The sequence below is a fragment of the Scyliorhinus torazame genome, chromosome 4 (assembly GCF_047496885.1).
Source record: "Scyliorhinus torazame isolate Kashiwa2021f chromosome 4, sScyTor2.1, whole genome shotgun sequence".
In the NCBI taxonomy this organism is placed as follows: domain Eukaryota; kingdom Metazoa; phylum Chordata; class Chondrichthyes; order Carcharhiniformes; family Scyliorhinidae; genus Scyliorhinus; species Scyliorhinus torazame.
Window position 1 is genome coordinate 106,152,307 of NC_092710.1, and position 1,153,433 is coordinate 107,305,739.

At 48.2% G+C, this 1,153,433-nt stretch overlaps 3 protein-coding genes, 2 long non-coding RNA genes and 1 other non-coding gene across 29 annotated transcripts; 3 read left to right on the forward strand and 3 right to left on the reverse strand.

The window, feature by feature from the left end:
* Window positions 1-68,232: 68,232 nt before the first annotated feature.
* Window positions 68,233-847,524, forward strand: dst (dystonin). Of its 20 annotated transcripts, XM_072498412.1 has the most exons (105): window positions 68,233-68,831; window positions 70,344-70,375; window positions 95,904-96,092; window positions 101,008-101,215; window positions 233,494-233,555; window positions 309,066-309,155; window positions 317,162-317,239; window positions 319,148-319,240; window positions 397,048-397,214; window positions 416,431-416,543; window positions 416,759-416,865; window positions 417,010-417,129; window positions 417,308-417,403; window positions 425,123-425,250; window positions 434,393-434,486; window positions 434,598-434,752; window positions 436,953-437,412; window positions 438,371-438,499; window positions 447,718-447,795; window positions 447,918-448,079; window positions 449,759-449,863; window positions 450,021-450,116; window positions 450,212-450,337; window positions 452,173-452,325; window positions 455,055-455,209; window positions 460,002-460,128; window positions 461,522-461,705; window positions 462,921-463,078; window positions 463,627-463,802; window positions 465,911-466,049; window positions 467,211-467,404; window positions 468,377-468,533; window positions 469,665-469,748; window positions 471,577-471,684; window positions 473,869-473,967; window positions 476,986-479,709; window positions 481,203-483,518; window positions 514,906-515,055; window positions 520,798-520,886; window positions 522,728-522,863; window positions 523,743-531,404; window positions 533,284-533,433; window positions 538,983-539,189; window positions 540,668-540,817; window positions 544,135-544,368; window positions 547,404-547,559; window positions 554,226-554,459; window positions 557,204-557,452; window positions 558,502-559,047; window positions 580,270-580,446; window positions 580,547-580,670; window positions 582,453-582,661; window positions 584,338-584,655; window positions 596,078-596,244; window positions 601,096-601,252; window positions 604,045-604,171; window positions 607,273-607,326; window positions 615,621-615,856; window positions 623,320-623,449; window positions 632,967-633,166; window positions 641,258-641,753; window positions 643,620-645,091; window positions 710,889-711,050; window positions 711,388-711,558; window positions 713,973-714,139; window positions 719,205-719,364; window positions 719,561-719,887; window positions 720,066-720,150; window positions 724,737-724,978; window positions 727,920-728,126; window positions 744,381-744,500; window positions 747,425-747,532; window positions 748,709-748,927; window positions 761,497-761,700; window positions 766,196-766,427; window positions 767,394-767,620; window positions 768,659-768,781; window positions 771,164-771,265; window positions 775,952-776,053; window positions 776,217-776,390; window positions 778,435-778,590; window positions 779,974-780,171; window positions 781,263-781,391; window positions 783,883-784,044; window positions 786,574-786,729; window positions 786,841-787,047; window positions 789,359-789,478; window positions 790,421-790,590; window positions 797,588-797,747; window positions 800,350-800,544; window positions 801,403-801,531; window positions 806,206-806,349; window positions 814,458-814,646; window positions 816,457-816,583; window positions 825,335-825,495; window positions 826,692-826,854; window positions 828,071-828,225; window positions 828,469-828,543; window positions 832,028-832,045; window positions 832,428-832,545; window positions 833,617-833,685; window positions 834,437-834,630; window positions 835,129-835,239; window positions 845,370-845,490; window positions 846,247-847,524. In XM_072498412.1, the coding sequence occupies exons 1-105, from the start codon at window positions 68,651-68,653 to the stop codon at window positions 846,519-846,521; spliced, it is 30,507 nt and encodes a 10,168-aa protein (XP_072354513.1). In that variant the 5' UTR covers window positions 68,233-68,650; the 3' UTR covers window positions 846,522-847,524. The 20 variants fall into 20 exon arrangements, with proteins under 20 accessions (XP_072354513.1, XP_072354528.1, XP_072354529.1 ...); XM_072498419.1 differs by lacking the exons at window positions 68,233-68,831; window positions 70,344-70,375; window positions 95,904-96,092 and adding an exon at window positions 100,196-100,684; XM_072498421.1 differs by lacking the exons at window positions 68,233-68,831; window positions 70,344-70,375; window positions 95,904-96,092; window positions 101,008-101,215 and adding an exon at window positions 203,654-203,781.
* On the forward strand, window positions 499,961-509,816 carry LOC140410376 (desmoplakin-like). Its single transcript, XM_072498432.1, has one exon. The coding sequence runs from the start codon at window positions 500,601-500,603 to the stop codon at window positions 502,680-502,682; it is 2,082 nt and encodes a 693-aa protein (XP_072354533.1). The 5' UTR covers window positions 499,961-500,600; the 3' UTR covers window positions 502,683-509,816.
* On the reverse strand, window positions 558,475-573,760 carry LOC140410378 (uncharacterized). The gene is made up of 2 exons (XR_011940636.1): window positions 573,327-573,760; window positions 558,475-561,153 (listed from the first exon to the last, which is right to left on the reverse strand). It is a non-coding gene; the product is annotated as an uncharacterized lncRNA (long non-coding RNA).
* On the reverse strand, window positions 639,960-683,824 carry LOC140410377 (uncharacterized). 2 transcript variants are annotated; one of them, XR_011940634.1, is made up of 4 exons: window positions 683,728-683,824; window positions 675,659-675,793; window positions 656,598-656,743; window positions 639,960-641,737 (listed from the first exon to the last, which is right to left on the reverse strand). It is a non-coding gene; the product is annotated as an uncharacterized lncRNA (long non-coding RNA). The 2 variants fall into 2 exon arrangements; XR_011940635.1 differs by lacking the exon at window positions 683,728-683,824 and adding an exon at window positions 679,742-679,831.
* Window positions 703,714-703,912, reverse strand: LOC140415707 (U2 spliceosomal RNA). Its single transcript, XR_011944626.1, has one exon. It is a non-coding gene; the product is annotated as a U2 spliceosomal RNA (small nuclear RNA).
* Window positions 847,525-921,697: 74,173 nt separating the features above from the next.
* On the forward strand, window positions 921,698-1,137,651 carry LOC140410379 (uncharacterized). 4 transcript variants are annotated; one of them, XM_072498434.1, is made up of 29 exons: window positions 921,698-921,847; window positions 929,846-929,914; window positions 934,893-935,004; window positions 962,747-963,742; window positions 975,148-975,271; window positions 983,140-983,533; window positions 999,582-999,659; window positions 1,003,644-1,003,739; window positions 1,007,472-1,007,525; window positions 1,010,550-1,010,594; window positions 1,010,684-1,010,737; window positions 1,010,845-1,010,898; window positions 1,010,992-1,011,045; window positions 1,018,856-1,018,909; window positions 1,042,518-1,042,571; window positions 1,042,657-1,042,710; window positions 1,043,415-1,043,459; window positions 1,043,563-1,043,616; window positions 1,044,063-1,044,116; window positions 1,044,211-1,044,264; window positions 1,058,970-1,059,041; window positions 1,059,151-1,059,186; window positions 1,073,319-1,073,363; window positions 1,073,454-1,073,486; window positions 1,097,223-1,097,369; window positions 1,098,657-1,098,833; window positions 1,112,487-1,112,577; window positions 1,136,861-1,136,938; window positions 1,137,021-1,137,651. In XM_072498434.1, exons 2-29 carry the CDS (start codon window positions 929,897-929,899, stop codon window positions 1,137,266-1,137,268), a joined length of 3,375 nt encoding a protein of 1,124 aa, XP_072354535.1. In that variant the 5' UTR covers window positions 921,698-921,847; window positions 929,846-929,896; the 3' UTR covers window positions 1,137,269-1,137,651. The 4 variants fall into 4 exon arrangements, with proteins under 4 accessions (XP_072354535.1, XP_072354538.1, XP_072354537.1 ...); XM_072498437.1 differs by having other exon boundaries at window positions 963,200-963,742; XM_072498436.1 differs by lacking the exon at window positions 1,098,657-1,098,833.
* Window positions 1,137,652-1,153,433: the final 15,782 nt, after the last annotated feature.

Consider the following 1,153,433-nt stretch of genomic DNA (forward strand, 5'->3'; position numbering starts at 1 on the left):
GATTGGCTGCGGTGTTATGTATGCTGGTTGGTCCTACTGCTTATCCATCAGTGTGTGTATGTGATTACACCATAATGTACTGATGTATATTATGACACCCTGGACTCCCGGATCTTCCAACACTCCGAAAATCACCACTTCTAGACTCAGGAGAACCTTCACCTTCTGCACCTCAGACATTACGTCAGCAAAAACATGTGGACATGGTTCGGTGGCCTCCCCGAGCACCACCCACACCTATCCTCCATCCCCTCAAAGAACCTGCTCATACTGGCCACCATCATATGCACCCTATGAACTACTTTGAATTGAATAAGGCTAAGCCTAGCACACAAAGTGGATGCATTCACTCTCATCACATCCTCCTCCAAAACCCGGCCTCCACCTCCCTCCCCAGCTCTTCCTCCATTAAACTACTATCCGGGCTCCCTCCCAATCCATTAATACCTTATAAATCTCTGATATCTTACCCTCGCCAACCGCTGATTTCATCACAACCTTCAGCAGCCCTGGGGACGGAAGATCGGGAAAGGATGGCACCTGCTTCCTGACATAGTCCCGTATCTGTAAGTACTGGAACTATTCCCACTGGGCACTTCATACTCCTCTTCCAATTCCTCGAAGCTCAAAAAGCTACTCCCCACAAATAGCTCCCCACACTGTTCAATACTTTTGTGAGGGCCACGAAGAATCCAGCACGAGTTTTAAGGATACAAAGTAATAACATTTATTTACAATAACATATATATATATATGTTATTGTAAATAAATGTTATACAGCAGCAGCAACTTCCCTTGCTGCACACTCCTTCCTGCTGGTTCCTGAACTGGCCAGCTTTATTTATACTAGGAGTTTACTAATGGTTTCTCCGCCCCCCTCATTGGGGAAGCTCATACTCCCACAGGATTGTGGGATTATCATTAGTCCCCAGCCAATGGTAAGTAGGCAGGTTATAACAAATACCCACCCGCTGCCACCCCCGGAACCCCATATCCAACACTGCCATGCTGCCGTCACTGTCCCCACACCCTCAGGGCCGCTATCATCACCGGGTTCGTGGAGTACCTGGCTGGCGAGAATGACGACGGCATCATCAACAGTGCCCTTAAACTAGTGTCCTTAAAAGAGACTGCCTCCATCTGCTCCTGCACCGAACCCTCCCCCACCACCCACTTCCTAAACATGGCTGTATTAGCTGCCCAGTAATAGTTCATTAAATTTGGCAAGGTTAGCCTGCCTCTCCCATGTCCCCGTTCCAGCAACACTTGCTTTACCCGTGGGAATTTCCCCGCCCACACAAACCCCAAAATCGAAGTATTAATTTTCCTAAAAAGGCCTTTGGGATAAAGATCGGAAGGTTCTGAAAAACAAATAAAAACCTCGGAAGCATTGTCATTTTCACATTCTGCACCCGCCTCGCCAGCGACAGCGGGAGCACGCCCCATCTCTTAAAATCCCCACGTCATCTGCTCTACCAGCCACACCAGATTCAATTTGTGTAATTGTGCCCATCCCTGTGCCACCTGGTTGCCCAGGTACCTAAAGCTCGTCCCCACCACTTTAAACACCAGCTCGGCCAGCCTCCGCTCCTGGCCCCTTGCCTGGATCGGGAAGACCTCACTCTTCCCCATGTTTAACTTACACCCGGAAAACCCGCCTAATTACTTAAAGATGCTCATGATCCCCCCGATACCTCAAATGCTGTCTGAATAGAGTAAAACCCTATGTTCCACCCCGCCCCACTGCACTATCCCTCTTCAACTACGCGATGCTTCAGGTGCCATTGCCAATGGCTCTAACACCAAAGCAAAAAGCAACGGGGTGAGTGGGCATCCCTGCCTTGTCCCACAGTGCAATTCAAAATATCCCAAACTCTCCCGATGCATCCTTACACTCGCTACCGGGCCCTATAGAACAACCAAACTCAATCCACAAACCCCTGCCCGAACCCAAACCATCCCAGTACTTCACACAGATATACCCATTCGACCCAATCAAAGGCCTTCTCCGCATCCATAGAAACTGCCACCTCCTGACCCTCCTTATCACATTCTTATTGAATCTGTCGGCACTTAACGTTCATCAACAGATGCCTCCCCTTTACAAACCATGTCTGGTCTTCCCTTATCACCCCCAGCATCTTAGACATTTTAGTTGCTGTGATATGAAGAGTCTAAAGTTCTGTTCCTTTTTCACAAACACCCATTTATTTAATTCCAACAGCCTTTGCACAAAAACTCTCACTATACATCACCCGACAGAGACCACCTGAATGAATGGAATGAAAATGAAAATCGCTTATTGTCACAAGTAGGCTTCAAATGAAGTTACTGTGAAAAGCACCTAGTCGCCACATTCCGGTGCCTGTTCGGGGAGGCTGGTACAGGAATTGAACCGTGCTGCTGGCTTGCCTTGGTCTGCTTTCAAAGCCAGCTCTTTAGCCCTGTGCTAAACAGCCCCTTTACATATCAGTGTCAATTAATGGATACTTAACATAAATGAGACAACTAATTGCAATGTCTCTTAACCCATTACTTAACAGTCTCCCCTTCCTTGGAGAAAAAAAATAAGGCGAAAACAAAACTTCAAGAAACTCAAAAACACACACATAATTTGGACGAGAAAGAAAAAAAAAACAGTCACAGAAAAAGCGCCCTTCATTAACAATATCCAAAAGTTTCTGTGAACTCGCCCCTCTTTTAGCAAAACAGTCTGACAGTTGATACCTCCTGTCGACCCATTTAATTTTTGTTATTTCCCCTCTGTCCAACATCTGCTTCAAACTTGCGATGTCTATCCGTAACCTCTTTTCATTTACACTTTTTGTAGAGTGCACATTTTCCCACAGGGATTTATTGTCAATGTGACAGTCAATATGTATATTACCCAAATCCCGTAATCCCAAAATTTCTGTCAATATCATACTTATATAAAAGGCCATATCCACCGCCTCTACAAGGCTTAATGTCTCAGCAGCCAAAGTGCTTTTTACCACTCTCCTTATTTTCTTTGTTTCTCACACAAGCGAGCAACATTTACCATTGTTCCCCAAAAGGAAAATTATAAAACATGCGCTTGAAACCCCATCACATAAATTTGCGTAGGACGCATCACTATAAACTATGAGTTTTAGGGCCGTATTTTCTATGTTCTATGTTCTATGTTCAAGTGCCTAAGGTCACCTAAAACCGGGAACTTCAAAACACACTCCTGCATTTTTAGTTTGGCCAATGCTTTATTTGCTCTCATTATGTCTTCCACTTTGGGATCATTCATTTTTGTACTCAACTCTAAGACATCAAAACTAACGTCCGGTCTAGTCTGTCTACCTAGCCAGTTCAGTTGCCCAATTAAGCTTCGCAGATGCTCTTTTTCTATCTTTAAAACCATTGTGTCTTTTTGTGAAACTCGGCCACGACTAATTGCTATTGGGCTGATGCTTTCCAAATAAGATTGCTAACGTAAAGTTGCCCCTAACTTAGTCTGTCCAATTTCCAGTCCAATATATTTAAATGCACCGGAAGCCTGACTTCCAACCCTGAATTCTTTCCTCAAACCAGAGATTACAATAGCTTCAAAATCACTAGTCCCACCCCACAAAAAATCATCGACATGCATCATAAAAATGCCAGAAAGGTTTCCTTTATAGTGCCAGTAAAACATTGCAGGATCTGCTTTCAACTGGCAACAGCCTAACTTTAACAAAACTGACCTTACTGAAAAATACCAGACTCTAGATGCATCATTTAATCCATATATACATTTGTTCAACTTCCAGAGTACCCCTTCTGCGTTAGCTGCTTCTTTAGGAGGACGGAGAAAAATGTCAATCTGGAGCTGATGCCCCTGCAAAAAGGCAGCTTTTATATCTATAGATTTGCATTCCCATGCCTTTGTGGCTAATAGAGCCAAGAAGATCTTTAAAATAATGTTTCCTGCTATAGGTGAATCTACCCTTAAATCCTGATCTTCTAAGTTTTCTTCAAATCCCCTTGCCACAAGCCTGGCCTTGGCCTTATAAGTTCCATCCGGAAGAACCTTTTCCGTGCAAATCCATCTGTGGGATAGAGCTGTTTGTCCCCTATCCGGTACTTCCGTGTATACCCCAAATTCACTCCAACTATGCAATTCTTGCTGTTTAGCTTCTTTGATAACTTTTTCATCTAATTTATTTGAAGCCACCAAAATCTCACGTGCATGTGGGCTTCTACTCCTATTAGTATTCGTAGTCTTACTCATGTTCCGAAATTTTAATAAACTACGTCCCCTCTCCCGCCTGGTATCTTATTCTGTACTGCTACTGCTTGATCTTTCCCTTCTGCTGTGGGATGTCCTTTCAGTAGTTCTCGACCTTTTCCTGCGGACCTGTTCACTATCTGATGTACTATCTGAACTGGCACTGCGTTTCTGTGCCCTCCATTTTTGAACTTCGTTTTCTCAATCCATTGTCTTGACTCCTTCCCCTGAATGCTGTACATTCAACCAATGTTTATACTTTCCAGTGGCCTTCCCTGCTCTACTAATAACAGTTACATCCTTCCATTGACTCGACCCTTCAGGCAAGTATGTCACTTTTGTACCAACTTTTGGCAGTTGCCCTTTCGGAAAAATGGCCTATTGTAATTCATCAGAAGTGTTGTGTTCTTCCACAGAAACCCTGTCTATATCAGTTAATTGGTCCTCATAGTTCTGTAACACATGCGTACCAGATGACTCTGGTTCCTCGTCATGTCTGTCTGCTCTGTCTAAATTTGAAAATTTGTAATCTGTACCCATTATCCTTGATGAATGTACCCTAACAGTTTGATTACCATGTTGCAAAATAATTGTTTTGCCATCTATGTCTAGGATCTTCCCTGGGCCTTCCCATTCATTAGAATTGTCTCTCTTATAGTATACCATGCCTCCTTGCTGAAAAACGGAATCTGATGGCCGTACGTTATGTCTTAAAGCTCTGCGAATTCTTTCAGAGACTTCTGCTTCCAAAAATCTTTTCTACTGCTATGTAATGCATTTAAATGTTCAGCAAAACCAGAGCTAATTGTAGTCCCCTCCCAAGCTGGAGTCTGCTCATCCAAAATGGACAGAATTTTAGGATTTCTACCAAACACTTACCCCTGCATCCTTTAATAAATTTTTCAGCCTCCGAGGAGACGGATGTGCAAATTGCCTATGCAGTTTTAATACCACAAGCTTTTTATCAGCTAAAGTCCCATTTTAAACCGCCATTAACACATCCTTAACCACTCTACTTGAAATATTATTTGTCAGTAATGGAATACAATAGTGTCCCAACTGTGTAAATTGTAAGTCTGCCGTCTTTCCAAAAACTGTTGCCTTATCCTGTTCCATATCCAGTTTCATGTGTGCTTTCTTCATCGACGGTCTGCTCAGAAGCAAAGGTATCTCACTTGATACAACATCCGTGCTAATGAAATGATTCACTCCGGCAATATTGCAAGGAATCACCACTCTTTTCAGCGACTTCAGAGTATTATCATCCCCAAACCTGAAACTTGTGGAACTTTCAAATTCCTTAACCTTGTTATGAATTTCAGCATTCAGAGTCCAGGTAATATTTTAACCAGTCAATTCCACACACAGTAGGTGTGCAGCCACTGTCCAATACAGCGCAGTTGAAGGATTCTGCAACCAACACCTTCATTACTGGCGTAAAACTGCTTGTCAATAGGACAATGCCTTCTTTCTGGTCACTATCTTTTTCCTCTTCTGACTTTTCCGTATCATGTGTCGCTTCAAACACTCCATCATAACGAGTTGGACAGTTGAAAGCATAATGGTATTGAGAGTCACATCGAAAACATCGATTTATCATGCCTCGTGCATTTCTGGGGTTCATCTTGTAGCCATGTAAAATGGCTACGTTCCGTTTAATCTGGCCAAAACCACGTTTAAAATGGCTAACCCGAAAGACTGCTGGGAAAAGCAGCCAAGAAGACACAAGCAGGCAGCTGCAGACAGGTTTGCATATTTCAGCTCTGGGAACGTAGCCCAGATCGATACTCAGGACTGTTTACACCTAATCAACTCAGACATCCACAGCTAAATCGGCTATCCCCGGGAACAATTGCAACATATTAGCAATTGAATACCGGGCCAGACCTGTCGGCGCCTGCAGTGGCCGAAACAAAGACAGGTGAGCGACCACCCCCCCGATCAAGGAATCGCCTCACCATTGGACACATCGACCCCAGAGACTGGGGACAGAATCTAACCACTTGGGACTCAGTGTCAAGGGCCGCCCCGGGAGGCGGGAAGCCCCTGGGCCCTATAAAAGTAAAGGTCCAAGTTCAGATCTCTCTCTCTCTCATCTTCACCTGCTCGAGACCTTCGGAAGACCAGCCACCGGTAGCAGTAAGTTTGAATCCAACGATCGCTATCCGGTAGAGGCACCTAGCCACCGACCTGTAGCAGTCTTTTGAATCCCGCGGGCCAGATTTGATTGGACAAACTATTTGTTTCCCTGACCTGGTGGGCTCTTCCTAAGTTAAGTATTGGCCAGTAGTGATAGGTTTATTATATAGAAAGTAGTATTAGCGTATTAATATTGCTTGTTGTATATAATAAATGACCGTTGTTTTAATCCTTACTAAGCGGTGTGCTGTGTTATTAATCATAACCTAAACTTGAACCACGTGGCGGTATCATAAAGATACCTGGCGACTCATGAGCAAAAGTGACCGACACAGAGCAAATAGAATAAAGCTAGAAAGAGCAACATAATTGGCGACATCCTGACGGGACCCGACTTAGAAGTGGAAAACCACTCCGGGAGAACCCCAACATTTTGAATTAGAATCCAATCGGAAACAAAAAAAAAATCCACAAGTGTTCAAGCGGTTCTGGTTAATAATTCACAATTCGGAAGTGTGTATATGCATGTGTAACTAACAGGGTTATAAGGCAAAACTGATAGACTTTTTGTTGCGTCAAAACTATCGGCAGTTGGTATTTCGGAAATTAGCGCAAGCCGTACCCGTATCTACCACACCACCTTAGCCCCCTGTTCCAAATTCGAACGTAACGAGCAGATAAGAGAGAGCCATGCAGGCAATGCAAGCGATGCAGCGCCTCATGAACCCCGAAGATTTTGCTGTCGCACCAGTCAGCAGCGTAGGAGCGGGACAGTGTCCTGTTTGGGAGGTGGAAATCCGCAAATCTCTGCAGGGCAAAGGATGGCCCGTGTGGAAGGATTTCTGCAGTAACGACGACTCAGGTCCTGGAAGTATAGGGCATACTTGGTGGGAGAACCTGAGTGAGATTCACAGAAAGAGTTTAGTAAAAGCGCGCAAGCCGATGGCAATTGTGTCCTGTCTGGCACAATTGCGAGGCACAGAGGAGGTCGTCAGGACGCTCTGCAAGGAAATAGAAGACATACATCGGATAAGGAAAACCGATATATGTGAGATTGAGAAAGAGAACCAGGAATTGAAGGGGAAATTAGCAGCAAAGGACCAAGAGGTGGCTGACGCCAAACGGGGTCACCAATCTTGTCTGGCGCACTTGAGTAGTTTCCAGTCGCAATATGAGAAGGCTTATCAGGACCTGCAGCGTGCAGTCCTGGTTAAGAAAGAAACCGAAACCCAGTTAGAGAAGCTGCAGAAACAGTGCAGTGATCTCAAGGCAGCCTTGAGAGCGCTCCACGCCACAACCACGGAACAAAGGCAGAGTACTTTGGACCATGCCAAGCGCCGAAAGCAGATTGCAGACTTGAAAGCACTGCTTTCTGTCCATAAAGGATTTCAAGAAACCTTTGGGGAAAGTTTAGAACAGGAAGACGGCCCTGATTGGGAAGAATTAGAAGAGACAGCGCAGCGATATGTTCAGGGAGCATGTGCGCAGGAAAAACCCCAAAGGAGGAAAGCACCCCCACCACCCCCCACAACAGATAATACAGGCTCCCATGAACCCTGTAACAACCCACCGCACCGCCACAGCAGACGCGGCGGACGTTTTATATTCCGCCCCCCTCACAGTGACCCAGTTGCGGGACGCGTGTGCCAAAATCACACCGTTCCTCCCCGCTTCAGACCCACACCATTTCTTCGCCACCGCCAAACACCAGGCGACCATGTACGGCCTGGATGAGAAAGAGCAGGTAAAGCTCACGGTCCTCAGCTTAGACCCATCGGTCGCAGCAGCCCTTCCTGACCCACAGAATGTAGGAGGAGGCACCCTTGCAGAAATGCATACCGCGATCCTGGATGCGATCGGGTACAACCGGGGCGACCCCGTAGACGGTCTGAATAAATGCAGACAGAAAAAGTCTGAACACCCCACAGCGTTTGCAGGACGCTTGTGGACTCATTTTGAAGCCGTTTTCGGCAACGTAGATCGCGCCCATTTGTCCGCAAACAATATGGCCAAGTGGACCTGCACCCTTATCTCCCATGCCACGGAAGCAGGACAGAATGCCTGTAACAATTATGACCCCTCGGAGGAGGCTCATAATGAGAAGTGGGTGGTCAAGAGATTGTCCCGCATTTGGGAACAAGCGGCTCATGGTAAATCAGCCACTAGAACACCCGAGGAAAACCAAGCTGCCGCAGATGTGCAGGCAGTAAGATCCACTCTTCACAACCCCGCCTGGGTAAACGAGGGAAAGAACAGCCCCCCAGCCAAACCGCAAGAGTGCTACAATTGCGGCCATTTGGGACATGTTGCTAGGGAATGCAAAGACCCTAAGAAACCACAGAGAGCCCATCAGACCGGCACTCTCGATAAGAGAAAGGCAGAGCCCGTAGCGGCCGAGAACTGAGGTGTCCACATGATGATTTAAAGGAGACACTTGGTGAAAAGCGTTGTCCTTTCTGATGGAACCTGCAGAATGGGCGCCCCACACCCATTCACCTGAACTTTTTAACTTTTCCCGCTGACACCCACCACCGCCACACGCCCATTCGGCCGATACCTCTGAGGACTTGCCTCAGAGGCCCACCAGACCAGACGCCCGATCGTAGCTACTCTTCTGATTGGATGGTATAATCAGAACAGTAACCCCACCATGATGACTACATTCGTGTCCGTTCTTTGGTCGCTCAGGCAGTAGAGAAACGGCGTGAGACCCGCCCTGCCTGGGGACCCCCCCCGGTTGGTCAAAAACGCTCGGGTAGGGAAGATACGATATTGGTAGCCGTCCTACCCGGGGACTCCACCCAAATCGTACCCGTCGCGGACCACACGCACCTCATTTGAACTTTACTTTCAAACACCGTTTTATTTCATTTAGGCAACCTTTGGGTTGCTGCCACATGCTATTTACATCCTAGAGCATTTGGATGGTAAAGTTAGCACGGGTCCACCATTGGGAAGTGTGCCGTGTCCAAACATTTGTTTTGAAAAAAAAATGGGGGGAGAGTCACATACTGTGACCAATTATAAGGGTTTAATTGGCCCCCAATAAGGACAGACACACTAACACACCAGATATTAAACCAAAGTATTTACACACACTATGCTTGTCTTACAGAACTCCAGAAGCTGCAAGCCCGGAGAAAACCAGCAAACAGGAAAAGGAAAAGAAAGAAGACAGCCATGAGGACTCCTTTCTTCGTGATCAACATATTTTACTTGTGGTTGCGCGGGAACGCGGACCCCATTACTCCAAACCCCCCTGCCATTAACGCTTCACTGCCCCGTAGTACCGAGGGCCCAATCACCAACCACGCTGCATTATCGTGGTGTGCCAAGTTCATAACTTGGTACTCTCTATCGTACATCATTGAGGCACTGTTGGCATTGGCTATACTCAGTTGTGCAGTGCAGCCCATGCGCCTCCGCAAGTGGAAAAGGAGAGCGTACCGCGCTCGAACCCCGGTATATCGGATCCGATCCCCGATATTCGGCTATGACCAGACCCCAGACCCCCGCGACCTATAAAGAATAAAGAGTATTCGCGTGCATTATTCCTGTAAATAAAGAAATATACGGAACGTTTCATTTAAAAAAAATGTATGATCCTGAGCTTGACTGCCAAGCCAGGAAAGAGTATATTAAATATTGTGATTGTTGTTGTATGTTTTAGGAAGATAGGATAATGCAATGTTTAGGAGGAATGTAGGAGTGATTAGGTAAAATTAGAGGTTCCCAGTTTATTTTTTATAGACACATGCCCCTGCCTGACATAGCGCCCTCAAGAATTGTTTAGGTAAATTTTTGTGCATAGCTAGGGTCAGAGTAGTGGCCATGTGGGAGGTACCCCCCCAGTCGGGAAACGAAGAGGACAAAATTTATGTGATCCTTCACGCTTCGCGTTAGGATCACAAGGCGGGAATGTAGCCATGTAAAATGGCTGTGTTCCGTTTAATCTGGCCAAAACCCCGTTTAAAATGGCTAACCCGAAAGACTGCTGGGAAAAGCAGCCAAGAAGACACAAGCAGGCAGCTGCAGACAGGTTTGCATATTTCAGCTCTGGGAACGTAGCCCAGATCGATACTCAGGACTGTTTACACCTAATCAACTCAGACATCCACAGCTAAATCGGCTATCCCCGGGAACAATTGCAACATATTAGCAATTGAATACCGGGCCAGACATGTCGGCGCCTGCAGTGGCCGAAACAAATACAGGTGAGCGACCACCCCCCGATCAAGGAATCGCCTCACCATTGGACACATCGACCCCAGAGACTGGGGACAGAATCCAATCACTTGGGACTCAGGGTCAAGGGCCGCCCCAGGAGGCGGGAAGCCCCTGGGCCCTATGAAAGTGAAGGTCCAAGTTCAGATCTCTCTCTCTCTCATCTTCGCCTGCTCGAGACCTTCGCAAGACCAGCCACCGTGTATAGTAAGTTTGAATCCAACGATCGCTATCCGGTAGAGACACCTAGCCACCGACCTGTAGCAGCCTTTTGAATCCCGCGGGCCAGATTTGATTGGACAAGCCATTCGTTTCCCTGACCTGGTGGGCTCTTCCTAAGTTAAGTATTGGCCAGTAGTGATAGGTTTATTATATAGAAAGTAGTATTAGGGTATTAATATTGCTTGTTGTATATATTAAATGACCGTTGTTTTAATCCTTACTAAGCGGTGTGCTGTGTTATTAATCATAACCTAAACTTGAACCACGTGGCGGTATCATAAAGATACCTGGCGACTCATGAGCAAAGGTGACCGAAACAGAGCAAATAGAATAAAGCTAGAAAGAGCAACAATCTTCCTATTGTAGGTTCTAACTGGGTTTCTGTCTTCATAAATTCCTTGTCTCGGTCTCCTTCTATAGTCTTGAGCCCTGTTCGTAGCCATACGATTTCACCATCCTGTTAGTAGTGTATCTTCCATATTCTGCCTTATTGCAGGCTGACCTATTTGGGTCATCAGAGCCATCGGAATCGAATGTTTCCCCAGAAACCTTTGTAAAGCTTTTGTCATCTATTCGAATAAGGTATCCTTATCAGTGAACTGAACTCCTGTCAAAACCAGGAGCCTATCCATGTTGCTCACTCTATCACAGTCAAGTAATTTAAAGGCCAACACAGACTGTGGAAATTCCAGGTTGTGTTTCTGTAGCCTTTTATATAGTCTGCCAAATTCCATTATATAGTCTTCCATGGAGATATCCTCCGTTTACCGGAACTTATCAAAATCCGACCATGCTTCATACGCACTTAACAAGTCATCTTGCTTATAAATCTTATCCATATAATGTAATAAAGTCTCCAGACCTTCTGAGTCTAACTCTTCCAATTCCAGCTCAGAAAGCACTTTGTTTCGGATTTTACTGTCATATGGTAGAGAAAGAGCCAATGCCATACCTTGTTTTCTCTTTCCCAAAGCAGTTACCTTAGTCCACATAACTACTGCACTTCTCCATTGGTCGTACGATTCCCTTTCAGAAAATAAGGGAGGATAGTCATATCCAGCCATCTTTATCCTCGGTTCAGCAATATATTCCTTTTTTTTTTCTTCTTTTCTCACTCACTCCTTGGTTTGATCTGGAAAAGTTGTATCTTTCAACCCTTCACATTTACACAGCAACCATCCTCTGCTACCAATTGTTAGACGTTTTAGTTGCTGTGATATGAAGAGTCTAAAGTTCTGTTCCTTTTTCACAAACACACATTTATTTCATTCCAACAGCCTTTGCACAAAAACTCTCAACTATACATCACAAGTTCTTCATCCAGATGCACGGAACAGCCATGGGGACCAAATTCGCACCCCAATACGCCAACATCTTCATGCACAAGTTTGAACAGGACCTACTCACCGCACAGGGTCTTCAACCGATGTTATACACCAGATACATCGATGACATTTTTTTCCTTTGGACCCACGGCGAAGAATCACTGAAACGACTACACGATGACATTAATAAGTTCCATCCAACCATCAGACTCACCATGGACTACTCTCCAAAATCAGTTGCATTCTTGGACACACTCGTTTCCATCAAGGACGGTCACCTCAGCACTTCGCTTTACCGCAAACCCACGGATAACCTCATGATGCTCCACTTCTCCAGCTTCCACCCTAAACACATTAAAGAAGCCATCCCCTATGGACAAGCGCTCCGTATACACAGGATCTGCTCAGACGAGGAGGAGCGTAACAGACATCTACAGACGTTGAAAGATGCCCTCGTACGAACGGGATATGGCACTCGACTCATCGATCGACAGTTCCAACACGCCACAGCGAAAAACCGGACCGACCTCCTCAGAAGACAAACATGGGACACAACCGACAGAATACCCTTCGTCGTCCAGTACTTCCCCGGAGCGGAGAAACTACGTCATCTTCTTCACAGCCTTCAACACGTCATTGATGACGATGAACATCTTGCCAAGGTCATCCCCACACCCCCACTACTTGCCTTCAAACAACCGCGCAACCTCAAATGAACCATTGTGTGCAGTTCCAGTCGGGGAACACTTCAGCAGTCAAGGGCATTCAGCCTCTGATCTCCGGGTAAGCGTTCTCCAAGGCGGCCTTCAGGACCTACGACAACGCAGAATCGCCGAGCAGAAACTTATAGCCAAGTTCCGCACACATGAGTGCGGCCTCAACCGGGACCTGGGATTCATGTCACATTACATTCATCCCCCACCATCTGGCCTGCGAAATCTTACCAACTGTCCTGGCTTGAGACAATTCACACCTCTTTAACCTGGGGTTACCCCATCTCTGGATCTGTAAAGATTTAATCACCTGCTAATGCTCGCATTCCTAGCATTGTTTGGCATCTTTGAATTTGTCTATATATGTGTTTCTGGAACAGACCTCTTCATTCACCTGAGGAAGGAGCAGCGCTCCGAAAGCTAGTGACATCGAAACAAACCTGTTGGACTTTAACCTGGTGTTGTAAGACTTCGTACTGTGCTCACCCCAGTCCAACGCCGGCATCGCCACATCATATACATCACCTGACAGAGGCCACCTGAAGCCCCTTTACATATCAGTGTCAATTAATGGATACTTAACATAAATGAGACAACTATTTGCAATGTCTCTTAACCCATTACTTAACACAGCATACAGTCCTCAATCTGTGAGGTCAAGATCTTAGCCAACAGCTTGGCATCCACATTTAGCAGCGATATTGGGTGGTAGGACCAGCACTGCTCCGGGTCCTTATCCTTCTTCAAAATTAAGGACATCGAAGCCTGCGATAGATAACATAGGGGGAAATTCCACCTTCTCCCTCCCTCATTGTATGCCCTTAACAGCAGGTGCCCCAGATCCCTCGAGAACTTTTTATAAAATTCTACTGGGAACCCATCCGGGCCCAGGGCCTACCCTGCCTGCATTGCCCCGTACCCTCCATCATCTCCGCCAGTCCAATGGGTGTCCCCAGATCCTCCTCCACTTTGGGGAACTCCAACCCGTCGAGAAATCGGCGCTCTGATTCATATAACTTTTAATAAGTTTCCTCAAACGCCCCATTCACCCCCACCAGGTCCAAGACCGCCCTTCCTCTCCCATCCTTCACCTTTCCGATCTCCCTCACCGCCTCCTGCTTCCGAAGTTGGTGGGACAGCATCCTGCTCGCCTTCTCCGTATATTCATACGCTACGTACCCTGGCCCTCCGTAACTGCCCCACTGCCTTCCCCGTAGACATCAACCCGAACATCATCTGGGGCTTCTGACTGTCCTTTAACAACCCTGCCTCCCAGGCCTCCGTGTACCTCCCATCTACCCGCAGGATCTCCTCCACCAGCCTAGTCATCTCAGCCCCATCTGTCTTATCCCTATGCTCCCAGATCGATATAAACTCCCCCCTGACCACTACCTCAAGCGCCTCCCATAGCGCTGCGGCCGAAACCTCACCCATGCCATTCAGCTCCACATACCCTTGAATAGTGACCCGCACCCGCTCACACATCTCCTCATCTGCTAGCAACCCCATGTCTAATCTCCAATGCGGGCATTGCCCCCCCCTGTCCACTTGCAAGTCCACCCAGTGTGGTGCATGGTCTGATACCACAATCGCCGAATAGCCAGAGTCGACGACCTACACCAGCAAAGTCTTATCCACCACGAAGAATTTGATCCATGAGTACACCCTGTGCACATTGGAGAAGTAAGAAAATTCCTTTGCCCTCAGTCTCCAAAACCTCCACGGGTCCACACCCCCCATGCGCTCCATGAACCCCTTTAGCTCCTTCACCACCGCCAATGCCCTCCACGACCGCAGACTCGTCCAGTCCAATCTCGGCTCGACAACCGTATTAACGCCCCACCCCCCCATAATCAACCAATGCAAATCCAGGTCCAGGATCTTCCCCAACTCCCGCCTCATGAATTTGACGTTTTCCCAATTTGGGGCATAAACATTCACTTTAAAAAAAAATATGTTTATTCAAATTTTCCAACAACATTTTGAACAAACTCCCCCCGGTAACAAAAAGAAAGAAACACAAACACAACAGTCAAAAATTATACAAAACTTATACATTGGGTTTCCCCATATACAGTAACCCACCATATGACATTCAAAGGTACCCATAGGGAAACGCCTCCGCGAGATAGTCTAGAAACGGTTGCCACCGCCTGAAGAACCCCTGCACAGACCCTCGTAAGGCAAACTTTATCCTCTCCAGCTTAATGAACCCTGCCACGTCATTTATCCAGGCTTCCACACTGGGGGGGCTTCCCGTCCTTCCATAATAGCAAGATCCTCCGCCGGGCTACCAGGGACGCAAAGGCCAGGATACCGGCCTCTTTCACCTCCTGCACTCCCGGCTCATCCATTACCCCAAATAGTGCCAACCCCCAACTCGGCTTGACCTGAACTTTCACCACCTTGGACATAGTCCTCGCGAAACCCCTCCAAATCCCATCCAGTGCCGGGCACGACCAGATGATGTGGACATGATTCGCCGGGCTTCCCGAGCACCTCCCACATCTGTCCTCCACCCCAAAGAACCTACTCAACCTCACCCCTGGCATATGCGCTCTGTGAATAACCTTGAATTGTATTAGGCTGAGCCTGGCGCAAGAAGAGGAAGAATTAACCCTACTCAGGGCATCAGCCCACAGACCCTCATCTATCTCCTCCCCAAGCTCCTCCTCCCACTTGCCCTTTAACTCCTCGACCGAGGCCTCCTCCTCTTCTTTCAGCTCCTGATAGATCGCCAAAACCCTGTCTTCTCCAACCCATACACCCGGGAGCAGCGGGAATTCCCTCACCTGTCGCCTCACTTGCATATACCTGAGAGCATTTCCCGGGGTAACCCAAACTTCTCCTCCAGCGCGCCTAGGCTCGCAAACGTCCCATCTATAAACAGGTCCCCCATTCTTCTAATCCCTGCCCGATGCCAGCTCCGAGACCCCCCATCCATCCTTCCTGGGACGAACCGATGATTCTCCCGAATCGGGGACCAAACCGAGGCTCCCACCTGGCCCCTGTGTCGTCTCCACTGCTCCCAGATCTTCTTTTTTTTTTTTTTTATAAATGTTTTATTGAAATTTTTTTCCCAAACAACAATTTTTCCCCTCTTACAAAGCAAACGCAACAATAACAATACAGAAATTTTAAACAATACACAAGTAACAAAACCCCTTTATCTTTGACCTAAACTAAACCCCCCCTCCCCCCCCCCTCCCCCTGGGTTGCTGCTGCTGGTCATCTGTCTTCCCTCTGACGTTCCCCTAGGTAGTCGAGAAATGGCTGCCACCGCCTGGTGAACCCTTGAGCCGATCCTCTCAGGGCAAACTTTATCTGCTCCAGTTTAATGAACCCCGCCATATCATTTACCCAGGCCTCCAGTCCGGGGGGTTTCGCCTCCTTCCACATGAGTAGGATCCTGCGCCGGGCTACTAGGGACGCAAAGGCCACAACGTCGGCCTCTTTCGCCTCCTGCACTCCCGGCTCTTCCGCAACTCCAAATAGAGCTAACCCCCAGCCTGGTTTGACCCGGGCCTTCACCACCCGCGAAATCACTCCCGTCACTCCCTTCCAATACCCTTCCAGTGCCGGGCATGCCCAAAACATATGTGCGTGGTTTGCCGGGCTCCCGCCACACCTCCCACATTTGTCCTCCACTCCAAAGAACCTGCTCAATCTTGCTCCCGTTATGTGTGCTCTATGTAGCACCTTAAATTGAATCAGGCTAAGCCTGGCGCATGAGGAAGAGGAATTTACCCTGCTTAGGGCATCAGCCCACATACCCTCCTCTATCTCCTCCCCTAGTTCTTCTTCCCACTTTCCTTTTAGTTCGCCCACCGACTCCTCCCCCTCTTCCCTCATCTCTCGGTAAATCTCTGACACCTTGCCCTCTCCGACCCACACCCCTGAAAGCACCCTGTCCTGTATCCCCTGTGTCGGGAGCAATGGAAATTCCCTCACCTGTTGTCTAGTAAATGCCCTCACCTGCATATATCTCAAGAAATTTCCCCGGGGCAACTTATACTTTTCCTCCAATGCTCCCAAGCTCGCAAAAGTCCCATCTATAAATAAATCTCCCACCCTCCTAATTCCCAACTGGAACCAGCTCTGAAATCCTCCATCCATTCTTCCTGGGGCGAACCTATGGTTGTTCCTGATTGGGGACCCCACCAGGGCTCCCCGCACCCCTCTCTGTCGCCTCCACTGTCCCCAGATATTTAATGTTGCCGCCACCACCGGGTTCGTGGTAAACTTTTTAGGTGAGATCGGTAGCGGCGCCGTCACCAGCGCCTCTAAACTCGTCCCTTTACAGGACTTTCTCTCCAGTCTTTCCCACGCCGCTCCCTCACCCTCCATCATCCATTTACGTATCATTGCCACATTGGCGGCCCAATAGTAATCGCCCAAGTTCGGTAGTGCCAATCCTCCTCTGTCCCTACTACGCTGAAGGAACCCCCTCCTTACTCTCGGAACTTTCCCTGCCCACACGAAGCTCGTGATGCTCCTGTCTATTTTATTAAAAAAGGTCTTAGTGATTAGGATAGGGAGACATTGAAATACAAATAAGAACCTCGGGAGGACCATCATCTTAATTGCTTGCACCCTGCCCGCCAGCGATAGAGGCTGCATGTCCCACCTCTTGAAGTCCTCCTCCATTTGTTCTACCAACCGTGTCAGATTAAGTCTGTGCAAGGTTCCCCAGCTCCTAGCGATCTGAATCCCCAGGTATCGGAAGTTTCTTTCCACTTTCCTTAGAGGCAAGCCTTCTATCTCTCTACTCTGGTCCCCTGGATGTATCACAAATAATTCACTCTTCCCCATGTTTAGCCTATACCCCGAGAAATCCCCGAACCCCCTCAAAATTCGCATAACCTCTATCATTCCCCCCGCTGGGTCCGACACGTATAACAATAGGTCATCCGCATATAACGAGACTCGGTGTTCTTCTCCCCCTCTAATCACCCCTCTCCATTTCCTGGAGTCTCTCAACGCCATGGCCAGAGGTTCAATTGCCAACGCGAACAACAATGGAGACAGCGGGCATCCCTGTCTTGTTCCCCTATATAGTCGGAAATACTCCGATCTATGTCGACCTGTAACTACGCTTGCCGTTGGAGCCCCATAAAGAAGTCTAACCCAGCTAATAAACCCGTTCCCAAACCCAAACCTCCTTAACACTTCCCATAAATACTCCCACTCCACCCTATCAAATGCCTTCTCTGCGTCCATTGCCGCCACTATCTCTGCCTCCCCCTCCACTGGGGGCATCATTATCACCCCTAATAGTCGTCGCACGTTAACATTCAGTTGTCTCCCTTTTACGAACCCTGTCTGGTCTTCGTGCACCACCCCCGGGACACAGTCCTCTATCCTCGATGCCAGTACCTTTGCCAACAATTTGGCGTCCACGTTCAACAATGAAATGGGTCTATAGGACCCGCACTGCAACGGATCTTTATCCCTCTTCAAAATTAACGATATCGTCGCCTCCGACATCGTCGGGGGTAGAGTCCCCCCTTTCCTGGCCTCATTGAACGTCCTCACCATCAACGGGGCCAACAACTCCACATATTTTCTGTAATACTCCACCGGGAACCCGTCTGGTCCTGGGGCCTTCCCTGCTTGCATGCTTCCCAGTCCCTTAATAACCTCGTCCACCCCAATCGGTGCCCCCAGGCCTACCACCCCCCGCTCCTCCACTTTCGGGAACCTCAATTGGTCCAGGAACTGCCGCATCCCCTCCTCTCCCTCTGGGGGTTGAGACCTATACAGTTCCTCATAGAAGGTCTTGAACACCTCATTTATCTTTCCTGCCCTTCGCACCGTGTCTCCCCTTTCGTCTCTAATTCCTCCTATTTCCCTCGCTGCTGCCCTCTTTCGCAATTGATGAGCCAACAGGCGACTCGCCTTTTCCCCATATTCATACCTCCTCCCCTGTGCCTTCCTCCACAGTACCTCCGCCTTTCTGGTGGTCAGAAGGTCAAATTCCGTCTGGAGTCGTCTCCTCTCCCTGTACAATTCCTCCTCCGGGGTCTCTGCAAATTCCCTATCCACCCTTAAAATCTCCCCCAGTAATCTTTCCCTTTCCTTGGCCTCTGTTTTCCTTTTGTGGGCCCCAATGGAGATCAGCTCTCCTCTGACCACCGCTTTTAGTGCTTCCCATACCACTCCCACCGGGACCACGCCGTCGTCATTGACCTCCAGGTATCTCTCAATACACCCCCGCACTCTTGCACACACTCCCTCATCCGCCATCAGTCCCACATCTAATCGCCAGAGTGTTCTCTGCTCCCTTTCCTCTCCTAATTCCAGGTCCACCCAATGTGGGGCATGATCCGAAACCGCTATGGCTGAGTACTCAGCTTCTTCCACCCTAGAGATCAACGACCTTCCCAAAACAAAAAAATCTATCCGGGAGTACACTTTATGGACATGGGAGAAGAAGGAATACTCCCTAGCCCTAGGTCTAAGAAATCGCCATGGATCCACTCCCCCCATTTGGTCCATAAACCCCTTAAGTACCTTGGCCGCTGCCGGCCTTCTTCCGGTCCTTGAGCTGGATCTATCTAGCCCCGGGTCCAGCACCGTATTAAAGTCCCCTCCTAAAATCAAGTTTCCTACCTCCAGGTCCGGTATACGCCCCAGCATCCGTCTCATAAATCCCGCATCGTCCCAGTTTGGGGCATACACGTTAACCAACACGACCTCCATTCCCTCCAGCCTGCCACTCACCATTACATATCTACCTCCGCTATCTGCTACGATGTTCTTTGCTTCAAATGCGACCTGTTTCCCCACCAAAATGGCCACCCCTCTATTCTTTGCGTCCAGTCCTGAGTGGAACACCTGTCCCACCCATCCTTTCCTTAGCCTAACTTGGTCCGCCACCTTTAGGTGCGTCTCTTGGAGCATAACCACGTCTGCCCTTAGTCCTTTCAAATGCGCGAGCACTCGGGCCCTTTTTATCGGTCCGTTCAGGCCTCTCACGTTCCACGTGATCAGCCTCACTAGGGGGCTACCTGCCCCCCTCCCGTGTCGACTAGCCATTACCTTCTCTAGGCCAGTCCCATATCCCGCCTCCGCGCTCCCGCTCGCTCCCCCAGCGTCGCACACCATCCCCGCCCACCCACTCTTTAGCCATTTCCTTTTGGATTTCCGCAGCAGCAACCCAGTTGTCCCCCCCCCCCCTTCTCCCTCCCTCCTCCCCTCCCCGCTAGATCTCTTTCTAGCTTGATTGCTCCCCCCATATTACTTCCGTAAGTCAGCTAACTTCAACTGACCCCGGCTACTCCTGCTCACTCCTCGACCCCCCCCCATGTGGGGAACTCCCATCCGCCTTGCGCCTGTCTTCCCGCCTTATTCTTTCTGGTGCGGGAACATCCCTTTACCTGACCCGCCTCTTATGGCGCAGCTCCCTTTCCCCTCCCCCTCCCCTTCCCCATTCTCCAACTATGTCCCGTCTTTCCCCCCTCACCGGCGCCCACATTTCCCCAATGTCTCCCCCCTTCCCTGTTTACTTCTCAATTAACTTCCACCGTAACATTAACAATAACATTTCCTGCAGCATCAGTCCCTCAGTTCCGATCCAATTTCTCTTCTTTGATGAAGGTCCATGCTTCCTCCGCCGTCTCGAAATAATGGTGTCTCTCCTGATACGTGACCCATAGTCTTGCCGGCTGCAGCATCCCGAACTTCACCTTCCTTTTATGCAACACCTCTTTGGCTCGGTTGAAGCTCGCCCTCCTTCTCGCCACCTCCGCACTCCAATCCTGGTATACCCGTACCACTGCATTCTCCCATCTGCTACTCCGCACCTTTTTAGCCCATCTCAGGACCTCTTCTCTATCCTTAAGGCGGTAAAATCGCACGATTATCGCCCTGGGTGGTTCCCCCGCTTTTGGTCTTCTTGCCGGAATCCGATTTGCCCACTCCACCTCCAAGGGGCCCGTAGGGGCCTCAGCACCCATCAGTGAGCTCAGCATCGTACTTGCGTACGCTCCACAGTCCACTCCTTCCACACCCTCAGGGAGACCCAGTATCCGAAGGTTCTTCCTTCGCGCTCCATTTTCTAGGGCTTCGATCCTTTCAGTACACTTTTTATGAAGTGCCTCGTGCGTCTGTGTCTTAACCGCCAGGCCCAGGATCTCGTCCTCAATATCTGTCACCTTCTGCTCCACCACACGGAGCTCTGTCTCCTGGGTCTTTAATGTCTCCTTGAGCCCCTCAATTGCCTGTAGCAACGGGGTCAGCACCTCCCTCTTCAGCAGCTCCACGCACCGTCTCACAATTTCATGCTCAGGCCCCCATGTCGCCTGCGCTTTCTCCGCCGCCATCTTGTACTTCTCTCTTTCTGACCCTTTGGTCGACGATTCCTCGCGCTGCAGCCGCCGCCGCCGGTTTTTTCCTCCTTCGTTTGGGGGGGACTCCCTTCTCACACGCCCCACACCGGGTTGCGTCGTCGAAAAATTCCCCGTTGGGGCTCTTAAAAGAGCCCGAAGGTCCGTCGGAGCTGGAGCCGCCGAAGCGTGCGGCTAGCTAGGCATCACCGCAACCGGAAGTCCCTTCAGTGGCCTTGATGAGGTCTTTTCACAGTTGTTCCCTCTGCTGCTAGAATTCACCTTTGATACAGGCCCTCAGGTCAGCTTGCAGCTTTAAGCTTGCCCTTCCCCCGCCTGCATGCTGGAAGAGGCCCTGTTTATCCTGTAGTTGCAGCCAAATCTTTCACTGTTTCTGCGTGTGTCTGGCAACCAAGAGACATACCCTTCCTGGGGGACACTGTCGGGGGAATATTGCCGCCTTCTTCCCACACCGGGAAATGTCAAACAAATGCCGTGGGGGCCCTGTAAAAGAGCCCAAAAGTCCGTTCCAAGCAGGAGCTGCCGAATGTGCGACCTAGCTCTGCATAGCCGCACCCGGAAGTCCCTGCTCCCAGATCTTCAACGTCGCCGCCACCACAGGGCTCATGGTGTACCTTGTCGGCGAGAGCGGCAGCGGTGCCATCACCTGCGCCCTCAGGCTCGTGCCCACACAGGACGCCATCTCCAACCTCTTCCACGCCGCCCCCTCTCCCTCCATTACCCACTTACGGATCATTGCCACATTGGCAGCCCAATAATAGTCACACAAATTCGGCAGAGCCAGCCCTCCCTGTCCCTACTACGCTCCAGAAACACCCTCTTTAACCTCAGGGTCTTATTTGCCCACACGAAACCCATGATGCTCCTACCTACCCGTTTGAAAAAGGCCTTGGGAATCAAAATGGGAAGGCACTGGAACACAAAGAGAAACCTCGGGAGGACCATCATTTTAACCGACTGCACCCTGCTCGCTAGCGAGAGTGGCAGCACAACCCATCTTTTGAAATCCTCCTCAATCTGCTCCACCAACCGCGTCAAATTGAGTTTGTGCAGGGCCCCCAGCCACGTGGATCCCTAAGTACCGAAAGCTCCTTTCCGCCCTCTTCAACGGTAGCTCGTCTATCCCCTTTGCCTGGTCCCCTGGATGCACCACAAAGAGCTCACTTTTCCCGACATTGAGCATATACCCCGAGAAGTCCCCAAACTCCCTTAGGATCCGCATGACCTCCGCCATCCCCTCCACTGGATCTGCCACATACAGCAACAGGTCGTCCGCATACAGCGACACCCGATGTTCCTCTCCCCCTCGGACCAGTCCCCTCCATTTCCTGGACTCCCTTAGTGCCATGGCCAGAGGCTCAATTGCCAATGCAAACAACAAGGGGGACAGGGGGCACCCCTGCCTCATCCCTCGGTACAGCCGAAAGTACTCCGACCTCCGCCGATTCATAGCCAGACTCGCCACCGGGGCTCTATATAGCAACCTGACCCAGCTGATGAACCCCTCCCCGAACCCAAACCTCCGCAACACTTCCCAAAGATACTCCCACTCCACCCAGTCGAAGGCCTTTTCTGCGTCCATAGCTGCCACTACCTCCCCTTCTCCCTCCACCGAGGGCATCATAATCACATTGAGGAGCCTCCGCACATTAGTATTTAGCTGCCTGCATTTTACAAATCCCGTCTGGTCCTCATGAATCATCCCCAGGACACAGTCCTCAATTCTCGTAGCCAGCACTTTTGCCAGCAACTTCGCATCCACATTGAGGAGCGAGATCGGTCTATACGACCCACATTGCAGTGGGTCCTTGTCTCGCTTCAGGATCAGAGAGATCAGCGCCCCGGACATTGTCGAAGGCAAGGACCCCCCCTCCCTTGCCTTATTAAAAGTCCTCACTAGCAACGGGCCTAGCAGGTCCACGTATTTCCTGTAAAACTCGACCGGAAACCCATCTGGTCCCGGGGCCTTCCCCACCTGCATGCTCCCCAATCCTTTAACCAGCTCCTCAAGCCCAATTGGCGCCCCTAAACCAGCCACCTCCTCCTCCTCCACCCTCGAGAACCTCAGCTGATCCAAAAATCGTCGCATCCCCTCTTCCCCCGCTGGGGGCTCAGATCTGTACAGATCCCCATAGAAGTCCCTAAATACCTTGTTTATTCTCACCGCACTCCGCACCGTATTCTCTCCGCTATCCTTAACTCCACCAATCTCCCTCGCTGCCTCCCTCTTACGATGCTGGTGTGCCAGCATCCGACTCGCCTTCTCCCCATACTCATACGTCACCCCCTGCAATTTCCTCCACTGTGCCTCTGCTTTCCCTGTGGTCAACAGGTCGAACTCCGTCTGGAGGTTCTGCCGCTCCCTGCGTAGTCCCTCCTCGGGGGCCTCTGCATATTTCCTGTCCAGCCTTAAGATCTCCCCCACCAACCTCTCCCTCTCCCTGCCCTCTCTCTTCTCCCTGTGGGCCCTGATGGAGATTAACTCTCCCCTGACCACCGCCTTCAACGCCTCCCAGACTACCCCCACCCGCACCTCCCCGTTGTCATTGGCCTCCAAATATCTTTCAATGCACCCCCGCACCCGCCCGCACACCTCCTCATCCGGCAATAATCCCACATCAAGACGCCACAGCGGGCGCTGGTCCCTCTCCTCTCCTAACTCCAGCTCCACCCAGTGTGGGACGTTGTCTGAGATGGCTATGGCCGAATACTCCGTTCCCTCCACTTTCGGGATTAGCGCCCTACTCAAAATAAAAAAATCTATCTGGGAGTAGGCTCTATGGACGTGGGAAAAGAATGAAAATTCCTTGGCCAGGGGCCTGGCAAACCTCCATGGATCCACTCCCCCCATCTGGTCCATAAACCCCCTCGGCATAAACATTCACAAGGACCACTGGCAACCCCTCCAGTTTCCCGCTCACCATCACTAACCGTCCCTCCGAATCTGCCACTATATCCCCCACTTTAAATGCTACCCGCTTATTTATGAGCACCGCCACAACCCACATATTCATGTCCAATCCTGAGTGTAAAACCTGCCCTACGCACCCCTTTTTTAGCTCAGTCTGGTCCCCGATCTCCAAATGCAATTCCTGTAAAAATGCCACATCCGCCTTCAAGCTCCTCGTGTCACATGTCTAGCCCATTCAGCCCTCTCACGTTCCAAATGACCAGCCTGGTCAGGGGGCACCCCGTCTCCCTCCCCAGCCAATCAACAATACCCCTTCTTGGGACAGACACCAATTGCCTTCCAAGACCCACCAGTCCTGCCCTCGGATGTCCACTATCACCAACTCTCTTCTTATTGCACATCAACAGCCCCACCCCCGTCAGCAATCACCCGCCCTCCCCTAAACAAAGCAATAATTCCATCCCCCTCTAACACTCTAACCACCTGCTCACCCCCTACTGTGCTCCCATGAATTAACTTGCCCAGCTAGCCTGGCAACCCCCGCCCATGGCGCCAAGCATACTACTCCCTCGCTGATTCCCCCCCCCCCCCCCACTTGCACACTTCCATAGTGCAAACAACAATAACAATGAAAAGAAGAAATAAGGTGCACTCCCCCTCCACCGTCCTCCGGTCCTTCCAAAGAACTTCATAGATAACTAAATTGCCCTGAAAGAAGAAAGGTTCTCCCCTGACCATCTGCCCAAAAAAGGAGCACAAATCAATACAACAAAAAGAGGGGCAGGGAGATCCAACACCACCTCAAACTTCCTCCGAAGTTCAATATCCTCCCTCTCCTGCCTGTTCACTGTCTCTCAAAAACTCCGTTGCCATCTCCGATGTTCCAAAATAATACTCGCGGCCGTTCTGGGTCACCCAAAGGCAGGCTGGGTACAGCATCGCGAACTTCACCCACTTCTTAAAGAGGGCAGCCTTGACCTGGTTGAATCCAGCTCTCCTCTTTACCAGTTCCACACCCAGGTACTGGTATACCCGGAGCTCGTACATCTCATCTGCCTGGCCCACCGCCAGGTGTAGCCTCACCACTATCGCCCTCGGCGGCTCATTCGCCTGCGGCTTTCTCATCAGCGCCCTATGCGCCCGGTCGACCTTTCGGTGCCGGTCGAAAGTCTCCTCCACCATTAGCTGCTACAACACTTTGGCCATATAAGAGCCAGCATCCGCTCCCTCGATGCCCTCCGACATCCCCACTATTCTCAGATTCTGCCTGCGGAAGCGGTTCTCCAGATCCTCCACTTTCTCCTTGAACCGCAACTTCCCAATTTCGACTGCCAACGAGGTAAGCTGCTCCCCCACCGCCTCCTCCACTTTCTCGATTGCCTGGCTCTGTGTCTCCAGCCTCAGCTCCACACGGTCGAACCCCGCTTTCAGTGGGTCCACCACCTTCGCCAAGTCCTCCTGAGCCTCCCTCCTCTGTTGGCTGGACTTTTTGTTCAGATAGTCCACCAACTGCTCCGTCGACCATTGGGCTGGTAGGGCCGATCCCTTACTCTCCGCCATCTTTCCCTGAGTCACACAAAGAGTTTCTGGCTCTTGCAGATCCTTCCTTCCAGACCCACTTCTGGTCCATGGATCCACCCACCAATCCCACCAGTGGAGTATGACTTTCCTTCACCACCTCTGTACCTTTTTCCTCCAAAACATCCACCAGGCAACTGGGGAAAAGGACTGAAAAAAAATGCCTCAAGCGAGAGCTACCAAATGTGCGATCAGTCACTCAATGGCCGCCACCGGAAGTCCCTTGAGTGATGTTAATTGAGGGATTAATATTGTCTGGGACATAAAAACTGAAAATTCTGAGCAGTTTGTAGTGATAAAAATATCATGATTGTGTTGTAATTCACCGACTGACCACTAGGAGTCTCACTAGTATATAGGTGAATGTTAGAGTCAGATGACCTTAGAGTGGCTGGAGGGAGCTGGAGTGAGAGGTTGCTTGTGCATGTTTATACCGCTATTCATCTGTTGTTTTGTTTATAGTTTACCCACAGTAAATGTTACTTTGTTCAAAAGCCCAATAAAAAACATTTATAAAAAATAAAAAATAAAAATAAAATAAAAATAAATTAAAAATTTATAGCTTTAGCTACAAGTGTTCTTTCATCTAATATAAATCAGGTCATCCGACAAGAACATTACATAGTACCAGGGTTGGATGGTATTAAACACTGAGAAAGCCTGGCACGAGGTCCATAGAGATTTGAAGATTTTACAGACTGCAGGAATTAACAACATGGAGTCGTTGATGCCACCAATCAGTTTCGGATTTCATGGTAATGTGGACAGCAACAGGTGTGTGTTTAAACAACAATTTAATCTTTTTATTAATGCAGTAAATTTAGGAGATCAATCAGATTTGCGTAAGGTAGCGATGCTCCTAACAGTGGCAGGGCCCAAACCAATTGCTGTGTTTAAAACGTTTAAATTTGAAAACGATGAAAATAGTAAAAGTTTTAATGAAGTAATTTGTTGATTTGAAATGAAAATGAAAAATGAAAATCGCTTATTGTCATAAGTAGGCTTCAATTACGTTACTGTGAAAAGCACCCAGTCGCCACATTCCGGCGCCTGTTCTGGGAGGGCAGTACGGGAATTGAACCCTGCTGCTGGCCTGCCTTGGTCTGCTTTAAAAGCCAGCTATTTAGCCCAGTGTGCTAAACCAGCCCCTGATGCACTTGATGCATTTGATGCACATTGCACCCCGAGAAAGACTGAAATTTATGAAGGCGATGTATTCAGATCACCTTTACAGAAGGCAGGAGAGTCCATAGACCATTTCATCACTGATTTAAAATTAAAAGCTAAAACCTGGAATTTTACTGCAGTGGAATCTTCCATGAGTCAGGTCCAGATTGTGTTTGGGGTGAATGAAAATAAGCTGAGGGAATGGTTTCTGAGGGAATCGGAGCTATCTTGGGATCAATCAAACAGTTAAAATTTGTCAGGCTCACGAGCTAGCAGCACAGCATTCTAAAATGTTTCTCAGTAATGGCGACATCTTCTTGGAGGAAAACACTCCGATTGCCACCTTTGATGTGTTGGGTGCTGTGGATCCGTGGAACACATACAGGCCACCAACACTTAAAATAATGCAACACTATTTTATTAAGCTAGAAACTGTTGAACATACTTTCACTGTGGGTTAACACGATGTTAGATTAAACTAAAGACCTATGCCTATCCTAACCAGTCTATGCACTCAGCACATGGTGAAGATCTGTGCTGTAAGCTGTAAGCTCTGTCCTTCTGAGAGGCTGCATCCCGAATGAGCAGGAAAACTGATGCCCTCTGTCTTTATAGTGAGTGTGCTCTAACTGGTGATTGGCTGTGGTGTTGTGTGTGTTGATTGGTCTTGCTGTGTGTCCATCAGTATGTGTGTCTGCACCATGATATACTGGTGTATATTATGACAACCCCCCTTTTATTAAAAAATGTATGTGTGTGGCAAGAAATAATGTGTGGTGATAATGTTCCGAACTATGTGTGGGGTGCGAAGACATATTTACAGGACTATGTACATGAGAACTAAGCTATTTACATGGGAAGGTACCTGGTGCAGAGAAGCAGTAAAGCAACAAGAGTAAAGAGATCAACACTATATACAAACCAGGGAAACGTTCAAACAAAGCAGCGAAACATTTCAGAGAGTGCATAAATTCGAAAAGTTCATAAATTTAGTCTCTGCGGGGGGCGACGAATTCTGGTTGACCACCTCAAGGGTGGGTCGAGAGCCGCCGGTTCAGGAGCGGGCTGGACTGCGTCAAAGTCAGGGGTCGGCAGAGTGACAGGGGGCTCTGCATAGTCCGTGGCAGGGTCAGCAGGAGGGCGAGGCGACACTGGAGGATCACGTGACGAGTGTGGCGCGGAATAGAGCCATCCGGTAGACGAACCAGGAAAGAGCGGGGGGCCACCTGCCGAAGGACAACAGCGGTTGCAGACCAGCCACCATCCGGAAGATGGACGCAGACGTTGTCATCTGGAGCCAGAACAGGGAGATCAGCTGCACAGGAGTCATGAGCCACTTTGTGCTGTGCACGAGACAGCTGCATCCGGCGAAGGACCGGAATGTGGTCGAGGTCTGGGACATGGATGGCCGGCACCGTCATCCTCAGGGTGCGACTCATGAGTAATTGGGCTGGCGACAGGCCAGTGGACAGTGGGGCGGAGCGATAGGCTAGCAAGGCAAGGTAGAAATCAGACCCAGCATCGGCAGCCTTGCATAGGAGCCATTTGACGATATGTACTCCCTTCTCCGCTTTGCCGTTGGATTGGGGGTACAGGGGACTGGACGTCACATGGGCAAAATTGTATCGCCTGGCAAAGTTGGACCATTCTTGGCTGGCGAAGCAGGGGCCATTGTCTGACATAACCGTGAGCGGGATGCCCTGTCGAGCAAAGGTTTCTTTACATGCACGAATGATTGCCGACGATGTGAGGTCGTGCAACCGTATCACCTCCGGGTCCACGATCAGGACATAGTCTCTACCCAGCGTGTGGAACAGGTCGATGCCCACCTTGGTCCATGGTGACATGACCAATTCATGGGGCTGCAGGGTCTCACGTGGTTGGGCCGCCTGGAAGCGCTGACAAGTGAGGCAGTTGAGCACTGTGTTGGCTATGTTCTCATTAATGCCAGGCCAGTACACTGCCTCTCGGGCCCGTCGGCGGCACTTTTCCACGCCAAGGTGGCCCTCGTGTAGTTGTTCCAGGACAAGCTGGCGCATGCTATGCGGGATGACAATGCGGTCCAGTTTTAGAAGAACCCCGTCTACTACCGCCAGATCATCTCTGACATTATAGATTTGAGGGCATTGGCCCTTGAGCCACCCGTCCATTATGTGGCGCATGACACGCTGTAGCAAGGGGTCAGCCACCGTCTCGCGGCGAATTTGGACGAGGCATTCATCCGAGGCAGGTAGATTGTAGGCCGCGAATGCCACATGGCAGACAAATCCCGCTGGGTCACATGGAGTGTTGACTGCCCTGGAGAGAGCGTCAGCAATGATGAGGTCCTTGCCTGGGGTGTATACCAGCCTGGAAGTCGTATCGCCAGAGCTTGAGAAGAATACGCTGGAGGCGAGGCGTCATGTCGTTCAAGTCTTTCTGTATTATATTGACCAGCGGGTGATGGTTGGTCTCGACGGTGAATTGAGGAAATCCGTAGACGTAATCGTGAAATTTAACACCGGTCAGAAGGCCCAGGCACTCCTTTTCTATCTGCGCGTAGCGCTGCTCCGTGAGGGGTCATCGCACGTGACGCATATACAACGGGGGCCCATGATGAGGCCCAATGCCGGATTGATTGGCATCGGTCGAAATTTTGGTCTCCTTTGCTGGATCAAAGAAGGCTAAGTCCGGGGCCGTGGTCAGTTTTGCCTTGAGTTCCCTCCATTCACGCTCATGGGCAGGGAGCCATTGGACGTCTGTCGTCTTCCTGACCAGGTTCCTGAGAGCCGTGGTCTGAGAGGCGAGGTTAGGGATGAATTTCCCTAAAAGATTGACCATGCCCAGAAATCGGAGGGCCGCCTTCTTGTCCTCTGGTGTTTTCATAGCTGTGATGGCAGCTACCTTGTCCGCATCCGGCTGCACACCCAACTGGGAGATGTGGTCCCCGAGGAACCTATGTTCTGTCTGACCAAAAGAGCATTTGGCCCTGTTGAGGCGGAGGCCATGCTCATGTATACGTCTGAATAGGCCCTGGAGGCAACCACCATGCTCCTGCGGGGTGGTGGACCAAATGATTATGTCATCTGATGCGTTGAGTGTTCTGGACACGCGAACACCTTCAATACCTTCCATCATTTGTTCCATAATCCTATGGAGCACTTCTGATGCAGAGATGATCCCAAACGGAATCCTGTTGTAACAATAAGCGCGTGAAATGGCCGCCCTCGTCCAGGCTGAGGCCCTGGAGTTGCTCGATTGCTTGGACCCGTTCTGCCTCGTGGGGCCTTGCCGCGCCTTTTCAGCCGTTTGGATGTGGGAATACCGACTAGTGGCGTGTTCATGTAGCACGCAGGTCTCGATGGCAATCGCTAGGGTGAGCTGCTTTACCTTGAGGAGCTGCTGGCATAGTTCTGACCGGGGGTCCGACTGAACACCGAAAACGATCTGGTCGCGTATCATGGAGTTGGAGCTGGACCCGTAATTACAGGACTGCGCAAGGATGCAGAGGTGGGTGAGAAAGGACTGGAAAGATTCATCCTTACCCTGTAAATGCTGTTGGAATACATAGCGCTCGAAACTTTAATTCACCTCGATATCGCAGTGACTGTCAAACTTAAGGAGGACCGTCTTGCATTTTGATTTATCTTCACCATCAGCAAAGGTGAGAGAATTGAAAATGTGGATGACATGGTCCCCGGCCGTGGATAGGAAGAGAGCGATCTTCCTGGTGTCTGAGGCAGCTTCCCGGTCTGTGGCTTGAAATGAAATGAAATGAAAATCACTTATTGTCACAAGTAGGCTTCAAATGAAGTTACTGTGAAAAGCCTCTAGTCGCCACATTCCGGCGCCTGTTCGGGGAGGCTGTTACAGGAATCAAACCGTGCTGCTGGCCTGCCTTGGTCTGCTTTCAAAGCCAGCTATTTAGCCCTGTGCTAAACAGCCCCTGGCTTCAAGATAGAGCTGGAAGCGTTGTTTGAATATCTTCCAGTTGGCCCTAGGTTACCGGTGATGCGGAGCGGCGGTGGCGGGCGGACGCTGTCCATTTTGCAGGATGGCTGTATGCTGGTGGAAGGCAGATCACTTGCAGGTAGGTCTAAGAAGTTCTAACATCCCTCAACTACTGGTACCATGATGTGTTGGGTGCTTTGGATCCGTGGAACACATACAGGCCACCAACACTTAAAATAGAACAACACTATTTTATTAAGCTAGAAACTGTTGAACATACTTTCACTGTGGGTTAACACGATGTTAGATTAAACTAAAGACCTATGCCTATCCTAACCAGTCTATGCACTCAGCACATGGTGAAGATCTGTGCTGTAAGCTGTAAGCTCTGAGAGGCTGCATCCCGAATGAGCGGGAAAACTGATGCCCTCTGTCTTTATAGTGAGTGTGCTCTAACTGGTGATTGGCTGCGGTGTTGTGTGTGTTGATTGGTCTTACTGTGTGTCCATCAGTGTGTGTGTATGCACCATGATATATTAGTGTATATTATGACAGCCCTTTTTCCAAAAAGGCGGGAAACTTCCAAAAAAGGCGGGAAAGTTCCTGCAGCTCCTCGCACACCAACAACACAGGTTAAAGATCAGGACAAGTATTTTTGTGTAAAAGATGTGGACTAAGGCACAAATTAAGGCAGTGTCCAACGTTTGGCAAGTTTTGTTCCAGATACAAAGGAAAAAATCACTTTGCACAGAATTGTTACTCCAAGCTCACCCCCAGATCAGTCAGCACAGTGGAAGCCACAGTCTCCAATGATGAAATATCATTGTTTGTTGGAGTAATAACAGAGAAGAATAATTTTTGGCGACATCAAAAAATTCTCCAGCACTTAAAAAATACAAACTGATACTACATTTAAAATAAATGCAGTTGATGAGGACAAATGGCTGCCACCACTTGAAGTGAACGGTACAGTGGTCCAATTGAAGTTAGACACTGGTGCCAAAGCCAATTTAATCAGCATGACTGATTTTAAAAATCTAAAAATTCAGCTGATCAGAAGAAATCACAAAATATCTTTGAGAGATTATAATGGTTCAAGCAATAAATGTTATAGTGCTTGTGACCTGAGTGTGGTGGTGAAGAACACAGTTTGTTCTGTCCCACTCTGTATTGTATCGAGGGCTTGGATTCATTATTCGGTGGTTAGTCCTGTGAAGAATTAGTCTAGTGCAGTTGGTATATAGCATCCACAAAGGATTGGATCAACACTCCAACAATTCTGAAACATTATCAGCAAATTCAGCGATGTGTTCACTGATTGTAATGCATTACCATTCGCCAACAAGATACAATTTGAAGAAGATGCATTATCTAAAGCACCGATACAAACTATTAGTAGTGAAATTGCTGAAGATGTACATCTGCATGTCAATCTCATTTCTTCCCTACCACCTGTATCAGATGTGAAACACAAGTTATCAAGAAGATAGAAGAATCTACCAATGGAATAAATTCCATGGGATGTTTGAAACAAAAAAATGGTGATGCTCGTATAGGCATGGATCCCAAAGTTCTTAACAAAAAAAGTGTACGTATTGTAAAACAATCATTACAGAAAGCAATGGACAGCCAATCTCGTCAATATCTCGCGAAATCACATTACAAAGCGTTACCATTGTCACATGGTAGATCGCCAGCAGAGTTACTCATGGATAGAAGGTTGTGGACCACGCTTCCATACTCGGAAAAGAAGGAGGAGAATGCAGTGGTACTGCAGAAAATGCAAAACATTAAAGCAAAACAAAAGCAGTTCTATGATAGAGTATCCAGAACCTTACCACATCTGAGTAGTGATGACATTGTGAGAATAGAAGACTCAGGCAAATGGTGGAGAAAAGCCATTGTACTTGAAGAAGTAGCACCTCGTTCCTATAATGTATGGACAGAGGATGAGTTGGTTTTAAGAAGAAATCGTCGCATGCTCTAGAAAACCAGAGAAGACTTTCAGAACAACGTAATTGATGACAAATCTATGTCAGAATCAATGTCAGCTGCAGTGTCAGATAGTTCAGCAGTTCCTGAACATGAGAATGTCATGGAGAACATTGAATCTACAAGTTCTGAGCAGCAAGGTCAAACTTTGGGAAGATCAACCAGAGTCAGAAGAAATCCTGATTGACTCAATTTGTAGATTTGGACTATTTGTATATACTACGCTTGCTGTTCTTGATATATATATATATATTTGCTGAACCAGTTTAAATTTAAAAAAAAAATAATACTGTTAGACTCACAGGCTCATGATATCGCATGTAAATACACTGATCATAATGTATTAATTTATTCCTTCAAAGGAAAGGGGATGTAGGGACATCATGGGTGTGTTGTAATTCACCGACTGACCACTAGGAGTCTCACTTGTATATAAGTGAATGTTAGAGTCAGCTGACCTCAGACTGGCTGGAGAGAGCTGGAGAAAGATGTTGTTTGTGCATGATCATCTGTTGTTTTGTATATAGTTTACCCACAGTTAATGTTAATAAATTGTTCATAGCTTTAGCTACAAGTGTTCTTCTAATATAAATCAGGCCATCCAACAAGAACATTACACAGGTCTGGTAGCATCTGTGAGTAGAATGAGATAGGACACTGGGGCAGCTCCCTTGTACTTCATTGAAATAGTGCTATGGGATTTTTTTATGTCTTCCTGAGAAGACAGACAGCACCTCCGACTGCACCACATACTCCTGGTGTGAAATTAGCTGCTTTATTACCTTGTCACTTTATTACATCAGTGACAATATTTTAAATGGTCTTAATAAGCTGTAATGCACTTTGGCAAGGCCCAATAAAAGGCAAGTCCTTTTGTTTACAAACCAGGGAATGTGGGTAAAGCTCGAAAGTGTAAACATTGGCAAAGGCTTTGTGCATTTCAGACATGATTCATTTACCCAGACAGAGACACACACCTGTCACGTTGTAATTCACTTCATCATGGGCATTCCAAGTATTGGTGAAATGGTGACCTGGATGCTTTATTTGAAGATAAGACTATACAGATAGAGTTAACTGGGAGATGATGAGATGCACATCTCAGCCCTGGTCTTCCTGCTCGTTGCACGCTGCTTATGAGCCAGGGGACTAACACATTAAACGTCAACATGCTGTGGAGTCATATGTAGGCCAGACTTCCTTCCCTAAAGGGAACTTTAGTAAACCAGGTGGGTTTTTAACATATGAGCAATGGCTTTGTGGTTACCTTTAGACTTCTAATTCTAGATTTTTATTGAATTCAAATTTCACTATCTGCCATGGCAGGATTTGAACCCGGGTCCCCAAAGCATTACCATAGGTCTCTGGATTACTAGTCCAGCGATAATACCACCACGCCACTGTCTCTCCTTGTATCTGGTGTAGCTTCAGAAAAACATATCTGTTGTTTGCAGTTTTAATGGGTTTCATTGTCAGGAGCTGGAATGGTTTGTTTCGATTGCTGAAGTCATTATGAATGCTCAGCTGAGTTTCAAAACCTCCAAAACCATTTTGTCAGGCTCTGAAGACAGTTTTCAGAGGTTATTAAAAGAATATCTGTCTCTGACCTGATTAGTTTTTACAAGAATTTGACCACGTGAGGTCTGAATGAGATTTCTTTTCAGTGTTTTAAAAAAAAATTTAAAATATGTTTTTATTAAGAATTTTTCAATAACAATATTTTCTACCTTACAAACAAACCCCCCCCCTAACAAAAAAAAGAAAAAAGAACTTGCGTGACAAGACATGAACATGGCATGTCAATAAGATACAAAACTTTGTACAGTGGATTCTTCCCGTACATGTCAGTTTCCGGATCCTACCATGTGTTTTCTTGTTCAAATGCCCCCCAGAAACCCCCCCTACTCGACCTCGCCCCCGTCATATGCGCTCTATGAACCACCTTAAATTGAATCAGGCTAAGCCTGGCACACGAGGAAGAGGAATTAACCCTACTTAGGGCATCAGCCCCTAGCCCATCCTCAATCTCCTCCCCCAACTCCTCCTCCCATTTACCCTTCAGCTCCTCTACCAAAGCCTCCCCCTCTTCTTTCATCTCCTGGTATATCGCCGACACCTTGCCCTCCCCGACCCATACGCCCGAAATCACCCTATCTTGAATCCCCTGTGCCGGGAGTAGCGGAAATTCCCTCACCTGCCGCCTCACAAATGCCCTCACTTGCATGTACCTGAAGGCGTTTCCCAGGGGTAGCCCAAACTTCTCCTCCAGCGCCCCTAAGCTCGCAAACGTCCCGTCAATGAACAGGTCCCCCATTCGTCTAATCCCTACCCGATGCCAGCTCTGAAATCCCCCGTCCATCCTTCCTGGGACAAACCGATAGTTGTCTCTAATCGGGGACCACACAAAGGCTCCCGTCGCACCCCTATGCCGTCTCCACTGCCCCCAGATCCTTAGCGTTGCCGCCACCACCGGGCTAGTGGTATACCTTGTCGGCGAGAGCGGCAGCGGTGCCGTCACCAGCACCCCCAGGCTTGTTCCTTTGCAGGACGCCATCTCTAACCTCTTCCCCCTCTCCCTCCATCACCCACTTACGGATCATTGCCACGTTGGCTGCCCAATAGTAACCCTCCAAATTCGGCTACGCTCCAAGAACCCCCTCCTTACCCTCGGGGTCTTGCTTGCCCACACAAATCCCGTAATGCTCCTGCTTACCCTCTTAAAAAAGGCCTTAGTGATCACAATTGGGAGGCATTGGAATACAAAAAGAAATCTCGGGAGGACCACCATTTTAACCGACTGTACCCTACCCGCCAGCGAGAGTGGCAACATGTCCCACCTTTTAAAATCTGTTCCACCAACCGCGACAAATTAAGTTTGTGCAGTGCCCCCCAGCTCCTAGCTACCTGAATCCCCAAGTATCGAAAGCTAATTTCCACCCTCCTCAACAGTAGGTCGTCTATCCCTCTTCCCTGGTCCCCCGGATGGATCACAAAGAGCTCACTCTTTCCCACATTGAGCTTATAGCCCGAAAAGTCTCCAAACGTCCGTAGGATCTGCATAACCTCAACCATCCCCTCCACTGGATCCGTCACATATAGCAACAGGTCATCTGCGTACAGCGACACTTGATGTTCCTCTCCCCCTCGAACCACCCCCTTCCGTTTCCCCGACTCCCTTAACGCCATGGCCAAAGGTTCAATTGCTAATGCGAACAGCAGAGGGGACAGGGGGCACCCCTGCCTCGTCCCTCAATACAGCCGGAAGTACTCCAACCTCCGCCGGTTCGTGACCACACTCGCCACCGGGGCTTTATACAGGAGCTTAACCCAACTGATAAACCCCTCCCCGAACCCAAACCTCCTCAACACTTCCCAGAGATACTCCCACTCTACCCGATCGAAGGCCTTCTCCGCGTCCATGGCTGTCACTATCTCTGCTTCTCCCTCCACCGAGGGCGTCATTATCACATTTAGGAGCCTTCGCACATTCGTATTTAACTGCCTACCCTTTACGAATCCCGTCTGGTCCTCATGAATCACCCCCAGGACACAGTCCTCAATCCTCATGGCCAACATTTTTGCCAGCAACTTAGCGTCTACATTAAGGAGCGAGATCGGTCTATACGACCCACATTGCAGTGGGTCCTTATCCCGCTTCAAGATCAAAGAGATCGTCGCCTCCGACATTGTCGGGGCAGGGTCCCCCCCTCCCTTGATTCATTGAAGGTCCTTACCAGCAACAGGGCTAACAGGTCTACATATTTCCTGTAGAACTCCACCGGGAACCCATCCGGCCCCGGGGCCTTCCCTGCCTGCATGCTCCCCAGTCCTTTAACCAGCTCCTCCACCCCAATTGGTGCCCCCAGACCAGCCACCTCCTGTACCTCCACCCTTGGGAACCTCAATTGATCCAAGAATCGCCGCATCCCCTCTTTTCCCCCTGGGGGCTGGGACCTATACAGTTCCTCGTAAAAGGCCTCCACACCATAGTTCCCCTGCCATCTTGGACTCCACCTATTTCCCTCACTGCCATCCTCTTACGGAGCTGGTGTGCCAGCATCCGGCTCGCCTTCTCCCCATATTCGTATATCGCCCCTTGTGCCTTCCTCCACTGTGCCTCTGCCTTCCCTGTAGTCAACAGGTCGAACTCCGCCTGGAGACTTTGTCTCTCCCTGAGCAGTCCCTCATCCGGAGCCTCTGCATAATCTCCCCCACTAACCTCTCCCTTTCCCTGCCCTCTCTCTTCACCCTGTGAGCCCTGATGGAGATAAACTCTCCCCTGACCACCGCCTTCAGCGCCTCCCATACTACTCCCGCCTGCACCTCCCCGTTGTCATTAGCCTCCAGATACCTTTCAATACACCCCGCACCCTCCCGCACACTTCCTCGTCTGCCTGCAGTCCCACATCCAACCTCCACAACGGGCGTTGGTCCCTCTCCTCCCCCAACTCCAGCTCCACCCAGTGCGGGGCATGGTCTGAAATGGCTATGGCCGAATACTCTGTTCCCTCCACTTTCGGGATTAATGCCCTGCCCAGAACAAAAAAATCTATCCGGGAGTAGGCCTTATGAACGTGGGAGAAAAAAGAAAATTCTCTGGCCAAAGGCCTGGCAAATCTCCACGGATCTACTCCCCCCATCTGATCCATAAACCCCCCGAAGCACCTTGGCCGCAGCCGGCCTCTTCCCCGTCCTAGATCTGGAACGATCTAATGCTGGGTCCAGCACCGTGTTAAAATCCCCACCCATTATCAAACTCCCTACCTCCAGGTCCGGAATGCACCCCAACATCCGTTTCATGAATCCAGCATCGTCCCAGTTTGGGGCATATACATTCACCAGTACCACCTCCGTCCGCTGCAACCTATCACTCACCATCATGTATCGACTTCCCTTGTCCGCTACTATGTTCTTGGCCACAAAGGACACCCCCTTTCCCACCAGTATTGCCACCCCTCTATTCTTCGCATCCAGCCCCGAATGGAACACCTGTCCCACCCATCCCTTCCTTAACCTGACCTGATCTGCCACCTTCAGATGTGTCTCCTGAAGCATGACCACGTCTGCCTTCAGTACCTTTAGGTGCGCGAACACTCGGGCCCTCTTAACCGGCCCATTTAGGCCTCTCACATTCCACGTGATCAGCCGGATTGGGGGGGGTACCCCCCCCCCCCCCCCCCCGACCGACTAGCCATCTCCTATCTTAGGCCAGTCCCGTGCTCGCGCCTCCCGCACCCTCCAGTCCCCCAGGCGGGGGACCCCCGCCCCGACCACCTCTTCCATTTTCAGTTCCCCCTCGGACAGTGCAGCAGCAACCCTAAACTTCCCCCCCCACCCCCCCCCCCCCCCGCTAGATCGACATCCAGCTCTTTTGCTCCCCCCATATTACTTCCGTGAGTCAGCTGACTTCTGCTGACCCCGGCTTCCCCCGCCTTCCCGTCGATCTGCCCCGTGTGGGAGTCTCTCCTCCTCCTTACCTTCCTCCATCCCCCCCCCACTTTTTGGCGCTGGAAAAAGCCCGCGCTTTCCTGAGCCAGCTCAGTCCCCTATGGCGCAGCTCCTATTGCGGCCATTATCCCAGTTCCCTCATCCCCGAGTCTCTCCTCCCTCCAGCACCGACGCCCACATTCCCCATCATCATCACCTTGTCTGCAGAAAAGAAAAAAGGAAATTTTAGGAATTTTAACCAGGACTCTACCCACATCCCCATCCATCATCCCACCCATGCAATCTTCTTTTCCCATATTTACAACCCCCTGTACAACCACATCTCCTCAGTTCGAGTCCAGTTTTTCCATCTGAATAAAGGTCCAAGCCTCTTCTGGCGTTTCAAAATAATGGTGTCGGTCCTGATAAGTAACCCACAGTCGCGCAGGCTGCAGCATGCCGAACCTGACTCTTTTTTTATGCAGCACCGCCTTGGCCCGGTTGAAGCCACCTCTCCACTTTGCCACCTCCGCGCTCCAATCCTGGGATACTCGGATCACCGTGTTCTCCCATCTACTGCTCCACACCTTCTTGGCCCATCTCAGCACACTTTCTTTGTCCGCGAAGCGGTGGAACCTTGCCACTATCGCCCTTGGCAGCTCATCTGCCTTGGGTCTCCTCGCCAGGACCTGATGAGCTCCTTCCAGCTCCAGGGGGGTCGGAGAGGCCTCCGCACCCATCAGCGAATGGAGCATCGTACTCACATACGCCCCGGCATCAGCTCCCTCCACTCCTTTGGGAAGACCCAGAATCCGGAGGTTGTTCCTTCTCGACCTGTTCTCCAGGACCTCAATTCTCTCGGCCCCTCTCCTGTGCACGCCTCGTGCGCCTCCATTTTTACCGCCAGGCCCAGGATCTCGTCCTCGTTGGTATTCACTTTCTCATTCACCACATGAAGCTCCACCGCCTGGGTCTTCTGGGTCTCCTTCAGCCCCTCGATTGCCAACAGCATCGGCACCAGCACCTCCTTTTTCAGCTCCTCCACACATCGCTTGAGGAACTCCTGCTGGTCTGGCCCCCATGCTGCTCGCTCTCTGCCATCCGCCATCTTGTTTTTTTCCCCTCGTTTTGGTCTCTGCTCCAGGGCCTCTTTCCTTGTCGCTCCACTGCTGATCTCTGCCATATATTGTGAGGGGGGACCTCACTGCACCTTCCCACACGGGATTAAATCAAAACAGCTCCGTTGGGGCTCCTCTAGAGAGCCCGAAAGTCCATAGTCGCGGGAGCTGCCGAAACGCTCCGCATCGCCGCAACTGGAAGTCCTTCTTTTCAGTGTTAAGTGTGTCTGATTGATAGGTCGATTAGATTGTTAAGTTCAATTGTTTTTCATGTCCATTTCAAAGACATGCCCGCTGAGGTCTGCCACAGTGGATACAGGGTGAGTGAACATACAAACAAGGAGCACGAGCAGACCATTCAGCCCCTTGAGCCTTCTCTGCCATTTAATAAGTTCATGGCTGATCTGATCATAACTTCAGATCTGCATCCCGCCTTACCCCGATAACCGATCATCCCCTTGCTTATCAAGAATCTATCCACCTCTACCTTTAAAATATTCAAAAACTTTGCTTCCACAACCTTTTCAGGAAGTAAATTCCAAAGACTCACGATCCTCTGAGAGAAAAAAAACTTTGCCTCACCTCTTTTTTAAATGGGTGAGCCCATATTTTTAAACAATGACGCCTAATTCTAGATTTTTTCTTGAGGAAATATCCTCTTCACACCCACCCTGTCAATAACCCTCAGGATGTTATGTATGTTTCAATCAGGTTGTCCCTTACTCCTCTAAATTCCAGTGGATACAGGCCTAATTTGACCAACGTTTCCTCATAAGACAACTCACTCATTCATAGAATCATAAAATCCCTAGAATGCAGAAGAAGGCCATTCAATCCATTGTGTCTGCACCGACCCTTGGAAAGAGCACCCTAGTTAGGCCCACCCCCTGGCCTATCCCCGTAGCCCAGTAACCCCTCCTAATTCTTTGTACACTAAGGGGCAATTTAGCCCCTTCCAGGTGTCATGTGAGGGTACCTTTAAGACATGGATGTCTAAGCATTGTACCTTTAAGAAAACAGTGATGTCAGAGAGTGGGTGGGGCTGAGGTCAGTTCAGCCATTTTGCAGTTTGGTTTTGCAGGTTTTTAGTTTCAGTTTAAAAGCAGTGGGTGTGTGTCTGTGTGTTTCCAGAGAGCTGCAAGAAGAAAGCAAGGTGCTGGAGCTGAAATCAACCAGCTAATATATCTCTGCCATTCTACAGAAAAAATATATATACTTTAACCTGATGTGATACTGTTTAAAGGTGTTAAGTCTCGTGGAAGTTTGAAGGAACATTTTAAGGAGTTATTTACTGTTGCAATATTTTCTGAGTTATCTTTGAAGTAAGGGGTGTTAAGAGATCCAATGTTTATTTAAGATGTTCAGTTGAGTTCATGGAATAAACAGTGTTTCGTGTTTAAAAACCCACGTGTCCATAATTGTAATATCACATGTTGGAAAAGCCGCGTGCTTGGAAAAGCAACAAATCCATTAAAGGGAGAGGTTGGTTGAACTCCATGATACATTTTGGGGTTCTGAAAATGCCTCGCCCATAACAATTGGGGGCTCGAGGGGGATAAAAGTCTATCTATTGGATTGGCTTTTGTGAACTTAAAGACAGTGAAGGATTGTTGCTTTTCCGGTGTGGTATTTTAGTTTAAGTGGGGAGAGTGTTGTGAACAATGGCTCTTTCAGAGGCTGAGAAGTTTTTGGGGGTGGAGAATGTCACACATAGTGCTTTACGGACAGAAACGAAAAGCAGACTGTTAGATTTGGCAAGAACATTGCAGTTAACATTACGTGACAAAATGTGAAAAGATGAGGTAATTATGGCGGTGGTTAAGCATTTAAAGTTGCCTGAGATAGAGTTTGACTCATTGGAATGGCAAAAATTCAGTTGCAAATTAAACAAATGGAACATGAGAAAGAATTAAAGCGACTGGCATATGAGAGTGAGAGGTAATTAAGAAGGCAAATGGAATTTTGTCCTTCATTGCTAGAGGGATGGAGTTTAAGACTAGGGAGGTTCTGCTGCAATTGTATAAGGTGTTAGTGAGGCCACACCTGGAGTATTGTGATCAGTTTTGGTCTCCTTACTTGAGAAAGGACGCACTGGCATTGGAGGGTGTGCAGAGGAGATTCACTAGGTTAATCCCAGAGCTGAAGGGGTTGGATTACGAGGAGAGGTTGAGTAGACTGGGACTGTACTCGTTGGAATTTAGAAGGATGAGGGGGGATCTTATAGAAACATATAAGATTATGAAGGGAATCGATAGGATAGATGCGGGCAGGTTGTTTCCACTGGCGGGTGAAAGCAGAACTAGGGGGCATAGCCTCAAAATAAGGGGAAGTAGATTTAGGACTGAGCTTAGGAGGAACATCTTCACCCAAAGGGTTGTGAATCTATGGAATTCCTTGCCCAGTGAAGCAGTAGAGGCTCCTTCATTAAATGTTTTTAAGATAAAGATAGATCGTTTTTTCAAAAATAAAGGGATTAAGGGTTATGGTGTTCAGGCCAGAAAGTGGAGCTGAGTCCACAAAAGATCAGCCATGATCTCATTGAATGGTGGAGCAGGCTCGAGGGGCCAGATGGCCTACTCCTGCTCCTAGTTCTTATGTTCTTATGTTTGCATCACTACCGGAGGAAGTATCTGGAATGTATGAGGAGGTGAAGAAATCCATCTTAAGTGCATATGAGCTAGTGCCTGAAGCTTACAGACAAAGGTTTAGAAATTTAAGGAAAGAATTTGGTCAAACATACATGGAGTTTGAAAGGCTCAAACAGAGTAATTTTGATAGGTGGATAAGGGCTTTGAAAATAGACCAAACCTATGAAGCTTTCAGAGAAATTATACTTTTGGAGGAGTTTAAAAATTCAATTCCTGATGAAGTGAGAACACATGTGGAAGAACAGAGGGTTAAAACTGCGAGATTAGCAGCGGAAATGGCAGATGATTAAGAATTAGTTCATAAATCAAAGATTGGTTTCCGACATCAGTTTCAGCCAGTGAGGGATAGAAACTGGGGACATGAGAAATACTCAAGTGGCAAAGGTAAAAGTGATCTGATGGGAGACAATAAAGACAGTGTACCTCAGATTAAAAAAGAAATCCAGGAGGGTGGAAAAGAAATGAAAAGTTTCAAATACTTTCACTGTAATAAACTAGGTCATGTAAAGTCACAGTGTTGGTGGTTGAAGAAAAGCACTGGGAAGGCTGATGTGGTAAAGCAGGATAAGACAGTGGGGTTTGTTAGAGTGGTAAAGGAAAGCCCAAGGGAAGCAAAGGAGGTGCAAACGATTGTACAGCCTGTTCAAGAAGTAATTGTTAAGAAGGTGCCAGATGTCGTTAAAGAATTTACTTGTGTGGGTAAAGTTTACTCATGTGTATCAGGAGGAGTAGGTAAAGAAGTCCCAGTTTTAAGAGATACAGGGGCTCGTCAATCTTTAATGGTAAGAGATGAGGAATTATGTAGTTTGGGAAGAATGTTGCCAGAAAAGATGATGATATGTGGAATTCAGGGTGAGAGGAGTAGCGTTCCATTATATACGGTAAGGTTGGAAAGTCCAGTGAAGAATGGTGAAGTGGTAGTAGGAGTAATAGATAAACTATCTTGTCCAGGAATACAGTTTATCTTGGGTAATGATATAGCTGGATTGCAAGTGGGAGTGATGCCTACTGTGGTTGATAAGCCATTGGAAAATCAGTCAACTAAAATGTTGAAGGACGAATATCCTGGGATTTTTCCAGATTGTGTAGTAACAAGGTTGCAGAGTCACAGGTTAAGACAAGAGGAGAAATCAAAGAGTGAAGATGAAGTTGAAGTGCAATTATCAGAAACGATTTTTGATCAGATGGTTGAAAAAGAACAAGAACAGGTGGAGGATGAGGCGGATATTTTTAGTTCAGGAAAATTGGCGGAGTTACAACAGAAAGATGGAGAAATAAAACGGATATATCAGAAAGCATATACGGAAGTGGAATCTGAGAGTATACCAGAGTGTTATTACCATAAAAATTATGTCTTGATGAGAAAATGGAGACCTGTACATATGCAGGCGGATGAAAAGTGGGCAGAAGTCCATCAAGTAGTATTGCCGGTAGGGTATAGAAAGGAGGTGTTGCGAGTTACACATGAGGTACCAGTGGGAGGTCATTTGGGAATAAGGAAAACGCAAGCTAAAATCCAGAAACATTTTTATTGGCCTGGACTATATAAAGATGTAGTTAAATTTTGTCAATCATGTCACACATGTCAAGTGATAGGGAAACCTCAAGCAGTGATAAAACCAGCGCCCTTAATACCCATTTCAGCATTTGAGGAACCTTTTACAAGGGTCCTAATCAATTGTGTAGGACCGCTTCCTAAAACAAAAAGTGGAAATCAATATCTTTTGACTGTAATGGATGTGTCTACTAGGTTTCCAGAGGCCATTCCAGTACGTAATATTACAGCTAAAAGGATTGTGGAGGAGTTACTTAAATTCTTTACTAGATATGAACTACCCACAGAAATTCAGTTGGTTCAAGGAACAAATTTTACTTCAAAGTTATTCAAAGAGGTTATGGATAGCATAGGAATAAAACAATTTAAATCAACTGTGTACCATCCAGAATCGCAGGGAGCGTTAGAAAGGTGGCATCAGAGATTAAAGACAATGTTGAGGGCGTATTGTCAAGATTATCCATAGGATTGGGATAAAGGAATCCTAGTCGTATTGTTTGCAATTAGGGTTGCACCTAATGAGTCTACCAAATTTAGTCCTTTTGAACTAATTTTTGGTCATGAGGTAAGAGGACCACTTAAATTGATTAAGGAAAAATTGGTGGGTGAGAAATCGGAAATTACACTATTGGATTACATGTCAAATTTTAGGGAATGATTAAATAGAGCAGGTGAATTGGCTAGACAGCATTTGAAAGTTGCACAAAATGTGATGAAACGTAGCGGCCCAAGAAATCCAAATCGTAGTTTTGCCAGTGGAGATAAAGTTTTAGTGTTGTTACCAGTGATAGGGGAGCCTTTAAAAGCAAGGTTTTGTGAACCGTATCAGATTGAAAGGAAATTAAGTGAGGTGAATTATGTGGTAAAAACACCAGATTGAAGGAAGGTTCACCGAGTGTGTCATGTGAATATGCTTAAAAGGTACTTTGAAAGGGAAAGAGAGAAAAAGGAGGTTTTAATGATTCTAACTCAAAGTGACGAACCAAATCCAGATGACTGTGAATTTGACATACCTCAAATTAAATTGGAAAATGAGGATGTTCTTAAAAATTGGGATGAATTGTTAAGTTACCTTCCAGAGGAAAAACGAACTGACCTGAAAGAGTTATTGATATCACATGGGCAAGTTTGTAGAGATAAATTGGGAAGTACTAAAATGGTTATACATGATGTAGATGTGGGAAATGCTGTTCCTATCAAACAACATCCATATAAACTTAATCCTTTAAAATTGGCACAGGTTAACAGAGAGATTGAGAGTATGCTGAAGAATGGCATAATTGAAGTGGGTTGCAGCCAATGGAGCTCACCCATAGTGATGGTACCTAAACCAGATGGTACCCAACGGTTGTATGTGGATTATCGAAAGGTGAATGCAGTTCCAAGAACGGACCTTTATCCTATCCCACCATTGAAGGATTGCATGGAGAAAGTGGGACAATCTGCTTTTATTTTCAACTTCCAGGCATGGAAAGAACATTTAAAACATCGTATGGAGTTCTTCGATCGACTTCAGGCGGCGGGTTTGGTGATGAACTTCGCCAAAAGTGAATTTTGAGAAGCCCAAATCACTTTCCTTGCGGAGTTTCCGATACCCTCAAGACGAAGGGAAATAATGCGATTTCTTAGCATGAGTGGATTTGATCGAACAGCTGTGCAAAAGTTTTGTGGCGTGATTACTCCACTGATGGACTTGCTAAAGAAACCTAAAAAATGTCAATGGACAGCGGACTTTCAACAGGCATTTGACTGCCTGAAAGCTGTGATCACCAATGCTCCTGTATTGGAGAATTGCAAGGGACTCTGTGGTCAGATTGAACTAAAGTATCTGATTCTAAAGAGAAATGCCGAGGAGTAGAGGAATGGATGGATCGTGCAGAGACTTTGTTCAAAGAGACTGTCAACCGAGAAGGGTTTCGGTTGGAGGAAGAAGAACAAAGAAAAATGGACTATATTATTGTACCTGTTTGCATGTGTTGTTTTTTTTAAAAACGAAAAGGTATATTTACTGTGTACATTTCTTAGTGGATGGTGCAAAAGTGAAAAATGAAACCATCTTGAAGTTGATGGGGTTTTTTTCTTGGGGGGAGGTGTCATGTGAGGGTACATTTAAGACATGGATGTTTAAGCAATGTACCTTTAAGAAAACAGTGATGTCAGAGAGTGGGTGGGGCTGAGGTCAGTTCAGCCATTTTGCAGTTTGGTTTTGCAGGTTTTTAGTTTCAGTTTAAAAGCAGTGGGTGTGTGTCTGTGTGTTTCCAGAGTGCTGCAAGAAGAAAGCAAGGTGCTGGAGCTGAAATCAACCAAGCTAATATTTATCTGCCATTCTACAGAAAATATATATATACTTTAACCTGATGTGTTACTGTTTAAAGGTGTTAAGTCTCTTGGAAGTTTGAAGGAACATTTTAAGGAGTTATTTACTGTTGCAATATTTTCTGAGTTATCTTTGGAGTAAGGGGTGTTAAGAGATCTAATGTTTATTTAAGATGTTAAGTTGAGTTCATGGAATATACAGTGTTTTGTGTTTAAAAGCCCACGTGTCCATAATTGTAATATCACACCTAGGAAAAGCTGCGTGCTCGGAAAAGCAACACATCCATTAAAGGGAGAGGTTGGTTGAACTCCATGATACATTTTGGGGTTCTGAAAACGCCTCACCCATAACACAGGTAATAGCCTAGTGCAAACCTTCTCTCAACTACTTTTAACATATTTAGTTTTTTCCTATGGCTATGTAGAATAATTGGGGAGCATTGAGGGGTATGGGAAGGCATGCAGGGTTGTATCAGGAGCAATGGGAGGCATATATAGCAGGTGAGGCTTTAACATTCATCATTAGAACAGGGCTGATGACCCAGTAAAGGACATTCAGCCTGCCAACTTCACCATCTTCCTGCATTCAGACCACCTCATGTCTGCTTCTAGAGTGGCAGGCTCAGCTCCATTCCACCCCTACCTCCCCAGCATTAAAATATGGTGGACAGAGGTCATTATAAAAGAGATGGGTCTGTCATGTCTGCAAGTTCCCTGACTTAACCTACCCACTTCTCCATGAAAATCTGGTCCAGTCAATTGTCAGTTCAGTTCTCCACCTTTCTGTCCTTGGCCTGCTACAATGTCCCAAAGAAGCTCAAAGCAAACATGAGCAACAGCATCTTAACTTTGGACTTGGCATGCTCCAGCCTCTGAACTCAACATTGAGTTCAACAATTTTAGATAGTAGCACATTCCTCCATTTTTTTTTGTTAAGGTTAGTTCAGTTTTTACTCATTTCTTTTTTTTGTTCCTTTACACTTGATTAGCTGTTATGAAGGCATTGACACCTCATCTGGATTTGTCTTTCATTCCTTTCCTTCATCCCTCACCACTTCCTTGTGCTTTTGTACCACAAAGCCATTTAGAACATAGAACAGTACAGGCCCTTTGGCCCACGATGTTGTGCCGACCACTAGCCTAATCTAAGATCAACCTAACCTACTTCAATTTAATGCTGTCCATATGCCTGTCCAAGAGTCGCTTAAATGTCCCTAATTTGTTATTTAATCTCTTCTGCCCCTACCCCACCCTAATACATACCCTCCCTTGTATTCTTCCTCCCTTTCACTTGCTCAGAACTGTCTCATTTCCATCTTTCCTCTGTATTGATGATGGATAACCAACCTAAAATGCCAACTCTGTTTTTCTCCACAGATGCTTCCTAACCTGCTGAGTATTCCCAGCATTTTCTGTGTTTATTATGAGAGTAGTTCCTGAGATGAGGGACTTGAGTTGTATGTTGAAGCTTTATTACTATAATTAAAACTCTTCATAATTTTGAACATTTCTATGAAACATCCCCTGAATGTACTTAGCTCTCATTGGAGGGTTCTCTCTCCCACCGCCCCCCCCGATTCCTATTCACGTCAACTTTTCTTGGGCTCTTTGATGTCACACTCGATCAAATGCTTTCCCTCTGCACCAATGTCTACGTCATGAATATCTGTCAGGCAAAGTGAGGGTCCGAACACTTATCCCTGGGTGACTCCACTTACAGATCCTCCTCCAGCCCAAAAAGCATTCTTCAGCCACTACTCTCTGTTCCCTGTCGCTTAGCCAATTTTGTATCTGTCCTAATGTCTAATGTCCTTTTTATTCCATCAGCTCTAGATTTAGTTAAAAGTCTGAGAACATTTTGTTCCCTGTCGTGTTGGGTGTTCTGATGCACAAATGATCCAACACGGCTGTAGATGGTACAACTCTGTTTTATTATCTAATCAACGGTAACAACTAACTACTGGCTTGGGTACGTGCTTCACCAGCTAACCTGTGGACCCAGCCCTATCACTATCTTAGTGAGGCACTCAGCACATGGTCTATGTCTGAGTGGCGCGCTGTGAGCTCTGTGCTCTGAGCTATCTCCTGGTAGAATGAGCAGGAACTGTGGTGTTCCCTGTTTTATAGTGTGTGTGCTCTCACTGGTGATTCGCTGCGATGTTATGTGTGTGCTGGTTGGTCCAACTGCCTATCCATCAGTGTGTGTGTGATTGCACCATGATATGCTGATCTGGATATCATGACATTCCCCTCTTCATCTTTGATCTCTGTGCAGTTTATTGAATTAAGAAGCTGCCTGTAGTTGTGTTTGAACTTTCCAAAGATATTCCCATCGTGAGCTGAACCAGATGTAGGTTCAGCACCTCAGAGTGAGAGAAAACTGGAGGGAAAAATCATTCAGGAAGCTGTGATACAATTCCCATCAGCTTTACTCATAGAATTTCATAGAATTTACAGTGCAGAAGGAGGCCATTCGGCCCATTGAGTCTGCACCGGCTCTTGGAAAGAGCACCCTACCCAAGCCCACACCTCCACCCTATATACATAACCCAGTAACTCCACCCAACACTAAGGGCAATTTTGGACACTAAGGGCAATTTAGCATGACCAATCCACCTAACCTTTGGACTGTGGGAGGAAACCGGAGCACCCAGACGAAACCCATGCACACACGGGGAGAACGTGCAGACTCTGCACAGACAGGTCCTGCTCCTGTGCCCACATGTCTGTCCTTGGCCTGCTGCAATGTTCCAGTGAAACTCAACGCAAACTGGATGAACAACATCTCATCTTCCGATTAGGCACGCTACAGCCTACCGGTCTCAACATTGAATTCAACAACTTCAGATGATTAGCTCTACCCCACCTTGACACATTTGTTTTCATCCCATTTCATTTTAACTGTCTTTTACCATTTCTTTCTTAATATATGTTAACCACCCCCCCCCCCCACATCTTATCCACCTTTCCTTACCCTTTCTCCTCTTTGCTTCCTCCTCCCCTTCCCCCACATCTACAGTTCACCCTCTGATGTTAGTTTCTCTGCTGTTTGGCCTTTCACATCTTTTGTTCTCTCTGGGGACTGCCATTAGCACTCTTTTCCCTTGGTTTCTGTGGCCATTAGCACCCGGTTTCCCTGGGTTTCTGTGGTTATGACTCATCTTTCATTCTCACTCCACAGTATAAATATTTCCCACTTTCTCCGTCTGTTAGCTTTGACAAAGAGTCATCTGGACTCGAAACTTAGCTCTTTTCTCTCCCTCCAGATGCTGCCAGACCTGCTGAGATTTTCCAGCATTTACTCTTTCGGGTGACTGGGTCCTCTGGATGTTGGACGAGGCCCAGTACATGGGCCGCAGCCTTGAGCCTCTGTCGATGCTGCAGCTGCTGCCATCTCTGGCACCTGGCTTGCCAGCAACACCACTAGGCAAGTTCCGCGGGTCCAAAATATCGTTCCTGCCATTCAATATCTGTAAGGAATTGAGAGAAGGTGTAACACACAAACAGCAATGTTTTCCACCCTGGGACCCTCCATTCCCCCATTGATTCCTCCCACACCCGGAAAGCCCTGCCAACACACACGGCCAGAGCGGAGCCCCCACTTACTGGACCCCAGACCCTGTACCCCTGACACCCGCAAATAAAGTTACCTGGACCAAGCGCTGGTTCCCCCCCCCCCCCTGTTGCACCCACCCACCCTCCAGCCACGGACATGTCCCCAGGGCTGGGGCCCAGCTCCTGGGTTTTCGGATGTTGGCTGTTGCATCTGTGGTGTTCCCTCCCGCAGTGTTCAGGCATAGTGTCCATGCATCACAGTCTGATTGGGATGCTAGGCAAGGCAATAACTCCCACATGCTAAATGGCACATACACCCATGGAAATCCACTTGGAATATGTGAAGTGCTCACTTAACTATGACTGTCAATTCCCTATTAACAATAGCCTTCAGCCGCATGGCTTGAGGCCTCCGCGGTCAGTGGGGATTATGAGTACACAGTGGGGCAGATAGATAGGGACCAGGATTGTCCCCGGAACAGGTACACATGATCCAGGGGTTGGCATGGCGGAGCCACACGCGATTCCCCCTCAGCAGAGTAACCTCCCCCCCCTCCCAGCTCCGATTCCACCCCCCCCACCATGACAGACCATCCCAGCTGAGAATGGACCCTTCAACCCCCTTCTGACCACAGGGCAGCAAGCCCAGTGCACCTGTGCTCATTGCCTGTGAGCAAAGATGGCTGCTCACCTCCTCGGCTCCCCACAGAAGCCTTTCTGCCAGGTTCATGTTTTTACAAAAGAGTACTAATTGGCGCCAGCGTGACACTTGCTGGGGACATTGCTGGATCACAGGACGCCGTTGGATATGGGGTGGCTCCCGTTAATTGTATGGAAATAGTGCTGATTATTGGTTTCTCATCACGCTCCGTCAGATCCTGATTTTGCCTACTAGAGTGGGCCTGTTGCATCGCAAACAGTTTGGCGCCCAGCGTGGTTCGCGTTATTTGGCCTCTTCCGTTATTCACCGGGCTCATTGCACTCTTGCTCGAGCGCAACAAGACCATGAATCGTGGGCATTATAATATAAAGGATATAGTTGGCAGGTTTTTGATGCTGTTGATGTGGAGTGCCCTCATGTGAAGACAGGGCAACTGGGGCTTGTAGATGTCCGGAGGCACTCACCAATGGAGCTTTGGCATAGAGGAGAACATAGAGCTGGATCAATTCTTCTCATCTCAGCTTTGCAGGTTTCCAAATGCAGACAGGTTATACTCAGATGAGGATTCTCTGTCTGCAGGTTCATAACCACACACGGAATTTCAGACAAGGCAGAGAGAGAAGGACCTTCCTTCCTTCTCAGCTTAATCCCCATAACGCATTGATTTTGAAAACAACAGGACCAAATCTTAGAGCTTGTCTCTGTCATGTGATTTCCAGAAAACCACTAGCTTTGCCAGCTTTCCCCCCATTAATTAAAGTGATTGTAATTCAAAACAGACAATCAGCTCTTTCCTCTCAAGTAGCATGCTGGTCAGGTGATTTCTTAGAAAAGATATTCTTGTTGACAGTCCAAGGTGAATTAAGTGTCCAAATAAGTGTCCTTTCATATTTTCAAAGAAAAATATAGTTTAGAAAGTGTAAGAGTCCTTCCTGTTTATTTCCTTTGTTCCCATTTTCTTTTCTTTTCTTTTATTATTTTTGGTCCGTCCACAAATAATTCAGAATGTGCCTTTAAGCAGAGGACTCAAGCTGAAGCAGCTGCTTGTCAAAATATTACATTCTATTATAGAGGTTTTGTGAGGGCCACGAAGAATCCAGCACAAGTTTCAAGGATACAAAGAAATAACATTTATTTACAATAACATATATATACAGCAGCAACTTCGCTTGCTGCTTACTCCTTCCTGCTGGTTCCAAACTGGCCAGCTTTATTTATACTGGGAGTCTGCTAATGATTTCTCCGCTCCCCCTCATTGGGAAGCTCATACTCCCACAGGATTGTGCGATTGTCATTAGTCCCCAGCCAATGGTAAGCAGGCAGGTTATAACATCCCTCCCCCCCAAAGTCCAAGGAATCCACCGAAGACCCTGGCGAAGGAGGGCGTCGGACTCTTTTTGCCGCAGGCCGGACACCATTTGCATGAAGCGCTGGATCGGGCGGCGTGTAACGAGACGGAGACCGGCGCTTCCGCGATGAACGGCGTAACGGTTGTACATCCACGGTCCACGGCCCATGGGCCCGAGGATTCCCCCTCTGATGCGTCCTGTGTCTCCATCTCGGAGTCAGAGTCTGCTGCCTCTGTCATCTCGGCGTCTCTATCTCCACGGGGTTCTGTAACGACCTGCGCAGGCTTTGAGTGAGGCACCAGAGGAAGATTGTGAGGACTACTTTCCATTGTCTCTGTGGCTGTAGAAATGAACTCCGGGGGCGGGGTATCTTTGGAAGGGATAGTCTTCTGGACCGAACGTGGTCTACATGTTTGCGCTGGAGAAGACCCTGGGCTTGCACCTGGTAAGATATAGGGCACGTTTGGCGAAAGATTACGCCAGGGACCAACTGGGCACCACCAGCAAAATTGCAAACGAACACTGGGTCACTGGGCCCAAACTGCCGAATTGGCCGATGCCGAGAAAAACCCTGTCCCTGCCATTCTTGTGTGCGGCGTACTTTTGCGCTAATATCCGGGAAAACCATACTAAGGCGGGTGCGAAGTCTCCGGCCCATTAGGAGTTCTGCGGGAGCTACCCCAGTCACCGCATGGGGGGTGGTCCTATACGAAAACAAAAAGCGAGCAAGTCTCGTGTCCATTGACCTGGAAGACTGCTTCTTTAGGCCTTGTTTGAATGTCTGCACTTCGCGCTCCGCCAACCCATTTGAAGCCGGGTGGTAAGGGGCAGTGTGGATATGGCGTATGCCGTTCATCTTCATGAACCTCGCAAACTCCTCACTGGTGAATGGAGTGCCGTTATCCGTGACCAGCACCTCGGGGAGGCCATGCGTACTAAAAGACAAACGCATCTTCTCAATTGTTGTGCAGGATGTTGTGCCTAGCATCATATGCACCTCTAGCCATTGAGACTGGGCATCGATGACTTCCGGGTGCAGCTATGCAGAGCTAGGTCGCATATTCGGTAGCTCCCGCTTGGAACGGACTTTTGGGCTCTTTTACAGGGCCCCCACAGCATTTGTTTGACATTTCCCGGTGTGGGAAGAAGACTGCAGCATTCTTCTGATGGTGTCCCCCAGGAATGTTGTGTCTTTTGGCTGCCAGACCCGGCAGAAACAGTAAAGGATTTGGCTTTGGCTGCAGGTTTAGACAAGGGCCTCTTCCAGCATGCAGGTGGGGGAAGGGCAAGCTTAAAGCTGCAATCTGACTTGACTCTATCAAAGGTGAATTCTAGCAGCAGAGGGAACAACTGTGAAAGGATCTACCAGGGCCATTGAAGAAGCAGGGACGAGGCTTCCGGTGGCGGCCATGGAGGAGTAGGTCGCTCATTCGGCAGCTCCCGTCTGGAACTGACTCTCAGACCTTTTTCAGGATTTTCCATAGACTTTTTAAATGGACCAGAAGTGTAACGGCCAAAGGAGCGGCACTGGAGCAACGGGAGAAGCGAGGGAAAGAAAACAAAATGGCGGCGGCCAGGGACAAAGGGGAGCTGCAGGAGTTCATCAAGCGCTGCTTCATAGGAGCAGCGTGAGGAGATGCGCAAGGAGATGTTGGAGCCTATGCTTTCGGCAATTGAAGGACTCAGGATCACCCAGAAGGTCCACGAAGCTAAGATCCAGGAGGTACAGAAAAGAGTCAGTCAAAACGAGGACGAGCTCGTGGGCCAGGCGGTGAGAGTGGAGCAGAACTAGGCGCTACACAAGAGGTGGGCGGGAAGACTCGAAGACCTGGAGAACAGGTCGAGGAGAAAGAATCTGCGGATCCTGGGTCTCCCTGAGGGAGTGGAGGGGGCTGATGCCAGGGCATACGCGAGCACGATGCTCGAGGCGATGATGGGCACGAAGGCCCCTTCGAGGCCGTTGGAGTTGGACGGGGCACATCGGGTGCTGGCGAAGAAGCCCCAGGCAAGTGAGCCGCCAAGGGCGATGGTGGTGAGGTTCCACCGGTTCACGGACAGAGAGTGGGTCCTGAGATGGGCCAAGAAGTTGCGGAGCAGTAAGTGGGACAATGCAGAGATCCGAATATACCCGGACTGGAGCACGGAGGTTGCAAAACGGAGAGCGGGTTTCAACCGGGCCAAAGCGGCGTTGTACCGGAAAGAAGTAAAATTCGGAATGCTGCAGCCAGCGCGACTGTGGGTCACATACAAGGGCCAACACTATTACTTCGAAACGCCTGAAGAGGCGTGGACCTTCGTACAAGCCAAAAAGTTGGACTCTAACTGAGGGTTTGTGAGGGTAGGGGGGATGTATGAGGTTTGATGTGTGATGGTTGTTGTACATAGAGGGTCAATCACGCGCAGGAAATGTTACATGGGCTGGGGGAGAGAGACAAGGCCGCGATAGGAGCTGCGCCAGAGGGGGCGGAGCGGGCTTTGGAAAGCGCGGGGTGTTTTCCCGCACGCGGGAAGAAAGGCGGGAAGGGGAACAAAGGAATGCATATGGATTGGGAGACTCCCACGTGGGAAGGTCAATGGGACAGCGGGGGAAGCCGGGGTCAGCAGGCGTCAGCTGACTTACGGGAGTGACATGGGGGGAGCAAAAAAGCTAGACAGGGGTCTAGTAGGGGGAGGGGAGGGGGGGAAGGGGGGGGGAAGGGTTGCTGCTGCACTGGCCGAAAGGGAATGGGACACAGAAGAGGTGGTCGGGACGGGGATCCCCCCTCTGGGGAACTGGAGGGTGAGGGAGGCGTGGACACGGGACTGGCCCAGAAAAGGAGATGGCTAGTCGGCGGGGCGTGGGGGGGGCTGAGAGCCCCTCCAATCCGGCTGATAACGTGGAATGTGAGGGGCCTGAATGGGCTGGTGAAGAGGGCTCGAGTGTTCGCGCACTTAAAGGGACTGAAGGCGGTTGGCTATATTTGGGGTTGCAGAAGAGCCGGGAGTGCAGGAGGCGAGAGAGGCTGATGTTTTGGCCTTTGCGTCCCTAGTAGCCCGGCGCAGGATATTGTTAATGTGGAAGGAAGCCAAACCCCCAGGTGTGGAGACCTGGATAAACGACATGGCAGGGTTTAGAAAGTTAGAACGGATTAAGTTCGTACTAAGGGGTTCGGCTCAAGGGTTCACCAGGCGGTGGCAACCGTTCGTCGACTACCTCACAGAAAGATAGAGGGAATGGAAAAGAAGAAGACAACAGCAGCAACCCGGGGGGGGGGGGGGGGGGGATCGGACGGACTCTCAGGGATGTTATTGTATATGCATAGGCACTTGTTTTAGGCAATGTATATTGGACTGTTGGATTGTATCTTTGGAGAGTATTTATTTTTGACCAGGCAGTTGCCATTTAGTTTGGTTTTTGTTTCTGTTCATATATTATTTATTTATTTGTTTAAAACTGGCCACTGTTATTTATATTGCTTTATTGTTGTTTAAAAGAAACACTACGTACTGTTATGTTTGGCCAAAAAATCTTGAATAAAATATTTTTTTTTTAAAAAAGGGACTGAAGGTAGACGTGGCTATGCTCCAAGAGACACACCTGAAGGTGGCGGACCAGGTCAGGATAAGAAGGGGATGGGTAGGAGAGGTATTCCACTCGGGACTGGACGCGAAGAATAGAGGGGTGGAAATATTGGTGGGAAAGCGGGTGTCATTTGAGGCCAAGACTATTGTAGCGGACAATGGAGGGCGATATGTAATGGTGAGCAGTAGGCTGCAAGGGATGTGGGTGGTGTTGGTAAACGTATACGCCCCGAACTGGGATGATGCAGGATTCACGAAGCGCATGTTGGGGCGCATTCCGGACCTGGAGATAGGAGGCCTGATAATGGGAGGGGACTTCAATACAGTGTAGGATCCAGCACTAGACCGCTCCAAATCAAGGACTGGAAAGAGGCCGGCGGCGGCCAAGGTACTTAGGGGGTTTATGGATCAGATGGGGGGAGTGGACCCATGGCAGTTTGCAAGGCCGCAGGCCAGGGAATTTTCTTTCTTCTCCCATGTACACAAAGCCTACTCCCGGATAGATTTCTTTGTTCTGGGTAGCGCGCTCATCCCGAGGGTGGAGGGGACGGAGTATTCGGCTATAGCCGTTTCGGACCATGCCCCACACTGGGTGGAACTGGAGCTGGGAGAGGAGAGGGACCAACGCCCGTTGTGGTGGCTGGATGTGGGACTGCTGGCAGACGAGGTGGTGTGTGGGAAGGTGAGGGGGTGTATCGAAAGGTACTTGGAGGCCAACGACAATGGGGAGGTGCGGGTGGGGGTGGTATGGGAGGCGTTGAAGGCGGTGATCAGGGGAGAGCTAATTTCCATTAGGGCTCATAGGGAGAAGACAGAGGGTATGGAAAGAGAGAGGTTAGTGGGGGAGATTTTGAGAGCGGACAGGAGATACGCAGAGGCCCCGGAGGAACGATTACTTGGGGAAAGACGACAGCTCCAGACGGAGTTTGACCTGTTGACCACAGGGAAGGCGGAGGCACAGTGGAGGAAAGCGCAGGGGGCGACCTACGAGTATGGGGAAAAGGCTAGTCGGATGCTGGCACACCAGCTCCGTAAGAGGAGTCAAAGATGGAAGGGGAGCCACGGTTCGGAGTGCGACGAAAATAAACAAGGTATTCAAGGCCTTTTATGAAGAGCTGTACAGATCCCAGCCCCCAGTGGGGGAAGAGGGGATGAGACGATTCCTAGATCAGCTGAGATTCCCGAGGGTGGAGGAGCAAGAGGTGGCTGGTTTGGGGGCACCAATTGGGTTGGAGGAGCTGAGCAAGGGTTTGGGGAGCATGCAGGCGGGGAAGGCCCCGGGACCGGACGGATTCCCGGTGGAGTTCTACAGGAAGTACGCAGACCTGTTGGCCCCGTTACTGGTGAGGACCTTTAATGAGGCAAGAGAAGAGGGGACCCTGCCCCCGACAATGTCGGAAGCGACAATTTCTTTGATCCTAAAGCGGAACAAGGACCCACTGCAATGTGGATCGTACAGGCCGATCTCGCTCCTCAATGTGGATGCAAAGTTGCTGACAAAAGTGCTGGCCACGAGGATCGAGGACTGTGTCCCGGAGGTAATCCACGAGGACCAGACGGGATTTGTAAAGGGCAGGCAACTAAACACCAATGTGCGGTGGCTCTTAAACCTGATAATGATGCCATCGGAGGAGGGAGAGGTGGAGATAATGGCAGCTATGGACGCGGAGAAGGCCTTTGACCGAGTAGAGTGGGAGTATCTCTGGGAAGTGTTGCGGAGGTTTGGGTTCGGGGCAGGGTTTATCAATTGGGTTAAGCTCCTTTACAGAGCCTCGATGGCAAGTGTAGTGACGAACCAGCGGAGGTCGGAGTACTTTCGACTGTACCGAGGGACGAGGCAGGGGTGCCCCCTGTCCCCCCTGTTGTTCGCATTGGCGTTCGAACCATTGGCCATGTCATTGAGGGAGTCTAATAAATGGAAGGGGGTGGTCCGAGGGGGAGAAGAGCATCGTGTGTCGCTATATGCGGATGACCTGTTGCTGTACGTGGCGGATCCAATGGAGGGGATGGTGGAGGTCATGCAGACTCTAAGGGAGTTTTCGGGCTATAAGCTCAATGTAGGGAAGAGTGAGCTCTTTGTATTACAGGCGAGGGACCAAGAAAGAGGGATAGGGGACCTACCGCTGAGGAGGGCGGAGGGGAGCTTTTGGTATCTGGGGATGCAGATAGCCAGGAGTTGGGGGACCCTACATAAACTGAATCTGACGAGGTTGGTGGAGCAAATGGAGGAGGATTTCAAAAGATGGGACATGTTACCGCTCTCGCTGGCGGGTAGAGTGCAGCCGGTCAAAATGGTGGTCCTTCCGAGGTTTCTGTTTGTGTTTCAGTGCCTTCCCATCGTGATCACCAAGGCCTTTTTTCAGAGAGTAGAGTATTATGGGGTTTGTGTGGGCGAATAAGACCCCGAGAGTAAGGAGAGAGTTCCTGGAACGCAGTAGGGACCGCGGAGGGTTGGCGCTGCCAAACCTGGGGAGCTACTACTGGGCAGCAAATGTGGCGATGATCCGCAAGTGGGTTATGGAGGGAGAGGGGGGCGGCAAGGAAGAGGATGGAGATGGCGTCCTGTAAAGGAACGAGCCTGGGGGTGTTGGTGACGGCACCGCTGCCGCTCTCGCCGACAAAGTATACCACGAGCCCGGTGGTGGCCGCAATGATAAGGATCTGGGGCCAGTGGAGACGACACCGGGGTGCAATGGGAGCATCGGTGTGGTCCCGGATCAGGGGTAACCACCGGTTTGTCCCGGGGAAGATGGACGGGGGGTTCCAGAGCTGGCATCGGGCGGGGATTGGAAGAATGGGGGACCTGTTCATCGACGGGACGTTTGCGAGCCTAGGGTCACTGGAGGAGAAGTTCGAGTTACCCCCAGGAAATGCCTTTAGATATATGCAGGTGAGGGCTTTTGTGAGGCGACAGATGAGGGAATTCCCATTGCTCCCGGCACAAGAAGTTCAAGATAGGGTGATCTCGGGTGTATGGGTCGGGGAGGGCAAGGTGTCGGAAATACACCAGGAGTTGAAAGAAGAGGGGGAAGCGCTGGTAGAAGAGTTGAAGGGTAAATGGGAGGAGGAGCTGGGGGAGGGGATCGATGAAGGTCTGTGGGCTGATGCCCTAGGTAGGGTTAATTCCTCCTCCTCGTGTGCCAGGCTCAACCTGATACAATTTAAGGTGGTCCACAGAGCGCTCTTGACGGGGGCGAGGTTGAGTAGGTTCTTTGGGGTAGAGGACAGATGTGGAAGGTGCTCAGGGAGCCCGGCGAACCATGTCCATATGTTTTGGTCATGCCCGGCACTGGAGGGGTTCTGGAGAAGAGTGGCGGGAGCAATATCTCAGGTGGTGAAAGTCCGGGTCAAGCCAAGCTGGGGGCTAGCAATATTTGGAGTAGTGGACGAACCGGGAGTGCAGGAGGCGAAAGAGGCCGGCATTCTGGCCTTTGCGTCCCTAGTAGCCCGGCGAAGGATCTTGCTAATGTGGAAGGAGGCGAAGCCCCCCAGCCTGGAGGCCTGGATAAATGATATGGCTGGGTTCATAAAGTTGGAGAGGATTCAGCTCGCCTTGAGAGGGTCTGCGCAGGGGTTTTACAGGCGGTGGCAACCGTTCCTAGACTATCTCGTGGAGCGTTAGAGGAAGGTCGGTCAGCAGCAGCAGCAACCGGGGGGGGGGGGGGGGGGGGGGGGGGGGGGATGGGGGGGGGGTCGGTAATGGGGGATTGCCTGGGAGGGTGGATGAGCAAGAGATAACATGAAGGGTTGGGGAAACTGGCACGTACGGGTGAGGGCCAGTGTACAAAGCTGTGTAAATAGATCATTTTGCCATGTATACATGTATATATCTTGCTCTGCGCGATTTCTTGTTTTTTTTTGTTACGGGGGGGGGGGGGGGGGGGGGGGGGGTAGTTATTGTTTGTAAGGGAGAAAAATTGTGTTAAAAAACTTTAATAAATATATTTTTTTTAAAAAAGAGACTTTAATAAAAGGAACATGGATCCTTGAAAAGGGCCGGCAAAATCTGCATGCAAGCGCGCCCAAGGCCGCCCTGGCCATTCCCAGTGATGTAGGAGCGCGGCTAGTCCCAGCAGAGGCTTATGATCAGTGATGATAGTGAAGTGGCGGCCATACACATACTGGTGGAAACGTTTCACCGCAAAGACCACCGCCAGGCCCTCCTTCTCGATCTGCGCGTACTTTTTTTCCGCTGCAGTCAATGTGCGGGAGGCGAAAGCTATCGGTCGCTCGGCCCCGTTCTCCATCTTGTGGGACAGAACGGCCCCAATACCATACGGGGATGCATCACATGTGACGAGCAAAGGTTTTCCAGGATCCTCGTGGGTTAGTAACCCAGACAACGACAATTGTTGTTTTACCCGGCGGAACGTGGTTTCTTGCGGCTGACCCCAAACCCAGGTGTGATTTTTCTTTTGCAGAAGGTGCAACGGGGCCAGCGTAGTTGTCAGATTGGGGAGCAACTTCCCGTAATAGTTTACGAGGCCGAGAAAAGAACGAAGATGCGAAGTGTCAGTCGGGGCGGGTGCCTGTTGAATCACGCGCACTTTCTCTGCGACGGGGTGCAAACCTTCGCGGTCCACCCGATAACCCAGGTAGACTACTTCCTTCGCCTGAAAGACGCACTTTGTGTGGAGTAAACGGACTCCAGCCTCTGAAAAGCGTCTAAGGACAGCCTCCAGATTTTCCAAATGTTCCTGCTCCGACATCCCTGTGATCAAAACGTCATCTAAGTAGACAGCGACACGCGGTAAACCTCTCAAAATGCCTTCCATAATGCGTTGAAAAATAGCGCAGGCAGAGGATACTCCAAAGGGCAAACGTGTATATTCATACAGGCACCAGTGTGTATTAATCGTTACATATGGTCGGGAGGCAGGGTCCAGCTCCAACTGTAGGTAGGAGTGACTCATATCTAATTTTGTGAACGAGAGTCCGCCTGCAAGCTTCGCGTAGAGATCCTCTATGTGAGGCATTGGATATCGGTCGAGTCGGGAAGCCGTATTCACTGTAAGTTTATAGTCGCCGCACAAGCGAACTGTGGCATCTGGCTTCATTACAGGTACAATTGGTGCTGCCCAGTCAGCGAAACGGACGGGCCTGATAATACCCAAAGTCTCCAAACGAGTGAACTCCCCTTCTACCTTCTCGAGCAAGGTGTAAGGCACCGGGCGCGTCCGGAAATAGCGCGGCGTGGCTCCTTGTTCGACTTGGATATGGGCTACGGCCCATTTTATTTTCCCCAAACCGGGCTGGAATACATCTGGGTATCGTCCTAGCACCTCAGTCAACCCTTCAGAAACTGTTTGGAGGATGTGCTGCCACTGCAGCCGCAAATGGCGCAACCAGTCCCGGCCCAACAGGCTGGGCCCATGGCCGCGCACCACGATAAGTGGGAAACGCTCCTCCTGGCGTCTATAAACAACAGGGGTCATCGTCGTTTCTGCAATGTCCAATGGTTCCCCCGTGTAGGTGGCCAACCTGGCCTGTGTGTCAGTTAATGTAAGGGTCTGTATACCCTGCTTGATGCGGTTGAATGTCCTCTGGGCGATCACGGAGACCGCTGCGCCAGTGTCCAACTCCATCTCGAGCGGTTGACCATTGACCCGTACTGTCACCTTAATGGGGGCCACACGGGGAGCTGCCACACAATGCAGCTGCAGGCAGTCGTCCTCCGTCTCCACGTCCTCAGGAGTAGTCGCCGCAGGTTCATCCACATGGACGGTATGGCCCCTGGGCTGGTCCCAGTTTCTGTCGGAATGACGGTGCCTCTGGCGCCCCCAGGACCGGCGTCCGCGATGGGGTCGGCGCCTACAAGTCTGACACGGACATGGCTCCTCATCCATTGGTTCTGAAGAAGGCTCCCTTCGGGGAGGAATGTCCGACAGCCACTGGCGTCGATCCGGACATCGCCTTGCCCAAGGTACCGCAGGAGTGCGGGGGGACGTTTTTGGACGGAAGGGGTTGCGCCCCAAGGCATGCACTTCCATTCCCTGTAGCTCCTGCACTCCTCGTTCTGCGCTCTCTCGGGACAATCCTATTTGAATGGCCTGTTGAAAAGTCAATGTTGGCTCAGCGAACAACTTTCTCTTGATGGCCGCATTGTTAATATCGCAAACCAAACGGTCGCATAACATTTCTGACAAGGTCTCACCATAGTCACAGTACTCCGCAATCCTGCGTAGCCTGGATAGAAAGTCGGTAAGGGATTCTCCTGGGGTCCTCTCATCGGTATTAAACCGGTAACGTTGGACTATCGTGGACGGGGTTGGGTTAAAATGTTGCCTCACTAAATTCACAAGTTCATCAAACGTTTTGGTGTCCGGCGCAGCTGGGTACGTAAGGCTCCTAATCACCCCATACATATGCGGGCCGCAGGCGGTGAGCAATATGAACATCTGGCACTCATTTTCGGTGACATTGTTTGCCCGAAAATAGTAACGCATCCGTTGTGCGTACTGGTTCCAGTTTTCCAGCGCAGCATCAAAAACATCCAAACGTCCATACAGAGGCATGGTGTAATAGAAAACAACTTCCAATCTGTATCCAACAAAAATCCAGGGAGGTGGCTTCAGCAGTGTAGACAGCTATTCCCTTTAACCCTCGTCGCCAGTTTTGTGAGGACCACGAAGAATCCAGCATGAGTTTCAAGGATACAAAGAAATAACATTTATTTACAATAACATATATACACAACAGCAACTTCGCTTGCTGCTTACTCCTTCCTGCTGGTTCCAAACTGGCCAGCTTTATTTTTACAGGGAGTCTGCTAATGATTTCTCCGCCCCCCTCATTGGGGAAGCTCATACTCCCACAGGATTGTGGGATTGTCATTAGTCCCCAGCCAATGGTAAGCAGGCAGGTTATAACAAGAGGATAAACAGACTTGCTGGCGATGAGTGAAACTTTGTAACCAGCTTTGGAGGAAGTTGGTTTGATTGGTTGGCTGGCAACCGGGTTGGCCAGGGACAGTGTTCTGCCTGGCAACAGTCAGTGGTTGGTTCCTGCGTGATGCTTTCTGAGAGAGCTTGGCAGAAATGATTAGACCTTGGAAGTGAAAGGGACACTCTGGGCCGATTCTCCCAAAAGGGAACAAGGTCCCCTAACGAGCACGTTTAGCCATGTTTCCCAACAGTCGCAGTGCTGAGAAACATGTGGCTATTGTTGAATAAGGGGCCTGAATGGTGAACACGCCATAGCCCCGTTTTTTACAGTAGGGAGCTCCACTCACCGGAACTCCCCATTGTGTCGAGAGATTGGGGTGCCATTTTAAAATGGCATCCTGGTCTCTTAGGCCCCCGACAGATTCCCCGACCTCCCCCCCACGCAATGTGCCCCCCGCACCCTCCCAACACCTACGCAAGGCAACCCCGGCCCGATCGCACGCACGCAGAAATGACAGCTTGGCAGTGCCAAACTGCAGTGCCCATGTCAGCTGACAGTGCCAACTGGACACCTTGGCAGTTCCAGGCTGGCACCCAGGTGGCACTGCCAGGGTACCCAGGTGGTACCAGCAGTCCCAGAGTGTGCACAGGGGGCCCTTAGGGACCCCCACGAATGACGTTCCGTTTGTGGGGACCAGTATCAAACAGCGCTCAACCATGTTCTCTGAGGCAAAGGGGTTGAATCTCAGGTATCTGCAGGTTAGAGTGAGACTAACTGTCTCGCTCTATTATGCAGATTTGCCAAAAGGTGATCCTGCCCATTGTCGGCGGGATTCACATCGCAACCTTTCGCAAGTTTACGTTGAATCTCGTGAAGTGTTGCGAGCCAGGTAGATCCCAGGAGGGGGTATCCCGGCTTTCAGCGGCCACGCTGTGGCGAGCTGCTTTTCCGGTGTAGCATGGCCATAGAAACGTGTCCTCTCTTTCTCTCTCACTGTAGAAGTAAAGAACTGCTTTATTGTTCTAAAACCAGTGAACGCCTGCCACATCTTTGTTGTGAACTTGAAGTAATCTTGAATCTACAAAGAAAGTAGACAGCCTTTTCAGAGAAAAAACATCTCAAGTCTAGAAGAAAGAAGTACCGAAACGAAAGCTTGAACTCCAGAAAGACATTAACTGGAAGCTGCCTTCATGCATCAAAGATCCTTTATCGAGGACCCGGGTTCGATCCCGGCTCTGGGTCACTGTCCATGTGGAGTTTGCACATTCTCCCCGTGTCTGAGTGGGTTTCACCCCCACAACCCAAAGATGTGCAGGTTAGGTGGATTGGTCACTCTAAATTGCCCTTAATTGGAAACATTTGTTAAATTTTGTTAAAAATCAAAGATTCTTTTTCATTTTATTTTTATGAAGATTTTCTTTACCTCTCAATCACTCTTTCCCCTCTGTATTATTTGTCTGCATGTGTGTGCAGAGGGATTAGTTTAGAACAGGGGGAGGGGGGGGGCGAGGAGGGTTGTTGGAAGGGGTATTAGGCAGCAAGTTACATTTTTCTGTCAGTTTAATTATAATTCTGTAGAAATGTTAAAGTTACAAACCTGGTGACTGCAGTTTATTCGGCTCAGCCAAGGACCTCAGGTATTTTAATACAAAATCTATTTTTGCTTATGTTCTGAGTTCAGGTCAAGTGGTGCTGGAAGTGACCATGCACTCGCCCAGGGGGTCGTGACAAAAGATATGATTCTAACAATTTTGAGAATATATTATCTGAGATTGCACAATATGCCAACGAGGTTGCTACACATTAGGAATATAGAGACAGGAGTTAGATATTCATCCCCTCGAGTCTCTTCTGCTGTTTGATTTGACCGTGACTGATCCATCTTGATTTTGTAACCTTCAGTACCCTTGCCTCAGAAAAATCTGTCAATCTGTACTTTGTAATTTTCAATTGACTCCCCTGCCTCCACGAGTTTGGGTAGGGGAGGGAGTTCCATCTTTCCACCATCCCTTTGTCTGAACAAGTGCTTCCTGGCATAATAATAATCTTTATTAGTGTCACAAGTAGGCTTACATTAACTCTGCAATGAAGTTACTGTGAAAATCCCCTGGTTGCCACACTACGGCGCCTGTTCGGGTACACTGAGGGAGAATTCAGGATGTCCAATTCACCTAACAAGCACGTCTTTTGGGACTTGTGGGAGGAAACTGGAGGAAGCCCACGCCGACACGGAGAGAACGTTCAGACTCTGCACAGACAGTGACCAAAGCCGGGAATCGAACCTCGGACCCTGGCGCTGTGAAGCCACGGTGCTAAATACTGTGCTACCGTGCCACCTAAGGACACCCTAAGATCACCCCTAAGAACAGCTTATCTCTAATTTTAAGGTTATTCCCCATGGTTTGGACTCCACCCCCCCCCCCCCCCCCCCCCATCATCAGAGGAAATAATTTCTATCTACTCTTCGAAGTGGAGTTCTTGTGGTGCAGTGGGTAGTGTGCCCTCTTGTGAGCCAGAAGCTCTGAGTTCAAGTCTCACCCCAGGACTTGGTGGTCAAGGAAGGGGTGTTCATAATGTGGTCATACAGGTTGAGTGTGTCAACCTGTAAATCCAATGGTTGGGGGTAAGAGTGGGAGAGGCTCCTGGTCATCCATGCTTGTTGTGCAGTGGTGCCCCTCAAGCTGTGAGCCCCTGGCGACAGTCTAGCCACCATTCCAGGAATTACTAGCTACGGTCTGTCTTACTGCACCACTAGGTACGGAAAGAGAATTGGACCATATCAAGTTCTTTAAAAAAATTAAAAACTGTTTTAAAGAAACCTCCCGAAAATGTTTTTCATTTGTCATTTTTTTCCTCAACAACTAAAATGTCCATGTCTAAATTAAGGATATGAGTAAACATGGAAAATTACTTATTTCCCATTAAATTAATCCTCTTTTAATGTCTTTTTGTGTTTTCATTCAGGTTTTTACTTGGAGGCCTCATCCTCTCCCAAAGCCTGGGCTTGGATTTGATCATTTTGCCCAGTGAATGCATTTTCATTAAGCATTCCAATCATGTCCAATGACCCAATATCCCACGGCGAATCAATACCTTTCAGTCCACCGAACTGATGGAATATTCTTCTTCTTGCTTTTGATCAGTATGTTCCTCAAATAATTTTGTAATTATCCAAGAAGAAGCTTTGCGGAGGTGAAATTTATATTGAATCTTTCCCAAAGAATGTGATTTTTGATCGAGTAACAGCTGCCATACAATAACAGAATATTTTTACATTCAGAGGGAGGAACATGAATGGCCATTTTCAACAAATATTGTGGTAAAATTTATTTTTTTATGGCTTGATAATCAGCAGGGGTTTTGGGTGCTTTTCAGGGGCTTTTCAGATCTTCAAAGTACAGCATTTTATGCGGGTGATGCAATTATCAGTTGACCTGTGGAGTCCAGCCTGTTAGGCCTGGAGTTCAAGAGATTTATACTTTGATTTGTCTCATGATAAATCTTTCATGTTGTAGACATAAGCTCTCACAGCTTTTAAAGTGGAATGACCTTTTTTGGTATTAACATCTTGCTGCAAGAGACTGTTTTTGACATCCTGCGGTCACTGCCAACGAACCAGGCGATTCACAATCTTGCCATCCTATCTGATCTTGAGATGAATCTCCGATCCATATCTTCTCCATCACCAAGGCCACTTACTTAAACTTCACTAACATTCCCCCATCTCCATCCACCTTAATCCATCTGCTACTAAAATGCTCATGCGTGCCTTTGTAACTTCTTGACTCTACTATTCCAATGCCCTCAACTAGGTCCTTCCCTCCATCCTCCACAACCATGAGCTCATCCAAATCTCCTCTGTGCCTATCCTAGTTTGCACCAAGTTCTATTCACCCGTTACCTCTGTACTCGCTCATCTACATTGGTTCCAGGTTTGGCAATGCCCCAAATTTATTTTATCCATTCATAGCATGTGGGCATCCGTGGCAAGGACAGCAATTACTGCACGTCCCAAATTGCTCTTGCTAAAGTGGTCGTGAAATTTTACATGTCTCATTCTTGTGCTCAAATGTCCTCCTTATCTTTGAAACTTTCTACTGTCCTATAACCCTCTGGGATCTCTGCAATCCTCCAATTCTGGTCCCTTGCACATTTCCAATTTTCAAAAGACCCCACTGTCACTGCTATCAAAACTAAAGCCTGTTTTCTCTCTGGCCCTTAGCTTCATATCTTACTTTCCTTCAATGTTTATCCATATTTCCCATTAAATATGCCATGATCTCTGCTCCCAATACGACTTGAGCAAGGAATTCAAATCTCCAACAGTTCTGCATATAAAGACATTTCTTCTCACCTCTTTTGCCTCTTGGAGTGACAATACAATTTTAAGACAGGTCGCACCAAGTTCTATTCACCCATTACCTCTGCACTCGCCCAACTACATTGGTTCCAGGTTTGGCAATGCCCCAAATTTATTTTATTCATTAATAGCGTGTGGGAATCCGTGGCAAGGACAGCATTTACTGCATGTCCCAAATTGCTCTTGCTAAAGTGGTCGTGAAATTTTACATGTCTCATTCTCGTGTTCAACAGTCTTCGTCACATAACATTCAAACAGAGAAAATAGGCTTTCAGTCTTCACTCTATTTAAACCCTTCATAACTTTATTTCAGTAAACCTCCATTAAGTTTCTGGCTGCTTGCTATGTCTTTGACATGGTGATTAAACCCATTGGGCTGGATTCTCCATCAGTGGGATCCTCCGCTTCGCCAGCAGCGCACTCATGCCTGCGGATTTCCCAACGCATGGGGGTGCCCACAATGGGAAACCCCATTGGCCGGCTACCAGGAGGGAGGATCCCCAAAAATTGGTGCAGCGGGACAGATAATCCTGCCCGTTGTGTCTTTCTAAATCAGAGCTGGGAGTGCTCCCAACTGGGCCAACAATGGCAACTCGACCTGAACACATTGATGAGTTCTGCAGAACATCGTTGTCTCACATTTCAAGAACTCCCTTCCTGCAGCGGTTCAAGAATGCGGCTCACCACCACCTTCTCAAGGGCATTTCGGGATGAGCAATAAATGCTGGCCTAACCAGCAACCACCACACCCTTAGAAAGATTTTTTAAAAATAGGATTGGATCCTTTCATGGCGAAGGGTTTCACACATTACTGCCCTGGTGTCTTGGTAGTGGAAATCAGGAACGCTCTACCCATCCCCCACCCCCTCAAAAAAAGTTGTTGAGGCCAGGGGTCAATTGACATTTCAAAACTTGGATTGATAAAGATTTTTGTTGGGTGATGGTGTTAAGGAATATTGAATCAAGATAGTTAAGATGCACATCCGCGGTGATCTCATTGAATAACTGGACAGGCTCAAGAGGTTGAATGGCCTTCTCGGCCAATGTTCCTCTGCCCTGGGCCTTCAGCTGTAGCCACACTCTCTGACACAGGTTGCTTTCGCTTCCGGTGGGATAGACAGAGGCTGATTCCGCTTATTCGTAATACAAGACTAATTAATACAAGACCAAAGTTTCCTGTTCTTGAAATGAAGTTAACCAGATAACGTCTGTGGATAAGTCGATGTGGGAGAAAGGAACAGGAGGATCTGCTGATAGGATGAGATGCGGTAGAGTGGGAGGAGGCTTCGGGCGGAGCACAAACCCCGGCATGGAGACTTTGGAGAGAATTGGCAACTCTGTTCTGTCATTCCGGTGTTAATCCCATGTCTGCATAAATGATCAAGCGAGTATTTATTTGGGATGTAATTAAGTGGGTGTAACCAGATATTCGGCAACTATAAACCAGGCCTTTCGGGTTTCTGTTCTTGCGCTGCAGCGAAACGCAACTTAAACAAGTCCAAGTTTTGTACCAAATGTAAGTCAACCCCAGAGAAGCTGGTCCCACTAATTTGATCCCAACGTCCCCTTCAGCAAAGCGGTGTTCAAAGGCAAGTTGTGGGTGTTGCAAGGGTAAATAAGACCCTGATTTTAAAAGGGCATGTTTCGACTTGTATGTTTAGGAAAAAAAAGCATTTACTGCGGCCTGGCTGGTGCTTCGCACTGCTGCGGAAATTAAACGGACTACATGCAATGCGCCTAGTTTAAATGCAGCAGCTTCGCGTGGAGTGCTGGTGGTGATGTGAGAATGCTGTGTCGGATAACGGGGAGGGAGGGGGCGAAAACCCGAGACGGAATTCTTCAGGAGTTGGTGCTGGGTGGTGCCAGACTGTGAAGAAAATCTGCCTCGTCCCCTCAAACCCTGCTGCTGTTGCTTTTATTTTTATTACTGCTGTTCTGATTGATCGTGGTCCGAACACTCTGGCATCCTGAATCCGGGACTGTTATTAAATTGGGTCGTGTCGATGGCAACGCGCTCTCTCAATTCTGCCTGCCCTGAGGTGGATGTTGTGAATGGCACGTTTTAGATTATGCCCCGGGCGCTTTTTTTTTTTAATTCACGGGGACTGCGGATGCAAGTAAGTGTAGGATGGTGAGTCTGCTGCTTTGCATCATGCTGACTCATGGACTGGTGCCCTCCACTTCCACATCCAATCAATAATTCCCTCCCTCCACGTCCCAGGATGGCTGTCTGCAGGGGAAGCAGGGCTTCCAAAATATCAGGAGACCTTCCCCTGAGTTCCTGCGAGAGACAGACTTACATGTCTGTGTTTAATTAAAAGTGCGTGATGTGGTTTGGACACCGGGATATAAATGCCTTGAATCTTCACATCCAGGTAATGTTGTAGCAGAGAAGAGGCATTTTTTGTTGTTGCACGCAGCCACCTACAATGATAGCAGCGGCATTTTTGGTCCTGCTCAAGCCCTACAGCGTCCAATGCATTTTGCTGCTGCTGCTGCTATTGCTGGGCACCATCGCTACCATCTTGTTCTTTTGCTGCTGGCACCGTAAACTCCGCAAGGCTCGGCACCCCATCAAGTCGGTCGGCTCGGGCCGTTCCAGGAGTCGAGGTAAGCAGCGTTCCCCTCTCCGTTTCTCCAGCGCCCCACGCGGATACCCCCCCCCCCCCCCCCCCCCAATCTCCATCTCCGCCTCCTCCAGCATCGCCCTTCACCCCAATGCCATTCTCTCCTCTTCCATCCCGCAATATCATCTCCGCTTCCATCTCATCCCGTCACCCCTCCCCACCCCTCAAACTCTCCTCCCACACATATACCCCCGACCCCTCTCCACCCCTTCCCCTTCCATTCATTCATCCACACCCCCAATCATCCCGTACCCTCACTCAATCTGCCTCCTTCACCACTCCTCCCCTTTCCCCTTGTCCCCTCCCTTTTCCCCACCCTCTCCTCAGCCCACCCACTTCCTCCCTTGAACCCTCTCTCGAGCCCTCCCTTGAACCTACCTCCACCCCCTCCCCACCATCATCACCTCCTACCTCCACGACACATCTCCTTTCCCTCTCATCCACTTCTTACTTGCTCTGCTCCCCACGCTAACCCCCAGCCCAGCACCTTCCTTACCCCAAACTGTCTCCCGCATGCACCCTTGCTCCCTCCCCACTTGTCGCATCACTCCAACCCCTTGTCCCCTCCCTTCGCTATGCCACCTCCTACCTAATCCTCCCCTCTCTTCCTTTCCTACCCCACCATCTCCCTAACCCAACTTCTTGCCTCCCCCTCTATCCACCTCCTCCCTACACCACCCTCATTCCTTTTGCTTCCTCCTTCGCACCCTGAGCCCCTCTTTCTCTACCCCTTCCCCACATTTGCCTCATCCCACTCCTTAATAAATCCCTCATCCCTACCCTCACCCCATCACTACACCTCACCCTTTCTCTACCACACCCCACTTCCCTATCACATTCCTCCCTACCTCAGCTCCTAACCTCACCCTTGACCCACCCTCTCCCTACCAACCCTTTCCTCCTTCCTAACCCCCACTTGCCATCTCCCTTAATCCCCCCCCCCCCAACACCTTCTTGGCACCCTACCCCATCCACATCCCGGTCCACTGACAACCCCCGTTCCCACCAGTGCCCCCCATACCAACTTGGCCTCCTTGCCAGCCCCCAACCCCCCAATCAGAGCTCCCTACCCCCTCTTGGCCCTCTAACCCTGTTCCCTCCCTACACCCGATCCCCTACCAACCCCCCCCCACAAAGTGCCCTCTCCCTTTACACCCTCCCCCCCCCCCCCCCCCCATCCCTTCCTCCCCTCCCATCCCTTCCCTAGATCATTATCCCCTCCTACTCGATATGCTGACCAAAGGCTCAAAGGAACTGGGTTAAATTAACATTTTAGAAGATAATGTATCAAGATAGCCATCAGCAGCTTATATTCAGATAGATATTTGGATGAGGTGACTTGGAAATTCAAGTGCAGTGTTGTCATTAAATTATTGCTGTATATTCTCACTCTAATCTAAACTACATCAAATGTAACATTATCATTATTATGTAACTTGTGCTATGATTTGCTTTTGTGCAGTAAATCTTTTTGTTTCCCCTGATTTTCTCCCAGATGCAGGGATGAGATCGCACTTCCGTTCTGAGGTACAGCATTCTGTTGTCGCTTTTTGAACTCAAGGTTATGCAAAGTTACTTCTAAAGCCTTCCACCAGTGATCAACTCCGCCTTTGGGTAGTATTGAAATGTTAACTCTCCAAGAAAAAACGGTAGCTGGGGTTGGGGAAACAGATAGGTTTGCATATTTTGGGGGGGGGGGTGGTGGTGGTGAGTGGCGGCAAAGGGGGGGGGGGAATTGTATAAAGTAAGGTCATCCTATGGAAAATGGGGCTAGTACAAGTACTCCATTTTTGTTAAGAATATGTTTAGATTAAAATCAATATATTCAAAGTCGGTGTCATGTGAGTGGGGCCGTGACTTTGAGGTTGCTGGCGTAAGCAGGATTCCTCTGGCAGAACGATAGAAATGCAGCCATCAGCATTGTCATCGAAAATCGGCAGACACTCAGGATCAATTCACCCAAACCCTCCTCGGAAACCTGTGTCACTGCTTCCAGGGACTTGTTCTACAACACCCAATTCCACCAGATCCCTCAATAGGGAAGAAAATAAATATGTTTGTGATTGTTGACTTAAATATAAACCTCTTAGAGCTTTGCATGCAAAGATTAGGGGAGACAGTCATGAATGTATTGCCCCTGTCTGGTAGAAAATGAGGCAATTGAAGTTCAACGAAGAGTCTACGAGGGCATGACAGGAGCAACGCCAGGCATATCAAAAAATTAGATGTCAACCTGGTGAAGCTACAGCACAGGACTATTTGTGTGCCAAACAACATAAGCAGCAAGCGATAGGCAGAGCTAAGCGATCCCACAACCAACAGATCACATCTGAGCTCTGCGGTCCTGCCACATCCAATCTTGACTGGTGGTGGACAATTAAACAACTGACTGGAGGAGGAGGCTGCACAAATGAAACATTCACAATGAGAGAAGAGCCCAGCAGATCAGTGCAAAAGATAAGGCTGAAGCATTTGCAGCAATCATCAGCCAGAAGTGCCGAGTGGATGATCCATCCCGGTGTCTTCCAGAGGTCCCCAGTATCACAGATGTCAGTCTTCAGCCAATACGATTCACTCACGTGATATCAGGAAACGGCTGAAGGCACTGTGTACTGTGAAGGCTATGGGCCCTGACTATATTCCGGCAATAGTACTGAAGACTTGTGACTGCTCCAGAACTTGCTGCTCCCCTACCCAAGCCTTTCCAGTACAGCCACAACTCTGGCATCTACCTGGAAATGTGGAAAATTGCCCAGGTATGTCCTGTACACAAAAAGCAGGTCAAATCCAACCCAGCCAATTACTGCCCTATCAGTCTACTCTCAATCATCAGCAGTAAAGTGATGGAAGGGGTCATAAATAGTGATATCAAGCGGCACTTACTTAACAACACCTTGCTTACTGACGCTCAATTTGGTTTACACCAGGGTCACTCAGCTCCTGACATCATTACAGCTTTGGTTTAAACATGGACAAAACAGCAGAATTCCAGAGGTGAGGTGAGAGTGACTGCCCTTGACATCAAGGCAACATTTGACCGAGTGTGGCATCAAGGAGCCCTAGCAAAATATGAGTCAAAGGGAATCCGGGGAGGGGGGAGGGGGGGTACTCTCCACCGGTTGCAGTCATGTCTAGTACAAAGGAAAATGGTTCTGGTGGTTGGAGGTCAGTCATCTCAGTCCTGGGACATCACTGCAGGAGTTCCTCAAGGTAGTGTCTTTGACCCAACCATTTTCAGCTGGATGATTTATCACCTTCTTTCCATCATAATGTCAGATGTGGGGATGTTCTCTGATTTTTTGAAATAAAATGTATTTGATTCCAAACTTATATAAAAGGTTACAAAACATAAACAATTCAGGGAGCAAACTCCCCAACACACAACTATACAATTTGTACATTTTGTTCGCCCCACTCCCGTCAAGGGCTTCTCAAACACAGCCACGAACATCCCCCACCTTGCCTCAAAGCCCTCCACTGAACCCCTTAATTCGTACTTGACCTTTCTCAGCCAAAGAAAGTCAAATAGCACAGCGAGGCCGCTACCCTCGGTGGCATTGCTGATTGCCACACCAAGAGAATTTTTCACCAGGCAATCAGAGAGGAAGGCCACAACATCGGCCCTCCTCCCCTCCATCAGCTCCGTCTTCTTCGATATCCTGAATATCTCCACCAAAGGGTCCGGCTCAACATCCTCCCCCACAATCCTTATAAACGCCGTGAATACTCACGCCCAGTCACTCACCACCCTGACTTGGAAATATATCACTGTTCCTTCTCTATCGCTGGGTCAAAATCCTGGAACTCCCTCCCCAACAGCATTGTTGATGTCCCCACACCACAGGAACTGCAGTTTTCATGACAATGCAGCAAGACTTGGACAATATCCAGGTTTGGGCTGACAAGTGGCAACTAATATTGGCGCCACACAAGTGCCAGACAACAATCAAATCATCTCCAGCAAGAGAGACTCTAACAGCAGTTCAAGAAGGCAGCTCACCACCACATTTCCAAGTGCAATTCGGGTTGGGCATCAAATGCTGGTCTAGCCAGCGAAGCACACATGCCGCAAAAAGTATTTAAAAAATAATGTTTTGAATCCTCCATGGCCTGATCCTGCCCTATTTCTGTAACCTCCGCCAGCTCTAAAACCTTTTGAGATATCTGCGCTCTTCCAGTTCTAGCCTCTTGTTTCTAGCCTCTTGTACATTGCTGAATCTCCTTTGCCCCACCATTGGCTGCTAGGCCCTAAGCTCTGGAAATTCCTTCCTCAACCTCTATGTCCCTGTCCTCCTTTTAAAAAATCCTGAAAAACTACTTCAAGATCAAGCTTCTGGTCACCTGTCTCACTGTCAGCCTCTGTTTGATAATGCTACTGCGAAGTATCTTATGACGTTTTACTATGTTGAAAGGTGCTATCTGAGAGCAAGTAGTTGTTTGGAGCAGAAGGAATAAATCCCCCCCCCCTTTTATTCATTCATTCAAGGTATGTGGGCGAGTGGTATTTGCCGATCCCTAACTTCCCTTGAGAAGGTGGTGATGAGCAGCCCTCTTGAACCGCTGCAGTGCTGTAGATACACCCACAGTGCTGTTCGGGAGGGAGCTCCAGGATTTTGACCCTGTGACATTAAAGGATCGGTGATGTATTTCCAAGGATGATGAGTGGCTTGGAGGGGAACTACCCTTGTCCTTCTAGGGTGGTGGTGGTTGTGAGTTGGAAGGTCATGTCTATGGAGCTTTGGTGAGTTCCTGCAGTGCATCCTCTAGTAGGAACACTGCTGCTACTGTGCATCAATGGTGGAGAGAATGAATGTTTGTGGGTGGGATGTCAGTCAATTGGGCTGCTCTGTTCTGGATAGGATTAAGGTACTTGAGTGTTGTTGGAGCCACACTCGATGAACAGTATTGCATCATAGTCCTTGTTTTTAAAGAAAAATCATTCAGAGGATGTAGGCATCACTGGCTGGGCCAGGATTTATTGTCCATCACTAATTACTCTTGAACTGAGTGGCTTGCTGTGCCATTTCAGAGTCAACTACACTGCTGTGGGTCTGGAGTCACATGTAGCCCAGACCAGGTAAGGATGGCAGATTTCCTTCCCTAAAGGGCACTGGTGAACCAAATGGGAGGTTTTTAAATTCCAGAGTATTTCTTGGTGAAGTCATATTTCACATCTGCCATGGTGAGGTTTCACTCCAGATCCCCAGAGCATTACTGCAGGAGCATTCCCATTATGCCACTGCCTACCCTAGATTGTAGGTGGTGAACAGTCTTTGGGGAGTCAGGTGGTGAGGTACTTGCTGCAGGATTCCCAGCCTCTGCCCTGCTTTTGTAGCCACAGTATTTAAATGGCGAGCCCAGTTCAGTTTCTGGTTAAAGGTAACCGCCAAGATGTTGATAGTGGGGGAATTCCGTGATGGTAATGCCATGGGAAATGGCTAGCTTTTTTGTTGGAGAAAGTGTTTGCCTGGCACTTGTTGTGTGGCATGGATGTTACTTGCCACTTGTCAGCCTAAGCCCAGGCATTCCTGCATTTAGACGTGGACTGCTTCAGTATCTGAGGAGTTGCAAATATTGCTGAACATTTGTGCAAACATCAGCCGATATCCTCACTTCTGACCTCTTGATGGATGATGGCCAATGCTGAAGCAGCTGAAGATGGTTGGGCCGAGGTCACTACCCTGAAGAACTCCTACAGTGATGGAACTGAGATGCCGACCTTCCAATAACCACAACCATCTTCCTTTGTGCTGGGTATGACTCCAACCAGCACAAGGTTTTGCCCCTGGTTCCCACTGACTCCAGTTTTTCTAGGACTCCTTGTGCCACACTAGGTCAAATGCTTCCAGGGAAGTCACTCTCACCTCTGGAGTCGAGATTTAGATTTCTCCATCTAACATTGGGCTCATTCTCAGTCTGTGAATCCGCTGACGTGACAGCAACAAAAATTCTGCACTTGAGCACTAATGACTGATGCACGATCAATCACTACTGAAGCGAGATTGTAGTCCAATTGAAGGCTTTAATGAACAAGTAGTTACCCCAGCAGCTCCGGTACAGAATGACTGCTGTGGGTGAAACACAGACTCTTATGCTCCGCCTGCTGGGCGGAACCAGCAGGCAGGTTCTACCACTCATACTACAGTATAAGGTACATCCCACCTAAGTACCGCGATTGTAGGTGGTGAACAGTCTTTGGGGAGTCAGGTGGTGAGGTACTTGCTGCAGGATTCCCAGCCTCTGCCCTGCTTTTGTAGCCACAGTATTTAAATGGCGAGCCCAGTTCAGTTTCTGGTTAAAGGTAACCGCCAAGATGTTGATAGTGGGGGAATTCCGTGATGGTAATGCCATGGCAAATGGCTAGCTTTTTTGTTGGAGAAAGTGTTTGCCTGGCACTTGTTGTGTGGCTGAACAAGTAGGCTATATGTAGGATCCCTACATATAGCCTACCACAATGACAATGTCAGGGGCTTACGTCAACTTTCCAACATTCCGAGAACCCTGTTTTGTTTGACTGTCAATTTCATGCTGAACTGGCAGAGGCTCTTAGCAATCTGCCATCAGTGTTTGGAGCAACCCGTAAGGGATTATTGCTAATACAACTTAAATTGATTTCCCCCTGACTGAGAGAATATGAGATGGAATGTGAAATCTCCTCCCAGTGATGTGTTACATGTAGATATATTTTTTTAAATATATTTTTTCTTCTCCTTTTTCACATTTTCTCCCAAATTTACACTCAACAATAAACAATCAGTAACAAATGTAATGTCAATCCCCATATGAATAACAACAATCCCATCCTCCCACCAAACCCCAGACATTAGCCCGCATGTTAACATAAACAAATGACAATCAGGAATCACCCATAGTCACCATGAACGCACAGTCCCTCTCCCCCCAACCCTCCCCAATGTTCGATGTGATCCAATTCTCGAAAGTGCATAATGAATAACGCCCATGAATTGTAGAACCCCTCCATCCTTCCCCTCAGTTCAAATTTGACCTTTTCAAGTGTCAAGAATTCCAGCAGGTCCATATTGAAATTTACCTGAGAGAGCAAACCCGGCCTTGGTTTAACATCTCATCTGAAACGTGGCACCTCCGATAGTGCAGCACTCTCTCAATTGGTTGAGGGATAAGTGTTGATTTGAAAACCAGTGAGAACTCCTCTACTTGAAGTAGTGCTACGGGTTCTCTTAAGATCACCCGAGAGGGCAGAGAAGCCTTGGTTTAATATCCTACCTAAAAGGCAGCACTTACCTCAGTACTGTACTGCATTGGAAGCATCAACCTAGACGAAAAAACACAAACTAGAGGTTCACTGAAGAAGCAATAAGGGAAGAGTTCACACATGTGTGGGTATACATTTGAGATTCAGATCAATTTTTTAGTAGAAGCAAGCAGAAGAAAGTTAATTATGTGCCATGAATTCTGAGCTACCCAGCGTCAGATTGTTTTTGGGGGGGGAGACATGCCAAAGACATACCAGGGAACCCTTCTTGGAACTTTACAGGTAAGAGTTTGCATGGCAATTGCCCTGAAGGGCCAATTACTCCTTGACAAGTGTCCTGTGCTGGAAACCATCTGAAAATGCAATTTATATCGCAAACTTTGGTTGGTTCCGGCTGTGTTACACAACTAAATGTCCAGAAAAAGTAAGAAGAACTTCTGGGTAACGATTGTAAAGACCGGCACCACTATGGGACTCCTCCCACACCCCCAATTCTACCTCCCCACGGGATTCCCCTGACTGCCAACCGTGCAATCCTGTCCTGATCCACTCCACCCACATCCCCCTCCTTTCTCCCTTGCAGGGCTGACCACCCCCCACCCCAATCCGACTGGACCTGCATGCTGTCCTCCGACCCAATATCCGACCTCCGACCCCAGCCCAGAAGTCTTGACACCACCCGCCCCATGTTCAGTACCCCCACCCGATGTCCATACCCTCACCCAACCTCTGATCTCCCCCACCTCTCGAATCCTGCCCACTCACTTTGGACATTTACCATCTCCCTGGCCTGTAAATTTCACTGGACCTTTAAACCTACCTGGTTTACAGCAGCAAGTCCCATAAAAAGGGGTGGGGGGGCACTCTCTGCACTTCGACACTGGTTTCGGAGACAGCTGTGCTGCCTGGATGTTGCCCGGCCTCAGTCGGAAGGTCGGGCGAGACAGGCACAGAAGACATTTTTGCGTAAGTAATTGGGCATGGAGTGACAATCCAACACTGATTGCCCCTCTGAGGAAGTTACGGCTATATGTCTCTGGCCTCTGTTAAATTCAAATAGGGCGAGGCTGAATATTGATTCTGTTCAATTCACAGCACTGCCATTTCTCACTGCAATGAACTTGCACGGAGATTATTCGTCCTATTGATGTTTTGTGCAATTTATTTCCAACTTTTCAGATTTATTTTCTAAATCTCTGCTGAAAAGTTTTTTTTTTTTTTAATTTAGTGTACCCAATTCATTTTTTCCAATTAAGGGGCAATTTAGCGTGGTCAATCCACCTAGCCTGCACATCTTTGGGTTGTGGGGGCGAAACCCACGCAAACACGGGGAGAATATGCAAACTCCACACGGACAGTGACCCAGAGCCGCGATCGATCCTGGAACCTTGGCGCCGTGAGGCTGCAGGGCTAACCCACTGCGCCACCGTGCTGCCCCATCTCTGCTGAAAAGTAATAATAGGTTAGGATTATCAGAGTGCAAATGTCAAAAGTAAAATAAAAAGCAGCTTTTCTACTCTCAAAAGGTCTCTTTAAACAATGTTTTATTTTAAATAGAGAAACTCCAAGTTTACCCGTCTGTCATTTTAAAAGTATTTGCTGTTTAATAAAAAATAATGAATATATATTTTTTATTGCCCAGTAATCCGTAAGTACCATGTCTGGATAAAGAAAATGAGACCAGTGTCTACAGTTGCTGGCAGCTTTGCTATTGGCCACTGCTTTCACAGATAAAGGCTACAAAGTACCATTGACTGCTTTCCTGTTTTGTGACAAATCGGACTCTGACCCAGTTACCCAAAGATAAGGTGGCAAAGGGGCAGCACTGTGGCCTCACGGTGCCGAGGTCCCAGGTCAGATCCCGGCTCTGGGTCACAGTCGGTGTGGAGTTTGCACATTCTCCCTGTGTTTGCGTGGGTTTCGCCCCCCACAAACCAAAGATATTCAAGCTAGGTGGATTGGCCACGCTAAATTGCCCCTTAATTGGAAAAAAAATGAATTGGGTACTCCAAATTTAAAAAAAAAGAAATAAGGTGGCTAAGAAGCATGAGAGAATGGTCATAAATATATCCTTGTAATTGCGTGTCATTCACAGAAGCCCCAATCTCATCAAACCTATCCCCTGCAAGGGATTTGTGAGGATTGTGAGCCCAGCAAATCCTGTTCTCCCAGCTTTATCTTAGAAAAAAAACCAACGACCCACATAGAAAGTGATTGCTGTCAGTTATCCAAATCACATGGCCAGTATTAATTCACTGAACTGGGCAAAGGTTTCTTCAGCAGTGTGTTCCATTAGCACAGACCGTCCCCAAGATATATGATGACTAACTGTTCAATCAGACGTGCTTTCAAAAAACGTTGGATGACTAAAGGGGTCATGCTGTGAGAAAGCATATCTGTGAAAATACTTTAATACTGTCCTAATAGAAATGTGTAATATACTAATGACCGGGATTCCTTACATTAACTATTTCCCTGATCAAGTTGACAAATACAATCACAGAAATGAGCATATGAATTATTTCCTTTTTAAAAAAATAATTTTTATTGAAGTTTTCACAAAATATCAACAACAAAATGAAAAAGGAACCCAACAGAATTAAATACAAAACCACCCCCGTGCCCCCCTCCCCGCATACATACATAATAAATTAACACCCCGAGTTAACACATGGCAAACATAGCAAATGTATACACCCCCTCAGATCCACCAGTGTAGACAAACAAAAATAAAATAGAACCCGTCCCCCGGGTTGCTGCTGCTGACCATTGTCTACCGTTCTGCCAGGAAGTCCAAGAATGGTTGCCACCGCCTGAAAAACCCTTGCACCAATCCCCTTAAGGCAAATTTCACCCTCTCCAATTTAATAAACCCCGCCATATCGTTGATCCAGGATTGCACGCCTGGGGGCCTCGCATCCTTCCACTGAAGAAGAATCCTTCGCCGGGCTACCAGGGACGCAAAGGCCAGAATACCGGCCTCTTTCGCCTCCTGCACTCCCGGCTCCCATGCAACCCCAAATATTGCGAGCCCCCAGCCCGGCTTGACCCTGGATCCTACCACCCTCGATACCGTCCTTGCTACGCCCTTCCAAAACTCCCCAAGCACTGTGCATGCCCAGAACATATGGGTGTGGTTTGCCGGGCTCCCTGAGCACCTAACACACCTGTCCCCACCCCCAAAGAACCGGCTCATCCTTGTCCCGGTCATGTGTGCCCTCTGCAGCACCTTAAACTGTATGAGGCTGAGCCTCGCGCACGAAGAGGAAGAGTTCACCCTCCCAAGGGCATCTGCCCACGTCCCCTCCTCGATCTCCTCCCCCAACTCCTCCTCCCACTTACCTTTCAACTCCACCACCGAGGCCTCCTCCTCCTGCATCACCTGGTAAATTGCCGAGATCTTCCCCATGTTGAGCTTGTACCCTGAGAAATTCCCGAACTCCCTGAGGATCCTCATTACCTCCGGCATTCCTCCCACCAGGTCCACCACATATAGCAGCAAGTCGTCCGCATAGAGCGACACCCTATGCTTCTCCCCACCCCGCACCAACCCCCTCCAGTTCCTCGACTCCCTCAGTGCCATAGCCAGGGGTTTAATCGCCAGTGCAAAGAGCAGGGGGGCAGGGGACACCCCTGCCTCGTCCCTCGATGCAACCAAAAGTACTCAGACCTCCTTTTGTTCATGGCCACTCTCGCCATCGGGACCTCATACAACAGCCTAACCCACCTGACGAACCCCTCCCCAAACCCAAACCTCTTCAGCACCTCCCCTCCCACAAGTACCCCCACTCTACCCTATCGAAGGCCTTCTCAGCGTCCATCGCCACCACTATCTCCGCCTCCCCCTCCCTCGCCGGCATCATAATAACGTTCAGGAGCCTCCGCACATTCGCGTTCAACTGCCTCCCCTTCACGAACCCCGTCTGGTCTTCGTGGATGACCTGCGGCACACAATCCTCAATTCTTGTGGCTAAGACCTTCGCCAGCACCTTGGCACCTACGTTTAACAACGAAATTGGCGTGTAAAACCCACACTGCAGGGGATCTTTGTTCCGCTTCAGGATCAAGGAGATCAGTGCCCGGGACATCGTCGGGGGCAAAGCCCCCCCCTCCCTTGCCTCATTGAAGGTCCTAACCAGCAACGGGCCCAACAGGTCCACATATATTTTGTAGAATTCGACCGGAAAACCGTCCGGCCCCAGTGCCTTCCCCGCCTGCATGCTCCCTATCCCTTTGGCCAGCTCCTCCAGCCCACTCGGGGCCCCCAATCCTGCCACCAGTCCCTCCTCCACCTTCGGGAACCTCAATTGGTCCAGAAAGCGGCCCATCCCTCCCTCCTCCAGTGGGGGCTCGGACCGATACAATTCCTCATAAAAGTCCCTGAAGACCCCATTGATGCCAACCCCACTCCGCACCACACTCCCTTCCCTGTCCTTAACTTCCCCGATCTCCCTAGCTGCGTCCTGCTTCCGAAGCTGATGCACCAGCATCCAACTTGCCTTTTCCCCATATTCATAAATCGCCCCCTGGGCCTTCCTCCACTGCGCCTCCGCCTTCCTGGTGGTCAACAGGTCAAATTCGGCCTGGAGGCTACGCCTCTCCCTCAACAGTCCCTCCTCAGGCACCTCCGCATACCTCCTGTCTACCCTCACCATCTCCTCCACCAGCCTCTCCCTCTCCCTCTGCTCTCTCTCCTTGTGGGCCCTAATGTAGATCAGCTCTCCCCTCACCACCGCCTTCAGTGCCTCCCAGACCATCCCCACTCGGACCTCCCCGTTATCATTGGCCTCCAGGTATCTCTCTATGCTTCCTCGGACCCGCTCACTCACCTCCTCATCCACCAACAGCCCCACCTCCAAGCGCCACAACGGGCGCTGGTCCCTCTCCTCCCCAGCTCTAGGTCTACCCAATGATCTGAAATGGCTATCGCCGAGTTCTCGGTATTCTCTACTCTCGCTATCAGCGCCCTGCTCATAATAAAAAGTCGATCCGGGAATAAGCCTTATGAACATGCGAGAAGAATGAAAATTCCCTCGCCTTACAAATCTCCAAGAGTCCACCCCTCCCATCTGGTCCATAAACCCCCTCAACGCTTTAGCCGCCGCCGGCTTCCTACCCGTCCAAGACCTGGAGCGGTCTAGTGCAGGATCTAACACCGTGTTAAAGTCCCCCCCCCATTATCAGGCCCCCCACTTCCAAGTCCGGGATCCGACCCAACATGCGCCGCATAAAACCCGCATCGTCCCAGTTCGGGGCGTACACGTTGACCAGCACCACCCTCTCCCCTTGCAGCTTACCACTTACCATTACGTACCTGCCGCCATTGTCTGTCACAATGCTCGACGCCTCGAACGACACCCTCTTTCCCACCAAGATCGCCACCCCCTGATTTTTGGCATCCAGTCCCGAATGAAACACCTGACCTACCAACCCCTTCCTCAATCTTACCTGGTCTTCAGGTGTGTCTCCTGGAGCATGACCACATCTGCCTTCAGCCCCTTCAGGTGCGTGAACACCCGGGCCCGCTTGACCGCCCGTTCAGGCCCCTTACATTCCAGGTTATCAGCCGGATCAGGGGTCTACCCGCCCCCCTCCCCCGCCAACTAGCCATAACTCCTCGGCCAGCCACGCGCCCGCACCCCACACCCGGCCCCTTCCCCACGGCGGCAGACCCGGTCCCAACCCCCCTCTACTCGCTCCACCTCCCCCTTGACCATACCAGCAGCAACCCCCCGCCCCCCCAGCTAGGACCCCTCCTAGCTGCCTTGCTCCCCCCATTGCACTCCCGCAAGTCAGCTGACTCCGGCCACTGCCGTCTCTCCTTCGACTCCTCCCATTGTGGGGCATCCCCTCCTCCTCCATTACCCATCAGCAGGCTCTCCGCCTCCCCCTTCCATCCCAAGCGCGGGAAACAACCCTCGCTTCCCCGCCCCCTCCAGCCTTCAGTGCAGGAAAAAGCCCGTGCTTTCCACCTGCCCGACCCCAGCCCCGCCACCTCAGACGCAGCTCCTTTTACAGGCCCAGACCCCTCACCCCGACTCGGGCCTCATCCTCCCCCGTGGTGCCCCATCCCCCCTACCAGCCATCCACCCCTACTCCATTTACTTGCCCCCCTCCAAGAGCCCACCCGACAGACCCAACCGAAACAGTGCCCAACCCACCCTAACCACCCACACCGAATCAAAAAGAAACGAGCAAAAAAAAACCCCTCAAAATGTAACACACCAACAGCAATCCCCGACCACCCATCCCGACCCTCAGTTTGTGTCCAGCGTCTCGGCGTGAGCAAAGGCCCACGCCTCCTCCGGGGACTCAAAATAATGGTGCCGGTCCTTGTAGGTAACCCACAGTTGCGCCGGCTGCAGCATGCCAAACTTCACCCCCTTCCTGTGCAGCACCGCCTTCGCCCGATTGTACCCGGCCCTCATCTTTGCCACCTTCGAGCTCCAGTCCTGATGTATTCGAACCTCTGCGTTCTCCCACCTGCTGCTCCTCTATTTCTTGGCCCATCTGAGCACAGACTCCCGTTCAGCGAACCGATGAAACTGCACCAGCACCGCTCACGGCGGCTCGTTAGCCTTGGACCTCCTCGCCAGCACTCTATGGACCCCTTCCAGCACCAGGGGCCCCTGGAAGGACCCCGCTCCCATCAGCGAGTTTAACATGTTGACCACATAGGCCCCCGCGTCCGACCCCTCCAGCCCCTCCGGGAGGCCCAGGATCCGCAGATTCCTCCGCCTCGACCGATTCTCCATCTCCTTGAACTGTTCCTGCCATTTCTTGTGGAGCGCCTCGTGCGCCTCCACCTTTACCGCTAGGCCCAAGATCTCGTCCTCGTTATCGGAGATCTTTTGTCGGACCTCGCGGATCGCCACCTCCTGGGCCGTCTGGGTCTCCAGCAGCTTATCGATAGAAGCCTTCATCGGCTCCATCAGGTCCGCTTTGAGCTCCCTGAAGCTGCGCTGGATAACCTCCTGCTGCTCCTGCGCCCACTGCATCCATGCTGTCTGGCCCCCACCTGCCGCCATCTTGCTCTTCTTCCCTCGCACTTTCTTTGGGTTCACCACCACTTATTTAGTCGCCCCGCTCCTGGTCCAAGCCATACACTGTCTGGGGAATGTTACAGTCTACTTCCCACACTGGGAAATGTCGAGAAAATACCGTTGGGGGTCCTGAAAAGAGCCCAAAAGTCTGTTCCAAGCGGGAGCTGTCGACCGTGCGACTTAGATCTGCATAGCTGCAACCGGAAGTCGTATGAATTATTTCCTTAGGAACATATACGATGTACTATTTACAAGTAAAGTACAGAAAGGTGCAAACATTGGATGGCAGTTTCCTACAGTGACTGCAATTCAAAAGTACTTAATTGGTTGTTAAGCCATTGGGACATTCTGAGAACAGAATTTTCCACTTAACCTGTAGATAGGCAGGGTCATTGGAAAAAGGCATGATGGTATTCGCCAGCTGCAATTTGATGGGTGTGGAAAGTATATATTTTCCAATGTTTTTCTTGTTTGTTCCATAAGGGTGACTCCGGATTGCCCAGTGACATAGAATCATAGAATGATCCTGCTCCATTATCCCTGAGTCAGTTATTATCGGGGATAAAATATGCGCAAGTTCTCTTGTGAGCAGACACCACTAATGGAATAATTTAAACAGATAAGCTAATTTGAACAAAGCCAAAGTAAACTTCTCATCTAAATTGCGATCTTGGTATCTGTGTCTGTCAGTCAACCCACACCCTGTGGTGTCCTCTGGATGGTCTTGAGCATATCTATGGACAGGACATGCTCCCTCTGCAGGACCAACCTGGATACAGGTAAAGCCGTGGAAACGAGGTTGGAAACACGAGTGACCATAGGTGTCATCAGTGCTGGATGTGTGAATCTTTGCTCGGTGCAAGAGCAGACCCATGTGAAGGTCGTCTGACGTGCCCCCCCCCCCACCCCCCAACACTGTAACCCAGGTGACTGAAGGCCAGGAGTGTAGTGCAACCCTGAATTCAGGAGCAGCCTCCTCAAATAATATATTATGGGTTGCAACACTCCACAAAAAGATTAAAGACTTTCATTTATATGATACCTTTCATGACCTCGGTGACCCAGAGCTCTTCACGCCAATCGAATACTTTTGAAACATGGGCTGGGATTTGCTGGCCACTCTGCAGTGGGACCTTCCGCTGGGAGAAAGGTTGGCCAGGCAAAAGCCCCTTGACCTCCGATGGGACCAGACAATTCCCGTGGTGGGCGAGGCTGGAAAATCCTGCCCATAGTCATTGTGGAAATGTAGGAAACACAGCAGCCAACATGATCATGACCAGATGATTTGTGTTTAGTGATGTTGACTTCAACTTAGTAGCTCCCACGTCAGGAGGTGCACGAGGCAGACAAAGCTCTCTATTCTCTCCTGTCCAAAACCAGTGTTCTTGCATCGCTTCGACATCTGTTGACTTGTTGGAGATCTCTACAGACAGTCTGGCACCAGCTCATCTTGAGTCACCCTGTCCCTCGGAGCCCACTGCATGATTTGATGGGCTAGTCACAGTGAAGGAGGTCAGGTGGCATGGTCAAGCCAGCTAGAACAATAGACTTCCTACAGTGCAGAAGGAGACCATTCAGCCCATTGAGTCTACAGCGACCCTTTGAAAGAACACCCTACCTACGCCCTCCCCCACCCTATTTCCGTAACCTTACCTAACCTTTGGACACTAAGGGGCAATTTACCATGGCCAATCCACCTAACCTGCACATCTTTGGACTCTTTTGGAGATGATGAAACTGGAGACTGTTCTGAGTGTTTTCTTCATTAGTGAGTAGACAGGGTATTGGTTTGATGTCTCATCTGACAGATAGCACCTTCGATAGTGCAGAATTCCTTTGGACTGGAATGCACCCAATTTGATGTGTTCAAGTCTCTGAAGTGGGGCTTGAACCAAAAAGCTTCTGACTCAGAGGGAAGAGTTCAACTGGAGAGCCAAGAGAAACACTGTCGGATTCACCCAGGTCACAGAAGTTACTAAGGGCTTGGGTATCCCAGAAGTGGTTCAAAAGTTTATTGCTTCATGCTATTTAGAGATACTAGAGCAGGTCAACAAAAGCTTGGTCAAAAAGTCACATGTTAAGAAACGACTTGAGTTGTGTGTGAAAAAGAGGCGGAAAGGTTTGGGAAGGGAAGGCAAGGGAATTTTGTTTTCATTCGGTCATAGGATGTGAACATCACTGGCTGGGTCAGCATTCATTGTCCATCACTAATTGCCCTTGAGATGGTGGTGGTCAGCTGCCTGCCTGAAACTCTGCAGTCCATGTGTTGTAGGAACACCCACAGTCAGTGCAGGGATTTTGACCCAGTGACAGTGAAGAATTCCAGAGCTTAGGACCTTGGCAGCTGGAGGCGTGATTGCCGATGGCGGATTGGTAAATATTGTGGAAGTGCAAGAGGCTAGAACTTGAGGAGTGCAGAGATCACTGAGGGCGGAGGACTGGAGGAGGTTATGGAGATTGGGAATGAGGCCATGGAAGAATAAAGATTTTAAGGCTTGAGGTGTGGGCAGTTCAGAACCAGTATAGACTAAAGCACCAAAGCCCTGGGTGAACAGGACTTGATGTGTTATCAGAGTTTATCATACAACCAGGCAACATACATTTCAAATAGATGGTAAGTGCAAATCCTATCTCATTATTTGAGGGAGAAAACATATTCAAAAGTCAATATTGACCTGTAGCATAATCATAACCAATTTTATATGAAAAATGTATTAAAACATATGAAGCTGAGCCCATGTTGATATTCTAAAATGGTTCACAGCCACATACATTTATTTGTATGTGCTCACGAATTGCAAGGATCAGTTTGGCTCTGCCTTTGCACTCTAACTGTCGGGACACAAGTTTAGGTCCCAAAACCAGGATTTCAGCCAGGAGAAGAGTGCCGCGTTGTAAAGGTATGTTTCTTCAGACTCCCGGCTTGAAACCCTTCCCCACTTGCAAGGAGCCAGTTTGAAATGAGTTTGACCAATCTCAAGGTTTAAAAACCCCCCAGAGACTTCTGGCAATAGGCTACAGGTCAGGCAGTATCTGCGGCGAGAGAAACAGAGTTAACATTTCAGGTCAGTGATCTATCATCTGGACTGGGAAAAGTTAGGAATGTTAGAGGTTTTAAGCAAGTGAAAGAGGAAAGGATTATCATAGATTATCATTGAATTTACAGTGCAGAAGGAGGCCATTCGGCCCATCGGGTCTGCACCGGCTCTTGGAAAGAGCACCCCACCCAAGGTCAACACCTCCACCCTATCCCCATAATCCAGTAACCCCACCCAACACTAAGGGCAATTTTGGACACTAAGGGCAATTTATCATGGCCAATCCATTTTACAACGGCTAAAAGGTGGGACTCATCCAACAGGGCGATGTGAACAATCCCTCAGGAACGTGTTATTCCAGGAAAAGGAATATAGGGAATGTCCAGCTGGGACGAGCTCTGGGGAGGGAAGGTCAAAGGATGGAGGATCGACAGGGTCAGCCTGCTCAGCAAAGTGAGGAGGGGACAAGGACAGCAATGAGGACCCCTTCCCACACTCATCCCAAAATACTCAAATGTTTCCTGGATGTTTGATTGATGCGGGAGGGAGGGGAAAATAGGGACCAGTCCAATTGGAGACGTCAATCTGGCTAATCCTTCTCAAACTGGTCGAAGCATGTTTCTTCCCAACGAGCGTTAGTGATATTCCAGAGTCACTGACTGGATGCCGGACCGATATCACAAATGTCCTGACTGTGCGGCAAATCAAGGTGGGAGTGGGTAGGGGAGATGGAGGGGTGCGGGTGGGAGAAACCATCCTCACAAGAGGACGCAGGGCTTTCGGATTTTCACTTGAGTTGGGTTAATCACAGCTCTCACAGCCTCAGCAAACACCTCTTTAATTCCTTCCTGGTTGAGTGCTGAGCACTCCATGTACTTCACGGCCTGGATCTGCTTGGCCAGCCCGTTGCCCTGGTGCTGCGTGATCGGTGCCAGGCTCTGCTCCTTCAGCTTGTTGACGGTTTCCGGGTCGTTCCGCAGGTCCTTCTTGGTGCCCACCAAGAGCATGGGCACATCTGGGCAGTGGTGGGTCACCTCGGGATGCCACTTGTGGCGGACATTCTCATACGATGGGGGACTAGCTATGGAGAAGCAGGATGGCCTGTGACAGGGTGGAAGGCAGGAGGGATTAAATGACAAGTGGTTTTATGGTGCAGGGCAAAGAGGAATGGTGAGACAAGTGAAGAAACAAAAGGTAGATCTGGAGGAGGTGCGAATGGCAGAATGTGGAACAGCTACCATCCATAACCCAAAAAGGAAATGTGAGGAAAATGAGAATGAAAACCAAAACCAACAAAGAAAATGGGAGCAGGGGCTACAATCTAAACTTGTTGAACTCTGTGTTGAGTTTGGAAGGTGGCAAAGTGTCCAGTTGAAAGATGACATGCTTTTACTTGAGCTTATGAGCTTCATTGGACCAGTGCAGGAGGTTAAGTGTAACCCCCATGGAGGTCATGGGATAAGGACCATCTGGTTTCCCGTGACCTCCACAGAATACAAACTTCCCTGGCAATGGGGTGGGATTTCCCTTAACAAGGAGAGCCCTCACGTATAAAAACCCCGTCCTGAGTGTAGGTCGTGGAAGGAGTGGAGACATGTTGTATTGCTAATAAACTGTTAACCAGTATTTTCTACCTCCCTCTTGTGCGTGCTACTTTCTGCGTATTCAATATTAAGGGTAGGTCAGAATTGGAGCAAGGTGCAGAATTAAAATGACAGGCGACTGGAGGGTGAGGGTCTGTTTGGTTTCCTCGATGGGGAGGAGACCTTCTGCACTGTAAATTCTATGAGACATGTCATGAGCAGCAAATACACTATGCTACGTTTGACTATAAGTAAATCACTGTTTCATCTGGATGGAATGTTGAAGTCCTGGATGGCGTGCAGAGGAGGTGAATGGGCAGGTGTGTGCTTTGTATGGGAAAGAGAGTGGGGAGGGGGCACTAATTGCTTGTCATTTTAATTCTCCATCATACTTCACTCTGACTTTTCTTCCTTTGCTTCCTAAAACGTTACTGCAGGGAATGTGGAGCACGTAGTGATTGGGGCGCATAGTCAGTGCTTTGTGAACAAGAGTGCTGAAGTCATGAATTCAATGAAGAGGGGAAAGGAGACACACCCTTTTATTATTCTTGTTTCATCTCCTGCAGCTGGATTGACGCTAAGCTGAGAAACTGCTATGTTCTGTTACTTTACGAAATGAAGCATCTGTGGAGAGAGACGGGTGCTCATGTTGGGAGTCTGCATGACTTTTTGTCAGCTTTGACAGAGTCATCCAGACTCAGTGTTAGCTCCCTTCCCCCTCCACAAATGCTGTCAGACATGCTGAGATTATCCAGTATTATCTGCTTTTGTTTCAGATTCCAGCATCCACAGAAATTTGCTATTAGCAATATGTGAGAGTTTGTAGAGAGCATTCCAAACCTGGACAACCATATTTGCGTTCAGTGTCAGCAGCTCAAAACAATTTTGGCTCAGAGTTGTTGAGCTGGAGTCAGAGCTGCAGACATCATGTGAGGCAGACAGTTATCTGGACCCTTTGTTCACTCTCTTGGGTTAGGTTGAACCTCAAAATTGGTCAGTGGTCAGGGCAGGAGAGTGCGACTGTGAGTTTGTTTTTTATGGGGAACCAGCATGTAATGATGGAGAAGCCCTTGATTTAGACCAGTATGTGCGAGGTACATGCTACGGGTGCAGATGAGAACAAGGATAGATGGGCAAGCGGACAATGGTGCAGGAATCCATTTACAATGGAGGGGGGAGCAAAAAGGGATATGATAGTGATAGGAGACAATATAGTCAGGGGATAGATACTGTTTTCTGCAACCAGGACCAAGAGTTCTGAAGATTGCATTGTCTGCCCCGTGCCAAGGCTAAAGACATCTGCTTGTGGCTGGAAAGAGGGCAAACTTTCAGTGTCAAGGTGCACAAAGGAACCAATGACATTCATAGAATGAGGAATGATGTTCTGCTGAGAACCTCAATCTTTGGATTGTTACCTCAGCGCATGGGCATGGGCATAGGCTCAAACAGACTAGAGGATTAAATACATGGCTCAAAGAGTGGTGTAGGGAGAAACAGTTTTGATTTATGGATCTCTGGCAGCAATTCTGGAAAGATGGAGCTGTTCCGATGGGATGAGTTCCACTTAAACCAGGCTGGGCTCAGCATCCTGATGAATGATGTAACGTGAGCTGTCTTTAGGCATCTTCCACTAGAAGAGGTGGGAGACGTCAGATGAAGGGAGATTTAGAATTCTGAAGAGAAAAGTCAAAGCAATGTAATGATGTAGGTTAAGACCAGCTGAGTGGGGCAGGAAGAGTTTAATACTAATGGTGCACAAGGTCCGTGAAAAGAATAGTGGTGAAAAAAAATTTGAATCAAAGGCTCTTTATCTGAATGCACAAAGCACTCATAAAAATATAGATGAACTCGAGGCACAAATAGAGAGAAATGAGCTTGATAAAATCGCAATGACAGAGAGATAGTTGCTAGGTGATCATGGTTGGAGAAATAGATATTTCAGGTACAGGACATTTCAAGAAGACAAACAGAATGGAAAAGAAGGGACGAGCTGTGATAATAAAGGATAATGTAAGGACAGTTGTAAGCAGGATCTTGGTTCAGAAGATCAGGAAGTAAGATCTGTATGGGTGGAGTTTAGGAATAACAAAGGTCAGAACACTATCCCCACCACCCACCACCAGTGGAGGCTGTCATACAGTTGGACAAACAATTAAGCAAAGTTAATCTTGGAGAACTTTAGTCTTTGTAGAGAATGGGCAAATCATATTGGCAAAGGTAGTCCAGAAGTTGGATTTAATGCTTCCTTGACCGCTCCCTGGGAGATTACTTTGTGGAAGCAACCAGTGGCAAAGCTATTTTTGATTTGGTATATTGTAATGAGACCGGATTGATTAGTAATATTACAGTAAAAGATTCCCCGGGAAGAATAATAAATAACAGTTCCATCTGAGATTTGAGAGAGACATAATTGAGCCTAAGCCTAAAACAAGGATCTTAAACTTCTACAAAACCAAGTAGGTAGGTATGAGAGGAGAGCTACCTGAAGCAGATTGGGCAAATGTACTGAAAGACATGGCAGTAACTAACCAATGGGAAATATTTTTTTTATTTTTAAAATGTTTTTTAATTCTCCTCCATTTTCACATTTTCTCCCACATTTACATCCATCAACAATAAACAATAATCAGCAAGATATGTCAGTCCCCATAATAACAACAATCCCATCTACCCACCAACCCCCAAACCTCAACCCGCATGTTTACATCAGGGATTACCCGTAGTCACCCTTAATCTTACACAGCTCCCCCGCCCCCCCCCCCCCCCCCCCCCCCCAGGTCTCCAGCTCCTCCCGTCCACTGCCTCTTGTAAAACTCCTCCCCCCACCCTTGGTTCCTTCCCCCCCAACTTTCCACCCCGGCTAGACCACTCGGACCCTGTTCTGCCAGGCTCCGATGGCCGCAGCCCCTCCCCCCACCTCACTCCCGTTCACTGGCCGGCACAAACTGGCCAGCGTGGAGGCCCCCGCCCGGGTCCCTTTCCCACTTGCCCGGCCCCAGGAAAAGCCCAAAGATCCCCTTTTAGCACACAAACCCCGCCTATCCACCTACACCCCAAAGAACTCTCATTTCGAGTGAAAGTCCCATCCCTGCCCTTGTCCAAATATATACCACCTTGGCTCCTTTAATCTCTACACCCGCACGCAGTGATACAAAAAGGAAGATAATACAGTCATGAGGTTACATCGGCACTTGGCCATTCCTCAATTTGTCAGTTCTGCCACAGTCCTTCTGCTTTCGCAAACACCTCCGCTGCTTCCGCCGTTCCAAAATAAAAGTCCCTGAGCTTGTCAGTCACCCTCAGCTTCGCTGGATATACAATGCCGCACTGCACCTTGCTAATGTACAATGCCCTCTTCACCCGGTTGAAGGCAGCCCGCCTCCTTGCCAGCTCCACCGTAAAGTCCTGGTATACATGTTTACCAGCTTCAGCCCACTGCACCACCCGCTTCTGCTTGGCCCAGCTCAGGACCTTCTCCTTCACCCTGTACCTACGGAAGCACAGAGTCACTGCCCTTGGTGGCTCACTCGCCTTTGATACAGGCCTCCACGACCAATGAGCCCGATCCAGTTCATATCGGGAGGGGTCCTCCCCCTCCCCCAATAGTTTTACCAGCATCGCGGCAAAATACTCAGTCGGCTTCGGTCCTTCAACTCCTTCGGGCAGCCCCACAATCCTCAAGTTCTGTTGCCTGGATCTATTTTCCAGGTCTTCCATTTTTCCTCGCAGATCCTTGTTAGTATCCATCACCTTCCGCATCTCTTTCCCCATCGAGGCAAGTTGATCACCGTGCTGCAACAACGTCTCCTTCACTTCCTTCAGCGCCTCCCCTTGCTCTCGCACCTCCGCCACTGCGCTCGCCACCTCCGTCCTCACCGGGGGAACCGCCTCCTCCACCAGCACACTCAAAACCTCCCTCATCTCCTTCCTCACCGTCTCCATGCATTTCGCAATCTGCGCCAACTGCTTTTCAAATTCCGCAGCCATCACCTTGGTTATTTCTTCAGCCGTAAGCAGTGCGGCCTTCCCTGGTGCTCCAGCCTCCATTTTTCCTGGTGACCCCGCGGTGACCTTTCCACTCCCCGACGGACCTCCAGCTGGTTTTTTTTCGGCCGTTTTTTTGCTCACCCTCGACATTTTTCTTTGGGTTTTTTTCCCTCCTGTGTCTTCACAGTGCCTCCTCCGTGCCTTCTCCCTGCTTCTGCCGCCTCCGTGGACCCTGGGACCGGGCTTAAAGCTCCGAAAATGCCGTTCCCGAGCGGGAGCTCTCCATTGTGCGGCCGCCTCCCGCCCGCCGTCACCGGAAGTCTCCAATGGGAAATATTTTAAAGAAGTGTTTCAAAATGTCAACAAAGGTACATTCCATTAAATAACAAAAACTCAGTAAGATCTATCTATAGCTTACTAGGGACGTTAAAGATAGTGTTCGGTTCAAAAAAGAGGTTTATAATGTTGTGAAAAAATAATAGTAATTTAGAGAATTTAGAGAATCTCTACAGTGCAGAAGGAGGCCATTTGGTCCATCGAGTCTGCAACGAGCTTCTGAAAGAGCACCCTATCTAGGCCCACTCCCCCGTCCTATTATGGTCAATCCAACTAATCTGCACGTCTTTGGACACGTAGACGCCATTTAGCATGGCCAATCTATCTAACCTACTCATCTTTGGATTGTGGGAGGAAACTGGAGCACCCGGAGAAAACCCATGTGCAGACTTCACAGTCACCCAAGGCTGGAATCGAACCCGGGTCCATGGCACTGTGAGGCAGCAGTGCTAACCATTGTGCCACTATGTTGCCCGAGTAAGCTTAAGCAAGTGTTTTAGAAGTCAGCAAAGGGCAACCAACAAGTTAATAAGGGAAAAATTAGATTGAGACCAAATAAACCAGGAATATAAAAGTGAGTAAGGTTTTGCAAAATGGAGGACAGCTGACAAAGTAAATGTTGGTCCTTTAGAGGCACAGACAGGAGAAACTATAATGGGGATTGAGGAAATAGCTGAAATATCTTGTGTCTACCTTTGCAGTAGAACACACAAGTTATATTCCAGAAATTGAGGGCAACATAAGGGACTAATAAAAGTGAGAAAATTAAGGTAATTAACATCACCAGAATGAATGAGCAACAAGGTGGCAGATGGAGTATAATCTAGTGTGTTATTCATTTTGGTAATAAGAACAGAAAAACAGAATATTTATTAAAAGGCACGAACTTGTAAATGTTGATGTTCAGAGAAAGTTGGGTATGCTTGTACAAGGAACAAAGAGTTGGAATGCAGGTACAGCAAGAAATTCAGAAAGCAAATGGCGCAGTAGCCCTCATTGCAAGGAGGTTGGAGGACAAAGTTAAGGAAGTCTAGTAATAATGATTTTGGAAGTTGCTCGGACCTGGAACACTGCACAGTTTTCATCTCCATAATCTAAGGAAGAATATACTTGCCTTGGAGTTAATATAACAAACATTCACCAGATTGGTTCCTGGCATAAGTTGATTGTCCTTTCTTGAGAGGTTGTACAAATTGGTCCTAATGGGAGATGATCTCAGTGAAATATATAAGACTGAAGGGTTATGACTGCTGTTGTTTCCAGTGCATGGGGCCAATCATTTAGAAAGGACATCAGCAGAAATGTCTTCACTCAGAGTTGTGAGTCTTTGGAATTCTCCATCCCAGAGGATGGTGAATGTTTCATCATTGAGTGTATTAAAGGCAGGGATAGATTTTTAATCTCTCAGGAATCAAGTGATGTGGGAAGCAGGCAGGCAAGTCTAGTTAAGACAGAAAATAAACCATGATTCTATTGAATGCGGGAGCAGGCTTAAGGGGCTGTACCATCTATTCCTGTCCCTGTTTCTTCTGTTCTTATGAAGCTGCAGGAATAGCAGTTTGCCTTTCTACTGCACACTTTACAGCTTCCATTCCCAATACTAAGGTCCAAGATTTTTGATTATAATCTCGGCCCTCATTCTGTTTCCTTTATCTTTCCTGGTTTCGGCTTTCTTCTCTTGTTTCTCTTTTTGTTTTGCTTTTGGCTAGTAGCTGTTCACCATTCTGCCATTTTTATCTTTACTTCTTTACTTGCCCCGTTATCACTCCCTTTTATATTGCACCATGAACCGTTTTGTCACTTATCCGTGATCTTCCCTTCTTCTGTCCGCCTTCCATTTTGCTTTTTGCGTTTCTAATTTTATCCTGTTTATTCAGTTCTGGTGAAAGGTCATTGACATGAAATATTAACTCTATTTTTCTCTCCACAGATGCTGCCTGACCTACTGAGTATTTCCAGCTTTATTTTTCTTTTGCTTTCCAATTTCCAGCATCTGCAGTATTTTGTGTTTGGAATATTTGGGCGACATGGGAGCACAGTGGTTAGCACTGTTGCTTCACAGCGCCAGGGTTCCAGGTTTGATTCCCGCTTGGGTCACTGACTGTACTGAGTCTGCATGTTCTCCCTGTGTCCACGTGGGTTTCCTCTGGGTGCTCCGATTTCCTCCCACAAGTCCTGAAAGACATGCCGTTAGGTGAATTGGACATTCTGAATGTTCCCTCTGTGTACCCGAAACAGGCGCTGGAGTGTTGTGACTCTGGAATTTTCAGTGTTATGGGCAAGGGTTTAGAAAACTCCAAAGTATATCATGGAGTTCACTTGACCTACAACTGTTTATAGATTTTAGTTATGAGGAGCACAAGGGCCTACTCTTCAGGTGTTATTCAACAGAGGTCTTAAGCACTTTTAATCAAAAACAAAGTTTATTCTACAAATTCAGTTAACATTTTTATGAACGCACACAGTAAGCATTTTTATCAACTACAAACATAAATACCCCACACAGCTACAGTACTATTTAAAACCCTTAATGAATTCCCTTTACTGTTTCAATCAAGTAACAACATCCATAAACCAAAAAACCCTTTTACCAAAACAGTAGGTTTGAATTCCTTCCACAAAACAGTTATTACTTTGAGGTTATCAGATAATCTGGAGACACCTTTTAACATACAGAGAGAGATACAAGACAGACTTCTCTGATTCCAGCTTCCAAAAGTAAAACTCAGAGCCACAGCCCAGCTCCACCCACACAATATCATCACTGAAGCCATTCGATAATACAAAACCGTTCTTAAAGGGACACCCCCATGACAACAGTAACTTCATTGCAGTGTTAATGTAAGCCTACTTACATGACGATAATAAAGATTGTTATTATAATATCTGAATCTTGTTCCCAGTAAACACAGACTAGCCACATAAGAAGATCAGGCGATGGCTCTTTCAGGGTTGGTGCAATGGTGGGGTGCTTTTGTGAGGATGGCTCTGGTAAGTGTAGAAAGTATAAAGGGAGCTCGACTGGGCAGCCGGCTGTACCATACCTGACCTATGGATGGTCAATGAGTGCTTGAAATGTCAGCAGTGAGCCTCACCTTAGAGATCTAGGAACATTGGACAATTATGGAGGGAGATTATGTCCTCATAATTTAACCCTTTTAGCTCTACTGTAATTCTGGTGAATCTGAGAGCTGCACTCTCTCTCGAGGGTCTATATGCTTCCTGAACTGTACATGGTGCTTTCGATGGTGTCTAACCAGAGCTTTATATTGCTCGAGCACTCTGTCTATCAGCCCCTGAGATGAAAAGACCAACATTCCATTGATTTTGACCCAGCTCAATAATATTTAGTGATTTCTGTAGATGGACTTCGAATCCTCTCCTCGCTCCTCCAGGAGCTCCTGGTCATTTGGAAAGTACTCTGATCTACCTTTATTTTGGGTCCAAAGCAGATGAGGTCACATTTCTCCACCTTGAAGGCCATTTACCAGTTCGCCCACTCACTTAATCCATCAATGTCCCTTTGCAACTTTCTGCTCAATGAATATTGAGAAAACTATCGTTAAATTGGAGACACCATTGGGGGAGGAGGAGGAATGTATAGGATGCCCCAGCATCCTTATTGTCGTCCCACGGTTTATTCTGAGCTGTGTAATTAATATCCTATAAAGATGTTGCTTAGGAACAGTGCTGAACTCCGATCCCGCCCTTCTGCACTTGGGGAGTTGTCACCGCAGTGACGCCAGGCGGAGCTGCAGACGGGGCGGAGAGCACATCTTTGAGTTTGAAAGCTTTCCATTCAAAAAAGACTCACCCGTCTTGCTCTTTTGGCAGGGGTTTCGGCACAGCCCGCGGCATGGCAGGAGGAGCAGCAGGTTGCGAGTTTCGGACGAGTCCAAGCCTCTGGTGGAGATACCCGAGAGCGACCAGGAGCATCTGGTGAGGAGGAGGAAAATCAAGCGGAGCAGCCGGGTGCAGCCGGAGTTTTATCACTCGGTGCAGGGAACCCCAACACGCAGAGCGGTGAGTGTGATCACACACCACGGGGGAGAGGGGGTATCTCGGGGCAGGGTGGAAGAGTGGGACTGTTGTTGTTACATCAAATAAATTGGCGATTGGCAAATAAACTTGTGACCTTTCCCTGGGATCCGGGTGGAGGGTTGTGTTTAATGCATTTATTGATCTTGCAGGGCACAATCTTCATACCTGTGGGCGATGGTGTTGGGTCAGCTCCTGGCATTTTGTGCATTTGTTTTCTGGTTCTCAACAGCACAGTTAACGTCCTTATGGGTGCTCAGCTGTACTTTCAGCTAACCTGGAATCCCCAGCAATCACAATGGGGAGAGGGGGTGGAGGGTGTTTGGAGGTATTTCTTGTTTGGCAATTGAAGTTTCAAATATTAATAATATGATACCACACCCAATCAACATTGTAATTGTTGTATGTTTACTTATGTGTTAAAGGACATTGCCTGAACATGCGATGAAAGTCGATTCAGTAATAACTTGCTGAAGGGAATTAATTGAATTGGAAACGAGTGGGATGGGGGGATATACAAACTCTGGGGAGAGAACAGGAACTAATTGGATAGCTCTCTCAAAGAACTGGCACAGAAAGGATGGGCTGAATGGCTTCCTTCAGTGGTAGTAGATGAGGGTACCTGGCAATATACATTCTGTGGAATTGTCCTGAATTGGACAGCGGAACATGTTCAGATTTTTAAAACTGATTATTTTAGACCTTTTGGGTAACGGTGGATATCAAATGATTTTGATTTTTACATTTACAAATGCGTTGAATCACAGAACGGTCTGTGTTCATAAAAACTGTAACCAGCTTGAGTGATTGGTTGCTGAATGGCAAAAAATCCCAGCAGTACTATTATTTTTTCTCAAACAATATTTCCATCTGTAAATTTGACATGTTGCAGTTTCCTGCACAGGTTTGAATGGTGGAATTTCATTGTATTCCTCTTGCAGCATTTTATGGTTAAAGGACGTAAACACATGGTGTAGAAAGGAATGGAACATTACGCTGGCCGGATTTTTAAACAATCATTCATGGGATGTGAGCGCCGCTTTCTAAGCCAGCTTTTATTGCCCATCCCTAATTGCCCTTGAGAAATTGGTAGTGAGCTGCCTTCTTGAACTGCTGCAATCCATGTGGTGTAGCTACACCCACTGTGCTGTTGGGGAGGGAGTTCCAGGATTTTGACCCAGCGACAGTGAAGGAACGGCAATATATTTTCAAGTCAGGATGGTGAGCGATTTGGAGGGGAACATCCAGGTGATGGTGTTACCGGTATCTGCTGCCCTTATTCTTCTGGATGGAAGTGGTTGTGGTTTTGGAAGGTGCTGTCTAAGGAACCTTGGTGAGTTCCTGCAGTGTATCTTGTAGATGGTACACATGGCTGCCACTGTGCATTGGTGGTGAATGGCATGAATGTTTCTGGATGGGATGCCAATCAAGTGAGCTGTTTTGTGTTAGAGGTCTACAGCACAGAATAGGCCCTTCGGCCCATCGCATATGGGCCAGTCATAAACAATCACCCAACTATCCCAGTCCCATTTTCATCATTTGATTCATATACCTTGGCATTGCAAGTTCACATCTAAATACTTCTTAAATGTTATTAGAATCTCTGCCCCCAACACCGTTTCAGACAGTGAGTTCCAGATCAACACCACCCTCTGGGTGAAAAATATTTTACTTGCATGCCCTCAAAACCTTTTTCCCCTTGCCTTAAATCTATGCCCCCATGTCATTGATCCCTCCACAAAGAAGACATGTTTCTTCCTCTCTATCTATGCCCATCATAATTTGATACATCTCAATCATGACATCCTCAGTCTTCCCTGCTCCAAGGAAAACAACAGCAGTCTATCCAATCGCTCTTCATATATAAACTCTCCATCCCAGGCAACATCCTAGTAAATCACCTTTGCAGCCTTTCCAGGGCCATCATATCCCTCCTATAATGTGGATTCCAGAAATGCACACACTATTCTATCTGTGGCTTAACCAATGTTTTATACAGTTCCAGCATAACCTCCCTGTTCTTAAACTCTATGCCTCGGCTAATAAAAGCAAGTTTATCATATGCCTCCTTACCCATTTTATCCACCTGCCCTGCTACCTTAAGGGACCGGTGTATATGCACACCAAAGTTTCTGATCATCGGTGTTTCCAGGGTCCTGCCGTTTATCATGTATTCCCTTGCCTTGCTTGTCCTGCCCAAGTGCATCACCTCACACACATGTCCAGACTGAATTCCATTTGTCACTGATCAGCTCATCTATCTCCTCCTGTAATCAAAAGCTATCCTGCTCACGCTTTACCACACCCACCAATTTTCGCATCGTCCATGAACTGATCAACCCTCTTATATTGATGTCTAAATCATTTATATAAACCACAAACAGAAAGGGCCCCTACAACAATCCCTGCGGGGTCCTACTGGACACTGGTTTCCTGTCAGAACAACACACCTTGACCATCACCTTCTCCATCCTACCACTTGGCCAGTTCTAGATTCAATTTCCTTGGATCCCATGGGCTCTTATTTCAATATCAGTCTCTCATGTGGCACCTTATCAAAAACCTTGCTGAAGTCCAAGTAGACTACATCAAATGCAATTCCCTCATCTACACAACTGGTCACCTCTTCGGAAAATTCAATCAAGTTGCTCAGACATGATCTCCTACCCTTAGCAAAACCATGCTGACTGTTCTTGATTAATCCCTGCCTCTCCAAATGCAGATTTATTCTGTTACTCAGAATTGCTTCCAGTAGTTTCCCCACCACTGAGGTTAGACTGACTGACCTGTACTTTCCTGGTTTAACCCACCCTTTGTCTAGGAACATGTTGGCCCTGTGCCCTCCCTATTTGCTGATTAAATGCGTCCCACTGTTCTGTCACAGATTTACCTAAAAGTGTCCGTTCCCAGTCCATTCTGGCCACTCCAGAATGGTGATAAGAACATACATATGAATTAGGAGTAAGAGCAGGCGATTTGTGCCCTTGAGCCTGCTCTGCTGTTCAATTAGATCATGGTTCTCAACTGCAATTTTCTGTCCTCAAGACCCTTCAATTCCCTTGTTATCTGACTCAGTCTTAAAAACATAGCAAAAGTCAGGAGGAGGCCAGGTGTCCCCTCAAGCCCATTCTCCATCAATGACTGATTTTGCACCACATACACGTCATAGAATGCCTCCAGTGCAGAAGGATGCCTTTCGAACGGGCACTCTACTCATGTTCACCACGCCCTATCCCCGTAGCCCCATCACCTAGCCTGCACATCCCTGGACACTAACGGGCAATTTAACATGGCCAATCCCACCTAACCTGCACACCTTTGGGAGAAAACCAGAGCACCCGGAGGAACCCCATGCAGACTCGGGGAGAATGTGCAGACTCCACACAGACAGTGACCCAAGTTGAAATTGAAGCCGGGTCCCACAGTGCTAATCACTGTGCCACCCCACTGCCTCAACTCCACTTTTTTGCCCACCTCCATCAGATGGAGGGGTCGGAAGAGGTTTGTGTGAAACAGAAGCAGGACTGCAGGCCAGCCGATGCGAATTTCCTCTTGCTGCTACATTGATAGCTGTTAATAGATGTTTGAACCAGTGGGACTTTCACTCTGGCATATTCTGTCAATGGGTCAGTGGGGGATGGAACCGATTAATTCTAAAATGATACAACACAGAAAGGAGGTCGTTCAGCCCATCATAATACCTCCTTCTTTTAAAAAAAAAGAGCTGCCCAATTAGTCCTATTGCCCCTGTGGCAACAAAAGAAAAATAAATTCCTTCCACGTACAGGAGCGACCTGGGGAGGAGTGGCAACAATAGTTTTGGTTCATTTCCGGGTATTTACAGCCTCTCTTTATTCGTTGATGGTGTTTGTGATGTAGGGATATATCTGGGATGGGACCAGTGACTGTGACAGTGTACCAAACCACAGCCTCCCTCCATGGAGATTGACAGCCAGGATCAGGCAATCGCTGCTACCTGGGACCCATTGGGCTCTCGCTGACTGGCTGGCTGGCTGGGGAGGGGGCTGTCCTATCGGAAAAGCACGAGTTGGTTGATTCGTGAACTGTGTGACGAGGAAAGGGGATTTTTGCAATGTACCAGGAGACCAGTGCATCCCTCGTACATAATAACGATGCTGTGTGTCTCGACGTCGGGGTAAACAAAAGGCATTAGTGTGCGGCTGAGAGAGAGGGAAGAAAGAAGTTGAAAGCAGAGTGGTGATGAGTCACTTGAATGATGCACTGAACCTAAAGTCCCCCCTTATAGCCGGAACTGCGGTTTGCTAAAGCAGCGGCTGGCTTCATTTGGCCAGTGCGGGAGCTTCGTGTGAATGATCCCATGGATGGACTTTTTTAATGCACTCACTTCGGCAGCCTGCATCATACCCTAGGGAGGGTTTGCAAGCAGCACCTGGGGCTCAGTAAGGCGTCGGGAAGAGAGAGGGAAGCAGAGTGCCTCCACTGAATCCTCCTCCTGTGAGTGCAATGGGAATAATCTAACTATTTAAACTAAAGAAATCAGAAATCTGCATCAACAAAAGAAATACTGGTGAAGGATTCGCTTCCTGTGAGCCATGGTAAGTCTGTGCTAGCCCTGGTGGGGGAGACAAATACAATATGTTGTCAGCAGAAATACCCACCACCCTCTCATGTTCAAGGCTTTTTGTGTGTGTCAGTCGGCAGTAAGAAATCAGTCATGTCTTTTGGAAACACATTCTTTATAAAAATGAAAGCCTATTAATTAAAGGGGGGGGGGGGGGGGTAAAGATTATACGTGAGTGGTTGACGGCAGGTTTTGAAGAAGAAATGTTGGTTGAAATCATTTGTCCTGCTCATCACTTGCGCACCAATAGATGTCTGTGTTTTATTTGATCTTTTGTCTGTCCCTCTCTGTCTGCAGAGTATCGGCAGCAGCTCTCGCCCTTGCTCCATGTCTTCCGCCGATTATTCAGACGAAGAGGATGACTCTGGTCAGAGATCAGGGGCTGTCTCGCCAGCTCCCGGGGACACGCTGCCCTGGAACCTGCCCAAACACGAGAGGTCCAAGAGGAAGATTCACGGAGGTTCGGTGCTGGACCCGGCAGAGAGAGCCGTCCTCAGGATAGCCGGTGAGATCCCATTGCTTCATCATGTTCACATTGCTCAAAATCTGGACCCCCTCCCCCTATGTACATTGAGGACTCTTTATTGTGCATTAGAGCCGCAGGATTCTCCAGGTCTTCTAACTCTTATCTCCCTTGTAGGCTGAAAGCTTTCATTTTTGTTTCTAGTGATTTGGAGCTACGGTTGGGTGGTGTGTGAAGCTGACCAGCATCGCCCTACGCGTTTACATTCATTGTAATCCCATTTTGCAATCACACTCTGATCTATAAAGGTGATGTGGGATTTGGCCAAACCGATGCACCTTCTTGCCTTTTCTCTTGACATTGACACCCTATCTACTACCGATGTTATATTATAATGTGCCCCGAACAGGCAAGGGGGTGTACTGTAATATAACATTGGGATAGAAATGAAGAGCAGCTTGGGTTGAATGCAATGTAAAGAATTCCCTCCCACAGACTGTGCCTCGGGGGCGAATTGTTCCTCTTACCTTTCCTTCCCGGAATAACCCAGGCAGCGATGAACCGAGTACTCTGTGCACCCAGACATGCTCGGCTGCAAGCTATAACGTTGGATTTCAATTATAAATAGGAACGTTTTGCAGACTGAGTTTAAAAATATATATATATATTTTTGCTCTGTTCAGGATGTACATTTTTTTAAAAAAAGGAGACCATTTGATGTAAAGATGCATGGGTCAAGACTTTTATTATGATGGGATTATTCCATTGCTCTCCCTGCATCCCCAGACAATACTAAACGCTGCCGTTTCCACACACACACGGAGAGATCCCACGCCATCTTCTGCGGCCTGTTGAACAATAGCATGAAAAGCGATGTACTTCAAATATATGTGGTCGGTGATGGAGCCCCCCCCCCCCCCCTGTCTTGTAGGGGTGTGTGTGTGTGGGGCGGGGAGGGGGTCTGGATCAGGGTTCAGGTTGGGGAAGATGGGAGGGGGTTTTTGGAGAGGGAGAGGTGAGGCTGGAGGTTGTGTGAATGGGAAAGGGAGGAGAGGGAAGCAGTGACTAGAACGCCGGCGTCCATGGCTTCCCTCGCTCTCCTCCCTCTCTCGCCTGTTGGGATTGGTGCGAGAGGATGAGGGCAGGGCTAACTGCAGCAATTGGTGCTGCCGATTCCAGGGCGGTCCTTCGCACAGCTCGCCCCTGGAGCCTGGCTCTGCCAAGTTCCCAGCCCTCGGTGGGTGTGTGTGTGTGTGTCAGACCTTCTCTCCAAGTTAAAGGAGAACTGGAAAGACGGTGTCCAGCCCTCCCTCCAGCACCCATGGCCGGTTTCACCCCCGCTGCTTATTATTTCGCCGATGAACTGGAGTATCTGCAGGCTTACGAAGACGTGCTGGAACGGTATAAAGGTAAATCCGCTTTGCCTGGGCTTTAAGCTAACGGTTTCGCCTCTGTCTGCCTCTCTCAATCTCTTCTCTCTTCCCCCTTTTATTTTGGCCCGTGTATTGTCCCGAATGATTGGACCGTAATAACGGCTAAATGAAGTGTTTTGTCAGCACTGCAGTCGATTTATTTTTCCATGGTTGATCCAGACACTGATACAAATATTTTCTGTGTGTGTATGCTGCTGTGTGTGAACTGAAATATAAACGCAGAGTCTGAGATTTATTTTCACAGTCCTCCTTGCCTAATGATGCCCATCTGGATTTTGACTTTTTAAAAATCGAACTTTCTATAAATAATAACAAACATCATGTATTTGACTAGAACTTATCACCCCCCACCCCCACCCTTCCATCTTTCAAATCAGATTAGTTTGAGAGATCTGCCCATTACTTGACGTGTGATGTGTAACACTTGAGCCTCTTACTGATAGCAGTCTGGCCTTAGCAGCTCCTGTCCAACGTGACACACATGCTGTCACAAAGAATTGTACCCCAGGAGGGTACAAATGCTGCATTTTGTGACACTGCTCACCTTCCAAAGAGAGACTGGGATCGTTCTGTCAGGTGATGATTCTGCTTAGTCATTGGATCAATTCCGAAGACAACTGGGAACGAAATGACTCGACTTTCTCTCCTCCCCCCCCACCCCCCCCTCAACTGGGACTGAAGTCTGCCAGGCAGTTACGAAGAATGAGGACACCTTTGTCCCTTAGTGCAGTGGAGTGCTACCCTGTGCAGAGCAGGGAACAATTGAAGCAGTATTGTAACTGCGTTGGCAGATTGATGGCAGCGCGATGCAAGCTCTTTGGTTCAACATGCTCTTTGACAGAATTATCCAATTCATCGCACTCCCACATCCTTTCCCCAGAATCCAACAGCCTTCTCCCCTTCGGGTTCTCTTCTGTTTGAAAGCTGCCATTGAATCTGTTTCCACAGCTCTTTCACGCAGTACATTATTGATCAGAACAATTGCCGCATTTATTTCACAATCTCACGTTGCCTTTGGTTCTTGATGAATTTTTTTTTTGGAGGTAAACAAGTATCCGGTTTATGCGCTGCGTGTTTATATATTTCTGGATGAGGTATAAGAATGGATGCAGCATCTACAAAAGCAATAGATTCTCTGTCGATAAGTAACATTTGAATTGTTGGCTTTAACAGACACAGGAGTATTGTTTTACACTGGGAGGAGCCTGATGATTTTTTTTTGTAGTCTCCATTGAGTGTTGTGGAACACTGGGCGATTTCTTCTTTGTTTTCCTTCCTTCCCTCTCCCTATCACACCCTCTTTCTCTCTCTTCCCCCCCCCCCCAGCCTGAGTTTCTCTCAGTCCACAGAAAGTGCTCACTAGCGAGGGGCCAATCCTACCTCAACTGACAGACCTTTGGTACCTTGACCAAATGCTCATTCCCTATAGCATAGCCTTGACTGTGGGCTGCCCCCATCCTGCACTGTTGTGTGCGCACAGAACAGTGTAACTGTCTGGTGATCAGGGATTAGAACTCAAGTTGACTCCCACTTCCTTTCCAAAGCGAGGTTCATTTGTCCCACCCTAGTTGAGATGTATTTCCTTGGCACTGTTGTACAAGTATTTGCTATCTTTACTCATTGAGCTTTCTAAGTAAAATGCCCATGGAGGAAACTGGTGAAGGGTTCAGTTTTTTTTTGTTAAAAGTTGACATATTCTGTTTAATAAATGAAGTTGATGTCATGGCGCAGTGATGTATTTGGGATGTACTGTGGATATGCCTTTCACTCTTTGACCAAGCTTCAGGTCACCTGCCCTCATACTTCCTTATGTTGGTCGGTGCCAATTTCTGTCCGATAACACTCTTGTGAAGCCTTGGGATGCCGTACCATGTTAAAGGTGCCATAAAAATGGAAGTTGTTGTGGATTGTCAGAATCTGGCAGTGTTGCACAGTGTATTGCCATTGTCTGTGATGGGCGTGTTCACTATTTTAATCCATTAAACAGGATTAAACTGTAAATGAATAAAATTAGATCTCATCTCAGCTGTTGCATAATGTAACTAGGGGAGAGTCAGCTGTGAAAATAGCAGTTGCTGCACTCTCCAAGGGACAGACTCGTATGATGCATCAGCAGTGGAATCTTGGCTCTTTGTTCTGATGCATTCATATCACAAGTCTGTTCCTAAAGTGCCTCTTCCTCCAGAGGTCCAAGATTTATCCTCCCTCTTCACACTTCATATGAATTTGATGCTGTTTTTAAACTTGAAATTTCTGAAATGTTCAGATGTCCTGGTGCCACACAATTGGGCTTGAACAACCAATACTGCGAGCCTGCAGGTTTCCCGTAGTTCATTTATGTCCCACATTAGGTGAATTAGTCTGCAACTGTTTAGATTATCTTGGACAAAGCATAACAAGCTTTCTGTGTCTTTTTCTTTCTGCATAATGCTTCTCCCTCGTGATGGATTACCACTGGTCACAAACATATTGATACTTTAATGCCTATAATTGGTTGCACAACCTTATTTTAAAATATCAGTATCTGCTGTTAACTGTTTTGATAGCTTTCGAGGTTTAATAGACCATTGAGTATCCCGTCAGTCCCAGGTAGCATTTTTAACTGCTAAAGCTGTGCAGCGAGTGGTGGAACCACCTGCAACTCACTGCCCTCAAGGGGGTGGTGGATGTGGAAGCAATTGATTATTTTAAAAGGAGATTGGATGGACACTTACAGGAAATAAACCTTCAGGGGATGAAGTGGGGAGTGGGACTGACTGGATTTCTGTGGGTTGAATGGCCACAATGGGTTGAATAGCCTCTTGTGCTGTTCATGACTCTGACTCTGATTCCTCATAAAACTGACTATCTTCAATTTAGTGCACCAGAGCTATCCTTGTTTCTGAAATACTTTTATATGGAATTAACATGTCTTAACATACATTTATTTATGAGATGAGGTTTCCGCCGGTGGGATTCTCTGATCCTCCAGCAGCGCAACCCCGCCCGTGTGTGTCTTGGCGGCATGGGGTGACCACAATGGGAAATCCCAATGGGCGGGAACGGAGAATCCCACTACTGGCAATGGTGTGCTGTCAAGGAACATGCGGTTTGGTGGTGGGGTGGGGGAGAATTCACCCCTATCTGGATTTAACAATGTGTTCTGAAAAATGTTAATGCAGATTCTGTAAGGAGCCTCTGTTAAGAGTTTGCGAGATGAAGAATTCACTTTGAATTTTAGTGTGCGGTACAAGGCTAGCCCTGTAAGTCTTAAACATTTTTGTAGACCTTTTTATGCTTCCAAAAGCAGTCTCCATTTTGGGTCTTACACTTGCATTAAGTCACAGTTAATTGTATTTATTTTAATTTTTAAAAATAAATTTAGAGAACCCAATTCATTTTTATTTTCCCCAATTAAGGGAAAATTTTGCTTGGCCACTCCACCTACCCTGCACATCTCTTGGGTTGTGGGGGTGAGACCCATGCAGACACGGGGAGAATGTGCAAACTCCACACGGACAGTGACCTGGGGCTAGGATCTTAACCCGGATCCTTGGCGCTGTGAGGCAGCAGTCAACTAATTTTATGCAAAACGTTACACCGTTCAATTAACCGCTATTTCATTTTGGTCATCCAAAATACAATCTGCATTAGTAATAAAATGTGACTAGTATGAATGATGGTGTGATTTCAATAAGAGACAATATCTATCTTCTGGGATGCACCATTTCCAAATTACATGATAAGCTTTGAGGAATTGATTCTTTGTTAAAATTATTCTTGACTTGGAATGTTCGTTCGTGCCAGTTCTACTGCTAAAATTGGTTTCTGCACTAGGGCAACCCTTCCCAAACTTCTCCTCCTTACAACCCTTAATATACAGTAATATAGAGTGCTCGTTGGCAGTTGGTTTCATGTGTTTTTTTAAATATTTCCAATTGAGGATCAATTTAGCCTGGCCAATCCACCTGATCACATCTTTTAGGCTGTGGGGGTGAGACCCACGCAGATCCGGGGAGAGTGTGCAAACATCACACGGACTGGGAACGAACCCGGGTCCTTGGCGCTGTGAGGCAGCAGTGCTAACCACTGCATCACCTTGCCATCCCTGGTTTCATGAGTTGACTGCACATTTTCTCCCCACCATCATGAATACTTTTAGGTTTTGTTTTTTCTACCCATCCCCTGCAATAACTAGGTAAGCGGGAGAACTCAGAGTGCACCCCTATTGCGGTCTCCGACCCGACCCCAACAGTGGCTAGGATACTGGACAGAATCACACTATTTTATTTTAATTTTGTAAGACTGTGAGGAAAGGATCCCTTGCTCCAGGAGCGATTCCACGGATAAATAGGGATATGGTAGTTTGAAACAAAACTTTATTGCTGGCACAGTACTAAAATATACTACGTGAGGAAATAGCTTGCAATGAGCCCTTAACAATGCTACTCAATACAATGAATATACTACCCTTAACTGCTATTTTTATTCCCACTCAAACAACAAGAAAAAACATCTTGGCACCTAATCCCCTATTGGCATACCTGCTGTAAGGAGATGTTATTTGAGAAAGAAAGATCTTGTGCTACTGCTTTAAAGAAAAGACCTGAACCCTATCAGATCCATGCAGAAACTCTGGCTGTATGTCTTCAGAAGCTGCTTCTCATCTTGTTTCAGCTCCCCCTTGTTCTCGGACAAATCTACACTGCTTGGAAAAACTGTTAATCTCTTTCAACTGAACTGCAGTGAGAGCAAAGCTGTGAGAGCAAAGCTGCTTGACTTCTGGTCACAGCTACATCTCGAACTTCACTGACCTGCTTTCTGCAAAATGCCTGATAACTTAACTCCACCCAGCAATGGCATCATCTTACAAGCTGAAATCTAATTCACTCCACGGGAATCCCCTTAATCCAACCAAAACTGCATTAGCCAAAGCTTTGCACCCCTGGCTCCCAAAACCTCTGTCTTTCAAACTAGGATTTCTTTTAAAACTTGACTGTGGCAGACATACACACACACACCCAGGCTTGTAACCCTTAACTGCACCAAATACCTACAATACAATACATCTGAAATCCTACATTCATCACATCGCTCTATAGCCAGGCTCTGAGAGGTAGTTGTGAAGTATCAGGAATAGTGGCTTGTTCCACAGGACTGTTTTAAACCACACAAAGACCATAGGAGATTGCTGATTGATCTCCCCGTGGGCTTTGTAGAATATGAGTTTCCATGTTGAGCGGGTGGAGGCCCACCCTATAGGGGCTCACCAGCGGGGCCTTAAATATCAACCCCTCACCCTGGACGGGGCTGGGGCATTTGTTTTGTAGGTCGTGGCTACAACTATGTTTGTGTGGAAGAATAAACCTGCTTTGCCTTTTTAGACTGCACCTCTTGGAATTATTACAAGACCATGATTGTATGTCGTAGTGGTGTTGGAGCAGTGGTGTAATATCGCTGGACTGCAGCCCACACCATTTCCATTCAGGACTACATTTCAATTTATGCTGGCCGCAAGTTAAAGCTTTAAAAATACTGTGGAATTCTCTGGCGGGACCCTCCGCTTCGCCGGTAGCCCGCGGATTTCCCGACGGTATGGGGGTGGCCATAATGGGAAACCCCATTGGCCGGCTGCAGGAACGAAGAATCCCACTGCTGGTGGGGGCACGCCGCGTCGGAAAGCGGGGCTGGTGGACTGGAGAATCCCGCCCACTAGGCTTTAACACCTGGTACACCCCTGCCTCAGTTCATTTGCTGCTGAATCCCATATCTGTACCTCGCAGGCTCGATTATACCACTGCCTTCCTGAGCAGCCTTCCACATTACCATCCTTTCAGCTGGAGCTCAAGAAGAACTCTGTTACCTAGAATCACAGAATCTATACCGTGCAGGAGGAGACTATTCGGCCCATCGCGTCTGCACTGATCCTTGGACAGAGCACCCTACCTCGGCCCATGCCCGTCCCTACCCCTGTAACCCAGTAACCCCACCTGGCCTTTTGGACACTAAGGGGCAATTTAGCATGGTTAATCCAATTAACCGACCCATCTTTGGACTGTGGAAAGAAACAGGAGCACCTGGAGGAAACCCATGCAGACTCTCAAAGGTGCAACCTCCACACAGACAGTTACCCGAGGTGGGAATTGAACTTGGGTCCCTGGTGCGGTGAGGCAGCAGTGCTAACCACTGTGTTGCCCCTGTGTTTAACTTGTGTTCTCCCATCATTCCTGTCCTCAATGACCTACAGTGACTTCTGCTTTATTTTTTAAAATATAAACTTAGAGTATCAAATTATTTTTTTCCAAATAAGGGGCAATTTAGCGTGACCAATCTACCTAGCCTGCACATCTTTGGGTTGTGGGGGTGAAACCCATGCAAACACGGGAGAATGTGCAAACTCCACACGGACAGTGACCCAGAGCCGGGATCGAACCTGGGACCTTGGTGCCGTGAGACAGCAGAGCTAACCACTGCGCCACCGTGCTGCCCTAGACTTCCGCTTTATCAACGTGAAATTTTAATATTCCGTGTGTTCAAATCCTTCCAGGACCTCACCCCTCCCTCTTCCTGCAACCCTTGTTCCTCCAGTTTTGGCCTTTTGCACATTCCCGATTTTCATCACTCCCAACATCGAAGATCGTGCCTCCTGCTGCTTCGGCCTTGAGCTCTGATTTCCCTCTCTCAACCTCTTATAACCCTCTTTCGTTTCACGTTTCCTCTTTGAAAGCTACCTCTTTGACCGAGCTTCTGGTCTCCTGTGTGACTCACTGTCAGTTTTGTCCGATAACACTCCTTGGGATGATTTCCTGTGTTGAAGATGAAGAATTACAAGGCATTTGAAGTTAGTTCAGATCATCAATGTGAGATTAACTGCTTGCATCCAATTCTACGCAGTCACTAAAGTCCAGAGTCTTGTGATTCTCTTTGAGTGGAGCTGACTTTAAAGTAATTTGTGGGTTTAAAAAGAATTCCCATGGAATAAGCATACGTTTCTCATTGATCATCTGCACACTTTAAAACAATTTAAGGAGATTGAATGTCTGGGATACATTGAATCGCTTCCTCTTTGTTTGTGGTCAGGTCACTTTTCTTACTTTTGAGGGGGGTGGGGGTGGGGGGCAAAGGTTATGCATTTTCTAAGTTAATGCCACTGAATAAATTCTGTCATGAGGCTGAAGCAGCTAAAATTCCTCAAAAGCCTTTTAAATGTCACATATGAATCCGCCTCCTTTTGTGGCAGGATGATTGGAATTTTTAAATTAGACTGGCTATATAATGAACTCTATTTAAAGGCACCTTCCTACATACTCCCGCCTCCAATGCAGGCTTGCAGTGGAAGCTGTCCCAGTAAAATGAAATGTATGACTTTGCTGCATGTGAACTTGCTGCAAAGCAAGGGTCAAACAGGAGAACACTGAACTTATTTATTGGAGGATGTTCCATGATGTTCTGAATTGTTCGTACTTTTCCTGTCTCCCTTTTAAAAAAAATATTTTTATTCTTCTCCTTTTTCACATTTTCTCCCAATTTTACACCCACCAACAATAAACAAGAATCAGGAACAAATATGTCAATCCCCATATCAATAACGATCCCATCTTCCCACCAAACCCCAAACATTAACCCGCATGTTCACACAAACAAATGAAAAAAAGGAATTAGGGATCACTCATAGTCACCATTAACACATACAACCCTCCCATCCACACGCCCCAACTAATGTCCGATGTTATCCAGTTCTTGAAAGTGCACAATGAATAATGCCCATGAATTGTAGAACCCCACCATCCTTCCCCTCAGTTCAAACTTAACCTTCTCAAGAGTCAAGAATTCCAACAGGTCCACCCTGCCACGCCAGGGCACAGGGTGGAGAGGTTGTTCTTCAACCTATCAGGATCCGCCTTCGGGCGATCAACGAGGCGACGGCTACAACATCTGCCTCCACACCCATTTCCAACCCCGGCTGGTCCGACACCCCGAATATGGCATCCCGGGGGCCCGGGTCCAGTTTCATGTGCACCACTTTAGAAATTACCCTAAAAACCTCCTTCCAGTAATCCTCTAGCTTTGGACAGGACCAAAACATATGAACATGATTAGCGGGGCCCGTTCTGCAACGTTTACACACATCTTCTACTCCTTCAAAGAATTGGCTCATCCTCGCCGTCGTGACGTGTGCTCTGTATACCACCTTCAGCTGTTTCGCGCGTGAGGTGGAGGCATTGACACTCCGGAGCACCTCACACCAGAACCCCTCCTCCATATCCTCTCCCAACTCTTCCTCCCACTTTGCTTTGATCCCTTCCAGTGGTGCCTTCTCCTCTTCCAAAATAGCTCCGTAAACCGCTGACACTACCCTCTTCTCCAGCCCCCCTGTTGTCAGCACCTCCTCCAGCAATGTGGAGGCCGGCTCCACCGGAAAGCTTTGTATCTCCTTTCTGGCAAAATCGCGAACCTGCATGTATCTAAACATTTCTCCCTGCTCCAGCCCATACTTTGCTTCCAGCTCCTTCAATCCTGCAAACCGACCCCTAAGAAACAAATCTTTTAGCGTCTTAATCCCCTTCTCCTCTCATTTCCGAAAATTTCCATCCCACCTCACTGGCTCAGATCTGTGGTTCCCCCGAATCGGCATTTCCCTTGACCCTGCCCCCAACCCAAAGTGTTGGTGAAACTGCCTCCAAATTCTCAATGAAGCTATTATTACCGGACTCCCTGAGTATTTCCCCGGGGCTATCGGGAGCGGTGCTGTTGCTAGTGCTTTCAATCCCTACCCCTTGCACAAACTCTTCTCCATTTCTGACCCACTGAGAATCAACCCCTCTGACCCCGCTCCGCACCTTCTCCACATTCGCCACCCAGTAGTGATACATCAGGTTCGGAAGACCCAAACCCCTTGCCTGCCTTCCCCTCTGTCACAGCACCTGTCTAACTCTGGTCACCTTCCCTCCCCATATGAACAAAGTAATCCTTCCCTCAATCTCTCTGAAAAAAGCCTTTGGCAGGAAAATCAGCAGGCATTGGAAAATAAACCGAAATCGCGGCAACACGTACATTTTAACCGCCTGTACCCGACCCGCCAGTGACAGAGGGATACCATCCCACCTTGCCAGATCAGCTTTCACGAGTGAGTCCTTGCCCTACAGAATGGCAGCCCCCCCCCCCCCCCACCCCCGGCCGAGACACCACAAAATACTCACTCTTGTCTAGATTTAGTTTGTACCCCGAGAAAGACCCAAACACTCAAAGCAGCTCCAATATTCCCCCTATCGACACACTCTGTTCCGACACGTATAACAGCAAGTCATCGGCATATAAGGACACCCTATGCTCTATCCCCCCCCCCACACATTCTTCCTGTCTTCCTTTAATTTCCCTGTGGTAGCAGCTGTGGCTCAGTGGGTAGCACACCCAAATCCGTGGCTTCCTGCCCCACTCCACTGCAATCCTGCGGCAGATCCGCACTGTCGGATGTCTCTTCCTTGTTAAATGAAGTATGTTAGGGGCAGCACGTTGACGCAGTGGTTAGCAATGCTGCCTCACGGCACCGAGGTCCCGGGTTTGATCCCGGCTCTGGGTCACTGTCCGTGTGGAGTTTGCACATTCTCCCCGTGTTTGCGTGGGTTTCACTCCCACAACCCAAAGATGTGCAGGCTTTGTGGATTGGTCACGCTAAATTGCCCCTTAATTGGAAAAAAATATGAAGTATGTTAATTGAAGGTCCAATCAGACCTCAGATCCTTCGGCATTATTCTAAGAACAGGGGAGTTCTCTGGAATATGCTGGATGATGTTTATTCCTTCACCAATGTTACGAAAAATAAACATATGATTTGGTCACTGCTGTTGGGGTCTTGCTGTGCACAAGATGGTGCCCTGTTTCCTGCATTACATCAATGACTCCAGTTCAAAAGTCCTTCAGTGGCTGTAAAGTGTCCCGGGACATCCCAAAGTTGTGGAAGGCATGGTATAAATCCAGGCCCTTTCTCTCTCCAAGCTTTTTACATCTTCCAGCAACAGCACAATATAACTTATTATCTCAGAGCATAATTAATTATAGGGTCACATTTAGACAGCAGAAAGTAAATGACCCTACCATTGGGAGCAATTGACAGAAGAATTTTGAAGTGTAATTTTGGGCGCGATTGGTGAGGTGCTTCTCGACGGCCAGATTGGCGAGATTGTGTCCTGTATTTAACAACTCTTAATGCCAGAACTGAGCCTCAACGAGATTCTTCACATTGCTGGTTGTCTGATTCGCCAGACTCGCGCCTCAGTGTCTAGTCTGCATTTAAATACTTTCAGCACTCTCTCCCAGTCAATACATAACCATGGCAAGGCGCAGACCTGCTCCTCACTTCGGGGATGCCAACCTGGCCAGGCTTCCCGAAGCATTGTTGCGAGATGGGACATTCTGGTCCCTCGAGGGAATCGGATGACTAGCAGCAGGGTCATCAGTACCGCCTGGGAGGGAGTTCAGGCAGCAAGACGAGGACCACTGCACAAAGTCGGAAGAAGACCAATGACCTCCACCGAGCTGCAAAGATAAGTTACCACCTCTCTCTGGGCATCAGTTTCACTGACCACCCCTCAAATTCCCAAACCCTCGGGGCTGACAACTTTACCCCCCCCACATCCGATCTTTGTGCTTGCTCCTCAGAACACATTGGCACCCACCAGTACAAAGCCTTCATGTCCATGTGCAGTGCCCATGCATGCCATTTGTTACAGACCTTCCCTAACTCATCAAGCGTGGGGCTCACAATGCCCTCTCTTTGTCCCCGCAGGAGAAATAGCTCATAATACGCGAGAAAGAGTCAAGTTAGGGTGCGGAGTACAAGAAATTTGAGTCCTCAAACCAATGAGGAATGGGCCCTGAAAATGGTAGGGTTGTCCGAGGAGAGAGCAGTCACTGGCAGCAAGGTTGGTGAGGATCCACTGTCCCTTTACCCAGATGGCCCATCTCAAGTGAGTTGTTCATGTCAGTCAAATGATCCTTCCCTCTCACTGACCACATGTCCATTGGCTTACGAATCCTCCATCTGATGCGACTGGGCCGGAGAGCTCCGAGGAGACCACCATAGAGGCGTCACAGCCTCCACACTGGCACCATCCGCCAGGACCTCTCCTCCAAGAGACAACTTGTCATCCTGGGGTGGTCTTCGAAAATGCTGGGGATCTCTGCATGAGCCGGGATATAGTTGTTATGCATGCTCCCTGGGAAGTGTCTCTTTGTTGAGACGGTGTATCCTGCGGCACATGCTGTCTGCCATCTCCTTGAAATACCAACCAGAAAGTGGGTAATTATAGGCCAGTGAGCTTTACTTCAGTGGTAGGGAAGATGCTGGAATCTATCATCAAGGAAGAAATAGCGAGGCATCTGAATGGAAATTGTCCCATTGGGCAGACGCAGCATGGGTTCATAAAGGGCAGGTCGTGCCTCACTAATTTAGTGGAATTATTTGAGGACTTTACCAGTGCGGTAGATAACGGGGAGCCAATGGATGTTGTATATCTGGATTTCCAGAAAGCCTTTGACAAGGTGCCACACAAAAGGTTGCTGCATAAGATAAAGATGCATGGCATTAAGGGGAAAGTAGTAGCATGGATAGAGGATTGGTTAATTAATAGAAAGCAAAGAGTGGGGATTAATGGGTGTTTCTCTGGTTGGCAATCAGTAGCTAGTGGTGTCCCTCAGGGATCAGTGTTGGGCCCACAACTGTTCACAATTTACATAGATGATTTGGAGTTGGGGACCAAGGGCAATGTCCAAGTTTGCAGACGACATTAAGATGAGTGGTAAAGCAAAAAGTGCAGAGGATACTGGAAGTCTGCAGAGGGATTTGGATAGGCTAAGTGAATGGGCTAGTGTCTGCAGATGGAATACAATGTTGACAAATGTGAGGTTATCCATTTTGGTAGGAATAACAGCAAAAGGGATTATTATTTAAATGATAAAGTATTAAAACATGCTGCTGTGCAGAGCGACCTGGGTGTGCTAGTGCATGAGTCGCAAAAAGTTGGTTTACAGGTGCAACAGGTGATTACGAAGGTGAATGGAATTTTGTCCTTCATTGCTAGAGGGATGGAGTTTAAGACTAGGGAGGTTATGCTGCAATTGTATAAGGTGTTAGTGAGGCCACACCTGGAGTATTGTGTTCAGTTTTGGTCTCCTTACTTGAGAAAGGACGTACTGGCACTGGAGGGTGTGCAGAGGAGATTCACTAGGTTAATCCCAGAGCTGAAGGGGTTGGATTATGAGGAGAGGTTGAGTAGACTGGGACTGTACTCGTTGGAATTTAAAAGGATGGGGGGGGGGGTTCTTATCGAAACATATAAAATTATGAAGGGAATAGATAGGATAGATGTGGGCAGGTTGTTTCCACTGGCGGGTGAAAGCAGAACTAGGGGGCATAGCCTCAAAATAAGGGGAAGTAGATTTAGGACTGAGTTTAGGAGGAACTTCTTCACCCAAAGGGTTGTGAATCTATGGAATTCCTTGCCCAGTGAAGCAGTTGAGGCTCCTTCATTAAAAGTTTTGAAGATAAAGATAGATAGTTTTTTGAAGAATAAAGGGATTAAGGGTTATGGTGTTCAGGCCGGAAAGTGGAGCTGAATCCACAAAAGATCAGCCATGATCTCATTGAATGGCGGAGCAGGCCTGAGGGGCCAGATGGCCTACTCCTGCTCCTAGTGCTTATGTTCTTATGATGCCTGTCCATCTTGGGCTGTCACTGGCATCCCCCTCTGGGTTCACCCTAGGGCTTGAGCGGCAGGTCTTCAGGGTGAGCGGCGGCCCCCTACACATGGGCTGCTGCCTCCAGCCTGTGTCGACACTGCTACCTTCTGGTGTCTGGCCACCTGGGCTGCCACCATCACTGCGAGGGCTGCCTCTGCAGAAATGACATAACCAGCCATATTGTTATATCTGCAAGGAGAAGGGGGGATGCTGACCAGCAGTTATGGCTTCCATCCGGGGACCCTCAAATCTTCCAATCCTCCCCCACCCTCATGTGTCCCACCTTCTCTGAGTGCCATCCAGCGAGCAAGTTGTGCTGGAAAATCTCACTCTGCACACTCAACCCCGGCCACAGCAGGAGCACCTAAACCCCAAACACCTGCCGGAACAGAGACCGTGCTCAGGTGCCCTTCCCTGATCCATACACTAGTTGTGAGAATATCCCCAGTGCTGAAGCCCAGCACTTGAGTGCTTGATTGTTGGCTGCTGACTCTTTGACGCTGACGCAAACTGTTCAGGCTTCAAAATTGATTGAAATGCGATGCAATAATCATCATCTGAGATGTGGCACCTGTACCCACGAGAAGCCACTTGAGAATATTTTATTGGGAAAACCGGTCAAAGAACAACATTCAAAATGCAACTATGTATCATATCACACTAACCCATTAATGAACAGGGAAACATCACTGTTCCATATTGGGACCAACACAAAACTATTTCACAAAACAAATAAACACGTGGTATCACCCCTCGCAGATTCCTCAACAGAAACGGAGGTTAAGCCCGAGAGTTCGTTTTTTACGGAGAGGGGTGATGAATGGTGGTTTTGGAAAAGAGGGAGGCAGTAATGGAGGAGAAGGAATATTTACAATTCATCCCTATTGGGGGCCATGAAGGGAAGTTAGGTGATCAGCAATATAGTAGGAATGGGTTTGAAGAAGGAGGAGGTGGACTTCATGAAGATATTGAGGTGGGAGAGGGTGTGGATGGAGCTGGACAATCATTGGAAAGAGGTTCAGAGCTATGGTAGAAGCCAGCAATTGGGAAAGTGTTGCACCAGAGGCAATTGAATCGATGATCTCAACCTTTATGACAGAAAAGGTCTATAGTTGCTGGTGAAGCTGGAGTGGGCAAGTGAGAAGGATTGAAGAAAATGGCGGGGTAGCTTGTCGATTCTTGCAGATGTTTTTCCAAGTCACCGTTTTCCAATGTTCTAGAAAGTTGTTCAACCCCAAGTCGAGTGTGACTTGCATACTCTAGTCTTCTGACGTCAGAAGCCCAGACAACAGATGACCAATTGTGCTTCTATTTTGAGCTGTTTGTTCAGTTTGATTTATTTTTTTGTTTGACTCTGGAGGGATTTGTAAGAGGCCTTATTTATAAGCACTATTGCCTCACATTTTGATAAATTGCATCTGAATATTAAGATCCCTTCACTTTTTTTGTTAAAGATCTCTTCATACTGAGATTATGTGCAAGCAGTTTGTAAGTTTGATTTTGCGAGTACTCTGGAGTCTTTCCATGCAATCTGATCAAAGAGGACAAGAGTTTTGGAAATTCTCCTTTCAAGCAAGTTCAATTCAAGATGTCACAATATTTCACTTTATATATCCCATTAGCCTGAGTTGTTTAAAATTCCTTGTCAGTAAAGGGTGTCAATTTATTCTTTAAAATGTTCTGGAGGCACAAGTGCATGCACCTATGATTACCAATGTGCAGAATTTTATTGTGTATGGATACTTTGTGCACACTCACCATTGTTGTGTGTTCTGAAATCCAATGTATTGCGTTGGGGTAGGGGGCAGCTGTTATTGCTCTGCTTCCTCTGCATGTGATAAATCCTGCAGAGTATTGTGATTATTTTTCCACTTCCTACAGATGTCTCACCAGAGAAGGCCAACTGCTTTGTAATGGTTCACAGAAAGTGCTCCCAACATACTGCCCAAACTTATGAAGATTGTGTTTGTACTGCAGAACTTGTGTTTCTATGTAGGACTTCTGATATTGTTTCTTGTCTTTTTTCATTTTCTTTTGCCTTGCTGTCTTTGTTTTCTGTTTTTTTTTGCCCCCTCACATTTCTCTCCCTTTTTCCTTTCTTGCCTGCTGACTCAATCACCCTCATTCATTCTTTTTCTCGCTCATGTTTTTCTTTTTTTCCCGTTCGCTTTTCCTGCTCCTTGCCTTGATCTTCTGTTTATCAGTGCTAGAATTATGGTCATTATTTCTACTGTGTCGTTGCGTTAAAATTATTTCTACTGTGTCGTTGCTTTAAAAAACTGTGTGGTGGTATGTATTAGGGGTAATACGGTACACCACATGTCGACAGGCGATTGGTGGAGGGATGCCAGGTCCTGATAGGATCTGCCACCTACTGGACTCCCCCCAGAAATGCCGGTATAAGAACCCAGTTTTTCCCTCCATTTCCCTCAGCAGCTGCATTCTGTAACCACGCTGCTGGGGATAAAGTTCTGCTTAATAAAGCCTTCAATTGACATTACCTCAACCTGCCTCACGTCATATTGACGGTGCTACAAACTGTAACAAACATTCAAAATGTTTTGAATGCAAAGGAAACATTCAAGCAAAATCCCCTCGGCTGCAAATTGAACCAGTGCAAAAAAAAAAAACAGCAGGGCATATTCCCCAGTGTCCCGGCCAATATTAATTTGCAAGAAAGATGGTGGGGCAACGTTGACACAGATATCATCACCAGAAACTCAAAAGATTGGGGAATGTTCAATACAAATGGGGTACGCCTAAAGATCTGTGTGTACTTAGTTTTCCACACATTTTCTGCAGGGGTAGGTTTAGATTTCAATATTTAGGTTCAAGGTTTGCATTGTGTGAGTGCACCGAAAGTGGAAACTCTAGCCCTACTACTTTGTGCATCTTTGTGTAGAAGCAAAGAATTGTAGCACAGCTTCCTAATCTAACTTGTTCTTTGCCAGGACCCCTCGGCAGTGCCAATTTCTGCCTCCTTCAGCCACTCTTTGCTTTAACAATCTATAAAACCCAAGATTTTTTCACCGGCTCCTTTCCATTCATTCCCCACCCTTTTCAACTTTTTACCTATGGTTGTATCCTGCACAGTGGAGTTTGTAACCAAACCCATTTAATTATTGACAAATCAATCACTACCAGCGTTGATGTAACATAAATCAATTTAATGCCATTTACGGAGTGCTGCACAAAATAAGGTTGTTTATAGATGTGTGGGATTTCATTGTTCCTGAATGCTATGTATACTCATTGCACCCAAGTGGACTTGGTTACATCCACACAATGTGACTCACTCATCTACTTCACATTTAAAAATAACCCCCTCTTTTCTGTTTAACACTTCTATTACTTAGGAGTGATTGGTTTTACTTGCATTTCATTTTAATCATTATGATTTCCACCCTGTCTCCCATCATCGGGTCTTTTTAGTGTTTCAAAGACTGTACATTTTAACAACACCTTGTGCAACCTCAAGGCACCCCAGAGCACTTCACAGTCAATGAAGTACTTTTGAAGTGTATTAATTAATTAATTAAAAAAAAAAGAAAAAGTTTGCAATTTAGAGTGACCAATCCACCTATCCTGCACACCTTTGGGTTGTGGGGGTGAGACCCATGCAGACACAGTGAGAATGTGCAAATTCCACACGGACAGTGAGCCGGGATCGAACCCTCGGCGCCGTGAGGCAAGAATGCTAACCACTGTCACCGTGCTGTCCCGCAAGTGTATTTATTAAAGCAGAAGAAACAACAGTCAATTGTGCACACAGCAACAAATGTAATAATGTTTAGATTGTGTTTTTTTGTTTTTGTTTTGGTGATGTTGGCTAAGCGATTAATATTGGCCGGGACACTGGGGAATATGCCCTGCTGTTTTCTTTTGCACTGGTTCAATTTGCAGCCGAGGGGACCTTGCTTGAATGTTTCAGCTGAAACTATCACACTCATTTATCCCCATGTCTGCATGGGTTTCACCCCCACAACTCAAAAGATGTGTAGGTTAGGTGGATTGGCCACGCTGCATTGCCCCTTAATTGGAAATAAATAATTGGGTACTCTAAATTTATTTATTTTTAAAATGAAGTATCGCACTGGTGTGTCTACATTTTGTGCTCCGGTCGCTGGACTGGGCCTCAAACTCTCAACCTGCTGGCTCTTGAGGTCTGAGTGCTACCCACTGACTCATGGCTGATACCTATTCATTTTGTTTGGATGAGGCAGCAAGTCACGTCAACTTTTTCCAGTAATGCTGGTGGCACATACCCTCAAATAACCATTCCTCGTACGTGCACTTCAGTGGCGACAGTCACCAGGACCTTTAGCTGTGGAGGCCGTCATGGCCTTTCTGATGTGCCTGCATTTTCCAGCAGGATAGTGATCTGGAGTGGAAGCTGTAGCTAAAATTTCTTACTCCTGGTATGGGGGTGTTGAGGCGTATTTTAACAACATGACCTCGATCACTGAGTTCAACTACCAATAAAAAATCTCACAGATCAAACCTTGTTTCTGGGAGGGTGTATTGAGTAGATTTTTTAAATGGATCTCAATCTGTGAGATTTGACAGGAAAATTGCTAATTTTTCGTTTCATTCCTTGCTAAGAGGATAAAGGTATTTTCCTCCATTTCATCATCTCTCCGGTATAAACTTCCAGCCATCTGGAGGTTGTGTGTTGATTTTTAAAATATTTGATGGGAAGCATAAGGGTTTTACTAATTCAAATTGTCACTCAATTAATATCTAATTTTTGAAGATTCTTTCCAACAGCATTTATCACTTCAGAACTCATCTCACTTCATCTAACCCTATCAACATATCTTTTTATTCCTTTTCAACTCCTGTACCTATCAAACTTTCCCTGAAATGCATCAGTAATATTCACCTCAAATACTTATGGCAGTGAGTTTGTCTTCCTCACCACGCCGTATAAGAATAATAACATGAGAATGGCGATGTTTGGGTCAGAAGTTTCAACTGGCAGGGCCAGAAATCTGAGCAGTAATTTGAGATCATGTCACATTAGCTGAAGCTCCTCTACAGGCTGGTTAACCTGTCTTTTTTTTAAATTGCCGTGTTTGGGATACAGTTACCTCGAGAGACCTCCTGAGGCTTTCAATCATTATTCATCTCATCCACAATACCTCTTTATTAAATACAAACCACCTCAGATACATCTGTTCTGAAGGTTTGCTGTTTTTGTGACTGAAACCATGGCCCAAACCAAGGCTATTGGCCAATTTAGCAAGGGCTGAATATCGATCCTTGGTTAACACCCCTTGGGGGCAATATTGATCAACATCAGCATGCATGGGCTTGGAAAAATCTGCAGCTGATTATATTTTTAATTCTGTTCTATTTTCTTACCTTATGCTCCACCTTTCTTCTGACGATCACAGAATGATGGTTCAAATTCTTTTTGGTGCTTTGTTTCCCAGTCTTGCAATCTCCTCCTTTTTATACTTGGATTGAAAATAAAATATTGGCAGTGTTTTCTCAGTCGGTGGAAAATAAAAATTGGTGCGGCTACAGAAGCATTTCTAGACGCTTTCTCCTTCTTTACCCCTTTTCTCTTGGTTCTTTTTCCCCCCCCCCCCTTCTCTCGCTCCTTTTTCTCTCCTCCCATCCTCCCCATCAAGTACCCTTGTAATATCCTGGGAGAGGAAAAACACAAGGTCAATAAAGGAAAAAAAATAACTCTGAAATTATCCTTTGACCCCCTTCAGATGCTGGAAAACCAGTCCAATGTCCCTGGACCAAGTCATTTTTAAAAGATCGACAAGTCATCGTTGCTGTGATCACAATGTTGATATTTGCATGACTTGTACCTGAGTAACTGATACCCTTTTAGGTGCAAAGTAGAATGTGAAAGTTTTTGATGGTTGAGTGCTTTATTTCCTTGATAACTGATCGTAGCTATTAAATTTGCACGTGTGGAGTACAGTTGCCTCTATTGTGTGAGGGCAGTATGCGAAAATGGGTGTTGTCAAAATTAGGGAAGGAATTGCCCAATATATTTGGGATGCTTGTGGATCATTCCTCTGTTGGCTTGAGCTGTACATGAATATCTCCTTCCGTTCTTTTAACGGGACAAATGGTTTGTGAAGAAATTCCCTCCATTTCAATAATTGAATGAAGGACGTTGAATGCTTTATGCTAGTTGATATGGTGTTCTCGACAGTAAGGTGTAGTTATGAATATCACTGGTTGCCTTGGCTTGCTGGATGTTTTTCCCAGGTTTTTAAGACATGATCTAGTTTCATATATAGATTGAGAAATAATGCACTGTCACTTTTCCTTCCTGCTTTGATTCTGATTTTTGACTTTCACATTAGACAATATGTATCAAATTACCTCCTCCACTGAGTGTTCTCTTATACACAGGCTGGTATAAACCTTAAGCAGGCTCAATCAATTTAGTACTGTTCTGTGAATGTGCTTGGAAAACTAAGTGTGTGTCTGGCTCCCTACAGAGTCTGGCACAAGACAATAATCAATTGTTATAGCCCTTGGATGGGTCGATGAGGATCTATTCCACCCAAACATTCTGCGTTTCAGTCTTGGAAATTTCAGGTGTGTATATAAGTGGCGATTTTTCATTGGGGAGTCTTCTCCCTCGATACTTCCTACAATTTGGGCTATTTTAGACTCAACAATATTAATCCCCAGCCTGTATCACAGACTGGTGTATAATCAGTATTTATGCGCCGTGGGTCTTCCCCCATCCATCTTCATCTCACTTCCTCTCTATAATCTTCTATTTCTTTCATGCTTATCTTGCTTCCCCTTAAATGCAACAATTAAATTTGCCTCAGCTACTCCTTGCGATAGCATGGACAGTAACTTCATTGCAGTGTTAATGGAAGCCGACTTGTGACAATAATAAATAAAAGATTAGATTATTATGTTCCAAATTCGCAACACTCTGTGGGTAGAGGAGTATCTTCTGAATTCCCAGTTGCGTTTATTGGTGAGGATCTTCTATTGATGGCCCTTGTATTGGATTTTGTTTGTGTGGTTGCAAATAGCATTTCTTGAACTGCCAGAAGTGCCTTTAGGAGCTCCAGATCAGCAAAAGATAATTAGCTGCAACAACCACTTCCAGATGGTAACATGTTCTGGAAGAGTTTCAGGAGCTGGTTCAGTGTGTGAAGTTCTTGTCTCTGGTGTTCTGTGCAGAGTATTTGGAACACAATGTGTTATTGTGTCTTGTTGCCTCCTGGTGGCCTTTTTAATTTGTTCCTTCAACAGCACCTTCCAAACCCATGACTGTTTTCATCTAGGAGGACACAGACAACAGACACATGGGAACACCACCACCTGGGAGTCCCCTCCAAGCCACGCACCATCCTCACTTGGAATATCGCTGTTCCTTCACTGTTGCTGGGTCAAAATCCTGGAACTCCCTCCCTAGTAGCACTGTGGGTGTTCCTACACCGCATGGACAGCAGCGGTTCCAGAAGGCATCTCACCATCACCTTCTCGAGGGCAATTAGAGATGGGCAATAGCTGGCTTAACCAACAATGTCCAATTCCGTGAATGTATTTTTAAAAAATTAAAAGAATGAGTTCTCTCAATGATTTTCACATCCTCTGGCCCCACCAAAGCACTTCACTGCTAATTAACTATTTTTAAAAGTGTAACTACTGTTGTGATGTAGGAAACGCAGCAACCAAATTGTGCACACCACAAACAGCAGTGTGATAATGACCAGATCATCTACTTGTAATGTTGGTGGAGGGAGAATATTTAAAATAGGGTTTATGCCCATCTTAAGGGGGCAGAAGGGACCTCTGTTTAACTGCGTTCGAGGCGACACTGTCGATCGTAGAGTACTCTCTCTTTGAATGGAAGCAACAACGTGGGTTCTTGTGCTCAACTGTCTGGAGTGGGGCTTGAAATCACAATCTTCTGACTGCATGATGCGAGTGCTGCTCGCTGAGCAATGGTTGACACCACAAGCGAGTAAAACGAGCTGATGTTTTTGTCGTGAGCTTGGAAAATGCTGGCACCTGACCAGGTGTCTATTGTCATATAACGCAGAGTCTCACAGGGGGTAGGCCATGCTTGGTGTTGACTGAAGTGCAGATCTACAGACTGCATAGAGTCCAAGAGCACAAGGTTGAGATTGCCCTCTGCACCCACATGCAGCTGCAGCTATGATGATCCCCACGGTAATCAACAAGCTAAAAGCATTTACCATGGGTGGCACGTTGGCGCAGTGGTTAGCACTGCTGCCTCACGACGCCGAGGACCCGGGTTCAACCCCGGCCCTGGGTCACTGTCTGTGTGGAGTTTGCACATCCTCCCCGTGTCTGCGTGAGCTTCACCCTTCAACCCAAAGATATGCAGTGTAGGTGGATTGGTGGATTGGCCACTCTAAATTGCCCCCTAATTGGATACAAATAAATTGGGTACTTTAAATTTATATTAAAACAGCATTTACCGAGTGACCCCCCCCCCCCCCCCCCCCCCCCCCCCGTCCCCAAACAAACAAAATGGGCAAAATTTCACTTCCTTTAACTTTAACAATCAAACAAAAATCAATCCATTCACAAACAAACCAACAAACAAATTGTGATCAATATAAACTGTAAATGGCACATTAAATAGATACAGCAAAAGATCTTGTGGAGTAACTGGGCAGTTCATTTAGCATCAGGCAAAGCATGACTGCGCAGTACGGCCGGACGGTAAGCCTTCTGTGCACCGTAAGGGCAGATCACAGCAAAAGGAGCGGGTGACAGTTGGCTGCTAACCAGTAGGTGAACCTGTTAGGAGCGGCTGCAAACCAGGGACCTGTCATGCCATATTCTGCCACTGCGCTATTGTTGGCTCTATGGAAGAGAGAAGTTGATGAGGATGGTTACTTGAGTTGAGACCTCTGGAGAATTCGCACTTGTTTATCAAGTTGTTACTACTTGCTGCAGATCAGATGTTGCCACTAAGCTAACGAGCTGAATATGGATTTATAGAACATAGAACACCGAACATTACAGCGCAGTACAGGCCCTTCGGCCCTCGATGTTGCACCGACCTGTGAAACCACTCTAAAGCCCATCTACACTATTCCCTTATCGTCCATATGTCTATCCAATGACCATTTGAATGCCTTAGCGTTGGCGAGTCCACTACTGTTGCAGGCAGGGCATTCCACGCCCTTACTACTCTCTGAGTAAAGAACCTACCTCTGACATCTGTCCTATATCTATCTCCCCTCAATTTAAAGCTATGTCCCCTCGTGCTAGACATCACCATCCGAGGAAAAAGGCTCTCACTGTCCACCCTATCCAATCCTCTGATCAACTTGTATGCCTCAATTAAGTCACCTCTTAACCTTCTCTATAACAAAAACAGCCTCAAGTCCCTCAGCCTTTCCTCATAAGATCTTCCCTCCATACCAGGCAACATTCTGGTAAATCTCCTCTGCACACTTTCCAATGCTTCCACATCCTTCCTATAATGCGGCGACCAGAATTGCACACAATACTCCAAATGCGGCCGCACCAGAGTTTTGTACAGCTGCAACATGACCTCATGGCTCCGAAATTCAATCCCTCTACCAATAAAAGCTAACACACCGTACGCCTTCTTAACAACCCTCTCAACCTGGGTGGCAACTTTCAGGGATCTATGTACATGGACACCGAGATCTCTCTGCTCATCCACACTGCCAAGAATCTTACCATTAGCCCAGTACTATGTCTTCCTGTTATTCCTTCCAAAATGAATCACCTCACACTTTTCTGCTATAGTTACCGGGGTTGTCTCTACTCCCCTTCTTGAACAAGGGAGCAACATTTGCTGTCCTCCAGTCTTCTGGCACTATTCCTGTAGACAAAGATGACTTAAAGATCAAAGCCAAAGGCTCAGCAATCTCCTCCCTAGCTTCCCAGAGAATCCTAGGATAAATCCCATCCGGCCCAGGGGACGTATCTATTTTCACACTTTCCAAAATTGCTAACACCTCCTCCTTATGAACCTCAAGCCCTTCTAGTCTAGTAGCCTGAATCTCAGTATTCTCCTCGACAACATTGTCTTTTTCCTGTGTGAATACTGACAAAAAATATTCATTTAGCACCTCTCGTATCTCATCGGACTCCAAGCACAACTTCCCACTACTGTCCTTGACTGGCCCTACTCTTACCCTAGTCATTCGTTTATTCCTGACATATCTATAGAAAGCTTTAGGGTTATCCTTGATCCTACCTGCCATGTCCCCTCCTGGCTCTTCTTAGCTCTCTCTTTAGGTCCTTCCTAGCTAACTTGTAACTCTCGAGCGCTCAAACTGAACCTTCATGTCTCATCTTTACATAAGCCTCCTTCGTCCTCTTGACAAGTGTTTTGACTGCTTTAGTAAACCACGGTTCCCTTGCTCGACCACTTCCTCCCTGCCTGACAGGTACATACTTAACAAGGACACGCAGTAGCTGTTCCTTGAACAAGCTCCACATTTCCATTGTGCCCATCCCCTGCAGTTTTCCTCTCCATCCGATGCATCCTAAGTCTTGCCTCATCGCATCATAATTGCCTTTCCCCCAGATATAACACTTGCCCTGCAGTATATACCTATCCCTTTCCATCACTAAAGTAAACTTAATCGAATTGTGGTCACTATCACCAAAGTGCTCACCTACTTCCAAATCTAACACCTGTCCTGGTTCATTACCCAGTACCAAATCCAATATGGCCTCGCCTCTCATTGGCCTATCTACATACTAGGTCAGGAAACCCTCCTGCACACATTGGACAAAAACAGACCCATCTAAAGTACTCGAACTATAGCGTTTCCAGTCAATATTTGGAAAGTTAAAGTCCCCCATAACAACTACCCTGTTGCTTTCGCTCCTATCCAGAATCATCTTTGCAATCCTTTCCTTTACATCTCTGGAACTTTTCGGAGGCCTATAGAAAACCCCTAACAGGGTGACCTCTCCTTTCCTGTTTCTAACCTCAGCCCATACTACCTCAGTAGACGAGTCCTCATCAAACGTCCTTTCTGCCACCGTAATACTGCCCTTGACTAACAATGCCACCCCTCCCCCTCTTTTACCACCTTCCCTGAGCTTACTGACATATTTAAACCCCGGCACCTGCAACAACTATTCCTGTCCCTGCTCGATCCATGTCTCCGAAATGGCCACAACATTGAAGTCCCAGGTACCAACCCATGCCGCAAGTTCACCCACCTTATTCCGGATGCTCTTGGCATTGAAGAAGACACACTTTAAACCACTTTCCTGCCTGCCTGTACACTCCTGCAACTTTGAAACCTTACTCATGACCTCACTACTCTCAACCTCCTGTATATTGGAGCTACAATTCAGGTTCCCAAGCCCCTGCTTAGGACAGCCCCTAAATAAAGAACTGTCTCCAAACTCTTACAGTGCAATGTTGCACTGAATAATAGTCAGACTCTGACTAAATTATTGATTTGGTGCTTTCTTAGCATGGAAAGAATTTTCTCACTGTTGAGGTGATTTTGTGTGGCTTAGTCAGAAGGTTGTGGGGTTAAGTCCTACTGCATAGACATGAGTCTGAAATTTGGGTAAGAGTCCAATGCAGTTCTGAGGGAGTGCCAGTTTTCTGATGGGACTGTAAACTGAGGTCCTGTCTGTTCTGTCAGGTAGGCGTGAATGAGCTGTGGTACTATTTTGAAGAGCTGGTGAGTTCTTCCAGGTACCCTGGGTTGATATTTATCCCTTAACCAACATAACTAAAACAGGTTATCTGGCGATTGTGCACAGCAAGGTCCCACCATATTTCCTGTATGTGGACAATGCTGGCAAATCAGCGTTTACTTAATCCCCATTCCTGACCACCCTTGAGATAGTGGTGGTAAACTGCAAACTCAAACCATTGCAGTCCTTGCGGTGCAAATCCATCCATACTGCTATTAGGGAGAGACTTCCAGGATTGACTCCGTGAAGGAGAAGGAACTGTGATAGATTTCCAAGTTGGGGTGGTGTATGAGTTCCAGAGGAGCTTGCTGCCGCTGGTGGTGCATCCGCTGTTTATCCATCTCAATGGTAGATGCTGTGGAAGAAGCTCAAACATTAATTGTCCATAAAGCTCAGGATGTCCTAAATGTCTTAAAAACGATGCTATGTTTAAAATGCTTTTTCCCACTAGAATTATATTTGTTTTTGTTTATAAATTTCGAGGACCAATAATTTCTTTTTCAATTAAGGGGCAATTTAGTGTGGCCAATTCAACTATCCTGCACATCTTGGATTGTGGGGGTGAGACCCACGCAGACACAGGGAGAATGTGCAAACTCCGCTCGGACAGTGACCCCTGGCCACGATCGAACCCAGTTCCTCGGCGCTGTGAGGCAGCAGTGCTAACCATTGTGCACCGTGCCACCCAGAATTATATTTTGTTTCATTGGGCAGCATACATGATGGGTGTGATTGTACGGCCTTGTCGTGTATCCAACTCGGTGACGCGACGAGGCCTTAAATCTCGTGTGACGCCTCTCGAGAGAGTTGTGGTGCTCTGTGTGCCTCGTGAGATGTCGCGATCTGGATCATGTCCTTACTGGGCAGGATCCAGATTTGCATGTTTAAGTGAGCAGTTAGTCTCACTTAAATATGTCTGTGCTTGATTCTCCCAAGACCGAGATCGAACGCCTGTGCCTGGGAGACCCCGCGTGGTTGGGTCAAGGGCAGGGTGGTACCCTGACACTGCCACATGGGCAGCCTGGCAGTGCCACCTGGGCATCCTGCTAGTGCCAGCCTGGCACTGCTTGGGTGTCAGGCCAGCAGTGCCATGGTGCCCAAGTGGCAGGTTGCCCATGCCGGGGATCAGGCCGGGGGTACCCTGCCCTTATGAGTTGAGGTAAGGGGGATCAATGATCCCCTAACAAAAAGTTGGGGGGGTGGGGGGTGTCCTGAGGCTGCCTTGGGGGGGTTGGAGATTGGGGTGGCAGTTAGAATTGGCGCCCCGATCTCTTCCTGTACCAGTGAGCTGGAAATTAAGTTAAGTGCGGCCTCGGCAGTGCGGTTCCTCGGTGAGGCCAGAAAAAAAAAAGAGTCCAGTTCAAAGAGCCCAAAACTGGGCTTTCTTCAGTTTAAATCATGTCCTATATTACAGTTTGCACTGCTTGAGCTTTTCTTGAGCATTTTCAAAATTGGGAAGGTCCTGATAAGCCCCAGCTTTCCATCCTACTGAGAGCTGCAATTACGCCAAGACCAAGGCAGGCTGAGGTACCAGTCATGTAAATGTGAGCTCTCACTCTGAGGAAGATTCCAGAATTACAGCCACCAGTGAAATAATTCAGTGGATCATCTTCTGATGCTCAGATTTGTGTGCAGTTAGACAAGTGCTCTTTCCAAAAATGCACCGTGCAGTCATAGTTAAGGTGCCATTGGCTGCCCTCTGCACTGCTTCAACAACACTTGTAGGTGGCAGTGCGACAAAACGATAGGCTGAAAACCAATGAGGCTGAGGCCAACCCTGGCTAGCGTGCTCCCCCAGGTTTTACTAGGACATTCCTTGCCATCGGCCGCATCCCAGTAACCCATCGCTCTCAGTAGAATAATCCAATTGAAGACATTTGAAATTTATATTGGCCCAGATTTTGCTGTGAACAAGGGTGCTTGGCACTGACCTCTTGAGAAAGCCTCATTGAGAGATTGAGCAATCTCTACTAGAACATTACAATCAATTGCACAGGAAGAGAATTTGTGATCTTGAATGGGGATTCACAGCATCGCGTTGCAGTGATGTTATCAAAGCTGTTTAAGTAGTCAATCAAAATAAAGAATTGTCACTAACATCCAACCAGGAAATGAAAAGCAGTGATTTCAGTTACTTTTGAGATATTTGCATAGAGGAAAATATGAATTGGGGCTTGGATGAGCTCCAATATGAAGAACAAACTTTGAAACAAAATCAATTCTTTAAAAGATCTAGGGCGCGATTCTCCGGGATCCTCCGCTTCGCCGGCAGTGGCCACAATGAGAAACCCCTTTGGCTGGCTGCCAAGGACGGAGGATCCCGCTGCCGGCGGAGGTGCGCCTCACCAGAAAACGGGTCGGGTGGGACGGAGAGTCCTGCCCCTGTTCTTTTTTTTTAGTTACTACTATGCTGCTTTTAAAAACCTAACTACATCTCATTGAACAAGGCTTAACTTTACATTGGGTTTCAGACAGTGAAAAGTGGCTGATTTTGTTGCTGGCAGAGGAGCATGGCGGGCCACGGGGCTGTGAATGGAAGTCTGCAACTTTACGATTTCTCTGTTAACCTGCGTTAGTGTGAAATCCGCAAATTGCGGCCGGTTTCAGCAGGTCAATGATGGCGAAAGCTAACAGCTCGCCATCAAAATCCCCGCACATTCTGCGCCATTAAAGATCCAGCAGTTCACTCACTTCCTCAGAGCTATGTGGATTTGAATCTGTATTTTTGTGTTCTGGTTCATTTAATGGTTCATTTAATGGTTCATTTAGGGGCTGGTTTAGCACTGAGCTAAACAGCTGGCTTGTAATGCAGAGCAATGCCAGCAGCACGGGTTCAATTCCCGTACCGGCCTCCCCAAACAGGCGCCGGAATGTGGTGACTAGGGGCTTTTCACAGTAACTTCGTTGAAGCCTACTTGTGACAATAAGCAATTATTATTATTATTATTATTATTTATTATGCTGCTGTACCACAGTGAATGTTGTGACTTGTTCCATGTGCAGGAGGATCTCATTGTAATTCCTTTGTCTTTCTGCAGTGTTTAGAATTCCATATAGCGAGGAGGTATCAGTGTGAAAGGCTGCTCAATAAATAGACCATCAAATGTGCCATTTGTTCAATAAAAACGAATATTGAATTGGATATACCGCCAGATCAGTTTAAGTCATAGAAAACCCTTACAGTGAAATCATCGACCTCGGTTCTCTCTCACTATCACTCAGAAACACTGACTCATTCTCAGACAAATTGTCCCCCAACCCCCTCCAAATAATAAACAAAACATTGTCTTCTGACCTGAATATGTTGGAAAGCGTGAAGGGTTCAGATAGTTTATCTGTACTGCATTTGTGTGGGCTTGATTTAGGCAAGACGGGGATTCTCTCAGCCCTACTGGTCTTGCTCCTCACCGCGACTTGAGTAAAAGCAGATCATAAACGGCATAAGTCTAGCCCCTGCGAAATGCTTTTGGCTTTATGGGACTTCCTCAAATTATTGCTGTGTGCTTTCCATCTCTAATATTCAAATTGACTGACTGAAATTATACATCTACTTTTGCTTCCACTTGTGACCTGTTCATGTCAACTCTCGAATGAATTGGGGGCAGACTCTTAATAAGAACAGCATTTTGCAACATCTAATAGTAGGAAAACATCACAAGGCAGCATTATCATACTAGGTTTGAGTGAGCCACACAAGGCGATACTGTAATAGGACTTATTGTCGAAAGTTTGTTCATGAAAGTGGGCTTTAGAAGCTGCCTTAAGGGAGGAGAGAGGTTTAGGGGAGGAATTCGGAGCATTGGCCTTCGGCAGCCTAAGGCATGGCCAACCATGACGGAGCAATTAAAAATTGGCAGTATGCAAGAGGCCAGGATCTGAGGCTTGTCGGCTTGCAAGAGGTGACAGCGAAATGCAGGGGCAAGGCCATGAAAGGATTTGAAAACCAGGATGAGCACTTCAAAATTGAAGCAATGCCAGGCTGGAACTCTACATAGGGCAGCGGGCACAGGTAATGGGTGAATTGGGTGGAAGAGGCTGTTGCCGGTACTGTTTCTGGGACCATGGCCGTTGCTTTCACCAATACCTCCTTTTTTGCAATGGTGTCTGCTTTAGCAGTTTCGTCTTCTTGTTGGGACTGAATTTTTTTTTACCATGAAGTGTTGAACCCAACCATTTACCTACAGATTTGCGTATCCTTTGAAGTTGAGATTTGACTCTGATGAATGTTGGATAAAAAATTGCATAGAATAGACAACACAGAAACAGGCCATTCGGCCCAACCAGTCTGTATGCTGGTGTTTATACTCCACACTAGTCTCCTCCCATTTCATCTCCCTCATCTTACCCACTTTCAGCATTTCTTTCTATTCCCTTTTCTCTCAGGTACTCATCTGCGTTTCCTTTTGATAACATTTAGCCATTTGCCTCAATAGTTTCCTGTGCTAGAGGAAGCGATGTAGCCGTGCTCCGACAGTTATTTGCCTGTCCTGATTTAATCTCCCTTTAATGAGGCGCACCGTGTGAATGATGTTGTGCTGCTCTGGTGGTGTTCAAACCAAGACTGTTGACATTGTTGGAATAGCAACTGCTGAAATGTATTTTTAGATTTTCATGAGCTGGCTAATCCAGTAATGGAAATTAAAATGCCCGTGACCTGTGGCGAAGTGTTGCCTTCCTCACAGTAAAGAGCTTTATGCTTTTAGTGATGAAATATCTGTGTGTGACCCAATCATTTCCCAACTGAAGTCATAGACACCTTGCTGGAATTTCACAATCACAACTGTTGTTTGTATGTAGAAGTCCTTATTTCATCTGCTTGTTTGATGGTGCTAGTTCTGTAATGTGCTGAAGAATTTGTTGGGTGGGCTATGAAGGGATCTCAAAGCAAAAACTTTATTCCTTTATTTTCCCTCACGCATGACCCACTCTCCAGCATCCATGACACTACATTTAAGTGATTCTGAACCTTACTGGTCAAATTACTGTCCTTTTAAAAAGATTATTAGGAAGCCCAAGCTTTATTGATCTTTTTCCTGCAGCCACCCTTTTCCCCATCCTTCCACCTCCCATAGACCAGTAACTGTTATTGGTGTACAATTCCAAGTCAGCTGTTCAATAGTACTTAATGGAGGTGCTGCAGCTCAGTGGATCATATTATCTCTTCATTCATATGATTGTGGGTTCAAGTCCCACACCATAGTATAGATTTCATGCCCAAGTCGAACACTTTAGTGCACTATGGATAGCAGAGTCATTTGAGACCTCTGGGTGATCGTCTCCGCCCTTTGGCAGGCTGCCTCAGGTAAGGGTCCCATACTCAGGATATTGAGTCACGGCCAGTGGCGGAACCAGTTTTCTGCAGTGATGGCGGAAGAACTAGTACCTCGAGAGCCAATGGCTTCTTACAGGTGGAGGAGGATCCTTCGGGTCGAGGACTTAGCTTTCCTTTCAGCTCATGTGAGGAAGACAACAGGAAACAACCGCACGTATTCTTTTCCTAATCATATTGCTGTTTGAAACTGAAAATGAGAGGCTCTTAAGAGCAACCGGAGAGGAGAAGTACAAGACCGTTGGGTGTGGAGAAATGAACAGAGGATTTGCCTTTAGGCAAATCACTGCTATAAACTCCGTGCGGTACAAAAGGAGTTCTTCCCTGTCAGTGGCATGAAAAGTCCAGCTGGCCTCTATAATAGATGTAAACGATTGCTGGCATTATGTGAAAGAAAAGCAGGGGAGTTTTGTACAATATTTGCCCCTCAACAACACCGCTGAAGTTGATTATGCTGTTAATTCATTGTGGTTTGTCGATCTTGCTGTCCCCGTTCTTATGTTGAACCAGTGACTACACTTCATAAATAACTTTTGCTATAAAGCACTTTAGGATACAAAATTGAAAAGGTAATTGAGGAATATGTAGGTTTCAACTGTACGGGTGAGGTGTCAAAGGCAGTTGTCTGGGAGGCTCTAAAGGCGATGGTGAGGGGTAAGGTGATTTTGTTTAAGGCCAGGGTGGAAAAAGAGGAGAGGTTAGAGTGGCAGAGGGTAATAGATGAGATGGTGGAGGTAGATGGGAGTTATGTAGAAGATGGGGACCCAGCGAAGCTGGAAAAGAGGAAGGAACTACAGGCGAGCTTTGACCGACTATCTACCAGGAAGGCGGTGCGCCAACCGAGACGAGCAAGGGGTGCAGTTTACGAACATGGAAATAAGACAAGTATGTTAGCAGGTCAGCTCCGGAGGGAGGCAGTGGTAAGGGAAATTGTTCAGGTGAGGGATAGGGCAGGGAAGTTGGTGGTGGTTCCGGATCTGATTAATAAGGTTTTTGAGGCATTTTATGAGAGGTTGTACAGGTCAGAACCACCTGGGGGAGACCGTGAGATGCAGGAATTTCTAGATGGGTTGGAGTACCCGAGGCTAGGGGAGGGGGACAGGGCTACATTAGAAGGAGCAATAGTGGAGCAGGAGATAAAGGATGCGATTGGGAGGATGCAGTCGGGGAAGGTGGCAGGGCCGGATGGGTTTCCAGTGGAATATAATAAAAATTCAAGGATAAGCTGGCACCCCTGATGGTGGGGATGTTTGAAGAGGCGATAGGGAAGGGGGTGTTGACACAAACTTTGGGGCAGGCATCGATTTTCCTGTTGCTAAAAATAGATAAGGATCCGACAGAGTCTGGGTCATATAGGCCCATATCACGTCTGAATGTGGCCGCAAAATTATTGGCGAAGGTACTGGCGGGTAGGCTGGAGGAGTGCCTTCCGAAGGTGACAGGTGAAGATCAGACGGGGTTCATGAGAGGGAGGCAGCTCTTTTCAAACATTAGAAGGGTCGTTATGGCACCAGCAGAGGGGAAGGAAACCGAGGTGGTTGTGGCATTGGACGCTGAGGAGGCGTTTGACCGGGTTGAATGGGGGTACTTGATGGCAGTTCTGGAGCGGTTTGGGATTGGACCAAGATTCGTGAACTGGGTAAAGCTACTATATAAGGAGCCGAGGGCGAGTGTCCGCACAAACAACATCAGCTCCAGATACTTTTCTCTCCACCGTGGGACTAGGCAGGGATGTCCTATGTCCCCCCTGCTGTTTGCACTCACGATTGAGCCGTTGGCCAGCGCATTAAGAAGTCCGGGGGTATGGAAAGGAATAGTGTGGGGTGGATAGAGCATAGGGTGTCCTTATATGCCGATGACTTGCTGTTATACGTGTCGGAACAGAGTGTGTCGATAGGGGGAATATTGGAGCTGCTTCGAGCGTTTGGGTCTTCCTCTGGGTACAAACTAAATCCAGACAAGAGTGAGTATTTTGTGGTGTCTTGACTGGGGGCAGGGGTGGGGGGGGCTGCCATTCCGTAGGGAAGGGACTCACTTGAGATACCTGGGGGTGCAGGTTGCCCGGGAATGGAAGGGGGGGGGGGGCGCTCTGCAGGTACAACATTTCTAGTTTGGTGGTGAGAGTGAAAGCTGATCTGGCAAGGTGGGATGGTCTCCCTCTGTCACTGACGGGTCGGGTTCAGGCGGTTAAAATGAATGTATTGCCGTGATTTCTGTTTATTTTTCAATGCCAGCCGATTTTCCTGCCAAAGGCTTTTTTTCAGAGAGATTGAGGGAAGGATTACTTTGTTCATATGGGGAGGGAAGGTGGCCAGAGTTATAAAGGTGCTGCTGCAGAGGGGAAGGCAGGCAGGGGGTTTGGGTCTCCCGAACCTGTTGTATTACTACTGGGCGGCGAATGTGGAGAAGGTGCGGAGCTGGGTCAGAGGGGTTGATTCCCAGTGGGTCAGAATGGAGAAGCGTTTGTGCAGAGGGTCGGGACTGAAAGCACTAGCAACAGCGCCGCTCCCGATAGCCCCGGGGAAATACTCAGGGAGTCCGGTAATAATAGCTTCATTGAGAATTTGGAGGCAGTTTCACCAACACTTTGGGTTGGGGGCAGGGTCAAGGGAAATGCCGATTTGGGGGAACCACAGATTTGAGCCAGGGAAGTGGGATGGAAATTTTTGGAAATAGAACAAAGAACAAAGAAATGTACAGCACAGGAACAGGCCCTTCGGCCCTCCAAGCCCGTGCCGACCATGCTGCCCGACTAAACTACAATCTTCTACACTTCTTGGGTCCATATCCTTCTATTCCCATCCTATTCATGTATTTGTCAAGATGCCCCTTAAATGTCCCTATCGTCCCTGCTTCCACCACCTCCTCCGGTAGCGAGTTCCAGGCACCCACTACCCTCTGCGTAAAAAAACTTGCCTCGTACATCTACTCTAAACCTTGCCCCTCTCACCTTAAACCTATGCCCCCTAGTAATTGACCCCTCTACCCTGGGGAAAAGCCTCTGACTATCCACTCTGTCTATGCCCCTCATAATTTTGTATACCTCTATCAGGTCTCCCCTCAACCTCCTTCGTTCCAGTGAGAACAAACCGAGTTTAGTCAACCGCTCCTCATAGCTAATGCCCTCCATACCAGGCAACATTCTGGTAAATCTCTTCTGCACCCTCTCTAAAGCCTCCACATCCTTCTGGTAGTGTGGCGACCAGAATTGAACACTATACTCCAAGTGTGGCCTAACTAAGGTTCTATACAGCTGCAACATGACTTGCCAATTCTTATACTCAATGCCCCGGCCAATGAAGGCAAGCATGCCGTAAGCCTTCTTGACTACCTTCTCCACCTGTGTTGCCCCTTTCAATGACCTGTGGACCTGTACTCCTAGATCTCTTTGACTTTCAATACTCTTGAGGGTTCTACCATTCACTGTATATTCCCTACCTGCAATAGACCTTCCAAAATGCATTACCTCACATTTGTCCGGATTAAACTCCATCTGCCATCTCTCCGCCCAAGTCTCCAGACAATCTAAATCCTGCTGTATCCTCCGACAGTCCTCATCGCTATCCGCAATTCCACCAACCTTTGTGTCGTCTGCAAACTTACTAATCAGACCAGTTACATTTTCCTCCAAATCATTTATATATACTACAAAGAGCAAAGGTCCCAGCACTGATCCCTGTGGAACACCACTGGTCACAGCCCTCCAATGAGAAAAGCATCCCTCCATTGCTACTCTCTGCCTTCTATGGCCTAGCCAGTTCTGTATCCACCTTGCCAGTTCACCCCTGATCCCGTGTGACTTCACCTTTTGTACTAGTCTACCATGAGGGACCTTGTCAAAGGCCTTACTGAAGTCCATATAGACAACATCCACTGCCCTACCTGCATCAATCATCTTAGTGACCGCCTCGCAAAAACTCTATCAAGTTAGTGAGACATGACCTCCCCTTCACAAAACCGTGCTGCCTCTCACTAATACGTCCATTTGCTTCCAAATGGGAGTAGATCCTGTCTCGAAGAATTCTCTCCAGTAATTTCCCTACCACTGAAGTAAGGCTCACCGGCCTGTAGTTCCCGGGATTATCCTTGCTACCCTTCTTAAACAGAGAAACAACATTGGCTATTCTCCAGTCCTCCGGGACATCCCCTGAAGACAGCGAGGATCCAAAGATTTCTGTCAAGGCCTCAGCAATTTCCTCTCCAGCCTCCTTCAGTATTCTGGGGTAGATCCCATCAGGCCCTGGGGACTTATCTACCTTAATATTTTTTAAGACACCCAACACCTCGTCTTTTTGGATCACAATGTGACCCAGGCTATCTACACCCCCTTCTCCAGACTCAACATCTACCAATTCCTTCTCTTTGGTGAATACTGATGCAAAGTATTCATTTAGTACCTCGCCCATTTCCTCTGGCTCCACACATAAATTCCGTTGCCTATCCTTCAGTGGGCCAACCCTTTCCCTGGCTACCCTCTTGCTTTTTATGTACGTGTAAAAAGCCTTGGGATTTTCCTTAACCCTATTTGCCAAAGACTTTTTGTGACCCCTTCTAGCCCTCCTGACTCCTTGCTTAAGTTCCTTACTACTTTCCTTATATTCCACGCAGGCTTCGTCTGTTCCCAGCCTTTTAGCCCTGACAAATGCCTCCTTTTTCTTTTTGACGAGGCCTACAATATCACTCGTCATCCAAGGTTCCCGAAAATTGCCGTATTTATTCCTTCTTCCTCACAGGAACATGCCGGTCCTGTATTCCTTTCAACTGCCACTTGAAAGCCTCCCACATGTCAGATGTTGATTTGCCCTCAAACATCCGCCCCCAATCTATGTTCTTCAGTTCCCGCCTAATATTGTTATAATTAGCCTTCCCCCAATTTAGCACATTCATCCTCGGACCACTCTTATCCTTGTCCACCATGGGAGGAGAAGGGGATTAAGACACTAAAAGATTTGTTTCTTCGGGGTTAGTTTGCAGGATTGAAGGAGCTGGAAGCGAAGTATGGGCTGGAGCAGGGGGAAATGTTTAGATACGTGCAGGTTCGAGATTTTGCCAGAAAGGAGATACAGAGCTTCCCGGTGGAGCCGGCCTCCACATTGCTGGAGGAGGCGCTGACGACAGGGGGACTGGAGAAGGGGGTAGTGTCGGCGGTTTACGGAGCTATTTTGGAAGAGGAGAAGGCACCACTGGAAGGGATCAAAGCAAAGTGGGAGGAAGAGTTGGGAGAGGGTGTGGAGGAGGGGTTCTGGTGTGAGGTGCTCCGGAGAGTGAACGCCTCCACCTCGTGCGCGAGGTTGGGGCTGATACAGCTCAAGGTGGTATACAGAGCGCACCTCACGAGGGCGAGGATGAGCCGATTATTTGAAGGATGAGAAGATGTGTGTGAACGTTGCGGCGGGGGGGGGGCTCCCGCTTTTTAAAAAAAAAAAGCACTTTAGGATGCCCTGAGGTTGTGAATGGTGTTTTAGAAATGCAATTTTAATTTTTCTCTCTCTCTTTTCACTTGTCCTTCACCCTGGTTTACTGAGGCCAATCCTGTTTTTAATCATCATCCCAGCTATTGCCAAGCAAGTTGGAGTAGAGGGTGGAGGATCGGAACTGCCACTTTTTGTCGTGTTATTGCCCAGCTAACAACCAGCTAGCCTCGCGGGAATGAAACCACAAACAAGTAACCTTTGTCATTTAAAACTGGCTTATCAGAGTTCTGCAAGAAGCATCGATTTGAGTCAAAATCGTCTGCCATTGGTTTCAGTCAGTGTGGTGTTTTAATAATCTGGCAGGTTGTTGAGTAATTTTGACTATACATCTGCAAAGGTAGTTTAATCATTTAAGTTAAGAGAACATGCACTCGAATGTTTCCACGAGTGTCTTGTTCGCCACCTTGTGCTATGTGGATAATATTTGTTTCAAATTAATTGACTAAAATATAAAGAGTTAACAGATGGAATATGCTAATATAGGATGTAGATGATGTACTACTGACACAGTCAATCATGTATTTTTTAATAATTAATTTCCGGGATTTGGGTGTCGCTAGTTAGGCCAGTATTTATTGCTAATCCCTAGTTGCCCTGGAAAAGGTGGTGGTGAGCTGCCTTCGGGAGGGAAAGCTCCAGGTGGTGGGGTTCCCAGGTATTTGCTGCTCTTGTCCTTTGAATTTACAGTACCCAATTCATTTTTTCCAATTAACGGGCAATTTAGTGTGGCCAATCCACCTAACCTGCACATCTTTGGGTTGTGGGGGTGAAACCCACACAAACACTGGGAGAATGTGCAAACTCCAAACAGACAGTGACCCAGGGCTGGGATCGAACCTGGGACCTCAGCGCCGTGAGGCAGCAATGCTAGCCACTGCACCACCGTGCTGCACTCTGCTCTTGTCCTTCTCATCTTGGGGAAAAAAAAGCATGTGTTGCTTCTGGGTGGCGACTCGGCATATTTGGTGCCTAAATAGAGGTTGGATTAATTTACTTAATTTATTCTTCTTTGACTTTTCAGTAGTGGCTTGCTAGACCATATCAGTGGACAGTTAGAAGTCAACCAACATAAAGGAGGGTGAAAATGTAGAAGTAATAGGTCCTCAACACAACTATCAAAATTGTCTGTCTGATTGTAAGGCAACATGGCTTTTGCTTAAATAGAAAATACTTCCGTGATTACCTCAAAAAGAATTGTAAAACTAGGTAGATAGCCTAGAGAAATGGAGGTTGTTTTCCTTAGAGCAGAGGTTAAGTATGGACCTAATTGAGGTGTTGAAAATCATATGATTCTTGACAGAGGCATGTAGTACCAAATGGTCTCCTTTGGGCTCTATGATCCTATCAACTACCAGCTGCACAATGGCTACAGGGAGTGACTAACTAAACCAAACTGCTGCTATTAAACACACACCTTGCACAGCTATAACTTGGCTTAAACCCAACATGATTTAGTGAGAGAGAGAGAGCGAGAGAAAATTTTCAAAGCCGCAATTGGAGGGTTCAGAAATCCAAATGCCCAAGCCCCAGCCCCTCAGGATTAAGCCCCAGCCCCTCAGGATATGCTGAAATACATCCCAAACGAGCACTTTCAGAACGTTGTATAATGTAAATTGAAAGTGTATTTATAGAAGAACCCAGCGCAGAAATGCCACAGTCAGCACAAGCCATGAAGGAGGCAATTGGCTGGGCAGCCGCCAAGACTGGTGACACTGACACCAAATTAAGAGCATCATAATATCAATGCAGAATTCAAGAGATACAAAGGGTGGGATTTTCTGGTCCCCCAGCCATGTGATTCTTGGCTGCGTGTCGTTTGCTGGCGGTGGAATTCTATCTCCTGCCGCTTGTTAATGGAATTTCCCATTGAAATCACCCCACACCATCACGAAACCCGTGGGAAAAGTGAATCCCGATGACCGGAGAATTCCTGCCAAAAGGCAGCAACTCCTTTATAAAAGGAAGAAAAGGCAAAGAAACAAGGAAACAATAAGGCTTGCATTTCTACATCACTGTACAACTAATAATATACTTTTGAAGTGTAGTCATTTAAGTAGGAATTGTGGCAGCCAATGTATGCATAGCAGGCTCCCACAAAAAGTAGTGCAATAGTGACCAGGTAATCTGCTTGTAATATTGGTGAAGGGATTAATGTTGGCCAGGACGTGAAAGTGAGCGCCCCTGCTCTTGAAATTAATGCCATGTGATCTCTCCCACCATCTGTGGGGGCAGACAGGGCCTCCGTTTAATGCCTGATCCAAACGACGACACCACCGACATTGCACCCATTACTGCAGTGGAGTGTCAAACAGGGTTTTGTGCTCATGTCTCCAGAGTGGGACTTGAACCCACAACTTCTGATGTGGAAGTCAGAGGGCTACCAAACTCTGCAACAGCTGACACTTCCATGAAGTAATGCTGCTGTGATGTTAAATGACGAACAATTGTTGGCCTTGGTACCAGTAGGAACTCCTCTGTCCTCTTCAAATAGCAGCACACAAAATCAAGTTACTTATCAGGGTGTGGGGATCCATTGCTCATGTGATATGTAAACTTACTGTATCTAAATGAATTTGGTTACTGTCATGCCCAGTAGAGGCATGTCTTTTCCTTGGCTTTTATAACATGAAGTGCAATCAGTTTGGAATCTTCTAGAAGTAACTTTTCTTTTAAAAACAAAATTGACAATAAAAGGCTGCAAAAGATGGCCGTCGAGAATCACTCAATCTGGTTCGTGGATTTCAACTGCCACGCTGTCGTGAAAGGACAACCTTCTAGCCTGAGAAGTGTCAATACTCATCTCTGCAAAGCACCCGGAAAGGAACTTCCTGACTTGAATGGATCTTTTCAAGAACAAAATATGGTAACTATATCGGACTCCGGCCAGGGTGAATATCTGCACACGATGACCAGGTGGTAGCTAATTAACTTAAGCCTAATACCACATTTTAATGGGAGCTGTGATGGACCATGTGGTAAGGCAGCCTGGTTGGTCACCCTTTTTTTAAAAAGCCTCAAGGCTGTCTGCAGAATACAGAACAAAACTGCAGAGTCAGGAGCTCCAGAAAGGGCAACAACATCTGCACCTTTAAAAACTGGAGACCGCAACACCTTAAGGTCTCTTAGAAAACTGACCTTCCGGTGATGACACTACAGGTAACTAACTTTTGTGACCAGCCGAAAATCCATTCATTTGAGGGAATCCTGCAACAATTCTGATACTTGACTCGGGCTATTGAATCCACTGAGACTACTCTTCAGAATTGAAAACTAGGCTGTGGGACAACTCTCCCAATTATGGCACAAGTCATAACTCCCAGATTCATACCTGACCGGTAATGTCCCAGGCATCATCATCCCACCAGAGATGGCAGCACAGTGCTATCATGTTCAGAGGCAGTGGCCCTGGGAGTCGTCAATATTGTTTCCAGATCCCATGAAGTCTCATGGCATCAGGTCAAACATAGACAAGGAAATGCCCTGGTGATTGCCACCTAATGTCCGCCCTCAGCTGATGAATCCGTACGCCTCCATGCTAAATATGACTTGGAAGAAGCACTGAGGATGGCAAGGGGCAGAGTGTTCTCAGGATGAGGGGCTTCGATGTCCACCACCAAGAGTGACTAGGTCACTGCAGCACTCACTAAGCTGGAAAAGTCCTGAAGGATGTAACTGCCAAAATGGGCTTGCAGCATGTGGTAAGAAAACCAACATGGGAGAGAATCCCACTTGTCCTTGTTCTCATCAACCTGCTTGTTGCAGATGCAACTGTGCATGACAGTTTGGTAAGAGTGATCACCATACAGTCCTTGTGGAGATGGTTCTGTCTTTACACTGAAGACCTCTGTTATGTTGTGTGGTTCAACCAGTGTGCTGAACTGACAGCTGCATAGATTTGTTCTGCAACTCAAAACTGGATATCCATGAGGCACTGCTTATCCCCCACTCGATCACCAGGGGATCAATCCTGGTTTAATGAGGAATGCCGGAGAGTATATCAGGAGCAGCACCAGGCATACATAACAGTGAAGCGGACAGAGTCTGGGATTTCTGTACTGCAGTAACTAGCCAAGACAGGAAGTGGTACCGCCCAGTCCTGTGACCTCCACCACCGCGAAGGACAAAGGCAGCAATGCGTGTGAACTCCACCACCAGCAAGTTCTCCTCTAAACCACACACCATCTTGACTTGACAATATAATCACAGTTCCATGGTAGTTGCTGGGTCAAAGCCCAACCTATGGGGTACCTATATCACCCCGACTGCAGTGGTTGAAGAAGGAGGCTCACCACCATCCGATGCCACTCCACCTCTGTAACATGCAGTCCAAAAATCCTCCATGATTTCTGATCTCATGTACTCTCTTAATTTTCACTGCCCAGCATCGCTAGCCGATGCTTTCACTGCTGAGGTCGACACCTCGGGACACGTCTCCCTCAGTAATGCTCTCTCACTCTTTACTGTCTCGTGTTCTCACTCTCACGCTTTGCTGTCCTTTTTTTTCCTCACACGGGTGCTCCTTAGCTTTTCTTTTTCGCATTCTCTTGTGTTGTTGCTCTGTCTCCTTTCTTTCTGTTATTTTGCTTGCTCTCTCCTTTCTCGCTCTTCCCAAGTGGTTCGGTGTCAAATTGCTGTGAAGGGTTTTACAGTGTTTTCCTGTGTTTAAAGTGGCATATAAATGCAAGTTGCTTTTGAAAATGAAGGATGGCCTTGGCTCACAATGCCTATTTCCCAAGAATGAATAAATAATAGGGAATATTGGGCGTGTGCACGGTCTATGCTATCATGACTGAGGAGGATACAGTGGCTTACTTTTTATTGTCTCCGTGTGTGCAGAGAGTTCATTAAAAATTCAGATCTTGATGCAATAAAATTTCTATTATCCCTTCCACAGTACACCAAATGCAGCCTTGCTGCATCTCAGTGTTGAGTCTGTGCTTTTTCCCCCCTGTTAGTTCACATGCAACATGATCTCCCGTGTCAGATGTAAAATAAACCAATGCTTGTTCCACAGATGAGAAAAACACTTGTGACCTCCGGTAATACAGATTAGCCCAGGGGCTGACCTTTTACATCTCCCTTTTATTAAGTCACAAGTTTTGCGAGCCGAATTACCACCATTTCCATGACTTCAAGATTTATTGATTTTTCTTCTTTAAACTCAATCTAGCTGATTGTATTAATGTTTATGGAAATGTTCGCTCGTTCGAGTTCACTCAGCCTTCATTGCTTAAAAATAGTATCAACCAGTTTAGACTGCCTGCATCCGAATTGGATCCAACTTGATCTCCAGTGCAACTGATTTGCACTCAGAAAAACTAAGTCTGTGCAGCAGAAATTCATGTTGTTCACCATTCTCCTGTATTAAAAGACTGCTCTGGGCAAACTTTGTTCATGTTTTCAGGTCTAAAAGTCAAAATAGTTATAAATAAGTTTACTTAATAAGAATAATCGTTTATTGTCACAAGTAGGCTTCAATGAAGTTACTGTGAAAAGCCCCTAGTCGCCACATTCCGGTACATGTTCGGGGAGGCCGGTACTGGAATTGAACCCGTGCTGCTGCCTTGTTCTGCATTACAAGCCAGCTGTTTAGCCCATTGTGCTAAAGCAGCCCCTAACTTAATAGGAAAGGTGCTTATAGCACCTATCTGTCCTTGGCGTTGCACATAGGAACTGTTCATAGAATCCTACAGTGCAGAAGCTGGCCATGCAGACCATTTGAGTCTGCACCGACCCTCCAAAAGAGCACCCTACCTAGACCCAATTGCCTGCCCTATCCCTGTAATGCCATAACCCCACCTAACATTTGGATACTTAGGGGCAATTTTAGCATGGCCAATCCACCTAACCTGCACGTCTTTCGACTGGGGGTGAAACCGGAGCTCCAGGAAGAAACCAACATAGATACGGGGAGAACATCTCTACTCCATGGAGACAGTCACCCGAGGTTGGAATGCGAACCACTGTGCTGCCATCCCACCCTGAAGTCTAAAGTCTCCATAGTCCCAGATGACCATAGACTGCTATCCCCTTTGAGGGAAAGAGCTGATTGGTGATGATTTAATCTGAGGATCACCACATCTCCAGTGCGGGGCAAGGTTGAGAAGACGGGGCCTTCATGAGTAACTTCAGCCGGTCCGGAGATCGAACCCACACCGTTGGCCCCTCTCTGCATCACAAACCAGCTGTCTAGCCCCCTGAGCTAAACCAGCCCACCCAGAATTGTATCCACACTGCTCTGACTTTGGAAAGGTACATTAATTTCAGATTCACATCCCTCTAAATGCGATACGCACCCTCCAACCCAATTGCCGAAAGATTAAGAAACAATGGAAATGAAAAAAGAAGAACCCACCAAAAACTGACTGCTGGCTCTCACAGCAGCAGTTTTATCAACTTGACAACACTCTCTACTCTTTTATTTTTTTTCTGTTGTTGGTATGGGTGTGTATTGGGATTATTGGTTTGGTCGTGAAATCTAATTTTTGGTGTTTTGGGAGCATGTGGAATTGCTGGATGAAAATCGACCGGTTCCATCTGGTTGCACTTCTACTACCCTGGTTGTCACACAATATAACCAGTTATTCACTACCGCAATCGATCTCTTTCAATTATCAACATTTTGATCAGAGTAAATAAAGAGAAACTGTTTCCAATGGCAGAAGGGTTGGTAACCAGAGGACGCAGATTTAATACAATAGACAAAGAAAGAGAAGTAACTTGAAAAATAGGCAGCAAGCTGTAATGATCATTAGCCAGAAAGGAGTCTGGAAGTAGGATTCAATTATAACTTTCAAAAGAAAATTGGATAAATATTTGAAGGGGAAAACACAAAGATCTGCATGGAAGATGGTAGAAATGAACGAACGAGGTTTCTTACAATACAATTCCAATACTCCTCCACTTTCCTTAGGGTCTCCTCCTCCGACATCACCCAGGCCGGGTTTTATACATCTGGGGGCTCTCCTTGTTGAGGGGAAATTCATATTCTGGGGAGGTCATGGAAAACCGTAGAGTCCTGATCCCGGGACCTCCCATTGGGGTTGTAACAATAACGATGTGAAAGAGTAGGGGAGTGTAACTAATGAGGTAACTCTTCAAAAAGCCAGCGCAGGCATGAAGGGCCAACTGGCCTTTTGTGCTGCATTGTTCTCAGGTTTTAACAGAGCTAGACACGAGGCAAGGAGATCCCAGTGATGAAGAACTTTGGAAACCGCGAATCCAAGTCACATGATACACTCAATCACGCTTAACCAATGTGTCCTGTCTCAAATCGCACTATGATATCCACAAATGTATTTTTCTGAAAGAAATCCCTTTTCTCCATAACTTGCATCTGACTAATTCAATGATAACTGCTTCCACCAACTCTATGAGTCTATTCCACAGACCGCATTTTCGACAGAAGCTGTGTTTCTGTTTGTATCCATTTGACTGGCTATGGTTTCTTGCGGTGCCACCAGTTAAATTTTAGTGAAGCAGTGCTGATTTCTGAGCGGTGCCCATTTGAACTGTGCAAGACGTTCAGGGCAATTTAAGACGGTCCTTTTTCAAGCATGGATGGGATGAAGATTTTTGAGCTACACAAAACCTAGGGTGCAGTCCTCATGGTTCCAGTCTGCCACTGGTGAAGAGGACAAATGTGGGGTGATCAATTTAAAGGTTTATCAGACAGCAGCAAAAGCTTTTCACTGAATGTTTATTGACAGCTCGGATGACCTGTATGAAAAATGCACACGTTCTGCTCCAATCGTGAATTTATACCTGAATTTTCTGAAGACCTGATCAAAATAAGCCATGTCAAGTCATAAAGTGTGGTCATCGTCAGACACACATTGCGGCTGGACTCCAGTCATTTCAGAACTGAGGAAAAGCCAGAGGTGAGCAGCCAAGTTTCCCCACTTGTGCGTGTTAAAAATATTTATTATTAACGCAGGTGATGGCATAAATAAGAGTTCGAGTATTCCTTTGCATTCATTGTCTTTTAGTATCTAATTCTCATTGGTTTATAATCGGGACAGTACAAATGGACAGAGGCTATTATGTTAAATCCAGACCCACTCATTGTTGTTGCTAATCCCAGTATTGGACTCATTTAATTGCTGCCTCAACAGTTATTGAACTCCACTGCTGCCCCATTATCAGAATCCATTCTGTGGAAGTCCAATTCACAAACTGCAGTTATGAAGGAGTTTTTTTTTAAACATAGTAATAATGGGCAGTGTCATGTCTGCGTGGGTTTCGCCCCCACAACCCAAAGATGTGCAGGCTAGGTAGATTGGCCACGCTAAATTGCCCCTTAATTGGAGAAAATAAATTGAGCACTTTAGATTTATTAAAAAAACGTAGTAACAACATTCCAAGGCCTTTCATAGAAGTACTTTCCGAAAAAAGTTAACACCAAGCAACAGTAGGAGCTAAATGGACAGGTGACCGAAAGTTTAGCTAAAGGTTTTAAAGAAGAGCAAGTGAACTCCACCCTGCATTCAACACTGGAATCACTACACCGTGGAAGGAGGCTATTTGGCCCATTGAGTCGGCATCGATTCTCCGAAAGAACACTCTCCAGCCCACCCTTCCTATAGCTGTAACCTAACCTGCACATCCCTGGACACAAAGGGGCAATTTTGCATGGCCAATCCACCTAACTTGCACATCTTTGGACTGCGGGAGGAAACTCACGCAGACATGATGCGAATATGCAAACTCCACACAGACTGTCACCCAAGGCCAAAATTGAACCTGGCTCCCTGGTGCTGTGAGGCAATAGTGCTAACCACTGTGCCGCACAGAAGAGAAATATAGAGTGTTCAAGGGTAAAATGATCAAGGGAATTAGGAAAGCAAAGAGAAGACGTGAAACATTGTTGCGAGTAAAACTCAAATAAATCATCAAGAGCAAGAGAATAACTGAGGGAAGATGAGGACTCATTATGGACCAAAAAAGGAACTTGTGTGTGGAGCGAGGTGGAAGCAATGTGTATGGTGCTTCTTGTGGACTTTGTTCCTATAATTACAAACAAAGGGATTGTTACAGATATTGCAGTTAGTTAAGGAATGTAAAATAGTGGATAGAATAAGGATAGTGAATGGAAATTGTAAGCAGTGTAACACCTTTTGAAAGTCAATAAATTGCCAATTGAGAAATTGTTCACCGAGGTGATGGTGGGATTTGGAACTTGCTGCCTGAAAGGATGGCAGAGGCAGAAATTGCTTAAAAAAATTATTTGGATATACATTTAAATTACCATAACCTGCAGGATCATAGACCAAGAGCTGGAAAATGGTATTGGGCTGGATTACTCTTTCCCAGCTAGCACTTGTATGATGGGCCAAATGGCCTCAAAATACATGACTTGTATTCGTGGTACCATTAATCTAATAAAAAGTCTGAAGGCACTTGATGAAGGTGCTATGAAACAAAAGATGACATCAAGCCAAAGAAGGAGTCATTAGGACAGATGAGCAAAGGCTTGGTTAGTCTTAAAGGAGGAACATGGGGATGTAAGGTCGAGGTGGGCCCAGGTACCTGCAGACACGGCTTCCGATGGTGAAGTGTCAAGGACGTTAAGGTGACCAGAATTAGTGGGCTGCAGATCTCTCAGGGTATGGAGCTGGAATGCATCGCAGGGAGAGGGAAGGATTTGAAACCAGGATAAGAATTAGAAAATTCAGGTGGTACTTTACTAGGAGACAGGTCAGTTTGGTGAATGGGACTTGGTGCGAGTTATGGAAAGGGCAATAGAGTTTTCGATGACCTCCTGTTTCTATTATTGGAACCCTTCCATCTACAAAAGGTGATGGAAATGCAGCCAACAAATCCATTTCAGATGTGGTGTCTTATGGTTCATCTTTGGCTAAAGAGTCAGGTTCGTCCTCAAATGCTACACATGAAGCTATTAAGTGTTGGTGTGGGTTGTTTACAGTGCTGGCATTTACTGTCAAGCTGTGTAGGCACTGGTTATTATGGGTGGCTCATGCCAGCCCAGGGGGTGTTACCATTTTCCTCTGTCATTAGCTAGTTACTCCTGGCTGTAATGATCAATGTCTAGGGCCTACATCCTTGCAAAAACCTAAAAGCGGAACTTTGGGCGTCCTACAGGTTATCTGGCTCCGGCGACCTCACCATACAGAAAATCCTTGGGTATGCTGCACGGTGGCACAGTGGGTAGCACTGTTGCCTCACAGCGTCAGGAACCCCGGTTCAATTCTGGCTTTGGGCAACTGTCTGTGTGGAGTTTGCATGTTGTCCCAATATCTGTGTGATTTCCTGCAGGTGCTCTGGTTCCCCCCCCATAGTCCAAAGATGTGCAGGTTAGGTGGGTTGGCCATGCTCAATGTGCGTGGTTAAGGAGATAGGGCAGGGGGAGTGGGCATAGGTAGAGTGCTCTTTTGGTTGATTGGTGCAGAGTCGATGGGGCAAATGGCCTCCTCCTGCAGTTTAGCGATTCTGTGGGTTCTACAGACTTCCATCATGCACACCTGTCCTAGCCAACGAAGCCTCCTCTGTTTGATGTGAGCTCTGCCTTTGAGAGGACTGCTGCATTCAGGGTTTTTCCCAGATGGGATACACCCATAATGCAACACATTGTAGCATGGTCAGAGAATCTCTCGATGCTGGTTATCTGTGCTGGTCACCCACACAGAAACTCAGCTGTGCATGGAATAAGATCAAGTCGAGCCTTGGGACCAAGATGCTGGTCCAAAGATGTGCAGGGTCGGTACATTGGCCATGCTAAATTTCCCCGTTAGTGTACAAAGATGTGCAGTGTAGATGGGAGTTGTGGGGTTACAGGCATGGGACAAGGAAAGAGTAGGATGCTCTTTCAGAGTGTCGGTGCAGACTCGATGGGCCGAATGGCCTCCTGCACTGTTGGAGTTTTATGGTCTATGAAGCAGTGCTCTCAGAACCTTGGGTGGCTGTAAAACATGGATGACTTATCAAGAAGTCCAACAATTTCCATGTTTGCTGTCTGCAGCACATTTGGGTATTTCCTGGTAGGACGTTGTGTGCATTTTGATCATCAAGTTTGGAGGTGGCAAAATCACGAATGAGGGTTTCAGCAGTAGAAGAGCTGTGCAGGGCTGCATCGGGTGATGTTACAGACATGGAAAGAGATGATCTAGTGATGAGGAAATATGTAGTTGAACGCTCATCTTGGGACTCTAAATTGCAAACCGTCTGGTTCACCCTCACTATTGAAATGAAAAATGAAATGAAAATCGCTTATTGTCACAAGTAGGCTTCAAATTAAGTACTGTGAAAAGCCCCTAGTCACCACATTCCGGCGCCTGTTCGGGGAGGCTGGTACGGGAATTGAACCCGCGTTGCTTGGCCTGCTTTAAAAGCCAGCTATTTAGCCCTGTGCTAAACCAGCCCCAAGTGGAGGGATGGCAGAGGGTGGCTCGGGATCGTTTTGTGGAGGGATTCAACAACGATGGCTTCCCATTTCCCAATATTCAGTGGGAAGAGGGCAGCATGGTGGCACAGTGGTTAGCACTGCCGCTTTATGTTGCCGAGGACCCGGATTCAATCCTGGCCCTGGGTAACTGACCATGTGGAGTTTGTACATTCTCCCCGTGTCTGCATGGGTCCCAAAAATGTGCAGGGGAGGTAGATTGGCCACGCTAAGTTGCCTCTTAGATGATTAAAAAGGAAAGAAAAATTTAGTGGGAGAGAATATCTGCTTGGAGGGACTAGGGGGTGGTTGTTGTGAACAAGTTAAGCTCAGAGAGGGTATGAGGGGAGATGGGAGAGAAATTGGAGAAGGAAGCAGGTTTGGGTCCAGACGGATCTACCGGCAAAGGCTGAACCAGTTATCCATCATAGCCATTCATGTCTATGTCCCTTGGGTTTGAGATCAGGAATGAGAACTGTACTGATCAAATGGTCACATCAGCATATCATGGTGCAATCACACACACACTGATGGACAGGTAGTTGGACCAACCAGCACACACATAACATCGCAGCCAATCACCAGTGAGAGCACACGCACTATAAAACAGGGAACACCACAGTTCCCGCTCATTCTACCAGGAGATAGCTCAGAGCACAGAGCTCACAGCGTGCCACTCAGACATAGACCATGTGCTGAGTGCCTCACTAAGATAGTGATAGGGCTGGGTCCACAGGTTAGCTGGTGAAGCACGAACCTAAGCCAGCAGTTAGTAGTTGTCGCAGTTTAAGACAATAAAACAGAGTTGTACCATCTACAGCCGTGTTGGATCATTTGTGCATCGGAACACCCAACACGACAGGTAATACTTTTAATGGGACTCTTGTGATGATGAGGTTGAGCAGACCAGTAGGGGCAAAAATGCTGTGGTTAGTGGAGAGCCAAAAGGAAGAAGGTTGGAAATTTGAGAATGCAATTGGATGTGAATTGTGGAAATGTTTTCCCTGGGCAGATGCAGAAGGAAGTAGAGTTAGAGCATGGAAGGGGGGATGTGGGTGGTGAGTGATTCAAGGAAGTGATCCACAATGGTCGCACCTGTGATAATACGATGGAACAAACAAGACTGCATGTGATGGCAAGGTAAAGTTGGGAACCGTGAGTGTAAGTTGGGGAGTTTACATTGAGGGAGAGATTAAGGGAGGATTGGAGGGCACAGAACTCGGGAGAAAAAATATGATGAATTGTGACGGAGGTTAAAAATCACCTAGGCTGTGAAATAGCTCACTGCAGAGGTTAAAGGCAGAAAGCAGTAAAGAAAACTTGTTGCAAAACTTGGCCCGGAGCCAAGTAGACACAGGAGGTGATTAACATTGCCACTGTCCTTTATTGCTGTCTCAGTCAAACTAATGAGAAAACATGGGGCAGGATTCTGTGATCCTGAGGCTAAGTGTCAGAAACGGCGTCGCGCTTCTCGACGGCGTCAACACGGCCTCAGAATGAGCAATTCTGGCCCCTACAGGTGGCCAGCACGGCACTGGAGCGATCCACGCCCCGGACTGTAAGCCCATCGCCACGAGGAGCAGACAGTACAGTGCACAGGACAGGACCTTTATCAAGTCGCAAGTCCAACGGCTTCTGCGGGAGGGGGTCATTGAGGCCAGTAACAGCCCCTGGAGAGCTCAAGTGGTGGTAGTTAAGACTGGGAGAAACACCGGATGGTCATCGACTACAGTCAGACCATCAACCGGTACACGCAGCTCGACGCGTATCCCCTCCCACGCATATCTGACATGGTCAATCAGATTGCGCAGTATCGAGTCTTCTCCATAGTTGACTTGAAGTCTGCAAACTACCAGCTCCCCATCCGCCCGGAGGACCGCCAATACTCTGCATTCGAAGCAGATGGCCGCCTCTACCATTTCCTAGGGTCCCCTTCGGCGTCACCAATGGGGTCTCAGACTTCCAGCGAGAGATGGACCGAATGGTTGACCAGTACGGATTGCGGGCCACGTTCCCGTATCTGGATAACGTCACCATCTGCGGCCACAACCAGCAGGACCACGACCCGAACCTCCAGAAATTCCTCCACACCACTGAACTCCTTAACCTTACCTATAATAAGGAGAGATGCGTTTTCCGCACTAGCTGCTTTGCCATTCTTGGCTATGTTGTTGAAAATGGAGTCCTAGGGCCCTACCCCGACCGCATGCGCCCCCTCCTGGAACTCCCTCTCCCCCACTGCCCCAAGGCCCTGAAACGATGCCTGGGGTTTTCTCGTATTACGCCCAGTGGGTCCCTAATTATGCAGACAAGGCCCGTCCACTCATCAAGTCCACCGTTTTCCCCCTGATGGCTGAGGCCTGCCGGGCCAGCAACCACATCAAGGCGGACATCGCCTAAGCCACGATGCACGCGGTCGATGAGTCCCTCCCCTTTCCGGTAGAGAGCGACGCATCGGATGTGGCTCTGGCCGTCATCCTCAACCAGGCGGCAGACACGTGGCTTTCTTCTCCCGCACCCTCCATGCCTCCGAAATTCGGCACTCCTCTGTCGAAAAGGAGGCCCAAGCCATTGTGGAAGCTGTGCGACATTGGCGGCATTACCTGGCTGGCAGGAGATTCACTCACCTCACTGACCAACGGTCGGTTGCCTTCATGTTTAGTAATGCACAACGGGGCAAGATTAAGAATGACAAGATCTTGAGGTGGAAGATCGAACTCTCTACCTATAACTACGAGATCTTGTATAGCCCGGGGAAGCTCAATGAGCTCCCAGATGCCCTATCCCGCGGTACATGTGCCAGCGCACAAGTGGACCGACATCAGGCTCTCCACAATGACCTCTGTCACCCGGGCGTCACCCGGTTCTTCCACTTTATCAAGGCCCGCAACCTGCCCTACTCCATTGAGGAGGTCAGGACTGTGACCAGGGACTGACAAATCTGTGCGGAGTGCAAACCGGCCGGACAGGGCGCATCTGGTGAAGGCCTCCTGGCCCTTTGAGCGCCTCAACATCGACTTCAAAGGGCCCCCCTTCCACTGACCGCAACGTGTACTTTCTCAATATCATTGATGAGTACCCCGGTTTCCCTTTCGCCATCCCATGCCCTGACATGACTTCTGCCACGGTCATTAAGGCCCTACACAGTATCTTCACCTTGTTTGGTTTCCCCACCTACATCCATGGCATTCAGGAATCCTCCTTCATGAGTGATGAGCTGCGTCAGTTCCTGCTCAGCAAAGGCATCGCCTCGAGCAGGACGACCAGCTACAACCCCCGGGGAAATGGACAGGTGGAGAGATGAGAACGCGGCGGTCTGGAAGGCCATCCTGCTGGCCCTTCAGTCTAGGAGTCTCCTGGTCTCCCGCTGGCAGGAGGTCCTCCCCGATGCGTTCCACTCCACCCGGTCGCTCCTGTGCACTGCCACCAATGAGACCCCTCACGAACGTGTGTTTGCCTTCCCCAGGAAGTCCACCTCAGGGGTCTCGCTCCCACCTGGCTGACAGTTCATGGGCCCGTCCTCCTCCGGAAGCATGCGAGGAGCCACAAATCAGATCCCCTCGTTGAAAAAGTCCTCCTCCATGAAAATCCACAGTACGCCTACGTGACACACCATGATGGGCGACAGGATACAGAATCCCTCTGGGACCTGGCACCCGTTGGTTCCCCAACCACAATCACCACCACCCACGACCTGGTACTGACTCCTCCCCCTCCGGTTGTTACCCCCGTCCCTGCGCCGTTCATCCCCCCACCAACGACTATCACCGCAACCCCCACCCCAGCAGCATCCGTCCCCTCACCGGATCCACTACTGGATGAAGAAGGAGAGGACAACACGCTCCCGGAGTCGCAGGTACCCACATCAGCGCCCACACCACAACTGGGACTGAGGCGATCGCGGCGGAGGGTCAAAGCCCCATACAGACTCGACCTGTAACGTTGCTTCACCCCCGCTGAACTCTTTTTTTAAACAGGGGGTGAATGTGGTAAACATCACTGGTCATACAATACGTGTATTACGGTACTGTCACTGTACTACAGTCACTACAGTAAATCCCGGTCTGCTGGCTCCACCCAGCAGGCTCTGTATAAAAGTGTGCTCTCTCCTGCACTGCCTCCATTCTGGTTCCAGCTGCAGAAGGCTTAACATCTAGCACAATAAAGCCTCAATGGTTCGCTATTTCGTCTCGTGGTCATTGATGGTACATCGCCTTCCAAGCCAAATATTTTCTATGCTTCTCTAAACTCTGAGCTGGAGGCATTATTGCCATTGGTGGAGAGATGAAAACCCGGAATGGCGAAAGGGGGCCCTGTAGGGCTGCAAAGGAAATAGGTGGAAATAGGCTGTTGAGTGAGAAGTAAACCAAGATGAGGATTTAGAATTGAGTAATTACTGGGCTGGGAGACAATATAGATCGGTGAGCATGGGCTGATGGTGAGTGGTGTGAGTGCCAATGGAAGATACCCAAATGAACTTCGGACTATAATTGGGTGATGGTGTTGGGCCTTGATTACCAAATTATTGGATTATGCTTTCGGCGCATCATTGCCGTGGTACAAACTTTCAGAGAATTACTCTGTTGGGCTGACACAGCTCTGATGCTTTCGATTGAGACAAAAATTACTTTTGCATTTTAGTTTTGGAATGTTCCCATTTGCCTTTCTAAAACAAAGAGCAAAACAGATGCTAGTTGCTATGGTTTCGTAACCCTTTTCACTTTTACACTGTTACCTCACACTCCCGAGTGCATCGTCTGGGAGTTTAATTTCCTGCAGATGCTTTAGGTTTTCCCATTTCTGGTGATTTAGTACAGTGGTATTTAAGTGATTCCATCCAGTACTCTCACTTGATATGACTCTCCAGGCTCCTAAATCTTTATAACCCCTGTTGTGAGTTTGTCTTATTTTATGTTCAAATATCGCAGCAGCGCTCTAACCCAAGCCATTGAACTACACAGCAATGAATTGAACAGATGACATGGAAGACGAGTGATTAGGCTCGGAAATCACTGGAAATTTGTTGTGAAAACAACTTCCATTTATCTGGTGCCTAATACCTCCCACAATCCAAATACTTCATGGTTACCTTATCGGACAATGTTTCAAACTGTCCAAAAGCTTTTTCAAAGCCTTTGTTTTAAGCGGTGTCCTGAAGGAGAAAAGAGAAGTGAAGAGACGGAGGAGTTTTGAGAGAGAATTCCAGAATTTCGAGCTAGCCAGATGAAGGCACAGCTCCAACAGGTGGGATAAAGGATGGGCGAGATGCACAAGTGTTCTGGATTGGAGGAATACAGAAACCTTGGAGGGTTCTCGAGCTGGAGGAAATTAAAGACATGGGAAGAGGCAAGGCCATGGAGGAAATTGAACACCAGGATTAAAATATTGACGTTGAGGTGTTGGTGACCTGGGAGTCAGTGTAGGTCAGCGAGCTCCAGAGTGATGGATGGAGATGACCACATGAGTTAGGATGCAAGCAGAGATTTTTCGGTGAATTTGAGCTTGTAGAGTGTGGAAGATGGGAGGTAGTTTCAAGTGTAAACTTGTTTTAGTCGCTTTGCCCCTCTTTATAGCTTTGGTCAGCATTAACTTGTGTTATGGGCCAGGGTTTAGAGAACCCCAAAGTGTATCATGGAATTCACCTGACCCACAACTTTTAATAGATTGTGGTTATGGGGAGCACACGGGCCTACTTTACAGGTGTGGTACAACAGAGCGTTAAAGTACTTTTAAATTAAAACCATGTTTATTTATGAAACCAGTTAACAATTTATAAACCCACAGTAAACATCTTAACGATCAACACCAATCATCCCCATAGATACAATATTCTATAAGTAACCCTTAATCTTTCCTTGCTACATCCATAAGAAAAAAGAACCTTTTTTAACACCGAGATCAGGTTTAAATTCTCTACTGGGAGCAGTTATCACTTTGAAATCATCCAAATGATCTGGAGACGGTCTTTAGATTACAGAGAGATCCTTGTACAGCTGCTTGCTTTTCCTGCAGCTATCCAGCCCTCAAAACGAAACTAAAAACTCCCAGACACACACCAACTTTTGTTCAAAGTGAAAGACAGCCAGCCCAGCTCCACACACTCTCTGACATCACTACAGCTATTTGATAAATACCCATTTCTTAAAGGTACATCCACTACAGCTATTTAATGAATACCCTATTCTTAAAGGTACTCTCACATGACACTTGTCCGCAGGTAACATGCTGAATTATCTTAATGCAGGCTGGCACAGTGGTTAGCACAGCATTAGGGACCTGAGTTTAAGTCTGGCCTTGGGTGACTGTGTGGAGTTTGCACATTCTCCCCGTGTCTGCATGGGTTTCCTCCCACAATCCAAAGATATGCAGGTTAGGTGGATTGGCCATGCTAAATAGTTGCACTGTTGGGGGTGGGGAGGGACATTCTAGGTGTTTTTGGATCTGGATTTCTTGTTTCTTTCGCATCCCTCAGGAGAAAAATGGCTGATGGGGAGGTGAAAGTGTTCATTCCTAATCCGCTGGCCATCATGAGGGTAGGACGTGTTTGAAGGGCATGCCAGCCGATTATGCAGAAGAACTGTCCTGAATCCTTTTCAAGTGCAGCAGGTGAAAACGGAATCTTCGATAGATGGCCTGTGTAATACCTGATCGCCACACCGATTGCAGAACATGTGCCCTGTACCTTGAAAACCCCAGGTGGCTCCAATGGAATTTATGGAGGATCTCTTTGTGCAGTGACTAAACAATGACCAAACAGTCGTTGAAGACCAGAAGATTATTCACTACCATTAGATGCCTGCATTGTTCATGTAAAATGGTGGAGGAGCTGGTCAACAGCACTGTATTTGGACCAACCTTTTTGGCAAAGTTCTCAGACTCGGGCACACACCACACCCTCTTCCTGTGCTCTTCGGACACCTGTCAGCTTTCTGGCAGAGACTGGCAAGGAATTCATTACGGTTGATGAGAATGCTTTCCACCTTGGAAACGAGTAGTAAGAAGTCCTGGATAAACATTTGGTCCACCGTAACTCTGGATAGGGTATCAGATGTGGTCTGCGTGTTTCCTGGCACGCATGCATCTGTCGACTGGTAACACATTGACCAAAGTCTGAATTTGTGAGTGGTAATTAATGGTTTATGGTCAATGTGGACAGGTAGACCCATCAGGTAGTTGGAGAATCTCTACTGCCCATGTCACTGGCAATGCTTCTTTCTCTGTAGTCGAATAGCATTGCTCCATTTCTGTCAATGCTCTGGAGAACAATCATACAAGATTTCTGTCGTCATTCTCCTTGACTTGATTGAGTACTGCTCCGAGGCCTGTTGAGGGTGCATCAGCAGCAGCCACTATGGGCAATGTTGGATCGTAAATTACCAGCGCACCTGAAGAGATCAGCCTTTCCTTTGATCCATGGAAATGTTTTGGTTTGTTCAAGGCCCCAGAACCACTGTTTACCATTTTGTGGAAGATCACTTCAAGATTCAGTAATGGGGCAAGATTTGAAACAATTTTGCCAACTTGAGCGACCATTCCAAGGAGCCTGTGGACATCCGTAACAGATTTTGGTTTTGGAAAGCTTCTGATGGCTTTCGTTCTTTTGATGGTCTACCATGAACTCCTGGTCTTTGGATGACGTGTCCCAGAAATTTGATTGTGGTTTTGGTGAAATCATGTTTTAATTTAAGATGAGGCCGTCTCTTGTCGGGCTTTTGAGAACTTCTCGAACCCTGTGGTGATGCTCCTGTCTTGTGGCCCCGTGGACAAGGACACCATGATCCATGTGACAAATGACTCCTTGTTTACTTTCCCGAATACTCGACATGGTGCGTTGTCCACTGATGATTGAGGATGGATTTCCCTCTGGACTGCTTTGTTCAACAGTGTTGTCTATGCAAAGATTGAACTGATCATTCAGTTTGGGGACTGTTTATGACCCCGAGCAGAATCACAAAATTGTGACGGAGCAGAAGGTGGCCATTTGGCCTATCATGTCTGCACCACCTCTCCAAACGAGCATCATGGCTCAGTGCCGTCGCCCTGCCTTTTCCCCCTACACGTGATTTTATTCAAGTAATCAGCTAATGCCCTCTTTTTTTTCTTCTTTTTTTTTAATTTAGAGTACCCAATTAAATTTTTTCCAATTAAGGGGCATTTACTGTGGCCAATCCACCTAGCCTGCACATCTTTGGATTGTAGGGGTGAGACTCACGCAGACACGGGGAGAATGTACAAACTCCACATGGACAGTGACCCGGGGCCGGGATAGAACCCGGGTCCTCAGCGGCGTGAGGCAGCAGTGCTAACCACTGCACCGCCGTGCTGCCCTATAGAAGGACAAAGAAGTATTCAATGAATGGCATGACACTGGGAAGTTCCGAGTAACAAAGGGACCATGGCGTGTTTGTCCATAGATCTCTGAAGGTGGGAGGATAGGTTAATAGGGTGATGAATAAGGCATATGGGACACTTTATCAATTGAAGTATAAATTACAAAAGCAGGGAGGTCATGTTTGAGCTGTATAGAGCTTTGGTGAGGCCAAAGCTGGAGCACTGTGTGCATCTCTGGTCACCATATTATAGGAAGGATGTGATTGCACTGGAGCGGGTGCAGCGGGGTTTCACCAAGTTGTTGCCTGGGGTAGAACATTTTAGGTATGAAGAAGTGTTGTATAGGTTTGGGTTATTTTTGCTGGAGCAGAGAAGACTGAGGGGTGACCTGATCGAGTTGTACAAGAATATGAGGTGTATGGACAGAGTGGATAGGGAACAGTTGTTCCCCTTAGTTGAAGGGTCAGTTAGGAGGAGACATGGGTTCAGGGTGAGGGGCTGGAGGTTTTGGGGGGATTTGAGGAAAAACATTTTTACCCAGAGGATGGTGACGATCTGGAATGCACTGCCTGGGAGGATGGTGTAGTGCTATGTATATGTGCTGGTATATAAAGAGTTAACAACCACATCATAGTGTGAGACAACAACCACTAGATGGCAGCACTAGATCCATGTATAAATATGTGAGCTCAGAAGACCTTGCTCTCTTCGAAGCAGGAGTGACTAGACAGCATGAGAGAGAGATATAACTTAGTTAATACTTATAGTTAAATACAGTTAATACTTATTCTGATTTACTTTATCACCAGTGATAGTTCTGTAAGAGTGAACAAACTCATTAATATTTAATTTGTTATTCATTAAACCTATTTTGCTTTGAAGATTGATAGTTTCTGTGAAATCTAACCATCAGACCATTCTGGAAGTAATGGAAAGAGTAACGACATATTACAAACAAGTAATATAACGGGTGGTGGAGGTGGGTTGCTTCACATCCTTTAAAAAGAACATGGATGAGCACTTGGTACGTCATAACATTCAAGGTTATGGACCAAGTACTGGCAAATGGGATTAGGTAAGTAGGTCAGGTGTTTTTCACGCGGGGTGCAGACTCGATGGGCTGAAGGGTGTCTTCTGCACTGTATTTCTCCATGATTAGTCTTCTCTTCAAGGAGAACCGTCCCAACCTCTCCAATCTATCCTCATAATTGAAGGTCCTCATCCAACACCACTGGGTTGCTGTCAGGTAATGCGGCTCCTGTGCAACTCTCAGTCGAGTGCATTTGGCAGCAGTGGATGTGGTACCCTCTTGAGGGGTAAATAGTCTTATATAGAATCTTATATCTTATAGAATTTACAGTGTAGAAGGAGGCCATTCAGCCCATTGAGTCTGCACCGACTCTTTGAAAGAGCATCTTGCCCACACCTCCACCCTATCCCTGGAACCCCACCCAACCTAAGGGCAATTTAGCATGGCCAATCCACATAACCCTGCACATCTTTGGACTGTGGGAGGAAACCGGAGCACCCGGAGGAAACCCACGTACTCCTACTGGCGTAGCAGCTGGAAGCAGTGTAATGTGGTATTCATGTTTGAGCTTACCGAGCCCGTCCAAGACCTGTGAAATTCTTGGCAGAATTTAGCCCTATTGCCTGGCTGTAGGACTTGCCCACGTTTTATAGAATGCCCAGTTGTATGTGTGCACTTCTAATGAGTAAAGAGATGCTTTGATTGTGCAAAATATGCACCTGTTGCCCTCTCTGGTGAAAAGTGGCAGTGAGCTGACATTTCACCTGCAAATTCATTCCACCTGGACCTTGATGACAGCTGGACAGGACTTGTTTTGATTGCAAAAGGATCAGCCAGTATTGAAACACCAGCTCTGGTATCAAGCTTAAAGTTGGTTTTGAAGCTTTTAACTTCCTAAGTGACAGACCAGAAGCCTTGTTCATGGTCCTTTACTTCCCCCAGGAAATCTGTGATAGTGTTTGTTTGTTTATGATTAATTTATGGAGACATCTGTGTGCCGCGTTCGTTTTGCTGCGTTCTTCCCTTGGAGGCTTTTAATTTACAGAGCCGCTTGAAGTGTTCTGTGTGGGCCCCCCCAGCCATTGGTGCTGATTTGGCTGTTATCATCATAGAATTTACAGTGCAGAAGGAGGCCATTCGGCCCATCGAGTCTGCACCGGCTCTTAGAAAGAGCACCCGACCGAACCCCACCCAACACTAAGGGCAATTATGGACACTAAGGGCAATTTAGCATGGCCAATCCACCTAATGTGCACATCTTTGGACTGTGGGAGGAAACCGGAGCACCCGGAGGAAACCCACGCAGACACGGGGAGAACATGCAGACTCCGCACAGACAGTGACCCAAGCCGGGAATCGAACCTGGGACCCTGGAGCTGTGAAGCAATTGTGCTAACCACTATGCTACCGTGCTGCCCACTAATAGGATCTATATAGGTTATAGGATCTCCTGCCATTTTGAATGAGTCGGGTTAACATTTTTGGCCCTAAACAATTAACAGACATCTCGGCATCGGTATGTTGGTGGAAGAGAGGCTGATTTCAGTTCCTTAGTTGGGCCTGGCTAATGTATTGAAGAATTCAATCAAGTGTGAGGTCGTCTTCAAATGTCCTATGCTCGCTACAACAAGCTAACGTCTACAGGTCAGTAAGGAACGATTCAATGATTTCCCCATGTCTTTTAAATCTCCAAATTGTACTCGCTTGGCAGCGAGGTTCCTTTTCGGAGTAAAATAGGACAGATTTGAAGTCTGTGGAGGCCTCTACCCCCTGTCTCAAGAGGGCCTCAGTGGCGATGGGCACTACAGCTTGAATTAGCCTTGTCTTCTGCTTTTTATCAAGAAGATCGAGGGTGCTCGATACCTCAAAGTTGTTTTCAAAAATATTTTTATTCTCCTTTTTCACATTTTCTCCCAAATTTACACCCATCAATAATAAGCAGTAATGAATATAATGTCAATCCCCATATCGACAACAACAATCCCATCCTCCCACCAACCCCCAAACAACTGCCGCATGTTCACATAAACAAATCACAAAAAGGAATCAAGAATCACCCACAGTCGCCATTAACATATACAGTCCCCCTCTCCCCAACCCTCCCAACTGCCCCCCCCACTAATGTTCGATGTTATCCAATTCTTGAAAGTGCATAATGAATAACACCCATGAATTGTAGAACCCCTCCATCCTTTCCCTCAGTTCAAACCTAACCTTCTCAAGAGTCAAGAATTCCAACAGGTCCCCCCGCCACGCCAGGGCACAGGGTGGAGAGGTTGCTCTCCATCCCAACAGGATCAATGAGGCGAAGGCTACAACATCTGCCTCCGCAACTGTTAGCAACCTCGGCTGGTCCGTCACCCCAAATATGGACTCCCGAGGGCCCAGGTCCAGTTTCACATGCACCACTTTAGAGATGCCCCAGAAACCTCCTTCCAGTAATCCTCCAGCTTTGCCAAGAACCAAAACATATGAACGTGGTTTGCCTTCCCCCACAACATTCACACACATCTTCTATCCCCTCATCCCCAGCCGAGACACCACAAAATAATCTGGTCTAGATTTAATTTGTACCCCGATAAAGACCCAAACACCCGAAGCAGCTCCAATACTCCCCCTATCGAAACATTTGGTTCTGACACATAAAACAACAAGTCATCCACATATAAGGACACCCTATGCTCTATTCCACCTCCTCCTCTCTCCCCCCCCCCCCCCCCAGCACTATCCCTTTCCATACACCCAAACTTCTTAATGCGATGGCCTTCTCTCCATGCTCGTAAAGTCACCTCAGGAAGTTATCTCGCTATAACTTCCAATGTTAACCTCTGTGCAGGCTCTCATGACTTTAGAGCGGGTGGGGTAGGGGCAGTGATTGCTTAACCTGGTGCTACCATCACTACCACTTTCCTGTTTGCCCCTGCCTTGGGTACTTTTGCAGTTTGTCATTTGATCAGGTTTTGTTGTAGTTTCACACTATGCGTTTCATCATTAGCACCAACGCTTCATTAAATTGGTGTCACCACCGCTGCTACCATGTTTCCTATACTGGTTGTGTGGCCTATTTTAGTTGGAGCAAATGTAGTCTGACTTCAGTCATGACTTCAAACTGGTTTGTTTGCACTCTGCACACTAAAAAAATAATGAACTACCAAGTAGGTACATCTCTCCGGAATGCTGACTATTCGATCTGTTGTATAGAGTCTTGAGCATATGACTGATGTCACTGGCACATGAGGGTCTACGTCTGTCATTACCATAATTATTCTATTAACCAATTATACTGCACTCAAGTGGGCATGCAAAGTCTCCGGACACTATTTTGATGAAGTGCAGGGTGTTCCTCACAGACTGCTAGCCAGTATTTATACGTTAATATCATGTAATGGATTATCTGGTCGTTGGTTAGAGTCTTGATGACATCCAGGCTGTAGTAGGAAATAATTGTGCTGCAGAATGAGCTGTTTCCCTGAGCCAAGCTGTAGGTGCAGCTGCAACACTGGCATCCAGTCCACAATGTGAAAATCGCCCAGTTATCATCTCGCCACAAAAAGCAGGGTAAATCCTGTCAGCTACCGTCCCATCAATCGATTCTCGATCATGAGCAAAAAATGTCATCTGCTGTGCTGTGCTCACTGATGCTCCTTTTGAGCTCCGCCAGGGCAACTCATTACAACTAGTACCTAGTTATCTATAAAAATGCATTGGAACATCTTGAAGTCATCAAAGGGACTATATAAATGTTCATTTCTCCTTTCTTTGTTCTTGATGTAAGTAATTCTGTTTTTTTTTAATTTAGAGTAGCCAATTCATTTTTTCCAATTAAGGGGCAATTTAGCGTGGCCAATCCACCTAACTTGCACATCTTTGGGTTGTGGGGGCGAAACCCGCGCAAACACTGGGAGAATGTGTAAACTCCACACGGACAGTGACCCAGAGCCGGGATCGAACCTGGGACCTCGGTGCCGTGAGGCAGCAGGGCTAACCCACTGCACCACCGTGCTGCCCTGTTCTTTTTTAAACTTACGAGATGGCACACTTTTCTCCTGCAGTCTAAATTGTTGTGTTAGTTCGAAGTTTGAAATTTGGTGTTGTGTTTGTCCTGGTGAGTGCAAAATGTAAAGCTTCAGCAAAATATCTCTTTTTCATCGATAATCAACTTCTGTACTAACCAGCAACTCCTTACGGTGCTGGAGTTCAGTAACTTAAAGCATAGTCACACCCTCACCCCTTTGGCGCAGCCCGACCCTTGCCAGCCTTTCATCGAAGCAGAAATCCAAGGTTCTTGTTGAATGAAAATATGTTTGCAAGCTTTGAGTAATTAGTCATTTTGTGCCCTCCCGCTTTACTGTAAAATGTAGCTTCCGGTCATGCTGTCTCGCATTGCGTTGGCTGCACGGTGGCGCAGTGGTTAGCACTGCTGCCTCACAGACCTAAGGACCCGGTTCCGATCCCGGCACCGGGTCACTGTGCATGTGGTGTTTGCACATTCTCCCTGTGTTTGCATGGGTGTCACCCCCCACAACCCAATAGATGTGCAGGGTAGGTGGATTGGCCATGCTAAATTGCCCCTTAATTGGGAAAAAAAATTGGGTACTCTAAATCTATTTTAAAATGTATTTAGATTGCGTTTCATGGATTTGTCTGGTGGGATAATCTTGTCACAGCATTTCAGTGCTCAGTTTTTGAGATCATTAAGGTTCAGAGAGATTTGTGTTGTAATATGGTCCCTCCACCTGAAGCATTATGCTTGTTATATCACACCTGCTAATTTAAATTTATTTTCAGCACAGCATCATCTTCTGGCTGGTCATTAGATTTATTTAAATCAGGAGTGTACTATCCATCCAGAAACATTAAAATCTGAGCAAGCTTTAGGTTGCTGCCTCATTAAATTTTAATGGTCCTATAATGACCTCGGCAGACAGCAAATGACATGAAATAATAAACAGGCTGAGATCAAATTGAATTGAAGTGTCCATTAGTAAATCGAACCTTGATCACGAAGTCACATGATCGACTAAATAGATCATAATGATTGAGGAATGCTGACTTCAAACCCATCGACAATCTGATGTATCAAACTATGCTATCAGTTATTTTGGAGCTATCAATTGGATAAATCCATTCTTTCAATTTTTAACTATTATTTTTGAATATGTTGCAGTTGGTACAATTTAATGACCGACTCTAATACAAACTACATGGTGGGGCTGAGAGCGGACTGATCAGGTATCTCTGCTTAGCTCTCGGTAACTAAAGTAGGTGATGGAAGCAAGTACTCTCAGCCAGATAGACCAGGCTCACATTGTGGTGTCCTTTGCTAACTTCGAACAGCCCAAGCACACCACTGTTCCTTCAATTTAATTGGTGTCCTGCAGTTGTCTGTCACCAAAATGTGCTTTCATTGTGAAACGAGCCACCATTTGCAGTATTCTTTGCCCAATGTGCATTTGGCTGGCACACAATGGGAAATATTTATTGTATTGGACCATGGGTTCCATTAGTGAGTGAAGTGGGTGGTTTTGCGGGAGGAGGTTTCTCAGCTTCCAGGGATCAGTTGCCCAGCCCTTGCTATGTTCTTTATGTTCCCTGAAAGATTTTTCTCTTGACATCAATTAATCCTGCTGCCAGAACTGTGCAGATGGTTTCCCATCAAAGCAACCATATTTGCCCCAGCCCATTTATGACACTTGGTTTGAGTTGATTGGCTTGTTTGGCGTAATGCTGTTGCTCCATAATTAGGCTCTCTGTATCTTTAAACTCTGTTTTTCAGCAAATCAAGGTTCTGTTAATGATGCGTGTTATCTGCAGAATGCGTCAAAGCTGCTTCCATGTGATTAAATGGACCTCTGACATTGATTTTATTCTGGCACATTAATAATGGGACCTTGTGCTGAGTATGAAATATGACTGTTCACTGCACTGTCTTCCAATATTTGCATTAGTCAGAGGCAGGTTTTCAGCTCTGTAAGAGCAATTGCAAATGATCAGATTGTCTCAACGTACCCCCATCACCATATCTTCAAATAGGTTGCCAGGTTGCTTGTATGTAATGAAGGTGTTTCATGTGATGAAGTGCCTTCTAATGCTTTCACCTGGTAATAACAATCTTTATTAATGATAATGTTTATTTGTGGGCATCACGCTAGCGCAGTGGTTAGCACAGTTGCTTCATGGCTCCAGGGTCCCAGGTTCGATTCCCTGCTTGGGTCACTGTCTGTGCGGAGTCTGCATGTTCTCCCGCTGTCTGTGTGGGTTTCCTCTGGGTGCTCCGGTTTGCTTCCACAGTCCAAAGATGTGCAGGTTAGGTGGATCTCTTGCGTGCTCACCTGGCGGAGTGCTCTCTTGCGTGCTCACGTGGCGGAGTAGTCTCTTGCCCCTGGCGAAGTGCTCTCTCGCACGCTCACCTGGCGGGGTGCTTGCTTGCGTGCTCACCTGGCAGAGTGCTCTCTCGCGTGCTCACCTGACGCCACGCTCTCTCGTGTGTTCACCTGGCCTTCATTTCCATTCCATTCCTTTGTGGTTTCTCTTTCCTCTTTGCAACCTATCTGTAATGTTCTCATCGGATGGCCTGATTTTTGTTACAAGAACACTATAGCTAATCAATTTATTAACATTAACAGTGGGTCAAATGTACACAAAACAACAGATGAATAACAGTATGAACATGCACAAACCACGATCTGTCTCTCAGCTCCCTGGTCAGTCTGAGGTTGCCTGACTCTAACATTCACTTATAAACTAATGAGACTCCTAGTGGTCAGTCGGTGAATTACAACACAACTATGATATCGCTACATTATCCATCCCAACAGTCTCCTGAAAAAGTATTCAATAGCTTGTAGCTATATAGCACCTTGATTGATTGCGCAGTGATTAGGGACTGTTGCTTTGGTCCTTTTCTGTCAGCATGCTGCTGTTAGCTAACCTGCCATAGAACAGGGATCGAACCTGTCATCTTCCCGACCTGAAAGTCTCAGTAACCTCATCAGCTCTCTCACATTTGTCATTAGGGTCCTTAGAAAAGTTCCATTGATTGATATCTGACTTTAAAACAACCAGAAAATTCATCCTAGTTTTGGATTTCTTCAAGTGCAACTAACCAAAAATCAACAATTTTTGGGTTCCCATTTTATGTGGTCAAGACTGAAGTATTTTGTGACAGAAATAGCAACTGTTACTCAATTAAATCAGAGAATAAAATTGTTTTTCACAAAAGAGATATTGGCCTCGGCATTACTGCAATCTGGAACAGCAATTGGAAAGTGTAACTTTTTTCATTTTGATCGACCATTCAACTGCCAGCTTCCAATTCTCATTCCAGCAAGAACCTTTGCAAAGCAAGAAGCCAAGTTGACTATTTATTTGGAATACTTTCCTCCTTGTCTGTCATTTGAATCTGAAAGCAAACCAAAATTATAGGCCAACTTTTGAAAAGACCGGTTAAATGATAAATTAACGTTTACAATTGTGATCTACAAACCGATAGTTCAATATTTTAATATTCAACTACTGTCAAAAATGAGATATTGAGACCATTATAGGCAGCGCATTACAAGTGCCATTTTATTCCTGTTCGACACTCACTGCTCCGTTACAGGTTTGTACTATCCGTGGCTTTAACATGGTTAACCTATTTGCACGCGCTGGTTAATTTAGCAGCTCCAAAGGTGCACAGTTCTTAAGGGAGTGCAGGAGCTGGGTATATATTTGCATTAGTCATTGAAGGTAGCAGGACAGATGGAGAGCAGTTTTTAAAAAAATATATTTTATTGAAAATGTTTTCCCTTGAACAACATTTTTCCCACTTACAAAACAAACGAAATGATAACAATAACAAAACAGAAATTTTTAACTTTTTAACAATAATAATAATAATACACAAGTAACAAAACCTCATTCTCAATTGACCTATATTCAACTAAATCTCCTCCCCCCCCCTCCCCCTGGGTTGCTACTGCTGCTCATCTGTCTTCCCTCTAACGTTCCCCTAGGTAGTCGAGAAATGGCTGCCACCGCCTGGTGAACCCTTGAGCCGATCCTCTCAGGGCAAACTTTATCCGCTCCAGTTTAATAAACCCCGCCATATCGTTTACCCAGGCCTCCAGGCCGGGGGGTTTCGCCTCCTTCCACATGAGTAGGATCCTGTGCTGGGCTACGAGGGACGCAAAGGCCACGACATCGGTCTCTTTCGCCTCCTGCACTCCCGGCTCTTCCGCAACTCCAAATATAGCTAACCACCAGCTAGGTTTGACCCGGGCATTCACCACCTGCGAGATCACTCCCGTCACTCCCTTCCAATATCCTTCCAGTGCCGGGCACGCCCAAAACATATGTGCGTGGTTTGCCGGGCTCCCGCCACACCTCCCACATCTGTTCTCCACTCCAAAGAACCTGCTCAATCTTGCCCCCGTTATGTGTGCTCTATGTAGCACCTTAAATTGAATCAGGCTAAGCATGGCGCATGAGGAAGAGGAATTTACCCTGCTTAGGGCATCAGCCCACATACCCTCCCCTATCTCCTCCCCTAATTCTTCTTCCCACTTTCCTTTTAGTTCGCCCACCGACTCCTCCCCCTCTTCCCTCATCTCTCTGTAAATCTCTGACACCTTGCCCTCTCCGACCCACACCCCTGAAAGCACCCTGTCCTGTATCCCCTGTGTCGGGAGCCGCGGAAATTCCCTCACCTGTTGTCTAGTAAACGCCCTCACCTGCATATATCTCAAGAAATTTCCCCGGGGTAACTTATACTTTTCCTCCAATGCTCCCAAACTCGCAAAAGTCCCATCTATGAATAAATCTCCCACCTTCCTAATTCCCAACTGGTACCAACTCTGAAATCCTCCATCCATTCTTCCTGGGGCGAACCTATGGTTGTTCCTGATAGGGGATCCCACCAGGGCTCCCCGCACCCCTCTCTGTCGCCTCCACTGTCCCCATATGTTCAGTGTTGCCGCCACCACCGGGTTCATGGTGTACTTTTTAGGTGAGAGCGGTAGCGGTGCCGTCACCAGCGCCTCTAGACTCGTCCCTTTACAGGACCTTCTCTCCAGCCTTTTCCACGCCGCTCCCTCACCCTCCAGCATCCATCTACGTATCATTGCCACATTGGCGGCCCAATAATAATCTCCCAAGTTCGGTAGTGCCAGTCCTCCTGTGTCCCTACTGCGCTGAAGGAACCCTCTCCTTACTCTCGGAACTTTCCCTGCCCACACAAAGCTCGTAATGCTCCTGTCTATTTTATTTAAAAAGGTCCTGGTGATTAAAATAGGGAGACATTGGAATACAAATAAGAACCTCGGGAGGACCATCATCTTAATTGCTTGCACCCTGCCCGCCAGCGATAAAGGCTGCATTCCCACCTCTTAAAGTCCTCCTCCATTTGTTCTACCAGCCGTGTCAGATTAAGTCTGTGCAACGTTCCCCAGCTCCTAGCGATCTGAATCCCCAGGTATCGGAAGTTTCTTTCCACTTTCCTCAGCGGTAAGCCTTCTATCTCTCTACTCTGGTCCCCTGGATGTATCACAAATAATTCATTCTTCCCCATGTTTAACCTATACCCCGAAAATACCCTGAACCTCCTCAGAATTCGCATAACCTCTATCATCCCCCCCGCTGGGTCCGACACGTATAACAATAGGTCATCCGCGTATAACGAGACTCTGTGTTCTTCTCCCCCTCTAGTCACCCCTCTCCATTTCCTGGAGTCTCTCAACGCCATGGCCAGAGGTTCGATTGCCAATGCAAACAACAATGGAGACAGCGGGCATCCCTGTCTTGTTCCCCTATTTAATCGGAAATACTCCGATCTATGTCGACCTGTAACTACGCTTGCCGTTGGAGCCCCATAAAGAAGTCTAACCCAGCTAATAAACCCGTTCCCAAACCCAAACCTCCTTAACACTTCCCATAAATACTCCCACTCCACCCTATCAAATGCCTTCTCTGCGTCCATTGCCGCCACTATCTCTGCCTCCCCCTCCACTGAGGGCATCATTATCACCCCTAATAGTCGTCGCACGTTAACATTCAGTTGTCTCCCTTTTACGAACCCAGTCTGGTCTTCGTGCACCACCCCCGGGACACAGTCCTCTATCCTCGATGCCAGCACCTTTGCCAGCAATTTGGCGTCCACGTTCAATAGTGAAATAGGTCTATAGGACCCGCACTGCAACGGATCTTTGTCCCTCTTCAAAATTAGCGATATCGTCGCCTCCGACATCGTCGGGGGTAGAGTCCCCCCTTCCCTGGCCTCATTGAACGTCCTCGCCAACAACGGGGCCAACAAGTCCACATATTTTCTGTAGTATTCCACCGGGAACCCGTCCGGCCCCGGGGCCTTCCCTGCTTGCATGCTTCCCAGTCCCTTAATAACCTCATCCACCTCAATCGGTGCCCCCAGGCCTTCCACCTCCTGCTCCTCCACTTTCGGGAATCTCAATTGGTCCAGGAACTGCCGCATCCCCTCCTTTCCCTCTGGGGGCTGAGACCTATACAGTTCCTCATAAAAGGTCTTAAACACCTCGTTTATCTTTCCTGCCCTTCGCTCAGTGTCTCCCCTTTCATCCCTAATTCCTCCTATCTCCCTCGCTGCTGCCCTCTTTCGCAGTTGGTGGGCCAACAAGCGACTAGCCTTTTCCCCATATTCATACCTCCTCCCCTGTGCCTTCCTCCACAGTACCTCCGCCTTTCTGGTGGTCAGAAGGTCAAACTCAGTCTGGAGTCGTCTCCTCTCCCTGTACAGCTCCTCCTCCGGGGTCTCTGCAAATTCCCTGTCCACCCTTAAAATCTCCCCCAGTAGTCTATCCCTTTCCTTGGCCTCTGTTTTCCTTTTGTAGGCCCCAATAGAAATCAGCTCTCCTCTGACCACCGCTTTTAGTGCTTCCCAGACCACTCCCACAGGGACCTCGCCGTCGTCATTGACCTCCAGGTATCTCTCAATACACCCCCTCACTCTTGCACACACTCCCTCATCCGCCATCAGTCCCACATCTAATCGCCAGAGTGTTCTCTGCTCCCTGTCCTCTCCTACTTCCAGGTCCACCCAATGTGGGGCATGGTCCGAAACCGCTATGGCTGAGTATTCAGCTTCTTCCACCCTAGAGATCAACGACCTTCCTAAAACAAAAAAATCTATCCGGGAGTACACTTTATGGACATGGGAGAAGAAGGAATACTCCCTAGCCCTGGGTCTAAGAAATCGCCATGGATCCACTCCCCCCATTTGGTCCATAAATCCCTTAAGTACCTTGGCCGCTGCCGGCCTTCTTCCGGTCCTTGAGCTGGATCGATCTAGCCCCGGGTCCAGCACCGTATTGAAGTCCGCTCCTAAAATCAAATTTCCTGCCTCCAGGTCCGGAATACGCCCCAGCATCCGTCTCATGAACCCCGCATCGTCCCAATTTGGGGCATACACATTAACCAACACGACCTCCATTCCCTCCAGCCTACCACTCACCATTACATATCTACCTCCACTGTCTGCTACGATGTTCTTTGCTTCAAATGCTACCCGTTTCCCCACCAAAATGGCCACCCCTCTGTTCTTTGCGTCCAGTCCTGAGTGGAACACCTGTCCCACCCATCCTTTCCTTAGCCTAACTTGGTCCGCCACCTTTAGGTGCGTCTCTTGGAGCATAGCCACGTCTGCCCTTAGTCCTTTCAAATGCGCGAGTGCTCGGGCCCTTTTTATCGGTCCATTCAGGCCTCTCACGTTCCACGTGATCAGCCTCACTGGGGGGCTACCTGCCCCCCTCCCGTGTCGACTAGCCATTACCTTCTCTAGGCCAGTCCCATATCCCGCCTCCGCGCTCCCGCTCGCTCCCCCAGCGTCGCACTCCGCCCCCGACCACCCACTCTTTAGCCATTTCCTTTTGGATTTCCGCAGCAGCAACCCAGTTGTCCCCCCCCCCCCCCCGCTAGATCCCTATCTAGCTTGATTGCTCCCCCCATATCACTTCCGTAAGTCAGCTGACTTCAACTGACCCCGGCTACTCCTGCTCACTCCTCGGCCCCTCTGGTGTGAGGGAACTCCCATCCGCCTTGCGCCTGTTTTCCCGCCTTATTCTTTCTGGCGCGGGAACATCCCTTTACCTAACCCGCCTCTTATGGCGCAGCTCCCTTTCCCCTCCCCCCCTCCTTCCCCATTCTTCGACTATGTCCCGCCTTTCCCCCCTCACCGGCGCCCACATTTCCCCAGTGTCCCCCCCCCCCTTTCCCTGTTTACTTCTCGATTCACTTTCACCATAACATTAACAAAAACAATAACAATAACAATTCCCTGCAGCGTCAGTCCCTCAGTTCCGGTCCAGTTTCTCTTCATTGATGAAGGACCATACTTCCTCCGCCGTCTCAAAATAATAGTGTCTCTCCTGATACGTGACCCATAGTCTTGCCGGCTGTAGCATCCCAAACTTCACCTTCCTTTTGTGCAAAACCTCTTTAGCTCGGTTAAAGCTCGCCCTCCTTCTCGCCACCTCCGCACTCCAGTCCTGGTATATCCTTACCACAGCATTCTCCCATCTGCTACTCCGCACCTTTTTAGCCCATCTCAGGACCTCTTCTCTGTCCTTAAGGCGGTAGAATCGCACGATTATCGCCCTCGGTGGTTCTCCCGCTTTTGGTCTTCTCGCCGGGATCCGATTTGCCCATTCCACCTCCATGGGGCCCGTAGCGGCCTCAGCAGCCATCAGTGAGCTCAGCATCTTACTTGCGTACGCTCCACAGTCCACTCCTTCCACGCCCTCAGGGAGACCTAGTATCCTAAGGTTCTTCCTTCGCGCTCCATTTTCAAGGGCCTCAATCCTGTCAGCACACTGTGGTAGTATGTATTGGGGGTCATGTGGGACTGGAAGCCCTAATGTCATTGGCTGACAGATCCCGGGTCCTGGTTGGCCGTTGACCTCTAGCTCCGCCCTGAAGGCGGAGTATAAGAAGCAGGAGTCTTCCCCTGCAGGCCAGTTTACTATCGAGCTGCGGGGGAACAGACACGCTTAATAAAGCCCCATCGACTTCACTCTATTCGTCTCAGGGAGTCTTTGTGCGCTACAATTTATTAAGCGTGCCTAAAAAGGACTATGGAGCTCAGGATCATTCCAGAATGCCTGAGGATCAGCCCCCACGCAGTGAACGCGGCAGCAGCCTTCAAACACTGGCAGACTTGCTTCGAGGCCTACCTCAGAACGACCACCGGCCGAGTCTCAGACGAACAAAAACTGCAGGTCCTGCACTCGAGGGTGAGCACGGAGATTTTCACCCTCATTGAAGACACCGACGATTTCCAGACGGCGTTCGCAGCACTGAAAAGTCTCTATGTCCGCCCAGTTAACCAAATCTACGCTCGCTACCAGCTCGCGACGAGACGGCAAGCTCCCGGAGAATCGATGGACGAGTTCTACGCCGCGCTGCTGATTTTGGGACGAGCCTGCAGCTGCCCGTCGGTGAACGCAAACGAACACACGGACATGTTAATGTGCGATGCTTTTGTGGCAGGTATGCAATCCTCCCAAATCCGCCAAAGACTTCTAGAAAAAGAGTCGCTAGGACTCTCAGAGGCACGGGCCCTAGCAGCCTCCCTAGACGTGGCCGCGCGTAATACCCGCGCCTACGGCCCCGACCGCGCGGCAAGCCATTGGGCGCCGTACGTACCCGTCGCGCCAAACCCCCTACCCCCCCCCCCCGGACACCCCACAGGCTTGCGCGGTCCAAACGCCGAGTCACACCGGGGGCGCCCGCTGTTATTTCTGCGGCCAGGCGAAACACCCCCGACAGCGCTGTCCGGCCCGCGCAGCCATCTGCAAAAGCTGCGGGAAAAAGGGCCATTATGCGGTTGTGTGCCGGTCCCGCGAGGTCGCCGCCGTCCCGGGAGCACAGGGAGCCCTGCAAGCAGTCTATGCGCCCCAACCCCCCCAGCACGCCATGTACGACCCGCAGGCGCAGCCGCTCTGGGTCCCGACCACCGCGGTCCCGGGAGAACTGGGAGCCCTGCACGCCGCCTAGGCTCCCCAACCCCCCTCCCCGCAGCCCATGTATGACCCGCCGCCGGCGCTACCGCTTTGGGTCCCGGCCAACACTCTCCACGGAGAGGAGGGAGTTTTTCGCGTCCCTAACGCCACCCTAAACCCCGTCCCGCGCCCCACGCCTGACCCGCCGGCGCCACCTACTTGGACCCCGACCACCGCTGTCCCCGGTGAGGGAGCTCCGCGCGGTCCTTGCGCTCGCGGCCCCACGCCTGACCCGCCGGCGCCGCCGACTTGGGCCCCGACCACCGCTGTCCCCGGTGAGGGAGCTTCGCGCGGTCCTAGCGCTCGCGGTGAGGGAACTCCGCGCGGTCCTAGCGCTCGCGGTCCTAGCGCTCCCCAGCCCCCCCAGCACACCATGTGCGACCCACAGACGCCGCCATTTTGAGTCCCGACCACCACGAGGGGAGGAGGGGCGCCGATGTGCGACCCGCAGAGCCGCCATTTTGGGTCCCGACCACCACGAGGGGAGGAGGGGCGCCGCCATCTTTGACCGCCGCAGACCTGTACGACGCATGGGGGCGGCCATTTTGTCCACCCCCGCCGCCATCTTGTGACCCCCCAGCCACGTGCGATGTATGGGGGCGGCCATTTTGTTCATCCCCGCCGCCATCTTGGACGGCAACAACGGACCCCACTCCACTACTACAACCACGGCTCGCTTCGATTACGCTCGATCAGGCTCGGCCCCGGACACTCCAGACGACGACGACAACGGTCCTAATAAACGGCCACGAGACGCCATGCCTAGTCGACTCCGGGAGCACGGAAAGCTTTATACACCCCGACACGGTAAGACACTGTTCCTTGACCACCTATCCCAGCGCACAAAAGATTTGCCTAGCTGCAGGATCCCACTCCGTACAGATCCAGGGATTCTGCATAGTTACCCTTACGGTGCAGGGGAGGGAGTTCAAAAACTACAAACTTAACGTCCTTCCCCAACTCTGTGCCCCCACCTTGCTGGGATTAGATTTCCAATGTAATCTACAGAGCCTTACGTTCAAATTCGGCGGCCCCATACCCCTACTCACTATCTGCGGCCTCGCAACCCTCAAAGTGCAACCCCCGTCCTTGTTTGCGAACCTCACCCCGGATTGCAAACCCGTCGCCACTAGGAGCAGACGGTACAGCGCCCAGGACCGGACCTTCATTCGGTCCGAAGTCCAGCGGCTACTAAAGGAGGGCATAATCCAGGCCAGCAATAGTCCCTGGAGAGCGCAGGTGGTAGTAGTGAAGACAGGGGAGAAACAAAGGATGGTCATTGACTATAGCCAGACCATCAACAGGTACACACAACTAGACGCGTACCCTCTCCCCCGCATATCCCACATGGTCAATCGGATTGCCCAATATAAAGTCTTCTCCACCGTGGACCTCAAGTCCGCCTACCATCAGCTCCCCATCCGCCCAAGTGACCGCAAATACACAGCCTTCGAGGCAGACGGGCGATTATACCATTTCCTACGGGTCCCTTTTGGCGTCACAAACGGGGTCTCGGTCTTCCAACGGGAGATGGACCGAATGGTTGATCAACATGGGTTGCGGGCCACGTTCCCGTATCTCGACAATGTAACCATCTGCGGCCACGATCAGCAGGACCACGACGCCAACCTCCAGAAATTCCTCCAGACCGCCAAAGCCTTGAACCTCACGTACAACGAGGACAAGTGCGTTTTTAGCACCGACCGGCTCGCCATTCTGGGCTACTTAGTACGCAATGGGATAATAGGCCCCGACCCCGAACGTATGCGCGCACTCATGGAATTTCCCCTCCCGCACTGCCCAAAAGCCCTGAAACGCTGCTTGGGGTTCTTTTCGTACTACGCCCAGTGGGTCCCCCAGTACGCAGACAAGGCCCTAATACAGACCACGACCTTCCCTCTGTCGACAGAGGCTTGCCAGGCCTTCAGCCGCATCAAAGCGGATATCGCAAAGGCCACGATGCGCGCCATCGACGAGTCCTTCCCCTTCCAGGTCGAGAGCGACGCCTCCGACGTAGCTCTAGCGGCCACCCTTAACCAAGCGGACAGACCCGTGGCCTTTTTCTCCCGGACCCTCCACGCCTCAGAAATCCGCCACTCTTCAGTAGAAAAGGAAGCCCAAGCCATAGTGGAAGCTGTGCGACATTAGAGGCATTACCTGGCCGGCAGGAGATTCACTCTCCTCACCGACCAACGGTCGGTAGCTTTCATGTTCGATAATGCACTGCGGGGCAAAATCAAAAATGACAAGATCTTAAGGTGGAGGATCGAGCTCTCCACCTTCAACTACGAGATCTTGTATCGTCCCGGAAAGCTGAACGAGCCGTCCGATGCCCTATCCCGCGGCACATGTGCCAACGCACAAATTAACCGCCTCCAAACCCTCCACGAGGACCTCTGCCACCCGGGGGTCACTCGGTTTTACCACTTCATCAAGTCCCGCAATCTCCCATACTCCTTAGAGGAGGTCCGTACAGTCACAAGGGACTGCCACATCTGCGCGGAATGCAAGCCGCATTTTTTCAGGCCAGATGGAGCGCACCTGATTAAGGCTTCCCGCCTCTTCGAGCGCCTCAGTCTCGATTTCAAAGGGCCCCTCCCCTCCACCGACCGCAACGCATATTTTCTTAACGTAGTGGACGAATACTCCCGCTTCCCTTTTGCCATCCCCTGTTCTGACATGACTGCGGCCACAATCATTAAAGCCCTGAACAGCATCTTCACACTGTTCGGTTACCCCGCATACGTCCACAGCGACAGGGGGTCCTCTTTCATGAGTGACGAGCTGCGCCAGTTCCTGCTCAGCAAGGGCATAGCCTCAAGCAGGACGACCAGCTACAACCCCCGGGGGAACGGGCAAGTAGAAAGGGAGAACGGCACGGTCTGGAAGGCCGTCCTACTGGCCCTACGGTCCAGGGATCTCCCAGTTTCACGGTGGCAGGAGGTCCTCCCGGACGCTCTCCATTCCATCCGGTCGTTATTATGTACGAGCACTAATCAAACGCCTCATGAGCGTCTCCTTGTCTTCCCTAGGAGGTCCTCCTCTGGAACGTCGCTGCCGACCTGGCTGGCGGCCCCAGGACCCATCCTGCTCCGAAAGCATGTGCGGGCACATAAGGCGGACCCGTTGGTCGAAAGGGTTCACCTCCTCCACGCAAACCCCCAGTATGCCTACGTGGAGTACCCCGACGGCCGACAGGACACGGTCTCCCTGCGGGATCTGGCGCCCGCCGGCAACACGCACACCCCCCCGACACCATCAACCCAACCCCCCCCCCCCCCTTCCTGCCACCGCCGCACCCCGCGACCGCCCCCTTCGCAGGAGGATCGGTCCCCCTCCCCTTTGCACCGACAGCTGAAACCGTCCGGCTCCTGGAGGCGACAACACTGGTACAAGCACCACCACCACCGCCGGGGCCGAGGCGATCGACACGGACGACCAGACCACCCGACCGACTCGTGGCGTCGATGTAAAACAAATATGGACTGTTCACAAGAACATTTTGCTTTTCTTCCTATACCCTCTGTAAATAGTTGCAACAGGACGAAATTGTCCAATACTGTATTGCCATGTGAATGTTTTATCCTCCCAGGACCAGCCCTGTAAACCCTTACCACCATACGAAGCATCACCCCGCCGGGTTCATTTTTGACAAGGGGTGAATGTGGTAGTATGTATTGGGGGTCATGTGGGACTGGAAGCCCTAATGTCATTGGCTGACAGATCCCGGGTCCTGGTTGGCCGTTGACCTCTAGCTCCGCCCTGAAGGCGGAGTATAAGAAGCCGGAGTCTTCTCCCGCAGGCCAGTTTACTATCGAGCTGCGGGGGAACAGTCACGCTTAATAAAGCCTCATCGACTTCACTCTATTTGTCTCAGGGAGTCTTTGTGCGCTACACACACTTTTTATGAAGTGCCTCGTGCGTCTGAGTCTTAACCGCCAGGCCCAGGACCTCGTCCTCAATACCTGATACCTTCTGCTCCATCACACGAAGCTCAGTCTCCTGGGTCTTTAAAGTCTCTTTGAGCCCCTCAATTGCCTGTAACATCGGGGTCATTACCTCCTTCTTCAGCAGGTCCAAGCACCGTCTCACGACCTCGTCCTGCTCAGGCCCCCATGTCACCTGCGATCCCTTCGCCGCCATTTTGTTCCACTCCCTCTGACCTTCTGGTTGCAGATTCTTCGGGCTGCAGCCGCCGCCGCCGGTTTTTCCTCCGTCGTTCGGGGGGGGACTCCCTTCCCACGCACCTCCCACCGGGTTTTTCGGCCGGCAAAGTCCCCGTTGGGGCTCTTAAAAGAGCCCGAAGGTCCGTCGGAGCTGGAGCCGCCGAAACGTGCGGCTAGCTCATCCTTGCCGCAACCGGAAGTCCAGATGGAGAGCAGTTAATAAAATATACCATATCCTGGGTTTTATTAATAGAGGCATATAATACAAGAGCAAGGAGGTTCTGCTGAACTTATACAAGACAATAGTCGGACTTCAGCAGGAATATTGTGTACAGCTCTGGTCGTCACACTGTAGGAAGGATGTGAACGCATTGGAGAGAGTACAGGGAAGGTATGCTAGAGAGGGGGGGGGGAGTGGTTTGTCATGTGAGCATGGGAGCGGTTGTGATTTTGCGAGCTCCAGTTCTGCTCATCTTTTAATCCATCTTTTCACCCTTGTGCATATTTCTTTTTTGTCTTTTCTTGGTTTACATAGTATAGGCCCTGAGACTTGTTGGTTGGTGTTTCTGCATGATGGAGCTGAGTAAGAATGTTTGAATCCTTGCTTGTTCGTGGCGGCTGGCGGAAGTTGTGGTACACCTCTGCCTTTTGGTGGCACTGGTTTGTTTTTTTGCGGGCTCCCGCCCTGATGGTGCAATGTACATCCACGGATAACGGCAGCCAACGAAGATGCTGTTCTGGCTGAAAATCTCGGCTGAGGTACAGATTATTAGGGCCCAATTCCAAGAGTTGTGGGATATTTATGGAGGTGCACGAGAAGGTTCTTGCAATAGAGAGAGCACTGTCCTTGGTAGGAGTCTGGCTCCATAAAGTCGGGTTCCTGCTGCATGGCCTGTCATCCTTCCTGATGGAGCCTGGAGAGAGAAATGGGGAACAGGAGAGGACTGCTGCTGATCCAGGTCCCCAAAGTGAGGTGGTGGAGAATTCCCAGTTGAGTTCAAGAATCGGGTGCCATGTTTTGGCAATCTCGATCTGGAAGCCGGGCAAATTAAGTTTGATGGAGCACATCTAATCCTGTCGTCGAAGCCTGGGTTGGTGTGGCCTTCCGACCACTAATCCTGTGTTGTCTTGTTCTGGATGTCGGTCATGAAGGGTAGAGAGTGCCTGACTTGGTCGAGTCATTCTGGTCTTTGCTCCCTGTTGATCATGTTGTTGTCTGCTTGATGTTGTCAATTGTTTCAGTTTATAGGAATGTTTCAGTTTACAGGGAAGTGAATAATGTGGTTTGTGATGGCCTGTACCTTTGATTATCCTGATTTAACAAGTTCACATCGTGGTAAATCGAATGTTGGAAAGTGTATTTGGGACTTGTATTGTCTGACAGTCCTTGTGGTGGAGGAAGGGGGTGCTTTTTGTTGTCTCCCCCCAACCCCCAGTCTTGCTCAGAAGGAAGATGAATGGAACAGCGTGGTGGTTGGGGGACCCTTGGAGTCGGTGGGGGAGGCGGGGACAAAGGACCGGCATTGAGCCATGAATGAATCTTTTTTTAATGTAAAAGAACAAATCTTGCAGTTTCTGCTTCATTAAACAGCTACTATTGGCCTAAACTGATGCAAAGGGTCAACTGTCTAGTTGTTTGAGGGTGATATTAATAACCTTATTGCAGCCTAAATTCGCAACTAGAATTTCAGTTTGTAACTGAATTACATTTCAGAGGGGCAATTGAGTAAAATGATTGGCTGTGCTATTTGTGGTAGCATTGAACTTGATAGTCACTCTGGTGTCGAGTTGGTCCTATTACATAACTTCTGACTTGTAATTCAGCCCTGGTCATTTGCATTAGTTTGTGACACCTTTATTTTGTGTGTGGCCTGGTGATGGTTTATTGCAGAAAGTTGAGTTTGGCAGGTGGGGTTGCTGTTGGTAATCTACCAAGTAATAAATCTAAGCAGCGAAACACTCAGCATCTGCGTAGAGAGAATGAGTTGACGTTTCAAGTCGGTAACCTTTTTGTGAGAACTGAAACAAGTTGGGGAAGTTCCAGGTTTTAAGCCAGTACAGAGGCAGGGAAAGGGGAGACAGGGTCGTGATCCTCTGGCTACGCTGCGCTGGAAAAGTATCTCGCCGTGGCGCAGCGTGGCCAGTGAAAGCCGGGAGATCCCGCTCCTGGGACCTTCCCGGCTTGCAACACCTCGCGAGATTCAACACGATCTCACGAGGTGTCGCAAGGCCCACAATGTGCGGGATCACTTTTTAACAAATCTGCGAGGCAGTAAGCCTTACTCTAATGTGCAGATTCCCGAGGCTTTGGGATTCATTCCCTTTGTCTCGGGGACCTCGGGTGACTGCTGTTTGGAACTGGTCCCCACAAACGGGGGCCTGACAGAACGGCACATGTGGGGGCCTCCAAGGAGATCGGAGGCCCCCAGCCGAATGCCTTTTGGGCAGTGTGGTGCCCTGGCGCTGCTGGTCCCACCTGGGTCCTGGGTACACTGGTAATGGGACAAAAAACAAAACAAAAGATGGGCTTCTAAGAGGTGCAAATCAGAATAACAGAATGAATCTGCTGAAGGACAGAATTGGGTGAAAGGTGATCAACCTAAAACGTTGCCTTTCTCGCCACAGATGCTACCAGACTAGTGAGTGTTCCTAGCGTTTTATCTTTTTACCTCTAGTGTCCACAGTACGATGACCTTTTGTGTACATGTAGTACAAGTCGATTATTAATCACAACATTTAAATTAAGTGACTGGGAATGATGGTGGCCCTTTTTATTGTGAGCAATTACAATGCAAGTGTTTCAGCTGCCAGTTTCAAATGTTTTATGATCTACTTTCAAGGAAGTGTATTCTATTTGCTTGCTGTCCAAAATGTTAACTACAAGCACATTCAGCTAATTGGGAATCCAATGTGGCGAACTGTACTGATGATAAATTTAAAATTGGAGTGATGGGCACCTCTTTGGGCATATATATGATTTGCCCAATCATTCTGTATGCTAGGTAAACGCAAGGATGAAGTGTACTTGGGTTCCTTGGTTACTGAAAAGTGATGGTGAGGGTGGGAGTTGGCTAGTTAGTTGTAAATGGTATCACCATCATAGTCCCCAAACCTGTATTGGACAACACTGTCCAATGTACAATGTGTTACGTATCAGGCTCTGCATTTACAATGGAAAGAACTAAAGTCCATCCAACTTTATCGTTTATGGCAGAGTTTTTCAAACTTTTTGGCCCAGGACCCATTTTTTACCAACCGGCCATCCTTCGCGACCCACTCCGGCCGACCTTCGCGACCCACTCCAGCCGACCTTCGCGACCCACGCTGGTGACATTCGCGACTCACCATTTTCTCTTACTTTTAATGCGAGAGGTGAGCCTGGGCTTATATTCTATAGTCTAGAATAGCGAAGAACGAGAACTGACCTTATTGAAACAGGCACTATTCTCTCAGGACTCTCCAGAGCAGAATGTAAGTTTTCCTCAGATGGGTGGTTTACAGTCTGGGGATATAGTCTGCAAATTACAATGTGACGATTTTAGACATAGATGAGGAGGAATTACTTAGCTCACAGTATTGTGAATCTTTTTAATCTCTAAAATTCACAATCGGAGAGAATTCTGCAGGCTCAGCCATTGAGCATATTCACAATCGGAGAGAATTCTGCAGGCTCGGCCATTGAGCATGTTCACAATCGGAGAGAATTCTGCAGGCTCGGCCATTGAGCATATTCACAATCGGAGAGAATTCTGCAGGCTCGGCCATTGAGCATATTCACAATCGGAGAGAATTCTGCAGGCTCGGCCATTGAGCATATTCACAATCGGAGAGAATTCTGCAGGCTCGGCCATTGAGCATATTCACAATCGGAGAGAATTCTGCAGGCTCGGCCATTGAGCATATTCACAATCGGAGAGAATTCTGCAGGCTCAGCCATTGAGCATATTCAAGTCAGATGCAGGAAGACTGAATTGAATTTAAAATACAATCATCTCCTGGGTCAGCGCGCCGACGTTAGGAGGAGGCGATGTTCCTCTCTCACTGATGAGCGGGCACGCATGTGCAGCATGCCCGCATTTTTAAAGCAGGTTGCTGCCGTCATATTTAAAGTAGCTCGCAGACGACAATTTTGAAAGCCGGCTGCTGCGGCCGTTGTGCCTGAATTCCCACGATCGGAAACACCTCGAAGGATGGCTCCGAGACCCTCCTGACACCCGCCCGCCACCCACCCACGGGTCGCGACCCACCCGCTGGTCGCGACCCCCACTTTGAAAATGCCTGGTTTATGGACCTCTTCCTTGGGAGAATATAATCGCTTTTCCTCGGAATTTCAGGGCTTTCATACACAGTCGGTTATATTGAAGACATGTCAGCTCATGTCCTGGTTGATGCCTCAACAAAACTGCATTTGTGCTTGGCTAGTTTACGATTATATTTGTGCACAAGCAGTGGTTTTAGTGTTTAATAACATTTTTTAAAACTTGCTCTCATGACCACAGGATGTCTTCAAGCACTTTAAAGCCTGTAAAGTACTTCTGCAATGTTGTCACTGTGTAATGTAATGAATGCAAATAGAAATTACTTAGGAGTTTTTATATTGTCAAACACTTGAGTCCAGTGTGGTGTCTGATACTGGACTCTGCCTGTTGTTTGGACCTTGTATCTAATGGCACCTTGTGTTGAGTTGATCCCTATGTGTAACAGCATTCCAGGTTTCTGTCTTGTTGGGATCCGGTGGTTGTCTATGGAACTGTCCATACTAATCATGCAACACTCCTGACAGGACAGCTGTCAAACTTTCCTTGATAATATTGTGGTTAATGTTTCTCTACCTTGTTTAGTGCTGCACTTGGCAGGTCCAATTTTAGTGGTGGAGAATATAACCTCTGTACCTCAGATATTATTATTATTTTCATTTCTTATTGACCCAGAGGATGTGGCCTGAGTAAATTGACTGCTCTTTCAGTCAATATGGCAGATATTTGCTCATGGAATATTGAATAAGTTAACTTCTCATCAAGCTGGGCTGTTGAGGTAATTGGTCATAAATCAATAGTTGATACAGCTGTCGATTGAATGAGGCCCTCATAGCTTAAATACTGGGGGTAGCATCAATAACATAGATCAGAAGTGGTAATCATTGGGTGTGTTGCCTTTCAGTACAATTGCTTTCCAATTTAATTTTGAGGTGAATGTTTTTCCATGAATTGTTTAATCTATTAGTGGTTTAATCACTGAGCACACAGTTTCACAACACAAATTTATTTCTTACCCTACCTGACTATGCAAAAGCTTTACTGTGGGACATTCTTTGACCTGTTGAGACGTGACCTGCATTGGCTATAATTGGATAATTCCTAATCAGGATAGAAAGAGTTGTATTTCCTGGACTTCACAAGGGTGAAGGAAAAATTTGATCGAAGTTTTGACATGAAATTTGCTGGCGCTGCCTAGGGTAACAGTAAATAAATAATTTAATAGTCAGCATACACTGTGGCGGTTTTATATTTCTTGCGTCAACAGTATGTTGCATCAAATGGTTAGTCATGGTGTGTGTTGGGCTCTATATCGGGCTCTTCGAGAAAATTGGATTTATATAGCGATTTTCGCAAACTCTTAACATCCCAAAGTGCTCTGCAGTCGATGAAGTACTTCTGAAATGTCTGCATTGAAATGTAGAAACCTTCTGAATCAGGAGGTTATGGGTTCAAGTCCCCCTCTGGGGGCGCCTCTTGAGTTTGGAGTGCCGCATTGTTGGAAGAGTGCTGTCTTGGCTTCATGTGGCCAGGAACTGCTTCATTATCTGGCGAGTTGTGAATGAAACTGAACTCTGCGCACAGTCATCAGCAAACGTCCCCACTTCTGATCCTACGATGATGGAGGGAAGGCCATTGATGAATCGGCTGAAGCTGGTTGGATGCATCCATCAGGACCCTAACCCTATTCCAAAAAGAACACCGTTCTGCTGCTGGCTTGGCAAAAAAATCCTCCCATATTTATTACCACTCACAAAAGATTAGCCATTTGTTTATCTTTGGCTTGCTGTTTATGGGGTGTTACTGTGCGCAGCCTACACTTGAGTAATTTGCTGTGAAGTGCTTCGCAGGCATCTGTGCACACGAGAAAAGCACAATGTAAATGCAAGTTTGTTGCATCGTATCCTGAGAGTCTGTACGTTGTTACATGATCTGGTGGCCTTGTTATATTTACAGAACTGAATACGGATGTGGCAGATATAAATTTGAACTAAACGTAGGAAATGCTGGAAACAATGGGTCAGACAGCAATAGAAAAATAGATTGTAAATGACTTGGTGATTTTCCTCCAGGAATGGAGCTATAATTAGAACTGCAATTAATTTAATTAAAAAAGACATTTGCCTCACCCATAATTAAAGCTACAATTACCCACCTCTTTGTGAGGCTGTTGTGAAAACTTCTGAATCCAAGCTTCTCTTGTTTCCTTTTAAATAGGAATCGAGTGGAAATGGATGGGGAAAAGCTTCAACACTAATAATCAAATTTAATCGAAACCGTTTTCTGCACTCAATCAGTATTTTTTTTAACCCTTGTCAGCTTGCTGCCTTATTCTCCTCTCATCCTCTATTGGGTTTGGGAATGAATTATTTTGCCCACCAAGTTGAGGATCATCGACCTGTCCTCCCAACCACTGCCTCCCCCACCCTTTCCCCTTCAACCGAGAGCCCCGGGAAATGAGATGGAAGACACTGTGATGTCACCCTGCCTCATCCATGCGTGTGCTTCGATGTCTAAAAGAGTTATACAGGATCCTGGATTTTATAAATAGGGACATCGACTACAAAAGCAGGGAGGTTACGTCAAATGTTTTGTAAATCGTTGGTGAGGAGACTCCAGTTGGAGCATTGTGTCCAATTCAGGGCACCGCACTTCAGGAAGGAAGTTGACGCCTTGCAGTGGTTACAGGAGAGATTTACAACGATACCAGGATGAAAGATTTCTGTTACACCGAGAAACCTGTGTTGTTCTCCTTATGGTAGAGAAAGTCGAGGGGAAATTTGTTTGAGATGTTCAAAATTATGATCAGAGAGTAAGTAAGGCAAATCCATTTTCACTGGCAGGATGTTTAGTGCCCACCGGTATGATGGGCGCAATTTAATTTTTTTTAAAAAGCCAGTCTGTACTGGGCGGGATTAGCAGGGAAAAGCGGTGGACATGACCCTGCCTTCTAACAGCACTTTGTTCCTATTTCGGTCCCCAGCGGGAAATGCCCCTCCGAGGCCGCACTTAGTGTCATTTCCTGCACTGAGGTGTTCCGACAGGCGGATACCGGTAGATACCGACTGGGTGGTCGTTCGATCCGGCATAAACATAGTTAAGTGGGCTTTTAAGCTCGCGTAACTATGCAAGTCTGGGTCATCGCCCACTGTGGGCAGGATCCTGATCGTGACATCTTGCCAGATCTAACCAGAGGCGTAACGACTGTCGGGAATCCCAGGAGAGGCCTCAGGCGAGACATAGCCGATAAATTTCACCCAATATCTCTTCAGATGCCATGGCCTGAAAGGGCATTGGCAACCATGAACCTTTAGTTGATGTGCTTGGCAAGGTACTACAATAGTTGGCCATTGCTTTCTGTAGATGGCTGACCAGAATCTCTCCTGCTGTTACCACCTGCCATAGGCATATCGGAAGGGTTTACAGGTTGATATTCAACCTTATTTTCCTTGGCCACCAGGTCCTGGGAAGCGATGTGTACCTGCAACTTTTGGCTCACAGGAATAGATGCGACTAAAACCTCCATATTTAATATTTGTTTTTTAAAAAAGAACAGAAGGGAGATGAGAATCTTTATTTTATGCAGTGTGTTCTGATCCGAAATGCACTATCTAAAGAAGTGGAGGAAGCAGGTTCAGAAGAAGTTTGGAAGTGGAAAAATATGTGGAAAGGAGAAAGGTGCTGAGCTAGGGGGATAAAAGAGCTGGGAAGTAGAAGTAATTGGATAGCTTGCCCAGGAGGATTGGCCATGCTAAATTGCCCCTTCGTGACCAAACGGTTAGGTGGGTTACAGGAATGGGGAGGGACCGTGAGATTGGGTAATGTGCTCTTTCAGAGGGTCAGTGCAGACTTGATGGGCTGAATGACTTCCTGCCGCACTGTAGGGATTCTAGGAAGGTTTCATAGAACATACAGTGCAGAAGGAGGCCATTCGGTCCATCGAGTCTGCACCGACCCATTTAAGCCCTCATTTCCACCCTATCTCCGTTACCTAATAACCCCACCCAACCTTTTATGGTCACTAAGGGCAATTTATCATGGCCAATCCACCTAACCTGCACGTCTTTGGAAGGAAACCGGAGTACCAGGATGAAACCCACGTAGACACGGGGAGAACGTGCAGACTCCGCACAGACAGTGACCCAGCGGAGAATTGAACCTGGGACCCTGGCGCTGTGAAGCCACAGTGCTATCCACTTGTGCTACCATGCTGCCCACAAATTTCCTTCAATGCTGTGTGATTCTATAAACATCATAGGTATTTTATGTAAAAAATGGGTGTGGGAGATGAATCCTAATCAGTGAATTGGTTTTGAATTGGAAATCTAGGTGTAGCAGAATGCCATTCAGGTGAAAGAGTAAATCAAACAATGTATTAACCTGGGATTTCAAACGTATATATTGTCAGAAAAATGGAAAACTAAAAGAGATGGTGTAGTGAAGAGCGAGAAAGAGAGGATGCGCAAAATATTTGTACAAAGGTGTAGATCAATGATATATGATGTGCATGACATTTGACATTTTGTTATAACATTTGAAACGTGTGCATCACTAGTGAGGCTGACATTTATTGCACATCTCTGAGCCCTTCCGAAGATGTTCCTGAGCCCCCCCCCCCCCCCCCCCATGAACAGCGGCAATTTGCGTGTTGAAGGTGTATCCACGGTGGCATGGTAGCACAGTGGTTAGAACTGTTGCTTCACAGCGCCAAGGACCCCGGTTCGATTCCCGGCTTGGGTCACTGGCTGTGCGGAGTCTGCACGTTCTCCCTGTGTCTGCGTGGGTTTCCTCCGGGTGCTCCGGTTTCCTCCCACAAGTCCCAAAAGACTTGGGTGAATTGGACATTATGAATTCTCCCTCCGTTTACCCGAACAGGCGCCGGAGTGTGGCGACTAGGGTATTTTCACAGTAACTTATTGCAGTGTTAATGTAAGCCTACTTGTGACAATAAAGATTGTTATTATTATATTAGATGGATTGTTGGTTCGTGTAGCGATCTCGGTAGAGACAAGTAACTTCTATCGACCTAACATCTATATATCTAACTCAGCCTTGAATATATTCAGTGACCCTCCTCCACTGCTCTCTGGGGAAGAGAATGCCATCGGCTCATGAAATTCCTCCTAATCTCAGTCTTAAATAGGGACCTCTAATTTTTAAATGGTCTCCTCATTCCCCACAAGGGTAAATATCCTCTTAACATCCAGCCTGTCAAGCCCTTTAGGATTTTGACTGTTCAATATGATCCCCTTTCAATCTTCTAACCGATAGCTTCTACCATCAACAAGGTCATGGGCAGCAGATCCATGGGAACACCACCTGGAACTTCTCCTCCAAACCACCCACCATCCTGACTCTGACATATATCGCTAATCTTTCACTGTCACTGGGTCAAAGTCCTGGAACTCCCTCCTTAACAGCAGTGTGGATGTACCTACATCACATGGACTGCAGCGGTTCAAGAAGGCGGCTCATCACAATCTTCTCCAGGGCAATTAGGGATGGGCGATAAATGTTTGCCGTGCCAATAGTGCCCACATCCTATGACTGAACGGAAAAAATAGCAATATATGAGAACAATACTAGTAAATGTACCTAGTGTTTGCTGAACAAATAACTATCACTATTCAGTAACCAAGAATGTGACTCCCACACTCTGATTTCCATCTTATCATTTTAACAACAAGTGCTTTAGCGCAGCGTGCAAATACAAATCCAGATCATTGAATTAGCTGCAGTGACCAGTGGCTCACGTACTTGGCAACACTGCTCAACATTGTCCTCTCCAATGGTTAACACTGGCAGATAAGTGTTCCGTGGATATTGAAGTTGCTGCAGCTGTTATTCCTGCCAGCTCCTGTTGAATGCTCATGCTAGTGAGGGAAATGAAATGTCTGATGAATTCCAGGTTTATTTGCCAAGGTTTTATAGCCAGGATGGTAGGCTACAAGACTAGACAAGCTCGGCTGAGACCTTGAACACACCTGGTCAGCCTCCACAATGCATCCTGTCGCTGCACCAAGACTATGACCAGAATTTTCCAGCTCGCCGACAGCGCACCCCTCTGCTGTGTGTTTCCCAGCAGCGGAGGGGCACGTTCACTGGGAAGCTCCGTTGACAATGGCGGGACCCAACGATCCCGACACCATCCAATGGTGAGCTGCTTCCACCGCTGCAGAACACAGGGTGTGGGGTGTGCAGAAAATCCCTACGAAAATGCTTGCATCAGGACATGGAATAGAGCAGTACGAGTACAGTAGTGCGACTAGATTTCAAACACTAAGTGGATCAGGAATGACAGGAAAAACCTGGAGCGTCACACTTTGGCTGGGATTGGATCTTTGGAATGTAAAATATTATTGCTTCTAATTCTGCCAAGAAAGCAGCCAAATTCAACGCAAGCAATTTTGGAAAATACTGCCCACGTTGGAAACCTAAAATGAAAACTCGGCAGGCTTGGGAGGCAGAAATAGCATTGGTGTTTCAGGTCAATGGCTTTTCATTTGAACCGGAAGAAGTTAGAGGTGGTGAATAAAGGCCCTACAAACACATGTTCAGGAACCAATGGGAGAAGATAGGCATAGAGGTGATTGCCAGAAGTCAAAACTCCAAGGACTTTGCACTACAGCCTCATATTTAATGACCTCACATGGTATTCTTCTGGCTGAATCAAATCCTCTTCGGCGATCACTCGCTAACAAGTGTGATTGTCTCATCTAAGGAACTCCATGCTACTGGTCATGGGGTCTGTGGGTCCTTGCATAGCTGAAGAGCCCAAACCGAGAGCCGCATCTCTGACTGCACACTTGGCAGGTGATTCCGGGAGGTGGGATTGGTCCTTGGGCGCTAAGTCACGGGTATTCCTTTCTCGGGCTCCTTTTCTGGGCCTCCTCTTGCCATCAGGTGTCCTTGAAGAATCGTACCCCTTCAATCAGGAGGTTCCTCAAAGTAGGTCTCTTCTGAGCATGGATTTCCCTGGCATTGAAGTCTGTGTTGATGAAATGAAAATGAATGAAAATCGCTTATTGTCACAAGTAGGCTTCAATGAAGTTACTGTGAAAAGCCCCCAGTCGCCACATGCCGGCGCCTGTTCGGGGAGGCTGGTACGGGAATTGAACCCACGCTGCTGGCCTTGTTCTGCATTACAAGCCAGCTGTTTAGCCCACTGTGCTAAACCAGCCATGAATCAAATAGTGCACTAGAAGAAAGATGTTTGAGTTAAAGGGCTCGGATAGCAGAGACCTAGATGTTTCCACAAGTTCAAAGTCCAAAATTATTTCTCTAGGTTCAGATGAACAACAAAATGTTGACAGTTAATTTTTGAACAAGACTTTATTGGTTTGGATGTTTGCGGTGTATGTTTATTCCTATACCTGCGCCTCCCCCTGTCTGTCTCTCTGCCTGCGCCTCTCCTGTCTGTCTGTCTGTGCCTCCCCCTATCAGTATGTCTCTGTGTCTGCGCCCCCCCTGTCTGTTTGTCTGCCTGCCCCCCCTCCGCTGCCTCCCCCCATCTGTCTCTCTGCCTGAGGCTTCCTCCTTTCTGTGCCTGCATTTCCCCCTTTCTGTCTGTCTGTCCATGCCTCCCCCTGTCTGCCTGTCTCTCTGCCTGTGCCCCTCTCTTTCTGTCTGTTTGTCTGCCTGTGTGACCCCCTTTCTGTCTGTCTGTCTGTCCGCCTGCGCCTCGTCTCCCCATCTGTCTGCCTCGCCTCACCTCCTCGTCTGTCTGTCTGCCTGCACCTCCCTCCCTCCCTCCCTGTCTGCCTGCCCTCCCTGTCTGTCTGTCCGCCTGCGACTCGTCTCCCCGTCTGTCTGCCTCGCCTCACCACCTCGTCTGTCTTGTCTGCCTGCGCCTCCCTCCCTCCCTGTCTGTCTGCCTATGCCTCTCTCTGTCTGTCTGCCTGCACCTCCCCATCTGTTGATTTGTTTGTTTGCCTGCGCGTGTCTGTCTGCCTGTGCACCCCCCTGTCTCTGTCTGCTCTTAATCCCTCCTGCCTGAGCCTTGCCCGTGTTTCTGCCCCTCTGTCTGTCCGTTTGTTTGCTTGCGCCACCCCACCTCCGCGATCATGGAGAGTGGGTGTATGCCAACCCTGTTGCTGCATTTCTATAATTGGAACAGTCTTCAACTACCTTTCACGGCTTAAAGATCAGGGGATGTTTTCAGAAACATTTTCTGACCTTTAAAAATGTTTTCGGACCCCATTTCCCAAATACTTCTGAGTAATCTAAATGTGAAATAATTGGGGAAAAGCAGCAAGAAAAAGTATTGTCGAAGGTCAAATGGTGTTTCATCAAAAGGAATTGGACACCGAACTGTATCTAACATGGCAACCCTTTGCTGCCAGGATTGGATTTTATTTTGAAACCTGAAAGCTGCATCCAAGTATTCGGCCTTTAGTGGTCTCGTCCCCTTCCTGCCAGTACCAAAGGGCAGCTGCTCCTGATTGGCTGACAATGCTGTGATCAATGTGTCTGCTCCTCATGACTGGAGGACTACATTTCTTTCAAGAGCCAAGCAAAGATGACAAAATAAATAATTTGCCTTTTATTCACCCTCTTTCAGCATCCCAGAGTGCTCCAAAGTGCGTTACAGTGAATGAAATACTTTTGAAGTGTAGTTATCATTGTAATCTAGCAAATGAGGCGACCAATTTGTGCACAGTAAGCTCATATAGAATCATAGAATTTAAAATGCTGAAGGAGGCCATTCGGCCCATCGAGTCTGCACCGTCCCTTGGAAAGAGAACCCTACGGCTCCACCCTATCCCCGTAACCCAGTAACGCCACTTAACCTTTTTGTACACGAAGGGCAATTTACCATGGCCAATCCACCTAACCCCCACATCTTTGGACTGTGGGAGGAAACCCATGTAGACACGGAGAATGTGCAGACTCTGCACAGACAGTGACCCAAGCCAGGAATCAAACCTGTTCATCCAATGAACAAAAATGTGGTAGTGACCAGATTATGTGTGTTTTTTTTTAAGGTGCTTTTGTTGAGGAATAAATAAAAGCTCAGACAGAGGAAGCGCTCCCATTACCCTTTTCAGAATAGGGCCAATGGATCTTTACCATCCACCTGAGCTGCCAGGTCGGGCCTTGGGCTAATGGCAACTCTGAACTCCAGCACCCTGATGGTGCATACGCCCTCAGTACTATTCCTGTCTGGTTTTCTTCATTTATGGATAGCTCTAAAAGAAGGTTAGCACCGGAAATCCGATCTAAATTTAATCAGTCGTGCTTTTTCTGTGCTGAGACCAGTATAAGAAATCAGTCATAGAGCAGTCGTACACTTGGTTGCATCTGAGAGCTTTACTTAACTACGAGACTGAATATTGCACTGACGACACCTCTTCTCTCTCTCTCTCTCTCCTCCCCCTTCACCTAAGTTCCACTTGGGGTATCAGGAATGTAGGTCAGAAGTGCCAATACCTGACAACAATTTATAATGTATTGCAATTATATGGCACCTTTAATCAAGTAAGGCATCACTAGGTGTTCACAGAAACATCATTAAAGTTGTATAAGGTCAAGGTGACCCAACTCTTGGTCAAAGAGGTAGATCCTAAAGTGTGACTTAAAGGAGGAAAGGTGTTCTGGAGGGCCTACTGAAGGAACAGCTGTCCATGGTGGAATAAAGGAAATTCTGACTGGGTCAGAATTGGAGCAGTGCAGGGATCTTGGCAGGGTTCGGAAATGTAAAGCAACAGCAACGTTTATATAGCACTTGTAACAAAACGCTTCATATGAGAGTTACCGAACAAAACTTGAAGCCTTGAAACGTGAGGAAATATTGGGACAAATGGACAAAATTTGGAGAAAGAGAGCGCTCATTATTTATTTGTTCATGGGATGTGGGTGTCACTGGCTAGACCTGCATTTACTAATTTCCCTTGAAAAGGTGGTGGTCAACAATGCCTTGTCGAAAGGGGTCCTGCCACCCATCCTGGCACAGGCCTTGATCTCACTGATCCCTAAAAAAAGGACAGACACGATGGACTGCGGTGTCATACAGACCCACCTCACTCCTGAACACTGACGCTAAAGTTCTGGCGAAAGCTCTGGCGAGGTGACTGGAGAACGGTTTGCCAGAAGTGATAGTGAAAGGTCAGACCGCGTTTGTCAAAGGCAGACAGTTAACGGCAAACATCTGCTGAACGTGATTATGACCCCACCTGGGGAGGGGGCATCAGACATGATTGATTCCCTGGGCGCTGAGAAAGCCTTTGATCGAGTATAATGGAGGTCTCTCGTGAAGGTGCTCAAATGGTTTGGATTTGGGCCAGTGTAAACCTCGTGGGTGAAACTTCTGTAAAGTGTTCTCATGTTGAGTGTACGGCTGAACATCACCAGCTCTGCATCTTTCCGGCTACACACAGGCCTGAGACAGGGGTGTCCGTTATCCCAACTGCTGTTCACATTGGCAATTGAGCTGCTGGCCATCGCTCTTAGATCAGCGAAGGACTGGACTGGCATTCAGAGAGGAGGCAGGGAGCACAGAGTTTCCCGCCATGTGGGTGACCTACTGCTCTATGTCTCAAACCCTGGCCAGCATGGGCAAGATAACGGAATTCCTGAGGGAGTTCGGAGCTTTCTCCGGTTACAAACTCAACCTGAACAAGAGCAAAATCTTCCTAGTAAACCGCCGAATGAAAGGAACCGAGCTGGAGGTGCTATCATTCAAACTGGCCAAAACCAAAATCAAGTTCCTGGGCCTACAGATAGCTCACACCTGGGCGTGACTCCATAAGTAGAACCTGTCCAGCCTGGTGCAGGAGGTGAAGAGAGGCCTACAGAGATGGGATGCACTCCCACTATCTCTGGCGGGCAGAGTTCAGACAATAAAAATGAACGTGCTGCCAAGGTTCCTCTTCATATTCAAATCACCCCCGATCTTCAGCCTCAAATCCTTCTTCACCAGGGTTGATAAACTGATCATGGCATTTGTCTGGGCGGGAAATAATCCTAGGATACGGAAAACTGTCCTGCGAAGAGGGCGGTGCTTGGGAGACCTGGCTCTGCTGAACCTCCTATTCTCCCACTGGCAACAAACAGAGTGTGGGGTGGTTGGGATAGCTGGAGGCAGAATGGGTCCAGATGGAGGAAGCCTCCTGTATGGGGATGTCCTTCCGCGTGCTGGCCACCGGATCACTCCCAGCCCCTCCGACCAAATACTTGTGTCCAGTGATAGTAGCCACATTCAGGACCTGGAAGCAGCACAGGCGCCACTTCAAACTCAGTGGCATGCCTGTCGCGGCCCCCATCTGCAGGAACCATAAATTTATACCGGCAAAAATAGACGCCACTTTCAAAACGTGGAGAGAGGACGAAGGGGTACTGACGGTGAGAGACATGTCCGTGGACTGTAGAGTAGGGACCTTGGGGGAGCTAACAGAAAAGCTCCAGCTCCCGAAAGGGAACAAGCTTTGCAGTTGCGAGACTTCCTCCGCAGGGAGACCTCGATGTCATCCCAGATACCCAGACACGCCCTACTGGACAGACATTTTGCGCCAGACTTGTTAGAAGGAGCTAAATGTGGCGACAGACACAGATGACTGTTAGAAGAGTTAAGGGCCCCACTGGACGAGATGCAACAACAGTGGGAGGCGGAGTTGCACATGGAGATAGGGGGAGGATTGTAAATTTTATGATTCTATGACCCTGGATCGAAACTCTGCACAGGATCAAGTCCACCTCATGAGCAGAGCTGAGCCTATCTCAGCTAAAAGTGGTGCACAGTGCGCACCTAACCAGGACATGCATGAGCGGGTTCTTCCCGGAGGTGGAGGATTAGTGCAAGCAGTGTCGGAGGGACCTGCTTAACCACACCCACATGTTCTGGTCCTGCCCCAGGCACAATGGGTTCTGGAATGCCTTCTTCGAGGCAATGTCCAGAGTGCTTGGGAGAAAGGTGGAGCCATCCCGCTGATGGGTCGGCTGGGACCATGGGGCACATAGAAGGGTAGCCTGGGGAGGGGGGGGGAGAAACATCCATATGACCCGTGGCCCTAAGTCCACAGTCGGCAGGCCGCAGCAATGGTGTTCCGTGCCCGTCCACCCAGGCACACAGCCCACCTCCTGTACACCCGCCGCTACTCGCCCTGGCAGAAGCCCCTCCCCACCGGCCAACGGCACAACTGTCAGCAAACTATGGCGATGTTGGACACTTTCCGTACCCCCCCTCTCTCCCTCACCAGCCATGGTGGCTGTTTCGCGATTTTTAAAAGCACAATTGAATCTCATCGCTGGGAATTCCCCCAGTGGAGGCGGAGAATCGTGGAGGCCCCGGAGAATACCGGGTCAGGCTGGCTAATGATTTGTAAATGGCGTTTAGAACAAAGAAAAGTACAATACAGGAACAGGCCCTTCGGCCATCCAAGCCTGTGCCGACCATGTTGCCCATCTAAACTAAAATCTTCTACACTTCCGGGGTCCGTTTACGCGTGGAGAGGAACGCATTTACCAAAGAATTAGGATTTGGAGTGAAACCGGCGCCCGCCACGATTTCGGCATCAAAACCGATTCTCCACCCAATCGTGTTTCCCGATTCCGCCGTCAGCCGATGGAAAATCCCACCCACCATGTTTCAACCCAGGAGCGGCACAAATTGGCACCGCCTCCACCACCGACACACAGTGGGAGCACTGAGTATCATCAACAAGATGCCCCATCACAGGAACTCGCCAAGGCTCTTTAGGCAGCACTTCCAAACCCATAGCTACTGCCATCTGGAAGGACGAGAGGAACAGGTACCGGGAACACCAGCCCCGAGCAGTTCCTTTCTAAGTCACTCACCATCCTGACTTAAGAATATATCATTGCTCCCTCACTGCCGCTGGGTCTAAACCCTGGAACTCTCTCCCCAACAGTACTGTGGGCCTACCAACACCACAGCGGTTCAAGAAGGCAGCTCATCACCATCTCCTGAGGGGAAATTAGGGACAGGTAATAAAAGCTGGCCTAGCCAGTGATGTTCATGCTCCATATAAAAATATCAATTTTAAAAACATGTTATCGACCTGTTGCTATTGCCTAGCTGGAGAATTGTGGCCTTTGTTCCCCGGATTGACCATGGATACTCCTCAGACCTATTCCACATGTAGCCAGCAGAGCAACCTAGATGCTACCATTGATATGCTATTCTTGGTGTTTGCTCACATCCATTTGAAGACATCTCTACCTGATGACTTTCCCTACCATTGGAGGGAGCTATGGTCCACCATGAAAGTTGTGCTGAGTACATACAATAAACTCCACAGCAGCTGCTTCTGAGTCATTCACATTCTTTTGATATTTCTGTGTAGATTTTCAGAGTTGCATCAGTGATTTAAAATTTAATTTCTAATTTGTCATCGTGGATATCCTTGTGAAGGACAAAAACAGCATTTTTTTATGCACAAAATGAACTTCACCTTGCAGTCAGTTTATTACCTTTTCAATGTTCTGACTTAAAACAATCCATCCTTCTCTTCCAGTGACCTCTTGCGTTTCCAGCATTTCGTGCATTTTTTTTTCATTCAGCTTTCCAACATTGAGGTTTTTTTTGTTCCATTGTGACTATTTCCACGCGGGGAATTCAAAGGCAGCGATTGAGTGCACCCTCAGTGTATAATGTCTCATCTCAGCCTCTGTTAGGCGCTTGGTACGTGACTCGCGATGCATGGCTCGTTGTGGTTGGCCGCTCTTGTCACTATTTCTGCGCCGAGGGAGTTGATAGAGGAGTGAGTTTTGTCCGAGGGGAAGCCAGGCCTCGGCCGGCTGATTGGGTTAGGGTTTTTGCTGGAGGTTGGCAGTCAGTCTCCACCAGTGTCCAGTTCTTGTACGGGTGTAGATATTTGCTGACTCCACAATGGAACAACACTCCAGGCAGCCAACAGACTTTTGGAACAAGTGTTTTGCTGATTTGGGTTTCTAATTCCTAATGCAATTGACACCTGTATTTAAAATCTGTAACCTTTGGGTTAATGCGCAGCAATGATGAAACTGTTCCTATTGCAGATCCAGATTAAACTAGCGAGAAAGAAAGTATCATAAGTATCAAAAGAAAAGAGGCTTGCATTTATATAGTGCCATTCACAACCTGAGGGTTGCTTTGCAGCTAATGAGGTATGTTCAAATTGTAGTAGCTGTGGTAATGTAGGAAAATGCGGCATCCAATTTGCCACACTATAACATCTCACAAATATTGGCATCGGATTTGCTTCAGGTTCCACTCGACAGACTTTAGCTCATGATCTAAGTTGGCACATGTGGTAGTCTGTGTAGAGGTATTACGGTACCTAGTAATGCTGGAACACCATTGGTAGATAATGTATGTTTTCCATTGGTCAAGCTGTATGGTAGCTCCACCCTGCAAGGTGGGGTATAAGAGCCCGTGCCACCCCAGCAGCTTTCTTTCTGTACCTGAGCTGCTGGGGGAAACATCCAGCTTATTAAAGCCTTCAGTTGGACTACAACCTCGCTTTAGTAGTCATTGATCTTGCATCAGCACTCCATTGCAACGCTGAGGGAGCACTGCATCCTCCGAGGTGCTGTTTATCAGATGAGACTTTAAACCAAGGCCCTATCTGCCGCCACAACACCATTTTGATGAAAAGTAGATGAGCTCTCGCTGGTGTCCTGGCCAATATTTATCTCCACAATGAAATCTGTGCAGAGTAAAGTTCACAGTGGCTGCTTTTGTGTAACTCATATTCATTTGAGATTTGTGTATATTTTCACAGTTGTATCAGTGATTTACATTCTTAATTTGTTACCAGGCATATCCTTGTAGCTAGTGAAGAACAATAATAATATATTTTTTTGTTCAAAAATAAATTGCACATTACAGTCAGTTTATTACATTATTTGACCATTGTTTGACAAAGGGCCCCTCTTAAAACAATCTTATCTTTCTCTTGCAGTGACCTGTATATTTCTAGCATGTTGAGCATTTTTTACCATGCCGAAGACAGATGATCTAGTCATCATGATATTGTTTTTAGGAGTGCGCAAATTGACGTCTGTAGTTCCCAAATGTTGTTCATGGGTGTTTCAGCAATGGTAAATCCATTGAATGTGATTATGAAATCTGTTGGGGTCAGAATTTTATGTTGCTTGGGCGGGCCTGACCCAGACGTGCGTGAAATTGCACGTGAAGACATCAGGCAAGAGCCTTGATGTGATTGTGCACCCGAGCAATGTTGTGGTCGGCGGGCACGCGAGAGTTGGAAGCGCGCCCACAGATAATCGAGCTGGCAATTTCCATGAAATTGCTACAGTGCAGAAGAAGACCATTCGGCCCATTGAGTCTGCAACAATCCTGCTTTAAGAGGCCAATTGGATGCAATTTTCCGTGGCCCATTTACTTTGATGGTTAGTGGGCAAGCCGATTCACTAGGCAGCCTTTACGGTTTAGCTGTAACCTTGACCCGATGGGGATGAAATGTCGAGGCTGAAAGAATTTAAAAAAAAATGGTATCTGGAGACAGGTTTGTGTTTGAATGTGGTGTCTGGATACTCTTTGCGTAGTTTTCCCAATGCAATTTATTTTTACAGGTCGGCAGCTCCCTGAGATGGCGCCACCTAGGCAGTCCCCCAAAGGGAGCCCATTTAAAGCGCCAATCCACGCTCTCCCTTTTCTCTGCTCCCTCTCCGGTAGTGCTGAGTCTTTCCCACCATGTATTTCTCACTGGCCGCCCGTAAATGTTTTAAAAATAAAATTTACAAATTTAGAGTACCCAATTCTTTTTTTCCCTCCCAATTAAGGTGCAATTTAGCGTGGCCAATCCACCTACCCTGCACATCATTTGGGTTGTGGGGGTGAGACCCACGCAAACAGAGGAAGAATGTGCCAACTGCACACAGACAGTGACCCGGGGCTGGACAAACATGCAGCAAACACTGGCATGGGGGTGGGGACATGCTGCAGGGTTTGATCAGAAAGTTTGGGAGAAGGCATGTGTGGGGTACAAACACCAGCCTGGAAAAGGGCCATTGACCCAACTTGTGAATCCTATGTAATTATCTTCACGAGGAGGTGTGATGAATGTATCAACAAAATATTTCTCCTTTGTGTGAGTGCCTGTGTTAAACATTGTTAACAAAAGATCTACAATCAAAATAGTTAATTTTCAAAGCACAACCTGTCATGTGCTGGAGTTAGGGTTTGAACAAACACGTTTTCATGCCTTTTTAAAAATATAATCCTTGTCTCCCTCACTTTCAGAAAAATGCTCTCACTTTCTGTCCAGACCTTCCTGCCACAAATGGCTGGCACTGAGAGCTCAACCAGGCTACACCCTTGATTAACCTGTGTATCATCATCTTACCCCTCTGTTGCTGAGTATAATATTTGCTGCCCAACCTCCAGGGCATGAAGTGCAAATGTTAAAATAAATGGTTTATTTTAGCGTTTGGTTTCTGATCACTTGGCCCAGTTGAATGAGATGTGCAAAGTCGTTCTTTTATCACCCATTCAAGGTGTGATTTATCTGATCCTTTCTAATAAAATTAAGGCAAACTATTTGACCTATAGTTAATTGGATCATTGTTCTGTTTTCTTCCTGTTTAAAAAATGTGGACTATGTCCCATGCTTCTGTGGTTTTCAAACAATTTTATCATAGATTATCATAGAATTTACAGTGCCGAAGGGGGCCATTCGGCCCGTCGAGTCTGCACCGGCATTTGGAAAGAGCACCCTACCCAAGGTCCACACCTCCATCCTATCCCCATAACCCAGTAACCCCACCCAACACTAAGGGCAATTTTGGACACTAAGGGCAATTTATCATTGGCCAATCCACCTAACCTGCACATCTTTGGACTGTGGGAGGAAACCGGAGCACCCGGAGGAAACCCACGCACACACTGGGAGGACGTGTAGACTCCGCACAGACAGTGACCCAAGCCGGAATCGAACCTGGGACCCTGGAGCTGTGAAGCAATTGTGCTATCCACAATGCTACCGTGCTGCCCTAAACAATGTGTTTTGACTCATTCCCAACTGCACCTTCCCCACATTCTCAACAGAACCAGTAATGTCTTCTTATCATTTTCTCTCTCAATTTAGTCCCTCATATCTCCCCTGTCCCTCTTCCTTTTTCATTCTCTTCCAGGATTCTACGAGGAGCTTGGTGCTCAGTAACATAGTGGTTATGTTATGAAATGAAATGAAAATCGCTTATTGTCACGAGTAGGCTTCAATGAAGTTACTGTGAAAAGCCCCTAGTCGCCACATTCCGGCGCCTGTTCGGGGAGGCTGGTACGCGAATCGAACCGTGCTGCTGGCCTGCCTTGGTCTGCTTTAAAAGCCAGCGATTTAGCCCAGTGTGCTAAACCAGCCCCATAAACCATTGAACTTGTAACCCACAGGTCTGGACTAATAATCCGCAAACATGTGTTCAGATCTCACCATGGCAAATGGGGAATGGAAAGTAAATGAGTTAAATAATATCTGGAATACAAAGCTGGACAGGATTTCCCGCTCCTCCCACGGTGTGCATCGCGGTAGCCTGACATTGGTTGGCGGCAGGATCTTCTGGTAGAGCCGTTTTCAAAGGGGTTTCCCGTTGTATGCATCCCTTGCTGCCAGAAGATGCAGCCGACGGGGGTTTGCAGTCCGCAGGACTGGAAGATCCTGCCAGCAAATACGACAGAAGCATTTCGGCCCTTGTCTCTGAGGTGAAGAAGGTCTGCTGTTTTTTACCCAGTCGGGCTATGATGGGACTCCAGACCCACAGGAATGTAGTTAGCTCTTGACTGCCTTCTCAGTTATAAGCCACTCAGTTATATTCAAGGAGGTGGCCCACCGCTATCTTCTCAAAGGCAATTAGGACAACGAGTACTAATTTTGCCAGCGACACCCATATCCCCAGAAGGAAGACATAGTGGAAATTATCATCCATTCGCCTGGTGGGAATCGATCAAGGCTGGAGCAAGAATTTAGTGGGCCTCCAGGATGTATGGAATGGATTCTAGGAAGAGGTTGACTTCATTGGATAACAGGGAAGAATTGCAGTTAATCACCTTTCACAATGTTTTGACGTCCCAAATTCCAATGGAAGTACTTTTGAAGTGTGTGTGTGTGTGTGTGTTTGTGTGTCAGCTAACACTGTAAATGATCATTGGTCATGTCTATTCATGTTGTAGCTATACTTCTTAACTTTTGCCTCTATTTCTTAGTCCATTTCAGGATGTTTGTCACTGCTTAGGAATTGGGTGGGACTGGGCGATGCAACTTTTAGTGGATTTATGAAAAGCAGCTCCATATGAACGTTCCACTTGAGTGTCTGGGACGATAGCGTGCCAACATTTTGTGTGTGCTCATTTTTCTCAAAGACTTTTGAATCTTTTCAAAATTTAGGCAATATAGATACATAATTTATTTACAAAAAAGCCCCATAAACTCTCATGGTCAGATTTTTATGATTTTAATATTCTGACAGACAAAACGTGTCCAGTGGAGAATGTGCTGTTGTGACGAACTTTGCCAAAATTGTGAAATTAATCTTAATTTCTCTTTAACAACCTACAAAATGTTCATGCTCTGTTAATGAACGTGGCACTGCCAAGCTGGCATTTCTTGTGCGTGGCGAACAGGCCAGGGATGCTCTGCCCTGGCATTTGTGGGTAGGGGTATCATGGGTCTCTTCAGGGGCTCCAGCTATCAGGATCCCATTTAAAAGTGGCACCCCAATCTCTCATTACACTGAGGAGTTCTGGCGAGTGGAGCTCCTCAGTACACAAAATGGGGCTATGTGCGGCCTTGGCTGCGGGTTCCCGCTGAGACACTGTATCAAATCTGGATGGCGTTTTAAAGCGCTGTGTTACTTGTTACTTGGAACTGCGAGCACCGGGAAACATGCGGATAAACATGTGGCTATGAGATTTTATTCCTATTTAGTTATAGGGCGGGGCACAGTAGTTAGCACTTCTGCCTCACAGCTCCAGGGACCCGGGTTCAATTCTGGCCTTGGGTGATTTCTGTGCGGAGTTTGCACTTTCTCCCAGTGTTTGCGTGGGTTCCTCCGAGTGCTCTGGTTTCCTCCCACAGTCCACAGATGTACAGGTTAGGTGGATTGGCCATGCTAAATTACCCCTTAGTGGCCAAAAGGTTAGGTCATGTTACGGGTTTATATAGATATGGTGGAGGCGTGGGCTTAAATTGGATGCTCTTTCCAAGGGCCGGTGCAGACCCAATGGGCCAAATGGCCTCCTGCACTGTAAATTCTATGATTTTATGATCTCACCCATGGAGCCTGGAGCCTTTCCAGACAACCACTGAAATACCTTTAGAATTATAGGGCGTGATCTAACAGAAAAGTTTTGAAGTGTCATTTGTGACTGATTTTGCTGGATGAAATTAAATGAAAAATGAAATGAAAATCGCTTATTGTCGCAAGTAGGCTTCAAATGAAGTTACTGTGAAAAGCCCCTAGTCGCCACATTCCTGCGCCTGTTTGGGGAGGCTGGTACGGGAATTGAACCGTGCTGCTGGCCTACCTTGGTTTGCTTTAAAAGCCAGCGATTTAGCCCAGTGTGCTAAACCAGCCCCCTCCAGCTCTGTTGGCAAGTTCCCCACTGCTACCTAACCACACGTAATCACTTTTTTGGGCCCATTGGAGTTTCTCCCCGGTCAAGCCCAAACCAAACTTAGAATTATTTTAATCACTGGGGAGCTGAGCTCACTAGCAAGGCCAGCTCCTCGGAGATTGGCCACCTTTTGAAAGGGTCTCCTACAGCCCCCAGCCTCCCACACATGGGCATTACCCCCCCCCCCCCCCCCAAAAATGATGACACCCTGCTATGGGGTCACTGAGGGGCCCCTCATTTCAGGTTTTTTTACACACCCTTTTGGGCTCCCCCTTCCAGGACCCCCTCCTTCACTCCCATCCTTCATACCCCCCTCCAACCTCCTTTTGTGTACATGGCTCCCCCAGGCCCTGACTCTTGGCAGTGCCAAACTGACAGTGCTCCTACTGGCTTTGCAGTGCCACCGGGCACCTTGGCAGTGTCAGGGTGGCAGTGTCAAGGTGGCAGCCTGGCAGTGGCAAGGTGCCCATGTTCCAGGGGAGAGAGCCAGTGGGCCACTCTGCCCTGACCCTGTCCATCCAGTGATCTCCGATGGCCTGGGAACCCCATCCCTGCTGGGGACTCCCTGGAGAGGCCATTAGATGCCAGGAGCCCGGTAGATCCCAGGTGAATTTGCTTAAATGGGTTTAAAACCGACTTGCGCGCATGAGGCTTGGTCGCACCCATTGTGGGCGGGATCCTGATCGCGATGCTTCACGAGGTCTGGATAGATCTCACCAGGTGTACTGGCTGCCGGGAAGGCCGCAGGAGCCTTTCCTGATGCCCAACGTCACTGTTCAATTGACGAAAGCTCTCTCACAAACACTTCCCCCATGGCCAGAGAAATGTTGGAAGGTGTGACCTTGGTAACTAATGTTGCTCACTGAGATTCAGGATCATCAGTTTAATTCACTATTTGCAGTGCACCCAATGAACCCCATTGTTCCTAATCCATTAACTGGTTAAGTTACGAGGACGGATTGCATTGCCTATTTTGTATTCCCTTGAATTTAGAGTTGACCTAATCCAGGATGTTTAAAGTGTTGGAATGCTTTGACAGGATCAGCAAGCTGTTTCCTCTGCTGGTGGGAGTGGAGATACAAAGCAATTGTCCCAATGGGGTCGAGAACCAGAGGACACCGTATTTGAGCAAATTGCTGCGGATGCCGGAATCTGAATCTGTGGAGAGAGAAGCTTTGACAAAGAGTCATCCAGACTCGCAACGTTCGCTCCCTTCTGTCTCCACAGCTGCTGTCTGACCTGCTGGGATTATCCAGTATTTTCTGTTTTTGACACAGATTTGAAGTGATTTGCAAAGAACCAAAGGAGGAAAAACCTTTCCCTGCAGCGAATAGTTAAGACCCGGGATGAACGGTCTGGGAGTGCGATGGTGGTAGATACAATTGTGTCTTTCAAAAGGGCAATTGGATAAGCACCCCAAGCGAGCGCAAATTTGCAGGGTTAGAGGGGAAACAGGGGCATGGGGCTACCTAAATCGATTTTTCAGAGAGCTGGCAAGGATATGATGGCCTGAATGGTCTCTTATTGTGCAGTAATCATTCAATTATTCTTCCATAAAGCGTCATAACCTTAAATTTAGAGCTAAGCCATAGGAATGAAATCGGGAATCATTTTTTCACATAAAGAACTAGTAGAAATCTGGAATTCTTTCTTAATTCCAACCCCCCTCCCTCCCCCCAAAAGCTGTTGATGCTGAGGATTAAGTTGAGCCATCAAGACGAAGATTGATAGATGTTTGTTGGGAACGGTGTCCAGGGATTTTGGGTTAAGGTGGGTCATTGAAGCTGAGGTCGCCAATCAGCCATGTTCCAAATGATGGAACAGGCTCGACGGGTTGAATTACCCTCTCCTGTTCCCATGCTCCCAAACGTTAGACTTGGCCCAGGTGGACATCACTATTTGCCTTGGTTATCTGTGCTCCGTTCAGTGGTCTGTGCTGTAATTGCTACTGTTTTTGAAGTGATAAAGTGGTGGTAAGGGTCGCAGTCTCAATTCTTCTGGTTTTGAGGGAGGCAAATCAAGTGTCAGGCCTCTTCCAAGTTGATGCTGGCAAAATCAACACACACACGCACACAATCCACCACAAGACGGGCCGTTCACTGATGATACAAATATTGTCTTTCATCCAGCAGTCCAACACACACCACTCGTAGACGAGCATTCTGTTCGGTGCTTGACATTTTTGCCTTGGTACCATCCTATAGGGTTGCAGCATAGATGTGGAGGACTCTTCATGTCACGCTCAAACTTGGAAGAGTTATCGAGTTTTCTCTTTAAATCATTAAGGACTTAAAGGTTAGGGCAATGTATCTCCCACTCCCGGCTGGAAAGAAAGGGTTAATATTTACCATTCACACCTTTCGTTTCGATGATGGGACTTGTGAAGCTTGAATTTAGAGGTTGATGCTTCGACATGCCAAACTATTAAGAATGCAATTTGGATAATGAATGCAAAAAGTCGTGCACACAATCTTGAATAAACTTCACTTAATCTCTGAGTGAATGCAAAAGATCGTCATGAAAAGCAACATGTGCTATTCGGGAGACACCCCTGTAGGTGCAGCTCTGTACCTGTGCCTTGCTTTTGTCTTAACAGGGAGAGAGAGAGAAAAAGAAAGTGGTGTGTGTATGTATACAACATCATGACTCCTGTTCACGATTTCTCCACCCCACCCCCCCGCCCCTCCACTCAGCAAGTGTCTTTCATTTTTACAGTGAACCATTTAATAAGCAAAATCTGAACATAGGGCCACACCAAAATAATTTTGGAAAGTCTGAGTCACTCTACTTACACCACTCTCAATTCTGCCTTTACATTTTTGTTCCATGGTGATTTGGACAACTTCATTAACTGCCTGGTGGCTCTTGTTGTCTTGGAGTGCGTCAAGAAATATGTGGGTGTGCGAAGATTCGAACATTCTCTTCAACCATACACATTTTATTCTGATAACTATTGGGAAGAAATGTTTTGTTTTTGTCAAAAGGTGTGTTGGCTTTTGCTTTCCCTCCTGTCCTATGGGAATAGGTGGGGGGAGTGGCTTTCCTTGAGATGAAGTGGGAGGAGTTCTTGAGAGAATACGCCTCCCAGGCTCTTGCATGTCTCAGCACTGAAAATGGAAATGTCAGAACCTTGCATTGAGCAGCCTGGACGCGAGATGGGCCTTTTCTCCAGCGAAAGAGAGCTGAATGCCAAGCTGGTGCACCAGATGTGTTGTATGGGTCAGTACCTCGTATATTCCACTTGTATCCTTGGCACAGCAGCAGCAATATGATTCAAGTCCGTGCTGTAAGCCAGGCACTGCTTCAGCTAAATGCTGTTCCATTAATAAGCTGTAACTTGAAATGCTTGTGCCTCTTTACTCCTTTAATGGTTTGCTGCTTTATTCAGTTCATATTTTAAGCCATCGCACTCTTGAATCCAAAGTAATTGGCGAAAGAACTACCAGCACTGCCTGAAAAGGTGCTGGGAGCAAAATCAAAAGCACCTCTCAAAGGGAATTGGAAAAGGAATTTTAAAAAAATTGTATGGTGCTGCGAATAGAGCATGGGTAGTGAAACTAAGCGGATTACTCTTTCAAAGGGCTGGCATGGACACGGTGGGCCAAATGGCTGCCTTCTGTGTAAAAGAGTGTGTGTGTCTGTTGTTATTACTGATTCCTTAAAAACTGCTTCTGTGACCAGACTTTTGGCCACCTCTCCCAACATCTCCTTTGTTGACTCGGTGCCAAATTCTGCACAGTGCCTTGGGATGTTAAATGTGCTGTATAAATGTGAGTTTCTTCGTTGACAAGTTGTTATAAGTTTTTTTTAATTTTTTTAAATGTATTAAAGTTTTTCATAATAAATAGTAATAATCCTAACACAGCAAAATAGAGTGAACATTAACATAGTGCAAAAAGAGAATATACAATAGCAATTGACTAGACGTGACCCCACGCGCCTCAGTCTTCCCACACCCTCCCAACGGAGCACTCACCCCCACTCCCCTACGGGTCGCTGCTGCTGCTGACGTTTTAATTTTCCCTGAGAAGCCATCGGACGGTATTATGCCCCCGCTCAACAGCAGCAGCTCTGTACACTTGGCAAAATTATTTACACACATAAGTAGGCATCTGTTCGTGGTGTTGTCGTCCCTTGCTTCTCCCAGACGGAGCTCGCTGCCGTTGTCGTCTCGTTCCGCTTCTGCGCACTTCCGCTTCATCGGCCCTCCCGTCTTCCCCGTTTTCTCTGTTCCTGTGGACGTTAAGTTTGTTAACGTTTCCCTGCCTCCCCCCTCCCCCTCCCTGGCTCTCCTCTATTGTTCCGTCTCTTCCCTCAATCCCCCCTCCCCCTGCTCCTGCCCCCCCCCCCCCCCCCGCCCCGTGGCTCACCTTTCCTTCCTCTTAGATTTAGCTGTCCCCCCCCCCGGGTCTATCTCTCCCTCTCATGCTTTGGCTGCTCTCCCCTGTTCCTGGCTATTCTTCTGCTTGCTTGTTGGCCACAAACAAGTCCCGGAACAATCGGGTGAATGGCTCCCACGTTCTGTGGAAGCCGTCGTCTGACCCTCGGGTGACGAATTTGATTTTCTCCATTTGGAGAGATTCCGAGAGGTCGGACAGCCAGTCTGCAGCTTTGGGTGGTGCTGCTGACCGCCAGCCGAACAGGATTCTACGGCGGGCGATCAGGGAGGCAAAGGCAAGGGCGTCTGCCCTCCTCCCCAGGAATAGATCTGGCTGGTCTGGTACCCTGAAGACCGCCACTTTCGGGCATGGCTCCACCCTCACCCCCACCACTTTGGACATTGCCTCGAAGAAGGCTGTCCAGTACCCCGCAAGTCTGGGGCAGGCCCAGAGCATGTGGGCGTGGTTGGCTGGGCCTCCTTGGCACCGCTAACATCTGTCCTCCACCTCCGGGAAGAACCTACTCATCCGGGTTCTTGTTAAGTGGGCTCTATGTACCACTTTTAGTTGCGTCAGGCTGAGCCTTTCGCACGTGGAGGTGGAGTTGACCCTATGCAGTGCTTCGCTCCAGAGTCCCCACCCTATTTCGATCCCCAGGTCCTCCTCCCACTTCATTCTTGTTGCGTCCAGTACGGTGTCGGCCCCTTCTACCAGTCGGTCATACATGTCGCTACAGTTTCCTTTCTCTCGTATGCTTGCGTCCAGTAACTCTTCCAGTGGTGTCTGTCGTGATGGTTGTGGGTATGTCCCTGTCTCCTTTCGCAGGAAGTTTTTTAGTTGCAGGTATCTTAGCTCGTTCCCCCTGGCTAGCTGGAATTTCTCTGTCAGTTCGCCCAGTGTTGCGATCCTGACGTCCGTGTATAGGTCCCTGACTGTCGGTGTCCTTCTGTCCTGTCCCCACCTTTTGAAGGTGGTGTCAGTCAGTGCTGGTGTGAAACTATGGTTGTTACAGATGGGAGCTTTACCCGACATTCTGGTCAGGCCAAATTGCTGCCGTAGTTGGTTCCAGGACTGGAGGGTGGCTATTACCATCGGGCTGCTGGAGTGTTTTTTGGGTGGGGATGGGGATGGGAGCGCCACCGTGGCGAGTGCCCGGAGGGAGGGCCCCATGCAGGAGGCCTCTTCCACGCGCACCCACTCGGCTTCTGGCTCCTTGATCCATCCCCTTATTCGCTCGGCCGTCACTGCCCAGTGGTTAGTTTATCTAGTGCTTTGAAAAAGGCCTTGGGGATATAGATCGGGATGGATCTGAATAGGAAGAGGTACCTGGGCAGCACGTTCATTTTGATCGTCTGGACTCTCCCCGCGAGGCAGAGTGGGAGTGTGTTCCATCTTTGCAGGTCCTTTTTTACTTCCTCCGTCAGACTGGTGAGGTTCCATTTGTGGATCCCTTTCCAGTCATGGGCTATTCGGATCCCCAGGTGGCAGAATTTGTGTCGGGCTTGTTACTGCCCCACCCACTTGTGGGTGTAACCGGGAAGATCTCGCTTTTGCTCATGTTGAGTTTGTAGCCCGAGAAAGCGCCAAACTCTTTCAGGAGCGCGATGATTCCGTCCATGCTGCTCTGTGGATCCGAGATGTAGAGGAGCAGGTCATCTGCATAGAGTGAGACTCTGTGCTCTCTGCCTCCCCTTCGGATCCCCCTCCAGCTTTTTGCTGCTCTGAGAGCAATTGCTAATGGTTCGATCGCTAGAGCGAACAGTAGCGGGGACAGTGGGCATCCTTGTCTGGTGCCCCTGTGCAGCTGGAAGTATCGGGAGTTGGTATTGTTGGTCCGTACGCTCGCCATGGGAGCGTTGTATAGGAGCTTTACCCAGGAGGTGAACCCTGTTCCAAGCCCAAACTGCTCCAGTAACTCTGAGGTATTTCCATTCGACTCTGTCGAAGGCCTTTTCTGCATCTAGGGAGACGATCGCCTCCGGTGTTCTCTCCCCGGAGGGGGTCATTATCACGTTCAGCAGGCGCCTGATGTTCGTGGTAAGCTGTCTACCTTTGACAAAGCCCGTCTGGTCCTCTGCGACCACCTCAGGTACACAGTCTTCTAGCCTTTTGGCTAGGATTTTGGCCAGTATTTTGGCATCTGCATTCAGCAGTGAGATGGGTCTGTATGACCCACATTCCGTTGGGTCTTTGTCTTTCTTAGGTATCAGCGAGATTGAGGCCTGTGCTAGCGTGGCGGCAGTGTGCCCCTTGCTAGTGAGTCTGTGTTTTTTGCCTCCCCCACGACTGCAATGTCCAGTCCATCAAGGAACCGTTTCATCCCAGACTCCCCCATTGGGGGCTCTGAGGTGTACAGCCCTTGGTAGAAGGCCTTGAAGGTTTTGTTGATCTTTTCTGGTTCTGTTTCTAGCGTGCCTCTGGTATCCCTGATTTGTGCAATTTCTCTGCTGGCTTCCTGCTTTCTCAGCTGGTGTGCCAACAGGCGGCTGGCTTTGTCACCGTGTTCGTATAGGGTCCCACGTGCCTGACTGAGTTGGTGCACTGCTTTCCTGGTGGAGAGCAGGTCAAAGTTCCTTTGTAGCTCTTTCCTCTCTGCCAGGAGCTCTACGGTCGGGGCCTCGGAGTATTTACGGTCTACCTCCAGTATGGAGTCGACCAGCTGCTGCCTCGCCACCCTTTCCTCCCTATCTCTTCGCGCTTTGAAAGCGATGATTTCCCCTCTTAGTGCCTTTAGTGCTTCCCAGAACGTGGAGGGTGAGACCTTCCCGTTCTGGTTGTTCTCTGTGTACTCTGCAATGGCCCGTGATAACCTTTCGTTGAAGGTCTTATCAGCTAGTAGGGCGACGTCCAATCTCCATGTGGGACGTTGAGTCCTGCCCGTCTCCAGCCTCACGTCCATGTAGTGTGGAGCGTGGTCTGATATCACAATTGCGGAGTATTCCACCTTGTCTATCCCCGGAAGCACTGTTTTCCCTACCACAAAGAAGTCAATTCTGGTGTATACCCCCCCATGATTAGTCGATGCGTCGCTATGTCAGGGATTTCTGCCATGGTCTTCTTGATGAAGCTCGTGTCGTCCCAGTTGGGTGCGTACACGTTAACTAGTACTACCGGTGCCCCATCCAGGGCCCCGCAGACCATGATATGCCTTCCCCCAGGGTCCGTAACCTTCTTTGTCGCCCTAAATATCGTCCTCTTGCCGATCAATATCGCCACCCCCCCTGGCCCTTGTTCCATAGCAGGAATGGTAGGTTTGTCCCACCCAGCCCTTTCTTACTCGCAGTCGGTCCTGCTCTCTCAGGTGTGTCTCTTGGAGGAAGACTATGTCGGCTGTCATATTTCTTAGGTGGGTGAGGACTCTGGATCTCTTCACTGGGCCATTGAGTCCCCTTACGTTCCAGGTGACTATCCTGGTGGGGGGCTTCTGCCCCCTCGCTCCTGTGGGGTTAACCATACTTACCTGGTGGACGTGCCCCTGCCCTCCGGGGTTTCCCTTTGTTAGGGGGCCGTCCAGGGTGGCCGCTGTCACTGCTCTCGCCATGCGGTCGGGTCCCTGCGCTCCGGGGTTTCCCTTTGTCCCGGGGGCACCCGACATGGCCGCCCACTGTGCATCCGCCATGCGGGTAGTCCCTGAACTCTGGGGTCTCCCTTCACCCAGAGACCGTACTGGGTGGGTGCTTGCAGTGATTCCTTGTTTCGAGCCCTTGGTTGTGGCACTTTGTAGCCCAATTTCTTTTCTAGCCCTGTTTGTCCCTCCTTCCCTGTGTCCCCCCCTCCCCGGTCTCTCCTTCCCCGTCCCCCCCCAACCCGGTCTTTCCCCTTGCCCCTCTCTCCCTTGTACCCCTCCTTTGTCCCTCTTTCCCCTGTTCCTGTCCCAGTTTGCTCTCCCGTCTCTGTTGAGTGGTCCCCCCCCCCCCCCCCTCCCACCTCCAGCCTGGCGCCTTCCGCCCTGTTGGGCGCTGCGGCCCTGCTTTGTTGCATGCCCCCGGCGCTTGCTTTCCCGCTAGTACAGTGGCCCCCCTCTCGGGAGTTACTGTCTCGCTTCTCCCCTGCCCGGGCTCTATAGTTTTCTGCCCGCTCTTCCCCTATCCTACCTTGCTCTCCCTTCTCCGCTACTCTCGTTCCCTCGTGCTGGGGCCTGGTCTCCCACCTGAAGCGGTTCCTCGGGCAGTGGTCTGTTCTTAGTTCAGTGTGCGCTCGCCGTGGCGGGGGCGGGGGGGGGGGGGGGGGGGCCAGGCGTTAGCTCCCCCCCCCCCCCCCCCATCGGCGTGTTGTTGCCCCCTGCCAGGGGCCCCTCATTTCTACCTTCGCTGGTGGTTTTCCAGCCCGTGTTCCTTGACAAACTTATTTACTTCGGCAGGGGCTGTAAAGAAGTATTCTCTTTCTTGGTAAGTGACCCAGAGTTTTGCTGGGTACAGCATACCAAAACGCACATTGCTCGTGAAGAGCTGCTTTCGCTCTATTAAACTCGGCCCGTCTCCTGGCTAGGTCTGCCCCAATGTCCTCGTAATTTCTAATGGCATGTCCTTCTCATTTGCAGGTTCTGTTTTTCCTGGCCCAGCGCAGGATTGTTTCCCTATCTTGGTACTGGTGCAGTTTAGCTATAACTGCTCTCGGGTGTTCCCCTGCTTGAGGCTTCGGGCGCAGCGACCGGTGTGCTCTGTCCATTTCTAGCGGGCTGGGAAAGGTTTTCTTCCCCACTAAGTTGCCCAGCATCTCGGCCACGTATGCCGTGGGGTTTCTACCCTCGATCCCCTCTGGTAAGCCCACTATCCTGACATTCTGCCTCCTCGAGCGGTTTTCCTGGTCGTCCACTTTGCCCTTCAGGCTCCCCTGTGTTGTGCCCAGTCTCGCCACCTCTGTCTCCAGGACCGTGATCCGGTCGCTCACGTCAGTCGCTGCTTTCTCCAGCTCCTTGATGGTCGCCTCTTGGGCTTCCAGTTTCTTCCCTTGGGCGTCCAATTTCTCGTCTGCCCAGGGCCTGCTGTACTTCCGCCAGGGCCTTGGCCATTGCTGCCTGCACTGCGGCCTCTATGTCTGCCCTAGCCTCTGCCTTGTTTACCTGCTGATGTTCCCTCAGCGCATCGGCAAAGGCTGCCTTCCAGTTCCAGCTCCCCCCTGGCCCCGGGGGAGACTGCACCTGTCTGCCCAGCTCTTTTTGATGCAGCGATACTTCCGTTCTGCTGCTTTGCTCGCTGATTGGCTCGTCTGAACTGGCTCGCCCATTGCCCCGTCTGCCTTTGTTGCCCCTTCTCCCTCTGCTTCTCCCTTCTGGTATTTCCCCCCCCCCCCCCTCTCTTATTTATTTATTTATTTTCTCTTCCCCCCCCCCTCCCCCCATCCCTTTTTCTTCTCCCCTCCCTTCTCTCCTTTACCACTTTATTTTTCCCTCTTTTATAAAATTCTTCTCAAGTGAACTTGTTTTGTGTGAGAACAAGAAAAGTGCAAAAATATATTTTTTTAAATGTTTTAAAAGTTTAAAAGTTTTCTTTTTAGAGTTTTGTTTTTGCAAAAGTTCTTTTTCCTTCCTTTTCCCTCACTCACCCAGGTCGCGAGAGAGAGAGAGAGTGGCTTCTGGTCGGGAGTCCCTCTTTGTTCCTGCCTTGTGGTGGTCACGGGCGGGGGGGGGGGGGGGGGGGGGGGGGCGGTCGGTCGGACGGTCCCCGCTTCGTTCCCCGCTGCTCAGTCCGGGCAGCCGCTCGTCGCTCCCTGCGCTCTCCTGCTGGGGTGCGTGTCGGTCGCTCCTCCGTTTCTTCCTCCCTGCAGGTTCGGCCCCCGCTTCGGTCCTGACCACCGCTTCGGTCCTGGCCGCCGCTTCACACCTGGCCAACGCTTGTCTAGTTGTTATAAGTTGCCTGATCACCAAGGCCCAAGTGAGTTCTAATGAACTCATTGTTGCTGCTCATTAGTATGGTGGTCAGTAGCCCCGCTTTTCACATCGGAGACCGAGGTTCAATTTCCCAATGGGGAGCTCTGAAGTTGTCCAGAAACTCCACTGGTCGGTTTTTTGGGGCGGCATGGTGGCACAGTGGTTAGCACTGCTGCCTCACAGCACCAGGGATCCGGGTTCGATTCCAGCCTTGGGAAACTGTGTGTGTGGAATTTGCACATTCTCCCTGTGTCTGGGTGGCTTTCCGCCGGTTGCTCTGCTTTTCTCCCACAGTCCAAAGGTGTGCAGGTTAGGTGGATTGGCCATGCTAAATTGCCCCTTAAGACAGGTTGCAGGAATAGGGCGGGGGATTGTGCCTAGATAGTGTGGTCATTCAAAGGGTCGGTGCAGACTCGGTGGACCAAATGGCCTTCTCCTACTGTAGGGATTCTATGATCCTATAAACAGGCATTTTTTTGTCTAGGACTTGCACAAAACTGCAAACCTCCACAATAGACGTATGGGAAGTCAGTGTTCTGAGCGTGATTCAACTCGTACCTGATATCTGTCCTTCCCATTGTGCTGGTGTATTGATTTTCTGTTCAAGGTGATCAGTGGTCAGTGATAATGTACACTGACACTCATTGTTCTGTTTCATTAAAGTTTTTAGCTTCCTGATTGGGGAGCATGCTGCTATTTACTTTGTAGACGTCTCTCTCTGTTACATAATAGCTGACTGGGTCAAACCAATACACGAGTGATTGAGGTGTTTCATATATGATGCTGGCTCCTGTGAATCTCATCGAGACTCACCCTTTTAATCACCTGGTGGGTTTCTGTTATTTTATAAGGATGTGTGAGGAGGACAGTATTTGGATCAGTTTTGATCCTTCATTCCCCCTCTTCCTCCTGCTGACACTTGCCACTGAGGCTTCAATGTTAATAATGATTTTGTGAGATATTGGAAAATGCCAATGTCCCTTAGAACTGTACCTCAGCACAAAGCCAAGGCTCAGTGGGTAGTATTCTTGCCTTTGAGCCAAAAGGTTGCTTTATAGAGGCTTTTTTTTAAACAAACAATTATATTGAGGTATTTTAGGCATATAGAAAAAGTGAAATTGTACAGTACAAAAAAATAAGTCAAGACACAAATTAAACATAGTGCAAACCACGGCCCTGTTCACGCACGGATCTGCCTCAATATCCCCCTACTCTACTCTACACTACCCTAGCCCCCCCGCTGACGCTTACTCCTCTGCAAAGAAGTCAATAAATGGCTGCCACCTTCGGACGAAGCCTAGTAGCGAACCTCTCAAGGCGAACTTGACTTTCTCTAGGCCAAGAAAGCTCGCCATGTCCGATAGCCATACCTCAGCCCTCGGGGGCTGAGTCCCTCCATGCTAACAGTATTCGTCGCCGGGCTACCAGGGAAGCAAAGGCCAGAACGTCGACCTCCCTCTCTTCCTGGACTCCCGGGTCCTCCGAAACCTCAAATATTGCAACCTCCGGCTCATTACCACCCCAGTTTTCAACACCCGGGACATGACATCTGCGAATCCCTGCCAATACCCCCTGAGTTTAGGGCACGATCAGAACATGTGTACATGGTTAGCCGGCCCTCCGGCGCATCTAGCACACGTGTCCTCCAGCCTGAAGAATCTGCTCATCCAGGCCACCGTCATGTGGGCCCGGTGCACGACCTTAAACTGGATCAGGCATGTTGCGGTCGTGTTTACTCTGCTCAGGGCTTCCGCCCAGATACCGCCCTCCATCCCCCCCCCCCCCCCCCCCCCGCGGCCCCCCTCCTCCTTCGGCGGGAGACGTGGGAAGGACGGCATCAATCTGCGTACAAAACCCATACCTGTAAGTATCTAAAGTCGTTCCCTCTCGCCAGCCCAAACTTCTCCTCCAGCACCCTCATGCTCGGAAAGCTCCCTTCCAGGAACAGATTCCCCCAATCTCCGCCCTCCTCCACAGTCGATACCCTCGTCCATGCTCCCCGGGGCAAATCGGTGGTTGCCACAGATTGGGGTCCACACCGATGCTCTTACCTCCCCTAGATGCCTCCTCCACTGGCCCCAGATCTGAAGAGCGGCCCCACTATCGGGCTGGTGGAGTACCGTGCCGGCGGCAGAGGCACCATGACCAGGGCTGCTAAGCTAGTGCCCCAACACGAAGCAGCCTCCATCCGCTCCCAAACCGACCCCGCACCCACCATCCATTTCCTTTTCATCGCTATGTTGGCCGCCCAGTAATAGTTGCTGAAGTTCGGCAACGCCAGCCCCCCTTCTCCTCTGTTCCTTTCAAGCATCACCCTCTTCACACGCGGGGACTTCCCAGCCCATACAAATCCCAGAATAATTTTATTCAGCCTCTTAAAGAAGTACCGCGGGATAAAGATGGGGAGATACTGAAAAACAAACGAGAACTGCGGGAGAATCGTCATCTTAACAGTCTGCACCCTCCCCACCAATGACAGCGGGAGCGCATCCCAACTCCGGACCTCCTCCCTCACTCGTTCCACCAGTCAGGACAGGTTGAGCTTATGCAACCTGCCCCAGTCCCATGCCACCTGAATCCTCAAATATCTGAAACTCTCCCCCACTAGCCTGAACGGCAACCCCTACAGCCCCCTCGCCTGCCCCCTCGCCTGAATTACAAACAACTCGCTCTTAGCCATGTTCAGTTTGTATCCGGAGAACCAGCCAAATTCCCTCAGGGTTGCCATAATACCGTCCACCCCACCATTGGGTCCGATACATATAACAGCAGATTATCTGCGTATAACGAGACTCTTATGTTCTACTCCCCCCAGGACCAGCCCTTTCCAGCCCCTAGAAGCTCTCAGTGCAATTGCCAGCGGCTCTATGGCCAGCGCAAACAGCAGTGGGGAGAGAGGGCAGCCCTGTCTTGTCCCACGGTGCAGTATAAAGTAGTCCGATGTCGTCCTGTTCGACCTTACACTCTCCCCCGGGGCCTGATACAACAGCCTAACCCAGTCGATGAACCCCGCCCCGAACCGTCCTAGTTCCTCCCACAGATAATCCCACTCGACCCGGTCAAAAGTTTTTTCAGCATCCATGGCGACCACTATCTCTACCTCCCTACTCTCTGGGGGCATCATAATCACGTTGAGCAGCCTTCTTAGGTAGGCCACCAGCTGCCTCCCCTTTACAAACCCGGTTTGGTCCTCCAGGATTACATCCGCTACACAGTTCTCAATTCTGGTCGCCAAGATCTTGGCCAGTAACTTGGCGTCTACGTTGATCAAAGAGATCGGCCTGTATGACCCACAAGCCTCCGGGTCCTTATCCCGTTTCAGAATGAGTGAGATGGTGGTCTGCAACATCGTCGGGTGTAAACTCCCTCTGTCTCTTGCCTCGTTCCCACTATCCTGGCCCCACTATCCCGGCAAATGTTTTGTAAAACTCCACCGGATACTCGTCCGGCCCCGGTGCTTTACCCGACTGCATGACCTTCAGGCCCCCCAATACCTCTTCTATCCTGGCCAGGGCCCACAGTCCATCCACCAACCCCCTCCCCACTCTTGGGAAGGGCAGTCCGTCCAGGAATCGCCTCATCCCCCCGGTCCCCCGGGTGGTTCCGAAGTGTACAGCTTCCTATAAAAGTCCCTAAAGACCTTGTTCAGCCCTGCTGGATCACCCACTAGATTACCCTCCCCATCCACTACCCTCCCTATTTCCCTAGCCGCTTCCCTCTTCCTCAGTTGCTGCGCAAGCATTCCACTGGCCTCCCCATGCTCATAAATGGCGCCTTTTACCTTTCTAAGCTGCTCCACAGCCTTGCCTGTAGTCAGCACCCCAAATTCGTCCTGCAGCCTCTGTCGTTCCCTGAGTAACTCTGGCCTTGGGGATTCCGTGTAACACCTGTCCATCCGTAGGATTTCCTTTTTTTAAAAAAATATGTTTTATTGAAATTTTTTTCCCAAACAACAATTTTTCCCCTCTTACAAAGCAAACGCAACAATAACAGTACAGAATTTTTTAACAATACACAAGTAACAAAACCCCTTTATCTTTGACCTAAACTAAACTAACCCCCCCCCCCCTCCCCCCCTCCCCCCCCTCCCCCTGGGTTGCTGCTGCTGGTCATCTGTCTTCCCTCTAACGTTCCCCTAGGTAGTCGAGAAATGGCTGCCACTGCCTGGTGAACCCTTGAACCGATCCTCTCAGGGCAAACTTTATCTGCTCCAGTTTAATGAACCCCGCCATATCATTTACCCAGGCCTCCAGTCCGGGGGGTTTCGCCTCCTTCCACATGAGTAGGATCCTGCGCCGGGCTACTAGGGACGCAAAGGCCACAACGTCGGCCTCTTTCGCCTCCTGCGCTCCCGGCTCTTCCGCAACTCCAAATAGAGCTAACCCCCAGCCTGGTTTGACCCGGGCCTTCACCACCCGCGAAATCACTCCCGTCACTCCCTTCCAATACCCTTCCAGTGCTGGGCACGCCCAAAACATGTGTGCGTGGTTTGCCGGGCTCCCGCCACACCTCCCACATTTGTCCTCCACTCCAAAGAACCTGCTCAATCTTGCTCCCGTTATGTGTGCTCTATGTAGCACCTTAAATTGAATCAGGCTAAGCCTGGCGCATGAGGAAGAGGAATTTACCCTGCTTAGGGCATCAGCCCACATACCCTCCTCTATCTCCTCCCCTAGTTCTTCTTCCCACTTTCCTTTTAGTTCGCCCACCGACTCCTCCCCCTCTTCCCTCATCTCTCGGTAAATCTCTGACACCTTGCCCTCTCCGACCCACACCCCTGAAAGCACCCTGTCCTGTATCCCCAGTGTCGGGAGCAACGGAAATTCCCTCACCTGTTGTCTAGTAAACGCCCTCACCAGCATATATCTCAAGAAATTTCCCCGGGGCAACTTATACTTTTCCTCCAATGCTCCCAAGCTCGCAAAAGTCCCATCTCTAAATAAATCTCCCACCCTCCTAATTCCCAACTGGTACCAGCTCTGAAATCCTCCATCCATTCTTCCTGGGGCGAACCTATGGTTGTTCCTGATTGGGGACCCCACCAAGGCTCCCCGCACCCCTCTCTGTCGCCTCCACTGTCCCCAGATATTCAATGTTGCCGCCACCACCGGGTTCGTGGTAAACGTTTTAGGTGAGATCGGTAGCGGCGCCGTCACCAGCGCCTCTAAACTCCCTTTACAGGACTTTCTCTCCAGTCTTTCCCACGCCGCTCCCTCACCCTCCATCATCCATTTACGTATCATTGCCACATTGGCGGCCCAATAGTAATCGCCCAAGTTCGGTAGTGCCAATCCTCCTCTGTCCCTACTACGCTGAAGGAACCCCCTCCTTACGCTCGGAACCCTCCCTGCCCACACGAAGCTCGCGATGCTCCTGTCTATTTTATTAAAAAAGGTCTTGGTGATTAGTATAGGGAGACATTGAAATACAAATAAGAACCTCGGGAGGACCATCATCTTAATTGCTTGCACCCTGCCCGCCAGCGATAGAGGCTGCATGTCCCACCTCTTGAAGTCCTCCTCCATTTGTTCTACCAACCGTGTCAGATTAAGTCTGTGCAAGGTTCCACAGCTCCTAACGATCTGAATCCCCAGGTATCGGAAGTTTCTTTCCACTTTCCTTAGAGGCAAGCCTTCTATCTCTCTACTCTGGTCCCCTGGATGTATCACAAATAATTAACTCTTCCCCATGTTTAGCCTATACCCCGAGAAATCCCCGAACCCCCTCAAAATGCGCATAACCTCTATCATCCCCTCCTGCTGGGTCTGACACGTATAACAATAGGTCATCCGCGTATAACGAGACTCGGTGTTCTTCTCCCCCTCTAATCACCCCTCTCCATTTCCTGGAGTCTCTCAACGCCATGGCCAGAGGTTCAATTGCCAACGCGAACAACAATGGAGACAGCGGGCATCCCTGTCTTGTTCCCCTATATAGTCGGAAATACCCCGATCTATGTCAACCTGTAACTACGCTTGCCGTTGGAGCCCCATAAAGAAGTCTAACCCAGCTAATAAACCCGTTCCCAAACCCAAACCTCCTTAACACTTCCCATAAATACTCCCACTCCACCCTATCAAATGCCTTCTCTGCGTCCATTGCCGCCACTATCTCTGCCTCCCCCTTCACTGGGGGCATCATTATCACCCCTAATAGTCGTCTCACGTTAACATTCAGTTGTCTCCCTTTTACGAACCCTGTCTGGTCTTCGTGCACCACCCCCGGGACACAGTCCTCTATCCTCGATGCCAGTACCTTTGCCAACAATTTGGCGTCCACGTTCAATAATGAAATGGGTCTAGAGGACCCGCACTGCAACGGATCTTTATCCCTCTTCAAAATTAACGATATCGTCGCCTCCGACATCGTCGGGGGTAGAGTCCCCCCTTTCCTGGCCTCATTGAACGTCCTCACCATCAACGGGGCCAACAAGTCCACATATTTTCTGTAATACTCCACCGGGAACCCGTCTGGTCCTGGGGCCTTCCCTGCTTGCATGCTTCCCAGTCCCTTAATAACCTCGTCCACCCCAATCGGTGCCCCGAGGCCTACCACCCCCCGCTCCTCCACTTTCGGGAACCTCAATTGGTCCAGGAACTGCCGCATCCCCTCCTCTCCCTCTGTGGGTTGAGACCTATACAGTTCCTCATAGAAGGTCTTGAACACCTCATTTATCTTTCCTGCCCTTCGCACCGTGTCTCCCCTTTCGTCTCTAATTCCTCCTATCTCCCTCGCTGCTGCCCTCTTTCGCAATTGATGAGCCAACAGGCGACTAACCTTTTCCCCATATTCATACCTCCTCCCCTGTGCCTTCCTCCACAGTACCTCCGCCTTTCTGGTGGTCAGAAGGTCAAACTCGGTCTGGAGTCGTCTCCTCTCCCTGTACAATTCCTCCTCCGGGGTCTCTGCAAATTCCCTATCCACCCTTAAAATCTCCCCCAGTAATCTTTCCCTTTCCTTGGCCTCTGTTTTCCTTTTGTGGGCCCCAATGGAGATCAGCTCTCCTCTGACCACCGCTTTTAGTGCTTCCCAAACCACTCCCACAGGGACCTCGCCGTCGTCATTGACCTCCAGGTATCTCTCAATACACCCCCGCACTCTTGCACACACTCCCTCATCCGCCATCAGTCCCACATCTAATCGCCAGAGTGTTCTCTGCTCCCTTTCCTCTCCTAATTCCAGGTCCACCCAATGTGGAGCATGGTCCGAAACCGCTATGGCTGAGTACTCAGCTTCTTCCACCCTAGAGATCAACGACCTTCCCAAAACAAAAAAATCTATCCGGGAGTACACTTTATGGACATGGGAGAAGAAGGAAAACTCCCTAGCCCTAGGTGTAAGAAATCGCCATGGATCCACTCCCCCCATTTGGTCCATAAACCCCTTAAGTACCTTGGCCGCTGCCGGCCTTCTTCCCAGCTAGAGCTGGATCTATCTAGCCCCGGGTCCAGCACCGTATTAAAGTCCCCTCCTAAAATCAAGTTTCCTACCTCCAGGTCCGGTATACGCCCCAGCATCCGTCTCATAAATCCCGCATCGTCCCAGTTTGGGGCATACACATTAACCAACACGACCTCCATTCCCTCCAGCCTGCCACTCACCATTACATATCTACCTCCACTGTCTGCTACGATGTTCTTTGCTTCAAATGCTACCCGTTTCCCCACCAAAATGGCCACCCCTCTATTCTTTGCGTCCAGTCCTGAGTGGAACACCTGTCCCACCCATCCTTTCCTTAGCCTAACTTGGTCCGCCACCTTTAGGTGCGTCTCTTGGAGCATAACCACGTCTGCCCTTAGTCCTTTCAAATGCGCGAGCACTCGGGCCCTTTTTATCGGTCCGTTCAGGCCTCTCACGTTCCACGTGATCAGCCTCACTAGGGGGCTACCTGCCCCCCTCCCGTGTCGACGAGCCATTACCTTCTCTAGGCCAGTCCCATATCCCGCCTCCGCGCTCCCGCTCGCTCCCCCAGCGTCGCACACCATCCCCGCCCACCCACTCTTTAGCCATTTCCTTTTGGATTTCCGCAGCAGCAACCCAGTTGTCCCCCCCCCCCTCCCTCCCCCCCCCCCCCCCCCCCCTCCCCGCTAGATCTCTTTCTAGCATGATTGCTCCCCCCATATTACTTCCGTAAGTCAGCTGACTTCAACTGACCCCGGCTACTCCTGCTCACTCCTCGACCCCCCCGTGTGGGGAACTCCCATCCGCCTTGCTCCTGTCTTCCCGCCTTATTCTTTCTGGCGCGGGAACATCCCTTTACCTGACCCGCCGCTTATGGCGCAGCTCCCTTTCCCCTCCCCCTCCCCTTCCCCATTCTCCAACTATGTCCCGTCTTTCCCCCCTCACCGGCGCCCACATTTCCCCAATGTCTCCCCCTTCCCAATTTACTTCTCAATTAACTTCAACCATAACATTAACAATAACATTTCCTGCAGCATCAGTCCCTCAGTTCCGATCCAATTTCTCTTCTTTGATGAAGGTCCATGCTTCCTCCGCCGTCTCGAAATAATGGTGTCTCTCCTGATACGTGACCCATAGTCTTGCCGGCTGCAGCATCCCGAACTTCACCTTCCTTTTATGCAACACCTATTTGGCTCGGTTGAAGCTCGCCCTCCTTCTCGCCACCTCCGCACTCCAATCCTGGTATACCCGTACCACTGCATTCTCCCATCTGCTACTCTGCACCTTTTTAGCCCATCTCAGGACCTCTTCTCTATCCTTAAGGCGGTAAAATCGCACGATTATCGCCCTGGGTGGTTCTCCCGCTTTTGGTCTTCTCGCCGGAATCCGATTTGCCCATTCCACCTCCATGGGGCCCGTAGGGGCCTCAGCACCCATCAGTGAGCTCAGCATCGTACTTGCGTACGCTCCACAGTCCACTCCTTCCACACCCTCAGGGAGACCCAGTATCCGAAGGTTCTTCCTTCGCGCTCCATTTTCTAGGGCTTCGATCCTTTCAGTACATTTTTTATGAAGTGCCTCGTGCGTCTGTGTCTTAACCGCCAGGCCCAGGATCTCGTCCTCAATATCTGTCACCTTCTGCTCCACCACGCGGAGCTCTGTCTCCCGGGTCTTTAATGTCTCCTTTAGCCCCTCAATTGCCTGTAGCAACGGGGTCAGCACCTCCCTCTTCAGCAGCTCCACGCACCGTCTCACAATTTCATCCTGCTCAGGCCCCCATGTCGCCTGCGCTTTCTCCGCCGCCATCTTGTACTTCTCTCTTTCTGACCCTTTGGTCGACGATTCCTCGCACTGCAGCCGCCGCCGCCGGTTTTTTCCTCCTTCGTTTGGGGGGGGACTCCCTTCTCACACACCCCACACCGGGTTGCGTCGTCGAAAAATTCCCCGTTGGGGCTCTTAAAAGAGCCCGAAGGTCTGTCGGAGCTGGAGCCGCCGAAGCGTGCGGCTAGCTAGGCATCACCGCAACCGGAAGTCCCTTCAGTGGCCTTGTTGAGGTCTTTTCACAGTTGTTCCCTCTGCTACTAGAATTCACCTTTGATACAGGCCCTCAGGTCAGCTTGCAGCTTTAAGCTTGCCCTTCCCCCGCCTGCATGCTGGAAGAGGCCCTGTTTATCCTGCAGTTGCAGCCAAATCTTTTACTGTTTCTGTCGTGTCTGGCAACCCAGAGACATACCCTTCCTGGGGGACACTGTCGGGGGAATATCGCAGCCTTCTTCCCACACCGGGAAATGTCAAACAAATGCCGTGGGGACCCTGTAAAAGAGCCCAAAAGTCCGTTCCAAGCAGGAGCTGCCGAATATGCAACCTAGCTCTGCATAGCCGCACCCGGAAGTCCATCCGTAGGATTTCGTTAATCAGTCGGTCCGTCTCTGCCCTATCTGTCCTGTCCCTGTACGCCCGGATTGAAATCAGCTCCCCTCTCACCACTGCCTTCAGTGCCTACCAGAGCACAGCTGCCGAGACTTCTCCAGTATCGTTCACCTGCAGGTAATTCTGCATGCATTTCCTCAGCCTCTCACACACCGCCTCGTCCGCGAGTAGTCCAACTTCCAGCCTCCATGGTGGGCGCTGAAAGCTGTCCTCACAAAACTGTAGGTCTACCCAGTGCGGAGCATGGTCCGATATGGCAATTGCCGAATATTCTGCCCCCATTATTCCGGCCAACAGGTCCCTACTCACAACAAAGTAGTCAATTCGGGAATACACCTTGTGGACATGGGAGTAGTACGAGAACTCCCTCGCCGTCGGCCGGCTAAATCTCCACGGATCTGCACCCCCATTTACTCCATGAACCCTCTCAGTTCCTTTGCCATCGCTGGCAACCTGCCCGTTCTTGAGCATGGCCGGTCCAGGCTCGGGTCCAGGACTGGATTAAAGTCCCCGCCCATGATCAACTTAACAAGTCCAGGTCGGGGATCCTCCCTAGCATTCTCCTAATAAAATCCACATCGTCCCAATTAGGGGCAGACACACTGACCAGGACTACTCTCACCCCTTCGAGCTTACCCCTCACCATAACGAACCTACTACTCCCATCCACGACTGTGCCCTCTGCCTCAAATTGTACCCTTTTATTGATCAGGATCGCAACCCCCCTCATCTTAGAATCAAGCCCCAAATGGAAGACCTGACTGACCCAGCCCTTCCTTAACCTAACCTGGTCTGCCACTTTCAGGTGCGTCTTCTGCAACAAGACTATGTCCGCCTTCAGAACCCGCAGATGCGCAAACACACGTGTCCTCTTCACTGGCCTGTTTAACATTCCAGGTAATCAGCCTGGTTGGGGGGCACTTCGACCCCCCCCCCCCTTTGCCGATCAGCCATCCCCTTTCCTTGGACAGCCCCCCAGCCACGTGTCGCGCTTCATCTGGCCCGCTTCCTGACCGGCTCCACCCATGACCTCCTCACTGTTACCATGCTCAGTTTCCATCCCCGTCAGCAGAACATCCCCCCACCCCGCCCCCAGCAACACCACCCTATCACCTAATCCCTGCTCTAATCTAACTATATGGAAACCCCCCATCTCGGCTCCCGTTGACTAGCTGCACTCAGCTAGCCTGGGGCTCCCAGACTCGGCACCATCACGTCTCCCACCCATTGTTCCCAGTCACCCCTCCCCCGACCCCTCCACACCACTTCCCCAGATCTGCCCTACCTAAGCAAACACTCTATACAAGTCATAAACAACCCCATCATTCAAGCATCATTCAAGCTAAACAAGAAAAAAAGAGATAAGAAATAACAGGCCCTCTTCAGTCCTTCCCATACAGACACAGAAAAAAATTGCACAAAGTTCCCCTGAAGCATCCATTTTAACCCAACCCTTTTAACTGTTTTCTTTATTAATTCTCCCCCAGCCAAACTCCAACTAAACAAAGAGCCCAAACAGGAAACATTCAGGTAAACCTCGCAAAAAAAAAAGAAGATACATCCCTCCCACCCTCCAAGCCCCCAACAAGGTCGAAAAAGGAAACAACAAAAACTGACCCAAACATGCAGGCACTTTTCAAAACGGGAGCGACACCACATATACTTAAAAGCTCTAACATGAGTCCAAACGTCCTCAGCTCAGGGCCAGCCCTACTTCTTAACGAAGTCCATCGGCTCTTCGGGTTCCTCAAAATAGTGGTTTTGACCCTTATACGTGACCCACAGTCACGCCGGAAAAAACAGCCCGAATTTCACCTTGTTTTTATACAGTATCTCCTTCACCTGCCTGTAGTCTTCCCTCCTCCTGGCCACCTCAGCGCTCAAATCCTGGTACACACGGAGGGTGGTATTGTCCCAAATACAGCTTTGTGTGCTCTTTGCCCATTGCAGCACCCGTTCCTTGTCCAGGTACCTGTGAAAGCGTACCACCATCGCTCGTGGGGGAGCCCCTTGTTGCGGCTGCCTCACCTACAAGCTGTGTGCCTTGTCCATCACCGGCGGGCGCGGGAACACCTCGTTCCCCAGCAACTTCTGGAACAAACCCTCCACGTATGCGGCAGCGTCTAGCCCCACTGTCCCCCTCCGGGAGGCCCACATTCCTCATGACTAAGCTGAAGTGTAACTAACGCTGGACCTGTCTAAACAGTTCAGCCAGTTTCCAAAGTCAGCACTGTGGTGTCAGAGAGTCTTTAGAAGTTCTTTTGTAAGAAAATGCACAGCTCGGTGAAGATGAGGGCGATCTCTTTGGCTGGAATTAACCCCACTGAAAAAATGCTAATTCTGAAGGTGGAAGACTTGAGATTGCTATCTGAAGCCATTGTATTTTATCTTTGTATCTAATTTAGACTTGTGCACCCCCCCCCCCCCCCAACCCCCCATTCTGTCTGCTGTTTAACACATGGGGGAGCCAGCCCCCCAAAATGCTTCAAACTTTTGTGTATAAGTGAACTATCAATTTCAAAGACAATGTTCTGCCCCCCCCCTCCTTTTTTTAAATAAATATGGCAGGGCTCAACCCTCTGGCTTTCCAATTAAGACAGTGGATTTTTGCAAAGGTTCGGATGGATAAATGTGGAGAGGAGCTTTAGTGTGAATCAAAAGGCCGTTTTGAGGCAGTTTTACCAGAAAAAAAAGTTAACACTTGAGCAATACAAGGAAATATTCGGTCATTTATTTTATTTTTACATGAGATGCCAAAGCCAATATTTGTTGTTCATCCCTAATTGCCCTTGAACTGAGTGCCCTGCTGAGGCGATTACAGAGGGGCAGTTAAGAGTCACCACATTGCTATGGATTTGGGGGAAAGGACATGTAGGTAAGGACAGCAGATTTCCTTCCCTAAAGATACAATGGTGAACCAGATGGATTTTTACGACAAGCAATGACGATTAATATGGTCACCAGCACTGAGACTCGCTTTCGATTCCATATTTGTTACCTACCGACTATTTAAATTCCACCGATTGCCGTGGTGGGATTTGAACCCATGTCCCCAAACATTAGCCTGGGCCTGTGGATTAGTAGTCCAGTGACATCCCAGTCATGCCAACAGTTAACGCCACGAATTGAACGAAAGCTCGGTCATAGCTGGGGTGACCAACTGTTCAGAGAAAAACAATAGGGGATGCTTGAGCCATGCATGAGAGTTGGGAGCTGTGGTGGTTTGGGGGGAGGGTGGACGGGAAATGCTGATGGGCCGTGGGGGTAGGGGGTGTTGCGGTACTGCAAGGATGACTAGAGCCGGACCATGGTGTTGGGGGCTAGGCCATGGCAGTATTGGTGTAGATGAGTTGCTCAAGTGTCTGGACTGGGACTGGAACTGGAAGCTTCTTTTTTTAAAAAAAAGAAATTTTTATTAAAGGTTTTCATAAAATATCAATAACAAAATGAGAAAGAAAAAAGAACCCAACAGGGTTAAGTACAAAACACAATCTAAAAAAGCAACCCCCCAAACCCCGCCCCCCCCCCCCCCCCCCCCCGTACCTAAATAATAAATTAACATTAACACCCCGACTTAAGACAACAGGTGTATACACCCCCTCAGACCCTTCAGTGTAAATAACATAAAACAAAAATAAAGTAAACCCCCCACCCCCACCCCCACCCGAGCTGCTGCTGCCATTGACCAATGTCTATCGTTCTGCCAGAAAGTCCAAGAACGGTTGCCACCGCCTAAAGAACCCTTGTACCGACCCTCTCAAGGCGAATTTCACCCTCTCCAATTTAATGAACCCTGCCATATCGCTGATCCAGGATTCCACGCTTGGGGGCCTCGTATCTTTCCACTGAAGGAGAATCCTTCGCCGGGCTACCAGGGACGCAAAGGCCAGAATTCCGGCCTCTTTCGCCTCCTGCACTCCCGGCTCCTCTGCCACCCCAAATATTGCGAGCCCCCAGCCCGGTTTGACCCTGGATCCTACCACCCTCGACACCGTCTTCGCTACGCCCTTCCAAAATTCCTCCAGCGCTGGGCATGCCCAGAACATATGGGTGTGATTTGCTGGGCTCCCTGAGCACCTAACACACCTGTCCTCACCCCCATAGAACCTGCTCATCCTTGTCCCGGTCATGTGTGCCCTGTGCAGCACCTTAAACTGTATGAGGCTGAGCCTTGCGCATGAAGAGGAAGAGTTCACCCTCCCTAGGGCATCTGCCCACGTCCCCTCTTCGATCTCCTCTCCCAACTCCTCCTCCCACTTACCTTTCAACTCCACCACCGAGGCCTCCTCCTCCTCCTGCATCACCTGGTAAGTTTCCGAGATCTTCCCCACTCCCACCCACCCCCCCGAGAGCATCCTGTCCTGTACTGTGTGTGGCAGTAGCCGTGGGAATTCCACCACCTGCCGTCTGGCAAACGCCCTTACCTGTAAGTACCTGAAGGTGTTCCCCGGGGGAGCCCGTACTTCTCCTCCAGCTCACCCAAGCTCGCGAACTTCCCGTCCACAAACAGGTCCCCCAACTTTCGTATGCCTGCCCTGTGCCCAAAAACCCCCCACCTGTTCTTCCTGGGGTGAACCGGTGTTTCCCCCGTAATGGGGTCCACGCCGAGGCCCTAACTTCCCCCCTATGCCGCCTCCACTGCTCCCACATTTTGAGGGCCGCCACCACCACCGGGCTCGTGGTATACCTCCTTGGAGGGAGCGGCAGCGGCGCCATTGCCAGCGCCCCCAGACTCATACCCACACAGGACGCCGTCTTCAGCCTCTTCCATGCAGCCCCCTCCCCCTCCATCACCCACTTGCACACCATTGTCGCATTGGCGGCCCAGTAGTACCCACAGAGGTTGGGCAGCGCCAGCCCCCCCCTATCTCTACTCCGCTCCAGGAACACCCTTCTCACCCTCGGAGTCCCTCGCGCCCACAAACCCCATTATACTCATGTTAACGGAACTGGAAACTTCTAATAGCTTACTGTAGTGCAACTTTAAGTATGGATCACTAATGTGGGTTAATTTTTCCACCCCCTTCCCCAACAATTGCCATCTCCTCTTGGCATTTGTGTGGGAATGATTAATGCTACCCTGACATATTTTACTGACGTGACACAAATGAAAACCGACGGTAGTGATGAAGAGGTGGAGGCAGCATTCATTTAATGAGCTGTATGCTATAGTTGTGGTCACGTTCCAAATCTACCAAACAAAACTTTCAGCAGCAGAGTTCCAATAGCAGCTTGTCTAAATCCTGAAGTTCAGTCCATTAAACATTAATTCTTTTGAAAGAATGCAAAGTGTCATAGAATTTTATTTTCCTCGGGGACAATATAAATTCAATCCCTTCTCCAAAACAAATTTATTCTCATGAACCAGTTCGAGAAATGGCTGTGCTTTAGAAAAAGAACCTTCTTGTAATCTTGATTTCCATTGACTGAGCATGTCAGGAAGACTGCACCCTGTGCCTGCAGGGTAGGTTAGATCAGAAAAATTATGGCCGGGATTCTCCGAAATCCCGCCCAAGTGTTGTCGCCGCTGTCAATGGGCCTCCAGGCCTAGGCATTCACCCCTTCCTCGGGGGCTAGAACGGTGGCGGAGTGCTGTGCGCTGCTCTGGCCCGCCACTGCCGTCTCCGCGCCGGCCACCAGGCAATATGGTGCGGAGGAACATAGGCCCCCTCCCCGGAATGAACTCGCCTGCCGATCGGTTCCCCCAGATAGTGGGCCTGGCCACCATGGAGGCCCCGCCCCCCGGAGTCGACTCCCACCCCTCCCCACCAGGACGGCCCCCGCAGCCAGAATGCTGAGGTCCCACCGGGTAGGGCCATATGCAAATGATGCTGGCGGGACTCAGTGGAACTCGGCAGGCCCTCGGCCCGTCGAGCGTGGAGAATCGCCAGGGGGGGCGCTTTCAATGCAGCGACCGCGCCGGTGCGATTGGCGGCGATTCTCCGGTTGCCAGAGAATCGGCGGCCTGGCGTCGGAGTGGCGTGGCAGGATTCGCGCCCCCCCCCGGCGATTCTCCGACCCGGTGCGGAATCGGAGAATCCCAGCCTATGTTTCTGATATTAATTCCAAAAATGTTTAGCAATCTTTTTTTTTCTCATTAGTCATAGAATCTCTACAGTGCAGAAGGAGACCATTCGGCCCATTGAGTCTTCACAGACCCTCTGAAACAGCACCTCATCTCGGCCCACTCCCCTGCCCTATCCCTCTAACCCCATCAATCTTTCGCCATTAAGGGGCAATTTGGCATGGTCAATCCACCTAACCTGGATGGCCTGTGGGAGGAAACCCATGGGGAGAACATGCAGACTCTGCACAGACAGTGACACGAGGCCAGAATTGAAGCCGTCCCTGGTGCTGTGGGATAGCAGTGCTAACCACTGTGCCACCATGCCACCAACGTATGTAGTGTTTTCTTTCTCTTCCTTCTGCCCCCCTCCCCTTGTCTTTCCCTGTGCCCCCACCCCCCTCCATTTTGGATTTTCTGAGTTAAGTATCTTCTCAGGCCAAGAATGTAACCGGCGTACACACCCTATTTGATGCCAGAAGCTTCTGAGGTGTGCAGGAATATCCTGAAGGCCTGGCCCTTTCTGCTCACGATTTTTCCATAACTTCTGATGGTCATGGGTTCATCCTGCCCTCCTGAAGCACACAATCCTGGCTGATATTTCAGTGCACTGCTGTGGGAGAGGCTCGAGAGGCTAAAGTGCCTACCCTTGCTACTAGCTCTTATGTTCTTTTGTTCTATTGCTCGAAGAAAAATGTCCTTGGCAGGCATGGATTAGAGGTTGGCGAAGAGATAGGAATCCGAGATTAGGTATAGATGGGCATTTCTCAGACTGGAGACGAGATTAAAGTGGTGTTCCCCAGGGCTCCGTGTTGGGACACTTGCTTTTTCTGATTTATAGAAATCATTTAGAAGTGCGCGTTGAAGGCAAAATCTCTAAATTTGCTGATGATAATAAGCTAGGGAAAATAGTGAATTGTGAAGATGACACTTTGCGACTTCAGTGGGACATTGACAAGTTGGCCAAATGTGCAGACACCTGGCAGATGAACTTCAATGAGGCGAAATGTGAGGTAATGCATTTTGGGAGAAGAAACATGGGGAGACAATACAGACGCAATTGTATAACTTTGAGGGGAGTACAGGAGCAGAGGGACATCAGGGTTCGAGTGCATAATTCTCTGAAGGTGGACAGGCAAGTTGAAACAGTTGTTAACAAGGCTTATACCCCTTGGGTTTATAAATAATAATAATCTTTAGTGTCACAAGTAGGCTTACATTAACACTGCAATTAAGTTACTGTAAAGAGGTTTATAAATAGAGGCATAGAGTGTAAATGCAAGGACGTGTTTCTCCATCTCTACAAATCATTGGTCAGAGCACATTTGGAGTATTGTGTTCAGTTCTGTGCACTTTATTTAAGGAAGGATGTCAAAGCCCGGGAGAGAGTGCAGAGGTGATTTACTAAAACGATACCAGGAATGAGGAATTTTAGATACAATGAAAGATTGGAGAAATTAGGCTTGTTCTGATTGGAACAGAGAAGATTAAGAGGCGACCTTATTGAGGTGTTCAAAATTATGAACAATTTTGACAGGGTAAAGGAGGATATTCCACGTTGGTATGTCAGTGACAAGGGGTTACAATTTCAAGATGGTCAGCAAGAGAGCTAGGAGTGAGATGAGGCAAAACTACTGTATCCAGAGAGTTGTTGGAAGTTTGCAATGCGCTGTCTGGGAGAGTGGTGGAGGTAGATTTCATAGGAGGTTTGAAAAGAGAGCTGGATATATATTTGAAAGTGATGAATTTAGAGGACTACAGAGATAACATAATAATCTTTATAAGTGTCACAAGTAGGCTTGCATTAACACTGCAATGAAGTTACTGTGAAAATCCCCTCGAAAGGGCTGGGGAATGAGACTGGCTAGGTTGCTCTTGTGGGAGCCGATGCAGGCACGATGGGCCGAATAGCCACCTGTGCTGTAAATAACAAAATAACAAACTAATATTTATCTGTCTAATTCCACCTTTTAGCTCTTGGTCTGTAGTCCTGTAGGGAACAGCACCTCAAGCACAAACCTGGTGTTCTTGATCAATAAGGGGATTTCTTTTTTTCTTTTTCTTTATAAATTTAGAGTAGCCAATTAATTTTTCCAATTAAGGGGCAATTTAGCGTGGCCAATCCATCTACTCTGCCCATCTTTGGGTTGTGGGGGCGAAATCCATGTAAACACAGGGAGAATGTGCAAACTCCACAGGGACAGTGACCCAGAGCCGGAATCGAACCTGGGACCTTGGCGCCATGATGCAGCAGGGCTAACCCACTGCGCCACCGTGATGCCCAATCAGGGGATTTTTTGATTAACGGGATCGGAGAGAAGGCAGGAAAATGGGGATGAGGAACATATCAGCCATGATCGAATGGCGAAGCATACTCGATGGGCTGAATGGCCCACTTCTTATGGTCTTCTGGGCGTACTGCACGGTCAGAGAGGCCCTGTTTTTTGAATTAGCTACTAAGCCCAGCCCCTGACGAGCTGGTCCACAGATGTCCCTGATTGGCTTAGGTTAATTGATTTGAGGTTGGCTGTTTCCTGGAAAACACTTATTTCCCAGTTAGCACCGCCAGAACTGATTAACTGGTCATTTATTAACAGAAACATATAGCCTGTTGTTTGTTATCTTCAACACTTCTTAATAATCGCTAAAACCTTTTGTAAGTGCATTATAACACTACACACCCAGCTCTAATTTTAGTGTGCTTATATTTAAACACTTTTAATATCTGATTTACCCACTCCTTACTCTCTCGTTCCAAATCTCTCAAGGGAGAAACCCCTGGGATTGGATTTCTTCCCTGTTTCCCTTCAATGAAGAATTTCTAAATTGGACATTTGGAAATTAGTAGTTTAATAATGATAATAGATTTACTGGCACAAGTAGGCTTACATTAACACTGCAATAAAGTTACAGTGAAAATCCCTAGTCACCACATTCCGCCACCTGTTCGGGTATCCTGAGGGAGAATTCAGAATGTCCAAATTACCTAACAGCACATCTTTTGGGATTTGTGGGAGGAAACCGGAGCACCCGGAGGAAACCCACGCAGATACGGGGAGAACATGCAGACTCCGCACAGACAGTGACTCAATCCAGGAACCGAACTTGGGACCCTGGAGCTGTGAAGCTACAGTGGTAACCACTGTGCTACCGTGCCATGAGGTTGATGGTTGCCATGGCAACACTGTTCAAAATATAAACCAGACATAGCCTTCTTCATAGTTGACTTGCTGCTAAAAGTGTTAATTGCATCCAGAGAGATTTTGGAATAACGGAAGGCAGCTTGTAAAAGGTGCTGTTGTGTTGACCTATGCAAAGTCCTTTTGGAGTGATTATCTCACTTCTAGTTAAAACAGAAAATGCTGGAAATGCTTGGCAGGTCCGAGGTAAAAGATAACAGCAAATCCCGCGGACGCTGGAGATCTGAAGTATAAATGGAAAGTGTTGGAAAAACTCAGCGGGTCTGGCAGCATCTATGGAGACATTAACGTTTCGAGTCCAATATGACACTTCTTCAGAAACGTTAACTCTGTTTCTCTCTTCACAGACGCTGCCAGAGTTAAAAGATATCTCATTTTAGACATTCTGGCAAGGCCATTACTGTCTTAGTATTGAGAAAATACAATGACACTTTCCACCCTACCAAAGAACAGACTATCATGTTAACCTGAAACCCATATTGCTGGTAGAATTGGTGACTGCTTCTCCTCTTCTCCATTGCTCAAGACCAACCTGACCCAAAATGCAGCCTCTCGTCATCTATCGCAAGACCATTAGCTCGCATAATTAGTTATGTTGATTCTGCACCACCCCCACTCTAATCCCCTTCTCCAAACATGTGACGTGTGTCCCACTGACTATTTTTAAGAATGCATTGTGGTTTTGTCTTGTTTGGCGAGTTGTGCATGTCTGAGTTGATGTTCTGTGTCAGGCTGTGGTAAATTTGCGTGTGTCTATTTTAAAGGAAGATCAAAGAATAACCAGAGAGAGAGAGAAATATCAAACAGTTGGTTTCTGGCAGAGGTGTCACCCGTTTATGTGCTGCCATTGTTGAACAAATTGGCACTGGTATTCTACAAGGAAAATGAACCATGACGCACTAAAACCTCAAGATGTCGTGAGTTATGGTCCTGTTCCAAAGACAAACAAATTACCCAGGCTGGCACTCATTGCGATACAGGAACGCTGCACTACTGGAATCAGACAGTACACCGAGGCCCATTCCTCTCCCCCAGGTGGATGTAAGGGATGAGTGGGGGAAGTTCTCCTCTGTGAGCTGCACATTTTTCCCTCAAACACGATTGGAAAGCACACGTTCCAATAATTTATCTCATTACTGTTTGTCTCAATGTGGTCTGTGCAAATTGGCTGCTGTTTTTCCAACATTGCAAAGTGACTAATGCCCTTTTAGAAGCACTTCATTGGTTATATTGCACTTTTGGGCCTACAGGGGTTGTGAAGAATGCTATACACGTGGAAGTTTGCTGTTTGTTGTAATACTCTGAATAGTATTGACCACACTTGTGAAGGTTGGTGCACGGTAACCAGGTTTAACCCTGCCCACTGCCCTCACCCCACGTACCCACTTCCACGTTGAGAAAATTCCCTCAGATGGAAAGTTCAGGAGATCTCACAGATCAAGTGTTAGCAATCTGCCCCACTCAATAAACTGTCCAGTTCCCTCTTAAAGGTTACCAGTGAATCAGCTGCCAGTGTATTTGCAGAGGCAATGCAACTCTGATTACGACACAATAACTTGCATTTTGGCACCATCCGTAATGTTGTAATATGTCCCAAATATCTCACCACATTTTGAGCAGCAACCAAGTGCTGGATCAATGCGAGAGGTTTTAAGGACAGACTGAAAGGAGGAGAATGAGGTGAAGAATCAGCGACGTTTGTGAAGAGGATTCCAGGGGCGGGATTCTCTGACCCGCTGCCGGGTCGGAGAATCGCTGGGGGAGGCGTGAATCCCGCCCCCGCCGGCCGCCGAATTCTCCGGCACCGGAGATTTGGTGGGGGTGTGAATCGCGCCGGTCGGCGGCCCCCCCCCCCGGCGATTCTCCGGCCAGCGATGGGCCGAAGTCCTGCTGCTGTAAGGTCGGTCCCGCCGGTGTGAATTAAACCACCTCCCTTACCGGCGGGACCAGGCGGCGCGAGCGGGCTGCGAGGTCCTTGGGGGGGTGGGGGGGGGGGGAAACGGGGCGATCTGGCCCCGGGGGGGTGCCCCCACGGTGGCCTGGCCCGCGATCGGGGCCCATTGATCCGCGGGCGGGCCTGTGCCGTGGGGGCACTCTTTCCCCTCTGCGTCGGCCATAGCCTCCGCGATGGCCGACGCGGAGGTGAACCCCCCCCCCTGCGCATGCGCGGGGATGACATCAGCAGCCGCTGACGCTCCCGCACATGCGCGGACTTCCGCCGGCCGACGGAGTCCCTTCGACCCCGGCTGGCGTGGTGCCAAAGGCCTTCCACACCAGCCGGCGGGACGGCAACCACTCCGGCGCGGGCCTAGCCCTTAAAGGAGAGGGCTTTCCCCCTAAAGGTGCGGTTCTCCGCACCTTTGGGGCGGCCCGACGCCTGAGTGGTTCACACCACTCCATCCCGCCGGGACCCCCCTGCCCCCGCGGTTAGGGGAGAATCCCGCCCCAGAAGTTGGGGCCTAAGCAGTTAAAGGGACGAATGTCCAGGGTGGACTGATGGGATTAAGGATGCCCCAGAGACTGGAATTCGAGGAGGGCAGCAATCTCAGAGAGCGTGGTTGAGCTGGAGGAGGTTAAAGCGATAGGGGTGGACGAGGCCATGTAAGGATTTGAAAACAAGAATGCAAATTCTAAAATTGAGGTTGCTGGACCAGGAGCCAACGTAGAACAATAAGTTCATGGTTGATTTATGAGTGGGACTCGGTGTAAATTAGGACAGAATTGAACTATTCTTCTGGGTGTTTCTCGATGTTGAATTCATTAATGACATCGAGATTTATTGTCTCCATCAATAGAGTTCACTGAAATCCTTGCTGCCAAGTTTCGCTACCTGATAATAATGTACTTGGGGATGCAGGGGTAACATCGTGGAATGGGACCAGGCATGAGGGTTATGAGACCACAGTTATGTGGTCAGATGAGAGAAAACATGAATTGTTCCTGTGAGTCTAAAATGTTCAGGGGAGATTTAATAGAGTCGTTCGGAATTACGAAGGGGCTTTGATAGAGTAACTAAGGAAAAGTTTAAGATACTTGGCAATAGAACCAGGTTTTCTTTATGTACAAAATTGGTTTAATCTCGAATGCGCTGCCTTGAAACAGGATGGATGCAGAGTCACCCATAACTTACAAAAGAAATTTGGATTTGCTCTGAGAAAGAAAAATTGTGCAGGGCTACAGGGCTGTGAGTAAGTGAGACTAATTAGATACACTTTCAGAGGGCCTGTGCAAGATGTGATGGAGTGAATGGCCTACTTATATGCTATTTAATTCTGTACTAAAGGGAATGAATGATCCGACCTCTACTTACCCACCTCCTTCAGCTTTCAAATGCAGGCTGCAGACCGAAAAATGTGTCTGGTCAACGTGCGATATACTTAAAAAAGAAACACTGAGAGAAGGGTGTCTGTAGAAAAGTTTGATTTTTTAAAACTGATAGGTGTTCTGTTTACAACAGTAGCTGAGAGAACTCTTATTCGCCAGGTATCAGAGGCTGAATATTTCCTTCATCCAGACTCCATTGCAGTACCTTGGAACAAAGTAAATTGTGAGCTTCGCCTGTCAACTTATTCCCCTTTCTTTTTTCAGATGAACGGGACAAAGTTCAGAAGAAGACCTTCACAAAATGGATCAATAAGCATCTCATTAAGGTCGGTGGGATTTCTACAGGCGTTTTCTATAACCAACAGTTTATTTTTTTAAAAATGTTATCTGATTATCCGCTGGATTTTTTAAACACAAGATACTCTGACATTTAATGTATTTCATCTCCTTTCCTGACCAAACTTACTATTTTGATCTCTGTTGCACCCTCCTTCACTCTCATGGATTATTTTAAAGTAAATTTTTCCAATCATAATTTCCCATCGGCGTTTACATTTCGTAAATGTCTTGGGAGGGTTGGAAAGAGGGTGCAGGGGGGTACACCTTTCATTGATGGTGACCACTGAAAGCTGAAATGTTTGCAGCCAACAGGCTTTCTGGAATGAAAGCAGATAGAGGATAGACAACCGTATATTTTCTAACTGCTCTCTCGCTTGTTCACGGAACAATCTTCTGTCAGGCTTGCATTGCAATAAATATTCTCTGGTGTTCATTGTTATCCTGTAAGTGAACTTTTAGCTATATAAATGCAAGTCTCTTTTTTCAGGTTTATATTGGGCAACATTGTCAATCTGAATTCTTAGTGTGGAAGAAATTAATTTGAAGGAACTATGCGTTGTGTAATGTATAATGATATTTGCTAAGCTCTGTTTGGAATACAAAATCAGTTTGATTTATCGGAACTGTTCACATTTCACGCAGTGAGTTTGTGGCCAGTTAAGTTGGTTGTGAGGAAGCCACTCCCTTACGTTGCAAGTAGGTGAAAATCAACTGCACTTCACTGGGAGACTTGGGCAGCTGGCCCCATAATAATTGAAGTGCTCAGTGAACCAAACATTTAAAAGAGATGATGGTTGAAATGATGGGCAATTTGTTTGTGCAACTTGGCAGGCAGCTGGACTAACTGCTCTGTAAGGTGTCGAGAAGAAGGAACAGAGAATAAGCCTGCATTTACATAGCACCTTATGAGATTGCAAGACATCCTTTAAAACCAATGAAGAATGTCTGTAACGTAGTCACAGTTGTAATGTGGATAAACCATCTCTGGATGGCTGAACAGCATGGTGGCACGGTGGTTAGCACTGCTGCCTCACAGCACCAGGGACCCAGGTTCAATTCCGGCCTTGGGTGATTGTCTGTGTGGAGTTTGTACGTTTTCCCCGTGCCTGCTTGAGTTTCCTCCAGGTTCTCTGGTTTCCTCCCACAGTCCAAAGATGTGTAGCTTGGGTGGGGTTACAGCGAAAGAGCTAGGGAGTGGGCCTGTGTGGGGTGCTCGTTCAGAGGGTCAGTGCAGACTTGATGGCCCGAATGTCCTTGTTCTGCGCTGTAGGAAGTTATCTGATTCAATGATAACAGTAGAGGATAGACTCAAAGTTCAAGTAAAAATGGCCCTGATGTAGTAAAAGTTCAGGTTATTAGGCAACTGGGAGTGATATTCTTGTGGTAAGCAAGGAGTGGGTGTTTTGATAGTATTTAAGTATTGGATGTTTTGAGGTGGTAATTGAATTGAAGTTGTGTGGATACAAATACTGGAGCGACAGCGATACAGCAGAGAGTCAACCAACGTTGGCCCTTGATGGAATTAAAATATAAACTTGATTGTCTGGCAGTCCCTTGATTTGTATGCTGCTACAGTAATGACGGATCTATGGCTGGTGGACTGGTCTCCTGCTCAATTGTATGTTATCGAAGAAAAGGAGCAGGAAGAGTTCACCTGGCCCCTACAGTCCTCCCTCTCCCAGTAACCTCCTCCAGCCCCTACAGTCCTCCCTCTCTCTCTCACCTCCTCCAGCCCTCCCTCTCTCTGTAACCTCCTCCAGCCCCTACAGTCCTCCCTCTCCCAGTAACCTCCTCCAGCCCCTACAGCCCTCCCTCTCCCAGTAACCTCCTCCAGCCCCTACAGTCCTCCCTCTCCCAGTAACCTCCTCCAGCCCCTATAGCCCTCCCTCTCCCAGTAACCTCCTCCAGCCCCTACAGCCCTCCCTCTCCCAGTAACCTCCTCCAGCCCCTACAGCCCTCCCTCTCCCAGTAACCTCCTCCAGCCCCTACAGCCCTCCCTCTCCCAGTAACCTCCTCCAGCCCCTACAGCCCTCCCTCTCTCTGTAACCTCATCCAACCCCTACAGCCCTCCCTCTCTCTGTAACCTCCTCCAGCCCCTACAGTCCTCCCTCTCCCAGTAACCTCCTCCAGCCCCTACAGTCCTCCCTCTCCCAGTAACCTCATCCAGCCACTGCAGCCCTCCCTCTCTCTGTAACCTCATCCAGCCCCTACAGCCCTCCCTCTCTCTGTAACCTCCTCCAGCCCCTACAGTCCTCCCTCTCCCAGTAACCTCATCCAGCCCCTACAGCCCTCCCTCTCCCTGTAACCTCATCCAGCCCCTACAGCCCTCCCTCTCTCTGTAACCTCATCCAGCCCCTACAGCCCTCCCTCTCTCTGTAACCTCATCCAGCCCCTACAGTCCTCCCTCTCCCAGTAGCCTCATCCAGCCCCTACAGCCCTCCCTCTCCCTGTAACCTCCTTCAGCCCCTACAGTCCTCCCTCTCCCAATAACCTCCTCCAGCCCCTACAGTCCTCCCTCTCCCAGTAACCTCCTCCAGCCCCCCCTCTCCCTGTAACCTTCTCCAGAACCTACTGCCCTCCCTCTCTCTGAAACCTCCTCCAGACCCTACAGCCCTCCCTCTGTCTGTAACCTCCTACAACCCTTCCTCCTCCTTCTCTCTGTAACCTCCTCCATCCCCTACAGCCCTCTCTCTCTCTGTAACCTCCTACAGCCCTCCCTCCCTCTCTCTCTAACCTCCTCCAGCCCCTACAGCACTGCCTCCCTCCCTCTGTGACCTCCTCCAGCCCTCCCTCTCTCTGTAACCTCCTCCAGCCCCAACAACCCTCCCTCCCTCTCTCTGTAACCTCCTCCAACCTCTACAACCCTCCCTCTCTCTGCAACCTCCTCCAGCCTCTACAACCCTTCTCTCTCTTTAACCTCCTCCAGTCCCAACAACCCTCCCTCTCTCTGTAAACTCCTCCTGCCCTCCCTCCCTCCCTCTGTAACCCCCTCCAGCTCTCCCTCTCTCTGTAACCTCCTCCAGCCCCTACAGCCTCCCTCCCTCTCTCTGTAACCTCCTTCAGCCCCTACTGCCCTCCCTCTCTCTGTAACCTCCTTCAGCCCCTACTGCCCTCCCTCCCTCTGTAAGCCCCTTCAGCCCTCCCTCCCCTCTCTGTAACCTCCTTCAGCCCTCCCTCTCTCTGTAATCTCCTCCAGCCCCTACAGCCCTCCCTCTCTCTGTAACCTCCTACAGCCCTCCCTCTCTCTGTATCCTCCTCCAGCCCCAACAACCCTCCCTCCCTCTCTCCGTAACCTCTCCCAGCCCCTCCAGCCCTCTCTTTCTCTTTCTCTGTAACCTCCTCTAGCCCCAACTCTCTCCCCCCTCCCTCTCTCCCCCCTCCCTCTCTCCCCCCCCTCTCTCCCCCCCCTCTCTCCCCCCCTCTCTCCCCCTCCCTCTCGCCCCCCTCCCCTCCTCTCCCCCCCTCCCCCCCCTCTCCCCCCCTCCCCCCCCTCTCCCCCCCTCTCCCCCCCCTCTCCCCCCCTCTCCCCCCCCCCTCTCCCCCCTCTTCCCCCTCTCCCCCCTCTCCCCCTCTCCCCCTCCCTCTCTCTCCCCCCTCTCTCCCCCCTCCCTCTCTCCCCCTCCCTCTCTCCCCCTCCCTCTCTCCCCCTCCCTCTCTCCCCCCTCCCTCTCTCCCCCCTCCCTCTCTCCCCCTCCCTCTCTCCCCCCTCCCTCTCTCCCCCCTCCCTCTCTCCCCCCTCCCTCTCTCCCCCCCTCCCTCTCTCCCCCCCTCCCTCTCTCCCCCCCTCCCTCTCTTCCCCCCTCCCTCTCTCCCCCCCTCCCTCTCTCCCCCCTCCCTCTCTCCCCCTCCCTCTCTCCCCCCTCCCTCTCTCCCCTCCCTCTCTCTGTACCTCCTCCAGCCTCTACAACCCTTATCTCTCTGTGACCTGCTCCAGCTCAACAACCCCCCCCCCTCTCTGTTCCTCCTCCAGCCCCTACAACCCTCCCTCCCTCTCTCTCTCTCTCTGTTCCTCCTCCAGCCCCTACTGTCATGATATTCAAACACACACATCATGATAGACAGACCAACAGACAAATCAGCACACACAACACGACAGCCAATCACAGACAAGGACAGAGACAGTATAAGAGAAGAAACACGACACCTGGTGGCCAGTCTATCTAGAGACCAGGACAAGGACAGGACCTGATTAACAACACACTCAGGGTGTCACCACGTGCAGAGTATGAAGACAGAACTGTAAATAGCATGTTAGAATAAAACAGCGTTGTACCAAATACAACCGTGTTGGTTCATCTGTACATCAGAGCACCCAACACCATATGGTACCTAGTGAGTGGATCGATACCTGCCGGCAAAGTTGCCATCCTGAGCCATGGACATCACCAACAAACCGCAGCCGTTGCAAGTCGCTGGGAACCTGGGCACCAATTGGAAACTCTTCAAGCAGCGATTTGAACTGTACATCCGAGCCAACGAAAAACAGAGTGCCTCGGACGAGACAAAGATTGCGATGCTCCTCACTACCGCAGGTCAGCACGCCATCGATGTATTCAACTCACTGGTGTTCGCGGAAGGCGAGAACCAATCCAAGTATGACACGGTCCTCCTCAAGCTCGACCAGCACTTCAACGTTGAGGTAAATGAAAGCTTTGAAAGGTATATCTTTCAGCAACGCCTGCAAGGTAAGGATGAGCTCTTTCAACCCTTTCTGACGCACCTCCGCATCCTCGCGCAGTCCTGCGGTTACGGCACCACTTCAGAGTCCATGATCCGGGACCAGATTGTTTTTGGCGTTGCCTCCAGTGGCCTACGCCAGCAGCTTCTTAAAATTAAAGGCCTGACCTTAGCATCTGCAGTGGAAGCCTGTGTCCTCCATGAAAATGCGACCAGCCGCTTTGCCCAATTTCAGGCGACCGAATCGGCACGGAGGGGGTCCCTAGCGATCGAATCGGCAAGCCAGGCCGCCCACGAGGACTAACGCATCCAGGCAATCGAGTATCTCCCGGCCCGGACGAGGGCGGCCGTTTCGCGTGCTTTTCGAGGTCTCCCGCGCTTGTGCGCGCCAAAACCAACGGCAACATCGAGGGACGCACTGCGCAGGCGCGCCCGATGCAAGACCGAACTGCGCATGCGCAGCGGCGTAACGAACGCCGTGACGTCATGACGTGCGGCAACTGTGGCGCTGCACATTTAAAAGGGCAATGTCCTGCAAAAAACCGACAATGCCTACGCTGTAGCAAGATGGGCCACTACGCTGCCTACTGTCGAGCGGTTCAACTGATGGATCTTCCACATCTCCAACAACCTCGCAGACACTTGCGGACCGTCCAGCCCACACAACAGGACATCCAGCCCGATGACACAGATGACCAAGATGCCTTCCGGGTTGCGGTCATTGATGTGAACAGGGTCAACACCATCAATCCGGCCGATGAATGGAGTGCCACCCTGACGGTCAACCGATCGCAGATCACTTTCCGCCTGGACACTGGCGCATCCGCCAACCTCTTGGCGTATTCAGCATTCCATGCCATGAAGGTCAAACCACCTATCCAGCCATCCAGGTGCAAGATGGTCGACTACAACGGGAACGTTATCCCGGCCATGGGATCTTGTCAGCTCCAGGTGACACACACAACGCACACGGCCACACTCTCGTTTGAAATTGTTGGCTCATCGAAGGATTCCTTGCTGGGCGCACAGGCATGTAAGGCTCTCCACCTTGTACAGCGAATTCTGTCTCTCTCTCCAGACGATACATCTGACTTCCCGGATGCGGAGTTCAACGCAAATCTCCAATCGCTCCTCGCTCACAACCAGGAGGTATTTGACGGCATGGGGACACTGCCATACACATACAAAATTCGCCTCAAACCGGACGCCATCCCGGTCGTTCACGCACCTCGCAGGGTTCCTGCGCCACTTAAAGACCGCCTCAAGTTGCAGCTGCAGGATCTCCAGGATCAAGGGGTCCTATCCAGAGTCACGGAGCCCATGCCATGGGTCAGCTCCATGGTGTGTGTCAAGAAGCCCTCTGGCGAGCTCCGCATCTGTATAGACCCTAAAGACCTAAATAATAACATTATGCGGGAACATTATCCCATAACTAAACAGGAGGAAATCACCAGTGAAATGGCCCAAGCCAAAATATTCACCAAACTGGATGCTTCCAAAGGATTTTGGCAGATCCAACTGGACCCGTCCAGCCGAAAGCTATGCACCTTTAACACCCCTTTCGGCAGATTCTGCTACAACCGGATGCCATTTGGCATCATCTCAGCATCCGAGGTCTTCCACAGAATCATGGAGCAGATGATGGAAGGCATCGAAGGGGTGCGCGTATATGTGGACGATGTCATCATCTGGTCCACCACACCGCAGGAGCACATACATCGTCTCCAACGCGTTTTTGCCCGCATACGGGAAAATGGCCTGCGCCTCAACCGAGCCAAGTGTGCCTTTGGCCAGACCGAATTGAAGTTCCTGGGGGACCACATCTCCCGATCAGGGGTCTGTCCCGATGCAGACAAGGTGAGCGCCATCACAGCCATGTCGCGGCCGGCCAACAAGAAGGCTGTACTACGATTCCTGGGCATGGTCAACTTCCTCGGGAAATTCATTCCCAACCTTGCTTCCCACACAACGGCTCTGCGCCATCTCGTAAAAAAGTCTACAGAATTCCAGTGGCAACACACACACCAGCTGGAATGGGAGAAGCTCAAACACAAACTCACCACGGCACCAGTGTTGGCGTTCTTCGACACGTCTCGTCCCACCAAAATCTCAACTGATGCCAGCCAATCCGGTATTGGAGCAGTGCTCCTACAGAGAGATGACACGTCATCATGGGCCCCGGTTGCCTATGCATCACGGGCCATGACCCCCACAGAACAGCGCTATGCGCAAATTGAAAAAGAATGCCTGGGCTTGCTAACTGGTTTGGACAGGTTCCATGATTATGTATATGGTCTTCCACGATTCACGGTCGAAACTGACCACCGCCCCCTGGTCAACATAATAAACAAGGACCTGAACGACATGACCCCTCGCCTCCAGCGCATCCTACTTAAACTCAGGAGGTATGATTTCCAACTGATCTACACTCCAGGGAAGGACCTCATCGTGGCGGATAACCTATCCCGAGCAGTGAGTACACCACCAGATGCGGAGGGGTTCGTATGTCAAGTTGAGGCACAAGTGGCCTTGACAGCGGCAAATCTGCCGGCTAACGACCCCAGTCTGGCCCGCATACGCAGAGAGACAGCGGCCGACCCCCTTTTACAGCGAGTGATGCGCCACATGACAGAAGGTTGGCTCAAAGGGCAGTGCCCGCAGTTCTATAATGTACGAGACGACCTAGCCATCATTGATGGGATCCTTCTGAAGCTAGACAGGATCGTCATTCCGCACAGTATGCGCCAGATGGTTCTCAATCAAATACACGAAGGCCACTTGGGGGTCGAGAAGTGCAGACGGAGGGCCCGGGAGGCGGTATATTGGCCGGGCATCAGTGACGATATTGCCAACATGGTGCTCAACTACACAACATGCCAGAGGTTTCAGCCGGCGCAACCTCCTGAGACGCTTCTGCCCCATGAGCTGGTGACGTCCCCCTGGGCGAAGGTGGGTGTCGACCTATTTCACGCGCTTGGCATGGACTATGTCATCATCATAGACTACTTCTCCAATTACCCAGAAGTCATACGCCTACACGATCTGACGTCGTCTGCGGTCATCAGGGCCTGCAAGGACACCTTTGCTCGCCACGGCATTCCGATGACTGACATGTCGGACAATGGGCCCTGTTTTGCCAGCCATGAATGGTCGTCCTTTGCCGCCTCATATGGCTTCACACACGTGACGTCCAGCCCTCTGCATTCCCAGTCCAATGGAAAGGCGGAGAAGGGCGTTCACATTGCCAAGCGGCTCCTCTGCAAGGCTGCTGATGCCGGATCGGACTTTCACCTCGCCCTGCTGGCCTATCGATCGGCCCCGCTAGCCACGGGTCTCTCGCCAGCACAGCTGCTGATGGGTCGCACCCTCAGAACCACTGTGCCTTCCATCCTGGCACCAACAACGGACCATGCTACGGTGCTGCACAAGATGCAACTGCAGCGTGATCGCCAGAAGAGATCGTACGATACAAGGGCGACTGATCTTCCCGCCCTGGCCTCTGGGGATAAAGTCCGCATTCATCTACCAAATAGTGGCTGGTCAGCACCTGCCGAAGTTCTCCGACGCGTAGCTCCCCGCTCGTTCCTAGTACACATGCCGGATGGATCCGTGCGTAGGCGCAATCGGCGAGCACTTCGCCGCCTTCCACGCTCACAACGGAACCATACACACACGCCGGGTCCTCCACTGGTTCCTGAGAGTGACTTCGTGGAGCTGCCACAGACCATGTCCCTTCCATCGCCACCCGTGGCCAGGCTCGCACCTCAGCCGGTGGCTCTCGACCCACCCTTGAGGCGGTCAACCCGAATTTGTCGCACACCTACTAGATTGGACTTATGAGACTGTTCACACGTTAAAGTTTAGAAACTATTGTATTGTAACATGTTACTGTTTTATCATTCCAGATCTCGTTTGACCGGACCACACTTCAAAGTTTTTTCTTCTTGTTTTGTTACGGTACAACCTCGTTAGCATGACACACCCGACATCGCCCCATGTATATAGTTACGCCACATGTACATGCTGTAAATATCACGCACACACACTTTTAGCTGCACTCCGGACACATTCATATTTATAACCACGTAGGCAAATAATCTTGTAAAAAAAGGGGGGGGGATGTCATGATATTCAAACACACACATCATGATAGACAGACCAACAGACAAATCAGCACACACAACATGACAGCCAATCACAGACAAGGACAGAGACAGTATAAGAGAGGAAACACGACACCTGGTGGCCCATCCATCTAGAGACAGAGACAAGGTCTCGCGCTCGCACTCTCGCGTTCGCGCTCTCGCTCTCCCCGAAGTGGTCACCTATGCCTCTGATATCTCTGTGAAGATGCAGCATCGATGCCGGACTGATCCAAGAACTCGGCACAACACCTCCAAAAACACACCTCAGTATTTTTGCATACTTTCCAATAACAGAGATTTGTTTGAAATATCTTAACTGCAAGTTGGGGCGGCCTTTCATAACGCTATTGGGCATTTCCTCTTGTAGCTGAACGCATCTTCTTTGGTGGATGACAAGCAAATGCACCTACATGATCTAAGTTTAGGATTCATGTGTCAATTAAATTGCAACAGCTGTTCAAAGCCGTGACTGGCCAATGGGGGGAAATTCCATGGCCTGCCTAAAGAAACACTCTTCCCAACACCGGGAACCCTGTGAGCCCTGTCAGAAATGCTGCATGTCCCACTGGGAGAGCCAGCAGCTTTGATGGCGGTGACTTGTAGAGCCAACACTTTTCAGTCATCTTTCTTTTACACTTGTTTTTAATTGTGATAAGGATTGAATGAAGACCTTTGTCAACTTGGTATATTTAATTGTTGTGGATGTGTTTTCTTCTCGAGCAAAAAGAGGAGAAAATTTCTTTGAAACAAAAGATGCGAGAAATAGAGCAGAAAGTTTGGCGTTGGAGTGAAACAGAGGTGGACAGAAGAGTGTATGTTGCGTGCAAATGCCTTCTTGGATCAAACTTTGGACACTAGTGCTGTTGCTGTCATGATTTGAAGTGTGCTTACTGTATCTCGGATCATGGACTTGTTTATTCAAGTTTTCTGCATGCTATAAATTGACCTGGACTGAGTTGTGTGGAGTCGCATCCATTTGCGCTAATGCCTGCGGTTGAATCAGCAACTGGACAATCGGAGTAAAGTTCCATCAGCTGAAAGCTTTGAGTGGAGGATCTTGAACTTCATTGAAAGTTTCTGAGCCAATATTTTAGTTGGTACTTGCTTGGGGTTCGTTTCAGAAACTCTGGCACTGTAGCTAGTAGCCTCCTCACCGCCCAGAGAAGGGAGCTAACGTTTTGATACATTAGGCGGAGATACCTGCTGGCCATGAAAATCTCTGGTTCACCTAGTAGATCCCCTTCTGAGATCACATTTAAAATTTCCCTACTTGAATCAAGGTGCACAAGTGGAGAGCATTTTCTTTCCGTGCTTGTATCTCTGGCCATTTTGGAAAATGGCGGTATGTGCTTTGGATATGAAAAACATAACTCGTATTTATACAATTCATGAACACAGAAAAGTTGCTTCACAGGAGCGTTATCAAACAAAATGTGACACTGAGCCACATCAGGAGACAGGAGGATAGGTGACCAGAAACCTGGTCTAGGAGCATCTCACAGAAGGAGAGAAAGGTGGAGTGAGTTGCAAAGCTTAGCCCCCAGGCAGCTGAAGGCACAGCCACCTGTTGTAGGGTGTTCAAACTCGAGGATATGCAAGAGGCCAGAACCATTGGCGGTATTGTAGATTTTATTTTTTAAACTGCAAAATGCTTTTTTTTTTTCTTTGTCGGCCCAATGATGCAAGGGACCTGAGAGGCGACTTGACGTGTTTTTTTTAGTAAGTGGCCCCTCGACCTGTGAAGCATGTTAAGCATGGAGAACAAGAGAAACACGGACTAATCCAACTCTTGTCCTGTGAAGTGAGGAGTGGCGGAGGTATTGCTATTCTATGTGTGATGTGTGCTGAATAGTCTGCAATCTGGAGTAGTCATTTTGGATGTTGATTTAAGGTAATCTTTTTACTTCAGGTTCCAGTGGGAATGATTCATGTATTGTTCCCCCACCCCCGATAATCTCTTTCTGAAGTGTTTTTATACCATATCTGTCAGGAGTCAATAAGGACTATGTAGGTTCCTGATACAACAGTGACAGATTAAGCAGCTTGTGTTTTATTTGGCGCAGTTTTGAAAGTTGCAGGTTGACATAAAAATTCAGAATGAGGGGCGAAATTCTCCGGAAACGGCGCGATGTCCGCCGACTGGCGCCCAAAACGGCGCAAATCAGACGGGCATCGCGCCGTCCCAAAGGTGCGGAATGCTCCACATCTTTGGGGGCCGAGCCCCAACCTTAAGGGGCTAGGTCGGCGCCGGACGAATTTCCGCCCCACCAGCTGGCGGAAAAGGACTTTGGTGCCCCGCCAGCTGGCGCGGAAATGACATCTCCGGGCGGCGCATGCGCGAGAGCGTCAGCGGCCGCTGACAGCTTCCCACGCATGTGCAGTGGAGGGAGTCTCTTCCGCCTCCGCCATGGTGGAGACCGTGGCGGAGGCGGAAGGGAAAGAGTGCCCCCACGGCACAGGCCCGCCCGCGGATCGGTGGGCCCCGATCGTGGGCCAGGGCACCCCCAGGGGCCAGATCGCCCCGTGCCCCCCCCCCCAGGACCCCGGAGCCCGCCCGCGCCGCCTTGTCCCGCCGGTAAGATAGGTGGTTTAATTTACGCCGGCGGGACAGGCATTTTAGCGGCGGGACTTCGGCCCATCCGGGCCAGAGAATCGCGCGGGGGGGCCCGCCAACCGTGATTCCTGCCCCCGCCGAATCTCCGGTGCCGGAGACTTCGGCAACCGGCGGGGGCGGGATTCACGTCAGCCCCCGGCGATTCTCCGACCTGGCGGGGGGGGTCGGAGAATCTCGCCCCCAGATTAGTTGTCAACAAGTCCATGGCTTGGCGATGTTCAGATACAGTCTAAAATGAAAGCAAATAACTGCAGATGCTGGAATCTGAAACAAAAACTGAAAATGCTGGACAATCTCAGCAGGTCTGACAGAATCTGTGGAGAGAGAAGGGAGCTAACGTTTTGAGTCTGGATGACTCTTTGTCAAAGCTAGAGAGAGCATTGCTGCTCTCACAGCTCCATGGTCCCAGGTTCAATTCCGGCTTCAGGTGACTGTCTCTGCGGAGTTTGCACTTTCTCCCCGTGTCTGGGGGTTTTCCTCCAGGTGCTCCAACGTTTCCTCCCACAGTCCAAAGATGTGCAGGTTAGGTGGATTGGCCATGCTAAATTGCCCCTTAGTTTCCAAAAGGATAGGTGGGGTTACTGCGTTACGGGGATAGGGTGGAGGCGTAGGGTGCTCTTTCCAAGGGCCGGTGAAGACCCGATGTGCCGAATGGCCTCCTTCTGCACTGTAAATTGTATGGTTCTATAATAATCTTTATTGTCACAAGTAGTCTTACATTAACACTGCAATGAAGTTACCATGTAAAGCCCCTAGTCACCACATTCTGGCGCCTGTTTGGGTATACTGAGGGAGAATTCAGATTGTCCAAATTACCTAACAGCACGTCTTTTGGGATTTGTGGGAGGAAACCGGAGTACTCGGAGGAAACCCATGCAGACACGGGGAGAGCTTGCAGACTCCACACAGACAGTGACCCAAGCGGGAATCGAACCTGGGACCCTGGCGCTATGAAGCTAACCACTGTTACAGTGCCGCCCATTATGATGACTGGAAATGGGAACAGATTTATACTGTTGTCGGGGAAGGGGTGTGGAACAGTGGGGCTGGATCGAGGGCCTGCGATAGGTGGAGGTTGACACACATGCCATGGACAAAATGACAAAAGGAAAGTAAATGGTGGTGATAATGACCAAGAAGGTTGCTGATGGTGGCATATTAAGAGATCAGTATGTGTAAATGGCAGAACAGAGGTAAGCAGTGTGTCAAAGGACAACTTGGAAGAGGGAACAGGTGACCCGGGTGGGGTGGGGTGGGGTGGGGGCATGGGAAACTATGGTAGTTGGGGGGGGGGGGGGGGACAGATCGATGGAAGAAATGAAAATAAATTGATGGAAATTGGGGTAAAAGGTGGAGAAGAGAGTCCACAGTCTGACGTTGTTGAGCTAAATGTTAAATCCAAAGGCTGTAATGTGCCTTGCTGAAAGAAGAGGTGCTGTTTCTCCAATTTGTGCTGGGCTTCACTGGAACATTGCAGTTCAAGGACAGACATGTGGACATGAGAGTAGGGCGGTGAGTTGAAATGGCAAGCCACAGGAAGATCTGGGTCCTGATTGTGGACGGACCAAAAATGTTCTGCAAAGCAGTCACCTGGTCAGCATTTAGTCTCTCCAATGCAGAACAGACCACATTGGGAGCAGAGAATGCAATTGACCAGATAGAATGCGGTGCACCTGAAGTGCTGCCTCACCTGAAAAGAGAGTTTAGGCCCTTGGATGGATGCTGAGTAGGGAGGAGGTAAAGGGGCTGTATTATGTTCCCAGACCAGACCCCAACAATTTCTACGATACCAGACAGAAACTCCAATATTTTATTTAATTTATAAAACTATGAGGGAAAACAACTTCACTCCAGGAGTGATTCCACACACAAATAGGTATATGGTATATTAAAACAAACTTTATTACTAACACTATTACTAGCTTTATCACAAAGAAAATAGCTTAAAAACACCAGGTAAACAATGTTTAAAAATAAAATGAAACACAAATTTCTAACTGCTATCTTTTATCTCCACTCAAGCAAAATCTATCTCTGGTCAAAATCCCTTTTAAATACAGTTAGCAGACCCAGGCATTCTGTCTTAATAGAGCTGTATTGGATACTCCACTTCGCGATATCCTTCAGGACTCAGCTTGCAGATTCTTGTCTGTCTTAAACTATTGTTAAACTGCCAGCCTTGAGATTTTGCCAGAAAGGAGATACAGAGATTCCCGGTGGAGCCGGCCTCCACATTGCTGGAGGAGGTGCTGATGACAGGGGGACTGTAGAAGGGGGTAGTGTCAGCGGTTTACGGAGCTATTTTGGAAGAGGAGAAGGCACCACTGGAAGGGATCAAAGCAAAGTGGGAGGAAGAGTTGGGAGAGGATATGGAGGAGGGGTTCTGGTGTGAGGTGCACCGGAGAGTGAATGCCTCCACCTCGTGTGCGAGGTTGGGGCTGATCCAGCTGAAGTTGGTATACAGAGCACACCTCACGAGGGCGAGGATGAGCCGATTCTTTGAAGGAGTAGAAGATGTGTGTGAAAGTTGCGGGGACGGACCCCACTAATCGCGTTCATATGTTTTGGTCCTGTCCAAAGCTAGAGGATTACTGAAAGAAGGTTTAGGGTAATTTCGAAAGTGATGCACGTGAAACTGGACCCGGGCCCCCGGGAGGCCATATACGGGGTGTCGGATCAGCCAGGGTTGGGGACGGGTGCGGAGGCAGATGTTGTAGCCTTCGCCTCGTTGATCGCCCAAAGGCGGATCCTGATAGGTTGGAGAGCAACCTCTCCACCATGTGCCCTGGCGTGGCGGGGGGACCTGTTGGAATTCTTGACTCTTGAGAAGGTTAAGTTTGAACTGAGGGGAAGGATGGAGGGGTCCTACAATTCATGGGCATTATTCATTGTGCACTTTCAAGAACTGGATAACAATGAACATTAGTTGGGGCGTCTGGGTGGGAGGGGGCGATGTGTGTTAATGGCGACTATGGGTGATCCCGAATTCCTTTTTGTCATTTGTTTATGTGAACATCGGGGCTAATGTTTGGGGTTTGGTGGGAGGATGGGATCGTTGTTATAGATATGGGGATTGACATATTTGTCACTGATCATTGTTTATTGTTGGTGGGTGTAAATTTGGGAGAAAATGTGAAAAAGGAGGAGAATTAAAAAAATATTTTTTTAAATGCCAGCCTGAGAAATTGCTCCTGTCCTGTTCCCTGTCAAATCTCGAACTGGGCTGAAATTCCAAAACCCAACACCTGGCTGCTTCAACCCCTGGCTCTTCCCATTAACTGCATCATCACACTAAGCTGAACACTGTCTCTAATTATCTATTCGCCAAGGAACCCTCTTAATATAAACAAAAGTCCATTAGCCCAACTTCATACAATATCCATGGCTGGAATGAATTATGACCTTCCTTAACGATGCTTTAATTGCAACTCTGTCTCCAAAAAGCATCTCTTGCCTTTCAAACTGGGGAGAGGTCCTCTTGTCCGACAGCTGCGTTTTCCGGCGCTCCCCCTGCCGGCAACGGGATTCTCCGTTGCCACAGCCGGCCAATGGGGTTTCCCATTGTGGCCACCCCACGCCGTCAGGAGACCCACGGGTGTGGGTGCGCTGCCAGCGGACCGGAGGATCGCGCCAAGGGAGAATTCCACAGCAGGATGTTTAAAAACATTACCTCTGCAGTCACATACAAACCCAGGATTTTAACCCTTACTGCATCAAATATATATAATGCAATATATCAGAAATCTCTGTATTCATCACAGCAGGTGTTGAACCTTCTGCGATTGCATGGGAAGCTGCTGTGGGAAGAGGGTGAGGTGTTGGGGGTGATGGAGGAGTGGAAGGGTATCCCGGAGGGAATGATCCCTGCAGAATGCTGCCAGGGGAGTGAGGGGAAGATGTGTTTGGTGGTGGCATCATGCTGGAGATGGCGGAATTGACGGAAAGGATGATCTTTTTAATGCAGAGGCTGGTGGGATGAAAATTGAGGACATGGGGGACCCTATCCTGGTTCTGGGAGGAAGGGTAAGGGGTGAGAGCAGACATGCGGGAAATGGGTCAGACACGGTTGAGAGCCTTGTTAGCCACGATTAAGGAAGAAGGAAGACATGTCAGCAATACCTTGACTACAACTCTTCACATCGCACATCCTGTACGGATTCCATCCCATTCTCCCAGTTCTTTCGCCTCCATTTCATTGTGTGACATTGTCATAGTTTCACTGAACCCTGAATAAAATATTCAACTTTGTTTCACGACGAGATGAATAACAATTTATAAATTGGACGGAACACACAAAAAAATGGAACATAAGGATAAATAAATTGTTCAATTGAAAATGATTTGATGTTTGAACAATGTTGACTAAGTAAATAATACTGAGTCAACAAAAACGCTATTGATGTAAGTAACCTCTAACTAATGTTTTTGTATAATGTCTTTGACTTTTTTACAAAGCAAATTATAATGATAATAAATAAAAGCAGATATAATACAGGATTCCCATGCCCGAGCTGTGTTGTCCAGTTTGAGGGAGGTGAGGACCAGTCTTCAGGGAACATCAAAGCTTCATGACTCCCAGGACAAAACTCATTAAACTTAGCCAGCGTGAACTCTCTCTCCATCAGTTTTTGTGTGTGTTTCTTTCTTTCTCTCCGTCGCCTAGTTTGTGTCTCTCTTTCCTCCTCCACCTCCCCATCCCCCAGTTTGTGTTGTCTTCTCGTTCTCTCCTCGCCTGCCACCCTTAGCTTGCACTTTAACAGATTGTTTTCCCAATTGTCAGCAGCGACAGTACTAACCAATTGCCCGTTGCGGAGTGCAAGAAGGTTGGGAACACTAGCTTGGGATGTCTGTCAGTGTAAAGCAAGATAGGAGGGGGGAAAAACGAGTGAAACTGCATGTGAAGGTGAAGAGAAATCTGAGGCTAACGTCCTTGAAAAAGAGCTTTTAATAATCTTTATTAGTGTCACAAGCAAGCTTACATTAACATGCAATGTAGTTACTGTGAAAATCCCCTGGTCGCCACATTCCGGCACCTATTTGGGTACACAGAGGGAGAATGCCGAATGTCTAATTCACCTAACCGCATGTCTTTCGGGACTTGCAAGAAGAAACCGGAGCACCCGGAGGAAACCCACACAGGCACGGGAAAATATGCAGACTCCACACAGACAGTGACCGGTCTGTGCAGAACCTGGGACCCTGGCGCTGTGAAGCAAGAGTGCTAACCACTGTGTTACCATGCCACCCACGGTAACATAGGGCAGTGGATCAACCTTACCCCATGTTGGTCAAGATGTGAGCCCACCTGGTTCCTCATGGATATTGGAATGTTGAGAAGGTTGTTTGGAAATTGCATGAACAGAAAAGCTACTAATTTGTCTTCGACTAAGGCTTTATGATCGGGTGCTCCTGAAAAAAAAGAACTCCAGCCTCTGCACCTTGTTTAAATGAATAGACCGCACCTTGTTTAAATGAATAGACCATCACATGGAGAATATGACCAACTATATGGCTGCCAAATCTTGGAATGTGAACGTTTAAGATTGCCAGATTCTTTTAAATTGAAGTATTTTGTGTTGCTTTACCGTAGTTTGGTACAGCCTAGAAGAATTGTTCAAGAAACTAAGGACACAAGCCCAGGAATGGAGCTCCACTTGTTTGAGTAGTTTCTATTGGGAGGAGGTCATAAATCATTTCCTTGTCTTAATAATCACGCTATCACAGAATCTATATTTTGTACGTAGTATTTTTGTTTTTGTGTGTTTCTATCATTTATTTTTGCAAATTACCTATTGTTAATGTGGCGACGTGCAGCTTTAGACAAAATGTGTTGTGGTAAATTGACCTTGTGTATTAGACTACTTCAGCTAACTGGTTTTGCTTCTGTGCCAATTTACCAATTCAAGATAAATATAATTTCATGCCCTGGGTTGGGAGGGGCTTGGCTCCAAGTCTGAAGGGTGGGGCCATGGGTGAGGGGAGGAGCAGAACAACAGCTTAGTGAGTTAAGAGTCCATGGTGTCAAGGGTAAGATCATGGTATGGATAGAGGATTGGCTGACTGGCAGAAGGCAGAGAGTGGGGATAATGGGGTCTTTTTCAGGATGGCAGCCGGTGACTAATGGTGTGTCTCAGGGGTCGGTGCTGGGACCACAACTTTTCACAATATACATTAATGATTTGGAAGAAGGAACTGAAGGCGTTGCTATGTTTGCAAATGATACCAAGATATGTAGAGGGACAGGTAGTACTGAGGAAGCAGGGAGCTGCAGAAGGACTTGGACAAGCTGGGAGAGTGGGCAAAGAAGTGGCAGATGGAATACAATGTGGAAAAGTGTGAGGTTATGCCCTTTGGAAGGAGGAATGGAGGCATAGGCTATTTTCTAAATGGGGAAATGCTGAGGAAATCAGAAGCATTTGGACTTGGGAGTCCTTGTTCACGATTCTCTTAAGGTTAACGTGCAGGATCAGTCGGCAGTTACGAAGGCAAATGCAATGTTAGCATTCATGTCGAGAGGGCTAGAGTTTCACCAAGACTAGGGATGTACTTCAGATGGCTATACAAGGCTCTGGTCAGACCCCATTTGGAATATTGTGAGCAGTTTTGGACCCTGTATCTAAGAAAGGATGTGCTTGGAAAGGGCCCAGAAGAGGTTCAAAAATGCCCCCCCCTCCCAGGTCCGAGAAATTCCTGCCAGCTGGCATTACTTGGAGCTTCTTCCTGCTCCTCCTGTCCGGGTCTGTCACCCGTGTTGTCCGCCGGGTCGTTCTCCGATGTGGGTGAGGTATACCTTATAGGTGCCTGTCTTTTCCTTGACGAACTCCTTGGAAGTTGTACTTCCTCCTCCTCGGGGAGAGGTGTCGCGGCGGCCTCGTCGAACGTGTCCATCTCTGACTCTGACGACTGGATGACGGGGTCTGGAGAAATTGCTCGGGGCTGGGGTGTGGGTATCTTTCCCGTCTGAGCTATCACAGCTTGAGGCGGTCCTGCTTCGACTGCCTCCAGGTGTGGTTCCGCTGCCCTTATTTGGTCTAGGTGTTTCTTCAGCACCTTACCTCCTATTGAAACTTCATAGGATATGGGCCCTGTTTGGGACTCTAGCGTGCCTTTGACCCACATTGGTCCATTCCCATAATTCTTGACCCAAACCGGTGCCCCCACCTGGAAATGTCTCTGCTGCCGACTATTATCATGCCCCCTGCGTTGGACCTCCTGTTGTTTCTCCACTTTCCCCGTTAAATTTGGGAAAAGGAGACTCGGCCTCGTTCGCAGCCACCTTCCCATTAAGAGTTCAGCTGGCGGTATGCCCGTTGTGGAATGCGGTATGGTCCTGTAATCAAACAGCCAGCGGGAGAGCTGTGTGTCCATTGTTGCTGCCGGCTGCTTCTTGAGTCCCGCTTTTAGTGTCTGGACCGCTCTCTCTGCCAGGCCGTTGGATGCTGGATGGCAAGGGGCCGTTTTGATGTGGCAGACTCCGTTTCCCTTTAGGAATTTTCCAAATTCCCCACTTGTGAATGCCGTTCCGTTGTCCGACACCAATACCTCCGGAAGTCCATGTGTTGCAAACGAGGCCCTGAGCTTTTCAATTGTCGATGCTGTGCTTGCCGCGTTTACCCAGTGGACGTCCAACCATTTGGAGTGGGCGTCCACTATCACCAAAAACATTGAGCCCATGAAAGGGCCGGCATGGTCAATATGCAGGTGGGTCCATGGTCTGCCTGCCCATTCCCACGGGTGCAATGGCGCAGTTGGTGGCACTCTTTGCCCCTGTTGGCACTCCTGGCACCGACGTACCAAGGCTGCTATGTCTGTGTCCAATCCTGGCCACCAAATGTAGCTTCGAGCTAGCATCTTCATTTTAGACACCCCTGGGTGTCCATGATGTAACTCGGTTAAGATTGCTCGACGGCCCTGAGCTGGGACTATTACCCGGGCTCCCCATAATAGGATACCATCTTCTACGGTTATTTGGTCCCTTCTGCTCCAGTATGGATGCATCTGGGGCTCCACTGGTCTCTCCAGTTCCCCTGTTAGCAGTAAATGCTTCATCTTGGCTAAAACTGGGTCTTTTTGCATCCACAACCGAATATGTTGTGCGTCCACTGGTAGGGTGTCCAAAAGATTTAGAGTCATTACTGTCTCCTCTACTTTCGGTATTAGCGGCGGGGTGTCTTGGAGGGGAAGTCTGCTCAAAGCATCTGCATTTGCTACTCGCGTTCCCGGTCTGTGCTCCAGAACGTATCGAGACACCGCCAGTAGCAACGCCCAGCGTTGGATTCTAGCTGATGCAATCAGGGGTATTGACTTGTCTTCTTTTAATAACCCTAATAATGGCTTATGGTCCGTCACTATGGTGAATTTCCACCCGTACAGATACTGGTGAAATTTTTTTACTGCAAATATCACCGCCAGTCCTTCCTTCTCGATTTGGGCGTACTTTCTCTCAGCCATCGCCAAGGTCCTCGAAGCACAGGCTCTTGGCCGTTCTTCCCCATTCCTTCCTCTATGGGCTAAGACGGCTCCTACCCCGTAAGGTGATGCGTCACACGTGACCACCAACTCCTTCCTTGGGTCATAATGCTCTCGGACATTTTCAGATGACAGCTGTTCCTTAATGTCCCTAAATGCTTGGTTTTGGCGGGCGGACCATTTCCATTCTTGTCCCTTTTTTAGTAGCTGGTGGAGGGGTTCTAGGATGGACGCCCTATTTTCAATAAATTTGCCATAATATGTTACCAATCTTAGAAATGATCGTAGCTCCTGGACCGTGGTGGGAGCTGGGGCTTCTTTTATTGCCCTTACTCGGTCTTCCAAAGGGTGTAAGCCCGACTCGTCTACTTTGTATCCCAGGTACGTCACTTGTGGGGCCAGAAAAACACATTTTTCTCTTTTCAGCCGTACGCCTGCCTTTGCGAAACGCCTGCGCACTTCCTCCAGGTTCCTCAAGGGTTCCCTGTTTGTCCTACCCGTGATTAAGACATCGTCCAAATAAATCGCCACCTGTGGTACTCCCTGCAGAATATTTTCCATCGTACGCTGGAATATAACGCAGGCTGATGACACTCCGAAAGGTAGCCTAGTATAACGAAAAAGTCCCTTCAGGGTGTTGATCATAGTGAACTTCTGGGAGTCCTTGTCCAGTTTTAACTGCAGGTAGGCGTGGCTCATGTCCAGTTTTGTGAACAAAGGCCCACCTGCCAATTTGGCATATAGGTCGTCTATTTTCAGGATCAGGTATTTGTCCAGCAGTGTGTATTAGTTTACCGTCTGTTTGAAATCTCCACAGAGATGTATTGAGCCATCTGGCTTCAAAATTGGTACCACCGGCGCTGCCCATTCCGAGAACTGTACTGGTCTGATAATGCCGTCGCGCCGTAACCTTTCTATTTCGACTTCTACTTTCTTCCTTAATGCAATAGGTACCGGTCTGGCCTTACAAAATTTCAGAAGGGCTTCTGGGTGCACGTGCTAAGTTGCTTTGGCACCTATAATTTCCCCCAAACCTTCTTGGAGGACCTCCGGGTATTTTTGGACTACTCCACTCAACTGCCCGCTTCCACTCTGGAAAATTTTCATCCAATCTAAGTTTAGGTCTTTCAGCCAGTTCCGTCCTATTAAGTTCGGTCCGGAGCCCTCTACTATCGTCAATGGTAATCTGAGCAATTGTTTGTCATATTCCACGGGTACACGAGTCGTGCCTAGAACTTCCAGGGGTTCCCCGTGTAGGTTTTAAGTTTCGTCAATGTTTTTGTTAGGGTTAGTGGCTGGAGAGGGTTAGTGGCTGGAGTCCATCTTTTATTTTTTTAGAATGCTGCCGCTCCCATTACTGATACGGCCGCACCCATGTCTATTTCCATTATTGTCAGCCGACCGTTCACCCGTGGGGTAATCTTAATAGGTTCTGCTTTCTTCGTCGCAATATTATATAACTGCTCCCCTTCGGAGAAGGATGGGGCGTCCAGGTTGTGTACTTCCCTGCATCCCCACTTGCTATTCTTCTTTTGCCACCTCCTTCTAGGGTTTCTGTCGCTGTTACCCCACTCTGTCTGGTGCCAGAAACGGTCCTTCTCTGTTGGGGGAGCCTCAGCCAGTAGTTCCCTCTGTCTCCAGTTAGTCCTAGCAGACTTGGGGCAGTTCTGGGGTTTTCCTTTGGCCCTCTGTTCCTCAGGCCTTTCCTGAGGGCGGCTATCTGGTAGCTGGATCCATTGTGGTAGTCCTTCTCCCAGGTATCTACCTCCATTGGCGTGCCCTGTAGTTCCTGCGCCCCACTTGCTGCCTTTTCTAGGGACAGTGCGAGCTGTAACGCCCGCCTGCAGTCTAGCTGCGTTTCCGCCAACAGGCGCTTCTGTATTTGGAGGTCATTTATGCCACACACTAACCGGTCCCGAAGCATTTCATTTAGCGCCGGGCCGAACTCACATTTTTCCGCCAGCCTTCTCAGGCGGGTCAAGAAATTCGTGACTGACTCTGTCTTCCCGCTTCGTTGTGTAGAGAATCTGTACCTACGCAAAATGAGGGGTGGTTTTGGGTCATAGTGCTCTTCCACCAATTGCGTTAATTCTTGGAAAGGTATCGTGTCCGGCGTATCGGGATAAGTTAGACTACGTATAATTGCGAAGGCTGAGGGTCCGCACACCGACAGCAGTATAACCCGTTTCCGTCCGTCCTCCGTTATCTCATTGGCCTGGAAAAAGTAACACATTGTCTCCACATACTGGGACCAGTCCTCAATAGTCGGGTCGAATGCATCCATCTTCCCAAAAAGAGGCATTTTTGAAAGAGCAAGGCTTACCCTCCGAGTGCGGTAGCTGGTCTCCGCAAGGTTCTTTGTTTACCTCGTCACCACTGTAATAATCCACAGGAGGCAGGGGTTCCATCACCACACTAGTATTTATTGGCAATAACTTATATACAAGTGCAGCTCCAAACAGTGCTGCTAGCATTCCAGTCAACTTAAGACTGCCTCACAAAGCCTCCACAGGTGCTTATATGGGCCCCCTCAATGAGCTATCATTGAGGGAGCTCATACTCCAATTGGCCAACCAATAATGCCAATTGGAGGACATTACAGGTCTGCTGTAATTATGATGTCCTGTTGTGCTGCAGTAATTCCAGCAATTTAACTTTCCTGATGTTACAATGATCAGGCTGCCAATTTGGTCCCCACAGTATGTTTTACAATGCAGTTTGTAATCCTTAATGAGTGTGCAGTGTCAGGTACTTACATGCTTCATAAAGCGAGAGATGGGTCCATTAATGCAAGAGAGAGGCAAGAATTAAAATGTCGGCAAAATGAACTGGCTGTAAATCCCGGGAGCGGGGTGTCCCGGCTTTCATCGGCCATGCTGCGCAGCGTGCCCATTGGATCTCACCCTCAGTTACAAAGTGATCAATATTAGGAAATACATATTCCAGGGTACACCATATTTCAGAAAGAGAGGCAATAGCAAAGGAGGTGGGGTAGCCCTGAAAGTAAAGGATGACATAAGGACATGAGTGAGAAAGGATCTGGCCTCTAAATATCATGAAGTAGAATCAGTATGTGGGACAGCAAGAGTCAGAAAATGCTGGTGGGAGTAGTTTATAGGCCAACTAACATTAGTTATACGGTTGAATAGAGAATTAAACAAAAAGATATTGGAGCCTGTAACAAAGGCAATGGGCTGGATTCTCCCAAAATGGGACTATGTCCCCACAGCAGCGTAAAAACCCTGGAGTTCTACTCTGGAGATTCCTGCAAAAAAGATCAGCTAGTGCAGCACGGTGGCACAGTGGTTCGTGCTGCTGCCTCACGGCGCCGAGGTCCCAGGTTCGATCCCGGCCCCGGGTCACTGTCCATGTGGAGTTTGCACATTTTCCCCGTGTTTGCGTGGGTTTCGCCCCCACAACCCAAAGATGTGCAGGCTAGGTGAATTGGCCACGCTAAATTGCCCCTTAATTGGAAAAAATGAATTGGCTACTCTAAATTTATTTTTAAAAAGATCAGCTAATTCAATGCCCTCGGGGGCTAGCAGGGACCCAGCGGCCGGGCCGAGAGCCCATGGCGGACTCAGACCGCGGAGGCAGATTGAAAATGTAGACTCCCCTGATCAGCCGCTCGCCCGAGGACCTGACCGCGCGGATATTAACCCCGGCCGCCTATAAGGCCCCCCCCCCCCCACCCGGTGTCCGATCCCCCCCGTCCCCCACAAGGGCGGCCACGGACTGAGTCCGCAGCTGCCACGTGAGAATCCCGACCGGATATAGCAGGCTTGTTCCACGGCGTCGGGAACTCGGCTGGTCAGGAGCAGAGGATCGCTGGGCTGGCCTCTGTCAATGGGCCCTCAGACGTGCCGAGTACTCTGCGATCACGCTGAGTCTCGGGTCCCAGAGAATCGCGATTTTGGCGCGGGGCTGTGGAAACTCCAGCCCAATATAATAATAGCGGGACATTATATTTCTTCATATAGACTAGGAAATCAAATTGGTAGGAATTATCTCGAAGATGAGTTTGCAGAATGTTTTTGTGACTGCTTTAGGGAGCAATACAAACTATCTTAGATCTGGTATTGGTTAATTAGTAACATCAGAGTAAAAGATCCACTGGGAAATAGTGACCATAATACCATTCAATTCCACGAAAGTGACATATTCCAATCTGAAACAAAAGTAAAAGTTAAACAAAGCCAATTACACAGGTATGAGAGATTTATTAGATAAATAGACTAGAAAGTATTGAGGTAAATAACCAGTGGGGGAATATTTAAAGCAACTATTCAAAATGTTCAACTAAAATGCATTCCGTCAAATAACAAAAACTGAGCAAGAAGGGCCCATCCGTGGCTCACTCAGGAAGCTAAGGTAGTATAAAGACTAAAAGAAGAGGCTGACAACATTGCAAAAACAGTAGATTGGGTGTGTTTTAGAAACCAGAAAAGGGCCACCAAAAAATTGATAAGGAAGAAAATAGAATGAGAGTAAATTGACAAGAAATATGAAAAAACAATGCAAGGTCTTTTGTAAGTATATCGAAATAAAGAGAGCAGCTAAAGTAAATTGTGGGCGGGATTCCCCTTGCAACGTCTCACAAGATTGCATTGAATCTCGCGAGGTGTTGCGAGCCGGATAGAGGTCTCCCAGCTTTCACCGGACGCTGTGTTGCGGCGAGCTGCTTTTCCGACGCAGCGTGGCCGGGCGATCGCGCCCGTTGTTTCCTCTGGTTGGGGCGCACCGTCTCAGGATAAGGAGCGGCTGATCATTTAGGACAGAGATGAGGAGAAATTACTTCACTCAAAGGGTTGTGAATCTTTGGAATTCCCGACCCCAGAGGGTTGTGGATGCTCTATCGTTGAATATATTTTCGACTGAGATGGACAGATTTGTGGTGTCTCAGGGAACTAAGGGATCTGGGGAGCGGGTGGGAAAATGGAGTTGAAGCCCAAGATCAGCCATGATCGTACGGACTGGTAGCTCAGGCTTGATGAGCTGAGTGGTCCAGTCCTGCTCCTATTGCTTATGCTCTTAAGGCCTCCTCCTGTTACGGTCAGGAGTTCACCAGCCACCTGGGTGAAACTGGAAGGCGAAGCTGTAGCTTCAGTTATTTGCCAAGGGTTCAAACATCCCAGCAATGATTGCGAGGGCAGTGCAGTGTCAGCAACTTGTTGTACCAGCTATTTTTAAACACGTTTATGCTAAGTAAGTGTGACTGACTGCAGAAGCGGTTCATGGGCGTAAACATTTTTTGAATTTAAATGTCCGGCTAGCTTGCTCAGGAAAAGACAGCTATTAATCTGTTGGTTGGAAGATTATTTGGAGAGTAGTTGACATGCTTATTTAAACGGCCTTTGCTCCATGTCCATTGCAACAAGTTCAAACACTCAAAAGAGCCAATATCTGCACAGGGCAAGCTATTCTGGGAGTTGCAGCTGTGTGATGTTTGCGGCAGTGTGCCAGGGGGTAGTTTTGTCATTGGATGCCAATGACTGGGTTCTCGAGTGACATTCGTGGATGTGTCTGTGTGGCAGCATGAAGTCAATGCAACAAAGCAATTTGGGACATAGCTAAGCATCACTGCCCGTAATCCCCACTGAGATGTAAATGCAGGCTTGCACCTTTGTTGTTCGTGTGTTCCTCATTGTCTTTCTTGTTGCTCTTTTTAGCCTTAGTTTTATTACCTCTGATTATGTCACCTTTGCTCACGAGTCGCCAGGTATCTTTCTGACACCGCCACATGGTTCAAGCTCGGGTTTATGATTAATAAGTCAGCACACCGCTTAGTAAGATTGAAATCAACGGTCATTTATTATATACAACAATTAATGCTTACACAATAATCCTACTATCTATATAGAAACCTACCACTACTGGCCAAGGAAGGTCAGGGAAACAAATGGCTTATCGAATCGGATCTGGCCCGCGGGATTCAAAAAGGCTAATACGGGTCGATGGCTAGGAGTCTTTATCGGGCAGCGATCGCTGGAGTCAAACTTACAGTTTCTGGTCGATGTTCTTGCGAAGATCTCGAGCAGGAGAAGAAGGGAGAGAGAGAGAGATCTGAACTTGGCCCCTCACTTTATAGGGCCCAGGGGCTTCCCGCTTCTCGGGGCGGCCCTTGACCCTGAGTCGCAAATGATTGGACTTGTTCCCAATCACTGGGTTCGATATGTCCAATAATGGGGCGATTCCTCGATCGGGGGGTGGTCGTTCACCTGTCTTTGTTTCGGCCACTGCAGGTGCCGACAGGTCTGGCCCGGCATTCAATTGCTAATATGTTGCAATTGTTCCCGGGGATAGCCGATTAAACTGCAGATGTCTGGGTTGATGTGCTGCTAATAGTCTTGAGTATCGATCTGGGCCAACTCCCCCAGAGCCGAATATGCTATTCTGTCTGCAGCTGTCCGTTTGTGTCCTGTTGGCTGCTTTTCCCATCAGCCTTTTCGGTTAGCCATTTTAAATCGGGTTTTGGCCAAATTAATAGGGAATCAGCCATTTTAGATGGCTACAGTCTCTTTTATTTTTTAAGAGGGGGGGGGGGCATTGGTGGTGGGTAGGGAAGCACGTTTCCCAACTTTTTAGGATTGTTCGGGAGTCTGCATAAAAGTAACCATGAAACTGTCAAGTCTGTCATTAAAAACCCAACTGGTTATTAATATCCTAAATGGGCAAGAATGGAAAGCTCAGTAGTGAGGATTGTATCCCTGACCCGTTCTGTTTTCCTCCCATTTGTTTCAATGAAGCCAATGTCAGGCAGGTTATGTGAGGGGTACGCAATTCCCCCAGCCAGATTTTTCTCTTTGCCCTCTGCTCTCTTGTAATGCTTAATGCCCAAGTGGGCAGGGTGACCAAATCGGGGATTAACGACATTGTGAGCAACCCAGGAGAAAGTTTACAAAAAAATAAAAATTTAGAGAATCCAATAATTTATTTTCCAATTAAGGGACAATTTAGCGTGGCTAATTCACCTACCCTGCACATCTTTTGGGGTTGTGGGGGTGAGATCCACGCAGACACCGGGAGAATGTGCAAACTCCACACGGACAGTTACCTGGAACCGGGATCGAACCCGGGTCCTCGGCGCCATGAGGCAGCAGTGCTAACTGCTGTGCCACCGTGCTGTCCTGACCTAGGAGAAAGTTAAGACGAGCATTTTTTTTCTAAATAAAAGCTTTTTTGTAATCTTTTATCAGTTATTGCAAAAACATTGGAATTGGGAATATTCACCACTTGATTGCCAAGAATCATTTCATTGAATAACAGAATCTGTCGAATTTACTGTTGATGTTGGAAGACGTGCTGCAAGGGTGGACAAGTTGGATGACCAATGATGGGAGTGATGTGGTTGGAGGCAAGAGATCATGTGATGAAACCTCCAATAATTGCATCCAGTCAGTTAGCAACACTGGACAGGTCAGACTCCGATTGTTTGAAGATACAAAGGTGTTTTGAGTATTCCAACTAGGAGTCTTTCTTGCATCTCTACATTTCCAGAACTACGTCGGAGCTAACCAGGTGCCTCACCAACCTGTTGCCTTTTTTTGATGCAAGCTCGCCACTTGAATTCTCTTGGCTTTCACTTCGGCCATGCTCCCAAGAAAGGAGCAATTGAGCAGTGGCCCGATTTGAGGAGCTCCGAACAAGAAAGTAGATGATCCTTATGAATAAAGGATAGCAAAAACCCCATGGTATGTCCAGCATTTCCAATCCTGACCGAGTGTGTCCTGCAATGTCCTCGACAGCTCTATTTACCGATGGTATACACTGTAGCTACAGTGGGCCGGTGATGGAGGAGTGGATGTTTAAACTAATGGATGGGGTGCGAATGGAGCAGACTACTTTGTCCCACTTGTCTCTTGTATGTCGTTCCCCTACCCCCGACGTGTCCCTTGTCAATAGTGGACTGGCTTTGTGAGTTCCCCCACCACATAATAGCAAAACTCAGAGCCACTCTTGTAGCTACGGTGTTTACATTGTGTGGCTGGCCCAGTTAAGCTTCTGGTCTATGGTGACCCCCAGGATTTCAGTGGTGGAGGTTTTGACAATGTTAAGTCCATTGAATGTCAAGTGGAGGTGATTAGTTTGTCTCTGGTTGTTGCATAGCACAAATACTTTTTCCATCCATCAGACCATGTCTCGGTCTTGCTCTGTGCACACATTAACTGCTTCATTATCATCTGATCAAGTGTGTATGGAGCATAAAACTCTAAATTCCAGTGAGTAACATTACTTCAGACGTCATTTTCTTTTTGTCTGTGTTATAACCTGCCTACTTACGATTGGCTGGGGACTAATGACTATCCCACAATCCTATGGGAGTATGAACTTCCCCAATGAGGGGGGCGGAGAAACTCCTAGTATAAATAAGCTGGCCAGTTCAGGAACCAGCAGGAAGGAGAAGGTAGCAAGGGAAGTTACTGCTACTGTTATGTATATATTGTTATAGTAAATAAACGTTATTACTTTGTATCCTTAAAACTCGTGCTGGATTCTTCGAAGCCCTTACAAAACTGGCGACGAAGGTAAAAGTGAATAGCTGTCTACACTGCTGAATACCTGTTGGATACAGGTTGGAAGTTGTTTTCTATTATACCATGCCTCTGTACGGACGTTTGGATGTTTTTGATGCTGCGCTGGAAAGCTGGAACCAGTACACACAACGGATGCGTTACGATTTCCGGGCAAACAATATCACCGAAAACGAGCGCCAGGTGGTCATATAGCTCACCGCCTGCGGCCCGCATACGTTTGGGGTGATTAGGAGCCTTACGTACCCAGCTGCGCCGGACACCAAAACGTTTGACGAACTTGTGAATATAGTGGGGCAACACTTTAACCCAACCCCGTCCACGATAGTCCAGCGTTACCGGTTTAATACCGCTGAGAGGACCCCTGGAGAATCCCTTGCCGATTTTTTTATCCAGGCTACGCGGGATTGCGGAATACTGTGACTATGGTGAAACCTTGTCAGAAATGTTACGCGACCATTTGGTTTGCGGTATTAACAATGCAGCAACCCAGAGAAAGTTGTTAGCAGAGCCAACATTGACTTTTCAACAGGCAATACAAATAGTCTTGTCCCGAGAGAGCGCTGAGCGAGGAGTACAGGAGCTACAGGGAATGGAAGTGCATGCCTTGGGGCGCAACCCTTTCCGCCCAAAACCGACCCCCCGCACTCCTGCGGTACCTTGGGCGAGGCAACGACCGGACCGACGCCAGTGGCCATCGGACATTCCTCCCCGAAGGGAGCCTTCTCCAGAGCCAATGGATGAGGAGCCATGTCCGTGTCAGACTTTTAGGCGCCGACCCCGTCGCGGACGGCGGTCCTGGGGACGCCAGAGGCGCCGTCGCTCCGACCGAAACTGGGACCAGCCCAGGGGCCGTAACTGGGACCAGCCCAGAGGCCGTACCTTCCATGTGGATGAACCTGCGGCGACCACTCCTGAGGACGTGGAGACGGAGGACGACTGCCTGCAGCTGCATTGTGTGGCAGCTCCCCGTGTGGCCCCATTAAGGTGACAGTACGGGTCAATGGCCACCCGCTGGAGATGGAGTTGGATACTGGCGCAGCGGTCTCCGTGATCGCCCAGAGGACATTCGACCGCATCAAGCAGGGTATACAGATCCTTACATTAACCGACTCACAGGCCAGGTTGGCCACCTACACGGGGGAACCACTGGACATTGCAGGAACGACAATGACCCCTGTTGTCTATGGACTCCAGGAGGGGCGTTTCCCACTTATCGTAGTGCGTGGCCATGGGCCCAGCCTGTTGGGTCGGGACTGGTTGCGCCATTTGCGGTTGCAATGGCAGCACATCCTCCAAACAGTTTCTGGAGGGTTGACTGAGGTGCTAGGACGATACCCAGAGGTATTCCAGCCTGGTTTGGGGAAAATAAAAGGGGCCGTAGCCCGTATCCAAGTTGAACCAGGAGCCACGCCGCGCTATTTCCGGGCGCGCCCAGTGCCTTACGCTTTGCTCGAGAAGGTAGAAGGGGAGCTCACTCGTTTGGAGAGTTTGGGTATTTTCAGGCCCGTCTGTTTTGCTGACTGGGCAGCACCAATTGTACCAGTAATGAAGCCAGAAGCCACAGTTCGCTTGTGTGGCGACTATAAACTTACAGTGAATACAGTTTCCCGACTCGACCGATACCCAATGCCTCGCATAGAGGATCTCTACGCGAAACTTGCAGGTGGACTCTCATTCACAAAATTAGATATGAGTCACGCCTACCTGCAGTTGGAGCTGGACCCTGCCTCCCGACCATACGTAACAATTAACACACACCGCGGCCTGTATGAATATACACGGTTGCCCTTTGGAGTATCCTCTGCCTGCGCAATTTTTCAACGTGTTATGGAGGGCATTTTGAGAGGTTTACCACGTGTGGCTGTCTACCTAGATGACGTGTTGATTACAGGGACGTCGGAGCAAGAGCATTTGGAAAATCTGGAGGCTGTCCTTAGACGCCTTTCGGAGGCTGGAGTCCGTTTACGTCACACAAAGTGCGTATTTCAGGCAAAAGAAGTAGTCTACCTAGGTTATCGGGTGGACCGCGAGGGTCTGCACCCCGTCGCAGAGAAGGTGCGTGCAATTCAACATGCCCCCACCCCGACTGACACTTCGCATCTTCGTTCTTTTCTCGGTCTCGTAAACTATTACAGGAAGTTCCTCCCCAATCTGGCAACTACGCTGGCCCCCTTGCACCTGCTGCTAAAGAAAAATCACACCTGGGTTTGGGGTCAGCCGCAAGAAACCGGCGGGTAAAGCAACAATTCTTCGTGGCCCTTACAGAAGTCTGATTATGCTCCCCTGAAACAGTCGGGCGCTTTTCTACTTTCTGGATGCTGTATCAATGTGAATTGTTACTGTTGAGCACCACCGTTATTTTTAACTTTCTTTTTCTTTTCTTTTCGATCCACCTAAAGAATTGCCTCCTTTTTCTATGGACTATTGAATCGGAAATATTGGGCAAGATTCTCTACCCTGGCACTCCCCAGGAACTGCCTCATGGCATGACACCACCGTGCCCCCGCCTCCCCCTCCGAGGCTACACTCGCCAGGTGCGCGCTGTGGGGGACCTATCGTGATCCCCTCTGGTGTTCCCTCACGCTAACGTGAATTAACAATTTAAAGTGAGGGAACTGTCAGGCGATGATTGTACAGAAATGTATGCAAATTGGGACCCTGACTTTTAAAGTCGGGATTCCTGTTACATCATTGGTGGGCGGCAGGAGCGATTGAATAAAATGAGGGAGCATGTATGGTTACCTCATCGGCAGAAAATAGGGAAGCAGGTTATTTTTTAAATGGTAAGAGATGGGGAAATGTTACCCAAATGATAGAAAATTCACATGCAGGTGCAGCCAACAATTGGAAAAGCAAATGGCATTTCAACTTTTGTTACTATAATAGCCCTTGGGCTGGATTCTCCGCCCCGCTGCGCCATATTTCTGTTTCACCCCGCTGGCGGGATGCACCGTTACACCGGCTGGTTAATGGGGTTTCCTATTGTGTGGCAGCCCCACGCCGTCGGGAAACCCCCGGGCTTCTGGCAAAACAGAACATCCTGCCGGCGGAGAATCCAGCCCCTTATGAGGTCCACGGGGATACAGTGGTCGATCTCCTAATGGGACTCGTAGAATACAAGCTTCCCTGCTTGTTGGCTCGTTACCTTGTTCTTTAAAAGACGGCCTGAACTGGGATCGGCACTTCCGTTAGGTCCGACCGGGACATATTGTGTTGTACAACTTTACCAAGATGGCGCCGGAGCGAGGCGACTCTCTGAGGGCTCTCCCAAACATATCCACTTTTTACTTAACCTATACTCGTTCTAATCTTTTAAAAATTAACTCTATGTTGTGTTGCCCTATTATGTATTTTCTTTTATTCCCTTTTCTTCTCATGTACTTAATGATCTGTTGAGCTGCTCGCAGAAAAATTCTTTTCACTGTACCTCAGTACACGTGACAATAAACAAATCCAATCCAATCCGTATGCCGCTGTAGCCATCGTTTCCTGAAACTTTAATAATCTCCAATTAACTAGAGGGCATAGGTTTAAGGTGAGAGGGGAGAGATTCAGAAGGGCCCAGAGGGGCAATTTCTTCACTCAGAGGATGTGTGAGTGTCTGGAATGTGCTGCCGGAGGTAGTAGTAGAGGTGGGTACAATTGTGTCTTTTAAAAAGCATTTAGATAGTTACATGGGTAAGATGGGTATAGAGGGTTATGGGCCAAGTGCGGGCAACTGGGACTAGCTTAATGGTAAAAACTGGGCGGCATGGATTGGTTGGGCTGAAGGGCCTGTTTCCATGCTGTAAACTTCTATGATTCTAACTCCCCTTCTCGGGCCTCCTGGATCTTTATAGTTGCAGAAGGGTTGGTGTACAAGAGTGTAAAAGCCTTACTACAATTACACAGGCCAATATTGAGGCCACACCTGCAGAATTGTGTGCAGACCTGCCACAGAGAGAGTGCAAGAGAGAGGTTCTCTAGACGGTTTTTATGGGATGGGACAATTTATCTTCAGGAGAAATTGAGTTGACTGGGCCTATATTTTGTAGAGTTTAGAAGAATGAGAGGGAACCTCATTGAAAAATACATTGTGTTTGGCAGGGTACATGTTGGTAGCATGTTTCCCCCTGGTTGGGGAATTGAGAATAGCCATCACAGTCTGTGTATAAGTGGCCGTTTTGGCTGAGACGAAGTAAATCTTCTTGACTCAAAAGGTTGTGAATTTTTGAAACTTTCTACCCCATAGTATTATGGATGCTCAGTCATGGAGAACCTTTTATTTATGGCTCATAGTTTTGGATTAATTGAAGGTCCTTACCAGCAACGGGGCTAACAGGTCTACATACTTCCTGTAGCACTCTACCGGGAACACATCCGGCCCCGGGGCCTTCCTGCCTGCATGCTCCCCAGTCCTTTAACCAGCTCCTCCACCCCAATTGGCGCCCCCTAACCAGCCACCTCCTGCACCTCCACCCTTGGGAACCTCAACTGATCCAAGAATCGCCTCATCCCCTCTTTTCCCCCTAGGGGCTGGGACCTATACAGTTCCTCGTAAAAGGCCTTCAAAGCCTCATTCACTTTCCCAGCACTCCACACCGTAGTTCCCCTGCCATCTTTGACTCCACCTATTTCCCTCGCTGCCATCCTCTTACGGAGCTGGTGTGCCAGCGTCCGACTCGCCTTCTCCCCATATTCATATATCGCCCCCTGTGCCTTCCTCCACTATGCCTCTGCCTTCCCTGTGGTCAACAGGTCGAACTCCGTCTGGAGACTTTGTCTCTCCCTGAGTAGTCCCTCATCCGGAGCCTCTGCATAGCTCCTGTCCACCCTTAAAATCTCCCCCACTAACCTCTCCCTTTCCCTGCCCTCGCTCTTCACCCTGTGAGCCCTGATGGAGATTAACTCTCCCCTGACCACTGCCTTCAGCGCCTCCCATACTACTCCCACCTGCACCTCCCCGTTGTCGTTAGCCTCCAGATATCTTTCAATGCACCCTCCCGCACACTTTCTCATCTGCCAGCAGTCCCACATCCAACCTCCACAACGGGCGTTGGTCCCTGTCCTCCCCCAGCTCCAGCTCCACCCAGTGCGGGGCATGGTCTGAAATGGCTATGGCCGAATACTCCACTTTCGGGATCAGTGCCCTGCCCAAAACAAAAAAAATCTATCCGGGAGTAGGCCTTATGTACGTGGGAGAAAAAAAGAAAATTCTCTGGCCAAAGGTCTGGCAAATCTCCGCGGATCCATCTGATCCATAAACCCCCGAAGCACCTTGGCCGCAGCTGGCCTCCTCCCCGTCCTAGTTCTGGAACGATCTAATGCTGGGTCCAGCACCGTGTTAAAATCCCCACCCATTATCAAACTCCATACCTCCAGGTCCGGAATACGCCCCAACATCCGTTTCATGAATTCAGCATTGTCCCAGTTTGGGGCATATACATTCACCAGTACCACCTCCGTCCCCTGCAACCTACCACTCACCATCACGTATTCGGCCTCCCTTTTCCACTACTATGTTCTTGGGCTCAAATGACACCCGCTTTCCCACCAGTATTGCCACCCCTCTATTCTTCGCATCCAGCCCTGAATGGAACACCTGTCTCACCCATCCCTTCCTTAACCTGCCACCTTCAGATGTGTCTCCTGAAGCATGGCCACGTCTGCCTTCAGTCCCTTTCGGTGCGCGAACACTCGGGCCCTCTTAACCGGCCCATTTAGGCCTCTCACATTCCATGTGATCAGCCGGATTGGGGGGTTACACCCCCCCCGCCGACTAGCTATCTTAGGCCAGTCCCGTGCTCGCTCCTCCCACTCCCTCCAGTCCCCCAGGTGGGGAACCCCCGCCCCAACCACCTCTTCCATTTTCAGTTCCCCCTCGGACAGTGCAGCAGCAACCCTAGAATCCCCCCCCCCCCCCCCAGATCCACATCTAGCACTTTTGCTCCCCCCATATTACTTCCGTGAGTCAGCTGACCTCTGCTGACCCCGGCTTCCCCGTTGATCTCCCCCATGTGGGAGTCTCTCCTCCTCCTTACCTTCCTCCACCCCCCCCCTTTTGGCGCAGGAAAAAAACCTGCGCTTTCCTGAACCAGCCTTGCCCCCTGTGGCGCAGCTCCTGATGCGGCCATCATCCCAGTTCCCTCATCCCCGAGTCTCACCTCCCTCCAGGACCGACGCCCACATTCCCCATCATCATCATTTTGTCTACAGAAAGGAAAAAAAGGAAATTTTAACCAGAACTCTACCCACATCCCCATCCATCATCCCACCCACAAAATATTCTTTACCCATATTTACAACCCCATATACAACCACATCCCCTCAGTTCGAGTCCAGCTTTTCCGTCTGTATAAAGGTCCAAGCCTCTTCTGGCGTTTCAAAATAATGGTGTCTGTCCTGATAAGTGACCCACAGTCGCGCAGGCTGCAGCATTCCGAACCTGACTCTTTTTCTATGCAGCACCGCCTTGGCCCGGTAGAAGCCAGCTCTCCTCTTTGCCACCTCCGCGCTCCAATCCTGGTATACTCGGATCACCGCATTCTCCCATCTGCTGCTCCGCACCTTCTTGGCCCATCTCAGCACACTTTCTTTATCCACGAAGCGATGGAACCTTGCCACTATCGCCCTTGGCGGCTTATCTGCCTTGGGTCTCCTCGCCAGGACCCGGTGAGCCCCTTCCAGCTCCAGGGGGGTCGGAGAGGCCTCCGTACCCATCAGCGAATGGAGCATCGTGCTCACGTACGCCCCAGCATCAGCTGCCTCCACTCCTTCGGGAATACCCAGGATCCGGAGGTTCTTCCTCCTCGACCTCTTCTCCAGGACCTCAATTCTCTCGGCCCACCTCCTGTGCACCGCCTCGTGCGCCTCCATTTTTACCGCCAGGCCCTGGATATCGTCCTCGTTGGTGTTCACCTCACGAAGCTCCACCGCCTGGGTCGTCTGGGTCTCCTTCAGCCCCTCGATCGCCAACAGCATCGGCGCCAGCACCTCCTTTTTCAGCACCTCCACACATCTCGTGAAGAACTCCTGCTGGTCTGGCCCCCACTCTGCCCGATCTCCGCCCTCCGCCACCTTGCCTTCTTCCCCTTGTTTTGTTCTCTGCTCCATGGACTCTTTCCTCGTTGCTCCACCGCTGCTCCCTGCCAAATATTGTGGGGGGGACCTGACTGCTCCTTCCCACACGGGATCAATCAAAAAAAAGCTCCGTTGGGGCTCCTCTGGAGAGCCCGAAAGACCGTTTTCGCGGGAGCTGCCGAAACGCGCAGCTTAGCTCCGCATCTCCGCAACCGGACCATAGTTTTACATTCACCTGCAAGTGAGAACATTTTCTCTATATCAGCTACAGCTTAATCATTACAAACATCTATTGGGCCACCATCAGCCTTCTCTTTTTCTGGAAGAGCCTCATTCTCTTCAGCCTTTCCTAATGGGTATTTGACCCTGGAAAGAGAAACAAAAGGAAGACTTGTTTTTATCATGGGCCTTTCATAAGTACTGGCTGCCCCATAGCACTTCACAACCAATGACATCCCTCTTGAAATGTGGTCATTGTTGTGATGTAGAAAATGCAGCAGCCAAGTTGCGCACAGCAAACTCCCACAGACAGCAGTGTGATCATGATCAGGCAATCTGTTTTTAATCACATCGACTGGAAGACAATAAAAATTTTTTAAAAATATATATATATTAAAGTTTTTTAACAACACAATTTTTTCCCCTTACAAACAATACCCCCCCCGTAACAAAATAACACAAAATCACACTGAGCAAGATATATACATGGCAAAATGATATATTTACACAGCTTTATACACTGGCTCTCTCCCGCACGTGCCAGTTTCCCCCACCCTTGATGTTATCTCTTGCTCATCCATCCCCCCAAGCAATCCCCCATCCCCCCCCCATCCCCCCCCCCATCCCCCCCCCACCCCCCCCATCCCCCCCCCATCCCCCCCCCCCATCCCCCCCCCCATCCCCCCCCCCCCATCCCCCCCCATCCCCCCCCCATCCCCCCCCATCCCCATCCCCCCCCCATCCCCCCCCCAATACCCCCCCCATCCCCCCCCCCAATCCCCCCCCCCAATCCGCCCCCCATCCCCCCCCCAATCCCCCCCCCAATCCCCCCCCCCAATCCCCCCCCCCCATCCCCCCCCCCCATCCCCCCCCCCAATCCCCCCCCCCCATCCCCCCCCCCATCCCCCCCCCCCCATCCCCCCCCCATCCCCCCCCCCCCAATCCCCCCCCCCCAATCCCCCCCCCCCAAGGGTTGCTGCTGCTGACCGAACCTCCTCTAACGCTCCGCGAGATAGCCTAGGAACGGTTGCCACCGCCTGTAGAACCCCTGCGCAGACCCTCTCAAGGCAAACTTAATCCTCTCCAACTTTATGAACCCAGCCATGTCGTTTATCCAGGCCTCCACGCTAGGGGGCTTCGCCTCCTTCCACATTAGCAAGATCCTTCGCCGTGCTACTAGGGACGCAAAGGCCAGAATGCCGGCCTCTTTTGCCTCCTGCACTCCCGGCTCGTCCACTACTCCGAATATTGCTAGCCCCCAGCTTGGCTTGGCCCGGACTTTCACCACCTGAGATATTGCTCCCGCCACTCCTCTCCAGAACCCCTCCAGTGCCGGGCATGACCAAAACATGTGGACATGGTTCGCCGGGCTCCCTGAGCACCTTCCACATCTGTCCTCTACCCCAAAGAACCTACTCAACCTCGCCCCCGTCAAGTGCGCTCTGTGAACCACCTTAAATTGTATCAGGCTGAGCCTAGCACACGAGGAGGAGGAATTAACCCTACCCAGGGCATCAGCCCATAGCCCCTCCTCAATCTCCTCCCCCAGCTCCTCCTCCCATTTACCCTTCAACTCTTCTACTAGCGCTTCCCCCTCTTCTTTCATCTCTTGGTGTATTGCCGAAACCTTGCCCTCCCCGACCCATACACCAGAGATCACCCTGTCTTGAATTTCTTGTGCCGGGAGCAACGGGAATTCCCTGACCTGTCGCCTCACAAAAGCCCTCACCTGCATACCTCTAAAAGCATTTCACGGGGGTAACTCAAACTTCTCCTCCAGTGCCCCTAGGCTCGCAAATGTCCCGTTGATGAACAGGTCCCCCATTCTTCTAATCCCCGCCCGATGTCAGCCCTGGAACCCCCCCGTCCATCTTCCCCGGGACAAACCGGTGGTTACCCCTGATCGGGGACCACACCGAGGCTCCCACTGCACCCCTATGCCGTCTCCACTGGCCCCAGATCCTTAACGTTGCCGCCACCACCGGGCTCGTGGTATACTTTGACGGCGAGAACGGCAGCGGCGCCGTCACCAGCGCCCCCAAGCTCGTTCCTTTGCAGGACGCCATCTCCATCCTCTTCCATGCCGCCCCCTCTCCCTCCATAACCCACTTGCGGATCATCGCCACATTTGCTGCCCAGTAGTAGCTCCCTAGGTTTGGCAGCGCCAACCCTCCTCGGTCCCTACTGCGTTCCAGGAACCCTCTCCTTACCCTCAGGGTCTTATTCGCCCACGCAAACCCCATAATACTCTACTCTCTTGAAAAAGGCCTTGGTGATCACAATGGGAAGGCACTGAAACACAAACGGAAACCTCGGAAGGACCACCATTTTGACCGACTGCACTCTACCTGCCAGCGAGAGCGGTAACATGTCCCATCTTTTGAAGTCCTCCTCCATTTGGTCCACCAACCTCGTCAGATTCAGTTTATGTAGGGCCCCCCAACTCCTGGCTATCTGGATCCCCAGATACCAAAAACTCCCCGCCGCCCTCCTCAGCGGTAGGTCCCCTATCCCTCTTTCTTGGTCCCCTGCCTGTAATACAAAGAGCTCACTCATCCCTACATTGAGCTTATAGCCCGAAAACTCCCCAAACTCCCTTAGAGTCTGCATGACCTCCACCATCCCCTCCCTTGGGTCTGCCACGTACAGCAACAGGTCATCCACGTATAGCGACACCCGATGCTCTTCTCCCCCTCGGACCACCCCCCTCCATTTATTAGACTCCCTCAGTGACATGGTCAAGGGTTTGATCGCCAATGCAAACAACAGGGGGGACAGGGGGCACCCCTGCCTCGTTCCTCGGTACAGCCGAAAGTACTCCGACCTCCGCTGGTTCGTCACTACACTCGCCACCGGGGCTCTGTAAAGGAGTTTAATCCAGCTGATAAACCCTCCCCCGAACCTAAACCTACGCAGCACCTCCCAGAGGTACTCCCACTCTACTCGGTCAAAGGCCTTTTCCACGTCCATAGCTGCCACTATCTCCGCCTCTCCCTCCTCCGATGGCATCATTATCACATTTAAGAGCCGCCGCACATTAGTGTTTAATTGACTGCTCTTTACGAATCCCGTCTGGTCCTCATGGATCACCCCCGGGACACAGTCCTCAATCTTCGTGGCCAGCACTTTAGCCAATAACTTAGTGTCCACATTGAGGAGCGAAATCGGCCTGTACGATCCACATTGCAGTGGGTCCTTGTCCCGCTTTAGAATCAAGGAAATTGTTGCTTCTGACATTGTCGGGGGCAGGGACCCTCCTCTCTTGCCTCGTTAAAGGTGCTCACTAGTAGCGGGGCCAACAGGTCTGCGTACTTTCTGGAGTATTCCACCGGGAACCCGTCCGTCCCCGGGGCCTTCCCCGCCTGCATACTCCTCAAACCCTTGCTCAGCTCCTCCAACCCGATTGGTGCCCCCAAACCAGCGACCTCTTGCTCCTCCACCCTCGGGAACCTCAGTTGGTCTAGGAATCGTCTCAACCCCTCTTCCCCCACTGGGGGCTGGGATCTGTACAGCTCTTCATAGAAAGCCTTGAATACCTTGTTTATTTTCGTTGCACTCCGAACCGTGGCTCCCCTTCCATGTTTGATTTCCCCCTATTTCCCTGCTGCCATCCTCTTACGGAGCTGGTGTGCCAGCATCCGACTAGCCTTTTCCCCATACTCGTAGGTCGCCCCTGCACCTTCATCCACTGTGCCTCCGCCTTCCCCGTGGTCAACAGGTCAAACTCCGTCTGGAGCCGTCATCTTTCCCCAAGTAATCTTTCCTCCGGGGCCTCTGCGTATCTCCTGTCCACTCTCAAAATCTCCCCCACTAACCTCTCCCTTTCCATGCCCTCTGTCTTCTCCCTATGAGCCCTGATGGAGATTAGCTCTCCCCTGATCACTGCCTTCAACGCCTCCCATACCACCCCCACTCGCACCTCCCCATTGTCGTTGGCCTCCAAGTACCTTTCGATACACCCCCTCACCTTCCCACACACCAGCTCATCTGCCAGCAGTCCCACATCCAGCCGCCACAGCGGGCGTTGGACCCTCTCCTCTCCCAGCCCCATTTCCACCCAGTGCGAGGAGTGGTCCGAAACGGCTATGGCCGAATACTCCCTCCCCTCCACCTTCGGGATGAGCACCCTGCCCAGAACAAAAAAATCTATCCGGGAGTAGGCTTTATGCACGTGAGAGAAGAAATAAAATTCCCTGGCATGCGGTCTTGCAAACCTCCATGGGTCCACTCCCCCCCCATCTGATCCATAAACCCCCTAAGCACCTTGGCCGCCGCCGGCCTCTTTCCTATCCTTGATCTGGAGCAGTCCAGTGCTGGGTCCAGCACTGTATTGAAGTCCCCTCCCATTATCAGGCCTCCTACCTCCAGGTCCGGAATGCACCCCAACATGCGCTTCATGAATCCAGCATCATCCCAGTTCGGGGCGTATACACTTACCAACACCACCCACGTCCCTTGCAACCTACTACTCACCATCACATATCTCCCTCCATTATCCACTACGATAGTCTTGGCCTCAAATGGCACATGCTTTCCCACCAAAATTGCCACCCCTCTATTCTTCGCGTCCAGTCCTGAGTGAAATACCTGTCCTACCCATCCCCTTCTTAACCTGACCGGGTCCGCCACCTTCAGGTGTATCTCTTGGAGCATGACCACGTCTGCCTTCAGTCCCTTCAAGTGCGCGAACACTCGAGCCCGCTTCACCGGCCCATTCAGGCCCCTCACGTTCCACGTTATCAGCCGGATTGGAGGGGCTCTCACCCCCCGCCAACTAACCATCTCCTTTTCTGGGCCAGTCCCGTGTCCGCGTCTCCCTCACCCTCCAGTCCCCCAGCCGGGGGACCTCCGTCCCGACCACCTCTTCTGTGTACCATTCCCTTTCGGCCAGTGCAGAAGCAACCCTTTTTTCCCCCCCCCCTCCCCTCTCCCCCCACTAGACCCCTGTCTAGCTTTTTTGCTCCCCCATATCACTCCCGTAAGTCAGCTGACACCTGCTGACCCCGGCTTCCCACGCCGTCCCTTTGACCCCCCGTGTGGGAGTCTCCCAATCAATAAACGTTCCTTTGTTCCCCTTCCCGCCTTTCTTCCCGCGCGCGGGAAAAAACCCCGCGCTTTCCAAAGCTGCCCCACCCCCTCTGGCGCAGCTCCTGTCGCATATAACATTTCCTGCGTGTGGTTGACCCCCTGTATACAACAACCATCACACATCAACCCTCAAACACCCCCCACCCACACAAACCCTCAGTTAGAGTCCAACTTTTCAGTTTGTATGAAGGTCCACGCCTCTTCAGGCATTTCTAAGTAGTAGTGTTGGTCCTTGTATGTGACCCACAGTCGCGCTGGCTGCAGCATTCCAAATTTCACTCCTTTCCGATGCAGCACCGCTTGGGCCCGGTTGAAACCCGCTCTCCGCTTAGCGACCTACGTGCTCCAGTCCGGGTATATTCGGATCTCAGCATTGTCCCACTTACTGCTCCGCTCCTTCTTGGCCCATTTCAGGACCCTCTGTCCGTGAACTGGTGAAATCTCACCACCATCGCCCTTGGCGGCTCACTTGCCTTGGGCTTCCTCGCCAGCACTCGGTGCGCCCCGTCCAGCTCCAGCGACCTCGAAGGGGCCTCCGCGCCCATCATCGCCCCGATCATCGTGCCCGCGTATACCGCGGCATCGGCCCCCTCCACTCCTTCTGGGAGACCCAGGATCCGCAGATTATTTCTCCTCGACCTGTTCTCCAGGTCTTCGAGTCTTCCCGCCCACTTCTTGTGTAGCGCCTCGTGCTGCTCCACTCTCACCGCCAGGCCCAAGAGCTCGTCCTCATTCTCACTCACTCTTTTCTGTACCTCCTGGATCTTCACCTCGTGGGCCTTCTGGGTTATCCCTAGTCCTTCACTTGCCGACAGCATAGGCGCCAGCATCTCCTTACGCAGCTCCTCGAAGCAGCGCTTGATGAATTCCTGCAGCTCCGGCCCGCACTCCGCTTTGTCCCTTTTGTAAGGGCCACGAAGAATCCAGCATGAGTTTTAAGGATACAAAGTAATAACATTTATTTACAATAACATGTATATATAACAGCAGCAGTAGCAACTTCCCTTGCTGCACACTCCTTCCTGCTGCTTCCAAACTGGCCAGCTTTATTTATACATGGAGTTTACTAATGGTTTCTCCGCCCCCCTCATTGGGGAAGCTCATACTCACACAGGATTGTGGGATTGTCATTAGTCCCCAGCCAATGGTAAGCAGGCAAGTTATAACAGTCCCCGGCTGCCGCCATTTTGATTTTTTTCCCTCGCTTCTCCCGCTGCTCCAATGCCGCTTTTTTGGCCGTTGCACTTCTGGTCTGGTCCATAAAAGTTGGAGGGGGACCTCTCTCTTCACTTCCCCACGGGTTGTCGTCAAAAAAATTCAATTGGGGCTCCTCCAATGAGCCCGAAAGTCCGTAGTAGCGGGAGCTGCCGAATCGTGCGGCTTAGCTCCGCATAGCCGCAACCGGAAGTCCTCTGGAAGACAAATATTAGCCAGGACTCCCGGGAGAACGCTCCTGCTCTTCTAAAATAGTGGCGTGACATCTTCTGCATCTAGTTGAGAGGGCGAATGGTGCCTCGGAGAGCACCTCATCCCAAAGACGGCACCATTGACAGTATTGCACTCTCTCGGTTCCCCCTCAGAGTGTCAGCTTAAGTTTTTGTGCTCCGTTCCTGGAGTGGGGCTTGAACCTGCAACATTCTGACTTGGAAATAAGGCTGCTCTCCGCCAAACTACAGCTGGCAAATAGAAAGCTAATTGTCTGTTGTGCCCTCCCACCGCCCGCCTGTCTTCATTCTCTCACTTCCTTCCAGTTGATACTGCCGCCCTGGTTCTATCGTCCTCTGTCTACAACCCTTTGCTGCTTCTTAGAAAGCTGTTCCTCATGAAAAACCATGGAAGAAAAGTGCTTTATAGCAACGAGACAAAAGTTAAGTGGTGCTGTTTGATATCTAGCTTCTGTGTTTATCCCCTGACGCACAACAAAACACAGCACCATCTGCTACATTAGAAAGTGAGGATGTTTACTGTTCGGGTTTATCATGTTTGTGGATAATCTTCATGGGATTCCCTCAACAATCCTCTCTACCTCTCTCTCCTCCTTCATGGTCCTGCTTGAAACATAACCTCTTCGACCAAAAGTTTGCTCACCTGTCCTAAATCTTCTCCCTCGGCATGCTGCCAATTAATTTAGTCGGAGCTATGTTAAAGCTGCTTGTAGGCATAGAAGTTGTTGTTGTGACTGTCAGCTGTAGCTCAGTCAGCAGCATCCTTGCCTCCTGAGTCAGAGGGCTGTCAGATCAAATTCCATTCCAGAGACTGGATCACAAAAGTCTAGACTGTCTCTCTTGTGCAAAACTTTGAGGGACTGCTGCCCTTTCAGAGCTGCCAACTTTCAAATGAGGTGAAGTTAATCTGAGACCCTGTCGGCCGTCTGCCGCCTCACATGGATGTGGAAACAGTTAGTGGATGATCAGTATTGGGAAACGAACAGGGGTGTTCTCTCTCGTGTCCTGACCAATATTTACCCCTCAACCAATGTCACAACAATAGAGAGATTATCTGATCATTCTCACATTTGAGAGTTTGTTGTGTGCAAATTGGCTGACGTTTCCTCCATTGCATCAGTGACAAGTCTTCAGAAAGTTATTTGGTGATTTTTTTTTTTACGATAAGTGTGTTTATAACAGCAAGGGGCGGTGTCTTTTTTTTAATTTGACCATGAAGCTTTTGGTTTCTCACTTAAAAACTCAACTGGTTCCCTTTCTGGGAAGTGAAGCTGCCGTCCATACTCGGTCAGGCCTATATGGGATTCCTGTCCCACACCAACCTTGCTGACTCGTGACGCTGAGGCGGCTATGCATCAGCGTTTCAAGAAAAGACCTATCACACTCATCTCAGTCAATAAATGGCAGCGATGTCCACATTCCCAAAGAATGAATGAAACATCTGAGTTCAGCGCAGAGATGTTGGAAGGTTAGCAAGAATTTCTTTTTGGGGGGGAAGGGTTTCATGGTTGCAGTATTTGTGAAGTGAGATTAAAAACCAGGGATCCTTGAGGAGCAGGCACACACAGATGGGATAAAATTTGAGACAATGAGCCTAAACATTATTGTGCAAGACCCCCACCAGTAACACCTGGGTTTTGAACCTTGGGCTTATCCGTACTGATACCCAAATGATTTATTGAGCATGGAGGCACTCATATAATGTAACAACACTTCTGTTTTGTGTAACTGGTATTGATTTTTATTGCCTGTTGCTTATCCATGACTCTTGGATACATCAGTCTGCACCTTATTTGGTTCTTCAATCTATGGTGAGATTGTGAGAATGAATGGTTGTTTTGTTCCTCTGTTGGTAAAAGGAGTGGAAAGGCAGTAATTTCTATTTGATATTTGTATATTTAGAGCTTTCTTTTCGTGCTGGGTGTAAAACGTGTATTGCTTGCCCTTTGAGTTCTCTTCAGAGCTTGTGACATTGAAAATGGTGCCTCAGTTGGAAATGTTTACTCCTAAAAAGAAAGAACTTCCATTAAAGCAGCGCCTTTCACAACCTTAGGATGTCCTGAGATACATTCAAAGTGTGGTCACCTTCATAAAGTAAAAAACATGACTGCCAATTTGTCCACTGCAAGATCCCACAAGCAACCAGAGAATGGAGGACTTGCTGGCTCCTGTTCAACATAGTACCATGGGATCTTGTTGGCCAGACTGAGGGGGCAGGCAAAGTTTTGGTTTAATGTCTCACATGTAATCCTCGCTGAATACTGCACTGCACTGAGTGTCCGCCTTGAATTTGTGCTCCAGTGTCTGGAGTGGGACTTGGACCTATGATCGTCTGACCCGGGTATGAGCTACCAACTGAGGCACGGCCGACAATGTACATACCTTACACGTTCTTCATTTTGTGCAGGAGCGATTCAAGCATGTCCAGAATACTGCAGTGGACTACCATCTGGAGTTTTCATGGGGTGGCCAGTTCAAGTTCCAGAATGAAAATGTTGAAAATTCCCCAGAAGATTGATTTTCATATCTGGAAAGGAAAGAAGGGATAAAGAATTGGTGTGTTTCCAAATGATAAAGGGCTTCCCTCCCTCTCAACCACTTTCTCATTCAGACCCTATTCCTGCAAGTTTGATTTAAGGAGTTCATATGATTTTCCTCTCAATACTGTACTCCGGGTGCTCCGGTTTCCTACCACAAGCCCCAAAAGACGTGCTGTTAGGTAGGCGGACATTAACACTTCAATGAAGTTACTGTGAAAAGCCCTCAGTCGCCACATTCCGGCGCCTGTTTGGGAAAATTCAGAATGTCCAATTCATCTAATAAGCACGTCTTTTGGGACTTGTGGCAGGAAACCGGAGCACCCGGAGGAAACCCACGCAGACACGGGAGAGCGTGCAGACTCCGCACAGACAAGGACCCAAGCTGGAATCGAACCCAGGTCCCTGGTGCTGTGAAGCAACAGTGCTAACCACTGTTCACCTGTACCTCCCACGGGTGCAAACATTTATTTATTTGCTGATGATTGGAATCTCAATTAAATGTAAAGTTCTCTTGTACCTTTGCGGAGTGACATGTTTGTGGCCTTTAAAGCATCGTACTCAATTGAAAAGGACAAACCTGGAAAGAAACCAGACATGGTTTTATTTGGGGGTCACGTTGTTACATTGCCACACACTCGGCGGTTGTATGAGACAGTCTGGATGGATGAGACAGTCTTTTCCTGTCTGTTGTTGGTCATTTGTTTGTATGTATATAGCAAGAATCCTAAAATGTCTCACTTGATGTATCTACCCTATGATTTGTAGATACACAGCCATTACTGGGGCTTCATCTTGAAAAGAATAACGGAGATTCCACATTGAGCAGATAACATTCAACGGAAACAGGATTCTTAGATTTCTGAAGAGGAATCTTTGGTGTCATTAAACACTGTTTGTTCAATCTTGGAGTTTGCATGTTGTGTGTGGGATCCTTGATCCTTATTTGGTGAGAGATATAAATAAGACTGAAGTGATCCAAAGGCTTTCATAGAAAATAGAAGCAGGAGGAGGCCTTTCAGCCCTTCGAGCCTGATCCGCCATTCATTATGATCATTGCTGATTATCAAAAACAATGTAATTCCTTCTTGAAATCGCACAACACTTTGGCCTCAGCTACTTGCTGTGGCAGTAAATTCTACAGATTCACCACCCTCTGGGTGAAGAAATTTCTCCTCCCCTCAGTCCTAAAAGTTTTGCACCTTATCCTCAAACTATTCGCTTGTGGGGCCCCGCAAGGCTGTGTACTTAGCCCCCTATTATACTCCATATACACACACGACTGTGGGGCAAAATTTGACTCCAACTCTATCTACAAGTTTGCTGATGATACGATCGTAGTGGGTCGGAACTCAAACAATGATCCGTCAGAGTACAGGAGGGAGATAGAGAACATAGTGGCACGGTGTAACAACAACAATCTCTCCCTCAATGTCAACAAAACTGAAGAGCTGGTCATTGACTTCAGGAAGCAAAGTATCGTCCACACCCCTGTCTGCATCAACGGGGCCGAGGTGGAGATGGTTGACAGCTTCAAATTATTAGGTGTACATATCACCAACTATCTGTCCTGGTCCACCCACGTCGACGCTATGGCCAAGAAGGCATAATAGCATCTATACTTACTCAGGAAACTAAGGAAATTTGGCATGTCCACATTGACTCTTAGCAATTTTTACACATGCACCATAGAAAGCATAATCTGGCTGCATCACAGTCTGGTATGGCAACTGCTCGGCCCAAGACTGTAAGAAACTACAGAGAGTCATGAATAGCCCAGCCCATCACGCGAACCCGCCTCCCATCCATTGACTCTGACTACTCCTTCCGCTGCCTTGGTAAAGCGGGCAGCATAATTAAATACCTTCCCACCCGGGTTATTCTTTTTTCCAACTTCTTCCATCGGACGGGAGATGCAAAAGTCTGAGAACACGCACAAACAGATTCAAAAACAGCCTCTTCCCCGCTGCTACCAGACTCCTGAATGACCCTCTTATGGACTGAACTAATCTCACCACACAACTTCTCTACTGTGTAGCACTACACTCTGTACAGGAGTATTTACATTGCGTATTTATCATATATCCTATGTTTTTCATTTATGGAACGATCTGTCGACTGTACGCAGAACAATACTTTCAATGTACCTTGATACACGTGACAAATCTAAATCAAATCAAAAGACCCCTAGTTCTGGACACCCCCACCATCGAGAACATTTTTTCTAAATCTATCCTGTCTAATCCTATTAAAAGTTTATAAGTTTCTATGAGATCACCTCTCACTCTTCTAAATGCTAATGAATATAACTCTAATTGATTTAGTCTCCTCATGTGACATGCCATCTCAGGAATCAGCCTGCTAAACCTTCGCTACATTCCCTCCATAGGAAGAGCATCCGTCCTCAGATAAGGAGACCAAAACTGCACACAATACTCCAGGTGTGGCCTCACCAATGCCCTATACAATTCCAGTAAACCATCTCTATTCCTATACTCAAATTCTCTCGCTATGAAGGCCAACATAGCATTTGCCTTCTTTACTACCTGCTGTACCTGCACGCTTACTTTCAGCGACAGATGTACGAAGACACCAAGGTCTCTCTGAGTATCCACCTCTCTTAATTTGCACCATTCAAATAATAGTATGCCTTACAACTTTTGTTACCGAAGTGGATAACCTCCCTGCATCTGCCACGCATGTTCCCACTCACTCAACCTGTCAAAATCCTGCTGAAGCATCTCTGCATCCTCCTTCCAGCCCATGTTCCCACCCAATGTGTGTCTTCAATAATATATTTAAAATCCATTGTTCAAGTAATTAATATGTAACGTGAACAGTTGGGATCCAAGCACAGATCCTTGCGGTACCCCACTGCCTGGCAATTGGAAAAAGATCCATTTCTTCAAACTCGCCAGCTAGTTCTCTCGGACTTCTGCATCAGTGTTTAAGAGAGAGATGCATCTGTATGATCCACACTCTGGGTCTTTGTCCTTTATGGGGGATAAATGAGATCGAGGCCTGGGCCAGCGTGGGGGGCAGGGCCTCCTATGACAGCAAGTTGTTGAACATCTCCCAAAAGTGCGGGGCCAGCGCTGCTGCAAATTTTTGTAAAAGTCTACTGGGAAGCCATCCATTTCCGCCGCTTTCCCTGACTGCGTGGAATTAATGCATCCCACAATTTGCCCAGCTGTAGCGGTGCTTCCAGCCCTTGTTTCCTGTCCTCACCCACCACTGGTATGTCCAGTCTGTCGAGGAACTGATCCATCACCAAGTTCGGAGGTGATAGCCCTCGGTAAAAGTTTGCAAAGACCTTTTTACCTCATTTGGATCTGCTACTATCCTACTATTTCTGTCCCTAACTTGCGCTATCTCTTTTGCGGCTGCTTGTTTTCTTAACTGGTGTGGCAGCATGTGGCTGACCTTGTCTCCATGTTTACTAGAAAGCCCCCCTGTGCCTGGCTGAGCTGGTGGACTGCCTTCCTGGAGAGCAGATCAAATTCCATCTGCAGATTTTTCCTCTCCGCCAGCTGTTCCACAGTTGAGGCCGTGAAGTACCACCAATCCACCTCCAGTATGGAGTCAACCAGCCATTGCTTGGCTGCCCTTAAGGGGCCTATAAGCTATTATTTTGCCCCTGATCACCACCTTCTGTGTCTCCCAGAATGCGGACGGTATGGGCCTGGCCCCGTTCGTCTGGACTTGCCCTCGCTCACCGGCCATTCAAGGTGGCCGTGACTACTCCCTCATTTTCACCATCTTCATGTGTTGGCTGCTGCAACCAGCACTCCACCCTGTCCCTATCATTGTGCTCCCCACATCCTCGTTCCTACCATCCCTTGGCTTTACCCCCTTCTCTATCTCCCCCGACACCTTTTTTTGCCCTTTGTTTCCTCTGAAGTTCTGAATTTCCATTCCCCTCTGGCAGGCACTCCCTCCCTCCTGGGAGGCACGCTGTTTCCTCCCCTTTTACCATACTCGCTAGTGTAGCGGTTCTCCTAACAGTCAAATTCCCCTATTTAGCTCACGTCAAGCTCCCCTGTGTTCGCCCCCGCCCCTTTCAAATTCTTCAAGCCGCGTTCTGGCCGTTGCCCTCTATCGTTAGTTGCCCAGCCCATTTTTCTGGACAAACTTGTTGGCCTCCTCCAGGGGTGTCAATGTAGTGTTCCTTATTCTGGTATGTGACCCATTGCTAGGCAGGTTAGAGCATGCCAAACCGCACCCCACTTTTGGCTAGCGTGGATTTGGCACCATTGAATTCTGCCCGATGCTTGGCCTGGTACCTGTGCAGCCTCACTATTATCGCCCGTGGTGGTTCCCCAGCCCTGGGCCACATTCAAAGCGACCTGCAGGCGGGGTCTAACTCCAGGGGCTGAGCGAAGCCCTCCTCACCGACCAGTTTCCCGAGCATTGCTGCTACGTATTCTGTGCGGTTTCTCCCCTTCGTTCCCTATGGCAGTCCACGATTCTCAGGTTTTGCTGACAGGATCAGTTTTCAGGGTCGTCAACTTTATCCTTCAATCCCTTCTGGGTCTTGACCAGGCTCACTACCTCGGCCTCGAGTGCCAAGATCCAGTCCCCTTGGTTTGTGGCGGCTTTTTTGAGGTCTCGTGTTGTTGTTACCTGGGCCTCTAGCCTACGGTCCATATTGTCCATTGCCTCCCTCATGGGGGGCCTTTGTGGCCTCCACTGTCGTCTTGATGGCTGCCAGGGGGTCTTTTATTCATCTCCTCCCTATTTCTCTGCTATGAAATCCTTGATAATGGACTCTAGCAACTATCCTACTATCCACATTAGCCTGACTAGTCTATAGTTGTCTGTTTTCTCTCTACCTCCCTTTTTGAATAGCGGGGTTACATTAGCTACCCTCCAATTTGTAGTCCAAAGAATTTTTGGAAAACGGGTCTACTATTTCTAGGGCCATTTCCTTAAGTACACGAGGATGAAATTATCAGGCCCTGGAGGTTTATCCGCCTTCAACCCCATTAATTTCCCCAAAACGATTTCTCTAATAATACTAAGTTTCTCAGCTCCTCACTGAAACTTATGTTTCTCAGAACTTCTGGTACATTATTCATGTCTTCCTTTGTGAAGACAGAGCAAAGTATGAATTTAGTTCCTCTGCAATTTCTTTGATCCATGTTATGATTTCTCCCATTTCTGACTGTAAGTGGCCTACATTCGGCTTTTGTCAATCTTTTTCTCTTGATATTCCTTTAGAAACGTCAGTTTTATGTTCCCTGCTAGCTTACATTCATGTGTATTTTCCCCTTCTTAGTCAATCCCTTGGTCTGCCTTTGCTGAATTTTAAACTGTTCCCAATCCTCAGGTCTATTGCTTTTTCTTGCTAATTTGTATGCTTCTTCTTTGAATCCATTACTACAATAATTTCCCTTGAAAGCCATGGTTTGGTCACAGTTCCTTTTCTACTCTTGTGCCATAATAGGAATAATCAACTTTTGGAATTCACCTGTTCGTTCCTTGAATGCCTGCCATTGCCTGCCCACTGTCCTTCCTTTCAGTATTGCCTCATATCATCATAGTTACCTTTATTGAGCCTGGTCTCAAAATCAACTACCTCACTATCCACCTTGATAAAGAATTCTATCATATTATGGTCACTCATCCCCAAGGGTTAAGAACTAGATTGCCAATTAATCTTTCTCGATGCACAATACACAGTCCACGATGGCCTGTTCCCTTCTTGGTTCCACAGCATATTGGTCCAGAAAATCATCCCTTATACACTCCAGAAATTCCTCCTCTATTCATAGAATCATAAAATCCCTACACTGCAGAAGGAGACCATTTGGCCCATCAAGTCTGCACCGATCCTCTGAAAGAACACCCTACCTATGCCCACTGCCCTGCCCTATCCCTGTAACCCCATAACCCACTCAGGGCACTTTGGCATGGCCAGACCATCTGGCCAGCTTACCGTTTTCCTGTGATGTCACCATTGAATTTTTCAAACTCAGCATGGTGTCTAAACAGTGGCCGCAGGTCCAGTGTTCTCTGCAGCCTGAAGGTGAGTGAGGGCCCGAACCTCACGCTCTTTTTATCCTCCTGAAGGTGAGTGAGGACCCCTGCCTCACGCTCCCTTTATCCTCCGCTTCCAGAAGAGTGTCCCTCGCACGTCCGGTGCTCTCCGCTGCTGAAGGTGAGTGAGGACCCCGAGCTTCACCCTCTCTTTATACTCGGTAAGGTTTAACCAAATCGCAAACCTGCGGTTTGTAGGAAAATAGAATTCATGGGGCAGCAGTGCAGTCTCACGGCGCCGAGGTCCCAGGTTCGATCCTGGTTCTGGGTCACTGTCCATGTGGAGTTTGCACATTCTTCCATGTTTGCGTGGGTTTCGCCCCCACAACCCAAAGATATGCAAGGTAGGCGGATTGACCAAGCTAAATTGCCCCTTAATTGGAAAAAAATGAATTGGGTACTCTAAATTTATTTTTAAAAAAGAAAATAGATTTCATGTTTGTTCCTGGATCTTATTTACTCATTTCTGCAGTGCTCCTTTGCTTGAGTTTTGTGTGGAGCTCATTGTAATCTCTCTGCTGCCACCTACTGAGCTGTGTCAACTGTGTGTGTGTATATTGTGGGTTGAAGCCTGAGAGCTCCTGTTTTTATATAATTGTTTATATGGTATTCCTGCACCTGAGAATCTGGGGAGCTTTGTTTTTTGGGTTTGAACTTGTGTTCATGAATGATGAAATTTGAAGTGTAACATTAACAAATGGTGAGCACTGCTGCTTCACAGCGCCAGGGACCTGGGCTCGATTCCAACCTCTGGTGACTGTGTGGCGTTTTTACTTTCTTCCCGGGTCTGCATGGGTTTCCTCTGGATGTTCCGATTTCCTCCCACAGTCCAAAGATCTGCAGGCTAACTAAAATACCACTAAAAAGGGCAGGGGAGGGGGCCTAGGTAGGATGCTATTTCAGAGGGTCGGTGAGGACTCAATGGGCCGAATGGCCTCCTTCTGAACTGCAGGAATTCTAGGATGAGATGAGAATTTTGTTTTACCCAGCGAGTTGGGTAAAACTTATTGGTAGAGGGATTGAGTTTCAGAGCCATGAGGTCATGTTGCAGCTGTACAAAACTCTGGTGCGGCCGCATTTGGAGTATTGCGTACAATTCTGGTCGCCGCATTATAGGAGGGATGTGAAAGCATTGGAAAGGGTGCAGAGGTGATTTACCAGAATGTTGCCTGGTATGGAGGGAAGATCTTATGAGGAAAGGCTGAGGAACTTGAGGCTGTTTTCTTTAGAGAGAAGAAGGTTAAGAAGTGACTTAATTGAGGCATACAAGATGATCAGAGGATTGGATAGGGTGGACAGTGAGAGCCTTTTTCCTCGGATGATGATGTCTAGCACGAGGGGACATAGCTTTAAATTGGGGGGAGATAGATATAGGACAGATGTCAGAGGTAGGTTCTTTACTCAGAGAGTAGTAAGGGCGTGGAATGCCCTGCCTGCAACAGTAGTGGACTCGCCAACACTAAGGGTATTCAAATGGTCATTGGATAGACGTATGGACGATAAGGGAATAGTGTAGATGGGCTTTAGAGTGGTTTCACAGATCGGCTAATCACCAAGTTCAATACCCTGATCCCGCCTTTCCCCCCCCATATCCATTGATCCCTTTAGCTCCAGGAACTGAATAAGCCTCTAAAGGAGAAACGGAAAGGTTGTGGGGAAAATGCAGGATAATTTGACTATTTGAATAGGTCCTTCAAAGAGCCCAGCACAGGCACAATGGGCCAATTGGCCTCCTTCTGCAGAGCATGATTCCATGATTTCAATATGGTAGATTGCAAGGAACTATTAATCTTGTGCTCCCAATGATTGCCTTAAGGACTTTGTTAAATAAATATGTAAACTTGGCAGAGCATTCGGCAATATTTCACAGTTAATGGGAATGCATCATAGCCCTTATTGTGCTGTGAAATGTCCCATTGCAGGACCAAAAAGGCTGGCTAAAAATTGATAGTTTGATGCTTTTGCTTCAAAAGTCCTTCTGGCCCCAAGCAAGAACATGAGGGTCCCCTCCAGGTGACCTCATTTCCATTAGCGCTGATTCCATTATTCCTGCTGCCCTGTAAGGCCAAGCTATGCCAGTGAGACACAAAATGCTTAAGGCAGCATGAAATCCTCAGACATTTGTTCAGGACACAGTGGGAACATCCAAGCAGTGGGTGAGCAATAACGTTTTACTGATGCACGTCATCTTTCTGCTGCTGGTCAGTTTTCCACGTAATTTGCCTTCCTCCGTAGTGCCATGAGGGGAGGTATTGATTTTGCATTCTTGCCTATTGTACACCAGCTTTCATTTTTTTTAGTGACTTGCAGTACAGTAATTGATTTTAAAGGTGGGCGGCGGCTTCGGATACATGTTGAAAGATTTGGAAACTTGCTTTACGGAGAAGTGTTTTTTCTTTGGAGCAATGTTTTCTGTCTCCCCTGTGTAAATCACTGACACCGATGACCGTCTCTGGTGCCTTATCAGGTAGCCACTCTTCTTGTGTGCACGGATAGTCATCAAGTCATAAGATTTTACAGCACAGAATGAGGTCTTTCGGCCTACTGTGTCTGCGCCGGCCATCAAGCGCCTATCTGATCTAATCCCATTTTTCAGCACTTGGCCTGTCGCCTTTTATGCTATGGCCAGTTTTGCTGGGCTGGGCAACAAGAGTGGCACTGGAAGTTACACTACACTGCACTCTGAACTTGGGCACTTGAGCACAATAACCCAGGCTGTCCCTTCAGTACAATTCTGAGTGAGTGTTATACTGTCTGACAGGGTCAGTCTTTCAGATGAGACGTTTTTCACAGTAACTTCATTGCAGTGTTAATGTAAGCCTACTTGTGACAATAATAAAAATTATTATTATTATAAACTGAGGTCCTGTTTGCCTTGTTGGGTGGATGTAAAAGACCCCATGGGCACATTGAAAAGCAGAGGAGATTTTCTCTGGTGTCCTGGTCAATATTTATCCCATAACCAACATCACATTGGCCATTTATTTAACAGCTGTTTGTAGGACCTCCCTGTGGAGGAGGCAGCCATGTTTTCTACATTAAACAATGACTACACTTCAAAGGAAAAAGTGCTTTGTTGCCTTTGGGATGTCCTGAGGATATGAAAGGCTCTGTACAAATGCAAAAGTATTTGCTTGATATATTTACCGCAGAACAATACAGTGCAGAAGGAGACCATTTCGCCCATCAAATCTGTGCCAGCTCTTTTGAAGAGTTTTCAGTTGGTCCCACTGCCCTACACGGTTCTCGGTCCATACCCCATATCCAATTCCCCTTTTCAGATTATCATTACCTATGTTGGGGGGGGGCGGGGGGAGACGGTGGCGCCGTGGTTAGCACTGCTGCCTCATGGCGCTGAGGACCCGGGTGAGATTGGCCCCGGGTCATTGTCTGTGTGGAGTTTGCACATTCTCCCTTGGGTCTGCTTGGGTCTAACCCCCACAAACCGAAGATGCGCAGGCTCTGTGGATTGGCCATTTAAATTGCCCCTTAATTGGAAAAAAAATAATAATTAGGTACTCTTTTTTAAAATAAAAAAAATCATTGCATCTGTGTGCACCACCTAAACAATCTGTTGTGTGAAAAATGGTTTTCCTCTGCTTCTTCTGCTGCTCACCTTAGACCTGAGTCTTCTGGTTCTCAAATCTTTAGCCATTGGAACCAGCTTCTTTTCTCTTTATCAAAACCCTTCATGATTTTAAGACCACTTTCAAATCTTCTCTTTGCTTTCTCTGCTCTGAGAAAAAGAAAGCTGTTTTTTTTCAGTTTATCCACATAACTAATTCCTTATCACTGTAACAATTGTAAGAAAACGTTTCTTTACCCTCTTGAAAGGCTTCACGTCCTTGCAAGACAGGTTTGATTTCCGGCTTGGGTGACTGTCTGTGTGGAGTCTGCACGTTCTCCCCATGTCTGTATGGGTTTCCTCCGGGTGCTCCGGTTTCCTCCCACAGTCCAAAGATATGCAGGTTAGGTGGATTGGCCATGCTAAATTGCCCTTAGTGTCCAAAAAAGGTTAGGTGGGGTTACGGGGATAGGGTGAAGTTGTGGGGATAGGGTGGATGTGTGGACTTAGGTAGGGTGCTCTTTCCAAGGGCCGGTGCAGGCTCGATGGCCTCCTGCACTGAAAATTCGATGAATCTATGAATCTGGTCCCCAGAATTGAACATTGCACTGCAGTTTGGGCTGAACTGGAGTTGTATATATGTGTTTTTTTCATAGCTTTCTTGCTTTTGTGTTCTATGTCTGTATGCCCCTTGAGGGAGGCAGTGGCGTCTTGAGGGAGGCAGTGGTGTAGAGATATTGTCACTGGACTAGTAATCAGAGACCCAGAGTCATACTCTGGAGATCCGAGTTTGAATCCTGCCATGGCAGATGGTGAAATTTGAATTTAATAAAAATCTGGAATTAAAATTGTCGATTGTTGTAAAACCCATCTGGTTCCTTAATGTCCATTAGGGAAGGAAATCTGTTGTCCTTACCTTTGGCCTACATGTGACTCCAGATCCACAGCAATGTGGTTGACTCTTAAATGCCCTTTGGGATGGACAATAAATGCTGGCCCAGCCAGCGATGCCCACATCCCATGAACGAATAAAATACACACTGTCATGTGCATTATTCTTTGCTAACCTTCTGCCACTTTCAAAGATATGTTTACAAACATCTCCAGGTCTATCTCTTTTCTTGTGCCGCCGTTAAAATTACATTGTTTGGGGCAGCACACTAGTGGCGCAGTGGGTTAGCACTGCTGCTTCACGGCGCCGAGGTCCCAGGTTCGATTCCAGCTCTGGGTCACTGTCCGTGTGGAGTCTCCCCGTGTTTGGGTGGGTTTCACCCCCACAACCCAAAAGATGTGCAGGCTAGGTGGATTGGCCACGCTAAATTGCCCCTTAATTGGATAAAATGAATTGGATGCTCCAAATTTATATTAAAGCTTTTTTTTAAAATTACATTGTTAAGTTTCTGCTATCTTTCCTTATTCCAATCCCCATCGGATTTTTTAATGACCATCTTCTTTATATTAATACCCCTTAGTTTTGGATTCACCCACAAGTGAAACATTTCTACGTCAACCCGACCAAGCCGTTTCGTAATCTTAAGAACCTCCATGAGGTCACTTTTCTTTTCTCTTTTCTCTGTCCATTTTCTTTCCAATGACAGATATAGGATGGGATTCTCCAATGGCCGATGCTGAAATCGCGTTTGGCGATTGGCCGGAGAATTTGTTTTTACGCAAAATGGCGGGATGCGACATTTTACGGATGTTCTGCCCCCTCAAAAACGGTGTAATCGCTGAGTACGCTACACACTGTCGGGACGGCCTCAGGATGTCACCTGAGTCCCTCCCCCGATGGGCCTACTTCCCGACATCGTCAGTCGCGTGTGCTCTACGTTTTTGGGGACCTCGCGTGGCGGCTGCGGATTGTGTCCAGTGCCGCCACAATGGGAGGGTGTGCCGTTCCGCTGCAGGGGTGGCTTCGGCTGGGGCATGGGGGGGACTGTAGGGGTGTGGTCTGCAGGTGGCGAGGGGTGTTACAGAGGGGCGCTATCTGGCAGGCCGAGTCCGCGCGTGGCTGCCGTCATGTTGTACGGCGCGGTAGCCACAGGCTTCTGGCGTGTGCATGCGCGGCCATGGACCCGGCCATTCTTCATCCTTGTCTGCAGGTAAAGCTTTACGTGGCGTGGCTGCTAGCCCCCACCAGGTGGAGCATCGGTGCGGGGGAGCCGTCGACCTTTTGGTCGTAAGAGCAGACACTTCCTCCGGACGTAGCTGCAAAATCGGAGAATCCAGCCCACAGTCTCTTTGTTCAGGCATCAGCTTTGTAAATTTTCTTTGCATCGTGTCCAGTGCCGATATGATGTGGAGACCAGGGACGGAATTCTCCAAAATCGGCACGATGTCCGCCGACCGGCGCCAAAAACGGCGCGAATCAGTCCGGCATCGCGCCGCCCCAAATGTGCGGAATTCTCCGCATCTTGAGGGGCCGAGTCCTCACCTTGAGGGGCTAGGCCCGCGCCGGACTGATTTCCGTCCCGCCAGCTGGCGGGAAAGGCCTTTGGTGCCGCGCCAGCTGGCGCGGAAATTACTTTGCCGTGCGGCGCATGCACGGGAGCGTCAGCGGCCGCTCACGACATGCCCGCGCATGCGCAGTGGAGGGGGTCTCTTCCGCCTCCGCCATGGTGGAGACCATGGCGAAGGTGGACGGAAAAGAGTGCCCCCACGGCACAGGCCTGCCCGCGGATCGGTGGGCCCCGATCACGGGCCAGGCCACCATGGGCCCGCCCGCGCCGCCGTGTCCCGCCGGTAAGAGAGATGGTTTGATTCTCGCCGGCGGGACAGGCATTCCAGCAGCGGGACTTCGGCCCATCGCGGGCCGGAGAATCGCGGGGGGGGGGGGGCTGCCAACCGGTGCGGCGCGATTCCCACCCCCGCCGAATATCCGGTGCCGGAGAATTCGGCAACCGGCGGGGGCGGGATTCACACCAGCCCCGGCGATTCTCCGACCCGCCGGGGGGGGGGGGGGGGGGGGGTCGGAGAATCCCGCCCCAGAACTGCGCGCGGTATGGTAAGCACTGTCAACTCGGAGACGTGGTACAAGACCAAGGTAAACAGGGGCTAGCAATTCCAGGTGAATTGACAAGCCTTTCAGTAAACCCAAGATTGTTTCACACAGAGGAGGGCCTACAAATGTAGCCGGAGATGAGAAACAGGAAAAGCGAGCAGGCCCAGCCGTGGCCAGAGTGTCCAACCCTTTTGTAAAATGGGTCCAAGAATAGCAACAGGGAGAATGGTGTTGCGTCAGAGATTGGGATATAGCAGGAGACGGTCATCAGTCCCTGTGTTGTTTATAGTTTCATTTGTGCACAGCCTCCAATATGCTGCTTACATACAAGACAATTTTATCTATAAAACATTAAATCTTAACTCTGAACTTTTCATCTGGTCACAGGGATTTTATACAAAACAAAATTTTAAAAAGGCTATCTGCTAAGTAAAGGTTTTGTTTAATACCTTGTGATCCTGCACGCTAATATGATTTGATTTCTTCAATTCTAGCTGTCATATTAAAATCACAGGAACTGATGGCCGTCCCTACTACTTCCACGATTCTTCCTGTTGTGATTTCTGGATCCATTTTGATCCGAGCCTCTGACTCTCTTGTACTGGGCCAGCTCCAACTCCAGTTTCCTGTCTTTCATCAATTACCACATTGAGCTTGGAGGTCACCTACGTTTATAACAAAAACAATGTCCTCAATTTACTGGTAGACATGCAAATTAATCTGAAGCTACTAACTCCAGTTCCCCTTGATCTTCTTGCACATCGCCAAGTTGATGCTGCTGACCTACGATGCACAGTCCTGATCTCCATACCTTGTAGGAACAGGAGAAGGTACAAATAAAACTTACAGGGTAATGCCAAACCTGAGAGACTGAGATAACAGAGGGGTGACTCGATAGAGGTCCTTACGGTTACGAAGAAGAGTGATACTGGACTCGACATGTTTTTAAAAACATTTAGAGTATCCAATTATTTTTTTCCAATTAACGGGCAATTTAGTGTGGCCAATCCACCTACCCTGCATATCTTTGGGTTCTGGGGATGAAACCCACGCAGACACGGGGAGAATGTGCAAACTCGACCGGGACAGTAACCCAAGGCCGGGATTTGAACCCGGGCCCTCAGTGCCTTAGGAAGCAGTGCTAACCACTGTGCCACCGTGCCGCCCCTGGACTCGACATGTTAACTGTCTCTCTCTTCACAGATGCTGTTGAGTTTTTCCATCATTTTTTGCTCCGATTTCCAGCAGTATTTTGCTTCTATTTTATACAGAGATGTTTCCATTTTTAGCATGGTCCAAAACTACGGCACATAAATCTAAGATACCCATTAATTAATCCAATGGGGAATTTGAGATACATTTCATAGATCATAGAATTTACAGTGCAGAAGGAGGCCATTCAGCCCATCGAGTCTGCACAGGCCCATGGAAAGATCACTCTACCTAAGCCAACACCATCCCCGTATTCCCGTAACCCAGTATCCCCTTTGACTTTTTTGGACATGAAGGGCAATTTAGCATGGCCAATCCACCTAACCTGCACATCTTTGGACTGTGGGAGGAAAACGGAGCACCCGGAGGAAACCCACGCAGACATGGGGAGAACGTGCAGACTCCACACAGACAGCGACCCAAGCCGGGAATCAAACCTGGGACCCTGGAGCTGTGAAGCAACTATGCTAACCACTGTGCTACTGTGTCACCCTATTTGTCCAGATCGTGGTGAAAATGTGCAACCTGCAACCACAAGAAGTAATTGAGGGGAAGTATTATATGTACTAAAGGGGACAATATCCTGGGGCCTACCATTGACTAGAAACTGAACGGGATCAGCTATATAAATACTGTAACTACTATAGCAAGTCAGAGGCTTGGAATCCTGCAGTGAATGGATTTGGGCAGCACGGTAGCACAGTGGTTAGCACAATTACTTCACAGCTCCAGGGTCCCAGATTTGTTTCCTTCTTGGGTCATTGACTGTGCGGAGTCTGCACATCCTCCCCGTGTGTGCGTGGGTTTCATCCGGGTGCTCTGGTTTCCTCCCACAGTCCAAAGATGTGCAGGTTAGGTGGATTGGCCATGATAAATTGCCCTCAGTGTCCAAAATTGCCCTTAGTGTTGGGTGGGGTTACTGGGTTATGGGGATAGGGTGGAGATGTTGACCTTGGGTAGGGTGCTCTTTCCAAGAGCCGGTGCAGACTCGATGGGCCGAATGGCCTCCTTCTGCACTGTAAATTCTATGATAATCTATAACTCACACCATCGGACTCCCCTAAGCCTGTCTAACATCTGCAGGGCACAAGTCAGGAGTGCAATGGAATACTCTTCACTTGGATGAATGCAGCTCCATCAACACGCAAGAAGCTCACCATTATCCAAGACAAAGCATGCCTGCCACCACACCCACAAACATTCACTCCCTCCACCGATGTACAGTGATAACAGTGTGTACCATCTACAAGATGAACTCACCAAGCTCCTTAGGGCACACCTTCCAAACCTACAACTGCTACCACCTAGAAGGTCAAGAGGAGCAGATATCTGGGAACACCACCACCTGAAAGTTCCCCATTAAGTCACTCACCATTCTGACTTGGAAATATATTGTCGTTCCTTCACTGTTGCTGGGTCCAAATCCTGGAACTCCCTCACTAACAGCACTATAGTGTAGGTGTACCTACACCTCTGGGCCTGCAAAGGTTCAAGCAGACAGTTCACCACCTCCTTCTTGAGGGTAATTAGTGATGGGTAATAAATGCTGGCCTAACCAGCGACGCTCACATCCCATGAATTATTTTTTTAAAAAGCAGGACAAGAGAGGAATGCAGAATATGTTGATAGGTTGGGAGGAGTCCCATTTAGAGCAGTCATTTTCAACCTCCGCGTCGTGGGTCGGGAGGGTCGCCGGGGATCGGTCACGGTGTTCCCGATTGCAGGAAGAAGTGCCCAACTGCTGTGACCAGCTTTTAAAAAAGCCCCCCATGGCTCCTCCTGACTTCAGCGTGCTGTCCTAGGACCAGATGCGGTCGGGCGGCGTGGGCCGTGAAGATCGGCATGACTCTCGAAGGTCAACACTGATGTAGAGCAGGGGCAGCACGGTGGCGCAGTTGTTAGCATTGCTGCCTCACGGCACCGAGGTCCCAGGTTCGATCCCGGCTCTGGGTCACTGTCCGTGTGGAGTTTGCACATTCTCCCCGTGTCTGCGTGGGTATCACCCCCACAATACAAAAGATGTGCAGGGTGGATTGGCCACGCTAAAATGCCCCTTAATTGGAAAAAATGAATTGGGTACACTAAAAAAAAAAAATTTTTTTTTAACTGATGTAGAGCATAAGCATTGCCATGGACCAGCCTGGCCTGTTTCTGTGTTGAATATCCAATGTAACATTTACTTCAACCCCCGTCCGATCAGTATGAATTGAGACTGAATACATCACTAATGCCAAAGCGGCAGTGCTTCTGTCTTTTAAATGCATCCTCAGGATGTTGATGTCACTGACAAAGTTGTTATTTATGGCCTATCCACAGTCGCCTTGACTGGGTGACTTGCTTTGTCAGACACCACTATTCCCTGTGGGAATGGCAGTCTCGCCTGGAGACTGCACTGCTGTTAGTGACCGGGATTGATTTTATCCACATAATTTGTATCATGTAGATATCTTTTGCTTCATTTTTCTGGAAAGGTTTCCCTGTTTTTCTTTGAGACATTGCTGTAGTTTTGCTCACGAGTTCTGCTTACTGCAGTTTGCAGCCACGTTTTTAAAAATAGATTCTGTAGACTGTCTGCTGTAGCACACTGATTGGTGACTGAATAGACTTTGTTTAGACTTTGAAAGTAAACTTTTTGTTATGAGTTCTGCTGTAATTCCCTCTTACCTCCAATCACGTTGACCGATGGTGCCAATTGATCTGCTGCTTCAAGAGTCAAGTAATGGCATTTCAACACTTCTTTGTTGTGCGATTTTGGAATGTTGCCAGTTGCCCATACTTTGACACCTATTGATTTCTACCAGGAGTTACTTCCCACTTTGCGTTGGCATTTGCCTTGTTTTTGTGATTTCAGAGGCAATTGGGGGAAAGGGTCTGCACAGACATAGTGAAACCGAGACTTGGCTCCTGTTCTTTACCTTGCCGTTGGCGTGCAGCATGGGTGACTAATCATCATGAACTGCAGAAGCGGTAGAGCAGGACACAGACTTGCATTTTCTTTCTCAGTTGTATTTGCATTTTGAAAGCTTCAAAGGTGGACTTTATTGAACGCAGTTTTGTGAGGGCCTGTCTTTGTGCTTCTTTATGCCAATCATGAACACGATGCTAGTTGTAATATTGCACTTGCATGGAGGGTGATGTGTTCTGTGATTTTGTCTTGCAATGATTTGCTGGTGACTTTGCCAGACTAAAATTTATTAATGTACATACATGGAAAGGTAACAATCATATCCAGACCACGTTATTACAGAGTTACTTTAGACTCTCCTGGAACTACCCTTATGTGCAACTGTCCTCGTGTATGCAGTACAACCTTCTGCCGCTCACCTGACTAATATCTGACGCCACCTGCTGATGGGAAGTCACATTGCTGAATACATTTGAATATATGTAACATTATCTACAGACATATCACCATTGTGTTGCAGATTAAAGTATTGCCCATCATAACCACTGCTCCCATTTGTTCAGACGATAATTTTGGTGATGATTCTGTTGCTATTCACTCGAACCATCTTTGTGGTTAATCATCTTACTCCATTACTAAACCCTATTTGCCTTGCACCAGTCGTCCCATTTGACATTCAATGGGCGAAATTCTCCGTTATCGGCGCGATGTCCGCCGACCGACACCAAAAACAACGCAAATCAGTCGGGCATCGCGCCGCCCCAAAGTTGTGGAATCCTCCGCATCTTGGGGGGCCCAGCCCTAACCTTGAGGGGCTAGGCCCGCGCCGGACTGATTTCCGCCCCGCCAGCTGGCGGAAGTGCCCCGCCAGCTGGCACGGAAATGACATTGCCGGGCGGCGCATGCGCGGGAGCGTTAGCGTGCGCTCACGGCATCCCCGCGCATGCGCAGTGGAGGGAGTCTCTTCCGCCTCCGCCATGGTGGAGACCGTGGTGAAGGCGGAAGGAAAAGAGTGTCCCCACAGCACAAGCCCGCCCGTGGATCGGTGGGCCCCGATCGCGGGACAGGCCACCGTGGGGGCACCCCCCGGGGCCAGATCGCCCCGCGGCCCAGGAGCCCGGAGTCCGCCAGCACCGCCTTGTCCCACCGGTGAGAGAGGTGGTTTAAACCACGCCGGCGGGACAGGCATTCTAGCAGCGGGACTTCGGTCCATCCGGGCCGGAGAATTGCAGGGGGGGGGGGTGGGCGCCAACCGGCGCGGCGCAATTCCCGCCCCCGTCGAATCTCCGGTGCCGGAGAATTCGGCAACTGGCGGGGGCGGGATTCACGCCAGCCCCCGGCGATTCTCCGACCTGGCGGGGGGGTCGGAGAATCTCGCTCAGTGTCTCTGGTCTTCCACCTTGTTTATTAACCTCCTCGATTACTTGTCCCGCACCACTCCACCCCACCTCTCCTCGCTACTTGCTTAAAAACTGTTGGAGCTCCAGTTCCGATGTAAGGTGGAACAGTTTCTCTTTCTGTAGGTGCTGCCTGACCTCTTGAGAACTTCCACCATTTTCTGTTTTTGCTTCAGATTGACAGAATCTCAGCAGTCTGTGTTTGGGATTAGATTATTTGAATCATGTTGTGGGGGTGGTGATTACATTTTTGTCCGGGCATGTGTGGTTTTTTTTTTGTGTGTATATGTGTTTTTTGTGTATGTGTGTGTTTTTTGTTTGTGTGTGTTGTGTTTATGTGTTATGTTGTATGTGTTGTGTTGTATGTGTGTGTTTTGTGTGTATCACTGCCCGGAAAGGGTGTTTCTTGTACATTGACCGAGAATGAACTATTCCATCATCTGCTCAGTGACTGGGGAAAGGATCTTTAGCAGCAGACGTGGCATTGCAGTCCTTTACTCTTCAATTATGTATCCCTCATTAATCCCAGAGAATCTTAGAACACAGAAGGAGGCCATTCAGACAATCATGCCTGTCCTGGCTCTTTGAGAGTCGTCTGTTTAAGAAACAGAAGAATGGGTGAACTTGCATTTCACAACCTCTGGAAATCCCCACAGTATTTCACAAAATTCTTTCATGGGATGTGGGCATCCTGGTTAGGACAGCAATTTTATTGCCATCCCTAATTGACCTTGAGACAGTGGTGGTGAGCTGCCAATGAAGTGTTTCACAGCTAATGAAGTAATTTTGAAGTGATACCCGCTGTTGTAATATTGAAACCGTGACAGCCAATTCACACAATCTTCCACGAACAGCCGTGTGAGAAAAAAAACAGATAATTTAACTGATGTTGGCTGAGGGATAACATTGGAAATATTTATTGGGAAAGCTCTTCAAGCAGTGCGGTGGGGGTCTATGTCAACTACCCGAGAGACAGAAGGGGCCTGGGTTGAACGTCTCAACCAAAAGAGGGCAGCCTCAAGTACCCCGCCTAGCCTGTCAACCCCAATAAGCACCACTCCCACTACTAGGGGTGGCACGGTAGCACAGTGGTTAGCACTGTTGCTTCACAGCACCAGGATCCCAGGTTCGATTCCCGGCTTGGGTCACTGTCCGTGCGGAGTCTGCACGTTCTCCCCGTGTCTGCGGGGGTTTCCTCCGGTTGCTCCGATTTCCTCCCACAAAGTCCCGAAAGACGTGCTGTTCGGTAATTTGGACATTCTGAATTCTCCCTCTGTGTACCCGAACAGGCGCCGGAATGCGGCGACCAGGGGCTTTTCACAGTAACTTCATTGCAGTGTTAATGTAAGCCTGCTTGTGACAATAAAGATTATTATTATTATTATTTCCTTATTACCCTGCAAATCGATCCCTTTTCAGTAGATATCCAATATCATAGAATCATAGAATTTACAGTGCAGAAGGAGGCCATTCGGCCCATCGAGTCTGCACCGGCTCTTGGAAAGAGCACCCTACCGAGGCCCACACCACCCTATCCCCATAACCCAGTAACCCCACTCAACCAACCCTAAGGCCAATTTTGGACACTAAGGGCAATTTAGCATGGCCAGTCCACCTAACCTGCACGTCTTTGGACTGTGGGAGGAAACCGGAGCACCCGGAGGAAACCCACGCACACACGGGGAGAACGTGCAGACTCCGCACAGACAGTGACCCAAGCCGGGAATCGAACCTGGGACCCTGGAGCTGTGAAGCAATTATGCTAACCACTATGCTACCGTGCTGCCCACAAATATGTTTGTTTTGCACTCGTCACACTGTGTATTCAGAATTGTACATTTTCCCCCGTAGATATACAGTTTCCCATTATCTTTTGCTTGTTTCCTTTTCAGCAAACCAGACTGGTGGTCAAGCAATCTGTGTCTCATGAGAGATGATGGAGTTAGCGAGGGGGGAGAATCGGGGAATGTGGGGGGGGGGGGGGGGGGGGAGTGTGAGCAGAACGCGAGCTCGTGAGGGCGAGAGGATTTGGCGGACAGAAAGGGTCCCTCTCCCGTTAGAAGAAAACAAGCTGGGCAATGATTCCCAGCAGGAAATGAGCTACCCAGACATGCTTTGATTTATAAATTGCTGTCATTCAGCTCAGTCAAAGCGTTGTATCCCATAATACAAAGGCCAAAATATTCAGCCTGCAGTGACACTGAGGCACTCAGTAAACTCTTTGGCGAACAGTGGCTGTCTGTCATCTGAATGACCCTCCGTGACTATGTGCGAGCAGAGTTGGCAACCCGATTCATCCTTTGTCGAAATGAGGCCACTTGTGTTGTGACCGGGACAGTGCCGATTCCTAGGATATGTAGAGGGGGCTGATTGTTTTCTCTCTGCTGGCTGTAATCATGGTGGAATTGGAGCAATCCGTATCTGTGCGACCCCCCCCCCCCCCCCCCCCAAACTAGGTCCAATTCTCTGAGTCAGGAAACAATCTCGGGTGAAGTGGTGGCCGTTTACAGAGATGCTGAGGCACCTACCTTGGGAAGGAGCAGACCTGAGGGGTCAAGTGGCCTCTGCTCCTAATTCGTATGACAGTAATTGAGTGCCTTGCTGGAGCCAAGGTTGCCTTCTGTATATTTCCCCTCCCCCCACTCTTAATTTTTAACTCTTGACCCTGTCTTGTTGCAACACTGGACACCAGTGTCCCTGCTGTCGCGTATTGCTCAGGAATAGAAAGGTATTATATAACATCATCCCATTGTGCATCTTGTTCTGACGTGGCTGCCCATATTGGCCGGACCGTAAGCTCAATGTCACTTCCAACTGGAGCATCCTCGAAATATCACTCCGTCGGCTGAAACCAGTGACGCAGCTTTCGCCAATAACCCAGAAACCCGAGCATCTGGATTTTAAATTGCAGGTCACTGTGCAGCAGCTGGCACTTTAGACTTTAAAGTGGCAATGGAACAGCTGACTTGCCAGTGTCAATGTCCCTCAAGTGGTGATCCGAGTAATTACAGTGTAGGTGTCCTGAGAAGAACTTGGCTTTCAGTCATGAAAGCTAATATAAAAATGGGAGTGTTCGCATCCAGCTCATTATTTATTTTTATGTAGACTCTTTTTTTGGAAACGTGAAACTTATATATGAGGTGTCAGCTGTGGCTGAGTTGGCAGCTCTATTGCTTCTGAGTCAAAGGGTTTGAGTTCAAGTCCTATTCCAGAGATTTGAGGCCCAAATCCAGGCTGGGATGCTCCCAGTTTACTATTGCATTGTTGGGAATTCCATGGAGCTATACAAATGAGATTGGGAGTTCTACAAGTATTTATTTTTGTTCTTCTTAAAACATACTTTAAGCAGAAACACAAGGAAAATACTGAAGTAAAAAGGTAAAGTGCTCGTCAGGTCGGTGTTTGGTTGAAGGATGAATTTTGGTTAGCATCAGGGAGAACTCTGCTGTTCAAAATGGTGCTTTTTCAGGTTTCTTTTATTTGCGCCTGAAAGGGCGGACAGGTTTAGTCATTTATTCAAAAGACTGCACCTCAGGGAGTGCAGCACTCCCTTGAACCCACAACCTCTGACTCACTGGTGGAAGAGCAAGCCACTGAACCATGGCTGGTCCCTTTCAGAGATGGGTCAGCGACCTTTGTACATTTCTTTTTATGTCCTGATCCATCAAATGATAACTCTCATACCCTGCCTTCTCTTTTTCTGAAAGCATATTTCCAATGTGTTCTGCGGACATTTCTTCTGGATTACTTTGCCACTGGAGGTGACTCTGGCACTGAAGTGATTAAAGTGCTGGTAAGGGTAAATAGCTATAGTGGCGGGCTATTCAGTGTTTAAAGCCTCTTAGAGGGTGTGACTACTGCATTGAAAAGAAGACCTCGAATAAATTTGAATCCCATAATTTATACAGATAATAAGTGGTTTCATTTTTTTTTAATGGATTGCCTTGTTAAAGAATTGAACAGATTGGTTTTGGAGCTACGCTAATCCAGTCCAATTTTTTTTTGTTGCAAAACAATCCTTGTTTCATGCGATTGCTGTCTTCAGAAATTTTGATTACCCTTGAATGGAACCTTGAAGCTCCAACACTGTAGTTGGTTGACAGGCCAACTAGCCAATGCTGTAGTTGGTTGACAGGCTAATGAGCCAATGCTGTAGTTCATTGACAGGCTAACTAGCCAACGTTGTAGTTGGTTGACAGGTTAACTATTCAACATTGTAGTTTGTTGACAGGCTAACTAGCCAATGTTGTAGTTAGTTGACAGGCCAGCTAGCCAACACTGTAGCTGGTTGACAGGCCATCTAGCCACCACTGTAGTTGGTCACAGGCCAATTAGCCAACACTGTAGTTGGTTGACAGGCCAATTAGTCAACACTGTAGTTGGTTGACAGGCCAACTAGCCACCACCGTAGTTGGTTGACAGGCTAACTAGCCAATGCTGTAGTTGGTTGACAGGCCAACTAGCTAATGTGTTAGCAGCAAATGTAATCCCAGGCAGTAGAAGTGGGCTTCCCATAATGTCAGCAGTTTGGTGCTGAACTTGAACGAAATCTGGATGTTACACTTCTGGGGTGAAATTCTCCGTAATCGGCGCGATGTCCGCCGACCGGCGCCAAAAACGGTGCAAATCAGTCCAGCATCGCGCCGCCCCAAAGGTGCTGAATCCTCCGCATCTTGAGGGGCCGAGCCCTAACCTTGAGGGGCTAGGCCCGCGCCGGACTGATTTCCGCCCTGCCTGCTGGCGGAAAAGGCCTTTGGTGCCCCGCCAGCTGGCGTGGAAATGACATTGCCGGGCGGCGCATGCGCGGGAGGGTCAGCGGCCGCTCACGGCATCCCCGCGCATGCGCAGTGGAGACGGTCTCTTCCGCCTCCGCCATGGTGGAGACCGTGGCGAAGGCGGAAGGAAAAGAGTGCCCCCATGGCACAGGCCCGCCCGCGGATCGGTGGGCCCCGATCGCGGGCCAGGCCACCGTGGGGGCACCCCCCGGGGCCAGATCGCCCCGCGCCCCCCCCAGGACCCCGGAGCCCGCCCGCGCCGCCTTGTCCCGCCGGTAAGAGAGGTGGTTTAATCCAAGCCGGCGGGACAGGCATTCTAGCTGCGGAACTTCGGCCCATCCGGGCCGGAGAACCACGGGGCGGGGCGGGGGGGCGTCAACCGGCGCGGCGCGATCCCCGCCCCCGCCGAATCTCCGGTGCCAGAGAATTCGGCAACCGGCAGAGGCGGGATTCACGCCAGCCCCGGCGATTCTCCGACCCAGCGGGGGTCGGAGAATCTCACCCCTGATTTATGGGCGGCACGGTAGCACGGTGGTTAGCACCATCGCTTCACAGCGCCAGGGTCCCAGGTTTGAGTCCTGGCTTGGGGCACTGTCTGTGCGGAGTCTGCATGTTCTCCCCGTGTCTGCGTATGTTTCCTCCGCGTGCTCCGGTTTCCTCCCACAAGTCCTGAAAGACATGCCGTTCGACAATTTGGACATTCTGAATTCTCCCTCTGTGTACCCGAACAGGCATCGGAATGTGGCGACTAGGGGCTTTTCACAGTAACTTCATTGCAGTGTTAAAGTAAGCCTACTTTTGACAATAATAAAGCTGACTATTATTTATAATTTGTGCCAAAAATGTACTGAGTATCAAACGTAAATCTGTGCAGAATTACATAATACATTTGGTGCAGTGATTGCAAGTTTCATACGTATGAGGCCGAGTGATAAAATGTGTTTTTTTACCATTGACCATACTGTGCTTCACAATCTTTTCTGCTTCTTCACATCATCCATGAGAGATTTATGTTTCTTTGAGACAGATGTTTAATTTGGGGTTGCTATTAAATGCACTACAGTCCGACACATATTTCTGGTGATGGAAGTTTTGATGTGCCGTCAATACCCTCCACCCGCCCCCAACTGGTCTTGCAGACCATTTTGAGCAGAACCTCCAATGAATAGACTGAAAGCTTCCATTGTAGCACTGGGAGAGAAGACAGGTCGGTGCAGCGGGAGAGAGACAATAAAATTCTGTATCTCTTCATCCACTTTTAGTTAACAGGGGCTCTCGCCAATGGTACATTTGGCATTGGGAGACCGGTGAAGGCTGTGTCTTCAGAAACTAAATAGATTGTTGCAATGTTTCAGGATAGAAACCTGTGAGGAATATTTTATTTTTCTGTGGGGAATATTTTGTGGGACCTTGTGGGGTTAAAGTTTTGCATTCACACTTTGCCTAACGACATTTGTTGTGCTTCAACAAATAGTGAAGAATTTCCCTGGTTGAGTGAGACCATCTGCTTCACCAGCCATTTGTTACTGAGATGTGTAGGAATAACGGAATTGTGTTTAGATTTACTTATTTTCTTTTAAAGATTATTATTGTGCAGTGCTTAATGTTGACCCTTTCTTGAGACTTCCTACATTAACCAAAATAAGCTCTGTTACAAGAGAGCAGTTAATCCTTGTTCAAAGATGTTGAGGACTGAACAAGGGGCAGTTGTGTGTACGTGGGAATTATTAGACAAAGAAAGACAAAGCTCCATCTATATTGCCTTCTACCATTCTTGGTAGTTGTGTTGTTCAATAATGGAATTGTTGACTAATCATAGCAACCTATCCTGCCAATGAGTCTGCAACAGACCTAAAGCCAATGCTCAAACTAGGTCTAGAGTCACTTGCGACTTCCAAATCTGCTGCACTTACAACATGTTTTGGCTCCAAATACTGAAAGAAACATAGAAAATAAGAGCAGGAATAGGCTATTCAGCCTCTCGTCCCTGCCCTGCCATTCAATATGATCATGGCTGATACTCTTTCTCAATATCATACTCCAACCCTCTCCCCATGCCCATTGAAGCCTGTAGTGCCTAGTGTATTGTCACTGGACGAGTAATCTAGAGACCCAGGATAAAGCTCTGAGGACCTGGGTTCAAATCCCACCATGGCAGATGGTGAACTTTCAATTCAATGAAAATCTGCAATTAGAAGTCTAATTATGAGCATGAAACCATTGTCGATTGTTGTTAACGACCTATTGGGTCTGGTTGACTAATGGCCTTTGGGGGGGAAAAAAATCTGGCATCCTCACCTGGTCTGCCTACATGTGACTCCAGATCTTCAGCAATGTGGTTGACCTTAGCTGGCTCTGCCAGCATTGCCCACACTCCAATTTTAAAAAATCTATCTCATTTCCCTCTTAAATATAATCAGCGACTTTAGCCTTCTGTGGTAGAAGATTCCACAGGTTCACCAGCCTCTGAGCGAAGAAGTTTCTCGGCATCTCAATTCTAAATGGCCCACCTTGTATCCTGAGACAATCACCCTTGTTCTAAACACCCAACCCCCCAATCTAGAGGAAACAACATCGCTGCATTCAGTCCATCCAGTCATGTCAGAATTGTAAACATTTCAATGCGATTCCCTCTCATTCTTCTAAATTCCAATGAATACCAATCTCTCCGGGGTGATTTCCGTTTTAAGGGGGATAGCAGGGCCATGGCATGCGCCGCGCAGCTCCTGCTGCCAATATGGGGCCCTGCTCTTCCAGCTGCGGGTCCGCGCATGCGCACCACGGCGCCAGCCCCGCGCGACATGGCGGACCCACACAGTGGGCTGGTGTGGAAGATGGTAGGCCCCCCCCCCCGATCGCGGGCCTGGCCATTGTGGAGGGCCCCCTCCCCAGCCCCACTAGGATGTCCACCGCAGCCGCGATGCCAAGCTCCCGCTGGGTGGAACCATATGAGAACCATGCCGGTGGGAACTCGGCCGGTCGACCGTGGAGAATCGGCGCGTGGGCCTCTTTCAACGGCCCCCGACTGGCGCCGCGTCGACCGACTGCACGGCTGGCGGCGATTCTCCGGTCCATCGCGGGTCCGACGCCCCGTTCTCCTTCCCCGCACCAGGCACGATTGCGGTGCGGGAGCTTGGAGAATCCTGGCCTCTGGAGGGTTCCAAAGCTGGCATAGGGCAGGCATTAAAAGGATGGGGGACCTGTTCGTGGACGGGACCTTTTCCAGCCTGAAAGCGCTTGAGGAGAAATTCAGTTTGCCCCCTGGAAACGCTTTCAGATACCTTCAGGTACGCGCCTTCCTCAAAAAACAGGTGGTGACATTTCCGTTGCTACCTCCACGCAGGATACAGGATAGGGTGGCCTCCGGCTCCTGGGTAGGGGAGGGGAAGGTATCGGATATCTACCGGGAACTTCAGGAGGCGCAGGAAGCCCCAATGGAGGAGCTTAAGGGCAAATGGGAGGAGGAGCTAGGTGGGGAGCTGGATGCGGGCCTGTGGGCGGACGCCCTAAACAGGGTCAATTCCTCCTCGTATGCCAGGGTTAGCTTAATCCAGTTTAAGGTGGTCCACCGGGCACACATGGTGCAACCAGGATGAGCAAGCTCTTTGGGGTTGAGGATAAATGTGCGAGGGAAGCCCTGCAGATCATGTCCATATGTTCTGGGCATGTCCGGCTCTTAAGGGATTCTGACAGGGATTTGCTAAGGCAATGTCCAAGATCTTAGGCACGCGGGTGGTGCCGAGTCCAGAGATAGCGATCTTTGGTGTGTCAGACGATCCGGGAGTTCAGGAAGCGAAAGAGGCCGACGTATTGGCCTTTGCCTCCCTGGTAGCCCAGAGACGGATCCTTTTAATGTGGAGGGACTCGAAGCGCCCGAGTGCAGAGACCTGGGTTAGTGACATGGCTGGGTTTCTCAGTCTCGAGAAAATAAAGTTTGCCTTGAGAGAGTCCATGATGGGGTTCTCTCGGAGGTGGCAGCTGTTCCTCGACTTACTAGGAGAGCAGTAAAGGTCAGCCGCAGCAGCAACCCGGGGAGGGGGGGGAATTGTTACATAGTATTGTTCTTTTTTCTGTATATATGGTTAAGATTTATTTTGTTATGTTAAATGTTGTTAACAGTTATGCAAAAAATTATGTTTTGATAAAAATTTGAATAAAAGTAATTAAAAAAAAACAAAAAACTCCCGGCTTCTGTTTCCTGTCTGCTAACCAATTCTCAGCCCATGCCAATATATTACCCCCAATCTCCTGTGCTTTAACTAGAATACTAACCTCTTGTGTAGGACTTTATCAAAAGCTTTCTGAAAATCCAAATTTCCTCATCTATTGATTCATCCGTCTCTATTCTAATAGCTACCTCTTCAAAAAAAAAACCCAGTACAATTGTCAAAGATGATTTCCATAGCCCTGTTGATATTTTCCAAGTCTCCTGCTATTGCATCCTTTATAATAGATTCTAATATTTTCCATGCTTCTGATGTTCGGCTAACTAGTCTGTAATTCCCTGTTTTTTTCCCCTTAATTTTTTAACAGCGTGGGTTACATTTGCCACCCTCCAATCTGGCAGGACAGTTCCAGAATCTACAGAATTTCGCAAGATGACAACCAAGACATCTGCTGGGTGGGATTTACCGGCTGTTCACGCCAGTGGGAATTTCCGGTCCCACGCTGGCGCAAGGGTTTCCCAGCGATGAGGGGTGCAATCAGTGGGAAATCCCGTTAACAATGGCGGGATCGGTAGACCCCACAGGCGGGTAGCCTCCGCTGCCGATAAACTTGCGGCGGGGTGGTCGATAAATCCCACCCACTGTTTCCACGGCCACCTCCTTTAGTATCGTGGGATGTAGGTTACCACACCCTGGGGAGTTGTCACATTCCTGTCCCATCAATTGCTCCAGCATTTGTTTATTATTACTAATACTGATTTCCTTCAATTCCTCCTTCTCACTAGACGCTTGATTCACACTTTGTAGTTTTCTTTGTTTAGACTTGGGAGCCTAATTTTGGATTTGATGACTTCACTTTCCATCCTATAAGAATTGTATCATAATATGATCACATACACTGAATCCCACAACATTCTGTGGCATCGATCTATCTAACTTGCATTTGAGTGTACATCGATGTACAACTAATAATTTATGATACTCCAACGTAGTGAAGCATCATGTAAAAGATGTAATAATCACAAAATCAGGCAACAATTGGTAATGGAAGGACAACAGGTCACCTGAGTTCATTTCAAATGGCACAATTCAACTAATAATTCCAGTATCACTCTTATAGCTAGCTTTAAGTGAACGTGGCATATTCAGCTTTGGGAAATGTAGTCACTGCTCGCAAAAGTTATCTATTTTTAGTTTATATAGAGAAGGAACCGGCAACATTGATGCTATTTCCTGTTTCCAGCTTATAAACTTGACTGCATTATTCAGAGATACAGGACAATGACTTCAACGATCCTGAACACCCCCTGCTGTGTGTGTATGAATGAAAGCACTGAGTAAAGATTGAGTTTGATCACAATTGGCCCAAATCTCTGACCCAAGCTGCTGTCCATTAGGGCTCTGTGCTGGGGATGCAGAATCAGTCCAGACGAAACAGATTTAAGGTCATTGACAAACAAACAAACAGGAAATTTTCTTTAAAGTGAATGTGTTGTTACAATCTGGAATGGATTGCCGTAAGGAAGCAGATTCAGAGATAACTTTCAAAAGGGAATTGAATAAATATTTGAAGAAGATTCCTCAGGGCCATGGGCAAAGTATAAGGGGAGTGGATGTAATTGGATAGCGCTTTCAAAGAGCCTGCACAGGCATGATGGGTCAAATAGCCTCCTGTATGATTCTATAAAGTCAATTGCTGCATCTTGCAATGTCTTGGGCACTGGTTCTGAATTACAGGAGGGCATTCAGCTCCTCTTGCCTGTTCTGTTATTTGACTACATCATGGCTGCTCTTTTTATTCACCTTTATTCCATAAACCTTATTACCCTTGCCTCGGGAATTCATTTTCACCATTCTCGCAACTGGTGTTATTTTTCTTTCGCCTTTAATTTCAGCAAACACCTTTTATTTCCTCCAATTTTGTAACTCATTAATTGGAGGGCATTTTGAGAAGCCCTGAGGTTCCATATTAATGCAACTCTTGGGTATGTTTTTTCTCTCCTGACCAACTGGGCTTGAATGCAGTCAAGAACTTGTGCCTACTGATGACTTTCTCCTTTACACTCCTCACTGCTACACTCAACTTGTGAAACCAAACTACAAAATGTAGGATAGTAACTATATCCCCTTTTAGAACCTTGTCAAGGCTAAAATGTGGGCAACACTAACATTATCACAAAAACCGATGCTCTTGTTGTTGAGTCAGGAGGTTGGGCGTCCAAAACACTACTGGGACTGAGCAAACAATCCACTGCAGTAACTAAGGGATTTGAGAGGCCATGGGCGAGGCTCTCCAGTCTGCCGGCCGCATCCCTGGGTGGCACGCCCTCGTTGGCAGCGAGATTCACTGATCCTGCCATCTGCTAATGGGATTTCCCATTGTGGCCACCCCACACCACCGGGTGCGCTGCCGGCGGAATGGAGAATCCCGCCCCATGTTTCTAATGAGGTGTTAAATCAAGGCTACATCTGCCTGTGATCTTCTGATGCTATTTCAAAGAGCAAAGGAGTTGTTTCATTGTCTTGTCATCAATACGTAACTAAGGCTGAAATGTGGACCATCAGAATCTGTAGCAGTTAGTGAAGGCCTGAGAAATCTGGGGCGAGATTCTCCATCCCGCCAGCCCCATTTTCCAGCGTGGCACTCTCCCGCTGGGAGTCTCCGTTCCTGCAGCTGGCCAATGGGGTTTCCCATTGTGGGCCACCCCACACCGTCGGGAAACCGGCGGTCATGGGTGCGCTGCCGGTGGGGCGGAGAATCCCGCTGTTGTTACTTTTAGCATTCCTCCGGATTACCCCTCGCCTGTGACTACGCTTTTTAAGTTGCCATGGATCTATTTGGTTAGGGACAGCAGGTTTTGCAAAGAACCATGTTGAATAACAATTCTTCGAGTGATTATGTTTTTACTGGGGCCTGTGAATTAAAGCATGATTAGAATAACAAATGTGTCTGTATTAGTGCTGTTCTTGTTCAGGAGCCTGTATGCTATATATACATTTTGCAAAGGGTATATCAAATCTTGTGAGTTTGCAATTGTGGTTACTTTGACAAGGAATGGTCCCCTTATAATACTCATTGTTACATTGTTGATTTCAACAATTGAGTTTATCAAACACAGACATGTATTTCAGAATTCCGCTTTTGGTTCTGACTTGGTATTCTGCATCCCAATAGATTTGATGCCTGTGACTGATTGGATCGTGCTAGACGCTGTTTTAATATTGACAAAAACTGTAAAGTGCCATGTTCCTGAGCTGGGTTAAAATTCAGACCGTATGTCGCTTTCCTTGGGTCAGATTAGAGCTGCCATCGGCGAGGCCTGGGAAACTATCATTAAAGAAATCTTTTAATTTAAAATTTAAAAAAATCCTCATATGAGTATTGCTGGCGAGGTCAGCATTTATTACCCATCCCTAATTACATTGAGATGGTGGTGGGGAGCTGCCTTCTTGAACCGCTGCAGTCCATGAGGGGGAGGTGCTCCCACAGTGTATTGGGTAAGGTGAAAAGAGAGGTGAACTCTGTTGTCCGGATGGTGTGTCTCCTCTTGATGATTGCTGAATCTACTAGATCATCCTTTTGTAAGAGTTTGAAGCGACCTGGTTGACCACTGTTTGTTGTAATTCACTGATGTGCTCCTTCTCTGCAGGTACGGAAACACGTGAATGACCTGTATGAAGATTTGCGAGATGGACACAACTTGATTTCTCTGCTGGAAGCTCTTTCTGGGGACACTCTGGTGAGTCCAGTTGTACATCGACTTGAAACAGTTTAACCCTTAGTGGTGCAGCAGGAACTTCTCTCTAAATGTGTTTCACACTTTCCTGTGTTTAATTTTCTTTCATACTAAAGATGCTGAATAGTTAGTTGTTACAAGTTTTGGATTTATTTGTATTCTTAATTCTGTAAAAACAGCCCCATTCTTTTTCAAATTGTGCTCTTCGGGGAACGTATACGGCTTCTGTTGCATATTGTCACTGGGCATTTGGAAATTAGACCTTTTTAGACTTATTTTGGAAAGGGAATGTCTAAACCAGATGGATGTAGGTGGAAGTATTTTGCACAATTGATTGAGTCTTAGAAAGAGGGTCTTGGACGTGATGTTTTATATTTGGGATGTGAGTATTGCTGGCAAGGCCAGCATTCATTGCCCATCCTAATTGCCCTTATAGTGGCGATGAGCAGCCTGCCGCCCTGGACTGGTGCAGTCCATGTGGTTAAAGTGCTCCTAACAGTGCTGCTGGATATGGGGGTCCCAGGATTTTGACCCACTGGCGATTGTGGGAATGGGTGATTTATATTTCAAAGTCGGTATGGTGTGTGACTTGGCGGGAAATTGGGAGTTGAAGGTGTCACCATGCACCTACTGCCCACGTCCTCCGTTGAAGTGTAAGAATGCCGAGGTCTCTTCTGGATGTGCCTTACTTCCTTTTTTCTTTTGTTTGCTTTTCTCTGTTTTATGTTTCCTTGTTTTCATTTCATACAACTTTTTTCTTCACATCTCGTCTGTGCTGTGCCTATTGTCCTTCTTTTCCTGTACCTCCTGTATGGTTCGATAGCCAAGGGAGCGAGATATACTGAAGACGTTACGGTTGGTGAGTGCAGCAGAAGCATGCGCGTGTGACCAGCATGAGGATGGTGATGGTGATAAGGGGGTAGGTTGCTCGACTAGCCCCCAGTAACTGTACTAATGTTTCTTGTACTGGTTGGTGAAGAGATTGTGTAACAGAAACAGAACTGAAAAGTATTCTGATAACATACACTAATTTCTGGCAGAGACAATGCAGTGTGGGGCCCCCTGTTAGCACAGGTGTCAAGATGAGTGTGCCATCCAACTTGATACATCATGGGAACAGTGGTATTTTTAACTGGGAGCACCGTACAAAATGTACTTCACATTTGACCACAGTTAGCTGGCAATAGGTGGCGCATTGCACTTATCAGCTATTTCATAGCCCACTGGGCTGCAGTGATCAAAGGTTATCCTTGATCCTAAGGAACTGCCCAGGAAGGAAGCTTTCTTTTCCCCCTCAAAAATAGGGAAAAATAATGGGTGGGATTCTCCGTCCCGCCACACCTGTTTTCTGGTTTGGCGTGCCCCCACCGGCAGCGGGATGCTCCATCCCAGCAACCAGTCAATGGGATTTGCCATTGTGGGTACCCCCACGCCGTCAGGAAATCCGCGGGCGTGAGTGCGCTGCCTGTGAAGCGGAGGATCCCGCCAACGGAGAATCCAGCTGAATAAATTCTTGGAGGCAGGGAAGGGGGGGAATTATATTCCTGCCTATTAGTTAACTTGTACATGTTTCCAAGGAACTGTCTTTGAAGAAAGGATACTGGGCAGAGTTTATAGAACACCCACATCAATTTCAAATTAGGTTGCCCAAAGTGAAGTTAGAATTTTTTGGGGTGTGGGGGGAAATCACTGGGAATTTGTAATGGATTGTAAGCATTTGTTATTGAGGCAACTAAATCTGTCAAAATATTATTGGTGGACCTCGATCAGAATTGGTACCGTTTGCTGAAGTAATGAATCCAGGGATTGAATTTCCCGTGGGAGTTCAGAACCTCTGCTGTAAATATTGGCAGGAGATGAGTTGCAATCCTGGAAAATTAGCAGGAGGATCTCTCGTGATAAAGTGTCTCCATCAATCTGAAAGGAAGGGGGGGGGGGGGGAGAGAGAGTGTCTCCACGATTGGTCTCCAGTGTTAGGAGAAGGCTCAATTACCTCATTGTTTAAACTCGCGTGTCAGTTGAGTTGACTCCCACAGGCACCTTTTGTAACAGATGTTCCTAGCTGTTGGTGTAGAGTTTAGTTTCATTTTCTTTCCATAATAGTGAAACTGCGATTCCTCACAATCCAGCTTTGTTAATACATATCAGCAGGGGGGTTTGCCAACACTCCAGGCATGCCCAGTCTCCAGGATACTGTCATGAGAAACCCGGAAATAAAATCATTGGGATATTCAAAGCAAATTGTTAATTGAAAATTAAATTAAATGAAAATCGCTTATTGTCACAAGTAGGCTTCAAATGAAGTTACTGTGAAAAGCCCCTAGTCGCCACATTCCGGTGCCTGTTCGGGAAGGCTGGTACGGGAATTGAACCATGCTGCTGGCCTGCCTTGGTCCGCTTTAAAAGCCAGCTCTTTAGCCCCTGCTAAACCAGCCCCTAATTTTCTTTGTTTCTGACTAACAAGCAAAATGTTCATTGTAAATATGCAAAGAAGGTTGTTCACTTGGATGGGGTGGTTTGGAAGTGCAAGGTCATGTGATGAAAACACTATATATGTGTCCTATCTGAGTCTCTAGTTGGCATGCTTGTAACCTGGCACGCCAACTGCTGGCAAAGGAATGAGTGGAGATATGATTCAGTGGGGCGTCTTTCTGATGTGAAATCCAGCATCCCATCTCTGCAGTGCAAGTGGTAGTGAGACAGAGAGCAGGATTTTCCAGCTCTTCCTGCAGCAGGTTCTCCAACAGCGGCACGGGCAAGCCACGGAAAACGCTGTAGACCCTGGCGGCACCAGAAGATGCCAGAAGCCACCTCCGCCACTAGAAAACCTGCCGGGGGGGAATCCCGCTCTGACGATCTTAATGTTTCATTCAAGTGTTCTAGTGGCCTCGGTGAATTTTCCATCCCTGCCTCTTTTTATTCTGACCCCATCCCATCTTTTGCTGCCTATCCAACCAGGGAAGCCCATTGCTTTGTGGTTTCCTTCCTAACCTTCCAATTCCAATCTCAAAGCACATTGCATTTACTGCGAGCAATTCAAATGAATCCCATCTGAATTCCGAGATGTTTCTCTATGTTTATTTGTTCTGTGACACTCATAGAGCATACAGTGCAGAAAGAGGCCATTCGGCCCATCGAGTCTGCACCGACCCACTTAAGCCCTCACTTCCACCCTATCGCCGTAACCCAATAACCCCTCTAAACCTTTTTTGGTCACACCATCCCCGTATTCCCGTAACCCAGTATCCCCTTTGACCTTTTTGGACATGAAGGGCAATTTAGCATGGCCAATCCACCTAACCTGCATGTCTTTGGACTGTGGGAGGAAACCGGAGCTTTCAGTTCCTGTGTCAAAATCAAGGTAATTTCCCAGGAATTGGGCAAAGGTTTCAGCAGCCACAATGTGGGCTGAGTGTGCATCCATTCAGCAGCAGGAATTAGCCTTTTCAGAGACAGTGTCACACAGTAGAATGCACATTGTGTTAGTGTTGGAACAGGTACAACAACTTGTATTTAAATTGCCCCTTTAGTGCAGTTATTAGCAGTGCTGCCTCACGGCGCTGAGGACCCGGGTTCGATCCAGGCCCCGGGTCACTGTCCGTGTGGAGTTTGCACATTCTCCCCATGTCTGCGTGGGTCTCACCCCCACAATCCAAAGAGATAGGGGCTGTTTAGCGCAGGGCTAAAGAGCTGGCTTTGAAAGCAGACCAAGGCACGGTGCAATTCCCATACCAGCCTCCCCGAACAGGCGCCGGAATGTGGCGACTAGGGGCTTTTCACAGTAACTTCATTTGAAGCCTACTTGTGACAATAAGCGATTTTCATTTCAGATGTGCAGGGTAGGTGGATTTCATAGAATCATAGAATTTGCAGTGCAGAAGGAGGCCATTCGGCCCATCGAATCTGCACCGGCACTTGGAAAGAGCACCCTACCCAAGCCCTTCTGCACTGTAGGGTTTCTATGATTCATACGATTCCACTCCTTGTGGTCCAAATGTAGAAAGAGAATCTTCTAAAATGGCTTCTCTTCTTGTTGCTGCACTGTTCCCTCTGAACACCCCAAAAGATCTAACCTTGGGATATCCTCTCCTCCTCTTTCTTATCTACGCACGCATCACCACTTCCCTTGACCCCTCCATCAAATCTCTTGCCCATCGTCCCGTCCTGGATCAGCCAGAAAGAATTTTCTCCAACTCAATATTGAGAAGGCCAAAACCATTTTCTTCAAGCCCCTGCTCCAAGTTAAGCTCCTAGCCACTGACTCCATTCATCTCCGAAGTCATTGTTTGAATCTGAACCAGATATTTTGCAAGCTCACCATCCTATTTGACCGAGCTGAGATTCTGATTCCATTTCGCCACTCACTTCCAATGACCACCTGCTTCGACCTCCACCTTGTCTCAGCCTCATCTGTTGTTGAAATTCTCCATCCATGGGATGGTTACTTCCAGACTCTCCAATTCCAGTACTGCCCCAGTAGACCTGACTCCATACACTTATCCCAACTCTGCCTGCGTTCTAACTTTTGCCAAGATCGATTCACCCATGACCCCTGTGCTCATTGATCCACACTGGTTCCTGATTTGCAACAGTATGATTTTCACAGCTCTTATCTTTGTGTCAAACCCTTCCTCCACTCTCTCCATGCCACCTCTAAGCTTTCCCAGCTCTGCTACCTTCAAGAACTCTGGGCTCTTGGCCACACTACCAGTTGCTTGGCCCTAACGTTGAAGGCTGTACCTTCAAATGCCTGAGCCCTAAGCTCTGGATTTCTTCTATTAACCACCTCTAACCCTTAAAATCACTTTTCTTTTAAGACACTACCTATCTCTTTAGGGCGGCATGGTGGCTCAGTGGTTAGCACTGCTGTCCACGGTGCTGAGCAGCTGGGTTCAATCCCGGCCCCGGGTCACTGTCCGTGTGGAGTTTGCACATTCTCCCTATGTCTGTGTGGGTCTCACCCCCACAACCCAAAGATGTACAGGTTAGGTGGATTGACCACGCTAAATTGCCACTTAATTGGAAAAAAATAATTGGGTACTCTAAATTTACTTTATTAAAAGCTATCTCTTTCAGCAAGTATTTGACCCCCATCCAAGCCTCCTGTTCTGTGGCGCAGTGTTGTAGTTTGATTAGGCTCCTGTGACTGTTAAGATGTTTTCACTGTCGGTGGTGCTATATAAATACAAGTTGTTATCGAGCATTGCATTCCAATTTTTAAAAGATTGCATGTTTCCTCTTTGAAAACTTGCATAAAGACATCATCTTAGGCTTTTAGACACACTGGTAAGAATTCCCTGAAAAGTTGAACCATAGGGCACAATTTAACGAAATGGGAACAAAGTCCCATAGCGAGCGTGTTAGCCGTGTGTTTCCCGGTGTTCGCAGTGCTGCAAAACACAATGCTATCAAATGTCACTCGGATTAGATAGGGGGCCTCAGTGAGGAATGCCGTGGCCAAAACAGCGCACAGCCCCGTTTTCTGCACTGAGGAACTCTGCCATTTATAAATGGCATCACGATCTCTCAGTCCCCAACACCCGGGTAGGGAACCCTGACCCAATCACCACCACGCAAAACATGCCAGCCTGGTATCTTGGCAGTGCCAGCCAGGGTGCCAAGCTGGCTGTGCCACGTTTTCCAGGTGGCACCAGCAGTGCCAGGGTACCACCCTGCCCAAAGGGCATGAATCTGGGGCCACTGATTCCCACGGAGAACCCAACGAGTGGAGGCCAGTACTGAACAGCGCTTGGCCAAGATCTCCCGAGGCGAAGGGGATGAATCTCAAAGCCTCGGGTGCCTAGGGAAACTGCATATTACAGTGAGACTAGCTGTCCTGCTCTAATATGATTTGACAAAAGTGATCCCGCCCACAATAGATCCTGGAACGCGGTCTCCCGTATTCTATCGGCCACATGGCCATTCGATCGTGCCCGTTATATTTTCTGTTTCTCTCTTGCTGTACCAATCAAGTCAATATGGAAAACTTTCACTCTTTAAGCTTGTAATGTAACAAGAATACTCACATAGAATCATAGAATTTACAGTCCAGAAGGAGGCCATTCGGTCCATCGAGTCTGCACCGGCCCTTGGAAAGAGCACCCTACTTAAGCCCACGCTTCCACCCTATCCCGACCTAACCTTTTGGACACTAAGAGGCAATTTAGCCTGGCCAATCCACCTAATCCACCTAACCTGTAAATCTTTGGACTGTGGGAGGAAACCGTAGCAACCGGAGGAAACCCACACAGACATGGGAAGAATGTGTAAACTCCACACTGACAGTGACCCAAGGCTGGAATTGAACCTGGGTCCCTGGTGCTGTGAGGCAGCAGCGCTAACCACTGTGCCGCCCAATGTGAAAACGCTGGCGACTGACCAGTGTGCCTGTGTGTTTGCTGCTGATTGCTTTTTGAAATCCTTTTGAATAATAGATATCAAAAAAACTATTGTATTCCGACGCACTATTCTCAGATCAAGCTAATAACAAACTTGAGGCAGAGTTGGCTAAGTGTATGTAAACCCAGAGGTCCACTTCATATATATCACTACAGAATGTAAGTTGCTGAACAACAGTTGTTGAATTATGGTCAAATTTCTCTAACTAAACTGTGAAGGAAAAGTTTGCGGCTTCACCTAGTGTTTCCATTGTTCCTAGCATGACTGGAGATGATAGGGTAACCCTCCTGTCAGTCACACTGGAGACTGCGCTGCTGTCAGTGACTAGGATTGATTTTATTTGTATGTTTTGTATTATACAGCTATCTTCCACTCGCTGCATTTTACTAGAGAATAACATCATCCTGCTTTTGATAAAGAGGCTTTACGTTAAGTTTTATTAACGATTCGGTTTGCTGTAGTTCCGAAAGACACTGCTTTAAATAGACTCTGTAGACTTGTTGCTGTACTGTGTTATTTGTATAGATTCTGCTGAATAATTAGATTCAGATTATTATAGACTCAACGGTTTTCTGTGAGTCCTACTGTAAATCCTGCTCATTCTCCAAATCAATGGCTGAGACGGGCATTAATAGACACTTTGATTCCAAAAGGCAGTTAAGAGTCAGCCACTGACACTTTGATACTGCTTTTCTTACCGTATACTGTTAATGATTGTTTTCGTAATCAGATCATAGAAACTGTGTATGGGTAAAAACAAACTATTAACATGGTCCTTTTAAAGATAAAAAAAGGCCTTTGGTCAATTGAAAGTCATGCTTTCCTTTTCACACCCTGGACAATTCCTTGACAGCATTTTCTGCTACTGAGAGAGGTGACAAATCTCTTATTGAAACAATCAGTCTATGCCTCATTCTTTGGCCACCAAACAGGCGATGTGCATTAAGGGAAGACATTTTATTGGTATAGAAAAATACATTTCTTGCTCTTTGCCCTTCCCACTCAAACAGATTTCCTACTTACCTTTGGCACTAATACGTTAGATTATGGTGGTGGTTTACACATGTATCCTCCTACTCTTTGGGGATCTGCCTTAATTCTGTGATGTTCAGAAACACTATGGCGCTTCCAAAGTGCTCTCGCCTTCATTTAAAAAATAATTTAGTTTACACAAAATAGCTTCAAATGTCAATATGATGATGTACCAAAACATTTGCTCTACTTATCATTTTATCCACATTCCGCTCCCAATCTGAGAAGATGCCTCCGAAATTGGGCTGGGATAGTCTGAGTGTTCTCCTTGTTATTCAGGGTCTTTAACAGAGCGGGGAGGAGGCTTGACGTAACATTTTACAATGAGAAATTTAATCTGACCAGGATCTATTCTCGAGATTGTTGTTGAATGCATCAACCTACCACGCTTTCCCCAATCACGTTTTTCCAGCAGTATGCGCATGTTGTGCAGTCGCAACAGTGCATGCAAAGTCTCACAGAACACCCGTTAACTCTTTCAAATGCAGACTTATGATTTGATTGGTGAATGTTCTACTGCCTCTTTTGAGGACAATTGTTAACAAAGTGTCCTTATTTTGTTTCTTCCCTAAACGCAGCCCCGTGAAAAAGGGCGTATGCGCTTTCACAGATTACAGAATGTACAGATTGCATTGGACTACCTAAAACGGCGGCAGGTAAGCTGTGTGTTTATTTGTCTGAAGAATTATTGAATGGACTGTGGCTATTTTCTCAAAACAAGAGAAGTGTGCAACAGAGGTTTTGAAAAAATTATGAAAGAGTTTGAAAATGTGGAAGTTGAGAAAATATTTCTGGTTGTTGGCGAGTCCAAAACTAGGGATTATAAGTACAAGATGGTCCCGAATAAAGCTAAGGGGGAATTCAAGTGAAGCTGCTTTACCCAGAAAGTGGTTAGAATGTGGGATTGGCTACCAGAAATAATAGTTGTGGCAAATGGCTTAGACACATTTAAGATGAAGCTAGACAAACACATGAGGGAAAAAGGTTTAGAAAATTATGCTGAGATAAGGTTGGACGAAGAGGGTGGGGAGAAATGGAGCATTGATATCAGCAGGGACCTTCAGGGTCAAATGACCGGTTTCTGAGCTCTACCATCTAAGACTGACTCTTAAATACAAACCACGTAGAATTATTCGCATGTTATTCTGAAGATGTTCAGCCTGTCATATTAAATTGCTCTGATTTCCCAAATCTTTGAAGATGGCACAACAAGTTGACAAGGCTGCTCAAAGCATATAGAATCCTTGACTTGATGAGTAAAAGTACAGAAGTGAGGAAATTATGCTAATCGTCATAAATCATTGGTTAGGTCTCCACTGGAATATTGTATCGATTCTGGACACAAAGGAAGGAAGGCTGTGTCAAAGCCTAGGAAGGAATTATAGAGGGGATTTACTCAGATTTACTCAATGCTATGTGAGACCAGTTTCGTGGACAGACTGAAGAAGCTGGAATTCTCCTGGGAGCAGAGGAGTAGAGGGAGATTCAAACGTGCGTCAAAAGGGCTTTATTTGAGTCATTAGGGAGGAACTGTTTCCAGTGGCAGGTAGATCGGTAAGCAGCGGACACAGATTGCAGATAAATGACTGAAGAATGAGGGAAAGGTGAGAATTTCTTCTAATGGGGAGGCTATGCTCTGGAACGCACAGCCTGAAAGAATATTGGAAGTTGATTCAGTAATACCTTTCAAAAGGGAACTGGATAAATACATGAAATAGAAAACACTGCAGAGCTATAAGTGAGTGGGACTAATTGGAAAGCTGTTTCCTGGGGCCTGTGCTGGCATGTTGGGCTGAATGGCCTTCTGCCGTGCCATCTCATTCTATGACTTCAGGAAGTGTGTCCCTAGCTCTGGATGAGAAAGGTATCTGCCACTTCTAATTGACACTCAGCAACCTCTGGTCCAAGTGCATGTATTTGGGCATCTGTTGAGAACCGGCTGTGAATTGCAATTCCTGGTATCAGCACTTCCTCCCGCTCAGCATGGGTCAGACAACCTGTGGCACTGTCCAGGCTGGTGCGGGTGAAATGGTCACTTGTTTCAGAACATTTGCCAACTTGACCCCGGCTAAAAAATGTTATTTTGGGGGGAGGGGCTGAGAGAATTGCAGGAGCAGAGGCGTTTAGTGACATGAAACTTGCAAAACTTTCTTTGGAATTTGCTGCTTCTGTGTGTCTCTCAGTTTGCAATTAACACTGCCATTTCTTTTCTCAATATGCAAGTTATAATATCACTCTGACCTGGCTCGGTACAGACACGATTGGTCAAAGGGATGCCTCCTGCACCGTAACAATTCTGCCCTTCTCTGCCTCCCAATCACAGTCAAGTGCACGGGTTTGAAATTCCCTCCGTTCGGCTGTTCGTCCACTGGGTTGGGTCTATACATGGGACAGTTAACCTCCCGCCCTCTGTAAAACCACAACCCCCAACGCATCCTTTGGACTTGGTGAACTTACTTTTAGAACTCTGTGAGAATAAAGATACTCTTCCTACTCATTTTTAATGCTACATTTTGACGAGCTGTTGAATTAATCTTCTTCACCTTGTTCTTCTGGGCTAACAGGTCAAACTGGTGAATATAAGAAATGATGACATAACCGATGGGAATCCTAAGCTAACTTTGGGGTTGATCTGGACCATTATTTTGCACTTTCAGGTACGCTTCCTATTTTTCTCTTCAGTATCTTTGTGCTGGCTCAATTTGGGCTTCCAGTATTGACAGTTCTGATTTGATCAGTCCAGTCCAGTGTCTGTCTTATGGAACTGTTGATGAAAAGCCAATGCAGTTTTTAGTTATCGTTTTGTGCGTGTTGTGTTGGGTTTCCTAGTCGAGGTTTATGAACAGTATCAGCATGGTGATCGAGTTGCATGTTCATGATTCATATTTGCCGGATGTTGATTTTATTAAATGGACGTGACCCAGATTTGGACTGGAACAAGATAGAGACAAAACATACGGAGCGAGAGGGTAGTATCGACACACCTCGAGCAACATGAGACAAAAAGGATTTCAGTTGGTGTGTCATAAACATCAGGTTCAAAACAAGGATTAATGCAGTGATGAAAATGTTGATTGTTTTTTGTATGAATATGCACGGTACTGTGCAGTTGCTGGGCTATTGATATGTTCTGGTAAAGAAGGTTGACCATTGAGGATGAATAGTGAAAGTTTGTGAGATGTCTTGGGAATTGAGAAATGGTCTGACAGGAGATGATTGGGTAGCAAAGCCCATGGATTGGATTGGATTTGTTTGTTGTCACGTGTACCGAGGTACAGTGAAAAGTATTTTTCTGCGAGCGGCTCAACAGATCATTAAGTACATGGGAAGGAAAGGGAATAAAAGAAAATACATAATAGGGCAACACAAGGTATACAATGTAACTACATAAACATTGGCATTGGGTGAAGCATACAGGGTGTCGTGTTAATGAGGTCAGTCCATAAGAGGGTCATTTAGGAGTCTGGTGACAGTGGGGAAGAAGCTGTTTTTGAGTCTGTTCGTGCGTGTTCTCAGATTTCTGTATCTCCTGCCTGATGGAAGAAGTTGGAAGAGTGAGGGGGAAACTTAACTGTAGTGATTTAATCTGAGGATCATCAAACGTCAGGCGAGGGGCAAGGTTGAGAAGGCAGGTCTTAATGAATAAATAGAGGGACCCCCACAGAGACTCCCTAAATAGAGGAATCGCCCCACAGGGGCCCCTAAAGAGAGGGACCCCTCCACAGACCCCAGGAAAAAGTCCCCTGTCTGGAAGCTCGGGTGCAGTCCAGACATAGGCAGTGAAAAACATGACATTTGTAACATGCTTGAGTGATTGGAATGCCCTTGCCTCTCTTTGATGTGGTTGCTGTTTGTAAATATTGAGGTTTCCGCACTTTAGAGGCATTCACCCATAAAGGGATATGAATGAATCAAGGCTGCAACTGTTTTGTGGAAGTTGTCAATCACAGCCCACTACTAGAAATGAATGAATGGGGCAGCACGGTGGAGCAGTGGTTAGCTCTGCTGCCTCACAGCGCCGAGGTCACAGGTTCGATCCCAGCTCTGGGTCACAGTCCGTGTGGAGTTGGCACATTCTCCCCGTGTTTGCGTGGGTTTCGCCCCCACAACCCAAAGCTGTGCAGGGCAGGTGGATTGGCCATGCTAAATTGCCCCTTAATTGGAAATAATTAATTGGGTACTCTAAATTTATTTCAAAAAAGAAACAAATGAATGGTTGCAGCTACAGAATTTGAGGGATTTAAACACAGGTCACAGCTGTTCTCCTTCCAGGAATGGACACATGGGACGGGATTCGGTCTGAGAATCCCCGGGGGGGGGGGGGCATGAATCCTGCCCAGACACCGGCCGCCGTATTCTCCGGCGCCGGTTTTCAGGTGGGGGCGGGGTCCACGCCATGCCGGTCGGGGGCCGTTGCCAGCGGCCCCCACGGCAATTCTCCGGGCCCCGATGGGCCGAGCGGAGGATGGTTTCTGGCCAGTCCCACCGGCGTGAAATGGACATGGTCCCACACGGCGGGACCTGGCTGGTAGGCCAGCTGGTGCGGTCCTCGGGTGGGGGGGGATCCGGCCCCAGGGGGGGCCCCCCACGGTGGCCTAGCCCGCGATCGGGGTCCACCGATCTGCAGGCGTGCCTGTGCCGAGGGGGCACTCCTTCCTTCTGCGCTGGCCTCTGTAGGCTTTCGCCATGGCCGTCGCGGAGAGGACACTCCCCTGCGCATGCGCAAGAATGCAACAGCGGTTCTGCGTAAGCGCGGAACCACTCCGGTGGTTCTGTGAATGCGCTAACTCGCGCCAGCCTGTTGGCACGGCGCCAACCCCTCCAGCGCCGGCCTAGCCCCAGAAGTGCGGAGAATTCCGCAACTTCCGGTTGGCCCGACGCAGGAGTGGTTCGTGACATTTTTTTACGCCGGCGTCGGGCCAACGGGGGATTCGGGAGAATCCCGCCCGTGGTTCTTCCAGGTAAGTGATCCAACTGTAATTGTTTTCACTGCCCTTGACTGGACTGCTTGCTAGCTTCCAGACAGGGGTTTTATTTCTGGGGATACCCAAATAATCCGGGGTTGAGAGGCTGCTTTGCGATGGGGTGGGGGGAAGCTAAAAATGGCGGCCCCATAGGGGGACCTAATCCTCACCATGCATAAATTTGCATGTAGAAGAGTAGTGAATTGAGTTCCCAATGTAAATCTGGAGCAATTCTCCTCCGGCTGGAGAAAATTAGACTCCCGAATGGAGAAACCCACCCATTGCCTTTGGTTAGGCCTTACTTCAGAGAGAGAGAGCAAAGACAACAGGTGCGGTAATTAAAATGACGCAGTAAAATTGTTTTGAGACTGCTGATCTGAATTAACCCTGCGTGCTGTTCTCTCACTGGGCAAAGCAGATCACTGTGCATGTGCGCTCACATACAATGTGCAGTCCAATGTCAGCTTGTGGGACATCAAGCTATTTTTAGAAATATCATCTTTGAACTATTTAATCATGGCCAAGTTCCTGTACACTGCCAGTTTCCCCCACCCTCCATGTTATCTCCCGCTCATCCATCCCCTCAAACAATCTCTCGTCTCCTCCTATGAAAACATATGGACATGGTTCGCCGGTCTCCCTGAACACCTTCCACATCTGTCCTCTACCCCAAAGAACCTACTCAACCTCGCACCCGTCAAGTGCGCCCTGTGAACCACCTTAAATTGTATCAGGCTGAGCCTGGCACACGAGGAGGAGGAATTAACCCTACCCAGGGCATCAGCCCACAAACCTTCCTCGATCTCCTCCCCCAGCTCCTCCTCCCATTTACCTTCAACTCTTCTGCTAGGGCTTCCCCCTCTTTCATCTCTTGGTGTATTGCTGAAACCTTGCCCTCCCCGACCCATACACCCGAGATCACCCTGTCTTGAATTTCTTGTGCCGGGAGCAACAGGCACAATTCCCTCACCTGTCGCCTCACAAAAGCCCTCACCTGCATATATCTAAATGCATTTCCCGGGGGTAACTCAAACCTCTCCTCCAGTGCCCCTAGGCTCGCAAATGTCCCGTCAATGAACAGGTCCCCCATTCTTCTAATCCCCGCCCGATGCCAGCCCTGGAACCCCCTCGTCCATCTTCCCCGGGACAAACCGGTGGTTACCCCTGATCGGGGACCACACCGAGGCTCCCACTGCACCCCTGTGCCGTCTCCACTGGCCCCAGATCCTAACGTTGCCGCCACCACCGGGCTCGTGGTATACTTTGATGGCGAGAACGGCAGCGGTGCCGTCACCAACGCCCCCAAGCTTGTTCCTTTACAGGACGCCATCCCCATCCTCTTCCATGCCGCCCCCTCTCCCTCCATAACCCACTTGCGGATCATCGCCACATTTGCTGCCCAGTAGTAGCTCCCTAGGTTTGGCAGCGCCAACCCTCCTCGGTCCCTACTGCATTCCAGGAACCCTCTCCTTACCCTTGGGGTCTTATTCGCCCACACAAACCCCATAATACTCCTACTTACTCTCTTAAAAAAAGCCCTTGGTGATCACGATGGGAAGGCACTGAAACACAAACAAAAACCTCGGAAGGACCACCATTTTGACCGACTGCACTCTACCCGCCAACGAAAGCGGCAACATGTCCCATCTTTTGAAGTCCACCTCCATTTGGTCCACCAACCTCGTCAGATTCAATTTGTATAGGGCCCCCAACTCCTAGCTATCTGTATCCCCAGATACTAAAAACTCCCCGTCGCCCTCCTCAGCGGAAGGTCCCCTATCCCTCTTTCTTGGTCCCCTGCCTGTAATACAAAAAGCTCACTCTTCCCTACATTGAGCTTATAGCCCGAGAACTCCCCAAACTCCCTCAGAGTCTGCATGACCTCCACCATCCCCTCCATTGGGTCCCCCACGTACAGCAGCAGATCATCCGCGTATAGCGACACCCGATGCTCTTCTCCCCCGTGGACCACCCCGCTCCATTTATTAGACTCCCTCAGTGCTATGGCCAAGGGTTCGATCGCCAATGCAAAAAACAGGGGGGACAGGGGGTACCCCTGCCTCGTTCCTCGGTACAGCCGAAAGTACTCCGACCTCCGCCGGTTCGTCACCACACTCGCCACCGGGGCACTGTAAAGGAGCTTAACCCAGCTAATAAACCCTCCCCCGAACCCAAACCTACGCAACACCTCCCAGAGGTACTCCCACTCTACTCGGTCAAAAGCCTTTTCCGCGTCCATAGCTGCCACTATCTCCGCCTCTCCCTCCTCCGATGGCATCATTATCACGTTTAAGAGCCGCCGCACATTAGTATTCAATTGCCTGCCCTTTATGAATCCCGTCTGGTCCTCGTGTATCACCCCCGGTACACAGTCCTCAATCCTCGTGGCCAGCACTTTTGCCAATAACTTAGCGTCCAGATTGAGGAGCGAAATCGGCCTGTACGATCCACATTGCAGTGGGTCCTTGTCTCGCTTCAGAATCAAGGAAATTGTCGCCTCTGACATTGTCGGGGGCAGGGTCCCCTCCTCTCTTGCCTCGTTAAAGGTCCTCACTAGTAGCGGGGCCAATAGGTTCACATACTTTCTATAGAACTCCACCAGGAACCCGTCCGGCCCTGGGGCCTTCCCCGCCTGCATACTCCCCAGACCCTTACTCAGCTCCTCCAACCCGATTGGTGCCCCCAAACCAGCCGCCTCTTGCTCCTCCACCCTCGGGAACCGCAGTTGGCCTAGGAATCGTCTCATCCCCTCTTCCCCCCCTGGGGGCTGGGATCTGTACAGCTCTTCATAGAAGGCCTTGAATACCTTGTTTATTTTCGTTGCACTCCGAACCGTGGCTCCCCCTCCATCTTTGATGCCCCCTATTTCCCTGCTGCCATCCTCTTACGGAGCTGGTTTGCCAGCATCCGACTGGCCTTTTCCCCGTACTCGTAGGTCGCCCCCTGCGCCTTCCTCCACTGTGCCTCCCCCTTCCCCGTGGTCAACAGGTCAAACCCCCGCCGGCTAGCCATCTCCTTTTCTGGGCCAGTCCCGTGTCCGCGTCTCCCTCACCCTCCAGTCCCCCAGCCGGGGGACCTCCGTCCCGACCACCTCTTCTGTGTCCCATTCCCTTTCGACCAGTGCAGCAGCAACCCTTTTTCCCGCCCCTTCCCCCCACCTCCCCCCGCCCCCCCCCCCCCCCTCCCCGCTAGACCGCTGTCTAGCTTTTTTGCTCCCCCCATATCACTCCCGTAAGTCAGCTGACACCTGCTGACCCCGGCTTCCCTCGCCATCCCTTTGACCCACCCGTTTGGGAGTCTCCCCATCCATATACGTTCCTTCGTTCCCCTTCACGCCTTTCTTCCCGCGCGCGGGAAAAGAACCCCGCACTTTCCAAAGCCTGCTCCGTCTGGAGCCGTCGCCTTTCCCCAAGTAATCTCTCCTCCGGGGCCTCTGCGTATCTCCTGTCCACTCGCAAAATCTCCCCTACTAACCTCTCCCTTTCCATGCCCTCTGACTTCTCCCTATGAGCCCTGATGGAGATTAGCTCTCCCCTGATCACCGCCTTCAACGCCTCCCATCCCACCCCCACTCGCACCTCCCCGTTGTCGTTGGCCTCCAAGTACCTTTCGATACACCCCCTCACCTTCCCACACACCACCTCATCTGCCAGCAGTCCCACGTCCAGCCGCCACAGTGGGCGTTGGTCCCTCTCCTCTCCCAGCCCCATTTCCACCCAATGCGGGGCATGGTCTGAAACGGCTATGGCCGAATACTCCGTCCCCTCCACCCTCGGGATGAGCGCCCTGCCCAGAACAAAGAAATCTATCCGGGAGTAGACCTTGTGCACGTGGGAAAAGAAAGAAAATTCCCTGGCCTGCGGTCTTACAAACCTCCATGGGTCCACTCCCCCCATCTGATCCATAAACCCCCTGAGCACCTTGGCCGCCGCCGGCCTCTTTCCCGTCCTTGATCTGGAGCGGTCCAGTGCTGGATCCAACACTCTATTGAAGTCCCCTCCCATTATCAGTCCTCCTACCTCCAGGTTCGGAATGCGCCCCAACATGCGCTTCATGAATCCAGCATCATCCCAGTTCAGGGCGTATACATTTACCAACACCACCCACGTCCCTTGCAACCTACTACTCACCATCACATATCTCCCTCCATTATCCACTACGATAGTCTTGGCCTCAAATGACACATGCTTTCCCACCAGAATTGCCACCCCTCTATTTTTCGCGTCCAGTCCCGAGTTAAATACCTGTCCTACCCATCCCCTTCTTAACCTAACCTGGTCCACCACCTTCCGGTGTGTCTCTTGGAGCATGGCCACGTCCGCCTTCAGTCCCTTCAAGTGCGCGAACACTCAAGCCCTCTTCACCGGCCCATTCAGGCCCCTCACATTCCACATTATCAGCCGGATTGGAGGGGCTCTCACCCCCCGCCAACTAGCCATCTCCTTTTCTGGGCCAGTCCCATGTCCGCGTCTCCCTCACCCTCCAGTCCCCCAGCCGGGGGACCTCCGTCCCGACCACCTCTTCTGTGTCCCATTCCCTTTCGACCAGTGCAGCAGCAACCCTTTTTCCCGCCCCTCCCCCCCCCCCACCCCCTCCCCGCTAGACCCCTGTCTAGCTTTTTTGCTCCCCCCATATCACTCCCGTAAGTCAGCTGACACCTGCTGACCCCGGCTTCCCCCGTCATCCCTTTGACCCCCCCGTGTGGGAGTCTCCCCATCAATATACGTTTCTTCGTTCCCCTTCCCACCTTTCTTCCCGTGCGCGGGAAAAGAACCCCGCACTTTCCAAAGCCTGCCCCGTCCCCTCTGGAGCAGCTCCTGTCGCGGCCTTGTCTCTCTCCCCCAGCCCATGTAACATTCCCTGCGCGTGATTGACCCCCTGTATACAACAACCATCGTACTTTAACCCTCAAACACCCCCCACCCTCACAAACCCTGAATTAGAGTCCAACTTTTCAGTTAGTATAAAGGTCCACGCCTCTTTGGGCGTTTCGAAGTAGTGGTGTTGGCCATTATGTGTAACCCACAGTTGCGCTGGCTGCAACATTCCAAATTTCACTCCTTTCCGATGCAGCACCGCTTTGGCCTGGTTGAAACCCGCTCTCCGCTTAGCGACCACCGTGCTCCAGTCCGGGTATATTCAGATCTCTGCATTGTCCCACTTGTTGCTCCGATCCTTCTTTGCCCATTTCAGGACCCTCTCTCTGTCCGTAAACCGGTGAAATCTCACCACCATCGCCCTTGGCGGCTCATTTGCCTTGGGCTTCCTCACCAGCACTCGGTGCGCCCCTTCCAGCATCAGCAATCTCGGGGGGGGGGGGGGGGGGGGGGCTCCGCACCCATCAGCGCCCCGATCATTGTGCCCGCATATGCCGCGGCGTCAGCCCCCTCCACTCCTTCTGGGAGACCCAGGATCCTCAGATTATTCCTCCTCGACCTGTTCTCCAGGTCTTCTAGTCTTCCCGCCCACGTCTTGTGTAGCGCCTCGTGCTGCTCCACTCTCATCGCCAGGCCCAAGAGCTCGTCCTCATTCTCACTCACTTTGTCCTGGATCTCCTGGATCTTCACCTCGTGGGCTTTCTGGGTTGCCCCCAGTCCTTCAATTATTTCCAACATAGGCGCCACCATCTCCTTGCGCAGCTCCTCGAAGCAGCGCTTGATGAATTCCTGCATCTCCTCTTTGTCCCCGGCGCCACCATTTTGCTTGTTTTCCCTCTCTTCTCCCGCTGCTCCAATGCCACTTTTTTGGCCGTTTCGCTGCGGGTCCGGTCCATACAGGTTAGTGGGGGACCTCTCTCCTCTCTTCCCCACGGGTTGGCTGTGAAAAAAGTTCCGTTGGGGCTCTTCTATCGAGCCCGAAAGTCCGTGTTCACGGGAGCTGCCGAATCGTGCGGCTTAGCTCCGCATAGCCGCAACCGGAAGTCCATGTGAGCACGAGTTGAGTCGTCTAACTGGCCTAAGTGGGAATGAGAAGTCTGGGGTTCTAATGATTCCGAGAGTGTCGGCTTTTGCTTGTTTCCATGTGCAGAAACGTAGAAACTGCTGGAAGCCATTTAGCCCCTTCTGTCTGTTCTGCCAGTCAATGAGACGATGACTGATGTGCACAAACATACTTGCTCTGTATCCCTTGACAACAAAAATCAATAGATCTCAGTTCTAAAATTGACCATCACCAGCAATTGCCATTTCTCCTGACTGACGTCAGGCTTACTAGTTTGTAAGAAATCGCTTCCTTACTTTACTACAAAAAGATCGGCCCCTAATTTTTTTGTTATGTCACACGAGAATGTCACACGAGAATGACACACGAGAAGCTCAACACCATCCAGGAAAAAGCAGTCTGCATCATTGGCACCCTACACACCACAGTAAACATTGATTCTCTCCACCACTTTTGCACAGTGGTCGCAGTCTGTAACATCTATAAGGTGCGCTGTAGCAACTCATCACACCTTCTTCGACAACACCTTCAAATCCACGACCTGCACCACCGAGGAGGGGAAAGGCAGCAAATGCGTGGCAACACCCACCACCTGCAGGTTCAGCTCCAAGCCACTCACCATCCTGACTTGGAAATGTATCGTCTTTCCTTCAGCAGCGTTTCGGTTAAAGTCCTGGAGCTCCCTCCCTAACAGTGCAGTGGGTGTACCTACACTACATGAACTGCAGTGGCTCAAGAAGGCGACTCACCACCACCTTCTCGAGCACAGTTAGGGATGGGCAACAAATGCTGCCCTAACCAGCAACGCGCCATATATCCTGAATTATTACAATTCTTTTTAAAATCAGATCGCACTCTGTTGGCAATACCTCTGTGGCAGATGGTCATGGGTTCAACACCTGTTCCAGGGAGTTGAGTGCACAGTAGAGGGGCAGCAACTCCAACTGCGGGACTGAAGAAATGCTGCATTGTCAGAGGTGCCACCTGACCTCTCGGAGCCCACACCACTGTAGAAAATGGAGAAGCTGTACCGAGATCATACTTATTTTAAACCCTCAGTATCACTAAAATAGCTTATTCAATCTTTTATCACATTCCAGTGTTTGGCATCTTACTGGGTTCAAGTTGGCTGCCACACAAAGTACTGCAAAGTGATCTCCCGAGGTTAAGAAACTTGCTATATAAAAGCGTGTCTTTCTGAGGTTCAGGATCAGTCCAGGTGACCGTGTTTTTGACATTGTTGCCCAGGGCAGTAATTATGGTGGGCAGTTCGACATTAAGGACCATCACAATCGAGCATGATTTGGTCATTGGAGTATTCACACACACAGGATTGAAACATAGAAGTAGAAGTGAGTCATATAGAAAAGAACCTGGAGAAAATAGGAGTGGGAGGAGGACATTCGGCCCTTCAAGCCCACTCCGCCATTCATTATGATCATAGCTGATCATCCAACTCTATAGCCTAATCCCACTTTCCCCCATATCCTTTGACCCCCTTCGCCCTGAGTGTTATATCTAACTGCTTCTTGAAACTATACAATGTTTTGGACTCCACTACGTCCTGTGGTAACAAATTCCACAGGCCTACCACTCTCTGGGTTAAGAAATTTCTCCTCATCTCTGTCCTAAATGGTCTACCCCGTATTCTCAGGTTGTGACCCCCTGGTTCTAGACACACCCACCATTGGGAGCATCCTTCCTGCATCTACCCTGTCCAGTCCGGTTAGAGTTTTCTAGGTTTCTATGAGATTCCCCCCTCATTCTTCTGAACTCCAGCGAATACAAACCTAACCTAGTCAATCGCTCCGCGTACATCAGTCCTACCATCCCAGGAATCTGTCCAGTAAACTTTTGCTGCACTCCCTCTGTAGATAGTACATCCTCAGATAAGGAGACCAAAATTGCACACATTATAGGTGTGGTCTCACCAAGGCTCTGTATAATTGCAGCAAGACATCCCTCCTCCTGTACTCAAATCCTCTCGCTATGAAGGCCAGCATACCATTTGCCCTCTTTACTGCCTGCTGCACCTACATGCTCACCTTCAGCGACTGGTGTACGAGGACACTCCAGTCTCGTGGCACGTTCCCCTCTCCTAATTTATGGCCACTCAGATAATAGCCTGCCCTCTTGTTTTTACTACCAAACTGGATAACCTTGCCTTTATCCAAATTATACTGCCATCTGCCATTCTTTTGCCCACTCATTCAACTTGTCCAAATCACACTGAAGGATCTCTGCATCCTCCTCACAGCTCATCCTCCCACCCAACTTGGTGTCATCTGAAAATTTGGTGATATGACATTTTGTTCCCTCATCTAAATCATTAATATATATTGTGAATCGCTGGGGTCCCAGCACTGATCCCTGCGGTATCCCACTACCCACTGCCTGCCAATTTGAAAAAGAACCGTTAATTCCTACTCTTTGTTTCCTGTCAGCCAACCAGCTTTCTATCCACCTCAATACACTACTCCTAATCCTATGTACTTTAATTTTACACGCTAAAAAAAAATGAAAAAAATAAAAATAAAAATTAAAATTCTATGATAATCTTTTGTGCGGGAGTTTGTCAAAAGCCTTCTGAAAGTTCAAATACACCACATCCACTGGCTCCCCTTCATAGATTCTCTAGTTACATCCTTGAAGAATTCTAGTAGATTTGTCAAGCATGATTTCCCCTTCATAAATCCATGCTGACTCTGTCCGATCCTGTCACTGTTTTCTAAGCGCTCTGCTATAAAATCTTTGCCAGTGGATTCTAGAATATTCTCCACTACTGACGTCAGGCTTACTGGTCTATAATTCCCTGATTTCTCTCTACCTCCCTTTTTAAAGAGTGGTGTTACATTAGTCACCCTGCAATCTGCAGGAACTGTTTCAGAGTCTATAGAATCCTGGAAGGTGACCCACTATTTCTAGGGCCACTTCCTTAAGAACAAACAAAGACAAACAAACAAACAAAGAAATGTACAGCACAAGAACAGGCCCTTCGGCCCTCCAAGCCCGTGCCGACCATGCTGCCCGACTAAACTACAATCTTCTACACTTCCTGGGTCCGTATCCTTCTATTCCCATCCTATTCATGTATTTGTCAAGATGCCCCTTAAATGTCACTATCGTCCCTGCTTCCACCACCTCCTCCGGTAGCGAGTTCCAGGCACCCACTACCCTCTGCGTAAAAAACCTGCCTCGTACATCTACTCTAAACCTTGCCCCTCTCACCTTAAACCTATGCCCCCTAGTAATTGACCCCTCTACCCTGGGGAAAAGCCTCTGACTATCCACTCTGTCTATGCCCCTCATAATTTTGTATACCTCTATCAGGTCTCCCCTCAACCTCCTTCGTTCCAGTGAGAACAAACCAAGTTTATTCAATCGCTCCTCATAGCTAATGCCCTCCATACCAGGCAACATTCTGGTAAATCTCTTCTGCACCCTCTCTAAAGCCTCCACATCCTTCTGGTAGTGTGGCGACCAGAATTGAACACTATACTCCAAGTGTGGCCTAACTAAGGTTCTATACAGCTGCAACATGACTTGCCAATTCTTATACTCAATGCCCCGGCCAATGAAGGCAAGCATGCCGTATGCCTTCTTGACTACCTTCTCCACCTGTGTTGCCCCTTTCAATGACCTGTGGACCTGTACTCCTAGATCTCTTTGACTTTCAATACTCTCGAGGGTTCTACCATTCACTGTATATTCCCTACCTGCATTAGACCTTCCAAAATGCATTACCTCACATTTGTCCGGATTAAACTCCATCTGCCATCTCTCCGCCCAAGTCTCCAAACAATCTAAATCCTGCTGTATCCTCCGACAGTCCTCATCGCTATCCGCAATTCCACCAACCTTTGTGTCGTCTGCAAACTTACTAATCAGACCAGTTACATTTTCCTCCAAATCATTTATATATACTACAAAGAGCAAAGGTCCCAGCACTGATCCCTGTGGAACACCACTGGTCACAGCCCTCCAATGAGAAAAGCATCCTTCCATTGCTACTCTCTGCCTTCTATGGCCTAGCCAGTTCTGTATCCACCTTGCCAGCTCATCCCTGATCCCGTGTGACTTCACCTTTTGTACTAGTCTACCATGAGGGACCTTGTCAAAGGCCTTACTGAAGTCCATATAGACAACATCCACTGCCCTACCTGCATCAATCATCTTAATGACCTCTTCGAAAAACTCTATCAAGTTAGTGAGACACGACCTCCCCTTCACAAAACCGTGCTGCCTCTCACTAATACGTCCATTTGCTTCCAAATGGGAGTAGATCCTGATCGAAGAATTCTCTCCAGTAATTTCCCTACCACTGAAGTAAGGCTCACCAGCCTGTAGTTCCCGGGATTATCCTTGCCATCCTTCTTAAACAGAGGAACAACATTGGCTATTCTCCAGTCCTCCGGGACATCCCCTGAAGACAGCGAGGATCCAAAGATTTCTGTCAAGGCCTCAGCAATTTCCTCTCCAGCCTCCTTCAGTATTCTGGGGTAGATCCCATCAGGCCCTGGGGACTTATCTACCTTAATATTTTTTAAGACACCCAACACCTCGTCTTTTTGGATCACAATGTGACCCAGGCTATCTACACCCCCTTCTCCAGACTCAACATCTACCAATTCCTTCTCTTTGGTGAATACTGATGCAAAGTATTCATTTAGTACCTCGCCCATTTCCTCTGGCTCCACACATAGATTCCCTTGCCTATCCTTCAGTGGGCCAACCCTTTCCCTGGCTACCCTCTTGCTTTTTATGTATGTGTAAAAAGCCTTGGGATTTTCCTTAACCCTATTTGCCAATGACTTTTCGTGACCCCTTCTAGCCCTCCTGACTCCTTGTTTAAGTTCCTTCCTACTTTCCTTATATTCCACGCAGGCTTCGTCTGTTCCCAGCCTTTTAGCCCTGACAAATGCCTCCTTTTTCTTTTTGACGAGGCCTACAATATCACTCGTCATCCAAGGTTCCCGAAAATTGCCGTATTTATCCTTCTTCCTCACAGGAACATGCCGGTCCTGTATTCCTTTCAACTGCCACTTGAAAGCCTCCCACATGTCAGATGTTGATTTGCCCTCAAACATCCGCCCCCAATCTATGTTCTTCAGTTCCCGCCTAATATTTTTATAATTAGCCTTCCCCCAATTTAGCACCTTCATCCTAGGACCACTCTTATCCTTGTCCACCAGTACTTTAAAACTTACTGAATTGTGGTCACTGTTACCGAAATGCTCCCCTACTGAAACATCTACCACCTGGCCGGGCTCATTCCCAATACCAGGTCCAGTACCGCCCCTTCCCTAGTTGGACTGTCTACATATTGTTTTAAGAAGCCCTCCTGGATGCTCCTTACAAACTCCGCCCCGTCTAAGCCCCTGGCACTAAGTGAGTCCCAGTCAATATTGGGGAAGTTGAGTTCTCTCATCACCACAACCCTGTTGTTTTTACTCTTTTCCAAAATCTGTCTACCTATCTGCTCCTCTATCTCCCGCTGGCTGTTGGGAGGCCTGTAGTATACCCCCAACATTGTGACTGCACCCTTCTTATTCCTGATCTCTACCCATATAGCCTCACTGCCCTCTGAGGTGTCCTCTCGCAGTACAGCTGTGATATTCTCCAGAACCAGTAGCGCAACTCCGCCTCCCCTTTTACATCCCCCTCTATCCCGCCTGAAACATCTAAATCCTGGAACGTTTAGCTGCCAATCCTGCCCTTCCCTCAACCAGGTCTCTGTAATGGCAACAACATCATAGTTCCAAGTACTAATCCAAGCTCTAAGTTCATCTGCCTTACCCGTAATACTTCTTGCATTAAAACATATGCACTTCAGGCCACCAGACCCGCTGTGTTCAGCAACTTCTCCCTGTCTGCTCTGCCTCAGAGCCACACTGTCCCTATTCCCTAGTTCTCCCTCAATGCTCTCACCTTCTGACCTATTGCTCCCGTGCCCACCCCCCTGCCATACTAGTTTAAACCCTCCCGTGTGACACTAGCAAACCTCGCGGCCAGGATATTTATGCCTCTCCGGTTTAGATGCAACCCGTCCTTCTTATACAGGTCACACCTGCCCCGGAAGAGCTCCCAGTGGTCCAGATAATGGAAACCCTCCCTCCTACACCAGCTGTTTAGCCACGTGTTTAGCTGCTCTATCTTTCTATTTCTAGCCTCACTGGCACGTGGCACAGGGAGTAATCCCGAGATTACAACCCTCGAGGTCCTGTCTTTTAACTTTCTGCCTAGCTCCCTGAACTCCTGCTGCAGGACCTCATGCCCCTTCCTGCCTATGTCGTTAGTACCAATATGTACAACGACCTCTGCCTGTTTGCCCTCCCCCTTCAGGATGCCCTCTACCCGTTCGGAGACATCCTGGACCCTGGCACCAGGGAGGCAACATACCATCCTGGAGTCTCTTTCACGTCCACAGAAGCGCCTATCTGTGCCCCTGACTATAGAGTCCCCTATTACTATTACTCTTCTGCGCTTTGACCCTCTCTTCTGAACATCAGAGCCAGCCGTGGTGCCACTGCTCTGGCTGCTGCTGTTTTCCCCTGATAGGCTATCCCCCCCGACAGTATCCAAAGGGGTATATCTGTTCGAGAGGGGGACAACCACAGGGGATTCCTGCACTGACTGCCTGCCCTTTCTGGTGGTCACCCATTTCTCTGCCTGCACCTTGGGTGTGACCACATTTACATAACTGCGATCTATGACGCTTTCCGCCACCTGCATGCTCCTAAGTGCATCCAATTGCTGCTCCAACCGAACCATGCGGTCTGTGAGGAGCTCCAGTTGGGTGCACTTTCTGCAGATGAAGCCATCCGGGACGCTGGAAGCCTCCCGGACCTGCCACATCTCACAGTCGGAGCACAGCACCCCTCTAACTGACATTGCGTCAATTAATTAAAATTAAACATTTTTTTTTTTTGAATATTTTTTTTTAAATTTCAAAGTTACTGTTAACTATTTGTTTCCTAGCACTAGATTTCTAATAGAAATGCGAAAGCTAAATATAGTACTCTCCGATCTCTGGCTTAGATATCCCTCTAAATTATAATTAAGTAATTATGTTTAATTAGTTACCAATGCTCAATTTATTTAATTTAGTGTAGAATCCCAACCAGCCACTCAGGCCACAGCTTTTCTGTGATGTCACTTCAGTTTCCCCCCCGACACACACAATTTGAAAAAGGTATAAAAGTAAAAATGAGTAAAAATCACTTACTTACCTTCTTAGTGTTAATAATAAAATATGGTACTTACCTCACACCAATGGGTTTTATTATTAGGTTAGAGGAGGAGGGCGGGTGGGAGACACTACACGTGTAGTGTCTCGGGTTTCCTCTCCACCAGAATTTATTGGTTGGGGGGGGGGGGGGGGGGGGGGCCTTCCCAGAAGTCCGTGGGTCGAACTTCCGGTTCCCGCCTTATATAAAAAAAAAATAAAACAGAAAAGAAGAACAGACACGGGACCAGGTAAGGGTTTTTAAAGTCACTACTCACCTCCCAGAAGGCCCCTGTGCACCGCTCCCGCTGAAATTCAAAGACGCTGGGACGTAGATTCACAGGCCCTGGGATTTATCGGCTTTCAATCCCATCAATTTCCCCAACACCATTTCTCTACTGATATTGATCACCTTCAGTTCCTCCCTCTCACTAAACCCTTTCTGGTATCTTATTTGTGTCCTGATTTGTGAAGACAGAACCAAAGTACGTATTTAGTTGAACACCTTTGTTTCGATGTCACTAGCTTTCGGAGCGCTGCGCCTTCCTCGGGTGAATGAAGAGGTATGTTCCAGAAACATATATATAGACTAATTCAAAGATGCCAGACAATGCTTGGAATGCGAGCATTAGCAGGTGATTAAATCTTTACAGATCCAGAGATGGGGTAACCCCAGGTTAAAGAGGTGTAAATTGTGTCAAGCCAGGACAGTTGGTAGGATTTCGCAGGCCAGATGGTGGGGGATGAATGTAATGCGACATGAATCCCAGATCCCAGTTGAGGCCGCACTCATGTGTGCGGAACTTGGCTATAAGCTCCTGCTCGGCGATTCTGCGTTGTCGCGCGTCCTGAAGGCCACCTTGGAGAACGCTTACCAAGAGATCAGAGGCTGAATGCCCTTGACTGCTGAAATGTTCCCCGACTGGAAGGGAACATTCCTGCCTGGTGATTGTCGCACAATGTCCATTCATTCGTTGTCGCAGCGTCTGCATGGTCTCGCCAATGTACCACGCTTCGGGACATCCTTTCCTGTAAAGATTTGTAAAGATCTGTAAAGACACGGGGAGAACGTGTAGACTCCACACAGACAGTGACCCAGCAGGGACTCGAACCTGGGACCCTGGCGCTGTGAAGCCACAGTGCTACCGTGCTGTCCTACTATGCTACCGTGCTGCCCTTTTTGCAGGGGAATGGCCACAAGCGATTCCTGCACTGCCTACCTAGCTCTCATGTTTTGCCTGGTGGTCACCCATTCCTTTCTTGCCTGCGATGTGACCGCCTCTCTCTGCGTGCTATCCATGACACTCTCTGCCTTGCGGATTCTCCACAGAGTCCCCAGCCGCCGCTCCAGCTCCGAAACCCGGGAGCTGCAGCTGGAAACACTTCCTGCAAACTTGCTGGTCCCGGTCACTGGAAATGTTCCCGGCCTCCCACATGGAGCAAGAGGTGCACACCAAGACTTTGGGATCTCCTGCCATGACATAATCCTTAAATTAAGCCTTTAGAAGATGCGTAATATCAGATTATATCCCATTCTCTAGGGCCCTTTTTTCCTTGTGCTCGTAATTACCAATTATAACCCTTACAGAGTATGGTTCTTTGAGACTGTTTTGTCAATTAATAAGATATTACCAATCCTCAAGTTCAACTGTATTTTCTTGCCTGATCCTGATATCTCTTAGGAGGCCAAAAACCTTTTGATCTTAGCCTCGTGTGTACGCTATGGAGAAAACAGACCTGTGCATCTTACACCCTCTGAACCCAAGGCAGCATCTCTGCAGAAAACGTGGCAGAGACGGGCATGCCAGAGTGGGCCTCCTGAGACACACCGGCTGAAAGTCAACTCAAGAGTTGCCCACCAGAAGGCTGCCACTGATCGTTTGCAAGGATGATGAGGTCAAGGAGGTTTTTTTGACAAAATGCATCTAAAGAGAGAAAGCCAACATCTGAAGAGGGAGAATAGTTAACAATATCAACTAACGGGAGGCAGGAGGGGGCAGCAGCCTAGTGGCTCGAGGGTGCAGGAGGCCAGTCTTAATGGGAAAAATGAGCTTGGAGGGGGCTTGAGGGGTGATAAGAGAGTAACTGCAGAAAGATGTGAGTTCAAGGTTCAGCTGCGAAAGAAATTTGGCCGGGCGAGTGAGGGAAAGGCTGATTTTAGTGACCAGGTCCATGAGCTTCTTGTATTTATTGGTGGTGAGGATGGGAGAGACAGGCAAAGAGAGATTTAAGAAGAAGTACTCAAAGACTTGGAGGGGGATTCTCCACTCCCGCGCTGAAGTGGCCGCGCCGTCGTGAACGCCGTTGAGGTTCACAATGGCACGAAACGGCCCCGATCCCGACCGATTCAGGCCCTGACAATGGGCTAGGATCGGGTCCGCGTCATCTACATGCGCCAGGCCTTGTCGCCCGCGTAAAGGCGGCGCCGCATAGATGACGCGGCTGGTGCCGCATAACTGCTGTCATCCGTGCATGCGCGGGTTGGCCGGCGCCAACCCGCGCATGCGTGGTTGCCGTCCACTCTAAGTCCGCCCCGCAAGAAGATGGCGGACGGTTCTTGCCGGGCCGTGGAAGGAAGGAGGTCCTCCTTCAGAGAGGCCGGCCCGACGATCGGTGGGCACCGATCGCGGGCCATGCCACATTTAAGGAACCCCCCGGTGCAGGATCTCTTCCCCCCCCCCCCCCCACCCACCCCGCAGGCCCCCCCCCCCCCCAGTGTTCACGCACCGTTCACGACAGCAGCGACCAGGTGTGGACGGTGCCGGGGGAAACCCGCCGTTTTGGCCTGGCCGCTCGGCCCATCTGGGCCTGAGAATAGCGGGGGTGCCGGAGAATCGCCATTTTGGGTGTCTCCAGCGATTCTCCGGCCTGCGGCCCGTGGAACTCGACGGGGCCATTCCCGCCGCTTGGGAGAATCGCGGGAGGGCGTCGGACCGGCGTCCCGGGAAATTTTGGCACCCCAGGCGATTCTCCCAACCGGCGCGGGAGTGGAGAATCTCGCCTTGGTGTCCAAAAACCTCAAAGTTTAAGTAACAGCCTGTCAACCTGAAAATGATGAGTTTATTTTTTGAAATTTCTTTTTATAAATTTAAGTACCCAATTCTTTTTTTTTTTCCTGTTGCTAACCTTTGGTTGGTTTAATTCGTTCTGTTTTATAACCTTTGCTCTAGAGTCGCCGGGTATCTTTATGATACCGCCACGAGGTTCAAGTTCAAGTAATGACCAATAACTCAACACGCCAATTAGTAAGATTCAAATCAAAACACATTTATTATACACAGTAAATCACTACTCATGCATAAACTCTACTTTCTAGGCTATTCCTATCACTAAAACGCCTATACTTAGCTTCGGACTGACCCACCAGATCAGGGGAACAAATGGCCTTTCGTTCAGGTCCTGAGTCTGCAGGATTCAAAAGCTGGTATGGACTGGTAGCTAGGAGCGCCTATCTTGTAGCGAGCGTTGACTTGAGACTTACTTGGTTGGCGGCAGTGAGGCAGGTCACTGTCAAGGGTTGGTTCAAGTTGCTGAGTGACCCTGCCAAAGAAGGACGATTTGAACTTGGGGGGCTTTACTTTATAGTCTCCAGGGGCTTCCCGCCCTTCGAGACGGACCCCGTACCTGGTTCCAAGTGATTGGACTACTTTCCGATCGATTTCTCCAGTGCTGGAGCTGTTCCCTGATCGCTGGGCAGTCCCTAAGTGTCCGTTGGCCTTCCTTTGTCTTGGCTCCTGCTGGCGCCGAGGAGTCTGGCTTGGCTTTATTCACCTCAACTGTTGCCATTGTGCCCTGGAATCGCTCATTACTATGCAGACGGCTGCTACATTACTATGCAGATGGCTGCTGCATTACTATGCAGATGGTTGCTGCATTACTATGCAAATGGCTGCTGCATTACTATGCAGATGGCTGCTGGTTTTAGTGTTGTCTGGCTTCTTACAAGTTCCAATACACATGATTTCTGTATTTGCTAGTCTTTGCCTGTGTTGGCTGAATTTCCCTTCAGCCTTTGCGGTTCTCCATTTTAAGTCGGGAAGTGGCCAACTCAGGTGGCTACATTCCAATTAATGGGGCAATTTAGCGTGGCCAATCCACCTACCCTGAACATCTTTTTGGGTTGTGGGGGTGAGACCCACGCAGACACGAGGAGAATGTGCAAACTCCACATGGACAGTGACTCAGGGCCAGGATTCGAACCTGGATCCTCGTAGCCGTGAGGCAGCAGTGCTAACTATTGCGCCATCGTGCCCAGAAAAGATCAGTTTATTCTTACTGCCTGTTTCTTGCTATGCCCTGCAGTTAGACACTCCCTGCAAGAATCACTGAATAAAGACTGGGAGAAGGAGACTTGTTTTTATTTCTACCTCGAGGATCGATTGCTCATTTAACTTATACTCATCCTCTTCCAGCCTGTAATTGACTTTGAACTTTGATGCCAAGTGGTGCAATAACAAAGAACAAACAAAGAACAAAGAAAAGTACAGCACAGGAACAGGCCCTTCGGCCCTCCAAGCCCGTGCCGACCATGCTGCCCGTCTAAACTAAAATCTTCTACACTTCCGGGGTCCGTATCCCTCTATTTCCATCCCATTCATGTATTTGTCAAGATGCCCCTTAAGTGTCACTATCGTCCCTGCTTCCACCACCTCCTCCGGTAGCGAGTTCCAGGCACCCACTACCCTCTGTGTAAAAAAACTTACCTCGTACATCTCCTCTAAACCTTGCCCCTCGCACCTTAAACCTATGCCCCCCAGTAATTGACCCCTCTACCCTGGGAAAAAGTCTCTGACTATCCACTCTGTCTATGCCCCTCATAATTTTGTAGACCTCTATGAGGTCGCCCCTCAACCTCCTTCGTTCCAGTGAGAACAAACCAAGTTTATTCAACCTCTCCTCCTAGCTAATGCCCTCCATACTGTGGTGTTGGGTGTTCTAACACACAGAAGAGCCAACACAGTTGCATATGGTACAACGCTTGTTTATTTAAACTCACTATTTACAACTTGGTCTTTGCACTCTGCACGTGGGGGGCTCCCTGCTTGTGGTGTTTCAACAGCTCTTTCATGCTTCCTTCTCCCCAGACCTACTGACCTCCAGGTGTCGTGCTCGTGCTTTTTATGTGGTTGGTGTTCTTGTCTGTGATTGGTTGTGGTGTTGTGTACTCTGATTTGCCTGTTAGTGTGTCCATCATGATGTGTGTGTTTGAATATCATGACATCCCCCCTTTTTACAAAGATATGTGCCTACGTGGTAATAAATATGATCGTGACGTGAGTGCATCTAAGAGTGTGTGTGTGTCGTGTGCAGCATGTGTCTATGACGGAACTATGTACATGGGGCGATGTCGAGTGCGTCACATGAATCCAGTTGTACCATAACATAACAGAAATGCGAACGAGAGAAGAAGAAAAAAAATTTTGAACAGTTGTCCAGTCAGACGACATCTGGAACGATAAACAACAACAGGTTATCATGTAAAATTGTCCAACTTATTAAACATATGAACTGTATTATAAGTCCATTCTAATGGGTTTGCGACGAATTCGGGTTGACCGCCTTAAGGGTGGATCAAGAACCACCGGCTGCTGTGCAGGCATGGCCATGGGTGGCGATGGAAAGGGCGTGATGTGCGGCAGCTCCACAAAGTCATCCTCGGAAGCCTGTTGAGGATCTGGCGTGTTGTGTGGCTGTGAACGTGGAAGTCGGCGAAGGGCGCGCCGATTGCGGCGACGCACGGAACCATCCGGCATGCGAACCAGGAACGAGCGGGGAGCCACTTGTCGGAGGACTTCGGCCGGTGCTGACCAGCCACCATACGGTTGATGGACGCGTACTTTGTCTCCGGAGGACAGGGGGGGCAGGTCCGTCGCTCGTGTGTCGTACCGACCTTTCTGGCGATCACGCTGCAGTTGCATGTCCCGAAGAACCGCCTCATGGTCTGTTGTCGGTGCCAGGACGGAAGGTACCGTCGTCCTGAGGGAGCGACCCATTAGTAGCTGCGCTGGCGAGAGGCCCGTGGATAACGGGGCCGATCGATAGGCCAGCAAGGCAAGGTTAAAGTCCGATCCGGCATCAGCCGCCTTGCACAGGAGCCGCTTTGCGATGTGGACACCCTTTTCAGCCTTCCCGTTCGATTGTGGATGCAGAGGGCTGGATGTCACATGAGTGAAACCATATGCTGCGGCAAAGGACGACCATTCACGGCTGGCAAAACAAGGTCCATTGTCTGACATGACAGTCCTTGGAATGCCATGGCGAGCAAACGTTTCCTTGCAGGCCCCAATGACTGCGGACGACGTCAGATCATGGAGAGGCATGACTTCCGGGTAGTTTGAGAAGTAGTCTATAATAACAATGTAATCTCTGCCGAGCGCGTGAAATAGGTCAACACCCACCTTCGCCCAGGGGGACGTCACCATCTCGTGTGGTAGAAGTGTTTCCGGAGGTTGCGCCGGCTGAAACCTCTGACAGGTTGTGCAGTTGAGCACCATGTTGGCTATGTCTTCATTAATACCCGGCCAATATACCGCCGCCCGGGCCCTTCGTCTGCATTTTTCGACACCCAAGTGGCCTTCGTGTAGTTGACGAAGAATCATCTGGCGCACACTGTGTGGAATGACGATCCTATGCGATTTCATAAGGACCCCGTCTATATTGGTGAGATCATCTCGCACATTATAAAACTGGGGGCACTGCCCTTTTAGCCACCCTTCCGTCATGTGGCGCATCACTCGCTGCAGCAGAGGGTCAGTCGCCGTCTCTGCGCGTATGTGGGCCAGACAAGGATCATCAGCTGGCATATTTGCTGCTGTCAGAGTCACGTGTGCCTCAATTTGACGCACGAACCCCTCCGCATCTGGTGGTGTGCTCACTGCTCGGGAAAGAGTGTCCGCCACTATGAGTTCCTTCCCCGGAGTGTAGATCAGTTCAAAATCGTACCTCCTGAGTTTGAGTAAGATGCGCTGGAGGCGAGGAGTCATGTCGTTCAGGTCTTTGTTAATGATGTTGACCAGGGGGCGGTGGTCAGTTTCGACCGTGAATCGTGGCAGGCCATACACATAGTCGTGGAACTTGTCCAGTCCAGTTAACAAGCCCAGGCATTCTTTTTCGATTTGCGCGTAGCGCTGTTCGGTAGGGGTCATGGCTCGTGAGGCATACGCAACCGGGGCCCATGATGACGTGCTGTCTTTTTGCAGGAGTACCGCTCCAATACCAGATTGGCTGGCGTCTGTTGAGATCTTTGTAGGGCGAGTCGCGTCAAAGAAGGCCAGCACTGGTGCCGTGACCAGTTTGTGCTTGAGCTCCTCCCATTCCTGCTGATGCGACTGGTGCCAGTTGAATTCCGTCGATTTTTTTACGAGATGGCGCATGTTTGTTGTATGAGAAGCCAGGTTGGGAATGAACTTCCCAAGGAAGTTGACCATGCCCAGGAATCTTAAGACAGCCTTCTTGTCAGCCGGTCGTGGCATGGCTGTGATGGCGCTAACCTTGTCTGCATCGGGACGGACCCCGGACCTTGAGATGTGGTCCCCGAGGAATTTCAGCTCCGTCTGGCCGAAAGCACACTTCGCACGGTTGAGACGCAGGCCATTTTGCCGTATGCGGGTGAAGACACGTCGAAGACGATGCATGTGTTCCTGCGGAGTGGTGGACCAAATGATGATATCGTCCACATATACACGTACCCCTTCGATGCCTTCCATCATCTGCTCCATAATGCGGTGGAATACTTCAGATGCCGAAATGATGCCGAATGGCATCCGGTTGTAGCAGAATCTGCCAAAAGGGGTGTTGAATGTGCATAGTCTTCGGCTGGCCGGGTCCAGTTGGATCTGCCAGAATCCTTTGGACGCATCCAATTTAGTGAATATGTTGGCTCGCGCCATCTCGCTGGTGAGGTCTTCTCGTTTCGGGATGGGATAGTGTTCCCGCATGATGTTGTTGTTCAGATCTTTTGGATCTATACATATACGGAGCTCGCCAGAGGGCTTCTTTACACAGACCATGGAGCTGACCCATGGCGTGGGCTCCGTGACCTTGGATAGGACCCCTTGGTCCTGAAGAATCTGCAGTTGTGCCTTGAGGCGGTCTTTGAGAGGCGCAGGAACCCTGCGAGGTGCGTGAACGACAGGGATGGCGTCCGGTCTGAGTCGAATCTTGTACGTGTGTGGCAATGTCCCCATGCCTTCAAAAACCTCCTGGTTGTGAGCGAGGAGGGAATGGAGATTCGCGTGGAACTCAGCATCCGGGAAGTCGGATATCTCATCTGGAGAGAGAGACATGATGCGCTGTACCAGGTGAAGGACCTTACACGCTTGTGCGCCCAGTAACGAGTCCTTTGATGAGCCCACAACTTCGAAGGGGAGTGTGGCCGTGTACCTCTTGTGAGTCACCTGTAGCTGGCAAGATCCTACGGACGGGATAACGTTCCCGTTATAGTCAACCATCTTAAGCCGGGATGGTGTGATGAGTGGTTTGACCTTCATGGCCTGGACTGCAGAGTAAGCAATCAGGTTGGCGGATGCGCCGGTGTCCAGACGGAAGGCGACGCGCGATCGGTTGACCGTCAGGGTGGCACACCACTCATCGTCTGGATTGATGGCATTGACCTTGTTGACATCAATGACGGCAACTCTGAAGTCATCCTGGTCATCTGCATCACTTAACTGGAAGTCTTGATGCGTGGGCTGGACGGTCCTGACTCGTGTGCGAGGTTGTCGAGGATGCGCCGGATCCATGGGTTGAGCCGCACGACAGCGGGCTGCGTAGTGGCCTATCATGGCACATCTGTTGCACTGTTGGTATTTTGCAGGACATTGCCCTTTTAAGTGTAGACCTCCACACTTGCTGCACGTCATGACGTCACGGCGTTCGTTGCGCCACTGCGCATGCGCAGTGCGATCTTGCGGTGGGCGCGCCTGCGCAGTGCGTCCCTCGTTGTGGCCGTTATTCTTGGCGCGCACCTGCGCGGGAGACCGCGAAAAGCGCGGGAAGCGGCCGCTGTCGTCCGGGCCGTGGGGCGGGAAGAAATCGACGGCCTGGATGCGTTCAACGTCGTGGGCGGCCTGGCTTGCCGATTCGACGGCTGGGGACCCCCTCCGTGCCAACTCGGACGCCTGAAATCGGGCAAAACGGCAGGCAGCATTCTCATGGAGGACACAGGCTTCCACAGCAGACGCTAAGGTGAGGCTCTTTATTTTAAGAAGCTGCTGGCGTAGGCCACTGGAGGCAACGCCAAAAACAATCTGGTCCCTGATCATGGACTCTGTGGTGGTGCCGTAACCGCAGGACTGCGCCAGAATCCGGAGGTGCGTCAAAAAGGGTTGAAAAAGCTCCTCCTTACCTTGCAGGCGTTGCTGAAAGATGTATCTTTCGAAAGTTTCGTTTACTTCAGTTTGAAAGTGCTGGTCCATTTTGAGGATGACCGTGTCATATTTGGCCTGGTTTTCGCCTTCCTCGAACACCAGTGAATTAAAGACATCATTTGGGTGGGGGCCTGCGTAGAAGAGGAGCATTGCAATCTTCGAATCATCCGAGACATTCTGTTTTTCGGTGGCACGGATGTACAGGTCAAATCGCTGCCTGTAGAGCTTCCAGTTGGTGCCTAGGTTCCCCGTGACTTGCATCGGCTGCGGTTTGCCGGTGTGGTCCATGTCCAGAATGGCAGGTTGGTAGGCAGGTATCGATCCACTCCTGTACCATGTGGTGTTGGGTGTTCTAACACACAGAAGAGCCAACACAGTTGCATATGGTACAACGCTTGTTTATTTAAACTCACTATTTACAACTTGGTCTTTGCACTCTGCACGTGGGGGGCTCCCTGCTTGTGGTGTTTCAACAGCTCTTTCATGCTTCCTTCTCCCCAGACCTACTGACCTCCAGGTGTCGTGCTCGTGCTTTTTATGTGGTTGGTGTTCTTGTCTGTGATTGGTTGTGGTGTTGTGTACTCTGATTTGCCTGTTAGTGTGTCCATCATGATGTGTGTGTTTGAATATCATGACACATACCAGGCAACATCCTGGTAAATCTCTTTTGCACCCTCTCTAAAGCTTCTACATCCTTCTGGTAGTGTGGCAACCAGAATTGAACACTATACTCCAAGTGTGGCCTAACTAAGGTTCTACACAGCTGCAACATGAACCTACTGAGCCTCCAGGAGATCTGTGCTCACCCAGTAGTTTAATCTGAAGCAAGTGCATCCTATGTCTGTAAAATTATAGCTTTTTAGAATTCTAAAATGGGCTTCTGTGCATAGGGCACATTTGCAGTGGGCCCAAAATAAACACTTGATAATTTTGTGCTGGGATTCGGGTGTTGTACAAAGGTATTATCCATTCATTATATATATTCCAGCCAATGGGTAGGAAAGATGTGGTTTGGCTCATAAAAGCACTTAAATGTATGTCACACAAACACAACAGAGGTCACTCAGTATAAAAGCACAGGCTGTCTTCGTGACTCAATGTTTGTGATGAGGTATTTTTGATTTATTACTGCATGCATTCCTTGGACATGTTACAAAAACTTCCATTTGTGTAGCATTTCATGCATGTAGGCATATCAATTTAAAGGCGGGTAGCACAGTGGGTAGCAGCACTGTTGCTTCACAACGCCAGGATCCCAGGTTCAATTCCCGGCTTGGGTCACTGTCTGTGCGGAGTCTGCAAGTTCTCCCTTTGTCTGCGTGGGTTTCCTCTGGGCGCTCTGGTTTCCTCCCACAAGTCCCGAAAGATGTGCTTTTAGGTGAATTGGACATTCTGAATTCTCCATCAGTGAACCCGAACAGGTGCTGGAATGTGGTGACTAGGGGATTTTCACAGTAACTTTATCCACAGTAACACAGGGCAGCACGGTAGCCTTGTGGATAGCACAATTGCTTCACAGCTCCAGGGTCCCAGGTTCGATTCCAGCTTGGGTCACTGTCTGTATGGAGTCTGCACATCCTCCCTGTGTGTGCGTGGGTTTCCTCCGGGTGCTCCGGTTTCCTCCCACAGTCCAAAGATGTGCACGTTAGGTGGATTGGCCATGATAAATTGCCCTTAGTGTCCAAAATTGCCCTTAGTGTTACTGGGTTATGGGGATAGGGTGGCGGTGTTGACCTTGGGTAGGGTGCTCTTTCCAAGAGCCGGTGCAGACTCGATGGGCCGAATGGCCTCCTTCTGCACTGTAAATTCTATGATAATCTATGAAACTTCATTGCAGTGTTAATGTAAGCCTACTTGCGACAATAAAGGTTATTAATTCATTAATCTTGAGCAAGCAGGATCTGTGAAGCTAAGACATGGAGGGGGTGAGGCGATGGTGGTGGCATTTTACACTGAGGCTTCTTTGTCCACTCTCTTAGCCTGTCCTTCTGCAGCCTCCCCGCTTTCTCAACACTACCTGTCCCCCTACATATCTTTGTATAATCTGAAAACTTAGCATCAATACCCTCCGTTCCCTCTTCCAGATAATGTATATCGTGAATAGTTGTGGTCCCAACACTGACCCCTGCGGAACACCGCTAGTCACCGGCTGTCATCCTGAAAATTACCCCTTTATCCTCACTCTCTGCCTTCTGCCAATCCTCTATCCATGCCAGTACCTTGCCCCTAACACCAAGGGCTCTTATCTTATTTAGCAACCTCCTGTACGGCACTTTGTCAAAGGAATTCTGGAAATCAAAAAGATCATGTCCACTGGTTCTCCTTTGTCCAACTTCTTTGTTGCATCAAAGAATTTTAACACATTTGTCAGACATGACCTCCCCTTGACGAATCCATGCTGACTCAGTCCTATTTTACCATACACTTCCAAGTACTCCGCAATCTCATCCTTAATAATACTCTAAAATCTTACCAACAACCGAAGTCAGGCCAACCGGCCTATAATTTTCCGTCTTCTGCCTCCCTCCCTTCTTAAACAGGGGTGTTATATTAGTCATTTTAAAATCTTCTGGGAGCCTCCTTTCCTCTAGTGATTCCTGAAAGATCACATCCAATGCCTTCACAATCTCCTCAGCTATCGTCTTCAGAAGCCTGAGGTGTAGTCTATCTGATCCAGGGGGTTTGTCTATCTTCAGATCTTTCACTTTCCCCAGCATCTTCTCCTTAGCGATGGCCACTGCACTCACCTCTGCCCCCTGACTCTCCGGAAAGTCTGGTACGCCACTGGTATCTTTCACTGTGAAGACTGATGCCATTTACCTATTCAATTCCTGCCATTTCCTTGTATCCTATAGCAATTTTTCCAGCCTCATTTTCTACTGGTCCAATGTCCATTCTTACTTCTCTCTTACCTTTATATGTCGAAAAGAACTCTTGGAATCTTTTATGTCACTAGCTAGCTGACACTCCCATTTCATCTTCTCCCACCTTATTGCTCTTTTAGTTGTCTTCAGCTTGTTTTCAAAGGCTTCTCAATCCTCTAGCTTCCCACTAATCCTCACCACCTTGTGCGCAATTTCCTTTGCTTTTATGCTGTCTCTGATTTCCCTTTTCTCCCATCAGGGTCTTTTGTCCTTTGTGATGCCTCAACTCTACCCACAAAGATTCCGTGACTTCTGATCCTTTATCACATCTTGCAATTTATTTAATTTCATTCCTTACTAACAATGCAACCCCGCCCCCTTTGCCCATCTGCCTGTCCTTTCGATAGGACATATATCCTTGGATATTTAGATCCCAGCCCTGATCCCCTTGCAGCCTCCTCTCTGTGATACCCACAACCTTGTATCGGCCATTTTCAATGTGCGCAACAAGCTCATTTACCTTGTTTCGTATACTGTGCACATTTAGGTACAACACCCTCAGTCCTGTGTCGGCTGCCCCCTTTTCATTGTTATCCCCTCTTTTTGCTCTGCCTGAATTTAGATTCCTGCTGCTTTCTATACTCTCTGTTCTATTACATGTTCTGGGAACTTTACTAACCTCTCCTGAGCCCTCGGCCCCTTTAACTAATTTAAAGTCCTCATCATTAACCTGCACTCCCACCTTCTCTTTTAACTTGGATTTTCTAATTTTCCATACAACTGAACGCCCCCCCCCCCCAAACTAGTTTAAAGCCCTCTCCCAAGGTATGAGGATGGGAGGGTGGAGTGTAAAGTTTCACCCATAGTTGCCAACCTATGTTCTGTCAAAGGTAATTGACCTGAAAGGTTAACTCTGTCTATCCCTGCAGTTGCTGCCTGACCTATTGAGTATTTCCTGCATTTACTGCTCCTAGATCCTAGTTGCCAATGTTGCCTTCCACGTGGTCAGTTTTCTTTTCAACTCCCCATTTGAGTGAAGACTGGAAGAGCTATTTGCCAGACCGACAGTGTGTTTGAGATTGTGGGGGTGGAAATGCTGCTGTTTTGAGAGAAAAGTGGATTTTGGCAACTGACTAAATATGAATAAAAGCCTAGTATTAAGCCAAGCATGGGGTAGTTGCACTTGGCTGAAACTATACATTAAGACCGGATCTCTTCTAAGTCCTTGTTAATGGTTTATAAATACAGCATTAGTTTGCATTTCCACATCTTTCTTCCTGTCCTTTAACCTTGACCCCTCCATTCTCGAGCACTGTCAGTAAACATCCGGTTCTTCCAACTCATGGCTACAGGAGTCACTGGCCTGCTGCTGGGCTTGCTATAAAAATTTTCTGCCAAAGAGTTTGTCATCGCATCAGTTATGAGTGTGAAGAAGGAAATAAGGGTTGATTGGAAGAAATGCTGTTCAAAGATGCAGAGTAACTCAAGAGCTGAATGTCAAACATTGGCATCTTGAGTTTATTCTGATATTGAATTGTGAAGAGTGGCATTGTGGCATGGCCTCACAGAATCAGGGACCCGGGTTCAATTCCGGCCTTGGGTGACTGTGGAGTTTGCGCTTTCTCCCTGTGTCTGCGAGGGTTTCCTCCGCGTGCTCCGGTTTCCTCCCAAAGTCCAAATATGTGCACTTTAGGTGGATTGGCCATGATAAATTGTCCATTAGTGTCCAAAAAGATGTGTAAATTCGATTAAGTGATTAATGGGATAAGGCGGGGGAGTGAGCTTGGGTGAAGTACTCTTTCAGAGGGTCGGTGCAGACTTGATGGGCCGAATGGCTTCCTTCTGCACTGTGTTTCAATGAAGGAATTTACCATCTGATCGATGATTCTGCTCTGTAGGGATTCTATGAAGCCCCCACTCCGAGTGATGGCTTGAGGCGGTGAGCTGGAGGGTGAAGGGCGATCGCCAGGGGTGGAAACCGGCACGCAGGGTGGGGTCAGGAAGGAAGCAGCAGTTTATTTTTAAAACTGTAAACCCACTATTTGAATGTAGTTTGAACAGGGATATCTGCACTGAATGGATCACTTGGGGAGCTACACGCTCCGGTTAAAGTTCTACCTGAACTTCCTTACTGCTTTCAGAATTTCATAATAAGCACATTATTGAGGCTGAAACCTATCTTTCAGCGTTGTTGCATGTCACTAAAAGAAGTACATAACTCTGTTGGGTAATTTTAAAAATTGCTGGATCAGAATTAAACTAATTATAATAGGAGTATATGTTTGAAAGGTCACGTGAAAATGCAATTACTTCAGATCTAACTGATATTAGTCTTGTTAAGCGGCAGCAATGTCGTTTTTCTTAAAACAACCAGGTATGTAACATGTACGTGTTGTGGGGAAGATTTTCTCTAGTTACTGACTGCGATAAATGTTGTGAAGCCATTTGGAAGGAATGCAGGACAGCTTCTCCATGATGATTTAATGGAGGATTTGTCAATAAACATCTTCAGGAAAGGTTGCATGAAGCAGACCTGTAAGCACAATGCTTTTGCTTTAAGGTTTGATCTTAGTTGGTACTTGCTCACATCACTCGGGGCTGACCAGGAGTTGCTGGAAGTGAAGGAGGGAAGATTGGATGTTGGCTGGGTGGAGGGAATGGGGTGTTGAATAAACGGACGCCTGTGGAATTAATTTCAGGAAGCGCCAGCTTGTTGTAAATCTAATTGAATACTGAGCCCTTGGGGATCAGCGAGCATGAGTCTGGAGAACTAAACAACCTGTAATTCAGTTCAAAGTGACATTGATTCACCGGTGTGGCTTGAGTGGGGAATGCAAATTCTGCGCTGTTTGAGTTAGAACTGTGAGCGTGCCGGGCAGTGAGGGGTTAATTTAGTGGCAGCCAAAGTTGCTGCTACCTGTCACAGATGTGGGAGAACTAGAAGCCCCTCACACAGAGCCCCGCTAAAGGAAACGTGAAGGGATAGTTTTTTCAGGATGACAGTGAGTGGCGAGCAATTGTTGACTGGCACTAGCAGGTTCAGAGAGCTACCTTTGCCCCCCCCGCACTATTGCGCTGGCAGTGTCTCGTGCCCTGTTGCTAAATTGATGCATCCTCATGAGAAATTCCTGTTGGGCAAAATGGAAAATGAAACAAGCCGACTTCTTTTTTGTGGGATAAACTGACTTTTTAAAAATTAATTTGTGGGATGTGGTTGCCGTTGACAGGCCAGCACTTATTGCACACCCCTAATTGCCCCTGAACTGATTGGCTGGCTAGGCCAGTTAAGATTCAATCACATTGCTGAGGGTTTGGGGTCATATGTAAGCCAGACCAGGTAAGGGCGGCAGATTTCGCTCCCTTGCGGACACTGAAACGTGCACGGTAGCGCTCTGATTTCAGGAAACGTTCAACAAATATCACTGCTGTTTGAGATTGTGCTCGTGAAAGCACTTTGCTTCCCACAGTCTGACAAAAAATGACAGCCTCAGGCATCTGACCTTTGCAGATTTGTTGGTTTTAAGCTGTATTTAGGATTGTCAATCCTTCAGGGCTGCCTCTAGGAATTAAAGATTAATCTCCTGGACTGCTACGATCAGTTTATATAAATTCAAAGAATTAAAGAAAATGCATTTTTTAAAAACAGAATCCTTTCCTTTGCACACTTCCAGTTCTTAGTTACGCCAATACTGGAGATGGAAGATTTGAGTCTCCCTGCACCGCACCCCCCCCCACCCACCCTCAGGAGCAGACCCAACCAGAGCTTTAGTTATTTATAGAGCAGTTCTTTGGTCCAACAGTGACAGAGTGCTGCTGAAACCAGACACCATACTCTAAGCTTTGGAGTGCAAGCAGAGCTATCGGGATTTGTCTTCCAAGGTGTTTAAGATCGCGCTCATCCCTATCTCCAGCGATATCTTTCCCTCATTTTTAGGTTTTCCACATTGAGAAAGGTTACAGTTGATTACAAAATAGAAACATTCCTTTCACTGTTAGCATTCAGAGGCAACATTTCTATATAACTACTTTCTGACAGTACTTCATTGGCGTCAAGCACTTTGGGTCATCTTGGTTGTGAAAAGCGCCAAATAAATGCATGTCTTTTCCTTGAATTCTTCAGTGCTGGAAAGGAGCTTGCATTTGGAGGAAAGGCAGAAAGAAAAGCACAGAAAAAATTGTATTTTATACAAGTGCCTTTTGTGGGAGCATGGGGTGAACTCATGAGATGGCTCCGTGAGGATTAGAGTGGTAGGGGAGGGCAGATGGAGTGCCGCAGTGTATTGAAGGTCAGTGTGGTTGGCTGACACGATGATGGGATGCGTCACCATGTGAGTCAGTATGAGGTGGAGTGGGTCAGGCCAGCTTGTCGTGATGTGGGGTGGGGGGCTGGAGTGGGGGGGGGGTACTCGGTGGTGCAGCGGGGTGTGTGTATGCTCCTTGTGGTTAGCTGTGGAGCAAGTAGTGGTGGAGATATCAGCCAAGAGCAGGAATGTGAGCTGAGGGAGTTTAAGGGGCGTCACATCAATGCGGAATCTGCACCATCTGCCTTTTGCGTGCATTCCCAGGGCCTGACTGTCTCTGGGGCTAATCTGTTTTTTTTAATGGAATTTCCCCAGGACTCTCCCAGCAGGACTATTATCAGGAGGAAAATTAATTTTTACACAACAACTCAGCAAAGAGTAATTGTGAATCTGTTGCTGTACGGATGAAGAATACTTCCAGCCAAAAAAATAGTTTTCCCTTGACTTGCTTTCCCCTTTAAGTAATATAAATGCGTATCATAAATCTGAACGGGCAATAAAGTTGAAGTCCAATTGCTTCCTGACCACAGAAAGTGTCAACACAGCTGTGAAGGGATAGATAACATTATGATAATTAGGACTCTGGAATGTTAATCATTATTTTATAAAGTTTTAAGGAGAAATTTTGTTAAATCACAATTTAATCCGTTTTATGCGAGCACATTTTTCTCTGCACGGAGGGTCTTTGGCAAAGCTGGAAAATCTCTACCTCCACTCTATCCCGACTGTATTTCATTAGCACAATGCTGTGTGCTTTCGGTTTGTACATTGCTTAATGATTTCAAAGGTTGCTGCAGATTCCTTACGCATTACTTAGACTCACTTCACTTGGTGTTGCAGTTTTAAGTGGAGCAAGTTGTGACTAATCTGGGAGTTTTCCATTTATTATCTTGTGGCGTGGAGTCTCTGCTAAATTTCAGCAAGGTCGCTGGGTGCTTCGACTATATACACACACACTGAATGAGTTCAGTTCCGAGCATTCTCTACTGCTGTAACCATGGTTGGATATGGACTGATCAGACGCAGGCCCTTTCTGGGCTAAATGCCATTATTGGCTGCATCAACATTTCACAAATGCAAAATGGCTGCGCACCGAGGGAGTGAGAGCAAGTCAGCCAGCAAGAGAGAGAGAGGGTGAAGGAGAAAGACAGAGGAAGAGAGGGAGAGGTGACGAAGGTGAAAGGAAGCCAGAGAGTGGGAGAGGGTGAAGGAACAAAGACAGCCAGTCAGAGTGCGAGAGAGAGAGGGGGGAAGAGAGAGAGAGAGTGTGTGTGAAGGAGACAGAGGGAGACAGACAAACGGACAGGAGAAATAGGGAGAGAGAGAGAGAAAAATCTTGGGTTATGGATAAGTCTGCTGACCAGGATTTGTACTTGATAAAAAACATTTGCGAGAGGCCAGTTCTGCTCCAGAAGATTGCCGTCTGTTTATTGTGAAAAGAATGGGAAACACGTGCGGATGTGTGAGAGCACAGAAAGAAGAATGTGCGGTAGATCCTGCCAAAGCCCCTCTGGGTTGCTCTCCCTATCCCCGCAGCAAACTCTATCTGAAGAGGAAGAAGAAGAAAAATGAGGAACTGTTATTTGCACAAGAATCTGCTAAGCTGAGGGATGCTGAAGAGTCCCGAGAGATCGCAGCCAGGATTCCAGCTCAGGGGAGGACCTCAGAGGAAGATTTCAGTAATGAAGTGGTACCGCACAAAGTGGATAATGGGAAGCATTGCAGCGACGATACCACAGAAGGGATCTGCCCTGGTCCTATCGGTGAGAGGAGTTATTTAACCAGTGCACTAACTGACAGGCTTGGCGATGTCGGAGAATCGTCCTCCCTTTCCATTTCTGGGAGCTGCGTCCTGTACCAGTCTGAGGGGGACGTGGAATCTGACGGAGCGAGCAGGGAATGTGTGGCGAATGGCAGCGAGCTCTCCCGGGCGAAGAAGCAGAGGAAGAAGAAAAGGAGTTTGAGGCGCAGCGGAGTCCAGGATGACCCATTCGACCGACGCTGTCTGGACTTGGAGAATAAAAAGGCAGTCAGCTTGAGCACCATCGCATGGCCTGTGCCGTGTTCGAAGGCGGAAAGTCAGTTCGACGATCGGCCGTCCAGAAGTCTGGGCGACATTCTCGATCGCGCGCTTTATAACACTGCCAGCAGTGACTGTTTCTTAGCAGGCCAACCTGGATTATCACATCATAAACCACCATTAACGGTCTTCAGACCTCACACAAAGAGGGAGCAAGGAGCTGCTGACTGCAGTGATTCATCTCCCACAGCGTCGGGAAACAGTGTGCTACCTCTGTCTGGAAAAATGTCCAGGGAGAGTGCGATGAGCAGACATAAACATTCAGCTGCTAATAGATTCACATCATTGTTCAATGAGGTAATGAGTTCCTGAATTTTTTTTCCCCTTCCCTTCCACGACAAAAGACCTTTGATTAAATGATTACGGAAATTAATTTTATCAACCATACATACCTGTTGAATACTCTAAAGCAATTTATGGAGTTGGGATTATTTTCATCTCTGTGTGTTAAGTTAAATCTGACATTATGGTGTCTCAATCTACATCGTTTTATGGTGCATCAGTATGGGTTTATTATTTTAATGTGGACAGGACAAGGAAATGGTCCCCAAGTCTGTTTCAGCAGGGACAGAGATCGAACCCTAAACTGTTGGCATTAATTTGATCGATGCGCTAGCCATCTAACCAATTGAGCTAACCCCACCTCTATACAGTATATTAATCTATTCTAATGATGGCTCATTGACTTATATATGATATACCACAGAAACACACAATGTGACCAACAGGTCTGTATCGATGTTGATGCTCCACGTCAGTCTCCGCTCCTTCTTCACCTATCGTCTTATCCTTCTACTGTTTGTTTCCTCAGGTACTTAGCGAGCTTCCCCTTACAACATATCTGTCAATCAGCTCAGTTACTCCTTGCGATAGTGGGTTACACATTCTCAGTAAAGAATTCCCTATTGGATATCTTGGTGATTGTCTTGTATTGGTAGCTCTTCCCCATAAGTCGGAACACTGGGCTGAATTATCCCGGTTGGATCATGATCCTAACGTCCGTCTCCATTCCTGGGCAGGAACCCGGAATTGACCCCGGTGGGACATTGGCCGCGATCTTCCCGGAGGCACCCTACAAAGCCGCCTCTGGGGCTCCCGTCCAATTGTGGAATTGGGGCAGGTCAGACCCAATACAAGTGATATTCGACTGGCAGCCCGCGTTGGAGAAGTGGCCGCTTCTGAGACGAGTGCTAAGACCACTCTGCAGCAGGTTGTTTCAAAAATTAAAACTCCAGGGCAGCACGGTGGCACAGTGGTTAGCACTGCTGCCTCACACCGCCGGTTCTGGGTCACTGTCCGTGTGGAGTTTGCACATTCTCCCTGTGTTTGCATGTGTTTCGCCCCCACAACCCAAAGATGTGCAGGGTAGGTAGATTGGCCACGCTAAATTGCCCCTTAATTCGAAAGAATGAATTGGGCACTCTAAATTTATTTTTTTTAAATTAAAAATCCAGCTTGGCCACCGATGTCAGCCCATCATTGCGGAGGGGAAAACCTTCCAGAAGATGGCTTGTGGTCAAGCTTGTGGAAGCTGCTTTCTCGTGGGTCCATGCTGCTGTGCTGAGTGAGATGATGGCTTAGGAGCCACCACTAGTTATCCAGAGACCTCTGGCCTCAGAGTGAGGGTGAAGTGTTCTCTGTCGGGAAGATCCTGGCAGTGTCATCAGTGTTCCTAAATTGGCCCAGTAATGCATCAATTTGAATATATGCTGCTGCAGGATTGGTGACCCCAAGAGCAGGAAGATCGCTTGGAGCCTGGAATGTGTTGAGTGCCTGACCTGATGTACTACTTTCCAGCTTTGCTCTCCAGGCTTGGGAAAGCTCAGTCACCTCTTTGTGTCTGCTCTGTCAAAATCTTTAATAATTCTTTGGACTTTTATTAGGCTACTCCTCACCCTCAAGCCTTCTGTGTGCAAACGAAAAGAGGCCCAGTCTGTTCAGACTGTCCTGATAGACAGAACCTCACAGTTTTGCCATTCTCTTTCTGAATTCTTTGCATGCACTACAGCACCTCTATATCCTTATGATGACCAGAGCTCTGCACAGTACTCACCTGTGGCTTAATTAAGGTTCAGTATAAGTTTTATGATCACAGCTCTGTTTCTCAATATTATCCCTCTGAGGATAAACTCCAGTGCTTGGTTTGCTTTGTTGTGGCTTTATTGTATTGTGTCAAAACATTTAGTGATTTTTGGTGTTTGGACTTCCACACCATTTTAGTTTCTTACTTTTCAAGTAATATGTAACCTCCTTATTTTTCTTGACAAAATGTAATACCTCACACTTGCCTATCTTGATAGAGTTTTCATTTGGATGAACCTGAAAATATTAGAAAAACTCATTTTTTAAAAATGCATCGCAAAAAGAAAGTTTTTACTGTAACTAGAATCATAGAACCACAACAGCGCAGAAGGAGGCCATTCAGCCCATCGGGTCTGCAGCAACCCTCCAAAAGAGCACCCTACCTAAGCCCACCCCTCCACCCATCCCAGTAACCCCACCTAATCTTTTTTGACACTAACCAATCCACCTAACCTGCACATCTTTGGACTGTGGGAGGAAACCCATGCAGATAACGGGGAGAACGTGCAAACTCCATACAGAGTGGAATTGAAACCGGGTCCCTGGCACTGTGAGGCAGCAGTGCGAACCACTGTGCTAACTACTGTAGATTTTAAAATCTTTGGTCCACGTGTACTTTTATCCCCTGCACTACTTTCAACTTCCCGTCATTTTTATGCCGCAATTTGCCAGCCTGTTAACATGAGAAGCAGGTCATTGCGTTGCTCGAGCTCGCTTCGCCATTCAATATGTTCATGGCTGACCCTCACTCTCAACTCTGCTTTTCCACTCCACCCTCATATTCCTTTCTAGATTCTCTTGCCACATGGAAAATAGCTTTGTAAACTCATAGGGGGCGAATTACCAGCTGCTTAGCTCGGCGTACGGGTCTCCTGGTGATGACGGTACAGTCACCGGGAAACCCCATTGACAACGGAGGGGTTGATAAATCCCGCTGGCGGACCGCCTCCGCAGCCGAAAAATGCACGGAGGATTGTTCGGCAAATCCCGCCCATTGTTCACAATCTGAGCATTGGGTTACACAATACCTTCAACGTTCATTGAGTTTCTTTTCACCGTTCCATAACTGGCATTTCTATTGTCCAAAATAAGGCTTTAACCAATTGGCCAATATCAATATTTCATAGCAGCACAGTTATGCTTCTAAAATAATTATCTTTTGTGTTCTTTAATGTCTTCATTTTTAAAATAATTACTTCAAGGCTTCAGCCTCTCCCAAAAGTCTGATTTCGATTTCATGTATTTGCTCAGAGCTGTGAAGCTATGTGAGTGGAATTTGGATTTGAGTCTGAGCATTTGCAGTGTCCTGGATTTCACAGGGTGGATTGGCACCGTTGACTCTGCTGGATGGAGTGAATATCTTTCTCTTTTTAACTTCCAGTGATTTCTGTAAAGTTTCACAAAAGTATTGGAAGAGATTTTCAAAGTTTTATTGGAAAAGAATTTGCAGCTTTTAAAAAAAAATGTGTGCTCAAAAGGGAGAAAATAGTTGTTCTGAATACGCTCCTGTTTTAGCCATCTTTTGTTTTTGTGTTCTGCAAAGTCGAGAGAGGGTGGAGTTCCAAGCAGAGGGAGAGGCATTAAGAGTGTCTTCATTCTTGTAATATTGTCTTCAAAGCAAGAAGCTAGGGAAGATGGTTACCTCACCTGTGTTGCAGTGACAACTGGACTGGTTTAGCTCAGTGGGGGGGGGGGGGGCTGGTTTAGGTCAGTGGGCTAGACAGCTGGTTTTTGATGCAGAACAAGGCCAGCAGCGCGGGTTCAATTCCCGTACCAGCTGAGAATTCTGAATTCTCCCTCCGTGTACCTGAACAGGCGCCGGAATGTGACGACTAGGGGCTTTTCACAGTAACTTTGTTGCAGCCTACTTGTGACAATAATAAAGTGTATTATTATTATAATGTTGCCGATTATGTGCATGCCTGGCAAATAGAGGTTCTTTCCTCATTCTGATTTGATTCCTTTTGAATGCGAGGTAATTTTTGAGGGAATCGGATAAGAAGACAAGATGGTGGGAGAATGGGGATAAGGGTAACTGGTTGATGGTAGGGGGGTGGTCCACTATTCAAGGGATCCGTCATCCATGTCAAGAGACCCCTGGACAATATGAGGGCCGACAGTCCCACTGGTACCTATTAGTGGAACTGCTTCTCAGTCAAAACACCCACCTAGTACTCACAAAAAGAGAAAATGACAGAGAGAAGCAAACTGAAGAGTTGAGGAATGGCAGCACGGTAGCACAGTGGTTAGCATTGATGCTTAACAACACCAGCGAACCGGGTTCGATTCTCAGCTTGGGTCACTGTCTGTGCGGAGTCGGCACGTTCTCCCCGTATCGGCGTGGGTTTCCTCTGGGTGCTTCGGTTTCCTCCCACTGACTAAAGATGTGCGGGGTTGGTGAATTGGTCACGCTAAATTGTCCTGTAGTGTCCAAAAAGTTAGGCGGGATTGCTGGGTTGCGGGGATGGGGTGGAGGTGTGGGCTTAAGAAGGATGCTTTTTCAGGGCCAGTGCAGACTCGATGGGCCGACTGGCCTCCTTCTGCACTGTAAATTCTTATGGTTCTATGTATGAGATGCTTTCCGACTTGCATTTACATAGAGCCTGTCACGACCTCTGTGCTTGCTAACATGCGTTGCAGTCAAATAAACACTTTCTGAAGTGTTGTCATTGTAGTAAGACAGGACGCATGGCAGTCAGCTTGCGTACAGCAAGCTCCCACAGACAATGATGTGATAATGATCAATCTGATTTTAGTGATGCTAGATAGGAGGAGAGATAAGGTAAGGGGGAGACTACAGTTTATGGCTTTCCATGTGCAGTGCCAAGGTTGACCAGTGTGTTTTTTTAAAAACTCTAATGATTGAGAATAGAGGTTTTTGTTAAAAATAGTTGTGTAGATACAGCTGGATGAAGGGACGTTTACCATTGATGAAGTTAACTCATTTATTCCTTGTTGTTAGACCAAATTATATAATAATCCGATATACACTGTGATATCCATATCTGATCAATAGATGGCAGAAATGTTCAACCTATTTTAAGATGTTAGTGCAAGTGTTGCTGATATATTTTATACAATGTAATGAGACTTAAAACGCTGTTAAGGAAGTATTACTTGTAACCTCGTCGCCAACAGTCTACACAATTTTTGTAACAGTTTTATCTAATGTCTTCTATGAACTACATGTTTCTCACTTCCACATACACTTTGTTTTCATGGAAAGTAATCTTACGAATGGAACATCTCTCTGTCAATGTCACTTCTGCCCAGATATTTTTTCTGTCTTGCTTTCTGTTCCTTCCTTTCCTCCTCCAATCTTCCCCTCTATCTCTTTCTTTCATAGAAACATAGCGGGCGGGATTCTCCGGTCGCCAACGCCAAAAGCGCGTTCGGCGATCGGCCGGAGAATCCGCATTTGCGGCAAAATCGGGGCAGCACCGCTTTTGCGATGCTCCGCCCCCTCGAAAACGGCGTACTTCAAGAGAATGGTGCACGCCGTATGGACGACCTCAGGATGTCACCTGAGGCCCTCCCCCAATGCTCCGCCCCCAATGGGCCGAGTTACCGACGGCGTAGAACACTTATCCTTTATTGTTTTGTGAACCCGGCATGGGGGCTGCGGACTGAGTCCAGGATCACCACAATCGGTGGGGGGGGGGAGGTTGTTCCACGGGCAGGGGGGCTTTGGCAGAGGCAAGGGGCACTTCTGGGGGTGGCGAGGAGGGTTACTGGGGGACAGTATGTGGCAGGCCGGGTCCGTGCGCGGCTGGCACAATGTTGCACGGTATGGCCAATGCAGGCCGCCGCCGTGCGTATGCGTGGCCACGGGACCCGGCAATTCTCTGGCCGTATCAGCAGGTAAAGCCAGGACTTTACGCTGCCTGGCAGCCAGCCCCCGCCCCCCCCCCCCACCAGACGGAGGATCGGTGCCACTGTTCCCACGCTGGGGTCAGCCCTTAGTCTTCGAATTGGAGAATCCAGCTCAGAAATTAAGAGTAGACCATTCAGCCCTGCAGAACTGCGCCGCCATTCTGTACAATCATGACTGATCCGTGATTTCAATGCCATTATTCCCGCTTTCTCCCCATGCCCCTTGATGCCATTAATATCCAAAAATAATCTAGCTCTTTCTTGAATACATTTGTGACTGGTCCTCTACAACCTTCTGTGGCAGAGAATTCCGCAGGTTCATTACCCTTTGGGTGAAGGAATCTTTCCTCATCTTGATCCTAAATAATCTACCCCCACATCTTGAGACTGTGTCCCCTGGTTCTAGATTCCCCAAATAGGAAAAATATTCTCCCTGCATTGAGTCTGTCCAGCCCTGTTAGAGTTTTATATGTTTCAATTAGATCTCCTCTCATCCTTCTAAACTCTAGTGAATATTAGAGAATTATTATTAATATTACAGATGCAATTATAGATGTTGACAGCATGGAAACAGGCCCTTCGGCCCAGCTTGTCCATGCCGCCCAGTTTCTATCACTAAGCGAGTCCCACTTGCCCGCATTTGGCCCATATCCCTCTGTACCCACCCTGCCCATGTGACTGTCTAACTTTTTTTTTAAAAGACAAAATTGTACCCGCCTCTACCACTGCCTCTGGCAGCTCGTTCTAGATGCTCACCACCATCTGTGAAATAATTTCCACTCTGGTCTCTCCCCCCTCTCCTTAAACCTATGCCCTCTAGTTATGGGCTCCTCTACCTTTGGGAAAAGATGTTGCCTATCTACCTTGGGCTGGATTCTCCGCAGCCCTGCGCCGAAGCGGGGGCGGAGAATCATGAAGAGCTGGGTCCAAGCACTGATCCCTGCGGTACCCCACTAGTCACTGCTTGCCACTCAGAAAAAGACCCATTTATCCCACAAGTTCTCGATCCAGATCAATACACTACACCCTATTCCTTATGCTTTAATTTTGCACACTAATCTCTTCTGAGGGTCTTTATCAAAAGCCTTCTGGAAATCCAAAAACATCGCATCTCCCTTGCCCATTCTGCTAGTTACAGCCTCAAAAAAACTCCAGTAGATTTGTTAAGCATGATTTGTTTTTCATAAACCTATTAATGCTTTCGTCCTCCTCTTTCCATTTATTTCTTGGCTTTGTCACGAGCCATTCTAGATCCTTAACCCTCACCTGCACTGATTTTGATAATGATGCCGTTCATCGTGGAATACCTGCACTATCTAAATGTGTGGTCAATTCCAAGATGAGTTTGGTTAGATTCCGAGTTCCATGCTGTTTCTAGTTGGTATAAGGCAAGGTTTATGAAGCTGATGCCTTATTGATGGGTTAGGCTTTTGCAATGTTCCTCATGGAAATGCTGAGAGAGAGAGAGTGTGTACGCGTTACCGAACCCTTTGCCACACCGTTGGCAGCCAAGCTTCTACTTGCCTAGACTGGAAGCTGTGGAAGTTCCTCTCTAAACCTTTACACCTCTCTCCTTCCTTTAAGCCCCTTAAATTTAGATGAAAAAGATAAATTTCAGTCACCTGTCCATATAATTCTATTTGGCTCGCTGTCAAATTTTGTCTGATGCACCCTCTTGGGGATGTTTTACTCTGCCAAATGTGCTATGTGAATGCAAATATTTGTTGTTGGGATTTCTCGGGTGATTCTTTTTCTTTATTGCTCACTCTGAGATAACCTGAGTATTAGTCCATAGTCCATGGCATCCAGCACTGACTGATTTCAGTCCAGAGTTTATCCAGCAGCTGAGGGTCGCAGCACTACAACAGGGGCATTCGTTGATTGGGCATCCATTTTACATGCTTTTCTATTCAAGTATCTTTTTTCCCGCTGCTACAAAATTTACTCCTCTCTGTATTTTAAACCCAAAAATAATATTTTATTCGAGCAATGCTTTCAAAGGTTTAATTACAGTGTGACTTGCATACAAATATTCATAAACTAGGTCATAAGGTTAAAATCATGCAAACATGTAACAATCATAAGGCTGGATAAAGCTCTGGACAGACCCCATTTGGAGTATTGTGAGCAGTTTTTGACCCCGTATTCTAAGAAAGGATGCGCTGGCCTTGGAAAGGGTCCAAAGGATATTCACAAGAATGATCCCAAAATGAAGTGCTTACCATATGAGAAGCAGTTGAGGACTCTGGGTCCGAACTTGATGGAGTTTAGAAGGATCAGGGGGCATCTTATTGGAACTTACAGGATACTGCGAGTCCTGGATAGAGTGGACATTGAGAGGATATTTCCACTAGTAGGAAAAACTAGAACCCGAGGGCACAACCTCAGATTGAAGGGACGATCCTTTAAAACTGAGATGAGGAGGAATTTCTTCAGCTCGAGGGTGGTGAATCTGTGGAAGTCTTTGCTGCAGAAGGATGTGGAGATCAAGTCACTGAGTGTTTTTAAGACAGAGATAGATAGGTTCTTGATTAATAAGGGGACCAGCAATTATGGGGACAAGGCTGGATAATGGGAATGAGAAACATATCAGCCATGATTGAATGGTGGAGCAGACTCGATGGGCCAAATAGCCTAATTGTGCTCCTATGTCTTATGGTCTGATCATGTGTTTACAAAATTAGACAAACAAATTCAGCAGGGAAGGTGGACAGGCTATTAAAGGAAGGGTAATGCTGAATTAAAATTATATTAGAATTGCTAATCAATACACTATTCCTACATTTCAGGGACTGAAAAGAATTTGAGTTTCTTAAAGAAGCACATTCTTCAAAACACCAAATGTGCCTGAAATATGGTTCACAGGCTGGCTTAGCACAGTGGGCTAAATAGCTGGCTTGTAATGCAGAATAAGGCAACAGCGCGGGTTCAATTCCCGTACCGGCCTCCCCCAACAGGCACCGGAATGTGGCGACGACTAGGGGCTTTTCACAGTAACTTCATTGAAGCATACTTGTGACAATAAGCGATGATTATTATTATATTTCTCAAGTCCTGAGGAGAATATTATTCTGGCAGTCAGCATTTGAATTTGATCTTTGAGCCCGCAAGCTGTTACGGGAATATGTGCAGCAGATTGCCCTTTTTTCTGTTCTCTTGCTCAATGCTGAATCCTCATCCCTACAGTATGAGATTTGCTCAACCTATTTGCCTACTTTTGTCTTCTATTTCCCCTCCTGGGGTAGAGGGACCAGCATAAGGAAAGGTCACAAGTGAGTAAAGGTTATTCATGTTGATCCTCCCTTGAGCGCTTTCGCTCGCTCTGCCTGATTGCACTATCATAACAACTGCAGGTTCACTACCTGGTGTTATCATGCCAAATATGTCCGTATGTTACAACCTGACAATCAAGTTCATTTGAGCTACACCATCCATAACACATGGTAAAAATAAAAGGGGGTTTGCTAACACCACTTGTGACTGAGGCATACCACTGTGCTTTGCAATGTGTACGAAGTGTAGTTGCTGCTGTGCAATCGAAACACAGCAGCCAATGTTGCACACAGCAAATGCCCGCAAACAACAACGTGATAATGACCAGATAATCTGTTTTGGTGTTATTGGTTGAGAAATTATTGGTTGAGGAAGTAAGTATTGGCCAAGGCAATAAGGAAAGCCCCCCATGCTCCTCTTTAAAACAGTGCAATGGAATCTTTTATGCCCACTGAGAATGCAGATGAGCCTTGGCTTCAACTCTCTGTCTGAAGGACAGTATCTCCAACACTGTAGCATTCCCTGAGTACTGTGCAGGAGTGTCAAACATGTATCAGGTATATTTCCGTTGAGCCGCCTTAATCATTAGAGTGAAGAGGGTGATATTCAGTAATCTTCCTTTACAACTTGTCCCCGATCGACTTGGAATCATTCTTGTTACGTTTTTCTGTGCTTTCCCCTTCTTTGCCCCTGTTGAGCAGAATGACAATGATCTGATTCTGTATCAGTCTCCGCACAATAATCTTGGCTTTGAACTCGCTCTTAACTTGGGTATCTTAAAAAGTCCTCCCAGCTTTCTAAGTTAATTTTACACTGACTTTGTTGCTAATTGATAGAGCAGGCAGAGAACTGAGAGAGAAATACCGGAATATGAGACAAAAGAAGACCAACGTTCATCTAGTTCACCTTCTGCCATCCTGGTGGTCTCATGACTCAGTGATAATTGAGTTTCTAGCTAATCCTCCATTAAGCTCTATAAATGGTCTACAACAGACCCAGACATGAGGCAGGAAAAAACCCAGTGGTTGAAGCACTCCTGGGAAGCAGCTTGGAATGTAATACTTCATTAAAGATGCTATATAAATGCGAGATGTTGAAAGCCACACTTTTAATGTTGAGACTACATGACGATTGAAAAAGAAATGGCCATGGGTGAAGGGGGTCCGTCGGTCAACGGTTCTTAGGGAGTGGCGGGAGGTTGGGAGGGGGGAGGTGTCAGGCAGAAGGGGTTTTCTGATGAAGGCAAACCTACTGCCTTGCCTGGCATTCAAGCCTCAGATCTAACTTGGGTGATTTTCAGCCTTTAAAAAAAAATTTTTTTTTAAAGAGTACCCAATTATCTTTTTTTCCCAATTGAGGGGTTGCCAATCCACCTAACCTGCACATCTTTGGGTTGTGGGTGTGAAACACTTGTCAAGAGGAAGAAGGAGGCTTATGTAAAGATGAGACATGAAGGTTCAGTTAGGGCGCTCGAGAGTTACAAGTTAGCTAGGAAGGACCTAAAGCGAGAGCTAAGAAGAGCCAGGAGGGGACATGAGAAGTCTTTAAAGCTTTCTATAGATATGTCAGGAATAAACGAATGACGAGGGTAAGAGTAGGGCCAGTCAAGGACAGTAGTGGGAAGTTGTGCTTGGAGTCCGAGGAGATGGGAGAGGTGCTAAATGAATATTTTTCGTCAGTATGCACACAGGAAAAAGACACTGTTGTCGAGGAGAATACTGAGATTCAGGCTACTAGACTAGAAGGGCTTGAGGTTCATAAGGAGGAGATGTTAGCAATTCTGAAAAGTGTGAAAATAGATAAGTCTCCTGGGCCGGATGGGATTTATCCTAGGATTCTCTGGGAAGCTAGGGAGGAGATTGCTGAGCCTTTGGCTTTGATCTTTAAGTCATCTTTGTCTACAGGAATAGTGCCAGAAGACTGGAGGATAGCAAATGTTGTCCCATTGTTCAAGAAGGGGAGTAGTGACAACCCCGGTAACTATAGACCAGTGAGCCTTACTTCTGTTGTGGGCAAAATCTTGGAAAGGGTTATAAGAGATAGGATGTATAATCATCTGGAAAGGAATAATTTGATTAGACATAGTCAACACGGTTTTGTGAAGGGTAGGTCGTGCCTCACAAACCTTATTGAGTTCTTTGAGAAGGTGACCAAACGGGTGGATAAGGGTAAAGCAGTTGATGTGGTGTGTATGGATTTCAGTAAAGCGTTTGATAAGGTTCCCCACGGTAGGCTACTGCAGAAAATAAGGAGGCATGGGATTCAGGGTGATTTAGCAGTTTGGATCAGAAATTGGCTAGATGGAAGAAGACAAAGGGTGGTGGTTGATGGGAAATGTTCAGACTGGAGTCCAGTTACTAGTGGTGTACCACAAGGATCTGTTTTGGGGCCACTGCTGTTTGTCATTTTTATTAATGACCTGGAGGAGGGGGTAGAAGGATGGGTGAGTAAATTTTCAGATGACACGAAAGTCAGTGGAGTTGCGGACAGTGCAGAAGGATGTTACAAGTTACAGAGGGACATAGATAAGCTGCAGCGCTGGGCTGAGAGGTAGCAAATGGAGTTTAATGCAGAAAAGTGTGAGGTGATTCATTTTGGAAGGAATAACAGGAAGACAGAGTACTGGGCTAATGGTAAGATTCATGGCAGTGTGGATGAGCAGAGAGATCTCGGTGTCCATGTGCATAGATCCCTGAAAGTTGCCACCCAGGTTGAGAGGGTTGTTAAGAAGGCATACGGTGTGTTAGCTTTTATTGATAGAGGGATTGAGTTTCGGAGCCATGAGGTCATGTTGCAGCTGTACAAAACTCTGGTGCGGCCGCATTTGGAATATTGCGTTCAATTCTGGTCGCCGCATTATAGGAAGGATGTGGAAGCATTGGAAAGGGTGCAGAGGAGATTTACCAGAATGTTGCCTGGTATGGAGGGAAGATCTTATGAGGAAAGGCTGAGGGACTTGAGGCTGTTTTCGTTAGAGAGAAGAAGGTTAAGAAGTGACTTAATTGAGACATAGAAGATGATCAGAGGATTGGACAGGGTGGACAGTGAGAGCCTTTTTCCTCGGATGGTGATGTCTAGCACGAGGGGACATAGCTTTAAATTGGGGGGAGATAGATATAGGACAGATGTCAGAGGTAGGTTCTTTACTGAGAGAGTAGTAAGGGCGTGGAATGCCCTGCCTGCAACAGTAGTGGACTCGCCAACACTAAGGGCATTCAAATGGTCATTGGATAGACATATGGACGATAAGGGAATAGTGTAGATGGGCTTTAGAGTGGTTTCACAGGTCGGCGCAACATCGAGGGCCAAAGGGCCTGTACTGCGCTGTAATGTTCTATGTGCAAACTCCACACGGACAATGACCCAGGGCCAGGATTCGACCCCGGCCCGTCAGCGCCGTAGTCCCAGTGCTAACCACCGCGCCACGTGCTGCCCTGATTTTCTGCCTTCTCCATGGATCTTCAAACTGCCTAAAAACTGGGGCAGTGAACAGCCCTTAAGTGGTAAATGGTTGGGCACTGAAGGGCCTCAATTGGGACAAGGGTGGGCATCTCGTCCGAGGCCTTGACCACCCCAAGGTAAAATATTCTCCACATCTCCCCTCGACATCTTTTGTTAATGATTTTAAATCTACGATCTCTGGTTATTAACCCCCCACCAGTGGGAAATCTTTTGTGTCTTTACTCATATCAAAACCCCTCAGTGCCCCCCCCCCCCCCAATTTCCCTCCCTGACTCTCTGTATCCCTTCCTCATGTCATTGATGTTGTGCGCATAGCCACCCCACCCCTTGTGGGATATTACCCAAGGTGGGGTAGGTGTTGAACTGCCTGCTCATCTGTTAGCTAATTAATGATGATATCCAGCTGCTGCTGGTACTTTACCCGCAGGCCTTGTTCCCAGGAGTGGGTCAGGGATGTCTGCCTCCTGTTCTGTGCTCCATTCCCTGAAGAAGCTGACCCCACCTAGTGCAACTAGAATGGAGACATAGACTAGCTTTGTATTCCCTTCAGTATCGAAGTGGACAGATGATCTAATTGAGACGTTTATGACGATTAAAGGATTTGGTAGACAGAATGGAGGGGAGCCCAGAACAAAGGGACATAAAATCAGAGTTGGGATGTTGCGGGCTGTTGTCAGGAAGCACACCTTCATTCAAAAGCTAGTGGAAATCAGGAACGCTCTCTCCCAGAAAGCTGTTGAGCCTGGGGGCCAATCGAAATTTTCCGAACCAAGTGAGGTATATTTTTATTCGGGTGTTAAGGGTTATGGAACCAAGGTTGGGTAAATGGAGTTGAGATACAGATCAGCTGTGACCGAATAGAACAAGCTCGAGGAGGGGCAGAATAGTTATCACCTTTTCCTGTGCTTGTTTTAACTCTTGTTTTTGTTGGTATTTCACAAAGCTGTGGCATTCGTTTTGGCATTGACTTGTGTCCGGTCTTCAAATAGTGAAATCTGACTGTTCAAATTCTGACTTTTATGAGCATTGAAACATGACTGCAGAATGTGTAATGGTCAGAGAGGTCTGGAAGATTACAAACTGGATGGTTCTGCAGGAAGTGATACCTCGGAGCAGAACCAAACACAAATTGTTCGTGGGAAAGTGAGGTGTTTTATCTCGATTAAAGTCAGCAGTTGTTCATACTTGTATCTTTTGAAACATTCATTCAGGGCGTATATACTCACCACAGTGAGAGAGAAGATTGGAAAGACAAAGAGGGATTGTCATGGTAATTGTCCTATTTGGCTTTGTAGTTTAACTGAAAAGGTTTGTTCAGAAATTGTGCACAGGGGGGTAATCCTTGGGTGGTAACAGCCATCTACTATGTCTGAAATTGACCAGAGTTGGGAGTAAAGTAATGCAATTGGAAGAAAGTTGGATTCAGTTCCTAGATATACAATTTGATGTGGCGATCACTTTCCATATCGTTTTAGAGAGTGTTTCTTTCACCAGAGTTCAATCTGAACTTCAGCTGAGTTTATTTTGCATGCGCATTTCAATTCCCATTTGAATACAGTGAGCTGTTCATCAATATACAAACAAGAAAAGAAGATTCCAATTCACGAGTATTGAATAATCATTCAGCAGTTACCCAAATTTTGATTAGTGTCTAAGTGTTTTTTTCATTCACAAATGAGTGATAATACCACAGATACCAGCATGAACATACATACCTTCCCAGTATCAGCAGTCAGACCTCCGTACACATCAGGTTCCCTCCTTCTCTTTGTCTCTCGCTCCCACCTACTCTCCATCTCCCTCCCTGGCTCTTTCTCTGTATCCCTTCCCCACTCTCTCTGTCTCTCTCCCCGTCTCTCTCGCCATCCTCTTTCTCTGTCTCCCTCTCCCGGTCTCTTGCGAATGTTCGCAATTACCCTGCCTCACTCTCCCTCCGTCTCACTGCCTCCCTCCCCCTCGGTCCCCCTGCCTCCCTCCACCTCAGTCCCCCTGCCTCCCTCCCCCTTGGTTCCCCTTCCTCCCTCCCCCTCAGTCCCTCTGGGTCACCCACTCCCTCGGTCCCCCTGCCTCCCTCTCCCTCGGTCCTCCTGCCTCCCCCTCCCTCGGTCTCCCTGCCTCCCTCTCCCTCGGTCCTCCTGCCTCCCCCTCCCTCGGTCTCCCTGCCTCCCTCTCCCTCAGTCACCCTGCCTCCCTCTCACTCGTCACTCTGCCTCCCCTCTGGGTCTCCCTCTCCCTCGGTCTCAAAGCCTCCCTCTCCCTCTCCCTCGGTCTCAAAGCCTCCCTCTCCCTTGGTCTCACTTCCTCCCTCTCCCTCGGTCCCCCTGCCTCCCTCTCCCTTGGTCCCCCTACCTCCCTCTCCCTTGGTCCCCTTGCCTCCCTCTCCCTCGGTCCCCCTGCCTCCCTCTCCCTTGGTCCCCCTGCCTCCCTCTCCCTCGGTCCCCCTGCCTCCCTCTCCCTCGGTCCCCCTGCCTCCCTCTCCCTCGGTCCCCCTGTCTCCCTCTCCCTCGGTCCCCCTGCCTCCCTCTCCCTTGGTCCCCCTGCCTCCCTCTCCCTCTGTCTCCCTTACACCCTCTCCCTCTGCCTCCCTCCCCCTCTGTCTCCCTCTCACTCCGTCTCCCTTACTCCCTCCCCCTCTGTTTCCCTGCCTCCCCCCTAGGTCTCCCTGTCTCCCTCTCCCTCGGTAACCCTGCCTCCCTCTCCATCCGTCTGCCTCCCTCCCTCTCCCTACGTCTCCCTCCCTCCGTTTCCCTTTGTCTCCCTCCCTTCCTCTCCCTCTGTCTCCCTCTCTCTCCGTCTCCCTTACTCCTCCTATCTCGGTCTCTGCCTCTTTCACCCTTGGTGTCCCTGCCTCCCTCTGCCTCAGTCTTACTGCCTCCCTCCCCCTCGATCTCTCTGCCTCACTCTTCTACCGTCTCACTGCCTCTCCCTCCCCCGATCTCCTGGCCTCCCACTCCCTCAGTTTCTCTGCGTCTCTCTCCCTCGGTTTCACTGCGTCTCTCTCCCTCGGTTTCTCTGCGTCTCTCTCCCTCGGTTTCATTGCCTCCCTTTCCCTCGATGTTTCTGCCTCCCTCGGCCACGCCACTCCAACTCAACTTACTCTCCCCTTCTGGACCTGCCACCTTCGACCTCGGCCTGCTCCCTTCCCGCCTCCGCCCTCCCTTCCCATCGCGGCGCCATCCTCCTCACCCACTGTCTGTCTCTCTCTCTCTCTCTGTCTCTCTAGGGGAGATTCTCCAAGCCCCGCGCCGGGCCGGAGAATCGCCGCAACCGCGCCACGACGCCGGTGGGCGATTCTCTGAGGTGCGGAGAATCGGCGCCATTTGCGCCGGTGCGGTTGGCGTGACGCCGGCTGCGGGCCGCTGGAATTGGCAGGGCCGCCGATTCTCCGGCCCGGATGGGCCGCACGGATACGACAGAGTCCCGCAGGCGCCGTTCACCCCTGGTCGGCGGGAACTCTGAATGAATGTCGGGGGGCGGCCTGTGGTTGGGGGTGGGGGGGGGCTCCGATGGGGTCTGGCCCGCCCCACCGATCGGCGGGCCGGCCTCTTCCTCCCTGGGCCTACTTTCCTACGCGGCCGGCCCATGAACACCGACGCCATGTTGAGTTGGGCCCGGCGGGCTGAAGAGGTCCCCCGTGCATGCGCGGGTTGGCACGGCGTCCATTTGGCACCGGGAACGGAGGCTGGAGCGGCGGGAACCTCTCCAGCGCCCTGCTGGCCCCCTGTGGGGCCCAGAATCATTTGTTCCCGTGCCCGTTTCGCACCATCAAGAAACGCGACGGCATTCACGATGGCGCGATCACGGGCTCCATTTGGGAGAATCGTCCCCTCTGTCTCTCTCTCTCTGGGCGAGATTCTCCGACCCCCCACCGGGTCGGAGAATCGCCGGGGGCTGGCGTGAATCCCACCCCCGCCGGTTGCCGAATTCTCCGGCACCGGATATTCGGCGGGGGCGGGAATCGCGCCGCGCCGGTTGGCGGGCCCCCGCCCCGCGATTCTCCGGCCCAGATGGGCCGAAGTCCCGCTGCTAAAATGCCTGTCCCACCGGCGTAGATTAAACCACCTACCTTACTGGCGGGACAAGGCGGCGCGGGCGGGCTCTGGGGTCCTGGGGGGGGGGCGCGGGGTGATCTGGCCCCGGGGGGTGCCCCCACGGTGGCCTGGCCCGCGATCGGGGCCCACCGATCCATGGGTGGGCCTGTGCCGTGGGGGCACTCTTTTCCTTCCGCCTTCGCCACGGTCTCCACCATGGCGGAGGCGGAAGAGACTCCCTCCACTGCGCATGCGCGGGAATGCTGTCAGCGGCCGCTAACGCTCCCGCGCATGCGCCGCCCGGAGATGTCATTTCCGCGCCAGCTGGCGGGGTGGAAATTAGTCCGCCGCGGGCCTAGCCCCTTAAGGTTGGGGCTCGGCCCCCCAAGATGCGGAGCATTCCGCACCTTTGGGGCGGCGCGATGCCCGACTGATTTGCGCCGTTTTGGGCGCCAGTCGGTGGACATCGCGCCGATACCGGAGAATTTCGCCCTCTATCTCTGTCTCCCTCTCTATCTCTGTCTCCCTCTCTGTCTCCTCTTTCTCCCTGTCTCCCTCCCTCTCTCTCGCTGTCTCTGGGCGGGATTCTTCCGTAATCGGCGGGGCGGCAACTCCGGCGGGACTGAGTGGCGTGAACCAGTCCGGCGTCGGGCTGCCCCAAAGGTGCGGAATCCTTCGCACCTTCAGGGGCTAGGCCCGCCCTGGAGTGGTTTGCTCCCCACCGACCGGCGGCAAGAGGGGCTTAGCGCCATGCCAACTGGCGCCGAAGGGCCTCCGCCGGCCGATGCGAGTTGGCGCATGCGCGGGAATGCCAGCGTGTGCTGGCGTCATCCCCACGCATGCGCAGAGGGCTTTGTTTCCGCACTGGGAATGGCGGACCGGTACAGCCTCCGGTGCGGAAGAATAGAGTGCCCCCACGGCACAGGCCCGCCCGCGGATCGGTGGGCCCCGATCGCGGCCCAGGCCACCGTGGGGGCACATCCCGGGGCCAGAACCCTCCGCGCCCCTCCAAGAACCCCGGAGGCCGCCTGCGCCGCCAGGTCCCGCCGTAAGGACCTACTACAATTTACGCCGGCGGGACTGGCAAATGACGGGCGGGACTTCGGCCCATCGCGGGCCAGAGAATTCGGGCAGCCCCGGGGCCCATTGAGTCGTGCCGGACCCCGCCATTCTCCTAGGCGGGCGGCACGACTCACGCCGGGCCAATATTTGGGGGGCCGGAGAATTTGGAGGACGGCGGGGGAGGACTTGATGTGAACAGGGAGTGCATCACCACATAGCAGTGAAGCCGTTGTCCTCGCTTAACTCCTAGTTCTTTCCAGTCAGGAAATCAAAATTATTTATATTGTCCCGCGGCCAAAAAAGTCCAACTGTGTTCCAAGGCTTTTCAGCAGCAAGTGCAGAGACAGAGAGTCCGTTGCAGTATTTCACCAGCATATTGAAACCATCAATACTGGACAAATGATGTAACTGAAATGCATACCTACTGCCATGTGTGTTACTCTTCAAGTACGTGCTCTCGGTAGCAAGGATAATGAAAAGAATTTATACTTGTGTGTAAATAGAAATGATACATTGTCACCTCCTGTCTGACCTGCAGTTGCCAATTCTATTTGGGCGAACCGCTGGATGTTTATTCCACATGACTTTCTGCCTCCAACTGACCCAAGCAAACCTCTTGTTTCATTTGTGAGTTTTGAAAATATTGTAAAGATTCTAACAAAAAAGGAAAGGAATGCAGCTTTTTTTTTTCTATCCTTTTGCATTTTTTCTCATGTGTTGCTCACCGTGTGATCCAGGAAATGAATCTCAAATTCCTGGAAAACCCGGGACAACTCCTAAGGGTTGCCAATCACAGTCTATCGCTTGATTTGATTTCTGCTTCCCTCTCCTGCAAACTCCCACCATCCCTTCCAATCTTATACAATTGTTGATCCAAACAATGATTTTTAAAAAACTTTTTTCAACTAAGGGGCAATTTAACGTGTTCCGTCCACCTACTCTGCACATCTTTGGGCAGACACAGGAAGAATGTACAAACTCCACACGGAGAGTGACCCAGGGCTGGGATTGAACCCGGGTCTTCGGCGCCGTGAGACAGCAGTGCTAACCACTGCACCACTGTGCCGCCCTGTCCCAAACATTGATACGCACCAGAGTGGTGTCTGGGGAAATATAAGTGAGTTTTGTTTCTTGAACAGTTCAATCGATTAGACAGGTGATTGTTATCTCATTGCTTCACTAAAGGCAGTGCACCACTGATTGATGATCCTCTGACCAAAATGATCCTGCGCGATTGCACGGAATTGTACCAAAGTAAGACACAAAAAAAGAAAATTGACCAATAATAATCTTTAGTGTCACAAGTAGGCTTACATTAACACTGCAATGAAGTTACTGTGAAAAGCTCCTAGGCGCCACACTCCGGCGCCTGTTCGGGTACACATAGCGAGAATTCAGAATATCCAAATTACCTAACAGCACGTCTTTCGGGACTTGTGGGAGGAAACCGGAGCATCCAGAGAAAACCCACACAGACACTGGGAGAACGCGCAGACTCCCACACAGACAGTGACCCAAGCCAGGAATTGAACCTGGGACCCTGGAGCTGTGAAGCAACAGTGCTGACCACTGTACTATCGTGCCGCCCCACTGTGCTACCATTCTACTGTGCTGGAGTGGCGCATCTGCCAGTGAACCCCACGAGTAGGGGTATTTTCATTATCCTTTAGGGGGTGAAACCTGCTGAGAGGGTGTGATGGTAATGGTGCGATGAGACCTGGAGAGGGAGCAGAGGAGACTTTCCAGATTGGTACCAGGGCTGAGGAAATTCAGTTCAGTGGAGACAGCAGAGAAATGGAGATGGGTCTCTTTATTGCATGAAATGTTAGGAAGAGATTTAATCGACATGCTATACACCATGAATGGCTCTGATATCAGAAATAAGGAGAAACTGTTTCTACTGGCAGAAGAGTCGGTAACCATAGGAAACAGAATTAAGGTAAATGTCAAAAGAGGGGAGACATTTTTCTTAACGCCGTAAATTGCTATGATCTGGAATGCATAGCCTTAAGGCGTGATGGTGGCATAATGGTATTATCACTAGAGTTGGAATCCAGAGACCCAAGATAATTCTCTGGGGGCCTGGGTTCGAATCTCACCACAGTAGAAATAAAAACTTGGAATTAAACGTCTAATGATTGTCATAAAAACCCATCTGGTTCACTGGTGTCCTTCAGGAAAAGAAATCTCCTATCCTTTACCCGTCTGGCCTACTTGTGACTCCAGACCCAGTCCAAGACCAGTTAGGGGTGGACAATAAATGTTGGCCCAGCCAGCGACACCCACTTCACGTGAATGAATTACAAAGAGGGCAGTAAAAGCAGATTCACTGTTAAGCCTCAATATGAAGGTTTAAACGTTTGCAGGGCTATGGGGAAGGAACAGTAAAGTGTGATTAATCGGATAAGAACACGAGAATGTATAATCTGTCGAGCCTCCTCCATCGTTCGGTGTGATCTTTGTTGACCTTGGGCTTTAACACTTTTCCATCCATGCCCCAATTCCATCAGAGACCATGGGCTGAATTCTCCGCCGTTGGGATGCTCCGTTTTGCTGGTTACCCGGGAGTTTCCCGACAGCGTGGGGGTGCCCACAATGGGAAACCCCATTGACCAGCCATCGAAACGGAGAATCCCGACGGCGTGCTGAGCCAGAAATCTGGCACGGTGGGACGGAGAAACTCGCCTCATGGGCGGGATCCTCCGTCTCGCTGCACCAGTTTTCTGGTGTGACGCATCCCCGCCGGCAGCGAGATCCTCCTTCCCGGCAGCCGGCCAATGGGGTTTCCCATTGGGGGCACCCCCACGCTGTTGGAAAATCCGCGGGTGTGAGTGCGTTGCCGGCAAAGCGGAGGATCCCACTGACGGAGAATCCAGCCCCTCAAATCTGTCACTGTCTCAATCTTAATTATCACCACCGATCAAGCATCTGCAAACCTTTGGATAGGGAATTCCAAAGATTGACAACCCTTTGAGTGAAGACAATTCTGTTCATCCTCGTCTTAAATGGGTCAGCCCTGTGGTGATATCATGTTGTATTGTAATTCACCGACTGACCACTAGGAGTCTCATTAGTATGTGGGTGAATGTTAGAGTCAGGCGACCGTAGATTGATTGAAGGGCTGGAAGAGAGAGGTTGCTTGTGCATGTTTACACTGATATTCATCTATTGTTTTGTATATAGTTAACCCACAGCTAATGTTAATAAATTGTTTGTAGCTTTAGCTAAAACTGTTCTTGTAATATAAACAGCAGCACAGGAGCATAGTGGTTACGACAATTGCTTCACAGCTCCAGGTTCCCATGTTCGATTCACGGCTTGGGTCACTGTCTGTGCGGAGTCTGCACATTCTCCCCGTGTGTGCGTGGGTTTCCTCCGGGTGCTCTGGCTTCCTTTCACAGTCCAAAGATGTGCAGGTTAGGTGGATTGGCCATGATAAATTGCCCTTAGTGTCCAAAATTGCCCTTAGTGTTGGGTGGGGTTGCTGGGTTATGGGGATGGGGTGGGGGGATGTGCTTGGGTAGGGTGCTCTTTCCAAGAGCCGGTGCAGACTCGATGGGCCGGATGGCCTCCTTCTGCACTGTAGATTCTATGATAAATCAGGCCATCCGACAAGAACATTACAAGCTCTTTATTTTGAAAATGTGTCCCTTTGCTCCAGATTCCCCAGCAGGTGTAAACAACATCTCTACCCTGTTGGGCGCCTTGATAATACTTCAGGAAATTACCTCTCAATATTCTAAACTCCAGAGATTGTAGGCTCAGTTTTCGCAGCCCCTCATCAAAGGAACTAATCTCGTAAACCTTTGCTGTACCACCTCCAGTGCAAGTATGTTTTTTCTTCTTAAATATGGAGACCACAACTGCGCATACTACTCCAGGTGTGGTCTCACTAAAATCCTATACAAATGTAGCAAGACTTTTTTATTCTTGTACTCCAAATCCCTTTCATAAAATTTCTGCAGTGCAAAAGGAGGCCAATCGGCCCATTGAGTCTGCACCGGCCCTCTGAAAGGGCACCAGACCGAAGCCCACGCCCCACCCTCTCCCAGTCACCCCACCTAATCTTTTTGGACACTAAGGGGAAATTGATCATGGCCAATCCACCAAACTGGCACATCTTGGACTGTGGGAGGAAACTGGAGCGCCCGGAGGAAACCCACGCAGACACTGGGAGAGCGTGCAAACTCCACACAGACAGTCATCCAAGGCCGAAATTGAACCCGGGCACCTGCCGCTGTGAGAGAGCAGTGCTAACCACTGTGCCACCCTGTCAGTAAAAGCCAGCATGCCATTTGCCATCCTAATTTCTTGCCATACTTGCATGCTAACTTTGTGCTCAATATACCATTCCACCCAAGTCCCTCTGAACATCAAGTTTCATGCCTTTCAACTCGATACGTATGATGGGCTGTGAAACTCCTCCCTCCAGGTGTCATTCTCTGGTTCAATGATTCTAAGGCTAACCAGTCAGTTCCTCAGGTCAACAATGATTAAGATTCTATGTGAACCTCATTAAAATGAAAGCCCTATTTCCAAATTAAGGCCCTTGATAATGGAGTGTGTTAATCATTTTAGTGTGTATTTTTTTTAAATACAATTTTTCCTTTGCAAATGATGTCATGCACTAATTTAAACACTCGACTTTTGGGATTCAGAAAGTGTCAGTTGTAATGGAAATGTGAGGTATGGTTAATGTTTTTATACATTAAGTAATGTGCCTTAAGGCATATGGAGTGATTCTGGGTGTCACAATTGAAAATTAAAGTGCATTAGTTTAATCTTGTTTCCTCTGTTTAACAATATCACAATCAAGCGCTTTGAAAAAATGGGTGTTGCCCCAGAAGCTCGGGTTGCATAATGAAATGAGATATGCCGATGTGATGGTTACACTACTAGACGGATAATCCAGAGACCTTGGCCGTAATTTCCCTGCCTCCCAGGGGCAGGGGCGGCGAGCCATTGAAATCTCCGCTCACATCAGCGGGACTGGAAGATCTCGGCGGCCTGAGGGGGCCGGAAAATTCTGGCCCCTGAGTTTCAAACCCTGTCGAGCCAGTTTTGAGAACAAGCAAAACTGTTGGAAATTAAAAGCTGGTGTCGGTGTAACTCTGACCATGAAGCTACCTGGGTGTTGGGTTCACTAACCTCCTTTAGGGAAGGAAGAAGTGTCGCTCTAACATTGTCTGGCTGATATATGACCCCTGTCCCGCGGCCAACATGGCTTACTTTTAACTGCCCTCTGAAGTAGCTGGCAGGTTGGCTCAAAATGCTGAATGCAGTCAATTGGAAGAGAAGAGCTATCAGCACCTCCTGAAGGGCAATAAATGCCCACTTTGCCAGCGCAACCCGCAACCCCAGAATAATTTTTTAATATATCATTTCTGCATAGCTGGCCGAGTGGAACGATGGGGTCGGTACAGATTCAGATCAACTTCTCTTTATAACAAAGAGCTGTGAGGATTTTAAAAAAAATCTTATTTCCTAATTCATCTTAATCAAAATCTCTCTCCCTCTCTGCTCCTGGAACTCCACTCTCCCTCCTCCCATTCTGATTCTCCTGCCAATAGTTAATATTTGTTTCGGATTCTTCTGGTTCCTGTATTTGGCTGGGCTCTTAGCTATAGCCGCCGGACCTCCCGACCCAGAGCGTGGTGAAAATCTGTCAGTCTCTACCACAAGGGAGTGATTGAGGTGACTAGCGTGGATGCCTTTAAGAGGGAGCTGGGGAAGGGTGAGGGAGAAAGGAACAGAAGGATATGGTGATAGGGTTAGAGGAAGTGGGGTGGGAGGACGACTGTGTGGAGTGACATAAACCAGTTGGGCCAAAGGGCCTGTTTCCGCGCTGTAAATTCAATGTGAAATATGAAGCGAGAGATCTTCCATGTGTTGCTCCAGGACAAATTGTTAAGTGAATAATCCAATCTTTGCTCACTGTGGATATACACAAAAGGCGCCTTCACTGAACTTGCATAAATAAATCTGTTTAATGCAAAAGGACATCACGTCTGCAGATGCTCCAGATGTATTTTGTAAACAATTGCTTCTGAACCATAGGCTGGAAAATGTAACTGCTCCCATGGCATAGCAAGATCCCACAAACAGCAAAACATGAGCGGTGAGGAAGAACGGTTGGCCTTCTCTTCACGTAGTGTACAAAGACCTAAATAAAATACTTGAAGACTGATTAATGTCTCGCCCAAAAGGTGACACCTCCAACAATTTGACCTCCTTCTCTATTATACCGAGAAGGAAGTTGGAATGATGATCGAAAATTGTAAATCAGGTTAAATTGATCATCTAGTCTTTTGAAGAAGATACAGGGAGCGACTCTCCGACATCACACGTGCAGACGGAAATCGCATTATGGCCATAGAATCTCGCGAGATGGACCATAATGCGATTTGTGATGAGGGGAATTCTTTCTGAGATCCCCCCCGCCCCATCCGCGGCTGGAGACGTAATCTGGTTCAGACCCAGCGAGGGTGCGAACATGATTAGCATATTTAAATCGTAATTTAAATATGCATTCGCAGTTTTAAACGGGGCGTGCACTGATGGGACGGGGGCTGTTGGTACCTGAGATTGGGATGGGTGGTAGGGGGAGGCCTGATGACTGCAATGGATGGGGCGTGGGGGGGGGTTTGTGCCTCTGCTGGCGAGTAGGAAGGTAGAGTGAGGGGGTGGTAGTTGTTGGTGGTGGGGGTATGTAGGATTGTCTGGAGATCAGGGCACCTTGATCTCTGGGGAGGCGGCCTGGCCGTCACCTGCCGTCACCTTTAGGTCCTGCACATCCCTTTCCCGGCGGGAATCTCCCATGCTCCAAGAAAAAGGGTGGTTGGATTATGATCTGGATTGTTTTAGCACACTTGTTTTAGCACACTTGTTACATTGAGGATGTAGTCTGGAGTGTCAACACGGTTGCTGATTTTATGCTGTGCGGCTGATTCTAACTGTGGCTCAGACCCACTTGGGCCCACCTGAGAGGGCAAACGGGATGTGTCTTACCTGAAAGAGGGCACTCCAAGTGTGTCCACTGCACTGGCGGTGTCAAGCCTGTGTTATGGTCCAGATCCTCTAGTCTCCAGAACGCTGAAGATCAGACTTACTTAGAAAGCATACATAGAAAGTAGAAGCAGGAGGAGGCAATTCGGCCCTTCGAGTCTATTCATTATGATCATGGCTGATCATTAAATTCTATATCTTGATCCCACCTTCCCTTCCCCCATATCCCTTGATCCCTTTAGCCCCAAGAGCTATATCTAATTCCTTCATGAAATGACACATTTTGGCCTCAACTACTTTATGTGGTAGTGAATTCCACAGATTCACCACTCTCTGGGTGAAGAAATTTTTCCTCATCTCAGTCCGAAAAGGTTTGCACCTTATTCCCAAACTATGATCCCTCGTTCTGGACCACCATCAGGAACAATCTTTCTGAATCTACCCTGTCTAATCCTGTTAGAATTTTATACGTTTCAATGAGATTCACTCTTCTAAACTCCAATAATTGACTTAATCTCTCCTCCTATGACAGTCCTGACGTCCCAGGAAACAGCCTGGTAAACCTTCACAGCACTCCCTCTATAGCAAAAACATCCTTCCTCAGATATGGACACCAAAATTGTACAGAATATTCCAGCTGTGGTCTTACCAACGCCCTATATAAATGCAGTAAAATATCCCTACTGCTATACTCAAATCCTCTCGCGATGAAAGCCAACATACCCTTTGCCGCCTGCTGTGCCTGCACACTTACTTTCACTGACTGATGCACAAGGACATGAAGGTCTCGCTGAGTATCCACCTCTCTCAACTTACACCCATTCAAGTAATTATTTGCCTTCCTATTTTTGCCACCAAAGTTTTATCCACGTTATACTGTAACTGCCATGCACTCAGCCTGGCCAAATTCCACTGAAGCATCTCTACATCCTCCTCACAGTTCACTCTCCCAACCAGCTTTGTATCATCTGCAAATCTGGAGGTACTACATTTAGTTCCCTCGCCCAAATCATTATTATATAATGTGAATAGCCGGGGTCCTAGCACTGGTCCCTTTGGTACCCCATTAGTCACTGCCTGCCAATCATAGAATCTACGGCACGGAGACAGGCCCAAACTGGTCCATGCCAACCAAAAAGCCCATCTAAGCTAACCCCATATCCCTCTAAACCTTTCCTATCCATGAATCTGTCCAAATGCCTTTTAAATGTTGTCAATGTCTGCCTCAACCACTTCCTCCGGCAGCTCATTCCACATACATACCACCCTCTGTGTAAAAGAAGTTGCTCCTTAGGTTCCCATTAATTCTTTCCCCTCTTAACTTAAACCTATGCCCTCTAAATCTCGATTCCCCAATCGTGGAAAGAAGACTGAGTACATTCACCCTATCCACGCCTCTCATGATCTTATACACTTCTGTAAGGTCACCCCTCAGTCTTCTCTGCTCCAAATAAAAAAGTCCTAGCCTGTCCAAACTCTTGGAAAAAGATTCATTTATTCCAACTCTTTGCTTCCTGTCTTCTAACCAGCTTTCTATCCATCTCAAGACACTACCCACAATCTCATGTGCTTTAACTTTACATAGTGATCTGCTATGTGTGACCTTGTCGAAAGCTTTCTGAAAGTCTGAATAAACCACATCCACTGGTTCTCCCTGGTCAACTCTACTAGTTACATCCTCAAAGAATTCCAGTAGATTGGTCACACATGAGTTCCCTTTCGTAACTCCATTATGACTTTGTCTTACTTTACAGCTGCTTTCCAAATGCTGTGCTATGGAATCCTTGATAATGGATCTAACAACTTCCTTTCTACCAATGTTCAGTTCACTGGCCTATAGTTCCCTGTTTTCTCTCTTCCTCCCTTTTTGAATAGATGGGTTATAGTAGCTATCTTCCAATGTGTAGGAACCATTCCAGAGTCCTAGGAATTTTGGAAAATGACCACCAATGGATCTGCTATTTCTAAGGCCACTTCCTTAAGTACTTAGGGGCAGCACGGTAGCCTTGTGGATAGCACAATTGCTTCACAGCTCCAGGGTCCCAGGTTCGATTCCAGCTTGGGTCACTGTCTGTGCGGAGTCTGCACATCCTCCCCATGTGTGCGTGGGTTTCCTCCGGGTGCTCCGGTTTCCTCCCACAGTCCAAAGATGTGCAGGTTAGGTGGATTGGCCATGATAAATTGCCCTTAGTGTCCAAAATTGCCCTTAGTGTTGGGTGGGGTTATGGGGATGGGGTGGCGGTGTTGACCTTGGGGAGGGTGCTCTTTCCAAGAGCCGGTGCGGACTCGATGGGCCGAATGGCCTCCTTCTGCACTGTATATTCTATGATTACTCTGGGATTACGATTATCAGGCACTGGAGATTTATCAGCCTTTATCCTATCAATTTCCCCAAAACTATTTTGTCGCCTTATACTAATTTCCTTCAGCTCCTCACTAAAACTTGTAGTTTTCAGAACGTTCAGTACGTTATTCATGTCTTCCTTTGTAAAGACAGAAGCAAATTTTGTTCCTCGGCCATTGCTTTGTTCCTCATTATAAATTCCCGCGTTTCTAACTGTATGGGGTCTACATTGGTTTTTGTCAATCTTTTTCTATTTACATCCCTATAGAAACTTTTACAGTCAGTTTTAATGTTTCCTGCTAGCTTACTTTCTGTAATAACCTGCATGGGACACATCCAGCTGGCGATGATTGTTTTCACGTGCTTATTGGGACTCTGAGCGCCCCCGCTAGGGGTGGGGTAGCTTAGCAGCATTGGTACAAAAGATCGGCCACTGTGCAGCCGACCAGAAAGGAGAGAGGATCCTGTGAGGTGCAACTGGGCCTCGTGTAGATAATATTGTTGTTAAATAAGTGTTGTTACTACAACTTGCTGTGGACTCCTCGTGCCTTATTAAACTGGCAATTAGGGTAAAACTGGAATTATCGACGTGCAACCTTCCAGCTGAGCCGCCTCCCCCAAGTTTTTTTCCCCCAACGCGCCCCAGCAAAAATCCGCACCGAGCTCCTCAGAAGACAAACACGGGACACGACCAACAGAATACCCTTCATCCAGTAGTTCCCTGGAGCAGAGAAACTACAACATCTTCTTCGCAGCCTTCAACACGTCATCGATGAAGACAAATATCTTGCCAAGGTCATCCCCACACCCCCACTACTTGCCTTCTAACAACCGCGCAACCTCAAACAAACCATTGTTTGCAGCAAACTACCCAGTCTTCAGAACAGCGACCACGACACCACACAACCCTGCCATGACAATCTCTGCAAGACGTGCCAGATCATCGACATGGGTACCACCATTACACGCGAGAACACCACCACCAGGTATGCGGTACATATTCATGCGACTTGGCCAACGTTGTCTACCTATTACGCTGCAGGAAAGGATTTCCCGAAGCGTGGTACTTTGGCGAGACATGCAGACGCTGCGACAATGGATGAACAGACATCGCACGACAATCACCAGGCAGGAATGTTCCCTTCCAGTCGGGGAACACGTCAGCAGCCAAGGGCATTCAGCCTCTGATCTCCGGGTAAGCGTTCTCCAAGGCGGTCTTCAGGACGCGCGACAACGCAGAATCGCCGAGCAGAAACTTATAGCCAAGTTCCGCACACATGAGTGCGGCCTCAACCGGGACCTGTGATTCATGTCGCATTACATTCATCCCCCACCATCTGGCCTGCGAAATCCCACCAACTGTCCTGGCTTGAAACAATTCACACCTCTTTAACCTGGGGTTACCCCTATCACTGGATCTGTAAAGACTTAATTACCTGCAAATGCTCGCATTCAAAGCATTGTCTTGCATCTTTGACTTTATCTATATATATATATGTATCTGGAACATACCTCTTCATTCACCTGAGGAAGGAGCAGTGCTCCGAAAGCTAGTGTTTGAAACAAACCTGTTGGACTTTAACCTGGTCTTATAAGACTTCTTACTGTGCTCACCCCAGTCCAACACCGGCATCTCCACATCAAGTTTTTTTTTTGTCTAAGGTACGGAGTTCATTTCTTTGCGTTGCTGCTCTTTGGACGTTTGGATATTTTGACCCTGCTATGAACCTCTGGAATCGGTGCGCAGTTTCCGCGATGCTTTTTTGGAGCCAGCAATGACCTGGATAACGAGCGCCGGGCTGAGGCTTTGCTACTGACTTGTGATGTGCGGACGTACGTTTGCAGTGGTCTAGGGCCTTCCGTATCCAGCAGCACCACATGCAGTATCATCTCACCGACTTATCAAGATGGTGGCGCAATGTTTCAGTCTGTCTCCATCTATCATCGTTTTGCTATAATGATTCAATGTGGTAGAGTGGTCCATTGTTGAGTATGCTGCTGGACTTTCAAAACATCACCAAAGTTGAGTGCGGTGTCATGTGAGAGTACCTTGAAGAAATGGGTGTTTGTCAAATAGCTGCAGTGATGTCAGTGTGGGTGGAGCTGGGCTGTCTGTCTGTTTTTACTTTCGTTTTTGAGCTGGCAGCTACAATGGGCGTTCAGTTTAGTTTTCAGAGTTGGAGCTACATCCAGCCAAACAAGGTGTAATTTTGATCTCTCTCTCTGTATGAAAAGAATGTCTTCAGATCACTTACTAATTTAAAAGTGATAGCTGCTCTCAGTAGGGAATTTAAATCTGCTGTCTTTGTTAAAGAGGGTATTTGTCTTATGGATGTTGCTAGGAATAAGGGTTACTTATAGAGTACTGTATTCTTTGGGGGGAGTATTTCAGTTGATAGTTGCAAAGATGTTTACTGTGTGTTTATAAAATTTTAACCGGATTCATATAACAAACATTGTTTTGTTTTAAAAGTACTTTAGATCTCTGTTGCACCACACCTGTAGAGTGAGCCCTTGTGCTCCCAATAACCAAAATGTATTAAAAGTTATGGGTCAGGTGAACTTCATTATACACTTTGGGGTTCTCTAAACCCTGGCCTGTAATAGCGGTACTACATTGACAGACATGTTGCGTGACCGATTGGCCTGCAGTAAGCACAATAATGACATTCAAACAGAGAGCTGATGGTTACCAAATGGCTGTAAGTTTTGCAAATAGAGATTTTAACATGTTCTGCACTGCGGTGCAGGCGACTGTTGTGCTGATGCGACAACCCTCATTTGAGTGTGTTGGGAGGGTGTTATCAAATAACTGATACGCATACTGAATACTCCATTGTCATTGAGTTATCTGGCGCATTCCGAACGGGAATGCTGGCCGTGCGAGGAACCCTGCTGTTTTTTGTTTGGCAATGCGGTTATATGTGGGGGTTTTGGGGGTGGCACTGGTTAGCACTGCTGCCTCACGGTGACTTCCCCCAACCCAACCTGACTCCATGACCCCCCCCCCCCCCCCCCCCCCGACCCAACCACATCATCCGATTCCCCTGGCCCGATCTCACATGCTGCTGAACTCCCAACTCCAACTCAACCTTATCGCCTCACCGCCTGTCCCCCTGCCAACCCCCAACCTGACCTGATTGCCTCTCCCGACCCAACTTCACCCAGAAAGCTGATTGACTGTCAATCAGAACAAACTTATTTTTGCATCTTCAACATTTTAGAGTCATAGAATGCTTACAGTGCAGAAGGAGGATATTCAGCCCGTTTCGTCTGCACCGGCCCTTGGAAAGTGCACCCTACTTAAGCCCACGCCTCCACCCTATCGCCATAACCCTACCCAACATTTTGGACACTAAGGAGGCAATTTATCATGGCCAATCCACCTAACCTGCTCATCTTTGGACTGTGAGAGGAAACCGGAGCACCCGGAGGAAACCCATGCAGACACAATTCACACCTCTTTAACCTGGGGTTACCCCATCTCCAGATCTGTAAAGATTTAATCACCTGCTAATGCTCGTATTCCAAGCATTGTCGGGCATCTTTGAATCTGTCTATATATATGTTTCTGGAACATACCTCTTCATTCACCTGAGGAAGGACCAGCGCTCCGAAAGCTAGTGACATCGAAACAAACCTGTTGGACTTTAACCTGGTGTTGTAAGACTTCTTACTGTGCTCAACCCAGTCCAACACCGGCATCTCCACATCATCTTTGGACTGTGAGAGGAAACCGGAGCACCCAGAGGAAACCCATGCAGACATTGGGAGAAACTGCAAACTCCACACAGTCACCTGAGGCCGGAGTTGAACCCAGGTCCCTGGAGCTGTGAGGCAGCAGTGATAACCACTATGCCACTGTGCCACCCAGCTAGAAACGCTTTTTGAAAAACACATTTCTTTCCAAAACCCCCTCGGAACTCTGTACTGTGGAGTCCTAGGAAGGTCCTGAAGAATTATCTGTACTTCTTGGAAGAACCTGGCAAATCCTTGTTGATTTACAATTCTGAAATGAGTGGGACAATCCACCTGTGTTCGTGTTTGCACAAGAAAGATCGTGTGGCTTCGTCTGTGTGATTTGTTTACAGAGTTATAGGCACCTTCGCCCCTTACTTTTCTGATCTACCCATGATAAGGCTGCAGTTCTATCAGTACAAAATTATGACATCTTGGAATGCTGAGACAAGTTTAGTCAATTACAGCCTTTTGGATACGGTTTATTTCAGGATCTTGTTCTACAAATACCACTTAGTTATCTTGGTCTCCGATCAAACTTTACTAAGTCTGACTTTCACCAAGTCACCGAAAGACCAGTGACATTGGGTCCCAGTATGCGATGCTGGCCGTTTGCTTCCATTGAACCTGTCGATGCTGCTAATAGTCAAGGTTGTAACTCTGAAGTGATCAGACTCTCTTACCCCTCACCTTCCCGCCCCCTCCCCACCCCCACTCTCTGAATCTCACTCTCTCGCCCCCTTTAGTCAGCATTGGCAATGGGGATTCATACGGAATTGTTACTTTCTGGCACAAAATATAATTTACATTGAATCTCTGAATAATTTTGATTCCAAGCCAGGATTTTCATTGAATCCTCCCCGCTGCTTTGGCTTGGCGTACTTCTGCAAGTTTCGACTGGGTGTTCACTGAAACTCACTTGGCGAGTTGAGAACTCTAACTTGATGTATTCCTGAAAGTTTCACCACATAACACCCTTCCTCTAACCACCCTGCCCCCACACTCCTGCTGTTAGTCATTTGACATGTCCATTTTCAGGGTGCCACACCACCCCAAGCCAATTGCAAATTGAACCAAGGCTCCATTGCCTGATTGGATGATTCTTTTTTTTAAATAAATTTAGAGTATCCAATTCTTTTTTTTTCCAATTAAGGGACAATTTAACATGGCCAATTAACCTATCCTGCACATCTTTGGGTTGTGGGGGTGAAACCCACGCAAACACGGGGAGAATGTGCAAACTCCACACAGACAGTGACCCAGAGCCGGGATCGAACCTGGGGCCTCGGCGCCGTGAGGCAGCAATGCTAACCACTGTGCTACCGTGCTGCCCAGATGGATGATTCTTGACTTGTTAGTCCCAACAGCCACATCTTTCCCATTCTCAAAGTGTTTATAATGAATAAACCCCAAGTGTTGAAAGAAGTTTTTAATCTCAGTGCCTCCTGTGGTTTTTCTCCTGGGTTGCTCCCAGCAGTATCCTGCTTTGGTTTCTGACTCTTATGGCAGGAGCACCTGAGGAGAACCAATGCCAAGGCTGAGAGTCAGTCTCTTGGTTTTATCCAACTGATTTGATAAAGGTTCAGTCAGTTGAAAGTGGAGGGCTAAAAGGGTTTGCGAGGAAGTACAACGGCAAAAAGGCAAGCCGAAAGGCTTTGTATCTTAATGCCTGAAGAGTTCGGAATAAGGTAGACAAACTGATGGTAAACTGATATGATCTCTTAACCATTACAGAAACATGGGTACAGTGAGATCAAAGCAGGGAACTTCAGAGGCTGGAATATTTGACCTTGCAGAAGGACAGGAGGGAAGGAAAAAGTGGTGGGGTTGCACTGTTAATAAGAGATAAAATGAGGACAGTTGAGAGAGATGATCTAGACCTGGGTGATGTAGAGTCTGCAACGTTAAAAAAAAACAGCCAGGGAAAGAAGAGATTGGTAGTCGGATATAGACCCTCAAAAAGAAGCCACACCGTAGGAAAGGGTATAAATCAACAAATAATAGGAGCATGTAAAAAGAATAGAGCAACAGATTATTTAAAAAAAAATTTAGAGTACCCAATTATTTATTTTTTTCCAATTAAGGGGCAATTTAGCGTGGCCAATCCACCTAACCTGCACATCTTTGGGTTGTGGGGATGAAACTCACGCAGACATGGGGAGAATGTGCAAACTCCACACGGCCAGTGACCCAGGGCCGGGATTCAAACCCGGGTCCTCAGCGCCGCAGTCCCAGTGCTAACCACTGCGCCACATGCCGCCCTCGAGCAACAGATATTTTGCATCAGTCTTTACAGTGGAAAATGCTTTGAACATCCCATTGACACTAAAGAATATGAGGGAGGAATTAAATACCAGCACCATCACTAGAGAAGTAGAATTAGACAAATTAACTGGGCTAAACGCAGACAAGTCCCCTGGCCCTGATGACTTGCATCCTAGGATCCTAAAAGAAGTGGCTTCAGAGATAGTGGATTCATTGGTGTAATTTTCAAAAAGTCCTTGGATTCTAGAGACGTATCAGAGAATTTGAAAACTGCCGACGTGACACCCCTGTTCAAAAAGGGAGGGAGGCAAGAAGCGGGTAACTAAAGGCTGATTAGCCTAACATCTATTGTTGAAAAAAATGTTGGAATCAATTATTAAGGAAGTAATTGCTGCACATTTGAAAAATCATCATCCAATGAAGCAGGTCAGCATGTCTTCATGAAAGGGAAATGGTGTTTGAACAATTTATTAGAGATTTTAAAGGAACAGTTAGGGTTTAGGGCAGGGGGAGTTGGGTGCGTTATTGTGTTTTTTTTGCATGTGTTGGATCTCTGTTGTTTAAAATGTTAAAATTATAAATGCCTCAATAAAATATTTTCTAAAAAAAAAAGCTTTCAGTGTAAGTCTCAACCAGAATGGATAGAGGGGAACCAGCAGATGTGTTGTACTTGGACTTCCGGAAGGTGTTTGACCAGGTACCTCACAAAAGGTTAAGTCACATGATAAGAGCACATGGTGTAGGAGGTATGATATTGACAAGGATGGAGAATTGGCTAATGGGCAGGGAACAGCAAGTAGGGATAAGGGGTTCTTTTTTAGATTGATGACTTAGAACCAGTGGGGTACCACAGGGATCAGTGCTGGGACTGAAATGTTTATAATATATATAAATAACTTTGAGGACAGAAGCGAATGTACTGTACCCACATTTGGAGACGACACAAACATATAGACGAAGGTAAGTTGCAGGAGGGATAGGCTGAGATAGATAGATTCTTGATCAGTAAAGGAATCAACGGTTACGGGGAAAGGGCAGAATGTTGGATCGGCCAAGGTCCTATTGATTGGCAGAACAGGCTCGAGGGGCCGAATAGCCTACTTCTGTTCCTATTTCTTATGGTCTTAAGAGTTTGCAAAGAGATATGGATAGGTTAAGTAAATGGACAAAAAGTGGCAAATGGAGTATAATGTGGGAAAATGTGAAGTTGTTCATTTTGGGAAGGAGAACAAAAGAAGAGTATTATTTAATTGTGGAGAAACTGCAGAAAGCTGCAACACAAAGGGAATTGGAGGAACTTGTACACGAAACACAGAAAGCTCGCAGACAGATGCAGCAGGTAATCAGGAAGACTATGGAATGTTGCCCATTATTTCAAGGGGGTTGGAGTATAAGAGTGGGGAGGTCTTACTGCAACTGTACAAGGCACGGGTGAGACCACATCTGGAAAACTGTGAGCAGTTTTAGTCCACATATTTAAGGAAAGATTGTGGGCGCAATCTACTGGCCGCATCCCACTGGAACTGGGGCGAGACGCGATGGTAGATCCTGGGAGAGGCTCTCCTGGGACTCCTGACGGCCGTTACATCTCAATGGGCAGGTTCCAGTCTCGCACAGCTCAGTGAGTTTAAGAATCCACTTAGCTTAACTGATGCTGGATCGAAACGGCCACCCGGGATGTACCTGCCTCGCTGAGGAGACCCAGATGGGGTGCCATTCAGTACTCGTCCCCACAAACTGGGACCAGGTGGAACGGTACCTGATGATCCGAGACCTCCAGGTGGTCGACCTCCAGGCAGGGTGACACCTGGCACTGCTGGTGCCACCCAGGCACCTTGGCACTGCCAGCCTGACACCCTGGCAATGCCACCTGGCAGCATGGCATTGCCAACTGGGTGACAGCCTGGCACTGCCAGGGCGCCCAGGTGGCGCTACCAGGCTTTCGGGGACAGTGCCAGGGTGCCAGGCTGGCAGTGCTAAGGTGCCAGGCTGGCATCTTGCCCAAGCCAGAGATCCGACCTGGGGGTGCCCTGCCATGTGAGGTGGGGTGCGGGGGGACCCGAGGACCTCCTTTTCGGTGAGTTGGATGTTATGGGGGGGGGGGGGGGGTGGTCAAGGGTTCAGGATGCCAATTTTATGTGGAGTCCTGTTCACTTCCTGCACTTAGGAGCTCCGCTCGCTGGGGGGGGGCGGGGGTTTCCCTGCCAGGGCACTAGAAAAAAAGGAGTGCCGCTAGATAGCAGGTGCAGGGAATGACCCTGCTATTAGTGCCCAAAACTGATGTTTTTTAGTTGGATCGTGCCCATTATATCACCGGATGCGGTTCAGAGAAGGTTCACTAGGATGATCCCACGTATGAAGGGATTGTCTTATGAGCAAAAGTTAAACAGGTTGGAACTCTACTCATTGGAATTTAAAAGAATGAGAGGTGATCTCATTGTTAAGGGGATTGACAGGGTAACTGCTGAAGGAATGTTTCCAATCACGCGAGAGCCTAGGGCCAGAGGGCATAATTGCAGAATAAAGGGGCACCGATGTAAGACTGAGATGGAGGAGGAATTTCTTCTGAGTGTTGTGAATCTTTGAACTCCTTGCTACCGAGAGCTGCGTATATTTAAGGCTGAGATACATAGATTATTGATCAGTAAGTGAATCAAGGGTATGGGGAAAGGGCAGGAAAGTGGACGTCAGGAATGTCGGATCAGCCATGATCCGATTGAATGGTGGAGCAGGTTCAAGGAGCCGAATCGCCTACTCCTATTTTGTATGGTCTGATGAGTTAATACATATACAACGCATAGCTGTCTGTTTACGTAAATGGTGGATTCAGTTCATGCACTGCTGGACATCGTACATCAGGATTGTGCGAGGGACAGTAAGTGGACAAATTGCAGCTGTTCATGGCCCTGTTGAATGGGAACTGTTTTTTTTCAGATGGCCTCTGATCTGCCCTCCTGTTGGGCAATCTTTAAGAGGATGTTCAAAAGCACAATGCTGAAAGTTCAGAGCGTGTCCAAAGGGTAAATTTATATTACTGGTTCAAAGCACTGGTGGAATTCAGAGTAAGCGTTTTAGGAAGAAGGGGTGTCTGGATAAGAGTTCACATTCCTACCCGTGCACATCATGCTTCCAATAGGATGAAGAAAAAATGAAATAAAATGGTAATTTTGAAGAAAATAGCATTTTTGTATACAACCTATGGAGCAGAGTTACCAAGGAGATGGTGGGAGCAGTTAGTGCGGATCTCTTCAAATTCAGACTTCTCTCAGGAAATTGAGATGCACTATTTGACTAATTTGGCCTGTGCTCAGCATAGTCTATTTGGGAGAATTAGGTGAACTTGGACCTCCAGTTTCCAAAGTTCTCCACCACTGGAGTTTACTTTATATGTGGGCCTGTTTCAAAATCTTTGATAGAGATTGATTGTTATGGTTCGTCAACAACTCCACTGACTTTTTTGTCATGTGACTATTGGGTTGGTAGAAGGGGTACCAGCTAGCCTTGATCTTTTTTGATCCAGAAATTCCCATGTTCCAAGAACAGTTGGGTCAAAGCTGGTGTTAGTCATTTTCGAGTGTTTTCATCAGTTCTTCCCCACCCACCACAAGAGTGTCAGAGGTGAATTTGCTGGAATGTTTTCATTCAGACACTCCCTGCTCGGCTTGTGTTTTACTTCAAATTTACACTGAGGCCATGAGTGAACGCCCCAAAAGCCTGCCCCATTCCAGCTCCATCAACGCTGGCTGGATTATTGCCAGATTTCATGTACCCATGTCAAGAATGTACATTTAACCTTTGCCATGATCTTATTCGCTATCACTTCGATTCACGGAGTGAGAACACTTCTTCAGGAAACTGTCTACCCCAGTCTCTGAACCACACTGAATCGAAAAGAAATAAACATATTTGTAGAATTCAGAGCATCTTACAGTACAAGAGGAGGCCATTTGGTTCATTGTTCCTCTGCCGACTCTTGAGAAAGACCCATCGAATTAGTCCCTCTGACATTTGACATTTTCCTTTTTCAAATTTAGATCCTGTTCCCTTTTGAAAGATATTATTGCAACTGCTTCCACCAGCCTTTCGGCAGTACATTGCAGATCATAATTCACTGTGTGAAGCTGATTCGCCTCTCCTTTTCCCCCCCAAGTTTTGCCAGTTATCTTAAATCTGGACCCCCTAGTAAACGATCCCCGCCCCCCCCCCCCCCCCCCCCCCGCAAAGTTTTTTTCAGGAGGCCTCACTAAGAGGCTTGTAAGTTTGAGCAGTAATGTTTATTAGCAATGCATAACTATTTACTAATGCACAAAATATAGCCCAGACCAGGAATTGACTTCATCCTGACCTCTACTCTTAGTCTCTCCATAACTCTGTCTACTGAATTGTCATGTGTCCTGTTATCTCATATAGTGGGCAATACTGTTCTCCAGTTCCTCATTAACCCTTACTATGCCGACCACCTTCTACTACACCTGCCAGTGGAATCAGTTTCATTCTCTCTGCTTAATCAAAGTCCCTCATAATTTTTGCTTTAAAGGGAGTAATCCCAGTTTTCCCAGTCCCTCCAAGTAACTGTGGCCTTTTATCCCTCGTACCTTTCTGGCAAATAAACTCTCCACCTTTTAAAATCACTTTGTAAAATTAAATTCTGTTGTCACGTCTCGTGTGTGGGGCTATCTGTGGAGAACACTTAAACAGGAGTCAAGGATTCTACCTACACCTGGGATGGATGTGGGGCATAGAGGCCCTGATCTGGAGTTGAACTGAGATTGAAACGTAAATCTGTAGATAAGAAAAGGAAGTTTCTTCCATGGTGTTTAAAATAACAACCTAATGTAATTCATAGAAGCCAGGCCACTACTACACACACAATAAAGAAAGATAAAGGACATTGAAACACTTCATAAAGAGTTAAGTTATCATTGCTAGGAAAATAAGATATACAGCAAAGTTCCAATTTTGACCCTGCAGGGTTGCTGATCCTCCAGGATTGGCCCGGATTCTCCAGGAATTGAAGATTGTTCTCCAGGACACTGCTGTATCTAACCCTAGAGACAAATTAGCGGAAAATTTAAAAAGAGATTTTTTTTTGTTTTTGTAATTTTCTTTGAACATTTCTCTTCATCATGAGGGAAAAATGGCTGATTGGCTGACGGTCAAGGAACATCCAATTGGATGAGTCTTGTCGCTTTCCAATTGATGGAGGAAGGCAGTTGTCATGGGGACGGATGTGTTGACCAAATAATGACTGGGCCATAGGGACAAGTCATGTGTTGAACCTCCAGGAGTTTAATCACAGTTGGAAACCGAAGGGATGATGGTTGGGGTGTTAATATCATGTCTGGAGGCATCCCACATTCTTCACAATGCATGGCATTCTAATCAGTCACTGTCGGTTTTCAGAATGGCTCCTTGCCCGAAATATTGATTGTAAAGTTAAATGTACAGCCTGCCATTGTAATTTCAACCTGGGTGATCGATAGTTAAAGCTGGCAGCAGGCAAGTTAAGAACAAAGAAGACGTCCGTAGACTTACATTCATATTATATCTTTCCCAATTGTGGGATGTTGCAAAGCACTTTAGAACTAATGGAGTACCGTAGTGTAGTCGCTGTTGTAATGTTGGAAACACGGCCACCAATTTACACACAGCAAGCTCCCACAAATAGCAATGTGGTAATAAGAACATAAGAACTCGGAGCAGGAGTAGGCCATCTGGCCCCTTGAGCCTGCTCCGCCATTCAATGAAATCATGGCTGATCTTTTGTGGACTCAGCTCCACTTTCTGGCCCGAACACCATAACACTTAATCCCTTTATTCTTCAAAAAACTATCTATCTTTATCTTAAAAACATTTAATGAAGGAGCCTCAACTGGTTCACTGGGCAAGGAATTCCATAGATTCACAACCCTTTGGGTGAAGAAGTTCCTCCTAAGCTCAGTCCTAAATCTATTTCCCCTAATTTTGAGGCTCTGCCCCCTAGTTCTGCTTTCACCCACCAGTGGAAACAACCTGCCCGCATCTATCCGATCTATTCCCTTCATAATTTTATATGTTTCTATAAGATCCCCCCTCATCCTTCTAAATTCCAACGAGTACAGTCCCAGTCTACTCAACCTCTCCTCGTAATCCAACCCCTTCAGCTCTGGGATTAACCTAGTGAATTGCCTCTGCACACCCAGTTTGATGTCTCATCTGGAAAAGGACACTTCTGACAGTGCAGCACTCCCTCAGTATGGCACTGGAAATGTCAGTTTGGATCTCTGAAGTGGGACGTGGTCTCGAGGTGCAAGTGCTGTCCACAGAGCCATCACTTCAACTTCGGGTTCTTGCTCAGTACTTGACCTGGATTGCTTTACTGCTAGACTGAGATGAAACTCTGCCTGCTGGTTAGGCATAGCCATGTATTGCATTGAAGTTCTTTGGAAATATTGTCGGACTCGATGTTGAGACAGCAGATCTTGGAGAGGAGTGTGGGTGTTCAGTTGCATCACTGACATTACAACCAACGGCTTATGCCTTGGCAAACTAGATTCACTTCACAAACCACAATTCTGACTGGGAAATGAAGTCATTGCAGCAAGTGATTGTTGCCAGTACAATTACAGGAGCATCCCACAGAGGGAGGGCATTTGGCCCATCATGCCTGATCCCATCCAGTGATGAGGTTTATTCAATGAAGTTCCACAGCCCTACTCTTTCCCCATTGCCTGCAAATCTTCCTTTTTGAAATAAAGATCCAATTCCCTTCTGAAAGTTACAGTTGAATCTGTTTGCACCATTCTTTCAGACAGTCCATTCCAGTTCACTAAAACAGCAGTGTGTAACTAATTTGTACATCATGGGCATAAACAGAGTGCAGCAGGTAGGGTGGAAGTTTTGGCTTAACTCTGGTTAAACAGCCATTCATGACGTTTCTGCAGCTGACCTGTTGTTGCGTCTTTGCCAACAAGCAGATTAAATCCGGGCACACACTGCAGATTTTATTATATCTCCCAGGTGAACCAGGCTCAGCTATTGTAAGCCTCATCATTCCGAGTGCAACAGTTGTACCTCTGAATGTATGGTTAGCTGTGGGTCACCATTGACACTCACCGACATTATGTCAAGCTGTTAAGATGTTGGGTCCTGCCTCGTTGTTCCAACTGGCGGGTTTCTGAATCTTGAGAGCCAAGAGTCTTTTGAGTTGATGGTGTCCTGTGCCAAGGTAGTGACCCGTTTCAGGCAATTAGAGATTTGGACAGCTCATGTCATGACCAGAAAACACCGGCGACATTCAGGGAGGAGAGATTTTTGCCGTTTGGCAAATAAAATCCCACTTTTGAAATGCTTTTCTATTCTCCAGCTCCAGCTTTTATGGCAGAGGTGTATTTGAATTATATTCTGCTTTAAACATTTCAAAAAGAACACAATGAGACTCCGAGCTTCTGAACGCAAGAACAGAAAGGAACAGACTTGCTCTTGATTCTGGCAGAGGAGTGGGGAGTGTGTGCTGTAGACCTTCCCCGGCCGCTGGTGCAGTGTGTTGACTGTGTAGAATTGTTGGATGTGGTTCCGGAGCGCGAGCTTCTGGGTGAGGCAGAGGAGCGGGACATAGTCGGGCATGGCTGCTGACTGGGAGCAAGTCAGGCGGCTAGTCACTGACTTTCGGAGACTGCAGTTTGCAAGTGTGACTTTTATTTCCTCTTTCCCCCTGCCAATGGCATCCGCTTTCCAAACTTTTTGTACAATTTTTTTTTCTCTCTCTCCAATCAGCCCAGTGGTTAGCACTGCTCCCTCACAGCACCAGGGACCTAGGTTCCATTCCGGCCTTTGCTGAGTGTCTGGGTTCAGTTTGTACGTTCTCCCCGTGTCTGCGTGGGCTTCCTCCAGATGCTCCGGTTTCTTTCCACAGTCCAAAGATGTGCAGGTTAGGTGAATTGGCCAAGATAAAATTGCCCTTCGTGTCCAAAGACATGTAGGTTAGGTGGGGGTCATAAGGATAGGGTGGAGGATTGGGCCGAGGTAGAGTGCTCTTTCAGAGGGTCAGTGCAGACCCGATGGGCCAAATGGCCTCCTTCTGCACTGTGGGGTCTCGAAAGCCTCCATCTAGGCAATGGCTGTTGAGAGCTCCATTTGAGAACTGTTGTGCACCCTGTGCCTCATGGCCCCTTTGCGAGCACAGGTGTGATAAGTGAACAGGACTTAGTGTGGTTAAGGTTACGGGCAGCGGAGTTTTGGTGACCTCAAGCTTACAGAGTATAGAATATGGGAGACCAGCCAGGAGTGCATTGGAACAGCCAAACATAGAGGTAACAAAGACATGGATGACAATTTGAGTGGCGGATGAGCTGAGATGGGGGTGGAAATGGAACATAGAATAGAATCATAGAACCCCACAGTGCAGAGCAGAAGGAGGCCATTTGGCCCACTGAGTCTACAGTGACCCTCTGAAAGATCACCCTATCCAGGCCACTCCACTGGCCTATCCCCAAAACTCCATAACCCCACATAACCTTTTGGACACTAAGGGACAATTTAGAATGGTCAATCCACCTGACCTGCATATCTTTGGAGGAAACTGGAGCACCCAGCGGAAACCCACACAGACACTGGGAGAACATGCAAACTCCACACAGTCACCCAAGGCCGGAATTGAACCTGGGTCCCTGTCGCTTTGAGGCAGCAATGCTAACCACTGTGCCACAGTGCCACCCTCCTGTTACAGTCCTGTTGATACAAAATTGGAAATGGGTGATCTATTGACCCAGATATGTGGTTGGAAACTGATTTGTGGTGAGAACCTCAGCCTCAGAGAGGGATTAAATTAGTGACTGGGGAACAGAGTGTCAGGAGGACTAAAGACAATGACTTCAATCTTCCTCATATTAAATTGTAAGAAATGTATTTGCACCCGGTACTGGATGTTGACCAAGCAGACTGAGTTTAGAGATGATGGAGGGTTTGAGAGAGGTGTTGGTGAGGCAGAGCTGGGTGTTGTCAGTGTACATGTGGAATCTGACATGCTTCTGATGCTTGACAATCGATCAAGGATGAAAACTTTCTGCCTTTTGGCAGAGTTCTGGGGCGAAATTCTCCTACACGCCCCGCCACATTTCTGCCCCGACCCGCCGGCGGGAGTCTCCGTAACACTGGCCGGTCAATGGGGTTTCCCATTGTGGGGCAGCCCCACACCGTCGGGAAACCCCCGGGCGCCGGCAAAACGGAGACTCCCGCCGGCGGAGAATGACGCCCCTGATCTTGATTATGGAATCCTGCCCTTTGAAATGTTCTGACCACCGTTGCCCCCCTCCATAGTTCTTTGTTTCAATTCACATGTACATAATCTTGCACAGGTTGACATTGCCAAGATTAAAAACGCTGTCAAAGAACAAAGAACAATACAGCACAGGAACAGACCCTACGGTCCTCCAAGCCTGCTCCGACCATGTTACCTGCCTAAACTAAGACCGTCTGCACTTACGGAGTCCGTATCCTTCCATTCCCACCCTATTCATATATTTGTCTAGATGCCCCTTAAATGCCGCTGTGGTACCTGCTCCCACCAGCTCCCCAGGCAGCGCGTTCCTTATATTTACCACCCTCTGTGTAAAAAAAACTTGCCTTGCACATCTGTTCTAAACTTTTCCCCACGCACTTTAAACCTATGTCCCCTAGTACTTGACTCTCCTACCCTAGGAAAGAGCATCTGACTATCCACTCTGTCCATGGCCACTCATAATCTTGTAGACCTCTATCAGGTCGCCTCTCAACCTCCGTCGATCCAGTGAGAACATACCGAGTTTATCTAACCTCTCCTCATAACAAATGCCCTGCTTACCAAGCAACATCCTAGCAAACCCCTTCTAACATACATCGCCTTAACCTACCTGACATCCCTTAGGGATATGATGGCTACTTGTTTACCCCACCAACAGAAAACAAGCTTGATAATATTTGAAGGGGTGAGTCTCCCTCAATTTCAGTGTCTCCACCTCACTCTCTCCCCTTCATTTTGACCCTCCTTAAAACCTACTTCTGACCAAGTACTTAGCCACCCACCCTAATATTACCTGCTTCGCATCGGTGTCAATATTGGCCTGATTGTGTTTTCGTGAAATACTTTTAGCAAAGGCGTAGATGCAAGTTGTTGTTGAGTGGAGTGATGGATTTTGAGGCATTCCCTTCGCTCCTAAGATCTGCCAAAAGACGAAACTAAACCAGTCAGGGCAGCACAGATTTATGAGGAAATTTTCAAGGTCATGTTCCGGTGTTAGTATTTACTTCTTCATGTAGTCTGTCTACTAACTCCATTAAATGCTGAAATGCTGAAGTTATTTCGGCGATTTTATACACCGGTTCGACGGTAATAGAAGATAAACAACGAGGAAATGAATGCTCCTCCCCACTAATAATTCTGCCCATCTGAAGTAGACCTGGAGCATTTGTGTTTCATGACAGATCAGAAAAAAGTGGGATAATTATTTCTGCCCATCACACTACAGCGATTCTGCTACTTTGTGTGGTAATGTGTGCATTTTCAGACCTTTTTGGTTTCACCCACTCAACTCTGGATGCAATTTATTAACATCAGACTTTGTTCTTCAGATCTCTGACATCCATGTTACTGGGGAGTCCGAGGACATGTCGGCCAAGGAGAAATTGTTACTATGGTCACAGCAGACATCAGAGGGCTACGCTGGAGTCAGATGTGAGAACTTCACTTCATGTTGGAGAGATGGCAGATTATTTAATGCAATCATTCATAAATACAGGTACTGCTTTCACACTACTGGCAGGGACAAACTGCTGCCCTCTTGTAACTTTACATGTTTCAATTTTAGAATATGAAGTGTATGAACTTTTTTTTTAACATTTGTTCCTGAGATGGGAGCATTGCTGGAAAAGCGAGAATACAGGAAAGGTTCTTTGTTAAACTTGTCTGAATCATAAATATAAGATGGTCACTAATAAGTTCAACGAGGAAGTTCAAGAGACATTTTTTCGCCCAGAGATTAACGGAAATGTGAAACTCACTACCACCAGGCATAATCCAGATGAATAGCATAAATGTATTCACGAGGAAGCTGGATGAATACTGGAGTTGAGAGAGAGAAAAAAGAAAGAAAGGGAGAGATGCAGTAAGGTGGGAGGAGGATCTTGTGAAGCATCAACACCAGTATAGCCAGTTAATTGAATGGACTGTTTCTGTGCTGTGTACTGATATAAATCCAGTAGCCAAATCAGTGCAACGAGTGTCAGGATAGAATCATAGAGTTTACAGTGCAGAAGAATGCCATTTGTCCCAACAAAAAGCCTTGGCAATGGGTAGCAGATCAGACAGCATTTGTGGAGAGATTATCAGAGTGAATGTTTCAGGGTGCTGATCTTTTGGCAGAAATGGAAAAGATGTAGCTTTTGAAAGCAAGTACAGAGACTGGAAAAATGGAGAGAGTGTGGAGGAAAGAGCTAAGGGAAAGATTGGTTGGACAAGTGAAGGAAATAGAAAACAATGAAGTTGCACAAGGTGAAAGACAGAAACCGCAATCCCATTGGAGAGAAGAGCAGAGCTTCAAGGTGGGCTTTCCTGGAGAGGGTTGGCAGTGAATTAACACAAAAACAAAAGCTGTGGATGGCAGAAATCTGAGGTAAACTTGAAGTGCCGGTTGTATTTGCTGCTTTAGATTAATAAACGTGATCAATTAGTAAAGCAATTGTAACCCAATCTGTTTGTCATTACAAGTAACAAAGGGTTTTTATTATTTAAAAAAATATATAATCTTTATTGTCACAAGTAGGCTTACATTTAAACTGCAATGAAGTTACTGTTAAAATCCCCATGTCTCCACATTCCGGCGCCTGTTCGGGTACACAGAGGGAGAATTCAGAATGTCCAATTCACCTAACAGCACGTCTTTCGGGACTTGTGGGAGGAAACCCACGCAGACATGGGGAGAACGTGCAGACTCCGCACAGACAGTGACCTAAGCCGGGAATCAAACCTGGGACCCTGGCGCTGTGGAGCAACAGTGATTGGGAAGGGACTTTGAACTTTGACGAAAATGTAAAAATTGTACTTTTAGATTGCCCTTCATGGGGTAAATGGCACACTAGCTAGGGAAGATCGCTGGTCCATGCTGGATTTCCTGGTCTCAGAAATGAAAATTGATCTCTCCATTCCAGATCTGGTGAGGGCAATGGTGCTGGCAGGTGAGAGAAGGATCTTGTCAGCTCTGCTGCTCAGTAAATGATTTGCTGGCATTTAGCATCCAAGCAACATTATAAGAAGGGCCATTATTGGGAAAAGGGCAGTTTGACAATTCTGAAACAATACCCATGTGAGCCCGCACCATCAAGAAGAAAATTCAGTGCTGAGTGGGACGGCAAGGAGTACGTTAAATGCTGCGGCCAGTCTTCAGTGTTTTATTTGACATTGCTAATGTTTGTTGGCTGACCAAACCCATTCCCAACTGAAGCTAAACTTCCTGTGACTTCAACTTATTCCAATGCTCTCCTGGCTGTAAACATGGCACCCCATACCTTTCATGAACCTAAACCTATCCCAAATGCAGCTATCCATATCCTAACTCGCACCAAGTCCCAGTCACCCATCAAATAGTCTTCCTGTGCCTCGAATATTAAAATTCTTAGCTCCATGTTCAAATTCCTCCATAGCCTCGTGTCTCTCTATCTCTGCGGGCTACGACCAAACCCGCCGATATCTCGGAATTCCTCCAATTCTGACTTCTTGCCTGTCTTTTATGAACTTTTATGAACACCTGTGCTGTAAAATATGAGTTTTCCCGAAAATCTACTTCATATGGCTAACTGTCGCAAAATGGAATTTTACTTCTGTTTTCAATATGCACTATCCTGCCAAGGAAAGGTTAAAAGGAGTTTTGTTTAGTCATAAGACCTTTCCTCTGTGCTCTGTTTTGGAAGTGTCAATGGGATGGAATTCCATAATTTGGGTCCGCCCGTTCATTACAGAAAAAAATAATTGTGTGTAAAATTGTCATGGTTGGGTAACCTGTGGTTTTTGTGATTGATGTTGTTAGTAAGATTGCAGTTGAAATAATTGTTTCTGCCTGGGTGTGTGCTCGGTCTAGCAGTGAAGATGCAGTCTTCAGGTGATGTGAGGTACACAAGCAATGGTTGGCAGGCATTTATCTGATTGAATTATTGCATAAGAACCTTACAGTGATGCATAGGCAAACACTTGGAGGTGACGTAGATCAACATTGTAATGCTTTGGGTAAAAGACAACCCATCCAGTTAATTATTCCAAACCTCCCATGTTTCTTGGCATTATTCTGCAACTGATAGCCCTGGATCCTGTTTACCGCAGTGTTTTCAGTTCCACCCTTCTATCTTTAAAAAAAAAATTTAGAGTACCCAATTATTTGTTTGTCCAATTAAGAAGCAATTTAGCATGGCGAATCCACCTACCCTGCACACCTTTGGGTTGTGGGGTGAAATCCACACAGACACTGGGAGAATGTGCAAACTTCACACTGACAGTGACCCAGAGCCGGGATTCGAACCCGGGTCCTCAGCGCCGTAGGCAGCAATGCTAACCACTGTGCCACGTGCCGCCCCCCACTGTTCTATCTTTCTCTCCCTCTAATTTGAAAATAATTGTCGCCCAAATTTCTTTTTTATGAATATGCTTCACTTTAAACTGAATCCCCTTGTCCAAAAAGGAAAGACTCCCATTCATAGAGTACCTTAGTACCACCCCAGGATGTCTGAAGTTGCTTTACAACCAGTGAAGCACCTTTGAGGTGTAGCCACTGTTGGGGAACATTGTAGACGGTTTGCACATAGTAAGCTCCCATAAGCGTTCATGAGCTAGATGACCAGATGACCTGTTCCAAGTGTGGGTTGAGGGTTTCGAGATGCAGTGTGCCTTGTGGCTATGTGTGTTGCATCTAACATTGGTATCTTCCAGCTGGGAATGCCTAAGTCAGAATTATTTGTTGTCCGGGTGTGAGCATTCCTCACACAAAAAAATCAAACCAAGTCTCTATGAAAGTGTCTTGCAAACCATGGTTTATTTGTTTCGGAAGAATTTGTGACAAAAGAGTTCGATCATTGTTTTCATGGTAACGTCACGTAAGCAACAACGTGGTGTTCCAGTGCAGTTTATGTTGTTGAATCATGGCCTCTGAACAAATCGAGAGCAAAGGTTGTAAACTTAAAATGACTGTTTAGGCTGGAATATTGTGTCCAGTTCTGAGTGGTTGTCAGGTCTGTAGAGAGGGTGCAGAGAACATTTGTTAGAATGTACCAGGGATGAGAGATTGAGATCAGAAAGGCTGGGCTTGTTCTCCCTCATGCAGAGAAGGTTACAGGAGATTTTATAGAGATGTTCAAAATCATTAAGTGTTTAAAAAGAGTAAATAACTTTCCACTGACATACGGTCAGTAGCCAGGGGAGATGCAATTATTTTTTATTGAACACGGTATGATCTGGAATAGTGTGCCTGAAAGGGTGGAGGAAGCAAATCCAAGAGTGACTTTCAAAAAGGGAATTGGATTTTAAAAATTCAGGACTGTGGGGAAAGAACTGGGGAATGGGACCAGCAGGATAGCTCTTTCCAAGAACTAGAGTAGGCATGATGGACAATAAGGCCACCTCCTACGGAGGAAGGTGCAATGAGTCCTCGAGTGTAATCCTCCCCTCTGCTATGCTCATGTTTAGTTTTGGATTCTTTGGTAGATCTGTCATATTCAATGTGGTGATTGTAACCACTGTCACATTTCAGCTTTAGTTTCGATATCTCATGTCTCCTCGGTTTTGCAATTGTCTTCAATCTTCTACCATCTCCCTGACATTGGAGCCCAGGTGTAGAATGAGAAAATGTCGTTCAGCATTGACCCAGCTGAAAGTTCTACTTAAAAAACTCCCTGGTCCCAAAGATAAGGAAAGGATATCCCAGAATATTCATCCCAACATTTCAGTGACTCATCATGGGAATTTTCTGTATTGGTGACACAGAACTAATTGATGAAGAGCAGGGTTGTTCTGCGAGAGCCCTATTTGTTCTTCAATCAACATCACTAAACCAAATTTTCTGGGCGGTTACCGCATTGTGCACAGCATGATCTTACAAACTTCAATTAATCTGCCTTATTTTCCTAACTACAGCATTGACAACATTTCTAAAGGAGACCACGCAATATTTTGGGACTTCCTCAGATTGTGAGCAATATAGAAACGCAAATTCTATTTCTTTACTTATTGGAATGATTTTCTTTCCTGCAACCGCTGAACTTAGTTTGTAGGAAGTACTTAAATGCAATCATGTAACACAACTAGAATTCTATATAACTTTGTACAGATATGTTGGAAGAGGTTCATTGCTTTGCCATAATATGCCCAAACTTGCCTTATCCTTGGCTGGGCTGAACACTCAGATATTTATTTACATTGTATCTAATTGCTTGATTGCCTGTTCAAGCAGATTCCTGAATGTACCTCCCAGGTTTATAATATTGGAACCTGAAAATCCCTCGGAGCAGCCCCTGGTGAAATGTTTCACCATGCATTTAATAGTAAGTGACGCTAGGTTTTTGGGTGATCTGACTTTCAAGCTTTCATTTAAGCTGTCTGTGTGGGACCATCCAAATGGTAATTTGCACAAGAAGACAAGCTTTTGCAGTGCTCGTTCTTGTCAGATTCATTACGGCCATCCGGTTGAAACCACCGTACCCTGTTGTCGCTTTCTCCTGCGTAGTGTACAGATGAGCATTTATTTACCTTTGATGACCATGGGATTTCCGAATGCACTTTACAGCCAATGAAGTACTCGGGAAGCTTTAATGTAAGAAACATGGCAGCTAATTTGTGCACAGCAAGCTCCCACAAATGACAGTGAAATGAATGACCAAATGGTCTGTTTTGCTGAATAGGGAGGCGTGCAAGCTCATGGCATCAAGGAAACCGCTGTTGCTCCTCTTCGATTGGTGATGTGGGATGTTTCACATCAGCCTGAGAGGGCAGACTGGCCTTTGGTCTGACAACTTATCTGAAAGATGCCACTTCCAAAAGTGCAGTGCTCCTTCAGTATTGTTCCATCTGGATGATGGAGGCTGAGGGTCTTGGAGGGGCAGCTGGAGAAGCCTTGAGCCTTCGCTGTGGCTCAGTTTTGCAGATCGTACACACCACGCAGTATGCCGGGTATTTAGGCAGTCAGAGAGGTTTTGATCAAGCAAACTGCATTGTCCTGGATGGTGTTATACTTTGAGTGTTGTTGGAGCTGCACTCATCCAGTCAATTGGGGACCATTCCATGACACTCCTCATTTGTGCCTTGTTCATGGTGGATAGGGTCAGAAGGTGAATAAGTTGCTGTATAATTCCCAGCCTCTGACAATCATATGGCTGGTCCAATATGTTTTAATAACGGGAAACTTCCAAGGATATAGATGATGGAGGATTTGCCTAGATGGTAATACTCTTGAATGTCAAGAACACGAGAAATCGGAACAGAAGTAGATCATATGGCTCATGGAGTATCCTCAGCTCCTGTTCTTTAGTTATGAATGCCAAAGATTTACAACCCTTTAAGTGATGCAATTTCTCCTCCTCTCAGTCTAAGATGATCATCCCCTTATCCCAATAATCTGTAAGGTGATGGAAGGAGTTATCAACAGTGCTATCAAGTGGCACCTACTTTGCAATAACCTGCTCGCTGATGATCAGTTTGGGTTCCTCCAAGGCCACTCGGCCCATGACCTCATTACAGCATTGATTCAAATATGGGCAAAAGAACTGAACTCCAGAGGCAAGAGTGACTGTCCTTAACACTAAGGTAGCATTTGACCAAGTATGGCATCAGGGAGCCCTAGCAAAACTGGAGTCAATGGGCATCAGGGGGAAAACTTTCCGCTGGTTGGAGTCGTACCTGGCACTAAGGAAGATGGGTTGTGGTGGTTGGAGATCAGTCATCTCAGTCCCAGGACATCATTGCAGTGGTTTCTCAGGATAGTCTCTTCAACCCAGCCAAAACATCCGTGCAACTCTCCCTCCCTGATGCCCCTCAGTGTCTGAAACTCCGACTCCACCTCGGCAACATTGAGCTGAAGTTGTGAAAGCTGCAGACACTTAATGCAGTTATGGTTATGAGGGATTGCATTGCATTCCACAGATGCCCATAGGCTGCAGTCGCGGCACACCACCGTCCCGGCTATGTCTCTCACCTTATTTATTTAATTAGTCAATTAGTTATTAATTAAGCAAAAGTAATAGAAAGTCACTCTCCCCTAGCTTGGAGTCTAAGTAAAAAGACTCACCAGCTACTGGAGACAGAAAAGGGACAAAAAAGAGCACCTCCTATCTCTCTGCACTAGAAATTCCCACGGCAACCAAATTCCCGACTTCACACTCGGCCAGAGGCTCTTAATCCAGAGTTACACTTGATAAAACTTAACAGAAATTCCCATTTGATTCAAATTCCCCACTTTGTACTTGGTCTAGATCACATTCACGCACCATCTCCTCTCCATGCATCCCCTTACTCTGTGCAGTTTGCAAACCTGTCTGCATTTACAGAGAACTGGTGACTTCAGCTGATTGACAGATGACTGCCACTACCAGGCAGCTCCTGCTTAACTGGCTACTCTAACTAGCTTGCAATTTGGAAGTTCTGTGTCGGAGTCTGACTCGTAATCTAAATTTAAACTTGAGAAAAACTTAGCAGAAATTCCCATGTGAACCAACTTCCCGACCTTCAACTCCATTGCTTCACACTCCGGCGCCATCTCCTCTCTATCTGCTTCTCAAAGGTTTGACTCTCTTTAGGAGATGCCCATTGCCTGAAACATATAAACATAGAACATACAGTGCAGAAGGAGGCCATTCGGCCCATCGAGTCTGCACCAACTCACTTAAGCCCTCACTTCCATCCTATCCCTGTAACCCAATAATCCCTCCTAAGCTTTTTTGGTCACTAAGGGCAATTTATTATGGCCAATCCACCTAACCTGCACGTCTTTGGACTGTGGGAGGAAACCGGAGCACCCGGAGGAAACCCACGCAGACACTGGGAGAACGTGCAGATTCCGCACAGACAGTGACCCAGCAGGGAATCGAACCTGGGACCCTGGCGCTGTGAAGCCACAGTGCTGATCACTTATGCTACCATGCTGCCCTGAAATATGTGGCAGAAATGCTGCTTGCCACTTAGCCAAAACTAGGAAGTTTTCCTGGTCTTGCTGCATTTGGGCATGGACTGCTTCAGTATCTGAGGAATCACAAAAGGCACTGAATATTGTGCAATCATTGGCAACATTTCCCACTTCTGACCTGATGGTTAGAAAGTCATCACTGAACCAACTGAAGCTACTTCAGCTGAGCTCATTGGCCTGCAGAACTCCTGTGGTGATGTCTGGGATTGAAGTCCGCCTCCATCCATTATAACCATCATCCTTTGCTCCGGATATAATTGCAGCTCGAGAGGAGTTACCTCCCGGGGGGCATTGACTTCAGTTTTACGAGGCCTCTTTGGTGTTGGTCTCGCTGAATTGCTGCCATAATGCCAAGGGCAGCCATTCTTGCTCACATCTGGCATTCTGGTCTTCTACCCAAGTTTAGACCGAAGCTGAGCGGTCCATTCTGTTTTAATCTAGTTATCCTCTGTAATGCTTTGACTCGTTCATTCTGAGCGAAGTTGAAAGTCACTTTGGTGTGTGGACTGGAGTTACATAGAGATTGGACTTTGAAGGATGGCATGCTTCCATTGCGACAGTGAGCCAAAGAACATTGCGGATATAGAAAGGAATTTTGGACTCTATTTTTTTTCCAAAACACTGGGACAGTTTGGGAAGCTGATATTTTCGTAATTCTAAGCAAATTGAATAAGCCACTTTTACTCTTTTTATTTGCTGGTTGGCGAGGTAAGGTACTTAACATTGAGCCTCCTTGGCAGCCACTCCAGTGCAATTCTGAGAGAGTGCTGCAATGTTTGAGATGCAGACCTCCTCATGAGATGGAAAGCCAATGATTGTCCTTTCAGTTGGAAGTATACATTCCATAGCATTATTTCAAAGAAGGGCTGGGAATATCTTCTTGGTCTCCTAACCAATGTATGTCCCTCACCAACTACAGTACTTCAGATTTCTGTTTGTCATTGTACAGGGGAGCTTGCTGTGTGCAAATTGGCTGCCTTGTTTTCTACAATACAAATGTGATTCCACTTCAAAGATACATCATCATCTCCCTCTCTCCCATTTCCTTCCTTACCACCGTCGCACTCTCTCACACAATCACATCTTCACTCTCCCTAATAAGCATGCCTTCTTAAATTCTCATTCATTCTCATTTTCTCACACTCACTCACTCACTCACTCTCTCACACTCACACACTTTCTCTCTCTCGCTCTCCTCCCCTTCCACATTCTATCTATCTCCCACAGCTGCCAAATACTCTCTCTGTCTGTCTTTCTCTCTCCTCTCTCTTACCTAATGTGGTAATACCAGGTATTGCAGTACCTGAGAGGTGGATAACCATTGGCTAGACCCAGGAGTCTACCATTGGCTGATGTACATAGCTCCGCCCTGAGAGGTGGAGTATAAGAACCGATGCCATCCCAGCAGCTTTCACTTTCTGTATCGAAGCTGCTGGGAACAGTTCTAGCAGATTAAAGCCTATTAGTTATGACTCACCTTGTCTCGCGAGTAATTGATTACGCATCAATTTAATCAGCTAGAACTGTTCCCCAGCAGCTTCGATACAGAAAGTGAAGGCTGCTGGGACGGCATCCCCCAGTACGCCTATGTAGCATTCCCTGACGGCCGCCAAGACACAGTCTCCCTTCGGGACCTGGCGCCCGCCGGAGCCCCACGCGCACACGCACCAGTGCCCCCACCCCCACCCTCCCCGCAGCACCTGACTGGAGGGTCAGTACTCCCGCCGCCCCTGCATAGGCCCGAACAAGCCCCGGCGCCCCCTACAGGTGCCCCCCCGCCCACTTTTTGCCCCAACAGCGCCGCCTAGGGGTGACGAAGCTGCCTGGGAGGACGACACCACGTTCCCGGACGACACCACGTTCTCTCTCCCTCCCCTCCAACCCTCCCCTGTCACCCTCTAGCATGTTCGCTCTCTTCCCCCTTACTATTGTCCTCTCTAGCATGCTTGCTCATTCTCTGTCGCACTGCTGCACTCTTACATTGTCTCTCCTACTGTCACACCCCCTTGGTTTTGCTCTCCCACTGTCGCACCCTCTAATGCTGTCTCTCCTACTGTCACACCCTCTCACACTGTCTCTTCCACTGTCACACTCTCTAACGCTGTCTCTCCCACTGTCACGCCCCCTAACGCTGACTCTCCCACTGTCACGACTCTCACGCTGTCTCTCCCACTGTCACGACTCTCCCACTGTCACGCCCTCTCATGCTGTCTCTCCCACTGTCACGCCCTCTCATGCTGTCTCTCCCAAGGTCACACCATTTCACGTCTCTCCCACTGTCGCACCGTCTCCTGTGCTCTCTCTCTCACTGTCGCACCGTCTCCTGTGCTCTCTCCCACTGTCGCACCGTCTCGTGTGCTCTCTCTCCCACTATCGCACCGTCTCCTGTGCTCTCTCTTTCCCCTGTCTCACCCTCTCGTGTGCTCTCTCTCCCACTGTCGCACCGTCTCCTGTGCTCTCTCTTTCCCCTGTCGCACCCTCTCGTGTGCTCTCTCTCCCACTGTCGCACCGTCTCGTGTGCTCTCTCTCCCACTGTCGCACCGTCTCCTGTGCTCTCTCTTTCCCGTCGCACCCTCTCGTATGCTCTCTCTCCCACTGTCGCACCATCTCGTGTGCTCTCTATCCCACTGTCGCACCGTCTCGTGTGCTCTCTCTCCCACTGTCGCACCGTCTCGTGTGCTCTCTCTCCCACTGTCGCACCCTCTTGTGTGCTCTCTCTCTATCACTGGCACAACCTCTCCTGTGCTCTCTCTCTCACTGTCGCACCATCTCGTGTGCTCTCTCTCCCACTGTCGCACCGTCTCGTGTGCACTCTCTCTCTCACTGGCACAACCTCTCCTGTGTTCTCTCTCCCACTGTCGCACCGTCTCATGTGCTCTCTCTCCCACTGTTGCACCCTCTTGTGTGCTCTCTCTCCCACTGTCGCACCGTCTCGTGTGCTCTCTCTCTCACTGGCACAACCTCTCCTGTTCTCTCTCTCCCACCGTCGCACCGTCTCGTGTGCTCTCTCTCCCACTGTTGCACTGTCTCGTGTGCTCTCTCTCTCACTGGCACACCCTCTTGTGTGCTCTCTCTCTCACTGGCACAACCTCTCTCTCTTTTTGGTGTTGACCTTAGAGTCATGTCTGTTTAAAGTGATTTCTTCTCTCACTTGTCAAATTGTACAACTTGATGAAAGATTTTGAGAGAATTCTAGACAGCATATGTTTCAAAGAGACTGAAGTGATGAAAGGAAGATAAGGAATGTGTTAACTGAAGTATAACACAAGGTACATCTGGATTACATTAGCAATGCTCCTTTATATGAACTAGGGAGAAGAATTTGATTTGGTAATCCTTTTGCTCCACGCAACAATAAATTCTGAGCAAATATTGAGAACTTATCTGTTGTACAGCAAACCTTGTCTGATCTCTGCTTTCCAAAATCATTGTCTTGGTTTGTCCACAACATTCGCGTTTATTTTTCTTGTTAAAATCAATGCTGATGACATAAACAGTGTTAAGAGTTGGTGTCGGCTCAGTAACAGTCTATCCAATCAGAATGCTCAGACTTCAAATCCCACTCTTAGGCTTTGAACACACAATTGTTATGTCTCTGAGGTTGCTGCTAACAGAAAAGGTATGGAGGTGCCCACACTATGGATTCTCACAAACACGTTGAGCAGCTTTATTAGGGATGTCGCTCATACAATCTAAGATGGTAAACTGAGGCCTGCGCACTCTGCTGACGACAGTACAAATCACGTGACACTTCAACATGCAGGGACGTATTCTCTGATACAAAACACCCCTTTAGTACAATGACAAGTGCTTAACTTTTTACAACCTAATTCTGCATTATCTTGATACATATATACAACTCAATAAGGTAGTATTTTCTCAGTTGGACCTTTTGGGTTGTATTCAACGTTCTAGAACCTGGCTACTTGAGATCTTGGAAGTGTCCTCTTTTCCTTCAGTCGGTGGTACTTCCTGGGAAGTTACTCCAGTGCCTGTCTCTATAGGTATTGGGAATCCCTCAGAAACAGAATTTGCACTTGTCTTTGTGTTTGGTCTCTGTTCAGAGGTATCACTGTTTAGATTTTCCAATGGAAATACTTCTCGAGAGGTTCTAGCACTTTTGTGAGCTAGTAGTTGGTCAGTAAGACATGCACAAGTCTCTCACCACCTGTCTGTACGGTGTATGCTATTGGACCTGTTTTTGATAGGATACCAATCTCTGAAGTATCAGCTGGTATCTAAAGATCAAACTGTGGGCAGCACGGTTGCACAGTGGTTAGCACTGCTGCCTCACGGTGCTGAGGTCCCAGGTTCGATCCCGGCTCTGGGTCACTGTCCGTGTGGAGTTTGCACATTCTTCCGTGTCTGCGTGGGTTTCGCCTCCACAACCCAAAAGATGTGCAGGGTAAGTGGATTGGCCACGCTAAATTGCCCCTTAATTGGAGAAAATGAATTGGGCACTCTAAATTTATTTTAAAAAATGATCAAACTGTGTTCTCCGTTTCCTTTTGAACAGCAGCATTGTTGATGAGCTCTGTGTCATTGTGTGTGTGATGTTCCAGTAAGACTAAGAATGTGTTCACTCTTCTTGTCGATGTACCTCGGACCTTCAATGTCTTGATGGAATGTTTCAGTGATTGTACGAAACGTTTGGCCAATCCATTTGTTGCAGGCTGGTATGGACCAGACATTTTATGCTGTGAACTATTTCCCTTTAAGTAGTCTTCACACACCTTAGAAGTAAACTGAGTTCCACTGTCACTTACAACCTGCGCTGGTATGCCAAATCTTGCGACTATTTTTCCAGCTTCTCAATAGTTTGTTCTGTCGTCGTGGATTTCATAATCACATTTAGAGTATGCATCTACAATCACTAGGAATATGTGTCCCTCAACTGGTCCCGTGTAGTCTGTGTATTCTCTGCCATGGCTGTGTTGGCCTTTCCCACAGGTGTAAGGGTTGCAGTGGTGGAGTGTTTCTTAGTTTTACACAGGACTGACATTGCTCCACTTTCTCTTCAAATTGAGCATCTCTACTTGGCCAACTAAAATAACTGTGTTCTAGTTCCTTCATCCTCACCACACCAGGATTTCCCTCATGAAGTTGGTCAAGGTCTTTATTACGCAACCACAGAGGAATAATCAGTGATTGCCCACAATGAAATCCATTCTGGACTGTGAACATAAAACTTTGTTTGATTTCGGGCTTGAGGTCTGGATTTTGATGATGAACATCTGCCAGCATTCCTTTTTGAACCAGGCCCATCACCATCTCTGGATCGCTTCTTGTGTATCTCTGAACTTGACATGAAGTCACAGGTACATTATCCACGAGTGAGAAATACAGGATGCTGACTAAATGCTCTTCAGGTTCTTGCTTGATTTGTAATGGCAATCTTGATAAAGCATCAGCGTTTGCATGTTGCTCTGACTTGCCATACTGGATATCGTACGTTTATGCCGATTTATTTTTAAAAAAAAAACATTCCTGTGCCTATTAGCTGCTGAAGAAGGAATATCTTTATACAGTCCGAAGATGGTTGCCAGGGGTTAATAGTCCATCAAAAGAGTAAAATGATATCTGCAAAGGTATTGGTGAAACCTTCTTACCCTGAAAATGATGCTCAAAACCTCTTTTTCTAGCTGAGCATAATTCGTTTCTGTGCTGGTAAGAGTTTGTGAAGCAAATGCTATCTATCCGTTGTTCTTCTGAATGCATCCAGTGCAAGACAACTGCACCAACCCCAAAGGGTGATCCATAGCAAGGAAGGTGTAACTCCAGCTTGGGATTATAGTGAACCAATAGCTCTGACTTCTTTAAGGCATCTTTTACCTTGTTTATGCATTTTCACATTTTTCTGACCAATGTCATACCAGTTTGGCACATAACAAAATGTATAAAGGCTTCAATCATGTTGTTAAATTCAGGACAAATTCACTGTAATAATTGATCAATCCTAAAAATGGCCTCCGTTGTGTCACATTTTGAGGAGGCGTGCTTCTAAGATTGCTCTTATCTTTTATGCTTCCCTGTGCAAGCCGTCTTTATTGATGATATGAGCCAAGTAATTTATTGATGTCTTGAAAAAGGTATACCTTTTCTGAGGTTTGGTTTTGTAGATGTTTCACGATAGCTCCCAAGTTCATCAAGTGTTCTTGTTCACTCAAATGGTGATGAGAGTGTCAGCTAAATAACATTGCCCCCATTTAGCCCACTCAGAATTTGATACATGGGCCTCTGAAAAAGAGCAGGACCAGATATTATTCCAAAAGAAACAGACCTTTGTGCATCACGATAGTGAGTAGCGGCTGTAATTTTGTAGCCACATTCATCTGTAAATACACCTGTGATGGATCAATTTTACTGAATTTCTGTCCTCCAGACAGTCCAGCAAACAAGTCTTCAATCAGCGGAAGTGGATAGTGATCTGCGCAGAATATCAGGTTAATAGTTGTTTTAAAATCTCCACATATTCTAACTGAGCCATTGTGTTTCAATACAAAAACTATAGGTGTTGCCCAATAACCCGTAGCAACTGGTTCAATCACTCCTGTTTGGACCAGAATTATAAAGGTCTACAGCACAGCAAAAAGGCCCTTTCGCTCATCACGCTGGTCAAAAACAACCACCTAGCTTTCTAATTCTTTGACTTTTGATGTGATAGCGCACGATTCTAGCTTTGAGACATTTTGGTATACTGTTTGGCTTGATCTTTAGTTACACTTCAACTCCAGTCATTGGGCCCAGTGAATCTTCAACACCTTCTGATACTTCTCCAGATGTTTTTGTAGGTCATTCCTTGAATCCACTAGTTAATTCACTGTTCCTCAGTTGAGTTTAATCTTTGTCAACTATGCTGTACCAAATAAAGCAGGAAAATCTCCACGGACAACGTGAAAAGGCAACTCCAATGTTCGTCCATTTGTTTCTACTTTTATCATAATGTATCCTTTTAATGGACAACCATTACATCTTTTGGATTGCATTTGATGATTTTAAAGACAGATGCTTCAATTTCTGATGCTAAATTGTCTCGGTATCAATGATACAGCTGCACCCATTTCCACATCTGTTTTAATTTGATTACCATCATGCTTTGGGATTGCCTAGAAACAGTGTTGATTGCCCCACACTGACAAGGCGCCTAGTTTTAGCTCCTGATGGTGTTTGGGTGCTTTGTCTTCTGACTGGTCTTGAACTTCGTCTGCTAACTTATAGATGTGACTGGTCTGCTTAAATGTGTTTTTCCTCTTGAACATATTTGGCTTTGAAGTTTGCCGAGCTCAACATGATTTGGCAAAATGGCCCTTTTTGCTACAGTTCTTGCACTTATTTTCTCTACCCCAGCATTCCCCCGCTGAGTGTCCAACCTGTGTACATCGGCATGGTTTTATCTTTGCAGCCTTGTTTCTGACAGTGCCCATCTTATGGATCCCTGCTCCAGCCCCTATCTGTGAAGCCTCTTTTGTTGCTAGCTCCATAGACGTGGCAACTTCCACAGCAGTGTTGAGAGTTAAATCGCTTGCAGCAACCAGCTTCCTCTGAATAGCGGAGACCACATACCAGCCTATCACGTAGGGTGTCGTCTAGTGTTGCACCAAACCACAGTATTTTGCTAACCTTCTTAAAATCACTATGAATTGTAGCATGCTTTCACGTTTTTCCTGACAATGGCGATGGAACCGGAATCTTCCTGCAATTAACAACAGTCTGGGTGAGAAATGCCCTTCTAAAATCTTCATTAGTTTGCGATAGATATTTTCTCCTGGTGTTTTTTGGATGAGCTTTTTGGATGAGCTAAGTTTTGCAGCAGCATAAAAGTTTTACGCGCTATTGAACTGAGAATAATGCAACTTTTAGGTCTTTCAGTGTTTGATTTGTTATGAGATATGAATGGAATCTCCTCATATGAGTTCCAAGCCTCACAAGTCTTCATCAATTGCATCTACGGTGCTCATTTTTCCCGCCATTCCGGATATATGTGTATATGTGTGTGTGTGTGTTGCTTGTGGGGGAATCAGCGATGATAATGCTAATTAATGTCAATGGTCAGTGGTTACATCCTCTCTTGTAGGAGATGCTGCATTTGCACGTGGACTGCTGCATTATCTTACGAGTTGCGAATGGTGCTGAACATTGTGCAGTCAATCGCAAACATCCCCACTGCTGACTTTATGATGGAAGGGAGGTCATTGATGAAGCAGCTGAAGCTGTGACTTTACTGAGTGCAAACTGACTTCCATTTGCCTTCCGTTAAAACAATACACCAGTAGTTTTAATTGAAGCTTTCAGCTTTGTCATGGCAGCTGACCTCATCCTGCCTGTCTTGCATCTTCGTTGTTCCTCCAATTTCTTTCCAATTGTACATTTAATATTTATGTAATTTGCTGTATTTTGAGTGTAGTCATAGTAACATGGAAAAAGAGTTGGCAATCTGCCCCTTAAGGTTTTCATGACCGATCTGTATCTCAATTCCATCGACTCCTTTGATTCCATAAACTTTAACACCCTTGTGTGAGGAATTCCAATACTTACCTGAGTTTGGAGTTTTTGATGGTATGTCTTTATAAAGAAAGTGTGAAACCATCGTAAAGAACCCTTCACTGACGTGAAGTTTTCTTTGTTCCAGTGGGGTAAAAGGTGTGAGGAATTCCAGCACTTGCTGTAGTTTGAAGTTCAGAGGTTCACACCCAATTTCCGGCCTCCCTCTCATGCATCGGCCGGGTACTGACCACACGTGTGGAGTTCAGTTAAAGCTCATCGGACTGAAGAGAGGCCTTGTGTGACTTCACAGAATAAGGAAGAAAATGGTGCAAAAAAGGCAGGTCAGGTTTTCTGAAATGCAGTGCTATTTACAAGTAAGTGTTCCATGGAGCAGGACACGGGAAGGGGACAAGGATAGATCCCAAAAGGAAGCCCCAGGTAAGGGATAAAAGAGAGGGAACAGAAGAAATAGGTGCGGTTAAGTCAAATTAAAAGAAAGAAGCAGAGACATAGGCTCTCATTTTAAGAAAGGGCTGCAGGGCGCAGAAATTAAACGACCTGGATATGGTAGAAACCCTGAAGATCCAAAACGGCGGCCCAAGGTTGGTGCCTCAGTGCTGCAAATTGTTGGGAGCAGTGGTGTTTTGCCAGAGAACTGCAATCGTGCTTGGAATGTAAAACTTGAGTGTTTGCAGAGATCCACTGGAGAATAATTTCCAACAGCGAGACTGAAACCCTGCAAGGTGAGTCATAGTTGAAGCCGTTCGAGTCAGAGAAACGTTTGGCGAGAATTCCAAGGCAGGATCTTCCAAGTGTGGAGATTGGAAATCCTCCTGAGAAAGCTGAATTTCAGTGAGATTAGTTTCCTCACAACGTGACAAATGTCTGGGTGGGCTGTTGAGAAATCCATGCAATCTGTTTTGGTCACACCTGTCATCAATTGTGTAGTGTGGTGACTCCCACGACAGTTCACCTGTTAATTCGCATGTGCCTCACACTTACCCTGAATTTTAGAGTATAATGATGTGGAGATGCCGGCGTTGGACTGGGGTGAGCACAGTAAGAAGTCTTACAAGACCAGGTTAAAGTCCAACAGGTTTGTTTCAAATCACTAGCTTTCGGAGCACAGCTCCTTTCTCAGGTGAATGAAGAGGTATGTTCCAGAAACATATATATAGATAAAGTCAAAGTTGCAAGACAATGCTTTGACTGCGAGCATTTGCAGGTAATTAAGTATTTACAGAGCCAGAGAGAGAGGTAACCCCAGGTTAAAGAGGTGTGAATTGTCTCAAGCCGGGACAGTTGGTAGGACTTCGCAAGCCCAGGCCAGATAGTGGGGGGTGAATGTAATGCGACATGAATCCAAGGTTCCGGTTGAGGCCGTACTCATGTGTGTGGAACTTGGCTGTAAGTTTCTGCGATTCTGCGTTGTCGCGCGTCCTGAAGGCCGCCTTGGAGAAAGCTGACCCGGAGATCAGAGGCTGAATGCCCTTGACTGCAGAAGTGTTCCCCGACTGGAAGGGAACATTCCTGCCTGGTGATTGTCGCGCGGTGTCCGTTCATTCGTTGTCGCAGCGTCTGCATGGTCTCGCCAATATATCACGCTTCGAGGCATTCTTTCCTGCAGCGTAAGAGGTAGACAACATTGGCCGAGTTGCATGAGTATGTTCCGCGTACCTGGTGGGCGGTATTCTCACGTGTAATGGTGGTACCCATGTCGATGACCTGGCACGTCTTGCGGAGATTGCCATGGCAGGGTTGTGTGGTGTCGTGGTGGCTGTCCTGAAGGCTGGGTAGTTTGCTGCAAACAGTGGTTTGTTTGAGGTTGCGCGATTGTTTGAAGGCAAGTAGTGGGGCTGTGGGGATGACCTTGGCAAGATGTTTGTCTTCATTGATGCGTGTTGAAGGCTGCAAAGAAGATGTCGTAGTTTCACCACTCCGGGAAAGTACTGGACGACGGAGGGTACTCTGTCGGTTGTGTCCCGTGTTTGTCTTCTGAGGAGGTGAGTGCGTTTTTTTGCTGTGGCACGTTGGAACTGTCGATCGATGAGTCGAGCACCATATCCCGTTCGTACGAGGGCATCTTTCAGCGTCTGTATATGTCTGTTACGCTCCTCCTCGCCTGAGCAGATCCTGTGTATATGGAGGGCTTGTCCATAGGGGATGGCTTCTTTAATGTGTTTCGGGTGGAAGCTGGAGAAGTGGAGCATCGTGAGGTTATCCGTGGGCTTGGAGTCAAGGGAAGTGCTGAGATGACCGCCCTTGATGGAGATGAGTGTGTCTAAGAATGCAACAGATTTTGGAGAGTAGTCCATGGTGAGTCTGATGGTGGGATGGAACTTATTGATGTCATCGTGTAGTCGTTTCAGTGATTCTTCGCCGTGGGTCCAAAGGAAAAAAATGTCATTGATGTATTGGTGTATTAAGTCGGTTGAAGGTCCCGTGCGGTGAGGAGGTTGTGTTCAAACTTGTGCATGAAGATGTTGGCATATTGAGGTGCGAATCTGGACCCCATGGCTGTTCCGTGTGTCTGGATGAAGAACTTGTTGTCAAAGGTGAAGACGTTGTGATCCAGAATGAAGCGGATGAGTTGCAGAAGTTGTAGGTTTTAGAGTGTAAGATAGGTCTTGTAAATTGCTTTTATCTTTCTAACCATGTATAGTAACGTTGATTTTTGTTTAAAAAATCAGTGGAATCTCATGGCTTTATTCACTTAGAATCTCAAACTTTGTCTACTTGAAACGAACGGTTATTAGGCCCTAACCGGGTCTTCCCAATGATCCAAGGTCAAACCAAGGATCATTACACTTGCCCAACAAAAAGTCTACTTGTCTTAGCTTTGAAATGTTCAATTGACAAACATGGCCCCTGCCCCAGCAGCCTCAGTAGCTTGTTGAGGGGAGCGAGTTGCAGATTTCCACAATCCTTTCCTCCCATTGCCTCTCTGTGGCGTGGCTCTAATTTTAAGGTCATGCTCCCTTGTTCTAGAATCTCCCAACAGGGGAAAATGGTTTCCCTCCAACCAATCCTATTCAATCCTTTACTCATCTGAAACGCCTCAATTTGACCACGCCTTATTTTTTTCTATACTCCATGAAAGCCAAACCTAAGTTATACAACCTGGCTTCCTAATTTAATTCATAATGTCATCATTCTGGTGACTCTGTGCTGCACCCCCTCTAATGCATATAATCTTCCTGAGGTGCGGCACTCAGAACTGATGACAGTGCTGTAAATAGGGTTTATCCACGTTGTTGTTCTGTATAGTTAAGTACGAGAATAGCCATTTCCTTAAAACTCGTGTTTTGAATTACAGGCCGGACCTGGTAGATATGAGTCAAGTAGCCGTTCAGAGTAACGTGGGCAATTTGGAAAAAGCCTTTGGTGTAGCTGAAAAACTTGGTGTCACTCGGCTGTTGGACCCAGAAGGTAAACTTGTTGGCGGTCTAGTAAACACGTTTCCCAGTCACTTTGAGATTTGGAGAGAAATAAACAATGTTCCTTATTATCTGGAAAATTTGATTAAGTTGCACTATCCGTTTCTTGATGTAATCTGTGATATGACCAGATGCAATGTGACCAGTGCTCTGAATATTTCACCGTACGTTGACGCCCAAGTGAAACAACACTTACTCTTTCCTTAGATATTAATGTTCCATCCCCTGATGAGAAGTCTGTGATTACATATGTGTCATCACTGTATGATGTCTTTCCCAAAGTCCCAGAAGGCGGTGAAGGCATCAACGCAAATGTAAGGCACTGAAATGTTATTATTACTCATTGGATATCGATCCATTTCATCCTGAAAGCCCATATAGATGATTGGTTTTAAAGATGACGTAACTGGTTCCAGAATTGGAATGACCTTGTTTAAACTTGTTTGCAATTCCGCTAGGATGTTGATGTCAAGTGGATAGAATACCAGAATATGGTGAACTACCTCATCCAATGGATAAAGCATCACGTGACAGTTATGTCCGATCGGAGTTATTCGAACAATCCTGCAGAACTTAAGGTAACGTGTTTCAGGATGAAAGGACTCTTGTCTCCTCAAAAGAAAAAGAAAAGTGCTGAGATTGCTGGAAACCTGGAATTATTTGACTTGACCTCGGAGCACTTTTGAAAATTATTCTTGAAACTTGGACTGGGGAATGGTTGGACAGCTTCTAAATTGTCAATTGTTCCCTCTTCAGGCACTTTATAACCAGTACGTACAGTTCAAAGACACAGAGATCCCACCAAAAGAGAAGGACAAAGCTAAAATAAAGCAGCTGTATAAACTGTTGGAGGTAAGTGTGTCTGAGTTGATTTAACCTATCACAGGTAATTTGGATTACCTGTCGCTAGCACTGCGATATAGAAAGTGGAATGAAAATCTGCAACTCCCTTTGGGGAAAAATAAAGAGTTTAAATTGAAACCTCTTTGATCTCTGATAGGACACACTGGCCGGGATTTCTGAGCTTGTCCGTTGCCTCCCCGGATCCCAGCCACGAGCGAGATTAGAGAATCCCAGCTGGAGAATCCCAGCCGCGAGAAGGTTAGAGAATCCCAGCCGCGAGCAAGGTTAGAGAATCCCAGCTGTAAGCGAGGTTAGAGAATCCCAGCCGTGAGCAAGATTAGAGAATCCCAGCCGCGAGCAAGGTTAGAGAATCCCAGCCGCGAGCAAGGTTAGAGAATCCCAGCCGTGAGCGAGGTTAGAGAATCCCAGCTGGAGAATCCAAGCCGCGAGCAAGGTTAGAGAATCCCAGCCGCAAGCAAGATTAGAGAATCCCAGCCGTGAGCGAGGTTAGAGAATCCCACCTGGAGAATCCAAGCCGCGAGCAAGGTTAGAGAATCCCAGCCGCAAGCAAGATTAGAGAATCCCAGCCGCGAGCGAGGTTAGAGAATCCCAGCTGTAAGCGAGGTTAGAGAATCCCAGCCGCAAGCAAGATTAGAGAATCCCAGCCGCGAGCAAGGTTAGAGAATCCCAGCTGTAAGCGAGGTTAGAGAATCCCAGCCGTGAGCAAGATTAGAGAATCCCAGCCGCGAGCAAGGTTAGAGAATCCCAGCCGCGAGCAAGGTTAGAGAATCCCAGCCGTGAGCAAGATTAGAGAATCCCAGCCGCGAGCAAGGTTAGAGAATCCCAGCTGTAAGCGAGGTTAGAGAATCCCAGCTGGAGAATCCCAGCTGGAGAATCCCAGCCGTGAGCGAGGTTGGAGAATCCCAGCTGCGAGCGAGGTTAGAGAATCCTAGCTGGAGAATCCCAGCTGGAGAATCCCAACCGCGAGCAAGGTTAGAGAATCCCAGCCGCGAGCGAGGTTAGAGAATCCCAGCTGGAGAATCCAAGCCGCGAGCAAGATTAGAGAATCCCAGCCGCGAGCAAGGTTAGAGAATCCCAGCTGGAGAATCCAAGCCGCGAGCAAGGTTAGAGAATCGCAACCGCAAGCAAGATTAGAGAATCCCAGCCGCGAGCGAGGTTAGAGAATCCCAACTGGAGAATCCCAACCGCGAGCAAGGTTAGAGAATCCCAGCCGTGAGCGAGGTTAGAGAATCCCAGCCGCGAGCAAGGTTAGAGAATCCCAGCCGTGAGCGAGGTTAGAGAATCCCAGCTGGAGAATCCAAGCCGCAAGCAAGATTAGAGAATCCCAGCTGGAGAATTCAAGCCGCGAGCAAGGTTAGAGAATCCCAGCCGCGAGCAAGGTTAGAGAATCCCAGCCGCGAGCAAGATTAGAGAATCCCAGCCGCGAGCAAGGTTAGAGAATCCCAGCTGTAAGCGAGGTTAGAGAATCCCAGCTGGAGAATCCCAGCCGTGAGCGAGGTTGGAGAATCCCAGCTGCGAGCGAGGTTAGAGAATCCCAGCCATGAACGAGGTTGGAGAATCCCAGCCATGAGCGAGGTTGGAGAATTCCAGCCGCGAGCGAGGTTGGAGAATCCCAGCTGGAGAATCCCAGCCGCGAGCAAAGTTAGAGAATCCCAGCCGTGAGCGAGGTTGGAGAATCCCAGCTGGAGAATCCCAGCCATGAGCGAGGTTGAAGAATCCCATCCGTGAGTGAGGTTGGAGAATCCCAGCTGCGAGCGAGGTTGGAGAATCCCAGCTGCGAGCGAGGTTAGAGAATCCCAGCCGTGAGCGAGGTTAGAGAATCCCAGCCTTGAGTGAGGTTGGAGAATCCCAGCTGCGAGCGAGGTTAGAGAATCCCAGCCGTGAGCGAGGTTAGAGAATCCCAGCCGTGAGCGAGGTTAGAGAATCCCAGCTGGAGAATCCCAGCCATGAGCGAGGTTGGAGAATCCCAGCCGTGAGTGAGGTTGGAGAATCCCAGCTGCGAGCGAGGTTAGAGAATCCCAGCCGCGAGCAAGGTTAGAGAATCCCAGCCGTGAGCAAGGTTGGAGAATCTCAGCTGGAGAATCCCAGCCGTGAGCGAGGTTGGAGAATCCCAGCCGTGAGCGAGGTTAGAGAATCCCAGCCGTGAGCGAGGTTAGAGAATCCCAGCTGGAGAATCCCAGCCGTGAGCGAGGTTGGAGAATCCCAGCTGGAGAATCCCAGCCGTGAGCGAGGTTGGAGAATCCCAGCCGTGAGCGAGGTTGGAGAATCCCAGCTGCGAGCGAGGTTAGTGAATCCCAGCTGGAGAATCCCAGCCGTGAGCGAGGTTGGAGAATCCCAGCTGCGAGCGAGGTTGGAGAATCCCAGCCGCGAGCGAGGTTGGAGAATCCCAGCTGGAGAATCCCAGCCGTGAGCGAGGTTAGAGAATCCCAGCCGTGAGCGAGGTTAGAGAATCCAGTCGGAGAATCCCAGACGGAGAATCCCAGTAGCAAACAGATGGAGGGAAAATACTTGCACTTGAGGTGGGGAACAAAACTAAGCGCTAAAACACGGTCACCAACTAATGCAATGGGAATTCGAGCAAAGTTCCTTAACCCAGTGTGGTTAGAAAGTGAAACTCACTACCACGTGCAGTTATTTGAGGTGAATATCATAGATGCATTCAAGAGAAGCTCAATTAACTTGAGGGAGTGGAAATAGGTGGTTTTACTGATAGCATTTGATGAGTTAGGATGTGAAGAGACTTCTGTGGAGCATAAATGTCATCATGGACTAGTTGATCTGTTTATGTGTTGTAAATCCAATTGAAATATGTTATGGCCGGCACTATTGTTTTTAAATATATATATTTTTATTCAATTTTAGCAAATTTTCAACAAAACCGCCCCTTTCAGAAAAAAACGAAAAGCATAAAACACACAGATCAACATCGTACACTTATATCGCGAATTCCCCCAATGTACAAACCCCCCCATGAAACAATAATAAACACATACCCAAACCCCCCCCCCCCCCCCCCGGGTTGCTGCTACTGCTGACCACCTCCTAACGTTACGCTAGAATGTCTAGGAATGGTTGCCACCACCTGAAGAACCCTTGCACAGACCCTCGTAAGGCACACTTTACCCTCTCCAACTTGATGAACCCTGCCATGTCGCGGATCCAGGCTTCTACGCTTGGGGGCTTCGCATCCTTCCACTGTAGCAGAATCCTCCGCTGGGCTACCAGGGAAGCAAAGGCCAGAATACCGGCCTCTTTCGCCTCCTGCACTCCCGGATCGTCCGATACCCCAAATAATGCTAACCCCCAGCTCGGCTTGACCTGGGTGTTCACCACCTTAGACACAGTCCTCGCAAAGCCCCTCCAAAACCCATCCAGCGCCGGACACGCCCATAACATATGGCCGTGGTTTGCTGGGCTCCCCGAGCACCTCACACACCTGTCCTCTACCCCACAAAACCTACTCAACCTCGCCCCTGTCATATGTGCTCTGTGAAGAACCTTAAATTGTACCAGGCTAAGCCTGGCGCAAGAGGAGGAAGAATTAACCCTACCCAGGACATCAGCCCACAGACCCTCGACTATCTCCTCCCCAAGCTCCTTCTCCCATTTACCCTTTAGCTCCTCCACCGAGGTCTCCTCCTCTTCCTGCATCTCCTGATAGATCCCGAGACCTTGCCTTCTCCAACCCACACCCCCGTGAGCACCCTATCTCTAATCTTACGTGCTGGAAGCAGCGGAAATTCCCTCACCTGCCCTCTCACGAGCGCCCTCACCTGCATGTACCTGAAGGCGTTTCCGGGGGGGGCAGCCCAAATTTCTCCTCCAGCGCCCCAAAGCTCGCAAACGTCCCATCTATAAACAGGTCCTCCATTCTTTTAATTCCTGCCAGATGCCAGCTCAGAAACCCCCCATCCATTCTCCCCGGGACGAACCGATGGTTCTCTCCGATCGGGGACCAAACCGAGGCCTCTACCTCACCCCTGTGGTGCCTCCATTGCCCCCAAATTTTCAGAGTCGCCGCCACCACCGGACTCGTGGTGTACCTTGTCGGTGGGAGCGGCAGCGGTGCTGTCACCAGCGTTCTCAGACTCGTGCCCACACAGGACACCATCTCCAACCTCTTCCACGCTGCCCCCTCCCCCTCCATTACCCACTTACGGATCATCGCCACATTGGCAGCCCAGTAGTACCCACAAAGATTGGGCAATGCTAGCCATCCTCTGTCCCTGCTAGGCTCCAGAAACACCCTTTTTACCCTCGGGGTCTTATTCGCCCACACGAATCCCATGATGCTCCTGCTGACCCGTTTAAAAATGGCCTTAGGGATCAGGATGGGAAGGCACTGGAACACAAAGAGGAACCTCGGAAGGACCGTCATTTTCACTGACCGCACCCTACCCGCAGTGGCAACATATCCCACCTTTTAAACTCCTCCTCCATCTGCTCCACCAGCCGCATCAAATTGAGCTTGTGCAGGGCCCCCCAACTCCTAGCCACCTGGATCCCCAGGTACCGAAAGCTCCTTTCCGCCCTCTTCAGCGGAAGCTCGTCTGTCTCCCTTCCCTGGTTCCCTGGGTGCATCACAAAGAACTCACTCTTCCCTATGTTAAGCTTATATCCGTAACAGTCCCCGAACTCCCTGAGGATCTGGATAACCTCCGACCCCCCCCCCCACTGGGTCTGCCACATACAGTAACAGGTCATCGGCATACAGCGACACCCGGTGTTCCCCTTCCCCCCCCCCCCCGAACCAATCCCCTCCAGTTCCTGGACTCCCTCAGTGCCATGGCCAAAGGCTCAATTGCCAATGTGAACAACAAGGGTGGACACCCCTGCCTTGTCCCCCGGTACAGCCGAAAGTATTCCGACCTCCGCCGGTTTGTGGCCACACTCGCCACCGGGGCTTCATAAAGTAGCCTAACGCAACTAACGAACCCTTCCCCGAACCCCCTCGGCACTTCCTAAAGGTACTCCCACTCCACCTTATTGGCCTCATTGAAAGTCCTCACTAGTAGTGGGCCCAACAGGTCCATGTACTTCTGATAGAATTCAACCGGGAACACATCTGGCTCCGGGGCCTTCCCCGCCTGCATCCTCCCCAACCCCTTAACCAGCTCCTCCCGCCCAATCGGTGCCCCTAGCCTAACCACCTGCTCCTCCTCCACCCTCGGGAACCTCAGCCGATCCAAAAATCGGCGCATCCCCCCCCTCCCCGTCGGGGGCTCAGACCGGCCCTCTTCTTGGCCACCTCCGCGCTCCAGTCCTGATATATACGGATCTCTGTGTTCTCCCACCTGCTGCTCCGCTCCTTTTTCGCCCATCTCAGGACACACTCCCTGTCCACAAAGCGGTGGAACCGCACCATTACCGCCCGCGGCGGCTCGTTGGCCTTGGGCCTCCTCGCCAGGACTCGGTGAGCCACATCCAGTCCAGGGGCCTTGGGAAAGCTCCCACGCCCATCAGCGTGTTCAGCATCGTAACCACGTATGCTCCAGCATCCGGCCCCTCCACTCCCTCCGGGAGACCCAGAATCCGAAGGTTCTTCCTCCTCGACCGATTCTCCATGTCTTCAAACTTTTCTTGCCACTTCTTGTGCAGCGCCTCGTGCGCCTCCACCTTCACCGCCAGGCCCAAGATCTCATCCTCGTTCTCCGAGGCCTTTTGCCGCACCTCCCGGATCGCCGCCCCTTGGGCCTTCTGGGTCTCGACCAGCTTATCGATCGATGCCTTCATTGGCTCCAGCAGCTCTGCCTTCAGGTCCGCAAAACAACGCTTGAAGAACTCCTGCTCTTGCAATCATTGCGCCCATGCTGCCTGGTCTCCACCTGCCGCCATCTTGCTTCTCCTCCCTCGCACTTTTCGCTGCACCAAAATCACCTTTTTCACCGCTCCACTCCTGGTCCAATCTATACAGTGCCGGGGGAATCGTACTGTCGCCTTTCCACACTGGGAACCGTCGAACAAATGCCGCTGGGGCCCCTAAAAAGAGCCCAAAAATCAGCTTCTGACAGGAGCTGCCGAATGTGCGACTTAGCTCCGCATAGCCGCAACCGGAAGTCGCCGGCACTATTGTTAGGTAAATATGTCCACAACTGGGGCAAGAATTGCTCCTGAATTTAATGAGCTTAATAATGGGAGATATTTGGAGCATTTCATTACTGACCTTGGCCTGCATGATTCCACATTCTTTAAAAAATGGCACATTGAGTCTGACTTGTCCCCTCGACTGGTCTCCTCTGGTCACGTATCACTCATAGCCAAGGGCATTGGCTGTTAAACGCCTCCCCTCCCAAGCTAATACTGCCTATCATTGACCACTTGGCATAATTGGAGACTGGGTCCTGGTTTACTGTCTCTCCTTTCAGTGAGAAGGTTGTGATTTGGAGCAGAGGGAAATGATTCAATGGGCTGGAAATCCAGCAGTTTGTTTGCTGCGCTGTACTTTGATCTGCCGAATGAGTGCAGATCTGTGAAGGGGAAACTTTTAAAATTCATTCTTGGAATATGGACATCATTGGAAAGGCCAACTTGTATTGCCCTTGAGAAGATGGTGGTGAGCCACTGCCTTGAAGCGCTGCAGTCTGTGCGGTGGAGGGCAGGAGTTCCATGGTATTGACCCAGGAAAACATCTGCAGTTGATTGTCATTGTTTGTCATCATTTGCCTTTGAGTGTTGCTGCTCCAAACACATTTTATCACCATGGTAACATATTTAAGACAGAAATTTGAAAACAATGTCTTCACAGATAGGAGAGCCAAAGAAAGCAAACTGTGAAAAGACATTCAGTCTATCCAACTTGCACAATTGTTCAGGTCCCCTTTCAGTATGGTAGTTTCATATCCCTTGATGGTTTCTGAAAGAGTCTTTATCCCTTTGTACTGCCTGTTGAATAGGGAATCTATCCTTTGATTTCTGTTTTTAGATAATATATGCCACCTGTTAACTCTTGGTGGCACACATAGATTTCATAGAATCATAGAAGTTTACAGCATGGAAACAGGCCCTTCGGCCCAACCAGTCCATGCCGCCCAGTTTTTACCATTAAGCTAGTCCCAGTTGCCCGCACTTGGCCCATAACCCTCTATACCCATCTTACCCATGTAACTATCTAAATGCTTTTTAAAAGACACAATTGTACCCGCCTCTACTACTACCTCTGGCAGCACATTCCAGACACTCACACATCCTCTGAGTGAAGAAATTGCCCCTCTGGGCCCTTCTGAATCTCTCCCCTCTCACCTTAAACCTATGCCCTCTAGTTTTAGACTCCATTCTGAAAAGAAGCAAATGGAATTATCATTTTATATTGACAGTTCTCCTCACACCCCGCCCCTTACTTTCTTGTCACCTCCCCGCTCTTTCCATCTGTTATTTCCATCTCTATTTTTGAGGTGATACCTTTATAAACCTGACACAGATTTCCTCACTGTTCACTGGACTTTCTCCATATTTGCTTACGAATGAGACTTGCAGATGCTATTCTTTTTTCCCCCATGCTATCATCTTCAATATTTTCCACAGTTGGTACCTCACTTTGAACAATTTCCCCTCAGTTCTTTGCTTTTTGTCAGTGACCAGCCTGGCAAGTCCCTCCCTCCCTCCAAAGTGCCTCATAGTGTCTGTGTTACGTCCGCAGATTTGACCTGTTTTACAAACCTGTTGAGAAAATAAAAGATGTTTTCATCCTTGACAAATACTGTTTTCTAGGTGTGGATAGAATTTGGTCGCATTAAACTTCCTCAAGGCTATCATCCAAATGACATGGAGAAGGAGTGGGGAAAATTAATCATCGCAATGTTAGAGAGGGAAAAAAGCTTACGGCCAGAAGTGGAAAGGTTTGTGAAGACTGGTGTTTGTTATTACTCGATGCAATTATTTTTTTTTTGGATGGCACTCGACCTGTCTTATCAATGTCATTAAATCAGATTTCTGTCCCTGGCTTTTAGTCACACCCGAAATTCATATGTGTATGAGATCATTTTGTGTGTGACTCCTGTCATTTTGAGCTATAGTATTTGGTGGGATTCAGAATGCTTAATGTTTCATCTTTGGAATAAATGTATTCCTCATCCCGTAGAGTCCGGTCTTGATGTTTGGCTAATCACAAGAACACATCTTGGAGCTGGAGTATCTGGTGCGGCCTATCAGGCCTGCTCTGCTATTCAACATGTTGAATACTGATCTTCGGCTTTAACTCCATTTTCCTGCCCATTTCCCCATATCCCTTAATTCCCTGAAAGGCCAAAAGTCTGTCTATCCCAACCTTCAATGTATTCAACAATGGCGCATATCCCTCTGGAGTAGAGAATTCCAAAGAGTTTACAACCCTCTGACTGAAATCATTTCTCCTCATCGCAGTCCCTAAACGATCAACTCTTTATTCTGACACTGCGGAAGCAATCTCTCATCATCTACCCTGTCGAGCAGTTTCAGAATCCAGCATGTTTCAATGAAATCACCTCTCATTCTTCTAAACTCCAGAGAATAGAAGTCCCATTTACTCAACGACAGGACAACCCTCTTATCCCATGAACTAATCCAGTAATCCTTCACTGTACCACCTCCAATGCAATGGCAATAACAGCAACTGGATAGCAGGTAGTGGGTATTGAGGTTCTGTTTTAAGATTGTACAACAAGATGGTACTGAAAAATCAAGCACCATTTCTCCCTTCAATGTTCCGTCTTGTGATTCATCGGTGCTTGTTAGAATTCATGGGCAAAATTCTCCCGAAAAGGCGCGATGTCCGCCGACTGGCGCCCAAAACGGCGCCAATCAGACGGGCATCGCACCGCCTTAAAGGTGCGGAATGCTCCGCATCTTTGGGGGCCGAGCCCCAACATTGAGGGGCTAGGCCGACGCCGGAGGAATTTCCGCCCCGCCAGCTGGCGGAAACGGCCTTTGTTGCCCCGCCAGCTGGCGCGGAAATGACATCTCGGGGCGGCGCATGCGCGGGTGCGTCAGCGGCCGCTGACGGCATTCCCGCGCATGCGCAGTGGAGGGAGTCTCTTCCACCTCCGCCATGGTGGAGACCGTGGCGGAGGCGGAAGGGAAAGAGTGCCCCCACGGCACAGGCCCGCCCGCGAATCGGTGGGCCCCGATCGCGGGCCAGGCCACCGTGGGGGCACCCCCCGGGGCCAGATCGCCCCATGCCCCCCCCCCAGGACCCCGGAGCCCGCCCACGCCGCCTTGTCCCGCCGTTCAAAAAGTGGTTTAATCCACGCCGGCGTGACAGGCAATTTATCGGTGGGACTTCGGCCCATCCGGGCCGGAGAATCCAACGGGGGGGCCCGCCAACCGGCGCGGCGCGATTCCCGCCCCCGCCGAATATCCGGTGCCGGAGACTTCGGCAACCGGCGGGGGCGGGATTCACGCCAGCCCCCGGCGATTCTCCGACCTGGCGGGGGTCGGAGAATGATGTCCCTGGTGTCCACCAAATGGTCTGAAGAAACGCAGATTAAATCTTTCAAGTTGAACTTGAATTATTAATATAAAAGCAAATTACTGCGGATGTTGGAATCTGAAACAAAAGCAGAAAATACTGGACAATCTCAACAGGCCTGACAGCATCTGTGGAGAGAGAAGGGAGCTAACATTTTGAGTCTGGATGACTCTTTGTCTAAGTATTTTCTGTGTTTGTGTTGAATTTAACGATCAAACTTACTTTATGACCAAATTGTCTCTGCTCTGATCAAATGCCCTCCAAGTGGAAATTCTTTTCTTTTCAGAATATTCTGCCTGTTCATCTTTGTAGCTTTCTTGGTGTGTTTGTAGCAGAAATTCATGTTTGCTGTTCTTACGTACCTTTCCCTCGACATTTATGCCCACATCTCTTGCACTCTTTTCAACATTTAATGACCTCATCAAATAGTGAAGACGGGTTTGTTCTTATTTTGAGCCGAAGCCAGGAACAGAAATGTGAGCTGCAAATTCAAGTTCGATAATTGTAGAGTAAGTTGAAAATCTTGGGAGAGGTTTCCATGCAGAAAGTTGTTGCCTGTGTGCAGAAAATTACAAGTGAAAAGAGCATCAGCGATTAGCTAGTAAATATTGAAGTGAGATTGACTTGTCTGAATTAGCTAGTTCAGCATTTCAGATGTGATGGATAGGAACCAAGATTATTCCAAATGAAAGGAGAGATACACATTGAAGTAGTGTCTTGCACAGCCTTTTAGAGTGTTTCAGAGCACCAATGTCTTTAAGACCGAGATAATTAGGCTCTTGATTAATAAGGGGATCAGGGGTTATGGGGAGAAGCAGGAGAATGGGGATGAGAAACATATCAGCCATGAAGGGCAGCATGGTAGCACAGTTGCTTCACAGCTCCACGGTCCCAGGTTCGATTCCCGGGTCTGTCTGTGCGGGGCCTGCACGTTCTCCCCTTGCCTGCGTGGGTTTCCTCCAGGTGCTCCGGTTTCCTCCCATAGTTCAAAGATGTGCAGGTTAGGTGGATTGGCTATGCTAAATTGCTCTTAGTGTCTCAAAAAGGTTAGGTGGGGTTACGGGGATAAGGTGGAGGTGTGGGGGTAGGGTGGAGGTATGGGCTTAGGTAGGGTGCTCTTTCTGAGGGCCGGTGCAGAGTCGATGGACCGAATGGCCTCCTTCTGCACTGTAAGTTCTATGATTGAATGGTGGAGTTGACTTGATGGGCTAAATTGCCTAATTCTGCTCCTAGGTCTTATGTGGTAAATGTCTTGATTGAATGTCTCATCTGAAAGGCAGCACCTCTGACAGTGTAGCACTACCTCAGTATTGAGAAGGGAGCGTCAGCTTGAATTATATGCTGGAGTCTCTGGAGGGAGACTTGAGCCTACATTATTCTGATTGAGGTGAGAGTGTGGCCACAGTTGACGCCCATTATTCTCTCAGCCTACCATTAAGCGCTGCATTGAAAGTTAAACTATTTTTGGCGTATTTTGAAGAGCCAGTGGGTAACTGTGCAACCTTGTGTTGTACTGACCTAGAGAGACCAAAGAGGCAACAGGTTGGCTCCTTGAGAGTTACAAGTTAGCTGACCTCACATTGTTGAGTGGTCGATGCACTGCGATTGGCCTCGGCGCCACAGGACTGAACGAATGGCGAAACCAGACATTGTTCCTGTTTCGGATGCTGAATTTGATAGTGTTTGTGAGCGGAGAGAGAATGTCAGCAAAATCATATCACACACTTCAGTGCCTTCCATGGTACAACTGACCCTCACTGTGTAGACTTGCACATCATGATAGGCTGTTCATGTGAGGTAATGGAGAACCGGTCCCTATTTGTTAACAAGAATCCACCCTGATTCACTGCCTCAATAAAAGCAAAAGAGAACATTTAATCTAAGAATATACCAATAAAATAATGGCGTGACAGGCTGATGCTGATTCAACTGCTGTGGCCTGAAAATGGTTCCCTTCTTCAATATTTGATAAAGAATGCAAGATGTTTAAACGTAGATCTGAGGATAAGACGTATAACCATAGAGAATTTATGTTACCAATGTGGCAAGAAAGCTATGAAAATGGAAACGCAGTCAAAGTAGTGAACAATTAAGTCTTTTTTATGTAGAATTAATTTGATCAGAACAGTGACAATTTTGTAGTTTAAAAAAAAAAATACTTATTAAAGTTTTTTAACACAATTTTTCTCCCTTACAAACAATAACCCCCCCCCTCGTAACACAAAAACGAGAAATCACGCAGAGCAAGATATATACATGGCAAAATTATATATTTACACAGCTTTGTACTCTGGCCCTCACCCATACGTGCCAGTTTCCCCAACCCTTCATGTTATCTCTTGCTCATCCACCCTCCCAGGCAGTCCCCCCTTCGCCCCCCTCCCTCCCAGGATGTCCCCAACCCCCCCCCCCCCCATACCCCCGCACGGTTGCTGCTGCTGCTGACCGACCTTCCTCTAACGCTCCGCGAGATAGTCAAGGAACGGTTGCCACAGCCTGTAGAACCCCTGCGCAGACCCTCTCAAGGCAAACTTAATCCTCTCCAACTTTATGAACCCAGCCATATCATTTATCCAGGCCTCCAGGCTGGGGGGCTTTGCCTCCTTCCACATTAGCAAGATCCTTCGCCGGGCTACTAGGGACACAAAGGCCAGAATGCCGGCCTCTTTCGCCTCCTGCACTCCCGGTTCGTCCACTACTCCAAATATTGCTAGCCCCTAGCTTGGCTTGACCCGGACTTTCACCACCTGAGATATTGCTCCCGCCACTCCTCTCCAGAACCCCACCAGTGCTGGGCATGACCAAAACATATGGACATGGTTCGCCGGGCTCCCTGAGCACCTTCCACATCTGTCCTCCACCCCAAAGAACCTACTCAACCTCGCCCCCGTCAAGTGCGCTCTGTGGACCACCTTAAATTGTATCAGGCTGAGCCTGGCACACGAGGAGGAGGAATTAACCCTACCTAGGGCATCAGCCCACAGACCTTCCTCAATCTCCTCCCCCAGCTCCTCCTCCCATTTACCCTTCAACTCTTCTACTAGCGCTTCCCCCTCTTCTTTCAACTCCTGGTGTATTTCCGACACCTTGCCCTCCCCGACCCATACACCCGAGATCACCCTATCTTGAACTTCTTGTGCCGGGAGCAACGGGAATTCCCTCACCTGTCGCCTCACAAAAGCCCTCACCTGCATATATCTAAAGGCATTTCCCGGGGGTAACTCAAACTTCTCCTCCAGTGCCCCTAGGCTCGCAAACGTCCCGTCGATGAACAGGTACCCCATTCTTCCAATCCCTGCCCGATGCCAGCTCTGGAACCCCCCGTCCATCTTCCCCGGGACAAGCGCTGCTTCGAGGAGTAGCGCGAGGAGATGCGCAAGGAGATGTTGGCGCCTATGCTTTCGGCAATTGAAGGACTCGGGATCACCCAGAAGGCCCACGAAGCTTGATGAACTCCTGCAGCTCCCCTTTGTCCCTGGCCGCCGCCATTTTGTTTTCTTTCCCTCGCTTCTCCCGTTGCTCCAGTGCCGCTCCTTTGGCCGTTACACTTCTGGTCCGTTTCATAGAAGTTGGAGGGGGACCTCTCTCTTCCCTTCCCCACGGGTTGCGTCAAAAAAAGTTCCGTTGGGGCTCCTCTAACGAGCCCGAAAGTCCGTGGTAGCGGGAGCTGCCGAATCATGTGGCTTAGCTCCGCATAGCCGCAACCGGAAGTCTGTAGTTTGTTTTTAATGGTTAAACAATTGGAGTTTCATTTTAAAAGGTTTTATCTGTGTGCCTCGGAATGGGTTAAATGGCATGATCTGAAGATCGTATTTTTCTTTCGTCGCTGAAAGAGAGCCGTGAGTGGGTTTGAGTGAATTGGAGCGCTTGTTTTGTGGTTTTTGATATGGGTAGGGCAGTGAAAAGGAGTGTCCCAGATTTATTAATAATGAATGAAATGACACAACAAGTATGCATGCCCAGAAGCACATTCCTGATTGTTTGATCAGATTATTAAGGTCTGATTTAGTCTGCAGGTGAAGTCTCGCTTGTACTTGCACTGGTGTGGCCAGCTGCTGAGAGCATTTGCCTGGTACGAGGCAGCAGCTAACCTGCAGAGAGAGGCTGCTCTGCTGTTTTGCAGCATCGGTAACAAGTGGCTAGGTGTGGGGTGTTTCGGGTTTGACAGCTGGCTGGCTGCTGGTCATGTTGAAAACGAATGAGCAGGCGATCGCCTTCAGTGGCCACAGCCCCTACTCCCTGTGCAACAGCACCAGCACCAGCTCCGTCGAGAGCTTCTCACCCGGCAGCTCTGGGGGGAGAACCTTTGTCAACTCCTGGACGTCCTCTAGCAGCGACATGGATTGTATGAGGTATGTTCTGCATTGTCATGGGGTGCACTTTTGCAGCGTGCCTCCCAAATGTTATCGACGTACTTTCTGACGGGGTAGTGGGAACAAATTCGATAGTAACTTTAAAATATTTGAGAATTTAAAAATTAACTGATTTATTGTAAAAGAACGAGGTGGAGTGGGACTAATTCGGTAGCTCTTTCTAAAAACTGACACAGATATGGTGGGGTAAAAGCTACCTCGTGTGCTGTAACAATATATGATTGTATTGTTTTACACGAGATATGTAAATAATATTATCACACAAATTTAATGAATCTGGGGCATCTATTTCTGAGATATGGCCGAATACAACTTGAAAAATAGATTAAATGACATAGTATGGGCGGCACGGTAGCACAGTGGTTACCACCGTTGCTTCACAGCTCCAGGGTCCCAGGTTCGATTCCCGACTTGGGGCACTGTCTGTGTGGAGTTCTCCCTGTGACTGCGTGGATCTCCTCCGGGTGCTCTGGTTTCCTCCCAGTCAAAAAATGTGCAGGTTAGGTGGATTGGCTATGCTAAATTGCCCTAGTGTCCAAAAATGTTAGCTGGGGTTACAGTGGAGCTGTGGGCTTAAGTAGGGTTCTCTTTCCAAGGGCTGATCCAGACTTGATCGGCTGAATGGCCTCCTTCTGCACTGTACATTCTACGATGGACTGAAGGGTTTTCTGTGCTGTATTGTACTACGATTCTTTTCCACTCCGCCCACCACCAACAGCCACTTACACTCTGATATTGTGCTTTTGCATTATCGTTGCTGCTTGCTTTAATTGTCACTCCTTTTTCCTGGGGTCTCAATCCTGCCTTATTAGTCCTGGCTAAAGGATCTCCACTTTGTCCAACACTGTTTTCAACAGCAGCAATTTGCTTTTATATGGTGCTTTTAAGATAGTGAAACATCCTAAGGCTCTTCACAGGTATGTTCTCGAAGCCACATAAGAAGATATTGGGGCCAATGAATAAAATAATGGTCCAAGAGGTTGCTTAAGGGGTGTCTTAAAAGAGGGCAAGCAGGGGGTTTAGGGAGGGAACTCCAAAACTTAGGGTTCAGGCAGCTGAAGGCACACCAGCCAATGCTTTAAATTTGGAATACTCTGTAGGTCGAATCAGATGAGCATCATATCTTGGAAGGCTGCAGGGCTGGAGGATGTTGCAGGGACTGAGAGGGGCAAGGCCATGGAGGTGTTTGAAAACAGGGTTGAGCAATTTAGAATCCAGGAGTCCCTTCATTGGAAGTCTGAGTTTGTCAGTAGGTACAGTGGCATTGGGTGAATGCATCTTGGTGTAAGTAGGATGTGAGCAGTGACGTTGTTTTTGTTTTGGATGATCTCAAGTTTACAGAGGGTGGAATGTGTAAAAATAGTTGAGGCGAGAGATAGCAAAGGCATGGTGAGGGTTTCAGCAGCAGGTGAGCTGAGGCAGTCTGATAATTTAGTGACAGTGAAGAGATCAAGAGATTTGATGTGAGGTTGGGCTCGGAGTCATCAGTACACATGTGGAAGTTGTTGTCGTGTTTTCGGATAATGTCTCTGAGGGAGCCAAGGATTGATCCTTGGGGGACACTTGCAGGAGCGGAAAGAGAAACCATTGTCAGTGATTCTCCGACTATGACTTGATAGGTAAGACTGGAAGCAGGCAGATGAAGTTCCACCTAGTTGGACAATATTGGAAAGGTGCTGGAGGAGAATGGTGTGACCAGCTGCGTCAAAGATCGAGAAGGCTGTGGAAGGATAGTTTGCCTTTGTCGCAGGCACATAGGATGTCCATTGTCACTTTGATAAGAGCTCTTACGATACTGTGGTGGGGTGGAAATCTGATTGCAAGAAATCAAGCATGGAGCTCAGGAAAGATGGGCACGGATTTGGGCATAGTTTATAAGAGCGGATGGGTTCAGGGTTGATTTTCTGAGAAGAGAGTTGATGATGGCAGATTTGAAGGAGTGGAGGGAAGTCCTTGAAGTTAGAGAGCCGTTTACAATATCAGCTAACATGGGCCCAGGAGAGGAAGTTCGATGGTCAGCAATTTAGTGAGAATGAGGTTGAAGGAGCAGAAAGTGGTGTCATGGACAAGATGAGCTCAGAGAGGGCATGACAGGAGAGAAACTAGAGGAAGGTGCTGTTTTGTTATGCTCTTGACGTAGCATAAGCTGCTTCCTTGATGTGCACTCTGACAAAGGAAGGTTCAGACTTGGAGATAACTTCAACACATTTATTACTGTTAATGATTCTCCTACTTGGATTCGACTCTCCTGTTAATCCTTCTATAGCTACTCAGACTGACAAACCAGTCTGCTACAATTCACGTGGTGGATGTGATGTTCAATCAACCCTGTGTACACACTGAGTGTCTCCACTGGAAAGAGACTGAGCATGTGCTGTGTCCTTATATATGGGTTGGTATGCCCTCCTGTGGTAGTGTCACCTCTATGTGTATCTTGAATGCCCATTGGTCGTGGCCTATCTTACTGACCTATTGGTTGACTGTCTGTGTGTCATGTCTCTGGTGCTCCCTCTAGTGTCTAGCTAGGTGTAGTGTATGTACATTAACCCTTTGTGTACTTACAGTGATGTATATCAGGTGCGAGGTCAGGGCTTGCACAGGGAATACATGCAGGAAGTTTGCCCCAGTGGACTCGGGAAAGGGAGGGAAGCTGCTGATCAGATGGTGTCAATCTTAATGATAAAGGAAGTGCGAGAGCTCCTTGCTGGTATTTTGAGTGAAGAGGTTTATTCACTTTCTATTTTTGTGTCCTTTTATGGCAATTGAGGCGGAGAATATTAATTGTGGGAATCGCAGGCTTTTCCATCTGCACAAGCATTACCATGTCACATGACTCTCACCGTCAGCCAGAAGAGGGAATCCTGGCACCTGTGTGAAATAAGAAAAGTGCACATTGATGTATCACAGCGAGCGGAGTTTTAGTCAGAATCATTAAAATCTAAGGAGGTAATTTTGTTTGGACAATTATGTATAAAGCAGCCACCATTTTACACCTCTTCCCGACTTTCATTTCCGTTGGAGTCACTATAAATAAAAGTGAAGAGAAATGAACATGCAGTTGAATTGACATCATTCTTGTGCATCACAACCCCAAACTAAAACGGTTTCTGCGGTGTTTGAATTTTACTTTCATTTATTTTTCTTAAAAAACCCTCTCTCTAGGCTTGAAAAGCTGCAACAGATCGCCTCCAGACTTCAGTGTGATAGTGTGGCATGTGAAGATAAACTGTTACGGGCAAGAAATTCACTCCAACTTGTAAGTAACATCCAGTGCTATTTGACCGAGCAACCGGGCGTTTTGATATTGAATTCTATTGAGGCGTAGACCGGCTGCGTGTAACCCAAGCTTCTGCTCTTCAAATTTCAGGATGTTCAGCGGTTGGAATCGGGTCTTCAGTTTCAGAATGAGCAGGAGGTTGAAGGATATCTTTTGGAATCTGAAAATCTCATCCGTCAACAAATCGTTGACGCCCAGATTTTATTTGATGGAAAGTATTATCAGGCCGACCAACTTGTTCAAAGGTAGGGCCCTGGAATAATCCTAGAATTTCACCTCAATTAAATTATGAAATGGAAACTTCAGAAGGTCACTTCTTGTTTTGTATTTTTTGTTGACTATGTTAATGTTTTCTTTAAAAAGGCTTTTTCTCCCTTTCATCTTCTCTTTGCCTGTACCGCAAATGCTGGCTGGAATTTGATGAGCTGCCCAAGAGGCCATGAGAAAGAAAGAATGGATTTGCACTTCTGTAATGCATTTCGCAACCTCTCTCAAAGTGCTTTACAGCCAATGCAGCACCTTTTGAGGTGCAGTCATTAATGTAACGTAGGACATCGTATCTGTTTGAGAACTAATGGAGAGTAGGAAGAAACTGTTTGGTTGCTTCTATCACTGTGGCAGATTCATGTCCACTTCTGGTCTGAACGGAGGTTGCTGGACCGGGACAAGATGTAGAAGCTCTTGCAGATCCGGCATCCTTTTCCTCCATCCCCCCCCCACCCCCGCTTCAATAGAGAACAAATAAATTTCTTCGGAATGTTGCAGAACTTTCCTTAATGAAACTAATTCTAGTAGGTGGAAATCCACAGTGTGAGAATTTACCGCAGCATTACCACTCCTTGGGCTAGTGTATGGTCAATTCCAGCTTCACTTGATCCGGAGTCGGAACACCGGGGAAATTAGATTTTAAATTAATACCTATAGCTTTGGTTGAGTTAAATTGACGACAGTCACCAGATTTGTAAAATTTTAAAACCAGTAACCTTTTATTATTAGCAGTAATTATAATTAAATAGGCAAAAAAGTACAACTGGCTATTCACTATCTGATTCCCAACCCGCCCCCCTCCCTTTCTAAATCGCCCCACCCTCTATATATCACACACAGACAAACAACACAGAAGGAAAAGGGTTGTGGAAAGATAAAAGAAATAATAATAAAATAAAGGATGATTCGGATGAATGTATCCCAGTTAGTTTCTTTCGCATGGTTAGGTCTTCAGTTGGGTACTTTTTTCTCCCTTTACATTATAATGATTTTCACAGCAGGCTCATGAAGACAGCAGGCAACCAACAGCAGAGAGAGAGAGAAAAACACAGCTCCTCTTCCTTTGAGGGTGTAGAGGCTTCTGACAGAATCTCTTTGGGGGAAAAAAAAGCCACCTGGCAGGAACCAATCAATGACTGTTGTCAGGCAGAACACTGTCCCAGGCCAACCCACAGGTTGCCAGTTAGCCAATCAAACCAACTTTCTCCAAAACCGGTTCCTAAGATTCACTCGGTGCCGACGAGTCTGGTTTCTCTTCCAAAATACAAAACCTAAGAACACACTGTCCTGGCAAGCACTTGTCTGCTTAAAGGCACGTTCCGATTATGTGGCCACCGCCCAAAGGCAATAAAATAAAATAAATGGGAACAAAGGAAATAAACAGGATAGACTCTTGCAATAGGCTGAGAGATCAATATTTGAATTGACAGAAGGGAGGTTTTTGCTTGGAGGCATTTAGAGGCGTGCTTGATCGTTACATGAGTAAGAAAGAAATGTGAGGATATTTAAGTAGAGTTAAATGGAGTAAATATAATCAGAAGAGGCTTGTGTGAAACTGAACAACAAACATAATGGAGTGGTGGTTTCTGCTGTAAATTCTATACATAATTGATCAAAGGTGGAGACTAATTCCCAGGTAGTTGTCAGCTCCCTTCCGATGGCAGATATGGGAATGGGTAATGTCACTCTGGAGCATTGGGAGGTGCACCTCTGAGATGGACATTTGTTGGGTTAGAACACAAGAATCTTTTTTTATCCTGAACCTAATTTATGCTGTAAACAATCCCACAGTGCTACCTCGCAGGGAAGTCCTCTCCAGTTTCCTGGACCAATATAAAGGTTATGGGGTTAGTGGGTGTGAAAGGCATTGAAGTGTCCAATCAACCATGATCGTTTTGAACAGCTATGCAAATGGAAATTTGTTCTTTTCGTTTTGCAGTAATTGATGCTGACATTGGCTGCAACGGGTTGGGAAACATTTATTTTCCCACAACTAGCATTTCTTTAATTGATGAGCTGAAACAAACCTAATATTTCAATATTCCTTCCTTTTTGAAAATCAACTTTTAATGTGCCATTTAAGTTACCTCAACCTTTGTGGAAGGCAGAAAATTGGAAAAAAAATCAAACGCAAAATGATAAATGGGAATGAATACAAGGTGCTTTTTCTCTCTGCAGAGTCAGCAAGCTCCGCGATGAATTGATGTTTCTGAAGTCTGATTACTCATCGGTGTACAGTAAAGGACGTTCCTTATCAATGGAGCAGACCCAGCTGATGATAGCTGGGTTAAATCAGAGCCTGAATCAGAGCTTCTCCTCTGGTTTCTCTCCGAGTTTGACACCATCCCTGACTTCCAGTTTATCTCGGAGCCTGACGCCAAGCTTGACACATGGACTGACCCCAGTTCACACCCCCAGCTTGTCAATGGCACTGTCCTCTGGCCTAAAGCCTGTCCTGACACACGGGTTCATTCAAGGCTTTGTCCCCTGTATGGACACTGACAAGATCCTGACAGTGAAGCTGATGCAGATCAGAAAGCCATTGATTAGATCGCAGATCATTGACCCGACTCTGACGGAGGAGGAAATCAACACAAATTTTTTGCAGGATCTGTTAAATTGGGTGGAAGATGTGCAGGTAAGCAATGCCGTAAGACATTTACTATCTGATTTTCTTTTTCCTCCCCACTTGTTTTATGGCATTTTGTAGTTTTGTTTATTTTATAGTATTAGGGCCTCACCGCTATTATCTGATTGTGCTTAGAGTTTGATGTCAGCTGAACCATTTTAAAAATGTTATTTTGATTGCAAATAATTTGTCAGATTTCGCATGCGAGAACTTCCAGGAAAGCAGTGTTGTTGGAACCTGTTGGAGAACTAACATTACTTGGCTTGCTTCAATAGTGCAAAGTGAATTTCTTGTAGCCAGCTCCCATCTAATCTCTGGCTGGCACCATATCTTTCCGACAAATGGAATTGCCTTTCAACAGGAGCACATGTTCCGGCCTTTCTTTGTAGCTCTTTAGCAGCATGGCTTCAGTGGACCCATAGGGCAGTGCCCGGAGCCAGGGGGCAGGGCCGGGGGCCAGTGGAGGAGGTCTTCAGTTGAGGAGGTACATGTGGGGGATTCCCCGTGTGGGGAAGGCTGATTCCCTGTTTGTGTGTTTTGGGAGGGGGTGCGGTGGGGGAACACATATGCAAGAGGGCAGTTTCATCTCCTTGGCAATTATTTTTATTATTTAAGATTGGGGCGCCCTTTAGCTTTCTCTTTTACCAAGTGCTGGAAAATATATCGCTAAATGTCGGCTGTGCAGCCGATTTTCTTGCCTGGTCCAGCACTGAGTTTTTTTTTGAACAAAGAAAGATCTGCACTTCTCCAACACCATGTTTTATCGAGCACTTTCAGCATCGATATTTATATTGAACTATACTTGGGCTGTGGTAAGACAACATATCAAGGGGTCGGCAGTGGTTGCTCCAGTAATGGATCTACGCACATCTGATGGGACAGAAGGTCTCCTTATGCTGCGGGGAAGGTAACTTTTGATGGTGCTGGTGAAGAAATTTCTGATTATTCATGTTGTGTTTTAAATTAGGTGCAGCTTGCCCGTGCTGAGTGGGGCTCTGATTTACCAAGCATTGACAGTCATTTAGAAAATCACAAGAATGTCCACCGAGCGATTGAAGACTTTGAAACAAGCATCAGAGAAGCCAGAGCTGCTGAGGTAACTGACCCGAGAATCAACAGATACTTTTGAATCACCTGCAGCCAGCGGGACTTTATTGAAAGTCACATTCGTCTATTTCCTACAAGGGTGTAATTAATGGCTACTTTATTTTGGTTTTACTGAAGGACGATGGGATAAGTCAGAAAATGGGGAGGGTGGGGGATGGCGGAGAGGGTGGTGGTAAGGAGAGAATGGGGCTAATTGGATAGCTCTTTCAAATAAACAATTATTTTTTTAACTTTAGAGTACCCAATTATATATTTTATCCAATTAAGGGGCAATTTAGCATGGCCAATCCACCTAACCTGCACATCTTTGGGTTGTGGGGGTGAAACCCACGCAGACACGGGGAGAATGTGAAACTTCCACTCGGACAGTGACACAGGGCCGGGATTCTCAGCGGCGTAGTCCCAGTGATAACTGCGCCACTTGCCGCCCCTTTCAAAGAAACATAATGGGATGTATGGCCCCCTCTTGTGCAGTAACATTTAATGTTGTGATTCTGTGGAGTATGAGAGTCTGGGAATGGCTGAGAAATATTTTGGATGGGATTCTCGGCCGGCAGAATTCTCCGTTGTGTGGGTTTCCCGGTGGCGTGGGTTGGCCACAATGGAAAATCCCATCGGCAGGTGGTGGGAATGGAGAATCCCGCTGCCAGCGTGGGCGCGGCGCTGAGGAACACGTGGCTGGCGGACTGGAGAACCCCCCCACCCTCCAAGAAATATCGCTCTTCAAACAGATCCTGGTTTTGATGTATTCTTGGGGAGGGCAAATTTTTTGTTCTTTCATTCCCATTTTGATTGATTTTCGGAGAGGTTACAAACTAGGAAAGAATTTGCAGTCTGGGGCTCTCCTCTGGAAAACACAAAAGCAATGGGTGACGTAATGAAGGTCATTCGGATTACAAAAGGATTTTGCAATGCGGAGACAAATAAATGTTTCCACTTGTTGGGGCAGACCAAAACTAGGGGCCATCAACTTAATATGATCAGGAGAAATATCTTCACCCAGAGGTGGTTAGAGTGTTGAATTCACTGCCATCTGACAGTTGAGAAGAATATCACAGACCCATTAAAGGGGAAGTTGGATGATGTGTAGAGAGAGCAAAAATTAGAAAGTTTGATGACTGGGTTTGATGAATTAGAATGGGAAAGGCTCATGTGGGTCATAAACTAGTTGGGCCGAATGGCCTGTGGCTGCCCTACACATTCTATCCCAATCCTACCTGGCTTTCCACTTCTTCTACCTGAGCTGGTTTATTAACTCCTCTTTACTCAGCGACTGCATCAGGGCCCGAACCCGAGCAAAAGGAGGCGTCAGAGACTTTGCAGCCAGGACTCCAATTTCTGCTAGAGGAACAGAAGTAAACCATTGGGCCCTTCAAGCCTATTCAAGCCTGTACAGATCATGGCTGATCTGTATCTTTAAAAAAAAAAAAAAATATTTTTAATAAGGTATTTGAAAATTTTTAGAAGAATAACATTAACAATGACATCAACATGGTATAATAAACATTTCCACCCCATCCCCATCTTCACACACCCCAACCATAAAACAACAATCCGCCCCCCGCCCCCCTTCTGCTCACATTTAAATTTTCCCCGAGAAAGTCGACGAACGGCTGCCACCTCCGGGTGAACCCTACCATTGACCCTCTTAAGGCGAACTTTATCTCCTCGAGACTGAGAAACCCAGCCATGTCACTCACCCAGGTTTCTACACACAGGGGCTTTGAGTCCCTCCACATTAATAAGATTTGTTTCCGGGCTACCAGGGAGGCAAAGGCCAAGACGTCGGCCTCTTTCGCCCCCTGAACTCCCAGCTCTTCCGACACACCAAAGATCACCACCTCCGGACTCGGCACCACCCGGCCGCGATTCGCTGGTCCGGCGCCAAAACGGGAGTACTTTACTCCGGCTCCGGTTCCGAGACCTGATTCTCGGGTCCTGGGGGGGCCAGCACGCCGCTCCAGCTGCCGGTCCCAGTGCCCGTGCATGCGCAGTTGGGCCGGCACCAACTAGCGCATGCGCACTGGCCGTCATCCCCGCGCCTGTCCTGATCCAGTGATCCAGGAGCCGGTGCGGAAGAAGAGCTCCGTAGCCAGAGAGGCCGGCCTGCCGATCAGTGGGCCCCATTTGCGTGCCAGGCCACTACGGGCTTCCCTGGGGTTGGACCCACCCCCACAGGCCGCCCCCGGACCCTTCAACCCCGAGTTCCTGCCGGCCCAGAGCATGTTATAACGGCGCAGGTGGGACTTGGATTTTTTTGGACGGCCGTTCGGCCCGGAGAATCGCCCCTACAGCCATTTGCGGCGATTCTCCGTGATGCCCGGCGCCATGCCCGCCCATTTTTCCACAGGCGGGAGAATGGCATCCCGGTGTCGGGGCGTGTGCCGCGATTCGCGTTGCCCCCCGCCGATTCTCCGGCCCGGCGGGGGGTCGGAGAATCACGTCCCCCGTGTTTTTAACACCGCGGACATTGCCTTAGCAAAACACTGCCAAAGCCCTCTAAGCTTCAGGCATGCCCAAAACATGTGTAAATGATTTTCTGGGCTTCCCGCGCACCTCGCACACCTATCCTCGACCCCGAAAAACTTACTCATCCTAGCCACTATCATGTGTGCCCGGTGGACTACCTTAAATTGTACCAGGCTATGCCTGGCACGTGATGAGGAGGTATTAACCCTGCTTAGGGCATCCGCCCATAGACCCGCCTCGATCTCTCCTCCTAACTTGTCCTCCCACTTTCCCTTATCTCTTCCATCTCCTCCGCCTCTGAAAGCTCCTGGTAAATATCTGAAACCTTCCCCTCTCCCACCCAGGTACTGGAGCCGACTCTATCCTGTATCCCCCGTGGCGGCAGCAGCGGGAAGGCCAGCACCTGTTTTCTCAGGAAGTCGGGCACCTGCAAATACCTAAACCCATTCCCTGCTGGCAATTCCAATTTATCCTCCAAGGCTTTCAAGCTGGGGAAACTCCCATCTATAAATAGATCCCCCATCCTTCTAATACCTGCCCTTTGCCATCTCCGGAACCCACCATCCAGCCTACCCGGTACAAACCAATGATTATTATACATTGGGGTCCAAACCGATGCTCCCTCCACTCTCTTATCTCTCCTCCATTGCCCCCAGATTCTCAGAGCCACCACCATCACCGGACTTGTGGAGTATCGGGCCGGCGAGAACGGAAGAGGTGCCGTTACCAATGCTCCCAAACTGGTGTCTTTTCACCACGCTGCCTCCATCCGCTCCCATGCCGACCCCTCCCCCACTACCCACTTCCTTACCATGGCTATATTAGCCGCTCAGTAGTAATTGCAGAAGTTCGACAGCGCCAACCCACCCTCCCCCCGACTGCGCTCCAGCAACACTTTCTTCACTCGCAGGGTTTTACTCGCCCACACAAAGCCCAAAATAACCTTATTCACCTGCTTGAAAAAGGCCCTCTGGATGAAGATGGGGAGGCACTGAAAGACAAACAGAAATCTGGGAAGGACCGTCATTTTCACAGTCTGTACCCTCCCCGCCAGTGATAGCGGGAGCATGTCCAATCTCTTGAAGTCCCCTTCCATTTGTTCTACCAACCGGGATAGGTTTAACTTGTGCAGTGCCTTCCATTTCCGGGCCCACTGGATTCCCAGATACCGAAAGCTCTTCCCTATCATTCTAAGCGGCAGCTCTCCCAGTCTCATGCCTAGATCGCGAACATCTCGCTTTTCCCCATGTTCAATTTACACCCTGAAAATTTGCCAAATTCCCCCAGGATTTCCATTACTTCCCCCATCCCCTCCAACGGGTCTGAAATATACAAGAGCAGATCATCTGCGTAAAGCGAGACCCGGTGCTCCACCCCCCATTCCCCCCCCCCCCCCCCCCGAACCAGCCCTTTTCAGTTCCTAGAGGCTCTTAACGCCATGGCCAATGGCCAGAGCAAACAGTAACGGGGAGAGGGGGCACCCTTGCCTCGTCCCTCGGTGTAGTTTAAATTACCCCGTCCTCAGCCGGTTCGTTCGTACACTCGCTACTGGTGCCTGATAGAGCAACCGCACCCAGTCAGTAAAGCCCTCTCCAAACCCAAACCTTCCCAGAGCCTCCCACAGGTAATTCCATTCCACCCCATCAAAAGCCTTCTCCACATCCATCACTACCACCACTTCCACCTCCTCTCCTTCTGAGGGCATCATAATAACATTCAAAAGCCTTCGAACATTGGCCTTGAGTTGCCTGCTCTTTACAAATCCTGTCTGATCTTCCCCTATCACCCCCGGGACACAGTCCTCTATCCTTGTGGCCAGTATTTTAGCCAGCAGTTTGGCGTCCACATTCAGTAGAGAAATTGGCCTGTATGACTCGCATTGCTCTGGATCCTTCTCCCGTTTCAGGATCAATGAAATCGAGGCCTGCGACATTGTTGGGGGAGGACTCCCTTCTCTGTTGCTTCATTAAATGTCCTCACCAGCAGTGGGCTCAATATCTCTGAAAACATCTTATAGAATTCCACCGTGTAGCCGTCCGGCCCTGGGGCATGCCCTCCAACCCCTTGATTATTTCCTCAATCTCAATTGGGGCTCCCAGCCCTTCCACCAGATCCTCATCTACCCTCGGAAACCTCAACTGATCCAAATACTGCCTCATCCCCTCCACCCCAGCCGGGGGTTCTGACTCATATAATTTACTAATGAAGTCCTTAAACACCTCGTTCACCCCCGCTGGGTCCAGGACAGTATTCCTGCCTCTACTCTTTGCTTTACCTATCTCCCTGGCCGCCTCCCTTTTTCTGAGCTGGTGCGCTGACATTCTGCTTGTCTTTTCCCCGTACTCATAAATCGCCCCCCTTGCCTTCATCAACTGTTCCACCGCTTTCCCTGTTTTCAACAGCCCAAACTCCGCCTGTAACCTCCGCTCCCTCAGTAGCCCCGCGTCCGGGGCCTCCGAGTAGCTCCTGTCCACCTGGAATATCTCCTCCACTAACCTATCCCTCTCAGCCTGTTCTGCCTTTTGTCTGTGGGCCCATATCAAGAGTAATTCCCCTCTGACCACTGCCTTCAGAGCATCCCAAACTGTCGGTGCGGAGACCTCCCCTGTATCATTTGTTTCCAGGTAGTTCTGGATGGACCCGCCCACAGATCGCTTTGTCCGCTAGCAACCCCACATCCAGTCTCCACAGCGGGTGTTGCCCTCTCTCCACACTAACCCGTAGATCCACCCAATGTGGGGCATGATCCGACACTGCGATTGCCAAGTGCTCCGTATCCACCACTTCCGATATTAGCGCCCTGCTCTGAACAAAAACGTTGATGCAAGAGTATACCTTGTGGACATGCGAGAAAAAGGAAAACTCCTTCGCCCTTGGCTCTGCAAACCTCCATGGGTCTATTCCCCCCATCTGTTTCATAAACCCCTTCAATTCCTTTGCTGCTGCCGGCCTATCTCCTCCCCCCCCCCCCCCCCCCCCCGTGCTGGATTTTCCACATCGTCCCAATTCGGAGCATATATGTTCACGAGTACCACCCGCACCCCCTCCAGCTTCTCACTCACCATTATGTTCCTAACCCCCTTGCCTGACACGATTCTCCCTGCCTCGAATGCCACTTGTTTGTTGATGAAGATCGCAACCCCCCTGGTCTTTGAGTCCAGCCCTGACTGGAATACTTGGCTAACCCACCCCTTTCTCAATCTCGTCTGGTCTGCAACCTTTAGGTATCTCTTGTAGCATTGCCACGTCCGTCTTCAGCCCCTCAAATGCGCAAACACGCAAGCCCTCTTGACCGGCCCATTCAGCCCTTTGACGTTCCATGTAATCAGTCTGGTCGGGTGGCTTCCAGCCCCCCCCCCCCCCCCCCACCCTGTCGACTGGCCATCACCCTTTTTTGGCCAGCCTCTAACTTGCGCCCTTCGGCTCCTCGAGCCCCCACCTGGGCATTTGCCGTTCCCAACCTCCCATTTGTATTTGTCCCCTAGTAACAGTTCCTCCCCTGTCAGCAAAGCAGCTCACTCCATCTCTCCCCCCCCCCCCCCCCACCCCCAGCAACAACACTAGAAACCCAACCCCCCAAGTCAAGCTCCAGCTTAACACCTCACCCCCCACTGTGCTTCCGTGAGTCAGCTGACCCATGCTGACTTGATAGCGCCCGCCCCTGGCACCAAGCAGTGTCTCCCCATTGTTCTCTCCCCTCTCCCCCCAATTGGACAAACATATTAAAACCATCACATTCCCCAGTAAACAAACATCAGAAAAAAAACAGTGAAGAAACAGCCACTTTAGAAAAGAAACACCCAAAAAAACAGAACCAACCTCAAAGACCAAGCCCCCTCTAACCAGCTCCCTGCAAGACAAAGTTACCTTGAGCCATCCAAGCAGCCCCTTACTACCCAGAACACTACTTATACAGACCAGCACAACAAATCGCTGCCACAGTACTTCTCCAAGGCTTCAGTATCTTTTAATTCGCCTCCAGCCTCTTTTCTTTAATAAAACTCCATACTTCGTCTGGTATTTAAAAGTAGAAGTCCCGTTCCTCATGTGTGGCCCACAGATGGGCTGGGTGCAGCATCCCAAACTTTACCCCCTTCTTAAAGGGGGCTGTTTTTGCCTGATTAAACCCAGCTCACCTCTTGGCCAGGTCCGCGTCCAGGTCCTGATAAATGCGCAGCTCACAATTCTCCCACTTGCTGCTCTGTTCCTTCTTGGCCCACCGCAGAATGTGTTCCTTGTCCAGGAATCGGTGAAAGCGTACCACCATGGCCCTCGGCGGCTCGTTCACTCGGGGCTTCTTCGCGAGGGCCTGTGCGCTCTATCCACTTCCAGGGGCCGAGGGAACGCCTCAGCACCCATCAACTTCTCCAACATGTCCGTCACATATGTCCTCGCATCTGATCCCTCACTGCCTTCAGGGAGGCCGACAATTCTAAGATTCTGCCTCCTGGACAGTTTCTCCAGGTCCTCCAGCTTCTCCTGCATTCTTTTCTTTTGTAAATTTAGAGTACCCAATTAATTTTTCCCAATTAAGGAGCAATTTAGCATGGCCAATTCACCTACCCTGCACATCTTTGGGTTGTGGGTGCGAAACCCACGCAAACACGGGGAGAATGTGCAAACTCCACACGGACAGTGACCCAGAGCCGGGATCGAACCTGGGACCTCAGCGCCGTGAGGCAGCAATGCTAACCACTGTGCCACCATGCTACCCCCCTGCATTCTTCTCTGGCGGTCATTCATCATCTCCACCTTGGTCTCCAGCACGGTTATGTACTACTCATGCTCAGACACCTTTTTCTCCACCTCCTGGATCGCTCTTCCGTGGGTCTCTTGATTCTGCACAACTTGATCAATCGAAGCCTTAATCGGGTCCAGCGTGTCCTTCTTCAGCTTGGCGAAGCAATCTTCAAAAAACTCCACCAGCTGCCCCGTTGACCACTGTGCCGTCTTCCCACGGCCCTTGCTCTCCGCCATGCTTTCCCACGTTACCAGCTCTGCTCGCGTCTTCCTTATAGGACTTTGTCTTCTCACACGGCCACTTCTGGTCCAATTCTCCATACACCGGAGGGGGATTTCTCCTCACTGTCTCACTCAGCACCGATTTATCCCATAAAATCCGGGGGAAAAAGGTCCAAAAGTCCGTCACAGGCGGGAGCTATCAAATGTGCGACCTACTCCTCCATGGCCGCCACCGGAAGTCTCGGCTGATCTGTATCTTAACTCCATCTAATCGCGTTGGCTCCATAACGCTTAATATCCTTACCTAACAAAAAGCTGGCAAGCTCAGTTTTGCAATTTGACAAGCCTCTGTGTTACGCAGTGCTTCCTGGAATCACTCCTGCATGACTAACTCAAATTTACATTTGTGCCCCCTTGTTCTGGACTCTTTGCCAGAGAAAATAATGTCTTTCTATCTATCTTATCATTCCTTTGCTCACCTTAAATGCCTCAATTATAGCATCCTTTACTCTTTTACACCCAAGGGAAAACAAAACAAACCTAGTCTGTGAAATGTGTCCTCATTACTTTTATCCCTTTTATCTGCTTTCCACCCACTCCAGTGCCAATATATCCTTTCTGAGTTGCAGTGCTGGAGCTAAACCGTTCTGTTGAGGTGTAACCAGAGAGAGACAACTGTATAATTTCTGTTTATAATTTAAATTCCCTCCCTCTTGAGATTAGCCTTTATCAATTCTTTTTTTCTACACCTGTGTCTGTGCAGTGATCCTGAAAATTCAGGTAAGGGGATGAACCGGACCTTTTGCTGAGGACTTGTTAGTCTCGATCAAGTGTACTCTTCAATTGCTGAATCAAATCGCTGTAAGACCATAAGATGTATGAGCAAAAGTGGACCATTTGGCCCATCGAGTCTGCGCGGCCATTCAATGAGATCATGACTGATCTGATGTGATAACCCTCAACTCCACTTTCCCATCGTATCCCCATAACTCTTGATTCCCTTACTGATTAAAACTCTGTCTATCTCAGCCTTGAACATACTGAATGACCCAGCCTCTACATTGCTATGCAGTAAAGAATTACATAAATTCACTACCCTCTTGAGAGATGAAATTTGTCCTCATCTCTGCCTGAAATGGGCGGCCTCTTATCTGATATTACGCTCTCTGCACTTAGAAAACCACTTTATCCTGTCAAGCCGTCTGAGAATCCTACATGTTTTAATAAGGTCACCTCTCATTTTTCTAAACTCCAATGAGTACAGGCCCAACCTCCTCAACCTCTCCTCATGAGAAAATCCCTCCATACCCAGGATCCACCAAGTGAACCTTCTCTGGACTGCCTCCAATGCCAGTGTAGCTTTCCTTAGGTAAGAGGATCAATCGTTCACAGTATTCCAGGTGTGATCTAACTAGTGGCTTGTGTAATTTTTGCAAGACTTTTTTTTTAAATTCGGTTCCCTTTGAAATGAAGGCCAACATTCCATTTTGCCTATCCCAAGACCTGCTGAACTTGCTCGCTTTTTGTATTTTATGCACGAGGACCCCCAAATCCCTCTTTGCTGCAGTTTCCTGCAGTCTTTCTCCATTTAAATAATATTTAGCTCCTTTATTCTTCCTACCGAAGTGCACATTTCCTGCATTATATTCCACCTGCCAAGATTTTGCCCTCTCACCTAATCTGTCTATATTCTCCTGTAGACTCCTTGTGTCATTTTGTTTTGAATTGTTACCTTTCTCTTGCAACTATAATGTGAAGATTTTCTTCTTTAAATAGGGACAGATGACCCCACCCTTATGGGAAAGTTATTCAGAGAAGCTGAGCGCGCTGGAGAGTCAGTACATCAAGCTCTTGGTGAGATCTTGTTGCTCCTTCCATCTTCAAGCTTGTACAGATATTAATGTTTGTATTCCGAACAACTCGTTTTAATGGTGTTTTTTTTTCACCCCCACCCCCCTTCCTTTATAAACCTGAAGGCCACTTCCAGGGATCGAGCCTCTCACCTTGATAACCTGCAGAATTTTGTGACCCGAGCCACCAATGAGCTCATCTGGCTGAACGAGAAGGAAGAGGAGGAGGTGGCTTATGACTGGAGCGACAGGAATTCCAGCATGTTGAGAAAGAAAGAGTACCATGCCGTATGTAACATTTGCGGTTAAACTGCTGGCTTGCGGTTATTTTTCCGAAAATCACGTTACAAAAACGTTAAAATATTTCCCAATCCCATGTGAAAACAACATGTTTTGGTACATCCCAAAATGCTTCACTGCCAATCATGTTCTTTTGCAGCATGGTCACTACTATAATGTAGGAAATCGTTATTTATTTATTCGTTAATTGGATGCGGGCATCACAGGCTGGGCCTGCATTTATTGCCCATCCCTGAGGGCATTTATAGGTCAATCACATTGCTGGTGGATCTGCAGTCACATGTAGGCCAGGATGGGTCAGGATGACAGATTTCCATCCTTAACGGACATTTGTGAACCAGATGAGTTTTTACGACAATGGTTTCATGGTCATCGTTCGACTTTCAATTCCAGGGGCGAAATTCTCCGGAAACGGCGCGATGTCCGCCGATTGGCGCCCAAAGCGGCGCCAATCAGCCGGGCATCGCGCCGCACCAAAGGTGCGGAATGCTCCGCATCTTTGGGGGCCGAGCCCCAACATTGAGGGGCTAGGCCGACGCCGGAGGAATTTCCGCCCCGCCAGCTGGCGGAAACGGCCTTTGTTGCCCTGCCAGCTGGCGCGGAAATGACATCCCCGGGCGGCGCATGCGCGGGAGCGTCAGCGGCCGCTGACAGTTTCCCATGCATGTGCAGTGGAGGGAGTCTCTTCCGCCTCCGCCATGGTGGAGACCGTGGCGGAGGCGGAAGGGAAAGAGTGCCCCCACGGCACAGGCCCGCCCACGGATCGGTGGGCCCTGATCGCGGGCCAGGCCACCGTGGGGGCACCCCCCCCGGGGCCAGATCGCCCCGCGCCCCCCCCCCCCCCAGGACCCCGCCCGCGCCGCCTTGTCCCGCCGGTAAGGTAGGTGGTTCAATTTACGCCGGCGGGACAGGCAATTTATCGGCGGGACTTCGGCCCATCCGGGCCGGAGAATCGAGCGGGGGGGCCCGCCAACCGGCGCGATTCCCGCCCCCGCCGAATGTCCGGTGCCGGAGACTTCGGCAACCAGCGGGGGCGGGATTCATGCCAGCCCCCGGCGATTCTCCGACCCGGCGGGGGGTCGGAGAATGTCGCCCCAGATGTTTATTGAATTCAAATTCTACCATCTGCCATGGTGGGATTCAAACACAGGTCTCCAGGGCATTACCTTGGGTCTCTGGAATACCAGTCCAGCGATGATACCATGACGCCACTGGCTCCCCACGAGCAGCCGATTTATGCGGAGCAAGGTGCCAGAAACAGCAATGTGATAATGACCAGATCATCCTTTCCTTTTTCAAGTGACATTGGTTGAGGGATAAATTTTGGCCAGGCCACCAGAGAGAGGTCATTTCAAAATAGTGCCATGCGATCTTTTTATGTCCGCTTGAGAGGTCAGACGGCGCCTCAATTCAATGTTTTTCTTTTGAAAGACGGCACTCCTGACAATGCAGCACTCCTTCAGGAGTGGGCCCTCAACCCATAACCTTCTGAGTGTGGTGCAAGAGGGCTATCCACTGAGCTGATACCTTGCAATAAGTGAAAATAGAATTGGTTAATTGTAAACCAATGTCTGCTGTCAAGCAGATGATTTCGAATTTTGTTTTTCTTCTGAGCTTCAGATGCTGCATTCTTAGTTTTTTTTTCTTGCCCTCACTGCTCGTGACAGGAATTGATGCAGCAGCTTGAAGATAAAGACATTGTCATGAGATCGGTCCAGGATATGGCAGATCAACTCCTCCTAAGTCGTCATCCTGCTCGACCCACCATTGAGGTAAGTGCAGTAAACCTGTCCTTTGTCATCCATGTGCGGGACCATGGCCAGCCTGTTTTTCCGCTGTTGTGCAACGATACGTATGAAGCTTAATAATTGTGGTCATTTTAATGCCTTTTAGAGGTAAGACTACATTTCCTGTGTTTTATTTCCTCAGGCTTTCAAAGCCGCTATGCAAACACAGTGGAGCTGGATTCTACAGCTCTGCTACTGCGTTGAAAAGCACTTAAAAGAAAATACAGCATATTTTGAGGTATGTGTCCAGTCAGTTCTATCAGAGTTGATAGAAGAGGCCTAGTCGAATGCTGTCTCCCTTAATGCTCTCGTTTTATTTTTCACCACCTCAAGTTTTACAATGATGCCAAAGAATCCATGGATTACTTGAAGAACCTGCAGGAGACGATAAAGAGGAAGTACAATTGTGACAAATCCAGCAACCTCGTGAGGCTAGAGGACCTAGTTCAGGATTCCATGGTAAAACTCAAACTGACACAGGGTACCGGTTTTCAAAGTACAGAACTGGGCTTGCAGCAGGAAAGGGTTGACTCTCGCAATTCCAACAGAAATGTGTTTCATGAAGGACGCTTAAGAATAAATGCATTAACAGCATAAACCAGAAATATCCAAGTAGGAGGTCGTGCCAGCTGTTTTTACGATTCTAAAGAGAGTAAATTATGTAACCCCTGGCAATTTGTTTCGCCTTGTCCAGAACGGTAGAACCAGGGACATGGCCTGTGCATGATGGGGGTTATTTCAAACCACTCTGTGGTAACGGTATTGGAGTGAACAAGTGGTGAATCAGTGGAAAGGCTGCCGAGGGAGATGGTGAACCTATTAGAATGGATTCATAAAAATTCAAATTAGCTGGGTTTCTTTCAGGTAAGTATGATTAACTTGCGTCATGACACAAAACCAGAAACTGCTGAACAATCTCAGCAGGTTTGGCCGTATCTGTGGAGAGAGAAGGGCGACAACGTTTTGAGTTTGGATGACTTTGTTAAAGTGGAGAGAACTGGAAACAGGATCAGATTTATACTGTTGTTGGGGAGGGGATGCATGGAGCAGTGGGGCTGGAGAGACAGCCAGCGATAGGTAGAGATTGACAAAGATGTCATGGACAGAAAGACAAAGAGAATATAAATGGTGGTGATAATGACTAAGAAGGATGCTGATAGCGGCACATTAAGAGATCAGAATGTGTTAATGGCAGAACATAGGTAAGCAGTGTGTCGAAGGGCAACCTCGAACAGGGAACAGATGGCCCGGGTGGGGTTGGGGGCGGACAATGGTGAGGGGAAAAAGGATTGATGGAAGAGGTGAAAATGAATTGATAGGTTGAGCCATGACCATATACTCCATGTTTTGGAGGAAAAGGTGACATTGGATCCCTGGTTCTCAAATCTCTCCACCACTGGGGGTTTCGCCCTCTTCATGTCTGAGTCTGTTGTAGACTCATTGGACAGATTGATTTCTGTGATTAGTCAACAGCTCCAATATTGTTTTATCAAGTGACGACCAGGATGGTAGAAGAGAAATTAAATGGACCGTGATGGTCTTTGCCAAGCAAGTCTCATGTTCTTGAAATAGTCCTTAGAAAGAGGTTATAACAGATGTAGGTTCCATCAGATGTTGTGTACGTGTGTCAGAGTGAGAGGCTAGTTTTATGTTGAGATGAAAATGCTTTGTTTTGGATGAGTTAGTTGAAGTGATACGCTAATGCAACCTGCAAATTCTCTCTGCTTTTGGTGAGAGCCCTCACCTGACTGACCCTTTTGCTTCAATACGGTGCCTGTGGATTCTCCACCTCCACCGCTGGAAAATAAGAGGCTCCACTATGGGTTGATTGGAGCACTCACACACACACACACACACACACTGTTAATGAGAGCCCTTTGTTAAAGCTACAGCCTGGGCGGCCTTGCCCCTGTCACGGTCCCTTGCTCTCCCTTGATCTCTGGTGAATGAAAGCAAACCAATCCTAACGACGAGGAGACTGTGATGAAAACTATTAATACCATGGGATTGTTGCACTGTCCTATGTGATGAGTTCGTCGCCGGTAAAGCTTTTGGCACAAGGCTTGTGGTGGACAATCTATCGCCTCGATTGTGCAATACCGACGGCCCTTGTTATTGTACAATGGAATCTAGACAAAGCACTCAACCGCTTTCTGTGCTGCAAAGTACAGGCTGTGCTAGGTTTTGCAGGCAAATGTGCAAAGTGTCCATTGGCGTTGTGGTGTCTTTTTCTAAAGGTGGCTGTGCTGGTCCAACTTGTTTGAAGAGCATTTCTACTCTTTGATGTATTTCAGGATGAGAAAGAACAACTTCTTCAGTACAGGAGTAACATAGTAGGCCTCATGAGCCGGGCGAAGACCATCGTGCAACTCAAACCCAGGAATCCTGAAAATCCCACGAGGATCTCTATCCCCATCAAAGCCATCTGTGACTACAAACAAATTGAGGTTGGAAATCAAGTATTGAAGGAAATGTTTTATTAAAACTAGGTGCCATAAATATAAAATACTCACCAAGAAATTCAATGGAGCACTCAGGAGAAACTTATTTTTGAACCAAAGTGGTGAGAATATGGAACAAGGCCTCCTTGAGGTGAACAACATAGATACATTTAAGAGAAAAAGGAACTGAAGGATATGCTGATTGGGTGAGCCGAAGAAGGGAGGGGGGTGGGGGGTCATGTGGAGCATAAACACCAGCTTAGACACGTTGGGCTGTTTCTATGCTGTGTGTTTTATGTAATTATAAACACGACTGACTTACGAATAGGTAGATTTAGTGCAGGGTTTTTGGTACTGAATTGATTCTCCCGCCATGTCAAGACATGGTGAGTTCCAGAAATCTGGTAATTCTGTGAACACTTAAGATTCAAGATTGTTCTAAAAAACTACTCATGGGAGACCAACCCCACTCCTATCTCACCTGGCTCCCTCTGCATCTCCCCCCCCCAACTCCCACTACCTAATTTGCCTACACAGGAATCTAATCCCATGCTATATGGTTGACTCTTCTATGCTATCTGAAGTGGTCTGGCAAAAATATTATCGTTTGAACTCACTCCCTCAGCATCTCTGCTTTGTCACCTTCCTCTCGTACCTTCCAGAACCTCCTGAAGAGCATCCTCTTTGACTATGCTTCTACCAGCTTCTGACCTTCTTTCTTCTTTTCTCCGCTCGCCTTCAGACTTGTATCAAGTGTCCTGAAAAATACTCCGGGGTTAATTCGTTGTGTATAATGAACACCTGAGGAAATGCAAGTTGCTGTCCATGCAATTGTCACAAATTGAGAGCAATTTAAAACCTGCTGCCAAGACTTGTGGGAAATATTGGCTGAATTACATCATGAAAGTGGTTACATTGGGCGGGAGTTTCCATCAGTTTCCGCCGCCTTCCGAGCTGCTGGGTGGGGAGGGGTGGAATTTAGAGAATCTTAATAATTACTCACCAGTTATCACACTGAACACAAACCACGGAGAAACTCCCAGTTGCTGGGAAGAACTTTCAAGAGAAAGAATTAATTTAGTCTTGTAGTGAGTGAGGCGGGTCATCCCTTGCGGAAATCTTAAACCTGCAATTTAGCTTCTGATCTTTAATTGGGTGGTGATTATAATACAATATGTACATTTGCGATTTGACTTAGACAAACAAAAACTAATTGGATGTGCTGTCAAGTCTTGGCTTTCATGATCCACAGTAAATATCATGTGTGGCTGGGATCGAATGACATGCGACAGTCAACCCTCTTTGTTTTTTGTCTGCTGTAAATTGCAGTATTTGTTACACATCTTGCGCAGTCTAGTTTTACACTCTGGCAAATTACAACCCCAGATTGCAATGTGCTGTAAGAAGGTTATAACTATCAGGGAAGGCTGAACAGGCTGGGGCTCTTTTGTGTACAAGAGAAGGTTGAAGGGTGATGTGGTCAAGGTCTTTAGTGTTATACTGCGATTTGAAAGGATCGATGTAAAGAAGATGGTTTCACTGTGGGGGAGGCCAAAACAAAAGGCCGCAAATGTAAGATAACCATGAATAAGTCTACTTAGGTGTTCAGGAAAAACCTCTTCAGCCAGAGAGTGGTGAGAATGCGGAACTCACTGCCACAAGGAGGTGCTAGAGCATATTGCAGAGTTAGATTTAAGGAGAAGCTGGGAAAGTCCATTAAGTAGAAAGCAACAGAAGTTTATGTTGATAGTGTGAGATGAAGTTGGATGGACGAAGGCTTGTGCAAAACTGAAATATCCGTGTGGATTAATTACCTCTCCTTACTTCTCCCTCTGAGATATCTGCATTCCTCCAGTTCAGGCCTCCTGGGCAACCCCGATTTTAATCGCTTCACTATTGGTGGCTGTGCCTGCAGCTAGCCAGACCTGACACTCTGGAATTCCCTCCCTACATCTGTCTTCCTTGTCATCAAACTTTGGCCGCCTGCCCTAATATATATATATTTTAATTTAAAGTACCCAATTCATTTTGTTTTTCCAATTAAGGGGCAATATGGTGTGGCCAATCCATCGACCTTGCACATTTTTGGCTTGTGGGGGTGAGACCCATGCAGACATGGGGAGAATGTGCAAACTCCACACGGACAATGACCGTGGGCAATGGTGCTAACCACTGCGCCACAGTGCCCCCCATGTCCTATGTGGTAGTGTCAAATATTTGTTTGATAATGCCCCTGTGCAGCATCTTCAGCTGTTTTTACTACATGGAAACTGCTCTGTAAACGCATGTCAATAGTGATAATTTCTCCCAACTATCTGAGTTGGCGTAGTGTTTGAGAGCTTGGAGGATTTCCAAAAGATGTACAAAATTGTGAGGGGTCTGGATAGAGTCAATGGGAAGGGCCTATTTACTTTTTGCGGAGAGGGCAGTAACTAGAGGCCATAGATTTAAAGTGATTAGTAGAAGGATTAGAGGGAGATGAGGAATATGTTTTGACATCCAAAGGATTATAGAAGTCTGAAACTCGCTGCCTGAAAGGCAAAAACCATCAACTCATTTAAAATGGGTCAGGATATGTACCTAATGTGCCTGAATCTGCAGGGCTGTGGGCCAAATGCTGGGGAGTGGGATACAGCTAGGTGAATCGTTTTTCAGCAGATACGATTGGCCAAGTGGCCTAATTCTGTGTTGTAAACTTTCTATGATTCCCACACCAATTGTGTTTTCTTGAACAGATAACGATCTACAAAGATGATGAATGTGTGTTGGAGAACAACTCCCATCGAGCCAAGTGGAAGGTCATCAGCCCCACGGGAAATGAGGCCATGGTTCCTTCAGTTTGCTTTTCGGTTCCTCCACCAAACAAGGAAGCTATTGAGATGGCAAGCAGGTAGGAAGGAGGCATGTGCCTGTGTTTTCGTATGTGTGTGTGTTTTCTTGTATATATGTGTGTGTTTTTGTATGTGTGTGCGTGTTTTGTATGTGAGATTTTGTATGCATGATTTTGAGTAAGAGAGATTTTGTGTGTGTATTTTTGTGTGTCTGTGAGTGATTTTTGTTTGTGAGAGAGATTTAGTGTGTGTTTTTGTGTGTCCATGTCCGTGTGTGTGTTTTTTGTGTAATTCCATGTGCGTGAGATTTTGTGTGCGTGTTTGTGTGTCTGCGTGTGTGATTTCATGTGTGTTGTGTGTATGAGAGATTTTGTGTGTGTGTGTTTATGTTTGAGAGAGATTTTGTGTCTATGTGCATGTGTGGGTTCATGTTTGTGTGAGATGTTTTGTGTGTGTGTGTGTGAGAGATGTTTTGTGTGTGTGTGTTTGTTTGTGTGTGTGATAGATGTTGTGTGTGCCTGTGTATTTATGGCTGCAGGAAATGACAGCACAATTCCCAGCCAGGAGGAAGATGATTAGAAAATCAATCACACCTGGAGGTTGCACTGTTGGAAGTGACCATCTTTCACTCGGTGGATTTTGCTTGAGAAATAATCCTGCATTTATCAGAGAGCATTGCTAGAGCTTTGGTCGTATGTTCTGTTTGCAGTTCATAGGTAGGCCTTTTAAGTCGACTTTACAGCTGTTTGCTGTCTAAATCCTCCCAAACGTCCCACCCCACTTCTCACTTAGTGGATGGTATGTTTTAATTCCCAAAGTGAGCAACTGAGGTGAAACACCAAGTCACTTTAGAGAAGAAAAGCAGTAAAGTGGAGAATCATAGGGGTTAGATGAGGAATGATTTGATAGCGCCGAGTTTGAATTGGACAAACATCGAGGGGAAGGCTGACACAGTGAGCAACATCAACTGAAATGGGCATTCGAGGATAGCATTCAGCTTCAAAATGGAGTCATTAGTAATTGCTTTGTTAATGCTAAAACGCTTCTCGCTTGCCAATTTGAAAGGGGCCTGTATCTCTGTCGTTGAGCCACTTTACTTGTTTCAGGTGGTTGGATCTGGGAACCTAGCGAGGATGCCAATTGCTATATTAGGATGAATGAGCGTCTGTAGCTGCAAACCCCTCCTTTTCCCCCAAATAATCAACCACCCAAATCCGTGCGCCATTGAAGAAGCAGCTTGCTAACTTTATTTAAATAGGCTTAGCCCTATTTTCTTTTGTTCTCAGTTGTAACTAGTCCTGTGTTCTTCCACAGTCCTCCCAATTGACAGCTTTTATTGATTACCTTTTCACATTTTATTGTCCAATTATTCTAGCCAGTTATTTGATGGAATAAACTAATAAGATTATTGTTCAAAACCCCCTACGGGGCCAGAGGGGATGAGGCACTTCTTGGAGGGGCTGAATTTCCCAAAGGTGGACGGGGAGCTGGTAGAAGGGCTGGGGGCCCCGATCGGGTTGGAAGAGATAATGGAGGGTCTGAAGGCCATGCAGTCGGGTAAAGCCCCGGGGCCGGATGGGTACCCAGTGGAGTTTTATAAACAGTTCTCTGGGATATTGGGGCCGGTGTTGATGAGGCTGTTCAATGAGGCAAGGGAAAGAGGGGTGCTGCCCCTGACGATGTCACAGGCCACTATTTCGCTGATTCTGAAGCGGGACAAGAGCCTGGAGCTGTGTGGGTCCTACAGACCGATATCCCTGTTGAATATAGATGCCAAATTACTGGCCGAAATTTTGTCCTCCAGGATTGAGGATTATGTTCTGGACGTTATTGGGGAGGACCAGACGGGGTTTGTTAAGGGTAGGCAGTTGGTGGCCAATGTATAAGGTTGTTAAACGTGATCATGATGCCCCCGGAAGGTAGGGAGGTGGAGGTAGTGATCGCAATGGATGCAGAAAAGCTTTTGATCGGGTAGAATGGGATTATCTGTGGGAGGTACTGGAACGGTTCGAATTTGGGCGGGGCTTTATTGACTGGGTCAGGTTGCTGTATCAGGCTCCTGTGGCAAGTATACGGATGAATAGGACAATATCGGACTATTTTAGACTGCACCGGGGGACGAGACAGGGATGTCCCCGCTCCCCACTGTTGTTCGCGCTAGCTATAGAGCCGTTGGCAATTGCTCTGAGAGCCTCAAGGGACACAGAGTCTCGCTCTATGCAGACAACCTGCTTCTGTATGTATCGGACCCATTAGAGGGGATGGAAGAAATCATGAAGATTCTAGGGGAATTTGGACGGTTTTCGGGGTATAAGCTAAATATGAGGAAAAGTGAGATGTATGTGGTCCAGGTGAGGGGACAGGAGAGGCGATTGGTGGAGCAGCCGTTTAGATTAGTAGGGAGAAGCTTTAGGTACCTAGGCATTCAAGTGGCGTGGGAATGGGACCGGCTGCATAAATTCAATCTGGCCCGACTAGTAGACCAAATGAAGGACGATTTTCGGGGATGGGACGCGTTTCCATTGTCACCGGCTGAGAGGGTGCAGACGGTGAAGATGATGGTTCTCCCGAGATTCCTGTTTGTATTTCAGTGTCTCCCCATCTTTATTCCGCGGTGCTTTTTTAAACGGGTCAACAAAGTGACCACTGGCTTCGTTTGGGCGGGCAAGATCCTTGATGGGTAATGCTTGAGCGGAGTCGGGGAGAGGGTGGGCTGACGCTGCCAAATTTTAGTAACTATTACTGGGCGGCGAATATAGCCATGATCAGTCTGATACAATTCAAGTTCGTTCACCGGGCTCACATGAGTGGCCCGGATGAGCAGATTCTTTGGGGTGGAAGACAGGTGTGCAAAATGTGCGGGAGGACCAGCGAACCATGTCCACATGTTCTGGGCATGTCCAAAGCTTAGGAGATTTTGGCAGGGGTTTGCGAGAGGTGGCGATTTTCGGGGTGCCCGAAGACCCGGGAATCGAGGAGGAGAAAGAGGCAGACGTTCTCGCCTTTGCTTCCCTGGTAGCCTGGAGAAGGATACTATTAGCTTGGAGGGACTCAAAGCCCCCCGAAGTCGGAGACCTGGCTATCGGACATGGCTAGCTTTCTGTTTGGAGAAAATCAAGTTCGCTTTGAGAGGGTCACTGTTAGGGTTCACCCGGAGGTGGCAACCGTTCGTCGACTTCTTTGCGGAAAACTAATCGTCAGCAGAAGGGGGGGGGGGATAGTTTAGCTTAGAGTAGGGGGTTAATAAAGGTGGGACCTGTAAGGAAGGGAGACGGCTTTTGCACTATGTTTATAGTTTCATGTACATTGTTTATTTTGTTGTTACAATACCAAAAATACCTCAATAAAATGTTTCTTTAAAAAAAATATTGTTCAAGCTGCACCCTAAAGTCCTAAAAATGTGAACATTACATTTATAATCAATAATTATCATTCCGTTTAAAACAATTAAAACAACATTTTGGCTGCTTTTTTTTTCATTCTCCAGCCTGACCAGCTAACGGTTTGATTTTAGGTGTTCTGAAATCTGCTTTTTGTAGTTCTCCTGTCTCTCGTTCCATTCAGATGAGACGCAAAGCCTTGTCTACCTTCTCAGTTAGATGCACAAGGTCCCAGTGCACTTGTTCAAAGTGGAGCAAGGAATCTTTCCCCTCTTAGGGCCTTACCAATATTAATCTTCCTTCGAATATCACTAAACTGACTTTCTGGTCATTAATCCTGTTGCTGTTTCTATGCACATTGGTTTTTGCATTTCCTACATTGCAGCAACGATCACACTTCCATTAGCTGTGGCACTATCCTGAGGGTGTGAAAGGTGCAATCCAGAAAGCTCTTCCAGTGTTAGAACCCAATGACAATTTTTATATGAGGAAAGTGGGCCACCTTGTGGTTTGACTGAAGACTGCCAAAATTCACCAAAGAAATCCCACTTACTGGGCACGATTTTCCCATCCCGTTGCAGCCAGCACTGATCTCGTTGGGGGAGAGGCCCAAAACGGGCCTTTGTGCTGAGCACCGAGCCGATCGCCATGCACCCGACTATCTCTGCCCGGCGCGATCGGGATCAAGTCCTGGCTGGGCGTTGGCAACAGCGCCGCTCCCAATGGCTCCGGGTTAATATTTTAGGAGTCCGTTGGTGGTGGCAATGCTGAAGATTTGGGGGCAGTTGAGGCAGCACTTTTAAGTTGTTGGCAGGGTCAAGAGAGATGCCGATTAGGGGGACCCATAAGTTTGAACCAGGGAAGTTGGATGGGAGGTTTCAGAGATGGGAGGAGACGGGAGTCAAGGTATTAAAATACCTGTTCCTGAGAAGTTGTTTTGAGAGGCTTTAGGAGAAATGTGGACTGGGGCAGGAGGAAGTATTTATGTACCTGCAGCTCTGGGACTTTGCCAGGAAGGAGGTTCAGAGCTTCCCGATAGCGCTGGCCCCCTCGTTGTTGGACGAGGTATTGACATCAGGGGGAATGGGGAAGGGGGGGGGGCTGGGTGGTACAGTGAGGTGGGGAACCTGTCGGGGGCTGGGCGGTAATAATAATCACTTATTGTCACAAGTAGGCTTCCATGCAGTTACTGTGAAAAGCCCCTAGTTGCCACATTCCGGCGCCTGTTCGGGGAGGCTGGTACGGGAATTGAACCCGCGCTGCTGGCCTGGTTCTGTATTACAAGCCAGCGATTTAGCCCACTGTGCTAAACCAGCCCCAGTATCAGGTGGGGAAACTGTTGGGAACTGGGTGATACAGTGAGGTGGGCAACCTGTAGGGGGCAGGGTGGTACAGCTTTGGAATATTTTTCCTTAATGAGTTATTTTAAAACAGAAAAATAAATGAAATGTCAACTGTTCTTTCTTCTCAGAATTGAGCAGCTCTATCAGAATGTGCTTGCACTCTGGCACCAGTCACACATAAACATGAAGAGTGTTGTATCCTGGCATTATCTGATGAATGAAATTTCAACTATTCGCGGGTGGAATGTTTCCTCAGTGAGTATTTCCCCTGTGTGCAAAAAGTATTAATGACTCCAATCTGTTCTGAGGTTGATTATGCTGACTGAAATGCTTCATTGCACAGGTGTGGAAGATCCTCACGCTCGTAACATAGGAACAGAAGTTGGTCATTCAGCCCCTCGAGCCAGTTCTATCATTCAGATCATGGATAATCTGTTCCTCAGCTTCATTTCTTCTCCTTGTTTCTATAACCTTATCGAACTGAAAGCTATCAGTCTCCGCTTTTCAATTGATATAACCTCAATTTGGGTAGAAACCAAACCAAAATCTGCCTGTGATTTGTGCTTCGTCTTTACACGTCCCCTCCCATTCCTGGTGTGACGTCTCCATACTTTCAACATAACCTTCAGGAAGAATCCTGGGATCCAGTTTATCCTACCAGAAAGTGTTTGTCACGGAACTCCTGTTTCACTGGCAAGTAAAGGTGTCAGCTTGTGCAGTGGGCCCTGTCCTTATCCAGAGGAAGGGGGAGGCACTTTCTGGTGTTTCGATGTAGACTGTCAGAATGCTGTTCTGTCAGGGTGGGGAGAAGGATGTGGATGTCCCGGTGTCCTTTATTTTGTTGTGCTGATATCTGACTGAGAGGATCAGTTGTACCGTTCAGCGGTTTCTCATTTTTCTGTTGAACAGTTTGTGGTCCATTCAAACTAGTATCATAGATTATCATAGAATTTACAGTGCAGAAGGAGGCCATTCGGCCCATCGAGTCTGCACCGGCTCTTGGAAAGAGCACCCTACCCAAGGTCAACACCTCCACCCTATCCCCATAACCCAGTAACCCCACCCAACACTAAGGGCAATTTATCATGGCCAATCCACCTAACCTGCACATCTTTGGACTGTGGGAGGAAACCGGAGCACCCGGAGGAAACCCACGTACACACGGGGAGGATGTGCAGACTCCGCACAGACAGTGACCCAAGCCGGAATCAAACCTGGGACCCTGGAGCTGTGAAGCAGTTGTGCTATCCACAAGGCTACCGTGCTGCCCCTAAACATCTGCCCTGGATCATTCCACCCTGTGCCTGGAACATATCATGTCTGAATTTTGCAACAGTCGACGATAGTTTTAAAATCCAGTTTTTATTAATTGAATTTAAATTTCCCTATCAGCTGCCATGGTGGGATTTGAACTCTTGTCCCCAGGGCATTAGTCTGGGTTACTAGCCCCGTGACATTACCACTACGCCAACATCTCCCTCATGTGGAGCATAATGACTGGCATGGGCCAGTTGAGTTGAATGGCCGGTTTCTGTGTTGTATGTACCATGTAACTATGACTGCCTGGCTCTTTGTGTCAGGGGTGCTTAGATGAATCCTGCACAATTCAATCCTCATGGTCTTCTCACAAAGTGTTTTCCTTGCACAGATAAAGACCATGCTGCCTGGGGAACACCAGCAGGTGCTTAGCAGTCTTCAAGTGCACCTCAAGGACTTCTTAGAAGTTAGTCAGGAGTCTGAGGTCTTCTTGGTCAACGACGGCAACCAACTGGATCGAGAAGTCAAGTTCTGCAAACAGTATTACGAAGATCTGCTCAAATCAGCTGAAAGAGGTAACTGAACAAGATAGTGCCAGTGAAAATGGCAAAGTATGTATGTTTAATTCAAATGATTTGAAGATTAGAGCTCTGTGAGGCAGGAGGTGCAGAGATTCTCGCCTGTTGGAAGCTGCACTTGAATTGGAGTCATTCTGATTTTTAAATGTCTACCCCCACTCCTCAACTTGAAGATATTGGCGCTCAAAGTGCAGCGATAATCATGTGACTGCTTTTCCCCACCCCCGCCCTCAATCCACCCCTCCTGCGTCCATGTCCATATCCTGGGCGAGACCAAAAAAAAGGAGGAAAATTCTTGTGCCAACAAGGGGAGAAAAAAGACATGGAAAATTTCTCTCCAGGAATAGCACGTACCATATGTTATCGATAAAGAAACTTATCTTCGATTATGATGTGATCTATGCCACAATTAGGTCCCTATTGAAGAAGAGCAGAATCAGCATCTCCACCAGCCAGCAACACATTCCAGAAGCACCTATATTTGGGAATCAACTTTTATGTTGAATTGTCCACAGTTGTAAAAGGTTCGAATACCACGAGGGTATACTTGTTTTAAGAGTCAAGTGAAATGTTTTCACCGAAAGGGGAATAAATGATGAGAATAACTTCTCGGAAAGGCGATTGAAGTTAATGGTAGAAACAGAACTGAGAAAAACTTGAATGTGTTTCTGGAGAATGAGGGGATTGAGAAAGAAGATTTTTCTCTTTAATCTTTCTTGGGAGGTGGGCATCATTGGCAAGCCCAGCATTTGTTGCTCATCACTAATTGCCCTTGCATAGCTCGCTAGGTCATTTAAGTGGGTGGTTAAGAGTCAACCACATTGCTGTAGGTCTGGAGTCACATGTAGGGCAGACTGGGTAAGGACGGCAGATTTCCTTCCCTTTAGTGAACCAGATGGGTTCTTGTGGCAATTGATGGTTTTTTTTCATGCAATCGAAGATAGTTGTCTTGGTCACCATTGCTGAGACAAACCTTATATTCCAGATCTGTTGATTAAATGTAAAGTTCACCAGCTGCCTTGGTGGGAGTTGAACCCGTGTCCCCAGACCATTGGCCTCTGGATTACTTGTCCAGTGACGTTACCGCTATGCCACCGCCTCACCCCTTTAGTAAGAAAGGGACGAGTTGGCAGGCGTGTTGACCTTTCCCTCTTTTTGTTTTTTGCAAGAAATTGTACATTCAAGCATTTTGATCTCTTCCAATTAAACCAGAGGAGCAAGAGGAATCCGCTTGCAATCGGTTCATCTCCGAGGTACGGAACATCCGACTTCGTGTGGAGAACTGCGAGAAACGACTGATACGGCAAATCCGCACTCCGATGGAACGAGATGATCTACAGGAGAGCGTGCAAAAAATCTCCCAGCAGGAGGTCAGTTTCCGGAAGCCCTGACCCATTCCCCTGTATTTAAAACCCCATTCCCTGCTAAGCATTGTGTTAATACTTCAATAAACATTAAGGTTACTGCACAAGGTAATTCTAGTCTAGACGTCCACTGCAGCGTTGTGGAATGTGTTTTGAACAAAGTTCATTCTCGGGATGTGCGTGTTGGGGGCAGGGCCAACTATTGTAGCCAGTTTCACAGTTGGCCTGATGTAACTTGGGGGGTGACTAGCCCACTCTTGTGAGAATTTAACTCTCAAACGCATTGGTGTGGAACTGGAGTCACTCACTTGCCCAGACTGGAAGCAGTTGTGTTTAGTTAATGATAAGCGATACGATCACATTTTAGTAGTGGGGGGCTTTTTACTTCTTAAAAGTTAAACTCAATTCAAATCCTCAAATTACCAGTGGGATTTGATCTTTTGTTCTCTGGATTCTTAATCCGCCGACACAACCGCTGCAATACTGTATCATTCTACATCACCTGAATGTTGAATCATGCTGAATGAATGTTCTGGCATCTTTTTTCTGACCAGAAATTGAAGAGGGAGCTGGAGGAGCTTATTACTGATCTGGAGAAAGTGACTGCAAAGTGTGACAAATTCTTTGGACAAGCCTCTTCATCTTCAGCTCCGACCCTACGTACAGAGCTGAATGTGGTGCTTCAGAATCTCAATCAAGTGTATTCGCTATCCTCCATTTATTTGGATAAGTAAGGAATCAGTATTTGTAAACTGATCTTTCTCAGTGAATAAGAATGCAGTAGTTTGTACACAAATTTTGGTTGAAACATAACCGTTACAATGAAATGTGTATATTGCAGACCACTTGGGGGACTGATGCTTCTTCTCTTTCCACGGGTGTGCTTATTTTCATAAGCATCACCGTATGTTGTGTAAAGAAAAAGGCAGTAGAATGGGGAATTCTTTACCCAGCATCCATAGAGGTAGAGAAACTCCTTTATCCCTGAGACAGAGCTGTGCAGACATTCAATCCCTGAGATGGAGAGGCTTCTCTGTCGCTGTGTATGCAGGACAAAGGGCTCCCCAGTCCACAAAAGCCATTTCTGTCGCAAAACTCCGCATCCCGTTTTTTTTATATTAAGGGGCACTTTAGTGTGGCCAATCCACCTACCCTGCATGTCTTTGGGTTGTGGGGGTGAGACCCAAGCAGACACTGGGAGAATGTGCAAGCTCCACACGCACAGTGACCCGGGTATGAGATCAAACCCAGGTCCTCAGCACCGTAGGCAGCAGTGCTAACCACTGCGCCACACTGTCATCCCGTTTTAAGTTGTAAATAAACTTGGTGCATTGAAGGCTGTCTGTGGTTTGTAGTTTGAGAGCATCTGGCTTTTCACTGTCTACTGTATTTTGTGCCATGTAAGTTATTTGTGGTGGGAGGGGACTGGTTCTCTCAAGCTGTACATTTTATAGACACATGACGATATTTTTGCAAGTGTCTGCTGGTTTAGGTTTCACTGCAGTTGATTGTTCAACCCTCTGGTCTTGGCCTGCTTGTTTATCTTGAACTGACATGTTTCCTGTTTAAGGAGGTGGGACTGTTGGATTCCCGGTTGAGTGAGGGCAAGTTTTGCTTCATGCTGCTGTGGGTTGGGGGCAGGCAGACAGAAGGATGGGATGACTGTGTGCCACTGCTGCCAGTGGCTCCATGAAGAAAAGATAACACGTTCCTTCATGCTCTGTGTACAGCAGTGAAGCAAGAGAACAAACCTGTGCTTTGTTCTGAAATGAATATTAATGAGCTCTCTTTGCATTAAATCTACATTCCAGTAACTTTCACCTGGATCGGCAGAAATGCACCACAAAATCTTGATTGGGTTATTTTCAATGAGAATGGTCGGGTGTGTTCTTGGAGCAGCAGATTCACCATTTTAATGAAAGTTAAATCAGCCTCATTGTCCCATTAACTCGCTGGAACCAATTCCAAACTCTATATAGACTTTAGAATGTTCACCGTTTGGGGTTCTCCCTTTTAAAAAAAAAAAGACTTGATTCCTGTAGCATTTTTCATGAAGTCGGGATGACCTGAAGTACAATATTTTTGAAGTGTGCTCACTATTGTAATGCATACACTCGCAGGTAGCAAGCTCTCACAAACAGCAACAGGATAATGATTGATTTTTTTTTTGTTGTCATATTGATCGAGGGATAAAGACTGGCCAGGGCCATGGAGCGAAGAAGTGCTTTTCTTCAAGTTGGTGCCATAAGATAATTTGTGCTCACCTAAAAAGTGCAGATGAGACTTGGGATTCATTTTCAATCTTGAATTTCATGTGGGAAAATCTGGAATGGGATTTGTACCCAGCACCTTCCAACAATAAGATGTGAGTGCTACCAGCTGAGCCACTTTCCACAAGGGAAAGTGGGACAGCATGGTGGCAGTGTGGGTTTTCTCCGGGTGCTCCGGTTCCCCCCCTCAGTCCCAAAGATGTGCAGGTTAGGTGGATTGGCCATTCTAAAATTTCCCCTTTGTGCCCAAAGGTGTGCAGGTTAAGTGGGGTTACGGGGATGAGGCAGGGGAGTGGGCCTAGGTAGGGTGCTCTTTCAGAGGTACGGTGCATTCTCGATGGGCTGAATGGCCTCCTTCTGCACTGTAGAATTCTATGATCACATATATCAACTCTCAACTGTGCCAACAGGTGTGAAGCACTTTTTTGGGGTTAGCAAAGGTGTCGGGGCAAGGATTCAGTCCTGTAACTAGAGATTTATTTTAAAGTTTGTTGAAAGCCATGTGACTATTGTAATGCCATCTTAGTTAATGGAAGACACTTAAGAGAACCTTTGTTTCCAACTACAGGTTGAAGACTGTCAATTTGATTGTTAAAAATAGCCAGGAAGCAGAGGCTCTTGTTAAACAGTATGAAACCAGACTGGGTGAGGAAGATGCAGTACCACCTGACACAGAGGCTATTCAATCACTCCAGAATTTACTAAAGGTAATGAAGATTTTCCTCTTAAATCTCAATATTTGGAACGGCATACATAGAATTTGCTGGACCAATGTTTATTCTCCACACAAACCTCCTAACACTGCATTTAATCCTATCAACATATCTCTCTATTCCTTTCTCCATCATGTACTCATCTGGCTTCCCTTTAAATGTATCTATGCTATTTGCACCAACTACTCCCTTACGTTTGCAACGTCCAAGTTCCAAGTTCTCATGGAAGCTACCGTGGGCAGCACGGTAGCACAGTGGTTAGCACAGTTGCTTCACAGCTCCAGGGTCCCAGGTTCGATTCCCGGCTTGGGTTATTGTCTGTGTGGAGTTTGCACATTCTCCCCGTGTCTGCGTGGGGTTCCTCCGGGCGCTCCGGTTTCCTCCCACAGTCCAAAGATGTGCAGGTTAGGTGGATTGGCCATGATAAATTGCCTTTAGTATCCAAAAAGAAAAGGTCATGTGGGGTTACTGGGATAGGGTGGAGGCATGGGCTTAAGTAGGGTGCTCTTTCCAAGGACCAGTGCAGACTCGATGGGTCGAATGGCCTCCTGCACTGTAAATTCTCTGATTAGTCTCCTGTGACAGCACCTTCCAAACCTGTGACCTCCACTACGTAGAAGGACAAGGGCAGCAAATGTATCGGATCACCATCACCTGGAAGAGCCTCTACAAGTTGCACACCACCCTATCTTGAAAATATATCACTATTCCTTCATTGTCACTGGGTCAAAATTCTGGAACTCCCTCCCTAACAGCACTGTGGGTGTACCTACACCACATGGACTGCAGTGATTCAAGAAGGCAGCTCACCACCACCTTCTCGACGGCAATTCAGGGTGGGCAACGAACGCTGGCCGAGCTAATGGCACCCATCCCGTGAAATAATTTTCAAAAGGGTACAGACGTTTCTTCTGAATTTTCTATTGGATTTATTTATGTTGGATTTATGATCCCTGGATTTGACCCCCCCCCCCCCCCCCCACAAGTAGAAACATATTCTCTACATTTACCCAAATGAATCTCCTCATTTTCTCTACATTTACCCAAACAAATCTCCTCAAAATTGTATCAATCTCCCTCAGATCCATCCTTTTATCCCGAGAGAATTCAGTCCTCAGCCACACTCTCACCCTCCTACACTTCTTTCCTCAACAGCAGTGGCGAACTGAAGTGGATGAGAGGCGGGTTGTCTTCCACTCGTTAGAAGATGAGCTTCAGAAAGGAAAGGCTGTCAGTGAGCGCATGCTGAGGGCACACAACGAGCGGGATATGGACATGGACTGGCACAAGGAAAAGGCCGTTCAGTTGGCTGAGAGATGGGAGAACATCCATTCCCAAATTGACAACAGGTCTGTATCATTTCTCACTCCATGTCTGCCAGAACGAGTGAATTCTGGGTGTACCTATTACCAGAGAGAGGACTGAAACTCCCCCCACCTCCCCTTTATAAGAATTCAATTTGTGTATAAAAGATGCAGGGCATTGGGTAACAATGCTACTATTCTGTAGGCTGATAGCTGTGGGCTAGTAGAAACTGGCCAACACACAGCTGTCAATGTGACTGGAGTTCAAAGAAAGCAAGGCCTGCATTTCTATAGCGCCTTTCATGACCCCAAGGCATGCCAAAACACTTTATAGCCAATCAAGTGCTTTTGAATTGAAGTCACAGTCGTAATGGAGGAAATGCAGCAGCCAATCCATGCACAGTAAGCTCACAAATAGCAACGTGATCATGGCCAGACAGTTATTTATTTGTGTGAAGTAAGTTGACGTACAAACATTGGTCAGGACATCTAGGGGAACGCTCCTTCTCCTCTTTGACTACAGCTACGGCAAGTTTTACTCCCACCAGAGAGGGCATATGGGGCCTTGATTTAACACCCCATCCAAAAGACAACACCTCTGGCAGTGCACCACTCCCAACAGTATTGTACTGGGACTGTCAGCCGTGATTATGTACTCAAGTCCCTGAAGTATGCCTTGAACTCACAATGTTCAGACACAGGGGAGACCTAAATTAGGGAGAGGAGATAACTGAACCTTTACCCGTGGAGGGAGAAAATTTCTTGAAGCTTCCTGGTCCAGTGGGATTAGCAGACAATGGGGGAAATAATGAAATGGAGGGAGGCAAGCTAGATGGTGCAAAGTAAATCCCTTTTATATATGCCTTTTAAATATGGACCATAGCATTATGTCAAATATTGTCGCCAAGATATATCACTATTCAACTTGAAGCATGGTGAGCGAGGATTGGGATGCAATAACGGTGAAGAGGCCAAGTGGCTAGTCAAGTGTTTGAAAACTTTCCTCTCTGCTTTCAGGCTGCATGAGCTTGAGAGCATCAGCATATCTCTGAACTGGTACAGAGACTGCTACAAGGATCTGGATCAGTGGATCCAAGAAATGGAAGCCATGCAACAGAAGATGCAAGAACGTCAACCAGAAGACATCCTTGCTGATGAACTCAACCAACAAAAGGTAACCTGCGTGTTAATGAATTATACTGGGTTACAATCATAATGTTTGAGCAATGGACACTTGTTGCTCTTAAGAGGGCACAATGAACACAATTCAATATGTGATTACTGAAGACCTAAACATAATGGACCAGAATTTGCTGCCAGAATAATGGAGAGGTTAAATCCAACAAAGGGGGCATGACACAAGGTGCCCTGAAATAGCAAGTTCTGAAAAGTTATTTTCTGTTCCTTTCTATTATGTGTCGTGGAAGTACTTTTTTTGAGATAATGATATTCAGAAGCAAACCGACTCTGAGAATACTCAATCCCGATGAGCCGGGAGCTGCCATGGGCCTCACACATCCACAGGCTAAACCGCAACCAGAAGGACGAAGGTCCTGGCGAAAGAGATCTTCTGCATGCCTCACCCCTTGGAGGCTGCCTTGGGCCTCACACATCCACAGGCTAAATCTCGACCAGAAGGTATAAGGCCCTGGCGAAAGAGGCCTCCTGCAAGGCCCCATTTTCCACACCTGCCAGAAAAGAGGGGGTTCAGCGCTGGGGTCTTCTCTTATTGACAAACACCTTCCTCAACGACACCTTCCAAACCCACGACCTCTACCACCAGGGCAGTGGACACAGGGGAACACCACCACGTGGAAGCTCCCCCCCAAGCCACTCGCCACCCTGACTTGGAAAAATATCACCGCTGCCACTGTCGCTGGGTCAAAATCCTGGTTTTCCCTCCCTAATAGACTATGGGTGTACTCACACCTCAGGGACAGTAGTGGCTCACCACCTCCTCCTCGAGCGTAATAGGGATGGCCAATAAAGGCTGGTCTAGCCTGCACACTCGTATCCCATGAATTAATTTTTTTTTTAAATTGCCAAGATAACATTACGAATACATGATTTTTATTTCCTTGCAACCAATGGTGATCGGGAGATTTTATCACCGTGATAATTATGTGAGCTGACCAAGCTTGGAAGTGCTATCAGTTACAATTGAACATGTTGGGCCAGCAAAACATACGGACAAACGTGTGAAAAGGCCTGTCAGCCTAGGATATATGGAAGACATTTCTGAAGCAACCATTCGAGAAAATTGGAACGAAGCCCAGTGATTTTGATTATTCTCATTTTGTTGCAGGTGTTGGCTTCGCAGGTTGAGATGAAACAGGGCAGAATGGACGAATGTCAGAAATACTCCGATGAGTATTCCTCTGCTGTAAAGGTAAGGTAGACATTCCATTGGAATCATTTAACATAATTTAATATAGCCTTTATTTAAATTGTGCAGTGTTTTGACAGAATTGCTGAAAAGAAACAGATTTTGGTTATGGGCTGGTGGGTAACTGGAGGCCCCGCATTTAAGATAATTGCCCAAAGAGCCAGGGGTAAGACGAGGAGAAACTTTATGATCTGGAATTAAATGCCTGCGGGTGTGGCATAAGCGTATTCAATTCCAACTTTCAAATGGGAATTTGATAAACACAAGACGGGGGAATGGGATAAATCAGATAGCCTTACCAAAGAAGGACACACACAATGGGCTGAATGGCCTCTTTCTGTGCTGTCTCGTTCAGTGGCTCCCCGGTTGTCAGTCTGGTTGAGCCTGGTCATGATCTCTTACAGTGGTTTTGCTCTGTCCATTCTGCTTAAATAGTAGAACTGTGCCTTTTGTGGCTTTGTGATTTACAGAACAATCTTTGCTCAAATGGGAACCTCACTGATGAATGCCAACAAATGAATTTACGGCTGAATTTATGCGAGCCGCATCTGGAGAGTTGAGTTCCATTCTGGGGGACTGCACCGCACCTCTGGAATGATATATTGGTCTTCTGCAGATTCAGCAGAATGAATTTGGGCTCGGGGGGGGGGGGGGGGGGGGGGGGGGGGGGGGTTATTAAATTATGAGACCAGGTTGTGTAGAGTTGGATTGTATTCCATTTTGTAAAGGAGGATGAACTGATGGAAGTGCTTAAAAAGTTCAGTAGGTTGGCCAGAGTCAGTATGGCCAAATTATTTCCTGTGGTGGGTGAATGAAGTCCAAGGGGCGTAATCGTAGAATTTGAGCTAGGACGTTCGGGGGTGAAATTAGGAAGCTAAGTCTTCAGACAGAGTAGCAGAAATGTGGAACTTCTTTTCCCTCACTCTGTCGCCAAACCCTGTGGATGCTGGAGTCAATAGTTTCAAGGAATATGGAGTGGCACTGAGGGCAGCATGGTGGCACTGAGGGCGAAGGGTGGCACAGTGGTTAGCACTGCTGCCTCACAGCACTAGGGACCCGGGGGATAGTCTGTGTGGAATTCGCTTGTTCTCCCTGTGTCTGTATAGGTTTCCTCCAGGTGCTCCAGTTTCCTCCCGCTGTCCAAGGATGTGCAGGTTAGGTGGAATGGCCGTGATGTGGGGGGTTATAGAGATAGGACGAGTGCGCAGGCCTCGGAAAAGTGCTCATTCGGAAGGTCGGTGCAGACTCGGCTGAAAGGCCTCCTTTTGCAACAACATATATCGCTGTTCCTGCACTGTCGTTGGGTCAAAATGCTAGAATTCCCTCCCTAACACCACATGGACTGCAGCGGTTCAAGGCAGCTCACTACCAGTTTCCCGAGGGAAATTAGGGCAATAAATACTCTAATCCCACGAATGCATTAACAAAAAATGGAAATGATGGACAGGTCAGCCATGATTTAATTAGGGAATCAAGCCCAAGGAGCTGAAGGGCCTATTCATACTCCTAACATTCCTTTAGAAATGTACCTAGAAATACCAACCTGGATTATGTGCTCATGTTTCTGTTGTGAGACTCGAACCCACAACCTTCTGACTCCGAGGCTTAGAGTTCTACCAACTAAGTGGTGGCTGACACGTACTGAATATTAACAATGCACTACTACTGAATGGTTAGTTTATTTTGTGGTTGGGGGAGCTACTAAGGTTTTGTAGAAATGGGAAGCATGGCCAGTGATATTAATGGTTCTTCTTGGCTGGGTCTTGTTGACGGTGCTTTGAATGAATCAATGACGTAATAATGATTCCAGTGTGTCTTCTTCCGCTCGCAGGAATACGAGCTCCAGCTGATGACTTACAAAGCTATGGTCGACTCCCAGCAGAAGTCGCCAGTCAAACGGCGCAGAATGCAGAGCTCATCAGATGCCATTGTGCAAGAGGTGGCAAATATTAACTTTGTACATTTTCATTCCCGACGAAGATTCTAAGATTTGTTCTCGGTGCACAGAAGGTTAAGTAGAGTAAAAGCAGAGTGCTGGAAAATACCCAGCAGGTCAGGCAGCATCTGTGGAGAGAGAAACAGAGCTTGGAGTCAAACATGACTCTTCTTCAGGACTTGGGTAAAAGGTTAAGGGGAGGCTCAAAATCATGAAGGGTTATGATGAAGGGATAAGGGGAAACTCCTTCCGCAGGCAGGAGGGTCTATAAACAGAGAACACAGGTTGAAGATATTTGGGAAAGGAACCAGAGGAGATCGCAACAGGTTTTGTGATCTGGAATGAAAGGGTGGCAGAAGAAGATTCAGTATTAACCATCAAATGGGAATTGCATGTACAAAAATAGTTGTACGGCTCTGGCGAAAGAGCAAGTAAGTGGGGCTGATCAGGTAGGTCTTTCAAAGACAGACACACAGTGGACAGAATGACCTCCTTCTGTGATGTTTGACTCGACTCCATATAAAGAAATATGTGTAGGAGGGTGAGAGTGTGGCTGAGGAATCCTTGTTTCAAAGCGGTAGGCCATTGGGTGAAATTCATTTTTCAAGTAGCAGGGCAGTGACCCTGAAAGAAAATGTTATTATTTCTGACTCTATGCCATAAAGCAGCAATGTTGCTTTGCAGAGTAATGCCAATGTGATGATGTCCTGAGGACCTCAGTCCTACTATGTCACTGCCTGATATGGTTAATCTGGACAGTTGGCTCATTAAAGCTTGTTGGTGAGAGAATGGATGTTTTTACTTATAAGGTCATAAGTTTTCCCATACGATAACGTGTAAAGACATTAGTAGGAATACAATGAAACCCATTAATGGCAGTAATTATACATGCACAATTATGAATAATTTTACACTTACCATGATAACTATTAATAATAATTACACACAATGACAGCTGCTAATTGAATATTCCTCAGACATTAAGGGTAATAACGAATTGCTGGAAAATTCACCGCCTAACATGTCTCAAGCCAATGGGGATGGTCGCCCAAACCTTGTTGAATTCTATCAGTTTTACCTCCTCTCTTTTTATACCTTTCTCTCACTCCAGCAATGTGCAATTCCGCATGTTTCTGCCTCACCTCATCCAATTAACTGGAATTCAGGTTTAACAAGAATCACTCTCGAGAAATCTTATTAAGGCCTTGACTGATTCACCAATCAAATAATTTTGTTGGTCGAATTGGAGTCAAACATGACTCTTCTTCAGGACTTGGGTAAAAGGTTAAGGGGAGGCTAAAAATCATGACGGGTTATGATGAAGGGATAAGGGGAAACTCCTTCCGCGGATGCCTCCTTGGAGAACGTACGACAGAGGCAGACATTTGCTGAGACAGAGAGAGCTTGTAGCTGGGTGCTAATCAGCAGAAATCTCTGACTGGTACACAAAGCGGATTTCCCCCAGCCTTCTCACAGAAACTCGCTGCGGCATGGGAGCACAATGGTTAGCACTGTTGCTTCACAGTACCAGGGTCCCAGGTTCGATTCCCGGCTTGGGTCACTGTCTGTGCGAAGTCTGCACGTTCTCCCCGTGTCTCCGTGGGTTTCCTCCCTGTGCTCCGGTTTCCTCCCACAAGTCCCGAAAGACGTGCTGGCAGGTGAATTAGACATTCTGAATTCTCCTTCAGTGTACCCGAACAGGCATCGGAATTTTCACAGTAACTTCATTGCAGTGTTAATGTAAGCCTACCTGTGACACGAATAAAGATTATTATTATCAGGCAACAACTGAATGAATTAACCATTCTGTTACGACCAGTGAACTGGCTTCCTTCTTTTCAACCACCTCAGTTGGCAAAAGTTTAAGTTCATTTTTCATGAGGAGAATCCCAATGTATTCGACTATTTACGCAGTGAGCAATGCGGAGCCAACCAAACAAAGATTCCTTGAGTTGTAGAAAGAGCAAATTTATTAAACCCCACCCCAAACATTTGGACCTCATACAATCATTGGGCGCGCGCACACACGTTCCGATTTTTAACCTTAACCTTGGAAGGTGGCTTTGCAACTTTAAATAGTTTGCTCTGTCTAGTTTCAAATTGTAAAATTTCCACTCTGTGTGAGAGGTTAAAATACTGGGCCTTGTGCTAACTTTGGCCCCACTTTTCTTTGTGTCTGTATTGTAGTTCATGGACCTCCGCACGCGTTACACGGCCTTGGTGACCCTGATGACCCAGTATGTGAAGTTTGCCAGCGATGCTTTGAAAAGATCAGAGGAGGAAGGGGTAAGAATTGCAGCAAATTAATATCCTCCAAATGGTTTTCAGTTCTTCAAATTTTCAAATTGAAAGTAATAGGATTGAGTTCATGAGGGAGAGAGTGTGCTCACCTTTTTTGGACACACATTGTGCTGTACCAGGGTGAAGTTAGGATAATGGGTGAATTTGATCCTGTCGACTTAGTTACTGAGAGAGATTTCAGGTGTTCTGTTGCGTGGCGAGTTGTCACTCAGGCCATCCATATATAGATGACAACAGCCAGCTTGAGAGGGGCATTGACTTGAGGGGTGTGAGACTGGGAGTGGTTGGCCTGTCTTGCACCCCCTCCCCCCCCCCCCCCCCCCCCCCCCCCGGCTACTAGAAATGCAGGCCCTGCAGTGACGTGACCACGGCAGAGGGGGTTACTGTCTGACGTGCAAAACGAAAGATGTTCTTCCTCCCGGAGCTCTGGTTCCCTCCCGCAGTCCAGAGATGTGCAGATTAGGTGGATTGGCCATGTTAAATTGCCCCTTTGTCTCCAAAGGTTAGGTGGGGTTACGGGGATAGTGTGCGGGGGTGTGGGCCTAGTTAGGGTTCTCTTTCAGAGTGTCGGTGGGCTAAAATGCCTTCTTCTGCACCTTAGGGATTCTATGTGGAAAATAGCATTGGGTGGGTTAGTTCACACCCTTGAAGAGAGTGGTGGAACCCGTGTCCAGAATTGGAAGATAAATCAATTGGTAAAATTGGAAAATGTGTGACAGGCCTAGCAAGGGTTTACCTGTCCAGCCTCGGAGAGGAAGTGAATAAAAATAGAAGAGTTGCATTTCTATAGTTCCTCTCACCAGTCAGAATGTCCCCAAGTGCTTTACAGGGGTATTTCAGTTGTCATTTAAAAAAAAAACACAGGGAGATCCCACAATGTATGGGATGCATTGTAGAATGATGGATTTAAAATAATTCCAGAAAGAATTAGGTGCAGTAATGGCAGTGGGTGGAGTTTGGGGGTACTGTGAATGGGTGAATTAACAGTGTTAGTAACTTGTGATGTTGAGCTCTGTTCAGAATGTTATGTTAGTTGTGTGCTGCTGCCACCTGCTGTCAATAATGGTGATCCGCCTCTCTGAATCCCTTTGCATCAAATACCGGTGGTGGTGCTTCAAGTGCTGGCAGGTGTCTCCTGTTGAAGGGAAGCTAGTCACACCTCCTGCTGTGGGACAGCATTTTGTTGTGATTACTGCTGGGTCTTTGAAATAAATCTGGCCAGTACTTGTCCTGTTTTTAGTTGGTGCAGGGCTAAAGCAGGCCTGTTGTACCGGAATCATTCTGTGCAACCCAAGTATTTATTTAAAAATTTCAAAATTCACCAACCTGTACATTTGACCTGTATTGAGATAGGTTAAAGAATCTGAGTCTTTGATACTCTGTAATGTATGATTTAATTTTTTTTAAAGACCAGGAGTAATAGTAAAGGATTGCTGTCAGCTTTTGCTGCCTGTCCCGTTTCTATACTGCAAACTCATCCACCTTCATTGTGCCTCTGATTGCACTCACATTAAATATTGTGACCGATTTCATATGTATGTTTGCTATTTGCAAAAAGCCCTACGAATTTGAGTTGGTGCAGCCTGAAAAATGGAACCAACTACCAAGACACTGCATTTTAAACGGTACGGTGAGGCAAACAGAGGACCCAACTAGAGGACTCAAATGTAGTCTTTTGTGCGTGCGTGCGATGTGTGTGCGCACGTGTGTGGTGCGCATGCACGTGCATTGTGTGCGTGCGAACATGCAGTGTGTGTGTGGTGTGTTGCGAGCGTGTGGTGTTGCGAGCGTGCAGTGTGTGTGTGAATGTGCAGTGTGTGTGAGCGTGCAATGTGTGTGTGAGCGTGCAGGGTGGTGTTAGCGTGTAGTGTGTGTGAGCGTGAAGTGCATGTGTGAGCGCATGCAGCGTGTGTGTGAGCGCGTGCAGTGTGTGTGAGCGCGTGCAGTGTGTGAGCGCGTGCAGTGTGTGTGAGCGCGTGCAGTGTGTGTGAGCATACGCGTGCAGTGTTTGAGCGTACACGTGCAGTGGGTGTGTGAACATGCTGTGGGTGTATGTGTAAGTGAGCAGTGTGTGCGCGCGAGCATGCAGTTTGTGTGAGCGTGTGGTGTGTGTGCCATGTGCCTGCATGTGTGTGTGTGCACCATGCGCATGTGAGTGTGCGGTGTGTGCCATGTGCCTGTGTGTGCGGTGTGTGCATGTGCCTGCATGCGTGTGTGGTGTGTTTGTGCCCTGTGCCAGCATTCGTGTGTGTATGGTGTGTGTGTGCCATGTGCGTGTGTGAGCATGCGGTATGTGCGTGTGCGGTGTGTGTGTGTGCGCCATGTGCCTGTGAGTGTGCGGTGTGTGTGTGTGTGCCATGTGTCTGCGTGTGTGTGCCATGTGCCTGCATGCGTGTGTGAGCGTGTGGTGTGTGCCATGTGCGTGTGAGTGTGGACACAGCTGTTCAGAACCTTTTGCTTTCAGACATGTCAGTTCTGATTATAAAAATCAAATTACAGATTTGAACGAATCCAATCAATATGGCTTCATAATCATTTCCACTTTACATCATGATTGCTTTCCTTGTTAACATCATCACTGCCAACTTGTCAGGATAATGTTTCAACTTACTTATTAACAGATGGTTATTTTCCAGTCATTGTGAACCCGAAAACAATCGATTTCTAATTCTGCATCTATATTTAGGATGAGCACTTCTCTTACATTGAGTAAGCCCCAAGTTGGCAGTAAAAGGTTCAATGATCTGTCTTTGTGCTGTCGTTGATTTGTTTTCTCTTCCATAATTGGAGAATCGATTTGTTTTTTGATACTCTGAAACTATCAATGAAATGCTTCTTGAAATCAGTCAATGAATCTCCATCAGCTGCCTGGCTGGGCTGAGGTTAATCTAGCGGGCTCTCTCTGTCTGCCACTTCTCCAAACTGATTTCCTTTCAAAACAAATCAGCACTGCCACTTGTTAAAGAACGTAATATTAATGCCCACCTGTACCATTACGCTTAGACTTCAGCTGAAGGTGTGAAGGACTGTCTGGTGAACGATGCTCCTGAGGTTGCCCAAGCAAGAGGCTGGATTGAAGCTGCAATGGGTGAAGGAGGGCGAACCAACCTGAAAATGGGTGCAGGGTCTCTGCAGACCCAGGGAGAGAGGGGGGAAGCCCGATGCTTGAGCAACGAGGCCACAGAAAAGGTTGATAACACCACAAAACAAGTGATGGCTGCGCAGAAATGGTTCCTCTACGATAGAAGACCAAAGGATTGGGAGAGGGAGTGTGTGTCCAAACTCGAACCAATGACAGGGAGGGTTCTATTCCCAAATGCATACTTTGCAAATGAGGTAGTGCATGCAGAAGAAGGGGAGAGAGCTGGACGTGACGAGGAAAAGTCACACGGTGAAGAGGAAAAAAGGGTCAGACCGTTTGTTCCGGTGGGGGCAGCGAGATTCCTTGCTCAACGGGAAGCAGAAAAGTTTGAAGATCAAATGCAGTCCCACATGCTTACCTGTCACGGTACTGTGATTGTTCGCAAAGCAGCTGGTGAAGAAATAGATGCATCGTGCTCAAAAGTCCAAGGATCACGTGCAATGGATGTAGGGCAGCTCACCACTGAAAATCTGGGTAACCCAGAGGACATCACAAACAGCTGTCCCGGACAGAACTCCGTTCTAGAACATAGAACTCCAGTGGAAGACCAAAGTGCCAATCTGATGGGAGAGCCAAGGCATAAAACCAAAGGCACTGCTTCAGCCCAAGAAGTAACTTTACCACAAACCGAATATACGAAGCAAAAGGAGCCAACTCGTCAAATGCAGCGGAATGAGATTGAGAGGCAATTTGTTGACCGCCCTGGCGACGATACTGCTGAACATCTGCTTGACTTTGATCCCATAATAAAACCTGGAAAATGTCCGGAGAAAGGGCAGACAAGTTTCATACAAGCAGCGGTCGATGAAGGGTCAGAAGTTCAGGAAGAGGAGATCCTTCACATGAGGGCCTTGGCTGATGGGCTGAAAAGAGACAAGGCAGCTGTGGGGGAGGCCAGTTCTGCGCTCCGTGGGATTCTGCATGCTCGGAAAGAACGACCGTGCGACAACCGTAAAGTGAAGCTGGATGGAGCGGCTCAGCAGGGTGAACGGCAGAGTGAAAGGCTACAGGGTTGTATTGAGGAGGGTTTGCAGCATATGGATGAGTTGTTGGTAAATAAGAGGCCAACTCTTGAAGAGAAATATTTGTCAACAAATCCAGCAGAATTGGAATTTTACTCCCCACCTGTCAACAAATCAATATATCTGGGAAAGTCTGGCCAATTGGCTTTTGAACAAGGTTCCGAACAAGGGGTAACGGTGGGAAAGCAGAGGAGAGTTGAAGAAATGGCTGGGGGAAACATGGTGATGGGTGTAGTTAACCAAATTTCCTTAAAGAGAATCACAACCACGATAGGAGATAAAGAATCCATTTCACTGACGCCAGGCGCTCAAAGCAAATATGACGCGCTCAAAATCACTGATCAAACTGACTTCTCCTCCAAACCTGTAGGCCTTGAACCACCTCCCAGAAATGAGTTACCAGAAGGAAACCATGTCGATCGACCCATTCTATTCGATACCATCGACACGTTCAAGCGGGTAAATATTTACGAGGATTGTAATGAAGAATTGGGAGATGCATGTGATGAGATTGCCCAGGTTGGGAGCACGTGGAAGGAGATTCCAGAACAAGTGGAACCCATGAAGGAAACCAGTTTCACTGCCAAACCTCAGGGGGCACATTTCACGGAGGATAAACCTGATGTATTTGCAGCAGTGAGTTGCTGTGGATTGGAGTTTGCCGAGATGTTGCTTGAACCTGATGATGAAAGTTCAGGAGAATTGGAAGAAAGTGCTGGAGGCAGTTTGAAGATTGAAAAATTCAAGAATAATGAGAGCGAGAGACCAAAGTCCAGCAACTCCATTTCGCAAGCTACGATTGAAATGGTTCCTAATTACCAGTCAGTTGGCAGTGAAGGTAGCCAGTGGGCTGTTAAGGGGTCTGAATTTAGTGTGGAGCTAGCAAGAGAATATCCGATCCAGCTGCGTGAAGAACACTTTCCGACAGCCGAGCCTTCAAATCAGGATTGCACCGCGGACACGCAGGAAAGGAGCGCGACATTGCAGCGCATTTACCAAGGAAGGAACCTTTGGATTGAAAAGGAGAAATGGCAGGAGGGACTCGCTGACAGCGTCATGTGTGAACTGGGAAAGATTGGCAAGGCAAAGATGACCCCAGCCGTTGCCACCCATGGAAACGGCATAGCCATACAGCCTGGGAGGAATACTGGTGGAAAAGTGACAGAGGTCGATAGTGACAGGCCAGATAGACCCAGCCAAACTGAAACCAGACCAGTGGGATACCTGCAACAGCAGCTGTCGGCATCAGCAGACCCAGCTCACCTCTTCATAAACCAGCAAAGCCCAAGAATGCAAGGAGCCCCTGATGGGATGGATCAGGGGGGGGAAGGCACTATTGGATTCCAAACAAACCATCCAAGAAATCCAGATGCACCAGTGGAATCGAGTATTGAAGTGGATAGATGTTGGGAAGTGGATGGGAATGCCCAAGTGGAGCTGGTCCGAGTGCCAAAACTTCTGGAATGGCAGAAGATGGAAGAATGCTGTGAAGTGGAAAACAGATGGGAATGTGGGTCTGGAACCAACGTCAAAGATGGAGGTTTCCCAAGACGAGCTGAAAAGGTACATGTTTGTTGCTGAAATCTGTCTGATCTATGCAAGACAAGCAAGACTATTGTTGCAGAGTCCTTGAGATCGCATAAGAGACCATTTTTAAGGTAGGTTTTGTTACTTGTGGATAATTCCTTTCATCAGCATATTAAGTGGAGTTCACAATGTGTTTTTAGCTTATCGGGGTACTGTGTGGCCAAGGAGCTGAGTGATAAAGTTATCTAACATTATATTTTGTGGTCCTCTCCGTGCTTAGCACATTATGTGCTGGGGGTGCTACATGGGCCACTGTTGACAGGTAGCTGTTAAAGGGGCTGCTGGGTGCTATTAAAGCTATTAGACTTTCGTGGGTAGATATAGCAGTGGACAGGGCTGCCTTAGGCACGGACCTGTGGAGACTACACTGGAAGTTCATCTGTGAAGGATGGCCCAACTAGGTGGAGCGGATCTCCCAAGGAGCAAAGGTAATATTTTGTTTCTGTTCTCTTGTGGAGTCCGTGCCCGGAATAGGTTGGGCACTTTTCACTTCATTTCCACAGACTCCAGGAGCCTTTGGTGATTCTTGGACAGTTAGTGCGCAGGCTGGATGCATTCCAAGTGCTTGTGGCTTACATGCTATGCTGCGTTGCACGGAGTGATGTGCGAGTCTGATCTCCCTATTGTACGGGATGTCATCCGTTGTAACATTGGTGTCAAGGATGTACTAAAAGTATTTTACAAGCTAAATGTTGGACCTGTGTGATTATGATATTTAAGGTATTTTTGTCATGGTCAGGAGCAGAAAGTTTCTCAAGCTTGTGAGGATGAAGGAGAGATCCACATTCATTCAGAGTTGGTGTCAACAGGTTAAGAGTACAGTGCTGATGGCACATCCATCACCCCACACCCACATCTAAACTTGCCATAGGAGATATTCCACTCAAAAACTATTTTGCACGTCCAATTCAATTCTTGTATGTTGAAGAGAGGGACATGCATCACCATTCCTTCACACTCTCTAACAGATGGGCTGCAGTGGTTCGTGAAGGTTCTTCACCGGCACCTTCTCGGGAGCCATTAGGCGTGGGCAACAAATGCTGGCCGAGCCGGCGATGCTCCCACCCCGGGAATGAATAAAAATCAAGATATCCAATCTGGGTTGCGCACAGTTTGTATGCAGGAGACGCTACAAATAATGTTAAAGTTCTATTGCTTGAACGCATTCTCCTGTTTTTCCTGCTTTTCCCATGTGTCCAAAATATTCTTGTGCCGCTGCTGCTTTTCTGGTGGAGGATCTTCTTGCCATATTGAACAATAACCAAAACTCTCTTCCTTGAGGCTTTATGCAAAAGGTGATGGGGCGTAGCTTAACTTAAATGGCAGTTCCTCTGGATTTTACCAGTTTACTAAGAACGCCGCCGTAAGTATGTAGGATTTTCTTGTTTTGTAAATGAGTGTTTCAAAAAATTCTAAACGGTACCACCCACCCCACTTGTATCTCACTGAGCACTTAATTTTGTTTGTAGAGGAGAAGGTTTCCAGGAGCTTCGACCGACATTGTTTGTCCGCATCAGCAGCAAAGCCTGATCATCGCTGTCAACGAGAACCTGTCCTTAATCCAGAAGGTCGATGATCTGAAGGGGGAATTGGGATTGGCTGTTGAGAAGAAACTGCTGCTCGAGCAGGCTATGGCCCATTTACAGTCAGACCTCGAGGAAGAGAGGAGGCTCCGCGAAGCTATGGGCAGCCGGAACAATTCTGACCTGGAGGTGAGCCAGTACAAGGTCAGGTTGGAGGAGATGTCGAGGACGAAAGCCAGGTTAGAGCAGGAATTAGAACGCTTGAAGCTGGCGATCTACAGGTCTGAGCTCCACTTTCCGGTAAGAGGGATTAAGGATGACCCTATGAAAAGGTGGCAGTCAGAAGGACACCTTCCCGGGCAGGAGGATCAGAATGCACCTTCTGAGCAAACCGGTGTTGCAAAGGTTGTTGGATGGATCGACTTTGATCTCGAAACTGTGGAACAGGTAGTGAGAATAAAGCACATCATGGACCAGATGTATGCTTATATCAAGGAAATGCAATTGGCGGTGAGGGTAAGAACGGCGGGGCACGGTACCCCAGCAGATGAAGCAGAGTTCCTGAGGAAGTCGGTCACCGAATTTCACCTGATTAATGACCGGACATACAAGGACTTGCAGAGCTTGCTGTCTGAGACGAGGTCTCTCGAAAAGAACTTGGATGCAGCGGAACACAAAGCTTCCTTGCGCAGGACAGAGTCAAGCAGCCTGCGCCTCAAGCTTGAGAATGCCCAGGCAGAACTGAAACAGGCGCGTGAGGAAGTGGAGGATTATCGGCAGAAGCTGGCACACCTGGAACGCGAGCTGAGGGACAGCCAATACAGGAACGAGGATTTCAGGCTGACTGCTCAGGCGCTTTCACAGGACTGCGCGAGCACACAGTCCCGCTGCCAGCGCCTGGAAGAGGAAATCGAGGCACTCCGTCAGGTTAGTAGCCTTGCCGAGCAGCAAGCGTCGACCTACAAGGCAGCAGCCGATAATTCAAAAGAACAACTAGAGGCAGCAGAGAGGCGGATGAGCCGTGGGGAGAAGGACTGGGAGCAAAAGACCAGGGAGCTGGAGAATAAGTTAGCCAACAGCCAACGCATATCGAGGGAGCTCGAGGACAAGGTGACGGAACTTGCGCTGGCTTGCAGTCGGGCTGATGATGTTGCCAGCCGCTTAAAGGTTGAATCCAATCATCTTCAGAATGATAAAATATTGGCTGAGGAAAGGATAGAGTTTCAGAGAAGGGAAAACAATGTGTTGCAAGAGACATTAAAAAAAGTACAAGAGACTTTGGAGAAGAAGGTGAATATCGAGCACTTCCAACAGCAGGCGGTCAGGAAAGTGGAAGATGAGCTGGCACATCACAAACAGACGGCCACCGAATTGAACCAGAAGGTTGAGGAGCTGAAGTCTGCGAAGCAAAGAGCAGACCTGATTGTGATCAGCGTGAAGTCTGAACTTCATTCCATGAAGACAGAGAGAAAGGTGGCGGATCAGAGAGGGGATGCTCAGAGAATGCACGTGGACTGCTTGAGTGAGCAGCTGACAAATACGCAAGAGCAGCTAATTCGGAAAGCGAGCGAGGTGCAGGAACAAGAGCTGCGAGCTCAGCAGCTACAGGAGGAGGTTGACAATGGCCAGCAGTTGAAAGAGCAGCTGAAGCTTCAGCTGGCTGAGTTGATGGCTGCTCAGCAGGTGGATGCTAGAAGTGTGGGGGAACTCCAAGCTGAGCTCTCTGCTGTTAAAATGGAGAAGGGAGTCCTGGAAGGGGAGGTCAGAATGCAGCGCCTGCAGATGCAAGAGTTCAGTGTCAAACTGGACCTAGCCCAGCAGCACATGAGGAAGGATAATCACCAGCATGAACACAACTGGAACATAGAGCTCGGGGGCAGAGTCGAACAATCTAATCACATGGCAGAGGATTTAATCAGGCAAACGAGGAACTGCCAGTACAATATGGAGTGGAGTGAAGGGAAGGACCAGAAGAGAGTTGTGTTGGAAGAAAACTATCACCTGACTGCAGGTGCAAGGCCAATGACATCCTTAATTGAAGTGGAGTTTTTGGCGAAGGAACCGTGCAGTCGACAATCTGTCCTGACTACCCAGCATACTGCTGTGCAGGGAAAGTTGACGACCGTGCAGAAAGTGCCAAGGCTGGTGGAAACAAAATACGATGCCATTCGAAACAAATTACTGGAAACGAGGCCTCTTGGACTGCTTGAGGAAAGAAAGCAAACTATTAGGCCATTAGGAACTTTTAAACCGCCGTCAGAGGTATACTTCAGTCTCAAATTGGCTTGAGAAAAATCTCATGTTGCTTGGGGGAGTTTTTGTGATGATCTGCTTGCTTTGGCTACTGGCTCTCCACTGATAGTGGACCACATCATAATAGGGAGTGGGTTTTATATATGTGATCGCCTCCCCTGGGGAGGCGGGGCCCCATTGGGGAGGCGGGGCCCCATTGGGGAGGCGGAGCTCCATTGGGAAGACGGGGCTCCATTGGGAAGACGGGGCTCCATTGGGAAGACGGGGTTCCATTGGGGAGGCGGGGCTCCATTGGGAGGCGGGGCTCCATTGGGAGGCGGGGCTCCATTGGGGAGACATATAACATGGAACATTACAGCGCAGTACAGGCCCTTCAGCCCTCGATGTTGCGCCGACCTGTGAAACCACTCTAAAGCCCATCTACACTATTCCCTTATCGTCCATATGTCTATCCAATGACCATTTGAATGCCCTTAGTGTTGGCGCGTCCACTACTGTTGCAGGCAGGGCATTCCATGCCCCTACTACTGTCTGAGTAAAGAACCTACCTCTGACTTCTGTCCTATATCTATCTCCCCTCAATTTAAAGTTATGTCCCCTCGTGCTAGACATCACCATCCGAGGAAAAAGGCTCTCACTGTCCACCCTATCCAATCCTCTGATCATCTTGTATGCCTCAATTAAGTCACCTCTTAACCTTCTTCTCTCTAACGAAAGAGCCTCAAGTCCCTCAGCCTTTCCTCATAAGATCTTCCCTCCATACCAGGCAACATTCTGGTAAATCTCCTCTGCACCCTTTCCAATGCTTCCACATCCTTCCTATAATGCAGCGACCAGAATTGCACGCAATACTCCAAATGCGGCCGCACCAGAGTTTTGTACAGCTGCAACGTGACCTCATGGCTCCGAAACTCAATCCCTCTACCAATAAAAGCTAACACACCGTACGCCTTCTTAACAACCCTCTCAACCCGAGTGGCAACTTTCAGGGATCGATGTACATGGACACCGAGATCACTCTGCTCGTCCACACTGCCAAGAATCTTACCATTAGCCCAGTACTCTGTCTTCCTGTTATTCCTTCCAAAATGAATCACCTCACACTTTTCTGCATTAAACTCCATTTGCCACCTCTCAGCCCAGCGCTGCAGCTGATCTAGGTCCCTCTGTAACTTGTAACATCCTTCCGCACTGTCCACAACGTCACCGACTTTAGTGTCATCGGCAAATTTACTCACCCATCCTTCTACGCCCTCCTCCAGGTAATTTATAAAAATGACAAACAGCAGTGGCCCCAAAACAGATCCTTGTGGCATACCACTAGTAACTGGACTCCAGTCTGAACATTTCCCATCAACCACCACCCTTTGTCTTTTTCCAGCTAGCCAATTTCTGATCCAAACTGCTAAATCTCCCTGAATCCCATGCTTCCGTATTTTCTGCAGTAGCCTACCGTGGGGAACCTTATCAAACGCTTTACTGAAATCCATAGACACCACATCAACTGCTTTACCCTCATCCACCTGTTTGGTCACCTTCTCAAAGAACTCAATAAGGTTTGTGAGGACGACCTACCCTTCACAAAACCGCGTTGACTATCTCTAATCAAATTATTCTTTTCCAGATGATTATACACCCTATCTCTTATAAACCTTTCCAAGATATTGCCCACAACCGAAGTAAGGCTCACTGGTCTATAGTTACCGGGGTTGTCTCTACTCCTCTTCTTGAACAAGGGGACAACATTTGCTTTCCTCCAGTCTTCTGGCACTATTCCCGTAGACAAAGATGACTTAAAGATCAAAGCCAAAGGCTCAGCAATCTCCTCCCTAGCTTCCCAGAGAATCCTAGGATAAATCCCATCCGGCCCAGGGGACTTATCTATATTCACACTTCCCAGAATTGTTAACACCTCCTCCTTATGAACCTCAAGCCCTTCTAGTCTGGTAGCCTGAATCTCCGTATTCTCCTCGACAACATTGTCTTTTTCCTGTGTGAATACTGACGAAAAATATTAATTTAGCACCTCTCCTATCTCCTCGGACTCCAAGCACAACTTCCCACTACTGTCCTTGACTGGCCCTACTCTTACCCTAGTCATTCTTATATTCCTGACATACCTGTAGAAAGCTTTAGGGTTATCCTTGATCCTACCTGCCAAAGACTTCTCATGTCCCCTCCTGGCTCTTCTTAGCTCTCTCTTTAGGTCCTTCCTAGCCATCTTGTAACTCTTGAGCGCGCTAACTGAACCTTCATGTCTCATCTTTACATAAGCCTCCTTCTTCCTCTTGACAAGTTCCTCTTTTTTTTTTAATAATATTTTATTGAAGATTTTTGGTCAACCATCACAGTACATTGTGTATCCCTTACACAATAATATAACAGTATAAATAACAATGACCTGTTTTATAAACAAAGAATAAATAATATATAACAAAAACGAAAACTAAAACTAAATGGCAACTGCCTTGTCTCAGATAAACACTCTCCAAAAATATGGTTTAACAATCCAATATACAATTATTTATAGCAACGACCTCTACATATTATACATATGTATTAATAACCCGGAGACTCCTTCTGGATCCCCCCCCCCCCGGGCTGCTGCTGCTGCCTTCTTCTTTTCCATTCCCTCTATCTTTCTGTGAGGTATTCGACGAACGGTTGCCACCGCCTGGTGAACCCTTGAGCCGATCCCCTTAGGACGAACTTAATCCGTTCCAGCTTTATAAACCCTGCCATGTCATTTATCCAGGTCTCCACCCCCGGGGGCTTGGCTTCCTTCCACATCAACAGTATCCTGCGCCGGGCTACTAGGGACGCAAAGGCTAAAACATCGGCCTCTCTCGCCTCCTGCACTCCCGGCTCTTGTGCAACCCCAAATATAGCCAACCCCCAGCTTGGTTCGACCTGGACCCCCACTACTTTCGAAAGCACCTTTGTCACCCCCACCCAGAACCCCTGTAGTGCCGGACATGACCAGAACATGTGGGTGTGATTCGCTGGGCTTCTCGAGCATCTCGCACACCTATCCTCTACCCCAAAAAATTTACTGAGCCGTGCTCCAGTCATATGCGCCCTGTGTAACACCTTAAATTGAATCAGGCTTAGCCTGGCACACGAGGACGATGAGTTTACCCTACTTAGGGCATCCGCCCACAGCCCCTCCTCAATCTCCTCCCCCAGCTCTTCTTCCCATTTCCCTTTCAGCTCATCTACCATAATCTCCCCCTCGTCCCTCATTTCCCTATATATATCTGACACCTTACCGTTCCCCACCCATGTCTTTGAGATTACTCTGTCCTGCACCTCATGCGTCGGGAGCTGCGGGAATTCCCTCACCTGCTGCCTCGCAAAAGCCCTCAGTTGCATATACCGGAATGCATTCCCTTGGGGCAACCCATATTTCTCGGTCAGCGCTCCCAGACTTGCGAACTTCCCATCCACAAACAGATCTTTCAGTTGCGTTACTCCTGCTCTTTGCCATATTCCAAATCCCCCATCCATTCTCCCCGGGGCAAACCTATGGTTGTTTCTTATCGGGGACCCCACCAAGGCTCCCGTCTTTCCCCTATGCCGTCTCCACTGTCCCCAAATTTTCAAAGTCGCCACCACCACCGGGCTTGTGGTGTATTTCTTCGGTGAGAACGGCAATGGGGCCGTCACCATAGCTTGTAGGCTAGTCCCCCTACAGGACGCCCTCTCCAATCTCTTCCACGCCGCTCCCTCCTCTTCCCCCATCCACTTACTCACCATTGAGATATTGGCGGCCCAGTAGTACTCACTTAGGCTCGGTAGTGCCAGCCCCCCCCTATCCCTACTACGCTGTAAGAATCCCTTCCTCACTCTCGGGGTCTTCCCAGCCCACACAAAACTCATGATACTCTTTTCGATCCTTTTGAAAAAAGCCTTCGTGATCACCACCGGGAGGCACTGAAACACAAAGAGGAATCTCGGGAGGACTACCATTTTAACTGCCTGCACCCTCCCTGCCAGTGACAGGGATACCATGTCCCATCTCTTGAAGTCCTCCTCCATTTGTTCCACCAATCGCGTTAAATTTAACCTATGCAATGTACCCCAATTCTTAGCTATCTGGATCCCCAAGTAACGAAAGTCCCTTGTTACCTTCCTCAGCGGAAAGTCCTCTATTTCTCTGCTCTGCTCGCCTGGATGCACCACAAACAACTCACTTTTCTCCATGTTCAGTTTATATCCTGAGAATTCTCCAAACTCCCGAAGTGTCCGCATTATCTCTGGCATCCCCTCCGCCGGGTCCGCTACATATAACAACAAATCATCCGCATACAGAGATACCCGGTGATCTTCTCCTCCTCTAAGTACTCTCCTCCACTTCTTGGAACCCCTCAATGCTATTGCCAGGGGCTCAATCGCCAGTGCAAACAGTAATGGGGACAGAGGGCATCCCTGCCTTGTCCCTCTATGGAGCCGAAAGTATGCAGATCCCCGTCCATTCGTGACCACACTCGCCACTGGGGCCCTATACAACAGCTGCAACCATCCAACATACTCATCTCCAAAACCAAATCTCCTCAGCACCTCCCACAAATAATCCCACTCCACTCTATCAAATGCTTTCTCGGCATCCATCGCCACCACTATCTCCGCTTCCCCCTCTGGTGGGGGCATCATCATTACCCCTAGCAGCCTCCGTATATTCGTATTCAGCTGTCTCCCCTTCACAAACCCAGTTTGGTCCTCATGGACCACCCTTGGGACACAATCCTCTATCCTCATTGCCATTACCTTTGCCAGAATCTTAGCGTCTACATTTAGGAGGGAAATAGGTCTATAGGACCCGCATTGCAGCGGGTCCTTTTCCTTCTTTAGGAGAAGCGATATCGTTGCCTCAGACATAGTCGGGGGCAGCTGTCCCCTTTCCTTTGCCTCATTAAAGGTCCTCATCAGTAGCGGGGCGAGCAAGTCCACATATTTCCTGTAAAATTCAACTGGGAATCCATCCGGTCCCGGAGCCTTCCCCGCCTGCATGCTCCTAATTCCTTTCACTACTTCCTCTATTTCAATCTGTGCTCCCAGTCCCACCCTTTCCTGCTCCTCCACCTTGGGAAATTCCAGCCGGTCCAGAAAGCCCATCATTCTCTCCCTCCCATCCGGGGGTTGAGCTTCGTATAATTTTTTATAAAATGCCTTGAACACTCCATTCACTCTCTCTGCTCCCCGCTCCATCTCTCCTTCCTCATCCCTCACTCCCCCTATTTCCCTCGCTGCTCCCCTTTTCCTCAATTGGTGGGCCAGCAACCTGCTCGCCTTCTCCCCATATTCGTACTGTACACCCTGTGCCTTCCTCCACTGTGCCTCTGCAGTACCCGTTGTCAGCAAGTCAAATTCTACGTGTAGCCTTTGCCTTTCCCTGTACAGTCCCTCCTCCGGTGCCTCCGCATATTGCCTGTCCACCCTCAGAAGTTCTTGCAGCAACCGCTCCCGTTCCCTACTCTCCTGCTTTCCTTTATGTGCCCTTATTGATATCAGCTCCCCTCTAACCACTGCCTTCAGCGCCTCCCAGACCACTCCCACCTGGACCTCCCCATTGTCATTGAGTTCCAAGTACTTTTCAATGCACCCCCTCACCCTTAGACACACCCCCTCATCTGCCACTAGTCCCATGTCCATTCTCCAGGGTGGGCGCCCTTCTGTTTCCTCCCCTATCTCTAAGTCCACCCAATGTGGAGCGTGATCCGAAATGGCTATAGCCGTATACTCCGTTCCCCTCACCTTCGGGATCAACGCCCTTCCCAAAACAAAAAAGTCTATTCGCGAATAGACTTTGTGGACATAGGAGAAAAACGAAAACTCCTTACTCCTAGGTCTGCTAAATCTCCACGGGTCTACTCCTCCCATCTGCTCCATAAAATCTTTAAGCACCTTGGCTGCTGCCGGCCTCCTTCCAGTCCTGGACCTCGACCTGTCCAGCCCTGGTTCCAACACCGTATTAAAATCTCCCCCCATTACCAACTTTCCCACCTCTAGGTCCGGGATGCGTCCTAGCATACGCCTCATAAAATTGGCATCATCCCAGTTCGGGGCATATACGTTTACCAAAACCACCGTCTCCCCCTGTAGTTTGCCACTCACCATCACGTATCTGCCCCCGCTATCCGCCACTATAGTCTTTGCCTCAAACATTACCCGCTTCCCCACTAATATAGCCACCCCCCTGTTTTTCGCATCTAGCCCCGAATGGAACACCTGCCCCACCCAACCTTTGCGTAGTCTCACCTGGTCTATCAGTTTCAAGTGCGTTTCCTGTAACATAACCACGTCTGCCTTAAGTTTCTTAAGGTGTGCGAGTACCCGTGCCCTCTTTATCGGCCCGTTCAGCCCTCTCACGTTCCACGTGATCAGCCGGGTTGGGGGGCTATTTACCCCCCCCCCTTGTCGATTAGCCATCCCCTTTTTCCAGCTCCTCACCCGGTTCCCACGCAGCTGTGTCCACCCCAGGCGGTGCCCCCCCGCCCATCCCACCCCATACCAGCTCCCCCCTCTCCCCAGCAGCAGCAGCCCAATAATTCCCCCCTCCCACCGCCCCCCGCTAGATCCCCCACTAGCGTAGTTACACCCCTCATGTTGCTCCCAGAAGTCAGCAAACTCTGGCCGACCTCGGCTTCCCCCCGTGACCTCGGCTCGCACCGTGCGATGCCCCCTCCTTCCTGCTTCCCTATTCCCGCCACGATTATCATAGCGCGGGAAACGAGCCCGCGCTTCCCCCTTGGCCCCGCCCCCAATGGCCAACGCCCCATCTCTTCCACCTCCTTTCCTCCCCCCACCACCTCCTGTGGAAGAGAGAAAAGTTACCACATCGCAGGATTAATAACATAAAACTCCTCTTTCCCCCCTTCTTCGGCCCCCATACTCGCCCCACCACTTTGTTTCAAACATTCTTTTTTTTAATAACCAGCTCATTCCAATTTTTCTTCCACGATAAAAGTCCACGCCTCATCTGCCGTCTCAAAGTAGTGGTGCCTCCCTTGATATGTGACCCACAGTCTTGCCGGTTGCAGCATTCCGAATTTTATCTTCTTTTTGTGAAGCACCGTCTTGGCCCGATTAAAGCTCGCCCTCCTTCTCGCCACCTCCGCACTCCAGTCTTGGTATACGCGGATCACCGCGTTCTCCCACTTACTGCTCCGAGTTTTCTTTGCCCATCTAAGGACCATCTCTCTGTCCTTAAAACGGAGGAATCTCACCACTATGGCTCTAGGAATTTCTCCTGCTCTCGGTCCTCGCGCCATCACTCGGTATGCTCCCTCCACCTCCAGCGGACCCGCCGGGGCCTCCGCTCCCATTAACGAGTGCAGCATCGTGCTCACATATGCCCCGACGTCCGCTCCCTCCGCACCTTCAGGAAGGCCAAGAATCCTTAGGTTGTTCCTCCTCGCGTTGTTCTCCAGCACCTCCAGCCTTTCCACACATCGTTTATGGTGTGCCTCGTGCACCTCCGTCTTCACCACCAGGCCCTGTATGTCGTCCTCATTCTCGGCAGCCTTTGCCTTCACGACCCGAAGCTCCCGCTCCTGGGTCTTTTGCTCCTCCTTTAGCCCTTCGATCGCCTGTAATATCGGGGCCAACAGCTCCTTCTTCATTTCCTTTTTGAGTTCTTCCACGCAGCGTTTCAAAAACTCGTGTTGTTCAGGGCCCCATATTAAACTGCCACCTTCCGACGCCATCTTGGTTTTTGCTTGCCTTCCTTGCCGCTGCTCTAAAGGATCCACCGCAATCCGGCCACCTTCCTCTCCTTTTTCCATCCGTATCCAGGGGGGAATTCCCTTCTGGTTCACCGCACAGTACTTTTAGCCGTTAAAATTGCCGTTGGGGCTCTTATTAAGAGCCCAAAAGTCCGTTACACCGGGAGCTGCCGAAACGTGCGACTCAGCTGGTCATCGCCGCACCCGGAAGTCTCTCGACAAGTTCCTCTTGACGGTTCCCTTGCTCGACCACTTCCTCCCTGCCTGACAGGTACATATTTATCAAGGACACGCAGTAGCTGTTGCTTGAACAAGCTCCACATTTCCATTGTGCCCATCCACTGCAGTTTTCCTCTCCATCCGATGCGTCCTAAGTCTTGCCTCATCGCATCATAATTGCCTTTCCCCCAGATATAACACTTGCCCTGCAGTATATACCTATCCCTTTCCATCACTAAAGTAAACGTAATCGAATTGTGGTCACTATCACCAAAGTGCTCACCTACCTCCAAATCTAACACCTGTCCTGGTTCATTACCCAGTACCAAATGCAATATGGCCTCGCCTCTCGTTGGCCGATCTACATACTGTGTCAGGACCTTCTGCACACATTGGACAAAAACGGACCCATCTAAAGTACTCGAACTATAGCGTTTCCAGTCAATATTTGGAAAGTTAAAGTCCCCCATAACAACTACCCTGTTGCTTTCGCTCCTATCCAGAATCATCTTTGCAATCCTTTCCTCTCTATCTCTGGAACTTTTCGGAGGCCTATAGAAAACCCCTAACAGGGTGACCTCTCCTTTCCTGTTTCTAACCTCAGCCCATACTACCTCAATAGACAAGTCCTCATCAAACGTCCTTTCTGCCACCGTAATACTGTCCTTGACTAACAATGCCACCCCTCCCCCTGTTTTACCACCTTCCCTGAGCTTACTGAAATATCTAAACCCTGGCACCTGCAACAACCATTCCTGTCCCTCTATCCATGTCTCCGAAATGGCCACAACATCGAAATCCCAGGTTCCAACCCATGCAGCAAGTTCACCCACCTTATTCCAGATGCTCCTGGCATTGAAGAAGACACACTTTAAACCACCTTCCTGCCTGCCGGTACACTCCTGCAACTTTGAAACCTTACTCATGACCTCACTATTCTCAACCTCCTGTATACTGGAACTACAATTCAGGTTCCCAAGCTCCTGCTGAACTAGTTTAAACCCTCCCGAAGAGCATTAGCAAATTCCCCCCCCCCCCCGGAATATTGGTACCCCTCTGGTCCAGGTGCAGACCATCCTGTTTGTAGAGGTCCCACTGACCCCAGAATGAGCCCTAATTATCCAGAAATCTGAAACCCTCCCTCCTGCACCATCCCTGTAGCCACGTGTTCAACTCCTCTCTTTCCCTATTCCTCGTCTTGCTATCACGTGGCACGGGTAACAACCCAGAGATAATAACTGTTTGTCCTAGATCTAAGCTTCCACCCTAGCTCCCTGAATTCCTGCCTTACATCCCTATCCCTTTTCCTACCTATGTCATTGGTACCTATGTGGACCACGACTTGGGGCTGCTCCCTTAAGAATCCCGAAAACACGATCCGAGACATCACGCACCCTGGCACCTGGGAGGCAACACACCAAGCGCGAGTCTCTCTCGTTCCCACAGAATCTCCTATCTATCCCCCTAACTATGGAAGCTCCAATGACTAAGGTCTCCTCTCCCCCCTTCCCTTCTGAGCAACAGGGACAGACTCTGTGCCAGAGACCTGCACCCCATGGCTTACCCCTGGTAAGCCCCCCCCCCCCCCCAACAGTATCCAAAGCGGTATACTTGTTACTAAGGGGAACGACCACAGGGGATCCCTGTAATGACTGCTTCCTCCCAGCCCCTCTCACCGTCACACATCTATCTTTATTCTTTGGAGTAACTACATCCCTGAAGCTTCTATCTATGACCACCTCTGCCTCCCGAATGATCCGAAGTTCATCCAGCTCCAGCTCCCTAACGCGGTTTCTGAGGAGCTGGAGATGGGTGCACTTCCCACAGATGAAATCAGCAGGGACACTGTCGGCGTCCCTCATCTCAAACATTCTGCAGGAGACGGGGCTCCATTGGGGGAGACTGAGTTCCATTGGGGGAGACGGGGTTCCATTGGAGAGACGGGGCTCCATTGGGGAGGCAGGTTCCATTGGGGAGGGAAGGCTCCATAGTGGCAATACACATTTAAAAACAATCAGAGGCGAAATTCCATTGTTGGGTTTCAATCTCCTCATTTTCCTCAGATATACATCCAACAAAAGATGACCAACGGTAACAAACACAATAGCAGTCCCCTGACCAACAGCCCTTTGTCCTACAAACCTAAATCTCTCCCCTACATCCCAAATACAAAATGAGAAAGAGAAAAGAGAATCCACGGTCATCCCATACATGATAACCAATAAATCATACACTCAAAACTCCCCCCTCCCCTGAATGTTCGATGGCATCCAATTCTTGAAAGTGCAGGATAAACGATGCTCATGAATTGTAGAATCCTTCTATTCTTCCCTCAGCTTGAATTTCACCTACTCGAGCATTGTAAATTCCAGCAGGTCCCCCCGCCACGCCGAGGCACAGGGCGGAGAAGCTAATCTCCACCCCAACAGGATCAGCCTTCGGGCAATCAGCGAGGCGAAGGCTAAGACATCTTCCCCTGCACCTGCATCCAATCCAGGCTGGTCCGACACCCCGAATATGGCTTCATGGGGTCCCCGTTCGAACCTCGTGTACCACTCCTGAGATGACCTTAAAGACTTCCCTCCAATACCTCTCCAGTTTCGGGCAGGACCAAAACATGTGAACATGGTTTGTGGAGTTCCTACCACAGCGCTCACACACATCCTCCACTCCCTCAAAGTGTCAGCTCATCTTCGTCCTCGTGAGGTGCACCCTATATACCATCTTCAACTGTATCAGCCCCAATCTCGTGCACGAGCACCTCACACCACAGCACTTCCTCCATACCCTCCAACTCTTCCTCTCAATTCGCTTTAATCCCCTCCAATGATACCTTGTCCCCTGCCCGCGTCCCCCCCAGAATCCTCCCATAGATCGCCAACACCATTCCCCTCTCCATTCCCCCTGCCCTCAATACCTCCTCCAGCAATGTGGAGACCAGCGCTATCGGGAAGTTCTGGACCTCCTTCCGAGCGAAATCTCAGACCTGCAGATAGCTAAACATCTCCCCCTGCCCTAGCCCATATTTCTCTCCCAACTTTTCCAGCTTCACACAAAACGGCCCCCCAGAAACAAATCCTTTAATACCCTAACTCCCTTCTCCTCCCATCTCCGAAAACTCCCATCCCACCTCCCTGGCTCAAACCTATGGTTCCCACTAATTGGCATCTCTCTTGACCCCGCCCACAACTTAATGTGCTGGCACAATTGCCTCTGGATCTTCAACGTCGCCACCACCACCGGACTCCGCGAATATTAATCCGGGGCCATTGGGAGCGGCCAACGCCCTCAGCCCCGGCCCCCTGCACAGACTTCCCTCTATTTTAACCCACTGGGTGTTTCTCCTTCTAACCCAGCTCATCATCTTTTCAGCATTCGCTGGCCAATAATAATGTAATAGGCCCAACCCCCTTGCCTACTGTCCTTTCTGCATCAGCACCTTCCTAATCCTGACCACCTGCCCCCACCCCCACCACAAATAATCATCTTCTCCACCTTAAAAACACCTTTGGGAAAAAGATCGGCAGGCACTGAAATATAAACAAAAACCACGGCAACACATTCATATTAATCGCCTGCACCCGACTTGCGAGTGACAGAGGGAGACCATCCCACCTTGCCAAGTCCGCTTTCACCTTCCCGACCAAACTAGTAAGATTATACCTACGGAGCCCCCCCACGCATACACCTGCACCCCCAGATATCTAAAGTGGGTCGTCGCCCTACGGAATGGCAGCCCCACCCCCGATCGGGACTCACAAAATATTCGCTTTTGTCCAAATTTAGCTTGTATTCCGAAAAGGACCCAAACACTCGGAGCAGCTCCAGTATACCCCCCCCCCCCCCCCCCCCCCATCGACACACTCGGCCTCCACACGTGCAGTAACAAATCATCCGCGTGTAAAGATACCCTGGTCGGAATTCTCCAACCCCGGCGCCGATTCTCGGGCGCCTGAGGGAACGCCGTTGCGCTGGTCGGGGCCGTTGAAAGCGACCCCCCCCCCCCGTGATTCTCCAGGCTTGACTGAGGCCCGCCAGGGACAGCGGGACCTGGAAGGTGTGTCTGCAGGTGCAGTCCTGGAGTGGGGAGGGGCCTACCAATCGGCGGGCAGGTTGGTTCCCTGGGGGCCTATGTTTCTCCGCGCCTGGTCCCTGTAGGGCTCTGCCATATTGCCCGGGGGACGGTGCGGTGCCGGGAACCCACGCACATGCGCGGAATCAAGCCGGCTGTTCCGTTCCAGCTGGAGCTGTGGGGACCACTCCTGTGCCGACCTAGCCCCCTAGGAAGGGGAGCATTCCTGATTGTCGGGAACCATTGAAGCCAGAGTGGTTGGTGCCGTTTTCCACGCACCGGCGGTGTCAGAACCTAGCCGTGGGGTTGGAGAATCCCGGCCCCTATGTCTCCCCCCCCCCCCCCCCCCCGCACTATTTCCTTCCACACACCCGAAGTCCTTTGGCGATGGCCGAAGGCTCGATAGTTAGCGCAAATAACTGAAGGGACATAGGACCCCTGCCTAGACCCCGGTGCAGAGCAAAATACCCCGAACTCATACCATTTGTGCGGACACTCGCCCTCAGCTCTCTGTACAATAACCGTACCCACTCCCCAAATCGCGGCCCAGTCCCAAGACGCTCTAACACCTCCATCAAATACCCCCACTCTACCCGTTCAAATGCCTTTTCGGTGTCCAGCGTAACCGCCACCTCTGTCTCCCTCCCCACCGCCGGAGCCATAACTACATTCAATACCCTCCTAATATTCGAAAAGAGCTGCCTCCCTTTCAAAAACCCCGTCTGGTCCTCCGCTATCGCCTTCAGGAGGCACTTCTCCAACCTAACCGCAAACACCTTCACCAGTAACTTCGCATCCACATTCCATGGTGATATAGGCCTGTACGACCCACACTGTCGGATCCTTATCTATCTTTAGCAACAAGGAGATCGAGGCCTGCCACAAAGTCAGTGGCAGCACCCCCTTCCCTTTCGCCTCCTCAAACACCCCCATCATCAGCGGCACCAACGTATCCCTAAATTTCTTCTAGTACTCCATCAGGAACCCATCCGGCCCTGCTACCTTCCCCGACTGTATCCTCCCAATTGCTTCTTTTATCTCCTGCTCTCCTATCACCCCCTCCAATGTGGCCCTATCCGCCTCACCCATCCTTGGGTATTCCAAACCATCCAGGAATTCCTGCATCTCCCGAACCTCCCCCCAGTGGCTCCGACCTATACAGCTTCTCATAAAACTCCTCGAGCACCCTATTAATCTGGTCCGGGGGCCCGTCCTATCCCGCACCTGAACTATTTCCCTCCCCGCCGCCACCCTTCCGATCACCCAGTATCGACCCCCCTCCCATTTTCACAGCTAGGTCCATCGACACCTGCTCACCGGACTCCAATGTCTGCAGCCACTCCCCACACACCTCCGTTCACTAGCTAACTAAAGCTTGCTAGTGTGGGGGCCCCTGCTCAGGCCCCCCTCCCCCACCACCTGCCCAGTCCCAGGAAAACACCCAGAAAAAACATATCCCCCCCCACCTTCAACCCATGCAAACACATAAATCTCAGAAAAACTTCAAAAAACTTAACCTCTATAACAGCGTGAAGTAAAAATATAAACCAGAACTGTATATATACACATTCTTAAAACTCCCCTCCCCACAGTCCACGACCAATCTTCAGTCCCATTCCTCACTTCTGCCCCAAGCCTCCGCCTTCACAAATGTCTCCGCCGCCTCCACCGTCTCAAAGTAAAAGTCCCTGGAGTTGTAGATCACCCTCAACTTCGCTGGATACATCACGCCAGACCGCACCCTAGCCGCTCGCCTCCTTGCCAGTTCCACCGTTAAGTCCTGGTAAACGTGTACACCAGCACCAGCCCACTGCACCTCCTGCTTCTGTTTTGCCCAATTCAGGACCTTCTCCTTTGTGTGGTACCTATGAAAACAAATTAGCGCTGCTCTTGGCGGCTCATTCAACTTCGGTTTAGGCCTCAACGATCGATGAGCCCAGTCCAATTCATACCGAGGGACCATCTCCCACCCCATCAACTCCGCCAAGTACTCCATTGGCCTCGGGCCCTCCACCCCCTCAGTAGGCCCACAATTCTCAGATTTTTCCGCCTTGAACTGTTTTCCAAGTCCTCCAACTTTGCTCGCAGTCCCTTGTTGGCCCCGACCACCCTCTGCAGCTTCTCCCCCATCAAGGTGAGCTGATCACTGTGCTGCGACATGGCCTCCTCCACTCCCTTCATTTTCTCACCCGGCTCCCTCACATTGGCCGATGCCTTCGAACACAGCCACCTTCACCGGGGCAATTGCCTCCTTCAACGCCGCCATCATCTCCTTCCTCAGCACCTCCATATGCTTCGCAAACTGCTTCTCCAACTCCAAGGCCATCACCTCAGCCATCTTTTCTGCTGTTAGCAGTGCGTTCCCACCCAGCGACAAAGCCTCCTCCATCTTGCCAGCTGGCCCTTTCACTCGACAGTGAACACTCACTCCCTCCCTTCTTCACGGCAGCTTTCTTCTGATTTTGTGACATTATCCACCTTCCTTATACCTTCCTACACTCGATCATCAAAAAATTGCCCCGAGGGACTGGGCATTAAAACTACTAAAAACAAGCCTCGATCAGGAGCCATCCTCATTTATCTATTGGCAGTTGTCACCCCACGGTCTCCCTGCGAATATATCTTGCCCTCTGTAATGGTCCTTTTATTTCCTTCAAATCAAATCTCTAGCTCTTATTCTTTCCCAACCTCTTTAAAGTAGTGGAGCTCCTTACTTCCTCCCCCTTCTGCCAATATTTCTAAAATCGAGCTTCGTGTCCTCAACACCCCGTGCTTTTCAACTTTCTTATGTTCTGCTGCACCCAGAATCCTGTCCTGCCTGATGTGAACTCCGAGAAAACTTGGGCACGTCCGTTGTACTGTATTCAATGTTGGCTTTACGCACTAAACCCTGGAGTGAGCGAAGTAAATCAGCACCCCCTCCCCCGCATTGTTACCCCCCCCCCACCCGCACACCCCTCCCCCGCATTGTTACCTCCCCCATCCGCACACCCCTCATGCACATTATTACCCCTCCCCTGCATTGTTACCTCACCCCACCCGCAAACCCCTCCCCCCCCCCCCCCCCAACTGCACCCCCCACCCGGATTGTTACCTCACCCCAGCCGTACACCCCTCCCCCGCATTGTTACCTCACCCCAACCGCTCCCCCCTCCCCCACATTGTTACCTCACCCCAACCACCCCCCCCCACCCGCATTGTTACCCCTCCCACGCATTGTTACTTCACCCCACCCACACACCCCTCCCCCGCATTGTTACCTCCCCCTCCCGCAGACCGCTCCTCTGCGCTGTTACCTCACCCCATCCGCGCACCCTCCCCCACACTGTCTCCTCACCCTGACCCCTGCCAACTGCGGGTGTTCAAAAAATGAAATCCTCAATCATTATGGCTTCAGGATCTCTCTGAAGATACGGTCGTCGGACCAAAGAAATGGTTTCTTAGGCATATGGTTATATTCTCACATCCCATGTTCAGTCAAATAAAAATTACCAGTGAGGAGGGGAGCTGCAGTGGGGTGGGTCACTGAGGTGGGCTGCAAGTGGGAAGGTTCAGTAAGAGGTTATGCAGTGGAGAGGGTCAGTGAGGGGGGGCTGCATTGGCAAGGCTCAGTGAGAGGGAGGGTCAGTGAACGAGTTGCATTGGCGAGTGACAGTGAGGTTGGGGCTGCATTGGGAGGGTCAGTGGGGGGGGGCTGCAGTGGTGAGGGTCAGTAAGGGTGCTGCAGTGGTGGGGGGCTGCATCGGGGATGGACAGTGGGGGGGGGGGCTGCATCGGGGAGGGTCAGTGGGGGGGGGCTGCATCGGCGAGTCAGTAAGGTGGGGCTGCAGTGGTGTGGGCCAGTAAGGGGGGCTGCAGTGGCGAGGGTCAGCAAGGGGGGACTGCAGTGGCGAGGGTCAGTAAGGGAGGGCTGCAGTGGCGAGGGTCAGTAAGGGCCTTCACTGCAGTGGCGAGGGTCAGTAGGGCCTTGACTGCAGTGCCGAGGGTCAGTAAGGAGGGCTGCATCGGGGAGAGTCAGCGGGGGGGGACTGCAGTGGTGAGGGTCAGTAAAGGGGGGCTGCAGTGGTGAGGGTCAGTAAAGGGGGGCTGCAGTGGCGAGTGTCAGTAAGGGGGGCTGCAGTGGCGAGTGTCAGTAAGGGGGGCTGCAGTGGCGAGGATCAGTAAGGGAGGGCTGCAGTGGCGAGGGTCAGTAAGGGGGGGGCTGCATCGGGGAGGGTCAGTGAGGTTGGGCTGTGTAAGAGATGGTCAGTCAGGTCAGGGCTACAGTAGGGAGGGTCAGTGAGGTCAAGGCTACGGCAGGAGGACCAGTGAGGGGAGACTGCATTGGGGAGGGTCAGTGAAGTTGAGGCTGTGTTAGGAGGGTCAGTGTGGTGGGGGCTGCATTGGGGAATATTGGGGGGCTGTATAGGGGAGGGTCAGTGCGGGGGAGGCTGCATTCTGGTGGAGTCTCTCTGTAAACTCTGCCATGATGCAATGATGTTTTGGAATGAATTAACTTTGCTGAATTTGTGCAGAGTGAGCTCAACTCCTCCCATATCATTGAGCAGAGGTAGCTATATGTGAATATTGAAGTTTGTTTACCCAAGATTGGACTCGTCTCCCCTAAGGATATGTGGGAACAAACATTCCATTATGCAATTTGACTTGAGGAGCTTGAAAGTGTATCACCCAATAATCTAATTTTAATGCATAATCATCAAAATATTTTCAAATTTCACTGGGAGAGACTGATTTTCTTTGAGGGGGCGGAGGGGAGGTGCGGGTGAGGGGGTTCTATAAATTCCATGATTCTGGTCCACTAAATAATCTGCCCATTTTATATGATCTTACTTAAGATAACTTACTTTGCTTCCATGGTTTCGGGTGGCATTGTCTCGGCAATTACTCCGCTGGTCTTGATTTTTCACAGGATTTTCAGTCCTGCCGTTCATTCTTTGAGAGGCTTGGCTTTTGTGAGCTTTGCTCTTTTAGGCTCTCCCTCTCTTCCTGGCCCCCACTCCCTCGCTCTGGGTACTGTCCCGTCTCGGCTGCAGTCCAACTCTTTTTTTTCATTCTGAACGTTATTAATTTTCGCAGATGGCAGAACTGGGACTCGGCCAACCGCGTGGTGGAGCGGGGAAGGCTTTTCAGGAAAAAGAGACTGTGCTGTTTGGAAATGGAAGTTTAAAAAATAGCGCCAAACATTCAGGCGCCAAGAAAGCCCTGGGGCTGAGTGTGGACGCTTGGGATGCTCCTGCACCGCGCCGTGATCAGGGACCGGAGCACAAAGACCAGCGTGATTTTGTGGGAGCTCAGTTGAGCAAGATGCGTATTTCCTCTGGCACTGAACGCTTCTCGCAGAGCACGTCAGTGGAACACCACTCTGAGGCAAGTGAGCGGCGTTCAATCCAGAACAAGAATGCAACATTTCCCACGCAAATCGGTGACAAATATCGGACGAGCAGCGAGCAAAAGGCCCCGGGCCAAATCCAAGGCAAATCCGTCCCTTCAGCTCCAATTCTAGAATTTCAGGGTCTCCGTCACCAAGTGCCGGTGAGGGACTTGGTTGAAGCTGAGCTCCTGAACAAAAATATCGCCGAGCAACTTGAGAAGGGAATCCAGACCGTTTCGCAAGTTCAGAATTCCCATGGCAAGTACCTGAACAAAATTAACTCTATAGCTGGCTTGTACCTGGAGGCCAGCAAACAGAAAATATCCTTCTGTGCAGCAGTGAAGGAGGGGATCATTGAATCCTCTGTCGCCCTCGGGTTTCTGGAAGCTCAAGCTGCAACGGGCTACATCGTCCACATGCAGTCCGGTGGAAAGTGCACCGTGCTGGAGGCAATTGAGAGCGGCCTCGTCCCCCTGGAGTTCAAGGAGAGGCTGCTTCAGGCAGAGAAGGGAGTCACAGGGTACTTGCACGGCGCAAAGACTTTGTCCATATTCCAAGCCATGGACAGCAAGCTGCTTCCGAGACAAACCGGAGGGCGGCTGTTGGAGGCTCAGATCGCGACGGGGGGGATCATTGACCCGGTGCGGAGCGTTAGGTTACCGCTGGAGACCGCGTGCAAGCAAGGTCTCCTCAACCGCGACACCGTCCAAAGCCTCTACAAGGTGCACGGCAGCACCAAAGGCTTTCAGGATCCCAACAGGACGGCGCGAACCATGCATTACGCGGAATTGATGAGATTGTGCGTGGTGGATTTGGAAGGGAATTATCTTCTCCTTCCCTTGGGGACACGGAGGATTTCCACTCCCTCCCCTGCAAGGGCGTGCACCATTTCAGTGGTCGATACCAGCACCAAATCGGAAGTAACTTTATACGATGCGTTTCTGAAGTACTACATTGAGAGACAGACCTACCTGGAACTTTCAGCACTGCAGTCCCAGTGGAGGGAGACTGTTGATGAGTCACAGTATTTTCTGACCGATAGTAACTCTGGGAGGCAGTTCAGCATTAATGATGCCTTAAGCCAGGGTAACATTAGCCAAACAGATCTTAATAAATACCGAGATGGCCACATCACACTGACTGAACTGGCTGACATGTTGTCGCGTAGGGCCACAGTAGCCGCCAATCTCAATAGTCCCGTTGCAGGCATTTGGGACCCTAATGTGTGCCGCAGAATTTCTGTCCTTCAAGCCATGCGTCAGAATTTAGTGGAAAGGTTGACCGCCACTCGATTGCTCGAAGCACAGGCTTGTACCGGCGGGATAACTGATCCAGCAACTGGGAAGAAATACTCCATTTCAGAGGCCTTGCGGAGAGATTTAATTGACAGTGAAATGGCTGCTGGCATCCAAAAATCTGAGCAGGCTTGCAGGGGCTTCCTTCAGCCAGGGGCACCGGCGGCATTCCCAATCGCAAAAGCTTTACGGGAGAACCTCTTGAGCCCTGACCTAGGTCACCGATTCCTGGAGCTGCAGTATGTGACCGGTGGGTTGGTGGACCCACATCTGCAGCAAAGGATTTCCTTGGAGGATGCTCTGAAAACCGGTCTCATTGATGACCAGGCTGCACAGAGACTGAAGGACGAAAAGACGCATGCCAGGAATTTGGTTTGTCCAAAAACTAAACAGAAGGTTACTTACAAAGAGGCTTTGGCCAGAGCCATATTCGACTGCCACACAGGTTTGCGACTGTTGGAAGCAGCTGAACATTGTCATGCTCTTGGTTAATTGCTTCACTATCTGCACCCCCTGTCCCATCTCCATTTACCAAACCCTCTCTGTTTATGTATAAGCTGTTGCTGTCTTGTCTAAGGCTTTGGCTGAGTTCGCTTTGTCCCACCGTGTAACTCAGGCTTAAACACTTAGTTGTCCTCCAATATCTTGCCCCATTGCTAATTTCTCACAAGCCAGTCCAGTCAGTGAGTATTGAGATGTGATCTGACTTTGGGAATGTTACAGCTGAACCCTGATCCTCTTTTCACAAGCATTCCATCAGGAAATCGCTGGGTGAAGTTCGGCAGCACCTACTCTGGCAGATCTTTCTTTCCTCCCATGCTCCCCCTCGTCCCGGGACACTGAGCCCAATTGTCATGCCCCCATCACCATTCCAGCTGCGATCCAGTGTGGCCAGGACTTAACCCTGGGAGCTTCCTGGATTATCCTGACAAACAACCTGGTTACAAACTGACCTATTGCAGAGTGTAACTTAGCTGCATGTCCCCATTTTCTCTCTCCCAGATATCTTTCAGTGCCACCAACCAACTTCATCCCAAACTCTGTTTGCTTTTCTCTTAGATGACCAAAGATGATACAACTGAGATCATTTTGTGTGACTACCCCTGTGCCTGTGCAGAATTCTGCTCAGGACCTCAAAATAGTGTCGGTGATATCAACTAGGAATTATGATTCATTTCAATAGCTGGTCTTACTCTACCCCACTCAGCACATGGCAGTGCCACATCTCCCGATGGAGGGCGTTCCTCTTTGTGAAGCAGAGTTTTGGTCTTTACGAGTGCTGTGCAGTCATCATTCCTACTTTTGCGGTCATGGACAGGTAGATTGGTGAGGGCAAGGCCAAGTAGGTTATCCCTTATTGTTGTGTATTAGCACACCAATTATGTGATTGTGTTCCCTCGATTGAGTCACGAATATTACTCCGCCGTTTTATATTTCAACACCCGAAGTCAGGGGTTCCCAAACTGTGGATGATGACCCCCATTGGGGTCACGGGATGAGATTTTGGGGTGGCGAGCTCTGAGGTAGCAGTGGTGGCTGTGGAGCTCTGACTGTCTTTTGGCAGCTGCCGGACCCCTTTTAACACCCATTTGCTGTTCTATCAATGGGTGCGGCTTAATCGCCCCACGAAAGAATAAAAAAATAAATAAGATAATTTATTCCACGCATAACCCTGGTGAAAAATGACAGACATGGGCACTGGCATAGTGGTATTGTCACTGGTCTAGTAATTCAGACACCTTGGGTAATACCCTGGGAACGCTGGTTTGAATCCCGCCGCTGCAGATTATGAAATTTGAATTCAATAATAATCTGGAATTAAAAGTCTAAAAATGACCATGAAACCATTGCCGTAAAAAAACACCTGGTTCATTAATGTTCTTTTGAGGAAGGAAATCTGCTATCCTTACCTGGTCTGGCCTACATGTGACTCCAGACCAACATGACTCTTAAAGTGCCACTCAGCTCGAGGACAGTTAGGGACGGGCAACAAATGCTGGCCTTGACTGCGACGGCAACATTCCTTGACAGAGGAAAGAAGAAAGAAATTAAAAGAAAGGTACTGTTCATGGAGAAAGTCTATTGGCAGCACGGTAACACAAGTGGATAGCACTGTGGCTTCACAGCGCCAGGGTCCCAGGTTCGATTACCCGCTGGGTCACTGTCTGTGCGGAGTCTGCACGTTCTGGTGCTCCGGTTTCCTCCCACAGTCCAAAGACGTGCAGGTTAGGTGGATTGACCATGATAAATTGCCCTTAATGACCAAAAAGGTTAGGAGGGGTTATTGGGTTATGGGGATAGGGCTGAAGTGGGTCGGTGCAGATTCAATGTGCCGAATGGCCCCCTTCTGCACTCTTATGTTCTATGGATTACGGGATTTACAACACTTACTGATAATTGTTGCCATTTTTGTGAGTTACTATCATAATCAGGAATGTACCACCTGAGAGGGAAACTGGTTCAATAGTAACTTTGATCAAGAGAATTATATCAACGTTTGATGGGAACAGAACCAGGGGAGTGGAATTAGTTGGTTTGCACTTTCAAAGAGCTGACCGTGTCCATTGGGCTGAATGGCTTTTTTTGTTATTCATTCATGGGATGTGGGTATCACTGACTAAGCCAGTATTTATCACCCATCCCTAATTGCCCCTTGAGAGGGTGGTGGTGAGCCGCCTTCTTGAGACGCTGCAGTCCACGTGGTGTAGGTACTCCCACAGTGCTGTTAGGGAGGGAGTTCCAGGATTTTGACCCAGTGATAGTGACGCACTGCCGATATATTCCCAAATCAGGATGGTGAGTGGCTTGGAGGGGAACCTCTAGATGGTGGTGTTCTCATGCGACAACTGCCTGTAACCTTCTCGATGAGACCGTACATTGGCTTTCTGGGCAAGAAATGTCTTAAAAAACCTAACTCTGGGTTTAACAGTGATATCTACAGGGACCCATGATTCCCATGAAGTCGTTTCACTTAACATTGCAACTTTCAAGAACCCAACCAAAACTTTAAATTGGGACTTAGTAGAGGTTAAATTCCAATTTCAATTCTAATTCTAATTTCCTTTCTGCACTTAGTGGTGAACTACGGCAGACTTGCGTCTGTTTCCACAGCTAGTTATTCCTGGGCAGGTTGCTAGTCAGCTGCCAGAGGTTTATAGCTTGATGGGTACCGTTCTGCATCAAGATGGGGCTGTTTAGCACAGGGCTAAATCGCTGGCTTTGAAAGCAGACCAGGGCAGGCCAGCAGCACTGTTCAATTCCCGTAACAGGCGCCGGAATGTGGCGACTAGGGGCTTTTCACAGTTACTTCATTGAAGCCTACTTGTGACAATAAGCAATTTTCATTTCATTCATTTCATTTCATTTCATGATGGCTGATCAGAAGTCTCTCCTGCTTTCACCGCCTGCCATTGAGCATATTAGAATGACTTAGAATTTACAGTGGAGAGGGTGGCCATTCGGCCCTTCGAGTCTGCACCGGTCCCTGGAAAGAGCACCCCACTTAAGCCCACACCTCCACCCCATCCCCGTAACCCAGTAACTCCACCCAGCATTTCTGGGCACTAAGGGCAATTTAGCATGGACAACCCAGCTAACCTGCACATCTTTGGACTGTGGGAGGAAACTGGAGCACCCGGAGGAAACCCACGCAGACACGGGGAGAACGTTCAGACTCCGCACAGACAGTAACCCAAGCTGGGAATCGAACCTGGGACCCTGCAGCTGTGAAGCAACTGTGCTCACCATTATGCTACCATCCTGCCCTTTTCCGGTTGATACTCAATCTGCTTGTCCTTGTTAGTAATGTACCTTCCTTGGTCATCAAGTCCTGGATTGGGACTCAAACCTGGAGCTTCTGGCTCAGAGGCGGCGACGTTACCCACTGCACCAGGCGGAGGTCAAACAGACAGATATCGGGGTCCAAATTGGTACCAATGACATTGGCAGAGAAAGGAATTAAGTCCTGCAAGCAGAATTTAGGGAGCTAGAAAGTAGATCAAAAAATAGGACTCATAAGGTAGTAATCTCTGGATTACTTCCAGTGTCTTGCGAGTGAGTATAGAAATAGGACGTGAGGCTGGATGAGTGTGTGGCTGGGGCGATGGTACAGGAATGGGGGCTTTAGATTTCTGGGACATTGGGGCCGTTTTGGGGGATGGTGGGACCTGTACAAAGGCGAATGAGTTGTACCTGAACCAAATGGGACAAGTGTCCTTTCAGGAAGGTTTGCATGTGCTGTTGGGGAGGGTTTAAACTGACTTGGCAAGGGGGGTGGGATCCTGAAAGAACGTTCTGCAAGGGCAGTTGTATAGCCAAAATGAGAAAAGACATCACGTGAGTCAGGAAGACACAGATGTTATAGGCCAGGTAAATGACAGGGGAGTTTGGCAAGATTGGATGGTATTTATATTTATGTGAGGAGTTTGACAAACAAGACATGAGTTGAGGGGACAGATTAAAACATGGGGATATGGGGCGGGATTCTCCGTAATCAGCGCGATGTCCGCCGACCGGCGCCAAAAACGGCGCGAATCAGTCCGGCATCGCGCCGCCCCAAAGGTGCGGAATTCTCCACATCTTGAGGGGCAAAGCCCTTACCTTGAGGGGCTAGGCCCGCGCCACTGATTTCCGCCCCGCCAGCTGGCGGGAAAGACCTTTGGTGCCCCGCCAGCCGGCGCGGAAATGACTTTGCCGGGCGGCGCATGCGCGGGAGCATCAGTGGCCGCTCAGGGTATCCCCGCGCATGCGCAGTGGAGGGGGTCTCTTCCGCCTCCGCCATAGTGGAGACCATGGCAAAGGCGGAAGGAAAAGAGTGCCCCTACGGCACAGGCCCGCCCGCGGATTGGTGGGCCCCGATCGTGGGCCAGGCCACCGTGGGGGCACCCTCCGGGGCCAGATCGCCCCGCGCCCCCCCCCCCCAGGACCCCAGAGCCCGCCCGCGCCGCCGTGTCCCGCCGTCCCAAAGGTGGTTCAATCCACACCGGCCGGCGTGGGTTGACAGCGGCAGGACTTCAGCCCATCGCGGACCGGAGAATCGCCGGGGGATTCCCGGCGCGGCGCGATTCACGCCCCCACCGAATATCCGGTGGCGGAGAATTCGCGACACGGCGGGGGCGGGATTCACGTCGGCCCCCGGCGATTCTCCGACCCGGTGGGGGGTCGGAGAATCGCGCCCATGAATCATTGCTGTCACTGAGACATGGTTGAGAGAGGGGCAGGATTGGCAGCTCAATATTTCAGGATAAAGGATCTTCAGGCGGGATAGGGAAGGAGATAAAAGAGGAAGGGGTCACAATTCTGATTAGGGAATCAATTACAACAGTAAGGAACGATGACATTATAGAAGGCTCTTCAAATGAAATCGTATTGATGTAACCTAAAAACCAAAAAGGAGCAATCACATTGCTGTGAGTGTTCTAAAGGCCCCCTAACAGTCTGAGGGAAATAGAAGAGCAGATATAATAATAATCTTTATTGTCACAAGTAGGCTTACATTAACATTGCAATGAAGTTACTACGAAAAGCCCCTAGTCGCCACATTCCAGCGCCTGTTCAGGCACACTGAGGGAGAATTCAGAATGTCCAAATTACCTAACAGCACGTCTTTCGGGACTTGTGGGAGGAAACCAGAGCACCCGGAGGAAACCCACGCAGACACTGGGAGAACGAGCAGACTCCACACAGACAGTGACCCAAGCCGGGAATCGAACCTGGGACCTTGGAGCTGTGAAGCAACGGTGCTATGTTGGCAATTTTCCGAGTAGTGTAAAAATAATAGGGTGGTAATCGTGGGGGATTTCAACTTCCCCAACTTCAACTGGGGTTTTCACAGTGTGAAAGGTTTACACGCAGCGGAATTCTTAAAATGCATCCAGGAGAGCATTTTAAGCCAGTATGTAGGAGGTCCTACGGGGTGAGGGGATTGAGATCTTGGACTTAATTTTGGGTAACAAAGCTAGGCAAGTGGTTGAAGCATCAATAGGTTGTTTTTGACCACTGCAGACGCGATGGGCCAAAGGGCCTTTTCTGTGCAATAGTCCTCCATGACCACATGACCTCCTCGTGGTTTAAAAGGTGCCGTTAAAGGCGCGTTGCTTCAGTGCATCTTGTGGATGGTGTACTCTCCTGCCACCTTGTGTAGGTGGTGCATGGAGGGCTGTCCAGGGGATTGCTTTGACCTGGATGGCATCTGAGCTTGAATATTGTTGGAGTAGCACTCATCCAGGCAGGTGGAAAATAATCCACCACACTCCTGTTGCAACTCGGATACAGGTCAACTGGTGTTACAGACTAAACTCTCATTATCGTAAAATAATATCCTTTAATTGACCTTACCAGGTTACCACAAAAGTATCAAAACTCCACTATAAAGGGCATCAAAAGCTCCATTATACACAGGACCAAAACTCACTTCTTAGACCTAAATACCACCCATTAAGAGGAAAAGTAATCAGATTCCCTCTTGGTTGATTCCAATGTCCTCTCTGCATCCCAGACCCAGTGTGCTGCTTCTTTCCGATGGTTGTCCTGCAGGTTGTCGCTCCCAATGTCCCTTTGTGTCTTTTTAACCAGATCCTGCTGGCACTGATCAGTTCCTCAGCATATACTCACAGGACAGGCAATGATCAATCACTGTCTTTTGGCACAATCACTGTCTTGTGGTCACAAATGCTTCAGGGTCGTATTTCTCCCAGGCGGTCATGTTTCTGAGCACTTGCACACACAGGGGTCTGTGTTCAATCACTGTCCACCCGAGGCATAGCAACAGCCATGTTTCGCATGAGATGACTGCCCAGTCAGCTCCTGTACCCACTCTGTGGCTGCACATCCTGTTCTTTGCTATGGATTACAATTAATGCTGCTCCCACAATTCTTATGCCGATACAGAGTTAGCCTTTTTAACCATCAGGCTTTGCTGGTCTCTTCAGTCTTTCCATCAGGCTACACTCCTGACTTGTATCTTGTAGATGGTGGGTAGGCTTTGGGGTGTCAAGAAGTGAGTTACGCCACAGAATTCCCAACCTCTGACCTGCCCTCGTAACCGCAGTATTTAGCAGTGCAGTTTCTGGTCAACAGTAAACCCCTATCAATGACCTTCCCTCCACCGAAAGGGTGCTGATAGTAGGGGATTCAGCAGTGGCAATGCCATTGAACATCGAAGGAAGATGGTTGGATTCTTTCTAGTTGGAGGTGGTCATTGTCTGACACTCGTGGCACGAATGTAACTTGCCAGTGTGACAGTGAATGTTGTCCGTGTTTTGCTGCTTCAGTACCTGAGGAGTTGCGAATGGTGCTAAACACTGTGCAATCATCAACGGAAACCCCCACTCTGACCTTACGGTGGAGGGAAGATCATTGATGAAGCAGCTGAAGATGGTTGAGCCCAGGACACTACCCTGAGGAATTCCTGCAGCGATGTCCTGGAGCTGAGATGACTGACCTCCAACGACCAATACCATCTCCTTTGTGCGATGTGTGACACTAAGCAGTGGACAGTTTTCCCCTGATTCCCGTTCAGTTTTTTTGCCTAATCTTGTGCTTATCATTCTATCATATGCCTGTAATGAAGCATGTTTAAAACGTGTTGCAAAATGTGAACTCAATAAACTTTGCCAGTCTCCTTGATTGGATCAGGTCTTTTTTTATAATGGCAATTGTCATTATTAGGTTTGCATCCTCAGAAGCTTCTCTCATGGTTTACCTGACCAGTAACAAAACAATGACGTGCATAGTGGGCTGGATTCTCCGTTGGGAGACAATGCTCTCCAGCTAGAGCTGAATTGCACTGATTTTACGATCCCCTTTGAGTCGTAAAGCGGGGTACAATTCAGTGTCCCACACAAATTTATGCATGGCGTGGAATCGAGAGATTCGCTAGGAATCCCGCTATTGGGCCGCCATCTTGAGCGGGCAGCCTGATAGCGAGGTCCGCGACTCGAACAACCAGTAAATCTCTCCCCCCATCCGCAAAGCAGCCCCCACCCCCGAATTGGCCCTATGCCCTCCTGTCCCAAGGAGGGGGGTGATGGGGAGATTCCCCCCCTCCCCTTCCCCCCAACCGGGATCTCTGTAATAGGGGGACTTCCTCATACTGGCTCATGCCTAAAGGAACTCCCTCCTCCGACGCCCTCTCCACGCACAGACCCCCCCCACCCCCCACACCACAGAGACCCCCCCCCCAGGAAAGGGACACATGTCTGGAAGCAAGAAAGCAGTCCAGACAGGGGCAGTGAGAAGCATTATAGCTATAAATCTTATCTTGCAGTTCCACGTGTCCACTCCTCGAAGAAGAGCAACTGCAAGAGAGCGGCTGCGCCTGCTTCTAGTTCCCACCGATCCATTATCTGCAAGCCATCCATAGCTTTCGAGTTGTGGTCTGTGATTGACAGCTTGTAAAAACTATCTGCAGCTTTGACCCATTCATATCCTTTCATGCTACAGTGGCCTGAGTGGTGAAACCCCAATGTTTATAAATGTTGACCACATCAAAGAAAGCAAAATGCAGCACGGTAGCACAGTGTTTAGCACAGTTGCTTCACAGCTCCAGGGTCCTAGATTCGATTCCCGGCTTGGGTCACTGTCTGTGCGGAGTCTGCACGTTCTCCCCGTGTGTGTGTGGGTTTCCTCCGGGTGCTCCGGTTTATCCCACGGTCCAAAGATGTGCAGGTTAGATGGATTTGGCTTGCTAAATTACCCATAGTGTCCAAAACGGTTGGGTTGGGTTATAGGATGGATGTGTGGGCTTGTGTAGGGTGCCCTTTCCAAGGGCCGGTGCAGACACGATGGGCACAATGGCCTCCTCCTGCACTGTAAATTCTATGATATGATTCTATGAAACGATTCTATGAAATCACGTGCTTGTAATACATTTGCATCTCTTTTTGGAGAACCACGGAAGGCTGGAGCATTGGGCTCAGGACTGCTAAATGGATACAAATGCGTCATTAAGATCCATTTGCATTTGTTTACACCTCCCGCCTGCGCGCATCGTGGACCTTCTGCATACCGCCAGCAGAGGGGTCGGAGCATCAAGTTCTGAGCGGCACTTAGCGCTGTCCCAATTTCCACCCGATTCTCCGTCCCATCAGGGAACGCATCCCGGGCATTCCGTGATGGAGAATCCCGCCCAGTGTCTTTAACATGGTTGATGTCCCAAGGAGCATTATAAAACAAAGGATGACACCGTGCAACTTGAAATCTTAGGTCGGGGATCAAAAGCTTGGTCAAAGAAATCGATATTAAGGAGTGTCTTAAAGGAGAAAATTGAACAGAGATCCTGAGCTTTGGACCTCGGCAATTAAAGGTGGCTAGAATTAGAGAAATGCAGATATCTCAGAGGGTTTTGGGGCTGGAGAGGGTTACGGAGATAGAGGGGTGCGAGATCCTGGAGGGATTTGAAAACAAAAATTAAGAATTTAAAATCAAGATGTTCTTGACTGAGAACCTTTGTAGGTGAGTGGTGATGGGGAAAACAGGACTTTGTGTGAGTTAAGTCATGGACAGCAGAGTTTTGAATCACCTGGGGCGGGATTCTCCAAGCTCTGTGCGGGCTGGAGAATCGCTGCAACCGCGCCCCGACGCCGGCATCTGATTCTCCGAGGAGTGGAGAATCGCGCCAGCGCATTCGGCGCGGCGCCAGTTGCGGGCCGCTGTCCACGGCCGGGCCGCCGATTCTCCAGCCTTGATGGGCCGAGTGGCCGCGCGGAAAAGGCAGAGTCCCGCCGGCGTCATCCACACCTGCTCGCAGCCGGCGGGAACTCTGCGCACAGGGCCGGGGGGGGGGGGGGGGGGGGGGGTGGCGGAGGGCCTCCGATGGGGTCTGGCCCACCAGTCGGCGGGCCGGCCTCTCCAACACCGGCCCTATTTTGTCACACGGCCGGCCCCTGAACCCCTGCGCCATGCTGCGTCGGGGCCGGCGCGTTGAGGAAGTCCCCCGCACATGAGCGGGTTGGCGCGGTGCCACTGCCCATGCGTGGGTTGGCGGCCCAGTTGGCGCCGGGAAGGGAGGCTGGAGCGGCGTGAACCACTCCAGCGCTGTTCGGTAGTGCCAGCGCCCGTTTCACGCCGTCGTGAAACGCGACGGCGTTCACGACGGCGCGGACACTCTGCCTCCAAATCTAAAGGTGATGAAGGCATCATTGAGGTTTTCTGCAGCAAATGAGCTGAGACAGGGGTGATGTTACAGAGTTGAAAATAGACAGTCTCAATTTTGGCATGAATATGAGGACGAAAACTAATCTCGGGGTCAAATGTCACACCAAAGTTGTGCACAGGCTGGATTAATACAGTTGCCAGGGTGAAGGATGGTGTTTGTAGTTCTGCAGCAGAGTTTGGATTGGGGACTAAAAACATTGGCATTAGTCTTTCTAATGTGTAATTAGAAGGAATTTCTTCTCATCCAGTACTGGATGTCAGTTAAGCATCTGATAATTTGACAACAGGGAAACATGTGGTTTCGCTGCACTTCATTTTCTTTGATGTGGTCAACATTTACAAACATTGGGGTTTCACCACTCTGAGGTGGCAGTGTGGTAGAGCTGGGTGCTGCCAGCGCACATGTGAAAACCAAGGTTGTGTTCTACCAATCATGGCGCGAAAGAACAGCGTGTAGTTAAGATATAGGGAGGGCCAAGGATTGATCCTTGGGGGTCACCACAGGGAATGGTGTGGGAGTGGGAAATAAAACCAGTGGAGTGATTCTCTTGCTGTAAGAATGGAATCAGGTAAGTGCAGTTCTGTTGGAGAAAGGTGGCGTGGTCAACTATGTCAAAGACCATAGACAGGTTGAAACGAATGTGGACTAGCTGAGCTATATGGACCAAGAACTCCCAACTATGATACATGATCTATTCTGAGCAGGGTAAATAATGTTTCCCAGTTATGGAGGAAATTCATTGCCCAGGCTTCCTAGTCCTGAAATGTAATCCTGTGAACCCTTGCTGCAAAATCCTTTGAGAATGTTGAGTGGAGAATATGGTTAGGCTCAGCTCTGATGCTTAGTCGGTCAAATAGTCTGCCACCATCAACTGTTTAAGCTAGCGGCTAATGAATGGTCTCTGGGTGGTGCCAACAGCGGATGAGTTGTATCCGTGGCATTGTAGAAGACCAAGAACTCAACGGACTAACCTATCAACCTTGGTGTGGACGTAAAATGGGCAGCAATTAGTCGCTGGTTAAACAACCTTTCAGATAGGAGTGGGTGGATCGGTCGGGGGGCGGTGGTGGTGGGGGGAATAGAAAATCCTAAACAAGTAGGTGAGGGCCAGTTTATCGCACCCCATAATGGAAGGATGCGCAGATATCCAGGTAATTAGAACATAGAACATTACAGCGCAGTACAGGCCCTTCGGCCCTCGATGTTGCGCCGACAGCTGATGTTTGTCTCGGTGTGCACCCCTGGGAATAATCTGTAGAGTCCTGCATACAGAATTGGTCAGGATAAAACTCGAATTGTTGTTCATCCGTTGTTTCTGACTTTATTTTAAACAAAGATGAGCATTTTCTGCTTCTTTGACAATGCTTTCCAACACTTTCGACAATCTGCTGGTCTCGAAATTCAAAAAGAAAGTTTAATGAAGCATGTAAATATTCCGATTCTTCGAATTTGAAAGATGCCATCGTGAGTTGATATATTTTCCATTGTCAACATGAACTATACTTAGTGAAGGGTGAATAGAGAAATGCTCTTGAAAATCACCAGTGTATAAGATGGCAATTTTCAGCAGAATCTCTCAATCCCTTTTAAAGAGGAATGGCTTCAAATGTTAGTCTAGATTCTATAACGTTCCACTTGGTTTTGAAGGATCATCACTAACAGTGTTTGGGCACTATTTATAACAAAAATCCTTCAGACTGTAACTAAATTACTACTTTCCAAATAAAATGTTTTTCTTTTTTTACAGTTTTTCCTTATCTTCTGTTTGATCAGTTATTAGTCACTTTTTTTTCTGAATGTATATTGTGCATATTTTGGGGGATGTACCGTGCAGACTTTGCTCTTGTATTGCCACAACATTGAACACAGAAAATGTTTTCAGGGGAAATGTTACGAATTTCGAAATGGAAGCACAAAAATTCCTGAAACCCACAATTGGCTAGGCATCATCTGCAGGAGTAACTTCAAATTTGGAGGTGTAACTTTTACATCAGAGTTAAAACTGAGAGTCACATCCAGTGAAAAATACTGCATTCAGTTTAGCAAGCAATATGTGCGATGTGTGGACACTAAGCAGTGTGAGTCGTCCCCCGCCCCCCCCCATTCCCGTTAAGTTCAATTTTGTCTCCTCTTGTGCTTATCATTCTATCATATGCCTGTAATGAAACATGTTGCAAAATGTGAACTCAATAAACTTTACCAGTCTCTTTCATTGGATCTGGTCTCTTTTTACAATGATAATTGTCATTATCAGGTTTGCTGTACCAATTAATTTGGTGCGTTTATGGCTTGTTGCCTGTATTAGAAAAAATATCAAGTTTTGGTTCTTTTTGCTCGGAAATGTCTTCAATGTTTGATGATATGTCAAATCATTTGATTTGTCGACCAATTTGCTTTTAAGCTCCAGATCAATAAATTTGGGAAAGAGGGAGTGAGAGGAGTTTTGAAACATGCTGACTCATGGTGGTTATTTCTTATTGACTCCCACCTTGTGGGAAGTAATTGAGGGTTCAGCACTACCAACGAGATTGTTTTGAATACGTCTTTTAACTCTGCTAGAAATCGGTGGAAGAAGCAAAGCAAGAGCATGTTGATAAGGTGGGCGAATTGTTGAAATGGGTGTCCGAGAAGAGCAAGAGCTTAGCCAAGAGGCAACTTGAACCTCCGGCGGAGCGAGCTGGAGTGGAAACATCGCTATCTGAGAAAGAGGTATTGTAGACCACGCACATTTTATTTTTTACATGGAACATCCCATTGGATCTACATAGGAGGGGGGGGGAGTCTATTCTGTCCTTCCAAGAAGTACTGTTTGTAATGAAATGAACATTTTAGGTCCTTAACTGAATGCAATATGTTCAATTGAATCACTTTCCTTAGTGGGTAAAACCAAGTGGGAAGTTGAATTGGCTCCATGGTGGACTCCATGTAGGTACAATGACGACAACAGCTTGCTATTACGTAGCACCTTTAACCTTGTAGAACATCACAAGGCTCTTCACAAGGGTGCAATTAAAAGTTGACACAGACTGACCAGGAGATACTGGGAGAGGTGACTAAAAGCTTGGTCAAAAGTCTGTGCATCTTATAGGAGGCGTGGAGAGGTTTATGGAGGGAATTTCAGGGCTTAGGAGGCAGGCAGCTGAAGGCACAGCCGCCTATGGTAAAACATTTTTTTAAAAAATAATTTTTATTAAAGGTTTTCATAAAATATCAATCACAAAATGAGAAAGAAAAAAGAACCCAACAGGGTTAAGTACAAAACACAATCTAAAAAAGCAACCCCCCAAACCCCTCCCCCCCCCCCCCCCTCCCCCGTACCTAAATAATAAATTAACATTAACACCCCGACTTAAGACAACAGGTGTATACACCCCCTCAGACCCTTCCAGTGTAAATAACATAAACAAAAATAAAGGAACCCCCACCCCCCCGAGCTGCTGCTGCCATTGACCAATGTCTATCGTTCTGCCAGAAAGTCTAAGAACGGTTGCCACCGCCTAAAGAACCCTTGTACCGACCCTCTCAAGGCGAATTTCACCCGCTCCAATTTAATGAACCCTGCCATATCGCTGATCCAGGATTCCACGCTTGGGGGCCTTGTATCTTTCCACTGAAGGAGAATCCTCCGCCGGGTTACCAGGGACGCAAAGGCCAGAATTCCGGTCTCTTTCGCCTCCTGCACTGCCTATGGTGAAACATTGAAGAACGTGGAATGCGGAAAGAGATTACAGAGATAGGAAGGGGGCCAGTCCGTGGAGGGATTTGAAAACAAAGATGACGATTTCCAAATCCATGCAGATTGACAATTCTCCAATGCTGTTGTTCGTCCCTGGGTCATTTGAGGAGCTTTGGAGTTGTCAACCCAACACTCGGACTGGGATTCGCTCCACTTAACTCCTGATACCAGGCAAGGTCAATCCCAGCCTGATGAGCAATGTCCATGCTGATGAATTTGATTTCCACAGCATACACTTGTGGCTCTCTAAATTTGGATTTTTGCCAAACTATACCAGAATATTTTTGGACTTAGTTAAATGCGGTGTTTCCCATGGGTAGATAGTGTAAGAATCCCATATCAAGTTGTCGAGAAAGCTCAACTTGAGTCAGGTTCAGTGGTTTGCTCTGAGGATACCTAGGTTTTAGCGAACCTCTTATAGCATTAATCAGGTACTCATTCATAGACATAGGAAACTGGAGAAGTTGGACCTTAGCCAAGCTGTTCTGATAAAACTATATCACTGGCATCTATCCAGCAATGTGGAAAATTGCCCAGATATGTCCTGTCCACAAAAAGCAGGACAAATCCTACATGGCCAATTACCGTCCATTAGTCTACTCTTGATCATCAGCAAAGTAATGAAAGGGTTTATGAAAAGTGCCATCAAGTGGCACTTATTCAGTGCTCACTGACGCTGAGTTTAGATTCTGCCAGTCACTCAGCTCCTGATCACATTACAGCCTTGGTCCAAACATGTACCGGCCTCCCCGAACAGGCGCCGGAATGTGGCGACTAGGGGCTTTTCACAGTAACTTCATTGAAGCCTACTTGTGACAATAAGCGATTATTATTATTATAAGGGCTGAACTCGAGGCGAGGTGAGAGTGACTGCTCTTGACATCAAGATTGTATTTGCCGGAGTGTGGCATCAAAGAGCCCTAGCTGCATATTCGCAGCTCATAAATGCCAGGCAATGACCATCTCCAATAAGAGAGAATCCAATCATCTTTTGACATTCAATGGCATTACCATCACTGAATCCCCCCAACATCCTGGGAATTACCTTTTGACCAGAAACTGAACTGGACTAGCCATATCAATACGATTGCTGCAAGAGCAGGTCGGAGGCTGGGAATTATATGGAGACTAACTCACACCCTGACTCCGCAAAGTCTGTCTATATACAATGACACAAATCAGGAGTGCCACCTGATGGCACTTTTCATAAACCCTTTCATCACTTTGCTGATGATCACTTGCCTGGATGTGTGCCACTCAAGTAGCTCAACGCCATCCAAGACAAAGCAGCCCGCTTGATTGGCAGCCCATCCACCACTTTGAACATCCACCTCCTCCACCACTGCACCCAGCGGCAGCAGTGTGTACCATTTACAAGAGGCACTTGGACAGGAGCAGTTCAAGAAGGTGGCTCACCAATATGTTCTCCAGGGCAATTAGGGATGGGCAATAAAGATGCTGGTCTAGCCAGTGACACTCATGTCTGTTATTTTTTAAATTTAGAGTACTCAATTCTTTTTTCCCCATTTAGGGGCAATTTAACATGGCCAATCCACCTACCCTGCACATCTTTGGGTTGTGGGGTGAGACCCACGCAGACATGGGGAGAATGTGCAAACTCCACACAGACCGTGTCCCGGGGCCGAGATCGAACCTGGGTCCTCGGCGCTATGAGGTGGCAGTGCTAAACACTGTGCCACCTTGCCGCCCGACACCCACATCTGTGAAAGAATATATAAAACAAAAATCTGTCCCTTGAACTTGCTCCACCATTCAACTAGATCATGGCTGATCTTCTATTGCGATGCCATTTTCCCTACTATTCCCTTATCCCTTGATATCTTTAATATTCAGAAATCTATTGACCTCTGTCTTGAATATACTCAATTACTAAGCCTCTACAGCCCTATGTGGGAGAGAATTCAAAAGATTTACCATTCCTCCTCATCTCAGTCCTAAATGCCCACCTCTTATTCTGAGATTGTTCTCTGGTTCTAGACTCCCCACGCCGCCCAAACCAGAGAAAAGACCATTCCTCCATCTACCCTGTCGAGCCCTGCAAGAATTTTGTACACTACAATGCTATCACTTCTCATTCTTCTAAATTCTGGAGAATATAGGCCCAGTCTCCTCATTCTTTTGTAAGACAAATCCTGACATCCAGGGATGAGTCTGGTGAACCTTTGTGCACGCCCTCTATAAGTATATCCTTCCTTAAGCAAGGAAGCTAAAACTGTACACAATAGTCCAGGTACAGTCTCATCAATGTTCTATACAATTGCATAAGGAATCTTTACCACTGTACTCAAATCATCTGGAATAAAGGCCAACATACTATTTGCCTTACGAAATTGATTCAGGATCTAATATCTCAATTTGGAAATCCTAATTTTTGCATATCCCATACTTCCTGTGTCAAGCATAAAGATATAACTATCAGCAGGACCTTAAACTCTAGAATTTCCTCCGTAAATCTCTCCACCTCTCTTTCCTCATTTTAAAATCGTCGATAGAACTTACCTTGCTGACGGAGTAGTCAACTAAACCTCCCAATGTGGTTCGGTGCAAAATTTTAGTTGAATACGCTCCTGTGAAGGGCCTTGGGATGTTTTCCTGTGCTAAAGGTGGTACATAAATGCAAGTTGTTGTTGAAACAAAACAGACATCTCACTTCATTTTGTTCCAGGTCAGCCTCTGACTCCGGATTCATGCTGCAGTTATATTATTGTCCCTTCGTATCTATGAAGAGATCCTAGTGCAACAATGTATTTGCGCATATTAGACAAACCTCCTAAATCAACAAAATAAATAAGTTGGAGGTAGTTCCAAAGGAAATTCAGCCGTCATCTCCAATGTCACTCCATATGTGTCCACTCAAACATGCCTATCGGGTGAAGTAGCTGAAATTTGGGAAGTAAATAATAACTCTAGGCCTTGAGAACAAGATTATTATTCTTATTTTAACATCCCACCTTTTGAATATAACTTTCTGAAGAGAATTGGAGAAAGAAAAATTGCAGGGCTGTGGAAAAAGGGTAGGACGGTGGGACATAATGGACCAAGTGGCCTCCTGCTGTGTTGCATCTTCCTGTGGTCTCATCCCCTCGTATCTTAAACTTATTTGAAGTGGCCTTGACCTCACCATTGCTGTCATTTTAGTTGTATGAACCCATGTGGACTAATAGAAAAAAAACTGCATGTCAACCTTGAGTTTTTAGAGTATTTTTAAAAATAAATTTAGAGTACCCAATTATTCTTTTCCAATTAGTGTGGCCAATCCACCCACCCTGCACATCTTTGGGTTGTGAGGTGAGACCCATACAGACAGGGGAGAATGTGCAAACTCCACACGGACAGTGACGCAGGACTGGGATTGAACTCGGGTCCTCAGCGTCGTGAGGCAGCAGTGCTAACCTCTGCACCACCTTGCTCCCCTTCAAAGCTTTTAGAGTAAAAGGGAGGTTAGTTCAATTTCTGGGTTCCACCAGCAACAGTGAAAATCCCTCCTATGGGTGGAGGTGGGAGGGGAAAATCAAGCAACTGGACCTCAGATGGTGTTTCATCACCCCCCCCCCCCCACCTCTATTTACTGTGCAGCTCAACGTATCATTGGCAGAAGTCTGTGAGTGGGTTGCAGCTGCTGTTTGAGAAATCAGTGTTTTATTATTGTGTTTTGCTTTTTTTAAGCCAAATGCTAAATCCTCCATTTGACAGTCCAAATGAAAAAGGATATGAATGTCTGTTTAATTGGTGGCGATGCTTGCTTAATAGTTTCTGCCAAGACTTCGACCTACTTCACATAGCACATTTATTTCTGAAATCTTGTCATGATACGTTCTTCAGGAAATCTTTAATCAGCTATATTGCTGTTGATTGTGTGTGTGTATGTGTGTGTTGGTAGAGATCGTTTGCATTAAGTGCTATTATGTTGGGTAGTTTTGGATCCCACACTGTTCAATGGAGAATATTTTTCAGAGCACAATATTTTGCAGTTTTGGACTGGTGATGTTATAGATAGAATCATACAACACAGAAGGAGGCCATTCAGCTGTCACACCAACCAGTTAATCCCACACCCCCACTCCAGAGTCCTGAAAATTCTTCCTGTTCAATTCTAAATCCAATTCACTTTTGGAGAAAGTCTTCTCCTCCTGTCCCCTAAGAACATCAAGAGGCCGTACAGCCTCTCAGGCCTGTCCTGTTATTCAATAAGATCATAACCTATCTGTATCTTAACTCCATCTGCTCACCTTGGTTCCATGACATTTGATAGATTTTTATTTGGCAACGGTATTAATCTCAGTTTTGAAATGTTCAATTCACCCTCGGAACCAGCGGATTCTTGGGGGCAAAAGAGTTCCAGATTTCCACATCCCCTTTGTGTGAAGAAAATGAATGCATGAAAATCGCTTAATGTCACAAGTTGGCCTCAAATGAAGTTACTGTGAAAAGCCCCTAGTCGCCACATTCCGGCGCCTGTTCGGGGAGGCCGGTACGGGAACTGAACCTGCGCTGCTGGCTTTGTTCTGCTTTACAAGCCAGCTGTTTAGCCCACGGTGCTAAACCAGCAGTGCTTCCTAACGTCATCCTAGAATGGTCTGCGTGCCTTTCGATAAATGCTTTTGAGGAAACTGTGTGAATGTTAGAAAATCTGAGGATAAAACAGAAACTTTGAATGAGTTGATTGTGTTCGCGCTATCTCTGACTTGTTCCAGGTACTTCATGTGGAACTGTCGAGCAAGAAGGACCAGATTGATGAAGCTGTCCACGTGACACAGATGTTCTTGGCTAAACACAGTGACAAGTTAGTTTCTTCTCTTCCTCTGGTTACATTCTAGCATAACCCTTTCAACCAGATGTGTGTGGGTTTAAATCATATGTCCTCCATATGTGGTGGGAGGTTAATCATTTGTGGTACCTTTTCAGAAAATTGTCAGATAGGTTTTAATCCTTCCCACTTATCTAGAAATTACTCTCTAACTTTTATTCAAAGGTTTCTCTGAATAAAATTGAAGACTTGCATTTATAAAGCACTTTTCAAAATTGTCCCAAAGTGTATTACAGACAGTAGAGCACTTTAACTTTAAAATATCGTCAGGTTGCAATATAGGCTGTGGAGTTGACCATCTAACTCAACAACCTCAGCTGAATGTGCTCCCTCTATTGATCCAGGCCTTGTCCGATTGTTGATCCAGCTCCAGTTGAATTGGTTCTGGATATCTCCATGCTTCTGGTGTGGCACTTTGAACACTTTTGTCATTAATGCAACAGAAATAAACTTCCAACTTGTATTCATTTATTACACTCAGTGTTGCAAGACAGAGTTGTTAACACTATTGCCAGTCTTATCTGATAGTGATGTCTTTATGCTTGACTGTCATTCAGTCGCTTTCCCAAAATACTGATCACACTATTGCCGAATTGGTCTCTGCAAGAATCCTGGCAATATTGGGTTTCCTTGTTAGTTTTATGTAGCTGCCAACTAGAGCAGGTGCAGCATCTTTGTCCTTTCTGTGCCTTTTTATTCTCCGCCCATTTGGGCACAGCCTCCTTATTAATGGGATCATTCTGTATTCATATCTGGGATGGAGCGTTTGAGCCATGAAGAGAGGCTGGATAGGCTTGGGTTGTTTTCTTTTGAGCAGAGAAGGCTGAGGGGGGACCGGATTGAGGTGTATAAGATTATGAGTGGTATAGACAGGGAGGATAAGAAGCCGCTGCTCTTTTAGATGGTCAGTAACAAGGGGGCATAATTTTAAGTTGAGGGGTAGGAGGTTTAGAGGGGATTTGAGGAAAGGATTTTCACCCAGAGGATGGTGGAAATCTGGAATGCACTGCCTGGGAGGGTAGTAGAGGCAGGAAACCGTAAAACCTTTAAAGAGAACGTTGGTGAACACTTGAAATATTATAACATTCAAGGCTATGGGCCAAGTGCTGGAAAGTGGGATTAGTGTAAATTTAGTATAGTTTTGTCGGTGCAGGCTCAGTGGAATGAAGGGCCTCTTTATGACTCTATGAATTCCTCCAGCCTGTTTCTAGGATCCCTGGCTGGTGGTAATAGATGATGTAGAGAGAGGATAGTGCTGAATTAGATTCTCCGATACACATGCTGCGGAATTCTCCGTCAGCGGGATCCTCCGGTCCGCTGGCAGCGCGCCCACACCTGCAGGTTTCCCGACGGCGTGGGGTGCCCACAATGGGAAACCCCATTGGCCAGCAGTGGGACCAGAGAATCCCGCTGCCAGCGGGGGGGTGCTCCGTGCCGGCAAACGTGGCTGATGGACTGGATAATCCCATTCATGATCACTGAAGCTTCTCTTGCCTTAAGTCCTGAATCATTAATCTGTAGTCACCAGGGCACAGCTATCTGCTTCTTCACTTCAGGGCAAGTGCATTGCTTGTACATGGAATAGCTTCCTTTAAATCTAGCACGTAATACTTTCCTCATTAATTGTTACCTACCTTCAAGAGCAAAGGCGTAAGGAGTTCGGATTGAACTGATTACTTATTGTTCCAAATCATCCAAATGGCAAGTTCATCATTTATGTGGTTTTGTGGTGTTCTATAACTGAGTTTATTTTAAACTGGATCTGTTAATGTTGATAGAAAACTCAGTTTTTTTTCTCTGTTATTTTTTTAACATAGAATATCAGAAGAAGATAAACAGCAAACGGAGAAACAGCTCGAGTCTCTTCAGGAAGCTTACGATAAGTTGTGTGAGGAGACTTCGGATGATCTCCAGCAAGCGCAGAGCACGCTCGCTGAAGAGGCAGTGGAGAAGGTAAAAACTGACTCCGGGTTCAGGGAGATGTTTAAGCTGAATTTCGGCAGTAGAGCACAGGGGGGTACCTTGTCATTAACCATCCAAAAATCATGAAGTTTGTTCAGCAAGTTTGTTCGCAAAGATAACCTCAATCAAAAGAAATGAATGGGCTGGATTCTCCGGCTCCTCAGCCGCGCATTCATCACTGGCACGCCGTTCGCTGGCGGCAGGATTCTATCTTCTCGCCATGCCAAACCGTCTGGAAACCTGCGGGCAGGGGTGCGCTGCCAGCAGGAGAAGTGAATCGCAATGGTTGGAGAATTCCAGCCAATGTTTCTTTTATTTTAAATAACTGAAATTGTGATATTCTCGAGAGATGGATGTTTTTAGCTTTTGCTTGAGCAAGGAATAGCTTTTGCTGAGCTGTAGAAAGCACTGAAGCTGCTGTATGCTGTAAACATGTATAGCATGGTCATCATAATGTTGAATACATAATTCGTCCCTTTCTCTGTAAACAGAAGCATGGTGCTTAAGCTCTATACAAGTACACTTTGAGTGGTGTTGAAGACTTAAGAATAACCCTCTTTTGCTTCCTCTTGTGACTAACCCTTTTAAACACATAGATGATACTTTTGCATTAAAGGATGTGCATGCAGGACATTAAAAAAACATTATTACTTCTGTCGACACCAATACCGGGCTTCACTTTTGCTGTTGCATCGCTAACATTCACCTCCCTGGTAAGTACCCATTCTTCTATCATGTGGGCACAGTCGGAGTATATTTTGCATGAACGGGTTGTGAAGAGCTTGGAGGTACTGATTGTTTGGTGTTTGCTATTTTGCTGCCTTCTTATTGCCTTCTGAAATTAGTTTTCTTTCTCTTTTTGATTTTCAGGGCTTTGAGACTGTTGCAGGTGCTATTGACCTGGCAACTGGGACGATTTATCCAATCTTCCACGCAATACGTAATGGTCTTATTGATTATGACACAGGGATGATCTTGCTGGAAGCTCAGGTCATTGTGTCAGGTCTTATTCTTCCTGAAACAAAACAGTGCCTTGGTATGGAAGAGGCTTTGAGGTATCAGTTGATAGATGGAAAGATCTTCAATCAACTGGAGGAATTGAGTAATTCTGCCAAACTTATTTTAAGCACCTTGTGTGGAATAAGTGATGTCCATTCGGCTGCCGATGCTAATGATCACAGCACAGTTTCCGAGATTTCAGTCATTAAAGTCCTTGAGGCACAGTTTGCCACTGGGGGCTTAAGAGTGCCAGCTACTGGTGAAAAACTCAGCCTCGAGGAAGCTTTTCAGAGGGAGTTCATCACTGCCCAGCTGTACTTCAAGCTGCTAGAGAGGCAGAAGATGTGCAAGGATCTGATTGATCCAATTACGGCCGAGAAAGTATCATTAATGGAGTTAATGCAAAGAGTCACCGTGGATAAAGAAACTGGCCTAAGACTGCTTCACGTGAAGCAGCAAGAAGGGGGCACAATCACCTTGAAATCTGGCAGGCAGGCTAGTGTTTTTCGGGCAGTCCACGAAGGCCTCATAGACCGCGAGGTCATGATCAGGCTTCTTGGAGCTCAGCTGTTTGCAGGTGGGCTTATTGATCCTCAAACTGGATCTCGACTAACAGTAGATGAAGCTTTGGAAAGTTGCCTCATCGATCATGATACGGCTTCTGGACTCCTCACTCATCAAGTTCAGACAGGAGGTATAATCAGCCCAGCTACCGGCAGCAGGTTAACCATGGATGAAGCCGTGCAGTGCAATTTAATAACTTCAAGCAGTGCACTTTTGGTTCTGGAATCACAGAGGGTATTTATGGGTCTCATTTGGCCTGATTCTGGAGAAATATTTTCTATAGACACCTCCTTGCAGCAAGGAGTGGTAACGAATGAACTAGCCCACCGAATCCTGAACAACAGGCAAAAAATAGCTGCTCTTTACATCCCTGAAAGCTCATCGGTGCTCACGCCTGAGGAGGCTAGCAAGCTAGGTGTAATAGACAAGAGGGCAGCAAAGATTCTAAGCACAGCAACAATGCCTGACTTAATGCCCAGTGCCAAACACTTGCAGTCTTCGCATGCCGATATCTCGAGCTGGGGATCAAATTCTGAGGTCCAAATGTGTGCTACAAGTGACACTACCGATGTTGAAACTAGAGGCAGAAATGAGAATTCAACTCTGCAACAGATGGAAGTTCAACAGAAATTCATATCTTACTTAATGATGCACAGCTATATGGATGCAGGCTCAGGAAGGAGGCTACTGTTGGTCAATAGTGACTTGAATGAAAAGATTAAAATGGTGCTGGAGGCAAGTGGTGCAGATGTTCCATCAGAAAATTGGCAAGAATACCTTCATATTCAAGATGGCAGTGGGCTTGAAAACCACTTGGAGGCCAAAGATGCTGACATCCTTAAAAACCATACTAATTCTATAACGTTGGGCCCATATGATACGGGAGAAAAACAGGCGATCAATGCGTTGGGCGAACATTGTGGGACTATTAATAGCGAAGCATTATATTGGATGCCCGGCGTGCAACAGTTTCCAGCAAGTGAACCCGTAGAGTTTTCTTATTCGCAGACGATGGATAGTCCAGGAAATCATGTAACTGACACCAAAGAACTCAATGAGGGCAAAGCAATTCATGCAATTGAAACATTGGACAATTTGACAGATATTCTTGAAGAACCACCTTTTGATGGAAATTTGAGTGCATATCCAGACCTTAATGAAAGCATTAAATTGACCAGACAAACTGGCAATGTTAATTCTGTTGAAAGTGATTCAGGAAACCAATTGAGAAAAAGTGCGGCAATTCCAAAACCTGATTCACAAGCGGTAACTACAGCCTTGGAAACTGCAGATTTGTACCTAGGGGACAAAGCGGCTATCACCATGTCTTCAGCAGAACAGGCAGCAGCTGAAACCATGCACAGGTTTCCAATGGAGCAATTGTTTCCAGCATCTGAAAGTCTGAAGCTCAGTCCATTTCCATTGGATATGGACCTCCAAAGGGATTTTGGAGAAGACCTGAACAGAATGCTGGGTTTTGATGGACCCCCAGGTCTCCAATGTGGTGATAACATTGGCAGCAGTACTGAAGATTCTAACGACCCTTTCGTGATCTGCGCAGAGCATGCCAACAAAACTGCACAAAACTGGAATGCTCAGCAGTACATGGAAGCTTCACAAATGGAAGAATCTGATGGTGTAGGCGGAAGACAAAGTATTGCTGGGCTATCAGTAGACAAGGTTGCAGATAACACTGTGCAATCTTCTCCTTTGGGACAACAACTTATGACTCGGATGGATGAATTTATTTCACCTGCATTAGAAACTGTTGCAGCAACGAGGGAAGACCTCACATGTGGAGAAAATAACATAAGGACAGTTGAAACCTTGGAAGATATTGCATTCGCAGATGAAATGGTGTATTTCGTTGGTGCTCCTGATGCAGAGAGATTAAGCGAAGAAGTTAAGATAGATGAAGCAATGAAGGTGGAAGGTGACGAACAGTCTTTTAAAGGTGGCAAGCATATACCTGCTGCTGATGAAGATACACGAGAAGATACCAATCTTGAAAACCAGGTCAGCTTTCCTAAATTCACAGAAACAAATCTAGATTCCCAAATTATACAAGGCAGCATGGAGGAAATGTGGGATGTAATTGGTCCATCAGTGGAAGAGCATCTCACAGTAACCAATAAAATCCTGCATTTGAGCCCTTTAGAAACTGGAAGCGAAAGTAAACATTGTACAGATGATTCTGGGGGCCATGTAGATGGAAAGCATAAAGTAATAAGGGTCATTGAAACACTGGATGACATAGCGGACTTAGAAGACAAAATGGAGATTTCTGGAGAACCTGTTACTAAAAGTAGTTCATCAAAAAATGATAAACCGTGTTCCAATGAAGATTACAATGAAGTTGCGTTTGGAAATGGATTGAGTGGATTCGCTGGTATAGTTGAAGGGGACAGCATTCACCAATATACAGATACTACTTCAGCACTAGATGACAACTTTGAATATGGGAGGAACAAAGTAATTACTAGTGTGGAAGGATTGGAGGATATTGCCGAGAACCAGGAAATGCCGTGGTTTGTTGGAGACATTCCAGGAATGAGAGAAACTCTAATGCTTAGTCCTTCTGGAATTGAAGATATTACAGGTGTGTTTGAACCTTCCATACAAATGGCAGGTGGTGAAGCGAATTTCCTAGGTGATGAAGACTTTAAGCCAAGTAACAATGAGTCAGATCAGAGCCATCAGATGTATCACCAAGACTTTGGAATAATGAAAGGTCAGGAAGAAAAGGGAAAGCAAGTGAATATTGAGCTTATGCACGAAGCAATACAGAGCTATGGAGCATTTGAACAGGATGCATCAGGGGGTAATCTAACAATGTCAGATACAATGATGATAAACCGCTGTCTCGATCTAAGATGCACATTGCAAGAGGAGCCAAGTGACTGTGCAGTGACATTGGAGAATGCTGAAGGCATCCAAAGAATTAATGGGAGAAATTTGTATGTCTTGGAAGAGGAGGATGAAGAAAACGATGGGAAAATTACTTGTTTTGAGGCAGCTGGGAGTGGGGAATGGGCCCGGTCAGCTTTGATAAAGCAGCGCAAATCAGAAGTTGAAGTGGGCGGAATATTTGACCCAGTTACTGGTAAAAGGTACAGACTTGAAGTTGCCTTGGCACGTGGGCTTTTGGATGAGGAGATATTTGTGGATATTTTAGCTTCACAGTTTCAAGATGGAGGAATCCTTTTTGAAGAGAGTGGCAAAAATCTAACTCTCAGTGAAGCAGTGGCGAAGGGACTCCTACAAAGTCATGTTGCTATCAAAGTATTAGATAAGCTTGGACTGATCGGAGGATTCTATAACTCTGGAACAGGAGAAATAATAGAAGTGGCTGATGTTGCAGAACAGATGATAAATGACGACCTCCTGACAAAGGTATTGCTTTCTGAAAAAATTGTCTGTGGTATCATTGACCCAGAGACCAACAAGCTACACAGTGTGCATGATGCACAGAGACTTGGTATTTTGAACACTTGTACAGCTCTGCGTTTGCTGGAAGGCCAAGTTGTTTCGGGTGGAATTGTAGATCTCAAACACCAAGGTCGGTTATCAGTGGCCGTGACCTCAAAGCTTTGTCTGGTAGATGAAAAAACTGCCGAACAATTAATCAAAATAGAAAAGGCACAAAATGGAGGGCAAGTCGATGAGGTGACCAAATTGAGGGCACTAAGCTACCAGCTTGAAATGTATGGCATCTTGGATCCACAGACAAAAAAACCTCTGTCTGTGACAGAAGCAGTCAACCGAGGCCTTGTGGAAAGAGATGCCTTGCTAAGTGTTCTTGGTAAGCAAGTTGAAGCTGGTGGTATCATTCAGCATAAATCAGGGCTTCGCCTCTCTGTGACTAATGCTTTGAGGCATAGTTTAATTAATGAAGACCTAGCGGATGACCTGTTTGAATTGGAAGCAGCATGCCAAAATATTCATGCTTCAAGTGCTGGGAAGAATTTATGTTCTCAGAAAATCGCACCGAGTTCAAAGTTTCCAGTGGAAATTGAAAAGTTCCAGAAAGCAAATGAACTTGTCACTGAATTCGAAAATGGAAAATCGGCAGTGCAAATAGAATCTGTGGGTGAAAGATTATTGGATGACAGTTTGCACAAAGAAATGAACCTTTATGAAAGTGAGGACAATGTTGATGAGCGCCAGTTGCCCATTGTTTCTTACTCTGATTTAGCTAGGATAAGTAAAATAGATATAGACACTGGGCGAAGATACATGGCAGTTAAACCACTTCAAGAAGTTTTGAATGTTAAAAATGTCGAAACAATGTCAAAATTAAATGTGGTAGATGTAGATCTGTCTAATGCTTGTAGCACTCGCAGAAAGGAATTAAATGATCAAACCTTGATATGTGCCAAAGAAGATAAAAGCACTGTTCAGGATTTCTTAACAAGAAGTGTTGATAATCATCAGATCAACTCTTCAACTTCCAATTTCTTCATTCCAGGACGTAACCAAGATAGTTTTGTCACCACTGCCCAGTCTGCTTCTGCAACTCACATATCCGAGGACGATTTGCCTGGTAAACTGGACCGCCTTTCATCTAAATCACCTTATGTTGAAGATTCACCACAGGGTGATTTTTTCTCATACATTCGAGAATGTACATCAGATATTGAGCTGGAGTGTGAAGCGTCCAAATTGACTGGCAAAGAAAATGTTTTATCAAATGAAGACGGGGAGCTGAATGAAGTTGGAAAACTGACTGTGGAAACATTTATAGGAGGAGCAAATATCGAAGAGTTGGAGTCGAACAATCGTCCGAGTAGCACCAACTTCCAAGGCCTCATGGGTACCAATGGTGAATGTAATTTAGAAGGTGACATTGAGGGAGGAGACCCTAATGTGAAGCTCGGCCTACTCGATAAAGCACCATTAACTGGAATTTTCAAAGAGAGGAATCAAGGGATACAAAATTCTGGGTTAGGCGACTGTGCAGAAGGATTTGAACAAAATGTAAATATGGCTATGTCTGTGGGGAATGTGCTGAAAGCTGTGTGCATGAAATTCAGCAATGCTTTCAAGATCCGACCAAAAGAAAACCCAAATGAGGATACAGTGATGAATGGAAACAGACAAGAAAAAGAAGCTGTCAAGACATTAAATGATCTTGCAGATTTGGAAGGGAAGGCAGAATTTGCTTATAGGGTGAAAGAAATGTCCATTGTTTCCGGAGCAAGAGGAAATGAGGGAGAGACGTCAGACCATGGCGATGAAAATTCATTTGGAGAATCTGAAGATCTGTTGTGTCAAGAAGGAATCGATGAAGAAATGCAAGACCAGGATGTTGAAGGAGGTCAGAAGCTTGAGAAGCCATTAGGAAAAACATGGGATTCATTTGAACTTGAGAAAAAAGCCAACTTGGTTTCAAAAGAGGAGCGTCTTCTCTCTTTAGAGAATGTGCTTGGTTTCGCAATTGATGAACATGAGTCTTTAGAAAAGGCAAATTTTCAAAGAGTAATTGGAGTAAATATTGAAACTGGTGACAATCAGGAAGCAGATCACTTCAGTTTAATGGAATGCAATACAGAGGTAGGAGGTGGTTCTGCAGTGCCTGCTGTTCAGGATGTGGTGACATGTGGTGATGCTCCAGCTGATGTTAAAAACTCAGGGCTTGTCCTTGATTGCCTGAAACGAGAATTTCTTAATGCAGAGTTTAGTGAATTATTTGGCTTGAAGGATGATGAGTCCCGGAAAATGGCAGCCTTGCTTGCTGCTTTGAAGCCAGAAATGATGAGTGCACAGGTGCAGGGAATGCTTTGTGCTTTATCTGAGGAGCAAGATACCGGCAGTTTAAGAAGTCAGGAACTGGTCAGCAGTCTGACTGATGAGCTTTTCCGTTACGTAAAAAACAAAGTACCTGGTTCGATGGAGGACAGGTTCTTAAACAGGCAAGTGAAAGAAATGCTTTGTGAAAGAATTCCGTTGCTGCTCAGCACTGCAGAAATTCCTCAAGATGTATCACAGCAAACAATCGAGGAGGGTAACATGTACCAGATAATTCAGATGAAAGCAAATGGGAATCCAGTGAATCATTGTGGTTCCAGCCATGGAGAGCTGGAGTCACGTGAAGGCACTGACAAGGTGGCTCTATGTGACAGTCCATCAAAGGATGACTGGTTTAACAATGATGAAAGTGGTGATACCATGAATGGAATGCCCAAAATAAAACAAGATAGTCCAGATTCAGTAATGCAATCTGCTGATGTTTTTGATGAAATGGAGCCTCTGGAGGATACTTGGGACAAAGGCGCCTTGGAGGATCCACCAGATAACATTTGGATTGGCAACAATGAGGGTGTTGGTGAATTGAAGGAAATGTTGCAAGTCAGGCTAGCTGGACAATGTGTAAGTGAGAATGAAAATGAGGAAGCACGATCTGATTCTCTTGATCAAATCGATCTTCTGAGCAATATTCAGGGAAACACTTATGAACTTTCATTGAATGAGTTCAGAGTTCAGGACAACAAAGGTGACAATGAGAAGGGAAAGACAGAGATACTAAATGGCCAAAATATAACTGATGATAAAAGTGAGCGTTTGGTGTTGCATTCTCCTCCCAGCGACAAAGAGGAATTTCCCAAGGGAAATGTAACAAATAATGTTGGGGATGCAAATAAGGTGAATGAAAGAGAAATGCAAACAAATGGACAATGTACCAATCAGGAAACAAGTGAAGATTCATTTGCAATGGATGACATTCAGGAGCAATCCATTTTTGAAGATACACCCAACAGTATGTGGATTAACAACAATAAAGATGACATGAAGAAAGTGATTGAAATTGTAGCAAGTGGACTAAATCTAAATGAAGACAAAAATGATGACTTATTGATGCAGCCTCACAATGCATCTAATGAAATGAAACCATTGGAAAGCACTGGGGAGAAGGCCACCATTAAAACTGAGCAACATGAGGACCGTGAGACTCTTGAAGGAGATGGACAGGTTAGTAACCCTTGATATCTGCTTCATTCAATTCAATTAGAAAAGAATAAAACCAAGAATTAGCTGAATCAGAATGTTGTCCACACCTTTAACACTCTGACTCCTCATGAGCAGAGTTGAAGACAATTCGGTAATATTATTGATTGATTGATATTTATTGTCACATGTACCAACGTACAGTGAAAAGTATTTTTCTGCGCCCAAGGGAACGTACACAGTACATACATAGTAGACAAAAGAATAATCGGCAGAGTACATTGACAAATGGTACATCAAGAAATTATTCTTGGAAAGTCTCAATGCTATTGATAGATTATTTTAAATGATTCACTTATGTTTCTGCTGTGCTGTAGTCAATTTGTTGAGCAGTAATATTGAATCAGTTCTTTGTTGCTTTTATGGTTTAAGAAGGTCTTTGTAAGGTCCATCATGCTGTAGCGCAGCATTCCAAATCCTGGCCCTTAATTGAAGATATCTGCCACTAAGGGCTTTTTGAAAAATCCCCTCTAAGTTGGGCAAACATTGTTGTTTACCAACTAATTTGTTTTCCAAAATGAAGCAGAGGAGGGGAAAATTATTTTTTTTAAAAATAAATTTCGAGAGCCCAATTTTGTTTCCAATTTAGGGGTAATTTAGCGTGGCTAATTCACCTACCCTGTTGTGGGGGTGAGTCCCACCCAAACACGGGGAGAATGTGCAAACTTCATACGATCAATGACCCGGGGCCAGGATCGAACCTCGGCCCTCAGCGCCTTGAGGTAGCAGTGCTAACCACTAAGCCACCGTGCCGCCCTGGAGGGGAGAGTTATAATCAAATTTAGAGCTCAGGGAGTTCTCCCCTGTGACTCGGCCAATCAATATTTATCCCTCAACTATCACTGAAAGGGATTATCTGGTCATTATTACATTAATGTCTGCGGGTGCTTGCCTTACATAAATTGGCTGCCACGCTCCCTACAAGACAGCAGTGACTACACGTCAAAGGAAAATATAATTTATTGGCGGTAAAGTGCTTTGAGATGTCGAGGGGGCATGAAACGTACTTTATAAACGCAATCACTTTTTTTTTCCTCTGGGGCTGAATGGTCAATTAAATGGAACTCCAGGCAGCACGGTTGCACAGTGGTTAGCACTGCTGCCTCGCGGCGCCAAGGTCCCAGGTTTGATCCCAGCTCTGGGTCACTGTCCGTGTGGAATTTGCACATTCTCCCTGTGTCTGCGTAGGTTTCGCCCACACAACCCAAAAGATGTGCAGAGTCGGTGGATTGGCCACGCTAAATTGCCCGTTGGTTGGAAAAAAAATTATTTGGGTACTCTAAATTTAAAACAATAAATAAATTAAATGAAACTAGATTATGTACTTTGAATGTAGACCATTTGGCCATTATGTTTATTTTTTTAAAAATTTAGAGTACCCAATTATATTTTTCCAATTAAGGGGCAATTTAGCATGGCCAATCCACTGAACCTGCACATCTTTGGGTTGTGGAAACCCACGCAGACACGTAGAGAATGTGCAAACTCCACATAGACAGTGGGATGGGATAGATCCCAGATCCTCAGCGCCATCCTCAGTGCTAACCACTGTGCCACCTTGTTGCTCCTGAGCATTGAATTTATTTGAATTCAACTCTGGTGTTTTTATCTTTTCCAGAATTTATTGAATTATTTCAATCCTAATGTACCATTTGGGGCTTGGGACAAATAATGGAAATTGTCAGAGACCAGTTTTTATGTGCTTCATTTTGGTGTATGTTGTAACATGTATTATTTATGATATCAAGACATGATTGTGGTATTAAAATCCACGGCTAAGATTGCCCAGTTTGATATTTATCCTGGAACTGCATCGTTAGTGTTAATTGGACTTTAATTGCAGCCCTGTAACAGTACGCAGCAGTGTTTGCAACACATGGAGAAAGTGCAAGCGCACTTGACGTTGGTCCAAAAAAAGAAAATTCAGCTGGAGAATCTGCAGCCTGTTGACAGCGACCTGGAAATCCTTCAAGAACAACTAGATTACCACACTGTAAGTAATCTGTTTCATATGGACCAATCTCACTGAACTCAAAACCCAGTTAATGTTTCTCTAAATTAAGAACCACAATTGCGAAGAGTAGTAATCCTTTTAAGTATACACTTATGCTGTACAGTGACATAGGATTGCCTTGGACAGGGTACAGAGGAGATTTACTGGAGTGATACCAGACCCATCCGTCATGTGGCGAGACAGGGTACCTGAGGACTTTGCTCTTAGAGGAGAGAATGCTATGGGGAGATAATAGATGTGTTCAAAATTATGAAGTGTTTTGATAGGGGAGAAACTGTCCATCGGCAGGTAGTTTGCTAACCAGAGACCATCGAGTTCAGGTAAGTGTCAAAAGAACGAAGGGGGAAAAGGTGAGAATTTTTATACCATGTGTTATTATGATCTGGAATTGCCTGAAAAGGTAGTGAAAGCAGATTCAATCCGTGGGCGGGAACCTCTGGTTCCTCCGCCACGTGTTTCTCAGCAGCGTGCCGTTCGCTGGCAGCGGGATTCTATACTTCCACCGCTTGTCAATGGGATTTCCCATTGAGGCCACCCCACGCCGCCTGGAAACCCGTGGCGGGGGTGCGCTGTCGGCGGGAAAAGTGAATCGAAACGGCAGGAGAATTCCGGCCCATAAATTTCAAAAGGGAGTTGGACATACCTAAAGGGGAAACATTTCCTGGGCTATGATGAGAGAGCAGTGGAGTGGGACTCATGGGATCGCCCTTTTCAATGAGCTGGCACAAGTATGGTGAGATGATTGGCCACCTCCTGTAATGTAAGATTATGGTGCGACTTCTGTTCAGTTGTGGGAAGATACATAGAGAGCCTGTGAAGTAGATGTCTTGCCACTGTGTAGCTGGGTTTATATTACCAGTCCCATTGAGTGCAGGCTTTCGGAGTACTGTAAGCCCTCACTTAAAGTTGAAGGTGCTTTTATAAAATTCATGACTCAGCGAATCACATTTTCCCATTAAAATGTAAAAACTGTAGTTTACTTCTGTAGGATTTTCCTCAGCAGACAAAAAACATTGTACCCTGTATGTTGAAGAGCTTTACTATGTTAAATTCCTATATTAATAAATGAAATTACTTTTGCAATAAAATAAATTTAAAAGTATAAAAGAAATATGGTAACTTTCTACTCCTGCTCCTGCTCTCCGCCAATCCTACTTCTCAACTTCTGTGACCCCCGAGGGTGACAAGAGGGTGGGTTTGGGAGTGGCAGAGGCTGCTCAGAAATGATGTCAATTTGATCTTGTGGCCCTATGTCAAACCAACAGGAAATAACTTCAAAATGACTCTCGCATCGCTAACCAAGAATACAGGCCCCTTTAACTCACGGACGTCAAAGCAAAATAACATTAAATGGGGAAAGTTGAACAGCGGCTTATTGTAACGAATGCACAGCAATGATTCTACTGTTATTTTGAGCTCACAGGAACAGAGTACTTTGGAGCAGGGGTAGGTCATTTGGCCCTTTGGGCCTGCTCCGGCATTCACTAAGATCATAGCTGATCTGGTTGTAGTCTCAACTTCATTTTCCTGTCAGCCTCCCCATAACCCTTGACTCTGCTGACCATCAAAAATCTACCTGCCTTGAATACAGAACTGCTTTCTGGGGAAGACAATTCCACAGACTAACAACCCTCACAGAGAAAAATTCTCCTCATCCCTGAGGTAAAAGGGAGACCTCTCATTCTGTCCCTGAGTTCTACTCTTCCCTCCTCTTAGTATCCACCCTGTCCAGCCTCCTCAGAATCTTGTATGTTACAATAAGACCATCTCTCATTCTTCTATACTCCAATGTGTCCAAACCTGTTCAACCTTTCTTCATAAGTTAATCCGCTTTCCCTGCACTGCTTCCAATGCAGTGATATCCTTTTTGCAAATAACTTGTGTTGGATTGTTGTATCACAGCAGTCACCTCTTAAACAAAGATGAGGGATCAAATTACAGTCGTCCTCAAAATTAAGAAGGATCTATTGGATCGACTAAGAGATGTTCTCACTTGTTGAGGAATCCCAAACTATCAGCCTTAAATATAAAATTAATCACTTCAATCCATGAGCAACCTCAGGAGAAACTTAGTTTCTCAGAGGGCGGTGAGAATGTGGAACTCGCTCCCACAGGGAATGTTTAAAGAGAAGAGGAGGATCACGTGGAGCTGGAATAGAGCTGTTGTGCCGAATTCTGTGCTGTACAATCCACGTAAGTTTAATAAGGTAGAGAACATGCAGATGTAAATTTCACAAGTGATGGCACTTTCTGTTGCTGCTAAAAGTTTAGGGACTTGCATCAGATATTCTCCTGGGTACAATTATACTTAGCACCCTCACAAGGGGACTGGATGTCCAGGTCAGCATTTCTCATTCAGACAGCCTCAGTAGAACAGATGATCTCATTATTATCACATTGATGTTTATGGGAGCTTGCTGCGCACATATTGGCAACAGTGACTACACTTCAGAACTACTTCATTGAGCGACCTTAGACCATGAAAGGTGATATGTAAAAGTATGTTTTACTCCTTTCTTTTCTCTTCCGTCTGTCAGTTTCGGTCTATCTCTTTGCACCTCTGCACGTGTCCTTGCCCGAGCATGCACTTGCGGCTCTCTGCCAACCACTCTCTCGCTTCCCCGCGCTCTCTCTTTTCCCCCTCTCGCTCTTCTCTCTCTCTCTCTTCTCCCTCTGTCACTCTCCCCCCTCTCTTGCTTCCCCCCTCTCTTGCTTCCCCCTCTTTCCTCCCCGTCCCCTCTCTCCTTCATCCCCTCTCTCTCTCCTCCCCATCCTCTCTCTCCTCCCCATCCTCTCTCTCCTCTCCGTCCCCTCTCTCTCCTCCCCATCACCTCTCTCTCCTCCTCATCCGCTCTCTCTCCTCCTCATCCGCTCTCTCTCCTCCCCGTCACCTCTCTCTTCTCCCATTCCTCTCTCTCCTCCCTGTCCCCTCTCCCTTCTCCCCGTCCCCTCTCTCTCCTCCTCATCCCCTCTCTCTCCTCCCAGTCCTCTCTCTCCTCCTCATCCCCTCTCTCTCCTCCCTGTCCTCTCTATCCTCCCTGTCCCCTCTCTCTCCTCCCCGTCCCCCCTCTCTCCTCCCCGTCCCCTCTCCCTTCTCCCCGTCCCCTCTCTCTCCTCCCCGTCCCCTCTCTCTCCTCCCCATCCCCTCTCTCTCCTCCTCATCCCCTCACTTCTCCCCATCCTCTCCTCCCCGTCCCCTCTCTCTCCTCCTCATCCCCTCAGTTCTCCCCATCCTCTCCTCCGCGTCCTCTCCTCCCCATCCTCTCTCTCCTCCTCATCCCCTCTCTCTCCTCCCCGTCCTCTCTCTCCCCCCCCGCTCCCCTCTCTCTCCTCCCCGTCCCCACTCTCTCCGCCCCGTCCCCTCTCTCTCCTCCCCGACCCTCTCTCTCCTCCCCGTCCCCTCTCCCTTCTCCCCGTCCCCTCTATCTCCTCCCTGTCCCCTCACTCTCCTCCCCGTCCCCTCTCTCTCCTCCTCATCCCCTCTCTCTCCTCGCCGTCCCCTCTCTCCTCCCCGTCCCCCCTCTCTCCTCCCCGTCCCCCCTCTCTCCTCCCCGTCCCCTCTCTCTCCTCCTCATCCCCTCACTTCTCCCCATCCTCTCCTCCCCGTCCCCTCTCTCTCCTCCTCATCCCCTCACTTCTCCCCATCCTCTCCTCCCTGTCCTCTCTCTCCTCCCCGTCTCCTCTCCCTTCTCCCCGTCCCCTCTCTCTGCTCCTCATCCCCTCTCTCTCCTCCCCGTCCTCTCCTCCCCATCCTCTCTCTCCTCCTCATCCCCTCTCTCTCCTCCGCGTCCTCTCCTCCCCATCCTCTCTCTCCTCCTCATCCCCTCTCTCTCCTCCCCATCCTCTCCTCCCCGTCCTCTCTCTCCCCCCCCCGTCCCCTCTCTCTCCTCCCCGTCCCCTCTCTCTCCTCCCCATCCCCTCTCTCCTCCCCGTCCCCTCTCCCTTCTCCCCGTCCCCTCTCTCTCCTCCTCATCCCCTCTCTCCTCCCGGTCCTCTCCTCCCCGTCCCCTCTCTCTCCTCCCAATCCTCTCCTCCCCGTCCTCGCTCTCCTCCCCGTTCCCCTCCCTCCTCCCCGTCCTCTCCTCCCCAACCTCTCTCTCCTCCTCATCCCCTCTCTCTCCTCCCCGTCCTCTCCTCCCCATCCTCTCTCTCCTCCTCATCCCCTCTCTCTCCTCCCCGTCCTCTCCTCCCCGTCCTCTCTCTCCCCCCCCGTCCCCTCTCTCTCCTCCCCGTCCCCTCTCTCTCCTCCCCATCCCCTCTCTCTCCTCCCCGTCCCCTCTCTCTCCACCCTGTCCCCTCTCTCTCCACCCTGTCCCCTCTGTCTTCTCCCCGTCCCCTCTCTCCTCCACGTCCCCTCTCTCCTCCCCGTCCCCTCTCCCTTCTCCCCGTCCCCTCTCTCTCCTCCTCACCCCCTCTCTCCTCCCTGTCCTCTCCTCCCCGTCCCCTCTCTCTCCTCCCCGTCCTCTCCTCCCCGTCCTCTCTCTCCTCCCCGTCCCCCTCCCTTCTCCCCGTCCTCTCTCTCCTCACCGTCCTCTCCTCCCCGTCCTCTACTCCCCATTCTCTCTCTCCTCCCCGTCCCCCTCCCTTCTCCCCGTCCCCTCTCTGTCCTCCTCATCCCCTCACTCTATTCCCCGTCCTCTCCTCCCCGTCCTCTCTCTCCTCCTCATCCCCTCTCTCTCCTCCCCGTCCTCTCTCTCCTCCTCATCCCCTCTCTCTCCTCCCCGTCCTCTCTCTCCTCCCCGTCCCCTCTCTCCTCCCCATCCTCTCCTCCCCGTCCTCTCTCTCCTCCCCGTCCCCTCTCCCTTCTTCCCGTCCCCTCTCTCTCCTCCTCATCCCCTCTCTCTCCTCCTCATCCCCTCTCTCTCCTCCCCGTCCTCTCCTCCCCGTCCTCTCTCTCCTCCTCGTCCCCTCTCTCTCCTCCCCCTCCCCTCTCTCTCCTCCACCGTCCCCTCTCTCTCCTCCCCCTCCCCTCTCTCTCCTCCACCGCCCCCTCTCTCTCCTCCCTGTCCTCTCCTCCCCGTCCCCTCTCTCCTCCCCGTCCTCTCCTCCCCGTCCTCTCTCTCCTCCTCGTCCCCTCTCTCCTCCTCGTCCCCTCTCTCTCCTCCTCATCCCCTCTCTCTCCTCCTCATCCCCTCTCTCTCCTCACCGTCCTCTCCTCCCCGTCCTCTCTCTCCTCCCCTATCCTCTCTCTCCTCCACCGTCCCCTCTCTCTCTCATCCCCGTCCTCCTCTGTCCTCTCCTTTCCCGTCCTCTCCTTCCTCCCCCTTTGCACTCTCCTCCCCTTGTATCCTTTGTTCCCCATTTTGCTCTCTCCCTGCTTTGCTCTCTCCTCCCATTTAGCTCCCTCTCCTCCCCACTTTGCTCCCACTCCTCCCCTCCCTCCTGTCCCCTTCTTTTTTTGTTTGTCCCGTTGCAGTCTGGTTTTTGATGTACCTCTTGAACATAGTTTGATAAGACCCAGATGTTGTACTGCAAGTGAGTATCGCCCTATAGCCTGGAATGGTTCATTGTAAACCTACATTTTCCAGTTATTGATGTGTGAGCTGGAGGAGACTGTAACACGCGATCTGAGAGCAGCGGAGAAATTCCTGGAGGACATTCACCTGGATCACGATGAACCATTACTGAAGAATTTGGAAACTGACTGTAAAGATTTACAAACATCTCTCGGGGACGTGACTGATGTTTGTGCGAACGGGGTCAAGACCTTGTCAAGCATCATTGAAATGGAACAGGTCTGTTATCTTGATTTTCAAATGTTTTACAAATGATTTTCTCATTTTTTTCTGTCAAAACGAACACTTCAACAATTTTATAGTTTCTGCGTTACTTCAGAAACAAAAGTAGCACTTTATTAAAATTGAAGTGCCCCTTGAGATGCTGTCTGTGGGACCCCCCTGCAAAACTGGAATGCTCTCTCCTCCCCCACTACAACACCCCCCCATCCTAAGAAGTGCTGTTGATGCTGAAGAACAATTGGAGCCTTTGCAATTGAATTGGATTATTTTTTGTTCGGAAAGGCTACCAGGGAATATGGGGTAAAGGTGGATAAATTGAGGGACATATCTGCCCAGATGCGATCAAAATGATGGAGAAAACTTGGAATGGGGAGGGAGAACGACTAAATTACCCCTACCTGTTTCTAATGTTCCTATGTCCTTTACACAAAGGCCTATCTTCAGTGTTCTTCATTCAACATTATACGTTTGTATAAAAGTAACCGGTGGAATTACACTTGAAAATGAAATGAAATGAAAATCGCTTATTGTCACAGGTCGGCTTCAAATGAAGTTACTGTGAAAAGCCCCTAGTCGCCACATTCCGGCGCCTGTTCGGGGAGGCTGGTACGGGAATTGAACCGTGCTGCTGTCCTGCCTTGGTCTGCTTTCAAAGCCAGCGATTTAGCCCTGTGCTAAACCAGCCCACTTGTGTGCTGTAGATGTGGGATTAATTTTACAGCAGGCAGGTGATAATTTCTTAACGCCTGCCCTTTCCCCTCAGCCCACCCCTCAGTAGAAAGGCCGGTCAAAAACTGACCAGGCAGTTCCCCGAGGAAAAAGACAACATGGATGCCAGAATGAAGTGAGTCATGTTTCCTTGGGCATGGAGGATTCGGGCCACCAATGGAGGTGCAAAGGGAGAGGCGCTATCTATCCCTGCAATGTGTATGGGGTACCCCCCCCCCCAAGGAGGTACCCGCACTTCCTGCTTCTTCACCAGAGGTACCCACTCTTGCCCACTTATCCCCACCAACAGCATTATGACATAATATTTTGGCTAATTGGCTCGTTAACGAGATCAATTGTCGGTCAGTATGTTTTTCAAATGGCGGATGGGCTGACGATTTGGGTGCCTGTCCGACTGCCATTTGATGTGGAATGCACGTGCCATTACCATCACACTGGATTTTCTGCATGCACGGTCCTGATTTCCACATAATTCCAGCCTGTAAGTCTGTTCCTCATTATATTATCCACTGATATCTATCACTTTCCACTAAAATACTGGCCTCCAGCTGTTTCCAAGTGCAATAAACCAAGCGCATCAAGATGTTATAATCCACAGCTTTGAAATTCACATTAATGCAAATGGTTAATGGTTTTCGCATTTGGCCATTATCAGTGCTTTCCCGTATTAATAATGGTCCCCTTTCCAGCCGTGTCATTCAGTGATTCTAATGCAAACTGGTTGCAATGTTTCTGCTCATTTTCAGTTTAAGGTCAAATCAACGCATCGGGAATTCCTTGCCGCACTGGACCGGCTTTCTGGCCGCATCCAAGAAAATGCCATCACCTTAGAAACCCTCCTCTGTGACAATCCCGGTGATTTGGAAGCTCTTAAAAGCCATGTACAACAGCACAAGGCAAGTGTTGTGGACAGCTCCAAGAAGAACTCTAGGAAATGGTTATGTTCGCAGGAGAATTTGATTAGATTTTTCTTTAAATCCTGAAAGTATAGGGTCATTTTGCAACATTTTCGAATGTAAACTATAATGAAAACATTTTGGATTTATACAGTGAATTTAATAGCACGGTAGCACAGTGGTTAGCGCTGTTGCTCAAAGCTCCAGGGTCCCAGGTTCGATTCCCGGCTTGGGTCACTGTTTGTGCGGAGTCTGCACGTTCTCCCCGTGTGTGCGTGGGTTTCCTCCGGGTGCTCCGGTTTCCTCCCAAAGTCCCAAAAGACGTGCTTGTTACATGAATTGGATATTCTGAATTCTCCTTCAGTGTACCCGAACAGGCACAGGAATGTGGCGCCTAGGGGCTTTCAAAGTAACGTACTGCAATGTTAATGTAGTAGTCCTACTTGCAACAATAATAAAGATGATTATTATTATATACTAGCATACCCCAATGTGCTTAATGGGAGTGAAATCAAATGAAAGGCCACTTTGAAAGGTTGGGTCCTTTCAGGCTCTAGTTTGGATTGTTTAGCTGGTGAATTGGACATTTGCAAGGAAAGAAACAATAAGCGGGGATCTAGTGGCGGCGGCAGCTTGTCACTGGCCAATACCATTTTGTGCGGCTCGCCCCTTCCCGCCACTGCGGAACCAGCCGCAGGTGTTTTCCTTCAGCGGGACCGGAAGCTCCCACCAGCAGGACGCCGCTAGAAAATCCTGCCCAATACGTTACACCTCTGGAACCTGCTTTGAATTCACTCTTGGCTAATGGGGTTAAAATTGTATCTTCCTGATGCCTGTATGAATCCAATAGAAGGAATGTTTGGGCAATTGAAATCTTAATTCCGCAGAAACATTGATGCATGACACCAAACCACCTGCTCTGTCTCCAGTGTGAGCAGTTAAATCAAAGCTTGGTCTGTCTTGTAGAGTGGACCTAAAAGATCCCATGGCACTATTTGAGGAAGAGCAGTGGAGTACTCCCCAGTGGCCTGCTCAACAATTGCCTCTCAGCCAGCATCACTGTAGCGCGTTATAAATATTTAATGTTCTTATCGTAACCTGTTTTTTTTTGTGTGTAGTTGGTTGAGGGATAAATATTGGTCAGGACATTGAGGAAACTCCCCTGCCCTTCATCGACAGGTGCCATGGGATTTTTAAAAAGTAGTTTTTATCCCATCCTTAAAGTTACAAAACCAATGCGCAAAGTGGACACGGCAAACCCTTAATCCATTTCATTGTTCGCTCCAAAAAACAATTAAAATTGAAGCCAATTCATGATGTCCACAAGATCCAAGCTGACAAGAAAAGGCATTGCACCACATCTTGGGTTTGATCATAAAATCCCTTCAGTGCAGAATGAGGCCATTCGGCCCATCAAGGCTACACTGACCCTTCGAATGTGCACTCTACCCATGTCCACCTGGACATTAAGGGGCAATCCAGCATGGCCAATCCATCTAACCTGGACATCTTTGGACTGTGGGAGGAAACCGGAGCACTCGCAGGAAACCCACGCATATACAGGGAGAACATGCAAACTCCACACCAACGGTGACCCACGGCCGGAGTTGAACCCGGGTCCCTGGCATTGTGAGGCAGCAGTGCTAACCACTGAGCCACCGTGCCGCCCCAATCTGAGGCTTAATCTTAGCCAAATGGCCGAGAAGCAATGCCACGGGATCTTTTACATCCAACTGAGAGAGCATCAGGGAATTGTTCCAACATTTAATCTGAAAGATGGCACTTCAGACAATGCAGAACTCCCTCAGTACTGCAGAGAGTGTGCCAGCCTGGACTATGGAAGTCTTTGGAGTGAGACTTAAATCTTCTGACTCTTGAGTGGAAGAGTGCTATCCATTGAATTGTAAATGACATAACAATAAGTATTGATTGGTGTTTGTTCCATTGAGTTATGATTCAGTGTTGTTCAGAGATTGTATACCCTGTAATCACTCTCAGTAGGACATACCTAACCAAAGTCCAGTACAAATTTCAAATTGACCATGTAATACTCTGACTGAAAATCAGACTTTGATCTTGAAACCTACCAACATGTGCTGGCACCTAATACTCTGCAATGGTTAACCTTCATTCTTCATGTCGTTTAACCCATAAACTGATGCCAGATGTGTTGAATAATAACAATAAAAATATGTTAAAACTGTTCTGCGATGTGTTTTAGGTCGGATTGACACTAAATTAACCTGAGATGCTAGATCTGTTACATTAATTTGGTAAATGGCAGTCGCGAGATTAGGTTTGACGTTTATTGTTTTTGAAAGCAACCTACTTGATATGCTGGTGTGAGTAAGGAGATTTCTGCTGACAGGATTGCACCACATTTCCAATGCGCTTGCATCCAACAGAGTGGGATCCATGACCTTGACAGAGCCATCAACTGCTCTTCTTAAATTCAATTAATTCTGATATTTTGGATTATATCTTTAGGAAATAATTGGTGTGTGTTTGTGTGTGTTCATTTGTGTCTGTGTCCATGTATGAGTGTAACCAGGGCACGTAACTGGGTCTCTCCTTAATGGATCAAACTGAAGAATCCTTCCTGATCTATGTAGAGACTAAACCAGTAAGTGTAAGTTAGTCACTTTAACAGCCGTAACAGCCTCCCCGAACAGGCGCCGGAATGTGGCGACTAGGGGCTTTTCACAGTAACTTCATTTGAAGCCTACTTGTGACAATAAGCAATTTTCTTTCCTTTCATTTCATTAATATTTTGCTTTCTGTTATTGCTTTTATACAGAGGCAAAGAAAGATGGGGTAAGAGAGAGAAATAGAAATTTAAAAAACGAAATAAATTATTTCAATTCTTAATTTGTTACCCTCCAACATTAATTTAAATCCAAAGGACTGAATCTCCACATTGTTAAAGATAAACTTTCAGTGCCAGGGAGTTTGTTAGACAATAATTAAGACGTATCAGGCTCTTAAAAATGAACTTACGCTTGAGTCTACAAGCTGTTACATTTTCTGGAGTGTTTAGTAATTAACCTTGCGGTAAACACCATGATTTCCATGCCAAGTACCTCAATGAGATGGAGTGAAACTTGTGGAGCAGTTCAAATCAGACAGCAGCTTCCTCATTTCCACATCTAACTCTGCATTTGCAGTTGCAATAAATTGCTTTCCAAAGTGCCTTTTAATGGCAGTCAACACTGACAGCCTCTCTGATATTAACGCCAAATATTAACACCTAATAAAGCGTGTATTTAATTATTCTGTGGCGTTGACTGGCGATTGACACTATTTCCTTCTTTGTGCAGGATTTGGAGAAAACCTTCACTGATTTGAAAATTCAGCTGGATGCCACCACATTTGAAGTCCAGTTCTTTGTTTCTGAGCACGCACTGGATCTTTCTCCTCAGGAGAACAGGAAACTGCTCAAACTCTTGAATAGCACCCAGACATCTTTCAAAAGTGCGATGGAAAAATTAGCAGCACAGCTGGAGGTTTTGAATCTTCAGTTACAGACCAGATTAGAACAGGATGATCAGAAGGTTTGAGTTGCTTGATTGTGGACAGTTGGCATGATCCGTCACAAAATTGTCTATAACATGCGTCTTGTGGGGTCACTGTCCACGTGGAGTTTGCACATTCTCCCTGTGTCTGCGTGGGTATAACCTCCCGCAACCCAAAGATATGCAGGGTTAGTAGATTGGCCACGCTAAATTGCCCCTTAATTGGAAAAAAATAATAATTGGGTACTCTAAATTTACGAAAAAACACATACATCTTGTGAAGTTTGTTAAACTTGTTCTTTTAGCAGCATTGCTTGAAGACTCTCCATTGAGAATAGTGGTGTTCTGAAATCTGTAACAGTCAAATCAACTGTTGGTGTATCTCAAACCACAATGGCCCTCACGCCCTACATCACCCTTTAGAGTTAATAATAACTTGCATTTATAAAGCACCTTTAACTTAGTTCCAAGGCACGGGTAGTAGTGTTGTCAAACAACTTTTGACATTGAGCTACACGAGGAGATATTCGGACTGGTGACTGAAAGCTTCCTCACAGAGGAGCGCCATAAAGGGGCAAAGCGAGGTAGAGAGGAGAAGGGGTTTAGGGAAGGAATTCCAGAGCTTAGGGCGAAGGCAGCGGCAGTTGTGGCTGACAGATGTGGAGCATGGGAAAATATGGATTAAAAAGAGCCAGAATTGGAGGAATGCAGAAAGCTTGGAGGGCTGTAGAACTGGAGATTACAAAAGTTGTGGAAGGGAAAAGACCTGGAGTGATTTCAAAACAGGGATGGAAGTTTTACGGTTGAGGCATTGCTCAAACGGGAGCTTATGTAGGTCAGCGAGAAGAGGGGTGATGGAGATATATATGATCATTGGCAAAAGAATCAGGGGTGGGATTCTCCGACCCCACGCCGGGTCGGAGAATCGCCGGGGGCTGGTGGGAATCTCGCCCCCGCCGTGTCCCGAAGTCTCCGCCACCAGAAATTCGGCGGGGACGGGAATTGCGCCGCGCCAGTCGGCGGGGGCGGGAATCACGCCGGTCGGCAGGCCCATCCCTGCCGATTCTCTGGCCCGTGATGGGCCGAAGTCCCACTGCTGGAATGCCTGCCCCACCAGTGTGGATTAAACCACCTTTTGAACGGCGGGACAAGGCGGCGCGGGCAGGCTCCAGGGTCCTGGGGGGGGGGGGGGGCGCGGGGCGATCTGGCCCCGGGGTGTGCCCCCACGGTGGCCTGGCCCGCGATCGGGGCCCACCGATCTGCGGGCGGGCCTGTGCCGTGGGAGCACTCTTTTTCTTCCGCCTTCGCCATGGTCTTCACTATGGCAGAGGCGGAAGAGACCCCCTCCACTGCGCATGCGCGGGGATGACGTCAGCAGCCGCTGACGCTCCCGCGCATGCATCGCCCGGCGGAGACCTTTCGGCCCCGGCTGGCGTGGCGCCAAAGGCCTTTCCCGGCAGCCGGCGGAGCGCAAACCACTCCGACGTGGGCCTAGCCCCTCAAGGTGAGGGCTTGGCCCCTAAAGGTGCGGAGACCTCCGCACCTTTGGGGCGGCCCGACGCCAGGAGTGGTTCCCGCCATTCCATTACGCCAGAACCCCCCGCCCGGCCGGGTAGGAGAGAATCCCGCCCCAGAGAAGAGGTGACAATATTTTTTTAAATGCCGTGAGTACGGATCTGGAATGCACTGCCTGGAAGAATGGTGCAAGCAGGTTTAATAATAAAAGTGTGTTGGGTATATGCTTGAAAAAAAAGATTTGAAGGCCAATGAGGAAAGAGCAGGGAGTAAAATGAATCAGATAGCTCTTGAAAAGAGTTTGCGCATGGTGGGCCAAGTGGCCTCCTGTGCTGTATTATTCTGTGGTATATGCTTTCATTCACAGAACAAGTGATGGATGTAAATTCAAGTTCTTTGTTTGTGCATATGAGGTGCAACGCTCGGTGCAAAAAGCTGCACAGAGCTGCTTATTAGCCGAGGCCAGAGCGCACCATGTTTACAAGGCTAGAATTCCGATCCTTTGCCTGTCTCTCCTACCCTACCCCATTGGCTGAGTGCTGGAAGAGCTACCACGGAACTGAGATCGGAAGTTCACAAGAAGTGTTAACCAAAAGCCAAACACTGCGGATGCTGGAAATTTGGATTAACAACAGCAAGTGCTAGAAATACTGAACAGGTTCAGCAGCAAATTGGTGGTGAGAAAGGGAGCGTTAATGTTTCAGGTCGATAACCTTCTATCAGAACCAATCTCGTCTTCTGTTGTAGCCAAAGACTCTTCAGGAGGTCTTTGAGCCACATATGTGTCAGGTGCCCTGAATCTATCATGTGAACTTGGTGTGTAAAAGGTTACCCTGGTATGATACACTCAGTGATGAAGTGCCTGGTAGTCTGATGCCACCTTCTGACGATTGTGGCTCCCCCATACCCACCTGGGTTACGACCAGCCTGATCTTCTTGAGCTTCAAACTTTTATAGTGTGAAGGATATCGCAAGTGGAATTTGTGTGAATCTTATTGATTAATCAGATGGAACAATGTAGTGATTTAGCAGTGAAATGGTGCCGTGTTTTGTGAGTAATTTGCAGCATGCCACTGCATGGGATCACTTTTTACCCAATGTTCAATATGTTGACGAGCACTCAAAATAGTCCTTGTTTAAAAAAAGCACTGCTTGAAATCCAAAGACTTTGCACAATGTGACTAACACTGTTCTGTAGACCTTTTTACAGATGACTGCTTGCCGCATTATTCACTCGCAATCTCTCAAGAGCAAAAAAAAAAGCCTCAATCTGAGGCCACCTGAACAAAACAAGTAAAAAGGCGGCTGTTATCTTCCTTGCATGACATCTGTGCGGATGTGACACCGATGGGGCTAACTCCTTCGTGAGATGCATCCTTTGGTTTAATCTGATTTATTGTAACTCGCCTTGTTCACCTGTTTGCCAACTGCTATCATGTTTGCAGCATACACTGGCGTAGTAGTGCAGGACTTCATTGTATAGAAAGCAAAGACCGTCTTGTAAAGAAATAAGAGCAATATAACCGAGATGGTGTGTTTTTTTGCCAAAAAAAAATCAGGCTTTCGAAGAAAAGCAAGGAGATTGTAACAAGAGACTGCAAGAGATGTGCGATTTGTTGTTGGTGACTGAAAGTAAAATAATTGACTACGACAATGGGATGTCTACTACTGGTGACGGCTTAGCTGATTTACAACAGCATCAGGTGGAACACCAGGTTAGTGATACAGTGCGTGGTGACTGTTGTAATAAAGTAAAAGGATGTCTAACCCACACATATTATTGACCGGTGAGCATGGTGGGATACTGTTGATTACTTCCCTCGAATGGTGGTTAGTCACATTGAGCCCAGAATTTCAAGCTCTCGGGCGTTAATCTTCATCATATAACCCATCATTAATAACTTGCAGCTTTAACAACCATCCGTCAACAGAATCCTCAATCAGCCCTGTTTCTCATATTGATTCTACAATTACTTTATATTACTTTAAATTCAGAGGTGTGTGGGATGTGTGTCAGAGGTAGTCCAGAGGTAGAGGCAGGGGTCTAAAGATGGGCGGATAACAGCACCTGATCCTCGGCACTCACCCGGCTCTCTCCTCTGGCTCCACGTAGCTGTTCCACAGCAGCAGCCACACCCCAGTAACTGGATCGATTCTCAGGCCAGACCATGTGAGGGTAGAATGCAAGTTGTCCATATGTGCAGGAGAACACCAATCACCCTTTTTCAGCATACAAAAAAACCTGCTTTGATGGATGCAGCAGAGGAAATGATAATCTCTTATTGGTACTGAAAGCATCACAGCCCTTAATGGCCACTTAAGAGCTATATCCCCCCCAGCCTTAATTTTTAGTGACAAAAAAAACTTTTCCCCATCTTGGGAGGGAAGGGAGGGTGGGTGGTGGGAGTGGTGGCTCTCACTCTGAAGGCCCTCTCAGAGTTGGGCACCCTCCCTCTGGGACATTAAAGTTATTGGACCCCCTCCCCCCAATCCTAACCCCCCCCCGATGCCATGATTGCTGCCCCTCCCACACCCTCCCATGACCCTGAAGGGTGCCCCCTACTATCCTACGCCGGGGACGTATCTTTACAATGGTCCAGGGACTTTGTTCCAGACATAATGCTGAAATTGGCAGAGTGCTGTAATACCGCTTCTGCCCACTGCAGCGCTGTGTCTGGCTTGGTTGTAGAGCTGTCGGCCAGGAGTGGGCCTTCCTTCCAAGGGTGGAAAGATGTCCACTGACTCAAGTGAGTGTTGAATGGCATTGGGAGTTCGAGAGTCGATGGTTGCACGTTATAGGCCGACACTCGGGATGGTGAGTGCTGATCACTCGCCATCCTTGAAATCCTACCCCAAAGAATTTCTGCCCATTCTTCTCAATCTCTCTTCATCGGACAACTGTCTCATCTCAGGAACCGCTCTCGTGAACTTTCATTGCCCTCCTAAGGTAAGTAAATCCTTCATTGGTGATGGAGACCTCAATTAGTAGATGTAAAGAAAAACACCCTCTGTTCTTCCAGAATAAGCTTCAGCCCAGAACCTACCAATAATCCTTTTTATCAGGAAGTATTTAGAGATATTGTAAAGGTGAAAAAAAGGATTTACAAGGATGATAACAGAACTGAGAAGCTATAAATATCAGGAAAGATTGAATTGGCTGGGACTTACTCTTCTAGATGTCAAGATGACGTTTACACTTGTGCATGATAGCAAAACTAGGGACCATAAATATAAGACAGTCACTGGTAAATCCTATAGGGAATTCAAGATAAAATTATTTCCCAGAGAGCTGAGAATGTGGAGCTTAGTACCGCAGGGATTAGTTGAAACCAATATAAATGTATTTCAGGTGAAGTTGGATAAACACAGGAGGGAGAGAGGAATGGAAAGTTATATTAGTGTGAGGGGTAGGAGGCACATGTGGAGCATAAACACTGGGGGCTGGTTCCTATATCCCCAGTGCTCTTTGCGAAGTGGATTGAAACTGCCCAAATTAAATAAAAAATAATGAACTCAAATTCTAAACCTCTTGAATTCTAGACAGATAAAATCAAGGTGTTGTATAACTGAAGTCAAAATGGAAGGCTGATGCATCTTGTGGAGCTCTAAGTTTAAAGACACTTTGCGAGTGCTTGTCGACCCAACACTCTCCATCTCTGTGCAGCAGATATGAAGATTCTGGGTTGTACCCCCCAACCAGTTGGAATCAAATTCCTATCTGGCCATTCTGATATACAGGGTAGTGGGGAAAGTATTTCATTCGAGATTTGTCAATAGGGCTGGGGATTTGCAATTTTGATGATTAAGAAAGTATCTTTTGGCTAAGATTGTGATAGATCCGAATGGGAGATACGTAATGCTCAGTGGGTCATTGGCGGGTATCTGGTGGACTGAGTCAATGTATATACACCAAACTGGGACGATACAGCTTTTCTCAAAAGTTGCGGGCTTATATTCCCGATCTGGGCTCTCACCAGCTAATCCTGGGAGGGGACCTTACTGTGTACTAGACCCTCATCTGGATAGATTGAGGCATAGGTCTTTGCGTCCTTCTGGGGTGGCTATGGCATTTGTGGCCTTTATGAAACAGATGGGGAGTGGGGGCAGTGGAGGAGGTTGCCTTTTCGCCAGGCCAGGTCCAGCTTCCATTATCTGGGTGGCCCATGATCGGGTCTCCCTCCACAAACTAAATTTTGCAGGTCTGGTAAATGGGGTCAAGTCTGACTTGAAGAAGTAGGCTCACCTCCCTCTATCCCTGACGGGCAGGGTCCAGTAAGTAAAGATGAATATCTTCCCACGGTTCCTATTTTTGTTTCAGTGTCTCCCAGTATTCATTCCCAAATCTTCCTCTGTGAAAGTCAATAAAATTATATCTTTTATTTGGGCAGGCAAGACCCCACGGATTCGCAGGGTGTTTTTGCAGCGGGAAAAGCAGTGGGTGGGGGGTCTAGTGTTGCCCAATCTGTTATTTTATTATTGGGCAGCGAATATTGAGAAGGTGCAAGGTGTTTTTTTGGGTACAGAGACCATGGGCGGGATTCTCCACTCCCGCGCCGAAGTGGCGGCCGTCGTGAACGCTGTCGAGGTTCACGACGGCGCAAAACGGCCCCGATCCTGACTGATTCAGGCCCTGACAATGGGCTAGGATCGGGGCCGTGTCATCTACACGCGCCAGGCCTTGTTGCCCGCGTAAAGGCGGCGCCGCATAGATGACGCGGCCGGCGCCACATAACTGCGCAAGCGTGGTTGCCGTCCTCTCTAAGTCCGCCCCGCAAGAAGGTGGCAGACGGATCTTGCGGGGCCGCGGAAGGAAGAAGGTCCTTCTTCAGAGAGGACGGCCCGACGATCGGTGGGCACCGATCGCGGGCCATGCCACATTTGAGGTACCCCCCGGTGCAGGATCCCCCCCCGCAAGCCGCCCCAGCGTTCACGCATCGCTCACGACGGCAGCGACCAGGTGTGGACGGCGCCGGGCGGAACCCACCGTTTTGGCCTGGCCGCTCGGCCCATCCGGGCCTGAGAATAGCGGGGGTGCCGTTTTGCGCCCCGCGGATTTCGACCGGGCCGTTCCCGCCGCTTGGGAGAATTGCGGGAGGGCGTCAGACCGGCGTCCTGGGAAATTTTGGCGGCCCAGGCTATTCTCCCAACCGGCGTGGGAGTGGAGAATCTCGCCCCATGTAGGGGCAGATGGCGAGGAGTGCCTACAGAGGTTTGTTCCAGCGGCCTTGGACTCGTCATTTTGGGCATGGAGGGAGATGGGTTGGAGCGGTTCAGGCAGATGTTTATAGAAGGGAAGTTCACTGGTTTTGAGGAGTGGTTGGGAAAGTTCTAGCTTCCAAGAACTAATTTGTTTAGGTATTATCAGGTGCGTAACTTTTTGCGTAAGGAGATTCCTTCCTTCCTCTTGGCACCTTCACCCGCATTGATGGATAGGGTTCTTACAGTGGTTGAGCTGGGGGACGGGAAGATATCAGATATTTATAGCCAGCATGTGTCATTGGAGCAAGCTCCATTGGATGAGGTTAAAAGGAATGGAAGAGGGAGCTGGGTCAGGCTTTTGAGGGGGGTTGTGGAGTGAAGCTCCACACAGCCAACTCCACCTCCTCATGTGCTAGGCTCAGCTTGATTCAGTTCAAGGTGGTGCATAGGACACATCAAAAGGTCATGTGTATCACAAGGGGTTCGGCAGAAGGGTTTTATTCAAGGTGGCAGCCTTTAATTTCCTATTACCGGGAGCTGGTCATCATCAGATGCTCGGGGAGGTGGGGGGGGGGGGAAGTTTGGGATTTGTTTTGGGTTTTGTCTTGGTTGTTTTCCTTGGTGGGATTGGGGGTGGGGGTGGGTGCGGTAGATGAGTCTAGAATTGTAATTGCACTTCTGCAATATGATTTTTATGTTGTAAAGAAGATTTCTTAATAAAAGGTTTTTTAATAAAAAGTGATATACAGGGTCAACAAAGGTAGTCAAGAGGAGAATGAAGATGCTGATTCCTGATAATGAAGGGAGGCTTGATGTGCTACTGAAGTGTCATACAGCAATTGAATGAATAAATTCAGACTTTTACAAATCAATTAAATCTTTCATTCATTACACAGTTGTCAGCTGTGGTCCACTGGGGCACAGTGGATGGCACTCTCCCTTCAGAATTAGAAGGTTGTGTGATCGAGTCCCACTCATCAAATTTCATAGAATTTACAGTGCAGAAGGAGGCCATTCGGCCCATCGAGTCTGCACCGGCCCTTGGAAAGAGCACTCTACCCAAGCCACACCTCCACCCTAGCCCCATAACCCAGTAACCCCACCCAACCATTTTGGACACTAAGGGTAATTTAGCATGGTCAATCCACCCAATCTGCACATCTTTGAACTGACCAGGGCGCGGATGAGTGTTTTTTTTCCGGAAGCAGAGGTTAGGTGCGAGTGTTGTTCACGGGGTCCAGCAAATCACAAATATGTTATGGTCTTGCCCTCAACTTGTGAGCTTTGGGGCTCTTTTTTCAGCACCATGTCAGGAATTCTTGGGATTGAGTTGGAGCCTTGACCTTTGGTGGCTATCTTGGGATCCCGGACTTGCGGGAGCGGCAGTCGGAGGCGAAGGCGGATCCTCTGGCCTTTGTCTCGCTAATAGCTCAAAGGCGAGCTCTGTTTGGGTGGATGACTCTGGTTCCGCCTAGTGCTTCGACCTGGTTAAGTGACCTTATGGACCCAAGCTGGGAAACGAACCTGGGACCCACAGAGCTGCGAAGCAACTGTGCTAACCACTGTGCTACCGTGCTGCACATAATTCACTCATAAGTCCTTTCACTCCAGAGACTTGAACACACAATTCAGGCTGACACTCCTGTGCAGTACTGAGGACTGCTGCACTGTTAGAAATGGTATTTAGCAGGTGAGACATTAGAGTGAGATTCCAGGTGCTGCCTCCGATAGAATTCTTATGTCCCCTTTATTGCCCGTGATCAGAATGTATGTAAGAGATGTGTGTTTTCTTAGCCTCAGGTTGGTTATTACATAATTTCAGCAGCAAGCATTTGTGAGTTTAAACCAAAGAAGGCTAATGGGCAGCACGGTAGCACAGTGGTTAGCACTGTTGCTTCACAGCACCAGAGTCCCAGGTTCGATTCCCGGCTTGGGTCACTGCCTGTGTGCTTTCCCCGTGTCCGCGTGGGTTTCCTCTGGGTGCTCCGGTTTCTTCCCCCAAGCCCCGAAATACGTACTATTAGGTAATTTGGACATTCTGAATTCTCCCTCTGTGTACCCGAACAGGCGCTGGGAGGCAGCAACTAGGGACTTTTCACCGTAACTTCATTGCAGTGTTAATGTAAGTCTACTTGTGACAGTAAAAGATGACAGTATTATGTAGCGCGCTCTTTCCAAGGACCAGACTCAGTGGGCCGAATGGTTTCCTTCTGCACTGTAAATTCTATGATTCTATTTATTCTCACAGACTTAACCAGAATTTAAAATGTGATTTCTCATATATCCATTCTCACAAGCAGGCGAAGTTAGTAAACTGTTATAAATTACAGTTGGCTCAGTCTCTGGCTTACAATCTCCACTGCCATGTGGCATGTCTGGGTTCTTCGATAAAGTTGATGTTTTAAAGTTGAATTGAGGGTTTTGTAAAGTGAAGGATTCACAGTAGGATGTGAGGTTTAGTCTGGAATGTTCCATTTGTTCCCTCTTGAGACAGGAGAGTGGTTTCACGCCACAAAACAAGTCAGATGACCCGCAGGCAGCCCCATTTTGCAGCCTTTTGTGTCCAGTTTTAAAATCAAAAAATTGACTGAAAGTTCAGAATATATTGGGCTATGACAATTGGAAAAAGTGCAGTAGAATTCTTCCTGCTGTCTTAAGCTCATATTTCTTTCTCAACCAACATAATTTAAAAAAAACAAATGATCTGGTCATTGTCATGTGGCTGTTTGGGGGAGTGATGCAAGTTAGCTGTTGTGTTTCCTACATTGCAACATTACAAAGTACTTTACTGGCTGTAAGATGCTTTGGGATTACCTGTGCCCTGAAAGGTGCTGTATAGATAAACTACGGGATTCTCCATCGGCGGGATCCGCCACCCCACCAGCAGCGCACCCACACCCATGCACTTCCCGACAGCGTGGGATGGCCCACAATGGGAAACCCCATTGGCAGGAACATGGAATCCCGCTGCCGGCACCGTGCAGGAAAACAGGGCTGGCTGGATGGAGAATCCCACCCAGAATCTTTCCTTTTTTTTCATTTAACAGTGATAGTTATCATTGGAAAAGGGAGAAAGAGGAATTGTGCTGAAATTTTTTATCCCAGATTTATTCAATGGTTTTTATTTAAATAATCTTGATGTATCATTCTTCCAACTTGTATCTTATTCCCACATGTTTCAGGCCTTGCAAAGGGAAATCCAGGCTAATGCAACCACTTTAGCAAATGTGGTAAGTGCAACTGAAGAGTTCCTGGAGAAGAACGGGGACAAGCTCCAACCAGAAGAAAGAGCAGCAATGGACAAGAAGCTGAAAAACACCAAGGCGAAGCTCAGTGTGTTGAGTGACCAAGTGGATTCCAACCTCAAAAATATAGACAACGCTGTAACAACTGCCCTCAAACAGGAGACTGAGAAGGTGCAGATGATTTCTTTCTCCCATCTGACTATGAATAAATTGTCCTGATGGCAATCCCTGGTCACAGAATGTAAAGTTGTGGATGGTGCCTGTATCTTTTCTGAACATAATTGAAAATATTATCTGATGACGGACCTGAATAACAAGGGGAGGTTGGAAAAGTAGAATTATTCTCCTCGGAACAGAGAAGGTTAAGCTGTAGTTAAAACAGAGGTTTTCAAGATAATGCGAGGTTTCGGTAAAATAGCTGAAGTAAAACTACTTCCTCTGTCCAGTGACTCAAAAATCAAAGGTCACATTTAAAATCATGGGTAAAAGACCCAGAGAGAAGATGAGGAGAAATAGTGTTGTAGGGATCTGGGAACATTGTACCTGCAAATGTGTTGACAACAGATTCCATAAATAGTAATGAATGTTGCCACAGTACCTGAGGACCCCTTTGAGAGCTGACTGGTGGTGATTTAACCTGAGGGTCACCGCACCTCAGGCGCAAGGTTGAGAAGGCGGGGCCTTCATGAATATCCTCAACCACTGCGGGAATTGAACTCGAACTGTTGGTATCACTCCGCATCACACACCGGCTGTCCAGCCAAGTGAGCTAACCGACCCCCTTTATAAATACCAACACATGAGAGTTGGGCTGATGCTTGATGAGGAAGTTGGCAGGGTTATGGACTAAAAGTGGATGTACGGCGTTAAGTATGTTATCATTTCCGAAAGATAAAACAGCAATGCCATTACAAGCCAAAAGATCTCCTTTTGTCCTATAAGTCTCTACGACTCTAAGGTGATTTGCTTTAAAAATTATATAATTTAGATTCATTAAATATGTTTCACTTGAATAATATCTAATGAACAGAAACCTAATGCAAAGAAGAATAGGAAGTCAGCTTTAAAATCAATTGTACTTTCCGTCAATTCTGATACTGTTCAGCCCTTCTAAGCAAAATTTCTTGCTCTCTCACATTACAAACTTTTCAATCAATGTCCCATGTAAGTGTATCTTAACTGCTATAAAATCTGATGTTCCGATGTCTTAAGCCCTGAAACTTTCAAGAACATAGGAAAGTGTTGACATTCAGTCCCTTAAGCATGTTCAGTTAGATCATGGCTGCCCTATATCTGAACTCCATTTGTTTCCTTTGTTTCCATAACCTTTAATATCCAAAAGAAATCTGTTGGTCTCAACTTTAAATTGTTAATTGACCCTGCACATCCCCCCCTCTCCCAACCACTGGCAGTTTCAATAGCTTTTGGTTGGAGAGAGTTCCAGATATCTGCTGCCTTTTCTGCGCAGAAATGTATAAGGAGCTGTATCTTATTTCTGAACTAATTATATTCACGAAAGCAACAAAAACGCAAGGGATCAACAGTGTGTAGCCCAGGTAATGATATTAGTTTTGTGGTTTTTACAGAGCTGGGTTGGAACAGTTCCATCCCATCTTCAGTATATTGATGGCCGATACTGAATGGATAAATATCACATTGCAAATTACAGAAGTTGTGCACCGTATTATCTTGGGAATGCCTTTTCTCTGTGGAGCCTGCAATGAGATTGTCTGTCAGTGCAATATAAGCCACAAAATGAAGATCAATTAGCTGCTTGTCTAAACCCCGAGAAAAGATTAATTTCTGTCGTTAGTCACTCAGGCCTGATTCATTTTTTAATGTGTCTGCAAAGCACTGATATTTTATGACATCCTCGAGGGATTAAGCTTCAGTGCTGCAAAATTAACCCACACTTGGTTGCTCAGGAATAAAATTTGCTTTCTGTTTTAACACACCAAACTTGTGTCAACCGTGACTGAAGTTAAAGGTCTGGGGCAAGTTTTACCTGGTTATGGCCAAAACAATTTTTGAGATCAGCTGTGACACTTGGCCTCTCGTGACTTGCTGAGCTATCACCTGTGTACAGTTTTTATATCGCGGATATTTCTCATCTCAATTCTCCTTACTTTCTAATTATGCTAGTTATCTTTATCGAATAAGACTGAGGAAAAATGTTTTATTTTTATTGGCGGACAAGCATGTGAATTAATACGTTAACCATTGACGCTTTTACTTTTCTGCACCATTCATGAGACCCAGATGGTGGGCAGATGCATGCTCCTTTAAAATTGATCAGTGACAATGTAAAGGTATTGATATTCTGAGTTGGTGTTTGAGCTCTCTCTATTGGGAAATCTAGGTATGAAAACGTTGTCCTTTTGATCATGACACATGACAGTACACCAATTTATTAAATTTAAGAAATAATGGTACACCAATTTACTTAATTTAAGAAATAATGGGCGGGTTTCTCCCACCAGACCAGTTTTCTGGCGCGGTGCGCCCCCTGCCGGCAGCGGGATCCTCCGTCCCGGCAGCCGGCCAATGGGGTTTCCCATTGTGGCCACCCCCCTGCCGTCGTGTGATTGCGCTGCCAGCGAAGCGGAGGATCTCGCTGGAGGAGAATCCCGCCCAATATATGTTCTTCTTTCTTAGGATATGAGCAATGCAAACATTAATTGCCTGAATTGTTCTAGAGAACGTGAGTGAGGGGAACCACCACCTTGATCAGCTACAGCCCATGTGGTGTTTGGAAGGGAATTCCACAATTTTGACCCCTGAAGGGACAGTTATCCAGGTCGGGACAGTGGGCCACTTGGCATGGAAGCCTAATTTGACACAAGAAAATTCTGATTTTCTTTTTAAACCGTTTTCTTTCACTGTGCAAAGATACTCACTTGCAGTTTGGTTTACAGGCTGCAGCAGTTGAACAACTGAAGGAAAATGAGAATAAAATCCAAGGACTCTTGGGTTGGTTGTCCAGTATTGGACCGGAGACAGTGCAGCAGAATGGCAACACTATTTTTGTGGACGGACTGAAGAGACTAGAGAATGAGGATACTGTGAATGGAAACCTACCTCGTGAACTGAGTGAGACCAAAGGAAATGAAACGATGGAATCAACAACTGATGGAGATTTGAACTATCAATACCAAAAAGCCAAGGTGAGGAATGAAGATATTTAGATTCTTTGGAAGTTAATGATATGCAATTTGGAGCATTTATTCCGGCATTGAATGTAGTGGCAATGTTAAACTGAACACAGCGAAAGTAAACGTGAAGGCTTGTCCAATTTGAAAGCATTATGCACCTAAAGTAGTAAACATAAAAATTTTCAGCATCTGCCCACAAGGCAACATTTATGTTGTTGTCAACCTTGGTTCAGTGGGTGACGCTCATGCCTCAGATATGTCTCAGCGGATTGGAGTGGGGCGGCATGGTTCGCATTGTTGCTTCACAGCGCCAGGGACCCGGGTTCGATTCCCGGCTTGGGTCACTTACTGTCTGTGCGGAGTCTGCACGTTCTCCCCGTGTCTGGGTTTCCTCTGGGTGCTCCGGTTTCTTCCCACAGTCCAAAGATGTGCAGGCTAGTTGGATTGGTCATGTTAAAATGCCCCGTAGTGTCCAAAAGTTTGGTGGGGTTGCTGGGTTATGGGGATAGGGTGGAGGTGTGGGCTTAGGTAGGGTACCCTTTCAGGGACTGGTGTAAACTCGATGGGCCGAACGGCCTCCTTCGGCACTGTAAATTCTATGATTCTATGAAGTCCTGAGGGAACGTTGGAAAGTTGGAGGTACCATCTTCCAGATGAGATGTTGAAACAGAGACTCCTTCTGCCCCCCCAGACGGATGGAAAAGACGTCTCAGCTACTACTTTTGACGAGCAGGAGAGCTATGACTGGCACCTTGGCCAATATTTACCCCTCAACCAACATTACTGAAATATAGATCTCGCTGCTGTTTGTGGGAACGTGCTTTGTGGAAACAGACTGCCATGTTTCCTATGTCACAATAGAAATTACACTTATAAATGTCCTTAATTAATTTCAGGGACGTGGTACGTACAAAGGATATGAAAGGTGCTACATAAATGAAAATCAATTATTCCTTGTTCTTGCATTACGTATTTAGTATAGATTTTTTTTGCCATGTTTAAAAAAAAAAAAACCTGTGTAGTCACTCAGTGACTATTCCTATGTGTTTTTATTAAAATAGCTTCATCACCAACAAGTTATGTCACAGCAGCAGTCCTACATTATATCTACACAATCAGTGCAGGACTTCTTGAAGAAGCAAGGCTCCAGTATTTCTGCAGAGGAACGAGAGAAATTGGAGCAGGACCTGAATGAGTTGAAGGTTCAGTACGAGACCGCGTTGGCCCAGTCGGAAAGCAGGCTGAAACTGGTACACACCGTGCAGGATGAGCTGCAGAAGTTTTCTACCGATTACAGTGAATTTGACAACTGGTTGCACGAGTCCGAACAGCAGCTGGGCGATCTCCAATCCGGTGCCACGGATGTCGAGATCTTCGTTGGCAAGTTGCAAAGGCAGAAAAGCTTTTCGGAAGATGTCATCTCCCACAAAGGCGACTTGAGGTACATCACCATCTCGGGGCAAAGAGTCCTGGACGCTGCAAAACCCTGTGGTAAATTGGACCTGGGCAAAGATGCAAAACCTTGCATTGATACATCTGCAACCTGTGCCCTGGTGCAGAGGCAACTGGAGGTGGCCAGTGACTGCTATAAATTGCTGCACTCTAAGGTAAGGCAACCTCTCACTGAGCCATGTTCTTCTAATACTCTTTGAACGTTTTCCTCTGGTAAAAATATATGTGACAAAGCCACTGGATGATGATCGTTTGCGTGGGATATGGAGAAGCCATCAGTTGGCAAATAGCCCAATTCACCTTGTGTAACACTAGTTTTATACAGTGTTTATCCAGCCTTGGGTGAAATGTGGGGTAAAGAATCTGAATGTTTTCAGGACACATACATATAACATTCATTTATTTCTATTAGCCGTCTCGCCTTGACTATTACTATTGATGGAAAATACTGTACTGGTGAAGGATGAATGAGATCATGGAGGCTGGGTCCGTCTCATTCTATTTTTTGGACATTGCTAGCTTCACTTTCATTGGTGAGGGAGATTCATGCTGTGTCGGTGACGTTAACATTTAGCAGCCTTCAGATCATCTCAATTTTGAGAGTTATATCAAGTGTAACATCCCGGCACAGCAGATGCAGCTGAGGCTGCTGCTCACTTGTGCAAGTGGGAGTTAAACTGTTTTAAGATTGGGTTTGTCAAGCTAATGAGTCATTACACAGAGGCTGAAAAGTAGATTCATTCTTAACGCACAAACCTCACACTACACTCGTGTGCATTGCACTGAATATTGGAGGTAAATTCCTAATTGTCCAGTCAGACTAGGATTGTGTTCATACATTGAGTTTAACTGAACATCTGTGCCTCATTTTCAGACTGTAACCAATTTACTAAATCTTAATTAACCATCTCGTTTGAAGTCAGTATTTAACATGAAGCAAAATCAAAATTCTGTATTTTGTTTGAAGAAGCTTTCAGTAACAGAAGTTTGACAGAAATCTATTTTCCGAGATAGTTTAGCAAGTCAGGACGGACTTGAATAATGATAGTTAACTATTGTCCACCTTTAGATGTCAGTCTTGGCTCAGTGGATAGCACTCTCAACTGTTGAAACAGAGGTTATTAGCTCAACACCCCCCCTTCAGAGACCGCATAATCCAGGCTGACACTGCAGTGTTGGACTGTTGGAGGTGCCTTTCTTCAGATAGAGGTTAAACTGAAAAGACTTTGGGCGGGATTTCCCGTTGACAGCATCCTTTGGAGCGGGGAAACCCGTGCGCTGGCCTGGGACCAGAATTTTCCACAAGCGTGAACAGCCGGTAAATCCCGCCCTTCATCTGCCGATCTGTACACGGTTTCATGCTGGTCTTCAGTTTGTTTGTGTGGGAGCTTGCTGTGAGCAAATTGAATGCCGTGTTTCCCAACATTACGACATTGGTTACGCTTCAGAAGTACTTCACCGGTTGTAGGTGAAAGGAACTACGTGGTTAACAATGTTGCTTCACAGCGTCAGGATCCCGGGTTCGATTCCCACTTGGGCCACTGTCCGTGCAGGATCTGCATGTTCTCCCCGTGCCTACATGGGTTTCCTCCGGGTATTCCGATTTCCTCTCACAAGTCCCGAAAGACATACTTGTTCGGTGAATTGGACATTCTGAATTTTCCCTCAGTGTACCCAAACAGGCGGCGGAGTGTGGCGACTAGGGGCTTTTCGCAATAGCTTCATTGCAGTGTTAATGTAAGTCTACTTGTGATGATAATAAAGATTATTATTATTTTTATTAAACACTAGTTTACTTTTACTTACAACCTAAAGAGCAGTATCGCAGGATATCTCAGGCCACTAGATGGCATTGCCTTACATGTGTCATCCACATTGGTTGCTTGTGTGCAATAACAGGTTTTACATCAAAGATTAATGGTGAAATGGAATCTGATTTTCTCTATTATTAGTTCTCTATTGAGAGGAGACTGCAGTCAAGGCATCAGTAAGTGAACAATGTGTGTCGAGCTGGTCTGAAACTCCCTTTGCAGTTTAATGGATCCAGTGCCCCACTCACGCTGATCGCAGCCATGTGGATGCAGGGGTTTCTGTGTTTGACAACTGCTCCTGGTGCCAAGTTAGCTGTGCTGCAAGCGGACTTCGTACCCCCTGACCTGGGGGGAAAAAAATTCAATCCAAAGTTTCTGTTCCCAATCATCCAGTGAGTCGGGCAGGAAGGATGGCATGTGTGGGACTTCAGGTGCATGTAAGACCAGTCGCTGGAGTATACGGGAAATAAATTGAAGAATGTACAGTTTTACCCTGATAAATAAAATTAAAATGCCACTAATTTCAATTGAACAACATATCCAATTAAAGAAAACCACAATGACTTGTCTTGATATAATAACAGAAATATCTCCAAAAGTGCCCGAGAAGTAAAAATAAAAAACAACTGATCAAAGCCAAATTGCAGTATGTTAATAGAGGTGATCATAAGGCGTGACATCGAGACCTGTTTTAAGGAGGGCCTTTAGGAAGGAGGTGAAGGAGACACTGAGAAACTTACAGAGGGAATTCCAGAATAGCAGGAGAGGCCAAAAATTATATCCCATATCCAACAGCCTCCCATCATTCATCGGCCTCCTCAACAAGTGGTCACACTGGCGCTGATTAGTACTCCTTTAGAAAAACGTGGACCGGTGGAAGGGCTTCTGTGGGGAGGAGGTGAGTAGCCATCTTCGCACACAGGCAAACAGAAACACTCGCTACAACACTTTGAAATCTTTCGGGAGAATCGCGCCTGATAATGTTGTTGTGTAGGGAACTCTGACACCTAGTTTGCACTTGGTACCGGGAGTGAGATCGGATATTTGGCTGCTACAGGACCCCTTAAAGCTCCAAAATGGAGTTTGCAACACATTGGCGCACAATTGCTGCAAAATCTGCTGGAGGCCATATTGGCAAAAGGAACACATATAGGGTGGGATTCTCCAACCACCGGCCGGGTCGGAGAATCCCCGGGGTGTGGCGCGAATCCCACCCTGCCGCCCTGACGCCGGCTGCTGTATTCTCTGGCGCCTTTATTTGGGCGGGGGCGGGGTTCACGCCACGCTGGCCGGGGGCCGTTGGCAGTGCCCCCCCCCCCGGCAATTCTCCAGGCCCCGATGGGCCGATTGGCTGTCCATTTTTTGGCCAGTCTCGCCGGTGTGGGTTACGCATGGCCCCACACGGCGGGACCTGGCAGGTAAGTCGGCTGGGCGGTCCTCGGAGGATCCAACCCCGGGGTGGGGGGGCACTCGTTCTCCGCGGCGGCGCCTGTAGGGCTCCGAAGCATGGCTGGCGCAGAGAAGAGACTTCCCCGTCCATGCGCCAAAACACATTGGCGGTTTGGCGCATGCGCGAGATCACGTCGGCCCTTCGGCGCATGCGCAAACTCGCGCAGTCCCTTCGGCACCGGCTGGAGCGGCGCCAACCCCTCCCGCGTCCACCTAGACCCCAAGACAGGTGAGGTAAGTGGAGAATTCCTCACTTTGGGGTCCGTTGACGCCGGAGTGTTTCGCGCCGGTTTTCACGCCGGCGTCGGGTCATTTCAGCGTAAAGCGGAGAATCCTGCTGATAATGCTTCCCAGAAATATTCACAGTTGGCAAATCATGACATCAATCAGCGAGTAACATTGATCTGGTGCTTAAAATCTAAATTTTGTTTCAATTTGTCCCCTTAATTGGACTGAAAATTCATAGAATATAGTTTCTTTAATATATAGTAAAAAGACCCTTACATTCACTTCTTGTCATAAAATGAGCCATAACAGTATATCATCAGAAATGGATGAATAAAACTTGTGAACTTTTGAAATACATGAAGGCTATGACTGAGCACAAAGTACTAAATTTAAAGAAAATTGATTGGTCAATCTTGAAAGGGGGAAAAGATAACATGCATGATTAAGGAGCCTGGTTAAAAGAGTTAAGGGAGACATCAGAGGCCCAGTAACAGCAGATGCACTGGGGCCCATGATTTCTCTCTCTGGCGCTAGACGATTGACATTAAAGTCCCCCACCCAGAGTACCTTTTCCTTGCCCTTGCTATCCTCATGGAGGAGCACTGATTAATCAGCTTGGTGGGGGCAGCAGGTGATAAATGATAGGAAATGTCCATGTACATGTTTGAACTGATGACATGAGACTTCATGGGGCCTAGGGTCAAAGTTGAGGACAATCAGGGCAACTCCCTCCCACTTGTATACCAACACCCTTGTGCCAACACCCCTGGAGGGTCTGTACTGCTTGTGGAACATGACATACACGGGAATAGTGATGGTGGAGCCTGGGACATTATCTGTAAGGTATGATTCCACGAGTATGACTAGTTCATGCTGTTGCTTGACTTGTCTCTCGGACAACCCTCCCGATTTCTGCACATGCCCCCAGATGTTAGTAAGGAGGACTTTTTAGGGTTGACTAGCTGATAAATCAGTTTGTGTGGAGTTTAAACACGGGCAAAGGCCTTTTGCACCAGATGACCCGTTTCTGTGCTATAAATACTTTGTAAATGTGAGGGTGGGGATTCTCTGTTCTCCGCCACTGAGATCAGGGGCTGGATTCTCCGCACCCCGACGCCGAAATCACGGCCGGCGTCAGGGCGGAGAATCCATTTCCCCGCATGGAATCGGGACATTTATCCAATTTGTACTGCATCCATCATTCATTTTCCCACTCACACAACTTGTCCAAATCACACTGAAGGATCTCTGCATCCTCCTCACAGCTCACCCAGCTTTGTGACACCTGCAAATGTGAAGATATTGGGCGGGATTCTCCAAAATCCCCACAATGGCCTGACGCCGGCGTAAAAAACGGCGCGAACCACTCTGGTGTCGGGCCGACCGGAAGTTGCGGAATCCTCCGCACTTCCGGGGGCTAGGCCGGCGTCAGAGGGGTTGGCGCCGCGCCAGCTGGCACCAAAGGGCCAGCGCGAGTTAGCGCATGCGCAGACTGGCCGACGTATTCTAGTGCATGAGCAGGGGGGTGTCTTCTCCGCGCCGGCCATGGCGGAGCCCTACAGGGGCCGGCGGGGAAGGAAGGAGTCCCCCGATCGCGGGCCAGGCCACCGTGGAGGTCCCCCCCCTGCCCCTACGAGGACTGCACTAGCCGGCCTACCAGCCAGGTCCCGCCATGTGGGACCATGTCCAATTCTCGCTGGTAGGACTGGCCAGAAACCGACGGCCGATCGGCCAAGCGGGGCCCGGAGAATTGCCAGGGGGGCTGCTGCCAACGCCCCCCGACTGGCGTGGCGTGATCACCGCCCTCGCCCGAAAACCATCGCCGGAGAATACAGCAGCCGGCATCGGAGCGGCGGGGCGGGATTCACGCCCCCCCCCCCCCCCCCTCCCCCGGATTCTCCGACCCAGCGGGGAGTCGGAGAATCCAGCCATTATATTTAGTTCCCTCATCTAAATCAATAATATAGATCCCAGCACCAATCCCTGCAGTGCCTCACTAGTTACTGCCTCTCATTTGGAAAATATCCGTTTATTCCTACTCTTTGTTTTCTGACTGCCAACCAGTTTTCCATCCCTCTCAATCTACTACCCCATGCAACCCCATGCACTTTAATTTTACACGCTAATCTCATATCTTGAACTTTCTTGAATGCCTTCTGAAAGTCCAAATAAACCATATCCACTGGCTCCCACTCATCAGCTCTACTATGTACACCCTCGAAGAATTCCAGTAGATTCGTCAAGCATGATTTTCCCTTCATAAATCCCGACACCCTGTCCAATCCTGCCATTGTTTTCCAAGTGCTCTACTATAAAATCTCTGCTGGACTTCCGGGTTGTGGCGATGCGCAGCTAAGCCGCGCGATTCGGCAGCTCCCGCGAAAACGGACTTTTGGGCCCGCTAACGGAGCCTCAACAGCACTTTTTTAAAAAAAAAACCCGTGGGGAAGGAAGGAGAAAGTCCCCTACAGACCTGCATGGATCGGACCCGCAACGAAACGGTGAAAAAAGCGGCCCTGGAGCAGCGGGAGAAGAAAGAAGAAAAAAACAAAATGGCGGCGCCCACGGACAGAGAGGAGATTATCATAGATGAAAGAGTTCATCAAGTGCTGCTTTGAGGAACTGCGTAAGGAGATGGTGGTGCCTATACTGGCAATGGTTGAAAGACTTGGAGCAACCCAGAAAGCCCAAGAGGTGAAGATCCAGGAGATCCAGGAAAAAGTGAGTGAGAAAGACGACGAGCTCGTGGGCCTGGCGGAGAGAGTGGAGCGGCACGAGGCGCTACACAAGACGTGGGCGGGAAGACTCGAAGACCTGGAGAACAGATCAAGGAGAAACAACTTGAGGATCCTGGGTCTCCCAGAAGGAGTGGAGGGGGCCGATGCCGCGGCATATGCGGGCACAATGATCGGGACGCTGATGGGTGCGGAGGCCCCCCCGGGATTGCTGCAGCTGGATGGGGCGCACCGAGTGCTAGCGAGGAAGCCCAAGGCAAAAGAGCCGCCAAGGGCGATGGTGGTGATATTTCACCGGTTTACGGACAGAGAGAGGGCCATGAAATGGGCCAAGAAGGAACGGAGCAGCAAGTGGGACAATGCGGAGATCAGAATATACCCGGACTGGAGCGCGGAGGTTGCTAAGTGGAGAGCGGGTTTCAACCGGGCCAAAGCGGTGCTGCATCGGAAAGGAGTGAGATTTGGAATGTTGCAGCCAGCGCGACTGTGGGTCACATATAACGGCCAACACCACTACTTCGAAACGCCCGAAGAGGCGTGGACCTTTATACTAGCTGAAAAATTGGACTCTAATTGAGGGTTTGTGTGGGAGTGGGGGTGTTTGAGGGTTGAAGTATGATGGTTGTTGTACATAGGGGGTCAACCACGTGCAGGAAATGCTATATGGGCTGGGGGAGAGGGACAAGGCCACGACAGGAGCTGCGCCATGGAGGGCGGGGCAGGCTTTGGAAAGCGCAGGGTTGTCTTTCCCGCGCGCGGCAAAAAAGGCGGGAAGGGGAAAAAAGGAATGTACATTGATTGGGAGATTCCCACACGGGGGGGTTAAAGGGGTGGCGGGGGAAGCCGGGGTCAGCAGGTGTCAGCTGACTTACGGGAGGGATATGGGGAGCAAAAAAGCTAGACGGGGATCTGGGGGGGTGGGGGGGGGGGAGAGAGGAATGGTTGCTGCTGCACTGGCCGAAAGAGAACGGGTCACAGAAGAGGTGGCTGGGACGGGGGTTCCCCCGGCTGGGGGACTGGAGAGTGAGGGAGAGGCGGACAAGGGACTGGCCCAGAAAAGGAGGTGGCTAGTCGGCCGGGGGGGGGAGATGAGAGAGTCCCTCCAACCCGGCTGATAACGTGGAACGTGAGGGGCCTGAATGGGCCGGTGAAGAGGGCTCGAGTGTTCGCGCACTTGAAGGGACTGAAGGCAGACGTGGCTATGCTCCAAGAGACACACCTGAAGGTGGCGGACCAGGTCAGGTTAAGAAAGGGATGGGTAGGACAGGTATTTCACTCGGGATTGGCGCAAAAAATAGAGGGGTGGCAATTCTGGTGGGAAAGCATGTGTCATTTGAGGCCAAGACTATCGTAGCGGATAATGGAGGGAGATATGTGATGGTGAGCGGTAGGTTGCAAGGGACATGGGTGGTGTTGGTAAATGTATACGCCCCGAACTGGGATGATGCTGGATTCATGAAGCGCATGTTGGGGCGCATTCCGGACCTGGAGGTAGGAGGACTGATAATGGGAGGGGACTTCAATACGGTGCTGGACCCAGCACTGGACCGCTCCAGATCAAGGACGGGAAGGAGGCCGGCGGCGGCCAAGGTACTTAGGGGGTTTATGGATCAGATGGGGGGAGTGGACCCATCGAGGTTTGCAAGACCGCAGGCCAGGGAATTTTATTTTTTCTCCCACGTGCATAAGGCTTACTCCCGGATAGATTTCTTTGTTCTGGGCAGGGCGCTCATCCCGAGAGTGGAGGGGATGGAGTATTCGGCCATAGCCGTTTCGGACCATGCCCCGCACTGGGTGGAACTGGAGCTGGGAGAGGAGAGGGACCAACGCCCGCTGTGGCGGCTGGACGTGGGACTGCTGGCAGATGAGGTGGTGTGTGGGAAGGTGAGGGGGTGTATTGAAAGGTACTTGGAGGCCAACGACAACGGGGAGGTGCGAGTGGGGGTGGTATGGGAGGCGTTGAAGGCGGTGATCAGGGGAGAGCTGATCTCCATCAGGGCTCATAGGGAGAAGATAGAGGGAATGGAAAGGGAGAGGTTAGTGGGGGAGATTTTGAGAGTGGATCGGAGATACGCAGAGGCCCCGGAGGAAAGATTACTTGGGGAAAGGCGACGGCTCCAGACGGAGTTTGACCTGCTGACCACGGGCAAGGCGGAGGCACAGTGGAGGAAGGCGCAAGGGGCGACTTATGAGTACGGGGAAAAGGCTAGTCGGATGCTGGCGCACCAGCTCCATAAGAGGGCGGCAGCGAGGAAAATAGGGGGAATCAAAGATGGAAGGGGAGCCACGGTTCAGAAGTGCAACGAAAATAAATAAGGTATTCAAGGACTTCTATGAAGAGCTGTACAGATCCCAGCCCCCAGGGGGGGAAGGGGGGATGAGGCGATTCCTGGACCAGCTGGGGTTCCCGATGGTTGAAGGAGCAGGAGGCGGTTGGTTTGGGGGCACCAATTGGGTTGGAGGAGTTGAGTAAGGGTTTGGGGAGCATGCAGGCGGGGAAGGCCCCGGGGCCGGACGGGTTCCCGGTGGAATTCTATAGAAAATATGTGGACCTACTGGCCCCGCTACTAGTGAGGACCTTCAACGAGGCAAGAGAGGAGGGAACCCTGCCCCAGACAATGTCGGAGGCGACAATCTCCTTGATTCTAAAGCGAGACAAGGATCCACTGCAATGTGGATCATACAGGCCGATTTCGCTCCTCAATGTGGATGCTAAGCTATTGGCGAAGGTACTGCCCACTAGGATTGAGGACTGTGTCCCGGGGGTGATTCACGAGGACCAAACGGGATTCATAAAGGGCAGGCAGTTAAATACCAATGTGCGGCGGCTCTTAAACATGATAACCATGACATCGGAGGAGGGAGAGGCGGAGATAGTGGCAGCTAAGGACGCGGAAAAAGCCTTTGAGCGAGTAGAGTGGGAGTACCTCTGGGAGGTATTGCGCAGGTTTGGGTTCGGGGGAGGGTTTATTAGATGGGTTAAGCTCCTTTACAGCGCCCCGGTGGCGAGCGTAGTGACGAACCGGCGGAGGTCGGAGTACTTTCGGCTGTACCGAGGGACGAGACAGGGGTGCCCCCTGTCCCCCCTGTTGTTTGCATTGGCGATCGAACCCTTGGCCATATCACTTAGGGAGTCTCAGAAATGGAGGGGGATAGTCCGTGAGGGGGAGGAGCATCGGGTATCGCTAGATGCGGATGACCTGCTGCTATATGTGGCGGACCCAATGGAGGGGATGGTGGAGGTCATGCAGACTCTGAAGGAGTTTGGAGAGTTCTCGGGCTACAAGCTTAATGTAGAGAAGAGTGAGCTTTTTGTATTACAGGCAGGGGACCAAGAAAGAGGGATAGGGGACCTACCGCTGAGGAGGGCGGAGAGGAGTTTTCGGTATCTGGGGATCCAGATAGCCAGAAGTTGGGGGGCCCTACATAAACTGAATTTGACGAGGGTGGTGGAGCAAATAAGAACATAAGAACATAAGAACTAGGAGCAGGAGTAGGCCATCTGGCCCCTCGAGCCTGCTCCGCCATTCAATGAGATCATGGCTGATCTTTTGTGGACTCAGCTCCACTTTCCGGCCCGAACACCATAACCCTTAATCCCTTTATTCTTCAAAAAACTATCTATCTTTATCTTAAAAACATTTAATGAAGGAGCCTCAACTGCTTCACTGGGCAAGGAATTCCATAGATTCACAACCCTTTGGGTGAAGAAGTTCCTCCTAAACTCAGTCCTAAATCTACTTCCCCTTATTTTGAGGCTATGCCCCCTAGTTCTGCTTTCACCCGCCAGTGGAAACAACCTGCCCGCATCTATCCTATCGATTCCCTTCATAATCTTATATGTTTCTATAAGATCCCCCCTCATCCTTCTAAATTCCAACGAGTACAGTCCCAGTCTACTCAACCTCTCCTCGTAATCCAACCCCTTCAGCTCTGGGATTAACCTAGTGAATCTCCTCTGCACACCCTCCAGTGCCAGTACGTCCTTTCTCAAGTAAGGAGACCAAAACTGAACACAATACTCCAGGTGTGGCCTCACTAACACCTTATACAATTGCAGCATAACCTCCCTAGTCTTAAACTCCATCCCTCTGGCAATGAAGGACAAAATTCCATTTGCCTTCTTAATCACCTGTTGCACCTGAAAACCAACTTTCTGCGACTCATGCACGAGCACACCCAGGTCTCTCTGCACAGCAGCATGTTTTAATATTTTATCATTTAAATAATAATCCCTTTTGCCGTTATTCTTACCAAAATGGATAACCTCACATTTGTCAACATTGTATTCCATCTGCCAGACCCTAGCCCATTCACTTAGCCTGTCCAAATCCCTCTGCAGACTTCCAGTATCCTCTGCACTTTTTGCTTTACCACTTATCTTAGTGTCGTCTGCAAACTTGGACACATTGCCCTTGGTCCCCAACTCCAAATCATCTATGTAAATTGTGAACAGTTGTGGGCCCAACACTGATCCCTGAGGGACACCACTAGCTACTGATTGCCAACCAGAGAAACACCCATTAATCCCCACTCTTTGCTTTCTATTAATTAACCAATCCTCTATCCATGCTCCTACTTTCCCCTTAATGCCATGCATCTTTATCTTATGCAACAACCTTTTGTGTGGCACCTTGTCAAAGGCTTTCTGGAAATCCAGATATACCACATCCATTGGCTCCCCGTTATCTACCGCACTGTTAATGTCCTCAAAAAATTCCACTAAATTAGTTAGGCACGACCTGCCCTTTATGAACCCATGCTGCGTCTGTCCAATGGGACAATTTCCATCCAGATGCCTCGCTATTTCTTCCTTGATGATAGATTCCAGCATCTTCCCTACTAGCGAAGTTAAGCTCACTGGCCTATAATTACCCACTTTCTGCCTACCTCCTTTTTTAAACAGTGGTGTCACGTTTGCTAATTTCCAATCCGCCGGGACCACCCCAGAGTCTAGTGAATTTTGGTAAATTATCACTAGTGCATTTGCAATTTCCCTAGCCATCTCTTTTAGCACTCTGGGATGCATTCCATCAGGGCCAGGAGACTTGTCTACCTTTAGCCCCATTAGCTTGCCCATCACTACCTCCTTGGTGATATCAATCCTCTCAAGGTCCTCACCTGTCATAGCCTCATTTCCATCAGTCACTGGCATGTTATTTGTGTCTTCCACTGTGAAGACCGACCCAAAAAACCTGTTCAGTTCCTCAGCCATTTCCTCATCTTCCATTATTAAATCTCCCTTCTCATCCTCTAAAGGACCAATATTTACCTTAGCCACTCTTTTTTGTTTTATGTATTTGTAGAAACTTTTACTATCTGTTTTTATATTTTGAGCAAGTTTACTCTCATAATCTATCTTACTCTTCTTTATAGCTTTTTTAGTAGCTTTCTGTTGCCCCCTAAAGATTTCCCAGTCCTCTAGTCTCCCACTGATCTTTGCTACTTTGTATGTTTTTTCCTAAAAACAATGGAGGAGGATTTTAAAAGATGGGACATGCACCCGCACTCGTTGGTGGGTAGGGTGCAGTCGGTCAAAATGGTAGTCCTTCCGAGGTTTTTGTTCGTGTTTCAGTGCCTCCCCATCGTGATCACCAAGGGCTTTTTCAAAAGAGTAGGTAGGAGTATTATGGGGTATGTGTGGGCAAATAAGACCCCGAGGGTTAGGAGAGGGTTCTTGGAACACAACAGGGACCGAGGAGGGTTGGCTTTGCCAAACCTAGAGAGTTACTACTGGGCAGCAAACGTGGTGATGATCCGCAAGTGGGTCATGGAGGGAGAGGGGGCGGCATGGAAGAGGTTGGAGATGGAGATGGCGTCCTGTAAAGGAACGAGCCTGGGGGCGTTGGTAACGGCACCGCTGCCGATCTCGCCGACAAAGTACACCACAAGCCCGGTGGTGGCGGCAACACTAAGGATCTGGGGCCAGTGGAGAAGACACAGGGGTGCAATGGGAGCATCGGTGTAGTCCCCGATCAGGGGTAACCACCGGTTTGTCCTGGGGACGATGGACGGGGGATTCCAAGGCTGGCATCGGGCGGGGATAAGAAGAATGGGGGACCTGTTCATTGACGGGACATTTGCGAGCCTAGGGGCACTGGAGGAGAAATTTGAGTTACCCCCGGGAAATGCATTTAGATATATGCAGGTGAGGGCTTTTGTGAGGCGACAGGTGAGGGAATTTCCGTTGCTCCCGGCACAAGAAGTTCAAGATAGGGTGATCGCGGGGGCATGGTTCGGGGAGGGCAAGGTGTCGGAAATATACCAAGAGATGAAAGAAGAGGGGGAAGCGCTAGTAGAAGAATTGAAAGATAAATGGGAGGAGGAGCTGGGGGAGGAGATTGAGGAAGGGCCATGGGCGGATGCCCTGGGTAGGGTTAATACCTCCTCCTCGTGTGCCAGGCTCAGTCTGATACAATTTAAGGTGGTTCACAGAGCGCATTTGACGAGGGCGAGGCTGAGTAGGTTCTTTGGGGTAGAGGATAGATGTGAAAGATGTTCATGGAGCCCGGCGAACCATGTCCATATATTTTGGTTATGCCCGGCATTAGAGGGGTTCTGGAGAGGTGTGGCGGGAGTAATATCCCAGGTGGTGAAAGTCCGGGTCAAGCCAAGCTGGGGGCTAGCAATATTCGGAGTAGTGGATGAGCCGGGAGTGCAGGAGGCGAAAGAGGCCGGAATTCTGGCCTTTGAGTCCCTAGTAGCCCGGCGAAGGGTCTTGCTATTGTGGAAGGAGGCGAAACCCCCTAGCCTGGAGGCCTGGATTAACGACATGGCGGGGTTCATAAAATTGGAGAGAATTAAGTTCGCTTTGAGAGGGTCTGCACAGGGGTTTTACAGGCGGTGGCAACCGTTCCTAGAATATCTCGCGGAGCGTTAGAAGAAGGTCGATCATCAGCAGCAGCAACCCTGGGGGGGTGGGAGGGGAACGAGAGATTGTTTGAGGGGATGGACGAGCGGGAGATAGCATGGAGGGTGGGGGGAAACGGTACGTGCGGCCAAGAGCCAGTGTATAAAGCTATGTAAATATACCATCTTGCCATGTATATATCTTGCTCAGGGAGATTTTACGTTATTTTGTTACGGGGGGCGGGGGGGTTACTGTTTGTAAGGGGAAAAATTGTGTTGTTAAAAAACCTTAATAAAAAATATTTTTAAAAATAAAATAAAATCTCTGCTAATGGCATCTAGAATTTTCCCCAGCAACATCAGGCTTGCTGGTCTAGAATTCCCTGTTTTCTCTCTACCCTCCTTTTTAAATAGTGGAGTTACATTAGCTACCCACCAATCTGGAGGAATTGTTCCACGGTCGATTGCATCTTGGAAGATGACCACCAATGCATCCACTATTTCTTGGACCGCTTCCTTAAGTACCCTGGGATGTAGATTATCAGGCCCTGGGGATTTATCGGCTTTCAATCCTGTCAGTTTCCCCAACACCATTTCTCTACTAATACTGATCTCCTTCAGTTCATCCCTCTCTCTAAACCCTGTGTTCCCCAAATTTTCTGGTATGTTATTTGTGTTCTACTTTGTGAAGTGAGACCCAAAGTATGTATTTAGTTGGTCAGCCATTTCTTTGTTGCCCATTATACGTTCTTCTGTTGCTGACTGTAAGGGACCTTGTAGCGGGATCCCCTTTTACCTCCACCCCCGTGGGCTTCTACCAGGCTTGGCACCCTGTCGCCCAAGCCCCACCACTGCCCGGGTGATCCTCTCTCTCACCGGTGGATTCGCTACCACCTGCGCCTGCTTCACCTGAGCAGCGCCCCCAAGAGAGAGAGGAAAGGAAAACCTCTGCCCACCTGTACCTGGCAGCCTTTCCTGAGTGAGCGGGTTCGAATCGCCCAGGGATGTCCCTCAGTTCTCGACACCGGATTTCTGGTAAGGAGTATTTTAATAGAGTGACTTGGCTAGAGCCCGTTGGTGAGGGATTGAAGGAATTGAGACAGACTCCAATTCCAAAATCCAAACACATATATTTATTAATTGCCAAGATCAACCACCACCAAATACAGAAAACACACAATTATCTTATACTTTAATGACTATTACTATGGAAGGAATACTATCGCAGCACAACATAAAACTTACATACACAATTTTAGCAATCTTTTAAAAGGACAAAATAGGAGCATGCAGCCCTTTTCCCCAAAGCCTCAACCACTATACTAGTCCCGGGAGCTTAGCAAGCTGCTGCGGGATACTTACAATCCAAGGCTGATATTGTAGGGGCAGAGAGTTCAGCACGAGCAGAAGATCCTAAGAGAGAGAATGGCCGTTTGACCACCCTTTTTATAGTCCAAAATCCAAGTTTTTTCGCTCCAATCCAGCTTCTTTTGTGTGAGCATGTCAGTTAGCATTTCAAAGTTCCCGCAGGTCCCGCCCCTTCTCCTGATAGGTCCAGGTAGCCAGCTCCAGTCTCCGGGCAGTTTCCCTCCAGGGTAAACTGCTCCCTGCCCACTCCATTGTCCTGGGAGATCGCAGTCTTCCACACCTCGTTAAGAAGATGGGATTTTCGAGTCTGCCATTTGCTCGAGATTGCTGCCATTATGACCTGATTATGCTGATGGGTTTTTCAGCTCCGATGGAGACAAGGTCATTATCGTATGTAAGGAGTTCTTACCAACACATTGTTTCTTGGCTGGGGGATTTTCAGGGCTATTAGTATTTCCATTGTGTCCTTTGCAGATCCAATTAGTGCTGTCTGTCTACTGATGAGTTGTAAGTCTAGGGGGGGTTGCTGCAAACATTCCTTTCACACTCACAGACAGCCCTGCAAGCCAAGCTTGCTGGGAAAAATTTGGCCAAGAAAGGTGTCCATTTTACAGTTTCTGAGGTTAAAGTCCGGTTTCGCAGTTCAAGGGGACCAGGGGTTGCCCGAGATTCTTACAACCTACATCTTTTTTTCCTCACATACCTGTACAAAGATTTACAGTCCGCTTTTATGCTCCCTGTAAGCTTACTCTCACACTCTATTTTTCCCTTCTTAATCAATCCCTTGGTCCTCCTTTGCTGAATTCTAAATTGCTCCCAATCCTCAGATCTGTTTTTTTTTTTGCCAATCTTCTTCCTTGGATTTAATACTATCTCTAATTTCCCATGTAAGCCATGGTGTGGCCACCTTTCCTGTTTTACTTTTGTGTCAGACAGGAATAAACAATTCTTGCTGTTCAGCCATGCACTCTGAATATCTGCCTTTGCCTGTCCACCATCATTCCTTTCAGTACCATACCCCAATCTATCATAGCCAACTCGCGCCTCATATCATTGTAATTTCCTTTATTAAAATTCAGGACCCTAGTCCTGAATCATCACTCGCCATCTTGCTGAAAAATTTGATCATGTTATGTCACTCATCCCCAAGGAGTCTTGCATAAATAGATTGCCAATGATTCCTTTCTCATTGCACAATACCCAGTCTAGAATGGACTATTGTCTATATGGTTCCTCAACATAGAAAACCATCCTGCATACACTCCAGGAATTCCACTTCTACGGCAGTGTGACTAATTTGATTTTCCCAATCTATATGCAGATTAAAATCACCCATAATTACAAATGTTTCTTTATCGCATTGCCTGTTTAATGCCATTCCCAAAATCAGAACTATATTTTGGGGGTCCATATACAATCCCTATTATCCCTGTTTTTTGCCCCTTGGTGTTCCTCAGCTCTACCCATACAGATTCCACATTGTCGGAGCTAATATCCTTCCTCACTATTACGTTAATTTCCTCTTTAACCAGAAATGCAAACGCCGCCGCCTTTTCCTTTTTGCCTGTGCTTCCTAAATACTGAAAATCCCTGGATGTTCAGTTCCCTTTCCTGGTCACCCTGCAACCATTTCTCCATAATCCCTACTATATCATAACCATTTACATCTAATTGCGTGATTAATTCATCCACTTTATTCTACATTATCAAATCCTTACATACATAGCTTAACTATATCATACAAACAGTTTGTCATTTTTATTTCAACAGAGTAACAGCAACAACCCTAAATCCCTTATCCCTTCCCCTAATAGCCCTCCCACCCCATCCCCCGAACTGCTGGCCACGAAAAGGTCCTTAAAGAAAGTGATGAATGGCATCCACCTGGAATAGAACCAGAGATCATGGGCGGATTTCTCCGATTGCCAACGCAGAAATCGCATTCGGCAGTCGGCCGGGAATCCCTTTTTGTGCCATTTTTCAGATAGTCCGCCCCTCCAAAATGCCGTACTCCTTGTCCGCCGCACGCCGTTGGGACGGCCTCAGGATGTCACCTGAGGCCATCCCTCGATGCTCCGCCCCCAATGGGCCGACTTCCTGACGGCATGGGACACGTGTCCTCTCAACTTTAGTAAACCTGGCGTGGCAGCTGTGGACTGTGTCGAGCGATGCCATAGCGTTCTGCTGGCAGAGGGGGCTTCGGTGGGGGCTGCGTGATTGGTGGGGTTGGTCCGGTGATGGCGAGGGGGGGGGTTACGGGTGGCAGTTTCTGGCAGGCAAGGTCAATGTGCACCCGGCACCTTGTTGTATGGCGCCGCCGCCGCCGTGCGCATGTGGGGCCATGGACCCGGCCATTCTGCGTCCGTATCGGCAGATAAAGCCGGGGGCTTTACTTGGATCGGCTGCTAACCCACCACCGGGTGGAGCATCGGTGCGGGGGATGCGGCGTCTTTTTGGTCGTAAGATCTTACGCATCCTCCAGGCATAGCTGCAGAATCGGAAAATCCAGCCCCATGTCAGAAATCGTTGAGGTCGAACTAGAGCCATGCCCAACGATTCCCCAGAGCTCCTTGAGGGGGGGAAGGCTGACATTTTGGCCTTTGCCTCTTTGGTGACTCAGAGGCGAGTCCAGCTTGGATGGAGGTCAGCGGTGCACCCAGGGCCTCGGCATGGTTAAGTGACCTGGCAGAATTCCAGGAAAAATTAAATATATCCTGAGAGGGTCGGAAGAAAGGTCTTTTCAACATTACTTGTCCCATTCCCATTATGTTTCACTGTTGCCCTGTTTGAATCTGACGCTTGCTTTCTCTGCATACCACCTTTCTTATTCCCCTTTCTGTCTTTTGTTTTTGATTTTCCCCCTCCTCTGACTCCTTGCATAGATTCCCATAACTTGCATGTTTTTGGAGAGAAGAATGCTGCACAGTTGCTTGTTGCGATTAATCTTTGTTCCCTTCCTTAGAGGAGCAGATAGGTAGACAGATTTTGGAAACGAGTAAAAACAACAGGATTGTGGTGATGGGAGACTTCAACTTCCCCAATATTGACTGGGACTCACTTAGTGCCAGGGGCTTAGTCGGGGCAGAGTTTGTAAGGAGCATCCAGGAGGGCTCCTTAAAACAGTATGTAGACAGTCCAACTAGGGAAGGGGCGGTACTGGACCTGGTATTGGGGAATGAGCCCGGCCAGGTGGTAGAAGTTTTAGTAGGGCAGCATTTCGGAAACAGTGACCACAATTCAGTAAGTTTTAAAGTGCTGGTGGACAAGGATAAGAGTGGTCCTAGGGTGAATGTGCTACATTGGGGGAAGGCTAATTATAACAATATTAGGCGGGAACTGAAGAACCTAGAGTGGGGGCGGATGTTTGAGGGTAAATCAACATCTGACATGTGGGAGGCTTTCAAATGTCAGTTGAAAGGAATTCAGGACCGGCACGTTCCTGTGAGGAAAAAGGATAAATATGGCAAATTTTGGGAACTTTGGATAATGAGAGATATTGTAGGCCTCGTCAAAAAGAAAAAGGAGGCATTTGTCAGGGCTAGAAGGCTGGGAACAGACGGAAGCTGTGTGGAATATAAGGAAAGTAGGAAGGAACTTAAGCAAGGAGTCAGGAGGGCTAAAAGGGTCACGAAAAGGCATTGGCAAACAGGGTTAAGGAAAATCCCAAGGCTTTTTACACGTACATAAAAAGCAAGAGGTTAGCCAGGGAAAGGGTTGGCCCACTGAAGGATAGGCAGTGGAATCTATGTGTGGAGCCAGAGGAAATGGGCGAGGTACTAAATGAATACTTTGCATCAGTATTCACCAAAGAGAAGCAATTGGTAGATGTTGAGTCTGGAGAAGGGTGTGTAGATAGCCTGGGTCATATTGAGATCCAAAAAGATGAGGTGTTGGCGTCTTGAAAAATATTAAGGTAGATAAGTCCCCAGGGCCTGATGGGATCTACCCCAGAATACTGAAGGAGGCTAGAGAGGAAATTGCTGAGGCCTTGACAGAAATCTTTGGATCCTCACTGTCTTCAGGTGATGTCCCGGAGGACTGGAGAATAGCCAATGTTGTTCCTCTGTTTAAGAAGGGTAGCAAGGATAATCCAGGGAACTACAGGCCGGTGAGCCTTACGTTGGTGGTAGGGAAATTACTGGAGAGAATTCTTCGAGTCAGGATCTACTCCCATTTGGATGCAAATGGACGTATTAGTGAGAGGCAGCATGGTTTTGTGAAGGGGAGGTCGTGTCTCACTAACTTAATAGAGTTTTTCGAAGAGGTCACAAAGATGATTGATGCAGGTAGGGCAGTGCATGTTGTCTATATGGACTTCAGTAAGGCCTTTGACAAGGTCCCTCATGGTAGACTAGTGCAAAAGGTGAAGTCACACGGAATCAGGGGTGAGCTGGCAAGGTGGATACAGAACTAGCTAGGTCATAGAAGGCAGAGAGTAGCAATGGAAGGATGCTTTTCTAATTGGAGGGCTGTGCCTAGTGGTGATCCACAGGGATCAGTTCTAGGACCTTTGCTGTTTGTAGTCTATGTAAATGATTTGGAGGAAAATGTAACTGGTCTGATTAGTAAGTTTGCAGATGACACAAAAGGTTGGTGGAATTGTGGATAGCGATGAGGACTGTCAGAGGATACAGCAGGATTTAGATTGTTTGGAGACTTGGGCAGAGAGATGGTGGATGGAGTTTAATCCGGACAAATGTGAGGAAATGCATTTTGGAAGATTTAATGCAGGTAGGGAATATACAGTGAATGGTAGAACCCCAAGAGTATTGAAAGTCAGAGCGATCTAGGTGTACAGGTCCACAGGTCACTGAAAGGGGCAACACAAGTGGAGAAGGTAGTCAAGAAGGCATATGGCATGCTTGCCTTCATTGGCCGGGGTATTGAGTATAAGAATTGGCAAGTCATGTTGCAGCTGTATAGAACCTTAGTTAGGCCACACTTGGAGTATAGTGTTCAATTCTGGTCGCCACATTACCAGAAGGATGTGGAGGCTTTAGAGAGGGTGCAGAAGAGATTTACCAGAATGTTGCCTGGTATGGAGGGCATTAGCTATGAGGAGCGGTTGAATAAATTCGGTTTGTTCTCACTGGAACGACGGAGGTTGAGGGGCAACCTGATAGAGGTCTACAGAACTATGAGGGGCATAGACAGAGTGGATAGTCAGAGGCTTTTCCCCAGGGTAAAGGGTCAATTACTAGGGGGCATAGGTTTAAGGGGCGGGGGGCAAGGTTTAGAGTAGATGTACGAGGCAAGTTTTTTACACAGAGGGTAGTGGGTGCCTGGAACTCGCTACCGGAGGAGGTGGTGGAAGCAGGGACGATAGTGACATTTATGGGGCATCTTGACAAATACATGAATAGGATGGGAATAGAGGGATACGGACCCAGGAAGTATAGAAGATTGTAGTTTAGTCGGGCAGCATGGTCTGCACTGGCTTGGAGGGCCGAAGGGCCTGTTCCTGTGCTGTACTTTTCTTTGTTCTTTGTTCTGAAATGAAATATTGGAGTTTTGGCATTTTCACTTAACAGAAAGGAACAACTCGCTCATCAGTTTGCTTTCCTCCATAATTTAAATTGTTTTTTTGCTGTGTGGTTAACTGTTGACACATTTTATATTGGGGTCTTTTATTCTCAGACATTGTTAATCTCACACACTGGCCCATGAATTTTGAGTTTGTTGGAGATGCAGGAAAGTAGAAATGAATCAATTGGCTTTTGACATTACCCTCAAATCAGAGCTGTGTGAAAAATAGTTTCATTGTTCGAATGTTTGATTAATAGCTACAATGCTGGCAAGAGCATATATGGGAAAACTACAGTAATACAGTGTGGACCATACTTTCTCATCATTGCCTTCTAATAGAAATCCATGTAAATGTTTTTAGGGTATAACAAGGACACAAAGTTAAAGTTCAGGTTATAGCAAGCAATTAGGAAGCAAACTGTTACGTTGTCCAATTTTACAAGAGGATTCGAGCACACGTGTAAGGAAGTGTTCCTGTTATTGTACCAGAGCTTTAGTGAGACCACAGCTGGAATACTGTGTGTGGTTTTTGACCTCCATATTTATGAACGGATATACTTGCCTTGGAAGGTTGCAATAAAATGTCACTAACATTGGGCGGCACTGTGGCAGAGTGGTCAGCATAACTGCCTCACAGCGCCAGGGCCTCGGGTTGAATTTTGGCCTTGGGTGACTGTGTGGAGTTTGCACGTTCTCCCCGTGTCTGCATGGATTTCCTCTGGGTGCTCTGGTTTTCTCCCACAGTCCAAAGATGTGCCCTTTAGGTTTATTGGTCATGCTAAATTGGTCATGCCCCTTAATGTCCAAGGATGTGCAGGTTAGCTGGGTTTACGGGGGTAGGACGGGGAAGTGGGCCTTGTTGGTGTGCTCTTTCAGAGGGCTGGTGCTGACTCGATAGGCCGAATGGCATTCTTCTGCACTAGGGATTCTATGAGTTGAAAGAGTTGCCCTCTGACAGGAGGTTGAATGAATTGGTCCCACACTCTATGGATATCTGAACAGATAAAATATATAAAATTCTGACAGAGTGGATTCTGTGAGGCTGTTTCCCTTGAGTCCAGAACCAGGAAACATAGTCTAGTACATGGTCTAGTACAATGGGTCGACCATTTAGGACTGAGATGAGGCGAAATTTCTTCACTCAAATTGCTGTGAATCTTAAGAACACTGTAGCCAAGGGAGGTGTGGTTGCTCCATCATTGACTATAGTCAAGACTGAGATACATTTTTGGACTTGAGGCAATAAAGGAATATAGGGGTTGGACCAGAAAGTGGGATTGTGGTGAAGATCATTTTGAATGGCAATCTCTAGGGACTGTGTGGCCTACTTCTTCTATTTCTTACTTTCTGATAACAAACTGTATTTGGTTCATCTGATTTTTCTGTTTGATTTTTTATTTTCTCCCTCCAGTGCAATACCTTGGGTAAAAATCTCAAAGATGTGGTGGATAAGTACAGCCAATACCAAGAAATCTCAGCCAGCCTTCTGCCGTGGCTTCAAGTTACCGAAGAAGCTGCAAAATCCCAGTTGGCCGAGGCCATTGCTGCAGATCCCCAAAACCTTCAAAAGCAACTGGAGCAAGTCAAGGTCAAAACCTACACATTCGCCAATAATTGCTCACATTTTCCTCAAGTCGCATTTTTTCATTGTACAAGTAATGTTGAAATTTCTATTTTGCTGTGAGTAGGCTCTGCAGGATCAGATGTCTGGGCACCAAAGTGTTGTTGAGAATCTGCGGAAAACCGTTGATGCACTTATCAGTACCGATGGTGATCTCTTGTTGAATCGTGATGAAATCCAAGATCATTTGGGTATGTTTTCAAGTCAGACGCATGAAGGCATATAATTTACTGCACAGAACGAGGTCATTCACCCTATGGTCAGTGCCAACATTTATGCTGCACACACGCCTCCCCACCCCCTTCGTCTGCATTATCAGCATTCCTTCTTATTCATAAGAACTAGGAGTAGGCAATCTGGCCCCTCGAGCCTGCTCTGCCATTCAATAAGATCATGGCTGATCTTTTTGTGGACTCAATTCCACTTACCCGCCCGCTCACCATCACCCTTAATTCCTTTACTGTTCAAAAATCTAACTATCTTTGCCTTAAAAACGTTCACAATCCTTTGGGTGAAGAGGTTCCTCCTCAACTCAGTCCTAAATCTACCCCCCCCCCACCTCTCTTATTTTGAGGCAATGCCCACTAGTTCTGCTTTCACCCGCCAGTGGAAACAACCTCCCTGCTTCTATCCTATTTATTCCCTTCGTAATTTTACATGTTTCTATAAGATCCCCCCTCATTCTTCCAAATTTCAATGAATATAGCCCCAGTCTACTCAGTCTGTCCTCATAAGCCAATCCTCTCAACTCCGGAATCAACCAAGTGAATCTCCTCTGCACCCCCTCCAGTGCCAGTACATCCTTTCTCAAGTGAGGAGACCAAAACTGTACACAGTACTCCAAGTGTGGCCTCACCAGCACCCTACACAGCTGCGACATAACCTCCCTGTTGTTAAACTCAATCCCTCTAGCAATGAAGGACAAAATTCCATTTGCCTTCTTAATTACATGGTGCACCTGCAAACCAACATTTTGTGATTCATGCACAAGGACACCCAGGTCCCTGTGATTTTTTACCATTTAAATAATAGTCCATTTTGCTGTTATTCCTACCAAAATGGATGACCTCACATTGAGCAACATTGTACTCCATCTGCCAGACGTAAAACACGTGGGGAATTGTTTGGATGTTATAGAGGTCTACAGCATAGAAGAAGCCCTTTGGCCCAAGTGCTCAGCTAAATACTTCTTAAATGTTATAAGGGTCTCTGCCTCCACCACCCTTTCCCACCACTCTCTGGATGAAAAGGTTTTTTCTGACATCGCCTCTAAACCTCTGGCCCCTTACCTTAAATCCATGTCCCTTGATCATTGAACCCTCCACCAAGGGGAAACGTTTCTTCCTGTTTACTATATCTATACCCCTCATGATTTTATACATCTCAATCGTCACCTCCCTCAGTCTACTCTACTCCAAGGAAAACAACCCCAGTCTATCCAATCTCACTTCATAGCTAAAACTCTCCAACCCCAGCAACATCCTGTTAAATCTCCTTGGTCCCCTTTCCAGTGCTATCACATCCCTCCTATTATGTGAATTCCAGAACTGTGCACAATTCTCTCGTTGTGGCCTAACCAACGTTTTGTACAGTTCCAACATAACCTCCCTGCTCCTAAACTCTATGTCTCAGTTAATAAAGGCAAGGATATCTTATGCTTTCTTAACCACTGTTCCACCTGCCCTGCTACCTTAAGGGACCGGTGTACACGCACACCACGATCCCTCTGATTCTTGGTGCTTCCCAGAGTCCTACCGTTTATCATGTATTCCCTTGCCTTGTTTGTCCTGCCCAAGTGCATCGCCTCACACCTATCTCGATTGAATTCCATTTGCCACTGATCAGCCCATCTTTAATTTGTCTAGAAGAGATTTGGAAATGTGCTTTAAATATTCATGACCATATGGGCTGCCTTCACTGGTCCATAGTAGTGAACAGGGACAATAACATTCTCAATGTTTGCCTCTCAATAGATGATGTGGTGCTGAGATATGAGAGTCTATCCAAATCGACCAATGACCGCAATGAAAAGCTGCGGATGACACTCACCCGGTCCCTGAGTGTTCAGGATGGTTTGGATGAGATGCTTGACTGGATGGAAGGTGTTGAAAAGAGCCTTGAAGATGAGAAGGATATGCCATTGAATTCTGCTGCCATTCAAGAGGCCTTCAGTAAAAACGCCGTGAGTATAAATGTCTAAAAATGAAATATGGTAAGCACTTGCGAAAATAATTTATCAACCACACGATGTTTAAGTTTTCATGTTTTCACTGTAAGCACTGGGGAATGTTTCAACGTTCAGTGTGTACCTTTGACACATGCGAATAACAATGGCAAAAATTTGAATCGAAAATAAAAAGTTCAAAATATTCATTGATCATCCAAATAGTTTCAGTAATCGAGATTAGAAGTGATGGGGGTCAAATTCCCAGAAGAAGGACTAACGTTTTCATTGGACAAAACTCTCCTGAGCATAAAACCATGGAAATATTTCAGATGTATTTTAAATTACAGAGATCATTAAAGCTTCAAATTATGAATATCAGTCTGCATTTTCTTTCCAAAAACCATGGCTGAATTATTTGATACTGAGAATCAGCAGGCTATCCGACTGTGGAAGATTTCATAGTGTATAATTTGATTCGTTAAGAGATTAGCAACAAAGCAAAATGCTATAAATTATTAAATTGTCAGACATAAAATGCGAAACTCCACCCATAAAGAATATTTTTGCTTTGGTGTCAATGCTGAGAGCTGACTTTGTGTGGTAATTTAAAAAAAAAGAAAACACACATATCTACATTTTCTGCTTGATCACGCCTGTGTCAGACCTGAAAGTCCTGGCATGGGTTTTCAAAAACTTCCTTTTACAAAGAGATGCCAAGTTGTCTTTGCTACCTGCTCGCACTTTATGATGGATGAGGTTAGTAAAAAATTGCTTGAGGATGAAAAATAAAATTTGGTTCCCTTTTCATCAGAAGAGTGGAAGTAATTGTTTGCAAATTGATGCACAGGAACAGGAAGAGGCCATTCAGCCTCTTGCACCTGCTGCACCATTCAATTAGATCATGGTTGATCTTCGTTCTGTAACCCCTAATACCTTGATATAAGAAAAATCTACCAGCCTGTGTTAATTTTCAGTTGAAACCCTCCACCCGGATTTGATTTTGGGGGAAAAGAATTCCATATTTCCGCTCCTCTTTGTGTGAAGAAGTTTGCAGAAAACTACACTGTTATGGGAACTCTGTTGTAAATTCCCATTAAACACCCAAAGGAATTAAATTCATACAAAGAAAGCTCCATTTGAAAATAGGGACGGGATTTTTTAATCCATCCCGCCGATGGGATCATCCGGTCCTGCCGCAGGCAAAACCCCCCCCCCTCCCCGTGATGGGTTCCATAGCAGCAGGACAGGAAAGCCACACAAAATGCCGTAGATATCAACAGGACTGGAAGATCCTGCCGGCAGCCAATGGCGAGCCATTTCTGCTGCCAGAAAATACACCCCGGGGTGGGAATGGGGCTGGGGGGGGTGCTGGGAAATCTTGCATCAGTCTTTTTTAATATTATCTGTGCAATATTAATAATCATGTAGACAAAATCTTTTAATTGCCCAATTGTCCCTTTCAATGGAGTCTTCTTTTCCATGATGACCAATTAGTGGTAATGTGATGCAGATATGGTATTCACCGCTATCTGTACAATGATGATCATGTTCCCAATGACTGGACCAGCATTATGTTGTCAAGTGTGTGGAGTGCATTAATGAAAGACAATTGTAAACATTTGATATGGTTTATAGTGCTTAAAGTAACCGTGAATTCAGAGAACTAAACACTTGTGATCTCTTTTGTTCAGGCGCTGGAACAGAACATTGCCAGTCGCCAAAGCAGTATCCGTGCGATTAAGGAGAAAGCCAACAAGTTCATCGCCACAGCAGACATGTCCAGCGCCTCTGCACTACAAGCAAAGGTGGACGAACTTGCCAAACGATTCACTTCAGCCAGTGGCCGGCAGAAGGAAAGAACAACCAAACTAGAAAAGCTCAGAGATAAAGTGGAGCGTTTTGAGAAGACGTACCAAAAAATCGAGCAATTTGTCACCAAGAAAGGTCTGTCTGTCCCTGAAATTGATGGCCCAGGAAAAGATGTCACTGAACTCTCACAGCACATGCAGGTAAACCACTGTTCATTTGTACCCATTTGGGAGAGGGCACTGTCGGTTTCTACAGCGGAAGAATTGCCTCTACAACAATTGCCTCACATCATCTTGTTCATTTTGCATGCATGTTTTTTAAAATTAGAGTCTCATTTAGAATCATGCTTGGATAAAGGTAAACAAATTATCCTGTGTACGGTTGAGGAGTGTGAGGTTACAGAAGATCAGCTGACAGGACCAAGGAACCAATGTATTTTTGATTAAAATCTCCCTATTTATAAATTAACTTAAAACCATCAACTTGAAAATAGTTTTCAATTTGTTAGCAGTTTAAAAATTGCTTAAAAGGGCAAAACCATTACCTGGGGTTTCTTCATGTCATGTCTGGGTCTGTTCGAGACTAATTGATAGAGATAGATTGCTATGATTAGTCAATAACTCCATTATCATTGTATCTTACAACCACCAAGGAGGTAGAAGGTGAATTAAGTGGACTGTTGCCTTAGAATCATAGAATCCTTACAGTGCAAAAGGAGGCCATTCAGCCCTTTGAGTCTGTACCGACCCTCTGATGGAGCACCCTGCTGAGGCCCACGCCCCCACCCTATCCCCATAAGCTGACTCTAAAGGGCAATTTAGCATGGCCGATCCACCTAACCTTCTCATCCACTAATTCTTTTGTTTCTGTGTGATGTAAAGCCAACCTTGGTACTTTGTCCACGTGATTTGTATTTGCTTCTGACATGAAGTGTATTGACAGTATCTACTGTAACCTGAACTGGAGGTGTAGCGCCATCACAAAGGACATCTTTCTGGCCCATCCATTCCCATTGGTGCAGTGTTCTCCACTAACAATCTGCCTCTATTAGTTTCAATTGAAAACAAATAATTTCATGTTCAAAACATGAGGCTCAACATTGGGACCTCACGCAAGACGATGTTGCATTTGCATTCCTCATCGCCTCACACCACACCCCTTTTTTTTTAACAAACTATTTTATTGAGGTATTTTTTGGCATTGTAAACAGTTACAGATAACAGAAATGTGCAAACATCAATATAAAACCAATACTTCAATCAAACCATACTGCACATGCCCGCTCCTCTCCCCTAGACACTACCCGCCTATTTATCCCTCCTACTCTACTCTAATCCTCCCCCCCCGACGTTCACTCTCCCGCAAAGAAGTCGATGAATGGTTGCCACCTTCGGTCGAACCCCAGTACAGGTCCCCTCAAGGCGAACTTAATTTTTTCCATTCCCAGAAAACTTGACATGTCTGAAAGCCATAGTTCAGTCTTCGGGGGTTTTGAGTCCCTCCATGCCAGCAGTATTCGCCGCCGGTCTATTAGGGAAGCAAAGGCCAGAACATCTGCCTCTTTCTCCCCCTGGACTCCTGGGTCTTCCGAAACCCCGAAGATTGCCACCCCTGGACTCATCACCACCCTTGTTTCAAGCACCCCACAAATCCCTCCCAGTACCCCCTAAGCTTAAGACATGCCCAAAACATGTGAACATGGTTCTCCCGCGCATCTAGCGCACCTAGCACACTTGTCCTCTACCCCAAAGAATTTGCTCATCCGAGCTACCGTCATGTGGGCCCGGGGAACGACCTTAAATTGAATCAGGCCGAGCCTGGCACATGTTGCAGTTGAGTTTACTCTACTCAGGGCTTCCGCCCACAGCCCGTCCTCCATCTCCCCGCCAAGCACCTCCTCCCATTTGAGTTTCAGTTCCTCCGTCTGGGACTCTTCGCCCTTCATGAGCACCTTGTAGATATCCGAGACTCTACCCTCTCCTCCTTCTCCTCTAGAGACTATTCTGTCCTTGATCACTATTGGCGGGAGGCGTGGGAAGGATGGGACCTGTCTGCGTACAAAGTCCCGCATCTGTAAGTACCTAAAGTAATTTCCCCTTACCAGCCCAAATTTCTCCTCCAAGCCCCTCAAACCCGCAAAGCTCCCCTCCAGGAACATATCGCCCACCCTCTCCAAACCCGCCCGCCGACATGTTCGAAACCCTCCATCCATGTTCCCGGTAGCGAATCAATGGTTATCACATACTGGAGCCCAGACAGACGCACCCCCCCCCCCCCCCCCCCCCACATGCCTCCTCCACTGGCCCCATATCCGCAGGGCTGCCCCCACTACCGGGCTGGTGGAGTTCCTGGCCGGCGACAGCGGTAGGGGAGCCGTGACCAGGGCTGCCAAACTGGTGCCCCTGCACAAAGCCACCTCCACTCGCTCCCAGATAGACCCCGTACCCACCATCCACTTCCTTATCATGGCTATGTTAGCCGCCCAGTAGTAGTTGATCAGACTCGGCAATGCCAGTCCCCCCTCGCTGCGGCTCCTTTCAAGCATCGCCTTCCTCACCTGTGAGGATTTTCCCGCCCAGACAAAGCTCATGATGATTTTGCAAGTCCTTTTGAAGAAGGACCGCGGGATAAAGATCGGGAGGCACTGGAAGATGAACAGAAATCTAGGGAGGATTGTCATCTTTACTGTCTGCACCCTCCCTGCAAGTGACAGCGGGAGTGCATCCCATCTCCGAAACTCCCTCTTCATTTGTTCCACCACTCTAGTCAAATTTAACTTATGTAACCTGCCCCAGTCTCGTGCCACCTGTATCCCCAAGTACCGAAAACTTTCCCCAACCAGCCTAAATGGCAGCTCCTTCAGTCTATTCTCCTGGCCCCTTGCCTGCACCACAAACATCTCACTCTTGGCCATATTTAATTTGTACCATGAAAACCGGCTGAACTTCCTCAATGTTTCCAGTATATTTTCCATCCCGGCCAGTGGGTCCGACACGTACAGGAGCGGGTCGTCCGCATAGAGAGAGACCCTATGTTTCACCCCCCCCCCCCCCTAGTCAGTCACTTCCACCCCTTCGCAGCTCTCAATGCCATCGCCAACGGCTCTATGGCCAACACGAACAGCAACGGGGAGAGTGGGCATCCCTGTCTGGTCCCGCGATGTCGTCTGAAATAATCTGACATTATCCTGTTCGTCCTAACGCTAGCTTTTGGGGCCTGGTACAATAGTCTGACCCAATTAACCAGACCCTCCCCGAACCCAAACTGTCCAAGCACCTCCCACAAATAGCCCCACTCCACCTTGTCGAAGGCCTTCTCAGCGTCCATTGCCACCACTACCTCCACCTCCTTGCCCGTCGGGGGCATCATGATCACATTAAGCAATCTTCTCAAGTTAGCTGCCAGCTGCCTGCCTTTCACAAAGCCTGTCTGATCGTCCCCAATCACCTCCGGTACACAGTCCTCAATTCTAATCGCCAGGAGCTTGGCATCTACATTGATCAGGGAGATCGGCCTGTATGACCCGCAGGATTCCGGGTCCTTGTCCTGCTTCAATATCAGCGAGATGGTGGCTTGCGACATCGGCGGCGGCAAGGTCCCTCTGTCCCTTGCCTCATTTAAAAACCCTTGTCAGGACCGGTCCCACTATCTCCGGGAACTTCTTGTAAAACTCTACTGGGTATCCATCCGGTCCCGGGGCTTTCCCCGACTGCATGGCCTTTAGGCCCACCCAATACCTCCTCCGCTCTAATCGGGGCCCCCAGCCCATCCACTAGTCCCCCGCCTACTTTTGGTAAGGTTAGTCCGTCCAGGAACTGTTTCATCTCCTCCGGCTCTTCCAGGGGCTCTGAAGTGTACAACTTACTTTAGAAGTCCCAAAGTTCCTTATTCAGTCCTGCCGGATCCTCCACTCTGCTCCCTTCCCCATCAACCACTCTACTTATTTCCCTGGCCGCCTCCCTCTTCCTGAGTTGCTGCGCGAGCAATCTGCTGGCTTTCTCCCCATGCTCATACACCACTCCCCTCCCCTTCCTAAGTTGTTCCACGGCCCTACTCGTGGATAGCACCCCCAGTTCCGCCTGCAATCTCTGTCTCTCCCTGAGTAGGTCCCCCCCCCGGGGACCCCGCATGCTCCTCGTCTATCCGGTGAATTTCCCTAACCAATCTGTCCATTTCTGCTCTATCCGCCCTGGGGTCTCTTTTCTCTGTGGCTCCATGGTCCGAGTCTGCCATGGAGCTCGGCGAGGCCGCTGGAGGTTGCTGCCGTACGCATACGCGGACGCCGAACCGGATGTGCGGGGGCCCGGATCCGCAGCTAAAGCTGCGAGATTTACTCCGGGTCCCTGCACGGCATTGAATTAATTCAACTTTTTAAATAGGAATTTCGGGAGTAAAACTGCACCCAATTAGAAATGTTGATGGAGCTGCTTCTCATGTTTTAGCATGGCCGCCACCACTGGATTTGTGGAATATTTTGTCGGCGACATCAAAAGTGACACCATTACCAATGCTCCCAAGCTCGTCTCCCTAACTGACTCCGATCGTCTTATATATTCTTTTGTATGAAATGTTAAAAATGTAATAAAAATAATTTCCCAATAAAAAAGGACCTGTATTGAGGATTGAAAAATAGATTTCTCCATTTTGGAGTGGGGGGGGGGGCGGGATTATTTTTTATTCTAGTTAAAATACTTGAAAAGGCTTCTAAGCCTGGCATTGCAGGAGAGTTAGGTCAGTATAAAAAGTTGTTGCCGAATCATTGAGTTTATAATGCCAACTCTTTTTTTAAAAAATGAGTGTACCCAATTCATTCTTTTTTTCCAATTAGGGGGCAATTTAGCCTGGCCAATCCACCTAGCTTGTACATCTTTTGGTTTGTGGGGGCATAACCCATGCAAACACGGGGAGAATGTGCAAACTCCACACAGACAGTGACCCAGAGCTGGGATCGAACCTGGGACCTCGGCGCCGTGGGGCCGCAGTGCTCACCACTGCGCCACCGTGCTGTCCTATATAGCGCCATCTCTGATGATGAATTAAAGTCCCACCGTCAACCTCAGAAATCCCTTCAAGTCAGTACAACTAGCTGTTCATGGCAAAAAAAAATCAGCAGAAAGGACTGGGGAATTAAAAATTAAACCCGAAGAATGGTTAATGCAAATTGGTTTGGTTTGTTCCTGACCTTTAAGCTGGTGTACAAATGGAGTGTAAATTCTCTCAGTAAATGAAGTGAAGTCTTTCTTGTCACTCATCGGTTTACAAATTGTATCATTCTGTGTCAAGCAACATGAACATTTGTTTGGCGTCAACCTTTCCTCTCCGCCCCCCCACAATATCTTCCCCAATAATATGTCCTGCCTTCTGCCTTTTTGTTCCATCCCTGAATTCCTTGTCCATCCTCAGTGATAGCTCCAGCAACTAACGACTTATTGATCTTCTTCCCTTCTACCCAACCCCAAGTGTAGGGTTGTCAACTCAGGTTGAATGTGTTCCTGAAGGTTTCAGCACTATCTCTGGATTTCCATTAAAACACCCTGTCAAACAGCCCTCTTTGTTTCTACCCTCGCCCCCCCCCCCCCCCCCCCCCCCCCACAAATAAATGTCTTCCAGAAAAACTGAAAGATATCTTTACTGCTCCTTATACTTTACCTCCTGAGTTTGCTCTCAGCACGCCCAGGAAATTAATCTTTAATTCCAGGATAGTACTAACGGGTTGGCAAGCTTTCCCTCGTAAAAGAAATCACTGAAATGTGTTTTCTCGATTGGTTTACCCACATGCTGCACAGTGCCTGTCCTTTTTAATGCCTTACAGCACCACAGTTGATGTCCTTTTCTTGACCCGCTCTGGTGGCCTCGTGCCATCTCTTTCTGTTTCGCACCCATCACTCAATTGGAAATGCACTGATCTGACAAGTGAAAAATAATAAAATGATCTCAACAGTATTGTTACTTTGTTGTTATTGCTTGGCCAAGTTCATACCAAGTCTTGGCTTCAAGGCTTGGACTAACTACAATCAAGCTTCTCCTTTAGGTGACTGGAATGGCTTTGCTCATTTATAGAATCTTGCAGCACAGGAATACCTGGTGCCTGAGCTGGCATGTTTGAAAGAACTATTCGATTCGTTCCACTCCCCTGCTCTTCCTCCATCGCCCTACAAATCATTCTTTTTCAATCATTTATCCAATTCCCTTTTAAAAGTTCCAATTTAATTGTCTTCCTCCGCCTACATTTAAGAAGGAAGTTGGAACATCTTCAGGGAATTATAGGCCAGCCAGCCTAACACTGGAAAACTAATAGAATCCCTACCAAAGGAGAGAATTAAAGAGCATAAAGAATCATAGAATTTACAGTGCAGATGAGGCCATTTGTTCCATCGACTTCCTCAGCCGGGGCCCTGCCTTCGCCGCACGCTGATCCGCGCCCCCGGGGGTCCCCGCTGCTACTTCTGCGGTCAGCAGAAGCACCCCCGCCAACACTGCCCGGCCTGCACTGCAGTTTGTAAAGCCTGCAGTAAAAAGGGCCACTTTGCGGCGGTGTGCCAGGCCCGCGCAGTCGCTGCGATCGTGCCCGCTATCGCCCCCTCTCCACCGCCAGACGCACAATGGGAGCCGCCATCCTCTCCTCCCGGGTCCATGTGCGACCAATGGGCGCCGCCATCTTGTCCCCCTTCGGCCACGTGCGCCCCATGGGCGCTGCCATCTTGTCCCGACCCCGCAATGTGCGCAACATTAGTGCCGCCACCTTGTCCCCCACACGGTCTCCAGACATCCCGACATCGGAACCTCACACGCTCGCCACCCGAAGCATCCGATGGCTACCCGCAGCTTGCTTCGCTGACGCTGGACCAATCTCGCCAGCATAACCAAAAGCTTCGTTCACCCAGATATGGTAAGGCGCTGCTCCCTCGCGGTCCACCCAGCCAATCAAAGGATCTCCCTAGCCTCCGGATCCCACTCCGTCCCGATCCGAGGCTTTTGTACAGTCACCCTCACGGTGCAGGGCGTAGAATTTAGTAACTTCCGCCTCTATGTCGTTCCTAATCTCTGCGCTGCACTCCTGTTGGGCCTGGACTTCCAGTGCAACCTCCAGAGCCTCACCCTCAAATTCGGCGGGCCCTTACCCCCCCTTACCGTTTGCGGCCTCGTGACCCTCAAGGTCGATCCCTCCTCCCTTTTTGCCAATCTAACTGCGGATTGCAAGCCCGTTGCCACTAGGAGCAGACGGTACATCACCCAGGACAAGACCTTCATCAGGTCCGAAGTCCAGCGGCTGCTTGAGGGTATTATCGAGGCCAGCAACAGCCCATGGAGAGCCCAAGTGGTAGTGGTTAAAACTGGGGAGAAACACAGGATGGTCATGGACTACAACCAGACCATCAATCGGTACACGCAGCTCGACGCGTACCCCCTCCCACGCATATCTGATATGGTCAATCAGATTGCGCAGTACCGGGTCTTCTCAACAATTGACCTGAAATCCGCCTACTACCAGCTCCCCATCTGGAAATCGGACCGGCCATACAGATGGTCGCCTCTACCACTTCTTTAGGGTCCCTTTCGGTGTCACAAATGGGGTCTCGGTCTTCCAAAGAGAGATGGACCGAATGGTCGACCAGTACGGTTTGTGGGCCACCTTTCCGTACTTAAATAATGTCACCATCTGCGGCCATGACCAGCAGGACCACGGTGCCAACCTCGATAAATTCCTCCGCACTGCCACTCTTCTCAACCTGACCTACAACAAAGAGAAGTGTGTGTTCCGCACGACCCGGTTAGCCATTCTCGGCTATATGGTCCAAAACGGACTTCTCGGGCCCGACCCCGACCGCATGCGCCCCCTCATGGAACTTCCCCTCCCCCACTACCCCAAGGCCCTCAAACGCTGCCTGGGGTTCTTTTCCTACTATGCTCAGTGGGTCCCAAACTATGCGGACAAGGCCCGCCCACTCATTCAGTCCACCCAATTCCCCCTTGCGGCCGAGGCACACCATGCTTTCGCCCGCATCAGAGCAGTCATCACCAAGGCCGGGATGCGCGCAGTGGACGAGTCACTGCCTTTCCAAGTAGAAAGCGACGCTCAGACGTCGCCCTTGCCGCCACTCTAAACCAGGCAGGCAGACCCGTGGCAATTTTTTCCCACACCCTTCATGCCTCGGAAATCCGACACTCATCCGTCGAAAAGGAGGCCCAAGCTATCGTTGAAGCTTTGCGGCATTGGAGGCATTACGTGGCCGGTAAGAGATTCACTCTCCTTACGGACCAACGGTCGGTAGCCTTCATGTTCGATAACACACAGCGGGGCAAGATCAAAAATGATAAAATCTTGCGGTGGAGAATCGAGCTCTCCACCTATAATTACGAGATCTTGTATCGCCCCGGTAAACTCAACGAGCCCCCCGATGCCCTCTCCCGAGGTACATGTGCCAGCACACAAGTGGACCAACTCCGGGCCCTACGCGACAGCCTTTGTCACCCGGGAGTCACTTGATTGTACCATCTGGTCAAAGCTCGCAATCTGCCCTACTCCGTCGAGGAAGTAAGGACAGTCACCAGGGACTGCCAGGTCTATGTGGGGTGCAAGCCGCACTTCTACCGGCCGGACCATGCACGCCTGGTGAAGGCTTCCCACCCCTTTGAACGCCTCAGCGTGGATTTCAAAGGGCCCCTCCCCTCCACCAACCGTAACATGTACCTTCTCAGTGTGGTCGATGAGTACTCCAGATTCCCCTTCGCCATCCCATGCCCCGATATGACGTCTGCCACCGTCATCAAGGCCCTCAGCACCATCTTCGCTCTGTTCGGTTTCCCCGCCTTCATCCACAGTGACAGGGGATCCTCATTCATGAGCGATGAGCTGCGTCAGTTCCTGCTCAGCAGGGGTATAGCCTCCAGCAGGATGACCAGCTACAACCCCGGGGAAACGGGCAAGTAGAACGGGAGAATGGGACGGTTTGGAGGGCCGTCCAGCTGGCCCTACGATCCAGGAACCTCCCAGCCTCTCGCTGGCAGGAGGTTCACCCTGAAGCTCTACACTCCATCCGGTCACTATTGTGCACCGCCACTAATAACACACCCCATGAACGTGTTTTACCTTCCCCAGGAAGTCCACATCCGGGGTGTCGCTCCCGACTTGGCTCGCTGCTCAAGGACCGGTCCTTCTCCGTAGGCACGTCCGACTCCACAAGGCGGACCACTTGGTGGACAGGGTTCACCTGCTCCACGCCAACCCTCAATATGCCTACGTTGAGTTCCCCGACGGCCGCCAAGATACTGTCTCACTCAGGGACCTGGCACCGTTAGGTTCCACCCCAACACACACCCCCACCAATGTGCCCCCCCCACCTCCCACCACGCCGCCAATATTGACCCCACCAGACCACCCCCCCCTCCCCTTTTCCGCACAAGAGGACGAAGAGGACTTCTGCACGCTCCCGGAGTTCCCCGATGACTGGCCAGCATCAGCACCGCCACCACCGCCATCGGTGCCACCGCCAGCACCGACTTCGCCGCCACCGTTACGCCGCTCCCAACGAAGCACCAAAGCACCGGACCGGCTGAACCTTTGACGGACTCAGGACCGTCAATATGGACTTTTCTTTCCCTACCACTGTACATAATTGCACTAATTGTATATAGTTTCACGTCACCCCCGCCGGACTCATTTTTAACAGGGGGTGAATGTGGTGAACCACTGTAATAGGAGATGTAAGGTAGGACCTGCACTACAGGTTCGCCGGTAGCTCCTGCCGGCTGGCTCCGCCCACGGAGAACTGTATAAATATGCATGACCTCCAGTGCCCTGCCATTTCGCCAGCTGCAGCAGGAGGCCACGCATCTGACTGTAATAAAGCCACAGTTGTACCCAACTTTAGTCTTTGTGCAATTGATCGTGCATCACTGACCATTTCACTCTACTACCCACAACTCTCTGCTTAACCCCATTTCTTCCTGCATCCACCTCTGGGAACCGAAGTTAGAAACAAATTAACTTTCAAACTCCTAACTGCCTAGTTCTTGTTTCTCCATTTGCCAAAATACACACAAACTTGCTTAACAACAATCATCTCTACAAGCAAAGCATTTACTGTCTTATATCTTATTGTCAGCATTTGCCATAATCTGAGTCCAAGTGAAAGAAATCAGCCATTCTACCTGGTCTGGCCTACAAGTGACTCCAGACCGCAGCAATATACTAAAACTCTAATCCCTGCCTTTGTTACGGCTATGCTTACCCATATCAATTAACTCTCATTGCCTCCCATCCCCACCCCACTCCCTCCGTAAACTTTAGGTCATTCAGAGAACTCTTTGCTCTATCTATCTGGCCCAGCCACCAACTCATCCCTGACTTTCATTTGCTTCCCATCTTTAAGATTCTCCTCAAATCTAAACCCTCTCAGGACTTTATGCTACCCTATCTTTAATACTTCTTCCAGTCCCACAAAACTCTCTAAACTCGCTATACCTCTGACGATGGCCTCTGTTGCATCCTCTTGTTCTTTGTGAACAGCTCTGGTGCCTTGCTATTCAGCCACACAGGCCCCATACTATAAAGTTCTCTACCATAGCGACTCCACCTTTCTCACTCACTCTTTCTCACTCTGACTCTCTTGCACTCTCTCTCTCTTTCTATCTCTCTCCCCCTCTCTCTGTCTCTGTCTCTCTCTTTCTCTCTGTGTGTGTCTCTCTCTCTCTCTCTCTTTCTTCTTCCACCCGCCTCCCCTCCTTCTAGACCAACCTATTGGACAGCCCTTCTAATGTATCATGCTTTAGCTCAGTATCCGGTTTATTTGATTACATCTCTGCAAACCACTTTGATTCACTTTTCTACACCAAAGATACTACACAAAACATCGTTCATCAATCTTTTCTAAAATATTCTTACCAATAATAGTCCCCCATCATTTACACTGTCCACACTTGTACCAGGCTGCTCCTTCTATCGGACAAGCCCTAACCACTTTCCAGTACCATAGAAGCTAATTACAAAGGCACTGCTTAAAATATATTCATTATGCCAACCATTTCAGGTTCCCAGGTTCGATTCCCGGCTTGGGTCACTGTCTATATGGAGTCTGCATGTTTTCCTCATGTCTGCGTGGGTTTCCTCCGGGTGCTCCGGTTTCCTCCCACAGTCCAAAGATGTGCAGGTTAGGTGAATTGGCCACGCTAAATTGCACTTAGTGTCTGAAGGGGTTGGGTGGAGTTGCTGGGTTACGGGGATGGGGTGGAGATGTGGGCTTAAGTAGGGTGCTCTTTCCAAGGGCAGTTGCAAACTCGATGGGCTGAGTGGCCTCCTTCTGCACTGTAAATTCTATGTCTATGTCTAGATCTTGGTGAAGTGTGGTTACCTTAATGTTGAGATTCTGATTGCAAGTGGGTAATAATTGAGTGAAGCAGTTGCCAAGTGTGGATGTCCTCTATTTCTTTGAAGAGAAAATTGTTGTTTATGTAATCTTTTGGCTTTATGACCCACCAATTTCTAGCCGGTGAATCAGGTCAACCCCAGCGCACCTGCTGGTAAATTGGGGACAGTTTTGTGATTTAGTTCAGCTGTTCTGTTTAATCTGATCTATGTATCGCTGCCGGTATTAATTAGAATCATGGCCCTTATTGCTGCAGGAAATGAATACTGAGCTATTGGACCAGAGTAAAGATCTGAACACGTTAAACCAGTTGGCTGAGGAGCTGGGGGGTTGCGCTACAGCTAAAGAACGGACACAGATCCTCAACAAAGTCAATACTCTGTCAAAGAATTTTCAAGAACTGGAAGAGGCTATCAAGAAAAAGTGAGTGGCTAACACTTAATCCTTGTAACTGAATATTGTTCCTCATCGCTACAGTACTGCATTGTTTGTTCTTTTTCTTGGACAATGAGTCAGCACATTATGCCAGTATTTTATTTTCACAAATGTATTCTATTGGGTATATCTGATTAAAGGGGCGAACTGCCAAAACCTATAGTCATTACTTGGCAGGTTCTGAATAGAATCTCCCAATGTTTATCAGTATTCATAACCAGTCTTTCTAAACTAAACAATGGAAAAGGCTAAAGCTCTCAACAAGCTGGAGCAATCTTGGATCTAGGTTACACTTGGATATTTCTCCTTCTTTGTTCACCCCCTACCCCCCAACCCATGCACTCAGTATGTGCTTGAATTCCCTCTCTCTTTCCCCCCCACCCCCAATCCTAACATTATTACGTGATACTCACTCCCACTTCTTATGTGTGTGTCTCTGTCGCTTTCTTTTACTTGTTCTTCCTCTCTTCTCACTCTCTTGCTCTTTTCACCCTTCATCCCTCACTTCCCCTCTTGTTTACTTTCACTTTAACCATTATTCTTGCACCCTACTTCCACACTCTTCCTCGCACTCTCTGCCCCCCTAATTTGTCTTTATCCGTTCTGCTTTTTTAAAAAAGCTTTGGTTCCAATACCCAATTCCTATCAACTCGTTCTATATATTATGTGCAAGATTTCTTCCTTACCCATATTAAGTATTCAGGTGAATATTTCTGCTCTGCTGTATATTTTATACATTAGTAAAGAATTTCCTCAGTCCAGGAGTTTTCGGGCTATAAGCTCAATGTAGGAAAGAGTGAGCTCTTTGTATTACAGGCGGGGGACCAAGAAAGAGGGATAGGGGACCTACCACTGAGGAGGGCGGAGGGGAGCTTTCGGTATCTGAGGATCCAGATAGCCAGGAGTTGGGGGACCCTACATAAACTGAATCTGACGAGGTTGGTGGAGCAAATGGAGGAGGATTTCAAAAGATGGGACATGTTACCGCTCTCGCTGGCGGGTAGAGTGCAGTCGGTCAAAATGGTGGTCCTTCCGAGGTTTCTGTTTGTGTTTCAGTGCCTTCCCATCGTGATCACTAAGGCCTTTTTTAAGAGAGTAGGTAGGAGTATTATGGGGTTTGTGTGGGCGAATAAGACCCGAGAGTAAGGAGAGGGTTCCTGGAACGCAGTAGGGACCGAGGAGGGTTGGCGCTGCCAAACCTGGGGAGCTACTACTGGGCAGCAAATGTGGCGATGATCCGCAAGTGGGTTATGGAGGGAGAGGGGGGCGGCATGGAAGAGGATGGAGATGGCGTCCTGTAAAGGAACGAGCCTGGGGGCGTTGGTGACGGCACCGCTGCCGCTCTCGCCGACAAAGTATACCACGAGCCCGGTGGTGGCGGCAACGCTAAGGATCTGGGGCCAGTGGAGACGGCACAGGGGTGCAATGGGAGCATCGGTGTGGTCTCCGATCAGGGGTAACCACCGGTTTGTCCCGGGGAAGATGGACGGGGGGTTCCAGAGCTGGCATCGGGCGGGGATTGGAAGAATGGGGGACCTGTTCATCGACGGGACGTTTGCGAGCCTAGGGGCACTGGAGGAGAGGTTCGAGTTACCCCCGGGAAATGCCTTTAGATATATGCGGGTGAGGGCTTTTGTGAGGCGACAGGTGAGGGAATTCCCGTTGCTCCCGGCACAAGAAGTTCAAGATAGGGTGATCTCGGGTGTATGGGTCGGGGAGGGCAAGGTGTCGGAAATACACCAGGAGTTGAAAGAAGTGGGGGAAGCGCTGGTAGAAGAGTTGAAGGGTAAATGGGAGGAGGAGCTGGGGGAGGAGATCGAGGAAGGTCTGTGGGCTGATGCCCTAGGTAGGGTTAATTCCTCCTCCTCGTGTGCCAGGCTCAGCCTGATACAATTTAAGGTGGTTCACAGAGCGCACTTGACAGGGGCGAGGCTGAGTAGGTTCTTTGGGGTGGAGGACAGATGTGGAAGGTGCTCAGGGAGCCCGGTGAACCATGTCCATATGTTTTGATCATGCCCGGCACTGGAGGAGTTCTGGAGAGGAGTGGCGGGAGCAATATCTCAGGTGGTGAAAGTCCGGGTCAAGCCAAGCTGGGGGCTAGCAATATTTGGAGTAGTGGACGAACCGGGAGTGCAGGAGGCGAAAGAGGCCGGCATTCTGGCCTTTGTGTCCCTAGTAGCCCGGCGAAGGATCTTGCTAATGTGGAAGGAGGCGAAGCCCCCCAGCCTGGAGGCCTGGATAATTGATATGGCTGGGTTCATAAAGTTGGAGAGGATTAAGTTCGCCTTGAGAGGGTCTGCGCAGGGGTTCTACAGGCGGTGGCAACCGTTCCTAGACTATCTCGCGGAGCGTTAGAGGAAGGTCGGTCAGCAGCAGCAGCAACCTTGGGTGGGGGTGTGTGGGGGGGGGGGGGGCCTGGGAGGGTGGATGAGCAAGAGATAACATGAAGGGTTGGGAAAACTGGCACGTACGGGAGAGGGCCAGTGTACAAAGCTGTGTAAATATATCATTTTGCCATGTCTATATCTTGCTCTGCACGATTTCTCGTTTTTTTTTGTTACGGGGCGGGTGGTTATTGTTTGTAAGGGAGAAAAATTGTGTTAAAAAACTTTAATAAATACATTAAAAAAAAAAAGCATTTCCTCAGTCCGACACGTGGAGAATTTCCGATGGGTTACCACATCAACCTTGCCAATGCCAACTTGTGCTAAAGTTTCCTGAGAACTGCATTAGCAGGCGGCAGAATGTGCAAACAGGAATGAAAGATGTGGAAGCCAGCATAACCAGTCAGAGTCTGAAGAAAGTGTGGACATACACGGCTCTTTTTACTGACAAGTCAAGTCCACCAAACCCTCACTTAACTGATGGATTCGAGCAGTTTGAAGTCTTTCAGGCCTCACCAACAATTACCAGTCTCTGTCTCCTAATTTGGTGGTTTTGATCAACTCACATCCACCATAACTAAATGAGAAACATTAAGAAACATTTACCTCACTTTTTCCCCCATCAAGGTTCAGTGTGACTAATTAATGGGAAGCTATATGACTACCACATTCCGATTTCAATGAATCAGAAACCACATCATGAAGTGGTAATGGACATCACTGCTGAGATTCTTGCTGGTGGGTTAAGGAAAAGTGCCTTCCTGCAATCTTGGACTTCACAAATGTTATTTAAGCTTTTAGCTTAATATTTAAGCTTTCACAATGCCTTGAAATATGACATAGAGGCTAACACTTTTAGTCACAATTACGGTAGCTGCAGAGGAATCTTCCTGTCATAATATACACCAGTATATCATGGTGCAGACACACACACTGATGGACACACAGCAAGACCAATCAACACACACAACACCGCAGCCAATCACCAGTTAGAGCACACTCACTATATAGACAGAGGGCATCAGAGTTCCCGCTCATTCGGGATGCAGCCTCTCAGAAGGACAGAGCTTACAGCACAGATCTTCACCATGTGCTGAGTGCGTAGACTGGTTAGGACAAGCATAGGTCTTTAGTTTAATCTAACATCGTGTTAACCCACAGTGAAAGTATGTTCAACAGTTTCTGACTTAATAAAATAGTGTTGCACTATTTTAAGTGTTGGTGGCCTGTATGTGTTCCACGGATCCAGAACACCCAACACATCACTTCCTGCTCTGTGTCATACACAAGACCATTGTAACGATCCTTCTCTCATCACTAGTCCATAACTATTATCTTACTCTTGTAATTGCCTTTATTTAAGTTTATGAAGACAGTCAGCTAAAGTGGACTGGGAAAAGGGAAGATGGTACAGAAGCAGTGGCAAACATTTTAGATCTTTCATAATCCTCTGCAAAGATATATTCCATTGAGGAAGAAATACTTTACTAGAGGGTTGCAGAATCGGTGACTAACAAATGAAGTTAAGGATAGTATCAAATTGAAAGAAAAGATGTGAAATACTGCGAAGATAAGTGTTAGGCCAGAAGATTGAGAAAGTTTTATAAACCAACAAAAGATGACTAAAATAAAATATAGAGGGAGCGATTGGAGGATGAAAGAAAACTAGCAAGAAATATTTTTAAGTCAGTGCTAACTTCTATAAGCATATAAAAATAAAGAGAAGCTAAAATGAATGTTAGTCCCTCAGGTAATGGAAAACAAGGAAATTACAGAAATTTTGAGCAAGTATTTTGTATCTGTCTTCACAGTAGAGGACACAAAAAGCACCCCAAAAATAGTAGAAAATCAAGAGGCAAAAGGGAGGGAGAAACTTCAAACTATTACTTGAAGAAAAGTAATGTGAAAACTATTAGAATAGAAAGCTGACAAATCCTCTGGACCTGATGGGCTGCAGAGGGATCTGGGTGGCCTGGTGCACAAATCACAATATAATAATATAATTGCTTATTGTCACAAGTAAACTTCAATGAAGTTACTGAGAAAAGCCCCAGTACAGGAATTGAACCCACGCTGCTGGCATTGTTTTGCATTACAAGCCAGCTATTTAGCCCACTGTGCTAAACCACCCCTGAGTTTGTATGCAAGTACAGCAAACAATTAGGAAGGCAAATAAAATGTTGGCCTTATTGCAATGGGACTGGAGTAACAAACCGGGAAAGTCGTGTTACAACTGTACAGGGCATTGGTGAGACTGCATCGAGGTGTTTTAATAGAATGTTGTTGGTTTAGAACCAATCAGAAATGATGTTACACATAGAGATCAAAGGTCAAGGATCTATTTGGTTCCTGGTTATCTGGCATCACAACTCTCCAATCAAAAAGGGTAAATGTCGGTGACATGGTCAACTTTCTATTCCCCTTCGCTCACTTTCCTTTTATTTTTGACTTGCAGAGAGGAGAAATTATCCTGTTACCAACATCAGTCAGATCAATTTAAAGCCTTGTTGATGGTGTTCAAAAAGTGGGTGGAGGGGATGAACTCAAGAATTCCAATCATAGAGCCAAGTCTAACTACTGAAACTCTTCAGGGACATTTATCCAAAGTCCAGGTGAGAAATCCTCAGCTGTTAAATACTTTATGCATTTTTCCTTTAAGGATGAATAATTTTATCAGTAAATTAACCAACCTTCTCTAAACCCAGCTCTTGCCCCAGGTTCTTTATATATTGTTGTCGAGTGGCTTGAATGCTCAGTTATTTAATGATTCTGTGCCCAAGAAAACCTTTGTATCAGTGTGAGTAGGTGAATGATTAAGTCCTAAATTACATGACTGCAGTACAGCTCTGGACTTGGCTCCAGTTGATGTCCTGGATTGAAGTGGTGTGGAATTCCTTGGAAAGGGCAATCTCAATGCTTTAGCTTCTCACTGCATAATGTGTGATTTGGTACCTATCTGATATAAAAAACAGTCTCAGTTTGCATTAATTTAGCATCTTTTAATACGGTAAAGGCACTTCGCAGGAGCATTGTCAAACAAAATTTCACACTGAACCTCACAACGGGCATGATTCGACGGCCTCATCGTGCCCAGCTTGGTGTCGGCACAAGGCCTGGTCTCTCGCAGGATTTGAGATGCTCCAAACGAAGTCTCCGAACACGTCACGGTCTGGATCTCGCTCTTGCTGGGCGAGATCCAGATATCCAAATTTAAATGACCATTAGACTCATGGTAGACCTCGCTAGGGCGCCATTTAGTACTGGTCCACACTGGGTCTTGGCGACCCTCAGTGGGCAAGCATTGGGCAGGGTGGTACCTTGGCACTGCCAAGGGTCGGGGCCTGAGGGGACCAATTCCATGAAAGAGGTGGGGGTACGAAGAGTGGGGAGGAGGGTGAGGGGGGGGACGAAGAGTTCTCACAAGGATTGAGGGGTGATAGGTGGGAGTCTTGGAAGGGGGTGGATGAAATGGAGGGTGAGGGGGCCTGAAAAGAGGGGGCCTCAGTGACCCCATAGTGGGATGTCCTCACTTTGGGAGGGAGAGGGGGTAGTGCTCGCTATGGATGGTGACATTGTCTGTGGGTGGGGATGTGGGAGACTCTGAAGCTCAAGAGATCGACGTGCTGATCAGCTGGTCTCGCTGGTGAGTTCTGCTCTCCACTGCTGAAAACATTTTTAAGTGTGGGCTAGAAACTCCCCAAGGCCCCAAAACTTCCTAACTGTGGGTGAATACTGGTCTGGATCTCACCCAAAAAGCCAGCAGGAAACACCCCGCCAAACTCTCCCAAAATGACACTAAGGGGTGGATTCTTCGACCCCGCCCTCCGCAAGATCACCACGGGCAGGACACGGACCATGTAAATGTCCATTTACCTTGGGCGGGAATATCAAGTCGCCGGGTGGGCTCGGCCGGAGAATCCCGCCCTTATCCCAATGTTTTGATTGAATCGCGTCCAAAATGATATTAGCACAGGTGACCCAAAAATTTGGACAGGGTGGTAGGTTTTAAGGAGGGTCTGAAAGGAGCACAGGGTTGGAAAGCTTTAGGGAGGGGAACCTGGGCCTGGACAGCAAGGCAACGGCTGCCATCGGTGGAGTGATGGAAATCAGGAATGTGGAAGAGGCCTGAGGCAGAAAAATGCTCGAACAGTCCTTCGGAAACTTGTTGAGATCTCTGGGAATGTGGTTGCTCTCAACTATGCTTTCAAAAATGTCATGGTGAAGGAGTTTCTCTGTGCACGTGACCACTTGTGCCCAGCCATCTTCCTAGAGTGGGAGAATTGCCCTCCGGGATAAGGCGGCGTTGATGGGTTATAGCCTGGCTGAATATCATACTCTGCCTTAGACCAGTAGATGTGATATGTGCATTGTCCTAGTGTCCATCTTCAGACCATAGAAGAGGTTCTGGTGATTTTAGAAGTGAAATGATGAGTGAAGCAGAATGGGCAACATATAGATCTGGATTCCAGCACATCTCACATTAACCATGATTTTTAATGATGTGGAGATGCCGGCGTTGGACTGGGGTGAGCACAGTACGAAGTCTTACAACACCAGGTTAAAGTCCAACAGGTTTGTTTCGATGTCACTAGCTTTCGGAGCGCTGCTCCTTCCTCAGGTGAATGACCTGAGTCACCTGAGGAAGGAGCAGCGCTCTGAAAGCTAGTGACATCGAAACAAACCTGTTGGACTTTAACCTGGTGTTGTAAGACTTCGTACTATGATTTTTAATGTTTGCGACCATTGTGGAAGTGGCTCTGTTAAGTGGAAGCGGAATCAATAGTAATTTTGAAAAGGGAATTTTAGATATATTTAAAAAGAAAATATTTCTCTGTCTAGGAGGCCGAGCTGAGGAGTGGGATTAATGAATAGCTCTTTCCAAGAGCTGGCAGATGCTCAATTGGCCGAATAGCCTACTTTTATGTGTTGTATGATTCTGGGGACGTTTTCCAGTTTCCAAAGAATGTTACTGTTCCATTTCTTTATTACAAATCTTACTGTTAACCTTTCCCTGTAATCCCTTCTGTAATCACAGAGGAAAATTGAGGGAGTTATCTGCTATCAGGTCATTAGCCATTAACGTGAGGTTAGGTGGATTGGCCATGGTCAACGCCTGAGGTTAGGGCGGGAATAGGGTGAGTGAGTGGGCCGGTGCAGACCCGATGGGCCGAATGGCCTCATTCTGCACTGTAGGGATTCTGTTGATTCTAATCACCTTGTTGGTTTTGAGAAGAAACGGTGATTTCATTCTTCTTTATTAACCTTTACCACGGGGGAGCTACAAGCAAGAGAACTGAGGGCGGGATATTTCTGATCCTCCTTCGGATTAATTTTTTTTTGTTGCGCGAGGAATTGTGCCAAGATGATCTTTTTAAGTACACTTTCGCACTTTCTTTTCATTTAGGTCATTCGCAATGAATGGTCATCAAATGCCTCCTTGGTTGAGGAAGTTAATCAGAATGGATCAGCTTTATGTCACCTAATCAATACTCTAATTTCTCCAGCCCATTCGAGGACAATATTCAAATCAGGTAAACAGTCTGTGCCTTTCGGCTGAATGTCACGTGCACTGTTCTGGCAGGTATTTTAATCAGCTCACTTCCCTTGTTAAATACCTAAATTATTTAATAGCTACAGTTTAGTGATTCATGATTGGAAGGAAGATTGTTTGTTGGAATTTTCAAAATGATTATAGTTTTATTTTTGTATACCAGTCCAGATTGAAGAATATGCTATTTTGACAAATTTCAGTCAATGATGTATGAAGTGAAGTGATTGCATTTTTTGTCACAACAGCTTGTAAAAGATATATGGGAATGGCATAAATCTGCACCGTTTCCAATTGGACCTGTGTTCTACGATCTGTCTACCTCTAAGCCCATATATTTCACTGAATAATGTTTCTAGGCAGAATTCCCTACATTTCTACAATGCAATTCAGAAATTAGACACATTTGTTCAGAATTTTCATTTCACGGGTTGGCGATTAAATGGGCTGTTGTAATTCAGTTTAAAAGAAGTTATTTTAATTAAACATGGAAATGGGTTATCACTGAAACACAAATATCCTTGTGATTAAGCATTAAATATAAAAGCTTAATTCACCAGGGTTTGCCATGCGTGTTTTTGTAATTCTGCTCGATTGCCCTGGCTTCTCGCACCCTTTCTGTGGGACAATCCTTTATATAAACTGACCAAGAGATACCAGAGATGCTGCTGTTATTCCTGTTCAATCAGGAGATATCAATGGGTGATGATTATCCTTCCTATGGAAGCTGTTAAAGTGAAGAAACCCAAAATAGGCAGCAAGAGCAGAATTTTGCTCAAGTACTATTTCAAATAGGAGGTTGTGCAGCAATCCCATGGATGTGAATCCACAGTTTCAAACACAGCGCCTGCTATTGGGCATAACTGTTTCACCCAAAGGATGGTAGGATTGTGGAATGAGTTACCAGGGAAGCCAGTCAAGTGGATGGTGCTAAAGGTGTAGTCCAGTATAATATTGGAGAACTGGCAGTGAGCGATATTCAAAGAAGAACAAAGAATTGTTTCTTTGATATAGTCCATAGATGTCCATGGAATCCCTACAGTGCAGAAGGAAGCCATTCAGCTCATCGAGTCTGCACCGACCCTCTGAAAGAGCACTCTACCTAAGCCCACTCCCCTGCCCTCTCCCAGTAACCCCACCTAACCGCCACATCTTTGGACATTTAAGAGGCAATTTTAGAATGACAAATCCATCTCACCTGCACATCTTTGGACTGTGGGAGGAAACCGGAGCACCCGAAGGAAACCCACACAGACACGGAGAGAATGTGCAAACTCCACGCAGACAGTCACCCGAGGTCGGAATTGAACCCAGATTCCTGGCACTGAGGCACCAATGGAGTTAAAAGAGAGAGCTCTTTTCGGCTAAATGGCCTTCACGTGACAAGCACAATTAGACAGTGTGCAAGACTATTATGTTTCGGCAACTGTGAACAATTGGAAATCTATGAAGTTTGTCATACATGCTGGAGAATTTCTTGAGAAGCTCCTTTCTCCTGGTGTCAATAACCACAAGTTCCTTGGCTGGAATAACATGACATGATATTAACACCGAACCTGTCATTCCATTGCCTGGGCTTGAATTTTCTCAAGAATGGAAGGTCAAATATTGATCCAATTGAGGTGATTAAAAGATGTAATAAGTCAGATAGAGAGAAGCTATTTCCTCTGGTGGGAGAAATCCAAAATAAGAGGGCAGACCTTTCAGGGCTGATGTCAGGAAACACTTTTCCCACACAGAGTAGAGGAAATCTGAAACGTTCTCCCCCAATAAATGTTGAGGGCTGGGGGCCAATTAAACATTGACACACTGAGTGATAGATTTTTGCTGGGCATGAAGGGTTATAGAACAAAGACAAGAATATGGATACAGATCAGTTATGATCTAATTGATTGACGGAATAGATATGAGGGGCTGAATGGCCTCATTCTGTTCTTTTGCTCCAATATAACGCTCCAAATTGAGTCATTGAAGGTTACACCTTTAACTTCTTTGCTGCTTATTTAACCTGAATAGTTTTGAGAAGCCATTCTCTGCTTACTTATTGATGATACAAAGTTGGATGGCATTGTGGATAGCCAAGAGGATAGCATTAAATTGCAAGGAGATATTGACATACTAGGTGAATGGGCAAAATTGTGGTGGATGGAATTCAATGTAAGCAAGTGTGAGGTTATCCATTTTGGACCAAGAAAGGATGGAGCAGAGTACTTTCTAAATGGAAAGAGGTTAGATACAGTGGATGTCCAAAAAGACTTGGGAGTTCAGATGCATGGATCCTTAAAATGCCACGAAAAAGTGTAGAAAATAAACAAAAAGGCTGATGGAATGTTAGCCTTTATATCTAGACAATTGGAATATAAAGACACAGAGGTTACGCCGCAGCTATGCACAACCCTGGTTAGACTCCACTTGGAGTACTATGAGCAGTTCTGGGCAACGTACCTTAGGAAAGATATTTTGGCCTTGGTGAGAGTGCACCTAGGTTTACTAAAATGATACCTGGACTACAGGGGTTAAGTTATTCGGAGAGATTACACAGATTAGACCTGTTTTTGCTAGAATTTAGAAGGTTATGGGATGACCTGATCGAATTATTTAAGATATTAACAGGGAAAGACAGGGTAGATAAAGATAAACTACGCCCACTGGTTGGAGATTCTAAAACTGGGGATTAGTCTAAAAATTAGGGCTAAATCGTTCAGGAGAGATGTTAGGAAGAACCTCTTCACTCAAAGGGTGGTAGAGGTTTGGAACTCTCTCCCACAGACAGCAGTTGAAGCTGGAACAGTTGTTAATTTTAAATCTGAGATAGATAGATAGCTTTTTATTGAGCAAAGGTATTAAGGGATATGGTCCAAAGGGAGGTATATGGAGTTAGCCCACAGATCACCATGATCTCATTGAATTGTGGGACAGGCTCGAGGGGCTGAATGGCCTACTCCTGTGCCCATGTTCCTCTGTTGGAAGTCTTTTGCCGAATATCATTTGTGCACAACAGATTGGAGAGGACTTTACATGGGTGTTGGCCTTGTGTTTGATGTAACTAACAAGGTTTTCTTTGTCCAACATATCGGTCTGTAGGCACACAAGTGGCGAATGGTGGGGGAGCTGTCTCTGCTGTCTGCGATTCCAAAGGTAAGGAAACCAGCTTACAAGGTGTATAACTTGGAGTACAGTCCGATCTTATAATGAAACATGTAAACATGAATTTGTTTTTTGACAGCGTTACTCTTTTTAAGTTAATGTGTTCAAAGCGAATCTAAATCAGGGGCTGGTTTAGCACAGGGCTAAATCGCTGGCTTTGAAAGCCGACCAAGGCAGGCCTGCAGCACGGTTCAATTCCCGTACCAGCCTCCCTGAACAGGCGCCGGAATGTGGCGACTTGGGGCTTTTCACAGTAACTTCATTTGAAGCCTACTTGTGACAATAAGCGATTTTCATTTAATTTAATTTAATTTCATGCTATTTCTGTTATCACAATACCAAAATGAAAGGTGAGTCCAATATCAAGGTGTGAATTTCTCTCATGTTAAAAGTTAATGCATGAAATTATGTATTGATGTGGCCAAAAAAACTTTGGTGAAAAATGCCACATTTCAATTATTTTTAGTTCATTACTATCACTCATTAATCATTTGAAAAATCTACATTTCCTTTCCTTGTAGTACGCAGCTGTGTTAAATCAGATGAAGAGGTCAATTCCTTTTTTCTGTAAATATTTCAGACAGTAGATTTATCCTCCATTTTATTGTGGCTGCTTTTTGCTAAGGTTAATTTCTCTGCACCGGTGATGGTGAGGTAGGAAAAGTTTCTACAAGTACCATGGGCCACTTATTGAGGAATTGCCGGGGAAACTGACTGTTCCAGGGTCACTGACAAAACTGTCTCTTATGCCGTTACAAGGAAAAAACTGTGGGGGAAATGACCATCTGAATCATGGTGGTCATGTGTTAGGAAACGGAGTTGTAAATGCTCCCTTTTTGATTAAATGCACTGTTTTCTCCACTCTCAACTAGTTCGTTAGTTGAAAGCTTTTTTTCAAAGGGCCATTGGCATGATGGGCTGTATGTCCTCCTTTGGCCACACTATGAATTTTGCTGTGGTGAAACTTGTGTCATTGAATTGAATGTTAGATGCCCTTCTCGTTGGGCCATGAGATGCCATTTCCTAGTTGAGTCCTTGATTCCGTTGTTCTCACTATCTGAAACTGATGCTTTACTGAATTCACTGTGGTCAGGTTTGGGGATGCCTGGATGTACTCCTGGAGTTACCATGTGAAGTGCTCTGATCCCCTCGACACACTCCACACACTGACCGTGAATTATCACGAGGCCCCTCCTTTTCATATCAAATAGAAAGGAATAGCTTCAAAATGTAGAATATAAATGCCTTAATAAAATATTTTTCTAAAAAAGAAAGGAATAGCTTCTCACTCAATTGAATAAATCTTCATTGTCAGGTCAAACAGCATTTATATCACTGTGCCCATTTCCAGTATTCTTAGAATTAATAAGCAAATGTTTAAAGAAAATAAAATAAATAAATCCTGGAGATTAAGCTGAAATTCCTGGAGATTCCTGGACAAGCCTGGAGGATTAAGTGATCTACTGCGCCCAATATGTGATTGAAATATTGGTGTGGGAGGGAGGAGGAGGAAGAATGCAAATTCTCCATTAAAATAAGTTATTGTCTTAAAGCGGTGGAATGTTGATGTCATTCCCCCTTATGATATTTCATCATATCTTCGTTGAGCTTCTTAGTGCTGATGTTGAAAATGTGAAATTTGGGTTATGCCTGCCTGGGTTATTCATGGAGCTGGACTTTCATAGTTGCCATCTGTTCTGCCATTCAATTAGATCATTACTACTCTGTATCTTTGTTTATAGAGTACCCAATTAATTTTTTCCAATTAAGGGACAATTTTAGCGTGGCCAATTCACCTACCCTGCACATGGTTGTGGGGGCTTGCAAACACAGGGAGAATGTGTGTGCAAACTCCACACGGACAGTAACCCAGGGCCGGGATCGAACCTGGGACCTTGGCGCCTTGAAGCAGCAATGCTAACCACCGTGCTGCCCTCTACTCTGTATCTTAATTGTTAGGAAAACAATGGTAGTTTTAAGGGGTTTATATTTGTATTGGTAAGCATTAGAAATAAGGTAGAGTTTCAAGTGTTTTAAAATTTAATATTTCTGTGCCTGGAAGGGTAAAGCTTATAGTTAGATTTATGCTAAACCAATGTGTTTGTATGTATGGGGATTGATTATAGTTCCAACTGTGTTTCTATTGTACTTAGAGAGGGCTATGGCATGCAGAGTAAATAATTAGACCAGTAGAGGTATGCAGTGTTGCTTAGCAACTGGGGCCTTGTAAGATAGACATACTTTTAAGTTTTGGTTGTAACTGAATTTGTGGAAAGTTGGAGACCTGGGGCATCATTCTCCGACCCCCCGCTGGATCGGAGAATCGGCGGGGGCGGGACTCGCGGCGCTCCGGTTGGCGGGCCCCCCCGCTGGATTCTCCGGCCCGGATGGGCCGAAGTCCCGCCGATAAATTGCCTGTCCCGCCGGCGTAAATTAAGCCACCTACCTTACCGGCGGGACAAGGCGGTGCGGGCGGGCTCCGGGGGGCGGTGCGGGACGATCTGGCCCCGGGGGGTGCCCCCACGGTGGCCTGGCCCGCGATCGGGGCCCACCGATCTGCGGGCGGGCCTGTGCCGTGGGGGCACTCTTTTCCTTCCACCTCCGCACGGTCTCCACCATGGCGGAGGCAGAAGAGACTCCCTCCACTGCGCATGCGTGGGAAACTGTCAGCGGCCGCTGACGCTCCCGCGCATGCGCCGCCCCGACATGTCATTTCCGCGCCAGCTGGCGGGGCACCAAAGGCCGTTTCCGCCAGCTGGCGGGGCGGAAATTCCTCCGGCGTCGGCCTAGCCCCTCAATGTTGGGGCTCGGCCCCCAAAGATGCGGAGCATTCCGCACCTTTGGGGCGGCGCGATGCCCGTCTGATTGGCGCCGTTTTGGGCGCCAGTCCGCGGACATCGCGCCGTTTCGGGAGAATTTCGCCCAGGATCTCGGAGAGTGAACATCTCTCAACTCTGCCAGAAGAAAGACTGGACAGAACAAGAGCTACAAAGAGGCAGGCTAAAGTACAAGTTATAATTCAGATAACCAGGGAATTGGGACAGAGACAGTGTTAAATCTAATTAATGGTCCTGTGACACTGTCTTCCACGGTTTATAAAAGAAAAAGTAAAAGTTATGGGGTTGGATACTTGACTTTCCGGCAGCACACTCACGCCTGCGGATTTCCCGATGGCGTGGGAGTGCCCACAATGGTATAGTGTAGGTTAGATGGCTTTTGTTTCGGTGCAACATCGTGGGCCGAAGGGCCTGTACTGCGCTGTATTGTTCTATGTTCTATGTTCTAATGGGAAACCCCATTGGCTGACTGGTGGGACAGAGGATCCAGATGCCGGTGGGGGTGCACCGTGCCAGGAAACGGTTGCGGTGGGACAGAGAATCCCGCCCATCGTCTTTTGAGCCAGGGTTCCATTCTGGGATCTTCTCGTCCAGTTATAACATCAACTGGAATCGTAACATAAGGCTATTTTTACTCACCTTTTTTTCTGGAACCTTTATCATCTAACAAAAATTGATCAATCTCAGTTTTAAATTGACCACCCAGCCTTTTGGGAGACAGATTGCCAGATTTCCACTACCTTGTTAATGTTGTAATGGTGAGGCATTCAGTAAGCAAACATTTGCAACCAAAGTCTTGCGAATGGATACACAGTCCCTTCATTCTTAAAACACCTCTATACTGGATGAGCAGAAATGTCCTCCAATTAAGGGCACGATTCTACCTCCATTTTGCGCTTGGCACACCTCTCGTTACTCCCAGAGAATAGCGGGAGAGCCCTTAAACAGGGTTTGCGGCAGGCACCAAACAGAGCGTGATGTTGATGGCCTTCGACACCCAACACGATCTGGTTCACGGCCTTGCTGGGTCTTTAAACTCATTAAAATACGCTGAGCCCGTTCGAAACCGGAGTCTCCTGGCTCAAGGTCATCTCCACCCCCACCTGTGCAGCATGATGCCCGCGGGAATCACTACTGGTTCCAAAAACGGGCACCAGTCATGATAACCACATCGGGGGCTCAGGGGTCATTGGAGCCCACAGGTGGTCGGGGACAGCAACTTGGCACTGCCAGGGTGCCATGGAGCAGTGTAAGGGTGCCTAGGGCATTGCCAAGGGCAGGACCTGAGAGGGGATATGGTCATGGAGGGGCGCTTGCAAGGGGCACATTGAGGGTTGGGGGGAGGTGACCCCATAGAACTTCCCCCCCGAACCCTCATTCGGCAGGAGGGGAGGGGGGGGGGGGCGGTGGTGGTGCTGATGCCGTTGAGGATGGATGGGGTTGTGGCGAGGTCATTTAATGATGAGGAAGGTTGCCCCTCCAGCATCAGGGGTTGAGGGTGTTTCCCATGTCCGCGGAAGGTTGCGATGTCCATGGTTGTGGGAGGATCAGGGACCATCAACCTAACTGTCTAGTTTTACAATGAAAAAGTCGATGCAGCCCCCGCACCGATGCTCCGGCCGGTGGGGTCTAGCAGCCATGCCACGTAAATCTCCCGGCGTTCCCAACATAAATGGCCGGAGAATTGCTGGGTCCGTGGGCGCACATGCGCACGGCGACGGCCTGCAGCGGTCGCACCGTACAACATGGTGCGGCCGCGAGCGGACCCAGTCTGCCAGATAGTGACCCCCTGTATCCACCCTTGCCACCCCCAGACCACCCCCCACCTTTCCCCCCAGCTCCCACTGAAGCCCCCCCGGCCAGCGGAAGGTCTCCCCCCCCCACCCCCCAAACTGTGGCAGCGCTGGACGCAGCCGCCATGCGAGGTTGATGAAAACTCAAAGCATACATGCCCTGTGCCGACGGGAAGTCGCCCAATGATGGTGGAGCCTTCAGGTGACGTCTGTTTTGGAGGGGGCAGAGAATCCACAAAACAACGGCGCCCCCGAGTCAGTCGCAAACGGGGATTCTCGAATATAATTTTGGCGTCAGGCAATGGAGAATCCTGCCCACAGTTATTTTTTGGGAGAATTACCCCCTACATGTTGGGAAGTGAAGTTATTGGCCATTCCCCACTGCTGTGATCGGGAATCCCGATTGGGTGGAGAATGGAACGTTGGCAGGAAAGCTGGATCGGCGCCGGGCACAATACCCATTCCAATTTCCCCACGCCAGCTGTAGCACGCTACCTGCCCTGCGCCAGCAGGAATATCCAAAATCGTGATCTGCATGCAAATAACAGGCTGGGAAAACCACCAGGGGGGCTTTGGTGACTAACCCCCTTGACCCCGCCCCCACCCTCGGGGTCCATCACACCAGTCACGGGTGTCGCTGCCAGGGTGTAGGTGCCATGGTGCAGGGGTCATTGCATCATTGGCAATGCCAGGGAGTTTGGACTGAAAGGAGTGGCTGACTGAAATGGCTGTTGGCAAAAGGGATAGCTGAGGGGGTGGCTGAGTGGGTCTGGGCTGAGTGGGTCGGGTCACTCCCATGCGTGCGTGCTTTGGGGGCGGTGACCCGATATTCCTATGGTGGGAATAGGATGCCCCTCCTTGATGAGGGAATGGGGGTGTCCTCCTTGTCTGCAGAGGGTGTGTGGGAAGGGGGCCTGCCACTGGATGCTGGGATCAGGCCGCCTGCTCAAACTAGCGGCCTAATCCCAGAATTTGAATGGAATCCGTCAAACTCTTCACCATGCATATATTTGCATGGCCAAAGACTGTGAATCACTTCGGGGGTTTCTCTCCGCTGGCAGGAGCACTTAGATTCCGGAATGAGAAACCTGCCATTGCTTTTTACCCCTGTTGCAATCTCCATTACTTAGCGATCAACTCTGCACCTTGATCATCCTGTCAACAGCCAGAGATTAAATCAGTTTGCAATCTTGCTATATTTACCTCTGCCCCCAAATCACTGACATCTGGAGTTTGCACATTCTCCCCGTGTCTGCGTGGGTCTCACCCTCATACCCTAAATTGTGCAGGGTAGGTGGATTGGCCATGCTAAATTGCCCCTTAATTGGATTTTTTTTTTTAAATGAACTCTGCGATGAGCTTCCCATTACACACCAAGACTGCCTACTTCCACCTCTGAAACATGGCCCGATTTTGACCCTGCCTCGGCCCATCTGTTGCAGAAGCCCTCCACCATGCCTTTGTTACCTGGAGATGCGACTATTCCAATGCACTCCTGGTGGCCTCCCGCAAACTACTCTGCATAAACATGGGACCATCCAAAACTCTGCGGGCCATGTCTTAACCTGCATCAAGTCCCGTTCCCCATCACTCCTGTACTCACTGATCTACTCTGGCTACTGTTCAAGAAACATGTTGATTTTAAAATGTTCATCCTTATTTTGAAATCCCTCGCTATTTTTGCAAATCGCTGCAGCCCAATTCTCCAAGATGTCCGCATTCCATCTAGTTCTAGCCTTCCATGGAAAGTACAAAACATACAACTGCCTGAGCATCTCATTCCTCAGTTTTTATAATAATCTTTAGTGTCACAAGTAGGTTTACATTAACACTGCAATTGAGTTACTGTGAAAAACCCCTCACTGTGAAGGTTTTTGTCAAAGTTATTCTATCAAGGCTCCATCAATCAGACAACAGAATATACCCGGAGTTACAGTGTGACTTCAAAGTAGACAGATCTGCAGTAGATACAATCATCTTCTCCCTGATGTAATGTGCTTTTAATTGAAAGGAGCATGCCATCACTAGAAGGGAACTGTGTTTTTTGAGTACCCAATTCATTTTTTCCAATTAAGGGGCAATTCAGCGTGGCCAATCCACCTATCCTGCACATATTTGGGTTGTGGGGTCGAAACCCACGTAAACATGGGGAGAATGTGCTAACTCAACATGGACAGTGACCCAGAGCCGGGATCGAACCTGGGACCTCGGCGCCGTGAGGCAGCAATGCTAAGCACTGTGCCACGTGTTACCCTGGGGAACTGTCTTTTGATCCCATCTCAGTTTCACTTTTGGCCGTGAGCAGAACACTTCACTGCTCTAATGTTTTTAAGCTTTATATATATATCATGTGCCTAGTTGCATAAATGAACCCACAACATGTTTACACCATCCCTGATGAGTGGTACCTTTACATTGCTATAAAAACAAGACGCTCTCTATGCCAATCCCATCCTCAAAGTTATAAGATTGAGATGGTATTAACTGTTAGTTTTATTTCCTTTCCTCCACCCAAGGGGGGATTTACATACCCAACATGATGAGAATCGAGAGCAAATCAAGATCTGCTCACTCATTTAATGGAACATTACCGAGAGTGAAGATTAAGCACAAGACCTTTTTAATTCTAACCCTTTGTATTGGAAACTAGATTATTTGCTTCTGTTTTGAACTGCAGCTGACATAAAGTAAGAAATAATAGAATGTGCCTTGGAGACCACCACTATAACATATTCAAAAGCCAGCACTATAACTGGATTAATTTGCTTTTGGCTTTTAAAAAAGGCATTGGGCTGGATTCTCCCAAAATGGGACAATGTCCCCACGCCGGCATAAAAACGCTGGCATTTTACTCTGGAGATTCCTGCAAAAAAGATGAGCTGATTCAATGCCCTGCAGGGGGCCAGCAGGGGCCCGGAGTAATTCACACAGGTTTAGCAGCGGATACGGACCCTCGCATTTCAGGTGCATGCGCACGGCAGCGGTCTCCAGCGGCCGTGCCGAGCGCCATGGCGGATTCGGACCGCGGAGGCAGACTGAAAAATTAGACCTCACCGATCGGCCGTGCACCCGAGGATCTGACCGTGTGGCTATTAACCCCGGCCGCCTAGAAGGCCCCTCCCCCCAGTGTCTGATCCCCCCACTAGGGTGGCCGCAGACTGAGTCCGCAGCCGCCACGCCAGCATCCCGACCGGCAATACCAGGTTAGTTCCACGCCGTCGGGAACTCGGCCGGGCGAGAGTGGAGGATCGCTGGGCTGGCCCCTGCCAATGGGCCCCCAGCTGCACGACGTACTCTGCGATCACGCTGAGTCTCGGGTCCCGGAAAGTCGCTGGAGCAGCACTGGGCCCGATTTCGGCGTGAAATTATACTCTCCGCTGCGGAGAATCCAGCCCACTATATTTGGGGTAATACCGATTAAACTTCAGTGAAACTACTTCGGATCTGCTTTCATTGTAAGAATGGAAAATACACTTGATTTTTCTGAATGTGTTTGGGGTCACAAAAGCTCAGAACTACAAAATATAGACCAGGCTCACTTGAATTGACATAAGCTATATCACTCACTGAGTATTTGAATTGAGGCATGTCTTTTTTCTTTTTAAAAAAAAATGCCGCCATTATTGAGATGCTAAAATAGGTTTTCTGGCCGCAGAGCTAATCACGATCCAGCAAGACATTGCAGATGTGAATCATCAATATGAAGAGCTGGGAGGCTTGCTGAAGAACAAGGGGAGTCAGCTGGAATCCATGCTGGCCCGAAGGCAGCAAGTCCAGGAGGAAGCCCATTTGGTCAAGGAATGGTTGGAGTCGATGGATAAGAGAACAGCATCTTGGGATACATTGCCAACTGAAACTGAAGCTATAAAGGAACAGGTTGAACAACACAAGGTTTGTGTGTGCTATGAAATATGTTTGCCCTGGTTAAAAATATCAAGACAGTGCCAAGCTTTATTGGATAAGTTGTGGTCTAATCTTTTTATTAACCTTTTTAAAGATGAACTTTGCAATAAACTTTATTGGATCTTCTTAAGGTGGGGCATCTCCCAGTTTGTATTATTAATTGGACTTTTCCCTGTACTCTTCAACTTCACTTTTTTGCCCTCTCAGATGCAGGCAATGTGAGCCAGTAACAGTGCAGTGAGGGAATCTTGGTTAATGGCAGAATCAATCTATCTCCCCAGTGAGATTTAAGACTGAGAAAGAAACAGGAACAATAGAAAAGAAAATACGGTGAATTAGAATCAAGTCAGTTAATAGATAGAAAAAGAGACAGAATGAAAAAGCAAGAACAAAAAAGGACATTAAAAATCTTTGGGATGAGATTGAAACATTTAAATTGTTCCCTTTTGGGGCCAGTGGTTGATTGGTATTGCATTAGCAATGAGCACATTGTTAAAGAGGTATTTAATTTTTTTATTACCAGCCCTAATTCTCTTCAACGAGTTGAATGAGCAATTCAATTGCAAATTCTCAATAAGAGTGAGGAATGATGTTTGTTGTGCAAAACGAACAAAAGAATAGCATCAATTTGCCAAGAAAGTTTGGAAATCATGGTATATCACAGCGTATCTCTTAATCCCCTGAATTTTCTGACCACTTTGCACATCAGTAACGTTGTGCGCTGTGAACACACGGTTATTTTTCCAGCCCAATACTTTATTGCTAGTTACTTGTTTATTCCATTTTCGCTATGCAGTTTTATCTTTAAGCTGCAGTGATGTTAACCTGCTATGAATATGATTAATTATGATGCGCTGATGGTGTTGAAGATCAGCATACTGGGACAGTGCGACCGTGAATTGGATGTGGTTTCTCACAATTTTGTATGAAGCCGTTTTCTGATTGTGCCTGGGAAAGGGTAGCAGAATGGTGGTGGTTGGGGAAGAATACATATGCATGTGTGAGCACTGATCACCACTTAGTATGCGCTCAGTTTCAGAATGGAATTGCTGCGGCCAGTGCTCCTTGTACTCATGAGTTGAAGAAATGGATCTCGTAGCATCATTATGGCCCAATTATGTTACCGTATAAGTAAGGAGGGAGACCTAACTGATCCAACAGTGTGTTGCATTTTGCTTAGGAACATAAGATAAGAACTAGGAGCAGGAGTAGGCAATTCAGCCCCTCGAGCCTGCTCCACCATTCAATACGATTATGGTTGATCTCATCTAGGCCTCATTTCCACCTTCCTGCACGCTCCCCATATTCCTTCGACCTGCTCCTAATTATAAACCTATCTATCTCCTCAAATTTCTTTAGTGTTCCTGCATCCACTACACTCAGGAGTAGAGAATTCCACAGATTTACAACCCGTTGAGTCTTGCAATTCCTTCTCATTTCTGTTTTCAATTTGCCACCCCTTAGCCTAAAACGATGGCGTCTCATTCTAAAATGTCGAACAAGCAGAAACATCCGCTCTACATCAACCCTGTCGATCTCATTTAGCATTTTCATAGAATCATAGAATTTACAGTGCAGAAGGAGGCCATTCGGCCCATCGAGTCTGCACCTTGGAAAGAGCACCCAACCCAAGCCCACACCTCCACCCTATCCCCGTAACCCAGTAACCCCGCCGTACCTTTTTTGGACACTAAGGGCAATTTATCATGGTCCATCCACCCAACCTGCACATCTTTGGGCTGTGGGAGGAAACCGGAGCACCCGGAGGAAACACACGCAGACATTGGGAGAATGTGCAGACTCCACACAGCCAGTGACCCAAGCCGGGAATCGAACCTGGGACCCTGGAGCTGTGAAACTACTGTGCTACCGCATTGCCCCTTTTATATATCTCAATAGATCTCCTCCCATTCTTCTAAACTCCAGCAGCACGGTAACAAAGTGGTTAGCATTGTTACTTAACAGCGCCAGGGTTCCGGGTTCAATTCCCACTTGGGTAACTGGCTGTGCGGAGTTTGCACATTCTCCCCGTGTCTGCGTGGGTTTTCTCCAGGTGCTCCGGTTTTATCCCACAAGTCCCGAAAGATGTGCTTGTTAGGTGAATTGGATATTCTGAATTCTCCCTCAGTGTACCCGAACAGGCTTCGGAGTGTGGCGACTAGGGGATTTTCACAGTAACTTCATTGCAGTGTTAATGTAAGCCTACTTGTGACAATAATAAAAGATTATTATTATAGTATCATTATTATTATTATAGGCCTAAACTTCTCAATCTCTCTTCATAAGACAAGTTGAGTCGCCTGTTGAGATGACAGTCTTGATTATTAAAGGCAACCGCAATCAACATGAAACAAACTTTGAGACTTCCCAATTTTTAATTTTAACCAGAAACATAGCTTTTGCACACCGTAGAATTTCTACAGTGCAGAAAGAGGCCATTTGGCCCATCGAGTCTGCACTGACCCCCTGAAAGAGCACCCTATCTAGGTCCACTCTCCTGCCCTATCCCCATAACCTGAAGATAAAAACTCACCACTATTCTTAGAATTCCCCCTATACCAAAGAAAAGGGTCGATATTCTAAATGGTGAACAGGAATTCTCACTGCCCGACTCCGATACAGGCTTCAGTGGGTGCTATTCAGGTCAAACTATGTTTTCAAGTTATGCCCCGGTATAACCCATACCTTCACCGAAGGAATTTTACCTACTTACCCCTCAGTAGCATTGATATCCTGGGTCCTGCGTTGCTAAGTAAGTAAAGTAGGCGAATAACCACTGTTTCAGGTTAAAACTTTTAAGTTTTTTTTTCTCTTTTTAAAAGATGCAATCACTGTCTTTACAGAAAAGTAAAAAGATCTTGCTTCTGGATCCTTCTGGTTTATTGAAGGGACCTTCAGGCCCAACTTGACAATCAATCTTCTTTTTAAAATCTGGTCTTCTTTTGATGTATTCGCTGATGAGCTTGGTTGCTGTGTCATATCTTTCCCATGTACCGAGCTATGAAAGCTGGCTCTGAGTTGAATCTGCCTACTCTTTAAATTCTAGTCTTCCTTAGATGTATTAGCTATTTTAGCTCGGCTGCTTTGCCCTGTCTCTTTCCCATGACCGAGCTGACTGTAATCTGACTCTAGCTGCTTGTTCCTTCTCTGCTTCTCTCCCTCTCCCTCTGAGTTCTGGTTCTCGTTGCCCTGGTCTCGAGGTTTATATTCGCTTTCTAACAGTTAAGTTTTTATGATGTTATTGTAAAGTAACTCTTATTTTCTTTGATTGTAAAAAGTATCTTTGATCTAAACCTTTTAATCCAACTAAGTATACATTTTGGCATGACTTCATCTCATAGATCTGATTACATTGTTTCCTTTGTGATGTTCAAAATGCTTTGACTTCAAGAGGTGTTACTTTTAATTCCTGTCATTTCTATAGTTTTATTTTCCAATTGTGTCCTCAGCTCAATTTTGACTTTGATTTTGGCTTTGAATTATGTTTCTCGTAGACTGATAGTCTCTAGTTTTCCTTAATTTACCTGGTATTAGCAAATTTTCACACCAAGAATTCTCACCAAATTCAACTGAACCTCATCCATTCTTTTCCAGCTCCTTACTAAGATAGTTACTTTCAATGAAGGTGTGAGCCATTGTTTTTGGCTTCATTCAAAATCCTGTTTGTCTTGTTTGCTAAGCCTGCTTGACCAAGGATATCTGCATTTTACAATCCTTCCCTGGCAGCTGCTGTTAACCCTTTGTGGGATCTTTCCCTGTATCCTCTCATGTTTCTCTCAGACCAGATATTGCCAGACTTCCATGTTTCAAATTACACATCTTTCCATATTTTCAACAACAAACCCCATCTAATCTTTGGACACTAAGGGGCAATTTAGCATGGCCAATCCACCTAACCTACACATCTTGGACTGTGGGAGGAAACTTGAGCACCCAGAGGAAACCCTCGCAGACATGGGGAGGACGTGCAAACTCCACACAGTCACCCAATGCTGGAATTGAACACTGGGCCCAGGCACTGTGAGGCAGCAGTGCTAACTACTGTGCCACTCCTCTGCCACTGTGCCGCCAGTGAACACTATTCTGCTTTGCCTGAGTTCAGGCCTGCACAGAGGCTGCAGCTTGGCTCAATGCTAAGCTGTTTTAAAACAGTTAACGATAAATCAATAGAATCCCTACAGTGCAGAAGGAGATCATTCGGCCCATCAAGTCTGCACCGACCCTCAAAAAGCCACCATACCTAGGTGCACACCCCGCTCTATTCTCTACTTCGGAGAATCCCAAAACACATTATAGTCAATACAATATTTTGGAAGTCCAGCCACTGTTTGTAAAATAAAAGCACAACAGCACTTTCACATCGCAAGTTCGTGCAAATAACAATGTGATAATGACCAGATAATCTCTTTTAGTGATGTTGGTTGAGGATAAATATAGGCTCGAGCCTTCATTGATCTTCAAAATAAAGCTGCGTGATCTTTCACACTCACCCAGGAGGTTCGACAGGATCTCGATTTAACGTCTCACCCAAGCGGCGGCAGCTCCAACAGTGCAGCACTCCCCCAGTACTGCACTGAAGTGCTGGCTGAGATTTTGTATCCAAGTCACTAGAATGGGACTTGGACCAAGAACCTGCTGCCTTGAGATGAAAGTCTGCCTAAGACTCATGGCTGATAAGTTCTTAACATGATCTCCAGGCAGTACTGGACATCTGAAATTGCATTAATAATGAGCAGATTATCCTTGTAATTAGTGCGATAAAACTAGAACAATTCACCCTCCTGTCACCACAGAAAGAGCAAATTTTTATAATGAAATAGAGCTAGCTGTTTTATGGCATGAACACTCACAGAGCTGGTTATGATGTTCAAGCTGCTAATAATCCTGTTGATGCAGCTGGACAGAGGTCAATGATCAAAGCTCGCCTGTTTATTGCCTAATCCAAGCATTCTTTGGCTCAAGTTGCATTTGAAAAGGCCAGGCAGTCTGACAGTGTAACACTTGAACCGGAGTGCTGTGCTGCCAGAAAGAGGTGTGGGTTGTCACCTATGCTAGTTCCTCAGTTTGTAAGGTTCTGCTCTCTGTCAGGCCATCTTTTAATAGGAACATGGAGCCAGAACAGCTCTTCTAGTTTGGTTGATGGGTGAAGGTCTGAAAGAAGAAATGTGAGGGCAGAGAATCTTTCAAGCAATTGGTAAAAGGAGAATTTGTTTCCCCCCCACAGCAAATTGTGATCTGCAATGCACTGTCCAAAAGGGTGGTGGAAGTGGCAGCACGGCGGCGCAGTGGTTAGCACGGCACCGAGGTCTCCGGTTCGATCCCGGCTCTGGGTCACTGTCCGTGTGGAGTTTGCACATTCTCCCCGTGTTTGCGCGGGTTTCGCCCCCACAACCCAAAGGATATGTAGGCTAGGTGGATTGGCCACGCTAAATTGCCCCTTAATTGGAAAATATGGATTGGGTGCTCTAAATTTATTTATTTTTTAAATGAAAGGGTGGTGGATGCAGATAGAAACTCCACAGCGCAAAAATAGGCCAATCGGCCTCTCGGGCTTGCAAAGACCCTTGGAAAGAGTACCCTACCCAGGCCCACGCCACAACCCTATCCCAGTAGCCCCAGCTAATCTTTTTTGGACACTAAGGGACAGTTTAGCAGAGCCAACCCACCTATCCTGCACATCTTTGGACTGTGGGAAGGAAACCGGAGCACCTAGAGGAAACCCACACAGACAGCGGGGGGGGGATTGCAAACTCCACACAGTCATCCGAGGCCGGAATTGAACCAGGGTCCCTGGCGCTGTGAAGTAGCAGTGTTTACCACTGTGCCACCCTGTATCGATTTACTTGTAAAAAGGAATTGAATAAGTACTTACAGAAAGAAAATTTGCGTGGGCGAAGAGCAGGGGTGCATCTAATTGGCGAGTTCTTTAAAAGATCCAGCTCAGGAATGATGGGTTGAATCATAGAATTTATAGTGCAGAAGGAGGCCATTCGGCCTATCAAGTCTGCACCGGCTCTTGGGAAGAGCACAGTACTTAAGCCCACGCCTCCACCCTATCCCAGTAACCCCACCTAAAAAATGGTCTCCTTCTGTGCTATTAGATTCTATGAAGTCAAGCTGTGATACCCATCCTTGTCTGCTAATAATCAGCTAACCAAATAACAAAGGCAGAGGCCTGCTGCATCCTTCCTTGATTACAGATGTACATAATTCACAGGCAGGAAAAGACCAGCTAGCCAAACCATCAAGCCAGTCCCAAAAGAACGTTTGAGTCACATATGGGAACAACATGGTATGAACAGAGAACATACAGTGCAGAAGGAGGCCATTCGGCCCATCGAGTCTGCACCGACCCACTTAAGCCGTTACTTACACCCTATCCCCATAACCGAAATAACCCCTCCTGACCTTTTTGGACACGAAGGGCAATTTAGCATGGCCAATCCACCTAACCTGCATGTCTTTGGACTGTGGGAGGAAACCGGAGCACCCGGAGGAAACCCATGCAGACACGGGGAGAACGTGCAGACTCCACACAGACAGTGATCTAGCGGGGAATCGAACCTGGGACCCTGGCGCTGTGAAGCCACTTGTGCTACCGTGCTGCCCGAGGAATGAGGAAGACATACCCATCAAAAGCTGAATATAAAGTCTCCCCACATCAACTAACTGTTCAATGTGATGAAGATTGACATTCAAACCAGCCCCAACGAATTCCCAGCTTATGCATGAGCCTCTTCCCCTACCCAAGAGGCGCAAGGAGAAAGGTTTTATTGAAGTGTGCAAATCTCCATTTTTTCCTCAGTGGGTTCAGAGAAAGTCCCCGGTTATGTGTGCCCCATAAGAAAGTGAATGTGGCATTTATTTTGAGAGGCTAACAGTGGGTGATGCTATGGCCTGGACATTGGGGTGGGTAACGAGAAGTGGCTGCTGGGCTTCTTCAGTGTGACTCGATCATTTTCAGTTTGTTCTTTAGTGCTCAACTCTGCCTTCTTTCTAATTGGGATTAGTTTCCCATCCACCGAGTGACATCGCCATCACTAAAATATTTGAAGTACAAGTATTTATATACATTTAGGGTAACAAGAAGAAAGTTTAAAAATAGTCAAAACATATAAGTCTTTCAGATGCCAAAAATGTGTCAAAACACTTGCGCTCTTGATGGAAAAATGGAGCTGTGAGCTATAAATATATTCTACTGCGTTTCCTATTTGTTTCTAGTGTTTTGAGAGGAATTATACAGTAATATACTTCATTAAAATAAGTGTTTTTCGTTCTACTAAATAATCGGTAGCTATGTATTAGGCCAACAATGTACTAGCTAGCTTCCTGTCTTCTGTCTGTACAAAATAGTTTTTTTGATTTATTTGCTTTTCAGTTGTGCTGGGTTTAAGTGATGAATTGAAAATAATGGCACCGAGACATTGATTAGCAATTTCCTTTTGCTGCAGGCGTTTGAAGCCGAGTTGAACCAAAAAACTGGCAAAGTTGGACAGCTGAAAGAAAAGTTGGCATTGCTGCTGAAGGAGAACACGGACTCTCCCGAAGCTGGGAAATGGAGGCAGATGTTGGATTACATAGGTAATATGTCAATCTATTTATTGGACAACTGTTCAGAAGTATTTCTTTTTAATGTCAGCTATTTTATGTGTTTGTTAAATAGCTAAAACGTCGTCCATTCTCTTGGTTAAAACCACTGGACTTTTTTTTCTTTATTCTTTCATGGGATCAGGGGGCGTAGTTCTCTCTCCCCCCCCCGCCCCCACCCCCGGGGTGGGAGAATCGCCGGGGCACCGCGCGATTCCCGCCATGCCGCCCCGACACCAGCACGCGATTCTCCCACCCCACCCCAAACCAGCGGTGTGAGAATCACGCCTGGACGCTCCAAGAATCAGCGCTCGCTGTTTGCAAAAGGCAAGCGGCTATTCTCTGGCACGGATGGGCCGAGCGGCCGCCCCATCACGACAGGTTTCCACCGGCACCTTCCACACCTGGTCGCTGCCGGCGGGAACTGCGCGGGAACGCTGGGGGGGCGGCCTGTGGGGGGGGGGGGATTACTGCACCGGGGGGGGTGGCCTCCGATAGGGTCTGGCCCGCGATCGGTACCCACCGATCGGCGGGCTGGTCTCTCTAAAGGAGGATCTCCTTTCCTCCGCCGCCCCGCAAGATCCATCCGCCATCTTCTTGCGGGGCGGCCTCGGGGAGGACGGCAACCGCGCATGTGTGGGTGACGTCATTGACGCGCCGCTGCTTTTTACGCACGCCAAGGCCCAGCGCGTGTAAAATACGCAACACCGCTCATAGCCCCCCGGGGGCGGGAGAAAAGCGGGCTCCGATGCCGGAATGAAACACTCCGGCGTCAGGACTTTGTCTCTTTTTCGGAGAATCGCGCCCAGGGTGTCCCTGGCTGGGCCAGCATTTGGTGCCCATCCCGAATCGCCCTTGAGCTGAATGCCTTGCTAGACCATTCAGAGGGTAGTTAAGAGTTAACCACATTGCTGTGGGTCTGGTGTCGCATGTAGGCCAGACCAGGTAAGAGTGGCAGATTTCCTTCCCTAAAGGTGAACAAAGGACATACACAACAATCTATAGTTTCATGTTCACCATTTATATTCGAGATTTATCAACTGACTTCAAAATTCCACAACTGTCATGGTGAGATTTGAACCCATGTCCCCACAGCATTAGCTCTGGATCACTAGTCCATCAACATTACCACTCTGCATGCTCCTCGAAGGTGGTAAGGGTTCTTGTGTTCGGCACACCACCGCCAGTCTGGGCCCTCTCCCAGCAATTGTGGGAGAGCTTTTCCTGAGGAGTCACAGAGAGGGCATCGTTAACAGTGGTTCACAGTGGTGGGAGGGGGTGTGTGAAGGAAGGGTTTGGGGGGGGTTGAAGGGAGAGGGGGAGTGGAGGGAGAATATGGGTCGCATGGAGAGTTGGGGTGGGGGGTGAATGCTCACGTGGGGGCAGAAAGATCTGGGCGCTGGAGGGGGGGTGTGGGTTGGCACTGGTGTCTACTCACTTGTGCTACCGGTAGACAGAAGACCTTTTTCCTGCACTGGAAGCCAGTCCTCCTGGTCACACACCCGCCGTTCACAGCCGCCGCCACCTCATCCCAGGCAGCACTGGCTGCCCTATGGCTGAACCTCCAGGACCCTCGAGGGAACAACTTACTGGCCTCCACAGTGTCTTAACAGCGTCCCCAGATCTGCATTCCCGAATCTTGGGGCCGGTCTCCTGGGCGCCATTATTGCGAGCTGGCTGGGGTTGGCTGAGCAAGTGCAAGCTTAAGCGCTGTTCGATCTTGTTAACGGGGGGGATGATGAGCACGGTGCCGGCGAATCAGCTGGCGAGCCTTCATTTGTGGCGAGAAGCTCGTGGGGCCTCGTTAAGTGGACCAATTAACGTTGAATAGCATTGCCGGCCTCGCTGGGCTGAGCACCGGGAAGCTCGCGGCAGCTCCTGCTCGCTACCACACTTAGAAATCTTTCCGGAGCATCGTGCCCTTTACCTGTAAACAGTGACCCCCTAGTTCTAGATTCTCCCACAAGAGGAAACAGCCTTTCCACATAAGTAAGTTTTATTTGCTTGCTAGTTAGTTTACCACATTACCGGTGAACTCATCACAGGGTAAGAGGGCCCCATCCGGAGAGGGGGGCACGATTTGAGTGTTGCTGAGATGCACCAAGTTTATTGTAGTGAGACAACCCCTTTGGGAAAGTGCTGATCCCTCTGTTCAACACACAAACAAACCTGCCATTATGTGGCTGTTTTTATTGTAACCTCTTGATTGTTCCTTTTACAATTTTTTAAAGAGTAACTCTGCACTGAATAGTTTCCTTGTCTTTTCACTCAAAATGGCGAGTTGTATGCGCACTTTTGCATTGAAACACAAAATGTAACTTGTTGCAAAAAGAATAAAGCTGCTGACTCAAGGAAATGGACAAAAATACCAAAGAGGATTGTAGTAAAGTTCAATGTAGCAGAATTGCTTATTATTATGAAGTGTGTACCCTTCTCTGCTGAAGAGTTAATGAATGGTCGGTACTGAATGCCTGACATACCTTCCATTTGTATCTGTGAATCTCTTTTGAGCTATTCGCTGAAAGCATTTTTTGTTTCGCATTCAACACTTTTTACAAAGTCAGTTCCCCAAGTGGATCTCCGTTTACTTCACATTATTCTGGGGAAAGTGTTCAGCTCAACCTGTAACCCACTTTAAAGCTGACTGTCGGAAAATCAATGTTGGGATCAAGAACCTCTCGCTGTAGTTTTTTCCATTGCTTTCTACTTGCCCCTCTTCCTATCCCATTTTCTCTCTTCCTGTCTCCCCCTCCCACTTTATCCCCCTATCCATAGCTCCCCTCCATTTTCTCAATGCTTCACTTGTTCTTTACCACAGCTCCCACTCCCAATTTAGCCTAACTCTACTCCCATTAAACTAACCATCTCCCCACCACTTTACCCCCAGCACCCCTCTCCTTTCCCCCTTCACGCTTCTTTTTGCCATCTCTCCCTCCCACTTTCACCCTCTTCCCCCCCTTTCACCATCCCTCCTTTCTCCCCTTCTCTCCTTCCCACTTTCACCTCCCCATCGCTCCCTACCTTCGCCCCACCTCTCCCTCCCACTTTCACCCTCCCTCCTTTCACCCTATCTCTCCTTCCCACTTGCCCACACTCCTCATCTCGCCTTCCCACTTGTACACTCTCTCCCCATCTTGCCTTCCCACTTGCACACACTCCCCATCTCTCCCTCCCATTTTTATCCTCTCCCTGTCCCACTTTCACCCTCTAACCATCTCTCCCTCCTTTCTCCCTATCTCTCCATCCAACTTTCACCTTCTCCCCATCTCCCCTTCCCTTCTCCCCCCCTCTCTCTTCCACTTTCACCCTCTCCCCTTCTTCCCACCTCTCCCTCCCACTTTCACCCTCTCCCCATCTCTCACGCACATCTCGCCTTCCCACTTGCACACACCCCCATCTCTCCCTCCCCATTTCCCCAGACTCCGTAGATCTCCAACAAATCTCAATTGAAACAACGAAATTGTCCTGAATAATATTAAAGATCTATATCTGGAGCCGCAGAATGACCCACACAAGATCTCAAATCAAGAGATGAAAATTCAGCACTTGAGCAACACTGGTTATAGTAATTTTTTTTCTCTGAGAAGTGATCAAAACCGCGACCAAAATTATATGAAATGAGACATTTTCAATTGTTATGAGATTGTACTCACAGCATAGAATCATAGAATCATTGAATTTACAGTGTAGAAGGAGGCCATTCGGCCCATCGAGTGCACCGGCTCTTGGAAAGAGCACTCTACCTAAATTCGCGCCTCCACCCTATCCCAGTAATCCCACCTAACCTTTTGTACACTAAGGGCAATTTATCATGGCCAATCCACTAACCTGCACGTCTTTGGACTGTTGGAGGAAACCCACACAGACACGGGGAGAGCATGCAGACTCCGCACAGACGGTGAACCAAGCCAGGAAACAAACCTGGAACCCTAGAGCTGTGAAGCAACTGTGCTAACCACTGTGCTACCGTGCTGCCCATTGTGCTACCGTGCTGCCCATCTATTATTTCTGGTAATCCATGAAATACTAAGACAAAGGTTAAATCAAATTTATTTTAACTCAAAAGTAAAGCCGCACACGGGACATACAACACTCTTATCCCAGTCCAGGTCTGAGATGTTATTTAAAAGGTTCGATAACGTGTTCCAGCTGGATGGGCCTCAGCCTGTTACCTTGGGAACTCGTACTCAACAAGCCCCCAGGGAGATAAGTGAGTGATTCTTCTAGATCCTCATGAGGGTTATCACAATTTCCATTTAATTGTTTTGTGAAAAATGTTGTTAAATAACTTGTGCTTTTTCTATCATGGCAGAGCCTTAATTCAAATCCCAAATTACTTCGTGTGTTAACCGCCTACTCATTTTTAAATATTTTTCTTTTTAGTCACAAAATCCACTCTACTTCTGAAAAGGTTCCCGTGCCACTTCTGTGTCCAGATAGTATGCTTGAAGCTTGGTTATTTAGCATAGTAAATTGACAGCAATCCATAAACTTGACAAAAAGAAGGTACCGTTAAGAATTCAGCCTTGAGAAGCCTCATCTGAATGGACTGCGCAATAAGAATCCCTAGACCCACACAACATTCTGCCGATAGTACTGAAGACTTATGCTCCAGAGCTAGCCGGGCCCCTAGCCAAACTGTTTCAGTACAGCTACAACACTGGCATCTACCTGGCAATGTGGGAAGTTTCCCAGGTATGTCCTGTTCACACAAAGCAGGACAAATCCAACCCAGCTAATTACCACCGCATCAGTCTACTCTCGAACATCAGCAAACTGATTGAAGGTTGCTATCAAGCAGCACTTACTCAGCAATAACCTACCCACTGACAACTCGACTTGGGTTCTCCCATGGCCTCTCCATTTGTGATCTCGTTGGTCCAAACATGGACAAAAGAGCTGAACTCCAGAGGTGAGGAGAGACTGACTGCCCTTGACATCAAGGCAGCATTTGACTGAGTGTGGCATTAAGGAGCCCTAATAGAGTTAATGAGAATAAGTGGGAAACTCTGCACTGGTCAGTCATACCTGACACAAAGAAAGATGAGTGAAGCTCCAACAACACTCAAGAGGATTAACACCATCCCGGACAAAGCATCCCACTTGATTGGCACCCCATTCAGCACCTTTATCCGTTCTTTTCCTTCACCACTGATGCACAATGCCAATGGTGTGTACCATCTACAAGATGTACTGCAGCAACTCATCAAGGCTCCTTCGACAGCACTTTCCAAGCCTGTGACCTCTACCACCTAGAAGGATAAGGGCAGAAGACATATCGGAACACCACCACCTGCAAGTTTCCTTCCAAACCCCACACCATCCTGACTTGGAAATATATCACCACTCCTTCGCTGGGCCAAAAAACAGTAACTCATAGGAACAGGAGTAGGTCATTCAGCCCCTCGAGCCTCTCCTGCCATCCAGTGAGATCATGACTGATATCCATATACCTGCCTTTGGCCCATATCCCTTCATATCTTTGCTTAACAAACATCTACCTATCTCAGATTTAAAATAACAACTGATCTAGCTTCAACTGCTGTTTGTGGGAGTGAGTTCATAACTCTACCACCCTTTGAGTGAAGAAGTGCTTCCTAACATCTCTCCTGAACAGTTTTGCCCTACTTTTAGACAATGCCCCCTAGTTTTAGAATCACCAACCAGTAGAAATAGTTTACCTTTATCTACCCTGTCTTTCCCTGTTAATATCTTGAATACTTTGATTAGATCACCCCTTAACCTTCTAAATTGTAGCGAAAACGGGTCTAATTTGAGTAATCTCTCCTCGGAACTCAACACCTGTAATCCAGCTTTCATTTTTGTAAACCGATGTTGCACTCCCTCCAGGACTAAGTTATCCTTCCTGAGGTGTGGTGCCCAGAACTGCTCACAGTTCTCCAAATGGGGGCTAACCAGGGTTTTGTATAGCTGCAGCATAACCCATGTGGCTTTGTATTTCAATACTCCAGATATAAAAGCTTGCATTCCATTGGCATTTATAATTATTTTCTGCACTTGTTCATGGCATTTCAAGGACCTTTGTACCTGAACCCCCAAGTCTCTTTAGACATCCCCTGTACCTAACTACTTTCTATCTATAAAGTACTCTGCTCTCTCCTTTTTTGATCCAAAATGGATAACCTCACACTTGTTTGCGTGAAAATCTATCTGTCATAATTTTGTCAATATCTCCTTACAATGTTCTGCTATCATCAAGGCTGTCTACAATGCCACCCAACCTGTATCATCCACATATTTGATGACTTTCTATGCCATCATCCAAGTAATGAATAGTGTGAATAATTGAGGCCCAACACAGATCCCTGTGGTACAGCACTAGTCACCACCTGCAGGTTCTCCAGTCCTCCAGCCGCGTATCTCTTGGCGTTGCGCTGTTCGCTGGTGGAGTGATTCTCTACTTCCGTTGTTTGTCAATGGGACTTTCTATTGAAGCCAATCCACGCTACCACGAAACCAGGGATGCACTGCCGGCGGGAAAAGAGGATCACAATGGCCGGAGAATTCTGGCCCAGGAATTACACCAATGTAGACCGTGGCGATGGGAGACGTTAACTGTTATCTGCAGACTATTGGACATTCCATACTCACGTCTCAAATAGAGAGAATTCCTAGTCTGTTATTATGTAAATATTTTATTCAGCAATTGAAGGGAAATGATACCGATCATTTAAACGATTTGTTTATGTTCTTCCTACAACGGTTGGAAAACTCTGGACTACTAAATGGGACAATCTTGAAATCAAAGCCCATTTTAGACATATTGAGACCAGGGACACAGTGGTACCAATCCAATGGCACTTGCTTCTCTCCTGATTTTTTTTAAATTTAAAAGACCCAATTTATTTTTTCCAATTAAGGGGCAATTTTAACGTGGCCAATCCACCTACCCTGCACATCTTTTGGGTTGTGGGGTGAGACCCATGCAGACATGGGGGGAAGGTGCAAACTCCACACACACAGTGACACGGGACCGGGATTGTACCCGTATCCTCAGTGCCGTGATTCACTCCTGTTTTTAATGTTCCCGCTATCTGTCCCCATTGTAAATTCACACCAACATTCTACACCTACTGGCACAGGTTGAAGTAGTCACTTTCCCTGTTTCTGTATGTTGTAAAGTTTTATTTAATTCAGGAAACGTTTGATTTCTATGGTAAGTTTGCCTCTTCCTTGGTTGATAGATGATACGCCCTGTCAACTTGATTCACAATATTGTCTTTCAGTACGATTCCCAACTGTTGTATTCAGAAACTGCGAAGAGAAATTCTTGGGTTCATCCTGCGAGTTGTCTGTTTTGCAACACTGAATTTCTGGGGGGGCATTAAAAAGCAGTGCTGTGGGTGTGCGTTCACCACACGGACTACAGCTGAGGAATGTTCACAATCACGTTCTCAAGGGCGTCTCCGAATGCATAAAATGCTGGCCTTAACAGTGACATCTGTATCTTAAGTGAATATTCCAAAAAGGGAAATATATGATGTGCGTACTTTATTCTCACCCTTCTGTGCTTGCAGTCTTGTGTAAACTCCCCCCCCCCCCCCCCCCCCCGTGTATCCTCTGTCTGTGCACTCCTTCTTTGTTACGCTTTCTTCCTGAACACTCTGCATGGGATCTATCTCTGTGCATGTTCTTGTTCCCTCTCTGCCCACACTTTATCTCTCCACTCTGCGTTACTCTGTATGCTCTAACTCACTCTGTACGCTCCATCTCGCTCTGCGTTCATTCTGTATGCTGTGCATTACTCTGTATGCTCCATCTCACTCTGCGTTCATTCTGTGTGCTTTGTCTCAATCTGCATGACTATGTATTCTCTACCTCACTCTGGTCTCATTCTGTATACTCTATCTCGCACTTCATATGCTCTATCTCACTCTGCGCTTATTCTGTATGCTCCTCCTCACTCTGCATTCCTCTGTATGCTCTATCTCACTCCACACTCATTCCATATGCTCTATCTCACGCCACACTCATTCCGTATGCTCTATCTCACTCTCCACTCATTCTGTGTGCTCCATCCCACTCTCCGTTTCGCTGTATGCTTTATCTCATTCTGTGCCCAGTCTGGGGATGCTCTATCCTGCTTTCTTTCTGCATGTGCTCTCTCCGACTCTCTGTTCACTCGACGTGTGTTCACTCTCTACATATTCTATCCTCTCTCTTTCTATCCACCTCTGCCTGATACATACATAGAAGATAGGAGCAGGAGGAGGCCTTTTGGCCCTTTGAGCCTGCTCTGTCATTCATCACGATCATGGCTGATCATCCAACTCAATAGCCTAATCTTACTTTCTCCCCATAGCCTTTGATCCCATTCTCCCCAAGTGCTATATCCAGCTGCCTCTTGAATAAATTCAAAGTTTTAGCATCAACTACTTCCTGTGACAATGAATTCCACAGGCTCACCACTCTTTGTGTGAAGAAATGTCTCCTTATCTCTGTCCGAAATGGTTTACCTTAAATCCTCAGACAGTTACCCCTGGTTCTGGACACACCCATCATTGGTAACATCTTCCCTGCATCTACCCTCTTCCCTGCATCTACCCTATCTAGTCCTGTTGGAATTTAATAAGTCTCTATGAGATCCCCCCTCATTCTTCTGAACTCCAGCGAGAACAATCCCAACCTAGTCAATCTCTCCTCATATGACAGTCCCGCCATCCCTGGAATCAGCCTGGTAAACCTTCGCTGCACTCCCTCGAGAGCAAGAACATCCTTCCTCAGAGAAGGAGACCAAAACTGCACACAATACTCCAAGTGTGGCCTCACCAAGGCCCTGTACAATTGCAGCAACACATCTCTGCTTCTATACTCGAAACCTCTTGCAATGAAGGCCAACAGACCATTAGCCTTCTTTACCACCTGCTCCTGCATGCTTACCTTCAGTGACTGGTGCACAAGGAAACCCAGGTCCCGCTGCACACTCCCCTCTCCCAATTTACAACCATTCAGGTAGTAATCTTCCTTCCTGCTTTTGCTTCCAAAATGAATAACCTTGCACTTATCCAAATTATACTGCATCTGACATTGGTTTGCCCACTCGCCCAACCTGTCCAGATCTTGCTGTATGATCCTCGTCACAATTCACCCTCCCACCTAATTTGGTATCATCTGCAAATTTTGAGATGTTACATTTTGTTCCCTCGTCCAAATCGTTAATATATATTGTGATTATCTTGGGCCCCAGCACCGATCCCTGTGGTACCCCACTGGTTACTGCCTGCCAATTTGAAAAAGACCCATTAATTCCTACTCTTTGTTTCCTCTCTGCCAACAAGTTTTCTATCCACTTCAATGCTCTCACATTGGTTTTTGCTAGCATGATGCACACGGTTTTTATGAGTAGTTTCATCCAGCCAGTGCAGTGAACCATTAAACATTAACTGTATTGTCATGCTGACAACATTTGCTGTTTTGTTTTTTAAAAATTTGGGTTGGCAAGGAGAAGTTTAATTAAAAAAGCGTATATTTTTATTATCGTCGTCCTTAGATTCAAAATGGCAACAGGTCAGCCAGTCAGCAGCTGAACGGCAGCAGAAATTGGAAGAATCGTCCAGTTTCCTCATTCAGTTTGAAACAGCAGAGATGCAGCTTAGCCAGTGGCTTGTTGAAAAGGAGCTAATGATGAACGTGCTAGGACCACTCTCCATTGATCCACATATGCTGAATAATCAAAAACAACAAGTTCAGGTAAGGAGTAACATTGACCACTGGCATTCATGACAGTCATTCAGCGATGTTGGTTTATGAGGTGAATATTTTTGTTGAAATCAAAGAGGTTGAGGAGATTTTCTTTTTACGCAGCGAGCTGTTGCCTGGAATGCACTGCCCGAAAGGATGGTGGCAGCACATTCAGAAATTCAGAAGAGATTTGGATAAGGAGGAAAATTTATCGCACTCTGGGGAAAGAGGAGGGGAATGGGAGCAATTGTATAGCCCTTTCAAAGAGCTTGCACAGGCACATGGGCCGAATGACCTCATTTGGTGCTGTAGGATTCAAAGTTACTGAGGTAGTGAAATAGCAATTGTTCAAAAGTTTTTGTTTTAACCTGACCAAAGTATCAGTGGCGCTATGCTGAGAAAAGTGGCCTCTTACATTCACCCCAACTTGGGCAAATTTACGCATATCCCAACATATTTTAACTCCACGTACTGGGAGCAGGGAGAACGTGAAAATTGGCTAAAATGACTTAAGTAGTAGAAATATATGAGTTTCCTGTACAAAATAAGTGTTCCCTGCTTTTGTTATAATAGATGCTCTTTATTCTCGGTGAGCAAGGGAAGTTGTGTGTCAGCACATGCAGTCCCGTTAACTGTGTTTATGATTTGTGTGCACCTTTTTAATACCAGGATTTCAATTACGTTTGTAGAGTCACAGAATCTTACAGTACCAGGTGGGTCATCATGCATGTTGTTGTGACACCCTGGGCTCATGCGTGGTGAATTCCAGCCCCACAGACCCCAGAGTCCCAACACAAGTGAATTAAACAATAATTTGTATCAAGTTTGCAGTATTTGTGGCCCCTTGACTGCACCATAAGATATAGCCACCAGGTTTTAAAGTTGAACACAATAATTGTTTATTTATAACAGGAACAAAGTTGAAATATGCGATAATTATAATGGAATAAAGTCCAGTTAATCTAGCAACCCCACTCAAGAGATGAGTGTCCTTGCTTCCGATGTTGAAGACGTTGCAGCAGGCTATCCTCCCAGTATGCTTAGGGATTGAAGCCACTAGTGGACTGCTCATGGAGATCCTCTGCAGACACACTAAGTCAGAACTCCCAGGCTGTAGGCTTCCCTCTGGGGAGTCACTTTAACTTTTATTAACCTGTGCTTTCACTCAAAGAATCTGCCTCTGGACTGTTTAATTATTACTTGTTTCCAACTCCACCAGCATGTCCCACAACCATACTGAGATAAGAACACAATTCCCCACACAAGACTTTTAAAAGGATTTTTAAACAACTGACCCTGTCTGCAGCTAGTGACTGGACTGAATTTCCCTACATTTCAATCTGGCTGCGCAGAGAGAAAGGTCTTTAGTTTGGATCTTTAGAAAGAAGATATTAGGAGAGAGATCAGGGCTATGACCCTTCAGCTTCTGACCAAAACAAAAGTAAAAGCAAAAGCAGTCGCGCAGAGGAAGGAACATTCCAGAGAAAAGCCCAACCAATCGGCAGGAGCCATCGATGAGGCCCAGTAATTCGAAAAAGTCCATTTGCTGACAGCCAAGTCCTTCAAGATGTGGCATCAATGATCTTCCTTGAATATGCTGATCTTAAATATAAACAGCTCTTTTCAACCTGCCTTGCCTGAGGTCATAAGTCAATCATCTGTTTACCAGCCACTCGAGTTAAAAGTGCAGTTCATCTTAAAGGCATAGGTCCCATTAATTGTCCATGTACAAAAATTTAAATTGCAGAAAACAGAAATTAAAAGGAAAAAACAAGGGCCAGACAATGATTAACAGGATTATAAATGTGTTGCTCTTGGAAAGAGATCTCAATTTAACCCCATTACTCTGACCTTTCCCCATTCCTTTATGGATTTTCCTTCAAATTCCTTCAATTTCTTTATTAAAAATCCATTCAGAATTCTGTTTCCACCATTTTTTTCGGTGGGACATTCCTTTATTCACTTAATCCTCCTTTCTTCACTTAATCCCCTACATCCATATATAAAAACAATCTCCTAACCTTGCTCATTTTGGCTGCGTGGACAGGTTGTTGATTCACCGACCAGTTGAATTAGTTTTTCCTTATTTTCCTTCTATAAGACCGCATGATTCCCACATGCCTGTCAGATCTTTAACCCTTCGTTGCAATGAAAAGTGCCTACAGTTTCTTGACTGGAAAAACTGCCATTAACGTCTCTGACGACCTCCCCCTGAGCTGTTCCAATACGCAAATGCGTACTTTGTCTCCAGTGACTGTTGGAGAGGTTAAAGTCATATCACTGACAAAGCCAAAGATCTTCACTGAAGTCAAAAAGCAGCATCCTACATTCCCCAAGGTATCCATCTCGCTTTCTGAAGTGTTGCTGGTTAGGACCAGCCCCTGGACCTCTTTCCAAGATGATATAAAGGCTGAACTGTGGAGGGTTTTTATATAGAGTGGAACGGGACTGACTCGATGGCTCTACAGAAAGCTGACATAACCTCATGAGCTGAATGGTCTCCTTCTGTGCCATTATGACTCTGAAGCTCCCCCCTTATCACAGTCTAAATACATTTCCCACCACTTATAGGGGAGAGTATAACATGGTTTCAAAATGGGATGGTAAGACCATAAAGCAACTCAAGCAAATATTTAGAAACAATAAATCTCCATTCAGTAAGCACCTTTCCAAGTTGTCATCACTGCGGTAACCTCACTTTCACAAATGTTGAACCGCTGATTGAAACGGCTTGGAAACCCTGACTTTTCCTGAAACCAGCAGAGCTTTTTAAATATTGGTTGGTATTGAACTTCCCAAAAATTGTTATTGCACTTGATATCGGTAGCTCAGCAGTCACAACATGAGCCTCACTCAGTCTCGGGTCCGAGGTGAAGCTTGTATTTCAGCTTGGTTCAGATGTAGGAACTTGGCACTCTCAATATCTGGGAAGGGAGGAGATACAATACTGCCTGAACATTGCTGTTTGTTCAGATATTGGAGGACATGGTGGGTTTAGCTAGTACTAGATGGTCTCTGAGGACATTCATCCTCACACCGGTATTCCAATGAATCAACTTGAACGACCCCCTTCTGTAACTGCTCTAAGTGAGGCAGTGGTAGGGTGCATGGAGGGTGGGCATTAAAAGAGAAGTCTGTAAGGCAACAAGGTCAGAGATATTTAAATATATTTGTAGTCAGTGCATTGTAAAGTGTAACCAAGTATTCCGTGTTTGACCCAGCTGGTCCAAGCTGGTGTTTATGCTCCACACAAGCTTCCTCCCACCCTTCTCCAACTCACCCTAACAGAATATCCTTCTGTTCCTTTCTCTCCCGTTTGTTTATCCAGCTTCTCCTTAAATTCACCTCAACCACTCCATGTGGTAGCAAGTTCCACATTCATACCCACTCTCTGGATAAGAAATTTTCTCCTGAATTACTTTTGGGTTGTGAGGAAAGATTGGATAGGCTAGGCTTGCATCTGCTGGAGTTCGGAAGAGTAAGAGGCGAGTTGATTGAAACAAGTAAGATCCTGAGGGGTTTTGACAGGGTGGATGTGGAGAGGATGTTTCCTCTTGTGGGAGTATCTAGAATGAGTGACTAGTGTTTGAAAATAGGGGAAATAAGGGATCGCTCATTTAAAACAGAGATGAGGAAACTTTTTTCTCTTGAGGTGGGGGGGGGGGGGGGGGGGGGGGTTTGAGGGTTGAGGCAGTGTATTTCTATACCTTTAAAGCAGAAGATCGACAGATTCTTCATAAGTAAGGGAGTGAAAGGTAATCGGGGGTTGCCCGGAATGTAAAGATGAGGCTAAAATTAGATTGGCCATGATCTTATTGAATAGCAGAGCAGGATGGAGAGGCTGAGTGGCCTACTAATTTGTATGTTCCTGTGTATGGATTTATTATTAACTCTCTCACACATACCACTTGTCTTGCTTTCAGATTGCATGGGTATGAAGTTCTCACCTTTTCCTTGCCACATTTTAAGGTCTTCTTCATTGTGAGCACAAGGATTGAAGGGTTCCATTGTTCCTTATGATGGAGTTGTAGACTGTAATCAGATAGATCCTGTAGGCTAACTGTTGGGGAGGTTCCCAACTGGTACATGGAGGGTATGGGGCATGTCTCCAGGTAGTTTTGTTAATCATTTGAATTAAGTTACTTGAAGTACATAACCTATTGTAAAGTGGATAGCCATGCCTGCACTTAAATACAGTTAACACCGTTGTACTGTCCACTTAACATGGGCAATGTGCACAAACCATTCCCATTGCCATTTGGAGACCATTACAAAGGCGCCACCTATAAAACAGCAAGTGCGCCAGATATGTCAGACAATTGTTTTCAGATTATGCCCCCCTCCAGCACATTTCCGAGACCAAAGCAAGGCTAAAGTTGGAGTGAAATAGAAGGAAGTATAATAATCTTCCCTTCATTGTGTTCTCTTTCCCATTGTAATTCTCACAATTTAGGAAAAGATCACAAACATCTGCCATTTACAAGCACAGATTAGCTTTTAACAGTGAGAGGAGGTTGATAAATTCTCTGAAATAATTGGGCATGCCCGAAGCTTAGAGGGTTTTGGCAGGGCTTCGCTAAGGCAATGTCCATGGTACTCAAAACACGGGTGGTGCCGAGTCCAGAGGTGGTGATCTTTGGAGTGTAGGAAGAGCTGGGAGTTCAGGGGGCGAAAGAGGCTGACGTCTTGGCCTTTGCCTCCCTGGTAGACCGGAGACGGATCTTGTTAATGTGGAGAGACTCGAAGCCCCCGAGTGCAGAGACCTGGGTTAGTGACATGGCTGGGTTCTCAGTCTCGAGAAAATAAAGTTTGCCTTAAGAGGGTCAATGGTTGGGTTCACCCGGAGGTGGCAGCCGTTCGTTGACTTTCTCGGAGAAAATTAAAATGTCAGCAGAGGCAGAATTCCAAAAGTGGCGGGGGGGCCAGACTGTTTTTTTTTCTTTCTTATTGTTGGGGGGGGGGGGGGGGGTGAAGATTGGGATGGGGGTGGAAATGCTTATTGTACCATGTTTATGTCGCTGTTATTGTTATTATTATAAAAACTTGCAAATACCCTAATAAAAATATTTTTAAAAAAATAAACAAATCTCTGAACTAAAATAAAACAAAACATAATGAAAAGGAATTTTCACTGAAATTTCCTGTCGCAATCTGACCCTTCTAACTCGCCACCTTGGGTGTAGTTGAGGTTAATTGCATAGATATGTTTCAGCTAGATCAGGTGCAAGTGGAATAAAAACTCAGCAGGTTTGGCAGAATCTGTGGGGAGAGAAACACGAGGTTCACGTTTCGAGTCCATCTCTCCACAGGTGCTGCCAAACCTGCTGGGTTAATCCAGCGTTTTCTGTTTTACACCATAGAACATACAGTGCAGAAGGAGGCCATTCAACCAATCGAGTCTGCACCGACCCACTTAAGCCCTCACTTCCTCCCTGTCCCCGTAACCCAATAACCCCTCCTAACTTTTTTGGTCACTAATGGCAATTTATCGTGGCCAATCCACCTAACCTGCATGTCTTTTGACTGTGGGAGGAAATTGGAGCACCCGGAGGAAACCCACGCAGACACGGGGAGAACGTGCAAACTCCACACAGACAGTGACCCAGCAGGGAATCAAACCTGGGTTCCTGGGGTGTGAAGCCGCAGTGCTATCCACTTGTGCTACCGTGCTGCCCAATTTATTTCAGATTTCCAGCATCTAATATTTTGCTTTTATTTATGTACATGTGGAAGTTGGGAATAGAAGGCTATGCAGATGGGATGGGAATAGGGGTGGAAGGAGGCTTACAAGGGAGTATAATAGAACACCAACAACCAACTTCTATTTATACCGTGCCTTAAGCATAAAACATGCAACCATTTTTCACAGTATTGTTATCAATCAAAATTTGGCATTGAGCCATTTGAGATTTTGGAGCAAGTGACTAAACGATAGGTCAGATCGATAGGTTTTGAAGGATATCATAAGGGGATTAGAGAGAGATGGAGCAGCAGAGAGTTTTAAGGAGAGAATTCCTGAGCTCGGGTTCGGCTGAATGCCAGCTTCTGTGCAAACTGCACTAACATCAACATAAACATAATTGCCAATCTTTACAAGTCTACTTGATTTCGAGGAGGGGAAATTTCAAATGGTCCAGGCGATTTTTCAGTGGATTGACTCCCCAAAGCCTGACCACAAGTCAGGAGTGTGCTGGAATACTCTCTACTTGTCTGCTTAAGTGCAGCTCCAACAACACTCCAGAAACTTTACACCATCTAGGTCAAAGCATCCTGCTTAATCAGTATCCCATCCGCCACCTTAAACATCCACTCCCTCCATCACCGACTCACAATAGCAGCAGTGTGTACCCTTTACACGATGCGTTGCAGCAGCTCACGGAGGCTTCTTTGACAACACCGTCCAGACCCGTGGCCGCTACCACTGAGAAGGTAATTAAGTAAAGTTGCATAGTCCCAGATGACCATAGGCTGCTTACCCCTTTGAGGGGGAAAGCTGACTGGTGGTGGTTTAACCTGAGGATTACCACACCTCAGGCGAGGGGCAGGGTTGAGAAGGCAGGGGCCTTCATGAGTAACCTCAGCCGGTACACTTTGCACTTAGAAGTGTTGCTCTTTTTAATGAGTGGAATACTATCCCACCGGCGAGCCAATAATGTTACCAAGTCTGGGGTACCTACTTTAGTCAGATATTAGTCTGACCGTTATTAATGAGGATATTGCTTTCAGAGTCGCCAGGTATCAAATGATATCACCACAAGGTTCAACCGGATATCGATCAAAGACCCAACAACCAATCAGCTAGTTCAAGATTAATAATAGTTTATTTACACACAAGATTAACTCACACATGCAACATGAAAACACTACAAGCTAAATTATACCTAACACTGCAACAACCTAAATTATACCTAACACTGCAACAACCTAAATTATACCTAACACTGCAGAGGAACAAGGTCTTTGTTCGGATCTGGAGTGGCTGGGTCTGGAGAAGTAACTTTGGTTCTGCTGGGCTCATTCGTTTGGTAGCGGTCGTTGATCTTGAACTTGCTTCTGGTCGTGGTGCTGCAGTTGGCTTCAGGTATAGGCCGGGCCGAAGAGTGCCGGTGTGCCAGGGCCAAAAGAGATCGAACACATGGCAGTGTCTCTCTTTATCCTTTGGGGTTTTGCGCTCTTTTGGGCGGTCCTTCGCTTTGGACCCAATAATTCGGCAGGCTTCGATTACTGCCTTCGATTTGAGCCAATAAAGGGGGCGGGTGCCTTGATGGCTGGGCGTGTCCTGAGCAGTCATTGACCTTGGCTGTTCGGGCTTCCTGGGTGAAGGGAGTGGCACCGATGTGTCTGGATCTGTATCTGATACCTGAGTACAAGTCTTTTGTTCTGGGGATATGAGCCATTAGAATGCAAATCGGCTGGGGGTTTCGATAGTGCCTGGTTCTCTAGTGGCAAATATACACTTAAGCTCTGAGTTCGTCTGGATCCTGCATTGGCCATATTTCCCGTGATTCTTTGCAAGTGGCCATATTTCCCTTTGTGAGTGGCCATCCCAGATGGCTACAGAAGGTCCAGGGCAGCAGTTACCTGGGAACGCCACCACCTGCAAGTCCCCTTCCAAGCCAAACGCCATCCTGACTTGGAACTGTATTGTTCCTTCACCTCGCTGGGTCAAAACCCTGGAATGCCCTTCCTAACAGCTCCATCGGTGTACCTGTACCACATGGACTGCAATGGTTCAAGTTGGCTCACCACCGCCTTCTCAAAGAACATTAGTAGTGGGCAATAAATGCTGGCCTAGCCAGCAACACCCACATCCCAGAAATGAGTAAATATGGAAAAAAGTTCTCAATTTTAGAAGTCTGTATCAGTCAGGTGTATGATGTGAATGGCCCAGTACCCCATAAGTTTGCAAATGACAAGCCCATACTCTGGGGTAAGTTTGGGCTCGGGTATGACTTTAACAATAAAACCACTTAAACTTCACCCCTGCAGTTCCATATTGTTCAAAACCCTTATTGAGATTGGTAACTTGGAATTGGTCTCGATACTTCACCATGCCTCGAATGACCTCTGCTTCTGTGTTGATCTTTCTTTCGTTTCCAGATTCTGCTCAAGGAGTTTGAGAGTCGAAAGCCGCAACATGAACAGTTGAAAACAGCAGCCGACGGCATCTTGAGTCGGTCGGATGACCCTACCCCGGCCTGCGGAGTTGTGAGTGATCAGCTGGCCGCGGTGATGCACAAGTGGGACAACTTGACAGGAAAGCTGGTTGACCGGTCCGACCTCATCGATCAGGCCATTGTCAAAAGCACCCGATACCAAAATCTAGTTCGGGACCTCTCGGGTAGGCTGAGTGCCCTGGACATTAAACTGGCCCGTCAGCCACCCATCGGCTCCCAGCCCGAAGCTGTGAAATCCCAGCTGGAGGCAGCCAGCGAAATCCGGTCGGAGGTGGAGCAGGAGGAGAAAAGCATGCAGGAGGCCCAGACGCTCTGCGAAGAGATCTCTTCCCTCGTCGGCGAGCAGTACCTGAAAGCTGAGCTCAGCAGGCAATTGGACAATGTCTTGAAGCCCTTCCGAGATCTGGAGGAAAGAGCAGGTGAGCGGGTTAATCTGATTATTGAATAAATATAGAACATGTGTCACTGAAATGCATTCAAGCTCAATTGATCAATGAGTTTTAAAAAGTCACAAATACTATAAATCTGAAATTACAACCGTGAGTACTGGATGAACACGGCATTGGAGAAAGAACAACTTTAACAATTTAATTTGAACTGCAGCAATGCAGGGACATGCCTGAAGTGTTGATTTAATAATAATAATCTTTATTGACACAAGTAGGCTTACATTAACACTGCAATGAAGTTGCTGTGAAAAGGCCCTAGTCGCCACATTCCTTCGCCTGTTCGGGTACACGGAGGGAGAATTCAGAATGTTCAAATTACCTAATAAGCACGTCTTTCGGGACTTGCGGGAGGAAACCGGAGCACCCGGAGGAAATGCACGCAGACACAGGGGGAATGTGCAGACTCCACACACACAGTGACTCAAGCCAGGAATCGAATCTGGGTCCCTGGAGCTGTGAAGCACTGTGCTACCGTGCTGCACTCATCTTTCTCTCATGCTTGTTAGCCCTTGCAATTCCTTTATTTTGGTTCATTTTAACTTCTTCGATACTTTCGAAGCTGAAGTGGAGCCTGACAATAAATTGCCTCGATGTTTTACAGTTGCTGTTTGTATATTAGACGCTACATGTTCTTAGCAGAAGGGGGCTTGGAATTATACTGCTTCCTTTATTTCCGAAGTTTCGCATGTCTGGTAACCAATGAGGTGAAAAAGGTCTCGTAGAGACAAAAGTGGCAGCTGCTTTGCACAGAGACCTTGTTGTTTTAATGACCGGTTAATGCGCGTAAAATGGATGTTAAACTAAGAGCACATGTGATTTTTGGTACATCTGGAAGGAAAAATGACGAGCAAATGTTAAACTGAATAGTACAATTTTCGAAGGGGTGCTAGAACAGACTCGTAGGGTGTGCACAAAACTTTGAAGGTGGAAGTATTTTTTGATTAGGCTGTTTGAAAGAAAAAAGTGGGATTTTGGCTTCATGAACAGAGACATCGAGTACAAAAGCATGAAAATTATGTTAAAACTTCATAAAACACTGATTAGGCCACCGTTGAAGTGCTGTGTTCAATTCTAGGCACTACATTTAAAGGATTCTGTTATTAAGGGCTTGGAAATGGTGCAGAGGAGATTTACTAATATGGTACCAGGATTGAGAGGTTTCCTGGAGAGATGAGAGAAGCTGGGGTTGTTACCAAAGAAGGTTAAGGGGCCATTTAGTAGAAATGTTCAAAATTACCAAGCTTTTCGATCCCGTAAATAGGGAGAAACTACCGAGTGGATTGGTAACCAGAGTACGCAGATTTATTATAATCGGAAAGAACAGTGTGCAGCAAGGTGGTGCAGCGGTTAGCACTGCTGCCTCCCAGGTTCGATCCCGGCTCTGGGTCACTGTTCGTTTGGAGTTTGCACATTCTCCCCGTGTTTGTGTGGGTTTCGCCCCCACAACCCAAAAATGTGCAGGTTAGGTGGATTGGCCACGCTAAATTGCCCCTTAATTGAAAAATTGAATAAATTTAAATTTATTTTAAAAATAAATAAATAATTGGAAAGAACTGCAAGGGGAAGTTAAATTTGTTTTAATGCAGTAAATACAATCTGGGAAGCACCGTCTGAAAGAGCAGTAGAACAGATTCAATGCTAACTTTCCAAAGGATAAACACTTGGAAAAGGGAAATCTCACAGGGCCGTGTAGGAGAGTAGGATGTGGCCAAATGATAACACTTTCAAAGGGTTGGCACCTGCATGTTGGGCCAAAACGTCATCTGCGCGGTTTATTCTATTTAGGCAGGATAATGTCATCTAATAATATCTTTGCATAATTTTGTTTTGGTTAAGGAAACCGAGTCCATCAGCTTCAGTCGGCGCTTGCTAATTCCGAGCAGTTTCAGCAGATGTTCGATGATTTTCAGGCCTGGATGGATGGACAGCGCCGCGAGCAGGACCAAAGAGCTCCCGTATCTGCCAAACTCGAGTGTCTACACTTGCTGATCGATGAGCAGGCAGAGTTTAAGAAATCCTTAGCCCAGAAAGCTGGGTCCTACGAGATGATCCTGGTGGAGGGTGAGGCGCTCCTTCAGAATATGCAGCCCGGGGCCGAGAAAACCGCCTTGCAAGGGCGGCTGGGAACCCTCCGAGCCGACTGGGAAGAGCTGGCCAGGCAGGTGGAAGCCAGGCAGGAGAAGATGAGGGACTGTTTCCAGAAAGCCCAAAAGTACAGAGAATGTGTCGAGCACCTCCTGCCATGGATACAGGAGTGTGAAGCGAAGGCTTCTCGAGTACAAGTCTGCAGCGATGCCGCTGAAATTGAGTCTTCGTTGGCAAGCATTAGAGGTTTGCAAACTGATGTGGACAAACATCGGAGGGTGTTAGAGTCTCTAAATAATGCTGCCGACAGCTTGATCGAAGTCAGCCAGACTGATCTGGATGATATCCAGAATGAGAAGGCTTCAGTCAACCAGAGGGTTGATCTGATTAATGAACAGCTCCGTCTTAAAATCAGTTCCCTGGACGAGATGGCAAAATGCATGAAGGAGTTTCAGAATTCTCTCAAAGATGCCAAGAAGCAACTGGATGGAGCCAAGCAGCAACTCGAGCTCCATGATGCCCTAGGACCCCAGGCATACAGTAACAAGTGCCTAACCAACATGAATGCCCAGCAGAAGACTCTTCAGGCTTTGACACTGCAAGTGGAGAATGTCGGGCGCCTTGCTCAGAGACTGGCTGCTGGTACCTCGGATGGAGCAGGCATGTCCTTGATCCTGCGACAGGCCGGTACCTTACAGGAGGATTATGGGTCGGTGAGCCAGCAAGTGCGGGAAAGGTGTTGCTTCTTGGAGACCAAGCTCCAAGGCATTGGGCGGTTTCAAAACAATATCCGGGAGATGTTTTCCTTGTTTGCCGACCTTGATGATGAATTGGACAGCATGGCTCCTGTGGGAAGGCATCTGAGCTGTCTACATGTCCAGAAGGATGGCATCCGAGAGTTCATTGTCAGACTTCAGGAGCTGACGGCGAGCATCCAAGGTGCAAAGATCGAGGGCAGGCAGCTGCTGGAGTCAGCAAGTTCTCCAGATTTACTGGGGTTAAAACGAGACCTGGACGCTTTAAGCAAACAGTGCAATAAACTGCTGGACAGGGCAATGGTCAGGCAAGAGCAAGTAGAAACCAACCTTGCTCGGATTGAGGAATTCGACAGTAGGTGCAAGACATTTAGCAAATTGGTGGCAATCGCTGAGCAGCACGAAGAGAGTCAGGGCAGTGTGGGGACGGAAACCGACATCATCAACCAACAACTGGAATCATTCAAGGTAGGATGCTGATTCTCAATCTACCCCTTGGCCTTGTAACAAGATAGTTGTCCAATTTCTTGTGGGTTCTTTTGTATAATAGTGCCTTTATGGGATCTGGGATCTTGTTGGCTAGGCCAGTATTTGTTGTCCATCCCTAATTGCCATTGAAAAAGTGGTGGTGAAAAGTCCATGTGGTGTGGGTACACCCACAGTGTTGTTAGGGAGGGAATTCCAGGATCTTGACCCAGCGACAGTGAAAGAACGACGCTATATTTCCAAGTCAAGATAGTCAGTGACTTGGAGGGGAACGTCCTGGTGGTGGTGTTACCCATGGATCTGCTGCCCTTGTCCTTCTAGAGTAGTCATGAGTTTGGACGGTGCTGCCTAAGGAACCTTGGTGAATTCCTTCAGTGCATCTTGTGGATGGTACACACTGCTGCTATTGTGCGGTTATTAACTTTGGTAGGAAAAATAGAGGCATAGACTATTTTCTAAAGGGGAAAAGGTGTCAAAGTCAATATTTTCCCGCCTCTGTGGTAGAAAAATTCAACACACTCGTTAAGACAGAATAACAAGCTTTATTTTCGAAAACAACTGCATGCAGTAATGGCTAAAACTTGAAGTCAGAGAGCAGTCAACAAAACTGCTTGGTCTTTCACAAGTTCCGTGCTTTCGCGGAGAATTAGCTCAATATTTATACATTATCTTTATCAAGATTATGTGACAACAGTATGGTCAGGAGTTTGATCAGAAATACAAACGGAAGCAAAGACCAGGCCATGTTTGGTCATATCACTCATACCATTATTTAGTCCTCGGAGGGAACATTGAAAGGTCAGAATAGACTTGTTTCTTCCTGAACTTATCTTTGTTTTAAATTCCTACGGCCCTGGGTTATGACGAGTTAGTTTTATCAGGAGTTGCCGAGGTCCGGTGTTTTGGAATGGCTCGACCTTCGCTGATCTTTTCAGACTTCAAGTTATGCAGAGTTGGCCTACGGCCATACTAGTCTGAAAATGGTTAGGGCAGCATTCTTTACCTGGGCCTGGGGAGCTGGAATGAGTAGCTCCAGTCTTTCTTGTATTGTGTCAAACCTTTTGACCAGTCTTCCCATTGACCAGTTTTCCCATCATGCCATTACTTAATTCGTACCATATCACACTTTGTGAATCTGAAGCACAAGGGGACTTAGGAATCCTAGTTCAGGGTTCTCTTAAGGTTAACATGCAGGTTCAGTTGGCAATTAGGGAGATAAATGCAATGTTAGCCTTCACTTCGAGAGGGCTTGAATAGAAGAGCAGGGATGTACTGTGGAGGCTGCATAAGGCTCTGGCCAGACCCCATTTGGAATATTGTGAGCATCTTTGGGCCCAATATATAATGAAGGATGTGCTGGACTTGGAGGGGATCCAGGGGAGGTTCACAAGACTAACCCTGAGAATGAATAGCTTGTCATTTGAGGAGCAGTTGAGAACTCTGGGTCTGTGCTCGATGGAGTTCAGAAGGATGAAGGGGGATCTCAATAAAACTTACAGAATACTGAGAGGCCTGGATAGAGTGAATGTGGAGATGTTGTTTCCGCTAGTTAGAGAGACTAGACCCCGAGGGCACAGTCTCAGACTGAATGGATGATCCTTCAAAACTGAGATGAGGAGAAATTTCTTCCGCCAGAGGGTGGTGAATCTGTGGAACTCATTGTCACAGAAGACTGTGGAGGCAAAGTTACCGAGTGCCTTTAAGACAGAGATAGAATTTTTCTTGATTAATAAGGGGTTACGGGGAGAAGGCAGGAGAATTGGGATGAGAAACACATCAGCCATTATCAAATAGCTGAGCAGGTGCATTGGGCCGAATGGCCTAATTCTGTTTCTGTGGTCTTATGGGTCGGTGGTGAAGGGAGTGAATGTTTGTGGAAGGGGTACAGATGCTATATAAATTCGATTTTGTGCTGATGTTATGGCTCCAAGTTGAGCTCAACAGTTGTCGCGGCAAATCCACACCATTAGAAAATGGATTTGTGGCCTTTGAAGTCTAGGATATTTTTCTCCTCCTGAAGCTGAGGAAGGGGATATTATATAGAGGGAAGGCGGTGGGATAGTGGTATTGTCACTGGACTAGTAATCCAGAGATCCAGCATAATGATCTGGGGACCCGGGTTCCAATCCCATTTAAACTCAATAAAATATAAGGAGTCTGCACATCCTCCCCGTGTGTGCGAGGGTTTCCTCCGGGTGCTCCGGTTTCCTCCCACAGTCCAAAGATGTGCAGGTTAGGTGGATTGGCCATGATAAATTGCCCTTAGTGTCCAAAATTGCCCTTAGTGTTGGGTGGGGTTACTGGGTTATGGGGATAGGGTGGAGGTGTGGACCTTGGGTAGGGTGCTCTTTCCAAGAGCCGGTGCAGACTCGATGGGCTGAATGGCCTCCTTCTGCACTGTAAATTCTATATGGGTCAACAGTAAGCTGAAGTGTCTGCACATTTGCGAAGTATGGTCAGGGTAATGTCAGACCCAAGTTCAGTCAAAAAATAAATTCCGTCATTTGTATGAATTTTCAGAATTGAGATTTCTGTCTCCTGATGAGAGATGGTAGCATTGTCTCGTCAGGTCCCTTGAGGATTTGTGATGTGTCAGAGTTTTTTCCCAGCTGATCTCTCCGAACCAACTCTCTCTCTCTCCCCTCTCCCCCCCCCCAATCCTGCTCTGAAGAACACAATTTCTGCTTTCTGTCTCCAGTTTTGTATCTCCAGTTTTCTCTGCTATACTCCACTTCTTTCCTGCCGGCTGGGATGTAATATGGGTAGGTACACTACATCACCTGAAGTCCCCATTGTATCTCAGTTTGGATTACCTTGAGGCTATTTCTCCATGAATGTGTATTATTATCAGAACTAGCAGCATTGCAAGAGTTAATGTAGTGTAGAGAGTAGCCACTGGAGGGAGCTGCAGATACAACTATATAAGGCAGTGATTCGAGACCTTGTGGAGGAGTGTATGCAGGAGATAGCTAATGAAGGTCATTAGAGCAGATAGTGTGAGTAAGATTAGATTATAGTTTATACCAATAGTGAAATTAACAGAGATGAGTGTAGGTCGATGTTATTGATCGATTGTGTATTCTTTTTAATAAATTTAGCCATGATGTGGAGATGCCGGCATTGGACTGGGGTGAGCACAGTAAGAAGTCTTACAACACCAGGTTAAAGTCCAACAGGTTTGTTTCAAATCACGAGCTTTCGAAGCACTGCTCCTTCCTCAGGTGAATGAAGAAGGAGCTGCGCTCCGAAAGCTAGTGATTTGAAACAAACCTGTTGGACTTTAACCTGGTGTTGTAAGACTTCTTACTGTTATAAATTTAGAGTAGCACTTCCGGGTGCGGCGATGACCAGCTGAGTCGCACGTTTCGGCAGCTCCCGGTGTAACGGACTTTTGGGCTCTTAATAAGAGCCCCAACGGCAATTTTAATGGCTAAAAGTACTGTGCGGTGAACCAGAAGGGAATCCCCCCTGGATACGGATGGAAAAAGGAGAGGAAGGTGGCCGGATTGCGGTGGATCCTTTAGAGCAGCGGCAAGGAAGGCAAGCAAAAACCAAGATGGCGTCGGAAGGTGGCAGTTTCATATGGGGCCCTGAACAACACGAGTTTTTGAAACGCTGCGTGGAAGAACTCAAAAAGGAAATGAAGAAGGAGCTGTTGGCCCCGATATTACAGGCGATCGAAGGGCTAAAGGAGGAGCAAAAGACCCAGGAGCAGGAGCTTCGGGTCGTGAAGGCAAAGGCTGCCGAGAATGAGGACGACATACAGGGCCTGGTGGTGAAGACGGAGATGCACGAGGCACACCATAAACGATGTGTGGAAAGGCTGGAGGCGCTGGAGAACAACGCGAGGAGGAACAATCTAAGGATTCTTGGCCTTCCTGAAGGTGCGGAGGGAGCGGACGTCGGGGCATATGTGAGCACGATGCTGCACTCGTTAATGGGAGCGGAGGCCCCGGCGGGTCCGCTGGAGGTGGAGGGAGCATACCGAGTGATGGCGCGAGGACCGAGAGCAGGAGAAATTCCTAGAGCCATAGTGGTGAGATTCCTCCGTTTTAAGGACAGAGAGATGGTCCTTAGATGGGCAAAGAAAACTCGGAGCAGTAAGTGGGAGAACGCGGTGATCCGCGTATACCAAGACTGGAGTGCGGAGGTGGCGAGAAGGAGGGCGAGCTTTAATCGGGCCAAGGCGGTGCTTCACAAAAAGAAGATAAAATTCGGAATGCTGCAACCGGCAAGACTGTGGGTCACATATCAAGGGAGGCACCACTACTTTGAGACGGCGGATGAGGTGTGGACTTTTATCGTGGAAGAAAAATTGGAATGAGCGGGTTATTAAAAAAAAGAACGTTTGAAACAAAGTGGTGGGGCGAGTATGGGGGGGCGAAGAAGGGGGGAAAGAGGAGTTTTATGTTATTAATCCTGCGATGTGGTAACTTTTCTCTCTTCCACAGGAGGTGGTGGGGGGAGGAAAGGAGGTGGAAGAGATGGGGCGTTGGCCATTGGGGGCGGGGCCAAGGGGGAAGCGCGGGCTCGGTTCCCGCGCTATGATAATCATGGCGGGAATAGGGAAGCAGGAAGGAGGGGGCATCGCACGGTGCGAGCCAAGGTCACGGGGGGGGAAGCCGAGGTCGGCCAGAGTTTGCTGACTTCTGGGAGCAACATGGGGGGTGTAACTACGTTAGTGGGGGATCTAGCGGGGGGGGTGGGAGGGGGGAATTATTGGGCTGCTGCTGCTGGGGAGAGGGGGGAGCTGGTATGGGGTGGGATGGGCGGGGGGGGCACCGCCTGGGGGGGACACAGCTGCGTGGGAACCGGGTGAGGAGCTGGAAAAAAGGGATGGCTAATCGACAAGGGGGGGGGGGGTAAAAAGCCCCCCAACCCGGCTGATCACGTGGAACGTGAGAGGGCTGAACGGGCCGATAAAGAGGGCACGGGTACTCGCACACCTTAAGAAACTTAAGGCAGACGTGGTTATGTTACAGGAAACGCACTTGAAACTGATAGACCAGGTGAGACTACGCAAAGGTTGGGTGGGGCAGGTGTTCCATTCGGGGCTAGATGCGAAAAACAGGGGGGTGGCTATATTAGTGGGGAAGCGGGTAATGTTTGAGGCAAAGACTATAGCGGCGGATAGCGGGAGCAGATACGTGATGGTAAGTGGCAAACTACAGGGGGAGACGGTGGTTTTGGTAAACGTATATGCCCCGAACTGGGATGATGCCAATTTTATGAGGCGTATGCTAGGACGCATACCGGACCTAGAGGTGGGAAAGTTGGTAATGGGGGGAGATTTCAATACGGTGTTGGAACCAGGGCTGGATAGGTCGAGGTCCAGAACTGGGAGGAGGCCGGCAGCAGCCAAGGTGCTTAAAGATTTTATGGAGCAGATGGGAGGAGTAGACCCGTGGAGATTTAGCAGACCTAGGAGTAAGGAGTTTTCGTTTTTCTCCTATGTCCACAAAGTCTATTCGCGAATAGACTTTTTTGTTTTGGGAAGGGCGTTGATCCCGAAGGTGAGGAGAACGGAGTATACGGCTATAGCCATTTCGGATCACGCTCCACATTGGGTGGACTTAGAGATAGGGGAGGAAACAGAAGGGCGCCCACCCTGGAGAATGGACATGGGACTAATGGCAGATGAGGGTGTGTGTCTAAGGGTGAGGGGGTGCATTGAAAAGTACTTGGAACTCAATGACAATGGGGAGGTCCAGGTGGGAGTGGTCTGGGAGGCGCTGAAGGCAGTGGTTAGAGGGGAGCTGATATCAAAAAGGGCACATAAAGGAAAGCAGGAGAGTAGGGAACGGGAGCGGTTGCTGCAAGAACTTCTGAGGGTGGACAGGCAATATGCGGAGGCACCGGAGGAGGGACTGTACAGGGAAAGGCAAAGGCTACACGTAGAATTTGACTTGCTGACAACGGGTACTGCAGAGGCACAGTGGAGGAAGGCACAGGGTGTACAGTACGAATATGGGGAGAAGGCGAGCAGGTTGCTGGCACACCAATTGAGGAAAAGGGGAGCAGCGAGGGAAATAGGGGGAGTGAGGGATGAGGAAGGAGAGATGGAGCGGGGAGCGGAGAGAGTGAATGGAGTGTTCAAGGCATTTTATAAAAAATTATACGAAGCTCAACCCCCGGACGGGAGGGAGAGAATGATGGGCTTTCTGGACCGGCTGGAATTTCCCAAGGTGGAGGAGCAGGAAAGGGTGGGACTGGGAGCACAGATTGAAATAGAGGAAGTAGTGAAAGGAATTAGGAGCATGCAGGCGGGGAAGGCTCCGTGACCGGATGGATTCCCAGTTGAATTTTACAGGAAATATGTGGACTTGCTCGCCCCGCTACTGATGAGGACCTTTAATGAGGCAAAGGAAAGGGGACAGCTGCCCCCGACTATGTCTGAAGCAACGATATCGCTTCACCTAAAGAAGGAAAAGGACCCGCTGCAATGCGGGTCCTATAGACCTATTTCCCTCCTAAATGTAGACGCTAAGATTCTGGCCAAGGTAATGGCAATGAGGATAGAGGATTGTGTCCCGAGGGTGGTCCATGAGGACCAAACTGGGTTTGTGAAGGGGAGACAGCTGAATACGAATATACGGAGGCTGCTAGGGGTAATGATGATGCCCCCACCAGAGGGGGAAGCGGAGATAGTGGTGGCGATGGATGCCGAGAAAGCATTTGATAGAGTGGAGTGGGATTATTTGTGGGAGGTGCTGAGGAGATTTGGTTTTGGAGATGAGTATGTTGGATGGGTGCAGCTGTTGTATAGGGCCCCAGTGGCGAGTGTGCTCACGAATGGACGGGGATCTGCATACTTTCGGCTCCATAGAGGGACAAGGCAGGGATGCCCTCTGTCCCCATTACTGTTTGCACTGGCGATTGAGCCCCTGGCAATAGCATTGAGGGGTGCCAAGAAGTGGAGGGGAGTACTTATAGGAGGAGAAGAACACCGGGTATCTCTGTATGCGGATGATTTGTTGTTATATGTAGCGGACCCGGCGGAGGGGATGCCAGAGATAATGCGGACACTTCGGGAGTTTGGAGAATTCTCAGGATATAAACTGAACATGGGGAAAAGTGAGTTGTCTGTGGTGCATCCAGGGGAGCAGAGCAGAGAAATAGAGGACTTTCCACTGAGGAAGGTAACAAGGGACTTTTGTTACTTGGGGATCCAGATAGCCAAGAATTGGGGCACATTGCATAGGTTAAATTTAACGCGATTGGTGGAACAAATGGAGGAGGACTTCAAGAGATGGGACATGGTATCCCTGTCACTGGCAGGGAGGGTGCAGGCAGTTAAAATGGCAGTCCTCCCGAGATTCCTCTTTGTGTTTCAGTGCCTCCCGGTGGTGATCACGAAGGCTTTTTTCAAAAGGATTGAAAAGAGTATCATGAGTTTTGTGTGGGCCGGGAAGACCCCGAGAGTGAGGAAGGGATTCTTACAGCGTAGTAGGGATAGTGGGGGGCTGGCACTACCGAGCCTAAGTGAGTACTACTGGGCCGCCAATATCTCAATGGTGAGTAAGTGGATGGGGGAAGAGGAGGGAGCGGCGTGGAAGAGATTGGAGAGGGCGTCCTGTAGGGGGACTAGCCTACAAGCTATGGTGACGGCCCCATTGCCGTTCTCACCGAAGAAATACACCACAAGCCCGGTGGTGGTGGCGACTTTGAAAATTTGGGGACAGTGGAGACGGCATAGGGAAAAGACGGGAGCCTTGGTGGGGTCCCCGATAAGAAACAACCATAGGTTTGTCCCGGGGAGAATGGATGGGGGATTTGGAATATGGCAAAGAGCAGGAGTAACGCAACTGAAAGATCTGTTTGTGGATGGCAAGTTCGCAAGTCTGGGAGCGCTGACCGAGAAATATGGGTTGCCCCAAGGGAATGCATTCCGGTATATGCAACTGAGGGCTTTTGCGAGGCAGCAGGTGAGGGAATTCCCGCAGCTCCCGACGCATGAGGTGCAGGACAGAGTAATCTCAAAGACATGGGTGGGGGACGGTAAGGTGTCAGATATATATAAGGAAATGAGGGACGAGGGGGAGATTATGGTAGATGAGCTGAAAGGGAAATGGGAAGAAGAGCTGGGGGAGGAGATTGAGGAGGGGCTGTGGGCGGATGCCCTAAGTAGGGTAAACTCATCGTCCTCGTGTGCCAGGCTAAGCCTGATTCAATTTAAGGTGTTACACAGGGCGCATATGACTGGAGCACGGCTCAGTACATTTTTTGGGGTAGAGGATAGGTGTGCGAGATGCTCGAGAAGCCCAGCGAATCACACCCACATGTTCTGGTCATGTCCAGCACTACAGGGGTTCTGGGTGGGGGTGACAAAGGTGCTTTCGAAAGTAGTGGGGGTCCAGGTCGAACCAAGCGGGGGGTTGGCTATATTTCGGGTTGCACAAGAGCCGGGAGTGCAGGAGGCGAGAGAGGCCGATGTTTTGGCCTTTGTGTCCCTAGTAGCCCGGCGCAGGATACTGTTGATGTGGAAGGAAGCCAAGCCCCCGGGGGTGGAGACCTGGATAAATGACATGGCAGGGTTTATAAAGCTGGAACGGATTAAGTTCGTCCTAAGGGGATCGGCTCAAGGGTTCACCAGGCGGTGGCAACCGTTCATCGAATACCTCACAGAAAGATAGAGGGAATAGAAAAGAAGAAGGCAGCAGCAGCAGCCCAGGGGGGGGGGGGGAACCAGAAGGAGTCTCAGGGTTATTAATATATATGTATAATATGTATCGGTCGTTGCTATAAATAATTGTATATTGGATTGTTAAACCATATTTTTGGAGAGTGTTTATCTGAGACAAGGCAGTTGCCATTTAGTTTTAGTTTTTGTTATATATTATTTATTCTTTGTTTATAAAACAGGTCATTGTTATTTATACTGTTGTATTATTGTGTAAAGGATACACAATGTACTGTGATGGTCGACCAAAAATTTTCAATAAAATATTCTTTAAAAAAAAAAAAAAAAATTTAGAGTAGCCAATTTCCCCCCCCCTTTTTTTCCATTAAGGGGCAATTTAGCGTGGCCAATCCACCTAACCAGCACATCTTTTGGGTTGTGGGGTGAAACCCACGCAGACATGGGGAGAATGTGCAATCGCCACACGGACAGCGACCAGGGCCAGGATTCGAACCCGGGTCCTCAGCGCCGCAGTCGCAGTGCTAACCACTGCGCCACATGCCACCCTGAATTGTGTATTCTTAAGGACTAAGTGTCGAATCCCAGTTTAGTAGTGTAAATAAATCATAGCTTTGTTTAAGTTAAAGCTATTTTGTGGTGGTCTTTGTGAACACTATGCCAACCGTCCTGAAAAAAGCAACACAAAGAACACCACAGAAGGAAGCTCTCTTTGTATTCAGACATATGCGCAGTCTCTGCTGAGTAGAACTCGTGGGATTGAGTACTTGATGACTCATGGATTGAAGATTGGTTCATGGATAGAAAACAAAATTGGAATAAAAAGGGAATTTTCAGGCCGGCAGGCCACAACTAGTTACGTACTGCAATGGTCATTACTTAGACCCCAGCTCTTTGCAATATATTAATGGCTTGGTTGAGGGGACTGAATGTAATGTGTTAAAGTTTGCTGACAATACAAAGTTAGGTGAAAAACTAAGCAGTGAAGAGGATGCAAAGAGAATACAGGGGGATCAAGACCGGGCGGGTCAGTGGGCACGGATTTTGCAGATGGAATATAATGTGGTAAAGTGTGAAGTTATCCCTTCGGTATGAAAAGTTTTTGTTTAAAAAAAAAAGGAGCATACTTTTTGAATAGAGAGAGACTGGATTTTTTTTGATTTGTTTGTTTATTGTCACATGTACCGAGTTACAGTGAAAAGTATTTTTCTGCGTGCAGCTCAACAGATCATTTAGTACATGAAAAGAAACTACGTAACAGGGCAACACTGGGAAATGGTTACATTCAAAGGCGTCTTTGTACATAAATTACAAAGTTAATATGCAGGTACAACAAAAGGCAAAAAGTAAATAGCATCTTCACCTTTTGTTACAAAGGGATTGGAGTATAAAACTGAGGACGTCATACAACAATTACAATGAGGCCCCACCTGGAATATTGTGGCACCGCTTTGGTCTTCTTACCTCAAGAAGTACATAACTGCCCAAAAGGGAGTGAAGGTTTACAAGACCGGTTCCTGGGATGAGGGGATAGATCTCAGGGTAGAGACTAAATTGACTAGGCTTATATTTCCTGAGTTTTGAAGTTGAGATTTGATCCAATTGAAACGTGTTAACTAATAGTTACTCAGAAAAAGTTAAAAGAATTAAAACCTCTTCCACCTTTTGGGCAACTATTGTGCAGACCCAGACTGAATCCCCTCCGACCTCCGATCCCATATCCAAACCCACAGTCACCTCTCAAATCCTATCCACTAACCTTTGACACCTATCTCATCCCTGGCCTGTCAAGGACCTAGAAATTTCAATGGGACTTTTAACCTACCTGGTTTACAGCAGCTAGTGTTTGGAATCAGGGGCGTCATTCTCCGACCCCCCGCCGGGTTGGAGAATCGCCGGGGGCTGCCGTGAATCCCGCCCCCGCCGGTTGCCGAAGTCTCCGGTACCGGATATTCGGCGGGGGTGGGAATCAGGCCGCGCCGGTTGGCGGGCCCCCCCCGCTGGATTCTCCGGCCCAGATGGGCCGAAGTCCCGCCGATAAATTGCCTGTCCCGCCGGCGTGGATTAAACCACCTTTTGAACGGCGGGACAAGGCGGCGTGGGCGGGCTCCGGGGTCCTGGGGGGGGCGCGGGGCGATCTGGCGCGGGCGGGTGCCGCCATGGTGGCCTGGCCCGCGATCGGGGCCCACCGATCCGTGGGCGGGCCTGTGCCATGGGGGGCACTCTTTCCCTTCCACCTCCGCCACGGTCTCCACCATGGCGGAGGCGGAAGAGACTCCCTCCACTGCGCATGCGCGGGAAACTGTCAGCGGCCGCTGATGCTCCCGCGCATGCGCCACCCCGATATGTCATTTCCGCGCCAGCTGGCGGGGCAACAAAGGCTGTTTCCGCCAGCTGGCGGGGCGGAAATCCCTCCGGCGTCGGCCTAGCCCCTCAATGTTGGGGCTCGGCCCCCAAAGATGCGGAGCATTCCGCACCTTTGGGGCGGCGCGATGCCCGTCTGATTGGCGCCGCTTTGGGCGCCAGTCGGCGGACATCGCGCTGTTTGGGGAGAATTTCGCCCCATGTATTTAAAACCGAGATGAGGAAATAAAATTTCACTCAATGGGTTATGAATCTATGGAATTCTCCACTCAGATAGCTCCAAATGTTCAGTTGTTCAGTATATTTAAGACAGAGATTGATAGATTTTTCAGTACTATAGGAATCGCGAGATTTGGGAATTTTGCAGGAAGGAGTTGAAATAGGAGATTAACAATGATTTTATTGAGTGTTCAGGATCAAAGGCCTACTCTAGTCTGTTAAAATCTTACACAGTAGTTGGTCAGAGCACTGCCTTAGTTAACATACCATAGTGTATTTGCTCATCAAATCATCAAGGGGATATTCTGTAGACTGTTTTGCTTCAGTTTGAATTGTTTTGCACGTCGGAAGGAGTTTGTTTTCTGAATTACGTTTTCATCAGCGAATCAGTGTAATAAATTGGTCTGTCTGTGCTGAGAGAAGATGTGGATTCACTGTGAGCAGACATTATTCGAGTAACTTATTTAAACCTCCCTGACAGTAACCGAAAGTGCAGATTTTCCAATATACTATACTCCCTCCCCACTTAAAAAACAACTTGGACATTAAAATGTAAAATGGTACATGAACACAGTTTCCCAGAATACAATAGAACTAAACCAACATCAACACTACCTGAAGTTTAACAGGGTGGGTTGCACACTTGTTTTACTGTAAACACAACCAAAATATATATGGCCAATGCTACCAGAATAACTTATATGGGAGAAAATGTTTTCTTCACACCAATGTGTATATATTTGACAGGAAGAAGTATGATTTCCTCCTTCTTTCCTCATAGTTTCTATGAACCTACCTGACTTTGTTTTCTCTCTCTTTCTGTCAGGATATCTTCTTCCTATTCCTTTTCCATTAGGTTTTCTCTGCTCTCTCATCTCTGACTGTGTAAACCCTGAACTTCAGCTTTGAATACCAACTCCACTTAACGGTTGACCTTAATGGATTGGGACTGTTACATTGATTGATATGTTGTAATCAAAGATCCTGGCTCACTTTGCTCTATAATAGTAATAAAAAATAATAATCGCTTATTGTCACAAGTAGGCTTCAATGAAGTTAATGTGAAAAGACCCTAGTCGCCACATTCTGGCGCCTGTTCAGGGAGGCCGGTACGGGAATTGAACCCACACTGCTGGACTTGTTCTGCATTACAAGCCAGCTGTTTAGCCCACTGTGCTAAACCAGCCCCTCTAACGGTGAATCATGTGACACCAAACTTACACTTTCTTGGGGCGGCATGGTGGCGCAATGGTTAGCACTGGGACTAGGTCGCTGAGGACCCGGGTTCAAATCCTGGCCCTGGGTCACTGTTCGTGTGGAGTTTGTACATTCTCCACCCACAACCCAAAGATGTGCAAGGTAGGTGAATTGGCCACGTTAAATTGCCCCTTAATTGGAACAAAAATAATTGGGTACTCTAAAATTCTTTTTAAAACTTTCACTTTCTTTGTGACTTTCACTTTGAACTGTCGGTGGGATTTGGGCTATAGATGATTTGTCATGCTCCCCCGCCATGTCAGGCTTCTTCCTTCGAGCAAATGATCCACATGACACTGATGGAGTCCCTCTCCAGTCTTCACTGGGAATGTGAGTGCGCCTCGTCATTTTGAAACCATTAAAATCACACATTATGACTTACCTTCAACTTGTCTTGTCTTTTTCAAACTTTGCAGTTGAAGTCGGGCTCAACAAACCTTGTTCGAGTAGCATATTTAAACACTAATTTGTAAGATGTGCAACCTGTTGTAAATTGTGGGATTATCCTGTAGAGAACAGAAAATTGTCTCGACTGTTTTGACGTGCGGCCCGTGGGTGCCGCCATCTTACCCGCCTCAGGACCCTGCCTGTCGGGCACCTCATCGGGCCGCTCATCGCCTGCAACCGCCGCCGAGCAGCCGCGTCTCGCCTCGGTCACGATCGACCAGTCTCGACCGCACAACCTCGACACCACTTCGACAAAGGAGAAGGTCGACGTGCACGAGATATCCTGCCTTCTGGAGCACTGAGAGCTTCATCCACCCCGATATGGTAAGGCACTGCTCCCTCGTGGTACACCCCGCTAACCAAAGAATCTCCCTGGCATCCGGATCCCATTGCATGGTGATCCGGGGGTACTGCATCGCCACCCTCACCGTCCAGGGCGTACAGTTCAGCGGCTTCTGGCTCTACGTTCTCACCAACCTCTGCGCTGCCTTGCTAATCGGGCTGGACTTCCAGTGCAACCTCCCGAGCCTAACCCTGAAATTTGGCGGACCCCTACCACCCCTTACTGTTTGCGGCCTCGCGACCCTTAAAGTCAACCCGCCTTCCCTGTTTGCAAACCTCACCCCGGATTGCAAACCCGAAACCACCAGGAGCAGACGGTACAGCGCCCAGGACAGGACCTTCATCAGGTCTGAGGTCCAGCGGCTGCTGCGGGAAGGTATCATCGAGGCCAGCAACAGCCCCTGGAGAGCCCAAGTGGAAGTGGTGAAAACCGGGGAGAAAAACAGGATGGTCGTTGACTACAGTCAGACCATCAATCGGTACACGCAGTTCGACGCGTACCCCCTCCCACGCATATCTGATATGGTCAATCAGATTGCACAGTACCGGGTCTTCTCGACAGTGGACCTGAAATCTGCCTACCACCAGCTCCCCATCCGTAAGGCGGACCGCCCATACACTGCGTTTGAGGCAGACGGCCGCCTTTACCATTTCCTTAGGGTTCCCTTCGGCGTCTTCCAACGGGAGATGGACCTCCAACGGGTGAGGGTGGCGATGCAGTTGACCGGTACGGGCTGAGGGCCACTTTCCCATACCTGGACAACGTCACCATCTGCGGCCACAACCAGCAGGACCACGACGCTAACCTTTCCAAATTTCTCCACACCGCCACACTCCTTAACCTAACTTACAACAAGGAGAAGTGTGTGTTCAGCATGAACCGATTAGCCATCCTCGGCTATGTGGTTCAGAACAAAGTTCTAGGGCCCGACCTCGATCGCATGCGCCCGCTCATGGAATTCCCCTTCCCCCACTGCCCCAAGGCCCTCAAACGATGCCTGGGCTTCTTTTCGTATTACGCCCAGTGGATCCCAAACTATGCAGACAAGGCCCGCCCACTCATTCAATCCACCGCTTTCCCACTGACGGCCGAGGCTCACCAGGCCTTCAACCGTATCAAGGCCGACATCGCCAAGGCCGCGATGCACGTGGTCGACGAGACGCTCCCCTTCCAAGTCGAGAGTGATGCATCAGACGTCGCTCTGGCCGCCACCCTCAACCTGGCAGGCAGGCCCATGGCATTCTTTTCCCGCACCCTCCATGCCTCTGAAATTCGGCACTCCTTTGTCGAAAAGGAGGCCCAAGCGATCGTTGAAGCTGTGCGACATTGGAGGCATTACCTGGCCAGCAGGAGATTCACTCTCCTCACTGACCAACGGTCGATTGCCTTCATGTTTAACAACACACAGCGGGGTAAGATCAAAAATGATAAAATCTTGAGGTGGAGGATCGAGCTCTCCACCTACAATTACGAGATTTTGTATCGCCCCGGTAAGCTCAACGAGCCCCCTGATGCCCTTTCCCGAGGTACATCTGCCAGCGCACAAGTGGACTGACTCCAGACCCTGCACGACGATCTCTGTCACCCGGGAGTCACCCGCTTTTACCACTTCATTAAGGCCCGCAATCTGCCCTACTCCATCGAGGAAGTCAGGTCTGTCTCCAGAGACTGCCAGGTCTGCGTGGAGTGTAAACTGCACTTCGACCGGCCAGACCATGTGCGCCTAGTGAAGGCCTCCCGCCCCTTTGAACGCCTCAGCGTGGACTTCAAAGGGCCCCTCCCCTCCACTGACCGCAACACGTACTTTCTTAATGTGGTCGACGAGTATTCCCGATTCCCCTTCGCCACCCCATGCTGCCACCGTCATCAAAGCCCTCAACACCATCTTCGCTCTGTTCGGTTTCCCCGTCTACGTCCACAGCGACCGGGGATCCTCATTTATGAGCGAGGAGCTGCGCCAGTACCTGCTCAACAGGGGCATTGCCTCGAGCAGGACGACAAGCTACAACCCCCGGGGAAATGGGCAGGTGGAGCGGGAGAATGGGACGGTCCAGCTGGTCCTACGGTCCAGAAATCTCCTGGCCTCCCGCTGGCAGGAGGTCCTCCCCGACGCACTTCACTCCATTTGTTCGCTCCTGTGCACCGCGACCAACGAAACCCCCCATGAACGTCTCTTTGCCTTCCCTAGGAAGTCCACCTCCGGGGTTTCGCTCCCAACCTGGCTGGCAGCTCCCGGACCCGTTCTCCTCCGCAAGCACATGCTGCTCCACAAGGCGGACCCGTTGGTTGAGAGAGTACAGCTACTCCACGCAAACCCCCAGTACGCCTACGTAGCGTACCCTGACGGCCGCCAAGACACACTCTCCCTCAGGGATCTGGCACCAGCTGGGTCCCCCCACCCCGGCGCCACCCTCCCCTCCCCCGGCGCACCCCACCGCAGCCCCCGCTCCAGGACAATCCGTCCTCCCCTTGCTCCCACCCGGGGATGAAGAGGATTTCGACACGCTCCCGGAGTCACCGAAGACCAAGCCGCCACCTGAGTCACCACCAGCACTGTGGCGCTCTCAACGACAGATCAAGGCGCCCGATCGTCTAAATTTGTAACCTTCTCTGTAATTTTACAACCAATCTGTATGTATATAGTTTGCCACCACCCTCGCTGGACTCATTTTTAACAGGGGGTGAATGTGGTAGTCACCACTGTTGTATTATATTGTATATATGGGTATTACGGTAAGGCTCCTGTACTACAGGTACAGGGGTAGATCCCTGCCTGCTGGCTCCGCCCAGTAGGCGGAGTATAAAGGTGTGTGCTCTCTGAAAAGCAGCCATTTTGTAAGCTGCTGTAGGAGGTCACACATCTCTGTGTAATAAAGCCGCGATCACATTCTACTCTCGTCTCGTCGTAATTGATAGTGCATCACTTGACAACTGCTTTCTTTGACAGAGTGCGACTCTCAGTGCACTTTCATTCTTTGTCACGCCATAATATGACTCCAAAATCTCATTAGTTTTAGCATATTCAATAGTACTGGGGTCTCTTGGACAATGTTGGTTAGAAACTACTTTAAAACCATCTGGCCCTATCATGGTGGAGAAAATACTTTTATTCCAATCTCCTATTTTATTCACTTTCAACCAAATCAAAAGCTTTAATTTGTAATTAGACAAGTTCTCTTTATTCGCTTATTGCCCCCAAATATGCCTTCAGTGCCACGTTTTTTCCAATTACGTACCGCGCAGATTTGCTGAGCTGTACCTGAACATGATGTGTTGCACTGACAGCTGACTCAGCCAGGATGACCAACTCTCCCAGGACTCTCCCATAATTACATTTTTCATCCCAAATCCTGAGTCAGGCTTTCCCTGAATTTTTTTCCTTCCTGGCAGGCTTTGTGTCTATGTGCACACATCCACTGTTGTGGTTTGTGTTCTGTGGGATCCCTCCGGAGTTCCCTGCCTCTACTCACTTCTCCAGCATTCATTGGAAACACGCCAGCGTTCGTTGGAATTTCACTAGTTCCATGTGGCGCCTGCGTTAGCCCATTAGGACGTCTTGAATCGCTCCGGGACCGGCGCTGCTTTCGGGGCCGTAGGTCTCGCGCGATTCCGTCCCAGTGTCAGCACTTGGGGCTTCTGTGTGAGTAGATCTCACCGAAAAAGCCGTCGCAAAACACCCCGTCAAACCCACCCAAAATTACACTTGGAAGTTTTTCTGTTAAATCACAGCCAGCATTCCCAGGCTTGGAAAGAATAGGTGGGAGAATATCAGGTAAGGGGACAACTGGGCTTAGACTGTTTCTCCCCAACACTACTGCTTACCCCAAGCACCCGCCAATGTATGAGTAATCTGCCAACATACCACAATCCAGCATTCAGTAATGGATGAGCAGGAGTTTCGTCCTGCTAACTGTTGGGAAGACCAAAGCCTTTGGGAACGATCCTCTCGCCACGCTGAGCCGGAAAAGCAGCTCACCAAGGCACAGCATGGCTGTTGAAAGCAGGGAGACCCTGCTACCCAGCTCGCAATGCCTCATGCGATTCAACGCAGTGTCGTGCGACGTTACAATGTGAATCCTGCCCACAATAGACAGGACCACTTTTTAGCAAATTGGCATATTAGAGCGAGTCAGTAAGCCTCACTCTAATGAGCAGACTCCCAAGGTACCTGAGGTTTTGGGATTCAATCCCTTCGCCTCGGGGCCTTGATCAAGCGCCGTTTGATACTGATCCGCACAAACGGGGACCAGACAGAACGGCACTTGTGGTGGTCTACAAGGGGACCAGAGGCCCCCATTTGCATGCCCTTTAGGCAGAGTGGTGCCTTGGCACTGCTGGTGCCACCAGGGTACACTGGCACCCTGCACTGCCAAGGTGCCCAGGTGACATTGCCAACTGGCATTAGCACTGCCAGGTTGGCACTGCAAGTGCCAGGAAACACACGGCTAAACATGCTCGCTGGGAACTTTTTCCCTTTTGGGAAGATTGCGCCTTTTGTCTTCTGCCTCTGCCACAATGTATACTCTCTGGCAACTGCCTGAGACTGAAGTAGACTGCCCATAGTGTTATATTTGACTCCAAGATGGACTTCCAATCACACAACTGCACCATGACCACCTACTTGCACATCTGTAACTTTGGCCAACTCTGCCCCGCCTCAGTGCACCTGCTGAAGCCCACATTCATGATTCTGTTACCTCCAGGTGTGACTATTCCAACACACTGCTGGCTGGCCATTCCACTTTCTATTTCCACTTAAGCTCAACCAAACGTCCGCTGCCCTTGTCCTTACCCACTTGAAGTCACCTTCACCCGTCATCCCTGTACTCATTGACCTACAACAGCTTCCAGTTTAACAAATCCTCAATTTTCAGAAATCTCATTCTTGTTTTCAAATCCCTCCATGTCCTCACCCCTCCCAATCTCTGTAACCTCCTCCAGCCCTACAAACCTCCCAGATATGTGTTCCTCCAGTTCTCACCTCTTGCGGTTCCCCGATTTTAATCATTCCCTCACTGCCGCGCCTTCAGCTGCCTTGACTCTAAGCTCTGCAGTTTTCTCCTTTAACCTCTGCCTCTCTTTCCTTCTTTTTAGACGCTCTTTAAAATCTACCTCTTTGGCCAAATTTGTAGTCTTCTGCCCTAGAATCTCATATGACTCATTACCATTTTTTAAATAACATTTGGATGTTTCATGACTAAAGGTGCTATATAAATGCAGGTTGTTATCTTACTCATTTAAGTGTAAAGGCCTTTGGGTTGAGTATTGAGGGTGGCTCATGCACTGCGAGTAGAACACAAATTGTTTTCATTTCTTGAATGGTTCCTTTTTGGAATGCAACCATGGCTCTGTATAATAGATGTTTTTAATATCACTTTCAGTGCATAGTGTCCTCTGCTGAGTTTAAAATACAGACGTGCTTTGGTCTTTAATCAGCCACCACAATCATTTCTGGGTATAATTCTGAGGAAGATTTTTTTAAATTAACAGGCATTGTACACAAGTATGTTTAATAAAGAATAAAATAGTAATTGTCTTATCCGCCACAAATTGTGTACAGTAGTGCTACATAGAATTACATAGCATTTACTGAGTAGAAGGTGCTCACTTGGCCCATCGAGTCTACACCGGCCCCTGAAAGAGCACTCCACCTAAGCCCACACCTCCATCCTATCCCTGTAACCCAGCAACCCCACCTAACCTTTGGACACCACAGGACAATTTAGTGTGACCAATCCACCTAACCTGCACATCTTTGGACTGTGGGAGGAAACCGGAGCACCCGGAGGAAACCCACGCAGACACGGGGAGAAAGTACAAACTCCACACAGACTGTCACCTGAGGCCAGAATTGAACCGGGGTCCCTGGAGCTGTGAAGCAACAGTGCTAACCACTGTGCTACATGATTCCGAGGAGGGATGAATTGGTAATGGCCTGTTCTTGGATGTTTCTAAACATCCCTATGGAAGACTTTACAAACTATGAATATGAAAGGAATTAATCGAGTTAGAGAGTAACTTTTTCTATTGGTACAAGAACTTAGGACAAGAGAATTTAATCTTAAAATCAGAGCTAGATCCATTAAGGAGCATAGTTAGGAAGCATAATTTCATGCAAAGGCTGGTGCACGTGTGAAACCTTTTCCCACAGAAAGCAGCACACGCTCGTTCATTAATTTAAAATCTGAGGTAGATAGAGTTTTGCTGGGGGAGATACTGTCGGATATAGAACCAAGGCGGGCATGTGGAGTTCAGTTAGAGAGCAGCCACAATCTAATTGAATGATAGAACAAGTTTGAGGGACTGAATGGCCTCCTCCTGTTCCTGTCAGTATTCAGTTTTATAACATAAAATTTCAATCACAAGCAGAGAACTTCAGATTCTCCTACTGTTATCTCAATCTCCCTCCTGTGCCTAAATGAGAAGGGATTTAAAATATATTGATTAGCAGTAGTAGCTTGTGTGTGTGTGTGTGTGTGTGTGTGTGTGTGTGTGAGTGTGTGTGTGAGAGTGTGTGAGTGTGAGTGTGTGGAGTGTGTGTGTGTACCATGACATAATCAGTTCCCACAATAAACTTGGCATGCAGTGATGTGCGGATACTTTGCACAGGAAGTTCTGATTCCCTCAGAATATCCAGTAGACAATATCTGTCTAAAGTGCTTGCTACACAATGTGGGCTGCTAATTTGCGTTCAGTAACCTGACTTGATCACTGGCTGAAACTCAAGCCTTACAAAGAAAGAAGTTCCTGCCCAAGACTTGGATTTTCTGGATTGTGAAGTCATGGGTCAGAAGGGTATTTTTAGCAAATGAACTCTTCCTTCCAAGGTTCTCCTTACAACATATCCTTAAAGGGTAAATGATGGTCCAGGAGGGATTGTTTCTTATTCACAGTAATGTCCACATCCACGTAGGGGAAGACTAGGTTGACCTTGACTGTATTGTGACTGTTTTGTAGTGAGACTGGTCTTGCCGCTGGTGTGGGTGTCAAGTTCTCCATTGACATTGACTTCATACTTGCCCAATAGCCCAGGGAACACCTTTGGAGGAAAGGGATATTCCACCAGTAGCGAATGTTTCCTGCTTCCAGCAGCCCCGGCCAGTTCCCGGTTTAATAACCCCTCCCCGGCCCATTGTTCCCTTTCTATTCACATGGGGAGTGGTGGTGTGAGCTGTGAGCTATCCGGGACATGGGGAGCAGTGGTGTAAGCTGTGAGATATCCGGGACATGGGGAGCGGTGGTGTAAGCTGTGAGCTATCCGGGACATGGGGAGCGGTGGTGTAAGCTGTGAGCTATCCGGGACATGGGGAGCGGTGGTGTAAGCTGTGAGCTATCCGGGACATGGGGAGTGGTGGTGTGAGCTGTGAGCTATCCGGGACATGGGGAGCGGTGGTGTAAGCTGTGAGCTATCCAGGAGATGGGGAGCGGTGGTGTAAGCTGTGAGCTATCCGGGACATGGGGAGCGGTGGTGTAAGCTGTGAGCTATCCGGGACATGGGGAGCGGTGGTGTGAGCTGTGAGCTATCCGGGACATGGGGGAGCGGTGGTGTAAGCTGTGAGCTATCCGGGACATGGGGAGCGGTGGTGTGAGCTGTGAGCTATCTGGGACATGGGGAGCGGTGGTGTGAGCTGTGAGCTATCCGGGACATGGGGAGCGGTGGTGTAAGCTGTGAGGTATCCGGAACATGGGGAGTGGTGGTGTGAACTGTGAGCTATCCGGGACATGGGGAGCGGTGGTGTGAGCTGTGAGCTATCCGGGACATGGGGAGCGGTGGTGTAAGCTGTGAGCTATCTGGGACATGGGGAGCGGTGGTGTGAGCTGTGAGCTATCCGGGACATGGGGAGTGGTGGTGTGAGCTGTGAGCTATCCGGGACATGGGGAGCGGTGGTGTGAGCTGTGAGCTATCCGGGACATGGGGAGCGGTGGTGTGAGCTGTGAGCTATCCGGGACATGGGGAGCGGTGGTGTGAGCTGTGAGCTATCCGGGACATGGGGAGTGGTGGTGTGAGCTGTGAGCTATCCGGGACATGGGGAGCGGTGGTGTGAGCTGTGAGCTATCTGGGACATGGGGAGCGGTGGTTTAAGCTGTGAGGTATCCGGAACATGGGGAGTGGTGGTGTAAGCTGTGAGCTATCCGGGACATGGGGAGCGGTGGTGTGAGCTATCCGGGACATGGGGAGCGGTGGTGTAAGCTGTGAGCTATCTGGGACATGGGGAGCGGTGGTTTAAGCTGTGAGGTATCCGGAACATGGGGAGTGGTGGTGTAAGCTGTGAGCTATCCGGAACATGGGGAGCGGTCGTGTAAGCTGTGAGCTATCCGGGAAATGGCGAGCGGTGGTGTGAGCTGTGAGCTATCCGGGACATGGGGAGCGGTGGTGTAAGCTGTGAGCTATCCGGGACATGGGGAGCGGTGGTGTAAGCTGTGAGCTATCAGGGACATGGGGAGCGGTGGTGTAAGCTGTGAGCTATCCGGGACATGGGGAGCAATGGTGTAAGCTGTGAGCAATCCGGGACATGGGGAGCGGTGGTGTAAGCTATCAGGGACATGGGGAGCGGTGGTGTAAGCTGTGAGCTATCCGGGACATGGGGAGCAATGGTGTAAGCTGTGAGCTATCCGGGACATGGGGAGCGGTGGTGTAAGCTGTGAGCTATCCGGGACATGGGGAGCGGTGGTGTAAGCTGTGAGCTATCCGGGACATGGGGAGCGGTGGTGTACGCTGTGAGCTATCCGGGACATGGGGAGCGGTGGTGTAAGCTGTGAGCTATCAGGGACATGGGGAGCGGTGGTGTAAGCTGTGAGCTATCCGGGACATGGGGAGCAATGGTGTAAGCTGTGAGCTATCCGGGACATGGGGAACGGTGGTGTAAGCTATCAGGGACATGGGGAGCGGTGGTGTAAGCTGTGAGCGATCCGGGACATGGGGAGCAATGGTGTAAGCTGTGAGCTATCCGGGACATGGGGAGCGGTGGTGTAAGCTGTGAGCTATCCGGGACATGGGGAGCGGTGGTGTAAGCTGTGAGCTATCCGGGGCAGCTCATCGGGATGAATGACTCAAGTTGACGGACTCAGCGCCACTGGTCAAATTGCTGCTTCTACAGACTCCTCAAATAATGTGTGCCTCATTTTTTCCATACCAAATGCTGAGACATTCGGGATAAAAGGAATCAACTGACCCATTCCTTTGCTTTTAACCACAAGTCAGTTGTGTTGTTTCTGGGTTTTTTTCCCCACCTCCACTTGTGGCTTCTTCCCACAACTTCCATCCTGTTCCATCAGTACCAGCATGTTCCAAGGTGATTTCAACACTATCTTCATCATCTACTAACGGTGATTCACCATCACCAAAATACAGATGTTCCCGGTGCCTTAGCAATCTCCATGGCCACCGATTCAACCGAGCGAATTGTTCTCAACTAGGCTGACCCAACCCCAGTCCTTCACTCTTTTGCAACTACGTCAACAACATACTTTCATGTTTGCCTGAGGGATGTGGAACCACAGGAAGTGGTAGAGGTCTACAAGATTATGAGTGGCATGGACAGAGTGGATAGTCAGATGCTCTTTCCTAGGGTAGGAGAGTCAAGTACTAGGGGACATGGGTTTAAAGTGCATGGGGAAAAGTTTAGAACTGATTTGCGAGGCAAGTTTTTTACACAGAGGGTGGTAAATATATGGAACGCTCTGCCAGGGGAGGTTGTAGGAGCAGGCACGATAGCGGCATTTAAGGGGCATCTAGACAAATATATGAATAGGGTGGGAATGGAAAGATACGGACTCCGTAAGTGCATACAGTTTTAATTTAGGCAGGTACCATGGTCGGCGCAGGCTTGGAGGGCCAAAGTATTGTTCTTTGTTCTTCCTTTGTTCTTACGTGGGTCAAATCTTGATGAGTACTTTGTATCGGTATTCATCAGGGAGAAGGACATGATGGATGTTGAGGTCAAGGATCGGTGTGTGAAAGCTCTTGAGATTGTAAATATATCAAAGGAGGAAGTGTTGAGTATCCTTAATTGCATGAATGTAGACATGTTTTCGGGGCCGGATTGGATCTATCCCAGGTTACTGCAGGAGGCAAGCGGAGAAATAGCTGGGACCTTAACAGATATCTTCACATCGTCTTTGATCACAGGCGAGGTTCCAGAGGACTGGAGAATAGCGAATGTTGTTCCCTTCTTTAAGAAAGGAATCAGGGATAATCCAGCAAATTATAGGCCGATGAACCTGACACCAGTGGTGGGAAAGCTTTTGGAAAAGATACTGAGGGACAGGATATGTGCACATTTGGAGGAAAATGGACTAGTTAGTGACAGGCAGCATGGTTTTGCACGGGGAAGGTCATGTTTCACCAACTTGATTGAGTTTTTTTGAAGAGGTGTCAAACAAAATTAATGAGGGAAGGGCTGTGGATGTAGTTTATATGGACTTTAGTAAGGTGTTTGACAAGGTCCCACATGGTAGACTGATAGAAAAACTAAAATCACATGGGATTTGAGGTGGGCTGGCTAGATGGAGAACTGACTTGGTTGTAGAAGACAGAGAGTAGTGGTGGAAGGGTGTTTTTCAGAATGGAGATCTGTAGCTAGTGGTGTTCCGCAGGAATCAGTGCTGGGACCTCTGTTGTTTGCAATAGATATAAACGATCTGTAGGAAAATTTGGGTGGTCTGATTAGTATGTTTGCAGATGACACAAAGATTGGCAGAGTTGCTGATAGTGCCCGAGGGTTGCCAGAAGATACAACAGGATATAGATAGATTGGAGACTTGAGCACAGAAATGGCAGATGGAGTTTAATCCAGTGGGGGGGGGCGACACTACAGGAAGTAAAATGGTTAATGGGAAGCAAAGCAGCAGGTTAGCACATGGGAAGGTGGGTTCGACTACATCAAAACTTATGAAAAAAAGTTAAAAGGAAGCGATAAATGGTGAGGACATTACGAGTGCGGTGGATACGGGGAACCGGTGGATGTGGTGTATCTAGATTTCCAGAAGACATCCGACAAGATGTGCACAAAAGACTGCTGCATAAGATAAAGGCACATGGCATTACGGTAATGTATTAGCATGGATAAGAGGATTGGTTAACTGATGGAAAGCAAAGAGTGAGGATAAATGGGTGTTTTTCTGGTTGGCGATCAGTGGCTAGTGGTGTGCCTCAGGGTTGGGTCCGCAATTGTTCACAAGATGTTCAGAGATGTTATTAATGGAGAAGAAGGTATTAAAACTAGCATAAAAGCACTTTACCTGAATGCTCGTAGTATTCAAAACAAGATAAATGATAAAGCTTTCTTTAGATATGTCAGGAATAAAAGAATGACGAGGGTAAGAGTAGGGCCAGTCAAGGACGGTAGTGAGAAGTTGTGCGTGGAGTCCGAGGAGATAGAAGAGGTGCTAAATGAATATTTTTCGTCAGTATTCACACAGGAAAAAGACAATGTTGTCGAGGAGAATACTGAGATTCAGGCTACTAGACTAGAAGGGCTTGAGGTTCATAAAGAGAAGGTGTTAGCAATTCTGGAAAGTGTGAAAATAGATAAGTCCCCTGGGCCGGATGGGATTTATTCTAGGATTCTCTGGGAAGGTAGGGAGGAGATTGCTGAACCTTTGGCTTTGATCTTTAAGTCATCTTTGTCTACAGGAATAGTGCCAGAAGACTGGAGGATAGCAAATGTTGTCCCCTTGTTCAAGAAGGGGAGTAGAGACAACCCCGGTAACTGTAGACCAGTGAGCCTTACTTCTGTTGTGGGCAAAGTCTTGGAAAGGTTTATAAGAGGTAGGAGGTATAATCATCTGGAAAGGAATAATTTGATTAGAGATAGTCAACACGGTTTTGTGAAGGGTAGGTCGTGCCTCACAAACCTTATTGAGTTCTTTGAGAAGGTGACCAAACAGGTGGATGAGGGTAAAGCAGTTGATGTGGTGTATATGGATTTCAGTAAAGCGTTTGATAAGGTTCCCCACGGTAGGCTACTGCAGAAAATACGGAGGCATGGGATTCAGGGTGATTTAGCAGTTTGGATCAGAAATTGGCGAGCTGGAAGAAGACAAAGGGTGGTGGTTGATGGCAAATATTCAGACTGGAGTCCAGTTACTAGTGGTGTACCACAAGGATCTGTTTTAGGGCCACTGCTGTTTGTCATTTTTATAAATGACCTGGAGGAGGGTGTAGAAGGATGGGTGAGTAATTTTGCAGATGACACTAAAGTCGGTGGAGTTGTGGACAGTGCGGAAGGATGTTACAGAGGGACCTAGATAAGCTGCAGCGCTGGGCTGAGAGGTGGCAAATGGAGTTTAATGCAGAAAATTGTGAGGTGATTCATTTTGGAAGGAATAACAGGAAGACAGAGTACTGGGCTAATGGTAAGATTCTTGGTAGTGTGGATGAGCAGAGAGATCTCGGTGTACATGTACATAGATCCCTGAAGGTTGCCACCCAGGTTGAGAGGGTTGTTAAGAAGGCGTACGCTGTGTTAGCTTTTATTGGGAGAGGGATTGTGTTTCGGAGCCGTGAGGTCATGTTGCAGCTGTACAAAACTCTGGTGTGGCCGCATTTGGAGTATTGCGTGCTATTCTGGTCGCCGCATTATAGGAAGGATGTGGAAGCATTGGAAAGGGTGCAGAGGAGATTTACAAGAATGTTGCCTGGTATGGAGGGAAGATCTTATGAGGGAAGGCTGAGGGACTTGAGGCTGTTTTCGTTAGAGAGAAGAAGGTTAAGAGGTGACTTAATTGAGGCATACAAGATGATCAGAGGATTGGATAGGGTGGACAGTGAGAGCCTTTTTCCTCTGATGGTGATGTCTAGCACGAGGGGACATAACTTTAAATTGAGGGGAGATAGATATAGGACAGATGTCAGAGGTAGGTTCTGTGGTAGTACCAGGTATTGCGGTACCTGAGAGGCTGATGACCATTGGTTAGACCCAGGAGTCTACCATTGGCTGTATTACGTAGCTCTGCCCTGAAGGCGGGGTATAAGAGATGGTGCCGTCCCAGCAGCCTTCACTTTCTGTATCGAAGCTGCTGGGGAAAAGGTTCTAGCAGATTAAAGCCTTCAGTTATGAAATCACTTCGTCTTGAGTGTAATTGATTGCGCATCAGGTTTTTTACTCAGAGTAGTAAGGGCGTGGAATGCCCTGCCTGCAACAGTAGTGGACTCGCCAACACTAAGGGCATTCAAATGGTCATTGGATAGACAGAGGACGATAAGGGAATAGTGTAGATGGGCTTTAGAGTGGTTTCACAGGTCGGTGCAACATCGAGGGCCGAAGGGCCTGTACTGCACTGTAATGTTCTATGTTCTATCTACTCATAGACTGAAGGGAGCCATTTGGCCCATCGTGAATGTTCCGGCTGCGTGAAAGAGCTATCAGTGTATCAGTGGGGAATATTTAAAGGAAGATTTAACGAGATACAGAACAAGTATATACCCCTGACAGGAAAAGGCTCCGCTTCACAAAAAACGCAGCCGTGGGCAACTAAAGAGGTTAGGGCTAGGATAAAACTAAAAGAAAGGGCTTACAAAAATGCAAGACATAGCACAGATCTGGAGGAATGGGATAGATACAAAGACTAGCAAAGGGTCACAAAGTAGCTTATAAGAGCTACTAAAAGGGATTATGAAAGGAAACTTGCAAGGGACATCAAAATCAATAAGAAGAAATGTAATAGTTATTTAAAGGGAAAATGGGTGTTGAAGAACAATGTAGGCCCATTAAAAGCTGAAAATGGAGATATTGCCAGTGATAATGGGGAAATTACAGACAGGTCGAACAATTACTTTGCCTCAGTGTTTACAGTGGAAAAGGAGGATAAATTGCCGGAAGTCCTGAAAAGATTAATAGAGGACATGGACTTAATACAATTTTTTTTTTTAATGTAGAGTACCCAATTCATTTTTTAAAAATTAAGCAGCAATTTAGCGTAGCCAATCCACCTACCCTGCCCATCTTTGGGTTGTGGGGGCGAAACCCACGCAAACACAGGGAGAATGTGCAAACGCCACACGGACAGTGACCCAGAGCCGGGACCAAACCTGGGACCTCGGCGCCGAAAGGCAGCAGTGCTAGATTTAATATAATTTACGTAATTACAGCATCACTAATAGGAAATTAATAGAACTAAAGAATGACAAATCCCCGGGACCTGACGGTTTCCATCCCAGGATATTAAAGGAAGTAGAGGAGCACATTGTAGATGCCCCAACTATAACCTTTCAGAGTACCCTAGATTCAGGAATAGTCCCTCTGGATTGGAAAATTGCAGATGTCACTCCACTTTTTAAGAAGGGTGAAAGGGGTTAACCAGGGAATTGCAGACCAGTTCCCCATCTGTGGTGGGAAATTGCTGGAGCCTATAATCAAGGATGATGGGCGTCATTCTCCGACCCCCCCGCCGGGTTGGAGAATCGCCGGGGGCTGCCGTGAATCCCGCCACCGCCGGTTGCCGAAGTCTCCGGCACCGGATATTCGGCGGGGGCGGGAATCGGGCCGCGCCGGTTGGCAGGCCCCCCCCCGCTCGATTCTCCGGCCCGGATGGGCCGAAGTCCCGCCGATAAATTGCCTGTCCCGCCGGCGTAAATTAAAGTATCTACCTTACCGGCGGGACAAGGCGGCGCCGGCAGGCTCCGGGGTTCTGGGGGGGGGCGCGGGGCGATCTGGCCCCGGGGGGTGCCCCCACGGTGGCCTGGCCCACGATCGGGGCCCACCGATCCGCGGGCGGGCCTGTTCCGCGGGGGCACTCTTTCCCTTCCGCCTCCGCCACGGTCTCCACCATGGCGGAGGCGGAAGAGACTCCCTCCACTGCGCATGCGCGGGAAACTTTCAGCGGCCGCTGACGCTCCCGCGCATGCGCCGCCCCGACATGTCATTTCCACGCCAGCTGGCGGGGCAACAAAGGCCGTTTCCGCCAGCTGGCGGGGCGGAAATTCCTCCGGCGTCGGCCTAGCCCCTCAATGTTGGGGCTCGGCCCCCAAAGATGCGGAGCATTCCGCACCTTTGGGGCGGCGCGATGCCCGTCTGATTGGTGCCGTTTTGGGCGCCAGTCGGCGGACATCGCGCCGTTTCGGGAGAATTTCGCCCGGGGTAACTGAACACCTTGAAACATTTTGGTTGATCAGGGAGAGCCAGTGTGGGTTCGTGAAGGGAAGGTTATGCCTGACTCATCTTATTGAAGTTTTTGCAGGGAGTGCCTGGTAGGTTTACAAAAATGATACCCAAAATTACAGGAGTTGTTATGAGGTGAGATTGCCTGTTTTTGCTAGGATTTAGAAGTGCTCTAATCAAAGTAGTCAAGATGTTAACAGGGAAAGACAGGGCAGATAAAGATAAACTATTTCCACTAGTTGGAGATTCTAAAACTAGGGGGCATTGTCTAAAAATTTGGGCTACACCGTTCAGGAGAGATTTAGGAAGAACTTCTGCATGCAAAGGGTGGTAGAGGTTTGGAACTCTCTCCCACAAACAGCAGTTGAAGCTAGAACAGTTGTTAATTTTAAATCAGAGATAGATAGATTTTTGTTAAACAAAGATGTTAAGGGATATGGGCCAAAGGCAGGAATATGGAGTTAGGCCACAGACCAGCCAATATCTCATTGAATGGTGGGACAGGCTCAAGGGGCTGAATGGCCACCTCTGTTCCTATGTTCCTATCCGATTCTCTTGAACCCTGCTCTTTCCCATAGCCCTGCAATTTTATTTAATCTGTTCAAATTCCCTTTCTAAAGTTATATGTGAATCTTTATCCATGCATAGTGTTCCTGATCATCAGAACTAATGTGGCATGGGGTGGGAATCAAAACAGTAAGTCAGCAAGTGTAGAGACAGCAGGATACAGATCCTTAAAAGTGACAGCACAGGTGGAAATGGTGGTAAAGAAAGCATGCATGCCTTCATCGGATGGAGCATTGAGTACAAAAGTTCGCAAATTATGTTACAGTTTTGAGAATGTTGCTTAGGCCACATTTGGAATACTGTGTCCAATTCAACGTCAGCGCATTACCAGAACGACGTGGAGGCTTTGAAGAGAGTACAGAAAAGGTTTACCAGGATGTTGCCTGGTATGGAGGGTATTAGCTGTGAGGAAAGATTGAATAAACTGGGATTGTTCTCCCTAGAAAGACTGAGGCTGAGGGGCGACCTGATAGAAGTTTATAAAATTATGAGGGGTATTGATAGGGTGAACAGTTGGAGGCTTTTTCCTAGGGCGGAAATGACAATTACAAGGGGTCACAAGTTCAAGGTGAGGGGGGATTCAGTGGAGATGTGCGGGGGAAGTTTTTTTACACAGAGGGTGATGGTTGCCTGGAATGCACTGTCAAGTGAGGTGGTTGAGGCAGATGTGTTTGCGATCTTTAAGACTTATCTGGATAGACACATGAACAGGCGGGGTATAGAATGATACAGGCAGTTGATCTAGATAGGACACGTGATCGGCGCAGGCTTGGAGGGCCGAAGGCTGTATTGTGTGCTGTATTGTTCTTTGATCTTTGTTTAATGGAAAATTGAGTAGGAGTGTTTAAGGTGTAAATTGTAAGCTTATATTTTTGGGTTTGAAGTTAAAAAGTTTAATATTGTAGTTCCAACAAAGTTTTGTTTTTAAAAAAAAAAACCAAATCCTATTTCTTCATGCAATCACTCCTGGAGCAAATCATTCTTTCCACACAGTCATTCAAATAAACTAAAATATTGGGGTTTTGGTCCTGTATCCTATCCACTGTTGGGCGTCTGGTCTGAGATTGTAATACGTTAATTGAGGATAACTTATAAAAGCAATAAAAACTCTAGCCATCCATATCAATACAGGCTTGCAATGATAGACCACATTGCACAACCTCAGGATGTACCAAAGCATTTGCAGCCAATGAAATACATATGAGGTAGTAGTGCAGGAAATGTGGAGCCAATTTATATACAGCAAGTTCCCACAAATAGCGGTTTGCGTATGACCAGATAATCTGCTTTTTTTAACAATGTTGATTGTACGATAAATATTGACCAGAACACTGAAGAGAACTACCCTGCTCCTCTTCAAATAGTGACAAGGATGTTTCACCTCCCCCTCAGGCTAGATGGGTCCTTGATTTTAACATTTCACCCAACAATCCAGCACTCCCTCCGTACAGTATTCGGAGTTTCAGCTGGATTTCACGCTAAAGCTTCTGGAGTGCGACGTGAACCCATGTCCTTCTAACTCGGAGGCGAGTGTGTTACTCATTGAGTCACAACTGATCCACACAAGTTGTATGTGCTTGTGCATTATCAGGGCTCAAATGTAGTTTTCTTACTTCCAATTCTGTCTTGTCGTCCTTTATGTCAATTGCTGATATATTTTTCTCTTCTGTTTTTTTTGTAGTTTGTGCCTCCTTGTTTTAAATCCTTTTGTTCTTTTAGTTCTGCTGCTTTTCTGCATTCTTCGCCTCCTGAAATTCAATGGTTTGAATATACAGTGAAAGGTAAATCTACGGAGTTGTAATGTGAAGGAGCGAAAGTGGCTTGCCCTTAAAACAGGATATTTGTTAGAGGGGAGCCGAGAACTAAAACAACAGGATGGAGACTTTAAAAGGAATGAAGTGAGATAGCCAATTGTTGCTTCCTCTAAGACCAGAAGCTCATGTTGTAATAATTTCCACATCCTGTTGCTTTTAATAGAAAATTAAATATGGATTTTAAAATTCTGATTAATCCACTTAAAGTGCATCTGAGCGCATTGGTAAACAGATACAATTGGGCCAGATGTGAAAGCAGATTTTAATTAGTTCAGTATTTCCCGAATGGTATGTTCCTCGTATTGATTGGACATTGAAGAAGTTTTACTGAATTCTTCAACACTTCACAGGGAATTGTTTCCTTCCATAAGTTTACCTTTAGCATAGTTCAGTGTCTGTCGACAAATGCAGCTGGGAGATGAGATCATAGTGGTTTGTTCTGGTGCAGTGTATTAAGTTCTTGATTTGCGTTGAGTATTTGATGTAACTAATGATCTCAAACACGAGCCTTGCTGATAACGATTTATTTTTATGTTCAGATTCAAGTATTCTCAATGCTGAGAGTTTAGGCAGCATTTGAACTCCTTGCACAATAAAAACTACTCCCAATTTTCTTCTGTGCTTTATATTTTTAATAATTTACTAATCTTTATTGTCACAAGTAGGCTTACATTAACAGTGCAATGAGGTAACTGTGAAAAGCCCCGAGTCGTCACATTCCGGTGACTGTTCGGGTACACAGAGGGAGAATACAGAATGTCCAACTCACCTAACAGCACGTCTTTCGGGATGAGTGGGAGGAAACCGGAACACCCGGAGGAAATCCACGCAGAGACGAGGAGATTGTGCAGACTCCACACAGACCGTGCCCCAAGCCGGGAATCAAACTGGGACCCTGGCGCTGTGAAGCAACGGTGCTAACCACTGTGCTATTTGTGAGCTGCCATGGTCTTTTGAGCCACAGTTTAATATTTACTGAGGAGGAGCTTGCATTTCCCAGCTGTATAGGTCCTGAAGCCAGGCTGGCAGATGACCAGTGGATGATGAGTGTTTATTGGACCCTGTCTTAAGTTAAACCTGGTCTCTGCCGACAACCACGATGTGTGCAGCATCTTCAGCACAATTAAAACCATCTACGGTCCGAGTATCCAGGGACCCCTGCACTGAGAGCCAGAAATGGAGAGATGCTCATCAAAGACAGAGGCAGTCAACACCCTCTGGAGTGAGCACTTTGAGGACTTCCCCAACCAAGACACAGCCTTTGACGCAATTGCCTCAACACCATACCACAGTGTGCTATCCGCCACCATCCCAGCGCAAACACAGCTCGCAGTGTGGTCAGAAAAGCCTTCCAATAGGTGTCTGCTTGCGCCGATGTGTCAGCATGGTGGCGCAGTGGTAGCACTGCAGCCTCACGGCGCCGAGATCCCAGGTTCGATCCCGGATCACTGTCCGTGTAAGTTTGCATATTCTCCCCATGTTTGCGTGGGTATCGCCCCCACAACCCAAAGATGTGCAGGATAAGTGGATTGAACACGCTAAATTGCCCCTTTATTGGAAAAAAATGAATTGAGTACTCTAAATTTATTTTAAAAAAAGAAAAGCCTTCCAACAGCTGAAGAACAACAAGGCGCAGATGGAATCCCCACAGAAGTACTAAAATGCAGTGGAGATGCACTCTTGACAAGAATCCACAACCTCTTCATCTTTGTCTGGAAGGAAAAAAGCGTGCCGGCTGATCTCAGAAATTCCTTAATTGGGACCATCTTCAAGAAAGGAGACGGTCCGTCTGTGGGAATTACAGAGGGATTTTCCTACTCTCCACCACGGGAAAGCCTCCTCCCAGTGGCTGAAGACTTCCTCCCTGAGTCTCAGTATGGCTTCCAAGCCATCAAGAGTCACAATGGACATGATCTTCAAGGTGCAGCAAATCCAGGAACAGTGCAGGAAACAGCATCAACCTCTTTACATGGCCTTCTTCGATCTGACAAAGGCCTTCTTCACTGTCAACCGTGAGGGACTGTGAAACATCCTCCTCACATTCGGCTGTCCGCAGAAATTTGTCAGCATTCTCTACCTGCTACACAATGACTTGCAAGCCACGATCCTCCCCATGGAACCATCACAGACCCAATACGTGTGCAAACTGGGATCAAACAGGGCTGCGTCTCGCAACAACGCTCTTCTCGCAGCAACACTCCACCCCGTCACCCTGAAGCTCCCATAAGATCATAACACATAGAGCAGAATTAGGCCACTCGGCCCATCGAGTCTGCTTCACCATTCAATCACGACTGATATTTTTCTCATCCCCATTTCCTGCCTTCTCCCCTGATCCCCTTATTCCCTGATCCTCTGATCCCGCTGGAGTGGAGCTAACCTACCAGACAAGTGGCAAGCTGTTCAACCGCCAACGTCTCCAGGCCAGAACCAAGACCATCCCAACCTCTGTCATCAAGCTGCAGTGCACAGACGACACCTGTTCAAAGGCCGAGCTACAAACCATCATCGAGGCATACGAGAGAATGGGCCTCAAACAAAACATTCGGAAAACAGTTCTCTTCCAGCCCGCTCCTGCCTCACAAAACTGCCCTCCGACCGGCAAGATCCACAGTGAGTCCCTGGACAAAGTGAATCATTTCCCATACCTCGAGAACCTCCTCTCGGCGCAAGCAGACATCGGCGCTGAAAACCAGCATCGACTCCAATGCGCCAGTGCTGTCTTTGGATGCCTTCGGTGTTTGAAGACGAGACCTCAGATTGAGCATCAAGCTCTTGGTTTACAGATCAAACGTGGTCCCCGCCCTCCTGTATGCATCAGAAACATGAACAATGTACAGCAGACACCTCAAATCCCTGGAGAGATATCATCAGCTTTGCCTCCGCAAAATCCAGCAAATCCACTGGCCGGATAGGCGTCCAACGTGAACATCCTCTCCCACGCCAATATCCCCAGTATCGAGGCACTGGTCATGCTCGGCCAGCTGCGATGAGCATGCCTGACACAAGACTCCCAAAAGAAGTGCTCTACTCCGAGCTCCGCAATGCCAAGCAATCAAAGAGGGCAAAGGAAACACTACAAGGACATTCTGAAAGCCTCTCTAAATAACTGTAACATCCCCAACGATACATGGGAATAGCTTGCCGTAGAACGTACAAACTGGAGAAGAAGCATCCGCGAAGGCACCAATCGCAAGAGCGTCATAGAGTGGAGCACGCGGAGGCCAAGTGTTATGGGCCAGGGTTTAGAAAACTCTACAGTATATCATGAGTTCACATGACCTACAACTGTTTATCGATTTTGGTTACGGGGAGCACCAGGGCCTGGCTTTCAGGCGTTATTCAACAGAGGCCTTAAGCACTTTTAATCAAAAACAAACTATATTCTGCGAATTTAGTTAACATTTTTATAAACACACGCAGTAAGCATTTTTATCAACTACAAACATAAATACCCCACACACCTAGAGTAATCTCCCTTCAACTGCTCCAATTTAACAATAAGATCCCATAAACTAGAAACCCCTTTTCAAAGGTGGGGCCCAGCACACAGCACTGAGACCTGGTTTGGATGCTTTTGTTTAAAACAGCAGGCTTGAATTCCTTCCAGAAAGCAATTATTTCTTTTAAGTTGTCATGTAATCTGGAAACAGCTTTTAAAATGAAGATACAGAGACACTTCTTTTGAAACTGTGCAGAACAAACCAGCTCCCAACTCAAAAACAAAAGTAAAAACCCAGAGCCACAGCCCAGCTCCACTCACACAATGACATCACTGAAGCCATGTGATAAGACAAAAACATTTCTTAAAGGGACTGTTCCATGACACAAGCATAAACAACGGAAATAGAGTGCAGAATCTAGAGCATCCCACCCACTCACCTCATCAAACACCACCAGGATTGGACTATTTAGCCACTGTAAAGCCCACCTCCCCGGAGTGGAAGCAAGTCATCCTCAATGCTGAAGAACTGCCCAAGAGAAGAGAAGAGCTCCTGTCACAAACTGAGGATGCCCCAATATGCTTTGCAACCAGTGAAGTTTTTTTGAAGTGGAGTCCCTGTTGTTGGAAATATGACAGGCAATTCGTGCCCAGCAGAGAGAGCATCCACAAAGAGCAAAGATAATGATTTGTTTGAAAGTCTAAGCATAAGAAATAAATATTGACCTGGGCACTGAAAAGAACTCCCCTGCTCTTTTTTAACTGTTGCATCCACCTGAATTTAATGTCTTATCCAAAAGACGTTGGGCGGGATTTATGGACCACCCCGCCACACATTTTCAGCGGGGTGGCGGCCCGCCAGTGGGATCTACCGACCCCACCATTGTCAACGGGATTTCCCGGTGACAGCATCCCTCATCGTCGGGAAACCCATACGCCGGTATTGGACCAGAATATCCCACCGGCGTGAACAGCTGGTAAATCCCGTCCGTTACCTCAGTATTGCACTGGGAATGTAAATCTGGATTATGTGCTCAAGGCTCCAGAGTGGGACTTGGACCTCGAACCGCCGAACTGAGGCACAAATGTCAAGCATTGGGTGGAATTCTCTGGCCGTTCCCTGGAGGCGGGCATCTCTGGTCCTGCCGGCAGCGCACCCTCGCCCACGGGTTGTCCGGCGGCATGGGGTGGTTTCAATTGGAAATCCCATTGGCACGCGGCGGGAGTAGAGAATCCCGCAAACAGAGAATGGTGTACCAAATTCTCCATCCTTGTTAGCAGCAGTAGAGGGGCAGACTCGCAACGGAGAATCCCAGCCAATGAGTCATGGCTGACACGAAGGGAATTGGGGAAGTTTTCACGTTTCTTCCTGTTCATCCTCGACGGTTTCAAATGTTCCTCACTATTCTGTCGTGGCTGCGTTGACCAGTTTTAAAGGAGCTGGTGTGTAAAACAAATCTCAGTGCCAGGCCATTCAGGGGGGCGGTTCAGAGGAGGTTTACTAGATTGTTACCTGAAATAAGCAGGTTGTCGTATGAGAGTGGGTTTTTTTCACTAGAGTTTAGAAGAATAAGGTATGACTTGATTGAAGTATATAAGATGCTGAATGGTTTTGACAAGGTGGACTTGAAAGGATGTTTCCTTTTGAGGGTGAGCCCAGAATTAGGAGGCACTGTTTGAAAGTTAGGGGTCGTCTTATAGGTCAGAGATGAAGAGAAATATTCTTCTGAGAATTGTGAGACTTTAGATTTCTCTGCCTTAGAAATTGGTGTTCGCGTGATCACAATCTATTAAAGGTGGCGGTAGATCGATTCTTGTTGTGAAAGGGAATCTGAGATAGATAATGTGGAACTCAACAGCTAAACCATGCTCTTACTGAATGATAGAACAGACTCAAGGGGCCAGTTGGCCTACTTCTGTCCCTATTTTGTATGAAATCATGAAGCACTTCACACTAAGGGTCGTGGAAGTCTGGAACTCTCCTGTGGGATTCTGTGGCAATTGGAACTTTCAAGACACAGATCGGTTGATTTTTGTTGGGTCAGGGTTTCGGGGAATATGGGTCAAAGGCAGGTGAATAGGGTTGAGGTGCAGGTCAGCCATGATCGAATTGAATGGCGTAAAAGTCTCATGGAGCTAAATAGCTGTCTTCTGTTCCCATGCTCCTATAAACAAATGGGGATTTTCTGTTCATCTATGTGGCTGCTGCTGTTGTCTATCAGTGGATAAGGTGTCTTAATTGCCCCAGAATTCTAGCAGTTCACCTTCTATAAGGAACTGGGTGGGAGATTCCCACCCTTCTGAAAATAACCACATGGTTTGAAACCATGTTTATGGTGGGTTGTATCGATTGTGATGGACACTCGGGGTGGGATTTTCCAGCTCTTCCTGCTAGCGGGATCTTCAGGATGGGCGTACATATCGGCAGCACCGGAAGATCCCGCTGGCAGCCAATGGCGAGCTGCCTCTGCTGCCGGAAAACATGCCACGGGGTGGGGGGGGGGGTGGGGGGGGGGGGAAGGCCAAGGCCAAGGCCAAAAATCCCGACCTTAGTAAAATCCAGTTAATCAAAGTGATTTGTAGTGTACGACATGAGCTTGCACAGTACGTTACAAAATTAGTCTCGCAGCTATTGCAAAAACCTTTGTGCGTAAACAAAATACTTAATCGAACAAATATATGAATCCTAACCTCTATTCTATAAAACGCCGTATTGTAAAAATACAGCAAGGTTTTTAATCGGGCTTCTGAGGGTATAAATGGAATGAAACAATATCCGTTTGTAATACTGCAAAAAATTTTGCCAGTGCGAATACACCACGTATTTAGATATTGAGCCTTATAGACCAGGAAGGGACCATGGAAGTCACGCTGATCTGGTGAACCTCAGGCCGGTTGGTGGTAAGTGCCCAACAATTGAAGTCAGTGCCTCTGGAATAGGGAAGGGGAAAATCAGTCAGATTTCCTAGTTGTCATAGGAACACAAATTGCTGGGCAAAAAACGACCAGGGTCAATCTAGTTTGCTGTCTACCATCCTGTTGTCGCATGGTGCAATTTGGTGACCAATCATAACAGTCACGCCAATGAAGAACGTTGAAAGTCGGAGGTTATCCAGTCAGACCTGCTGGAAAATGTCTGCGTGTGCGGATCGGTGAGGCTATAGTTGGGCTCAGCTGTATGTCTAGGGTGACAGCTGGTGTGGCATGGCTGGCCATGGGACTTGCTGATCAAGATTTAACACCTTTAGATGAGGAGTCGGTGAGAAAGTAAACTCCGAGGGTGGAGAGAGGGGAGGGGAGGAATCTTATCAATTCCGACACAACAGATTTTTGTACAAAAGCTCTATGGTAGTTAATGATCCTACCCATTATATTCAACAAAACGATATACGGTATATGGAAATAGAGTGGTATTAAGGCAGCAGATCATCCATGATTTTATTGAACGGGGATACAGGCTCAAGGGAGTGCATAGCTTAACTTTGCTCCTATTTATCTTTTCTTTACATTTGATCATTATTACCAATGAAAGGAAGTGAAGATTTTACAGAACTTAATCTCCCCATTATCTTTGTGTTGGTGGCACGGTAGCACAGTGATTAATACTGTTGCTTCACAGCTCCAGGGTTCCAGGTTCGAGTCTCGGCTTGGGTCACTGTATGTGTGGAGCCTGCATGTTCTTCCCGTGTCTGCATGGGTTTCCTCCGGGTGCTCCGGTTTCCTCCCACAGTCCAAAGATGTGCAGGTTAGGTGGATTGGCCATGCTAAATTGCCCTTCGTGTCCCAAAAAAATGGTTAGGTGGTGTTCGGATGGTGGTGTGGGCTTAAGCAGAGTGCTCTTTCCAAGGGCCGGTGTAGACTCGATGGGCCGAATGGTCTCCTTGTGCACTGTAAATTCTATGATTCTATAAGCAATGTAAATTTTGTTGTGGGGTGAGAAGGCAATGCGTTCACCGTGAGCCTGACATGGGAAATCTATTATAACATGCAATATGAAAATCAGTAGCCATGGTCGAACTTTGCCATGACCGGTGGGACCTGGCATCTGTTCCCATTGCATCTGTTACACGCCGTGGATAGGAAACAGATGCAACTTGTGAAAGACTGAAGTAGTACCATACTTGTCCGCAAAGTGTTTTCTGCTAAATATTTCACATTTCCTGGTCATTGGTACAATGCAATTAAGTAAAAGACTGCTTATACTGATTGCAATTGGAAACGGTCTGAATTATTGGGTTTATTTTGGTAGTCAGCACTGATTGTGAAGATTAGCAATTTTGAGATATTGAGACTGTAGTGTTCTCATGCATATATTTCCTGTTCTTTAAGTTGCAACGTAATTGTGCTAAGTAAACTGAAGAGTTGTGGTGTTCTTTTGTGTTGCTGCAAAGCAAGGCTTGAGCACATAATCGCGGCTCATACTCACCCCAGTGCAGTGCTAGGTTCTGTATCTCCTTCCATTTCATCTGGGCCACGAGGCTGCAAAATACTGCCGATTCTGGATAAACTCAGTAGGACTGGCAGCATCTGCTGAGGGAAACAGATTTCTGATCTAAATGATCCTTCTACAGAACTGGAGCAAGGTAGAGAATTATATAGTTGGAAAGGGAACGGAGGAGGTGGGGCAGAATAGAAGACCAGGAATAGGGCGGGAAAAGGAGATGTGGACAAATGTATCATGGACATAAGACAAAGTGTTCACGCTGCCATTAGGGGATGCAGAGTGTTAATAGTGGCCAAAGGTAGAATGTGTTAATGGGAGCAACCGAGCAGCCAGTGACGGGTGGCCATGTGGGGGAGGGGTGCGGTTTTGTTGGGGGAAGGCCAGGGAGCTGAAAAATAATGGTGAGCACACTACAAAATGGGGGGAGGGGTGGTTTAAGACAGAGGGGAAGGTTTACTGGCTAAAGTTGTTGAATTCAGTGTTGAGTCCAGAAGGCTGTAATGTGTCTAATCAGAAGATGAGGTGTTGATCTTCCAGTTTGCGTTGAACTTCGCTGCAGTATTGCAGCAGGCCAAGGATGAATATGTGGCCATGAGAGCAAGATGCTGAGTTGAAATTGCAAGAGACAGAAAGGTTGGGGCCATGCTTGCGATCGCAAAACGGTCACCCAGCCTGCACTGAGTCTCCCCAATGTAGAGGAGACCACATTGGGGGTAGAAAATACAGTGGACCAAATTGAAGGAGGTGCAAGTGAAATGCTGCTTCACCTGAAAGGAATGTTTGGATCCTTAGGACCCAATGTTTGAGGCGACGAGAGGTAAAGGGGCAGGCAATGTACCTTTGCGATTGCAGGGAAGGTAGTGTGGAAGGGGGATGAAGGGAAGAGTGGACCACTGTGTCACAGAGGGAGTGGTCCCTGTGGAATGCTGAAAGTGGGGGTAAAGGGAAGATGGGTTTAGTGGTGGCACCTGCTGGAGTTGATGGAAATGATGGAGGATGATCCTTTGAATTCAGAGGCTGGTGGGATGAATAGTGAAGACAAGAGGGACCCTGTCATGGTTCTGGGGGGAGGGGAACCCCTGAGGGCAGAGGTGCTGGGGTGCCTGTTAACCTTATTGACTTATTATAGATGCGTGTTCTGCAGAGGAAGAGAGGTATTCTCAGTGTAACAAGCAGGACACTCACCTCTGATTCAGAAGGTTGTGGAGCCCAGCTTCACTCTTAGACCCTTGAGAACAAAATCCAGGCTCACCCTCCTGGTACCACATTGAGATAGTGTTGCACTGCTGGAGTCATAGAGTCGTACAGAGCAGAAAAGGCCCTTCGGCCATTGAGTCTACACTGACAATAACTACCCCAAATCCATCGGTTTCTTCTCACAAGTCCCGAAAGACATGCTTGTTAGGTGAATTGGACATTCTGAATTCTCCCTCCGTGTACCCGAACAGGGCCTGGAGTGGGGCGACTAGAGGATTTACACAGTAACTTCATTGAAGTGTTAACGTAAGCCGACTTGTGACACTAATAAAGATTATTATTATCTTGCGTTAATCCCACTTCTCAGCACATCCCATATCCTTGAATGTGATGGTGTTTCGAGTGCTCATCCAAGTGCTTTTTAAAGTTCCAGTAAGAAGTCTTACAACACCAGGTTAAAGTCCAACAGGTTTGTTTCAAATCACTAGCTTTTGGAGTGCAGCTCCTTCCTCAGGTCAATGAAGAGATGGGTTCCAGAAACATTTATATCGACAAAGTCAAAGATGCAATACGATACTTTGAATGCGAGCATTAGTAGGTAACTAAGTCTTTACAGAGCCAGGGAGTGAATTGATCCTCTTCAGTTAATTTCTTTTTCTCAAATCTCCTCAGAAGCTCCTGCCCCGCCCCTAAATCTATGCCTCCTTGTGATTGACCCCTCAACCATAGGCAACAGCTGCTTCCTATTTACCTTGTCCAAATCCCTCATAATCTTATGTACCTCAATTTCTCTCCCCCCCCCCCCCCCCCCCGCCCCCCCGCGACTTCTCCGCTGTAAAGAAAACAATCTGAGACTATCCAGTTTCTCCTTATAGCTCAGATGTTCCATCCCAGGAAACATCCTGAACCCCCTCCAGTGCAATCATCTCCTTCCGATAGTGAGACCAGAACTGCTGTGGCCTAACCAACGTTCTGTACAGCTCCAACATAACCTCGCTCTTATATTCTGTGCCACGACTGATAAAGGCAAGTGGCCTTCTTATTCTTGTTCACCTGCTCTGCTGCCTTCAGGGATCTGTGAACAAGTACTCCAAGATCCATCTGTTCCTCTGGACTTCCTACTGTCCTGCCATTCGTTATACTTTGTTGTCCTGCTTCTTCTTCCAAAGTGCATCACCTTGCACTTATCAGAGGTAAATACCATCAGCCACTGCTCTCCCATCTGACCAACCATCTATATCTTTCTGTAACCTACGACCCTCTTCTTCACTGTTAACAATCCTACCAATCTTGGTGTTGTATGCAAACATACTTAGCATTCCCCCACATTCTCGTCGATAACAAACAATTTAAATTAGTTAAAATCTGGAATTTAAACACATTATTAGTGATATTGAAACTATCATGCAACGTTATAAAATAAAATATCACCTATCTACATTAGGGAAGGATATCAGCTATCCTAACCTGCTCTGGCCACTTGACGCCCCACAACCATCAGAAATGGCTCTGCAAATTATATCAAGCCACGAAAAGTCAAAAAGGAATAAAATCTCACCCAGACATCACCCATCTATTGGGGCAGCACAGTGGTTAGCACGGCTGCCTCACAGCTCCAGGGTCCCAGGTTCAATTCCGGTCTCGCGTGACTGTGTGGCGTTTGCACGTTCTCCCCGTGTCTGCGTGGGTTTCCTCCGGGTGCTCCGGTTTCCTCCTACAGTCTAAGGATGAGCAGGTTAGGTGGATTGGCTATGCTAAATTGTCCTTTAGTTTCCAAAAGGTTAGGTGGAGGCGTAGGGTGCTCTTTCCAAGGGTCGGTGCAGACCCGATGGGCCGAATGGCCTCCTGCACTCTGAATTCTATGATTCTAATAAGGGACCCAGCACTGCTCCAGCTGGACACCGGCCTCCAGTTACTCAACCAGCCTTCTACCACCACCCTTTGTGTGGTATTACTATGCCAGTTTCAGATCCATCTCGGCAAGTTTCCTTGAATTCCATGTGTTTCACCCTTCTCAATGGAGGCATCATCCTTCAGATAAGGCATAAACAAAGGCCCCATCTGCCCTCTCGCGGATGTAAAAGGCTTCCATGGAACTGATTCAGGGAGTTCTCTCTCCCCAGTGTCTTGGCCAGTATTTACACCTCAACCAACATCACAAAAAACAGATTTTCACATTGCTCTTTGTGGGCTGCTGCCTTTCCTACATTACAACAGTGACTACACTTCAAAAAGCACTTAATTGTCTGTAAAGCGCTTTGGGACAATTGAGGTTAGAAAAGGCACTATTATTAATGCAAGTTCTTCTTTTAATAACCTCCAGAGTAGAGTACCTGGCTTTAGATTGAATGTTTATGGAAAGCCTTTTTTCCACCGATTTGAAACTCAACCTTGACCTTTGTTTAATCTCATGTGTATTTGCGCCTCCCTGAGATTTAGCAGTTTGAGGGAAGAGATGCCCAACAGGAAACAGATGCAATCCAGCACCTATTTCGATGCAATAGTAAAAAAAACCTTTGCTAAAATTTGTCCGGAACTATCTTCCTTTGAATTGTGCTTTGCTTATCCAAACATCCTTCGGTGCATTTTCTTTTCTGACCAACTGGTGTTTGTAGTAATAGTTTTGTAAGGTTACTCCAATATGTTTGTTTTAACAGTTTTCGAAATGGAGCACACGAGTGCAAAGGTTTTCCAGGAGACAGTTTGTCATCTCCAACCTCCCTGCTACCGCAGCACTCGCCCCCCCCCCCCCCCCCCCCCTCCCACCTCTCCCACCCCCTCACCCCCTCCCACCCCCTCCAAGGCAGCTGCAATTGGATGACCAGTTTTAAATAAAAGCTTTTTTTTAACGAACTCTGGGATGTCTGGGGCCTGGGGTATTTTTAATAATGACTTAATCTTGCTAGGGATTTAACATTGTGTTGATTTATTGCATTACTTTGGCCTCTGTTCTCTCAGACACTGGTTACAAAGTCCTTAATTGGTTTTGTCTGCCTTCAGAGCACTTCAGTCTAATTATTATTGGGGCTGTAACTACAGTACTGTAATGTTTTAAAACTTTTTTGAGAGGAAAAAAAAAGTTTTATTGTTGCTGAGGTATGGAGGAATGATCAGATTATGATGTGTGACTATTTACTCACTGACATTAAAGTAAATGTAGTGTTTGAGAAATTAATATCGTACAAGGTTATAGAAACTTAGAAGATTTACATTTGAAAGCATTGATGTGTTATTATTAACACCATTTTTGGTTTGGAGAGTACCATTAAGTTACTTGGACCATAAAGGAGAGTCACCTCTGCCTTTTAAATGACCATGAGAGTACTGCATCGGGGAACTTTTTCTTAATGAGATGGATTAACAAATCAAGTTAGATCTCACAGAGTTTAGATTTCACATACATCCATAATCATGGCTACAATCCACCGTTTATTCTGCAAAAGCACAGGGCAGCACAGTGATTAGCACTGCTGCCTCACTGCTCTAGGACCCTGGGGTCAATTCCAGTCTTGGATGACAAGAGAGTTTGCGTGTTCTCCCCGTGTCTGCGTGGGCTTCCTCTGGGTGTTCCGGTTTCCTCCCACAGTCCAAAGATATGCAGGTTAGGTGGATTGGCCATGATAAATTTCCCCTTGGTGTAACAGGTTAAGTGGGTTTACTGGGGTACGGGGATAGGGTGGCGGCATGGTCTTAAGTTTAAATAGGGTGCTCTTTCCAAGGGCCAGTGCAGACTCGATGGACCGAATGGCCTCCTTCTGCACTGTAAATTCTATGATTCTATGAATCACTTCCTCTGAACAATGGAAGATAAGATCGCATGTTGCATTTGAAATTGCTTCTCTTTTTTCGCATCACTGGCTATCTTGAGATGGTGCTGGCTGGCCATTTTGTTCAGTAAGTGCTTGTGACTCTAACTGGCTACCACACCGCGAGACTAAATCTTAGGTTTCCCTTCTGTGAGGGGAATGAGTCAAACAGTTGAGGTTTTGCAATAATTTGCCAGAATTTGTGATCTTATCACCAGTTGCTGGTCCACAAATTGCCACATATCATGCCAGGTTCACACTTTGGCATGGGCCCTTTGGTAACCATGATCACCGCATTGCCAATATTAGATGGGTGTGCGATTCCTTCTTTGGTTGAATAGCCTGACAAACTTTGCAATCATTATGTTGCCAGTACTAGGCTGAAGTGTGATTCCTCCTATAGAGGAATAGTTAGGTTTTCAGATAAGAGTATGGCAGGGATCAGAAAGCAGCTGGTGAATTATAACCAGTCAGGTCTTTGAGGTTGTCTTTAAACTGTGTTTGGGGCGGGGTTGGGGGGGGGGGGTGGGGGACACAATGTTGGGGTGTAAAACTATCAGCAAGTAATCGGCTTCTTGTTCTACAATCTTACCTGAACATTCCTTACCCAAATGGGTGGTGTGTGGGACTGGCGGCCAGTTTTACACATCACATCAAAGTTGGAAGTCAACTCTTGTGTCCTTTGCAGAGGTGAGAAGAATTGTACAGCACAAATGGGGGCCATTTGAACCTTGTACCTGGACCAGAACTTTCAAAGAACTATCCAATTAATCGCACTCCTCCCCTGATTTCTCCATCCTTTTTTTCTTTAAGTATTTTTCCAATTTCCTTTTGAGAGTATTTTTGAAAGCTGGAGGTGTTGGTGATTTTTTAAAAATCGTGTTGAGTAGCAAATTCCAAAAGAGGATTGGTTATATATGCAAGAGGAAAAGAGCTGCTTCCACCGTCCTTTCAGGTAGTGCATCCCAGATCATCAGAAGTCTCTGCATAACGTGTCCTTCTCATCCCACCTCTGGTTCTTTTACCAATGATCTTAAATCTGTGGGGTTTGGTTCCTGACTCAAATGCCAGTGGAAACAGTTTCACCTCATTTATTCCATCCAAACCTCCCATGATTTTGAACACCTCTATTAAATCTCCTTATTGTTCTCCTTAGAATAGTGAACATTCCCAGCTTCTTGTTCTAGTTAATCTTCTCCACACCCTTTCCAATGCGTCGACATCCTTTCTAATGTGTGGTGCCGAGTCTTGATCACAATACTCCAGCTGAGACCCATCCAGTGATTTATAAAGATTGGATGGATGTGATTCTTTTCTACTTTGATTTGCCTCACCTCTGTGGAATATCAGGAAACTTGCACCACCAATGGATGGATTTTTATGACTGAAGGGGCTAATTAAAAGTGGCCACCTCTAAGCCGTGTGCAGAGATGGCAATTGCTGTGTTTACTGAGGTAGGTTAAAATCACTATACTCCCAGATGACCAGAGGCTGCTTTCCTCTTTGAGAGTAGAGAGCTGACTGGTGGTGATTTAACCTGAGGGTCACCATATCTCAGGCGAGGGGCAAGGTTGAGAAAACAGGGCCTTCATAAATAACCTCAACTGGTACCAGAATTTAACTCGAGCTGTTGGCCTTGCTCCACATCACAAACCAGCTCTCCAGCCACTGAGCTAAATGGAGGCTACATGTGACAGGAACAGCAGCACAGCAAAAACTTCATGACTTTATTTTAAACTTAAGAGTACCCAATTCTCTTGACTTTTTTTAAAACTTAGAGTACCCAATTCTCTTTTTCCAATTAAGGGGCAATTTAGCGTGGTCAATCTACCTATCCTGCACATCTCTGGGTCGTAGGAGTGAGACCCACGCAGACGCGGGGAGAATGTGCAAACTCCACACGTGAGGCAGCAGTGCTAACCACTGCATTACCGTGCTGCCCAAAACTGCATGACTTGAGGGCAGAAAGGAGCACTGGGTAATAACTGAATGCCCATTTCACAAATCCATCATGACGCATAACGATCTCTATTCAATGCATATGTTAACTTGAAACTTGAGGTTGCTTCAAGTACCGACAGATCAGTGTGATGTTCCTTGTTACCTGCTAGAAACCAGGTTCTTTTAATCATAGAAGTAGTCTTTGAAGAAAAGTCATATGGACTCAAAACATTAACTCTGTTTCTCTACCCAGATGCTGCCGACCTGCTGAGCTTTTTCCAACATTTTCTGTTTTTATTTTAGATTTCCAGCATCATTTTGCTTTTATTTTATTCTAATCATAGCTAACTCTGGAGTAGAGTTGTATTGATGTTGTATTGACTTGTTGCAAATTTATTGTGCCGAACTTGTGCTAGTGTGAATTTAAGGCCAACGATTCCTCCCTCTCTCTTTCCTTTCCCTTATGCCCGTCCCCTCTCCCTCCATTCATCTCTCCCCCAGCAACCTCTGCCTCGCTGTCTCTGTGTTTCTCTCTCTCGCTCTCTCTTTCTACCCGCTCCACTTCCCCTCAGAAAATAGTGTTTCTTAGGTCTCTGTAGGTTCCAGTGTTCTTTTAAATCCTGTTCAAGAGCAAATTCCTAAAGGAGATTGGTTATATATGTAAAAGGAGAAACATTGGTCGGCCTGTGTGGAAGGAGTGAAGAGGGACTGGGGCTAATTGGATAACTCTTTCCAAGAACACAATGGGCTGAATGGCCTTCTGTGCTGTAAGCGTCTGTGGCTTTCTGGGGGAGATGTGTGGGTCGGATCAGCTGTCTGGGTCTACATCGCCCCACTGTTTTCATTCCCCACTGACCCCCCCCCCCCACAATGAAAATGGAAATTGATGTATAATGAGCCTGAAATCCCTCAAGACCTGACTCCCAAGGTCAGGAGTACCCCAAAACTGGGTGTTGTTTATCCTTCCCTCCGCTCCCCACGCCACCATCACAAGTCAAGGGTGATCCTGTTGATTATCATAGAATTTATAGTGCAGGAGGCCATTCGGCCCATCGAGTCTGCACCGGCTCCTGGAAAGAGCACCCTACCCAAGGCCAACACCTCCACTCTATCCCCACAACCCAGCAACCTCACCCAACACTAAGGGCAATTTTGGACACCAAGGGCAATTTATCATGGCCAATCCACCTAACCTGCACATCTTTGGACTGTGGGAGGAAACCGGAGCACCCGGAGGAAACACACGCACACACGGGGAGGATGTGCAGACTCCATACAGACAGTGACCCAAGCTGAAATCGAACCTGGGACCCTGGAGCTGTGAAGCAATTGCGCTATCCACAATGCTACCGTGCTGCCCGTTGAGTTGGCAATGTATTGCTTGCCCTCGATGTTGGGCAACTTAACAACGAGAGGGATAGTGCAAATGCAGGCAAATGGGGTTAGCCTAGATGGGCTCTTTGGTTGGCATGGACCAGTTTGGGCCGAGGGACCTGTCTCCGTGCCGTAGATCCTATGAATCTGTGAACAGCAGCTCAGAGTGGGGAGCTCAGGATTCACCATAGATTTTAAGTAGCTCGGTGTTTCTCGGGGAAAGTGAGGGGGACGGGCGTGCACACAAAAGAAAACCTACACGTTATGGGGGTGGAGGCTGGAAGAGAGGTCGCTGCGGTCAAAGCAGCTTTTGTAGCAGCATGTTTATACAGGGCGCTAACCCGGAGTGCAGCAGATGTTGGCTGAAGCATGAGAAAGGGGCGTCACTGAACTGGCTGTTTGAAGGTCTCTCCGCTGCCGGGGGGAGGGAGAGAGGGAACCTGGACAGCTCTTTCCATCAGCTTTGAAGGGTGCATGTCTGCTTACCCAGCCTGCCATGTGTGTGTGTGTGTGGAGGGAGAGCCGGTGTCAGGCAGCAGCAGCAGCTTTCGCTGGCGCGCAATGTTCGTACCTGGGGCGGGCGCGGGGGGGCCCGCTCTGTGATTGAAACACTTTCGTCCGGAGAACGATGACAGCTTTTCCCCTCCAGTGGAAACTCTGCCTGAGCGGGGCTCGTTCGGCTGGAAGTTTTTCGCCCGCGATGAGCGTGTGTTAAAGAGCTCCCTGAGTGTGGAAGTAAAAAAAAAAACCCCACACACACCAAAGCAGCAGCAGTACTTGTTCTGAAACGTTTGCACTGATTGTCTTAAAGTTGGCTGCAGTGGGGAAAGATTTGCTCTCACTTGCTTTGCTGCGGACTGTGCTCCAGAATCACACAGAAAGATTGCAGACCTCGAGTCTTTTAACATGAGGGGGAAGCCAATCCTCAAATATATACAGAAGGACTAATAGCTGCGTTATATTTAACAAACAAAAACAATTGCTATTTTGATGTGGCTTTTTGTCTTCAGCAGAGAATGTGGTTTCCTTAAAAAAAAACTGACTTGATTTTATCTGATCGTTTTCCTTCATCGCAGACGTTTGGGTTGAAGACACTGCATTAACACACTGCTGGAACTTGTCTTGTGCACGGAGAGTGATTTTCTTTCGTTACTGTGAATTGTTTTGCTTGCAAGTGGTTTGAGCATAATCACTGAGACATCAGCCAGAACTATTGTGCTCAGCTGAAACATTCCTTCCTTTGAAAAGTTCCTGGTGATGGAGATCAGATGAAATTACAGTGCCCTCTGTACATGCCTTCTTGCTGCTAAAAAAAAATTGAGGTGGGCGGGAGGGAGAGGACCAAAAGAAGGGGGGGGGGGGGGTTTGAAAGAGAAAAAACTGCCACAGGATTCCTGACTGAAAGACCTTCTGAACTTAACTGGCCTGAGAGGAGTTTATGCACTTTATTTACAGAATTGAGTTTCTCTGCTGCACCCGATTACAGTCAGGTAAAATTAAACAGTCATCGGTGCACTGGACTTTAAAATAAAATCACCTTCAACTCCAGCCTTGATGCACAACATTTCTATTTTTTTATCAACTGCAGATAAACACTTTGCAATAAAAAAAGAGCAGTGCACAAGTGTTTTAACTGGGAATCTCATGTTTATTGTTAAATTGATTATATTTGGCTACCTTTAAAATTGTGAAAGGATTTTTTTTGCAAAACTTGGAGCAGTTGCATAATGCTGTAACAAAATAAACCACCAAGATGGGAAAACCACTTAGTCGGCCTGACTGCTTGCGTCAAAATCCAGCCTGTGTTGGGATGACTGAGGAGGAGGACATTAATGTAGAAGATTGCTACGTTCCCCAAAGATCCATCTATGACACTGTGAGACTGAACGAACAGATAGACTCGGGCTCAAAGGGCAGCCTGACATCGAGACATTTGACAGAGCGCTACCTACCGTACAGCCAGAGGACACTGGAATGTGCCACCTTCACTGGCAATGGGGCACTATCGGTTCCCGGTGCCCTTGAGCTGAGAACTAGGGAGAGCAACAAACTGGATGAGAAAATGATCTTCGACGCCCTGAAACTTAACAGCGATGCTGTTCGGTCAGCCGGTCCTCCTAAGGTGAAAGCTGTGGTGGAAAGGAAGGAGAACAGGCGATCCTGGAGAACGTTTGTTCCGCCCTTTGCTGACTACCCCAGCAGAGCAGAGGCTTCACCTTCTGATAGTGCGGAGGTGGCCACATTGTCCACTTGGAGCCGGGGCAAGGGGACCACTGGTTCCCTCACTTCAGACGAAGACTCTGGGTTGTCCAGTCCATCCACAAGTAAAGGGCAAAGGTACCAGTTGGCAAATGGTGATAAAACCCGATATAGGAGCTTATCCTCAGCAGATGGAGTACATTTAGCAAGGGACAATGAAGCCAAGAAAATAGGGTCTAACTCTGACAAAGAGCAAATGTTATCGCAAGCTCCCAAAAGTGTGCCCTCCATTACAAAGAGTGAAGACTATGTAGTCTCTTCAACTGAAGAGGCAGAGCTTATTACGGCCTTGGAGTTTGTTTCCGAATGTGATGCAAGAGGAGACTGTATTTTTGAACAAAATGCAAAAACAGTGGAATACAATGAGAGAAATTGCGTTGACAGACAAACCCTCGATGGCAGCTCCAACTTCACATCGACACCAGAAGAGATAATGTCCAAGTTCTTGGGGATACAACAGGTAGAATTGGAAGAAGAGGAAGGAAAGGAGAATGCATCCATACAAGAAGCCTGTTACTGGGATACGGTGGTTGAAAGTCAGTCTGAAACACTGTCAGAATGTGACCATATGCAGGCTCTGGTGGAACCAGATGCCCTATTATCTGTTCCTGAGGAAATGACTCCTGCTATTGAAAGCTTGAACTCTGAGAGCAAGGGTTACTATGAGAACACTCCAGTGATGGACGAGGTGTGTGACTGTAGGATGTTACCAGTGATAGAGCCTGAAGCGAACAGCAATGGAGTATTCACTGATAAGGTAAACCAAATATTTGTGTGACGAATAGGGTGTGTTCGCATACAAGGCCCTGGGAAAGGATTTCTGATGACACTTCCTGAAGTCCCGTCATTTTGTTTTATTTCAGCACTGCCGGGTAACCGGTTTCTTAGCAACCTTTTAGAATATTAAATTTCAATGTGGTCGAATTAGATTGGGTGAGCAATGTGGCTTTGTAAGCTGGAGGCAGCTTGTGACATGACTGATAGTTTCCAGCTGTTTGTTGTGTGGTTATTAACCAGCTGGTGTCTGTTACTCGTCCTGTCCTGGTGTACCTTTACACTAACATATTTCACTTAACAGAAACTGGGGATTGTGGTGGCATGTCTCCTCCCCACAGCATCATTTATATCAGTATAATCATCACTTCTCAAACCTCACTGGCTAAAGGTCTTCATGATTTTGTGGCATTTGCAGTTTGGGGAAAATGCCACGATTTGAGCTTATGCTTTTTTTTTTACAAAAAGGGCCTTTTAATCTTTTTGTCTGTGCATCAGAAATGGAACCGGAGGGTTATGTCATCAGAGTACAATGCAATTTAGTCACTCTTAGCTTTCAGAGTAATGAAGAACTTGGCAGACGTTCCAAGGTAAAAAGAAATGACAGACACAGATTGATTATGGGGCTGGGTTTCACTTGAGCTATTGTGCCGTGCCACAGGTTTTCACTGAGTTCGTTAAATTGATTGATTTTTAGTACCAAGACCGTAAAAGAACTTTCACTGCCAACCCTCACGTTGCTGACAGTGTTTGATGCTTTTGGTAAATATGCAAAACAGGGACAGAGTGTTATCACCTGGTCCCCACCCCCACCCATCCAGCATAATCACGACCTAAATGATACAGAAAAGCAAACATCTTGCACAGTTTTCTTTCAGTAATGAACCCGAGTGAGTAAAGTTCTGACCCTGCTCTGCAGCAATCCTCCTTTAATTTGTGAATACTCTGTCAAAGCACACTGTGATCAGGAAATGCTCAGAATCTTTGCAACTTCAATATTAGCAGCATGTGTAGTACAATTACTATTGACGATATCTAATGGTGTTGCTGACTGATAAATTAAGTCTCCCCATTAACTCCCCGTGTTCACTTCATGCTTTTCGTTCTGTTTGTCTCGAGTTCCTTCCTCTGCTCACTTTTCTCCTCTCCCACTTTTTCTCACTCTCTTTCTCTCCTCTCATTCTTTTTTTCACTCATATTTTCTTTCTGTTTCATGCTTCTCGCTTTCACTCACTATTTTACCGGCACTGCCATCTCTATCCCTGACATCTCGCTAATCTATAGTCTCCCGTTGCTCCATCTCCTGGCTCCTATATATCTTGCATTCTTTATAATTCACTCATGTTGCTTTGGTCTATTCAGTATGCATGCTGTTAAAACTCTAGACGTGCACCAGAATTGCAGCGTGTTGGAGGTGAATTGGCAGCTCGGTGAAAGAGAGTCAGGATCATTTCTTGGAGCTAGGGTGGGGTGAAGGACAAAGCCTTCGGATGGAGCTTCAGCCAAGATCTCTGCTAAGGGGGTGCCGTGGGTTGCATTTGAGTAGGGATGCTACACACCATGAGACTGGTGCTGGGATTCTATGGAGTCTGGAAGAAATGCAGACAGTAGGACTTGAGGCTGGAATCAAGTGAAGCTTCTATGACTGGGAAGGCTGCAAGGTTAGAGCTAGAGGGCACTCAAACCTGCTGCAAAAGAATCCTGCCCTCTGGCTAAATTGGCAATCTCAAGTGATGCAGTCTTATCCCCTTACCCGCTGACAGCAATGTTAAGCATCACGAACGCTTGGATGGATTTTGCATCTTAATGCTCATTATGAAGTCCCTTGAAAGTACTCATCGCATTTGAGGTGGCAGTAGGGTGAGACAAATGATGTGTATTTCCTGTACAGCTGGCAGTAATCAAACTGAAGTGGCCGCAATGTGGCTCACCACCAGCATCCCATGAAATAAGACATTAAAAAAAATTACATATAATGTGTTTTATACAATATTTTAAAGGAGGTCATATCTTCAGTCCTAACTAGTAGCAAATCAGACAAATGGACTTCAGAGCTATTTCAGAAAAAAGTAATTTAAACTTCCTTCTCTGTCTTTTATGTGGGAGATGGTGGACATCTCGCAGTGATCATGAGAAAGGAATATCCCAGAATATGGAGAAGGAGGTCACTTGCCCATCGCGCCTGTGCCTCTGAAGAGCTACCCCATTACCGGCCCTTTCTTTCCTGTTCTTTTCCTGTAGCCCTGTGAATCCTCTCTTTCAAGCATTTACCCAATTTACTTTTGGGAGTTACCAATTAAATCCGTTTCCACTACACCTTCAGGTAGCGCATTTCAGATCATAGCTATTCGGGTTTTAAAAAAAATTCTCCTCATCTTAGATGCCAAAGAAGTTGTTTTGTACTCGAAACGTTAACTCTGGGTGCGATCATACTGCCTCGTCGCTTCTGACTCGGGACGCAACGAGGCTGTTAAATCTCGCAAGAGGCCTCTCACGAGATTTGCAGGCTTGTGACGCCTCACAAGATTTAACAAGATCTCGCGAGATGCCGTGATTTGATCCCGCCCTCACCTGGCAGGATCCAAATTTGCATATTTAAGTGAGCAGTTAGTCTCACTTAAATACGTCTGCGTCGGAATCTCCCAAGGCCCCGGATTAAACGCCCGGGCCTGGCTGGCGGGCACTGCCAGGGTGCCAGGCTGGCAAGCCAAGGTGCCCAGGTGGCAGGTTGCCCATGTCCGGGATCCCGCCCACTGTTTGTCTCCCCACAGGTGCTGTGACCTGCTGAGATTTTTTCCATCACTTTCTGTTTTTATTTCACATTTCCAGCTTCAATTTGCGTTTGCTTTACTTGTCTCGTCTTTTTGCCCTCCAATTACTTTAAATCTGTGTCATTGTTTACCCATCTTGCCAGTGAGGAGCTGAAGTCCCCTCCTCTATCTGCCAGAGTAAAGCCAGTGCTGTGTTCAATTTTTTTAAACCCTGAGATGAGATTGTTGCAGGGCCTATATTTGTTGTAATTCAGGCTGGAATTGAGATGTCCTTGTGTTTGTGCATTCTCTCTCTGGAAGCAGGCATGTTGTCAGATGTGGGTGAACAGGATACTTTGTTCAACTCCGTGACTTAGTGCCAACTAAAGAACCAGATGCAGTCACTGAGGATGCAGTTCATTCTGTAGCTACTGATCTCATACCAGTGCCTTCAATATCCATCTGCAGATGGCTGTATGCTATTTGTGTTGCCTGGCTGCAGTTCGATAAAGAAAGGGTTACCCTGCTTCCAGCCATTCATACATTGAGACTAAGGACAGGAGCAACTGCAATGGGGCAAACATTCCATGCGGTGCCAAACCCAAGGGGTGCTCTGCCAATCTCTTCCACAGCTTTCAACTAAGAGTTGGCATTTCCGTAGCACCTTTAATTCAGTAGAGACATCCCAAGGGGGCATTAAAAGCGATAACCAAGAGTTTGGTCAAATAGTAAGCTTTCGAGAGCTTGGAGAGATTAACGGAAAGGATTCCTGAGTTGAGGTTCTAGGCAGTTGAAAGCACAGCCATCAAGATTGGAACGATGAAAATCAGGCGTGAGAGAGAAACCAGAATTGAAGAAGCTCGGAGATTGTTTTCCTTGTTCATGGGACATGGGTGTCACTGGTAAGGCCAACATTTATTGCCCATCTTTGCTTGCCCTTGAGAACATGATGGTGAACTTGAACCATTACACAGTCTGTGTGGCGTAGGTATAATCATACTGCTATTAGGAGTTCCAGTGACAAGGAAGGAATGACGATATAGTTCCAAGTTCTGCTTTTATCATCATCAAGCTTGTTGAGTATTGTTGGAGCTGCACACATCCAAGCAACTGGAGAGTATGCCATCATATTCCTGACTTGTGCCTTGTAGATAAGCAGACAGGTTTTGGAGTCAGGAGATATGTTACTTGCCACAGAATTCCCAACCTGTGACCTGAACTTGTAGCCACAGTATTTATATGGCTGGTCCACTTAACTGAACATCGGTGAGCAGGCTATGTGCCTCTTATAGCACTGTCAACGAAACCTTCCATCACCTTGCTGATGATTGAGGGGGGATTGATGGGCCAGTAATTGGCCAGTTTAGATTTGTCTCTTTTTGTGGACTGGCCATAATAGGGGAAATTTTCCACCCGTTGCTGTATAATGGAGGGCTGTAGGACTGGAGGAAATGACAAAATAGAGAGGGGTGAGGCAAGGAAGAAATTTGAACGCAGGTGAGAATTGTTAATTTGAGGCATTGCCAGATAATGGGCGGGATTTTCCACCCCCACGCCGAAGTGGCCGCGCCGTCGTGAACGCCGTCGATGTTCACGACGGCGCGGATCGGCTCCGGTCCCGACCGATTCAGGCCCTGACAATGGGCCAGTATCGGGGCTGCGTCATCTACCCGCGCCAGGCCTTGTCGCCCGCGTAAAAGCGGCGCCGCAAAGATGACGTGACCGGCGCCGCATAAAGGACGTCATCCGCGCATGCGCGGGTTGGCCGGCGCCAACCCGCGCATGCGTGGTTGCCGTCCTGTCCAAATCCGCCCCGCAAGAAGATGGGGGGACGGATCTTGCGGGGCCGCGGAAGGAAGGAGGTCCTCCTTCAGAGAGGACGGCCCAACGATCGGTAGGCACCGATCGCGAGCCACCCCACATTCCAGGTGAAGCCCGGTGCAGGATCCCCCCTCGCCCCCCCACAGGCCGCCCCCCCCCAGCGTTCACGCACCGCCCACGACTGCAGCGACCAGGTGTGGACGGCGCCGGGGGGAACCCGCCGTTTTGGCCTGGCCGCTCGGCCCATCCGGGCCTCAGAATAGCGGGGGTGCCGGAGAATCGCCATTTTGGGTATCTCTGGCGATTCTCCGGCCTGCGGCCCGCGAAACTCGACCGGGCTGTTCCCGCCGCTTGGGAGAATCGCGGGAAGGCGTTGGACCGGCGTCCCCGGAAATTTCGGCGACCCAGGCGATTCTCCCAACCGGCGCGAGAGTGAGAATCACGCCCAATTTATTTAAAACATTAATTTAAGCGAGCTGTTAGATTCCATAAAAAGAACTGGTAGATACTTAAAATTGATCAGGCAGTTGGTGTTTCCTCTGCATTAGATTCAGATGTAGGACGACGTAGACACGATTTCTGCTGCACTGTATCGTTTGATTAAATTGCTGGTAGTGTCTAAAATCTGCAGGTTGAAATTAATGAAGTTCATCTTGCCAATCGTATAAAAGCGGTAGTTGTGATAAAATAATGAATTTTCATATTTGGCAAGCCAAACGCCCCTTTTAAAAAATGGTATTGCACGACATAAAGGATTAAAGTCTAGCTTCGCTCACAGAAATTTTATCGCAGATTGCATTGCCACAGCTATTATAACATTTGTTAGGTTTGCCTGAGAATTATGTCAAATGGAGATGCCTGCGGATGAAGTTGGTCAAGCTGTTCAATTCAAATACAAACATTTTGTGAGATTGAGAGTATTTGTTAATTTTTATATTAGTTATTTGAACCTGCTTTATCTTGGTTCATTTTCGGACACTGTTTATTAACCTGTGTGGGGACCCTATCTAAAGCCTTCAAAGAGAGAGAGCTTCATTGGAGAGTGCCAATAAAGCATCTTTATTTTACGAATATTACATACAATCTAGTTCGCCACAGCAGTTCAAATTATTTATCCTTTACTACAGGCAGAGATGACTAAGCTTGGCTACTGCTGTGGAAAGAATGCATGTTATTATCCGGCTACTGTATATTTGTTCTTTCGCAATTTAATTAATTTCTTCATCAGTTAAAATCAAAATCTAGTCATTCTTGTTATTGTGCCACACTGTGAAACTGTGAAGAAGCACGTGATAAGAATGAACTGCTGAAGTACATCATATTTATAGCACAGAAACAGGCCACCCTGCCCAACTGGTCTCTGCCGGTGTTTATGTGTCACTCGAGCTTCCTCCATACTTCACCTCACCTTATCGGCATCTCCCTCTGTTTCTTTCTCCCCGTTGTCCTTATTCACGTTCCCCTGAAATGCATCTTTTCTCTTCACTGCGACCCTTCCATCTGGTAGCAAGTACCACATTCTAACCAAGTAAATTCAGTATCAAGCTCCATTCAATGATGGTTTGTGCAGTTTGCTTAGATACCCAAGCAACTGTGAACTTTATTTGGGATGTGGGGACAAAGGGTTAACCTCGGGGAATAGTATCAAAAATAGTATCTGAAGTAACTTAAGAGTGAAGATGCGCAGCAGTGATGTAATCTGGAAAAATAGTTTATGATCTGTTAATGATAACAAACTGCCTTTTGCAAAGTCAAACCATCTTTTCTGTTGGTCACATACTCGCCACATGGATTTTGTTTTTGATCAGCAGCCTGGAATCATTGAGGACCTAAACTGCTAGACAAGTTGTCTCAGGCAGGCATTGGCTTTGATTTTCAAGAGGTCATTTGGTTGAATTCCACAGTAAGGCCTTTAAAGAAGATGAACATTTGTGGAATTAATTGTAAATTAACCAGTTGGATTGAAAATAGTTTTGACATTAGAAAGTAGTGAGGGCCATTGATTAATGGAGACAGGAACAAATCTGTTCTGTGTTTCCTGCTGTATAGCGTATTCATAAATAATATGAGTGACTAATTATAAATTTGCCGAGAATGAACCGCATGGCCATGTGAGTCATAAAAAGATCAGCTCATTTCTCCAGATCTTTTGAATGCCTGGACTGTGTTGTACTGGATTACAATAGGGCTAAATATAAGGTAATCCATGTTCCACCAACAAAGGTGGGAAAAGGAAAGGAATTTGAATCTGCCTGAAGCTGTTCTCCACAAGGTTAAACTATTAATGGTTAAATTTGGTTGTACATTGTGTGGGTTACTAATTAACTGCATTTAGCTGCAATGTGACTTACTCAATCTTCAAATGAGACATTTGCAAAGTCCTGCAGATTCTGGAAAGCTGAAACCAAAAGAGAAAATGCTGGAACTACTCAGCAGATCAAGCACTGGGGCAAGAGAAATGTTTCTGGTCAATGAACTTCCCTCGGTCTTGGAAAAAGTTAGAAATGTAACAGGTTTGGAGAAAATGCAGAGAGGGAGGGGGGGGGGGGGGGCGGTTAAAAGTGGAGGTCTGAAAAGTTGGAAGGCAGGAGAGATCAAATGATAGTGCAAGACAAAAGCGGGTGTCAAAAGGACAAGTACAGAAATAAAATATATCTAGAGGAGGTGTAATGACAAAAAGTGGGCCATTAGCTCCTGCTCTCCAAAAATAAAATAGAAGTTGTTGTTATGATCCAAAATGCACTCCATGTCCAAGTGCAGCAAGACCTGGACAATATCCAGGCTTGGGCCAACAAGTGGCAAGTAACATTTGCTCAACACAAGTGCCAGACAATGACCATCTCCAAGAAGAGAGAATCTAATCATTGTCCCTTAACATTGCCATCGCTGACATTACCACCACCACCCCATGACATTACCCATTATCACATCCAGAGAGTTCCCATTTCTGTGATGTAAAGACTCTATGGCCGGGATTCTCCTTTCCGGGGACTAAGTCCTCACGTTGGCTGGAAAACCGGCGCCAACGACTCCGGCTTCAATGGCCCCCCAAGGTGAGGTATTGTCACCTGTCTAGGGGGCTAGGTGGACGCCGGAGGGGTTGGCGCTGCTTCACCACTGATGCACAGCGGTAGCAGCATGTCCCATCTACAAGATGCACTGCAGGAACTCACCGTGGTCTGTTAGACAGCACCTTCCAAACCCATGACCGCTACCATGTAGAAAGATGAGGCTAGCAGACACCACCTGGGAACAGTACCACCTGGAAGTTCCCCCCCAAGCCACTCAGCATCCTGACTTGGAAATATATCACTGTTCCTTCACTGTCGCTGGATCAAAATCCTGAAACTCCCTCCCAAACAGCACTATGGGTGTACCTACACCATATGGACTGCAGCGGTTCAAGAAGGCAGCTCACCACCACCTTCTCAAGGGCAACTAGGGATGGGCAATAAATGCTGGCCTAGCCAGCGACGTCCTCATCCCATGAATGAATAGGAATAAAATAGTTGGAATGGATGTTGAATCTGAAAGGCGATGAATTACCTCGTCAAAAGCTGAGCTGCTGTTCCTTGAGCTTTTATTGAGCTTTATTAGAATGGCGCAGGAATGGGCGACTCAATGGTGCAGTGGTTAGCACTGCTGACTCACGGCGCTGAGGACCTGGGTTTGATCCGGGCCCCGTGTCACTGTCTGTGTGGAATTTGCACATTCTCCCTGTGTCTGCGTGGGTCTCACCCCCACAACTCAAAGATGTGCAGGGTTGTTGGATTGGACATGCTAAATTGTCCCTTAATTGAAAAATAATATTGGGTACTCTAAATTTAATTAAAAAAAGAATGGTGCAGGAAGCAGAGGTCTAGGAGGTTGGTGTGGAAGTGGGACAGAGGATTAACATAACAAATGAATTATTGACAAGGTAATAGAGCTCTTGTTATAATGGGAGATTTGCTAGACCGAGCTTGTCTTGATGAAGGGGGCAAATATTGAAAAGATTTCATCTTCCAGATCCTTCAAATGGAGGGGATGGCCCAATTTTTTAAAATTACTTTTTCTGAGTTACCAAGCCAGGGCTCAGAGTGTGACAGGGACGAACCCCTAATCCAGCTCCTCGCCTGCTCCAAAAAACAATTCAAATTCAAATTGAATCCAATTCATGGTCCCCACAAGAAAGACATACTAGATCTGAGCCAAACAGCCGAGCAGATACTACGCTTGATCTTAGCCAAAAGGCCGAGACCTGATGATGGCCCAGTTGACTATTATGTATCTAGTGCAGCCTTTAGCATCGCGAGCCTGCATGAACACCATTTGAATGCTCTTCAAGTAGGAATAGCAATGAAAATTCCTCTCACCACTTCCACCTGTAGAATGGCGACAGAACAGATTTCATGTTGTTACATAAGATGTTAATTTGAACAGTTTAGTAATAGGATAGAAGGTTACAATAATAGCAAACAGTGTGGGATTGGATTCATGAATTGAAGTTTTGCTTGTAGTGATGGACGAAATGCTCATGTTTTGTTCTTCAGTCTGGGGTTCAGGTTGGGGTGGAGCGGAGGGGAGGGCCCAGACAATTTGTCTTTGGTTGGTCATCTACTTCAGGAGTTTTAGAGGGGACGTATCACACAGATTTGTACAGGGTCTTTGGAGAAGATGATGCACAATCCTAAAGGAACCCGAAAGAATGAAGGACAGAGAAAAGGGGATTTAGAGAGCAGCTAACAATCTGTTTGCTAATGACTGTGGCACAGAACATTGTAAATAAGCTCAGTTCTATTTTGAATAGTGGATGAAGTTTTTTTTTTTTTTTTTTTTATATAAATGTTTTATTGAAAATTTTTTCCCAAACAACAATTTTTCCCCTCTTACAAAGCAAACGCAACAATAACAATACAGAAATTTTAAACAATACACAAGTAACAAAACCCCTTTATCTTTGACCTAAACTAAACCCCCCCTCCCCCCCCCCCTCCCCCTGGGTTGCTGCTGCTGGTCATCTGTCTTCCCTCTAACGTTCCCCTAGGTAGTCGAGAAATGGCTGCCACCGCCTGGTGAACCCTTGAGCCGATCCTCTCAGGGCAAACTTTATCTGCTCCAGTTTAATGAACCCCGCCATATCATTTACCCAGGCCTCCAGTCCGGGGGGTTTCGCCTCCTTCCACATGAGTAGGATCCTGCGCCGGGCTACTAGGGACGCAAAGGCCACAACGTCGGCCTCTTTCGCCTCCTGCACTCCCGGCTCTTCCGCAACTCCAAATAGAGCTAATCCCCAGCCTGGTTTGACCCGGGCCTTCACCACCCACGAAATCACTCCCGTCACTCCCTTCCAATACCCTTCCAGTGCCGGGCATGCCCAAAACATATGTGCGTGGTTTGCCGGGCTCCCGCCACACCTCCCACATTTGTCCTCCACTCCAAAGAACCTGCTCAATCTTGCTCCCGTTATGTGTGCTCTATGTAGCACCTTAAATTGAATCAGGCTAAGCCTGGCGCATGAGGAAGAGGAATTTACCCTGCTTAGGGCATCAGCCCACATACCCTCCTCTATCTCCTCCCCTAGTTCTTCTTCCCACTTTCCTTTTAGTTCGCCCACCGACTCCTCCCCCTCTTCCCTCATCTCTCGGTAAATCTCTGACACCTTGCCCTCTCCGACCCACACCCCTGAAAGCACCCTGTCCTGTATCCCCTGTGTCGGGAGCAATGGAAATTCCCTCACCTGTTGTCTAGTAAATGCCCTCACCTGCATATATCTCAAGAAATTTCCCCGGGGCAACTTATACTTTTCCTCCAATGCTCCCAAGCTCGCAAAAGTCCCATCTATAAATAAATCTCCCACCCTCCTAATTCCCAACTGGAACCAGCTCTGAAATCCTCCATCCATTCTTCCTGGGGCGAACCTATGGTTGTTCCTGATTGGGGACCCCACCAGGGCTCCCCGCACCCCTCTCTGTCGCCTCCACTGTCCCCAGATATTCAATGTTGCCGCCACCACCGGGTTCGTGGTAAACTTTTTAGGTGAGATCGGTAGCGGCGCCGTCACCAGCGCCTCTAAACTCGTCCCTTTACAGGACTTTCTCTCCAGTCTTTCCCACGCCGCTCCCTCACCCTCCATCATCCATTTACGTATCATTGCCACATTGGCGGCCCAATAGTAATCGCCCAAGTTCGGTAGTGCCAATCCTCCTCTGTCCCTACTACGCTGAAGGAACCCCCTCCTTACTCTCGGAACTTTCCCTGCCCACACGAAGCTCGTGATGCTCCTGTCTATTTTGTTAAAAAAGGTCTTAGTGATTAGTATAGGGAGACATTGAAATACAAATAAGAACCTCGGGAGGACCATCATCTTAATTGCTTGCACCCTGCCCGCCAGCGATAGAGGCTGCATGTCCCACCTCTTGAAGTCCTCCTCCATTTGTTCTACCAACCGTGTCAGATTAAGTCTGTGCAAGGTTCCCCAGCTCCTAGCGATCTGAATCCCCAGGTATCGGAAGTTTCTTTCCACTTTCCTTAGAGGCAAGCCTTCTATCTCTCTACTCTGGTCCCCTGGATGTATCACAAATAATTCACTCTTTCCCATGTTTAGCCTATACCCCGAGAAATCCCCGAACCCCCTCAAAATTCGCATAACCTCTATCATTCCCCCCGCTGGGTCCGACACGTATAACAATAGGTCATCCGCATATAACGAGACTCGGTGTTCTTCTCCCCCTCTAATCACCCCTCTCCATTTCCTGGAGTCTCTCAACGCCATGGCCAGAGGTTCAATTGCCAACGCGAACAACAATGGAGACAGCGGGCATCCCTGTCTTGTTCCCCTATATAGTCGGAAATACTCCGATCTATGTCGACCTGTAACTACGCTTGCCGTTGGAGCCCCATAAAGAAGTCTAACCCAGCTAATAAACCCGTTCCCAAACCCAAACCTCCTTAACACTTCCCATAAATACTCCCACTCCACCCTATCAAATGCCTTCTCTGCGTCCATTGCCGCCACTATCTCTGCCTCCCCCTCCACTGGGGGCATCATTATCACCCCTAATAGTCGTCGCACGTTAACATTCAGTTGTCTCCCTTTTACGAACCCTGTCTGATCTTCGTGCACCACCCCCGGGACACAGTCCTCTATCCTCGATGCCAGTACCTTTGCCAACAATTTGGCGTCCACGTTCAACAATGAAATGGGTCTATAGGACCCGCACTGCAACGGATCTTTATCCCTCTTCAAAATTAACGATATCGTCGCCTCCGACATCGTCGGGGGTAGAGTCCCCCCTTTCCTGGCCTCATTGAACGTCCTCACCATCAACGGGGCCAACAAGTCCACATATTTTCTGTAATACTCCACCGGGAACCCGTCTGGTCCTGGGGCCTTCCCTGCTTGCATGCTTCCCAGTCCCTTAATAACCTCGTCCACCCCAATCGGTGCCCCCAGGCCTACCACCCCCCGCTCCTCCACTTTCGGGAACCTCAATTGGTCCAGGAACTGCCGCATCCCCTCCTCTCCCTCTGGGGGTTGAGACCTATACAGTTCCTCATAGAAGGTCTTGAACACCTCATTTATCTTTCCTGCCCTTCGCACCGTGTCTCCCCTTTCGTCTCTAATTCCTCCTATTTCCCTCGCTGCTGCCCTCTTTCGCAATTGATGAGCCAACAGGCGACTCGCCTTTTCCCCATATTCATACCTCCTCCCCTGTGCCTTCCTCCACAGTACCTCCGCCTTTCTGGTGGTCAGAAGGTCAAATTCCGTCTGGAGTCGTCTCCTCTCCCTGTACAATTCCTCCTCCGGGGTCTCTGCAAATTCCCTATCCACCCTTAAAATCTCCCCCAGTAATCTTTCCCTTTCCTTGGCCTCTGTTTTCCTTTTGTGGGCCCCAATGGAGATCAGCTCTCCTCTGACCACCGCTTTTAGTGCTTCCCATACCACTCCCACAGGGACCTCGCCGTCGTCATTGACCTCCAGGTATCTCTCAATACACCCCCGCACTCTTGCACACACTCCCTCATCCGCCATCAGTCCCACATCTAATCGCCAGAGTGTTCTCTGCTCCCTTTCCTCTCCTAATTCCAGGTCCACCCAATGTGGGGCATGATCCGAAACCGCTATGGCTGAGTACTCAGCTTCTTCCACCCTAGAGATCAACGACCTTCCCAAAACAAAAAAATCTATCCGGGAGTACACTTTATGGACATGGGAGAAGAAGGAATACTCCCTAGCCCTAGGTCTAAGAAATCGCCATGGATCCACTCCCCCCATTTGGTCCATAAACCCCTTAAGTACCTTGGCCGCTGCCGGCCTTCTTCCGGTCCTTGAGCTGGATCTATCTAGCCCCGGGTCCAGCACCGTATTAAAGTCCCCTCCTAAAATCAAGTTTCCTACCTCCAGGTCCGGTATACGCCCCAGCATCCGTCTCATAAATCCCGCATCGTCCCAGTTTGGGGCATACACGTTAACCAACACGACCTCCATTCCCTCCAGCCTGCCACTCACCATTACATATCTACCTCCGCTATCTGCTACGATGTTCTTTGCTTCAAATGCGACCTGTTTCCCCACCAAAATGGCCACCCCTCTATTCTTTGCGTCCAGTCCTGAGTGGAACACCTGTCCCACCCATCCTTTCCTTAGCCTAACTTGGTCCGCCACCTTTAGGTGCGTCTCTTGGAGCATAACCACGTCTGCCCTTAGTCCTTTCAAATGCGCGAGCACTCGGGCCCTTTTTATCGGTCCGTTCAGGCCTCTCACGTTCCACGTGATCAGCCTCACTAGGGGGCTACCTGCCCCCCTCCCGTGTCGACTAGCCATTACCTTCTCTAGGCCAGTCCCATATCCCGCCTCCGCGCTCCCGCTCGCTCCCCCAGCGTCGCACACCATCCCCGCCCACCCACTCTTTAGCCATTTCCTTTTGGATTTCCGCAGCAGCAACCCAGTTGTCCCCCCCCCCCCTTCTCCCTCCCTCCTCCCCTCCCCGCTAGATCTCTTTCTAGCTTGATTGCTCCCCCCATATTACTTCCGTAAGTCAGCTGACTTCAACTGACCCCGGCTACTCCTGCTCACTCCTCGACCTCCCCATGTGGGGAACTCCCATCCGCCTTGCGCCTGTCTTCCCGCCTTATTCTTTCTGGTGCGGGAACATCCCTTTACCTGACCCGCCTCTTATGGCGCAGCTCCCTTTCCCCTCCCCCTCCCCTTCCCCATTCTCCAACTATGTCCCGTCTTTCCCCCCTCACCGGCGCCCACATTTCCCCAATGTCTCCCCCCTTCCCTGTTTACTTCTCAATTAACTTCCACCGTAACATTAACAATAACATTTCCTGCAGCATCAGTCCCTCAGTTCCGATCCAATTTCTCTTCTTTGATGAAGGTCCATGCTTCCTCCGCCGTCTCGAAATAATGGTGTCTCTCCTGATACGTGACCCATAGTCTTGCCGGCTGCAGCATCCCGAACTTCACCTTCCTTTTATGCAACACCTCTTTGGCTCGGTTGAAGCTCGCCCTCCTTCTCGCCACCTCCGCACTCCAATCCTGGTATACCCGTACCACTGCATTCTCCCATCTGCTACTCCGCACCTTTTTAGCCCATCTCAGGACCTCTTCTCTATCCTTAAGGCGGTAAAATTGCACGATTATCGCCCTGGGTGGTTCTCCCGCTTTTGGTCTTCTCGCCGGAATCCGATTTGCCCACTCCACCTCCAAGGGGCCCGTAGGGGCCTCAGCACCCATCAGTGAGCTCAGCATCGTACTTGCGTACGCTCCACAGTCCACTCCTTCCACACCCTCAGGGAGACCCAGTATCCGAAGGTTCTTCCTTCGCGCTCCATTTTCTAGGGCTTCGATCCTTTCAGTACACTTTTTATGAAGTGCCTCGTGCGTCTGTGTCTTAACCGCCAGGCCCAGGATCTCGTCCTCAATATCTGTCACCTTCTGCTCCACCACACGGAGCTCTGTCTCCTGGGTCTTTAATGTCTCCTTGAGCCCCTCAATTGCCTGTAGCAACGGGGTCAGCACCTCCCTCTTCAGCAGCTCCACGCACCGTCTCACAATTTCATGCTCAGGCCCCCATGTCGCCTGCGCTTTCTCCGCCGCCATCTTGTACTTCTCTCTTTCTGACCCTTTGGTCGACGATTCCTCGCGCTGCAGCCGCCGCCGCCGGTTTTTTCCTCCTTCGTTTGGGGGGGACTCCCTTCTCACACGCCCCACACCGGGTTGCGTCGTCGAAAAATTCCCCGTTGAGGCTCTTAAAAGAGCCCGAAGGTCCGTCGGAGCTGGAGCCGCCGAAGCGTGCGGCTAGCTAGGCATCACCGCAACCGGAAGTCCCTTCAGTGGCCTTGATGAGGTCTTTTCACAGTTGTTCCCTCTGCTGCTAGAATTCACCTTTGATACAGGCCCTCAGGTCAGCTTGCAGCTTTAAGCTTGCCCTTCCCCCGCCTGCATGCTGGAAGAGGCCCTGTTTATCCTGTAGTTGCAGCCAAATCTTTCACTGTTTCTGCGTGTGTCTGGCAACCAAGAGACATACCCTTCCTGGGGGACACTGTCGGGGGAATATTGCCGCCTTCTTCCCACACCGGGAAATGTCAAACAAATGCCGTGGGGGCCCTGTAAAAGAGCCCAAAAGTCCGTTCCAAGCAGGAGCTGCCGAATATGCGACCTAGCTCTGCATAGCCGCACCCGGAAACTTAGTGGATGAAGTTTAATGAACCATAGAAATTTCATCGTACATTCAGCTAAATATTCAATTTTGTTCTTGGCTTGGTAACCATTTTTAAATGTTGTATTTTCCAGCTGAGGTGACCAATGATTGATTGGATTTGATGCCCATTAGAGAATTTACTTTAGTTTTTTCCCAGAATAACTCTGGAAGTTAGTTAGGTTGAGATTAACTTCAATGAAAAAAAAAAATCTGCCTGTAGAGTTTGCTAAAATGAATCCCTTTGGCTTCTCTCCCATATTGTTCAATCTGTCACTATGTGAACCGAGTCTTTGTGAGAGTGGGAGAAATATTAATTTGGCTTAAACAGCATCTTTGTGCTTGACGTGTATGGCACTATCAAGCAATTAATGCCTTGGTCTATGGGATGAGTGTTGACTGACTGTAAATTATGAGGGCGCAAAATTAATTTGACATTGGACTTGTACTTTGATTTGAAACTTGCTCTGTCTATGGGACTCATTTAATCCAGTGTATTTTGTCATCCTCTTCCCTCTCTTTACAAACTGCAGGTATTTCAGAAGGAAGAAATTGAGCCACTTCAGACTTCGCTCCAAGAGGTTAACCGACTTGGACAAGGGTTGATCCAGAGTGCGGCTAAAAATACCAATATTCAGAAGTTGGAACACGACCTTGAAGAAGCAAATACACGATGGAATACTCTAACAACAAAGGTTTATTTTCTTTCTTTCGACATTCCCTCCCCTCATTGTTTAAAAAAAAAAATTTAAAGTATCCAATTATTTTTTTCCAATTAAGGGGCAATTTAGCGTGGCCAATCCACCTAACCTGCACATCTTGGGTTGTGGGGGTGAAACCCACTAAGGCACGGGGAGAATGTGCAAACTCCACACGGACAGTGACCCAGGGCCAGGATTCGAACCCGGATCCTCAGCGCCGTAGGCAGCAATGCTAACCACCGTGCTACCCCCTCCCCTCATTGTTAAACAGGTAGCTTGCTGCCTGCTGTGTACACACCAGTTCATTGGGATTGCATCATCTGCTTAATAGGTTGCAGAACGAGCTGCCAAGCTTCAGGAAGCCCTCTTGCATTGTGGGAGATTTCAAGATGCATTCGAATCGTTGCTCAGCTGGTTAATGGATACAGAGGAGCTCGTAGCCAATCAAAAGCCACCTTCAGCTGAGTTCAAAGTAGTGAAGGCTCAGATTCAAGAACAAAAAGTAAGTAATACTTCATAAATTGTGAATTTATCCAAGATCTTGCCAAAGATTGACTTTTAGGGTGAGGATTTTCTTTCATTTTTATCTACTTCTAACTTGGGTGAGTTGGGGGGGAGGAAGGAAGGGGAAGAGGGATGCTCCTGCAGAAGTTTCATTGAGTGTCCTGGGTCGCTTTACCTCCCAGACTTCATTTGAACAAGTCCACTGCCACCTCGTGCCTGAAACCCACAATGGTCCATTGCCCAAGGAGACCAGGGGAATGGTCCCCAGCATGAAGCTAATGCCGGGGAAGGGGATTTGGATGAAGACCTCACTGCTGGGATGGAGAAGCCAGCAGAAGCCTGTGCTCACTTCTCCCCCTGAATGCCTACAAAGATTCCTCAGAATTCCTTTTAAATATCCTTAAGCAGTTCTAGTCACTCTGTGAACTGCCATCATTGTGGAGCTGATGGGGTTGGTCCCGTGAAGACCTCCCAATCCAGCAGTTTAAATTGTGTGGGTGTGCGTGTGTAATGTTGTTACAAATCCAAAACTAAGTGCCATAAATAGAAGATGGTCACCAAGTGGGAATTCAGGAGAAATCTCTTTAGCCAGTGAGTAGTTTGAATGTGAAACTCACCACAGCGAGGAAGCTGATACGCCGATGGGGGAAAAAGGAATACACAATTTTGTTGATGAGAGAGATATGAAGATGGGCTGTTTCCATGCTGTATGTTTTATGTATTCATATTTCTGTGTGTTTCTGTTAGATTTAGAACTGTGCAATTCAAATGTGAAAAGTAGTTCAGTTGACAGGTAAAACAGTGATGGGAGATATTGTAAGACAGTTGTGCTGGTTTTGAATGACCCAATTTCCAGATACACAATGTCCATGAGAAATTCTGCTGTGAATAGATTGAAATCTGATGGCAGTCGCTCATTTCAATAGATACATTTATGGAGGGGGTAAAGGTCAATTTATGTGGAGACAATTTGTGTTCGGAAGCGGGATGTGATGGGTAGTTTATGTCGGTAGAGGGTGCAGGAGAGTTTACAGGGAGAAAGGGGCAGTTAATTTAGAGAGGGGGCAGTTTGTGGAGAGAGGGGCAGTTTGTGTGGGGAATGGGGAGGGGGCAGTTTGTGTGGGGAATGGGGAGGGGGCAGTTTGTGTAGGGAATGGGGAGGGGGCAGTTTGTGTGGGGTATGGGGAGAGGGCAGTTTGTGTGGGGGAATGGGGAGAGGGCAGTTTGTGTGGGGAATGGGGAGGGGGCAGTTTGTGTGGGGGAATGGGGAGAGGGAAGTTTGTGTGGGGAATGGGGAGGGAGCAGTTTGTGTGGGGAATGGGGAGAGGGCAGTTTGTGTGGGGAATGGGGAGGGAGCAGTTTGTGTGGGGAATGGGGAGGGGGCAGTTTGTGTGGGGTATGGGGAGGGGGCAGTTTGTGTGGGGAATGGGGAGGGGGCAGTTTGTGTGGGGAATGGGGAGGGGGCAGTTTGTGTGGGGAATGGGGAGAGGGCAGTTTGTGTGGGGAATGGGGAGAGGGGCAGTTTGTGTGGGGAATGGGGAGAGGGGCAGTTTGTGTGGGGAATGGGGAGGGGGCAGTTTGTATGGGGAGGGGGCAGTTTGTGTGGGGAATGGGGAGGGGGCAGTTTGTGTGGGGAATGGGGAGAGAGGGCAGTTTGTGTGGGGAATGGGGAGGGGGCAGTTTGTATGGGGAGGGGGCAGTTTGTGTGGGGAATGGGGAGGGGGCAGTTTGTGTGGGGAATGGGGAGGGGGCAGTTTGTGTGGGGAATGGGGAAGGGGCAGTTTGTGTGGGGGAAAGAGGTGAGGTTGTTTCAGTTGCCTTTTTCAGCGCTTGAATGTGGAGCAGGATACGGTTAATGGCGTGGAATATGTTGCAATCTCACTTCACTCTCTGGCCATGTTAGCAGATGCTGGATGTGCGCACACATAGAGAGTCTTGTACTCAAAGGCAGGTGTGCTGAGTAATGGGGTTTTAGATATCACCGTGAATGACTCGCGGTGTACATTACCTCTTAGTAGAGTGGGCTGTGATTGTCTACCCTTGGCTACTATCATCTAAGGTTAAAAACAGGATAAACATACTCGATGCGTCATAGGTCAATACAGCAATAAAGGACGTGATTCAGCCCATCATGCCTGTGCTAGATTTAATTACCCACAATCCTCCCTTCTCTTTCCCCCATAGTCCTGCACTTTTTTCCCAATTAAGTATTTATCCATTTCCTTTTTTGAAAGTTATCATTGACTCTGCTTCCTTCACACATTCAGGCACCGAGTTGTGGTGTGGTGATTGTTTTGGTAAAAATACCCTTGCTGTTAGCCAGTGAAGTTGGGCAGTTCAGATTACTCTCGGTTTACAGGAATGAATATTATGTTTGTCATGGTTCTCACTTTAATCTTTGTGCCGATGAAGCTTCTCCAACACTTGCTGGACGATCGCAAACCAACTGTGGAGATGATCAAGCGAGAAGGGGAGAAGATTGCAGGGTTGGCCGATTCGATGGACCGAGAAAAGACCCTGAATCAGCTGCAAGGCCTGAGTCGCAGGTGGAATTCCCTGCTGGCCAAGGCTGAAAACAGGTAACGGGGATCTGTGGCTGTGCACCCACTTAGCACCATGGGGGAGGGCGGGGGCCATTCCGTCTCTCAAGCTGGTTCCACCAATTAGTTAGATCATGGTTGATGCACACCTGAACTCAATCCTTAATTTCCTCACCCTAACTACCTAAAACCTGTCGACCTCCGGTTTCAAATTATTAATTGAGCCAATGTTTTCTGCTTTGGAAGAGAGTGTTATATTACAGCGATGTAGGCTGGAATTCTCCGAGCCCGCGGGGAATTTCCGCTACGCTGCTCCGTCGCCGGAGAATCGGCACCAATCGCGCCTGGGGCGCCGGTCCCACGGAGATTCTTCGCGGGAGATGGGCCGAACTCCCGCTGAGTTCCGCCGAGTCCTGCCAGCTTGATTCAAACCTGGTACCACCCGACGGGAGCTCGGAACCGCGGCTGCTGTGGACGTCCTGGTGGGGGGGGGGGGGGGGGGCGCCGGGGGTATCTGACTCCGGGGGAGGCCTCCACGGGGTCCAGGCCCGCAATCGGGGGCTTCCGATCGGCGGGTGGCCGCGATCTGGAGGGGGCCTAACTCCTTCCGCGCGGGCCCGCTGTAAGGTCCCCGACTTGTTGCTCCGCGCCGGCACGGAGACAGCAACCACGCGCATGCGCCGTCACCCGCATGCACGGACCCGTGCCGGCCTTGCAGGACCGCCTTTTGCCGCAGGACCGGCGCACAGCACTCCACGCCGTGCTAGCCCTCTAATAAACGGAGAATTGCTGGTCCAGGAGGCCCGTTGATGCTGGCGTACACCACTCCCGGCTGTAATATATATTACTCATTTGTCTTGCCGAGTTGTATTTAACTTGAGGATAAACAGTCAAAGTCTTCCAGTTAATGACAAATTATTTATTTATTTATGTTTTTAATAATATTTTATTGAGGTATTTGAAAACTTTTATAACCGAAACATAAACAATGACATCAACATGGTAAAATACACATTTCCCCACCCCCTCCCCCAAGCCCTACCTTCACACACCTCACCAATACAACAACAATCTGCCGATGTCTTGGCCTCTTTCGCCCCTTGAACTCTCGGATCTTCCGACGCTCCAAAGATCGCTACCTCCGACCTCGGCGCCACCCGTGTTTTAGTACCGTGGACATTGCTTTAGCAAAATCCTGCCAAAACCCTCTAAGCTTCGGGCATGCCCAAAACATGTAGACATGATTTGCTGGGCTTCCCGCGCACCTCGCACACCTATCCTCAACCCCAAAGAACTTACTCATCCTAGCCGCTGTCATGTGTGCCCGGTGGACTATCTTAAATTGTATCAGGCTAAGCCTAGCGCATGATGAGGAGGAATTAACCCTGCTTAGGGCATCCGCCCATAGCCCCTCCTCTATCTCTCCTCCTAGCTCGTCCTCCCACTTGTCCTTCAGCTCCTCCACTGGAGTTTCCTCCGCCTCTGAATGCTCCTGATAAATATCCGATACCTTCCCCTCTCCCACCCAGGTACTGGAAACTACTCGATCCTGTATCCCCCGTGGCGGCAGCAGCGGAAAGGTCGACACCTGTTTTCTCAGGAAGTTTCGCACCTGTAAATACCTAAAACCATTCCCTGCTGGCAATTTAAATTTATCCTCCAGCTGGGAAAGCTCCCGTCTGTAAATAGATCCCCCATCCTTCTAATTCCTGCCCTCTGCCAACTCCGGAACCCGCCATCTAGCCTACCAGGTACAAACCGGTGGTTATTATAAATTGGGGTCCAAATCGATGCCCCCTCCCCTCTCTTATATCTCCTCCATTGCCCCCAGATCTTCAGAGCCGCCGCCACCACCGGCTTGTGGAGTATCGGGCCGGCGAGAATGGCAGAAGTGCCGTTACCAGTGCTCCCAAACTGGTGACTTTTCATGACGCCGCCTCCATCCGTTCCCATGCTGACCCCTCCCCCACTACCCACGTCCTATATTAGCCGGCCAGTAGTAATTGCAGAATTCGGCAGCGCCAACCCACCCTCCCCCGACTGCGCTCCAGCAACACTTTCTTCACTCGCGGGGTTTTACTCGCCCACACAAAGCCTGAAATAATCTTATTCACCCACTTGAAAAAGGCCTTTGGGATGAAGATGGGGAGGCACTGAAAGACAAACAGAAATCTGGGGAGGACCGGCATTTTCACAGTCTGTACCCTCCCCGCCAGTGATAGCGGGAGCATGCCCCATCTCTTAAAGTCCCCTTCCATTTGTTCCACCAACCGGGATCATAGAATTTACAGTGCAGAAGGAGGCCTTTCGGCCCATCGAGTCTGCACCGGCTCTTGGAAAGAGCACCCTACCCAAGGTCAACACCTCCACCCTATCCCCATAGCCCAGTAACCCCACCCAACACCAAGGGCAGTTTTGGACACTATGGGCAATTTAGCATGGCCAATCCACCTAACCCGCACATCTTTGGACTGTGGGAGGAAACCGGAGCACCCGGAGGAAACCCACGCACACACGGGGAGGATGTGCAGACTCCGCACAGACAGTGACCCAAGCCGGAATCGAACCTGGGACCCTGGAGCTGTGAAGCATTTGTGCTATCCACAATGCTACCGTGCTGTACCGTGGGATAGGTTTAACTTGTGCAGTGCCTCCCATTTCCGGGCCACCTGGATTCCCAGATACCGAAAGCTCCTTCCTACCATTCTAAGCGGCAGCTCTCCCAGTCTCTTCTCCTGTCCTCTTGCCTGGACCGCAAACATCTCGCTTTTCCCCGACAAATTATTTATTGAGTAACAAAATAATATACTTGTGAGTTCTTTTACTTTTAATACTTTGACTAGTAATAGAATTAACTAAGGTTAGATTAAATTAACAATTAATATAGTACACTACACTCTGAGCTGGTCATGTCTATCCTCTAGCTGAAATACACACTCACTAACACTAAGAAAGAGCGGGAAACTCCTTATATAGTTCCTGTTAGTGTTGCCATCTAGTGATAATCTGACTGTACTGACTGCACATTAACATTAGCAGAAAAAGTTCCTCAGTCAAGTCACTCTTGAATATTCCATGTTCTATATTACGAGGAACACTGTAGCCTAGCTTGTATAATCTCGCTCCTTGCTATAACCCCTATACCCTGATTACCCTCTGATAAACATTCCAAGGTTTGCTGTTCAGAACTGCATGCAGTACTACAGACGTGATCTAACGAGGGCATTGTTTGACTGTAGCAAAACGTCCTCTGCTTTATTATGGCGACGTGATGGTAATGTCACTCGACTTAGTAATCCAAAGGATTCATGCTTTGGGGACACAGGTGCAAATCTCATCATGCCAGCTGGTGAAATTTGAATTCAACTCATAAAAACCTGGAAAATAAAACTCATCTTCATAATGGGAACCTTGAAACTATCGGCAATCATTGTTAAAAAACCATCTGGTTCACTAATGCCCTTTAGGGAAGGAAATCTGCCATCCTTACCTGGTCTGGCCTACATGTGACTCCAGACCCACAGCAATGTGGTTGACTCTTAACTGCCTCCGAAATAGCCTAGCAAGTCACTCAGTTCAAGGGCAATGAAGGATGAGTAAAAAAAAAAAAATATTGGCCTTGCCAATGATGCCCACATCCTATGAAAGAATACATTTGAATAGTTGAGTATGTTATTGTGGGGTTTTTGCATTTGATGGGCCTCTGTTGTTTAAAATATGGAAATGTTAAAATTATAAATCCCTCAATAAAAACATTTCTAAAAAAAAAAAAAATTTGAAAAAAATCCAGCCCTCTCGTTATGCAGATTCATCTTTTTGATTATTTTTTACATATTTAATTGTTCTGTGGATGTAGAAACCCTAAATCTCTTTGGACGTCCACTGTTCATCGCTGTGGCGTAAATAATACTTGGAAATTAACCATCTTACATTATATGAAAAAAATAAGGCTTGTATAAAATATATTTTCAGTTAAGTATCAGTGTAATAGACTGAACTGATCACCAAGGCTTCATTGTCAAATGTAGATGCAATATTAAAAAGAAGCCAGTGGTTAATTGTCCCCAGTGAGCTGAAGTTCTTTCTGCAAGCCATCCCTTTCAGTACCACAATTTTTTATGTCCTTTCAAGGAGTCAATTTTTTCTTTAGATTTTTTTGATAGAACTATAGAACATCAGATGGTACGCAAGCGAATATGAATCAGAAATAGCCACATTGTTCTGTGAAAGATTGCGGCTGAAATAAAATATTTCTTTCCCTCGCAGACACTGCCTCCATTTTTCAACAATTTTCTGTACTCAACACCTGAAATCGTCTACTCTTTGTTGTGTAATAATTTTTCTGTTTTTGTTTCACTTTTTGTACACCAGTTATCTGTGCACTGCTGTACAACTCTAAGCACATGGGTTACATAGGAGGCAATGGTGCCTTGAGCTGAGTGGCTGCTCTCTCCTGCCTCTATCGCCCTTGAGTTGCTCTGGCCATTGCACCCATCGGAACAGGAGGAGATCATGTTCCCTCTCAAACTGTTCAGCTCTTCACTTGTATCATGGCTGACCTCTATCTTGAGTCCAGATCAGACCAGAGACACGAGGATGGTCCTGTGTCATTATGTAAAGGAACTTTTCTCATAAATTAGACTTTCTGGAAACAGTGATAATAATATCAGCTATAACTGAAACAGTTATACCGGTGTTAAGGCTGATATGGGTGCATATGTAGAAAACTGTTAAATATTTCGTCGAAAGTACTCAAGGGAGCACAAACCAAAAATGCCAGGAGTCAGCACAGATGGACTTTAGGTTTCTGAATGTCTCGATTTCATGGGTTGCACGAGAGTTCTCCCCAGTGTCCTGGTCAACATTTTATCCTTCATCAAGATCACTAAAACACATCTGTTTATTATTGATCTCATATATGATGAGTGACAGCTTGCTATGTGCAAACTGGCTGCCATTTCTCCTACATTACATCAGTAACTACGCTTCAGAAAAGTACTTAATTGGTTGTGCAAGGTTTTATGTCCCAAATTTTGTTTAAAAATGCTGCTGTGAGTGCGAGTCTTTCTTTATAGCAAAGTCTCTTTTCTTATCCTCTCCACAGACAGCGGCAGTTGGAGGCCATTTTGGTGGTGGCTCAGCAGTTCCACGACACTGTAGAACCTTTGATTGAATGGCTTTCTGCTGCTGAGAAGAAAGTTGCAAACTCTGAACCTATTGGCACTCAAACTACCAGACTACAAGAGCAGATTTCCCAACATAAAGTGAGTATTGACCCAGGTGTAGGCTGACACTTCCTTCCATCCATTACTTTTAAGTTACAACTTTGCAGAATCATTATTTTTGTGTTTTTCGTTGGGAGGGTCGCGGGGGAAGTATTTTCTGTTGCCATTCTTTGTTTTCTGCCTCAGTTTATTTTTTCCCAGTACCTTCTCTCATTCGTTTATACACCTTGCGTAGGCCATGGAAGATGATGTCGTCAGTCATGGTAAACAGTTGCACCAGGCTATTAGCGTTGGCCAGTTGCTAAAGAATATGAGTTCCAGAGACGATAAAGACACGTTGCAGGGAAGGCTGGATTCTGCCCAGACTCGGTACATTGAGATCCAGGACAGGTGTGGCCGCAAAGCTGCCCTGATCCAGCAGGCCCTTTCCAATGCCTGGATCTTTGGGGAGGAGGAAGTAGAGGTTCTGAACTGGTTGGCGGAGGTGCAGGACAGACTCAACAATGCAGCCATTCAAGACTACGATCCTGAGCATCTTCAGAAGCAACATTCTGAGCATCTGGTACCTTTTTGTTTTGTTACACTTTAATTTCACCGTCAATTTTCTTTTAAATATAATTTTCCTTTTGTTCATTTTCTTCCTGTTGCTGTGATTTTGATCGAGTCAAAACGTTGCCGGAAGCCTTGGGCTTTCGGTTTGTACTAGTTTCCATTAACCAAAACCTGTTCTACCAAATCAGGCTCTCCACGAGGACATCATGCAACGGAAGCAGCACGTTGATCAGGCAATTAAGAATGGATTAGCTCTCTTGAAACAGACAACAGGTAAGCAGTTGAGCAGTGGTTGGGGTGGGGCGGTGGGCAGAGAGGATAGTGATGATTTACTCCTACCCTCTCCCCCTCCCTTCTCTCTCTCTCTCTCTTCCTTCCCCTCCCAAACCTGGTATTGGCAGTTCATTGGGACAGGTATCAGAAGTGGACCAGCATTCTGGTCCTTCTGTATCTTTTGCACCTACATTGATTTCTGGTGAGCCTGGAGTGTGGAAAACTCCAATGGACGGGGGGTGTAAACATCTTCAAAATATTCAAATGACTAGGAGGTGACAACTCATGAAATAGTAATTTTGTAGCCATTACTGCCTATAGAGAAGGGGCGGCATGGGGCTTGGTAATGGAGATATCGGTGTAAATTCCACTTTTGCTTTCAGAAGAAGTCTTTGCAGTAATTGCTCTGTATTTTGACCCACCAACTTGATGTCACCAATCCTTTTTCTGATGGGAATCCATGCTTACCTTTGGAGCTCTCTCCTTTAACCTGCTCTTTAAAACCTGCCTCTTTGACCGAGTATAAAATGTCACTAGCTGCTCCACAGAAGCTTAAGCAGTCAAGAATTGGCAGTGAGCCAAAGAAGGAGGCATTAGAACAGGTGACCAAAAGCTTGGCCAAAGAAGTGGGTTTTAAGGGGATTCTTAAATGAGGAGAGAGAGGCGGAAAGGCTTTAGGGAGGGAATTCCAGAGCTTCGGGTTCAGGCACCTGAAGCCATGGCCACCAACCGTGGAATGATGGTGAGCAAAAGTCCAGATTTGGATTGTGAGGGGCTGGATAAGGTTACAGAGTTTGGGGCTGGGGGAAACATGGAGGGATTTGAAAACCAGGATGAGATATTTTATAACCGAAACATAAACAATGACATCAACATGGTAAAATACACATTTCCCCACCCCCTCCCCCAAGCCCTACCTTCACACACCTCACCAATACAACAACAATCTGCCGATGTCTTGGCCTCTTTCGCCCCTTGAACTCTCGGATCTTCCGACGCTCCAAAGATCGCTACCTCCGACCTCGGCACCACCCGTGTTTTAGTACCGTGGACATTGCTTTAGCAAAATCCTGCCAAAACCCTCTAAGCTTCGGGCATGCCCAAAACATGTAGACATGATTTGCTGGGCTTCCCGCGCACCTCGCACACCTATCCTCAACCCCAAAGAACTTACTCATCCTAGCCGCTGTCATGTGTGCCCGGTGGACTATCTTAAATTGTATCAGGCTAAGCCTAGCGCATGATGAGGAGGAATTAACCCTGCTTAGGGCATCCGCCCATAGCCCCTCCTCTATCTCTCCTCCTAGCTCGTCCTCCCACTTGTCCTTCAGCTCCTCCACCGGAGTTTCCTCCGCCTCTGAATGCTCCTGATAAATATCCGATACCTTCCCCTCTCCCACCCAGGTACTGGAAACTACTCGATCCTGTATCCCCCGTGGCGGCAGCAGCGGAAAGGTCGGCACCTGTTTTCTCAGGAAGTTTCGCACCTGTAAATACCTAAAACCATTCCCTGCTGGCAATTTAAATTTATCCTCCAGCTAGGAAAGCTCCCGTCTGTAAATAGATCCCCCATCCTTCTAATTCCTGCCCTCTGCCAACTCCGGAACCCGCCATCTAGCCTAGATATTTAAAGTGAAGGTGTCAGACTGGGAACCAGTGTAGGTCAGCAAACACAAGGGATGAACAGGACTTGGAGCAAGTTAGGATGCAGGCAGCAGAGTTTTGTGTGGCACGCTGCAATACTGACCTTTTAATGATGGGATGGTGCTCTGCTATTGCTAAAAGGGTCACTAATCCGGTATCACTCTTGCAGCACCAAAGTATTTTCAAGGCTTTAAAATGCTTTGCATTATACTGAGATTGTGAAAGGTGCTGTCTAAATACAATTCATCTTTTCTTCCTCGATGGAAAGCGACACTTTCTCTTTGGATTTTCTGAAGAGTATTGAGTAGTATTTGAGCTAAGGTTACTCAGTCTGAAACCACGTTTGGCAGGCTGGCAAACTGTATTTTTTTTTATTTTAAAAATATGTTTATTCAGAATTTGTCAACAAAAATGTTCAACCATTCAAACCCCCCCCCGCCCCCCCGTAACAAAAAAGAAAAGAAAAGTTGCATAGCAAGACATAAACATATCAATCCAACATAATACAGAACTTTGTACAATGGGTTCCTCCCGCACATATTGACTTTCCCATATGTTTATGTTTTTCCTTTCTCCAATGCCCCCTAGGAAAAAACCCTTTCATCGCCCACCCTTCTACCCCCAGCCCCCACCCCCACCCCCCCAAAAGAAACGCTCCCTCCCTGGGTTGCTGCTGCTGCTGACCGACCTCCATCTAACGCTCCGCGAGATAGTCCAGGAACGGTTGCCACCGCCTGAAGAACCCCTGCACAGACCCTCTCAAGGCAAACTTTATCCTCTCCAGCTTGATGAACCCTGCATGTCATTTATCCAGGCTTCCACACTGGGGGGCTTCGCGTCTTTCCATATTAGCAAGATCCTCCGCCGGGCTACCAGGGACGCAAAGGCCAGGATACCGGCCTCTTTCGCCTCCTGCACTCCAGCTCGTCCGCCACTCCAAATAGTATTAGACCCCAACTTGGCTTGACCTGGACTTTCACCACCGTAGACATAGTCCTCGCAACACTGCTCCAAAACCCATCCAGTGCTGGGCACGACCAGAACATATGGGCGTGATTAGCTGGGCTTCCTGAGCACCTCCCACATCTGTCCTCCATCCCAAAGAACCTACTCAGCCTCGCCCCTGTCATATGCGCTCTGTGAATAACCTTAAACTGTATCAGGCTGAGCCTGGCACACGAGGAAGAGGAATTAACCCTACTTAGGGCATCAGCCCACAGACCCTCTTCGATCTCCTCCCCCAACTCCTCCTCCCATTTGCTCTTCCGCTCCTCTACCAGAGCCTCCTCCTCTTCTTTCATCTCCTGATATATCGCCGACACCTCTCTGACCCATACACCCGAAATCACCCTGTCCTGAATCCCCTGTGCCGGGAGCAGTGGGAATTCCCTCGCCTGCCGCCTCACAAACGCCCTCACTTGTATATACCTGAAAGCGTTTCTCGGGGGTAGCCCAAACTTCTCCTCCAGCGCCCCTAAGCTCGCAAACGTCCCATCGATGAACAGGTCCCCCATTCTTCTAATCCCTGCCTGATGCCAGCTCTGAAACCCCCCGTCCATCCTTCCTGGGACAAACCGATGGTTATCTCTGATCGGGGACCACACCGAGGCTGCCATCACACCCTTATGTTGTCTCCACTGCCCCCACCACCGGACTCGTGGTGTACCTTGTCGGCGAGAGCGGCAGCGGTGCCGTCACCAGCGCCCCCAGGCTCGTTCCTTTGCAGGACGCCATCTCCAACCTCTTCCATGCCGCCCCCTCTCCCTCCATCACCCACTTACGGATCATCGCCACGTTGGCTGTCCAATAGTAGCCTCCCAGATTCGGCAATGCCAGCCCTCCTCTGTCTCTACTATGCTCCAGAAACCCCCTCCTTACCCTCGGGGTCTTGTTTGCCCACACAAAACCCATAATGCTCCTGCCTACCCTCTTAAAAAAGGCCTTGGTGACCATAATTGGAAAGCACTGGAACACAAAAAGAAACCTCGGTAGGACCATCATTTTAATCGACTGTACTCTGCCCGCTTGCGAGAGTGGCAACATGTCCCATCGTTTGAAGTCCTCCTCCATCTGCTCCACCAGCCGTGTCAAATTAAGTTTATGCAGGGCCCCCCAACTCCTAGCTACTTGGATCCCCAAGTATCGAAAGCTCCTTTCCGCCCTCCTCAACGGTAGGTCATCTATCCCTCTTCCCTGGTCTGGCAAACTGTATTAACGAGCAGCTATTAAGATTCCGGACCAAATCCCAAACGTTATTAGGATACCGGACAGAAATCCCAATATTTTATTTATTTGTTGTTATGACACTCTGGGCTAGTGGGTGGTCAATTCCTGGCCCACTTGACCCGGAGTCACAACACAAGTGAATTAACCAATAATTTTTAGAAAATGACCCGAATTCTTTGACCATTATAATGACAGTCGGCAGGTTCTGGCTGGGATTAGCAGGAACGTTCTCGGTGGTAGGAGAAGTGTGAATGACCCTGCTATCGAATGATACATTTTGGGGGGGGGGCTTCAGTAGGATGTCCCGCCGAGGCCGCACTCGGTCGCATTTCCTGCAATCAGGAGCTCTGTTCGTTAGTGCAGGAAGAGAAAATGGCGCCCGCTCTCTCGACCACCTGATGCCCTAACTTGCCTGTTAGGAGGTCCTCGAGCACCCCTGCATCTCACCTCATACGGGCAGGGCAGCACAAGTCCGATCCCCGGTATGGGCAAAATGTCCCCCCGGGCATCTTGGCAGGCAGACGGTGCCATAGTGCCTGGGTGGCATCAGCAGTGTCAGCGTTCCACGCTGCCCAGAGGCCAATCACCTGGGGGTCTCCGATCGCTCCCCTACATTCATCACACAGCTCCAAACAGAATCAGAAATTATTTCTCCCCTTGCGCATTATGCATTGGTTTATACAGCATCTTAAAACTCTCTCTCTTTCCTTTTACAGGGGATGAAGTTATAATCATTCAAGAAAGATTAGATGGCATCAAAGCTCGCTATGCTGAGATTACCACTACCAGTGCTAAAGTCTTGAAGACCTTAGAACAGGCCCTCCAGCTGGCCACCAAGTTTCAGTTTGCTCATGAAGTTTTAGCTACCTGGCTCGAGAAAGTAGAGGCTGAACTGACCTCTTATGCTTCGGAGGTGCTTGCAGGGGAACAGCTAGCTCAAGCACAGGAAAGACAGAAAGTAAGTGGTTCATCACACGTGTGTGTGTGTGTGTGTGTGTGTGTGTGTGTGTGTGTCAGAAGTAAGTGGTTCCTCTCTTTGTAATTGTGTGTGTGTCTACATTTACTCCGTAACATTAATAACTTTTTTTATCTGAACAAATTTATTTCCTCGTTAGTTCAACTCCAGTTTTTCAACCACATTTGTGAGCGTGTATGATTAGTGAATGTTTGTGTGCACCTACATTAGCTCAGCCTCCCTATAAATGGGGGGCGTGATTCTTTGACCCCCCGCCAGGCCGGAGAATCAGCGGGGGGCCGCACGAATCGCGCCCCGATGTGTGGGCCGCTCCAGCGGCGTGCTGGCCCCCCCAGGACCCGAGAATCAGGTCTCGGAACTGGTGGCGGAGTGAAGTACTCCCGTTTTGGCGCCGGCACTCTGGCACCGGACCAGAGAATCGCGACCGGGATTTTTCCATCATGTTAGTTGATGTGCGTGCGGGTCAATGAGTGTATGCACATTAATTTTTTTAAATCTTTCCAATTAAGGAGCAATTTAGCGTGGTCAATATTCCTACCCTGCACATCTTTGGGTTGTGGGGGTGAGACCCATGCAGGCACAGGGAGAATGTTCAAACTTCACACGGTCAGTGACCCGGGGCAGGGATCGAACCTGGGTCCTCGACGGCTTGAGGCAGCAGTGCTAACCACTGTGCCACTGTACTACCCATGAGTGTATGCACATTCATGTGTATGCGTGTATTTATTCGGGTCTGTACAAATGCGATTTTCCCATCACATTAGTGAGTGCATGTGTGCACGGATTAGTATGTTCATGTATGTTAATGTATGTGTTAGTGTGCATGCACCTTACTGTGTTTGTGTTTTAGAGAATGTGGGCGCACAGAATCTAGGGCTGGATTCTCCGCTGTTGGGATTCTCCGTTGCGCCAGCTGCCCACAATGGGAAACCCCATTGGCCGGCTGGCGAGACGGGGAATCCCGGGTGGGAGGTGCCGCACCAGAAATCTGGTGCGGCGGGATGGAGATCCGCCCCATGCGTTTGCGTGCATGCACACGTGCGTGTTTGTGTGTATGTTTAGTGAGTGATCTTTAGCTGCTTCACTGTGGATATATGAGATCATTCAGCGATGCCTTTTGAGTAAAAGAGTTGGTGTTTGAACCACTTGATGGACAGTTGCTGTGTGAGAGACTGACTTTGTTTGCTTTGTGTAATCTCGCACATCAATAGTTGGATGAGCACTGTCAGTAGAGCGTCAGTAAATCGCTCAAGCAGAAACTTGTGACCTCTGCCTGACCGCTCCCTGTAATTTGAGTTAGGGTGCCACTGATGAGAGAGCCAATAGGATGGAGACCCATGTTTTCCATTGTTTCCAGCAGCTGCTCTGGGAGGCATAAAAAGTCTTGTTGCTTTTAAAAGGGTAAAGTTCATCTCTGTTTGTATTGAGGGCAACAGCCATTATCAGTGGGTCATTGAGACTGATCTACAGTCCTCTCATTGATATATCATCGCTGTAAAGAAATATTGCTATTGGGCAGAATTCTAACCATGAAAGTATCTCTTCATTGCAGGAATAAATGTTATGTCTTTTCATGCCAACTTTATATATTGACCACAGTTTTGGCTTGTGTTTTATTTACTGAATTAAGAACATTTCCGTAATTAATTGCAGGTTATTTTCTTCAAAAATAACATAATTGCTAATTCTTTTGTCAACATCACAGCACATCAGGAACACCCTGATAGCTGCTGCGAGAGCCAAGGAGAATAACCATCAGGGGAAGTAGCTTCCCTGAAATAAAGCAGTTCAGATGGTTAAGCAGTGACCAGGGCTGCTGCCTAATTACAAGGCCGGGTTGTGTTAGAGACCACTAGGACCTTTGATTAATATAGTGTTAGCAATCAATCCAAACTGTGTTGAATATACTCAATTGGACAAACTTTGACTCCGCAGCCCATTTTGCATCTCAATTCCCTTTGGAATTAAAATTGGGGAGAGATTTAAAACAGGCTGCTGACTCACTCAACACCCAATTTACTCTTAACATAAACAGCCAAGAACTATCCCAGTCATAGATGTATACAATTTGGGGTTTCATTATGACATGAAAAAAGGTCTCTTTGACATAACAATAGTATACTTAAAAAAAATTTGACAATTGGGCTGACATTTTCTGACCATATCCACCGATAGGATGGTCCCACCGCAGATAGTGACCCCCTCTGCTCCATGGGTTTCCCTGACAACAGAGGGTGCAAACAAGGGGGAAACCCCCCGTTGACAGAAGATCCCGCTGCCGGGCAAAGGCAGGCTGCCAATGCGGTTGCAAAACACACCGCGTGGGACGTGGAGAATCCCGCCCTGGGTCTCAATTGTTTTCTAAAATCGTGTTACCTTCAAACGAATGAAGACTAAAATATTCTTGTGTTCCTTTATCACATATTCTTTTCCCCAGAACTTTAATCTGACTTATATTTCTTTATATCTTTTACATCCACTGTATATGTACAGAAACCTAAACTGACACAGTAGGGGATAATATTAACCTTAATCATGGGCTGGGAAATCTACCACATCATTTCAAATGTTCACATCCGCCTTCTAATGAATTTCGATTTCAAAATCGGGTGGGGTGCACCCAAGTTGGACAGTTGGCGGTGGGTTGATTTACAATTTGCCCCCAATAAGCCTGGTGACAAAAGTTTTGATACAGTAGTGTTTTACCCCCAGGTTATGGTTTGTTACGGATGGTGTCCTAAAGCGTTTACACAGGGACTAACCAATTTTGGGAGAGGAAGGAGAGTGTGGTCACTCACTGTGCCAGTTGTAGGAGGCGACATGTTGCTTTTACTGTACCGTGCAATGCCTAGTTCCACAACGCAGCACTGCGTTAAAGCCAAGAACTGTGTGATGAGAGAACTCTCTCTGTGCTGATCCCTAGGAGCTGAGGAATGAGACGATGGAGCACAGGGTAAGCCTGGACACAGTTAATGAGGTCAGCAGTGCTCTACTGGAGTTGGTCCCGTGGAGAGCGAGAGAAGGACTCGACAAACTGGTGTCTGATGACAACGAGCGTTACAGATTAGTGAGCGATACCATAGCACAGAAGGTGGAAGAAATAGATGCTGCTATACAACGATCACAGCAGGTATGTCTCACTCTCTACTCTTATTACACCAGGGAAGGTGCGTGCTCTCTTTGTTTCACAAACGGAGGTGCATTTGATAAATATTTATGCAAAAAATGCTGCCACTTCATTATTCTCCAGTGACAAAGGGGGCCTTTGGAGTGGGTTTAATATGCATCACAGGCACAGCTTGATGTAGCTACAAGTGGCATGTGCAAGCTGAAGCAGAGTTAAGTTGTTCATTGTTAAAGCCATCTGTCTGGTCCATCAATTGTCCTACTTGGATTCTTAAAGAGCAGGAAATCCATCACAAATGCTTTATGCAATAGAGGGACGGTTAACTCATGGGAAGCAGCTACACTCCTTTCCACCATTTCAAGACTGGTGTGTGTTAGTTTTCTTTAACGAACAGAAAATTTAAAAAAAGATCATTGGCGTTGGGTCAGGTGATGCCAATGTGTGAGGTGATGCACAAACTGTTGTTTTTGGATTCCTCGTGAGGAACAATTCCCTTTAGGAAGGAAGTCAAGGCTTCGGAGAGGGTTCAGATTCCCCTGGAATCATACCAGAGGAAGCTGGGGTTGATCTGTTTTGGAGCAGAGAAGAATGTTCAAAGCAAATTAATGGTTTTGATGGCGTGAATAATGAGGGACGGTTTTCAGTGGCTGAGTGGTCAGTAACCAGAGGAGACCGATTTAAGATAATTGGCAAAAGAACTAGAAGCATCATGAAAGAAATAATTTACAAAATAAGTTCTTACAAATGCTCTGCCTAAAAGGGTGCTGGAAGCAGAATAAGTGGTAAATGTCAAAGGGGATTTGGATAAATACTTGAAGAGGAAGGTTCTGTAGGGCTGAGGGGGATGAGCAGGGGGAGTGGGACTAATTTGGAAGCTCTTCCAAAGAGCTGGGACAGGCACAATGGGCCAAATGGCCTCATCTGCTGTACAATTCTATGATTCCTGTCAAAGATTTGGGAGTATAAATTCTTAGTTGAAATCCTTTTCAGATATTCAATTCTATGGACTCCATAACCAATGTCTACCTGCCAGGTGTCAAGTTCAGGCCAGTCCTTATGCAGACATGTCCCAGTAATATTATGCTGTCTGAAATTGGAAGCAACTTGTCTTTAAGTCATGTCGGGCTGGTTTTTCATCCTAAAGGAGGGTAGCGGGAGTCGGGAAGTTTCCCGGCTCAGCGTGCTACCGTAGGGCAAAAGTGCCCGCAATGACAGGATTCTCGATCCGGGAGGGGGTTGGGCACTAAGAGTCATTGAGCACCCCCCTCCCCCACCCCGGCCCAGAAATTGTTCAGAGGCAGCCTAATGCCGGGTGCGGAGGTGGGTGTTGAAAAGGCTGGCCTCAGTGCTCTAGGACATATGTCCCAGTTGAAAGAAAACAGCCCTCTGGCCCTCACCACTCAAACCCTCTCACACTCCCCAGGTCCCCTCCATGCCAACTTGTGTCCCCACATGGGGGCAAAACTTGATTTCACATCAGGGAGTAGAGGGTTAAATTATAAGGGCAGGTTGCATTAAGTTACTGTGGACTGCCATGAGTGTTAAAGATTGAGTGATGATCTGATCTGGGTGTTTAAAATGTTAAAAAGAGTTGATCGGCGAGATACAGGGTAACTGTTGCTTCTGGTCAGGGAATCGAGGGGAATGGTCCATAAAATTAAACAATGGGCGGGATTCACATTGCTAACACGAACACGCAAGGCGTGGCGAGCCAGGTGGATCCCGGAAGAAGGCTCTACTGGCATCTATCGGCCACGCCACACTGCTTTTCAGGCAGAAAGTGGCAGGGAGATCTCGCCTAAAAACGTTTTTCAAAAAAAGGCTGAAGTGAGCAAAACCTACATTTTGTTCATTCTAAGCTCTGTATTTGAACATTGCGCCTTTTATACTCCATACCCTGCACCTGATCTCACACTTAAAAACATTATTGGTTACATCTGCTTTGTAAACAACACACTTGTTCATAAAGTCAGCCATCATTCCATCTTCATCTCAACTTACCCAACCAGAAAATTTGTTTTATGGTGATGTCTACACTGTTGTCAAAATGCCAGAATTCTTGTAATGTGAGCTGTTGCTTTGATGTGCTTTGCTTTGAAGTAAGAATACTGTTGATAATGCAGGAAGATTGGAATTCTCCATCTAGCCTCCGTTAATAATCAATGGGAGGGTGGGTGGGGAAAGTTCCATCTGTAGTCTTGTTTGAAACTCACTTTTCATGTGTCATAGCGTTTCCGTAATGAGATATTTATTTCCTGTCGTTCCAATATGTGACTGTATTTCGCATAAGAACAAAATTGACAATTAGGTAAGGATTACTGCAAGCTAACTAAAACCAGGTTTAGACATGAGGGGTTAGAAATTGGATAACCCTTTCTTTTTTGGCTGCCATTCTTGACCTGTGAGAGCCATGCAGATCAAGGTGGGCACCCCGTACATTTTGTGTATCCACCTCATCGGCATGAGGGTAGTGTAGGGCCACTTGGTTCTTGCACTGCTGTCTGTCTGTTCCTTCACGCCGCCTCTGACTGCTAAATAGTATAGGGGAAGCCAGCAAGGTTGTTAGCACGCCATGTGGCACAGCCAGTCTGCTCTTTTAAACGCAAGCTGCACATTATGGAGAAGCTGAATGAAAATATTCCTGCCGTGTAACTTATTGAAAAACGTATACCAGGGCAAAGAAAGGGTTCCGTAGTAACAAATGGAGGCATTAGTGGAGGAGTTTGGCAGGAGGCAAAACACTGTAGGTGGGGGCAGAAAGACCTCGAGGCAGCCCTCTGAGAACAGGTGGCCAGGAAGATTAAACCAAAAGTCTGACTGAAGTGCTACAAGAAGTCTAATAGATGGTCAATGTCAGAGAATGTGTTTTCAGGACATCTCCTACTCCCCACTGCTCCAACCTCTCCCATTGCTCTATGCAGCACACCCCCATCACTCACAGTCTCTCAGGACTCACGCCGAACATCCGGATACGCCACTCCACCCTCACACACCTACTGATGCTGCCAGCCTCACCCCTGCCTCTCACTGCCTCCACTACCCCCAGTGACACAGCTCTGGTATGCATCACGCAAACATTGCAATACCATCACTGACACTCGGCCCTCCCTTCTGCAGGACAAGGTTGTGCAGTCGAAGGGAGCAGAGACAGTGAGAACCAAGGAAACCTCCATCTTCTGAGCCCAACAGATGGTTCCCAGCATCACGACATCAGCTATGAGCGAGCCGGTGGCATCCAGTGTCACTGAGAAAGTTCCTGGTGATGATAGCTTTCTGCGCTATTCTCCTTAGCAACTGTCAGCTCACCCTCATCCTGCTATCTGGCAGGACGAGCAAGCTGCTGATGGTGCAACCCTGGACCTCTTGCTACTCACCCCAACATCCTTCCCTCACACCAACCTGCCTTTCAGAGCTCCTGCCACCTACTCACCCACGAGTGAGGAGGAAGAGAACAAGAGCACTGGTGAAGAGATTCCATCACTGAATCTGACACTCTCAACCTACCTTGGAGGCTAGTATAGATTGGGGACAGCATTAGTGTCAAGATCGTGTGAAAGGTGTTTCCTTAAAGTGGTCCGTGAGCTAAGAATTTGGATGTGTGTATGTAGCTCCCTTTTATTCTAAGTGATTCAATTAAAAATAGTCTTAAACAAGACAAAGGTTAGTTTATTACAAAGACTATTGCTGAAAGTTACTTTGTTAAAAAATGACAAAGTTGTTAACAAAAATACAGATGCAGAGACTAAAAGCAGATAATAAGATACTTAAAAGGTGAGGGGCACGAATAAACCAAAACCTTTCTACCTGTCATTTTCAGTGAGTTTGGTGGGGTGTTTCCCGCTGGCTGTTTGGGTGAGATCTACACAGGTATTCACCTACACTTAGTCATTTTTCTGGGCCCTGGGGAGCTTCTCTCCGATCTACCCACACTTAGAAATATTTTCATCAGGTACGCGGAGGCCCCAGAGCGACGGAAATTACAGGCGGAGTTTGACTTGCTGACCACGGGGAAGGCGGAGGCGCAGCTGAGGAAAGCGAAGGGGCCAGTTTATGACTATGGGGAGTAGGTGAGTAGGATGCTGGCGCACCAGCTGCGCAGGAGGGAGGCAGCCAGAGAGATTGGGTGAGTGCGGGATAGGGAAGGCAACATGGTGCTGAGCCCAGAGAGGGTCAATGAAGTCTTCAGGGAGTTCTACGGGAGGTTATACAAGTCGGAACCCACGGGGAGGGGGAGGGGATGAGGCGGTTCATGGACCGGTTGAGGTTCCCGAGGGTGGAGGCAGAGTGGGTGGAGGGACTGGGGGCCCCGATTGAGTTGGAGGAGGTAGTCAGGGGGCTGGCAGGCATGCAGACGGGCAAGGCCTCGGACCCAGACGGCTTCCCCGTAGAATTTTATAAGAAGTTCTCTGAGCTGCTGAGCCCGCCCCTGATGAGAACCTTCAATGAGGCAAAGGAGAAAGGGATCCTCCCTCCGACAATGTCGCAGGCATTGATCTCGCTTGGAAGGAGAAGGATCCGCTTCAGTCTTACAGGTCGATATCGCTCCTGAACGTGGATGCCAAGCTGTTGGCAAAAGTTCTGGCCACCAGAATAGAGGACTGTGTCCCGGGAGTGATTGGGGAGGACCAGACGGGTTTTGTTAAGGGCAGGCAGCTGAACGCGAATGTGAGGAGGCTCCTGAATATTATCATGATGCCCTCGGGGGGGGGGGGGGGGGGGAGTGGAGGTGGTGGCTGCTGCGATGGACCTTTGACAGGGTGGAGTGGGAGTATCTGTGGGAGGCGCTAGGCAGGTTTGGATTTGGGGAGGGATTTATAGGGTGGGCCAAGCTGCTGTATCAGGCCCCTGTAGCGAGTGTGTCCACAGACCGGCTACGGTCGGAATATTTCAGGCTGCACCGGGGGACGAGATAGGGGTGTCCCCTGTCCCCGTTGCTGTTTGCCCTGGCAATTGAGCCGTTGGCCATTGCGCTCCGGACTTCGGGGGATTGGAGGGCGCTGGTGCGCAGAGGGGAGGAGCACCGGGCCTCCCTCTACGCGGATGACCTGCTGTTGTATATTTCGGACCCGTTAGAGGGGATGGGGGAGGTCATGCGGATCCTGGAGGACGTCGGGAGGTTCTCGGGATATAAGTTGAACGTGGGGAAGAGTGAGCTGTTCGTGGTCCACGGTAAGGGCCAGGAGGAGAGACTGAGGGAGCTCCCGCTCAGGATAGTGGAGAGGAGCTTTCGGTACTTGGGGATACAAGTGGCCAGGAACTGGGATGCCCTGCACAGGCTCAACTTAACCCGGCTAGTGGAGCAGATGGAGGGAGAGTTTAAAAGGTGGGATATGCTCCCGCTTTCCCTGGCGGGTCGGGTGCAGACTGAAGATGACGGTTCTCCCCAGGTTCCTCTTCGTATTTCAGTACCTCCCCATTTTCATCCCCAAGTCCTTCATTAAGCGGGTCAATAGGATTGTGACGGGATTTGTGTGGGCGAATTAAACATAAAACCCGTGAGTCAAAAGGGAGCGTAGCGGGTGGTGGGGTGGGGGGGGGGACTGGCTCTGCCGAACTCTGCAGTTATTACTGGGCGGCCAATGTGGCCATGATTAGGAAATGGATGAAGGAGGAGGGGGCGGCGTGGGGACGGCTGGAGGCGGCGTCATGTAGAGGCACCAGTCTAGGGGCACTTGTTACGGCTCCGCTGCCATCCTCGCCGGCACGATACACCACTAGTCTGGTGGTGACGGCGGCACTGAGGATCTGGGGGCAGTGGAGGAGACACAGGGGAGAGGACGGGGCCTCGGTGTGGACCATGATACAGAATAACCACAGATTTGCTCCGGGTAGGATGGATGGGGGATACCAAGGCTGGTATAGGGCAGGTATTAGGAGGATGGGGGACCTGTTTATAGACCGGACTTTCCCTAGCATGCAGGCGCTGGAGGAGAAGTTCGGCCTACCCTTGGGGAATGCGTTCAGGTACCTCCAGGTTCGGGACTTTCATAGAAAACAGGTGGGGACATTTCTGCTGCTGCCCCTGCGTAGGATCCAGGACAGGGTGGTGTCTGGCATCTGGGTAGGGGAGGGGAAGGTGTCGGACATATATCAGTAGCTGCAGGAGGTAGAGGATGCCTCAGTGGGGGAGTTGAAGGGCAAGTGGGAGGAGGAGCTGGGCGAGGAGCTGGATGAGGGCCTTGGGCCAATGCCCTGGGCAGGGTGAACTCCTCCTCCTCATGTGCCAGGCTCGGATTAATCCAGTTTAAGGTGGTGCATCGGGCGTATATAACGGTGGCAAGAATGAATAGGTTTTTTGGGGTGGAGAACAGGTACCCGAGGTGTGCAGGGAGTCCGGCGAATCATGCCCATATGTTTTGGGCATGCCCGGCGCTTAAAGGATTCTGGCAGGGGTTTGCAAGGGTGATGTCTAGGGTTTTGGACGCTCGGGTGAAGGCGAGTCCAACGGTAGCGATATTTGGGGTGGCGGTGGATCCAGGAGTGCAGGAAGCGAAAGAGGCCAAGGTACTGGCCTCGGAGACGGATTTTGTTAATGTGGTGGGACTCAAAACCCCCGAGTGTGGAGACCTGGGTTAGCGATATGGCGGGGTTCCTCAGCCTGGAGCGAATAAAGTTCGCCTTGAGAGGGTCCTTGATGGGGTTTTCCCGGCAGTGGCAACCTTTCCTTGACTTTCTAGGGGAGCAGTAAGTGTCAGCAGCAGCAGCATCCTGGGGGGGAGGGGTTTAGGTGGGGGGGGGGGGGGTACTGGGCATGGAGACAAAACCCACCTTGTTCTGTTTATAATAAATAAAATTCTGTTTTGTAAGTAGTTTTATTGTAAGCTTTGGGCTATGCTTATTGTTATTTTTTATTACTATCTATATTTCTATTTTTGTTATGTAAAAACGCTGATTGGAAAAACTTTAATAAAACATTTATTTAAAAAAAAAAATATTTTCATCACTGGGAGCTGTACTCGCCGGCAAGACTGGCTCCTCAGAGATTGGACCACCTTGTTGAAACGGTTCCCCGATCTGTAGGTTAGCTTGAGGGCCCCCACACCCACAAGCAATGTCGCTCCGCTCCCCTCCCCCCACACACACACACTCATGGGCTTTAGCCCCCCCCCCCCCCACCACAGTGAGAACACCCTGCTATGAGGTCGCTGAGCGCCCCCCCCCCCTCCTTTTCAGGCCTCCCCACCCACCCTTTCAGGACCACAACCTTTATGAGGCACCTTCATACCCACTCTTCACCCCATCCACCCTTCAATCTCCCCCTCATTCCCCCTTTCATGGGCATGACCACCCTCAGGCCCTGACTCTTGGCAGTGCTACCCTGACACTGCCACCTTGGTACCCCAGAGGGAGATCCAGACTGCAACATGTGGTTGAACCCCGTGAGATGTCTTGAATGTTGCAAATCTCATGATTTGCCTCTCGCGGGATTCAACAGCCTCATCGCAACACCAGTCAGGCGCAACGAGGCCGATAAATTGCGCTGGTGATTTCAAATCCTTCACCATGAGATATGGTTGCAAGGTCCATTGCTTGAATTCCTCCTTTCCGAAGTGAAGAGGTTGAAACTTGAGGTTTAATCTAGCAGCTGCAATGGCATCTGCAGTCGAGCGGTCAGTGGTTGCCTTTCTCAGGTGGATTCAGCAAGTCTGCTGGATTTTGGGAGAGAGCAAGAACCTTTCCGATTCCTCACTAATTTTGTGGTTATGACACTTGCAGGTTGCCTCGTCTTTTTCTTAGAAACAGCAGTTGATTTCTTCTTTTTTTTTTAAATTTCCTTTTTGTCCTCCCTTGGCCAAGAATGGCTTCTAAAGTTGTTTTCCAGAATTCTTCGTGGGGTTCGAAACACAAATGGGCTGTTTGCAGCCTGTCTCTATGCAACTCAAAAACTTAAAATGAGCTGGACATAATGCCATGTCATCTTCCAAATTAGGCAAGCGATAGAGCAATCCTGCAACTCCTTATCAGCTAGTGTTCAAAAGGGGTCAAGGTTTTCACATCCTCTGAGAAAAAAACACTGTCTGCTTGAGGTCTCAATGTATTTCAAAGGTTTTTTCATGTGTAGGTATGACTGCCTGCAAACCACTTAAAGCTCTCTGGAAGCTTGGCAACATTACAGGGGAAACGGCCAGGTGGCTTTTGGCAGCCATCTTTAAGGCTTCTTGTGTCCATGCAAAAAGGAAGACGACCTTTTTATTTACAAAATCTACGGAATCACAATGGCATGTTTGTGCCATGCAGATGGGGAAGAATAGAGAGGAGCACTGAACAGGCGTACTGCTGAGACCTGGGTGATTTGGCTGGCCTGCCAGACAGCTTCCTGCCACTGCCGAGGAGCATGGAGGTGTCAGGCTCCATGTTGGCAGAAGCTATGGTGCAGATCTTACTTTCTCTGCAACCTCTATTTCATCTCCGTGTTGTGCTGCAGACCCAGGGACAATGCTGCTGCTCCCCTCATATTTGTTGCAGCCAACCTGTGGACAGTCGCCTATTCCTCTGTGCTATTGTGGCAGCACCCTCTGGCGATTTCAAGAATACTCCAGAACGCTTCTAAAAATACTCCTAGGTGCTTCCAGATAGTTTGAACTGGGGAATTTCCAGGAAGATTGCCTCACCTGCAAGTTGGGTGCCTGGCCTTTAAACAGTGTTACCATCTTGCAGCTCCACACTTGTTGCTTGCAAACTGAACAACAAAAAGGCTGCCTGATAGTCATTGGCCAAACGTCAAGTCCTGGTGTTACATCAGTGAGTGGAACTGTGAGTCATCATAGTAATCTTCATTTAATATCATCTGGCACACGCAAGGGACACCCCAGAAGACTTGTGCAGCAACGTGGAATGTCAGCTGTAGCTCAGTGGATCGCGTGCCTGCCTCTGAATCACAAGGTTCTGGGTTCTGACGCAGGGCTTGAGCACAAAACCAAGGCTGACTTCAGTGCGGCGCTGAGGGAGCACCTCACTGTCTGAGGTGCCACATTTCAGATGAGACATTAAACCCAAGGTCTCTTCTGCCTGCATGGGTGGCTGTAAAAGTTCCCATGTCACTAGTTTGAAGAAGAGCAGGGGAGTTTTCTCCAGTGTCCTTGGCCAATATTTATCCTTCAATCACCATCATAAAAATGTTTATCTGGTCATTATCACATGGATGTCTGGGGAGTTTGCTGGGCACAGATTAGCTGCAGTGTTTCCTCGTTTCCAACATGACTACACTTCATGAAGTACTTAATTGGCTATAAAATACTTTCTGATATCAGTGGCTGTGAAAAGTGCTATAAAAATGCAAGTCTTTCTTTAACAATGCATGAACGATGCAGGAAACTGCTAGAGCCAACAGGCGACCAAGTGGGCTCCACGTGAAACCATTTCACTCTTGAGATATTTGTAAATGTTCCTTTTAGTTTCCTGCACTCTTTGAGGATTAACAAAAGCACCGGATGCTGGCGTGATATCCCTTTCTCATTTGTCAGTGCCTGCATGATATTGGTATTGTGGCCAGTGGGGAGGTTCCCTTTGTAAAGTGCAAATTTAAGTTGAAGCCGAGTGCCGTGGTTTCCTGAGGTACCGAGACTGAGGAGGTGGGACAGAGTGAGGAGGTGGGACAGGGTGAGGAGAGTTACTCTGATCTTAACAGGGCCACTTTACTGTTGAGAGCTCCATCATGTTCATCAGATTGATCCTCTGCCCATCTGTTAGTCCAACATATGATAAAACAATTCATCATGAACAAAAGCAAATATGCTGGAAATCTGGAATGAAAAATGAATTTCTGATGTCAGGTCAGCAATCTGAAGCATTAGCTCTTTCTCTCTCCGAAGATACTTCCTGACATGCTGAGTATTTCCAGCATTTTCTGTTTTATTTCAGCATGAAGTCTATTTGTTCATTAGAAATGGGGAGGGGAGGAGGTGGGTGGGGAATTGTGGGTTGGGCACTGGTTTTAAAGAGGGTGCCACATTTTGCTTTAATTTCTTCTCTGAAGATTTTACCCCTGGCTCATGGAAAAGTGTCCATGGCACAGAGTTGCTGATTGGTGAAATAGAGCAAACAGTGTGGATTTGTGAATGGACCAATAATAATAATCTTTATTAGTGTCACAAGTAGGCTTACATTAACACTGCAATGAAGTTACTGTGAAAAACCCCTAGTCGCCACACTCCGGACCCTGTTCGGGTACACTGAGGGAGAATTCAGAATGTCCAGTTCACCTAACAAGCTCCTTTTTCGGGACTCGTGGGAGGAAACCGGAGTACCCAGACGAAATCCACACAGACACTGGGATAACGTGCAGAACCTGGGACCCTGGCACTGTGAAGCAACAGTGCTACCCACTGTGCTACCGTGCCACCCAGAGGTCATAGATTTGAAATCATTGGCCAAAGACCAAAGGGTAAGATGAAGGAAGCCTTTTTCACTGAGAGTTGGTGAGATCCAGACTGCTGCTGTACCAGCAAAGTTGAATCTGTGAAAATGTGTAAATAGGGAGTCAGACTGACACTTGTGGATGAGGAACTTACAGGATTAGGGACAAAACAATGGGAGTGTAGAATTAAGCACGACTACGCTGCCAAAGAACCAGCATAGACCTATCTGGCTGAATGGTTCCCTTCCATCCTGGAAGCTTCTGTGGTTTTTTTTAAATCTCACCGCGAACAATAACTTGGAATTTTGCAAATTAGAAATAAATCCTTAACTGGAATGAAATGTGTTCCCCCATTCCTTAAATTACATGGACCTGGCCATTTATGGTTGGGTTTGTAGAGCTCCGTCAACATTGATGTGAATCAGCTCTCGCATTCCATTCCCAGCTATCTGCTGACATGGTGGACTGACCACTCTAAAGGTAAGCAGACCCTGCTGGATTCAGCCCCATGGAATAAACTTTGGCTTCATTCTTGGACGGTTGAATCTTACCAGTATAGTGTTTACTCTAGGATTTGTTAAATTGGAAAACTTGTATTCAGTGAGCGCTACCCCTAACTGCAACTTTGCCTCAAAACATGAGGATTTATATGCCGAGTAAACTCTTAACATTTTTTGTCAGGACTTTTTCAGAAGGGTCAGAATTTGGGGCTTGAAAAAGTTCTGGATATCATTTATCATCTTCACTTCACCTAAATTCCAAACGTTTTGACTAGAGAGGAAAGCTGGGGCGAGATTCTCCGACCCCCCGCCGGGTCGGAGAATCGCCGGGGGCTGGCGTGAATCCCGCCCCCGCCGTTTGCCGAAGTCTCCGGCACCGGATATCCGGCGGGGGCGGGAATCGCTCCGCGCCGGTTGGCGGGCCCCCCCCCCGCGCGATTCTCCGGTCGGATGGGCCGAAGTCCCGCCGCTAAAATGCCTGTCCCGCCGGTGTAGATTAAACCACTTACCTTACCGGCAGGTCAAGGCGGTGCGGGCGGGCTCCAGGGTCCTGGGGGGGGCACGGGGCGATCTGGCCCCGGGGGGTGCCCCCACGGTGGCCTGGCCCGCGATCGGGGCCCACCGATCCGCGGGCGGCCCTGTGCCGTGGGGGCACTCTTTCCCTTCCGCCTCCTGGCGGTGCGGAAATACGTCCGGCGCCGACCTAGCCCCTTAAGGTTGGGGCTCGGCCCCCAAAGATGCGGAGCATTCCGCACCTTTGGGGCGGCGCAATGCCCGACTGATTTGCACCATTTTAGGCGCCAGTCGGCGGACATCGTGCCGTTTCCGGAGAATTTTGCCCCATATTGTAAATCCTGACTGTTCATGTGCTCTGAAATCCCAGGAAGTTCAAAGCTTTTGATGTTTATCAGGAAGCTTATTCTGAGTCCGATAAGCACCAGCTTTTGTCTGTGTAGGTGCCCCAGTCATATGTAACTCATTAGCTACTGTTCAATGAAGTGTGAATTATAGAGTGCCTGATGTTCTAATGCATTGCACCTGGAGCTCCTCACACCCTATCGCTGCTGATGGGATGCAGGTCTTAGCCACATTGCCTTTGTGGTGATACTGGATCTCTATTTCTAAGACTAACTGTGTACAGGTAATATGACCACCCTGTTTCAGTCAGAGGTTCAGTTAACCCTTTCAGCCAGTTATTTTTCCATCATTGATGTAGGGATGATTCTACAGACCTGAACTTGCAGCACGAGGAAGTGTCCCTTCAGACAAAAACGTTGGGCAAATTGCAGACACACCACAGAGCGCTGGAAACACCTTGTTTTGGAACCACCCCCTTTTATGTTTATCAGTTATCTCAAAACCACCATAACAAAACGGGCCAGTGTTTCAAACAAAATCTGCTTTTTGGTATGCTACAACATCAGAAAATAAAGTTATACATTCTTTTTTTTAAATTACTGACCAAGCAGCATTGACTAGAATTTTGCATCATTGTTTGGTTTGGGTCGAGTGGAGCTCAGAGTTTTTTTTCCAGTGGATTAATTTATTACAAGGTAATTTCAATTAGTGCTGTCTAACTGTGGTCTAACACTATGCAATTTAAATACTCGGTGATTACTGATAGATCAACCAATCTATGAATGCGCATTTGGACAGATGTGTAAACCATAGGGCACCAAGAGACCCCAGGAAAACACAGAACCCAGAATTGCAAATAAGACTGTGTATTGCCAAAGCAAAACTTTGTATTTATACATCACCTTTCATGACCTTAAGATATCCCACAACACTTTGCAGCCAATGAATACTTTGCAAGTGCAGTCACTGTTTAAGTAGGGGAGATTAATGAGTCCAATCATATTTTTTTGCACTTTCCATATATGGGACTATAATCATTTTTTTTGGGCTGTAAAGTACCATGGGGCATCCCAAGGTTATGAATGCAAGTCTTTATTTCCTTTCTGAAATGCTGAATTATGAGGACATTAGATGAGGTTAGAGGTGACTAGTGAGACCATTTATTTACACTTTTGGTATATATTACATTATTGGCTGCAATTTCATTTTGACAGCTGGTGTGTGACAAACTAATTGTATTTGGGTAGGACATGGAAACATAGGAAATAGGAGCAGGAGTCGGCCCTTTGGCCCGTCGAGTCGGCTCCACCATTCATTATGACTATGGCTGATCATGAAAATGAAATGAAATGAAAATCGCTTATTGTCACAAGTAGGCTTCAGTGAAGTTACTGTGAAAAGCCCCTAGTCGCCACATTTCGGCGCCTGTTCGGGGAGGCTGGTACGGGAATCGAACCGTGCTGCTGGCCTGCCTTGGTCTGCTTTAAAAGCCAGCGATTTAGTCCAGTGTGATAAACCAGCCCCTAACCAGTCATCTAACTCAATCCATGGTAGCATTGTGGATAGCACAATTGCTTCACAGCTCCAGGGTCCCAGGTTCAATTCCCGGCTTGGGTCACTGTCTGTGCAGAGTCTGCACATTCTCCCCGTGTGTGCGTGGGTTTCCTCCGGGTGCTCCGGTTTCCTCCCACAGTCCAAAAATGTGCGGGTGAGGTGGATTGGCCATGCTAAATTGCCCATAGTGTCCAAAATTGCCCTTAGTGTTGGGTGGGGTTACTGGGTTATGGGGATAGGGTAGAGGTGTGGACCTTGGGTACGGTGCTCTTTCCAAGAGCCAGTGCAGACTCGCTGGGCCGAATGGCCTCCTTCTGCACTGTAAATTCTATGATTCTATGAACTCAGTAACCTGTTCCTGCTTTCTCCCCATATCCCTATCTCGGCCTGGCCTGTCAATATCAAAAAAGTAAATGCTGGACAATCTCAGCAGGTATGGAGAGAGAAGGGAGCTAACATTTCGAGTCTGGATGACTCTTTGACAGACTCCGGAGCCTTGAAGAGACTTCAAGCTATGCAAAGTATTTAGTTGGGGACAGATATATCAAGATAGTTGGACAAATCAGCAAAGGCTTCGTACTGTGAAAGCAACGCTTGGGAAGTTGCCAGCAAGTGCTTCAGTACATAGAGGATGCCAATATGTGCAACACTTGACCATTGAAGAAAGTCGGACATGGTAAGTCAGCATGGTTGGTGTTCTGATCAGAATAGGTCACGTGAGCAGAACAATTGCTTTCAGGTGAACCTACCTTTGGATCTTCCATGTTAGTAACCATCATTTACTGAAACAACATTTTAAATTCGTGAGATTTTTAACTTCCAATATTTCAACAGCAATTCACAGTTCTCACTTGTGACTGCTCAAAGAGAATGATTTTTTCATGCATCATTCCTCTAGCAACCAGAGGTATATAATTCAAATAGACATCAGAAGAACTAGAGGGCAAATTGGGAGGATTTTTTTCAGTGTTTCTGAGCTCTGGAACACACTACCTGAACGTGAGGCGAAAGCAGATTCCAAAGAAAGTTCCAAAAGGCGATTGGACATGCAGTTAAAGGAAGCTAATTTGCAGGGTTATGGGGGGAAAGCTGGACAGTGCTTTCAAAGAGCTGGCCCAGTCACAATGGTCTCCATCTATTCTGTAAGTTCCTATAATTTTAAGCTTGTCATAAAGAGTGTAGAGTCTGTATCCCTTGAACGTCAGCATCAGGGTAAAACCAGTTGTGGCTTCCAACAATGCAGTCAATTTCCATTTGACGTTTTTCATGAGATGCTCAATATCATTTTAACCAGACCCCTCAATGGTTCATTAATTGGTGCAGATTAAATAACTGCTGATTCTACCGGATAAACAGCAACAGAAACTCCTGAGAAAAACTAGTACAGCCATTATGTTGGGAGGGTACAGTGAAGGTTTAAAAGTGAAAGATGTCTTTTTAGGGGCTGTAATTTTTACACTGTGTAATTTTGTACTGCCGTTCTGTTTGTCAGATAACCAATGGCGGTTCAAGCAGTGACTGTCCAAGACATGGTTTGAACAGAACAAGTTGACAGCTAGGAGGAAACCAGGGGATCCATTAAGCCTGTCCCACTACAGGATAACTGGAGCATCTTGACAAAATATTTCAGCCTCTCCCTGTTACCAGGATCCAGGCCGGTTGGTGAAATCAAAAACCAAGACACAGAGCTTGTCCTTGAATCTCTACACTTCTCACGCACACCCAGGGCGCGATTCTGCACTCCCGCGCTGGTTGGGAGAATCGCCTGGGCCGCCAAAATTTCCAGGGACGCCGGTCCGACGCCCTCCCGCGATTCTCCCAAGCGGCGGGAATGGCCCGGTCGAGTTTCGCGGGCCACAGGCCGGAGAATCGCCGGCCACAGGCCGGAGAATCGCCGGAGACACCGAAAATGGCGATTCTCCGGCACCCCTGCTATTCTGAGGCCCGGATGGGCCGAGCGGCCAGGCCAAAACGGCGGGTTCCCCCCGGCGCCGTCCACACCTGGTCGCTGCAGTCGTGGGCGGTGCGTGAACGCTGTGGGGGCGGCCTGTGGGGGGGCGAGGGGGGATCCTGCACCGGGCTTTACCTGGAATGTGGGGTGGCCCGCGATCGGTGCCCACTGATCGTCGGGCCGTCCTCTCTGAAGGAGGACCTCCTTCCTTCCGCGACCCCGCAAGATCCGTCCCCCATCTTCTTGTGGGGCGGACTTAGAGAGGGCGGCAACCATGCATGCGCGGATGACGCCCGTTATGCGGCGCCGGCCACGTCATCTATGCGGCGCCGCTTTTACACGGGCGACAAGGCCTGGCGCGTGTCGATGACGCGGCCCCGATCCTGGCCCATTGTCAGGGCCTGAAACGGTCGGGACCGGGGCCGTTCCGCGCTGTCGTGAACCTCGACGGCGTTCACAACGGTGCGGCCACTTCGGCATGGGAGTGGAGAATCCCGCCCCTAGTGTCCCAGCTGTCCCCTATTCATATGTGCTCCAAGGAAGTAACTAAACAATGCTCTTCATCTGTGTATCTTAAAATATAATTAGTCCTCTCCACACCCTCAGCCACATAATTTCCTGGGCGAGACAAAAACCAGAGGGGAAGCCCAAGAGACATTTTGTGACCCCCTCAGACATTGAAAACCAATCTAGGAGATTCCCACGGTTTGAGTGTTATCTATAAAAACACGAACAAGAAGTATCAGCCTTGATTCTATGTCTGTGGTAATTATGAGAGTGGGGGCAGGGTTGTTAAAACTGGTCAGAATTAAAGGACGGGTATAATGGGACAGGGTTGTCCAGCTTCCCACATCCTGCAACTTGTTGTTTGGATGTAGCAATGCCCTCCAACCCACCACATTGAGCCAATGCTATGGGGGCCCGGCTAGCTGTAAAAATATGACCGCAAACTGCTGTTTGACTTTGAGGTGACTGCTGGGATTTTCAGAAGTGATTCCATTCTGTCCCTAACCGTCTTCTTTCTGCCTGCTCACCAGTTTGAACAAGCAGCAGATGCAGAAATTGCTTGGATCACAGAAACAGAGAAGAAGCTCAAATCACTTGGTGACATAAGACTAGAGCAAGACCAGACCTCTGCTGAGCTGCAAGTTCAAAAGGTAATGCAGCATAATGTCTCAACAGTGGATGTCTGCTTGCACTAAATGTCTATGTATTATTATAGTATAATCTCAGGTCTATTATGGGATCTTATAGAAGGAAAACAGTGCAATCCTGCTGGACTAGGCTTGTTTGAATGAGCACAATTCAATCTTTTGTTTTGCTATTTGATAGTTCCAGATTATCATATTGTTTCAGGTCAAACGTATGTGTGCTAGAGACTCTATATTTTTAGCCCAGTGCTACCTATGTACAGGTGCTGGAGATCTGTGCCTATTGTCCTATTAACATTTGTTAACTAACAAGTGGAGCAGCACGATAGCGCAATGGGCAGCATGGTAGTGCAGTGGTTAGCGCAGTTGCTTCACAGCTCCAGGGTCCCAGGTTCGATTCCTGGCTTGGGTCACTGTCTGTGCGGAGTCTGCACATCCTCCCCGTGTGTGCGTGGGTTTCCCCCGGGTGCTCCGGTTTCCTACCACAGTCCAAAGATGTGCAGGTTAGGTGGATTGGCCAGGATAAATTGCCCTTAGTGTCCAAAAAAGGTTAGGTGAAGTTACTGGGTTACTGCGATAGGGTGGAGGTGTGGCCTTAAGTTGGGTGCTCTTTCCAATGTGAGGTGGGGTTACTGGGTTACGGAGATAGGGTGGAGGTGTGGGCTTAGGTAGGGAGCTCTTTCCAAGGGCCGGTGCAGACTCGATGGGCTGAATGGCCTCCTTCTGCACTGTAAATTCTATGATTCTATGAATTACATGGCCCCTCCAGCCAGTGAGATCTTCTAGTTCTGCTGAAGTCAATGGAACGTTGAAGCACTGTGACAGGACTGTAAAAACTGCCCATAGTGTTCATTCTGAAAATGGAAAAAAAATGAAATAAAAATCGCTCATTGTCACAAGAAGGCTTCAATGAAGTTACTGTGAAAAGCCCCTAGTCGCCACATTCCGGCGCCTGTTCGGGGAGGCTGTTACGGGAATTGAACCGTGCTGCTGGCCTGCCTTGGTCTGCTTTCAAAGCCAGCGATTTAGCCCTGTGCTAAACAGCCCCTTAGAATTGACAAATGTTATCACCGCTATTGAAGATGAGCGGAGGTAAAGTTTTCACCTGTTTGTTGATCTGTTTAAAAAGAAAAATCTCAAAACCTAGAAGACTGAATCCAATGAAATATGGTACACAGATGGGGTATGATCCAAGGAAGAACTGAATAGATTTGGCAAAGAGGCAGATCCAGATTGTGGAATTTGTTTTGAAAGATCCTTTAACATTTGGAGATTGGGAAAATTGACTTTTTCGCAAATGTTGTGGGTAGATTTATTTAGAATGTAGTTAATTACTTTTGAATGTTGTGGATTGTTTCAGCTGCTGTTGTAGAATTTGCCACAGCTGTCAGAATGTGAGCAGAGTTTTCAGAGCAGCTTGTTGGATAGGGATTGGTCTGAAGCTTCCTCAGTGAGATTGGAGCACTTAATAAAATCATTACAGAGCATCCCGGTAGGGAAAGGTCTCATGGAGGAACTGTGTTTGAGTGAAAATGTTCAGTTAATACAGCATGGTAGATTACTTTTTTAGTATATTGTCCAGTGGATAACTGACTCATCCATTGCGTACTGGATATGAATTCTGTACTTTTGAGCTTTATCTAGTCAAAATTAATTGAATGGCCGAGGAAAAGGTTTCTTCGAGGAAAGAATGAACCAATGGAAAGCACTGTTTAAAAATAAGGGATTGCACATTTAAGACAGAGATGAGGAAACTTTTTTTTCTGAGAGTTATGAGACTTTGGATATCTCTTCCTCAAAATATGTTTGAGGCAGAGTTTTTGCGTTTCTTTAAGGCAGCAGTAGATAGGTTCTTGATTAGCAAGGGGCTGAAGGCAGGGATGTGAGATTGAGGTTACAACCAGATCAGCCATGATCTTGTTGAATGGCAGAGCAGGTTCGAGGGGCAGACTGGCGTACTCCTGCTCCGTATGGAAAGTAATGTTTCACTTGCTCAATATCTGCTTGCTACAGATGATCCATTATTGTTGGAGTCTGATTCAGGCAAACGTTAGTCAAGGGACAGAGAACGCACATGTATCTGCAGGGGGTAAATTGAGAAACTAATCTGTAGATATAATAATAAATTAAACAATTGCTCAGTCTACGGAACAGGCTCCCTAGGGAAATGGTTGAAGCAATTAGTGTTGATTATTTCAAATACCAGTTATATTTCTTTCAGAAAATAATATTTTTGATGCACTAGGTAAGGCCTGGCATGGTGAATATTAACAAACTTGGGAGGCACAGATACCTTTGGACCAATGTCTTCCAAATTTGACACCACTCGAATTTCCCCTGCCTCAGGCTGGATCATCAAAGTGGGGTTAGGAACTGCCGGATGAGGTCTTGCTCCCAGCACCACACCTGAACTGCGTCACTGTTGAAATACTATTTTTAATTCATTGGGCAGGAGGCAGCTAGTACCTCCAAGGGGTGGGAGCCTGCGGCCTGGCACTAGCAGCAGAGGCAGATGGTAGTCATGGACAGGGTCCCCCCTGCCTTGCTGAGGAGAACCAGCAGCTGAAGGAGGGGCCCAAGAGAATAAAGATGGTGCAAAGTGGCCATGGTCGCCAGTTCGAGGTACAGTATAGTTGATCCCTCAGATTTCACAAGAAAAACACGAACAGAAATGAACTTTCTTTTGCCCTGCTGTAACCTCCTTCGAGAGCTTAAAGCGCTGTTAATTGGTGGCAAGCGGATTTCCCATTTCCTCCCCTCTGCAGGCCTTTTGAAAATTGCAAACTGTCCTAGAGGTGGCTGAATCCAGCCTTATTTTCAAATCATATGTCAACATATTAAAATGCTGCTTTGCGTAGCACTGTGTGTCTGCAATTATAAAAACGTAATTTATTGATCAGTGCTTACATTGTTATCGCTTGCGTTTTAAGGCATTTTCAATGGATATTTTGCGACACAAAGATACAATTGATGAGCTTGTTGCAAATGGTGATCAAATTATGAATTCCTGCACTGAAGAGGAGAAAACGTCCCTTCAGGTACAATGATGAAAAAAGCAATTAAATATTAATTATCTTGTGCTTGAACATGTGTAAGTCCCATCGGTCTATACAGAGTAAATGTTCTTACTTGAGCAATGAAATGTGAAAGAGGCGTAGATGCTCCATGCTGGCTCCACCCTCCCAGCACCAACTTTATCCCACTACAGGTCCTCTGACTGCTAACTCTGCACACCCTCTTGCTGCCTTCCCTCTCTTACACATTTGCTAATTTCCTAATTATTCCCCCCCCCCCTCCGCAACTCCTCTCTCCTGTCATTATGTCTTCTTTCAATTCTTTCAACTCTCGCCTTTCAGTTACCCTGCCCTCTTAAAGTCCTACACCAGCCCATCGGTACTCATGAACTAAGCTTTCCTCTGTATCTCTCTCTTGTCAGTCGTTGAAGCACTGGCTCATTATGAGCAGCAGTGCCAAGCATCTAATCCCACTCTCTCGCCGAGCTTCCTGCCCAGCTGCCCATTTGGGGCTAACCTTTCAAATTGCTTCCCTGTACAATTCCTTGTTCACTTTGGAACAAGGCCCTAGCTACCCATGAGCTTATTGTGGATAATTGCATCAACACTCAGCCTTAATGGAAACCCGGCTAATGACACCTCACCCTTTAATGAAGCCTCCCTGCCTGGCTATGTCTTTCACCACTTACCGCCTCAAGATTGTCACCGCGACAGAACAAACCTTAGCCTGACGACCAACTCCTCTAATATTTTCACCTCCTTTGAGCATCTCACCTTCCCATCCATCTCACCCCTCATTTGAAATCTACGTTCTCTACTGCACACCCAAGAATGATAAAAATGTTCTCTCTGAGATAGTTTCACTGTTCTCTTCCCTCAGCTTATACTCCAGATGAGTTGGCATCCTTGACTCCAAAGCCTCTAAATTCTAATTCCCTCCCTAAATCCCTCGATCTCTCTTTCGTCTTTCAGATTCTCCATAAAACATTCTAGTTTGGAAAAGCTTTTGATCATCTATCCTAATATCTCCCTACGTGGCTTGGAGTCAGATTTTGTTCGATAATGTTCATGTGACGCATCTTGAGATTATATCCTCTGTTCAAGTTACTGTATATATGCAAGTTCTTCTTGTAAATAGAATATGAATTAATTTAAGGTGACCGAGTTCTGCTGACAGAAATGCTTTATTTATTTTTGTAGAACAAGCTGGACACACTTCAGAGACAGTATGAGGTGATCAGCCAGATGAATGCAGAGCGATACTTGCAGCTGGAACGGGCCCAGTCTTTGGTCAGCCAGTTTTGTGAGACCTACGAAGAGCTCTGGCCATGGCTTGAAGAGACCCGGGTGCTGATTACGCAGTTACCCACTCCAGCCATTGAATTTGAGATGTTAAAGCAACAACAGGAAGAACTTCGGGTAAGGAAATGGGTCCATTGGCCCTCTGTGCTTGGTACCATTCTTGGCTAAACTTCCTTCAGCATGTGCTAACTCATGGCGAATGTAAACGGACCCCATATCTTAACCATTTTCAGTGGCACAGAGCAATGTTGATGTTGGAAATACACTTTCACCTGAAAGTCTTGTTCTGGATTTTCTCCTCTAAATGCCCCTATCTCTCTCTCCTCCGCTAAGACTGCCCCTTTGACCTGGCCTGATATCTCTTTTTGTGAAAGCTTGATGTTTGCTTGACAACACTCCAGTGGAATGCCTTGTAACATATTGCGATGTTAAAGACGCTGTACAGATGTGTAAGTGAGAGAAATGCATAAAAGTGAATTCTGACAGGTATATGAGGCATACACCACTGACAATTTTTACAAGGAATATAGCTGTTATCCTGAAATTTTAAAAAGAAAATATTCAGCTGAATGCCTGTGGTGAATGCCACTAGTGGTATATTATATGTATTACGGCACTGCCCGTATATTAGAGGTACAATGGTAAATCCCTACCTGCTGGCTCCGCTCAGCAGACGGCGTATAAAAGTCTGTGCTCTCCTGCGCTGCACCCATTCTGGTTCCAGCTACAGGAGGCGCAACATCTTGTTCAATAAATTGATGTACCGTATGCAGGCTAGCCAGTGGTCGGAGGTGGGCATGGTGGTAGCTGCTTGAGGGCTCAGCAACAGGCGATCAGGCTTGATGAGGAGATCCATCGTTTAAAACTCTTGTTCAATAAATTGATGTACCGTTCTCATCTCGTGGTAATTGACGGTACATCAATGCCACAACAGCTGGCTGCCAATAAGGGCACTAAATGATGGGGATATGTATTTAACATGAAGTGATTTTCATATAATAAAGCCCTGGAGCTATCCTTCATATTACATAATCAGCAAAATTACTTCAATTATGTGGGGGGGTCAAGAGAAGCTGGGATTGTTCCCCTTAGAGCAGAGAAGATTCAGAGGAGATTTAATAGAATTCTTGTGCATAATTATAAAGGGTTTTGCTCAAGTAAATTGGAAGAAACCGTCCCTTCTGTCAGGTGGGGGTGGTGGAGGTGCAGGTAGGGGACCTTCGTTGTAATCTGAAATGCACAACCTGAAGGGCTGGTGGAAGCAGATTCAGTAATAACTTTCAGAAGTTGATTGGAGCGGGAAGGTTCTCGTTCCTGAATGCTATCCAGTGAGTTTAGCTGGAATGTAAATGTGTGGGTATCACCTGCTTCCACCCCACGGGCTATGGAGAAACTTTGGCAATAATTGGATAATTCTTTCAAAGAGCATGATGGATCAAGCGGCCTCCCCACTGTGCTGTATGATTCTGTGAAATGAAGAGCTCCCTTGGTGGCCTCAACGAACACCACCCCCCCCAAAGTAGGTTTTCTGGCGACAGAGGCTGCTCACCATTGGTCAGTGGCGGAATCTTCCAGCCCCATCGATGTCAAAGGCGTTTTGCGTTGTTCGCCAACTGCGCTGCGGGGAAATTGGTCAGCCAGTGACAAGCTGGCTCTACCGCCGCGGGGATGGGATCGGAAAATCCCGCCCTAATCTGCGTTGTTTGCTCATCCCAGCTGGAACCATGATCCGATGTTGCCACGGGGCTAACGGGCGTAGAAATTGACCAAGGTTCTCATGCCTGAATGTCAACTAGTGATTTTATCTGGAATGTGAATGTGTGGGTATCATCCAGTTTCCACCCCGCCCTGGTCAAATGCATGAAATAACCCATGAACACCTACTATTGCTGCTTGTGTGAAGACTGGTCATTAAGTTGAGATACGAGAGGGGAGCACTCCTGGATCTAAAGAGTAAATTCAGCAAATCACCTGACTCCTGCAGAAGTGGATTGGTGCTCGGGCTCCAAATCTGCAGTGCTGACTTTGTTCTGACCTGCTTTCCCCCTGGACATAGCTTCCCAGTGGGCGGCTGGGCAGTGAACTAACCCTTCACTCCCCAGCATGAGGTTCTGCCTTGCTGAAGAACGTAAATTAGGGAAATAATAATAGAATTTAAGGAAGTGATATCAGGATGAGCGATTGATGTTCTTGGAATCCAACTGAACCAATTGGCCAGTTACCAAAAGTTTGAATTATTGCGAGTTATGCAGAAAGACGAACGATCTGCAATTATCATTTGTAACCAGCAGAATGAAGGATGTTTTATTTTTTGAAAGCTGACTTGCTTAATGACAGCAAGTACTGATATTTCAACACCCCTAAAAGGCAATATTTGGCCACTCATATGTTTAAATATACACTGTGCCTTCACACTACTTGTCAATGCCACAGTATTTTCAGGAGTTTTTCCATGTTTTGAATCTCCAGCAGTGTGATTGCTGCAGAATATGTTTAACACAATTCTTTCTTTTTTTGTCTTACACCCAATGTTTAATGTATGTTTTCAAAAAAATACCTTAATCCAGCTGTAATTGTGGCTACAAGCTGGCTGCAGTAGTACCAGTCCAACATGTCTCTGTCTCATTAAGCTTGCCACTAATTGGTGACGCTCCTCAAAATGGATAGCATAAATGTTAACGGCAAACTATAACACCATAATTTAATGCCCGCTTTGCACCGTCCCTTTTAATTATATGTTTGCACACAGCGTGTAACCATTGTTCACTAACATTTGTAACTTATATTTGTCTGACAGAGCAGGGTGGGATTGTAGTGTTGGCTCATTGAGAAGAAATTTACTCTGCATCTCACTGACACTGTGCTTGTCTTTGGAGTAGAGTAGCAGTTACCAACTTTAGGTGCAAAACTGTATTCTAAACGCCAGCACTGGAGTCCTCAAACTTTTAATGATAGTACCCAACCCCTCTGTGGCTTTAACATCAACTTTATGCTCAGCATTGTTGGGGTGAGATTTAGGCCCATCCTAGACTCATTGTATACTTTATTTTGGTACTTGTATAAAGTGCCTTGGCCTGAAGGATTGGGGGCGAAATTCTCCGGAAACGGCGCGATGTCCGCCGACTGGCGCCCAAAACGGCGCAAATCAGATGGGCATCGCGCCGCCCCAAAGGTGCGGAATGCTCCGCATCTTTGGGGGCCGAGCCCCAACCTTGAGGGGCTAGGCCAGCGCCGGACGAATTTCCGCCCCGCCAGCTGGCGGAAAAGGCCTTTGGTGCCCCGCCAGCTGGCGCGGAAATGACATCTCCGGGCGGCGCATGCGCGGGAGCGTTAGCGGCCGCTGACTGCATTCCCGTGCATGCGCAGTGGAGGGAATCTCTTCTGCCTCCGCCATGGTGGAGACCGTGGCGGAGGCGGAAGGGAAAGAGTGCCCCCACGGCACAGGCCCGCCCGCGGATCGGTGGGCCCCGATCGCGGGCCAGGCCACCGTGGGGGCACCCCCCGTGGACAGATCGCCCCGCGCCCCCCCCAGGACCCCGGAGCCCGCCCGCGCCGCCTTGTCCCGCCGGTAAGGTAGGTGGTTTAATTTACGCCGGCGGGACAGGCATTTTAGCGGCGGGGCTTCGGCCCATCCAGGCCGGAGAATCGCGCGGGGGGGCCCGCCAACCGGCGCGGCGCGATTCCCGCCCCCGCCGAATATCTGGTGGTGGAGAATTCAGCAATCGGCGGTGGCGGGATTCACGCCAGCCCCCGGCGATTCTCCGACCTGGCAGGGGGTCGGAGAATCTCGCCCTGGGTCTTTTTTTTAAAGTAATTGAATTATAGTTCTTTGTAAATTTGGAGTGTATCATGTTTTGTGTAATTAATTTCTTTGAGCTAATTTGAGTCATACGCTCATAAGAAAGAAGAGCAGGAGTAGGCCATTAGCCCCTTGAGCTTGCTCCACTACTCAATGAGATCATGGCTGATCTAACTGTAGCCTTAACTCCACTTCCTTGACTACCTGATTACCCGCCCATTAACCCGTGACCCTTTGTTGATCAACAATCTATCTAACTCAACCTCGAATATATTCAATGACCCAGTCTCCACTGCTGCCCGGGGAAGAGAATTCCAAACATTAACGGTCCTCTGAGAAAATAAATTCCTCAACATCCTCATCTTAAATGGAGAACCCCTTATTTTTAAACCATGTCCCCTAATTCTAGATTCCTCCCCCGCACAAAAAGAAACATCCTCTCAGCATCTACCCTGTCGAGCCCTAATTACTTTCTGTACGGGCGTGCTAACTTTTTATGATTCATGTACAAGGATACCCAAAACCCTCTGTACGGCAGCATTCTACATTCTGCCTCCATTGAAATCGGATACTACTTTTCTATTCTTCCTGCCAAAGTAGACAATCTCATGGTCACATTATACTCCAGTTGCCAAATCTTTGCCCACTCACTTAATCTATCTAATATCACTTTTCAGACTATTTGTTTCCTCCGCACAACTTGTTTTCTTACCTATTTTTGCATCATCAGCGAATTTGGCTACAGTCATTAATATTCATCGTAAATAGTTGAGGCCCCAGCACTGATCTGATCCTTGTGGTACTCATTACAATTTGCCAACCTGAAAATTACCCATTTATTCCTACTCTCTCTTTTCTGCAGGCTAGTCAATTCCCCATTCTTATTAATATATCACCCCCAACGCCAAAAGCTCTTACCTTGTGCAGCAACTGTTAAACTGACACTTAACGAATGCCTTTTGAAAATCCAAGTACGCTGCTTCAGCTGGGTTTCCATTTATCCATCCTGCGAGAACATCCTCAAAGAACTCGAATAAATTTGTCACGCACAATTTCCCATTCCCAAAACCATGTTGACGTTTCCTGATTGTACTGTGATTTTCCTAATGTCCTGCTCCGAAGTCTTTAATATTGGATTCTAGCATTTTCCATCGTTTTCAAATAGGCATGGGCGGCAACTTGCAACCAAAGGCTTACATGGCCTTTCTCTGCCTGAGCTTGGGATGACATTAATTTGGCTCACACAACCAGTCTTGGCGTCATGGACAGTGCATTTCACAACACTTTTGTGAAATGTTTATATTTTAAAAAGATGAACTGTTTTCCAAATCGACCCCATCCTGTGTCTCCCAAACTCCCATTTGCTTCAGTTGTGAGGTATTCCAAATTGGCAAATGCTCTTTCCACATCTCGAGTGAAATCCTGCTTTCCTCTAAATGTTTTGGAGGCAGAGAACTCGTTTTCGTTGAGTGTCGAGTTTAACTCAGTTGTTCAGCACTCTGTAATTTCTACTGATGTGTTCTGATCACTATCAGCTCATCTCTACCAGTGAAGATGTTTACTTTGTAAATCTGCAGGGAGATACGATGAAGAACAGTTCGAGTTGACATGTTCCATGTGCTGTTCGTCACAACTTGATAGGATGTTCAGCACTGAATGTGCAGACATGGAGGCTGACACCAATAGCAAGCTGCCAGCGCATTTAAAATTTGACATTAAAAAAAAAGGATATGGAAGGAGGGTGTGCATGGGATCCAGAAGAAACTCCAGTTACTATTAAAGTTAGTGCATAAGTTTGAGCTTCAGCAATTCAGCTCATTAAAACAGTTGATTAGTTTGGTTCTTCTTCAACTCCAGTCTTAATCATTTTGTTGTAAAATCATTGCTTCCTTCATTGTGTATTTATGGTCTGCCTCTATGACTAACATTGGGTGTCAATCTCCAACATGGCTACCAGATCATTAATCTGGAATCCAGCAAGAGATCGGCATAATTTACCAACATGGAGGGAGGAAATTCACACCATCATACCTGTACCGACCGGCACATTGAAAGTGCTATCTGATTAATCCCATTCCGCAGCTTTATTCCCCTTGCCTTGCAGAATTTCATTTTCAAGGATTTATCCAAATCCCTTTGAAAGGAACTTTGAATCTGCTCCAATCAGCCCTTTTAGCAGTGTATTCCAGATCATAACAACTCGTTGCGTTAAAAAAACTTTCCTCATCTCAGCTCCTTTTGGCAGCCACTGGTTATTGACCCTCCTACTAATGGGAATAGTTTCTTCCTATTCATACCACCCAAGCCCCTCATTATTTTGAATACTTCTCTTAACCCTGTTTGCTCTGAGGATAACAGTTACTGTGGCCAAGATTCTCCGTTTGGGAGACTTTGATCTTCCGCCGGAGTAGAATCACGCCTGGTCTGCGTTGGCACAAGGAGCGGTGCCCAGGAATGATTTACTCTTCCAGGCCATGTCAATTTATGCATGACAGGGGGCTCTGGCGATTCTGTTCCAAATCCCGCTATCGGGCTGCCATTTTGAGCAGGTGGCCAGATACTAGCGAGACCTGGCGGCTGGTTCATCCTCCCTTCCACAACACAAAGTCCTGCACCCTCCACCGCTGACAAGTAGGGGCAACCTCCCCCCTCCCACCGCAGTGCACACATATGAGGGTGACCCGATCTCAAGCAGAGACCTCCCCCATATCAGAGAGCCACTCCCCCCTCCCCCCCACCCCCCAACCCCCCAAATCAGTCACCCCTGCCTGGAAGCTAAAGAGCAAGCCAAAACACATCACAGGGCTTAAGGTCCCCTCGGATACTTTGATCTGTGAGGCGTCTATTCACTTTCAAACAGAAATAGCTTTTGATAGGCTGTAATTGACAGAGTAATAGCTTCCAGACAGCCAGGTATCTTGATTGTTTATTTTCAGTTCTCTTCATGCTTGAATGCATCTCAAGCACCCTGCTGTTTAGAAACATCTAGCTATGATTAACAAGCCCTGATCACATCAAAAGCAGTTAAGTGCTTTCTGTTGAGAAAAAGAGGGGGCGGGATTCTCCCCTACCGACGGGGGGGGGGGGGGTCCCAGCGGGATGGAGTGGCATGAACCACTCCGGCGTCGGGCCGCCCCAAAGGTGCGGATTTCTCCACACCTTTAGGGGCCAAGCCCTCACCTTTAGGGGATAGGCCCGCACCGGAGTGGTTGCGTCCTGCCAGCTGGGGTGGAAGGCCTTTGGCGCCACACCAGCTGGGGCCGAAGGGACTCCGCAGGCCGGCGGAAGTCCGTGCATACGCAGGAGAGTCAGCAGCTGCTGACGTCATCCCCGCGCATGCGCGGAGGGGTCACGTCCGCCATCGCGGAGGCTATGGCCGACGCGGAGGGAAAAGAGTGCCTCCACAGCACAGGCCCGCCCGCGGATCGGTGGGCCCCGATTGCGGGCCAGGCCACCGTGGGGGCACCCCGGTGCCAGATCGCCCCGCGACCCCCACAGGACCCCGGAGCCCGCCCGCTCGCGCCGCCTGGTCCCGCCGGTAAGGGAGGTAGTTTAATTCATGCCGGCGGAACAGGCATTCTAGCAGCGGGACTTCGGCCCATCACGGGCCGGAGGATCGCCGGGGGGGGACACGCTGACCGGCGCAGAGCGATTCCCGCCCACACTGAATCTCCGGTGCTGGAGAAATCGGCGGCCAGCGGGGACGGGATTCACGCTTTCCCCCGGCGATTCTCCGACCCGGCGGGGGGTCAGAGAATCCCGCACAGGGAGTTAAAGGACTTATTTCCTGGAAGTTTCTGAACATATATAGTTAGCTTTATAGAAGGGTACTTGAGATGCATTGAAGCGTGAATGGAGATGAAAATAACAAATTCCTATTCAGGGCCGAGGATCCTCAATAGTGTGTTCGGGCTGGTGGGAGGCTCGGAATTGCTTTGGGGGCCTCTGAGATCGGGTCCATTTAAAAAAATAAATAAATAAATAAAATAAATTTATTACAATACCCAATTCATTTTTTCCAATGAAGGGGCAATTTAGTGTGGCCAATCCACCTAGCTTGCACATTTTTGGGTTGTGGGGGCGAAACCCACGCATACATTGGGAGAATGGGCAAACTCCACACGGACAGTGACCCAGAGCCGGGATTGAACCTGCGACCTCGGCGCCGTGAGGCCGCAGTGCTAACCCACTGCGCCACCGTGCTGCCCCCGGGCTCCACTTTTAAATGGCGTCCTGATCTCTCACTACACTGGGGAGATCCGGCGAACGGAGCTCCCCAGTGTACAAAATGGGGCTATGTGTGGCCTCAGCTTCGCGTTCCCCGCTGAGGCCCTTATATAATGCTCGCTGTATGGATCTTTGATCCAAACTAGCTGAATCACATCCTCTATTCCAGATTATTCTGCACAAAGTGAGCAAAAGTTTAATTGATTCAAAATCAACTTGGACCCAATATCTCTCTGGTTCACAGAAAGCGGAGTTTGCTTCTGGGGCCTGGGCTTTCCTTTGGGCCTGAGAAGAAGCATCTGGAGAGGCCCTAAAAATTAGAATTATAAGTTCCTGTCCTTTGTGTGGATCTCAAATGAGTGCATAGAGTATGCCTTCACAGACTGTGGTGCAATATGCACATGTTCTAACACCATTATTCACTTTAGACCCAATTAGCCAGTGGAGTTCATTTACACAGTCTTGAATCTGCCCATTTACTCAGAGTTAACGGTTTGTAGACCATCACATCTTCTGCACCGAGTGCATGATTTGACTGTGCAATCCATCTTTGCCCTCTTAATCTCTCACTGTGTCAGCCCACCTTGCTGCATTTTTGGAAATTTGCTTCTTGATGCCATCCTGAACAAGATGATTTCTTCTTACTCTTTTCAATTCCTACCCTGTTGCCATCATGTTGGCACTGTAGTGCCAAGTTACGAGTGCTATTGTTAACACTCCTCCCCATTGGAAGTTCTGTTCCAATCCGTGATTGCCAGTGTAGTTTTCTTAAAAACATATATATTTAGAGTACCCAATTCATTTTTTTCCCAATTAAGGAGCATTTTAATGTGGCCAGTTCACCTCGCCTGCACATATTTTTGGGTTGTGGGGGTGAGACCCATGCAGACATGGGGAGAATATGCAAACTCCACACGGACAGTGACCCAGGTCCTCAGCGCTGTGATGCAGCAGGGTTAACCACTGCGCCACCGTGCTGCCCGAACACCATAACCATTTGATACATGATCTGAATCTACAAAATATCCAAGGATTTGAAGTAATATGTACGTTTTCTAAAGCTGATATAGAGGAAGTATTTGGGATTTTCAGAAGCATCATGTGTATCTCCTGTATTAAGGATTGATTTTGTTTTCTTCACAATGCAATACTTTTCTCTTCTTCGATTTAATTGGATAACTCTAGTTTCAGTGTAAGTTACAGGAAATGAGTCAGTTTAGGATTTTGGGTCCATGATGTCATCGACAAAGGGCTTGATTATTTGAATTAGTTTTTTTTGCATATCACTGGGTCAGAAACTGGACCATTACCAAGCTGTAATTGTTCTGATGGTTTCACCAGGACATTTACACCAGTGAGTTCAAAGGTCAGCAGAGTCGCATATTCAGAATTAGTTTGGCCAACAAAATGCTTGAATGCACACATTGACTGATACGTGCCAAGTTTCTTTTTCCAAATACTGTACTTATCATTTGGGTTTCAGAATCATATAACCTGCTCTTCCAGAAAGTTTTATATTTATTCCAACTTTTATACATTCAAGTAGAACCTATCCCCCTTTTGGGGAGCAGTTGGAATTGATAACTACCCTAGTGAACAAAATGGTGGAGTTCACTCACGTCATTTGGTTGGTCCCCCCATTCCCATCTCCTCTTTTTGTTTCCCGAATCATTGCTCAGCTCCGAGATTGGACACATGCTTTTTTTTAACCGATGGTCAGGTAAATTAAAGTAGACAGTCTGAATTGTTTTTCACAACACTTGCTCAAAGAATCAGAAAGAAAAGGAGGAGGGCATTCTCCCCATTGAACCTGCACATTCTCTTGGAAAGAGCAACTGAGTTATTGCCATTCCGCTCTATCTATTTCACTTTAACCCTGCTATTTTTATCCTTTTTTGAATTTCATTATCAATTAAATTTTCCGTATTTCAGTGATGGCAGAATTGAAATTGACATGTAGATATAACTAATTAAATGAGTAATCTTATAAATCATTTATCTGCTGCTCTGGAATCAACAGTGGCTCAGTTGGGTAGCACATCACCTCTGAGCCACAAGGTTCTTGGCTCAAGTCCCACCGCAGGGTTTGAGCACATATGTCAAGCCTGACATGCCGACACAGTACTGAGGTAGCACTGCACTGTTGGAGGTGCTGTCTTTCAGATGGGATGTAAAGGGGACCTGAAAGATATCATGGTGCAAATTCAAAGAAGACCAAGAGAGTTCACCTCACTGTCCTGGCCAATATTTATTCCTCAATCAACATAACAAAAACAAAATTATCTAGTCATTATCGCATTGTTTTTTGTGGGAGCATGCTCTGCATAAATTGACTGACACAACAGTCATTATCGTTCAAAAGTACTTGATTAGCTTTAAAGTGATTTGAGACATCTGGTGGCCATGAAAGGCTCTTTAGAAATGCAAGGTTATTTTGATCAGCAATGCAGTGGAAGTATGGACGGTGAGGATATTGAACAAAGATTTCTCACGTGTGATTTGTTCATTCTGTACATTTTAAAAAATATATTTTTTGTTTCCCAGCAGTTAGGTTTGCTATCATTATTGAGGGTGTTAGATGAGGTTGTTCTTGGTCAGAATTGATAGAGACTGTTGGAGGCAAAGCTGTTGGTAAACGTTACCTATTATTGAACATTCTACGAACAATGAACAGTGCAAGGCTTAGCGCAAGGCTTCACACAGAACTATCTCTCAGCTTACACTGTTGTCATGTGAACTTGCATCAGTGATGATTTAGACTGTCTATTTACATAATAAACATTAACCCTGTGCACTACATTATGCCAGAAAATACTTAAACATTCATGCTCGAAATTAAGTTTATTGGAACTGGGACTTACTTCAAGCTTCCTGCAAAGTGAGTGATGTTTCTGACTTCCTGCTGCTTGGGGATGTACTAGAAATATGTTCAGACATTATTAAGTGGTCCTCCTGTTACTTAAAAAGAAGATTAGTATCTGGCTGATTAACTAGATATTGTTAACTGAAGCCACGCCAGTTGATGAAGTTAAACACAGCAGCATTCTTTGCTGGAGAGAATTTATTTGACTTAGTTCATGGTTAACATTATCCAACACACCAGTGTCCCAGCTATCCACATTGGTAGGTGTACAAATACACCATCTGTTTAACAATGTAACAGCAATTGGACTTTTGCAATGTAATTAATAACACTGACAGATGTGAGAGAATTATCCACGCTTAACTGAGTAAAGTTACAAGTTGCAAATAAGATTTAGAGGAATGGTACTAGTTCTGAGTGATTACATCAGGAATGATTGAACAGGCTGGGGTTCTTTCCACTAGAAAAGTGAAGACTGAGAGGTGACCTCGTAGAGGTTGTTAAAATTACAAAGTAAAATAGGTTTACATGCTCTGGAGTTTAGAAGAGTGAGAGGTGGTCTCATTTACATTTAGAGGGAATTAAAGCAGCCGAATCAGGCTCGTAGTGAAACAGCAGCTGATTTTTCACTAAGCCAGTTCTTATTTTCCATTGAGTTGGAAAATATTGCCAGGACTTTTAATTTCAAACCAAGTAAAAGCAACAGAGAGACTAGAAAACAGTTTGAACATCATTCTGTTAGCTTCAGTGAGAAGGTAGAACCCAGTGACAACTCAGCTGCCAACTGAGTGCAAGCTGGTTTCATGCTGTTGGTGCGAACTATATTCACCGCACAATATTCTGGGAGGGCTTGACCGGGTAGGCGCTGAGAGGCTGTTTCCCCTGGCTGGGGATTATCGAACACAACGGCATTGTCTCTAGTGCAAGGGATCAGCCATTCAGGACTGAGATAAGGAAGAACATCTTCATTCAGAAGGTTGTGGATCTCTGTAATTGTCTAACCCAGAGAGCTGTGAACGCTCATTTATTAAGTATATTAAAGACTAAGGTATAAAGACCTTTGGACTTGGCAGGAATCGAGACACATGGGGATCAGTGAAAAACTGGATTTGAAGTCGAAGTCCAGACATGATTATTAAATGGCAGAGGAGACTCGAGGGCCATGGGGTCTACTTCTGATCCTAATCCTTGTGTTCTTAAGATGTTTCCACTGGTAGAGGAGGCCAGAGTTAAGGATCATCAATGTAAGACAGCCATGAAATAATCCAATAGGAAATTTGGAAGACACTTAATTACCCAGAGATGGTGAGAATGTGGAACTCACTACTGTAAGCAGTGGTTCTGACAAGTGGCATTGATGCATTAAAGGGGAAGTTAGATAATTCCATGAGGGAGAAAGGAATAGAAGGATATATAAATTGGGTTACATGTAAAGGATTGAGAGGAGGCTCACGTGGAACATAAACACTGGAATGTCAAGTTGGGCCAAACGGCCTGTTTCTGCACATTAGCTTGGTGTAAGCGATATAAATCTAAAGGGAATAATTGAAGTGCGGAAACAAAGCATAAGTACTTGGCACAAATAATTTGCACTTTACCGAGAAAATTAATCTCTCATCTTGCATGAGATGTTATTCTATCATAAATCCAGCTCATTCACACACCTGTATATGGAAAGATACGGTAACGCTCTGACTTGGATGTTTGAGGTGGTGACACACACCACTTACAGAACCGGGCAGCTTTAATGGGAATGTGCTCATTTTGACGATTGACAGACTCTCTATTCTATTGCAGCAACTGCGGGAGCTGATAGCCGAACACAAGCCCCACATAGATAAGATGAATAAAACTGGACCTCAGTTACTGGAGCTAAGTCCTCGGGAAGGCCTGGCCATTCAGCAGAAGTACACAGCAGCCGACGCACTTTACAGTCAGGTCAAAGAGGATGTTAAGCGAAGAGCTACCTCACTGGATGAAGCCATTTCGCAATCCACTCAGGTAATAAACTGCCTAGCAATTAAATGAACCAGGTTGCTGTAACGTTCAATTGATCTGCAAGGTGTAAGCAGGTAACACATAAGTTGGCTTCCACTAAATCATAATGGTACAGACAACAGTTTACTGCACCGCAGTGGGAAAGCTACAGTAGCTGTTGGATGGGAAGCATCCTTCTTTTTCTGTGTGTTTTGAGTTATTAACATTGCCAAGCTTTTCATTTGATTTTCTTCCCCATTTCTCTAAAATACAAATTTCTGAAATTAACCTTTTTCCTTTCTGTCTTTCATCTCAACTGTCACCTTTGTGCTTCCGTGTCATCAATAAAACTTTAAACTTCCCCAAAAATTGTGTTGCGCTGTAAAATGACCATCCAGGTCTTAGAGGTGAGCCTACAGATTTGTGTGTGTGTGCGCGTGTTTCCCCTAATTGGTTTTAATATTTTTGCTTACAGTTAATTTAATATTTTTTCTTTAAAAATTGCGCAGTACAATTGTATAGAAATTGGTAGTTAACATTGAGAATTAGCTGTTGCATCGCTAATTAGCTGTAGATATGGTAGATTGTCAAAATAAGCCGCAAGTTTATATAACTGCTTTCTAACTCCCCGAATTCCAAATTGCTAACCTGAAAATTTAACATTCGAAGCTGCCTGTTGTGTGTGGTGAAAAGTATTGGAAAAGCAGTGGAAAATGTGACATGGGTGCAGTGTTCTATGAGTCCTGTCCCACCGCCTTACGATCGATTTACAACGATCATGATTTAGCCCAAAGGAAAGGCATTTCTGGAGCTTCCTTTGCTAAACACCTGACAGCAAAGGCTTATAATATTTGGAATTCTATTTTTCCCAATTGCTTATCATAAGGCTTTAGCTCCTGGTGTTATTGATCTTACTGCTAAATTTTCATCACGATGATGCAGCGATCAAAACTCAGGTTGTATTCCTAGACCTGGTCCTGCCCATTTATGTCATCAACACATGCCTTTTCAATTTTCTATTTTTACCTCTCTGTCGCTCTCTGTCGCCTTCCCTCTCTCTCTCTCTCTGTCACCCACCCCCCACTCTGTGTCACCCACCCCCACTCTGTGTCACCCACCCCCCACTCTGCGTCACCCACCCCCCACTTTATGTCACCCTCCCCCACTTTTTGTCACTCTCCCCCCACTTTCTGTCACTCTCCCCCACTCTGTCACCCTCCCCCACTCTGTCACCCTCCCCCCACTCTGTCACCCTCCCTCCACTCTGTCACCCTCCCCCCACTCAGTCACCCTCCCCCAAACCTGTGTCACCCTCCCCCCACTCTGTGTCACCCTCCCCCACTCTGTGTCACCCTCCCCCACTCTGTGTACACCTCCCCCCACTCTGTGTCCCCCTCCCCCACTCTGTGTCCCTCTCCCCCCACTCTGTGTCCCTCTCCCCCCACTCTGTGTCCCTCTCCCCCACTCTGTGTCCCTCACCCCCCACTCTGTGTCACCCTCCCCCACTCTGTGTCACCCTCCCCCACTCTGTGTCACCCTCCCCCCACTCTGTGTCACCCTCCCCTCACTCTCTGTCACCCTCCCCTCGCTCTCTGTCACCCTCTCCTCATTCTCTGTCCCCCTCTCCCCACTCTGTGTCCCCCTCTCCCCACTCTGTGTCCCCCTCTCCCCACTCTGTGTCCCCCTCTCCCCACTCTGTGTCCCCCTCTCCCCACTCGGTGTCACCCTCCCCTCACTCTCTGTCACCCTCCCCTCGCTCTCTGTCACCCTCCCCTCGCTCTCTGTCACCCACTCCTCATTCTCTGTCCCCCTCCCCCCACTCTGTGTCCCCCTCTCCGCACTCTGTGGCCCCTCTCCCCACTCTGTGTCCCCCTCCCCCCACTCTGTGTCCCCCTCCCCCACTCTGTGTCCCCCTCTCCCCACTCTGTGGCTGCCTCTCCCCACTCTGTTCCTCCTCTGTGGCCCCCCCCTCTGTCGGCCACTCTCTGTCAGCCACTCCTCAACTCTCTGTGCCCACCCCCCCCTTGCCACGGTCGCGCTCCTCCTCTGCCTCGGCCACCCCCCCCTCCCCCCCCCCCCCCCCCCCACACACACACACACTTCTGTACCCCCCTCTCAATTTCTCTCTCTCTGACTCTCTTTTTCTCACCGATTCCTTTTCTATCTTTCTCTGTGTCTGTCCATCTCTCTATCTCAGTTGGTCCTTGTCTCTCATTGTCTATCAGTCTGTATCTTTCTCCCTCTCCGTTCCTCTCCCGCTCTGTCCATCTCCCTTGGTGTCACCCTCCCACCTGACCACTCCCGCACGCGCGCACTCTCTTTCTCACTTTTGCTCTCTCTCTCTCTCTGACTCATCTTTCACTCCTTCAGTCTCTCTCACTTCCACTCTCTCAGTTTCTTTCTCACTCACTCTCTCGGATTCCCTCACTCCCACAGTTGCTCTCCATCAGTTTCTGACTCACTCCCACTCTCAATTTCTCTCACTCCCTCGGTCTCTCCCCCTCTCATTCTCTCGGTCTCTCTCACTCTCATTCTCTCGGCCTCTCTCACTCTCTCGGTCTCTCTCACGCTCATTCTCTCGGTCTCTCTCACTCTCATTCTCTCGGCCTCTCACTCTCATTCTCTCAGTCTCTCTCATTCTCTCAATCTCATTCTCTCGGTCTCTCTCACTTTCATTCTCTCGGTCACTCTCACTCATTCTCTCAGTCTCTCTCACTCATTCTCTCGGTCTCGCTCACTCTCACTCTCTCGGTCTCGCTCACTCTCATTCTCTCGGTCTCGCTCACTCTCATTCTCTCGGTCTCGCTCACTCTCATTCTCTCGGTCTCGCTCACTCTCACTCTCTCGGTCTCGCTCGCTCTCACTCTCTCGGTCTCGCTCGCTCTCACTCTCTTGGTCTCGCTCACTCCCATTCTCTCAGTCTCTCACTCTCATTCTCTCGGTCTCTCTCACTCTCATTCTCTCGGTCTCTCATTCTCTCGGTCTCTCTCACTCTCATTTTCTCGGTCTCTCTCACTCTCACTCTCTCGGTCTCGCTCACTCTCATTCTCGGTCTCTCACTCTCGGTCTCTCTCACTCTCACTCTCGGTCTCTCTCACTCTCACTCTCTCGGTCTCTCTCACTCTCACTCTCTCGGTCTCGCTCACTCTCATTCTCTCGGTCCCTCTCACTCATTCTCGGTCTCTCGCACTCACTCTCTCGGTCTCTCTCCCTCTCATTCTCTTGGTCTCTCTCACTCTCATTCTCTCGGTCTCTCTCACCCTCATTCTCTCGGTCTCTCTCACTCTCATTCTCTCGGTCTCTCACTCTTATTCTCTCGGTCTCGCTCACTCTCATTCTCTCGGTCTCTCTCATTCTCTCGGCCTCTCACTCTTATTCTCTCGGTCTCGCTCACTCTCATTCTCTCGATCTCTCTCACTCATTCTCTCGGTCTCTCACTCTTATTCTCTCGGTCTCGCTCACTCTCATTCTCTCGGTCTCTCTCACTCTCATTCTCTCGGTCTCTCTCACTCTCATTCTCTCTCTTTCTCGCTCACTCTCATTCTCTCAGTCTTGCTCACTCTTATCCTCTTGGTCTCGCCCACTCTTATCATCTTCGTCTCGCTCACTCTTATTCTCTCAGTCTCTCTCGCTCTCATTCTCTCAGTACTCCCTAGCTGTAGTTATTTTTCTGATGCTGACCGCTCAGTAACTACATTTATTGAATTCAGTTTCATAAAGCTGAACTCGGTGACTTTTTTCACTGCAAAGTAACATTGAGTGGAAGTTGGCAGGAAGCAGGCTTGGGCTGGGCTATGCCAGCCCCACAAATTCAGCATGAGTTGGCATTCATTCAAATGGCTCACAGGGAAGTCGAGGGAATCTGTGCCAACAGCTGCTGAATTGGAAGGAAACATTGCAGGACTATGGGAAAAGGGCAGAGAAGTGTGACAAAATTGGATAACGCTTTCAGAGAGCTAGAACAGGCATGATGGGATGAATGGCCTCCTGTAATGTATGATTCTGTGATATTGCATGGAATGTTTTCTTGGGTGAGGTATTGGATGCTTACTTGGTAATGTGGAGATGTATCAAGGGTTACTGGTTAACGTGGATCTGTATCGGGAGTTTCTGTATAATGTAGAGCTGAATCGAGGGTTGCTGGTTAACGTGGATCTGTATTGGGAGCTGCTGGGTAATGTGGGGGTATACCAAAGGTAATGTGGAGCTGTATCAAGGGTTTCTGGGTAATGTAGAGTTGTATGGAGGGTTGTGGGTAATGTAGAACTATATCGAGGGCTGCTGGGTAATGTGGAGCTGTGTTGGAAAAATTAAGACAAATGGTGTTGAAGAGAATATAGCTTCATAGATAGGGATCTGGTGGGCCGAGCGCACAGGCTAGGGTTAGATGCACAGGCTGGGCCTGGGACGCAGAGTTGGGGCAGAGCGCATACAGCAAAAATATCTCTTTTTTTATTGTTTGGGAATTTGTATTGTGACATGCGTTACTGGTGAAGCTGATATTCCAACCTCCTTACAGTTTCACGACAAGATCAGCCCCATGCTCGATGCACTGGAACGCATCGCTCGCCGATTACGACAACCACCTTCCATCTCAGCCGAGGTGGAGAAAATCCGAGAGCAAATCAGTGAAAACAAAAACGTGACTATGGAACTCGAGAAGCTGCAGCCAGCATTTGAAACGCTTAAACAACGAGGCGATGACCTGATCGGACGTTCTGAAGGGACTGACAAAGATTTCTGCGCAAAAGGTAATTCTGATCTGACCAATTTAGAGAGAGCATTTTGATTTTTATCGTTTTGATTTTTCTTAATCTACTTGCGATTCATCAAAATGGTGCATTGAGTGCTGGCTAGTGAGCTGCACTAACTGGTGAGATACATTCAGTTAACAAACCCTTTAAATTGAAAGCCTCAAATGAAAGTGAAAATGAAAATCTTCCTATGCTAAAATTCTAGCCTTTCCAGCCAGCATGTGGGATTTCCCAGGCCCTCTGCGGCCGATTTGCTGGCGGCGGAGTTGGCTCGCCATTGACTACTGGCGAGACCTTCCTGTCCCGCCGATATCGATGGCGTTTTGCATGGCTGGCCGGCCCACTACCGGGGAACCTGCCGCGCGGGGCCGCCCTCGGCGGGACCAGAAGATCCCACCGGCAGGAAGGCCTGGAAAATCCCTCAGATACTTCGGCCTTCAGAAAAGACCAAAAAGATCTGCCTTGAGCGGGAGCCACCAAATGTGCGACTGCTCACTCCATGGCCTACACCAGAAGTGGGGGCTGGAAAATCCCACCCCAGGTTAAAAAATTGATTCTTGGGTTGTTGACGTCGCTGGGAAAGTCAGCATTTATTGTCCGTCTTCCCGGGTTTGATACAACTGAGTGCTTCACAGAGCGGTTAATACAAGCGGGTGACAATAGTCACATCCAGGCTGGGGAAGAAGGGCCAGTTTCCTTCCTAAAGGAGATTTGTAAACTAGTCAGATTTTTACAACATAGTCAGGTTTACTGGTGATAACCTTTTATTTCCAGATTTTCTTTTTTCGCTTTATTCAAATTCCCCAGTGGTGAGATTTGAATTTGCATTCTTGGATGGTTAATCCAGGCCTTCGAATTACCTCTCCACTGAAATAACCATCAGACGCATGGTGCCTCACCCATAAATTAACATGACAGGATTGGTGGACAACCTGTTTATGATGTGATTGTTGTGTCTTTCAGCCGTTCAAGATCAGTTGGACAAAATGGTTTTCTACTGGGCTGACATCAAAGCTCGGGCAGAGGAACAAGAGGCCAAGCTGCTTGATGTGATGGATCTGGCTGAGAAATTCTGGTGTGATCATTCCGCCCTTATTGTCACTATTAAAGACACCCAGGACTTAATCCGAGAACTGGAGGAACCCGGAATAGATCCATCTGTTGTTAAAGAGCAGCAAGAGGCTCTTGAGGTCAGGAAACCCATGTGTTGTATTGTTGGACTTTGGGAGTGCAGGCTCTTGTACCCTCCATTGGGAAGGCGCCTTGGGGGTTCTATATGTATGTATATATATATATATAATGAAAATGTAAACACGTTCAGTAGATGTGCATACTCATCTCACACAGAGGAATTTGTTCTCTATTTTTATAACATGTGGCTTGGTAGTGGGGGAGGAGCACACTTAGTGCATTAATTGGATGGCGGACATGTGGTTCAGGTTAACGCCAACAGCACTGGGTTTGATCCCCATTCCGGCTGAGGGAGATTTGGGGTCTGCTTCCTCGCCTTACCTGTGATTAAAACAAAAAACAAGTTCAGCAAAGACCTGCCTTCGGACAGGGAACTCAGGAAGAAGACACTTGGTAGTAAGACAGGGCCAGTGAATATACTAGAGTGATAAAATATTGCTGTCCCTAGACAATGGTGATGGTAGATCTGTAGGTTATATTAGATATCACAGACTTGGCTCAATAGTCTTTACTGGAAGTGAAGCTGATGAGATTTATTTGCTGTGACACTGACTTTGGGTTTCTATCCAAGCCAAATGTTTACATGACAAATCAAATGCTTTGCATCCAAGAACTATAAACTGATGGCATTTACTCTTGCCCATTGGGGAAGAATAGAACTGTGCATCCTTTTTGATTACCACAATCTTAATTGCATAGTCACACTGCTTTGATCTTCAGCCGTTGGGAGATACCCGATTGGGCTGTTGAGAGAGAGGACTTAGTGATGGAGTGATCAAGAAGGATAATCATGTTAAGTTCCAACAGCCAGTCTGTTTTCTCTAAATGGTCTGACATGGGTATTGGCAACTGGGCAGGGTACCACAAGGTGACCTGTGGAGCCGTAATCTAGTCTTCAGGAGGGGATTGGTCAAAATGTTTCTCTTGTAGTGTTTGAGAAATGTAGGGCATCTTGGGAGTAGTAATCATCAGAGGGACTACTGCCCTTTGGTCCAATGCAATTTTTGATTTTTAATTGACATTATTTTCTCTTCTAGACGATCAAAGAAGAAGTGGACGGGCTTCAGGAGGAGCTGGAGATTGTTCAGAACCTGGGTGCTGAGTTGACCTCAGCCTGTGGAGAACCCGATAAGCCTGTGGTGAAGAAAAACATAGACGAGGTAAGTGTACATGTGTGAGTTGGAGAATTAAACACGCAGATTGGTTTCCCCGTTCCCCGCCTCTATGATCGGGAACCCCGATCAGTCAGAAAATCCCACGGTGGGGCAAAATCGAGATTCGCGCCTGGGGACAAACCAGTCATGAGTATCCGTGTGTGCGCCCCCGCCACAGTGAGTTTCCTGACAGCCCAGTTGAGTTTCCTGCCCCAACTCAGTGGGACCATGCAAATAGTTAGTTAGTTCATTGGCAGGATCCACCAGCTGCACCGCCACCCCCCAACCCCAGCCAAGAGCCTAGCTGTCGTGAATTGATGCAAACATCGAGGAGTCCAAGGGGTGGCAATGTGGTAAGTGCCCTCCCAACAGTTGCCGCCATGATGGGGAGGGGGCTCGCTCCTGGGAGGTGGGGATCAGGGGGGCTTGTGCTGGACGGGTGGGTGTCAGGTCGGGGGTTTTCCTTGGGAAGGGGCTCCTTTTGCTGCTCTCCCAATCTGCAACCATTAAACCCATTAAGCAGTTAGTCAGTATGTAAAAGTTAAAGTTTTCCCATAATAAAGTGAAAATGTGCTCATCCGTATCCCTATACCATTCAGACAGTCACTCATTATCGTATAAATATACGTCCCTAATAATAAAGTGAAAGTGATTTCATCTGTACCTGAAACCCTTTAAAAAGCCGGTCAGTATGTTAAGTTTAAAGGTCTGTGAGATGAAGGTAACAGTAATCCCTTGAAATATGGTGGAAGCCCTTGAAGTGGTTTTCACAGTCAATTTCAGTGCCTCTTGAAGTATTGGAGCCAGTGTGTATGGCTAGGAGGCTGATTGCTTTGAACTGGATTGTTTCCATTCAATTTCACACTCCATTGCCTGCTAAAAGCATCATCATAGATTATCATAGAATTTACAGTGCAGAAGGAGGCCATTCGGCCCATCGAGTCTGCACCGGCTCTTGGAAAGAGCACCCTACCCAAGGTCAACACCGCCACCCTATCCCCATAACCCAGTAACCCCACCCAACCCAACACTAAGGGCAATTTTGGACACTAAGGGCAATTTATCATGACCAATCCACCTAACCTGCACATCTTTGGACTGTGGGAGGAAACCGGAGCACCCGGAGGAAACCCACGCACACACGGGGAGGATGTGCAGACTCCGCACAGACAGTGACCCAAGCCGGAATCGAACCTGGGACCCTGGAGCTGTGAAGCAATTGTGCTATCCACAAGGCTACCGTGCTGTCATGATTGACAGTTGGCTGGAACTTCAGAACAATAAATCAAATTCTTTATTTTTATAACCCCGCAAGGATCCATTAAGTCAGGGGAGCAGCTATATCTCAAACTGCAATTTTTGAATGAATCTGCCTCTTTATTCTTGAGTAGAAAGTGAAAGGGTAGCCCCTGCAGCTGTTCTTTCATCTTTAAATCCCACTTTAAAGTGTTACTTTTACTTTCATCTCACAGATCTTTAAACGTGGCATACTGACATACTTTTTTGGGGTACAGATGAGAAAATTTTCATTTATATTGTGAGATGTGTATTTATGCATACAGAAGCTATCTTGCCAAGCACCTTAAAACAGCATCTACTGCAATGCAGCACTCTCTGTATTGCACTACATTGTCAGCCTGGATTAAGTGTTGAAGTCTCTGAAGTGGGTCTTGAACCCACAACTTGCTGACTCCAAGGCGAGAGTGTTACCCACTGAGCGACAGCCTATACACTGTTGATGTAAAACACCTTAAGCTGAATTAGTTCACTGGCTACTGAGTCAATAACTGCACAATTATGCCATATAGCCTAGCACGATCTTTGGTCGAGTTAGTCAGGTCATCTCAGCAGTTGAGGTCAGCGCACTTAACCACAGTCATTCGAGGGAGGGCCACAAAACAATAATAATAATAATCTTTATTGTCACAAGTAGGCTTCAATGAAGTTACTGTGAAAAGCCCTTAGTCGCCACATTCCAGGCAGAGTTTTCACTTTTGATTGGTATTCATTGATCATTGCTGCAAGGTTGTTGCTTCTATATCAGGCTCAATCTGCACTATGATGCCCCTCTGCTCAAATAACTCATTCACTGCAAGGGGCTTCCACAAAAAGAATGAAACGGGTAAGGTAAAGACAGCTACTAGGATCCTGTGAACTATGAACTGTTACCAGCTGAAGTCAGCATTGTCAGAATAAGGGTGAAATATCGGAATGGGTTAGGATACGGGGTGGAGAATGTATCCATTAGCTTTCAGCAGTAATATAATTGTGGACATTTTATAACCCTGATATCGCATCCTTGTCAGCAAGTTTATTGACTGGTTTTGTTTTGCTTGATCTGTAATAATTATGTTAAGGTTTAATATGTTTCCTGTGTTCTGTCTGCAGCTGAATTGTACCTGGGACAATCTGAACAAGGCATGGAAAGACCGCATTGACAGATTGGATGAAGCAATGCAAGAAGCTGTTCAGTTCCAGGATGCACTACAGGTATCCTGTTCCGATTAGGAATTCTTTTCCACAGCTTGTAGCCTGACACTTGTTGACCTGAATTAAAATAGTTTTCCATTTAGTTACAAAGTTAAAGGTAATTAACAGGATAGAGGGAAAATAGCTACTCCACAGATGCAGTCAGATGGATGTGTTAGTTAACTTGTTGGCTTGGAATAATACCTTTGTCACAGCTTAATACTTTAAAAGCTCTTGCTTTTGAATTGCAATCTCTAATTGCAGTGAGTCTCATTTTCTGTTATGGCTCTGAACATATTAGAGCTAAGTCCTGTGGGCAGGATTGCTTCCTGGTCCTGCCTCCCATCCAGCTAAATGAAGCCAAAATTGGATGACTTGTTTACAGCTACAGAATCTGCCTAATCCCATACTCACCGATGCAGTGACAGGGAAATCCAGCCTGTTGGCTGCACTGGATGGGGTGCTGATTGTTGAATATTTGACGCTGATGCTGTGACAGCGAACGCAGGATGGTTTCTCCGACATAGCTGATTATGTTTATATCACACGGCCTAATTTAAATTTTGGCTAATTTGGAAGGACATCACGGACGCTGCACCACTGACAAAATTTGAGTCCTGCTCCAAGTGGCAAACTTGGTTGAAGTTTGGGTTCATTGTCAATTCCTGGTGATTTTGGTTCAATTCTGAGGCAAAGCAAAAAAAATCAACTTGCTTGGCCCTTCCAAATAAATGTGTTTCTTGTTGCACAATTCTGAGTGCAGCAGCATCCAACTAACATCCATTGGGAGTTAGCTGAAGAAAAACAAAGTATCCACCACTTAAGATCTGTCTACACCAGGCAATGGCATAACTCGGTCAAAAAGAGCTAACCATTTTTACTCACCGTTATAGTCAATTACAAAGTTGCTGCTTCCACCATGATAGGTGGTTTGTGTATTTTGTGGAGAAACAGGTGTTCCCTCACTTATTGTTGCTTGAATAAATGAACTTCTTGAATAAATGCTGATAGGGAGATGACTGTGATTAATAACACGGGGCAGGATTCTCCGGTCCCCCAACCCTGGGCGAAATTCTCCGGTATCAGCGCGATGTCCGCCGACTGGCGCCCAAAATGGCGCATATCAGTCGGGCACCGCGCCGCCCCAAAGGTGCGGAATGCTCCGCATCTTGGGGGGCCGAGCCCCAACGTTAAGGGGCTAGGCCCACGCCGGACAAATTTCCGCCCTGCCAGCTGGCGGAAAAGGCCTTTGGTGCCCCGCCAGCTGGCGCGGAAATGACACCTCCGGACGGCGCATGCGCGGGAGCGTTAGCGGCCGCTGACGGCATTCCCACACATGCGCAGTGGAGGGAGTCTCTTCCGCCTCCGCCATGGTGGAGACCGTGGCGAACGCGGAAGGGAAAGAGTGCCCCCACGGCACAGGCCCGCCCGCGGATCGGTGGGCCCCGATCGCGGGCCAGGCCACCGTGGGGGCCCCCCGGGGCCAGATCGCCCGCGTCCCCACCCCCCCCAGCACCCCAGCGCCCGCCCGCGCCGCCTTGTCCCGCCGGTAAGGTAGGTGGTTTAATCAACGCCGGTGGGACAGGCATTTTAGCGGCGGGACTTCGGCCCATCCAGGCCGGAGAATTGCAGGGGGCGGGCCCGCCAACTGGCGCGGCGCGATTCCCGCCCTCGCCGAATATCCGGTGCCGGAGAATTCGGCAACCGGCGGGGGCGGGATTCACGCCAGCCCCCGACGATTCTCCGACCCGGCGGGGGGTCGGAGAATCTCGCCCCCTGTGTTTCTCGGCGGTGGGATTCACTACTCCCACCGCTTGTCAATGGAAATTCTCACTGAATTAACCCCCCGCCTCTTGGCAACCCGCAGACAGGGATACATTACTGGCGGGAAAAGTGAATGTTCTCCAGCCATTGTTTGATGGATTTATTCAACTATTGTTTGAGCATGTTTAGTCCTTCACCTCTTAGATCTTGTCCCTTCTCCGGGCTCTGAATTCATATTGACTGATTTATTAGCGCACCCTCCACCCATTCCCACTCTCCCCAAACATCTGTGGCTTCCTTTCTTCTGAGGATCCTCCTCGGGTCCAGGTGCCCTTTATCATGCTCTTCTCTGTAACTGACTCTTCCTCCATGATCCAAATGGCAGAGTGGTATCTCAGTTGATAGATGTGGTGAAGTAGGTGCTAACATGGTCAGCAGGGCAGCACAGTGGCAAAGTGGTTAGCACTGTTGCCTCACAGCGCCAGGGACCCACGTTCAATTCCAGCATCAGGTGACTGTCAGTGTGGAGTTTGTATGTTCTCGCCGTGTCTGTGGGGATGTTCCCATAGTCCAAAGATGTGCGGGTTAGGTGGATTGACCATGCTAAATTGCCTGTAGTGTCCAAAAGGTTAGGTGGGTTACAGGGATAGGGTAGGGGAGTGCGCCTTGGTAGGGTGCTCATTCAGAGGGTCAATTTAGACTCGATGGACCGAACGGCCTCCTTCTGCACTGTAGGGATTCTATGACCATTTGCTCACTCCCTCTGCAAGATACAGGTATACTGAGCTGGAGGAGATCTCTGGGAGACCCCCTTTATGGGCTCAGCCATCACTCTCCACTTGGTAGCAGTAGCGATTCCCTACAAATTGTTGAACACGTATTGCAGGCAAACCACCAATAATGACACTATCGCTGGCACGCTACCTTTTATCAGTATTGCTGCAAGGACTTTTGCGTCAGCGCAGTTAATAAATCTAATTAAATTACACCTATTTTTCATATGACACAAATTAAAACTCAACCAACCAGGTATCCTCCCTGTTCTGATCTGAAATGAGAATCCAGGGGCTAATGTCCCAATCAGACACTCTGGCACCGGAGTGACACTCTTAACTAAGCCTGGTTGGGAAGCGACATGCCCACTGCCCTTAAGTTTGTGTCCATTTAAGTTAGAGGCAACAGGACTACAATTTTCCAACCTGCCCTTCTAAAAAGCACCTCTGTGACAGTTGGTTGATGCAGCAGGCCTTCAGGGTAAACTCGGCAAGTAATATTGTCAGTTAGAGTAAAGTTGAAAGTTGGGTATTGTAACAATGTATGAACATTGGGGGCGGGAATCGCGTTCGGCGATCAGCCAGACAATCCCCGTTCATGACCGAATCGGGGGCGGTGCCCCTTCAAAGAGGCGTACTTGGAGAGAATGCCACGCGCCATACCGACGGCCTCTGGACATTGCCTTAGACCCATCCACCGATGCTCCGCCCCCAAAAGGCCGACTTCCTGCATTGCCAGAGGCCCACCTCCCGATGCTCTGCCCCCGACCGGCCAAGTTCCCGGCGGCGTCGGTCGCGTGTGGCCTCATCCGTTGGGAACTCAAGTGTGGCGGCTACGGACTCGGTCCAGCGCCGCTACAGTCGGGAGAGGGCTGATCCGCAGGCAGAGGGCACTTTTGGGGGGGTGGTCCGGAGTGCGCGAGCCAGCCAAAGGGGGGGCACTATTTCGCAGGCCGGGTCAGCGAATGACCGGCGCAATGTTGCATGGCGCGGCCGCTACAGGCCACCGCTGTGCGCATGCACGGCCATGGTCCCAGCAATTTTCTGGGCCTTATCGGCAGCTAGAGCCTGCTGCTGTACGCTGCCTTGATGCTAGCCCCCAGCCAAATGGTGGCCGTTTTACACCATTTGTTCTGTCGCAAAACGCCACCCTTCCCATGTCGGTATGGGAACATAGCCTCAAAATCGGAGAATCCAGCCCTGGATGTTTCCCAACGTGGATGACTTTTGACTTAAATGGGAACGGGAAAACCTCTAAAACAGTAACTGATGAGAGGAGGCATAAGTGAGATAGAAATTATTGGACTGTATTTGGGTTTGGTAATTGCATCTGCAGACTAGGAAATTTTGGATTACCTATGTCCTCGGTAATCAAATGATGTGTTCATTTGAAACTCAGTTGGAATATTTAATATTTTCACATAGGTGAGACATGGTACAAGTCACACTCTGCTGTTCTTTTCCTTTCAATTGCTGGCAGGCTAGTTTTCAGCTTTCAATGAGGTGTGCTGGATTATCCATCCCATAGTATAGCACAGTAAAATATGTGGAAGTTAGGATCAATCATACAGCAACTTTCTGAACACAGAACGAGATAAGATTGGTCATTGGTAGATGGTGTGGTATTATTCTCCTGTTAATCTCACTGTCCAATATTCAGCACCTTCAGTATAACCGAGGGTCAGCTGTAAGAGACAGCCAAAGTGACCCTGCCTGTTTTGTATCTCTGCCCCTTTCCAATTGCACCCCCAAAGACCGGTGCCAGTGATTTTCCCATGGCAGATGCAATGATCCATTTAAGTTGCCGTTGACTTTGGCCTGATGCTGATATTTTTTGGTCCCACCCTCTGCCGGGATCTTCCGGTCTTGCGGAAAGTCAATGGAATTTTGGCTGGGCCACCAAATCCCCCGCGACAGGTCTTGTCATGGCAAGGCCGGAAAATCCCGGCCTGAACATTCGCAAACTATTTAATTTCAACATCTGTATTGCAAGTAGGTAATGGCACTTCAAACAACCCTTCTGTATATACCCATTAACGCAAAACAACTAAATATTAAATGAACAGTGTAGCAGCATTTTGTCTGGTTTTCAGGAGTCCAGAATACAATGTTGGATGTATTGTATTACAAAATATATAATTACATCAGCTCTTTTCTACTTTAAATTTAGGCTATGTTTGACTGGATGGACATTGCAGAGAGCAAGTTAAATACTATGCCTCCAATTGGAACTGATCTAGAAACAGTGAAGCAACAAATTGCTGAACTCAAGGTATGTATGTAAATCTGCATTTTCTTTGAAGCTATGTGGATGAGCAAAATTGAAGGTCGATGTCGGTTATGTATTTTTAGTGGCCACTAAATTTGTATGAATTTGAGAGGAGTGTTGCCTGACTCAGATCCTGCGCTGTCTGTGCATTTCTGATCTCTAACAGCAATTTAAGACCGAGGCGTATCAGCAGCAAATAGAGATGGAGCGACTGAATCATCAGGGAGAGTTGTTGCTGAAAAAGGTGAATGAAGATGATGCCAAGCGTGTTGCGCAGGAACCTCTTCATGAGCTGAAACATCTCTGGGTTAATCTGGATGGGAAAATCGTCAACAGACAGGTAGTAAAACTGTGATTGCCTAAGGACCTATGTATGCAAACACCCTCCAAAAGGCATTGTTTAAGTTTGATCAGTTGCCAAACTCTGGGCGCGATTTTCCACTCGCGCGCCGGTTGAGAGAATCGCCTGGGGCACCAAAATTTCCCGGGACGCCCTCCCGCGATTCTCCCAAGCGGCGGGAACGGCCCGGTCAAGTTTCGTGGGTCGCAGGCCGGAGAATCGCCGGAGACACCCAAAATGGCGATTCTCCGGCACCCCCGCTATTCTCAGGCCCGGATGGGCCGAGCGGCCAGGCCAAAACGGCGGGTTCCCCCCGGCGCCGTCCACACCTGGTCGCTGCCGTCGTGAGCGGTGCGTGAACGCTGGGGGGGGGGGGGGCAGCCTGCGGGGGGGCGAGGGGGGATCCTGCACCGGGGGGGTACCTCAAATGTGGGGTGGCCCGCGATCGGTGCCCACCGATCGTCGGGTCGTCCTCTCTGAAGGAGGACCTCCTACCTTCCGCGACCCCGCAAGATCCGTCAGACATCTTCTTGCGGGGCGGACTTAGAGAGGACGGCAACCACGCGGGTTGGCCAGCGCCAACCCGCGCATGCGCGGATGACGCCCGTTATGCGGCGCCGGCCGCGTCATTTATGCGGCGCCGCCTTTACGCGGGCGACAAGGCCTGGCGCGTGTAGATGACGCGGCCCTGATCCTGGCCCATTGTCAGGGCCTGAATCGGTCGGGATCGGGGCCGTTTCGCGCCGTCGTGAATCACGACGGCGCGGCCACTTCGGCGCGGGAGTGGAGAATCCCGCCCCCTGCGTTTCAAAATAGGGCATTAAATAGAAACCAGAGTGATCATTGACTTTCCTTCTGGCGAATGAGCAATTTAACAAATGAAAAGATATAGTTATCCATCACTGGGTGAGATGGGTGCGTTGGTAATGTCAAAAATAATCCAGAGATCTAGATTAATGTTAGGTCTAGGTTCAAATCCCACCACGGCAGCTGGTGGGATTTACATTCATAGAACATAGAACATAGAACATAGAAAATACAGCACAGAACAGGCCCTTCGGCCCACGATGTTGTGCCGAACCTTTGTCCTAGATTAATCATAGATTATCATTGAATTTACAGTGCAGAAGGAGGCCATTCGGCCCTTTGAGTCTGCACCAGCTCTTGGAAAGAGCACCCTACCCAAACTCAACACCTCCACCCAACACCAAGGGCAATTTGGACATTAAGGGCAATTTATCATTGGCCAACTCACCTAACCCGCACATCTTTGGACTGTGGGAGGAAACCGGAGCACCCGGAGGAAACCCACGCAGACACGGGGAGGACGTGCAGACTCCGCACAGACAATGACCCAAGCTGGAATCGAACCTGGGACCATGGATCTGTGAAGCAATTGTGCTATCCACAATGCTACCGTGCTGCGCTTAAAAACAAATAAATCTACACTATATAATTTTCCCGTAATCCATGTACCTATCCAACAGCTGCTTGAAGGTCCCTAATGTTTCCGACTCAACTACTTCCACAGGCAGTGCATTCCATGCCCCCACTACTCTCTGGGTAAAGAACCTACCTCTGATATCCCTCCTATATCTTCCACCTTTCACCTTAAATTTATGTCCCCTTGTAATGGTCAATGAATAAAATCTGGAATTCAAAGCTGGACTCAGTAATGGTGACCGTCAATTGTCGTAAAAACCCATCTGGTTGGCTAGTGACCTCTAGGGAAGAAAATTTGCCGTCCATAACTTGTTTGGCCTACATGTGGATCCAGATCCTCAGCAATGTGGTTGATTCTTAACTGCCCCCTGGAATGGCCCAGCGAGCCACTCAGTTCGAGGGCAATTAGGGATGGGCTGTGCTGTGATGTCCACCTCCAATGAAAGAATAAAGAAAAGAAAAGAAAATACCTCAAAATTGCACCGACTTCAATTAAATGTGAAGAGAACTTGGACATGTTAGTTTAGATTTTAATGATTACATTGTTTAAGTTGTGTTTGTTCCATCTCGAGTAAAATTCCTAATCCATTTATAATTGCAGCATAAACTGGAAGGTGCTCTGTTAGCTCTTGGACAGTTCCAGCATGCCCTGGATGAGCTGATGACATGGCTAACCCACACAGAGGAGCTGCTAAATGAACAAAAAGCTGTTGGCGGAGATCCTAAAGCTATTGAAATTGCAATTGCCAAACATCACGTACGTAATGTCACATTTCTGTACCACTGGCCTTTCAGTTAAACTTATTAAAGCTTTAAAGTTGAACGGTGACATGAATTATTTTTGTTTTTGAGTTCTCTGTCTGAAGGCAGGTCCTTGGTGATTATTTGCTGGGCTAGGGTAAGGTGGTAGTCCCCCCCAATCTACCTCAACCCAGAACAGGGATTGAACCCTGTGCTGTAGTTGTTAATCTGGCCAGCAGGTCAGTCAGTAACTGAAAGAGGTAGTGCCGACAAGGTGGGATTTTCCAGCGCCCCCACCAACCCCGGCGATGTATTTCCCAGCGAGAGGCAGCCCGTCTGGTGGCGGAATCTTCCAGTCCCGCGAATGCCTCCAGGTTTTTTGCTTTCCCCGCGTCTCCTCAGCTGTCGGGAATTGCCTGCCATCGGCGGGACTGGAAGATCCCACTGACAGGAGGAGCCAGGAAATTTCGGCCAAAACATTTTCACGTTTGGCTGCTCACAAGCCTGCCTGCGCAAGCTTTTCTTTTAGTCTCCATCAATAATGTTTTGGTAATACGAATTTTCAGCATCTGTTATTTTAATAAGGCATTTTTATAGTAGGAAGGGAGAATTCAACTATGCATTGGTAACTGTCCACCCCGATAGTTTTTTTTAAATGGAGAATTTCTGCAACAAATTATTGTGTGGAGATTCTGTCAGCACATTCAGAACAGCTTGCATTGAATTCACATGAAATAACCATATTTTACACTTTATTTACACTCCCAGCTGCTGTGTTGATGCGCAGCACCTTATGCCCCACCCACGGCAATAGCGTGCTTTCAATGTAAATGCTAGCAGAAATGAGACACTGGTCCTGATCTGTACAGGAGAGAGACTCCCTGCGAGAGACCGTATTATTCTGCTCCACTTTGGAGTCAGTTCAGGCCTTAAGACTCAATTTGTACTGCACCAGTTTAATATATGTGCACAGTTAAAGCCATTTCTCACCAACACTAGTGGGGTGACTATCCCCCTAGTGAATCCTATTTAATTGACGGCCTGTTATTTACTTGCTTGCTAGCTTTCACCACTTTTCTGCTATTCATACATAGAGTTTGCTTTCAAATTAACCTTTTCACTGGTTGTCTTGGCATTCAGTGGTTACAGGATATTTAGTCACTGAGGAATCCAATTCCTTGGAGCCTAGTCAGCCACACATCCATCTGAGAAGAGTTACTGGATCATGATCAGAGAATTCTTGGCTGGTTTTGTGCCTTTACTGAGGCCATGTGTATCATCTCTACTACAGCCCAGCTTGGAACAGATTCTGATGCCTTTCTTGACTTCTGGTACTCACCTTGTCACTGGAAGACAGAGTCTTCACCAAAATCTTCCTAAAGTGCCTTTTGTATTTTAGGTTCTGCAGAATGATGTTCTCGCCCACAAATCCACGGTGGAGACTGTGAACAAAGCTGGCAATGATCTGCTCGAGTCCAGTGACGGGGAGGAAGCCAGCAGCCTGCAGAGCAAGCTGGAAAGCCTGAACCAACGCTGGAAGAACGTCCGAGAACAAACCGAGCAGCGGCAACAGCAACTGAATCACTATCTCATCCAGGTAAGTCAGGGCTGGGAATCTGCCGCAAGCTTTCCTGCACCCGGACTGAAAGGTGCAGCTCACTGCAAAGGCGAGAATCTTAACCGGGGGCTTGCTGGAATCCAGCCTCACAGATAAACATGATGGAGAATAATAGGACAGGATTATGTGCTGAGAACCAGTGATGCAAATCAACAGGAATATTTAGGCCATAGCTTTATGCCAGTAAATCAGTCCCTAATAGGAGGGAGCCAGTCAGGAAATGGTGATTGAAAGAAATGTAAAGAAGTAAAATTAACTGCATGAGGACAAATATTGAATATCTGTGTTAATTCTTCCTACCCAGGAACTTCCTTACTCCCCCCCCCAATACCACTTCAGTTCCCCATAATAAAAGATGTCCTTTGTAGTTTGAGGATGAACAGCAATGCAGCTGCTTCTCAGCAGCCCCTTTGAGGGTTTTCCCATGCCACTCAAAAAAATCTTGGCTGTAAGAGTGAGTAGTTCATGGTTGAGGCCTGTTCCCTTTCCTCTGTTGGTGCTAGTCACGGGAAATCTACAACAGCAATAAAGTCATTTACGGTACAGGAGGAGGCCATTTTACCCATTGAGTACATGCCAGCCCCCTCCCTCCCCTCCCTCTTGCGGAGCAGTCGGCTCAGTCCTATTCCCCCGCTCCATCCCCATATCCCTACAAGTTTATTTCCTTCAAGTGCCCACCCAATTTCCTTTTGAAATTGCTGATTGTGTCTGCTTCCACCACTCTCATGGCCAGTGGATTCCAGGTCATTACCACTCACTGTGTAAATAAAATTCTTCCTCACATTCCTATGGAGTCAAGTTTTCTTCCCTCCAGGCTGCACAGCCTGGCTTGAAATAGTGAAGTGAGATGAGGTAACCTGCTGCCCATTTCTGTGCCAGTGCTCAGTGTATTTGTGCGCTGCATCAATGAAAGTTGCGTTCACTTGCCCCTGATTGCCCCCGGTGCATGGAAGCTCTGATGAGATGTCCTTAATTAAATTGATTGGGAAGAAAATACAGTCCAATGGTGGGAGTTACCCTTGGTATGATCAGCATGAGATTATAATGTAAATTTCTCCGTTATGATATAGGCTCAGGGTTTCCAGAGCGAGATTGAAAATATGCAGCGGTGGCTGGTGGAAACTGAACGTCAGCTGTCGGCATCAAAACCTGTTGGAGGTCTGCCAGAAACTGCCCGGGAGCAGCTTCATGTTCATCTGGTATGTATTGTTCAAAGACAAAGGCTGCTCAGATGGCTTAATGACAGAACTGGGAGAAATTTCTGTGTCAGAGTAATGAACAGGAACAAAGTTGGATTACTTAACGGCAACAAAAGGCCCTTGTACTGAGAACATTGCTTCAGTTAAATTGCGGTCCATTGTTCTAGTGATTACCCTCGACTGGATTTGTGAATCCCAATTCATGTTGAAGCATCTTATTGACTTGTGACTAATGATCTTCCTAAAGGAACTGGCATCGGCTTCAGTTGAACCCTATCTTTTAAGCTGCTTTCATACAACAGGGAAGGGAACTTTACAAAGTCTGCTGCAATTCCTGTTCCTGTAGAAAGTGAAATGTTTATTTTTTATGAAAATATTTCCTACCCGCTTCCTTTTATAGTATCCTGGTAATAAAGCCTTACCCAGGACCCAAGGTGTTAGTTGTAATCCTCTCACCTCCTGGACCAGAGACCTGAGCACATAAATCTAGGCTGGCACTCCAAGTTAAGTACTGAGTGGGTACGGAACTGCTGGAAACCATGTGAAAGATCCCATCACATAATATTGAAGAAGATCCAAGGTGTAGGGGGAGGTGGGGGGGTTAATTTGGCATCATTAAAGCAGTGTCAGGTCATTTCTTTCATTGGCATGGTGGAGATTTGCTGTGGGTAAAGGAGCTGCCATGTCTCTCAGAACAATGGCAGGTGTAGATATAGCCCCTTCCCTCCCCACACAACCCAAATCAAATGAGTCAGGGAAATGAGTGGGACTTAAATCCAAGTCCACTCTGCCTAGGTGGGAGTTTTTCTCAGTTTATACATTAAGGTGTTTCCTACGATGTTGGGGAAACTAGTTAAAATGTTGTTTTGTTTACTGCGTGTGGCAGTTTCCTATTTGATGTAGGAGTTCCCTTCAGGGCAATGTGATGCCAAGCGGTTTTACTGGTCCATATGTGGCAGGTGTGAGCACTTCATCTGCTCAACCTGCCAGCAGCCAGAGACCGAACTGCATATAGAGGCACCCTGTTTCTCGTTCGTGTTGCAGCTCAAAGGTGCAGACAGGTGCATTGTGAGGGAGCTGTCCACATGGGCACTGCAAAACCAACACCTACTTTACCAGGTTTTAACAATTAGTGTCTGATTTGTTATGTTGTAGGTGTAACATAAGCGGCTTCCTTGTGGTGCACTTGACAAAGGAAGGTTCAGACGTGGAGATAACTTAAACACGTTTATTAAACTATTTACACTTCTATTACTCGGGTTCGACACTACTGCTAATCCTACTATAGCTACCCAGACTGACTAACCAGTTGCTGCAATCCATGTGGTGGGTGTAATATTGAATCAACCCAGTGTCTCTACTCACTGTCTCCACTGGAAAGAGGCAGATCATGTGTGTGGTGTCCATTATATATGGGTTGGTGTAATGCCCTCTTGTGGTCGTGTCATCTCTGTGTGTATCGTGAATGTCCATTGGTCGTGTCCTATCTAACTGATCTATTGGTTGAGTGTGTTTGTGATGTTTCTGGTGCTCCCTCTAGTGTCCAGCTAGCCTACATGTGTTTACATTGATGCACATCACCACAGTGTCTAGGTTACCATTGGCAGTGGAGCACTTTGGTGTTTGTTTCAGATCCTTGCAGCAGCAGCATAGTACATATAACATTAGGTTACTGAATTAGAAACAGGAGAATGCCATTCAGCACCGTGAACCTATTGCACCATTCAATTAGATTGTGTCCAATCCGTACCTTAATTCTAAGTCCCCACCTATGATGCATCTCCCTCCCTTACACTCGCCGAACAAAAGTATCCCAATTTCAGCTTTCAAAGCTCCATTGCCCCCAAGCCCTCCCAGCATTCACAACCTATCTGGGAAGTGTTCCAAATTTCTTCTACAATTTGTGTGGTGAAAAGTGCTTGCTTATTTCACTCCTAAATCGTCCGGTTCTAATTTCAAGATTATATCCCCTTCTTCTGGATTCCAGAGAAAAAAGTTTCTCTCTATCCCCCCACAATTAGATCACTCCTCTTTCGTCTAAACTCAAGGGAATTCAAGCTGACACTATGCAACCTGTCTGCCTAATTTAACAGTTTCAGCTATGATATGATTCTGGTGAATCTGCGCTGTACCCCATTCGAGGCCAGAACTGAACCCAGATCAGGTTTGACTAAAGATGTGTAAATGTAAATTATCTTTATTGTCACAAGTAGGCTTACATTAACACTACAATGAAGTTACTGTGAAAAGCCCCTAGTCGCCACATTCCGGCGCCTGTTCGGGTACACTGACGGATAATTCAGAATTCTCAGCTGGTACGGGAATTGAACCCGTGCTGCTGGCCTTGTTCTGCATCACAAACTAACTGTCTAGCCCACTGAGCTAAACCAAGTGTACAAATGAAGTGCCTCGTCTTGATCCCAATGGTTTGCCTTTGGTGAATGTGCGTGAACACTCAGTTAACAAGGAGGCAATATTTCTATTCATGTAGGAACTTTGTGCTGCATTTAAAAGTAAAGAGGAGATCTACAAGAATCTGATCAACAGAGGACACCTGAACTTTGAGGGAGCTGATAACAGTAACGTGGAACAAGGCATCAACAACCTGAAAGAAAGATGGGAATCTGTTGAAGTAAAACTAAATGAACGAAAGGTACATTGTGCATTTTTCTCATGTGAAATTCTGCAAAAAACATCTAAATATTTTTGTCAACTTTTAATAGGCTGAGGCAGGTTATTAGTACTCTTTTTGATAAATAATTTGCAAGTCCATTTGGATTTGCCCAGTCCATCACGCGAACCCGCCTCCCATCCATTGACTCTGTCTACACCTCCCGCTGCCTTGGAAAAGAGGGCAGCATAATCAAAGACCCCCTCCCACCCGGGTTATTCACTCTTCCAACTTCTTCCATCGGGCAGGAGATACAGAACTCTGAGAACGCGCACAAACAGATTCAAAAACAGCTTCTTCCCCGCAGTTACCAGACTCCTGAATGACCCTCTTATGGACTGATCTGGGGTGGGATTCTCCGACCCCACGCCGGGTCGGAGAATCGCCGGGGGCTGGCGTGAATTCCGCCCCCGGCGTGTCCCGAAGTCTCCGCCACCAGAGATTCGGTGGGGGCGGGAATCGCGCCGCGCCGGTAGGCGGGGGCGGGAATCGCGCCGGTCGGCGGGCCCACCCCCGCCGATTCTTCAGCCCGCGATGGGCCGAAGTCTCGCTGCTGGAATGCCTGTGCCACCAGCGTGAATTAAACCACCTTTTGAACGGCGGGACAAGGTGGCGCGGGCAGGCTCCGGGGTCCTGCGGGGGGGGGGGGGGGGGCGATCTGGCCCCAGGGGGGCGCCCCCACGGTGGCCTGGCCCACGATCGGGGGCCCACCGATCCGCGGGCGGGCCTGTGCCGTGGGGGCACTCTTTCTTCCGCCTTCGCCATGGTCTTCACAATGGCAGAGGCGGAAGAGACCCCCTCCCCGGCGCATGCGCGGGGATGACGTCAGCAGCCGCTGACGCTCCCGCGCATGCGTCGCCCAGCGAAGACCTTTCGTCCCCCGCTGGCGTGGCGCCAAAGGCCTTTCCCGCCAGCCGGCGGAGCGCAAACCACTCCGGCGCGGGCCTAGCCCCTCAAGGTGAGGGCTTGGCCCTCTCCGCACTTTTGGGGCGGACGGACGCCGGAGTAGTTGCCGCCACTTCATTACGCCGGAACCCCCCACCCCGCCGGGTAGGGGAGAATCCCGCCCCTGATCTCTTCACACATCTTCTCTACTGAGTAGTACTGCACTCCTGTATGTTTCCCCCGTTGCCTGTGTCTATGTATTTACATTGGTTATTTATAATTGCCCTATGTTTTTTTCATGTATGGAAACCTCGGCGGTACACGTGACAATAAACAAACAAATTCAAAAGAACAGCAGCAACTGCACTTATATAGCCCCTTTAACACAGTAAAACATCCCAGAGCATTATTGGACAAAATTTGATACAAAAGGAAACATGAACATGAGAACGGACAGTGAATACGAAGTAATGATGCTCAGGTCAAAATGGAGATTCTAAAGATGGTGGGCGGGATTCTCTCTGCCCGAGGCCGGGCCGGAGAATCCACGCGACCGGCGCGAATCGCGCCACGCTGGCCTGACGCCAGGACGAGACTCTCTGCGGAATCAGCGCCATTGGTGCCAGCGTGGTTGGTGCGGCGCCAGTCGGGGGCCGCTCTACGGGGCTCCCCTGCCGATTCGCAGCCCGAGATGGGCCGAGCGGCCGTCGTAAAAAACCCGAGCCCCGCCGGCATCGTTCACACCTGCTCTCAGCCGGTGGGACCTCGGCGTTGAAGAGTCCGGGAGCGGCCTGTGGGGGGAGAGGTGGGTCCGACCCCAGGGGGGGGCCTCCGATGTGGCCTGGCCCGATCGTGACCCACCGATCGGCGGGCCGGCCTCTCTGGCTGGGGGCCTCCTTCCGCGCCGGCCCCTGTAGCCCTGTGCCATGTTACGTCCGGGCCGGCGCGTTGAAGGGAGCCACTGCGCATGTGCGTGTTGGCGCCGGTGCCACTGCGCATGCGCGGATCCCGCGGCGCCCAGTTGACGCCAGGGATCAGCAGCTGGAGCGACATGAACCGCTCCAGTGCCGTGCTGGCCTCCCGAAGGGGCCAAAATTGCTGATCCTGAGGCCGTGTTGACGCCATCAAGAAACGCGATGGCGTTTCCAACGGCGTCAACACTTAGCCTCAGGATCACAGAATCCCACCCGGTGTTTACGAAATGTTGTCATTAAATGGGTAATCTCAGTTAGACATCATCGTGACTGTGGAATATGGAAAAATAGAGAGGGAGAGTGGTTTTCTGATAATTCGGTTGAGGCACATCATTGGAGGAGAGTAGGAAGAGCCTTTACCCAGTACTTGACAGCGCTGTACCAAACCTGAGAGTGTTGACAAAATGGAAAAATATTACACTCCGTGTCACTGACATGCTTCAGTTTAAACACAGATCTCACAAAGAAAGATCAAGCAAATTTGCATTTACACAGCACCTTTCTCAACCTCAGGATGTCCCAAGGTGCCTCACAGGCAGACTTCTGAAGAGTTTCCCCGATTGTAATTTGGGGAAAGAATATTGAGTGCTTTCAATGGATGTGTAACAATCATTAAAATTGAAACAGCTGACAACCATTTCTTCCTGTGTAGGTTAAATTGGAGGAGGCCCTAAATCTAGCCACTGAGTTCCACAATTCGCTTCAAGATTTCATTAACTGGCTAACCCAAGCAGAGCAAACCTTGACTTTAGCTTCATCGCCGAGTCTTATCCTGGACACCATTATGTTCCAAATTGACGAACACAAGGTACTTGACCTGAAATGAGATTTCGAAATTTCTTATATCTTTGAGTCAAAGCATACTGATCTTACTTGCATTGACTAAACGTGCTTTGCGATCATGATTCCACATTTTTAGATTTTTGCCAATGAGGTCAACTCACACCGTGAAAAAATAATTGAACTGGATAAGACGGGCACCCACCTGAAGTACTTCAGCCAGAAGCAGGATGTCGTACTTATTAAGAATTTGCTGATCAGTGTTCAAGCTCGATGGGAGAAAGTTGTTCAGCGTTCTGTTGATAGAGGAAGAGGACTGGATGATGCAAGGAAACGTGCTAAACAGGTAAAAGAACTTGTTGTTATAGAAAATATATAGGGTAGCATGGTGGTTAGCACAATTGCTTCACAGCTCCAGGGTCCCAGGTTCGATTCCCCGCTGGGTCACTGTCTGTGCGGAGTTTGCACGTTCTCCCCGTGTCTGCGTAGGTTTCCTCCGGGTGCTCCGGTTTCCTCCCACAGTCCAAAGATGTGCAGGTTAGGTGGATTGGCTATGCTAAATTGCCCTTAGTGTCCAAAATTGCCCTTAGTGCTGGGTGGGGTTTCTGGGTTATGGGGATGGGGTGGAGGTGTGGACTTGGGTAGGGTGCTCTTTCCAAGAGCCGGTGCAGACTCGATGGGCCGAATGGCCTCCTTCTGCACTGTAAATTCTATGTATCTATGTATCTAAAATAACAAAGCAACAAAAAGCCACGTGTGATTGTATCAAATTATGATGGAATTGTGATGCCAAACTCTTTTTTAAAAATAAATTTAGAGTACCCAATTCTTTTTTTTCCCAATTAAGGGGCAATTTAGAGAGGCCAATCCACCTACTCTGCAAACCTTTGGGTTGTTGGGGTGAGACGCATGCAGACACTGGGAGAATGTGCAAACTCCACACGGGGCCGGAATCGAACCCGGGTCCTCGGTGCCGTGAAGCAGTAGTGCTAACCACTGTGCCGCTCTTGATGTCAAACTTGAGTGTTTTTATTTGTCTTTGTCAAATGTGTTGGAGCTAAATCAAAATTTTGCAAGGTGTGTTTCCTAAAGTTGTTTAATAAGTATAGAATTTAAACATTCTTTGTCATTAACTGCTGTCACTTTGGACTTACGGCATTAGCTAACTGACTCCTGAAGTCCGCAGGAGATCTTCTTGCTCTCGCTAGCCTCTGCTGTTACATGGACTTCACTATAGAGAAGCAGGTCATTCAACCCACTGATCGTCACAAGCCTCCTCTTCATCGAAAAGCCCTCCCCTTCTATTCCTTTCTCCTTCACACATAGCTTCCCCTTAAATGCATCAAAGCTCTTTGCCTTGCCCGTTCCATGTGGTAGAAAGTTCCACATTCTGATTACTCTCTAGGTAAAGAAGTTTCTTCTGTATTCTCTGTGGATTGATTAGTGACAATCTTTTTTTTTATATTTAGAGTACTTAATTATTTTTTTCCAATTAAGGGGCAATTTAGCATGGCCAATCAACCTAACCTGCACATCTTTTGGGTTGTGGGGTGAAACCCACGCAGACACGGAAAGAATGTGCAAACTCCACAAGTACAGTGACCTGGGGCTGGGATTGAACCCGGGTCCTCAGAGCCATGGGCAGCAGTGCTAATCACGGCACCCTTATTAATGATGATCTAAATGACTACGGATGCAGCCACAATTGCCAAAGAGCAAAGATCATGAAACACCTTTAGTTCCTCATGTAAACCTTAACCTGAAAAGATTGTACAATTTTAATTTCCCATTTGGATCTATGCAGTAAAAGAAATGTAAAGGCAGAGAGGCCAGATGAATGCTCAGAATATAGAGCATACAGTGCAGAAGGAGGCCATTCGGCCCATCGAGTCAGCACCGACCCACTTAAGCCCTCACTTCCACCCTATGCCTGTAACCCAATAACCCCTCCTAACCTTGTTTGGTCACTAAGTGCAATTTATCATGGACAGTCCACCTAACCTGCACATCTTTGGACTGTGGGAGGAAACCGGAGCACCCTGAGGAAACCCACGCAGACATGGGGAGAACGTGCAAACTCCGCACAGACAGTGACCCAGCGTGGAATCGAACCTTGGACCCTGACGCTGTGAAGCCACAGTGCTGTCCACTGGTGCTGCCCTAAGAAGCATCAAGTCGGAGTCCAAATCCAACATTTTCAATCACTGCTTCTCCGAGTTCTTTGGGGAAATGAAGGAGACAAGCACCAAACAAAGTAGATACAGACGAATGAGCAAAACCAGCGGATGTGTTAATCAGGCTGCTCTCAATAGCAATGTGGGAGAAGGCGCCTCATCCGGCCTTCCACTTTGACTTCTTGTGTGCTTGACCTTTCAGTTTGACTTCTTAGCATGGCAAGGAGGAAGATGAAATAAACTGGAGAGAAAATAGTGAATTAAAATGTGAAGTAATAGGTTTGTTTTCTCTTGCACATTATAATTTTATGATATTTTTAAATTTGCTAACTGAAGATGTTCTATTTTTGCTGCGAATTGTTTGTTCTTTCATCTTGCATAATATGGTGCAACCTTCCGAAAGGGTCAGGAGTCTTTCAAGTAAAATTGGATGTCATTTTAGACAATTGAGTGTTGGTGATTTTTTTCATTCTTTGCCAATAGTTCCAAGAGGCCTGGAAAAAACTGATGGAATGGTTAGAAGATTCAGAAAAAAACCTGGACTCAGATCTTGAAATCGCTAATGATCCAGATAGAGTGAAAATGCAACTTGTAAACCACAAGGTAATATATATGTCAGATATTTTATTTTAGACGTATACATATCACATACATATATATGTAAATGTATTTCAGCTCAGTTGTTAAATCTACTTCTTCAACCAACTCCTATTACAAAATGCAGTGGGCAATTTGTGCACTGCTCGATCCCAATGTGAGAAACATTGGTATTGAACTGGGCACAAATTGGCTGCTGCATTTTCCACATTACTCCAATGACTCAAAAGTACTTCAGTGGCTGTGAAGCACTTTGTGATGTCTTGGGGTTGGGAACAACACTATATAAATGTAAATTATTTATTTTTGTCTTCAATGGATGCCTGGTTTCCACCTTTTAATTGGTTCACATAAAAAAAGTGAAGTTGCATTCATAATGTACCGTTCACATCTTCAGGATGTTACCAACAACAAATGAACTTTTAATAATAATCTTTATTGTCACAAATAGACTTACATTCACACTGCAATGAAGTTACTGTGAAAAGCCCCTAGTCGCCACATTCCAGCGCCTGTTCAGGAACACAGAGGGAGAATTCAGAATGTCCAAATGACCTAACAGCACATCTTTCAGGACTTGTGGGAGGAAACCGGAGCACCCAGAAGAAACCTACGCAGACACGGGGAGAACTCCACAGACTCCACACAGATAGTGACCCAAGCTGGGAATCGAACCTGGAACCCTGGAGCTGTGAAACAACAATGCTACTCACTGTGCTACCGTGACGCTCTTTTCAAGTGTAGCAAGAATGATTAAATATGCAAACATCTCCATCAAGTCCCATAAGCAGGGGAAACACTAAAAATAAGTTTCTATTTTGTAGGGAAAAGTTTACATTTAACATTTTAGAGATTTCTGAACTGCCAACTCAAAGGAAATGGACAGGTGACAAATGAAATGTTATCCGTTTAAACGGCCTTTTACCCTTTGTCTGTTTCTAAATGCAGGAATTTCAGAAAGCGCTAGGAGCAAAACACTCCGTGTACGACACCACAGTAAGAACTGGCCGCTCCTTAAAAGAGAAGACAACCTTGGCTGATGACCACCAGAAACTTGATGACATGTTGAGTGAACTTAGGGACAAGTGGGACACGGTATGCGGAAAGTCAGTGGAAAGGTAACAAAAGTCAACCCAGAAAGCTTTGAATCCGAAGCAAGCTGCATTTTTTGAGTCTGGCTACAAGTCAAAAGTAGTTCATTAGATTGTCTCTGAAACTAGCTGGGAATTATTTCTCCTGAGCACAATATTGAATGACTACTCAAACTGTCAGAAACTTTAGTTTTACTATATCGTGTCTTTATTTTATCTCTTACTTGATTCCTTCTCTTGCTCCAAAAAGCTTGTTGCTGCAATATAATTTATCTTTGAAAATCTCAGAGGGGACAAAAGCTAACATTTCTGAGCGGAGTCTTTATGCAATGTTAAATTGTTGCCTGTCCCTAGAGTTGTCAACAGATGAACCTTCTTATTAGTTATAAAATAGCCACAAGTATCCAAATGCAGTGCAAGGTTCAGATCTGACTTTGAAATCTCCCCGTCAAAATATAAATACTTCAGTGCCTGGAAGTTGAATCTTTGATCGAGTCAACATGTGGTTGGGTTGATGATTTAGCAAGATTGACATTGCCCCATTTGTAGACTTCACATTCCTGCTCATTTTGTAAATCATTAGTTAACCCCCTTTGCTTGACCAGCTATCCATGTTGCCCTTGTACAATGTGAGAGTCTGTCTTCCTGTCTGCTGCAACTCCTTTGGGAAGAAATTCCATTGTGGACTTACAAGAAAATTCAATTATTGAATGCTAAGCACACTAGGGATTGTGTATAATGAACCAAAAATGTTTGGAGCATGAAGGAGGATTGTCATGTCTTTCATTGAGAAAGACAATGAATTGAATTAGCCAAAGATGTCCTGTTGGGATAATTGGTAGAATATTACTCCTCATACATATGTGGGGAAACTGCTCATTTAGAAGAGACATTACCAATTAATCTTAAGCTTCCTCAGAAAATAGATTATACAAATGTAATTGAACTACATCGAGGGCAGAACCAATTAGCTTAGTTATACAGGTGTGGTTCAAATATGTCATCACAGTAATAGATACAAACAATCTAGAATTGAAACATTTCCACTTTCTTCTCTGTAGATATATTGCGATATGTATAGAGGTGCTGAACTCATTTGGCCTCTGTATTAGCAGTCTTAATGTTCAGCTGATAATTCTGTTTATGAATTGCTTTGAAAATTATGTAGGAAGGTGTCATTTTTATTGACTTTCTTAAAACATTTACTTTACCTTTAAGTCATGACTGAAGATTTCAAGTGGCATTCTCAAATGAAACAGTCAAGCTGATTATAGCTTTGAACACATCCTGGGGGTTATCATTGATCAGAAACTGAACTGGACTAGCGATATTAATACTGTGGCTACCAGGGAAGGTCAAAAGCTAGGAATCCTACGGCGAGTAACTTCCTGTCTCACCAAAGCCTGCCCGCCATCTGCAAGGCACAAGTCAGGAGTGTGATGGAATACTCTCCACTTGCCTGGATTAATGCAGCTCCAACAACACTCAAGAAGCTCGACACCATCCAGGACAAAGCAGCCCGCTTGATTGCTCCTTCTTCCACAAACATTCAAATCCTCCACCATTGACGAACTGTCGCTGGGGCAAAATCCAGGAATGCCCTCCCTAACAGCACAGTGGGTGTACCTACACCCCAGGGACTGCAGCGGTTCAAGAAGACAGCTCACCACCACCTTCTGAAGGGCAACTAGGGATGGGCAATAAATGCTGGCCTAACCAGCGACACCCACATCCCGTAAATTAATTAAAAAATATATCTTGATGTCTGCTTTTGTATTTGATGAATGTGGTTTCCAACTTTTTGTTGTTGTCAGTTTTAATTTTACTCTGTGTCAGGAGGAAGTAGATTATTTATTGCCCTATGCTCCAAGGAATCAGACTATGGAACTAGGGCTACAGTTTAAACATCAGCTCAAGTACAGGCACTTTAATTCTGAGAATAATCAAGCATTACCAATCCACAACATTGGCCAGCTTGTTCATTAAGCCTACCTCACATACCATAATGGCTCGAGCTTTATGACGAAACACACCCCACTCAACCACCCATCCCACTGCCAGGTAATCTCCTGGGATATTGACAATTGTTGCGCTTGGTAATGAACAAAGAACAATGCAGCACAGGAGTAGGCCCTTCGGCCGTCCAAGCCTGTGCTGATCATGAGTCCTATCTAGACCAATCGTCTGTATTCATCTATACCCCGTTTGTTCATAAGTTTGGAGGCATTGATGTTGAGGGTCAGCTAGTCTCTCCAGCCTTCATCCCCAGCTTGCTACTGGACCTCTGCTCTTGAAGTGTTGGGTAGTTCACGCTGTGGGGTGGGGGTTGCAAGAATGAGTGTGCTTGCCGGGGTGGGTAGTGGGGGGGGGGGGGGGGGGGGGGGGGGCGGCTGACAGCTGACATCTCATCACAGTTCTTCCTGGTTGGACCAGCAACCTGCTTAAAATGGCATTTAGTGCCCCGCGCCTCAGGGACTCAACAAATCGTTTCAAACAGAACTTCAGTTAATGATTTTAGCCTGCCAGCCTAAAAGACAGAATTACTGTCAGAGGTTTAAAGATTAGATTTTCCATCTTCTCTTTGTCTCTCCCACCCACCCGAGCAATCATTCTGAGTCGGAGTCATGTAAAGTAGAATTCTATCAAAGGCAGTTTTTGCCAGGTCAGTTGACTCTTCAAAAATGAGCTGGATGAATATCTTCTTAAGATTTGAATGTAGGTTATAAAATTTAGCATAGACATTGGTATAAGTTTTGCTTCAAAAGGTGGAGGTTTCATATCTGTTTGGATCTTGAAATTTGTACATCCGATATAGCTGCCGAGAGTTGAGTATTTTAGTTGCGATGTTAGAGGTCTGCGGGTTTTTCCAAGTTAGTCTTGGAGAAAAGGTAGTGTGTTATTTTGGGTGCACTTCGCTATGCTGGAGGATGTCCATGATAGTTGGCTGTGCTGTGCCCAGTCTATGAGTAAGAATATTTCACCACTTTGCTGCAGATTGTTAGCTTGCTCTTGGACCCTGTTTACAGGAATTCATTTGGTTAAAGCACCGTTGTAACCCAGTTCATAGGTCAGAAACTCTCCGATTTAATGTTGCTGCCATGGCACAGCCCCATGAACATTTTCACAGACCGAAACCTATGTTTCAAGGTTGGGTCACTCAGAAACTGATGTTTGTTTTAGTTTTTCCACCCGATCTATATAAGCCCGAGTATCTGGGTTTATATTAAAGTCTGTGGGATCAGCCTCAGTCTTTGTTTGTCCTGACTGGGATTATTTGTTGTTTGTCTATCTCCTTTCCTCCTTTTTACTGTCTATTTTAAATTTCTTCCTTCTTGCTTTTCTCTTTTCCCACTTTTTTTCCCCATGTTCTATGGCTGTGTGGAATGGGATGTTTTACTCTGGTGTTACATACACGAGCGGGGGGAGGTCTGTTCAAACTGCACCAATTTTTCCTCTCACTACCTGCCTGTAAACAGAAAGGTGTTTTAAGTTGATTTCTCTTTAATGAGCAGTGGCATATTTCCCAGCCCCTCGGTTTATTGTGTGATCCAATTCCGACTAATAACCCCACAGCAAATGGATGAACTCAAAAAGGTTTGTTTATTGCACGTACTCAAAAACCGTGACCCACTCCATACTTACAGTAAAGAGAGAGATGCAGAAAAGAAGGTTTCACAGGATAGAACTCACAGAGAAAATAAACATTGGCTCATGTGAGGTCCAGAATCCAAGTCCTGTGGAGGGTTCCTTCATGGAAGTCAGCGGGCTCAAAACCGGTGGTGTAAGATTAGCTTTTCCAGTTGTATTGACTTCACAGGATGCAATGGGCATGGAGAGATGTTGCAACGGTAAATATAGCCCCCGGCGGGAGAGGGACACACCCAGCCTGGCATAGGTTGGCTGGGGGACAGTGCAATGGGTGGGCTCTCAGGGCAGCCCCACGGGAGGTGTTCCCCATATGTATGTGGGGGAGAGCTGATGCCTGTGAGTGAGAATGCCCCGAGACTGCAGTGCTGGGAAGGAGAAGGGGGGAGAGTGCCTCCGAGATGACATGCTGGGGGGGATATCTAGGGAGAGTGCTGGGGGCAGAGTGGGGGGAAAGCGTGGGGAGGAGAGGGGGCAAAGGGAGAAGGAGTGCCCCCGAGACTACATTGCTGGCGGCGAGAGGTGTAATATTGCCCACAATACTGCAGTGCTGGGGGGCGTTGACCCATTGCTTGTGCTTTGGTGGTGGTGGAGGGGAAATTCCTGAGGGGGTTGCTTCGTGGCAGGGGGAGGGGGGGTTGGGGGGGCATTTACTTTATGTGCTGATCGGGGCAACCTTTAAAGATGGTGCCCCGACTCAATGGAGCCGCCCTTGCCAGCTCTATCAGGCCCTCCCCGCCTCCCCCAGCGTAAACTCAGCCCACTCATAAATTGCCCTTAGTGTCCAAAAGGTTTGTTGGGTTGCGGAGAAGGGGTGAAGGTGTGGGCTTAAGGGTGCTCTTTCCAAGGGCCGGTGCAGACTCGATCGTCCGAATGGCCTCACTCTTCACTGTAAATTCTATGATTCTATAACTACAGTGTAAGGGAGGAAAGGGGCAGATTTGGAGGGGGGCGGGGGGGTGGAGGAGGAAAGAGTGCCACCGAAACTACAGTGCTGGAGGGGAGATTGCCCCGAGGCTGCGTTGCTGCTTAAAATCAGGGCGACCAATTTTGCTATCCCATCTTCCAACCTGCGGTTGAAATATTCAAAAAGCACAGACTAGAGCTAGTTTCTTGGACCTTCCTGGGTTCTGTTGCTTAATGTCATACTTGGCTGTTTCATTCAGACAGTGGCCAATTAGGGAATCCTTATCAGAGCCTCAGGATTAGATTTTTAATTAGTGTCACTCCTGGGCGTTCACACTTGCTAACCAATATTCTTGCTGCAATGTTGAGCTCATTTTTAAACTGCAAGTGGAATTAGTATCTCATTCATTAAATGTTTGCAATTAATGATGTCTTACTGTTTAACCAGCATATTAGATGATGCCAGGTACTTAAAGTTGTTTCCCATTGCAATTGAAGATGTATTCCCGAAGTGACTGTAGCGAAAGTCCTCTTGTTCTGTAATGTATATATTTTGGCTGATATTATGAAGTGGTACATATGAGAGAAGTAACATCAAAGTAATGTTGAATTTTAAGATGTGTCCCAGTGGTCTGCTTAGTATGAACTCGATCTTAGTAATGTCAATCTTTGGCGAATGCCATGCGTCAATGAGATGTATATACAATAGATACTTGCTGGCAAAACAAAACTGCTCAGTTATAGATTGAAAACTATGCGCTAATTCTACATCCAAAAAAAAGCACTGAATACAGTCAAGACTGTAATCTTGACTCCAGGATTCAAAAGATTATGATTTAATTCTTTGCAGTATTTGACAGCAGCTGAATCGGTTAATTTTCCCATAATTATTTCCACTCCTGAACATAGTGGGTGGAGCTTACAGGTTTGGTGGGTTGTTGATGGGGGGTGGGGATCAGCTGTCCGTTACATGTTGTATCTGATTTTACCCTTCCATTGACAATGGGCAGGCAATTTTATTTTATTATTCATTTTTTATGGGATATGAATTTTGCTGGCTACGCCAGAATTTCTTGCCCATCCCTAATTGTCCTTGAGAAGGAAGTGGGAAGCTGCTTTCTTGAAGCGCTGCAGTCCATGTGGTGTAGGTACATCCACAGTGCTGTTAAGGAGGTAGTTCCAGGATTTTGACCCAGTGACAGTGAAGGAACAGCGATATATTTACAAGTCAGGATGGTGAGTGAATTGGAGGAGAAGTTTCAAGCGGTGGTGTATCTGCTGCTCTTGTCCTTCTAGGTGGTAGTAGTGGTGGATTTGGAAGGTGTTGCCTAAGGAACCTTGGTGAGTTCCTGCAGTGCATCTTGTAGATGATACACATTGCTGCCCCTGTGGTAGAGGGAGTGAATGTTGAAAGGGCGCCAATCGAACGGGCTGCTCTGTCCTCGATGGTGTCGAGCTTGTTTAGTGCTGTTGGAGCTGTATTCATCCAGGCAAGTGGGTAGTATTCCATCACATTCCTGACTTGTGCCTTGTAGGTGGTGGACAGGCTTTGGGGAGTCAGGAGTTGAGATTCTCGCCGCAGGATTCCTAGCCTCTGATCTGCTCTTGTAGCCACAGTATTAATATGGCTAGTCCAGTTCAGTTTCTGGTCAATGGTGGCCCCCAAGATGTTGATCGTGGCAGATGTTAATGCCATTGAATGTCAAGGGGCAATGGTTTGATTCTCTCTTATTGGAGATGGTTGTTGCAGGCACGCGTGTGGTGTGTATGTTACTTGCCACTTGTCAGCCCACGCCTGGATATTGTCCAGGTCTTGCTGCATTTGCACATGGAATGCTTCAGTGACTAAGGAGTTGCGAATAGTGCTGAACATTGTGCAGTCAGCAGCTAACATCCCCGCATATTGTCCGTTTTGTCCCTCTGCTAACTCTGATAGTTCTGCCCATTAACTGTGTCCCCTATGTGAGTAGGAAACTTCCAGTTGTCCCATCCAAGTGGGAGTTCTTCACAAGACCCTGGAGATTGGGCTCGATCCATGTTCACTCTGAATGTGCACTTCACAACAAGGGCCACTCGGGATAGTTTCCAAGAATGAAAACTCATTCCATGCTTAAGATCAGAGCGACCAATTCAAACATCCCATCTTCCAGATTTTCTAACAGCACAGACTGGAGCTAGTTTCCTGGAGCTTCCTGGATTCTGTAGCTTAATGTCATGCTTGGCTGTGTTCTCCAGACAGTGGCCAATTAGCGAATCCTTATCAGGGCCTCAGGATTAGATTTTTAATTAGGGTCGCTCCAGGGTGTTCACACTTGTTATCCAATATTTTTGCTGTCTGAAGCAACAGAAATGAATTTTTAAACTAGCAATCAGAGGGTTAGATTAATAGTTTAAAAATTCAAGTTTGAAGAAGGTTCAGATATGTCTTTCACTGGCTAATCGTGAGTGTATACTTTCTCCGTTTTCATTTTAGACAGAACAAATTGGAGGAAGCGCTGCTATTCTCGGGCCAGTTTACAGACGCCTTGCAAGCTCTGATCGATTGGCTGTACAAGATTGAGCCCATGCTGGCTGAAGATCAGCCAGTGCATGGGGACATTGACCTGGTGATGAACCTGATTGATGCTCACAAGGTATGTTTAACTGCTTCTGACAAATTTGAACACTGAAAAGCACTCTCTCTCTATCCCCACCAAGCCTTCCAACGTACATTCCGATTGTCTGAAGTAAGATATCTCAGATAATTTAGGGAGTCCCGATCTCCCCCTGAGTGACTCACTTGTGCTTTATTCAACAAGTTAATTTTTTGTCATTGTGTCTGCCTCCAAAACCTTAACTCGGTTGCTGCTCGAAGTCCAGTCTCAGGTGGTTTGGATTTACAAGTGGGTGTACATAAAATCTTATTTTAGATCTTTTAAAGCACAATTTCTTCAGGACAATAAGCCCTATGTATATTTATAAAAATCAACTATAAACTCCTGAGCATTCCAGCTCAAAGGCCAGCTGCTGTGACAGGTAGAAGCATTTTTGAGCAAGGGCAATATTTTCCCTCTTAGCTACTCCACCCCACCCACATTAGGCCAGATCACATGAAAGTTCCCCTCTTAATTTCCTCTTGCTTTCAGTTAAATGAGGCCACCAGTGTTGATCTTGCTGTGATTGGTTTCCCATGGACTGATCAGACGAGGATCACATGGAGAGGTGATCCTGTTAATTTTTGTGCAGATTGGAGGAGTTGTAATATCTACAGCTCATCTCTCTGCTGTTTTGATTATAGTACAGGTAGCGCAAATAACCTAACTCTATTTAAACTTTGAGAAATCCCCCCCCATTACGACATTTATATAGCCACTTTAACATAGTTAAGGTCCCAGGGCATTTTCACATGAGTGATTATCAAACAGAATTGACCACTCAGCCTCATGAGGACCATTGAGAAATAGTTTTAGGGAGTTTTATTTAAAGGAGGATAGCGACAAAGAAAAGTAGAGAGATTTAGGGAAGGAATTCAGGAGCTTAAGGCCCAGTCAGCTTTAAAAAAACCCAGACTGCCATTGTTGGAGTGATTAAAATTGGGGATACACACGAGGCCAGAATTGGAGAAACAGAGATTTTGAAGGGTTGTGATGCTGGGACAGATTGCCCTGTGCTAAACATATGGACCGGATTCTCCGTTCAGGGGCCCAAATGCTCCCACCAAAGGAGAATCGGGACTGGTCTCTGCTCGTGCTAGGAATGGCTCCTAGGTGCGTGTCTCTCACCTTCACCATGCAAATATATGCATGGGGGAGAGCTCGCCGGGTTACATTGGAATCCTGGGGCGAAATTCTCCGGAAACGGCGCGATGTCCGCCGACTGTCGCCCAAAACGGCGCCAATCAGACGGGCATCGCGCCGCCCCAAAGGTGCGGAATGCTCCGCATCTTTGGGGGCCGAGCCCCAACATTGAGGGGCTAGGCCGACGCCGGAAGAATTTCCGCCCCGCCAGCTGCGGAAACGGCCTTTGTTGCCCCGCCAGCTGGCGCGGAAATGACATCTCCGGGCGGCGCATGCGCGAGAGAATCAACAGCCGCCGAGTTTCCCACGCATGCGCAGTGGAGGGAGTCTCTTCCACCTCCGCCATGGTGGAGACCGTGGCGCAGGCGGAGGGGAAAGAGTGCCCCCACGGCACAGGCCCGCCCGCGGATCGGTGGGCCCCGATCGCGGGCCAGGCCACCGTGGGGGCACCAGGACCCCGGAGCCCGCCCGCGCCGCCTTGTCCCGCCGGTAAGGTAGGTGGTTTAATTTACGCCGGCGGGACAGGCAATTTATCGGCGGGACTTCCCGCCCCCGCCGAATATCCGGTGCTGGAGACTTCGGCAACCGGCGGGGGCGGGATTCACACCAGCCCCCGGCGATTCTCAGACCCGGCGGGGGGTCGGAGAATGTCGCCCCTGGTATCAGGCCGCCATTTTGAGCGGGCAGCCCGATCCCGAGGTCTGGTGACAGGTTCCCCTCCCGCACCACTAATCCTGCCCGTTCCCCACTGATAATTCTCTCCACCACCCTCTCCCCACACATGAACAATCCCCCTCCCACAGCATCCACGAGCCCCCACTCCCCAACAGAGACCCCTGCCTGAAAGCTGAAGAGCAGAACAGACAGTAGTGAAAGAGCACTGTAAATTCACTTACCCTTCCCTAACATCTGCTGACCCAGACAAAAGTAGTGAAAGAAGCAGCTGTTACAAGTGTCAGAGGCTTCCTCAAAAACCAAGTACACTTGAAAAGGCTCCAATTCCACGACAGACTTTGAAATGCAAAACTCCCATTCAATATCATACAACAATACATCACACTAGCCGGTGATTGACAGTTGTATTAGTTCAATGATTGATGGTGGATTGTTTAATTATCATTCCCTTCATGTTTTAATGCATCTCAAGTACCGTGCTTTGATGCCGACCACAATGTTTATAAACACTCTTGCTATAATTGACAGCTCCTTGCCACATCAAAAGGAGGCTGGAGGCTAAGTGCTTTCTGCTGTAAATAAAAGGAAGTGAAACTACTGGGGGGCGGGGGGCGGGGGGCGGGGGGGGGGGGGAGGGGCAGAATTTACTTTGTGGGGGGCCAGATCTGTTTTTCGGGAGAAGCTCTGTTCTCCATCCAATCGGAAATAGAGAATCAACCCCATGGTGTTCATTCCTGAAGAGTCCCTCTGAATGTATAATGGAACTGAACCATTTTATGTGCAGGTCTTCCAGAAGGAGCTGGGCAAACGGACCAGTGGTGTCCAGGCCCTCAAACGCTCTGCCCGTGAACTGGTGGAGGCCAGCCGTGATGATTCCTCCTGGGTCAAAGTGCAGATGCAAGAGCTTAGTACTCGGTGGGAGACTGTGTGTGCCCTCTCTGTGTCTAAACAAGCCCGTTTGGAGCAAGCCCTGAACCAGGTAAAAGATTATAGCCCACACGTGAATTACAATAAATCAAATGAGAGCTTTTAACTTTTTTTATATTAAGAAAGTATTTTTTAAATTCTTGGTTTACTGCCCTCCTGAGAGCACAGTCTGCTCATTATTTGAGAATCACCCTATCTTCAGCATGACCGCCAGGTGGTCAAGAAAGTACGCGTTGTCTCTGTTTGTGCTAACTTCTTCCATAAGGGTCACTTCAGGTGAGCCTGAGCACATCCTCACCTGCCATGCATGTCCACACACAATCGCTGAATAGTGGCAATGGAATCAGAAACTCAACTTTGAAAAAGTTATTCAAGTACTACCACTCGTCCTGCTCTTTCCCTATAATTTTCCATTATGAATTTATCAACCAAAGTCTTGGCTAATTTTTGGCTTGACCATGATACCCCAAGAGCGTTAAGGGCAAATATCACACCCCAACTAACTTCATCCCAGTCCAAAGAGTGAACCTCAAGTCTTTCTCAAAGTTTCACCCTCGACCGTGCCTTTAATCACCTGAGTTCTCAACCAACTCTGTCTCCATATTTAGTTGCCAGAATTCTCCGGCCGTTGTGATTCTCTTTTTCCCGGCGGCGTGAGGTGGCTTCAATGGGAAATCCCATTGACAAGCGGCGGGAAGACAAAATCATGCCGCCAGTGAATGGCGCGCCGCCAAGAAACACGCAGCTAGGGGACCGGAGAATTCATCCCAGTTTGAAGCTAGCTTTCTTGAAATTTATTTATTTTTCTTCTCTCCTGTTCTTGTTCAAAATTGAAATAACTTAAAAATTAATGTTAACTTGTGGCTGACAAGTTGTGACTGGTCTTGACAGATATATGTTGTACTTACAGGCTGAGGAATTCCACTCTGCTGTGCATGTGTTGCTGGAGTGGTTGGCTGAAGCTGAACAGACCCTTCGTTTCCATGGCGTCCTTCCAGATGATGACGAGGCTCTCCGTGGGCTTATAGAGCAGCACAAGGTTGGAAAGAAGCTAAGCAAATACATGGGCGTTTAAATTGATTTATACCTAAATGATCCTTAGTGAGACCTGAATAATTGAGAGCACGTTGCCTTAGGTTTAGTAAATGAGGCAATAGACATTACTGAAATTACTGCTGCTGGACATTGTGCAGCTCAATGATAGGCAGGTTCCATCTGTAACGTTTTGGAACAAACTTAGGGCATCCGGTGCTATTTAAATACAATGTCTTTCTTTAGTTAAGGATTGGGTTTCTCTCTCTCTCTGGTAAAAGAAAGAAGAGAAAGGCCTCATCGGGGTAGAGAATTTTGCTGAAAATACCTTTATTGGGACAAAACGCCTCAGATGCTGGAAATCTGAAATAAGAAGAGAAATTATTGGTCAGGCGCTTCGAAGGGATGAGAAAGGGGAAATTGGGAGTAAGGAACAGAATCCTTCCAGGAAGTTGCATGGGAAGAAGTGTAATCCAGGTAGTTGCGTGAGTCAATGGCTTAAGTGTTGTCAGCTTACCCCTAGAAATAGAGATAGGCCAGAATTTGACATTGCTTGGGCGGGCGTGCATGAAATTGTGCTAGAAGATGTCAAGCGCACGTCCAACACCATCGTGCACTCGCCGATAATTAAATGCCCAATTAGACCCACTAAGGAGTTAATTCAAAGCTATTTTGGTGTAGTCTGCCTACTTTTATGGTTGGTGAGCAGGCCAATTGGCCAGGCAGCCTTCATGGTTTTTTTCGAAAAATAATTTATTGAGGCATTTATATATTTATACAACAATCACAAAACAAAACAAGCCAACAGGGCTGCAAATAACCAACTTAATTATATACCTAACACCCCACTCCCCAGCACCCCAACATCCGCAGTTTACCCCCCCCCCCCCCCCTCACTGACATCCTAACTGTTCTCGAAGAAGTCGATGAACGGCAGTCATCTCTGGGCAAACCCCTCCACAGACTCTCTCAAGGCAAACTTTTTATTTCTATCCTGAGAAACTCTGCCAGGTCACTCACCCGCACCCCCGGTTTTGTGGGCCCCCAAGTCCCTCCATTCCAATAATATCCGTCTCTGGGCTACCAGGGAGGCAAAGGCCAAGACATTGGCCTCTCTCGCCCCCTGGACTCCAGGGTCTTCTGACACTCCGAAGATCACCACTACTGGACTCGGGACCACTTTCACCTTCAGGACCTCCGACATGACGTCGGCGAACCCCTGCCAGAATCCCCCAAGCTTTCAACAGGCCCAAAATATGTGGAGTCTGCCACGATGTTCCGCAGCTTCAAAAGCTACCCGTTTATTTATCAAGACCACTATCCCCCCTCATCTTCAAATCCAATCCAGAATGACCTACCTGCCTAGTTTGATCCCATATCTTCAGATGCGTTTCTTGTAGAAATTCCGCGTCTGCCTTTAGGTGCCTCAGATGTGCGAACACGCGAGCCCTCTTGACCCGCCCATTCAACCCTCTCACATTCCATGTGATCAGCCTGGTCGGGAGCGCGCCCCCCCCCCAGCCCCAGCCCCTGCTGATCAGCCATATCTCCACCTGTGCCAGCCTGCGTCCCGCACTCTCTCGGGCCCGCCCTCATATGTCCACCATCATCGACCCCTCCCATACCACATTTCAAACACCCCTTCCCTGTCAGCAGTCCCCCCCCCCCCCTTTCCCCCATTCAAAGGCCCCCTCTTCCAGCCACATCTCGAACATCCTGGCCACGTACGAGCCCGCTCCGCTCCCTCTGTGCCCTCCGGGTTCAGTCTCCAGGACCGGTTCTCCAAATCCTGCACCTTCTCCTTGAACCAGGTCACCCCCCCCCATCACCCCCATCTCGTCTGCCATCGAAGTAAGCTGCTCCTCGTGCTCCCCCATCATCTCCTCCTCCTCCTGGATCGCCTGGCTCTGAGACTCCAACCTCCGCTCCATGCAGTCGATCCCCTCCTAAATCAGATCCACCATCCTCACCATGTCCTCCAGAGTCTCCTTTCTCTGCTGACTAACTTCTCATCTAAGAAGTCCACCAGCTGCTTCATAGCCCATTGAGATGTTAGGATCAGTCCCTTGCCCTCCGCCATTGTCCTCTGTGTCCCAGGTATAGCTTCTCTCTCCAACTGCTCCTTTCGCTTAAAACTACTTCTGGTCCACAAATCCATCCACCGGTGGAACACTCTCTCCTTCCATCACTCTTGCACCTTTTACCATGAACAAGTCCACCCGTTAGCTGGGGAAAAGGTCCAAAAACACCGCCACGAGCAGAAGCTGCCAAATGTGCACCCATGGCCACCACCGGAAGTCGGGCAGCCTTCATGTTTTAGCTACAAACCCAATCCAGGGTGGGATGAAATGTCAGGGCTGAAATAAAATTTTAAAAGGTGTCCGGGGACTGAGGTTTATGTTTGAATGTGCTGCCGAGACACAGTTCGTAGTGTTTTTTACCATCGTATTCAATTTGTAGAGGTCGGCAGCTTCTGAAACAGCTCCGTAGCAGCTGCGCACTAGCCCGCCAAGTGTACGCGGCCAATGGTCGTAAAATTTGGACCGTCGAGTATTGGGAAAGGGAAGAGTTGGAGATGGACCACGTGAGGTCAAGGAAGTGTGAAAATTGAAAGCCAAGTTGATTTTTAAAAAAAATCCCAGTTTAGTGCAAGAATGGGAAGTGGCACCAATGCAACCATCAATGTACCGGTTAAGGAGGAGATCCGAGGAGGATGAGGACAAAGTGTTCCGTGTATTCCACAAAAAGTCAAGCATAGCCAGGACCCAGATGCTGCCTGACCTGATTACTTGCAGCTTTTTCTATGTTTTTGTCTACACTGAGTATAGAGTGGGCCTGTGGGAGTTGGTCCTCCATTTGGGGCATGTGAGGTCTTTCAGCGGTTTGGATGTATTAACCATGTTTTTCAGTTCCGGTGTAGGATGTTTGTATTTGGTTTAGAATCTGACACCCTTGTGCCTGCTGGTAATAAAACTCACTTAGAATCATAGAACCACTACAGTGCAAAAGGAGGCCATTCAGCCCTTTTGAGTCTGCACTGACCCTCTGAAAGAGCACCCTACCTAGACCCACTCCCCCACCACATCCCCATAACTCTACCTAACCTTTTGGACACTAAGGGACAATTTAGCATGGCCAATCCAACTAACTTGCACATCTTTGGACCTTGAGAGGAAACTGGAGCACCCGGAGCAGACAGGGGGAGAATGTGCAAACTCCACACAGTCACCCAAGACCAGAATTGAATCCGGGTCCCTGGGTGCTGTGAGGCAGCAGTGCTGACCATTGGGCCGCCCATTTCTTGTTGAATCTTTTGGAGGTTTCCAAGTTTTGGAAAACATAGCATTGTTTCTTTATCCATTCACAGTCTGTGTGCACACCCAGTTTTTTTGTACCTTCAAAAACATCAGCCAGTTCTATCACGCTGTTGGTGAGGGAGAAATAGTTAGAAAGGTGTTGACTGATTAGCAACAGCAGAAATAGATGGGCAGGAGGTACCACATGAGCTTTGCAATGCCGTGTCTTGATGTTTGTAACCCAAACTGTTTGCTCTTAGTCCAAGGTTTGGATTGAATATCAGCCTGAGTGAATTTGCTGAGGTTGAATTATTTATGATTCTTCTAAAAAGAGTATTTGCTTCAGTAAAGCCAGTTTGTGAATCCGATGCCCTTATTTGCACACTCGACAAGGTGCATAATCCTTCTCTCCGCCAGACTTCCACTTGCTGCTGTACAGCAAAGCTGAGATGCGAATAACTTATTGGTTTTTGAAGAAAAAGGTGCAATATGAGTGAGCAAATTGGGCAATCTGACAGAAAATTGTCTGAACTTTGGGCTGGTTTTGTAAGTAATCGGTTAATAGTATCCTGTTCTTAAAAAAAGGAGCTTTGACCACTCAATTTTTGAAAAGGTTACCCAATATGGTGTGAGTCTGCCGCAGTAGGTAGTACAGCAACATTGCACATAACTAATGGTGGCTATGATTTGGTGGTTATGATTGCACGGAGCACTGAATCAGGGAATCTTGCAGCACAAAAGAAGGCCATTTGGCCTATCCTGCCAGTGCTAGTATTACTCCTTGTAGAAATTCAGGCCCACAGCTTGAAGAGGTGAATAAAACTAGTGAAAAAAGACTGACAGCAGAAAGAAATGTTTGCATTTGCACAGAGCCCTCACAACTCAGCAAAGAGTTCCACAGCCAAATAAGTACTTTCTTTTTCAAAGTGTAGTCATTGTTAGTGTCAGAAAACACGGCAGTCAGTTTCTGCATAGCAAGACTCCACAAATGGCAATCTGATGATTAATTAATTGTTTTAAGGGCATTGGTTGAGGGATACATATTGACCAGGATCCTGGGGAGAACTCCCCTGCCGGTGTACTTTGAAGGTGTGCTGCAGGGCATTTAATGTCCATCGAAGAGGGCAGATGGGGCTTTGGTTTATTGTCTTGTCCCACTGCAGAGCTCCAAAAGTGCAGCACTCCTTTCCTGGCGTGTCAGTCTAGATTTTTAATGCTCAATGGTTGCCACACTGAGCTAGAAATGATATAAACACTGAATCTTGTTTCTAAATTTGGTCTTCTGCAGCTTTATAGATTATTATATTTTTTCCCAGGTGGATTCACAGCAGACTTTAATCTGGGCCCCGATGACTGACTTGACTCTTGCTCTTATTTTTTAAAAGGAGTTTGTGAGGAAACTGGAAGAGAAGATGATTGAACTGAATTTGGCAGTGGGTATGGGAGAGGCTATCCTGTCAATCTGCCACCCAGACTCCATCACAACCATCAAGCATTGGATCACAATAATCCGGGCCAGATTTGAAGAGGTGACTAACTTCAAACAGAGATGTAATTGAATAGCTGCGTACATTTGAAATAATTTTTAAATGTGCTAGGCGAAAATTGACTTTTCTAGTCTTTGAGTCACTGGACCAGTCTGGAATACATTAACTCATTAGTTGCAATGTATTCCTTTAATACAAGTGTATATAATATCCATGTGGAGGTATATATATCTATATGTTAAAAAAAAGAATATATGCAAATAATCAAGCACGCATGCTGTTCTGCTATACATGCAATTAAAAGACAGTTTTCAGTACGGGATTGTCAGTCCATTTTACACACCCCGCCCACAACCCAGGATTATTGTCCCATTGTGGACATCATTGGTAACAACCCCAGTTTTTGTAATTTGGGGAAGTGAGCACAATCAATCCCCAAAATAGGGAGGCTGAAAAGAGAAATGCCTGCCCTACACCTCTCGGTCTCTCCCTGCCAGTGATGTGTCTGCGTTTCAAGTTCTAGCTTTTGCTTTTCCTCATTTTTTTCTCCACCCAAGCCTCTGTGTGAATAATAATAATATAATAATTTTTATTGTCACAAGTAGGCTTACATTAACACTGCAATGAAGTTACTGTGAAAAGTTACGGTGCCTGTTCGGGTAGATGGAGGGAGAATTCAGGGGCGAAATTCTCCGTTATCGGCGGAAACTCCGCCGACCGGCGCAAAAAACGGCGCAAATCCCACTTGCGTCACGTCATAAAAATGGGCCGATAGTCTGCGGCCCGAAATGGGCTAGCAGCGATGTAACGGGATCCGCGCTTGCGCAGTGGTTCACGCCGTGCAGCGTCATACGTGCTGCACGGCGTGACGGCTCATAAGGCCGCGCAGCTCCCCCCCACCCGACCGCAACACCCGACCGCAACACCCGACTTGATGGCTGGCCGTCGCTCAGCCCCGAGGTTCGAGTCACGCGATGTGGAGGCGCTCCTGGATGCGGTGGAGCAGAGGAGGGACGCCCTGTATCCCGGGCACGGCCGGAGAGTTGCCCCACGCCACAGCCGGCGTCTGTGGAGGGAGGTGGCAGAGGCCGTCACCGCTGTGGCCCAAACACCACGGACAGGCACCCGGTGCCACAAGAAGGTGAACGACCTCGTCAGAGCAGGCAGGGTGAGCCTCCCCATATCCCCCATATCCCCTCTCCCCCAAATCCCCCCTCCCCCATATCCCCCCTCCCCCATATGCCCCCCTCCCCCATATCCCCCATATCCCCCCTCCCCCATATCCCCCCTCCCCCATATCCCCCATATCCCCCTCCCCCATATCCCCCATATTCCCCCCTCCCCCATATCCCCCCTCCCCATATACCCCATATCCCCCTCCCCCATATCCCCCATATTCCCCCTCCCCCATATCCCCCCTCCCCCATATTCCCCCCTCCCCCATATTCCCCCTCCCCCATATCCCCCCTCCCCCTTATCCCCCATATTCCCCCCTCCCCCATATCCCCCCTCCCCCATATTCCCCCCTCCCCCATATCCCCCTCCCCCATATCCCCCCCTCCCCCATATCCCCCCTCCCCCATATTCCCCATATCCCCCCCTCCCCATATCCCCCCTCCCACATATCCCCCCTCCCCCATATCCCCATCCCCCATATCCCTCCTCCCCCATATCCCCCATATCCCCCCTCCACCATATCCCCCATATTCCCCCCTCCGCCATATCCCCCCTCCCCCATATCCCCCATATCCCCCCTCCCCCATGTCCCCCCTCCCCCATATCCCCCATATCACCAAGTGAATCCAGCCCTAACCTTAACCTCTGCAATGCACGCGCAACCGATAGCGTGCATTCATATACCTGCCTAACTGTTGCCTTTTACCCCTGCCACCACCCCCCCCCCCCCAGGAGAAGCGCGCACACAACAATAGGGAGCATGTGAGGACTGGAGGAGGGCCCGCTGATGAGAGGCCACTGACCGTACACGAGGAAAGGGCCCTGGAACTGGCTGGCGGACCTGAGGACCGGGAGGTTGCTGATGCAGAGGTCGGGGCCCCACGAGCAAGTGAGCCACCAACAGCCCGTCCCCATATCCCCCCTCCCCTATATCCCCCTCTCCCGTATCACCTGATCACTGCCTGATGTCTAACCATGCATGCTTCATTGTGTATCGCAGGACCAAACGTCCAGGCACCCATCCCCGCAGATGCAGACCGCCCGCAGGATGCCCCTCGGAGACCACGGGAGACGGAGAGACCCGCACCCTCCAGCATGCGACGCCCGCAGGATGCCCCTCGGAGACCACGGGAGACGGAGAGACCCGCACCCTCCAGCATGCGACGCCCGCAGGATGCCCCTCGGAGACCACGGGAGACGGAGAGACCCGAACCCTCCAGCATGCGACGCCTGCAGGATGCCCCTCGGAGACCACGGGAGACGGAGAGACCCGGACCCTCCAGCATGCGACGCCCGCAGGATGCCCCTCGGAGACCACGGGAGACGGAGAGACCCGCACCCTCCAGCATGCGACGCCCGCAGGATGCCCCTCGGAGACCACGGGAGACGGAGAGACCCGGACCCTCCAGCATGCGACGCCCGCAGGATGCCCCTCGGAGACCACGGGAGACGGAGAGACCCGGACCCTCCAGCATGCGACGCCCGCAGGATGCCCCTCGCACACCACGAGAGACGGAGAGACCTGGAGCAACAGGGAGACGACACCCCCGTCACGTGCGGGAGCGACCACCCAGCGATGAGGGGGGCAGCCACAGGCCCCCGTCACATCCGAGCCAGGACACCACTACCCAGGACACCACTACCCAGGACACCACTACCCAGGACACCACTACCCAGGACACCCCTACCCGGGACACCACTACCCGGGACACCACTACCCGGGACAGCACTACCCGGGACAGCACTACCCGGGACAGCACTACCCGGGACAGCACTACCCAGGACACCCCTACCCGGGAAGACGAAATACCGGACAGTGACTCAGAGTGGATGGGTGGAGACGAACCCCCACCCCAAAGTGCCATGGACTCAGAGTGGGACGAAGAGCACGACACAACGCCACTGCTGTCACCAACACCCTCCACCATCGCAGAAACACTCACCACGGTTGGGCACTTTAGTGATGAGGCGTCTGGTACACTCACTGGTGCGCACAACACAGCCGTTCCGGTACAGCAGGTGGAGGTAGGAGCAGCAGAGGGACCGGGCGGTCGGAGGGCAGCCCAGGCCAAGCGAACATCTGCCGCCCAGATGGATCCCGGGTTCCTGCAGTTACCACACCCACACATAGATCCGATGCAACCACCGACACGGAGACGAGCGAATAGGGTGACGGGTGGCTTGCGGCGGCTGCGGTCGCAGGCGGAGGAGTCCACCCGCGTCCAGGAGCTGGGAGTGGTCCCGGTCATGCGTGCCACCCAGGCTGACACTGCACGGGTGGCGTCCGCGGTGGAGGCAATGGGTGCAACGGTGTCAGACATGGGGAACGGTTTGCGAGGCCTGGGGCCTTCCGTGCAGGCGGCGTCTGTGGCCCAGGAAATGGCTGCCCTCTCACAGGAGGCCATGAGCCAGTGCCAGCGCCAGATGGCAGAGGCGCTCAACGCCATAGCCCAGTCTCAGCAGGCCATGGCCCAGTCTCAGCAGGCCATAGCCCAGTCTCTGCAGGCCATGGCCCAGTCTCTGCAGGCCATGGCCCAGTCTCAGCAGGCCATCGCTGAGGGCATCGGCGCCAGTGGCCATGTGCGAGCTGGCGTCGCACTGTCGCAGACAGGGTTCGACAACCCCCTGGGCTCCATGGCTGCAAACCTGCAGACCCCTGTTGATACCAGCACGGGCCTCCAGGACTGGCAGCGCCAGATGTCGGGGGCGCGTCGGATGGCCAGTCCGTTCGCATCCCCCACCCATGTAGAGGCCTGGGGGCCATCGGGCACCCCGAGAGAGGAGGAGGTGGTGTGGTCCGTCCCGGCTCCCTCTGTAGGGGAGGTCCCGGTACACCGCGACACCTCGGACTCCCCCCCTTCCGTCCCAGGTGCATCGGGTGGGCAACGGGCAGGACAGGCTGGCAGCTCGCCATCCCAGTCGCCCGGGCCGCAGCCTGGCCCATCTAGGCCAGGACGCCCCAGGAAACGGCCGCCAAAGGGATCCAGTGTCAGAGGGCAGGAATCACAGGAGTCCACCTCCAGTTCTGCTGTACCATCTGGGGAACCACGTAGACGTAGTCAAAGGGCCCGTAAGGCCAAACAATTAGACACTGAGTAAGTTGGCACGGGTGCAGGGCACAGATGAGTTTTAGGGGCTAGGGCACGTGCATGAACTCCTTTGGTTATTAAAGTCAATGTTACACCTACCGAAGCTGCCTTTGTGCTCTGTCCAAAGTGTGCGGGGGTGTCATGTACGTTGAGCGCAAGTGTGTGTGTGAGGGGTGGTCTTACCTCAGCCCCAGGTGAGTCTGCCCCCTTCCCCCTGGGCCGCCATCAACATCCCCCGGGCAGAGGACGGGACCGTGCGCTGCAGTGTCACAGCCGCATGCAGGGATGGTCCGGGTGGATGGTGGTACTGTGGCCATGGGTCAGACATAGTCCAACGATGTAGAGCCAGGAGCTCATCGGAGGCGGGTTGTCATCATTCTCCATGGCCTGCGATAGACACGCGTCCACCCGCAACTGTGTGAGCCCGGCCCGTTGTGCCGCAGGTGGAACGGCAATGGGGGGGGGTGGTGTGCATGCGGGTGGGGTGTGTGGGGTTGGGGAGGGGGTGAGGGTGCTGGGTGGGTGGATGGATGGGGCCTGTGGGTGGTCGGCTGTTGTCATGGTGTGCGGTCTGTGGCCATACTACCCGATTCCCACGCCCATCTAGTCAGTGAAGTGGGCGGCTATCAGTCTGTCCCGTGCCCGCTGGGCCAGCCGGTAACGGTGGACAGCCACCCGTCTGTGTCTACCCCGTCTGCCCTGACCATTGCCCCCATCCCCCTCATCTGGGGAGGACTGGGCCTCTTCCTGCTGCTCCTCCACTCCGCCCTCCTCTGCCTGCGGCACATCGCCCCTCTGCTGGGCTATGGTGTGCAGGACGCAGCACACCACAATGATGCGGCCGACCCTATCTGACCGATACTGGAGGGCGCCCCCAGTGAGGTCCAGGCACCTGAAACGCATCTTCAGCACGCCAAAGCATCTCTCTATCACTCCCCTTGTCGCTACATGGGCATCATTGTAGCGGTTCTCCGCCTCATTGCGTGGCCTCCGTATAGGTGTCATCAGCCACGATCGCAATGGGTAGCCCCTGTCGCCCAGCAACCAGCCCCTCAGCCGGGGATGGCGTCCCTCGTACATGCCGGGGATGGATGACCGCGACAACACGAATGAGTCGTGTACACTGCCTGGGTGACGGGCGCAGACGTGCAGGATCATCATGCGGTGGTCGCAGACCACCTGTACGTTCATCGAATAGGTCCCCTTCCTATTAGTGAACACGGCCCTGTTATCTGCAGGTGGCCGCACGGCGACGTGCATCCCATCGATCGCGCCCTGGACCATGGGGAACCCGGCAACGGCAGAGAAGCCCACGGCCCGGGCATCTTGGCTGACCCGGTCCACGGGGAAGCGGATGTAGCGGTGCGCCATGGCATAAAGGGCATCTGTCACTGCCCGGATGCACCGATGCATCGATGTCTGCGATATGCCGGACAGGTCCCCACTCGGTGCCTGGAATGACCCCGTTGCATAAAGGTTCAGGGCCACCGTAACCTTGATGGACACGGGGAGAGGGTGTCCCCCGCCAGTGCCACGCGGTGACAGGTGTGCCAGCAGGTGGCAGATGTGTGCCACGGTTTCCCGGCTCATCCGGAGTCTCCTCCTGCATTCCCGGTCCGTGAGGTCCTGGTATGACTGCCGGGGCCGATACACATGGGGCGCCCTCGGGTGCCTCCGTTGCCGTGGGGCCGCGACGTCCTCCTCCCCCTCCTCGTCCTGTCGGTCAGGTGTCCCTCCAGCCTGGGCGGCTGCCGCCTGCCCCTCTGCGGCAGCCTGCGCCGCCTCTCTGGCACGCTCCTCCTCCTCCTCCTCCTCCTCCTCCTCCTCCTCCTCATCCAGGGCAACATAGACATGAGCGGCTGCCACCACGGCGGCCAACATCGCTGGATGGTCTGAAAACATGACGGCCTGGTAGGGGGGAGGGGAACGACGACATGTCTTCATTGCCCATATCCCCTCCTCCCCCCAGCCAGGTGGCATGGACCGCATGGGTCCAACTGTTGGAGGCTGGCACCTGGCCAGGTGGACCAACTAATTAGCCCTCCCATCACCCACCCCGGCACGGCCCCCCCCCACCTCCACCCCGGCACGGCCCCCCTCCCCAACATCCACCCCGGCACGGACCCCCTCCCCAACCCCCAACCTCCACCCCAGCACGGACCCCCCCCCAACCTCCACCCCAGCACGGACCCCCCCCCAACCTCCACCCCGGCACGGATCCCCTCCCCAACCCCCAACCTCCACCCCGGCACGGACCCCCTCCCCAACCCCCAACCTCCACCCCAGCACGGACCCCCCCCCAACCTCCACCCCAGCACGGACCCCCCCAACCTCCACCCCGGCACGGACCCCCCCAACCTCCACCCCAGCACGGACCCCCCCCCCCAACCTCCACCCCAGCACGGACCCCCCCCAACCTCCACCCCGGCACGGACCCCCCCAACCTCCACCCCAGCACGGACCCCCCCCCCAACCTCCACCCCGGCACGGACCCCCTCCCCAACCCCCAACCTCCACCCTGGCACGGACCCCCTCCCCAACCCCCAACCTCCACCCCGGCACGGACCCCCTCCCCAACCCCCAACCTCCACCCCGGCACGGACCCCCTCCCCAACCCCCAACCTCCACCCCAGCACGGACCCCCCCCCCCAACCTCCACCCCAGCACGGACCCCCCCCCAACCTCCACCCCGGCACGGACCCCCTCCCCAACCCCCAACCTCCACCCCGGCACGGACCCCCTCCCCAACCTCCACCCCGGCACGGACCCCCTCCCCAACCTCCACCCCGGCACGGACCCCCTCCCCAACCCCCAACCTCCACCCCAGCACGGACCCCCCCCCAACCTCCACCCCGGCACGGACCCCCTCCACAACCCCCAACCTCCACCCCGGCACGGACCCCCTCCCGGCACTCCCACGGAGCCCAGCCTACTCTAACCAACCCCGCCCCCCTCGCCGCACACACACACACACAAGCCGAGACACACCTCTCCTCAGGCAATCAGTCTGCGGCCACGCCATTTCCTGCCCAGAGCCAACCCCCCAGGCCGTCACTCACCTCCTCGCTGGTCGGCGTGAGCCTGGAGCACCGGGTCACGCCGATGAAAAGGAGGTTTGATTCACGTCGACGTGAACGGTCATCACGTCGACGGGACTTCGGCCCATCCGGAAGGGAGAATATCGGCAGGCCGAAAATTGGCTGCCTTGCGCAGACCCGTGACATTCTCCGCGGCAGCGGCGCCATTAACGCCCCGCCGACTTTTCTCCCTTCGGAGACTTCGGCGGGGGCGGGGGCGGGATTCACGGCGGCCAACGGCCATTCTCCGACCCGGCGGGGGGTCGGAGAATGACGCCCCAGCTCCCAGACACCTCCCAGCGCTGCTCTTCAACATGCTGCTGTGAGGTGTGAAGGAGTAATGTGGGGCGATTTGACACTGAATCTTTGAAAAAGCTATTCCCTTCTGCTTGCCGGCCAAGAAAAGAAGCTTGTTGAGTTATGAATTGTGGCAGTGAAGCCATACTCTTTACCCCCACCCTCCCAGGCAGTTAATGTTGCATTAATCACCACAATGGGGGAACTATAACAGAGGCAGATGTGCGATGAAGACAGTTCCCAACCTTTAGGGATTGCAGGAGTGCCTAACAACATAATCAGTCAATGCTGCGGTTTGTGGGCCTACAAGGCTGATATGCTCAATAGTGATTTCCACTTCCATTCTTATGTTATACAACACATTGCACCAGACTCCGAGCTTTCTAAAATCAAAGCACGTTGGCTGTTGATGCTGTTGCAGAAGGTCAAGAAAGAAAAGTGTGCCTTTCCAAATGATTTTTCAAACTTGAGAGATTTTTCGCTAATGTTTTGCTTTTATGTAAACTATTAGGTAACTGCCTGGGCCAAACAGCATCAACTACGACTTGGAGCAGCTCTCGCCGATGTTATTGCTAATCAGGAGTTACTGGAGAACCTGTTAGGTTGGTTACATGGGGCAGAGACAATACTCACTCAGAGAGATCAAGAACCACTTCCACAGGAGATTGAAGAAGTCAAAACACTTATCGCTGAGCACCAGGTAATTGCCACTGAAATTTGTTATATAACCTTCTTTGGAGTTCCACGCTCTGGATTCTTATAAAACACAATGAGAGGTTTATTAAGGGTGTTACTTAATACAATCAAGATGCTGATCTGCCCAAAGCCCTCATAAACACTCTGCTGACGTCACATCATGTGATGCAGAACCAGCAAGAATGTATTCCCAGATACATAATAATATAGGAATCTGAGCTTGTTCATGTAATTATATTCAGGGGCCTACGCTAGACATTTAGAAAAGAGTATAACAATTGATATACATTTTACCCGGATGACACAACGCAGCATTCTTCTTCATTTATTATACTGGAAAGTTCACTGGAAAGTGAAACTAAGACATGCAGTTCAGGAATGTGAGAGCTTCGGAACTTAGACTGTGCTCAGTCGTGTGGTCGGCCCCCTGAATTGGAGGGGCAAAATCTGTCAAAGCGCCTCCTCGTGATTATTTTGCAGGCATGCTTGTTGGAACAGGTGTGTGTGGATGTTGAATAAGAGCAAGATTTGGCTTGGATATAGCACATTGACTCCCATTCCCTGTGACCAGGTCGAGTGGCAGCAATCACCATTTAGGCTCATGTGTGAAGACTAACCTCTTGGACGAGCTGTTGAAGTACAGCTGCTTCCAAAGTGTAACCTTATAAAGACAAAATACTCCCGATGCTGGAAAAAAAAATGCTTAAAGTACGCAGCAGGTAATGGCAGCAATTGGGGAAAGAAACAAAGTTAACATTTCAGGAAAAATAAAAATATTATGAGCTGGATTCTCCGATTTTGAGGCTATGTCCGGAGCATGTGTCTAGTCTTACGACCAAAGAGGGCGGCGCTGATGCCCCTGCATCGATGCTCCGCCCAGTGGGGGGCTAGCAGCCCCACCACATAAAGTACCAGCTTTACCTGCAGATACGGACAGATACTTGCTGGGTCCATGGCTGCGCAACATGGTGCCGGCCTGCCAGATAGTGCCTCCCTGTAATCCCCCTCGTTGCCCCCAGACCACCCCCCACAAGTCCCCCTGCTGAAGCCCCCCTGGCCAGCGGAACGGCCTCCCCTCCGACTGTGGTGGCGCTGGACACAGTCCGCCGCCACCACGCGAGGTCCCCGCAACTGTGAGCACACATGTTCCATGCCGTCAGGGGCGGAGCATTGGGGGAGGGCCTCAGATGACGTCCTGAGACCGTCCCAATGGTGTGCAGCGTACTCAGCGATGGCGCCGATGAACGGACATCACGCGACAATCGCCAGGCAGGAATGTTCCCCTCCAGTCGGGGAACACTTCAGCAGTCAAGGGCATTCAGCCTCTTATCTCCGGGTAAGCGTTCTGCAAGGCGGTCTTCAGGACCCGCGACAACGCAGAACGCGAAACAGAAACTTATAGCCAAGTTCCCCACACATGGGTACGGCCTCAACTGGGACCTTAGATTCATGTTGCATTACGTTTACCACCCACCATCTGGCCTGGGCTTGCGAAATCCTACCAACTGTCCTGGTTTGAGACAATTCATACCTCTTTAACCTGGGATTACCGCTCTCTCTGGATCTGTAAAGACTTAATTACCTGCAAATGCTTGCATTCAAAGCATTGTCTTGCATCTTTGACTTTGTCTATATATATGTTTCTGGAATCGACCTCTTCATTCACCTGAGGAAGGAGCAGTGCTCCGAAAGCTAGTTATTTGAAACAAACCTGTTGTACTTTAACCTGGTGTTGTAAGACTTCTTACTGTGCTTACCCCAGTCCAACGCTGGCATCTCCACATCATTAATAAATACAATGCTTTTAACCATAGACTTTTGTGGAAGAAATGACCAGAAAACAGCCAGATGTGGATAAAGTAACAAAAACATACAAGAGGAAAGCTACGGAACCAACCCAGATTACGTCCCAAATTCCTGTCATAGAGAAAGGAAGGTCAAGTAAGTGTTGATTAAGTTTCTTTTTAAAAAAAAAAATATGTTTATTCAAATTTTCCAACAAAATTTTTAACAAACCCCCCCCCCCCAATAACAAAAAGAAACACAAATAGGTGTCACGAAGGTCAAAAATTATACAAAACTTATACATTGGGTTTCCCCCATGTACAGTAACCCCCCCATATGACCTTCAAAGGTACCCATAGGGAAGCCCCCCCCCTACCCACCCGAATTCCCCCCCGAAAGAGACCCCCCCCCCTTGGGTTGCTGCTGCTGCTGACCTCCTCCTAACGCTCCGCGACATAGTCTAGGAACAGTTGCCACTGCCTGAATAACTCCTGCACAGACCCTCGTAAGGTAAACTTTATCCTCTCCAGCTTAATGAACCCTGCCATGTCATTTATCCAGGCTTCCACACTGGGGGGGCTTTGCGTCCTTCCATAATAGCAAGATCCTCCGCCAGGTAACCAGGGACGCAAAGGCCAGGATACCGGCCTCTTTCGCCTCCTGCCCTCCCGGCTCATCCGTTACCCCGAATAGTGCCAGCCCCCAACTTGGCTTGACCTGGACTTTCACCACCTTGGACATAGTCCTCGCGAAACCCCTCCAAAACCCATCCAGTGCCGGGCACGACCAGAACATGTGGACGTGATTCGCCAGGCTTCCCGAGCACCTCCCACGTCTGTCCTCCCCCCCCCCCCCCCCCCCCCCCCCCCCCCAAAGAACCTACTCAACCTCGCCCCTGTCATATGCGCTCTGTGAGTAACCTTGAATTGTATTAGGCTGAGCCTGGCGCAAGAGGAGGAAGAGTTAACCCTACTCAGGGCATCAGCCCACAGACCCTCATCTATCTCCTCCCCAAGCTCCTCCTCCCACTTGCCCTTTAACTCCTCTACAGAGGCCTCCTCCTCTTCTTTCAGCTCCTGGTAGATCGCCGATACCCTGCCTTCTCCAACCCATACACCTGAAATCACCCTGTCCTGAGTCCCCTGTGCCGGGAGCAGCGGGAATTCCCTCACCTGCCATCTCACAAACGCCCTCACTTACATATACCTGAAAGCATTCCCCGGGGGTAACCCAAACTTCTCCTCCAGCGCCCCTAGGCTCGCAAACGTCCCATCTATAAACAGGTCCCCCATTCTTCTAATCCCTGCCCGATGCCAGCTCCGAAACCCCCCATCCATCCTTCCCGGGACGAACCGATGGTTCTCCCGAATCGGGGACCAAACCGAGGGTCCCACCTCGCCCCTGTGTCGTCTCCACTGCCCCCAGATCTTCAATGTCGCCGCCACCACCGGACTCGTGGTGTACCTTGTCGGCGAAAACGGCAGCGGTGCCGTCGCCAGCGCCCTCAGGCTTGTGCCCACACAGGACGCCATCGCCAACCTCTTCCACGCCGCCCCTTCTCCCTCCATTACCCACTTACGGATCATCGCCACATTGGCAGCCCAATAATAGCCGCACAAATTCGGCAGAGCCAGCCCTCCCCTGTCCCTACTGCGCTCCAGAAACACCCTCTTTACCCTTGGGGTCTTATTTGCCCTCACGAAGCCCATGATACTCCTACCTACCCGTTTGAAAAAGGCCTTGGGAATCATAATGGGAAGGCACTGGAACACCTCGGAAGAGAAACCTCGGGAGGACCATCATTTTAACCGACTGCACCCTGCCTGCTAGCGAGAGTGGCAGCACATCCCATCTTTTGAAATCCTCCTCAATCTGCTCCACCAACCGTGTCAAATTGAGCTTGTGCAGGGCCCCCCAACTCCCAGCCACCTGGATCCCTAAGTACCGAAAGCTCCTTTCCGCCCTCTTCAACGGTAGGTCGTCTATCCCCTTTCCCTGGTCCCCTGGATGCACCCCAAAAGCTCACTTTTCCCTACATTGAGTCCCCGAGAAGTCCCCAAACTCCCTTAGGATCCGCATGACCTCCACCATCCCCTCCACTGGATCTGCCACATACAACAACAGGTCGTCCGCATACAGCGACACCCGGTGTTCCTCTCTCCCTCGGACCAGTCCCCTCCATTTCCTGGACTCCCTTAGTGCCATGGCCAGTGGCTCAATTGCCAATGCAAACAACAAGGGGGACACCCCTGCCTCGTCCCTCGGTGCAGCCGAAAGTACTCCGACCTCCGCCGATTTGTAGCCACACTCGCCACCGGGGCTCTATATAGCAGCCTGACCCAGCTGATGAACCCCTCCCCGAACCCAAACCTCCGCAGCACTTCCCAAAGATACTCCCACTCCACCCATCGAAGGCCTTCTCCGCGTCCATAGCTGCCTCTACCTCCGCTTCTCCCTCCACCGAGGGCGTCATAATCACATTGAGGAGCCTCCGCACATTGGTGTTTAGCTGCCTGCCCTTTACAAATCCCGTCTGGTCCTCATGAATCACCCCCGGGACACAGTCCTCAATTCTCGTAGCCAGCACTTTTGCCAGCAACTTAGCATCCACATTGAGGAGCGAAATCAGTCTATACGATCCACATTGCAGTGGGTCCTTGTCCCGCTTCAGGATCAGAGAGATCAGCGCCCCGGACATTGTCGGGGGCAAAGTCTCCCCCTCCCTTGCCTTATTGAAAGTCCTCACTAGCAATGGGCCTAGCAGGTCCACGTATTTCCTGTAAAACCCGACCGGGAACCCACCTGGCCCCAGGGCCTTCCCCGCCTGCATGCTCCCCAACCCTTTAACCAGCTCCTTCACCCCAATTGGCGCCCCCAAACCAGCCACCTCCTCCTCCTTCACCCTCGGGAACCTCTGCTGATCCAAAAACCGTCGCATCCTCTCTTCCCCCACTGGGGGCTCAGATCTGTACAGATCCCCATAGAAGTCCCTAAATACCTTGTTTATTCTCACCGCACTCCGCACCGTATTCCCTCGCTATCCTTAACTCCACCTATCTCCCTCGCTGCCTCCCTCTTACAAAGCTGGTGTGCCAGCATCCGACTCGCCTTCTCCCCATACTCATACGTCGCCCCCTGCGCTTTCCTCCACTGTGCCTCTGCTTTCCCTGTGGTCAACAGGTCGAACTCCGTCTGGAGGTTCCGCCGCTCCCTGAGTAGTCCCTCCTCGGGGGCCTCTGCATACCTCCTGTCCACCCTTAAGATCTCCCCCACCAACCTCTCCCTCTCCCTGCCCTCTCTCTTCTCCCTGTGGGCCCTGATGGAGATTAACTCTCCCCTGACCACCACCTTCAGCACCTCCAAGACTACCCCCACCTGCACCTCCCCGTTGTCATTGGCCTCCAAATATCTTTCAATGCACCCTCACACCCGCCCGCACACCTCCTCATCCACAAATAATCCCACATCCAGACGCCACAACGGGCGCTGGTCCCTCTCCTCTCCTAACTCCAGCTCCACCCAATGCGGGGCGTGGTCTGAGATGGCTATGGCCGAATACTCCGTTCCCTCCACTTTCAGGATTAGCGCCCTACTCAAAATTTAAAAATCGATCTGGGAGTAGGCTCTATGGATGTGGGAAAAGAATGAAAATTCCCTGGCCAGGGGCCTGACAAACCTCCATGGATCCACTCCCCCCATCTGGTCCATAAACCCCCTAAGCACCTTGGCCACAGCCGGCCTCTTACCTGTCTTGGAACTAGACCGGTCCAGTGCTGGGTCCAGCATCGTGTTGAAATCCCCCCCCATTATCAAGCTTCCTACCTCCAGGTCCGGAATCCAACCCAGCATGCGTTTCATAAATCCGGCATCATCCCAGTTCGGGGCATATACGTTTACCAGTACCACCCGCACCCCCTTCCAACCTATCGCTCACCATCACATACCGACCTCCATTATCCACTACAATATTCATTGCCTCAAACGACACACGCTTCCCCACCAGTATTGCCACCCCTCTGTTCTTCGCATCCAGCCCTGAATGGAAGACCTGCCCTACCCACCCCTTTCTCAGCCTAACCTGATCTGCCACCTTCAAATGTGTCTCCTGGAGCATAACCACGTCTGCCTTCAGTCCCTTTAAGTGCGCGAACACCCGGGCCCTCTTGACCGGCCCATTCAGGCCCCTCACATTCCAAGTTATCAGCCGGATTGGGGGGCTGCTCTCCCCCCCCCCCCGCCCGCCCGCCCCCCCCCCCCCCTCCCCCCCCCCCCTTCCTGCCGACTAGCCTTCCCCTTTTCTAGGCCAGCCACGTGCCCGCGCCTCCCACACCCTCCAGGGCGGAGGACCCCCGCCCCGATCACCTCTCCCACATCCAGCTCCCCTTTGGCCAATGCAGCAGCAACCCTATACCCCCCCCCCCCCCCCCCGCTAGATCCACATCTAGCCCTTTTGCTCCCCCATAACACTCCAGTAAGTCAGCTGACCCCGGCCTCTCCCGCCATTCCATCGACCCTCCCCAGTGTGAGAATCCCCCCTCCCTGGCAGTCAGTTTGCGATCCTCTCCAGCACCGCCCATCCCCCGTCCTTCCCTAACGTGGGAAAAAGCCCGCGCTTTCCTGAGCCGGCCCCGCCCCCTCTGGCGCAGCTCCTTTTGCGGCCTTACCCCAATTCTCCATCCCCGGACCTCCACTCCCCTTCTTCCTTCATGGGGGTCTGCCCCTCCAACACCGCCGCCCACACTCTCCCACAGTCTCCCCATCAAATCCCTTCACCCATCCCCATCCAGCACCCAACCAAGGAAACATTCCCTAAAAGTCATAAACACCATATACACAGTAAACATCCCCCCACAACAAACCCTCAAATTGAGTCCAACTTTTCAGTTTGTATGAAGTTCCATGCCTCATCAGGCGTTTTGAAATAGTGGTGCCGATCCTGGAATGTGACCCACAATCGCGCTGGCTGCAGCATCCCGAACTTCTCCCCCTTCCGATGGAGCAGCGCCTTAGCCCGATTGAAACCAGCTCTCTTCTTAGCCACCTCTGCACTCCAGTCCTGGTAGATTCGGATCTCCGTGTTCTCCCACCTGCTGCTCCGCTCTTTCTTGGCCCATCTCAGGACACACTCTCTGTCCATAAAGCGGTAAAACCTCACCACTACCGCCTCGTTGGCCTTGTGTCTCCTTGCTAGGACCCGGTGAGCCCCATCTAGCTCCAGGGGCCTCGGGAAGGCTTCCGTGCCCATCAGCGAATTGAGCATCATGCTCACATATGCCCTGGCATCGGGCCCTTCCACCACTCCTTCAGGGAGACCCAGAATCCGAAGATTCTTCCTCCTCGATCTATTCTCCAGGTCCTCAAATCTTTCCGCCCGCCTCTTGTGCAGCGCCTCGTGCGCCTCCACCTTCACCACCAGGCCCAAGATCTCGTCCTCGTTCTCCGAGGCTTTTTGCCGCACCTCCCGGATCGCCGCCCCTTGGGCCTTCTGGGTCTCCACTAGCTTCTCGATCGCCGCCTTCATTGGCGCCAGCATTTCGGATTTCAGCTCTTCAAAGCAGCGTTTAAGAAACCCCTGCTGCTCCTGCGACCACTGCGCCCACGCTGCTTGGTCTCCACCCGCCGCCATCTTCTTTTTTTCTCCCTCTCACTTTTCGCTGCTCCAAGATCACTTTTTTCACCGCTCCACTCCTGGTCCAATCCATATAATGTCGGGGGGACCTTGCTGTCACCTTCCCACACTGGAAGCCGTCGAACAAGTGCCGTTGGAGCCCCTTTAAAGAGCCCAAAAGTCCGTTCCCGGCGGGAGCTGCCGAACGTGCGACCTACCTAGGCATAGCCGCAACCGGATGTTCGTTGATCAAGTTTCTATCTAAATAATCTTACATTGTAGCATTACTTGTGTTCACATATTTCCATTTTGGGCTTGAAAGTAACGTGGACCTTGGAACAATGGGCCAGAAGTTTCCTGTCAGAGTATAACTGAAGTTAATGATTGTCTTTATATAAATTGCATAGCAACTCCAAACCAGACGCAGAGACTAAAGTCAAGTTGATGTCCCAGTTCTGCCACTCTGCCTTTAGCTTTGTGAAAGCAGCATCTCCCTGTTTGGCTCATCATTGGAATGTATTGAATGGTCTGCTGTTGCTGTTTGTGGGCATTAAATATAGACTTAACTTCTCACAGAAAGTCGAATTCTTGTCATTTCAAGTCTGAATCCTCTTTTAATGATGTGATAAGTGTTCATTACCACCACTCAACCTCTCTGGCACTGATAATTATTAAGTGTGGAATCACATACCTTCAGATTGTATTTGTTAGAATCATATGAAAATGAATGAAATGAAAATCGCTTCTTGTCACAAGTAGGCTTCAAATGAAGTTACTGTGAAAAGCCTCTCGTCGCCACATTCCGGCGCCTGTTCGGGGAGGCTGGTACGGGAATTGAATCGTGCTGCTGGCCTGCCTTGGTCTGCTTTAGAAGCCAGCTCTTTAGCCCTGTGCTAAACCAGTCCCCTGTATATTCAATACAGTGCAGAAGGAGGCCATTTAGCCCATCGAGTCCCTTTGAAAAGATACCCTACCTAGAGTCAGGGTCCCAACCTATCCCCATAGCCCAGTAACCCAAGTTAACCTTTTGGACACTAAGGGCAATTGGTCATGGCCAATCCACCTAACCTGGACATCTTTGGATTGTGGGAGACATAGGGAGAAAGTGCAAATTGAACACAGTCACCTGAGGCCGGAATTGAACCCGGGTCCCTGGCGCTGTGAGGTAGCACTGCTAACCACTGTGCTGTTTCCTGAAGATTAAAAAAATTATGAAGTTCCACAAATCCTTCAGTAGGATTGGTTATAGGATTATACAATTGCTTGCCTTGTTCACTCAGTTCCCAAATGCCCAGTTTCTCTCATTGCTAATTTGCACATTCAGGAACTTGCTTTGAAAAGAGAGTAAAAAACCAAAACATATATTAGCAAGTTTCATTAATGACATATGACATTAGATGCAGTGCCACAGGAAATTTTGGTCCATTGTAATGGTGCTGCAGATTGGTGCACAGTTGTGTGTATGTTTGCGGAGCGTTTGGTTCCTTAACACAACCGCAGAATACTAGATGCTGGAAATCTGAAATAAAAACAGGGAATGCTGGAGATACTCAGTAGGTCAGGCAGCATTTGTGAGGAGAGAAGCCTGTTCATGAGCTGGACTTTACAACCCTCTGGGAGCAAGTTGGTCCGGGGGGGGGCATAAAATTGGGCTCTGGTGATGTTCTCGGTGCCAACCCAATGCCTCCACTGCAATTTTACCAGCAGCAGAGGTGGTATTGTGAAGTCTGCCCACCTCAAATAAAACCCTTGAGTGGCAAAATTAATGATCACTTATTGGCCTCTGGGATGTTACCCACAACAGGAGGTGACCACACCAAGTGTGCAGCCCTGCAGGCTCACTACACAGGGCGAATAGCTTGGCAAGGTGGGGGAGGAGGTTGGTGGGAGGGGTTGGGGGAGGAACAAGATGTGGGAGGAGCAGGAAGGAAGGTGGGGGAGGAGGGGTTGCCTACTTTCCAAATTGTCTTCCTACCCTTCTCCGCAAGTTAGTTGATCATGTTATCCACCATTATTTGCAACTGGATGTGGCTGGACTGCAGAGCTTGGATCTGATCAGTTGGTTGTTGGACCGCCTAGCTCTGTCTATCATCTGCTACTTCCAATATTTAGAATTCATATAGTCCTGAGCTGCACCATTACCAAATTTTTAGATATGCTGCTTTTGACATACCCTCCTGCACTCTTCATTGAACCAGGGTTGAATGTTGACTCCCTAAAGCCTGTCACAAGTAGTGTGACAGAGTACACTCCACTTGCCTGACTTGAGTACGGCTCCCAACACTCAAGAGCCTCAACACTAGCCAAGGCAAAGCATCCGCTTGATTGTTGTCATGTCTGCTATCTTAAATGTACACGCCCTCTACCACAGTGGCAGCTGTGTGTACCATCTACAAAATGCATGGCAGCAATCCCTTGAACGCCTGAACCTCTACCGTCTAGAATGACAAGACCAACAGATACATGGCTCTCCTCCAAGTCAATCATCATCCTAACTTGGAAATATATCACCGTTCCTTCACGGTCACTGGTTCAAAATCCTGGAACCCCCATCCCTTCAGCAAATTTAAGTTAATCGGGGACCCTATTGCATAGATGATACCCCAAAACTCTTTATTAGTAATTTGATTTAATTATCAGCTTACATTACAGTGCAAGTGGGTTTCAGAATTATATGAAATGAGTAAATTAAGCTGTATGATTTATTAGATTCTGTGAGCCTTTCAGTGAAATGTTAAAAGCTATTGCATGTAAGAAATGTGTGCAAGGGTGGCAAGGCGGTGCAGTGGTTAGCACTGCTGCCTCACGGCGCTGAGGTCCCAGGTTCGTTCCCATACCTGGGTCACTGTCTGTGTAGAGTTTGCACATACTCCCCTTGCGTGGGTTTCGCCCCCACAACCAAAGATGTGTAGGCTAGATGGATTGGCCACACTAAATTGCCCCTTAATTGGAAAAAAAATGATTGGGTACTCTAAATTTATAAAAAAATTTAAAAATTTAAATTAAACTGATTTCTCAAATCTTTGCGAAGTAAGTATCTCTGAAAAGAAAATTACATATTTGCCATGTATGGGGTTGTTGGGATTGTTTTGGTGCTGGTCTGTTCATTTGAAATTTAATTTTGTGGGACTCATATCTTCCAGGTTTTTATTTGCTGGGTGGGGGTGGGGACTGGGGATTCATGATAATGGTGAATAACTGAGGTCCCACTTTCCAAATGTAAGCAACAAGCCAGATCCCAAATTGAAATCATCCTACCACTAAACCATATTGACAGTGTGATGTGACTTTTCTTGTAGGGAAAAGATTCCCTGCACGGGCTCTGTATTCACCAGCCACACAGACCTTTGAGTCAAAAAATCCCCGTGCTAACCTCCTCGTTAGTAAGTGGCAGCAGGTCTGGTTGTTGGCCCTAGACAGAAGACGGAAACTCAATGATGCACTCGATAGACTGGAGGAGGTAAACATTTTACAAACTTGTAATTTGAAAAATTAAATGACAGGGCAACCTGTATATTCCTATTAAGCCTGTGAATAGTCAAATGGAATAAAACCATTTTGAAAGTTTTACATTGACAAAGGAATGCAATTGGTGATATTCCCTCTGATGTAAAATTCACACTTTTGACTGCGGAAATGGCATCATTTCTTTAGGGATGGTGAAAACTATTTGTTGCTTCAGTAACTTGCTGCATGTTAATAATAATAATCACTTACTGTCACAAGTAGGCTTCAATAAAGTTACTGTGAAAAGCCCCTAGTCGCCACATTCCGGCACCTGTTCGGGGAGGCCGGTACAGGAATTGAACCCGCGCTGCTGCATTGTTCTGCATTACAAGCCAGCTATTTAGCCCAGTGTGCTAAACCAGCCCCTTGAAATAGGCTGTGGATTTTGCCGAATGAACCATAAGGGTCCCTCCTGTATTTTACCAAATCCACCACATGGGGAACTCCTAGTTTTTAACCAAATAAGCATTAGGCGGAGCGTTTGGATGTTTTTCTCTGAGCTTTATCATTGCATTTTTTAAGGAGAATTGTATAAATCCTGAATATGGCTTGTTTTTCTGGATTATGTGCAGTGTTTTCCAACGAACATTACATGTTGTGCAAAATATATTAGCACAGACATACCACCATGATAACTTTCCAATGAGTGAATTTTTTCCCTCTAATTTATGTATGCAGAACTTCCTCAAAGATTACAACTGGCAAATAATCGGGTTTAATTATTCATACCAAATGTCTAATCATGCAACTGGAACATTTTAATGTTTATATAAGTGAGCAATTAAAATGTTTTGTTGGGCTTGCTTACTTTATTTGGTAAACCAACTGTTTCCTTCATAATGCAAGATTATAAATTTACATACTTCTGTGTTGTAGATATTTAAGGAATTTTTTAAGTCATGTTTTAACCTGCTCCTACTAGAATTTGCTTTGGATTTCTAATAGTATCTCAAACAGTTGTTATTCATCCAAATCTTTCTGGGGTATTTGTGCTAGTAGGATTTTATTTTTAATCCAGAGAGGGAAGGGGGAAGGTGCTGACTTGTGGACCTTCCCATTAAACTTTGGTCAGTGATCTTACTGAGATTATATATTTTGTTCAAAAGTAACATTTTATGGAAGTTTATTGTGACCTTGTTTCTCTTAAAGCTGAGGGAGTTTGCCAACTTTGACTTTGATGTTTGGCGAAAGAGGTACATGCGATGGATGAACCACAAGAAGTCCAGGGTAATGGACTTCTTCAGGCGCATTGACAAAGATCAGGATGGGAAGATCACAAGACAAGAATTTATTGATGGAATCCTCTCCTCAAGTGAGTGTTGAAGAATCCCTTAGTGTCTCCTGAAACAGAAACCTCTATGTTTCCCAAGCCACTTAGAATCATATTCCGGTACATCAACCATTTGATTTATGTAGTATACTCTAACATACTGCTGTGCTGCAGAAAAAGAGGGAAAGATTTCCTCACCAAGGTACATTCCTCTTCCGCCCCTGGTAGGATATTCTACACCCTGACAAATATATCTGCTGCTAATCTTGTGTTTTCGGCCATTAGCTAATGACTCGCCATCCAATGGAAGCAGTTTTTCTTGTTTAATTTATCAAAACCCTTTGAAATTTTGAATGCAAGTAATAACAAAACAAGTGAAAATCTCGAAAAAAACGGGAAATGACGCTTCCTGATGACGGATAGACAGCTGAAATATGGGGCTGGATTCTCCGGCTGCGTGTTTCTCAACGATGCGCTGTTCGCTGGCGGCGGGATTCTCTGTTCCCGCTGCTTGTCAATGGGGGAGGGGGCGCGCTGATGGCGGGAACAGAAAATCCCAACAGCCGGAGAATTACGGCCATAGTTTATCCTTTCTCTCCATCGATGATAGTTGGCCAGCTGCGTATTTCCAACCTATTCACTTCTATGTCATCACTTTGAATGTTTGTGTCACACTCCCTCCCTGTTGTCTTGGATGCCAGCTCCTCTTTAGCCTGATAATCTGTTGTGAATATAAAACTTGAGTAAAAGTTTATTTGACTATTTCTCATTTATAAGTGACCTTCCAATTTACCTGATTGCTGTTCACCACAATTGGATCTGATTTTCCCTCACGTGACACTGTCACATGCACAACGTGCTTACACACACATTTGTACATATTTTCCAGGAAGGGCCATCTGATACATTCAAGAGTGAATGTCCCAGTTGACCTTTGTCTTTCTCTTAGCCCACGAACACTGAGATTATTTTTAATATGCCTCTGCCACCTTGGTTGACATCTGATTGATCAGCACATACTGGAGATCGAACTTAATGACCTTGTTGCCATATCAGACCCTGTACAATTCCATATGTTGAACCATCGGGGAGCCTGAATCTTACTAAGTCTTGAGCTGGTAGAAAATTAATAATTAAAGAAATGGTATCTGTTGTGCTGTTATATAGTAATTTAGTTATGTTCATAGGTTTAACTTGGAAGAAGAACATTGTAACAATATTTAACTAAATGTTTTTTTTTTACTGCATTGTTCTATAGAGTTTCCTACAAGCCGGCTGGAGATGAGTGCGGTGGCAGACATATTTGATCGAGATGGAGATGGCTACATTGATTATTATGAGTTTGTGGCAGCCCTTCATCCAAACAAGGATGCTTACAAGCCTCTTACTGATGCTGACAAAATAGAGGATGAGGTATACTATGATTGTACATAGAATCTAAACTTTGTATCCTGGAATGACTCAACACTTGATACAGGAAGGTTTTGGTTAATTCTGAGAGTCAGTAAAGAAATCCATCTATTAATTTTTTTAAACTTGAGTACTGATATTCGATCTGATTTAACTCCTAGTGCTCCTCTGTGTGATCTTTACAATGCGCTGAGATGCTTTCAATGTCAACCTTCTAATACTGCCTCACTTTGTACTTCATTGTAGGTGACACGGCAAGTAGCAAAATGTAAATGTGCAAAAAGGTTTCAGGTGGAGCAGATAGGGGAGAACAAATACCGGGTGAGTGTTGGAATCTTTTCCATACCTCAGGCTGATTTTGAGCAATAATCTGTTTGACTTTGAAACGTGTAAGCTTCAGCTCTTTGGATTGTTGAAGATCAAATTAGAGGCAAACGGTAGCTTCAGTTAATGCCTAGCCAGTAAGTCTGTGAATGCAGAAACCTTCCTACTAAAGCAGTGTTATTCTTATCTTGCATTCTAAATGGCAATCATATTTGAATGTCAGAGTTGTAGAAGGAAATGACTAAACATTTACATTACGAACTGATAGCAGCAAGTAATCAGCTTTAATCTGGAAACAATCTAAACACAAATTCAAGGTAAGTGCCAGCTGCTACAGATTTAGATGGTGACAAAGCTGTATTTAAAGAAATATTGGGCGTAAATTAAAACAATGAAACGTTGCTGATATCGAGGGCGCCTTTAAAAATGTCAAATCTATTTTTTTTATTCCTAGTCAATATTTTGTTAAGAAAAGGTTTGGCTTCTGTCTGTTTCTAGGATTAAGTGGGCAGAGGCACAAATTTAAAGTGTGTCAGATGACCCGACATCCCTGGAATATAATTCTGCAGGAATTAATACCTTCAGAGCAGGGGAGAATAACCCCTAAATAGAGACTCTGAAAATACCCATTAATCTTTTCAAATTGATATCTAACCTTTCCTCGTAGCAGTAAATAATTCATCACTCACCACAATTCAACAGAGCTTCACGATTATAATTAAAGTGGGAAAAAATGTTGAAGCATATTGTAAAGCAAGGAAGGTCAAAACTCTGCAGGAAAAATGGAATTAAAGTCTTGTTTTTTTTCTTAATTCACCTTGCTTGTGTAATCAGCTCATTGTACGATTCTAGATTCATACAGTGAAAAAAAGAGACTCTTCGATCCATATTCTCTGTGCTGGCTCTTTGAAAGAACTCCCTATTAGTTCCCCTGCTCTTTCCCCGTAGCCCTGCATGACCTTTGAAATTATTTATCCAACTTCCTTGTGAAAGATTCAATTGACCTACCTCCATCACCGTTTCATGTAGTACATTCCATAGTACGACTCATAAATCAAATTCTCTTTTGTCAATAACCTTAAATCCACGTTCTCTGGTTACCTACTCTCTGTTAATGGAAACAGTTTCTAGTTACTTACTTCACCTTTACTGAGTATATTTAAATTGTTGTAATTTGTTAATTAAAGCCGGCACACTGGGGCAAATTAATCAACATCTGAGGGAGAAAAGTTGAGTTATGGATGTGACCTTTCATCAGAATGGTTTCAACCTATTTCAGATATCTAGTTTTTCTATGGGCGCAATCTACGGGCCGTGTTGCGCTCAAGCAAGAGTGCAGCGCGGCCAGTAAATCCTGGGAGGCGTGGGCTTTCCGGCAGTCTTTAAACCTTGCGATCTACCCTGATCTTGTGAGGCATCGGAAAGATTTTGAACACCTCTCATCCTTCTCCAAGGAAAACTGTCCCGGCTTCTTCAATCTGTCTGTGTGGCTGATGTTTCTCATCCCCAGAGCCATTTTTGTGAATCTTTTCTGCACTCTTTCTAATGCCTTCACATTCTTCCTAAAGTGTGGTGCCCAAGGACTGCTGGACATAATGCAGCAACTGGGTTTTTCTTCCTTGCTTTTGTACTTTATGCCCAGTTTATAAAACCTGGGATCCCGTATGATTTATTAGCCACTCTCCCAACCTGATGCTGATGTGTGGAAATGGAAAAACAGAGTTAACGTTTCAGATCGCTTTCCAGCATCCACAGTATTTTGGTTTTGGTTTATATATAACCGACACGTTTTGCTTTTTGTGTTAAATATAATGGGCAAGGTTTTCCTGACTTTCACGCCGGCGGGATCCTCCGGTCCTGCTCACAGCCCATTCCCACCACAGGTTTCCCGGTGGCAAGGCTTGCATTCAATGGGCAATCTCCTTGTCAATGGCGGGACCAAAAGACCCGGCCAATGGCAGCCCACCTCCCGCCAACGCAAAACACGGCAGCGGGTTGCTTGGTAAATCCCATCCAATATCATTATTCACAAAATTCCTTGAAAATCTCTTAATTACAGAAAGAAATTTAAACTCTACAGCTACATAAATGTTCCAGTTATATAGCACATGTCATTTTGTACCACCATCTTGTACAGTAATTATACAGTACTGTGGTGCAGGTTTTGCAATTGGGCAGTAGGGATGGAGCCAGTTGAAAAAGAGTTGTCTTGTACCTCTTTCATATACAGTACTTTCCTGCAATATATTAATGCAAAAAAGGACTTCAGTTGTACTGTTCACAATGCATATTTGCATAGAAATTTCACCATTAGTAGACTGGTGTAACGAGCTGTGAATGTGGGTTTCTACTTTGTTCTTGGTAATGTGAGCAATGATTATAATCATTGCCAGAGTCTAATATTTCCCTGCTTGATACAATGTCACTATATTGACTTCCAAATGCCAGGAATAAGCAAGATTATGGCAAGGGGTCCTCCTTTCTGTCATTAACTGGAGGATGGTTACTTGAAAGTGCTTGAAAGTTTTGTAAACTTACAATACATCTGGTGTTATCATTTCATGAGCCCTGCCAGATTCAGCCTATATTGTCTGAAAGGTACTGCTAAATCATACTAACAAAGTTAATCAAGATTTTCTTATTGATTGCCCTTTGTTGTTGAGGTATATATGTAGATAACAATTCTGTATTGTAATTTTCCAATCAGGTGGCAGTGGGGGAAAAAAATCACATTCATCTCTCTTTGAAATGTGTCTGAGTTAATTAATGCCCGATGCTGTGCTGAGCCAATCTCAATTGGGTTTGTATTTCCTGGATGAGAAAGACAAGGTGAGAAATCACCTGAGGTTGCAACACGTGATAGTTATCCAGTGACTTATGCTGGATACCTATTTGTGTGTCCAGTGAGGATGAGATCATCGGTGATACCTGGCACAACCATTATTGTCTGGCTTCATACAGAACTGATCCCTCGCATGAGGCATTGGACAGTCTGTCACCATCTGCGGAACTGCAGCCCAGATAAATCACTATCTCAGAAAAGAAGGGGAGAAAGCAAACAAAAACAAAATGATCCAAAAAATAAGAACAGATAGTTTTGTACCCTGTTACAATATAGGAATGTCACCACGCGCCTCAGCAGGATCTGTGCTGGCCTTACTTGCCTTGTACAAAAATTGGGGCTGCAATTCTCCGGCCGTTGGGATTCTCTTGTTCTTGTTGGCAGCACACCCCCGCCCGTGGGTTTCCCGGCAGCATTGGGTGGCTTCAATTGGAAATGCCACTGCCAAGTGATGGTGTATCGAATCCTACCGCCTGCCAAAGGTGCACCGCAGAGAAACAGCGTCTGGGGGACTGGAGAATCCATCCCTGGAAATCGCATCTTCAATTTTGCATTAGTCATTGAAAAACAGTGTTCTATTTGAAAACCAAAGCTGTTGTGACTAATTTTCTTTTTCTTCATATTTCTTCCATGATTTAGTTCTTCCTGGGAAATCAGGTACAGAACAACATAAATGTCTGGTGTGTTTTACCTGTTGTGCTGTGTGCTAAAGGCCAATAGTTGCTGCTTTGTGGCTTTCCAAATTTAAACTAGTTGGACACAGAGAACCTTTTCCAGTCTGTTGTCCAATGGCTTATTTTTGATTATTGGGGATAAAAGTATCAATCTCCGCTGCTCCTGTCCTTTTACTGGTTCTCTATCCTTTCAACTCAGCTATGTAAACTGGGCAAAAAATAAGGCTTGCAACTGCAAAAGTTAAATGTTTGATGTAAAACAATGATTACTGGTTGGAATAGAAAATCACTACAAATATTATTTTAATTCTCACTCTACAAGTTAATTTGCTGCTGAAGTGGTTCTTGCTGCCCTTTTTTTGCAGTTTGGTGACTCGCAGCAGTTGCGTCTAGTTCGCATCCTGCGCAGTACAGTCATGGTTCGTGTTGGAGGAGGCTGGATGGCGCTAGATGAGTTCTTGGTGAAAAATGATCCCTGCAGAGGTAAGTTGTGAAATATAGTTTGACTGAACAGCACTAGCTTTTGTACGGGGTGTAATAACCTCCACAAGATAATCATATGCTTGCCTTTCTGTTAATGGAATTTTTAGCCACTTACATATTACAAGAGAGTTACAGGCAAATGTGGCATGAAGCAGGTGTCAATAATGGACCAGTGAGTAATGTACCGTTGCTGGCTCTAGCTAGATGTATTTTTGGAGGTTTCCTCTCATAATTTATTTTCTCCACCGTTCCACATCTACAATCCTACTATTGGCCACACAAACTAGCCCATTCACATGATGCACCCACCCTCCTTCACCATGTGTAATGTCACAGACTCTTGGTTACCTGATTGAATGATTCAGTCAAAGAGCCCATCAATATTTTTTACAACTAGTAAATTGTGGAAGAAAATGAAAACAACATAGTTTCTTTTTGAAGACCCGGTGACATTTCTCATGAGATTTGGCAGTGAGCTGAATGTCAATCTTTAATTCAATGAGATTTCAGAACCAGTGTTGCAGGCCTGGCAGCGCTGCTTATTGTTCAGGCATTAGAATTGACGTCAGGCATAGCGGACCATGGTGGGGGAAAGAATTAGTCAGGTCGCTGTCTAGTGACCTTTCCTTGAAACTGCTTGCGTGTGGAATGGATCGGGCTTATCCACATGTTAGCCAGTTGACCCACTCAGTCCAAGCTCAAACGCAAAGAATGTCCATTTGAGTGAACAGAACAAGTGTTGCCTTGCCTTATAGCACACCAAGAGTCACCAACTTGACTGAGGGGGAGGGTACTGAGGGAGGGGGTAGGGAAGGGGCGGGGGTGAATTGAATGCTTTTAAACAAATACAACGCAAAAAAATTGAATTGAAAATATTTATGTATAAACAAGAATAGACACTTTTGTTGTACAAATAACTTGAATAATTATTAATTTATTTATATGTTAAATGGAGTGTAAATGATCTCTCACATATTGGTTTTATCAGTCCTGTGCTTGGTCCTAGTTCCTACAAAAAGTTTCTTCTCCATTTCCTTTGATGTGATGCGATCCCTTTATCATTTCTTCTAGTTCATCATCATGGGAGTAAAATGTTGCGTTCGGAATCAAATTCTTCAATTACCAGTCAGTCTCCTATAGGTTGGCAATCCTCTGTCTCTTTTCCTTCCCCTGTGTGCTTTCCTATTCTGTATGGCTTAACCCTCCTAGCAGCTTACAGCAGGCTTTTCGTGTTTTAAAAAAAAGAGAACTGTAATCCAATGCGCTTTTAGTTTTTTTTAACCAAATACAGAATGATCGCCCATTTTGAAATGCATGTGAAGTTGCTTACATGACTTTTTTCTTTTACCCGCAGTAATACTCACTGCAAGTAAGTGGTCACCTTGTCTGATATTGTAGCATCCTCCTAAGTGGAATGTAACTATCTGTTCTGCCTGAAAGTGTGGTGTGCTGTTTTGAGCTTCTGCACAAGTTATTTGGAGCTGGGTTTGTTTTAGTGGGTCCCTGGGCTTCCTTAAACTGACTGCATGATGTTAATGGAGTCTGAACTCTTGCATAGTTCACAACATGAAACTGAACTGATTCCTTTAATACTATCAGAATTTTTATTTTTTATTTCCATTTAAGTTCTGAATTTTGCTGGGCTAATTCATGTCATGCTGCATACATACACCAGCCCAAATGTTGAGTGCTGCTGTCGCAAGTTCTGTTGCTGGTATGGATAGGCTATCAATTCAGATTTTAGTATTGTTTCATCATTCTGTTACCACCTTTTTCGTCCTCCTGTACACTTTTTATTTCCACACTTCACCTTGTCATTGCAAGTTTGATGCTGGATTGAGGCAAAACCAATGATTTGAAATTGAACTGGAGTTTCACCTCTTCTTTTCAGCCAAAGGCCGAACGAATGTTGAATTGCGTGAGAAGTTCATGCTTCCTGAGACCCCCGGTCAGTCCATGGCTGCCTTCCGATCACGGGGTCGGAGGTCACGGCCATCGTCGAGGGCCGCTTCTCCCAACCGGTCAACCTCCAGTGCCAGTCAGAGTGTATCGGTTCCACCCGCTACTACCAGTACTCCTCCTAAGGTAAGGTTGCACAGCACTATTAACTTCAAGTGTATCCTGCAATCAGTATATCTTAGCAAGCCAGTTATTTTAACCCAGTTCATCTGTTCAACAGCTGGTATGTTGCTTAATTGCATTGTTGTAGCAATCTCCCTTTTAACATGCTATTTTATTACATTGCTGATTGTCTAATTACACTGCCATAGCTGTCTTAACACATGGTCCGGATTTCAGTTTTTGTGTCAGGAATTGGTTGTGAAGAATTGGCAAGTGTGCATTCACTATAACCCAATAATTTACAGGGAGCTAAACGCTTGTCGGATATCATAGATTGCTTTACTAATCCATCTCACTTTTGACTCTTCATTTGAAGGGAGTCACAGAGTCATCATCATTGTGTTTTAAAATTTTTACTCCTCCATACTTACATTTCCTCCTCCATGACACTGTTTATTCCTGCTCATTTTATTTTATTGTCTTAATTTCCATTCATTTTCAATGTATCCTTGTTTCATACAGACACCCCAACATTTAATCCGCAATTATGATAAACCATGGTTGACAAACAGCAAAACATCAAGTCCTTATAAGTCACCAGAATCCCCTGAACGCCGAATCCCATCTCCAGAGGTATAGTACGGTGAAGTACTCCCAATCTAAGAAACAACTGTTGGTAGTGGTCAATCTGCTCTACGTTGCTTTGACCTTCAGTTTAGTTAGCTGTCTTAGCGAGAGCTGTGGCAAACCTTTGATGCTTGGAAAATTCTGGGAAGGATTTTGTGCTGTTTTTCAGGATTACAAATGTTTTTTTTCTCTCTTACATAGTTGTTTGTAATGTGAAACCTAAACTTGTGAGAAATTATGAACTTCAAACACTCTTCTGGAATTCCCCTTATTACATTGTCTTTCACAAAGATGGATTAAACCAAAAGATGCAATGACGGCAATTTTCACTAATCTGATTTTAAAGATTCATTGCTGGAAATAAATATTCAGTATCTGAAGTTAACCTTCTGGTTAAACTTCACTTTGTATTGAAAACAGAGTGGTTACAGGCTATTAAACATTATTTTGGGGTCAGAGGGGGTTTGGAGGATTTGACAGCTTTAATTGGTTAATATCGAGGAGTTTTATCAACAATCAGTAGTTTGCATTAGTGTAATATTATTGGTGGGAGCAATCTGAATTCCGGGGTCCATGCAAAAGAATATTTAAAAGGTTGAATCCTGAAAAAGAGGCCCTGTTGAATCCCCGTTGCTTTCGAGCTGCAATGCTAGAAAATAGTTGAGATTTTTTTCCACACTTCTGCAGAGCACTTCTTTTGTACATCCTGTGACCTCTGAGTTCTAGCGTTCACTTAACTTCAGAGCCGTCTCTCTATAATGCCCATGGTCTTTCCACCAACGTTCATTCTTCTTCATTCATTTCATCTTCTTTCAGCATCCAGAAGGAAACATGTGACTTGTCGGTCTTTCCAAAGTGCTTTTTTCCCCTCATTTTAAAAGGTCCACCTTGTGCATGATGAAGTAGTTTGCTGTCTGTGAAATCCACACCGGGACATAATCAGCTGTTGCAGTTTCTGGTGTAGCTTCTGTGATTGCAGATTTTCTTGAATGCTTTGGTTCTTTCCTTCCTGAAATCAGCTCAGTGTTGCACCATTAAAGCCAAACAAAACTATTCTTTAGATGCTGTGGGACTGGGTGAAGGAACTTCCACATGTTCTCCTGACCAACCACCGTAAATTCTGCAGAAACCCTAAAGGCATAAAGGGCTACATTTATCCACTTGACCAATTTAGCTAGGATTCTACCAGTCCATGTTAGCAGATCAAGAGAATCCACATGGAAAATCCAGGCCTACAAGTGTCAAAAAAAAACCTAATTAGTATTTGAAACATTGGGCGGGATTTAACGGAACTGAAACAGAATCCCATGTCGGGCACTATTAGCCTGGTATTTCCCGTTGCTGGTAGTACTGAGAGCAAACCCACTATTATTTCTAGGCCTCGGTGAGGAACGCCTGTTGCTCGTTTTAGCCTTAGTTTAATTGCTCTTGTTCTGTCACCTTTGCTCTTGAGTTGCCAGGTATCTTTCTGATACCGCCACGTGGTTCAAGTCCGAGTAATGATCAATAATCCAACACACCGCTTAGTAAGAGTTAAATCAACGCACGTTTATTATATACAGCAATCAATACTTGTACATTAATTCTACTTCTAAGCTACTTCCTACAACTAACAGGCCAATACTTAACTTTGGAAATGGCCCACCAGGTCAGGGAAATCAATGGCCTTTCGTATGGGTTTTGAGCCTGCGGGATTCAAAGCTGGTACAGGTTGATAGTCATGAGTGCCTATCTCGTAGCGAGCGTTGGAGTAAGACTTACTATTTCTCGCGGCTATTGCAGAGGGACAGCAGAAGGGTCTCGAAGGGTGCGGAGAGAAGAAGGGTCGATTTGAACTTGGCCCCTATTCTTATAGTCCCCAGGGGCTTCCCGCCTCTCGGGGCGGACCTTGTACCTGGTTCCAAGTGATTGGACTTGGTCCTAATCACTTGGTTCGATATTCTCCAATGCTGGAGCGATTCCTTGATCGATGGGCGGTTTCGAGGTGGTCAGTCACCTCTCTTTGTGTCAGCTCCTGCTGGCGCCGAAAAGTCTGGGTTGGCTTTGTGTGTCTAATTTATAGCATATTGTTCCTGGGGATTCCTAATTTATATGCAGATGGCTGGTGTGTTATGTTGATGGCTGCAGGTATCGATTCTGTCTGGCAGATTTTACCTGCATCTGTCTGTTTGAGTCCTGTTGGCTGATTTTCCCATCAGCCACTTCCGTTCGCCATTTTAAATCGGGGTTTGGCCATTCTAATCGGGAGTTAGCCATTTTAACCGGCTACACGCCCCCACCAAGGAAGCACTTAGTCCCATTTCCTGCACTAACGATCACCGTCTCCACTGCAGGAATTTGTTTTTATCTTTGAACCCCTCCCGCACCACGACCTCTAGACCCACCTAGCGCCCCAACTTACCACTGAGGGGGTCCTAGGGCACCCCCCCCCCCCCCCACCCCCCGCCACCACCTCATAAGGGCAGGGCGCCGATTTCTGGTGCAGGCAAAATGCCACCCTGACACCTTAGCAGTGCCCCTGCCAGGCTGACTGTGCCACCTGGGCACCCGCTCAGTACCAGGATGGCAGCTGGGTGGCACTGCAGGTGCCTGGGTGGCATCGGGGATGCCAGGGTACCAAACTGCCCAGATCCCGACCGCTCGGGGCCCCCCGATTGCCTTGGAGACCCGCTACGCCTAGTCCACTAACTGCACAGTTGAATATGCAAATCTGGATCCCTCAATGGGCGGAATCCAGTTTGCGACACCTCGTGAGATCTCTCCCGGGATTTACCAGCCTCGTGATGAGGCCAGTAGGTCGCGGCCTTTATGTTAAATATCAGTGTTTTGCTTTCTGAGTATGTGGACCAGGCAGGACCTAGGTTCAGTCTCTTCACAGAATTCCTAGCCTCTGACTTGCTCTTTTAGCCACAGTATTTGGTGGGTCAAGTTAAGTTTTTGGATGTTGATTGTGGGGGATTCAGCAATGGTAATGCCGTCAAGGAGAGATTGTAATCACACTTGTTGGAGATCGTACTTGTGTAGCATGAATGTTATTTGCCACGCAGGTTTTGTTCAGATATAATGCTCCTCTCCCACAATCAAATGGCCCTTACTGCTTAAATCTGGACAGTTATTCATGCAAATTATTTTTCAGAGTCCAACATTTTTGCCAACAAACAACTTGCTCCATGTGCAGATCCCAGTTCATAAGTTTGTCATTTGTTGGTTGTCATTTATTTAGTATAATTCAGCAGCTGAAGCTTTGGGCTGTCTTCACATAGTTAGGCCTGCAGTTTTCCCAAGTGTATATCATGAATTGCTGTATGGTACCTCAGGCTAGTAGCACACGGAATGGTAGCCTGGCATGAAAAAGGGCAGGGGTGATGTGTTCATTATTGGGGTGAAAATAATCTATTGTAAAACTTGAATTAAAGTGTACTGAAAGTTGGATCTCTGAATCTTTATTGAAATACAAACAAAAAAAGCATTTTGGGCATATGATATGGTGGCAACAATAAAATGTGATTTAAAATGGTGAGGACTGGGCACTAAATATACAAGGATATGAAGAGGTCAGAAAATACAGGGAAAGAGAAAAGGAGGGTGTAATGGCAGGAATGATTGGGAGCAAGACATCGTAGTGTTGGAAAGAGAGAATGTCCTTCAGGTTCACGGATAGGATCCATTTGATTAGATGGGCAAAAAGGAAATGCAGACAACACTGGGGGTGTGCTATACATCTCCAAATAGGGAGAGCGATATAGAAGAACACATGCAGTGAAATCAGAGATGTAAAAGAATTACAGTATGGTGATATTCATTTCCTAAATATCGATTGGAATGATGTCAAAAAGCGGAAGGAGCTGGAAGGAATCTCTGGAATGTGTTCAGGATAACTTCCTTCACCAATATATTCTCAGTCCAAGTAGTAAGGAGGCAATGGTGCTGGGGAATGAGCTGGGTCAAATAGACAAAGGGCCGAAATGTCACTAGTCGGGAAATTTCCCAACTTGGTACATGCACCTCGGCTCAAGGGACCTTGGGCGGGATTCTCCGACCCCCCGCCGGGTCGGAGAATCGGCGGGGGCTGGCGTGGGGCGAAATTCTCCTACCCGCCCCACCACATTTCTGCCCCGACCGGCCGGCGGGAGTCTCCGTAACACCGGCCGGTCAATGGGGTTTCCCATTGTGGGGCAGCCCCACGCCGTCGGGAAACCCCCGGGCGCCGGCAAAACGGAGACTCCCGCCGGCGGAGAATGACGCCCGTGAATCCCGCCCCCGCCGGTTGCCGAATTCTCCGGCACCGGATATTCGGCTGGGGCGGGAATCGCGCGCGCCGGTTAGCGGTCCCCCCCCTGCGATTCCCCAGCCCGGATGGGCCGAAGTCCCGCTGCTGGAATGCCTGTCCCGCCGGCAAGAATCAAACCACCTCTCTTGCCAGCGGGACAAGGCGGTGCGTGCAGGCTCCGGGGTCCTGCGGGGGGCGTGGGGCGATCTGGCCCCGGGGGGTGCCCCCACGGTGGACTGGCCCGCGATCGGGGCCCACCGATCCGCGGGCTGGCCTGTGCCGTGGGGGCACTCTTTTCCTTCCGCCTTCGCCATGGTCTCCACTATGGCAGAGGCGGAAGAAACCCCTCCACTGCACGTGCGCGGGGATGCCGTGAGCGGCCGCTGACGCTCCCGCGCATGCGCCGCCCGGCAAAGTCAGTTTCGCGCCAGCTGGCGGGGCACCAATGGCCTTTCCCGCCAGCTGGCGGGGTGGAAATCAGTCCGGCGCGGGCCTAGCCCCTCAAGGTGAGGGCTCGGCCCCTCAAGATGCGGAGACTTCCGCACATTTGGGGCGGCGGAATGCCAGACTGATTCACGCCGTTTTTGGAGCCGGTCGGCGGACACCGCGCCGATTGCGGAGAATCCCACCCCTTGTTCCATTTAATTTCCACTTTGTGGAGGCAGGAGCTTGAGAGAGTTAGGCCTGCTAACTCCAGAAGCAGACCATAGGTGGTCACGGGGGTGGGCAAGTGCTGTAGCAGGCTGCTTAGAAAGTTAGACTTTGTCCCAACTGTATCAAAACTGGTTGCCCTCACCGGCTCTCACCCCCATGACCATTCAGCCAGTATGCTCTATGGTCAGAACCAACAAGCCATATAATGACAAGTGTTGAAATGCTGAGGGGAAAAAAGACAACTATTCAGAAATCTGCTTTGAAATAAACTGCTGTTCCTACAACCCTCTAAAGTGTCAATCAGACAAAGCCATTATAGTATCAGTAATAAAAGATTTATTCACGTCATACCTCTTAACCTTTTCCAAATAAAAATATTGACAAAAGAGATCACAGAAGGAACAACATAACCTCATAAAGATGTTAATCAAGCAAACACTTCAGTTTGTTCAAACAGACCCCTTCTGAGTGAGTCTTGGAGCTCAGCCAAGCATTCATAATGGACCCCTGTGGGAACTGAATCCATAGAAACTGGTGACCAAATACCTTGTTCTTAACCTGGGCTTATTATAAATAGTTCATTATCAAACAAAGCCGAATACAATAAGTTGAGAGGGGAAGAGAAAATATGAGAATAGAAATAACATAAAAGGGAGCCCTTAAATATTATACGAGCATGTAAATATTACATGGGTAGTAAGTCACGGCTGGGCTGTTGGGGGTAAAAAGAGTGACAGATGTTTGGGGATGCAGACAAGGCTAGAATACTTCATATGTTTGTGCCTGTGTTTACCAAGTAAGAACATGCTGCTTAAAATATCAACAAGAGGTTTGCGTGGGTTTCGCCCCCACAACCCAAAGATGTGCAGGCTAGGTGGATTGGCCATGCTAAATTGCCCCTTAATTGGAAAAAATGAATTGGGTAATCTAAATTTTAAAAAAATAAAATAAAATATCAACAGAAGTGGAGAATGGTAGAGGTAATGGATGGGGGTACAGATTGATAGGCAGGATGTACTGGAAAGGCTGGCTATGTTTACAGTGGAAACGTCCCCTTGTCCAGATGGTTCCCATCCCATAGGGTAGTGGAAGGGCATGACATAATCTTGCAATCGTCCCTAGATATGAGGGTGCTGCAAGAAGAGAATAGCAACGGAGACTCCCTCATTCAAAAAAGGGCGTAAGGACAGTCCAAACAACTACAAGCTGGTCAGTTAGAAACAATAATTAAGGAAACAAGCAACAGGCACTTGGAGCTAAAGAGAGCTAGCAAAATTTATAAAAGACAGATAATGCTTGACTAATCTATCTGAATTTTTGATGAAGTAACAGAGAAGTTTAATGAAGAGCGTTCAGTGAATGTTGTGTGCATGGAGTTTAAGAATGCATTTAACAAAGTACCACATAAATGGCTGCTTAACAAAATTGAGCCTTATGGCTTACTTCCAATTGGCTTACATCCAATTGGATGAAAAATTGGCTTAAGCGGAAAAAACAGTGAGTCATCGCTAAGTGTTTGTTTTTCAGAATGGAGGATGGTAGACAATGGTGTTCCCCAAGGGTTAGCGCTAAGACCAACAGCTTTATGTAAATGACTTTAATATTGGAATACAGAGTACAATGTCAATGCAGAGGGATGCGAGGAAGATTTTGTTTAATGCAGTGAGTGTTTATGACCTGGAACTCGCGGCCATGAGGATGGTGGAAGCAGAGATGATTAATGATTTCAGAAGGAAGTTGATGGACGTGTGAGGGAAATAAACTTACAGGGCTACGAGGATAGAGAGTGGGGGAATGGGACTAACTGGATTATTCTACAGAGCCGAGATAGACTCAGTACGCCAAATGGCCTCCTCTTGTGCTATAGTGACTCTATAACATTGAATATGAAGTCAGCCTTAATTGTAACGTTATGGGTGCGATTCAGCGGCCTCACCGCACCTGACTTGGTATCAGGATGAGGCCACTGAATCTCGCACAAAGCCCCTCAGATGTTGCGAGACATCGCATTCTTAATCTTGCCCTCACTGGGCATGGTCCAGATCAGCATTTTTAATAAGTCATACAGTTGGGACTCAACAGCCATGCCTGGGAGACCTTGTCAAGGCACTGTTTAGTACTGGTTCACACAAATGTGGGACAGGTGTAACAGCACTTGTGTGGGCGAGGAGATTGGAGATCCCCGGGTGGTCAGGGACATGGCAGGGTGGCACCCCGGCTCTCCTTCTGGCACATGGGCACCTTGGCACTGCCGGGGTAGCACTACCAGGGTGCTGGGGCACTGCCTGGGTGCCAGGTTGGCATGCCAGGAATCTGGCCCGGAGCTGGGCCACCTTCCCAGGTTGAGGGGGATTTCCCGGGGGCCTCCCCATGATTGGAGAGTGGGGGGATGGACTAGATCGTGCAGCCAAACAAAATGGTGCCCCAATCGGCGAGAATCCTTTCCTGCTAGAGGCGGAGAATCTCCCGAGGTCACTCAAACAGCAAAGTGCCGCTGGGTAGCAGGCGTTTTTCGGCACCTGGGCCAGGGTGTCTTTGTACACCAGTCATTGAAAGGAAGCACGCTGGTGTAACAGACAGTAAAGAAGACAAATGATATGCTGGCCTTCATAGAAAGAAGATTCGAGCACAGAAGCAGGGATGTCTTATTGCCATAATCGCTGCCAAAAACAGCCAGGGGCTGTTTAGCACAGGGCTAAATCGCTGGCTTTGAAAGCAGACCAAGGCAGGCCAGCAGCACGGTCCAATTCCCGTAACAGCCTCCCCGAACAGGCGCTGGAATGTGGCGACTAGGGGCTTTTCACAGTAACTTCATTTGAGGCCTACTTGTGACAATAAGCGATTTTCATTTTCTTTTCATTTCATTATACAGAGCCTTGGTGAGACCACACCTGGAATATTTTGTGCAGTTGTGGTCTCCTTATCTGAGGAAGGAAGTTCTTGCTATCTTGGGAGTACGGCAAAGGTTTATCAGACCAATTCCTGGGATGGCAGGACTGACGTATGAGGAGAGATTGAGTTGGTTAGGATGATATTCGCTGGAGTGTACAGGAGTGAGGGGGAATCTCATAAAAATCTATAAATTTCTAATAGGACTAGACATGGTAGATGCAGGATGGCCCGGATGGTGGGGCAGTCCAGAACCACGGCCAAGGTGAGGAGAAATTTCTTCACCCAGACAGTGGTGAGCCTGTGGAATTCACTACCACAGAAAGCAGTTGAAGAGAAAACATTGTACGTTTTCAAGAAGGAGACCAAATGACCTATCCTGCTCTTATTTCCGATGTTTCTATTAAATTAGGATAATATGCTAATGCCCTACTTGTATTTCAGAGCCACTTGCATTGAAATATAATTGTTGCATTGTGCTAAATATAGAGCAACACTGAATTTGATATGTGCAGTTATTGTAAAATCATGTCTGATCTTCTAGTTCTGTGTGCAGACCTTCTGCAGTGTTGGGGAAAGCCCTTCACAGATCTGTGATAGTAACATGCAGTGGGACTTAGCAAGTTGCTCCAGTGGCAGCCATTTGCCTTTGCAGATATTGGTGCTTTGCATTTCGAACGTGGGAATCAAAGCTGTGTATTTATGGATGATATGTTTACTCAGCATTAGCCCATGGCCTCTGAAGAGCGTTTTGAAATAAAAGTGAGGTTTAAAATATTTTCTGCCAAACTGACATTCAACTAGTTCTGTGAATGATTGGAACAAGGTGTTAACATTCGGTAGTGGAATAACAAGGGTGTTTTGCACCATCCCTCTTTAGGAGGTGTTTGGATTATACCAGTCATCTCTCTCACCCTGTGAAGTAAGGGTGCCCCCTAGTGGTCACCACTTGGCCAATTAAATATCATCAATCCCATCTGCTCCAAACTAGAGGAACTTTCTTAACTGAAATAATAATCTTTATTAGTGTCACAAGCAGGCTTGCATTAACACTGCAATGAAGTTACTGTGAAAAACCCCTAGTCGCCACACTCCGGCACCTGTTCGGGTACACTGAGGGAGAATTCAGAATGTCCAATTCACCTAACACGTCTTTCGGGACCTGTGGGAGGAAACCGGAGCACCCGGAGGAAACCCACGCAGACACGGGGAGAATGTGCAGACTCTGCAAATAACCCAAGATGGGAATCGAACCCGAGTCCCTGGCGGTGTGAAGCAACAGTGCTATAGTGCCACCCTAAGGACACTCCAAATTAGCTCTGTGGATTTTGTTCCACTTACTTTAGGTATTATTAAACAGATCTGAGTTATTTTATTGGGGAGTTCCTTGAAATGTGGCAAAATGCTATTCCTGGTGCTCTCTTCACCATGACTGAAAATAACAGGAAGGAGAAATGGAAAAGCAGGTCAGAGATGGATGGTCGCAACTAATAAATAATTGAAGGCATTGAGCTTTTTATTGTCTTGCTCCTTTATCTCTTTGAAGTAAAAAGGCTTTGACACTCAGGCCTATCTCTTAGAATACATACAAAGCTCACAACAAGTTAGATGGTTCGAAAGTCTGATTAATCAATCAGAACTCAGGAGCTTTAAGTCTTGGTGTGTGCTATTTAAGTTGTGTTGGTTTATGTGGTATAGTGATAAGTAGATAAAAAACAGATGGTCCACCATCATTCTTTGAATGAAGGTATATTATGCCAATTGCTTCTTCTCTGGTCAGTAATCAATCTTTGAGCAAGTTATTTCTGCATCCCTCGTATGTACTAAATTCATCATGCTTTTACACAGCAACATCTCCCCCCACCCCCTTTATATCAGAGTGTCATTGACGTTGGGAGAGGTGCACAGCTACATTCTCGCAGGAATGACCTTTTATCTTCGGGTTAATTTACTTATTGTGTTAATTAACCAGATGTAAAGGTTAATCCTTTGAAGCAGAAGGAAGGAAGATATTACATCCTTTCTGTCACAAACAAATCGTTATACTGACATTCAACACATTAAATTAGAAAGGAAATTGACAACAAATCCATTCATATATTGGATATAGCCAGTTGGTGCCAAACTTAACTGAGGTGGAGAAATTCTTGTTAAATTGTGCTTGTGGTGTAGCCTCAATAAGACAACAGCATAGGCCTGCGATACCCAGGAAAGCTTTAGTGGGAAATGGATCAACATTTTAAGCACTGTCCACTATACTTCAAAGACACTTGCACCTCAATAGGAAAATACTAATTCATTTCTTTATATAAATGTGGTCTAGGTAACACCCATCCAGGGAAGCAAACTGCGACCGCCAGGATATCTGTCAGGAAAAAGTTTTCACTCTGGAGACGACAGCAATTTATCAACCCCCCCTTCTCGGGGGAGGTCACAAGTTCCAGGTGAGTGTTCCCTTGTGATTGTAATCTTACCATTCCCGTAACTGTGGAATAGACGTGGAAATGTCCAAGGGAAGGAAATGCTGCAGAAAGATACTTTTGTGTCTCACTTGATAACTTCACTGGCAAGGGTAATATGCAGCTGAACTCCAGGTTACAAGACCCCAGTCAGAGTGATGGCAAAAGTATTGCAAGAGGCCCGAGAGTGACTGAACTAAGAGAATGAAGAAGTTGGGGTGCGGTCAGCCCAGGTTCCCCATTTTGACCACTGCCTGACAGCTATTGAAAAATGCATTTGGATGGGAACAGGATCATGCTGACCTAAGTTGTCCTTGGCTTTGGAAACCCCCTTTTCTGCTGCACAAGTGAACACCGGCCACTTGAGCATGTTACTGGTGGGTGACTAGGGACGATTTCCGAGGGGAGCACGATGGTGGGGGGGTCGCGTGCTCCCCATCAATATCCTAGCAAAACAGTGAACATAGTGAGGAATTTGTTGGCTACGGTTATGCAACATTCTGATATGTGCTCCTTGGAAAATGTCCAATGGAAAAACAATCTCTATTTTAATTTTCTGAAATGATTTTCAAGATCTACGTATAAAGCTTTTTGTGTAGATTTTTTACCCTTTGCAGGCTTTGCATGTGTCAGCAATCTAGTGCAAGACCATTTGAATCTAATAATTGTGGATAAATGGGTTTATTTAAATTGAGATATATGTGTTTGTGTGTATATTTATATATATTTTTAAATATCCAGTCCTAGAGTCAAGAAAAGTCCCAAGTCGGCCCACAAGCCGAGCAGGAAGCAAGACTGGCAGTAGAACCAGTAGTCGTCGTGGGAGTGATGCTTCAGATTTCGACATTTCAGATATCCAGTCTGTATGTTCAGATGTTTCAGAGACAGTGCCTGACACAAGCAGATCAGGGTCACGAGCAGGATCTCGGCCATCTTCAGCGAAACCTTCGAAAATCCCAACACCCTCAAGGAGGTCCCCAGCACCTAGCAAACTGAGCACAGCCTCCAAAAGATAGTGCGATCAACTCCTGCGGAGAACTCTGAAGTCTGATAGTACAGTCCTTGGGATGTAAAATATTCTGTAGAATCTGTTGTGAAATATTGCAAGAGGTGAACTTTTGATGCTGCAGAATGGCCTTATTTGTGTGTTTGTCTTTGTAAAGTATGTTATTTTATGTGAATAATTATTTTGTTCATTTTTTTTTTGTTGATGCCATATCCTCTGGAGGGAAAATTAAAAAGAGCTTTTAAGAAAGATGTAAGTTAAACTAATATTTTTACATGATAATGTGGAATTGGTAACTATCTCTGAAAGCTGTTTCTGAATGTACTGTTAAACATTCAAAATCCTAGGAACACACGTCAATAAGCAGGCAGATGACTCCATGATTTGCTGATGGCTCTGATTACCTCATGCACAATTCAATGAGGCCATGCTGGATTTTCTGAAAGAATCTTTATTTTGCTCGGAACTGATTTTTCTCAATTAGAGACAATGCAAAAATGTCTGTGTCCCAGGTGAAAAAAAGGGATGTAAAAAGTCGATCAGCACTACCTTAATATAGCAAATCTGAATTTACTCACAAATGTTTAGTTAACACACTTATACCGGCTGTTAAGAAGACACTTGAACAAAAATCCTGCAGCATTTTTGTGCCATTTCATTTAGCTGAGATCAAACTGCCATTGTTAAAACTCCTTGACCTTCCCACATGTCATTTATACTAATAATAATTAATATATAAGTATGAAGTGTGTTGATGTCAATGTGAAATTTTCTTTTGCTTGAGTGGAAGATAATTGTATCATTGATGCCCATTTTGTATTAAAGCAAAGTTGCTTGCGGTCAGTCACAAACTGAATCATCCCTACTTGTTACTTTACAGCAATTCTTCATGCAAGACTATTTCTTTATTTATTTAACAAAGTAGATGATAATTTCATAGGCTTACGGCAGTAAAATGAATGATCTTGAAGGGTTTCCTCCAAATGCTTATTAAAGCATTCTTTTCAGACTTATGCCCGTTTTGGTTCTTTTGTTACTTCACTTCGCCTGCGCCAAGATTGCAGATTTGGTGATCTCGATTGTAAATGTGAAACAACAAGAACTTGCATTTATACAACACTTTTAATGTGGAAAAATTCCCAAGCGCTAAGGAAAATTGACACCGAGGCCAAGGGAAATATTGGAAGGGGTGACCAAAGGATTTAGGCCAGAAATCTCCCTCCATTCACGCCAGTGGGATTATTCAGTCCCACTGCAGTGAATGGAGTTTGGCTGAGCACCGAATTCTCCGTTCTCGCTTGCACCAGTGGTTTTAAGGAGTGATTTCTCAGAGAGAACGAGGCAGCTGAAGGCATGGCTGCCAGGGGTGGGGTAAAAGAAATGAGGAGTACAAAAGAGGTGAGGGGTGTAGGATTGGAGATGGTTAAGAACATGGGCAGCAGAGTTTAGATGGGATGAAGTTTATGAGGGCTGGAGGACCGACCAGAAAACATTGGAATACCTACATCTGGAGATAACAAAGGATGAGAGATTTTCAAGCTGGTGGACTGATGTAGCGGTGGGTGCATTGATGTGATAAAGTTATGCATGGAATAGTTAAGATAGAAGCAGGGAGGTTGTTTCCACTGGCGTGTGAAACTAGAACTAGGGGGCATAGCCTCAAAATAAGGGGGAGCAGATTTGGGGCTGAGTTGAGGAGGCATTTCTTCACCCAAAGGGTTGTAAATCTGTGGAATTCCCTGCCCAGTGAAGCAGTTGAGGCTACCTCGTTGGATGTTTCTTTTCTTCTTTTTAAAATAAATTTAGAGTACCCAATTCATTTTTTCCAATTAAGGGGCAATTTAGTGTGTTCAATCTTGCACATCTTTGGGTTGTGGGGGTGAAACCCACGCAAACACGGGGAGAATGTGCAAACTCCACACGGGCAGTGACCCAGAGCCGGGATCGAACCTGGGACCTCGGCACCATGAGGCAGCAGGGCTAACCCACTGCGCCACCGTGCTGCCCCTCGTTGGATGTTTTTAAGGCAAAGATAGGTAGATTTTTGAACAGTAAATGGTAAGCAGGCGGGTCAAGTGGAGCTGAGTGCACAAAGAGATCAGCCATGATCTTATTGAATGACGGAGCAGGCTTGAAGAGCCAGATGGCCTACTCCTGCTCCTAGTTCTTATGTTTCCAAAGTGGGAGGAGGCAGTTTTTCCGATGCAGAGGATAGGTGAGTCAAAAGCTCAGCTCAGAATCACTTGGAAAAATAAAGTTCAGTCTAAGAACATGCCTGTGGAGGACAGGGTCAGAATCAAGGGAACAGAATTTGCGGCAGGGAAGAATTCATTCAAGACAGCATGTCAAACAAACAGCCAGGCGCCGTGAGGGGGTGAAGAATGGTGATGGAGATGCAGAGCTGGCGTCATCAGCATATATATATATATGGAAGCTGGTTCCATGCATGTCTCTCTCATGTAGCTCAATATTGCTACACCTTGTCCTTCCACCAGGAGGTGTAGGATGGCTTTAGCCACTGACTATTCTATAACTGGCATCAGATTCTTGATTGACCAGAAAAAGACAACATCGAGTCTGCTCTGCCATTCAATCATGGCTGATATTTTTCTCATCCCCATTCTCCTGCCTTCTCCCCATAACCCCTGATCCCCTTATTGATCCAAATCCCATGTGTCTCCATCTTAAAGACACTCCGTGATTTGGCCTCCACAGCCTTCTGTGGCAAAGAGTTCCACAGATTCACCACCCTCTGGCTGAAGAAATTCCTCCTCATCTCTATTTTAAAAGGATTGTCCCTTTAGTCTGAGATTGTGTCTTCTGCTTCTAGTTTTTCCTACAAGTGGAAAAATTCTCTCCACGTCTGCTCTATCCAGACCTCACAGTATCCTGTAAGTTTCAATAAGATCCTCATCCTTCTAAGCTCCAACAAGTACAAACCCAGAGTCCTCAATCACCCCTCATACGACAAGCCCTTCATTCCAGAGATCATTCTTGTGAACCTCCTCTGGACCCTTTCTAAGGCCAACACATCCTTCCTTAGATACAGGACCCAAAACTGCTCACAATACTACAGCCTCAGAAGTACATCCCCGGTCTTGTATTCTAGCCATCTCGACATGAATGCTAACATTGTATTTGCCTTCCTGACTGCCGACTGAACCTGCACGTTAACCTTAAGAGAATCGTGAACATGGACTCCAAAGTCCCTTTGTGCTTCTGATTTCCTAAGCATCTTCCCATTTAGAAAATAGTCTATGCCTCCATTTCTCCTTCCAAAGTGCATAACCTCACACTTTTCCACATTGTATTCCATCTGCCACTTTTTGCCCACTCTCCTAGCTTGTCCAAGTCTTTCTGCAGCCTGCCTGCTTCCTCAATCCTACCTGCCACTCTACAGATCTTTGTATCATCTGCAAACTTAGCAACAGTTCCTTCCTCCAGATTATTAATATATATTGTGAAAAGTTGTGATCCCAGCTTGTGTCCTCTGCTACTAGTCACCGGCTGCCACCCTGAAAAAGACCCCTTTATCCCCACTCTGCCTTCTGTCAATCCTCTATCCATGCCAGGATCTTACCCTTAACACCATGGGCTCTTAACTTATCTAACAGTCTCCAATGCGGCATCTTATCAAAAGGCCTTCTGGAAATCTAAATAAATCACGTCCACTGGTTCTCCTTTATCTAACTTCCGTGTTAATTCCTCAAAGAACTCTTAACAGATTTGTCAGACATGACCTCCCCTTGACGAAGCCATGCTGACTCAGTCCTATTTTACCATGCACTTCCAAGTACTCCGCGATCTGATCTTTAATAATGGACTCTAAAATCTGACCAATGACCCAAGTCAGGCTAACTGGCCTATAATTTCCCAGCTTCTGCCTCCCTCCCTTCTTAAACAATGGTGTTACATTAGCCACTTTCCAGTCCTCTGGCACCCTTCCTGCCTCCAGTGATTCCTGAAAGATCACCACCAATGCCTCCACTATCTCCTGAGCAATCTCTTTTAGAACCCTGGGGTGTAGTCCATCCGGTCCAGGTAATGTATCCACCTTCAGACCTTTCAGTTTCCCCAGAACCTTCTCCTTAGTAATGGTCACTGCACTCATCTCTGCTCCCTGGTTCTCCTGGAGCTCAGGCATCCCACTGGTGTCTTCCACCGTGAAGACTGATGCGAAGTAACTATTCAGTTCATTTGCCATTTCTTTGTTTCCTATTATTACTTCTCCAGCCACATTTTCCAGTGGTCCAATGTCTATTTTTGCCTCTCTCTTACCTTTTATATATTGAAAAAACTCTTCCTATCTTCCTTTACATTACTAGCTAGCTTGCACATACTTCATCTTATCCCCCCTTATTGCTTTTTTATTTGTCCTCTGCTCGCTTTTAAAGGCTTTCCAATCCTTTGACTAATCCTCGCCAATTTATATGCTTTTTCTTTAGCTTTTAAGCTGTCCTTGACTTCCCTCGTCAGCCATGGATGCCTTGTACTCCCCTCTTAGCATGTTTCTTCCTCCTTGGGATGAATTTCTGTTGTGCTTCCTGAATAACCCCCAAATCTCCTGCCATTGCTGTTCCACTGTCTTCCCTGCTGGGCTCCTTTTCCAATCAACTCTGGCCAGCTCCTCCCTCATGTCTTTGTAGTTACCCTTATTTAATTGTAATACTGTTACATCTGATTGCAGCTTCTCCCTCTCAAACTGCAGGGTAAATTCTATCATATTGTGGTCACTGTTCCTTCACCTAAGTTCTCTAATCAAATCTGCCTCATTACACATCACCAAATCCAGAATTGCCTGTTCCCTCGTAGACTCTGTCACAAGCTACTCCAAAAAAACATCTCTTAGACATTCCACAAATTCCCTTTCTTGGGATCCACTACAACCTGATTTTCCCAGTCCATCTGCAAATTGAAGTCCCCCATGATTGTTGTATTATTGCCTTTTTTACATGCCTTTTCTATCTCCTGATTTATTTTCTGCCCCACGTATTAGAACATAGCTATTTTTCTATTAATTTGTATACATTTAAAAGTCTGGATAGGTGGGGTGTGAAGTTCAGACCAGCAGCACTGCTGGAAGCATTTCTCCTGAAGCCAGTTGCTCTCCTAGTGTGTATGCTGTGCCACTGCCCACCTGGGTACAGCCTGCATGGTGCACCACCTTGAGAGGGTGTCTGCTAGGGGTGCCCCGTGAAGACTGGAAACAAATGTCATAACGTCACACAATGCTACTTACTGATGTGACAACAGCTACCAAACTTGACTCACATAGGACCATTCAATTTGCAAGTCGCTCACAAAAGATCAGTGTTCAGCTGCAAGATGGGATCTGCATTAGCATTACATGAATGGCAAGACACCAAACATGCAGGTAGGTCGTTTTGAAGAACTTCTGTTGCAAAGTGGTTTGGAGGTGTTCTGAGGAGTTTCAGGATTTTGAGCTCCGGCGTACTGCATCTTCGCAGGGAGGGCAGGGAATCTGATGCTCTGGCCACAAATAGGCTGCAACAAGTAAGGGCAGCTTCATCTTCAGTACCTCCAAGTCTGCTGCACAACAGGAAGATAGAACAGAGACTGCAGAGAGGCAAGACTTTTGCAATGCCCTTTGTCAATGTGAAGTTGGTCTCCTCCATGCTCCTTGACGGTCTGGCAGACCAGCCAATGAGCCTAGCACCTCAAATGTGCAAATTCATCAGGGTTCTGTGTGCCGTTCCATCAGTCTCCTCATCAGAGTACATTGTCGCCGAACCCATCGACAAGAACTGGTAACGAATACTACTTTAACTTTGGAATAAGGGAAAGAGAGCCATCTGCAACTTGATCATTATGTCAGATAGCAAAATGAGACGAGCTACAAGTTAAGAAGGGCCAAAAGGCAAGAACATTTCATCTTAAATATTCTCAGTGACCTCACATTCCATGGGCTCCACTGCAGTGTCCCCATGCTGCTGAGGGCCATCTCCTCGTTACAACATAGAACATACAGTGCAGAAAGAGGCCATTCGGCCCATTGAGTCTGCACTGACCCGTTTAAGCCCTCACTTCCACCATAACCCCTCCTAAACGTTTTGGTCGCTAAAGGCAACTTATCATGGTCAATCCACCTAACCTGCATGTCTTTGGACTGTGGGAGGAAACCGGAGCACCCGGAGGAAGCCCATGCAGACACGGGGAGAACGTGCAGACTCCACACAGACATTGACCCAGCAGGGAATCAAACCTGGTACCCTGGCGCTGTGAAGCCACAGTGCTATCTACTTGTGCTACAGTGCTGCCCAGGGTTAAGTCTCAGGAAATACTGCCATCTTTGTTGCCTGAGTTCTGCTCTATTCCCTTCTATTGTGCATCATCCTCCCGCAAGAGAACAAATAGAATGTGTAGCACCTTGTTGCCTACACGGCTCCATTCTGATTAATTTCCATGTAATCCCCAATCGTTAGCCTCACCTTTTCACGAAACTCCTTAATCTTCCAACTCTAGCCTCCATCTCGGCCTCTGCATTTGCCCCAAGTCTGGCTGGTGGGTGACTTGGAGGGGAACCTGGTGGTGGTCTTCTCAGGTATCTGCTGCTCTTGCCCTTCTAGTTGGCAGTGGCCGTGGGTTTGGTAGCTGCTGCCTAAGGAACTTTGAAAAGTCCCTGCAGTGCATGTTATAGATGGTACACATGGCTGTCACTGTTCATTGGTGGTAAAGGGATTGAATATTTGTGGAATGGATAGCAATCAAGCGGGCTGCTTTGTCTTCAATGGTGTCTAGCTTCTTGTGTGTTGTCGGAGTTCAAGGCTTCCAATTGAGCATAATTTGGTTCAGCACTTGTCAATGCTTTCAAAACGAAACTATTAGTCTTTTGCCTCCAGTTGGCGTTATATGTGAGAGACAACTATACCCACCCCATCGGTGATTTCAGCTTTTAAAAAATGTTTCCTCTAATTTATTTTCTTGGTTGAACTATGGCTTTAAGAAATGTTATTTTCACCGAGGCAAAGGCTAAGAATCCTGCGGTGAGTAACTCACCTCCTGACTCAGCAAAGTATGTCCACCACTTACAAGGCATAAGTTAGGAGTGTGATGGAATACTCCCCACTTGCCCAGTAATAATTTATAAAGTTCGGTGAGGCCAGCGCCCCCCCACCCCCACCAATCCAGCGGTACCTTCTTCCCCCGCGGGGTTTTACCCATCAACACAAACCCTGAAATCTTCGCATTCACCTTCTTGAAAAATGCCTTGGGGATAAAAATTGGAAGAATCCAGAAGACAAACAAGAACCTTGGGAGGACCATCATCTTCACCGTCTGCACCCTCCCCGCCAATGACAGTAGGAGCGCATCCTACCTTCTAAAGTCCCCCTTCATCTACTCCACCAACCGAGCCAGATTCAACTTGTGTAGCTGCTCCCACTTCTGCGCAACCTGGATGCCCAAATACCGAAAGCTCCCCCTCACCACCTTGAATGACATTTCCCCCAATCACCTACTGCCCCCTCGCCTCGATCGGAAATACCTTGCTTTTACCCACATTCATTTTATACCCCAAAAAGCGTCCAAATTCCTCTAGGATCCCCATAATCCCTCCAATCCTCCCCAGTGGGTCCGCGATGGCCAACGCGGAGATGAACCCCCCCCTGCGCATGCATTGGGATGATGCCAGCAAACGCTGGCGCTCCCACGCATGCACCATCTCGCGCCGGCCGGCGGAGGCCCTTCGCCACTGGTTGGTGTGGCGCCAAGTCCCTTCCCCACCGGCCGGTGCGTTGCAAACAACTCTGGCGCTGGCCTAGCCCCTGAAGGGGCGGCCCGACACCGGAGTGGTTCACGCTACTCCTTCGCGCCAGAGTTTCCCGCCCCGCCGGTTCACGGAGAATCCCGCCCGTGGAATTTCCTACAAGCATGATTTTTGATGCTGTCTCATTAGTTATCACTTAAATAGAATAAACCTTTACTGGCCGTGCAAAAGTGGAAATTTGTCTTTGGCTTCACTTCCAGTATAATATATGCAAACTCTGCCTAGTATTGGACATGCACATCTTCCTCAGTGAGCTTCATGCTGTTTTTGACTCTTGCTATCTCGTCTGTGCATGACTGTTTTGATAGTTCACCATGATAGTTCCTTCTTCCTGCAGTTCCAAGCTCTGTTCATTGGTCTTGTGTAAACTGCCACTATGAATATTCCCCAATATAGATTTTCACTCTCACTTAAAATGTACTTTGTTGTATACTGTGCCATTTACCACTCACCTCTGCTATTTACTCCATCAAACATGCAGCTTCCACCTCTTGGAACTCATTTAAGATAAACAAGCCGACATCCTGCATGACGAGCAGCTGTGGCAAAATTTACCTTTTAGTTAGCATGCTCCATAACTGTTCAGTCACCGCATGCTTACATCTTCTCTGCATGATTCAGAACTAACTTGCACAGCAGTTTGTTCACTAGTTAGTTGGAGATTTTCACTTCCAAAAAGCCCAATCTATTTTGACACTTTTCATGGATAAAGACTAGCGACTTCTCTGCTTTGAGGCTATTCAGCTGCAGTGACCATCCATTTTTGATTCAGCACATCCTTTCCATGCCTGACAAACTCTCATTTGTCTTAATATTTCAGAACAAAGTTGCACAGGTCTTGGTGCATCAACTAGTATTCACTAACATCCATTGTGGAATTTGGATTGATTGTACACCGTTGGGAGAAGGGAGGCTTTTATTCCGTATTCAGGCTTTCTTATGCCTGTGGATGTTGGAATGTTTAAATGTTGCAGATATCTGTTACACTCCTGGGAACCATCAGCATCTGTTATTGGCTGATGCCTTACAATGCTTTACATGCCCATTATTGTTTGTATTAAGGATATATATTCTGGCTGCCAACAAAAAAAATCCAATGTTCATAGTATCATAGAATCCTTGCAGTGCAGAAGGAGGCCATTCAGCCCATCGAGTTTGCACTATCCCCGTAATCCCACGCATTGAATCACCTATTCTGTTCCTTAGCAGATTCTTTGCACATTTCCACTTTTCTTTTCATGGGATGTGGGTGTCACTGACGAGGCCAGCATTTGTTGGCCATGAACTAAGTGGCTTGATTTTAACCCAGGATTCTAACTTTGGGCACATGAGGTATTTGGTTGAAATGTTTCTGCATCATAGATTTTAGTTGTACATCACTAATTCACCACTACTCTGTTTTTCAGATGACAGGGCAGGGTCAACAATAATTTTTAACCTAAAGTGCCTTTAAAAAAAGATATCTAACACAAAACTATTGGGAGACACAGTTAAAATCTGGCATTTCTAAACCAAATACTTGGCTAATTGACAAATGTTTCGATAATACAGGGAGACGGTGGCATTGTGGCAGTATCACTGAACAAATAATCCAGAGACCCAGGCTAATGCACTGGGGACATGGATTCAAATCCCATCACAGTAGCGAGGCCATAGGTTTAAGGTGAGAGGAGAGAGATACAAAAGAGATCAGAGGGGAAATTTCTTCACACAGAGGATGGTGAGCATCTGGAACGAGCTGCCAGAGGCTGTGGTAGAGGCGGGTACAATTTTTTCCTTTAAAAATGTTAGACAGTTACATTGGCAGGGTGGGTACAGAGGGATATGGGCCAAATGCTGGCAAGTGGGACTAGCTTAGTGATAAAAACTGGGCGGCATGGACAAGCTGGGCCGAAGGGCCTGTTCCAATGCTGTAAACATCTGAATAGAAAAAAAAATGAAAATTCACCTAACTCTGAACTGCTATATTTTTATAACTTGTATCTATAATTTTGCCAGTAAAGTTTTATTCAAAACATCAGATCATAGAATTAAAGGTTTTTTGGCTATTAATTCTCATGATTAAAAAAAAAGCTGAAACCTCCTGATTTTAAAACATATTGTTTTTTTTTTCTTCTTCATTGTTACAGGATGTGGGCTTCGCTAGCTGATCCAGTATTTGTTGCCCATCCCTAATTGCCTTTGAGTAGGTGGTGATGAGCTGCATTCTTGAAGCGCTGCAGTCCATGTGGTGTAGGTGCACCCACAGTGCTGTTCAGGAGGTAGTTCCAGGATTTTGACCCAGCGGCAGTGAAGGAAATGAAATGAAATGAAATGAAAATAGCTTATTGTCACAAGTAGGCTTCAAATGAAGTTACTGTGAAAAGCCCCTTGTCGCCACATTCCGGCGCCTGTTCGGGGAGGTTGGTACGGGAATTGAACCGTGTTGCTGGCCTGCCTTGGTCTGCTTTCAAGGCCAGCTCTTTAGCTATATCGGCCCCTGTAACAGCAATATATTTCCAAGTTAGGATTGTGAGTGACTTAGAGGGGTACTTCCAAGTGTTCCCATGCATCTGCTGCTCTTGCCCTTCTAGACAGTAGTGATTGTGGGCTTGGAAGGTGCTGCCTAAGGAGCCTTGGTGAGTTCCTGCAGTGCATCTTGTACATGGTACACACGGCTGCTACTGTGGTGGAGGGGTGAAGGTTTGTGGATGGAGTACCAATCAGCAGGTTACGTTGTCCTGGATGGTGTCGAGCTTCGTGAGTGCTGTTGGAGCTGCACTCATCCAGGCAAGTGGGGAGTATTCCATCACACTCCTAACTTATGCCTTGGAAGTGGTGGACATACTTTGCTGAGTCAGGAGGTGAGTTACTCACCGCAGGATTCTTAGCCTTTGCCTCGGTGAAAATAACATTTCTTAAAGCCATAGTTCAACCAAGAAAATAAATTAGAGGAGGAAACATTTTTTAAAAGCTGAAATCACCTATGGGGTGGGTATAGTTGTCTCTCACATATAACGCCAACTGGAGGCAAAAGACTAATAGCTTTCGCTTTGAAAACATTGACAAGTGCTGAACCAAATTATGCCCAATTGGAAGCCTTGACAACACACAAGAAGCTAGACACCATTGAAGACAAAGCAGCCCGCTTGATTGCTATCCATTCCACAAATATTCAATCCCTTTACCACCAATGAACAGTGACAGCCATGTGTACCATCTATAACATGCACTGCAGGGACTTTTCAAAGTTCCTTAGGCAGCAGCTACCAAACCCACGGCCACTGCCAACTAGAAGGGCAAGAGCAGCAGATGCCTGAGAAGACCACCACCAGGTTCCCCTCCAAGTCACTCACCAGCCAGACTTGGAAATATATCACTGTTCCTTCACTGTCGCTGTGTTAAAATCCTAGTTTTCTGTCCCTTATGACCTTATGTTCTTATGTCCTGTAGCCAACCAGAGAGCAGGCTATACAAGACCTAGTATTGTGCAATAAAATGGGATTAACTGATAATCTCATAGTAAAGGTATGTCTAGGTAGCAGCAATCATAATATGATTGAATTTTACATTCAGTTTGAGGGCGAGAAGAGTGAGTCCAAGACTATGGGAGAGGGAATTCCTTTTTCAAAGTGCTGGCTCTGGTTTGTAAAAACGGTGTGCAGCCTACCAGCAAGGGACTGTACTTACCTGTGCGCCCTGGTGGGTTCTCTTTATCTGGTTCACATTTCTCCAGACTTGCTGTAAACCTCGCTGACGTGATGTCATGTTGATGAGGGGGATGAATATGGTGGGACGATACAATGGGGAAGCCTGTTAATATTGAAATATATTTAAATGAGATTCCAAACCTTCCTGGGGGTGAACTACATTGCACCAATGGTGAGGTGTGGGGACAATCGCATCATGAGATCTCGCCGGTGAGATCCTCGTTTTCAGCCTCTCGCGAGATTTATACCCGCGGCAAATGGGGATGCAAAATTCCAGCCTTTGTTTTTAAACTTGGACAAGGACAATGATGAGGATTGGAAGCTAAGCTGGTTAAAGTGAATTAGCAAATTAGGTAAACAGATAGGTCAACAGAAATGCAGTGGCAAACATTTGAGGGGGCACTTCAGAATGCACCGAATAAATACATTTCAATGCGTGAGAAAAAGTCCAAGGGATAGACATACCATCTGTGGTGAACTAAAAGGTTAAAGATAGCATCAAGCTTAAAGAAAAAGCATTAAATTGTGCAAAGACGGGTGGAAGGTCAGAAAATTGGACAGAATATAAGGAACAGCAAAGGAAGACTAAAAGATTAAAAAGGAGAGAAACATTAGAGTACGGGAGAAAGCTAGCCAGAAATATAAAAATTGAATGTTAAGAGTTTCCATAAATATTTTAAAAGACGCGAGTTAACAAAGTGAATGTTGGTCCTATCAAAAGTGAGTCTGAAGAATTGATAATGGCACTTAGACCTTTTTCAGGAGTTTCCACAGACATTTTGGGGCAGATTGGTGAAGCGAACACTGCCAAAAGGATTCCCTCTCGAGACTTCCGGTTGCAGCTATGCGGAGCTAAGTCGCACATTCGGCGGCTCCCGCAAAAATGGACTTTTGGGCTCTTTTCTGGCCCCCAGGGGCACTTTTTCGACATTTCCCGGTGTGGGAAGGAGTTAATAATAGCTCCCCGTCAGTATATGGCTTTAACTAGGAGCGGGGTGACAAAAAAGGTGGTGGTGGACCAGAAGAAGGGAGGGAAGAAGGACAAAATGGCGGCGGGCGGAGACCAGGCAGCGTGGAGGCAGTGGGCGGAGGAGCAACAGGAGGGTATCCAGCGCTGCCACAGAGAGATTAAAACGGACCTGCTAGAGCCGATGAAGGCTTCTATTGATAAGTTGCTGGAGACACAGACGGCCCAGGGGGTGGCGATCCGAGAGGCACAACAAAAGATCTCTGACAATGAGGACAAGATCTTAGTCCTGGCGGTAAAGGTGGAGGCGCACAAGGCGCTCCACAAGAAATGACAGGAGCAGTTCGAGGAGATGGAGAATTGGTCGAGGCGGAAGAATCTGCGGATTCTGGGCTTCCCGGAGGGGCTGGAGGGGCCGGAAGTGGGGGCCTATGTGGTCACCATGTTAAACTCGCTGATGGGAGCGGGGTCCTTCCAGGGGCCCCTGGAGCTGGAAGGGACCCATAGAGTGCTGGCGAGGAGGCCCAAGGTTAACGAGCCTCCGCGGGCGGTGCTGGTGCGGTTCCATCGGTTCGTCGATCAGGAGTGTGTGCTCAGGTGGGCCAAGAAGGAGAGGAGCAGCAGGTGGGAGAACGCGGAGGTTCGGATATATCAGGACTGGAGTGCGGAGGTGGCGAAGAGGAGGGCCGGGTACAATCGAGCGAAGGCGGTGCTGCACAGGAAGGGGATGAAGTTTGGCATGTTGCAGCCGGCGCGACTGTGGGTTACCTACAAGGACCGGCACCATTATTTTGAGTCTCCGGAGGAGGCGTGGGCCTTTGTTCAGGCCGAGAAGCTGGACACAGACTGAGGGTCGGGATGGGCGATTGGTGACTGTGGTGGATATGTTATGCCTATTTTTGGTTCGGGGGAGGCGCCTCTGCATTGTTTTGGGTTTCTTTTTCTCTGTGTTTTTCTCTTTCGGGTTGGGGAGGGTGGATGGGGCGGGTTGGGCACTGTTTTGGTTGGTGGCGGGGCCTGGTAGGTGGCGAGCGCGGGTTTTTTTTCCCGCGCCGAAGATTGGGGGTGGTGGGACCGGGGCGGGGAAGCGAGGATTGTTTCCCGCGCTTAGAACGGAGGGGGAGAGCCAATGAATGGGGAGCGGGAGAGGAGGGTGTGCCACACAATGGGAGGAGTCGAAGGGGAGGCGGGAGTGGCCGGGGTCAGCAGGAGTCAGCTGACTTGCGGAAGTGCAATGGGGGGAGTAAACCAGCTAGGATGGGTCCTAGCCGGGTGGGGGGGGGGGGTGGGGAATCGAGCTGCTGCTGCTAAGATCAAGGAGGAGCTGGAGCGAGTGGGGTGGGTCGAGACGGGGGTATGCCACTGTGGGGAACGGGCCGGGTGTGGGGTGCGGGCGCGTGGCTGGCCGAGGAGGGGTCAAGGCTAGTCGGCGGGGGAGGGGGGCGAGTAGCCCCCTGATCCAGCTGATAACGTGGAATGTAAGGGGACTGAATGGGCCGGTTAAGTGGGCCCGCGTGTTCACGCACCTGAAGGGGCTCAAGGCGGATGTGGTTATGCTCCAGGAGACACACCTGAAGGTGGCAGACCAGGTAAGACTGAGGAAAGGGTGGGTAGGTCAGGTGTTTCACTCGGGGCTAGATGCCAAAAATCGAGGGGTGGCGATCTTGGTGGGAAAGAAGGTGTTATTCGAGGCGTCGAGCATTGTGGCAGATAATGGCGGTAGGTACATAATGGTAAGTGGTAACTTGCAGGGAGAGAGGGTGGTACTGGTCAATGTGTATGCTCCGAACTGGGACGATGCGAGTTTTATGCGGCGTATGTTGGGTCGGATCCCAGACTTGGAAGTGGGGGGCCTGATAATGGGGGGAGACTTTAACACGGTGTTGGATCCTGCACTGGATCGCTCCAGGTCTTGGACGGGTAGGAAGCCGGCGGCGGCTAGAGTGCTGAGGGGGTTTATGGACCAAATGGGAGGGGTGGACCCTTGGAGATTTGCAAGGCCAGGGGCTAGGGAATTTTCATTCTTCTCATGTCCATAAGGCTTATTCTCGAATCGACTTTTTCATTTTGAGTAGGGCGCTGATAGCGAGAGTAGAGGATACCGAGTATTCGGCAATAGCCATTTCGGACCACGCCCCGCATTGGGTGGACTTGGAGATGGGGGAGGAGAGGGACCAGCGCCCGCTGTGGCGCTTGGGGGTGGGGCTGTTGGCGGACGAGGAGGTGAGCGAGCGGGTCCGAGGAAGTATAGAGAGGTACTTGGAGACCAACGACAACGGGGAGGTCCGAGTGGGGATGGTATGGGAGGCACTGAAGGCGGTGGTGAGGGGAGAGCTGATCTCCATCAGGGCCCACAAGGAGCGGGGGGAGAGGGAGAGGCTGGTGGGGGAGATGGTGAGGGTAGACAGGAGGTATGCGGAAGAACCTGAGGAAGGATTGTTGAGGAAGAGGCGCAGACTCTAGGCCGAATTCGACCTGGTGACCACCAGGAAGGCGGAGGTGCAGTGGAGGAAGGCCCAGGGGGCGGTCTACGAGTATGGGGAAAAGGCAAGCCGGATGCTGGCGCATCAGCTTCGGAAGCGGGGCGCGGCTAGGGAGATCGGGGGAGTTAAGGACAGGGGAAGGAGCGTGGTGCAGAGTGGGGTTGGCATCAATGGGGTCTTCAGGGACTTCTACGAGGAATTGTACCGATCCAAGCCCCCACGGGAGGAGGGAGGGATGGGCCGTTTCCTGGACCAATTGAGATTTCCAAAGGTGGAAGAGGGACTGGTGGCGGGACTGGGGGCCCCGATTGGGCTGGAGGAGCTGATCAAAGGGCTAGGAAGCATGCAGGCGGGGAAGGCACCGGGGCCAGACGATTTCCCGGTCGAGTTCTATAAAAAATATATGGACCTGTTGGGCCCGCTGTTAGTTAGGACCTTAAATGAGGCAAGGTGGGGGGGGGGGGCTTTACCCCCGACGATGTCCCGGGCACTGATCTCCTTGATCTTGAAGCGGGACAAGGATCCCCTGCAATGTGGGTCTTACAGACCGATTTCCTTGCTAAATGTAGATGCCAAGGTGCTGGCGAAGGTCTTAGCCACGAGGATTGAGGTTTGTGTGCCGCAGATCATCCATGAAGACCAGAAGGGGTTTGTGAAGGGGAGACAGTTGAACGCGAATGTGCGGAGGCTTTTGAACGTTATCATGATGCCGGCGAGGGAGGGGGAGGCGGAGATAGTGGTGGCGATGGACGCTGAGAAAGCCTTCGATAGGGTAGAGTGGGGGTACCTGTGGGAGGTGCTGAAGAGGTTCAGGTTTGGGGAGGGGTTTGTCAGGTGGGTTAGGCTGTTGTATGAGTTCCCGATGGCGAGTGTGGCCACAAATAGGAGAAGGTCCGAGTACTTTCAGTTGCACCGAGGGACGGGACAGGGGTGTCCCCTGTCCCCCCTGCTCTTCGCACTGGCGATTGTACCCCTGGCTATGGCACTGAGAGAGTCGAGGAACTGGAGGGGGTTGGTGCGGGATGGGGAGGAGCATAGGGTGTCGCTTTATGCGGACGACCTGCTGCTGTATGTGGCGGACCCGGTGGGAGGAATGCCAGAGGTAATGAGGATCCTTAGGGAATTCGGGGACTTTTCGGGGTACAAGCTCAATATGGGGAAGAGCGAGCTGTTCGTAGTTCAGCTAGGGGACCAGGAGAGGGGGATTGGCGAGCTCCCACTAAAAAGGGCGGAGAGGAGCTTCAGATATTTGGGGGTCCAGGTGGCCAGGAGCTGGGGGGCCCTGCATAGGCTTAACTTTACAAGGCTGGTGGAGCAAATGGAGGAGGAGTTCAAGAGGTGGGACGCGTTGCCGCTGTCCCTGGCGAGTAGGGTGCAGTCAATCAAAATGACGGTGCTCCCAAGGTTTTTGTTCCTGTTCCAGTGCCTTCCCGTGTTTTTCCCGAAGGCTTTTTTCAGGCGGGTTAACAGGAGTATAATGGGGTTTGTGTGGGCGCGAGGGACTCCGAGGGTGAGAAGGGTGTTCCTGGAGCGGAGTAGAGATGGGGGGGCTGGCACTGCCCAACCTCTGTGGGTACTACTGGGCTGCCAACGCGACAATGGTGCACAAGTGGGTGATGGAGGGGGAGGGAGCTGCATGGAAGAGGCTGGAGACGGCGTCCTGTGTGGGTACGAGTCTGGGGGCGCTGGCAACGGCGCCGCTGCCGCTCCCTCCAAGGAGGTATACCACGAGCCTGGTGGTGGTGGCGGCCCTCAAAATTTGGGGGTAGTGGAGGTGGCATAGGGGGGAAGTTAGGGCCTCGGCGTGGACCCCATTACAGGGGAACCACCGGTTCGCCCCAGGAAGAACAGGTGGAGGGTTTTTGGGGTGGCACAGGGCAGGGATACGAAAGTTGGGGGACCTGTTTGTGGACGGGAAGTTCGCGAGCTTGGGTGAGCTGGAGGAGAAGTATGGGCTCCCCCCGGGAACACCTTCAGGTACTTACAGGTAAGGGTGTTTGCAAGACGGCAGGTGGTGGAATTCCCACGGCTACTGCCACACACAGTACAGGACAGGGTGCTCTCGGGGGGGTGGGTGGGAGTGGGGAAGATCTCGGAAACTTACCAGGTGATGCAGGAGGAGGAGGAGGCCTCGGTGGTGGAGTTGAAACGTAAGTGGGAGGAGGAGTTGGGAGAGGAGATCGAAGAGGGGACGTGAGCAGATGCCCTAGGGAGGGTGAACTCTTCCACTTCGTGCGCGAGGATCAGCCTCATACAGTTTAAGGTGCTGCACAGGGCACACATGACCGGGACAAGGATGAGCAGGTTCTTTGGGGGTGAGGACAGGTGTGTTAGGTGCTCAGGGAGCCCAGCAAATCACACCCATATGTTCTGGGCATGCCCAACGCTGGAGAAATTTTGGAAGGGCGAAGCGAGGACGGTGTCGAGGGTGGTAGGATCCAGGGTCAAACCGGGCTGGGGGCTCGCAATATTTGGGGTGGCAGAGGAGCCGGGAGTGCAGGAGGCAAAAGAGGCTGGAATTCTGGCCTTTGCGTCCCTGGTAGCCTGGCGAAGGATTCTCCTTCAGTGGAAAGATACGAGGCCCCCAAGCGTGGAATCCTGGATCAGCGATATGGCAGGGTTCATTAAATTGGAGAGGGTGAAATTCGCCTTGAGAGGGCTCTTTAGGCGGTGGCAACCGTTCTTAGACTTCCTGGCAGAACGATAGACATTGGTCAATGGCAGCAGCAGCTCGGGGGTGGGGGGTGGGGGTTTACTTTATTTTTGTTTATGTTATTTACACTGGAAGGGTCTGAGGGGGTGTATACACCTGTTGTCTTAAGTCGGGGTGTTAATGTTAATTTATTATTTAGGCACGGGGGGGAGGGGTTTGGGGGGTTGCTTTTTTAGATTGTGTTTTGTACTTAACCCTGTTGGGTTCGTTTTTCTTTCTCATTTTGTTATTAATATTTTATGAAAACATTTAATAAAAATTATTTTTTTTTAAAAAGAATTGATAATGGAAAACCAGGAGATGGCAGATGAATTGACCAGGTATTTTGCATCAGTCCATAGAGGATGCAAGTAACATTCCAGAAGCAGATATAAAGCAGGAAATGAAAAGGAGGGAGGGACTTGGGGAAAATTAGGGGTTGGTTTAGCACACTGGGCTAAATCGCTGGCTTTTAAAGCAGACCAAGGCAGGCCAGCAGCACGGTTCAATTCCCGCACCAGCCTCCCCTAACAGGTGCCGGAATGTGGCGACTAGGGGCTTTGCACAGTAACTTCAATGAAGCCTACTTGTGACAATAAGCGATTTTCATTTTCATTCATTTCAAAATTACAGTCATCAGAGAGGTGGTACTGAGCAAATTGTTGGAGATATGGGCTGACAAGTGTTCAGGACCTGATGGAATACATCTCAGGGTCTTAAAATAAGTGTTACGACCCCAGTTGATGTTATATAACTGGACGGGAAGATTCCAGAATGGAACCAGGGTCAAAAGACTGCAACTTTTCCTTTTTTTCAATAAAATGTGGAGGAACACAGTCACAGGACCGCTAATGTGTTTTAATAACAAGGAAAACATTATCATCAAACATGAAAAGTTGGATTATCGTTCAATATTCCTTTACTCCATGCTTAGCTTAACAAATACATAGATTTAAAGTTAAACATGGATTGCAAAGTCCATCTTAAGCTACAATGGCCTCATTAACACAAAGTCCCTTTTTAGTACTCAAGATGACTGTGGTCAAATATACACACTCTGCCCTGAACCCAAGTTAGTATCTGTGGATTTCTCCTTAAAATCCCCCCAGATGATAATCACAAGACAGTTTTCAAACTCCATTACCAAAAACATGCTTTAAAATCTTCTCACATACCCTTAGTGGTTTGCATTCTGAGTTCCAGTCCAGGTTACAAATAATTCTTTTAACCGAAGCTTCATTCTACCTTTAACAACAAAACCAGTCTAGGATTTTACACCAGCCCCTTTGAGGTTTCCTTTGTCTTAACTGCTTTGACACAAACTCCGGGATCCGGCCATTGATTTCCATAGTTACTTCAACTTGTGTCTCACAGGCCGCAGTAAAATCTCACAAACCTGAAAATCACTTCAGATATCTTTCTGGCATCACAGCCTTCATCACAGCCCTGTCTTTACTGAACAGCTCTCTGTTCTAGTACCTTTAACCTCTGACTTCTTGGAAATTTCTCTAGTTTCAGTTGGGTATTCACGTTTATTCCGAGTTGGAACAAGGTCATGTTAGGAGTACGATGACAACATCACCATTTACACAGTGGGTATCTATCCTTACAGTCTGCAGAGTAAACCTTCCAATAAAGCTCTTGTTTGTTTGTACATTTGAGGTCTGCTAGCCTGTGCTTTAAACATATCACGAAGCAAACTGCCGACAAGGAGCTCGGCACCAAGTTTGCAGACTCCTGGAGGTGTAAAATAAAATACAGAAAAACTGTCAATCTGTAAGCAGACATCCCAAAATGATTCAGAAGCTTAAAGCATTGCTACGCCAAAGCTGACGATGAAAGGGTGCCACATTTCAGTAGCATCAAAGGAATCAAAATTTAAATGAAGATTTTGGAGGAAACCACATCAAAAAGAAGCTCTCCACATGCTCTGCCTGGAAAGATCTGGAACAGTACAGGGAGTACTGTGAGTACCATGCAAAAACCGGGTGTTCCAAAACTCAGAAGGAAACAGGCTAAGCTCAGGGATACCTTGGGCGTCATTCTCCGACCCCCCGCCGGGTCGGAGAATGGCCGTTGGCCGCCGTGAATCCCGCCCCCGCCCCCGCCGAAGTCTCCGCTCCCGGAGATTGGGCGGGGGGCGGGAATCCAGCCGCGCCGGTTGGCGGGACCCCCCGCTGGATTCTCCGGCCCGGATGGGCCGAAGTCCCGCCCAGGAATTGCCTGTCCCGCCGACGTAAATCAAACCTGGTATTTACCGGCGGGACCAGGCAGCGTGGGCGGGCTCCGGGGTCCTGGGGGGGGGCGCGGGGCGATCTGACCCCGGGGGGTGCCCCCACGGTGGCCTGGCCCGCGATCGGGGCCCACCGATCCGCGGGCGGGCCTGTGCCGTGGGGGCACTCTTTCCCTTCCGCCTCCGCTACGGCCTCCACCATGGCGGAGGCGGAAGAGACTCTCCCCACTGCGCATGCGCGGGAAACTTTCAGCGGCCGCTGACGCTCCCGCGCATGCGCGGGGAAACTGACAGCGGCCGCTGACGCTCCCGCGCATGCGCCGCATTTCCGCGCCAGCTGGCGGGGCAACAAACGCCATTTCCGCCAGCTGGCGGGGCGGAAATCCCTCCAGCGTCGGCCTAGCCCCTCAATGTTGGGGCTAGGCCGCCAAAGATGCGGAGACTTCCGCACCTTTTTGCCGGCGCGATGCCCGTCTGATTTGCGCCGGCTTTGGCGCCAGTCGGCGGGCATCCCACCGTTGGGGGAGAATTTCGCCCCTTGTTTGTAAAAAAAAAAGCAAGGGAGTGCTAAAATATTTGTGGCACATCGTGCTCACGCAAGCCCTTTCCATAGTAAAAATGGCAGGAATATTTGGCGCATGGGATGTATGATAAGAACACTGAGCAGTGGAGCTCATATACTGAAAGTTTTCATTATTTTGTCCGAACAAATAAAATTCGTAGAATCCCTACAGTGCAAAAGGAAGCCATTCGGCCCATTGAGCCTGCACTGACCGTCCTAAAGAGCACCCTACCTAGGCCCACACCCCCGCCCTATCCCCGTAACCCCACCTAATCTTTGGACACCTGAGGGGAAATTCTGCAAGCCCAATCCACCTAGCCTGCAAATCTTTGGACTGTGGGAGGAAACCGGAGCACCCGAAGGAAACCCATGCAGTCAGAGGAGAATGTGCGGCAGATACGGTAGCATTGTGGATAGCACAATTGCTTCACAGCTCCAGGGTCCCAGGTTCGATTCCGGCTTGGGTCACTGTCTGTGCAGAGTCTGCACGTTCTCCCAGTGTCTGCGTGGGTTTCCTCCGGGTGCTCCGGTTTCCTCCCACAGTCCAAAGATGTGCAGGTTAGGTGGATTGGCCATGATAAATTGTCCTTAGTGTCCAAAATTGTCCTTAGTGTTGGGTGGGGTTACTGGGTTATGGGGATAGGGTGGAGGTGTTGACCTTGGGTAGGGTGCTCTTTCCAAGAGCTGGTGCAGACTCGCTGGGCCGAATGGCCTCCTTCTGCACTGTAAATTCTATGATGATATTGTAGTCCCATCTTTCCTGAGTTCAACGGGGGTGGGGGTGGAAACAGTCAACGTCCTGCGAAGTCTGGGGCAGCGAGGAAAAACCAGGCTCGAAAACCTGTGATGAGAATATGGAGATTTTGCAGGGCCATGTCTCACCCAAACAATTGGTCATCAGCAACAGGTTCTTGTTCTATCAATGGAACCAAGAAGAAGACAAATGAATCACACAGTTCATAGCTACTTTGAACATATTAGCTGAATACTGTGAATTTGGAGATGCCTTGAACGACAATATTAGAGACTAGTGTGGGTTAAGAATCAAAGCTATCCAAAAAGGGCTGTTAACAGAAATCATATTAAACCTAAAGAAGGCTTTTTAAGTTGCAATCTCTATGCATTTTACAGGTAAGGAAGCCCAGAAATTAAGTTCACGCACTAGAATCCATAAAATGTCAGCTGAGACCTGAACACTGACACAAGTTTGAAATTGCCACTGATGTGCAAACACTGGGCACACAGCAGCAGACTACTGGAGCATAGATGCAAAATGCAGGAATTGTGGGATAAAGGGGCACATTAACCCTGCGTGTTGAGGGAAAAAAACAAGAAATTCTAAACAAGAACTATAAAAAGGATCAAATGGAAAAACAAATCTCTAAAAGGGTGCGAAAAAAGACCAGTGTCACAGTCAGATGACGAGCTGTCATTGAACGTACTAGCTATTGCAGGTGCAACATGACTCCTTTACTGGACGCACAACCAATGAAAATGGAGGTGGACACTGGGGCAACAGTTTTTTATCCCAGCCCTAATGGGAGAACATTGGCTGGAGAGAACCAAGCTAAACTGGGCCGAGGTGAATCTTGTGTTGGAATCCTAAGCAGATCTAATGAAGATTGCAAAGAAACATGCCATTGCCTTCAGTGGAGAGGTGGGAAGCATGAAAGAGATCTCGGACAAGCTAAAGATTAAGGACAGAAATCAAGCAAGATGCTGAAAGGTGAGGCCATTGTTGTATGCCATCTGGCCTACGGTCAAGGCAGAATTAGATAAACTGGTCAAGATGGAGGTCCTCAAACCCGTTAATGTAAGTATTATATGTTTGCCACAAAGCGAAAAGATATGGAGTGCCCACACTCTGGATTCTTACAAACACAATGAGAAGTTGCTCATACAAAACAGAAGCCCGCTCAAACACTCACTGCTGACATCATGACAAATAACATGACACTTCACCAGCAGGGATGGATTCTCTGGTATATAACAGTAAATGATTGGGCCATGCCCATAGTACTCGTGATGAAGAAAGATAGTTCGGTTCACATATGTGGGGATTTTAAAGTCACTATCAATCCTGTACTGCACGCAGAGCAGTATCCAGTGCCTTTAATTCATAGAATCCCTACAGTGCAGAAGATGGCCATTCGACCCATTGAGTCTGCATTGACCCTCTGAAAGAGCACCCCACCTAGGCCCACTCCCCCACCCTATCCCGCTAACCCCACCTAACCTTCTGACATTAAGGTCAATTTAGCATGACCATTCCACCTAACCTGCATATCTTTGGACTGTGGGAGGAAACCGGAGCACCCGGAGGAAACCCACACACGCTGGGAGAATGTACAAACTCCACATAAACAGTCACCAAAGGTTGGAATTGAATCTGTAAGGCAGCAGTGATAACCACTGTGCCACCTTGCCGCCATTGATGATTGATGATTTATTTGCTGTGTTAGCTGGAGACCAGCATTTCAGTAAAGTTGATCTTAGTCAAGCTTATCTCCAGATAAATGTGGGTCCAGATTCACTACAATATTTGATCACAATACACACAATCCATGACACACAAAGGACTATTCAGACATAAAAAACTTCCATTTGGCATTACATCTGCACCTGCATTGTTCCAACATGCAATGGATCAAATTCTAGGTGGACTAGAAGGGGTCCAGTGCTACTCAGATGTTATCTTAGTCACTGGAAAGAATGAAGAAGAGCATCTTCAAAATTTACATGCTATACTCCAGAGACTAGGAGATTACAGATTACAAATATGGAAGGATAAATGTCTACTCTTCAAATCTTCTATTAAATACCTGGGGAACATCATAGATGCAAAGCGACTGCACAAATCGCCGTCAAAAGTAAAAGCCACAAACAGAGGGGCCTGAACCTCAGAATATAAGTTAACTTTGATCATTTTGGGGGTTATTAAACTAGGTTTGTCCCTAATCTAGCAACTATTCTCAAGCCTTTGCACAATTTATTGTGTCAAGGTTGGAAATGGGTGGATCAGTGCGCGAAGGTCTTCATACAAGCTAAAGAGGCACTACAAAAGTCAGAAGTCCTGGCAGTATCACTTTGATCCGACAACTGGCTTGTGGCGCATTATCTTATGGGGTGGGAGCCGTGGTTTTTCACATCATGTTCAATGGTGAAAAGAAGCCAATAGAATTTGCATCAAGATCCTTGAACAAAGCAGGAATGAGCTATGCACAGATAGAGAAGGAAGCTCTCGGCATCATTCTCGGAATCAAACGGTTTTACCAATACCTATAGGAAAGAAATTTTTCTTTTCTAACAAATCATCGACCACTGAAAATGGTACTTGGGCCGCAGACCAGCATTCCATCTCTAGTAACGAGCCAGGTGGACATTGCTATTGTCAGCACAAACACACTGAAGGTAACACATGAGCAAGGATTATTGTCTAAGTGACTAAGTCAATTCCTGATGACACACAGGAATATGACACATTGGACAACCCAACTCCTCCGGCAGTATTCATGGTAAAATGTCAGTTACGCACAGTGTTTGATTTGCTGAAGCTGAGTTAGACAAGAGAAAATGTTGAGAGGGAATAGCAAAGTCAGGTTTTGCTACATGAGAACAGGGCTAAACAACAAGTTTTTCAGAAAGGACAAGAAGTATTGGCAAGGACATTCCCACCAGTGAGAAGTGGATACCAACCATCATCTTAACACAAGACTGTGTCTCCTACACTGTTCAAGCTCGGGATGATGTGTGGAGGAGACACGCTTATCAACTTTTAGCAACTAGAGCTAGTTTGCCAGAGACCGAGTCAACTGAGAGTCTGCAACAAACTGTGCCAAGTGGAGACCTAGACATTCCTAAGAACCCGACAATACCAGAAACATCTGTGGAAGACAGTATCACAGTGGAGGACACATCAACACCGAGTCAACCCCTGAACATCACATTGACTCCAGTTGAGACGATGTCCAAACTAAACAAAAACATCACGGATTGCAATCAACAAGAGAAAGCAGACACCTGAGGTTCACTAACAACCACCTAGAAATTGATGTTCTCCGAAACATCTAACTTATTGACTGTTGTTCATATTGTAAATTTTGATTGTTAACATTCGAGATTCTGCAATGAAACAGTATAATGTAAAGGGCAGGGAAATTGCTGTGCATTCATGTTTGTTCCAAGTTGGAACACTAAGAGTCCAATCACATGATGTATTAATGATGTTATTGGCGCCAACCTAAGAAGATTGCTGAATGTGATCATGATGCCCCCGGAGAGTAAGGAGGTAGAGGTAGTTGTGGCATGGATGCCAAGAAGGCTTTCGACCGGGTTGAGTGGGACTATCTATAGGCGGTGCTGGGACGATTTGGGTTCGGGGAGGGCTTTATCGACTGGGTCAGACTGTTGTACCAAGCGCCGGAGGCGAGTGTGAGGATGAACAGGACGACACCTGACTACTTCAGACTGTACTGTGGGACAAGGCAGGGGTGACCCTCTCCCCACTGTTGTTTGCATTAGCAATAGACCCGCTGGCAATTGCCCAGAGAGCTTCTAGGGGCTGGAAGGGGCTGGTACGGGGTGGGGGGGAGGGGGGGAGCAAATGAGGGCTGAGTTCCGGAGGTGAGATGTACTCCCACTGACACTAGCAGAGAGAGTGCAGACGGTTAAAATGACAATCCTCCCGAGATTCCTGTTCGTCTTCCAGTGTCTCCCCCTTTTCATTCTTTTCAAGAAGGTTAATAAAATGATTATGGGATTTGTGTGGGCGGGAAGGTCCTCGCGGGTGAAGAGGGTGATGCTCGAGAGGAACCAAGGGGAAGGGGGGCTGGCGCTACCAAACTTTAGTAATTACTACTGGGCGGCCAACATAGCTATGATAAGGAAGTGGATGGTGGGTGTGGAGTCGGTTTGGGGGCGAATGGAGGCCGCTTCGTGCGGGGGGACCAGTTTGACCGGTTCACCCCGGGGAATATGGATGGTGGGTTCCGAGCATGGCGGAGGGCGGGGATTGAGAGAATGGGGGATTTGTTCTTGGAAGGGTGCTTCCTGATCATGAGGGCGTTAGAGGAGAAATTTGGGCTGGCGAGAGGGAATGAGTTCAGGTACTTGCAGGTGCGGGACTTTCTACGCAGACAGATTCCATCCTTCCCACGCCTGCCACTTAGGGGGATCCAGGAAAGGGTAGTGTCCAGTGGCTAGGTGGGGGAGGGGAGAGTCTCGGATATATATAAAGAACTTATGGGAGCGGAGGAGTCACAGACCGAGGAGCTGAAGCTTAAGTGGGAAGAATAGCTCGGGGGTGAGATAGAAGAGGGCTTATAGGCGGAGGCATTGAGCAGGGTAAACGCGACCGCAACATGCGCTAGGCTCAGCCTGATTCAATTTGAGGTCGTCCACCAGGCCCACATGACAGCAGCCCGGATCAGTAAATTTTTCGGATGGGAGGACAGGTGCGCCAGATGTTCGGGAGGGCCGGCAAACCATGTCCACATGTTTTGGGCATGTCCAAAACTCAGGGGGTACTGGCAGGGGTTCGCGGATGTTATGTCCCGGGTACTGAAAACAGGGGTGGTGATGAGTCCAGAGGTGGCTATTTTTGGGGTTTCGGAGGACCCGGGAGTCCAGGAGGAGAGAGAGGCTGACGTTTTGGCCTTTGCTTCCCTGGTAGCCCGGTGACGAATTCTGCTGGCATGGAGGGATTCAAAACCTCCGAAGTCGGAGGCCTGGCTATCAGATATGGCGAGTTTTCTCGGTCTGGAGAAAATTAAGTTCGCTTTGAGAGGGTCACTGTCAGGGTTCGCTCGGAGGTGGCAACCATTTATCGACTTTTTCATGGAAAAATTAATCGTCAGCGGGGGAGGGGTGGTTAGGGTAATGTAGATTAGGGGGTAGTTAGGCTGGTCCTTGTGGGAGGGGAGCTGGTTTTCTTGCACTATAATGATTGTTTTTTGCATACTGTTTTATATTGTTGTTGTTTATTGTGCCAAAATGTCTTAATAAAATTGTTCATTTTTTAAAAAATGATGTTATTGGCCATTTGTGTGGTCAAACGGGCAATCTATCCTAACAGCTTGCAGAGTAAACACCTTTGCAATAAAGCTCTTGTTTGTTTGTACCTTCATGGTCTGCAAGCCTATCCCTTAAAAATACCACAGTTTCCTTAACTAGTTGCCCTTCAGATCTCTGCACTTGTTTTTTTAACCATTACTCCATGGTATTGTTTTCCTTCAAGCAAATCTGAGAGAGATGTTCCTTCCCTAGCCATCTAAATCAACTGTCTAGCAGAGCTATTAGAGCAGCCTTCTCTATCACTATCTCTAACTGCAATAAAATTAACTAAACTAAAACTTTTAAGCTTCTCTACCTTACAAGGCCTCAGTTGCTAAGCAACGCTCACATCCCTCAGCTGGCCTACTTATTCTTCATGCCATAGGCCCCTCTAAGCATAATAGAAACACAGTTGAAACTTAACCAACCCCCACACAAATAACACCTTTGTCCAACATGAATCTCCTTTATATTTTACCCTCCTAGGCACGGAAACATAAAATTAAACCCACTTAAAACTATACCTTATTTCTAATGTTTACCAATACAAATATAAATCCCTTAAAACTACCTTTGTTTTCTGAACATTAGTGAGATAGTTGATGCATTGGTTTTCATTTTCCCAAACTTCCAAGATTTGGGGAGGTGCCATTAGGTTGGAAGATAGGAAATACAAATCCCATTTTTCAAAAAAGGAAGAGACAAATGGAAAACCACAGGCCAGTTAGCCGAACATCTGTCATAGGAAAAATGTTAGAAGCTATTATTAAAGAAGTTATAGCAGAGCACTGTAGAGGGTTCCATCTCTGCTACTCCACTACTGGGCCGATATCTGGGATTTGAGTATCTGTGTGTGTCTCTCTCCAGCTGGCACTGAAACTTCAGAGGCCAGGGGATGCCGCACTGGGACACCTCCACGGAAGAGAGCACTGAATCAAGCCTGCCGTTTATCCCTAACCGGAAGCCTGAGGCTTATATCACACAGATATCCAGACCCCCACCAATGCCCAGGTGATTCTCTCTCTTGCCGGTGGTGCAACACCCACCCGGTTCCTACTTCGCTGGAGTAGCTTTCCCAAGAGAGAGAATAGGACACTGCTGTTTATTACCTAACCAGCAGCCTGTCCTGAGTGAACGGGTTTGAATCGTTCAAGATGACCCTAGATTCTCGACCCCGGAATTAAGGTGAGGAATATCTTAACAATGACTTGGTCAGAGATCGCTGGTGAGAGATTGAAGAATTGAAACGACTCCAATTATCAGCAAATCAAGGTTTATTGCAAAACCCAGGTCAAAATCATCAAACAGAAGAAATTATAATAAAATCTTAAACTCTAACACAAACTAAGTCTATTCAGAAAGTACTATAACGGACACAACGTAAAATCTTATTGTTACACAATTTTAGCAAGGGCACAAAACACAAATCAAGCCCCCTTCCCCAAAGCCTCAACCACTATCAAGGTCAAGGGAGTTTCGCAAGCTGCTGCAGGGTACTTACAGTCACAGGCTGCAGGAGGTCAAGTCAAAGGTGGAGAGGTCAAGCCAAGAGACCCTCAATCGCAACACAGCCCCTTTTATATCCGTTTTACCTGGCTTTTTCCTGTGTTCGGCCAGCCCCTTTTGCATTGAATCCATAAGGTTTAAAGTTCCCGCTGGTCCTGCCCCCTTTGAGCCGGTCAGACCTGTCAAGATGGGAGTACCTCCCCTAGGTCCGCCTCCAGTCTGCTTTTTGAGATAACGAGGTTGAGCTCCCTTGTGAAGATTTTCAAAGTCTTCCATCTGCTCCGGAGATCGCTGCTATGTTGATGGGGTGTTGATTGGATTCTGCTCTGGTGGAGGCCAAGTCATTTACATCTGCATGGGGCTATGACCATCCCATTGTCCTGCTTGCAGGCAGGCCCCTTACAGCATTACCATTCCCCTTTGTCTCTGTTTTTAATCCTATTTCGTTGTCTGGCTTCTTCTTCCTTGTAGCTCCGGGGGGGGGGGGGGGGTTTGTAAATACCTATGCCCCTACTCAGCTCAGCGGACCAGGCCTGCTGGGAAATTTGGTTACGTTCCTTTGGCTGAAAAGTGTCCAGTTTACAGTCTCTGGGTTTTATTCTTGGGCAGTCCAAAAAAGGCCGAATTGCCCGAAAACCTTACAGCACCTGGATTATTTCAAGGTAATCAGGCAGAGTCAACATGGTTTTGTGAAAGGGGAATCATGTTTAACCAACTTACTGAAGTTCTTTGAGAAATTATAGAATTCCTACAGTGCAGAAGGAAGCCATTTGGCCCACCATCCAAAGGTACACCCTACCTAGGCCCACTCCCCCGCCCTATCCCCGTTACCCCATCCAACCTGCAGATCTTTTGATACTGAGGGGCAATTTAGCATGGTCAATCGAACTTTGGACCGTGGGAAGAAACCGGAGCACCCGGAGGAAACCTGCACAGACATAGGAAGAACATGCAAACTCCACACAGACTGTCACACAAGACCAGATTTGAACCCGGGTCCCTGGCGCTGTGAGACAGCAGTGCTAATCACTGTGCCACCATGCCGTGACTTGATTGAAACATAGATTCTGAGGAGTCTTGACAGGGTGGATATGGAGAGGATGCTTCCCCTTGTGGGAAAATCTAGAACTAGGGTTCACTGTTTAAACATAAGGAGTTGCCCACTTAAAATAGCGATGAGGTGAATTTGTTTTCTGAGGGTTGTGAGTCTTTGGAACGCTCTTCCAGAAAGGGTGGTGAAAGAAGAGTCTTTGAATATTTTTAAGGTAGAGAAGAGCTCTATCTGCTGAGCACATGTTCAGCTGGGCAAGGACCAAGAGACAGTTATCTAGAGCATTGAGCTCCAAATGGCACTGCAGACCATTAGATTGCCTGCTGATTGAGGTTCTGACCTTCCTACTCTGCATGCTATTCCCTGTGTGAAGGGCCCTAGCCCTTCACCAATATTGCATCTGGCACGACTCATCTCAAGTGTGTGCCTAAAGGTTGTCATGTACCCAGAAAATTAAGCACAAACCAATTCCTTGCCTAAGTCCTTGCTTTCTCAACAGTAACATGTAACCGATGAACAGAACTAAGCATATGTTTGCATGGATATGTACGAAAAGCATTATCTTACTCGAGGTGGTGTGCACTGCCGGTATAGCCAGAGTCTTCAAGCTGAGGATCTGAGTCCACAGCATAAAGCACCAGAATAGCAAGTTCATCACTGCAATCACATTGGTTCGCCTCAATTTGGCTCGATCTAGTGTTTCTGTCTTCTAACGATTATACAATCTTACTAACACAATCCAGAGTCTCTACATTTTTGAAGAAACCTGTGAGTAAAATTTAGAGTGCTTGCAACAAGTACTTTTTAAATGACAATCTTTATCTACAAACTATTTTATTCTGTTTGGAAGAGTTAAATGTTGATTCTTTAATTTATGTGCTCTGTAATTGATGTCACAACCTTATTCCCTTGACAGTTTAAACTCTTCTATCATATATAGTAGAAAGTGATGTAACTGTCCAGTTTTGGCTTGTGAACATAGATGAGCTAAGTCTTTATTTCCTGCCAGTGCATACTATTCCAATCATTTTAATTACTCTGAACATTACAATTGCTTGGTGCAGATATATTAGAAAATGGAAAAATGGAACTTGCTTGAGACACTTACACCACATCTGATTCATGCTTTGGCAACAGCAGTGGGCTTACGTTTGTGCTGCAGACACTCTGCTGGGTATTTATAACATTTTGAAACAATTTTTACCATATAAGCACATGTCTTCTTTGAATCCAATCTGACATTGTCCAGAAAGAGGTATTTCAAAACTGAAGGGCAATTACTGACTTATGACTCGGATTGCTTAGTTTAGTTGAGTTTACAATGATAATTTGAACGGCCCAGTCACATAATTCTCTCTTGTAAATTATATTTCTTATATTACCAGAATTTAAATTATTCTGTACGACACTGGTACTAATTTTAAGGGGGACTCTGCATTATGTAACTTGTGAACCCCAAAGTAGGTGGGGAACCCTGTGATGCACAGAGAGGAGAGTTGAATACAACTGAGGCTTTATTATTCTAAGATGTGTGGCCTCCTACAGCAGCTGGAGAAATGGCTGCTATATAGGGAGCACACATATTTATACTCCACCTACTGGGTGGAGCCAGCAGGCAGAGACTACCCCCGTACCTGTAGTACAGGGCCTTACCACACATCTAATATATACAACAGTAGTGATTACCACACCCTGAGATGCCGGGAATGTGGGGCCCAGCTGAGTGTAACTGCACAGCCATGTTTGAGGCCTGTTTTCCACTTGAAACCAGAAGGACATGTGTCAAAGCCAGTGACTGGGAGTCGGGTGTTGCCAGGGCCAACAGGAACAGGTATTAGTTGGTGGGGTAATCTTCCCAAAAGGATGCCAGTGCAGTGAGAAAGAGGGAGGTCAGGGCATGAGAAGTCTGAAGATTTCTTCCCGCTGAATGGACGGAATCATGTTGAGGCATTGGGGGTCTTACCTGCTGGTTGGAGAATCAGCAAGACACTCAAGCTGCCTTTATTTGGGATTGCTTGCTGAACTACAAGCCGATCAGGCAGTGGCAAGACTAGCAGCAGGACTTAACCAGAATCAAGACAGGGGGAGGGGGAGGTCTCTCGCCTACCAGGAACTGCTGCCCAATCAGAGAGGGGGGGGGGGGGGGGGGGCGGGTGTCTCGCCTACCAGGAACTGCTGCCCAATCAGAGGGGGGGGGGGGGGGGGTGTCTCGCCTACCAGGAACTGCTGCCCAATCAGAGGGGGGGAGGAGTGTCTCTCGCCTACCAGGAACTGCTGCCCAATCAGAGGGAGGGGGGGTCTCTCGCCTACCAGGAACTGCTGCCCAATCAGAGGGGGGGGGTCTCTTGCCTACCAGGAACTGCTGCCCAATCAGAGGGGGGGGGTCTCTCGCCTACCAGGAACTGCTGCCCAATCAGAGGGGGTGAGGAGTGTCTCTCGCCTACCAGGAACTGCTGCCCAATCAGAGCGGAGGGGCGGGTGGTGTCTCTCACCTACCAGGAACTGCTGCCTAATCAGGGGGGGGGGGGGGGTCTCTCGCCTACCAGGAACTGCTGCCCAATCAGGGGGGGGGTCTCTTGCCTACCAGGAACTGCTGCCCAATCAGAGAGGGGGAGGAGTGTCTCTCGCCTACCAGGAACTGCTGCCCATTCAGAGGCTGGTAGCTCATGCTCAGCAGTGTCACAAAAGAATTGGTGCCAGGTGGGAACAGTGCGGCCTTGGATCGGTAAGTTCCTTTGGCCTAATTTTAACTCTCTTCCCCATGTCATTCTTGATGGGCGAGGCAAGTAAAAATCAATTTCATTGGGTCGCACCTCATGGGTTTGCTGGTGTTTAATTAGATATTTAGTCTTGCCTCCCCCACATGTAGTTATGAGAATGATTTTATAAGATTAAGCAGTAATAATTTCACTGTGATACAGTCTTCTGTTAAGTGGAGTCTGAAAGGATAGTTGACTGACTCACCCATCGGCTTGGCTGTATAGTGCAATTAGAGATCAATAAAATCTATGCCTTTGCTACCTCCCGGTGAAAATATTCAAATATTGCCCTGGCTAGACTTCAAACGTTTCACTTCACAAGGTGCTCCCATGGAGAAAGCAACGTGGAATTATAGGCTTCCTAAGCTCCCGGGTAATTCAAAAAAGGTGCATGGCTTGAACATATTGCTTTTGTTTGCAGAGAACGGGCCCCTGTGGATGAATATATGTCACTTATAGCATAAAAACATTCCAAGGCGCTACACAGGAGTACTATCAGAAAAGGTTTGATCTTGAGTCACAGTAAGAGATATTCGGACAGGTGATCAAAATCTTAATTTAAGAGGTGTGTTAAAAGGAAGGTCTTAAAGGAGACTCATTTAAATCTGCTGATCTGGATCACGCCCAGTGAGGGTGAGATCCAGGTCGCACCAAGCGGAGCGAGTCGGGTGATTCCCGGTCCGGCATGGAGCCCGATTTGGGGCGGTCGTGGGATTCACCCATTTTAGCCGGTTCATCGTGCCCATCAGGCTGTTGTGACACCCCTCCATGTTAGAACGTTAGTTCAAGATCTGTCATAGAACTTATTGAAGGACAGAACAATCACAGGAATAGCAATATGCTAGATCATTTTTCATTTTTTCCCCCTTCTTTTAAATTTTTCATCCCACTTACAATCTACAGATTTAAACATCCAGTCTTGGTGTCATCTAATCATTACTTTCTGATTTACATTACCTCTTCATTATTAATCGTGATTATGATGGACCTTGTCACTTCCCCTGAATTTCTTAATCTTATAAAATGCATGTTATAATTCATGCCGTATTTAACCACAGGGTTTTTGATGGTCTGGGTTTATACTTAATTTTTTATATCTATCATTTGAGTTTGTAGCAATACTTTCATCCAGTTTCTTTTATAAAGGAGTTAATAAACATATTAATGGTCTTTTAGCAAGAAATTGCTGACTTGTTTTAAATGTTGCAAAGTCAGTCTTGCTTGAAAAATGGAACTCTGGCCTCCCTTTGATGCCTAAATGCCAAAAGAGATCAACAAGATTAAATATTTGGGTTGTGGTCCAATACTATTATGGATCTACACAAGCAGCTCAATTTACTCGTGGCTTGGAATTTACTGGGCTGTAGCGCCACAACACTGGTGAAATAACAGCCAATTCTATGAGTAATACCACACCAGAAACGATGGCATGAGTGAATAAAATCATTGTTGTAGGAACAACAACTAAAATTTGCACTTGTATATTTATTTTAACATCGTTTAATGTCACAAGGCGCCTCACAGGAGCATTACCAGACAAAACTTGAGGAACTATTGGGACATGTCACCAAAGCTTTGATCAGTTTGCTATGATCAATGCCTTGTGTCACCAGTCTCTGAAAACCAGGAAGTAAGGGTTTTTTGTGAGAATGGAGAAGGAGATGACTTGGATGTTTGACTAGTGCAATGCAGTGGAACCAGTAAGAAATATTGTGATATTGTATGTGTTTGACAAGTTATTTCATATCGTCTAAAGCCATAAATTTGTAAAGTAAAAACAAGACTGTATTTTTTCTATACATTTGTTTAAATTTCTAAAGAAATGAGAAGATATTTAAAACAAAGTTTGTGTGGATGCGCATGTTGAACTGAATTTGCTTTAATTTTCAGTGGCAACAAGTCATAAACTTGGAAAAATCAGGGCTGGGATTCTCCAAACCGGCGGCCAAGTTCTGACGTCAGCGTGAAAAGTGACGCGAGCCACTCTGGTGTTAACGGGCCTCAAGTGGCAGGTATCCACCTGTTTCTAGGGGGCTAGTATGGCGCTGGAGTGGTGTCTGCAGCTCCGGCGCCCGATAGCAGGCGCGCCACGGCCGGCACGAGTCCGCGGATGAGTGGCACGGCCGGCGTGAGTCCACGCATGCGCGCCTCAGCCAGTGCGTGTTTTTGGTTGAGCGAGGATTCCCGTCTCCGCGCTGGCCTCCGGGCAATATGTCGGAGCCCTACAGGGGCCTAGCATGGAGGAACATAGGGCCCCACGGAACTAGCCCACCGCGGATCGGTAGGCCCCGATCGCGGGCCAGGCCACCGTGGAGGCACACGCCGGAGTCGGATTTCCCCCCCACCCGCCACCAGGACGGCCCTCCGAGGTCCCGCCGGCAGGACTTGGCCGAACTCGGCAGGCACTCAGCCCATCAAGGCCCGGAGAATCGCTGGAGGGGCCCGTTTTCAACGGCCACCGACCGGCGATTCCACGGGCGCCCGAAAATCGGCGCCAGAGAATCGGCAGTGCGGCGTGGCGCGATTCTCGTGCGTCCCCGGTGATTCTCCAACCCGGCGCAGGGTCGGAGAATCCCGGCCCGAGTATTGGAAATAAGTTTCAAACTCAATTTCTAAAATGCTGGCCACAACTGGCTTTTAAGTTGAGAATGCCAGTCGTGACCGGCCTTTACACATAGGCAATGGAGTCTTTCCATCAGAAGAGGCGGCAGAGGAAAAGTCACGCCCCCGGCACATACACTGATGTCACGTGCCATGTACTTGGTCGTGAAATCACAAAGGGAAAATGCCTCCATTTTGTAGCTGCCAGCAAGTAAGCAACAGGACTGAAGGTGGATTACTTTAGGCTAGGATCTCACAACTGAATCTGTTGGAGAGAGCTGCTCAGGAGAGTCCATAGCAGGACAAAGCAGTACTAGTGTTAGCTCTATACAGAGTTCTAGGGCCTCTGGTGAACAACCCATTAATAAGAAACTGAAATCGGAACAAAGCAGTATAAAGACAATTTCTTGAGATATGGCTTTAATTGTGCCAATGCAAATCAGGATGCAAAGCCCTTGTGTGTTATATGCAGGGAAGTACGGGCAAATGAAAGTTTAAAACCCTCAAAACTTCAAAGGCATTTGAAGGTTTGAGAACAAACCTCTTGATTTTTTTCAAAGGATGCAGCGAGAACTTAAATCGTCAGCTGAAGTCCTTAGCAGAAATGTAACATTGAATGACAAAGCAAGTGATACCCTGAGGACCAAGCAGGCTATTCTGTTGCACCAAAGGTAAGCAATAATGGTGTTTGTGAAGGTCGGCAAGTGGCAGTCCCGAAGGTCGACCGGTTTGTAAAAGTGGGTCCAGGGAAAAAAAGTTTGAAAACACTGATGTAGTAGTGTATCAAATAATGTCCCAGCCACACTGCACTGTTCTTTCATTGACAATATAGTGATGCACAATCTAAACGTACAAAATTGTATATTCTCAGCAGAATGCCTTTCAAAGTGATAAATTACTTCATTCAGATGACGGCCAACCAAGTCACTGCCATAAGGGGGGTTTCCTCATAATTACTACTCAGGATTCAGAATTAATTTCCCATTTAGAATTAAAGATGCTGAATTTGTCAAGCCCAGTACAGGCATGTCTTATTATGAAAATTCAGTCAATATTTTTAGAAATTGGACACAAACAAGTTGTTACGATGGAGGCTGCAAATCATCCGACTTTTGGCATTTGGATGACAGACAATGTCAAGTCTCTGATGAATAGTTAATTAAATGTTGACTGAGATAAGGGTATCTCACAGCTACTTGTGAATTCACATACCTTATTGTTTAAGGATGGACCAACACCTATTGACCATGCAGCTTCCAGAGTGCCTGTCTCCATGTTTCACACTGGACAAAAGGGTAGTTTGAAACTCAGTTTCCCCATTGTATCACAATGGCCTCCGTCATCCAAACTAGACTGGATGGGCCTGAGAGATGTTAACAGTCATGTGATTGAAGCTGGAATCAGGGATTGCATCCTGATTACACCATGACCTAACAGATCCCTCAGGCATAAGCCAGTCTGGGAACCAGACTATGGAACTAGCCACAAGTCCAAGCAGCCAAGGTAATTAATCTCTTCCAGTTCCAATGTTCACCTGAGAACTAACCTCCTAAAATATTCAACTACAAGAAACCTCGCAACCAGCTGTGACCCCTTCACTTTACAAGAGACTGACTTCAAGTTTAAATTTATCGAATCCATTCAAGAAACCATAGGCCTCCCACATGAGACCAGAAATCATATATCAAAATTAACTGTAAGCTATAAAGTATGCTATCTTTATCTGTGCCCAAGCATTGTGTGTGTGTGCTCATATGTGTGTGTGTTTATGTGAGCGTGCATGCATGAGACCAAGTGCATGACATTATGTTAATTGAAGGTAATTGTGAGAATAAATAATTTTAAACTCACTAAAGCTTGCTGCTGAAATATTTAATTAGCCTTCACACTCCAAGGGTGAATAAGGACACACCTGATTATAGTCAGTAATGGATCAATTACGTTTTGTCCATGACAAGCTGTAACAGGTACATCTAAATTCTAATTCTTGCAATTTGGTGATGATCTGTGAAACTTTCTCAATCATCATCAACAGACTAGAGATAACTGCAAAGCTATATTTCAGGAATATCCAAGGTTGCTTGGTGTGTGTTAATGCCAAAGCTCTGCTACTTTCTTCTATTTTGGCCCCGAATTTTGTGGGAAAATAACACTGTTTTATATGCCATTGTTTGTGTATAAATGACCCAGCAATCTGGAGCGAAGAAGGGACACAAATTACTGGATGAGGTGCACTGCCCTATTGTTAGTCTTACAACAGCAACTCATTGACAACTTCCTACATGTTTGAAGAAATTGTTTCACCTGTGCAATGTCAACTGGACTCGCTGTGAAAGGTCGAAGCGGTACTTAGCAACACAAGGACACTTCTAATGACTGACGTTGCAGAAATATGTCTCCTGTCAACCCCTTTGTCCAAAAATGTAATGATTGAAACATCAGTGGATCAGTCTCATTATTACACATAATAAATAGATTATTCCTGCAGATTTTAAATTTTAAATGTAAATGCTTTATATTTTCTTATGTTCCTCCCTGCCTTTTTCTCTCAATCCATTCTATCTCTTTCAGATTTTATTGGATTTCACCTGATTTCCTTCTTCTTTGTTCCTCTGTCTTTCTCAATTCTTAAATCTGATTGATTGAGGACATAGACATCCAAACCTTCTGTTCAGAACCTATGATCAGTCAGAAAACTATGCACTTACCTGGGTTATGCACCATCTGCCATATGGTAAGTTTAAAGATCCAGGCCGGGATGTTTCAGTCCTCCATGCCGACAGGATCATACGGTCCTGCCAAAGTCGATTCCCCAACTCCACAACCAGCAAGCGGCACAAATGGCCATTGAATTTGGCGGGACAGGATGATCCCACTGGCAGCCAATGGTGAACCTCCTCCATTGCTAGAAAACCCGACGTGGTGGGGGGGGGGGGGGGGGGGGGGGGCGGAGGGCTGGAAAATCCTGGCTCCAGTCTGGATGTTAGTGAATAGGGTGGGTAAGGGGGTGAGATGGGTAGTGGATAAAGTGGATGAATGTAGGCATAGCGTTAGGGCCTGTAAGTGTGAGTAGGAAGGGGTAGGTGGGTAAGTAGGTAGTCAGGTCAGTTGTCTGCCATGTGTTTGGTGGGGTAGTCGGGTGTTCGTGGGATGTACAGGTTGGGTTGGAAGGGTAGTTGAGTGGCTGGGGAGGGTAGTTTGGTCAGAATGGGGGATGGTTGGGTGGTCAAGCTGGTAGTCAGGTGGTCAGAGGTTCATCGGGTTGGGGGCATAGTCGGGTGATAGTGAGATGGCCAGTACTGGTGTCAATGTGGTAGCAAGGTCAGAGGGTGCAGTTAGGTCAGGTAAAGGCTCTAGTCAGGTGGTCAGGGGCAGAGGCAAGGTGGATAGTTGATTGGCTGGGTTGGTAGTCGGCTGCTTGGTTGTAGCCGGGGTTGTTATGTCGGTAGGGAGTATATTGGAGTGGTTAGGGGGAAGGAGTGGGGGAGGGGAGTTCGTTGTATACTTGGCTATTGGACTAGGTTTAAATCTGTCTAACATTTCTTGGGTAACTTTCCAGTTATGTACCGTGGAACTGTCACAATTGTAAACATTAGAAACATTCGCCGTGGATGCTGGGGAGGGGAGGAATTGCTGACTGGAAGTGAAACTTCCTGGACCATTCCCATGTAGTTCTGAAAATCAGAACTTTAACAAGGTCCCAACACACATCGCAGCCATACTTCCGATTACAGTGTGTCATTTTGAGTACAGAGTATTCTTATAAGCCTTTCCCCACGGGCTAGTATGGCGCTGGAGTGGTGTCTGCACGGTAGCGCAGTGATTAGATCATAGATCATAAAATTTACAATGCAGAAGGAGGCCATTCGGCCCATCGAGTCTGCACCGGCCCATGGAAAGATCACCCTACCTAAGCCCACATCTCCACCCTATCCCCGTAACCCAGTAACCCCATCTAACCTTTTTGGGCACTAAGGGCAATTTAACACGGCCAATCCACCTAACCTGCACATCTTTGGACTGTGGGAGGAAACCAGTGCACCCGGAGGAAACCCACGCAGATACTGGGAGAATGTGACTCCGTACAGACAGTGACCCAAACCGGGGACCCTGGAGCTGTGCAGCAACTGTGCTAACCACTGTTCTACCGTGCCATGGTCCCGGGTTCGATTCCCGCTTGGAACTGTCACTGCCTGTGTGGAGTCTGCACATTCTCCCCGTGTCTGCGTGGAGAATGGCACTCTGGTTTCCGCCCACAAGTTCCAAAAGACGTGCTTGTTAGGTGAATTGGACATTCTGAATTCTCCCTCTGTGTACCCGAACAGGTGCCGGAATATGGCGACTAGGGGCTTTTCACAGTAACCTCATTGCAGTGTTAATGTAAGCCTACTTGGGACAGTAATAAAGATTATTTTTATAAATATTTTATTGTTATTGTTAAAATGTGTTATTTATTTATCAAAAGAAGTTCCTTCTCTTAAACAGCACATTTGATTACCATGCTTTGTGGTCTCAAGTTACCATATGTCCAGTCTCTGATGATCTGGAGACTGGAAGATTTGGCCCAGACTGTTGGGCCCAATGTTCCAGCTCACACTTCATTGTAGGAGAGGGGAATTCCAGTAGATACTTTGTTGCAGCAAAATCTGGTCTAGTATAGAAAGACATTGTGCCTCAATATAAAACTGACCTCTTTGTATATCTGGGCCTGGATTCTCCATTATTGGGACTTATGTCCGCACGCCAGCATCAAAACGGTAGAGTTTTACACCAGGCAAACTGGCATCAAAGGGACACGAATTCCTAGCCCTGCAGAGGTCTAGCAGGGACCCGGAGTAGATCTCGCAGCTTTTGCTGCAGCTACGCACTTCCAGGTCGGAGGTCACGCATGCGCACGGCGCGGCCTCCAGCGGCCGAGCCGTGCTCCATGGCAGACTCGGACCGCAGAGCTAGACCCAAAAAAGAAACCCCCAAATCAGCCGGCGCCCGACCCGCAACCCCCCCCACAAACATTCCCCGGCCACCTATAAGGCCCCTCCCCCCCCCGGCCTCCGATCGGCCCGCCCCCGACCAGGGTGGCAGTGGACTGAGTCTGCAGCCGCCACACGAGTATCCCGGTCGGCTGGAGCACATTAGTGCCACGCTGTCAGGACTTTGGCCGGTCGGGGGGGGGCGGAGAATGGCTGAGTGGGACTCTGGCAATGGTCCCAGGTAGGTCCCAAGCGGCGCGGCGTACTCCCTGAGCTTTTTATTAAGCGGGTAACATTGTACACCAGATAGCCTTGTGGAAAATATTCATCTTTCTTTTGAAAGCTAATTAAATAAAAATGGAAGTTTGACATTTTCGTATGATATTATCACAGTAGAATGTATTTACTTTGTCAAAATATGTATTTCATTATATTTGACAAACAAGCAAGTAGCTTCATGCCCTCTAGTGGTGACATTTTATGATTCAGTTCGATAGGCCTCCACTTAATACAGGAGTTTCACATTATAAACACACAATGTAAAGAATATCCTAGGAACAGGAGGCACAGTGATTAGCACTGTTGCCTCACGTCACCAGAGACCCAGGTTAAATTCTGACGTCTGGTGACTGTGTGGAGTTTGCACATTCTTCGCATGCCTGCATGGGTTCCTCCCACAGTCCAAAGATGTGCAGGTTAGGTTGATTGGACATGCGAAACTGCCCCTAGGAGGGGTTGCAGGTATAGGGATTGGGCAGAGGATCAGTGCAGACTCAATGGCCTCCTTCTGCGATGAAGGAATTCTATGTTCTATTCGAACAGCACTAAGCTCCGACTACATTTCAGGAAAAACACCTTATTTAGTTTATTTCCTGCGCTGCCTTCCAGTAACATTTAAATTTAAGAAAATGCTTCTCTTCTCCCTTTTCTTATTTTGTAATCTCGACACTAATACAAATCTACAAAACACTCCCGCCCGAGAGAAAGAATAGAAAGATGCTAATCTTCTGCAAATAGTCTTTTCTCTATCAAACCTTGTGTGAAACCAGCTCAAAATGGTGGGAGGGTTGAAACCAAAAATTTACTGTGTGGTAATTTCAGACACAAACCTTCACCCGACTGATCCACGCCACAGATGTTGGGGTTCACCAGCCCCTTGTTATATCTCTGTGATTGGTTGTTTTAAGACTATGGCTGGATCCTCCATCCCTGAGAATGTGTTGACACCGGCGCAGGATTCGTGGAGTTCCACGTCAGCAAAACTGGTGCCGTACCTGGACCGTTCAGTGCCTGTTAAGAGGCGAGCACCAGCGCCGCATGGATCACAATTGCTTCCAATGAGAAACAATGTGACGGACTCGCTGGGTCCAAGATTAACACTCAGGAGGCTGTCAAGCTGTAGCCACATTTACAGACTTCAATCCCCACACACACCATCCCAGGCAACAAGATGGCAGCAAGGAGAGTGGCCCCAGGATTCACTAACGTCGAACTGGAGTCCCTCTTGGATGCGGTGGAAGAGAGGGGGTACCCCTGTACCCCGGCCCGGGAACGACGCTGAAAGCCGCTGCCATTCGCCAGGCTGTGCTGGAACAAACTGCACAACCTTCTCCGTGCGGCCAGGGTGAGTAGGTAACACTGTGCCCCTGGCACTAACCCACTCCCCCCACAACTCCCCGGCTCGTGGTCTACTCATGTCTTGCAGGATCTGCTGATGATAGGACGGGTTTATCCGCTGTCCCCCACCCCCAGCCAGTGCCACAGCCGGAGCTCCTCTGTGAGCCGAGCAGTGATAAGGGGACTAATCCGGATGACACCCCTCGACCCGAGGCTCAGAAAACACCGGAGTACGAGTCCGAGTATGGCACTGACATCCTGTCACAGCTGTCTCCAACACCCTCCACCATCCCAGAGACACTCACCTTGGTTGGCACTTTTAGTGAAGAGGCTTCTGGGACACTCTCTGGTGCGCACCACACAGCTGATCCAGTACGTCAAGTGGCGGTAGGAACACCCGAGGCAGCGGACGGTCTGAGGGCGGGCTGACCCCAGGAACCAGCTGCTGTCCAGATGGGTTTCGGGCTTCTGGAACAGACAGCCCCATCGATTGTGGAGATGCAGTCGCAGAGCCAGGGGCGACTTGAGGCATTGTTGGCGAGCATCCAGCACCTGCAGACGCAGGTGGAGGAATCCAACTGCGTGCAGGAGCAGGAGGTGGTGCCGACCAGGAGTGTCACCCAGGCCAACCACGCACGGGTGGCGTCCGCAATGGAGGCATTGGGGGCGAGTGATGCGGCTATGGATCAGCATGCTCAAGGACTGGGGGATTCTGTGCAGGCGCTGGCCGAGGCCCAGGACAGGGTTGCCGCCTCACAGACAGCTATGTGCGACAGCCACCTGGAAATTGCAGCAGCGCTTCTGAGACAGCACAGCAAACCATGGCTGCGAAATTTGGTGGCATTGCCTATGTGGCCCAGTCCCAGAGGGAGAAGGCGTAGTCACTGGCTGATGTGGCACAAACCCAGAAGGTGCTGGCACAGTCAATGGATGATGTGGCTCAGTCCCAGATGGCGATAGTCCACTTCCTGTGCTCCATGGCCGCGAGCAGTCTCTGGTCGAGACCAGAGTGGGCCTCCAGGAGGAGGAGGAGGAGGTGGAGGTGATGGGGACCCTTCTCGGTGATTGCCACAGGCGAGGTGACGGAACACCACAGCACCTTGGACTCTTCTCCCCCCCCCTCCTGTCCCTAGCGCATCTGATGGGAGGTGGGCAGAACAAGGTGGCACTACACCTGGGACACCCGAGCAGCAACCGGGCCCATCCAGGCCCGGTCGCCTCAGAAGACTGCCGTCAACGGGAACCCAGGTCACAGGGCGAGAATCACACCTCCACCCCCAATGTCTTGTCTGGAGGATCGATCTAGGCATAGCGTTAGGGCCTGTAAGGCCAGAAAGTTAGAGACCTGTTAAGTCAGCACGGGTGCAGGACACAGTTAATAGGGGATAGGGCATAACTCTGTGGATGTATATATATTTACACATATATATACATATATTTTAAAAAAAAATGTATTTTATTACAAACATGTATCAAAGCAGGTTACAGCGAACAAACACCCCGGGAAACATACTTCCCAACAATCAACTATACAGTCTGTACAGAGTTTTCCTCTTTTTCAACCCCCCTCCCCCACGACGAACAGCCCCTCAAACATCCCCCACCTTTCCTCAAATCCCCCTGAAGAGCCCCTTAACTCATACTTTTCTTCTTTAATCACAGGAAGTCGTACAGGTCGCCCAACCAAGTTGCTACCATGGCGATGCCGACCACCACTCCAACAAAATTCGCTGCCGTGCAATCAGAGAGGCGAAGACCACAACATCGGCCCTTCCTCCTCTCCATGAACTCCGGCTTCTCTGAAATCCCAAATATAGCCACCGAAGGATCCGGGTCCATCTCCTCCTCCACTATCCTGGCTAGGACCGTGAACACTCCCGCCCAGAATCTTCCCAATTTTTCGCAACCCCAGAACATGTACATGTGATTCTCTGGCCCCCGCCCACACCTCTCACACTCATCGGCTACCCCCTGAAAGAACCCACGCATTCTCGCCCAAGTCATATGCACCCTGTGTACCACCTTAAACTGTATCAGGCTCATCCTTGCACAAGAGGAGGTCCCGTTTACCCTTTGCAGTGCCTCACTACATACTCCCCAATTGATCTCCCCTCCCAACTCCGCTTCCCATTTCTCCTTGATCTTCACCACCCGCTCCCTCCCCTGCTCCCCCAGCCACTTGCATATATCCCCAATTCTTCCCTCCCTTTCCACATCCGGATACACTCCAGCAGGGTGTATCCCGGCAACCTAGGGAACCCCCTCCAAACCTTTCACACAAAGTCCCTAACCTGCAGATACCTGAACTCACTCCCCCTCTCTACCCTCTCCCTTAGCTCCTCCAGACTGGCGAACCCTCACCTTGACCAGCCTCACTTCCCTCCACCTCCTGTATGCAGTATCAATCCCCCCCAGCTCAAACTCATGATTCTCACACAGCGGTGTTAGCACCAACATCCCTTCCACCCTATAATGCCTCCTCAGCTGATTCCATGGGGGGGATTCTCCCTTCTGAGGACTAAGTCCTCACGCTGGCGGGAAAACCAGTGCCAACCACTACGGCGTCAACAGCCCCCGAAAGTGAGGAATTCTCTGAACTTTCGGGGGCTAGGTGGACAACAGAGGGGTTGGCACCGCTCCAGCCGGCGCCGAAGGGCCGGCGCAAGTTCGCGCATGCGGTATTTTCGCGCATTGACAGACCAGCCGGCGTATTTCCGTGCAAGCGCGGGGGTTCTCTTCTCCGCGCCGGCCCCCAGGCAATGTGGCGGAGCCCTACAGGACCCCGGGTCGGATCCCCCCCGCTCCTCCCCCCCCCCCCAAGGACCGCCCCCGCACACTAACCTGCCAGGTCCCGCCGTGCGTGAGGTGAGTAATTCACGCCACTCGGCCCATCGGGGCCCGGAGAATAGCTGGGGAGGCTGCTGGCAAAGGCCCCCGACCGGCGTGGCGGGAATCCCGCCACCGCCGAAAAACGGTGCCGGAGAATAGGGCAGCCAGCGGCGGGCGGGATTCGTACCTCCCCCAGGGATTCTCCGATCCGACAGGGGTCGGAGAATCCCGGCCCCTATCTTCACTGTGGCTGCATCATCGGGCTCCTTGAATACCTACTCAGAGCCATTGGCAATGTTGCCATCATCATAGCCCTCAAACTAGACCCCTTACAAGATTCCTCCTCCATCCTAACCCACTCTACCCCCTTCTCCTTCCCACCACCGCCGCACCTTGTCCACATTCACCAGCCAATAATAATGAAGCAAGAGTTCGGCAATGCACCGCCCCCCACCCCCCGCACCCGCCCCCCCGCCCCCCCGCCCCCCCCCCCCCCCGCCCCCCCCCCCCCGCCCCCCCCCCCCCCCCCCCCCCCCCCCCCCCCCCCCCCCCCCCCCCCCGCTGCCTCTGTAGCAGGGTCCTCCCCAACCCTCGTCCCTTCCCCCGCCCATACAAACTCAGAAATGATCGTGTCCACTTTCCAAAAAAAGGCCTTTGGTATAAAGATCTGGAGAGCTTCCTCCTCAAGAACCTTGGCCGGATATTCATTTTCACCACTTGGACCCTCCCTGCCACTGTTAAGTGCAGTGTATCCCACCTCTTAAGATCCTCCCTAGCCTCCTCCACCAGCTTCGTTAAGTTCCACTTATTGAGCCCCATCCATTCCCTCGCTACCTGAATCCCCAAATACCTAAACCTATCCCTCGCTACCGTAAATGGAAACCGCCTAAATTAGCCCACTGTGCCAGCTCATTCACCGGGAATACCTAGTTTTTCCCTACATTCAGTTTGTACCCTAAGAGCCCTCCAAACTTCCTCAGCAGGCCCATAATCCTTCCATTACTCTCCAACGGGTCCGAAACATACAGCAAGAGGTCATCGGCATAGAGTGACACCCGATGCTCCCGCTGTCCTCTCATAATCCCCCGCCACTCTGCCGACCCCCTGAGAGCCATCGCCAATGTCTCTATGGCCAGCGCAAACAGCAACGATGACAGTGGGCACACCTGCCTCGTACCCCTGTGTAAGTCAAAACTTTGTGAGCTCATGTCATTCGTCCTCACCCTCGCCCTTGGTGCCACATATAGCAATGCCATAAATCTCAAACCCAAACCTTCCCAAAACCTTGAACAAGTGTCGCCACTCCACACAATCAAATGCCTTCTCCGTGTCCATGGACACCACCAGCTCCGGTACCAGAGCCCCCGACGGATTCATCACCACATTCAACAGCTTTCTTATATTACTTGCGTGCTGCCTGCTCTTCACGAAGCCTGTTTGATCTTCTGCCTCCACTCCGGGGACATACTCCTCCATCCTCCCTGCCAACAACTTAGTGGAGGTGGGACTTCCGGTTGCGGCTATGCCTAGGTAGGTCGCACGTTCGGCAGTTCCCGCCGGGAACGGACTTTTGGGCTCTTCAGAGGGGCCCCAACGGCAATTGTTCGATGGCTCCCAGTGTGGGAAGGTGACAGCAAGGGTCCCCCGTCACTATATGGATTGGACCAGGAGTGGAGCAATTAAAAAAGTGATCCTGGTGCAGCGGAAAGTGCGAGGGAGGAAAAGCAAGGTGGCGGCGGATGGAGACCAAGCAGCGTGGGCGCAGTGGTCGCAGGAGCAGCAGGAGTTCTTTAAACGCTGCTTTGCGGAGCTGAAGACAGAAATGCTGGCACCAATGAAGGCAGTGATTGAGAAGCTTGTGGAGACCCAGAAGACCCAAGGGGCAGCGATCCGGGAGGTGCGGCAAAAAGCCTTGGAGAATGAGGACGAGATCTTGGGCCTGGCGGTGAAGGTGGAGGCGCACAAGGCGCTGCACAAGAGGTGGCAGGAAAAATTTGAGGACCTGGAGAATAGGTCGAGGAGGAAGAATCTTCGGATTCTGGGTCTCCCTGAAGGAGTGGAGGGGCCCGATGCTGGGGCATATATGAGCATGATGCTCAATTCACTAATGGGCACGGGAGCTTTCCCGAGGCCCCTGGAACTGGATGGGGCTCATCGGGGTCCTGGCAAGGAGACCCAAAGCCAACGAGCTGCCAAGAGCTGTAGTGGTGACGTTCCACCGCTTTATGGACAGAGAGTGTGTCCTGAGATGGGCCAAAAAGAGCGGAGCAGCAGGTGGGAGAACACTGAGATCCGAATTTACCAGGACTGGAGTGCGGGAGGTGGCTAAGAAGAGGGTTAGTTTTAACCAGGCTAAGGCGGTGCTCCATCGGAAGGGGGTGAAGTTCGGGATGCTGCAGCCAGCGCGATTGTGGGGTCACGTTCTAAGATCGGCACCACTATTTTGAAACGCCTGATGAGGCATGGAACTTTATACAAACTGAAAAGTTGGACTCAAACTGAGGGTTTGCCGTGGGGGGATGTTTACTGTGTTTACCGCGTTTGGGGAATGTTCTTTTTGTTTTGGTGCTGGGTGGGGATGGGTGAATGGATTCGATATGGGGGCTGTGGGAGAGTGTGGGCGTCGGTGTTGGAGGGGCAGGGCCCCGCGGAGGAAGAGGGGGGGTGGAGGCCCGGTGATGGGGAGTTGGGGTAAGGCCGCAAAAAGGAGCTGCGCCAGAGGGGGCGGGGCCGGCTCAGACGGAAAGCGCGGGCTTTTTCCCGCGTTAGGGAAGGGTGGGGCGGGGCCGGGGGGGAAGGGCGGTGCTGAGAGGAGCGCACACTGACTGCCAAGGGGTGGGGGGATTCTCACACTGGGGAGTCGATGGAATGGCGGGAGCGGCCGGGGTCAGCAGGAGTCAGCTGACTTACGGGAGTGTCATGGGGGGAGCAAAATGGCTAGATGAGGATCTAGCGGGGGGGAGAGAGGGAGGGATGGGGGGAACTGGATTGCGGCTGCATTGGCCAAAGTGGAGCTGGAAGTAGGAGAGGTAGTCGGGGCGGGGGTCCGCCTCCTGGGGGACTGGAGGGTGTGGGAGGCGCGGGCACGTGGCTGGCCTAGAAAGGGAGATGGCTAGTCGGGGGGGGGGGGTGGGGTGGGGGGGGGGGGGGTGGGGGGAGTAGTCCCCTGGACCGGCTGATAACTTGGAATGTGAGGGGCCTGAACGGGCCGGTCAAGAGGGCCCGGGTGTTCGTGCACTTAAAGGGACTGAAGGCAGACGTGGTTATGCTCCAGGACACACATCTGAAGGTGGCAGATCAGGTTAGGCTGAGAAAGGGATGGGTAGGGCAGGTCTTTCATTCAGGGCTGGATGCGAAGAACAGAGGGGTTGCAATACTGGTGGGGAAGCGGGTGTCGTTCGAGGCACTGAATATTGTAGTGGATAATGGAGGTCGATATGTGATGGTGAGCAGGGGGTGCGGGTGGTACTGGTGAACGTATATGCCCCGAATTGGGATGATGCCGGATTTATGAAATGCATGCTGGGTCGGATTCCGGATCTGGAGGTAGGAAGCATGATAATGGCGGGGGGGGGGGGGGGGGGGGACTTCAACACGGTGCTGGACCCAGCACTGGACCGTTCTAGGTCCAGGACGGATAAGAGGCCGGCTGTGGCCAAGATGCTCAGGGGTTTATGGACCAGTTGGGGGGAGTGGATCCATGGAGGTTTGCCAGGCCACAGGCCTGGGAATTTTCCTTCTTTTCCCACGTCCATAGAGCCTACTCCGGATAGATTTTTTCGTTTTGAATAGGGCGCTAATCCCAAAAGTGGAGGGAACGGAATATTCGGCCATAGCCATCTCGGACCACGCCCCGCATTGGGTGGAGCTGGAGTTGGGGGAGGAGAGGGACTAGCGCCCGCTGTGGCGCCTCGATGTGGGACTGTTGGTAGATGAGGGGGCGGGTGTGCGGGCGGGTGCGGGGGTGTATTGAAAGATACTTGGAGGCCAACGACAACGGGGAGGTGCAGGCAGGGGTAGTCTGGGAGGTGTTGAAGGCGGTGGTCAGGGGAGAGCTAATCGCCATTAGGGCCCACAGGGAGAAGAGAGAGAGGAGGGAGAGGGAGAGGTTGGTGGGGGAGATTTTAAGGGTGGACAGGAGTTATGCAGAGGCCCCTGAGGAGGGGCTACTTAGGGAGCGACGGAACCTCCAGACGGAATTCGACCTGATGACCACAGGGAAAGCAGAGGCACAGTGGAGGAAAGCGCAAGGGGCTGCGTATGAGTCTGGGGAGAAGGCGAGTCGGATGCTGGCACATCAGCTTCATAAGAGGGAGGCAGCGAGGGAGATTGGTGGAGTTAAGGATAGAGGGGGGAATACAGTGCGGAGTGCGGTGAGAATAAGGTATTTAGGGACTTCTATGGGGATCTGTACAGGTCTGAGCCCCCAGCGGGGGAGGAGGGGATGTGATGATTCCTAGATCAGCTGAGGTTCCCGAGGGTGGAGGAGGAGCAGGTGGCTGGTTTAGGGGCGCTGATTAGGCTGGAGGAGCTGGTTAAAGGATTGAGGACCATGCAGGCGGGGAAGGCCCCGGGGCCGGATGGGTTCCCGGTTGAATTTTACAGGAAATACGTGGACCTGCTGGTCCCGTTGCTAGTGAGGACTTTTAATAAGGTGAGGGAGGAGGGAACCTTGCCCCCTACAATGTCCAGGGCGCTGATTTCTTTGATCTTGAAGCGGGACAAGGATCCATTGCAATGTGGGTCGTATAGACCAATCTCGCTCCTCAATGTTGACGCTAAGTTGCTGGCGAAGGTGCTGGCTACGAGAATTGAGGACTGTGTCCCGGGGGTGATTCATGAGGACCAGACGGGATTTGTGAAGGGTAGGCAGCTAAATACAAATGTGCGGAGGCTCCTCAATGTGATTATGATGCCCTCGGTGGAGGGGGAAACGGAGGTAGTGGCAGCTTTGGACGCGGAGAAAGCCTGTGATTTGGTGGAGTGGGAGTATCTTTGGGACGTGTTGCGGAGGTTTGGGTTCGGGGAGGGGTTCATCAGTTGGGTCAGGCTGCTATATAGAGCGAGTGTGGCTACGAACCGGCGGAGGTCGGAGTACTTTCAGCTGTACCGGGGACGAGGCCGGGGTGCCCCTTATCCCCCTTGTTTGCACTGGCAATTGAGCTGCTGGCCATGGCACTGAGGGAGTCCAGGAAATGGAGGGGACTGTTTCCGGGGGTGGGAGAGGAACACCGGGTGTCGTTGTCTGCCGATGACCTGTTGTTGTATGTTGCGGATCCAGTGGAGGGGATGGCGGAGGTCATGCGGATCCTTAGGGAGTTTGGGGACTTTTCGGGGTATAAACTCAACGTAGGGAAGAGTGAGCTCTTTGTGGTGCATTCAGGGGACCAGGGAAGGGGGATAGACGAGCTACCGCTGAAGAGGGCAGAAAGGAGCTTTCGGTACCTGGGGATCTAAGTAGCTAGGAGTTGGGGGGCCCTGCACAAGCTCAATTTGACGTGGTTGGTGGAGCAGATGGAGGAGGATTTTAAAAGATGGGATATGCTGCCACTCTCTGTAGCACAATCAATCACTCACGAGACGAGATGAGAAGGGAGTCGAACGATAGCTTTATTACGCAGACTTTACAGAATGCGGCTGCTGGGAGAACCCGGGCTCTTATACTCCGCCTAGCTGGGTGGAGCCATCAGGCAGCTGATCCAATTGGGACCCAGTGTCTATCCACCAATAGCTGTAGCCATGTAAAATGGCTGCGTTCCGATTAATCTGGCCAAAACCCAGTTTAAAACGGCTAACCCGAAAGACTGCTGGGAAAAGCAGCCAAGAAGACATAAGCAGGCAGATGCAGACAGGTTTGCATATTCAGCTCTGGGAACGTATTCCAGATCGATACTCAGGGCTATCAACAGCCCATCAACCCAGGTATCCGCAGTTGCATTCAGGACTGTTTACACCTAATCTACTCAGACATCCACAGTTAAATCGGCTATCCCCAGGAACAATTGCAACATATTAGCAATTGAATACCGGGCCAGACCTGTCGGCGCCTGCAGTGGCCGAAACAAAGACAGGTGAGCGACCACCCCCATGATCGAGGAATCGCCTCACCATTGGACACATCAACCCCAGAGATTGGGGACAGAATCCAATCACTTGGGACTCAGGGTCAAGGGCCCGCCCCGGGAGGCGGGAAGCCCCTGGGCCCTATAAACGTGAAGGTCCAAGTTCAGATCTCTCTCTCTCTCATCTTCGCCTGCTCGAGACCTTCGCAAGACCAGCCACCGTGTATAGTAAGGTTGAATCCAACGATCGCTATCCGGTAGAGACACCTAGCCACCGACCTGTAGCAGCCTTTTAAATCCCGCGGGCCAGATTTGATTGGACAAGCCATTCGTTTCCCTGACCTGGTGGGCTCTTCCTAAGTTAAGTATTGGCCAGTAGTGATAGGTTTATTGTATAAATAGTAGTATTAGGGTATTAATATTGCTTGTTGTATATAATAAATGACCGTTGTTTTAATCCTTACTAAGCGGTGTGCTGTGTTATTAATCATAACCTGAACTTGAACCACGTGGCGGTATCATAAAGATTCCTGGCAACTCATGAGCAAAGGTGACCTAAACAGAGCAAATAGACTAAGGTTAAAAAGAGCAACATAGCCTCTCGGCATCACAGGGTACCTTAAAACCCCTAATACATACCACCACACTCTCACTAGCGGGTAGGGTGCAGTCGGTCAAAATGACGGTCCTTCCGAGGTTTCTCTTTGTGTTCCACTGCCTTCCCATTTTGATCCCCAAGGCCTTTTTCAAATGGGTAAGCAGGAGCATCATGGGATGTGTGTGGGCGAATAAGACCCCGAGGGTGAAGAGGGTGTTTCTGGAGCATAGCAGGAGCAGGGGGGGCGCTGGCGCTGCCGAATGTGTGTGGCTATTATTGGGCAGCCAATGTGGCGATGATCCGTAAGTTGGTAATGGAGGGAGAGGGGACGGCTTGGAAGAGGCTAGAGATGGCGTCCTGTGTAGGCACGAGCCTGAGGGTGCTGGTGACGGCACCGCTGCCGCTCTCGCCGACAAGGTACACCACGAGTCCGGTGGTGGCGGCGACGCTGAAGATCTGGGGGCAGTGGAGACGGCACAGGGGTGAGGTGGGAACCTTGGTTTGGTCCCCGATTCGGGAGAACCATTGGTTCGTCCCGGGAAGGATGGATGGGGGGGTTTCGGAGCTGGCATCGGGTAGGGATTAGGAGAATGGGGGACCTGTTCATCGATGGGACGTTTGCGAGCCTAGGGGCGCTGGAGGAGAAGTTTGGGCTACCCCCGGGAAACGCTTTCAGGTACATGCAAGTGAGGGCGTTTGTGAGGCGGCAGGCGAGGGAATTCCAGCTGTTTCCAGCACGTGGGATTCAGGACAGGGTGATTTTGGGTGTATGGGTTGGAGAAGGCAAGGTTTCGGCGATTTATCAGGAGCTGCAGGAAGACGTGGAGGCCTCGGTGAAGGAGTTAAAGGGCAAGTGGGAGGAGGAGCTTGGGAAGGAAATAGATGAGGGACTGTGGGCTGATACCCTGAATAGGGTTAATTCTTCCTCCTCTTGCGCCAGGCTCAGCCTAATACAGTTTAAAGTTACTCACAGAGCGCATATGACAGGGGCGAGGTTGAGTAGGTTCTTTGGGGTGGAGGACAGATGTGGGAGGTGCTCGGGGAGCCCAGCAAATCACGTCCATATGTTCTGGTCGTGCCTGGCGCTGGATGGGGTTTTGGAGGGGTTTCGCGAGGACTATGTCCAAGGTGGTGAACGCCCGGGTCAAGCCGAGCTGGGGATTGGCATTATTTGGGGTATCGGACGAGCCGGGAGTGCAGGAGGTGAAAGAGGCCGGTATTCTGGCCTTTGCATCCCTGGTAGCCCGGCGGAGGATTTTGCTACTCTGGAAAGATGCGAAGCCCCCTAGTGTGGAAGCTTGGATCAATGACATGGCAGGGTTCATCAAGCTGGAGAGGATAAAGTTTGCCTTGCGAAGGTCTGTGCAAGGGTTCCGCAGTCGGTGGCAACCGATCCTAGACTATCGCACGGAGCGTTAGGAGGAGGTCAGCAGCAGCAGGAGCACAGGGGAAGGGGGGGGGGGGGGGAGGGAGGGGGGGTTTCTTTTGGGGTGGCATTTGGGTTAAGGTGTTTTTTTCCCCTTATTTGTGTTTTTTACTGTTATATGGGGGAAATCCAATGTATAATTTCTGCTTGTTGTGTTCTTGTTTCTTTCTTCTTGTTGGGGGGGGGGGGGTTTGTTGAAAATTTGTTGAAAAATTTGAATAAATATATATATTTTTTAAACTTAGCGGAGGTGTCGGAGAATATCCGGTCGGGCCCGCTAAAGATATGCAAATGGTGAATGGTGTTTACTGTTTGTGCGCTCCAGAACATATTGGCGGCACTGTTGTGGCAACGGAGAATTGCGATTTGGTGTCAAATCGACGCCCGCTATTTCAGCGTCGGAATCGATTCTCCGCCCAATTGCGTTCCCCGATTCTGTCGTAGACCGACAGAAAAACACGCCCCGCCCTATAATCTTGTTCGTTGGAGGATTCTTCTGGTAATGATAATTTTATCCCCTCTTCTCCATCAATTTTCTTCATTTCATTACACCAGATGCTGTGGGGTCTTCCAGCATACTTTCAACTAAATTACAACAGCCAGGTGGATGCAGATCAGAGGAAATCCCGATCTATTGAACCCTGGCGGAAATTGTGGTGTCATCCTACCCATGCCTCATCCAGCTGATGAGTTGTGTCAGTGAACTAAGCGTAACCCTAATCCATCGGTGCTGAGACTACAACATCTCCATCACCACTCCATTAGTACAGACTGAGAGATAGGATCGGGATGTTTCAGATCTGTCTGGTCCAGAGCTACTCACTACCTTAATCAAGTCTGTTGAGTATTTATTTATAAGTTAGAGCTTTCTGTGATTTTAGTTATCCAGTGAATGTCACACGTGACGTGAAGGAAGTCTTTACTTCTGTAATATACTACAAGTTTCCTGGGTAGCCATACTTCAGAATCAAAACACTGATGAAAGGTCATCATTCTGAAACATGGGTAAACTCTGCTTCTCTTTTTACAGATGGTGATAGACCTGAATATTTCCAAAATGTTCTGTTTTTATTTCCAAATTATTGCAGCCTGATCTCACTCCTCCACTCACTCTTCCAACTTCTTCCATTGGGCAGGAGATACAAACGTCTCAGAACACGCACTAACAGATTCAAAAACATCTTCTTCCCAGCTGTTACCAGACTCCTAAATGACCCTCTTATGGACTGACCTCATTAACACTACACCCCTGTATGCTTCATCCGATGCCAGTGTTTATGTAATTACATTGTGTACCTTGTGTGGCCCTATTATGTATTCTCTTTTTATTTTATTTTCTTCTTATGTACTTAATGGTCTGTTGAGTTGCTCGCAGAAAAATACTCTTCATTGTACCTCAGTACGCGTGACAATAAACCAAACAAACCAACCAAATTAAAAATATATCATTGCCATAATTTGTTTTGAAGTGAATCCGGTGGATACAATCATTGTGTGTCCTTGTCCTTGTTTTCAAATCCCTCCATGACTTTGATCCAGCCCTGAATCCACTTCCAACTCTGGCCTACTCTTCATTCTCCTTCACCTTCCACTGAGAATCTTCAGCCATCGTTTTCCTGCATTCTACAATAATTAAGGACTTGTGGCTTGCTACCTCTCTCTCCACATTCAAGTATCTCCCAAAAACGTTGCCTTTCATCATTTCTCTGTCACCCGTCCTAATGCTTGTCTTTGTTGCAATCCACAGCTACTCTGTGAAGTACTTTGGGAATTTCCTTGCATGAAAGCACTGTATAATAATAATAATCTTTATTATTGTCACAAGCAGACTTACATTAACACTGCAAAGATACTGTGAAAAGCCACTAGTCATCACATTCTGGCACCTGTTCAGGTACACAGAGGGAAAATTCAGAATGTCCAATTCACCTAACAAGCACGTCTTTCGGCACTTGTGGGAGGAAACCGGAGCACCCGGAGGAAACCCATGCAGACACAGGGAGAATGTGTGCACTCTGCACCGACAGTGTGGGGATTGAACCTGAGACCCTGCCGCTGTGAAGCAAAAGTGCTAACCACTGTGCTACCGTGCCACCCATCAGCGATACTTATATTGGAAATATGTGGGTCAGTAAGTATTCAGATTAAATGAAATCTCAGTGCTGAATTAGCTGAGCTTGGCTGGGCTGGTGAAAGTAACCAGCTGGCAGAAGAGGAAAGATGAGAAGAAACATTTTATTAAGTTGTTGTGATCTGGAATGCTCTGCCTCAAAGTCTGATGGAAACAAATTCAGTAGTAACTTTCAAAAGGAAATAAGATAAGTTCTTGGAGATAAAATATTTGCAGAGCTATTGGGGGCGGGAAGGGGGGGGGCAGTGGAGGAGAGGAGTGAAGTAGAACCAAAGGAAATATTCCTCCAAAGAACTGCCACCAATTTCATGGACCGAATGTCCCCTTTCTGTGCTCAGAGATTCAATGATTTGGAGTCCTGCAGGTGGTTTCTGTGTTCTTAGATAAGGGAGGGAAAACCATTTGGGTTTTAAAAACGTCCGGCAGCTCATAATCATTTGCACTGATGTCAGCTGGTTATTTACTGTTTAAAAAAAAACTGAATTCAACTCCTCAAACTGTTCAGGCGGAATTTGAATGGCCCCCGTGTATTTCATGGTATTCCTGATCTCTTTGTACTGATGATACTTCTACAATCATTCCTCTCTGCGGGCATGTTTACATAAAGTCTAGTGTATGTATGTGACATATTACATCAGTGAGATGCATGACCAGGGCATGCAATGAAACATCCCTGGCTGGAAACAACCACTGCACTGTTTAAAAAAGATCTTCAGATGAAACCCAGAACCTCCAACTTAAAGGAGAAAACATTGCAGAATTAACTTGCTATAACTGAAATTTTACATTGTTGGTAGGTTGTAGAAGTTTGCCAAGTGTTTGCTAATCATCTGATCATATGACATCATTGATTCAATTCAGAATTTTAACTTAATCAATCTTGCACTGAGATTCATTGACCTACCCGAATAAACACAATTAAGTGCATTCTCCGCCAGCGGGATTCTCTGTTCCGCCGGCAGTGCACCCCGTCCACGGGTTTCCGAGCGGTGAGGGGTGGCCACAATGGCAAGCCCCATTGGCTGGCAGCAGGAAAGCAGGTGCTCACTGCCAGCACCAGCGCGCCACCAAGGAACATGCGGCTGGGGATGTGAAAAATTTACCCCAATGGTTAGCAACATGCATTCATTGAAAAGAAAGACGGCATGATTGGCCAGTGGAAGGATATTCTGGTCCCACCACCTCAGCAAGTTTTCCTGTTGTTTCTGCCTCCAGGGAACTCATGGTCGCCGCCGGCGGGACCGGAAGATCTCACCGACAGGAATTGCCAGAAAATCCTGCCCTCTAGGAGAATTAAGCACCATCAGTGGCCAACTAAGGAAGTTAACAATGGTATCAAATTGAAAGAAAGGATAAATAATACAGCAAAGGTGAGTGGTAGCTCTGAAGTTAAGGAAAGTTTAGAAACCAGCAAAGAATGACTCAGAAAATAATAAAGAGGGAGAAACTTGAGTATGAGAGAAAACTAGCAAGAAATATAAAGACACACAATTAAAGCTTCTACAAGGATATAAAATGGAAAAGAGTAGCTAAAGTGGGCTTTGGTCCCTTAGAGGGTGAGACTGGGAAATTAATAATGCCAAACAAGGAAATAGCAAAGACTTTGAGCAAGTATTTTGTGTCTGTCTTTACAGCAGAAGACACAAAAAGCACCCCAAGAATAGTAGAAAATCAAGAAGTAAAGCAGAGAGAGAAACTTAAATCAATTACAATGACCAGAGAAAAGGTACTTGGAAAATTAATAGAACTAAATAGAACTAAAGGCTGACAGGTACCCTGGATCTGATGGCCTGCATCTGAGTGTCCTGAAAGGAATGGATGCATTTGTTGTAATCTTCCCAAATTCCCTAGAAGCTACACAATCGGGAGGGGGGGGGCTGTTCTGTTGGTGGGGGTGGTCTGGGGGTGGCGAGGGGGATTACAGGGGGGCACTATCTGGCAGGCCGGGTCCAGGTGCAGCCGGCGCCATGTTGTACGGCACAACTGCTGGAGGTCGTCACCGTGCGCATGCGCGGCCACGGATCCGGCAATTCTCTGGCCCTTTCTGTCGGGAATGCCGGGGGTTTACGTGGCGGGGCTGCTAGCCCCCCGGGCAGAGCATCGGTGCGGGGGCTGCGCCGACTTTTTCATCGGAAAACAAGACACTTCCTCTTCATATGGCCTCAAAATCGGAGAATCCAGCCCTTAGTCTCAGAAATGGAGAATTCAGCCCAAGATTTGTTAAATCACACCATCCTCACAGCAGGCAGGATCTTTTGCTTTACCTTTTGAGATGAAGGTAACATCAGCATCCAAACTGGAGATGACCAACAGACTGAATAGGCTTTAGTTGATCGTGTTTAGCAGTCTACACTGAGTTCCAGGTAAATGTCTGTCTGATATATCTTCCACAGCTGTTTGGAATAGGTATATTATACAATCCATGGTTTCTAGGAAAATGAAGCTACAATTGAAGCAGGGAGCTATTAATGCTGTGAGAATGCTCTATTCTGTATTGTTTAGTCTTTATTGTAGATGGCTACTGTACGTACTGGAGTCGGTAAATTAAAGGAGAAACTCCTCATTCTCACCCCATGTGGATAATGGGAACACTAGTATATCTGTTCAATCAACTGGCACATATGACATGAATAGGGAGAATTAATGCAGAATAATTATTTCAGTTGCAAATTGGATGAGCAAATAGCCATCTTTTGCCAATTGCACAATGGCTAAAATCTCAGATATTAGGGGTCCTGTCCTTGAGCCCCCCCAAAATTGCCCTTGCATCACTATTTTTAATAAGTATTGTCTGAACTTATCAGGTTCAGTAACATTTACACCCCATTGAATGGCATGTAACATATTCTAGCAAGAAACTTCAAAATACCTCATCTATCCTGTCGTAGTAGCTGCAACTGCACACACAACATTCACAGACTAGATTATCTCTGCACATCAGAACATGATTCATTGAGGTTCAATCATCTCAAAACATAAGAAATGAGATGGACCATGGCAGCATGGGTGACAGGAATTCAACAGTATTGGTGAATGATTGTATTGTGGATTGGAGGATGGTGCACAGAGAGGTTCTCCAGAGTCCAATAACAGGAACACTGCTTTTCCTAATCTATATTAATAACCTGGACTTGAGTGTACAGAGCACAGTGCTTTAAAATTTTCAGGAGATACAGAACTTGGAAGTATCGTGATTTGTAAGGTGTATAATAATAATAGCTTATTGTCACAAGTAGGCTTCAATGAAGTTACTGTGAAAAGCCCCTAGTCGCCACATTCCAGCGCCTGTTCGGGGAGGCCAGTACAGGATTGAACCCATGCTGCTGGCCTTGTTCTGCATTACAAGCCTGCTGTTTAGCCCACTGTGCTAAACCTGCCCCAGACCAATGATAGACTTCAAGAAGGCTTATGAAGACGAGTTGAATGTGTGGTCACATGGCAGATGAAATTTAATGTGGAAATGTGCAAAGTGATACATTTTGATAGGAAGCATGAAGAGAAGCAATACAAAGTAAAGGGTGCAATTCTAAAGGAAATGTAGGAGGCAGAGGGTATGTGTGCACAAATCATTGAAGTTGCAGAGAGAGGTGCCTAAAGGAACGCTTGCCAACGGTGAGAGGTATGCAGGTGAGAGAGGATTGTAGGATGTATAAACTCAATAAATATTGTATATATAATTGGGAAGTCTCTTCGTCATCTACAGTACCAATTCAACACTAGTGCATTATTCTACCAGGTCATTTCGCATGTTGTTGAGCTCAGTGGCCAAACATTTTTCACATTTTTTGGAGGCCTTGCAACAAAAATGCTGGTGCTTCAGCACTGCACAATTTCCCGCCAATTTCACAAGCAGATTGTTCTCACATTGGCTTCATGTGTTTTCTAAGCTTGTCACTCGTCTAATCAAAGCATACTCTGCTGGTATTTTCTGGTTTAGTCCATGAGATTTGATTCTTAACAGTATGCTTGACTGCTTTCTCTTAACCTAAAAGGTTTGGCTATTATTGCTGTCTGGATCTCTGTAGTAGTGTTTTTCCTGTTGCATCATATCTTGATAGTCTTTGACCCATTAAAAAAAATTGGAAGATTGATTGTCCCAAGTTCTTCCCCAGAAAATTTTATTGACAGCTGCTCCTTTATTTGCAGCAGACACATTCCTGGATTTAAAAATTCCTTTGAGCATTCCTGTGGTATTCCTATATTCTGTGGAGGAAAGAAAGGCAGATGTGACTGCATCTCACATCTGAGGAACACATACTTAGACATTGGTATGCATACAGGCCAGAAGAAACCTGCCTTTGTCCTTTATGATTCACCGGGGTGAATGGGGTAAAGCACATCTGGAATGTACATTCATAAAACGTACTCTGAAAAACACTCCTTGAATAATCAATATGAGTTTGAAAGTTTGCATTTCTACAAAATATGAAGGAAGTTATGAAGCAATTAATTTGTAGACACTGGCACAACATTACAACAAAAACAGATAGTTCTCACAGAAAGTAGATATAATTTTTCGTTGACCTTTTTATCCATTGCAGGATATAGCTAACTAAAGTCCATTTTAAGTTTGTAATATTATGCCTGGCTGGGGCCCTATAAAAAATATGTAGATGCGTAATTGTTTAAAGGCTCAGCTTCTGAAATTCCACCACTGATATTTAACCCAATATTTCTCTATTCGCATGCAGATGGACTTGCTCTTTATTTTGTGATTTGTAAAATAAAATAATCTGATTTCAATACTGGGTTGGATATTCCTCAGAACACCAGGAATGTGAATCGTAAATGGGCGTCTGTCCAAAATCGAGGTACGCGCTGGGCGCTGATTCGGGAGACATGCTCGGGTCCCTCCCTGGTGGCGAAAACAAGGTTTGCGCCTGCGGTGGCAGGGGCATGTAAAACTGGCATTTGAATTCATTTTCAAATGCCGGGGGGGGGGGGGGGGGGGGGGGGGGGGGGGGTGGTCTGCCAGGGCCGGAGGGGGGAGGAGAGGGAGTAGCGGGGAGCGACTTGATGACAGCTCTGTGGATTCAGTGTCCCCCTCGGGATAAGGGTGGCCTGGCTCAGGCTGTCATTGCTGCAGTATTTGATTTAAAAGCACCCATTTGGTACAAGTTACAGGCCCCTGGCTGTTCACTCTGGTGACTGCTCACTGCATCCAGTATATGTTGACAGAGCCTCTAGCCATCTGGGAGTCCACTCAGGTCGCCCCTCCAGAAACCATCTGACCCATCAACAGGATGGGCTTGGCCAAGCTCAATCAGATGCTGCCACTCCTCAGTGCACTCATCATAAGCACTGCCCCACTGCAGAGGAATGCAGAACTCACTCCAAACAAAGGACACCTGCACCATGGCCTTTGGCACTCTTCTTGGCATACTGCCCCTTTCAGGGCAGAAGCCTCAACAGCCACGCTATCAGCGAGCCCACCCCTCAGGACCACCAGCTGTCTCCAAGTCCTGCCCGACCACCGCGTCCCTGCTCCCACCCATTGTGCTCCCGGACAGGTTGCCACAACTTGTGTGTCAAACCCAGGACCCACATCACACTGCACCCAAGCTCCCAGCAGATGCACACTTCCCTTGCTCAGCCCCATCTGTAGGGCTCTGAAACATGGAGGCGATTCGTTGCACAGGTTGACCTTCTCTACGGCCAGGTACCACCCTGCTGAAGAGATGTCACACGGCCGACCCAACGAGGACACCCACAGTAGACCCCACAGACGAGACAGGACAGGGGCCGCAGAGCCTATCACTGACATGGGTTGAGGCAGCCATTGGTATCCCTATTGACAGATATAGGTGGTGAGGATAGAGGCTCCCCATGTCACAGGTCCGGTGCCACTCACTGTTGGGGACGGTGGCACAGTTTTGAAGGTAACATATCGGGGGTTGGGAGGTGGGGATGGGCTTGGGGTGGGGGCTGGTGGAACATGTGGAGGGTGGAGCTGAAATGAAACTTAACATGTTGTCTGTTCGATTTGGATGGGAAAAGGAAGACTCAGCTTGCTAGCAATGGGCTGGTTTAGCACAGGGCTAAAGAGCTGGCTTTTCAAGCAGACCAAGGCAGGCCAGCATCGCAGGTTCAATTCCCGTACCAGCCTCCCCGAACATGCGCCGGAATGTAGCGACTAGGGGCTTTTCACAGTAACATCATTTGAAGCCTACCTGTGACAATAAGCGATTTTCATTTTCATTTCATTTCATGTCTTTTCTTTTCTCCCCTTGCAGAGAATGAATTTCGGAGTACAGCCAGGAATGCTTGCTATCTACCGCAGCTGCCGTTTCGGATGCACGGAAGCTAGAGGCACAGGGCCTGCTCGAGGAGGACGCTCCACAAGAGGAGCCTACCCCAGAAGAGGAGGGACCAGCCGGAGAGCCTTGAGTGCCGGCCATTCAACAGGCTGAGTGTGAAGGAGGCGCTGCATCAGGCCACGTGTATACCATCGGTGCCTGTCCTTCAAGTAGATGCTCCGCGGATCACAAGTGCCACCAAAGTCTTTGTCTAACCAGGGAGACCTCGTGCTAGATGGTGGAGCAGATGGCACCGCGGGGGGATGGAGGAGCACACCCACTCCTGGTGGCTGTCAAGATGACGGTTGCCTTGAACATTAATGTCTCTGGGTCTTTCCAGGGACCGGGCGGAGACATGGGACAACCTCATCACCTCCTGATTTGGCAACGAAGAAGCCTGGTCACCAGCAGCTCCGCGTCCTGTGAAACCTCTCCGTACGGCCCCTTTCCAAGTGGTGCCTCTTCCCCATAGCCGCTCCCATCATTCCCTGTCCCTCCTCCCTTCACTGCACCATCCCTGTCCCTCCTCCCTTACCTCTACCTGCTCTGTCCCCTCCTCCCTTCGCTGCACCTTCCCTGTCCGCTCCTCCCTTCCCTCCATCTTCCCTGTCCCCATTTCCGTTCACTGCATACCACTACCCCTTCCCTCTCCGAGGGTCCTACCAGCATCACCACAGGGTGTTGGCCCTGAGCAGGCAGTATCAGCAGATCTTGTCCACAGGACAGAGGATCATGACAACTCTTTGTGAAATGAGCTCTGGTGCTTCTTATGATTTGACAAAGTCTGACTCCTGCCTTCAGGATCACATTCTACTGTCCGTCCGTGTGATCCCTGCATGTGTGTTGGCCATTCCATCTCACGGGCCCATATATCCTTTGGGCGGGTAGGGGGTTAACTGGAGGGGGGGGGGGGAGGTTATATAGATGGTGAGCAGTGATAGGTCATTTACCAGGTAAGCTGTCCTACAAGGCAGCCCCATAGCTGGTCCCATTTCTTGCCATCTCTGAGGGTGACTCCAGGTGGAATGGTTCAAGTATCCTGGCAGCCCTGCTCCATACCATCCTCCAATGCAAAAACTCCACACCACCAACCTCCCATGCCCCCCAACAGGCACACCCTCAACACCCAGTCCATCCCAAAAAACGTGAGCCTGGCAGGAGGGCTTCAGTGGGGAGCCGAGGAGGTGAGTAGCCACCTTTGCTCACAGGCAAAAAAGCTCAGGGCTGCTGGGCTTGTCACCCCAGTGCTCGGTGGGGGCGGGGTCCCTCGTCTCGTTTTTGGCCCCTCCTGCTATTCACAGCCCTCGTTTAGCTTGAGCAAGAGCGTAACGAAGGCTGAAGAATCACGCCCTTGGTCTCCCCACGCAGAATCCCAGCCACTTGTTAATGAGCTGGCAACAGATAGCAGGCTGAAGTCCCAGTGCTACCTTCATTGACCAACCTCTGCCACTAGATGGAGCCCAGGGCTTTAGTCCCAGTTCAGAAGTGGCGCCAGAAGCTGCTGAAGAACAGACCCTGAAAACTAAGGCAAGGAAAGTGGCTGGGAGAGGCAAGGGCGGGAGCCAGCCAGGGAAGGATCAAGAGGAAGAGGGATTGAGGGAGAGGGCGGAAACACTGCCATAAAAGTAATGTGAGAAGGCTACACAAATTATGCTCAAGTGAAATTGACAAAATAAAATGGATATATTGAGACTACTGTTAAGTGAGTTGATATAAAGCCACGCCTTACTATGTGTCGGCACTTGTAATTTGAACTGGAGGGATTAGCAATGTTCATACAATAATAGGAATAAGTGATTTGAAGAGGAAAGAAAACTAGGAGGTAAAGTGCTTCATATTTTTATAAGTTGGTTACCTTACACCACCAAACATACTTGAAAGAACAGCATTCACACAAGCAGCTTATTCCATTTTTCAAAAGCAATCGAAAGTGCTTTGTACAATGCTGTATCAGTATTATTGTTATGTAAGCTACTTTGCACACAAGATCCGACAAACAGAAAAAATATCATAATCTTATCTTGATGGTTGTTTATTGCATATGAATGCACATCAGTAGCTTACGGGGTGGGGGGGGGATTCTCAGTTGCTAATCTGCCCCGCTACTGCTGGCGAGCACTGAGAATTTGTCCGTGCTGTTTGCTGGTGGCGGGATTCTCTCCTCCTACCACCTGTCAATGGGATTTCCCACTGAAACCAGCCCGGGGTGGGGGTGCTGGCGGCAAGACCAGAGAATCTCGCCGTCAGCAAACGACTGGAGAATCCCGCTCCATATGTAAATGTATGGTTTAGCTCAGTAGGCCAGACAGCTGATTTGGAATGCAGAACAAGGTCAGTAGCGCGGGTTCCAGCTGATAATTCAGAATTCTCCCTCTGTGTACCCGAACAGGTGATGGAATGTGGTGACTAGGGGCTTTTCACAGTAACTTCATTGCAGTGTTAATGTAAGCTTACTTGTGACAATAAAGATTAATTATTTATTTTACATGCCTCAGCCACTGTAGGCTGCATTTGGCAAGCATATACTTATAACAGATTCAAATTTAAAGGAAGATTGTGTCATGTGAGAGTACCTTTAAGAAATGGGTGTTTATAAATGGGTGTGTAGAAAATATCTGTAGTGGGAGTACCTTTAAGAAATGGGTGTTTATTACAGCAGTGAAGTTAGAGAGTGGGTGGAGCTGGGCTGTCTGTCAGCTTTTTGCTTTCATTTTAGGCTGTTTGCTGCAGGGTGTGTTTTAGTTTCGTTTTCAGTGTTGGAGCAGGTGTACTGTTGATCTCTGTGCCATGAACAGACTGTCGCTTGATCATTTGGTGAATTCAGAATTATAAATATTCTGAGTAGTGACTTTAACCTAACGTGCTTCTGTTAAAGGTTATGTTTTTTGTAAGTCTTCTGGATGTTAAAAGGACAGCGTACGCATTACTTAGTGTTGTATTCTTTGGGGGTTGTAGTTGAATTGATGGTTGCTAAGATGTTCACTGTATGTTTTAAAAAGGTTAACTTGAGTTCATAGAATAAACATTGTTTTGCTTTGAAAAATACTTTTCGATTTCTGCTGTACCACATCTGTAGAGTGGGCCGTGTGCTCCCCATACCACAATTTATTAAAAGTTGTGGGTCAGGTGAACTCCATGATACACTTTTGGGTCCTCTAAAGCCTGACCCATAACAAATTGGAGGCTCGAGGGGGATAAAAGTCTATCTATTGGATTGGCTTAGTGAATTTAAAGATAGTGAGGGGTGAGCATATTGTGGTTGCTTTTCAGGTGTGGTATTCCAGTTTAGGTAGGGAATGTGTTGTGGACAATGGCTCTTTCAGAGGCTCTGAAGGTTTTGGGGGTGGAGACAGTCACACACAGTGCCTTACGGACAGAGACTAAAAGCAGACTGTTAGATTTGACAAAAATGTTGCAGTTAACATTACCTGACAAAATGTGAAAAGATGAGGTAATTATGGCGGTGGCTAAGCATTTAAAGTTGCCTGAAATACAGTTTGACTTATTGGAAATGGCAAAAATTCAGTTACAAATTAAACAAATGGAACATGAGAAAGAATTAAAGCAGCTTGAATACGAAAGAGAGAGAGGAAAAAGAAAGAGAAAGAGAGAGGAAAAAGAGAGAGAAGAAAGGAAAACAGAAAGAATAGCCCTAGCAGAACAATGAGAAAGAGAAAGGGAGATACAGATCAGGGAAAAAGATAAAGAGAGAGAGTTTGAACTTCAGAAAATGGCCATGAAACATGACAGTCAGTTAAATTTGGCAGACGTAAAGGGAAATGTACAGTTGGATGATAGTGATGAGGATAGTGAGAAAGAGCGTCAAAGTCGAAGGCTTGGTGGGGATCTATTTAAATATGTCCAAGCATTGCCAAGGTTTGATGAGAAGGAGGTGCAAGCCTTTTTCATTTCATTTGAGAAGGTAGCTGAACAAATGAAATGGCCATAGGACATGTGGGTATTACTGATTCAAACAAAGCTGGTAGGTAGGGCTAGTGAAGTGTTTGCATCACTACTGGAGGAGGTATCTGAGTCAGATGAGAAGGTGAAAAAAATCCATCTTAGGTGCATATGATCTTGTGCCTGAAGCCTACAGACAAAGGTTTAGAAATTTAAGGAAAAAATTTGGTCAAACATACATGGAGTTTGAAAGGCTCAAACAGAGTAATTTTGATAGGTGGATAAGGGCTTTGAAAATAGACCAAACGTATGAAGCTCTCAGAGAAACTATACTTTTGGAGGAGTTTAAAAATTCAATTCCTGATGTCGTGAGAATTCATGTGGAAGAGCAGAGAGTTAAAACTGCGAGATTAGCAGCAGAAATGGCAGATGATTATGAAATAGTTCATAAATCAAAGTTTGGTTTTCAACATCAGTTTTAGCCTGTGAGGGATAGAAACGGGGGACATGAGAAATACTCAAGTAGTAAAGGTAAAGGTGATCTGATGGGAGATAATAAGGAGAGTGTACCTCAGACTAAAAAATAAATCTAAGAGGGTGGAAGAGACATGAAAAATTTCAAATGTTTTCACTGTAATAAACTAGGCCATGTAAAGTCACCGTGTTGGTGGTTGAAGAAAAGCACTGGGAAGTCTAATGTGGTAAAACAGGATAAGACAGTAGGGTTTGTTAAAGTGGTAAAGGAAAGCCCAAGTGAAGCGAAGTGGCTGCAAAAGATTGTACAGCCTCATCAAGAGGTGATTGATATGAAGGTGCCAGATCTCATTAAAGAATTTACTTGTGTGGGTAAAGTTTACTCATGTGTATCAGGGGGAGCAGGTAAAGAAGTCATAATTTTAAGAGATACGGGAGCTAGTCAATCTTTAATGGTAAGAGATGAGGTGTTATGTAATTTGGGAAGAATATTGCCAGAAAAGGTAGTAATATATGGAATTCAGGTAAGGTTGGAAAGTCAGTGAAGAGTGGTGAAGTGGCAGTAGGAGTAATAGAGAAACTATCTTGTCCAGGAATACAGTTTATCTTGGGTAATGATATAGCTGGATCGCAAGTGGGAGTGATGCCTACTGTGGTTGATAAGCCAGTGGAAAATCAGACAACTGAAGTGTTGAAGGACGAATATCCTAGGATTTTTCCGGATTGTGTAGTAACAAGGTTGCAAAGTCAAGAGGAGAAATCAAAGAGTGAAGATGAAGTTGAAGTGCAATTATCAGAAACGATTTTTGATCAGATGGTTGAAAAAGAACAAGAACAGATGGAGGATGAGGCAGATATTTTTAGTTCAGGAAAATTGGCGGAGTTACAACAGAAAAATGTAGAAATAAAACGGTTGTATCAGAAAGCATATACGGAAGAGGAATCTGAGTGTATACCAGAGTGTTATTACCGTAAAAGTGATGCCTTGATGAGAAAATGGAGACCTTTACATATGCAGGCGGATGAGAAGTGGGCAGAATATCATCAAGTAGTATTGCCGGTAGGGTATAGAAAGGAGGTGTTGCGAGTTGCACATGAGGTACCAGTGGCAGGTCATTTAGGAATAAGGAAAACTCAAGCTAAAATATAATTAAAATACTATTGGCCTGGACTACATAAAGATGTAGTTAAATTTTGTCAATCATGTCACACATGACAAGTGACAGGGAAACCTCAAGCAGTGATAAAACCAGCATCCTTAATACCCATTCCAGCATTTGAGGAACCTTTTACAAGAGTCCTAATTGATTGCGTAGTACCGCTTCCAAAAACAAAAAGTGGGAATCAATATCTTTTGACGATAATGGATGTGTCTACTAGGTTTCCAGAGGCCATTCCAGTACATAATATTACAGCTAAAAAGATTGTGCAGGAGTTACTTAAATTCTTTACTAGATATGGACTACCCATAGAAATACACTCGGATCAAGGATCAAATTTTACCTCAAGGTTATTCAAAGAAGTTATGGATAGCTTAGGAATAAAACAATTTAAATCAACTGCGTACCATCTAGAATTGCAGGGAGCATTAGAAAGGTGACATCAGACATTAAAGACAATGTTGAGTGTCTAGTGTCATGATTATCCAGGGGATTGGGATAAAGGAATTCCATTTGTTATGTTTGCAATTAGGGATGCACCTAATGAGTCAACCAAAGTCAGTCCTTTTGAACTAATTTTTGGTCATGAGGTAAGTAGACCACTTAAATTGATTAAGGAAAAATTGGTGAGTGAGTAATCGGAACTTACATTATTGGATTACGTGTCAAATTTTAGGGAACGATTAAATAGAGCAGGTGAATTGGCTAGACAACATTTAAAAGTTGCAGAAAATGTGATGAAACGGGTCACGGACAAGAAATCCAAAGTTCGTAGTTTTGCCAGTGGAGATAAAGTTTTAGTGTTGTTACTAGTGGTTGGTGAGCCTTTAAAAGCTAGGTTTTGTGGACCTTATCAGATTGAAAGGAAATTAAGTGAGGTGAATTATGTGGTCAAAACACCAGATAGAAGGAAGACTCACCGAGTGTGTCATGTGAATATGCTTAAAAGGTACTTTGAAAGGAAAGGAGAGAAAAAGGAGGAGGTTGTAATGATTCTAACTCAAAGTGACGAACCAAATCCAGATGTCTGTGAATTTGACATACCTCAAATTAAATTGGAAAATGAGGATGTTCTTAAAAATTGGGATAAATTGTTGAGTTACCTTCCAGAGGAAAAACGGACTGACCTGAAAGAGTTATTGACATGGGCAAGTTTGTAGAGATAAATTGGGAAGTACTAAAATGGCTATACATGATGTAGATGTGGTAAATGCTGTTCCAATCAAACAACATCCATATAGACTTAACCCGTTAAAATTGGCACAGGTTAACAAAGAGATTGAGAGTATGCTTAAAAATGGTATAATTGAAGTGGGTTGCAGCCAATGGAGCTCACCCATAGTGATGGTACCAAAACCGGATGGTACCCAATGGTTGTGTATGGACTATAGAATGGATAAGAACGGACTCTCATCCTATCCCACGTTTGGAGGATTGCATTGAAAAAGTGGGACAATCAGTTTTTATTTCCAAACTGGATTTACTTAAAGGTTACTGGCAGGTACCTTTATCCGAAAGGGCGAAGGAGATTTCAGCTTTTGTGACTCCAGATGGTATATACCAATTCAAATTTATGCCATTTGGCATGAAACACGCCCCAGCCACATTTCAACGGGTAACTAACAAAGTCGTTTCAGGATTACCCATTGTGCGGTATACATTGACGATCTGGTAATTTTCAGCCAAACATGGAAAGAACATTTAAAACATCTGATGGAGTTATTCGATCAATTTCAGGAGGCGGGTTTGGTGAGAAACCTAGCCAAAAGTGAATTTCCCAAGTCGCTTTCCTTGGCCATACAATCGGACAGGGTTGAATGGTCACACGGGATGTGAAACCACAGTTATTGAGGAGTTTCCGATACCCTCAAGACGAAGGAAAATAATGCGATTTCTTGGCATGAGTGGATTTGATCGAACATTGGTGAAAAATGTTTGTCGCGTGGTTGCTCCACTGATGGACCTGCTGAAGAAACGTCGAAAATTTCAGTCCACAGCAGACTTTCCACAGGCATTTGATGACCTGAAAGCTGTGATAACCATTGCTCATGTGTTGGAGAATTACAAGGGACTCTGTGATCAGATTGAACTAAAGTATCTGACTTTGAAGAGAAATGCCGAGGCATAGAAAAATGCACGGATCGTGCAGAGACCTTCTTGTTCAAAGAGACTGTCAATTGAGAAAGATTTCAGTTAGAAGAAGAACGGGAAAAAAATGGACTATATTAGTATACCTGTTTGCGTGTGTTGTTTTTTAGAATGAAAAAGTATATTTTACTGTGCGCATTTCTTAAAGGATAGTGAAAAGGTGAAAAATGAAGCCATCTTGAAGTTGATGGTTTATCTTTTTTCTTGGGGGGAGGTGTCATGTGAGAGTACCTTTAAGAAATGGGTGTTTATAAATGGGTGTGTAGAAAATATCTGTAGTGGGAGTACTTTTAAGAAATGGGTGTTTATTACTGCAGTGATGTCAGAGAATGGGTGGAGCTGGGCTGTCTGTCAGCTTTTTACTTTCGATTTCAGCTGTTTGCTGCAGGGTGTGTTTTAGTTTCGTTTTCAGTGGTGGAGCTGAAGCCAGACAGAGCAGGTGTACTGTTGAACTCTCGGCCATGAAAAGACTATCTCTTGATCCTTTGGCGAATTCAGAATTCGAAATGTTCTGAGTAGTGACTTTTTTTTTTAACAAACAATTTTACAGAGGTATTTTTGGCATTGTAAACAGTAACAATATACATTAGTGTGCAAATATCAATTACAAAAACATAGTGCAAATAACAATTCCTCTCTCACAAATAGACCCGCCTATTCTTCCCCTCTACTCTACACTATCCTACACCCCCCCAACCCCCCCCTCAACCCATCCCCTGCTGACGATTAATTCTCCGCGAAGACGTCGATGAATGGTTGCCACCACCGGGTGAACCCCGATAATGATCCTGGTAAGGCGAACTTGATTTTTTTCCAAGCCGAGAACACTTGCCATGTCCGACAGCCATACTTCGGTCTTTGGGGGCTTTGAGTCTCTCCAGGCCAACAGTATTCGTCGCCGGGCTACCAGGGAAGCAAAGGCCAAAACGTCGGCCTCTATCCCTTCCTGGACACCCGGGTCCTCCAAACCTGCAAGAATTGCCACCTCTGGACTCATTGCCACCCTTATTTTCAGTACCCGGGACATGATATCCGCAAATCCCTGCCAGTACCCCCTGAGTTTTGGACACGCCCGGAACATGTGGACATGGTTCGCTGGTCCTCCCACACATCGAGCACACTTGTCCTCCAGCCCAAAGAATTTAGTCATCCGGGCTACTGTCATATGGGCCCCGTGGACGACCTTGAACTGAATCAGGCTGAGCCTGGCACATGTTGCGGTTGCGTTTACCCTCCTTAGAGCGTCCACCCATATACTGCCCTCTAAAACCCCACCAAGCTTCTCCTCCCACTTGAGTTTCAGTTCCTCGGTCCCAGTGCCCTCTGCTCCCATAAGCTCTTTATAAATATTTGAGACTGTTCTTTGGGGTGGAGGACAGATGTTGGAGGTGCTCAGGAAGTCCGGCAAACCATGTCCATATGTTTTGGTCATATGGAGGGGTTCTGGAGGGGAGTTGCGGGAACAGTATCTAAGGTGGTGAAAGTCCGGGTCAAGCCAAGCTGGGGGCTAGCACTATTTGGAGTAGTGGACGAGCCGGGAGTGCAGGAGGCGAAAGAGGCCGGCATTCTGGCCTTTACGTCCCTAGTAGCCCGGCAAAGGATCTTGTTAATGTGGAAAGAGGCGAAGCCCCCCCAGTGTGGAGGCCTGGATAAATGATATGGCAGGGTTTATCAAGTTGGAGAGGATAAAGTTTGCCTTGAGGGGGTCTGCGCAGGGGCTCTACAGGCGGTGGCAACCGTTCCTAGACTATCTCGCGGAGGGTTAGAGGAAGGTCGGACAGCAGCAGCAGCAACCCAGGGGAAGAGGAGGGGGGGGGGACATCTTTCTTGGGGGGGGGGGGGGGATGAGTGGGGGAGGGGGAAGGGGGGCCTTTCTGGGGGGCATTTGAGCAAAAAAATACTTGAACGATCCGGGAAACTGATATGTACGGGAGGAATCCAATGTACAAAGCTCTGTATCATATTGACTTGCCATGTTCATGTCTTGCTATGCGAGCTTTCTTTCTTTTGTGTTACTGGGGTGGGGGGGGCGGGGGGGGGGGCGGGGGGGGGGGGGGGGTTGTTTTGTATGGTCGAAAATTTTGTTAAAAATTCTTAATCAACATATTTAAAAAAAAACATATCTGAGACTCCCCTCTTCTACCTCTCCCCTGGAAAAGCACCTTGTCCTGGAGCCCCCCGGTGGAAGGCGTGGAAAAGACGGGACCTGTCTACGTACGAAATCCCGCACCTGTAAGTACCGAAAGTCATTTCCCCTTGCCAGCCCGAATTTCTCCTCCAGCACCCTCATGCTCGAGAAGATCCCTTCCAGGAACAAGTCGCCCATTCTTCCCATCCCCGCCCTCTGCCACGCTCGAAACCCGCCGTCCATTTTCCCCAGGGTAAATCGGTAGTTGTCACATATTGGGGACCACACCGACGCTCCCTCTTCCCCCACGTTTCCTCCATTGGCCCCAAATCCGCAGAGCCGCCACCACTATAGGGCTGGTGGAGTACCTGGCCGGCGGGAGCGGCAGAGGAGCCGTGACCAGGGCTGCCAAGCTGGTGCCCCTGCACGAAGCAGCCTCCACCCGCTCCCAAACCGACCCCGTACCCACCATCTATTTCCTTATCGTGGCTATGTTAGCTGCCCAGTAGTAGTTGCTGAGGTTCGGCAATGCCAGTTCCCCCTCACTACGGTTCCTTTCAAGCATCCCCCTCTTTACCCGTGGGGACCTCCCCGCCCAAACAAATCCCAGGATGATTTTATTGATCCTTTTAAAGAAGGACCGCGGAATGAAAATAGGGAGACACTGAAAAATATATAGGAATCTCAGGAGGATCGTCACCTTCACCGTCTGTACTCTCCCCGCTAGTGACAGCGGGAGCACATCCCATCTACGAAACCTGCTCCTCATTTGCTCAACCAGTCTAGACAAGTTCAACTTATGCATCCTGCCCCAGTCCTGCGCCACTTGTATCCCTAAATACCTGAAACTGTCCCCAACCAGCCTAAACAGCAGCTCCCTCAGCCTATTCTCCTGAACCCTCGCCTGCACCACAAACATCTCGCTCTTTGCCATGTTCAATTTGTACCCCGAAAACCGGCCAAATTCCCCTAGGATTTCCATAATCCCGTCCATCCCTGCCACTGGATCTGACACGTATAACAGTCCCACTCAAACCGGTCAAAAGCCTTTTCGGCATCCATTGCCACCACTACCTCCACCTCTCTGCCCTCCGGGGGCATCATAATCACTTTGAGTAGCCTTCTTAGGTTGGCTACCAGCTGCCTGCCCTTCACAAACCCCGTTTGGTCCTCCCCAATCACGTCCGGTACACAGTCTTCGATTCTGGACGCCAGGATCTTGGCCAGCAGTTTAGCGTCAACATTAATCAGGGAGATTGTCCTATAGGACCCACAAGCTTCCGGATCTTTATCCCGTTTTAATATCAGCGACATCGCGGGGGTAACACCCCATTGTCCCTCGCCTCGTTGAACACCCTAACCAGCACCGGCCCCACTATCCCCGAGAACGTTTGTAGAACTCCACTGGATACCCGTCCGGCCCCGGGGCTTTACCCGACTGCATGGCCTTCTGGCCCCCCATTACTTCTTCAACTCTAATCGGGGCCCCCAGCCCCTCTACCATCCCCCTGCCCACCTTTGGGAAGGTCAGCCCATCTAAGAAGCGCCTCATCCCCTCCGGCCTCGTGGGGGGTTCCGAGGCATACAGCTTGCTGTAAAAGTCCCTGAATATCTTGTTCTGTCCTGTCGGGTCTCCAACCTGGTTCCCTTCCCCGTACGCTACCGTTCCTATTTCCCTGGCCGCTTCCCTCTTCCTAAGGCTTTCTCCCCATGTTCATACACCGCGCCCCTTTCTGAGCTGCTCTATGGCCTTCCCTGTGGATAGCGCCCCCAGCTCCGCCTGCAGTCTCCGTCGTTCCCTAAGTAGCTTTGCCTTCGGAGACTCTGCATAACCCCTGTCCGTCCGTATCATCTCCTTAACCAGTCTGTCCATCTCCGCCCTATCCGTTCTATCCCTATGGGCTCGGATTGAGATCAGTTCCCCTCTCACCACTGCCTTCAGCGCCTCCCAGAGCACCGCTACTGAGACTTCCCCTGTATCATTGACCTGCAGGTAGTTCTGCCAGTATTTCCCCACTCTCTCACATACCCCCTCATCTGCCAACAATCCCACCTCTAACTGGTAACTTTCTTTGCAGACCTGCAGGTCGACCCAATGTAGAGCATGGTCCAAAATAATGATCGCCGAGTATTCTGTATCCTTCACCCCCTCCAGAAAGTCCCTACTCATAATAAAGAAGTCGATTCGAGAATAAACCTTGTGAACATGTGAATAGAACGGGAACTTCTTCTCTGTCGGCGACTGACTCTCCAGTGGTCTACACCCCCCCCCCCATTTGCTCCATAAACCCTCTCAGTTCCCTTGCCATTGCCGGGACCCTGCCCGTTCTGGAGCACGACTGATCCAGGTCAGGATCAAGGACTGTATTAAAGTCTCCCCCCATAATCAGCTTGTGCAAATCTAAGTCGGGAATTTTCCCCAGCAGCCTTTTGATGAAATCTACATCATCCCAGTTTGGAGCGTAAACATTCACTAGGACTACCCTCACCCCCTCAAGTTTACCCCGGACCATGAGAAATCTGTCACCCCCATCCACAACTGTGCTGTCCGCCTCAAATTGAACCCGTTTATTGCTCATGATCGCGACCCCTCTGGTCTTAGCATCAAGCCCCGAATGGAAGACCTGGCTAATCCAGCCCTTCCGTAATCTAATCTGGTCCGCCACTCTCAAATGTGTCTCCTGCAGCAACATTACATCCACCTTCAGAGCCGTAAATGCGCGAACACACGTGCCCTCTTGACCTGCCCGTTTAACCCTCTAACATTCCAGGTGATCAGCCTGGTTGGGGGGAACCTTGCCCCCCCCTGCGCTGATCAATCATCCCCCTTCTTGAGCCCACCCCTCGTCCATGTGCCACGCCTCCCTTGGTCCGCCTCTTGGCAGCTCCCACCCCCGACCTCTTCCCTGTTACCTGGTTCCGTTCCCTCCCCCGTCAGCAGATCATCTCCCCCCCCCACCCCCCCCACCCCCCCCCAGCAACAACCCCCTGTAACCCAACCCCTGCCGTATACTGGCTGTGTACACCCCCCCCCCCCCACCCCCCCCCACCTTGCTCCCGTTGACTAGCTCACACCAGCTAGCCTGGTGACTCTCAACTCTGGCGCCACCCTGCCTCCCACCAATTGTCGTCGTCCCCCCGTCCCCGTCCCCGTCCCCCCCCCGCCCCCCGCCCATCAACCCCACTTCCCCAGAACAGCCCTGTTCGAGCAATCGCTCTGGGACAGAAACAAAAAAGAAACCAAAGAACAAAGCTCGCCCCCACAATAGTGCAATTCAAGCTGTGTAATGAGATGGGCGCTACCACCCACCCCCCTCCAAACATTACCAGAAAAATAGCAAAAAGAACCCGTAAAGCCCCCCAGCACCCAATAACTTTAACTCCCGTTGTTTCCCGACAACGATTCCATACCCAAGAGGACACAAAAAACAGACAAAAAAAAACACCCCCGAATTGTTTAATAAAAGAACGTGCCGAAGACAATCACTAGACCGAAGGGCAATCTAAGAAAAAATGTAAACATTCCTTGAAACACTCTAACTTAAGTCCATGGGTCCTCAGTTCGGCACCAGTCCATGCCCGTTAGCGAAGTCTATCACTTCCTCAGGGTCGTCAAAATAGTGTTGCTGTTTCCGATATGTGGCCCAAAGACGCACTGGAAAAAGTAGCCCGAACTTGACCTTTTTGAACAGGATCTCTTCAATTTGCCCCCCCCCCCCCCTCGCGGCTGCCTCGCCTGCACTCTGTGTGCCATGTCCAGCTCCAATGGACGCGAGAATAAATCATCCCCCACCAGCTTCTGCAGCATGTCTGCCACATATGCCGTGGCATCCACTCCCTCGGCCCCCTCCGGGAGGCCAATGATTCTTTGGTTCTGCCGGCGAGACCTATTTTCCAGGTCCTCCAGCTAATCCATCAGCTATGATTGTTGCTCCTTCAACTTTCTAATTTCCACGTCCGTTACCGTTTGGAAATCCGCCTGCTCCTCCACTGTCTTCACCAATGCCTTGACCTTCTTATCCTGGGCGTCCAGCCTTTGGTCCAGTCGCTCCACCGCTTTCTGAAGTGGTTCAAGATTATCCCGCTTCAGTGCTGTGAAGCTCTCCTTCATGACCTTCAACATGTTGTCCAGTGCTGTCTGGACCGTCCGTTCCGTGGTCCGTTCGTCGGCCATCTTTCCTCCCGCTTGAACTTCCACACCACCTTTGTTCAGCCCCTTCTTCGCCTGTTTTTGCTCCCTTCTACTCCTTAAGTCAATACAACTCTGTATGGATCCAGATCCACAGTGCTGTTGTTTTCCACTCCAATGCTCAAAAGTTCGGAAAAGTTGGGAGAAAAGGTCTAAAAGTCCGACCGGAGCAAGAGCCATCAAATGCGCGACTTACTCCCTCATAGCCGCCACCGGAAGTCCCTGAGTAGTGACTTTAACCTTACGTGCTTCTGTTAAAGGTTATGTTTTTTGTAAATCTTCTGGATGTTAAAAGGACAGCGTACGCATTACTTAGTGTTGTATTCTTTGGGGGCTGTATTTGAATTAATGGTTGCTAAGTTGTTCACTGCATGTTTTAAAAAGGTTAACTTGAGTTCATAGAATAAACATTGTTTTGCTTTAAAAAATACTTTACTATTTCTGCTGTACCACACCTGTAGAGTGGGCCGTGTGCTCCCCATACCACAATCTATTAAAAGTTGTGGGTCAGGTGAACTCCATGATACACTTTGGGCTTCTCGAAACCCTGGTCCATAACAATTGTCACAACCATGAAGAAACATTCCACCCGAACCTCTACTAACATTTACCTCAATACATTTTATTCCTTATTTAGGAGGTTCTATGAAAAACCTAGAAAGAATATCGCCATTTAAATTTTAAAAAGCATCTCTAGCTTATCTTTAACTCATGAATAAGTTCTGAATCCACCATTTTAAAAGTATTTTCTTGTCCTTTGTGCAAAAGGCATCACTTGTGACTGAGATATACACACTGACTGGCTGGAAAGGTTCATGTCAATCATTGTGCCACAAGCACATCATTTGCTTAAGTACTTTGAGAACATTAAGTAGGGGCAGTACATAGCTTGGGAGCAAAAGTCTTTGTCGCAATAGTTGTACTTTCCACTCAAGCCCCTGTAATATCTTTTACTAAGTACATTTCCCCATTGCTTGTGCCAGTACTAACAACTTGTTCAGAAAAGCATAGTTGGAGTCAAGGAATATGTAAGTTGTTTTTCCCATTTTTATATTACACAAGAGATACTTTTGACGATTTTATATTTCTGAACAAATTATTTTACATCATAAAATATATTGCAAATGTCAATTATTTGAAGCATCCATTAATATGTTTGCTTTATTAGAAGTATTGATCCCACATTAATACTTCCTTATAAAATTTGTCTGGCTATTTTCTGTCCTTCATTTTGTAATGAATTTTTAAAATAATGTATTAAACTTAAATTACTTTATGATAATATGTGAATCTTAAATGTAATAGAGTTGCAATACAATCATTATTGTAATTATTTTTGTCTAATTACTGGCAACATGTGTATGGGAAACAGGCATAATTCCCTGAGGTAAATCTCCTTTATTTCAGAATTCTTATTTATTGTATAATCTTTAACTCAGTTTTTACATATCAAACAGGGCAAAGGGGCTGAAGAATTGGTCTTTGTGTGAGAAGTATTGATTATTATCTTTCAGAGCACGTAGGTATTACAGAAAGAGGGTAGTTGGTAGTAATAAGGGTGTAATTTAATTGTGAATATGGAATGCATTAGCCTATTTCATAAAGGTTTTGTTGAGGGGGCTCAGATAAACAGGACACAGTTTTAAGACATCAAACAGAATTTTAAAAGCAAAATGGTACTTTATATCTTTTGGAATTTTTCTTCCGTACAGACTTAAAAGCTTCAAAACTACTCGAGTGATAGGAAAATGTCTTCTGCGTGTGAAATGTGTCTGAGAGACGAGAATTTTGAAGTGTGAAATTTTACTGTACCATGACAGCAGTTTAAAAAAATTAAAAAAATTCAATTGCTGAACAGGAAAATTAATACAATGTAAAATTTTGAGTTTGTGGTTTGGCAGGGATTTTTGAAAGTAGAAAATATTTGTCATCTAACTTCTGAAAGAGTACCTATGGGTGCTGTTCATTTTTTCAGCCATAAGCTAACATATTCATGTGCTCTGGCATGAAATCATTCTTATCTTTTGAGTTATTGTTGAATGCAAAAAGAAACTTGGTGCCAATGAGCTGCTTCTGACTGGGAAAAATGCAACATCTATGTATGACATGTAAAGGTTTCAATCTATCCAGTGTTTAGCAACTTGTCGAATGTTGTCATGTATGACTGAGATTTTGCAATTTTTAAACCATAAATGTAATGAGTTAAATCCACCCCATTCAGTCAGGCTCATGAGATCAAAAAGAAACTAAAGCAGAAATATAAATTCATAGCTTGGTGAAATCTCAAAACTTCGATCTAGATAAGCAATGGCAAGTGTTGACCTGGGTTTTTGGGTTCTACAGGATCAACTTTAATCCAAAATCAAAAACCAATGGCTCTCTCATTTCTGTTTGTAGCACTTTGAAAATGTAACCAGAATAATCTAATTTGGCTCTATCACAAGCATATATTCCCTGGAATTATAAAAAGGATGTCAAGGCACTGGAGAAGGTACTAGCATGATTTATAAAGATGATACCAGAAATGAGAAGAAAAAAAAGAGATGACAGAAGGGTGACCTAATAGAGATCTTCAAAATTATAAAATATTTGGACAAACGTAGGGAAATGTTTCCATTTGTGGAGAAGAGCAAAACTAGAAACCACCGAAATATAATAGTCACCAAGAAACCAAACAGGGAATTCAGAAGAAAGGTCTTTGCTCAGAGAGTGGGGAGAATGTAGAGCTCGGTGCCACAGGGAGTCATTGGGGTGAGTAGTAGAGACAATAACTGCATAAGGGACAAAGGAATCACGGGAATTGCTGATAGAGTCAGACACGCAATGATGGGAGGAGGGCGAGTGTGTAGTATAGACATTGGTGGGGATTGGTTGGGTTGAATGGGCTGTTTATATACCATCTATTCTAATGCTATGAACTGTAACTGATCAGTCCATTCCCCTCAGAGGAGAGGCCTGGGAGATTTGAACATCACTGACTTCCAGCCAGAGCTGGTGGCTTGACATTACCTGTGGCTAACCTTCGCTGCAAGGATGGTTTACTGGGCATCCGGCATTTATGGGCAGATTCTGGCAGAAAATGTGACTTCAGTGGAAGGAGTAAAGGCTAGGTGAGAGGAAGAACCGGGGCCCATAATAGACAATGAAGTGTAGAGTGAGGCCATAGCAGGGTGAACTTCACGTCTTCATTCACGAAGCTGGGTTTTATCCAGCTTAAAGTGGCGTTTTGGGGGTACCTGACCAAGACGAGGATGACCCATTTCCTCTCTGAATGGAGGACCGGTGTGAGCGCTGTTCCGGGGGTCTGGCCTGCCACGCGCACATATTCTTGGCTTAGATCAAAAAACAACGAAAAAAGAAAAGTACAGCACAGGAACAGGCCCTTCGGCCCTCCAAGCCTGTGCCGATCATGGTGCCCTCACTTAAAAGAAACCCTTCTGCCGTTACTCAATCCGCATCCCTCTATTTCCTCCCTGTTCATGTACCCATCCAGATGCCTCTGAAATGTTGCTAAACTGTCTGCTTCCACCACATCCGCTGGCAGCGATTTCCGGGCACCAACCACTCTTTGCATGAAAATCTTACCAGCACATCTCCCTTAAGCTTTCTTCCTCTTACCTTGAACCTGTGCACCCTTGTAATTTTTTTTGTGGAAAATATATTTATTCAAATTTTTCAACAAATTTTCAACAAAACCCCCACCCCCCAACAAGAAAAAGAAACAAAAACACAACAAGCAGAAATTATACATTAGATTTCCCCCAAATACAATAACCCCCCATATAACAGTAGAAAACACAAATAGGGAAAACCCCCACCTTAACCCAAACGCCACCCCAAAAGAAAACCCCCCCTCCCCCCCGCCCCTGGGAAGCTGCTGCTGCTGACCTCCTCCTAACGCTCCGCGAGATAGTCGAGGAACTGTTGCCACCGCCTGGAGAACCCTTGCACAGACCCTCGCAAGGCAAACTTTATCCTCTCCAGCTTGATGAACCCTGCCATGTCATTGATCCAAGCTTCCACACTAGGGGGCTTCGCATCTTTCCATAGTAGCAAAATCCTCCGCCGGGCTACCAGGGACGCAAAGGTCAGAATACCGGCCTCTTTCGCCTCCTGCACTCCCGGCTCGTCCGATACCCCAATTAATGCTAATCCCCAGCTCGGCTTGACCCGGGCGTTCACCACCGTGGACATAGTCCTCGCGAAACCCATCCAGGGCCGGGCACGACCAGAACATATGGACGTGATTTGCTGGGCTCCCCGAACACCTCCCACATCTGTCCTCCCCCCCAAAGAACCTACTCAACCTCGCCCCTGTCATATGCGCTCTGTGAGTAACTTTAAACTGTATTAGGCTGAGCCTGGCGCAAGAGGAGGAAGAATTAACCCTACTCAGGGCATCAGCCCACAGACCCTCATCTATCTCCTCCCCAAGCTCCTCCTCCTACTTGCCCTTTAACTCCTCCAACCAGGCTTCCTCCTCTTCCTGCAGTTCCTGGTAAATCGCCAAAACCTTGCCTTCTCCAACCCATACACCCGAAAACACCCTGTCCTGAATCCTACGTGCTGGAAGTAGCAGGAATTCCCTCACCTGCCGCCTCACAAACGCCCTCACTTGCATGTACCTGAAAGCATTTCCCAGGGGTAGCCCAAACTTCTCCTCCAGCGCCCCTAGGCTCGCAAACGTCCCAAACAGGTCCCCAATTCTCCTAAACCCTGCCTGATGCCAGCTCCGAAACCCCACATCCATCCTTCCCGGGGCGAACCAATGATTCTCCCGAATCGGGGACCAAGCCGAGGCTCCCACCTCGCCCCTGTGTCGCCTCCACTGCCCCCAGATCTTCAGCATCACCGCCACCACCAGACTCATGGTGTACCTTGTTGGCGAGAGCGACAGCGGTGCCGTCACCAGCACCCTCAGGCATGTGCCCACACAGGACGCCATCTCTCGCCTCTTCCACGCCGCCCCCTCTCCCTCCATTACCCACTTACGGATCATTACCACATTGGCCGCCCAATAATAGCCACATAGATTCGGCAGCGCCAGCCCCCCCATGTCCCTGCTACGCTCCAGAAACACCCTCTTCACCCTCGGGGTCTTATTCGCCCACACAAATCCCATGATGCTCCTGCTTACCCATTTGAAAAAGCCTTGGGGATCAAAATGGGAAGGCAGTGGAACACAAAGAGAAACCTCGGAAGCACCGTCATTTTGACCGACTGCACCCTACCCGCTAGTGAGAGTGGCAGCATATCACATCTTTTATAATCCTCCTCCATCTGCTCCACCAACCGCGTCAAATTGAGCTTGTGCAGGGCCCCCCAACTCCTAGCTACTTGGATCCCCAGGTACCGAAAGCTCCTTTCCGCCCTCTTCAGCGGTAGCTCGTCTATCCCCCTTCCCTGGTCCCATGAATGCACCACAAAGAGCTCACTCTTCCCTACGTTGAGTTTATACTTTGAAAAGTCCCCAAACTCCCTAAGGATCCGCATGACCTCCGCCATCCCCTCCACTGGATCCGCAACATACATTAACAGGTCATCGGCATACAATGACACCCGGTGTTCCTTTCCCCCCCGAACCAATCCCCTCCATTTCCTGGACTCCCTCAGTGCCATGGCCAGCGGCTCAATTGCCAATGCAAACAACAAGGGGGACACCCCTGTCTCATCCCCCGGTACAGCCGAAAGTACTCCGACTTCCGCCGGTTCGTAGCCACACTTGCCACCGGGGCTCTATACAGCAGCCTGACCCAACTGATGAACCCCTCCCCCGAACCCAAACCTCCGCAACACGTCCCAAAGATACTCCCACTCCACCCGATCAAAGGCCTTCTCCGCGTCCATAGCTGCCACTACCTCCGCTTCCCCCTCCACCGAGGGCATCATAATCACATTGAGGAGCCTCCGCACATTAGTATTCAGCTGTCTGCCCTTCACAAATCCCGTCTGGTCCTCATGAATCACCCCGGGACACAGTCCTCAATTCTCGTAGCCAGCACCTTCGCCAGCAACTTAGCGTCAACATTGAGGAGCGAGATCGGTCTATACGACCCACATTGCAATGGATCCTTGTCCCGCTTCAAAATCAAAGAAATCAGCGCCCTGGACATTGTCGGGGGCAAGGTCCCCTCCTCCCTCGCCTTATTAAAAGTCCTCACTAGCAACGGGCCTAGCAGGCCCACGTATTTCCTGTAAAATTCAACCGGGAACCCATCCGGCTTTCCCCACCTGCATGCTCCCCAATCCTTTAACCAGCTCCTCCAGCCCAATCAGCACCCCCAAACCAGCCACCAGCTCCTCCTCCACCCTCGGGAACCTCAGCTGAATCGTCGCATCCCCTCCTCCCCCGCGGGGGGCTCAGACCTGTACAGATCCCCATAGAAGTCCCTAAATACCTTGTTTATTCTCACCGCACTCCACACCGTATTCCCCCCTCTATTCCACCAATCTCCCTCGCTGCGTACCTCTTACTAAGCTGATGTGCCAGCATCCGACTCATCTTCTCCCCATACTATTACGCCACCCCTTGCGCTTTCCTCCACTGTGCCTCAGCTTCCCCCGTGGTCATCAGGTCGAATTCCGTCTGGAGGTTCCGTCGCTCCCTAAGTAGCCCCTCCTCGGGGGCCTCTGCATAACTCCTGTCCAACCTTAAAATATCCCCCACCAACCTCTCCCTCTCCCTCCTCTCTCAGTTCTCCATGGGGGCCATAATGGAGATTAGCTCTCCCCTGACCACCGCCTTCAACGCCTCCCAGACTTACCCCCACCTGCACCTCCCCGTTGTCATTGGCCTCCTAGTATCTTTCAATACACCCCCACACCCGCCCACACCCCCTCTCATCTGCCAACAGTCCCACATCGAGGCGCCATAGCGGTCCCTCTCCTCCCCCAACTCCAGCTCCACCCGATGCGGGGTGTGGTCTGAGATGTCTATAGCCGAATATTCCGTTCCCTCCACTTTCGGGATTATCGCCCTACTCAAGATGAAAAAATCTATCCGGGAGTAGGCTCTATGAACACCCCCTTGTAATTAACACTTCCACCCTTGGAAAAAGCCTCTGACTATCCACCCTGTCTATGCCTCTCATAATTTTGTAATGCCTCTCATAATTTTGTAGAGCTCTATCAGGTCTCCCCTCAACCTCCGCAGCCCTTCCATCATCAATCTTCTTTGTCACCTCTTCAAAAAACTCAATCAAATTGTTGAGATATAACCTTCTCCATACAAAACTATGCTGCCTGCCACTAACTAGTCTATTTTCCTCCAAATGTGCATATATCCTGTCCCTCAGTATCTTTTCCAAAAGCTTTCCCACCACTGGTGTCAGGTTCATTGGCCTATAATTTACTGGATTACCCCTGCTTCCTTTCTTAAACAAGGAAATAACATTGGCTATTCTCCAGTCCTCTGAAACCTTGGACGCGATTCTCCGACCCCCCGCTGGGTCGGAGAATCGCCAGGGGCTGGCGTGAATCTCGCCCCCGCCGTGTCCCGAATTCTCCGCTACCTGAGAATCGGCGGGGCACCGTGCTAGTTAGCGGGCTCCCCCCGGCTATTCTCCGGCCCGCGATGGGCCAAAGTCCCGCCGCTGTCAACCCTCGCCAGCCGGCGTGGATTGAACCACCTACCTTACCGGCGTGAGCAGACGGCGCGGGCGGGCTCCGGGGTCCTGGGGGGGGCGCGGGGCGATCTGGTTCCGGGGGGTGCCCCCACGGTGGCCTGGCTCGCGATGGGGGCCCACCGATCCGCGGGTGGGCCTGTGCCGTGGGGGCACTCTTTTTCTTCCACCTTCGCCATGGTCTTCACTATGGCGGAGGCGGAAGAGACCCCTTCCACTGCACATGCGCGGGGATGCCGTGAGTGGCCGCTGACGCTCCCGCGCATGCGTCGCCCGGCGAAGTCCTTTCGGCGCCGGCTGGCATGGCGCCAAAGGCCTTTTCCGCCAGCCGGCGGGGCGGAAATCACTCCGGCGCGGGCCTTGCCTCTCAAGGTAAGGGCTTGGCCCCTAAAGGTGCGGAGGATTCCGCACCTTTTGGGGCGGCGCGACGCCGGAGTGGTTCCCGCCACTCCATTACGCCGGATTCCCCCGCCCCGCTGGGTAGGGGAGAATCCCGGCCCGTGTCTGTAGTCAAAGAGGATGTGAAGATATCTGTTAAGGCCCCAGCTATTTCTCCACTTGCCTCCCGCAGTAACCTGGGATAGATCCCATCCGGCCCGGGGACTTGACTACCTGAATGCAATTGTAGGACACTCAACACTTCCTCCTTTGATATATTGACGTTATTAAGAGCGTTCACACACCTATCCATGACCTCAACATCCGTCATGTCCTTTTCCCTGGTGAATACCGATACAAAGTACTCATTAAGGGTTTCACCCACTTCCCGGGAGTCCACGCATAATTTCTCTCCATTGTCCTTGAGTGGGCCTACTCTTTCTCGTGCTACCCTCTTGTTCCTAATATACCGTTCCGGGGTGGCACACTGGTTAGCACTGCTGCCTCACAGCTCCAGGGTGCCAGGTTCAGTTCCGGCCTCGGGTGACTGCATGTGTGGAATTTGCACTTTCTCCTGGTGTCTGCAGGGTTTCCTCTGGGTCTTCCGATTTCCTCCCACAGGTGTGGGTTAGGTGGATTGGCTATGCTATGTTGTCCCTTAGTGCCCAAAGGTTAGGTTGGGTTATGGGGATGGGGTGGAGGGTTGGGCTCAAGTACGGTGCTCTTTCCAAAGGCCAGTGAAGACTCGATGGACCGAATGGCCTCCTTCTGCACTGTAAATTCTATCATTCTATATGCATAAAAAGCCTTGGGGTTCTCCTTGACCATGTTTGCTAAAGACATTTATGGCCCCTTTTAGCCCTCCTAATTCCACATTTAAGTTCCTTCCCACTTTCACTGTACTCCTTAAGGGCTTTGTCAGTTTTTAGATTCCTAGACCTATCATATGCTTCCTTTTTACTTTTGACTAAGCTTACAATTTTCCTTTTCATCCATGGTTCCTGAACATTCCTATCCTTCACACAGGAGAAGTTGCTGAACACAGCGGGTCTGGTGGCCTGAAGTGCATATGTTTTAATGCAAGGAGCATTACGGGTAAGGCAGATGAACTTGGAGCTTGGATTACTACTTGGAACTATGATGTTGTTGCCATTACAGAGACCTGGTTGAGGGAAGGGCAGGATTGGCAGCTAAACGTTCCAGGATTTAGATGTTTCAGGCGGGATAGAGGGGGATGTAAAAGGGGAGGCGGAGTTGCGCTACTTGTTCAGGAGAGTATCACAGCTATACAGCGAGAGGACACCTCAGAGGGCAGTGAGGCTATATGGGTAGAGATCAGGAATAAGAAGGGTGCAGTCACAATGTTGGGGGTATACTACAGGCCTCCCAACAGCCAGCGGGAGATAGAGGAGCAGATAGGTAGACAGATTTTGGAAAAGAGTAAGAACAACAGGGTTGTGGTGATGGGAGACTTCAACTTCCCCAATATTGACTGGGACTCACTTAGTGCCAGGGGCTTAGACGGGGCAGAGTTTGTAAGGAGCATCCAGGAGGGCTTCTTAAAACAATATGTAAACAGTCCAACTAGGGAAGGGGCGGTACTGGACCTGGTATTGGGGAATGAGCCCGGCCAGGTGGTAGATGTTTCAGTAGGGGAGCATTTCGGTAACAGTGACCACAATTCAGTAAGTTTTAAAGTACTGGTGGACAAGGATAAGAGTGGTCCGAGGATGAATGTGCTAAATTGGGGGAAGGCTAATTATAACAATATTAGGCGGGAACTGAAGAACATAGATTGGGGGCGGATGTTTGAGGGCAAATCAACATCTGACATGTGGGAGGCTTTCAAGTGTCAGTTGAAAGGAATACAGGACAGGCATGTTCCTGTGAGGAAGAAAGATAAATACGGCAATTTTCGGGAACCTTGGATGACGAGTGATATTGTAGGCCTCGTCAAAAAGAAAAAGGAGGCATTTGTCAGGGCTAAAAGGCTGGGAACAGACAAAGCCTGTGTGGCATATAAGGAAAGTAGGAAGGAACTTAAGCAAGGAGTCAGGAGGGCTAGAAGGGGTCATGAAAAGTCATTGGCAAATAGGGTTAAGGAAAATCCCAAGGCTTTTTACACTTACATAAAAAGCAAGAGGGTAGCCAGGGAAAGGGTTGGCCCACTGAAGGATAGGCAAGGGAATCTATGTGTGGAGCCAGAGGAAATGGGCGAGGTACTAAATGAATACTTTGCATCAGTATTCACCAAAGAGAAGGAATTGGTAGATGTTGAGTCTGGAGAAGGGGGTGTAGATAGCCTGGGTCACATTGTGATCCAAAAAGACGAGGTGTTGGGTGTCTTAAAAAATATTAAGGTAGATAAGTCCCCAGGGCCGGATGGGATCTACCCCAGAATACTGAAGGAGGCTGGAGAGGAAATTGCTGAGGCCTTGACAGAAATCTTTGGATCCTCGCTGTCTTCAGGGGATGTCCCGGAGGACTGGAGAATAGCCAATGTTGTTCCTCTGTTTAAGAAGGGTGGCAGGGATAATCCCGGGAACTACAGGCCGGTGAGCCTTACTTCAGTGGTAGGGAAATTACTGGAGAGAATTCTTCGAGACAGGATCTACTCCCATTTGGAAGCAAATGGACGTATTAGTGAGAGGCAGCACGGTTTTGTGAAGGGGAGGTCGTGTCTCACTAACTTGATAGAGTTTTTCGAGGAGGTCACTAAGATGATTGATGCAGGTAGGGCAGTAGATGTTGTCTATATGGACTTCAGTAAGGCCTTTGACAAGGTCCCTCATGGTAGACTAGTACAAAAGGTGAAGTCACACGGGATCAGGGGTGAACTGGCAAGGTGGATACAGAACTGGCTAGGCCATAGAAGGCAGAGGGTAGCAATGGAGGGATGCTTTTCTAATTGGAGGGCTGTGACCAGTGGTGTTCCACAGGGATCAGTGCTGGGACCTTTGCTCTTTGTAGTATATATAAATGATTTGGAGGAAAATGTAACTGGTCTGATTAGTAAGTTTGCAGACGACACAAAGGTTGGTGGAATTGCGGATAGCGATGAGGACTGTCTGAGGATACAGCAGGATTTAGATTGTCTGGAGACTTGGGCGGAGAGATGGCAGATGGAGTTTAACCTGGACAAATGTGAGGTAATGCATTTTGGAAGGGCTAATGCAGGTAGGGAATATACAGTGAATGGTAGAACCCTCAAGAGTATTGAAAGTCAAAGAGATCTAGGAGTACAGGTCCACAGATCACTGAAAGGGGCTACACAGGTGGAGAAGGTAGTCAAGAAGGCATACGGCATGCTTGCCTTCATTGGCCGGGGCATTGAGTATAAGAATTGGCAAGTCATGTTGCAGCTGTATAGAACCTTAGTTAGGCCACACTTGGAGTATAGTGTTCAATTCTGGTCGCCACACTACCAGAAGGATGTGGAGGCTTTAGAGAGGGTGCAGAAGAGATTTACCAGAATGTTGCCTGGTATGGAGGGCATAAGCTATGAGGAGCAATTGAATAAACTCGGTTTGTTCTCACTGGAACGAAGGAGGTTGAGGGGCGACCTGATAGAGGTATACAAAATTATGAGGGGCATAGACAGAGTGGATAGTCAGAGGCTTTTCCCCAGGGTAGAGGGGTCAATTACTAGGGGGCATAGGTTTAAGGTGAGAGGGGCAAAGTTTAGAGTAGATGTACGAGGCAAGTTTTTTACGCAGAGGGTAGTGGGTGCCTGGAACTCACTACCGGAGGAGGTAGTGGAGGCAGGGACGATAGGGACATTTAAGGGGCATCTTGACAAATATATGAATAGGATGGGAATAGAAGGATACGGACCCAGGAAGTGTAGAAGATTGTAGTTTAGTCGGGCAGTATGGTCGGCACGGGCTTGGAGGGCCGAAGGGCCTGTTCCTGTGCTGTACATTTCTTTGTTCTTTGTTGTTCTTTGTTCAATTTTGCGGGGACATGCCTGCCCTGCACTTCAATCAACTCCCACATGTCAGACATGGATTTGTTCTCAAGTAGCTGCTCCCAATCCACATTCCCCAATTCCTGTCTAATTTGGATGTAATTGACCCTCGCCCAATTAAGCACCCTCACCCGCGGGCCACTCTTGTCCTTATCCATGACTATTCAAAATCTCATGCAATTAAGGTTACTAAGCCCAAAATGCTCCCCCACTGAAACATCAATTACCTAGCCTGGCTCATTCCCAATACCAAGTCTAGTATGGCCCCGTTCCTGGTTGGACTGTCAACATACTGTATCAAAACTCCCTCCTGGATACATCTAACAAATTGGTCTCCATCCGAGCCCCTGGCTGTGAGGGATTTCTAGTCAATATGGGGGAAGTCAAAGTCACCCATCACAACTACCCTGCTTTTTTCACACCTTTTCAGTATCTGGCTACACAACTGCTCCTCTGTTTCCTGCGGGCTGTTGGGAGGTACAACACCCCCACCTCTTTGGTTTCCCCTTCTATTCCGTCTAAAACAACGGGATATTCCTGAATGTTAAGCTGCCAGTCTTGTTCCTCCTTTAACCATGTCTTTGTAATTACAATTACATTGTATTACCATGCAGTAATCCAGGCTCAGTTCATCTATCTTACCTGTTATACTTCTTGCATTGAAGCAAACGCACTCCAGACCCAGAGTCCTGCGGAGCCCTGCGGCTTCCCTCCGCTTGCTTTTACTCTGCGCTATGTTTATCGCAGTCTCACTTTTTCCCCAGTCTCTACATTTACTGGCCTGCTGCTCCAGTTCCCTCCCAAACAAGCTTGTGAGCTTTTGGGTCTCCTCCTTTAGCACCATGTCGGCGATTTTGAATATTAGCAGCTAGAAAATGGAAGGAGCTCTCCTCCATGATGTGGCCCCAAAAGCACGTTTATACAGGGATGTTTGAAGTCAAGTGTGACTTGCTCACCAGTGACCCATACAGGGCATGTGACTTGCTCACTGCTGCCGCTAATGGTCGGAAGGCTGCACACAGCCTAATTTTGTTCTCTTTTAAAAGCTGGTAGTGGCTGTCATTCTCAATTTAAATGTCGGTAGCCGCTGTTGGGTGCTTCTTCCGCGATTGGGACTACCGTGGGACCCTCCTCATACCAGCCCATGACCCACCCCTGGGTCATGACCCGCACTTTGAAAAACCCTGCTCTAGATCCATAGCATTGTGGTTGACTCGTAAACGATGTGTAGATTATCCCTGATATATTTTTATTGTGCACATGAACCAGGGGCGTCATTCTCCGCCGGCGGGAGTCTCCGTTTTGCCGGCGCCCGGGGGTTTCCCGACGGCGTGGGGCTGCCCCACAATGGGAAACCCCATTGACCGGCCGGTGTTACGGAGACTCCCGCCGGCGGGTCGGGGCAGAAATGTGGCGGGGCGGGATGGAGAATTTCGCTCCAGAACTCTGAAATAGAACTGTGCATTGTTGGACTCAATGAAAAATAGCCACATAAATTCACAAGCTAAACAAAATAAAGCACATGAGTAAAAAAGAAGCAACAAGCGCTGAGAGAATGGATGGAAAGACGAAGATTGAAAAGAGAACAATAAATCAACAGATGGGCGAGATTCTCCATTTGGGAGACCAAGGGCGTGTTTTAATGGAAAAGTTTCTAAGTGTCATTTGTGGCATCTGCGAGGGTTGTTAAGACCCATTTGCATCCATTAACAAATTCCCGCTGGCCCGCAGACACGAACCCTGATCTCGCTGTCAGCGGGGGGCTGGTGCATAGAGGTTGATTTGGCACCTGGCACGAACCTCTATTTCGGCTGAACGCCCAATTCTCTGCTCAATCGTAATTTGTGATCCTGGCACCGAGGGACAGAGAATTTATCCCAAAATCCATATGCAAACAACAATGTGGTTTCTTAGGGTGAGGTATACTCAAATATACACATCACCGAGAATGCATATTTTGTAAAACCAACACATCAAATTTATGCAAATAAATGTGTAACTTCATAAAGCTCTCAAATAACCTTAGTGATAAATTATTTAAATGTATTAAAAGTCTTTCAGGTGGTTTTTATGGTGTTTAATGTATTCTTTTTTTAAATCCTTCAGGAGTATATGAAATCAATAAAACCTACAATGAAAGTCCTACCTTTAGCTAACCAACTCATTTGCCCTCTTCTTCTCATCATCTCAAGATGCCAATGTATGCCTCCAACCAAAGGTCAGTACATGCTCATTATAATTACTATTTGTGGCATTAAAGATTGCATGCGGAGGCGTAATCTTAAAATAACTTTTAAAATGTTGTGTTATGCTGTAAAACAGATGTTGGAATTATTAATTAATTATTCAGCTGGTTAAAATGTAGATTTAATAATTTTTTTTAACTTTAAGGGGCAATTTAGCGTGGCCACTCCACCTACCCTGCACATCTTTGGGTTGTGGGGGTGAAACCCATGCAGACACGGGGAAAATGTGCAAACTCCACACGGACAGTGACCCAGAGCCAGGATCGAACCCGGGTCCTCGGAGCCGTAAAGCAGCAGTGCCGCCCATAATAATAAATATTAATATAACATGTTAACATTTTAATTTGACATCTGAGCATTTTCCGGCACACATATTTGTAATATGAAGTTGTGATACCCTCAGTAAAGGGTAGGTTGAATGGAATTCCAGGAATAGAGTACTTATGATGAGAATAGTTCAGATATATTTGTATTTTTTCATGAAGTCATTACTTTTCAGCCAGTTTTCTCTCTGTCCAATCTTTTCTCGTAGAGATAAGTCTGAGTTAATAAATTATTGCTGTTTTTCACTGTGCTAAAGACTTAAAACAATATTTATTCTTCCCTTAGCTGAGGGCCACAGCCCTGCAAAATGTCCCTTGCCCTTAGGCATATCCCAAATCTCTTTCCTAGTCACTGAACTCCGTATCTCACCTGCATATTTTCAGTTTTTGAGCTTCAAACATAGTGATTTGCTTAAGAATCTTAGGGCTTAATTACATTAAAATGTTATTGTTGTGTAAGAATTACAAGTATCCTACAATACACTATGATAAATTCACATAGGAAGAAACCCACTTACTTGAGCAGAACAGGCCAAAGTTGGAAAAGACCAAGGAATGGTCACATTTACAGTAACTTTGAACATGGAACTTAATCAATCTGGTCTAAAAGCTGCAATAACTCACAACGAAAATTTAATTTGTAAAATATATGGTTAAATTCAGATAAAACGCAAATGTCAACATTGGCAAAGAATATGATAAAAAAGCAAATGTCTTTGGGCCATATTTAATGGAGGCCACAGGGTCTCGTGCGCCAGCTAGAAAGCTGGCAAGAGCCTTGCATCGCCTCTTCTCGAGAAGTACCATTCAGGCACTTAATTGGATGTCTGCCAAGAGTTGCCAACCAATCAGAGAAGGAGGTGGTGACTGTTGCCAGTTCAATATCCACCCAAGGCTGAGGGCTCAATTCTCTGTCCTCGTTACGCTCTCGCTCAAGAGAAACGAGGCCGGTGAATAGTGGGAGAGTCCAAAACGAGAACCGCGCCAGGCACCAAACAGTTTGTGATGGAACTGGCCCGCTCCCTTAGGCGAAATCAGGATCTCGCCTAGCGTGGCAAGAAACCTATTATCACCACTTAAGCCCAATTTCCATACTCGCCTCCGCCAGTCTGGGCACTGAGGAGACACAGAGTAGCCACATGCGTGGTTCACATTGGTGGGGAGGGTTGGGGGGTTGAAAGGGGAAGTGGTGGAGGAAGGGTTGGGGGTCACATGGGGAGTTGGGGGGTGGTGGATGCTCCCTTGGGGAGGGTGGGGGATGGTGAGGGGTGGTGTGGGTGGGGGTGTTGGTGTCAACTCACTCGTGCTGCCCGATGTAGGTCATTGACCTTCTTACGGCACTGAAGGCCAGTCCTCCTGGTCACAATCCCCAAGTTGACAGCTGCCGCCACCTCATCCTAGACAGGTGGCCTTGTGGCTGACTCTCCGGGACTTTCGGGGAATAGGACATCCCTCCTGGCCTCCACCACGTATAGGTCAGCATCCACGAATCTTGGGGTCGGTCTCCTGGGTGCCATTATTGCAAGCTGGCTGGGATTGGCTCAGCAAGTGCAGCTTAAGTGCTGCTTGTCCTTGTTAGAGGAGGGCTGGCGATCGTGGTCCCGGCATATCAGCTGGCGAGCCTTTATTTAAGACGAGAAGCCCATTAAGTGGACCAATTAATGTTAAATTGTGTTGCTGGCCTCGCTGGGCCGAGTGCCGGGCAGCTCGCGGCAATTCCCACTCGCTACCACATTTAGAAATTTTTCATGAGAATTGCACCCATAGAATTGGCGCCGAATCTCAGGCCACAGATGAAAGATGGTGGGAAGGGAGTTATGGGAGGGGTGGGGTGGGGGGGGGGGGGGGGGGGGGCGCGGGGGGGGGGGGTGGTGCGTCAGCAGCAAGGGCAGGGGATTGGCACTCAGCAGGCCGGTTCCCTTCTCAATGCTAGGCACCTCAAGCAGGCATTCGGCAAGGGAACTTTAAACAAGGGACTACCACTGCCACCCCTCCCCCACCCCCATTGATATTAGTGGTGGCTTGATGAGGCGTTTAAGTGCCATCCCCACCCCCCCACCATCAATCTTGCCATGGAGGAGGGCATTAAATACCACGCATTGGCTCTCAAACTGATCATCAAAGTTGGAATTAGCATGTATTTCAAGTTCCAAAACTTCAATTGTGGAAATGTATTGCTGTTAGAGATATTTTATGATGCAATGGCAAGATCATTTAAACAATAGTAGTTTTGTGACAAGGTAAGGCTGCCAGGGAAGACAATGCTTTAGTGAAAATGATGGACTTAATATAAACCAAAGTTCTGGTATTCTTTCATGGGATGTGGGCATCCGGCAAGGCTAACATGTATTGCTTACCCCTAATTGTCCTTGTGAAGATAGTAGTGAGCTGCCTTCTTGAACTATAAGACCATAAGACCATAAGACATAGGAGCGGAAGTAAGGCCATTCGGCCCATCGAGTCCACTCCACCATTCAATCATGGCTGATTTCAACTCCATTTACCCGCTCTCTCGAAATCAAGAATTTATCAACTTCTGTCTTAAAGACACTCAACGTCCCGGCCTCCACCGCCCTCTGTGGCAATGAATTCCACAGACCCACCACTCTCTGGCTGAAGAAATTTCTCCTCATCACTGTTCTAAAGTGACTCCCTTTTATTCTAAGGCTGTGCCCCCGGGTCCTAGTCTCCCCTGCTAATGGAAACAACTTCCCTACGTCCACCCTATCCAAGCCATTCATTATCTTGTAAGTTTCTATTAGATCTCCCCTCAACCTCCTAAACTCCAATGAATATAATCCCAGGATCCTCAGACGTTCATCGTATGTTAGGCCTACCATTCCTGGGATCATCCGTGTGAATCTCCGCTGGACCCGCTCCAGTGCCAGTATGTCCTTCCTGAGGTTTGGGGCCCAAAATTGCTCACAGTATTCTAAATGGGGCCTAACTAATGCTTTATAAAGCTTCAGAAGTACATCCCTGCTTTTATATTCCAAGCCTCTTGAGATAAATGACAACATTGCATTTGCTTTCTTAATTACGGACTCAGCCTGCAAGTTTACCTTCAGAGAATCCTGGACTAGGACTCCCAAGTCCCTTTGCACTTCAGCATTATGAATTTTGTCACCGTTGGGAAAATAGTCCATGCCTCTATTCTTTTTTCCAAAGTGCAAGACCTCGCACTTGCCCACGTTGAATTTCATCAGCCATTTCTTGGACCACTCTCCTAAACTGTCTAAATCTTTCTGCAGACACCCCACCTCCTCCATACTACCTGCCCCTCCACCTATCTTTGTATCATCGGCAAACTTAGCCAGAATGCCCCCAGTCCCGTTATCTAGATCGTTAATATATAAAGAGAACAGCTGTGGCCCCAACACTGAACCCTGCGGGACACCACTCGTCACCAGTTGCCATTCCGAAAAAGAACCTTTTATCCCAACTCTCTGCCTTCTGCCTGACAGCCAATCGTCAATCCATGTTAGTACCTTGCCTCGAATACCATGGCCCTTATTTTATTCAGCAGTCTCCCGTGAGGCACCTTATCAAAGGCCTTTTGGAAGTCAAAAGATAGATAACATCCATTGGCTCTCCTTGGTCTAACCTATTTGTTATCTCTTCAAAGAACTCTAACAGGTTTGTCAGGCACAACCTCCCCTTACTAAATCCATGCTGACTTGTCCTAATCTGACCCTGCACTTCCAAGAATTTAGAAATCTCATCCTTAACAATGGATTCTAGAATCTTGCCAACAACCGAGGTTAGGCTAATTGGCCTATAATTTTTCATCTTTTTCCTTGTTCCCTTCTTGAACAGGGGGGTTACAACAGCGATTTTCCAATCCTCTGGGACTTTCCCTGACTCCAGTGACTTTTGAAAGATCATAACTAACGCCTCCACTATTTCTTCAGCTATCTCCTTGAGAACTCTCGGATGTAGCCCATCTGGGCCCAGAGATTTATCAATTTTTAGACCTCTTAGTTTCTCTAGCACTTTCTCCTTTGTGATGGCTACCATATTCAACTCTGCCCCCTGACTCTCCTGAATTGTTGGGATATTACTCATGTCTTCTACTGTGAAGACTGACGCAAAGTACTTATTTAGTTCCTCAGCTATTTCCTTGTCTCCCATCACTAGATTACCAGCGTCATTTTGGAGCGGCCCAATGTCTACCTTTGCCTCCCGTTTGTTTTTAATGTATTTAAAGAAACTTTTACTATCATTCCTAATGTTACTGGCTAGCCTACCTTCATAATTGATCCTCTCTTTCCTTATTTCTCTCTTTGTTATCCTCTGTTTGTTTTTGTAGCCTTCCCAATCTTCTGACTTCCCACTACTCTTTGCCACATTATAGGCTTTCTCTTTTGCTTTGATGCATTCCCTAACTTCCTTTGTCAGCCATGGCTGCCTAATCCCCCCTCTGATTACCTTTCTTTTCTTTGGGATGAACCTCTGTACTGTGTCCTCAATTACTCCCAGAAACCCCTGCCATTGCTGTTCTACTGTCTTTCCCACTAGGCTCTGCTCCCAGTCGATTTTCGTCAGTTCCTCCCTCATGTCCCTGTAGTTACCTTTATTTAACTGTAACACCTTTACATCTGATTCTACCTTCTTTCTTTCAAATTGGAGATTGAATTCTACCATATTATGATCACTGCCTCCTAAGTGTTCCCTTACTTTAAGATCTTTAATCAAGTCTGGCTCATTACATAACACTAAGTCCAGAATGGCCTGTCCCCTCGTGGGCTCCATCACAAGCTGTTCCAAAAAGCCCTCCTGTAAACATTCAATGAATTCCCTTTCCTTGGGTCCACTGGCAGCATTATTTACCCAGTCCACCTGCATATTGAAGTCCCCCATGATCACTGTGACCTTGCCTTTCTGACATGCACTTTCTATTTCGTGGTGCATTTTGTGCCCCTGGTCCTGACCACTGTTAGGAGGCCTGTACATAACTCCCATTATGGTTTTTTTGCCTTTGTGGTTCCTCAACTCTACCCACACAGACTCCACATCATCTGACCCTGTGTCGTTTAGTGCTATTGATTTAATTTCATTCCTAATTAACAAGGCAACCCCGCCCCTTCTGCCCACCTCTCTGTCTTTTCGATAGGTTGTGAATCCCTGGATGTTTAAATGCCAGTCCTGAACCCCCTGCAACCACGTCTCTGTGATGCCTACCACATCATACTTGCCAGTCACAATCTGGGCCACAAGCTCATCTACCTTGTTCCGTACACTGCGCGCATCAAAATATAGCACCTTTAATTCTCTATTGACCGTCCCTTTTTGTTTTCTTAGTGTGGTGGACCTTGGTTTACTGAGCCATTCCATACACTGTGTCATATTTTGTGGGATGGGGACTATCGTAACCTCTCCTGAGTTCTGTCTTTTCATGCTTTTTTGTATTCCTAAGCAGCTACGCTTCCCACTGATTACTTCACCTCTTGGTTCCCTGACTTTCCCTTCCCCCCAATCTCTAGTTTAAAGTCCTATTGACCACCCTATTTACTCTTTTCGCCAGAACACTGGTCCCAGCTCGGTTCAGGTGGAGACCATCCCAACGGTATAGGTCCCCCCTGTCCCAAAACTGATGCCAGTGTCCCATGAAAAGGAACCCCTCTTTCCCACACCACTCTTTCAGCCACGTGTTAACTTCCCTTATTCTTGCCTCCCTATGCCAATTTGCACGTGGCTCGGGCAGTAATCCGGAGATTATGACCCTTGAGGACCTGTTTTTTAATTTGAATCCTAGCTCTTTATAATCTCTAAACAGGTCCTCTTTTCTAGACTTGACTATGTTGTTGGTACCGACATGGACCACAACAACTGGATCCTCCCCCTCCCTCTCCAGTATCCTTTCAAGCCGGTCAGAGATGTCCCGCACCCTAGCACCGGGCAGGCAACATACCATGCGGGACTCTTTATCCTGCTCACAAAAGATACTATCTATCCCCCTGATAATAGAATCCCCTACAACTACAACTTACCTATTTACTCCCCTTGAATGGCCTGCTGAACCATGGTGCCTTGGTCAGCTGACTCATCCTTCCTGCAGCCCTGTTCGCCATCCACACAGGGAGCAAGTGCCTCATACCTGTTGGGCAGTGTCAAGGGCTGAGGCTCCTGAGTTCTTGACTGCTGGTTCCCTTTACCTGCCTGACCTGCAGTCACACCCTGCTGTCCCTGGCCACTGGCAGGATTTAAACTACTTACTCTGACAGGTGTGACTCCCTCCTGAAACACAGTGTTCAGGTAAGTCTCCCCCTCCCGGATGTGCCTCAGAGTTTGAAGCTCAGACTCCAGCTCATCAACTCTGAGCCGGAGCTCTTCGAGCAGCCAACACTTACTGCAGATGTGGTCGCTGCAGCTCGCAATGGGATCTGCCAGCTCCCACATCAAGCAGCTCAAACACATCACCTGACCAGCCATCACTAATTAATTAATTAGTTTAATTTAAGTTTACGAGTTTAGCTGTGTTTTTTTAAAAATTTGGGGCAGATTTGCTATCAACCAATCAGATCACAGCTTCCCTCTGACGTCACGTTTGGAAAAAAAACTGGAAAACAGGATGTTACCGTTAGGTTTTTATACTCAGAGAGACTGCTCCTCCTCCTCTGAACGGCTCCCAAAATTAGGCCCGAAGAAGGAGAGAGAACAAAACAGTCGGGAAAAAGCACCTTCTCCCACTCTTCACCGAATTACCTCACTGCACCAAGTTTCAATTTCTCACTCTGTCTGTGTCTCACTCACTCAGGCTATGTCTCCTTGACCAGCGCAATGCTGCAGTCCATGTGATGTAGGTGTACCCACAGTGCTGTTAATGAGGGAGTTCCAGGATTTTGACCCAGCGACAGTGAAGCAACGATGATATGTTTCCAAATCAGGGTGGTGTGTGGCTTGGAGGGGAACTTGTAGCTATAATAATATTAATCTTTATTGTCACAAGTAGGCATACATTAACACCGCAATGAGGTTATTGTGAAAAGCCCCTAGTTGCCACATTCCGGCGCCTGTTCTGGTACACTAAGGGAGAATTCAGAATGTCCAATTCACCTAACAGCATGTCTTTCGGGACTTGTGGGAGGAAACCGGAGCACCCGGGGGAAACCCACGCAAGCACGGGGAGAACATGCAGACTCTGCACAAACAGTGACCCAAGCCGGGAGTCGAACCTGGGACCCTGGCGCTGTGAAGCCACAGTGCTAAAACTGAAACTGGAACTATATGTATCTCTGTTTTGCTGGTGAATTTAGAAATGCAACATTTTAAATAACGTTATTCTCGATGGTCATTTTTTATATATTCTCTGATTCTCCAGGGTGTTTTTCAATAGTTTTATTGAGCTGGTCGTCTAATGTTCTTGATATGATGCGCATTATGCTGAATTTATACCTAGATTGGCATACTTTTGATGCAAATTTGTAATATGGAATAAACAAAGCCCATAAACTCAACTCTACTGGCTCATATGGTGGATAGCACTATGCTAGCTTCAGACTAAAAACTAGAACTCCTTCAACACAGACCATTTTAGACTTCAGTGGGGACCATGGAGTGAGTGGTCGCACATTTGGTGGCCCCCACTCAAGGTGTTTCGGTCTTTTCCCTGCCCAAACGGTGAAGAATTTGAGTAAAAGAGGTGCGGGAGTGCCTGGGGAAGGCTTTACTCCTCTGGTGTGGCTGGTGTATGGATCCACAGACTAGGAGTGGGGCAAGAAGGAAAGAGCTGCTGAAACAGGAGAGTCTTTGTGGTACGCCACAGGAAAAGATGGCTGCCCAGTGGTCAATGGAGCAGTTAATAAAGTTCCTCAATGGAAAGTTTTACAGGCAGAGGAAAGGGGCCCTGGAGGACCTGGCCAAGGTGGTGGAACCGATTAAGTTGGGATCGAGAGGAGGACTTCCGGGTGCGGCGATGACCAGCTGAGTCGCACGTTTCGGCAGCTCCCTGTGAAACGGACTTTTGGGCTCTTGATAGGAGCCCCAACAGCAATTTTAACGGCTGAAAACACCGTGCGGTAAACCAGAAGGGTGTTCCCCCTGGACACGGATGGAAAAAGGAGAGGAAAGTGGCCGGATTGCAGCGGATCCTTTGGAACAATGGCAAGGAAGGCAAGCAGAAACCAAGATGGCGTCGGAAGGTGGCAGTTTCATATGGGGCCCTGAACAACAAGAGTTTTTGAAACGCTGCGTGGAGGAGATAAAAAAGGAAATGAAGAAAGAGTTGTTGGCCCCGATATTACAGGCGATTGAAGGGCTGAAAGAGGAACAAAAGACCCAGGAGCAGGAGCTTCGGGTCGTGAAGGCGAAAGCAGCAGAGAATGAAAACGACATACAGGGCCTGGTGGTGAAGTCGGAGATACAGGAGGCACACCAGAAACGATCTGTGGAGAGGTTGGAGGCACTGGAAAATAACGCAAGGAGGAACAACTTGAGGATTCTTGGCCTTCCTGAAGGTGTGGAGGGGGCGGACGTCGGGGCATATGTGAGCACGATGCTGCACTCGTTAATGGGAGTGGAGGCCCCGACGGGTCCGTTGGAGGTGGAGGGAGCATACCGAGTTATGGTGCGAGGATCGAGAGCAGGAGAAGCTCCCAGAGCCATAGTGGTGAGATTTCTCCGTTTTAAGGATAGAGAAATGGTCCTTAGATGGGCGAAGAAAACTCGGTGTAGTAAATGGGAGAACGCGGTGATCCGCGTCTATCAAGATTGGAGTGCGGAGGTGGCGAGAAGGAGGCCGAGCTTTAATCGGGCCAAAGCGGTACTTCACAAAAAAAAGATAAAGTTTGGAATGCTGCAACCGGCAAGACTGTGGGTCACATATCAAGGGAGGCACCACTACTTTGCGACGGCGGATGAAGCGTGGACTTTTATTGTAGAAGAAAAATTGGAATGATTGGACTACGAAAATGAACGTTTGGACAAAGTGGTGGGACGAGTGGGGGGGGGGCGAAGAGGGATTGTATGATTAATCCTGCGGTATGGTAACTTTTCTTTCTCCCACAGGTGGTGATGGGGGGAGGTGGGGAGGGAGAGGAGATGGGGCGTTGGCCATGGGAGGCGGGGCCGAGGGAGAGGCGCGGGCTTGGTTCCCGCGCTATGATAATTATGGCGGGAATAGAGAAGCAGGAAGGAGGGGGCGCCGCACGGGGCGAGCCGTGATCACGGGGGGAAGCCGAGGTCAGCCAGAGTTTGCTGACTTCTGGGAGCAACATGGGGGGAGTAATTACGCTAGCGGGGGGTCTAGCGGGGGGGGGGGAGGGGGGAATTACTGGGTTGCTGCTGCTGGGGAAAGGGGGGAGTGGGTGCGGGAAAGGATGGGCGGGGGGGCACCGTCTGGGAGAAATACAGCCGCGTGGGAACTGGGCGAGAAGCTGGAAAAAGATGATGGCTAATCGGCAAGGGGGGGGGGGGTGGGAAGCCCCCCAACTCGGCTGATCACGTGGAACGTGAGGGGGCTTAATGGGCCGATAAAGAGGGCACGAGTACTCGCACACCTTAAGAAACTTAAAGCAGATGTGGTCATGTTACAGGAAACGCACCTGAAACTGATAGATCAGGTTAGGTTGCGCAAAGGATGGGTAGGGCAGGTGTTCCATTCGGGGCTGGATGCGAAAAACAGGGGGGTGGCTATATTAGTGGGGAAGCGGGTAATGTTCGAGGCAAAGACTATAGTGGCGGATAACGGGGGCAGATACGTGATGGTGAGTGGCAAATTACAGGGAGAGATGGTGGTGTTGGTAAACGTGTATGCCCCGAATTGGGACGATGCCAATTTTATGAGGCGAATGCTAGGACGCATCCCAGACCTAGAGACCGGAAAGCTGATAATGGGGGGAGACTTTAACACGGTGTTGGAACCAAGGCTGGATAGGTCGAAGTCCAGGACTGGTAGGAGGCCGGCAGCAGCCAAGGTGCTTAAGGATTTTATGGAGCAGATGGGAGGGGTGGACCCGTGGAGATTCAGTAGACCTAGGAGTAAGGAGTTCTCGTTTTTCTCCTATGTCCATAAAGTCTATTCACGCATAGACTTTTTTGTGTTGGGTAGGGCATTGATCCCGAGGGTGAGGGGAACGGAATATACGGCTATAGCCATTTCGGATCATGCCCCACACTGGGTAGACTTGGAGATAGGGGAGGAAACAAGAGGGCGTCCACCCTGGAGAATGGACATGGGACTAATGGCGGATGAGGGGGTGTGCTTAAGGGTGAGGGGATGCATTGAAAAGTACTTGGAACTCAATGACAATGGGGAGGTTCAGGTGGGAGTGGTCTGGGAGGCGTTGAAGGCGGTGGTTAGGGGGGAGCTGATATCAATAAGGACACATAAAGGGAAGCAGGAGAGTAAGGAACGGGAGCGGTTGTTGCAAGAACTTTTGAGGGTGGACAGACAGTATGCGGAAGCACCGGAGGAGGGACTGTATAGGGAAAGGCAAAGGCTGCATGTGGAATTTGACTTGCTGACCACAGGCACTGCAGAGGCACAATGGAGGAAGGCGCAGGGTGTACAGTATGAATATGGAGAGAAGGCGAGCAGATTGCTGGCACACCAATTGAGGAAAAGGGGAGCAGCGAGGGAAATAGTGAGAGACGAAGATGGAGAGACGGAGCGGGGAGCGGAGAGAGTGAATGAAGTGTTTAAGACATTTTATAAAAAATTGTATGAAGCTCAACCCCCGGATGGGAGGGAGAGAATGATGGAGTTTTTGGATCGGCTGGAAATTCCCAAGGTGGAAGAGCAGGAAAGGATGGGATTGGGAGCACAGATCACGGTAGAAGAAGTGGTGAAAGGAATTAGGAACATGCAGACGGGAAAGGCCCCGGGACCGGACGGATTCCCAGCTGAATTTTACAGAAAATATTTGGACTTGCTCGCCCCGCTACTGACGAGGACCTTCAACGAGGCAAAGGAAAGGGGACAACTGCCCCCGACTATGTCAGAAGCAACGATATCGCTTCTTTTAAAGAAGGAAAAGGATCCGCTACAATGCGGGTCCTACAGACCAATCTCCCTCCTCAATGTAGATGCCAAGGTCTTGGCCAAGGTAATGGCAATGAGAATAGAGGAATGTGTCCCGGGGGTGGTTCATGAGGACCAAACTGGGTTTGTGAAGGGGAGACAGCTGAACACGAACATACGGAGGTTGTTAGGGGTAATGATGATGGCCCCACCAGAGGGTGAAACGGAGATAGTAGTGGCGATGGATGCCGAGAAAGCATTTGATAGAGTGGAGTGGGATTATCTGTGGGAGGTGTTGAGGAGATTTGGGTTCGGAGAGGGGTATGTTAGATGGGTGCAGCTGTTGTATAGGGCCCCAGTGGCGAGTGTGGTCACGAATGGACGGGGATCGGCATATTTTCGGCTCCAAAGAGGGACAAGGCAGGGATGTCCTCTGTCCCCATTACTGTTTGCACTGGCGATTGAGCCCCTGGCGATAGCGCTGAGAGGTTCCAAGGGATGGAGGGGAATACTTCGGGGAGGAGAAGAACACCGGGTATCTTTATATGCGGATGATCTGCTACTATATGTGGCGGATCCAGCGGAGGGGATGCCAGAAATAATGCGGATACTTGGGGAGTTTGGGGATTTTTCAGGGTATAAATTGAACATGGGAAAGAGTGAGCTGTTTGTGGTGCATTCTAGGGGAGCAGAGTAGAGAAATAGAAGACCTACCGTTGAGGAAGGTAACAAGAGACTTTCGTTACCTGGGGATCCAGATAGCTAAGAATTGGGGCACATTGCACAGGCTAAATTTGACGCGGTTGGTGGAACAGATGGAGGAAGATTTCAAGAGATGGGATATGGTAGCATTGTCAATGGCAGGGAGGGTGCAGGCGGTTAAGATGGTGGTCCTCCCGAGATTCCTTTTTGTGTTTCAGTGTCTCCCGGTGGTGATCACGAAGGCTTTTTTCAAAAGGATAGAAAAGAGTATCATGGGTTTTGTTTGGGCCGGGAAGACTCCGAGAGTGAGGAAGGGATTCTTACAGCGTAGTAGGGATAGGGGGGGGCTGGCACTACCGAGCCTAAGTGAGTATTATTGGGCCGCTAATATTTCAATGGTGAGTAAGTGGATGGGAGAGGAGGAAGGAGCGGCGTGGAAGAGATTAGAGAGGGCGTCCTGTAGGGGGACCAGCCTGCAGGCTATGGTGACAGCCCCATTGCCGTTCTCACCAAGGAACTATACCACGAGTCCGGTGGTGGTAGCTACACTGAAGATTTGGGGACAGTGGAGACGACATAGGGAAAGACCGGAGCACTGGGGGGGTCCCCGATAAGAAACAACCATAGGTTTGCCCCGGGGGGAATGGATGGGGGATATGGAATGTGGCAAAGAGCAGGTATAACGCAATTGAAAGATCTATTTGTGGATGGGAAGTTTGCGAGTCTGGGAGCGCTGACCGAGAAATATGGGTTGCCCCAAGGGAATGCATTCAGGTACATGCAATTGAGGGCTTTTGCGAGGCAACAGGTGAGGGAATTCCCGCAGCTCCCGACACAAGAGGTGCAGGACAGGGTCATCTCAAAGAAATGGGTGGGGGACGGTAAGGTGTCGGATATATATAGGGAAATGAGAGACGAAGGGGAGACTATGATGGACGAACTAAAAGGGAAATGGGAAGAAGAGCTAGGGGAGGAGATTGAGGAGGGGATGTGGGCAGATGCCCTAAACAGGGTAAACTCGTCGTCCTCGTGCGCCAGGCTAAGCCTGATTCAGTTTAAGGTATTACACAGGGCACATATGACTGGAACACGGCTCAGTAAATTTTTTGGGGTGGAGGATAGGTGTGCGAGGTGCTCGAGAAGCCCAGCGAATCATACCCATATGTTTTGGTCATGCCCGGCACTACAGGGGTTTTGGATGGGGGTGACAAAGGTGCTTTCGAAAGTAGTAGGAGTCCGGGTCGAACCAAGCTGGGGGTTGGCTATATTTGGGGTTGCACAAGAGCCGGGAGTGCAGGAGGCGAAAGAGGCCGATGTTTTGGCCTTTGCGTCCCTAGTAGCCCGGCGCAGAATATTGCTAATGTGGAAAGAAGCCAAGCCCCCGGGGGTGGAGACCTGGATAAATGATATGGCGGGGTTCATAAAGTTAGAGCGGATTAAGTTCGTCCTAAGGGGGTCGGCTCAAGGGTTTACTAGGCGGTGGCAACCGTTCGTCGAATATCTTGCGGAAAGATAGATAGGGGAGAACAAAGAAGGCAGCAGCAGCGGCCCAGGACTTGGGGGGGGGGGGGGGGGGGAGGGATGGGGGGGGATGGGGGGGGGGGTGGCCTGAGACAAGGCAGTTGCCAATTAGGGCTAGTTTTTATTTTTTGTTATTTAATATTTATTTATTTGTTGTTGTTTTTGTTTAAATTTAAAAAAGGTCATTATTATCTGTATTGTTACAATGTTGTGTAAAGGATGCACAATGTACTGTGTTGGTTGACCAAAAATTTTCAATAAAATATTATTTAAAAAAAAAAAAAAAGTTGGGATCGAGAGAGTGGAACAGAGGCTGGAGTCCCAGGGCCGGGCATTCCAGAAAGTGGAGGAGGTTGGGGAACACAGAGAGCAGTTGGTCTCGTTGGTGGCTGAGGTGGGTGTGATGCGGGAGGCCTAAAAGAGGCTGAAGGAGAAGCTGGAGGATCGGGAGAATCGCTCCAGAAGAAAAGAAACGTAGGATCGTGGAGGGCATCCTTGCCTCGGCTGCCACCCCTGGGGTTGCAAGACAAGGTGCTTTTGGGGGACGAGATAGGGGAGGGGAAAGTTTCTGAGATCCACAAGGAGTTGATGGATTGGGAGGGGGCCCTGGTGGGGAATATAAAACGTAAGTGGGAAGAGGAGCTGGAAGGGGAGTGGAGGCCGAGATATGGGCAGAGGACCTGCGGTGGATGAATGCATCCTCATTGTGTGCGAGGTTAAGCTCATCCAGTTTAAAGCAATACATAGGGCACATATGAGTAGGTTCTTTGAGGGGATGGAGGATGGGTGTGGGCGGTGTGTGGGGAGGCCCAGGAATCACATCCACATGTTCTGGGCGTGCCCAAGGCTGAAGGGGTTCTGGCAGGGGTTTGCGGATGTAATGTCCGAGGTGCTGGGGGTGGAGGTCGTCCCGAGTCAAGAGGTGGCGATATTTGGGGTGTCGGCAGACCCGGGAGTCCAGGGGGTGAGAGTTTCTGATGTTCTGACCTTTGCCTCCCTGATAGTCTGGGGACAGATCACGGATCTTGACTTGGTGGCGGGACTCAGAGCCGCTGAAAGCGACCTGGCGGAATTCCTGAAGCTGAAGAAGGTTAAGTTCATCTTGAGGGGTCGGCGGATGGGTTCACTCGGAGGTGGAAGCCCTTTATTGATTCCTTTAAGGAGGATTGAGGGGTCAGCAGCAGAGAGAATGGGGGGGGGGGGGGGGTAAGGAGGTGAATATGGGGATCGCGGGATGGGAGAAGGAGGTGGTATTAGGGGAGCGGGGGGAGTGGATTTGGTTGTTTATAATGTTGTTTATTTCTTCTTCTGCTTTTGCTTGTTTATGTGAAAATGTCTTGAATAAAATATTTTTTTAAAAACACAGACCATTTTAAAACTGCACTGAACATTATTTTTGACATTGCGAAGGTAGCTGTGTCTATGTTATACAACTGCATCAAAATAAAGTTTGGCTTTGGTGCACGCAACTTGATTTTGGTTGACTTATAATAAGAAAAGCAGCGATCCACACGCAAAGTGTTAAACAGCTATCAGGAAGAGCCTACATGCACAAATATCTGACTTTCAAGGCTTGTGAAACATCACATAATTGTGAAAGAACAGCCTCTTCACATTTATGCTGCTGGAGCAATGTGAAACGATTTCCACCTTGCAATGCAAAAGAGTAGGTTGAATGTTTTGGAACAAGTGTCTCCTCACTACACCCTAAGCATTTGGGAGTGTGCTCTCGACATGTTCCTATTGCAAGTATGTGCAGAGCTCACTCATGAGCAGACACGCAGGAGACAAGTGTAGCGCACAAAGACTCCGTGAGACGAATAGAATGAAGTCGATGATGCTTTATTAAGCGTGTCTGTTCCCCCACAGCTCGATAGTAAACTGGCCTGCGGGGGAAGACTCCGGCTTCTTATACTCCGCCTTCAGGGCGGAGCTAGAAGTCAATGGCCAAACAGGACCAGGGATCTGTCAGCCAATGACATTAGGGCTTCCAGTCCCACATGATCCCCAATACATACTACCACAACAAGCAAGGCAAATTTGGTACTGTCTAGTCAGAACTCAAACTAATTTCAGACTGGCATTTGCAGTGCAAATGTGCCTTTAGAATTTGCTCAGAAAGCCAAGGTACTTAAAGATTTTATGGAGCAGATGGGAGGTGTAGACCCGTGGAGATTTAGCAGACCTAGGAGTAAGGAGTTCTCGTTTTTCTCCTATGTCCATAAAGTCTACTCGCGAATAGACTTTTTTGTGCTGGGAAGGGCGTTGATCCCGAAGGTGAGGGGAACGGAGTATACGGCTATAGCCATTTCGGATCACGCTCCACACTGGGTAGACTTGGAGATAGGGGAGGAAACAGGAGGGCGCCCACCCTGGAGAACGGACATGGGACTAATGGCAGATGAGGGGGTGTGTCTAAGGGTGAGGGGGGGCATTGAAAAGTACTTGGAACTCAATGATAATGGGGAGGTCCAGGTGGGAGTGGTCTGGGAGGCGTTGAAGGCGGTGGTTAGAGGGGAGCTGATATCAATAAGGGCACATAAAGGGAAGCAGGAGAGTAAGGAACGGGAGCGGTTGCTGCAAGAACTTTTGAGGGTGGACAGACAATAGGCGGAAGCACCAGAGGAGGTACTGTACAGGGAAAGGCAAAGGCTACATGTAGAATTTGACTTGCTGACTATGGGCACTGCAGAGGCACAATGGAGGAAGGCACAGGGTGTACAGTACGAATATGGGGAGAAGGCGAGCAGGTTGCTGGCACACCAATTGAGGAAAAGGGGAGCAGCGAGGGAAATAGGGGGAGTGAGGGATGAGGAAGGAGAGATGGAGCGGGGAGCGGAGAGAGTGAATGGAGTGTTCAAGACATTTTATAAAAAATTATATGAAGCTCAACCCCCGGATGGGAGGGAGAGAATGATGGGCTTCTTGGATCGGCTGGAATTTCCCAAGGTGGAAGAGCAGGAAAGGGTGGGACTGGGAGCACAGATCGAGGTAGAAGAAGTGGTGAAAGGAATTAGGAGCATGCAGGCGGGAAAGGCCCCGGGACCGGATGGATTCCCAGTCGAATTCTATAGAAAATATGTGGACTTGCTCGCCCCGGTATTGACGAGGACCTTTAATGAGGCAAAGGAAAGGGGACAACTGCCCCCGACTATGTCTGAAGCAACGATATCGCTTCTCTTAAAGAAGGAAAAGGACCCGCTACAATGCGGGTCCTATAGACCTATTTCCCTCCTAAATGTAGATGCCAAGATCCTGGCCAAGGTAATGGCAATGAGAATAGAGGAATGTGTCCCGGGGGTGGTCCACGAGGACCAAACTGGGTTTGTGAAGGGGAGACAGCTGAACACGAATATACGGAGGCTGTTAGGGGTAATGATGATGGCCCCACCAGAGGGGGAAACGGAGATAGTAGTGGCGATGGATGCCGAGAAAGCATTTGATAGAGTGGAGTGGGATTATTTGTGGGAGGTGTTGAGGAGATTTGGTTTTGGAGAGGGGTATGTTAGATGGTGCAGCTGTTGTATAGGGCCCTGATGGCGAGCGTGGTCACGAATGGACGGGGATCTGCGTATTTTCGGCTCCATAGAGGGACAAGGCAGGGATGCCCTCTGTCCCCATTATTGTTTGCACTGGCGATTGAGCCCCTGGCGATAGCGTTGAGGGGTTCCAAGAAGTGGAGGGGAGTACTTAGAGGAGGAGAAGAACACCGGGTATCTTTGTATGCGGACGATTTGCTACTATACGTGGCAGACCCGGCGGAGGGGATGCCAGAAATAATGCGGATACTTGGGGAGTTTGGAGATTTTTCAGGGTATAAATTGAACATGGGGAAAAGTGAGTTGTTTGTGGTGCATCCAGGGGAGCAGAGTGGAGAAATAGAGGACCTACCGTTGAGGAAGGTAACAAGGGACTTTTGTTACCTGGGGATCCAGATAGCCAAGAATTGGGGCACATTGCATAGGTTAAATTTAACGCGGTTGGTGGAACAAATGGAGGAGGATTTCAAGAGATGGGATATGGTATCCCTGTCACTGGCAGGGAGGGTGCAGGCGGTTAAGATGGTGGTCCTCCCGAGATTCCTCTTTGTGTTTCAGTGCCTCCCGGTGGTGATCACGAAGGCTTTTTTAAAAAGGATTGAAAAGAGCATCATGGGTTTTGTGTGGGCCGGGAAGACCCCGAGAGTGAGGAAGGGATTCTTACAGCGTAGCAGGGATAGGGGGGGGCTGACACTACCGAGCCTAAGTGAGTATTATTGGGCCGCTAATATTTCAATGGTGAGTAAGTGGATGGGAGAGGAGGAGGGAGCAGCGTGGAAGAGATTAGAGAGGGCGTCCTGTAGGGGGACTAGCCTAAAGGCTATGGTGACAGCCCCATTGCCGTTCTCACCGAGGAACTACACCACAAGCCCGGTGGTGGTGGCTACACTGAAGATTTGGGGACAGTGGAGACGGCATAGGGGAAATACTAGAGCCTTGGGGGGTCCCCGATAAGAAACAACCATAGGTTTGCCCCGGGGGGAATGGATGGGGATATGGAATGTGGCAAAGAGCAGGAATAACGCAACTGAAAGATCTGTTTGTGGATGGGAAGTTCGCGGGTCTGGGAGCGCTGACCGAGAAATATGGGTTGCCCCAAGGGAATGCATTCAGGTATATGCAACTGAGGGCTTTTGCGAGGCAACAGGTGAGGGAATTCCCGCAGCTCCCGACACAAGAGGTGCAGGACAGAGTGATCTCAAAGACATGGGTGGGGGATGGTAAGGTGTCAGATATATATAGGGAAATGAGGGACGAAGGGGAGACTATGGTAGATGAACTAAAAGGGAAATGGGAAGAAGAGCTGGGGGAGGAGATCGAGGAGGGGCTGTGGGCAGATGCCCTAAGCAGGGTAAACTCGTCGTCCTCGTGTGCCAGGCTAAGCCTGATTCAGTTTAAGGTATTACACAGGGCGCATATGACTGGAGCACGGCTCAGTAAATTTTTTGGGGTGGAGGATAGGTGTGCGAGGTGCTCGAGAAGCCCAGCGAATCATACCCATATGTTTTGGTCATGCCCGGCACTACAGGGGTTTTGGATGGGGGTGACAAAGGTGCTTTCAAAAGTAGTGGGGGTCCGGGTCGAACCAAGCTGGGCGTTGGCTATATTTGGGGTTGCACATGAGCCGGGAGTGCAGGAGGCGAGAGAGGCCGATGTTTTGGCCTTTGCGTCCCTAGTAGCCCGGCGCAGGATATTGTTAATGTGGAAAGAAGCCAAGCCCCCGGGGGTGGAGACCTGGATAAATGACATGGCAGGGTTTATAAAGCTAGAGCGGATTAAGTTCGTTCTAAGGGGGTCGGCTCAAGGATTCACCAGGCGGTGGCAACCGTTCGTCGAATACCTCGCAGAAAGATAGATGGAATGGAAAAAAGAAGACAGCAGCAGCAGCCCAGGATCGGGGGGGGGGGGGGGGGGGAGGAACCAGAAGGACTCTCAGGGTTGTTAACATATACTGTATAATATGTATAGGTCGTTGCGACAGATAATTATATATTGGACTGTTAAATTATATTTTTGGAGAGTGTTACTTGTGATAAGGCAGTTGCCAGTTAGGGTTAGTTTTCATTTTTGTTATTTATTATTTATTCATTTTTTGTTTATAAAATAGGTCATTGTTATTTGTGTTGTTAAAATATTGTGTAAAGGATGCACAATGTACTGTGTTGGTTGACCAAACATTTTCAATAAAATATTTATAAAAAAAAAAAGAATTTGCTCAGAAAACAGAAATTGTCTGGTAATTGGTAGTATCAACTTTGTGGAATGTACCTGTCAGTGGATGTTCATTTATATATATAATATCCATTTTGAATCTAATAAGTCAGATTCATTATATATCTAAAGAAGCACATCTGTAGCAAATTTAAATAACTTTGCACAAATCTGATCCAGACCTGTAGCATTAGGGCCACAAAAGCTATTAAGCTTGTGCTGCATAACAGATGAGCCTATGAGTAAAGGAGTTAGACAAGTTCAAAGATCATTTGAGAATTGCTTGGCTGAGGAAGGTTGAATTTGATTGTAAGCAACACTTTAATTAGTATAGCGGATGACTTTCTATAATTTACTTCTGTTGTGTCTCTACTTCAATCTTGCCATTAATGCTAGTGCTTAAATTGATAAGAATCATTTCACATAACGTATTTTTAAAATTTGATAAAGTGGCCCCAATATTAGCTCAGAGTTGGGGAGGGAGTAGGGGCTATTTTGAGGTTGGGAAATTTGGCAAAAAAGCTTTCCTTCAGAACCTGCTAAATCGAATGACGGGACCCTCGTTGTCTTCTGGCACAGCCAGGCAGATTGAGAGCCAGGCTGGCAGACAAGCACATAAGCTCTTGGCACCAGGCCCTGGCTGGAGAGTGGAGAGGAGGGTGGGATAGATTGAAAGCCTCATCGGGAAATATCAGAAGGGTCAGTTGTGGAAATGAGAGGAGGCCTCAGGGTAGAATGGAGGAGGAAAATTGAGGACCTCCTTGGCAGAGATTGAGGATCTTGGTGTGTGCGTGTGGGTAGGCGAGATGTGAAGGATCAGTGCCTAGAGAAAGGAAAAGCCTCAGCAGGTAAAATTGGGAGAACCTCGAGGGGTAAATGAGAAGAGTTGGTGGAGAAGGTGGCTTTGGGTGACCTCAAGGTGGAGGGGCACAGGGAAGCATTGGGGTGATTGGAAGGGTCAGAAGATGTGCGATTTTGGGTGTGTGGGTGAAGCAGGTAAACCAGACTCCAACAGAGATGTAGAAGGGTTTTTCACTTTGGATCCAGCAAACCTCAGCTCCCTTTAGCTGTTGGGTTTCCCAAAGCCTGTGAAACATGGACAGACAGAGTTAAATTTTAACTGATGGCTAATTCTGAGGCACGCAGCCTCACTGTAATATTTAACTGACCAAGAGACTCAAAAACTTCTTCCATGCTGTTATCAGACTCCTAAACGACCCTCTTATGGACTGACCTGATTTAGACTACGCCCCTGTAAGCTTCACCCGATGCCGGTGTTATGTAATTACATTGTGTACCTTGTATTGCCCTATTATGTATTTTCTTTTCTTTTCTTTGCATGTACTTAATGATCTGTTGAGCTGCTCGCAGAAAAATACTTTTCAATGTACCTCGGTACACGTGGCAATAAACAAAATCCAACTCCAACCTCATCTCCCAAAACTGAAAAACAAATGATCTCTGCAGGCTGCAAAGCACTTGAACTCCCCAGGGTTTCCCCCAGTCAAAGCGCAGTCCATTAGGCCAGACTGAAAGACACATTCATTATCAATTTCACCTGCCGGCTGCTAAAACACCTAGGCCCTGAAAACAGAATTTTTTTTTTAAAACATGGCCACTGTAGTCAAACACACTCTAACCCCAGGCTTTTAATCTTTAAATCGCCCAATACTTAAAACCCAATATTCTTAAAGTCTTCCAGTCATCACATCATTTTCAAATTCGAGATTTTTTGCGTAAGCCTTTCCTCTCCTTTTCTTTGGCTCCACCCTTTTCCCTATGAAGATGATTTTGACTCTGGCTAGGCCAGATGTGGGGGTTTATTTTGGACAAATATGGCCATATTCTTTCACCGGATTCTGCTCTGTTGTGTGCGTGAGGACGAAATGGGAGGCTGAATTGGGTCCCATTCGTAATGGTGAGATGTGGGGTGACGCCAACTACAGGGTCAATTCCATGTCTTCAAGTGCTCGGCTGAACTTGATTCAATCTAAGATCTTGCACAGGTCGCACCTGACCAGAGCTAGGATGAGCAGCTTCTTCTCCGGGGCTGAGGATAAGTGTGAGCGCTGCTCTTGGGGGCCGGCTAATAATACACACGTTTTGGTCCTGTCCCAAGTTGATAAGCTTTTGGGCCTCTTTCTTCAACAACATGCCGGAGATACTCTGGTAGATTTAGATCCATGTCCGCTGATGGCCATGTTTTGGCTGTCGGATTCGCCGGTGCTTCAGTTGGGGGTGAAGGTGGATGTCCTCACCTTTGCCTCTTTGGTGGCCTGGAGGCAAATTTTGCTTGGATGGAGGTCTCCACCTAGTGCCTTTGGCTTGGTTGGGTGACCTCATCTCTTTTCTACATTTGGAGAAGATCAAATATACTATCAGGGAGTCGGTGGAGGAATTCTATCCTAGATAGCAACCATTCATTTCCTTTTTTAATAAGTTAATCACCGTCAGCTGTTAGGGGGTTTAGTTTAGTTTTTGTGTTAAAGTTAATGTGTGTTTCTGTTTTTTTTTCTTTGTTTCTCTCTTCTATTGGTGTATTTAGGTTTGGCTATTTCGGGTGGTTTAGTTTAATATGAATTTTTTTTAATAATCATGTTTTTTAAAAATAGAGTTCCATTTGCCAATGGAATACAGTGCAATACCTGTAGCATGAACCAATACACAAGTGCTCAGAAAGAAAATCATTCTTCTTTTTACATCTAATCCATCCATTGACTCTGCCTACATCTCCACTGCCTTGGGAAAACGGGCAACAAAATGAAAAATCCCTCCCACCCAGGCTATTCTCTCTTCCAACCACTTCCATTAAGCAGGCGATACAAAAGTCTGAGAACACACACTAACAGGTTCAAAAATAGCTTCTTCCCCACTGTTACCAGACTCCTCAATGACCCTCTTATGAACTGCACTGATCTCTTCACACATTTTCTCTACTGAGTAGTATTACACTCCGTATGCTACACCCGATGTCTCTGTCTATGTATTTACATTGTGTATTTATCATATGTCCTATGTTTTTCACATATGGAATGATCTGTCTGGACTGTACGCAGAACAATATTTTTCACTGTACCTCTGTGCACATGACAATATATCTGTTATAACCTGCCTACTTACGATTGGCTGGGGACTAATGACTATCCCACAATCCTATGGGAGTACGAACTTCCCCAATGAGGGGGGCGGAGAAACTCCTAGTATAAATAAGCTGGCCAGTTCAGGAACCAGAGGAAGGAGAAGGTAGCAAGGGAAGTTACTGCTACTGTTATGTATATATTGTTATAGTAAATAAACGTTATTATTTTGTATCCTTAAAACTCATGCTGGATTCTTCGTGGCCCTTACAAAACTGGCGACGAAGGTAAAAGTGAATAGCTGTCTACACTGCTGAAGCCACCTCCCTGGATTTTTGTTGGATACAGGTTGGAAGTTGTTTTCTATTATACCATGCCTCTGTACGGACGTTTGGATGTTTTTGATGCTGCGCTGGAAAGCTGGAACCAGTACACACAACGGATGCGTTACTATTTCCGGGCAAACAATATCACTGAAAACGAGCGCCAGGTGGTCATATTGCTCACCGCCTGCGGCCCGCATACGTTTGGGGTGATTAGGAGCCTTACGTACCCAGCTGCGCCGGACACCAAAACGTTTGATGAACTTGTGAATATAGTGGGGCAATACTTTAACCCAACCCCGTCCACAATAGTCCAGCGTTACCGGTTTAATACCGCTGAGAGGACCCCTGGAGAATCCCTTGCCGATTTTTTATCCAGGCTATGCGGAATTGCGGAATACTGTGACTATGGTGAGACCTTGTCAGAAATGTTACGCGACCGTTTGGTTTGCGGTATAAACAATGCAGCAACCCAGAGAAAGTTGTTAGCGGAGCCAACATTGACTTTTCAACAGGCAATACAAATAGTCTTGTCCCGAGAGAGCGCGGAGCGAGGAGTACAAGAGCTACAGGGATTGGAAGTGCATGCTTTGGGGCGCAACCCTTTCCGCCCAAAAACGTCCCCCCGCACTCCTGCGGTACCTTGGGCGAGGCAACGACCGGACCGACGCCAGTGGCCATCGGACATTCCTCCCCGAAGGGAGCCTTCTCCAGAGCCAATGGATGAGGAGCCATGTCCGTGTCAGACTTGTAGGCGCCGACCCCGTCGCGGACGGCGGTCCTGGGGACGCCAGAGGCGCCGTCGTTCCGACCGAAACTGGGACCAGCCCAGGGGCCGTAACTGGGACCAGCCCAGAGGCCGTACCTTCCATGTGGATGAACCTGCGGCGACCACTCCTGAGGACGTGGAGACAGAGGACGACTGCCTGCAGCTGCATTGTGTGGCAGCTCCCCGTGTGGCCCCCATTAAGGTGACAGTATGGGTCAATGGCCACCCGCTGGAGATGGAGTTGGATACTGGCGCAGCGGTCTCCGTGATCGCCCAGAGGACATTCGACCGCATCAAGCAGGGTATACAGATCCTTACATTAACTGACTCACAGGCCAGGTTGGCCACCTACACGGGGAAACCACTGGACATTGCAGGAATTACAATGACCCCTGTTGTCTATGGACGCCAGGAGGGGCGTTTCCCACTTATCGTAGTGCGTGGCCATGGGCCCAGCCTGTTGGGTCGGGACTGGTTGCGCCATTTGCGGTTGCAATGGCAGCACATCCTCCAAACAGTTTCTGGAGGGTTGACTGAGGTGCTAGGACGATACCCAGAGGTATTCCAGCCTGGTTTGGGGAAAATAAAAGGGGCCGTAGCCCGTATCCAAGTTGAACCAGGAGCCACGCCGCGCTATTTCCGGGCGCGCCCAGTGCCTTACGCTTTGCTCGAGAAGGTAGAAGGGGAGCTCACTCGTTTGGAGAGTTTGGGTATTATCAGGCCCGTCCGTTTTGCTGACTGGGCAGCACCAATTGTACCAGTAATGAAGCCAGATGCCACAGTTCGCTTGTGTGGCGACTATAAACTTACAGTGAATACAGTTTCCCGACTCGACCGATACCCAATGCCTCGCATAGAGGATCTCTACGCGAAACTTGCAGGTGGACTCTCATTCACAAAATTAGATATGAGTCACGCCTACCTGCAGTTGGAGCTGGACCCTGCCTCCCGACCATATGTAACAATTAACACACACCGGGGCCTGTATGAATATACACGGTTGCCCTTTGGAGTATCCTCTGCCTGCGCAATTTTTCAACGTGTTATGGAGGGCATTTTGAGAGGTTTACCACGTGTGGCTGTCTACCTAGATGACGTGTTGATTACAGGGATGTCAGAGCAAGAGTATTTGGAAAATCTGGAGGCTGTCCTTAGACGCCTTTCGGAGGCTGGAGTCCGTTTACGTCACACAAAGTGCGTATTTCAGGCAAAAGAAGTAGTCTACCTAGGTTATCGGGTGGACCGCAAGGGTACGCACCCCGTCGCAGAGAAGGTGCGTGCAATTCAACATGCCCCCACCCCGACTGACACTTCGCATCTTCGTTCTTTTCTAGGTCTCGTAAACTATTACGGGAAGTTCCTCCCCAATCTGGCGACTACGCTGGCCCCCTTGCACCTGCTGCTAAAGAAAAATCACACCTGGGTTTGGGGTCAGCCGCAAGAAACCGCTTTCCGGCGGGTAAAGCAACAATTGTCGTCGTCTGGGTTACTAACCCACTATGATCCGGGAAAGCCTTTGCTCGTCACATGTGATGCATCCCCATATGGTATTGGGGCTGTCCTGTCCCACAAGATGGAGAACGGGGCCGAGCGACCGATAGCTTTCGCCTCCCGCACATTGACTGCAGTGGAGAAAAAGTACGCGCAGATCGAGAAGGAGGGACTGGCAGTATGTGTACGGCCGCCATTTCACTATCGTGACTGATCATAAGCCCCTGCTGGGACTCTTCAGAGAGGATAAGCCAATACCGCCCATTGCTTCTGCACGGATCCAGCGCTGGGCTTTGTTGCTTGCTGCATATGAGTATTCTCTGGAGCACAAACCAGGTACGCAGATAGCAAATGCCGACGCACTGAGCCGATTGCCTTTACCGACCGGCCCCATGTCGACCCCCACGACCGGTGAGGTGGTTGCAACCCTAAATTTTATGGACACCTTGCCTGTCACGGCATCACAGATCCGTGAGTGGACCCAGACGGAGCCAGTCTTGTCAAAGGTTCGGCACATAGTCCTGTATGGTGGGCAGCATAGACAGCTCCCAGGCGAGTTGCAGGCATTTTCCTCCAAGCTGTCAGAGTTCAGCGTGGAAGACGGCATCCTCTTGTGGGGGTCGCGTGTGATTGTCCCGGAAAAAGGCCAGGAGCTGATATTATCAGACTTGCACAATGGGCATCCGGGCGTGATCAAGATGAAAATGTTGGCCCGGAGTTAATGTCTGGTGGCCAGGCCTCGACACCGACATTGAGAAGGTGGCCCAAAACTGCTCCATTTGCCAGGAGCATCAGAAGCTTCCGCCGGCCGCGCCCCTACATCACTGGGAATGGCCAGGGCGGCCTTGGGCACGCTTACATGCAGATTTCGCAGGCCCTTTTCAGGGATCCATGTTCCTTCTACTAATTGACGCCCAGTCCAAATGGCTGGAGGTGCACAAGATGCAGGGGACAACGTCCTGCGCAACAATTGAAAAGATGCGCTTATCATTTAGTACGCATGGCCTCCCCGAGGTGCTGGTCACGGATAATGGCACTCCATTCACGAGTGAGGAGTTTGCTAGGTTTATAAAGATGAACGGCATCCGCCATATCCGCACTGCCCCTTACCACCCGGCTTCAAATGGGTTGGCAGAGCGTGCAGTGCAAACATTCAAAAGAGGCCTAAAGAAGCAGTCTTCCGGATCAATGGACACGAGACTGGCTCGCTTTTTGTTTACGTACAGGACCACCCCCCATGCAGTGACTGGGGTAGCTCCCGCAGAACTCCTAATGGGCCGAAGACTTCGCACCCGCCTTAGTATGGTCTTCCCGGACATGGGCGCAAAAGTACGCCGCACACAAGAACGGCAGGGACAGGGATTGTCTCGGCATCGTCCGATTCGGCAGTTTGCGCCCGGTGACCCAGTATTCGTGCGGAATTTTGCTGGTGGTGCCCAATGGGTTCCTGGTGTAATCTTTCGCCAAACAGGCCCTATATCTTACCAAGTGCAAGCCCAGGGTCGTCTCCAGCGAAAACATGTAGACCACGTCCGGTCCAGAAGATCATCCCCTCAAAAGATTCCCCGCCCCCGGGGAATTCCACTGGTGCCTCACTCGAAGCCTGCGCAGGTCGTTACGGGACCGAATGGAGATAGAGACGCTGACATGGCGGAGGCAGCACACTCTGACTCCGAGATGGAGACACAGGATACATCAGAGGGGGAATCCTCGGGTCCACAGGCCGTGGATGTACAACCGCGCCGTTCATCACGGAAGCGCCGGTCTCCGTCTCGTTACACGCTGCCTGATCCAGCGCCGCGTGCAAATGGCATCCGGCCTGCGGCCAAACGAGTTCGACGCCTTCCTTCGCCAGGGTCTTCGGTAGATTCCTTGGACTTTGGGGGGGAGGGATGTTATAACCTGCCTACTTACGATTGGCTGGGGACTAATGACTATCCCACAATCCTATGGGAGTACGAACTTCCCCAATGAGGGGGGCGGAGAAACTCCTAGTATAAATAAGCTGGCCAGTTCAGGAACCAGAGGAAGGAGAAGGTAGCAAGGGAAGTTACTGCTACTGTTATGTATATATTGTTATAGTAAATAAACGTTATTATTTTGTATCCTTAAAACTCGTGCTGGATTCTTCGTGGCCCTTACAAAAAAATCCAAATCCAAATCTTCAACAGTATATTCAAACATAAAGTATAAAATAATACAGGATACAGGTACACTTCCAGATAACTTTGTTAATTGCTTCTGATTGGTAAAATGAGATCCATATTAAGGGAACATCAGAAATTGCAGCTAGAGAATTCCCATTGGTAGAGTGTCGGATAACACTTAAACATTTGTCAACATTTGAGTTAGTTAGCTGGTCAGTTTTACCTATAAATATTAGTCATGGCTGCACCATAATCCTCTGGATTGCTGTCAATTTTTGAGGTCAATAATTTATTGTTTTAAATGTTACTGCAATTTGAAATGTGCTGCATAATCTAGAAGTTATACTAAAGATAAATGTAGATTACATTCTTTAAATTAATATTATCTCAGGCAAAATTGTAATTTATTCAATTACATGGTTTATTTACACCTATTCAGAGAAGAATGTTCATAACTAAAATATCCTTGTAGGCTAATTTCCATACTCCATATGCAGTGAATCCACAGACAGGCCCCAAGTGGCTTTGTCACCCCAAGATAAATACTCATTTTATTTGACGTATTATTCAGAACAATTTGTTATTTGAACAACTGTCATTGTAATATATCCTTTGAATTGTGCTTATTTTTAAAGATTTATTTATTCACAGGGTATGGTGCATTGTTACCTCATGAAGAACCAGCAGATAACTTTGAGATATTGCCTTCTACCTCTACAAATCTGTCTGCAGTTTTAGTAGATAGTGAAATACCACTGCAGTCCATCTCCACAGATCCAGCGGCTCCTTCCACAGCGAGTGAAATCCTGTCAATGTCTATGTCAACACAGACATCTCCTACTCCCACAAATAGGCAAATTGTACTGCAAATTGTTTCCATAGATTCATTTGATACTCTGATAGATAATGAAATGTTATCACAGCCTCCTCCAACAGAACCATCTGCTACACTCATAACCGGTGAAATATTGCAGGCTATCTTAACCAATTCATCTCCTACTCCTACTGAAAATGAAATATTGTTGTGGCCTAGCTCAACAACTCAACCTTCTACTCAAACAGATGGTGCAGACACTGAAGTGTTATTCCAATCTACCTCAACAGGTCCATCTACTGTCACAGAGAGTGAAGTACTATCCCAGTCTACCTCAACAGGTCCATCTACTGTCACAGGGAGTGAAGTGTTGTCTGAGTCCATCTCAACTGATAGTGAAAAATTAAAACAGATGCATGATGTCATCACGACTGAGTCTCCATATGTCATGGGCATGACATTGGGGCTTTTACAAGAAACTTCACCAACCACTGAGCCCCCAACTGCTTATTTTGAACTTGCCATTATCTCTGGCTCTTCAGATGTCCTTTCTCTTGAGAATGTATCTGAACGACCGCTTCTTAAACAACATCCGGCCGCTGCATCGTTTCAGACAACTGACACGACATCATGGAAAAGCAGTACACAGTCCCCTCCAGGGGATAGCAGGATGTCAATAGATAATATTCCAGAAATGGCGGTGACTGCATCTCCATCCATTTTGATGTCCATAACAACCTGGCCAACAACGGCATCAGCTTCATGGCAAAATGAAGAAAGTTTAAATAAACCACTTCGTGAACCACTAGTTCAAGAAAGCGAAAACTCTTCAGGTATGGTGAACTCTGAAATCAATTTAAGTCACTAACCTGTTAAATATTCTACCGTAATCATATTTATGCAATTGTACAATGTTTTACCACTTTATTTATAAAACGAAATAATCAGTGATGTCATTGATGATGTGATAACTTAGCTGTGCTAAACAATTCTGTTTCTTAAACTGTCAACTGAAATTAAGATGACATTAAAAACTGCAATAAAATACCTCGTGCTACATTAGATAAGGGAGTAAAGTTGACCAGCTATCTGCTACACTGTATTGTTTCTTATCTGACTGGTGACTGATAGTGTTCTCTTTTCTTCACGTAAAACTTTGGCCAGGGTTTTTCCAGCCCTTTGGGCAAGGGATATTCCCAGTGGGGATATTCCCAGTGGGGATATTCCCAGTGGTGGGAATGGCAGGGGATTGGTTGTCTACTGGCCAAAGATGGGCAACTAATTAATTTAATTAATTGGCATATTGACTGCCATTTTAGCAGGCTGCTGCGAAGTTACACACCTGTGATCATCCCCACGCCACGCGATGAGATCTCCAGCTATATCAAGGTGATTTCTCAGAGAGGGCATGGGCTCACCTTTCCTGGGATTCCATTGCCCATGGATGAATCCTCCGGTAGCAATGGCCACCCCTGTGGCCCTGATGTAGCTGCTGGCACGTTCACCCATCTCATGACCAAGGCCCACCTGCCTGGCCCTACAAATCCATGGCTGTCTTACCAGCTCTTTGGGAGCATCTCAACCAGGGGGAATCCTCTCACTCATCTTGCAGCTTCAGCAGCGGCCATCTTAATTGGTGGTGTTGCCAAGGCTGGAAATTTAGAGAGGCAGGCAGCCATTGTTTGTTGGACAGCAGTCCCATGAGCAACCGCTTAATTGGCCTCTGCTGGTCCCACCGTTTACCTGCACGGAGTCGGAAGCCGCATTGGGTTCTAACGTTGGGATCCATAGCATTCCAGTAAGGTCTTGGATTTTAAGTTGACTGTGTGTGTTGCTTCCTTCCTGCAAATGTTATACTTGCCTTTTTGTCTTCCATTTATCATTACTCACAATAATTAATCCATGCTACCTTCTTATGTTTTTTCCTTGCCATCTGTTTCCTCCTTGCTAAAGTGAGCATGGCATGGATCACAAGAGCTCATCAGCACTTGGATTTATTAGGCCCCAGCAACCACAGAAATAGAGAGGCGATCTGGAAAGACTTTTCTCTTTGATCTCTCATTCTTACTTGAAGGTTGGACAAAGAGGTTTGTTCCAGAATGTTATACATAGAACATAGAACAGTACAGCACAGTACAGGCCCTTCAGCCCACTATGTTGTGCCGACCATTTATCGTAATCTAAGATCAACCTAACCTACACCCCTTCAATCTACTGCTGTCCATGTGCCTAAGAGTCGCTTAAATGTCCCTAATGACCCTGACTCCACCATCGCTGCTGGCCGTGCATTCCACACACCCACCACTCCCTGTGTAAAGAACCTACCTCTGATATCTCCTCTATACCTTCCTCCAATCACCTTAAACTTATGTCCCCTCATGACAGCCATTTCCACCCTGGGGATATGTCTCTGGCTATCCACTCTATTCATGCCTCTCATCACCTTGTATACCTCTATCAAGTCACCTCTCTGCCTTCTTCACTCCAGTGAGTAAAGCCCTAGAACCCTCAACCTTTCTTCATAAGACATGCCCTCCAGTCCAGGCAGCATCCTGGTAAATCTCCTCTGTACCCTCTCCAAAGCATCCACATCCTTCCTATAATGAGGCAACCAGAACTGGACACAATATTCCAAGTATGGTCTAACTAGGGTTTTATAAAGCTGCAGCAAAACCTCACGGCTCTTAAACTCAATCCCCCTGTTAATGGAAGACAACACACCATATGCCTTCTTAACAACCCTATCAACCTGGGTGGCAACTTTGAGGAATCTATGTACGTGGACCCCAAGATCCCTCTGTTCCTCCACACTTCCAAGAATCCTGCCTTTAACCCTGTATTCAGCATTCAAATTCGACCCTCCAAAATGAATCACTTCCCATTTGTCAAGGTTGAATTCCATCTGCCACTTCTCAGCCCAGCTCTGTATCCTGTCAATGTCCTGTTGTAACCTGCAATAACCCTCAACACTATCTACAACTCCCCCAACCTTCGTGTCATCAGCAAACGTACTAACCCACCCTTCCACTTCCTCATCCAAGTCATCTATAAAAACCACAAAGAACAGAGGTCCCAGAACAGATCCTTGCGGGACACCACCTCCAGGCGGAATACTTTTCATCCACTACCACTCGCTGTCTTCTTTCGGCCAGCCAATTCTATATATAGACAGCCAAATTTCCCTGTATCCCATGCCCCCTAACTTTCTGAATGAGCTTACCATGGGGAACCTTATCAAATGCCTTACTGAAATCCATATACACCTCATCCACTTCCTGACCTTCATCAATGTGTCTCGTCACATCCTCAAAGAATTCAATGAGGCTTGTGAGGCATGACCTGCCCCTCACAAAGCCATGATGACTATAATTTTCTAAATAATCATAAATCCTATCTCTCAGAATCCTTTCCAATATTTTGCTCACCACAGACGTAAGACTGATGGGTCTATAATGTCCAGGGATTTCCCTATTCCCTTTCTTGAACAGGGGAACAACATTCGCCTCCCTCCAATCATCCAGTACTTCTCCAGTGGAGAGTGAGGACGCAAAGATCATCGCCAATGGCGCAGAAATCTCCTCCCTCGCTTCCCGTAATAACCTTGGGTATATCCCATCAGGCCCAGGGGACTTATCTATCCTGATGCTTTTCAAAATTTCCAGCACATCCTCCTTCTTAATATCACCTTGTTCGAGTCTATTAACCTGGTTCACACTGTTCTCATGAGCAACAAGGTCCCTCTCTCTAGTGAATACTGAAGCAAAATATTCATTTAGGGCTTCCCCCATCTCTTCAGACTCTAGGCACAAGTTCCCTCCACTATCCCTGATCGGCCCTACTCTCACTCTGATCATCCTCTTATTTCTCACGTAAGTGTAGAACGCCTTGGGGTTTTCCCTAATCCTTCCCACCAGGGCTTTTTCATGCCCCTTTCTAGCTCTCCTCAGTCCATTTTTGAGTTACTTCCTGGCTACCTTGTAACCCTCTAGATCCGAGTCAGATCCTTGCTTCCTCAACCCTACGTAAGCTTCCTTCTTCCTCTTGACTAGAAGCTCCACTTCTCTTGTCATCCAAGGCTCCTTCACCTTACCATTCCTGCCTCGTCTCAGTGGGACAAAACTATCCAGCACTCGCAGCAAGTGCTCCTTAAATAATCCCCACATTACTGTTGTGCATTTCCCATTTTATGCTCCTCAGCTCCTGTCTAATGGCAGTATAACTTCCCCTCCCCCAATTAAATAGCTTCCGATACTGTCTGTTCCTATCCCTCTCCATGACTATGATAAAGGTCAAGGAGTTGTGGTCACTGTCACCAAAATGCTCTCCCACTGAGACATCTGACACCTGGCCTGGTCCGTTGACGAGCACCAAGTCCAATGTGTCCTCCCCCTAGTCGGCCTATCTACATATTGAGTCAGGAATCCTTCCTGTACACACCTGACAAAATCTGCTCCATCCAAACCATTTACACTCAGGAGGTTCCAGTCAATATTAGGGAAGTTGAAGTCATGACAACAACTCTGTTACTTCTGCACTTTTCCAAGATCTGCCGCCCAATCTGTTCCTCTATCTCACTGCTGCTATTAGGGGGTCTATAGAAAACTCCCAATAAAGTGACTGCTCCTTTCTTGTTTCTGACTTCCATCCATACTGACTCAGTAGACAAACCCGCCTCAACTACCTCCTTTTCTGCAGCTGTGGTGCACTCCCTAATTAATAGGGCCAATCCCCCTCCTCTTTTACCTCCCTCCCTAGTCTTCTGAAAACATCTAAACCCAGGAACATCTAACAACCATTCCTGCCTCTGTGAAATCCCAGAGCATCTAACAACTATTCCTACCCCTGTGCAATCCATGTCTCCATAATGGCCACAACATTGTAGTTCCAAGTACTGATCCATGCTCTAAGTTCATCTCCCTTATTCTTGACACTCCCTGCATTGAAACAGACACACTTTAACCCATTCCACTGAGTGCAACTTTGCCCTATCAACTGTCTATCCTTCCTCACAGACTTGCTGCATACTATTTCTGCCTGTTCAACAGCTACCCTATCCTCTGATCCATAGCTCTGGTTCCCATCTCCCTGCCAAACTAGTTTAAACCCTTCTGAAGAGCTCTAGCAAACCACCCACCCAGGATATTGGTGCCCCTCCAGTTTAGGTGCAATCCGTCCTTCATGTACAGGTCCCACCTACCCCAGAAGATATCCCAATGATCCACATATCTGAAGCCTTCCCTCCAGCACCAGCCCTGTAGCCACCTGTTCAGCTGCACTCGCTCTCTGTTCCTTCCCTCACTTGCAGGTGGCACCGGTAGCAACCCTGAGATCACTACTCTGCTTGTCCTGCTCTTTAGCTTCCAACCTAACTCCCTAAAATCATTGTTTAGATCCTCATCCCTTTTCTTAGCTATGTCATTGGTGCCTATGTGTACCACGGCTTCTTAAGAATCCTGTAGACTCGATCCGAGACATCCCTGGCCCTGGCACCCGGGAGGCAACATACCTTCCGGGAGTCTCGTTCGTGACCACAGAATCTCCTATCCATTCCCCTAACCATTGAGTCTCCTATCACTATTGCTTTTCTATGCCCCCCCCCTCCCTTCTGAGCCACAGAGCCAGGCTTAGTGCCAGAGATCTGGCCGCTAGGGCCTTCCCCCGGTAGGTGTCTCCCCCCCCCCCCCTCCCCCCTCCTCCTCCTCCCCTCCCCCCCCCCCCCCCCCCCCCACCAACCAACAGCATCCAAAACGGTATACTTGTTTTGAAGGGGAACAGCCATGAGGGACTGCACTATCTGCCGCTTTGTTTTCCTTCCCCTGATTGTAACCCAGCTACTCTTGTCCTGTACCCTGGGTGTGGCTACCTCCTTGTAACTCTTCTCTATCACCGCCTCTGCCTCCCGGATGATCCGAAGTTCATCCAGCTCCAGCTCCAGTTCCCTAACACAGTCTCTGAGGAGCTGGCGTTGGGTGCACTTCCGGCAGGTATAGTCAGCGGGGACACCGGTGGTATCCCTCACCACCCACCACCCACATCCTACAGGAGGAGCATGCAACTGCCTTAGCCTCCATCCCCTCTGATCTTACAGCCTTGTGAACCAAATGGAACTCCGCCCTCCGACTCTGCTCCTCGTCAGCTGCACTCTCTGTAAACCCCCGGCTCCCTTAACGTTCTTTGAGGAAGTGTAGGAAACAAAATGCTCCCTCCTCACCTAACTCCCTCCATCACCAAACTCTCACTATAGCATTCAAATGCACCCAAATTCAGAACTCAGTGCAAACCTATAGATGCCAACAACATTCTGCTGTGAGAGCCTGAGGCACTGGTGCTCACACACATTGAGAAAACTGATCATCTGTTTACAAACCCTGTATTTAGGGTCTTGCCTCCTTCCAGTTAGATCTCAGTGCCTAGCCGCTCTTCACCTTGGAGGGGCATGTGCCTTCGGGGAAGATAGCTGGTGCTGCTGGTAGTCTCTCTCCAGCTTCTGCAGGCATTAGTGTGACATTTGCTCTTGCCCGTCACCAGAGGCACAAGGCAGAGCTGCAAAAGCTGCTTCTCCTGTGCCATGTTGAAGGCTGACAGCAGGGAACTATGATTGAAGGTGAGTTAGGTGCCTTGTAACAAATTTTGATTTTAAAAAAAGCAATTTTAATGAGGTATTTCTGGCATTACAAACAACAACAGTATAAAACAATGTACAAAGAACAATAAACATAGTGCAATCACCGACTCCCATCCTGTCAAGACCCACCTAATTGACCCCCTATTCTATGCTGCCCTAACCCCCCTCTGCTGACGATTAATTCTCCGTGAATAAGTCACCTCCGGGCGAACCCTAACAGTGACCCTCTCAAGGCAAACTTAATCTTCTCTAGGCTGAGAAAGCTTGCCATGTCAGTTAGCCAGGTCTCCGACTTCAGGGGCTTTGAGTCCCTCCAAGCTAGCAGTATCCGTCTCCAGGCTACCAGGGGAGCAAAGGCCAAAACATCTGCCTCTTTCTCCTCCTGGACTCTCGGGTCCTCCGAAACCCCAAAAACCGCCACCTCTGGACCCACTGCCACCCTTCTTTTCAATACTCTGGACATGACGTCCGCAATCCTCTGCCAATATCCCCTAAGTTTAGGACATGCCCAGAACATGTGAACATGGTTCGCTGGTCCTCCCGCACCTTTTGCACACCTGTCCTCTACCCCAAAGAATCTACTCATCCGGGCCACTATCATGTGGGCCCGGTGGACCATCTTGAATTGGATCAGGCGGAACCTGGTGCATGTTGCGGTCGCATTGACTCTGCTCAACGCGCCCGTCCATAAGCCATCCTCCATCTCACCACCAAGCTCCTCCTCCCACTTACGCTTCAGTTCCTCGGTCCACGTCTCCTCCGCCCCCATGAGTTCTTTGTAGATGTCCGAGACGCTCCCCTCTCCCACCCATCCCCTCGACACTACCCTATCCTGGATCGCCCTTAGTGGCAGGAGTGGGAAGGATGATACCTGCCTGCGCAGAAAGTCCCGCACCTGTAAATATCTAAAGTTGTTCCCCCTTGCCAACCCAAACTTCTCCTCCAGCGCCCTCAAGCTAGGAAAGTTCTCCTCTAAAAACAAGTCCCCCATCTTCTCAATTCCCACCCTTCGCCATACTCTGAACCCCCCCATCCAAGCTCCCCTGGATTGTCACATATTGGGGACCAGATCGATGCTCCCATTGCTCCAACGTACCTCCTCCACTGACCTCAGATTCTCAGGGCCGCCACCACCACGGGGCTGATGGAGTACCGTGCCGGTGGGAACGGCAGAGGTGCCGTTACCAACGCCCCCAGACTGGTGCCCCTACACAAATCTGCCTCCATCCGCTCCCAAACCGACCCTGCCCCCACCATCCACTTCCTTATCATGGCTATGTTAGCCGCCCAGTAATAATTGCTAAAATGCGGCAGCGCCAGCCTCCCCCTCCCCCCTGTTCCGCTCAACCATCACCTTCTTCACTCGCGGGGACTTACCCGCCCACACAAAGCCCAGGATGATTTTATTGACCCTCTTAAAAAAGGACCGCGGAATGAAAATTGGGAGACACTGAAATAGAAACAGAAATCCCGGTAGGCCCGTCATTTTGACCATCTGCACTCTCCCAGCTAACGACAGCGGGAAAGCATCCCATCTCCGAAACTCACCCCTCATCTGTTCAACCAACCGGGACAAGTTCAACTTGTGTAACCGGCCCCAGTCACGCGCCACTTGTAACCTTGTAACAAATTGACAATCACCTTTCCGGCAGTGACAGCACTCTCTTGAGAGAAGAAGCGCAATGAACAGCAGTTTCTCAATGGCCATGGCTGGAGCTCTTCCATGTCACTAATCAAAGTCTTCCCAGCTTGTCAATTCACTGAAGGAGCTGTCCTCGCTGTGTTCCTCTAGGCCCAACCATCTTCAGCTGCTTCATCAATGATGTTCCTTCCATCATAAAGTCAGAAGTGAGGATGTTCACCGATGATTGCACAATGTTCAGCACCATTCCCAACTCCTCAGACACTGAAGCTAAATTCAGCAAGACCTGGACAATATCCAGGCTTGGGCTGGCAAATGGCAAGTTATATTTGTGCCACAGGTGCCAGGTAATAACCACACAAACACGAGAAAATCTAATCATTGCCCCTTTACATTCAATGACATTACCATTGTCGAATCCCCCATCATCACCATTCTGGGGGTTACCATTTACTAGGAACTCAACTGGGCTAGCCGTATAGATACTGTGGCTACAAATGCAGGTCAGAGGCTCGGAATCCTACAGTGAGTAACTCACCTCCTGACTCCCAAAGCCTGTCCACCATCAATAAGGCACAATTCGGGAATGTGATGGAATACTCCCCACTTGCCTGGATAAGTGCAACTCCCAACAACACTCAAGAACCTTGACAAAGCTACCCGCTTGATGGGCACTCCATTCACAGGCATTCACTCCCTCCACTACCGACGCATATTGACAGCAGTGTGTACCATTTACAAGATGCACTGCAGGAACTCGTCAAGACTCCTTAGACACACCTTCCAAACCTGCAAATGTTACCATCTGGAAGGACAAACCCTGCAGACACATGGGGACACCACCAGCTGAGGGACAAAGGTGCCATATAGCCCAGTCTGGGTTGTGCACAGGGGCTTTTGTAGATACAGAGAGACAGCCAGCTGATGACTATATTCCACCTGCTTATCTTGGACATGAAGCTGGAAACCATTTGTTCACAGTGTATGTTACCGAGAATACAGAGACAGAGTTACATACAATAGCTTCCAAGCCACAAAGCTTTTATTTATACGATGTTAATGGCTTTAATTTGCTGAAATCCCTCAAGTTACAGCTGATGAACATCAGCTGTAAGCAAAATGTATGTTGGAAAATCATAGGGAGTGACAATAATCCAGGTCGTTTCTCAGCTGGATGTCTTTGCAAATGCTATGTAATGCCTTTCCAACAGTGGTACTGCTCAACTGCATGACCTGTTCACTAACACTGCAAAGATCTTTACTGAATCTTTGTAGTGTGACGTCTCTAACTTATATGAATTTATTGTACATTTCTGCATTTTGTTCCCTTACTTAGTAACACAAAATAAATTTTCTTCAATGTAAGAATACGATCGCATTGCCACCACAACCCAGATGTTGCTCCTGTCACAGGAAGACTGTGGTTGCCCGTGATCTATGCAACGCAGGAAAATGATGATGACTTGCAGTAAGGAAAGAGCATTGGTCCTCAAAGGTCTCCTGCAAATGTCTGACTTGTGCCTGGCTGAAGGCAGCTCATGAACTCTCAGTGGCCAGAGTAATGATATGCAGACAGAGCCATTTCTCTTGATGCAGGCTCCTTCTTAGTTAGGGGTATCCCTGAGAACCTGTGGAAGTAGTGCCAGAGGAACGGCTTTCACAAGGGTGTACATAGGAACATAGGAATTAGGAGTAGAAGTAGGCAATTCAGCTCTTCAAGCCTGTTCTACCATTCAATCATACCATGGCTGATTAGTTCCTGGTCTCAAATTCACCTCCCTACCTGTTCCCCATATCCCTTTAACCTGTTTTTAAAATCAGAAATATATCTATATCCTTCTTGAAACGGTTTAATGATTCAGACTCCACTGCACTATGGGGAAGCAAGTTCCACAAATTCACCACTCTCTGCAAGAAGTAGTTCCTCCTCACTCTGTGGAGCTGCAGGGTTCCTTGTGCTGGGATCAGACTTTCCCAAATGATTTTTACCATAGAATTTACAGTGCAGAAGGAGGCCATTCGGCCCATCGGGTCTGCACCGGCTCTTGGAAAGAGCACCCTACCCAAGGTCAACACCTCCCCCCTATCCCCATAACCCAGTAACCCCACCCAACACTAAGGGCAATTTTGGACACTAAGGGCAATTTATCATGGCCAATCCACCTAACCTGCACATCTTTGGACTGTGGGAGGAAACCGGAGCACCCGGAGGAAACCCACACACACACGGGGAGGATGTGCAGACTCTGCACAGACAGTGACCCAAGCCGGAATCGAACCTGGGACCCTGGAGCTGTGAAGCAATTGTGCTATCCACAATGCTACCATGCTGCCAAAATGAAAATTGCTTAATGTCACAAGTTGGCTTCAAATGAAATTACTGTGAAAAGCCCCGAGTTGCCACATTACGGCACCTGTTCAGGGAGGCTGGTACAGGAATTGAACCCACGCTGCTGGCCTTGGTCTGCTTTACAAGCCAGCTGTTTAGACCACTGTGCTAAACCAGCCCCTAATTTGTTTGAATGGTGAAGCTGACCACAGAGTGGGAGCTCCTCGTGACCAGAGTGACACTGGCATGAATGTATCCTTTCACTGTGAGGGAAGGCTAACCAGTGGGCTGACATCCTCATAGACACGAGATGGAGGCAGCGCGGTTTGTCAGCATCCAGCCTTTACGAGTTAGATGCAAGCCACTGTGTATGTAACAGATTATGGAGGGTATTAGAACTTAGGTTTAATACATTACAGAGGTACTCACATATTTACCTTAGTGCTCACGATCTACAAGTGGCTAAGAACACACGTGCCCACACTGTACAACTACAATTTCTTAACCTTTCTAACCCTGCCGCTATGTCTTGGTGTTTCCCCAGGATCCAGAGCTGAGGCAGAGGCAGCCTGCTGTCTGCCGTGCCCTGTTGTCAGAGATGATCTTGATGGGGATTCTTTGGAAGTCCGAGACCTGGAGACCTTGGCCTGTTTTTGGCCAGCATGGGTGTGGTGGTGCCACCCTCCTCGGTGTGTGGAGTTGGAGTTGTATCTGTCACAGGAAGTGGGAATCAGAAGGACACTCCCTGGGTCACCTGGGTGGAATGCCCCAGGCTATGCACCAACTTCTCCACATGCTACGGGAGCTTGGAGGCTCCTGGGTTCCTCCTTGGGTTAGAGGGGCAGTTGGTGTTAGATCCAGAAGCTCTGCCGTCCTCTGGCACTGGCACTCATGTATGTCTAGAAGTATCTGCACCATGAAATTGATACCCTGTGCCATGGAGTTCATGGTATGGACCATATCGTGAAAATCCCCTGCCATGAAATGAATGTCCTGCACCAAGGTGTCCACTGTAGACACCACCCTTGCAGTATTGACCTGGTTGTCTTGGAGTTTTGGCACCATCTCCTTGGACATAATGCAATGGGACTCCTCCAGTTGGCCTTGTAATCTGAGGAGTGTGGCAGGCACCCTTTCCTGATGTTCATGACTTTGTAGACCCAGCAACTGAGGGATGACCGAGTCCGGAGGCACTTCATCTGACGGGATCAGCAGAATCCTGGTCTCCAGTAGTCTTCTGAGTGCCGGAGCCTTGGGATGTACAGGTGTCCACCTGCTGTGGATCATCAGAAGTGAGTTGCTCACCAGTTAGTGACCCAGAAATGAGAAGAATATCTTACCCTGGCTGCACAGAGGAGGTCATTCATCTTAATGCTGCACTGGATGCCTTTCCTCTTGTGCAGTTGTGCAGGGAGCTTGCTACCACCAGTGCTACCACTGCCTCCCAAGCAGGGTTGGTGACCTTACTAGATCTTTGCCAGCCGCTCCCCCCACTCCCTTGACTACAATAATGAGAATGATGGTAAATCTAGAGAACCTGAGGATATTTAGTATCTTAAGAAAATGCCACTTCAATCTGAAATATAAAGGAAAATCAGAGCTTGTTTTGAAGCTAAAACCAGTGTTTTTGTTTGCTACTCAGGAATTAACTTACTCAAAGAATTCCAAGTACTATCATCCAGAGCTGTAGCAGAAGTGGAAGGTTCACAGCCTCATATCTCAGCATTCCGGCTTAATCCTTCAGTACAACTGAAAAAAGAAATAGGGTAAGGTATTTAATACTCCGCATAGTAATTATGTTTATGCCTTCTTAGTTACAGGGCTTGTGCAGTGAAGACACTAGTCCTTCATCACTGCAAAACGGGGTTTCATTAAAACCCAGCAACATCTTGCAATTGAGACAGGTAACATTCTCTTGGTAGGCTGAATATCCCCCAAAGGAAGGCCACTTTATAAAGGCTGAATAGAAGATTGAAAATTGAAGGAGCAGTTGTCACCTATTTTGGCAGTTACCTGTGAGTTATGAAAACCTACTGTTGTAGAATCTCTACAGTGCAGAAGGAGACCATTAAGCTCATCGAGTCTGCACTGACCCTCTGAAAGAGCGCCCTATTCCCATAACACCACCTAACCTGTACATCCATGGACATTAAGAGGCAATTTTCTATCATGGCCAATCCATCTAACCTGCACATCTTTGGACTGGGAGGTACCTGAGCACCCAGAGGAAACCCATGGAGACACGGGGAGAAACTCCACACAGACAGTCAGAACTGAACCTGGTCCCTGGTACTGTGAGGCAACAGTGCTAACTAATATGCCACCATGACGCTGTATAGTTGAGATGAGCCTGTATATTAAACAGCAAATCAACTACCTCTGTTTATATAATACCTTTAACACATAATAAAACTTCACAAGTGATGCACTATCAATTACCACAAAGACGAGAGTAGTGGAATAATCGAGGTTTTATTGAGCAAGATGTGGTGCCTCCTGTAGCTGGAACCAGAATGGCTGCAGCACCGGCGAGCACACACATTTATACTCCGCCTACTGGGCGGAGCCAGCTGGTAGGGAATTACCCATGTACCTTTACTATATGGGCAGTGCCGTAATACACGTAATATACTACTAGTGGTGACTACCACATTCACCCCCTATTAAAAAAGAGTCCGGCAGGGGTGGTGGAAAACATTACAAGTTAAGTATGTTGGGGGCCTTGACTCTCCCCTGCGATCGCCTCAGTCCTGGTGGTGATGTGGGCGACGACTTGGTCACCTGTGACTCCGGGAGCGTGTTGTCCTCGTCTTCGTCACCCCTGAGTGGAACCAGTGGGAGGACAGATCCTACTGGGGCGGGGGCTGCGGTAAGGTTCGCTGGAGGGAGGGTGAGTGGTTCAGGGGTGAAAATGAGGCAACCGGGGGGGGGAGGGGGGGGGGGCACGGTGTCAGGCCGGGTGTCATGGGTGGGGATCCAGCGGGTGCCAGGTCCTGGAGGGAGACTGTGTCCTGGCGCCCGTCGGGATGTGCCACGTAGGCATACTGCGGGTTCGCATGTAGGAGGTGGACTTTTTCGACCAAGGGGTCTGAATTATGGGTCCGCACATGCTTCCGAAGGAGGATGGGTCCAGGAACTGTCAGCCATGTTGGGAGCGAGACCCCGGAGGTGGACTTCCTGGGGAAGACATACACACGTTCGCGAGGGGTCTCGTTAGTCGCGGTGCAGAGGAGCGATTGGATGGAGTGGAGCGCGTCGGGGAGGACCTCCTGCCAGCGGGAGACCAGGAGATTTTTAGACTGTAGGGCCAGCAAGATGGCCTTCCAGACCGTCCTGTTCTCCCTCTCCACCTTCCCATTTCCCCGGGGGTTGTAGCTTGTCGTCCTGCTCGAGGCGATGCCCTTGCAGAGCAGGAACTGACGCAGCTCATCACTCATGAAAGAGGATCCTCGATCGCTGTGAATGTAGGTGGGGAAACCGAACAGAGTGAAGATGCTGTGGAGGGCTTTAATTACCGTGGCAGAAGTCATATCGGGGCCTGGGATGGCGAAAGGGAACCGGGATTACTCATCAATCACGTTCAGAAAGTACGTGTTGCGGTCGGTGGAGGGCAGGGGCCCTTTGAAGTCCATGTTGAGTCGTTCAAAGGGGCGGGAGGCCTTCACCAGGTGCGCTCGATCTGGCCGGTAGAAGTGCGGCTTGCACTCTGCACAGACTTGGCAGTCTCTGGTGACGGTCCTGACCTCCTCAATGGAGTAGGGCAGGTTGCAGGCCTTGATGAAATGGAAAAACCAGGTGACCCCCGGGTGACAGAGGTCATAGTGGAGAGCCTGGAGTCGGTCCACTTGTGCGCTGGCACATGTACCGCGGGATAGAGCATCAGGGGGCTCATTGAGCTTCCCCAGGCTCTACAAGATCTCATAGTTATAGGTGAAGAGCTCGATCCTGCACCTCAAGATCTTGTTGTTTCTGATCTTGCCCCCCTGTGTATTATTAAACATGAAGGCAACCGACCGTTGGTCAGTGAGGAGAGTGAATCTCCTGTCGGCCAGGTAATGCCTCCAATGCCGCACAGCTTCCACAATGGCTTGGGCCTCCTTTTCGACAGAGGAGTGCCGAATTTCAGAGGCATGGAGGGTGCAGGGAAAGAAGGCCACGGGCCTGCCCGCCTAGTTGAGGGTGGCGGCCAGAGCTACGTCCGATGCATCGCTCTCCCCCTGGAAGGGGAGGGACTCGTTGACCGCGTGCATCGTGGCCTTGCCGATGTCTGCCTTGATACGGTTGAAGGCCTGGTGGGCCTCAGCCGTCAAGGGAAAAACTGTGGACTGAATGAGTGGGTGGGCCTTGTCCGCATAATTAGAGACCCACTGAGCATAGTAGGAGAAAACCCCCAAGCATTGTTTCAGGGATCTTGGGGCAGTGGGGAAGTGGGAGTTCCATGAGGGGGTGCATGCGGTCAGGGTCGGGCCCTAGGACTCCATTTTCCATGACATAGCCAAGGATGGCGGAGCGGTTATTTCCCCCGGATGCAGTACCCCCGGATTTCCACAGAATGGGATCCGGAGGCCTGGGAGATTTTCTGGGTGACGGGGTGACGAGAGGGAGCAGCGCCTTACTGTAGTGGGGTGGATGAAGCTCTCTGTGCTCCCGGAGTCAAAAAGGCAGGTCGTCTCATGCCCATCGATCTTCACCGTCGTCGTCGCGGTCGCAAGGTTGCGGGGCCGGGACTGATCCAGGGTGTTAGAGGCGAGCTGCGGCAGATGCTGGGAGGTCCCGGGCTGGTCAGTGGTGGTGGAGGCAGCGGCAGGCGATGAACGGCCAGACGAGCAGGGGTCCTGAGGCGCCGTCCAAAATGACGCCGAAGGTGGCGGCGCCCACGGGGCGCACATGGTAGGCGGCATCAAAGATGGCGGTACCCACGGGCCGCATGTTGCTTGCGGTGAAGAAGATGGCAGTGCCCACGGGCCACACGTGGCTTGCGAAGGGGAAAATGGTGGCGCCCCTGGGTCGCACGTGGGGGGTGTAGGAACGCCGGGCCTGGAAACAGCAGTGACCGACCGGGCCTGGCAAACAGAAACAAAGTGTCCCTTCTTCCCACAGCCGTTGCAGGTCGCGCTCCGCGCCGGGCAGCGCTTGCTGGGGTGTTTGTTTTGCCCGCAAAAATAGCACTTGGGGCCTCCAGAGTTGGATGGCTGCCGCACGGCACAGGCCGCCGCCGCTCCGAATCGCTGGCAATCTTGGGGTCAATTGGAAACTGTTCAAGCAGCGCTTCCAACTCTTCCTCGAGGCCACAGACAGGGAGAATGCATCGGACACCAGAAAGATTGCCCTTCTTCTCTCCACGGCGGGGCAACACGCCATCCACATCTTTAACTCCCTTAAATTACAGACGGCGAGGACAAAACCAAATACAAGACGGTGCTCCTGAAGTTCGACGAACACTTCAGCGTTGAAGTAAACGAGAGCTTCGAGAGGTACCTGTTCCAGCAGCGCCTGCAAGGTAAGGACGAACCTTTCCAGTCTTACTTAACACACCTCCACGTCCTCGCGCAGTCCTGCGGCTATGGGACCACCTCTGACTCCATGATACGCGACCAGATAGTTTTCGGAGTCTTGTTGGACACCCTGCGCCAGCAGCTCCTTCGGGCCAAGCAACTCACCCTGGCGACTGCCGTCGAGACCTGTGTCCTGCATGAGAATGCCACCAACCGGTACTCACACATCCAGGTGGCCGAAACGGCGCGGCACGGGCCCCATGAGGCGGAGCGGGTCGAGACGATCGAGTACCACCCGGGCCGCGGCCTGGAGGAGGCCGGCCATTTTGCGCGCTTTCCTAGGCCTCCCATGCTTGTACGCGCCAAAAGAGGGGACGCTGACGCAGGGGAACGCGGTGCGCAGGCGCAAGATTGCACCGCGCATGCGCGGTGGCGCAACGAACGCACTGACGTCACGATGTGCGGCAACTGTACTCCGCCCACTTAAAGCGGCAATGTCCTGCCAAAGCGCGACAATGCCTACTCTGTGGCAGGTTGGGCCACTGTGCTGCCTGCTGTCGAGCTGCTCACCCTGCCAACTCGTACCCGTTTTACCAGCCTCGCAGAAACGTTTGGGCAATTCAACCCACGTTCACCGAGTCCGATCCCGACGTCACACAGACCAGTGCCACTGAGGTCAGGGAGCCCTTCCGCGTTGCTGTCATCAACAAGAACAAGCTGTCCCCGAGTCGAATGCACCAGCCGCTGTCAGTGCACAGCATTGATCCGGACGACGAATGGTGTGCCACCCTGACGATCAGCCTGAATTCGACGCCCACCTGAGAGACTTAATTTATGAACCTTTCCATATTGGACTCACTGACTTGTCCTGACATACTGTTTCAGACTTTTTGCCATACTGTTTAAGATTTTGTTATTGTTTGTTAATGACATTGGTTTCATTCTTGGTGTAACATAGTTAGTTTCTGCACCTGGCACCTTCCTGTGTATATAGTATAGCCACATGTACATATTGTTGTAAATATTGTGCACACATGATTAGATGCACTCACCACACTTCTTTATTTATTATCATGTAGGCACATATTATTTGCAAAAAGGGGGGATGTCATGATATTTAGATCAGCATATATGGTGCAATCAAACACACACTGATGGACATGCAGTAGGACCAACCAACACACACATAACATCGCAGCCAATGACCAGTGAGAGCGCACACACTATAAAAACAGGGGACACTACAGTTCCCGCTCATTCCAGAAGCAGCCAGCTCAGAGCACCGAGCTCAGAGCCTGCCACGCAGACATTCACCATGTGCTGAGTGCCACACCCAGATAGTAATAGGACAGGGTCCACAGACTATCTGGTAATGCACGAACCCAAGTTAGCAGTGTGCTGTTACAGTTAAGTAGTTGGATCATTTGTACATCAGAACACCCAACACAACAGTGTGGAGGCATGGGCTTAAGTAGGGTGCTCTTTCCAAGGGCTGGTGCAGACTCGATGAGCCGAATGGCCTCCTGCTGCACTGTAAATTCTATGATTCAACATGTGAATCCAGGTGCTTTGTTCTTGCGCCTCATTTAAAATCGTACCATGTAATTTGCATTAATTACCTCTCCTCTCCCACCTAACATGCATCATTCATGGTCAAAATTCAGTTCCACAAACAGGAACAGTCTGCGAGGCGGGGATGGGAGAAGGCAGAAAGAATCGGGAGGGAAGGTAAGGAGTGGAGTGCTGTTGCATTCGCAGCTGCCATGAATCAATCAGCGATAGGACAGGTTAAAAATAAACAGCCTTTCCACCTGGAGAGCAATTGAGGCCCTTAACTGGCCAAATAATGGCCACTTTACGGTCCTGACCGTGCCACAGGGGAGCACATGGGGAGGCTGTCAGTAAAAGTTGGTCGTCTACCTGTGGGCTCACTGGGGCCCTATTAGCAGGCTGGCAACTTGACATGTTCACCAGCGCCACTATCAAAGTGGCCAATGCTGAGGTTGAAGAAGAGGAGTGTTGTGGTGCCCTCAAACTGTAGATTTTTCTTTATGGTACCAGGACAGGCAGCAATGCACATTCCAGTAACCGTGTCAGAGCTATGGAGGTGGCCATTGCTGCCAGGATGTCTCTGTGTTCCATGGAGTGGCCATAAAGTTCCCCCTGCCCCAAAACATAACCTGCTGGGAGGCTGTCTTGATAGAAGGTTGACCGATGCTGGTAAAATGACAGTGATGGTGGAAAGTGACCGCCAACTAGCCAATAATTAAATTAATTATCTGACTGCTGACCAGAGATAGCGGCCACGCTGCTGCCATTCCCACTTCTGGAAATATACCATGGGAAACATTGCGATTCCCTCCCGATGCTTTCTGCTGCCATTTTACCAGGCTGACAGTGCCACATCCCATCTTCAGAGTGCTGGTTAAATTCCAGACTGCTAATATCCTCCTCACTCTGTTATGTTTCTAAGCTTTGTGTCATCTGTAAACTTTAAAATTGTGCCCCCCCCATTTCCAAAACCAAGTTAGTAATATAAATAAAAAAAGTAGCTATCCTGCCTGGGGTCTTCCCTTCAAACAATCAGTCACCATTGCTCTCTGCTTTTTGCATCTGAGCCAATTTTGTTTACATTCTTCAAGCCCCCTGTAATAACATGGATTCCAATGTTACTAAAAAGTATTGCATCCAAAACAGAGGGGGCATGAGTCATGAATCTCTGAAAGGGGACTTACAACAAAAACGTTTGGGAATCTCTGCCTAAAGGAATTGGCAGAAACTGTAACACCAGTTAGGTATATCAAATTTAACTGTCAGTGAGACGCGCATTCGAAACTCCATGGGCGGGATTCTCCGAGCCCCCGCCGGGTCGGAGAATCGCCGGGAGATGGCGCGAATCCCGCCCCGCCGCCGGCTGCCGTATTCTACGCCGCCGTTTCTCGGGCGGGGGCGGGACTCATGCTACGCTGGTCGGGGGCCGTTGGCAGTGGCCACACACCCCCCACCCCTCCACCCCCCCCCCCCCCCCCCCCCCCCCCGCCGATTCTCCGGGTCTCGATGGGCCGAGCGGCCGGCCGTTTCCGGCCAGTCCCGCCGGTGTATGTTATGCATGGTCTCACACGGCGGGGCCTGGCAGGTAAGTCAGTGTGGGCGGTCCTCGGGGGGGGCGCGGGGGGATCCGACCTTGGGAGGTGGGTGGGGGGGGGGCAGGCCCACGCCCACGTTGGCCTGGGCCACAATCGGGGCCCATCGATCTGCGGGCGAGCCTGTTCCGTGGGGGCACTTGCCCGGTGTGGAGAAGAGAACTACCTGCACATGTGCCAAAATACGACGGCTGGTCTGCGCATGCGTGAGATCACGCCGGCTGTTCCGCGCATGCGTGAACTTGCGCAGTCCCTTCGGCACCGGCTGGAGCGGCGCCAACCCCTCCGCTGTCCACCTGGCCCCCAAGACAGGTGAGAATTCCTCACCTTGAGGGCCCGTTGATGCCAGAGTCATTGCCGCCGGTTCTCCCGCTGGCATGGGGACTTCGTCCTGTCCCATGTAGTTTGAAGGATGAATGGCCGATAACTGTTCAAACATCTATTTATAGAAACCAAGTAATTCCAGGGGCAGATGGTGGTGTAATGGTAGATTGGTTAAAATCCTACCATGACAGCTGGTGAAATTTAAAGTTTAGCTTTTAACAAAAATTAGTTTCAGTAATGGTGGTGATGAAACTATCATTGATCATTGAAACCAATGTCCTTTAGAAAAGGAAATCTGCCATCCTTGTCTGGCCTAAGTGTGACTCCAGATCCAAAGCAATGTGATTGACTCTTAACTGTCTTCTGAACAGGCCGAGCAAGCCACTCGGTTTAAGGCCAATTAGGGCTGGGTAACAAATGCTGGCCTTGCCAGCAATGCCCACACCCCATGAAAGAATAAATCCCTTCGCTTTCAAGGGATGGATTCAATTTGATTCAATCTTCAACATTAATTATCTGTGGATTTTAATAATAACAAGTACTTAATTATATAACCAGATTGGATTCACATGTAGTGTAATTTTTATGAATTGAGTATGTCAATTTGTTAAATATTATTATTTTGCTACTCTTTATGACAGTGACAGATTCTGTTCCAAATGTTTATTTTAGAGATGTGCATCCAAATGGAATTCCTTCTGAATATTCCATCATCGCTACATTCAAGATGCTGGAGGACACCTCACAAAGCATTTGGAATCTGTGGGATGTCAGTGATACCAATGGAAGAGAGCAAGTTGGCATTCGTATTTTTGGAGACTCAAAATCGTTAGACCTTTTCTATAGAACTTCATACAATACCATCATGTTCCGAACATTCACCAATGTGGATATACTTTTTGATGGCTCCTGGCATAAATTAGCACTTAGTGTAAATGGAAAAGAGGCCAAGTTGCTCATTGACTGTATGCAAGCCAGCAAGGTTGTGATTAGTGACCAACAGGCGATTAATGGGAATGGTTACACTTCAATAGCAAAAAGGATGCTGGATGATTCTACAGTTTCAGTAAGTTAAAGAAAAGTCTAAACACTGTAGGAATTGTTTCCAACATAAATTAACCATCATTTGACAAATAACTTGACAAATATTACAAAGAAGTTTAATTTTTTTTAACTCACCACATCCAGAGAATCCCTACAGTACAAAAGGGCCCATCGAATCTGCACTGATCCTCCGATAGAGTACTCTACCTAGGCCCACAGTCCTGCCCTATCTCTGCAACCCCGCTCATTGCCCATTGCCAATCAACCTGACCTGCACATCTTTGGACAATATGGGTCAAATTCGCATGGCCAATCCACAAAAACTCCCAATTTTAGACTGCGGGAGGAAACTGGAGCACTCGGAGGAAACCCATGTAGACACTGGGACAACGTGCAATTACCACAGTCACCCAAGGCCGAAATTAAACCCAGGTCCCTGGCGCTGTGAAACAGTAGTGCTAACCACTTTGCCATCGTGCCATCCTTGAACATAAAATCACAAATTAGATCCTATCTTCTGCCTGACATTGTGAACAGATATTTATGGCCCCGTCATGGTGTGGGAGGGACTGAAAAATGCAACAAGTAATTCAAAAGTCTAATGACTTCAGTGAGATCAGAAAACCCTGCTGGTGAGAAGGGCTATAAAACTTTGCCTTGAGCGTTTCACAAGAACTTTATTTCCAGTGACTATCTCACATTAACAATTATTAATAGAATTCCCTCTGAATATTAACATTGCTATACAATGGTCCTCAAATTAATGGAAATTTAATACTGATATCCTTAACAATCATTTAAACTCTTTATAAAATGTAACTGCAGGAGTTAAAAGCGCCTCATTTCAAATTCAGCACTTTTCTAAAACCACAAAACCTTTGCAATTGTTGTACTGAAAATAGGAACAAATTGCACTGGAAAATGCCACCTTTTGTTTAAATTGCTCCTTTTGTTCATCATTTTGTGACTCAGCTGCTGCCACTCTTGTCTCTAAGTCACGAGGTTCTGGGGTCAATTGCCACTCCAGGGCTCGAGTGCAAAGTCTAGGCTGACACTTCAGTCTCCTCCTCTTCTTCTTAGGCAGTCCCTCAGGATCAAGAATGACTTGCTTTCACTTCAATTCAATGGTTTCTGAGATGACTGATCATTCCAGTGCATGATCTGCAGACTTTGTCACATGTGGGCAGATGGTGCTTGGGAGGGTGGGGTTGATGGGCTGTTTGGAAGTTTGTACATTCTCAAAGGCACGGTGTTGGCTCTACATTCAGATCACAGTCTGGTTTATTCGATAACTTGGTCACCAGCCAGGAATTCCTATGAGTCAGCGGGGATGTTTGACCCCTTTGACGATGAATTGAGGACATCGCTAAAACATTTCTGCTCTCCTCCTGGGTGCCTCCTGCTACGGCTGAGTTTGAGTATCCAGAAAAAGGTGCACCCCTGCTGTGTTCCATTATTTGGCATTCTCCTGCACATTATGTCTCACTTGACATTCTCATTGACCTTCTCCTTCCCATCATGATGAAGTACATTATTGTATCCTGGATAGTAAATAATGTTACTCCTACCAGTATATGTAGATCTAAAATAAAAATGTTTGTTTCAAGAACATAGAACATAGAAAAAGACAGCACAGAACAGGCCCTTCGGCCCACGGTGTTGTGCTGAACCTTTGTCCTAGATTAAGAACAAATTAATCTACACCCCATCATTCTATCGTAATCCATGTACCTATCCAATAGCCGTTTGAAGGTCCCGAATGTTTCTGTCTCAACTACTTACACTGGCAGTGCATTCCATGCCCCCACTATTCTCTGGGTAAAGAACCTACCTCTGACATCCCCCCCTATATCTTCCACCATTCACCTTAAATTTATGTCCCCTTGTAATGGTTTGTTCCACCCGGGGAAAAAGTCTCTGACTGTCTACTCTATCTATTCCCTTGATCATCTTATAAACCTCTATCAAGTCACCCCTCATCCTTCTCCGTTCTAATGAGAAAAGGCCTAGCACCCTCAACCTTTCCTCGTAAGACCAACTCTCCATTCCACGCAACATCCTGGTAAATCTCCTTTGCACTTTTTCCAAAGCTTCCACATCCTTCCTAAAATGAGGCGACCAGAACTGACACAGTACTCCAAATGTGGCCTTAGCAAGGTTTTGTACAGCTGCATCATCACCTCACGGCTCTTAAATTCAATCCCTCTGCTAATGAACGCTAGCACACCATAGGCCTTCTTCACAGCTCTATCCACATGAGTGGCAACTTTCAAAGATCTATGAACATAGACCCCAAGATCTCTCTGCTCCTTCACATTGCCAAGAACTCTACCGTTAACCCTGTATTCCGCATTCATATTTGTCCTTCCAAAATGGACAACCTCACACTTTTCAGGGTTAAACTCCATCTGCCACTTCTCAGCCCAGCTCTGCATCCTATCTATGTCTCTTTCCAACAACAGCCCTCCTCACTATCCATAACTCCACCAATCTTCGTATCGTCTGCAAATTTACTGACCCACCCTTCAACTCCCTCATCCAAGTCATTAATGAAAATCACAAACAGCAGAGGACCCAGAACTGATCCCTGCGGTACGCCACTGGTAACTGGGCTCCAGGCTGAATATTTGCCATCCACCACCACTCTCTGACTTCTTTTTTTTAACACAATATATTGATTCAAATTTTTCAACAGATTTTCAACAACCCCCCCCCCCCCCCCCCCCCCCCCCCCCCCCCCCCCCCCCCCCCCCCCGCCAACAGAAGAAAGAAACAAGAACACAGCAATCAGAAATTATACATTGGATTTCCCCCATATACAATAACCCCCCATATAACAGTAAAAAACACAAATAGGGAAAACCCCCACCTTAACCCAAATGCCACCCCAAAAGAAATCCCCCCTCTCTCCCCACTCCCCCCCCACCCCCCGCCCCTGGGCTGCTGCTGCTGACCTCCTCCCAATGCTCCGCGAGATAGTCTAGGAACGGTGCCACCGCCTGAGGAACCCTTGCACAGACCCTCGCAAGGCAAACTTTATCCTCTCCAGCTTGATGAACCCTGCCATGTCATTGATCCAAGCTTCCACACTAGGGGGCTTCGCATCTTTCCATAGTAGCAAAATCCTCCGCAGGGCTACCATGGATGCAAAGGCCAGAATACCGGCCTCTTTCACCTCCTGCACTCCCGGCTCGTCCGATACTCCAATTAATGCTAATCCCCAGCTCGGCTTGACCCGGGCGTTCACCACCTTGGACATAGTCCTCGCAAAACCCCTCCAAAACCCCATCCAGCGCCGGGCACGACCAGAACACATGGACGTGGTTTGCCGGGCTCCCCGAGCACCTCCCACATCTGTCCTCCATCCCAAAGAACCTACTCAATCTCGCCCCTGTCATATGCGCTCTGTGAGTAACTTTAAACTGTATTAGGCTGAGCCTGGCGCAAGAGGAGGAAGAATTACCCTTACTCAGGGCATCAGCCCACAGACCCTCATCCATCTCCTCCCCAAGCTCCTCCTCCCACTTGCCCTTTAACTCCTCCACCGAAGCCTCCTCCTCTTCCTGCAGCTCCTGGTAAATCGCCGAAACCTTGCCTTCTCCAACCCATACACCCGAAATCACCCTGTCCTGAATCCCACGTGCCGGAAGCAGCGGGAATTCCCTCACCTGCTGCCTCACAAACGCCCTCACTTGCATGTACCTGAAAGCGTTTTCCCGGGGGAAGACCAAACTTCTCCTCCAGCGCCCCGAGGCTCACAAACGTCCCATCAATAAACAGGTCCCCCATTCTCCTAATCCCTGCCCGATGCCAGCTCCGAAACCCCCCATCTATCCTTCCCGGGATGAACAGATGGTTTTCCCGAATCGGGGACCAAACCGAGGCTCCCACCTCGCCCCTGTGTCGCCTCCACTGCCCCAGACCTTCAGCGTCGCCGCCACCACCGGACTCATGGTGTACCTTGTCGGCGAGAGCGGCAGCGGTGCCGTCACCAGCGCCCTCAGGCTCGTGCCCACACAGGACGCCATCTCACGCCACCCCCTCTCCCTCCATTACCCACATACGGATCATCGCCACATTGGCTGCCCAACTATAGCCACACAAATTCGGCAGTGCCAGCCCCCCCATGTCCCTGCTACGCTCCAGAAACACCCTCTTCACCCTCGGGGTCTTATTCACCCACACAAATCCCAGGATGCTCCTGCTTACCCGTTTGGAAAAGGCCTTGGGGATCAAAATGGGAAGGCAATGGAATACAAAACGAAACCTCGGAAGGACCGTCATTTTGAGTGACTGCACCCTACCCGCTAGTGAGAGTGGCAGCATATCCCACCTTTTAAAATCCTCCTCCATTTGCTCCACCAACCGCGTCAAATTGAGCTTGTGCAGGGCCCCCCAACTCCTAGCTACTTGGATCCCCAGGTACCGAAAGCTCCTTTCCGCCCTCTTCAGCGGTAGCTCGTCTATCCCCCTTCCCTGGTCCCCTGAATGCACCACAAAGAGCTCACTCTTCCCTACATTGGGTTTATACCCCGAAAAGTCCCCAAACTCCCTAAGGATCCGCATGACCTCCACCATCCCCTCCACTGGATCCACAACATACAACAACAAGTCATCGGCATACAACGACACCCGGTGTTCCTTTCCCCCCCGAACCAATCCCCTCCATTTCCTGGACTCCCTCAGTGCCATGGCCAGCGGTTCAATTGCCAGTGCAGACAACAAGTGGGATAGGTGGCACCCCGGCCTCGTCCCCGGTACAGCTGAAAGTACTCGGACCTCCGCCGGTTCGTAGCCACACTTGCCACCGGGCTCTATATAGCAGCCTGACCCAACTGATGAACCCCTCCCCGAACTTCCGCAACACTTCCCAAAGATACTCCCACTCCACCCGATCAAAGGCCTTCTCCGCATCCACAGCTGCCACTACCTCCCCTTCCCCCTCCATCGAGGGCATCATAATCACATTGAGGAGCCTCCGCACATTTGTATTTAGCTGCCTGCCCTTTACAAATCCCATCTGATCCTCAAGAATCACCCCCGGGACACAGTCATCAATTCTCGTAGCCAGCACCTTCGCCAGCAACTTAGCGTCAACATTGAGGAGCGAGATCGATCTATACGACCCACATTGCAATGGATCCTTGTCCCGCTTCAAGATCAAAGAAATCAGCGCCCTGGACATTGTCGGGGGCAAGGTCCCCTCCTCCCTCGCCTTATTAAAAGTCCTCACTGGACTTCCGGGTGCGGCGATGACCAGCTGAGTCGCACGTTTCGGCAGCTCCCGGTGAAACGGACTTTTGGGCTCTTGATAGGAGCCCCAACGGCAATTTTGACGGCTAAAAACACTGTGCGGTAAACCAGAAGGGAATCTCCCCTGGACACGGATGAAAAAAGGAGGAGAAAGTGGCCGGATTGCAGTGGATCCTTTAGAACAGCGGCAAGGAAGGCAAGCAAAAACCAAGATGGCGTCGGAAGGTGGCAGTTTAACATGGGGCCCTGAACAACAAGAGTTCTTGAAATGCTGTGTGGAAGAGCTCAAAAAGGAAATGAAGAAAGAGCTGTTGGCCCCGATATTACAGGCGATTGAAGGGCTAAAGGAGGAACAAAAAACCCAGGAGCGGGAGCTTCGGGTCGTGAAGGCAAAGGCAGCCGAGAATGAGGATGACATACAGGGCCTGGTGGTGAAGACGGAGACGCATGAGGCACATCAGAAACGATGTGTGGAAAGGTTGGAGGCACTGGAGAACAACGCAAGGAGGAACAACCTGAGGATTCTTGGTCTTCCTGAAGGTGTGGAGGGAGCGGACGTCGGGGCATATGTGAGCACGATGCTGCACTCGTTAATGGGAGCGGAGGCCCCGGCGGGTCCGTTGGAGGTGGAGGGAGCATACCGAGTGATGGCGCGAGGGCCGAGAGCAGGAGAAATTCCCAGAGCCATAGTGGTGAGATTCCTCCGTTTTAAGGATAGAGAAATGGTCCTTAGATGGGCAAAGAAAACTCGGAGCAGTAAATGGGTAAACGCGGTGATCCGCGTTTATCAAGACCGGAGTGCGGAGGTGGCGAGAAGGAGGGCGAGCTTTAATCGGGCCAAGGCGGTGCTTCATAAAAAGAAGATAAAATTTGGAATGCTGCAACCGGCAAGACTGTGGGTCACATATCGAGGGAGGCACCACTACTTTGAGACGGCGGATGAAGCGTGGACTTTTATTGTGGAAGAAAAACTGGAATGAGCGGGTTATTAAAAAGAACGTTTGAACAAAGTGGTGGGGCGAATGTGGGGGGCAAAGAGGGGGGTTAAAAAGGGGGGAAAGAGGAGATTTATGTACTAATCCTGCGAGGTGGTAACTTTTCTCTCTCCCACAGGTGGTGATGGGGGAGGAGGGGAGGTGGAGGAGATGGGGCGTTGGCCATTGGGGGCGGGGCCAAGGGAGAAGCGCGGGCTTGGTTCCTGCGCTATGATAATCATGGCGGGAATAGAGAAGCAGGAAGGAGGGGGCGTCGCACGGTGCGAGCCGAGGTCACGGGGGGAAGCCGAGGTCGGCCAGAGTTTGCTGACTTCTGGGAGCAACATGGGGGGAGTAATTACGCTAGCGGGGGATCTAGCGGGGGGGGTGGGAGGGGGGAATTACTGGGTTGCTGCTGCTGGGGAGAGGGGGGAGCTGATATGGGAGGGGATGAGCGGGGGGGCACCGCCTGGGGGAGATACAGCTGCGTGGGAACCGGGTGAGGAGCTGGAAAAAGGTGATGGCTAATCGACAAGGGGGAGGGGGGGGGGGGGGGCGCGGTAGGAAGCCCCCCAACCCGGCTGATCACGTGGAACGTGAGAGGGCTGAACGGGCCGATAAAGAGGGCACGGGTACTCGCACACCTTAAGAAACTTAAGGCAGATGTGGTTATGTTACAGGAAACGCATCTGAAACTGATAGACCAGGTTAGGCTACGCAAAGGATGGGTGGGGCAGGTGTTCCATTCGGGGCTAGATGCGAAAAACAGGGGGTGGCTATATTAGTGGGGAAGCGGGTAATGTTCGAGGCAAAGACTATAGTGGCGGATAACGGGGGCAGATACGTGATGGTGAGTGGCAAACTACAGGGGGAGACGGTGGTTTTGGTAAACGTATATGCCCCGAACTGGGATGATGCCAATTTTATGAGGCGGATGCTAGGACGCATTCCGGACCTAGAGATGGGAAAGCTGATAATGGGGGGAGATTTTAATACGGTGTTGGAACCAGGGCTGGATAGGTCGAAGTCCAGGACTGGAAGGAGGCCGGCAGCAGCCAAGGTACTTAAAGATTTTATGGAGCAGATGGGAGGTGTAGACCCGTGGAGATTTAGCAGACCTAGGAGTAAGGAGTTCTCGTTTTTCTCCTATGTCCATAAAGTCTACTCGCGAATCGACTTTTTTGTGCTGGGAAGGGCGTTGATCCCGAAGGTGAGGGGAACGGAGTATACGGCTATAGCCATTTCGGATCACGCTCCACACTGGGTAGACTTGGAGATAGGGGAGGAAACAGGAGGACGCCCACCCTGGAGAATGGACATGGGACTAATAGCAGATGAGGGGGGGTGTCTAAGGGTGAGGGGGTGCATTGAAAAGTACTTGGAACTCAATGATAATGGGGAGGTCCAGGTGGGAGTGGTCTGGGAGGCGTTGAAGGCGGTGGTTAGAGGGGAGCTGATATCAATAAGGGCACATAAAGGGAAGCAGGAGAGTAAGGAACGGGAGCGGTTGCTGCAAGAACTTTTGAGGGTGGACAGACAATATGCGGAAGTACCGGAGGAGGGACTGTACAGGGAAAGGCAAAGGCTACATGTAGAATTTGACTTGCTGACTACGGGCACTGCAGAGGCACAATGGAGGAAGGCACAGGGTGTACAGTACGAATATGGGGAGAAGGCGAGCAGGTTGCTGGCACACCAATTGAGGAAAAGGGGAGCAGCGAGGGAAATAGGGGGAGTGAGGGATGAGGAAGGAGAGATGGAGCGGGGAGCGGAGAGAGTGAATGGAGTGTTCAAGACATTTTATAAAAAATTATATGAAGCTCAACCCCCGGATGGGAGGGAGAGAATGATGGGCTTCTTGGATCGGCTGGAATTTCCCAAGGTGGAAGAGCAGGAAACGGTGGGACTGGGAGCACAGATCGAGGTAGAAGAAGGTGAAAGGAATTAGGAGCATGCAGGCGGGAAAGGCCCCGGGACCGGATGGATTCCCAGTCGAATTCTATAGAAAATATGTGGACTTGCTCGCCCCGGTATTGACGAGGACCATTAATGAGGCAAAGGAAAGGGTACAACTGCCCCCGACTATGTCTGAAGCAACGATATCGCTTCTCTTAAAGAAGGAAAAGGACCCGCTACAATGCGGGTCCTATAGACCTATTTCCCTCCTAAATGTAGATGCCAAGATCCTGGCCAAGGTAATGGCAATGAGAATAGAGGAATGTGTGCCGGGGGTGGTCCATGAGGACCAAACTGGGTTTGTGAAGGGGAGACAGCTGAACACGAATATACGGAGGCTGTTAGGGGTAATGATGATGGCCCCACCAGAGGGGGAAACGATGATAGTAGTGGCAATGGATGCCGAGAAAGCATTTGATAGAGTGGAGTGGGATTATTTGTGGGAGCTGTTGAGGAGATTTGGTTTTGGAGAGGGGTATGTTAGATGGGTGCAGCTGTTGTATAGGGCCCCAATGGCGAGCGTGGTCACGAATGGACGGGGATCTGCATATTTTCGGCTCCATAGAGGGACAAGGCAGGGATGCCCTCTGTCCCCATTATTGTTTGCACTGGCGATTCAGCCCCTGGCGATAGCGTTGAGGGGTTCCAAGAAGTGGAGGGGAGTACTTAGAGGAGGAGAAGAACACCGGGTATCTTTGTATGCGGACGATTTGCTACTATACGTGGCAGACCCGGCGGAGGGGATGCCAGAAATAATGCGGATACTTGGGGAGTTTGGGGATTTTTCAGGGTATAAATTGAACATGGGGAAAAGTGAGTTGTTTGTGGTGCATCCAGGGGAGCAGAGTAGAGAAATAGAGGACCTACCGTTGAGGAAGCTAACAAGGGACTTTCGTTACCTGGGGATCCAGATAGCCAAGAATTGGGGCACATTGCATAGGTTAAATTTAACGCGGTTGGTGGAACAAATGGAGGAGGATTTCAAGAGATGGGATATGGTATCCCTGTCACTGGCAGGGAGGGTGCAGGCGGTTAAGGTGGTGGTCCTCCCGAGATTCCTCTTTGTGTTTCAGTGCCTCCCGGTGGTGATCACGAAGGCTTTTTTTAAAAGGATTGAAAAGAGCATCATGGGTTTTGTGTGGGCCGGGAAGACCCCGAGAGTGAGGAAGGGATTCTTACAGCGTAGCAGGGATAGGGGGGCGCTGGCACTACCGAGCCTAAGTGAGTATTATTGGGCCACTCATATTTCAATGGTGAGTAAGTGGATGGGAGAGGAGGAGGGAGCGGCGTGGAAGAGATTAGAGAGGGCGTCCTGTAGGGGGACTAGCCTACAGGCTATGGTGACAGCCCCATTGCCGGTCTCACTGAGGAACTACACCACAAGCCCGGTGGTGGTGGCTACACTGAAGATTTGGGGACAGTGGAGACGGCATAGGGGAAAGACTGGAGCCTTGGGGGGGTCCCCGATAAGAAACAACCATAGGTTTGCCCCGGGGGGAATGGTTGGGGGATATGGAATGTGGCAAAGAGCAGGAATAACGCAACTGAAAGATCTGTTTGTGGATGGGAAGTTCGCGAGTCTGGGAGCGCTGACCGAGAAATATGGGTTGCCCCAAGGGAATGCATTCAGGTATATGCAACTGAGGGCTTTTGCGAGGCAACAGGTGAGGGAATTCCCGCAGCTCCCGACACAAGAGGTGCAGGACAGAGTGATCTCAAAGACATGGGTGGGGGATGGTAAGGTGTCAGATATATATAGGGAAATGAGGGACGAAGGGGAGACTATGGTAGATGAACTAAAAGGGAAATGGGAAGAAGAGCTGGGGGAGGAGATCGAGGAGGGGCTGTGGGCAGATGCCCTAAGCAGGGTAAACTCGTCGTCCTCGTGTGCCAGGCTAAGCCTGATTCAGTTTAAGGTATTACACAGGGCGCATATGACTGGAGCACGGCTCAGTAAATTTTTTGGGGTGGAGGATAGGTGTGCGAGGTGCTCGAGAAGCCCAGCGAATCATACCCATATGTTTTGGTCATGCCCGGCACTACAGGGGTTTTGGATGGGGGTGACAAAGGTGCTTTCAAAAGTAGTGGGGGTCCGGGTCGAACCAAGTTGGGGGTTGGCTATATTTGGGGTTGCACAAGAGCCGGGAGTGCTGGAGGCGAGAGAGGCCGATGTTTTGGCCTTTGCGTCCCTAGTAGCCCGGCGCAGGATATTGCTAATGTGGAAAGAAGCCAAGCCCCCGGGGGTGGAGACCTGGATAAATGACATGGCGGGGTTTATAAAGCTAGAGCGGATTAAGTTCGTCCTAAGGGGGTCGGCTCAAGGGTTCACCAGGCGGTGGCAACCGTTCGTCGAATACCTCGCAGAAAGATAGATGGAATGGAAAAAAGAAGGCAGCAGCAGCAGCCCAGGATCTGAGAGGGGGCGGGGGGGGGGGGGGGGGGTGGGGGGAGGGGGTGGGGGGGGAGAGAGGGGTGGGGGGGAGGAGGAACCAGAAGGACTCTCAGGGTTGTTAATATATACTGTATAATATGTATAGGTCGTTGCTACAGATAATTATATATTGGACTGTTAAATTATATTTTTGGAGAGTGTTACTTGTGATAAGGCAGTTGCCAATTAGGGTTAGTTTTCATTTTTGTTATTTATTATTTATTCATTTTTTGTTTATAAAATAGGTCATTGCTATTTGTGTTGTTATAATATTGTGTAAAGGATGCACAATGTACTGTGTTGGTTGACCAAAAATTTTCAATAAAGTATTTATAAAAAAAATAAAATAAAAGTCCTCACTAGCAACGGGCCCAGCAGGTCCACGTATTTCGTATAAAATTCAACCTGGAACCCATCCGGCCCCGGGGCCTTCCCCGCCTACATGTTCCCCAATCCTTTAACCAGCTCCTCCTCCACCCTCGGGAACCTCAGCTGATCTAGGAATCGTCGTATCCCCTCCTCACCCGCTGGGGGCTCAGACCTGTACAGATCCCCATAGAAGTCCCTAAATACCTTGTTTATTCTCACCGCACCCCGCACCGCATTCCCCCCTCTATCCCTAACTCCACCAATCTCCCTCGCTGCCTCCCTCTTATGAAGCTGATATGCCAGCATCCGACTCGCCTTCTCCCCAGACTCATACGCCGCCCCTTGCGCTTTCCTCCACTGTGCCTCAGCTTTCCCCGTGGTCATCAGGTCGAATTCCGCCTGGAGGTTCCGGCGCTCCCTGAGTCGCCCCTCCTCGGGAGCCTCTGCATAACTCCTGTCCACCCTTAAAATCTCCCCCACCAACCTCTCCCTCTCCCTCCTCTCTCTTTTTTCCCTGTGGGCCCTAATGGCGATTAGCTCTCCCCTGACCACCGCCTTCAACGCCTCCCAGACTACCCCCACCTGCACCTCCCCGTTGCCGTTGGCCTCCAAGTATCTTTCAATACACCCCCGCACCCGCCCGCACACTCCCTCATCCACCAACAGTCCCACATCGAGGCGCCACAGCGTGTGCTGGTCCCTCTCCTCCCCCAACTCCAGCTCCACCCAATGCGGGGCGTGGTCCGAGATGGCTATGGCCGAATATTCCGTTCCCTCCACTTTTGGGATTAGCGCCCTGCTCAAAATGAAAAAATCTATCCGGTAGTAGGCTCTATAGACGTGGGAAAAGAAGGAAAATCCCCTGGCCTGCGGCCTGGCAAACCTCCATGGATCCACTCCCCCCCATCTGGTCCATAGACCCCCTGAGCACCTTGGCCGCAGCCGGCCTCTTACCCGTCCTGGACCGAGAACGGTCCAGTGCTGGGTCCAGCACCGTGTTGAAGTCCCCCCCCATGATCATGCTTCCTACCTCCAGGTCCGGAATCCGACCCAGCATTCGTTTCATAAATCCGGCATCATCCCAATTTGGGGCATATACGTTCACCAGTACCACCCGCACCCCCTGCAACCTACCGCTCACCATCACATATCAACCTCCATTATCCGCTACAATATTCAGTGCCTCAAACGACACCCGCTTCCCCACCAGTATTGCAACCCCTCTGTTCTTCGCATCCAACCCTGAATGAAAGACCTGCCCTACCCATCCCTTTCTCAGCCTAACCTGATCTGCCACCTTCAGATGTGTGTCCTGGAGCATAACCACGTCTGCCTTCAGTCCCTTTAAGTGCATGAACACCCGGGCCCTCTTGACCGGCCGGTTCAGGCCCTTCACATTCCAAGTTATCAGCCGGATCAGGGGGCTACCCCCCCCACCCGCCGACTAGCCATCTCCTTTTCTAGGCCAGCCATGTGCCCGCGCCTCCCGCACCCTCCAGTCCCCCAGGCGGCGGATCCCCGCCCCGACTACCTCTCCTTCCAGCTCCCCTTTGGCCAATGCAGCAGCAACCCAGTTCACCCTCTCCCTCCCCCACGCTAGATCCTCATCTAGCCATTTTGCTCCCCCCCATGACACTCCCGTAAGTCAGCTGATTCCTGCTGACCCTGGCCTCTCCCGCCATTCCATCAACCCCCCAGTGTGAGAATCCCCCCACCCCTTGGCAGTCAGTGTGCGCTCCTCTCCAGCACCACCCTTCCCCCCCCGGCCCCACCCCATCCTTCCCTAACGCGGGAAAAAGCCCGCGCTTTCCGTTTGTGCTGGCCCCGCCCCCTCTGGCGAAGCTCCTTTTTGCAGCCTTACCCCAACTCCCCATCCCCGGGCCTCCACCCCCCCCCTTCCTCCGCAGGGGCCCTGGCCCTCCAACACTGACACCCACACTCTCCCACAGCCCCCATATCAAATCCATTCACCCATCCCCACCCAGCACCAAAACATAAAGAACATTCCCCAAACGCAGTAAACACAGTAAACACGACAAACTCTCAGTTTGAGTCCAACTTTTCAGTCTGTATAAAGCTCCATGCCTCATCAGGCGTTTCAAAATAGTGGTGCCGATCTTGGAACGTGACCCACAATCGCGCTGGCTGCAGCATCCCGAACTTCACCCCCTTCCGGTGGAGAACCGACTTAGCCCGGTTAAAACCAGCGCTCTTCTTAACCACCTCCGCACTCCAGTCCTGATAAATTTGGATCTCCGTGTTCTCCCACCTGCTGCTCTGCTCTTTTTTGGCCCATCTCAGGGCACACTCTCTGTCCATAACGTGGTGGAACCTCACCACTACAGCCCTTGGCGGCTCGTTGGCTTTGGGTCTCCTTGCCAGGACCTGATGGGCTGTAATTCCCAGGGTTAACCCTATTCCCTTTTTTGAACAGGGGCACAACATTCACCACTCTCCAATCCCCTGGTACCACCCCTGTTAACAGTGAGGACAAGAAGATCATTGCCAACGGCTCTGCAATTTCATCTCTTGCTTCCAATAGAATTCTTGGATATATCCCGTCAGGCCCAGGGGACTTGGCTATCCTCAAGTTTTTCAAAATGCCCAACATATCTTCCTTGCTAATAAGTATCTCCTTGAGCTTACCAGTCTGTTTCACACTGTCCTCTCCAACAATATGGCCCCTGTCATTCGTAAATACAGAAGAAAAGTACTCGTTCAAGACCTTTCCTATCTCTTCAGACTCAATACACAATCTCCCGCTACTGTCCTTGATCGGACCTACCCTCGCTCTAGTCATTCTCATATTTCTCACATATGTATAAAAGGCCTTGGGGTTTTCCTTGATCCTACCTGCCAAGATTTTTCATGCCCTCTCTTAGCTCTCCTGATCCCTTTCTTCAGTTCCCTCCTGGCTATCTTGTATCCCTCCAGCGCCCTGTCTGAACCTTGTTTCCTCAGCCTTACATAAGTACCCTTCTTCCTCTTAACAAGGCATTCAACCTCTCTTGTTAACCATGGTTCCCTCACTCGACCATCTCTTCCCTGCCTGACAGAGACATACATATCAAGGACACGTAGTATCTGTTCCTTGAGCAAGTTCCACATTTCAATTGTGTCCTTCCCTGACAGCCTATGTTCCCAACTTATGCACTTCTGTTCCTGTCTGACAGCATCGTATTTACCCTTCCCACAATTGTAAACCTTGCCCTGTTGCACGCACCTATCCCTCTCCATTACTGAAGTGAAAGTCACAGAATTGTGGTCACTATCTCCAAAATGCTCCCCCACTAACAAATCTATCACTTGCCCTGGTTCATTACCAAGCACCAAATCCAATATGGCCTCCACTCTGGTCGGACAACCGACACACTGTGTTAGAAAAGCTTCCTGGACACACTGCACAAACACCACCCCATCCAAACTATTTGATCTAAAGAGTTTCCACTCAATATTTGGGAAGTTGAAGTCGCCCATGACTACTACCATGTGACTTCTGCACCTTTCCAAAATCTGTTTCCCAATCTGTTCCTCCACATCTCTGCTGCTATTGGGGGGCCTATAGAAAACTCCCAACAAGGTGACTGCTCCTTTCCTATTTCTGACTTCAACCCATACTACCTCAGTAGGCAGATCTTCCTCGAACTGCCTTTCTGCAGCTGTTATGCTATCTCTAATTAACAATGCAACCCCCCCCACCGTTTTTACCACCCTCCCTAATCTTATTGAAACGTCTATAACCAGGAACCTCCAACAACCATTTCTGCCCCTCTTCTATCCAAGTTTCCACGATGGACACCACATCGTAGTCCCAAGTGCCGATCTATGCCTTAAGTTCACCCACCTTATTCCTGATGAATCTTGCGTTGAAGTATACACACTTCAACCCTTCTCCGTGCTGTTTCTGTTCTAATAATTCAACAACACAGGGCCAAGCCAGTTGGCTCAATTGGCCTGCTGTGCTCCACATGAGCTTCCACCCACCCCACTTCATTTCCACCCATCAACATATCCTTCTACTCCCTTTTCCCTCATATATAGCCTTTCCTTAAATGTATTCATCTTTTCACCTTAACCATTACCTGTGGAAGCAAGTTCTACATTCTCACCACTCACAGGGTAAAAATATTTCTCATGAAATTCCTATTGGATTACTGAACCCATTTATAATCTTCAAGACTTCCATCAGGCCACCCTTCAGTCTTCTCTTTTCTGTCAAACTTGTCCCGAGGATTAAATACTCTCATGGATGTGTGTGACACCTTCTTCACCTCCTCTATTACCTTTTTCTAAACGGAGATCACAAAATGTTGACAATATCCATGTCAAGTCACCTGAACTCCCAAGCTATGATGGCGTGACGGCATTCAGTCTGTCGCTTTTGGGTTTGTCCTCGAGTGTCTTGACATTCAGGTTACAAACTTCAATTTTGCTAAGTGGAAGATGCCTGCGCGATTTTAAAAATATGGTGTGGTCGTTGCTGGCCCCTGGTCTCAGCAGAGCTGAATGGCAGAGGGGTTACAAAACGATTGGAGGCCAGAATCTGCTGTAAACCAGCACGGTCTGCATGAACATACACAGATACACAGTAGGGACACAGGTTCTTGCATCCCCCCCCACCTTCATCCACCCCTATATCCACCTCCCTCCCCTCCCTGCAATATCTCCATATCTTCCCAAGTCCTTGCTGCAGTAGCCTTCTATTTGAGTCTTGCTGACTGAGTCAGGTAGAACTGCACTGTCAGAGGCAGCGTGTCACTGTCAGAGGTGCTGTCATTTGGATGAGATGTTAAACCAAGGCCGCAACTGCCTGCTCTGGTGAATATAAAATACCCGATGGCATTATTTTGAAAAAGAGCAAGGAAGTTCTCTCTGGTGTCTTGGCAATTATTTAATTCTCAGTCAGCAAAAACAGATTATCTGGCCATTATCACATTGCTGTTTATGAGAGCTTGTGTGCAAAATCAGCTGTGCATTTCCTGCATTTACAACAGTAACTGCATTTTACTGGCTGTAAAGAGCTTTGAGACATCCTGTGGTCATGAAAAGTACATTTTAAATGCAAGTCTTTCTTTTTTACTTGTCAGCTTGATCTGCAACAGCTGGAGCTGCATTTTGATCCAGACAAAGCCTTTTTGGAAGGATGCTGTGAATTATCTGACCTTGTAAGTGTGCTGCTTTACACTATTTCCCACTAGTTTTAAATGTTTCACAAATGCGATTAAATCCATAAATATAATAATTAGATATTGTTTATCCAATCTAAAGACAAGTCCTTTTTTTAAAAGGCACGATAGTTCATGTCAGATAGAACATAGAACATAGAACGATACAGCGCAGTACAGGCCCTTCGGCCCACCGTGTTGCACCGAAACAAAAGCCATCTAACCTACACTATACCATTATCATCCATATGCTTATCCAATAAACGTTTAAATGCCCTCAATGTTGGCGAGTTCACTACTGTTGCAGGCAGGGCATTCCACGGCCTCACCACTCTTTGCGTAAAGAACCTACCTCTGACCTCTGTCCTATATCTATTACCCCTCAGTTTAAAGCTATGTCCCCTCGTGCCAGCTATTTCCATCCACGGGAGAAGGCTCTCACTGTCCACCCTATCTAACCCCCTGATCATTTTGTATGCTTTAGATCTTAGAACATTATAGTATTTTGTAAAAAGAAAAGGAGAATAAACATGTTAAAATTGCTTTATTCAGTTTTGAGAAAAATATCAGTGAAAAATAAATCAATGCAATTGATGATGTGCAGCAATGAAATCCCAGTTACATGTGCTGCTTTGGCATTCTGACTGTGCAATACAGAGAAATATGATAGGTATAACCTGTCACTTGTTTGGGAGCGGGTTGGGGGGGTGGTAAGTGAACAAAAGCTCTTCATTGAGAAAGTATAATTCCCTGGGCAATCTCGAACGAGAGGTCACAGATATAGGTTGAGAGGCAGTAGAATTTATACGAAGATGAGGAGGAACTATTTCTTACTGAGGGTGGTGAACTTATGGAACTTGCTGTCCCATAGTGCGTTTGAGACTGAATCATTAAATGGTTTCTAGAAGGAAATAGATATATTCCTTATTTTTTAAAAATGGGTTAAAGCGATATGGGGACCAGGTAATGAAATGAAATGAAAATCACTTATTGTCACAAGTAGGCTTCAAATGAAGTTACTGTGAAAAGCCCCTAGTCGCCACATTCCGGCGCCTGTTCGGGGAGGCTGGTACGGGAATTGAACCATGCTGCTGGCGTGCCTTGGTCTGCTTTCAAAGCCAGCGATTTAGTCCTATGCTAAACCAGCCCCTGTGCTAAACCAGGTAGAGCGGTAGATTTGAGACCAGGAAGAGATCAGCCATCATCTGATTGAATGGCGGAATAGGTTCGAAGGGCTGAATTGCCTTCTTCTGCTCCTAATTCCTATGTTCCAATGCACTAGTATTCAGTTTCATAGGTTTAACAATAACAGGTGAAGAGAGCTCTCAGCAGCGCACATACCTCCACCATTTGGTGTAAACAATTACCAATTACACAGCTCTTCCTTTTTGCATTTCCCTGCCTAGTTGATGCGCATATAACTACAAATCTGAAAAAAATATTTACAGCTTCCATCTAACTGAGGCCAGTCCCTGAAATGTTCTTGTTGGGTGGCCTGATTTATTACAAGAACACTTGTAGTTAAAATAATAAACAATTTATTAACATTAACCTGGGGTAAACTATATACAAGCCAACAGATGAACAACAAAATCATGCACATGCAAGCTTTCTCTTTTACTTCCTCCAGTCAGTGGCCGATCAGCTGACTTTTACATTCACTTATATATTAGTGAGACCCCTAGTGGTCAGTCGGTGAATTACAGCACAACCATGATATTACTGCAGTCCCAATCCAATAACCTGCTCTCAAACCTCTGCTCACATCTTGACAACTGTGACAAATATCACATCAGCAGATGAGACAATCCATGGTACTCTAAAACAATCACAACATTCTAAATAAAACAACCCATAATTTTTTTTTTAAAAAGTCAATCTGCCCTATTTCCCAGCGTTAACAGAGCTTTCCAAAATTCCAGGATCCAGATCTGCATTTTAGCTAAAATCTAAAATGAGCCTACCCTATCTGTGTACCAGGATTTGTTAAAATCAGATCACTAGCTTTTGAGATATAGGGGCTAATCTCCGGCTGCATTGCTCCCGGCGCAAATCTCGCTATGTCAGGAGAATTGCTGGAGAATCCCGAAATGGGATTTGCACAGAGGGCAAATCAGTTTTCCATTCTCTCAACCTGCTCCAGCTGGTTTGATCGGGATCTCACCCACAAAGGGCAAGAGCCTGACCACAAATCATTTGCATTCATTTTAATCTTATCAGCAAGATTAAAGTTGAATGCTGCAGCCTCCCGGTATTCACCTGAACCTGAATCACTATAAGAACATAAGAAGAACTAGGAACAGGAGTAGGCCATCTGGCCCCTCGAGCCTGCTGCGCCATTTAATAAGATCATGGCTGATCTTTGTGGACTCAGCTCCACTCTCCAGCCCGTACACCATATCCCCGAATCCCTTTATTCTTTAGAAAGGCATCTATCTTTTTCTTAAAAATGTTTAAAGAAGGAGCCTCAACTGCTTCACTGGGCAAGGAATTCCAGAGATTCACAACCCTTTGGGTGAAGAAGTTCCTCCTACACTCCATCCTAAATCTACTTCCCCTTATTTTGAGGCTATGCACCCAGTTCTGCTTTCCCCGACCAGTGGAAACAACCTGCCCGCATCTATCCTATCTATTCCCTTCATAATTTTATATGTTTCAATAAGATCCCCCCGCATCCTTCTAAACTCCAATGAGTACAGTCCCAGTCTACTCAACCTCTCATCATAATCTAATCCCCTCAACTCTGGGATCAACCTAGTGAATCTCCTCTGCACTCCCTCCAGTGCCAGTATGTCCTTTCTCAGGTAAGGAGACCAAAACTGAACACAATACTCCAGATGCGGCCTCACCAACACCCTATACAATTGCAGCATAACTTCACTAGTCTTGAACTCCATCCCTCTAGCAATGAAAGACAAAACTCGATTAGCCTTCTTAATCACCCGTTGCACCTGCACACCAACTTTTTGCGACTCGTGCACCAGCACACCCAGGTCCCTCTGCACAGCAGCATGTTTTAACATCTTACCATTTAAATAATAATCCATTCTGCTGTTATTCCTCCCAAAATGGATAGCCTCACACTTGGCAACATTGAATTCCATCTGCCAGACCCTAGCCCATTCATCTAACCTATCCAAATTCTTCTGCAGACTTCCGGTATCCTCTGCACTTTTTGCTTTACCACTCATCTTAGTGTCGTCTGCAAACTTTGACACATTGCACTTGGTCCCCAACTCCAAATCGTCTATGTAAATTGTGAACAACTGCGGGCCCAACTATTGGCCCCTAAAAGTGGGGATCCGATGGCATGGACACCAAGGGGAAGAAGGGGGGTGAATACCTTCTCTACATTTACCTCCAGGGTACCAAGAGCGATCCTTCAGGGCATGTGGGAGTCGCGGGGAGGGGGGGGGGGAGGGTTCAGACTTGGCTGGAGGGGCTCAGGTGGGGGGTTCTTCCTGAGGTGGGGGTCATGTGGCAAGTCTTCCCTCTATAGCTTTGAAAATCTTTAAACTTTCTTTCAGCATGTCAATTTCAATGTCAGTTGTAATTAAAAGTCTTCCCTCTGATGTGTTGGAAATCTTTGATGCCTCTCCCAGCATGCCAATTTCAGTATTTGTTACATGAAGTAAAAGTCTTCCCTCTGTTGTGTTGGACACCTTTAAAATGCTTTTTCACATTCAATTTCATTCCCCTTTAACTTTTTCAAGCCTCTGGGCTTGCTGATAAGCCTAAAAGCGTTGAACTGCATTGCTTACATTCAATTTCACGGTCCATTACCTTTTACAAGCCCCATGGTTGACATGTCCAGGCTTTTTCAAAGGAGGGTTAGCTTTGTTTGTTTTTATAGCTCTTCATGGTCTATTGACTCTGAAGTGCTTCCTCTTTTGAGAAAGTCCAAACTGTATAAAGTCCAACCTTTCTGCTGAATCATATCCATCCAGCATCTTAAAATACAAATAACCAATTCAACTGTTTCAGTGTGACAAGACTACAGAATACAGTCTTACTGGGAATCCATCACCTTGCAAATGTTCCCATAGACAACCAGGGCAGCAGGATAACACAGGTCGACAGGTAAACTGTTCTTATTCACAATTATATTGTTATGGAGTCTGACCACAAAATTTGCCTCCATTGTACTAGGTGCAACAAGTGCTATTTTGCCTCCTAAGTGGCTTCTGTGTCAAGCTTTGGTCCTCCAGACACTGGTGCCACTTTGGTAAGAGCCTTAGTGTGTCTACAGAGGGCATCAGCCTAAAGATTGAAGCATTGACAGATTGTGACTGTCATCACCATGTAATGTTGGTTTGATCTCAGCACTACCCTTTGAAACTCAACACTTCAGCTAACACAAACTCTTAAACACTCAGTTGAACATAGCCACTCCTGAAAAAGCAGTGCTATTTAAAGGGATCATCAATTTCTTTCAGGTTAGATGCTGGTTGATTTCCAGTGGTTCCTGCTGTGATTGTAGAAGTGTTTGTTGGCTTGCGGTGTGTTTAAAGATTCTGATGCCTACAGGGAATGGTATTGAACATGCTTAGGAGCTTCAACCTAACTTCAAGGATTCTATGTAATCCACTTGCTTCCAGACATGAAAAGAGTAGACCAAACCTCCTTGGCCGAAAGCAGAATATGGAGAATGAGCAAAGGCCATACAGAGAAGCATAAGCTTTTAGAAGAGGGAGAAGGAGGAGGGGGAGAAGTGCTCTCAGTGAGAGGCCATTTTGGCCCCGAATGTTCAGGAGGCAATTCTCCAACCTCAGAAACAAGAACAGTTTCTGCTTTACCGAGAACATCCCCACTGAAATCTGCTACCTCTGCAGCTATAAATGCAACCTCAAAGCATGGCAAGGATGGCATTGCCGGTGGTTGTGAAGGTGACCGCTACAGTGAAACCTTATGCGATTGGTTCCTTCCAGACAGGATCATACAGCATTTGCAACATCTCCCAGTTTTCCATCTATCCTGTAAATGAGAGATCACTGAGGCTCTATATTCTAAGAGAGCCAAATACATCACCTTCTCTTTTCGCAGTGAGAAATAGGTGGAGCAAGCACATGGCTTTGCAGAATTGCAGATTTTTATTGATGTCACATTGTAGGCATTACATATCAACAAGGAAATCGAAGACAGAGAAAAGGATTTCACATCCTCAATGTCCAGCTGGCGTGCAACCAATTGCAGTTTAGTTTGCAGGTAGCCCAGAAAGTCATGTTGCCTTCATTCTGCTGCAATCTGCTTTACTACCTGATTTCAACAACAAAAATGCCTCTCAGATGGAAAGCCACATCCTTTGACAATATGGAGCCAGACTCCGGTGCCCAACCTACTGAAACATGGGCAGCATGTGTATAAATGTAAGCCACACTGTCACATGGAATGTAATAGGGCAGCAGCCCTTTGGGGTACTTCAACAAGATTCTGCTGCCTGGATTGTTTTGGATGAGCCCTGCAGTATTCGGCAAGGAAGCATGTCAACCTCATGTGGATATGCTGCATTTGGCACAAACTCATCATCATGAGGGCACAGCCCTTGCCACCAGCTATATAGCAAAACAGCTCAAGAGGAGTAGGAGGAAGAGGTCAGGAAAGGGGAAACATCGCAACTCTGGGCTGGCTGGTCATGATCATCTCCTCTGACTGCAATACCAGTAAATACAATTCCAATTCCCCATTCACCAACAGTCCCACACACGCCTTTCCTGAGTAGTGCCTGCATGAACGTAACATAACATAAAGGCACAACAAAAAGATTTCCCAAGAAAATCTATAATTGAGATCATGCCATAGTGCTTACAAATATCAATTAATCACCCTTGTGCATTCCCCTAATTATTGTTATCTTTGCCTTTGCCTGACCTATGCTCCCACGCATCTATGCAATCACAGCCAAGTGAATTCAGCATGCTTAGTGGAAGGCAGGGAAGACTGCAAAAGACCTTGCGATAACCTTGAGCAGCTCTGGCCCCAGAACACCTGACTTTGGAATGCATCACCTTGGCTTAGGCAACAGCAGTTTGGACTGGCTGGTTGACAGGGAACAGCAAGAGCACTGGTGTAGCTGCAGTGGAAGAAAGACCTGTGCTGTCATAAAGAGAGAGGAAAGCAAGTTCTTTATTCACAGTGCCTCCACGAGTCCCCAAGGACAGCACTTCAGGAATCCTATCTTGCATTGGAAGATTTCTGGATTGCAAGATTTTTTGGGCATTGGGATTCACAGCTTTGATGGCAATAGTTTGGGCCTGCGTGGGAGCAAGCTGAGTTTGCATGACAGCTTTCTAAACTTACACCCCAACATTGGGTGTTTTTTCCTTCTGTGCCTGCTTCTCAGAGCTGCAGTTACTCAAAACCGCCATTACCACTGGCTGCACACCGCAATCACATCAATGAAAAGGCAGCACAAAGTTTGTCGCCTGGTTTGGAAGTAACACGTAAAGGATCCATAAAATAATTATGTGAATTGGAGGTTGTTTACGCAGCTGGGAAAAATGTTGCCTAAGCTTGATTGACATGTTTATGTGGTTATAATGAGTTATTTTGTCTGTGATCACTCTTGTCAATGTCTCAATGTTTATTTGCATAAGATGAAGATGTGTTATGTGCTTAAAGCTTCTGTTATTGATACTTTAATTATCTGTTTATTGGACATTTTCATACAGTTGTAGGAACACTAGTTTTTTTCTCAAATAATTATGCATCAGTTTTTTTCTCAGCAGTTTCACACATGTCATTGCTTACTATTGGGTTCATTGGTTCTGTACACAGTGTAATCTGGATGAATGAGCATGGATGGACTGTGAGTTGTCATGGGACTATAAGAGACATTCGGGGGGTGTAGAGGGCATGAATTGGTATTGAGTTGACATGGGGGCTATAATGGGCCATTAGGGTGGATGGGGGAATTGAGTTTGCATGAAAGGGGCATGGGTAAGACCTTTTGAACTTGCCTTTCAAAAGGTTCCTGATCAAGACTATGAATCACAACTCTGCTGTGATCCGTGAACCATGAGTCATGGAAAAGCTGGCCCAACTCCATGGAAATTGCAGTGGTGCCTACCCCAGATTCATCCTTATTCTTCGTTGGTGAAAATTGGGGGTGCCTGGAATCCCAGAATCCGGTCACATCCATTATTTTTAATTCAGTGTCCTTCACATTGGCTGATCTTGATCCACATTGGCTGATCTTGATGACTTGTTTGGTGCCATTGAACTCTTTGTGGCACTGCATCCAGTGGCAATAACTGTCACAGCTGTCTGATCCCACTGCTTTTGCCAGGTTTGTCTGGATGGCCTCCTATGGAGAGATGAGCTCCTCTCCAATTCCTCCAATTCCTCCACAGAGGCTTCCAGTGTAACGTTAAAAATCTTTTGCACCCCGATTGCACCTTTCCAGATCAGACTCCCTTTTAGAATGATTACAAGCTGCTGCTCCAGCTAAAATGCACCTCTAAAAGATGCAGGCTGGTGTAAGCAGTGATAGCCTCTCATAATTTTGCACCTGCTTCTCAGACATGTAGTTACTCTAAAAGTGTAATTACCACTGGCTGCACACTACAATAACATTACTGAGCAGGCAGCACAGATTCCCTTTTGCCTGCTCTGGAAGCAACACATAAGGGATACTCAAACATTATGATTTTTGCATCCATTTTCAGGGGGTGATCAATGTTCATGGTCTTCACTGGAAGCTTTTGTGAAGGAAATGGAGATAGGAGCAGGGATGTCATCTATCCACAGGGGACTAGGAGGACTGTATCTTTTATTTCACACAAATAATTTGAAGTGTTTTTATCTTCACACCAGGGTGAGAAAGGTGAAAAAGGCACAGCTGGAAAGCCTGGAAGGCAAGGGTCTCAGGTAGTCCACTTATTACATCCTTAGGGTATTTCTGATTATCTGAAGGCTATGTCCCACATTAAGAAATTACCTCCAGGCAATACCTGAAAATGGATATCAGGGGAGGGATTCTCTGATATCGGCGCGATGTCTGCCGACCGGCGCCAAAAACTGCGCGAATCAGTCCGGCATCGCGCCGCCCCAAAGGTGCGTAAGTCTCCGCATCTTGAGCAGCCGAGCCCTCACCTTGAGGGGCCAGGCCCGCGCCGGACTGATTTCCGCCCTGCCAGCTGACGGGAAAGGCCTTTGGTGCCCCGCCAGCTGGCGCGAAACTGACTTTGCCGGGCAGCGCATGCGCGGGAGCGTCAGCGGCCGCTCACGGCATCCCCGCGCATGCGCAGTGGAGGGGGTCTCTTCCGCCTCCGCCATGGTGGAAACCATGGCGAAGGCGGAAGTAAAAGAGTGCCCCCACGGCACAGGCCCGCCCGCGGATCGGTGGGCCCCGATCGCGGGCCAGGCCACCGCGGGGGCACCCCCCCGGGGCCAGATTGCCCCGCGTCCCCCCCAGGACCCCGGAGCCCGCCTGCTCCACCGTGTTCTGCCGTCCCAAAGGTAGTTCAATCCACGCCGGCTGCCGTGGGTTGACAGCGGCGGGACTTCGGCCCATCGCGGGCCGGAGAATCGCCGGGGGGGTGCCCGCCAACTGGCGCGGCTTGAGTCCCGCCCCCGCCGAATATCCGGTGCCGGAGAATTCGGCAACTGGCGGGGGCGGGATTCACGCCGGCCCCCGGCGATTTCCGACCCAGCGGGGGGTCGGAGAATCCCGCCCCAGATGTCTTCAGTGATTTGTGGCATTGAGGGAAAAAAGATTACTTTTACTATTCATATGTCACAGAACATGGGATCAGCAATGCAAAATAATTGCAATAATTTTATCTTGTAAAAACGTTTATTCCAAGGGTGCAATCAAACATATCTTGGACTAGGGCAGCATGGTGGTACAGTGGTTAGCCTTGCTGTCTCACGGCACGAGGTCCCAGGTTCGATCCCGGCTCTGGGTCACTGGCCGTGTGGAGTTTGCACATTCTCGCCGTGTTTGCGTGAGTTTCACCCCCACAACCCAAAGATGTGCAGGGTAGGTGGATTGGCCACACTAAATTGCCCCTTAATTGGAAAAAATGAATTGGGTACTCTAAATTTATCAAGAAAAAATATAATTGGACTAGATTTGCCTCTTGGCAGATGTGGTGTGGGTTCAAAGAGAAACTTTCAGAGGGTCAGTGCAGAAGAAGGCCATTCGGCCCATTGAATCTGCACTGACCCTTTGAAAGAGTATTCAACCTAGGCTCACCCCCCCCTCCCCTGCCCTGTCCCTGTAACCCCACCTAATCTTCGGACTAAGAAGCAATTTAGCATAGCCAATCCACTAACCTGCACATCTTTTGACAGTGGGAGGAAACTGGAGCTCCTGGAGGAAACCGAAGCAGGCACGGGGAGAATGTACAAACTCTACACAGTCACCCAAGGCTGGAATGGAACTCAGGTCCCCAGTGCTGTGAGACAGCAGTGCTAACCACTGTGCCACCATGCCGTTCTTGGGGACATGCCCTTCCGCGTGCCCATTTTGCTCACCCTCCATAAAATGCGCCCATTCATTTGTAGTCATGTCACAAATCAGGTGGGGAAATCAGCCTAATAAATCTAAAGACCAGGGAATTAGAAATAGTGCAGGAATGATGTTTGTGGGGGTGTGGGTGTGGCAATGGATGGGATGGGGACTGGTTTGGGTATTTGTGCTGGGAACAAGTGCATATCTCATCTTGCTGAAAATATGCCTCCATCCGAAGGTCCAGAAAATACCAAATGACAACTGTTGATAAGTAGACCATGGGCGGGATTCTCCGAAATGGAGGCAGAGTGTTCGCGCCGTCGTGAACGCCGTCGAGGTTCACGACGGCGCGAAACGGCCCCTATCCCGACCGATTCAGGGCTAGGAGCGGGGCCGCGTCATTTACATGCGCCAGGCCTTTTCGCCACGTAAAGGCGGCGCCGCATACATGACGCGGCCGGCGCCGCATAACTGGCATCACTCGCGCATGCTTGGTTGCCGTCCTCTCCGAGTCCACCCCGCAAGAAGATGTCAGGCGGATCTTGTGGGGCTGCGGAAGAAAGGAGGTCCTCCTTCAGAGAGGACGGCCCGACAATCGGTGGGCACCGATCGCGGGCCCCCCCTGGTGCAGGATCCCCCCTCCCCCCCCAGCGTTCCCGCGCTGTTCCCGCCGGCAGCGACCAGGTGTGGACGGCGCCGGGGGGGAACCCGCCATTTTGGGCTGGCCGCTTGGCCCATCCGGGCCTGAGAATAGCAGGGGTGCCGGAGAATCGCCATTTTGGGTGTCTCGGGCGATTCTCCGGCCTGCGCCGTGTGGAACTCGACGGGGCCGTTCTCGCTGCTTGGGGGAATCGCGGGAGGGCGTCGGACCGGCGTCGCTGGAAAATTTGCCGACCCAGGCGATCCTCCCAACCGTCGCGGGAGCGGACAATCGCGCCCAGTATCTTTTATGTCAGTGTATTTAGAGAATAAATTAAATAATAAGAGAATTTAATACATCAATCTAAAACTAACTATATCCATGGAATATTTTGTAAAAAAACAACTTCTGCATCAACCCTTAAATGTGCTAATCTTTTCTGATAGTTAATATAATTTATAAGTTTATAAAGCAGGAAGAAATTGAACCAAACCTCTTCAATTCAAATCAATAAATTAGGACCAAATTGGAATTTAAAGTGATGGCCATTGTTGCATCGTGCTTAATACTTCATTTCACGTTATCCTATAATCTACGGGGGTCTATCATTTAGTGAGTTAAATTAAATGTGTGATGTGGCCAGTGCCCAAATAGCTTGTTCAGGCTTAAATTGTTGCATGAAAAGATTGAAAATCAGTCAAGCACCTTTATAGCACCTAAGAGCTCTGAAAATGATTAACATATCTATCTATTTTCGTGCATTCTTGCTTGCTGATTTCTGACTGTCTTGATGTAGGGTTTAACTGGTTACTATGGAAGAGTTGGCGACACTGGACCTTTGGTAAGTTTTTTATCATTTTACTTCACTTTAAGCATTGGATATATATGACTATTTAAATTAGCTCAAGTGCCTACTTTTCTTTTTTCCAGGGAATAGCTGGAATAAAAGGAAACAAAGGAATAGAAGGAAGGCCAGGCCACCGGGTATATCTTTAAACACAACGTCCAATTGACTTTTCTCTTGTTTCCTAAATAATTACCGAGACTGGACTTACTCCACATTAATGGAAATACGTTTTTCTTTCACCCAGGGTATAGATGGTCCAAAAGGATATAAAGGATTGCAAGGAACTGTGGGATTTAAGGTGAATTCACAGTAGATACTTTAGATTTCTGTACACAGAATTGTGTTATTTAAGCTTGAATAGATTCTGAGGAATTATTTCATTTTATTTCAGGGAGTTTCAGGACCACCAGGACTGAGAGGACAAACAGGAGCACAAGCTGAAAAGGTATGTTAAAGCAAGGAGTTAACATAAAAATATAGAAAATAGGAGCAGGAGAAGACCATGTGACCTTCGGGCCTGCTCCACCATTTATTATGATCATGGCTGATTATCCGACTCAGTAACCTGTGCCTGCTTTGCCCACATATCATTTGATCCCTTTAGCCCCAAAATCTATATCTAACTCATTCTCAAAAACATACAGGGTGGGATTCTCCTTTTGCCAATGCTGAAATCTCGAAACGCGATTGGGCAGAGAATAGGTTCCGACGCCAAAATTGGCCGGTGCCTAATTGGCACCAAATCGCGATTCTCCATTACCTCAATAACGGCATTAATGCGTACCGGAATGCAAGTACAGTAAACACCGGGACCTCTGCGATTCTCCTCCTCTGATGGGCCGAGTTCCCGACGGCGCGGTTCACTTGTGCTTTCAAAAATCATGACATGTAGAGGAGTGACTGCAGGCTGCCGGGCTACTGGTCCGGCTGGCTGCGGTGGGGAGGGCCCTGCCAGGGGGATTGGGGGGGGCGGGGGGGGAAACAGGTCGAGTGGCCAGTGTGACCCTCCATGGGACTGGGGCGGTGCCCAGGTACGGACCGCCATTACCGCAGCCAACTTGCTGTGCACCTACTGACCACCCACTTTGGCGCCTGTCATTTGAGAAACTGCTGAACCGGGCATGCCACTGAAGACTCCGGCTGAGCAGAGAGACAGTGTAACATATCTGCCAGATGATGGCACACCTGGCACCTCAGAGGAATGGGGAGGACACCCGTTCCCGGTGGCCGTCACGGTAACGATCGCCCTGAACTTTTACGCGACGGGGTCCTTCCAGTTGCCGAGTGGGGTCCTGTCCGGGATCTCACAGACTTTGGTGCACAGCTGCATCCGCGCCGTCATGGAGGCCCTATATTCCAGGCGGCTCAATACATCCACTTCAATGCGGACCGAGTCCACTAGTATGCCCAGGCATCGGAGTTTGCTGCCATCGGCGGGATGCCCAGGGTCCAGGAGGTGATTGACGGGATGCATGACCACCTATAAGCACCTGCAGCTGACAGACTGAGGGGTTGGCTCCTAGGTGACAGGGGTTATCCACCGCGGTCATGGCTGATGACATCTAGACACAGACCAACGTCGAAATCCGCTACAACGACGCCCATGCAGCGACCAGGTCCGTGATCGAGTGGTGCTCCGGCCTCCTGAAGATGCGGTTCAGGTGCCTGGACCGCTCTGGAGGGGCCCTCCAGTATGACGATGGGAGGGTGGCCCGCATCGTGGCAGCCTGCTGCGTCCTCCATAACATGGCAGCAGAGGGGCGATATGCTGGAGGAGGAGAAGGGACACCAGGCCTCGTACAACAGGAGGATGCGGAGGAGGGTGAGGGTGGGCAGGACACGGAGCCCAGGCACGGGAGGCAGCACAACGTGTGCGCTAAGGCCAACGCACATGAGACGTTCTGATTTCCTCCTGGTTCACCGACTAGAGGGGTAGGTGGAGAGGTTCGACTGGCCAGGGGCATGGACACCGCATCCCCCCCCCACCCATCCCCACCCCTCCCCCACCCCGAGCCACTCCCTGCCTGCCACCCCCTACATGATACATACCTGTTGTACTACAGGGTGCGGTCCCTATGTAGGCAGTAACAGCGGATGGTTCATGGGATGGAGGATGGTGACAACCCGCTATGCGATGAGCTCTGGTGCTCCACATCGTTTGACAACGTCTGACTCCTGTCCTGGTGGTGGCGGTGATGGTATGGGTGGGGGTTGTGTGGAGCCCAGGCCACTCACTGGATCCACCCATTTCCCCCCCCCCACAAACATCCAACCATTCCACTCCACCCCCCTCCCTTTCCCCCACCAGCCGGTCAGCTCAGACCAGCCCCCCCCCAGCCCTCACACCCATCAGACAGAGCATCGAGGCAGGTTGTAACGGTGGCAACAGGTGTTTATTGTGAACAAATTTATACAGCTTTGTGCCCTAGCCCCTATAACTAAATTGTGCCCTGCATCCATGCCAATTTAACTTGTGTCTCACCTCCTGGCCTTGCGGGCCCTAACTCTATGTCTAGGTGGTTTCCCAGATGGTATAGCAGGAGTGGAGGTGGCCTGTGGTGTTCCGGCACCTCCCCTGCGAAAGTCACCGGCACGTGCCCCATCAACTCCTCCTCACTCTGGGTGCCTGATGGCCCCCAGGCTACTCTACTGGGCGGGGGTGTGAGGGGAGCTAACCCCCGAGGTTCCCCACCACCTGGTGCTGCCAGTCCTGGAGACCAGCTCTGGTCTCGACCAGAGATGCACGTTCGTGGCCATGGAGCACAGGGAATGGACCATCTCCGTCTGGGACTGCACACCATCACCTATTCACTGTGCCACCACCTTCTGGGTTTATGTTACATCAGCTAGTGACTGTGCCATCTCCCTCTGGTACTGGACCACCTCCGTCTGCATCTTGCCACATCGGCCATGTGTGGGACACGGGTTAGTGCCGGGGCACAATGCTGCCCACTCACCCTAGCCGCCCTGAGGAGGTTGTGCAGTTTCTTCCGGCACTGCTGGCCAGTCCAGATGGTGTTACTGGTGGTGCTGACTGCCTCTGCCACGGCAGCTGGCAGCCTCTTTCCCGGGCCGGGGTACAGGGTCATCCTCCTCTCCTCCACGGCATCCAGGAGGGTCTCCAGCTCGGCGTCGTTGAAATGGGGTGCTGCTCTCCTTGCTGCCATCTTGTTGGCCAGGATGGTGTGTGTGGGGAGTGAAGTATGTATATGCGGCTGCAGCTTGTCAGCCTCCTGAGTGTCAATCACAAACCCGGCGAATCCAGCACCGTGTCTCATTGGAATCAATTGTGTTCCACGTGACGCCGGTGCTAGCCCCTCAACAGTAGCAGAATTGGTCCAGATGCGATGCTAGTTTTGCTGTCGCGAATGTCCACAAATTCTGCGTTGGCATCAACACAGTCTCAGAAACGGAGAATCCTGTCGACAATATTTTGGCCTCATTTGTGGTAACGAATTCCACAGGTCCGCTACTCTCTGGGTGAAGACATTTCTGCTCAACTCAATCCTAAATTCTCAGACTGTGACTCCCCCACCATCGGGAACATCCTTCCTACAACTACCCTGTCTAGTTCTGTTTGAATTTTATAGGTTTTTATGAGATCCTTTCTCTTTCTTCTAAACTTCAACCTAACCAACTCAATCTCCCCTCATGCTTTTGTCCTGCCTCCCAGGAATTAGTCTGGTAAAAATTCACCGCACTCCCTCCATAGCAAAAACATCCTGGGCGTCATTCTCCGACCCCCCGCCGGGTCAGAGAATGGCCGTTGGCCGCCGTGAATCCCGCCCCCGCCCCCGCCGAAGTCTCCGGTACCGGAGATTGGGAAGGGGCGGGAATCGGGCCGCGCCGGTTGGCGGGACCCCCCCCCGCTCAATTCTCCGGCCCGGATGGGCTGAAGTCCCGCCCAGAAATTGCCTGTCCCGCCGGCGTAAATCAAAGCTGGTATTTACCGGCGGGACCAGGCGGCGTGGGTGGGCTCCGGGGGGCGATCTGACCCCGGGGGGTGCCCCCACAGTGGCCTGGCCCGCGATCGGGGCCCACCGATCCGCGGGCGGGCCTGTGCCGTGGGGGCACTCTTTCCCTTCCGCCTTCGCCACGGCCTCCACCATGGCGGAGGCGGAAGAGACTCTCCCCACTGCGCATGCACGGGAAACTGTCGGCGGTCGCTAACGCTCCCGCGCATGCGCCGCATTTCCGCGCCAGCTGGCGGGGTACCAAATGCCATTTCCGCCAGCTGGCGGGGCAACAAACGCCATTTCCGCTAGCTGGCGGGGCGGAAATCCCTCCGGCGCCGGCCTAGCCCCTCAATGTTGGGGCTCGGACCCCAAAGATGCGGAGCATTCCGCACCTTTGGGCCGGCACGATGCCCGTCTGATTGGCGCCGTTTTTGGCGCCAGTCGGCGGACATCGCGCCGTTGGGGGAGAATTTTGCCCCCTATCTCAGATAAGTAGACCAAAACTGCACGCAATATTCCAGGTACGGTCTAACCGAGGTCGTTTATAACTGCAGCAAGACATTCCTGCTTCTATACTTGAGTCCTTTCGCTATGAAGGCCAACACATCATTTACCTTCTTCACCATGTGCTGCACCTGCATGCTTACTTTCAGATCTCATTGCACATTCGCCTCTCTCAATTCAGATAATAATGTGCCTTCCCATTTTTGCTATCAAAGTACATAACCTCATATTTATCCACATTATACTGCATCTGCCATTCATTTGCCACTCACTCAACTTGTCCAAATCACACTGCAAATCACTTTGCATCCTCATCACAGCTCACCCTTCCAGCCAGCTTTGTGTCATCTGCAAATGTAATGATCTTACATTTAGTTCCTTCATCTAAATCATTAATATACATTTGAACATCTGCGATCCTAGTACTGATCTCTGCGATACTCCATTAGTCACTGACTGCCACTTCAAAAAAGACACATTTATTCCTACTTTTTGTTTCATGTCTACCAACCAGTTTTCTAACCATCTCAATACACTACCCCTAATCCCATGAGCTTTCACTTTACACGCTAATCTCTTATGTTGAACCTTGTTGAAAGTCTTCTGAAAGTCCAAATAAACCACATCCATTGACTCCCCCTCATCAATTCTACCAACTAGATCCTCAAAGAATTCCAGTCAAGCATCATTTCCCTTTCATAAATCCATGCTCACTCTATCCGATCCTTCCCCTGTTTTCCAAGTGCTCTGCTATTGCATCTTTTATAATGGACTGTAGCATTTTCCCACTACTAACATGAGGCTGTCTGGTCTATAATTCTCTAGTTTTACTCTACCTCTTTTTTTATATAGTGGGGTTACATTAGCTCCAATCCGCAGGAACTGTTATAGAGTCTATAGAATCTTAGAAGCTGTTCATCAATACATCCACTATTTCTCAGGCCACTCCCTTACGTACTCTGTGGTGTAGTTTATCAGGCGCTGGGAATTTATCAGCATTCAGTCTCATCAATTTCCTCAATACCATTTCCCTACTTATACTGATTTCCTTCAGTTCCTCTCTTTCACTAAACCCTCTGTTCCCCAACATTTCCAGTATGTAATTTATGTCCTCCTTTGTGAAGGCAGAAGGAAAGTATGTTTTCAGTTGGTCAGCCATTTCTTTGTTCCCATTATGAATTCCACTGTTTCGTGCTGTAAGGACCCACATTTATCTGCACCAATCTTTTTCTCTTCACATACCTCTCGAAGCTATTACAGTCAGTTTTTATGTTCCCCGCAAGCTTAGTTTCCCCTTCTTAATCAATCCCCTTGTCCTCCTTTGCTGAAATCTAAACTGAGTCCACTCCTGAGGTCTACTGTCTTTTTCGGGCCAATTTGTATGCCTCTTCCTTGGATCTAATGCTATCTCTAATTTCGCTTGTAAGCTTGGTTTGGCCACCTTTCCTGTTTTATTTTTTGTCAGACAGGAATGAATAATTGTTTCACTTCACCCACACGCTCTCTGAATATTTACCATTGCCTCTCCGCCATCATGCTTTTACGTAACATTCCTCAATCCATCATAGCCAACTTATGCCTCATATCATCGTAGTTTCCTTTATTTAGATTCAGGACCCTAGTCTCAGAATCAACTACGTCACTTTCTCCATCTTGATGAAGAATTCTATCATATTATGGTCGCTCATCTACAGACAATTAGATTGCCAATTATTCCTTTCTCATTACACAATACCCAGTCTAGGAAGGCTCCTTCTCTCGTTGGTTCTATAACGTATTGATTCAGAAAACCATTCCGTACACACTCCAGGAATTCCTCCTTGTGGTGATTTGTTGTGATTGTCCTTTTAAGGGCAACACAGCAGAAGAATGTCATGGCTTGGTGGACCAATTGGGCCAGAGTGGGTAATCACCCAGGAGGTGGAGTCCTCTTTTCGGCAGAAGTCTAGAAGACGTGTAGGGACTGGGGCAGCCGGTGGGCTGCTCTGGGGCAGCAGTGGGGCTGTTACCCTCTGTACAGTTTTTCTTATTAATAAATACCTTTTGTGTTTATAATGAAGTCTGTGAACATACATCATTACACTCCTTTACAGTATTGTTATTAATTTGATTTGCCCAATCTGTATGCAGATTAAAGTCACCCATAATTACAGAGGTTCCGTTATCGCATGCGTCTCTAATTTCCTGTTTAATGCCATCCCCAACATTGCCATTACAGTTTGGGAGTCTATATACAACCCCATTGATATTTTATGCCCTTGGTGTTTCCCAACTCTAACCTAGAGATTCCACATCATCTGAGCTAATATCCTTCCTCACAATTTCCTCTTTAACCAGTAATGCAGCTCCACCACCTTTTCCTTTTTGTCTGTCCTTCCTAAATACTGAATATCCCTGGATGTCCAGTTCCCATCACTGGTCATCCTTCAGACATGTTTCCATAATCCTGACTATATCATACTCATTTACATCTATTTGCGCGATTAACACAATCACTTTATTGTAAATGCTCCATGCTCCAGGGTTTATCTTTTTAATTGTCCCCTTCTCATTATTTTACACTGTGACCCTGTTTGATTCTGACCCTTGGTTTCTGTACCTATCACTTCTCTTATTCCCCTTTCTGTTGTTTGTTCTTATCCTTGTTTTTCCCTCCACTGGCTCATTGCATAGGTGTTCATGACAGTAGTATTGTGGTGCATTACAGCATTTACCAGTATGGCCTCCCATGGAACACTGGGATCAATACGTAGCCACAATTGATCGAAGCATGATTTTCTGATCTCAGTCAGGTTGTTGAGTTAGGCATTAACAGAGACAAATACAAACAGAGAGGAAGGCACTCTGAAACTCAGCCCTACCTACCAGTAGCTGTCAATATTCATGGCAATTAATGTCATTTATGGTTTAATGGCAATTATGGCGTTAAACAGTTGACCGTTATTTGTACACCCATAAATCCGTGGGGTGAGAAGTGTTGCCTCTATACTAAATCAATAAACTCTCTGCAAAGAAAGACCCTGGGTGGGATTTTCATGCTCTCCTTCGCAACGTGTTTTCTGGCGACCGAGTTGGCTTGCCATTGGCCACCAATGTTGACGATGTTTCGTGGTTTGCCCATCCCACCGCCAGGGAACCCACCACTGGGGGTCGTCTTCGGCAGGATCCTGCTGGTGGGAAGGGCCAGAAAATCCTGCCCGCTGTCTCAGGTTTAAATTCACCAAATGGCTTGGATTCATGGAAGAAGAGATAACAATTTGTATTGGCAGAGAATGATGAAAATAGTTAACAAACTCATAACAGAAAGTGATTGAAATGTTTATAAAGTTTAGCAATATATATTATGGAATTTACTGTAAATTAAGATCAACTAAAGAATTTTCTAACATCTAGGCTGGGGTTAATTTTAATTGGACCGAACATAATCAATTTAGGTGCCTGTTTTGCACCCTGCTGAAATATTACTTTCCATTGACTGGGATGTAACATTGGTGTTCTGTAAAAAAAAGATGTCTGAGCCAATCCGTTAGTTTCCTACTGGGCCACTTGGGTGATAATTGTCCCAAGATTTGTACCACAAAAGAAACAATGAATGGCATTATTAATAGTAGGATTGTACATGTCATTGAATGAAATAACATGAATAAATGTAATAATCTTTTCTAACTGTAATACAAATTTGAAGAGCAAACATGATTCATTGACTGACATCGCATCTAGATGTAAATTGATAATATTTTATGATTCAGAAGCTGTTTTGATGAAACTATGAATTACTATTATTATAATTTCTAGGGAAACAAAGGTGAAACAGGATATGAAGGCATATGGGGATTACGGGGAGTGAAGGTAATGACAATTTCTGGTTCAAAGCTGTGTGAGTTTTATTTATGCAAACCAATTCTGGGTCCAGTAAGTTTTCCTTTTTATTATTTAAAAAAAAAATTCCAATTAAGGAACAATTTAGCGTGGTCAATCCACCTACCCTGCAGGGTAGTTGGATTGGTCACGCTAAATCTCTGGGTTGTGGGGGTGAGACCCACGCAGACACGGGGAGAATGTGCAGCCTCCGCACGGACAGTGACCTGGGGCTGGGATCGAACACATGTCCTCGCTGCCAGGGGGCAGTAGTGCTGACCACCGTGCCGCCCCAGTTCTCTGCTTTATATCCAGCTATTGAACATCATTATTTTAACAGAGATTCATCAATAAAATGTAATTTATCTCCTGCAGTATTACTTAAATACATTATAAAGCATCTGATGAATATTTCAAATTATACAATGTAGAAGAAAAAGAGTTCTAAAAAGATGGGTCTAAGACCCAAAGAAATTGGTAATGCGATAGCCAGATCAATCAAACTGTGACCAAATTTCGCCAGCCATTGTGATTCACTTTTCCTGCCAGCTGTGCACCCCCGCCTGCAGGTTTTACGGCGGTACGGTGTGGCTTCAATGGGAAATCCCATTATCAAGCGGTGGGGGTATGCAATCTCGCCACCAGCAAATGGAGCGCTGCCGAGAAAATGTGGTTGGGCACCCAGATAATCCAGCCTAGTGTCTTTGATAACATATGGAATTTAAAACATTGACAAATAAAACAGAAAATTATAAATATATTTGCTAAAGAAGTCATTTATATTGCTGAAAGAACAGACATACTATCAAAGCTTTTCATCCTGCACTCATCAGGGCAGCTATGCAAGATAAACTTGCAAAGGGAACAAGTCAGGCTAGCAGTGTAGTCCACTTACACATAATAAAAGCTCCATACATTCACAGACAGGGCCCTGCCCTTTGCAGAAAGAAGGAGCATGTCCACAATTATTTCTTTCCAACAAAAGCCTTGGGGACAGCCATTGCCTGGTTCATTCCCTATGGCAATGCCTTGACCAATCAGAGGTGACCTACCAGGCTTGAATTTGAAACAAAAGCTTGGAAGTTAAGTTAACTGTTGCCTGCTGCATTCTCATGGCCACCTCTACCAATCAGGCCCATTTGCCAACCAATCACACTCCATTCTCATGCAGTATATATTGTTGTTTCCTTTACTGTTGGATTATCTTGCGTAGCTGTACTGATGAGCGCAAACCAAAAAGTTTTGATAATATGTCTCTCTTGTTGCTAACTTTTGGTTGGTTCAATTTGCTCTGTTTTATAACCTTTGCTCTAGAGTCACCAGGTATCTTTATGATTACGCCACGAGGTTCAAGTTCAAGTACTGATCAATAACTCAACACACCAATTAGTAAGATTCAAATCAAAACACATTTATTATACACAGTCAATCGTTACTCATGCATAAATTCTACTTAACAAACTATCTCTATCACTAAAAGGCCTATACATAGCTTTGGACTGGCCCACCACGTCAGGGGAACAAATGGCCTTTCGTTTGGGTTCTGAAACTGCAGGATTCAAAAGCTGGTATGGACTGGTAGCTAGGAGCGCCTATCTCGTAGTGTGTGTTGACTGGAGATTAACTTGGTTGATGCGGCAGCTTGGGCAGTTCACTTTGAAGGGTTGATTTACTGCTGAGTGACCCTGCCAAGAAGGACGATTTGAACTTGGGTACTCTATTTTATAGTCCCCAGGGGCTTCCGTCCCCTTTGGGCAGACCCCGTACCTGGTTCCAAGTGATTGGACTGCGTTCCGATCACTTGGATCAATTTCTCCAATACTGGAGTTGTTCCCTGATCGCTGGGCGGTCCCTAAGTGTCCATTGGCCTTCCTTTGTCTTGGCTCCTGCTGGCGCCGAGGAGTCTGGCTTGGCCTTATTCACATTAAATCTTTCGATTGTTCCCGGGGATCGCTCATTAGTATGCAGATGGCTGTGAGTTTCAGTGCTGTCTGGGCTTTTGCAAGTTCTAATACACAAGATTTCTGCACTTGCTAGTTTCTGCCTGTGTTGGCTGAATTTCCCTGCAGCCTTTGTGGATCTCCATTTTAAGTCGGGAAGTGGCCAATCCAGGTGGCTACATTCTTTTCAGCAATACTCAGGTTCTGTGCTGCTGAAATAATTTGTGTTTCTTTGCTTCAGCTTTGGAGACGTTAGCAGCCTAACCGACAGCATTTGGAGAGACCATTGAATGTCAGACTGAAAATATATACTTATTGTTTATTTCAAAGGATTTTTATGGGCTTATTTTATGGGCAGGTGTGCTTCTAAAGGTCGCACACAACTCTTCAAGGCTGCAGCAGGTCTGTTCATAACCTCCGTCCTGGCATTTGCCAACAAACTTTACTTGTTGGCTGGCTGGATGCTGCAGGCATAATTTTTGGATTGCTCTTTTCTCACCTATAGTTCTCTGGAACAATGTTAATGAAACACAAAACTGAAAATGGTTCTGCCTCCTTGGTGTCTTGTGTTCAATGCCAATAATGTGGCCATTTGGCACTTGACTAGAAAATCATCCCGCTAATATTTTGTGTTGTTTGGAGTTGAGCATTAAATAGTTCAAAATTTAATAAAACCTTTATCCACTAGATACAATCAGGTAAAGTTATTTTGTGAAAGTTTTGATCAGGACAATGTTGACAATGCTTATTGCTCCCATGGCTTAAACACTGTTTTGTTATGATTTTGACGTAGCATAAGCTGCTTCCTTGATGTGCACTCTGACAAAGGAAGGTTCAGACTTGGAGATAGCTTTAACACATTTATTACTGTTAACGATTCTCCTACTTGGATTCGACTCTCCTGTTAATCCTTCTATAGCTACTCAGACTGATGAACCAGTCTGCTACAATCCACGTGGTGGGTGTGATGTTCAATCAACCCTGTGTCTGTACTCACTGAGTGTCTCCACTGGAAAGAGACTGAGCATGTGTGATGTGTCTTTTTATATGAGTTGGTGTAATGCCCTCCTGTGTAGTGTCACCTCTATGTGTATCGTGAATGCCCATTGGTCATGTCCTATCTTACTGACCTATTGGTTGAATGTCTGTGTGTCAAGTCTCTTGTGCTCCCTCTAGTGTCTAGCTAGGTGTAGTGTATGCACATTAACCCTTTGTGTACTTACAGTGATATATATCACCACATCCCCCCTTTTTTGTGTTACATATTTTCTGTACAGTGTTAAAGAAAATTGAACAAACTAGGTAGATGAGTGATGCTTGTACAAGTTATGATGACTGTGATGACTGTACAATAGTATACAAGACCAAATAACTGTTGCGATGACTTTGAGGACAAGACAATGCAAAATAAAAGTTAAGAGTCCAAAGTGCATGAATTTACATGGTCTAGTATAGAAGTGTCAATGATGACGTTGTCATTCCCTTGTGAACGCTGTCAGTGTCCTGGTGTTTGGTCATCAGGAGGTGTTCAAGTGTTCAAATCACTTCATTGACTTATTTGGAGTCTGTTGCTTTTTTCCAATGCTTATGGTAGCAATTCTTGATGGCACCTGTCCCGAAAGCCATGTTGCAAACGTGAATTGGTAAGATGCATCGTCCTGCCATGGTATGTCATTGTACTGAGCTGAGCAGTAACAGTGTCCCTCATTTGCAGAGTTGTACCATGTGGTACCAGTCGTTGTTCCATTGGTGTTGCTTTCGTCGTGCTTGTTGTCGACGTTGTTGCCTTTGGTACGCTTCTTGCTATTGTCTTTGATGTTGTTGTTGTGTTGGTTGGTTTTGTTGTTGTGTTTGCTGCACTCAAGGACCACACTCTGTGGATAACACGAGTCCTTCACACAGTTACTCGTGTCAGTGTGCTTTGTGGCATCTGCTGTTTTCTTGAGCGTGCCGTCACTGAGTTTGCGGCGCTCCCCGTCTGGAGTCATATCCGGCTTACTTGAATCAGCTTTGGCTTGTCGATGCTCCCCGTCTGGAGTCTGGTCTATTTCACCTGAGTTAGTTTTGGCTTGTCGATGCTCCCCGTCTAGAGTCTGGTCTGTTTCACCTGAGTCAGTTTTGGCTTCTTGATGCTCCCCGTCCGGAATCATTTCAGGTTCACTTGAATCCTCTGAAGCTTTGTGATGCTCCCCGTCCGGAGTCAAAACATTCAGGAATGCATTTGCTTGTGGAGAGGCTCGAGCGAATGAGGTTTGACGTAACATGGTGTCACCGGAGTCACCACTAGTCTCACTGTGATTGTCGAGTGACTCTGTACATTCTAGCTGAGGTCTGTCACGTTGCACATCTGGTATGGGAAGTGGGATGCCATCGTCACTTGTCTCACATACAGTAGGTAGAGCCTCGGTGTCTTCTTGTTGTTCACTTGAGCTGGTAGATTGTCAGAGTCTTCTTCTGGTGGCTCAAATAATCTGGGTGGACTGCCATAGTCGCTTTGTTGTTCACGTGAGCGTGGTAGACTGTCATAGTGTTCTTGTTGTTCACTGGAGCGTGGTAGACTGTCAGAGTCTTCTTGCTGTTCACTGGAGCGTGGTAGACTGTCAGAATCTTCTTGCTGTGCACTTGAGCATGGCAGACTGTCATGTCTTTCTGTTGTTCACTTGAGCGTGGCAGACTTGCATCATCTGCTGCTGGTTGCTCAGAGGAGGTTGCTAGACCCTTATGGTCGTGTTCATGCAAGGACTGCGCTTTGGAATCTTGCATTGCTTCTATCGTGGAGGCTGTCCACGAGCTCGCTGTGGAGGCTTGTGTCACTGGAGTCACTTCTTGTGTGGAGACATGCAGTTGTCTCACTGTGGAGTCTTTCATCGCTTTCTGTGTAGAGGCTGGGGCTCTTTGTGGTGCGTGGACCACTCTCTGTGTGGAGTCGGGGACCCTTCGCGGTGCGTGGACCACTCTCTGTGTGGCAGCAGGCCGCTCTCTGTGGGCTTGTACCGCTCTCTGTCTCTTGGCGTCAGGCAGCAGCATAATCCTGCACTCACGAGTCGGGATGTCATATATGCTGGGCTGAAGATCCTCAAATCCGAAGAACACATCCGCGTCTGTGTCGGATTCTTCACTGTAGAACACAGCCCGTTGCGGTTTGGATATGGTACTGGGGTCGCCATCTCCAATGATGAAATCATCGTCTGAGTCGTAGTCTTCTAGGACCATATCATCACGTTTTGTGTCGGAATTGGGCTTGCGATGTCCAAAGAAGAATTCAAGGTCTGAGTCATAGTCTTCAAGGACTGTATCATCTCTTTGGGCGGTGCTAACTGCTTGTTGCAGGGTTCTGCGGAGGTTACTTTCAGCTACTGGTCGAATTTCAGGCATTGTACTGTCGTTCCAGGTGAAAGAATCTGGTTTTGAGGCTTTAAATTATTTTTTCCGTGTTTTGAGACATTTCCCCTTTAACTGGGCGTGGTCCGGTGCCTCTCACCCGCAGCGTGTGACGTAGTGCGTAGGAAGCGATTGCGCATGCGCAGATCGCTGTTCCTTTACTTGGGGCCTTGTTCTCAATTACGCATGCACGGCTTCTCGCGCATGCGCAAACGGACCTTCTCGTTCTGTGCGCTCTTCAAAACTGCCGTTCATTGCTGCAAGCCTACCTCGTGGTGAGCTTTGGTGCCTCTTTTACCTTTTCTTCTTGTATGTTCCTCGCAGAATTCTTGGAATTTGTCCAGGACTGCCTGGAAGTCGCTCTTGTTTTGCCAATTTGAGTATTAGAAGGTCTGGAAGATTTCAGCTGCTCCTGGACCCGCGATGGTAAGTAGAAGCTTCATTTTCTCTGCATCCGTCACGCCATCTAAGTCGGACGCTACCAGGTGGATCTCGAATCTCTGCCTGAACCAAAGCCAGTTTTCACTGAGATTGCCTTGGTACCTGAACTGCAGTGGAACCAGAATCCCGAACATCATCTTGCCTGGCTGCTGTTTCTGGTTGTCGCGGTTTGCTGAGTTGCAACTATATGGATTAACAGTCACTCCTGTGTACCATGTTTTGTTATGCTCGTGACGTAGCATAAGCTGCTTCCTTGATGTGCACTCTGACAAAGGAAGGTTCAGACTTGGAGATAGCTTTAACACATTTGTTACTGTTAACGATTCTCCTACTTGGATTCGACTCTCCTGTTAATCCTTCCATAGCTACTCAGACTGATGAACCAGTCTGCTACAATCCACATGGTGGATGTGATGTTCTTTTTAAAAAAAAGATATTTATTAACAATTTTTCAACAAAATTTTCAACCATACAAACAAAACCCGCCCTCCATTACAAAAAGAAAGAAAGCTCGCATAGCAAGACATGAACATAGCAAGTCAATAAGTTACAGAACTTTGTACATTGTATTCCTCCCGTACATGTCAGTTTTCTGGATCATTCATGTGTTTCCTTGCTCAAAAGCCCCCCAGAAAACACCCCCCCCCCTCCCCCCCAACGAACGATGCCCCCTCCCCCCTCCCCGGGTTGCTGTTGCTGCTGTCCGACCTGCATCTAACGCTCCGCGAGATAGTCCAGGAACGGTTGCCACCGCCTGTAGAACCCCTGCGCAGACCCTCTCAAGGCAAACTTTATCCGCTCCAATTTGATAAACCCTGCCATATCATTTATCCAGGCTTCCACGCTGGGGGGCTTTGCCTCTTTCCAACATTAACAAGATCCTTCGTCGGGCTACTAGGGACGCAAAGGCCAGAATACCGGCCTCTTTCGCCTCCTGCACTCCCGGCTCGTCCACTACTCCAAATAGTGCTAGCCCCCAGCTTGACTTGACCAGGACTTTCACCACCTTAGATACTGTTCCCGCAACTCCCCTCCAGAACCCCTCCAGTGCCGGGCATGACCAAAACATATGGACATGGTTCGCCGGGCTTCCTGAGCACCTCCCACATCTGTCCTCCACCCCAAAGAACCTACTCAGCCTCGCCCCCGTCGTATGCGCTCTATGAACCACCTTAAATTGTATCAGGCTACGCCTGGCACACGAGGAAGAGGAATTAGACCATAAGACCAGAAGACATAGGAGCGAAAGTAAGGCCATTCGGCCCATCGAGTCCACTCCACCATTCAATCATGGCTGATTTCAACTCCATTTACCCGCTCTCTCTCCATAGCCCTTAATTCCTCGAGAAATCAAGAATTTATCAACTTCTGTCTTAAAGACACTCAACGTCCCGGCCTCCACCGCCCTCTGTAGCAATGAATTCCACAGATCCACCACTCTCTGGCTGAAGAAATTTCTCCTCATCTCTGTTCTAAAGTGACTCCCTTTTATTCTAAGGCTGTGCCCCCGGGTCCTAGTCTCCCCTGCTAATGGAAACAACTTCCCTACATCCACCCTATCTAAGCCATTCATTATCTTGTAAGTTTCTATTAGATCTCCCCTCAACCTCCTAAACTCCAATGAATATAATCCCAGGATCCTCAGACGTTCATCGTATGTTAGGCCTACCATTCCTGGGATCATCCGTGTGAATCTCCGCTGGACCCGCTCCAGTGCCAGTATGTCCTTCCTGAGGTGTGGGGCCCAAAATTGCTCACAGTATTCTAAATGGGGCCTAACGAATGCTTTATAAAGCTTCAGAAGTACATCCCTGCTTTTATATTCCAAGCCTCTTGAGATGAATGACAACATTGCATTTGCTTTCTTAATTACGGACTCAACCTGCAAGTTTACCTTTAGAGAATCCTGGACTAGGACTCCCAAGTCCCTTTGCACTTCAGCATTATGAATTTTGTCACCGTTTAGAAAATAGTCCATGCCTCTATTCTTTTTTCCAAAGTGCAAGACCTCGCACTTGCCCACGTTGAATTTCATCAGCCATTTCTTGGGCCACTCTCCTAAACTGTCTAAATCTTTCTGCAGCCTCCCCACCTCCTCCATACTACCTGCTCCTCCACCTATCTTTGTATCATCGGCAAACTTAGCCAGAATGCCCCCAGTCCCGTCATCTAGATCGTTAATATATAAAGAGAACAGCTGTGGCCCCAACACTGAACCCTGCGGGACACCACTCGTCGCCGGTTGCCATTCCGAAAAAGAACCTTTTATCCCAACTCTCTGCCTTCTGCCTGACAGCCAATCGTCAATCCATGTTAGTACCTTGCCTCGAATACCATGGGCCCTTATTTTACTCAGCAGTCTCCCGTGAGGCACCTTATCAAAGGCCTTTTGGAAGTCAAAAGATCTTTTTCCTTGTTCCCTTCTTGAACAGGGGGGTTACAACAGCGATTTTCCAATCCTCTGGGACTTTCCCTGACTCCAGTGGCTTTTGAAAGATCATAACTAACGCCTCCACTATTTCTTCAGCTATCTCCTTTAGAACTCTAGGATGTAGTCCATCTGGGCCCGGAGATTTATCAATTTTTAGACCTCTTAGTTTCTCTAGCACTTTCTCCTTTGTGATGGCTACCATATTCAACTCTGCCCCCTGACTCTCCGGAACTGTTGGGATATTACTCATGTCTTCTACTGTGAAGACTGACGCAAAGTACTTATTTAGTTCCTCAGCTATTTCCTTGTCTCCCATCACAAAATTACCAGCGTCATTTTGGAGCGGCCCAATGTCAACTTTTGCCTCCCGTTTGTTTTTAATGTATTTAAAGAAACTTTTACTACCATTCCTAATGTTACTGGCTAGCCTACCTTCATATTTGATCCTCTCTTTCCTTATTTCTCTCTTTGTTATCCTCTGTTTGTTTTTGTAGCCTTCCCAATCTTCTGACTTCCCACTACTCTTTGCCACATTATAGGCTTTCTCTTTTGCTTTGATGCATTCCCTAACTTCCTTTGTCAGCCATGGCTGCCTAATCCCCCCTCTGATTACCTTTCTTTTCTTTGGGATGAACCTCTGCACTGTGTCCTCAATTACTCCCAGAAACTCCTGCCATTGCTGTTCTACTGTCTTTCCCACTAGGCTCTGCTCCCAGTCGATTTTCGTCAGTTCCTCCCTCATGCCCCTGTAGTTACCTTTATTTAACTGTAACACCTTTACATCTGATTCTACCTTCTTTCTTTCAAATTGGAGATTGAATTCTACCATATTATGATCACTGCCTCCTAAGTGCTCCCTTACTTTAAGATCTTTAATCAAGTCTGGCTCATTACATAACACTAAGTCCAGAATGGCCTGTTCCCTCGTGGGCTCCATCACAAGCTGTTCCAAAAAGCCCTCCTGTAAACATTCAATGAATTCCCTTTCCTTGGGTCCACTGGCAGCATTATTTACCCAGTCCACCTGCATATTGAAGTCCCCCATGATCACTGTGACCTTGCCTTTCTGACATGCACTTTCTATTTCGTGGTGCATTTTGTGCCCCCGGTCCTGACCACTGTTAGGAGGCCTGTACATAACTCCCATTATGGTTTTTTTGCCTTTGTGGTTCCTCAACTCTACCCACACAGACTCCACATCATCTGACCCTATGTCATTTAGTGCTATTGATTTAATTTCATTCCTAATTAACAAGGCAACCCCGCCCCTTCTGCCCACCTCTCTGTCTTTTCGATAGGTTGTGAATCCCTGGATGTTTAAATGCCAGTCCTGAACCCCCTGCAACCACGTCTCTGTGATGCCTACCACATCATACTTGCCAGTCACAATCTGGGCCACAAGCTCATCTACCTTGTTCCGTACACTGCGCGCATCAAAATATAGCACCTTTAATTCTCTATTGACCGTCCCTTTTTGTTTTCTTAGTGGGGTGGACCTTGGTTTACTGAGCCATTCCATACACTGTGTCATATTTTGTGGGATGGGGACTATCGTAACCTCTCCTGAGTTTTGTCTTTTCGTGCTTTTTTGTATTCCTAAGCAGCTACGCTTCCCACTGATTACTTCACCTCTTGGTTCCCTGACTTTCCCTTCCCCCCCCAATCTTTAGTTTAAAGTCCTATTGACCACCCTATTTATTCTTTTCGCCAGAACGCTGGTCCCAGCTCGGTTCAGGTGGAGACCATCCCAAAGGTATAGGCCCCCCCTGTCCCAAAACTGATGCCAGTGTCCCATGAAAAGGAACCCCTCTTTCCCACACCACTCTTTCAGCCACGTGTTAACTTCCCTTATTCTTGCCTCCCTATGCCAATTTGCACGTGGCTCGGGCAGTAATCCGGAGATTATGACCCTTGAGGACCTGTTTTTTAATTTGAATCCTAGCTCTTTATAATCTCTAAACAGGTCCTCTTTCCTAGACTTGCCTATGTTGTTGGTACCGACATGGACCACAACAATTGGATCCTTCCCCTCCCTCTCGAGTATCCTTTCAAGCCGGTCAGAGATGTCCCGCACCCTAGCACCGGGCAGGCAACATACCATGCGGGTCTCTTTATCCTGCTCACAAAGGATACTATCTATCCCCCTGATAATAGAATCCCCTACAACTACAACTTGCCTATTTACTCCCTCCCCTTGAATGGCCTGCTGAACCATGGTGCCTTGGTCAGCTGACTCATCCTTCCTGCAGCCCTGTTCGCCATCCACACAGGGAGCAAGTGCCTCATACCTGTTGGACAGAGTCAAGGGCTGAGGCTCCTGAGTTCCTGACTGCTGGTTCGCTTTACCTGCCTGACTTGCAGTCACACCCTGCTGTCCCTGGCCACTGGCAGGATTTAAACTACTTACACTGACAGGTGTGACTGCCTCCTGAAACACAGTGTCCAGGTAAGTCTCCCCCTCCCGGATGTGCCTCAGTGTTTGAAGCTCAGACTCCAGCTCATCAACTTTGAGCCGGAGCTCTTCGAGCAGCCAACACTTACTGCAGATGTGGTCGCTGCAGCACGCAATGGGATCTGCAATGGATCTGCAATGGAATTAACCCTACTTAGGGCATCAGCCCATAGCCCCTCCTCAATCTCCTCCCCCAGCTCCTCTTCCCATTTACCCTTCAGCTCCTCTACCAAAGCCTCCCCCTCTTCTTTCATCTCCTGATATATCGCCGACACCTTGCTCTCTCCGACCCATACGCCCGAAATCACCCTGTCTTGAATCCCCTGTGCCGGGAGCAGCGGGAATTCCCTCACCTGCAGCCTCACAAATGCCCTCTCTTGCATGTACCCGAAGGCATTTCCCGGGGGTAGTCCAAATTTCTCCTCCAGCGCCCCTAAGCTCGCACATGTCCCATCGATGAACAGGTCCCCCATTCTTCTAATCCCTGCCCGATGCCAGCTCTGAAACCCCCCATCCATCCTTCCTGGGACAAACCGATGGGTATCTCTGATCGGGGACCACACCGAGGCTCCCATTGCACCCCTGTGCCGTCTCCACTGCCCCCAGATCTTTAGCGTTGCCGCCACAACCGGACTCGTGGTGTACCTTGTCGGCGAGAGCGGCAGCGGTGCCATCACCAGCGCCCCAGGCTTGTTCCTTTGCAGGATGCCATCTCCAACCTCTTCCACGCCGACCCCTCTCCCTCCATCACCCACTTACGGATCATCGCCACGTTGGCTGCCCAGTAGTAGCCACCCAAGTTCGGCAACGCCAACCCTCCTCTATCTCTGCTATGCTCCAGGAACCCCCTCCTTACCCTCGGGGTCTTACTCGCCCACACAAATCCCATAATGCTCCTGCTTGCCCTCTTAAAGAAGGCCTTGGTAATCACAATTGGGAGGCATTGAAAAAAAAAGAAACCTCGGGAGGACCACCATTTTAATCGACTGTACCCTGCCTGCCAGCAAGATTGGCAACATGTCCCACCTCTTAAAATCCTCCTCCATCTGTTAGATGTGATGTTCAATCAACCCTGTGTCTGTACTCACTGAGTGTCTCCACTGGAAAGAGTGTAAGATTCTTGGCAGTGTGGATGAGCAGAGAGATCTCGGTGTCCATGTACATAGATCCCTGAAAGTTGCCACCCAGGTTGAGAGGGTTGTTAAGAAGGCGTACGGTGTGTTAGCTTTATTGGGAGAGGGATTGAGTTTCGGAGCCATGAGGTCATGTTGCAGCTGTACAAAACGCTGGTGCGGCCGCATTTGGAGTATTGCGTGCAATTCTGGTCGCCGCATTATAGGAAGGATGTGGAAACATTGGAGAGGGTGCAGAGGAGATTTACCAGAATGTTGCCTGGTATGGAGGGAAGATCTTGGGCGAGATTCTCCGACCCCCCGCCGGGTCGGAGAATCGCCGGGGGCTGGCGTGAATCCCGCCCCCGCTGGTTGCCGAAGTCTCCGGCACTAGAGATTCGGCGGGGGCGGGAATCGCGCCGCGCCGGTTGGCGGGCCCCCCCCGCGCGATTCTCCGGCCCGGATGGGCCGAAGTCCCGCCGCTAAAATGTCTGTCCCGCCGGCGTAAATTAAATCACCTACCTTACCGGCGGGACAAGGCGGCGCGGGCGGGCTCCGGGGTCCTGGGGGGGTCGCGGGGCAATCTGGCCCCGGGGGGTGCCCCACTGTGGCCTGGCCCGCGATCGGGACCCACCGATCCGCGGGCGGGCCTGTGCCGTGGGGGCACTCTTTCCCTTTTGCCTCCGCCACGGTCTCCACCATGGCGGAGGCAGAAGAGACTCCCTCCACTGCGCATGCGTGGGAAGCTGTCAACGGCCGCTGGCTCTCCCGCGCATGCGCCGCCCGGAGATGTCATTTCCGCGCCAGCTGGCGGGGCACCAAAAGCCTTTTCCGCCAGCTGGCGGGGCGGAAATTCATCCGGCGCCAACCTAGCCCCTTAAGGTTGGGGCTCGGCCCCCAAAGATGCGGAGCATTCTGCACTTTTGGGGCGGCACGATGCCCGTCTGATTTGCACCGTTTTGGGCACCAGTCGGCGGACATCGCGCCGTTTCCGGAGAATTTTGCCCATCGATGATAAGGGAATAGTGTAGATGGGCTTTAGAGTGGTTTCACAGGTCGGCGCAACATCGAGGGCCCAAGGGCCTGTACTGCGCTGTAATGTTCTATGTTCTATGTGTGATGTGTCCTTTTATATGGGTTGGTGTAATGCCCTTCTGTGGTAGTGTCACCTCTATATGAATGCCCATTGGTCTTACTTACTGACCTATTGGTTGAATGACTGTGTGTCATGTCTCTGGTGCTCCCTCTAGTGTCTAGCTAGGTGTAGTGTATGTACATTAACCCTTTGTGTACTTACAGTGATGTATATCACCACAAACACAACCTGATAAATACATTTGTCTGTGTCACTCGATGTGCTAAGCACGGAGTTTTAAACCTTGGAAATAACTTGTGTCACTATTTGTTTCTGTTGTCAAGGGTCATAGTGTCATGGGGTGGAATTTAATGTCCTCTCCCGTGGTGGGTTTGGTGATGAGGGATATGAGGGTTTAAAGCGAGTGTGAGGGTGATTGGTGGGAACTCCCTCTTCCTGCCTCTGTCCTGGTTCAGTCCGGATGGGAAGGCTCATGAACAGCCTTCCTGCCCTACTGCCAACTGAGGCCTTTAAGTGGGAATTTAATGCCCATTTAAAGGTCTCATCCCTTTTCCACTGGTATTAACTCAGCAGCAGTTGGAGGACTCTCCATGCAGGAAGACTGGAATGGAAACCCTGCCAGGTTTGCTTGCAAGCTTCCAGGGTGGAGGGGAGGGTGGGCAGGGTCCTTTGTTGTTAGGAAATTAGTACTGATTGAGGGACCTTTCATCAGAAGGGATGGGCCCGCTTAGAGCCATCCCCCACTCTTGTGGCCAACCCCTCCACTACCCACTCCTCCTGCGTGCATTCACCTGTGGCCTGGGTCCCTTGCTGGTTCTGAGCATTGGGTAGATGCATTACCAGCAGTAGCCACCACTCGCCTGATGGCACTGACGAGCAACGCATTGCTATCAGCCTCTGGAGGTGCAAGGAGGGGTGGGATTTCTGCCATTGGCAAAATCCTAGGAAAGGGCCGGAGGAATTGTATGAGTTGCCCAAGGTTTTAGGTACCTGCAGATTCGGGATTTTGTGATGTTGCAAGACAAGTTGTTATCGGAGGATGAAATAGAGGAGGTAAAGGTGTTGGATATTTATAAGGAACTGATAGAGAGGGAGGGGTTCTTTGCGGGAGTGGAGGAAAGATGTGGGCAGTGCACAGGGGGCCTGCGAATCACATCCACAAGTTCTGGGCATGTCCAAGACTGAGGGGGTTCTCAGATGTGATGTCCGAGGTGTTGGGTGTGGGGTGGTTCTGAGCCCCCGGAAATGGCAATATTGGTGTCAGAAGACTTGGGAATTCAGAGGGGGAGAGAGAGGCTGATGTGCTGGCCTTCGCCTCCCTGATAGTCTGGAGATGGATTTTGTTGGTTTGGCAGGACTCGGAGCTGCCGAAAGCGGGTGTGTGTGAGAGTGACCTAGCAGAATTCCTGAGTTTGGAGAAGGTTAAGTTCATTCTGTGGGGGTCGGTAGAGGAGTTGCCCGGAGGTGGGAACCATTCATCGATTTCTTCAAGGAGTACTGAGAGGTTGGCAAGGGGGGAGCATGTTGGTATTGGGGGGGGGTTAAATGGGTTAAGATGGGGAAGGCGCAATATGGTGGGATGTTGGTGTCAGGGGTGTTGGTGGTTTGTGGTTGTTTATTGGGTTGTTTTTCTGATATTCTGTGTATATTTGTTAAATGCCTTAATAAAAATATTTTTAAAAAGTAAAGGTGTATCATTCTGTAAAGATTGGAAAGTTATAGAAACCAGCAACTAAAGGAATAATAAAGAGGGAAAAACTGGAGTGTGAGAGATAACGAGCAAGAAATATAAAAACAGATAGTAAAAGCTCCTAAAAGTGTATAAAAAGGAAAAGAGTAGTTGAAGAGAACATTGGTCCCTTAAAGGGTTTTTAAAAATGTTTTCATGGAACGTGGGTGTCGCAGGCTGTGCCAGCATTTATTGCCCATTCCTAGTTGCCCTTGAGGGGGCAGTTAAGAGTCAACCACATTGCTGTGGGTCTGGAATCACATGTAGGCCAAACCAGGTAAGGATGGCAGATTTCCTTCCCTAAAGGACATTAGTGAACCAGATGGATTTCCCCAAAAATTAACAATGGTTTCATGGTCATCATTAGATTTTTAATTCCAGATATTTTATTGAGTTTAAATTCCATCACCTACCGTGGTAGGATTCGAACCTGTGTCCCCAGATCATTATCCTGGGTCTCTGAATTATTAATCCAGCGACAATATCACTATGCCACTGCTTCCCCGTGAGATTGAGGAATTAATAATGGGAAACAAGGAAATGGCAGAGGCTTTGAACAGTTACTTTGTATCCGTCGTCACAGTAGAGAGTACACAAATAATTTCAAGGATAGTACAAAATCAAGAGGCAAAAGGGAGGGAGGAATTTAAAACCATTATGATCAATAGAATAAGTATTGGGGGAAACTATGAAACTTAAAGCTTCAAGTGTCCTGGACCTGATGCCGTGCATAAAAGAAATGGCGACAGAGATAGTGGATGCATTGGTCGTAATTTTCCAAAATATCCTCGATACTAGAAAGGTCCCAGCGGATTTGAAAATCACAGATGTAAACCTTCATTCAGGAGGGAGGCCAGATAGTCTAGAATCTGTCATTCAAAAAATGCTAGAATCCATTATTAAAGATTTAGTAGCAGGACATTTAGAAAATCACAATAATATCAGGCAAAATCAACATGATTTTGGGAAAGGGAAATCACGTTTCACTAATTTATTAGAGTTCTTTAAGAATGGACCAGGCAGAGTGGATACAGGAGAACCAGTTGGTATAATGTATCTGGATTTCCAAAAGACATTTGACAAGGTGTTTTGCCCTCCTTGGCCAGACCTCAGACCGCAACAAATTTCATAGATTTCCCTACAAATCATTAGTCCTACTTGTCAGTCAGCCCTGAGTCCACATCAATTACCAGAACTTGTCTGAACCTTCTTCTTAGCTCCTCAGAGCTAACAGCAGAGCTTTTTAGCTGTCAGACTGCCTCAAGCTGACTGCCTCAAGAGAAGCTGTTCACCGACCATTGAACTGACCTGGGGACTATTCAAAACATCCTGAGGGGGGTCGCATACTTGTTACAAAGCAGGAACCAATGTAACAAGCATTGGAACAACATTGTACCTTAAATGTTACAATCTCCTAAAAACTGCTAGTTTAGGACTGAGGGACACAATTAATTGAATTTATAACAGATGCCACATAAAGGTTACTGCACAAGATAACAGCTTATGACAGTAGGGTGATATATTCACAAGGAAAGGGGATTGGCTACAGGAAACAGTGTGTTCATTTGAGTTTTTATCAGGATGGCAAACTGTAACTAGTGCAGTGTCACAGGGATCAATGCTGGCCTTCAACTATTTACCATCTATGTTAATGACTTGGATAAAGTGACCAACGGTATTGTAGCTAAATTTACAGACGATATGAAGATAGGTAGGAAAGCAAGTTGTGCAGGGGATATAAAGGGCGCGATTCGATGGCCTCGTCGGGCCCATCTTGGTGGCGAGGCGAGGCCGTTTAATCTCGCAGGAGGCCTCTCGCAAGATTTGCAAAATTCGCGATGTCACGCGAGATCCATCCGAACCTCGCGAGACATCGCTATCTGGATTGCGCCCGTGCAGGGCGACACGCAGATATGCATATTTAAATGACCCATTAGGTGTAATGGCAGCTGGGGGGAGAGGGCGCTTCCCAGGGATTTGGAGGCCCCCTGGGTGATCAGGAACAGGTCAGGGTGGTCCCCTGACTCTACCTCTGGAATCTGGATATCTTGGCACTACCAGCCTGGCATTGAAATGGCAGGGTGGCACTTTCAAGGGTTTGGACATGAGGGGGCCCATGCACAAGAAAGGGGGATGAGGGGGGTTATGAATGGTGGGAGGGGGGGTGAAGGGTGGGTATGAAGTTGCCTCATAAAGGTTGGGGATGGGCGAAGGGTGGGGGTCTTGAAAGGGGACAGGGCCTGAAAGGGACGGGTTGGGATGCCTGGGGTGGGGAGGACTGAAAAGGGGGTCCCTCAGTGACTCCATAGTGGGTGTTCTCACTTGGGCAGGTGTGGGGTAATGATCTTGTGTGGGGGGTGACATTGCCTGTGGGTGGGGAGGTGTGGGGGACCCTCAAGTTCACTTAGTGACTGGGGAACCCTTTAAAAATGGTGACCCAATCTCTGAGAAGCTGGTCTGGCTGGCGTATTCAGCGCCTCGATGATGAAATGAAATTGAAAAATGAATGAATGAATGAATGAATCGCTTATTGTCACAAGTAGGCTTCAAATGAAGTTACTGTGATAAGCCCCTAGTTGCCACATTCCGGCGTCTGTTCGGGGAGGCTGGTACGGAAATTGAACCGTGCTGCTGGCCTGCCTCGGTCTGCTTTCAAAGCCAGCGATTTAGCCCTGTGCTAAACCAGCCCCTAAAACACTTTGAAGAGTGGGCAGTAGTTTCCAAGCACTAAGTATATTCTAATCACAAAAGGGTGTTATTGCAATGCAGTTACCTCTCTTTGATGTGATCAATGTTTATAAACATTGGGATTTCACCACTTAGAGTCACTGATATATGAAGGGAGATGAATGAATCAAGGCTACAACTGGTATGTGGAAGCTGTCAATCACAGCCCACTACGAGAAAGTTATGAATGACTTGCAGTTACTGGATCTGTGGGTTGAAACACAGGTCACAGCTGTTTTCCTCCCAGGAATGTACCATGGAGCTTCAAGATACGTATTACAGCTGTAATGTTTTTCACTGACCCTGTCTGGACTGCTCGCTAGCTTCCGGACAAGGGTCCCTTTTCTGGGAAGGGGGATTCTGTCGAGAAACGTGATCCGGGCGTCGTGGGATGGTGAATCCAGCCCGAGGTGTCTCCATTTAAAATTGAGATCAGGAGGTCATTAATCTTTGGAACTCTCTTGCCCGGGGGCAGTGGAGGCTGGATCGTTGAATATATTCAAGGCTGAGTTGGACATATTTTTGATTGACACGGGAGTCGAGGGTTATTGGGCAAGGCGGACATGGGAGTCGAGGGTTATTGGGCAAGGCGGACATGGGAGTCGAGGGTTATTGGACTGTTATAACCTGCCTACTTACCATTGGCTGGGGACTAATGACTATCCCACAATCCTGTGGGAGTATGAGCTTCCCCAATGAGGGGGGCGGAGAAACCAAGTGTAAACTCCATGTATAAATAAAGCTGGCCAGTTCAGGAACCAGCAGGAAGGAGTATGTAGCAAGGGAAGTTACTGCTACTGTTATGTTTATATGTTCTAGTAAATAAATGTTATTACTTTGTATCCTTAAAACTCGTGCTGGATTCTTCGTGGCCCTTACAAAACTGGCGACGAAGGTTAAAGTGAATAGCTGTCTACACTGCTGAAGCCACCTCCCTGGATTTTTGTTGGATACAGGTTGGAAGTTGTTTTCTATTATACCATGCCTCTGTACGGACGTTTGGATGTTTTTGATGCTGCGCTGGAAAGCTGGAACCAGTACACACAACGGATGCGTTACTATTTCCAGGCAAACAATATCACCGAAAATGAGAGCCAGGTGGTCATATTGCTCACCGCCTGCGGCCCGCATACGTTTGGGGTGATTAGGAGCCTTACGTACCCAGCTGCGCCGGACACCAAAACGTTTGATGAACTTGTGAATATAGTGGGGCAACATTTTAACCCAACCCCATCCACGATAGTCCAGCGTTACCGGTTTAATACTGCTGAGAGGACCCCTGGAGAATCCCTTGCCGATTTTCTATCCAGGCTACACAGGATTACGGAGTACTGTGACTATGGTGAGACCTTGTCAGAAATGTTACACGACCGTTTGGTTTGTGGTATTAACAATGCGGCCACCCAGAGAAAGTTGTTAGCGGAGCCAACATTGACTTTTCAACAGGCCATTCAAATAGTATTGTCCCGAGAGAGCGCAGAGCGAGGAGTACAGGAGCTACAGGGAATGGAAGTGCATGCCTTGGAGCGCAACCCCTTCCGTCCAAAAACATCCCCCCGCACTCCTGCGGTACCTTGGGCGAGGCAACGTCCGGACCAACGCCATTGGCCGTCGGACATTCCTCCCCGAAGGGAGCCTTCTCCAGAGCCAATGGATGAGGAGCCATGTCCGTGTCAGACTTGTAGGCGCCGACCCCGTCGCGGACGGCGGTCCTGGCGGCGCCAGAGGCGCCGTCGTTCCGACCGAAACTGTGACCAGCCCAGGGGCCGTAACTGGGACCAGCCCAGAGGCCGTACCTTCCATGTGGATGAACCTGCGGCGACTACTCCTGAGGACGTGGAGACAGAGGACGACTGCCTGCAGCTGCATTGTGTGACAGCTCCCCGTGTGGCCCCCATTAAGGTGACAGTACAGGTCAATGGCCACCCGCTTGAGATGGAGTTGGATACTGGCGCAGCGGTCTCCGTGATCGCCCAGAGGACATTCGACTGCATCAAGCAGGGTATACAGACCCTTACATTAACCGACTCACAGGCCAGATTGGCCACCTACACGGGGGAACCACTGGACATTGCAGGAACTACAATGACCCCTGTTGTCTATGGACGCCAGGATGGGCGTTTCCCACTTATCGTGGTGCGCGGCCATGGGCCCAGCCTGTTGGGTCGGGACTGGTTGCGCCATTTGCGGTTGCAATGGCAGTACATCCTCTAAACAGTTTCTGAAGGGTTGACTGAGGTGCTAGGACGATACCCAGATGTATTCCAGCCTGGTTTGGGGAAAATAAAAGGGGCCGTAGCCCGTATCAAAGTTGAACCAGGAGCCACGCCACGCTATTCCCGGGCGCGCCCAGTGCCTTACACCTTGCTCGAGAAAGTAGAAGGGGAGCTCACTCGTTTGGAGAGTTTGGGTATTATCAGGCCCGTCCGTTTTGCTGACTGGGCAGCACCAATTGTACCTGTAATGAAGCCAGATGCCACAGTTCGCTTGTGTGGCGATTATAAACTTACAGTGAATACGGTTTCCCGACTTGACCGATATCCAATGCCTTGCATAGAGGATCTCTACGCGAAACTTGCAGGTGGACTCTCGTTCACAAAATTAGATATGAGTCACGCCTACCTGCAGTTGGAGCTGGACCCTACCTCCCGACCATATGTAACGATTAATATACACCGGGGCCTGTATGAATATACACGGTTGCCCTTTGGAGTATCCTCTGCCTGCGCAATTTTTCAACGTGTCATGGAGGGCATTTTGAGGTTTACCACGTGTGGCTGTCTACCTAGATGACGTTTTGATTACAGGGACGTCGGAGCAGGAACATTTGGAAAATCTGGAGGCTGTCCTTAGACGCCTTTCGGAGGCTGGAGTCCGTTTACGTCGCACAAAGTGCGTATTTCAGGCAAAGGAAGTAGTCTACCTAGGTTATCGGGTGGACCGCGAAGGTTTGCACCCCGTCGCAGTGAAGGTGCATGCAATTCACCAGGCCCCCACCCCGACTGACATTTCGCATCTTCGTTCTTTTCTCGGTCTCGTAAACTATTACGGGAAGTTCCTCCCCAATCTGGCAAATACGCTGGCCCCTTTGCACCTTCTGCTAAAGAAAAATCACACCTGGGTTTGGGGTCAGCCGCAAGAAACAATTGTCGTCGTCTGGGTTACTAACCCACTATGATCCTGGAAAGCCTTTGCTCGTCACATGTGATGCATCCCCGTATGGTATTGGGGCCGTCCTGTCCCACAAGATGGAGAACGGGGCCGAGCGACCGATAGCTTTTGCCTCCCGCACATTGACTGCAGCGGAGAAAAAGCACGCGCAGATCGAGAAGGAGGGCCTGGCAGTGGTTTTTGCGGTGAAACGCTTCCACCAGTACGTGTACGGCCGCCATTTCACTATCGTGACTGATCATAAGCCTCTGCTGGGACTTTTCAGAGAGATAAGCCAATACCGCCCATTGCTTCTGCACGGATCCAGCGCTGGGCTTTGTTGCTTGCTGCATACGAGTATTCTCTGGAGCACAAACCAGGTACGCAGATAGCAAATACCGACGCACTGAGCCGATTGCCTTTATCGACCTGCCCCATGTCGACCTCCACGACCGGTGAGGTGGTTGCAACCCTAAACTTTATGGACACCTTGCCTGTCATGGCATCACAGATCCGTGAGTGGACCCAGACGGAGCCAGTCCTGTCAAAGGTTCGGCACATAGTCCTGTATGGTGGGCAGCATAGACAGCTCCCAGGCGAGTTGCGGGCATTTTCATCCAAGCTGTCAGAATTCAGCGTGGAAGATGGCATCCTCTTGTGGGGGACGCGTGTGATTGTCCCGGAAAAAGGCCAGGAGCTGATACTAACAGACTTGCACAATGGCATCCAGGCGTGACCAAAATGAAAATGTTGGCCCGGAGTTATGTCTGGTGGCCAGGCCTCGACACCGACATTGAGAAGGTGGCCCAAAACTGCTCCATTTGCCAGGAGCATCAGAAGCTTCCGCCGGCCGCGCCCCTACATCACTGGAAATGGCCAGGGTGGCCTTGGGCACGCTTGCATGCAGATTTTGCAGGCCCGTTTCAAGGATCCATGTTCCTTCTACTAATTGATGCCCAGTCCAAATGGCTAGAGGTGCATAAGATGCAGGGGACAACGTCCTGCGCAACAAATGAAAAGATGCGTTTATCGTTTAGTACGCATGGCCTCCCCGAGGTGCTGGTCACGGATAACGGCACTCCATTCACGAGTGAGGAGTTTGCGAGGTTCACGAAGATGAACGGCATCCGCCATATCCGCACTGCCCCTTACCACCCGGCTTCAAATGGGTTGGCAGACATTCAAAAGAGGCCTAAAGAAGCAGTCTTCCGGATCAATGGACACGAGACTGGCTCGCTTTTTGTTTACGTACAGGACCACCCCCCCATGCAGTGACTGGGGTAGCTCCCGCAGAACTCCTAATGGGCCGGAGACTTCGCACCCACCTTAGTATGGTTTTCCCGGACATTGGCGCAAAAGTACGCCGCACACAAGAACGGCAAGGACAGGGCTTTTCTCGGCATCGGCCGATTCGGCAGTTTGCGCCCGGTGACCCAGTTTGGAATTTTGCTGGTGGTGCCCAATGGGTTCCTGGTGTAATCTTTCGCCAAACGGGCCCTATATCTTACCAAATGCAAGCGCAGGGTCGTCTCCAGCGAAAACATGTAAACCACGTTGGGTCCAAAAGACTATCCCCTCAAAAGATTCCCTGCCCCCGGAGCTCATTTCTACAGCCGCAGAGACCAGAGACAAGGGAAGGTAGTCCTCACAATCTTCCACTGGTGCCTCACTCGAAGCCTGCGCAGGTCGTTACGGGACCGAATGGAGATAGAGACGCTGACATGACGGAGGCAGCAGACTCTGACTCCGAGATGGAGACACAGGATGCATCAGAGGGGGAATCCTCGGGTCCACGGGCCGTGGATGTACAACCGTTGTGCCGTTCATCACGGAAGCACCAGTCTCCGTCTCGTTACACGTCGCCTGATCCAGCGCCGCGTGCAAATGGTGTCCGGCCTGCGGCCAAACGAGTCCGACGCCCTCCTTCGCCAGGGTCTTCGGTGGATTCCTTGGACTTTGGGGGGGGGGGGATGTTATTACCTGCCTACTTACCATTGGCTGGGGACTAATGACTATCCCACAATCCTGTGGGAGTATGAGCTTCCCCAATGAGGGGGGCAGAGAAACCACTAGTAAACTCCTAGTATAAATGAAGCTGGCCAGTTCAGGAACCAGCAGGAAGGAGTATGTAGCAAGGGAAGTTACTGCTACTGTTATGTATATATGTTATAGTAAATAAATGTTATTACTTTGTATCCTTAAAACTCGTGCTGGATTCTTCGTGGCCCTTACAAAATGGACAGAGCGGGGGTATCGGCAGGAAAAGAAATGGAGTTAAGGTCATAATAAAATCACCTAGAATCTAATTGAATGATGGAAAAGGCTCAGGGGACAAAGTCCTGGAGCTCCCTTCCTAATAGTATTGTGAGTGTGCCTGCACCAAATGGACTGCAGTAATTCAATAATGTGGCTCACCACCACATTTGGCAAGGACAATTAGCGAAGGACGGTAAATACAGGCATTGCCAGAGACTCCTACATCCCATGAAATAATATAAAAATCATTCTGCTTTATCACTGATTGATCACAATCATATTGGGCACGAGGTAGCAGTTTATTACAGACTACAAAACAAAACCTTAGAATTGCTTATTATTTACAACACTATCAAAGCCATCTCATTAAAATCTTCAATACCAACTATCTCAGATCCTCTTTCCTTTTTACTCCTCATATCTTGTATGAAATATGCTGAGTTGAAATTATAGCCTGATCATCCATGATCCTATTGAATCAGGGAGTGGGCTTGAAGGGCCAAATGACCTATTCCTGCTCCTAAGTCCTATGTTCCTAAAAATATCAGTAAGTTATCTTTTTCAAATTTCCAGAGAAAACGATCAAAGGATCCGAAACTGTGGCACTGCCAAAACCTGATTTCAGGCATTGGATAAGGCTTTGGGCTAAGTTATCAGTGTTTTCTTTCACTCAAGTGTGAGAGTAAAACATAATAATAAGCAACGGATGAGGAAATAAATATTTAAGAACCATGTTGAAGATTCGCTTAAACACTATTCCCTTAATCAAACAAAGTATTCAATTGTATTCTTTTCTCATTGTGACGAGAAAACATTAATATGGTCAAAATATTCATTGCACTTTTTCTTTTCATTTATTTAATTTTGAATGTTCATATCTTAAGGGAAATAAGGGATTCCCTGGTATTCGAGGCAGACTTGGCATGAAAGGTCCCAGAGTAAGTAGTTTTTCTATTATCCTCTTAAGCTTGGTATTGACTTAAAATAATTTGGTTTCAACACATTACTTAACATATTTTGAAGGGTCTTGTGGGCGATCCAGGGTTACCCGGTTTAAAAGGTACAAAAGGAAAACTTGTGAGTAACATTAATATAATAATCTATTTAACTATTTTGTTAAGCTTTTGTGTATTTTGAAGTGAGGCATGCCCAAGAATAGAACATTTTTCTATGTCAGAGTTATTGTCAATATAAATTAATTCCAGAAAAGTTATAGGATACAAATGATGAAGAATAAAGTTCTGTGTACATGCCCTCGTAATAAATCACTAACTCCAACTTCGGATAGCAAGCCTACCTATATGATATTTTAGCTTTCTATATCAGCCATCTCAATGGTTTCCAAGTTACTCTGGCACTTGGTGTTGGATCCCACAATGTTACTGTTATGGATAGTGACTGACTGAGGCAATATGCAAACAAAGTGCTCTGAGGTGTCAGGGCTGATTCTCTGATGCACCATTCCTGGTGAGAAGTAACCCTCACAGGGAGCACTGGTCAGGATGTCTTGGGTTGCAGCCTTCTTTATTTCATGCATTGACTTAAATGAATGGAAAATTTATAGGGCAGCAATTGCTAACCAGTTATAAGTTCTGCATTTGTTGAGAGCTCCTGATTGAGGAATCAGCCCCGTAATCACAATGATTGGAAGTAATACAATTATTATTGGCAATCTTTGTTTGCGATGTGACATAGAATGTATTGAAGGAGAAAGAACAAATAACTTGAGATCATCTATAACATTGTGTTGTCAAAAATAACAAACATATATTTTTGAACAGGGTGTTGCAGGAGTTTATGGAACAAAAGGAGAATCTGGATATGAGGTACAATTATATTGGGAGTGCCCAGATGGCTATTTACATAAACTTTTCTAAATCTTAAATCTTTGCCCTTATTTACAGCATATACATTGCATTTCCTTTGCAGGGAATAGTTGGAGATCCAGGTCAACCAGGAAGGGACGGAGGCACAGGCATCGAGGTACAATGTAGTGAATATAGAATCATGGAATCCCTACGGTGCAGAAGGAGGCTATTTGGCCAAATGAGTCTGCACCGACCCTCCTGAAGAGCACCCTACCGAGATCCGATCCCCACCCGATCCCTGTAACCCCACCTAACCTAACCTTTTGATTACTAAGGGGCAATTTAGCATGGCCAATCCACGTGACCTGCACATCTTTGGATTGTGAGAGGAAACTGGAGCACCCGGAGGAAACCAATGCAAACATGGAGACAATGTGCAAACTCCACACAGACAGTCACCCGAGGTCGGAATTGAACCTGGGTCCCTGTTGCTGTGAGATAGCAGTGCTTATTAACCACTGTTCCGGCCAGTGAATATAAGTGAAGAATATGCCATTCAATTTGTATCTGAATTGAATACACGGGTAGATTTTATTTGTTAATCTTATTTCCAATTTTCAGGCATATCAAGGACCACAGGGATTACAAGGGCCACAAGGCATTATTGGACCCAAGGTTAATAAAACATTTTATTTAGTATAAGCTTTTGGATCATTTAATCAATACTGCAAATAACAAGACTTAATTTGAGTTCTCTACTTTTATAAAGGGCGAGAAAGGATTTCCAGGACCACGAGGTGATGAGGGGCCATTGGGAATATCTGTAAGTAGAGTTAAAACTGGAGTTTGATTTTTTTTAATGGCAAATTCTTGTGTTTTAGCTTGCATTTGTTTAATGAATTAATATTAATATATATGTAAGTGGAGTGCAAAAGCACTATGGTGTTGGTTCATAATTTCAACTCCTCATGTGAGAGAATATATTTTCCAGTTATTGATGTAGAAAGATTTCCCCTGATTGTTATTTTAGATATAGATTTTGTTAGAAATGATGAGCATGTAAAAAATCTGCTCAATGCTTACATTGTAACTAATAGAGAAAACATCCCCTGATCTGTCAGTGACAAACATCATATACAGGCCATATACTTTGCAATGAGCGAGGAATAATTAGCAAATCAATCGTGTTAGATTCCTCTTGCCAAGCTGCAAATAACATCAGACATTGATCTATGGGCAGTTTGCATCTGTTGTGTTGACAAAGAAAAACTCAGAAAGCAGAAAATTCAAAGAAATATTTCAAATAATATTCTAAATGTAAAAGGAAATGTGAGGTCGTGTTTGTCTTCCAATCATATGATTTTGGGATTGGATCTGTCATCTTCAGCTTACCTAATGCAAAATGATCTGGTAGGGACAGGAGAAAAGAAAAAAGCTATGTGTGTGTATGTTAACGTTCAAAGCACAGACAATAAAGTTGGTGAGCTGCAGGCACAGTGCAAATATGACCTTGTGACAAAGTAGAGAGCTGGTTAAAAAAAGCCAGGATTTGGATCATAAAGTCAAAGTATTTACAGTGCAGGAGGCCATTTGGCCCATCGAGTCTACACTGGCCCTTGAAAGAGCACCCACCTTAAGCCCATGCAGCCACCCTAGGGAATGAGGTGGGTCAAGTGGATCATGTGACAGTGTGGGATCGTTTGGGGACAGTGATCATAGTAAGGTTTTGGTTAGCTATGAAAAAGATCAGGGAGACTTCCGGTTACGGCGATGCGGAGCTAAGCCGCACATTTCGACAGCTCCCGCTATAACGGACTTTTGGGCTCTACGGAGGAGCCCCAACGGAAATGTTTTGACTAAATCCCGTGTGGGAAGGTGAAGTAAGGTCCCCCTTCCGTCGTATGGAGGGGATTAGCAGTGGAGTGGCGGAAAAAGAGGCTTTGGAGCAGCGGCAGAAACGAGGGGGAAAAATCAAGATGGCGGAGGTCGGAGATCGAGCCGCATGGGGGCCGGACCAGCAGGAGTTTCTCAGGCGCTGCGTGGAGGAGCTTAAAAAGGAGATGCTGGCGCCAATGCTGTTGGCGATCGAGGGGCTGAAGGAGACCCAGAAGGCCCAGGCGGTAGAGCTCCGAGAGGTGAAGGACAAAACTAACGAGAATGAGGACGAGATCTTTTGGCCTGGCGGTGAAGATGGAGGCGCACGAGGCGCTGCACAAGAGATGGGTCGAGAGACTCGAGGTCCTGGAGAACAGGTCGAGGAGGAAGAATCTCCGGATTCTGGGCCTCCCCGAAGGAGTGGAGGGGGCTGATGCCGGGGAGTATGTGAGCACGATGCTCCATTCGCTGATGGGTGCGGAGGCCTCTCCGAGCCCCCTGGAGCTAGAAGGGGCTCACCGGGGCTTGGCGAGGAGACCCAAGGCTGGCGAGCCGCCAAGGGCGATAGTGGCGAGGTTCCATCACTTCGCGGACAGAGAGAGTGTCCTGAGATGGGCCAAGAAGGAGCGGAGCAGCAGATGGGAGAATGCGGTGATCCGAGTCTACCAGGACTGGAACGCGGAGGTGGCAAAGAGGAGAGCTGGCTTCAACCGGGCCAAGGCGGTGCTGCATAAAAAAAGGGTGAGATTCGGAATGCTGCAGCCAGCGCGACTGTGGGTCACTTATCAGGACCGACACCACTATTTCGAGACGCCAGAAGAGGCTTGGACCTTTATCCTAACGGAAAAATTGGACCCGAACTGAGGGACTGTGGATGTGGGGGAGATGTTGACTGTATACAGGGTTGTAAATATGGGTAAAGAATGTTTCACGGGTGGGATGATGGATGGGGATGGGGGAAGAGTTCTTGATGGGGGGACAGTGAGGAATGTGGGCGTTGGTGCTGGAGGGAGGTGAGACTCGGGGATGGGGGATTTAGGATAAGGCCGCAACAGGAGCTGCGCCACAGGGGGTGGGGCTGGCTCAGGAAAGCACGGGCTTTTTCCCGCGTTAGGGAGGGGGGGATGGAGGAGCGCAAGGAGGAGGAGGGATTTCCACACGGGGGGGGGGGGGGGGGGGGGGGGTCAACGGGAAGGCGGGGGAAGCCGGCGTCAGCAGGAGTCAGCTGACTTACGGAAGTATTATGGGGGGAGCAAAAGAGCTAGATTTGGATCTAGCAGGGATGGGGGGTGCAATAGGGTTGCTGCTGCATTGGCCGAGGGGGAACTGAAAATGGAAGAGGTGGTCGGGGCGGGGTTCCCCGTCTGGGGGACTGGAGGGTGCAGGAGACGTGGGCACGGAACTGGCCTAAGATAGGAGATGGCTAGTCGGCGGGGGGTAGCCCCCCAATCCGGCTGATCGTGTGGAATGTGAGAGGCCTAAATGGGCCGGTTAAGAGGGCCCGAGTGTTCGCGCACTTAAAGGGACTGAAGGCAGACGTGGTCATGCTTCAGGAGAAACATCTGAAGGTGGCAGATCAGGTCAGGTTAAGGAAGGGATGGGTAGGACAGGTGTTCCATTCGGGGCTGGATGCGAAGAATAGAGGGGTGGCAATACTGGTGGGGAAGCGGGTGCCGTTTGAGTAGCAGACAATGGAGGCCGATACGTGATGGTGAGCGGTAGATTGCAGGGGACGGGGTGGTATTGATAAATGTATACGCCCCGAATTGGGACGATGCTGGATTCATGAAGCGGATGTTGGGGCGTATTCCGTACTTGGAGGTAGGAAGCTTGATAATGGGTGGGGATTTCAACATGGTGTTGGACCCAGCACTAGATCGCTTCAGATCTAGGGCCGGAAAGAGGCCAGCTGCGGCCAAGGTGCTCAGGGGGTTTATGGATCAGATGGGCGGAGTAGATCCGTGGAGTTTTCGGGTTGGGCGGGGTTTGGCCTTTGGCCAGAGAGTTTAGTTTTTTCTCCCATGTACACAAGGCCTACTCCTGGATAGATTTTTTTGTTCTGAGCAGGGCATTGATCCCGAAAGTGGAGGGAACGGAGTATTTGGCCTTAGCCATTTCAGACCACGCCCCGCACTGGGTGCAACTAGAGCTGGGGGAGGAGAGGGACCAACGCCCGCTGTGGCGGTTGGATGTGGGACTGCTGGCAGACGAGGAAGTGTGTGGGAGGGTGCGGGGGTGCATCGCAACCTCACTCGTCTTAGAATCAAGCCCCGAATGAAAGACCTGACTGACCCAGCCCTTCCTTAACCTAACCTGGTCTGCCACTTTCAGGTGCGTCTCCTGCAACAAGACTATGTCCGCCTTCAGAACCCGGCAGATGTGCAAACACACGTGCCCTCTTCACTGGCCCGTTTAACCCTCTGACGTTCCAGGTGATCAATCTGGTTGGGGAGCACTTCGCCCCCCCCCCCCCCTTTGCCGATCAGCCATCCCCTTTCCTTGGCCAACCCCCCAGCCATGTGTCGCGCTTCCTCTGGCCCGCCTCCTGGCCGGCTTCACCTATGACCTCCTCGCTGTTACCATGCCCAGTTCCCCTCCCGTCAGCAGAACAACTCCCTCCCCTCCCCCCCAGCAACACCATCCTATCACCTAACCCCTGCCCTAATCTAACTATATGGACACCCCCCACCTCGGCTCCCGTTGACTAGCTGCACTCAGCTAGCCTGGGGCTCCCAGCCTCGGCACCATCACGTCTCCCACCGATTGTTCCCAGTCACCCCTCCCCCCGACCCCTCCACACCACTTCCCCAGATCAGCCCTACTTAAGCAAACACTCTACACAAGTCATAAACAACCACCACAATAGCACAATTCAAGTTAAACAAGAAAAAAAGAGATAAGAAATAACAGGCCCTCTTCAGTCCTTCCCATACAGACACAGAAAAAAATTGCACAAAGTTCCCCTGAAGCATCCATTTTAACCCAACCCTTTTAACTGTTTTCTTTATTAATTCTCCCCCAGCCAAACTCCAACTAAGCAAAGAGCCCAAACAGGAAACATTCAGGTAAACCATGCAAAGAGGAAGCAATAAACAACCACAACAATAAAAAAAAAGATATATCCCAAAACGGGAGAGACACCACATATACTTAAAAGCCCTAACATTAGTCCAAACGTCCTCAGCTCAGGGCCAGCCCTTGCTTCTTAACGAAGTCCATCGCCTCTTCGGGTTCCTCAAAATAGTGGTGTTGACCCTTATACGTAACCCACAGTCGCGCTGGAAAAAACAGCCCGAATTTCACATTGTTTTTATACAGTATCTCCTTCACCTGCCTGTAGCCTTCCCTCCTCCTGGCTACCTCAGCGCTCAAATCCTGGTACACACGGAGGGTGGTCTTGTCCCAAATACAGCTTTGTGTGCTCTTTGCCCATTGCAGCACCCGTTCCTTGTCCAGGTACCTGTGAAAGCGTACCACCATCGCTCATGGGGGACCCCCTTGTCGCGGCTGCCTCACCTGCACTCTGTGTGCCCCGTCCACCACCGGCGGGCGGAGGAACACCTCATTCCCCAGCGACGTCTGAAACATACCCTCTACATAAGCGGCAGCGTCTAGCCCCTCTGCCCCCTCCGGGAGGCCCACGATTCTCACCTTCTGCTGGCGAGATTTGTTGTCCAGGTCCTCCAGCCTTTCCAGGAGCACTTTTTGCTGGTCCCTCAGCCTCTGAATTTCCACATCCGGCACGTTTGAAAGTCAGCCTGCTTCTCCACTGACTTCTCCAACTGCTGGAGCTTCTCAGCCTGATCATCCAGCCTTTTTCCCATCGGAGCAATCGACTTCTGAAGCGGCTCCAAGTTGTCACACTTCAGAGCCAAAAAGCCCTCCTGCATAGCCTGCAGCAGCTGCTCCATTGTGGGCTGGGCTGTTGGCTCCTTGCTCTGAACACCAGCCATGCTGGTCTCTCTCACAGCTTCCACTGTGCCCTTACTCAACCACTTCTTCTGCTGTTTACGATCCCTCCGGCTTCTTAGGTCCATACAATTCTGTATGGGTCCAGTGCCTGAGTACTATTGCTTTCCAGTTCCGCGCTCAAAAGCGCAAAAAAGACAGGGGAAAAGATCCAAAAGTCTGATCGAAACGGGAGCCACCAAATGTGTGACCTACTCCCTCATAGCCACCACCGGAAGTCATCCGCCCGCGGGTTTCTTGAAGGCATGGGGTGGCCACAATGGGAAGCTCCATTGGAGGGCTGTGGGAATGGAAACAATCCGAACTTCTATCTTTATCTCCACTCAAACAAAAATCCATCTCAGGTCACAATCCACTTTTAAATGCAGTTCGCACACTCTGGAATACTTGCTGTAAAGAAATGTCTTGGATAAACCTTTGAGAAAGCAATACCTTTCAGGCCCAGCTTTCAGATTCTTGCCCGAGTCAAATTACTGGTTAATTTGCCAGCCTTTCCAGAATCTGTTAATTTGCTCACAGACAAATCTTTAACTGAAGTATATTGAGAGCACAGTTTCTGGTATGTTCACATCCCAATCAACACCTGACTGCTTCAGCCCCTGGTTCCTCCCATTAACGACATCATCTTGCTAAAACTAAACACAATGGACGAAATTCACCGATTGAGAGACCATGGGCGGGATTCGCCCGCAATTGGCGGGTAGGCCCGACGGCAGCGTCAAGAACAGCGCAAACCACTCCAGCATCGGGCCATTTGGAAGTTACGGAATCCTCCACACTTTGGGGGGCTAGGCCAGCGGCGGAGGGGTTGGCGCCGCACCTTCCGGCGTCGAAGGGCCATCGCGAGTTGGCGCTTGCGCAGAGCCGCCTGCGTGGTTCCGCACATGTGCAGACTGGCCGGCGTGTTCCTGCGCATGCGCAGGGGGGTTCTTCTCTGCGCCGGCCATGGCGGAGCCCCACAGAGGCCAGCGCGGAAGAAAGGAGTGCCCCCACGGTACAGGCCCGCCCGCAGATCAGTGGGCCCCAATCGCAGGCCAGGCCACCGTGGGAGGCCCCCCGGGGGCCGGATTACCCCGCGCCCTCCCCGAGGACTCCACTGGATGGACTACCAGCCAGGTCCCGCCGTGTGGGACCATGTCGATTTCACGCCGGCGGGACTGGCCAGGAACTGACAGCCGCTCGGCCCATCGGGGCCTGGAGAATTGCCGGGGGGGGGGGGGGGCACTGCCAACGGCCCCCGACTGGTGTGGCGTAAACCCCGCCCAACCCGAAAACTGGCGCCGGAGAATACAGCAGTCGGAGCGGCGGGACGGAATTCACGCCCCCCCCCCCCCCCCCCCCCCCCGGGATTCTCCAACCTGGCGGGGGGTCAGAGAATCCCGCCCTAAAAGTTTGACATTGGGGGCACCATTTGTGGAGCAATTCAGGACATTGGGGCAGCACGGTAGCACAGTGGTTAGCACAGTTGCTTCACAACTTCAGGGTCCCAGGTTTGATTCCCGGCTTGGGTCACTGTCTGTGCGGAGTCTGCACGTTCTCCCAGTGTCTGCGTGGGTTTCCTCCGGGTGCTCCGGTTTCCTCCCACAGTCCAAAGATGTGCAGGTTAGGTGGATTGGCTATGGTAAATTGCCCTTGGTGTGCAAAAAGGTTAGGTGGGGTTACGGGGTAACGGGGATAGGTTCAAAGTGTGGGCTTAAGTGGGGTGCTCTTTCCAAGGACCGGTGCAGACTTGATGGGCCGAATGGCCTCCTTCTGCACTGTAAATTCTATGATACAATGCTAATGGGCTAGCTCTCTGCCCACGTCAATCTAGAGCAGTTCTCATTCCCGCCGGCTGGGGCCGGAATTGGCACTGGGGCTACCTTTAAGCACCCCACTCCCCAGATAATTTCATCCAGCCAAGAAGATGACCCAGAAAAGAGCAGCATCACGCATCACAGATTCGGAGCACGATACAATGTTGGATGCATTGGAGGTGGCTGAGGTGGTCAGTGCTGGGAGCCTCACCAGATGGACTGGCATGCAGTGTCGCAAAAAGATGAACCTCCTTAGGGCAGTACGGGTGAGCCACAACCTCTGTTCTCTGTTGTCACTCCTACGTTTTCAGCCAAAATGGATAACCTTACGCTTATCTACATTAAACTCCATCTGCCAAATTTTGGCACAATCTCGTAACCTATCTATAATCTAGATTGTGAACAGCTGAGGTCCGAGGACTGAAATCTGCAGGATCCCACTAGTTACAGTTCGCCAGCCAGAGAAGGATCCATTTATCCTGACCCTCTGCTTTCTGTCAGTCAGATAATCCTCAATCTAATCTCGTACGGGCGGCACAGTAGCACAATGATCAGCACTGTTGCTTCACAGGCCACGGTCCCAGGTTCGATTCCCACTTGGGTCACTGTCTGTGCGGAGTGTAGAGTCTGCACGTTCTCTCCGTGTCTGCGTGGGTTTCCTCCGGGTGCTCCGGTTTCCTCCCACAAGTCCCGAAAGACGTGCTGTTAGGTGAATTGGACATTCTGAATTCTTCCTCTGTGTACCCGAACAGGTGCCAGAATGTGGCGACTTTCACAGTAACTTCATTGCAGTGTTAATGTAAGCCTACTTGTGACAATAATAACGATTATTATTACTACTCTACCCCCAATCCCCTGTGAACTCACCTTTTCGATCAATCTTTTATGCGGCACCTTGTCAAATGCCTTCTGGAAGTCTAGATATACCACATCCACAGGTCCCCCCTTATCCATCATGCTGGTTACGTCCTCAAAGAACTCAAACAAGTTTGTCAAGCATGACATACCCTCCATAAAACTATGCTGACAATGGTGGATTTCGCTTTGTCTTTCCAAATGTTCAGTCATCTCCTCCTTGATGATTGATTCCAGCAACTTTCCCACCACAGAGATCAAGTTCACCGGTCTTTAGTTTCCTTTTTGAGTAGTCTCCCTTTTTGAATAGGAGCATCACATTACCATGTTTCCAATCCACCGGGACTCTTCCAGAATCCAAGGAATTCTGAAATATCATAACCAATGCATTCACTACCTCTGCTGCTACTTCCCTTATTAACCTAGGGTGCAGGCCATTGAGTCCCAGACACTTATCTGCCTTTAATCCCATTAGTTCATTCAATACCGTCTCACTAGTGGTGGTTATTCCCCCAAGCTCCTCTGCATTAACTGTAGCTTTTGGAAATTTTTATTATCTTCTACCGTGAAGACAGAGGCAAAATATTGCTTCAGTGCTTCTGCCATATCTGTGTTCCCTATTATTACCTCACTAGTATTATCCTCTAAAGGGCCAACATTTAATTTAGCTATTCTTTGCCTCCTTATATACTTATAGAAGGTTTTGGCATCAGTGTTTGTGTTTTCTGATAGTTTCCTTTCGTAGTTCATCTTAGCTCTTTTGATTTTATTTTAATAGCCTTTTGCTGAACCTTAAAGTCCTCCCAATCCTCCAGTTTACCAGATAGCTTTTGCAGTATGGGTTTTGCCTTTATTATTTCCTTGTTTAGCCAGGGAACGTTTTTCTCCCTATTACAATCCACTTCCGCTCAGGAATATACTTTAATTGAGAGGTATTTAATATCTCCCTGAACATCCCGCCATTGTTCCTCAACTGTCTTACTCTCAATTATTTGTGCCCAGTCTACTTGGACCAACTCTTTCCTCGGGCCTATATAATTATCTCTGCCCAGCGCTGAAACTCTAATATTACACTCTATCTTCCCTCGTTCAATGTGAATTTGAAATTTTAGCATGCTGTGATTGCTCCTTCCAAGAGGATCCTTAACAACAAGATTATTTATCAATTGTTCTTCATTACATAATACTAAATCTAAAATAGCCTGCTCCCTCGTTGGCTCCATAACAATTGCTCAAAGAAACAATCCCTCATACAATTTATGAAATCTCTGAAAGGTTAACCATGCCTATTTGATTAGTCCAGTCAGTATGCTTATTAAAATCACCCATGATTACCGTTGTGCCCTTCTCACAAGCCCGCATTATTTCTTTGTTTACACTATGCCCCACTTTGGAAGTGTTGATCGGGAGCCTGCAAATTACTCCCACCAAGGAGTTTTTTCCCTTGATTTTTATTTTCACCCAGATCGATTCAACATTTTGGCTTAGTACCAATATAATTTCTTAATACAGCCTTAATGTCATCTTTAACCAATAATGCAGCTCCACCTCCTGTTCCAGTCTGTCTATTGTTTGGAATACTGAGTACCCTTGGACAGTCAACTCCCAGTCCCGTTCCTCCTGCAACCATGTTTCAGTAATCCCCACCTGATCATATCCATTTGTCTCCATTTGTGCCATCTTATTCCGAATACTACGTGAATTTAGGCACAAGATTTTAAAATTTGTCCTCATGATTTGTCTTTCCCTTGCAAGATTTTCTTGTGCACTACGCCTTTCACACATTCCAACCTCTTTTATTAATCTCTGATAACACTCAGTCTCATCCCCAACTTTTCAATATGGGTGGCACGGTAGCACAGCGGGTAGCACTGTTGCTTCCCAGCTCCAGGATCCCAGGTTAGATTCCCGACTTGGGTCACTGTCTGTGTGGAATATGCTCATTCTCCCTGTGTCTGCGTGGGTTTCCTCTGGGTGCTCCGGTTTCCTCCCACAAGTCCCGAAAGACGTGCTGTTAGGTGAATTGGATATTCTGAATTCTCCCTCTGTGTACCCGAACAGGTGCTGGAATGTGGCAACTAGGGTTTTTTCACAATAACTTCATTGCAGTGTTAATGTAAGCCTACTTGTGACAATAAAGATTATTATTATTATTCACTCCCACAGTCACCTTGCATTTTGATTTTTCATATTTCCTTTCCCCTTTGTAGTTGTTAGACAGGCCCTGCCCATTCATCCTATTAACCTCTGCCTTCTACTCACATGCTGACCTGCTGCTTTGGTTCCCATTAAGGATTATACTTCTTGTAGTTTTACCCCCCCCCCCCTCACCCCCATTTGCTAGTTTAAAGTCCTTGTGACCACTCTATTTATCCTTTCGGCTAGAACAATGATCCTAGATCGGTTCAGGTGGAGACCTTCCCAACGGTACAGATCCCTCCTGTCCAAAGACTGATGCCAGTGCCCCATTAAATGGAACCCCTCTTTCCTGTACCACTCCTTTAACCACGTGTTTACTTCCCTAATTTTCTCATCTCTACGCCCGTGGCTCGGGTAGTAATCCAGGGATTATAACCCTTGAGGACCTGCTCTTTAATTTTGTTCCTAGTTTCTGATAATCCCCAAACATGTCCTCTTTCCTAGTTTTGCCTACGTTGTTTGTTCCAACGTGGACCGCAATAACTGGCTCTTCCCCCCTCCACTACAATAACCTTTCAAGCCAGTGAGAGATGTCCCTCAACCTGGCACCGGGCAGGCAATATAACATGCGGGACTCTCTGTCCTGCTTGCAAAGGATGCCATCAGTTCCCCTAATTATAGAATCCACTACAACTACCACTTGTCTTTTTGCTCCCCCCCCCGGCTTAAATGGCCCCCTGTGGTGAGCTAGCTCACACTCCCTACAGTCCTGTTTTCTCATCCACACAGGGAGCAAGTACCTCGTACCTGTTGGACAAGGTCAAGAGCTGAGACTGCTCCATTTTTGAATTCAGGATCCCTCTACTTGCCTCACTCACAGTCACACCCTGCTGTCCCTGGCCACTGGCCGAATTTGAGATATTTAATCTACGGGGTTATGATGGGAATAGAGGGATACGGACCCAGGAAGTGTAGAAGATTGTAGTTTAGTCGGGCAGCATGGTCGGCACGGGCTTGGAGGGCCGAAGGGCCTGTTCCTGTGCTGTACATTTCTTTGTTCTTTGTTCTTTGGGGTGTGACCTCCTCCTGAAACAAAGCATCCAGATAACTCTCCCTCTCCTGGATGTGCCGCTGTGTCTGAAACTCAGACTCCACCTCATCAACTCTGAGCCGAAATTCCTCAAGCAACAAACACTTGCTGCTGATGTGGTCACTGCAGTACACAATGGGATTTGCAAGCTCCCACACTGCCTGCCCAGCCATCTCTACTTAGGTTATTTATTTATTTATTTGCAGTTTTAAAAATAAATTTAGCACAGATTCCCAACCAACCAATTGGGCCACAGCTTTCTTGTGACATAAGTTTTCTTCAGCTTCAGTGGAATCCCCAATGCTCTGCCATTCCCAACATCACCACTGCAGTTTGGGGATCGATATATGACGCCCACTAATGTTTTTTGCCCTTTGGTGTTTCTCAGCTCTACTCATACAGATTCCACACTGTCAGACTCATATCCTTCCTCGCTATTGCGTTAATTTCTTCTTTAACCAGCACTGCCACTCCACCGCCTTTTTGTCTGTCCTCCCTAAACACTGAATACCCCTGGACATTCGTTTTCCATCGTTGGTCACCTTTCAGCCATGTCTCTGTAATCCCAATTATATCACACCTGTTTATGTCTAATTGCACGATTTATTCATCCGCTTTATTGTTCTGCGCATTAAGGCACAAAGCCTTTAAGCATGTCTTACTTTAGGCCCCCAAACAGTCAAGGGGAGAAAATATGGAGGCAGATTTCATATAAGTGTAAAAATAGTAGTGTATTAATAGTTGGGGTATTCAACTTCCCCAATATTACATGGGATAGACAAAGTATTAGGCTTAGAGGGGACGGAATTCTTAAATTGCAGCCAAGTGTTTTTTTGAGCCAGCATATAGAAAGTCTGCCAAGAGATCTAGACTTGACCTAATTTTAGTGAATGAATAATTTGGAAAGTGAAGTGGGGCCATCAAAAACACTGGCAGGCAAAACAAAGGAAAATCCTAAGGAGTTTTAGAAGTATATTAAGGATAAGAGGGTAACCAGGGAAAGAGTAGGGCCCATTCGGGACCAAAGTGGCAACATATGTGTGGAGTCGAAAGGCATAGGTGAGGTCGTAAATTAATATTTTGCATTTGTGTTCACTATGGAGAAGGACAATGTAGGTATAGAAAGCTACGAGGGGGACTGTGATATAACTGAACAAATTAGCATTGAGAGGGAGGAGATGTTACGGTTTTAGTGGGCTTAAAAGTGGATAAATCCCCAGGCCCAGGTGAGATGTATCCCAGGCAAGGATACATCTAACACTAATTTTCAAATACTCTCTAGCCATAGGAGAGATGCCAGAGGACTGGAGGACAACTAATATGGCACCATTATTCAAGAAGGGAAGTAGGGGAAAAACGAGTAATTACAGGCCAGTGAGTCTAACACCAGTGGTAGGGAAATTATTGGAAACCATTCTGAGAAACAGAATTAATTTCTACTTGGAGAAGCAAGGATAAATCAAGGATCGTCTGCATGGCTTTATCAGGGGGAGGTCACGTCTACCAAATTTGATTGAATTTTTGGAGGAGGTTACCCGGTGCATAGATGAGGGCAGTGCAGTTGATGTCATCTGCATGGACTTCAGTAAGGCTTTTGACAAGGTTCTGCATGAGAGACTGGTCAAGAACCCGTGGGACCAGGGCAATTTTGCAAATTGGACCCAAAATTAGTTTAATAGCAGGAGACAGAGGGTGATGATCGAAAGTTGTTTCCTTGACTGGAATCCTGTGTCCAGTGGTGTACCAGAGAGATCGGTGCTGAGTCCCTTATTATTTGTAGTGTACATTAATTATCTAAATGTGAATTTGGCAGGTATGATCAGTAAGTTTGCAGATGACACAACAATTGGTGGCGTGGTAAATAGCGGGAAGGAAAGCCTTCGATTACAGGACAATATAGATGGGGGTTGGTCAGATGGACAGAGCAGTAGCAAATGGAACTTCAACCCGGAAAAGTGTGAGGTGATTTATTTTGGGAGAACTAACAAAGCAAGGGAATACACAATGCATGGTCGGATGCTAGGAAGTACAGAGGAACAGAGGAACTTTGGGGTGCATGTCCATAGCTTTTATATGAGCACTTGAAACGCCATAGCGTACAAGGCTACGACCCAAATGCTGAAAATGGGATTAGAATAGATGGGTGTTTGATGGCCAGTGCAGACACTATTGGCCGAAGGGCTTCTTTCTATGCTGTGGGCTGGATTCTCCGATTTGTAGACTAAGTGCTGATGCCGGTGTGGGCAAAGTGGTGTTTTATGCCAGAACAAACGGCGCAACACCTGCACCGATCCTCCGTCCGGTGGGGGCTACTAACCATAGAGTGTAAAGCCCCCAGTTTTACAGCTGGAGAATGGCCGGGTCCTTGGCTACGCACGCATGCTCACGGCGGCGGCCTGTGCAGCTGCGCCGTGCAACATGGCGCCGGCCGCACGCGGGCCCGGCCTGCCAAATAATGTCTCCCAGTAAACCCCCACCCACGGATCACCCCCACCAGTCCGCCAGCACTCACCGAAGCTCTTATGGCTAGCAGCACGTCTCCCACCCCTGACTGTGGCGGCGCTGGACACAGTCCGCAGCCACCACATGGGGTCCACGGAAAATAAATACCATAAGTGTTCCACGCCATCGGGAACTCGGCCCATTGGGGGCGGAGCTTCAGGGGAGGGCATCCTGAGGCCGTCCCGACGGCTTCGAGTATGCCATTTTTGAGGGGGGGGAGCATCGCAAAAGAGGCACCGCACCGATTTCGCTGCAAACGGGGATTCTCCGGCCTATCGCCGAAAGTGATTGTGGCGTCGGCAAACGGAGAATCCCTCCCTATGACTCTATGATCCATACCAGAATTTCCACAGCTCCGCTGCTGAAGTTACGCCTGATGAACAAAAATTTAAACCATTAAGGTTGAAGTGATTCAACTAGATGCGGTATTGGATTGAACCTGGTCAAAATATAAAGAGAAATTCGTACCTGAATCCACTCTAGAATTAGAGGTAACACAATGTTATAGAAAATTAAGGCTCAATGCTAAAACACTATCGGCCCGATTCAGCGGACTTGAGTTAAAGGGTGCCAAGAAACAACTCGCTATTCAAAGATACTGTCGGCTTTTTGGCCTCGGGGAGATTCTGTTGAGGCCACATTTAGAAAGATTTCCTCACAGCTTGGGGTGCCATTTTGATTGGCTGCCCCGATCTTATCGCCCACCCCCTTTTCAAGCTTCCTCGATTTTGTGACCGCCCTCAGGCCTTGGGGAGGCCCCTGGGAACTCTCTTCACCCCCTCTACCTCGCAAGGCCCCCACCCAAGGCCCGGCCCCTGGCAGTGACAACCCGGCACCTGGAAATACTGGCAGTGCCCCTGGCATCCTGGCAATGCCACCCAGGAACCCTGGCAGCGCCAGGGTGCCGGGACAGCAGTGCAAAGGTGACTGGGTACTAGGTACCACCCTGCCCTGTCCACAACTACGGGGGTTAGCCAGTGGCTTGGGAGACCCCTGGGTGGTATTACGTCTGGTTCATGTTTGTGTGGACCAGTACTGCCGGGGTCACCCAGGCATGGCCGGTGAATCCCGGGCACTGGGTGAATCCAGAAAACGCATATTTAAACGAGCGTAATGACTCATTTAAATATGCTGATCTGTATCTCGCCCAGCAAAAGCGAGATCCAGATTGTGACGCCTCGCAAGATTCCGCACTCATTAAAACAATCCTTGATTTAACAAAAGAGATTATAATGATTTCTGAATTCGTTCTTCATGAATTATAAGTTAATTTTTACGTGATTTTATAAACCCACCGTACAGGGACCAAGAGGCAAGAAAGGGAACGCAGGAATGCCTGGATGGCCCGGGTTTGTTGGGTATCCTGGAATTCATGTAAGTTTTATTGTGACCTCTAAATATTAATCTTTCTAATGAGCAGTAATTTTATTTTACATCATCTATTATGTATCTACCTATTTTGATGAATGTAAATTTCCTTTAGGGTCATATTGGATACCCAGGAATGAATGGATCGAAGGTATGAATCTTGTTCGACTTATGCTGAGGCACCTTAGCATGAACTAATCATTTTTTTGTCTCAGCTTAATTTTTTGTATTCATTCTTGGGATGCGAGCATCCCAAAGCCAGTATTTATTGCTCATCCCTAATTGCCTTTGAACTGCTTCTGGGCCACTTCAGAAACCAGTTAAGAGTCAACCACATTGCTATGGGCCTAGAGTCACATGTAAGCTAGAACAAGTATGGAAGCAGATTTTGTTCAATGAAGGATATTGGTGAACCAGTTGGGAATTATTACAATCCAGTAGTTTCACGATAATTATCAATGAAATTATAATTTTTTCCAGATGCATTAGTTGACTTGAAACGCCTCTCATGGCCAGTATTTTATGAGCCTGAGCCAAGTGCCCATCTATCCTGGAAGTGGGTAAAATCTTACGAGAAGATGTCGGGAGCGTTTCCTGATGTCAACGCGCATGAATTTAATTTGTAGGTCAGTGGGGTGTGTGCGCGAATTGGATATGTGTCCACTGACAATTAAAGCCATTAAAAAGCCAATGAACATTAATTTTATGCTGCCAATGGGATTTTTAGCTTGTCACACGTGGAAAAAGCATTAGCTTTTTGCATTTCCTTATCCAAGGGCAGGTTAAAAGGCACCAGGAGCAGTAGTGATTTATCTGTGATAGAATAGTGTAGCTGTGTGAATTTAGAGTTTAGCTTGAGTATCCTAATTATTGTTTCAGCATTTTAGGTGTGATTCTCTGCATTTCAGGACTTCCCTGGAAGATTTTTGTTAAGATTAGAGGACAGTGCTCCTTAGTTTGCAAGGCACAAGTCCTCTGCATCTGATCCAATGGAGATAATGTACTCTGTTGGTGGGACATCCTGTGAAGAGGAAGAGAGGGGCAGGAGGTGATTTGTTATGCTCTAGGTGTAGCATAAGCGGCTTCCTTGTGGTGCACTTGACAAAGGAAGGTTCAGACGTGGAGATAACTTCAACACGTTTATTAAACTATTTACACTTCTATTACTCGGGTTCGACACTACTGCTAATCCTACTATAGCTACCCAGACTGACTAACCAGTTGCTGCAATCCACGTGGTGGGAGTGATATTGAATCAACCCTGTGTCTGTACTCACTGAGTGTCTCCACTGGAAAGAGGCAGATCATGTGTGTGGTGTCCTTTATATATGGGTTGGTGTAATGCCCTCCTGTGGTCATGTCACCTCTGTGTGTATCGTGAATGTCCATTGGTTGTGTCCTATCTAACTGATCTATTGGTTGAGTGTGTGTGTGTGTGTGATGTCTCTGGTGCTCCCTCTACAGTCTAGCTAGCCTACATGTATTTACATTAACCCTCCATGTACCCACAGTGATGCACATCACCACATCCCCCTTTTTTATATGTTACATATTTTCTGTACACTTTAAGAAATTTGAACAAAAAACAGGTAGATAAGTTAAGGTATATACAAGTCATGGGAACAATGATTAAACAGTAAGTCCAAATCATTCGTGTGAGTCCAAAAACCATCAATCATCATGGTCAAATGTCTCTCTTGGTTATGAACGCCATCAACGTCCCTGTGCCACAGGAACGAAGAAGTGGTCAAATCACTTCTCTGTCTGATTTGGAGGCCCTTTCCTTTTCGATGTTTGTGATGGTGCTGTCGGATGGCATCTTGTAGCTGATAAGGTGTTGACGTTGAAGAGGTACCATCAACAGTATCATTCGAGGTCATGGATGTGCCATATGTTGAAGTTAGATAAGACTGTACACACTGGTTCTGGCCACATGCTGTGCAGGAAGGGTGATCCTGCTGAGAACCGTTGAAGCTTGTCGAATTCGAAACAGAATTGCTGCTCGCATAAATACCTGGTGATGGTGTGAAACTAAAACCTTGCATCTGATAGGAATATGCCGTCTGGCCAGGCTGGGGTGCAGCAAATCCTGGGCTGTAACTAAGGCATCCAGTCTGTAGTGCAGATTGCGTTTGCGGTAGTCCTCCTTCGGTCTTGATTCCATTAGTGGGCAATCCGTAGTGCTGGCCTGTTTGAGAATATGCTGCATAGACTGCTGGCTGCTGCATGCCTGAATACTGGGTTTGTCCAGCATGAGCTGTCATTGGCTGCACTGCCAATATGTGGAGAAAATGTGTGGATATAGCTGTGGTGAATATTGGTGTATTCCTCTTGGATGTAGCCGCTGCTTGTTATTACTGACCCAGTGTAATTGTTAAGTGATCCATCTCCTGTCGTTGTGGCATCGCTGAGGTTGCGGCACTCCCTGCCTGGAGTAAAGTCCGGCTTACGTGAATCAGAGTCGGCATTTGGTTGCTCCCCATCTGGAGTCCGGTCTGTTTTAACTGAGTCAGTGTTGGTTTGTTGATGCTCCCCGTCCGGAGTCTTAGCAGGTTCACTGGAGTCAGCTAAGATTTCTTGAAGCTGCACGCCTGGAGTCGGAACATGCAGGAATGCATTGACTTGTGGAGAGGTTCGAGCAAATGAGGGTGGAATTATCATGATGTCACCAGAGTCACCAGTGGTCTCACAGTGATCGTCGAGTACACACTAGCTGAGGTCTGTCACTTTGCACATCTTGCATGGGAAGTGGGATGCTGTCGTCACTCGTCTCACATACCGTGGGTAGAGCCTCAGTAGCTGCTTGTTGCTCACTTGAGTTGGGTAAATTGTCAGAGACTTCATCTGGTGGTGCAAACAATGTGGGTGGACTGTCATTGGCTTGCTGTTGTCCTTCATTTGGGCTTGGACTGTCATCGTCGCTTTGTTCTTCACTGTAGCATGATAGACCGTCATGGTTGTCCTGCTGTGCACTGGAGCGTGGTAGACTGTCATAGTCTTCTTGCTGTTTACTTGAGCATGGCAGACTTGCATCGTCTGCCGCTAGTTGGTCAGAGGAGGTTGCTAGACCCTCAGGGTATTGTTTCCGCAAGGACTGCGCGTCGGAGTCTTGTGTTGCTTCTATCGTGGAAGCTGTGCACGAGCTCGCTGTGGAGGCTTGTGACACTGGAGTCACTTCTTGTTCGTGCAAGGACTGCGCTCTGGAGTCTTGCGTTTCTGCAATTGTGGAGTCTGTCCACGAGCTCGCTGTGGAGGCTTGTGACACTGGAGTCACTTCTTGTTCATGCAAGGACTGCGGTGTGGAGTCTTGCATGTCTTCTTTCGAAGAGTCGGGAACCCTGAGCGGTGCGTGGACCACGCTCTGTGTAGCAGCAGGCCGCTCTCTGTGGATTTGTACCGTTCTCTGTCTCTTGGTTTCAGGCTGCAGCATCATCCTGCACTCAGTAGTTGGGATGTCATATTTGCTGGGCTGAAGATCTTCAAATCCGAAGAATTCGTCATCGGGGTCGTCAATGTGCAACACGTCTAGTTGCGGTTCGGATTTAGTACTGGGGTAGCCTCCCAAGGTGAAAGGTTTGTCTGAGTCGTTGTCTTCTAGGACCATATCATCACTGTTTGTGTCGGAGCTGGCTTTGGGCTCGCGAGGTCCAGAGAAAATGTAAAGGTCGGTTTCGAAGTATTCAAGGTCGGAATCATTGGTTTGGGCGTAGGTAACTACTTGTTGCAGGGTTCTTCGGAGGTTAATTTCATTTCCTGGTTCAATTTGAGGCATTGTGCTGTCATTCCAGGTGAAAGAATGTTGTTTTACGGCTTTAAAAGATTTGTTCTTTGATTTGGGACGTTTCCGTTTTAAATGGGCGTGATCCGGGGCCTCTGACGCATGTGACATCATACGTAGGAAGTGTTTGCGCATGCGCAAGTCGCTGTTCCTGTACCGGGGGCCGTTTTCGTGATTGCGCAAACAGACCTTCCCGTTCTGTGCAAGTGCAGTCCCTTTAGAAAGATGGCCACCGATCAAAATTGTTCTCTGCTCCGTGATCTCGGCCTCGTGGTGAGTACTGGCGCTTCTCTTACCTTTTCTTGCTGGTTGGAGTGTGTTTTCCTCACAGTATTTGCCGAATTTGTCCAGGACTGCCTGGAAGTCGCTCCTGTTTTGCCCTTTGGAGAACTTGAATTTTAAAAAGATTTCTTCTGCTCCGGCACTGGCGATGGTGAGCAGAAGCTCTGTCTTTTCAGCATCGGCCACGTCTTCTAGATCGGCTGCTCCCAGGAAGATTTCAAACTTTTGCCAGAATGCCCGCCAGTTTTCGCAGAGATTGCCGTGGCACTGGAGTTGCTGCGTAACCCGGGTCTCGAACATCTTGCCTGGGTATTGTTGCTGGTTGTCACTGTACGCTGAGGTATGGCTATAGGGATTGAAACAGTTCACTGCTGGTACCATGATTTGTTATGCTCTTGGTGTAGCATAAGTGGCTTCCTTGTGGTGCACTTGACAAAGGAAGGTTTAGACGTGGAGATAACTTCAACACGTTTATTAAACTATTTACACTTCTATTACTCGGGTTCTACACTACTGCTAATCCTACTATTGCTACCCAGACTGACTAACCAGTTGCTGCAATCCACGTGGTGGGAGTGATATTGAATCAACCCTGTGTCTGTACTCACTGACTGTCTCCACTGGAAAGAGGCAGATCATGTGTGCGGTGTCCTTTATATATGGGTTGGTATAATGCCCTCCTGTGGTCATGTCACCTCTGTGTGTATCGTGAATGTCCATTGGTTGTGTCCTATCTAACTGATCTATTGGTTGAGTGTGTGTGTGTGATGTCTCTGGTGCTCCGTCTAGTGTCTAGCTAGCCTACATGTATTTACATTAACCCCCCCCCCCCCCGTGTACCCACAGTGATGCACATCACCACAGGAGGGAGATGAGGCAAGGTGAGCACAGACAGCACCCCAGATAGAGACCTGTAAGAGGAGAGGTATGGGCTCAGTTGACGCAGCAGGGAGGCCAAGGTGGGAGGGGACACTGAAGATGCCACTACCCAGCAGCTGCAATATACAGGTAGCGCACCAATAACCTCCAGATGTCCGAGATCCAGTGCCACAGGCAGGTGGTTTGGCCTCTCCAAGGACACAGTGAAAGCAATTTGCTACATGGTAGGTCCTAACATCGCCTCCAACTGTGTGTGTGTGGGGGGGGGGGGGCACCTAATATCGATGGCATTGAAGATCAACTTCTGGTTCATTTCGGGGCTCAGTGGGAAATAGTTATTGGAATCCTCCCTCAGTCTCCCCCACAACTCCCGGCAGCCTCCAGGGAGCTGTCTCTTCTGTTTTTAATTTTCCCTGCAGGGTCCCGATCGGATCTGGTGCCAGGCACATTTTCCCTCCCCCCACCCCACCCCTCCCCGCAGTGCAAACCCAACCAGCAGACACGGTTCATGCTGGGTGGACCTTAATTGGCCACCCAGCATAATATTGCATCAACAATGCGATCTCGGCTGAGAGCAGGTTTTACACCTGCTTCTGACCGCGCCAGCTTCGGGCGCTTCCTGAAGGTAACATTCAGGCTGTCTCTGAAACATTGGCCTTCGCTATTAGATTGTAAGTGCAAGAACATTACCCCTATGCTACTGTTCTCTAAATTAAGGCTCTCAAAACTGACATCATGGAGCTGACCCATGGCGTAGGCTCCGTGACCTGGGATAGCACTCCTTGGTCCTGGAGATCCTGCAGCTGCTGCTTGAGGCGGTCTTTGAGTGGTGCTGGGACTCTACGAGGTGCGTGAATGACCAGAGTGGCATCCGGTTTGAGCCGTATTCTGTAGGTATAGGGCAGTGTGCCCATGCCTTCGAATGCCTCCTGATTGTGGGCGAGGAGCGAGTGGAGCTGTGCCCTAAATTCAGCATCCGGGAAGTCTGACGTGCCTTCTGGAGACAGAGCGTGTATCCGCTGAATGAAGTGGAGAACCTTGCACGCCTGTGCGCCTAGCAGGGAGTCCTTTGATGAACCAACAATCTCGAAGGACAATGTGGCTGTGTACGGATTGTGCGTCACCTGGAGTTGGCAGGATCCCATGGCCGGGATAACGTTTCCGTTGTAGTCGGCCATCTTGCAACAGGATGGCCGAATTGGTGGTCTGACCTTCAAGGCGTAGAAGACTGACCATGCTATCAGGTTGGCGGAGGCACCAGTGTCCAAATGGAATGTGATTGGTGATCGGTTGACACCATTCAATGGTGGCACACCATTCATCACCCAGATTGACACTGTTTTAAAAAAAATATATATTTTATTCAAAATTTTTGGCCAACCATGACAGTACATTGTGTATCCTTTACACAGTAATATAACAATATAAATAACAATGGCCAGTTTTAAGCAAGAAATAAATAATATATAAACAACATCGAAATTAAAAAAACAAAACTAAGTGGCAACTGCCTTGTCCCAAATAAATACTCTCCAAAAATACAATTTAGCAGTCCAATATACAATTACCTATAACAACAACCTATACATATTTTACATATACACTAACATCCCTGAGAGTCCTTCTGGTTCCTCCCCCCCCTCCCCCCCCCCCGGGTTGCTGCTACTGTCTTCTTCTTTTCCATTCCCTCTATCTTTCTGTGAGGTATTCGACGAACGGTTGCCACCGCCTGGTGAACCCTTGAGCCGATCCCCTTAGGACGAACTTAATCCGTTCCAACTTTATAAACCCTGCCATGTCATTTATCCAGGTCTCCACACCCGGGGGCTTGGCTTCCTTCCACATCAACAGTATCCTGCGCCGGGCTACTAGGGACGCAAAGGCCAAAACATCAGCCTCTTTCGCCTCCTGCACTCCCGGCTCCTCTGCAACCCCGAATATAGCCAACCCCCAGCTTGGTTCGACCTGGACCCCCACCACCTTCGAAAGCACCTTTGTCACCCTCACCCAAAACCCCTGTAGTGCCAGACATGACCAGAACATGTGGGTGTGATTCGCTGGGCTTCTCGAGCATCTCGCACACCTATCCTCTACTCCAAAAAATTTACTGAGCCGTGCTCCAGTCATATGCGCCCTGTGTAACACCTTAAATTGTATCAGGCTTAGCCTGGCACACGAGGACGATGAGTTTACCCTACTTAGGGCATCAGCCCACAGCCCCTCCTCAATCTCCTCCCCCAGCTCCTCTTCCCATTTCCCTTTCAGCTCATCTACCATAATCTCCCCCTCGTCCCTCATTTCCCTATATATGTCTGATACCTTACCGTCCCCCACCCATGTCTTTGAGATCACTCTGTCCTGCACCTCCTGCGTCGGGAGCTGCGAGAATTCCCTCACCTGTTGCCTCGCAAAAGCCCTCAGTTGCATATACCGGAATGCGTTCCCTTGGGGCAACCCGTATTTTTCGGTCAGCGCTCCCAGACTTGCAAACGTCCCATCTACAAACAGATCTCTCAATTGTGTTACTCCTGCTCTTTGCCATGTTCCAAATCCCCCATCCATTCTCCCCGGAGCAAACCTATGGTTATTTCTTATCGGGGACCACACCGAGGCTCCCGTCTTACCCCTATGCCGTCTCCACTGCCCCCAGATTTTCAGAGTAGCCACCACCACCGGGCTTGTGGTGTATTTCTTTGGTGAGAACGGCAACGGCGCCGTCACCATAGCTTGTAGGCTAGTCCCCCTGCAGGACGCCCTCTCCAATCTCTTCCACGCCGCTCCCTCCTCTTCTCCCATCCACTTACATACCATTGAGATATTGGCGGCCCAGTAGTACTCACTTGGGCTCGGTAGTGCCAGCCCCCCCCTATCCCTACTATGCTGCAAAAATCCCCTCCTCACTCTCGGGGTCTTCCCGGCCCACACAAAACTCATGATATTCTTCTCAATCCTTTTGAAAAAAGCCTTCGTGACCACCACCGGGAGGCACTGAAACACAAAAAGGAATCTCGGGAGGACCACCATTTTAACCGCCTGCACCCTCCCTGCCAGTGACAGGGATACCATGTCCCATCTCTTGAAGTCCTCCTCCATCTGTTCCACCAACCGCGTTAAATTTAACACATGCAATGTTCCCCAATTCTTGGCTATCTGGATTCCCAAGTAGCGAAAGTCCCTTGTTACCTTCCTCAGCGGTAAGTCCTCTATTTCTCTGCTCTGCCCCCCTGGATGCACCACAAACAACTCGCTTTTCCCCATATTCAGTTTATATCCTGAAAATTCTCCAAACTCCCCAAGTATCCGCGTTATCTCTGGCATCCCCTCCGCCGGGTCCGCCACATACAACAACAAATCGTCTGCATACAGAGATACCCGGTGTTCTTCTCCTCCCCTGAGTACTCCCCTCCACTTCCTGGAACCCCTCAGTGCTATTGCCAGGGGCTCAATCGCCAGTGCAAACAATAATGGGGACAGAGGACATCCCTGCCTCGTCCCTCTATGGAGCCGAAAATATGCAGACCCCCGTCCATTCGTGACCACGCTCGCCATCGGGGCCCAATACAGCAGCTGTACCCATCTAATATACTCATCTCCAAAGCCAAATCTCCTCAACACCTCCCACAAATAATCCCACTCCACTCTATCAAATGCTTTCTCGGCATCCATCGCCACCACTATCTCCGCTTCCCCTCTGGTGGGGGCATCATCATTACCCCTAGCAGCCTCCGTATATTCGTATTCAGCTGTCTCCCCTTCACAAATCCAGTTTGGTCCTCATGGACCACCCCCGGGACACAATCCTCTATCCTCATTGCCATTACCTTGGCCAGAATCTTAGCGTCTACATTCAGGAGGGAAATAGGCCTATAGGACCCGCATTGCAGCGGGTCTTTTTCTTTTTTTAGGAGAAGCGATATCGTTGCCTCTGACATAGTCAGGGGCAGCTGTCCCCTTTCCCTCGCCTCATTAAAGGTTCTCATCAGTAGCGGGGCGAGCAAGTCCACGTATTTCCTGTAAAATTCAACTGGGAATCCATCCAGTCCCGGAGCCTTCCCCGCCTGCATGCTCCTAATTCCTTTCACTACTTCCTCCATTTCGATCTGTGCTCCCAGTCCCACCCTCTCCTGCTCCTCCACCTTAGGAAATTCCAGCTGGTCCAGAAAACACATCATTCTCTCCTTCCCATCCGGGGGCTTAGCTTCATATAATCTTTCATAGAATGCCTTGAACACTCCATTCACTCTCTCCGCTCCCCGCTCCATCTCTCCCTCCTCATCCCTCACTCCCCCTATTTCCCTCGCTGCTCCCCTTTTCCTCAATTGGTGGGCCAGCAACCTGCTCGCCTTCTCCCCATATTCGTATTGTACACCCTGTGCCTTCCTCCAGTTCCTCTGCAGTACCCGTAGTCAGCAAATCAAATTCTACGTGTTGCCTTTGCCTTTCCCTGTACAGTCCCTCCTCCGGTGCCTCCGCATATTGCCTGTCCACCCTCAGAAGTTCTTGCAGCAACCGCTCCCGTTCCCTACTCTCCTGCTTTCCTTTATGTGCCCTGATTGATATCAGCTCCTCTCTAACCACTGCCTTCAGCGCCTCCCAGACCACTCCCACCTGGACCTCCCCATTATCATTGAGTTCCAAGTACTTTTCAATACACCCCCTCACCCTTAGACACACCCCCTCATCCGACATTAGTCCCATGTCCATTCTCCAGGGTGGACGCCGTTCTTTTTCCTCCCCTATCTCCAAGTCCACCCAATGTGGAGCGTGATCCGAAATAGCTATGGCCGTATACTCCGTCCCCCTCACCTTCGGGATCAGCGCCCTTCCCAAAACAAAAAAGTTATTCGCGAATAAACTTTGTGGACATAGGAGAAAAACGAAAACTCCTTACTCCTAGGTCTACTAAATCTCCATGGGTCTACTCCTCCCATCTGCTCCATAAAGTCTTTAAGCACCTTGGCTGCTGCCGGCCTCCTTCCAGTCCTGGACCTCGATCTGTCCAGCCCTGGTTCCAGCACCGTGTTAAAATCTCCACCCATTACCAACTTCCCCACCTCTAGGTCCGGGATACGTCCTAACATGCGCCTCATAAAGTTGGCATCATCCCAGTTCGGGGCATATACGTTCACTAAGACCACCGCCTCCCCCTGTAATTTGCCACTCACCATCACGTATCTGCCCCCACTATCCGCCACTATGGTCTTTGCCTCAAACATTACCCGCTTCCCCACTAATATAGCCACCCCCGTTTTCGCATCCAGCCCCGAATGAAACACCTGCCCCACCCATCCTTTGCGTAGTCTAACCTGGTCTATCAGTTTCAAATGCGTCTCCTGTAACATAACCACATCTGCCTTAAGTTTCTTTAGGTGTGCGAGTACCCGTGCCCTCTTTATCGGCCCGTTCAGCCCTCTCACATTCCACGTGATCAGCCGGGTTGGGGGGCTCTTTACCCCCCCCCCTTGTCGATTAGCCATCCCCTTTTACCCAGCTCCTCACCCGGTTCCCACGCAGCTGTGTCCCCCCCAGGCGGTGCCCCCCCCGCCCACCCCACCCCACCCCATACCAGCTCCCCCTTCTCCCCAGCAGCAGCAACCCAGTAAATCCCCCCTTCCACCCCCCCCGCTAGATCCCCCACTAGCGTAGTTACACCCCCCATGTTGCTCCCAGAAGTCAGCATACTCTGGCCGACCTCGGCTTCCCCCCGTGACCTCGGCTCGCACCGTGCGACGCCCCCTCCTTCCTGCTTCCCTATTCCCGCCATAATTATCATAGCGCGGGAACAAAGCTATGTTTGGCCCCGCCCCCAATGGCCAACGCCCCCAACTCCTCCACCTCCCTTCCTCCCTCCCCCACAACCTGTGGAAGAGAGAAAAGTTACCGGGTCGCAGGATTAACAACATAAAAATCCTCTCTCCCCCCTTTTTTCCCCCCTCTTCGCCCCCCATATTCGCCCCACCACTTTGTCTCGAACGTTCTTTTTTAATAACCCACTCATTCCAATTTCTCTTCAACAATAAATGTCCACGCCTCATCCGCCGTTTCAAAGTAGTGGTGCTTCCCTTGATATGTGACCCACAGTCTTGCCGGCTGCAGCATTCCAAATTTGATCTTCTTTTTATGAAGCACTGCCTTGGCCCGATTAAAGCTCGCCCTCCTTCTCGCCACCTCCGCACTCCAGTCTTGATATACACGGATCACCGCATTCTCCCATCTACTGCTCCGAGTTTTCTTTGCCCATCTTAAGACCATCTCTCTGTCCTTAAAACGGAGGAATCTCACCACTATGGCTCGAGGAATTTCTCCAGCCCTCGGTCTTCGCGCCATAACTCGATAGGCTCCCTCCACCTCCAGCGGACCCGTCGGGGCCTCCGATCCCATCAACGAGTGCAGCATCGTGCTCACATATGCCCCGACGTCCGCCCCTTCTGCTCCTTCAGGAAGACCAAGAATCCATAAATTCTTCCTCCTCGCATTATTCTCCAGCACCTCCAGCCTTTCCACACATCGTTTATGGTGTGCCTCGTGCATCTCCGTCTTCACCACCAGTCCCTGTATATCGTCCTCGTTCTCGGCAACCTTTGCCTTCACGACCCGAAGCTCCCGCTCCTGGGTCTTTTGCTCATCTTTTAGCCCTTCAATCGCCTGTAATATCGGGGCCAACAGCTCCTTCTTCATCTCCTTTTTAAGCTCTTCCACGCAGCGTTTCAAAAACTCGTGTTGTTCAGGGCCCCATATTAAACTGCCACCTTCCGACGCCATCTTGGTTTTTGCTTGCCTTCCTTGCCGCTGCTCTAAAGGATCCACCGCAATCCGGCCACTTTCCTCTCCTTTTTCCATCCGTATCCAGGGGGGATTCCCTTCTGGTTTACCGCACAGTGCTTTTAGCCGTTAAAATTGCCGTTGGGGCTCTTATTGAGAGCCCAAAAGTCCGTTCCGCCGGGAGCTGCCGAAACGTGCGACTTAGCTGGTCATCGCCGCACCCGGAAGTCAGATTGACACTGTTAACTGGCATCGGCTGGTGGGTCCTGCTTGGAGACATCCGGTTCCTGTCGATGACCGCAATGCGGAAGGCTTCCCGGTCGTCTGTATCGCCGTTCTGTATATCGTCCGGGTATGACTCGGAGTATGGAGGCTGAATGGTCCGCAGTCTCTGCAAGGCTGTTGGAATTGGGGAGCGTTGGCAAGTTGAGCTGCTCGGCAGCAGGCAGTGTAGCGGCCCATCTTGCCACAGCGGAGGCATTGTCGGTTCTTTGCTGGACATTGCCGCTTTAAATGTGCGGATCCACAGTTACCGCACGTCGTGACGTCATGGCGTTCGTTGCGCCATCGCGCATGCGCAGTTCGGTCCTGCGTAGAGCGCGCCTGCACGTCACGTCCCTCTGCATCGACGTCTCTTTTGGCGCGTACAAGCGCGGGAGGCCGCGAAAAGCGCACGAAATGGCCGCCCTCGTCCGGGCCGCGGGCCGGGAGGAACTCGATGGACTGGACCCGCTCGGCCTCATAGGACCCCTGCCTTGCCGATGCGGCTGCATAGGACCCCTGCCGTGCCGATTCGGCCGCCTGGAATTGGGAGTAGCAGCTGGTCGCGTTTTCATGAAGGACGCAGGCTTCGATGGCAGTGGCTAGGGTGAGGCTTTTTATCTTGAGGAGCTACTGGCGTAGGGTGCCCGAGGTGACCCCAAAACTATCTGATCCCGAATCATGGAATCGGAGGTGGCCTTGTAACCGCAGGATTGCGCGAGGATACGGAGGTGTGTAAGGAAAGATTGAAAAGGCTCATCCTTACCTTGCAGGCGCTGCTGGAAGAGGAACCTCTCGAAACTCTCATTTACCTCGACGCTGACGTGTTGCTCGAGTTTGAGAAGGACCGTCTTGTACTTCGTCTTGTCCTCACCTTCCGCGAACACCAGGGAGTTATAGATGTGGATGGCGTGTTGCCCTGCCGTGGAGAGGAGGAGGGTGATTTTCCTGGTGTCCGAAGCATTCTCCCTTTCTGTGGCTTCTAGGAAGAACTGGAAGCGCTGTTTAAACAGCTTCCAGTTAACGCCGAGGTTTCCAGCGATTTGGAGCAGCTGCGGCGGGCTGATGGTGTCCATGGTGCAGGATGGCGGATTCCTGAGGATGCGTAGGTAGGTCTCGCAGTTAGTGGGTTCCAATCCTGGTACGACGTCGTGTTGGGTGCTCTGCTACACAGACGAACCAACACGGTTGTGGAAGGTCCAACTCAGTTTTATTACTAACAATATTAACATTTGTAAACTGATTACTGTGGTTCGTTCATTACCCTCTAATCTGTGGACCCAGCCCTAACACTATCTTGGAGAGGCACTCAGCACATGGTGAATGTCTGAGTGGCTTGCTGTGAGCTCTGTGCCCTGAGCTGTCTCCTGCTGGAATGAGCCGGAAGTGTCGTGTTCCCCGTTTTATAGTGTGTCTGCTCTTACTTGTGATTGGCTGTGATGTTGAGTGTGTATTGATTGGTCCGTTGATCTGTCCATCAGTGTGTATGTGTGTTTGCACCATGATGGTTATCTGAATATCATGACAGTTAGTTCACGAGGACGGATGTGTGGGGCCGGGTCACCCTCAAGCCTGGGTGGTGAAGGGGGTCATGCAGATTTGGAGTGATGGGGGAGAATTTGCCCCTCAGGGTCGAGGGTTGGGAGTGTTGTCCATGTATGTGGGGAGCGGGGGGGGGGGGGCGGGTTCTCCTCATCTCACTTTGAGATCAGAGCACCCTTTAAAAATGGCGGCCGATTTCTGAGGGGCCAGTCTTGTCGGCAGGTTAAGTTCACCTCTGCATAAAAAAATTCTATGGCCGGGGTTCTCTGTCCCGCTAGCCCCATTTTCCGGCATGGCATGCCCCCGCCACAGCGGCAGCCAGCCAATGGGGTTTCCCATTGTGGCCAACCCACGCCGCCGGGAAACCCGCGGGAATGGGTATGGGTACACTTCCAGCGAAGCGGGGGATCCCACCGATGGAGAATCCCAAAGTAAGTGTGGGATTTGCCGATGAGAAATGCCCTAAGCTCAAAAAAAAGGACTAAGATTGGGTGAATCGACCGGTCTGGATCACACCAAAAAAATCTGCCGTGAATCACCCCGCCAAACTTGCCCAAAATGAGTCATTTATTTGGGTGAACCTCCCCCAACGTTTCAAGTCCTTAAGACTCTTCAAGAGTTATACGGACTTGAAGTGTTAATTCTGTTTCTCTCCCCACAGTTGCTGCCAGACCTGCTGAATTCATCCAGTATTTTCTTTTTTTATTGTCAATGTACTGTTTATTTTCTGTAAGACTGAAAAACCGGACATTGAACATTAACCATTTGTTCTTTCTCAGGGTGATACAGGTTCTGATGGAATACAGGGTATTGAAGGTCTACAGGTAATATAAGAATGTTACTTTAAAATTTTATTTGACAGGCAACAGAGAGAATCTTTATAGCAATGACATTGTAATTTATTTTGGTTTAAGGGTGAAAAAGGAGAAAAAGGACCGAAAGGAGAAGTAAGTAAAAACATTATGGGCCTTACATTCTTATGCTCACTCAGCACTTAAAAGACTAAATTTGGGTTAAGAATGCTGACATTTTAGGAGCAAAAGCAAAGGATGAAGGGATTCAAAAGATACATAAAAATAGTTCTCTTTCATGCGGGAATCCAAACTATTCCCATTTGGAAGAAAATGGGCTTATCAGTGATAGGCAACATCGTTTTGTGCAGGGAAGGGCTGTAGATGTTTTGTGCAGGGAAAGTCTGGTAAGCCATCAGAAACAGGAGTGTACTCCCTGGAATATGAATGTCACAAGAGGTTCAATTACTTCACAAAGTCAGGAAGGTTGAGAACATAGCATTTTCAGGTGTCAAACTCCCACATTCTGTCTTCTACAGCATTCTCTTCCACAAAACATGCTTTGCAGGTCAAATAATTTTCAGCACCTTCAAATTCCTATCTGAACACCCAATACTCACCCTGCTCTTAGTGCCATCTTGTACCCATCTCTCACCGTCACCCACAATGAATGTTGTCATTTCATCCTCTCCACACATTTCTTACACTTATTACTGTGTTTTCTTTTGCTGTAGAAGAAAGCATAGAACTCCGGGGAGAGGCAGTCATTGCCACCCTAATCGCGGAGGAGGCGTTGGATATTAGCAGGGTTGCATCGTTAAATGTGTAGGAGATGGTAACATAAGGGTTTCCCAGATACCTGTTGACAGAATTAGATAAAATGCTGGCACCTCATGTTGGTTTGCTGTAGCCTTGAATCCTTACTGCCAATTCAAATTTACGCCTATCATCTACCAAATGTGATAGAGTGGTTGGAGCAGAAGAGGGCAAATTAATCTTGAAAGAAGGGTAGACTCTGAAGGAGCACTATCATAGTCTTCATGCACACCCTCTACCCTCTCTGAATTACACACCTCAGTGGAGACTTCAGTAAATATATCTGGGCTGTCACATGGTGAGGCATGCATATTGTATATGAGCAGGTGCTGGAGCAGATGCTGGAGAACCCCCATCGGAGTATTTCAGGGCACTCATTTGGTGCTCATTTGGCACAGATGTGAGCCTCAGGGGCCATCAATGAAGATGATAGTTCTGGAACAATAATGGGAAATATGTGAGATCCATTTCCTGAGGCAATGTGCATCCTCGGAGAGAGATTGGAGGAATCCATCTCTGGCCAGAGTGCCATTATGTTTCAGGCATATGTATTGTTTACCATTTTCATGGAAAGAGTGGCCACCCGCATAAAGAATCAGCCATGGCACCCAGACGTTCTCACCATTGGCCTACATAATCTGCCTGTCGCTTTAAACAGGATGAGGGAAAGTCTTGCCTTGGATGTTCAATGCCTCATTGAAGTCCAGCCAAGTGCTCGGCCATGAGAGGGAAAATGGATAAAGGGCACAAGAAAATGGGGCTTGTCTCAAAGTGCTCCCACTTTTCCCCTCTATCCCGCTACATACAGAACCCATAAGTTGCCTCCTGCCCCGATGACTGAGTCTGCCCTTCTATTGGTGCTGGTGCGTCAGCCTTTGGTGGTCCCTCATGTGCTCCAAAACCCAGAACATGTCTGTCGCGGGCATCTAAGCTGTGCAAAAAGGGAGAAGCAACCTGCCGCTCGCTTTTCTGAAGCCCTGGTGGTAGCAGCACATTGGAGTATGAAAAAGCTCTTTCATACTCCAAAGGAAGACTTGCACAACACGATTCACGTATTTATAACAACTTCAATGCCATTATGTCTATAGAAACTTAAAAGAATCAAGATCTTTATTTGTAATCTTCATTGCTCCAACCCCAATTGCAATTGAACATTAGCCTTCAAAATGGGATGACCGATGTGGAGAATGACCAAAGGGTTTGAATGTGATGAAAGGTTTTATGGCTGTGGAATGTGTTGGAAGAGGGGTAGCACTGGAGAGTTCATAATTCTTCACACACTCAGGTTAACTGAACCGTGTCTCCATGTATCTATCACATGCTTCCCTGGCAGCCAGATAATTGATTGCAGGTATCCTGTCCACATCCGGCTCCTCCATCTTCTTTCCTCCTCATCGTCAAAGGATACCAAGCAGTCAGCACCTTCTTCCTTGTGCAGTTCCATCCCTCTATGCAGTATTATGTTGTGCAAGGCACAGAAGATACTATCAATCTTGTTGTTGCATACAGAAAGGTGCCCCCAGATGTGGACAGGTGCCTGAATTGCACCTTCAATAACCAAAAGGCTTGCTCAATGATTGACCTTAGAGTTATGTGACTTGGTACCTTTCCTTTAAACCAGTGATGTATATCCTCACAACTGTCATGAGCTAGGTTCTAAGACAATGGGCGGGATTCTCTGATCCCGCGCCGGGTCGGAGAATCGCCGGGGGGGGGGGGGGGGGGGGAACGTGAATCCCGCGACGCTGCTTCGACACTGGGCCGCCGATTCTCCGCGCTTGACAGGCCAAGTGTCCGCTGAGTTCGGCCAAGTCACGCCGGCGTTGTTCGCGTGTGATCCTACCCGGCAGGACCTTGGCGTTCTAGCTGCGGGGACCGTCCTGGTTGGGGGTAGGGAGATCTGACGCCGGGGTAGGGGGGGGATGTCTCCACGGTGGCCAGGCCCGCGATCAGGGGCTACCGATCGGCTTGCGGGCTAATTCCGGGGGGTGGGCTATGTTCCTCCGCGCTGGGCCCCTGTAGGGCTCCGCCATGTTGTGTGGGGGCCGACGCGGAGACGGCAACCCACGTGCATGCACAGACCGAGGCCGGCCGTGGCGCGCATGCGTGGACCCGTGCCGCATGTGCTGGGGCCCATATCGGCAGCTGGAACTGCGTGAAGCGCTTCAGTGCCATGCTGGCCCCCTGTGGGTTGGGGGATTGCTGCACCTAGCGGCCAGATGACGCCGTCGTAAAACGCTCACCGTTTACGATGGCGTCAACACTTAGCCCCATTATCAGAGAATCCCACCCAATATCCCTTGTCTCCAAGGAGCCTCCTGCTTACTCTGGTTGGAGGTGTGAACACCTGTGGCAGAATAAAACAATCATACGTTACATCAGATCCCTGGAAGGAACTGGAGACTAAATATTCTTGGGTAAGATGATCATGATGACCACTGGCAACATATAGTTTTTCTTGGAAGGAAGTTGTTCCAGGAAGCTACAGGTGTCAACAGCAACCTATGAAGAAAGCCTGAGCCTCCATGTTGCTCTGTCATGTTGAGGAAGCTGGTTTCTGCCTGTTTACTCAGGGCTGGGGAATGTTGTCTCCTTTAATCTGGAGATCTGTATCCATCCCCCATCCATCCTGCCGAGTGGCCTGTAGTTGCAGAAAAGGCTGCTGCTGTTGTTGCTGCTACTGTCATTGTTGGCGTACCTACAGCTAGTGCTGTTGTTACTGCTGATGTTGCTGCTCTTGGTGTTGAAATTGTTTCTGCTCCTGCTGTTGAGCCCAGAAGCAGGCGCAAAATGAACTTCTGACTGCGATCGGTCGCAGAACGTAATTTCCCACTGGCTGACCGATTACCGGGCAGCCAGCATAAAGCACGCACTGGAAAAGGCAAAGATGGGAGCTGAGAAAGGGAGGGCGAGGGCTGACGCCTATACCACACTGCTGCGGAACTATAGACCTTGGGCATCCACCAGTGACTACGTGAGAGCAGGGGGTAGGGCACTTGGATCTCACTCCCAGCTGCCCCTTCTCCTCAAGGAGTAAACAAGGGGTTCCCGGGCACCCAAAGGGAAGAGAACCAGCAGCTGAACACACCATACTCTGGGGCTTAGCTGATCCCAATCCCCTTTCTCGTGCCCCCATCACCTCTAGCTCCGCAAGCCAAGGAGGGTGCTCCTGTCCCTCACCCAAAGCAGGCTGGTGTGCTCCATGTCTCGGTCCTCCAAAGAATGACCATCAAGGTCATCACAGGCCAGAGGGCGTGGCACTTAGCAGGCTTTCTCTGCTTTCGCTGTAGATGTGTTCATTTGCTATGCTCGCCAATAAGTGAGAGCATTTTGCCAACTCAAGATAACAAAGCTCTGTCACAGTGTTGTATTGGCACTCAGGCATCCAACCTTGAGCGCCACATATTCTTTGATTGTGTCTATTGCAGAAACAAGGCTCTCGTCACAAAGTTGGGATGCAGCGCTGTGTGTCCTCTCACTGAGGTCACTGATACTAATTCCAAATGGTGATTTCTGGTGGGTAATGGTACCTTTGAGAATGGTCTGAAAGCACACTTTGTTGCTTTGGACAATGTGGAGGGGAGCATTGGGATAGGAGTGAAGATGTGCTGCTGAAGTATGTTTCTTATTAGCAATGATGTGTGCCTTGAGGGCGTTATGACATTTGAGCATTTTGGACTTCTAAAGGGCCAGGGCTGGACCTGAGGGCACAATGTCTGTATTTAAGACATTTTCAATATCTGAGGTTGTCATGCTCAGGTGGTTTGCATCCATATTAAGGTGAGGAAAAACGCAGCCCACAATCTCTAACTTAGAGTGCTGGATGTTAGTCAGTGTGCACTACAAACAACTGATTCATCTTTCAATGAATTCACTGCACAGGATGTCATTGGCTTCCTTGTGAATTAGTGTGAAGATTTGATTCACCATCAATGTTAAATGGAGTGCGTTATTCTGTTGCTTCAGATGGATCTCCTTGAGGAGCATTGTCAGATTGAAGACATAAAGCTATGAACCAACTAAGGATGCAACAGCTCTTGCATCTTTCAAGACACCATTGTGGTTGGGCTGCTGGAGAGATGTTTGAAGAGGCAGCAGCTTCTGATACCTGGGGCGAAATTCTCCGAAATCGGTGCGATGTCCGCCGACTGGCGCCCAAAACGGCGCCAATCAGACGGGCATCGCGCCCTCCGCATCTTTGGGGGCCGAGCCCCAACATTGAGGGGCTAGGCCGATGCCGGAGGAATTTCCGCCCCGCCAGCTGGCGGAAACGGCCTTTGTTGCCCCGCCAGCTGGCGCGGAAATGACATCCCCGGGCGGCGCATGCGCGGGAACGCCAGCGGCCGCTGAGTTTCCCACGCATGCGCAGTGGAGGGAGTCTCTTCCGCCTCCGCCATGGTGGAGACCGTGGCGGAGGCGGAAGGGAAAGAGTGCCCCCACGGCACAGGCCCGCCCGCGGATCGGTGGGCCCCGATCGCGGGCCAGGCCACCGTGGGGGCACCCCCCGGGGCCAGATCGCCCCGCGACCCCCCCAGGATCCCGCAGCCCGCCCACGCCGCCTTGTCCCGCCGTTCAAAAGGTGGTTTAATCCACGCCGGCGGGACAGGCAATTTATCGGCGGGGCTTCGGCCCATCCGGGCCGGAGAATCGAGCGGGGGGGCCCGCCAACCGGCGCGGCGCGATTCCCGCCCCCGCCGAATATCCCGTCCCGGAGAATTCGGCAACCGGCGGGGGCGGGATTCATGCCAGCCCCCGGCGATTCTCCGACCTGGCGGGGGGTCGGAGAATGACGCCCCTGATGCTGGCATTCCCTTGGCCAGTTTGCACTTTGTCTCAGCAAGGGCACATGCCCTTGGGGCTTCCTCATCCGTCATGGATCAGGATAATGTAAACCCTGATGTGTAACTATTCATACTCATATTAAAGTGCATGGGAGAAATGAGAAGAATAGCAACTGCTGGTCAAGATAGAGGGCACATGTCCAAGACGGTACTCACTGCAACCTGTCATCTTCCTCTTGGAATCTGGTAGCAATGAGGGCCTCATGCACACACTTGTCTCATCTGGCCCATGCTATGGCCTCTTGCCCTGCTTCTTCGAACTCATCACCATTGTTTTCTTTGAGGTCCTACTCATCAGAAGAAACTTGCATCTCCTCCCTATCATCTGGCAAGTCCTCCCTCCCTCCTTTGTAGCACCAGGTTGTGCAGCTCATAGCAAACCACTGGGATTCATGAGGCTCTCTGGGGACTATACGAGAACGTTCTATTAGATCTGTCCAGGAATATTCATCGTATCTTTAGGATGCCTATGGTCTGCTCCACCAATGCTTGGCCAGTGGCAAGAGCCTTGTACCTTCTCTCTGCAGGAGCCTGAAGCTACTACATTGGCATCATCAACCAGGTCCTTTGCATCTACCCTTTGTCACTGAGGAGCTGGCCCTGTACCTATATTGTCTCTTGAAGATGTCTGTGATCTACTCAAGATGTATGAGTCATGAACACTTCTGAGTATCTGGCGCAAACCTGCATAATAAGTTTCTTATGGTGTACAATTGTACATTGAACAAGCTGTGGTAATCACCACTGTTGTATTATATTGTATATATGGGTATTACGGTAAGGCCCCTGTACTACAGGTACGGGGGTAGATCCCTGCCTGCTGGCTCCGCCCAGGAGGCGGAGTATAAATGTGTGTGCTCTCCGAACAGCAGCCATTTCGTAAGCTGCTGTAGGAAATTTCTGTGTAATAAAGCCTCGATTACATTCTACTCTCGTCTCGTCGTAATTTAAAATATATATATTTTTATTCTCCTCCTTTTTCACATTTTCTCCCGCATTTACATCCATCAACAATAAACAATAATCAGCAAGATATGTCAATCCCCAATACAATAACAACAATCCCATCTGACCACCAACCCCCAAACATCAGCCCGCATGTTTACATAAACAAATGACAAAAAGGAATCAGGGATTACCCATAGTCACCCTTAATCTACACAGCCCCCTCCCCCCCAGCCCCCACCCCCCCCCAACTAATGTTCGATGTTATCCAGTTCTTGAAAGTGCATAATAAATAGTGCCCATGACTTGTAGAACCCCTCCGAGCTTCCCCTCAGTTCGAACTTAACCTTCTCAAGGGTCAAGTATTCCAACAGGTCCCCCCGCCACGCCAGGGCACTGGGCGGAGAGGCTGCTCTCCATCCCAGCAGGATCCGCCTTCGGGCGATCAACGAGGCGAAGGCTACATCTGCCTCCGCACCCATTTCCAACCCTGGCTGGTCCGACACCCCGAATATGGTCTCCTGGGGACCCGGGTCCAGTTTCACACGCACCACCTTGGAAATTACCCTAAACACCTCCTTCCAGTACTCCCCTAGCTTTGGACAGGACCAAAACATATGAACGTGATTAGCGGGCCCCCCCCCCCCCCCCCGCCACACTCACACACATCCTCTACTCCTTCAAAAAATCGGCTCATCCTCGCCCTCGTGAGGTGCGCTCTATATACCACCTTCAGCTGTATCAGCCCCAACCTCGTACATGAGGTGGAGGCATTCAGTCTCCGGAGCACCTCACACCAGACCCCCTCCTCTATAACCTCTCCCAGCTCTTCCTCCCACTTTGCTTTGATCCCTTCCAGTGGTGCCTTATCCTCTTCCAAAATAGCTCCGTACACCGCTGACACTGCCCCTTTCTCCAGTCCCCTTGTCGTCAACACCTCCTCCAGCAATGTGGAGGCCGGTTCCTCTGGGAAGCTCTGTATCTCCGTCCTGGCAAAATCCTGAACCTGCATGTACCTGAACACTTCGCCCTGCTCTAGCCCATACTTCGATTCCAGCTCCCTCAATCTTGCAAACCGACCCCGAAACAAATCTTTTGGCGTCTTAATCCCCTTCTCTTCCCATTTCCGAAAACTTCCATCCCACCTCCCTGGCTCAAATCTGTGGTTCCCCCGAATCGGCATTTCCCTTGACCCTACCCCCAACCCAAACTGTTGCCGAAACTGCCTCCAGATTTTCAATGAAGCTATTATTACCGGACTCCCTGAATATTTCCCCGGGGCTATCGGGAGCGGCGCTGTTGCTAGTGCCTTCAGCCCCGACCCCTTGCACAAACTCCTCCATTCTGACCCACTGAGAATCAACCCCTCTGACCCAGCTCCGCACCTTCTCCACATTCGCCACCCAGTAGTAGTACAACAGGTTCGGGAGACCCAAACCCCCTGCCTGCCTTCCCCTCTGTAGCAGCACTTTTCTCACTCTGGCCACCTTCCCTCCCCATATGAATGAGGTAATCCTTCCCCCAATCTCCCTGAAAAAAGACTTCAGCTGGAAAATTGGTAGGCATTGAAAAATAAACAGGAATCGCGGCAACACATTCATTTTAACCGCCTGTACCCGACCCGCCAGTGACAGAGGAAGGCCGTCCCACCTTGCCAGATCGGCTTTCACTCTCCCCACCAAACTAGTGATGTTGTACCTGCAAAGCCTCCCCCACTCCCGGGTAACCTGCACCCCCAGATAACTAAAATGAGTCCCTGCTCTACGGAATGGCAGCCCCCCCACCCCCGGCCGAGACACCACAAAATACTCATCTTGCCCAGATTCAGCTTGTACCCCGAGAAAGACCCAAATACCTGCAATAGCTCCAATATTCCTCCTATCGACGCACTCGGTTCCGACACATACAGCAGCAAGTCATCGGCATATAAGGACATCCTATGCTCTATCCCCCCCCACACTATTCCTTTCCATGCTCCCGAACTTCTCAATGCGATGGCCAACGGCTCAATCGGAAGTGCAAACAGCAGGGGGGACATAGGACATTCCTGTCTCGTCCCACGGTGGAGAGAAAAGTATCTTGAACTGATATTATTTGTGCGGACACTCGTCTTCGGTTCCTTATATAATAGCTTTACCCAGTTCACAAACCTTGGTTCAATCCCAAACCGCTCCAGCACTGCCATCAGGTACCCCCATTCTACCCGATCAAACGCCTTCTTGGCGTCTAATGCCACAACTACCTCGGTTTCCTTCCCTTCCGCCAGTGCCATAACGACATTCAAAACCCTCCTAATGTTCGAAAACAGCTGCCTCCCTTTCACGAACCCCGTCTGATCCTCCCCTATTACCTTCGGAAGGCACTCCTCCAGCCTACCCGCCAGTACCTTCGCCAACACTTTTACGTCCACATTCAGAAGTGATATGGGCCGATACGACCCACACTCCGTCGGATCCTTATCTTTTTTTAGCAACAGTGAAATTGATGCCTGCCCCAGGGTTTGTGGCAACACCCCCTTCCCTATCGCCTCCTCAAACATCCCCACCATCAGGGGTGCCAACCTATCCTTAAATTTTTTATAATATTCCACTGGAAACCCATCCGGCCCTGCCACCTTCCCCGACTGCATCCTCCCAATCGCATCCTTTATCTCCTGCTCCACTATTACTCCTTCTAATGTAACCCTGTCCCCCTCCCCTAGCCTCGGGTACTCCAACCCATCTAGAAATTCCTGCATCTCACGGTCTCCCCCGGGTGGCTTTGACTTGTACAACCTCTCATAAAACTCCTCAAAAACCTTGTTAATCAGCACTGGAGCCACCACCAACTTCCCTGCCCTATACTTCACCTGAAGAATTTCCCTTGCCGCTGCCTCCATCCGGAGCTGACCTGCTAACATATAACAATGACCTTATCTCCATGTTCATAAACTACACCCCTTGCTTGTCTCAGTTGGCGCACCGCCTTTCTGGTGGACAGTCGGTCGAAGCTCGCCTGTAGTTCCTTCCTCTTTTCCAGCTTTGCCGAGTCCCCATCCTCCGCATACCTCCTATCTACCTCCAACATCTCATCTATTACCCTCTGCCGCACCAACCTCTCCTCTTTGTCCACCCTGGCCTTAAACAAAATTACCTCACCCCTCACCACCGCCTTTAGAGCCTCCCAGACGACTGCCTTCGACACCTCACCCAATTGAAACCTACATATTCCTTAATTACCTTTTCAATTTTCTCACAGAACACTTGGTTCCCCAAAAACCCCACATCCAGTTTCCACCCCGGTCTCTGCGCTACCCCCTTCTCCTGCACCATATCCACCCAATGTGGAGCATGATTTGACACTGCAATTGCAGAGTATTCCGACCCCTTGACTCCAGCCAGCAAAGCCTTCCCCAGCACAAAAAAGTCGATCCGCGAGTATACCTTATGGACCGCTGAGAAAAACGAGTACTCCCGATCCCTTGGGTGCAGGAACCTCCAAGGGTCCAGCCCTCCCATTTCTACCATTAGCCCAGCCAGCGCCTTCGCCCCCCCCTGATGGGACCAGTGAGCGCAGCTGTGATCTGTCCAACGATGGCTCCTGCACCAAGTTCCAGTCCGCCCCCACAATCGGCTCATGCGTGTCCAAGTTCGCCCAGCTTAATACCTTCTCCTTCATGCAAAACTTATGGAAGCAGATAATTACTGCCCTTGGCGGCTTGTTCACTTTGGGCTTCGGCCTTAATGACCGATGAGCATGGTCTAGCTCGTACAGGGTGGGGCTCTCACCCTCCCCCATCAGCTCCGCCAACTTCTTAGCGAAGTATTGCGTTGGACTTGGGCCCTCTGTCCCTTCGGGCAAGCCCACAATTCTCAAATTGTGCCACCTTGAGTGGTTTTCCAAGTCTTCCAGCTTTGCTCGGAGTCCTCTGTTAACCTCCACCACCCTCCCGAGCTCGTCCCCCATCGAGGTGACCTGGTCGCTGTGTCGTGACACGGCCTCCTCCACCTCCTTCATCTTCTTGCCCTGCTCTCTCAACTCGGCCGATGCCTTTGCCACCTCCACCCTCATCGGGCCGATTGCCTCCTCCACCAATGACCTCATCACGACCGCCGTCTCTTTCCTCAAGGCCTCCATGTGCCTCACAAACTGTTTTTCCAGCTCCACCGCCATCACCTCGGTCATCTTCTCCACCGTACGTAGTGCGGCCCCGCCTTGCAGTTCGGCTTCCGCCATCCTGTCAACACTTTTGCTCGTCTTCTCCTTCGGCGGCGAACCCGCGTTTCCTCCTTTCTTCGACGCTGCTCTTCGCATCCTTTAGAAGCTTATTGTTTTTTATTTTCTTTCTTTTCTCCTCTCTCCCCCTTCACCCTCCTGTCCTTCATCAATCTGACATTCATTTCTTTGAACAAAAAAAGGGGGAGAGAAAAAAAAAACTTTTACCAAACTTCATAAACCATTCTTTCTTTCTCCTCTGCATCCATCCAGAGCTCCCCTGGGACCCGGCTTCAACCTTCTTTCTTCTTCCTAGGTGGGAGCCATCCGAAGTGGAGCACCCTCCCTACATGGTGCCCTGGCCTCGGGCCTGCCGCCTCAGCCTCCTCGTAGCTCTGCCCCCGCTGCTCTGACCTCGACGCCGCGCCGGGCCCAGCGCCTCAGTCCCCGCCGCCCGACACCCGCGCGGGGTTCTTCGCCGGTTTTTAAACCGGCCCCGCTGGCTGCTCGTGACGGCCCCAAAGGCCGACGATAGTCGGGGGGGGGGGGGGGTGCGTGAAGACTCGGGGATTTCCCCGAAATCGCCGCGAATCGCGGCCACCGGGGTGAGCTCTTGTTGCTGTGGCCGCCCTGCTCGCCCACGCCACCGGAAGTCTCGTCTCGTCGTAATTGATAGTGCATCAATTTATTACACGGAGATTTTTCAGAGATGGACCTCCGCATCAAGCCGGATCGCCTGCAGCTGCATCCTCAAGCAGACAACGCCAAAAAGGACTTCCAACATTGGCTAGCTTGCTTTGAAGCATACATCGGGTCTGCGCCAGACCCAATCTCTGAAGCACAGAAGCTCCAGATTCTGTACACGCGGCTGAGCTCCAACGTTTTTCCCCTCGTCCAGGACGTGCCGACCTACGCAGAGGCCATGGCGCTACTGAGGGAGAATTACACTCAGCAGACCAAAAAGATCTACGCCAGGCACGTCCTATCCATGCGGCACCAACTTCCCAGTGAGTCTGTGGAAGATTTCTGGCGTGCCCTGCTCGCCCTGGTGCGAGACTGTGACTGCCAGGCCGTTTCGGCCACTGAACATTCGAATCTGCTAATGAGAGACGCGTTTGTTACGAGCATAGGGTCTGACTATATCTGCCAGCGCCTCTTAGAAGGGGCCACGCTTGACCTCGCGGCGACCAAGAAACTAGCGCTCTCACTGACGGTCGCCTCACGCAATGTACAGGTTTATGCCCCTGACCGCACGGCCCACCCCCCCTGTGCATCATGGACCCCATCAGCGGCCACCCCATCGGGGACCCCTTCAGCGACCGCCCTCAGTCAACTCCTACGCCTGTGTCGCGCGGCAGCCAACCATCCCCGGGGGACCCATGTGCTACTTCTGCGGACAGACAAAACACCCCACAGCAGCGCTGCCCGGCGCGGAGCGCGCTCTGCAAGGCCTGTGGCAAGAAGGGACATTTCGCTGCAGTGTGCCAGGCCCGCACAATCGCCGCTATTGTCCCGGCACCCCCCACGTGCGGCCAGTGGGCGCCGTCATCATCCTCTCCTCGGACCATGTGCGGCACGTGGGCGCCGCCATCTTGCTCCACTCACAATAGTGCGGCCCGTGGGCGCCGCCACCTTGCCTGCCCCAGGACACGTGCGGCCCATGGGCGCCGCCATCTTATCTGCCTCAGGACCCCTGCCCGTCGGGCACCTCATTGGGCCACTCATCGCTTGCAACCGCCGACGACCAGCCGCGTCTCGCCTCGGTCACGATCGACCAGTCTCAACCGCACAACTTTGCGACCGCTTCGACAAAGGTGAAGGTCGACGGGCACGAGATATCCTGCCTTCTGGACTCCGGGAGCCCTGAGAGCTTCATCCACCCCGATACAGCAAGGCGCTGCTGCCTCGCGGTCCACCCCGATACGGTAAGGTGCTGCTCCCTTGCGGTACATCCCGCTAACCAAAGAATCTCCCTGGCCTCCAGATCCCACTCTGTGGCGATGCGGGGGTACTGCATCGCCACCCTCACCGTCCAGGACGTAGAGTTCAGCGGCTTCCGGCTCTACATCCTCCCCAACCTCTGCCCTGCCTTGCTACTCGGCCTGAACTTCCAGTGCAGCCTCCAGAGCCTAACCCTGAAATTTGGCGGGCCCCTACCACCCCTTACTATTTGCGGCCTCACGACCGTTAAGTTCGATCCGCCTTTCCTGTTTGCAAACCTCACCCCGGATTGCAAACCCGTCGCCACCAGGAGCAGACGGTACAGCGCCCAGGACAGGATCTTCATCAGGTCTGAGGTCCAGTGGCTGCTGCGGGAAGGTATGATCGAGGCCAGCAACAGCCCCTGGAGAGTCCAAGTGGTAGTGGTGAAAACCAGGGAGAAAAACAGGATGGTCGTTGACTATAGTCAGACCATCAATCGGTACACGCAGCTCGACGCGTAGCCCCTCCCATGCATATCTGATATGGTCAATCAAATTGCACAGTACCGGGTCTTCTCGACAGTGGACCTAATATCTGCCTACCACCAGCTCCCCATCTGTAAGGCGGACCGCCCATACACTGTGTTTGAAGCAGACGGCTGCCTTTACCATTTCCTTAGGGTTCCCTTCGGTGTCACCAATGGGGTCTCGGTCTTCCAACGGGAGATGGACCGAATGGTTGACCGGTACGGGCTGCAGACCACTTTCCCGTACCTGGACAACGTCACCATTTGCGGCCACGACCAGCAGGACCACGACGCTAACCTTTCCAAATTTCTCCACACCGCCACACTCCTCAACCTAACTTACAACAAGGAGAAGTGTGTGTTCAGCACAAACCGATTAGCCATCCTCGGCTATGTGGTTCAGAACGGAGTTCTAGGGCCCAACCCCGATCGCATGCGCCCCCTCATGGAACTTCCCCTCCCCCACTGCTCCAAGGCCCTCAAACGATGCCTGGGGTTCTTTTTGTATTTCGCCCAGTGGGCAAACTATGCGGACAAGGCCCGCCCACTCATTCAATCCACCACTTTCCCACTGACGGCTGAGACTCACCAGGCCTTCAACCGTATCAAGGCCGACATCGCCAAGGCCACGATGCACGCGGTCAACGAGACGCTCCCTTCCAAGTCGAGAACGATGCATCAGACGGCGCTCTGGCCGCCACCCTCAATCAGGCAGGCAGGCCAGTGGCATTCTTTTCCCGCACCCTCCATGCCTCCGAAATTCGGCACTCCTCCATCGAAAAGGAGGCCCGAGCGATCGTTGAAGCTGTGCGACATTGGAGGCATTACCTGGCCTGCAGGAGATTCACTCTCCTCACTGACCAACAGTCGGTTGCCTTCATGTTTAACACACAGCGGGGTAAGATCAAAAATGATAAAATCTTGAGGTGGAGGATCGAGCTCTCCACCTACAATTACGAGATTTTGTATCGCCGCAGTAAGCTCAATGAGCCCCCCGATGCCCTGTCCCGAGGTACATGTGCCAGCGCACAAGTGGACCGACTCTGGACCCTGCACGACGATCTCGGTCACCTGGGAGTCACCCGCTTTTACCAGTTCATTAAGGCCCGCAATCTGCCCTACTACATCGAGGAAGTCAGGGCTATCACCAGAGACTGCCAGGTCTGCACGGAGTGTAAACCGCACTTCTACCGGCCAGACCGTGCGCGCCTGGTGAAGGCCTCCCGCCCCTTTGAACGCCTCAGCGTGGACTTCAAAGGGCCCCTCCCCTCCACCGACCGCAACACGTACTTTCTTAACGTGGTCGACGAGTATTCCCGATTCCCCTTCGCCGTCCCATGCTGCCACCGTCATCAAAGCGCTCAATACCATCTTCACTCTGTTCGCTTTCCCCGCCTACGTCCACAGCGACCGGGGATCCTCATTTATGAGCGAGGAGCTGCGCCAGTACCTGCTCAAGAGGGGCATTGCCTCGAGCAGGACGACCAGCTACAACCTCAGGGGAAATGGGCAGGTGGAGCAGGTGAATGGGACGGTCTGGAGGGCCGTCCAGCTGGCTCTACGGTCCAGAAACCTCACGGCCTCCCGCTGGCAGGAGGTCCTCCCCGGCGCACTTCACTCCATTCGGTCGCTCCTGTGCACCGCGACCAATGAAACCCCCCATGTACGTCTCTTTGCCTTCACCAGGACGTCCACCTCCGGGGTTTCGCTCCCAACGTGGCTGGCAGCCCCAGGACCCGTTCTCCTCTGCAAGCATGTACGGCTCCACAAGATGGACCCGTTGGTTGAGAGAGTACAGCCATCCATGCGAACCCGCAGTACGCTTACGTAGCGTACCCCGACAGCCGCCAAGACACAGTCTCCCTCAGGGATCTGGCACCAGCTGGGTCCCCACACACTTTCCCCCCTCTGCCCCGGCGACACCCTCCCCTCCCCCGGCGCATCCCACCGCAGCCCCCGCTCCAGGACAATCAGTCCTCCCCTTGCTCCCACCCGGAGATGAAGAGGATTTCGACACGCTCTCGGAGTCACCGAAGACCAAGCCGACACCTGAGTCGCCACCAGCACTGCGGCGCTCTCACCGACAGATCAAGGCGCCCGATCGTCTAAATTTGTACCCTTCTCTGTAATTTTAAAACTAATCTGTATGCATATAGTTTTCCATCACCCCCGCTGGACTCATTTTTAACAGGGGATGAATGTGATAATCACCACTGTTGTATTATATTGTATAAATGGGTATTCTGGTAAGGCCCCTGTACTACAGGTACGGGGGTAGATCCCTGCCTGCTGGCTCCGCCCAGGAGGCAGAGTATAAATGTATGTGCTCTCCGAACAGCAGCCATTTCGTAAGCTGCTGTAGGAGGCCACACATCTCTATGTAATAAAGCCTCGATTACATTCTACTCTCATCTCGTCGTAATTGATAGTGCATCACAAGCGGAGGCTTACTAGTTTATATATTGGAGTCCTGTTGCTAGGGAATTTTTATATCCACATGAATGCTGTTGATGGCACCCTGAATCTGTGGGAATTTAGAAATTTCAGCAAAGCCGAGTGCACTGGCATCCTGGCTTGCTTGATTTTTGGCAACATTAATCTAATTGTGTTTATTGGTAAAAAGAATATCTATGATCTCATGAATGTATTTCTGCGTGGATGCTTCAGTGATCCATAAAGGTCGCCAGTGGAGTGTTAGAAGAGCGACTGGTGTAGGTCCACCATGCCAGGGCTATGCTGGGAAATATCTACACCAATTCTCGCCCATGTGAATCCAGTCGCAGAGGATCAGGGATTTCCGCAGGCTTGGAGAAGCCGGTGCCCAGCCCATTAATAGGTTGCAGATGGGTCAATTTGAGGGTGACGATCCCATTTTTTTGGATGACGTTGGATTTTCTGCCACATTGGGAATTTTACTGCCACATGCTCTTGGGGCTTCCTCATCCTTCAAAGGATCAGGATTATGTGAACCATGATGTGTAACTATTCATACTCATATTAAAGTGTATGGGTGAAATGAGAAGAATAGCAATTGCTGGTCAAGATAGAGAACAGCAGGTGTTAGAGAATCCAGTCCAGGATCCTTTTCTTTTGATAGGATGATGAATTACTCATTCAGTCGAAGAGCAGAGTTTAAAATTAGTTACCACCATTGCACAGATCACCAGAAAAAAAGTAGGGTAGGACTTTTGTGTCATATTAGGCTGTGCGCCATAACACCCCTCTCCCATCTCAAGCAACACCAGAATATACCTTATATGTCCTTCTGATAAAAGACCACAGAGACATCCGTTTTGTGTACAGCAGGTTAATCAGGTACTTTGGAGATTATGGGTTTGAAAACATTTCCTGATGGCAACACTGACTCCTGGAGCTTCTCTCTACATCTCAAGTGGTCCATATGTTTAAGAACAATCCATTCCTCCATGTCCATTTGGTATGACAGGGGACCAGTCTTCGAGTCAAAACTTCTGGGATCTAACTTGAGCCATTCCTGAAGTTTCATATCATGACACCATGTCATATTATGTACTTAATATGGGATTTTTATGATGCAATGGTGATGGATTATTGATGAAATCATGAGGATTGTGTGTTTGCGTTTATTGGTAGGCTTTAACTATATACAATTCCAAATATGGTCTTGCATGGACCAGTTCCACGCAGGCTTGCTGCTTTCTGAATTCTGTCCTAGACTTTTCTCTGACCATGTGGTTACGTACATCACACACCACTCTCCAGTGCCACAATGATTCTTGCTCTGCCGAGCACCTTGCGTTATAATTCATGATGCAGGCACATATTATCACAATACAACAAAGTCTTATGTCTTGACAGTTTTTTCACAAACCTGGGGCTGGATTCTCCGCCGGCGGGATGCTCCGTTTTGCCGGCCGCTCGGGGGTTTCTCGAAGGCATTGGGCTGCCCCACAATGGGAAACCCCATTGACCGGCCAGCATAAGGGAGAATCCAGCCAGCGGGTTTAGGCAGAAATGTGGCGCAGCGGGGCGGAGAATCCCGTCGCTGGTCTGGCATGTGTGATGGAATAATTGTGGTTCTATTTCTGATACTTAAATTAAGTCTCTTGTATTTTCAGCATTTTAATTCAGCACCTTTTTCATCGACCATGTTATCAGATTGGTTTTCTCATGTTCTTTCTCTCAGAATTGCTACTTCTGCTGTCAATTTCAATGATTTTCCTCTTCAGTTAATTTCTCATTGTCAAGCTTCCCTTCTTCAAGCTCTTATTCCCGTCATTCAATTTGTCAGTGGACTTGTTCTTATTTTATAGTTGCCTTTTCATGGAGTTCAGCTTATTCTACGTTGTCTCATTAAATTTTCCTTCTTAACTTCATTTTGTAAATTTTTGCAACTTTTTTTATTCTCCACCTTTGTTGTTAGTCATTTCCTCGTGTTGTTTTAATGTCTTCTCCAGAATTTAATTATTTTTGCTGATTACTCTTTATGTTCAATAGTTCTTAGTTTCTTTTGAAGTCTTTAATTTCTGCATTTTTTCTGAGTGTTCTTGCTGGATATATACATTTCACAAATGGAACCTTCATTTCTATTTGTCTTAACTTTAGCTACACCCTTTTGGCTTTACTGTTGGTAAGGTCTGTCTCTGACAAAGTATTGACTTCTTTCCATTCTGCAATTCTCTTGTTGCCCTTCTTGTGGATCCTCTCATTGTCCTTCCTCTGGGGTCCTTCATTATACTCCTTCTGGGGTCTTTCAGTGCCCTCCCTCTGAGGTCTTTCAGTGCCCTCCTTCTGGGGTCTTTCAATGCCCTCCTTCTGGGGTCTTTCAATGCCCTCCTTCTGGAGTCTTTCAATGCCCTCCCTCTAGGGTATTTCATTGCCCTCCTCGGGTCTTTCATTGCCCTCCTTCTGGGGTCTTTCATTATCCTCCTTCTGGTGTCTTTCATTGTCCTCATTCTGGAGTATTTCATTGACCTTCTGGGGTCCTTCTTTGCCCTCCTTTTGGGGTCTTTCAGTGCCCTCCTGGGGTCTTTCAATGCCCTCCCTCTAGGGTATTTCAGTGTCCTCCCTCTAGGGTATTTCAGTGCCCTCCTTCTGGGGTATTTCAGTGCCCTCCTTCTGGGCTCTTTCTTTGTCCTCCCCCTGGGGTCTTTATTGCCCTCCTTCTGGGATCTTTCATTGTCCTCTTTCTGGGGTCGTTCATTGTCCTCTTTCTGGGGTCGCTCATTGTCCTCTTTCTGGGGTCGCTCATTGTCCTCTTTCTGGGATCTCTCATTGTCCTCTTTCTGGGGTCTTTCATTGTCCTATTTCTGGGATCTATCATTGTCCTCTTTCTGGGGTCGCTCATTGTCCTCTTTCTGGGGTCTTTCATTGTCCTCTTTCTGGGGTCGCTCATTCTCCTCTTTCTGGGGTCTTTCATTTTCTCTTTCTGGACTTTCATTGTCCTCTCTAGAGACTTTCAATGTCCTCTTTCTGAGGTCCAATTGCCCTCCTTTTGGGATCTTCTATTGCCTACTGTTTGAAGTCTTTGATGTCTCCTCTTTGAGGTATTTGTTGTTTCCACTTAGAGGTCTTTGACTTCGCTTTGGGGTCTTTGTTGCCTCTTTACTTGATGTCGTTGTTGCTTATGGACCTATTTTTTTTAGAGTTACCCTCAATTGGGGTCTTTAAGTGCATTGCTACTTTAAATGTATCACCTCTTTAAGGTGTTATCAGGTTAAGACTGTCATCCTTCTTTTTACTCAGCCGTCAACTTTTTCTCTGTGTTTCCCGTTGTTTTTTAGCTGGTTTAGCACAGTGGGCTAAACAGCTGGCTTGTAATGCAGAACAAGACCAGCAGCGCGGGTTCAATTCCCATACCGGCCTCCCTGAACAGTTGCCGGAATGTGTCAACTAAGGGCTTTTCACAGTAACTTCATTGAAGCCTACTTGTGACAATAAGTGATTATTATTATTTTGCAGTTTTGGCACATACATGGCTGCTCTTTGTTCAATTTTTAAAACTTCACTTTTATTGAAGGAAGGTCATTTCAACAATCTCTTCCCTTTTCTTTTGACCATGTGGCGAGGCCATCTTTTCCTTTAAAGGTGCCTTTCTTCTCCCACATTCGGAGATTCAGCACTCTACACTTGTTAACTTTTTCTTAAACTTGCAATCTTCTCTTCTTTTGCTTGAAGTCAGCAATCAGTGCAGCGATTAATGCCAAAGAATCCCCGCAGGCTCTGTTCCAATGCTGCACATCGGGAGATCATTAATCTCAGCCTCTGGTGTTTCCTGCGCTTCAGGAGACCTTGCTGCAGTCCACTAGGGGCATTTTGATTTTACTTAAAGCACTTTTACTATGTGCTCTTTTATTTTAGAAAAAAAAGCTTTGCAGTAACTCTTTTACTTAAGTTCTATTTGTTTAAAACTTAAAGCCACAGCTCTTGCTTTGCAGGGTTATTTTCTCTGGCTTTTTTCTCTGTATATTTCTTTCTAAACTTTTGACTCTGGCCAATTCAGGATTGTTGTGCATATATCCCTCAGCCTCCCCAATTCACTGAGATTCCTAGACCACCTCCTGGTCTACAATGTAAGTGAAGGAATGTTCTTGCATTTTGCTCACCCTCCTGTGGATTCTGATCCAAGGGTCTTGTCATGTTCTCTCCATTGACACACACCTTGTAACTGTCCATCTTTTCTGATTATACGACTAGAATTCTCTGGCTGTTCGCTGGTGACGGGGTTCTCTGGACAACGGCAGGAGCAGACAATCCCGATGTGCCACCCTCCCACTGCCGACAAATACTGGCTGGGAGGCTGGAGAATTCTGCCCTACAGATTTGTTTCTGCCCTCAGGTTCTGGCAGTATCTCAAATGGTCTGTTCGCCCAAAGAAAGGCATCTGGTGAGTACATTTTTTTAAGACTTCAAGAAAACGGGATGCTCACAGGTGTCTGGGTCAGAGGCAACATCATGATAATCCCATCTCGTCGCCAGAAGTAATGATGCATTTTCAGACTTCATTTGTGAATACAAAAAGGAATAATAATAAGAAAACAGCCTCATGGCTGCACCTAGTTCCCTACATGTTTCCGCACTGAGGGGACTCCACCCCCTGGAGTGATGACACACTTGAGTCCCAACTGTGCTCCCAAGCCAGGTGACCCTTCATCCGCTGTGTTGCCCTTAAAGGGTCAATTACCACAGGTAGGTCGAGATTTTTCTGCGACAAGCCCCTGAAAGCGATGCAGTGCTGCCTATAAAGCCTGGCACTGATTCCCACAAGCACTGCGAGATGCAAGGTAGCTGAACTATCCTTGACATGATGAGCGAAATACAGGTCGCCAAGTGTACGTTCCATTGTGAAACATGACATTCGAATTGCATGCCCAAGTGCCCGGATGACCCAACAAGGGGGCATGATCCAATAAGCAGACATTATAATGAGATGCAAATGTATTGAAATGACTGCCGTGACATATGGCAGCAAGAATTGTGGCCCACCATTGATGGCTGGAGCACATAATTGCAACCTGGTTTTATGACAATTTGAAACTGACTTTTGACCGCCTCCTAATTTTGTAAACTTCTGCCCGCAAAGGAGAGAGGAATTCCCGGCCATTGTATGAATCATAGAATGCATGATTAATACAGCAACTTGCTTTGTTGGCATTCAGATTTTTCTTAAATAGGTGCGTGCTGCTCATTGGAATTGCGGGAGTTACACCAGGGCCAGGTAGTGGACACCAGCCTAGGTCTGAACAATCTCCCTGTGTACCTACACTGACCAGGCCTGACTGACTTCCTGCTGTTCATCGCTACCTATATCGACTTTGCCAACTTGGGCAGTCTGCACCAATTCAAGAGTGTGGCTATCCATTATGCCAAAGCCCTATCCCAGAGGAAAACCTGGCTGAGTGCACAGGAGGTCAGCAGGAGGCCAGAGTCTGGCTTCAGGATATATGGTGAAGATTGTGTAGTCCAACCATATATTGGAAGTCGGGATATCATAAACTTTAGGAGATCAGCAGCTCACTGTGTATTGTTCAGTATTTTACAAAATTTCAGGCAGTTGTAAAAGCTGAAAGTGTTGAAACTGAAATTAAATTATGGTGCTATAACTTAGCAACCAAACAAAATTGAAAATTCAGGTTGTAGCCAACGGCATTATTAGAGAAAGTTTTCATTTTCAGAACCACTCAGAACAGCTTCTAATAATGCAATTTTGGTTCAAAGTAGGGGATATCTGTATTCATTGCTTTGTTTCTTTGGGAAGTAGAACTGTCTTTGCCTTTTTTCTCCATAATTAGAGTCTAGGTCCCACACTCTGGAATTAATTTCCAGATGCCTGCGCCTCTCCACCCTCCCCAAAACTTGGCTATTTAACCAAATCTTTGGTCCCTTGTCCCCAATATCTCTTTCTTTGGCTCAGCAGTAACTTTAAGGTTCGACCCCGGCTCTGGGTCACTGTCCATGTGGAGTTTGCACATTTTCCCCGTGTTTGCGTAGGTCTTGTCATGATATTCAGATAAACATCATGGTGCAAACATACATACACACTGATGGACAGATCAACGGACCAATCAATACACACACATCACAGCCAATCACAGGCAAGAGCATACACACAATAAAACGGGGAACACGACACTTCCCGCTCATTCCAGCAGGAGACAGCTCAGAGCACAGAGCTCACAGCAAGCCACTCAGACATTCACCATGTGCTGAGTGCTTCTCCAAGATAGTGTTAGGGCTAGATCCACAGGTTAGAGGGTAATGAACGAACCACAGTAACCAGTTTACAGATGTTGTTATTGTTAGTAATAAAACTGAGTTGTACCATCCGCAACCGTGTTGGTTCGTCTATGTAGCAGAGCACCCAACACGACATAGTACCAGGATTGGAACCCAGTAACTGTGAGACCTACCATCTTAAGAAATCCGCCATCCTGCGCCATGGACACCATCAGCCCGCCGCAGCCGCTCCAAATCGCTGGAAACCTTGGCGTCAACTGGAAGCTGTTTAAACAGCACTTCCAGTTCTTCCTAGAAGCCACAGAAAGGGAGAATGCTTCGGACACCAGGAAAATTGCCCTCCTCCTCTCCACGGCAGGGCAACACGCCATCCACATCTACAACTCCCTGGTGTTCGCGGAAGGTGAGGACAAGACGAAGGACAAGACGGTCCTTCTCAAACTCGAGCGACACTTCAGCGTCGAGGTAAATGAGAGTTTCGAGAGGTACCTCTTCCAGCAGCGCCTGCAGGGTAAGGATGAGCCCTTTCAATCTTTCCTAACACACCTCCGTATCCTCGCGCAGTCCTGCGGTTACGAGGCCACCTCCGATTCCATGGTTCGGGACCAGATTGTTTTTGGGGTCACCTCGGGCACCCTACACCCAACTATGCTCCAGTACTGCAAAGGATGCGGCAGCAGCGTGCTCAGTAGAAGGTGGCACATGACACTCGTGCAACTGATCTTCCTGCCCTGGCGCCTGGAGACAACGCCCGCATCCACCTACCAGAGGGTGGCTGGTCGGCAACTGCCGAAGTTCTCCGACGCGTGGCTCCCCGCTCGTTCCTGGTTCGCATGCCTGATGGCTCCATTCGCAGGCGCAATCGCTGGGCTCTTCGCCTGCTTCCACGCTCGCTACGTGATCATAGACCGGTGCCACGCCCTCCTGTTGTTCCTGATGTCGACTTTGTGGAGCTTCCTGCCACCAAGCCCATTCCTCTGTCGCCTGTGGCCAGGCCCATTCCTCAGCCGGTGGATCCTGACCCACCCTTGAAGCGGTCAACCCGAATTTGTCGCCCACCTATTAGGCTGGATTTATGAGCCTGTTTGAACATTGAACTCACTGACGTATTATGCCACAATGTTAATATGTTTCTCTTTTTGTCGTTACAGGAGTTTGTTTTGATGCTTGATGGTTACACGTGTTTTGTTTATGGTACAACCGCGTTGCTATATTGCACCTGACACCTTCCTATGTATATAGTTTAGCCTCATGTACATGTTGCAGATATTGCACACACACATTCAGCTGCACTCAGTACACATCTATATTTATTACCACATAGGCACATATTCTTGTAAAAAAAGGGGGGATGTCATGATATTCAGATACACATCATGGTGCAAACATACATACACACTGATGGACAGATCAACGGACCAATCAATACACACACAACATCACAGCCATACACACTATAAAATGGGGAACACAACACTTCCCGCTCATTCCAGCAGGAGACAGCTCAGGGCACAGAGCTCACAGCAAGCCACTCAGACATTCACCATGTGCTGAGTGCTTCCCCAAGATAGTGTTAGGGCTAGGTCCACAGGTTAGAGGGTAATGAACGAACCACAGTAACCAGTTTACAGATGTTGTTATTGTTAGTAATAAAACTGAGTTGTACCATCCGCAACTGTGTTGGTTCGTCTATGTAGCAGAGCACCCAACACGACAGGTCTCACCCCCACAACCCAAAGATGTGCAGGCTAGGTGGATTGGCCACGCTAAATTGCCCCTTAATTGGAAAAAATTAAATGGGTATTCTAAATTTAAAAAACAAACTTTTGTTTGATTACACACACTTTCTACTTTTAAATGCACAATATAAATACAAGTTATTACTATTTTAAGTCTTAGTTTTCTTCAGAAACCTTTCACTTTACTTTCTAGCCTGGAGATGAAGGGGAGCTTGGGCCAGAGGGTCTCGAAGGTAAAAGAGGGCCTCCTGGGGAACCAGGTGATCGTGGCCCATTTGGAGAACAGGGTACAGCTGGTGAAGCAGGCCTGACTGGATCCGCTGGAGCTGCTGGACTTCCTGTAAGGAAAATGAAATGAAATGTGATGTGCAAATCTGTGTGCATTCACATTGTGAATGCAAACATCTTTGATGTTTTATGGATCTAAAAAAAATCTATTATATATGGCAATTAATATAAGAATAAATCCCAGTGGTGCAGAAATATAAGTTTGCAATGTGTAATGTTTCGGGGTCTTTTACTTCTTTAAGGCAGGAGCAGACTTGCCATTAAAGCTTTGTTGCAAATTTACTTTATTGAGATAAAGTCAGAGCAAATGTATTAAGTTCTCAGATAAGCCAAGTCAACATATTTGGGCGGTGATTTCCAGTTTGACACAGAATATACTCTTGTGTCAAGATCTGGATAGCAGAACGTACAAACTAGTTTCTCTCACAGCTTCAGTCTTATGGTCTTTGAGTCTATCTCCCTCTCTATCTCTCCTTCCCTCTTATCTTGTTTTGTACTTGTCTCTGGATGGTCTCTCTCGCCGCCGTGAAGATGGCAAACTCTTTATTCTGGCTGTTATCCAATTAACCCCTCCCTCATCTCAATTGCGTTCAGCACCATGTGTGAGGACACTTTCCTTGACCAACCAGGTGTTTTATGTGGCTGTTGCAATGTCCTTCGTATGTAATATTGAATCTCTATGCTTTTATATACTGTAGTTCCTTAACTTATACAGAAAGACATTTTATTCTCATGTAAACAACCTTCAAGTTTTTGTCTATTTTTGCTGTGAGCAAGTTCATAACTTGACATAAACTCCCAGAACCCTTTGCCTGTGGCATATTTTCTATACTGCATCCTACTTCAAAGTTTTCTCACTTTACCACCCTATGAAGAAGGATATCTATAAAGTTAAGTGTTAGTAAACCACCAGGTTAGATGTTAATTTCTTCTAATAAAGTCAGATTTTAATAAATTGTATTTTTGTTGGTAACCGAATGATCTTCCAAATGGGGGCAATTATATTTTAAATAGCCACTGAATGCAAGGTTCAATAATATATATACACTCTAAAATGTATTTTACAATAACAAATGAGATGACAGCAGCAAAGCTTTCAGCCAAGTGAATATTTTCCGAGTTTCATGAAAAATAATCTGCTTTATTATTTAGATGGAAAACAATAGAACCTTTATAAATCAAAAAATTCTTTAAAAAATCTCAAATTATATTTTCAACATGTCACTGAGCATAATTGGAACAATCCAAGTTCACATTCTAATACAAATCTGAATCAGCATATCACACAGCAGTTGAACTTTTTGGAGCATCCTTTTGATAAATTTTATTTGTATTTTAGGGTCCAATTTTGCCAGCCAGTCATGTGATTGATGTCTGCAAAAGACTTATCCTTGAACAAATATCACTGTATACAAGTATAGTGAGAAGGAAGTGTTCCAGTGCATGCCCTCTTTATGGTGATGTTCCAATGGGACCTCCTGGAGCATTTGGTGAGAATGGACAACCTGGGCTATCTGTGAGTAAACAGATATTTGTTGAAAGAATCTAATTGTAGACCAGTACTACTGTTACTGTTCAGTAGTTTGTCGTTTTCCAAGGAGCAAGTAAAGGCAAGAAATTATCCCTGGTGCCCAAATATAAAGGTCTGAGGATTTTCAGGAAGCTTCATCAAAATAACCATGCAAACTGCAGACACCACCATCAGCAGTTTTTATTTTTAATATAAATTTAAAGCCCAATTCTTTTCTTTTCTAATTAAGGGGCAATTTTGCGTGGCCAATCCACCCACCCTGCACACCTTTGGGGTTGTGGGGTGAGGCCCACACAAACACAGGGAGAATTTCCTTTGGACAGTGACCCGGACCATCAGCAGATTATACAACTGAAGAATCAAAATTTGGGCCAGCTGCCATGTTGGCAGCAACCCTCATATAAATTCCAAAAGTGGGGTAGGTGTGGGAAGGCAGCAGGACATGGAAAGGTGATCTCAGTTGTCAGAGGTGCTGTTGACCAGGAAGAAGGAATCCTGTCTTAGCAATGGCTGCATCAACTTCTCGAAATGTGGCAGATGGTATATCATAATCGTCCTAATGGATAAATATGTTTATATAATCCTGACGGCATAACAGAACCACTCAAAGTCACCCATTTTCACAAATGGGACTGAAAACATTACTCCCTTCACTTTAAAGCTTGTTTTAGGTGACTATCCTGGAGAAGTGAAACTGTTCTGACCTAATTTCAGATCAGACATGTTGAACCTGAAATTGAATTCTGTTGCATCTTTCTTATACGTCCTATTCCACTATCCTAGATAGAATTATGGGGCTCAATTCTATGCGCTTCCATGGGTCGGGTGGACCCATTAGACTGTGCCATCTGTGGCATGTCTGCAATTCTATGAGTGGTGAGGGAGGCATCAGGTGGGCATCTGTCTTTGGCTCAATTAAAATCCTGAAGTGGTCAGTTAAAGACAATTAAGGTACTTGAAGAGTTCATTAATTGCTCATTAATGAAGGGAGTTAAGAGTTTCATGGCTTACAAGGGCTATGTATGCTCTGTGTTTGGTAGATCGTGAAGGGAGTTGACAACAGAGTGGGTCATGGGGTGATGAGGAACAACACCATCCGCATGATATCCTCCGAGGGACGAGGAGCGTAAAGGACATAGAGGCCATACTCTTCAAAGGAGCCACCTGGAATGACCAGAATCAGTGCTGCAGGAGACTGTGACTCTCCAAGCAGATGGTCTCAGTCACCAGTCTCCTCATTATCCAAGAGATAACCATACAGGTCACCATGGCCTGCCAGTAACTGTCAAAGTCGCTGTGGTCTTGAAATTCTTCACCTCGGACTCCTTCCAAATATCAACAATGGACTTTGTTGGAATCTCACAAATGACTGGACACCACTGCCTTTCTGCAGGTCACTGATATCCTATTTTCCAACACTGGACAATACATTAACTTCATGACTGATGAGGCCTTGCAGACACAGAGCGCAATGGGTTTTGTCACCATTGCTGTATTCCATCAGTTCCAGGACATTAAAATTTGTCAACGCGGCACTCAGTGATGGGCCGGTAAAATTCAACAGGACGGGTTCACTCAGCGTTCAGTTGACCTCCAACCATAAGATCTTTCTCATGTGTGCACTTGCTTTCCCGACAGCGGCATGATTCTTTCAGTCCAGGCAGCTGCAGATCTTCACTCCAACCCCTCAAGTGCATGGATGGATCCCAGGAGACAAGAATAGATGGCTATTGACCCCCTCTACAACAACATGAGACAGAGGCAATATAATCAAAGCCATCTGCTAACTTAGGCAACCATTAAACAGGTCAAGTGCTTTCTCAAGCTAATGTTCTGGCATCTGGAGTGGTTGGGTGACACTCTGCAAGGTCTTTTGGCTTTGTATTGGTCTGCTGTGCTCTCTGTCTCATGGTGCTCCAGGTAGGTGTATCTTGAGGATGATGATATGCTGGAAGGAGACAACTCATCAGAGGAACAGGAGATGCATAAGGAAAAGAAAATGGAGGTGAACACGGAGATGCCCCGGCTGCAAAAGGAAGTGGCCGCGCATGGTATGAGGTATGAAGGTTTCATCAGGATTTTAGACAATACAAAATAAGGGTTTCAATTCTAAAGGGTGGACAGGAACAGAAGGACCTGGATGTATATGTACATAAGTCATTAAAGGTGGCAGGACAGGTGAAGAGAGCATTTCCTAAAGCATACAGTATCCTCGGGTTTATAAATAGTGGCATAGAGTACAAGAGCAAGGAAGTCATGCTGAACTTGTATAAGACACTAGTTGGACCTCAGCTGGAGTATTGTGTAGCATTGTTGGCGCCACACTTTAGGAAGGATGTGAATGGATTGGAGAGAGTGCAGAAGAGGTTTACAAGTTCCAGGGATGAGAAACTTCAGTGATGAAGATAGATTGAAGAAGTTAAGACTGTTTTCCTTGGCAAGGAGAAGACTATGAGGAGATTGGATGGGAGATTTGGAGTTTCAGGATTTTGACAGTGAAGGAACAGAAATATAGTTCGAGTCATGGTGTGTGACTTGGAGGGGAATGTGCAGGTCGTGGTGTTCCCAAGCATCGGCTGACCTTGTCCGAGATGGTAGATGTCACATGTTTGGAAAATGCTGTCAAAGGGGCTTGGCTCCTTCATTCTTTACCCATGTCACTGCAACTTCCTCAGGAAACTCTGAAATATGGGAACACATTAAATATTTGGAGAAATATCAGCACCGATGCCTCCATAAAATTCTGCAAATGCAGTGTCAGGATAAGCACTCCAATATTACTGGCCAATATCCCCAATATCGAGTCACTAGTTACGGTCAATCAGCCACGTTTGGTGGGCCACATCTTAGAACATAGAAAAATACAGCAGAGAACAGGCCCTTCAGCCCACGATGTTGTGCCGAACATTTGTTCTAGATTAATCATAGATTATCATAGAATGTACAGTGCAGAAGGTGGCCATTCGGCCCATCAAGTCTGCACCGGCTCTTGGAAAGAGCACCCTACCAAGGTCAACACCTCCACCCAACTCTAAGGGCAATTTTGGACACTAAGGGCAATCTATCATGGCCAATCCACCCAACCTGCACATCCTTGGACTGTGGGAGGAAACCGGAGCACCCGGAGGAAACCCACGCACACACGGGGAGGACGTGCAGACTCCGCACAGACGGTGACCCAAGCTGGAATCGAACCTGGGACCCTGGAGCTGTGAAGCAATTGTGCTATCCACAATGCTACCGTGCTGTCCTTAAGAACAAATTAATCTACACTACACCATTCTACCGTAATCCATGTACCTATCCAATAGCTGCTTGAAGGTCCCTAATGTTTCCGACTCAACTACTTCCACAGGCAGTGCATTCCATGCCCTCACTACTCTCTGGGTAAAGAACCTACCTCTGACATCCCCCCTATATCTTCCACCATTCACCTTAAATTTATGTCCCCTTGGAATGGTTTGTTCCACCCGGGGAAAAAGTCTCTGACTGTCTACTCTATCAATTCCCCTGATCATCTTATAAACCTCTATCAAGTCGCCCCTCATCCTTCTCCGTTTTAATGAGAAAAGGCCTAGCACCCTCAACTTTTCCTTGTAAGACCTACTCTCCATTCCAGGCAACATCCTGGTAAATCTCCTTTGCACCTTTTCCAAAGCTTCCACATCCTTCCTAAAATGAGGCGACCAGAACGGTACACAGTACTCCAAATGTGGCCTTACCAAAGTTTTGTACAGCTGCATCATCACCTCACGGCTCTTAAATTCAATCCCTCTGTTAATGAACGCTAGCACACCATAGGCCTTCTTCACAGCTCTATCCACTTGAGTGGCAACTTTCAAAGATGTGTGAACATAGACCCCAAGATCTCTCTGCTCCTCCACATTGCCAAGAACTCTACCGTTAACCCTGTATTCCGCATTCATATTTGTCCCTACAAAATGGACAACCTCACACTTTTCAGGGTTAAACTCCATCTGCCACTTCTCAGCCCAGCTCTGCATCCTATCTATGACTCTTTGCAGCCGACAATAGCCCTCCTCACTATCCACAACTCCACCAATCTTCGTATCGTCTGCAAATTTACTAACCCACCCTTCAACTCCCTCATCCAAGTCATTAATGAAAATCACAAACAGCAGAGGACCCAGAACTGATCCCTGCGGTACGCCACTGGTAACTGGGATCCAGGCTGAATATTTGCCATCCACCACCACTCTCTGACTTCTTTCGGTTAGCCAGTTTGTTATCCAACTGGCCAAATTTCCCACTATCCCATGCCTCCTTACATTCTGCATAAGCCTACCATGGGGAACCTTATCAAATGCCTTACTAAAATCCATGTACACTACATCCACTGCTTTACCTTCATCCACATGCTTGGTCACCTCCTCAAAGAATTCAATAAGACCTACCCCTCACAAATCCGTGCTGACTATTCCTAATCAAGCAGTGTCTTTCCAGATGCTCAGAAATCCTATCTTCTACATGCCTGACGCAAGACTCCCAAAACAAGCTCCCTACACCGAGCTTTGTTGCAGAAAATGGTTACCAGGAGGTCAGAGGGAATGTTTCAGGGACATCCTCAAAGCCTCTCTGAAAAAATGCTACATTCCCACTGATGTTTGGGAATCTCTAGCTCAAGACCATTTAAACTGGAGAAGATGCATTTGTGAAGCTGCCAACCATTTTGATGTCTCTGATGTGCCCAGTTGGAGACCTAGCACAAACAGCGGGAGGACACTCCAAAATTTAAGCATCACAGCTACCTGCCTCATCAAACACTGCCTGCCCAACTTGTGACAGAATGTGTGGATTCAACATTAGACATTTTTACCATCTCAGCCTCAGAGTGGGAGAAAGTAATTTTTGGTCTCGAGGGACCGCTTTAAAAAAAATCTAAATGTACACCACGACTCACTGAGGTGAGAGTATCTGGAATGGTGATGGGTCCACTTGTCAGATGTGATGGTGTTTCTTGGTTTTGTGCTACTCTTCTGGGGCTGAAGAGGGAGAGGGTGTCATTTGCTGGATGCCTGAAATTGTGGGAAGCACCCTCTAATGTGTGCTTTGCCTCTGTAATCATCATCTAGACCATGAACTCCCATCTTGTTAGAGTCAATGTCCTCTTCTTCCAGAATCCTGGCTACCTCCATTGCTCAGTCTTCTACTGGTGTTATCCTCTGGAAATACAGCACACCAATTCCCTGTTTGTGTTATTTCATGGGCATTGTGTGCCTGTTTCTCCTGCAAGTACAAAAGAGAGCAAGATAAGACATCACTCTCCTCTACAGCCAATTGCATCTGGCCTTATTCATTAAACAGCAATGTGATAATAACGAGGAAGCTTTGTGATGCAGTGCATTATGTCTCTGCCTCTAAGTCAGAAGCATGAGGTTCAAGTCCCACTCCAGGACTTGATGGTGACAAAAGGTGCGTTCATGACTTGACTCAGCAGATTGATTATTTTCCATTAAATACTTCCATTATTTATTGGCATGCAGTAAGAGCGGAAGAGACTTCTGGTTAACCTCGCTTGATGTGTAGTGGCACCCCTCAAGCTAGGCACTCCACAAGCTATAGGGCGGGATTCTCCGACCCCCCGCCGGGTCGGAGAATCCCCGGGGGCCGGCGCGAATAACGCCGCGCTGCCGGCTGCCGTATTCTCCGGCGCCGGTTTTCGGGCGGGGGGCGGGGTTCACACCACGCCAGTCGGGGGCCATTGGCAATACTCCGGGCCCTGATCCCGATGGGCCGAGCGGCCGTCGGTATTTGGCCAGTCCCGCCGGCGTGGACCTGGCAGGTAAGTCGGCTGGGGTGGTCCGCGGAGGGGGGTGGGGGGAGGATCCAACCCCGGGGAGGGCCCCCACGGTGGCCTGGCCTGCGATCGGGGCCCACCGATCTGCAGGCGGGCCTGTGCTGTGGGGGCACTTCTTCCTTCTGCACCAGCCCCTGTAAGACTCCGCCATGGCCGGCGTGGAGAAGACACCCCCCCCTGCGCATGCACTAGAATACGCCGGCGGTTCCGTGCATGCGCGGGATCACGCTGGCCCTTTGGCGCATGCACGGACTCGCACAGTCCCTTCGGTGCCGGCTGGCACAGCGCCAACCCCTCCGCCGGCCACCTAGTGCGGAGAATTCTGCTACTTCCGGTCGGCCCGACGCCGAAGTGGTTTGCGCCGTTTTTGACGCCGGCATTGGGCCATCGCGCCGATTTCGGTGAATCCCGCTGATCGTGTCTGACTTCATGCTCGCAACCTGTTCCAATGGAAGCTATGGAAACACATGTAAGCGTATGCTTCATCTGTCTCAAGACATGGGAGGCCTTCTAAGTCGAAGATAATTAATAATAATTATCTTTATTGTCACAAGGAGGCTTACAGTAACACTACAATGAAGGTACTGTGAAAATCCTCTAGTCGTTACACAAGAAGAATTCAGAATGTCCAACTCACATAAAGGCACGTCTTTTGGGACTTGTGGGAGGAAACTGGAGCACCCGGAGGAAACCCACGCAGACACGGGGAGAAAGTGCAGACTCAGCACAGACAGTGACCCAAGCCGGGAATTGAACGTGGGACCCTGGCGCTGTGAAGCAACAGTGCTACCCACTGTGCCGCCCATATAATCAGATAATCTTATTATTTTGGCAATGTTGATTAAGAATAAATATTGGCCGGAATATTGGAGATAATCTCATGCTCTTCTTTGAAAAAATGCCATGGGATCTTTCCATCTATCTGAGGGAGGAGTAGACAGGATCTCAGATTAACATCTCATCTGAAAACAGCATTTTTGACGGTGCAGAATTTCCACAGTATATACTCTCGTGTCAGCTGAGGTGTTGGGTGCTCTGAGGTACAGACGAACCAACACAGTTGCGATTGGTACAACGCAGTTTTATTCCAACCAACTATTTATACATCTGACTTGGTACTCAGCACGTTGTGACTGTGTGAGTGTCTTGCTAATGAGGTCCTGGCCCTGTGCTGTCTCCAGATGGACTGCCCAGGAAGTGCCGTGTTTCTTGTCTTATACTGTGTCTGCTCTTGTCTGTGATTGGCTGTCGTGTTATGTGTGCTAATTGGTCCGTTGGTCTGTCTATCATTTTTAAAAAATATATATATTTATTCAAGTTTTTTAACACATTTTTTCTCCCTTACAAACAATAACCCCCACCCCCCCACCCACCGTAACAAAAAAAAACGAGAAATCGCGCAGAGCAAGATATATACATGGCAAAATGATATATTTACACAGCTTTGTACACTGGCCCTCACCCGTACGTGCCAGTTTCCCCAACCCTTCATGTTATCTCTTGCTCATCCACCCTCCCAGGCAGTCCCCCCTCTCCTCCACCCCTCCCAGGACGTTCCCCACCCCCCCAAGGTTGCTGCTGCTGCTGACCGACCTTCCTCTAACGCACCGCGAGATAGTCTAGGAACGGTTGCCACCACCTGTAGAACCCCTGCGCAGACCCTCTCAAGGCAAACTTAATCCTCTCCAACTTTATGAACCCAGCCATATCATTTATCCAGGCCTCCAGGCTGGGGGGCTACGCCTCCTTCCACATAAGCAAGATCCTTCGCCGGGCTACTAGGGACGCAAAGGCCAGAATGCCGGCCTCTTTTGCCTCCTGCACTCCCGGTTCGTCCACTACTCCAAATATTGCTAGCCCCCAGCTTGGCTTGACCTGGACTTTCACCACCTGAGATATTGCTCCCGCCACTCCTCTCCAGAACCCCTCCAGTGCCGGGCATGACCAAAACATATGGACATGATTCGCCGGGCTCCTTGAGCACCTTCCACATCTGTCCTCTACCCCAAAGAACCTACTCAACCTCGCCCCCGTCAAGTGCGCTCTGCTCTGTGGACCACCTTAAATTGTATCAGGCTGAGCCTAGCACACGAAGAGGAGGAATTAACCCTACCTAGGGCATCAGCCCACAGACCTTCCTCGATCTCCTCCCCCAGCTCCTCCTCCCATTTACCCTTCAACTCTTCTACCAGCGCTTCCCCCTCTTCGTTCAACTCCTGGTGTATTTCCGACACCTTGCCCTCCCCGACCCATATACCCGAGATCACCCTATCTTGAACTTCTTGTGCCGGGAGCAACGGGAATTCCCTCACCTGTCACCGCACAAAAGCCCTCACCTGCATATATCTAAAGGCATTTCCCGGGGGTAACTCGAACTTCTCCTCCAGTGCCCCTAGGCTCGCAAACGTCCCGTCGATGAACAGGTACCCCATTCTACCAATCCCCGCTCGATGCCAGCTCTGGAACCCCCCGTCCATCTTTCCCGGGACAAACCGGTGGTTACCCCTGATCGGGGACCACACCGATGCTCCCATTGCACCCCGGTGCCGTCTCCACTGGCCCCAGATCCTTAGCGTTGCCGCCACCACCTGGCTCGTGGTATGCTTTGTCGGCGAGAGCGGCAGCGGTGCCGTCTCCAACACCCCCAGGCTCGTTCCTTTACAGGGTGCCATCTCCATCCTCTTCCTTGCCGCCCCCTCTCCCTCCATAACACACTTGCGGATCATCGCCACATTTGCTGCCCAGTAGTAGCTCCCCAGGTTTGGCAGCGCCAACCCTCCTCAGTCCCTACTGCGTTCCAGGAACCCTCTCCTTACTCTCGGGGTCTTATTCGCCCACACAAACCCCATAATACTCCTGCCTACTCTCTTAAAAAAGGCCTTAGTGTTCACGATGGGAAGGCACTGAAACACAAACAGAAACCTCGGAAGGACCACCATTTTGACCGACTGCACTCTACCCGCCAGCGAGAGCGGTAACATGTCCCATCTTTTGAAATCCTCCTCCATTTGCTCCACCAACCTCGTCAGATTCAGTTTATGTAGGGTCCCCCAACTCCTGGCTATCTGGATCCCCAGATACCGAAAGCTCCCCTCCGCCCTCCTCAGCGGTAGGTCCCCTATCCCTCTTTCTTGGTCCCCTGCCTGTAATACAAAGAGCTCACTCTTCCCTACATTGAGCTTATAGCCGGAAAACTCCCCAAACTCCCTTAGAGTCTGCATGACCTCCACCATCCCCTCCATTGGATCCGCCACGTACAGCAACAGGTCATCCGCATATAGCGACACCCGATGCTCTTCTCCCCCTCGGACCACTCCCTTCCATTTATTAGACTCCCTCAATGACATGGCCAATGGTTCGATCGCCAATGCGAACAACAGGGGGGACAGGGGGCACCCCTGCCTCGTCCCTCGGTACAGTCGAAAGTACTCCGACCTCCGCCAGTTCGTCACTACACTTGCCATCGGGGCTCTGTAAAGGAGCTTAACCCAATTGATAAACCCTACCCCGAACCCAAACCTACGCAGCACCTCCCAGAGGTACTCCAACTCTACTCGGTCAAAGGCCTTCTCCGCGTCCATAGCTGCCACTATCTCCGCCTCTCCCTCCTCCGATGGCATCATTATCATGTTTCAGAGCCGCCGCACATTGGTGTTTAGTTGCCTGCCCTTTACAAATCCCGTCTGGTCCTCGTGGATTACCCCCGGGACACAGTCCTCGATCCTTGTGGCCAGCACTTTTGCCAGTAACTTTGCATCCACATTGAGGAGCGAGATCGGCCTGTACGATCCACATTGCAGTGGGTCCTTGTCCCGCTTTAGGATCAAAGAAATTGTCGCTTCCGACATTGTCAGGGGCAGGGTCCCCTCCTCTATTGCCTCATTAAAGGTCCTCACCAGTAGCGGGGCCAACAGGTCTGCGTACTTCCTGTAGAACTCCACCGGGAATCCGTCCGGTCCCGGGGCCTTCCCCGCCTGCATGCTCCCCAAACCCTTGCTCAGCTCCTCCAACCCAATTGGTGCCCCGAAACCAGCCACCTCTTGCTCCTCCACGCTCGGGAATCTCAGCTGATCGAGGAATCGTCTCATCCCCTCTTCCCCCGCTGGGGGCTGGGATCTGTACAGCTCTTCATAAAAGGCCTTGAATACCTTGTTTATTTTCGTCGCACTCCGAACCGTGGCTCCCCTTCCATCTTTGACTCCCCCTATTTCCCTCGCTGCAATCCTCTTATGGAGCTGGTGTGCCAGCATCCGACTAGCATTTTCCCCAGACTCGTAGGTCGCCCCCTGCGCTTTCCTCCACTGTGCCTCCGCCTTCCCTGTGGTCAACAGGTCAAACTCCGTCTGGAGCCGTCGTCTTTCCCCAAGTAATCTTTCCTCCGTGGCCTCTGCGTATCTCCTGTCCACTCTCAAAATCTCCCCCACTAACCTCTCCCTTTCCTCTGTCTTCTCCCTATGAGCCCTAATGGAAATTAGCTCTCCCCTGATCACCGCCTTCAACGCCTCCCATACCACCCCCACCCGCACCTCCCCGTTGTCGTTGGCCTCCAAGTACCTTTCGATACACCCCCTCACCTTCCCACACACCACCTCATCCGCCAGCAGTCCCACATCCAGCCGCCACAACAGGCGTTGGTCCCTCTCCTCTCCCAGCTCCAGTTCCACCCAGTGTGGGGCATGGTCCGAAACGGCTATAGCCGAATACTCCGTCCCCTCCACCCTCGGGATGAGCGCCCTACCCAGAACAAAGAAATCTATCCTGGAGTAGGCTTTGTGTACATGGGAGAAGAAAGAAAATTCCCTGGCCTGCGGCCTTGCAAACCGCCATGGGTCCACTCCCCCCATCTGATCCATAAACCCCCTTAGTACCTTGAACGCCGCCGCCGGCCTCTTTCCAGTCCTTGATTTGGAGCGGTCCAGTGCTGGATCCAACACTGTATTGAAGTCCCCTCCCATTATCAGGCCTCCTATCTCCAGGTCCGGAATGCGCCCCAACATGCGCTTCATGAATCCTGCATCATCCCAGTTCGGGGCGTATACGTTTATCAACACCACCCACATCCCTTGCAGCCTACCGCTCACCATTACATATCGCCCTCCATTGTCCGCTACAATAGTCTTGGCTTCAAATGACACCCGCTTTCCCACCAATATTGCCACCCCTCTATTCTTCGCGCCCAGTCCCGAGTGGAATGCCTGTCCTACCCATCCCTTTCTTAGCCTGACCTGGTCAGCCACCTTCAGGTGTGTCTCTTGGTGCATGGCCACGTCCGCCTTCAGTCCCTTTAAGTGCGCGAACACTCGAGCCCTCTTCACCGGCCCATGGCTCAGGATGGCAGATTTGCCGGTAGGTATCGATTCACTCCTGGTATCATGAGGTGTTGGGTGCTCTGAGGTACAGACGAACCAACACGGTTGCGATTGGTACAACGCAGTTTTATTCCAACCAACTATTTATACATCTGACTTGGTACTCAGCACGTTGTGACTGTGTGAGTGGCTTGCTAATGAGGTCCTGGCCCTGTGCTGTCTCCAGATGGACTGCCCAGGTAGTGTCGTGTTTCTTGTCTTATACTGGGACTGCTCTTGTCTGTGATTGGCTGTCGTGTTATGTGTGCTAATTGGTCCGTTGGTCTGTCTATCATTATGTATGTGTTATGATATATGTTTGAATATCATGGCATCAGCCTTGATTGTTCTGCTTAAGTCCTGGTATAGCATGTGAACCCACAGCCTTCTGATGACAAGGCAAACATGCTACCAACTAAGCCATAGCTTTAATGGTAATTTAGTAATTTTAGTGGACCTTATAATGGACAAGGCTAGGGCGTAGGGTAAGTGTCATTCACAGTGCATGAGAGAGCTAGGAGGAAGAAGCCTTCCTAAGCTGCTGAGTGATAAGAATCAGGGGCGAATTTCTTCGTAATCGGTGCAATGTCTGCCGACAGGCGCCAAAAACGGCGCAAATCAGTCCGGCATCGCGCCGCCCCAAAGGTGCGGAATCCTCCGCATCTTGAGGGGCCGAGCCCTAACCTTGAGGGGCTAGGCCCACGCCGGACTGATTTCCGCCCCGCCAGCTAGCGGGAAAGGCCTTTGGTGCCCCGCCAGCTGGCGCGAAACTGACATTGCCGGGCGGCGCATGCACAGGAGCGTTAGCGGCCGCTCACGGCATCCCAGCGCATGCGCAGTGGAGGGGGTGGAGACCGTGGCGAAGGCGGAAGGAAAAGAGTGCCCCCACGGCACAGGCCCGCCCGCGGATCGGTGGGGCCCGATCGCGGGCCAGGCCACCGTGGGGGCACCCCCCGGGGCCAGATCGCCCCGCACCCCCCCCAGGACCCCGGAGCCCGCCCGCGCCGTCTTGTCCCGCCGATAAGAGAGGTGGTTTATTCCAGCAGCGGGACTTCGGCCCATCCGGGCCGGAGAATCACCGGGGGGGGGGGCGCCAACCGGCGCGGCCCGATTCCCGCCCCTGCCGAATATCCGGTGCCGGAGAATTCGGCAACCGGCGGGGGTGGGATTCACGCCAGCCCCCGGCGATTCTCCGACCCGGCGGGGGGTCGGAGAATCTCGCCCCTGATATCCAACAGCCAAAATCATCTTTGAATGTGCAGATCTTTCATGAATTGCCAAGAAAGTGGGTTCCTTTGACATGTAACCATCAGGTCATTGCCGAAACTGGCTAATTTCAATATGCAGTTTCTTAGTTTGTCAAGTAGCTTAGATGGAGTAGACTACTGCAAAACATTGACAGTCATTCTGAAAATCCAACCAATAAATTACTATGTATGCGATTAGCACACAAATAATGCACTGATAAGGCGACCAAGATCATGTCATTTCAGTCGCAGTATATATATTCCTATCTTCTGTTGCCAACACCATATGGACACACAGAAATTACAAGATTCCAGCACCTTTGCTGTGTTTCTGTCAATATAATGCATGCAAGCAGGGTAACCAATAAAGCCAGTATTCTTCTCGGTTCAAATATTTGATCCTTCCAAAACATATTTGCATCTGCTTGGTTCCAATATTAACTTCAATTCAGAACCTATTTCTGCTTCCAGCTATGGAATAAATTTTGGCATGGATCCATGATTCATTAAAACATGGGAATTGTCTCAACTGTTGAGTTATAAATCATAATGACTGTATTAGCTGTGCATGAGTCAAGATATCTGCAACTGTATATCTTAATTAAAATTGGTGGCATGTCTCTAATTTTAAATCAGCTTCATTAGCAAGTGATTTTATTTCTTTGCTTAAGTACATTTGAACTCTCTGGATATTGGATTGCTCTTTCTTATTTAAAATTATTCCCAATGCCATTTTTAATGTTGTTTTCTCCCACTATCTGGGATCTTGCAATATCTTGTACCAGCTACCAGAGCCAACTCTATAACACTCAAACCAATGTGCCATTGGAAATCTTTTCAATGTCGTTCAGATTCGGGATGTTGTCCCCCACATTCCCTAAACTCGATTTCTTTCTGGATACAAAATAGAAGCAATGAGATCACTCCCAGGAGCTGCTTTGATGTTCCTGAGAACCACTGCGTATAGAATTATGGTGGTACAATTCAACAGTAGCTATCCTGAAAGGGCATCCATGTTCATATTCTCTCTCATGAAAGATGTGCAATTTTATAAACGGAGCAATTAAATAATACAACAAAAAAAATCATATTTGGCCAATTGCATCATCCTCTACATAAGTCACTGCATGAAGTGTTAACTAATTTTTATTATTTGTCATTTTAGGTAGGTTTAATCTGGAAAAGAAACTTTTAACTCTGATTAGACTCTCAATCTGTTTTTAAGGGTAAACCAGGACTCAATGGCCAGGATGGAGAACAAGGTCTTGAAGGATTCTATGGCGAACCGGGTGATCCAGGATTTCAGGGGCCGAAAGGTCTGCTTAATAACAATGATCAAAAAGATCAGATTTATTTTTGCTGCATCTTTTGTCTGTGTTTGATGACATATTGAATAGCCAAGCCTGTGTTTTAATTCTCTTTATTTTCTGGGGGGTTTCAATTACTTTGGTAATTTGTTAACTTTCCTCAATCACATTATGCAAAACCTTTCTCCCACGTCCCCGCCCTTTTCAATTTTCTCCCCAGCCACATTATACTAAAAATATTCTACCTAATCAGATAGTGGTAGTGATGAAAATGTTCACTCTTATTCATGAGAAAAACATTGTCTGATTTACACCTCTTAGATGGGGCAGTGGTGAGAGGCAGGCGAGGGTGTGGGAAAATTGAGATTGCAATCAGGATGAGGGACGGAAGGGACAGGGTTGGATGAGCAGTAGCCATCATGGCCCATGGTTTTAATCTGAGGTTATGAGGAGCAGTCCTCAAACTTGCCTCTTCAGAGTTTTTCGAGGAGGTCACTAAGATGATTGATGCAGGTAGGGCAGTAGATGTTGTCTATATGGACTTCAGTAAGGCCTTTGACAAGGTCCCTCATGGTAGACTAGTACAAAAGGTGAAGTCACACGGGATCAGGGGTGAGCTGGCAAGGTGGATACAGAACTGGCTAGGCCATAGAAGGCAGAGAGTAGCAATGGAGGGATGCTTTTCTAATTGGAGGGCTGTGACCAGTGGTGTTCCACAGGGATCAGTGCTGGGACCTTTGCTCTTTGTAGTATATATAAATGATTTGGAGGAAAATGTAACTGGTCTGATTAGTAAGTTTGCAGACGACACAAAGGTTGGTGGAATTGCGGATAGCGATGAGGACTGTCGGAGGATACAGCAGGATTTAGATTGTCTGGAGACTTGGGCGGAGAGATGGCAGATGGAGTTTAATCCGGACAAATGTGAGGTAATGCATTTTGGAAGGTCTAATGCAGGTAGGGAATATACAGTGAATGGTAGAACCCTCAAGAGTATTGAAAGTCAAAGAGATCTAGGAGTACAGGTCCACAGGTCATTGAAAGGGGCAACACAGGTGGAGAAGGTAGTCAAGAAGGCATACGGCATGCTTGCCTTCATTGGCCGGGGCATTGAGTGTAAGAATTGGCAAGTCATGTTGCAGTTGTATAGAACCTTAGTTAGGCCACACTTGGAGTATAGTGTTCAATTCTGGTCGCCACACTACCAGAAGGATGTGGAGGCTTTAGAGAGGGTGCAGAAGAGATTTACCAGAATGTTGCCTGGTATGGAGGGCATTAGCTATGAGGAGCGATTGAATAAACTCGGTTTGCTCTCACTGGAACGAAGGAGGTTGAGGGGAGACCTGATAGAGGTATACAAAATTATGAGGGGCATAGACAGAGTGGATAGTCAGAGGCTTTTCCCCAGGGTAGAGGGGTCAATTACTAGGGGGCATAGGTTTAAGGTGAGAGGGGCAAGGTTTAGAGTAGATGTACGAGGCAAGTTTTTTACGCAGAGGGTAGTGGGTGCCTGGAACTCGCTACCGGAGGAGGTAGTGGAAGCAGGGACGATAGGGTCATTTAAGGGGCATCTTGACAAATATATGAATAGGATGGGAATAGAAGGATACGGACCCAGGAAGTGTAGAAGATTGTAGTTTAGTCGGGCAGCATGGTCGGCACGGGCTTGGAGGGCCGAAGGGCCTGTTCCTGTGCTGTACATTTCTTTGTTCTTTGTTCAGTGGTGGTTTGCAGTGATTTTTTAAAAGTCTGCCTGGTAAGCAGCATATAAATCTAGGGTGCGATTTAACGGAAATGAAACAGAGTCCCATGTCAGGCATGTTGAGCCGGATGTTTCCCAGCACTTGCAGGGCCGAGAACGCCCCTGCTATTAAATGGGACACTGTTTCATTTCTGGGCCTCGGCAAGGAATGCCTCGCCGAGGCCACCCTTAATCCCATTTCATGCACTAACGAGCTCCACTCTCCAGTGCAGGGAGAGATGTGTAGACCTCTCACACTGGGGCCGACTCCTCGTCCTAAGCTCCTTGGCTGAGAATATGTGCACTCTCCAAGAGGGCATCTCCCAATTCAGCCTCCCCCGGAGATCTCCAGCATCCCAGGTGCCAGTTTTTCACCAATTCGATTCACTCCACATGATATCAAAAATTGGCTTAAGGCACAAAATATGGGCCCTGACAGCATTCCTGGAATAGTACTGAGACATGTGCTTCAGAATTTGCCATGTCTCTAGCCAAGTTGTTGCAGTGCAGCTGTAACAGGGACATCTACCCTGCAACATGGAAAATTGTCAAGGTATGTCCTCAATACAAAAAGCAGGAAAAACCCAAACTGACTAATTGCCGTTCCATCAGCCTACTCTCGGTCACCAGTAAAATGATGGAAGGGGTCACCAACAGTGCTATCAAGAGGTACTTGCTTAGCAATAACTTGTTCAATGATGCTGAGTTTGAGTTCTGCCAGGGTCACTCACCTCCTGACCTCATGGCTGCCTTGGTTCAGGGCAGCACGGTGGCACAGTGGTTAGCACTACTGCCTCATGACGCCAAGGTCCCAGGTTCGATCCCGGCTCTGGGTCACTGTCCGTGTGGAGTGTTCGCCCCACAACCCAAAGATGTGCAGGGTAGGTAGATTGACCACGCTAAATTGGAAATTATGTATTGGGTACTCTAAATTTATTTTTTAAAATGACTGTCTTGGTTCAACCATGGACAAAATAACTGAATTCCAGAGGTGACGTGAGAGTGACTGCAATTGATATCAAGGCAGCATTTGACTGAGTGTGGCATCAAGGAGCCCCAGCATAACTGGAGTCAAAGAGAATGAGGGGGAGACTCTCTTCTGGTTGGAGTCATACCTGGCACAAAGGAAGATAGTTGTTAATCTTTTCAGTTCCAGGACATCACTGTAGGAAAAACAAGTAAAACAAAAAATACTGGACAATCTCAACAGGTTTGGCAGCATCAGTGGAGAGAAAAGGGAGCTAACGTTTCGAGTCTGGATGACTCTTTGATTGGTGTGTTCTTTTGTTTGGGCAGGTGGGACTCCAGGGGTCCATAGAGTTCTGCTCAGGGGGCGGTCTAGGGTCGAGGGTCCTGACCCTTCTCAATTTTTAGTTTTGTTAGGCGGCCGGTATTTGGAAGGTGTTGCTATGGTTTAGCGATCCCGGCTCTGCATATGGGTGGGTAGAGGTGCACTTCTGCATTGCTTCTGGTCTTTGTGTAGTTGTTGCTGCACCTTTGCCATTTTCCCTTGTAGGAGTTTCCTCTGCTCCAGTGGTTGTTTCCTCCCTGAGAGTTTGGGAACAGCTTGGGAAGCATTTCAGGCTCCTTTTCCTGTCTTCGCTAGCCCTCCGTGTGTAATGGTCGCCTTTTCCTACCAGCTGGTTTTGGGACTCAACTGGTTTAGCTCACTGGGCTAAATCGCTGGCTTTTAAAGCAGACCAAGGCAGGCCAGCAGCACGGTTCAATTCCCGTACCAGCCTCCCCGAACAGGCGCCGGAATGTGGCGACTAGGGGCTTTTCACAGTAATTTCATTGAAGCCTACTTGTGACAATAAGCGATTTTTATTTCATTTCATTTTAATTTGGGGAGGGTGGTGGGTAGGGGTCGAGAGCGGTTTGGGGGCCTGTTCGTGGAGGGAAGGTGTGCTAGTTTTAAGGAGTTGGCTCAGAAATTCCAGCTACCCAGTTCCAGTCTTTTTAGGTATTTCAAATTCTCAATTTTTCGCTTAAAGCTTTTCCCTCCTTTCCTTTGGCGCCACCCCCTCCCTTGGTGAAGAAGATTCTGTCGCTGGCTAGGCCTGATGGGGGTCTATTTCAGACATATATGGTCGCATCCTTTCTGCTCCATTGAGGGATGTGAGGGCAAAATGGGAGGGTAAATTGGGTCACATTCGTAATGATGAGGTGTGGAGTGAGGCCCTTCACAGGGTCAACTCCACGTCTTTGTGTGCTCGGCTGAGTCTGATTCAGTTTAACGTTTTGCATAGAACTCACTTGACCAGGGCTAGGAAGAGTGGGTTCTTCTCTGAGGTTGATGATAAATGTGAGCACTGTTCTTGTGGACTGACTAACCATAGGCATGGTCCTGTCCCATATTGATAGGCTTCTGGGCGTCTTTATTTAACACCATGTCAGAGATACTCCATGTAGATTTGGATCCATGTCCACTGGTGGCCATATTTGAGGTGTCAGAGTCACCAGTGATACCGTCTGGGGTGAAAGCCGATGTCCTCGCCTTTGGCTTGTTGATAGCCCGGAGGTTGAATTTTGCTTGGGTGCAGGTCTCCCACTCCGCCTAGTACCTCTGCTTGGCTGGGTGGCCCAATGTGTTTTTTGCATTTGGAGAAGGTCAAGTTCACCATCAGTGAATCTAAGATAGCAACCATTCATTTCCTTTTTGAAGGAGGTGGTCACCATCAGCTGTTAGAGTAGTCAGTTTCAAAGTCGGGATCGCAGGCAGGTGTCTGGAAGGTTGCGGAGCTATGCATTGTGGCGTTCTCGATCGCAGAAATAGTGCCCAACGGCCACAGCAACCCGGAGCTCAGCGAGAAAGACCGCCTCCTCCTGACATCAGCGCGCTGACCCAGGAGAGGATTTAAAAAAAAATTTGAGGCCTGAAGCGACAGCAGAGAGCAGGTTTACGCTGACGTCACATGTTTCGGGTGCAAGAGAGATTCCACCACCTTGCAGCTGCCAGCACTGCTGGTGTGAACTCCAGGGCCTCTGGTGAATAACCCATGAAGAAGAAGCTGAAAATAGGAACAAAGCAGCATATAAAGTTGAATACTTGAGGTATGTGTTATTCATTGTGTCACTGCAAATCAGGATTTAAAGTTCATGTATGTTGTATACAGTGAAGTACTGGCAAATTCAAGTTTAAAATCCTCAAAACTTCAAAGACATTTGAAGACTAAGCATGGTGAGTTCGAGGACAAACCTTTTTTTTTTCAACGGATGCAGTGAGATCTTAACTCATCAGTTGAAGTCATTATCATAAATTTAGCATTGAATAACAAAGCAAGTGAAATAGTGAGGATGAAATAGTGAGTGAAATGTTTGCGGGCGATGGTCGGCCGGTGTGGGTCGTGAAGCTCGGTCGGCGTGGGTTCCGAAGCTCGGACAGCATGTGTCACAATGCTTGGCCAATGTGGGTCGCGAAGGTCGGCTAGCATAGGTCGCGAATGATGGGTGGTTGGTAAAAATGGGTTCCGGCAAAAAGTTTGAAAAACACTGTTCGAGGGTTCAGGTTAGTTGTGCGTTTAAGTTAATTAGGTATTGTGTGTGTGCTTGCCCTTTTGCTCCCTTCTATTCTATATTTCTGTTTGATTGTTTTAGGTTGTTCTGATTATTATGGAAAATTTCTTAATAAACATATTTTTAAAAAAACTTTCACAAACCGGCATTGAACAGCCATCGACATGTTGAAGATCTGCTTCTGTTGCCTTGACCAGTCAGGGGGTGTCCTCCAGTATGAGCCATCTTGGTCTTCCGCATTGTAGTCATCTGCTGAGAGATCCACAACATAACTATTCAAAGAGGTTTGGAGCTGGGTGAGGAGGAGGGACTGATATACCACGTCCTTGGAGTATGATGATGATCAGAAAGAGGAGGACAAGGGTTGGGGGGGGGAGATTGGCACTGTAAACTTGTGCTGCAAATAGACCTGATACCATGCATTGGAGGGAAATTTTGAAACCGTCCTAAGCTTCACGGTGCTCGGTGCGCTGGCATTTGATTTTATTTGACCATTATTTAGCCAGGTGAATTAAATGAGAATCAATATTCATTTACAAATGACCTGGCCAAGGTACTAATGTCGTAGAAAGAGAATACACAATAATACAAATCATTTAAACACTAAAAATGATAAAATACCATTTATCAGCAAAATAGAATTGACAGTTTAACAAGTACAAGTCAACAAAGCCTTAATTAACCTTTTGGCAAAAGGGATACAAGATATTAAAGTTAGTTAGCTTCAGCTTTAGTTGTACCTCGTTCCAGTCATTGTCAGTCGCAAACTGAAATTAAGTATGAACATTCTTGGAGTGACCAATTTGATCAAGTCACGTGAACTCAGATTATAAGAGGTGGACAGTAAAATGTTACAAACTTTTAAAAGACGCAGGTCTTTTTCTCTAGCAAGGTTCGATAAATTAACGGTTGCCAGTGGAGCTGGTGCCTTGTGTGCAATAAAGTCTAGTTAATCAGGGAGTATGGGAAAACGAGCGCCAGGTGGTCATATTGCTCACCGCCTGCGGCCCACATACGTTTGGGGTGATTAGGAGCCTTACGTACCCAGCTGCGCCGGACACCAAAACGTTTGATGAACTTGTGAATATAGTGGGGCAACATTTTAACCCAACCCCGTCCACGATAGTCCAGCGTTACCGGTTTAATACCGCTGAGAGGACCCCTGGAGAATCCCTTGCCGATTTTCTATCCAGGCTACGCAGGATTGCGGAGTACTGTGACTATGGTGAGACCTTGTCAGAAATGTTACGCGACCGTTTGGTTTGCGGTATTAACAATGCGGCCACCCAGAGAAAGTTGTTAGCGGATTGACTTTTCAACAGGCCATTCAAATAGTATTGTCCCGAGAGAGCGCAGAGCGAGGAGTACAGGAGCTACAGGGATTGGAAGTGCATGCCTTGGGGCGCAACCCCTTCCGTCCGAAAACGTCCCCCCGCACTGCTGCGGTACCTTGGTCGAGGCAACGTCCGGACCGACGCCAGTGGCCGTCGGACATTCCTCCCAGAAGGGAGCCTTCTCCAGAGCCAATGGATGAGGAGCCATGTCCGTGTCAGACTTGTAGGCGCCGACCCCGTCGCCGGTCCTGGGGGCGCCAGAGGCTGTCCAAATGTTAGAGGTGCATAAGATGCAGGGGACAACGTCCTGCGCAACAATTGAAAAGATGCGTTTATCGTTTAGTACGCATGGCCTCCCCGAGGTGCTGGTCACGGATAACGGCACTCCATTCACGAGTGAGGAGTTTGCGAGGTTCACGAAGATGAACGGCATCCGCCATATCCGCACTGCCCCTTACCACCCGGCTTCAAATGGGTTGGCAGAGCACGCAGTGCAGACATTCAAAAGAGGCCTAAAGAAGCAGTCTTCCGGATCAATGGACACGATACTGGCTCGCTTTTTGTTTACGTACAGGACCACCCCCCATGCAGTGACTGGGGTAGCTCCCGCAGAACTCCTAATGGGCCGGAGACTTCGCACCCGCCTTAGTATGGTTTTCCCGGACATTGGCGCAAAAGTACGCCGCACACAAGAACAACAGGGACAGGGATTGTCTCGGCATCGGCCGATTCGGCAGTTTGCGCCCGGTGACCCAGTGTTCGTTCGGAATTTTGCTGGTGGTGCCCAATGGGTTCCTGGTGTAATCTTTCGCCAAACGGGCCCTATATCTTACCAAGTGCAAGCCCAGGGTCGTCTCCAGCGAAAACATGTAGACCACGTTCGGTCCAGAAGACCATCCCCTCAAAAGATTCCCCGCCCCCGGAGCTCATTTCAACAGCCGCAGAGACCAGAGACAAGGGAAGGTAGTCCTCATAATCTTCCACTGGTGCCTCACTCAAAGCCTGCGCAGGTCGTTACGGGACCAAATGGAGATAGAGACGCTGACATGACGGAGGCAGCAGACTCTGACTCCGAGATGGAGACACAGGATGCATCAGAGGGGGAATCCTCGGGTCCATGGGCCGTGGATGTACCACCGTTGCGCCGTTCATCACGGAAGCGCCGGTCTCCGTCTCGTTACACGCCGCCTGATCCAGCGCCGCGTGCAAATGGTGTCCGGCCTGCGGCCAAACGAGTCCGACGCCCTCCTTCGCCAGGGTCTTCGGTGGATTCCTTGGACTTTGGGGGGGAGGGATGTTATAACCTGCCTACCTACCATTGGCTGGGGACTAATGACTATCCCACAATCCTGTGGGAGTATGAGCTTCCCCAATGAGTGGGGCGGAGAAACCACTAGTAAACTCCTAGTATAAATAAAGCTGGCCAGTTCAGGAACCAGCAGGAAGGAGTATGTAGCAAGGGAAGTTACTGCTACTGTTATGTATATATGTTCTAGTAAATAAATGTTATTACTTTGTATCCTTAAAACTCGAGCTGGATTCTTCGTGGCCCTTACAAAAGTCACCGTAATCAAAAACAGGCAGGGTAGATATCTGAACTATGGTGTATCTGGTTTTATGAGTAAAGCAAACTTATTGTGATACAGAAAACCAGTCTAGATGTAACCTCGGCTTGTAAAATGGCAATGTGGGAAATAAAAGTCAAAGCACAGTCCAACCAGATTCTGAGATATTTGTAAGTGGAAACTTGCTCAAGTTCAGGCACTGACATTTTGTGATCACGGGTAGAGTAAGACTTTTTCCTATAAAGCAATGTAAACTTGGTTTTAGTCATATTCAACACAAAGTGAAGACCAAAAAATGTCTGTTGCATATTAAATGAATCTGAATTGCAAATTGCGCCAACAGAAGGAATGGATGAACCTACAGAATACAAGATTGTGCATAAAGCTGCCTGCTGCTTTAACCACATTGTAAAATATAAGGGCCTAGAATATAATATAATTTAAAAGAACCATGGGGCACCCTTTTTAATTGTGAGAGGACCAGAAACACATCTGTCTGATTTAGCACATGGAATAAGATTGGAAAGATAGTTAGTGAATAGAGCAAGACGATCCTTACTAAAACCAATGTCACTTAATCTTTTCATAAGAATAGAATGATCAATAGTGTCAAATGCCTTAGCTAGATCAATAAAAATAGCAGCACAAGTTTGTTACTTGTCTGAGGTGGTTATTTTTTTTAAAATGTATTTTATTCTAAACTTATTCAACAAGTTATAAAACATAAATAATCCAGGGAACACTCTCCAACTCAGTTTTACAGTCTGTACAATTTCCCCCCTTTTTCAGCCGTGCCCCCCTCCCCCGTGATGAACAGCTCCTCAAACGTGGCCATGAACAGTCCCCACCGTGTCTCAAAGCCCTCTGCTCAACCCCTCAGTTCAACCTCCACTCCCACAATATTTGCTTGCGTCCCAAACACTCCCACCCAGTACCTCTCCAGCTTCTCACAGCCCCAGAACATATGCGCGTGGTTCACTGGTCGTCACCCACACTTTTTGCACTCGTCTACCACTCCCTGGAAGAACCCATTCATTCTCGCCCGAGTCATGTGCACCCTCTGTACCACCTTAAACTGTATCTAACTTATCCTCGCACATGAGGAGATCAAATTCACCCCACACAGTGCCTCACTCCACAACCTATCTCCCCTCCTAATTCCTCCTCCTATTTCTCCTTGAACCTCACCACCTGCGGACCCCCCTGCTCTCCCAGCCATGTATGTCCCTAATCCTACCCTCTCCTTCCATGTCTGGAAGCAGTAACTGTTCCAAAAGAGCATATTCCGGTAGCTTGGGAAACCCTTTCCACACCTTCCGTGCAAAGTCCCTTACTTGTAAATACCTAAATTCACATTCCCTCGGGAGCTCTACCCTTTCCCTCAACCCCTCGATGCTTGTGAACCTCTCTTCTAGATACAAATCCCTTGAACTCAATAGCCCCACCTCTCGCCACTTTCTGTACATACTGTCTATCTCCCCCGGCTTAAACCTTTGGTTCTTGTAATGTTCTTGTCAGATAGCCCGATTTATATTACAAGAGCAGTTGTAGCTGAAGCTATAAATGACTTACTAACATTAACTGTGGGTCAACTATATACAAAACAGATGAATAACAGTGTTAACATACACAAGCAATCTCTCACTTCCAGCTCTCCAGTAAGTCTGAGGTCACTTGATTCTAACATTCACTTATATACTAATGGGACTCCTACTAATGGTCAGTATGTGAATTACAACACAACCATGATATCACCACAGTTCTCACATAGCGGTGTTAACACCAACATCCCCTCTATCCTCAATGTCCCACACCCTAATTGTTGACTATTTAATCAGACTCTCCGTATATCTCATCGTTGCCAGCGGTAGCGCCGCCGTCACCATGGCCCTCAGGCTGGACCCCCTACAAGACTCTTCCTCCATCCTAATCCATTCTTCCCCCTCTCTTTCCCACCACTGCCTCACTTTTTCCACATTCGCTGCCCAATAGTAATGCAACAAGTTTGGTAATGCCAACTCCCCTTTCTGCCTCTGCAACAGGGCCCTCTTCACCCTTGGCACTTTCCCCGCCCATACAAACTCCCAAATGACTATATCCATGCAAACTCCCAATGACTGTATCCAACTTCTGAAAAAGACCTTTGGAATAATAACCAGGAGGGTCTGAAATATAAATAAGAACATTGGCAGGGCATTCGTTTTCACCACTTGAACCTTTCTCAATATGATCTAGCCCCTCATGCGGACGTGCGTTTCCTGCAGAAAGACCACCCCTGCCTTCAGACTCCTTAAGTGTGGAAAGACCTGAGATCTCTTCACCAGCCCATTGAGCCCCGCACGTTCGATGTTATAAGCCTGACTGGAGGCTTGCGCCTCCATGCCCCTCTACTGTCTGCCATCCTCCTCTACCGACTCAGTCCCCTTTAATTTCACCCTGTACCGGGCCCATTCAAGATGGCCCCATTATCCGCCCCTGACCACGCCTTCTTCTCCAACCCTGCTCTTTAAAAGTCGTTGGCTATCTCTGGAGTTTCAAAATAATACTTCCGGCCATCGAATGTCACACACAGTTTCACCAGGTACAGCACCTCAAACCTAATCTGCCGTCGATAAAGTACCACCTTGGCCCAGTTGAACACAGCACATCTTTCTGCCAGTTTTGTTTCTCCCTGGCCCACTGCAGGGTCTTTTCTTCTCCACAAAATTTTGGAGCCTAGCGATCACTGCCCGCAGCGACTCCCCTGCTCTTGGCTTCTGCCTTAGAGACCACCTCTGGGACCTTCTCCAGCACCCCTTCCACATCCATGCCTGCCTGCATCCTCGAGACATATCTCGTGGCTTCCACACCCTCAGGCAAGCCAACGATAGGCAGGTTCTGCCTTCTAGCCTGTGCTCCTGTTCTTCCACCTTTGCTCTTAAAGACTTGCAAAGGTCCCCCAGGAGCCCAACACCTCCTCCAGTGCCACCACCCGATCACTGTGGTCCGACATTACACTCTCGACCCCTGTGCCTCCAAAAACTTCTCGATTCTTTCCATCAAATCTTTCAGGGGTGCAACCTCCCTTTCCTTGGTCCTCATGAATCGCCTTTCTTTTTTAAAAAAATCTTTATTGGCACAAGTAGGCTTACATTAACACTGCAATGAAGTTACTGTGAAAATCCCCTAGTCGCCACATTTTGGCGCCTGTTCGGGTACACAGAGGGAGAATTCAGAATGTCCAATTCACCTAACAGCACATCTTTCGGGACTTATGGGAAGAAACCGGAGCACCCGGAGGAACCCCACGCAGACACGGGGAGAAGGTGCAGACTCCACACAGACAGTGACCCAAGCCGGGAATTGAACGTGGAACCCTGGAGTTGTGAAGCAACAGTACTACCCACTGTGCTGCTGTACTGCCCACGTCTTTGTTGACAAAACTCCTCTCTAATAAAACACATCAACTGTTGCACCTGGGGTTCTTCAACCTGCGCCGACCCTTCCTACTCTGCCATTTTTCCAATTACTGCTGCACCACAGTTCTCTTCTAGCTCCTTGGCCAGGTCTTTCACCTTCTGCCGGGTCTGGTAAGCAGCAGACATGCCACTCCCGGGGAGAACTTCTCCTCCACACCTTCAACTGCACTTTCCCGTCAAAATGTTTCCCGTTTTCGGGTGAAAAGAGCTCAGTTCTACGCCTTTGAGCAGGAGCTGCCCTGCATGTGACCCTCACTCCATGGGCTGCAACCAGAAGTGTCTAAGGCACATATAATATAATTAAACGTTTCAATGCAGCTGTAATGCATCTGTGTCCCGAGTGAAAACCAGTCTGCATATCTGACAAAGTGTTTGTATTCTAAAGAAGACGCTAGCTGCTTCTAGTCAATCCTTTCCATAACTTTAGAAAGAAGATATCTGCTTCTAGACAATCCTTCCCATAACATTAGAAAGGCAGGGTAAAACAGAAATTAGTCTGTAACAGTTTGGATCTAAACTATTTACCCCTTTAAAAAGGCAATAGGACAGTGGTGAACTTCCATGCTGAAGGAATTTCTGCTGTTTGAATAGAGGTTAAATAGGTGACTTAGAGGGGCAGAAATTACACAAACTGCTGTTCTGACAAAAAAGGGTAATCAGTACCAGCTGCCTTATTAGCGTCCAAGTTGAGTAGTTCTTCTAACACCTCTGGTAAAGTGATAGGTGCAAGGAAAAACTGTGAGGACAAGAGGCAGAGTTGGTATTGATGAACATTGGGGAAAACAACGAGCTCTATTATTAGCAATAGCCATGCCAAATGCCTGCCCTGCTTTAATAAAATGAGAATTGAACAGGTCCATCATACACATTTTATCTGTAACTACAATATTGTCAAAACTTAAAGAAGATGAGGAGGATGTATTCTCTAAACATTTCACAGATGGCCAAAATCTTTTGGGATTAATCCCAAAGTAGTAAATTGGTGTCTATAATAATCCGCTTTTGCCTTTTTTATAACCCGAGTACATGTATTTCTAATTTGCCTGAAGGAAAGCCAGTCTACCTGGATCATAGTAGTCTTTGACATCCACTAGGCTCAATTCTTTGGTTGAAGTATGCTCAGAGTTAAACCAGGGGTATTACAGTTTTTGATTCTAAGCTTATTTACTGGTGTATATTTTAATTAAATTAATTCTATCTGTGGCTGCAAAGGTCACACTGATTTGTCAGTGCTTGAGTAACTCCCAGGTCAATATCACATGACTCCCAATCTGAATTTGAACTACCGAGACAGCGTTTCAGTGCACATTTCTGGATAGACACACAGCCATGAAGTCTCCCACCATCATCAACACCCCAGTTCACAGACTAAGCATCCCCAACAAGTCCACTGACACCACCCCATCCTAACCACATCTCCCATTCCCATCGCTGGCATCGCCCCGCCCACAATCCATGAGTACACAGACGTCTGAGCAGATACCATAAAACAATATTTTTATAACTGCACAAATCAATGGCAAAACACAGAGTAAACATCTCCCAAATTATCCAGAATTTAACAGCGGGGCACCTTGTGTTCATGCCTGCCCCTACACAGTGCTTCCCTGTGATTTAAGATGAGGCAGCTTGCTCCATTGTACCGGTATCCAGCTGAGATGCCCATGGTTTCCATCCTTGTTCTGAACCCATGCGGTCTCCACTACAGGCTTCTGAGCCTACAGGTGCAGCCTCTCTAACAAGACCATGCAGCAGGAATTATTCCTGGGTCAGAGGCTGTGGAGGTGAGTAATAACAACAGCACCCCTGAGGCACACCCCATTGTCAGCCTCTGCAAATTCCTTAGCTCCTTCACAGTGCCGTCAATTGCCAGACCTGCCCATCGCTTGACATGCAGCTGGCATTTGCACCATTAGAGATGCTGAGATTCTCACTGTTTCTGTGCATGTCCGCACAGTGCTTCTACAATCAAAAGTAACACTGTATATGGCTCTCCAAGAGATTGGCCACTTTCCTATGTAGGATCTCATGATATTCAAATCTCTGAGCTATGACACCACATGCACTGTGTAGACTCATAGAATCCCAACAGTGCAGAAGGAGGCCATTCGGCCCATCAAGTCTGCACTGACCCTCTGAAAGCACATCCTAACTAGGTCCATTCACCTGCCCTATCCCAATAACCCCACCAAACCTTTGGACACTAAGGGGCAATTTAGCATGGCCAATCCACCTAACCTGCACATTTATGGGCTGTGGGAGGAAACCGGAGAACTCAGAGGAAACCCACGCAGACACGGGGAGAAAGTGCAAACACCACACAGGCAGTGACCCGACGCCGGAATTGAACCCGGGTCTCAGGTGCTGAGAGACAGTAATGCAAACCATTGTGCCACCCTCCTCTATTGACTGCATATGCCTCAAGAGATCTTTGACATTTGGGATTTCATGTGCCTCAAATGCTCTGACTGATCCTCCTTGCCTGTGACTCCCAAATCCCAGCATCTCCTGCAGAGCATGGCTGTGTCTTCCCTCTGAAGGGACAGTCTCACTCGCTCACTCCAGCGCACAAGTGAACTGATGTTCAACCAGTGTTCCCCACTCTAATCTAGATTGTGGCCTGATGGCGGTGCATGTGTCTGTACTGGTGGCTGGTGAGGAGGTAGGATATGATGGTCCTGGCTCCCCCTGCCGAAGAGGCCAGTGATATAGGTGGAATCTCACTTTGTCTGACCCAGGCTACTGGCTCTCAAGGAGAAACAAGAGGGAGAAGGTATTGATGGGTATTCGGGCTACTCAGTAAGTGTATCAGCACAACCAAGCCCAAAGATGACTGCAGTCAATAAGCCACAATGCATATTGGGCAGCAGTCCTTCACCTGAGGATAGAGCTATCAAATGACCCAACTCTTCCCAGCTTCCAGCCTTGCCATCACCGAAAACTGTGAGATGTTGCTAACGTCATTAGCTGTTGTCTGGAAGGTACTGGTTACAAATAAAAGGGTGACGATGATCTTCACTGGCACTGGGGTGGGGGTTGGGGTTGGGATCATCCTCAACCTGGTTTGATTCCCCAGTCTTTATGATGGAGGTGATACAGCTCCCTCCTGAGTAAAGTGAAGCCTCCTTAGGCACTATTGGTTCAATTCAAACTGGGCGTTGTGCTCTTCGAAGCTAAGGCCGTCAAAGAAGACTTTCCTTCTCTTCCTCATTCACTGCCTGCTCAGTTGAAACTACATAGAAAATAGCACTGCAACTACCATTCCTGTTGTTATCAATGGCACAGTAATTATTTCTGTGGGCAACAGAAACCTTCACACTCCTCCAGAAATTAATCAGCTGTATTTCCACCAACTTTGCCTAAGCAGAAATAAGTCAAAAGCATCTCGGTTGCAACTTGTTGAATGGCCTTTTAAATAGCCCTAGTACCATTACCAGCTTGCTGATAATGCTTGTTGTCTGAGGAGTGAATAAGGAAGGCATACCCTTCACATTTGTTGACAAATGTTACTATTGCGGTGTTGCATCAGCTCATCTGTGCCATCATGACCTTACTCTTGGGCACATACACTTTTAAGGTTTTCATAAAATAACAATAACAAAATGAAAAAAGAACCCAACAAGGTTAAGTACAAAACGCAGTCTAGAAAAGCAACCCTCCATAACCCCCTCCCCCCTGTAACACACCGACTTAACACAACAGGTATATACACCCCCTTAGACCCTTCAGTGTAAATAACAGAAACAAAAATAAAGTAACCGTCCCCCAAGTTGCTGCTGCCATTGACCAATGTCTACCGTTCTGCCAGGAAGTCTAAGAACGGTTGCCACCGCCTAAAGAACCCTTGTACCGACCCTCTCAAGGTAAATTTCACCCTCTCCAATTTAATGAACCCCGCCATATTGCTGATCCAGGATTCCATGCTTGGGGGCCTCGCATCCTTCCACTGAAGAAGAATCCTTCGCCGGGCTACCAGGGACGCAAAGGCCAGAATACCGACCTCTTTCGCCTCCTGCACTCACGGCTCCTCTGCCACACCAAATATTGCGAGCCCCCAGCCCGGTTTGACCCTGGATCCTACCACCCTCGACACCGTTCTCGCTACACCCTTCCAAAATTCCACCAGCGCTGGGCATGCCCAGAACATATGGGTGTGATTTGCTGGGCTCCCTGAGCACCTAACACACCTGTCCTCACCCCCACAAAACCGGCTCATCCTAGTCCCGGTCATGTGTGCCCTGTGCAGCATCTTAAACTGTGCGAGGCTGAGCCTCGCGTACGATGAGGAAGAGTTCACCCTCCCTAGGGCATCTGCCCATGTCCGTTCCTCAATCTCCTCTCCCAACTCCTCTTCCCACTTACCTTTCACCTCCACCACCGAGGCCTCCTCCTCCTCCTGTATCACCTGGTACGTTTCCGAGATCTTTCCCACTCTCTCCACCCGCCGCACCCCCCCCCAAGAGAGCACCCTGTCCTGTACTGTGTGTGGCAGTAGCCGCGGGAATTCCATCGCCTGCCGTCTGGCAAACGCCCTTACCTGTAAGTACCTGAAGGTGTTCCCCAGGGGGAGCCCGTACTTCTCCTCCAGCTCACCCAGGCTCGCGAACTTCCCGTCCACAAACAGGACCCCCAACTTTCATATCCCTGCCCTGTGCCACCCCGAAAAGCCTCCACCTGTTCTCCCTGGGGCGAACCGGTGGTTCCCCCGTATTGGGGTCCACGCCGAGGCCCCAACTTCCCCCCTATGCTGCCTCCACTGCCCCCAAATTTTGAGCGCAGCTGCCACCACCGGGCTCGTGGTATACCTCCTTGGGGGGAGCGGCAGCAGCGCCGTTGCCAGCGCCCCCAGACTTGTACCCACACAAGACGCCGTCTCCAGCCTCTTCCATGCAGCCCCCTCCCCCTCCATCACCCACTTGCGCAACATCGTCGCATTGGCGGCCCAGTAGTACCCACAGAGGTTGGGCAGCGCCAGTCCCCCCCTCTCTCTACTCCGCTCCAGGAACACCCTTCTCACCCCCGGGGTCCCTCGCACCCACACAAACCCCATTATACTCCTGTTAACCCGCCTAAAAAAAGCCTTCGGGATACACACGGGGAGGCACTGGAACAGGAACAAAAACCTTGTGAGCACCAACATTTTGATTGACTGCACCCTACCCGCCAAGGACAACGGCAACGTGTCCCACCTCTTGAACTCCTCCTCCATTTGCTCCACCAGCCTTGTAAAATTAAGCCTATGCAGGGCCCCCCAGCTCCTGGTCACATGGACCCCCAAGTAACTGAAGTTCCTCTCTGTCCATTTTAGTGGGAGCTCGCCAATCCCCCCTCCTGGTCCCCTTGGTGAAGCACGAACAGCTCGCTCTTCCCCATGTTGAGCTTGCACCCCGAAAAGTCCCCGAATTCCCTAAGAATCCTCATTACATCCGGCATTCCCCCCACCGGGTCCGCCACATACAGCAGCAGGTCGTCCGCATAGATGACACTCTATGCTCCTCCCCATTCCGCACCAACCCCCTCCAGTTCCTTGACTCCCTCAGTGCCATAGCCAGGGGTTCAATCGCCAGTGCGAAGAGCAAGGGGGACAGGGGACACCCCTGCCTCGTCCCTCGGTGCAACCGAACGTACTCGGACATCCTCCTGTTTGTGGCCACACTCGCCATCGGGACCTCATACAACATACAAGGTACAGTGACTGATGGGAGCTCAGTGAATAGGACCAGGAATACTAAAAGAAATAAAACGGGAAGTGAAAACATTAATGGTAAGCGACGCGGCAGGTTGTTACAGGAAGATATGGGTTCAACGATAAGGAAAATTAGGAGAAAGGTTAAGAGGAAATATAACTTAGGAGAGGTTACTGATCGAGGTGTTAAGATTAAGAACAGAGGTAAAAAAGCCAACATAAGTGTACCTGAATGCTCGTAGTATTCAGAATAAGGTAAATGAGTTGATGGCGCAAATCATCGTGAATGACTATGATTTAGTGGCCATTACTGAAACATGGTTAAAGGATGGTCACGACTGGGAGTTAAATATCCGAGGGTATCAAACTTTTCGGAAGGACAGAGTGGATGGTAAGGGAGGTGGTGTAGCTCTGTTATTTAAGGATGACATCCGGGCAACAGTAAGGGATGACATCGGTGCTATGGAGGATAAGGTTGAATCCATTTGGGTGGAAATCAGGAATAGAAAGGCGAAAAAGTCACTGATAGGAGTAATCTATAGGCCACCAAATAGTAACATTATGGTGGGGCAGGCAATAAACAAAGAAATAACAGATGCATGTAGAAATGGTACAGCAGTTATCATGGGGGATTTTAATCTACATGTTCATTAGTTTAACCAGGTCGGTCAAGGCAGCCTTGAGGAGGAGTTTATAAAATGTATCCGCGATAGTTTCCTCGAACAGTATGTAATGGAACCTACGAGGGAACAAGCGGTCCTAGATCTGGTCCTGTGTAACGAGACAGGATTGATTCAGGATCTCATAGTTAGGGATCCTCTCGGAAGGAGCGATCACAATATGGTAGAATTTAAAATACAGATGGAGGGTGAGAAGGTAAAATCAAGCACTAGTGTTTTGTGCTTAAACAAAGGAGATTACAATGGGATGAGAGAAGAACTAGCTAAGGTAGACAGGGTGCAAAGACTTTATGGTGAAACAGTTGAGGAACAGTGGAGAACCTTCCAAGTGATTTTTCACAGTGCCCAGCAAAGGTTTATACCAACAAAAAGGAATGACGGTAAAAAGAGGGAAAATCGACCGTGGATATCTAAGGAAATAAGGGAGAGTATCAAAGTGAAGGAAAAAACATACAAAGTAGCAAAGATCAGTGGGAGACTAGAGGACTGGGAAATCTTTAGGGGGCAACAGAAAGCTACTAAAAAAGCTATAAAGAAGAGTAAGATAGATTATGAGAGTAAACTTGCTCAGAATATAAAAACAGATAGTAAAAGTTTCTATAAATACATAAAACAAAAAAGAGTGGCTAATGTAAATATTGGTCCTTTAGAGGATGAGAAGGGAGATTTAATAATGGGAGATGAGGAAATGGCTGAGGAACTGAACAGGTTTTCTGGGGTCGGTCTTCACAGTGGAAGACACAAATAACATGCCAGTGACTGATGGAAATGAGGCTATAACAGGTGAGGACCTTGAGAGGATTGATATCACCAAGGAGGTAGTGATGGGCAAGCTAATGGGGCTAAAGGTAGACAAGTCTCCTGGACCTGATGGAATGCATCCCAGAGTGCTAAAAGAGATGGCTCGGGAAATTGCAAATGCACTCGTGATAATTTACCAAAATTCACTAGACTCTGGGGTGGTCCCGGCGGATTGGAAATTAGCAAACATGACACCACTGTTTAAAAAAGAAGGTAGGCAGAAAGCGGGTAATTATAGGCCAGTGAGCTTAACTTCGGTAGTAGGGAAGATGCTGGAATCTATCATGAAGGAAGAAATAGCGAGGCATCTGGATGGAAATTGTCCCATTGGACAGACGCAGCATGGGTTCATAAAGGGCAGGTCGTGCCTAACTAATTTAGTGGAATTTTTTGAGGACATTAACAGTGTGGTAGATAACGGGGAGCCAATGGATGTGGTATATCTGGATTTCCAGAAAGCCTTTGACAAGGTGCCACACAAAAGGTTGTTGCATAAGATAAAGATGCACGGCATTAAGGGGAAAGTAGTAGCATGGGTAGAGGATTGGTTAATTAATAGAAAGCAAGGAGTGGGGATTAATGGGTGTTTCTCTGGTTGGCAATCAGTAGCTAGTGGTGTCCCTCAGGGATCAGTGTTGGGCCCACAACTGTTCACAATTTACATAGATGATTTGGAGTTGGGGACCAAGGGCAATGTGTCCAGGTTTGCAGACGACACTAAGATAAGTGGTAAAGCAAAAAGTGCAGAAGATACTGGAAGTCTGCAGAGGGATTTGGATAGGCTAAGTGAATGGGCTAGGGTTTGGCAGATGGAATACAATGTTGACAAATGTGAGGTTATCCATTTTGGTAGGAATAACAGCAAAAGGGATTATTATTTAAATGATAAAATATTAAAACATGCTGCTGTGCAGAGAGACCTGGGTGTGCTAGTGCATGAGTCGCAGAAAGTTGGTTTTCAGGTGCAACAGGTGATTAAGAAGGCAAATGGAATTTTGTCCTTGATTGCTAGAGGGATGGAGTTTAAGACTAGGGAGGTTCTGCTGCAATTGTATAAGGTGTTAGTGAGGCCACACCTGGAGTATTGTGTTCAGTTTTGGTCTCCTTACTTGAGAAAGGACGTACTGGCACTGGAGGGTGTGCAGAGGAGATTCACTAGGTTAATCCCAGAGCTGAAGGGGTTGGATTACGAGGAGAGGTTGAGTAGACTGGGACTGTACTCGTTGGAATTTAGAAGGATGAGGGGGGATCTTATAGAAACATATAAGATTATGAAGGGAATAGATAGGATAGATGCGGGCAGGTTGTTTCCACTGGTGGGTGAAAGCAGAACTAGGGGGCATAGCCTCAAAATAAGGGGAAGTAGATTTAGGACTGAGTTTAGGAGGAACTTCTGCACCCAAAGGGTTGTGAATCTATGGAATTCCTTGCCCAGTGAAGCAGTGGAGGCTCCTTCATTAAATGTTTTCAAGATAAAGATAGATAGTTTTTTGAAGAATAAAGGGATTAAGGGTTATGGTGTTCGGGCCGGAAAGTGGAGCTGAGTCCACAAAAGATCAGCCATGATCTCATTGAATGGTGGAGCAGGCTCGAGTGGCCAGATGGCCTACTCCTGCTCCTAGTTCTTAAGTTCTTAACAGCTTAACCCACCTGACAAACCCCTCCCCAAACCCGAACCTCTTCAGCACCTCCCACAGGTACCCCCACTCTACCCTGTCAAAGGCTTTCTCAGCGTCCATCGCCACCACTATCTCCGCCTCCCCCTCCCTCGCTGGTATTCATGATAACGTTCAAAAGCCTCCGCACATTCGCGTTCAACTGCCTCCCCTTCACAAACCCCGTCTGGTCTTCATGGATGATCTGCGGCACACAATCCTCAATCCTCGTGGCTAAGACCTTCGCCAGCACCTTGGCATCTCCATTTAGCAAGGAAATCGGTCTGTAAGACCCACGCTGCAGGGAATCCTTGTCCTGCTTCAGGATCAAGGAGATCAGTGCCTGGGACATCGTTGGGGCAAAGCCCCCCCTCCCTTGCCTCATTGAAGGTCCTGACTAGCAACGGGCCCAACAGGTCCATATATTTTTTATAGAATTCGACCGGGAAACCGTCTGGCCCCAGTGCCTTCCCCGCCTGCATGCTTCCTATCCCTTTGGTCAGCTCCACCAGCCCAATCGGGGCCCCCAATTCCGCCACCAGTCCCTCTTCCACCTTTGGAAACCTCAATTGGTCCAGGAAGCGGCCCATCCCTCCCTCCTCCCTTGGGGGCTCGGATCGGTACAATTCCTCGTAGAAGTCCCTGAAGACCCCATTGATGTTAACCCCACTCCGCACCACACTCCTTCCCCTGTCCTTAACTCCCCCTATCTCCCTAGCTGCGTCCCGCTTCCGAAGCTGATGCGCCAGAATCCGGCTTGCCTTTTCCCCACACTCGTAAATCTCCCCCTGGGCCTTCCTCCACTGCACCTCCGCCTTCCTGGTGGTCACCAGGTCTAATTTGGCCTAGAGGCTGTGCCTCTTCCTCAACAATCCTTCCTTGGGCACCTCCGCATACCTCCTGTCTACCCTCACCATCTCCCCCACCAGCCTCTCCCTCTCCCCCCGCTCCCTCCGCTCCTTGTGGGCCCTAATGGAGATCAGCTCTTCCCTCACCACCACCTTTAGCGCCTCCCATACCATCCCCACTCGGACCTCCCCATTGTCGTTGGTCTCCAAGTACCTCCCTATACTTCCTCGGACCCGCTCGCTCACCTCCTTGTCCGCCAACAGCCCCACCTCCAAGCGCCACAATGGGTGCTGGTTCCTCTCCTCCCCCATCTCCAAGTCCACCCAATGCGGAGCGTGGTCCGAAATGGCTATTGCCGAATACTCAGTATCCTCTACTCTCGCTATCAGCGCCCTACTCAAAATGAAAAAGTCGATTCGGGAATAAGCCTTATAGACATGTGAGAAGAATGAAAATTCCCTAGCCCCCGGCCTTGCAAATCTCCAAGGGTCCACCCCTCCCATCTGGTCCATAAACCCCCTCAGCACTCTAGCCGCCGCCGGCTTCCTACCCGTCCTAGACCTGGAGCGATCTAGTGCCGGATCCAGCACCGTGTTAGAGTCTCCCTCCATTATCAGGCCCCCCACTTCCAAGTCTGGGATCCGACCCAACATACGGCGCATAAAACCCGCATCGTCCCAATTCAGGGCATGCACATTGACCAGTACCACCCTCTCTCCCTGCAACTTACCACTTACCATTACGTACCTACCGCCATTATCTGCCACAATGCTCGACGCCTCGAATGACACCCTCTTTCCCACCAAGATCGCCACCCCTCGATTTTTGGCATCCAGCCCCGAGTGAAACACCTGACCTACCCACCCTTTCCTCAATCTTACCTGGTCTGCCACCTTCAGGTGTGTCTCCTGGAGCATAACCACATCAGCCTTGAGCCCCTTCAGGTGCGAGAACACGCGGGCCCGCTTAACCGGCCCATTCAGTCCCCTTACATTCCAGGTTATCAGCCGGATCAGGGGGCTATCCGCCCCTCTCCCCCGCCGACTAGCCATGACCCCTCCTCGGCCAGCCACGCGCCCGCACCCCACACACGGCCCGTTCCCCACAGCAGCATACCCCCCCCACTCGCTCCAGCTCCCCCTTGACCAGAGCAGCAGCAACTCGATTCCCCCCAACTACACCCCCCCCCCACCTAGGACCCATCCTAGCTGATTTACTCCCCCCATTGCACTTCCGTAAGTCAGCTGAGTCCTGCTGACCCCGGCCACTCCCGCCTCTCCTTCGACTCCTCCCATTGTGTGACACACCCTCCTCTCCCGTTCCCCATCCATAGGCTCTCCCCCTCCCCCTTCCATTCTACGCGCGAGAAACAACCCTCGCTTCCTCGCCCCGGCCCCGCCAGTCTTCAGCGCGGGAAAAAGCCCGCGCTTTCCACCTACCCGGCCCCGCCACCTGACGCAGCTCCTTTTACAGGCCCAGTCCCCTCACCCCCGACTCAGGCCTCCCCCTCCCCCGCGGGGCCCCATCTCACCGCCGTCCACCACCCCTGTTCCGTTTACCTACCCCCTCCAAGAGCCCCCCCGACCAACCCAACCAAAACAGTGCCCAACCCGCCCCAACCACCCTCACCGACCCGAAAGTGAAAAACACAGAGAAAAAGAAACCAGGAGCAAAGCAAAGGCCCCCCCCCTCAAAAAAAAGAAAAAATAACATATCAACCGCAGTCCCCAATCGCCCATCCCGACCCTCAATCTGTGTCCAACTTCTCGGCCTGAACAAAGGCCCACACCTCCTCCGGAGACTCAAAATAATGGTGCCGGTCCTTGTAGGTGACCCACAGTCGCACCGGCTGCAGCATGCCAAACTTCACCCCCTTCCTGTGCAGCACCGCCTTCGCTCGATTGTACCCGACCCTCCTCTTCGTCACCTCCACACTCCAGTCCTGGTATATTCAGACCTCCGCGTTCTCCCACCTGCTGCTCCTCTCCTTCTTGGCCCACCTGAGCACACACTCCTGGTTGACGAACAGATGGAACCTCACCAGCACCGCCCGCGGAGGCTCGTTAGCCTTGGGCCTCCTCGCCAGCACTCTATGGGCCCCTTCCAGCTCCAGGGGCCCCTGGAAGGACTCCGCTCCCATCAGCGAGTTCAACATGGTGACCACATAGGCCCCCACGTCCGGCCCCTCCAGGAGGCCCAGAAACCGCAGATTCTTCTGCTTTGACCGATTCTCCATCTCCTCGAACCGCTCCTGCCATTTCTTGTGGAGCCCCTCGTACGCCTCCACCTTTACCGCCAGGTCTAAGATCTTGTCCTCGTTGTCGGAGATCTTTTGCCGAGCCTCGCGGATCGCCACCCCCTGGGCCGTCTGTGTCTCCAGCAGCTTAACAATAGAAGCCTTCATCGGCTCTAGCAGGTCCACTTTAATCTCTCAGTAGCGTTGGATACCCTCCTGCTGCTCCTCCGCCCACTGCATCCATGCTACCTGGTCTCCGCCCGCCGCCATTTTGTTCTTCTTCCCTCGCACCTTGTTCGGGTCCATCACCACCTTTTTAGTCGCCCCACTCCTAGTAGAAGCCATATACTGACGGGGAGCTGTTATAATCTCCTTCCCACACCGGGAAACGTCGAAAAAGTGCCGTTGGGGGCCCTGAAAAGAGCCCAAAAGTCTGTTTTTGTGGGAGCCGCCGAATGTGCGACTTAGCTCCGCATAGCCGCAACCGGAAGTCCTTGGGCACATACACGAGACACACCTGTATCTCGCACTTCATGGGAGTAGCTCAGCAGCACCACCCACAACCATGGAGGTAAGTCTGTGTAATGCCAGGTGATTTAATTTTGCACCTAAGTATCGTTTACTCACATGTTCGGTCAAAGCGTTGGACTATTTACGATATTATATGAACAAGAAAGATGTCTGCTGTTTGTCAGCCATATTGACAAAAGTGTTTTTGGCAAAATAATTCCTGCAAAGTGTTTCACAGTAATGCTGCATTTCTTATTTCAGGAGAACATGGAGACACAGGTGATCAAGGTTCTCAGGGTGTTGGGCTCCCTGGATTTATAGGAGCACAAGGCTCAAGAGGTAAGGTGTATTATATATTAGTTTCTATGCATATTACTAGTGGTTGTGTCTTTTCTAAAAAAAATGTGTTCTCTCCACGTAGGTGAGCATGGAAAGCCTGGATCAGGCATACCTGGACAATCAGGGCAACAAGGTCCGCGAGGTCACACAGGGCAACCAGGCTTAAGAGGATATCAAGGACACAGGGGACCTCCAGGTGTGTGTATCGCAGCAGGATGTGGCTGGAATGGTGTTTCTAGCGCACCAGTTCCTAACACTGAAAATCAACGCCCTCAGCCACGACGCATCCCACTTCCACAGAATTTCATTGATCAGGAAGAGTATGTTTAAATGAGAAGAAAATGAACATTTTTAGAAGGAACTGAACAACTAAGTATATTTAAATATTTTTGTCATGAATCCTCTTTTGAATTACATGCTAAAAACTGGATTTAAAAGCTATCTGATGAGAACTCTACAATAAAACAATAAAGCTGTGACTGTAACCAACCAGAAAGAACATTTTAAACAACTCCTACACAAATAACTCTTCATTCTTTCATTGTTTCTTTGTACTGGACAGATGATGCTGCTTTTAAAAATCACAAGGTGCATGACATAAACCCGAATATTTCTGTTTATTATAAATTGATGTAAATTCAGTGGCAAAAAGAATAAATCAAAAATGAATGTTCTGATATTAGGGCACCTATAAATAAACATTCTGAAATGCAGCAGCATGATGATGTCTTAAATAATCTCTTCACAGTTCTCAATTTGCCTTGAAACATTTATAGAGTATATCAACTTGATGACTATTTTACAAGTACACAAGTTAAATATGCATATATTGCAAACTACTGCAGATACACTAGCTGACAGGCCAATTGCAAATCTGTATGTCATAGAATCATAGAATCCTTACAGTGCAGAAGGATGCCATTTGGCCCTTCGAATCTGCACCGGCCCTTTGAAAGAGCATCTTACCTAGGCCCAATCCGCCATCCTATCCCCCATAACCCCACCTAGGTGGCAATTTAGCATAGTCAATCCATCTAACCTGCACATCTTTGGACTGTGGGAGGAAACCAGAGCACCCGGAGGAAACCCACGCAGACACGAGAAAAATGCGCAAACTCCACACAGTCACCCGAGGTCAGAATCAAACCACGATCCCTGACGCTGGGAGGCAATAGTGCTAACCACTGTGCCGCCCATGTGAAGGATAGACGCTAGAATCAAAGTTCTGAGTGATTGAAAGTTACTAAATAGGCCACTGTTGGCACACCACTTCCCACTTCCTACTAAATGGCAGATGTTTTTTGTGACAAACTTTGGAAAGTTAGGTCAAATGTTGACATTCTGCCTTGCAAAAGGCAGACTTAAAGTAGAACTAGCCCTTAATAATGCTCTGAGCAAAATAAAATCACTTATCACCGATTGCGAGCCTGACTGTCCTGGAGGCCTCCTCCCAGTGACAAATTCCCCCACCCCCACCAGGGCTGTATCCATAGCCGCCACTTCGAGTGCCCGCTGGGCGGAACCATGCCGGCGGGAACTCGGCCAGTTCCCGGGGGAGAATCACCGTGGGGGCTTCTTTCAATGACCCCCGACCAGCGCCGCGGTGACCGCACATGCGTGATTGGTGCTGATTCTCTGGTCCCCAAAGAATGGCGGGAAGGTGTCAGACCCGATCCCGGGTTAGACGCCCCATTTTCTGCCCCCGCACTAAGCGTGGCGTGGAGGCTTGGAGAATCCCGGCCCTTATTTTAAAATTATGTCCCTTGTTCTAAACTCCCCCACAAGGGAAAATATCCTGGCCGCGATCTAGCAGTCGCTCTAGCCATGTGTGTAATCCCTAATTGGCTGCCTAGAAAGTGCATGAACATCATTTCCATACATGTTAATAAATTAACTTACCGGCCTTGAAGCCGAAACGTCTGTCCTTGCGTTGCCCACCCAGTCTGCATGGTGTGAATTATTATTGGTTTTCAAAAACGAAAACCAGTCATGGTGACCATGCCAGGAGTGGGGAGGAAAGTACAGCTCTCGTGTGATGTGGGACATGGTCACAACCTGGCAGTTCCAGGGTGGCAGTGCCAAGGGCGGGCCCTCTGGGAAGTCCCATCGTGTGGGTTCCCCTTCGTTGGTGGGGGTTGTTGTGCTTGCATTGGGGTGGGGGTGTGGTGCCTCTTTTGTGGAGGGGGTGGGGCTTGTGTTTGCATTGGGATGCCTGTGAAGGGGGGTAGGGGTGGTGCCAGTGACTGGGAGGGAGGCAGCCCCGATGAGTGGAAGGATACCTGTGGAGGTGGGGGGGGGGGGGGGGGAGGTGGGGGGGGGGGGGGGGGGGGGGTGGCCCAGATGCTTGCATCTGGTCATCAGGTCACCCAGATGCTTACATGGTGGGGGGTGCTCTGACCTTTGTATGTTTGAGGAAGCGGTGTTTCCCCTTCTGCAGGTGGGCGTTGTTGGGGGATTCCTCTTGTTTGCCGGGGGGGGGGGGGGGGGGGGGGGGGGGTCCTGATCTCTGTGGGGAGGGGGTGGTTCCTAGTCTCCGTGGACAGGTGGGGTGCCTTAAATTTAACTTTGAGATGGGGATTCCTTTAAAAATGGCGCCCCAGTCATAGAATCCCGGCTTTGCTGGTGTGTTTAGGCCCTGTCCCTCCAGTTGACTGTGATCGTCGCCAGAGTGCTGTTAAATCAGGCAAGAAAAGGTGTCTTTTAAGCTGGTGATTTTCACACAGCTTTTCCCACTTGATCCAACACTGTGATTTTGGGAAAATCTGACAGGGTGTATATTGAGAAGGGGTGCAAGATTTGACAGCGTCTTATTTGTTTCAATAAGATTGCCTTCTAAACAGCAATAAATATAGGCCCAACCTGCTCAACCTTTCCTTACAAGATAACCCCCTCATCCAGGAATCAATCAAGGAAAACCTTTCCTGAATTACCTCTAATGCATTAATGCACTTTCTTTTTTTTTTAAATATATTTTATTCAAGTTTTTTGGCCAAACATAACAATACATAGTGTTTCTTTTACACAACAATAAAGCAATATAAATAACCGTGGCCAGTTTTTAAACAAATAAATAAGTAATATATATATAAACAAAAACAAAAAACAAAACTAAATGGCAACTGCCTTGTCCAAAATAAATACTCTCCAAAAATACAATCCAACAATCCAATCTACAATTACATATACCACCGTCCGATTCCTCCCCCCCCCCCCCCCCCCCCCCCCCCCCCGGGTTGCTGCTGTTGTCTATTTCTTTTCCATTCTCTCTATCTTTCTGTGAGGTAGTCGACGAACGGTTGCCACCGCCTGGTGAACCCTGAGCCGAACCCCTTAACACGAACTTAATCCGTTCTAACTTTATAAACCCTGCCATATCGTTTATCCAGGTCTCCACACCCAGGGGTTTGGCTTCCTTCCACATTAACAATATCCTGCTCCGGGCTACAAGGGACGCAAAGGCCAACACGTCAGCCTCTCTCGCCTCCTGCACTCCCGGCTCTTCTGCAACCCCAAATATAGCCAACCCCCAGCTTGGTTCGACCCGGACCCCCACCACCTTCGAAAGCACCTTTGCCACCCCATCCAGAAGCCCTGTAGTGCCGGGCATGACCAGAACATGTGGGTGTGATTCGCTGGGCCTCTCGAGCATCTCGCACACCTATCCTCTACCCCAAAAAATTTACTAAGCCGTGCTCCAGTCATATGCGCCCTGCGTAGCACCTTAAATTGTATCAGGCTTAGCCTGGCACACGAGGACGATGAGTTTACCCTACGTAGGGCATCAGCCCACAGCCCCTCCTCAATCTCCTCCCCCAGTTCTTCTTCCCATTTCCCTTTCAGCTCATCGACCATGATCTCCCCCTCGTCCCTCATCTCCCTGTATATGTCCGCCACTTTACCGTCCCCCACCCATGTCTCTGAGATCACTCTATCCTGCACTTCCTGCGTCGGGAGCTGCGGGAATTCCCTCACCTGTTGCCTCGCAAAAGCCCTCAATTGCATATACCGAAATGCATTCCCTTGGGGGAACCCATATTTCTCCGTCAGCGCTCCCAGACTCGCAAACGTCCCATCTACAAATAGATCTCTTAGTTGTACTACCCCAGCTCTTTGCCATGCTCCAAATCCCCCATCCATTCTCCCCGGAACGAACCTATGATTGTTTCTTATCGGGGACCGCACCAAAGCTCCCGTCCCTCCCCTATGCCGTCTCCACTGCCCCCAAATTTTCAATGTAGCCACCACCACCGGGCCTTGTGGTGTATTTCTTTGGTGAGAACGGCAACGGCGCTGTCACCATTGCTTGCAGGCTAGTCCCCCTGCAGGACGCCCTCTCCAATCTCTTCCACGCCGCTCCCTCCCCTTCTCCCATCCACTTACACACCATTGAAACATTGGCGGCCCAGTAGTACTCACTTAGGCTCGGTAGTGCCAGCCCCCCCCTGTCCCGACTACGCTGCAAGAATCCCCGCCTCACTCTCGGGGTCTTCCCAGCCCACACAAAACTCATAATGCTCTTCTCAATTCTTTTGAAAAAAGCCTTCGTGATCACCACCGGGAGGCACTGGAACACAAAAAGGAATCTCGGGAGGACCACCATTTAACCGCCTGCACCCCTACCTGCCAATGACAGGGACACCATGTCCCATCTCTTGAAATCCTCCTCCATCTGTTCCATCAACCGTATTAAATTAAGCCTATGTAATGTACCCCAATTCTTGGCTATCTGGATCCCCAGGTACCGGAAGTCCCTTGTTACCTTCCTCAACGGTAAATCCTCTATCTCTCTGCTCTGCTCCTCGGATGCACCACAAATAACTCACTTTTCCCCATGTTCAGTTTGTACCCTGAAAAATCCCCAAACTCCCCAAGTATCCGCATTATCTCTGGCATCCCCTCCGCTGGGTCCGCCACATATAGCAACAAATCATCCGCATACAGAGGTACCCGGTGTTCTTCTCCCCCCTAAGTACTCCCCTCCACTTCCTGGAACCCCTCAGTCCTATAGCCAGGGGTTCAATCGCCAATGCAAACAATAACGGGGACAGAGGACATCCCTGCCTCGTCCCTCTATGGAGCCGAAAATAGTCAGACCCCCGTCCATTCGTGACCACGCTCGCCATCGGGGCCCTATACAGCAACTGTACCCACCTGATATACCCGTCCCCAAAGCCAAATCTCCTCAACACCTCCCACTAATAATCCCACTCCACTCTATCTAATGCTTTCTCGGCATCCATCGCCACCACTATCTCCGCTTCCCCCTCTGGTGGGGGCATCATCATTACCCCTAGCAGCCTCCGTACTTGTATTTAGCTGTCTCCCCTTCACAAACCCAGTTTGGTCCTCATGGACCACCCCCGGGACACAATCCTTTATCCTCATTGCCATTACCTTGGCCAGAATCTTAGCATCCACATTCAGGAGGGAAATGGGCCTGTATGACCCGCATTGCAGCGGGTCTTTTTCCTTCTTTAGGAGGAGCGATATCGTTGCCTCTGACATAGTCGGGGGCAGCTGCCCCCTTTCCCTCGCCTCATTAAAGGTTCTCATCAGTAGCGGGGCCAGCAAGTCCAAATATTTCTTATAGAATTCAACTGGGAATCCGTCTGGTCCCGGGGCCTTCCCCGCCTGCATGCTCCCAATCCCTTTCACGACTTCCTCCGTCTCAATCTGTGCTCCCAGCCCCACTCTCTCCTGCTCCTCCACCTTAGGAAATTCCAGCTGATCCAGAAAGCACATCATTCTCTCCTTCCCGTCCAGGGGCTGCGCTTCATATAATCTTTCATAAAATGCCTTGAACACTCCATTCACTCTCTCCGTTCCCCGCTCCATCTCTCCCTCCTCATCTCTCACCCCCCCTATCTCCCTCGCTGCTCCCCTTTTCCTCAGTTGGTGGGCCAACAACCTACTCGCCTTCTCCCCATATTCGTACTGTACACCCTGTGCCTTCCTCCATTGTGCCTCTGCATTACCCGTAGTCAACAAGTCAAATTCTACATGTAGCCTTTGCCTTTCCCTGTACAGTCCCTCCTCCGGTGCCTCCGCGTATTGTCTGTCCACCCTCAGAAGTTCTTTCAACAACCGCTCCCTTTCCCTACCCTCCTGCTTTCCTTTATGTGCCCTAATAGATATCAGCTCCCCTCTAACCACTGCCTTCAGTGCCTCCCAGACCACTCCCACCTGTACCTCCCCATTATGATTAAGTTCCAAGTACCTTTCAATACACCCCCTCACCCTTAAACACACCCCCTCACCTGCCAATAATCCCATGTCCATTCTCCAGGGTGGAAGCTGTTGTTTTTCTTCCCCTATCTCCAGGTCCACCCAGTGTGGAGCATGATCCGAGATGGCTATAGCCGTGTACTCCGTCCCCGTCACCTTCGGGATCAGCGCCCTTCCCAAAACAAAAAAGTATATCCGTGAATAAACTTTGTGTACATAGGAGAAAAACGAAAACTCCTTACTCCTAGGTCTACTAAATCTCCTGGGATCTTCTCCTCCCATCTGCTCCATAAAATCCTTAAGCACCCTAGCTGCAGCCGGCCTCCTTCCGGTCCTGGACCTCGATCTGTCCAGCCCTGGGTCCAGCACCGTATTAAAGTCTCCACCCATTACCAACTTCCCCACTTCTAGGTCCGGGATTCGTCCTAACATACGCCTCATAAAATTGGCATCATCCCAGTTCGGGGCACACACTTTCACTAATACCACCTTGCAGTTTACCACTCACCATCACGTATCTGCCCCCACTATCCGCCACTATAGTCTTTGCCTCAAACATTACCCGCTTCCCCACTAGTATGGCCACCCTCCTGTTTTTTGCATCTAGCCCCGAATGAAACACCTGCCCCACCCATCCTTTGCGAAGTCTAACCTGGTCTATCAGCTTCAGATGCGTCTCCTGAAGCATAACAACATCTGCCTTAAGTTTCTTTAGGTGTGCGAGTACCCGTGCCCTCTTAATCGGCCGGTTCAGCCCTCTCACATTCCACGTGATCAACCGGGTTGGGGGGCTCTTTACCACCCCCCCCCCCCCCCCCCCCCCCCTGACGACTAGCCATTTCCTTTTTCAATCCAGCTCCTCACCCGGTTCCCACGTAGCTGTATCCCCCCCAGGCGGCGCCCCCCCGCCCCGACCCCCCCCCCCTCCCATACCAGCTCCCCCTTCTCCCCAGCAGCAGCAACCCAGTTAACCCCCCCACCCACCCCGCTAGATCCCAAGCTAGCGTAATTGCACCCCCCCATGTTGCTCCCAGAAGTCAGCAAACTCTGGCCGACCTCGGCTCATCCCGTGACCTCGGCTCACACTGTGCGAGGCCCCCTCCTTCCTGCTTCCCTGTTCCCACCATGATTACCATAGCGCGGGAACAAAGCCCGCGCTTCCCTTTTGGCCCCGCCCCCAATGGCCGGCGCCTCAGCTCCTCATCCTCCCTCACCCCCTCCCCCACGACATGGGGAAGAGAGAGAAGTTACAGGGTCGCAGGTTTAACAACTTGCGAAGTCCTCTCTTCCCCCTTTTCCCCCCTTCATCCCACAAATTCACCCCCCCCACTTTTATCCCAACGTTCTTTTCTGGCCCGCTCACTCCAGCTTCTCCTCGACAATAAATGTCCACGCCTCGTCTGCCGTTTCGAAGTAGTGATGTTTCCCTAGATGTGTGACCCACAGTCTTGCCGGTTGCAGCATTCCGAATTTGACCTTCCTTTTATGCAACACCGCCTTGGCCCGATTAAAGCTTGCCCTCCTTCTCGCCACCTCCGCACTCCAATCTTGATATACGCGGATCACCGCATTCTCCCACCTACTGCTCCGAGTTTTCTTTGCCCATCTGAGGACCATCTCTCTGTCCTTATATCGGAGAAATCTTACCACTATTGCTCGAGGAATTTCTCCAGCCCTCGGTCTTCGCGCCATAACCCGATAGGCTCCCTCCACCTCCAGCGGACCCGTCGGGGCCTCCGATCCCATTAACGAGTGCAGCGTCGTGCTCACATATGCCCCGACGTCCGCCCCTTCTGCACCTTCGGGAAGACCAAGAATCCTAAGGTTCTTCCTCCTCGCATTATTCTCCAGCACCTCCAGCCTTTCCACACATCTTTTGTGTTGTGCATCGTGGATCTCCGTTTTCACCACCAGGCCCTGTATGTCGTCCTCATTCTCAGCAGCCTTTGCCTTCACGACCCGAAGCTCCTGTTCCTGGGTCTTTTGCTCCTCCTTTAGCCCCTCAATCGCTTGTAATATCGGGGCCAACAGCTCCTTCTTCATCTCCTTTTTGAGTTCATCTACGCAACGCCGCAGGAACTCTTGTTGGTCAGGGCCCCATATTAAACTGCCTCCTTCCGACGCCATCTTGCTTTGTGCCTGCCTTCTTGGCCGCTGCTCGAGAGGATCCACCGCAATCCGGCTGCTTTCCTCTCTTTTTTCCATCCGTGTCCCTTCTGGATTACCGCAGTGTTATTTGCCGTTAAAATTGCCAATGGGGCTCCTATTAAGAGCCCAAAAGTCCGTTCCACCGGGAGCTGCCGAAACGTGCGACTCAGCTGGTCATCGCCGCACCCGGAAGTCCCATTAATGCACTTTCTTAAGGAGACTGGGTTCAATCCGGGCCCTGGGTCACTGTCCGTGTGGAGTTTGCACATTCTCCCCATGTTTGCATGGGTGCCACCCCCACAACCCAAAGATGTGCAAGTTAGGTGGACTGGCCATGCTAAATTGCCCCTTAATTGGGAAAAATGAATTGGGTACTCTTAAAAAAAAAATTTTAATTAAAAAAAAGGGAGACCAATACAGTATTCCAAATGCAGATTCACTCAGTCCCTTTACAGCTGTAGCAACATTTTATACTTGACTGTTCTTGCAATGAACGGTAAGATTCCATTTGCCTCTTTATTCACTTGCTGTACTTGTATATTACTTTTTGTGATTTTTGTACCAGGACACCCAGATCCCACTGTATGATAGAGTTACTCAGAGTACTGTCCGAGCTGCTTCAGCCATGACCTTCCTTCCTTAGGTCAGAAGTAGGGATGTTGACTGATGACTTCAGAACATTTAGCAGCATTCACGACTCCTCACATGCTCAAATGCGACAAGACCTGAATATCTAGGCTTAAACTGACAAACAAATAATAAATGCACAACACAAGTGCCAGGCAATGACAATCTCCAAGAGAGAATCTAACCATCGCCCCTTGATATTCAATGCCATTACTATCAATTAATCTCCAACTATCAACATCCTGGGGGTTACCATTTACCAGAAACTCAACTGAACTAGCAATATAAATACAGTGGCTACAAGAGCAGGTCAGAGGCTAAGAATCCTGCGGCAGGTAACTCGCCTCCTGACTCCCCAAAGCCTATCCACCTTCTACAAGCAAAAGTTAGGAATGTAATGGAAATACTCGCTGATGATTGCACAATGTTTAGCACCGTTTATGATTCCTCAGACACTGAAGCAGTCCATGTCCAAATGCAACAAGACCTGAATGATATCCGGGATTCGGCTGACAAGATGCAAGTAACATTTTCGCCACACAAGTGGCAGGCAATTATCATATCCAAAAGATAGAATCTAACCCTCACCCTTTGACATTCAATAGCATTGCCAACACTGAATCCCCCACTATCAACAGCCTGGAGGTTACCATTCACCAGAAACTCAACTGGACCAGCCATATAAATACTAATATTTTGTGATTTATGTGCCAGGACACCCAGATCCCACTGTATGATAGAGTTACTCAGGGTACTGTCCTAGGCCAAAACACCTGCAGCTGCTTCAGCAATGACCTTCCTTCCATCATAAGGTCAGAAGTAGGGATGTTCACTGATGACTTCACAACATTTAGCACCATTCACGACTCCTCACATGCTCAATTGCGACAAGACCTGAATACCCAGGTCTGATGTGGGCCATATCCAATCTGTGGGAATGTCCAATATAGCCCGCGTGATGATGGAAATAAAAAATATTAATTTGGAGGGTTTTTTTGTCCGAATTTCACTGGCATGCAAGTATTTTGGAGGACCACACACTTAAAACCCTTATAATCCCCTTTAAGGCTCTTGTAGCTCACTTTTCATCCTGTAGGTGTAGCTATCGCCTCTGTCGCTGAGACAAGACGAGATAAATGCAACGCTGCCAGAGATATTGCATGGGATTTCAATGCCACAAATTATGAGGGACTTCAATGGGCCACATTGTGCAAGATTTCAGTAGCGCAAATTGCACGGGACAAACTTAACTAGCCAGCTTTCCAGCCTACCTCCAGTTCTACAACTACTAGCATAGGCTACATTATCATAATTACTGATAATTGGGATATATGCACAGATTTAAACTTACACTGAACAGACTTTTGGCCCACATTAAGACCTCTGTCCTCAAATCCGGCCCACCACATCAAATGAGTTTGACACTCCTACCCTGAAGCCTGTCCATAAGGCAAAAGTCAGGATTGTGATGGAATATTCTCCCCTTGCCTGGGTGAGTGCATCTCCAACAACACTTAAGAAGTTCAACATCATCCAGGACAAAGCAGCCCGCTTGATTGGCATGCCTTCCACAAATAATCCCTCAATCACCGACACATAATAACAGCAGTGTATACCATCAACAAGATGCACTGCGGAACTCACCAAGGCTCCTTAGACCACAGCACCTTCCAAATCCATGATCACTACCATCTATAAGGACAAAGGCAGCAGACGCAAGGGAACGCCGCCACCAGGAGGTTCCCCTCCAAGCAACTCACCATCCAGACTTGGATATATATCGCTGTTCCTTCACTGTCTCGGTGTCAAAAGTCTGGAACTCCCTCCATAACAGCACTGTGAGTGTACTTACACTACATGGACTGCAGCGGTTCAAGCAGGCAACTCATCACCACCTTCTTCTGGGAAATTAGGAATGTGCTAGGAATGCAGGCCTAGACAGCGAAGCCCAAATCACTTGAATGTATAAAAATAAGTAATAATCCGCCCCCTTTGATGCATTGTAGTGTCTCAACTCCAAGTGAAGTTCCTGAAGCTGCGGACACATTCTGTAGACGTGGTTCCTGTGATCACACTGGTGTCCACCAGTCCACCACATACTACAGCTGCAACACATCACCCGCCCTGTCATCCTTACTGTTTTAATTAATGTTTCTTGCCTTGCTTGTGCTTATACCTATTTTAGTTTATAATTGAACTACCCTGTATGAAATTCCCTACATTGGTGGCAGGGATGGGCTAGGGGTAATGATAGTGAACTAAGGATGATGCAGGGAGCTGTGGTTGACAGGGGAGCTACAGGTTGCTTTGGGGGGAGGGGGAGCAGTTAGGAATGGGAGCTGGCCAAGCCAGAGAAGCTGGGAGTGTGTTTATACTACTGTTGGTGTAGATGGCTGTTCTTCTGGACAACATCTCCACCTGCTGGGAGCAGAGCAGCAGCCCTAAATAAAATAGAAATAGTGGTGTATGTTCTGGGCAATCACCTCAAGTTCCTGACTGACAGGTTCTGGCGGAGCCATCAATATAGATTCAGGCACACTGCATCTTCCAGATTTGAACGTATGTGGGCTGCCTGGGAGTTGTGCCATTGCAGCCCTCAATAACGGTGAACTACTGAGCTTTCACCAACACTAGGGCTGCAAAGTCCAGATCATAAACTGTTCCTCTCTTCATGGCTTCTGTTAGACCTGCTGAGTATTTCAACAACAACAACAGCTTATATTTATATAGCAATATTCATGTAATAAAACATAGCAAGGTGCTTTCTGGGAACGTTATAAAAGAAAGAAAGTACGACACTGAGATACATAATGAGATATTAGTCCGATGACCAATGGTTTGGACAGAGGTGGGTGTTAATGAACATTTTTATGGAGGAAGGTAAGGTAGAGAGGCAGAGACATTTGGAGAGGGAATTCCAGAGCTTCACTCCCAGGCAACAGAAGGGCCAAAATGCTGAAGCAATTAAAATCAGGGATGCTCAAGATGCAGGTACGATAGCGATGTTTACGAGGCATCTTGACGAATACATGAATAGGATGAGAATAGAGGACCCTGGAAGTGCAGAAGGTTTTAGTTTAGATGGGCATCATGATTGGCACAGGTTTGGAGGGCCAAAGGTCTTGTTCCTTTGCTGGACTGTTGCCAGAATTAGAGGAGCACATATTTTGCTTAATTTATTTTCACGTGATGCCGATCCCGAATTGTACTTGATAAAATGATGGTGAAACACCTTCTTAAACCGCTGCTGTCCATGTGGTGTAGGTACATTCATAGTGCTGTTCGGAAGGGGATCGAGGATTTGGACCCAGTGGCAGTGAGGGAACTATGATGTAGTTCCAAGTTAGCATGGTGTGTGGCTTGGAGGGGAGCTTGAATGTGGTGGTGTTCCGATGTACCTGCCCTTGTCCTCCTAGGTGGTAGTGCTTGTGGGTTTGTGAGATGCTGCAGTGCATCCTGTACATGGTACTGTAGCCATCTGAGATGGCCATCTGCAAAGGACCATGGGAATTATGGTTAACCCAGGACTCAGACAGATACAGAGATTCTGTATTTGAAATGCAGGTAGCTAGACCTGATCGAAACCCCCGCTTGTTTGCATTTTAATGGCCCATTTCTCCAGAACAATAGGACTCCAATCAAGAAACCGGTACAGCCACAGACTGATTGGCGCCACTCCCTATACTCAGAGAGCCCAACTGTCAAGGTCAATGACTGCTAAGGACCCGCCCAGCTACCAAAGCACCCGCCCCTTTATTGGCCGAAATAGAAGACAGTGATCAGGGCCCTGACGAACTACTGGGTCCAAGAGACCGTCCCAAAGAGTGTGAATTCCCAGAGGGATAAAAGGGGACACAGCCATGTGTTCTGTCTCTTTGGATCCGGCTTGTGCCAGCCTCTTTTGGGATCGGCCTGTGCCCACACCAATCGCAACATAACGACCAGCCAGCCAAGTTCAAGACCAACGATCGCTACCTGACGGATGAGCCCCGCAGATACAGAGCCACTTCTTCAAACCAGCCATGTGAGATCAAGATAAAGGCCTTATCCATCTGCACAGTGCCGGTCGCCCTGAAGTTAAGTATAGGTTATTGTCGTTGATAGGTGTAGTTTAACTCGTGGTAGATATTGTGTTTGCATGTCGAAGTAATCCTTGTGTGTGTAAATGAACCATCTTTTGAACTGACTAATTGGTTATGTGGTCATTTGACCGATATATTGGAAAGACTTGTGGTTCACCGAGATAAATAGAAATACCCACAGTATTGGTGACGCTGTTGGGACATAACATCATATTATAAATAGAGCCTCATTATTAAAAAGGGCAACATTATTGGCACCCCAGATGGGACTCGATTAGAAGTGACTTTGTCACTCCGAGAGAACCCACAAACTTTAAATCCAATTGCGTGAAAGAGAAAGAACCACAAGTGCAAGCCCCATATCGACCAAATAACTGAATTTTGGAAGTGTGCACTAACCTGCATGCGTACCTGACAGGGAAAGTAAGGTAAACTCGCTAGCATTGTGTAAAACTATCGAGAGAATTGTGAACCGGAAAATAGCTTAGGCCATACCCGCTGTTCGATTCGCCGCCTTATTCCCCTGTCCCAAATTAAAGGTAGGGAAAGAGAAGTTATAAGTAGAGCAAGAGATATTAGAGGTAGAGCAAAAGAGATATTAGAAGCAATGGCCACTAAAGTGATGGAACGTTTAATGAACCCACAGGAACCCGAGGTCACAGCGACCAACAAAGCAGAGCAATGCCCCATATGGGAGGTAGAGTTGAGGAAGTATTTAAAGGGAAAAGGATGTCCCCTTTGGTCCAATCAGGTCCAGGAAGCATAGGACAAACTAAGTGAGGCCCATAAAAAAAATGTAGCAAAGGTCCGAATGCCGATGGCAATAGTGTCCTGTTTGGCACAGTTGCGAGGCACAGAGGAGGTCGTGAAGACGCTCCGTAGGCAGTTAGTTGAGAAAGAAGAGAAGAACGAGGGAAACAGTAGTGAAAGCAAAAAGATAATCGAGCAAGTCCGGGAACAGTTAGCAGCTAAAGATAAGGAGATGGCTGGTGTCAAACGGGCACACCAATCTTGTTTAGTTCACCTTAGCAGCTTTCAGACCCAGTACGATAAAGCCTACCAAGAAACACAGCGCGCAGTCCTGGTAAGAGAAGAGACAGAACAGCAGGTAGCACAGTTAACAAGTCAATGCACGGATTTAAAAGCAGCTTTGCGAGCGCTCCACAACTCCACAAAGGAAAAGAGACAGAGTACAGTCGACCATGCAAAATGCCGACAACAGATAGAGAAGTTAGTCACTGCTCTCAGTGCAGAATGGATTTAGGTATACTTTGGTCAGAATTTAGATGAGGAAGATGCCCCCGATTGGCAAGAATTAAACAAAAGCGCCCAAAGATATGTGGAGGACACGGGAAATCAAAATTGAGCCCCCCACCGCCCCAAAAAGGAAAGCACCCTCACCACCAACTGCACAGGCAGCGCACAGCCCCACTCACAATTCGACTCCCATGAATCCAGTTACCACCCAACGCAAGTCATCGGATCAGGATGAGCCTGATATCGTTTACAACACCCCACTATCCATAACCTGCTGTGTTAGGGCACAGACTGCTACACATTATGCAATCATCAGCGAACATCCCCATTTCTGACCTATGGAGGGAAGGTTGTTGAAGCAGGACACTACATTGAGGAACTCCAGAACTGATGTTCAGTGATTGAGATGATTGATTTCCAACAACCACAACCATCTTCATTTGTGATAGGTAAAAGTAAAGTAAAGTCACTATCGTCCCAGGGGACCGTAGGCTGCTTTCCCCTTTTGAGGGGGAGAGCTTACTGGTGGTGATTTAATCTGAGAATCACCACACCTCAGGGAAGGGGCAAGGTTGAGAAGGTGGGCCTTCATAAATAACCTCAGCAGGTAGGGGAATTGAACCCGCGCTGCTTGCGTTGCTCTGCATCACAAACCAGCTGGCCAGCCATTAGTATGACTCCCAACTAGTGGAGCGATTTCCTTCTGATTCCCATTGCCTCCAGTTTTGTCTGGCTCCTTGATGCCATATTTGGTCAACTGTTGCCTTGATGTCAAGGACAGTCATCCTCACCTTAGCTCTTGTGTTCATCTTTTTTGTCTATGTTTTGACCAAGGCTATAATGAGGTCATGAGGTGAGTGGCCTTGATGGACCCCAATCTGTCAGTGGGAAGGCTATTGCTGAGTAAGTGCTGCTTGATAGCACTGTCGATAATACCTTCCATCACTTCCCTAATGATTGGGAATAGACAGATAATTGGCTGATTTGGATTTGTCCTGCTTTTTGTAATCTGGTCATATCTGGTAAATTTTCCACATTGCTAGGAGATAGCTTAGCTATACTGGAACAGCTTTGATCTAGAGCAGACGTCCTCAATACCTGATTGGATTTTTTGGTCCCCCAGCCACGTATTTCTTTGTGCCTTGCTGTGCTGGTGGCGAGATTCTCTACTCCCGCTGCTTGTCAATGGAATTTCCCACTGACCCCCACGCCGCCGGGAAATCCATATGCAAGGATGCACTGATGGCTGAAACTGAGAATTCGAGCCAAGAATGTTAGAATTCCTACAATGCAGGAGGAGGCCATTGTAGCCCATCAAGTCTGCACGACCCTCTGAAAGAGGGCCTTACCCAGGCCCACTACCCCCCTATGCCCGTAACCACACCTAACCTGCATATATTTGGATATTAAGGGGCAATTTCACATGGCCAAATCGACTTAACCTGCACATCTTTGGACTGTGGAATGAAACCGGAGCACTCGGAGGAAACCCACGCAGACACGGGGAGAAAATTCAAACTCCACACAGACCGTCACCCAAGGCCGGAATTGAACCCGAGCCCCTGGTACTGTGATCAACTAGGGTTGATTCTCTGGCTTGAATAGAATGGAGGAATACGCCTGGCCATGACATTACAGATTGTGGTTGTTTACAATTCTGCTGCTGCCCACAGCGCCTCGTGAGTGCCCAGTCTGGAGTTGGTAAATCTGTTCCAAATCCATTTCATTTAGCATGTTGGTAGTGCCATGTAACACAATGGGGGGTGTTCTCAATTTGAATCTGGGACCTCATTTCCATTCAGATTGTGCGGTGGTCACTCTAACCAATACTGCTATGAATCAATTTTAATCTGAGTAATCTAAATCTGAATCATACCAAATACGAATCAATCTGAACTTGAATGTGAATCATACCAAATCTTGAACAACAGTATTACTTATGAACTCTGCATGTAAAGTATTCCGCTATGACATTAGGGGCGTCATTCTCCGACCCCCCGCCGGGTCGGAGAATGGCCGTTGGCCGCCGTGAATCCCGCACCCGCCCCCGCCGAAGTCTCCGGTACCGGAGATTGGGCGGGGGAGGGAATCGGGCCGCGCCGGTTGGCGGGACTCCCCGCTCAATTCTCCGGCCCGGATGGGCCGAAGTCCCGCCC

Bases quoted from the DNA above. Each gene is read 5' to 3' on its own strand.
- dst (XM_072498411.1), top strand. From the start codon at position 352,687: ATGGGAAACACGTGCGGATGTGTGAGAGCACAGAAAGAAGAATGTGCG. The intron at 728,127-744,380 runs GTATGTCTCACT...CCTGCTCACCAG, and splicing joins CTATACAACGATCACAGCAG to TTTGAACAAGCAGCAGATGC. The intron at 771,266-775,951 runs GTATCCTGTTCC...CTTTAAATTTAG, and splicing joins AGTTCCAGGATGCACTACAG to GCTATGTTTGACTGGATGGA.
- LOC140410376 (XM_072498432.1), top strand. From the start codon at position 500,601: ATGGCAGAACTGGGACTCGGCCAACCGCGTGGTGGAGCGGGGAAGGCT.
- LOC140410379 (XM_072498434.1), top strand. The intron at 1,112,578-1,136,860 runs GTCTGCTTAATA...TTCTTATTTCAG, and splicing joins AGGATTTCAGGGGCCGAAAG to GAGAACATGGAGACACAGGT. The intron at 1,136,939-1,137,020 runs GTAAGGTGTATT...CTCTCCACGTAG, and splicing joins AGGAGCACAAGGCTCAAGAG to GTGAGCATGGAAAGCCTGGA.